Here is an 820000-nt window from a genome sequence, read left to right on the forward strand (position 1 = left end):
TTTCCATTCATCCTTTCATCTATCATCCATTCTTACATACATACATCCAACTATTCATCCATCCTTACATCTATCCATCCATCCATCCATCCTTCTATCCTTTCATTCATTCATTCATTCATTCATTTATCCTTCTATTCATCCATCCATCCATCCATTCATTTATCCTTCTATCCTTCCATCAATTCATCCGTCCATCCAGAGATTCTATCTATCTGTGAAGAACACAAAACTAATTCTAATTCTTTCATTTTTCTTCAGAAGTTTTTCTTTTCTCTCCATTTTCAGTCACTTTTCTCTTTGTTTTCCTTCTTTTTGAACGCCATGAACGTGTGAACCTCCCTTTCAACCCTTGACTCCCTTCCTCTAACCCCCCCCCCCCCTCCCCCCATTGCAGAGGTGACCCTCTGAGAACACATCATGAATTATTAAGGTGAAACGGGTGAAACCAAACCCCGGCGTCTAACAAATCAGAGGCTGTCGATCATCTCTAGCCCTATGGGCTTCTGTTCTTCAGGTCAGACCATCAGATCAGATGACCAGATTTTAACACAAGATATACGTTTCCTCTTTGTCTTCAACAGAAATGTGTTCATTTTGACTCAGAAATAAGTTTCCCTAGTTACAGCAAAAGGGTCAGTGTGCCATGCGCGTGTGTCTACACACACACACACACACACACACACACGCACACGTACATACACACACATATATATATATATATATATATATATATATATATATATATATATATATATATATATATATATATATATATATATATATGTATACGAGTGTGTGTGTACACACCATGGTACGCACACACACACTCCAGTCATACACTCCAATCATACACACATTCACATGTTTGTATGAGTGTGTAAAGCGCCTTGGGGGGTTGATGCTATGCAAATACAAGCCTTATAACATTCACCACTAAAGGATAGTAACATGAATATGATTTTCTGTTTTTGGATTTAAAAAACAAAACTTGATGGAGCCAAAATGCTGCAACTTTCAGTGAGTGGGTCAAAAGTTCTAATTGACCCAATGAAATGCTGACAGTGTGAACGTTTTAGGGGATGCTTTTGTCAGAGTGCTGGGTTTTTTCTTCTTTGTTCTGTTTTCCAAAAAATTTCCAAACTTTGGACTTTGTCTTTTTTAGATAGATGCAAACTATTTACAGACTCTCCTCCTGTGCTTAGTGCAGCACAAGAAGAGAGTTCAGGACAATACACTGATACAGTGAAATATACGATGGACGTGTGTTTTTTTGCTTTGAGGGGTGTTTAACCTCCCGGCAGGTCAGAAGTAACGGATTCCCGCTGAAGCAGGTTTGGAATAAATCACCTGCTCTGACATGATGAGCCGTGACAGCAGCTGGCTCCATAACAAGCTTCCGTTTACAGTAAAGTGGCTGTGATGAGATGTCGGAGACACAGAATGAGAAGTGACACACAGACCCCGGATCAGATCGGACTTGCTGTCGTCAGCGTGTCGGCTTCAGGGAAAAACACGGTGATCAAGTGAGAGTTTGGTGTGTCGGTCCGCTTTGTCTCCCAATTACACCCAGCTTGTTTTTACCAGATGAACCCTAGCTGGTGTGTGTGTGCGTGTGTGTGTGTCTGCCTCTGTTTCAGTCATCTTGAGGCTTCGATGCCAAAATGCTGGAAGTGTGCTTACAGAAGCAAACACACACCCGCCTTGCTGTTTTTATTGAAGTCGATCTTCTGTCAGAACGAGACGTCTGTGGATTTTAATCAAACAAACAAATTAAACCAAAAAGACCCTTACCCTAACATACTTTTCCCCTTCTTACTTTTTCTGCTGCATTCATGTTTTTCCACTCGTCAAATACCGTAATTTCTGGACTATAGAGCGCACCTCAGTATAAGCCGCACCAACAAAAAAAAGGTTTTCTACACACACGCCGCACTCGAATACAAGCCACGGCGCAGCAGCCACATGCAGGTCTCTGGCGCACAGCGCATGTACGGCCATAACATGAGATAATTAGACAGAAAGACGCTACACGGAGGTTTTTCATCGTTGTTTTAATTCAACAAAACAAATTTTAAACACGGGTGAACGTGCCTGCAAGTTTAGAAAAGAAAACAGCACTGATAGCATTCATATTTCTGGATGATTAGAAAATAAAAACTACACACAAAACATGCCTGGTTAGTAAATAAAACACACTTGCCTACCAGAAGAAGTCATTCGCTCTCATCTTCCTCTTGCGCACTAAAGCCATTAAAGTCCTCTTCTTCAGTGTCGGAGCTGAACAGCCTCAGAAGAGCTTCGTCACATACCTTTTCTGTGGCGATGTCAGCGTCGCTGTCCGTGTTGCTGTCATCATCCCCGGGTGAAGCTGGCTTGAATGAGTTCTTCCCGCTGCCGTCTCCAGCGCCGAACCGTGGATTCATTCATGCCAAGTTTCCCTCCTTTACTGCCAGATCGATGGCCTTCAACTTAAATGCGGCATCATATGAACTCATACGTGTAGTTACCATGATGAGGGGGTATGGATTTGAAAAAAATTCTTCGTGGTGCCGGCTGCTTGCATGTGCTAAATTAAAATGAGCACTTTCTTCGATTTCCACTTTTGACTTCCACCTGTTTCACTTTCTGCTAAAGCGCCCCCTAGTGGCAGGTGAAGGAAAATCTTCAGTAAAGCCGCACCTCATTATAAGCGACATGGTTCAAAGCGTGGGGAAAAAAGTAGCGGCTTATAGTCCGGACAATACGGTAAATGTTTTCTCCTCTTGTAGCTGCCAGATGTTTATTTAAAACAGCTGATTTTTAACAAGAGACTTTTTTGCTCAAACCTCCTATAAATATAACATTTCTCTGTTTTAGGGTCACGTTATTGAAGAATAGCTAGTGATGACTCTCCATAAGTTGCGCTCTGGTTTAAATAAAAATGTCCTGCTGCATCTAAAGGCTGAAGCCTGCCTCTGAATCACACCGTGATGACAATGATGTCAAAACTACTATGTTTTATCTTAATCCTTGATACAAGGCAAGATGGTTCCATCAGTACCTACTCTGGCTTTTTCTCTACTCCTCCACCCTACTGGTCGAAAGTGGAATTACAACTGTTGGTCAACCCTGCTGCAGGTAGAGCTAACAACAAGCTAACATTAGCATAAGCCAACTTCTACTAAAATAAACCACAAAGTAAAAACATCCACACTGTTGGACTAAAAATATTATTACTTACAAGTCGAGTAGCAACAAAGCCAGGTCACTGTCAGTCCGTGATTCTGTAGCATACCTTCCTCGAGCTAGCGTTAGCCACGCCGATGTTCACTCTGGTTTCAGCTCTTTGCTTCACCTCTCTTACGTTTACTTTCAGGCTCCGCCATGATGCCAACAAAAAAAACTTCCTTTTCTTTTTCTTGTGCTTTTCATTGATGATTGGCAAAAGGGAAAGCTAACAGCTAGCACTACAGCTAACAGCCGTAAAGCAGGTAAAGAGAGCGCCTTCTATAGGTCACCTACTAGCTCCACAAAATTATCAAGTGCTGTTTTTGGTCAGCAGAGGGCTACCGAGTGGCGCCAAACAAGAAACTCGTCAAGTTTTTAACCCAACAATCACTGAGATTGATTTTTAACATTTAAAAATCTATTTATTGTTACTTTAACTCATTATAGATTATTGTTGTAAACTCCCATCAAACCACTTTTGGTCTTAAATTGTCCAGGTGAAGCATCAGGATTAATACTTTCATCAGAAACTTGTTCTATAGATGTCTACTGCCCCCTTCTGGCAGTGGCGGTTTTACCATTGGGCATAAGTCGGCAGTTGCCTGGGGCCCCCTTATGTTGGGGGGCCCCCCTAGCCCTGACTGTTGGCACCCCTCTGTTAATGCCACAATGGACTATTCCTTTGAGAAGTCCGATGCACAAACAGGAAGTGATTGGTAGTCATTCCACTCCAATCCAGTTGGTGGCAGTATTGCACCAAATTGTTGTTTGCCAAGTGCCATAAGACCACAAATAAGAAGAAGAAGAGAAAGCAGAAAAAGAAGAAGAGAGGCGGGAGCATTCGTAACAAACTCGAAGCGGTAGTCAAAACATGAAGCATGAAATGGAGTTATCCTAGTGGCTCCAATAAGAGAAAGAAACTGCATGCTTCAAAAAACTTTCATCTTCACTTCTGAAAGTGACGTAGTTTTTACTATGTAAACATCAAAAGGAGGCAGAAAGAAAAGACGGAAAATGTATAAAGGGAGGAAAACATAGACCAAAATGGAAAATGGAAGAAAAAAGAAAGAAAGACAAAAGCACAGGAGCACTGACAGGAAGAAGAAAGCAGAGCAAATATTGAAGGCACTCAACGGGAGAGAAAGACAGGAAAAAAGAGGAGGACTAATAAAAAGGGAAAATAACTCGTGTCAGAAGAGGGTGGAGTTTCGCAAATCCAGTTAAAGATAAGATTGTCGAAAATTTTGTGTAAGGGGGCCCAGGTCTGTGTTCGCCTTGGGCCCCCAAATTGTTAAATCCGCCACTGCCTTCTGGAGGCTATATAGGTGGAAGAGCCTATTTTATTTTGTTAATATTGCTATACTGTTTTAGAATTAGAAAAGCAAATCAAATGGTTTGTCGCATAGTTCTCATGATAATATCAGACAATAAAAACTACCTTAAAAAATATTTCCCGCTTCTTCTTTGAAACAATTTTGTTTTCTTCCCTCTCAAGTTTATGAACAGGAAGGGAAACGGGGAAATGCAACCCTTGTGTCGAACGCCACTCATCGGCAGCAGAGGAAGTGTTTAGCGTCACTTATGAAACCAATCTGTTCTTCATGGGCCGCGCTCATTCACGTCTCCAAAGCAGAAGGCTTGAATGACTCACATTTTCCTGGAGTAGTGACAGATGTGACTCGAGCACGCCGCTCATTTCAGAAAGAACGCTGCATCTTCATCTCGGGCCATTGATGCTGCAGCTGCCATGGCAACGGCCCCTTGAAATAAGGCTATGTGGATTATTGTGGGGTGACTCACACGTAGACTATCTTTATATTAGGAGTTTATTCACATCCCTGTGTATGAGGATGTTAACATTCACAACGTGTTGATGTAAACAAACCGGGATTATCCAGTTTACTAGATAAGATGAGGAGGTAAATTATTGATGAAATCTGGTCCCCGCCACATGACCCAGACTTGGCTCTTTCTTCCTCTAACTGCTTTATTGTGGGGTTTTCAGGTCATTCCGACTCCGTTTGCTCCTCCGTTAGGCCAAAGTCACCCAGGATTATGTGTTTGTGACAACTTGTTGATATTATTTGGTTTTATTGTGCTTTTCCACTCATTTCCAAGCAAATTTGACCTAGAAAGAAACAGATATTTGATGTTTTACTCACTTAATATAGTAAAAATGCTAAATTAAGATTTGAAACTTTGCAACACCTTTATACAGGAATCCGCTTCAGCTCCATGCATGCATAGAAACTTTCTGATTTTGGACTAATCTGCACAGTAATTAAAGAGCAAGTCACCCCCTACCTGGTGAACCTGCTGAACTTCCACTTCCACACACACACACACAGACAGGCTCACAACGACATTGTGACATCATATGGTACCAGCTAACGTTCTAGGGTATCTCTTAGCCAATAGAGATGGCAGATTTAAATTCAACTGCAGTGCAGAGTGTGTCTGCAGCACAATTAGCCACTTATTTATGTAGTTTATCACAAAAAAGCTGATTTGGGGGTGACTTGCTCTTCAAGTAAACCCCCTGTTTTTATTTAAAAATGCAAACTACCGCGTCACACGCACTTAGATTTTTAGTGTTAAAGCTTGGTTTATGCTTGACACGTTTACTTTCCGCTTGGTGATGCGGCTCGCGGACGGAACACGCTTCACAACTTGCAGCATTTATGGTTCATGCGGCTTGTCTCTGCAGTGAGCCAATATTCTCCCAAACTGTAGGGGGCAGCATGGAGCTCTACGGCGTGCATCCAACACTACACCATAGTAGAAGTAGAAATTACTGTTTACAACATGGCATTCCAGCATTTTTAACAGCGTCCTCGTCTTTTCCGACAGTGCGAGCTGTTTCTCTCCAAGAATTATTAACAACATGTTGATCACGGTGATCTCTGAGAGCTGAATCATACAAATGTCTGTATTTACGAACCTCTGCCGTACTAGTTCTTGCCAGTCCGCCATGTTTTTCCGCGTCCGACCGTCCACGTGGTTATACAATTTCCTAGGTGCGCGGTGCGGAAAGTTTGGGCCGTGCAGAGGCGCGGTGGAGGGGCGTGGTTGTTAAAATGACGCAACTTTTCCGTGCGGACCTCACGGACGCGTCAAGCATAAACCAACCTTTATAGGGAACACGTGCAGTTTTCACTGCAAACAAAGGCAAAAAGACACATTTTGCTTCTACTTTCATCTCTAAATCATCGTTAAACCACATCATTAAAGCTTGAGCTGCTCTTTTAGTCGTATTTCTGTATCTCACCGGAAACGGGACAGAAATATAACATGTTTATTGGGAAATCTGATTTATAAAGTGAGCAAAACAAACGAGAAGAAGCTGAAAAGTTTATTCCTGACGTGCATCTAAAGCAAACGCCGATGAGCGATGTCCCGAGGCTTTTAGAAGCATTTTCTGATCCTCCAACCATTTCTAATGGGGCTGAGTTGGAAGGGTGTGCTTCCTGCTGATTGAGGACATTATAGACATCCCATAATTCATTTCTGCACTCAGATCTGCTGAGATAACCACTCAAAGTGTAACGCTTAATGCGAGCTAATAACTTCCTCCCTGAAAGTTTGGACTTGACCACAAAGCGAACGTCTTTTTCAGGGTTGGTGTATTTCTCTTCTAATAAGCGGCTTGTTTCACATCAGTTTAATCTGATTAATCAGGACCAGAAACGGACTTTAAACCCAACATTTCTCTAACTGGAACCCGTATGTGTTGGGTATTTTTATAATTGTACCTTTTTGAGGCCTAAAAGATGGCCAACTGTTGCTGTTCATGAAAGGTTGAGCAAGGATGTTGATTGTAAGAAAACTGTACCTCTGTAACCTGAGAAGGCCCGCCTTCTCCCCCATCCTTGGTGAATAAAGCCCCCTGACGAGCTGAGAGCACACGGGAGTGACGTGGGGAAGCCTCGGAGGAGGTTTCTCTGCGTTAACTCTCCATGTTTTGGAGACTCAGGGTAAAAGGTCTTCCTTGTTGTCATGTGTGTTTATTTCAGGGTCCAGGGTTATGGAGATTAAATATTACCTAACATTCTGGTCTCCTGATGGAGACCGCAGGTATGCAGAGCTGGTGAGGTGAAGTCTTTGAGGCTGGAGCAGAGTGGGGGCTGGATGTCTGGGCCCAGCTCACGCATGGTGATCGAACATTAACAAATAATCAGTTTACTCTCTCTCTCTGGGTGTGTCGTCCTTTAAGGTAATATGGGATAAAATCAAATTACCTATCAGTATGGTGCTGAGGAGCTGAACGCTGGAAGTTCATCCGTGATCTTTGTTGCAGTTTGGGGTTTAAATAAAGATTTATGTCACCTGTGAATGCTCCTAAATGAAGACGGCATGAATAAAGGCTCAGATCCTTGGTTCTTATTGCATCCGCTCCAGAGTTTGCTGCTGCTCCCCCTTCTGCTGCAGCTCTAAGAACAGCTGTTTGGGTTCGAGTACACGACCACAGTATCGGACCGATACCAGGTGCTGGTTTCGATATCAGAGCCTCCCTAAATACATCTGTACCTTCAAGCTCCGTGTTGGTTTGTGTTTCCACTGTAATGAGAGCTAACTCGATCCAGATCTTTACTCGTGTCCGTTTGTTTGTCCTGCAGGTTTGAATGAACCCGCGCCATTAGGGGTGACGAGGGTGTGAGGCAGCGAGACTCGCACCAGACACCTCCCCGGCAGCCATGCCGCCGCCGGCAGACATCGTGAAGGTGGCCATCGAGTGGCCGGGGGCGTTCCCCAAGCTGATGGAGATAGACCAGGTAGGCGTCTGTTGTTTAAGCTGACGTTTAGGCTGAGACTCGGCCGTGCTGCTGCTGGTGGGCACGTCTGGGCTGCACACATCAGCGCAGATTCATCAGATGTTTGAATAATGAAGAGGCTCCGAGGTGCTGGGCGGATGTGATCTGGCTACCACGCAGCTTTTCCATTGTCCCAACAATTAATCTAATTAGCCCAAAGGAAGTGGCCTTAATCGAAGATGCTTATCAGCGTCACACAACCAGCTGCAGCTTTTAAACCGGCGATGATCAACGAGGCGTTTTCATCAGACTTGATGAAGACGTAATATTTCATTCTGATGTTTCTGCTGAAATCGTTAAACAGGTCCTGTAGTTAAACTTCTGCGTGATTTACAGAACGAGCCTTGGTTAATCCATTCACTTGAATTCCTCTCTCTCTCCTACGCCCACTCATGCACAGATGAGCACGTTGTGTGCACATTGTGTGCACGTGTAATAATCGGCGATGCAAAGACCGGAGGAGTTGAGAGTTCAGTTCAGTTCACTTTATTTCAAACATATACATTCACCAACATTTCATAAAATCATTCCCCGCGATTGTTTGAAAAGGAGTAGGGAGAAGTGTATACTTATTTAGCCCCACCCCCTCAGGTTTACATCCTCATCATCAAAATTTAAACAACAAAACAGTTACAATGCCTTCAAAAAAAACCCTGCAAAAATAACAATAATAATAAATAAATAAAATTCTCATGTTCAACTAGAACTATATTTAGATTTTCTAATTTGTAGACGAGATTAAACATCAGTTAGCATGCCGTCCTGGGTTAATTGCAATTTCTTCATTCTTATTTAACATTTCTTTTTTGAGTTTTATTTTAAACCGGTTTACATCACTACTGTCCTTTATTTCTTCTGTTAACTCATTCCAGAATTTAACGCCCGCTATTGAAATAGACATCCTTTACAATGTCGTTCTCACTCTTTGTACTTTTAAATTCCACTTCCCTCTAAAATTATACCTCCCTTCTCTTTCTAAGAACCGTTTACTTATTTGAATCGGGAGCATCCCTTTCCTTACCTTATATATTATTTGCGCTGTTTTAAACTTGACCAGGTCCTGGAATTTTAAAGCTTGCGTCTTAATAAAGAGTGTGTTTGTGTGAGCCCTATACCCCTCCTGATTTATTAGTCTAATAGCCCTTTTCTGCATTATGATTATAGTCTGAATATTACTTTTATATGTGATTCCCCAAACTTCTACACAATAACTCATGTATGGTAATTTGAATGCACAATATAACATATATAATGTTTTCCTATCCAGAAAACGTTTCACTTTCCCCAAGACAGCAATGCCCTCACATAAGTGATGTGTGATTTCCAACAGGCCTTATGATCAATGATCACACCAAGAAATTTTATGGTATTAACCCTTTCTAGATATACATTATCAACACAAATTTCAATGTTAATATCTTTCTTATGGTTTCCGAATAACATAAATTTAGTTTTATTTAAATTTAAGGACTTTATGTGCATTAGAGAATAAAAGGTCTGGCTAATAATTTAGCTGCCCAGTTGTTGGTGAATGCGTTTAGAAATTGTATGACTCTGTGATTGGTGACGTGTTGCATCGCACGTTTTTATTTCATCTTCCTGCAAATATTCAGAAAACTCCTAAGATCCTAAATATGATATTTTGAATATTTAAATCAACTTGAAGCGTCTAAGTGCAGGTTAACAGCATCATGGCCGCACTGCAGCCATCGGCTGCACACGAAGCCCAAACAGCTGCTTGTGGGTCCAGAGCCACAGGTTGCAGACCCCTGATCTAGATCAATCCTGGGAGCAATTTAACTTAAAAAAATAATGAAATCACTTGATTTGAATGATGCAGGAGCCAAATCTCCCTCTGATTCAGGAGTATTTTTGTTTATCTGTAATAAAATGATGACATCTGAGGATTTTTGTGAGATCCCTGAACAGGAAGTCAGCAGATGGTCTTCAAGAACCCCAAATAACACGCTAATAAAATAATTAGCCCAAAAGATGACTGCCACGTTCACGGCGGGGACATGTTTCACACGTGATCACACAAACGGTGTGTAAAAAGGCCTTTTGTGTGTGTGTGTGTGCGTGTGCGTGTGTGTGTGTGTGTGTGAGACTCACAGATGGGCTAATTACTGTAAAAGTTATGAGTCACCGAGGCAAACTGGCACTACACATTGCCCTTCTCATGGGATAACTCCATGAATGGAGCGTTGAGCGACGGCGTACTCGCGCTTCTGCTCGCTTTGCTCTCAGATTTTAGGGATTTAGGAAGTTTATTTTCCCATCCTTCATTTTATCCATCATGCGTCTTCCTCCTCCACGCTTATCTGTCATCTTCCTTCTGTTTCACCTTTGTTTTCTCCTCCTCCTTTGTGTTCACTCATTCACTCTCACTCCTCCTCTCTTCATTGTGTGAAACTCTGTTTCTTCCTCCTCCTCCTCCTCCTCCTCCTCCTGCGTCTCCTCCTCCTGCGTCTCCTCTGTACAATAGGCCCTGCAGAAGCATATGGCTGTCTGAGTCATGCGATGAGGCTTCTGCTGCTCCAGTTGTCTTGAGACCCAGAGAACGAGTGTTCATGTGTGTGTGGGCGTGCCTGAATACAAACGTGTGTGTGTTGATGTGTGTACGAGCCTTTTTACATGATTATTTTGTATTTTGTGTGGGTGTTTTTGTGATAAGATGCATGATTTATTTCTTTTCCTGCTACCAGAATTTTTGTCCAGCTAAGTATTCCTTTGGTTCAGTTTCCTCGCTCCTCCCTCCTACTGGTTGAAAGCAGAATTTCAACGACCCAGCTTACTGTGGCTAATGCAAACGGAAAGCTAATACTAGCATGAGCTAACATTAACACAAGCCAATTAATACTAAAATAAACCATAAAGTAAAATTATTCACACTGTTGGACAAAAAATATTATTACTTACAAGTCCAGTAGCAACAAAGCCAGGTCACAATCAGTCCGTGATTTTGTAGCATCGTTTAGCTCCCTTAAGCTAGCGTAGGCAGCGCCGATGTTCGCTCTGGTTTTAGCTTTTCGCTTCACCTCCAGAGACGTTACTGTCTTACTTTTGCTTCCAGACTTCACCATGAGGCCAACAGAAAAGCTAAATTCTTCTTCTGGTTTTTGTCACTCAGCAAACTGAGAAAGGCTAACTGCTAGCCTTTATGTTAGCTACCAGCACTGTAATCAGCTATTGCCATGAAGCAGGTAGAAAGCTCACATTCATTTACCCACCTGTAGCACAAAGCAGATGGCTGACCCATGCAAAGTCAGCTAAAGTTTCTGCCTCAAGAATCGCTGAAACCAGTTTGAAAGAACTAGCTTGAAGCGTTAAAAACTGTTAAGTTTTGCTTTAACGCGGAGTGTAATTGAACCATATGTGATCTCATTCTGCTTCAGAGACCTCTGTCTGAGCAGAAGGGTGGGAATGAGTCTTTGCGGAGGAATTTTGGTGTGATGAAGGGATGGAAGGATGGAGAATCCTCATGAGCCGATTTAGATTCCAACCCGTTCCTTTTGCTGTGAAACGTGATGTTGACAAAACAAAAAACAAGATCCTGGATGCTGACATTAACTCTGAATGAAGCCGCTGCTCTTCCCCATCCAAGAGCTGAGGTGGTTCCAGCAGCCCTTCTGGTTACCTGGAGGTTTTCCAGGTTTGTCCCAATGTAGAGGAGATTCCGAGAGGACCCAGAAATTGCTGGAGGAATTATGCATCCTCTCTGGTCTGGGAGTACCAAGGGATCCCCCTGAGGGACCTGGGGAGCTCCACAACCGAACCGTAGATAATGGATGGATGCTGATTGGCTCATTTTCCCCATTAAGAAATGAATTAGTAGTTTGATCCTGATGGAATCACCTCTCAGTGGAAGAAGTTGCTGCAGCAGAAGGAATAATCTTGTTGCTGCTTTCAGCTGGAGACCTTTTGTGTCAAACGTTCATTTTCAGCTCGTGTCAGCTTCGGTTTCCTCATCTTATTTCTCTCATTAACTTTGTTTTTTCTCTCTTTTCACTCCTTTGTTCACACAACAGCCCTCCCTTTTTGTCTGCCACCTTCCTGCTTTCCTGTGCTTGTCAAACATTTTGCCACCTCAGTTCTCTAACTCCTCATCATCACTGCTGCAGCACACACACACACACACACACACACACACACACACACACACACACACACACACACACACACACACACACACACACACACACACACACACACACACACACACACACACACACACACACACACACACACACACACGCTCTGGGTTTGGTTGTGTTTCTTGGCCTTGGTTGTTACATTACTGTGCATTCAGGAAGAGGAAGGTGCTTTTATTTTGAAGGTGTGATTAATTTGTTTGTGAGGTTCTGCGTTCGTTTATGGAACTCCTAAGATTGTAGTTTTAAGGTAACATGGACTCTCAGGTTGCCCCTTGGTAAATGTTCCTGTTGATGCCTTAAACCTTCACACCGCTGCTCTGGCTTCTCTGCTTCCTCTCTGCTTTATGATTCTGTGTAACGCAGCAAACGTGCATTTAATCTGCAAACTGCTCAGTAATAGATCTACTAAAGTTATGCAAGCAAGGTTAAAGATGTTTGTTGAAGCAGTTCTTTGTCTTTACGGATTATTTAATGAACATTTGCAAAAGTTTAAAGCTTTTTTATACAACCTGCCAGGTTTCCTTACACAGGAAACTTTTAACTAATAGAAAAAAATGATTGAAGCCATTGCACTGATTAGTAGGTTCAACTGGAACGTTTACTTTGTTAAGTGCCTTGAATTTAATTCAGTTGAGTTTTTTGCTGTGTGTTTGTGTGTGTGTGTGTGTGTGTTTTGTGCAAGTGCATGCTTGCAAGTGTGTGTGTGTGTGTGTGTGTATGTGTGTGTGTGTGTGTGCTTGTGTGTGTGTGTGTGTTGTTTTGTGCAAGTGCATGCTTGCAAGTGTGTGTGTGTGTGTGTGTGTGTGTGTGCTTGTGCTTGTGCGTGTGTGTGTGTGTGTGTTGTTTTGTGCAAGTGCATGCTTGCAAGTGTGTGTGTGTGTATGTGTGTGTGTGTGTGTGTGCTTGTGCTTGTGCGTGTGTGTGTGTGTGTTGTTTTGTGCAAGTGCATGCTTGCAAGTGTGTGTGTGTGTGTATGTGTGTGTGTGTGCTTGTGCGTGTGTGTGTGTGTGTGTGTGTGCTTGTGTGTGTTGTTTTGTGCAAGTGTGTGTGTGTGTGGTGCGGGTGCATGCAGGTACATGCTTGCAAGTGTGTGTGTGTGTGTGTGTGTGTGTGTGTGTGTGTGTGTGTGTGTGTGTGTGTGTGTGTGTGTGTGTGTGTGTGTGTGTGTGCACAAGTGCATTGCGGTGCACGCTTGCAAATGTGTGTGTGTGTGTGTGTGTGTGTGTGCGCACACAGAGGCGGAGCTGGCCTAAATGGCGCCCTGTGACCCCCCCCCCCCCCCCCCCCACACACACACACACACACACACACAAGAAAAAACATTACACCTACAACGTTGTTTCAAATTGCGTGGAGTGTATTATATATAACAACGTTTGCTGACTGAATACAACATCCAGCTCCTGGCCACCTTCTCACCACTTGTCAAAGTTCTACTGAAATAGACACACTTAACGCAACATGATGGCATCATCGACTTGTACAGTACAGATGTGCTGAAAGGCGAGAGTCTCAACTTTCAGCTAAAAAAAGAACGCTCTAGCTATTATAGTTTTTATTTTATGGCAGTTTTCAGTTTAAACGGGATCTTACTAGCAGGGCACCTCCAGCGGCCCGCTGCCGCTTCGTTTTTCATGGGGTAAATAATAGCTCATTTCCCGATTCCAAAAAGAAAGAATGGTCCTACCAGCTCGCCACTTCAATATGAAGAAGATCAGTTCAACATGGGGGAAAAAAACCTGACCTGTAGGCCAGAGAAACGTTCATTAGCACATCAAGTTCGATTCAGTTTACCGGTAAACATATCACGAATGTACAACAGGTCAATTATTAATCATCTTGGCTACGTAGCTTAATCTATACATTCCAGTAGCGTTTGCTACAAACAAATACAAAAACAACAATAAAGGAAAGCAACTGTCTGACAGACAACATAGCCGAATTCAAGGCAACACATAACAATAATCATTCGATTGCTCTTGGTTTTAAGTTAAGCCCATTAAAGTGCTTAAGTAAATAAAAGTGTTTCAAAAACAGCGTTTTTGAACCGGAGTTCTGCTCGCGGTGGGAACTCCGCCGAACAAGGTCATTTTTTATAGCGAAAACGATCGACTGGTCACTGACAAGTAAAAGGGTGTTATTGGTAGATGTTAAGAACACTTACCGCTGAGGTAAAATGAGAGTATAAATGAATTGAGGGGAGAAAAACGCTTTGTTTTTAGCCCGGAAGTATTCCCCCACAGCCAGCTTTCATTGTTGCCGCGACGTGGAAGGAGCCAATCAGGAGAGGGACCTCACATCAGCTGACGTGGGTCATGTGACAGGGAGTAGTTGATATGGGTTACACTTTGTTGTGCTTTTATTACAGAAATAGTATTATTATCATCACTATTATTAAGAACATGCGATTTCTATGTTTTGTTTATGTATTGGTTGATGCTTAAAACAATTTTTTTAGAAGAAAAAAAAAAAAAGGAAATTAAATGCCGCCCCCTGCAGACTGCCGCCCTGTTCGGCCGCACATACTGCACATATCAAGCTCCGCCACTGTGTGCACAAGTGCATGCAGGTGCACGCTTGCAAATGTGTGTGTGTGTGTGTGTTTGTGCGGGTGCATGCAGGTGCAGGCTTGCAAATGTGTGTGTGTGTGTGTGTGTGCTTGTGCTTGTGCATGTGTGTGTGTATCAGTGACATTTGACACCCAAAACTGATTTTAAGTTCTTACTCATTATGTAATTTGTGTGTTTTTATACTCATTTACATAAAATAAAGTCTACAAATAGAATTTTCCTGTGAAGACAAGCTCCGCCTCTCCGGTGGAAAATCCCACCACAGCTTTGCTCCTCGTAGAAAACCCATCTGGTTCCACCAGCGGCTGAAACGTTAACGTTGGTAAATGTGAAATATTGACATTTGTCTTTCTAACAACCTAACGTGAGAAACAGGTTTGATGGTATTTAACTGATTGTTTAAAGTTTTATCGTGTTTAATTAAAATCAAAACTATGAACGTTTTAAATGGATAAATGGAGCTACTGTGCTTTTCATCACTGGAGAGGCTGAACCTGCTGCTGCTGCCCTGCAGGCTCTTTTAACATGATGAAAAACTGGCCTGCAGACTGTAAGACCAGCAGAAAGATAAACAAACAAGGCTAACAGTCTCTCTTTGTTCAAGTCCTGCAGCATAAAATCATTACGGCCCACTCTGAAACTAAGTGTTGTTTCAGGAATTCAACTCTGAGCTAAATGTAGTTTTGCTTTAATCCACAGAAAAAGCCACTTTCAGCCATCATTAAAGAAGTGTGCGAGGGGTACGTCTGCTCATCCTCACCCTTAATCCTGTCGGATTAATCTAAGTTGTTGTGCAGTTTTTAATACCAGCTCCTCTTAGGTGGTCCTTGGGGAACCACGAAGGCTTCGCTCTGCAGATTGCAGATGCAACAAACTTCTACATCACAGAAAAGGTTTGTTTTTGCTTAAATAAAAGATTTCATGGAGGAGAAAAAATACAATTCCCGACCCTTGAACCCCTCCACAGAATCGCAACGACATCAAGAACGGCTCCATCCTGCGCTTGACCACCTCCCCCGTAAGTTTCAGGTCACAAAGGAACCCGGATGCTTTATTCTTGGGTGTTCTGCAGTAAAAGTGTTCGTCCTGCTTTCCCCTGCAGCACCTGACGGCCGTGCAGCTGCACGATCGGATCCAGTCGTCCAGCATGGATGCCAAGCTGGAGGCGCTGAAGGACCTGGCCAACGCGTCGCGAGACATCACCTTCGCGCAGGAGTTCATCAACCTGGACGGCATCTCGCTGCTCACTCAGATGGTGGAGAGCGGGACCGAGTAAGTGGGCCGTCTGCACGCCTCGTTTGCTCAGCTGATTCTGTTTACTCGTCACTTTGTGTTTGTCTTGGATATCCACTCCATCCAAATGTTACGTTTTTAAATGAAATCAGAGTTTGCTGCTGTGTGATTTTAATTCCTCCAGCTTTTGTCTCTCTACCGACAATTCTCAGATTGAATCACCTCCAGCTCAGGATTCAGGCAAAGCTCAGCACGGATCGAATTCTGAGGGAGAATAAATCAGATTTTGTGAGGTTTTATTGTTTATTTTGACTCATTTAAAAGCATCAGACTCTTTAAAAGCTCAAATTCACTAAAATAATTCATGCATTTGATGAAAAAAGTTTCATTTTTAATGTTTTCATCAGCAGAATTAATTAGAGTGCATCATCTAAATGCATACTGATATATAAATGTGTGCTTTTGCTGGAGGTTCATTAAAATGTTTTACTGTTTTATTTCATTAATTTAAAATCTGGACTATTATTACACCTCAAATAGGAAAGATTGTTTTTATCTGCTTATCGGAGCTGATAATAACTTTGTTCTGAAGGAGGGCCGTGGCAGTGGCGGCCCCAGAAAACTTTCATGGGGGGGCCATTGAAAGTTTTGGGGTGGCCGTCATAACTAGGGGAGAGTTATCCTGTAGCTGTGCACTGCTCCTTAATGGGCTCGACACACGGGAGGCGACATCGCCTCTCCTTCATTCATTTTTAATGAGACATGCGTGACAAAGCGATAATCGCGGATCTCCCTCCTACTAAGCGAAACGCGAAAAACGTGCGTGTGAAATTTTGCGCTTGTGCAAGTGTCGTGCACAGGCGACCCAGCGACGCGATCCCAGAAAGTTGAAATATTTTTAACTTTTCAAATTCAAATTCAAAAAAACTAATCATCCCCGAGGGGCAATTGTTTGTTTGGTCCTCGTCCGAGCGACAGCGATGAAAACAATCAGCGGAGGTTTCATTCACTGACCAATGAGCGGACAGGATGCTCCGTACATTTCCGAGCAAACATGGAGGAGAAGTTGACAGATTTCCCAGAACTGTATAGAGTTGTCACGGTAACCGGTGTAGCTGTAAAAAAAAGTTGACAATAATAATAACAGTCTTATTTTTAAAAAATAGTATCTCGGTGAATTACCGTGGCTGCGGTGTAGGCGCGGTGACCCTTACCAGCCACCGTATCATCTGCTGAAGTTGCCGGCGGCACATGCGCACTTTGTTGTTTACAACCAAAACTTTATTGAGGCTAAAGCTGAAATAATGGCCAAAGGAGGCGACGGCAGCACTCAGGAGGACATTTATTATCCCTCAAAGAAGACAAAGTGGGAAGTACGGGCATCTTTTGGATATGTGAAGAATGCAGAGGGACAGCTGATAGAAGACGGCTATCCTGTTTGCAGCACGTGCAGAAAAAGTGTCTGTGAAAGGCAGCAACGCTTCAAATCTATGACACATCTGCGTGACCATCACCCACAACTCTACAGTCAACGGAGGGCAAGCTAACGTTAGCGTTTTAGCTAAAATGCGTGATCCGAGGACTTGGGTTGAGGGAGAATGCAACGAGTCGCTATATAAAGCAGCCGCAGCGCCGCTACCTGCATATAAACCGTGTCGCGGACACCGCCATGTTGAAATGACGCTATGCATTACGGGGCTCCCAGGGGCAGATAAGAGTTGGTCTCTCTCCGAGAATAATTATGAATTTAACAACGATTACTGCCTGATGACATTTTCCCACATCTGCAAAGCTCACTGGAAGGACACAAACCGAGGACAATACTTTCCTGATATAGAGTTTATTACTCAAGTAAGAGTAAAAAAGTATCTGATTAGAAGGCTACTTGAGTACTGAGTATCATCTGAACTAATATTTTTAAAATGATGACATCAAACAGACATAAAATAAGAAGTTATGGGCAAATATTGGTATTTTAAAAGACTAAAGGGGAAAAATGTAAACAAATAAACAACATAATTACAAAATAACACATTTTAGGCAAAATTTAGACACAAACTGAGGACAATATTTCCTGACATACAGGGTTTATGTAGTTGTCTGAAAATGTAACGCGTTTAAAAAAATACCGCGATAATACCGAAAACCGTGATAATTTTGGTCACAATAACCGTGAGGTTAAATTTTCACGCCGTGACAACCCTAGAACTGTACAATATTTCTACCAAAGATATAGAGATATTCACAAAAAGCAGGATCGTCCTTGAGGTCCCTCATTAAATGATGGTATATGGGATGAACCATTCTCGTTTTTTTTTCATATAGTAAAATCAGAAGTAAGATTTCACTCTAGCAGCACCTTGTGAAACATCATATCTACCGCTTTTTTTAACTCTGAACCGCTTAAATAACCTTAATTCCCTCCAACCTGGCACAGCCAATCAAAACAACGGAAGATTCGATTTCACCATGGAGCAGAACGCATCGACGCTTTTGCCGCTGCCACGGGTCGCCTCCCGTGTATCAGGTAATAGAAGCGACAGCGACCAATTTCGCTGATGGCGGTCGTTTGTCGCCTCCCGTGTGGCGAGCCCATTATTCTAAAAGCCCTAAGCATCCAACACAGTTATCTCAAATTTGAGAAACGCAAACATTTCAGATAAACGACAAAAGTTGAAACGGTTATTTCCTTCATTGTTTAAAATTAAACCACATTTAGAATTTTAAGAACGTTTAATTTGTCGTTTAAACAAAAACAAACTGGTGTTATGTCGTCGCCCTGAAGGCCGTAGGCGACCGAAACACGTCAACTTTTTCTTCCTCTAATAAAAACGCTCCTCAGAGTCACCGTTTTCTACATCCTGTGGTATTCAGCCCTTATTTCAAACAATGAGCCTTGGTAACAAACATGGTTAAATAGTGATTTATTAAATCAATTATTACATTTTTATTATTATTGTATTATTATATTATTATTAAGGAAGATTAATGCATTGTCTGTTTGGGTGGGGGCAATGGGGTGACAAAAATGCACCTAGTGTTGGCCACGGCCCCCTCCTGGCCACCTCTTGGGGACACCACTGTACTCAGGGCCGGCTTGAGGTTGAAGTGAGAAATAATTTTCCTCTGTGACAGCCAGGAGGCTCAGTAAGGAGTCGAAACCAAGAGGAGCAATGAACACACGCAAAAACGTGTAAATCTTATGGCAGAATGCACTCGTTTTGGATGTTTTTATTTCTTGCGTAATATCTAATGACTCCTCTCAGATCTGTCACACGGGGAACCATCGAAGCCTCTTTAGTTTGACCCTGCTTAATCTAACGGTTCCGAGCACAGATGTTAGCTCCACTCAGCTCGTGTGTGTGTGTGTGTGTGTGTGTGTGTGTGTGTGTGTGTGTGTGTGTGTGTGTGTTTCTGTGAAAGAGAAATGAGAGTGGTTCTACTACATTTTCATCTCAATAAGAGCAGCTGATTAAACAGACATGAAGATAAGCATCTCTCCCACACACACACACACACACACACACACACACACACACACACACACACACACACACAGGTTGGGGTTCCTGCCAGCCAACTTGTTGAACTGTAATTATTATACACTCTCGAGGGCAGACCTGCTCTTTTATCTAACTCTTGATGATAATGTTTATATTCCTGCTGCTGAGGCTGAACTCCACTTAAAAGTAAATATCGCCCTCTATTGATGAAAGAGGGAACTTTTTTTATCCTTATTTGGGTTTTGCTAGCATTGAATTAACAGTTAAAAGCGTTTAAAAGTAAAAATCATAAATTAATTCACAGATTAACGCACAACAGTTTGTTGGATGTTATGTTAAACGACTCGCCTGTTAAAACGGCTGATCATTTTTGGACTTCCTGTTGGATTTTTTTTATATGATGAGTTATTTCTACAGATTTTAGGCTTTTATACTTTTGTCATTAATTGTAGATTTAAACTTTTAACCACCTTCATGTTTCGGTTTGAAGAATCTGTTTAGTTATCTGCTTCATTTCTGTTTCTGCCTTCCTGCAAAATTTACTAAACTGTGTAAAATTTTATTTTCTGTAGAAAAATCTTCTTTTTGGTCCACATGACCAAAGGTTTAAAGAATGACCCAAACATCAGTTTATGGATTCCTTACGTTGAGTGACATTTTATGTGTTAAAAAGGATTTTTAGACTGTTTGGCTAATAAAAATGCAATATTTGGTTTGTATTTTTAAAACCTTGGCAGCTCATCCTTACACGCTGTTGGTTTGGACCAAATCCTGGCTTCTAGCTGCCCATTCATGCAGAATTAATGCTGAATTTGTAGGTTTTTATTTGCCCTCCAGCCCCTTAATGATTGACTGAGTGGGATTAAGGTTTAGGGCAGCGGGTCGAAACTTTTCAACAAGACTACCAAAATCGCCTTAATGATAAATGACCCGCTTTTGTGTAGCTTATTTCTTTCTTTGGACCAAAATCGTCAAGTTAAGAGGCCTCTTGAGACACAAATTAATTAATTTATTTTAAAACATACAAGAGTTGTTTTATTATGAAATTTCTATCTCAAACACAGATTCATATAAAAATCTGATCATAAAACATAAACAAAGAGCCTGCTGGAGAAGTAAAACACCAGTTTGTCTCCAAACTGTTGTTGGGTGGTTGGAGGAGTTCCTCTGGGAGGATGGTTCGGTACCATTATTCATGGCTGTGTTCTGGGGCTCAAGTGTGTGTGTGTGTGTGTGTGTGTGTGTGTGTGTGTGTGTGTGTGTGTGTGTGTGTGTGTGTGTTTCATGTTGTTTCCCCTCTTTGACACCAAAGTTTCTTAAATCTCTGCAGGCGCTACCAGAAACTACAAAAGATTATGAAGCCATGGTAAGCCCCTCCCCCTCTCCTGACCGGGTAATCTCATTGGCTCTTTGCTGTTCCTAACCTCTCTGGCCTAGTCTGCATGATGAAGACTTTGGCACCTCTAAGGGGGAATTTTATTTCTGACGTTTATACGTTTCAGTTTGAAGTCCCTGCATGTGGTTTTGGGTGAAAGACTAAAAAACATTCTAATTCTTACCAGCAGAGTTGAAGAAAACCAAGATTTAATTCTTTACAAGTTAGCAGGTAAAAAATAATTTAAAGCCAACTGATAAAAGACTTTAAATGTGTTAAAAACGTTGTTTCTTAACTCGTATTAAATCTTGGTGTTGTTTCCAAAACGACGAGGCGATCGGCTTCTTTAGACTTTCATCACTGCTGGATCTTCACCCTTCCTTCAGCAAGTCTTTTCAAAGTTTTATTTAACTCGTTTATCGTCTTTTCTGTTTTTTATTGCTAAATTTGTCTGATCACACGTCTGCAAAAGCCTCTTTGCTCTGATCATGTGCCACGCTGCAGGACTGGCCCACGATATTTAGGGGGTGCTTCTTGTTTGTTTTTATGAAATTGCTGATCTAATGCTGATTATTACAAAGTTTGCAGGTAAACTCACATTTTGGTCTCATGATATTTAGAATGTAGCATTATTATGCTTTTATTTAGCTGTCCCAGCATCTTTCATACATTTTTATTTCGGACAAACATGATTTTATCTTCAGCGTTATGCTCTGCTGCAGAGCACCCCTGCAGTTCTGGTTGTTAGCCAGCAGAGGTCAGTGTTGCCAACAGTTTGGCAGAGTCCGTGAAGTTTTGAGCAGGTGGGAGCTAATCCCTGGCTGTTTCCTCCTGCAGCTCCGAGTGATGTTTCTGTAAGTGCATGACTCCGTGTAGCTCTTTGGTCCTGACTGAACATCACTGTGCGCTCGCTGACCTCTTGACCTCCCGGCGGCTCCCTGCTGACCTCCGTTCCATCCGTGTTGCACCACAAACCTCTCACATCGCTTCTTTTCTGTCTCTCTGCGCTGCAGCGAGCCGGGTTGCAGCATTGAGCGTACGTTCATCCTGCATCCGTTTCTCCTCTTTGCCTTTTTTTCCCCTTCCATCTTCGCAGCTGACTGCTCGCTCCTTGTCGCATCCCTGGCCATCTGGGCTCTTGTCGCTTCGCCTGTCTCAGCGCCATCTGGTACCAAAGTTTCCCATGGTTCTGTGTTTGTTTGTTTGTTGTCCTGCAGTTTTGGTGACCTGCTGTCCTTCACTCTCACGGCCTTTGTGGAGCTGATGGATCACGGGATCGTCTCCTGGGACACCTTCTCTGTAGCCTTCATCAAGAAGGTCAGCCAGGAGAACGTCACACTCGGCACATCGACTTCCACAACCTCTAAAACACCTTCTTGTACTTTAATCTTCAGGTTTTATTGTTGCTTTATAGATATGATTCTGTTGAGATGTTCCAGGTTTAAAAAAAGAAGCACAAGGCATTATGATGGGTAGCTCGGAACTTCCAGAACCCCGTGGAACCATCGTCTGACTGGGAATGCTGGGCCACATGTGGACGATGTCAAACATTTGACAAGAAAGCAGAAAATGTTCTTAACCTAGCATAAAAAACACAAGAAATGGAGTGTTGTGGTTGTGAGTTTATCTTAAGACCGGTGCAGAAGAGCGAGTGTGTCAGAGAGACGGTGATGCTTGTGGAGGTTCCCTGCAGGTTGGCGGTTCCAGTCCTGCAGATCAAGTGGTTCAGACGTGACGGTGCATGTTCTGGATCCCAAACATTCAACCAACAAGCATCATTGCATGTAAAATATAAAAAAATACAACCGAATAAAGAGTGGTGGGATGGTGCGGCCCACGCAGAGTCCTGCTTTTAGATCTCCGGAGTGAGCCGGTGCCTTTTCTGTGCTGCTGTAGGTTTTGTTTTTGTTAAAGATAAAATTTAGAGTCAGGTTTTTTTTTTCTGGCTGCTTTAAAACGGTTATTGATGCTCGTTTCTTTACATTTTAAACTCCGTTGTGTTTTTTTCCTCCTAAAGATTGCCAGCTTTGTGAATAAATCAGCCATGGACACAGCCGTGCTGCAGCGCTCCCTCGCCATCCTGGAGTCCATGGTCCTCAACAGTCAGGATCTTTACCACAAGGTGGCTCAAGAGATCACCATCGGACAGCTCATCCCACATCTTCAGGGGTGAGAGGAGGAATCTGAGGGGGTGAAAATGGGTCCGGCTGAGAAATCCCATTTCAAATCGCGCCTCTTTTTTTTTTTTAGGACGGATCAAGACATCCAGACCTACACCATCGCCGTCATCAACGCGCTGTTCCTGAAAGCTCCCGAGGAGAAGAGACAGGTGAGGATGACGTTGTGTGAGGAAGTCAAAAGCACCACGTTTACTCTGCGCCCATCTCTTCCTCTCCCACGCTCCTCGTAGCCACTCACGTGATCCTTGCATCAGCACCACGAGCCCAGGGATACTCTTTAAAGAGCAAGTCACCACCAAATCACTTTTTTTTTGCTGATAAACTATAGAAAGGAGTGTCTAATCATGCTGCAGACACGTGTCGTCAATAATTTGGCAGTTCAGTGCATCTTGGTTAAAATTCAAATATTCTGCCTAAAACTGGCAGTGTTGCGCCGTCGTCAGGGAAAAACTCTGCACTGTATTTGAATTTAAATCTGCCACCGCTATTGGCTAAGAGGTATGCTATGATGTCATCTGGTATATTATGATGTCATAATGCCATTGTGAGTCTGTGTGTGTGTGTATTTGTTAGCGGCTCCGCCCTCTCGGTCTGCCAAGCAACAGCATTTGTTGCATTTTTCAAACATGAAGTGGGAGTGGAGTAAGTTTATTGTAGGGGGTGACTTGCTCTTTAACAATAATGGATCATTCCGGCCCACAGCGGCACTCGTGCATAAGGAAGCGGGAATGCTCGGATGCTGCAGCTGAACGTGTATTAGTGCACGTCCTTGAATCCACGTCTGTGTTCCTGTTGGGCTCCAGATTAGCAGAGGCACTTTGGTCTTCTGCGTCACATTTCAGGACATGTGAGGGACTACACCCCCCCCCCCCCCCCCAACCGTCTTTGTTCTGCTGACTCTGCCTCCCTCCACCACAAACTGCACCACTTACACATTATTTTTCCAGCCTCCTCACATTATTTTCTTTTGGTTGAAACGCCGCCACACTCACTCACCATCTCTCTCTCTCTGTCTCCGACCTTGTCTCCTCACTGCACACCACACGGTAGTTTGATGAGCACATTGTGGACATCCTAAATTGTCCCCTGACAGTAAGTGCACCCTTGATTAGCTCACTTTTTATAGTTTGCACTGTAGAAGACATCTTAGTGCATCTAGTATTCCTTTTTTTAAGTTTCTTTCATGATCGGCTTCCTATTTTTTTATTTTTCTCAAACGCCTGTCGCTGCACACTTCTTTTTCTTTTTTTTTTTTTGCCAAGTTAGTTACTCACATCAGCACCAGAAACCTGTTATAAGACTTGATTGCTGCCCTTAGGTACGCCTCATTTTTGTCCTTCTCTCTCCTCCTGTTTAATTTTACGCCCTACAGGAGATGGCCCACATCCTCGCCCAGAAGCAGCTGCGCTCCATCATCCTTACTGTAAGTTGGTGCGACTGAAAGCTCCAGTTATGCCTACAAAACTCAAAACCATCTCATTTTATTCCTTTTTGTGTTCACCATGGGCCGCACCCTCTGTCTTCATCCAGAATGTAATCCGGAGCCCCACGCCCATAAACGATGAGATGGCGCATCAGCTCTACGTCCTGCAGGTGCTCAATTTCAACTTGCTGGAGGACCGCATGATGACCAAGATGGACCCTCAGGACCAGGTCTGTACGGAGATGTGCCGGGATCACGGAGAAGGCGACAGATACTTGAGGAAAACCAGACTAAAGTTTGTTTGTGGTGGATGAGTAATTATCTTATCTGCAGCAGATGGTGGTTTGAACAGCCTCGGTTTAGAGAAAGATTAATTAATTAGATTTAATCAATTTCCCTCTGGGATTAATAAAGTATTTTTGAATTTGAATTGAATTGAATTGAAGAGGTTATTTGTGATCTAACAGATGGTTCCTATGAGGCAAAATGGCTGCAAATGATCCTGACTTTAAAGAAAATGTTAGGATGAAATGTTAAGTTTTTTTCATCACCCTTCATCACAATTTTCTTGGTGACTCATGCAGAGATATTCTGAAACCGGCTGAGACTTCAACCATTATTATGTTATTATAAGCAACCATTATTGTGAAATTATTGGTGATGTAAGCGTAAAAAAAGCACTTTAGATATAAAACTTGTCAGAAAACATGCACATTTCTTGCATGATCACATCAAATGATATATATTTTTTATCTTTTTTTATTTCATTCGAAATAAAAACAAATGAAACATAAACAATCAGAAATACATGACAAAAAAATCTAATTTGAACAAAAAGGAGCAGAATGAAGAAAAACATCTTATAATTTCTGCCCCCTTTTCCAGAAGAAATAATCAATTTATATACAGTTGTGGTCAGAAGTTTACATACACTTGTAAAAAATATAATATAATGGCTCTACTGAGTGTCCCGTTATTTCTAAAACTCTGATTTTTCTCTGATAGAGTGATTGGAACAGATACTTCTTTGTCACAAAAAGCATTCATGAAGTTTGGTTCTTTAATGTCTTTATTATGGGTTAACAGAGAAAAGTGATCACATTTGCTGGGTCACAAATATACATACAGCAACAGGAACTAGCAATTTTGGTGACTTAGAAACGTGTCAGTGAACTGAGCTTCATAGCATGGCCTCTTAACTTCTTGTGAGTGATTATGAGTGACTACAGCTGGTGACTTCTCTTAGGCCAGGTAAACAGGGCTCATTGGATACAAACGCCCACAAACGCTACAATGGGAAAGTCAAAGGAGCTCATCATGGATCTGAAAAAGCGAATTATTGACTTGAACAAGTCAGGAAAGTCACTTGGGGCCATTTCAAAGCAGCTGCAGGTCCCAAGAGCAACAGTGCAAACAATTGTTTGTAAGTATAAGGTGCATGGCACTGTTTCATCACTGCCAAGATCAGGAAGAAAACGCAAGCTATCACCTGCTGCTGAGAGAAAATTGGTCAGGAGGCTAAAGAGTGAACCAAGAATCACCAAAAAGCAGATCTGCCAAGAATTAGAAGCTGCTGGAACACAGGTGTCATTGTCCACAGTCAAACGTGTTGTGCATCTCCATGGACTGAGAGGCTGCCGTGCAAGAAGGAAGCCCTTGCTCCAAAAGCGGCACCTTAAGGCTCGACTGAAGTTTGCTGCTGATCACATGGACAAAGATAAGACCTTCTGGAGGAAAGTTCTGTGGTCAGACGAAACGAAAATCGAGCTTTTTGGCCACAATGCCCAGCAATATGTTTGGAGGAGAAAAGGTGAGGCCTTTAACCCCAAGAACACCATGCCTACAGTCAAGCATGGTGGTGGGAATATTATGCTGTGGGGCTGTTTTGCTGCCAATGGAACTGGTGCTTTACAGAGAGTAAATGGGATAATGAAGAAGGAGGATTACCTTCACATTCTTCAACATAACCTAAAATCATCAGCACGAAGGTTGGGTCTTGGGCGCAGCTGGGTGTTCCAACAGGACAATGACCCCAAACACACGACTAAAGTGGTAAAGGAATGGCTAAATCAGGCTAGAATAAGGGTTTTAGAATGGCCTTCCCAAAGTCCTGACTTAAGCCCCATTGAAAACATGTGGACAGTGCTGAAGAAACAAGTCCATGTCAGAAAGCCATCAAATTTAACTGAACTTCACCAATTCTGTCAAGAGGAGTGGTCAAAGATTCAACCAGAAGCTTGTGGATGGCTACCAAAAGCGCCCAATTGAAGTGAAAATGGCTAAGGGACATGTAACCAAATATTAGCACTGCTGTATGTATATTTGTGACCCAGCAAATGTGATCACTTTTCTCTGTTAGCCCATAATAAAGACATTAAAGAACCGAATTTCATGAATGTTTTTTGTGACAAAGAAGTATCTGTTCCAATCACTCTATCAGAGAAAAATCAGAGTTTTAGAAATAACGGGGCACTCAGTAGAGCCATTATATTATATTTTTTACAAGTGTATGTAAACTTATGACCACAACTGTATAATTACCATTTGTCAGACACACACACACATTCATTTTAAACTGTTTCCTGTTCTAAATTCCAGTGCGGTCATGATCATTGATTTAATTTACATTTTCATAATAATTTAGTACACTCAATTTGGTACATTTTTTGAATATATTAACTGACAGTTATTTAATTTCCCTTTTAAGGTTATTCCATAATTTAACACCATTTACAGATACATTCCACTCCTTAATTTTAGTTCTAAATCTGGGTTTTGTAAACACATCAGTTTCTTTCAGCGTGTAATTACTAGTTCTCTTTTCAAATATCCCCTGAATGTTTGTTGGCAGAGTACCTAAATTGGCTTTATACATGGTTTGTAAGATTTTCCAGTCTTTTAAATCATGAAATTTCAGTAATTTATATTTAATAAACAATGGGTTCGATGGATCTCTACAGCCACTATAACTGATTATTCTCAGAGCACTTTTCTGTAAAATAAATAAGGGTTGTGTATAGTTTTTGTATGTTGCTCCCCATATTTCTACACAATAAGTTAAGTATGGAACAATCAGTGAATTGTACAACGCCAACCAACCAGAATTAGTCAGTAAAAACTTGACTCTATGTAATACTCCTAAGGATTTGGCAATTTTACCTTTTATGTAACTAATATGGGATTTCCATGTCAAGTCTTCATCAATGAGAACTCCAAGAAATTTCGTTTCTTTTACTCTTTGAATTGCAATCCCATCTATTTCCAACGACACATCACTGTTCTTTTTACCATTAAACAGTATAACATTTGTTTTATTAAGATTCAGTGTCAATCTATTTATATCAAACCAGTTTTTAAATTTAATCAGTTCATCATTTATCACTTTAGCCACCTCCTTATTATTTGATCCTGAGTAAAACAGTGTTGTATCATCTGCAAATAGAATGGTACCGAGTGTCTTAGATACATTTACCAAGTCGTTAATAAACAAAATGAACAGTTTTGGTCCGAGGACCGACCCTTGTGGCACTCCACAATTAATTTCACATAGTTTTGATTTATGGTCCCTTATCTGAACAAACTGTTTCCTGTTTTCTAAATAAGTTTTAACCCATTGATGAGCCACACCTCTTTTTCCATACTGACTTAATTTTCGAAGTAACCTTGAGTGATCAATGACGTCAAAACTTTTTTTCAAATCAATGAAAACACTAACAAAGTCATTTTTATTGTCAATTACTGTTGATATTTTATCTGTTAATTCCATCATTGCCATTGCTGTGGAATGTTTAGTTCTAAACCCATATTGTTCGTTGTTTAAAATATTATTTTTTTCGATGAATTTATCCAACCTTGATACAAATACTTTTCCCAGTATTTTAGAAAACTATGGAAGCAGTGACACCGGTCTGTAATTATTGTAACTACGTTTATCACCACTCTTGTACAAAGGAATGACTTTCGCTGTTTTCATTGCGTCAGGAAAATTTCCAGTAGAAAGTGATATTTTACAAATGTAAGTGAATGGTTCAATGACGGATTCTTTGATGGTTTTAACAGTTATCATGTCCAGATAATTGCAAACTTTAGTCACAAAAGACCCGTTTTGTTTATTTTTTTATTTTTGTGTGTGTCCTGTCTGGCTGTGAAGCCAACAGAACTGATGTCTGAATGCTGGTGACAAGCCTTACAGATTCACTCTCAGGTGGAGCATCAAAGCGTTTGCTTTTAATGTCACGCCTGATACTTAAAACTTTGTTGTTATGTTTTTGAAGACCCGTTTTCACTATCAGAACCTCTGCTGCGTGCACGTGTCTCCATTTTACCGGGCCAGCCCAAAGGACCACAGTCTGGGCCCCTTACAGCTACAGCCAGGTCCATAAATATTGGGACATGGACACAATGCTAACATTTTTGGCTCTACACGCCACCACAATGGACATCAAATGAAACGAACAAGATGTGCTTTAACGGCAGACTGTCAGCTTTTATTTGAGGGTATTTACATCCAAATCAGGTGAACGGTGTAGGAATTACAACAGTTTGCATTTGTGTCTCCCACTTGTTAAGGGACCAAAAGTAATGGGACAGAATACGAACCATAAATCAAACTTATACATTTCAATGCTTGGTTGCAAATCCTTTGCAGGCAATTACAGCCTGAAGTCTGGAACACGTAGACATCACCAGACGTAGGGTTTCATCCCTGGTGATGCTCTGCCAGGCCTCTACTGCAACAGTCTTCAGGTCCTGCTTGTTCCTGGAGCATTTTCCCTTCAGTTTTGTCTTCAGCAAGTGAAATGCACGCTCAATCAGATTCAGGTCAGGTGACTGACTTGACCATTGCAAAACAGTCCACTTCTGTCCCTTCAAAAACTCTTTGGTTGCTTTTCCAGCATGCTTTGGGTCACTGTCCATCTGCACTGTGGAGCGCCGTCCAATGAGTTCTGAGGCATTTGGCTGAATATGAGCAGATGATGTTGCCCGAAACACTTCAGAATTCATCGTGCTGCTTTTGTCAGCAGTCACATCATCAATAAATACAAGAGAACCGGTTCCACTGGCAGCCATACATGCCCACGCCATGACACTTCCAGCACCATGCTTCACTGATGAGGTGGTATGCTTAGGATCATGAGCAGTTCCTTTCCGTCTCCATACTCTTCTCTTGCCATCACTCTGGTACAAGTTGATCTTGGTCTCATCTGTCCGTAGGATGTTGTTCCAGAACTGTGAAGGCTTCTTTAGATGTTGTTTGGCAAACTCTAATCTGGCCTTCCTGTTTTTGGGGCTCACCCATGGTTTACATCTTGTGGTGAACCCTCTGTATTCACACTGGTGGAGTCTTCTCTTGATTGTTGACTTTGACACAGACACACCTACCTCCTGGAGAGTGTTCTTGATCTGGCCAATTGTTGTGAAGGGTGTTTTCTTCACCAGGGAAAGGACTCTTCGGTCATCCACCACAGCTGTTTTCCGTGGTCTTCCGGGTCTTTTGGTGTTGCTGAGCTCACCGCTGCGTTCCTTCTCTTTGAGAACGTTCCAAACTGTTGTTTAGGCCACGCCTACTGTTTTTGCCATCTCTCTGATAGGTTTCTTTTGTTTTTTCAGCCTAATGATGGCTTGCTTCACTGATAGTGGCAGCTCTTTGGATCTCATCTTGACAGTTGACAGCAACAGATTCAGAATGCAAATAGCACACTTGAAATGAACTCTGGACCTTTTATCTGCTCATTGTAATTGGGATAATGAGGGAAGAACACACACCTGGCCATGGAACAGCTGAGAAGCCAATTGTCCCACTACTTTTGGTCTCTTAACAAGTGGGAGGCACATGTGCAAACGTTGTAATTCCTACACCGATCACCTGATTTGGATGTAAATACCCTCAAATAAAAGCTGACAGTCTGCAGTTAAAGCACATCTTGTTCGTTTCATTTGATATCCATTGTGGTGGTGTATAGAGCCAAAAATGTTAGCATTGTGTCGATGTCCCAATATTTATGGACCTGACTGTATTTTCCATCAACAGGTCTGGAACGGTCCGGTCTGGTTATTTTTGGACCGGTATGTTACGGTATGGGTCTGGAATTTTCAGACGAGCGTTTCGATCGCAGTTTGGACCGTCACGTCGGCAGGCGGGGCTAAACGAGCCATCGATTTTAAATGTTGTGAAACTATTCAGTGTTTCTGTGCTGCAACAAATGGTCTACAGAGCTAAAGACGAAACCAAACTGCTTACCACAGCCTCCACATGTGACTCCAGAGTGCAGCCGCTAAGTCTAAAAGCCTGCCTTGCTGCCTCGGCTATAAATGGCATCCAGCACATCGTAGCAACTCCGTGTATTTCTCCCATCTGAAAATAAATCCATTTCGGCTGTTTCTGTCTTCAACAGGGTGTCCACAGGTCCTTAAAAAGTCTAAAATTTGCTTTTCCAAAATTTAAGGCCTTAAAAATCCTTAAAAATGACAAATAATCCTTAAATACAGTTTCCAAAGGTCTTAAATTACCAAAGACCCAATAAATAAGATTCTTTTATTTCTATAAAATTTTCGTGAATTTCTAGTTAGTGTTCAGCATTTTTGTGTACGATGTTGGCGTAAGCGGAACCGTACACGTTCAGTTGGTTTCTCCGACTTGTCTCATTCAGAAAATCCACCAACTGGCTTCTTTACACATAAAATTAATCATATGCTTTAAGATTATTCAGCAGTGAATTCTCCTGATAAAAACTGTTCCCGGAGCTGGCTGTCGGCCACCTCTGCCTCGGGCGCCGTCTGATCCCACGCAGCTCCAGACGAGTGGGACCGAGACTTAGACGATGAATTAAAAGAAAAGGAAAGCCATCTGTGGATTGTTAACGCTACTTGTGTGTGTGTGTGTGTGTGTGTGTGTGTGTGTGCGTGCAGGCTCAGAGGGACATCATCTTTGAGCTCCGGAGAATCGCCTTCGACGTGGAGTGTGAGCCCAACAACAGCGGCAGCACCGAGAAACGCAAGTCCATGTACACCCGCGACTACAAGAAGCTCGGCTTCATCGTGAGTCCCACCTCAACCAGTTTACAAATAAACAAACACTTCTCCTAAAGCTCCTCGCTTCCTCACGCTGAAGTGTGAGCAGCGACTGCAGCACACCTGTGTGACTAAAGTGACCCGCTGTGACTTGGTGTGAGCCTCGAGTTTTTCAGGAGCCCTCTGCTGTGTGCTCAGTCAAGATGAGGCCGGCTGGGCCTGACACTGTGTGTGCATGTGTGTGTGCTCGCCAAGGGCGTAGGAACAAGTTTAATTTTGGGGGGGACACATTTTGGAAATCTAACAAATCTGTTGTAGGTCAATATATAGGTCAACTTCACTGAAAAAAAAAATACATTAAATGATTATTTCTGATTCTAACGTGTCACTGAGTGTTTCATGCAGGCTGAACATGAACATGGTCTCCTACCGCTATCTCCTGCATTAGCTTCTGATAGAAAATCTGATAGACGGTGAAATTCTAGGATTAGAAAAGTCTGACAGATGTGACTCTGGGTGTAAGGCAAAGCCCAGAAAGACAAGAAAATAACTTTGATAGCTCAGTTCACTAACATTCTGTGTTTTTTTTAATCGGGGACCGATGAGCCAGCCAGCAGGGGAGGAGACTTAGGCTCCCCATTAGCCAGATCCAGGTGATTACTGGCTAACGTGGACGTTTTAATTATAAAAAAAGCTGTTTTTGTGTCAGTACGGTTTTATTTTTACTTAATAATATGAATGTAGGATATATTATCTTATTCATATGGGTAGAGATGTGTAAACAGATTTAATACAAGACTAAAGCTGTGAATATTCAGTCTGAATTGATCTGACTCTGATCAGAATCTTTTATTTATTTATTTGGCAGACGCTTTTATCCAAAGCGACTTACAATTTGTAACCTGTAGGGCATGTTGTGATCTGTGGGGGAATCCGGAGTACCCGGAGGAAACCCACACATGCATGGGGAGAACACGCAACTCCACGCAGAAAGGCCACAGCCGAGGTTTGAACCTGCAACCTTCGTGCTGCGAGGTAACAGTGCTAACCACTGCGCCACCACGCAGCCCAAACTACATCAGCCAACAATGCTGACCAACAATCAGAAAAATCTGTTTGCTTCTGACATAATGGAAAAAGAAATAATTCACTCACAACAACAGCTGGAACTACGTTAATTTTCAGACGGACAAAAGAAACAACAGTGTCCAAAATTGCAGTCAAAATGCACCCGAATGCAGAGTTTAACACTTATTTTTCTAATATTTCTAAGGAAGCATTTTTTTTATTCTTAAACCGTACTGCCCAGCTCTACTTGTTATGGGATTACATATATTTAACTTTGTTCACTTATTATTACATTCAAATCTTCCTCTCATCAGTAACATCTCATTCTTCACTGTAGCACCTACCTGCACCTCAGCAGGTCTGGCGCTGCCTGTCTCACCCTCAGCAGGTCGGGCGCTGCCTGTCTCCCCCTCAGCAGGTCTGGCGCTGCCTGTCTCCCCCTCAGCAGGTCTGGCGCTGCCTGTCTCCCCTTCTTCATCATTTCCTGCTGAACTTCCTCTGGTCTCTTATATGAAAAAAGTGACATGAATAAGGTTTAAAAATGAAATGTGATGAGAATGTCACAAACAAGCAACAATCACACTTACAAACTCCATTTCTATGTGGAGATTCTACTTTATTCATTTCGTGTCAAATGGTTTTTGTCTGTTACTGTAAAATTCGCCATTTTTTGTTGACTAGTAGTGTTGTTTAATGTTTAATGCTAACTAGCAAGATGTTTACGCTAGTCAGCCATGTTAGCGTTTGACCAGAAATACAATTATACTCTTGGACTAAATTATTACCAACTCACAATTACTTTCTTTATTTTTTTGCCCATGAGAAGAACTCGCTGAGCTGCTGCCGTCTGTACCTGACACCGTGTCTGCCCCGGCTCTGACTCCTGCTGCTCTCAACCAGCATGTCTGACTGCCTGAGGGGAGGGGCTGTGTCGGAGAGAGGTCCACGGTGTCTTTCAAAATAAAAGCTCGCGAGTCAAATATTCCAAAATCAATCTTTTTCTTCTCCATGTTATTGGGGGGGACAAATGCGCGTTTGTCCAATATTGGAGGGGACTCGTCCCACCCGTCCACCCCAGTTCCAACGCCCTTGGTGCTCGCAGTCAATCCAACCTCTTACAGTGTACACACACACACACACACACACACACACACACACACACACAAGGACTATTTAGAGAGACCAATCAGCCCAACAGTCATGTTTTTGGACCACGGAAAGACGCGGGAATACCTGGAGAGAACCCACACGTGCACAGGGAGAACATGCAAACGCCTTGCAGAAAGACCCCGGCGACGGTGGCACAGGAGTTAAGTGCTCGCCCAGTAATCGGAAGGTTGCAGGTTCGAGCCCCGCTCAGTCTGTCGCTGTCGTTGAGTCCTTGGGCAAGACACTTAACCCACCTTGCCTGTTGGTGGAAGTCAGAAGGGCCGGTGGCGCCAGTGCTCGGCAGCCTCGCCTCCGTCAGTGCGCCCCAGGGCAGCTGTGGCTACATCGTAGCTCATCACCACCAGTGTGTGAATGTGTGTGTGAATGGATGAATGACTGGTTGTGTTGTACAGCGCCTTGGGGGGTTCCAAGACTCTAGGTGGCGCTATATCAAATACAGGCCATTTACCATTTACCCCAGGTTGGGATGTGAACCCAGGACCTTCTTGCTGCAAGGCCACTGCGCCACCGTGCAGCCCCTTTCTGTTTCATTATTAAGTAAAAAACTTCACGTTGTTAAATGTTCATGTTCATATCACGATCTGAGGATAATTTAATAAAATCTTCTACCTGAATGTATTTTTCTGTTTTGAGCAAGGGGGAACTCCAAAAAAAACGTTTTAGGTTTAGTAGGTCAAGTTTACAGTCATGACAACTCTGAGGAGCGGGAATGTGTTTGTAACTTTTCCATTTAGATGTAATGAAAGCTTGAAATTAGGAATAATCAGGGGCGTGTCCTTTTGATTGGCAGGTGGCGCTAGAAGGTTTCCTCCCTGCTTGCTCCAGGGAACATTACACGGCAGCAGCCTGGACACCAATCCAAGGTGCCCTGGTTTGGTGTCCAGGCTGCTGCTGTCGAGGCAGATGGCTCCCTTGATGGCGTGTCTTTCATTACCTGTCCAATCCAAGCTCAGCCTAGTGTTTACTGTGGTCTTTTAATGTGTTATGTTTACGTGTGTGTGTGTGTGTGTGTGTGTGTGTGTGTGTGTGTGTGTGCACCTGGGAATGGTTTGTGGATTGGGGGGTGAAACTGTTGTAATTGTTTTAAGTGTGGGAAAGCGAGGGAATGTGGGTTATGTGGGTCATTTAAATCTGTTAAGCACTTTGTGTTGCTTCCTGTGCATGAAAAGTGCTTTATAAATAAAGTTTGATTTGATCAGATTAAAAGTGTTCGAGCCTTGAAGGCAAATGCAGAGTCACTCACCTGCAGCTTTCTGGGTAAATGCACCCGCCAGCCTCTGTTAGCTTCAGTTAGCTGTGGGTGATGGGTGTCAATCGTCTGCCGCCATAGCTCTCGGCTCCATTTTAGTATTATCTGGGAGTGATGAGGCGCGTGACATGGCAATCCTCAACAATCCGATGGACCCTCCTCTCCAGAACCCCTGAATAGACCTTACCAGGAAGGCTCAGGAGTGTGATACCTCTGTAGTTGGAACACACCCTGCGGTCCCCCTTTTTAAATAAGGGGACCACCGCCCTGGCCTGCCAGTCCAGTGGGACTGCCCCTGATGTCCACGCGAAATTGCAGAGCCGCGTCAGCCAACACAGCCCCACAACATCCAGAGCCTTAAGGAACTCATCCACCCCGGAGCCTTGCCACAGAGGAGCTTTTTAACCACCTCAGTGACCTCAGCACCAGAGATTTGAGAGGCCAACCCAAAGTCCCCAGACTCTGCTTCCTCACTGGAAGACATGTCGGTGGGATTGAGGAGGTCTTCGAAGTATTCTGCCCACCGATCCACAACGTCCTGAGTAGAGGTCAGCAGCACACCGTCCCCCACCCCCCCTTCCCCCGAGGCACCGGATGGTGGACCTGAATCTCCTCGAAGCCATACGGAAGTCTTGCTCCATGGTCTCACCGAACTCCTCCCATGCCCGGGTTTTTGCCTTGGCGACCACCCGAGCTGCGTTACACTTGAACTGCCGGTACCCGTCAGCTGCCTCTGGAGTCCCACAGGCCAAGAAGACCTGATAGGACTCTTTCTTCAGCTTAACAGCATCCCTAACCGCCGGTGTCCAACAGCAGGTTTGGGGGTTGCCACCACAACAGGCACCGACGATCCTGCGACCACAGCTCCGGTCGGCCGCCTCAACAATGGAGGCACGGAACAGGGTCCATTCAGACTCAGTGTCCCCCGCCTCCCCCGGAACATTTCGGAAGTTCTGCCGGAGGTGGGAATTGGACTGCCAGACGTTCCCAGCAGACCCTTGCGATACGTTTGGGTCTGCCTGGTCTGACCGGCATCCTCCCTAACCATCTGAGCCAACTCACCACCAAGTAGTGGTCAGCTGACAGCTCCGCCCCTCTCTTCACCCGAGTGTCCAAGACGTGCGGCCGCAGGTCAGATGAAACGACAACAAAGTCGATCATCGAGCTGCGGCCTAAGGTATCCTGGTGCCAAGAGCACTTATGGACACCTTTATGTCTGAACATGGTGTTCATTATGGACAATCCATGACTGGCACAGAAGTCCAATAACAAAACACCACTCAAATTCAGATCAGGGGGGCCGTTCCTCCCAACCACACCTCTCCAGGTCTCACTGTTGTTGCCCACGTGAGCGTTAAAGTCCCCCAGCAGAACGAGGGAGTCACCGGAAGGAGCGCTTTCCAGCACCCCCTCCAAGGTCTCCAAATAGGGTGGGTAGTCTGAACTGTAGTTTGGTGCATAAGCACAGACCACAGTCAGAACCCGTCCCCCCACACGTAGGCGGAGGGAGGCTACCCTCTCATTCACTGGGGTAAACCCCAACGTACAGGCACCAAGATGGGGGGCAACTAGTATGCCCACCCCTGCTCGGCTCCTCCCAGTGGGAGCAACTCCAGAGTGGTAGAAAGTCCAACCCCTCTCAAGAAAACTGGTGCCAGAGCCAGAGCCATGCGTTGAGGTGAGTCCGACTAGATCTAGTCGGAACCTCTCAACCTCACACACCAACTCAGACTCCTTCCCCACCAGAGAGGTGACATTCCATGTGCCAAGAGCCAGCTTCTGTAGCCGAGGATCAGACCGCCAAGGTCCCAGCCCTCGACTACCACCCGTCACACACTGCACCCAACCCCTTTGGCCCCTCCCACGAGTGGTGAGCCCATGGGAAGGGGGACCCACGCTTCCTCTTCGGGCTGTGCCCGGCCGGGCTCCATGGGTGAAAGCCTGGCCACCAGGCGCTCGCCAACGTGCCCCACCTCCAGAGGGGGGCCCCGGTGACCCACGTCCGGGCGAGGGAACACGGTTTTCATTAATATAATTCATCACAAGAGGTCTTCGGGCTGCTCTTTAAGTGCCTCGTGATTTTTATCTTGAGAGGCGCTATAGAAATGATACTTTCTTCTTCTTCTTCTTCTTCTTCTTCTCTTTGTCTGATCCCTCACCTCACCTATCATATTACTAATTTACATTTATATTCTAACCTTCATTGCCCTGAATAAATCTGACAAACGTGTCTATTTTTCCTAGAATCACGTGAATCCAGCCATGGATTTCACCCAGATTCCTCCAGGAATGTTGGCTCTGGATAACATGCTGTACTTTGCCAAACACCACCAAGATGCTTACATCCGGGTGAGCACTGTTTGTTTTTATGTTATCTGAGGTAAACTGAATCTATTTTAAAGCTAAACCCACATAAACCTGTTACAATCTTTTTTAATTTTACTTTAAAATTGTGTGTGTGTGTGTGTGTGTGTGTGTGCGTGTGTGTGTGTAGATCGTTCTGGAGAACAGCAGCAGAGAGGACAAGCACGAGTGTCCGTTCGGCCGCAGCAGCATTGAGCTGACCAAGATGCTCTGTGAGATTCTGAAAGTGGGCGAGCTGCGTAAGTCCACACACACACACACACACACACACACACACACACACGCACACATGTGCACGCACACACACACACACATCTACGCACACATGTGCACGCACACACATGTATACACTCACTCACTCACTCACTCACTCACTCACTCACTCACTCACACACACACACACATCTACGCACACATGTGCACGCACACACACACATGTATACACACACTCACTCACTCACTCACTCACTCACTCACTCACACACACACACACACACATGTATACACACACACACACACACACACACACACACATGTATACACACACACACTCACTCACTCACTCACTCACACACACACACACTCACTCACTCACACACACACACACTCACTCACTCACTCACTCACTCACTCACTCACTCACTCACTCACACATCTACGCACACATGTGCACGCACACACACACATGTATACACACACACTCACTCACTCACACACACACACACACACACACATGTATACACTCACTCACTCACTCACTCACTCACTCACACACACACACACACACAACGCTGTTATAGAGATGCATCACCCCATCATCCACTCCCTCTCAGCCCCTCTCCTTAGGAAAACATGCCGCTCAAACACGGACACCAAATCCACATCATCTTGTTAAACTTGTTTTGAGTTCCTCTCCAGAAGGACCCTCGCTGCTCTCCGCAGGCCAACCGGTCCTCTCCTCACAGTTTACAGTTTTGGGAACTTGAACTGGATTTATACATTTTCTACCTGAAACTCACGAGATGCTATTTTAAACATTTCAGAGCAATCATAGTGGGAAGTTTAATGTATATGTATAGAATATTTAATGTGTGTGTGTGCGTGTGTGTGCGATTAAAATATTAGTGTTGACACTATAGAGACATTATTCTAAGTTTTTTTTTTCTTGAGACACTTTGCCAACCCGGAATAAAGATGCTTGGATTATATAAATCTGTGAATTCCCGGTTTCATAACCCTAGATTCCCAGCAAAGCATCATGACAACAGCGTTTGCAGCAACACACACGCCAGCAATGAATCGGGAGCACCTGGACATTTCCTGGTAGCCTGGCCACAAAACTGTTCCATTCATCAAATTCCGAGTGGCTCCGTTTTTGTGAGCTCCTGAAGATAAAACCCAACCATTCTTCACAGCTAAACTTAAATCACCACAGACAAAAACAGATTTTAGACATTATCAATAGTGCAGACTAGATAAGAAACTATTTTTTAGCTACCTGGAGAGACTGGGTGTTAGTGTTTACAGTCCAGGGGAGCAGGAGCGGGGCACGGGCACAACTTCTCCATCCAGGCGTTTGCAATAGCTTATAGATCTGAAGAGAAGCTGCAGCTCAGAGAGCAGGATGCATTCGTGAAGCCAAAATCTGCTTTGGGGGTGTTTTTAATGAGGAAATAACATGATCCATAGCTCCAAAAGTTGCATGATACAGTCTCTGTAAAGTCTTGCCCAAATGCTGTCCTGACCTTCTGTCCTCCCAGGCTGAAAATGTCCATTTTGGTCTCTTTAGCGTCTCAGTTTGACCTGATTTGTGTCAAACAGCAGAGGACGTCTCCACAGGGAAACGTTCCTTTACCCTATGATGTTTCTTAGCAGTCGAAGGCTCATGCAGACGAAGTGAATCCCACCAGGGGCATCAGGAAAGACCTTTTGTTTCTATGCCAAGCGCTTTTAATTGAAGACATTTAATCAGGGAAATGGAATTTCAGTGGTTTTATTTTCTGTATTAAGCTGCTGAAGCTGAAGTTTGTCTCTCAGGATCTGATGCCGCCGCTGAAACGAAGCGGTGACCTTGCCTTGTTGTGGCTGAACGTCGTCCTCTTTGCCGCGTCTGCTCGCCCCAGAGAGTGAATCTATCATTAATATTTAAGGTGCAGTTGAGTGTGTTTATGTGTGTGTTTATAACATATGCTCAGAGATAAAAACAGGTAAGGTGAGCCCGTAACCTCTGAAGAACACCAGATGCTAAACTCTGCTGGAGTCATGCATGAGTGCTAAATTAAAAAGGACTCAAGAGGAATATTTGTAAGAACTCATCAAATGCATGAGTACAAAATAATAAAAGATGTTTTTTTGCTCTCTAAGTCCTTGTCTCCAGCTCTGATGGAGCTGGTTTTATCCATTTTACAAGAGTTCTGATGGGCTTTTGCTTTTTCTCGTGCAGATATTAGAGTGGATTTTCATTAGTCTCCACCAACATGCTTTTACACTCCAAAATAATTAATATTTTAATATATCTTATAAATAGGAACACCGTTGAAGCCTCGGTGCAGTAAAAGCCTGTAAAATCCACTTTGTGAGGAAAATGGCTAGCGGTGATGGAGCAGGTGGAGCTGGGAAATTGGTGCAGATTTGGTGCAATTTACCAAAGTATTTAGAGAAAAAGGCCTGACAATGTTTTTATTTACATTAAGAAAGTGGAAAAAAAAAGCCTGAGAAGTCATTTTGCTACTTTGAGACAATAAAAAAAAATTCATGGTTTTCTGAGAGCTTAATGGCTTTTTACACGTCGAACTAAACAATCATCCTTTCTTTATAAATAATTAGCATCCAGATTTTGGTTTCTCCTGCAAACAATTCCTCTCCAGATGTTTCCGACGCGATGCGTTTTCATAATTGAATTAACTCTCGGAGCTCTGAGGTTCTAAATAATTCATAACCCTCTGCAGGTGTCGCTCTTGCCATCCTTCCTCTTTTAAATGATTCCTTTTCCTCCTCTCTCACTCCTAAAAGATTAATTGTCCCACCGCGTTCCTGCTGCAGCTTAATGGAATCGGCGACTCGCCGGGCCATGTCGTCTCCGCCGCCCGTGTTTAAGACGGCCTATGGAATATTTATGAAGTTATTTTGAAAGGGTCGGGCAGGATGAGTAATGGCCTCGCTCTGTGATTCACGGTGAAACAGGAGGGCGGGGTTGTGAGGCACAGCAGGTCTAGGCGCGCTCACACACACACACACACACACACACCAGACGCAGCTAAAACCCAGCTGACCCTGTTAGACGGATGACATGAACACACACACAGTCACGCGTGTCACATGTTATTATTTTAGACGAGGTCAGAGGAATACATGGATGTGAGCTACACAATGGGTCGTTTACATCTTACTTATGAACCATAAAATGTGAGATTCCATAGAAATATGAAATATCAATCTGATGGATTTTGACTATTTTAACCAGAAGATCGGAACTTTTTATTGCAGGGATTAAGCGACACTTCGTATTAACTCCAAGGAAAGAGAGAGAGTCAGGTTTAAAATAGTTAAGAAATTTATTTCTACACAATTTAAACAAGACTAACTTTAACACTCTGTGTACTGATGGACTAAAGTGGAGTGAGATGTGATGAATGATGGTGTGTGTGTGTGTGTGGAATGTTATCAGAACCTTAGGATCCAGAGAAGCATTTAGTTCTGAGTGGGAGTGAATGTTTCGCTCTAAACTTTAGTCGGAGGTTTATAACACACATGAAATGCCATCTGTCGGTCTACGTACCCCAGGGGAAGCCTCCGATTAGATCCAGAATGTCGAGGTCCTCGTGGACCCTCCTTGGAACCGAAGCCGGTAGAAAAGCAGCGGTGCCGACCAAACTAGTCTTGGAATGCTTCCAGGTCACAACAGGTTCATTGGCAACTCTGAAGTGGTCGTGAGGTTCAGATTTTATTCTGAAGGAACCGTTGCAGTCATGTGTAACTTGCAATAGATTTTATCCAGCTTGTCGAGGTTCTTTTGGCTGAAGAGGAAGTCCGGATGGCCGGTCCGAGACTCCTCTAGAACGCTTCAACTAACCCCGGGTTTCCACGGGAGCCGTCAGCAGCACGTTACTGCAGCAGCACGTCTTGCTTGCGTAAGCTGCTGCTTGGCCCCTCCCACGAGACGCGAAGCAGCAGCGGAGCAGCTGTCACCGACCGAGCACGAAGTCACACGAGTGACTTCGTCAGTAAACACAACAACAAGCAGGAGAAAACTACAACATGGTTTGTGTTTTATGTTCTGTCCGTTTTATAATCACCAATACGGACCTGAAAAACAAAGGAGACCGCTAGCTACGTGATAACTTCTCACGGGGCCACACAGTTTTTTAAAAGTAAAGCAACCGGAAGGCAGTACGTTCTTTATTCTGAAAATCTCGGGAGCTTCTCTCCATTTCCGCGTCCGATTTCCTGTCTTTCCTTCCCCAAAAATGTCGAACTTTACCCGTTTCAGAGGCGTCGCGCATAGAAAATAGAACCGGCGCGTAAAGGCCGCGACATGCTGCACCTGAGACGCGGCCGACTCGCGCTGCTGACGGCTCCGGTGGAAAAGGTTCTGTTGACCACAGCGGTTCCTATCAGCAGCTATGACGTGCTGCTGCAGTAACGCGCTGCTGACGGCTCCCGTGGAAAGCCGGGGTCAAGAAAAGGTGGTGTGGGATAGTTTTTAGGATTGTCATATTTTGGTTTACTGGCGAATCAGAATTTGACGTGCAAAAGAGGGTTCATACAAACACCACAGATAACCCCACCCAGCCCCAGAAACGAAAGTTCTGATTGGATCAGACAAAAGGAAATGTGTCGTGTGACTTAAGCATTACGTGTCCTTAGTGTCTAGTGCAAATGTCCAGGATTATAATAACTTGTAAAATACTACTGATCACAGGATTATAATATCAAGTAATAATATCGTCATTTCACAGATTTGATTGAACATTAGGCTCACATTATTATTGGTAATTAACAAAGTTTTTGCTTATGTATTTATCAAGAGAGTTCACCGTCTTCGCTTGGTAACAAAGGTGAAGCAGTTCAGATGAGCAGAGTGCATGAAAGACCTTGGCCACTATCTCTTGTAGATTAGCCTGTCAGAGACTTTATGTCTGCTTGAGCAGACTCTGCAGATCATGACCTTTAGGTCAAAAACAGGACATTCATGACGCTACACCTGGAAGAACCAGAAACCCGCATCGCCAGAGGAAACGAGATGGCGCTAAACACCAGTCGTTGTTTTCTAGGTCCAAACATCTTTGGTTGTCTAAGACTTCAGATGGTGATTTTCTTTTTGGGACTCTGGTAGTTTTAGAGCTGAAGAGGTAGCAGCCAGCTGTTTCTCCACTGATCCTGTTGAGCGGAGAACGTCTCGCACCGGTGGTGTTCTGCTGCTAAATGCGTGAGTGTGTGATGAGTGGAGGACCCAGGGAGGTGAGACGGATAACCTGATGGTCCAGTGGTCGCTTTCTGTCCGAGTCGCGTTATTGGCAGAGGTTTTTAGACTAATTCGAGAGAACTGCTTTATGTTTTCAGCTTTTTCATCTTCACAATAAATTTACAGCTATACTATGCTAGAAGGTTAACAGACATGAGAAAAACATTTAAATGTAATTTGTTTTCCAAATTTGCTATTGCATATTTAAAGGTATGGCGGAGGATGTTTCTGAATTTCAGGAAAGAACCGCCCTCTCCAATTTTAGAAAAAAAAATGCACGAGAGAGAGAACGCCCGGTTATCCTCGCGCTCGCCGTAGCTGCCGGCCTTGCAGCGTTTCTTCTAGCAGCAATCTGAAATGAGTTTCTCAGAAGAGCATGCTGAACTTGAGCTTACCTGTCGAGCAGAAAACCGGCGACAGAGGCATTTGTGGGGACCCCGACCTTCACTTTTCGCAGGCGCAGGAACTGAAACCCGCCCAGCAACAAGCACGTACGATGACGGCCTTGCATGAGTGGTGCACCTGAACGATTGCAGGTTATGCGGACCATTGGTTCCAATGATCCAACCGAAAGACAAAGGTCCTCTGCTATACTTTAATTCACATTAGAATGATAGATGTTTGAATGTTCCTTGTTTACAAGCTGTGAGCCTGCAGGGTGGACGTTGCAGCGCCGGCACTTATAATTTGACACTGGCTGGGAAAACATTGCAGCCACAGCTTTTTTATTTTACTCTATAATATCAGGTGAAGCAGGCTAGAGGCTAACATTGAGCTAACAATACGCTAACGGTGAATTAGAAGCAAATAATCGGTTCTAAAAATATCTCAAGCTTCTTATTTAATAACCAACGACTGGATATTACAGTGAAATGTGTGTATTGATGTGAGTCATCGCCAGTCGTGGTGTTTTACTTCCTTTAATGAGTCATTCACAACTATAACAGCAAAATGGCTGGAGACATACTACTGTAAAAAGTGTAGCAAGTGCTCCCTACCTTAAAACGCCGGATTGCTCACGCCAGATATAGTAATGTACTTATCTGTTGTGTATGAGTCGTCTTTACTTGTCATCTAGAATCTTCTGTTTCTGATCCGTAACTGGCAACATACATGAAACTCACGGAACGGGAGTGAGAAAGATAGGCTGCAGTAACCAGATTGGCACTCTTACATATTACATCTTTAAAGGGACTTTACGGACTTTTGAAATTTTATGCTCGTGATTGCCCCCTCAGGCCAAAAGCGTAACGGTGGCTTCAATAGCAGGCTCGTGCACAAGGCACGCAATGTGCCTCGGTCTCTGCAGCTGCACTTTCTCGTTGGCCGGCCGAACGTGGTGTGTGTGTGTGTGTGTGTGTGTGTGTGTGTGTGCGGCCCAGAGGACAGGAGAACACGCAGCTAATTAATTAAATAATTTGGTTCTGTACCTTTCTCTTCAGCACAGCCGACAAAGGTTTATGATGGGTCAGTCCTCCTGCATGCTCAGATCATTCCCTTCCCTTGCTTGAAAAATTGTTCCAAAATGAAAGTTGAACCCACATCTTTTTTATCTGTGAATTCAATGCCGTTCGGCGGGTCTCAAATAAAAGTGTGGGCGTCTTACTGTAAAAAATATACCATTAATGTAAAAAAGAAACTCCAAATGACAAGTTATGTTCACTCTTGGAATTGAACCCAGGTCTTCTGCATGAGAGTCAGACATCTTACTAGGACAGCTAAAGCACCAGTGATGTTCATGGTATCTGCAACATTTATATCCTTGATGACAGCTGAAACGACGTTCAAAGAACGGTTCGGAGCTAAAACGGCTATTTTGTTGCTAATTTGCAGGAAATATCTAGAAGAAAGTTCTACAGAAAGTAGCTAAGGGTCCTCAGAAATGTAGCTAGCTTTGTCACTAGGCGTTAGGAACAGCGACAAAGTGGCACTGCCTCTCTCTCTGCTGCTAAAGCTACGGATAGCAAATGCTACGGGCGATGCCTGAGCGTGAACGCGCATGAAGCAGCCTGCTCGACCCGAGCATCTCTCTTTTTCTGTGATTTTACAGAAAAACAGGCAATCACAGTAAAAATGCCAGGGCTCATTCTACAGGACCAGGGCATTGCAGGAGAATGTATGAAGAAGACATTTATTATTTCTATACATGCTTTGGCTGTCAACCCTCCTTATTGTCCCTTTAAATGGACTGAAAGGTCCTTCAACCATTAACTCAGGTGTGTCAGAGCAGAAAAGTCACCTGTAGCTCAGTTCCTCTGGACTGAATCAGTTCAGTTTGTTTTCCTCTGATTTGGTTTCTGCAAACCAAACACGAGTCACAACGAACCAGGTGAGAATCTGAAAACCGGACAGATTCTTTTGGGGCGGGTCTACCAGAAGGTTATGCGTTCTGATTCTGAGCTACTCTTCAGCATTTTTATGAATCTTGGTTCTTTTTCTACCAGCTAGGAGCTACTCCTGATGTCTGTGTGCCCTCCTGCATCCCAGAATGCATCACAAACCTGGCTACGGGAAGGCGTTTGGCTCGAACCATGAGCGGTCGTTGTCTCGGATCACTCTATAAACGGGTCTCAGTGCAGTTCTTTTCTTCTGTTCCTTTGAGTCCAAACCTATCAGGCAACTCGGAACCATCCGAACAGGAATCTGAGTACTGAGCTTCCAGCGGAGGTTGGATAATAACCTCGGAAAGTGTGAAGTAGAATCTCTGTTTGGGCCGATCTGCTTTCAGAGCACACAACAAACACACCGAGCTGGCTATCGGCTCGGTCTAAATGACATTTCAGGTCACGCACACGCCTGTGCATGGAGACCGGTAGGGAAATATCAGCCTGAAATGCCACGAACAATAAGTTAGATGTGCTTTAAATAGCCAAATAACCCGTTATCCTGCACATCTGATCAGGATTTTGTCTGCTTCTGAATGTATTAATCTATATATTATTAGTATAGAAAACCCCCAGATTGTCCTGCAGAGGAATAATTTAGGAGACCAAATGAAGGTATGAAGAATCAGAACTTGTTGATGATCTGTCAGAGCAGAGAGGACCCAGCATCGCCTGCACGGTTCATTCGATCAGATTAAAGTAACACGAAGCAGTTTTTGAAGCTAGAGCTGTAACAGTGATCTCAGTGATTGTTGGGTTAGAAACTTGACCTGTTTCATATCTGACACCACTCTGCAGCCCTGTGGAGGTCCTACAGGGGGAGCTCTTTACCTGCTTTACGAGCAGTTATGCTAGCGGTTAGCGGTTTTAGATTGTCAGTTGTCAATAAAAAGCACACGAAGAAGAAGTTTGCTTTTTTTGTTTGCTGAGCCTGGAAGTAAAAGTAAGAGTAATGTCTTTGGAAACGGAGCAAAGGGTTACAACCAGAGTGAACATCGGCGCGGCCTACGCTAGTTTAAGGGAGCTAAAGGAGGCTGCAAAATCACGGACTGATGGTGACCTTGCTTTGTTACTACTGGACATGTAAGTGATAACATTTTTTGTCCAAGAGTGTGGATCTTTTAACTTCATGGTTCATTTTAGTATTAGTTGGCTCATGTTAGTGTTAGCTCGTTGTTAGCGCTAGCTACAGCAGGCTGCAGCAGAAAAAAAGAGTTGTTCTTTAGCTTGCTAAAGTTTTGGCTAGTTACTATAGCCATCCTCAGAGCAGTGCCGATGTTGGGGCGTCACTTCCTTCTCCGTTTATCACAGAACCATGAACAGAGACGATGGAGTCCACACGCTGGATCACGCATGGGACTGCGTCATCGGCGAGGAGGGCGCGGGCGGGGGGGGGGGGGGGGGGGCTGGTGCCCATCTCCAGTAGTTTATGTTTTCAGCCTAAAATGTTTGTGAAATCCTCTTGAGACCCGGACCTCATGGGCATAAGAACCACTAATTATATAACCAAAGTTAAAAAGTTTATATTTTTCAGAAAATAACCACAAATAAATATTTAGAGATTGGTTGATTTTAAATGACCACACGGTCCTGCCGGTGCGTTTGGGCCGACTTTAGACAGGTTGTGTGTTTGTATGCATGAGAGTGAGTCACAGATTTCCACTGGAATGAGATTTAATATGCTGAGGCGCCACATCTGATATATTAAATAGCTGCAACCTGCAGACCCACAGAACTCCCAGCTACACGCCAGTCACCAAAGATTGATCGTATCTGAGGAAAGCAGGAAGCAGATGCAGTAGAATTTGTTTATGGTCGTGCCAGTCTGCTGAGCTGATGTATTCCCAACATGCACAAAGTCTAATTTCACTTTCTCTCCATCTGCCACTGTGTTTTTCCTTGTTCCTGAGCCGTTCTCTCGTGCTTCTTGGCCACGTGAGGGATCCTGCAGGCTAATTTTGCTTAATTATGTAATTAGAAACCACAAAGGTAATGAGGATCTGACTTGTTTTTATTTTTATCCGATTTATCTTTGTTCCAAGTTTCTTTGGGAATCTTTAAAAAAAATCCTAATTCTTTGGCTCTCTCTTTGTTCAGCTCCTGCTCCTCCTCTTGATGATTTTGCTTAAATGAGACCATGATCCGGGCGCTGACCTCCTTCTGCCTCGTTTCATTATTATCTCGGTGGAGGAGATGCTCGGATTAGACGCACAAGAGCAACACATCAGGGGTCTGGGAGATAAAAGGCTTCTTAGCTTCTTGTTTGAGGACTCTTCCCGTGAAGCTGCATGTCGGCTCCGATTCCAGTCCTCGTTGTTCTGATGCTTTTGAGTTCCAATGCTTCTGTTTTCATGTTTTAATCGATGAAGTGAACTTTATAACAAATCCAAAGAGTTCAAAAGAAGGCAACTGAACTTCTTTGGTTTCTTGACGATGTTTTGCTTCTCGTCCGAGGAGCTTTGTCAATTCTGACTGAATACGGAGAGTGAAGCTTGTAGATGTCTGTTAACAAACTGAAACTACCTACGAGTATCCCTCCTCCTTACCCACCGAGGAGTCATTGATGTCGTTGGGTACAGTGAGTGCACCTGAAGGGCAGGGGCCACATTTTTGTAGATGGCAAAGTGCACATTCTGGACGGATATGGTTTGAGAGAGGAGTAAAGGAAGCGATCTATGTCAAACGGAAAAAATCCTACCTTAAATAGAGGAGGCCTCAGGGTTCACCAGGGTTCAGTCAAGGTCATACCCTCCTGCATTTAATCAAAACAATTACACCAACACAATAAGACCTAATGACATAAACAACTCATCAGGGGTAGGGGGGCAGGGTATTCATAGGTAGTTTCAGCTCGTTAAGCAGCTACAGTTAAAAGCGCAACCGTCTTTCATCTTAAAGATTCACCTTAAAGAAACCAAACCAAAGAAGTCCAGTTGCCTTCATGTGAACCCTTTGAATTCCCATGACCTGGATGACTCAGGCCCTGTCCACACGTAGCCGGGGATCTGCCAAAACGCAGATGTTTTTCTACGTTTTGGCCTGTCATCCACATGAAAACGGAGTTTTTTCATATGAAAACGGATCTTTTTAAAAACTCCAGATGTGCGTTTTCTCCGTTTTGGGTGTCTGCGTGTGGACAGACAAAACCGGAGTTTTGAGGTCCGCAACGTCACTTTCCGCGACAAAAAAATGCTGACATCACGTGTGCGACCTGTGTTTACACTAGCCGACAGCATGGATGCCCTCAGAGCTGCGCTCGCTTTATCAATTGTCCAAGCGCTTTCTGCTTGTTTGTTTTTGCAAGCGGAATTACTGCTGCTTGCGGAAGACCACAGACGAAGGACGAGGTTAAGAACGGGGGAAGTACTGCCGCCTACAGGTCTGGCATGTCCTTAACAACGTATTTATCCGGGTAGGTGTGGACAGAGTTTTGTTTTTAAACGAGGTGGTGTGGATGCAAGTTTCTGAGGGGCGGATGTTTTTTTTTTTTTAAACCAGCTACGTGTAGACAAGGCCTAAGAGCCTTTGCAGGTTTCCTGTTTTTTTCACTATTAAAAAAGCCTCTTTTTTTGTGGACCTTTTTGCTAAACCGCATCAGTTACCCGCATGGACGATGCAGCAAAACATCATTTCGCTTCAAAAACACTTTATTTGAACCAAGATGAACCCAATTCTGCCCTCCGTGTTGTTTTTTTTTAGCTTGAGAGTCAGAGTCAGGCTGCCAAGTCATCGTGCTCACTCTGGTAGGCATTCAGTGTACCTGCTGCCCTGGCATCCTGCTTCTACCCACAAGCGGTGACAAGGGCAGAAAAATGCTGCTGACGAGACACACACACACACACACACACACACACACACACACACACACACACACACACACACACACACATGCATTAATACACAGAGGACTGTGGCAGATGTCACAGCAACATTCAGCTCCACATTTCATCCTTTTCCCCACTTGTGCAGAAACACACGCTTACTCACCGCTGGATATTTCTGGTTTGGTCACTGAATTAATAATTAGCTGAATGATTAGTTTACGTCACTGAGCTCTCAGAACCCCGACGCTGAATATGTAAGGTGCCGCACGTTGATGCACTCAGGGTGGCGTCTCTTTGAGCAAAGGGCCCTCTGAGGTTCAAGAGTCAGGCAGAGGAAAGTGTTTTGTGATGTGGCGTCATCGGGGCTGTGCTGTTGATCGTCTCTTTGCTGAGTCAGTCTGCAGACAGAAACGCGGAGATCCATTCTGGAGACGAAAAACAGTAAAAGCAACCAATGCACAGAGGAAAGTGTGAGATTTGGTCTGTGGGAGGAAACTAGAATACCAGGACTTTCCGCACTTACAAAGATTCAAACCTTCAACCTTCTTGCTTTGAGGCAACAGAGCTACCATCTGTACCAACATGCAACCCTGACGAAATTCCTCCTTTTCTCAGCATCAGTTTAAAACTTCCTCTCGCTGAAGTCTGTTCTTTCATTCAAATAACATTTTTATCACGTTTGACAATAAAGCCAAATTATTTAGGTGTTGTAACAAGAATCATGAGTTTTCCCCCTGATGCTGCATAAATTAGCTGTTAATATCCCAGAAAACATGTTAAATGCATCGTTTAACTAACAGCATCGGTGAGGTTTGCTGGGTATCATTCTGCATACATTTATTATTTGTTTAGTGTAAATAAAGTATGATGGAGGATCGCCTAAACCGCTCACCATAGCGATCAGTTGCAGGCTCTATGAAGCCCTGAATGGGAACATCTGGCTGAGCAGCTGGACGACACGGCGGCAGACAAAGAGAATTTATTAGTTTATTAACGTTCCTTCCACGCGGTTTGCTGCTGACCCAAATGCTTTCCCGCAGAAAGAATCAGAAGTTGTGACTCTGAGTTGCAGATCATGTTTGCAGACTCAAAGCTAAATGCTCCTTCTTCCTGCCTCAGCTGTTTAAGGAGAAGTGGTCGCCATATGTAGCTTGTTTTCTCATCCACTGAATTATTTATTGGTGCAGATGCAAAAAACGAAAGAGAAGAAGATGATTGTGGGAGAGGGACACACCTGATGGAATAATCTCTCTGATTCTCTGTATGTGTGCAGATTATTAAAGTGGCCCAAGAATTTAAAACCACATTTACATTTATTTCTCTGACCTGCTGCCATGTGAATCGGTAATGTTTTAACTGCAAAGAAGAAAGATTCATTCTGAGAAAAGCTTGTTTAACATGTCAAAAGCTTCAGCTTGCAGGTCCCAACCCTTCAACTTCAGCAATAAACATTAGTAGCAGCAATGCTAACTGCAGAACAATGCTAACCCAAGCTACTGCTAATGCCAGCCTGGGGAACTGCTAATGCTAGCTCAAGCTAGCGCTATCCCAAGCTACTGCTAATGCAGTGGCGGCTCCAGAAATGTTTTTCTGCAGGTGCTATGAAGGAGCTAGTCTTTTTATTGAGGGTGCTATGAAGGAAGTGGTCATGCGTACCTATTGTTCTCTAAAACGCCTTCAACACTAGCAGATACACATGCGTGCACAACACCTCAACAACATCTGAAACAATCATTAATATACATCATAAACATATGAACAATCTCTGACTTTTCCATGAAATCATAGTGTTGCAAGGTTAGCTAACGTTAGTGTTAGCATTTCAAACCCTCGACTGCTGCGGCGGTTGAGGGTTGACTCTCTTCATCCAGATCCGTAGGTTTTTGTGGCTCTGACATCACTTCCAAACATTCATTTGTTTCTGACTGAACTTGTGGAAATGTGGGCAACAAAAACCGATCCATTTCACCACTAGCTCTACCTTTCACTCGTTCACAGGTAGAAAATGAGGTCAAAGGTTAACATCAATTTCCTGTTTTGGTTTAAGTTTTTACTATCTATATGATAATTTACTGATTATTTTGTTTTGTATGTTAAATATTATCACATCCACACGTTAAATTTAAATTGTCTCTCTCGTCTCGTCTTCCTCCGCTTATCCGGGTCCGGGTCGCGGGGGCAGCATCCCAACTAGGGAGCTCCAGGCCGTCCTCTCCCCGGCCTTGTCCACCAGCTCCTCCGGCAGGACCCCAAGGCGTTCCCGGACCAGATTGGAGATGTAACTTCTCCAACGTGTCCTGGGTCGACCCGGGGGCCTTCTGCCGGCAGGACATGCCCGAAACACCTCCCCAGGGAGGCGTCCAGGAGGCATCCTGACCAGATGCCCAAACCACCTCAACTGGCTCCTTTCGATCCGGAGGAGCAGCGGTTCTACTCCGAGTCCCTCCCGAATGTCCGAGCTCCTCACCCTATCTCTAAGGCTGAGCCCGGCCACCCTACGGAGGAAACTCATTTCGGCCGCTTGTATCCGCGATCTCGTTCTTTCGGTCATTACCCAAAGCTCATGACCATAGGTGAGGATTGGGACGTAGATCGACCGGTAAATCGAGAGCCTGGCTTTCTGGCTCAGCTCCCTCTTCCCCACGACAGATCGGCTCAGCGTCCGCATCACTGCAGATGCCGAACCAATCCGCCTGTCGATCTCCCGATCCCTCCTACCCTCACTCGTGAACAAGACCCCGAGATACTTAAACTCCTCCACTTGAGGTAGGACCTCTCCCCCGACCCGGAGGTGGCAAGCCACCCTTTTCCGGTCGAGAACCATGGTCTCAGATTTGGAGGTGCTGATCCTCATCCCAGCCGCTTCACATTCGGCCGCGAACCTACCCAGCAAGAGCTGAAGGTCAGAGCTGGATGAAGCTAGGAGGACCACATCATCCGCAAAAAGCAGAGACGAGATTCTCCTGCCACCAAACTCGACACACTCCACACCACGGCTGCGTCTAGAAATTCTGTCCATAAAAGTGATGAACAGAACCGGTGACAAAGGGCAGCCCTGGCGGAGTCCAACCCTCACTGGGAACAGGTCCGACTTACTACCGGCTATGCGGACCAAACTCACGCTCCTCTGGTAAAGGGACTGAATGGCCCTTAACAGAAAGCCACCCACCCCATACTCCTGGAGCGTCCCCCACAGGGTGCCCCTGGGGACACGGTCATAAGCCTTCTCCAAATCCACAAAGCACATGTGGATTGGTTGGGCAAACTCCCATGCCCCCTCCATCACCCTTGCAAGGGTATAGAGCTGGTCCACAGTTCCACGGCCAGGACGAAAACCACATTGCTCCTCCTCTATCTGAGATTCAACTATCGATCGGACCCTCCTCTCCAGTACCTTGGAGTAGACCTTTCCAGGGAGGCTGAGGAGTGTGATCCCCCTATAGTTGGAACACACCCTCAGGTCACCCTTCTTAAAGATGGGGACCACCACCCCGGTCTGCCACTCCCTAGGAACTGCCCCCGATGACCACGCAATGTTGTAGAGACGTGTCAACCATGACAGCCCTACAACATCCATAGCCTTGAGATACCCAGGACGAACCTCATCCGCCCCCGGGGCTCCGCCGCTGTGTAGTTGTTTGACTACCTCAGCAACTTCTGCCCCCGAGATCGGACAGTCCATCCCCAGGCCTCCCAGCTCTGGTTCCTCCTCGGAATGCGCATTGGAGGGATTGAGGAGCTCCTCAAAGTATTCCTTCCACCGTCCGACTATAGCCTCAGTTGACGTCAGCAGCTCCCCATCCCCACTGTAAACAGTGTGAGCGAGTTGCTGCCTTCCTCTCCTGAGGCGCCGGACAGTTTGCCAGAACCTCTTTGGAGCCGATCGATAGTCTTTCTCCATGGCCTCACCAAACTCCTCCCACGCCCGAGATTTTGCCTCGGCAACTGCCACTGCTGCACCCCGCTTGGCTATCCGGTACCTGTCTGCTGCCTCCGGAGACCCACAGACCAGCCACGCCCTGTAGGCCTCCTTCTTCAGCCTGACGGCTCCCCGAACCTCTGGTGTCCACCAGCGGGTACGGGGGTTGCCACCACGACTGGCACCGGCCACCTTACGGCCACAGCTAGCAACAGCCGCCTCGACAATCGCCGAGTGGAACAAGGCCCACTCGGACTCAATGTCCCCCACTGCTCTCGGGACGTGGTCAAAGCTCTGCCGGAGGTGGGAGTTGAAGACCGTCTTGACAGGTTCTTCTGCCAGGCGTTCCCAGCAGACCCTCACTATGCGTTTGGGTCTGCCAGGTCTACGCGGCATGTTCCCTTGCCATCTGATCCAACTCACCACCAGGTGGTGATCAGTTGACAGCTCCGCCCCTCTCTTCACTCGGGTGTCCAAAACATACGGTCGCAGGTCAGATGATACGACTACAAAATCTATCATCGACCTGTGACCTAGGCTGCCCTGGTACCAAGTGTACCGGTGGGCATCCTTATGTTCGAACATGGTGTTCGTTATGGCCAAACTGCGGCTTGCACAGAAGTCCAATAACAAAACACCGCTCGAGTTCTGATCAGGTGGGCCGTTCCTCCCAATCACACCCCTCCAGGTCAAGCTGTCATTGCCCACGTGAGCATTGAAGTCCCCCAGCAGGACAATGGAGTCCCCTGATGGAGTACTATCTAGCACTCGTCCCAGGGACTCCAAAAAGGGTGGGTACTCTGAACTGATATTTGGCCCATAAGCACAAACAACAGTCAGGACCCGTTCCCCGACCCGAAGGCGCAAGGAAGCTACCCTCTTGTCCCCCGGGGTAAACCCCAACACACAGGCAGAGAGTCTCGGGGCTAACAAAAAGCCAACCCCAGCCCTCCGCCTCTCACCCGGAGCAACTCCAGCAAAGTAGAGTGTCCAACCCCTCTCCAGGTCTCGGGTTCCAGAGCCAATGCAATGTGTCGAGGTGAGTCCGACTATATCAAGCCGGTACCGCTCAACCTCTGCCACAAGCTCCGGCTCCTTCCCCGCCAGCGAGGTGACGTTCCATGTCCCAAAAACTAGTTTCCTTGTCCGGGGATTGGACCGCCAAGGCTCCCGCCTTGGTCTGCCACCCGATCCACACTGCACCGGACCCTTCATGTTCCTCCTGCGGGTGGTGGGTCCACAGTTGGACGAGCCCATGTATCCGGTTCGGGCTGGGCCCGGCCGGGCCCCATGGGCGAAAGCCCGGCCACCAGGCGCTCGCTCACGGGCCCCAACCCCAGGCCTGGCTCCAGGGTGGGACCCCGGTAACCCTCCGGGCCGGGTACTCCGACTCTTCGTTTTCACCGCCATGAAAGATCCTTCGAACCGTTCTTTGTCTCACCCTTCACCTAAGACCAATTTGTCATGGGAGACCCTACCAGGGGCACTAAGTGCCCCAGACAACATAGCTCCTAGGATCATTAGGGCACTCAAACTCCTCCACCACGATAAGGTGACGGTTCAAGGAAATTTAAATTGTAAAAAAAAATAATAATCTAATATTTACTTGGGGGTGCAATGACTAATCCAGGGATAGCTGTAGCTCCCCCCTGGCGCCGCCACTGTGCTAATGCCAGCCTGCGGAACTGCTAATGCTAGCCCAAGCTACTGCTAGCACTAGCCTGAGCTACTGCTAATGCCAGTATGGGGAACTGCTAATGCTAGCCCAAGCTAGCACTATCCCAAGCTACTGCTAATGCCAGCCTGGGAAACTGCTAATGCTAGCCCAAGCTAATGCTACAAAGTTTTAAATGCTTCATAGAGCAGTTTCCATTTGTAAAGAAGACTTTTTCTGTATACGTTTAAATTAATTTGTAGTCAACCATATTAGGTCAGTATCAACACAAAGGCAGCAGAAAGTTTTCTGCAGGTTTCCAGACGTGCAGCAGTCTCAAACTGAGATTGTGTGCAGAGTGGGAGTCGGGAAGAACTAAAGAAAGCTCAATACAGCCCCTAAAACATGCAACAGAACAACACCGAAGGGTAACTAGTAAAACGAAACTATGATGGCTGGTTAAGTAAGGACGGCTTACAGCTGGAGTTGTCTAATCACGCTAACAGCACTTTGCACTCACACGTTCCATCTCCATTCAGGTGGGTAATTTTAAGTGCTTTTGCAGCGGTGAGAGTGATTCAGCACCGGCGCCATTTCAGCATGCCGAGAAGCATCTACGGCGCCACAGAAAGGAAGTGCTAATTAGTTCAGTCTTCCTCCTCTCGGTGGGCCGCACCGCGGAGACTTTTCATTCAAACAACTGTCACTTCCTGGAGGTTGAATGAAATATTTTGGATTTTGACAGGAAGCAGCTGCCATGTTTTAAACTGAAGCACCAGAGCAAAACTCTTTAGATTTTATTCCAGCAGGTTTTTGATTGAACTTTGTTGCTTTTAAGATGTGTTTTTTTGGGTTTTGGCGACGTAATAAAACTCGTGAAAATCTCACGAGAGCGTGTGCGAGTGAGTGTGTGTCTCCCAAATGAACCTTGACGTGTTTTTTCCCTCTCCAGGCCGCCTCAGGCCGGCGTAAACGCACCTGTAAACTTAGAGGTCACTCCAAATTTCAATCCTCCTTTCAAATTAGGCAAAATCTAAATATTTTTCCTATTTATTTCCTTTTGATCCTTTTATTTCCCACCAGTAACAGAAGCAGGTAGTCAGCATCTGTTTGGCCCTGCGGATCCGTTCCCTGTCCTCCACCTCGCCCATCTCTAATCTCAGATCCATCGCTCCAAATCAAGGCCCCGCTCGCCCCCATGGGCTGATGGCATCACTCATTACACGGTGAAGTCTCAATTGCCGCCTCACCTCTTCCATGCAACACCCCCCCCCCTGCACGCTCTGAATGAACCAACCTTTGGCTCCAGGCCTCCACTCATCCCAGCGAGGCGAGAGGGAGACTAATGCAGTTCAAATGAATGTCAGGCCTCGTTATTGTACCTGCAGGTTTACACAGTTTGGGTCCTCCAGGGCCGAGTCTTGCCCTCCTCTCGCTCATCTGGATGTCAAACACACTCCAATACAGACCTGGTGACTGGGACGTGTCGTTTCACCACTAATAAAGAGAACAAACCACTGCCGGCTTAGGAAAAGTGGAAAAGTCCATTTAATGAAGCTGGAACTGGAAAAGGGAATTGGACACACTTTCATTCACATTCTCGTCTGGTTCTGACTTATATTTATGTCAAATCTGTTAGTTGTTTACCAAAATGACTTAGCTGCTGTGGGTTTTCATCCTTTTACCTCCACAGCCAGCGAGAACTGCCACGACTTCCATCCCATGTTCTTCACCCACGATCGCTCCTTTGCGGAGTTTTTCTGCATCTGCATCCAGCTGCTCAACAAGACCTGGAAGGAGATGAGAGCCACGAGTGAAGACTTCAACAAGGTACGGGTGATTCTGCATTAGGTACATAAAAAGAGAAAGATGTTGGATGATTAAAGACCAAGTTCACAGAGGAACCGTGATTTACTTATTTTTGGACAAGGATCAGTAACTCTGGGTGTTTCACGCAGGCCGAACATGAAAATAGTCTCCTACACCTATCTCCTGCATTAGCTTCTGATAGAAAACAGACGGTGAAACTCTAGGATTAGGAAATCCTGACAGATCTACGTCACCCTGTCACTTAACATTCATGGACTCACCCATCTGGACTCAAGTCGGGAAAGACGGTTGTCGGTTTATCGTCCAGGAAACAGCAGTTAGTGAAAGCTAACCATTAGCATTAGCAATTCCGCCACACAGCAGAACTCCTCCAGGCTTGTGTTATTTGTGGAGATAAAACATCAACGTTGCAGAGCAAACAGAGTCAGTGGTAGAGTCGCGTTGCTGTTAGCCAATCGGAGGAGAGATGTCCAAACATGAATAATGAGCAAGACTCCATCTCCTGCTGTTTTCTGTCCTCCACTCCTCCGGCTAACTTCTACTTCCTGAAACAGGAGCGCCACCAAAACGATTCACAAGGCATTTGTTCACACCAGAGATGACAGCAGACATGCTGGCAACATGAGTAAATGAGAGCTGCAAGAGAATATTCTTTACAAAGCAAGTTTATTTAGCTAAAAAAGGTAAATAAAATAAATGGATGCTACAATAAAAATGGAGGTAAATACTAATGACTTATTTCCTTAAAAAGTTTCTGGTATTTGTTGAAAGTTGTGTTTAAAATACTTAATTTTTGTCGACGCTGACCTCTAATGGAACGACGTCAATCCTCAGAAAAGCCCCTTCAGGATAGAAAATGCCTTTTTGAAGATTTGAGACCAAACTCCCACCTCCACGCTCAAAACTCAGCAGAGTTTGGACCAGAGTGACCAACTTCCTTCACGCCGGCCGACGCTGAGTCAGCCGACACAGGAAGCGTGTCGTAGTGTGCGGCCAGATGGCGATAGTAAGGAGGTGTTTATGACCGATGGTGTGTGTTGTCGGTTGGGCGTCGGCTGTAAGCGGCAGCAGATGCTCAGCATCGTTTCCCTGATTTGTCAAACAAACAAGGATCTTCTCCAGAACACAGAACCGCCGCGGTTCTGATTCACAACAGCCTTTTGGGGGTTAGTTACGTGCAGCATAATTCAGGATGTTCCTGTTTAGAAGTTGCAGAAGAAAACCTAGGAGACAAGTCGAATAGAAAGATACAGCAGGCCTAACAGGCTACATGTACTCTAACCAACCACAACATGGCGACTACTCATGATCAGAGCTGGACTTGGAAGCATAACGAGCTCCTGATGTTATGGTGGATTTCCACAGAAAGGACCAGAGCAGCATGTCTGTGTCTGAAACCTGATGTTCTGCACGGATTCTGGTCTCTCTGTGGTCACCGAACCAGCTTAAAGCATCCAGAAAATACATTTTCATCACTTGTTGCTCCTTCGGTTTGACTATCAGCAGGAATACGACCAAACTTAATATTTTTTAACTTGTTGTTTAACCCTCCCACTGGAAACTTTGCAGTCATCGTCGTCTTCTACCTCCGCTTATCCGGGTCCGGGTCACGGGGGCAGCATCCCAACTAGGGAGCTCCAGACCGTCCTCTCACCAGCCACCTCCACCAGCTCCTCCGGCAGGACCCCAAGGCGTTCCTGGACCAGATTGGAGATGTAACCTCTCCAACGTGTCCTGGGTCGACCCGGGGGCCTCCTGCCGGCAGGACATGCCCGAAACACCTCCCCAGGGAGGCGTCCAGGAGGCATCCTGACCAGATGCCCAAACCACCTCAACTGACTCCTCTTGATCCGGAGGAGCAGCGGTTCTACTCCGAGTCCCTCCCGAATGTCCGAGCTCCTCACCCTATCTCTAAGGCTGAGCCCGGCCACCCTACGGAGGAGACTCATTTCGGCCGCTTGTATCTGCGATCCTGTTCTTTCGGTCATTACCCAAAGCTCATGACTATAGGTGAGGATTGGGACGTAAATCGAGAGCCTGGCTTTCTGGCTCAGCTCCCTCTTCACCACGACAGATCGGCTCAGCGTCCGCATCACTGCAGACGCCGAACCTACCCAGCAAGAGCTGAAGGTCAGAGCTGGATGAAGCTAGGAGGACCACATCATCCGCAAAAAGCAGAGACGAGATTCTCCTGCCACCAAACTCGACACACTCCAAACCACGGCTGCGCCTAGAAACTCTGTCCATAAAGGTAATGAACAGAACCGGTGACAAAGGGCAGCCCTGGCGGAGTCCAACCCTCACCAGGAACAGGTCCGACTTACTACCGGCTATGCGGACCAAACTCACGCTCCTCTGGTAAAGGGACTGAATGGCCCTTAACAGAAAGCCACCCACCCCGTACTCCTGGAGCGTCCCCCACAGGGTGCCCCTGGGGACATGGTCATAAGCCTTCTCCAAATCCACAAAACACATGTGGATTGGTTGGACAAACTCCCATGCCCCCTCCATCACCCTTGCAAGGGTATAGAGCTGGTCCACAGTTCCACGGCCAGGACGAAAACCACATTGCTCCTCCTCAATCTGAGATTCAACTATCGATCGGACCCTCCTCTCCAGTACCTTGGAGTAGACCTTTCCAGGGAGGCTGAGGAGTGTGATCCCCCTATAGTTGGAACACACCCTCAGGTCACCCTTCTTAAAGATGGGGACCACCACCCCGGTCTGCTACTCCACAGGAACTGCCCCCGATGACCACGCAATGTTGCAGAGACGTGTCAACCACGACAGCCCCACAACATCCATAATCCCTGTCGTAAAACAAAACTGAAACACTCTTCCTTGATGAGCGCTCGTGTTTTTAACAGCTGAAGCGTCTCCCAGCCTTCATTAGTGTCTACAGGAGCGGTTCATCACTAAATCAAACAAATCAGCTGTGTTCATGATCTAAAACGTGCAGGAGAAGTGGCTCTGAGCTCTCGCCATCCAGAAAACTCCCGACGATGACTCCTGTTGTGATCAGACGTTCGTTTCATTTCTTTAGCTTCATTATTTCAATGTTGTCTTTGTCTCTCCTGAAGCTCCACCATGATAAACACGTTACAACAACAGGTACAGCTCGTCTGTTCCGAGGTCTAAACATGAATATCCGTAAAGCGTGACTTTGTGAGACTTCAGGGGAGCGGTTTGGAGAGGCTGAAGGTGCAAACGGAGTATCCAGGAGGGGCGGAGGGGGCTGGGAGACATTGAGTACGTTTACATGCAGCCAATATCCGGGTTATGATCGGGTTAAGGTCGGTATTCGGGATTCTGAGTTGATCAGAAAAACCCGTTTACGAGCATAAATAGAAAGAGTTACCTCTAACTTGCATAACCCGATTTAAATGCGGACGTTGGGGTAGCGTCACGACGTATGGACTACGTCAGTTCAGTATCCGTGAAAACAACATGTTTCCCAGTTCGGAAGAGCTAGCGACCGCGTTTGTTTGCGCTTTAGTTTCCTCGTCACTCCAAAAGTGTGGTGCTGTGCCGCGACTCGCCATGTTGCTCCCAACTTGTTGTTTACTTCCGGTGTTCTGGCGCATACAAGACGTCTCGCTACTCAAAAGACCAAGATTCCTTGCGAACAGAGCATGCGCAGAACACACGCTTTGATGGGGATATCCCGATATGCGTTTACACGACCAAACATTCGGGTTAGAAAAGGGTTACCCCAGGTGTAGTAACCGGGTTTTAAAAAACCCGGCTATGAGCATATCCGGGTTTTTGGCGGTGTTTACATGGCCGTGCGGAACCGGGTTATTGTGAATACTCGGGTTTTAAAAGGGTTACTGGCTGCATGTAAACGCACTGATTCACTCGCCCCGTGAAGAGTTAGTCGGTTATTTAAAATATGGAAAAGTTGCTTAGTGTGCCTTTAAAAATGAGGAGAAAGTTTGATCGGGATCTTTTTATGGTTATAAATTTCCCAACAAGCCGATTTGAAAAGCTACGCTCTTTCATCCCACTTTTTGCGCCAGATTAGTGTTTAAGCTGCTGTGAGCCGTAATCTCGTAACTGCAAAAATGAGGCGGAAATGAAGATTTTCAACTAGGTAAAAATACTGGAAAAGCTGGGAGAAGGACGGGAAGGACGGGAAGAGCCCAGACGGACAGGATAAAACACTCCATCTGTGTGATACCGCAGAGCTGCACACGACACCTTTAGGCTCTGATGTTTATCTGTTTTAAGCTGCTCTAATAAACAGAAACTTTGGGTTTATTAATCTCTGCGATCAGCCTTAATGAGCGCTGATTAATGACCTCCATCTTTGTTCACATCTGCACGATTCAAACAGATTCAGTCCCTTAAATCCCGTCTGCATTTTCCCCGTTTGGATTTTCTTTTTTGGATTTTGAGAAGAAAGTCGTTTTTCTCTCGTCTGTCACTCAGACGCTGCACCGAGAGTCTATATTTGTATGCGTCCTGCTATTCGGAATTACATGTTCAAACATCACATCCTCTTCAGAGAAGATGTGTCCTCGTGTGGGTGGACGAGCGGAGACGCGCAGGATTATTCAGAGGGCATCCGCTCTGTAGATGTGCAGAATACTGGAACAACTGGTGTTTTATCGTGAACACCGATCGTTCCTAGCGTCTGATTCTGCATGACTGACTTGGCTTCACACACACACACACACACACACACACACACACACACACTTATTTATGTGCATTTAGGACAAACCCACAAGAGGTCAATTGGAGCTGAGCGCTTGTCGGAGCTGCTCCGATGCTTTTGTGTATTTTTCTGGAAACGATGAGAGGCTCTTGCGGTGTGTTTAATGGAGGCAACTCTGGTGCTCGCAGGGCACCGCTGTGTCTGTTTCTCCTTGTTTCCATGGCAACCCCTGTCCAATTGCGTCTGCTCAGGTTCTGTTCCCATGAAATGGGACCCCGCTCTCGTTACACGGTTTGTGTTTTGATGCAGGAGCATCTATCGGAGGCTCCCGACGTGTCCTCTCGTCTCTTCATTCAAACGTCGTCTTCTCCTCCTCTTCCTCCCTGCAGGCGGATGAAAAAGTCTTCATCTCTCTCTCTTTTTCTGCTCAGGACCTTGGAGAGAGGAAAAGCGTCTCACTGATGTAGCGGCTTGCAGCCACTCACAGTCCTCCTCCTCCTCCTCGTCTTCTCTCATCCCTCCCTCCACAGCTAAACCTTTCTCACTCAAACACACACACACACCTATGTTTATCATGTGATCCACTAGCGGCAACCCCATTGGTGTGTGTGGTTGTGGCGTGCGTCCAATCGCCGCATAAGCTCAGAGATCAACACAAGTGAAGCAGAGCAGCCTGGCTGATGCTCTTAGAGTCACAGAGGGGGGGAGGGAGGACGGCAAACAGAAATGCAAGCAGAAAATTTAAATATCAGCCAGATCGCTGAAGTTTGAGACACGAGAGGCGAGGAGGCTGAATTTAGGATAAGGTTCACGTGCGAGTCGAGCTGGACGGGTGCAAGAGCAACATCCAAATCCAGGGAAAGGGAGGTGGTGCACGAGCCGCGTTGACGGCGAGTTTTCGCTCTTTGTGGCTAAAGCTAGCTGTGCACAACCAGCTGAACACCTCTGAGGAACCATCTGTTCCCCGTCTCCCATCGAGAGCGACCAGGTCATTGTCTGGTGAGAATTTGTCAGCCACTGTGGAGAGCGTCGTACGACACTGGGAACCATGGAGGTGACATGTAAGTACACCAAAAACGGGGAGAGGTTTAAAAAAAACAAGAGGAGGAGATGGGGAGGTGGCAGTGAGGAAGAGGACTGTTTGTATTGTTGCCTGGATGCGGAGGAGGAGAGGGGATGAGGGAGGAGGATGGAGAGGAGAAAAGGCAGGGAGAGATGGAGAGATGGAGAGGCAGAGTGGAGGAGAGGGAGTGATGGGGTCAGGGAGACGCGGCGAGGCGAACACAGGTTAGTCCTGTGCAGGATTAGAGCTTCACCCACCATGAGGTGTGTGTGTGTGTGTGTGTGTGTGCGTGTGTGTGTGTGTGTGTGTGCGTGCGTGTGTGTGATGGGGGGTTGGGCCTTGTTACTGTGAATGGGATTACCCAACATCACCAACAGCCACTGTTTGACACCAGAGGAATTCTGCTGCTCGCCTGTGTTCCACCCCACATGGTTGTGTGTGTGTGTGTGTGTGGGTGGGGGTGGGTGGGGGGGGGGGGGGGGGGCACCAGATCAGAGCGAGGTCGGCTCCAGAATGTAGAACAGGAGCTCCTGAAACACTGCCAGTAATGAGCTTTGATTCAGGGCGCCTCCTCTGGTTTACCTGTGGTTCTGCAGGTGTTCTCCTGCATCATCATCCTCACCCTCATCTTCTCTTTGCTGACTCTACATGTTCTCCTTCATGCCTTTGTGGGCTTTCTCCAGCATCTTTGTGCGTCAGCAGGACGTGCTGTTGACCTGACCCACATCTCCTCCAATCTCAGCTCGGGATAATCTTTTAAAGATCTTTCAAATCTCTCAAACTGAGCATCTCACTGGTCTAAGAGCTTGTAGATTACAACGTGAGTTGTCACTTCGTCTCAGTCTGTTCCCTTCTGTCTCCGTTAATCTGGAGTCTGCTTCAGTGGGACGTTGTTGCCACATACAGCGAGTGGATTCACCAGAGTTGAATCAGCTGTTTCCATATTTTACGGCTGATTGTTCGTCATGGAGCTCCAGTCAGATGGCGGTTAGCCTAGCTTAGGATCAAGTCCGCGGTGCTGCCAGCGCTCCAGACGGTCTCTGGGCTTCTTATCGTCTGTAGGAAGATTTATGAAAAGAAATAACTCGGTCAGATTAGTGGCAGAATGAAAAATACAGTTTTGGTCGCTTGTAGGTGAATATTTCTCTACGTGTTGTTTGTCTGCTGCTGCTTCACCAACTGGCCTTTCGTGGTCGCCGTCTCTGAGGGACGTTCAGTTGAAGGTGGCCTTGCACGCGAGGTCCCAACCCACTCCAGGCAGCACCTCGGCTTAATTAAAACGAAGCGTTTTTATGTTTTTATTCTTAACCTTGTAGTTCGTTTAGCCAAAGCAGGTGATGTGCTTTACGCTGACACACCTCTCAGGACAGCTGATGAAAGCACCGTTCCGGACGCCAGCCGCCGTGACTGCATGAAAACTGTATCATGACTCGGACGACCTGCACCTCCCCCACTCCTCCGCTCCTGCAGCGAGGCCCGCTGTTGTCTCGTCCACGCTGGTTTTATGAGCTGCACCTCTCCGACTATGTAGATGTTTCCAGTGTCCTCTCCTTCCTCGGGTTCTCGCAGATCCCTTGTCTTCTCCTGATCTTTCCTTCTCCTCGCGCCCCATCCCTCCCGTGTCCTGCACCAGCACCGCCCCTGCTGAACTAAGATGGGCTATTTATATCGTTCCGCCTGGGCGCCTCCACTCCCACTCCCTTAACGAGCTTGGCTTTATTGTTTGTGTGTGTGTGTGTGTGTGTGTGTGTGTGTGTGTGTGTGTGTGTGTGTGTGTGTGAGCACTACAACAAACCATAGTTGGAGTCTTCGCTTGTGCTCGTATCAAGAGGAAACCACGTTTCTTCTTCAGTGCGTTATTCTTTTGCGAGCCTGTGTTTGTGTTCGCTAATCGGACTAGCGAGATCATCGTCATTAGCATCAGCCCATCAGAGCCAAGCTCATGTTTATTTTGTGACGAATCCAGATAACGGCGCTCCTCTCTGAACAGCAGAGGAGATGACACACACACTTGAGTTTTGGGCTGTTTATCTCTTCATGCCGCTGTGTGAGTTTTAGTTAAGTAAACGTGGAGCTCTGTCGGCTCCCAGCAGGACGTTGTGTGCTTTAGACTCCCAGCAAGTCAAAAGTCTCCTTCGGCGACTAAAGGCGTCATCATTACTGTCACATAATCAGAGTTTTGATGCATCGCTGCTTGGATCTGAGATTAAGAAGCACATCCGGCCTGTGAGGAGGTCAAAATTTCTCTTTTTTTGTCTTATTGACACGGAATAAAGATGGACGAAGCGTCGCTGCGTGTTGTGGTCAGAGTATACCGTTTACACGCGCGTCAGTTTTATCAGTCATGTGAGTCTCAGCTGCATCACTTATTAAAACGGCAATATTTCAAAATAAAATCTACCAGTAAGTCACCAAATGGGGAGAAATAAAGGTTGATTTTTTATTGTAGTCCGTAAACTCTTTTTAATTACATAAAGGGGCGGGGCTTAAACATTATACTGAAACCAGCCACTAGGTGGCGTTTCAAATGTGTTTAGCTTCAACTTCTTCTTCATGTCCAGGCTAGTTGGTCTCCACGTCGAGGTGTCTAACAGGAAAAAACAGTATCACTTTACAGTAAGGGTCCTTTTATTAATGTTACTTAGTGCATTATTAAGCGTTAATAAAGTATTAACAACTGCTTAACAATATCATGTAATACATTACTAAACAGACACCCCCCTGGCCTTTTGTCCTGACCTTAAGGACACTTAATAGTTAACAATACTGGAAACATTAATAAAGGGATTCTTTGTTTATTAATGCTTAATAATGTGCTAATAAAAGGGACCTTTATTGCAAAATGTTACCAAAAATACAATACGTGCATCTGTGGTAAGCCTTTAAAGCCTGAAATGTGAAATGCTAATGCAATTTGTTTATTTTCCCAATTTTATTATGACTAGATAATAATCAGGTTTATTTTTATTATTAATAATAATTAATTATACAATAAATAAAGAAATAAAATTGGACCTTGCCAACTGTTGATCCTCCACTAGAGGGCAGTAGACATGTACAGGACTGGTTTTTGATGAAGGTACTAATCCTGAGCCTCCATCTGGACGCTTTAACGCCGGAAGTGGTTTAATGAACAGTAGGGACAACAATCCACGAGGAGTTGAGGTCTCATAAAAATTATTTTTCTAGTGTTACTCTTAAATTTTAATTAAACAAGAGACAAACATGAGACCTTTTTAGTCCTGTCCATAATTTAATATGTATTTTATATAAAGAATGAAACAAGCTAGTAAGGTCCTGGTGTGCATCAATCGTGTATCTTGTACTCATTCCCTCTGCAAAAAGCATTGAACGCGGAGGAGCTTTCAGCATTTTATGGGGGAATTTTTGTGATAATGCATTACAAGAGGACATTAGTTCAAGAACCTCTTCAAAGATGCATGAGGCTGCTCAGTTTTAATTTGAAAAGGTCAAAATTCTCTTGAAAGTGTGTCTAGATCTGCTGCTTTTATAGAAAATCATTGAAGTACATTTTCAAGCCAGTTTCGAAGCGCAGCTCTTACAGAAGCATTTTATTAGAGGGATTTCTGCTACGTCTTTAGTCTTTCGGAGCTTCGAAACGTCATTTTAAAGCGGCATGAATGCTGCTTTTTTATGTCCCTTTCATTCTGATTCACCAGCAACTTGCTGGTTGTTACTGATATCATCTCCTGAGTAAGAACCAATCAGCATGAGTTCACCACAAGTCCACCCAACGACAACCGGGCATTATCCAAATACATACCCCAGTTAGGTTACTCGCTTGGTCTGTGAACTGACCTGGTACAGGGTCCTTAAAAAGACTTAAATTAGCTTTTCCATATTTAAGGCCTTAAAAATCCTTAAAAATGACAAATAATCCTTAAATACAGTTTCCAAAGGTCTTAAATTACCAAAGACCCAATAAACAAGATTCTTTTATTTCTATAAAATTCTCGTGAATTTCTAGTTAGTGTTCAGCATTTTTTGTGTACGATGTTGGCGTAAGCGGAACCGTACACATTCAGTTGGTTGTGAAAGGGGGCTATTTTTAGATGAGCACATTAGCTGGTTAAGCTAGTGGGAGCTTGCGCCATGGGGAAGTGCAAGTTTAATGGTAACTGGGTGGCTAATCCCACGTTAGCGACGTGGTTAGCACCGTTGCCAGGCAATAGCTGGAAATTATAGCTTAAATTTAATTTTAAATAATTAGTTAAATTTGGTGAAAGTGGCCTTAAAAAAGGTCTTGAAAGGTCTTAAAATTGGCTCCCTTAAACCAGTAGATACCCTGTGGTAAATGGTCCAGTGACATGGAAACATGCATGCTGGGAAGGTCCAGTAAATGACCTGGAAGCTCCAGTGGTAGGAATGGGCCTGTTTTGTTTTCTATTCTTATCCAAATGCTCATTTGACCTAGCCTGGCCAGCCATCCTGCATAAATGAATATAGAGTCTGGCGAACAATGTGGCGTACTCACCGCTACGGATATCAGTCAGCAAGGCGGTCTGCCATACTCCGTCAAAGAAGATGCAATATACAATTAAGTCTGCTCTTGAGCCAAAGAAAAACCTAGATTGAAATAGTCCAAAGCAGGGGGGCTGGTGCCTATCTCCAACGGTCAACGGGCAATCAGGCGGGGTACACCCTGGACAGAGAGCCAGTCCATCGCAGGGCAACACCATCGACATATAAATATTGGACAATGGGTTTCCATAGGCTCCAATAACACGTTTTTGAGGCTAAATGGGAGGTGGCCACCACCGCCATTTTGACCATGTCACAGGTTCCGTCAAGCCCAGACAATTCCACAAAAGGGAAGAGAGGTGGAGCTGAGGGTGGGGCTGTAAGGCTGGGATCAACTGACGACACCCGTCGAACTAGCTACAAGCTAACCCAAAGCTAACACGGAGGTGAGAGCTAAGCTAACGGAGGTAGCAACCTAGCTACAACCGGAGTTAACTGTGCACAACACCAGAGCTTCTGAGTCAGAGATACGCCGGGCTGACCGCTGGGTAAAACCGGGTGGAACACAGAGGTCTCCCGAGAGCTCCACAAGCCGGCAGCCGCACAGCAGACAAGCGCCGTTGCGATCTGAGATGCGCAGAGCTGCTGCTGGGGACAACCGGGTGGAAAGGTTTCCATCCCAGAGCTCCACAAGCCGGCAGCCCGTGCAGCAGACAGGAGCCGCGATCAGACAGAGATGCGCCGAGAGGAGAACCGGGTGGAAAACATCTGTCTCCCGAGAGCTCCACAAGCCGATAGTGGGAACCCAGCTCCACCAACATGTTATATTTCAGCCCATTTTCTAAAGTGCAGCATTATGTTAAATGCACTGGGTTTTACCCTATTACATTTAAATTTCATGGTTAAACAGTACATGTTAAAATCTAAGCTCAGCTCGGCAGTGACCTAAAATACATAAATATAATTTTACTTACCGAAAAAAATGAAGTGGAGACTCCTTGGACGCTCTATTAGTGCAATTAATGCCACAGCAAGTCATGTTGTCCAACAATTGCACTAAAAATATCCAAAAAGAATACACACACACAGAGACTCAAAATCCCGGAATAGTTTCCAAGCCAGACCGAGGCTCTACTGAGGCCTTTCCACGGAGCTAGCTCTGTGGTCACGTGGGTCTGATGCTCATTAATTATACAGAATTTTAGGCTTTTAATACACTTAAACAGAAGAGTGAGAAAAAAATTCACCCCCCTCAGAGTTGTCATGAGTGTAAACTAGATCATTTACACCAAAAACATGTTTTGGTACGAGGCTGTAAACATGTTTATTTCTGCTGTGAAATTGGTATTTTTAACATGGGAGTCAATGAGGATTTGCTCGCTTCTGACACCAGCCCCCAGTGGATGAGGGTGGAACTGCAATTTTTGGTACTTCCGGGTTGGCCTCAATTTTTGAGCCGCATTATGGGGGCTTGGGCAACACAGAGACACACAGGACAAACGATCACACACACACACACACACACACACACACACACACACACACACACACACACACACACACACACACACACACACACACACACACACACACACACACACCTAAGGACAATTTAGACAGACCAATCAACCCAACAGTCATGTTTTGGACTGTGGGAGGAAGCCGGAGTACCCAAAGAGAACCCACGCATGCACAGGGAGAACATGCACACTCCATGCAGAAAGATCCCAGGCCGGGAAGCGAACCCAGGACCTTCTAGCTGCAAGGCAACCGCTCTAACCACTGTACCACTGCGCAGCTTTGAACTGATTCATGCAGATTTTAACTATTTCTAAATTATAATAATCAGATGGAGGTTTGTGATTGGCTGTTGTCTGTGACTGCTGCGGTTCCTCTCGAACGTCCGTATGGGCGGTGCTGTGCCTCATGAGCAGCTGTTATTCTGTGAAAAGCAGCTCCTCTGCATGCAGCGCTGCAGACACCACCAACCCCACATCTCTTATGGCCTGTATTGATCCGTTTAACATCACATCTACTTATTACTGCAACACTTTGGTAAATATTCAGATAACGAGGCCATTTGCAAGCAAAAGTGGCGGTAGATGTATAATTAAAACGTTAAAGGATGATGTTTTTATTACTCATACAAAGCAGTTTAATAAGAAATTAATATTTTAGAATCGCATTTTAGCAGCAACATTCTCGGCATCCTCTTGTTCTTCCAAAAGAAACTATATATATTTTTTTATAAATAATAACTACTATTATTATTAATACAAATTATTAATAACAACAACAATAAAAATAATAACTATTATTATTATTAACACTATTTAATATTAATAACAATAATAATAATACTTATTATTATTATTGTTATAATGTAAGACACCCCATCAGTGTGTGAATGTGTGTGTGAATGTGTGTGTGAATGGGTGTGTGAATGGGTGAATGATTGTGTTGTAAAGCGTCTTGGGGGGTTCCAGGACTCTAGAAGGCGCTATATCAAATACAGGCCCTTTACCATTCAATAGAAAACAGACGGAAACGTTCCGATTAGAAAAGCCACGCAGATCTACGTCACAGAAAATGAACAGTCATGAACTTACCTGGGTCATGGCGGGGAAGGCGGTTGTTGGTTTAGCGTAAAAGTAAGAGCGGCGCACGTCTGTAATGGCCGCCAGCCTGGCCTCTTCAGCTCCAGGAGCCCCAGTGATCGGCCCAGACGCCGCTCCTCCTCCTCCTCCTCCTCCTCCTCTTCCCACTCCTCCAGGCTGCTGAGGAGCACAGCTGAGCCGAGTCCCTCTACTGAACCACCTAGAATAAAACACTGCAGAGGTGTGTCTGTCCTCTGAGTTTGTTTGGAGCCGTCTTTGCTCTTTGACGAGTTTTAACTGAAAAAGGTAAAAACACAGAAATGATCCTGAAGGATTTTTTAATATGACGGTCTCGGAGAGGGAAGTTCCCTCTGACCGCTCCTTTCTACCGGAGCCATCAGCAGCACGCCTTGCTGCTGCTTGGCCCTTCCCACCAGAGACGCGTAGCAGCAGGGGAGCAGCCGTCACCGACCGAGCACGAAGTCACACGAGTGACTTCGTCAGTAAACACAACAACGAGCAGGAGAAAACTACAACATGGCTCCAAAAGGTTTGTGTTTTATGTTCTGTCCGTTGTATAATCGCCAATACGGACCTGAAAACCAAAGGAGCTAGGTGATAACTTCTCACGGGGCCGCACAGTTGGTAACTTTTTTTTTAAGTAAAGCAACCGGAAGGCCGTACATTTCTTTATTCTGAAAATCTCGGGAAGCTTCGCTCCATTTCCGCGTCCGATTTCCTGTCTTTCCTTCCCCAAAAATGTCGAACTTGACCCACGTAGAAAATAGAACCGGCGCGTAAAGGCCGCGACATGCTGCTCCTGAGACGCGGCCGACTCGCGCTGCTGACGGCTCCGGTGGAAAAGGTTCTGTTGACCACAGCGGTTCCTGTCAGCAGCTATGACGTGCTGCTGCAGTAACGTGCTGCTGGCGGCTCCTTGAGTTATGATCCTAATGATCTTTGTGGTCTCTGTTTTAGGTGAACGCTGGTTTCAGAGTCTTTTGTGGGTTTGTCTTGTTTTCGTTTGGCACATAAACACAATTTTAATTCCACTGTCATGTTTCTTATGTTACCTCCTCCTCCACATTTTAACCTCTCCTGTCGGGGTCGTGACAACGTTTCAGCTAGTAGAAGCTAACCGTTAGCATTAGCAGCTCTAGCGCACAGCAGAACTCCTCTAGGCTTGTGTTATCACTGGAGATAGAACATCAACTTTGCAGAAGTGAGTCAGTGGCAGAGTCGTGTTGCTGTTAGCCAATCAGAGGAGAGATATCTAAATAACAGGAAAAATCCTGCTGTCTTCTGCTCCAAATAAGCATGAGTTCCTGAAACAGGAGCACCAGAGCTTTTTTTCCCCACAAAGACATTCGTTATACTAGACCCCACTGCAGATGTCTAAGTGAACTTGGTCTTTAAAAAAAACGACTTGGTCCTCTTGGGTTCAGGAAGCTAAAGAAAATCAAATGTTTTGTTTTTTATGTCAAGTCTTTGTTCTGTTTCACTACTAAATCTGGAGTCTCACCTGGTGTGTCTCGGCTCCGTCGCACAGGTAATGCAGGTGGTGAGGGAGCAGATCATGCGAGCGCTCACTCTCAAGCCTAATTCTCTGGACCAGTTCAAGAGTCGCCTGCAGAACCTGGGCTACGCAGAGATCCTGAAGATTCGCCAGTCCGAGAGGATGAACCAGGAAGACTTCCAGTCCCGCCCCATTCTGTGAGTCTTGGAATTCAAAAAGTAGACTGCACCAGATTTTCCTCTTCCTGCCGTATGTGTGATAAAAAAGCTGATTTTAGTACAACTTTTGATTTTATTGTCTGAATGTTCATGGTCATATCAGGCTGTCAGGAAGTAAATTTTAAGAGAATATTTAGCTTTTACCAGGGACGGTTCTTGGGGGGATCAAGGGGGGCACTGAACCCCCCATAGAACCACCCTAGCTTTGACTGGTGAGGTCAGTGAAGCACAAAAATACATTTTTCACTTCATAGATTTGAAGGGAAAAAAATAAACAGTCACTGATGAACAAGAGTGCTTCTAGACCTGCAGAAGGAGGAAATTAAACAAAATAGAAGACAAACAACAATGCAACAAGAGCAAGCTGTCACTGCGTTGACCTGGGTCAATGTTTTTCTTTTCAAGACTTAAAGTCAAATAAATTTTTACATAAAGTTGTTTACAAGCTAAAATCTGAAGCACGTTAAAATATCTCTTTGTAAAAACTATCTGAAGTGTGTCTCTTTCAAAGAACGCACACATTAATACAAATACAGCTTTATTTAAATTCACTCGTTTTTCTTTCATGTTTAATTTTTATTTATCACGTGTGCTTTTTATGATTTAGGTTGTTTTTTAAAAGAGGAGGATGGAAACTTGACTCAAATATCTTAAGAAACTTTTAGTTTGAAAAGAGAAATGATGATGCAAATACACCAAACTTATATAACGCTTTTTAGGTCACTCGAAGACGCTTCACAAAACGTGCAATAACACATAAAGAGACAAAATGAAGCGTAGTAAACAGACCGGGGGTGCTGGGTTGATCCTAAGAGACGGCCCGTTTGAAGAGGTGGGTTTAAGCAGAGAGACAGCATTCCTGTTAAAATGGACTTTTAAATTCCAGCTCTAGTAGATAAGTCATGTTGGCTTGTTCTCACACACACTCACACACACACACACACACACACACACACACACACACGCAGATGTGGGTAACGTGAACGTGAGCCTCTCGTTCTGCAGGGAGCTGAGGGAAAAGATCCAGCCGGAGATCATGGAGCTGATCAAACAGCAGCGGCTCAACAGGCTGTGTGAAGGGACCTGCTTTAGGAAAATCAGCAACCGCAGGAGACAAGGTGAGCAACACACACACACACACACATTAAAATTTCTTCACTTCAGTTTCTTCATTCCTTTTCTGTCTCCACTCACGACACGTTCCCTCGGTGGGAATGTTTGAAGCTCCGGACTGTTGAGAGTCTGCTCCCATGAAAACTTGAACCAGTTTTCCAATTTTATTTTGTTTTCCAAGCAGCAGAGCCGAGTTGTGAGAAACGCTGCACACAAAGTATTCCCTCTCTGCTCGTCTCCAACTCGGAGATGGAGCCGGATATTAATTATTAGTTCATTTAGCCTCTAATTAGGTTGTAATTAGATTAATATCTCACGTCTGACCCAAAATTGAAGTAAAATATTAAAATGTTGGTTTAAAAGATGTCAAATTCTAGATCCTTTATTTTTGTTTTTCTGAAACGGAAAACTGGGATAACTGTCATGTGATTCCCTGCAGCTTTGCTGCGAATCCCTAACCAAAACCCATCAAACTGGGAATTTCTGTGCCTTTTTTCCCTCTTTCCTAGTCTAATTTGGTGATTTTAAGTCTGAGTCCAATCAGTGTTGGCTGCCATCATTGTCTTGTAGTCAGAGTGAAATTATAGACCGGAAAAATGGGAAACGTTGGAGGAAAACTGTGTTTTTTGGCGTTTTAGGTGGAATTCTGATGGTTTGATTTAGGCTTGCTTAGGTTAACCCTCCTCTCTTCCTCATCTGCTCCTCTTCCTCAAAATTGACTTCTTAATTAAGGAAGCGCCCATCTTTATAGAATAAGTTGGAAAAACAATCATCCAGAAGATGACTGATGTGTGTTTTGTAGCAGAAACTAAAGCAGGCATCCCACTGGGCCACGGCTGTGAGAAATGTGCAGTTTTCACTCGTTTAGACACCATGAGGCACGTTTTATTCGTAGTTGTGTCATGTGGGGCATGCATGCAGACAAAAAGGATTTTTTTAACCGTTTAGTCACAAAGTGTCTTCGTTTCTTTGTAATTCACTCAGTTTGTCTGCAGATTGGACACCAGCGTCTCCTAGAGCTGTCACACATCTCTGACTCATTTTCCCATTTTCAACCCTTAATATCTGAATGAAAACACGTAGCACTAAAGAGTTTTTGGACCTGATGAGGTCTTTTATTTTTCAGACTCTTGGCTCTATTGCTCTGGTCTGAGTGATTTTTACAGTAGATAGCTGTTGAGCGATGGCTGAGATGAGGAAAAGCGACCGTCTGTGTTGTCACACGTCCTGATCCCTCCCTTGTGGAGAGCGTCCTGGGCCATCTGTAGATTTTCCTCCCGGTTGCTCATTTTCTCTCCTGCCGATGACTCACGCAGATCCGTCCCCACATGCTGCCTTTGTGCCAGTCACTGTTTATTTCATAACTCCTCTAAATTTATCTCTCTGCTTCTTTCAATTTCTTTATTTTTTTGCAGATAAGTTTTGGTATTGCCGTCTGTCCCCAAATCATAAAGTCCTGCACTACGGGGACCTGGAGGAGAGTCCCCAGGGCGAGGTCCCCCACGACTCTTTACAAGACAAACGTGAGCAGATTTAGGATTATCGAGAGGGTTTGTGGATTTCCAGATGAAGCTGATGGGCGAACTTGAGTTTTACTTCTGATTTAATGAGTTGGATCAACCAGAGACAGTTTCCTGATGGTTGCTGTTGGTAAGTCATGTCTGTCCTCTCCGCAGTGCCTGTGGCTGATATCAAAGCTGTTATCACTGGCAAAGACTGCCCTCACATGAAGGAGAAGGGAGCCCTGAAGCAAAACAAGGTGTGTGTGTGTGTGTGTGTGTGTGTGTGTGTGTGTGTGTGTGTGTGTGTGTGTGTGTGTGTGTGTGTGTGTGTGTGTGTGTGTGTGTGTGTGTGTGTGTGTGTGTGTGTGTGTGTGTGTGTGTGTGTGTGTGTGTGTGTGTGTGTGTGTGTGTTGCATAACATTGATGTCGGTTACATAAATTTTGCTCTGGGGAACGACACCATAACTAGCATGTTGGTGTTCTGCAGAGATGCTCATCGGTGGGATTTTTGTTCAGATGAATTACTGAACGGTTCCACGTTGATGACATCACAGGAGAACCGTCTTGTTAAACACGCTCCCTTTTGGTGCTTTGACCAGGATGTCGTCTGAGTCTGGATGCACATTATTCTGTAGATCTTCATCCTCCTGCAGAATTGGATCACGGATAAATGGATTTGTAGACAAAGAAGCCTGCCTCTTGCCATCTTTATTACACCGTTGATGAGCTCTGGACTAAGAGAGCAGCCAAACTGGGAGCTCTGGGATTCCTAATACATCTGGGGGAGAGAATATGACCTCAGAGTAACATTTAGATTTATACCAAACATTTAGATTGAGACCTGACATTTAGATTGAGACCTGACATTTAGATTCACACCTGACATTTAGATTTAGACCAAACATTTAGATTCAGACCTGACATTTAGATTCAGACCTGACATTTAGATTCAGACCTGACATTTAGATTCAGGCCTAACATTTAGATTCAGGCCTAACATTTAGATTTAGGCCTGACATTTAGATTCAGGCCTGACATTTAGATTCAGGCCTGACATTTAGATTCAGGCCTAACATTTAGATTCAGGCCTAACATTTAGATTCAGGCCTAACATTTAGATTCAGACCTGACATTTAGATTCAGACCTGACATTTAGATTCAGACCTGACATTTAGATTTAGACCTGACATTTAGATTTAGACCTAACATTTAGATTCAGACCTGACATTTAGATTCAGACCTAACATTTAGATTTAGATTTAACATTTAGATTCAGACCTAACATTTAGATTTAGACCTAACATTTAGATTTAGATTTAACATTTAGATTCAGACCTGACATTTAGATTCAGACCTGACATTTAGATTCAGACCTGACATTTAGATTCAGACCTGACATTTAGATTCAGACCTGACATTTAGATTCAGACCTGACATTTAGATTGAGACCTGACATTTAGATTGAGACCTGACATTTAGATTCAGACCTGACATTTAGATTCAGACCTGACATTTAGATTCAGACCTGACATTTAGATTCAGACCTGACATTTAGATTCAGACCTGACATTTAGATTCAGACCTGACATTTAGATTCAGACCTGACATTTAGATTCAGACCTGACATTTAGATTCAGGCCTGACATTTAGATTCAGACCTGACATTTAGATTCAGACCTGACATTTAGATTCAGACCTAACATTTAGATTCAGACCTAACATTTAGATTTAGATTTAAAATTTAGATTTAGATTTAAAATTTAGATTCAGACCTAACATTTAGATTCAGGCCTAACATTTAGATTCAGGCCTAACATTTAGATTCAGACCTGACATTTAGATTCAGACCTGACATTTAGATTCAGACCTGACATTTAGATTCAGACCTAACATTTAGATTCAGACCTAACATTTAGATTTAGATTTAAAATTTAGATTCAGACCTAACATTTAGATTCAGACCTAACATTTAGATTTAGACCTAACATTTTGATTCAGACCTGACATTTTGATTCAGACCTGACATTTTGATTCAGACCTGACATTTAGATTTAGACCTGACATTTAGATTCAGACCTGACATTTAGATCCAGACCTGACATTTAGATTCAGACCTGACATTTAGATTCAGACCTGACATTTAGATTCAGGCCTAAAATTTAGATTCAGACCTAAAATTTAGATTCAGACCTGACATTTAGATTTAGACCTAACATTTAGATTCAGACCTAACATTTAGATTCAGACCTGACATTTAGATCCAGACCTGACATTTAGATTCAGACCTGACATTTAGATTCAGACCTGACATTTAGATTCAGGCCTAACATTTAGATTTAGACCTAAAATTTAGATTCAGACCTGACATTTAGATTCAGACCTGACATTTAGATTCAGACCTGACATTTAGATTCAGGCCTAACATTTAGATTCAGGCCTAACATTTAGATTCAGGCCTAACATTTAGATTCAGACCTGACATTTAGATTCAGACCTGACATTTAGATTCAGACCTAACATTTAGATTTAGATTTAACATTTTGATTTAGATTTAACATTTTGATTCAGACCTGACATTTAGATTTAGACCTAACATTTAGATTTAGATTTAACATTTAGATTCAGACCTGACATTTAGATTCAGACCTGACATTTAGATTCAGACCTAAAATTTAGATTCAGACCTAAAATTTAGATTCAGACCTAAAATTTAGATTCAGACCTGACATTTAGATTCAGACCTGACATTTAGATTCAGGCCTAACATTTAGATTCAGGCCTAACATTTAGATTCAGACCTGACATTTAGATTCAGACCTGACATTTAGATTCAGACCTAACATTTAGATTTAGATTTAACATTTAGATTTAGATTTAAAATTTAGATTCAGACCTAACATTTAGATTTAGACCTAACATTTAGATTTAGATTTAACATTTTGATTCAGACCTGACATTTTGATTCAGACCTGACATTTAGATTTAGACCTAACATTTAGATTCAGACCTGACATTTAGATTCAGACCTGACATTTAGATCCAGACCTGACATTTAGATTCAGACCTGACATTTAGATTCAGACCTGACATTTAGATTTAGACCTAAAATTTAGATTCAGACCTGACATTTAGATTCAGACCTGACATTTAGATTCAGACCTAACATTTAGATTCAGGCCTAACATTTAGATTCAGGCCTAACATTTAGATTCAGGCCTAACATTTAGATTCAGACCTGACATTTAGATTCAGACCTGACATTTAGATTCAGACCTGACATTTAGATTCAGACCTAACATTTTGATTTAGATTTAACATTTTGATTCAGACCTGACATTTAGATTTAGACCTAACATTTAGATTTAGATTTAACATTTTGATTCAGACCTGACATTTAGATTTAGACCTAACATATAGATTCACACCTAACATTTAGATTCACACCTAACATTTAGATTCACACCTAACATTTAGATTCACACCTGACATTTAGATTCAGACCTGACATTTAGATTCAGACCTGACATTTAGATTCAGACCTGACATTTAGATTCAGACCTGACATTTAGATTCAGACCTAACATTTAGATTCAGATTTAACATTTAGATTCAGATTTAACATTTAGATTGAGACCTGACATTTAGATTCAGACCTAACATTTAGATTCAAACCTGACATTTAGATTCAAACCTGACATTTAGATTCAGGCCTAACATTTAGATTCAGACCTGACATTTAGATTCAGACCTGACATTTAGATTCAGACCTAACATTTAGATTCAAACCTGACATTTAGATTCAGGCCTAACATTTAGATTCAGACCTGACATTTAGATTCAGACCTGACATTTAGATTCAGATTTAACATTTAGATTCAGGCCTTACATTTAGATTCAGGCCTAAAATTTAGATTCAGGCCTGACATTTAGATTTAGACCTAACATTTAGATTTAGACCTGACATTTAGATTCACACCTAACATTTAGATTCAGACCTAACATTTAGATTTGTCTCATATTAAACTGCTGTTATTGTGGGGAAAACCTCCATTTAAAATGAACAAAAACAAATGAAGGGATCTCCTAATAACCATCTGGGAAACAGAAAAGGTTTTAAGCTGCAAAAACTAAAAAATTAGAATTGTGTTTTAGTTAATGCATAAAAAACCTGAACAATTCCAAATCTACGTTTTGGTTTTTAATTCATTAAGATGGGGTGAAGACATTTTATGTTCTCGGATAATTCCCTCGTGAGTCTCGTGAATACAGCTGGAGCTGCAGGGATTTTTATTCTGAAAGACTAAAAATCTCCTGACTTGCTTCCTCCCTCGGTGTCTTACCCTGTCCTCCCTCTCTCTGCAGGAGGTGTTAGAGCTGGCCTTCTCTGTCCTCTACGAGTCGGACGAATACCTAAACTTTATTGCTCCTGACAAACACGAGGTCAGACAGCAGCAGCCGGCGGCTTCAGAGCAAACGATGACTTAAAGAGTCAGATTGTCTAAAAGCTTGTCTCTCTCTCTCTTTCTAGTACTGTGTGTGGACCGACGGGCTGAATGCCCTCCTGGGGAAGGAGATGACCAGCGATTACACCAAATCCGACATGGACACCCTGCTCTCCATGGAGATGAAGCTCCGCCTCTTGGATCTAGAAAACATCCACATTCCAGAGGCCCCGCCCCCAATTCCCAAAGAGCCTAGCAACTATGACTTTGTTTACGACTGTAACTAGACCCCCCCCACACACACACACACACACACACACACACACACACACACACACACACACACACACACACACACACACACACACACACACACACATTAGAACCTGCACCTTCAGTATTCACTGGAACAATCCCTCCTCTCCCTAAACTGGAACATGGAATAAAGGGAATCATGTCAGATAGACTGACGTCTTGAAGGGATCTCTGGGTTTTCCTCCCGCTTCTCGTTAACTGATCACATGGTGCGTACTGATTGTTGCACTTGGGGGACGTTGGCCAGAAGTCGCCATGAGGACAGGAGTCTATGTCCATCCTGCGTCGTCGTCTTCACCCTCCAGCAGCGTCTGAAGTTTATAAAATGTTCACTTTTCCCTCCTTTTACTCTTTAACGTTTTTTCTTTTTCACTCCTGACCGCCAGAGGGCGGGACCTAACTCTCGTTTTGTTGTCTTTTGTTTTTCCTCAGGGTTTTTTTTTTGAAGGAATATTTTGTGTAGCTCAAGAGCAAACGGGAACAAAGAAGATTATTATTATTATTATTTGTTACATTTCCACTAACTGTGGCAGCTAATGAGGCTGGAGTTCCACTTCTGGACCAATTCTTAAAACAAGTCCCATCTGTCCTCTCGGTCTGCTGCTGAAGACTGTTTAAAGTGAGCATCCGTAAAAATCCACCTTTTCTTTGGGATTCCTGCTGTTGTCAAACCCATCGCTGCTCGTTCCTGCACATAAAACTCCACCGTCGCTGAGTCTCGTTGTAAAGACTGCTGTACACAACATTCCTGAGCAATATTTGATTTGTTTTACTTGTTTCCTCATTTGTAAAATGATCATTTAGTACGATTTTGAAATGGTGACAAAGCCTGGTAGTTTGTACTTGATCAAAGGGAAGTTTTCTGTGTTTCGGATCATATGGCCACAAAAATTGAGAGTTTTATGTATTTTTTTTTATTTAAAAATAGATCCTGGTGTTTATTTCTAGTATGATTTATATATTCTCCCCTTCCCCCCGTTTTTCTTATTTAAAGCTTTTTTTATGTTTTTCTTTAGATTTTTTTCAAAGCCTCTGAAAACTGCTGTTTACATTAAAGAATAAAAACATTCTTGATGCGTCTTTCTTCATAAATCAGACGTATAAAGACCCAAACACGGGGGGCTGAGCTTCAGACCGAATGTGGCCCCAGAGCCATGGGCTGCAGATTGTTGGGAAGCACCAAGTATGGCGTTTAAAGCGTGCCACAACCCATGCACGCGCATTGGGTCCACAGCGCGCGTGTGAACGGGACTCGCGAGCGAAAATATACATGGCAGCGCGCGTGTGAACGGGACTCGCGAGCGAAAATATACATGGCAGCGCGCGCGTGAACGGGACTCGCGAGCGAAAATATACATGGCGAGAGGTCATTTGTGCACTGAGAGGGAGCAAACTGTGTCTGTGAGCGCACAAGGATGTGCACAAGTGACAAACCTGCGTGCGCGCATTGCCAACGAGCACACGGCAGAGGAAGACGTGCGCGCGCGGCAGCCTCTCTGCGCGCTCGGTTTCTAATTCCGCTCGCTCGGCTGTGAGGAGTTTTGGCACTCTGGAGGCGTGGCCTGTGGCAGATCTTCCCTGTCCTCTGGTTAGTTTACCCCGCACTTTACTCTCTACCTATCTATATAAAAAAATCTGAGATTCAGCAGTTGCTGTCATAGCTCAGCTGGGAGAGCGGGTGACTCTCACTCTGGAGGATCCAGGTTCGAGTCCGGCCAAGGAACATAGAGTTGATGTCATAATTTTCTTTCCTAATTCCTGTGATATTATTTTACAGTTGTGACCGTTCAACTGTCATTAAACGTCCGAATGTTTGCTGGGCAGTGTTTTAAAAAGTGCACATAAGCTAGATGGTTTTAACCAGGTAAAAATAGACTTGTGGGTGTAGGTATGTTCAAGTTTAAAAAGTTCTTGCCTCATTAATGTTTTCTTTATTTTTTTCAGCATTTAATTGACAAATTATCCTTTCAAATAATTAATTGATGAGTTACATAATTGTCCATTTAGAATTGTTGAATGGACTGAGTCAAGTTTGGTGCACTTTATATATTTCAAAACATGTTTTTTTAAATTATGCATATAAATAATTTTAATGTTAATTTATTGAAATATTTCTATTTTTTCATTACCTCACCCTTGTTTTGACAAAAACAAGACCTTGCTGGATAATATCACGGAGAAACTATTTGTTCACAGTACATGGCTCAGTGAGGATCTGTATACCAAAGGAGGAGATACTCAGAAATCTGTCTGCAGATTGTTACAACCCAGACTGGAAGTGGTGGGCTGTAATAAGAAAGGAGACCAAACAGAGGAGTGGGGGGTTCAACAACTGATTTATTTAACCAAAGTAAGGATTTACTAAACTTTGGTTAAATAAATCAGTTGTTGAACCCCCCACTCCTCTGTTTGGTCTCCTTTCTTATTACAGCCCACCACTTCCAGTCTGGGTTGTAACAATCTGCAGACAGATTTCTGAGTATCTCCTCCTTTGGTATACAGATCCTCACTGAGCCATGTACTGTGAACAAATAGTTTCTCCGTGATATTATCCAGCAAGGTCTTGTTTTTGTCAAAACAAGGGTGAGGTAATGAAAAAATAGAAATATTTCAATAAATTAACATTAAAATTATTTATATGCATAATTAAAAAAAACATGTTTTGAAATATATAAAGTGCACCAAACTTGACTCAGTCCATTCAACAATTCTAAATGGACAATTATGTAACTCATCAATTAATTATTTGAAAGGATAATTTGTCAATTAAATGCTGAAAAAAATAAAGAAAACATTAATGAGGCAAGAACTTTTTAAACTTGAACATACCTACACCCACAAGTCTATTTTTACCTGGTTAAAACCATCTAGCTTATGTGTACTTTTTAAAACACTGCCCAGCAAACATTCGGACGTTTAATGACAGTTGAACGGTCACAACTGTAAAATAATATCACAGGAATTAGGAAAGAAAATTATGACATCAACTCTATGTTCCTTGGCCGGACTCGAACCTGGATCCTCCAGAGTGAGAGTCACCCGCTCTCCCAGCTGAGCTATGACAGCAACTGCTGAATCTCAGATTTTTTTATATAGATAGGTAGAGAGTAAAGTGCGGGGTAAACTAACCAATCAGAGGACAGGGAAGATCTGCCACAGGCCACGCCTCCAGAGTGCCAAAACTCCTCACAGCCAAGCGAGCGGAATTAGAAACCGAGCGCGCAGAGACACTGCCGCGCGCGCACGTTTTCCTCTGCCGTGTGCTCGTTGGCAACGCGCGCACGCAGGTTTGTCACTTGTGCACATCCTTGTGCGCTCACAGACACAGTTTGCTCCCTCTCAGTGCACAAATGACCTCTCGCCATGTATATTTTCGCTCGCGAGTCCCGTTCACGCGCGCGCTGTGGACCCAATGCGCGTGCACGGGTTGTGGCACGGGTCTGACGCGATACCAAGTCTTCCTTGGTTGGTTTGGATGGGTGTCCAGGGTGGATGATGTGTTATTTTGTGTTTTGCTTCTAGAAAAGGTTGGACCAACCTGTTCTTGTTGACCTTGTGGTTTTTCTGGAAGGCTGTTCTGGAACATAGAAGCAGGGGCGCCTCCAGAAAATTTGATAGGGGTGGCCAGATGGGGCCAAAGAAATTTTTGGGGGTGGCACACCAAATTGGTCCTTGTGGTAACTCTGGAAGTCTGCAGGTCAAGCGCATTGTTTGGTGTTTAGTGGAGTTATTTTCTAGAGAAGGCCTTCCACAAGCGATCTTAACAGATGAGGTACAAATTTCAATTAAGAGATGAAACTATTTTGGAGCTAAATGAACTGATGTCTCCTCCTTCTTCCATCACGCCTGCTTGTGTAACACAGATCCCAGAATCCGCATGATGAGGATTAAAAGGGCACATCTCAGGAAATACTAAAAATGTCGACCTCATCAGTAACATGTCTCTGGTGTTTGAGAAGAACTTTAGTCTCAGCTTTAATTCTTGTGTTGGTGAGTCGGGTTTTGGTGCGTGGGTCCTTCCCGTCGCAGCACAGTTGTTCTGCTCGGCGTTCCCTCCGTGTGACTATCTGCTCGACGGCTCTATTTGCCGTCCAGCTGAGGGGACAGATGCTCATTAGTGACTCTGTCTGCTTCTCGGGTTTGATTCTGTCCTTCTGTCTCGCTCGCTTTCTGCAGAGTGTGATTAAAGTTACAAGATATTATTTTAAAAGAAAAAAATCATTAAGTGCCAGCATTTGTATTACTGTTGCAGGAAAGCTTTTTATCTTGACAACTTAAAACCCTAAAAGCCAAAATTCAAAGAAACGTGATGTTAAACATCTGAATTTTATCTTATTTTTCGGGAACTGAAACATTCCCACATTTCCTCTCCAAATCTTATTTTTGATTCCCATGTCAGGTGGAAACCTGACATGGAAACCTTTGAGAGCAACGTTAGGCACAGTGTGTGATAAAATATTAGCGTTGGCACAACTGAGATGTCATTTATCATAAATACGAGTTATTTCCATCAGCCTGAATTAATATCTGGAGATAAAACGGCTGGTTTCAGCGAAGCTCCAATAAAACGTGTCTACAGCAGCGTCTTAGGCGAGTCCGTGTGTGTATTAGCTGTGGTGGTCCAGTGGTTAAACATCTGCATGAGCGTCCGAACACTAAGCCACATGTCCGCCTCTAGTCGGGGAGAGGAGCAGGGCCTGATGACGAGGTTAGTTTCTGTTGAGGCTTTACAGGATTTTCAAAATAAAACTCAAACAGGAGAATGAAAGCAGCCAAAAAAGGGTTCAAATGGAAAATGCTCCAAATAGTGGATTTTCCAAGATACGGCCTCTTTAACCGATCGATGGTTGATGCTCTCCTCAGTCTCTTTTCCCAACTTTTGGTTCTATTCCAGAGTGAAGCTGTCTTTCCGTCTGATCGGGAGCTAATTTGGGAGAAAGTTTACTCCCCTTGATATTCCACTTGGGAGCTCTTGAGTCACTTGGGATGACTTTGAAGATGTGAGCAGTGCAGAGGAGGAAGAGGAGGGGGGAAGTGATGAGGAGGAGACTTCCTTTGATGTGACAGAAGCTGAGAACGTCCTCCTCATGTCCCTGGCTGTGAGTTTTAAAAGCCACGGTGATGAGACCACCTTGGGGTGTGTGGGATTGAAGCAAGACTACAGCAGCTTCTGGTGTCTATATTTACCTCTGCAGAAGCTGCCAGGGCCTGCTTGTGTAGGACAGCAGCAGCACGGAAATACAGTCAAGACCCCGAGTCTTTATTCAGTGAAAATCAAGATGGAAGGCCTCAACTCTGCTACTGTAGTTTTATAAAACTGGTACATTTATTGTCAAATGTTAATATGACAACTAGTTGTATAATATAACGTAATTATAGACAATAAAATTAGCTCTCGCCACCTGCAGCTCCTCCTCCAGAGGAAATCAAAACTCTCTCTCTAAAAGTTCATGTTTAAAGAATATTTTATAATGTATTTATTATAAAACTAAACTAAAATAAGCACTTCTGCCACATGTAGTTATTGGATTCCCCGCTAGAGGGCATCAAAAACCCAGAAATAAAACAGCAGGTTTAGGAAATCAGTCATTTAAAGACAATCCTTGCAGTTTTTTTTAATTCTACATTTTTCAAAATAAAACCAAAAGGTTTGATTTAAACTTTTCTATTGAACATGTGATCTCTGTACCCCTTTTTGCATTTTATTAACATGATTGGTTTGTTTTTAAACAAATAAAAATATATAAGCAGGCTAATATAAAATTTACCTAATTTGGTGCTAAATACTGATAAGGTCATTGTAGTGGGGGATTTTAACATTCATGTGGACATTGAAAATGATTGCCTCAATGTAGCCTTTAGTAATATCTTAGACTCAATTGGTTTTACTCAAAGAATACTTAGCCCCACCCACTCCTGCCATCATACATTAGACCTTGTGCTGACTTATGGCATTGAGTGTGAGGAAATAACGTTTCCACATAATCCAGTCCTCTCGGACCACTTTCTGATAACCTTTGAGTTTTTTATAACTGAGTTCTCGAGACATGAAAGTAAATTTCACTATAGTCGGTCTCTATCTGACAACGCAGTTGCATCTTTTAAATCAACTGTTCCATCTTTACTGTCCTCAGCATCTCAGAGGAACATAACAGAGGGCAATATTTTCAGTTCTAGCCCCTCACAAATTGATGCCTTAGTTCATCATGTTAATTCTTCTTTACGTGTGGCATTAGATGATGTTGCCCCTTTAAAAAAGAAGGTAATTAGGGACAGGAAGTTGGCTCCCTGGTTTCACTCTCATTTACGAGCCTTAAAACAAAACTCTAGAAAATTGGAGAACATGGCGCTCTACGCACCATGAGGAGGCCTACCTATCCTGGAAAAATAGTCTTGTGCTTTATAAAAATAAGCTTCGACAAACTAGAACTGCTTATTTCTCAGCGTTAATTGAGGAGAATAAGAATAATCCTAAATTTCTTTTCAGTACAGTTGCCAAACTTACGCAGAATCATAGCTCTGAGCCATCTATTCCCTTAGCCCTCAGCAGCAATGACTTCATGGGAGTTTTTACAAGTAAAATTAATTATATTAGAAACAAAATCTTTAGCATCCTCTCTAATGCGATTTCTTCTTCCTCAGTAAGTGAGGCAGCATCAGAGGTGACTGTAGAACCTCATCTGTGCTTGAACCGTTTTGATCCAGTTGAGCTTTCAGAGTTATCAAAAATATTAGCTTCATCTAAACCTTCAACTTGCATTTTGGATCCAATCCCAAACAAATTATTTAAAGATGCATTTCCTTTGGTTACTGCCCCCATTCTAGATATAATCAATCTATCCTTAGTAAATGGATATGTACCACAAGATTTTAAGGTTGCTGTAATCAAACCTTCACTGAAGAAGCCATCTCTGGATCCAGATGACCCAATGAATTATAGACCAATATCTAACCTTCCAGTTTTATCCAAAGCCCTGGAGAAAATAGTGGCCAATCAGTACTAGTTTACCTGCTGAATTTATCATAAACTCACCCAGTGAGTCGTGGTGGATGACTGCTTATACTGAGCCAGGATCCTCTGGAGGTTTCTTCCTGTTAGAAGGGAGTTTTCCTCTCCACTGTCGCTGCATACTTGCTTAGTATGAGGATTGCTGTAAAGACTGACACTGGTTAGTGACTCGATGCGAACTGCTGGGTTCCTTATACAGGAAACTTTTTACCGGTTGGCTTAATGAACTGACCTGTATTGGGATGTTTACTGTGTGAAGGTCCTTGAGACGACTCGGGTCGTGATTTGGCACTTTATAAATAAACTGAATTGAATTAACGTAACTCCAGGTCAGATGGAACATTTGGACACACCGAGAAGAAACTTCCCGACTGAAGAACACATAGCTGTCAGGCACGGTGGTGGCAGCATCATGCTGTGGTAGAATACGAATGGGGGAGTTTGAGTGAAACCTGGACACTCAGCTGAGAATACACGAGAAAACACTCAGGCTGATAGCTTTTAATGATTTATTAAAACAAATATTATTCACAGCTTTATTAAAAAATGTTTTAAATATGTAACAAAATAAACTGATTCATAAGTTAATCAAATGAAATCACAACACTTTATAAATCTCGTATTTTCTTCTAGAGCTACATGTGGCGTGACTCCAAGGTATTTGTCAGGGTCAAGCTAACTTCCTGATCCGTTCCAGTGACGCTATAAATGTCATTTTTACATGAATGAGATGTTTATCGTCTCCAACAAGCAGCTCTGTAACTGCTGAGCATTCGCTGCCATCAGATCGGACTTGTCATTCTACCTGTCGAATCCCTAAATAACAGGAATGAGTGACGGGAACAGAATAAACTGTGTTTGCTGTTTTAGGTGAATCTGCGGTTAGTTTACCAAAGCTGTGTACTCCTGCTTGGTTTAAGTATCTCCCACTAAAACGGTCCCTTTAGTTTATCATTTATGAAATGTGCACGACCAGAGTTTATTTGGTAATATACTCAGTGAGGTCAGGCTAAAGTCACACGTTGTCCTGGTTTAAAAGTGACGGAGGGAGGGGACTTTCTGTCTCCTGAACCACCAAAGTCCTCGAACCTGAAACACAAAAGAAAAAACAGAATCTTCGTTCACCTAAATTCGCCTCTAGCCCAGTGGTGCTGGTCAGCCAAGCAGAAGATCTGGTACCAAGGTAGTGAGCCCCAACCCCCTTTCCCGAGGGCATGTTTTAGTTGTTTCCTAGTTCCAACACACCTGATAATTAAAATCAGGTGTGTTGAAGCAGGGAAACAACTAAAACATGCAGGGTAGTGGACCTCGAGGACCAGAGCGGGAGGCCTCTGGTCTTTCTGAGTTTCTTACCCCTCTTGTAGGTCATCCATCATGGAATGGCAGGGAAAGAGTCTGGAGTGTCGACATGCAGTTTGATGCAGGTGGCTGAGGGTGGCCAGTGGAGGTCAACCAACAGGGCTGTGCTCTTTCAGGCTGACTGAACCTCCCAGACCACTGCAACACCCTCCTAACTGGTCTCCCAGCTCCTGTAAAACCTCCACAGATGGTCCAGGGGGCCGTGAGTCTGGCCTTAAGGGTTTACAGCTTCAGCTGTAATGTCCCGCCTGACATCTAAACTTTATTAGAACTGCTTTTGGTTTTGCTTGCGGTCACTCCCGCAGGAACAGCGGCTACCAGTTCCTGTCTGAGGCTTTTGGGACGCCGTTAGGGTTGTCACGGTAACCGATGTAGCGGTAAACCCCGGTAAAAAAAAGTTGACAATAATAATAACCGTCTTGTTTTTAAAACATATATTATCTCAGTGGGTTACCGTGGCTGCGGTGTAGGCGCGGTGACCCTTACCAGCCACCGTATCATCTGCTGAATTTGCCGGCAGCACATGCGCACTTTGTTGTTTACAACCAAAACTTTATTGAAGCTAAAGCTGAAATAATGACCAAAGGACAGGGTATCTGCAGGTTTAAGGGAGCCAAATTTAAGACTTTTTAAGACCTTTTTTAAGGCCACTTTGACCAAATTTAAGCTATTTTTAAAATTTAATTTAAGCTATAATTTCCAGCTTTTGCCTGGAACCGGTGCTAACCACGTTACGAACGTGGGATTAGCCATCCAGTTACCATTAAACTTGCACTTCCCCATGGCGCAAGCTCCCACTAGCGTGCTCATCTAAAAATAGCCCCCTTTCACAAGCAACTGAATGTGTACGGTTCCGCTTACGCCAACATCGTACACAAAAAAATGCTGAACACTAACTAGAAATTCATGAAAATTTTATAGAAATAAAAGAATCTTGTTTAGTGGGCCTTTGGTAATTTAAGACCTTTGGAAACTGTATTTAAGGATTATTTGTCATTTTTAAGGATTTTTAAGGCCTTAAATTTGGAAAAGCCAATTTAAGACTTTTTAAGACTTTTTAAGGACCCGCGGATACCCTGAAAGGAGGAGACGGCAGCGCTCAGGACATTTATTATCCCTCAAAGAAGTCAAAGTGGGAAGTACGGGCATCTTTTGGATATGTGAAGAATGCCGAGGGACAGCTGATAGAAGACGGCTATCCTGTTTGCAGCACGTGCAGAAAAAGTGTCTGTGAAAGGCAGCAACGCTTCAAATCTCATGACACATCTGCGTGACCATCACCCACAACTCTACAGTCAACGCAAGGCAAGCTAACGTTAGCGTTTTAGCTAAAATGCGTGATCCGAGGATTTGGGTTGAGGGAGAAAGCAACGAGTCGCTATATAAAGCAGCCGCAGCGCCGCTACCTGCATATAAACCGTGTCGCGGACACCGCCATGTTGAAATGACGCTATGCATTACGGGGCTCCCAGGGGCAGATAAGAGTTGGTCTCTCTCCGAGAATAATTATGAATTTAACAATGATTACTGCCTGATGACATTTTCCCACATCTGCAAAGCTCACTGGAAGGACACAAACCGAGGACGATATTTTCCTGATATAGGGTTTATTACTCAAGTAAGGGTAAAAAAGTATCTGAGTAGAAGGCTACTTGAGTACTGAGTATCATCTGATCTAATATTTTTAAAATGATGACATCAAACAGACATAAAATAAGAAGTTATGGGCAAATATTGGTATTTTAAAGACTAAAGGGGAAAAATGTAAACAAATAAACAACATTAATTACAAAATAACACATTTTAGGCAAAATTTAGACACAAACTCAGGACAATATTTCCTGACATACAGGGTTTATTTAGTTGTGCGAAAATGTAGCACGTTTAAAAAAAATACCGCGATAATACCGAAAACCGTGGTAATTTTGGTCACAATAACCGTGACGACCCTAGACGCCGTTAGTGAAACCACGCTACAGTGACTCGTGTTCTCACGGGTCCAAAACCACGCAGGTGTTTGAGAACTTACAGTCTTGTGTATCTGCTCCAGTCGTCTGGGCTGAGGGAAGGTCTGGTCGAAGCCATGGCGGAGTTTATGTGCGCCTGAGCCAGCAGCAAGCCTGGCTGGCTGGAGGCTGAACGAGTGCACACACACTCCTCCTACACACACACACACACACACACACACACACACACACACACACACACACACACACACACACACACACACACACACACACACACACACACACACACACACACACACACACACGATAATGCTGGATTAACAACCCATTTCTGCTTTGGCACAAAGCAGCAGAAACAATCTCTTACTTTGGACTTCCTGTGGTTGTTCTTGATGTTGTGAATGTTTTGCTGTAGGCGCTCCAGCTGCTCCGGGCCGAGCTCGCTGAACCCCGTCTGGATGGAGGGCATGAAGGCAGGAGGGAGAGTGCTGACCGGCTCTCGGACCGACCCTGCTGGGAGCTCATGGGTGGTGTTGGGTCCAAAGACACACCAGGAGTTCTAGGAAAACATCCAGACATGGATGAGATGATCGGTACCTTCTGTTGGGTGCAGAAACATCTGGGCTCACCTGTCTGGAAGCAGGCGAGTTATCTAGCTCGGACTCGTACGAACTTCCGAAGTAAAGCCTCCAGACGTTGCTTTGCTCGTCCTCCGCCTGAAACTCGGCGGACGGGTCCAAGGTTACACTTTGATCCCGCTCTTCCACCGAATCGTCCGAGCCGCTGCCGTGGTTTGGGAAGATCATGGAGGACAGGCTCATGTCGCTGTCTGAGCCGGAGGTCAGATCCTGGTGTCCACACAAAGGCAGGAGATCTGTGGTTAGCCTTGCCGCACCTCAGTGGCTAAACCTCCGACTTGTCTTACATGTGATGCTGGGCTGCTGTGGACCGCCTCCAGCTGCGCGTTGTAGAGCAGGGCCTTCAGGTCTGCTCCGGTGAACTGCTCCGTCGCCGCTGCCAGCTGTTCCAGGTCAACATCTGGAGCCAGAGAGAGGCCAGAGCTCAGAGCTTTCAGAATCTCCACGCGAGCCTCCTGCAGACGTGGAGAAAAATCGTTACTGCATGAGTCATGCAGCACCTCTGAGGGTGATAATGATGCTGAGTCAACAGGCCTGGTCTGGAGGGGGGCAGTAGAGGGACTTGTCCAGTCGTCCAGGTCTCAGCAGGGCTGGGTCGATCAGGTCTGGACGGCTGGTGGCTGCCAGAACGTAAACACCTAAAGTCAACAAATAAACACGAGATTTTAGATCTGCTGGTCAATCCGAGGTCCCCACAGCGAGAGAAAACTCACAAGTTTGAGACGCCCAAATTTCCCAGGTGAGAAGCTCAGACTTCACATGATCCAATCACCCGGGACACAGACTTTTCGAGCCGCTTCCCTCAGGCAGGAGGTTACGGTCCATCCGGACCAGAACCTCCCGCCATAAGAACAGCTTCTTTCCATCTGCCGTTAGACTTGTGAACAGCTTATAAACACAAAACCATGATTGTCTGCTGTACTTGACATAACGTCACGTTATCGGCCATGTTACCATTACCTGCCTTTTTTATAGCTGAATGTTTTATGCTAGTTTTATTATATTTTATTCTACTTATTCTATTTCTGAAATTTATTATTCATGTTATATGTAGCACATTAGTACCGAAACAAGTTCCTAGTTTGTGAACTGCTTGTTCACTGACAATGGCAATAAACCTTTTCTGATTCTGATTCTGATTCTGATTAGCATCAAGATGCCACAGAAATGTGAGACACCTTCTTTACATGAAACACGGACATTACAATAATAAACCTGCAGAAACAAACACCTGTTCAACTGGCTCTTCTTGCACATTAACTCGTTCGCTGCCAGCGTTTTTACGGTTTTTTTAAGAGTCACAGAACGCTAGGATGACGTCGACGCCTAAACAACCAAAACAAAGCGGAGACTCGCCTCTTACATCAGGAAGAATCCGCGCGTTTCGAGCGTTATCCGTTCATTCGTAATCTGTTGTTGAATTGTGATCGGCAGAAGCTTTTCCGGTTTGCGCCTCATTTTTTTTACAGCAGCGGCCCAAAACGATCTCCTAACACACGGATGTTCTGCTTCCTGATCACGTGACGTGTGACGTACGCGGACAAAGATCGGCTTTAGAGCTGGGATGTTTGATCTCACGGTGCGGGGGCTCGTCCGACGCCCACACAGTAAAAACACGGCTTTAGTCGTCATTGGCAGTGAACGAGTTAAGCAACCGATGTGAATTTCATCGGGCTGAGCTTCCCGCTGCAGAACTAAACAGCAGATGTGTCTAAAGCCTGCGATGCGTGGACTGGTTTGTGCAAACAGACCCTTCTGGAAGGAACACGAGGCGACGCGTTACCCTGAAGCCCTTCGACTCCGTCCAGCTGGGCGAGGAGCTGGTTGACCACGCGGTCGGTGACGCCGGTGCTGTCGTGGCCTCTCCTCGGGGCCAGGGAGTCGAACTCGTCGAAGAACAGGATGCACGGTTTGGCAGCTTGTGCCCTGAAACGGACAGCAGAGGAAGAAGTTCACTACTATGCTCAAAATGAAGTGGGAGGAGCTTAAATATCCACTGACCTCTGGAAGACATCACGGACTCCTTGTTCGCTGGCACCGATGTATTTACTCAGAAGTTCTGGTCCCTGGAAAACACGTTTGATTAGATTCTGATCTAGAGCAGATTAAGCTAATCCGGACTTAATCTGATGTCCCGTTACCTTGATGCTGATGAAGTTCATGCCGCTGTCTGTAGCCACAGCTCTGATCAGCAGCGTCTTCCCTGTCCCGGGAGCTCCATACAGCAGAATTCCGGAGCGATGTCGGATGGGAAGATGGGAGAAGAGGATGGGATACTGCAGATCAACACAAAACGACAAACAACGGATCAGAAAACTCCAGAATTTACCGTTTCTATAATGTTTCGTGTTTTTTTTTTTTTTCCACAAAAATTTAAGCGTAATAATCCCCACCTTGGCAGGGAGCATGATGGTGTCCATCAGCTGCTGTCGCACCTCTCTCAGCCCGCCCACCCTCTCCAGCCCGACTCCCCTGGGTGGATGGAGGTCCGCCCCCCACAATGAGGGAGGTGTGAATCTGTTCAGAGCCTCTGCAAAGTCCCCCCGTGTGAGCCGGACAGCTGAGAGACACGGGGACAGGAACGATCAGCTAAAAGGTCTCCAGAAACAAAAAGTCTAAAGGGCGGCGCTCTAGTTTGCTCCACGGACCTTGGCCAGTCGGCCCTGTTCGTGTGGCGTTGGCGTGGGTTGCACGCTCCACAAGCAGAGCAAGATCTTGGGCTGTGTATCCCTCCGTCTCCTTGGCAACAGCTCCCAGGTCAAGAGCATCAGACAGGAAGGACTTCTTTAGGATCAGACGGTGCAGGATTTCTGATCTCTGCGCCTGAAAACAACAACGCACACAGGATTAGTTTTAATCCCACAGGCGGTTTCATCCTTAGTGTCCACGTGCCGTCACATCCACCACGAGTGGCGATTTCACTCTCGGGCTTCTGCTCTTCGATTCGAATTTTCCTTCCAGGGTTTAATGCAGGAGTCGGGAACCCTGGACCTGGAGAGCCACTATCCAGCTCGGTTTGGAGGTCGCCCTGCTTCCACAAAGCTGAATCACCTGTTCGACTGCTCACCGGGCTCTGCTGGTTAAAATCAGGTGTTTTAAGGCAGGACAACCTCTAAAATGTGCTGGATAGCGGCTCTCCAGGACCAGGGTTCCCGACCCGTGGTTTAATTTCTAAACAACATCCATCTTCAGTGATCAGAGATTCCAAAGCCTCCATGAAGGCTCAATTAAGCCGGGCGTACCCTGTGCGACTTTTTCACTCGCAGCGCTCAGCTTCAGCTCAGACTGTACAACTTCCTCGCAGGGCAGATCTCACGAGTCATGCACTCACACTGCACGACCCAGTTCTCGGATGCGACCTGACTGCTCACACTGTAGGTCTGGTAGCAACACGTCGGACGTAAAAATATGCTAAAAATAGCAGTTTTTACTCAACACGTCAAACTTTTTGGTCTTGTTTTGCCTGTTGTCATTCGGGAGTGCTGCAGGAGGACACACAGGGATTTATGGGGGTTGGATGAGGAAAACGAAATAAAGAAAGTAAATCTGTGTTTTGTGATCGTTTAGTTTGACATGAACACGACAAACACGCTTTCTTGACAATCTTTGTGAGTAAAAAAACGTGTAGAAACAAAAACGAACGTGTGTTATTAGGGAAATAGCGGGCGAGCGGCGTTGATGCAGGATTGAGAATGCGCCGTGAGCGGTTCTGATACTTTTTGGGTCGCAGCTGCTCGCAGCGCCGCTTCAACAGTGCGATACCCTCACGAGGGACGAGCGAAATATTAAACACGCCAGAAGTCCGTGCGATCTCACGACTGCTGATCGACAGCTGGTCACGTGGTGTTAATCGCCTCTCGTAACCCCCTGTACACGACCGCTCGGCGCAAAACTCGCCCCGATCTCGTGGATTCTCGCACGACTGGAAAATCAGCTCAAAAAAGTGAAAAAGTCACACAGTGTACGCCCGGCTTTAGACGAAACTGTCCCTTAAGTATTGTTGCTGAAGGTTCTAGAATGTCCTGGAAGACTTCTAGTCTCAGAAGTTTGACAGAAATGATTGGACTCGTCTGTCACCTAAAAGTGACGGGAAACTAGTTCCGGATGTTCAGGAATTACCCCGAGAGCACGAAGGCTCAGACCTGCAGCTGACCCGAACCCGAGTGGACATGAGACGCCGCTGACCTCGACTGAGGTCTGCAGCTCCCTCTGTGGAGGAGCCAAATGTCTTCTGGTGAAATGTTTTACAGTCAGGTGGAACATTTGGACACACTGAGAAGAAACTTCCAGACTGAAGAACACGTAGCTGTCGAGCACGGTGGTGGCAGCATCATGCGGTGGTGGAATGTGAACGGGGGAGTTTGAGTGAAACCTAGACACACAGCTGTGTGTTCCTACAGGAGAACGACTCCAGACACACCTGACTAACAAGACATTCACGCCCAGGTCGGGGTTAAATGACGCTAACCTGGTCGGGTGGTTGGATGCTGATAAATCCCTGGATGTAGTGGGAGCCCTGCACCTCCGTGAGCGACGGGTGAAGCGAGTGTTCGCTCTGGCTGGTGATGATCAGACTCACCAGGCTGGAGTGCTCCACCACCTCATCGACCAGATCCTTCAGACCTGCAGACACAAACCGACCATCAGGATACGAGTCACACGTTTACTCCCTCTCCGCCGTTCACGGGACATCTCCAGATGTACCCTGGGCGATGTGCTGCTGCAGCAGCGCCTCGGGTCCGTGCTCGTGCTCCGGTGAGGTTGGCGCACGTGTCAGATGGTCCAGGTCATCGAGCAAAATAACAGACGGCTGCCTCCACTCTGCCTGTTCAAAAACGTCCTGCAGAATCTGTCTGACAGTGTCGGCCCGTTTGCCTGGATAAATAACAATAAACACATTTCAGGTTGCCTTTGATTCACCGAACGTTTCCTGAATCCATCCGGACCTTGAAGCTTTTTGCAGTCCACCACTTCCACATGTGCGTCCAGGTCGTCTCTGGATTTCCTGCAAAGCACTCGTGACAAACTGCTCTTCCCACTGCCCTGCGGGCAGAAGCATCGTTTTAGTACTCGTCCTGTCGGCACCACTAACCGGGGTGTAAAGACGCACCTTAGCGCCGGTGACGAGCAACGCTCCCCCCTTAAGGCCTCGTCCAGGAGTACAAAGCTGTCCTGAGAGAAGACCGGCCAGAAGGTTGTTGGAAATAAACTCAAATCCAGTTCCAATAAGCTCATCAATCCCACTGGGGAGAGACCATACCATGTTTATTTATATAAACAGCATGACAGCTGACCAAGGTGCTGTACAGCAAGGAACAGAGCAGCTCATAAAAAAGAAAAAAAAGAATCAAACAACCTAAAGATTAAAAATAGATAAATTAAAGCGGCATCACAACAATAAACAACTAATGAATCATAAAACACGGGACTAAAAAATATGAGAAAATAAAAGCAGGGAAAACACAGAAAAACACCAAAGGCAATCAGTCCTAAGATATAGTAAAAGTAGGTCAATGACCAAAGGCAAGGTCTTCAACGCCGACTTCAAACGGCCTAATGCACATGTACATGGGGGGGAAGGGGGGGGGGGCATTCCAGAGCTTGGGGGCAACAAAAGAGAAGGCTCCCCATGAGATTTGTAGTGCCTCTACGGGATGCACAGTAGTAGCTGATCTGCTGAGCTCAGGGATCTAGAAGGAGCATACGGTTGTGTTGGTTCAACGAGGTAGGTGGGAGTTGGGCCTTTCAATGCTTTATAGACAAACGGTAGGATTTTGAACTGTATCCGGTACCGCACAGGTAACAGGTGTTTAGCCGGGCGTACACTGTGCGACTTTTTCACTTTTTTGAGCCGATTTTCCACTCGTGCGAGAATCCACAAGATCGGGGCGAGTTTTGCGCCGAGCGGTCGTGTACAGGGGGTTACGAGAGGCGATTAACACCACGTGACCAGCTACCGATCAGCAATCGGACTTCTGGCGTGTTTAATATTTCGCTCGTCCCTCGTGAGGGTATCCACTGTTGAAGCGGCGCTGCGAGCAGCTGCGACCCAAAAAGTATCAGAACCGCTCACGGCGCATGCGCAACCCTGCATCAACGCCGCTCGCCCGCTATTTCCCTAATAACACACGCTGTTCGTTTTTGTTTCTACACGTTTTTTTTACTCACAAAGATTGTCAAGAAAGCGTGTTTGTCGTGTTCATGTCAAATTAAACTGATCACAAAACACAGATTTACTTTCTTTATTTCATTTCCTCATCCAACCCCCATAAATCCCTGTGTGTCCTCCTGCAGCACTCCCGAAGGACAACAGGCAAAACAAGACAAAAAAGTCTGACGTGTTGAGTAAAAACTGCTATTTTTAGCATATTTTTACGTCCGACGTGTCGCTACCAGACGTACAGTGTGAGCAGTCAGGTCGCATCCGAGAACTGGGTCGTGCAGTGTGAGCGCATGACTCGTGAGATCTGCTCTGCGAGGAAGTCGTACAGTTTGAGCTGAAGCTGAACGCTGCGAGTGAAAAAGTCACACAGAGTCCGCCCGGCTTAAGCGGGCGAGGATGGGAGTAATGTGACGTCTGGAGGTATTTGTGAGGAATCTAGCTGCGGCGTTCTGTACTCGCTGAAGACGCGCAATGGAGGAGACCTTATCACCAATGAGCACCGAGTAGGCACAGTCCAGTCGTGAGATAATAGAAGCGTGGATGACGGATTCCAGATGAGGTCTCTTAACTATGGACTTTAGGCGGGTGATGCGGCGCAGGACTTGACAGTAGCATTAACTTGCGAGGTCATGGACAGGTCAGAGTCGAGTCTCGCTCCCAGACTAGTGACACAGGGTTTCAGGTTTAGCAATGGAAGAGAAGTGTCGTCAGGTGAGTGCTTGGAATTTTTGGGATTAAAAACAAAAATGTCTGTCTTATTTTCACTGAGGCAAAGAAAGTTTGCCGAAAGCCAGTTTCTGTCTTCAGAGAGGCAGTCAACGAGTAGGTGAGTGGAATCAGGTTTATTTAAAGAGCAAGTCACCCCCAAATAAACTTTTTTTTGCTGATAAACTAAATAAACGAGTGTCTAATCGTGCTGCAGACACGTGTCGTCAATAATTTGGCACTTCAGTGCATCTTAGTTCAAATTTAAATATTCTGCCTAAAACTGGCAGTGTTGTGCCGTTGTCAGGTAAAAACTCTGCACTGTATTTTAATTTAAATCTGCCACCGCTATTGGCTAAGAAGTATGCTATGATGTAAACTGGTACATTATGATGTCACAATGCTGTCGTGAGCCTGAGTGTGTGTGTATTTGTCAGCGGCTCCGCGCTCTCGATCTGCCAGGCAACAGTATTTGTTGCATTTTTCAAACATGAAGTGGGAGTGGAGTTAGACTCTGGTAGGGGTGACTTGCTCTTTAAAGCCAAATAAACCTGACAGTCGTCTGCATAGAGGCGGTAACTCATTCCAAGTTTCGCCAAAATCCTTCCCAGTGGTAACAAGTAAATTAAGAGCCCCAAGACTGAACTTTGAGGCACCCCCCCAGGGTAGCGGCACAGATGGAGAGGAGCAGTCATCAATATGGACGCTAAAATGTCTCTCTGACAGGTGGGACCGAAACCAGTTAAGTGGGGCCCATTTCACTCCTGCCCACAATTCAAGCTTCCTAAGTAGGATATTATGGTCGACTGTGTCGAAGGCAGCCGATAGGTCCATGAATAACAGCAGAACATGGGAACCCGCATCAGTTGCCACTAAAATGTCATTTAGCACACGGACGTGAGCAGAATCTGTGCTATGGTACGGCCTGAAACCAGACTGAAAATGGTCGAGGAGGCAGTAATCATCCAGATGAAGTGACAGGTGAGTGTGAACTAACTGAGAAAATCAGCCAATGAGAAAAACCGAGGGAAAATAAAACCTACTTACAGAAGAAAGGCTTACCCAAGAGTACGAGGAGATGGGAGCTCTGGATCAGGAGCTTCTTCAGAAGAAGTCACAGCAGGTCGGTCAACTGGCCGTCTGTCCACCTGAAAGAGACGAGTCGTAACTAAACATCACCGCCGGTGTAAACAAAAAGGTTGTGCTGTTGATTATGTGGATGTTTATAATTAAAGGTGCACTAGGGGCTGAATGGTGGCGCAGTGGCTAGCACCGCTGCCTCGCAGCACGAAGGTTGCAGGTTCGAAACTCGGCTGCGGCCTTTCTGCGTGCAGTTGCGTGTTCTCCCCGTGCATGCGTGGGTTTCCTCCGGGTTCTCCGGTTTCCCCCACAGATCACAACATGCCCTATAGGTTATAAACTGTAGGTTGCTTTGGATAAAAGCATCTGCTAAATAAACAAACATAAGAATGACATCACATGGTAAACATCAAGTAAATCGCTGTTCTGCACTGTAGCTGCTCATCCTGTAACTAACCTTAAATCTAAGTTTTATTTGTGTATTTTCTGTCATGTTGGTTTTAATGTTCTTGTTATTCTTGCTAATGGAAAGCACATTAAAGTGCCCTTGTGTATGAAATGTGCTGTATGGACAAAGCTGCCTTGCCTTCGTACTGCGTCCTATAAAACATCGTTATGCTGATTTACTTATTTTTGTACATCTTAAATGTACTTTCAGCCTCAGATCCATCTATTCTCTTCTGCTCATCCGGAGTCGGGTCGCGGGGGCAGTAGCCTAAGGACAGAGGCCCAGACTCCCGTCTCCCCAGCCACTTGGGCCAGCTCCTCCGGGGGAATCCCAAGGCGTTCCCCGGCCAGGTGAGAGACATAGTCCCTCCAGCGTGTCCTGAGTCTTCCTTTAGGTCTCCTCCCGGTTGGACGTGCCCGGAAAACCTCACCAGGGAGGCGTCCAGGAGGCATCCTGACCAGATGACCGAGCCACCTCACCTGGCGCCTCTCGATGTGGAGGAGCAGCGGGTCTACTCCGAGCCCCTCCCGGATGACAGAGCTTCTCACCCTATCTCTAAGGGAGAGCTCAGCCACTCTTCGGAGAAAACTCATTTTGGCCGCTTGTATCCGCAATCTCGTTCTTTCGCTCACTACCCAAAGCTCATGACCATAGGTGAGGGTAGGAACGTAGATGGACCGGTAAATCGAGAGCTTCGCCTTCTGACTCAGCTCTCTCTTCACCAGGACAGACCGGTACAACGCCCGCATCACTGCAGGTGCAGCACCAATCCACCTATCGGTCTCACGCTCCAGTTTTCCCTCACTCGTGAACAAGACCCCGAGATACCTAAACTCCTCCACTTGGGGCAGGACCTCATCCCTGACCCGGAGAAGGCATTCGACCCTTTTTCGAATCAAGACCATGGTCTCAGATTTAGAGAAGCTGATTCTCATCCCAGCTGCTTCACACTCGGCTGCGAACCGCTCCAGCGAAAGCTGAAGATCACGTTCTGATGAAGCCAACAGGACCACATCATCTGCAAAAAGCAGAGACCTGATCCTCAGGCCACCAAAACGGATGCCCTCCACACCTTGGCTGCACCTAGAAATCCTGTCCATAAAGGTTATGAACAGAATCGGTGACAAAGGCCAGCCTTGGCCGAGTCCAACTCTCACTGGGAAAGAGCCCGACTTACTGCCGGCAATGCGGACCAAGCTCTGACACCGGTCATACAGGGACCTAACAGCCCGTATCAGAGGACCTGGTACCCCATACTCCCGGAGTACCCCCCACAGGACCCCCCGAGGGACGCGGTCAAACGCCTTCTCCAAATCCACAAAACACATGTAGACTGGTTGGGTGAATTCCCACGCACCCTCCAGGTCCCCCCTAAGGGTATAGAGCTGGTCCAGTGTTCCACGGCCAGGACCAAAACCACATTGCTCCTCCTGAATCTGAGGTTCAACAATCCGACGGACCCTCCTCTCCACAACCCCTGAATAGACCTTACCAGGAAGGCTCAGGAGTGCGACCCCCCTGTAGTTGGAACTTGGAACACACCCTGCGGCCCCCCTTTTTAAATAAGGGGACCACCACCAGTGGGACTGCCCCCGATGTCCACGCGATATCGCAGAGCCGCGTCAGCCAACACAGCCCCACAACATCCAGAGCCTTAAGGAACTCATCCACCCCGGAGCCTTGCCACAGAGGAGCTTTTTAACCACCTCAGTGACCTCAGCACCAGAGATTTGAGAGGCCAACCCAAAGTCCCCAGACTCTGCTTCCTCACTGGAAGACGTGTCGGTGGGATTGAGGAGGTCTTCGAAGTATTCTGCCCACCGATCCACAACGTCCTGAGTGGAGGTCAGCAGCACACCGTCCCCGCTATAGCTAGTGTTGGTAGCACACTGACCTCAGTGACCGAGACGGGGAGTGAGCAACTAAAAGTTCACACAGACACTGTGGAGCAAGTACGGCTTTAAAAGCCAATAAAAGAACCTCGTACTGGACCCTAAAATCGACAGGCAGCCAGTGCAGCGTCCCTAACCGCCGGTGTCCACCAGCGGGTTCGGGGGTTGCCACCACGACAGGCACCGACGATCCTGCGACCGCAGCTCCAGTCAGCCGCCTCAACGATGGAGGCACGCAACAGGGTCCATTCAGACTCAGTGTCCCCCGCCTCCCCCGGAACATTTTGGAAGTTCTGTCGGAGGTGGGAATTGAAGCTCCTGACAGGAGACTCTGCCAGACGTTCCCAGCATTCTTTACTTATTTATTTGTAAATAAATAAAATACATAAACTTGGTAATAAACCAATTCATATTGAATTAAACAATAACCAAACAACGGGGTATCTGCAGGTTTAAGGGAGCCAAATTTAAGACTTTTTAAGACCTTTTTTAAGGCCACTTGAACCAAATTTAAGCCGTTTTTTTAAATTAAATTTAAGCTATTGCCTGGAACCGGTGCTAACCACGTCGCGAACGTGGGATTAGCTATCCAGTTACCATTAATGTTGCACTTCCCCATGGCGCAAACTCCCACTAGCGTGCTCATCTAAAAACAGCCCCCTTTCACAACCAACCGAATGTGTACGGTTCCGCTTACGCCAACATCGTACACAAAAAATACTGAACTAGAAATTCACGAAAATTTTATAGAAATAAAAGAATCTTGTTTATTGGGTCTTTGGGTATTTAAGACCTTTGGAAACTCTAAGGATTATTTGTCATTTTTAAGGATTTTTAAGGCCTTAAATTTGGAAAAGCAAATTTAAGACTTTTTAAGACTTGTTAAGGACCTGCAGATACCCTGAAACAAGGTATTCAAAATTTTCTGCAAAAAAATGGCGTTTTACCCATGTTCCCATAGTGGAACCGGGCCTATTGATACTGCTGCAGCAGGAGGCTGTCACACCATCCTCCTACACCCTACAATCTCAAGCCCCAGCTGGCAAGCCCCTTCCAAATGTCTGCAGGAAGTTTGTAGCTCTAACGCACGAACGCACCTGTACGTCTCCCTTCTGCAGGACAGTGGGCGCCAGAAGAAAAAGCTGGTCGGGAGGATCGTTCAGCGGCTCCGGGTGCAGCACCGTCAGAGCCAGCTCCAGCTTTTCTATCGTTAGGAAATAAAAACAATTAGAATGGAGGTGTGTTTAATACGGCTTGGATCTAAAACTGTGGGTTTCTGTTTCTTCTGAAGCTCGTGACACAAGTTTAGAAATGAATCACCGTCGTTTCCGTGTAGGAGGACGGAGCTGCAGCGTGGAGTCAGACAGGCCAGAGGTTCGTGGCTCTGAGTGTGCAGCCAGCTGAGGAACGCCGTCTGGATCTCTTCGTCGGTCTCCTCGGGCTGAGGAGGAAAAATTCAGCACAAAAATGTACAAAAGCAGCAGAAACGTGAACTCCGGCGCCCACCTGAGGGCTCAGAGGCTGCAGGTGAACGCTGGTGGCGACTTTGATGGTCGACTTCACTGGTTTTATTCTCACTGTTGAATGTGGCTGGATGTGTAACTTGCTGCTCAGAGGCTGAGGGATCTGTGGAGACATGATTTCCTAACGGAGCTCAGTAGAAACAGCATGATGGTTTCATAGTTCTGCTCCAGCTGACTCACCCAGACTCTCCCGCTGTGGATCCCTCCCTCGTTGGGACCCGCCTGCGTCTCGGCGCAGTGGCACACGACCCTGACCACCACAGCTTCCTCCTCCGAAGCGCCACTTTCACCGCCGTGCTTCCGTTTCTCCGCAGCCTGCTTACTTTTGTCTCTCGCTTCTCTGGGGGATAAGACTTTGGAAAGGCGGCCGTAGGTGACCGCTGACTGGCCTCCTCTCGGCGCGGCGTTCCAGCAGAAGCTCCAGGGAAAAGTGTGAATGGCAGCAGCGTTGGCGTGATTTACGGTGCAAAGGGCGTCCGGCGGCGTGCTGCACACTCTGTAGATGGAGTCGGGGAGGATGGCGGGAACGTTCGGAACAGGAGGCTGCTCTTTAATCGGGTCGTAGCTGCCCTTCGTCACGTGTCGAAACAGGCTCTTTAGGTCAGCGACGCCACCCCACCGTCGGCTTTCAGGAGAGGAAGACGCTGCTGTCGCCTCCGAGGAGGATGGGAGCAGGTTTGCAGGGCTGTTGCTGAACTTCTCAAAAGACTCTGTGAGGGCGCCGATTCCCGCGCGGATCTTCGGAGACACGGCGAGCTCTGTGAACTGCTCCAGGCGGCCGTAGGGCACATGAGGGGCGAGCGACGCTGTGTGGAGTGGAAACAGATTGTTTGGGAAAACTATTTCACTAACACGAGCGGTGCTTTAGACGTCTCAGCTCTCCCACTCAATCTCAAATCACGTGCCACTAGCCTAGGTGTGAAACTGGACTCTGACCTTACAGTGTCTTCACAAGTCAGCGCTACTGTCAAGTCCTGCTTTGTCCAACTCCGCCGCATCACTCGTCTTAAGTCAGTCCTCAAACGCCCGGATCTCGAGTCAGTCATTCATGCTTTCATTACTTCACGTCTGGATTACGCAAACTCTGTCCTGATTGGGATTAATGCTTCAGCCTTAAACAAACTGCAGAAGGTTCAAAATGCCGCGACCAGATTTTTAACCAACACCGACAGACGCATGCACCTCGCACCCATCCTCGCAGATTTACACTGGCTCCCAGTCAAATTTAGGTTAACTTCAAGGTCTTATGTTTACAAGGCTTTGTACCGCCCATCCCCATCCCATCTGACGGACCTGCCGACCCCGTATGTTCCCACCCGTGCCCTTCGGCCAGCAGATCATCTGCTGCTTGTTGTTCCGAAGGTTCGGTACATGCCTTCATTACCTCTCGCCTGGACAAGGCAAACGCCCTCCTCGTTGGTGTTCCGGACTCTGCCCTGAATCGGCTGCAGGTCGTCCAGAACGCTGCTGCCAGGTTCTTGACGGGTACAAACCGACGTAGCCACATTACTCCTGTCCTGGCACATCTTCACTGGCTCCCTTCAGAGTGCAGTTTAAGTTACTGACTTTTGTTTTTAAAGCACTCAATGACCTCGCACCTCCCTACCTCTCTGCCCTTCTCACTCCATATGTGCCCACCCGCTCGTTGAGGTCGGCTGACCTTTTGCTGCTGTACACGCCGCGGATGAGATTTAAATCATGGGGGATCAAGCATTTGTCCATGCTGCCCCAAAGCTATGGAACTCATTGCCCATTGGAGTTCGGCAGGCTCCGTCTCTGGCGGTTTTTAAATCTTGTTTAAAGACCCACTTTTACACTTTGGCTTTTAGACAGTGACTCGTTTTAGTGTTCTATTGTATCATTGTTTTAATGTGTTTTTAGTATTCATCAAGGTTTATCTGCCTTTGATTGAGATTTTTATCCTTTGTTTTAGCTCCTTGTAATGGTTGTGTTTTGTTTTAGCCTGTGCAGCACTTTGGGCAGCTCCCATGCTGCATTTTAAACGTGCTGTATAAATAAACTATGCTGTGCTATGCTAAATCACGGGGGGAGCGTGCCTTCTCTTATGCAGCCCCAGAACTCTGGAACTCCGTGTGCGTCTGGCTCCCTCTGTTAGCAGCTTCAAGTCGGCCCTGAAAACGCACTTGTTTAGCATTGCCTTCCCTCCGTGACACTTTTCATGACAATCCAGCACCGGATTCGATTTTTTAATTCCGTTTTTATGATTCAGTTGCTCACTTTTGGCACCTCGCACCATCTGGTAGCTTATTTCGTTTTATTTGTGCCATTTCAAATGTTTTTGTCGTTCGTCACATTACTTTATTTTTTATAGTGCTGTTAACTGTTCTCCTATTTTATTGTTTTTAGTAGGAATTTTTATCTCCGACTCTTTATGCTTTGTTCTTATGTATTTTGCCTGTTCTTATTGTGTTTCTTGTTCAAGCATTTGGCTTTTCTATGCGCAGCACTTTGGTTAGCTGCCATGCTATTTTGAAATGGTGCTTTATAAATAAATATGGTATGGTATTTATGGATTTATTACTGATTAAAGTACAAAAAGGCTCTTTGATAACCCAACGCAATCACTTTGTCAAAGACACAAGATGGTCCACAGCAGATCTTAAAAACTGAAGTAGAAAGAATGAACGCACACTGTTACGGGCTCACACAGAGGTTAGGACACCAATAATCGCACATACTGGAAAACAAAACATAACGCAAGTCGGTGTGAGGTTTGTCAGAGACACGGACCGTTTCTCCACACTCGAGAACGCGAGTCCGTTCTTGCCTACTAGACAAGTATGTCCTGGGCAAAGACACCAGGAAGTCTGTTCTACGGAGGACGGCGTTTGGAACAGAACCATGCTCCGTTGTGTCCTGGCAACAAACGCTGCTTCTTCCTATGGTTAAAGAGCAAGTCACCCCCAAACAACATTTTTTTCCTGATAAACTATATAAATGAGCGTCTAATCGTGCTGCAGACACGTCATCAATAGTTTGGCACTTCAGTGCATCTTAGTTAAAATTAAAATGTTCTGCCTAAAACTGTCAGTGTTGTGCCGTCGTCAGGTAAAAACTCTGCACTGCATTTGAATTTAAATCTGCCATCGCTATTGGCTAAGAGGTACCCTAGAACGTTAGCTGGTACATTATGATGTCACAATGTTGTTATGAGCCTGTGTGTGTTTGTTAGCGGCTCCGCCCTCTCGGTCTGCTAGGCAACAGCATTTGTTGCATTTTTCAAACAGGAAGTGGGAGTGGATTTAAAACTCTGGTAGGGGGTGACTTGCTCTTTAAAAAAAACGACCCGACATAAAAATAAAAGTCTAGTTTGTTTCTTAAATAACAACAAAAACGTATTATATGTATTTTATTTAGCCCACTTTGATCAAAACTAATAAAAAAGTAGCATTTTCCGCACTAACAGATTTTAAAAAAGTGTATTTTTCATCACACCAGAGCTATGCTGCTTTTATTTTGATAGTTTGGTTAGGTAATTAGCATTTTTAGGGAACATGAAGAGTAAAACTCAAACACTATGAAATTGTCCTGTAAGCCCATAACTGCATCATAGGCCTTCTGTGGAGAGACCCTCACATCTTCTATAGGATCTAGAATATTAACAGTTAAAAAGGTCACAATAATGACTCGGCTACACGCTCTGAGCCACTTATACCATCCATGTTTGCTGGCGGCGGTGTGCTAGACGCTCTTAATCTTTTGACTTCCTTCCAGAAATCATTTACAGTTATTCTGTAGCTTTCTTAAGAGCGTTAGATCTCCGGGTGTCTTCGTTCCCTTTGATTAAACGTAAGGCATTTTTTTAAATTGGCATCTGTTCGTTTCTTAAACAGAGGACCACGTGTTTGCCGACCTGCCTCGACCCAATCCTTAAGAGCTCCTCATTCCACCCTGGTTTAGCCTGATAGCTTTTAGTTTTGATGAACACACAGACAAGTTGTTTTAGGGACTGACCTACTCGAATGTAGATCACTGTGTGGTTGTCCACCCAGACGGGAAGAACAGCACCTTGGAAAACCACCCTGATCTGGTCCAGCAGCTGCTGCTCCAGGGCAGAGCTGTGGAGCTCCTGGAAGTGTCCGTCACAAGAAAGAAGAGTCAAAGTTTACAGCTGGGACCTGAGACACACCAACAACCACCTGGATGAGAGATTCATCAAGTAACTTAAGCTGTCGCTCACCAAGATCTCCCAGTCATCAGACGATAGCGGCTCCACAAACACCTGAGTCAGCGATGAGACCTGATGACACGGTCTGAGGAAGCCCTGGTAGGAACCACACAACCGTCAGTTAATATTAACATCTGTAAAAAAAAAATCCCTAACAGGGTTTCACCTGCTCTCCGTCTCTCAAACCCAACGTTTCTCCAAGTTGCCGACACAGTTCCACCCTGTGAGCATCCTGGCTGGAGGAGGCCCTACTTCGAGTCCAGCTGAGAAACACTGGAGATCCGTTACCCCAGGACAATTCCAGCGCCTGATTCTGCAAAAAAAGAGAGACAAAACATTTATTTTTCTGCTTTTTTTGGTTATCTAAGCATTTTATGTGTTAAAGGACCATGGCTGCAGTGTGTGTGTGTGTGTGTGTTTTAATGCAAACGATGCAAGGAAAGGGAGAGAGAAAATGAATAGGGAAGCGGGAAATCAGTGGATCACGGAAATGTGGAATAAGTGCAAAGAGCAGAACAAGGAGAGGGTGGTGAAGGTCCCACCAAAGCCTGAACAGGTGACTTTTCAGCTGCTTTTTAAAGGAGACCACTGAGTCCACTGATCTCAGGCTCAGGGGGAGAGAGGTCCACAGTCTGGGGGCCACACCAGCAAATGATCTGTCACCTTTGACCTTTAGCCTGGTGCTGCACAACCAGTTGGCTTTGATCACTGGACCTCAGGGACCTGCTGGGGGTGTAGGGACTAAGAAGATCACCAATGTAAGATGGTGCTTGTCCATGTAAGGCTCTATAGACCAGAACCAGGATCTTGAAATGAACCCTGAAGTTGACTGGCAGCCAGTGAAGCTGGAGGAGAAGCGGGGTGATGTGGGTGCGTTTGGAGGACTTGGTCAGAAGCCGAGCACAGGCGTTCTGAACCACCTGTAGACGGTTCAGGGAGGTTCTGCTCAGACACGTGAAAAGAGAGTTACAGTAGTCTAAGTGTGTCTCTCTAAGTCTCTAATGCAGTAAAATAAGGCAAACATAGATGTCAAGGAAGCAATTCACCTGAAAATCCTAAAAACCAGCAGCTGTCGTTGATTAGGTAACTGTTTGCTTTGCATGTTTATAAAATCTCAAACAAAAGTACTTTCATCTGAGCATAAGACAACCCGGCTAGTCGTTTAAAAACTGTCATCTGTTTATGCTAGCACAGACATTATACATTAAAACTAAGTCTTAACGTACAGAAATGATCTAAAAAGCAGTAAATCAACATGAAATTAGTTAGCTAACCTACCTCGTTCAAGGAAAGATGCGCTACCAACTTGGAAGGGAGGTGAAGAAAGCAGTTTTTTGTGTTGTTAAAAACGACACGAACGGCTTGAATTCCCTGGTTGCTAAACATAATTTTCGCATTGCTAGCTAGCTTAGCATACACCAGGCAGAGAGAGCAATTGGATTTATCGATGTGCTCTGTGGACGATGGACTCCTCACCAGGCAAAAGTAGTTGATCTTTTGCTTTCAAAATAAAAGAGTATTCTAACAGGCAGCGCGACGGTATTCACTGAACTGTAAGCATTTATTTTGAAAGTGTTAAACCGGAAGCGCAGACGCATTCACTGAACTAAAAGCGTTTATTTTGAAAGTGTTAAACCGGAAGTGCAGACGCATTCACTGAACTAAAAGCATTTATTTTGAAAGTGTTAAACCGGAAGCGCAGACGCATTCACTGAACTAAAAGCGTTTATTTTGAAAGTGTTAAACCGGAAGTGCAGACGCATTCACTGAACTAAAAGCATTTATTTTGAAAGTGTTAAACCGGAACAGCATTTAGAATAAGCATGGCGGTCCCTGTAAACAACAGCTCCGGTTGTTGGAAAGTTCCTGACGTTCACAAACATCACGAACAGCAGAAAGTTTGCATTTCTCGACCAAAGTATCGAGAAGGAAGAAGAGCTAAAGCGGTTAAGGTGAGACAATCTTAGAAGTTATTAATTTCAGCTAAAATGTTCATAAATTCTGTAAAGAAGACACACAAGATTTGCTTTAGCTTAATTGGTAACATCATTCTAATACTGCACTGAACGCAGGAAATGTAACTTTAGTCTTGTGAATTTCCAGGTGTACACCATTAACCTAGAGTCCCGTTTCCTGATGGTACTGGGAGTCCCAGCTATCGGTGTGATGACGGAGCTGGTCCAGCTGTGTGCCCTGTATGGTGTTGTGGAGGAGTACAGACCTCTGGACGAGTATCCGGCTGAGGAGTTTACAGAAGTCTACCTCATCAAGTTCCAGAAGCTAACCAGCGCCAGGTACGATTTATTCGCTCCTCATACTTTACTGGAAATACCTGCTTAATCGTTATCGAATGTTTCTGTTTCAGAGCAGCCAAACGCAACATGGATGAGAAAAGCTTCTACGGCGGTGTGCTGCATGTGTGTTACGTCCCAGAGTATGAGACTGTAGAAGACACCAGGCTAAAGCTACAGGACCGGAGGGGTTATGTTATGAGAGCAGCTCGGAGCAGAGGTATCGTTTAACATCATGTTTGATTTAGTTCTGACCTTTAAATGTTGCTTTTCAATGCTTTAAAACAAATCTTCTCTTACAAAGCAAAAGCGGCGCACAGCGAAGGCTCCGCATCATCGACGACTGCATCAGACATAAACGTCAGACACGATCAAACCTCTAAAAAAGAATGTGCAGAGGATGCTTCAAACCACAGCCAACATGCAGAATTCCCTCCTCTCCCATTACCTCCATGGGAGCAGCATCCCTTTGGACATAACAGTCCACATGGGATCAGCGCACAGGAGGACAAAATGGGAACTTTACATGATGCCATCATAAACTTGAAACAGCCCCAAGTGGAAAAGTTAAGCGTTAACCAAGCCTCAGAGAGAGACCACGACACAGAACACAGACTGACCTCAGATCAGGCTTCAGCATTCAGGTTTCTCCCAAGGTCCTCGCACTTGGAGATCAGGAAACGCAGAATGGAAGAGGCTCCCGAGCAGTCGGCAAGTGTTTCTGGAGGAACCGAGACCCTGATTGGACCGAAATTACCAGAACCACCTAAACTGGACATGAATGATGACTCGTTGAACACAACTGCCAGCCTGATCAGGAACACAATGAAACAGGTCATTGTTGATTCAGTACTTTAATAATTTCATAAAAAGTAAATCAGCCTTAATGAAGGATTAAAACATGTGAATCTTTTTTTTTTTTTTTTCAGGTGGGATCTGCTCCGGGTTTCAAAGCTGTTGAGAAAAAGACAAAACCACGTCGTCGGATATGATCTGGACAGGTGTCTAGATGGGAGTCTTGGAAGAAAACCGACGCTCCCACTGCTTCGGAAAACTGTTTATCTCATCGGCTGTTGTATGCTATGATACCAACCTGTATAAAAAAGGTTAAAAAAAACAGCTATTATGTAAAGAGTGCACAAATTTACATTTAGAAAGCTAAAGAAATACTAATACTGTGTTTCCTATGTGCATGTTGCCGTGGCGCGCCACTACGGAAAAATAAAAGCTGCCACACCTTCAGAAGTAAACAAAAAAAAAACTTCAAACAACGTACCTTCAGAAACATTTTTTTTGGATATACATTAAAACAATAACGAGACATATATAGTCTATATTTGTGCATGTGTACTAACCATAGTCACAGTTTAAAATAAATTTTATTGCAACAAAACTTTAAACTGCAGTTCAAAAAGATCTACCGACCGCTAAATTAGCGAGGGCGCACCGGTGTGGTGAAGTCACCTGAGGACAAAACAGGTGATGCGCTTCGCTCCGCAGCAGCAAAACGCATCGGGCACAAATAAAAGACAGGAAGCATAAAAAGGACACGAGTCGACATAAACAATCGTGTGTTATACGTGGAGACACTGAGAATGTTACTGTCGCCATGCTCAGGACACCGCTCTGGTGCGCGCCAACCATCAGGAGGTGAGCGAAGGAGAGACAAGTGGAGAGGCAGAACAAGGACCAGCATGCATAAGTGAGCATGATGAGGGAGAGAGCAGCAGGGAAGCGGTAAGAGGGAAGAAAAAAGTCAGCACAGAGAATCTGGCTGGGACCCAAAATGGACAGAAATCAAGTTCCGCCCATGGCTGTAATCAAGGTGGGAATCAAGCAATACAAATTATTTCAAGGTAAATATATTTTTACATTTTTTTTATTTAATTGTAATTAAACAATAAGCTGATTTACACACCTGCGATGGACTGGCTCTCTGTTCAGGGTGGCACCAGCCCCCAACCCCCCACCCCCGCGACCCTACATGGACAAAGCGGGTTCAGACAATGGATGGATGGATGTTTTACACACACCTGCAGGAATGTTCATCGAAAAGCATACTGCTCGTGTCTCAGAGCGACCGTCTCCGCACGTCTCTCCACCACGGTTTATCAAAATCGTAGAGGAAACCCTGAGCATGTTATTTTATCTCACACTGTCAATATTTTAACTGCTAAAACTTTCTGCATATTAGGAAAATCTTGAAATCCTTCACATGGGTGCAAATTTACCACCAAACAAATAAAATGGTCACAAAAACATTAGAACAGTACTAATTAAAGAAAAATAACAGCCCAAAATAGACTTTTACAAAAACAACAATTATATTATCATCAATATATATGTGTATGTGTATAAATATATAATACATATGTGTATGTATGTATATATATATATATTTTTTTTTTCGTGTCCTGTCGGTCTGTGAAGCAAGCAGAATTAATGTCTGAATGCTGGTGACAAGACTTACAGATTTACTGTCAGGTGGAGCATCAAAGCGTCTGCTTTTAATGTCACGCCTGATACTTAAAACTTTATTGTTATTGTTTTTGAATGTGTTTTATTTGCGACCAGACACGGTGACAGAGGTGAAAGAGAAAGGAAGACACGGGGGGGGGGGGGGGGGGGGGTCCACAATAATGAACAAGTCTGCTTCTAGACATGCAGAAAGAGAAGAAAAAAATAACAAACAAAAAATGGGACACAACAATACAACAAGATCAAGCTATCACTGCATCAACTTGATGAAGAGATATAAAATCAACATTGTTTAACTGAACAATCACAATAATAAATCACAGTGCATTTAGTGGCAACCACAGCCTTAAGACATGTGTTGAACGTGCCCAAGTCCATACTTATGTGAGCACCATGTGAGCACCTGTGTGTGTACACGCGCTTGTTTATGTAAGGTTTCTCTATAGGAGCGTCCAATAGAGAGTGTGAGGGGCCGCAGATCTGCCCCCTAAAGATGTGCAGGAGACGGAGGGAGCTCCAAATCCCAGAGATCCAGGAGCTGCCCCAGAGCACAGGAACTCCAGGGAGACTGCGACCAGAAACGCCCCCGCTCCCCTCGAGAGGTGCAGAGGATCGCCCCGGGGGGCCACAACCAGCAGCCGGCAGAGTCTCGGGAGATATCAGAGGCAAGCCCACAGGCCCGCCCGCCCGCAGCCTCCCACCCCCTAGCCGTCCGAGCCCGGGACCCAGGGGCGACCACCCCCGCCGGGGACACAGCAGAGCCCAGGGACCCAGACCCCACCAGGCAGCCACCGAGATTGGTCAGGCAGATGCCAATAATCTTAAACTCCCTGACCCGGGAGCCACGACCCAGGCAGACCAAGGCACCACACTCCACACCAGGTGTGGCAGGGGGAGGGGAGACGAAGATCTATCATCAAAAGAAGTCCCAGGAGAAGAGAGGAGTCAAAGGCCCCACCTGACATATACAGTCATACACAAACACAGTCACACACTCCCTCCCTCAGGCTCACACATGCACATATAACCTAAGACTTACAAAAATGCACGCCGGACACCCACTCATGCTCCCCATACACACCCTATTCACTCTAGTCCCGGTACTGCTGCACATGGGGTACAACCATTACCGGTTCCCAGAGTTTGACCCTTTCTGCTGGGGTGCTGATGAGCAGGCTCCCCCGCCCAACGCTGAGCACAGCAACCCACCAACCCAGACTCCAACCGGACAGCCAGATCTCCCTCCTAGCCTGAGTGTTGATGAGGTGTATTCAATGGCTGTGGTGAGCGGGCAGTGCGGGCATCATCTGGCCTATGCCAGCTGATGCCACCACTCCACCCTACTTGCACCCACAGCCCTCGGTGTCTAAGTGCAGTTTAAAATTGGAAGTGGGCACCGGCACTCGGGATGAGGCTGAGAAATCCCCCTGCCAAATGCTGTTGAATGTGCTCACTCCCAAGGCCCTAAGTGTGTGTGTGCGTGGAATGTCGTTGGTGGAAGTGTTTAAGGTGCAGATAAAATTGGGGGGCAGGTTGCCACAGGAATGCGGAAATGGGGTCAATACCCGCACTCCCTGACTTGTCCACCCCCCAATGTCCTATGTGCATGTTTGTGTGATGATGTGAGGGAGCAGGAGGAGAGAAATGTGTGGGGATGGGGAGGAATAGCTGGTTGGACTTAGCCCTCCAGGGAACCAGCTCCCCCACTGGCCCCAATAGGCACATCTGTTGTCAAAATGCCACCCAGAGCATGGAGACCCCAGCCTATCCTGCCAGGGCCCAAAGCAGCAGCATTACTGAGCCTCACGGAGTCTGAGGGCACCAACCCAGCCCCACCCCAGCAGAATATCTACGCCCATCCCTGCATTTGCACAACCTCCGGACTATAAAAGACATGGGTCATACAGGTAAGGTTGGGTCCTCCGCCTCCCCTGTGATGGGACAGCAGAGGAGCCAAGGTCTACCCGAGGCCCCTGAACCCAAGTCAGGCACTGCTGCATGTTCCTGCCTTCTTCCCGGCAGCATACATGTCAGGACCTGACCCCCAAGGTCCCGCCCAGATCCCCACACGGGGCCGGCCACCTCCAGGCCCCAACCCAGACCCGCCCAGGGGCAATGCAGCCACCGGGCAGTGACCCATGGCCACCGCCAAGACCTCCATGGGGCCCCACTCACAACCACCAGTAGTCCACCCCCCGAGGCAACCCAAGCACCTCCAGAGGGGGGCAACGGCCCCCCAGTCCCAGACACCCCCAGTGAACCCACCTCCAGGGAACATCCAGATACTCCAAACTCAGACCCTCCACCCCCTCACCCACATCATCCCGCAGGACAATATATATATATATATATATATATATATATATATATATATATATATATATATATATATATATATATATATATATACACACATACATGTGTGTGTGTATGTGTATATATATATATATATATCTGTATATGTAGACATATACAGATATACGCGTATATATATATATATATATATATATATATATATATATATATATATATATATATATATATATATATATATACACACAAATACATTTCAAAGTATGAAACATTTAATAGTTGAAGCTAAATCCAGGTTGATTCCTTCAGTTTATTTTTTAATATTTGCACCTTTTTTATTTAGCCATCATTCTTTAAAAGTTCCCCACTGAGAACAAATCCACCAGCTTTACCAGCTATGTCCAGCAGAGGAAGACAAACTAAAGGAAAATCCGTTCCGACCATTCTCCCTCTAATTCTTGAAACAATTAAAGACATTTCATTTCTGCTCCGACTCTCGTCTGATTTGTCATTTTCAGAAAATAATCAAGAACTAATTTCTACATTAGGTAGGAATACCCCACCACACACACACACACACACACACACACACACACACACACAATAAAAATTGAGACTAGATTAGAAAAAAACCCGCATTTGTTCCACAAAGTAATTTAAACTCAAACTAAAGACAGAAAAATATTTAAGCTGAGACTTGGAGGTTAATTTTTCCTCAATCGGAACCAGAGGCGGAGCTGGCCTAAATGGCGCCCTGTGCGAGATCCCCCTGTGACCCCCCCCCCCCCCCACACACACACACACACACAAGAAAAAACATTACACCTACAACTTTGTTTCAAATTGCGTGGAGTGTATTATATATAACAACGTTTGCTGACTGAATACAACATCCAGCTCCTGGCCACCTTCTCACCACTTGTCAAAGTTCTACTGAAATAGACACACTTAACACAACATGATGGCATCATCGACTTGTACAGTACAGATGTGCTGAAAGGCGAGAGTCTCAACTTTCAGCTAAAAAAAGAACGCTCTAGCTATTATAGTTTTTATTTTATGGCAGTTTTCAGTTTAAACAGGATCTTACTAGCAGGGCACCTCCAGCAGCCTGCTGCCGCTTCGTTTTTCATGGGGTAAATAATAGCTCATTTCCCGATTCCAAAAAGAAAGAATGGTCCTACCAGCTCGCCACTTCAATATGAAGAAGATCAGTTCAACATGGGGAAAAAAACCTGACCTGTAGGCCAGAGAAACGTTCATTAGCACATCAAGTTCGATTCAGTTTACCGGTAAACATATCACGAATGTACAACAGGTCAATTATTAATCATCTTGGCTACGTAGCTTAATCTATACATTCCAGTAGCGTTTGCTACAAACAAATACAAAAACAACAATAAAGGAAAGCAACTGTCTGACAGACAACATAGCCGAATTCAAGGCAACACATAACAATAATCATTCGATTGCTCTTGGTTTTAAGTTAAGCCCATTAAAGTGCTTAAGTAAATAAAAGTGTTTCAAAAACAGCGTTTTTGAACCGGAGTTCTGCTCGCGGTGGGAACTCCGCCGAACAAGGTCATTTTTTATAGCGAAAACGATCGACTGGTCACTGACAAGTAAAAGGGTGTTATTGGTAGATGTTAAGAACACTTACCGCTGAGGTAAAATGAAAGTATAAATGAATTGAGGGGAGAAAAACGCTTTGTTTTTAGCCCGGAAGTATTCCCCCACAGCCAGCTTTCATTGTTGCCGCGACGTGGAAGGAGCCAATCAGGAGAGGGACCTCACATCAGCTGACGTGGGTCATGTGACAGGGAGTAGTTGATATGGGTTACACTTTGTTGTGCTTTTATTACAGAAATAGTATTATTATCATCACTATTATTAAGAACATGCAATTTCTATGTTTTGTTTATGTATTGGTTGATGCTTAAAAAAAAAATTTTTTAGAAGAAAAAAAAAAAAGGGAAATTAAATGCCGCCCCCTGCAGACTGCCGCCCTGTTCGGCCGCACATATTGCACATATCAAGCTCTGCCACTGATCGGAACGAAAGCTTTCTAAGCTAGTTCGCCTTTCACCCTGTTACTAAAAATATGTCAGAATCTGCTGAGTCATGGTTCACTGAAGACCCTTAAAGGCTTTTGTGTTTGTTAACATAGAGTCATTCCAGCTGTTTTATGTTAAGTGTTTTGTTGGCGTTCACAAGAAAACCTGCAGAAGTCCCTGTTGTCTTTACACACCATCATCTCTGACACCTGAAGTCAGGTGAGAATTAGGGTTTCTACATTAAACCATCAGTTTCTAGAAACAGAACTGCTGATTTCCAGCCAATAAGCTTAAATCAAACTTCCAACTCCGTTCTGACGTGGCCAGGTTTCCATCAGCTGCTGTCTGCTTGGCTTTGCAGCCAAATCCTCCTTACGCTGCCCCGCATCACCTTCGCTTCATCTTTCTGTCTCTGACACTCCCCCGTCCCTCGTTTTAATCCTCCACTCCTTTTAGTCGGAGGGTTCCCTTTCCTGGAACTTAATCCAAACCAGGTTGGGGTTAAAGGTTAGCTCGTGGATTGTGTGAGCGAAAGGCTCGTCTGCAGGACCGAAAACTGCTAATCCAATAAATCCAGACTCTTTACTGTCTGAAGCCTAAGAGGGAAATCCTGACTCTAAAAGAGGAAAGTGATGAGAACAGGATGAGGTGCATCACTCAGGCTGGGTTTCACTGTTTGAACTCAAGGATGCCAAAAAGCTACAGGAACAAATTTATGAGCGAATGAAGATCAGTGATGAATCAAAGCGCTATTAGACTTGTTTATGTTGAAAATCCTCCAATTTCCTGCTTTAATTCTTCAAATTAAGGGAATTTTAAAAAATAGATTGTGAAAATATGACATTTAATTTTTAGTTTATGCTGAAGGTTTAAGATTTATTTTTGTCATCTGTCATCAAACAGTGAAGAACAAGAGTATTTGATCCCGCGTGCGCGTTTGTGGTGGTTGAATGGGCAGATTTGAATGAAACTCTTTATTGGATGTTTTACAGAAGAGCTGCAAAAAGAAAGAAAATAATGTTATTATTAATTTTTTTTTTCACTCAGTGGCCCAATCCTCTTCCGTATGACATCTAGGAATTTTTCATCCGATTCAAGATGGCCACCAAAGCAAATGCAAAACAACCAGAACTCCGTTTGGCAGAAATTGAGCTAAAATATCTGAAGACATCATTTCTCCACAGAGGAGGATCTGGGTAAAAAAAACTTTGGCTTGAGTTTCGGCAAGAGGCTAAACACTCGTGTTTATGGAGGATATTTGGACTTTCTGAGTTTTATTTTGAAACCTAAACATCAGCGAGGACGGTGCAACGATGTTCTAGCCTGAATGATGAAGCTCTGATAAACCAGATGAGAAAATCCAGTTCACCTTTACTTTTGCTCAGACCAACCAATCCGTCCAGATTATTGCTCTTCTTTAAGAAATTCCAGTCTCCACTGTGGATTAAAGGTGTGGTTTACCAGAGGTGTGGACTCGAGTCACATGACTTGGACTCGAGTCATTATTTTAATGACTTCTGACTTGACTTGACAAAATCTATAAAGACTTACGGCATGACTCAGACTTGAACGCCAGTGGCTTGCGACTTGAATCGACTTGCATCTGTTGACTTGATGATGACTTGAGCGTATTTTAGCACAAAAGTGGCCCGGCATGGACGAAAATCTTAAATAATTCTTGGTTCTGGGTTAGATCTTGTCTTGCTAAATGCAGCAGCACTTTGTTTGGAGTCAGTTTCAGTTTCTGCTTGTTTGAGCAAATAAATGAAGCTTTAAGAAGCTTTATTCCTGGAATGAATTTATTATCATTGTCATTCAATTGAAGTTGGACAGATGACTTGATTATGACTTGAAAATTCAAAGTTATGGACTTGGACTTGACTTGGACTTCCAATTCATGGACTTTGGGCTTGACTTGGACTTGGTTGTCTTTGACTTAGCCTTGACTCGAGACTTGACTGGAAAGACTTGTGACTTGCAAAGCAGTGACTTGGTCACACCTCTGTGGTTTACTGAAAAACATGTTTTATTGATTGTTTCTGATTATGATAGGTCACTCAGTTTTTCACAGGGTTTGAATTACTGGGGAGCTAAGGGGAGCCTGGAACCCCACCCCCACCGTGTCACTGGGCTCCCCGAGAAGCCTCTCTGTACTTCACACCTATCTCCTGCATTAGCTTCTGATAGAAAACAGACGGTGAAACTCTAGGATTAGAAAATCCTGACAGATCTACGTCACAGCGTCACTTAACATTCATGGACTCACCCATCTGGACTCACGACTGGGAAGGCTGTTGTTGGTTTAGCATCCAGGAAACAGCAGAGAACGTCTCAGCTAGTAGAAGCTAACGTTAGCATTAGCAGCTCCACCACACAGCGGAACTCCTCCGGGCTTGTGTTATTTCTGGAGATGAAACATCAACGTTGCAGAGCAAACAGAGTCAGCGGCAGAGTCGTGTTGCTGTTAGCCAATCAGAGGAGAGATGTCGTCTGAAGCTCAGCCGTGACTCACTTCTAGTTCCTGAAACGGGTGCACCGGTGCTTCTTTTCCTCAGAGTATGACTTACAAAGTCCGACACCTCTGCAGATGTACAAATGAAACCAGTGAACCACACCCTTAATGTTGTGCATGTAAAACTTGTGGAAGAATCAAGAAAATTTTAGATTTTTTTGGAAAATTCAAACCAAATTAATCTCTTTTTTTTATCCTCCAGTTTGAGCTTTGTTGGATTTAGTTTCACAGCTCTGGAGACAATTTGTGCAACCTCACTGACCAGTGGCGTCTCATCCTGGTCCTCGAGCACCACTTCTGCTTCAACACAGCTGTTACGAATGACTGAGTGTGTAGAGGCTCGGTTAAAAGCTGCACTTCTGCTCTAAATCATCAACAACAAGGGTGAATGATGCAACCTGAAGAGAACACGAAAACATCTCATCTCCATTACACCTTCTGGCCGTTTAAGCTGCCAGGTAAATAGCATGAAGCCACGCCCCCAGAACCAATTACTTGATGAGAGCAGAACCCCAAACACCTGCGGATTAACCAACGCGACAAACATCCACTCTGACTCCGGCAGGATCAGCGAGCTTCTGCAGACCTCATTAAATCAGCTGATGGAGGACGGAAACATCTCCAACAGGAGGAAGATTGTCAAATGTGTTGTTAAAAAGCAAGTTTTGAGAAGAGAAAAGGAAGAAAATGTTGGCACATAAGTGAATTTAAGCAGAAACGTTAATAAGAAAAGTATCCGAGGATGCAGCAGCTCAAGGGAACGAGGCACACGGGTCATATAAACTGGGAGGGGCAATCGCAGAAACCTAAGAAATAAACTAAATTAGCAACAGCAAAACTTTAGAAAATCTTTATTAGAGCTGAAAGAGAAGTGAATCAGGGTTTAACCTCATCCCAGGGTCAGGTGTGTCTTTATTCTCGTGTCGCCCTGCAGGCCGAGCGAAGCAGATGGAGGCTTCAGAGGACAACACTTAGTTAATTAAGTAGGTTTAATTCCGCCACCATCACTCACCAGATTTAAACCGTTAAACCCCCAGCTGACCAGTTCTGGTAACAGCGCTGCTTTATTTTTACTGCAGGTAAATCCCACGGAGTTACTCTGGCTTATTTTAAGCTGCAGGTCAAGACAGGATACGGTTGGTCAGACTTTCATCTAAAAATAGAAAAATGTTCAGGGGACAAAAAGGTTTCAATGTAGAAAGTAACTCATGATAATGAGAGCCAGTTCTGCGAAATTAAAGAAAATATGTGAAGCCAATTATAAATAAAGTATTGATCAAAAAAAGTTTGAAAAGCTTTTATTTTGAAAAATTAACGTTATCAGCCACATGTTGGAATAAATCACATTCTGATAATCAAGCCATCAAGGTTATAAACTGATGATAAACTATCGATTTTATTTAATTAAACAGAAATGGAAATGCGGCGATGGGAGACGACTCTCCCGTGCCCCGCCTCCAACATGCCTCCATCTAAAAGGCTAGGTTACCCAGAGTTATCTCTGTAGTTATGCTGCTATAGGCTTAGACTGCTGGAGGACACACCGACCACTTTCCACACTCGACTGCTTTCTTCTACAATCTGCTCTTTAACTGTATTATTTCCTGCTATTTCAGCTGTTAACTTTATTTTCTCTCTAAGTGTTTTTCTCCCCAGAAGAAGCTACAACGATGTTCTGCTGAGCTGTGGTGGCCTCATGGAGGGGGCCATCGTCTAGCACACTGCTACTAACCACTAAAACATTCTCCCTCTCCTGATTATAACTTTTTACTTTCCTTGACGTTGGATGTGCTACTACTAGTTTACCCGTTTAATTATAGATTCACTAGGATAAATACAATAAAGTTTATCTCTCGCCAAATAGAATATTTACTAAGACATCACAATATAACCATAGACACATTGTGTGTGTGTGTGTGTGTGTGTGTGTGTGTGTGTGTGTGTGTGTGTGTGTGTGTGTGTGTGTGTGTGTGTGTGTGTGTGTGTGTGTGTGTGTGTGTGTGTGTGTGTGTGTGTGTGTGTGTGTGTGCAGTGGCGGAGCTTGATATGTGCAGTATGTGCGGCCGAACAGGGCGGCAGTCTGCAGGGGGCGGCATTTAATTTCCTTTTTTTTTTTCTTCTAAAAAAATTGTTTTAAGCATCAACCAATACATAAACAAAACATAGAAATTGCATGTTCTTAATAATAGTGATGATAATAATACTATTTCTGTAATAAAAGCACAACAAAGTGTAACCCATATCAACTACTCCCTGTCACATGACCCACGTCAGCTGATGTGAGGTCCCTCTCCTGATTGGCTCCTTCCACGTCGCGGCAACAATGAAAGCTGGCTGTGGGGGAATACTTCCGGGCTAAAAACAAAGCGTTTTTCTCCCCTCAATTCATTTATACTTTCATTTTACCTCAGCGGTAAGTGTTCTTAACATCTACCAATAACACCCTTTTACTTGTCAGTGACCAGTCGATCGTTTTCGCTATAAAAAATGACCTTGTTCGGCGGAGTTCCCACCGCGAGCAGAACTCCGGTTCAAAAACGCTGTTTTTGAAACACTTTTATTTACTTAAGCACTTTAATGGGCTTAACTTAAAACCAAGAGCAATCGAATGATTATTGTTATGTGTTGCCTTGAATTCGGCTATGTTGTCTGTCAGACAGTTGCTTTCCTTTATTGTTGTTTTTGTATTTGTTTGTAGCAAACGCTACTGGAATGTATAGATTAAGCTACGTAGCCAAGATGATTAATAATTGACCTGTTGTACATTCGTGATATGTTTACCGGTAAACTGAATCGAACTTGATGTGCTAATGAACGTTTCTCTGGCCTACAGGTCAGGTTTTTTTCCCCATGTTGAACTGATCTTCTTCATATTGAAGTGGCGAGCTGGTAGGACCATTCTTTCTTTTTGGAATCGGGCAATGAGCTATTATTTACCCCATGAAAAACGAAGCGGCAGCGGGCTGCTGGAGGTGCCCTGCTAGTAAGATCCCGTTTAAACTGAAAACTGCCATAAAATAAAAACTATAATAGCTAGAGCGTTCTTCTTTTAGCTGAAAGTTGAGACTCTCGCCTTTCAGCACATCTGTACTGTACAAGTCGATGATGCCATCATGTTGCGTTAAGTGTGTCTATTTCAGTAGAACTTTGACAAGTGGTGAGAAGGTGGCCAGGAGCTGGATGTTGTATTCAGCCAGCAAACGTTGTTATATATAATACACTCCACGCAATTTGAAACAAAGTTGTAGGTGTAATGTTTTTTCTTGTGTGTGTGTGTGTGTGGGGGGGGGGGGGTCACAGGGGGATCTCGCACAGGGCGCCATTTAGGCCAGCTCCGCCTCTGTGTGTGTGTGTCTGCTCTGTCTTCTCGATCCCCAGTGAGTCGTGGAGGATGGCTGCTTATACTGAGCCAGGATCCTCTGGAGGTTTCTTCCTGTTAAAAGGGAGTTTTCCTCTCCACTGTCGCTATATGCTTGTTTAGTATGAGGATTGCTGTGATGCAATTTGCTGGGTTCCTTATATAGGAAACATTGTTTCTGATTGGCTTCATGAACTGACGTGGATTGGAATGTTTGTTATGTGAAGTGCCTTGAGACGACTCTTGTCGTGATTTGGCGCTATATAAATAAAATTGAATTGAATGCGATCCTCTGATGGGAGATAAATGTGATTGTGAGGAAGCAGCAGCTCAGGAAGGTTAAAGTTCACCTTTTTGCTGCTGTGGCTCCGCCCCTATAGGTGGAGGGTTGGGTTGCACAGTTTAACTGACGTACCTCAGTGGATGGAGGCTGATTTTTGCCTGCTGCTGACAGATCAAGCATCACCGATTGTCCCTGCTCGTCCGTCAGGTAGGACACAAACCGAGGGCGAGACAGATTACAAGGGTCGTGTTTTCTCTGGTTGTTGATTCAAGTGCCTTCTTTAGTCTGACGATTAAGTGTGTTCATGTAGAAATTCTGTGAAAATCTGATTGTTTTGTGATGTCATGATGGAAACTTCACATTCGGCTTGGTGCTTTGAGCCATTTTGGGTCTTTTAATGTTTTGCATCATCAGTGGAGACAAACGTTTCTATGATTTTATTGCATCTTAAAAATCTTTTAGGTGGTCAGATGTTCAAACGCTTTTAAGGACATTTGACTGACTGGTGGCTGACCCTGCGTGATTTCTGCTGAGGTTTACAGATTTTAGTTTAACTTTAATCAGAATCAGACCAGAGAAATAATAATAATTGTTGGTTGAAGTTACTGCGCAAAAAGGAAAAATTTGAAAAGTGTGTTGAGTCTGCGTAGAAAATACCTCAGAAGTATGCATGATCATTTCTGTTTTGTTTCATATTTTTTACTTTTCCATATTTATGTGTCCCAGGTGTTCAAAAATCTGCAAAACTGAACCCCACACTCTGATATTGATAACTAAACCCAAGCGTGCCGGTGCTATGAAACAAAATGAACCACTAAATCACAAATATTGTGCGAAATTTTGCGCTGTTCTTCATTTTGTGTTAGAAAATGATGCACAAGTTCTCACTAGTTGGAGTAAAGCTGGAAAACCATTTCCTGTTGGCATGTGATGGAGCGAGTTCTCCACCCAGAACACGTTCTCCACTCAGAACCGTAGCCGTCAATCTCATTTAATCTGCTAACAGAACCAGACAAATCGGACTTCTACGTATTTATCTACAGTCCACTGCCTCCAAATCTCCTCCAGCAGTTGGTTGTTTCAACCTTTCTTACCTCAACCTGAGCACTTTATACTCCACGTTAATCCCAGTCATTTATCAATGTGGATTACAGTCCAAATAAGGGATTATACCTTCGCCTTCCTCTCCACAGTTAATTATTTCTTTGTTCTTTAGTAGCTGATTGTTCATTTTTAAGATCCTGACCCATTTGAGGAGCATCAAACTGTTGAGTAACTACCCTCCCTAATTTAGGAAAAGGTCACGTGGAACGTAATTTAATCCACTGTTCAGGATTATATCACATGAGGTTAGAAAGTATGCACTGAAAATAACAGTTAATTCTTTAACTGAATGTCTAATTTAATCCCACCTAACTGAAATTGAGATTCCTTACAAACAACAAAGAGAAACCAAAACCATCTGAGACCGCGCCATGACTCATCGATAAACAAGCCATCGGGATTCGACCCAAGTTAAAAGACGTCCTTGACACCTCTTATCGGTTTTACCCATGATTGATTGGATTAATGAGCTCATCAGGTGCCTTTTGCTCTTTTCACAGCATTTGTCTCCACCGGCTGAACTACAGGCCAGGAGCCGCATCAAGAGGAACATTTTCTTCTGTTTAGCACTTTTACCAAAAAGAGTAGGCGAACCCATCGGCTGAGGTTGGTTACAGTCGCGTCAGAGTAGCCAAAGATAGCAAATTTGCATCTTAAAACAGCTTTCAAAGACAGCCAGTTATGGGTAACAGCAAGAGTGGAGCGGTGTCCAAGGAGATCCTGGATGACCTGAAACTCAACACCAAATTCACAGAGACGGAGATAGTCCAGTGGTATGAAAACTTCAAGAAGCAGTGTCCAACAGGGCGCATTTCCAAGGATGAGTTTCAGAACATCTACAAAAAGTTCTTTCCAGATAGCGACGCCAACACTTACGCCCAACACGTCTTCCGTTCCTTTGACACGAACGACGATGGCACGCTGGACTTCAAGGAGTACATCATTGCTCTCCACATGACGTCAACGGGGAAGACCACCAGCAAACTGGAATGGGCATTCTCTCTGTTTGACGTGGACAAAAACGGATACATCACCAAGTCAGAGGTCACAGAAATCTGCTCGGTGAGTTTTTGGGGAAGTGGTGGTGGTGTGTGTTGGGTGTTTGGAGTTCAGGAAGTTTATCTTGAGAAATTAGAGCAACAAACAAGAAGCACAAACTTAAATATAACGAAAAGTATCATCTGCAAAGAGTTTAACATTAGATGATCTCATTCCCACCTATCCCTTTTTCTGGACCTATTATTGGAGATTATCCCCACGTCAATGGGAAGGGGCATGGTCCAGTCTAAACTGATCACCAGACCATCACAGGTCCAAAAGACACACTAGTGCTCATACACACACACACACACACACTGGTCAGATTAGATTCACCAATTAAACCAACATCCATGGTGTTGGAATGTGGAAGGGAACCCAGATGCTGTTGTTTGCCCTCACCCTACTCGAACATCACCATGCTGGCATGGAGCAAAGACAGATCTATTTATCCTCCACTATTATATTCATATTTTAATAAACTGAAACAAGAGAAGTAAAACACATTTTGGTGAAAATTTGCTGATTAATGGCTCTTTGGTTTTACCAAGAAGGAAGATTGTAATCCATCATTTGGTTCTTTTTGTCACACGGTGTAATAAAGATTTGTTTTAACACTGTTGCCTTCCTCAGAGCAACGCCGATGTTGACCTAAACATCCACTGATGGTCTTGATCAGGTTGCATGGGGCTGGTTACCTCCAGGTGGTCTTTGGGCGTTTGGTTACGCTGATACGGGAGTACCATAGGAAACCCCTGCATGAACAAGGAGACCTTTCTACACAAACCCCCCCCCCCCCAACCGTAGTAACGACCCTGTTGGAGGGCAACAGTTCTGGCCAAAATAGTGGTCATATGTAGACAAATCAGTAAACCGTAGATTTCTCTGAGGAAATGGGCTGTATTTATCAAGTTGTCCCAGTTGGCCGCTGAACCGCTGCTGCTTCCAGATCCCTCATGGGAAAGAGATGGATCTGCACCCACATACAGTATGCTTCTCAAAGATCCTTGCATATACGTTGCAAAAGTGACCAATTACAGAAGGTTAAATCATACAGAGCGTTTGTAAGTTGTTCATGGAAATCCACTGTACCATCACTCCATCTATTAATAGATACTAGTGGCTATAAAAGCTGCAGTTAAATGGTTTGGAAATGGGTTTGAATCTATTTTGTCTGCTTTAATCCTAGATAAACTATTTTATAGTGAGTCCTGGTCATGACCATGGACCAACATTTAGACAAAGCAGGCCCAAACAGATTAGTGGCTTGTTTTTGCAGGGCACTGACCTATTACTAAACCTGTTAATGGTGTTTTGTAATAACCTGTAGGCACATGTTTATAGACTGTTATGTTACAGGTTACCTAACATGGATAAGGACTTGGAATTAAATCCAAATTACATTTAAGAAAGTCATTTCAGCTGAGTCCGAGTTTCTTCAAGTAAAGACACATTTTCATCGAATTTTCTCCTTTTACATTTTTATTTCTGCTCACAGGTCTGATGCCACATTTAGATGGAAAGGCCACGGTCTTATCCTTGTTAGGTAATATATTTACAGGATTAGACTTTTATTTACGCTGATAAACAGTTTAGGCTTAGGTCTGAGCTGCAGAGAAAGCCGACGCCGTGGGAGGAGAGGATTCACGGACGTGAGGAACTGTTTTGAACGACGAGTGAAGTTTGAATGCTTGCTTCACATCTTACGGAAACACAAAGGTTCCTAAATAATCTACTGCAGTGGCTCCCAACTCTATCCTCTCAGGAAGCCCTTGCCTGTGTCCACAATCCCAACTCCAAATCCACGTACTCACAGTAAAAAATGACGACAATATAAGATGATGTCAGGAGAAGTGATGCAATATAATACAAAACATAAAAATACATAAACCCTCCAGCAAAATACGACGCAGTTATCGTCGTCGTCTTCCTCCGCTTATCCGGGTCCGGGTGGCGGGGGAAGCATCCCAACTGGGGAGCTCCAGACCGTCCTCTCCCCGGCCTTGTCCACCAGCTCCTCCGGCAGGACCCCAAGGCGTTCCCGGACCAGATCGGAGATGTAACCTCTCCAACGTGTCCTGGGTCGACCCGGGGGCCTCCTGCCGGCAGGACATGCCCGAAACACCTCCCCGGGGAGGCGTCCAGGAGGCATCCTGACCAGATGCCCAAACCACCTCAACTGGCTCCTTTCGATCCGGAGGAGCAGCGGTTCTACTCCGAGTCCCTCCCGAATGTCCGAGCTCCTCACCCTATCTCTAAGGCTGAGCCCGGCCACCCTACGGAGGAAACTCATTTTGGCCGCTTGTATTCGCGATCTCGTTCTTTCGGTCATTACCCAAAGCTCATGACCATAGGTGAGGATTGGGACGTAGATCGACCGGTAAATCGAGAGCCTGGCTTTCTGGCTCAGCTCCCTCTTCACCACGACAGATTGGCTCAGCGTCCGCATCACTGCAGACGCCGAGCCGATCCGCCTGTCGATCTCCCGATCCCTCCTACCCTCACTCGTGAACAAGACCCCGAGATACTTAAACTCCTCCACTTGAGGTAGGACCTCTCTCCCGACCCGGAGTTGGCAAGCCACCCTCTCCCGGTCGAGAATGCAATTATAAGGTTCAATGTGATTATATAAGGCAGAACATACCACACACATATATATGGAATGGGATATGCTATATGAAACAATTCTGTCTGATTTAATGCAACATATGAGGCAGAATACAGTAAAACATAACATGCAACAAAACGAAAGATTAGGAGAATTTCATGCGATACTATCTGATCAATACAACAATAAAATGCAGTAATTAAAGCAAGTATTGCTTTACCTACATTACTTTTCTGTTTCTGACGAGGATTCTCAGTGCTGTTGTTAGAAAATTTAATATTTTAGGAGATTTCAAAGATAGATTTCAAAAGTCAGACACGTGAAAAAGAGGTCACCACCCAGGACTAATCCAAACCGCAACTCTCTGATGAGTTTGAATATCTGTCCTCTTCATGCAATCACTTTTATGGCAACCAGATTTTCGTTTAAAAGACTGGAGCTAAAATAATCTCAGAACAAAGCCGGAGGTGGCGGACAAGCTGATGAATCAGTCCTTGTTTACCATGCCTGTGTTTGTGTAGGGCCTTCCAGGGTTAGGAGGAGATTAAATGTGTTTTATTTGATTTTATTGCATCTTAAGAATCCTCTAGGTGTGCTACAGCCCCCCCCACCCCCACCCCCCCCAAGGTGCTTCACAACACAATCAGTCCTTCACTCATGCACACACACACATTCTCACGCTGGTGGTGATGAGCCACACATCTACCCTGGGCGTTCTGACCGAAGCGAGGCTGCCAATCACTGGCGCCACCAGTGGAGGTGTGGGTTAAGTGTCTTGCCCAAGGACACATCAGCAGCATTCTATGCTAGGAGCTGGGATCAAGCCCACAACCCTCCGATTACTGGACAACCCGCCCTACCTCCAGAGCTGCTGTTGCCCGGCAGACTGCTTCTTCTTGCCCATAGTGCTGTAAATCAGTCCGATTCAGATGTTTGGTTCAAACCTGGACATTAAATTATGAAGATCAATGACAGCCAAGAAGAAATGAAAATAGTCTGTTTGACCAAATTTTTTTGTTTTTTGTATTTTTTGTTTGTTTTTTTGCCTCCAACAGTCAATTTTTAAGCTGATTCCAAAAGATGAAGTGCCGGATCTACCCGACGATGAAAACACACCTGAGAAGAGGGCCGACAAACTCTGGAAGGCCTTCAATAAGGAAGAAAATGGTGAGATGATGGAAAGTTTTCATTGTTTTGTTATCTAAAGTCATTCCGCAGCTATTATGGGAGGGTCTCGACTAGAGCTGATTTGGGCTGACCAATCAGAGCGGAGCATGTGTCTCAGGGGTGGGGCTTAGTCTCGCTTGGTTTATTCCCCTCTGACTCTGCAAAAACTTCAAACAAATCCATAAACAAGAATTTTATTTAGTTTTTAATGTTTTGTTTTTCACTCAGAGCGAGTTGCAGAAGGAGAGTTCATCCAGGGACTGTTGGATAACGATGACGCTCTTCGTTTGATCCAGTATGAACCTTCAAAGTAACGTTCCTCTGTGAGCGCTCCCTCGCCGCCAGGCTCGGTCTCTCTGTAAACGCAGCACCCGACAGCCTCCTGAACACACCTGAGGTGTGTTGATCGTGTCCTCGTCCCAGAACTTCTTCTCCTGCTTGGTTTTGTAACGTGTGACTCGTGTGCTGTCTGAATAGCCGTTAGCTTTAAACAGAACATGTAGAAAAAGTGGAAAACAGATGATCACATGAAAGATGCATTCATCGTTATCACCATAGCAACCATTTACAAATGTGAAGGTTTGCAGCAAATCACCACATAAAGATGAAAATATCTCGTTTTTACAAAGTCTGCAGCCAAAAGCACGCCGTCACAGTTGGTATTTCATTTAAAATCTTAGAAAAGATCAGTTTTTTTTTCCATATGATAATCTGTCCTGTGCATTGGTTTGATTATTGTCCCGTAATCCCAAAATTCCAAGGTGGAATATCTGTGCATGTTTGATGTTATACTGAGAATTGGAAAAGTAGTGCTGGTCCTGGATTCTCCTTTGTTATAAATCCACCAAATGAGAACAATAAAGCTCTAACTAAAACATGGATGTCAGCGTGAGATTTAGTCTGTTTGTGGTTAATGATGAATGAGTTTGTCTCAGACATCACTTCCCAAAGGGACACTGTGGCGCCCAGATCCGGGCGGGATGGATCATCACTACGGCGAGTTTTGGGTTTCCGTAGAATCTCCTCCCACTAGCCAACCTAAGGGTAAACGGCCTGTGTTTGTATGGCGCCTTCTCAAAATGAAGTTCATTATTTTATCTTAATGTATCGAAAAACAAAAATTGCTTTTTGTTTTTGTTTTTGTGCTCGAGGAACGCAAACAGTCACTGACACCTGGGACATGAAACTCCAAAGGCCCCCGATTGGGAGGCGCCAGGGCCCAAAGAAAAAAGGCCTCGGGCCTAAAGGGTTAACGGCGGATTGCATAAACAAACCGTGACCTGAAGTCTCGAGGGATCTCGCGAGTCCAGTGAAGAGCACAACGAGGAAGCCGTGCCGCATGCCGAGACTCTCCCGGTGTGAAAAGGGCCGCTTTGAAGTTTGAGAGTAAACCGCTCCGCTGCCGTTTCGTGGTGCTGAAGCTTCCGAAGGCAAATTAGGAAATGGAGAGATTTGGTTTTTGGCTCGTCTTCTTCCTTCACTCCATCCTGCCATTAAAACACCAAATACCTCAAAAATAATAAATCACCTACATTTCTATAGCGTCTTTCAGAGTCAGAGGACTCCAAATCGCTTTACACTGCAGCGAAGGAGAAGACTGAACTCTGAACTCTTCTTAAGGCGGCTCTGCAGCGGGAGTCCGGTCCTTCTCTAGGAGACGGGTCCAGAGCCAAAGCAGTGTGAGGAAATAAGCCCAATTATATCTAGCTGGAGTCGCTGAACCTCACACGCAACCTCCCACTCCTTCCCCACCAGCAAGGTGACATTCAGCCTACCTAAAGCCGGTTAATGACGCTGGGGATCAGCACGCCACTGCCCATGACCTCCTCTGCCACCAGGCTTTTGTCGCTGCCCCGGCATTGATTTCTGCCTCAAAACGTGATGAGAGGAAGTTTCTGTAGCAATGGAGCTAAGGTTCAACCACCACTGCAACCAGGACGGTGCCCCGATGGGCGACGGCCCTAACCGGCCCTCTTCATCACAATAATGTGACGCTAAATGATGCCTTAACTGTCTTTTTATCCAACCTCTTAGTAATCACTAACCTCATGGTTCTGGTCAGTGACTCCGCTTATCCCCACCTCACTGCCTGAATTAAGTCACCCCCTCCCTCTTCTCTGACCGGGGCAGATTACTGACATAATCTGTAGTCCAGCATCTGAAAACATCTGTCTACAAGCCAAACTCTCTTTCAGTCTGTTTAATGTTTTTATGATTCCTAGAAGTAGGGTTAGGGTTACTTAGGGTTAGCTACTGTTTCACTGACGCTGAAACAAACGACAGATCAGTCGGATCGGGAGGTACTTAACACTCGTCAGGTCAAGAATGTCAAATATTTCATCAAATTAAAGTTTGATTCGAGAGGAAAGAGCTCTGATACGAAGAAAGTCACACGATGAGTAAAAGAGTTTCAAATGAATGACAAATACAAACTTCCTGATAAGAGATCAATAATAATAATATCTAAGAGTGAGTGTTTAAATTTATATTACACATTCAATTATTTGATAAACACATTGTGACGAAAACAAATTGTAGTTTTTTTGCAATTAAATTTTTTTCTATCATTTTCCTTACCCAGAAGATGCCCAGCTTTTCTAATAACGTCACGACTAACAACAAAATCAGCGTTTACCCACTCAAACACACACATGAAAATGAAGAAATTCACATTTAAAGCAACAGAAATGAGTCTCAGCCGCTGTCTTCAGACATCCGTGCGACAGCTGTGCCGATAAACCCTCTTATCAGGTTTAAGTGGCGCTGATAAACCCGTCGGTCGACACGTGAAACCTCGTTGCTACATCAAAAACAGAGCAGCATACACACCGCCAGACTTACATCTGCAAACGTACTAAAACAGAAACAAAACTGTAAAGTTGTGGCAGACTGGAACTCATCCTCCCAACCACTAGGGGGTGCTACAGTCAGAAAACAATGGTCTAAACTTGATATTAATGAGCAAGTCTCCACCAAATCAACTTTTTTCCTGATAAACTATATAAATGCGTGTCTAATCGTGCTGCAGACACGTGTAGTCAATAGTTTTGTACTTTAGTGCATTTTAGTTAAAATTTTAATTTTCTGCCTAAAACTGTCAGTGTTGTGTCATTGTCAGGTAAAAACTCTGCACTGCATTTGAATTTAAATCTGCCATCGCTATTGGCTCAGAGGTACCCTAGAACGTTAGCTGGTACCATATGATGTCACAATTTCTTCCCACGGACCCAAGTTAGATCATTAATGGTTTCCTTGTGGGGTTACAGCACACTTCATCCCTGCAGAAGTCAAAGTAAGGCTGGATTTAACTGAAGCCAATAACTGGTAATGCAAAAATGTTTGTGTGCAGCTTTTAGTGTCCTTAGTACATGCAGATATTATAGCTCATCCCTTAAATAAAAGAGTTTTTTTAATCCTCCAAACAATCCAGAAACATGCATGCCACCACATCCCGGGATCATGAGGTCATGTTTGTGTGTCCGGGTCATTGTAAATGCAAACGACAGCTAGCATCGGCATCCTCGAGCACAAAAATAGAAATTTGTGGTGTTTCTATTGTTTAAGAGCCGTTAGCAGAGTGAGTCCTCTCTCTCCTCCTGCATACTGTAATCTATCTCATCCATCTCTCGTTCGCAGTCTTCACACCCTTCTGTCCCGCATCCCTCCACCACCACCACGCCATGAGAGTCCACCATCCTTCCTGCTCCCATTCCAGCTCCTCCAGTTGCTCCCATTGTTCCAGCTGCTCCTCCGATTCCCATCCCAGAGCTGCTGACTCCAGATCCTCCTCCTCCAACTGACAATGCCCCCCCAGAGCTGCAAGCCCCTGGTCCAACAGCTGGTCCCACTCCCCGGGGCCAAAGCGGATCCATGAGCGCCCCCTGCTGGCCGATCTGGATCAACTGGCTGACAGAGTAGAGCCCTCCGCCTCCGCCTCCAACCACCTCCTCATAGGAGGGGGCGATGGTAGCGGTGCGGGCCTCCTCCAGCCTCAGCCTGGCCCTGTGCTTCATCTCGATGAGGGTCTTTGTGTACGAGTTGAGTGTCGCCACAGCGGCGGCCATGCAGCAGCTGAAGGAAAGCCACGCTAAACTAGAAGGCAGAAAGGTTAAAGAAGACACATCTGAGCATACCTTCCCAGGAAATGGGATTAGAAAATGGTCCAAAGAGCAGAAAATCTTTGGATTAACAGAAACGTACGCAAACGACCATCCATAGTCCCAGGACTGTGGCCTCCAGTCCTTTGGTCCGATGCTCACAGTCATCTGGAACACCGTGGTGTACATCATATGAGCGACCATCCCCATCAGGCCTGACCAAGGAGAGAAATGTCCTTTAAATGTTTTTTTAGCACCTCCAAACACAGAGATTGACATTTAAAGATGTGACTAATGTAAACGTTACTGAACACAAAGCCCCTTTTGGTTTAGAGCTGTGCACAAATCCTTTAAATGCACTAAATGAAAATAAAATCTGTTTTCTGACCTGAGAGAACGGTGCACATGGCAGCGAAGGCGTTGATCTTCAGGGAACTCATCTCCTTCTTTGCACACAGGCACATGGCTTCCACACACATCAGCAGGAAGCCCATCGCCAGCAGGCCGATGTACATGAACTCACTGATGACGGACAGCCACAGCACACCTGGAGGGGGAAATAAATGAATGCATGAAAAAATGTTTCTTTTCTATAAAGAATTGGTCTAATAGACTGACCTTGTGTTTGTTCGGGGGTCAGTTCAATAAAGCTGCGGCACTTTTCTTCCTGATCATCACCTGGGAAAACAAGCATTCACCCAAAAACGTGATTTGATGCTATAATCTTCTTCTCTTTCAAAATAAACCTAAATGAGACGAAAACCCATCAGGATATTTTAGTTTATCTTCCTCATATCTATGTGGACGGACGAGCACGGAGGTCCCCCACCTTCGTTGTGTTTTTCACAGGAGAGCCAGAAGCCGGTGTGGAAGTATCTCAGCATGTACTTGTCCTCGCCCGTCTCCCACAGATAGTGCACGGCGTTGGCCAACTGTTTCTTCCTAATCAGAGCTAGTTCCTCCTTCTGCTGTGGGGACAGCGTGGCGTTGGGCACCGGGTTTCTAGGGTCCGGAGTTGGAGCCTCTGGACAAGAAAATATGAGATTAAAGCAAACAAAGATGGATTTTAAAATGGAGGGGTGTCTGTTTAAAAAACAAACTGCAGGATTGCATCAACCTGTGTCATGTTCTGTGCCTCTTGTTGTCCCCAGCTCCCTCCAGTTTTCCCTCATGATTCCCCTCATGTGTCCCCAGGACTCCTGTGCCCCTTTTTGTCCCCAGCTCCCTCCAGTTTTCCCTCATGATTCCCCTCATGTATCCCCAAGACTCCTGTGCCCCTTTTTGTCCCCAGCTCCTTCCAGTTTTCCCTCATGATTCCCCTCATGTGTCCCCAGGACTCCTGTGCCCCTTTTTGTCCCCAGCTCCCTCCAGTTTTCCCTCATGATTCCCCTCATGTATCCCCAAGACTCCTGTGCCCCTTTTTGTCCCCAGCTCCTTCCAGTTTTCCCTCATGATTCCCCTCATGTGTCCCCAAGACTCCTGTGCCCCTTTTTTGTCCCCACCTCCCTCCAGTTTTCCCCCCAGGTTCCCCTCATGTGTCCCCAAGACTCCTGTGCCCCTTTTTGTCCCGAGCTCCCTCCTGGTTTCCCTCCAGGTTCCCCTCATGTGTCCCCAAGACTCCTGTGCCCCTTTTTGTACCGAGCTCCCTCCTGGTTTCCCTCATGTTTCTCTCAGTCACTTCTCTGTAGTTTTCTATAGGTTCACCTTTAGTGTGTGTGTTTTCCTTCCCCACTTGTTAATTAGTCTCCCTCACTCTTCAGGTCATTAGTTAGTTATCTTTGGTTCTCCTGCGCCATTAGTCTTTTAGGTTTATTTATGTAGAATCTCACAGGTTATGGTTTATCCCCTCCTCTGCTTGGTTTTCCCTTCCTGTTTAGCTTATTGATTTCACCAGTCTCTCCTCAGTTCTCTCTCCCCACGCACCTGCTTCTCGTCTCCTAATCACCCAGCCCCTGTGTATATAACCCTGTCTGCGTCTCTGTGTTTAGTCGGTCCATTGTCTTGTGTCAGTGCTGTTTTGTTCCCTCTTCGTTAAACAGTAGGTTTGTGCTCTTAAATGAGCTTTTGTTTTTTGACTCCCTAAGTTTAGTTCTCAGGCTTGGCATCAAGCACCGTTGTTGAGTTAGCTGCATCCTAAATAAAAGGATTTAACTTTTACAACCGCTCCTGCCTCGAGTCGTTCTGGGGTTTCTGCAACTTGGGTCCAAACCCCCCTGCTCTCAGAGAGACAACCTGTGTGTGGCCTGAACCACGGCACGCAACGCAATTCAGCTCTGAAACACTCTTCTTGAAGTCATCTGTGATGCTTTTTGACATGCAAACAAACAGGCTTAATACTGAACAACCGACGGAAGGTCAAAAGTCTCAGCTGGAGACACAAAGCGCTGAGATTACAGCAAAGCTGGGATTATGTGAATCTCCTATGAAAAATGTTTAAATTACAACGTGAAGCAGCCGTGATTGAGGTCAAACACCTACATGAAAAACGTTTGGAGCGTGCTGATTGGATCACAAGCATCATTCCTGCATCAGGAATCTAAAGATCATCCTCAGCAGAGCTGGCAAGCTTCATGCGGGTTCACCTGATGCAGCAACGTTAGTTTTTCTGATTAAATATTCACTGAAACGTGTGAAAAAGTAAAGAATGTGAGATAATCAGCATTGGCCAGAGCAGCTTTGTGTCTTTCCAATCACAGCGCTCCATTTCTGTTGGACCGGTTCGACGCCAGTGCTGCGATAGAAAAAAAACTACAAAGATGGCGTCGGCTCTGGAGTGGCCATTATTTGAAACAGCTTTGGCATCATTTACGGTGTTTCTCAATGCCAAGGAACCTCGTCTTGATGTCTTGGCCCCGCCCCGGTTGCCTAGGAGATACATCATTGGGAGCCGCCAAGACGTGTTCCAAAGTTCATGTTCTACCGAGGCATGTGTTCTCCGTTTGTTAGCCGTGTAGCTAGCTGAGCAAGAACACACGAGAGGTGTCTTGTAGCCTAGCCTTGGTTAAAAATTACCCACAATACACCGCGGTATTTTCAAAAAGACGGCGGATCAGAAGCCGGCAGCTACTTTGGGGGCTAATTTCAAGTTTAAAAATAAGTCAGCTCATTTAAAATGTTTTTTTTAGATCCAAAGAAGTTATCTATGGTTGGTTAGTTGCTTAGTAGTTGCAGCTTTGGTGGCTAGCGGGTAGTAACTCACTCATATTTTTTATTTAATAAACATAAACACAATTTAAAAAGTAAAAGGCTCGTTATATATTCATATTGAAACTAATACGTATAAAATATAACGTTATCTCTCGTGTCACGTGACGTTATGTGACCGCCGTGGAAGCCGCGGTCACGTGATGCAAGTCTGTTCCATTTAACCGTTTTCTTTGACCAAGGAAGGACAGTGTCCTCGTAAGCAAGGCGCCTTGACACTGAGAAGCACCCTTAGACTTCGGCTTTCCTTTGATCCGTCTTCTTCGATGGTGTATGGCGGCTGGCTGACATCCGTAGCGGTGACTACGTTACGTTTGTTTCTCTGATTGGTCCTGGCGCTGTCCAATTGTGTGGGGAGACAACTGGTAATCCCGCCCCACGACTGGCTGGTTTAAATGGTTCGTGGCCAGACTATGGTGGCATACCGTAAAACCAGGACTCAAAAGACCATTTGAGAAAAACACAGGAAGTGTGTCTCCTCTGCAGAAAACCAAACGAGGAGCCGTGGCGTGAGCACGGCGCTTTCCCAGCTCACCTGTGGTATACGGCTGGCTGTTGTTCTTCCCACAGTTCTTCATCTTGACCGGCGACAGGCAGATGGGCTTCACCACTTTGTGCGTCCCTTCACACCAGTAGGAGGTGCAGAAAGCCGAGACAGACATAGTGAGGGCCAGGGAGGTGAGGCCTAGGGACAGCAGGGTGCGGTTCCTTCTGGACATGTTCTCCAGCATCGTTGCTTCTCGACTCGACGGGAGCCAAAGGCGTAATGACTCAGGCGATGGGATCACACCTGACTTCAGCTGAGAGTTTACTCTTGGTCTTGACCGGTTGGGACGAGAGTCAGACGAAAGAAGGGATTTCGTACCAGCATGAACACAAATCAGGTGGGACGCTGAGGGGAGCTAAGACTGCTTCATGATTAAAAAATAAAGCAAGACGAGAAGATTCTGGTGGTTGGAGCAGAAGGGCAAAGGTCACAGGGGAAGATGAGTAGTGGAGGAGATGTGAGAAGGGTGGAGAACATTTAAGGTCAGAGGACAGCGGGCTAAAGACAGATAAACTGTTGGTGTTTAATCAACTTGGGACAGATGTGCAGGCTGAAGGTTGCATGAGGATTTCCAGCTGTTGTGTCTTCGTCTAAGGGCGCTACCGTCTCAGCAGCAGTCTTCCAGCCGTAGCATCAGTCACAGAAAATTAGGATTTACTGGATAAACGATGCAGGTAATCAGCTCCGCTTCCATCAGATTACAACATCCTATTTAGCCCATTTTGTACACTTCACTTCTCTCCCATCCACGTCTTTTCCCCCAAACGCTGACGCCCGCTCGGATCCGAGTCCCGTTTCCAGCCAATCACTTCCAGGCTCGCAGCACATCCCACTGCTCAACCTCACCCCTCCGGGAGGGCCGAGTGACTAGTCCAGGATCTCAGGCCCGCATGACTCTAGATCTGCTAAATCTGTCGAAGTCTCAGTTAAGGTGGACTAGATAAATGCCTGGTCCTCCGATCGCCACCTGTCAGGAAAATAAAGAGAGAGGTAAACATCTGGATATAATCGCAAAAAGGTTTGTCTTTAAAGACCGTCGGTCTTCTACTCTAATCTTCAAGCCATAATCCAAAGGAAACTAGATTTGTTCTTTGGTTCTTGAAGTCATTTCACCTTTGATCCATGAAGCTCTGACTAATTAGCGCAGAGCTGGAAGCATCTAACCTCTGGTTAGGTCAGCGAGGACTTTAGTGCTGTTGTGATGCGGTCATTGGCCCATCACGCTGTTGACCCGTCCCTCCATCTGTCCACAAACACAACGCAAACGCAGCAAGAAGACATCTGTTTTAAATCCGAGAACTCGAGCTTCAGGAGTCCAGCCTGATCGGACGTCTTGCTTTGGGGATTGTGATGTACAAACACGAGCTAGAATGAACCGAGTTTCCCCGTCAAAAGGGTTTTCCACCATGTTGATTCTGAGTCACTGACACCTGTATGCACAGACGACCTCCCTCCCGAACGTTTAAATACCAGAAACCTCCCCAAAAAGGGCAATGAAGCATTTTTAGGAATGTTCATATGTTTTTTGTCCAAAGGGACTCAGAAACGACGTAATGCTGCAAGGCAGAGAATTTCACGAGTCGTTTCATGAGTCGGGTTTTTGTAGCTGTCATTGACCAAATATGAAAGAAATGAAAATAGAAATCAATGTTTGAGTTAGAAATGAACACAAAAGGATCAACGTTCACCTTACGCATTATTTCTCCAGATACATCCAGGGGCGCCTCCAGAAATTTTTGATAGGGGTGGCCAGATGGGGCCAAAGAATTTTTTGGGGTGGCACACCAAATTGGTCCTTGTGGTAACTCTGGGAGAATTTAGCCAGTGGCGATGTGCTGCATTGCACCTTTATTCTGTTATCTTAGTTTTGATTAAAGTAACAGCACATAAAACATTTAACTTAAAATTTACAAACTCAAACATTTCAGTGATTTAAAATGTTATCTTTAAATTAAAAATGTATTGTTTTCAGGTAAATTCATTTGTTGCTGTGTTAAAAAAAGCTATGGAGATAAAAACTTGTTTAAAATGGTGAGCAGCAGAAATATATGTTTTTTTATTCAGATTATTTGTTTACTCATTAATTGTAATATTTTTATTTTGTTTTACAATTATGTCTTGAATTAACAAGATCAATGTATGGTTTGACTGAACACTAATATGATTTTCTTTGGGGGGCAGCAACTTTATAGGGGTGGCCATGGCCACCCCTGGCCACCCCTTGGGGGTGCCCTTGGATACATCAGCTAAATAACATTTCTACTGATTCATTTAGTCACTGATGCTAAAACGTCCTGAGCTTCGATCATCACATAAAATCAGTTTGTTGACACTTGATTACATTAATTACATTATTAAACCACGACTTTTGGAAAGATCTGATACTTGTGATCATGGCGACATTTATGGGATGGATTGAGGAAAAAAAGATCTGTTCTGGACAAATCCAGACTGAAACCAGCTGAGTTTAGCTTGTAGCTCTGATTTACACCAAACGAAGAACACTAACCGTAAATAAACGTTAATGACTGGTTGACCCATCTGTGTGAGATATCCATCTCATCGTGATGAGCTGAAATCTCGTCCCTCATGGGCGGGATTAGAAAATCCTGCTGCAGCTGGGAGCGCTCGACTTTCCATCACATAGCACTTTCTCTGCAAACCAGCAAATAAAGACGTAAATAAAGAAGAACTTACCGAGGCCGTGACTCGGAGTCGTTCCCTTAGCTTCTGCTTCGACTCCACCGACCATTCACCCAGAATTCCTTCACTTTTCCCTCTCATCTTCCCTCATCACTACTTCCTCGGAGTTGGTTGAGTTTCCATCAGAATCCCACCCAGATTCCCTCTAATCCTTCCAGCTCCATCTGTTACTTTCCCACCCCTTCATGTGGTTTTCATCCCTCCATCCTCGCTGCCGTTTCTTTCTCTCTACCTCTCCTTCTCTCTTCGCTTCCAACCCTGAAATGATGAATTTCACACTTTAGAGCAGCTTGAAGCTAGATGAGTCTGATAGCGCTGTAATCTGCTGGTGCGCGCTGTTTCGTGAACTTTGACCCTTACAAAGACAGCCCAGCAGCTGTGCAGCTGTAGCCAGACGTTTGTCAGCGATACGATTGTTTCGGCTCTGTTCTTTTACTGAACTGGAACAAATACCTTCAATAAAATAACAAAACAAGCGTTAATACACGATTCTGTCTGAAATACCAGCACACCTGATAGGTACTGAGAATGTTATTGGACAGGAATTGGCTAAATCAATGCCAATCTTCTAGTTTAGATGTAATTTATGTTCCCTTTGGGGTCACTTAGTTGGGTTTTTATGCTCCAGAACACCTGGTGTGAATCCACAGGTGCCTGACAGGCTTCTGCAGAACATGAAGACAAGTAAGAGGCGACTTAACCACTAAACCAGGTGTGTAAGCAGAGAAATGATGAAGACATGCAGCACAGTTGTAGTAAAGGACCCTCAAAACGAGTCCTCATGGCAATGCCCATTTCAGGAATCCTTCAACCACTTTAAAAGAGTTTTTGGTGTTTATGTTTATGTATTTAGCAGACGCTTTTGTCCAAAGCGACTTACAAGTGATAATCGGCATGTTGCCCTTGAGGCTAACAACAACAACAACAACAATAACAACAACAACTTGACATCAGTCATGGAGAGGAGGGAACAAGGAGTGGACAGTAGAGAGGGGGGACGGGTGCAGGGAAGGTGCTAGTTTAGAAGATGCTCTCTGAAGAGCAGGGTCTTCAGGAGTTTCTCGAAAATTGAAAAGGAAGCTCCTGTTCTGGTAGTGCTTGGAAGGTCATTCCACATTTGTGGAACGATGCATGAGAAGAGTCTGGATTGTCCCGAGCGTGGTGTAGGCACTGCTAGCCGACAATCCTGTGATGACCGGAGCGGCCGGGCCGAGACGTAAGCCTTTGCAAGAGGATTCAGGTAGATGGGAGCCGTACCATCTCGGACTTTGTATGCTAGTGTTAGCAATTTGAATTTGATGCGTGCTGCTAGCGGTAGCCAGTGGAGCTCAATGAACAGAGGGATGACATGTGCTCTTTTTGGCTGATTGAAGACCAAACGCGCTGCTGCGTTCTGGACCATTTGAAGAGGTCTCACAGTACCCTAACCCAAGACCAGTTAGAAGGGCATTGCAGTAATCGAGGCGGGAGATGACAGGAGATTGCACCAGGAGCTGGGTGGCATGTTGTGTTAGGTATGGTCTGATCTTTCGTATGTTATACAGCGCAAAGCGGCATGAACGAGCAACAGAGGCAACATGATCTTTAAAGGTCAGGTGTTCATCAATCACAACTCCCAGATTTCGAACTGCCTTTGAAGGAGGCAGAGATAGGAAGTCATTCTGGATTGAGATATTGTGCTGTATGGATGGTTTTGCTGGGATGACAAGCAGTTCAGTTTTAGAGAGGTTGAGTTGGAGATGGTGGGATTTCATCCATTTTGACATGTCAGAGAGACAGTTTGATATTCGTGCAGAGACAGTGTGGTCGTCCGGTGGAAATGACAGATAGAGCTGGGTGTCGTCTGCATAGCAGTGGTAGGAGAAGCCATGTGATCGAATGATCTCACCCAGTGAGGTGGTGTATATGGCAAAGAGAAGAGGTCCTAGTACAGAGCCCTGGGGGACTTCCTGTGGCAAGATGGTGCACGGTAGAGGATTGTCCAAGCCAAGATACACTGAATGATCGTCCTGTGAGGTACGATTCAAACCAGGCGTGTGCTTTCTCCGTGATGCCCATGCTAGAGAGTGTGGACAAAAGGAAGCCATGGTTGACAATAATGTTGTCAACAACTCCAGATACCTACTCTAACAACGTCTGTTAAATCAAAAAGATTAAGATTAAAGTCCCAGAGTTGGCGCACACACTGGTGTGGTGAAAATTGTCCTCCTCGCTTGACCCAACCCCGTGGGGAGCGGTGAGCTGCAGACTCGGCTGCGCTAGGGAACTTTTTGGTTTAATAGCCGGATCACTGAGAAACTATTCATTTATTATTTTAGAAAATAACCCCCCAGCTAGAAAAAACAACCAATGTTGTGTTTTGGTGCTGGTTCAGCTGCTGGACCAGCATACAAGCACCAAAGGACAACATATGCTGGCAACCAGCTGGTCGATGCTGGTTTTTCCAGCAGGACAGTCACTCTGAGTGTATTATGCAGGCTGAACATGAAGATAGTCTCCTACACCTATCTCCTACTTTAGCTTCTGATGTGAAACTCTAGGATTAGAAAATCCTGACAGATCTATGTCACACTGTCACTGAACATTCAAGGACTCACCCATCTTGGCTCATGACGGGGAAGGCTGTTGTTGGTTTAGCGTCCAGGAAACAGCAGAGAACGTCTCTGCTAGTAGAAGCTAACCGTTAGCATTAGCAACTCCACCACACAGCAAAACTCCTCCAGGCTTGTGTTATTTGTGGAGGTAAAACATCAATGAGGCAGAGCAGAGTCAGTGGTAGAGTCTCGTTGCTGTAAGCCAATCAGTGGAGAGATGTCTAAATATCAGGAAATAAGACTCCAAATCCTGTCGTCTGAAGCTACGTTCTCGTCCAACTGAATTCCACATCCTCACCTGAACTTTTTCCCTAATTTACAAAAGATTAGTTTCTAATAGAGACAAGTGAAGATGTGTTGAAAATGAGTAAAGCTGACCTTTAAATACTTCAGGGCTAGGATGAGCTAACGGCTAATCTGAGAACAAGTGTGTTGCTGCTTTAAAACTGATCAGATCTCCATTATAGTCTCACGAAGAGTCAAGCAAAGTCATTCAAACCTTTACTGTTAGTTTTTAATCAAATGATTAATCTCTGTGATTATTTACAAGTCGGCAGCTTCAGCAGCAGCAGCATCATGCAGAGCCTCCTGTTTATCTCAGGGTCAAATCTAGCAGGATTTATTCAGCAATGCAGCAGAAAAGCCCGTCTGAAGCTAAATTTATGTTATAAACTTCATAGTTTAATAGTGATTCATAAAACTGTGATAGACTGGAGCTGTTGTTCTTTGGAGTTGAACTTCCAGGCTGAAAGTCTTCTCCTGCATTAGCTGCTGACAGAAGAAAAATCACTCGGATCATAAAAAGCCACACAGATCTACGTCACACTGAAATTTATCATTCATCATTTATTATTGTGTCCAGACAACTAAAACATGGCAAAACTTTGAAAACAAGCAACCGTGGCTCTCACGTTTAGGTCTGATTTACGGCTATCTTGCATGACGACATCCTTCAGAACTGTGAAGGGTGGAATCTGCGTTTGGGCTAGATTTGACTGGATTGTGATGTCCTAATGGGACTCGCGCTGACAAACTGTTACATCTCCTCTTCCTGTTTTTAGACACTAAGCTCCTCTCTCCATGAATGGATCGACTCACATCCGGCTCAGCGGTCAGCCTTGTAATTAATGCAAACTGCCTCCACATTCAGGAAATGAAGAGTGAATGGACTCAGCTTAAGGTTTGTGTCATTTTACGGTAAAATCCTTTTGAGGTGTTTATAAATTTAGCATTAAAAATTATGTTTTACTATAAATATTACTTTTTTTTTTTTGAGTTTACTTCAACGTGCCCGTCTTAAAGAGACGTTACATCCTTTTTAAAGGGCTTTCTTACCTGTAGAAGATAGCCCAATAAGCAGCCTAGGTTTGGAGAAATGGCTTTTTTGTTCATTATTTCTGTCCTAGAGAAAAGACCAACAAGTGTTGCTTCTGTCTGAAAAAAGCTTAAGTCTCCACATTTTCACAAAAGTTCATGCCCCCCCACCCCCTATCTTTTGAGCTTGCGTAACAAGATAACTTTGGCAAAAGAAGTGAAGTAACTCCTTCAGGACTCGACCCCTAAAACATTTCCTAATATGCTGTTATGGAAATTTTATGTTTATTATTCCTTGATCATTGATCCAATCAACTAAAGGTATTCTCATTTTGTTCAAACACACCCACACATTCCTGTGCCCATTCACACACACACACACACACACACACACACACACACACACACACACACACACACACACACACACACACACACACACACACACACACACACACACACACACACACACACACACACACACACACACACACACACACACACACACACACACACACACACACACACACACACACACACACACACACACACACACACACACACACACACACACACTTCTGTTCCTTTCTTATCTCATGTATAAATAAACTCTGAGAACAGGAGCTCGGGGCAGCTGCCTCGTGCTCCTGCCCCCTCGTTGCTATTTGGAGTCTTGTCTGGTTTATTTGTTTACTTTTCTCTGGCTGCAGGCACTGGGTTGTTGACAAAATCCCTGACATATGCTTTAAATTTAAAAGACCGGAGCCGTTTAGAACGCAGCAATTTTCCATTTTGGTCTTTGTGACACTCAAGACTAGCCGTTAGCTCATCAATCTCAAATGACATGTCTAATTCGAGGTCCTTCATGAAGTTTTCTACCACGGGCTAGATAGAAAAACTTTTTACACACAAACATGAAACGACCTTTTAAGGAGGACTGGCATTTCTAAGCTAGTCTTGATGCCCGTTTTAAGGTGGTAGGATCCTATAAACGCAGATTTATCATCCTTCACATATCAGAACAGATTTGCCACCAGACGGTCGAAGCTTTTCCCTCTCCAGCTGCACGCCCGTGAGTGTTTATGGCCCTCTTGTGGTGGCAGAACGCAGCAACCTCCTCTGGGTGAAAATAAAAGTTTATCTTGGGAACAAAACAAAACCAGCAACACATGAAACAGAATGACTTTTTAAACCATACCATACCACCTTTATTTATATAGCACTTTAAAAACAGCCATACGGCTGACCAAAGCGCTGAACAGTCGCACAATAATAGAGATAAAAAATATAAAACAGTACAATAAAATACAGCCAACAATAAAAAAAGACAAGCCAATAAAAAAGTACCAACAAAACCTTACGATGGACGATAAAATAAAGAGTAGTAAAAGCCAAACTAACAGCTAACTGTTAAAAGCAAGGGTAAAATAGTGTGTCTTTAGTCTAGACTTAAAATCTGCCACGGTGGATGCCAGTCCAACTGTGACTGGAAGTTCGTTCCACAGTTTAGGACCGGCGACAGAGAAAGCTCTTTGTCCGCATGATTTGTAACACGCTTTCGGGACCTCGAGGAGCAACAGGCTGGAGGACCGGAGTGTGCGACCGGGAGTATAAATTGAAAGGTCAGATAAGTACACGGGGGCAAGACCATGGCGGGATTTGAAAACAAAAAGTAGGATTTTATATTGGACCCTGAAAGTGATGGGCAACCAGTGAAGGGATCTGAGAACTGGTGTTATATGCTGGCGCCGTCAGTACGTGTTAGGAATCTAGCAGCTGCGTTTTGAACGAGTTGAAGTCGGGCAAGGGTTGACTTATTGACACCCAGCAAAACTGCATTTGAGTAGTCGAGCCTAGATGTGATGAAGGCGTGAACAACTGATTCCAAATTTTTCTAGATAAAACAATCGTTTACAGAGAGTGAGACACAATGAGGTGACTTCCCGTTTTATTTTATTCCTCAAATATACTCAGATACCGTCACAGTTTACAACACCGCTTTAAATTTAAATACACGACAAAATAAATTCATTTCATACAAAATTAAGTCAGAAAAATAAATAAATATTAGCCAGATGGACCACTCATCATTCTGACGCTTCTTCCCTCTCTCACCTTGACCAGACTGATCTACAGCAGACAGGAAGTGGACTTTCCCGGCTCTTACTCACTTCCTGTGAGAGGGTTTGTCAGAACAGAAACTCTTCTGAATGAGAAGAACTTTTTAAAAAGTATTATGGGATGTCTGGATACCTTCCATACAGTAATCCACGCAGATTCTATCCAATTCCTCTGTTAGCTTTTCCCACCAAATGGAAAACTTCCAGAATCTCCTTTCAGGGTGGAAAACCGGTTCCCAGCTCCTGCTGATGTCTAAAGAAACTAAATCCTTGGATTCATCCATCCGGCCAGACTCCGCTGAAGGGAATTTCACGCACAAACGGATAAAAACACACACACGGGATGTCAGGATGCATGCACAGAGCGGGAACGAAGAAGATCCGCTTTATTCACGCCGACATAAACTCAGAAGGACCCAGAGACTCCGAACACCATCCTGAACCGTTTCCTGAAGCGACCTGCCTGGTTGACCTTTACTGGAGGCCTCCAGGACTCATCAGGCTATAATTAAATCAATAAATAGATCAATAAATAGATATTTGTGATTGTAACACTCTGAAATACAGAATACTTCCAGATTTATCAGTAAGTACTTTGACTATTTACATCAGCACAATACAGCACACACACACACGCACACGCACACACACACGCACACACACACACACACACGCACCTACAAGTTGGGGAAGTCTTTCCCACCAAAGAACCACGACACGGTGAAGCTTTAGGGAAACACTCACATGGTCCGTTTCTCAGACCAGTACATGAATCTAAGAGTTTCTGTTAATTTGATGTTTTAGGATCGTTTCACACAAACTAACCAGCCTCTGGTTCCTGTCCAGTGTGTAGTCGTAGGTCCAAACGAGGCTCTGATGTTGGGTTTGGGTTCACGCAGACCTGCGTCTCCATAAACGGATTCATTTTACTGAATCGGCCGCTTGAAGAAACGGAAAAGAAAAGGTCCTGTCGGAGGTTTCTTCCTGTTTAAGGGGAGTTTTCCTTTCCACTGTCGCTACATGCTTGCTCAGGGTGGGGACTCACTGACACAAGTCAGTGACTCGATGCCACCTGCTAACTAACTGGCATCGTGAACTGAATGTTTGCTCTGAAGTGCCTCGAGACGACTCTTATGAATCGGTGTCGTATAAATAACTCAACTCAATAATATGAATATTGAATAATAATAAATGTACTGAAGCCTGATTTTCTTAGTAGTTTCACAAAAAAACAGCAACTGGACTTATTTGTCTTTTAAACACCTCCTTTGTCATCGGAGTAACTTTGTCACTTCAAAGCAGAAGGAGCAGAGTGTGGAGGTTTGTGTCGGGTTCAGACCACAGGACCTCGGATCTCCTCCAAAGATGGCCTCTTGCTCCTTCAGACCACCGGTCCTCGAGCGAGTCTCCCTTCTTAAGCTGTAAGGGGGCGGCTGAGTCTTTACCTGAAGAGTCGTCTCTTCTGTGTTTATAAAGTTGTCGTTTGGTTTCCTCGACATTAAGTTGAGTTAACTTTGAACACGCAACACCTCGGCTTCTGTTTCAGACACAAAACGAGTCTGAGCTGAGAAACCTGCTCAGGTGAGAAGTGAAAGTAAAGAAATCCGGCTGCCGTTATTTTACCGACTAGGATCCCCGGTCCTGGGAAGCCCATTTAGAATCGTCCTCATGTAAGAAACCCCTCCCACGAGAGGCGAGCCGGTGACGCTAGCTAGCTGCCGTGCCAGCTCTGCTAGCTTGATTTTGGTGGAGATTACTAAGACGAGAGGAAGGCCGCCACGGGGGATAAAATTAACCCGAGTTAATCCTCTTGAACAACACTTTGGCTCGGTTTTACGGTTTGGGATAAAACTGACGTAACTTCCTGTAATCGGTCCCAACGAGACGAGAACAAAGCCGTTACTGATCTGGTTACACGCGTGTAATTATGGGATGCTGAACAGAACTTTGCAGACGTGTTCCTCAGGCTCAGCAGACGTGATGAGCAGAAACCAGAGGCTACACGAATAAAACTGATCCTTCATTTATAATTTTAGAACAGCATGCAGATCTAATCTCTGCTCCGTTGAAGTTCCAGAAGCATAAACATCACAGAGGAATAGAAAAACACTTCAGAAGATCAGAGGAGGAACGGATTGTCACCGATGGTGATCGACTCATCCAGGAAGCCTTCCTCTTTGGTGTGAGGAGAGTAGCCGATAAACGGGTTTAGTCCTGCCGAGTCAGAAGAACTCGACACATCAGCTGTTCCCAAAGGATCCTCAGCAGGATATCCCAGCGGCATCATTCCCATTTCTCTCTGCGGATTTCCTATGACAAAGGTAGGTGGGACCTTTCCAGTTTCTGGAGCCACCTGAGCTGCACGGAACACACAGGGGGCAGAGAGAGGTGCTCCAACCGCCCATAATGGTTCCTTAAGCTGTGCCGTCTCCGCAGCTCCGAAAATGGGAGGAATGGCTCCGTGAGCGGGTGTTAGGCTGGGACTGAAGGGATCGTGGTTTTGGGCTAAAGGGTCGGCAAAAGCCCCGGATCTGTCCAAAGGAGCAGATGCCATCCCTTTGGCTTTGAGAGGGCCTGGGAAAAGAGTCAAAGTGATAAGAGGATGCAGGGATGACGGGGACGGAGGGCAGTAAGGAGGAACCGAGCGAGGGATGGAGGTAGGGAGGAACGGAGCGAGGGAGGAATGGAGAGAGAGAGGGAGGGACAGAGTGAGGGAGGGAGTGAGGGAGGGAAGGAGGGACAGAGCAAAGGATGGAGGGAGGAACGGTGCGAGGGAGGGAGGGACGGAGTGAGAGACGGAACAAGGGATGGAGGGAGGGATGGAGCGAGAGGGAGGGACAGAGTGAGGGAGGGAGTGAGGGAGGGACGGAGCAAGGGATGGAGGGAGGAACAGAGCGAGGGAGGGATGAAGGAAGGGAAGAACGGAGAGAGAGAGGGAGGGACAGAGTGAGGGAGGGAGTGAGTGAGGGAGGGAGGGAAGGAGGGACGGAGCAAGGGACGGAGCGAGGGAGGAACGGAGGAACCAAGCAAGGAAGGTATGGAGGGAGGGATGGATGGAGGTAGGAAGGGAGCGAGGGAGGAAGAGAGGGAGCGAGGGAGGGATTCCAGTAAAGAGAAGGTGCATCAAGTAGAGCAGAGAGAAGGGCGAGAACATTCCTGTGGGTTAATATAGACTCGCTTCTGTAGAGTAACTTTATATTGTGTCACTAATGTTCACACACACACACACACACACACACACACACACACACACACACACACACACACACACACACACACACACACACACACACACACACACACACACACACACACACACACACACACACACACACACACACACACACACACACACACACACACACACACACGGAGGAATGGGCTTGTCGTTAGTCAGTCTCAGCTCCTCGCTCTGAACCGGGTCTCGGTGTTTGGTTCCTGAATCATCCCAACACAAACACGCTTCCCCGTCCCGCTCGGATCAGGCTTCCTTCTGCCACAACGAAGCGATTCGGACACAATCCCCCTTAAAGTCTGCGTCTGCGGAGCTCCTTGTTGGTCCTTACCGATGGCTGGTGTCTGAGCAGCGAGCGTGTTGCTGTGGGAGTGACGTTTAGGTTTTGGGTCAGGGGCGAACAGATGGTCCAGGTCAACCAGCGCCGCCCCCGCCGAGCCCAAAAACAAACCGGTCTTTTTACACGTTTCCTCCTCCTTCGCCGTCCGCTTCCCTGCAATCAAATAAAGGTCCGTTGCTACTCTAAAAGGGGTTTTCTTCGGAGGAGGAGTCAGGGAGGAAGAGAAAGTGAGAGAGAAAGGTTAATTGGTTAGCACTGTTAGCCGGCTGATTCGTGTGAAATTAGGGATGAAACGGAGGCGATGGAGGAAAACGGCACAAGCAAAGCCACACGGCGTTAGAGCCGCCATATCCAGCCGAGCACTAGCCCGCTGCTCTACACCCACGCAGCTAACGCAGCAGCACCAGTTCATTTTAGCAGAACAATCAGAATGAACATATTCGCTTGGAGCAAAGCATTTAGCGGACATCAAACTAAAGGATCGGGAATGTTTGATGACTGTTGGATCAGAAACAACCAGACAGAGTTTACCTGCGCTGGCGCTGCTCAGCGCCCCCCACGGATCGTTGTTTTTAGATCCATCTCCAAACGGGTCGCCAGACGAGTCCAAGGGGGAGGCAGGCGTCCCCCAAGCATCATCCGTGGAGGCCGGAGCCGACGCTGAAGCAGGTAAATAAAAGAAAAATGTTCCATTTCTTAATGAAAATGAAGGAAAAGCTTTAAATGTCCTGACATATTTACTTTTACACACAAATAAAACATTTATTAGTAATTACTGAAATTCAGACTGGGCTCTGACTCCTTTGGTTCTCATCTGAACCGTTCAGCCAGGATGCTGAACGGTTAAGGAGAACGCCGAGGCTCTGAGAGGGACATTAGAAGATGTAAATTATAGATGGAGGTAAACTACGCCTGCTCTAGAGTTGCTGTGGACATCCAAAAGCACTCGACCGACTCTGGACGACACAGCTCTGGGTTTACGGCAGTTGGTGAGAACCGTTTGGCTTATGGTGCAGAAGTTTGCAGTTTTCTGATCATCTCCAAGGACATAGAACTACTCTAGAAGTAGCAGGGATGGTTCTACTGTTGTTGGGGTTATAAAAGAATATATGACAGCATGAATTATGAGCTAACACATTAGTAAGCAACAGCAGCTAAAGGAGACATTCTGTGTGGAGTTCATTACTGAGATGCCTCCACGGGATTGAATTCTTACCTGGAGCACCCCATGGGTCATTGTCTGGTTTGGACGAATCTCCAAATGGGTTACAATTATCATCTCGTGAAGAGGCACTCGTTCCATCGCCCCAGGGATCGCCACCCTTTGGAGCATCCCCCCAAGCATCAGGCCCTGTGGTTTGAGAAGTGGTTGAGGCACCCCACTCATCTGCTTTGTCTTGGGGCGAAGACACTGGAGGGGCATGGAAGGGATCTTCTGGTGGACTGGATTGGACTGTGAAAGGGTCCTCCTTTGGTGGCGAAGAAGGCACAGCAAACGGGTCATCCTTTGTGGGTTTTGATGCTGTCGAGAAGGAATCCTCTTGAGAAGACACAGGTGCAGCAAAGGGGTCATCTTTTGTAGACTTGGGTGATGTAGCAAAAGGATCTTCTTTCGGTGGTGTTGGGGGTGCAGCAAAGGGGTCGTTTTGAACAGGTTGGGTTGGTGATGTAAAAGCATCGTTAGGAGGTGTTGTGGGAGAAGTGAAAGAGCCACCTTTAGATAATGATGGCTCTGGGAAGGGTTCTTCTTTAGGCGTTGTTGATACTGGTGCAATGAAAGGATCGTCAGTTTGGGTGATAAAAGGGTCGTTTTTAGGAGCACTAAACAGATCTTCCTTGGGAGCACCGAACGGATCGTCCTTGGGAGCACCGAACGGATCGTCTTTGGGAGCACCGAACGGATCGTCCTTGGGAGCATTGAACGGATCATCCTTGGGAGCATTGAACGGATCGTCCTTGGGAGCATTGAATGGATCGTCCTTGGGAGCATTGAACGGATCATCCTTGGGAGCATTGAACGGATCATCCTTGGGAGCATTGAATGGATCATCCTTGGGAGCACCGAACGGATCGTCCTTGGGAGCACCGAACGGATCGTCCTTGGGAGCATTGAACGGATCGTCCTTGGGAGCATTGAATGGATCGTCTTTCGGAGCGCTAAATGGATCGTCATTGGGAGCATTGAACGAATCATCCTTGGGAGCATTGAATGGATCATCCTTGGGAGCATTGAATGGATCATCCTTGGGAGTATTGAATGGATCATCCTTAAGAGTATTGAACGGATCGTCCTTGGGAGCACTGAACGGATCGTCCTTGGGAGCACTGAACGGATCGTCCTTGGGAGCACTGAACGGATCGTCCTTGGGAGCATTGAACGGATCGTCCTTGGGAGCATTGAACGGATCGTCCTTGGGAGCATTGAACGGATCGTCCTTGGGAGCATTGAACGGATCGTCCTTGGGAGCCCCAAATGGATCGTCCTTCAGAGCACTAAATGGATCATCTTTAGGAGCATTGAACGGATCGTCCTTGGGAGCCCCAAATGGATCGTCCTTCAGAGCACTAAATGGATCATCTTTAGGAGCATTGAACGGATCGTCCTTGGGAGCCCCAAATGGATCATCTTTAGGAGCATTGAATGGATCGCCATTAGAAGAACTAAAGGGATCAGGTTTGTCTTTTGGTGCTGCAAAGGGATCCTCATCAGTTTCTCCTGTTTCTATTTGATCTTCCTCCGTTTTTGCTGGTGCCCCCCAAGGATCACTACTAGGTTTTTTCGGGGCTCCCCATGGGTCCTTCTTAACTTCCTCTTTCTCCTCCTCTTTTTCGCCTCCCCAAGCGTCACTTTTTGCATCATTGGATTTGCCTGCATCCTCCCATGCTAGCTCGTCTTCACTCAGCTTGGCCTGCAACAGTAAATCACAGAATTGGTAAACGTACTCGGGTGTCGATGGTGGCTCAGAAGTTGCTGCGGTTATACGCAACATTACTGGACTGCAGTGGTTGACAAGATAATCTTACTGCAGTACTGATGCTCACACATGTGCTGTGCAGTCTCCTTGCTAAATACTCACCCTTCTGTCTACTTCTTTCTTTTCAGCTTCCTGTCGAAGTCGCTCCTCCTTACGGGCAGCAAAAGACGCAGTCAAGTCAGCCACAGAGGGTATGTTGTCCAAGGATGGAAGCCCTGTAGCTCCGGGAACATACACCGGTTTGTAGCCAGGATCTTTAACGTTGTCTGCGGATGAAGCTGGTCAGCAGAGATGGGAAAGGAATTAATCCTTCATGCGTAAAAATATTTTAAACAGCAACAGTAATTTAAAGGTGACACTTAAGGTCAACAACGCCTCACCTGCAGCGCCTTTGGACGTCTTTTCTCTCGTCTTGAAAGCAAACTCTCTTTCTGCCTTCAGTTTCTCATCATCTTCCATAAGAACAAGAACAACTTTGGCCTTCTCTCTTACATTTACACCCTAGAAGAAAAACACCAAGGTTGGGACTTTATGGCAGTATGAACGTACCTCTTTTTCCAGGTAAAAATGAACTTTTTCTAAAAATAATGACACATACACCGCCAAATATCCACTATTTAAACAAGTAAACAAAACACACTGCACCTACAATAAATCTATTTTGTAACTGATAACTTACTTTGGCTGTTATGAGGTTATAAAGTGATCTTTGCTCTAATACCACTCAGAGATTTCATTTTTAACAGCAGAGATGTGTCACCTGGTCTTTGCCATCCTTTTCTACGAAGCGATACTCTGTTAGGGCTTTAACGATGTAGATGTTTTCTTTCATTTTCAGAAGCACACGATCATCGCCGGTCTTCAGCAGGTACTCCAGCAGCGTCAGAGACTAGGAGGATCAAAGCTTAAAAATAAACAGCTACACCAAGTAAATTGATAACTCCCAAGTTTTCCTAAAAGCTGCTAAAACTTTGTTTTTATGACATGGCAGAATATGGCATTTTGTGCTAATAAAGGCATTCTCTGTAAGAGTTATGTTCTTCATCACCTTGTGGATGTGTCTCCAGTTCTTGTCATCCTTCAGCCGTTTCCACAGCATAGTCATGATCTCACTGCAGGCTATTGCGTTGTAGGTAAGATCAGAAATGTCAGCCATCTGAGAGCTGGACGGACCCCAAGGGTCATTGGATGTGGCCTCTCTAACCTGCAAAGGAAGCAGGTGAGAGATGTTGTGTCTAACAGGCGTGGGAGTAGGAAAATAAAATAAAATGATGTAACAGTGGCAGCTAGTGAGACTGGCTGCAGTGTGACATTGCCAGTGCTAGATGATGACCCACCAGCTCTACCACAACAATTAATTTCACATTTAATCAGATTAAAATAAAAAAAAGTTCACTCACAGCTTTCCATAACTAAAAATCAGAATGACAAACAACAACAGCAAAGCTGCTGCAGCTAAATACATATTAATGATAACTGGAGACCCACATCTGATTGATCAACATTTGTCATAAAGATCAATGTCTCATGTTATACACTATGCTTAAAGAGATGAAAATCCCACAGCTTTCATTTGAAAAAGTGCTACAAAGTTGTTCATTTTATCAAGCAGTTAATTGGGCCTAAATTTGATGGTAAATTAAAGGAGAATGATACAAGTTGTAGGAAATCATCTTAAATAAATAAATCAAAGACCACAAAGAGCTAATTTCCTTAAATCATCCAAAAATGAAGCTAGAAGACTAGTGTTGTGACATTGTTGTGGTGCTTTCTCTGTAACTGGTGCACTGGCACCTCCAACAACAGGGTGTTCGTTAATATGGTTGTTATGGTTACAGCACAAGGTTTCAGATGTGTGTTTTGGTCAATCTGAAATGTAATTAGGTAAAAACACTCTTAGTTGTTTACTAAATAAACTAGAGAAACTAAACATGTTTTCTCACCTTGACCTCAGCCTCAGAGTAGTTCTGGACCAGGTTCTTCAGCTGTCTTCGGAGCATGGAGGATGTCATGTTGTCCAAGGATGAAGGTGGGGGATGACACCACCACAATCTGATTCAACACAAAACAACCCACAATGCAACAAGCTCCAAAAACTAAACAACAATGGTCCACAAATAAGTATGCATTACCACATATTTGCAAATACCTTGAATAAAATCTGCTTCCTCTGTGGAAGTGTCACTTGATTTGCTCGTGAACAAAATTGTCTGGGTCACTGATCTTTCATCCTGTTTTCTCTCCCTCCTGCCTGCATCAGTTTGTGTCAGAAACCAGATCCTGCAGCAGCAAAAATCAACCAATCAACACAAAAAGATGCTGAAACAGCTCCTGAATTAATAAGCAACAACGGTCAATAACAAATACGTGACATTAAGGCTAAACTACCCTGCTGTAGACGTCAGCTTCGTCTCTTTTTGACATTTTCTCTGCGGCAAAAACACTGATCCTCACCTTTATTTGTCAAATGTTTGGCCAGGCTACAAGCTAGTTAGCAGCTAGGTGAGAAAGCACAAGCGAAGAAATAGCTTTTAGTAAACGAGATGCAAAGTGTGACCTAAAATAACACAGCTTCGCTGTGTTTACAGGTTACATCTTTAAGGACTAGAAAGCATTTCAGGACCTCGGAGAGCGACTGAAGACAGTTAGCTGCCGTCAATTTGGCTAACGGGGAAACTGCAGCTGTCAAGCTAGCGAGAATTAGCTTAAACATCACCTGGAATAATGACTAGAAAAGGCAGTAATATTTAAATAAAACTGCCTCTGACAGTAGTTGATAACGAGATATACACGTCAAACAAATAAAAATGATGGATATTTAAAGCCAAAACAAAGCTCTAACCACGGAGAGATGTTCAGGAATCTTCGAGGAGACGACACGACGCAGCTGTTTCCGTTTCCGCTGTTTTCAGCACCTGCTCGTCCACGCCTCCTCACGACTTTTGTTTATCGTTGCTCCGCGCATAAATAGTCGTTTCTTCCGCATATCTCAATATGTTATTATAGAAAATGTGACCTGAAACCTATAAAGTATTTCAGATACTATAGTTTCAATAGATGGAGAGTAAATCACAACATTTGGTGGTTTGTTCGTGCTTACCCTTTTGGGCAAGCCAACTTATCATATAAAAGTTGCGGAACAAATAATGAGAATAACCTTCAATTGTCCCTTAGCAGGGAACAGCAGGACTGAGCGCAATTTGTGGCAGCGGCAGCGCGAGTGGCACTTGCGGTGGGATAGGATGTTTATATTCATAGATGTCATATAATACCCACAACACATCATGAGAACATTAGCCATATTTATATGTGCAAACACAAGACATTGTGTTTGAAAATGATAAATGACCCGCACTTGTATATCACCTCTCAGAGTAAGGACTACAAAGCGCTTTACACTACATTGCATCATTCATCCATTCACACACACATTCACAGACTGATGGCGATGAGCTACGATGTAGCCACAGCTGCCCTGGGGCACACTGACAGAGGCGAGGCTGCTGAGCACAGGCGCCACCGGTGCCTCCGACCACCACCAGCAGGCAAGGTGGGTTAAGTGTCTTGCCCAAGGACACACTGAAGGCACTGAAAATACCATTGAGAGGACATTTTGATACATTGGACTTCATACATTGTATTTGTAGAGTACAAGTTATGATACTTTTAATCTCTCAAATGTGAAAACTAGAAATTAATCTATTAGTTTTAATTGTTATTTGCAGTTTAAACATCATCTAGTTGTGCCCTTTTTGAATTTGTTGTCAAATGTAAATGTATGGACTACACGTCCTGAATTTAATGCCTGGTTAAATTAAACTTAAACTTTTTAACACAAGAAGTCTTGATAATTTACAGGATTATATATATATATATATATATATATATATATATATATATATATATATATATATATATATACCACAAAAGAACAATAAATGTTTAAAATAAAGGTCAAAATTCCTCTAAACCGTAATCAAAAATTCTATTGAATTATTTTTTTCTGAAACAAATGATGCCATTTTCACCATGAACAAAAATGAACTTCATCACCAACATGTTTGATTATATGCTTAAACGGCTTGCCTTACACTCTGCCACCCTCACGCGCTCAGTCCCCCTCAGAAACGAACAGAATGAATGACTCAAGCACAACTCCTCCCACATCAATAAGAGTTGGAAGATGGCGGCCGAGGGAGAGTACGAGTCGATCCTGTGCGTTAAACCGGACGTTAACGTTTACCGCATCCCGCCTCGAGCTTCAAACCGCGCCTACAGGTAAGGGAACACCTGCCGGGGTTCGGGTGAAACGGAGTTCGGTGCAGCTCGGCTCGGTTCACGCATGGACACTCGGCACCAGAGCCCAGCCTCAGAGTGACACAGCTGTCTTTATTTCCTGAGCACACTTGTCCGTTTGTTGGTCTGGAGAGAAAACCGTTACCGTGTTCGTGACGCTGCTGGAGGCGCAGGAAGGTGATCCGGTTAGTCTTCATCCACACCGGGCCAGGGTGGTCAGCCTGCCAGGAAGAGTCCTCATTAGTGAAAGCTGTGGTGATGAATTATTAATCTGAAATCTGGAGTCTACTCTGTTTCATTGATCCTTAAGAATAAAACTACCCCACTGTGGTGACTCCTGCATGGCCGGACATTCCTCCTCAAGGGCCTCGGGGCAATAATAGGGGGCCCCCTGATCTGCCCCCACTGCTTCAGCATTTGCTGCCAGCCGTTTCATGACCGGTGAAGCCCTTCACTGCCAGCATTTCTCACCGTTTTTACTGATTTTTTTAACTCATTCACTGCCAATGATGACTAAAGTCGTCATTTGCATTTTTTTACTGTTTGAGCATCGGAACGAGCCCCCACGCTGAGAGAACAAACATCTCAGCCCTGAAGCTGATCTTCATCCGCATACGTCACAGATCACATGATCAGGAAGCAACACATACATGTGTTAGGAGATCTTTTTGGGCCGTTCCTGTAAAAAAAAGTGAGGCGCGAATCGGAAAAGCGTCTGCCGATCACAATTCGACAACGGATTATGAAAGAACGTGTGACAGTGTGAGCATCCTGTCACAATGTCCCGATAGATCATGCGCCCTGGCTACTTGGCCAAGGGGATGTCCCTTTGGCTGACTGGTTGGAGCGTATGACTCTCGCCCGGGAGTCTGGGGATTGAATCCCGCCCGGGCCCTCGTCTCTCCACCTTGCCACAAACAGATAACGCTCGAAACACGCGGCTTCTTCCTGATGTAAGAGGTGAGTCTCCTCTTTGTTTTGGTTGTTTTGGCATCGACATCATGCTAGCGCGCAACGTTCTGTGACTCTTAAAAAAAACAGTAAAAACGGTGAGAAACGCTGGCAGCGAAGGCCGTTAATGATCAGGAAATGGCTGGTAGTGAATGAGTTAAGAGTGACAGAATGTCTAAACAACAAAAACAAAGCGGAGACTCGCCTCTTACATCAGGAAGAATCTGCACATTTCGAGCTTTATCCGTTCTTTCATAATCTGTTGTTGAATTGAGATCGGCAGAAGCTTTTCCGGTTCGCGCCTCACTTTTTTTTACAGCAGCGGCTCAAAACGATCTCCTAACACATGGATGTTCTGCTTCCTGATCATGTGACTTGTGACGTACGCGGATGAAGATCGGCTTTAGAGCTGAGATGTTTGTTCTCACGGTGCGGGGGCTCGTCCGACGCCCACACAGTAACAACATGAACACAATAGATAGCGTTCTGATGCAGTTTTTCTAATAACAACTAAGTTTAATCCAAAACATCATTTTTCACTCAGATTCGCCTTTTCTCTCCCTGAAGCAATCTCAGACACCTGCATGCACGCATTCATAATTATATCATCCTCAATCTTAGCACATCCAACACAAGGTCTATTTGTGCAAGCTTAAAATATCAACTGTTAAAGATTGTCCAACAAGGTTGCCGATGTTGATTTATTTTTCCTATGATTGTCATTTCAAATCATTAGTTTAAATTGAAGAATTAAAACTCTTAAATTTCAAACTTGTCTTTTCATTGAACTGAAACACAGACACACGGATATGATCGTCAGTTTATCGATGAAAACAACCTTTGAGTCTTCTTATCTCTATAACATTTGGTTATTAATTTGTAAAAATTAATATTCCAGTTTGTTCTGTAGAATGGTTCCTCTTTAATAAAAGAGCCATAAACCATTACACTACACACTGCACATTTCGAGCTTTATCCGCTCTTTCATAATCTGTTGTTGAATTGTGATCGGCAGAAGCTTTTCCGGTTCGCGCCTCACTTTTTTTTTACAGCAGCAGCTCAAAACGATCTCCTAACACATGGATGTTCTGCTTCCTGATCATGTGACTTGTGACGTACGCGGATAAAGATCGGCTTTAGAGCTGAGATGTTTGTTCTCACGGTGTGGGGGCTCGTCCGACGCCCACACAGTAACAACATGCCAATGACGACTTTAGTCGTCATTTGCAGTGAATGAGTTAAATGTCATTACAAAATTAGTTATAAATTTAGATTTTTCAATATCTTCTAGATTTTAGATGCTTTTACTAGACAATAAATTTAAATCTTTACTTCTATGGAGGACTTTTATTGCCAAAATAAACAATAAAGCACATTTGGAAATGCATAAATATTTTCTAATACATTGTTATTTACATTATTTATCTTGTCTCCACATTTATTTATAGTCACATTTAAATATTTAATAAAAGAAAGACTCCACCATGTAAGGCAGCCATATTTTCAGGTCTGATGTGCACAGCTTTTATTACTAATCCAGCTGCATTTTGTTATGGACATGCACGTATTCTGATCTCAGCCAATGAGGAAGCGGAATTCAGTGCATGTGTTGGGACAAAAAAATCTAAGAAAATGTAAATAATCCTCTTTTTAGATCAGATTTGGAAAACGTGAAAAAAGCGGCAGATGTTGCAGGACGACAATTTCACTTTTTCTCACAATCAGATTCATCACAATAACTGAAATTAGCAGTCATATTAACACATTTTTGCTAGGACATTTGCAGCCAAAATAAAAAAAAATCAAATTATGTTTGAACATTTATTATTGGCAGAGCTTGATCGGGAAAAAAAAAAGTATCTGTACAAACGTTTACAGGGATTAGTTTATTTATTGTTGCATTCTCGTTAGCTTGTATCCTGGCTAACGGTTTGGATTCAGGACATAACAGGGAGGTGGAGTGTACAGTCGGTAAAGACGGCTCTCCCTTGCCCCGCCTCCAACATGCCTCCATCTAAAAAGGCTAGGTTACCCAGAGTTATCTCTGTAGTTATGCTGCTATAGGCTTAGACTGCTGGAGGACACACTGACCACTTTTCACACTCTACTGCTTTCTTCTACAATCTGCTCTTTAACTGTATTATTTCCTGCTATTTCAGCTGTTAACTTTATTTTCTCTCTAAGTGTTTTTCTCCCCAGAAGAAGCTACAACGATGTTCTGCTGAGCTGTGGTGGCCTCATGGAGGGGACCATCGTCTAGCACACTGCTACTAACCACTAAAACATTCTCCCTCTCCTGATAATAACTTTTTGCTTTCCTTGACGTTGGATGTGCTACTACTAGTTTACCCGTTTAATTATAGATCCACTAGGATAAATACAATAAAGTTTATCTCTCACCAAATAGAATATTTACTAAGAAATCACAATGTAACCATAGACACACTGCTGTGTGTGTGTGTGTGTGTGTGTGTGTGTGTGTGTGTGTGCGTGCGTGCGTGCGTGCGTGTGTGTGTGTGTGTCTGCTCTGTCTTCTCGATCCCCAGTGAGTCGTGGAGGATGGCTGTTTATACTGAGCCAGGATTCTCTGGAGGTTTCTTCCTGTTAAAAGGGAGTTTTCCTCTCCACTGTCGCTTTATGCTTGCTTAGTATGAGGGTTGCTGTAAAGTCACTGACACGATGCACTTTGCTGGGTCCCTTATACTGGAAACCTTTTCTGATTGGCTTAATGAACTGACCTGAATTGGAATGTTTATTATGTGAAGTGCCTTGAGACGACTCTTGTCGTGATTTGGCGCTATATAAATAAAATTGAATAAAATTGAATTGAATAACCTAGAGGTCATGAGTGACCTCTTGTGACTTGTCAGCCTGGTTTTTATTTTATTTTTTTATCACATTTTATAAGCCTCCCCCCCCCCAAACTAAGTTCGAGAACAGAAGACGCTTCTTGGATGAGCGGTGCAGCAGCTCTGAGATAACCAGAGAAGTCCACCTGTTTTGATTCAAAACTCAGGATACATCCCAGCTTGTTCTCATTAACTGGTGTCTGCAGGGCAGCTGACTGGAAGCTGGACTCTCCAGACTGGTCCGGTCGGATGAGAATAACGGCTAAAGGAAAAGTAGCGTTCATCAAACTAGAGGACAAAGTTTCAGGTTAGAACATCTGTTTTTTGTATCAAACCAATTTTATTTATGTTTTTAAAACTTCCTGGGCTCTGAAGGCACAGCTGATGTTGACACCTCCCCTGAAAGAATGTTGGTTATGCATTGTAGCCCCAGGCTCTATGAGAATGCAGCCTGGCCTGCCAGACCCGTCCTCTGTTTAATTCTGCTCAGAGAGAGTCTGGTAACCCACAGGCAGAGAGGCACATAAGGGGCGGGACTAGGCAGCTCAAAAGCAACCATCAGAAAAAAGGCGGAAATGCCGACTGCACCACGCGACGCTGTAGTTTTTTAGCTGTAGTCAAAAATGGCGTCTGGCGACGGCGCAAACATCGTTTTTTAGAAGAAAGGCTTTTTGTGCTTCTACTTTTTGTGGTTTTAAAGACGTGTCCAAGTCATTTAGAACAGAGGAAAGAGCCGCAGCAAATTTCGCTTCAGTCGCCATGTTTATGACAGACTCGGCGCTGTGGTGTGTGACGTACCTGTAACGATTCGTTAGTTACATCGTAAGTAATGACCCATAAAATGTGAGATTCCATTGGAAATATGAAATCAATTTGGTGGATCTTTGAATATTACTTCAACCAGAAGATCGGAACTTTTTATTGCAGGGATTAGGTAACACTTCTTATTAACCCAGAGTCAAGAGAGAGAGAGAGTCAAGTTTTAAAGTTAAGATTTGTTTCTAAACAATTTAAAACAAGGCTAACTCTAACTCTAAACACTCTATGTGATGAATGGATCTAGAGGTGAATGAGGCAAGATGGATGGTGTAAATGTGGAGTGTTGTTATCAGAACTCTCGTTTTCGGAGAAGCGTTAGTTCTGTGTGGGAGCGAATGGCTTGCTCTAAACTACAGTCGGAGTTTCACAACCACATTCAGACGCCATATTGCCGCTCCACATACCCTTATCGGAGACCTCCGATGTAGATCCAGAATGCCAGGTCCTCGAACCCCCTTTTGGTACCGGAGCCGGTGAAACAGCGTACGGTATGACTTGGATTGCCTCCAGGTAAACGACAGGTGGTTGGCGGCGTCAGCGGGACCCTGAAGGGTCACTGAGTTCAGCTTTACTCTGAAGGAGCGTTGCGTCAGGTGGAGCTTGCAACAGGTTTTATTTTCCAGCTGGTCAAGGTTCTTTGTGGTTAAAAAGTTACGAGTGGCCGGCTCGAAACTCTAGAACGTTGAACTCATTTAAGGGTGAAGTGGGAATTAGTTTTATAATCCAGATGTTTTGATTTATGGTCGAATCAGGATTTGACAACAAAAGGGGATGGTATAAACACCACGCAAAGCCACGCCACGCGTCAGAGCGAAAGCTCTGATTGGATGAGAAACAGGAAATGTGTCATGTGACTTAACATTACGTGTGATCAGTCTAGTGTCTAGTTTAAAGTTTTATTACTTCTTATATACTGTCATAGGATTATAATATCAGGTAATTAATATTCTTATTTCACAGATTGATTGAACATTGAGCTTCGCATGATTATTTGGACTAACAAAGTTATTTAATTATTTATTAAAAAGAAGAGTAGAGTCTTCTGTCTTGGTCTTGAGCTGGAAAGGGAGTGAAACAGTTTAGAATGAGAGGCATGAGACCTTGAGAGATTAGGATGTTGAGGGAGACCGTGTCTCCCCAGCTTGAGCAGAGCAGGCATGACCTTTAGGTCAGAAAGCAGTCATTTCATTCCGCTACATACCCTACTCAGTGCTGATTGGCTCGGTTAGAATTCTCACGGGGTGGGGTTATTTGAATAAGAGAGTTCCCAGAGCCTTTCTCTGTGCAGAATTAGAGGAGGAGTCTGGCGAGCCAGGCTAATGAGAATGGGCGTCGCCCTTTAGGACTGCGGGCCTCACTGGTTCTGGTGGCTCTTTGAGCCTTTGGAGATGAGCTATGCTTCTTGTCTGTCTCATGCAGGACCAAGGCCCGCCCAGTAGGCGGGCATCCACTAAAGTGTCTGACCCAATCAGCGTTAGCCTTAAAGGGTGAAGCCCGTACGAAGTAGAACATAAACTGTTTTATATTTCTAGTGGAAAATGGGTAAAAATTCTCTTCTGAATGGGTCTTCATAGGGGAGCTGTTTGCACAAGCACCCGTGAAGGACTATCCGGGTGTTTCGGTGGAAACTGTCAGCGACTCCAGCCGGTACTTCGTTCTGAGGATACAGGATGACAGCGGTGAGGACCTCAGAGATTAAGTCCATGATTTATAATTCTGTGGATTTTTGAAAATCCTGTAATTCATGTCGGCATCGCCGTCTTTTCTGTCTGCAGGCCGCAGTGCTTTTATTGGAGTTGGTTTTGGAGACAGAGGAGATGCTTTTGACTTTAACGTGGCTTTGCAGGATCATTTTAAGTAAGCTGGAGTGTTCTAGCGTCAAACGTGCATGGGTGTAATCTCATTGCTGCTTCATACTGGAGCTCAGATAATGACAGTGACCGTCTTCTGTGCTGCATTCTTTTATAAGAAGCCATTTTCCAGGGTTTCATTTACAGCTGCAGATGTTGGTCCTGCAGGCTGCTGAGGTGCACCGTTGCTTTGTTTTCTGTGCTGATTGTGTTTCTGCTGCTCTGTAGGTGGGTGAAACAGGAGAATGAGCTGAGTAAAAACGCCCAGCTCGGGGATTCAGGACCAAAGCTGGACTTGGGCTTTAAGGAAGGACAGACCATCACGCTCAATATAGGAGTAAGATGCCGCTCCACTAAAAGGGATTTTTGTCAGCATTCCCTGATTGTGTTTTAGATCACATGAGAGCCTCTTAATGCATCTGAAGTTATTAGCAACTGGAAATCACAGTAATTCTTCTGCAATCTGATTTATGTTTGAGCTTTTTGGCTGCTTGTAAATTTTACAGACACCTGAAGCTGGAAAGGATTCAGACATAAAGAACTACAACTAATTGTTGGTATTTACTGATGATGAAAAAAGTCAAAACAGATGGAAAAATCAACTTTTTTATGCTTTAAGTTCACTGATAAAAATGAAAAACTCGTGCAAACCGCTGAACTTTCTCTGTGTAAAATTATAAAATGTTCAATTTAAACATAATAAAATATCTATTTCTCCTTTTTAATAAATCTGAGTGAACATGAGAACGATATTCAAAAACAGGAATGATCATTTACTTCATCTGCATCAAGAATTAGTGCATTAATTTTAATTATCATCTGTAAAATACCTTAAACGAGTGTTTCAATCTGCTGAGCCACACTTTATTTCTCCTCAGCATTTTGCTCAGATGAGTTTAAAGGGGCGTTATGGAGGTTTGACAGCCAAAACATGTATAGAAATAATAAATGTCTTCTTCATACGTTCTCCTGCAATGCCCCTGGCATTTTTACAGCGATTGCCTGTTTTTCTGTAAAATCACAGAAAAAGAGAGATGCTCGGGTCGAGCAGGCTGCTTCATGCGCGTTCACGCTCAGGCATCGCCCGTAGCATTTGCTATCCGTAGCTTTAGCAGCAGAGAGAGAGGCAGTGCCACTTTGTCGCTGTTCCTAACGCCTAGTGACAAAGCTAGCTACATTTCTGAGGACCTTTAGCTACTTTCTGTAGAACTTTCTTCTAGATATTTCCTGCAAATTAGCAACAAAATAGCCATTTTCGCTCCGAACTGTTCTTTGAACGTTGTTTCAGCTGTCATCAAGGATATAAAAGTTACAGATAGGTTGGATGTCATTGAAGTTTTAGCTCACCCAGTAAAGCGTCTGACTCTCATGCAGAAGAACTGGGTTCAACTCCAGTTGTGAACAGAATTTGTCATTTAGAGTTGCTTTTTTACATTAATGGTATTTTTTTACAGTAAGACGCCCAAATTTTTATTTGAGACTCGCCGAACGGCATTAAATTCGCAGATAAAAAAGATGTGGGTTCAACTTTCATTTTGGAACAATTTTTCAAGCAAGGGAAGGGAATGATGTGAGCATGCAGGAGGACTGACCCATCATAAACCTTTGTCGGCTGTGCTGAAGAGAAAGGTACAGAACCAAATTATTTAATTAATTAGCTGCACGTTCTCCTGTCCTCTGTCCTCTGGGCCACACACACACACACACACACACACACACGGGACTGTCTCAGCTGTTATTTTCGTTAAGGAGTGTGCACGTACAGCATGCGCGCCTCGTGCACGAGCCTACTATTGAAGCTGCCGTTACGCTTTTGGCCTGAGGGGGCAATCATGAGCATAAAAATTCAAAAGTCCGTAAAGTCCCTTTAAAATGGTTATTTTTTGAGGTTGGTTTCTGAAAAAGCTCACACTGGACGTTGGATTAAAAAGTGGAAAACAACCTATTAGAGCAAATGTATCCACCTGTTTTGCATTATTTGTGCTATTCTGTCATTATTTTATTCACACATTTGTGTAAAATGTGACACAAAAAGCCCCAGCTATCTTTAAAGTTGTGCTTATTAAACAGAAGTAATTTCCATTATTTATGTGACAAAAAGTCACTTCTGAAACTCGAAAAGCTGCAAGTGGCCCCAGAACAACAGTTCACACACATCAGGATTAAAGAAAATTAATAAATAGTAAATCATTTGTTATCTTAACAATTCCTGTTTTCTGTTTATTTTTATTTCTAGCAAGGAAAAAAGAGGGACAAGCCCCGCCCCCAAAGCTCAGGTGGATTTGGACTCCTCCCACCACCACCTGGAGGAAAGATAGCCCCTCCCTCCTCATCGGGGTCATCCAATCACAACATAGTTCCGCAGACAGGAGACACAGCTACAGGTAGCTAACACCCGGGGCGCTCAGCCTCTGCGGGCGTTTTCCACCCTGCCTTTAATCGTTCCTCTCCTCCTCTGCAGGCTGCCTGCTGGATCTGGACAGCAGCAACTCAAACGCAGTCGTCCCACCAAACCCTAGCTCAGATCTCCTCTGGGGAGACTTCTCTGCTCCAAAGAGGTAGAACACAGTTCTCCAATGTTTTAGAGGATTTGGCTGGAAATCTGTGATGTTCTCTAGAAAATTTCGATCGGGGTGGCCAGATGGGGCCAAAGACTTTTTTGGGGTGGCACACCAAATTGGTCCTTGTGGTAATGCTGGGAGAATTTAGCCTGTGGTGATGTGCTGCATTGCACCTTTATTAGTTTTTATTAAAATAACTGTACGTATACATTTTACAAACACAAACATTTCAGTTATTTAAAATGTTATATATAATTAGCAATGGGTACCGAATTCGGTACATTTTAAGGTACCGACCAAATTCCACAGTACCGACTGAGCACCGATTCACCTCATTTGAATCGGTGCCTCCTTTCGGTACCCGTCCTTCATAACGAGAACTTGCCTAGACAGCTGCGCAAGAGCGTTATGTCGTCGGTCGCTGCGAGCCAGTTGTAAACAGAGCAGCATGGTAGAAAGAACGCACGCTAAAGCTTGGGTCCACTTCACTAAATGTGATGGGTAACGGGTGATGATGAAACCAGCGACAACGATCTAAGTGAGACATCCTCATCTTAATCTGCTCCGGTAGGTAAATGAAATGTTTAAGATAATGTTAGCTTTATATGTTAGCTTCCGTTTCGCTAATGATGTGTTCGCTTTCTCCTCGGAACTCGAATTTCCAACTAGAAGAACATGAACGCGCTCTAAAGTTTGGCTTCACTTTACTAAATAAGACGGGTGATTGGGTGAAGATGAAACCAGCGGCAACGATCTAAGTGTGAGGCATCATCGTTTTAATCTGCTCCAGCAGTTAAATAAAATGTTTAAGATAACGTTAGCTTGATAAATTAGCTTCCATTGCCACCGTTGTTATCAGCTAATGGTGCGTTCGCTTTCTCCTCGGAAATTCTAACTTCCCAGTAGGAAAAATCAAATGAGAAAGGACGGCAAAAGGAATGAAGATACACAGTAAATTTAGTTCACAGTAAAGATGTTTGCTTCAGTTTAATTATCAGCTTATAAAACTACAAGGACAATGTTAAAATACAAACAGTTGGATGTTATTTATCGTGATATTTATCAAATATGGTTATATATTGAGAAAAATATACATTTAATTATTCTGGGTCAGAGACTCATGATTATATGTAATTTGCTAGAATTAAAATCCCTGCCACCATATTGCTCAGAGTCCATCTAAAGAAGTAGCCGCCATCATTGAAACGTCTCCATTCAGACCAGAGCAATCGATGTGATCAGGGTTTGTCCCTCCCACTGGTCATGGTCGAAAAAATTCATGAAGAAACAATTAAAACATAAAAATATAAAGTTTTATAACTTTTGATAAATTATATATTTATAAAACTAGTAAGATTTCAGAGTTTAATCAGTTAATGACACAGAAAGTTTTATTTAATGCATTAATTATTAAACATGTTGCACTCAGTACTCCTGTGTTTTTAGTATTATTTCCTTAAAGTCCAGGAAACCACAGAAATATTCCTCTTCGACTCTTTTCAGTTCCGTTCCACCTCCGTCTCGACTTCCAAACTCCACAAGCTGGATCCAGTTTTGAGCCGACGCCGGTGACGTCACACGTGATCCTTCATCTCGCCCGCTTTTGTGTCCATGGCTTCCTGCACAACGCGCCGATTAGCTTCCACACGCTCATCCTCAAGGCAGAAAACTCAGTTTCACCTCATCAGGTAAATAGAAAGACGAAGCCATGAAACGATGCGAGCCATCTACAGAAGAACATTTAAGGGCTACGTCCAGCAGAGCAGCAGGTGTTTTTATTGTCTCTGTCTGATTCAGCTCATCTTTGATATGGGATGGATTTTCTGCTCCACAGCTCCTCCTGCTGGTTGTTCAGAGTTGGACGTCACAAAAAAAACTGCTGAGACCATAAAAAATTAAAGAATCTAAGAATAAATATCTACATATTTGCATTATTCATGAAATTAAATTAAATTTTGGTCAAAAACTTCAAAAATCGGGCATAAAATACGCTTTTTTATCCCAAGTGGCTTAAAATTTCCACTTATGTGGATCGTTCCTAAATAAAAGAAAAGTTATGTTTTGTACTTTATTACAAATTTATTCTATTTCAGTAAGAAAACCAGTTTGAGAGAACTTGTGAAGTGTCTGTAGACTTTAAACCTGAATGAGTTCTTTGATTTAAAACCTCTAATTGCTATTTTTTTTTCAGTCAAATGCGCAATTTGCTTGAAGTTTATTATGTAAGCATATTTCATAAAAAAACACCTCATTTATAGTTTTACATGTTAACCACTACTGGAACCAAGAGCACTGTGCAGAATCTAGTATTTACTGATTTATTGAAGTAGAAAGTGATATTTTATCAGCTAAATAACTTTAAAATATTATGAAATACATTAAAATTACTCATGAACAAATAAAATCCAGAAATCTTTAAAGTAAATCATGTATGTTTATTCTGAGCTCCTCAGTATCAGCTCACAGTTCCTAGCCTTTTATCATGCTTACAAATACACATTTATAGAGATTAATGCATATTATTTTTCTGCATAGTTGCTTTCTGACAAAGTATTTAAAATAGTTTTCACCATTTAACTCGATTAAGCTTGTTAGGAACCTGCTTTTCCTGTGAGTTAATCAAATTTCATGTTAGAGGAGCTTCAATGTGGAAAATAATGCGTTTAAAACACAGTTGAGGGTTAACTTGACCCCCATTGTTATGTTTAAATCTGAAGAAGAACAAGGAAAAGTTCTAGTTTTTGCATCAAAATCTAAGTGAATTAAATCCGAAAACCGTGAGATTTGATGCTTAGACTTAATACAGGGTATCCGTGGGTCCTTAAAAAGTCTTAAAAAGTCTTAAATTTGCTTTTCCATATTTAAGGCCTTAAAATCCTTAAAAATGACAAATAATATTTAAATGCAGTTTCCAAAGGTCTTAAATTACCAAAGACCCAGTAAACAAGATATTTTTATTTCTATAAAATTTTTGTGAATTTGTAGTTGGTGTTCAGCGTTTTTGTGTACGATGTTGCCGTAAGCGGAACCGTACACATTCAGTTGGTTGTGAAAGGGGGCTGTTTTTAGATGAGCACATTAGCTGGTTAAGCTAGTGGGAGCTTGCGCCATGGGGAAGTGCAAGTTTAATAGTAACTGGATGGCTAATCCCACGTTTGCGACGTGGCTAGCACCGGTTCCAGGCAATAGCTGGAAATTATAGCTTAAACTAAATTTTAAAAAATAGCTTAAATTTGGTCAAAGTGGCCTTAAAAAAGGTCTTAAAAAGTCTTAAATTTGGCTCCCTTAAACCTGCAGATACCCTGTAATAGAATGATGATCCTGGAAATTCTTGACTAAAGTTTAAGTCAGCGACGTAAGAAGCTTCTCCGTTGGAGGTGGTGTCCATCACTCAGAACCTCAGGCTCACCAACGTATCCTTATAACTCCCAGAGTGAAAACGCGACATGGATGATGGGATTTTTGTGAGATCCACGCCCGTCTGACCAAACGATTGTTTTCCACCCAACTGAATGTTTTCACGGCAGCAAATGGAATCTGACTGGAGTCGATTGTGAGTTTAGACAAAGTTTACAGATTCTCGTTTGTTCTCTACAGTAAATTAGTTTCGATGTTTGATTAAATGTGATCAGGTCACATGAGCTGTGTTTTACTAGCATTAAGATGCAGAACAGGGCTGCTTGTATGGAGGTATATATGGTGCAAAATATAGGATTTTCTCGATTTTTCTCTTTGACTTCTAATTCCCAGCGATAAAACACAAATACCTTTGCACCATATGTACCTCCGTAGTCTTGTTCCATGTCGTCATGTGTGTTGTGTTTACATTACTACTGCTAGCTAAACGTTTCATTCCGCTCTGGATGTAAAATGACTGGATTAACTTGATTTATGACCAATTTCACGAGAGGCAATAAAACCTATCAAAAGATGATCAAAGTCTTGTTGTTCTTTTAAACACCGGGAACTTTACAGGAGATCGCAGGACTTGTTTTCTTTTCTTATTGTGTTATTTACCAAAGTAAACTTTTCAAAGAGTAACAGTGGATCAGTGAACTAATTATAACTTAACACCCTGGATGTCAGATAAAAGATGGAAACCATTAGATATGAAATGTTCATGCAGGTTTTGCACAAATAAATGATAAATGATCCGCACTTGAGTAGCGCCTTTCTGAGTCAGAGGAATTCAAAGCATAAAATGAAGTCTCTGCATGCCAAAAGAGTTGGATAAATTCATGGTTTTGGGTAGAATTTGATCAATTTTCCCATTTTGCCTCCATAGAGGGAGTCAGTGATTTAAGAAAAGCAGAAATAAAAGATTGTTTCCTGTATTTTAGCAGATTGAAGGCTTTTTGAAATCTGGCTGCAATAATTGTCAAATTCACAAACTATCAGGAATAATTCATATTTTATTAGCAATAATAAGCCTAAAGAAACACAAAAACACAAACTTATTCTGAATTATGACCAACTGACTTTCAGCCTTTATTATAATATTCCAACCATCATGAGGTACTGATTTAATTCATTGTCAGCTTTTTTTCTGTTCTGACAAGCAGAACATTTTCAGACAAGTATCATGAAATCCCATCATGTGTTCCCTTCTGCTTATCCAAGGTCATGAAGTCCAGACGTTCCACACAAGGAGTTCCCTGGTCAGATAAATTATATCATCTCTCCAGAGAGTTCCAGAAAAACATCCAAATGTGGAAAATCAGGAAGTGTCTTAACCATCTCATCTGACTTTGTTCAACAAAGAGCAGCTCTCGTCCGAGATCCAAAGCTCAAACCAGCTCAGTGACCGCCCAGGGACTGGCAGATCAGGGTTCAAATGGTTCCCGAGCACGGCCACCGCTGCAGCTCACCGCTCCGCACAGGGATGGGTCAAATGTGAAGATGTAATTTCACCAGTGTGTGATGACTAATGGGACTTTAAAGCCCAGTCGCCCTATAAGCAGTGGCGGCCCCAGAACATTTTCATGAGGGGGCCAGTGAAAGTTACGGGGTGGTAAACAAAGTTTGTCCTTGTAACTCTGGAAGCGTTTAGCCTGCGACGATGCTTTGCTTACTCATTTATTCTTTTCACTACAGTAAAAATGCGTCCAACACATTTACCTCAAATTTGATGAAAAAAAGTCATTAAAAAAACCTTTAAAACCTTTTAATTATAGTTTACATTTTTGTTCTAGCAATTTAGAACGGTTGAATTTGCCTGTTTTGGTCTTAATGAAAGCATCCACAAAATTATTGATATTTACAATCCGTTTAAAAAAAATAAAAAAATGTTATGTCCTCTTTGGGTGCCAGTGAGGAGGCCACGGCCCCCCTGGGCACCTTCTGGGACTATCACTGACTATAAGAATCATTCTTTCTCTTGGATCCAGGATCTCACTCTTTAGGTGATCCACATTTGATCGGTGGTAGTTCGAACATAGACTGACCTTGGTCAGAAAATCCGTTTTCTGCCCAAGAAACGCAGATTTTACTTAGCTAGCACTTGTCCTGACAGCTTCACATCACTGCAAAATTTATTTTATTTTTTTTTTTCTCATGTTGCAAAGTTTTTGCACCACAGCTCAAAGGGCTGTTGCCTGACATTCTGGACAAAAAAAAGTAAAAAAGAAATTTTGCATTTGATGAAACATTAAGAAAGTTTTGCACTGCGCATCCCGGTTCGCCCGGTGTTCGTATCACGCTCTCTGTGCTGCGTGAGGCTTGTTAATGAGGACATGGTAGAAGTGAGATGTGGTGGAGGTCAGAACAAGACCTCAGAAGCCGCAGCAGCTTTTAGCTCTGCTGACAGACGTAAAAAGAGCAGCTGGACAGACGGACGACTGATCTCTTTCGACACGAATCAGGAACACGATTCGTCTTCTTTCGAGTCTGTTGTCACCTCGCTCTGCCTCTTGGAAACTTAAGTCCTCAGGTGTTGGCTACATTAACCAAACATGCGGCGCTGCCGTTTGATCAGCTTAATGTGTGCGTGTGAGGACATTTTCTGAAGATCTGGTGTAAAAATCAGGATTTAATGTCGGAGAGAGTCCGTGGAATGTCGGAACGAGGCTGTTTAAGTGTGGGAACGTGTGAGTCCGGCAGCTTTTTCTGATCCGAGTCGCCCCCTCTGACTTCCACACCGAGACACCTCACGTGTAACTTGGACTAATTATTCACACTCCGAGTCACTGCCAAGTCTGAGGGACACAGTACTCGTCAAAAACTTGACACCATCACTCTGGAAACTTTGGCTTGCCTTCCAGGAAACTTTGCCATTTATCATTTTAGTTCCACTAAGGATCAAATTTAAAGGGATCAACTTGTAGCTCAATTTCGCTGAAACCAACAACTTCAGAACATGGCGTATTTATTTTAATCTGCAGTTTTAATCACACTTTTAAACATTTAGAAAGAAAATTCACATCTTTTTTGCTACTATTTGTGAGATAACGCATAAAATTTTCTTAGTCTTGCACCAAACAACACAGAAACCCGTGTTGTTATCCAGACATCGAGTCTGATGGTAAAACGTGGATTTTAGGCTTTTTAGATCATGCAAGACTGGTGAAACTAGACAAACAACACCGAAACTGGGCTACTTTTTGCTCCTAATTCAAGGATCATGAGTTCTGTCCCAACATATCTAGAGAAATGGATCAGAGTGGCTCACAGATCCTACCTTCTAAGTGTGACCCAATTATCAGTCTCCTCTTAACGAGCTCTGTGATTAACGAGCTCTGTGATTAACGAGCTCTGTGATTAACGAGCTCTGGCACAGGAGGAGACACCGTAGAGCGCTCCTCATCGCAATGTCGTCTCAGATGAAACGTTACTCCTTTAGGTCAATAATCAGCTGCTGGTGAGCCGCGAAATCTAAAAAGGTCAAAGGTCAGGGCCTCCTGATGGTATTATTTGGGAGAGGAACCAAAGTACCGATGTAGTTCATCGTACCTAATCCACATTCTGCAGCTCTTTGACCTCAAGAGTGACTTCTGCTCACTTTTACAGATTAAACAAGTTCTGGGAAACAATTCAGACACCTCGTCACTCTGAGGCCCTGTCCACACGTAGCCGGGGATCTGCCAAAACGTAGATATTTTTCTACGTTTTGGCCTGTCATCCACACGAAAACGGATCTTTTTAAAAACTCCGGCCAAAGTGAAGATCTGTGTTTTCTCTGTTTTGGGTGTCTGCGTGTGGACGGACAAAACTGGAGTTTTAAGGTCCGCAACGTCACTTTCCACGACAAAAAAATGCTGACATCACGTCTGCGACCTGTGTTTACACTAGCCGGCATCATGGAAACCCTCAGAGCTGCGCACTGTCACTACCCGTTCCATCAATGGTCCAAGCGCTTTCTGCTTGTTTGTTTTTGCAAGAGGAATTACTGCTCCTTGCGGAAGACCACAGACGAAGGACGAGGTTAAGAACGGGGGAAGTACTGCCACCTACAGGTCTGGCATGTCCTTAACAACGTATTTATCCGGGTACGTGTGGACAGAGTTTTTTTTTAAACGAGGTGGTGTGGATGCAAGTTTTTGGAGGGGCGGATATTAGTTTTTAAAAAACCCGGCTACATGTGGACTAGGCCTGAGACATGGAGGCGAGAGCAAACCAAACTGGATTCATGTGAGTAGATGTGTAGTTTCAACCTGCAGTGTACATCGCTCTGCAAACAAAAGAGCTTCTGCATCAATGTTTCTTGCATTTAGAATCCACCGGATTAATCTTTCCTGAGAAAATGCATCCAGAGTGGGAGTTACCGGAATGCCGTGGATGAAAATCAGCATTTGTGGCGATGACGAGTTTGCAACTCTGTAGCCATTTCTGAAAACATCCGGGGAAGCTCTCCTGCTGTGTGTGTGTGTGTGTGTGTGTGTGCGTGCGTGCGTGCGTGCGTGTGTGTGTGTGTGTTTTTTTTAAGGTCAACGTGAATAATTCACCATAAAAATTCAGCTTGTGTTCAAAATTCAAGCTTCTGTCTGTTATAATTCATCACAAACGTGCATAAAAAATTTATTTAATCAAATCTGCTTAAATATTTGAAGTAATCTGTGTTTTATTACAATAATTCAGCGTGAATCTCAGCACGAGGGAAGAAGCGCCTCTCAGGATAAAAATCATGAGGCGCTTCACAAAAACAAAAAATGTAAAAATATAAAAAATGATTTAGAAAATGATTAAAAATATATTTAAAATGAGCAAAAAATAGACAAATGTGATTAAAAATGTAAAGAAAGAGAGTGAATAGGAAAGAGGGAAATCAGTGGAAAGGGAGGGAGAAAAGCAACAGCACACATGTTTAGTGCCTCCTTTTCCTAATAAGAATGCTGTTAACACCTTTTGAATGGAGTCAGAAAATCCAGTGTCTGAACCGGACCTCAGGCGTGTTTACAGCTCCGCTCCATGACGTACGTCACACACACTCTGAAATCTGCTTCTAAAGATATCCCAGAAGACAGTATGTTGGACATGCTGGACATGCTGGACATGCTGGACATGCTGGTCGTGCTGGACAGGGACACGAGAGCATTACAACCCAACTAACCACTAATGACCCTCAGAGCTGCAGCTGCCGCTCGCTTGTTCTGTTTCAACATTCATGGTTGGGTTACACCAAGTTTTAAACGACCGAGGAAAGGAAACGGCTGTAAAACTCCCACGGTTTCCATGAACAGTTTTCCATAAACTTCTGTGTACGGGGGGATTTTTCCAGAGTGGTTTTCCTCTTCCACGAGGTTGGGTTGGGGATATTTCAGTTTTCTCAGGCTTTCTCTCATCCCCTGCTACCATCTGACAATTCCTGCTGCAAAACGTGGTGAAAAAGTTTGGGATTGCTTGGAAAGTTTGTTTTCCACAGAAGCACAAAAGAAATTGGACTGAATTGGAAATTATGCGAAGGTAAATCCTTTTGCAGCTGACTTTAGAAACTCGCGCAGTAATCTGATGATGAGATCTGACCTCAGGCTTGCCTCGTATCATCCGGCTCAGTAGGGATCAGATCCAGAGTCAGGGTTCTGGCCTCTTTGATTTTTGCCGACAGCTTTTGGAGGATTGTTCTCGCATCATCATCCGTGTTTTGGGATGAAACTAGCTCCCATCCAGCAGCGTCTGCAGGGAACGGTGTGATATTTCTCCTCTATTCTGTAAAAATCTCCCGTTTCACTTCCAGATCATCATGGTGAGGAATGCAGCAGCACAACGGGATTATAATAATCAGTTATTCCTATAAAATCGTTACCCTGGATTAGCAGCTATACAAGCAGATTAACGCAGAGGACTGAGATCCTTTTTTCTTCTAGTTGTCTCATTGATTTGCTTGTAAGCTGCATAAAAATGTGATTTTCCTTGGAAAATAACTGCTACTTAAAAGTTTTCATCACTTTGATTATTTTGATTCCGAGTTTCTGGACTATCTGAATGAAAAAAGCCACAAACGTCAACGTTTCCCAAAGCCAGTTATCACGATCGGAACATAGAGAAGCTTCTTTGCTGTTTTGTTTCTGAAGTTGGGTTTAAAACATCTTTTGATTCTGTGAGCCCGTTGCCATGGTAACTAACTCATTTCACGCCAAGAAGCACCACATAACAACCATATCAGATATGTGACAAGCTGATTGAACCTTTATTGTGGTTGTCATGACTACTGCCCCCTACAGGTAAGACACTGACCACTAACACAACCTCAGTTAAAAAAAAAAATAATCATTTTGTTCTACAAACACATGAAATCTGTTCAGATTTAGTCTACAAACAGTCGGTTTGTGTTTGATAAAGAAAGGAAAACCCTGTCGTGACTTGCGGGAGGCGTCTACCCAAGACGTGCAGAGTCGACACGACTGCTGAGGTGAGTAAAAATAAAGTCTCGTTATTACAAAAACGGGAACAGAAGAAGCACTGGGAAGTCCAGTGAGTTGATGACCGGTTGATAATAGTCCAGAGTTGAGATCTTGCGATCGAAGGGGATGGTGGCGAGCCGAGGTGAGCGAGGGCGAGGTGGGTGAGGCAGCGGAGAGGAGATGGGACAAGTGCCGTGGAGGAGGATGGGAGGTGGTCCTGAGGGTTCCGGAGTCTCTGGCGGCGAAGGTGGTGGAGGTGGTAGAGGATGACCCGGACAGGGCAAAGCAGACGAGGGTTCGGAGACGAGTCCAAAGTCAAAATTCGAGTAATCCAAACACGATAAACAAGCGAGCAAAGCAAACGAGTACAAATGGCTGGAGCTAACCAAACTGTAGCAATCATCCGGCGTCGAGAGGTATCTCCACCCTCCCTTTATGCCAGGACACCTGATTAGGAATCCAGCGCAGCTGGTGTCCCCTCCGCTCCTCACCTATGGGAAAAGAACCTCAAAGATGGTTTATTTGAGGAGCTGCACTCACCTCGGCTCATGACTCGTGACACCCCCTGTCAAGCTCAGACGTCTACAACGAGTTTAGATCATGGTGCTGCACCAACGGTCCGTCATCCTCACCGCTCTCCTCTCCCCTCCTTCTCCTTCACACACTTGATCGCCCCCTTCCCACTGCTTTTCTTCCTCTCCTCCTCCAGCCTCATCCTCTCCTTCTCCGTCATCCAGTCGCCTCCCAGGAAACTCAGAGCATCTTCAGGTTGTCCTCGACGCTGTGGCCTGGGGTCGAGGAGCGACTGGAAGAACGAGCAGGCTAACGGCGTGAAAGATGCAAACTGAGGAGCGACGGGATGCTGCTCCTCCCGTCCTGCCTCTTTCACACCCGAGGTCTTCCGTGAGCTTCCCGTTTGGGGTTCTGTCCGCACGACCAGTTCATCGCTGGGGCCTTTGGCTTCACGGAACCACTCTTGGTATCTGAGGTATGATTGGCAGTCGCTGCCCGTCTCGGACCAGGGGTGGCTGCCGGTGAGCATGGCGTACGTCATGATGCCCAGCGTCCAGCTGTCTGTGCTGGGCTCCACAGACACCCAGACTCTCTCCTTCTTCTCCAAGTTCTCGTTCCGATCATCGTCCCAGCTGTCCTCGTTCCCTCGAGCAACCTCAGCCTCGGGGGTGCAGTAAGGTGAGCTGTACCAGACCTCTGGGACTCTGGTTCCTCTGGCCTTCACCTGGAAGGGGTGGGGGTGGGGGGCAGTTTGTCCCAGCTCATCCATAAAGATCTGGAATGTTTCATATTTTTCTACTGACCATTCCGAAGTCGCCCAGTTTGACCCACCGGCAGGCAGAGTCACAGAGGAAGACGTTCTCTGGTTTGACGTCTCTGTGGACAAAACCGAGGGAGTGCAGGTGGGACAGAGCTCCACACAGCTGGGACACCACCCGCTGGCAGCTGTCCTCCTCCATCCCCACCTGGACAACAGGTGCATGGAAAGGAATCCTTTATGAGATCTACAAACGTGTTTAAATGTTAGTTTTTATCATTCCAGACCAGACGTCTTCATCGAAATCCTAAACTTTATTTTTAACTTCGTGGGTTTTCAGGAGACACATACCTCAGGTACGATGACATCATAGAGATCGCCAAAGAGGCTTGCTTGCTGAGCGAAGATGTAGTGTGAAGGTGTGGCGTAGGCGATCCCCAGAGCCCGGGTCAGGGACGGGTGGGTGCAGAAGGACAGAGAGACATTGTACTCTCTCAGGAAGGAGAGAAGGGAGGTGGACTCGCGGGGGAAGAACTTCAAAGCCATCGGGGTACCTGGGGTTCAGGGTAAAGGAGGTGATATGTCTCCTGTCCCTTAAAGATGGGATCAGTTGAACTCCTCACCTGTTTTCCTGTGCACAGCCAGCATGACTTTTCCATAAGAGCCCTCTCCCAGCTGCTTCAGCACCCGGAAGGTCTCCGATGTGTCCATGGCAGTCAGAGACTGAGCCGACAGGTGGCACATGTCATCCAGAAGCTTCATGGCGGCCTGAAGGCAAAAAAATACATAAAATAAAAGAGTTTTCACTTCCAAATCAAACCATTTTTGTGTAAAAAGACATTTTTTATAACTTATTTCCCATTTTTCACCTTGATCTTGCATTTTTTTCCCTAATAGTTTTGTGCAAAAACAAAAATAAAACATGTCCTTTATCTTTAGACAAACGTGTTCACGTAGTGAAACGTAACGGAGAAATGTACAACAGATGTGACTAATGTCTGCTGGACGGAAGCCATTCTGGTGGCTTGATTCTTATTTAGAGCATGTGGAGTTTATTTCTGTCACAAATAAATCTCACCAAAAACCAGTCAAGCCTTTTTCTGACCTAATAAATTGACCATCTGCTCTTGAGCTGATCTGGACACTTTACGGAACGTTTTAGTAGTCGGTGGCTCTAACGGTCTAAAATCCTGGTTCTGGGAGCTGCAGGAACTAGGAAGCGTTAGAAAATCTGACTTTATTATTTCATCTCAACATGATCAAATACCAGCAGAGATGCTGCTCCAATATTCCTGTTCTCTGTGGATTTGAACCCCTTCTGGAATGTGACCCAACAGTCTGAGTGCTGTCAGTCGTCATGGAGACGTTTAGGATGTAAACATGTCTGTTTATAGTTGTATGAAGTCCCGTCACACCGGCTGGTTTCCACTGCAGCTGGTAGCTTTGGGTCGGGGCCGAGACCCGGTGTCAGCGCGTAGAAACGATCATGGAGCGGCTCGTTAGAGCTCATTAGAACACACACACACACACACACACACCTCCTCACTGAGATTTTCTCAGAATTGAACAACTAAGTTTTTCCAAAATTACTTGATTATAAAATAATTTATGATTTGATGTTTCTCCTAAAAATTCCAAAAAGAGGTAAAACGATAAAAGGAAATGACTTCATTTCCGTCTTTACTTTGTTCATTTTGAAATTTGTTGAGGAAAAATCTGTTTTAACGTTTAGTTGACACCTTTAATAATGATTTTATCTCATAATTGTCTTGTTGTTTGTGGATTTTTCCACATGAGGAAACATTTAGTTGTGTTTTATACGCACAAGTTGATAAATAACTTGGAATTTTAGTGCTAATTTTCTCTGTTATTGACCTTGACATTGTTGACATCGTTCACGGAAGTAATTTGTATAGAAACGTTACAAAAATAAAGGATAAATGTATTTTATTAATTTTACTAATAATTTAGCATTTATTGATTTTGCACTGTAGCATTTGTGAGAAAAATCACAAATTGCAGGTTTTTGTTTTGATTTTTCAACAAATAAATGTAACACATACAAATGTTAAAGGGATGCTTTTTAAACATTTTTCTTGAGCTAGTATGTGCTAAAATGACCGTTTACAGCGTTAATGAAAGGCCACCCAGCCCTTGTCTCCGTCTGTGGCCAGAATACCGCATTTGCAACTTCAGAGTGCTGGTTTGTTGGACTAAAGCCTGGTTCATGCTTCTCCATCGGCTCCAACAGGGACAGACACGCACGCACGGACGGACGGAGGCATTTTGCCCTCATGCTTCTCCGTCTCCTGGATAGTGTTGCAAAGCAATTCCCCGCCAGGACAGCAGAGGGCGTAGCGCTGTTCTGTGGTATCCTGTCATGTATCGGTCCAAGATAGTGTGTTTACATTGTGTTTTTTTGTATATAAGAGACTTTTTAACAGACAGATTTGTCTCTCATCCTCCTCCACCTCTTCATGCGCTCGCCACCTCTAAACCCACGTTTCCTGTCATTTCCGTCCACAAATAAAACGCTTGCTGTGCATCTTTTCTCTCCTCCAGTCACGGGGAAATTAAACGTTCATGTTTTTAGAGTTTTTTCACGAGGTATTCCTCAAGCTGCTCCGTGTCTGCCGCTAGTTATCCTCGGCTCTCTTTATGTTTTTGAGGGCGCAATGGCGGCGGTGTAGACGACAGCGGCGTCCTGACCAATCACAAGCTTGCATTCTCCGTCTCGACGGACGGATGTTTAGAAAACAGAGCTCGACTCCGTCCGTCCTTGCGGAGCTCTCCAGCAGGCCCGCAAGGACGGATGATGGCGTTGCGTGTCTCCGCACTGACGCAGACGGAGAATCAGGCTTTAGAATAAAAAAGGGGCTGACATACCTGGCGCTGCAGTCTGCTTCCAGCACGTTTCTTGCATGTTTTAGATCGTGAACAACACAGCTGATTTGTTTCATTTACTGATGAATCGCTCCTGTAGACACTAATGAAGCCTGAAGAGACATTTCAGCTTTTTAGATTAAGTTGTTAAAAGGACAAACGCACAGCGAGAGATCAGTGTTGCTTTAGTTCCATTAAACAGACACTAGGGGGCGCTAAAAGCAAGCCAAAACCGCCTCGTCTCCCTTTGAGGCACAAACGCATGAAGCATCCCGCAAAAGTCCTAAAAGAGAAAACAGAACCTCCAAAATCCCTCCATTAGGATCAAAGAGGAGGTTCTACAGAAATGTTCTGAATTAGATCAAACACCAAATTCACACATGAATAAAACATTTTGCATTTTCTGCAGAATTGTTGCATGCAAAAGAGATATTTTGCAAAATTTGAATTGCTTAAAAACACCACCAGAATGCAGATGAGATGAAAATAATAAACAGAATACAGAAAATACAGCATAGTGGTTGTCATCTTTAAGCTTAAGTGCTCCAGTATAGTTTTATTTTACTACACTGAAGGTTTCTAATGAGGTCATTTTGTTAAACTAAAATTAGGACAAGTTTGAACACATTTTCTACACTTTTTGTGTGAATACAGATTTAAGGCTCTGATTCCTCAGCAGAAAGGACAGAAGCAGATCTGCTTTCATGAATCTGTCTCCTCAGGACTGATTTGATAAGATTCACAGATCTGAGTCGACCCCCCACACCCTCCATGTTTTTAACGTAACATCAGAAAAAGCAAGCATTTAGATTTACTTTGAAGACAAAAGAATTAAATGCAAAAAAAAAAAAAACTAGCATCACATATGAGGACATAATGTAGGTTTTACATATAATCTGTAGATTTTTACCTCGTGGAAACATTATTTATTCTACTACTGAAGCAGTGTGCGACTCGGTTCTGACTCACGGCCATTTCTGCAGCTGTGGTTCGGTTCTTCAGCGACTCTCCTTGGTTCTGAACCTGTTAGATGAAAATCTACGACGTTGTTTTCACTCAGCAGGTGCAAAAGTCAGAAAATCGTCACGAGTCACGCTGCTGCTGCTGCTGCGGTGGTCTGCAGCTTTCTGACTGGCTTCATCAGACGCTTCACGTCATCTGCAGCTTCAGCTTTTATCTCAACGGGATCCATCTTCACCCCCTTTGAAGATTGCTTTGCAAACCTTCTGGGAGGCAGCTTGAAAAGTTCAGAGTTCAGACTGCAAATCAAGATTCAGTTAGAAGACTTGAAGGAAAAACTGCAACAGAAATCCCAGAATGCTGCAAAAATGTTTTAAAAATCGCAAAAAGCATGTAGAAATCTAGCAGGTTGGATTTAATAAACATATCTTTCTGTGTTGCACGCTGACGTCGTTAGGTCCGTTTTAGGGGGGCTTCAGCCCCCCTCAAATAATCACAAGCCCCCCTATCATTTTGGTTTATTTTATTTTTTTCAGTTAACTTTTTTTTATTTGTTCACATCTACATGCTGAACACAATCACGACACGTGTAGTTGGTACATGAGTTTTTTAGTCTGAAACAGAAATAATAATTAATGAATATAGAACTACACCGTCGCACACAGGAAGTATCAAGAAAGAACTTCCTCCACTTCCCGCAGCTTTGTTGACAAGTCAGGGGGCGGGTCGATACAGAAAAACCCATATATCGATGAGCAAACCCTGCTCAGCGCTCATGTAAGTCACTCAACATCACATTAGGGTAAGACAGCAACAGCAGCACACCGTTAATATTTCAAGGTTATAGTTCAGACGAGAGAGGAAAATGCTACCGCACAGACATGCTAATGCTAACTCCGCTAGCATGTTTACATGCTGCAAACCATAATGAAAAGCTTTGATGTCAAGTAAAATGGTCGGAAAACTCCCCTGAAGTGACATGATTAACCAGCCAGCCAGTTCATTGAGTGACTTAGTGCCACCAACTTGAGCGTACAGTAATGAGTCTGCACAAACAGAACCTGCTCTGCGCTTGTGTGCAGCAGCTGCAGCCCTCTCTATGGGATCAATTCTGCACATGCAAATCTCTCCCTGCTCTCCTCAACAAGTAGCCTCTCCAACAGTCAATCACAGACAGCTCTGTTTTATCCAATCAAAGCATGTCCAGGAAACACTGCTTTACAGAAAAACACCCATTTAACAGCTTATTGAACAGCTTTCTGCTGCTGGTTAGCTACCAGTCACCATCCACTGCCTGCAAAATACTTTATTGTAATTCATGTGTCATGATTAGGGTGACCATATTTGACTTCCAGAAAAGACACATTGCCTATTCCTAAAACTGTTAAATTGCACTATTTTCAGTTAAAGAGGACTTTTAATTTCAACATATGAAGTGTTTCTTCTCTGTTTGGTCAGACATAAATGATCCCTTGATGTGTAAAAGGAAGTGAACAGTGGAAATGTCCCAGGAAAAGAGGAGGGTTAATCAACCTAATTAAATATAATTATATAAAGTCCTCTTTATCTGAAAAAAGTGCAATTTTCCTGCCAGTATTTCCTGGACATGCTTTGATTGCATAATGGAGAGCTCTCTGATTGGCTGACGGAGAGGCTACATTGCTTTGTAAATTGCAAATTGAGCAACAGCAGGGAGATTTGTGCAGGCAGAGACGGAGTTGAGCATGCAGAGAGAGGGCCGCATACGACGTTGTGCTCTTGCAGATTGATCACTCCAGTTGGTGGCACAAAAATCACTCCACACTAAAAACCTGAATCAGAATCTGGCCGAATGTGTATATTATTGACCATTTTTCTATATTATATATATTTTTCTATAATATATATATATAATATATTATAGGTACATATATGTATCTATAATATAGTAAACAGCCAGTTTTATATATGTCTCATATATTCAAAAGCTATATCAAAACATATATTAAAACCTATATGTTTATGACTTCTTTCCATGTGGGTTGTCAGTTGCTTAATATTCCCTATGTGTACCTATGGTAAAGAAAGGAGATATTGTACTCGTCTAACTTTAACATAAATTTTGGCAGCTCGATGTGATGTTATGGAAAATGCCATCATCATGAGCAACCAAACATAGGCTATATTAGACTAACAGTTGTCCATATTCTGTCCCATTTATCCACCAATGGCTGTTTCAATTATTGTGAGTGAAAACTAAATGGTATAGTAGCATTTTTTTGGCATTAGAAATTGAAAATGTTTTTCAATGTGTTGGCTAGATGGATATACGAAGATGTTTTAAGAGAGTGAATGAGGAACAGGAGAGAGACCAGGTGGTTGATGCTGAGGAGATCTGCATGGTCAAGGTCAGTGATCTACAGCGAAAACAGGGGCGAGTGCACCGTTATGAGCATTTACCTGAGCACAAAGTTCCCAAGCAAAACTGAACAGTTTTCTATTTAGGAGTGAACAGGTAAGAGACAAAAATAACTATAATTATCATCTGGCCTGCAACCTTATGTCAAGTTGTATCTGTATAGTTGACTTTCTGTATTATAAGTTCTACTACTTGCTGGATATTTTTATATATACTGTTATTTTGTCTTGTAATAGTTAATTATATACTCCTTTATTCCATATCATAGCAGTGTTATTCATATATTAAAACTGTCAACTGCACACTCATTTGGCAGAAAAAAAGTTTTACAATTATTCATTTGTTCTTTATTGTCACATTTAAGTAACATTTATAATTAAACAAGTTGTAATTAAACAAATAAATGACTACAACATTTCCCCCTGTTAAGTGCAGTAGACTGAAATGAATAACTTTATTTGGAGATATAACATATCTCATTTTTAATGGACTTACATAAAATCTTTCTTCAACATAGACCCCACTAATGAACTGATTAAGTGTTATTTTTTATGAAAAGAAAAGAGAAAATGCACAAAAGTAGGAAAGGAAAAGAAAGTGATAAAATAATAGGTTTTGTTAAATGTTCTTCAGATAATGAATTAATTGACAAAGTTTTTGCAGGGTGTGACAAAAAACGTTCGAGGTCAAGCTCCTGCGGCTAAGCCCCCCCTATATCTCAATCCTAGTGACGTCCATGAGTGTTGCAGCAGATGGACCTCATGTGTCTTTCTTCTTTGTTTATTATTTAGATAAAACAAAAGTGTGTTTTTTCTTCTGTTCTGCATCGCTCCCTGCCAGTTTCTGACTTGGCTGCTGAACTGGACCATGGCACTGGTGTGCTGGTATCTGAAACAGTTTGCAAAGGGAGATTTACTTCTCATAAAGGATGCTGTAATACGTAGCGGTGTGTATTTCTAGCTGCAGCCATTAAACTCTCTGATCATAGCAGCTCGTTTGTCTCATCATCACCCCGTCTGTTTGGCTCCAGCTGGTCTTGTTGTCCAACAGCAGGAACACGAAGATTTTTGCACAGCTGTGAGGAACTGAACTGATGCAGAATCAATGTTGATTTGATTCTTTCTCGTGTTTTCCCTGATGGTGTGTGCATGGACGTAATTTTGGGGGGGGGACAGGGGGGACATGTCCCCCCCCCCACTTTTTCCAAAGTCAAGGTTTGACCCCTGCACTTTTTACCATCCAAAAACAATATTACACTATATTAAATTGACACTGGTTGAGCTCTAGGACCAAGCGGAAAACAACCGTTTGTGTTGAAGCCTGTTTCCCATTAGAACATACTGTAAAGATACCCCCCCCCGTGTCCCCCCCACTTCTAAAGTGAAAATTACGTCCATGGGTGTGTGTCTGTATTTAGGTGCCGAACAGAATCGCTCTCCCTCTGCAGGACGATTTTCCTCTGACACTCAGGCCTCTGGTGGTTTGTAAGTCCTGCTGTCAGCTGTCACCAGCGGCTGTGTGTGTGTGTGTGTGTGTGTGTGTGTGTGTGTGAGAGAGAGAGAGAGAGAGACCTCGGTTCAGCAAACAGCTGCGCTCCGACTTCCCTCCGTCACTCAGCCGTGAGCGGATGATGTGTGTGTCAGATCTTTACGAGTGTTTGCATTTCAGCGACATGCAGAGTTTAGGTAACATTCTCAGATGAAGCGCAGAGTAACAGTAATTAGACCTGCTGGAGGAAAGCCAGGCTTCTATATGTGCTGCTCAGAACGTGTTCTAAATGTGTTAGTAGAGAAACCACATGTGAAACACACTCGCGCGCGCGCGTACACGTTACAGGTCCCAGGTATGTGACCATGCAACAGGTGATTCTGTTAAAACAGTCAAATGAGCAGACAGGACATCAGAACGGTGCTGCTGCGTCAGCTCCTCGTTGCAGAATGAGGAAAAGCCATCAGCCGCCAAGTATCATACTGCCCTCTGCTGGCATTAAGGTGCATTACCTTTACAGATCAGTTTACAAAGACTAATAATAACAATGTCCTTAGAGACACTATTTAGGCCCGAGCAGCGAAGCGCTGCGAAGGCCTATTGTATCTGCTCCGTTTATTTATTTTTAGGCCCGAGCAGTGAAGCTGCGAAGGCCTATTGTATCTGCTCCGTTTATTATTACGCTTTCTTTCTTTCTTTTTTCTTCCGCGTCTTTGACTGGCCTTTAGGGGGTCTTAGCATATCCAAAAAGTCACCAAATTCTGGCCCAATATTGAAAGTGCGTGAAATTTACGTATTTCACTGGCAATGTGAAAGTTCATAAAAGAATGGCTGAACAGCGCCCCCTAGAAAGTGAAAAATACCCCTCTCCATAAAGCTTAGTTTATCGTACAGTTATGAAATTTGGTACACTTGTAGAACTCAACAATACGCACAGAAAAGCCTCTTGCATCCATGGTCAATATCAAACAGGAAGTCGGCCATTTTGGACTAAAGTGGCCATTTTGACCCTGTTTCGGCCATTTCTTGGGTCTATATTTGGTTGAACAGTTTGGTCATTTTTCGCATGATCGTCTCAAAAATAGTGTGCGATCGAACAGAAGCGACGGACGATTAAAATGAGACAATAAAATTGACTTTTCGTAAATACTGAAGGGGCGGGACCAGGCCTCAAAGTTCGAGCACTCGCCAAAAAAATTCAAATTGCTATAATTTCATAAATGAAAGAATTACAGTTAAAGTAACTTTCTATGGACAATCATCATCGCCCCCCGAAGACAAATGAATGGTCAATTGATGATGTCACATAAGCCCCGCCCCTTCAGGACTTAAAAGGTCAAGTTTTACTGGGAAATTTTCCAAAATTTGCCCTTTCAAATAATCATCCCAAATTTGTATCAGGTAACTGAAGACAAGTTGGGGTTGCTTGGCGTCACTTTATGGGAGTTTTATGCAGAAGGCGGGGCTGTGGCGGCGCGGCGAACTCAGGCGTACCACTTAGGCCTTACGTTTGCCTCCCATTTCGTCATTTCTAGAGATATCGCCACGAAACTTCTTGTGAGTGATCCTAGTCCGGCCCCCCAAAAAATCTGATGTGACATTCCGGTGGGCGTGGTCTATTTGCTGAAATAGCGCCCCCTAGGACCATTAAAACTGACAGCCCCAAGCCATGCTTTGACTGAGGATTACGAAATGTGGTACACTAATGTGGTGTCTCAGGACCTACAAAAAAGTCTCTTGGAGCCAAGTGCAAAGTCGCACAGGAAGTCGGCCATTTTGGTCCAAGTGCGTGATTTAGTGGTTTTCGCACACGTTGTTTGGAGAGTGATGCTCCGTCGCCCTTTTCACCAATCGCCTTCACACTTCTGCTATATACTCTTAAGACATAGATGAAAAAATTCAACCGTCGGATTTTAAATAAGTATAAAGGTGTGGGCGTGGCTAAGCCTCAAACTCTGACTTGTCGCCACGCCACTCTTTTTTTCACAGCTCCCTATTGGACTCCTTTTATCCAATCACCACCAAACAGTGGCAAATAGCAGCAGACAAGTTGAGGTCACTAGGTCTATAGTACTGGCAGGTTTCGAATAAAGGCGGGGCTTTGGGAGCATGGCGAAATTCGCCATCACGCCATGGAAATACGTTTGTCTCTCATTTCTTCAATCATTGTGACATTGCCACACAATTTCTGATGAGTGATCCTACTCTGACCCCTAATATAATTGGACAGCTGAAGTTTGTGGGCGTGGCCTATTTTCCAAAACAGTGCCCCCTAGGACTATTAAAACAGTCAGCCCCAAGCCATGCTTTGACTGAGGATCACAAAATTTGGCACACTAATGTAGTGTCTCAGGACCTACAAAAAAGTCTCTTGGAGCCAAGCGCAATGTCGCACAGGAGGTCGGCCATTTTGGTGCAATTACTCAATTTAGTGGTTTTCGCACACGTTATAAGGAGAATGATATCTCCTCGCCCTTTCCACCGATCACCTTCAAACTCCTGCTATATACTCTTAAGACATAGAGGAAAAAATTCAACCGTCGGATTTTAAATAAGTATAAAGGTATGGGCGTGGCTAAGCCTCAAACTTTGACCAGTCGCCATTACTTTATTTGACTTAATAACTCCCATGTGCATGATCAGATCAATTTCATACTTTGTCTGTGTGATCACTGACCACATCTGAAGACAGTGACAATGTGGACAGCTGACATCACCTAAGCCCCGCCCCCTGACTAAAGGAAGTCTATTGTTTTATGGTGAACTGCCCATATTTGTCCCCTCTAATTTAGTCAAGATGACACTAAGGTCATGCACTGTCTTCATGATGTTGTAATGACCATTCAGATCTGATAGCTTTTCAGAAAGTGAGGGGCTTTGATGCCATGGCGATTTCTGGCGTGACGCTGTGACCTTACGTTTGACTGTAACTTCCACAAACAGCCTCCGATTTGCCCGAGACTGAACATCACATCACCAGTGTGGTAAAGATAGAGTATCTCCTAGGGGTGAGACATGTAATGGTGGGCTCAGAAGGGATGCTGAGTCAGGGTGAGGTGTGGACGAGGAGGCCTTTCACGGTTTCCGGTGTTGGGGTGGCTGACTTTCTGTTCCGACAGGCATGCCCTGATGCCCTCGGCTGCCGGCCAGGATGGAGAAGCGCGGAGCCAGGTTTGGAGAGCGTCGGGGATGGAGCGGAGGGGGTGCTGAAGGAGGGCGAGCAGCTTCGCTGCGAGGGCCGAACGACGCTGCTTGCAGCTTTAATTTTTTTTCTTTCTTTTTCTTCCGCGTCTTTGGACGGCCTTTAGGGGGTCTTAGCATATCCAAAAACTCACCAAATTCTGGCCCAATATAGAAAGTGCGTGAAATTTACGTATTTCAATGGCAACGTGAAAGTTGGTAAAAAAATGTTTCAACAGCGCCCCCTGGAAAATTAAAAATACCCCTCCGCTTTGACCTTTTTTCATAGTAGAGTTATGAAATTTGCTACACTTGTAGAACTCAACAATACGCACAGAAAAGCCTCTTGCACCCATGGTCAATATCAAACAGAAAGTCGGCCATTTTGGACTAAAGTGGCCATTTTGACCACGTTTTGGCCATTTCTAGGGTCTATATTTGGTTGAACAGTTTGGTCATTTTTCGCACGATCGTCTCAAAAATAGTGTGCGATCGAACAGAAGCGATGGACGATTAAAATGAGACAATAAAATTGACTTTTCGTAAATACTGAAGGGGCGGGACCAGGCCTCAAAGTTCAAGCACTCGCCAAAAAAATTCAAATTGCTATAATTTCATAAATGAAAGAATTACAGTTAAAGTAACTTTCTATGGACAATCGGCATCGCCCCACGAAGACAAATGAATGGTCGATTGATGATGTCACATAAGCCCCGCCCCCTCAGGACTTAAAAGGTCAAGTTTTACTGGGAAATTTTCAAAAATTCGCCCTTTCAAATAATCATCCCAAATTTGTAGCAGGTAACTGAAGACAAGTTGGGGTTGCTTGGCGTCACTATATGGGAGTTTTCTGCAGAAGGCGGGGCTGTGACGGCGCGGCGAAGTCAGGCGTACCGATGTGGCCTTACGTTTGCCTCCCATTTCGCCATTTCTAGAGATATCGCCACAAAACCTCTTGGGAGTGATCCTAGTTCGGCCCCCCACAAAATGTGATGTGAACATCCGGTGGGCGTGGCCTATTTTCTGAAATAGCGCCCCCTAGGACCATTAAAACTGTCAGCCCCAAGCCATGCTTTGACTGAGGAGTACAAAATTTGGAACACTAATGTGGTGTCTCAGGACCTAGAAAAAAGTCTCTTGGAGCCAAGTGCAAAGTCGCACAGGAAGTCGGCCATTTTGGTCCAAGGACTCGATTTAGTGGTATTCGCACACGTTGTTTGGAGAGTGTTGCACCATTGCCCTTTTCATCAATCGCCTTCAACCATCTGCTATATACTCTTAAGACATAGATGAAAAAATTCAACCGTCGGATTTTATATAAGTATAAAGGTGTGGGCGTGGCTAAGCCTCAAACTTTGACCTGTCGCCACGCCACTCTTTTTTTCACAGCTCCCTATCGGACTCCTTTTAACCAATCACCAGCAATCACTGTCAAATGGCAGCAGACAAGTTGAGGTCACTTGATCTATAGTACTGGCAGGTTTCGAATAAAGGCGGGGCTTTGGGAGCATGGCGAAATTCGCCATCACGCCATGGAAATACGTTTGTCTCTCATTTCTTCAATCATTGTGACATCGCCACACAATTTCTGATGAGTGATCCTACTCTGACCCCTAATAGAACTGCACAGCTGAAGTTTGTGGGCGTGGCCTATTTAATGAAATAGCGCCCCCTAGGACCATTAAAACTGTCAGCCCCAAGCCATGCTTTGACTGTGGATTACGAAATTTGATACACTAATGTGGGGTCTCAGGACCTACAAAAAAGTCTCTTGGAGCCAAGTGCAAAGTCGCGCAGGAAGTCGGCCATTTTGGTCCAAGTACTCGATTTAGTGGTATTCGCACACGTTGTTTGGAGAGTGTTGCACCATTGCCCTTTTCACCAATCGCCTTCAAACATCTGCTATATACTCTTAAGACATAGATGAAAAAATTCAACCGTCGGATTTTATATAAGTATAAAGGTGTGGGCGTGGCTAAGCCTCAAACTTTGACTAGTCGCCACGCCACTCTTTTTTTCACAGCTCCCTATTGGACTCCTTTTAACCAATCACCAGCAATCACTGGCAAATGGCAGCAGACAAGTTGAGGTCACTTGATCTATAGTACTGGCAGGTTTCGAATAAAGGCGGGGCTTTGGGAGCATGGCGAAATTCGCCATCACGCCATGAAAATACGTTTGTCTCTCATTTCTTCAATCATTGTGACATCACAACAAAATGTCTGATGAGTGATCCTAGTCTGACCCCCAATAGAAATGGACAGCTGAAGTTTGTGGGCGTGGCCTATTTTCTTAAATAGCGCCCCCTAGGTCCATTAAAACTGTCAGCCCCAAGCCATGCTTTGACTGAGGATTACGAAATTTGATACACTAATGTGGGGTCTCAGGACCTACAAAAAAGTCTCTTGGAGCCATGTGCAAAGTCGCACAGGAAGTCAGCCATTTTGGTCCAAGTACTCGATTTAGTGGTTTTCGCACACGTTGTTTGGAGAGTGTTGCACCATCGCCCTTTTCACCAATCGCCTTCAAACTTCTGCTATATACTCTTAAGACAAAGGGAGAAAAATTCAACCATCGGATTTTATATAAGTATAAAAGTGTGGGCGTGGCTAAGCCTCAAACTTTGACCTTTCGCCACTACATTACTTGACTTAACTCCCATCTGCATGATCAGATCTATATCAAACTGTGTCTGTGTGATCATTGACCACATCTCAAGACAATGACAATGTGGACAGCTGACATCACCTAAGCCCCGCCCCCTGACTACAGGAAGTCTATTTTTTATGGTGAAATGCCCATATTTGTCCCCTCTAATTTAGTCAACATGACACTAAGGTCATGCACTGTCTTCATGATGTTGTAATGACCATTCAGATCTGCTAGCTTTTCAGAAAGGGAGGGGCTTTGATGCCATGGCGATTTCTTACTCTGACCCCTAATAGAATTGGACAGCTGAAGTTTGTGGGCGTGGCCTTTTTTCTGAAATAGCGCCCCCCTAGGACCATTAAAACTATCAGCCCCAAGCCATGCTTTGACTGAGGATCACGAAATTTGGCACACTAATGTAGTGTCTCAGGACCTACAAAAAAGTCTCTTGGAGCCAAGTACAATGTCGCACAGGAGGTCGGCCATTTTTGTCCAAGTACTCGATTTAGTGGTTTTCGCACACGTTATTAGGAGAATGATGTCTCGTCGTCCTTTCCACCGATCACCTTCAAACTCCTGCTATATACTCTTAAGACATAGAGGAAAAAATTCAACCGTTGGATTTTAAATAAGTATAAAGGTGTGGGCGTGGCTAAGCCTCAAACTTTGACCAGTCGCCATTATGTTACTTGACTTAATAACTCCCATGTGCATGATCAGATCAATTTCAAATTTTGTCTGTGTGATCACTGACCCCATCTGAAGACAGTGACAATGTGGACAGCTGACATCACCTAAGCCCGCCCCATGACTACAGGAAGTCTACTGTTTTATGGTGAAATGTCCATATTTGTCCCCTCTAATTTAGTCAAGATGACACTAAGGTCATGCACTGTCTTCATGATGTTGTAATGACCATTCAGATCTGATACCTTTTCAGAAAAGGGGGGCTTTTATGCCATGGCGATTTCTGGCGTGACGCTGTGACCTTACGTTTGACTGTAACTTCCACAAACAGCCTTCGATATGCTCGAGACTGAACATCACATCACCAGTGTGGTAAAGATAGAGAATCTCCTAGTGGTGAGACGTGTAATGGTGGGCTCAGAGGGGATGCTGAGTCAGGGTGAGGTGTGGACGCGAAGGCCGTTCACGGTTTCTGGTGTCGGGGTGGTTGACTTTCTGTTCTGCCAGACGTGCCCTGGTGCCCCCGGCTGCCGGCCAGGATGGAGAAGCGCGGAGCTGGGTTTGGAGAGCGTCGCGGATGGAGCGGAGGGGTTGCGGAAGGAGGGCGAGCAGCTTCGCTGCGAGGGCCGAACGACGCTGCTTGCAGCTTTAATTATTATTACGCTTTCTTTTTTCTTCCGCGTCTTTGGGTGGCCTTTAGGGGGTCTTAGCATATCCAAAAAGTCACCAAATTCTGGCCCAATATAGAAAGTGCGTGAAATTTACGTATTTCACTGGCGATGTGAAAGTTGATAAAAAAGTGGCTCGACAGCGCCCCCTAAAGAGTGAAAAATACCCCTCTCCATAAAGCTTAGTTTATCGTACAGTTATGAAATTTGGTATACTGGTACTACTCAACAGTCCGCACAAAAAAGCCTCTTGCAACCATGGTCAATATAAAACAGGAAGTCGGCCATTTTGGGTTGAAATGGCGATTTTTAGCCGTTTTGGCCATTTCTAGGGTCTATATTTGGTTGAACAGTTTCGTCATTTTTCGTACCATAGTCTCAAAAATAGTGTGCCATCGAACAGAAGCGATGGACGCTTCAAATGAGAAAATAAAATTGACTTTTCGTAAATACTGAAGGGGCGGGGCCAGGCCTCAAAGTTCGAGCACTCGCCAAAAAAATTCAAATTGCTATAATTTCACAAATGAAAGAATTACAGTTAAAGTAACTTTCTATGGATAATCGTCATCGCCCCCCGAAGACAAATGAATGGTCGCTGGATGATGTCACACAAGCCCCGCCCCCTCAGGACTTAAAACGTCAAGTTTTACTGGGAAATTTTCCAAAATTCGCCCTGTCGAATAATCAGCCCGAATTTGTAGCAGGTAACTGAAGAGAAGTTGGCGTTGCTTGACGTCACTTTATGGGTGTTTTCTGCAGAAGGCGGGGCTGTGGCGACGCGGCGAAGTCAGGCGTACCGCCGTGACCATACATGTGCCTCCCATGTCGTCATTTCTATAGATACAGTCACGAAACGTCTTGTGAGTGATCCTAGTCCGGCCCCCCAAAAGATCTCATGTGAACATCAAATGGGCGTGGCCTATTTTCTGAAATAGCGCCCCCTAGGTCCATTAAAACTGTCAGCCCCAAGCCATGCTTTGACTGAGGAGTACGAAATTTGGTACACTAATGTGGGGTCTCAGGACCTACAAAAAAGTCTCTTTGAGCCAAGTGCAAAGTCGCACAGGAAGTCGGCCATTTTGGTCCAATTACTCGATTTAGTGGTTTTCACACACGTTATTAGGAGAATGATGTCTCGTCGTCCTTTCCACCTATCACCTTCAAACTCCTGCTATATAATCTTAAGACATAGAGGAAAAAATTCAACCGTCGGATTTTATACAAGTATAAAGGTGTGGGCGTGGCTAAGCCTCAAACTTTGACCTTTCGCCATTACATTACTTGACTTAACAACTCCCATGTGCATGATCAGATCTATATCAAACTCCGTCTGTGTGATCATTGACCACATCTCAAGACAATGACAATGTGGACAGCTGACATCACCTATGCCCCGCCCCCTGACTACAGGAAGTCTATTTTTTAATGGTGAAATGCCCATATTTGTCCCCTCTACTTTAGTCAACATGACACTAAGGTCATGCACTGTCTTCATGATGTTGTAATGACCATTCAGATCTGATAGCTTTTCAGAAAGGGAAGGGCTTTGATGCCACGGCGAATTCTGGCGTGACGCCGTGACCTTACGTTTGACTGTAACTTCCACTAACAACCTCCGATCTGCCCGAGACTGAACATGGCAATCAACAATCATGCCCTTTATTCAACGAGGCACACACCGTTGGTGAAAGTTGTGTAATGTCACCACAGCGCCCCCTACACACCATTAAAACTGTAATAACTCCTACAGACGAGGTCGTAACTGCACCAAACTTGCTATGTGTACTCACACAATGGCACCCACCACAGTCCTGTGGTAAGTTGTTGATATTGCTTTAGCTCCGCCCCCTGACAGATATTAGGCCCTTAATAACACATGCATGATGCAATTCACACCAAACTGCACACAAATGACTGTCATCAACCTACAAACTTCTTCATGGAATAATTCTTAAATTTGGGACAGCGCCCCCTAGATACAAAAAACCTTTGTAACTTCTGCAAAAAAGTTCCAAACTACATCAAACATTGTGGGAGTCATCACACATCTGCAATCAACACATGTATGTGATCACTTGTTCAATTCACTTTAACTCCACCCACTTACAGCTTTTTGTCTCTAGATGACCCATGCAACGTTTGATTGATTCCAAATTAACAGAAAACCATCTTTGATGACCAAAGATGACCTCTATGGCATTTACTTGTAAATGGTCACAACGCCCCCTAGATGGGTTCAAACTTTATTAACTTCTAAAGTCAAAGTCAGAATGGCATTATACTTGGCTTGTGACATCACGTGACTGCACCAAACACATTGATGTGGTTGTTGATTCAAATCCCTGTAGCTCCGCCCCTTTCAGCTCACTGGCTTTAGATAACACACACAACGTCCGTTTGATGCCAAAATAACAGAAAACTGTCCTTGTCAACCAAAGCTGACCTCAATGGGATTTTTCTGTAATTGATCACAGCGCCCCCTAGATAACTTTAACTTTCGAAAACTTTAATAAATATGGGCAAAAAAGCACTAAAGTTGGTCTGTGTCATCACACCAACAGTGTGCTAAAGATAAAGTATGCCCTAGTGGTGAGACATGTAATATAATGGTAGGCTCGGAGGGGATGCTGATTCAGGGTGAGGTGTGGATGAGGTGACTGTTAGCTTTTCTTGGTGTCAGGGTGGTGGACGTTTCAGTCCGTGGACGTGCCCTGGTGCCCCGTGCTGCCGGCCAGGACGGAGCGGCGGGGAGTTGGGTTTGGAGAGCATCGGGGATGGAGCGGAGGGGGTGCGGAAGGAGGGTGAGCATCTTCGCTGCGAGGGCCGAACGACGCTGCTTGCAGCTTTAATTAAGTTTGTTTTCTTTTCCTTTTAGCCTGGAATCCTTTTTTTTCACACCGGAATACATTACATTAGATGGTTAAAGCACCAATGCGAAAAATGTGACCACGTCTTTCTGTGTGCGTCACACACGCGCACACACACACTTGTAAACAGCTCTCATGGTAGGAGGAAGTCATCCATGCCAAACAGGAAAGACCTACAGTAAATAGAGGAGGCCTCACGTTACACCTTTCCAGCACCTATGCAGCTTTGATCCTAATTCCAAAACAGTTTCAGTCTAGCTCACACCCTCCTGCATCTAATCAAAACACACAATAGGACATAACGACATTGACGACTCCCTAGAGGGCAGGGGTCATAGTTTCAGAGAGCTACAGTTCATAAGCTGAACTCTCCCATATTTACCATGTCCTGGATGACTGAGGACCTTCACTAGTATAATAATAATAATAATAATAATAATAATAATAATGATAATAATAATAATAATAATAATAATGATAATAATAATAATAATGATAATAATAATAATAATGATAATAATACGATACAGCTGGGGAAGCAGCCTACAAGAAAGCGGTTCCAGGTTTTATTTGCACTAATTTCATTATTTAATGACAGAAAACAGGAGAAATAAACCTTTTGTCACATTTCAGCTTCAGGTTTTATTTAAGGAACATAAAACAAACAAAATCTTCCAAATATATAAATAGTACAGTATAAGTAACCATCATACCAACAGGCAAATATTAATAATAAATATTACATAATACAGTATCATCAGAAATAACTGAGATGCCTGCATCTCAGACGAAAAAGTACACAAACGTAATAAAAAAAGCTCATAAATAGCATTCTAAATAGCTTGAAATAGTATAAAAATAATGTTACACATTCATGCTAATAAATACCTAGCAGGCACTGTGATGTAAACAGTCTCAGTGGGAGGACAGGTAACAGGTGACAGTCCCTCGGCACAGTGCATCCGTACATTTTAACTGGTTTAAAAATAAAAAACGAGATGAATCTACATTCTTGTTTGTCTTTAACTGGAGTCCATGTGACGGCTCTAGGAGGAATAAACGTAGAAATGATGCTAAAGGTGGCCGTAAACTGAAAGTTTGGAGCAAAAGTGTCAGTTTGCTACACTCAGAATGATAAAATGTCTTTATGTGATGCTGCATCACCAGAAAATGAGGAATTAGACATTAATATTGAATAGATCTCATTAAAGTAGAAGCATAAAGGAAATATTTCGGCTTCTGCTTCACATGTGTTTGTAGTTTCAGCTACCGCTGGTTTTAACTAAATGCTAATAAGTAACACCGTAATGTGGCCTAAATAAAAATACTCTAAAACTCTAAAATTAAGAATTAATGTTGAACAGTGTCGTTTTGCAGGAATTTGATCATGAAAACTGAAAATGTAAGATTTTGTTGTGAATTTTTGAGAGAATCCATGATTCTACCTTAAAGAACCAAAACCCTTTTGACCTAAGCAGCTCGACGGGCTTCGAAATGATCGATTTTAATGACATCGGTTCCTGGCTCGTTGCAGTCAGCCACGAGGCTTTGGATCGGCCGATTCTGCCACCTTGAGGTAGTCCACTAGCAGGATGGAGCAACAGCTTGGAGTTATCAGTGGTTTCATGTGAGGACACGATCAGCTGTTTAAGGCTGCTTTGGGGCGGTGTTTGGGGCAGATGTGCAGCAAGATTCGTTTTGACAAACGGCAGAACGGTTGTAGCCGTTCAGAGATTTCCACGGAGAACATCAGAGCGTCGAAGGCGTTGGAGACGTCGGGAAAAACGGGAATCGACACCTCAGGAACCTCTTGGTTTATCTGAAAACACACAAAAAAACTCACCAAAGTTAAAAAAAACTCACATAAAAATCCTTATAATTCACTCAAGAATGCAGCGATGAAAGTTATTATTGATATTATTATTATTATTATTGTTGTTGTTGTTGTTGTTGTTATTATGAAAATAAACATGATCAATTTTTTAATATTTTCTCAAATTAGTTTTAATTTTTTATAACATTTTATTTAACAACATAAAATAAAATAATCCAATTTTATTTGTTGGACTTTTATTTTATATATTCTATATTCATCTCTTCTTGTTTCCTAAAGTTTTAACTCTAAATCAACTATAATCAACATTTGTTTTGTTTTAATTTTTCCGTTTATTTGATATTTGTTTATATGGAATATGGACAAAAGTACAACATACTTCCATTTTCTACGGATGTTAATTATTTAATTTAATTTAATTTAATTTAATTTAATTTAAAATCAAAGTTTAAATAATGGTGGCAATTTGATAAATTTGGTAAAATAAAGGTTTTTTCAAACTTTTGCTTTCTTTATCATCATCTTCAACTTTGTAAACAATAAAAAAAATGGCTCCTCTTTTGCATAACTTCATTTTCAGAAGATTTTGTTCTTCTTTTAAACATTAAAATTGTAAATATGATTTTCTGGAGCTCCAGACGTGTGTAACGAGGGCTGCATCCCATTTCCAAGAGTCCTTTAGCATTTTTACAGCACAACCAGCTGTTTGAATGGAACACGGCCCTCGTTAACACACCTTTGCTGCCCACCTGAGGTGAAGCGGATGCTTCTGTTTGATTACGCCTACGAGTCGACTCACCTTGTGAAGAGACTTCCTGATGAGGTCTGATAGCTGCAGGAGGCTCGAGCCGGCGCTCCTGTCGGCCAGGAGGGGCAAACTGAAGTTTTCTTTAGCAGCTTTCAGCCAGTCCACGTGCAACCTGAAGGACTCGGTGTCCTTGTGCAGCTGCAGGAGGGACTCATTAACCTGTAGGCGCACAAACACACCACACACACCTGCTCGATAACTATGATCTTTATATTTATGCAACGTTTAGGTGGAATTAGGTGCTTACCTTCAGGGACCTGAAATGTGTGGCAATGTGCTCCAAGCTGGGAAGACCCTTCAGTTTGTCTTCAACTTCAGAAAAATGTGAGAGTTCTTCACTGGTCTGTTGAGAACAAGACAAATAAAACACTCGTTTTTATTTGTTTTCATGCCGAAGAGCTGCAGCACCGTTAAAATCCACTTAAAACCTCAGAGACAGCAAACATCCAGAAAGTCTGAGGTGAACCTCACCAAGTTGTGCATTTTTTTGGAGGCGTTGAACAACTTTTCCAGCTGATGGATCATGGAGCCGAACGCCGCGCAGAGATCCGAGCTGTGGGCGGGGAACGACGAGGACCGAACCAACAGTTGGGTCAGCAGCAGCAGCAGGTGGAACAGGCCTGAGGTGGGCTCATGAATTACTGCAGAGGCAAGAAAAACACACAAAACCCACATTTAGCCTTTTCTTCTAACTCAACGAAACAAGCGCTGAACCAGGGACGCGAGAGAGTAACGCGCAGCTATGGCAAGCCAAAACCGCCACAATACGCCACTTTCCCAACCCGTCTAGTTAAGAAATGGCGAAAAAAACGCCGTTTGATGTGCCAAGACGTCGTAAAATATGGAGAAAACTCTGCCAGAACTCCGTAACTGACGCCGTTCTGAACGGTCCCGTAGAACGCCCGTAAAATACGACGTTTTTTCCGGACATTGAACGCCGTTTTTTACGTCACCCTAATCCCAGACGCGTTCTCTGTGTGGGTGGCGTAAAATATGGCGTTTGGTACGGACATTGAAAGCCGCTTATTTCGCCGTTCTGTGACATAAAACGCCGCTTTTAACACAGAGAACGCGTCTGGGATTAGGGTGACGTAAAAAACGGCGTTCAATGTCCGGAAAAAACGTCGTATTTTATGGGCGTTCTATGGGACCGTTCACAACGGCGTCAATTACGGCGTTCTGGCAGAGTTTTCTCCATATTTTACGACGTCTTGGCACATCAAACGGCGTTTTTTTCGCATTTCTTAACTAGACGGGTTGAGAAAGTGGCGTATTGTGGCGGTTTTGGCTTGCCATACAGAGCTGCAGCTGCAGCCACGCTTCCTCCCTCCTCCTTGACCCAGAGCTGCTGCGTTTCTGTGATTCAGACCGAAAACCACACAACCTGTTTTTTTTATTTCAGCAGCACGGATTTCGCAAGCAGCTGCTTGATGTTTCCGTCTGTTTCCGCTCACTGAGGCTTTGGCCAACACGCAACACGTATGGGCCTGCCACTGGAGCCGAAACACCACTAATTACAACAAACTGGTGTCATTAAGATGCTGGGAGTGATGTGAGACAGCAAAACGGGAAAGCCATCTTTGATGCAGCGATGCACAGAGTTTAAACATCAGTCAGCATCAGTGCGACGAGAAATGTGAGCATCCTGTCGTCTAGACGACGAAAACTCATCAGATAAGAGCAGAAAAGAGTTTAAACTCCATCAGGAGTGTGTGTGTGTGTGTGTGTGTGTGTGTGTGTGTGTGTGTGTGTGTGTGTGTGTGTGTGTGTGTGTGTGTGTGTGTGTGTGTGTGTGTGTGTGTGTGTGTGTGTGTGAGGAGGAAACAAGATTTCCCATTTCTGGAAACAATCAGAAGCAAACATTTACTGATATTTTATTGTTTCTTTAAAAAAATCCCCCAAAACTGTAAAAAATGTTCATTTGTGGGTAAAAAAGATCAGATTTCGAACTTTCTGCTCACATTTTGATGCTGTTAGTTTCTCAATTCCTTTAATCTGCTTTAAGATCTTAGAATCAACACATAAAATCAGAAATCAGGTCAAACTGTTTTTGATTTGAACTCGCTCTCCACGTGCACGCCGTCCTGCACGTGCACCCGTTGCACCGACTGCACGCTGCAGAAGCCGAGTAGACGGGCGAATAGCCGATGGCTTCTCAGGTTTGACACCAAACAGGACCGAGGTAAACCCGTGAAGGGTCAAAGGGATTCAAAATAAAACAAAAATGGTTTTATCTACAGCCCTGAGCCGCTTTCTCCAGATGCAGAAGTCTTGACTTTAACAGGAAGTGTGACACATTCATCCTTTTATTAGCTTTTCACGCCTTTTCTGCAGGACGGAAGATAAAGAAGAACTAAAATATTGAGACAAGCTGCAAAATTTAGAGGTTAGAACAACATAAAAAGACTATTTTTGGCTTCATTAACGTCAACAAACTAGAAGACGGGTTTAATAAAACAAACACACCCACATCTTAAATCAACCAGCATGAGATTGAATCACGTATGTCTCAATCCCTGCTGATGAAACCCTTTCAGCCAGATTAGCTCATGTCTGAAAATCTATCCACGGGTTATTGAAACTCTAAAAAGCCCCCGAGCCTCGGGACCAGCCGTAGGATGTGCTAGGTCACGCTTGAGGAATGTGAGGAATTCCGGGGTTTTTTAGACGCTGCTTTGAGCCTCCTGGTGGAGAAGCCGGCTGAGACGCCTGACTCAGATTAATCTCTGAGTGGTGACGTCATCAGCAGGCTGCCTGAACTCCTCCCAGAGAAAACATCCCTTTTGTTAAAAAAAACACTTTTCCTGCCATCCAGAGAGGGACAAATGTGGGTTTAACTGAAGGTCAAAGGTCAGAGTTTAGAATTTTTATATTTAACTTATGTATTTAAGTTTTGGGCATGTCCTGCCGGCAGGAGGCCCCCGGGTCGACCCGGGACACGTTGGAGAGGTTACATCTCCAATCTGGTCCGGGAACGCCTTGGGGTCCTGCCGGAGGAGCTGGTGGAGGTGGCCGGGGAGAGGACGGTCTGGAGCTCCCTAGTTGGGATGCTGCCCCCGCGACCCGGACGCGGATAAGCGGTGGAAGACGACGACAACGACGACTTATTTATTGTATTTAAAGGTTTCTTTTGCTCTTTTTGTTACCAGTCACTCTGGTATTAGTCTTATTATGTCGGAATGTCATCAGTTTTTCTCCCTGAACCTAAATGATGAGCAGCTGAAATATTTTGGCCGATTTCTGTTTCAACATTCCTCCACTTCCCACGAGACCTCGAGTTTCCAGGCTTCTCCAAGTGTCCGATTTCACGTCTCGGCATTGGCAGAAAAGAACCCGACTCCAAAGCTCGCAGATGATGTCGGACCCAAGAAACATTTCATTTAATTTGAAATGAGTTTCCGTTTCAGACGCAAAGAGGAGAGAGGACGCTCTCGGAGACGTGAAAATAGGTTGCATCAGAGAGAGAGAGAGAGAGAGTTATGAGGGTAAAATATGTCCTCTCACACATGCAGGGATGCCCAGTAATCCGAAAAAGACAGAACACATCCGTTTACACGGCGGGATATCAGAGACGAAACTCGGACCTGCAACAGAAACGATTCTGCTGAGACATTAAAGTAACAATAGTTTAGACCTACAAGCTCGAGCTTTAACACTGGTCTCAGTGATTGTTCAGTTAGAAACCTGACCAGTTTCATATTTGACACCACTCTGTGGAGCGCGTAGGTGTCCTATAGGTGAAGCTCTTTACCTGCTTTACGGCTGTTAGCTGTAATGCTAGCGGTTAGCATTTTCAGTTTGCCGATCGTCAATGAAAAGCACAAGAAGAAGAAAAAGAAGTTTGCTTTTACTGTTGGCATCATGGCGGAGCCTGGAAGTAAAAGTGAGAGAGTAACGTCTTTGGAGGTGAAGCAAAGAGCTAAAACCAGAGTGAACATCGGCGCGTCCTACGCTAGTTTGAGGGAGCTAAAGGCTATAAAATCACGGACTGATGGTGACCTGGCTTTGTTGCAACTGGAACAGTGTGGATCTTTTTACTTTGTGGTTTATTTTAGTATTAGTTAGCTTGTGTTGAAGCAGGGGTATTCATTTCTGGTCCTGGAGGTCCGGTATCCAGCACGTTTTAGTTTTAACTGTGTTTCAACACACCTGATTTCAATCAGCAGGTGATTAACAAGCTTCTGCAGAGCCTTATGAGCTGCTGCACAGGTGAATCAAGTGTGTTGAATCAGAGAAACCACCAAAATGTGACGGATACCAGGACTGGAATTGAATACCCCTGTGTTAAAGTTAGCTCATTGTTAGCGCTAGCTACAGCAGGCTACAGCAGGGTTGTTTATGACAGTTGTAATTCCACTTTCAACCAGTAGGGCGGAGGAGCAGGAAACTGCTCTGTTACTTTAACAACTATCTGCTTTAGATAGCTCATTGCAAAGCCTCAGTTTGGAGAAACAGCTACATTCAAGCTAAAATAATCCCAAAATGTTCTCATCACTTTATGCAAATTATGTTTTATAAATTTTACGGAGTCGTGAATCTGTCTGTTGTGTTTATTTCTGCAGATTTAACATCGATCCCTCATATTTATTCACATTATGTGACATTTTTGTGAAAACGTGGGGAAATATTAACATTTAACTCGTTCACTGCCATTGACGACTAAAGTCGTCATTTGCATGTTTTTACTGTGTGGGTGTCGGACGAGCCCCCGCACCGTGAGAACAAACATCCCAGCTCTAAAGCCGATCTTCATCCGCGTACGTCACACGTCACATGATCAGGAAGCAGAACATCCATGTGTCAGGAGATCGTTTTGTTGCCATAGCTGTAAAAAAAAGTGAGGCGCGAACCGGAAAAGCTTCTGCCGATCACAATTCAACAACGGATTATGAAAGAACGGATAACGCTCAAAACGCGCGGATTCTTCCTGATGTAAGAGGTGAGTCTCCGCTTTGTTTTGGTTGTTTTGACGTCATCCTAGCGCCCAATGTTCTGTGACTCTTAAAAAAACAGTAAAAACAGTGAGAAACGCTGGCAGCGAATGAGTTAAAGGTTTTTTACGGCTTGTGTTTTACCTCCTTTGTACGACATCATGGCCAATCAGACTCCTGAGCTCATCGGTAGAATTAATCTCCACTTCTCCAAACTGAAGCTGTTCAAAACTTGGTTCAGAAAAAGGAAAGAGATTTTGTTCTGTTTGTTTTAAAAGTTCATATTTTCTCACAAACATCTGAAGCTAAAATGAAACATTTGATCTCATTTTGACTAAACAAACTCCTGTTGTAACTTCAGAAACGTTCTTGTTCTGTTTCACGTTCCTAAGCACAAAGACGTGTCTCAGAGAGGAGAAAAAGATTACATTTTGTTGATTTCACACAGACTTTGGTGCATGGATGCATTTAGTTGAGAGCTTAAAGCTTTTCTTGCTAAATCAAGTCATTTAGGGCATAAAATATGGAAAAACATAGTGATGAATACTTAATTAAACATCGGTTTTACACCAAATGCTGAAAGAAAGTTCGTTTTAATAAAATCTTAGTTTGGATTTTATTTATTCGTAGATTTGATCCAGTTCCCTTGACCTAAAAGTTGCCAAAAACTATAAAAGAATCGCTCACTAAGAGAATTTTCTCTGATGTGTCAGACATTATCTGTCAGATAAAACTTGTCTTGTGGCGAGGAGACATCTGGGAACGAGCTTTTATTTCCACACTGGATAAATGTGTGGTTTGTTTGCAAAATGAAGAAAATTCCACCGTGAATCTAAACTGGTTTTAAATTCTAAACAAATGGATCTCATGAAAGGTCTAAATCTCAAACAGATGTTCTCCAGCAGACGTGACCAAGTGAGAACTAATCCAATCAGTTGGCTGCCTCTTGGTTTCTGTGCACTAAAGCGTTGACTGTCCTGGTCTGCAGCCAGAGAAGGACGCGCGCTGGAAAGCTGCTGCATTCAGCCGCTGGAAAAGTACTGAGGAGCAAAAGCCTTGAGTCAGAAGAGAGAGAGAGAGAAAGAAAACATGTGCGTACAGTCATGCATCTGGCAGAGTAAACAGCTGTGACAGCATTACAGCATCAAAAAGCTGCTTCAGAAGCAGCGTGAAAGGCTCGCCTTTGATGTGTGCACGGCCCGTTTCGTCAGAACGCAATCCTCCAACATGAAACATCAACAAGTGCGTGCTGTGTCTCACATAATCGCCCACTTCCCGCGTTTCCGTTGGAGTTCGTGCCCTTTTTTCCTGCTGGGTCAGACAAACAAACGCTGGAGTTTCCTGTGTGGGCTCAGTGGACGCCTTATTTCCTCAAGCGCTCGTTACTTTTTGCTCTCAAGGACATCAAATGAACTTATGAACAGGTGCTCTGTTAGCGTTCAGAAACCTGGACGGAGCTCAACTCTACGGTCTGACTTTCACAAACGCTTGTTTTTCCAATATTTTATATCTTTGCTTTCTGTCCTGCTGAGACTCGTCATTAAACGTCAAATTTATGCCTTTTCCAGGCGGACTCAATGGAGGTGTGCAAATTAACATTCTTCAATCATCTTTTTATTAGCAAAAGCAACTTCAGGTAAAGAACGAGTGAGGGCGTCAGCAGCAGCTGTTTTCAGCCATAAAACTCACCAAACACAAGTAAGACTGCATATCAGACACACCTACAGCTTTAGATGTTGATTTAAATAAAAAAAAAACTGGTAAAATATTATTCAAAAGTTTAAATGTCTTCCTTATAACAGATCTGTCCAGATTTGGATGCTTAAAGAGCAAGTCACCCCCTACCAGAGTATTACTCCACTCACACTTCCTGTTTGAAAAATGCAACAAATGCTGTTGCCTAGCAGACCGAGAGGGCGGAGCACACACACACACACACACACACACACACACACACAGGCTCACAATGACATTGTGACATCATGTGGTACCAGCTAACGTTCTAGAGTACCTCTTAGCCAATAGCGATGGCAGATTTAAATTCAAATGCAGTGCAGAGTTTTTACCTGACAACGGCACAACACTGACAGTTTTAGGCAGAAAATTTAAATTTTAACTAGGGCCGGGACTTTAACGCGTTAATTATGATTAATTAATTAGAAAAAAAATGATGCGTTAAAAAAATAATGCTTTTAATCACAGCTTGGATTTCGAGTAAGGCGGAACCTTTGTCATTGCACGATTTCCTCGTAGACCGAATATCACTGACGCACACAACAATGCACAGCGCTAATGGCTACTAAAACGGAATAAAAACAGAAAGAACTTTCCTTGCTTGGACTGATGCAGGATTTAGGAAACCCGTCCGCCTCTTTTCTTAACTTGGAAAAATAAAACTTCCAGACAACAACGGAGTCCGTGTTACGGACGTTTTTCAGAGATCGTCTCTGCTGCGGCTGCCCGCCCGGTGGCACCGGAAACTTTACAAAAGTTGCGGTAAGCTATATTTTTAACATTTCCGTAACATCTGTGCAGCGCTGAAAGCACCAGACAGAATAATTCTGTGCCCTAACAGTAGTTTATGAAAGTAGTCAGACAAACGAGAGGCACCTGGCTGCCGCTGGGAGAACGCTCCGTGTTCTCACTACTCTGTAAACAATCACAAACAACGTGTCTTAAAGTTGAAAATAGAAGTTTAAGTTAAAACAGAAACACTCTAAAAATGCGATTAATTTAGATTAATTAATTACAAAGCCTCGAATTAATTAAATTAAATTTTTTATCGAGTCACAGTCCTAGTTTTAACTAAAGTGGAAAACTAATAACTACACGTGTCTGCAGCACTAGTAGACACGCATTTATATAGTTTATCAGAAAAAGAGTCGATTTGGGGGTGACTTGCTCTTTAATTCCTGATAAACCTGTGAAAAAGGGGTTAAAGTTGGTAAAAGTGCGGTCCCGTTCCCTGATTAAGCCTGAAACACGAATTCAAATCTGTTTTCCAGCTGTTTTGGCGTCTGTCTCACTTCTTATCTAATCTCGTCTCCCTCTTGATGTTTTTGACGCCATCTTGATGATGCCACACATAAAAGATGCTGAGCCATCCAGATGAGTCACCGTGGATTCAGCATCAGCAACTTCAGACAATAAGTTTAAAAAAAAGCTCCTGAGCTGCTGGGTTTTAGCTGCAGTACCGCCTGTGTCCACAAGGAGGACGCTTGCATTACAGCTGACTCACTTTCGCCCCTGAAAACCTGATCGATCTGGAACCAAACAGGTGAGCTGCAGTCTGACATTACAGTAAGGGACCAGATTACATGTAATGATGACATCACTGTCTGCTCAGCTGGCACACACACACACACACACACACACACTTTTTCTGATTTATTATCCTGGACTGACGACCTTGTGGGAGAGTTCTGATTAAAACCGAGGCTTTGATAAACAAAACGTGATTCATAATGGAGACGAGGACGTTTAAAGCACCTTTCTTAGGTTCTAGGAGGAAATTCTAACATCAGACGACGAGTGAAGTCGACGTTTTGCAAATGATCCCAGAATTCCAACGTGCATAAAAAGGCTGAATATTTCCCTTTCATGCAGGTAAACACAACAAAACTCAAATGGCGCACTCCTGTTTGGGCCAGTTGTTAGAAAAAAACGGTTCCGTCTTTTACTGCTGGAAAGGAAAAGTAAAAAACTCCGAGCGGCTGCAGAAGTTTCCAGCTTCTCTTTCATGTGAAATAAGTGCAGAGGTAACGCAAACAGTCCCCGTCTGTGCTGTCAGGTAGGAAGTCTAACATGTGGTCTGGAGCAGCTCTCAGCCAAGTTCCTCCATTAAAGCGGGACTCCTCCCAATGTTGACTTACACATGATTTATATCGCCTTCATTAGCTCAAAACATGCGAGTCTTTCGCTTTAGGAGCCTTTTTACACTCATGAAATAAATACGAGTCGATCCTGACGTTCTCAAGCACGTCTGTGTGCACGCAACGCGTGTTTTCGCACAGAAGCTGGCTTCAATTGGAGGGTTTCGTTCATTTTCGGTGAAAATGTATTGAAAGAAACAACTTTACCTAAAAACAAACAAACTCTGTGGCTCAGGGTTACTTTTTAAGTTCAGTTTGGACAAATTCATCACTGATTTGGCTCAAAAACATCCAAAAGCTTAAAGTTTAGCAGCATTTTTAGTTCAAATGTTTTCATTGGATTTAAATGGGAGAAACCCATAAGGGCAGCTTCTTTCGCTCGACTGGTTTGGAGTATGTGGGGAAAACCTCCCCAACACACACACACACGATCAGCCAATCACAGACAATCCTGAAACTAAACAGCGGGTTTTTCAGAATCCAGACACAAAAAAGTTAAACTTCACAAGTTTCAGCCACAAAGAACAAGTCCCATCTCATTCATTCACCCCTTTTCATTCATTCATTCACCCACTTCCACTCCTGACTCCTCTCAGGCTGAAAGTAAAAGTGAGGAGCACGTGTGGAGTCCCCCTCCTCCATACACACACTCACACACACACACACAAACACACACACACATAAACACATGCTGTGTTTGACTGAAAGTACGAGGCTCAAACTTACATTTCATCTTCTGCTCCGGCTGCAGTAAACAAGAGTCCCTCTGAGTCCAGTGAGTGCTGTACATGTGTGTGTGTGTGATTGTGTTTGTGTGGACAAAATGTAAATGTTCCCTTTTATAGCTCAGAGTATGACACATCACCTGAGTCATCAGCCATCGTTGCAATTCAAGCATCTACGCCCACGCCGGCCAGCCACCCCTCTCCAACCCCCCCTTTATCTGAAAAAAAGAGAAGCTTGAGGTGTCTTTGTTTGTTGGAGTCGAGGTTAGAAACGTGGGTCCTGGGGAAAGTCATCGTTGGGATTTCTGGGTGTTTTCACCTCATAAACTCAGAAATGTGTCAGAAAGTAAACAAACAGGAAAAGGAAGAAGAAAGTGGCTCTTGTCCGGCTGATGAATAACAATTTACTACCTGAAACCCTCAAAAGTTTTCTCTCCTCATCGTTGGGAACTTTGTTGTTTTTGTATAATAGAATCAGGAAACTGGTGATGTCACAAGAATTAAACAAACCCTTTTAAAACCAAACCAATTCAAACTTCTTCAGTTTGTTTCCACCAAAAATAAAGTTGAAGCTCAGGGAAACGTCTTGGTGCGGAGGCGATGCGTCACGTCGACTCCTCGTTACTGATTGTGACGTTTCAGAGCGGGAAGATGAAATCCGTTTCTGCAAAATCGGGACGAAAACATCGACAAACAGTCGATTAAAACGGCTTTTCTGTGGAGTCATCCTGAAACTTCATTCTGTGGAAACACGTCAAACTTCTGCAACGCTGGAACCAAATCTGGTCAAAGTTTGCTTCCAATAAAGATCGTTTGTGCGTTATTTTATGAATGTGTTATTTAGCTTGTGTGAACGTGTCTTTCTTTTATTTCTGTGTTTTACGACCCCCGGCGTGCCCAGGCGTGGAGGATCTGTAGCCTCACCACCAGAGGTCCCTGATTCCTCCACGCTTGTCCCAAAAACACGTTTAATGTTGAGAAAATAAAACTTTACGCATTTCTAAATCACCACAAAAACACACGAGTACATTTATTTTATTTGTAGCTGATTTTTGGCCTCCTGGAGGGCAGCAGGAACATTATTAAGCAGTACTCTCTCTGATTTGTGAGGCGATCTCTAAGATAAAAAGCTCTGGCGCTCCTGTTTCCAGAATTTTTACTTTGAGTGCATGGACCTAATTTTCACTTTAGAAGTGGGGGGGGGGGCACGGGGGGGGGGGGGGTCTTTACAGTATGTTCTAATGGGAAACAGGCTTCAACACAAACGGTTGTTTTCTGCTTGGTCCTAGAGCTCAACCAGTGTCAATTTAATATAGCGTAATATTGTTTTTGGATGGTAAAAAGTGCAGGGGTCAAACCTTGACTTTGGAAAAAGTGGGGGGGACATGTCCCCCCTGTCCCCCCCCCCCCCCCCAAAATTACGTCCATGTTTAAGTGACTCAGAACATGAGAACATTGATCTCATGCAAAGACGGAACCAGCTCAGTGGCCTAGTGGTAGAGTGTCCGCCCTGAGACTGGGAGATCAGGGTTCGATTCCTGGTCGGGTCATACCAAAGACTTAGAAAAAATGGGACCCAATGCTTGACACTCAGCATTAAGGGGTTGGATTGGGGGGTTAAACCACCAAATGGTTCCCGAGCGCGGCTTGTCTGCAGCTCACCGCTCCCCCAGGGGATGGGTCAAATGCGGAGAACAAATTTCGCACACACATTAGTGTGTGTGACAACTGATGGGACTTTAACTTTTAACTTTAATTTAGATATAATATAAATAATGTTGGTAAACATCGATTATCGGCCAACAACTGCAGTTTTAATGTCAGATATTGAATATTGGACATTGATACCAGCCCAGATTTTCATATCGGTGCATCTTTGCGTTGACAATCAAGCTGCATGTTTTTGTCATGCGGGTGGAAACCCACGCATGCACGGGGAGAACATGCTAACTCCATGCAGAAGGTCTGCAGCTGGGATTTGACCCTGCAACCTTCTTTCTACGAAACCACATCTCCACAAGAAGTTTGCAGTTTCAAACGCAGCGTTGTTTTCACACACTTTAACAAACAGCAGTGAGTTGGTTCTTCGCTGTGTTCGGTCAGGCTGCATGTTAGCGGTCGCTCTGTTGCCTTTCAGCACAAAGGTTGCAGGTTCTACTCCCAGCTGGAGCCTGTCTGCCTGAGGTCTGCATGTTGTAATCATGCAAGTGTGGAAGTCCCACCCACAGACCACGCATGCGCAGTAGTTCAGCCCCGTGCGCTCTACGCCGCAACGTCACAGTGGTCGAGTGCGTCCGGTTCCTCGCAAACCCTGAACAGGAACAAGTGCGTAGATAATGACTGGATACGTTTGGTGCAGCTTGCATTACCAGGCAGACGATATTTTCACTTCCTTGTTTCCTTGTGGTCTAGTCCAAGTTGTTGCAAAAGCGTTGCGTCACATCCATTGATGGAATTAACCAGTTTCTGTAACGTAACAGCTGAATAGTGAGTTTTGCTTCATTGAGCCGTAGTTTCAATGAGCTGACATTGTTGCAGAGTCCCTTTTCCATGGTGCTTTGGAGCATGAAGGTGGAATCTTATTGTCTCAACATGGAGCTAAACACGACAGATCCATTTACAGAGACTTGGAAAGACATGAAACTGGCACCGAAAACATTAAAGAGCAAGTCACCCCCAAACCACCTTTATTTTCCTGATAAACTATATAAATGCGTGTGTAATTGTGCTGCAGACACTTGTCGTCAATAGTTTATCACTTTAGTGCATTTTAGTTAAAATTTAAATTTTCTGCCTAAAACTGTCAGTGTTGTGCCGTCGTCAGGTAAAAACTCTGCACTGCATTTTAATTTAAACCTGCCATCGCTATTGGCTAAGAGGTACCCTAGAACGTTAGCTGGTACCATATGATGTCACAACGTTGTTGTGAGCCTGCGTGTGTGTGTGTGTGCGTGCGTGCGTGCGTGCGTGCGTGTGTGTGTGTGTGTGTGTGTGTGTGTGTGTGTGTTAGCGGCTATTTTAGTACTCTCTCTGATTTGTGAGGCGATCTCTAAGATAAAAAGCTCTGGCGCTCCTGTTTCAGGAAGTAGAAGTCAGCTGGAGGAGTGGGGGGGGGGACGGCAGGATTTACAGTTGTACTCATTCATATTCATGATATACGGACATCTTTTCTCTGATTGGCTAACAGCAAAGTGACTCTTCTGCTGCCGTTGTTCGCTCTTCTGTCATGGGTAAAAAATGCAACGGTGATGTGTTCCGCCATGATGTGGAGTTGCCAATGGTAACGGTCAGTTTCTACTAGCTAGGACGTTCTCTGTTCTCTTCTGGAGCCAAGATGGATGAGTCCATGAGTGCAGGACCTAGGGCTAGAGGACTACCATCACACGCACAGATACTCGGCGGTAAAACTCTCCTTCTTTGGAGTCCTTTGAGGAAAGACGTCTCTGAAACAACAATATTTCAATCATTTTGTTTAAAACAAATAAAACATGTGCTGGTTCTTATAAACTGTTGTAAATCTGAACTTACTTAAGCCGTTTTATCACCAGGAGTTTCACGACCCGCCGACTGGTTTTTCTCACCTTTACCAGTTTGACAAATTAATCCGATCGCAGTTTATGAAAACTGACAGATTATACAACAACCTCCATCCACCTGTCAAGGATTCCCAGACATCCCTCTACTTAGTCACTACTTCTAGCTCATCTCATGAGGAATCCTGAGTTCCCTCCTGAAGGGACATGTCCAAAACATGCCCCTTGAAAGGCGTCCACACCAGATGCTCAAAACCACCTCTACGGGGTTCTTCTGAAATGGAGAAGCAGCTCTGAACCTTCTCTCTCTCTCTTCTGAAATGGAGAAGCAGCTCTGAACCTTCTCTCTCTCTCTCTCTCTCTCTCTCTCTCTCTCTCTCTCTCTCTCTCTCTCTCTCTCTCTCTCTCTCTCTCTCTCTCTCTCTCTCTGTCTCTCTCTCTCTCTCTCTCTCTCTCTCTCTCTCTCTCTCTCTCTCTCTCTCTCGCTCTCTCTCTCTGCAGGGAAAGCTGATTTTTTACTGATTGTTTCTCTGGTCTGACTGCAGGAGGCAGAGCGGGTTGCCCAGGAATCGGAAGGTTGCGATCCCAGCTCCTGCCAATGTCACTTAACCCACCTTGCCTGCTGGTGGTGGTCGGGGGGCTCGGTGGCGCCTCTGTCAGCGCGCCCCAGGGCAGCTGTAGCTACATCGTAGCTCACCACCACAAGTGTGTGAATGGGTGAATGACGGATTATGTTGTGAAGCGCCTTGCGGGGCTGTAGAACCATGGACGTAATTTTGGGGGGGGGGACAGGGGGGACATGTCCCCCCCACTTTTTCCAAAGTCAAGTTTTGACCCCTGCACTTTTTACCATCCAAAAACAACATTACGCTATATTAAATTGACACTGGTTGAGCTCTAGGGCCAAGAGGAAAACAACCGTTTGTGTTGAAGCCTATTAGCGCATACTATAAAGACACCCCCCCCCCCCCCCCCGTGTCCCCCCCACTTCTAAAGTGAAAATTACGTCCATGTGTAGAACCCTAGGACTATACAAATACAGGCCGGTCCAATATCTCCGGTTGGATATTAACATCCTGTTGGATCTAGATTTAGCGGAATGCTGTTAAATAAAAAGCCAGAGATCAGTGGGGGGTCACCAGAGGAAGATCTGTCCTGAATGAGTGAAACTGAGGAGCATCTACACTGGGAGGGGTGGTGACCAGGTGGGAAGCAGCCGGGTCGGTGAGCAGATCAGTGGAAATAAAACACATTAAAGAGGAAAGTAAAATTAGAAATGACTCAAAATGACTTCACCTGACAAAACTAGATAAAAATGTCTTCTCTGTGTTTTCCTCTGAGTCAAACCACTCCATCATTACTGATGTCTGTGTGCTAAATCATCCTGACTTCTGCAGCCTTTCTCCAGAACTTTTACTTTGAGAACGTTGATCTCATGCAAAGACGGAACCAGTCACTCATCAGATTAATCTGCTTTAATCTGGCTGCAGACACAATCTCGCTGTCAAACAGTAGAAAAACGCGTTTGCTTCCGTTGTTGTTCGGCTCCCTTGTTGCATTCTCGCCCCGGAGATAACTGAGATGACCTTACTTTGTTAAACGGGTCGATGATATAAAATACACTTCCTGTACTCGCCTCTGCAGCGTCGCTGCTAGTTATCGAACCAGATGTTGCACGGGATTGAAGAGGGAATGAAACGAGGTGACACTCATGATTTCCAGATGTTGTTTTAGCACACGCTGCAGTGGCATTCAGGTGGATCAGCGCAGCGGCTCGGAGGGAAAACGGATCTTTGGAATTCCAGAAGAGGAGCTGGAGCAACTTCAGCTTCTGTTCGATAAGTCGCGACTCACTCACGAGGGTTGAGTCAGTCACAGCTAACGCGTCGGCTGAAAAACGGCTACTTCGACGTAATTGGAGCATCGTGATTCCACTTTGTTCATTAACGGCGGTTTGGCTGGAGGGAAACCGCGTCGTCAGGGTGGATCTAAAGGGCTGAGTGATGTTTCAGGGGTTGCCACCAAGCCACCTTTGCTTCTTCTAGAACAGGGATGTCCAAACTTTTCAAGACGAGGGCCAAACTCACGAAGTTAAAACTCCTCACGGGCCACAAAAATCACATTTTTTAAGGCCACTGAAAAGAAAAGAAATAATGCTGAGGAAAAAAAGTCAGAATTCTCTTTTTCTTTTTAGTGGCCCTCTTCTGTACGAAAAGGCCTAAAATAGATATTAGTAAAAATTACAACATAAAATATAACATATATGAATTTATATCAACAGTCTCCCAGAGAGACTGAACACCACAATTCTAAAAATGCTAGTGAGGGCCACACTAAACCACTCCGAGGGCCGCAAATGGCCCCCGGGCCGCACTTTGGACACACCTGTTCTAGAATATCGATAATCAGACTCCGCCCACCCTGCAGGAGAACGCATGACTTAGTGTCATCACTTCCAGTCAGCTCAAAGCGGGGGGATGGGGGGGTCATGTAAAATGCCGAAGCCGTGACCTTTGGACCGGTCAGAACCACCACGTCATGACGACCGCCGGGTCTCGTTGGAGATGATGCCATATGCCGTAACGACGTGTGTGTTCAGTTTTTGCACACCCAGACTGGCTTGTTTCATCACTTCCCCAACCGCCCACGCGCCGGAAGCGTCTCACTAGCAGCTCCCTGGCCCTTTCTCTCTCGTCTGACCTCTGCTGAACGGAGGAATGTGAGGAATGCAGCTTTGAATGAGGGAGAGTGTGAGACAGCAGCATCCGTGTGTGGCATCCCGCCTTTGGGAAGCCCACTGAAACCGTTTTCGTGACGTCACTCTCAACAAAGGAGGAATTAAGGGGGACAAAAGAGACAAACGGTCAAAAGAACAAAAACGATCCACTGAAGCTTGTACACAAGCACATGAAAGGAGACGATCCGGCAGGAAGACTTGACCCAGAAGGATATTTTTAGGGATCCAAACACCCCGTGACCTCTTTTGTGACACCGGTTGAAATAATCACATTAAGCTGGAATTCAGCCGGGCATCCAGAACACAGCCCGGTGTTCCTGCAGACGGCAAACGGAGCGCGTCATCGAAGTCTGGAAGTTTTTTTTTTACATTTTGGGAATGTGAGGTTTCTGTCTGAGACCCCACCGTGACTCTGATCTCACTCTAACGGGGTTTATGACTTCATGTATGCGTTTAACATGTGGCGGGGGGCCTTTTTCCTGTGAGAGAACGTTCTCCAACAGAACACGGAACGTTTTCCCACGGGGATGGAAGAATGAATGTGGTTGTGAAAAGCAGGCGATTCGACAGCATGACTAATGTCATCAACTCTGCGCCAGAGTCATAAAGAACTAGCAGCAGATGCTAGGAGAGGAGCCGGGTCCCATTGAAGCGATAATGGCCCTTTGGGTGGAAACGAGATAATTCATCATCCATTCCAGAGCTGAGGCGGGAAGATTTCCAAAGCTTTCAGAGGAATTTCTGGGAGGGGGGGAAAGTGAACGGGAGATGCCATGGCTCTATTCTCTCAGTTGGTCAGCATACCGCCACTGCCTCAGCAGCGAGTGACGTCACAGGTCAGCGCCAAAAGGCGTCAGCAGACTTTAGCTTATCCATCGGACCGGGGAGCGTAAAAACAGCCATTAGTGACCAGAAGAAGTGTCGTCGTCTACGCCGCTCTGTGAAACCACAACGCACCGTGAGTTATGGCGGTGTGTGTGTGTGTGTGTATGGGGTGGGGGGTGTTCTACCATATTTTGTGGCATTTGGAGTTTTGAAACGGCAATTTTAAAGCAGCATCAGCGCTACTTATCTTCTCTTTCTTTCCATTCTGCTTCTCAAGCATCTCTTCCAGGTCTACAAACACCAGTTGTTTGGCGGCATCTGCCGGAGTCACAACCAATCAGCATGAGGTAACCACAAGTCCCGCCCAGCGAGGCTCCCGATTAGAAACCCCAGTTCAGGAACTCTGTTGGTTCCCAAAACGGTTCGGAAAACGTTCCTTTCAGGCCGGTCTGGTCAAAAGGAGACAGAAGTTTGCTGCAAAGGTCCGGGAAAATTACCCGGAAGTTCCGAAAGTGGGAACGGGCCTCAAGATGCAATTTTAACATTTCTGGAGGAGAAAATAGTTCCTGGAAACCCTGAACATTAATGTTTTTGTCTAATTTAAACAACAAACATCAAACTGCTGGACCCTACGGCTCATTTATGTCAACATTTCCACAGATTAGGGGCAACAATCTGCATCACAGCAGCTCTGGGGTGATTTTAGCTGAAATGTCCACCGACCAGTCCCACACAGAAACCAGATCAAACAAGTTGCAGGCTTCAGCCTTTCTGCTTTGAGAACTAATGAGGCCGCAGTGACTTATTTGTTTTTCTGTGTCACTGAAGCTCGTTTGAAGCGATTCTAGTACAATCTTGTCTGGAAGCCAGCGGGAAACGAAAGTGGCCGCTTTGCTAATTCTAGCATTGCTCCTCACCCGTCAGCCTTTTTTCTGCACCTTTTTATAAAGACACCGCAAAAAAACCCCACTAAAACTGCAAAGTAATTTCATTTCTTTTGATATGACCCATTAATCCATTTAAGTCACATATAAGGACATGAAGTCATGCTACCAGAGCAGACGTCTCCCAGATTTATTAATTATAAAACAATATAATTACATAAATAAATAACTTTAATGACAAAATCCTGTTAAGTTTGGAATTAATTATTTTGAGTTAATTTGTGGAGCCGTTGCAAAATAATGACCCAATCGAGAACATGAGATGTCAAGTTTATTTTAGGTGGCATTAAATTGAATTTAATTTAATTTAATAATAATATTAAATGTAATTTAATATACAATTTCTGTTTCATAAAGTGTAATTAAATTCAAAGAAATAAACGTGTCAAATGAGATAAAATGAATTATAAAAAGTACATGAGTTTTTAAATTAAAAGGAAACAAATAGAATAAATAAAAATTAAATGAAACAGAACATAGAATGCATAAAGCACAGACAGAAAAAAACTAAACAAATAAAAATAAAGAAAACAATGTCAAACAAGAGGAAAAATAAAAGCAAACTATAACAAATTCAGTTAAAAATACAAAACATTTTTTATGGAAACAAATAAAACAAACAAAAATTTTATAAACAAAACATAGAAAAAATGCGTAAATAGTCAAATAAAGTAGAGACAGAAAAAACAAAGACGTATAATTAAATAAGGTTATATAAAATAAAAAATAAAAGCAAACTATAACTAAATTAAATGAAACAAAAACTATCAAATAAAACAGAGAGGAATAGAATAAACATAAACCAAATAAAATCAAACACTGTAACAAAACGTAACTAAATCAAAAATATAATAAAATAAAGCACAGAAAGAACAAACTAAAATAAAGCGAAATAAAAACAAAATATAAAAAATAATATTAATCAAAAATTATAATTCATTTAAACATGCAGAACAAATTCTAAAAATATTAAAGGCAACAATTAAACTAATAAATGAACTAGATTTAATTAATAAATGTGCTCTGAGAAATAAAAGTGTATTTATTCCCCTCCCACCAGTTTTCTGCCACCATCTCACCTCCTGGTCTCTCTCACAGGAACCTGGACTCAAGTTCAGACATGTGGGGACATGTTTGGACATGAATCCACTTCCTGGTTGCCCCACATTCCTCTCCGATCCTAGACGGTTTTCACACCAGAGACCTGAAACATTCCAGAGGACATTCCGGAGCAGCGAATGACAAAATGCAGATGCTCAAAGCTTCCCAGGAAGTTTACATAAACACAAAGCTGCTGATAAGCTGACGTTCTCAGCAGGCGATTAAACGGGTTTATTCCAGTTCAGCTTCGTCTGCTGTGTTTCTAATCTGCAGGGAATTTCTTTTCTTCTAAAATCATTTTATAAATCGGGAGAGGATCGTGTCCGAACTGAAAATTCTGTATTTAATAAATGAAGTTCAATATTAACAGAAAGTTGATAAATAACTGAAGAGGTGAGATGGATTAGGCCGTAGGCGTGACTTTTGTGTAATAACGGAGTTTATTCGTCACGGTGGATTATTTGTCTGAAGCAAATAATCAATGAAGCTTAAATTCAGTCATTTGATGACATAAACGTGGGGATGAGTTTGTAATAAAGCAGATTATTCGTTCCATGTCGGATTTTTGGCACACGGCCCTAAACAGTCTGCTCCATCAGAACAAAAGAAGTTTACAGAAAACCAAAAGTCTTTGTGTTGCGTTATGATCACTGCTGGTTGCGAACGCCAGCGCGTCTCGATTACTGCCGTCTGACAAAAGCTCCTTGATTAAATCTGGTGGAATTCTCATAATGTCTTAAGTGCAACAAGCTTCAGATAATCCTATTCAAGATGTCCACAAAAAGGTTAATTTCTTCTCATATTGGATCCATTAAAAAAGGGAATTTGCATAATCCAAGAGAGAGATCACAAATGCATGGATCGCTGTGTGCAGGTCGAGTCTAGTCAAGATGGACTTCATCTTTGATAGCCGGCGAAGCCGGAAAAAGCAGGATCTAACCACCTGGCTAATGTGGGAGTCCATCCGCAGCTCTGGGTCCAAAACCACCCCCAGGTTAGTGCTGGTTGGGTTCACTAAGCTGCGAAAATACGGTGGCAGGACAGGACTAACTGCAGTGGGAGAGGGAGGAACAACTAAAAGAGCCTCCAACTTAGACTCGTTCAAATGTAAAAAGTTATTATAAACTTAATTATTTATTATTAACGCAACATCCTGTGATTCTCCTCCAAAACCCCTAAAAGCAAACAACCTCCAGTTATGACCAACAGTCACTTATTCCTGCATCCTCTCTTGGAAAAGCCTTTATCTCTTGCAGCATGCACGGAGCTAACGAATGTTTCCACCTCGTTTTCTGCAGAAACGCTGCAGCGTGTCATGGTGATTTTGTGAATTCTGCTGAAAAAATGTACATTTTTTTCTGCTTGATATGAAAAAAAGACTCAATATAGGATATTAGTCATCATGGCTTCCTGCTACAGTGGAACAGTGTCGTGATGAGTTGCAGTGACTGGACTGAGACAGGACGGCCGTGTCCAAAGTCAGATTCATGTCTGAGAGACTTCAGTCGCGCTGCCTCCTGCTGCGTCCATCAGGTGGACTCCAGGCACCTGGAAAGAGTTGGAATGAGAAGGAAAAGCAAACACAGGAAGGACTGTTCTCCAAACACCACAAGGCCGAAGGTCAAATCATCATCATGTCTAATAATTAAACGTCAGGTTTGACACGCTGAAGTGAAATTAAGACGATTTCTAGGAACAAAAGTTAGACATTGGAGGTGGAAACCATTACAGCGAGGGGAAAACGATGATTTATTTTTATCACTGATCACTTCAACAGGAAGAAAAACAAAAGACAAACATAAACTATTAATGAGAATAACCCTGGAGGTTCGTCACGGGACTTTTAGCTTTCAGATGAAAGAGATCTTTAGTTTGGGAGAAATTCCTCAAGTTGTTTTGCAACCAGGTACTTTTTACTTCACTTAGATTTTCCTCCAAACTTCCCTGCTTCCGTGTTTACTCAGGGATTTTATTTCACTGAAGCATTTTTCTTTTTTTTCCAGGAAGCCGTGGTGAGCATGCCTTCAGCTGAGAAGTCAGAATCATCAGGACCTTGGCTTTATTTAACCTTTTCATGTTATTTTGATTTGCTTCGTTATTTCCATACCTGGATTTTCAGTTTTCACTTCATTTGTGCATCGTTTATTTTGTGCATCGTTTATTTTGTGCATTATTTTGTACATCGTTTATTTTGTGCATTGTTTATTTTGTGCATTATTTTTTTGTGCATCATTTATTTTGTGCATCGTTTATTTTGTGCATTATTTTGTGCATCATTTATTTTGTGCATTGTTTATTTTGTGCATTATTTTTTTGTGCATCATTTATTTTGTACATCGTTTATTTTGTACATCGTTTATTTTGTGCATTGTTTATTTTGTGCATTATTTTGTGCATTGTTTTTTTGTGCATCGTTTATTTTCTGCATCGTTTATTTTCTGCTTCGTTTATGTTGTGCATTATTTTGTGCATTGTTTTTTTGTGCATTGTTTATTTTCTGCTTCATTTATTTAGTGCATTATTTTGTGCATTGTTTATTTTGTACATCATTTATTTTGTGCATCGTTAATTTTGTGCATCGTTTTTTTGTGCATCGTTATTTTGTGCATTGTTTATTTTGTGCATTGTTTATTTTGTGCACGAGTTACTTTCTGCTGCTTAACGTTCATTTTGAAGCTGTGAGCACATCTCATATGAGTGTTCGACATTTTCTGCGCCATTAAAACATTTTCTGTTTCTTTCTCCCTTCAAATGGAACAAACTTCTGAACACCAGCGACGCTGAAACACTCGTCTCTTTACAGAACGTTTTCAGAACCGCCCCGAGGGAATCTCTCTGCTGTTTTACATAATATTTAACCGGAGGCAGAACATGGATATATAACCTACCCTAATGAAACCTGCAGGCCTTTGACATTTAAACTGTTTACAAAAGGAAAGTTTCTTGCATCTCAGCTGAACTTTCCTGGTTCACTAAAGAATTTATGCGTTCAAACTCTCCTGTGAGTCTAATGGATCCATTCTTGGCATCAGAACTGGTCTGAAACTGCAGCAGAGCAGGATTATTTTCCAGCATTTAGATGGAAAAAGTTATTATAGGTGTTAAAATGATCAGAAATTAGCTTTTAATTTGAAAAGGTGGCGTGTAAAGCGTCCAGGTGAGAAGAGAACTGAAACCGAAGCTAGTTTTATGTTTAGCTTCGGTTTCATCCAATAATTCCAAATTACGACTATTTTCCCTTCATTTGACCTAATCTCATCAATCAAATCAATTTCAGGGTTAGGGCCTCCAGCCGTCTCCTCCCGCAGCAGCAGGTTGTGAATCATCGTTCGTTAAGCTGGATTTTATCAGGTTTGGGAGAATTCTCTGACTGGTTCTGAATCAGAAGTCGTGACCGGGAGGACGTCGCCACGGCTCTTCTCGGTCCAGCATTAAAGCTCCACGGTGACGACTTTCATAGTTTAGATAAAAGTGTAAAATGAGTAACGGATGATCTGAAAATTAGGGCTCGGTCCCTGAAAGCTTCTGCAAAAGCAGCGAGTCTTTTATTCTGTGATGAAGGAAGCTGGAGTAACTCCCGTTAGAGGTCATCGCACTGGAGATCAGCACCTCCTCCTTTTTCTTCTCCCAGCAGGTGGTGGAGGCTTCTTCTGGAAACACCGTGGAGCTAAAGCTCCTCTCCTACGCCCGTCTCCAGGAAGGTTCCCCTGTCATCATCCATCGAGGTCACTGACCTCTCCCAGTGTGACTGGGCTATGACTGGTCCAGCTTCGTTGCAACCTTCACCCATCATCAGGAGATTCAGATCACAACCAAAAAGTGAACTGATGCTCCTCAGGAGGACCAGGCTCTGCTTTAGAGACAAGGTGAGGAGCTTCATCCTCAGGGAGGAGATTATAGTAGAGCTGCAGCTCCTCCTCAGTAACATCTTTGGAGGATCTGGAGCAGCACTGGTCTTTTCTCCTAAACTCAGATTTTAGATAAGATATTCAAAAGAATGGATTTTTGTTTCTAACTAAACACGTTACTGAACTCTAAACCTAATCTTGTTTCTCGTGGACGGCACGCGTGTCGGAGGAGTGAAGAAAAGTCTAATTATTGTTGATTTATTGACATCGTTTACCAACCAAATGCCCTCCTCTGGAGTTTTATTACTTCCACCAACACCAGGTTGTGGCACGGCTTTCTCCATTAAAGCTGCCAAGTTACAGAAAACTTCCTCCTGAGCTGAAATCCCCTTCAGATCCTGACGTGTTGAAACACGTGGACATTATGACACACCAAGACGCTGTCTCTTCATCTACAAAAAAATAAATAAATGAAGATGGAAGGAATGAAGGTGAAAAGGAGAAATTTGTCAGCAAAGAATGAGTTTCTGAATGAGTGCAACTTTCTTTCATCTGTTGCTTAAAAGTAGATTTTCTTTCCTGTTGCAACAGGATGAAATCACATCCTGTACACGTCACTCTGCACAGGTGGTGCTTTTATCTCCTCACAGATCAAACATCAAAGCAGGAGATCACAGCGTCTTCCACAAACTCCTCAGTCTGCTGCAGCCCGTGGTCCAGGGCTGCCCCCTTCGGTCAGCTTTGAGACGCAACAGATCAGGAACAAAGTAGATTTTATATCCATCCATTTTCATCCGTTTATCCGGAGTCGGGTCACGGGGGCAGTAGCCTAAGGCGAGAGGCCCAGACTTCCCTCTCCCCAGCCACTTGGGCCAGCTCCTCCGGGGGAATCCCAAGGCGTTCCCTGGCCAGGTGAGAGACATAGTCCCTCCAGCGTGTCCTGGGTCTACCTTTAGGTCTCCTCCCGGTTGGACGTGCCCAGAAAACCTCACCAGGGAGGCGTCCAGGAGGCATCCTGACCAGATGCCCGAGCCACCTCAACTGGCTCCTCTGGACGTGGAGGAGCAGCGGGTCTACTCCGAGCCCCTCCCAAATGACCGAGCTTCTCATCCTATCTCTAAGGGAGAGCCCAGACACTCTTCGGAGAAAACGCATTTCGGCCGCCTGTATCCGCGATCTCGTTCTTTCGGTCATTACCCAAAGCTCATGACCATAGGTGAGGGTAGGAACGTAGATCCACCGGTAAATCGAGAGCTTCGCCTTCTGACTCAGCTCTCTCTTCACCACGACAGACCGGTACAACGCCCACATCACTGCAGACGCAGCACCAATCCGCCTATCGGTCTCACGCTCCAGTTTTCCCTCACTCGTGAACAAGACCCCGAGATACTTAAACTCCTCCACTTGGGGCAGGACCTCATCCCTGACCCGGAGAAGGCATTCGACCCTTTTCCGAATCAAGACCATGGTCTCAGATTTAGAGGAGCTGATTCTCATCCCAGCTACTTCACACTCGGCTGTGAACCGCTCCAGCAAAAGCTGAAGATCCCGTTCTGATGAAGCCAACAGGACCACATCATCTGCAAAAAGCAGAGACCTGATCCTCAGGCCACCAAAATGGATGCCCTCCACACCTTGGCTGCACCTAGAAATCCTGTCCATAAAGGTTATGAACAGAATCGGTGGCAAAGGGCAGCCTTGGCAGAGTCCAACTCTCACTGGGAACGAGCCCGACTTACTGCCGGCAATGCGGACCAAGCTCTGACACCGGCCATACAGGGACCTAACAGCCCGTATCAGAGGGCCTGGTACCCCATACTCCCGGAGTACCCCCACAGGACCCCCCGAGGGACGCGGTCAAACGCTTTCTCCAAAGCCACAAAACACATGTAGACTGGTTGGGCAAATTCCCACACACCCTCCAGGATCCCCCCTAAGGGTATAGAGCTGGTCCAGTGTTCCACGGCCAGGACGAAAACCACATTGCTCCTCCTGAATCTGAGGTTCAACAATCCGACGGACCCTCCTCTCCAGAACCCCTGAATAGACCTTACCAGGAAGGCTCAGGAGTGTGATCCCCCCTGTAGTTGGAACACACCCTGTGATCCCCCTTTTTAAATAAGGGGACCACCACCCCGGCCTGCCAGTCCAGTGGGACTGCCCCCGATGTCCACGCGATATTGCAGAGCCGCGTCAGCCAACACAGCCCAGATACAACACAGATATAGATAGACATAGATTTTATAGGAAAATACTAAATTTAAATTGAAATTAAATCCTCTTTTATTATCTTTGTTGCTCCAAAACCAAAATTCCACTCAACAAAATGACACTGAGCATCAAAATGTCTCTTTTATTTTCATTTACATTAAGAAAGTTTAATTTCAAACATGATTTGATTTCATTCATCAGGTTTGAACTTAATGGACAAGCAGGTCTGACTATTATCAGCTAAACAACAGAAAAGTGAGGTTTGAGTTTCTAAAAATGTTGCAAAAAAGCTGCAAATAAAGATAAAAAAAATAAGTGAACCCAAGATGGAGCCTGGAGGGACCTCAGAAGGCAACGGAGCTGCAGCAGAAGAGTTTTAGCAGGATCACAGAATTAAAAAAAAAACATCAGTATCAGTAAAATCTGGGAAAGTAGGAAATAAATCTAAAGAATCATTCAGATGCCTTCGATTATTTTCTATTTCACGTCCCTTTAGAGGACAGATTTTGTCTCACACTCTAAAACTGCTGTTTACAGACAAGATTTCCCACCATGAGTTATTTCAACTTCTACCAGTAGTTTGAAACAGCCAGCATCTCTTTTAGTTTAAACCATGTTTCTGTTAACATTAGAGCAACAGCGCCCTCTGCAGGTTAGACTGAATAACTTAAGGGAAGATCATCTTTAGTTAGTTAGTTAGTTAGTTTTATGAGCAACTGATGAGTTCATTTGCAACAAACAGATCATTTGAGACCTGCCCGGAGTTCCTTAAGGCTTTGGATGATGAAGGGCTGTGTTGGTCCTCTTATTTAAAAAGGGGGACTGCAGAGTGTGTTCCATCTATAGGGGGATCACACTCCTGAGTCGCCCTGGTAAGGTCTATTCAGGGGTTCTGGAGAGGAGGGTTTGTCGGATTGTTGAACCTCGGAAACAACGTGGTTTTCATCCTGGCCGTGGAATACTGGACCAGCTCTATAACCTTAGGGGGTCCTGGAGGGTGCGTGCGTTCGCCCAACCAATCTACATGTGGTGTGGATTTGGAGAAGGCGTTCGACCGCACCCCTCAAGGGGCGAGGGGGGTACACCGGCAGTATGGGGTACCAGGGGCCTCATTTATCAAGCTTGCTTACGCACAAAATGGGTTCGGAAAACTGCGTAAGCAACTTTCCACGCAAACTTTGGGATTTATGAAAGATAACTTAGCGGAAAAATGCGCGCAACTTTAAGTTGACTATGGACCTGGCTTACGCATATTTTGGACATGGAGAGCACCTGCAGTGCTGCTGCTGAGAAGATAAAATTATGAAATCCTGCAGCATTATTACTTGTAACGCTTCGTTTTCACACAGAACAAGACCCCCCACACGCACACACACACCCAAAGTTTGCGTGGAAAGTTGCTTACGCAGTTTTCTGACCCCGTTTTGTGCATAAGCAAGCTTGGTAAATGAGGCCCTAGGCCTTTTGTAGCTGGGGAGAGGGAAGTTTGGGCCTCTCGGCTTGGGCTGCTGCCCCCAAGACCCGACTCAGGACAAGTGGCTGAAAATGGATGGATGGAGAGCAGTGGCGGCTGGCCAGTAGAGGACGATAGGGCGCCGCCCTCCCAGTTTTTCTGTGTTTTAAATTTTTATTTAAAAAAATAAATACATAAGATTAACAATAATCACATATTCCAAGTTAATTGTGTGTTTTGTAACAAAAATAAATCATATATATATAGGTCTCTGCCGGTCTCTGCCGATCTCTGCCGGTCTCTGCCGAGCGGTGGAGGCTGTGTGCTGTTTTTCAATCGCCCAAACAGGACGAGACCAGCTGTCCAATTGCTGACAAGAATATCAAAGGGTAGGAATGGGAATGTATCCAATCAGCGTCGACGTTGTTTCAGAACGTTTCAGAAGCATGATGGGCGATGGAGCTACCGTCAAAGGATTCGTTGGTGTTCGGTAGAACTCGGCAGAGTCGTTTTTGGTCGTGACGCAGATGTAACAAGGACGCCGCCGGTGACTACAACCAGCATGGATACCGGATCTCAGCAGCCACTGAATTCAGTTCGGTCTCTTCTCCAGTATCCGTTCGAGAGGAGAACTTTGGTGGAAAAACTTAATGTCAAAGAGCTTGGACCAGATCAGCCCGACGTAAAGATAAGCCAGCAGGACAAGGAGAGAGGTAAACTGTACACACGAGGCTTCTCCCAAAATTGGTACACCAGGAAGCAGTGGCTAGCTGGATGCAATCACGCTAATGCGTTATTTTGCTTTCTGTGTTTGTTATTCAAAACGGCTGGGACAGATAAGGCATGGATGAGTCAGGAGTTACAAACATGAAACATTTTTCTGAGAAGGGGAAGAAACACGAGTCATCCCGGGCACACATGGACAACAACACGGTGAAGCTAGCCATGCTAGGCAGCAGAGCTAACGTTGCCATGCAGGGAACAACAGCAGCTGGGTGCAGAGGTAAGCTGTACATGACATTTCTGTGAACAAGATAATCAGAATCAGAAATCCTTGGTTGTCCCACAAACCGGGACATTTGTTTAATAACATGTTTAATGTGCAATAACTGTAAAAACTAATTTCAACACACATACTTATTATACATATTTAATCACGTAAATGTGTATTTCATGTAAATTTGTACATACATCAATCTGATTCCATTTTACTTGTTACACTTCTGCTGCAGCAAACAAATGTCCCAGCTTTTGGGACAATAAAACATTTCTGATTCTCAGTTAGATGATTTTACCTCAAATGTAAAAACATCTGATTGAGAATCAGAAATGTTTTATTGTAACAAAAACTGGGAAATATGACATTTGTAAGAGGATACTGATGACATTATTTCCTATGAAAGTGTTTCCTATGTACTTATCTGTTGTTTTTTATTTATCATATGCATAGGCATCATTTTAACCGGGGACGCCGGGGACATGTCCCCGGCAAAATTTGTGATTGGCAGCTGTGTTCCCCCCACTTTCAAAAAAGCCTGCCTTTACTGTCCCCAGCAATTTTTAAACCCCACTCAAGTGAATGGTTATTGTCCCCAGCAATTCTGAAAACAAACTGACGCCCTTGATCATATGACAGGTTTTTCACACCATCCTGAGCCATGCAAAAGAAGGTTCTTGTCACCACACCCATGACCACAGCCGAATCAGAAAGGTGCTTTTCTACTTTAAAGAGGATTAAGACTTTCCTTGAGGAACACCATGACACAGGATAGGCTGAATGCTCTTGCCATGCTCTCCATGGAAAAAAAGCTTGTCACAAACATTCCTGACTTCAATAAAAAGCTAATCGAGAGCTTTGCCACTCAGAAGGACAGAAGGGCAAAATTTCTGTACAAATGAGGTATCACACACACACACACACACACACACTTGATCTTTGTATAAAGTTGACCTTGGCACAACACTCCAGAAATATTTAACAGTGTAAATTTCTGGCATTTTGTCTAAGTAGTGTTTACTACCATTACTGTAACAGTGACCTGCTCATAATTTTTGGTGTTCACTCAAATGTTGAAATTAAACAAAATGCTTTTGTTAATTGCCTCTTGCATTGCCTATTTACCATTTATGGTCGTGTTATTTTATGTGCAATTTAATGCAGTATTTTTCTACCTTGGTCTGCAAGGCAGCGTGCCAATAGTCAGACACACCTGGATTAATCAGTTTGTCCAATGATGTAAGACAGGAAATAAAAGAGCTGTGCTTAATTCAGGAAATAGTGAAGTTGTGCACAAAGCTCAGAAAGCACAAGTTTGTTTAAAAATAAAAAAAATAGCACAGCCCCACCAAAAATATTTTTCACCAGCCGCCACTGATGGAGAGATAATTTGGTTTTTATACGTTTTCAACAAATGCCTCTTTTTATTATTTACTTTAACTTATTCAGTTAAAATAAGGTTTTTTTCTTGGAAAAAAAAAGCTTCAAACAACCTCAGTTTGGAGAAACAGAGACCAATACTGAACAGACTTAATGGTCCGGGGGGGGGGGGGGGGGGGGGTAGTTTTCATGTGCTGATGCCATACTTTTATTTTTTTCTACTTTTCAATATTTTACTTATTTTTTTTCTTCTATCTTAAATAATTTTATTATAGTTTTTATCACTTTAACACATGGCTGTTTTATTTATTTTTTAGGTCTTTTCTGATTTTATTTTCTTATGTGTCATGTGACTGCTGTTTAATTATTCTGTGTACAGAATTTTGACCTTTTGGGTATTTAAAGTGCTTCATTAATAAAGCTGGTACAATACGGTATGATAGCCTATGATACGACACAATACGACATGATACGGTACGATATGATATGATATGGTACGATAAGATACGATAGCCTATGATATGACACAATACAACACGATACAATATGATATGGTACGATACGATAAAATACAACACGATACGGTACGATACGATAGCCTACAATACGATACGGTACGATACGATAGCCTACAATACGACACGATACGGTACGATACGATAGCCTACAATACGACACAATACAACACTATAAGGTATGATACGATAGCCTACAATACGACACGATACGGTACGATACGATAGCCTACAATACGACACAATACGACACTGTAAGGTATGATACGATAGCCTACGATACGACACAATACGACACGATAAGGTATGATACGATAGCCTACGATACGACACAATACGACATGATACAAAATGGTACAATACAATACGATAGCCTACGATACAATACAACACGATACGGTACGATACGATAGCCTACAATACGATACGGTACGATACGATAGCCTACAATACGACACGATACGGTACGATACGATAGCCTACAATACGACACGATACGGTACAATACGATAGCCTACAATACGACACGATAAGGTATGATACGATAGCCTACGATACGACACAATACGACATGATACAAAATGGTACAATACAATACAATAGCCTACAATACAATACAACACGATACGGTATGATACGATGGCCTATGATACAACACAAGACGACACGAATACGACACAATACGGTACGATACGATACAATAAGGTATCATACGATACGGTACAATACGATAGCCTACGATATGACACAAGATGACACAATACGGTACGGTACGATACGATAGCCTATGATACGACAATACAACACGATACTGTAAGATACGGTACGATATGGCACAATACGATAGCCTACGATACGACACAATACGATAAGGTACGGTACTGTACAATACAATAGCCTATGATATGACACAATACGACACGATATGGTATGATACGGTACAATACGGTACGGTATGGTATGGTACGATACGATACAATAGCCTATGATACGTCACAGTACGACACAATACGGTACAATGCGGTACGATGTGGTACGATGTGGTACGATATGGTACAATACGGTACGATACAATAGCCTACGATACGACACAATATAATAAGGTACGGTACAGTACGGTACGATACGATAGTCTACGATATGACACAAGATGACACAATACTGTACGGTACGATACGATAGCCTATGATAGGACAATACAACACGATACGGTACAATATAGTACAATACGATAGCCTACGATACGACACAATACGATAAGGTACGGTACGGTACAATACGATACAATAGCCTATGATATGTCACAACACGACACGATATGGTACAATACGGTACACTATGGTACAATACGGTACGGTACGATATGGTATGGTACGATGCGATACAATAGCCTATGATACGTCACAGTACGACACAATATGGTACGATATGGTACAATACGATAGCCTACGACACGACACAATACGGTACGATATGACATGACAGACTATTTTATTTTCATTTTAAAATGAGGTTTTTGAGGTCATCTTTCATTTCACATGTTAAGGGTTTTCTGGAGACCCAGAATTTAGCCACACACAGGACTTAAATATATAAAAAGATATTTAATTAATGGAGTAAGGGTTTGGGCATGAACTGGGTCTCTGCAGCTAAGTACTGTTGGAGGAGTCAGCATAGCGGGAAAATGTAGCAAATGTAGCAGAGACAGAGACACGGGGAAACATTGGTTTAGACTGGGGAGTTCCCAGGATGTTCCTTAGACAGAAAACTCTCCCTCCTCTTCTGTCTGTGAATATGTCTCCTCTTTTAACAGGAGGAGCAGACTAGGATCAGAAGCCGTGGTTCAAAGCAGGGTCGGAGTCCAGAGGTCAGAAAAGCAGTCAAATCCTTTAAGGGCTAGGCAGAGACAATCCAGGAACGGGAACGTGGTACACAGCTTGGTAGATCAGATCGATGAAAAGCTGCGACAAAAGGCTGCAGTGAATCTGGCAGAGAAGCAGAGATCACTGAGGGTTTAAATAGAGGAAAGAACAGGTGTGGTCCATGAAGTAATCAGGCAGAACTCAGGTGAACTAGATGATGCTGATTAGTGCAGGAAGGGCAACCAACATGACAGGCAGAATATGAGGAACATGAATCATTACATCACATGTATATTTAGATCTTGAAAATAACATCACATCCAATTTTGCAACATCTTGCATGACCTTTTAGCAACCTCAGTGTTGAAACAGACTTTTAGCTACGACCACATGAAATTTCAGCCAAATTGACGGTTAAACACATGTGCACACTCTAATATCCACCATATTTAAAGCAGTTCATGTAGAATTTATAAGCTAATCCATCATGACATGGTTGTTTACATTGATTTATATGAATGTTTGCAGCAGAAATTAGATGTTGCTGCTGTTCATTTTAACACACGTTGGACTTGAGTGTTGGTTGTCTCTTCGTTCAGCAGGACTAATTGGTTTCTCCAACCTGGGATCATTCATTCATTGACAATCATTTAGATTTTTGTCAATTTTCAAAATATTGATTTTGTTCTACTTGTTTTACAGTTTTTGGGACCTCAGAGCAGACGAAATAAAAACGAGTTCCCAAATTTGACTGATTTAAACTACAAACCTTTACTCCTCCAGTCAGACCACCTGGTCCGTAGCCTGTAACCATCTGATGGCGTTTGTGGAGGTGTTGTCTGAAGGAGGACTAAAGATTTAAAGGAGGAAGTGTTAACTCATCACGTTTTGGTTTAAGCTCAGAGTAATTTTGTCCCGGATGTTCCGTTTCTTTATTAGTCTGGGAAATGTCACACGTCATAAAGTCACCAAAGGTTAATGTCAATATCATTGCTGATTCACCGTATGTGTGTTTATACTAATATTCATGTGTTTACACAGTTTTCTGAAGCGTTTTAAGAATAAAAAACAGATTCAATCAGGCTTTGATTTTTACAGATGATAAACTTTTATTCTGTAGAAAAATTATCTATTTTTCATACAGATGACAAGTTTTTAAGATCAGATTTATTAATTAGAAACTACAAATGTAAAATCTGAGCGATCATCATGAAGCTACTTGACTTTATGCCACTAGAGGGCAGCACACAGATGTGCAAAACAATGAAAACATCACCCTAACAAAAGGAAAAACTATCTAGAAGACTTATTACAACCACTCAATAGAATAAAATAAACCATAACTTCAGAACAACATCTCTGAAGCACGCCACGCTCCAGATGGACTCCTACCCTACGACAGTAAAGCTGAAACAATCAATTTAAGGGTTTCACGCAGATTGAGATTGAGATTTTTTTGAATTACGGGGTGACGGTGGCACAGGAGATAGGTGCTCACCCTGTAGTTTGTTGTTGTGTCCTTGGGCAAGACACTACACCCCCTTGCCTGCTGGTGGTGGTCAGAGGGACCGGTGGCGCCAGTGCTCGGCAGCCTCGCCTCCATCAGTGCACAGGGTAGCTGTAGCTACATCGTAGCTCATCCCCACCAGGGTGTGAATGTGTGTGTGAATGACTGATTGTGCTGTAAAGCGCCTTGGGGGGTTCCAGGACTCTAGAAGGTGCTATATCAAAAGCAGACCATTTAAATTTAAATTTATTCAAATGATATTTAACTTGATCTGAAATGTGACTCGTTTTTAGTCCCTTTTTTCTGCAGAGACCTGTTGCAACATCCAGAGGTCACAGCTGCAAAAAAAGGAAGTTGTTGCATCATTTAAATGTTTCTGAAAAACCGCTGAAAAGATGAAGAAATGAAAAACTAATAAAAAGCAGACTTGTTGGGTCTGAAGACTCACTTCCAGGATTTTTGTTTCCTGTCATCTTAATAATTCAGGAATAAAAGACGCTCTTTGCTGCAGGAGGGAATTAATTTGATCAAACACCAATTTCAGGGCTGAGGAAGGAACAAGTTTGAGGCGGTGGTGAGGACAAAGCAGTTTAGATCTGACGAACAGGATTTTGTAGAAATTAACACACCTGTGAGGCATTTTAAATGTTTTTCTGTGAGTTCATCCGAGCTGTTCAGAATTAAAACCTGGTTGATTCGGTTTCTCAAAGTTCAATAATAGTTTTCAAAGCTGATAATGAAACTGTTGCCTGATCTGTGAGTTGGCACATCAGAGAGAGGGATGATTAAAGAACGACGAAGGGTTTAAAAAGAGAAGCAGACGTGCACTAGACACACACACACACACACACACACACACACAGCGTCACTGGTAATAAAACCAGAGTCACGCCACGAAGAAACTGCGAAGCTCTGCAGGAAGTTCCATTTCTGTCTTTTTCATTCAGCCTGAAGCAGCGAACAGGATCAGTTTGACTCCTGCAGGTAAGAAATAATCCGCCTTTTATTACATTAGACAATTAAAAATAAATGAATGTAATAAATGAATGTTAGACCATTAATTCTTCATTCTTAAACGTGTTTATCTGAATATGTTTGAATGATGGAGGAATCTGATGCTCTCTGAGGGGATGTCCTGCTGCAGTGTGGCTGAAAAGAAAGTTTAAATGATCAAAAGATTTAAATGAAAATAAAATAAGACCAACTTGGGACATTATTTACATTTAATTAGCTACAAAAGCTCTATGACACGTTTATGCATGAATATGAAAATATTTCATAAGACGGTGGAGGGTTGGGTTCTGAAAACCAGACGATCAGAACCAAAGCAGGAAATGGGTCTAATGGTGAGACGGTAAAAACGTGACTGTTGATCTTAAAGCAGAACCAGGCAGAAGTGGAACTGGAGACAAAAGGACCAGACGACTCAGACCAGAGTCAACGAGTGCAGAGGGGCAGGTGATCCAGATCAGATGCTCAGAGGAGACCACTGAAGAGGAGGTAAGTGCAGACGTGCAGCACCTGGAGTTCTGCAGGACCGGGGCGGAGTGCTACAGGAATAAAAACGAGGAGGGTTCACCACGTTTAGAACTTTTTTAAAGGGCTAAAAGGAACAGCCTGAAAAGTTCCAAATCTGCCCTTTTCTCTACGTTCAGGGCGGCTTTGTGGAAAACAAGTCAGACTTTTCTGAATCATTAAAGAGATTTTAGACATTTTTTACTTCTTTTAGCACCCCCTGGTGTTCGTTAGTGAAACCAAAAGGGAAACTTATCTTCTTGCTGTGCGAGCTTCATCTGCTGAAATGTCTCCCAGCCTTCATTAATGTCTACAGGAGCGGTTCATCGCTAAGTCAAGCAAATCAGCTGTGTCCATGATATAAAACATGCAGGAGACGTGCTGTAAGCATCCCTAACAGGGATGGGACCGGCACTCTGAAGTTGCAAGTGTGATATTCTGGCCACAAAAGGCATTTTAGCTCATACTGGCTCAGGAAAATGATTTAAAACCATTAAAAAGATGCAAAAATCGCCTTTAGCGCCAAATAAAGTGTCTGTTTATTGGTAAAAGCTGCTGGATCATTTACAGAAACATTAAAACCTCCAACCAGACCTGACCCAGATCTGGAAATGTGAAAATAAATCGATACGCCTCCACGTCCAACAATCGTCTCAGATCTTCTGCTTTTTCCTCACAGACATTGAAACCTTTTCTGGTTTGTTTTGATTTGCTTGGTGGAGCAGCTGGTTGCACTGTTGCCCCACAGCAGGAAGGTTGCAGGTTTGAATCCAGGCTGCAGCTTTTCTGGTTGAGTTGGTGTGTTCTTTTCTACTTGAGGTGCCGTTGAGCTGTGGTTTGTCCTGAGATGAAAGACGGCTTTTTTCTTTTAGCAGCTTAAGCTAAATGTCCCTCAGTGGTATTTCAGCCACTTCCTCTTAATCATTTCCTCTGTAATGAGGTTTAAAGTTCAAAATGCTCTCGTCCTTCTCTTCTCCGGCTTTTTAAGGGCTCTGACTAATGACTGGATACTGAAGTGTTACGTTAGTCAGAAGTGAAATGCCTGCTCTGTGGTTTAGGCGTGACTCTGGTGGATTAAAAAAGTTGTTGTTCCACAGAGAAGATCAGAAATAAAGATGTTCTGTTTAAAATCGGCCCAAACACCCAAAAGCATCAACATGGAGGTGGAAGATAGTTGAAGTTACAGCTTGTTTTCACTCGAGGTGATTTTCAGGCTCAGTGACGTCATGTTTCAGTTCAATTCAATTTTATTTATAAAAAGTCAAATCACAACAAGAGTCGTCTCAAGGCGCTTCACATAATAAACCTTCCAATCCGGGTCAGTTCATTAAGCCAATCAGAAAAAATGTTTCCTATATAAGGAACCCAGCAGGTTGTATCAAGTCAGTGACTATACAGCAATCCTCATACTAAGCAAGCATAAAGCGACAGTGGAGAGGAAAACTCCCTTTTAACTCATTCACTGCCAATGACGACTAAAGTCGTCATTTGCATTTTTTTACTGTTTGAGCATCGGAACGAGCCCCCGCGCTGAGAGAACAAACATCTCAGCCCTGAAGCCGATCTTCATCCGCATACGTCACAGATCACATGATCAGGAAGCATCACATCCATGTGTTTGGAGATCGTTTTGGGCCGTTCCTGTAAAAAAAAGTGAGGCGCAAACCGGAAAAGCTTCTGCCGATCACAATTCGACAACAGATTATAAAAGAACGGATAATGCTCGAAACACGCGGCTTCTTCCTGATGCAAGAGGTGAGTTTCCTCTTTGTTTTGGTTGTTTTGGCGTCGACATCATGCTAGCGCGCAACGTTCTGTGACTCTTAAAAAAAACAGTAAAAACAGTGAGAAACGCTGGCAGTGAATGAGTTAACAGGAAGAAACCTCCAGAGGATCCTGGCTCGGTATCCACCACGACTCACTGGGGATGGAGAAGACAGAGCACACACACACACACACACACACACACACACACACACACACACACACACACACACAGTTAAACCCAACTGATTTAACGTCTCAGAGACACTTCCATTTTCGATTATCAGAAATCACGGACATCATCACAAATTCATATTTAAGCATTTCACAGGAATTAGAAAGTATTCAAACTTTTTCAAAATTCCCACAATGCAACGCTGGAACATGGCGCTTGTAGCATCCGATATCAGAATAAAAGTGAACTGTGTTTTCTGAGATGAGTGAGATGAACGTTAATGCGTCACACGCGTCTGACATACGGGCTTAAAGAGGTCATTAAGCTGATTTAAAACTTGTAAAGTCTTCCTGTTGTGTCCTCAGATTTGATTTCCTTCCTTTTTCCTCACAGAAGCTCTGAATGAAGTCCTTCTGAGAGCTCCAGGAGCAGAAAATAATAAACCCCTTTAAACTCATAAAGAGCTGCAGGTTTAATCAGATTCAGATCAAAGGTTTTGGTTTGTTTTTACTTTTTTTTTCTTTTTGTCTTTCGAGGCCGAGTAAAATTAAATGTTGTGAACCACGTTCGGGTTAAGCAGCAACAGTTCAGTTTCAGGTGTTTTCCAAATTTTCATTTAAATTTTTCAGTTTGATCAAGTTTAAAGTTTCCCACAATAAGAATAAAATTTACTTCTGTTGAAAATCAATAATTCAAACTCTGAATAACAGTTTCTCTATAATAAATGTGTACTCAGTATAAACAGGGATGCTTCATATCTGACATATGGATATTGTCTGACTCTTAATTCCGATACTGATGTGTGCAGAGTCCCCCTCATAAAGACGACGGTTACTAACATCACATCTCCCATCACACATGCTTAAACTTTAATCATTTCCTTTGCAAAAAGACTTCAGTCTCATTCATCCAAAGCGTGACACTGACATGTGTTTATTAGTCAGTAATGCATTTTATCTTTTTATGTATAATGAAGTTCCATTCATCCATTTTCATCCGCTTATCTGGAGTCGGGTCGCGGGGGCAGTAGCCTAAGGCGAGAGGCCCAGACTTCCCTCTCTCCAACCACTTGGGCCAGCTCCTCCGGGGGAATCCCAAGGCGTTCCCTGGCCAGGTGAGAGACATAGTCCCTCCACCGTGTCCTGGGTCTACCTTTAGGTCTCCTCCCGGTTGGACGTGCCCAGAAAACCTCACCAGGGAGGTATCCAGGAGGCATCCTGACCAGATGCCCGAGCCACCTCAACTGGCTCCTCTCGATGTGGAGGAGCAGCGGGTCTACTCCGAGCCCCTCCCGGATGACCGAGCTTCTCACCCTATCTCTAAGGGAGAGCCCAGCCACTCTTCGGATAAACTCATTTTGGCCGCTTGTATCCGCGATCTCGTTCTTTCGCTCACTACCCAAAGCTCATGACCATAGGTGAGGGTAGGAACGTAGATCGACCGGTAAATCGAGAGCTTCGCCTTCTGACTCAGCTCTCTCTTCACCATGACAGACCGGTACAACGCCCACATCACTGCAGATGCAGCACCAATCCGCCTATCGATCTCAAGACCCTGAGATACCTAAACTCCTCATCCCTGACCCGGAGAACGAAGTTATGCTGATCAAAACGATAACGATCTTCAGAAATGCAAGCCTTGGGTGAAGATTCCTGCTTTAGTCGGTTGTTAGCTGTTAGCTACACAAAGCTACGTGCTGTGAGGACAGTTCACTGAACTGTCTTCTTCACAAGTTGTGTCAAGTAAACAAAAATATTTATAAAACTTCACAAAGGATCTGGTATACACTGGGATTTTAAGCCGGAGAAGAACTAGCTGAAATTCGTGTTTGTTATGTAAAAGTCGTGAAAACTGACGGCGACATTTATTAGTGTTAAATTTTAACGCCAATATTAATGGTGGACCAATAATATCGAGCATCTTTAATTATAAGGAACAAAAGTATCATATTTAATTATAAACTCAAACTTTATTTAATCCACTTTATCTAAACAAAAAAGTGCATTACGATGGAGACACATCTGTATGGATGGTGTCCAACTCCAGCTGTCACCAGGTGAGTGGAGGACACCATGGACAGGTCTCCTAAGGATTAAATCCTTGCATGCATGAGGAGAACATGCTAGCTCTGTGCAGAAAGGCAGCAGCCGTGATTCATAGCAACAGCGCTGCTAGCTGCGTTGCCATGCGGCTCAAAACAACTTCATATTCTATCAATGATGAAAACTTTAAGACATTTCTTGCAGATTTATTTGGAGTTTAATGATCTCTCTGGATTTTAGAGTCATGCTGATTTATAACTGTGACTGAACCCATTTCTTATCGGTGTGAGAAGGAAGCTCCATCTGCTTTCTGCAGAGCTTCTGCAGCTGTTATCAGATTAGCATGAGACCAAGTTTCTGTTAAACGAGCCAATGACAGAGAAGATAAGTCACTTTTCTGAAAAGTTGTCAGTTCTTCGTCGTGTGAAACAAAACACTGTTACCTCAGATTTACAGTCCTCTGAATCGTGTCAGGGTTCAATCAATCAATTTTATTTGTTGAGCACCTTCCACAACGTTATCAGAAGCCCAAGGTGCTGAACAGCGTCATAAACACATTCCCAGTACCTGGGCATAAGAGCAAGATAAAAACATAAAATCATAAAATAACAAGCAAGCAATATTACAAATACTGAGAGGTAACGGAACGAGACTAATCAATTAAAAACAAATGGTGGACAAAATAAGATCAAGCATCCTGATCAAAAAGAAGAAGTATTAAAAACCATAATGTCAGCGCAATTCAATGAACCCTGGCGCTGAAAAGCAGTCAAATGGAAATGAGTCTTTAGACGAGACTTAAAGACTTGAAGGGACAGCGCCTGCCTAATGCTCAATGGCAACTCATTCCACAGAGTTGGAGCCAAGACAGAAAATGCACGATAACCACTCGATCGATATTTCGACCGGGGGACCACCAGACGTCCCTGCTCGGCTGAGCAAAGAGACCGAGATGGAACATACTTGTGCAAAAGTGCAGTAATGTAAGAGGGGGCACTGCCCTGGAGGGCCTTATAAACAAGAGTCAAGATCTTAAATTTAGCTCGATATTGCACCGGGAGCCAGTGCAGAGCATCCAGCACTGGAGTAATGTGATCTCGGCATCTAGTACCTGTCAGGAACCTAGCCACTGAGTTCTGTACAAATAGGAGCCGTGCAACCGTGCACTGGCCCAGACTGGGTTATTAATCATTTCATGTTTTATTATTGTTATTTTCTCCTCCAGAGTTCCACAGGGTTCTGTAATCGGCCCAAAATGTTTAGCTTACAGTTAAAAGTTTTCTTTCTCCTTCATCTATAGATTAAGTTAAACGGACGTGTTTGATTTAGAGTCATTAAAACGTGGCAATGCTGCGTTTTTTTACGTTATGAGAGCAAAAATAGATCATACACCTTTAAAATGTAAAACAGTGCAGTGTGTCTTCAGAAGAAGCAGGTTCAGATGAAAAGTACACTAAAAGGGTGATGCTATCCTCTGGTTCTGTATTCAGTCTCCGATGCTTTTCAGATTTTAAGCCCTGAAACGTTTTCTTTTGCTTTCTACTCGTCAGCCTTCCTCACTCCTAAAGCTTGAGGTCCCAGGCTGTGTCCTAATAAGCCGCAGTCCAAAGAAACTCTTCAAAACTCAAAGCAAAGTTTGATAAACAGTCGTTCAAAAACTTTTATGTTTTCAAGAGCGTCCGGCTGCAAAATACGAAGGAATCAGTTATTTTAAACTTTTGCACAGAATTGCTCTTACATCCAGGAAATGACAACAGTGACATTGCACAATTTACCCAAACACGCTCATGTTTTAAAACATCTTTAAAAAACTGCACTAAATCCATGTTTTGCTTTATAAATTATTAAATCCCACTGTCAGCATAGTAATCTGTGATGTCAGAGGTCACGTGGTGCCGCTCAGATTAAGACTGATGAGTTTTTTAATCTTAGATTGAAGGAAGCTGTAGAGGTTTGACAGTTTCGTTTTGATTTCCCCCATCATGGGAAGCAGATGTGAGAAACCCCCTCAGGGCCTCGAGGTGACGTCCCTCTGAAGCTCAGCTGTATTTTACTCAGAGTTACTTTTATTTTGAAATACCAGCATGTCTTGTGTTATCATGAACTTAAAAATACTTTGAGTCTGCAGCTGAAATGCTTCAAATTTTCTTTTTTTCATAGTTGCAGGATTTTCTTTTTGCTAAAGTGCATGTTTGTTGGGGATCCCAGTGTCAGTAAAGTTACTGTGTGTAAAAAAAAAAAACAATGAAATTATCATTTATAAAATCATCTTAATGTCTACCAGCACAATTTTGATTGTACTGCAGGTTAAGGACATTGAGTTGTGCATTTTAGGACTTATTCTACTTTTTATTTGTGCTTAATTTGAAAGTTTTAAGTTTTGTGATCAATTTGGTAAAAAAAGGAAAATAAAGCTGTAAACAAAGCACTGTGGTAGTGTCGGGCCCCAAGCTTACAGCACCTGGTATTCCCATGTGGTCTCCCATCCAAATACTGACCATGTCCAACCCTGGATTGCTTCCAAGGTCAGATGAAATTGGGCTTTTTCAGGGTGGCATAGCCATAAGCATGTAGCCACAGCTGCCCTGGGGCACCACCGGTCCCTCTGACCACCACCAGCAGGCAAGGTGGGTTAAGTGTCTTGCCCAAGGACACAACAGCAGAATTCTCTGTCCGGAGCCGAGATCGAACCTGCAACCTTCCGAATACTGGACGACCCGCTCAACCTGTTGAGCTACTGCTGCCCCTGTTTGATCTCAACTCCACTAACTTTTATTTTATCTAAGTTTGAAGGAAGCCAGGACACCGGTGCCATCTCATCCCCTTAAACATGAACTTCCTGCTCTTGTTTGGCTCAACACGTTAGTCATGCTCATCTCTACCTTCATGCGTCATTAATCATAATGAAATTATAATATAGCCATGCAGCTCATAAGTTATGCACAAAAATAGCTCCAGATATGGATGATTGATCGGCCACAGAGAGGAAGCCGTTGCATCAAACAGGAAATCTAATCTCCAGATAAGACCGGCGTTTCGGCCTCTCTCTGTCATTTCTGACTCAGAAGTGATTCAGAAGTTTCTGTACACGAGGACAGAAACTCAATTCTGTTATTTAAAAAATGTGCTTTTCTCTTTAGATCCCTAAAGGAAAAATATTTCCTTGTTTCAGTTTGAGTTGTGCAGCTTCTTCAGTAAAACAACAGAGAGAAAGTTGCGCAAAGTAAATTAAATCAAATAAAACTGAATTTTAAGACAGAGCAAACCGACGTCCCGTCCATGCAGCAGCCGGCGATCAACAGAAACACACAAAATTATCTCGTTTATGGATTTAAAGCGAGGAATCAGAGCTGCTACCTGATGGGATCAAATAAAACAAAACTAGAGTACATTTCTAAGAAAAAGGAAGTTTCTCTCTTTTGTTTTCAGACTCTGTTAAATTGTTTTCTCTTTTTCAGCTGCACAATGGTTTCCAATTCCTCTCTACCCCCTGCTGTAATCGAGAATTCAAAGGATGACCAAACGAAAGTGGACGTAAAGGCCGTGATGGAGCAAATCAGCATCGTCATCTACACGATAACCGTCGTGTTCGGCCTCACTGGAAACTCTCTGGTGATCTGGGTGGCTGGATTCAAGCTCAAGGTGAAAATAATGATTTTTCACAATAATCATACATAACAATCTGTATTTCAGGGATGACTAGGTCACTTAGAAGTTCGGAAAAATTATGAAACCAAAAATTAAAGTTTTCACTTAAAGAGCAAGTCATCCCCAAATCACATTTTTTTTGCTGATAAACTATAGAAAGGAGTGTCTATTCATGCTGCAGACACGTGTCGTCAATAATTTGGCAGTTCAGTGCATCTTGGTTAAAATTCAAATATTCTGCCTAAATCTGTCAGTGTTGCACCGTCGTCAGGGAAAAATTCTGCACTGTATTTGAATTTAAATCTGCCACCGCTATTGGCTAAGAGGTAGGCTATGATGTCATCTGGTATATCATGATGTCATAATGCCATTGTGAGCCTGTGTGTGTGTGTATTTGTTAGCGGCTCCACCCTCTCGGTCTGCCAAGCAACAGCATTTGTTGCATTTTTCAAACATGAAGTGGGAGTGAAGTAAGTTTATTGTAGGGGTGACTTGCTCTTTAACTTATTTGTGGGAAGTTGCTTTTCAAACATGCTCAGTGGATAGTTATTCATCTGTAGTTGAGTAAAATCAAAACAATAATATTAATAATAATACTAATAATGATCATCATGAGGACTATTAATTTTCCTTAAAATCCTTTTGGAGGACCAACCAGAACGACCCATAAATTATCACTATCCAGACAATCATGGTCCAATTAGTGTTCAATATCAAAAACTGAACCTGTAAAACGAATCATCTGTTAGACTTGTTAGACATACTTGAGTGTCATCTGCATCAAAACTCCATGCTGGTCAAGAGAGAACATGAAAATGGGAACTGAACAGGGCTGAGGACTCATCCCTGAGGTACACCACATACCAAACAAGCCATTAACTTCAGATAATGGAAGATTTGAGCAGCAGAACTAAAGGTGATGCTTAAATCAAAAAGTATTAAAACTGAGCTCAAAGGAGAATGAACTGTTTCTGTCTAGTTATCTAACCCGTTGGCTGTACTAGCATGAACGTTAATATTAATGTTAATAATAAAGCGCAGCAGGAGGAGGTCATAACCCCTTTCTAATCCTGGGAGGGAATTTTTGTTGAGATAATAAAAGAGACAAAATTAGAAAAGTGGAGACATCTCATCATCATTTTCCCAGAATAAGGAGGAGCTGTTAGTGACAGCATCACTTTTTTTTTTTTTTACGGTATTCCAGGGGCGAGGTCGTTTCTGGATAAGAACTAAAAGGTGTTCTGATAAACCAAAGTGTGGGTTTTTATCGTCTTTAAAGAGAGAAACCATTAGACCACATGTGTGTAACATGTAAAAATAAGCATAATTGTTTTATTATTATTGTGATGATGAACTATCAAACACATGGCGGCCCTTCTGCTCTCTTCTTGCTTCCCGTGACACCTCCAGTGGTCTAACCGCCTTAAAACAAATCAGCTTGATGCATCTTTACAAACTATTCTGGGAAAACCACAAAGCTAGGTTTGTGTGAAATTGTTCCAGGAGCTCAAACATCTTTGTTTCCTGCTCTTTTCCATCCAGAGGAAGGTTACCAACGTGTGGCTGGTGAATCTGGCTATTGCAGACCTGATCTTCTGCATCACGCGGGTCTTCTCCCTCACTAAGAAGCTCTTCTTCGACCACTGGCCCTTCGGCGTCTTCCTCTGCAAGTTCAACAGCTTCTTCAAGTATGCCAACATGTTCTGCTCCGTCTTGCTGCTGGCTATCATCAGCCTGGACAGGATGCTCTGCGTCTGGAGGCCCGTCCTCACAAAGCGACACCGGACCCTCTGTGCTGCCAGGGTGGTGGCGCTACTGGTTTGGATCACATCCATCCTCTTCAGCTCTCCCTTCTTCATCCACCGCCAACTCTACAAGGAAAACAACAAGACCAAGTGTTCTCTGAAGGTGAAGGAGGAAGACGTGACCATCAAACACGCTCTCTTCATCATCCGCTTCCTGTGTGGTTTTGTTTTTCCCTTCGTCGTCATTCTCATCTGTTACGTCGTGGCCGGCATCGGCATCAGACGCACACGCCTCTCAGGGAAGTCCCGCCCCCTGCGTATTCTGGCTTCACTGGTCATAGCGTTCTTCCTGTGCTGGGCTCCGTACCACTGCTTGCAGCTGGTAAAGATGGTGGACAGCGAGAACGCCGTGCTGAAGGTCTGGCAGCCTTTAGCCAGCAGCTTGGCCTACTTCTTCAGCTGTGTGAACCCGCTGCTGTACTTCTGCATGGGGATAGGCATGGGGGGGCGCTTCAAGCAGAGCATGATGAGCATTTACAGGAAAGCTCTGGCTGACGATGGAGAGGGGCAGACCACTCAGTCCAACGAGCGCTCTTTGGAAGAAAGCGTCGCCTCGAAACACAATTTGTCTGTGGTTGCAAATCCTGCTGTGGTGTCAGAAGGAAGTCTTTAGGGGAGAATCGGTCTTCCGCGGGCAACGGTGGCACAGGAGTTAAGAGCTCGCCCCGTGATCGGAAGGTTGCAGGTTCGAGCCCCGCTCAGTCCGTCGCTGTCGTTGTGTCCTTGGGCAAGACACTTAACCCACGTTGCCTGCTGGTGGTGGTCGGAGGGACCGGTGGTGCCAGTGCTCGGGCAGCCTCGCCTCTGTCAGTGCGCCCCAGGGCAGCTGTGGCTACATCGTAGCTCATCCCCACCAGTGTGTGAATGTGTGTGTGTGAATGGGTGAATGACTGATTGTGTTGTAAAGCACCTTGGGGGGTTCCAGGACTCTAGAAGGCCCTATATCAAATACAGGCCAATTACCATGTTACCATTTCAGGGAGTATGGCCGGTGTCAGAGCTTGGTCCGCATTGCCGGCAGTAAGTCGGGCTCGTTCCCAGTGAGAGTTGGACTCCGCCAAGGCTGCCCTTTGCCACCGATTCTGTTCATAACCTTTATGGACAGGATTTCTAGGTGTAGCCAAGGTGTGGAGGGCATCCGTTTTGGTGGCCTGAGGATCAGGTCTCTGCTTTATGCAGATGATGTGGTCCTGTTGGCTTCATCAGAACGTGATCTTCAGCTTTTGCTGGAGCGGTTCACAGCCGAGTGTGAAGCAGCTGGGATGAGAATCAGCTCCTCTAAACCTGAGACCATGGTCTTGATTCGGAAAAGGGTAGAATGCCTTCTCCGGGTCAGGGATGAGGTCCTGCCCCAAGTGGAGGAGTTTAAGTATCTCGGGGTCTTGTTCACGAGTGAGGGAAAACTGGAGCGTGAGACCGATAGGTGGATTGGTGCTGCATCTGCAGTGATGTGGGCGTTGTACCGGTCTGTCGTGGTGAAGAGAGAGCAGAGTCAGAAGGCGAAGCTCTCGATTTACCGGTCGATCTACGTTCCTACCCTCACCTATGGTCACGAGCTTTGGGTAGAGACCGAAAGAATGAGATTGCGGATACAAGCGGCCAAAATGAGTTTTCTCCGAAGAGTGTCTGGGCTCCCCTTAGAGATAGGGTGAGAAGCTCAGTCATTCGGGAGGGGCTCGGAGTAGACCCGCTGCTCCTCCACATCGAGAGGAGCCAGTTGAGGTGGCTCGGGCATCTGGTCAGGATGCCTCCTGGACGCCTCCCTGGTAAAGTTTTCCAGGTACGTCCAACCGGGAGGAGACCTAAAGGTAGACCCAGGACACGGTGGAGGGACTATGTCTCTCACCTGGCCAGGGAACGTCTTGGGATTCCCCCGGAGGAGCTGGCCCAAGTGGCTGGGGAGAGGGAAGTCTGGGCCTCTCGCCTTAGGCTACTGCCCCCGCGACCCGACTCCGGAGAAGCGGATGAAAATGAATGGATGGCATTTCAGGGAGCGTATGTGTGCGTGCGTGCGTGCGTGCGTGCGTGCGTGCGTGCGTGCGTGCGTGCGTGCGTGTGTGTGTGTGTGTGTGTGTGTGTGTGTGTGTGTGTGTGTGTGTGTGTGTGTGTGTGTGTGGTAGATTCAGGAAATGTATGTAAAGACGGTCCTACCTCACCCTTAAGCAGGTGATGCATCACAAGGAGGATGAGGAGAGAACATGTTACAGCTAGCTACCGGACTACTTTTTTGTTCGGTTTGGTTTTTGACCGTTTGAACGTTTTACTTCCTGTAAACGGTTTGTCGGTTCAGACACGCTTCTTTCTGCAATCGCCGTATGATGTGCACGATCCTGTCAGCTTGACTTGAGAAATCTCCTTGGATGGGAAGTGAAACGTCTTCGTGACTTAACCAGAAGTCCAAGCATCTTCATCGTGATCTGCCTCGTTGATGTTGATACACCAAACACAATCAGGAAACAGAGGCTTAAAGGGAACATTGACATGAAAATAATTATCGGCTGCCTTGGACAGATTTAAGAGATTGTACATAAATTGTTTGTTATGCAGATAAATACAAGTTATTTTAATTTTAACATCTATTTTTGCAGCTTTTATTTGTTGTCTTATAAGTTGAGAAACATTTTATTTCTTCTTCACTTATAGATTTAATGACTTTTCATTATTTTTGCCAAAGTTATAAACTAAATCTTCTCTTCTGGCACTCGAGGAGTACAGACGCTTCCCTCTTTCGCTCCCTTATCTTTTTATCCCAAGGCTCTTTGTCCTGTCTGCCCACAGAGTGCTTCTCTGCATTTCTTCTGAAAAACTCTATTTTTACTAACCATGGATTTGATAAACTGGTCATTCAATGCGATCGATAAGATTTTTTCAACAATGAGAACGGAGCAGGGGGCTCCCACATGTCCACAGGGGACACACCCGGTGGGATATATGTTGGATTCCTGGAAGGAGTGGAAGATCGTATGCCTCTCCCAGCTGTCCATTGAGGACATCGAAGACGTGTGGATATTTGGTCTGATGATCACTGGATTTCTCCTGATTGGAGTGGGAGGATATCTGGTTTTCAGGAAATTTGGGAAGACGGGAGCGATTGGAGGGCGACCCGCACCCACGGAAAGCACCGTCCGTGTGGAGACTTCTCAGACTGGGACGTTACTCGAGGTGAATCATAAGCTGGACAATGTTCTAGCTGCGATACCGGTACCTCGGAGAGTCACCGGACGGTATAAAAAGGTTTAAAAACCCAAAATTGGCTTCACTGAAGGGCTGGAAATGATCGGTTTAAAGACTGAAGGCAGAGAGGAAAATTATCTCAGCCTGACCCAAACAAAGTCTTGTTATCTGAATCTGACGCCCTGGTAGCCTTGAGCTGCAAGCAACTAAAACCCCCACGAAGGAATGCAGACAGATGCTGTGAAAACCCGACCTAACACCCCCCCACCCCCCACCCCCCGCGCCTGCCTTCGGATTGGCGGACTTCAACCTGGCGAGGCCATCAGCTGGAGGAGTCAATGTGCTCTTCGCTTCTCCCAAGATCTCCCTCACACCTGTGACTGTACTGTGGATGAGCGCCTTAGATGGCTGCTCTCGCTGGGGCAAACAGGATCCCAGCCCCGCCCTCCTATTGGAGTCTCATGTTGTGAACTGTTGATGTTCGTGCTTATTTATGTTTGAGGTGTTTTTTTGCAGAGCGAAGCTACGCCCTGTCGGGAGTAACTCTGGAATGCCTTTTTTTCCCTCCCCCAATTTTTCCTCATGCAATCCCCTTTTCATCTAAATGAAATGAGCGCTGTTCATGGCTGCTCTCGTGGTCTGCCTGAATCTGTTTTGTCTACGTGTGTGTGTGTGTGTGTGTGTGTGTGTGTGTGTGTGTGTGTGTGTGTGTAACCTTGGTCAGGCTGTGCTGCAGAGTCACTGGAGCACTGCAATAAAGCTTTTCTGATTCCGATTCTCTTCTGATTCTTCTAAATAAGCGGGCTCTTCCTGAGACTCGTCCCGCCCTAAGGTGTCTTTACTTTGTCTTTCTCGGTTAAAAACTTTATTCCTGTTTGCCTTTACGGATCAAACGACTGTTGCTGTAGATTGCAATGACTTTTTCCCATTTCAAATGATTTATAAAGATATGACAAAGTATGTTTTTGTGCAATGACTAAATACCCAGGAAGATCCTGTGAAGACTTTCTAATCATCTCTGAAACCAGACTGCAGAAGCCGTTTGTCCTGCCTGCTGACGATCCAGAGGAAAGAATGATGGAAAAATAAAAACTAAAAAAAGCCCTAAAACATCCAAACTGAATACATTTTCCTCTGGAAGAGTTCAGCATTTGTTTTATAAGCTTGTGATTTAGGTCACAGAGGAAAAATGGAGCTGATGCGTCTGGATGGACAAGAATAAAACTAGGAAGTGAAACTATTCATGGAAAGCCAGTAATGGTCATGATGGTGTCGCCTTCCAAAAGGGTTGTAATGTCATGTTCTGGGGGAGGCGTCTAACCCACGACATGCAGAATCAACCACTGACACAGAATGATGGGAAAAAAATAAGATTTTATTTAGGATAACGATAACTGAAAGTGCACTGGGAATTCCAGTGGTCAGGATGGGAATGCAGCGTCTGGAGGGGGAATCTGCAAGAGAGTAAAACAAAAGACTTTAAAATAATGTCTGAATATCTAACAAGTGGCTAATATGAAAACATCTCCATAAAATTCAAACAAAAAGAAGCTCTAACTTTACTACAGGCTGTAGAAACAACTCTGTCGACCTCTAGCTGAGAGAAAAACAAACTGCAGATGTTAACAGTTGAATCAAAGCTCCAGACTGTCCACACACAGAGCAGTAGGGGCGGGGAAGAGGGTGAATCAGACTCAGACACACAGCAGAGAACATGAAAAGTCCATAATGTGTTATACTTGGTGCTGGATTGGTAATCTCACTGTAAAGTGACTTATTTTTTTCTTTTCACACACAGAGGGGGTGCACCGTTCCTGGAGGTACTGCAATACCAGGTCGATGCGTGGAGTGGACGAAGCAAGCCCCTATTCCATCTCCCTGCTCCAAAAATCAATTTAATACATGGTCCCCGGATAGGGGACGTATCAGATATTAAACTGATAAGAACAGATTTTTTTTTTTTTTTTTTTTTTCAAAATTTTTATTGACAATTATCAGTTTACAATGCCTTTAAGAAAAATTTACAATAAAAGGAACTATTCAACTAGATGATCTCTGTCATTTGTCTGAAGGCTGTGATCCTTTTAAGTTGCAGTTCTCCATGACCCTCAACCTGGAGGTCCCCAGACTGGGGGGCGGATGGCAGTCATGCCAACATCAAAATGTACCCAGATCCTCCTCCACAAAAGACCCTTTTTCCTCTGACCCCACAGCTGGGGTGTGGTTTGGGATCCTCCATCTATGCGCTGGGATGTCAGGGTGTTGCTGCGTCAACCTTTTCTCGTGGACTCCGGCTCCACCATCCGAATGTCACAGAGGCGATTCTTCTTTGTGGCTGTGTCCTTGGCTCGCCGCCCGCAACCCTGACGATGTCCTCAGGGCTGCAGCCATCCGGATCACAGCCACGGGGGGGATCTGCATGTGATTTCTCACCAGCAAGTTTCTGGAGGTCCAAATGGCGTCTTTGATGGCGGCTAGGGTGAGCCTTTCCTCATCACTGAGTTTTTCTGGTTTTGCCGTACTCTGGCTCACCCCATAGAGCACTAGGTGTGCTGTCAGGACCTCCCTTGCTGGCAAGTACGGGAAGTCCTGGGCGCCGGCTGTTGTCCACAGGTCGATAGCAGCACTGCACTCCCAGAGGAGGTGCCGTACCGTCTCCGGTGCGCCACAGCCGGGTCGGGGGCATGCCGCTTTGGCTGCCATTCCTCTGGAGTGCATAACATCCCTGACGGGGAGGATCCCATGTGCCACTTGCCATGACAGGTCCAACAGTCTGTTTGGGAGACCAGGGCGGCTAATGCCTTTCCACACCGCCTCCGCCTCCCCACCTGCAAGTCCCGCAACAGGAATTGGGTCACTTCGAGCCTGTACAACAGAAGTTAAAAAACGCTGGTTTAAAAGAGTGTCCTTACTTTCATTTTCCAGATTAAAATGTGTTAAAAATGTCTTGATGACCTCGTAAGCAGGTGGCAACTGAAAGGCTACAGGTACTCTCAAATTACTTGGCATCAGTTTTAGCTTACGGAGGTATGAACCCATACAATAGTAAGACATTGCACGTGTCTTTACACCGCCCTGTTCAGTCATTACTTGTCGCATGTGGGTGCAGGTGTAATGTGCACCCAGACACAAATATAGGTCTGGAACCCCCATGCCTCCTTTTCCTTTGGGTTTCTTCATTTCTTCTCTCTTCAGTCTCTCCCACTTGGATCCCCATAAAAACTGGAAGATTGTCCTCTCAAGACTTCTTATCGTTTTCCTGGATGGTAAAAACACACTTGCTGCCAGTAAAAACAAAGGGATTATCACAGCTTTTATTATCAGCACTTTTCCATTCAGGGTTAGGTCTCTTTGTTTCCACAGGCCTGTTCTCTGTCTCACTTTTGCTGATATTTCTGTCCAATTTACCTCACCTTTACCTTCTTTATCAAATTTAATCCCTAGTATCTTTTGTTCATTTGAGTTTACCTTTGCCTGTGTTCTTTCACTTGCTGTCCATGGTCCATACAGCTGTAGTTGTGTTTTGTTCTCATTTAGTTTGGCCCCAGATGCTTTCCCATACTGCTCAGTTAATATAAAAGCTCTGTTTATAGATGCCATGTCAGTACACACGATATTAATATCGTCCATATATAAGACACATTTTAGGTCTTGACCTCCACTGCCTGGTATCCTTTGTCCTGTAATCCATTTATCGTTTCTTATCATTTGTGCTAATGGCTCAATGTATATTACGTACAAAATCGCTGACAGCGGGCACCCTTGTCTCACACCTGACCTGATTGGTATTTTTTTTGTTAGATGTCCATTTAGCAGACATTTACTGTAAACATTATTATATATTAACTTTATCCAGTGTTTGAATCTTTCAGGTAGACCTATTTTCTCCAATAACTCAAACAAAAACACATGCGAAACTCTATCAAAGGCTTTTTCGAAATCTAGGTTGGCTATTATTAACTTGGTGTTCTTTTCTTTAGCCATTGCAATATTGTCCCGTATAAGGATTAGACCATCTGTGATCTTTCTCCCTTTAACTGCACACGTCTGGTCTGAGTGTATAATTTGTCCCAAAAACGGTTTTAGTCTCGTTGCTAAAAGTCTACTAAAAAGTTTGCAGTCTATGTTTAAAAGTGTAATCGGTCTCCAGTTCCTCAAGTCCATTTTGTTGTTTCCTTTATAAATTAGGGACACGATTCCACACCTAAAACGCTCAGGTAGCTGGTCCAATTGATCAAATTCTTTAAAAACCTCCAAGATATCTGGTCCCAAGATCTCCCAAAATGTCAGATAAAACTCCACGGGTAAACCGTCTGCTCCTGGTGATTTACCTTTTTTAAAGGCTTTTAAATTCTTTTCCATTTCAATCATATTAAACTCTTTACACATTTCTTCTTTTCCTTCTCTAAACTCTGTCATGTCTTTTAAAATTTCATTAAACATTTTCATCTCTATCTCCCTTTCGTTGTACAAATCTTCATAAAACTCTTCAACAGTCCTCTTTATTCCTTCCGTGGTTTTTTCTTCTATTCCTTGTTTGGTTCTCAGAACTGTTATCGTATCTGTTTTACTCATTATTTTCTTAAAGAAGTATCGTGTACATTTTTCTCCTTCCTCTGCTTCTTTAGTTTTACTTCTTAAAATCATACCTTTACTTCTCTCTTTCGCCATCTCTGTCATTTGTCTTTTTATTTCTCTTATTTCGCTTGCAAAATTAATCCCATTTTGGTTTAAAACATAGTATCTTTGCAATCTTTTTTGCAATCCTTTTAAGACTCGTATTTCTTTGTCCTTTTTTTCTTTTCCTTTGTTACAGAAAAAGGTTTTTGTTCTTTGTTTAACCATTTCCCACCACTTAGCTCTGTTTTCAAACATATCCCGAAGTGTTTGCCAGTCCTTATAGACCATCTCATATTCTGCTCTTATACGGGGGTCTTCTAACAGTGAGCAATTTAATTTCCATAAACCTCTTCCTGGTACTAGGTCCGATATTATTTTACATTTGCATGTTAGCACACAGTGGTCAGAAAAAAAAGCTGGAGTTAGCTGAACATTCAAAGGTACACAGTCTCTTGCCAGTAAGTAATCAATTCTTGATGCTTTGGAGCCATCACCACTGCTCCATGTAAAGCCTTCCTTTTCTGGTTGCAAGCTTTTAAAACAATCTATCAATTTAAAATCTTGTGTTATCTTTCTCAATAAATGTGAAGTTTTATCAAGTTTAAAATCTTCCCCGCACCCTTTCCTGTCTTTACTATTCATTATACAATTAAAATCTCCTCCTACAATTATTGGCAACTTCCCTAGCAAATGTTCTTGTAAGCTTTCTAACAAATCCCATCTTTCATTTTTGCTATTTGGTGCATAAATATTTAAAATTTTGAAATCTTGTCCTAAATAGGTTAGTACTGCTAAAAGTGCTCTACCATCTTTTATCACTTTACTCTCTTTTATTATTACCCTAGGATTGTTTATTAAGATTGCTACACCATCATTTTTATTTTCATTTGATCCACTCCAGATTGAAGGATATGACCACACCTCTTGCCACCAATGATAGCTTTTAAGAAATGGTAGATTACATTCTTGCAGCAATAAAACATCATTTCTCATATCTTTTAGAGATGTTAAAACCGTATGGGCCCTTAAATTTGTCTTAATACCCCTCACGTTAATTGTTGAGATCGTGAGGGACATGAAAATGAGAACAAACCACATTACTCATATTGTCATTTTTTCATACAAAGGCTCTTGCCATCATTCATCCATTATCCTTGTCTTTTTCCATGGTGTTCTGTTTTACCCTTTCTCCTTGTTCCAGCTCTTGTAATGTGTTGGTTTTTTCATAATTATCTTTTGGACTTGACTGACCTAATAACGGAAGAAAAGATGTTTCATTGGGAGAGTCTGATGGAAAGATTCTAGATTCCTGCAAGGATTCATCTGATACCACATCATCCCTTCCTCTTTTTCCCTCTGGAATGGGACTTTGAGGTAAAGAGTCCTCAGCTGGTCTTTTAGCAGTTTGTATTACTGGTCTCTGTTCTTCTGTTTCCTTCTCCGTAATTTGTAACACCTGTCCCTGATGTTCTCCCTGTTCTTCAGTTAATTGTTTTTCAAGCTCCGCCCCCTTTTCCTCCTCTGTCATTGGTTCCTCTAGTAACTCACCAACCTCTTCTGCAGGTGTTTCCACTTCTCTCCTAATTAAGTCATCTTGTTTTCCCTTGCCCGCCTTAACTTTGTTTGCAAATGACTGTGGACAGTCTTTAAACAAGTGGTTTTCCATTCCACACAAGTTACATTTCCTTCCTTTATCACACTCTTCAACAGTGTGTCCTACTTCTCTGCATTTCCGGCAGAATGCTTTCTCACATGCTTCCACCAAATGTCCATGCTCCCCACATTGTCTGCATAATTTTGGTTGACCTTGGTAATGAATATAGCCTCTGTTTTCCCCCAACACGATTACCTGCGGCAGGTGTTTTAATCCCTGAAAGCCCTCTGGGTCCTCAAACTGTTGGATTGGTATCCTCCATGCACAGTTCCAAATGCCGTCAATGTCCCTAACTTTCACTGCTTGCCCTCTTACATTACAAAATCTACTCAGCCAAAGGCAAATGTCTTCACCACTCACCATCTCATTAAACATTCTTACAATCACTGTTTTTCTAGTATTGTCAGTCAGTTTCACAATTTCGAACATGTCGAACTCCTTTTTTACCTTTTCCAGTCTTGTCCAGAAGTCTTTCCATAGTGTCTCAGTCAGAAAACTTACATCGAATCCTTTGTTGAAAGGCAAGGTCAGGATGCAATTTAGATCGTCTGGCTTGAATCCCAGAAGCTGTTGGATCATCTTCCGCGAGAAATCCATACGTGACATCTTCTCCACCGTCAACCTGAAGAGAAATCGCACACTGTGGTGCCTCCTCGCATCAGCGCGAAGCGCCGACATCACGGAGGCACCACAGAGTCAAAAAGCACACAAAAGTTAACAAATTTCAAACAACTTCAAATGTCAAGATTTCTCCTCTATTTGTGTAAAAAGGTCTTGCTACAGATTAAGCAATAACCTTCTCCACCCCAAGGAGCGGATCGCAACTCGTAAAACCAGATGCAGCGTCTGATAAGAACAGATACTACACTTGATCTTAGCCAAAAGGCCGAGAAGCGATACCACAAAAGGTCTGAGGACAGGACGCCGTTCCGCTCATTGTCATTCTGACTCACGGTTAAAAATACATCATTACATTTAAACTGATAACGAAACCAGAGACCACGTTAACGCCGTCGTAGCAGCGTTACGCGATCGAGACACGCCAGGATGCTGTGCGGATGTAAACTGGATAAAAAGTTAAGCTGAGAGAAAAAAAAAACCACAGCTTTGCTTCCGGGTCACGTGGCACACTTTGGTCCAATAAGAAACAAAACAGCCCAAAGCGGCAAAAATAATAAATTAATACAACTTTTCTTCACATTTATTTTAAAATAAGCTTCAAGCGTTTACTATGCAAACTATATTCTTTATTATTAAGCACACTGAATTGCCCCGTGTTTGAAACGTGCTACATTAATAAAACTGCCTTGCCCATTCTCACGCAATCTATGAAATTTAATAAAGCTGTACTGGGCTTCATGTATAAACGCGCTGGGGGAAAGAAAATGTTAAGTTTGGTTAAATAAAAATATTAAAATAAATACAAGGAACCGTATCGAAAAAAAAACTGTCCTAAATATTTTTTATGACGATGCATTCATCACCACTCCCACTCCAGCCAACTTTAGCTCCATTCAAACATTCCTCGCCTATTTATTTATTTTTATTGCCAATTTAACCACCTTTAAATTAAATAACCGTCCATCCAAGAAAACTTTAGCTAATTAAGCGAAGCTGGAATGCACCTGCAGGTTGTAAACCTAATTAAACTTAATTAGCCACTTATTTATTGATTCATACAGTTGCTTGAGTCATTCAAAAGTAAGAAAAGCACGTCAAACAATAAATAATTATTACAGTCCCTCACCTGCAACAGCGGCCTGTAGGCCTCGCCTGCAGACACCAGGCGCCATTTTACCTCCTCCATAAAATGATTTTGATAAGCAAAAGTAGTTAACGCTAGGTGTACCAACATGTCAACATGCTGGCTAATGTCTAAATAGAAAGTAGATCTAAACTTACTAATGTCGCGGTCTTCTGATAAGAGTCTGGGCCGTCGAAATTAACGATGTCCGTTATTGTGCGCATGCGCAATCTATGTTGTGTATGTTCGCCATATGCAATCATGTAGCCCAAAATGGCTGACGTAACGAGTTTAAAAGTGGAGAAAAAACATCAACACGATAAAAAAAATATCTGGGAATAAACGTCACACTAATTCAAGTCAAGTCGCTTAACTAACTTGTGAGTCTCACAATCACAGCCAAAATGTGTCAAAGTTTAAATGAGGAAATTTAAAGCAACTTTTATTAAGAATTAAATTTCTTCATTGAATAGTACAGAGACAATTTAAAAACTTGATGATCTAGATCCTGAATGGAGATTATAGGGGACATCAGATTAATTGCGTCACTTTTTGGCAAATCACTTGGTAAATTGCTAAAAGCCAGGAAGTGAGGATGAGTTGTGTACTTGTTGCTAATATGATGTGTTTCCAGTATGCATGCCACACATAACTGAGGTTGTTCTGATCATTTTGGGACATGGTCACTGAGGAGCCTACCAGAAAGAAGGGTTATAGATACATAAAAAACAAACTTTAGGCAACAGGCACAGTTGCATCTTATGGCTGATATCTGCTGCAGGCCTCAGTTCCTGCAGTCCTGCCATACAGCACCAGAGGCCAGAACAGCTGCACCAAATCAGCAATCAGCTGCTCCTGAAGCCTTTTAAGCCTCCGCACTCCATTATTCAGGAGGCACAGTGACAGAGTTGACTATGATCTAGAGACTCTAGTAATCCCACTGTGATCTCCAGTACTAGGGTTTATGGTTAAAATTTTTGTGCCCCAGTTTGATTACGGTTACGGTTAATTTGTGCTTTTGCCACCCGTTTGTGAATCTCCAATCCTCAGTTTAGTTTGTCTTTGTGTTTAGCCTTTGAGGATTTTTAGTTGGGGAGATTTCTAGTTTTCTAGCTTTAATATTTGTGGGTCTTTAGGTTTTGGTAATTGATTAGGTTTATTATTTTAGTAACAATTTTGTGGTTGGTTTAGAATAGGCGCATTTCCCTTTTGGTCTCCTCTCTCTGGTTAAACCAAATTTGTTTGATACTGGTCAGTTCAGTTACGTCCAGTTAAACTACGTTTTCAATTCAGTGCAGGGAAAATAATATAAAATGTGTTTTTTGATTGACATTCTTGCCATTAGTTTTTTTCATAGACTAGTTTCCAACAAATAATTAAAAATACTTTTTAACCCCAAAGTCATTTCAATACGTCTGTTCTAATGAACTGATTTTAAAATATCAGAATTTTAAATTAGGATCCCCATTCAACAGGAAAGCAGGAAGCACTCAATTCATCAGCTACAGGGGCGCGTCTAAAAATAATTTTTAGGGGTGGCCCCATGGGTGGCAAGCCTTTTTGTAAGGGGGAACATGCCCACCCTCTGGACATGCCCAGCTGTAAAAAAAAAGGAAAACCTCTTTATTTACCAACCTGCTGCTAACTGAACCAAACCCAACACAAACAAAGTATTAAATGTTCAATCAACTTGAGATGGAAATCTGCCACTTATTTGTAGAGCTGTTGGTTTGATTCCCAAAATCCAAATTAAATACAGTCTATGTGACACACACATATGCACACACAGTCAAAAAAACACACACATTATTGTTTTTGACTGTGTATTCTGTTCATCTGGACACAAGTTGGTAACGATAAATCTATCATAGTATTAGATAATAATAATCACATAGTAATGACAACAGTTGACCATTTTTGACCGAGATTATTTAACCCAAAAGAAACAAAAGATTTGCAAATGAAAATGAAACTCCAACAAAATAAATGTGAAACGCAACTAGGGCAAAGTTTACATCTGGAAAAGAATTTGCTTTCTTACCTGCAAATGCACCATAAAAGAAAAAGAACACCACAATAAAATCATTGTTGTGTTTTGGTAGAACTCATAGTTCACAGCAGAACTTCTAGGGTGAGTCAAGGTCAAGGAAGTAACTAATTTACGAAATTCAAACCAGCGGGCGAAGGGGCGTGTCAATCTGAGGAAAAGGTAAAAGAAACACATTTCTGTGAAAAATCTGACACTGGATTGGTCTCAGATTATGATCACATTTAAACCCTTTTAGATTATCATCAACCTCGAAATAAATACACTGTAGCTTAATTTTGTGGATAACAAGAGTTCCATCCATCCATCCATCCATTCATCCATTTTCATCCACTTATCCGGAGTCGGGTCGCGGGGGCAGTAGCCTAAGGCGAGAGGCCCAGACTTCCCTCTCCCCAGCCATTTGGGCCAGCTCCTCCGGGGAATCCCAAGACATTCCCTGGCCAGGTGAGAGACACAGTCCCTCCACCGTGTCCTGGGTCTACCTTTAGACCTCCTCCCGGTTGGACGTGCCCAGAAAACCTCACCAGGGAGGCGTCCAGGAGGCATCCTGACCAGATGCCCGAGCCACCTCAACTGGCTCCTCTGGATGTGGAGGAGCAGCGGGTCTACTCCGAGCCCCTCCCGAATGACCGAGCTTCTCACCCTATCTCTAAGGGGAGCCCAGACACTCTTCGGAGAAAACTCATTTTGGCCGCTTGTATCCGCAATCTCATTCTTTCGCTCACTACCCAAAGCTCATGACCATAAGTGAGGGTAGGAACGTAGATCGACCGGTAAATTGAGAGCTTCGCCTTCTGACTCAGCTCTCTCTTCACCACGACAGACCGGTACAACACCCGCATCACTGCAGATGCAGCACCAATCCGCCTATCGGTCTCACGCTCCAGTTTTCCCTCACTCGTGAACAAGACCCCGAGATACCTAAACTCCTCCACTTGGGGCAGGACCTCATCCCTGACCCGGAGAAGGCATTCTACCCTTTTCCGACTCAAGACCATGGTCTCAGATTTAGAGAAGCTGATTGTCATCCCAGCTGCTTCACACTCGGCTGCGAACCGCTCCAGCGAAAGCTGAAGATCACGTTCTGATGAGGCCAACATCTGCAAAAAGCAGAGACCTGATCCTCAGACCACCAAAATGGATGCCCTACATTTGTGATAACAAGAGTTCACTAAAGAAAAATATTTTTGCATTTTAAATGTTAGAATATCCCATTATCGGTGAAAACCTTAAAGCTCTGATTTAAAACCAAGTAACAGAAGAGCCAGTCAAAATTATCTACATCCTTCAGTGAACTGAACCCTGCAGGTGAGCATGTTTTAATCTCGTTTTCATCTCGCGATATTTCCGTTAAATTCAATTGTCTTTTTGTGTCTTATCACACATAATAGTAGTCATTTCTAACGAGTCTAAAAGGAGATCGGGATATTTAAATATAAGGATGTGTTAACTTGTTACACATCATTTAAACGTTTTTTTTATTCTAATCTGAATAGTGAACGCAGAGGAAAACAGATTAGGAATGGAACGCGACCCCGCGAGATTTGATGAGTTTGAGTGAATGCCACGTCTGACTAGAGGCATCAACGTTGGCACAAACTTCAGCACTTCACTTTGGTGGCACAACAACGTGTGACATCTGACACTGTCCGGTAGGCCTGAACCAGTAGCTTTAAATAGTGTTTTCTGCATTTTACTGTGGTCTTCATGTTGTAGCGTCAAGCTAGCTCATTGGGAATTAGCTTGCTAGCTAGCAGGCTTTCTGGACAACTTAGAAGCAGAGCTCTGGTCTGTGTTTGATGTTCGGCTTTTGCTGTTTACTGTGAGATGAAAGTTGATTCTTTCCACTGAAAATCAAAGCGATTATCAGCTTTAGCTCAACGGATTTGTGACTCCGTCAGCAGATAAACACAAAGCTAGCATCAACAGAGTTACCGTTAACATAAGTAACATTAGCTCTGTGTACACGGCTGCTAGATCAGTTTTCTTCTGTTTTTATATAAAATGGGTAGAGTAATCTTATTAATTCAGTTATAAATGGGTTTAGAAACACAGACCTTTTGAATCGTGTTTGAAAATTGCTTAAACACGTTTGAATCAGATTTTCTTAGTTTTTAGGTGAGTTGGATAGTTTTAATACAGGAAATCAGGAGAATGTCTGATTAGATGTAGAAAACTGGATGGATCCGCATCTCACTTTAATCTGGAGTCACGCGATGATCCCACTAAAATGAGCTTTGTGTTTGTTACAAAAGATCTGTGTTGAGGTTTTCTAAATCTTAAACTTAAAGATGCTGGGTCATGATTTCATAAACTGTTTAAATAAAGAGTAATGAGTGTTTTCCTATCCGGTACAAATGCATAAGTCAACAGCAAATATGAGGCAAGCTGTTAACCTGAGATCCTTCTTCTTAAGCGTAATCAAACATGATGGGTGTGGCTGCATCAATAATGAGCCCCCTCACGCCAGCTCTGGTGGAAATACAGTAAATTACACACTCCACATGAAAGAAGAAAATAAATGGTTCCTACTATCCAAAAAGAGTAGAAATTCATTCTGTACCTAATGTTTCTTTAACTTCATCTCTTGTTTTCCTCTTTTGTTACAGATAGTAAAATGGGTTTTGTGCGTCTGCTACCACTGACACTAGCCACATCTGTATTACTGCTGTTAGCTTCTTATTCAGCCTCTGGTCACAGCCATTCCCACGGCGACGGACATGGGCACCATCACCATGGGCACCATCACCACAGTCACTCCCATGGAGAGGACGATCACCACGGACATGTAAAGATGTTCCATGGAGCGAGCAAGTGGAGCGCTGAGGCCAATCTGCCTCACCATGAGGATGAGCAGGATCACGGACACGCACATTCCCACAACCACGGACACGCTCACGACCACGGACACGCACATTCCCACGATCACGGACACGCTCACGACCATGGACACGCACATTCCCACGACCAAGGACACGCTCACGACCACGGACACGCACATTCCCACGACCACGGACACGCTCACGACCACGGACACTCGCACGGAGCCGAGAAAATGAGGAGAGACACAAATGGAGAGAAGAGGGACACGATGGAGCTCTGGACGCAGGTGTGATCGGTGTGAATAAATATCCATTTTGTTCTAGTGTTCAAATTACTGAGTCTGTTTACAATGTGACTGTTTATCTGGGAAATAGATTTATAAAGTTAAAGTCCCATTAGTTGTCACACACACTGATGTGTGTGCGAAATTTCTTCTCCGCATTTGACCCATCCCCTGGGGGAGCGGTGAGCTGCAGACAAGCCGCGCTCGGCAACCGTTTGGTGGTTTAACCCCCCAATCCAACCCCTTAATGCTGAGTGTCAAGCAGGGAGGCATTGGGTCCCATTTTTTCAAAGTCTTTGGTATGACCCGACCAGGAATCGAACCCTGATCTCCCAGTCTCAGGGCGGCCACTCTACCACTAGGCCACTGAGCTGATCATTTCTCATTTATTTTAAAATCTAAGCATGTTGACATAGTCAAACATTTTTGTGTCATCATCCAAGACGGATGAATCAATACCTGTTATTCCCCAATTTACTATTATTTATAAGTATTTTTAAATAATATACAAATATTTCAGATTAATAAACCGCTTTAGCCGCTTTAACGCTCAAAGAAAACAAATGTAATTGGAAACAAAACGCCACCATTTGTGTTCAGGATAAACTTGAGATGTTAAACCAGCTGTTATCACATGACCTACTTCCTGTTTGTGATGGAATTTCATTAAATGAGAAAAATCTTTTATACCAGGCACAAATGCAAAATGTGAAATGTTATAATTTTTGTGAAAATATTAGATGTTTGACAAACACCTCAAAGCAAATCAAGTGTTGCTGCTAACGTGCTTCTATCAGAAGTTGGCTTTCTTGTTTTTATTTATTATAACATTTAGTTATTGATGCTGATCAATAAAATCACATTTAAACCTTTTTTTTTCTTATATCATCGTTTCTACTTCCGGTTTGGCTTTGATGCTTTATGCTAGTTTCCTTTTCTCTGCTTGAAAGCATCACCGTAGTAAAAACGTCCTTCCATCGCTGTCTGCAGGCTATCGGAGCCACCCTGCTGATCAGCGCCGCTCCGTTCTTCATCCTGTTTCTGATCCCGGTTCAGTCCAACAGCGACCAGCACCAGAACCTGCTGAAGGTGCTGCTGAGTTTCGCCTCTGGCGGACTGCTGGGTGACGCCTTCCTCCACCTCATCCCTCACGCTTTGGGTAGGAACTTTGAAGGCTATTTATGCTGAATCTGTCTCAAACATTTGAAATGAAACAATAACAGAACTTTTAGTTTGTCTTCTTGAATGATTACGTTTGATTCCTCCCGGTGTGTTTTCCACACAGAACCCCACTCTCATCATGGAGATGAAGGCCACTCGCACGCTAGCGAGCAATCACACGGCCACGGTCACTCCCACGGTACGTAGATGCTTCACAACCAGACCATAAAAACACGGATCAGGATCCTAACCTGACCCTCTCCCTCCACAGGAGCCGCCCACGGTCACATGATGTCTGTAGGTCTGTGGGTTCTCGGTGGGATCATCGCCTTCCTGGCGGTTGAGAAGTTTGTCCGTCTGCTGAAGGGAGGACACAGTCACGGGCATTCTCACTCGCAAGGTACACACACTTTTTTCTGGAAAACTCCTTTTTAAAATAAATCTGATTCAAGTGTTTTTGTCCTAATTTCAGTGTTTAACAGTTAGAATCAACTTTGTGTAAAACTATGAAAAAACAAGGTTTTTATCATTTTGAACAATAATTTATAGTTAGCCCCCCCCCCAATACCTCACATGATCACATGACTACAAACACCTGCTCTCTATGGGATGTTTGGGTTTTTGTTTTGCTGCTGTGGCCCCCAGACTCTGGACCTCTCTCCCCCTGAGCCTGAGATCAGTGGACTCAGTGGTCTCCTTTAAAAAGCAGCTGAAGACTCACTTGTTCAAGCTGGCTTTTGTTTGACCTTCTTCACCTCTCTCTCTTTACACCGAGGACACCGAAGCGCCGGGAGGCGAAGCACTCACGAAATTCGGCCGCTGCTCCTCAGTTCAGACCAGACGCTTGTTTCTCCGCTCCGGTCGAGGCGCGCCTCGTAGTTTCTTTTAACCACTTGGTGTCCTCCATTTCCTCTCCGCCTTTTCTCTGCTCTTTTCCTCGACACCCTAGCCTGGCAAGCCAGACTAAATAAATGTATTATTTAGTCTGGCCACGCTCCATTGACGGCTCTCAGTTGTGGGGCGGGTTCTACCGTTGTCTTTCAAATGATCTCCGCATGCTACTGGACAATGAATGTGACATACTCTTGTTTCACGCTGTTGCATCATCCCACCCACCAGGCATATAGAGTGCCCTGATTGACCCACAAAGCAGATAAAGCTCTGTGATTAGTTCACTAAGCAGATAGAGCACTATGATTGACCCACCATTATGGACCAATCACAGTTCTTTATGTGTTTGAAACCCCTCTAGAGAGCTGTGATTGGCTAGCCAGAGTCCTGGTAGGAGCTGCGGAGGTTCCAATGGAGCGTGCCTAGACCAAACTTTGCAAAGCAAGAATTTGGTCTAGTTCACTAGGCTATCGACACCCCCCTCCCCCTTGCTGTTTGTGTGTGTGTTTGTACGTGTGTGCGTGAACCAATGGTGTGAACCAGTTGTTAATAGCTGGCCTACGACTTTCTGCCGCTCTGTCCTGTTTGCTCTGGTTGAAAGACACCCAAAACCACACACCCTTCACGTGGACACACACACACACACACTCACACACACACACTCACACAAGTTCGCTGTGTGTGTGTGTGTGTTTGTGTGGTTTTTATGCAGTGTCTGTTTACGAACACATTTGACTATTGCGGAATTGTATTTTGAAATGCTTTATTTTGTTAAATTTACCGGCCTGCCTCTCATGTCTAGGTTTGACTTCCTGCCAGAATTGACGCGGTTCACCCGCGGCTCGCGAAAAAAATAGAGCAGACGCTGAAACGATTGCTGCACGGCGCGGGCTGGAACGCCGGCGTGCGGCGCTTCGGCGGCCCATGTGGTCTATAAAATAGGATAACCAGTCCCCGTTTCGCAGAGCTTCGGCGGCCGGTGTGTCCCCAACGTTATTCTGCTCTCCCCACCTATACCACCTTCCTCAGGATCCACTGATTTCCCTCTTTCCTATTCACTCTCTTTCTTAACATTCTTTTTAATCACAATTGTCTATTTTTTGCTCATTTTAAAAATATTTTTAACCATTTTCTAAATTCTTTTTTATATTTTTACATTTTTTGTTTTTGTGAAGCACCTCGTGATTTTTATCTTGAGAGGCGCTATAGAAATGATATTTTCTTCTTCTTCTTGTGTGGCCTCTAAAATAGCTTTAGAGGTGGCTTGCAATCTGTAATTAGGCCAGAAGATGTCGCTAAACTCAACACATCGAACTTGTTAGAGAGTCTTGTTAGGGACTTGTTAGAAATGAGTCTAATTTTCTGCTTTTATTCCATCAGCTGCTCCCAAGGAAAAGGACAGTGATGGAGAGAATGAGAAGGAAAAACAGAAGAAAGAAGAGAAAGGAAATAAAGTTGCAAAAGTGCCCAAAAAAGAGGAGAAAAAGAGCACAGGTGGGCGTGTTTATCGAACATGAAAGAGCTCCATCTACTGGTCAAACCATGAACTGCGTGTTTGTTTGGTGCAACTCGGTGGAAAACGGCTGAATGACCACATTTCTGTTTAATGCAGTTCGAGGAAAAAAAGTATCTTTATTACGTAACAATCCTTTTTTTTGTGACTCAAGTTTTGTTTTGTTTCCTTTAAATCAGACATCAAGGTGTCTGGTTACCTGAACCTGGCAGCCGACTTCACACATAATTTCACAGATGGCTTGGCGATCGGCGCGTCATTTCTAGTCGGACCAGCAGTGGGCGCTGTCACCACCCTGACCATCCTGCTGCATGAGGTCCCTCATGAGATTGGAGACTTTGCCATCCTGGTGCAGTCGGGCTGCACCAAAAGGAAGGTAACCGACGCCTCTGGATGGAAGTTTCTGAAGAACTTTAAAAAAAACAAAACTTAAAAGACTTTTTTTTTTTTTAAGAAAAAATTTAAAACTCACCTCAAAGGATCCAAGTGAAGTGTTTCCCCATTCAACTTTTTCATGTAGGATTTGTTTCATTGAAAGTATTAAAGGGACTTTACGGACTTTTGAATTTTTATGCTCGTGATTGCCCCCTCAGGCCAAAAGCGTAACAGCAGCTTCAATAGTAGGCTCGTGCACGAGGCGCACATGCTGTACGTGCACACTCCTTAACGAAAATAACAGCTGAGACAGTCCCTTGTGTGTGTGTGTGTGTGGCCCGGAGGACAGAGGACAGGAGAACGTGCAGCTAATTAATTAAATAATTAGGTTCTGTACCTTTCTCTTCAGCACAGCCGACAAAGGTTTATGATGGGTCAGTCCTCCTGCATGCTCAGATCATTCCCTTCCCTTGCTTGAAAAATTGTTCCAAAATGAAAGTTGAACCCACATCTTTTTATCTGTGAATTCAATGCTGTTCGGCGAGTCTCAAAAAAAAATTTGGGCATCTTACTGTAAAAAAAAATACCATTAATGTAAAAAAGAAACTCTAAATGAATTCTGTTCACATCCAGAATCAAACCCGGTTCTTCTGCATGAGAGTCAGACATCTTACAAAGTGCGCTACACTCTAGTAACATTCACAGTATCTAACTTTTATATCCTTGATGACAGCTGAAACAACATCAAACCAAAGAACGGTTCGGAGCGAAAATGGCTATTTTGTTGCTAATTTGCAGGAAACATCTAGAAGAAAGTTCTACAGAAAGTAGCTAAGGGTCCTCAGAAATGTAGCTAGCTTTGTCACTAGGCGTTAGGAACAGCGACAAAGTGGCACTGCCTCTCTCTCTGCTGCTAAAGCTACGGATAGCAAATGCTACGGGCGATGCCTGAGCGTGAACGCGCATGAAGCAGCCTGCTCGACCCGAGCATCTCTCTTTTTCTGTGATTTTACAGAAAAACAGGCAATCACAGTAAAAATGCCAGGGCTCATTCTACAGGACCAGGGCATTGCAGGAGAACGTATGAAGAAGACATTTATTATTTCTATACATGTTTTGGCTGTCAAACTTCCATAATGTCCCTTTAAAACATGCAAACTCTGTTGTAAAATACTAAAATACTAAAAAGTTTGTCAAACATGCTTGTTTGGGTAGATAAGTATTACTTTTATCTTTAATCTCGACACTTTAGCTTCTCACTAACGGTCTGCTGATTGCAGAATGATCCTAATTTAATATATTTCGGATTTTCTGTCATATTTTATCACTCAATGTGTAAAACTGTAGATTTAATAATTTAAGAATATAATTAATTTCACAAACAAAGAAAATAAGTATTTTTTTGTATTTAAACATGTTTATCAAACAATTAAAGGTGTAAAATTTTCTATTTGTGCAGAAAATTTATTAGAAATCTGTTTCCCTTATTTATAGACTTGATCCTTTTAAATTTAGCTAACAAAGTAAAATAAGTGTTAGCACCCGTGCTAATGTCGTTGTTCCTCTCCAGGCCATGTGTCTACAGCTGCTGACGGCTTTGGGAGCTCTGGCCGGGACCGCTTGCTCCCTACTGGCTGAAGGTGTGGGCGCCGCGGCGACCGCCTGGATCTTGCCCTTCACAGCCGGTGGGTTTGTTTACATCGCCACGGTGACGGTGCTCCCCGAGCTGCTGGCGGGCCGCTCCAGTTTTGGCCAGTCTCTGATGGAGATCCTGGCTCTGCTGTTTGGAGTCGGCATGATGGTTCTGATCGCAGAGTACGAGTGAGACGCAGCGGAGCGGACGGGAACGTTTACGGCACAAAACCAGGAGGAACTGACAGGGAAAAGACCGTTTTAGGTTAAACGTGGACTCTTTCTGTTTTTTATCCGTGTCTTTTTTTAGCTGTGTTTTGGAAACATTTAGCGTCTTTAATCGTTGACGTGCTTTTCCTCGTTTTGTTTATTTTTAGAAAAGTCAACTTTAATAAAAAGGTCTCCACGGTGATGTACGAGAGCTGGAATGTAAGAGAGAAAATATGGAGAGGGACCAAGAAACTGTTTGGAAAATGATTCCAAGATGGACGCCATTTTTCTCTCCTGAGTTCTCCTCGGTCACGTTAAAAGACGGAGCCGTCTCATGAGTTCTGATTGTCCACGTTTTCTACATTCCACCTAAATATAAAGCCATGACTTCTCTAAGTGGTCAAACGGCATCATTTACTGTTTTTTTACGCTCCTCAAAAATCCTTAGATCCTTCAAGCACGTCCAGCTGTTCTGAACGTCCACAATAAACATGGTGAAACCGTTAAACGAGCTGCTTGTGATCCACGATGTTTTCTCTTGACACAGCGATCAGCTGATTCTGGCTTAAAGCCGTGCGTATTTACTCTGAGTTAAAACCATTTGATCACGAAAAGAGCGTCCCAGATCCGACCTGCTGGGCGGAGGAATGATTTCCTGTGAAGAGCTGATTCTGATCTGATGAAGGACCTCTCCATCCATGAGGAGCGTCTCCACCAGGGTTTGTTTTAATGGGAATGCTGAAAATGCTTTTTTTTTTACCTGTTTTACAGAAACGAGGAAGAAAATCACAAGTTCAAACATCAAAAATATGTTTGGTTTGTTTCTTTGTAGAAACTTTTCCCAAGACCGACCCACGATGTGACCGGCCCGCTCTACCCGTACACGAGCTGTTGGATCATTCAGATGTTTTCCAACTGTTCTCTAGAAAACAGTTTAATTTATGTTTCTGATCTCTTATTCACATATTTTCTCCTCAGATGATTAATGATCTCTGATAAAAGTTGTTTTTCTTCTCAGAAATAAAATAATAAATTTCCTTTGATGATGCAAATGTGTTAAAACATGTTTACTGAACATTGAATCAAGATCCAGTCCAGGATTTTAATGGAGCCCGGCGATGATTGGGTGGGTTTGATTTGAATCTTTCAGCGTTTGCATCAGGCGACGGCAGCTTCCCTCAGCCTCAGGTGTTCGTCTGCAGTCATTATTGGGCAGCAGTAGCTCAACAGGTAGAGCGGGTTTGATCCCGGCTCCGGACAGAATTCTGCTGTTGTGTCCTTGGGCAAGACGCTTAACCCACCTTGCCTGCTGGTGGTGGTCGGAGGGACCGGTGGCGCCTCTGTCAGTGCGCCCCGGGGCAGCTGTGGCTACATCGTAGCTCATCACCATCAGTGTGTGAATGGATGAATGATGCACTGTAGTGTAAAGCGCTTTGGAGTCCTTACTCTGAGAGGCGCTGTACAAGTGCGGGTCATTTATCATTAGAAACTGAAACGAAAAGGAAAGCGCCAATAATTTATGGTTTCTAGTTAAATCGAAATGTTCTGCAGAAGAAAAAGGAATTTATTCTCTGCAGTGTGAAAAAAACCAAACAAGTTTTATTAGTGGCTGGTTCATCAAGCTCCGTTGACCCGCTAATCACCTGCTGATTAAAACCAGGTGAGTTGAAGCAGGAAAACAACTAAAACATGCAGGATGGCGGCCTTCGAGGGACCAGGGTGCCCCACCCCTGATCTAGAGAAGAGCTGCGATGGCAGAAAAGTTAAAGCTTTAATATTCCTGCAGGATCATATTTTTCTGCTCTGATTCTGGCGTCTAACTTTATTTTGGTGTCGTCTTAATGGATGAAAAACGAGCAGGAAATAACTTTATTTTTGATGAGAAGGAAAATCTGTTTGCTGCTTTGTTAGTTAGAGTTAAGGTTAGGTAGAGTTAAGGGTCTGCGCTGCTTGTGTTCTCAATAAAGAGATCTGACCACAGGAACAAGCATCAGCCTCAACTTGTGTTACACTCGTGACCTGTGTCACCTGTTAAAACGACCGAGTTGTTAAGACTGGTGTCCTTTGTAATTTTCCCTGAATAGGTGGCCCACATGACCAGAACACATAAAAATATGCAACATCTGATGTTTCAAAAGCTATACCACCTCAACAATAACAATTTATGACATTGAATCCACATAAACATGCTGAACACAAGTCTTGTTAACAACAGAAACACAGTTCATTCTTACTCCCTGGCTTTGTAGAGTTTAACAAGTGATTTGCCAAAAAGTTTGATTGATCAGCGTTTGGCTGCTGCACACCAGTTAACCTAGCTGTGATCATGAGGCCCACATGTTGGCAAGGCGGCTAACTTTTACAGGAGTCTTGGAGTGACATTTTCTTTTTCGCTCATCTAAAAGGTTCATCTAAAACGGGTCTGGTTGCGCTGTAGCTACTGGGAGTGTGTCCAGTTGCCAATGTGTTGGGCAGATTAGCATTTTTTCATCGTGAGAAATTGGGGTGTGGCATCAAGTGAAAGCGCATGAAGTCAGCCCTGAGTTAGTTATATTAAAATTAAAGAATGAAATTGACTTGAATTATCGGTGTGACGTTTACTTTCAAATTAATTAAATATGTTTACTTTAGTTTTTTTTTCAGATTTTAAATATTGTTTGCAATGTGGTCAAAAAAGGTTATTAAGTTTGCGCATGCGCATATTACGGAAGCGTATTACCGTAATTGCGGGGTAAAAAAAAACTCAGGACCATTATCTCGTAATCACTAGAAGTGTTTTCGTTAAAACGTGATATAAATATCGTTTTAACGTCAAAGTTTCTCGTTATTACGAGATACTTTCTAGTTAAAATTAGAAACTCGTGATTACGAGATAATGGTCCTGAGTTTTTTTTTTTTTTTTACCCCGCCATGACTGTAATACGCTTCCGTACCGTTGTTCCGTACTTATAACAACGGCGCTCATTTCGACGGGCTAGACTCCACGTGAAGAACACGACATTAGTAAGTTTATAACGACTTTATTTCATGACTTTTCCTGTTTTGCAGTAGCGTTAACGTTTAATAATCTGTCAATGCTTTTTACAATTATTCTAACGAAGAGGGACAAAAGTTATTTTGTTCAAGGCGCCATGCTGTCTGCAGGTGAGGTGAGGCTATGCTAGGCCGCAGCTGCAGGTGGAGACACTTAAAAAAACGTTACGTCCCGTTTTTACTTCTGAACGACTTAACTAACCGCAGGAAATAAGAAATAAGTGGTGAAATAAGTTTAAATAGGTTTATTCACGTAGGGCGTCCCAGGGCCGGAGTGGGACACATTTTCAGCCCTGGAGTTTCAGACCCCAGACCGGCCCACTTAACGAATTATTATTAAAATCATGTTAGAACTTTATATGTATAGTCTACAAAAGCACACTACTCGGTAAAGCCTTGTAATTGTAAAGCAAGAAAGAGTTGAAAGAGTTGAGTTGCTTTACAAGAAAGAGCAACTCTTTCTTGTAAAGCAAGAAAGAGTTGCTTTACAATGTAGGTTTATTTGAACATCAGTGCACATCTCCAACATTGTTCTTTACAACACATTCTCTAACAATATAACAATCTACATTCTGTTCAAACAGCTGTTCTGAGATTTTCAAACCTTTAAAATGAAATGACTCAGCACTCCCTTTCACACTTTTTCCAGTTTCCCTAGACTCACCTGCACACAATTAAAATAATCATCTGTAAAGCTTTAGCACATTTGATATGGAAAACACATCTTTGTAACCAATTAAAATATTTTCTATGGCAAAATATGCAGGGTTATTTAATTTTACTTTCATTCTAATAGCGATCTGTTGTGGGCTTTGTGCATTTACTAACAGAAATACAACAGGTCACTACTATTATTTGGACATTAAAATTATTATAATGAAACTAATGTTTGCTTGTTTGCACATGAGTTGGCTCACCTTCTATCCCAACAGGAGCAATACCCTCACTGCTGGCTCCTGGCTCTTCTTCTGATACTACATTGTGTGAAAATGGTCACAATTCAGCATTCATTTTCCTTTTTTACACGCTTTCTGATCAATGCTGAATCATCTAGCATTTTAGGACACTTTCATATAGAGCCAGGATAGTTTTCATCATATAAATTTTAATAATATTCAGTTCACTGACTCAATAAGTAATCCTACCTGTACATGCCCGCTCTGGAATTGTGGGTTTCTGCCTGGTGCTTATTAGGCCTACTGGATCTTGTGTTTGACTCTGACAAGACAGTTTGGTGGCATCAGTCACATCATACTGTAAATTATATTACATAACGTTATGTCATGATGCCATATAATTCATTATTGATGCTTAATTAACTTGAATGGTGATTTGCAGCCGGTAAAGTTTAACATCTTGACTTGCCTTACCCGTTTTATCTTCATTTGAAGTTAAAGACCGCGAGCTTGTTTGAGAAAAAAAGGTGCTCATTTTTGCACATTTAGCTGCATCCAGGGCCAGATTAACACTTTGTTGTACCCTGGGCAACAATATTCAAGGGCTCCATCATCACGACCCAAGGATCACCATAATATGGTCACATACAGAATATTTTACTGTAATATGCAGTAAATATACTCAATGCTTGAATGCCTGACATCACGTAACCCACTCAGGGTAACCTTTGACCCACCTTGTGTGGACTGACCAATGAGGAGAGGGTCTTAACTTGAGGCCCTCTCTTCATTGGTCAGTCTGCATGAGACTGACTCTCAACTGACGTTTAGTCATAGGCAGCGAAGCGTCTCTGTGCAGCGCAAAAGCCCGGGTGGACAGTTTGTTTAGTACAGGGTGATCATATTTCCATTTCCAAACAAGAGGACAGGGGATCTGTGCCTATGACGTCACACTATGGCAACGCCACACAAACCACGTTGGGACCCATTTTTTTGTAAGAACTAAATTAATATCAGATTCTGCCAATAAAAGGGCTCTAAAACAATTCATTTGTAAATATTTAGCATATGTATTGCAAAATCTCATTTTTCTGCTTTAGTGCTGCAACAAGGTTTTATTAATAATAAATTATTATACCTTTTGTTTTACTTCAGCATTGGTAAGCTTCCTGTGCACAGATTATTAAGGGTGCTTGTTTCAGCTGTGAGATTAGACGATAGGATCAATGATAAAATAAGTTGTCACACACTCCATGGAAACTTTCAGAGAATCCACAAATAGTGGCTTTCAAACGGTTTTGTTTCTTTTTGCAAGTTTAGAAAAGAAGCAGATGAGACAGCATGTCTGATAATTTAGTTTTTCATCTGATAATATTAGAACATGTCAGTAATGTCTGAGGAGCTTTTATAAACACTGTATAACTAATAATACTGGAGAGGGTAACAATTACACAGAGGCTTCTGGGGAGCCCAGTTATGGGGTGGGTGGGGGGGGGGGGTCATTTTGCCTTGGCCCCCAAAATGTCTTGAAACGGCCCTGGGTGTGTGACTGAGTTTTGAAGGTGATCTGAATTGTATCAGATGTGTAAATATGACATGTGTATAACTTATTGTTTATACTGGTAAAAACTTGTAGTGGAGATAAATCTACCTACATTTTACTTTACACTTAGTTTTGTTTTCTTGTTTTTATTGAACTATTTCCTGTCCTGTCTGTCTCTCATCTTCCTGCGTCTCCTCTAAACTCTCCAGAAAAAACTGCTGCCAGGATTCTTACTTTTTCACCTCATCAGTTACTTTTGAGCAGATCAAATGGATCTCCTGACCGCAAAGCGGAGTGCGCCTTTCGATGCTGCGTCAGTGAGGTGAAATCACCGCAGCACCGCGCAGCACAGGTGATGAGCTGCGCAGCAGCAGAGCGCTTCAGGCACAAATAAGACAGAAGAGAATATGTGCGGACATGAACGATCGTGTGCTAATTATAGTTTTTTGGTTGCGCCACTTTGAGAATGGACCGTGCGCTGGACGCAGCTGCCTGGATCGCTGCGCAATAACGCGCTGTGCCACCCTCTGTGTGCCGCTCTCTGTGCTCTCTGCTCAGACGAGTCCATAAATGATGTAATATAGATAGAAAACTTGTTTCCGGCTCCCCTGGATGTGTAAGATATACAGCTCCCCCATAATTCGATCCCTGCTCCTGGATGAAAAGCCGGACATTTTCATCAATACAAGAACCCGCAGTCCGGACGCCCGGACAGAGAGTGAAAAGTGGACATTTCCGGGGAAAACCGGACATACGGTCACCCTAGTTTAATATAATGCGGGAGATTACAGACATGCCTACAGTATTTTGCTCGTGCGCTTGCTGCCCTGGGCCCCTTAGAGTTCGTGGGCCCTGGTCAATTGCCCAGTTGCCCATATGGTTAATCCGGCCTTGGCTGCATCTGTTTCCAACGCTTTCCTCTTTTTAATTCTTGCCTTCTCCACGCCACCCTTGCTCTTTCTACTTTCCATCTTTCCGTCAACTGCGTGGTCACGTGGTGCGCACAGGCACATACTGGGGAAAAAAAACGAGCTGCAGCCTGCAGGTAGAGCCAGCCAGAGACAGCCGGGAGGAGCGTATGTGATCAGCCCGGCGGCCTCAGTGCCATGACTGAACACCGGCACCAAAAAATAAAAATAAAATGATAAAAAACAAAAACGAGAGCACCGGCCCCATGCGGCCCAAACATCGCGCGGCCGACCGGGAATTCTCCAGACCCTCCCGATTAGCCACTCCGGGCCTGGGGCGTCCCCAAGTCGAGTTGAGGTGCGTTCATGCGTCGTTCAATAAGTTCAAATGTGATTGTTCTTTTTTATTCAAGACAATAAAACGGCAATAGTAACACAATAAGCGAAGGATGTTTGAGTGGTGCTGTCGGAGCAGGCGAGGTGGTAAATACGTCTTCGTCATAATTATTTAGAACTTATTTTAACGACAGAATCCTTGTTTTTGTTGTTTTTATTCGTTTAACGAGGTCCACCCAAACTAATGGGCTCGAAACACGGGAGGCGACATCGCCTCTCCTTCATTCATTTTCAATGAGACATGCGTGACTAAGCATAATCGCGGGTCTCCCTCCTAGCGAAACGCGAAAAAACGTGTGTGTGAAATTTTGTGCTCGTGCACGTGTCGTGCACGGACGACCCAGCGACGCGATCCCAGAAAGTTGAAAACATTTTCAACTTTTCATTGCTGTGCTTAGATGACGACCAATCAACGGAGGTTTCATTCACTGACCAATGAGCGGACAAGATGCTCCGTACATCTCCGAGCAAACATGGAGAAGTTGATTATTATTATGTTTTATATATGTGACAGTGTGAGTGTCCTGTCACAATGTCCCGATTGATCATGGCCCTAGCTACTTGGCCAAGGGGATGTCCCTTTGGCTGACTGGTTAGAGCGTATGACTCTCACCCGGGAGTTTGGGGATCGAATCCCGCCCGGGCCTTCGTTTATCCACCTTGCCACATATAGTAAAATCAGAAGTAAGATTTCACATAACTCTAGCAGCACCTTGTGAAACATCATATCTACCACTTTATTAACTCTGAACCGCTTAAATAACCTTAATTCCCTCCAACCTGACACAGCCAAACAAAACAACGGAAGTTGCGATTTCGCCATGGAACAGAACGCGTAGACGGTTTTGCCGCGGGTCGCCTCCCATGTGTCAGGTAATAAAAGTGACAGCGACAAATTTCGTTGATCGCGGTCGTTTGTCACCTCCCATGTGTCGAGCCCATTTCAATGAGAAATGCTCGACAAAGCGATAATCGCGGGTCTCCAACGCGAAAAACGTGTGTGTGAAATTTTGCGCTTGTGCACATGTCGTGCACGGACGACCCAGCGACGCGATCCCAGAAAGTTGAAACATCTTCAACTTTTCATCGCTGTCGCTCGGACGACGACCAATCAACGGAGGTTTCATTCACTGACCAATGAGCGGACAGGATGCTCCGTACATCTCCGAGCAAACATGGAGGAGAAGTTGATTATTATGTTTTATATAGTAAAATCAGAAGTAAGATTTCACATAACTCTAGCAGCACCTTGTGAAACATCATATCTACCACTTTATTAACTCTGAACCGCTTAAATAACCTTAATTCCCTCCAACCTGACACAGCCAAACAAAACAACGGAAGTTGCGATTTCGCCATGGAACAGAACGCGTAGACGGTTTTGCCGCTGCCGCGGATCACCTCCTGTGTGACAGGTAATAAAAGCGACAGCGACAAATTTTGCTGATCGCGGTCGTTTGTCGCCTCCCATGTGTCGAGCCCATAACCATGTTTCTTTTCCCTTATGGGCTCGACACACGGGAGGCTACATCGCATATCCTCCATTCATTTTCAATGAGACATGCACGACAAAGCGATAATCGCGGGTCTCCAACGCGAAAAACGTGCGTGTGAAATTTTGCGCTTGTGCACATGTCGTGCACGGATGACCCAGCGACGCAATCCCAGAAAGTTGAAACATTTTCAACTTTTCATCGCTGTCGCTCGGACGAGGACCAATCAGCGGAGGTTTCATTCACTGACCAATGAGCGGACAGGATGCTCCGTACATCTCCGAGCAAACACAAAGGAGAAGTTTATTATTATTATGTTTTATAGTAAAATCAGAAGTAAGATTTCACATAACTCTAGCAGCACCTTGTGAAACTGTTAGCCGATGTCTTTTAACACAGCGGAATCAAGACGTAAGTTGAAGTGTAAGTCTTGCAGCTATGAGAGTTCGGCGTCAGACAGCCAGTCCATTACATCCGGGTACCGCTCACACGCCCATCTTTCGCCAGGAGCTGGCTTTTATTCACAATGTCACAGGTCAAAGGTTACACACATACGTCACTTCCGTTTTTCCATGCCCATAAAAAGAACAAACCTCACATATACACATAAACACACAACATCAGAACATAATACTTAACACTCCCACTTGTTCTGAGGTTTTGTTGTCCCATTGTCTCTCAGAAGCATTAAAATCTGGACCAAACATAAAGTGGTTGAACTTGACAAGCTTGCAGGTTGTAACAGGTTTGGTCATGACATCTGCAACCATTTGGTCGGTTGGACAATAGCTCAGACATAATAATCCATCCCTTACGGTTGATCTTACAAAATGATACCGTGTATCGATGTGTTTACATCTTTGTCTTTGTACGGGATTGTTAGCTTTTGCAATCGTCCCTTGGTTATCCTCATACACCTGTGTACTAGAGTATTCACATCCATCAAGATACCTCAGAAAATGCAACAGATACAAACACTCCTGCACAGTGGCCGCTAGTGCTATGTATTCAGCCTCACATGTTGATAGTGCGACAGTGGGTTGTTTTCTTGTTTTCCATGAGACTACTGGTCCGTTTTTAGAGAGACTTACACAATAACCTGATGTGCTGCGACGATCATTTACATCAGTAGCCCAGTCTGCATCACTATATGCATGTATTCCAAGTTTCTCATCCTCGCTTTTCCTGTAGCACAATCCCTTACTGGAGGTACTTTTCAGGTATCTTAGCACGTGTTTGACTGTGACCCACTGCTGCTCTGTAGGTTCTGAAAAATATTGTGACAGTTTACTTACGACAAAACTTAAATCAGGTCTGGTACATGTAGCCAAGTAAATAAAACTGCCAACAGCTTCCCGATATTTCTTCGCATTGTCCATCTTTTTAGAATCACCACTGTAGTCTAGCTTCTGTTCACAAGGAGTAGATCTAGGCTTGCAGTTCTGCATGTCAAACCTTTCTAGGATCCTTTCTACATATCTTGTTTGTGACATCTTAATATAGTCTTTATCCAGCTTAAAATCAATGCCTAGAAAATAGGTCAGTTGTCCCAAGTCTTTCATTTTGAATCTTGAAGTTAAGGTTTCTTTGATCTCTTTTAGTACTTTCTCCTCTGTGGCTGCAATAATCAGATCATCCACCCATATGATGAGTATGATTTTGTCATTTTTTGATTGTCTGGTATACACACAACTGTCTACAGGATTCTTTACGAAGTTACTGTTATATAGGAAAACATGCAATGTGTGGTTCCAGTTTCGACCAGCTTGTTTGAGACCATATATTGACTTGTTTAATTTTAACACCATGTTGTCCCTTTCTGACCTTTCTTCATAACCTCTGGGTTGTTCTAGGTATATCTCTTGATCTATTGGAGCATGTAAATAAGCACTTTTCACATCCATTTGATGTAGAATCAGGTTTTCTTGGGCCGCTTTTTGCATCAACACTCATATGCTTGTTAGGTTTGCAGTTGGTTAGTGTTTCCTCGTAGTCTATGCCCTTATTTTGAGTAAATCCTTTAGCTACGTATCTTGCCTTGAATCTCTCTTTTCCCTCTGTATCCCTCTTTAATGCATACACCCATTTACCTCCCACTGTTTTCTTGCCCTCAGGCAGGATTGTTAGAGTGAATGTGTCATTTTCTCTTAAGGATGACATCTCCTCCTCCATTGCATCTTTCCATTCCTGAGTGTTTTGTGAGTGTACAGCTTCCTCATATGTTAAGGGTACATTACATAGAAGTCTGTAACAGTAATCAATGTTTATTGAAGCTTGATCATCAGACTCCTCCTCTGTCACATAATTCTGTAGATAGCTCGGTTTTTTCCTTATCCTAGTGGGGTAACGGGCTGCAGCTTGCTCTGCATCAAGGCTAGGGCTAATCTGACTGCTGTCCTCTGGTTTGGTGACTGGATCCCGTTTTGATTCCATTTCTGCAGTCTCAGCCACTCCTTTTCTGGTTTGGGGGTATAGAGCTCCGGACCCCACGTGACTCTCAGTTAGTGGACGCCATTTTGGCATGCAAAAAAGGTAAACAAACACGGATGTAACCATGAACATGAACGGGATCCGCTTGGATTTTACTTCGTCGGAGTTTACTTCACACTTTAAAACAGAAGAAATCGTTTTATATAGTCAGAAATTAAATAGACTAAACATCTCCGACCCTTACCGTGCCCCTGGGATACTTTTTAAAAACGCCAGAAGATGTCGGAGCGGACTTCTTACCGGCACAACACCGGACCTGACCGGGGAACCCCTTGGGATTTACCCGGAGGAGCTGGCTCCGGCGGCTGGGGAGAGGGAAGTCACGCTACTGCCCCCGCAACCCGACTCCGGATACGCGGATGAAAATGGTTGGATAGACGGACAAATAACAGATTTACACGTAAGTAGTCTCGGTGTGTGATCTGACAATTGATCAACCATTGCTTATAAATGAAATACAGCTTAGCCGGTTAATTGCTGTGATCATAAAACACGGAAACGGCAGCACGCAGAACTCACGAGGCAACGTTTTACGTGATGTTTACTTGCTGCTATGAGTAATAAGACAGAAAAAGCCACGCCAAAATAAGTTTAGGAAGCCCACTAAGAATCGTAATAAAAGCATTTAAAATAAACACTGTACACAGTTGAGGAAACGTTGGTTTAAGTACCTGATATGAAGCGGTCGCTGCATAAGCGAAAACCTTTACTCTCGGGATCTCACAGCTTCATTTTAGCCCGGTCACTAGCGCGTTTTATTACAATGATCCAACGTTTGCGGCGCTCCGGATCTTGGGGAATCCTGTAGATGGCTCATTCCTTATGTCGTCCGCGTCTGTTCTGCATCCTGGGGCACAACAGGAATCTACCATATTTCCCGTTTGATTGAGTTTTCTGAAAATAACAAATAGTCCAGCTGCCGTCTTCTGCATGCCAATATGGCGCCGTTTCGATTTGAACTGTTGCATGCCGGGAGAAGTGACGTCAACTCCCGGAGCTCTATATATCTAACTCATCCTCATCTTCTGGTACCATGTTTGTTTGTGTTTCCTGCCTTGTTCTTGTACTGAATCTTACTAACCTGTGCTTTTGCACCTGTCCTGTTTGTGGATAGTAAACCAGGTAGGCAGGGCTGTTTTTGTCATATCCTACAAAAAGTCCCTCACATCTCGAATCTAGTTTACCCTTTACCTGTTTGTATGAATAGCACTTGCTACCGAACTTATGCATTCTAGATAGATCAGGTTGTTTACCACGTATCGTTTGGTAGGGGGTCTGACCGGTGCGGTTGTTAAAGCACCTGTTTCTTGTTATAACTGCTGCCTGCACAGCATAGACCCACAAAGTTTTAGGCAAATTACCATCTATCAACATGCATCTTGCCATGTCAAAAAGAGTCCGCCAGCTTCTTTCTGCTGTGCCATTCTGATGAGGCGAATATGGGGCTGAAGTTTCGTGTCTTATCCCGTTTCTAGTCAACACCATTTGGTAGCCCCGTCCTGTGAACTCTGTGCCGTTATCTGATCTTATGCATAAAACTTTGCCGTATGGAGCCGTGTCTGCTATGAACTTCTCAGTAGCTTTTACAGTGTCACTCTTCTGTTTTAAGAAGTATATAAAAACAGCTCCTGAATAATCATCAGTGACTGATAGGGCATACCTGTAGCCTTCCTTAGTCTCAGGGCTAATCGGTCCAGCTAAATCTGTATGGACCAGCTCGAATGCTGCTTTAGCTCTAGCATCTGGTTTTCTGTTTCTCATTTGAATGAATTTCCCTTTAATACATGTTTCACATTGACCTTTTTGTTTATCGTTCATTTCTTTGATATTTATCCCATCAACAACGTTTTGTAGTCTCCTTAAATCATCATAATTACAATGACCCATGAATTCATGCCAAGTTTGTATGCCGTACGAGGCGTTACATTGATCATTACTCACAGTCTGTAGATAGTACAGTCGGTTACGCTCTATGATGGGAAATCTGGTTCCGTCAGCACATTTCAGCACGTCTTCACCCTGTTTAAAATAAACTGTTGCTCCATTACTAGTGGCTGTCTTCACTGAAAAGATGTCCTGCGGATAAGATGGGATGTACAGCGCATGCTTAAGCACTGCTCGGTGTCGTCGTCCTCTGCTGTCTGTCAGAGTAACCAGAGCTTCTCCTCTTTTCTCTGCTACACCCTTGCATCTCGTTCCATCAGCCAGCTCGATGTGTTGGGTTTTAGGCTTGAAGTCCTCATCGAATCTCCGGAAGTTATCCAAGTTGGTGATGATATGTGATGTTGCTCCTGTATCCACCATCAATCCTGTAACCCGGCTATTCGTCTGGATTTCCTGATCCTCATCCCTCAGTCGAAATATGAATTCCTTGTCGTCGTCTTCATCGGCTGCTCCCCGAGCCGCATCCTTTTGTGGTTTCCTTCTGCATGCTTCAGTCTGGTGTGTGTTACTTTTGCAGTAATAACACCATCTCTTTCGATAGCAGGTTTTAGCTTTATGTCCTTTCTGACCGCATTTGTAGCAGATCACATCAGTATCAACAGTTCTCCAACTTCCCACATCTGGCGGTGCATTCTTAGTTTTTGTCTGAATTCGTGCTTTCATCACATTATCGCCTCCTGCTACTGCTGCAACTCTTATTTTCTCAGTGTCTTCATAACTCTTTAATTTTACTTTGAAGTCAGCAAAAGTCATTGTTGTCTCACTTTGAGTGACATGTACAATGAAGGGTTTAAACGACTCTGGTAGTCCCTTCATGACCGTAGCGATGAGTAAGCCATCACTCAAAGACTCACCCGCACTCCTTAGAGCAGTAATGGTGGCTTCCGCCCTCAGGACGTAGTCCGTCACGCCTTCACTGTCGCCCTTCAATAGCGACGTCAGCTCCGCGTATAAACTTATGATCTGGGGCTTCCCCTTCCCGGCGTAGTAGTCTCTTAATATTTGGAGAGCCTTCCGCCCATTGTCAGTGGCGTCACGCATCACCAGGGACAGGCTCTTGTCATCCAGGAACTGGATCAGCTCCGCGTATGCCTCAGCGTTTTTATCCGTGTATTCCTCATCATCGTCGTCCTCGTCAGGCTTCAAAATCACTTCCTTCAGGCCTTGTAGACGTAGATGGCCTAGGAACTTAGTTTCCCACAACTCATATTTGTCCTCATCCCCATCGAACACCAGCCTTGACCAGCGAGAGTTTGATTCTCGCTTCTCACTCATGGCTTCAGTTAGCTTAGCTTACAATCTTCTCCGTCTTGAAGCATCTGGGCCCATAACCTGTTAGCCGATGTCTTTTAACACAGCGGAATCAAGACGTAAGTTGAAGTGTAAGTCTTGCAGCTATGGAGGTTAACTCATGAAACTCACACGGACTCAAAGATTCACCGTTTTAGAGCTCGGCGTCAGACAGCCAGTCCATTACATCCGGGTACCGCTCACACGCCCATCTTTCGCCAGGAGCTCGCTTTTATTCACTAATGTCACAGGTCAAAGGTTACACACACACATCACTTCCGTTTTTCCATGCCCATAAAAAGAACAAACCTCACATATACACATAAACACACAACATCAGAACATAATACTTAACAGAAACATCATATCTACCGTTTTATTAACTCTGAACTGCTTAAATAACCTTAATTCCCTCCAACCTGACAGACAAACAAAACAACGGAAGTTTCGATTTCGCCATGGAACAGAACGCGTAGACGGCTTTGCTGCTGCTGCGGATCACCTCCTGTGTGTCAGGTAATAATAGCGACGGTGACAAATTTCGCTGATCGCGGTCGTTTGTCGCCTCCCGTGTGTCGAGCCCCTAACTCTCTCATAAATGTAGTTACAGTACAGTTTTATTCCATTTCAAAGATTGCGTCAGAATACAGTTCACATGTTAAACGTCTGAGTCTTAACTTAAAATAAATCAGAATCAGAATCAGAAAAGTTTTATTGCCATTGTTAGTGAACAAACGATTCACAAACTAGGAACTTGCTTCGGTACTAACGTGCTACATATAACATGAATAATATAATTAAAAAATAGAACAAAGTAGAATAAAATATAATAAACTAGCATAAAACTTTGCTATAAAAAACGGCAGGTAATGGTAACATGGCCGATAACGTGACGTTGTGTCAAGTACCGAAGACGGGCATGGTTGTGTGTTTATAAGCTGTTCACAAGTCTAACGGCAGATGGAAAGAAGCTGTTCTTATGGCGAGAGGTTCTGGTCCGGATGGACCGTAACCTCCTGCCTGAGGCAAGCGGCTCAAAAAGTCTGTGACCCGGGTGCGAAGGGTCAGGTGCTATCCGACCTGCACGCCCCCGAGTTCTGGAGACGTACAGGTCCTGGAGAGATGGAAGGCTGCAGCCAATCACCTTCTCAGCAGAGCGCACAATGCGCTGCAGTCTGTGTTTGTCCCTCACCGTGGCTCCAGCGTACCACACAGCGATGGAGGAAGTGAGGATGGACTCAATGATGGCCGTGTAAAACTGCACCATCATCTGGGCCGGCAGCTTGGCCTTTTTCAACTGCCGCAGAAAGTACATCCTCTGCTGGGCCTTTTTGATCAGGGAGCTGATGGATGGCTCCCACCTAAGGTCATGCGTGATGGTGGTTCCGAGGAAGCGGAAGGAGTCCACAGTGGTGACGGGGGAGTCCGTCAGGACGAGGGGGAGAGATGGGGCTGTGACTTTCCTGAAGTCCACAATCATCTCCACTGTCTTCTGAGCATTGAGCTCCAGGTTGTTGCTGCTGCACCAGTACACCAGCCGTTCCACCTCCCTCCTGTAGGCGGACTCATCACCGTCAGAGATGAGCCCGATGAGGGTGGTGTCGTCCGCAAACTTGATCAGTTTAACGGAGTCATGGCTCGAGGTGCAGCAGTTTGTGTACAGGGAGAAGAGCAGAGGAGAAAGTACACAGCCCTGTGGGGATCCTATGCTGATTGTCTGAATGGTGGAAACATTCTTCCCCAGCCGCACGCACTGCCTTCGGTCCGTCAGGAAGTCAGTGATCCACCTGCAGGTGGAGTTGGGTACGTTGAGCATGGAGAGCTTGTCCTGGAGCAGAGCAGGGAGGATGGTGTTGAACGCAGAGCTGAAGTCCACAAACAGGATCCTAGCGTAGGTGCCCGGGGAGTCCAGGTACTGCAGGATGAAGTGGAGGGCCAGGTTGATGGCGTCGTCTACAGACCTATTGGCTCTGTATGCGAACTGCAGAGGGTCCAGGTGGGGGGAGGTGAAGGACTTGAGATGGGGGAGGACCAGGCGCTCAAAGGACTTCATGACTACAGACGTCAGTGCCACAGGTCTATAATCATTCAGTTCAGTGACACAGGGTTTCTTAGGCACAGGAACAATGGTGGACAGCTTAAAGCAGGCTGGAACATGGCAGGTCTCCAAGGAGATGGTAAAGATGTCCGAGAAGATTGGAGACAGTACCTCTGCGCAGTGTCTCAGGGTTGCGGGGGAGACACCGTCCGGGCCCGGGGATTTCCGAGGATTTTGCTTACGGAAAACCCTGAGCACATCCTCTTCTGTCACTGAGATGGTAATGGAGGGGGAGGGGTGGTCAGTGGGGACTGAACTATTCACAGTGGTGAAGATGGTGGGGGAGGCATATGACACCAGAGTGGCTGAAGAAGCCTGTGCAGTAGGGTGTGTGGGGGATGGGTGTTGCATTTCAAACCTTGCATAAAAGGAGTTAAGTTGTTCAGCCAGTTGTAGATCGTCAGCAGCATGTTGGGCTCTGGGCTTGTAGTTTGTGATTTGCCTGAGCCCTCTCCAGACAGAGGCGGGGTCATTGTTGGAGAACTGCTCCTTTAGTCGCTTGTTGTACAGAGATCTCGCCTTCTGTAAATGTGAAGAAAGTGAATCGCTTTTGACTTTTGTTTGTTTCTTATTGGACCAAAGTGTACCTCGTGACCCGGAAGCAATGTCGCGTTTTGTAACTTCATTATTTTTTCCGCAGTTTACATCCGCTCAACAACACACTGGATCGTGTAACGCTGTTAAAACGGCATTTACGCGGTTTCGTTATGAATTTAAATGTAATGATGTGTTTTTAACCGTGAGTCAGAATGACAATGAGCGGAATGATGTCCTGTCCTCAGACCTTTTGTGGTATCGCTTCTCGGCCTTTTGGCTAAGATCAAGTGTAGTATCTGTTCTTATCAGATTAATATCTGATACGTCCCCTATCCGGGGACCATATATTAAATTGATTTTTGGAGCAGGGAGATGGAATAGGGGCTTGCTCCGTCCACTCCACGCATCGACCTGGTATTGCAGTATCTCCAGGAACGGTGCACCCCCACTCTATGTAAAAAAAGAACAAATAATAGTGAGTTTACATTGAGATTACTGGGGTTGACAGTTCCTCGTGGGATGCTGGTATTCTGGATTAACATCCTATAATCCAGCACCAAGTATAACACATTCTGGGCTTTTCATATTCTCTGCTGTGTGTCTGAGTCTGATTCACCCTCTTCCCCGCCCCTACTGCTCTGTGTGTGGACAGTCTGGAGCTTTGATTCAACTGTTAACATCTGCAGTTTGTTTTTCTCTCAGCTAGAGGTCGACAGAGTTGTTTCTACAGCCTGTAGTAAAGTTAGAGCTTCTTTTTGTTTGATTTTTATGGAGATGTTTTCATATTAGCCACTTGTTAGATATTTAGACATTATTTTAAAGTCTTGTTTTACTCTCTTGCAGATTTAAATCCCTCTAAGAACCAACCAGGACTGTTCCCACTACTGGCCAGCAGGTGGCAGCAGCAGACCGTGCAGAGAAGCAGGAAGTAGCGTCATCGCTAGCAGAGAAGCTGATCTGAGGTTGGTTTTGTATTATTTTCTCTACATTTCTGATGTGAACCACAGAGTTTAACGTTGCTGTGACTCCGCCTTGTTTCATCTGAACACCGTGTGGTTGTTGGTCACTTCTGGTAGCGTATATATGGCTAACATGTGATACGTTTCTGTTAGCCTTTTGTGCACAAATGCAGCATTGCATCATGGGAAAGATGAGATGAACTTTTAAAATGAAATGTTACTAAAGGTTGACAGTCTGGGTCAGCCTTTGTGTATCTGCTCCTTTTATATAATAAATCTGTAAAGCTGCTCCTTTTATTGTGTTTTCACTGGCACCAGGAGTCAGAGCAGCATGTGAGGGAAAGAGGTCCCCATGCGTGAGCTGAACAACTCATACTTACCTGGCAGGGGAGATACCATGATCAAGAAGGTGGTTCACCCAGGGTGAGGCTCAGCCATTGCACTCTGTGTTGTGCTGACCCCTGCGAATTCCCCAAATGTGGGAATCTCGACTGCATAATTTCTGGTAGTGGGGGACTGCGTTCGCGCTCTCCCCTGATGACTTGTACAAAAGAATAGTTAAAATCACCTATTCTAATATCAGGATGATGATCAGATGGAGTTGATTAAGCAGTTCCTCGTGGCTTGCTGGTATTTTGGATTAACATCCTATAATCCAGCACCAAATACAACATATTCTGGGTTTTTCAGCAGGACAAGTTCATATTGAATCAAGCTGTCACTTTATTTCCCTTCATCAGATGTCGAGCATTATCATTTATAGCAGGGGTACACAAATACTATTTAAAAAGGTCCAGTCAGAAAGAATATTTTTAGCCCAAGGTCCGAAAGATCATAATGTCCGACCTACAATAGTGTGACATGTATTTAAGTATCCTAGCAGTTTTAGCAACATCTGCATTATTAATTTGCGTATCAAATCAGAAATACTTCAGTGTAATTCAAATACTTTTGACACTTAAAGTGTTGAACATGTAAATGATTTCTTATTTGGAATGTTCTCTCATTTACTAAATAAAAGTAGAAAAAAAAGAACAAATATCAGTGAGTTTACATTGAGAATCCCGGGGGTGATGTAACAGTTCCTCGTGGCATGCTGGTATTCTGGATTAACATCCTATAATCCAGCACCAAGTATAACAAATTTTGGGCTTTTCATGTTCTCTGCTGTGTGTCTGAGTCTGATTCACCCTCTTCCCCGCCCCTACTGCTCTGTGTGTGGACAGTCTGGAGCTTTGATTCAACTGTGAACATCTGCAGTTTGTTTTTCTCTCAGCTAGAGGTCGACAGAGTTGTTTCTACAGCCTGTGGTAAAGTTAGAGCTTCTTTTTGTTTGATTTTTATGGAGATGCTTTCATATTAGCCACTTGTTAGATATTCAGACTAGGGTTGTCACGGTAACCGGTATAGCGGTAAACCCCGGTAAAAAAGTTGACAATAAAAATAACCGTCCAGTTTTTAAAAAACTAAATTATCTCGGTGGGTTTACCGTGGCCGCGGTTTCGGCGCGGTGACCCTTACCAGCCACCGTCGCTTCAGCTGAAGTTCCCGCGGCACGCACACGCACTTTTTAGTTTGCAACGGCACCAAAACTTTGAAGCTGGAATAATGGCCGAAGGAGGAGACGGCAGCGCCCAGGACATCCATCAGCCCTCAAAGAAGACTAAATCGGAAGTATGGGCATATTTTGGATTTCTGAAAAATGCTGAGGGACAGTTAATAGAAGACGGCTATCCCGTTTGCAGAACGTGCAGGAAACAAGTGTCTGCAAAAGGCAGCAACACTTCGAATCTAATGGCACATCTGTGTGACCATCACCCACGTCTCTACAGCCAGTGCAAGGTAGGTTAACATTAGCATTTTAGCTTAAATGCATGACGTGAGGACTTCTGGTTGAGGGAGAATGCAACGAGTCACTATATACTGCAGCCGCAGCGCCCTCTGTCAGCACTTAAACCGTGTCACGGACACCCTGTTGCTGGATGAAGCATCTTATTTGTTGATGATGAAGAGAAATATACAATTAGTTCCTTGTCATTGATTTGTTTACTTATTCAATGCCATTTATACTTGAACATTTGGATTTGATTACATAGTGTAGTAATTATTTTAGTCATTTGTTTAAAGTGGCTATTTATTTTAAATACATATTTTTTAAGGTTGACTTGTACAGTGCTCAAGTCAAGTGTGGACTGGAGTTTTAGATTTTCATTTTTATAATGAAGAAAACAAGTATATGAGAAAACAAGTGGTGTTTCTTTGATTTGTTTACATATTGTTTATGTTTTGAATGTTTGGATTTGTATCATTTAAACCTGCACTGACTACTGTAACATGTTCCAGAAAAAGAAGCTATTTGTTCCTTTACTTGTGAAAAGTTGCACTTTTGCTAAGGCTTTGTGTTATTTTAGGTTTAATAAACACTGTTAAACCTTTTCAAAACTATTTCAGTTTGTGTAGAACAGGACTATCAATGCTTTCTGAACATATGCAACACCGTTTAAAAAATACCGCGATAATACCGAAAACTGTGATAATTTTGGTCACAATAACCGTGAGGTTAAATTTTCATACCGTGACAACCCTAATTCAGACATTATTTTAAAGTCTTGTTTTACACTCTTGCAGATTTCAATCCCTCTAAGAACCAACCAGGACTGTTCCCACTACTGACCAGCAGGTGGCAGCAGCAGACCGTGCAGAGAAGCAGGAAGTAGCATCAACGCTAGCAGAGAAGCTGATCTGAGGTTGGTTTAGTATTATTTTCTCTACATTTCTGATGTGAACCACAGAGTTTAACGTTGCTGTGACTCCGCCTTGTTTCATCTGAACACTGTGTGGTTGTTGGTCACTTCTGGTAGCGTGTATATGGCTAACGTGATATGTTTCTGTTAGCCTTTTTTTGCACAAGTGCAGCATTGCATCATGGGAAAGATGAGATGAACTTTTAAAATGAAATGTTAATAAAGGTTGACAGTCTGGGTCAGCCTTTGTGTATCTGCTCCTTTTATATAATAAACCTGTAAAGCTGCTCCTTTTATTGTGTTTTCACTGGCACCAGGAGTCAGAGCAGCATGTGAGGGAAAGAGGTCCCCATGCGTGAGTTGAACAACTCATACTTACCTGGCAGGGGAGATACCATGATCAAGAAGGTGGTTCACCCAGGGTGAGGCTCAGCCATTGCACTCTGTGTTGTGCTGACCCCTGCGAATTCCCCAAATGTGGGAATCTCGACTGCATAATTTCTGGTAGTGGGGGACTGCGTTCGCGCTCTCCCCTGATGACTTGTACAAAAGAAAAGTTATAATCACCTATTCTAATATCAGGATGATGATCAGATGGAGTTGATTAAGCAGTTCCTCGTGGCTTGCTGGTATTCTGGATTAACATTTTATAATCCAGCACCAAATACAACGTATTCTGGGTTTTTCAGCAGGACAAGGTCATATTTAATCAAGCTGTCACTTTATTTCCCTTCATCAGATGTTGAGCATTATCATTTATAGCAGGGGTACACAAATACTATTTAAAAAGGTCCAGTCAGAAAGAATATTTTTAGCCCAAGGTTCGAAAGACCATAATGTCCGACCTACAATAGTGTGACATGTATTTAAGTATCCTAGCAGTTTTAGCAACATCTGCATTATTAATTTGCGTATCAAATCAGAAATACTTCAGTGTAATTCAAATACTTTTGACACTTAAAGTGTTGAACATGTAAATGATTTCTTATTTGGAATGTTCTCTCATTTACTAAATAAAAGTAGAAAAAAAAGAACAAATATCAGTGAGTTTACATTGAGAATCCCGGGGTTGATGTAACAGTTCCTCGTGGCATGCTGGTATTCTGGATTAACATCCTATAATCCAGCACCAAGTATAACATATTTTGGGCTTTTCATGTTCTCTGCTGTGTGTCTGAGTCTGATTCACCCTCTTCCCCGCCCCTACTGCTCTGTGTGTGGACAGTCTGGAGCTTTGATTCAACTGTGAACATCTGCAGTTTGTTTTTCTCTCAGCTAGAGGTCGACAGAGTTGTTTCTACAGCCTGTAGTAAAGTTAGAGCTTCTTTTTGTTTGATTTTTATGGAGATGCTTTCATATTAGCCACTTGTCAGATATTTAGACATTATTTTAAAGTCTTGTTTTACTCTCTTGCAGATTTAAATCCCTCTAAGAACCAACCAGGACTGTTCCCACTACTGACCAGCAGGTGGCAGCAGCAGACCGTGCAGAGAAGCAGGAAGTAGCGTCATCGCTAGCAGAGAAGCTGATCTGAGGTTGGTTTAGTATTATTTTCTCTACATTTCTGATGTGAACCACAGAGTTTAACGTTGCTGTGACTCCGCCTTGTTTCATCTGAACACCGTGTGGTTGTTGGTCACTTCTGGTAGCGTATATATGGCTAACATGTGATACGTTTCTGTTAGCCTTTTGTGCACAAGTGCAGCATTGCATTATGGGAATGATGAGATGAACTTTTAAAATAAATGTTACTAAAGGTTGACAGTCTGGGTCAGCCTTTGTGTATCTGCTCCTTTTATATAATAAACCTGTAAAGCTGCTCCTTTTATTGTGTTTTCACTGGCACCAGGAGTCAGAGCAGCATGTGAGGGAAAGAGGTCCCCATGCGTGAGCTGAACAACTCATACTTACCTGGCAGGGGAGATACCATGATCAAGAAGGTGGTTCACCCAGGGTGAGGCTCAGCCATTGCACTCTGTGTTGTGCTGACCCCTGCGAATTCCCCAAATGTGGGAATCTCGACTGCATAATTTCTGGTAGTGGGGGACTGCGTTCGCGCTCTCCCCTGATGACTTGTACAAAAGAAAACCAATCAAACACTACCTTTTCTAGTATCAGGGTGATAATCAGACGGAGTTGATTAAATTATTCCTCGTGGCTTGCTGGTGTTCTGAGTTACATCGTATAATTCAGCACCAAGTACAATTTATTCTGGGGTTTTCAGCAGGGCAAGTGCATATTGAATCAAGCTGTCACTTTATTTCCCCTCATCAGATGTTGAGCTGTCATTTATAGTAATACAACTTTTATATTAGTGATGGGAATTCTGGCTCTTTTTAGAGAGCCGGCTTTTTCGGCTCCCAAGTGGCTCCTCAGATTTTCTGTTGCGTAGAGTACATTTATCTAACGAGATCCCCATGCGTGAGCTGAAAAACTCATACTTACCTGGCGGGGGAGAGACACCTTGATCAAGATGGTGGTTCACCCAAGGGTAGACTCTTTCCCTAATGAAAACAAATATGGCGAAAACAAATATGGCTGGACAATGATAAATGATGTTCGATATGAGCTTTTGGACGACCTGGAAATGGATTCAGTCGGCTGGTGATGCAGAAGTAGTTGGGATTTTTGCCGAAATACAAAAAGGTATTTGAAGTAATTTTTGTTACTAGATCACTCTCTGGCTGTGTCTCAATTCAGGGTCTGCATCCTACGTCGGCCGGATTCGTTGGCCGGTTACGTCACAGCGCCGCGGCTAGGCCTGTCCCAGTTCGAAGACTCCTTCAAATGCGGTCGACGAATCCGGCCTTCTTTTCGCCTGAATGAAGGATGGGTCCGGTGTATCCTTCAATGGGTAGCATTTCCCAAGATAAGAATTAATTGTGTACAAAGGCGTTGTGGAAATCAAGGAATATTTTGGTTTTAAAAAAATATGAAATGTTGGACGTTGCTTTGATTAAAAGCGTTTTTTGTCTGTGAAAGATTATACATTAAACCCTCTCCTTAAGGTAGAACGAGAGAGTATGGTTCAAGCATGGGGGGGTCCCAGTAGAGTATCAGTATATTTTTCATTGATCTAAGGGGAAAGAGGTCGAGGTTACTAGGGAGTCTAACCCCCAAATTCCACTACCTCCGCTCCGCTCCGACACGAACGCCGGAGCAAAATCGGTCCCGTTCTAGTCAATCAGAGCAATTCCACTACTGCGGCCGTGCTCCGGCAGTGCGGCACCGTGCGCCGCCCTCTGTTCCGGCGTCCGGCAAAAATAGAATCGATCCTATTTTTGCCGGACGCCGGAGCACCTCCGCAGTAAATGGACAGAAATCACAAACGCCCAACAGGAAAAGGAGCGAGCACAACTTCCGTTTTTCACAATAAATCGATAAACAAAAGGCGTTTTTTGTTTCATATGCACAGGTTTAACAACTTTTAACAACTATCAATGGCGGCTGAACTTTAAATGCACAAAAATAAGCCATAAATACAGTTTCCACTATCAAAGTAGTCACACTTTGTTGATCCAAACACTGCTCATCTCTCAACACAAATGATGGGCAGATTAAACAGTTCATGTCGATGCTTCTCCCACACAACGGGTGTTTGGATCTAACTTCCGCGTTTATTGCTCGGACTGTATCGCAAGATCTCGAAAATCCCGCGCATGCTTGTTTGCCCACCTCAGGTCTCCGCACCGGAGCGGAGCCGTTGTAGAGCGGGTACCAGTAAAAATTGAGTTCGGAAGCGAGCGGCTGCGGAAGGCGGGGGCGGACCGGAGCGGAGCGGAGGTAGTGGAATTTGGGGGTAACTGAGAGAAAATGAGGTTAAAGAGGGACTGATTGTTAGACTTGTGTGTATGTAATGTTACCAGAATGATGTGCCCTTGTTGTTTTATCGCTGTATATAAATTTTGAATATGAACAATAAAATTTTTTTAAAAAGGAAAAAAAGGGCTCACCCAGGGTGAGGCTCAGCCATTGCACTCCGTGTTGTGCTCAGGTTGGTTTTGTATTATGGGCACAATGGACCTGACTGTGTCAAGGGGTTTCAGATCCCGTAGAGGTGGAAGAGGCTACAAGCATTTCACAACTCACAGGAGTCTCTTTTCTAGGCTGTAGCAGAGATGGAGGTGGAAAATGAGGCGGCACCCGGGACTGAAGCTGTGGCTGAGGAGCAGCAGGCCGAGGGACTGGCATCGCAAGGTCTGTCCTCTTCTTTGAAACCTTGGTCCCTGCTGTGCTTTGTGTGAATTTATATTCAATCACAGGGTAACTCGGCGGAGGGAGGACGGCAGGCTGAGGAGGCGCTGGAGGAATGTCAGCCGCTGAGATGGAAGTCAGCTTGGTGACGGTGACTGGCTGTCTGGTGGCGTGGAAGCTGACGAGTCTCTCTTGATGCGATATGAATTCACGCACCGTTTTTGAATTGATTTTTGGTAGAGGAATGCCCACTCTGCTCAGAACAGGGTCCTCTACCAGAATCCGGTGCTGCACCCGCTCGTACGCCTTCAGGATGGCCGTCTTCTCTGGGTTTTTCTTTGACCCGTGGGACAAATGCAGCCACAGCATCTTCACAAGCGTGTACATCAGTCTGTTGTGCTGAGCGCTGATCTTGTGTGCTGGTGTGTAGCGTTTAGCCATCTTTAGTTTCTGCACCACAGCAGCTTCAACCAGGTCGTCCCTCTTTGTCCTGCAGTACAAAGTGTTTCCCCAGTGAATCCTGTACAGCTGAGTGAACTGCTGCGGCTGCTTGTCGTGCTCCTCCACAGCATTCCAGGCTTTGAGGATGTCATCCCTTTCCTCAGTGGTGAGAGAGAGCTTGTTCTCCGTCAGCCCAACGTCCACAAGAACAGAGCGGAACCTTTCCAGCTGCTGGAAGCCAGGGAGGGGGTTTGCACTGCAGACGTCGTCCTGTGGAAAAAACACACATTTTTCGTTAAAATAAACCACTAAATATCCAATAGTGACCAAAATCAAATGAATGAAGTGCTTACAAAAGCTGGGTGGTGCACAGTCGCCGTCTCATCGTTGGTGAAAGCGATGTGGGGCAGATCAGCATCCAGGGCTCCATCCTCTGCATCGCTGTGATAAGCCTCGTCGGTCTCTTCCTGTTCTGGCTGTCCAGGCTGAAGCACCTCTTCATCAGGTTCTGGACCATCCTGATCAATGTCCTGAAGAGAGAAGATGCCCTGCCTAAACAGGTACTCCAGACCGAGAAGCTCATCAGAGCGGACGTCGGCTGGATGCAGAAAGTTCTGGTCCTCGGGCTCATAGAACAACTCCTGACAGCGGGTGTTGAGGCGGTTGATGAGCGGTGCGGAGTAGGTCCTGTGCCGCCGCCCTCTCCCTCCAAACACAGCGTCGGATCGGCGGTCTGAGTTCCAGCGAGCAATGCCGCTGATCAGGTAAACCTGATAGGGCCTTGCTGCACAGTGTGAACCTGAATAATTAAAAGAAAGTCACTAGATGTCTGGAACAGTATAATGTATTTGCTACTTCATAAATGGACCGCCAAGCACAGGCTGATACCTGGAATCATGAACGGCAGGACTTTGTGGAACCCTTCCAGGCTGTTGCTTCTGCTCAGGCCTTTATAGTAGGGCAGATCCACGCCATTAATGGTTGTCGTTCGGGCCACCCTGTACATGTTGACACCCGGAGGATCCTGGATGCACTCCAAGTGCCGCTGCTGTGCTGCCCACATCTCATCGATCGCAGCAGTAAACAATCCAGAGAAGAATAAAAGGCATTCGGCTCATTTTCAAAAGCAACGGTGTCCGTTTTAATAACAGTCGTGTGAGGTTTTTCATACCAGGAGACTTGAAGAGGCTGACTCCACTCTCATCCAGCCCGGCAGGACCCATCAGTTCCTCGACAACACGCTGGATGAGCCTGAAAGTCTCCTGAGCCCCCAGACTGACCCTCCGCACGTGATGCTTCATTTGTTCTTTGGAAATGAAAATGCGCAGAACGTCCTTATCCGTCAGTGAGCTCATTGATGCGCTGTCTTTGGCTCTGACTGCCCTGATGAGGAGGTCCAGATCTGCACGGTTGTAGGCCAGCACTGCACCAGCCAGTGCTGACTTGAACACTGCATACTTTGAATGCGACTCTGTGCGTAGAGCTGCATCAAAGCGGTGGATCCAGTGAAAGATGTCCAGACGAACGACCATCCCACCGTCCACCCAGGGCCAGAACAAGGTCTCGATTGCCTTCGGACCGTGCTCCCTTCAACAGCCGCGGTCAACGTACATGATTTTGGGGACGGGTTGATTGGCCAGCTGAAACCTCCTAATCAGGCCACTGCACATTGGTTCCAGCGCTTCCTTTGACTCCTCACAGGTGAGCACAAAGGTAAGAATCTGCGAGAGCTCATTGCCAATGCTGGTGAACCACTCTGCAGAGCCTTTCCCTTCACCTGACAGCTTCTTCACCACCTAAAAAATTAATATACATGTATATTTACATATATATACATACCATATGCGAATTCCCCAAATGTGGGAATCTCGACTGCATAATTTCTGGTAGTGGGGGACTGCGTTCGCGTTCTCCCCTGATGACTTGTAGAAAAGAAAAATAAATTTAAACCTCACTTATTCTGAGATCATTGTGTCATCAGGTTTAAAAAAACTGTAACGCCTTCTTCCGGCTCTTGGAGAGTACAGACGCTTTTTTTCTCCTCTCCCTCCCTCCTTATCCCAAGGCTCTTTGTCCTGTCTTGTGTGCACTGCGCTTTCTGCATTTTTTCTGGAAACTGGAAATTATTAAAAATGGACCTGGTCAGTTGGTCTCAACGCGTCTGACAAAAATTTTTCAACGATAAGAATGGGAGAAGGGTCTCCCAGATGCCCCTCTGGGACAAAGCCAGCTGGGCATATCATGGACTCCTGGAAAAAGTGGAACCTGATCTGCCTCTTTCAACTGTCGGTAGAGGATTCTGAAGATGTTTGGATATTCGTTGTTTTGGTGTCGGGATTCCTGCTGCTTGGCTTGAGCGGTTACCGGTTACCTGGCTTACCAGAAAATGAACGAGCTTTCGAGGAATATTGGCTCAATCCCGGAGCTCAGGGATGGAATGCATCGTGCTGTGAACGCACAAACTCGTATAATTGTCGAGATGAGTGGTAAGCTTGGAACTTTGGCTGAGATTCAGGAGAGAAGTAACACGCCACCCTTCATCAAACTTTTTGACAGGTTTATTGTTCTTTGACCATTATGACCTTTTCCACCATAAACTTGACAGGTGTATTGTTTTATGACCTTTGTGCCCTTTCCCCCAACCCACCTTTCGTCAAACTTGACAGGTGTATCGTCTGTAGTCCCTTTTGTGATATGATCTTTAACGACCCTATATGTCAAGATGATAGTTCTGTAATGGTGCATGAAATCCCCTTTTGTGAAGATGCATAATGATGATCTGCTTTGATGTGCACCCTATATGTCAAGAAATGAATGTTGTGTAATGACACATGAAGTCTCCTTTTGTCTGAATCATTTTAGTTACGCTTGATGACTGTTTTGTGTTAACCCCACAGTTCCCACAGCCCTGCATGCCTTTTGAAAAGCTCGATCCATTTCAGCAGACCGTGTCGGTACACACACACACACACACACACACACACACACACACACACACACACACACACACACACACACATCAAATGACAGACAGAAACAATGGTAATAGAATTCTTAGTGATGTTTTTAAACATCACCCTTCGTCCAATCACGTCATTCCCATTCATGATTTTTTTTAAAAGACGGCATAAAATGTAAAGGAATTTTTTCAGCCATCATTCTCAGAAACACATTGTGATGTCAGGTGAGTTTTACTCAGACACCACTTTCCAATGGTTTATCAATCTACCGACATCTAATCTTTTTTTTTTTTAGCCGCAATTGTTTTGTCCTCCGGTGAAAGTGACTGGGAGGAAATACGTCTTTCTCAATTACCACGCACGCCACCGCCACCCCCCCCCCCCCCACCAAGCCCCCAAGATGCGTTCATTCAGCTGGGCAGAGCTCTAAATCAACTCAGTAAGTGATTTTTTTCATACGTAAATTAATAACATCCTTTTTCAGCTGAGAAATATCTTATTTCTCAGTAGGAGAAGGGCACACATACGAGCAGGAACGCCCCTCGCAACGATACGCCGGAAGTCAAGACTTTATCCTTCCCACGCCTCCACGCGGCTGTGACGAGGGGGTGGCCTTGCAGCCAGACCAGCATCCGGTGACCAGCAGTCAACACGCTGCGCCGTACTGTCCCGCCGCTGCCGCGCAGAGACCCCGTAAGTCATCAAAAATAAAGTGTTTAATAAAAACTTTATTAAAAGATGATGTTTCGTTCATACTCTATTTATTCATCCAGAATTACATCGGAGGAGGAATCGCCGGCTCACTCGGCTTCAAAGAACAAAGCGGATGAAAATGGCGTATCTGGTCCTTCAAATCAGCTACGGACTCATCAATATAGTGGGAGATGTCCTGTCTTTGTGAGGACGCTACATTAATCTGTTTGGATTAAAAGAGGACCGAGGATTTATTTTTTCTTCATTCATCAAGTTTTCAGTAGGTTTACTTTCTTTCTTTCTTTGTATCATGAGTCGTACGACTGAAAATGCTGATTCTGTACCGGACTGGTTTGATTTAAGCGGACTTTCAGAATTGAATGAAGTAGAGGGTGAATTAGATGCAAATGATGAGCTTTTAGATAGAATTCTAGCTTGCCAAACTCCTCCTCCTCCTCCGTCCGATGAAATTCTATTAAATTCTGATAATTTGGTGCTGCCGGATTGGTTTGATTTAAGTGGACTTTCAGAAATTAGTGAAGAAGCTGGAAATGAGATTCTAGATCAAATTCCAGCCTGCCAAACCACTTCAAACGAGGTCGATGCAATTCTATTAAATTTAAATCCTACATCTCCACAAGTTTAGATGAAAATTTGAGGCAGATACAATCATGGAGTGTTAACCAACGGGGGGAGGGAGCGTTAATCACGCGTTCTCATCCAACAAAGCCTTTAACCAGTGTGAAATTAGAGAAAGCGTCTCTTTTTCAATAAACCACGGAACCATAGACCCTGCCGATTTCTATATCAACGTTATGGATATATTAAATAGATTTGCTGAAAGGGGAGGTCAGATGGCTCGCGCAAATGATAGGATTCAGTTTGAAATCAACACTCAGCATTCAAATCACCACATTAACTTTAATTCTTAAATTATTAAATATTATTTAAATATGATTCAGAATTTTCAGCAATTATTTGACAAATTAGTCCAATCGAATGAAGCGCTAACGGCTGAAAATTATTAATTTCAGAATGCAGGTGCTTAATAGGCCATCTGGTGCTGGGAAATGAAAAATCGATAGTATTCTTGATCAGGAATTGGTCAATAAAAAGCATATTCATCTCATTTCACCTCCGGAGTGCGATCAGGCCTTGTGTTTTGCGCTCAGCTTAGCCGGGCTGTTAAACCCCGCAGCGAGAGATACGGAGTTAATGGTTGTGGCAAAAAATATTCATCATCAAGCCGGGCTTTCTGTTCAAACCCCCGTTTCATTCAGCGACGTGATTCAATTAGAAAATATTGTTCAAAGAAAAATTGTCATTTTTTTCAGAACCAACAGTCATTTCTAAATTCGAATCAGATTTTGCCGACCGTTCGAATCCGTTGTTTCTTTTGCTTTGGAATCATCACTATTATGGCATAAAAAATATTAAAGGTTATTTAGGCACTAAATATTTCACCTCTTGGTGTTTTAACACCTATTAGAGAATGAGTGGGCATCATTGTGCATGGTTTTGCAACGTGTGCAATAGCGATGTATGCAAATGAAAAGAGACATCGCTTATTAAATGTCCTGATTGTAATCGGATACGTCAAAATTTAATTTGTTTTAAAAAACACAAAACACCTGTACACAGACCTCAAGCGGACAGGAATGTTTCCCCTTGCAAATTGCTTAAAAAATGTTTGAGTTGTAAGCATGTTTATTATGTGGCTATGGGTAAAAACAGTTCAGACCATGTTTGTCCTGCATTAAAATGTGGCATATGCAAACAACCGGCGGTTCAAGGTCATCAGTGTTTTATTCAGCTTGAAACAAAGGATGTAAGATTAACGGAAAAGGTCATTTATCACGACACTGAAACATTTTTGGATCAGAGCGGTGTGCATACACCATTTTTGATCCGTGCAAAATCCGATTCAGGCGAGATTTGGGAAAAATATGGTGTAGAATGCATTCAAGATTTTATTATGCAGATGAGGCGGCCTAAATTCAGCAATTATGCATTTATTGCTCACAACGCCAGAGGGTTTGACGCCTATTTAATCCTGAGAGCCATGATCCAATTAAAAATTGTACCCAAAAATATTCTTATGCAAGGCTGTAAGATCCTACATTTTTCTGATCCAGATTTTGGTTTAAGGTTTATAGATTCGTTAAGTTTTCTCATGATGAAGCTAGCCAACCTCCCTGAGGCGTTAGCCTTTAGCTTTATCTGCAAAACCTATTTTCCTCACCGATTTTCATCGCTTGAATATCTGAATTACATAGGGCCTTATCCATCCGTCCATCATTTCGGCTTTGATCACGCGTCTCCGGAGCAGAAAAATACATTCTTAGAATGATGCACGGAAGTGACTAATCATCAGCTTTTTTATTTTAAGAAGGAAGTGGTGTTTTACTGCAGGAACGGTGTGGAAATTCTGCGTAAGGCCTGTGGAATTTTCAGAGAGGAGTTTTTTAATGAAACAGGGATCGACCCTATTAAGTCAGTCATGCGTGTGTTTAGAGCTAATTTTCTAAAACCAGACACGTTGGCAATCCCTTGACCACTCAATTATCGCACTCAACAAAATCCATATTCAACAGTGAGTATATCGTGTGGTTAGAATAGCTTTCACTTTGTCAAAATGTAGAGATTCGACACGCTTTGAAACCTTCAGGGGAGAGAAAAATAGGAGAGTTTTGTCTCGATGGATGTGCTGTGATTTCAGGCTGTAGCGTCATGAAGGTCCTCTAATTTGTGACAAAGGTCACACTTTCCCAGCTGGGTCAAGCTGGGTCAGACTGTAGCTTTTAGTTCCACAGATTAACCCAGAAGCCCTGATGTCTAAAGAATATCATCCTTTATCTGCTGCTGTTCCGTCCCAGGAGAAGGACACTTCAAGTTCACGATAATAACTTAAATAATATTTATAACTCTTTGACTTTAGTACTGTTTATTATAATCATCATAATTAATCTCTTGGTTCAGTAAATGTATTTTTAATTACTGAAATGACTTATTATGCTTTGGGTATAATAATGATTACTGTGGTTTTGGTTGATAATGCGTGTTCAGCAAACCCGAAGGTCATCTCAGCTGTAAACAGCTCATTCAGAACTGATCCAGAGTAAAGGTTAACTGCCATCACGTGTCTTGACTCATGACCAAAGCTTTCTTGCTCTGAGAGTGGGCGTGTTCTGAGGACTTTGTTAAACTAACTTCCAGCAGCTTTCACTTCAGTTCGTGAACCCACCACCATCACTGAGGATACGGGAATGGCCGTCCCTAACCTCCACCTGCTGTTCTGTCACGCCGATGAGAATAGCTACGAACAAACGTAACTGTAGCCAGCTGTCGCAAAACTCTTCAGAGTTATTGATTTTGAGAGTTAAGATGAGAAACTCCTTCAGAGTTAAGCCAGACGCTCGACACTGTGTACCCGGCGACATCTTCGGACCAGAGAGTCAGTTCCTCGAGTGTCCTCTACCGGACCGAGTACCTGGAGGCTGACACTATCCTCCCTTGACCTCCGGATCCTCACGAAGGGTCGTCTTGCTGGGTGAGGTAGCACACAGATTGTGTCTGATGCTGTTTTCTCTAAGTAACAACAGTTAGCTGCAAAACCATCATTTCAACCCAGAACGCGCTTCTCTCTGAAAGAAACCTTCTGAGAATTCATCCACGCATCCAAACTCGTATTTTCAATTTAGCTTTCATTCAGTCACAGGTAAAGCTTTTAAACAAGTTTTAATATCAAATCTGGTAAATTGTCATCCATGAATTGTCATTTTTAATTGTCATTTAAATTGTCGTTCCAAATTGTCAAGTTTAAAATTGTTAGTCATAAATTCCATTTTTAAACTTTGCCTCATTCTTTGAATGATAAATGACCCGCACTTGAAATGAAACACAGAAAGGTATAAATATTCCTGGTTACAATGATCATAAATAATCATCAAGGTTCATTATAAATGTATTTAATTACTGAAATGAATTATTATTCTTTGGTTAATAATTATGATTATTTATGATAATCAGTAATGTTTAACAGTGGCAAGAAGATCATGTGTACTTATACACTCCATGCAGGACACAGTAAATCAGGTTAAGGTTAACTGCACTCACATGTCTTTGTTCCATAACACCAGAGCTTTCTGTCTCTGAGAGGGTGTGTTCTGAGGTATGTTGAGTCCTACCCTCTAACATGTCAAAATCTAATTTGCTAGAATAAGATTACCGGCCGTCTCTTAAAACCTAACTCCTCAGTTCAAGTTCAGTTCTTGAGCTCACCAAAATTCTCTCCGTGGCAACGAGAATCCAGAGGATCGGGTCGGCCACTCGAAACCTCTACTAAAGCTTTTCTGTCACGCCGATGGAATTGCTTCAACAGAAACGCCATCTGCAACAAGCTGACGCAAGACTCCTTCAGAGTTAATTTTAAGATGCAAACCATCCACCTGTGTGCCTGCGGTAACTCTAGGACCAGAGAGTCGGTACCACTGGTCTACCCTACCGGGCCGAGTACCCAGAGGCTGATCAACATCCTCCCTTGACCTCCGGATCCAAACAGAGGGTCGTCTGAACGGTGAGGTAGAACACAGATTGCGTCTGTGTGCCTGTTTATTAAGAAATAATTTAGCTTAGCTGCAAACCAAATTCTTTTACCCAGAACGCGTTTTTCTCTAAGATAAAAACCTTCTGAGGCTTATATTCACACATCCAAACACACACACTTCATTTTTAGTTTCATCCAGACACAGATTGCTTTAATACCAAGTTTTAATACCAAAGCTTTTATAAAATGTCATTTATGAATTGTCTTTTTAATTGTCATCTTTAAATTGTTAGTAATAAATTCTTAACTTTTTTAAACCTGACTCTTCTTTGAAATAAAACACAGAGTGGTGTATATTTGGTCATTGAACGAGCAAAGATCTCTTTAGATCTTCTGAATTTAATAAATAAACTTATGCTATTAATTTAAATCGCTTAAATTAAAAATAATCTTTTTAATTAAATATAGACCAAGCCAGTTGGTGTATGAACTTCTGTCGATTATATAAATATCCGTGGATATACATACATACATACATATACATATATATATATATATATATATATATATATATATATATATATATGTATATATATATATATATATATATATATATGTATATATATGTATATATATGTATATCTTAGGTGTGTTCTTGCTGTGTCTTTGTAAATCCATGCTTTCGTTCTTTTTTTAAACACAGAAACAGTTTTGTTTACCTGTTTGTAGCTACGGTTTCGCCGACGGCTGCCGGCTTCTTCAGGCTGACGCTGATGGTGGCGCGTCACTTCCTTCTCCGTTTATCTGCGGGCAGCAGAGGACGTTGTCGCCCTCTACTGCCCGCTCTCCCCTCTCCGACGATGCAGTCCCATGCGTGGTTCAGCGTGTAAACTCCGTCGTCCCTGTTCATGGTCCCACATCCACGTCTCCTTATCTCTATTGCTTCCTTGATCCATCTTTTGTATTTTTGTTGTTCGGTGGTTATGATCCGTGTGCTGTCCCAGTCCATTATATGGTTTTCTCTTAAGCAATGATCTGTTACGGCTGACTTTTTTATTGTGCTTTCTGCTTCTTCTTTTGCTGCTCTTGTGTGTTTACGATTTGCCTCTTTCTCGCACTCCTTTCTGTGTTCTATTGTCCGTGTATTGAGTTGGCGTCCGGTTTCTCCTATGTATGTTTTATTGCATATTTTGCATGGGATTTCGTAGATGACTCCACATTTTTGTCCAGCTGATATTTTGTCTTTTGGGTGTACTAATCTGTTTCTAACTGTTGTGTATGGCTTTGTTGGTGTGTTTATGTTGTGTTTTTTCATTGTTGCTCTTATTTTTTCCGTTATGCCTCTGATGTATGGTAGGGTTATCACTGGTTTTGGTTCTTGTCTTTCTGGGTTTCTGGTTCTTTTTTTGGGTTGTTCTTTGCTTTCTGTTTTTGTTTGTTGTTTTCCTTTGTTTATTGCCCATGTCGGGTATCTGCAGGTCTTTAAAGCGTGTTGTATGTGTTTGTCCTCTTGTTTACGGTCTCTCTCTTCTGTTATTATGTTTGCTCGGTGATATAATGTTCTGATTACTGACATTTTGTGTATGGTGGGGTGTTCTGATGTCCATAATAGATATTGGTCTGTGTGTGTTGGTTTCCTGTATGTGTTTATGTTTAGGGTCCCGTCGGTCTGCCTGGTGATTTTCATGTCCATAAATGCTATGCTGCCTTCTGTTTCTAACTCATAAGTGAATTTTATGTTGCCCGTGTCGTCAATATTGTTTAAGTGTTGTGTTAGTGTTTCTGTTTGACCTTTTGGTATGATTTCCAGTATGTCGTCTACGTAGCGTTTCCATAGTTTTATTTTGCAGTTTGGGGGGGCGGTGGCTATGGCTTTTTGTTCCAGGTCTTCCATGAAAAACTCGCACAGGGTGGCTGATAACGGGTTACCCATGGCGAAGCCTTCCAGTTGTTTGTATATTGTGTTGTCGTATGTGAAGTAAGTGGAGTTAGCTACCAGTCCTATCAGTTGTGCTATGTCATCTGCTGTGAGGTTTGTCCTTTTATGTAAGGTTTTGTCTTGTCTGATTCTGTTAACTACTATGTCTATGGTTTTTTGGGTTGGTGTTTTTGTGAACAGACAAAATATCAGCTGGACAAAAATGTGGAGTCATCTACGAAATCCCATGCAAAATATGCAATAAAACATACATAGGAGAAACCGGACGCCAACTCAATACACGGACAATAGAACACAGAAAGGAGTGCGAGAAAGAGGCAAATCGTAAACACACAAGAGCAGCAAAAGAAGAAGCAGAAAGCACAATAAAAAAGTCAGCCGTAACAGATCATTGCTTAAGAGAAAACCATATAATGGACTGGGACAGCACACGGATCATAACCACCGAACAACAAAAATACAAAAGATGGATCAAGGAAGCAATAGAGATAAGGAGACGTGGATGTGGGACCATGAACAGGGACGACGGAGTTTACACGCTGGACCACGCATGGGACTGCATCGTCGGAGAGGGGAGAGCGGGCAGTAGAGGGCGACAACGTCCTCTGCTGCCCACAGATAAACGGAGAAGGAAGTGACGCGCCACCATCAGCGTCAGCCTGAAGAAGCCGGCAGCTGTCGGCGAAACCGTAGCTACAAACAGGTAAACAAAACTGTTTCTGTGTTTAAAAAAAGAACGAAAGCATGGATATATATGTATATATATGTATATATATATATGTATATATATGTATATATATGTATATATATATATATATGTATATATATATATGTATATATGTATGTATATGTTTCATTGCCAATTTGTTTGATCTTTCTTAGAATTTAACAAAGCTGAATAGCAACAGCTTAAATTCTAGTTATGTAGATTAACAACGCTACAACTGTTTCAGTCGGTGATGATTTACAGACGACAACATGAACAAATTTGAAAATGTCTCAAAATGTTCATGAGAGTTCCTCCTGTACACTTCCTGTTTTTTAAACTACTAAATAAATTACCAGCTTTTTACTTCCTTTTATTTCAGCCTCACACCGACAGGATGCGAGTCAGTGTTCAAAGCGACTGATAGAATCCTGCATTTGGTCATTTGGCAAACAAAAGTGTAATTAATATGTAAAAAACAATGAATCAATTTTCATTTATAAGCATTTTACACACATGCAACAACCCCCCAAGGTGCTTTACAACACAATCAGTCATTCACCCATTCACACACTGGTGGTGATGCGGTACGGAGTAACCACAGCTGCCCTGGGGCACCGACAGAGGCGGGGCCTGCCGAACACAGGTGCCAGCGATCCCTCCGACCACCACCAGCAGGCAAGGCGGGATAAGTGCCTTGCCCAAGCACACAACACCAACAATAAGATTTCAATAACAATAAAACATAAATAAACGACGGTAAAAACGGCCTGAAATCTTCTGCTTATCCGGCGTTAAAAGACAAGGGGGTGGACAGCAGGAATGCTAAACTTGCTGAAGGGAATCAAAACAGCAGCAAACTTCCTGGTTCAACTCAAACAAAAGATGTCGTCAAACGTCACTAAAATGTTTGCGTCACCTCTGAATGAACAAACGGCTCAACCTTAAAACCGCTTTAAATCCTTCAGCAGGACCAGAAAATCTTTTATCTCCTAATTAAAGCAAAACAAATATAAACAGAGTCGTCGAGTCAAGTATGAAGCAATGCTCTGGATTCGTATTGAAGTCAGAGAAAGCTAAAGTGAAAGCTTCTTCAAATGAAGATTTAACTCCATGTGACTCCTAGCAAGAAAATCAGGTTCTAATTTAAGCCCAGAAATTAAAAATAGATGCAGACAAGCCAGGGGACGTTCTCTTCTGTCCAGGAACCGCCAACAGAGAACTGCACGAAGCTTTAAAAGAGGAAGACAAACAGATTTGATCAGCTTGTATCACAAACCAAATTCAGAAACAGCACAAAGCCCTGCAGGCGTGAGGATGATGATGTAACTCTGCGGGGGGGTAGTTTGGTCTGGAGCCTTTCTCTCAGGTGGAGCACGCCTTAAATAAAACAGACTTTAAAGACCTTCAGGAAGGATCTTTAGCCTGAAGTAACTCCGACATCAGATCAGCGGTTTGATTTCTGCCGTCAGAACAAGATGAGGTGGTTTGTGATGTTTGCTTTCTGCTGTTCTGCTTCTGCAGGTGAGATCTTTAAACACACTCGGGTCAGAACTCTCACTGAATAAACAGACGGAGATCTTTTAATCAGATCACTTCACTCAGTTGTGCATCTTTGTAAAAAGTGGAACGTTTCCCTAATGTTGTGTGTGAAATCAGTGGTGAATAAGTGGCTTCATTTCAAATTTACTGAGCGCTGGGTAAGGTTTTAACTCAGAGCTGCAAAAAGGGAAAAGAAACGAGGTGAAAACAACGAAGAGCCTCAGAGCAGGAAACAGCAGCAGGAACTGGGGAGTATGCATGCTGGGAGGTGAGCTGGTGATGGGAATCACGGCTCGCTCTAGCTCACCTGTAAAGGTAGCACTCTTTTAGTTCAACTGATGAGTCACTCATTGTTTGTGTTTACCGTAATATCCGGACTATAGAGCGCACCTCAATATGAGTCGCACCGGGCTAAAAGCCGCAGATATCTACTGAATTGAAAACGTAGTTTAACTGAACGTAACTGAACTGATCAGTGTCAAACAAAACAGAAAAGTTATTGATTAGTTTATTCATCGTCCTCCTGCGCACTGAAACCACTGAAGTCATCTTCTTCAGTGTCGGAGTTGAACAGCCTTCTGTGGCGATGTCAGTGTCGCTCTCCGTGTTGCTGTCATCATCCCGGGGTGAAGCTGGGAAAACAAGCAGCGGCATTTTACTGTGAAAAAAATCCTCCTGGGCGCTTTCCGTAGCGCTCCTTTAACCATTCCTTCATTAGACTTTCCAGCATCCATCCTTTCTGGTTGACTAAAGCCGCACCTCCTTATAAGCCGCATGGGTCAAAGCGTGGTAGCGGCTTATAGTCCGGGAAATACGGTAATTATTATAGTTATTCCCAAGATGAAGTTACATACGGGAGAGTGAAATCTGTTGGAACACTCGTTTAATCCTCCATCACATCTGAATAAATAAACAAACAAACACAAACAACTGTAAAACAAAAGCCCACACACAGAAACCATGACACATCAGTAAAATGTGTTTCGCCTCTTCTCCAACATCACTTGTGTTTGTTCCTCCACAGCGACCCACTCGTTGAAGGTCTTCTTCTCTGCATCGTCTGGATTCAAACACTTCCCGGAGTTCGAGTCCGTCGCAGAAATCGACACCACCATCGCCGCTTATTGCAACAAGAACACCATCAAAGCAACTCAGGAGTGGATGAAGAAAATATTCAATGACCACAAACTGGAGTTTGGTTTGTTGGCTCAGTATTGCTTGGTGGACATGCCCGCCTTCTTTAAACACCTGCTGGTCGAGATAAAGCAGCACCTCAACCAGAGTGAAGGTAGGTTTCCCATAAACGTGCCAATAATCTAAACTGGCAGGATTATGGTGAACAGCTGCTGCTTTCAGCTCAGATTATTTATTAATCAGATATTTGCTTTTAATCAGGGTAAGTGTCCTTTTCTCTCCATATGCACTAAAATAAAAGCTCTAACTTTAGTTTTTACTGATGAATAAAATCCCAAACTAAATAACTTTAGTTCCAACTGCTCTCTGTTCCAGCTGCACACATTATTCAGAGGGTCGCTGGCTGTGAGTGGGACCAAAACACAAAGACTTCTTCTGGATTTCTGAAGTACGGCTACGATGGAGGAGACTTCCTTAGATTTAATCTGGAGACAAAGTCGTGGACGTCTCTGACGCCGAAGGCTGACTTCATCAAACGGAGTTGGGACGCCGACACCAAAGACCTGGACTTTCATGTCTACATGCTGTCTGCTGTGTGTCCTCTGTGGCTCAACAGGACTCTGAGTTTTGGGAACACGACGGTCCTGGTGACTCGTTCAACAGGAACTAGTTCATCTAGAACTTATTTTTAAACTTTAATTCCCTCTTCCTGTTCAGTTGAGCCCACAGTCTCCCTCCTCCAGAGGACGCCCTCCTCCCCGGTCCGATGCCACGCTTCAGGGTTCTACCCCCCCAGCGTCCAGCTGATCTGGAGAAAAGATGGAGAGCAGATTCGTGAGATTCATGGAGAGATCCTCCCAAACGACGATGAAACCTTCCAGCTGCACGTTGATCTGGACATTTCATCCCTCAGATATGAAGACTGGCCCAGATACGACTGCTCGTTCCAGTTTTCTGGTGCTGAGGAGAAAATCGTCCTGAGACTGGATAAAACCGCGATCCACACCAACTGGAGTAAGAACCAGTGTTGCACCTTTCTCCATTATTTAAATGTCCATCTAATGAGACTCATATAATTATTGCACCCTTTATGTTTTTGTGTGATTAAATAAAGACTAAAGTCTCAGACTGTTTGTTTGTTGTCCTGAACAGAAAACACGTCTCTGATGATCGTCGCCATCGCTGTAATCCTGGCTCTGATTCTCCTCATCATCGCTGCTTTAGGATTCATCTTTTACAAAAAGAAAAAAGGTAAGAAACTAAAGGAATGTAAGAAAAGAGAAAATGAAACCTCCTCAGTTCATTCCTATTTAGAATAAAAGCAAATCTGTTTTTCAGAACCACGTCCCTTACCTGGTAAGTAGAGATGAGCTCATATTAAGTAATGCTACCCTGATTCACTGATTAACATCGATGGACTAACGGATTATTTTTGGCTTTCCAGGTTATGAAAACATTCCTCTGTGAATGTCAGAAACCAGATTAACTAATAATCCCGAAGACGTCAGCAGCTTCTGCAATGCAGACATGCTTGTTTCCTGGTTTCCTGATGATGACGGTGTTCAGGAACACAAGCATCAGGATAAGGAAGAAGCTTTCTTCTATTGTGTTTTAATGTGACGCGGTTTTATGCTTCAGTGTTTCTGAGAATCTAATGAAATAAAACACTTTTAAACCACAGCTAAAAACTCATTCATCACAAAACCTGCTTTGTGTTTTCTCCTATGGGAGAAAAACTATAAATGTATTTAGTTGATACTGAAGAGGCCATTTTCATTTTAGGTACCTTTAGATCTTTTTTTTTCTAATTTTGCTTTCTGTTGTGGCATAGTCACGTCTATAGGTTTGTAATTTCTTATCAAACATGTCAGGAACAAAATATTCGTTATTACTTCAAGATTTTTAAATGCTCAACTGCATTTAACACACATACACACATATATATACACACACACACACATTTATACGCAGACATTTCTTTTTTAAAAAAGGTACTAATTTTTTTGTGCTAAACAGAAAATTAATTTTATGCATTTTGATTGAACAATAAATGTATAAAATCCTTAAATAAAAGAACATACAACAGAGCTCCTTACCAACTCATTTAATGATCACTGCCTCAAAATTCTAGATCAGGTCGCCCCTTACAAAACCAGCCGCAGTTCCAGTGCCTCCAGTTCACCCTGGCTGAACAACCAGATTCTTGACCTCAGACGCTCCTATAGAAAAGCCGAACGACGGTGGAAGAGGACAGGTTTGGTTGTTTATCGCAAATATTTTAAAGAACTTCTAGAGTCATACAACGAAGCTGCAGAAAATGCCAGGTCTTCTTTCTTCAGCAACCTCATATGTCAAAATAAGAATAATCCTAAGGTTTTGTTTGATACCATCTCCAGCATCGTGTCTTCTCCTCCGCAGCAGGCTCAGCTATCTTCAGCTGATGACTGTAACACCTTTCTCAGCTTTTTTGCCAACAAGGTGTTGAATCTGAGATCCAGTATTCCACCAGCTACCCCCCCCCCCAAGGAGGGGAGGCTCCCCAGTGCTCCGAGTCTTTCACCTCCTTCTCCCCAATTACACTAAATGACTTAGCCTCAATAATCAGTCAGATGAAACTCTCATCATGCTCTTCAGATATACTCCCTCTGTTTTAGTCGGGTCCCTTGCCTCCATCAGTCCATCTCTGTTGACTATAATCAACAGCTCACTGAGCCAAGGCTGTGTTCCATCTCACTTTAAAAATGCAGTAGTGACTCCTCTCTTAAAGAAACCCAACCTTGACGCCAGCTCCACCAGTAACTTTAGGCCCATTTCTAAGCTACCTTTCATCAGCAAAGTACTTGAGAAGGTTGTTGAAACCCAACTCAGATCCTGGTTTTCCAAGTCAAAGATCTCTGACCCCTTCCAATCTGGCTGTCTGAAGCAACACTCAACCGAGACTGCTCTAGTAAGGGTGCATAATGACCTCCTGATGGCTGCTGATGCTGGGAAATGCTCTGTCATGGTCCTGCTTGACCTCAGTGCAGCTTTTGACACTGTAGACCACAACGTTCTACTAAACAGGTTAAATGCCCTGGCTGGGATTTCAGGTTCTGTTCTAGACTGGCTCTCTTCCTATCTCACTAACAGAACATTCACAGTGAAGTCAGAAACCTTCTCTTCAGACACTGCCTCTCTAACATGCGGGGTCCCACAAGGTTCAGTTCTAGGGCCTCTACTATTCGCATTCTATATTCTTCCTCTAGCTGGCATCATTCAATCTTTCCCAGCCATCTCCTACCACATCTACGCTGATGATATTCAGCTCTATATGTCCTTCATGCCACACCAGTTGGACAGGCTGGCCACCCTTGTACTCTGCCTGACCCAGATCAGTAACTGTCTGTCCAGCAACTTTCTTGTCCTCAATGCTAACAAGACAGAGACCCTGATCGCTGCACCCCCGGAACTTCAGCCAAAAATCGAGCAGGTAATTGCCTCCTTTTGCCCATCAGCCAAGGCCAACATTAGAAACCTAGGGGTTATTTTTGATCCAGCTTTAAGTTTAGACTCACACGTCAAAACCATCTCCCGTTCTTGTCTCTTCCAACTGAGAAACATTTCGAAAGTCCGTAAACTGGTTTCTACTGCAGATCTGGAAAAAATCATCCATGCCTTTGTGTCATCACGCTTAGACTACTGCAACGCTCTTTTTACTGGTTTCAGCAAAACCTCCCTCTCACGCCTTCAAGCCATCCAAAATGCAGCAGCCAGACTCCTAACCAAATCCAGCAGACGAGCTCACATCACCCCAGTTTTACAGTCCCTCCACTGGCTCCCGGTAGAATTTAGAATACAGTTTAAAGTTTTAGTCCTGACCTATAGAGCTCTTAACAACCAGGCTCCAAGCTACCTATCTGAGCTTTTATCCCCACACACCACATCACGGAACCTCCGATCCACATCTGAAAACCTCCTGGCTGTTCCTCGAACCAGACTAAAAACCAAAGGGGACAGGGCCTTTCAGTCTATTGCCCCCAGACTTTGGAACAGTCTGCCTTCAAATCTCCGTCTCTTGAAATCTGTAGAGGTCTTCAAAAAACATCTTAAAACTCACCTATTCATCCAGGCTTTCCCACGCTAAATATTCTAAAAGATGGCTTTGTTCTTGTTCACACCTTGACTTTGTTTTTATTCCTGATTTTGGTTACTATTGTTGTCACTGCTATTGTTTTTATGATGTTTTTATTGGTTTGAGGTATTTGCCCTGATTTTACTCATGTTGTGCAGCGCTTTGTGATTTATATCTGTAAAAGGCGCTATATAAATAAACTTTACTTACTTACTTACAAATACACCAAAAATAACCAGTAAATAATTAGCCAAAAAGTGACTCAATTAATCTGATGTCACCTATAATCTCCATTCAGGATCTAGATCATCGTGTTTTTAAATTGTCTCTGAAGAAATTTAATTCTTAATAAAAGTTGCTTTAAATTTCCTCATTTAAACTTTGACACATTTTGGCTGTGATTGTGAGACTCACAAGTTAGTTGAGCGACTTGACTTGAATTAGTGTGACGTTTATTCCCAGATATTTTTTTTATCGTGTTGATGTTTTTTCTCCACTTTTAAACTCGTTACGTCAGCCATTTTGGGCTACATGATTGCATATGGCGAACATACACAACATAGATTGCGCATGCGCACAATAAAGGACAGCGTTAATTTCGACGGACCAGACTCTTATCAGAAGACCGCGACATTAGTAAGTTTAGATCTACTTTCTATTTTATTTACAGTCTATGATTTAGACATTAGCCAGCATGTTGACATGTTGGTACGCCTAGCGTTAACTACTATTGCTTTTCAAAATCTTTTTATGGAGGAGGTAAAATGGCGCCTGGTGTCCGAGGTTGACTCCTACAGGCCGCTGTTGCAGGTAAGGGACTGTAATAATTATTTATTGTTTGACGTGCTTTTCTTACTTTTGAATGACTTAAGCAACTGTATGAATCAATAAATAAGTGGCTAATTAAGTTTAATTAGGTTTACAACCTGAGGGTGCATTCCAGCTTCGCTTAATTAGCTAAAGTTTTCATGGACGGACGGTTATTTAATTTAAAGGTGGTTAAATTGGCAATAAAAATAAATAAATAGGCGAGGAATGTTTGAATGGAGCTAAAGTTAGCTGGAGTGGAAGTGGTGATAAATGCATCGTCATAAAAAATAGGACAGTTTTTTTTCGATACGGTTCCTTGTATTTATTTTAATATTTTTATTTAACCAAACATAACATTTTCTTTCCCCCAGCGCGTTTATACATGAAGCCCAGTACAGTTTTATTAAATTTCATAGATTGCGTGAGAATGGGCAAGGCAGTTTTATTAATGTAGCACGTTTCAAACACGGGGCAATTCAGTGTGCTTAATAATAAAGAGTATAGTTTGCATAGTAAACGCTTGAAGCTTATTTTAAAATAAATGTGAAGAAAAGTTGTATTTATTTATTATTTTTGCCGATTTGGGCTGTTTTGTTTCTTATTGGACCAAAGTGTGCCACGTGACCCGGAAGCAAAGCCGTGGGTTTTTTTTTCTCTCAGCTTAACTTTTTATCCAGTTTACATCCGCACAGCATCCCGGCGTGTCTCGATCGCGTAACGCTGCTACGACGGCGTTAACGTGGTCTCTGGTTTCGTTATGAGTTTAAATGTAATGATGTATTTTTAACCGTGAGTCAGAATGACAATGAGCGGAATGACGTCCTGTCCTCAGCCCATTTGTGGTATCGCTTCTCGGCCTTTTGGCTAAGATCAAGTGTAGTATCTGTTCTTATCAGTTTAATATCTGATACGTCCCCTATCCGGGGACCATATATTAAATTGATTTTTGGAGCAGGGAGATGGAATAGGGGCTTGCTCCGTCCACTCCACGCATCGACCTGGTATTGCAGTACCTCCAGGAACGGTGCACCCCCTCTCTATGTGAAATGAAATAAAGTACGTGTTTTTCTGAAGTGAAATCACCGTAAAGCCGCATTATTGTTATATTGTATGTTACCATAACAGCTATAAGTGTAAGAGGGATCAAAGGAAAAATAAGAGCTAAGGGTATATTATCTTATTTGGAAGGAAATATTTCTGAAATCTTTCTACAAAAATTTGCAATCCCGTTCCAGGAAAAGTACACCCAATGGCAGGAAAATAAATGTGGCCAAAAACATTTATATGGAGTGGGTTCAATGAAAATAAAAACGAAGAGGTAGGGATTTTAATAAAGAACTCTGAAATCAAAGTAAAGGACAGTAGGGTTTTAAAGGAAGGTGGAGCACTTTTAGTAGTACTATCCTATAGAGGAACAACTTTTAACATTTTAAATATTTACGCTCCAAACAAGAAACATGAAAGATATGAACTGTTGGAAGCAATACGACCCCACCTTACTGGGAGTACACCAATAGTTTGGGGAGGGACTTTAACTGTATTTTACCTAGGAAGGATAGGGCTGAGGGGACAAGAAGGATACAAGTAGACACAACGTTTCTACTCTTACAACATATTGTGAGAGATTTCAAAATGGTTGACTGTTATAGAGCACTGAAAACAGACAAATAAGTCCTTATGTGGATACGCGGGGATGGGGAAAAGACATCGAGAATAGACTTCATGTTCACAAGGGATATGAAACCGCTTGAAACGCAAGTCATTCCAACCTTTTTCTCCGATCGCTCAATGTTAAGAGGGAAATTAGAAATCGGAGGGAAAGACAGAAAAGGAAATGGTTTGTGAAGATTAAACTGCCTGCTACTGGAAGAAAAAGATATAATAGCTAATTTTAAAGAAAGATATAATAACTGGCAAACGTTTTATTCGAAACCAAGGCCAAATGGTGGGAATGGGTGAAACAGAAAACAAAGGAATTCTTTATACTGGCAGGGAAAAGCAAAAAGGCTAAGGAAAACAGGAAAATGATGGGATTACAAAAAAGAATGCAAATGTACCACCTGTTGAACCAACAAGGTTTCAATTTCCATTCTGAAACAAGAGAAATAAAAAAGAAATGGAAGAAATAGTAAAAATAAAAGGACATTCTTAAAGATATTTTACGTTTTTTTTTTTTTTTGACCAAATGAAATAAAAATAATGATTCAGTCCGAGCAGCTGGATGTAAATGGCATCCAACATGGAGGAAGATGAATCGTAGGACAGCAGCAGATATTTGTCTTTTACTGTAGCACATTCCATCATGAGAGCGAGATCTTTTTACTGAAGCTCCTGGAGCAAGGAGGGAGTCATTAGGTGATGGAGATGAGGAGGAAGAAGACTGATGATGATTTAGATGTCATGAATTACACAATTTTTGCTTAATTTTTTTCGTATTGTCCATTTAATTTCAGTTACCACCAGTAAAGCAAATTAAGACACCTTGGAGAAATTCTTTGAAGAGGACAACCAGCTGCAGACATTCCAACAACAGCCTGTTCTTTCCTGGCCCAGGATCAGGAGATCAAGCTGTCCAGCAGCCTGACCTCCATCCCCTACAAGGAGAACACCACCCTATGGTGGTGGAGCAGAAGACACTCTGCTCCTGCTGTCAGGACTGGCTCAAGGCATTCCGTGTGAGCAGGCATCCTCCACCGTCTGAGAGTGAGTTCTCCACAGCTGGAGACCAAAGAAGTCCAGAAATACAAATAGAAAAAATGCTGGAAGTGCTGCAGAGGTGTGAGAAATCTTATCTGGTGCTCTTCAGCCAAGGGATCCACATAAATGTTGGCAAAAGGAGGTCTGAGGCACTCAGGAGATACAAAAATAAGCCTTTATTAGTACGTGGCTTAAATTGTTAAAAACATCAATGCCAACGCGTTTCAGCCCACAGGGCCTTCGTCAGGGCTCAAAATGTTTGTATGCTCACTCACTCCCATGTTAAAAAGGCCAATCAATGACACCTGCCGAAGCTGGGCAGGTAGACAGCATTCTGATTGGATGACGAGTACAACACAGAAAACTTTTTACATCTAAACAATCCTGTTGTAAGGATGAATACTTACAAATATTGAATTTTACTTATAGAATTTGAGAAAAAATTATAAATATGGTAAACAAATTGTAAGAAAACATGAGATAAGGAGCTAAATCTAATTCTCCATTAAGACCTGGGAAATTAGTAGCTTTTAGTGTGTAAATCCAAAATGATTCTCTTTTTAAAAAACTTGCAAAGAGAATCATTTTGGATTTACACACTAAAAGCTACTAATTTCCCAGGTCTTAATGGAGAATTAGATTTAGCTCCTTATTTATAATCTCATGTTTTCTTACAATTTGTGTACCATATTCATAAGTCCAGAAACATTTTGTAGCCCCTGACGACTTGTACGAAAGATATGTTATTAAACATGACTTATTCTATAATCAGGTCGATGTTCAGATCAGTCAGTGCAATTGATTATTGTGACATATTAATAAGTACAGAATGTATTAATGACCTAATTAATCAGGATAGGAAGAGATTTTCCAGGCTGGTACATTGAACTAACAGACGAATGCTCAACTCTAGTTAACTTACATCTAAAATAATAACATGATGTAATTCATTCTGAGTCAGAAAAAGGAACCTCATTTTGCCCGCAGCCAATCAGGAAGAAGAACCGTCTGTAGACATTGCACGACTGCATGATTTCTTTAATGAGGATGTGGTGTTGACGAGGGCTAGTGGTCTGGGGAGACGATGATTTTTAATCGGCTCGTTTAAAAACAAGACTTTTCCAAAATGATGGAACATTCTTCAGCTGTGGGCTTCAAATCCTGCCTTTGATTCAAAGCTTATCTTACTTTATGGAGAGCGTTTATTTTAAGCGCTTGGATCTCTCTCAAAACATCGTGTTGACACAAATCTGCTGTATTTTCCCTCAGACTCATCTGCTTGTAAGTTTATATAAAACCATACAAACAACATGTGTATGTTTATTTATGTGGCAGATGCTTTTATTCAAGGCGATGTACAATAGTTAACCTATAGGGCATGTTGTGATCTGTGGGGGAACCGGAGTACCCTGAGGAAACCCACGCATGCTTATTTGTATAAGACCGCATCCGGGTTTCAAACCTGCAACCTTCTTGCTGCGAGGCAACAGTGCCAACAACTGCGCCACCATGCAGCCCTGTACTTTTTCAGCGTGACTCTGTAATTTAAGTCTAGCAGACACATCAGGACGCTCGCTGTCCTGCTACAGATACTTTATTAAAAAGTGGAAACAGCAAATATTTAAACATTTAAATGATAGTAACAAGCTTTAACTGTGTAAAAAAATACAAAAGGAACGTCACAGCTGGCAAACGGCATCAATTAGTGCAAAAAATACTAAAGTCACAAGTTTTATCTCGTGTACAAAATGAAATAGAAACCACAGCTGCAGTTCTGCGTCGGTGCAAATCAAACGAGCTCCAACCTGCGGTGCAGGGCCATCGTGTTGAACCAAACACAACAAAGACTAAACAGCAGCATCTTTGGAGTCAACAGCCAACTTAAAGTCCTCAAAACGTTCAAACTTGATGCCCGTGAGACCTTTTGATGAGGACATCTTTTTTACAGGGCAGAAGGCCTTGTTTTTGTATTTGTTGTGTCCCTGGGTCATCTGTCCACAGATCGTGCAAACAGGGTTGTTTTGCACCCTGGATTTTTTTCTCCCCACCAAGAAGGAAAGCCCCTGTTGTTTCCGTTTGTAAAGCGTGGCCCTGGACCACGATGGGGATGGAGACGAGGTAGCCGTGGCCCCAGGAGGCTGGGAAGACACAGAGCTGGACTGAACAGGGGTCACCTTAGGCAGAATGGGCCTGACTGCGTGCCCAGGGGATTTAGAGACTAGAGAGGCGGAGGAGGCCACAACGGGTTCACATCTCATAGGAGTCTGTGATCCAGGCTGTGGCTGGGGAGCAGACCGGGAGACGGGCATCACGAGGTCTGTCCTCTTCGAGTCCTTGGTCCCTGCTGTGCTCTCTGTGAATTTAAAGTCAGTCACAGGGTAACTTGGCGGAGGGAGGACAGCAGGCTGAAGAGGTGTTGGAGGAACGTCAGCCGCTGAGATGGATGTCAGCTTGGTGACTGGCTGTCTGGTGGCGTGGAAGCTCAGTGCGGGTCCAGATGTTGACGGGATCTGAGCCCTGTGGTGCAGCACATTCTGGGCCTCTGCCAGGAGAAAGACCTGGCGAAGGAGCTGTGCTGAGGGCAGCTCTCTGGCAGGAGGCGGGCGCTCAAACTTGTGGCGGAAAGCAGAAGCGACCCCCCCAGGCTTCACTAATGTCATCAAGAGCGTGGTATACAGATCTATACGGTGAAGATGCTCGTCCGTGTGGAATTCTTGGATTAGGCTCCACACCTTGACCATGGCGTTGTCCTTGGTTCTGTCACGGAAAAGCCGCACTACGTTCTTATCCACCCCGCACCTGTTAGAGTAAAAATGTTCAGTTTCCTTTCAGACAGACCTTACTAGCAGAACTACCAGGTGGAGACCAGACTCACTCGCTCGTGAGCACAGCAGGAAACAAAGCTTGGTGAGCCTCGCTAAGCTGGGACACAACAGCAGGGTCCCACGCAGGCCACCGTCCCACGGTGCCTCCTCCTCCAGCTCCGGCAGCCTTGGTGCACGGCCCGCAGCACAGCACTTCAGTCAGCAGCGTGTACCAGCTGGACACGTCACAGATGTGGCGTACCTGTGGGACAAATGAGATTCCTTGTGAAAAAGTTGTTTCATACTTTGTTTTACGTGCAAATAGGGCTGGGCGATGTGACGATTTTAGACCGTTTTATGATCTACGCATCTGACGGTCTGTCATTTTTGAGAGACCTTTTTATCACGATTCACAGCTCTGCTGTTGAATTTCTGCCTCTGAATGAAAAGGGAACTTACCTCCGGCGGATGACACGCCTTTGTTTGACCCTTAACCAATCAGAGTGAGTCGTAGTAATATATTAGTGCCCCGCTTGTTTTCACCTGTGTGTGAACAAACATGGCTTCGGCCGCGGCTGAGAGCGACAACGAGGTTTTCGTTCCGAAGAGGAACGCCTCGTCCGTTATATGGAACTGGTTTGGCTTTTCACCAGATGACAAAGAGCAACGAAACGTCATTTACAAAGTTTGCAAGGAGAGCGTCAAGGCAAGTGATGGCAACACCACAAACTTGTTTAATCACTTGAAAAGAAGGCATCCCAAACAATACAACGAGAGCCAGCTGGCAGCTAAAGCTAAAAAGCCTGCGGCTGCAGCGGCTAGTGCTTCTTCCAGGCAGCAAACGCTAACAAACACTCACAAAACTCCCTACGACAGAGACAGCAGACGATGGAACAGCGTGACGGATGCAGTGACGTACCACTTGGTTAAAGATTTGTGTCCCGTGTGAACAGTAGGAGCGGGATTTAAGAAAACGATAAAAACGTTGGATCCGCGCTACGAGTTTTCCAGCCGCAAGTATTTTTCGAACACCGCCATTCCACGCATGTACGCTGAATGCAAAGTGAGAATTTGCAGAAAATATTCAGAATGCGCAGTTTTTTGCTACCACCAGGGTATCTGCAGGTTGAAGGGAGCCAAATTTAAGACTTTTTTAAAGACTTTTTTTAAGGCCACTTTGACCAAATTTAAGCTATTTTTTAAATTAAATTTAAGCTATGATTTCCAGCTATTGCCTGGAACCGGTGCTAACCACGTCGCGAACGTGGGATTAGCCATCCAGTTACTATTAATGTTGCCCTTCCCCATGGCGCAAACTCCCACTAGCGTGCTCATCTAAAAATAGCCCCCTTTCACAAACCAACCGAATGTGTACGGTTCCGCTTACGCCAACATCGTACACAAAAAATGCTGAACTAACTAGAAATTCACGAAAATTTTATAGAAATAAAAGAATCTTGTTTATTGGGCCTTTGGTCATTTAAGACCTTTGGAAATTATTTAAGGATTATTTGTCATTTTTAAGGATTTTTAAGGCCTTAAATTTGGAAAAGCAAATTTAAGACTTTTTAAGGACCCGCGGATACCCTGTACCACAAGCGATGTCTGGTCCAGCCGCACATCAGAGCCGTATTTGAGCTTAACTATCCACTACATGAGCAACTGGGAGCTACATAGTATTTTGAACAAGTTAATGTTTGCACAATACGTTTGCAATTGACATGTTTGCACTTTAAATATGTTTACGATTTTAATTTATGTTAAGTTACTTGAAAAAGGAGAAAAACTGATTTTTGTAATAGTTTCTCTCAGGGCTTTTATCATCTCTGGTGTGAGTTTAAAATATAAGTGTGTTAGCACTGTGTTGATTATCCCTAATATGAATAAATGTTTGTTTATTCAATGTTTCTCTTCTTTAATACGCAATTGAAGTTAAGCTATTCATGGATAAAAAATCATGATAAAATCGAAATCGTGATAAAATATTGGAAAAATCGTGATATTCTATTTTTGCCACATCGCCCGGCCCTACGTGCAAAGTCGTATATATTCTGTTAATATCTGGTGAGACAAACCTGGTGATGGAAGCCAGATTGGTACAGGTACACATCGTGTCCTTTCCCCGCGCACTCATCTCCACGCGGACACTTCAGGGAGCATCTCCAGACCCCAACAGGTCTCCAAACAAACACCCTGCTGCGGAAAAAGAGCTGAGGTCCAGGGACAGCTCCTCCAACGAAGCCCGGTGGTTCTGGAGGGTAGAACCACATGCAGTCTGATCTAATACCCCGGCGATTCTTGAGGAAACCGTTTTCATCCCTGTAGACGGGAGCGGGCGCGTAGAGGCCTCGTTCCTGGTCCTCCCTAAGCCACGTCTGGTCAGCCAACGGGATACCCCCCTCATCTTGCCAGGCTTTAACCCAGTCAAGCTCCCCCTGCAACACAGGGACTTTAAACCGCCTCATCGCTGACATGTGGGACACAAATAACCCCGATGATTCTGGTTTTGCTTACATCAGAAGATGTAGGATGCTGGGGTGGGACGTCTGCGTCTTGCTGCTGTCGGAAAGTGTCCTCGTCTGGATTTAATGTGCTGCTGTTTTGCTGCCTCGTCCCAGACGGTAGGAGCAGCTTGGATTCAGCAATGTGTGGGTCCAACACAGCAGCAGAACATCCAGCAGCGGACGCGAGACCAGGAGGACCAGCAGGAGCAGAGGGGCCAGGAGGACCTGCAGCAGCTGTAGAAGCAGGAGCAGCAACAGTCTTCAGCAGCTTCCTGGTCTCTGCGTCTCCTGTTACTGGGCGCTCTGAGGTGAGGGAGTCTAAAAGACCACAACAGCTTTGCAATGTGCATCGCTTAAACTCAGTGTGACCCATTTTTCTCTGCCTCTTACCTTCCACAGAAGCAGCCACCTGTTCATCATCATCATCATCATCCAGCGACGACAGAGGGTCTCTCTGGGAGGAGCTCGATTCTTCCTGCTGAGGAAACGGGAAAAGCATCAATTAAAATTGTGTTAAATGATGTTTTTTCTTGTCTAACATTTATGGCGGCTTTCATCACAGCTCTCACTTGTTTCCTGTCATGGACGTACTTCCTGAACCTCCTCATCTGCACACTTGTGGAACGAGTCACCGGCGTGTTCAGCCATCTCGTCACAGACGTGTGAGCTCTCTGGATCGTCTCCTTCTGCTCCTGAGTGAAACGCTCCGGTTCCCGTTTCTGGATGGAGAAGCTGCTGTAGAGGTCCCACATCTCCTCAAAAGTGTGATGCTCAAACCCCGTCTGACCGTGGATGCAGCGGTCGACGTCGGCCTCCAGCGTGTCTGGCGCTTGAGGGAAGCTCTCTGCGTACTCGGTCAGAAAGTCTTTCACCCACTGGTTCACGGCGTCTCCTTTCTGTGCACAGAAACTTGTTTAGATCCCGTTTCTTTAAACCAACTGAGGCGGTCGGTAAGTCATGCATAAGGAAAATGCTTCTGATTCATCAAGTGTTTAACAAATAAAACATTTCCTTTGATAAGTTATCCAACAGGCTCGTGGCTCAATGGATGCAGGGATTCAGCTGCACCAGTGGATCCATGAGCCTGTTAGACCACAGATGATATGAGCACCTGATGATGAACTAAGATGCATTTATGTCATGCATGACCTAAATATGGTGACATAAATTCATTTAAAGCAGAATGATGAATAAATTCTAGTAGAACATGTTTTCAGCAGCAGCAGCTTTCCAACACAAACTGCAAACGCCACATGGAGTGATTACGTGTTTTTAATATTACCAATCCTAGTAGAAATACTAGTATTAATACCACTAGAACAACAGATTGCTCGTAGATTTAAACGGTTGAAAATTATAATACAGTTTTAATCCAAACCTTTAAAATGTTTGGTCACCATTGCTGTGATTTTATGTTTAAAGTAGTAAACACACTAAATAAACGCCTCTACCACAATGACACTAAGCTCGGATAAACGACGAACTTACCTTTTTAAACACGAACTGGTGAAGTTTAGGCTTCTCGCAGGTAAAGACGTCCACAACTCCGATCTCTAGCTGAAAGTTTGTTTTGACCCCGAAGCGGAACACGTGGTCTGGAGAGAGGCGAAGCAGCCCCACGCGACCGGAAGCGCATAAGTCCAGATCGTAGAAAATACCACACCTATATAATGTTTGTGGGACAGATTCCTACATTGTGTGATTTGGAGAGCTCAGCGCGGTGCGTTTACCACGGATGTCTACAGCCGACTGTTCAGTTTCCTGATTGGCTGTTAAACACACAAACAGTCGACTGTAGACAGTTTGGGCTTTCTGATTGGCTGGTCTACATCCGACTCCAGACACCTCCGTTTCCTGATTGGCTAGTCTAAGGACATTATAGACAGTGTCCTGTTGGCTGGGAGTGAAATGACGTTCCGTGTTCTGATTGGCCACACCAGATCACATATATTAAAATAATTTATTTGATATTTTATGACAATGTAAAACTGCTAAAATGGCAGAACCTGTGGTGCAATGCAACATTTAAAATAAAAGTTAAGAGTCTTTATTTTAAACATACAAGTCCATAGCAGTATGTTATAAAATAGGAGAAAAATGCTTCAGATAAATAAAAAATAACTATTCATTGCATAAGTATAAGTGATATATAATCTTTCTCATATGGAAGATTGTATTTTTTTTATAATAAAAATGTTGCATCGTGATTTGTTTTCTACAAAATTGGCCACCGTTTTTTTGACAACTCCCTTACAATCTGCCACATTTTAGGGACTCACCTGAAAACGATGCCGTTTAAATTGACCCTGAACATGGTACGGTATGGCACTGATTACAACTGTTAGTGAACTGGTCCGAGGAGTCACCAGCAGCTGCATAAAGAACACATCTTTAGACATTTACAAGTGAGTTAAACTTCAATTATTTAAAAATATCTGAACATCCAAAATAAAATCTTGTGCCAATAAAAAACCTACAACCTAAATAGTTAAGCTGCTGGGTTCTTCACTGTAACAGTTTTATATTTAAACAAAGTTAGCACACATGTTGTTTATGTGTTCAGTTAACTAATACATCCAGCATGCATTCAGGTGCTCTTCTGTTTCAGACGGAGAGGACTTTAGAGAAGAGCAGCAAAGAGGCTAAGGAGGACTGGGAGGATGGACTGGGCGATGTGGCCTAAACTTTACATCACCTGAAGCATGCGGTGATGATATTTATCACCTTATTTTATTTTCTTCTGTTTAGGATTTTGAACATTCTCACAAACCAGATCAGCAGAACAAATACTTCTAAAGCACATAGGATGCCATTTAAAGAACATTTAACGTGAAAATCTTTGGATTTGAACTCACCAGATGAACCGTTGGCAGAGGAAGAAGAGAATGGTTTTGATCGCTGTGGCATGAGGGTTTTTGATTAGTGATTAATTGAACAACAGTGTAAAAACTGATCAATAATATTGTAACTATGGCAACAAGGTCTGAGGAGAGGCTTACTGAGATGGTGAGTTTGTACTCCAGGGAGTGTGAGAGGTGAGGGTGAGACCGAGTAGTAGCAGGAGATGCTTGGTGCAGGTACAGAGGATGATGATGATGAAGATGGCGAAGGTAAAGATATTTCAGCAGGTGAGTGACAGGTTAGTGTGGATATGTTGTGGATGTAGAATGGCGGCAGAAGGATTTGGTGACAGAGAGCGAGCCGAAGCAGTCGTGGAAAGCTGAAGAAAGCTTGGGTATGATGGAGAGGAAGACAAAGAACCTGAAGAGACTTGAAGGAACGGCCCTGAAGAAAATCAACAGGTGAGTAAAAACAAGATGAAATCATTTTTAAAGATTACCAACTAAACTTGAATAGGAGGCTGGAGGTTGCCACAAACTCTTTCAGACATCTGTGATCCTTTTATCCTCCTACGTGATGCAGGACACGCCTGCTGTCACCTCCAGACAAGGAAGAGCAGGTGTGCATCTCCTCCGGGACCATCCAGCCAGCAGAGTGAGTTAAAAACAGAATCCACACAACCCAGCCATGATGTGCAAATATCAAACACCATACAAACAAGTATTTCAATGTGGTATTTGTAGCCCTGCAGTGGTTTCCACAAACATTTTCACTGTTGGGTTGTCCCGTTGACCTTTTCGTACTATAATGTTTCTAGTTAGGATGCTGCCTGGACACCTCCCTGGTGAGGTTTTTCAGGCATGTCAAACTGGGAGAAGACCCAATGGAAGACCCAGAACATGCTGGAGGGACTATTCCCAGCTGGCCAGGGAACGCTTTGGGATTTCCTCCGAGGAATCTGAAGAGTTAACGGTCTGCTCTGCTTGTGTTCTCAATAAAGAGATCTGACCACAGGAACAAGCATCAGCCTCAACTTGTAATTTTCCCTGAATAGGTGGCCCACATGACCTGAACACATAAAAAATATGCAACATCTGATGTTTCAAAAGCTATACGATCTCAACAATAACAATTTATGACATTGAATCCACATAAACATGCTGAACACAAGTCATGTTAACAATCAATCAGATCAATAAAGCTTTATTTATATAGCGCCTTCTGCAACCCTGTCGGGTAGCCCAATGCGCTGAACATAGTACATGACAAAGTTAAATATGGTGAATAAATCGAAAATAAAAGCAGTTCAAATTACAAAAAAAGGTAAAACATTCCAGTAGAAGACAAATGGGTAAAACAAGGGATAGAGTGAACCAATGAAAACAGGGAAATAAAATCAACATTAAAGATGGCCAAATTCAAACATGTTCAGGAAACACCAAGCAGAGGAGGTGGGTTTTTAGGTCACTCTTAAAGACTGGCAGAGATGGGGACAGCCTAACTGAGGGTGGCAACTGGTTCCAGAGTGACGGTGCTAGGACTGAGAAAGCCCGGTCCCCGCGAGTACGACACCTCGAACGAGGGACAGCGAGCAGGCCTTGGTCAGAGGAGCGCGTGATGGGGAATGTTTGTTCAGGAGAGTGGCTAGATAGGGGGGAGCACTACTCTGGAAGAAATTGTACACAAAGACGAGGAGTTTGAAGTGTGAATGATAAAAAACCGGAAGCCAGTGCAGGGAGGTCAGAACCGGACTGATGTGGTCCCGTTTCCTGGTCCCAGTCAGGAACCTGGCTGCGCTGTTCTGCACAACCTGTAGGCGACACAGTGATGACTGACACAACCCTGCATAGAGAGAGTTGCAGTAATCAAGCCTAGAAATTACAAATGCATGCAGTACCCGCTCCAGGTGGGCTCTTGACAGCATAGGCTTGATTTTTGCAAGGCGTCTCAGGTGAAAGAAACTGGACCGGATCACAGAGTTGATGTGGGCATCAAATTTAAGTCCAGCATCAACTTTCACCCCCAAACTGGTGACGACTGGTTTTGAGTAGGGAGAAAGAGGGCCAAGATCAACATGACGATCCACATTCCTGCTGTTGGGGGTGAAAAACAATGAGCTCTGTCTTTCCCTCATTCAGATGCAGACAGTTGGCCATTAACCAAGACTTCACCTCATTAAGACAGGACACAAAGGACTGGATGGAGTGTCCTTTCTCCTGACACAATGGAGATTAAATCTGGCAATCGTCAGCATACAGATGGAATGATAGGCCATGTTTACGAATGATTGACCCCAGAGGAAGCAGATAGATGGTAAACAAAAGCGGACCAAGGATCGATCCCTGCGGGAGCCCCAGCTGAGCCCCTCCCAAGAAGAAAAAACATCACCCAGTTTAACACAGAATGTCCTGTTGTGGAGATACGATCTAAACCAGTCCAGAGCAGACCCTTTGATCCCAACCCATCGTTCCAATCGATCAAGTAGAATCGCGTGGTCAACTGTATCGAAGGCTGCCGTCAGGTCTAACAACAGAAGCACCACAGATGTACCCTGATCTAGTGATACATAGATATCATTTAACACTAGAAGTCCCAGAGAAGGGTCATTTAACATTTCTACCTTTGGAACCCAGAGATGGGTCGAGTGACCTGAAGGATTTTAGCTAACATTGTGTAATGAGTTGTGAACAGCCACTTTTGTTTTGTCAGTAAGGTTTTCCAGGTCCAGCTGTGAGCAAAGACCAGAAGCATTTGTGTCTAAGTCAAGAGGACTGAAATTTCAGCATGAGAAATATACAAAAGAACAACTGTTATTTGTTTCCATGCTTTTTATTTTTGTCATAAAAATGATACAAAAAATACAAGGAATAAAACAATTTCACACATATTTACACTAAGCTGCAGTGTGTGTGTGTGTGTGTGTGTGTGTGTGTGTGTGTGTGTGTGTGTGTGTGTGTGTGTGTGTGTGTGTGTGTGTGTGTGTCATCAGCACTCACTCAGCAGTCCGTCTGCACTGTCGGAACATGCCTGGCACTGCCAGGGTATGACTCTGGTACATTTGCCACATGTATATTTGTAGCAGCCAACACATCTCACAGTTGCACAATTGTTTGTGCAACGATGGTTGACCTGACACTTTGCCCTTTTGCCAGGGCTGGGTGTGGAAGGTTTTTGCCGAAGCAGTTTCTCCTTGCGTGCCTTCTTCTCACTCACATGACCATCACCCAACTCTTGTGCAAGCTCAACCAGGAAGTCCACCCGTCTCTCCTGCACCCCAATGCATGCCTGATAAAGCACATGTGCATTCAGTGCTGCCATGTCAATCATGTTGTAGAACACGGCGACTGGCCATCTCCGTGTACCTGCATGCACGCTGTACTCCCGCACCATTTGGTCCATCACATCCACACCGCACTTTGTGCTGTTATATTGTGTGACCGTGTTTGGCTTCCTTTTGGTGGTACCTTCAGTCTCAACCTTGCTGTGCAAGCTGCTGAGAACGTATACAGCCTTCTTCCGTTTGGGCGCATGCACTGTCAGTGTGGCACCAGTGGTTGAAAACACCTGAGTGGTGAATTCAGTGCGGTCCATCTGTCTAGCGGATTGAGGAATTTCCTGGCGACTTTTGCTGACTGTGCCGAGGATAGTGGTTTTCCGGCTGAGCAGTCGTTGCGCAAGTGACAGTGATGTAAAGAAATTGTCCGTGGTTACGGTTCTGCCCTTGTCCATGAATGGTTCCATTAGCCTCATCACTACACTCTCAGACAGTATCTCCCCACTGGGACGACTAGGGTCCTTGCCAAGATATGGGAGGACATTGCAGATGTACTTTGATTTCAAGTCGCAAGCCACCCAAAACTTGATGCCAAACTTGTCCGGTTTGTTGCAATGTACTGTAGGAAACAGCAGCGAGTCTTTGACGGGAAAAGCTGTTCATCAATAGTGATGTGTTGACCAGGGTTGTAGGATGCGATGCAGTTGGTGACAAACGATCCCCACACATCGGAGATTGCAGCAAACGTATTGGTCTCCGCTCGCTCACTGCGTGTGAACATGTCATCAAAGCGTAAGTGTCACATGATGTCTTGGAAGCGGTTTCGGGCCATAGTTGCAATGATCCTTGGGTTTGCCAGGTTTGCTGACCAGCTGTCACGTAGTGATGGAACCTTGGTCACCCCCGCAAGATAATGACTGCAATAAATGCCATTAGTTCAGGGAGATCCAGTGTTGCCAGATATACGATAATTATCGTATTTGTACCATAATTTTGGGCTCTGTACAATGTACGATCAATAGTTTCAAAAATCCTCAAATGTACGATAATTTCACATTGCATCTAGTAACACCGTCTTTTGCTGTGGCATTCCCAAGTCAGTTACATAATTTTAAACTGTTCTGAAGTCAGATTTCGCCTCAGTGCTTACAGGTTTATGCTATTGTGTCTATTACAAATACTGACTCTGGGTCTGTACTATAAATAGCCCAATCACATTGATAGGGCCTACTCTCGCGAGAAACTGTAAGGTTATATAATGTGGCAGTGTCCCGCCAGTTTTTGCTGTTTGCCCGCGAGCACGCCGAGTTAAGTCTAATCTAGGATGACAGAGTGACGAGACAATGGCTTCTAATCTTAAAAGAAAGACCTATGTAGAAATGAAATAAGTAGGACTGCGCAAATGTGCATATTGTGTCAATGTGTGGAGGTCGGAGTGGTGCCGACACACTCTGCACATTTATAGGCATTATATTACTGGTTTTAAAGATGTTTATTTAAACAGGGCAATATAAAACACCTTCTTTGTCATATTATATTGGAGTGAGAAGTTGTTTATAGAACGTTATTATCAAATTTATAATGTACGATAATTTGTACTGAAAAACGATAATTTAAGCCTCTCTGTACGATGTTGTGGGATTTTGAATCTGGCAACACTGGGGAGATCCAAGAACCAGTCCACCTGCTCCGTGTGACGTGCATGCTGAGTAGTCCATTCTTGAATGGTTCGAAGCATGTCAAGAGTGATAAAACAGAGGAAGCTCTGAAGTCGACTCCGGATACATCGTTTGGCCTTAGCCGTTGGCTCTCCAGCTGTGGCGTAAGGTTCTATTGGAGTGATATGGAGACATGTCCCCACTTGTTTTTCACACCACACAGTGCCATCTTTTGAGGTCTCTGTCAGCTCACTCCCCAACCGAGCTCTCTTTTTTGGTAGAGGAGTCTCCTCATCTGCAAGATAAACAATTTTAAATTAACTTTTTGTTTGGTTCTAAATAAAAAGAGATAGGCAGGAAATGAAAATAGCTAGTTTGAGAAATCTAACCTGAAGACAGCTCAGAGTCCGAATCTGGTTGAAGGACTATGTCTTCTCCATCTGAGTCACGAGGGTTGGCCTTGCTCACGATCAGTTCCAATGCCTGTTGAGTGGTTAGCCTCTGCATTTTCTTTCTTGTCAACAAAATAGGTGAAGCAGTCACCTTTTTATCCTCCACAGCACAAAAGGCTGCATGCAAATTTCTGTAGCTGTTGCAGGACGGCCCTGCAAAAAATGCTGCTGGGGGATGGGCAGACACTCTCAGGAGCAGCTTACACTCAGTCATTTTGAACCAAATTATCCCCAACTGTTGAACAAGTTTAAGTTGATTTACAGTTTTTTTTTCAATTATTTTGGCTAATTTCTCGAAACTGAGATGACATTCTCAAAATTCAAGGTGTATTTGTCAAAATCCTCTATATGTGAAGCACCATGGAACCGCAGCAAAATGTCTACCAAAACAGGTCACTCATGTTTAAAAAGTGAAAACTTGTCTCATGTTTTCATGTCTCATGTTTCTAGTCCTCTCACATTTGGCAAAATGACCTGGATAATGCGGCCCATCATGTGACTTTTGTGTGAATTCATCTCTCCTCCCCCCTGCTGATTCCTCTGGCAATGGCCACATTTACAAATGAAGGGATGCTAATTGGAGCTATCAGAGTCATCAGTGTGGACGTGTGGACTAAAAAGGGTCTGTTGACCCTGCTTCAGGACTTCAGGGGTGATGTTGAAATTCTTGGGACTTCTATTGTTAAGACCCTCAGTAGAGCTGACTCTGTGCTATGGCCAGACCTGAACCCTGACTGGAAAACCTCAAACAGATCAGAGTCAGCTAAATGTGAGACCAGCTGCTGATAAACGACTTTCTCAAGCAGTTTAGATGTAAAAGGCAGGGTAGAGATAGGCCTGTAGTTTTCTATCACAGAGACATCAGCACCAGGTTTCTTCAGGGTCGGCTGAACAACTGCTGCTTTCAATGCTGCTGGGACCACACCTGTGCTGAGGCTCCCATTGATAATCTGACCAAGTGAAGGGCCAAGACAGAAAAGGCAGCCTTCCAGAGACGAGGCGGCATAACGTCAAGTGGAGAGCCAGATGGCTTCTGCCTTGCAACGAGCTTACTCAGAATAAGAAACGGTATTGAGGGAGCTCAGGGTGGGTGGTGATGGAGGAACTGGAACAGGGTCAACAGAGTTACCAGAAATAGCTGCTCTAATGCCCGATACTTTATGAACAAAGAATCTGTGAAAATCTTCAGAGTTTCCAGCAGCTGTAGGAGACATGGAGCTAGGCTCCTGATACACCAGAACAGAGTTCAGTGTTTTGTAGAGAATCTTGGGATTCTTGGAGTTTGTTTCAATGATGTCTGCAAAATAGGCCGTTCTAGCAGCCCTCACTGCATCCTGATAAGCAACCAGTGATGCTCTGAACAACTCACGCGAGACCTGTAGGCCATCCTTTTTCCACTTTCTCACAGAGGATCTACACGCCCGCCTACAAGCCCGTGTGACATCAGAGAGCCAAGGCTCCCTCCTAGGTCTAGACTTGCAAAGCTTGAGAGGGGCAACCACATCCAGGACCTGATTACAAAGTACATCAAAGTGTTGTGAATAGTGATCAATGTTAGATGGATCTGGGTTAAAGGTCTCTAACCTTACAGACATACAGTCCACAAACTTTGCAACAGTTTCTGCATCCAGGGCTCTGAACCTAGTAGCTGGAGCTTCACACACAGGGACAGGACATGGCAACGTAACATCACAGAGTATAGGAGAGTGGTCAGAGAACACAGGAGGCAAAGTCACAAGGTTCATGAGAGATAACCAGGTCCAGGGTGTGACCCCTGGCATGAGTTGGGGACGATACCCATTGAGTTAAATTGAATGAATCTAGCAGAAACACAATTCATTCTCACTCCCTGGCTTTGTAGAGTTTAACAAGTGATTTGCCAAAAAGTTTGATCAGCGTTTGGCTGCTGCACACCAGTTAACCTAGCTGTGATCATGAAGCCCACATGTTGGCAAGGCGGCTAACTTTTACAGGAGTCTTGGAGTGAGATTTTCTTTTTCACTCATCTAAAAGGTTCATCTAAAACGGGTCTGGTTGCGCTGTAGCTACGGGGAGTGTGTCCAGTAGCAATGCCAATATGTTGGGCAGACTAGCTTTTTTTCATCGTGAGAAATTGGGGTGTGGCGTCACGTGAAAGCGCACGAAGTCAGCCCTGAGTTAGTTATATTAAAATTAAAGAATGAAGTTGACTTGAATTATCGGTGTGACGTTTACTTTCAAATTAATTAAATATGTTTATTTTAGTTTTTTTCAGATTTTAAATATAGACCCTTTTACTGTTTGTAAACAATATGACGTCAGCGAGAATGCACGCGCAGCTTGGCAACAGAGAATGGCGTTGTTTCAGGCTTTATCAAGCTACGCTGCGGGGTTATCACCGGCAAATCATGAATGTTATATTATTAAACTCACTTTAACGAATGGCAACAGACTCCCGGATCCCTGTGGCATTATGGAATGGGTGGAAGATGTAGGTGTGTGGCCAGATATCCAGTGGCCCGGTATATATACGTTTTTAGTGGAGAGGCCCAGTAAGTACACACGTGAGAAGCTACGGGCATACAAATGGTTAGATGCATACAACTATGTTGTCTGTGGCCACGTACAGAAAGTAAAATATCACCACATAGACTCTGAGTTTTGCGTCTTGAAGGCAGAAGTCCTTCCTAGCCAAAGACAAGGACACAAGACTGCTACGTACGAGGCTTGGGTCATAGTAAACAAACCAGATAACTACGTCTTCACAGCCAACTGTACCTGCATGGCAGGGTGAGTATAGCATAGGTTTCTTTTTTTTAGCGTGCTCAGAGTACAATCGTGTTAATTTTAGAGAAATACAGTTTATACTAATATGCAGTGGGAAAATACAGATGAATTAGAATGAAATGTTAATTGAATGAAATGAAGCGTATAAATTTAATGCTGTCATTTTGATGTTCCAGACTTGGGTCATGCTGCAGCAATTTTATTCAAAGTTGAGCTTTGTGTTAGGATGGGAAAAACAGAAAAGGCTGCAGTTACATCTCAGGCATGTGCATGGAAAGACCTGAGCAGGAAAAATGTAGAACTTCGGAATTCTGTAAAGTTTCAGTCCACTGCTTGAAGAGGAGCGATTCTGGCATCCATACACGCAACAACCCGACATTTTTATGTGCTCAGAACTTCAAAACAAAGGGTTTAAAAGGCTGTTTTAGTATCGAGTGTGAATGAGGAAGCCTTCACTCTCGTTGCCAGGCTGCGCGCGCAACTTTTGATGACGAAGGTAGTAAAAGGGTCTATTGTTTGCGTGGTAAGAAAAAAGTAATTAAGTCTGCGCATGCGCATATGACAACGGCGGTCATTTCGTCGGGCTAGACTCCACGTGAAGAACACGACATTAGTAAGTTTATATCGACTTTATTTCATGACTTTTCCTGTTTTGCAGTAGCGTTAACGTTTAATAATGTCATTGCTTTTTACAATTATTCTAACGAAGAGGGACAAAAGTTATTTTGTTCAAGACGCCGTGCTGTCTGCAGGTGAGGTGAGGCTATGCTAGGCCGCAGCTGCGGGTGGAGACACTTAAAAAACGTTACGTCCCGTTTTTACTTCTGAACGACTTAACTAACCGCAGGAAACAAGAATAAGTGGTGAAATAAGTTTAAATAGGTTTATTCACGTTGGGCGTCCCCAAGTCGAGTTGAGGTGCGTTCACGCTTTGTTCAATAAGTTCAAATGTGATTGTTCTTTTTTATTCAAGACAATAAAACGGCAATAGTAACACAATAAGCGAGGGATGTTTGAGTGGTGCTGTCGGAGCAGGCGAGGTGGTAAATACGTCTTCGTCATAAATATTATTTAGAACTTATTTTAACGGCAGAATCCTTGTTTTTGTTGTTTTTATTCGTTTAACGAGGTCCACCCAAACTAACCATGTTTCTTTTCCCTAACTCGCTCATAAATGAAGTTACAGTACAGTTTTATTCCATTTCAAAGATTGCGTCAGAATACAGTTCACATGTTAAACGTCTGAGTCTTAACTTAAAATAAATGTGAAGAAAGTGAATCGCTTTTGACTTTCGTTTGTTTCTTATTGGACCAAAGTGTACCGCGTGACCCGGAAGCAAAGCCGCGTTTTGTAACTTCATTATTTTTTCCGCAGTTTACATCAACAACACACTGGATCGTGTAACGCTGTTAAAACGGCATTTACGCGGTTTCGTTATGAGTTTAAATGTAATGATGTATTTTTAACCGTGAGTCAGAATGACAATGAGCGGAATGACGTCCTGTCCTCAGACCTTTTGTGGTATCGCTTCTCGGCCTTTTGGCTAAGATCAAGTGTAGTATCTGTTCTTATCAGTTTAATATCTGATACGTCCCCTATCCGGGGACCATATATTAAATTGATTTTTGGAGCAGGGAGATGGAATAGGGGCTTGCTCCGTCCACTCCACGCATCGACCTGGTATTGCAGTACCTCCAGGAACGGTGCACCCCCTCTCTATGTAAAAAAATTAAATATCAGTTCCTTTACAGTGAGATTACCAATCCAGCACCAAGTATAACATATTCTGGGCTTTTCATGTTCTCTGCTGTGTGTCTGAGTCTGATTCACCCTCTTCCCCGCCCCTACTGCTCTGTGTGTGGATAGTCTGGAGCTTTGATTCAACTGTTAACATCTGCAGTTTGTTTTTCTCTCAGCTAGAGGTCGACAGAGTTGTTTCTACAGCCTGTAGTAAAGTTAGAGCTTCTTTTTGTTTGATTTTTATGGAGATGTTTTCATATTAGCCACTTGTTAGATATTTAGACATTATTTTAAAGTCTTGTTTTACTCTCTTGCAGATTTAAAGAGCAAGTAACGTCTAAATTAACTTTTTTTTGCTGATGAACTGTATAAATGAGTGTCTAATAGTGTTTTAAATGTGTGTATTCATTATTTTAGCATTTTGGTGCATTTTCTTAAAAAATTAAAAATTCTGCCTAAATACCACAGTATAGCTCCACCTTCAGCTTAAAACATAGAATTTGACTCATTTTGAATAAATTTTAGCCAATGGCTAAAGAGTAAGATACTACGTAATCCAGTAGAGTACTACGTAGCAGCTCTGTGTCAACGTTATAAAAGCATCGGGAGTCTCGGCCACGCCTTGTGGCGAGTTGGGAGTTGGATTTGCATGAGAGTGTAGGAGGCTAGCCGTAGTTCAGCATTAGCATATAGCATTAGCATATCCTAGTCTTTAGCATAGCTTTTAGTGTTATACATACTTATTTAGTGTTAGCTTGGCTGTTGGATATTGTAGTTTAGTTACTGTTTGGCTGTTAGTGTAATTAGGAAAGTAGTTCGGGTTTAGTGCTCCATATCGTGTTAGCATGGTGAGATGGTGTAGTGTAGTATGGTTGCGGAGCTCTGTCGGGTTGCACTCCTTTCCGCTGGACTTAGAAATTAGGCGCCAGTGGTTGCGTGTCTGGAAAAGATTCAGCTCCCGCCTGGTGCTGTAGTTTGCAACCAGCATTTTACCCGCGATTCTGCACGTCTCCGTTCCAAGAGGGAGGCTGTGCCCACCGTGGCTCTTCCGCGATTTAGATACAGCCCACCGACTCTGCTCCCCCACCATGACGGGCTACAGTCTGAGGTGAGTAAGCTAAATAAAAGTTTTAACATCTTCTAAAGACAATTTCCTACCTAAATGCAAAGTTTGAGAGACGTGGTTCACTCCATTTAGCTAATATCAGTCTGCACTGCCTTCGGGCTATTTTGTCAAGTTCACAAAATGTGGAACGGGATGTAAGGTTAGAATCAGCGGCGAATCGGAACATATCTCGAAGCCCTGGCCGACAAAACGGTCCACATGACTGTCAGGCTCAGAGAAAATTCGGGTTGTTTTTGTGTCAGTCGGTAATTCAGCAACAGTGACTCTAAACTGACGCAGCACTAGTTGACAGACATCATTACAGCGTGAAATCCAGCACAGCGTGACCCGGTTCCGTGAGGAATTCTGTTCAGGAGGTCGCATTTCAGGGTCTCCACATCATATGTGACTGACTTTTACTTTATAATAACATCACACACTAGGAATGTTATAAAGCGCCTATATGGGACAGTTTCTTTTGTATTTTATCTGACTTTATAAACATCAATGTGCTTCTATTTTTTTTCAGGCTAAATCTACCCAAGACACTGGCTGTCAGACTGATTTAGTAATCTGCAAGAATGCACTTGTCCAGGCTGACGTGGTGTTACCCGTAGCAAAGGTGAATTATTTTTAATAATCTTCTATGTAAACATTTTATTACCTTCTAGTTTTAATTTGTTTTACAGATTGTTACACGTGATTTTATGCTCTTTTAAACGTTCATAAATGTGCTGCTTCTTTGTTTTTTATAGAGCTCACAGCCTCAGTGTCTTGTGACACAGGGACCATGACAGAAATTCATCTTCCAGAAGGTCCCAGAGCATCCACACCTCCTGAAAAGACCACGGTGTGAGGTGTCTGCTGTTGATTCCAGCTTCCACCTCAGTGACAGTGCAAGCTCAGTGAACTGTTCAAGGTAAAAAAAAATTAAAACATTTCTGAATTTTTAAGATATTAACAATTAAATAAGTATGTGATTACATCATGAAGGAGGCTACTGATTCTGGCCCTGTGACACTTGGTGGTCACCACCAGGTGGTGACGTGTGAGCTGATTCACCTGGTAAATAACTTTTAAATTAAATATTTTGTTTTTGCTATCAAAAGTAAATTAACTAATAACCTGCATTACTGCAGGACACTCAGCAAAATATGGACTCTACACCATGAGGCAGGCACACGTTAATAACTCTATAAGAGCACATAAGGTAAGCAACACCACATATTATTTTTATTACTGTACACTGTCCTGGATTTGTTTTCTTTCTGCATGATTTGTTTTCTTTCTGCATCTCATCATTAGCCTGGCTGATCACCTGATAACTCTGTCATCTGGATATGACAGCATGAGGATGTCCTCACACACCTGTAACCTATCAGCTCATCTGGCAGAATAGAGAGAGAAGAGACAACACCACATCTCCTGTTCCTGGAAAGCCTTCAGCCATCCTTCGATGACTGAGAACCTCCATCAGCTCTGTCTCCTGTCTGCCTACAATTATTATAATAAATATTGTGTTTGACAAGTTTTTTGTGCTGCCAAATATCTCATTTTGATTCCAGTTTTGATATTTTAATGGATATTTATAAATTACATTAATTGAATTATCACATTGTCGCATGTTTAACTAGCTCTATTGTGATGAACTAAACTAGCACCTCACTGTTAAAAGCTCGTTTTAATTTCAAGCATGTTTAAGTATTTATGGACATGAACAAAAACAGGAAATATATAAATTGAGATTTATTTAATTAATATAACAAATAAGGGGGAAAGAGTCATTGAAAGGCACATTCTTCTGGAAGTTCCTGATCCCGACGACATCAGCAGGAGACCAGCTGCAGACACCAGAGGATCACCTGCAACCAAGAGCAGCTAGTATCAGTAAATAAATAATGAAATCAGGGCAGTTTTAATGGGCTGAACACATTACAGAATAATTTTCTCATGGTATATTTTCATAACTTTATGCAGCAGACTAGCTTGAGCCCAGATCTCCTGGAGAGCTGCTATCCAGCACGTTTCAGTGGATTTTCCTGCTTTAACAGGTTAGATAAGCTGTTAAGCAGCTCAGCTGTTTGTTGCTGATTAAAACCAGGTGTGTTGATGCAGATAAATCTCTAAAACATGCTGAATACTAGCTTTTTGGGGCCATGGAGACAAACCCTGCAGCTAATCCAATGCTATGGCTAACGGCTACTTACGTTCAGAGATGGGTCTGTTGAGTCGGTTCCAGTAATTTCAGGCAACTCACAAGCTCAAAACAATAAGGCTCATGTCCGCTTGTCTCCTCCAAATAGACTTGGTCCCTTTCTTCTCGAGTGTCTGGGTAAGGAGGGGGAGAAACGTCCTCCACTTCTAATGACTGCTCAGAGTGAAGGGAGCTAGCTTCGTCTAGTTAGCCGTCTCTTCGTCACTGCCACGGCTCCGCCCTCTCGGTCCTCCAGGCAACGCCTACTAATGTTGCAGTTTTCAAAATTGATACGTGGGTGGGGTAAGACTCTGAGGCACACTTGACATGCACTTTAAATCCCTCTAAGAACCAACCAGGACTGTTCCCACTACTGGCCAGCAGGTGGCAGCAGCAGACCGTGCAGAGAACCAGGAAGTAGCATCAACGCTAGCAGAGAAGCTGATCTGAGGTTGGTTTTGTATTATTTTCTCTACATTTCTGATGTGAACCACAGAGTTTAACGTTGCTGTGACTCCGCCTTGTTTCATCTGAACACCGTGTGGTTGTTGGTCACTTCTGGTAGCGTATATATGGCTAACATGTGATATGTTTCTGTTAGCCTTTTGTGCACAAATGCAGCATTGCATTATGGGAATGATGAGATGAACTTTTAAAATAAAATGTTAATAAAGGTTGACAGCCTGGGTCAGCCTTTGTGTATCTGCTCCTTTTATATAATAAACCTGTAAAGCTGCTCCTTTTATTGTGTTTTCACTGGCACCAGGAGTCAGAGCAGCATGTGAGGGAAAGAGGTCCCCATGCGTGAGCTGAACAACTCATACTTACCTGGCAGGGGAGATACCATGATCAAGAAGGTGGTTCACCCAGGGTGAGGCTCAGCCATTGCACTCTGTGTTGTGCTGACCCCTGCGAATTCCCCAAATGTGGGAATCTCGACTGCATAATTTCTGGTAGTGGGGGACTGCGTTCGCGCTCTCCCCTGATGACTTGTTCAAAAGAAATATTAACAAAATCAGCTATTCTAGTGCTAGGTTGATGTTCAGATGGAGTTGATGAAACAATTCTTCGTGGCTTGCTGGTATTCTGGATTAACATCCTATAATCCAGCATAGGGCTGGGCGATATGGCAAAAATAGAATATCACGATTTTTCCAATATTTTATCATGATTTTTTATCCATGAATAGCATAACTTCAATTGCATATTAAAGAAGAGAAACATTGAATAAATAAACATTTATTCCAATTAGGGATAATCAACTCAGTGCCAACACACTTATATTTTAAACACACCAGTGATGATAAAAGTCCTGAGAGAAACAATTACAAAAATCAGTTTCTCGTTTTTCAAGTAACTTAACAAATTAAAATGGTAAACATTTAAAGTGCAAACATGTCAATTGCAAACATATTGTGCAAACATTAACTTGTTCAAAATACTGATGAACTAAACAGGCACACAAAAAGTTTCTTAATAAAATGGAACAGAGTTAACGTTGTGTAAGCATTTCTAACACTGGAGTAACGTTGTGAAGAAAATTATTCTTCCATCAATCCAAGCAAAACTAAAACAAAACAAGTCACAGGTTTTTAGCCAGGAAGATGAGTTTGTCCACCTTGTCTGGTTTAAGGGCTGCCCTTTGGCATGTGACAATATTGCCACCAGTGCTAAACACTCGCTCAGAGGGAGAACTTGTTGCAGGGATGCAAAGATACTTCTGAGCAAGCTGACTCACTTTTGGAAAAAAGACCTCATGGGCCTTCCACCATTCAAGTGGATTCATTTCACTATCCACATTGGGTGTGGACAAGTAGGCCTGCAGTTCCTTTTCAATCAGTTCTCTCAGTGTGGGTTCTTCAGTGGATGTTGAGGGAACTGCTGCAGTTTTGAAAAAGCAGGCCAAAGACTTTCTTGCTTTCTTTGCTGGCTGTGCTTCAGGGCTTTGGCTTTGTGATGTAGAGGAGGTAGAGGGCACCGGGTGCTCTGATTCAAGAGTCAGCAGAGACTCCAGCTCAGCCACAGCTCTGCTCAGCCTCTGCTCTTTCTTTGTGGTGTTTATGTACTGGGTTTTAAATCTGGGATCGACAAGAGATGCCATGTCTAACAGAGCATCAGTGACAGGATCCTGGTACTTTTCTGTGAGGTAGTTGACTATGGATGTTTTTATCTGTGCTGTCAGCTCTGTGTCATCGTCCTCTGGTTTCAGAAGATTGTTATGTAGCAGATGCAGGACAGGCTTCACATAGGAGGCACTGACGTAATCCTCCCCAGAAAGTGCATCAGTGAAGTCTCGGAGTGGTCCTAGGGCTTTCTTAATAGAGTCCATGACATCAAGGTCTTGCCAGGTGGGAGCCACATGTTTTGTTTTCTTGTCGGACTTGAGGACATGAGAGATGGCCTTCTCCTGCTGAAGTATTCTCTCAATCATTGCTAATCTGGAACCCCATCGAGTTGGTGATTCTGTTTTCAGCTTCTGCTGGGGTAGATTCATGCTTGCTTGGGCATCCGTGAGAGCTCGTTTCTTTTTCCAACTAAGGGAAAACGTGCTGACCACTTTCTTGCAAACTGAGGTTGCTCTTTCAATCGGGGGATCTCTGGAACCATTTTCTGAAACAAATAATTTAAAAAAATAAACGTGTTCAGACAACTATTTGAAAACAGTTTATAACACAAATGTTGAGTTTATTTTTTACACATTTACACTTTAAAATTGTGAGAAAAAAATATTGTAAATAACGATGATTATTTAAAACTGATTATTTACTAATAAACCCACCTATTGCAAGATGTAATCTGTGGCCAAAGCATGGCAGTCGTGTCCAGCCATTCAGGTCCAGGGCCTTCACCATGTTAGATCCACTGTCTGTTGTCATGCAGGTCATGTTTTCCTCTTTAAGGCCCCACGTTTCAAGAGCCTCTCTCAGACCCGCTGCGATGTGCTCTCCTGTGTGGTCTTCTGGAAAGTAGGTTGTTTGCAGTGTTGCACTATGTAGCTCCCAGTTGCTCATGTAGTGGATGGTTAAGCTCAAGTACGGCTCTGATGTGCGGCTGGACCACAGATCGCTTGTGGTAGCAAAAAACTGCACATTCTGAATATTTTCTGCAACTCTCACTTTGCATTCAGTGTACATGCGTGGAATGGTGGTGTTCGAAAAATACTTGCGGCTGCAAAACTCGTAGCGCAAATCCAATGTTTTAATCATTTTCTTAAATCCCACTCCTTCTACTGTTCGCACGGGACACAAATCTTTTACCAAGTGGTACGTCACTGCATCGGTCACGCTGTTCCATCGTCTGCTGTCTCTGTCGTAGGGAGTGAGTTTTGTGTGTTTATGTTAGCGTTTGCTGCCTGGAAGAAGCGCTAGCCGCTGCAGCCGCAGGCTTTTTAGCTTTAGCTGCCAGCTGGCTCTCATTGTATTGTTTGGGATGCCTTCTTTTTAAGTGATTAAACAAGTTTGTGGTGTTGCCATCACTTGCCTTGACGCTCTCCTTGTAAATGACGTTTCGTTGCTCTTTGTCATCTGGTGAAAAACCAAACCAGTTCCATATAATGGACGAGGCGTTCCTCTTCGGAACGAAAACCTCGTTGTCGCTCTCAGCCGCGGCCGAAGCCATGTTTGTTCACACACAGGTGAAAACAAGCGGGGCACTAATATATTACTATGACTCACTCTGATTGGTTAGGGGGCAAACAAAGGCGTGTCATTCGCCTGGGGTAAGTTTCCTTTTCATTCAGAGGCAGAAATTCAACAGCAGAGCGGTGAATCGTGATAAAACGGTCTCTCAAAAATGACAGACCGTCAGATGTGTAGATCATAAAACGTTCTAAAATCGTCATATCGCCCAGCCCTAATCCAGCATCAAATATAACATATTCTGGGTTTTTCAGCAGGACAAGTTCATATTGAATCAAGCTGTCACTTTATTTCCCTTCATCAGATGTTGAGCATCATCATTTATAGCAGGGGTACACAAATACTATTTAAAAAGTTCCAGTCAGAAAGAATATTTTTAGGCCATGGTCCGAAAGATCATAATGTCCGACCTACAATAGTGTGACATGTATTTAAGTATCCTAGTTTTAGCAACATCTGCATTATTAATTTGCGTATCAAATCAGAAATACTTCAGTGTAATTCAAATACTTTTGATACTTAAAGTGTTCAACATGTAAATGATTTCTTATTTGGAATGTTCTCTCATTTACTAAATAAAAGTAGAAAAAAATGTCAACAAGAAAATAAGACATGGCAACTGAATCTTCACAAACTACTAACTTCAGAATACAATAAATGTAGAAAAAGCTTAATTTTTACATTTTTCCTCTTCACGTGCGAACTAAAAAGTCTTAAAACGATTTAAAAAATGTGACTCTGCACACATGTAATAACTGAACATATATTTAGGTTCATGTTTTCCACATTTTTACTTGGTGAGAGAAGTGAGCTCTTGCTTGTCCTGCCAACATTTTGAACCTGGGCTTGAATGGAGACAGAGCCATCCTCATGCATGTGTGGAGATGCTCACTGGTGAGGCTAGAACGATATTTGTTTTTTATAATGTTCATTGTGGAGAACGCTGCCTCACAGTTGTGGTGGAACCAAACATGGTCAGAATGTACAGGGCTACTTTCTTTAGACGTGAGAAAGCTGTCTCAGGAACCATTTGGAGCCAGAATGAGGACGGGTCAGTCCTGGCAGACAGTTCTTTCATGGCCAAGTTTGCTTGGAGGTCAACTAACTCCATCTGAAGATCCCTGGCATTTACCCATTTAAAATGCTGTGTGGCGTACTTTGAGACACTTAAAAAAACTTTATGTCCCGTTTTTACTTCTGAACGACTTAACTAACCGCAGGAAACAAGAATAAGTGGTGAAATAAGTTTAAATAGGTTTATTCACGTAGGGCGTCCCCAATTCGAGTTGAGGTGCGTTCACGCTTCGTTCAATGTTGTAAGTTTAAATGTGATTGTTCTTTTTTATTCAAGACAATAAAACGGCAATAGTAACACAATAAGCGAGGGATGTTTGAGTGGTGCTGTTGGAGCAGGAGAGGTGGTAAATACGTCTTCGTCATAAATATTATTTAGAACTTATTTTAACGACAGAATCCTTGTTTTTGTTGTTTTTATTCGTTTAACGAGGTCCACCCAAACTAACCATGTTTCTTTTCCCTAACTCGCTCATAAATGAAGTTACAGTACATTTTTATTCCATTTCAAAGATTGCGTCAGAATACAGTTCACATGTTAAACGTCTGAGTCTTAACTTAAAATAAATGTGAAGAAAGTGAATCGCTTTTGACTTTCGTTTGTTTCTTATTGGACCAAAGTGTACCGCGTGACCCGGAAGCAAAGCCGCGTTTTGTAACTTCATTATTTTTTCCGCAGTTTACATCAACAACACACTGGATCGTGTAACGCTGTTAAAACGGCATTTACGCGGTTTCGTTATGAGTTTAAATGTAATGATGTATTTTTAACCGTGAGTCAGAATGACAATGAGCGGAATGACGTCCTGTCCTCAGACCTTTTGTGGTATCGCTTCTCGGCCTTTTGGCTAAGATCAAGTGTAGTATCTGTTCTTATCAGTTTAATATCTGATACGTCCCCTATCCGGGGACCATATATTAAATTGATTTTTGGAGCAGGGAGATGGAATAGGGGCTTGCTCCGTCCACTCCACGCATCGACCTGGTATTGCAGTACCTCCAGGAACGGTGCACCCCCACTCTATGAAAAAAAGAACAAATATTAGTGAGTTTACATTGAGAATCCCGGGGTTGATGTAACAGTTCCTCGTGGCATGCTGGTATTCTGGATTAACATCCTATAATCCAGCACCAAGTATAACATATTCTGGGCTTTTCATGTTCTCTGCTGTGTGTCTGAGTCTGATTCACCCTCTTCCCCGCCCCTACTGCTCTGTGTGTGGACAGTCTGGAGCTTTGATTCAACTGTGAACATCTGCAGTTTGTTTTTCTCTCAGCTAGAGGTCGACAGAGTTGTTTCTACAGCCTGTAGTAAAGTTAGAGCTTCTTTTTGTTTGATTTTTATGGAGATGTTTTCATATTAGCCACTTGTTAGATATTCAGACATTATTTTAAAGTCTTGTTTTACTCTCTTGCAGATTTAAATCCCTCTAAGAAACAACCAGGACTGTTCCCACTACTGGCCAGCAGGTGGCAGCAGCAGACCGTGCAGAGAAGCAGGAAGTAGCATCAACGCTAGCAGAGAAGCTGATGTGAGGTTGGTTTTGTATTATTTTCTCTACATTTCTGATGTGAACCACAGAGTTTAACGTTGCTGTGACTCCGCCTTGTTTCATCTGAACACCGTGTGGTTGTTGGTCACTTCTGGTAGCGTATATATGGCTAACATGTGATATGTTTCTGTTAGCCTTTTGTGCACAAATGCAGCATTGCATCATGGGAATGATGAGATGAACTTTTAAAATGAAATGTTACTAAAGGTTGACAGTCTGGGTCAGCCTTTGTGTATCTGCTCCTTTTATATAATAAACCTGTAAAGCTGCTCCTTTTATTGTGTTTTCACTGGCACCAGGAGTCAGAGCAGCATGTGAGGGAAAGAGGTCCCCATGCGTGAGTTGAACAACTCATACTTACCTGGCAGGGGAGATACCATGATCAAGAAGGTGGTTCACCCAGGGTGAGGCTCAGCCATTGCACTCTGTGTTGTGCTGACCCCTGCGAATTCCCCAAATGTGGGAATCTCGACTGCATAATTTCTGGTAGTGGGGGACTGCGTTCGCGCTCTCCCCTGATGACTTGTACAAAAGCAAAGTTATTATTTGTCATCTATTCTAACATCACTTGATGTGCTGATGGAGTTGATTAAGCAGTTCCTCGTGGCTTGCTGGTATTCTGGATTAACATCCTATAATCCAGCACCAAATACAACATATTCTGAGTTATTCAGCAGGACAAGTTCATATTGAATCAAGCTGTCACTTTATTTCCTTCATCAGATGTTGAGCATTATCATTTATAGCAGGGGTACACAAATACTATTTAAAAAGGTCCAGTCAGAAAGAATATTTTTTTGCCCAAGGTCCAAAAGATCATAATGTCCGACCTACAATAGTGTGACATGTATTTAAGTATCCTAGCAGTTTTAGCAACATCTGCATTATTAATTTGCGTATCAAATCAGAAATACTTCAGTGTAATTCAAATACTTTTGACACTTAAAGTGTTGAACATGTAAATGATTTCTTATTTGGAATGTTCTCTCATTTACTAAATAAAAATAGAAAAAAATGTCAACAAGAAAATAAGACATGGCAACTGAATCTTCACAAGCTACTAACTTCAGAATACAATAAATGTAGAAAAAGCTTAATTTTTACATTTTTCCTCTTCACGTGCAAACTAAAAAGTCTTAAAACGATTTAAAAAATGTGACTCTGCACACATGTAATAACTGAACATATATTTAGGTTCATGTTTTCCACATTTTTACTTAGTGAGAGAAGGGAGCTCTTGCTTGTCCTGCCAACATTTTGAACCTGGGCTTGAATGGAGACAGAGCCATCCTCATGCATGTGTGGAGATGCTCATTGGTGAGCCTAGAACGATATTTGTTTTTTATAATGTTCATTGTGGAGAACGCTGCCTCACAGTTGTGGTGGAACCAAACATGGTCAGAATGTACAGGGCTACTTTCTTTAGACGTGAGAAAGCTGTCTCAGGAACCATTTGGAGCCAGAATGAGGACGGGTCAGTCCTGGCAGACAGTTCTTTCATGGCCAAGTTTGCTTGGAGGTCAACTAACTCCATCTGAAGATCCCTGGCATTTACCCATTTAAAATGCTGTGTGGCGTACTTTGAGACACTTAAAAAAACTTTATGTCCCGTTTTTACTTCTGAATGACTTAACTAACCGCAGGAAACAAGAATAAGTGGTGAAATAAGTTTAAATAGGTTTATTCACGTAGGGCGTCCCCAATTCGAGTTGAGGTGCGTTCACGCTTCGTTCAATAGTGTAAGTTTAAATGTGATTGTTCTTTTTTATTCAAGACAATAAAACGGCAATAGTAACACAATAAGCGAGGGATGTTTGAGTGGTGCTGTCGGAGCAGGCGAGGTGGTAAATACGTCTTCGTCATAAATATTATTTAGAACTTATTTTAACGACAGAATCCTTGTTTTTGTTGTTTTTATTCGTTTAACGAGGTCCACCCAAACTAACCATGTTTCTTTTCCCTAACTCGCTCATAAATGAAGTTACAGTACATTTTTATTCCATTTCAAAGATTGCGTCAGAATACAGTTCACATGTTAAACGTCTGAGTCTTAACTTAAAATAAATGTGAAGAAAGTGAATCGCTTTTGACTTTCGTTTGTTTCTTATTGGACCAAAGTGTACCGCGTGACCCGGAAGCAAAGCCGCGTTTTGTAACTTCATTATTTTTTCCGCAGTTTACATCAACAACACACTGGATCGTGTAACGCTGTTAAAACGGCATTTACGCGGTTTCGTTATGAGTTTAAATGTAATGATGTATTTTTAACCGTGAGTCAGAATGACAATGAGCGGAATGACGTCCTGTCCTCAGACCTTTTGTGGTATCGCTTCTCGGCCTTTTGGCTAAGATCAAGTGTAGTATCTGTTCTTATCAGTTTAATATCTGATACGTCCCCTATCCGGGGACCATATATTAAATTGATTTTTGGAGCAGGGAGATGGAATAGGGGCTTGCTCCGTCCACTCCATGCATCGACCTGGTATTGCAGTACCTCCAGGAACGGTGCACCCCCACTCTATGTAAAAAAATTAAATATCAGTTACTTTACAGTGAGATTCCCGGGGTTGATGTAACAGTTCCTCGTGGCATGCTGGTATTCTGGATTAACATCCTATAATCCAGCACCAAGTTTAACTTATTCTGGGCTTTTCATGTTCTCTGCTGTGTGTCTGAGTCTGATTCACCCTCTTCCCCGCCCCTACTGCTCTGTGTGTGGACAGTCTGGAGCTTTGATTCAACTGTTAACATCTGCAGTTTGTTTTTCTCTCAGCTAGAGGTCGACAGAGTTGTTTCTACAGCCTGTAGTAAAGTTAGAGCTTCTTTTTGTTTGATTTTTATGGAGATGTTTTCATATTAGCCACTTGTTAGATATTCAGACATTATTTTAAAGTCTTGTTTTACTCTCTTGCAGATTTAAATCCCTCTAAGAACCAACCAGGACTGTTCCCACTACTGGCCAGCAGGTGGCAGCAGCAGACCGTGCAGAGAAGCAGGAAGTAGCATCAACGCTAGCAGAGAAGCTGATGTGAGGTTGGTTTTGTATTATTTTCTCTACATTTCTGATGTGAACCACAGAGTTTAACGTTGCTGTGACTCCGCCTTGTTTCATCTGAACACCGTGTGGTTGTTGGTCACTTCTGGTAGCGTATATATGGCTAACATGTGATATGTTTCTGTTAGCCTTTTGTGCACAAGTGCAGCATTGCATCATGGGAATGATGAGATGAACTTTTAAAATGAAATGTTACTAAAGGTTGACAGTCTGGGTCAGCCTTTGTGTATCTGCTCCTTTTATATAATAAACCTGTAAAGCTGCTCCTTTTATTGTGTTTTCACTGGCACCAGGAGTCAGAGCAGCATGTGAGGGAAAGAGGTCCCCATGCGTGAGTTGAACAACTCATACTTACCTGGCAGGGGAGATACCATGATCAAGAAGGTGGTTCACCCAGGGTGAGGCTCAGCCATTGCACTCTGTGTTGTGCTGACCCCTGCGAATTCCCCAAATGTGGGAATCTCGACTGCATAATTTCTGGTAGTGGGGGACTGCGTTCGCGCTCTCCCCTGATGACTTGTACAAAAGAAAAAAATAACAAAAAACAGTTATTCTACCATCAGGTTGATGTTTGGATGGAGTTGATGAAGCAGTTCCTCGTGGTTTGCTGGTAGTCTGGGTTAACGTCCTATAATCCAGCACCAATTACAAAATATTCTGGGTTTTTCAGCAGGCCAAGTTCATATTGAATCAAGCTGTCACTTTATTTCCTTCATCAGATGTTGAGCATCATCATTTATAGCAGGGGTACACTAATACTATTTAAAAAGTTCCAGTCAGAAAGAATATTTTTAGCCCAAGGTCCGAAAGATCATAATGTCCGACCTACAATAGTGTGACATGTATTTAAGTATCCTAGCAGTTTTAGCAACATCTGCATTATTAATTTGCATATCAAATCAGAAATACTTCAGTGTAATTCAAATACTTTTGACACTTAAAGTGTTGAACATGTAAATGATTTCTTATTTGGAATGTTCTCTCATTTACTAAATAAAAGTAGAAAAAAATGTCAACAAGAAAATAAGACATGGCAACTGAATCTTCACAAACTACTAACTTCAGAATACAATAAATGTAGAAAAAGCTTAATTTTTACATTTTTCCTCTTCACGTGCGAACTAAAAAGTCTTAAAACGATTTAAAAAATGCGACTCTGCACACATGTAATAACTGAACATATATTTAGGTTCATGTTTTCCACATTTTTACTTAGTGAGAGAAGTGAGCTCTTGCTTGTCCTGCCAACATTTTGAACCTGGGCTTGAATGGAGACAGAGCCATCCTCATGCATGTGTGGAGATGCTCACTGGTGAGGCTAGAACGATATTTGTTTTTTATAATGTTCATTGTGGAGAACGCTGCCTCACAGTTGTGGTGGAACCAAACATGGTCAGAATGTACAGGGCTACTTTCTTTAGACGTGAGAAAGCTGTCTCAGGAACCATTTGGAGCCAGAATGAGGACGGTTCAGTCCTGGCAGACAGTTCTTTCATGGCCAAGTTTGCTTGGAGGTCAACTAACTATCTGAAGATCCCTGGCCTTTACCCATTTAAAATGCTGTGTGGCGTACTTTGAGAAACTCCTGACATCTGTGATGAGTAGGGCTGTAGCGAAGCCTCGACGACGTCGACGGCTCGATTCTAAAAATTTGTCGACGTCAGATCCGGAAGTCGACACACCGCGCCCACTTGTTGCATCCCCAGGAGTTTGTAAGTAGAGGAGGAATCTGCCTGTTTTTCCTCTAGTTCGCCTCTTCTCCGCCTTCACTAACATCTCCGCCAAATTCCGAAGACCCGGAACAACGTCCGTCCACTACTAGATTCTTTTCCTGTGTTGCCTGCCTTCGTCTCCCGGCAACGGACAACAACTTCCGTGGTCAGATGCGCTGTAACCCTGTAATCTTTGCCCAGTGGGACATCCCTACTTTTTTGTACTTTTGTTTTAATTCCCCACAGGCTGAATTAGTTTTATTATTCCCAACCTGCAGATGGAAAGGTTTATCTTAGGTGTGTTCTTACTGTGTCGTGGTTCTAATTCCATGCTTTTGTTATTTTTTAAACACAGAAACAGTTTTGTTTACCTGTTTGTAGCTACAGTTTCGCCGACGGCTGCCGGCTTCTTCAGGCTGACGCTGATGGTGGCGCGTCACTTCCTTCTCCGTTTATCTGCGGGCAGTAGAGGACGTTGTCGCCCTCTACTGCCCGCTCTCCCCTCTCCGACGATGCAGTCCCATGCGTGGTCCAGCGTGTAAACTCCGTCGTCCCTGTTCATGGTCCCACATCCACGTCTCCTTATCTCGATTTCTTCCTTGATCCATCTTTTGTATTTTTGTTGTTCGGTGGTTATGATTCGTGTGTTGTCCCGGTCCATTACATGGTTTTCTCTTATGCAATGATCTGTTACGGCTGACTTCTTTATTGTACTTTCTGCTTCTTCTTTTGCTGCTCTTGTGTGTTTACGATTTGCCTCTTTCTCGCACTCCTTTCTGTGTTCTATTGTTCGTGTGTTGAGTTGGCGTCCGGTTTCTCCTATGTATGTTTTATTGCAGAGTTTGCATGGGATTTCGTAGATGACTCGCAATTTTTGTCCAGCTGCATCGTCGGAGAGGGGAGAGCGGGCAGTAGAGGGCGACAACGTCCTCTACTGCCCGCAGATAAACGGAGAAGGAAGTGACGCGCCACCATCAGCGTCAGCCTGAAGAAGCCGGCAGCCGTCGGCGAAACTGTAGCTACAAAACAGGTAAACAAAACTGTTTCTGTGTTTAAAAAAGAACAAAAGCATGGAAAGGTTTATGATTTTTTTGTAGTTGTAAATAAACCTGATCATCATTTTAACTTTTAAATCCCGTTATTTTCCCTTCCTTTTTGCACACGTGCCCAACTCCCCAGGAAGAGTCGTAACACCACTCGCCTCACGCACATAAGTGACCAAAACAAAGCAGCATAGAGACACTCCATCTTCAACCACCTCTCAGGCAGCAGCCTGCTCTCCCAAGTTCTACACGTCACCAGAACATAACCAACCGCAACACAATAAACGCAGTGTTATACAAAATGGAAGGCCTGTAGTGTTTATTCTCTTACAGTAACAATTTATCACTTTTTTTGAGGAATTTATTAAGAGATTTTTTGGTTTTTATTAACTGTGCAATAGAAAAATAATCATTAGATTAATTGTCTTAATAGTCATTAGAATAGTCGACTATTCGATAAAATAATCGTCAGAATAATCGTTTTAAAAATAATCGTTTACCCCCAGCCCTAATGTTTAGAAAGACGACGTCACTTTTGGAAGTGAAGATAAAAGCTTTTTTAAAGCCACGAGGATAACTCAGTTTCATGCTTCATGTTTTCACCACCGCTTCAAGTTTGTTACGAACGCTCCCGCCTCTTCTCTTCTTATTTGTGCTCTTATGGCACTTGGCAAACAACAATTTGCATTTGCATTACCGCCACCAGCTGGATTGGAGTGGAATGACTACCATCACTTCCTGTTTTAAAGGAATAGTCCATTGTGGCATTAACAGAGGGGTGCCAGCAGTCAGGGCTAGGGGGCCCCCAACATAAGGGAGCCCCAGGCGGCCGCCGACCTATGCCTAATGGTAAAACCGCCACTGTTGCTGCTTAATATTGTTGAAACACTGTAGATTACATGGGTTAAATAAGAAAGATGAGATTCTGAACTAAGATAAAATGAAACAAGGAAAAGGCTCTCCTGGTAAATCTAGCCAAGCAACCTTCTCAGTCAGAGGAATCTAGATTCAGCCGGGAAATTGTCGTTTGGCAAAATCACCACTGTTTGGTTTCATGTAATTGTCTGTAGTTGTTTTTTTTTTACCAGGTGCTTCGGTCATCCAGCTGAGTTTTGGCTGTGATTGGGATGATGAGACTGGAAGGGTTGATGGTTTTAAAAGATACGCCTATAATGGAGAAAACTTCCTTTCTTTTGATACGGAGACCGAGACGTGGATTGCTTCTAACCCTCAAGCTGAAATCATCAAAGAAGAGTGGAATAAAAATAAAACGGATATTGGAAGAATTTGCTGACCACAGACTGCCTTCAGTGGCTGGAGATGTGTTTAAATGCTGCTAAGAGGTTTCTGCAAAGTAAAGGTGAAGTTTCACTTTACATTATTTGGTCTTTTTGACACCCAATAACCAGTTCTTGGAGCAATGACGAACATAAAAACACTGGGAATAGATGTGAGAGTGATCAGTTATGAAGTTCCTGATTTTATTGACTGAAAATGGATTTTGATGACACCTTGTGTTGAAATATTGTTAAAATATCAGAAAGTATCTAATAAGAGCATCTTCTTAACCTTAAAATGAAATGGTAAATGGCCTGTATTTGATACAGCGCCTTCTAGAGTCCCCAAGATGCTTCACCACACAATCAGTCATTCACCCTTTCACACACACATTCACACGCTGGTGGGGATGATGATGTAGCCACAGCTGCCCTGGGGTGCACTGACAGAGGCGGGGCTGAGCGCTGGTGCCACCGGTTACTTCCGAACACCACCAGCAGGCAAGGTGGGTTAAGTGTGCCAAGGACACAATACCAGCGACAGACTGAGAAAGACTCAAACCTGCAACCTTCTGATTACGGGGCGAGCACTTAACTCCTGTCACCATCACCCCATAACCTCAAAAGGGATTTTGTCACCAAACTGGATAATACTCAGATCAGAACAAACTTTGGGAAAACTGGAATCAGAAACAACGATGGTGAGGGACAGACTTTATGGTTTGTTTAGTTTCTCTTCCTGTTTAATATAAGAAAAGGGGAATTAAGGACTTATGTTTAGGAATCTTTATGACGGTTATGTTTGACTCGGCTCAAAATGTTGCCACATTTGTGCGTTTTGGTGGCGCTGGTGTTCAATCATCGTATTGTGATGGGACAGACCGATCTCGTCTGGCCCCATCCCAGTAAGGAGCCAGGTGGCTCACAGAGTTATTGCAGGGTGGGGTGAGTCATCTAATAAAAGGCAGCTGCCTGCTCTTTCAGCAGGACAGCTTTGGTATGGCACTTCAGGTGCTGGGGTAATGGGAAACCCCAACTGCAAGCAGCGATTACTGGTGCTGCATTTGCTGTTAAGTTGCCAAACTGCACCAGGTACTCCCAATCAGTTGTGTGTGTGTGTGTGTGTGTGTGTGTGTGTGTGTGTGTGTGTGTGTGTGTGTGTGTGTGTGTGTGTGTGTGTGTGTGTGTGTGTGTGTGTGTGTGTGTGTGTGTGTGTGTGTGTGTGTGTGTGTGTGTGTGTGTGTGTGTGGCAGCCGTATTAAGGCTGATCCGACTCAGCCGCGCTACGACCTGTGGCTGCCCGTCTGTGCGCCGAGAGCCGCTATTACATTCAGCTTTGCCCGCAGCGGTGCCACCCGGAGTAGCGGAGCGTTTGGCGGCGGTGCACTGACCCTCCTGTTGCTCCATCTCGCCATGACCAATCTCATCTCCAGAGCCGGTTGTGGGCCCAGAAGACTCCTCACTGCTGTTCTGTTTGTATGGATTTGTTCCGCATGCACGATTTGCGTTAACTAGTTGTTAGGCGTTGGACGCCTGGTTGCCAGGGCAACCACTAGTGAACTCTGAGCTCTTAAGCTCCAACAGCATGTTTTTAGTTTAGATATTTTAATAAAGAGTTGTTTTATTGCAACTGTATCATCTGTTCCCTCTGTGATTTTTTTTATTGCCTACGGGCCTTCTAACCTTCCCTGGGGGGGGGGGGGGGGGGTAGCGTTGTAACAACCACCTTTTTAACCATTTACTCCTTTATCACGACTACCACTTGCCACAGTATTAAAACATTAAAATAAATGTTCTCTTTGTTTCCGAACAGAAAATCCTGCTGGAATGAGCGTCGCCATCATCGCTGTGGTGGTTGTTCTCGTTGTCGTCCTCATTCCTGCTGTTGGATTCGTTCTTTATAAGAAGAAGAAGAAAGATGAGATCAGCAGCTCAGGTGATACGATGCTGTTTGCATACCTGACTTTAACCACAGGAAACATTAAATGGAATTTATTGATTAAAAAGAAAATGTGGTTTATTTGTTCAACTTTTGAGAAATTTTGAGATTTGATTCTTGAATTTTTGTCAAACCCTACAACAGGAAAATAATTAACTTATTTCTGACAAATGTGCATTTTTAAAGTGTATATGGTTGTTTTATGTTTCTGTCTCTTATTTTTATCTTCTTTCCAAAAACAAGTCTCAGGTCAGTAATAATGTTTATTGGATCTCACAGATCATGGAAACATCCCTGAGCTCTCTGAGAGACTCAACCCAGAACCTGAATCCGGATCAACAAACGCTTCACAGTGAAGTCCCGCCTCTCCCGTTACAAGAGATTATTTCATTGTTTCACCAGATAAATGTCATAAAACTGCTTTTACCATTAGAAAATATGTCTCACCAAATGAAAAGGTATTAAATAAGAAAAGGAAAATTTATCTAAAACAAGTTTATTCTCTTTCAATGAAACAATGAGAAACTGTGTTTCATACAAACAGAGCTAGATTTATCGTTTAGGGTGCATCTAACTTATAATCTGACTGTTTTAATTTGCAACAATGAGAGCATTTTCTCATATTTCAGCTGCTAAAATACTTTTTGTTTGTTTGTGTTGGCAGCATTTGATATTTGAATTAAGTTTAAAAATGTCTGAGAGCCACGTGTGTTTCATAAGTTGACCACTAGAGGGCAGAATATTTTAGACGTTTTTCTAACAAACAGCAAGTTTTACAAACAGAATTAGATGTTGCTTCATGTGAATAAAAGTCCTCCGTTTTAGCGTCGTTCTTCTTAGATGGTCAGTTTTCCTTTAGAATAAAGTCATTTTCTGGATTTAACTGATAATTGCTTCTTGTTGCTGTAACAATGTCAGTGTTGTTCAGTGTTGGGAAAGTTACTTTTAAAAAGTAATTAGTTATAGTTACTAATTACTTTGTCAAACAAGTAACTCAGTTACTTACAAAGTTATGAGATTATAAAAGTAACTAATTACCAAAAAATTACTACTTAGTTACTTTTTCATTAAAGAATGCAAGAAAAATTGGTTAATTAAACTTACTTAATTTACTATAAATTAATACAATAGTGAAATATAAATGACTTATGACAGGAACATAAAATGTATGTCCAAATGTTTTTTATAAACCTACATAATTTAAATAAATATGCACTTAACAGGAGGAACTACTAACAGGAACATTACACTAATCTAGACTAGTAAAAGGTCACTGTGTGATATTCAACAAGACCCCAATCAACTAAAATTTATAATTGCAAATGGAAACACCTGTAAAGGTTCCTGAGCCTTTAAATGGTCTCTCAGTCTAGTTAAATTACAGAAATAAATGTAATTTTGTACAGTATTTTAATTTTTCCAGCTTCACATAATTGTGTGTTTTTAGTAGCATTTCTGTTGCTGCTAATCTAGTAACAGATAAATAAATAAAATCCTTTAAAATGACACTAGAAGAGGCACAAACCTGATGGAGGACTTACATTCACTAACTTGGGTCAGACACAACCACAGAAGAGCTGAAGCTGGGTGGTGAACACACACAGGTAGTTCTAACAACACCTGAGCTCCATGACGTCTGAGACTGATGCATCAGTGTTACAGCGGGACTAAACACATGATCAGGAACAGGTTACAGCTGGATGATCTAGGAAGGTAGAAGATCAGGACGTCTGAGCGGTGAACAGGTGAGCGGACCTTCAGGACACGCGTCCCGCTGTCACGCTAAGAAGGGCACGGCTGCAGATCCACACCTGCAGCCGTAGACTATTCATCACATCTTCCTCGTTCTTCACGGCCGTGATGCTCTTGGATGAAAACATCTGCCTCTTTACCTCCTGATCAGCTGATGACAGCTTCAACACACCGCGCTGCTTAACGCACGCATTTCCTTATCAGTAACAGAAACAACGTTTTGATAAAAGGATGAATTAATTAGTTTGCTCATTACTGTTTTTTTTTTTTTTTTTTTTTTTTTTTTTTAGTAACGCTGTTATTTTAAACGGCGTTATTCCCATCACTGCTCTGTTGTGTCTACAGCATGCAGCGACTGAGAGAGTGAGGGTCTCCGCCCACCCGGCCAATCATCATCGTGCTTGTAAGTGCGTTACCGACACCTCTCTCTCCCTGGCTGCAGAAAGCCTCACGCTGTTGCTCAACATTCGACAAGCCCATAGTAACGCACAACCTTCCGTCCCCAGTAACAGAAACGGCGTTGCAACAGTGGGAAAAGTAATTAATTAGATTATTCCGTTACCCAAAAAAGAACGACGTCAGTAACGCCGTTATTGTAAACGGCGTTATTCCCATCACTGGTGTTTTTAACTTGATTAGGACAACTTCATTTATTTTTAAAAACAACTGCAAACAACCATAAGTTGAATTTACCTTGTTTACTTGACTGAGCAGATGGAGGGTTAAGGCCAGCCACCTTTCTGTCCGTTACGCAGAAATAATAAAGTTTTTTTTTTAATTCAGATAATTAGTCAGGAAAAAAGGAAACTAAACTAAAACATATTTCCTATAATTGACTTTATAAATAACTTTATTCCATCCTGAAAAGACGTTTATTTATTTATTTTTGGACAAATGTGACACCAATCTCCATCCTTTACTCACGTCATTAGAGGAACTAAAATCCACATTTAGCTGTTTGAATGTGACCAAACTAAAACCAGTTTTACGTGGGATTTCTTTTTCAGGCCACATGCCATCAGATATTCCTGTTTAGTTTTTAAATAATTTGTAAATCTTACTGAGTTGATTTGTCTCCAAAAGCAAAATGAAATCATTATCAAGCCTTTAAATGTGTTAATCTTTACTACATGAACCAACGAAGACCCACGCAGGTCCAGTTTGATCCAAAACAGCAGAACTTCAGCCTAAAGATGAATCCAAATCCCAAAAAGCAATAAATGTTTTTTTTTCTCTTTAAGCTTTGAAAAACAACATCCTCAGAGGAAAGACAGATGTCAGACGCCCTCCCAGACAGACAGACATCTGAATCAATCAATATCCTTGTCATTAAGTTAAGTCTCCTTCAAGTTCACACGTTCTCAGGGGCGTCTGCAGCCGGCTGCTCATTTTGTCCGGGGGAACTCCGCTGACCCCTGAGCCACAGCCGGGGATTGTCCTGATGCAAATCAGGAGAGGGACCAATTCATCGTTGCACAATTCGATTAGACATCTGCATATTGAGCATCTGCACACAACAAAAATCTGCCAATATCTACCCTCCATCCCCCCACCGGCCCCTGGCGGGGTAAGCACCCCACGACCCCGGGGGCAGCCCCCTGTCCCCTCTCCACACCCACCTCCCCTTGTCTCCCCTTTTCCTCCCCCCCGACCCTGTCAGACCCGGCTACAATACCTGACCCCGCCCCAGAGACGAGACAAGTGGAGTTCAAGGTAAATGCGCCTTTTTCTGTGTCCGTCTGCCCGGCCTGGACCCTGTCCAGCCCCGTCCGCTAATCATGCACCGCTCTTTTTTTCACAGACGGACACTCCAAATGTTTTTTCAACACAATTTTTAAAGGCCACGTCTTCATGACCTGCCTAGAGATAAAGATCCTGCCCTCTTTGCAGCGTCTCCTTTGTAAGAGTTTCTCATTCAGAAATCTGGGCCTCTCAGACGGTTTCCCTCCAATTTTCAGACCATTTTCTTATTGATTCATCAGAATTTATTCCAGTGTGTTCAGATGAGATGATGTAATATCAATCAGTTTTAAAGTTACTTCAGGGAAATGGAAAATGATTTTAATCCTCATAATATTCCTCACTGCCAAATAAAACACAATCAAAACAAGAAGGAAGATTTCATTACGATTTAGTTTGGTATATTTGATTTATGTTTTAATCAGTAATTACTTATAAGCATTTTTTAATTTATATTCAGTGGCAGATCTGCACGGCCAATAATGCGTTGGAAGTTTATGCAAAAGTTCTGATTTGTCCACCTTGACTGAATGACGGTCTTATGTAATCCACCTGTGGCAATCGAGGTTTTGTAGCTGCTTCATGAATCTCCCAGCAACCAGCCTCCCAGGTTGGTTTCACTCTTCTTCTGCAGCTCAGCTGCTTGGAGGAAAACATTTTGGTCCTTATGCTGGATTAAAGCACAACTTAAAAAAATACCAAACTAGAAAAAATGTAAAATATATAAACGTAGGTGTTTCAGTTAACGGTTTTTGAAAGTAATTTTATCATACTTACATTATTGTTACCTTCCAGTATAATATAACGTTTACTTCCACAAATTAACCCAAAAAGTTTATTTAAATGCCATTTCTTTCCTTGGGTTTAAAGATAAATACCTTTTAATTAACAGCTAGAAGATATTTTTGAGGTTTAAATTCCAAAATCTGTTCAATTTTTGTTTCTGTGATTTAACTTGCAAAGATTTCTATAACATTTGTTGAAAAATGAACTAAAAAGTGAAATATCTGGTTAGGTTTTCCTGCAAGCTGACAAACAGCGGTTACAGAAATTAGAGACGTCAAAGAATCCCTTTTATGAAAACATCACAAGGTTGGCACATATAATCAACAACCACGCTACGAAAAGATAAACCCAAAACTACTAACAACTAAAATATTGCCAACTGAAAAACCCGTCACTACTTACGGGATCGGTAGCCACAAAAATACTTAAACCAAACACTCGAATAAACCGAAAACCATCCGGTTGGGGTTTTGAAACACCACATAAAGGGCAAAACGTTCCCGGACGAGCCCCCATTATGTTACGTCCCCTCAGGTCTGCACAGTGTTGCAGTGGTTAGCACTGCTGCCTTGCAGCAAGAAGGTCCTGGGTTCAAATTTCAGCTTGGGGTCATTCTGCATGGAGTTTCCATGTTCTCCCTGTCCAAGCACGGGCTCTTCCTGTGCTCCAGCTTCCTACTGTCCAAAAACATGACTGCCAGGTTTAGTGGTGTCTCTAAATTGTCCTTTGGTGTGAGTGTGTGTGCCTCTGTGTTGCCCTGCATTCGACTGGCAACCATCCAGGGTGTACCCCGCATGTGCAAGTGGGTATAGACAATGAATGGATGGATATCACTTCTAATTTATAGCTTTTTTCTCTGCAGCAAAACATTTAAAGTGCAACACAACAGAAACAACAGTTAAAAAACTTAAACCAGATTTGATTTATTTGGTCAGTGTTTAAATTTGGTTTGCTCACAGCAACACCGTTGGCTGCAAAGAAGCTGAAACTTCAAAACAGGCAGAAGAATGATATAGGAGCAAATATTCATGCAACATTTAGCAAAACAATATTTTAAAGGTTTACACTGTTTATGCTGTTTTTGGTTTGTTTTTGTTTTTTTGCTGAATCAAACAAGTGAATGTCCCCACTGTGGGATTAATAGCATAGAATAAAATAGAATAGACTATGTGGAACACAAGTCTACGTGATGTTTAACAGCTGATTTGGAGAAAACTGTTCTGCTTGTGAATGTTGGAAAATATCTGCAACGTTTAAATTCTCACTAAACAAACAGCCTCCATTATTCTTTTAAAGAAATTTCAATAACGCTGTAAGTGTGCTGAAGCCACCAAGGTCTGAGTTCCTGGGTGGAGATGGGACAAGATCACAGAGTGGACTTCTGCAGAAACAGCTTTTTAACAAGGAGCACAAAATGATAAAAGTTCAATAAAAGAACCCGAATCTCACAAAGACTGCACAAACCAAAACAAACGCTGATTTCTCAGTGACGTTTAGAGAGAAACAGGCTCTAAACATCACATTTTCATAAAATGCACGAGTTACAATCCAAGATTAGTTGAGTCAATAAAAGTTGAGGTGCTAAAAATGCAAAACGTTTTCTCTGTCATGCGTCTGATCATAACTCTGAGGTAATGGTTTGCACTTAGTTGGTTAGCTGGTTGTGCAGCACCAGGCTAAAGGTCAAAGGTGACAGATCATTTGCTGCTGTGGCCCCCAGGCTCTGGACCTCTCTCCCCCTGAGCCTGAGATCAGTGGACTCAGTGGTCTCCTTTAAAAAGCAGCTGAAGACTCACCTGTTCAAGCTGGCTTTTGTATGACCTTCTTCACCTCTCTCTCTTTATTCTGCTCTCCCCACCTATTCCACCTTCCTCAGGATCCACTGATTTCCCTCTTTCCTGTTCACTCTCTCTCAACATATTTTTTAATCACAATTGTCTATTTTTTGCTCATTTTAAATATATTATAACCATTTTCTAAATTATTTTTTATATGTTAACATTTTTTGTTTTTGTGAAGCGCCTCGTGATTTTTATTTTGAGAGGCGCTTTAGAAATGATATTTTCATCTTCTTCTTCTTAGAAGAAAAACAAACTTAAAGCAGATTAACAAGAAAAGAAGGGAAAAGGAAAAAGGTTTATAATTAGCCGAGTCAGAATCTGAGCAAATCAGAACATTTCTGGTTACACCAAACGTTTGCTTTGATGAAACTATTCATGTTTCTACTAGAATAACTTCTACAGGTGAGGAGGACAATCATGTGAAATGATATCCAGAGAGACCCGAGTCTGCAGCGTGGACGCCTGAACGCCAAACTTAACAACTTGGGGTTTTGATGACATCAAATTCAGGCTTTCGTTATCCACCTAAGTCATCTGAGAGAACTTTTACTCGTTAGGTGTGCTCCTGGTGACTTTAAACCTCCTCTTTCTTGTTCTCGGCAGGAAGAGAGTGTCACCATCTCTTGGTTGAAAACTGCTTTTGGTCTCGCTCCCAGGGTGCACCGGTAGGAGAGAGGACAGAGAATCTCTGTGTCACCTCATGATGGCACGGGATGTGAGGAGATCGCCGAGCATGTCAATAATCGCTCAAACTGAAGAAGGGACGCTGCCGTTCTCCGAGCTGCAGCACAAATAAGTTTATTTAACGAAGTACAGAAACTTTACAGATGATTCCTGACCTCTTAAACACTTTTAACACGGAATACCATAAGAGTTAATGTAATAGCAACTAAAAAGCTCACATTTAGTCTCAGAAGAGGGAGGATTTCTCGGACTGCATCCTAATGAACTGATTGAGTTGTCACATCGCTGCTCGTTTTATCGGCTGTGGAACCCGAGGTCCAGCGTTCCCCCATTGGGATATATTTGTAGCTACAACACAATAATCAAAAGCTTTTGTCCCTCATCCTTTAGCTGCGAGCTGCATCTCAGGGCTTGTAGACAAAAGGTGTCAAACGGAGCGTTGGACTTGGCCTGCTATGTCCTCCTGAGGCTGCTCCTAATCCTATTAATGTGGCCTATGGAGGGCTATGGATCCTGCACTCCCTTCATCCCTAAAGTCCAAGGGGGACCAGTGTGTGTGAGTGTGTTCTCCAGGGTGTAATTTCATTGTAAGCTCTGTCTTATCCACGTTGTCATAATGTGTTGTCCACTCATGCGGTTTGAGGGTGGCCGTTGCTACGGTGCAGGTGGACATGTGTCGGACATAAGTCACGTTTATGACACGAAGAACTAGGCCGACTCTGAAAAGTGGCTGGTTTGTGTGGTTCTCATGTAGACCACGCCACCCAAAGGAGAAGTAGCTGAACCCAACCCACCACAGGCAACAGCATCTCTGTGAAATACTCACCAACTTTACTTTTATTACTTTACTTTTATTAAACAGATTACCACTAATGACTCGTTTTTTCATGCTGCAGATTTACTTAACCAGTTTTGACCAAAAACAAAAATAACTTCGTTCTGGTGTGGAGTGTGTCGAGTTTGGTGGCAGGAGAATCTCGTCTCTGCTTTTTGCGGATGATGTGGTCCTCCTAGCTTCATCCAGCTCTGACCTTCAGCTCTTGCTGGGTAGGTTCGCGGCCGAGTGTGAAGCGGCTGGGATGAGGATCAGCACCTCCAAATCTGAGACCATGGTTCTCGACCGGGAAAGGGTGGCTTGCCAACTCCGGGTCGGGGGAGAGGTCCTACCTCAAGTGGAGGAGTTTAAGTATCTCGGGGTCTTGTTCACGAGTGAGGGTAGGAGGGATCAGGAGATCGACAGGCGGATCGGTTCGGCGTCTGCAGTGATGCGGACGCTGAGCCGATCTGTCGTGGTGAAGAGGGAGCTGAGCCAGAAAGCCAGGCTCTCGATTTACCGGTCGATCTACGTCCCAATCCTCACCTATGGTCATGAGCTTTGGGTAATGACCGAAAGAACGAGATCGCGGATACAAGCGGCCGAAATGAGTTTCCTCCGTAGGGTGGCCGGGCTCAGCCTTAGAGATAGGGTGAGGAGCTCGGACATTCGGGAGGGACTCGGAGTAGAACCGCTGCTCCTCCGGATCGAAAGGAGTCAGTTGAGGTGGTTTGGGCATCTGGTCAGGATGCCTCCTGGACGCCTCCCTGGGGAGGTGTTTCGGGCATGTCCTGCCGGCAGGAGGCCCCCGGGTCGACCCAGGACACGTTGGAGAGGTTACATCTCCGATCTGGTCTGGGAACGCCTTGGGGTCCTCCCGGAGGAGCTGGTGGAGGCGGCCGGGGAGAGGACGGTCTGGAGCTCCCTAGTTGGGATGCTGCCCCCACGACCCGGATAAGCGGAGGAAGACGACGACTTTACTAAAATAAAAATGATAGAAACAGGATTCTAATGCATACGCAATCTTCTGGTTAACACCAACTACTAAAGATGATCATTTTATAGAGTTTAGCTAACATGCAGGTGTTTGAGTTCATGTGCAGACCAACAGCACGTACTTACCAACTGGTTATGTGACAGCATGAGTCGAGACTACGTGGGTCGTCCACATACCTTAGTCCCGCTCTGGAAGCATATTTCAAACATTTTTCCCGCCTTCCCTCGCTTTCTGATTCATTGCCCTCTTCAGTTTGTCCTTTTGTCTCTGAGAGGTTTTCAGCTCCACATGAAATGTAGTCAAACAGGCTTTTGTCTGGTCTGGTGTCACTGGTCTGGCTGAAACGCACTCTGTGACCACACAGACAGTCACACAGTCTCACATTTGCGCGTACATCGACCAGAGTCAATTGCCTGTCAAATGCTCAGACCTCAGTAAGGTAGAAGGTCTTATGGGGGAGGGGGGGCTCCATAAGCCTGGACATTATGGGGGCCCTGATCTGTGAAACCCATGCCCTCACTCACTCTATTCACCCCCCTTCTTTTTTCATCTCACCGCCCCAGTTCAATGTTAACGTCCAGCGGCGTCCACTCTTCGGACGTCTCCCTTCGAAGCCGAAAACGCCGGCGAAGAAAAGGAAGAAAAAGAGAAAGAGAATGAAACTTTCCCTCCTTCTTTTCTCACCCCGGCCTCCTCTTGTGTGCTGTCCAGCTGGCTGTGACCCCTGACCCCGTGACCCTCACTCCTGATCCCTGGACCCGTTCCCACGCCACGCCTTTTTGTGTCCACCTCACCATGGCAACACCTTGGTCACTGCTGCTGCCACGGTAACAGATGGACAGGGGCTTGGAAATAACTTCATTCAGCAGAAGGGAGAGAGCCATGGACAATCTGCCCACACCCCCACCTTCCCCAGTCTTAAACACACACACACACACACACACACACACACACACACACACACACACCTCCTGCTCCACATTCTAACACCCCGATCCCTTCAGATCTGGTTCCCCAGCAGGAGCCTCTGGATATCGTGGCCTGATAAAGTCATTAACACAGAAATCCCAGATTCATCCTGGCATTAACTCAGGACATAGACGGGAATAAGAAAACATTTCCATCGCTGGTGATCAAAAGCACATTAAAGTTGCCCTACATCCCCTTTCATGCTGCTACTCTTAAAGGTTGGGGCGTAGGCTAACTCCTTAGCCGTGCTGTAATCATCTCTGCTTCTTTTATTAGCTCTATTGTTTTCTCACATCCTCGGATGAGGTAAGGGATCGGGGGGGAGGTTGTAAAGACACAAAACTGAGCAGCAGGGGGTCCGTTTGCCAACTAAGAGACGAATGACAACATTAATTGAACGTCAGAGGCTCTCAATAAGGTGCAGCAAGAAAATGAACTGCAACACCTTTGTGCTAATCAGTAACTAGCCTCTAAACAAGGCTGTGTGTCCGGCCCATCCTCTTTTGGAGGGGAACATCTCTCAAGCAGAGACAGAGAAAGGATTAAAGGGAAATTGTGTAATTACTTGTTCTGAATGGAGGAGTTTATGCAGTCGACACGCACTCTGTGTGTGTGTGTGTGTGTGTCTTTGTGAAGACGCTGATTCTTTGGTGCCGTCTTGTACTTCCCACCAAGAGCAAACAAACAACTGACTAAACAAACACGGACACCGAGGTCTCCCAATTAAGAAAATTTTACTTTGTTTTATAAAAAGTACAAAAAATTCAAAAAAGTTGTTTTTAGAACGTCCTTTAACTTTGTTGATGAGTAAAAAGTTTCTTAAACCACACGTTCCAGATTATCAGTAAAACCAACTGGCTGACTGGTGTGTGTGTGTGTGTGTCGGGGGGGGGGGACTGACCATTGAGGCAAAACCACACAAGCAAAGCCACTTATTCAATTTTTCTCACCCCCTTCCATCTCTGCATCCCTCTATCTTCCCCTTTACTTTCACCCACCCCACCTCCCTTTCTGTGTCCAGCACCCCCTGGTTGGTTTTACCCCTACGCCGCCCCCCCCCCCCCCCCCAACCCCCAACATTTCTCCCCCTCCCCTCTGCTTCTCGCCCAGTTCATTGTACCAAAGGAGATTTTCTCCATTGAGGCCCAGTCTCTTAGGTAACCCCAGCGCTGCATGAAATGAGGATGGGGCGAGAGAGCGAGAGACAAGGAAAGAGTGAAAGAAGGGAGAGAGAGAGAGGGCGGGGAAATGGAGAGGAAATGTAAAGGCGGAGGGTGGGCCCAACAAAAAGGGGTTGAAGAAGGAGAGGGAGAAGGATGCAGGCTCAGAAGAGGCAAAGGCAGGAGGAGTGAAAGATGGAGAAGTGGGACAAGTGCGGTCAGACGTCGACAGCGGTGCGGCGAAGATTCGGTCCAGAATGGAGGGAGGATGGAGGAACGGCGAGGATGTCCGTCGTACGTGTAAGGATGACTGATCGGTGTGGGGAGGGGCTTTAATGTAAAAAATCTTGATCCAGGTTTTAGGCCCCAACGGGCCTCCGTACCTTCCACTGCCGGCCTTTTTAGGTAACACTTTTATTTCTGCTCATTTTTAATCCGGACGTGTGCAGCAGCGCCGTGTCAGGTTCTCACTTCTAGAAAACTAAGGAGCTGAGTTTTTAATGCCAGCCTCACCACAGCCTGTGCTAGAGAAGATGTCAAGAGAATTAAGTCAATCCTTTGAGTTTTAAACCGTCAAAAACACTGTGGACTGGAGTTACTTTAAACTTTACATGTATTTATCAGTAAGAAATGTGTTTAAAGCCTGATGCCTCGTGCATTTGGCTTTTTAACGCAAAATAAGCTTTTCTAAAATGTTTTGCTGTTTAATGCATTTACAACACAAAGTGTTAGTTTGCATGCTGCAAATGTTTGAAATTGCATCTTTTTCTTTAAACTTGTAAAACTGCACGGTGCATTTTCCAGCTCAGCTCTTTGACCGAGTCTTTATTCTGAACAGAGGCTCAAACTTTAAGGAACAAACTCGCTGCCACCCTTTGTGACCGTGCTACTCTGCACCTCAATGGTGGGCACGCCAGCACATGGGGCTGGGATGAATAGGCCAGGCCTCACCAAAGACCACATCGTTTGGATAGAGACGGGAGTCCCACAGAAAGAGAGAACGCCTAACGGAGCGAATCAGATAAAGAGAAAATGTTGCATTCAGCAAATCACATTAGAGCGAGTCGCAGCTTTACGTTTTAGCTCCTCGTCACTCCACCCAAACCGCCTCCAACTCGCTGAAACTTACTTCCTCCACGGCTCACGTGTTGGATCACACGGAGCTCCACTGCTGCGCCGAGTTATCATCTCAGGCTTTTGTCCTTTTTGATCCGTGTGACCGTTGGGGGGACCCACTTCTTCTTTTGTACAAGGTCACAGCTCCGGCTCCTTTAGAGCGGGCCTGCCCCCGGGTGGTGACCCCTTCGTTTATCATGGTGTCACCGGCACAGAAAACGAGAGTGAGTTAAAGCTTTCCCCTCTCTTGTCTCTTGGTTCTTTTCCTGCTAGTTTCTCTTTGCAGCTCCTTTTCGTCTTTGTCCGCCCGCACTTTGCCTCAGCAAGTGAGCGGAGTGATATCTGGATGAAATTACAACGTCCTGTCTCAGAGTCTGAGACGAAGCTACACCTGTTCCTCCAAGAACGCGAACCCACCCCAGAAAGGTGGAGGTCCGGAGCTGATTGTCCAAACGCAATTCTTGTGTGTGCCTTTGTGAAAGCAGGAGTTGTGGATGGACATCACGCCCCTGACCTCTGAGAATCAGCGAGGAGCGGACCACCATGGATGGGATGGATCTGAACGAGCACATAAAGACAAACAGATGGAGGGAGAGGGCTGGTGAATGAGTGAGAGTGTGTGTTTATGTAAATTTTAATCCTTCAAGAACCTCTTCGGACATCTTTGGACATCAGCTCAGCACTTTTTGGGGGAACTCTTTGGCCTACAAAAGTTTTTTTTACTATTTGTTTGAATATTTATTCAATTTAAAATGGCACAGTTAGAATTTTAATTCTTGGATCAGTTATTTTAAACATTTTAAGGCGATCTGTGTTTATTATCAGCCAAATGGTAAAGGAAAAGGACGTCAATTTATGACGATCAACACATTTGTTAATTTAAAGCTAAATTTTCTCTAAACTGAAAAGTTTATCGACACTTTTCTGTTTCACATTGTGTGTTTGAATCTGTTTCAGTGAAATGAATTAACTCAAATACCTGATAATGTTTTTGTTTCTTTCACACAGGTTTAAATCTGAAGTTTTCTGTATATCTGGCGCTGCAGACCAGGATCTTCCCGTGTCGGTAACAAGGTTAAAGACACAGGGTGAAGGAAAAAGGCTGAACAGCTGATCTGAATCGGGTCTTGCTTAAACTCTAACGGAGAGGGTGAGGATGAACAAGGGTGTGTGTGTGTGTTCACCTTTTCTGTATTTACCCCGTGGGTTTGTTTCAGTGTGTGTTTTTCTGTGTTTGACAGAGTTCAGGGGGGGGGGGGCAGACCTGGAGAAAGAAAAGCTGAAGGAGAAGGGGTGATGGGAGAGTCAGAGTTTTGGAGGGAAAGAGGAGCAGGCACCTTGAGGTTTGTGTGGCCAGATTGTCCGCTGCCTCACAGCACGAGCAGCAGAAATCGGTGAGATTTATAGATTGAAGCTGCAGGAAGCAACAACTCGATCTGAGAAATATGTATGGAGAAAGAGAAAAGCGCGAAAGAGAGAGAGAGAGGGGCAGAGTGGGAGAGTTTAGAGGGCGGGAGGGAGATCAAGAGCGAAGCTGCATTAATATGCTAATGTGCTGAGTGAATGCACAACAGGCCCACTGACCAGGCTAATCACTAGTGGACACACACTGGGGCTAATCCCTCATGCAGCGCTCTCTCTCACATACACACACACACACACACACACACACACGCACGCACGCGCACACACACACAGGTTAAACTCTTTGGGTAGTGGCATCTGTAGCATTATTGAGTCCAGCTCAGGTCTGAAGGGCGACTTATCTGATCAAGTTTGGATTTTGTGCTTCTGGTTTGAATTTCAAAGTGATTTTTGTAAAAACGTAATTAAAACTTTTAACACAGAAGCAAATAAAAAGGTAAAATCATCCTTTTGTTCTCCAGTTGTCACATTCATTATGTGTATTTGTTGTAAACTGGATTAAAAGCAAATTAAACAACAAAAGCAGCTGAAATGTTTCAGGTCAGAATGGTTATTATGGCCTAGTTCGTACTAATACCAGTTAGACTAACTTAAACCGTATTGTGTATAATAATTACTATTAGTTCAGATCTGATACAACTTTAAAACTGTTTACAAAAACTCACGAAGACAAAAAGTGATGTTGGTCATTCTCAAAAGTTGCTTTTTTCCTTTTTTCTCAGTTTCTGTCATTAAGATGTTTTCTGCTCTGCTTTCAAAATGTCTCTTAAATAAATATAATTAAACCAAGTGTTTGAAACCTGTTTTCTTTTATTTTTGCTCCGTGTCTTTAAAACAGAAATAAAAAAATTCATAAGGTTGTTTGTATGAATGGGACAGAGGGGCGTAACGTTACTGCAAAAAAGGACAGTTGAGGTTATTTCCTGGGACTGTGGGAAAATTTGGAATTATGACCATCAAAAATTTAGGATTGTGACTAATTTAATATTTTTGATAAAGTAGTACATAAAAAACTTTCTTCTTCTTCTGTCAGGTATCTCAAAACCTTTTAAATGTACTAACATGAGTTTAACTTGTCATTTTCAGCTGTTACATTTATAATTATTTTCTTAGCTGATTTGTTAAAAGAACCACTTAAAAGAATAAAAAAATGAAAAAACTTAGAAAACATTTTTTTAATAACTAATAAAATAATGATGACTTTGACAGAAAGTGATGCGGTGGTCATCTGCCTTTATCTTTTATTTGCAGTATAGTGACTTTTACTTGTTGGACTATCAAAAAGATTCATATAAATATCTACAGAAAATAAGTTGTAGTTGAAATGTTCTGATTTTTTTAGGTGTTTGTAATACCATTTATGTCCACGTGGGGGCGGTGAAGGATTTAAAACGCCTGTTGGACAAAGTTGATTTTCCACGAGGAATACTACAATAACACACCACTCAGAAATGCTTGTTGCATTAAGATACATGATTATTAAAGTTAAAAATTTAAATAAAAGTATTAATTAAATGCAATCCAGTTTATTTCTTTTGCACCAATTCACAAAAAGAGTCGCATGAAGACACTTTACAAAGTAAACACCCCAACTGAACTTACTGGTGCCATTAAATCATTAGTTAACAGTTTCCTGTGTAAGAAAACCCGGCAGAATTGCATGGAGTCAGTGACTTGTGTCAGGGACACAAAAACGTTTTGATGCACATGAACTGATTAGAATACTAATAAACAATTGTTGCTATTTTGGTAAATAAAAAGAAAATAGAGAAAATCTGATGGTGACTTTTGAGTCAAATATAGTACATTTGCTGTTTTCAGGAAGTACATTTTCATGCTTTAAAATCTTGTTTCAGTCATTTCAAAGATCCTGTATAAATTGGATTTGCATGAATGATTATATGCATAGATTTTTTTATATGTATTGCAGAAATCAGTTACAGTCGTTTATTCACAAAGAGGCTTTGAATAAATGTTTTAACACTGTTACTGCTTTTGCAGCTGTTGAAAACATGTTTGCAGTTAGGTAGCCAAAAGAATCACTCCACCTAATGCAAAAAGAGTTTAAATGAAAAGAATGGAACGGTGCTGATGAATTCTGCACTAAACATAAAAAACTAATGATTGGGTGTGAACTATTCTGCTTTACTCCAAAATTATCTGTATTATTAAACCTATGATTCCAGTTTACTCCCTCATGCACACAAATGTCCACACAAGGGGCAAAAACTGCAGCTGTACCATTTCTGTGATGCCGCACATAAAAGGCGTGTTAAAAGCATGTCACTCTAGTTTATAGACTAACTTGTATGTTGGAATTTCTATTAATTATTTCCAAAACTGAATGCAATTAATGAGCCATTAACTTTCCAGGATTCAAACTGGATGTGTAGTCTGCAAATTATGTTACTGTTTAATGTTTTAATCAGTTCAAGACAGTTAAAATAATTTTTTATTGTGTCAGATTTATTCTTTGAAGTGCAATGAGTAAGAAATGTTGCACTTCTTGTTTGATTCTAGGACGACACATCAAGTGTTGACTCAGCAGGGAGTTTTGGGGAACAATTGATGCTCCAAAGCTCAGCTTTATGCAGGAAAGGACAGGTCACACGTGTTCCAAAGTTCAAACTATATCAAAGCTCAGGAGTCCACCAGTGTCCCCTGATGACCTTTCCAGCCACTGACATGCAAAGCTGAACTTGTCTTGACCTCTTGACCTCCTGCACTGGAAGTTGTCTCAGACTCAAAGACCTGAGACCACACGGTCCCTGCCCTCAGAGCCAGGCTGCACGGATGCTGCAGTGATGTCGGGGCCAGTGTTCAACAGTAAGAGAGCACTAAGCCAAATCCTTCCCCATCATCATGATTTCATCGTCGCAGGGGAAGGAAGGGAGACTGGAGAGAGGGAGGGCTGACTACGAAGCAAAGCGGGGGGAGAGGCACACACGGGGCCTAGTTGCCACATCTTTTTATGCGAAGGAGCTGCGCCGCTAAAACGTCAGTAAATCGTTTTATATTTGCTGTAAATATATTTAAAACATAATGTAGCTTCAGTGTTTACAGGTGAGTTGGGTAGAGACGGGTCAGATAGTTGCAATCTAGTTTGTTCGTAGCTCTCCTCCGATCCAGTCGGCTAGCCGGGGAGGTGGCTAACAGCTAGCTAAAGGTTTTTAGCTTGTTTTAACAACTTAAACCATATATAAATAGATTTATTTATGTTCTAACAGAAACGACATGCGTTCTTTTAAAGGCATGCCCAGTGGTATACTTGCAGTTAAACGTTCAAACGTGACATAAATAGCTCGACACTTTAGGTTCTGATAACGTTAGCTTGGTTAGTTTACGAGCTTTTTAACGGCTAACGTTAGCAGCTAGCTTAGAGGATCAGTGGTTTGTTGCCATCTGTCAGTGCTCCGGCTGTCCTGGTGCGGGACGTTTGACTCACTGTGATAAAACCTTGATGTGTTCGATAATAAATAGTTTGTCTGTTTAAAAAGCCATTTTAATGACCTTATGATGTATTTGGACAACACATTCTTGGCATCGGTTGAGCACCTGGCTGCTTTGCAAAGTCGCATAACGTTACACAAAATCCCCAAAAGGCATCAGACTCGCAGTTACAGGTTTTGACAACGATTTAAATGTGCTGCAGTTTTAAGACAACGGTGTGATTGTTGGTTTTTATATATTTTGTATGACAAAATGGCCACTCTCTGCCACGAAATGATGTGTTTTATTGTGCTTGTGTTGGAATTTCAGACCCGTTTTTGGTTTCCCACACCGACTCCGGCCCGGGCCTCAGTCCGCGGTCTCGAGTTTGACAGCGGGCCGCCAGAGGCTGAAGCTCGTCGGTTAGACGCTGCCAGCCAGCCCGCGTGCTTAAACCACCAAAATGGGAGACAGCAGAGGTGAGTCCAACGGCTCTGATTTATTTTCAGGAAAGGCGACGCATGATTGCTTCTTAGCCACAGTTTTAGTACTCTTATATAATCATATTTACATATAAATTAAGTATTTGTGCAACGTTTTTATTTAAAAAGCATTTGACATCCAGCAGTTAAATAGGATTAGTTTAGAAAGATTGAACACATTATGTAATTTTTTTAATCAAATTTTGTTTCCTACTGGCCAGAATCTTGTTTTATAACAGCTCCACTATAATAGAACAAGCATGCATACACGCACAACTCACGTCTTCAAATAAATAAAAAAGTACACGCCCTAAGGACCGAGAGACCATGCAGCCTAGCCTGCTGCAGAATCAGAATCATAAATCATGAAGATCATTTTAGGAAGATAAAGATCAACTTCTGTCATTATGGCTGTTAGATGTTATGTTGGAAGACTTGACCTATCTCGGATGTTTTGTCCCGGTTGTCTCTTGTCAGATTCCCGCAGTCCAGACAGTTCGTCTGTGTCGTCCCCCCCCTCAGGCCAGCGCTCACCCCCGCTGGTTCCCTCAGCAGCTTCCATGACCTCCTTACCACCCATCTCCTCAGCTGGGATCAACAGCCCCATCAGTAGCATCGGCTCCCCCTTTTCTGTTATTAGCTCATCACTGGACTCACCCTGCCTACCCGGCACCCCGTCAGTGGGTTATGGCCCCATTAGCAGCCCTCAGGTAAGGAAGGGTCGTTTTAATGCAAATTATCGACTGCTTTGTGGTTCATTTATAGGAAAACAAACTAACATTGGGGAAATGACTTCACTAAATTCATATATTCCCCATTTTCTATATTATTTTGGAAATTCACGTTTTAGAATAAACACAAAATCTTAATTGTAGAGAATTTTCCACAAAGCTTCTTCAAGAAATTACTTAAAATTATTATTTACTATAATTTTTATTATCATTATCAGATGATGATGATAGTGTTTTTGTCGATATTGTTGTGAAGGATGATGAAGATGATGATGCTGACCAGTTATGAGTATTGTGATGGAAACATGATGTTGCTTGAAATGAATAAATACTGAACTTAACTGAAAATTCCAGTAAATAAATTTCAAATAAGGCAATAATACAGTTAGACTTGATTATTTCTAAGCGATGGACCCTCCAGTGTATTTTAGAAATGGTAAAACAGGAATAAACACAATAAACCTGTTCTTTCAGATCAACTCAACAGTGACCATGTCAGGGCTTCACGCCGTGAGCAGCTCTGATGACGTGAAACCTCCTCTGGGGCTGAAGCAGCTGTCTGCCCACAGCCCAGGCCCGATGCTCTCCCAAAAACGTCTTTGTTCCATCTGTGGAGACCGATCCTCTGGTGAGTGTAAACCTGTTAAAGTTAAATATCAGATTTCATTATTTAATTTACCTCCATCTCTCAGGTAAACATTATGGCGTCTACAGCTGCGAGGGCTGCAAAGGCTTCTTCAAGCGAACAGTGCGAAAAGACCTCACCTACACCTGTCGGGACAACAAGGACTGTATTGTGGACAAGAGACAAAGAAACCGCTGCCAGTACTGCCGCTATCAGAAGTGCCTGGCCATGGGCATGAAGAGAGAAGGTGAGAAAGCAGGAAGTGATTCATATTAATGAGTTTTTTCCGTCCTATTTTGTTCCTTACAATGAAAAATAGGCTGTATTTATAAAACATAGGTTTCAAAGTCTGATTTACTGAAGATGCCATTAAGAATGGCCTTTTAGCTGACTTCCTAAGACTGGAAAATCTAATAGTAACTCAAAACGCTGAAAAATAGTTGTTCTATTATCCTTTAGCATAATAATGTGCATATCATTTTTGTGCAGTATCTTTTCTGTAACCTAACAGTATTTATTATTTTACAAATATTATTGTTTAGCTTATTTAGCTTTTAAAAGCATCAAGGGTCAGTTGAATCCGTGAAATCTGGTAATAAGTAATAGGGAATACCTTCAGGAAGTCTCATGATAATTTGTAGTGTTTATTTCTGATGTTGTTCATGGAGAATGTGTCTTCATTAGGGTAGAGCATCGAGCATCGATTGGAACCGAGACCAACTGTTCATTTTTCCCGGAATCGTTCAAAGTTTTTATTTCAATTCTTAGTTTCGATTCCTAGAATGCCGACCGGAAGAGGAATCCGCGGCCGATCTCCGTGAAAAATAAATGTGATCTGCAAATTGTGATCAACGCTTTTCAGAGCTGATCACACCAGCTGTCTGTGTGCAGCATCGAGTCCCCCCCCCCACCCCCACCCGGCGCGCAGCGACCAAATATAAAGAAAAGCATCTGCCAAACTTTTACTCCATGATGTAAACTTTAACTTCTGCAGCCAAAAATGCGGTGATGAGGAAACTCATCCCAGAGGCTTCTTCCAGACTTTGGTTGTGGTCAGAAACAAACACACTGGTTGTGCTGCAAGTCTTTTTCAATGTTCCTCCAAAACATGTTTTTGTCTAAATGAAGGTGTTGTTGTTCATAGAATTAAAATTCATGTTGAAGTTAAGATTATTTCATCAAGTAGGACCTGTGGTTAGCTGGCGCATGTAAAACATGGAATGTCTTGAAAGAATCAGAATCGGGAATCGATAGGAACCGGAATCGAAACAAGGACTCGGAATCGGAATTGTTCAAATTCAAACGATGCCCGACCCTAGTCTTCATGTCATAATCATTCCCTTTTAAAGAGCAAGTCACCCCCTACCAGAGTCTAACTCCACTCCCACTTCCTGTTTGAAAAATGCAACAAATGCTGTTGCCTGGCAGACCGAGAGGGCGGAGCTGCTAACAAATACACACACACACACACAGGCTCACAACAGCATTGTGACATCATAATGTACCAGTTTACATCATAGCATACCTCTTAGCCAATAGCGGTGGCAGATTTAAATTAGAACACAGTGCAGAGTTTTTACCTGACAACGGCACAACACTGCCAGTTTTAGGCAGAATATTTAAATTTTAACTAAGATGTACTGAAGTGCCAAATTATTGACTAAACGTGTCTGCAGCACGATTAGACACTCGTTTATTTAGTTTATCTGCAAAAAAAAAGTTTATTTGGGGGTGACTTGCTCTTTAAATGCATCTGATGAATTAGAGCAATTAAAAAAGACTTTTGGGTGAATAACCCAAAACAAAAGGAGCATGAGCACTACACCTGTGCTGACTAGCCTTGTTACCAGTAATGAAACGTATGCATCAGCCTATGAAGCTGCTTTACCTCCTGATAGGTTCAGGATGAAGGACCTGCTGTGTAGAAATAATAACTGATGTGCCGAGCGTGTCGTACCAGATTCTCATCACTGAAAATCCCGTCTGGGTCCGTTTTAAAACAGAACATCCGGGATTATCTGCCACAAGTCTGTTAGAGTTGAAAAGTTTAAGAACTAATCACACACAAGCTGTGTTTTCTTGTTTCCTGGAAAAATACAAAATTTAGTGTTGGTTTAGTGCGTTATCTCATTATTAATCATTGTGATTATTTATTATTAAGATAGATATAAGGTATGTTCAGGGCGCCTGCTCTTTGTTGAAAATATCAGCATGACAATTTTAGCCTTTGTTTGATCATACATTTTCTTTTCATCTCGATTAATTTAGAAATTTTACTTAATCCTGCATTTATGTGCAAATTAAACTTATTTCTGAATATTTTCTGCTTTCATCTGTTTTCTAAAATAATAAAGAATCCCAAAATCTGAAATTTATTCCAAATAAAACTAAAAAATGTGACAGTTTACTTCTCTTAAGTAAAAACAGTCACATTACTTACTGCTATAGTCTATTTCTGTAACTTTTACAACAAATACCTTTTTGTTGATCATAAATCTACTCAGTAACTCATCAGTCATGAGTTACTGAATGAATACGTTTTTGATGCAGGCTAATCTCAGGTCGCTGCAGGTCATCAAAGCTGATTGGTCTGATTTCTCTCAGATTATGAGATAATCTGTCCCCCTGGAGTCTCTCGATAAGGTGTAACTTAATCCAACTACCTAGTCTTGCGTTTTAGTGCTGATGTTTACAGATGTGTGAGTGAAGCTCTGTGGTAGGTCTGGAGGGGGCTAATGTGTGTTTAATAGGGGATAGAAAGAACGAGCGGAGTGGTAAGAGAAGGATGTGGGGGTGGGTAAATCTTGTAAACACTAACCCCTTGCTCCCTCTCCTCCTCTCTTTTTGTTTCCTCTCGTTCTCTCTCTCCCCCTCCCTCCTTCTGTAGTGGCCACGATGAACGACAGATGTAAGAAGAGGGAGGGAGGGGTGTCTGACTGTATCAAGACTTAGAAATATTTCACTTCCTGTCACTTAGTTGGAGCTAATTTCAAATGTTTTCCATTGCTGTTGTCCAGAACTCAGAGCTGGACCCGAGCACGCCTCGTATCACTTCCACATGTGCTTTTTAAGCTCTGTGGATATGCAGCGAGCTAATATGCTGACTTCTTTTAATCATTCTTGTATTCTGAGTCATTTATTGTTTACTTCTGTCTGAGCGCTGCACAGTAAGGTCACAGCTGTAGAGCTGTTCCACATCTGTTCAAAGGTTAAACGAGGCTTTGATGCTCGTCGTGCAGGAAATGTACATGTTCATTTCAGTTCCTGCAGATTTTGTTTGCCTTTTTTTTTATTGTGGTTCTTCTAAAATATCATGTTTTCTGATAGTTAAGCTGTTTGAGACGACTGTAGAAAGTATCAGATTATTTAGTAGTTTGGTAAAACATACATACACAAATCTGTTACATGTGAAATTTCCTTTTTAGTGGAATTCTTGGAACTATTTTCAGGTTTTAAAGTAGGAAAATAATAATTAGCCTTACTATTCACTCCTGCTTCTGCTCAGGTTCTGTCTTAGAATTAGAATTTTTCTAAACGAATACATTTCCATCTCGTCCGGGTTTAGGCTGGAGTAGGGCTGAACGATTAATTGCATATGCAATTAAATTGCGATGTGACAAAAGGAGATTTTCTAATGCAAAGGCTGCGATTTGACTGGCAGCGAGTGGTTAGCGTAATGCTAACATACATCGAAAAACCCATAGGGATGCTAACGCTAGTATCGCCGAATAGATTCTTACAAATTAGGAACGTGCCAAATTATTACATTTGGAGTATAATATAAAGTAAAAACTGCCATTAATCAATTAAGTACAGACAGATATTTTAGTAAAGCTAGAAAACTGTACTTCAACTCCACTGAGTTTTGGCTAGCAGCTGTGAACGTAACTGAACTACGGAAGCTCTGCATGGACAAGACGTCTAAAACTAAACACAAAAGACTTCAATAAATGGGACTCACTTCTTTCCTGCAAATAAATTCTCACAGTTGATGCTAATACCTATTCTCCTTCAAAGGATGTGCTCCTGGCTGTAAAGCATTGCACCTTCAAATACAAGATGTTGTCTTTACTTGTGAGTGTTCATGTATGTGTAGACAAATAAACTTGTTGATATATGTAGATACATAAACTTTATATTCAGTACAAGTTACATAGATCTTTTTTTTTTGCTTCCGTTAGTTGAAAAATGAGAAAAGCCCCTTGAGAAAATAATTGTGAATTAAATCGCAATATTAAAGAAAAAAATCGCAATTAGATTATTTTCCTAAATCGTTCAGCCTTAGGCTGGAGGAATATTTTCTGTTGCACGTCTCAGAAATCCTCATGAATAATAGGAGGTAAATGCGTATATGTTGACTGATATAAACATGTTTTATTGACTTGCGTCATTCTAGTCTGTTTCTTTTGATTTTGTTCTTATGGATTGTTATGAAACGTGAGTTTAGCTGCATGTCTGATTTTCCCTCGTGTTTCTGGACCAGTTCTATTGTGTTCTGGAACTAAAATGTCCCAAATGACCAAAACAACCAGAAACTGAACTGAAATCCTCTTGTTCCTTCAGCTTTATTATTATTTCATGTTGATTTATCTCGTTTCCCTGCTCATCTCTTTTGTTGACACCTCCATCATCATGGCTTTTATCTTTTATTCACTGTTTTTATTTTTTGTAAACTTGCTCTGTTTGTCCCTTATTTTTTTGTGATGTTTTTGTTCCATCTGTTCTTCATCGCTGCTTTCATGTGTTCTGTCCCTCATCGCTTGTCCGCTGCTCGTCTCGCTCTTGTCCATTAATTTCTCTTTCTTTATTGGTTATCGTGTGTTCCTCCCCTCCCTCTTTATACCACGTTGTGCAGCTGTCCAGGAGGAGCGGCAGAGGAACAAGGAGCGAGACGGCGAGGTCGAGTCCACCAGCGCCGTGAACGAAGAAATGCCCGTGGAGAGGATTCTGGAAGCTGAGATGGCCGTGGAGCAGAAGACGGAGCTCCATGCAGACGGGAGCTCCGGCGGCAGCTCTGTGAGTTACCGAGAGGATTAGTTACTCCTAATTTACATCCACAATGTGTTCCTCTAGATTAATATCTCAATAAGATTAACATGGGTAGTCGCTGATTTATATGAATGATTTATAAATAATGAATTTAAGATCATTTGGTTCCTTTCAGCCCAACGATCCCGTCACTAACATCTGTCAGGCTGCAGACAAGCAGCTCTTCACCCTGGTGGAGTGGGCTAAAAGGATCCCTCACTTCTCTGAGCTTTCCCTGGATGATCAGGTCATCTTGCTTCGTGCAGGTCGGTTTACCCGACATCATGAACAAACACCATTCTGTCTCAATCGTCTTCGTTCAGTAACTCGTGTAGGGCTGCAACAACAAATCGATAAAAATCGATGACAAAATGCGTTGGTAACACATTTTGTCATCGATTCATTGTGTTGTGCAACATTTTTTCACGTTACGCAACCTTTAACAGTCAATGTGCGCAGCTCGTGTGTAGGAGGCAACAGAGCAGCTCTAGGGAGATCAGAACGGGAGAGAAAGCTGGTGTTTTGATGAGGAACGACACACAGAACATAAGTTGCTTACTGACGCACCATGAGCTGATCTAGGTTCTGTGGAAGAAAACAGAAACCAGCAAAGACACAAAGGCAGAAACGATTTGGGATCAAAAGTGCAACAAGGGGCTGATTAGCTAATGCTAGCGGGTAGCAAGTTCACGATCAGGCGGGGTTCAGGAAAAACACGATGGTCGTGAAACTAAGAATATCTTAAGTCTACAAGCGGAAGAAAAGACCTCAGCATCCTGTTTATTCTTAAGCTGGGCGGACACTGTGCGGCTTTTTCACTCGTAGCACTCAGCTTCAGCGCAGACTGTACGACTTCCTCGCAGGGCAGATCTAATGAGTCGTGCTCACGCTGTACGTCTGGTAGCAACATGTCGGACCTAAAAATATGCTAAAAATAGCAGTTGTTACACAACACGTCAGACTTTTTTGTCTTGTCTTGCCTGTTGTCCTTCGGGAGTGCTGCAGGAGGACACACAGGGATTTATGGGGGTTAGATGAGGAAAACGAAATAAAGAAAGTAAATCTGTGTTTTGTGATCGTTTAGTTTGACATGAACACAACAAACACGCTTTCCTGACAGTCCTTGTCATTGTGTGTAAAAGACATGTAGAAATAAAAACGAACAACGTGTGTTATTAGGGAATAGCGGGTGAGCGGTGTTGATGCAGGATTGCGCATGCGCCGTGAGTGGTTCTGGTACTTTTTGGGTTGCAGCCGCTCGCTGCGCCGCTTCAACCCTCATGAGGAACGAGCAAAATATCAAACACTCCAGGTGTCCGTGCGAGCTCACGATTGCTGATCGGTAGCTGGTCACATGGCGTTAATCGCCTCTTGTAACCCCCTGTACACGACGCTCAGAGCAAAACTCTCCCCCATCTTGTGGATTCTCGCACGAGAGGAAAATCGGCTCAAAAAAGTGAAAAAGTCGCACAGTGTACGCCCGGCTTTGGCTGTCTGCAGGTTCGAGTCTGCTTTGCTAAACCCCGCAGCAGGATTATGGCAAGCCACTGTAGCATGTAATTCACAAACACGTCTATCTGTGAACATAATTTAAACTATAACTTAATAAATATGTCACCTACAGTTTTTGCAGTAGAAATTAAATGTTATTAGCATTTCCAGTAGCCTACTACTGAACATGTTAACTCATTCGCTGCCAGCGTTTCTCACCGTTGTTACTGTTTTTTTAAGAGTCACAGAACGTTGCGCGCTAGGATGATGTCGACGCCAAAATTACCAAAACAAAGCAGAGACTCGCCTCTTACATCAGGAAGAATTCGCGAGTTTCGAGCATTATCCGTTCTTTCATAATCCGTTGTTGAATTGTGATCGGCAGAAGCTTTTCCGGTTCGTGCCTCACTTTTTTTTACAGGAACGGCCCAAAACGATCTCCTAACACATGGATGTTCTGCTTCCTGATCACGTGACGTGTGACGTATGCTGATGAAGATCGGCTTTAGAGCTGAGATGTTTGTTCTCTCGGTGCGGGGGCTCGTCCGACGCCCACACAGTAAAAAAATGCAAATGACGCATTTGTCGCGCATTCCGTCCCGCAGCGCTCTTCCATGACACTGGGGGTGGGGATTTCGGACACGTTCCGCTGCCGTTTCTCACCAGTATCAGCTGTTGAAGGGCTCTAGTTTCATTGCGCCATTCATGTCAGCGGACACGGTGGGTAGGGGGGCGGGGCATGACGCTTAGCCTGGCGGGTGGCCAAGCAAAGCCTGGTGGGCCGCCAGGCTTATAAAGCTCTGGGGGAAACCCTGAACCGGCAGTAAGTTTGATCTTAATCTTAAAAGATATAAATAAGGTCAGACGATCTGATTAGTAACTTAACAGAAACTAGAAACGTTAAATTTTTTATATTGAGATGCGTTTATAGTAAAAATGAGAATGTTTATGGGTTCTGGTTTAGTTTAAATACTGAGGCACTAATTTTCCAACAGGCTGGAATGAGCTCCTGATTGCATCGTTTTCCCATCGCTCCATCTGTATGAGGGATGAGATTTTACTGGCCACGGGTCTCCACGTCCACAGGAACAGTGCCCACAGCGCAGGTGTTGGAGCCATCTTTGACAGGTAATACCCAGAAAGAAGCATTCCTCATCAATCATCTGACACATCAGTCTAAAACTACTTTGTTCACTTTGGGATTTGATATCAGATCCAAGTGTCTTTTCAGAGGCTTTTATATTTTATCTGACATTAGGATTATAAAGGATCTGCCTCTGGTCATGTTACCCTAAATTAAACTTCTCTTTAAAAGATGGATAAAATCCATGATCCCCTGATAATTTCACCTAATAAAACCCAAATAACAAAAGAAACAACCTTCCTGTACTCTAGTACTATAATTCGTTCTACATTAGGGCTGAGCTTTATTTAATGACTGGGCTCAGGATTTAAAGTAGCTTTTCATCTTTGGTTGGCTGCAACTGCTGTGTTCTGCACTGGCTGCTGTTGGCTGAAACTGCTTTTTAATCCTGGCTGTATGTTGTTAGCGCATGCTAGGGATGCTGTTGGTTGATGCTTATCTGTAAACATGCATGCACAGCTAGCTTGGTTTAGCTGCACAGCACACTAACAGCACTATGTGCTGGAGCGTGCATAATACTAACATTTAAAACTGTAAATGTATTTAACTGTATGTTCAAGTGTTTATGGCACTGCTGTGAATGTTGTAGAGCATGCTTATATTTTGTTATTTATTATTTCAGTTTGTAAGTAATATTTAGTTTAATTTTTGAAGACATTTTTATTGTGATTAAAACTGTTAATCATTAGATCAGGCAGTACAAGGGCTGGATGACCTGCCATTAGTTAGACTAATTGTACAGGGTATCCGCGGGTCCTTAAAAAGTCTTAAATTTGCTTTTCCAAATTAAAGGTATTAAAAATCCTTAAAAAATGACAAATAATGCTTAAATACAGTTTCCAAAGGTCTTAAATTACCAAAGACCCAATAAACAAAATTATTTTATTTCTATAAAATTTTCGTGAATTTCTAGTTAGTGTTCAGTAGGGTTGTCACGGTAACCGGTGTAGCGGTAAACCCCGGTAAAAAAAGTTGACAATAATAATAACCGTCTTGTTTCTAAAAAAATATATTATCTCGGTGGATTACCGTGGCTACGGTGTAGGCGCGGTGACCCTTACCAGCCACCGTATCATCTGCTGAAGTTGCCGGCGGCACATGCGCACTTTGTTGTTTACAACCAAAACTTTCTTGAAGCTAAAGCTGAAATAATGGCCAAAGGAGGAGACGGCAGCGCTCAGGACATTTATTATCCCTCAAAGAAGACAAAGTGGGAAGTACGGGCATCTTTTGGATATGTGAAGAATGCCGAGGGACAGCTGATAGAAGACGGCTATCCTGTTTGCAGCACGTGCAGAAAAAGTGTCTGTGAAAGGCAGCAACGCTTCAAATCTCATGACACATCTGCGTGACCATCACCCACAACTCTACAGTCAACGCAAGGTAAGCTAACGTTAGCGTTTTAGCTAAGATGCGTGATCTGAGGATTTGGGTTGAGGGAGAATGCAACGAGTCGCTATATAAAGCAGCCGCAGCGCCGCTACCTGCATATAAACCGTGTCGCGGACACCCCCATGTTGAAATGACGCTATGCATTACGGGGCTCCCAGGGGCAGATAAGAGTTGGTCTCTCTCCGAGAATAATTATGAATTTAACAATGATTACTGCCTGATGACATTTTCCCACATCTGCAAAGCTCACTGGAAGGACACAAACCGAGGACGATATTCTCCTGATATAGGGTTTATTACTCAAGTAAGGGTAAAAAAGTATCTGATTAGAAGGCTACTTGAGTACTGAGTATCATCTGATCTAATATTTTTAAAATGATGACATCAAACAGACATAAAATAAGAAATTATGGGCAAATATTGCTATTTTAAAGACTAAAGGGGAAAAATGTAAACAAATAACATAATTACAAAATAACACATTTTAGGCTAAATTTAGACACAAACTGAGGACAATATTTTCCTGATATACAGGTTTTATGTAGTTGTCTGAAAATGTAACACGTTTAAAAAAATACGCGATAATACCGAAAACCGTGATAATTTTGGTCACAATAACCGTGAGGTTAAAATTTCACATCCTATGTGAGAATAAACCCTATATCAGGAAAATATTGTCCTCGGTTTGTGTCCTTCCAGTGAGCTTTGCAGATGTGGGAAAATGTCATCAGGCAGTAATCATTGTTAAATTCATAATTATTCTCGGAGAGAGACCAACTCTTATCTGCCCCTCTTATCTGAAACAAGACGGTTATTATTATTGTCAACTTTTGTACCGGGGTTTACCGCTACACCAGTTACCGTGACAACCCTAAACCTGAATCAATAAGTTGTTAAAAACAGACGTTTCCGTGTGTTAACCTGCTTTTCTCTCATATCTGCCTCATTAAATTATGGTTTAAAGTTTGTTAGAGATGAAAAACGTAGAGTTTGTGTACGTGAATCATAAATAGATTATTGTGGTTTTATCTTTAGCTTTAAAAAAATAAAAATACATTTGGACTTCCAGCATTTTGGAACTTTGGTCACATCTGGGATCAGCGGCTGTGTGAGGAACCGACACTTTTTATAAATCAACACCAACTCTGCCCATTTATCGGGTACTAGAATGGCAGAGAAAGCAGGTCTGTCTCCGAATTGTAGTTCTTTATCCATAACACTTGAATTTTTACACAACTCGTCACTTTTTTCTTTACTATGAAAGAAAATGTTAGCAAGAAGAAGTGAAACGACCATAATGTTGTTTATTAGTTTCTGCTGTTTGTATTTGAGCTCTAAGATTTCTCACAGTCTCCTTTTTGCTAAAGGAAATATGTGTTTGTGTAAAAGTTACAACGCTTTTCCAGATTTAGCTGTTTATAACACAAAACTATAGTTACTTGTGTTTTAGTGCAACACAACGGGACAAAGACAAGAGCCCACGCATCAAAACAAATGTCTAACGAAAGTGGACGGCTGAGTCTTAACCCTGTGAAGTCGAAGCGTGGACGTGTAGAGCTGAAGTACACAAACAGAATACTGTTACTCTCCCTGTGTAATAACGTTGTAATAACACATTGTGATTGAATACACAGGGTGAACAATGCTGAGGTTGTGGCCATATTTGACAGGTAATTACGCCAACACACAAACACTTTTCTTAAACCCTTCCTCTTTGAGTCAGAGTGAAGTAAACACACTAAACCCCGGGCGGTTTTAGGTTTTTTTCTTCAGAGTTGAAGCCGGAATCAGAAACCTGTCATTAACAGATTTGAAGGATTTGCGTTGATTCCTTTAGTTTGGGGCTTTGGTTGAATTTGGTCTCTTGTTAAATCTTCTTCCCATTTGAGCCGGACCATAATAACCAAACGAGGACTGGGTTAGTTAACCTACTAGAGTACCTGCCATGGGAAATATATAAATTTATCTTTTTATCAACCAAATAATATTTTTATAAAGGCAGATTGTTTGCATGGCGGGAATTTTGATGCATGAATATTTAATTGGTCCAATCGTGGACCTCCAGGGCCACCGTCCTGTTATTCTAGAGGTTTCTCTGCTCCCATGACACCTGATATTAATCAATAGGTGATTAATATACTTCTGCAGAGCTTCATGAGCTGCTGAATGGGTGTTTCAACCATTAAATCAGGCGTGTTGGAGCAGAGAAACAACTAAAACATGTTCACAGGAGTCCTGGTGGACCAGGATTCAGACCGCTGATCTACTCAGGTGTGAATACTGACCGTTAACAGATTATCTCCAACAGTCTTGGATCTTTTTAAGCTGTATCTGTACTTCTGACTTGGTTTTAGTCGTCTGTGTGATCGTCACATTTAGACTTGACCCTCGTGAGCTGCTGCAGATGAATTTACGTCTCTTAAATGTCAGGACTTTATTTTTATCAGTCGGTGCTGGAAGGACATTCGTTCTGCAGCAGCAACAACGGAGTTCGTAAAGCTGGAGCTGCATAAACACTCATACAATTATTATTATTATTAAAAGTTTAACAAAATAAAAGTCTGCTGAGATTAAAATCTACAGTAGTGATAATTGTTCCAGATTGACCTATGAAACACCGTTATTAAAACCCTATACTCTGTAAATTAGATATTAATCATCTTCTTAAATGGGTTTTATTTATTAAGCAAAATTTTTGTCTGAATCGTGTTTCAAAAATAAAAAATAGGACTTAACTCCGCGATCTCTTCGTGCCAATCGCTCTCACCACCTCAGCCATCTGTTGAGTGCCTGAAACTTTCCTTTTTCTCTCCAGACGTGCTCAGTTTCAACACTTGGCAGCCAGTTTCATTATTTATTTAAAAATAGATGTACTCAGCCACAGATGGACGCAGCAGCTGAGTTTTGAGTCTTTGTTCTGCAGAACCAGCAGTTCAGCCACGCCACCACTAGTTAGATAATAACGAGCTTTAAATCGCATCATGTGAGGATGGAGTCTGTTTTTAATACCTTCATCTTCCTCTTTCATCGTCTTCTTTATTGCCTCTCTTTTTCTGTTTTTTTCCTTCTTCAGTTTAACACACATCAGATTGTCTCTAGATGGCACTTCCTACTGCAAATCCTTTTTCTTTCCAGGGTTTTGACGGAGCTCGTCAGCAAAATGAGAGACATGCAGATGGACAAGACCGAGCTGGGCTGCCTTCGCGCGATCATTCTCTTTAACCCAGGTGCTGACGCTTGCAGTCACACATGAAGCGAATCAATCTGAAAGCATCTCTGAAGGATGAAGAGTAAACCTCTGTTTTTCTGCAGACGCCAAGGGTTTGTCCAACTCCAGTGAGGTGGAGCTCCTGAGAGAGAGGGTGTACGCGTCTCTGGAGGCCTACTGCAAGCAGAAATACCCCGATCAGCAGGGAAGGTAGGGTCAAACAGTCGGTGGGAGGTGTCTTCTCTTTGGTGTCTTTCCAACCCGTGTCTTCATCACCCAGGTTTGCAAAGCTCCTCCTTCGACTCCCAGCACTGCGCTCCATCGGTCTGAAGTGCCTGGAGCATTTGTTCTTCTTCAAACTGATTGGCGACACACCCATTGACACCTTTCTCATGGAGATGTTGGAGGCGCCTCACCAGCTGACCTAAGGGAGGCGCGTTCAGACCGGGTCAGGGTCCGATGCACACCAGGATTATCAACGCTGGCTCCTCTCGTTGGGGTCGCTAACCTCCAGCTCCTGCTGGTTTTGAACGAGCCAGCTTTTACACACAATCACATGTTCACCGTCTTCACACACCTGCATACTTTAGTTGCATAAAATCTAGCTAACACACAGGTAAAACGGCTTAACATTAGCATTTGCTAACACACACACACACACACACACACACGCATTTACACCATCTTTCCCTTAGTTTCCCATCTCATGGTTGAAGACTAAAGATCCTTTTATCCCAAACTTACAGCAAACGTCTTAATCTTAAATGAGATTATAATTTCAGATCTTCATCTTCAGTGAGTTTTTGCTTCTGCATATCTGGGATTTTCCTCCTCTTTCACTTTACTTACATCTACTGCTAGCTGCACCTGTTATCTCCATAACTAGCTGGTTAGTTGCTTGTGTTTAATTTGAGCTTAAAGTCAAGTGCTAAGCTACCGGTCCACCATCGAGACGATTTATCATCATCCCAGTGAATCCATTCACTCTGAAAAACATAGATTTTTTTTTTAATATTCATACTGAAACTTGTTTGAGTTTCTATTTTGAAGTACTGTACTCATAAAATGAGAGCTTTTTCTAAGGCATTGAAATCCAGGAAAAAGGGGTGTGTGAGCGCGTTGGCAAACGATCCACGGCCCTTCACTCTGATGCGCACAGCGGGCTTTGGAAGACAAGAGGAATGACTTGAATTTTCTTTTTTTAAGTTTAGATTTTATCTGTACTTTGGCAAATGTTTGGCATTTAAACGGCGTGGAGCTTATGGGAAGTAACGCTTCACGCTTGGAAAAGTGTTTTACTCGTTCTGCTCCCTTGAGTCCTCCCTCTTCCGGTGGTCATTAATGCACTTTTGTGAGTTGTAACCGTGTAAATGCTCCCGTTTCCTAAAGATGGCCATCTTTTCTCAGACACCCAAGTTGGACTTGAAGGTACTAAGTGTAGGGTTTTCTTCTTATTGCATCATTTAAAATCCTATCACTTGTTGTTGAACTTGATAAATGGTGAGTAAGCTTCTGAGCGGATGCTAACCAGGGCGGGGAATGATCCTAACTACCAGTCCTGTGGTTAAACATGGCGGCCAATGAGAGGAAACACGTTTCTGGCTCTCTGAATAATTTGGACGGTTTGTATCTGAGCGTGTTGGCTTCTGGTCAGCGAGTCTGTGGAGTGAATAAATATATCTGACGTTTGACTTTTCTACCCAGCACTTTTTGAAGTGTCCTTGGACTGTTTGGGATTTGTGAGAGGCGTTGCTCCAGTCAGCTCTGGCCTCTTGAAAACGCGGCGCTGTAAGCTGATTCCAGCTTGGCCCTAAAACCGTAGCTGAAAGTGACGCCGGCATTACGATATTTGAAGAAGAAAAAAGACGAATCAGCATCAAATTTGACACGTTAGAAAGATTTCTGCTGACCTGCTGGTTCTTCAGCATCCTGCTGCTGCAGATGCAATAATCAGACCCGTTCGTGTTTGAGGGAATAACGGGAATCCTACATCTACTACCTGCAGATGTGGAAACTTTGTGTTTGGATCAATGCTTGAGACTTTTGTACCATAGATGTAAATAATACCAAAAAAAGCAGAGGAGTCGCTCAGACACAAACGACCCGCTGACACGTCGGAGCGACTCGTGCGGCTCCAGCAGATAAAATAGAAACTTTATTTTTTTGCTGTTCAGATTCGCCGTGAAGCTGCCGTTGAGCCCAGGGCCAAACCACACCTCGCTGCTGCTTTTGCACCACCTTCTGCCAACGTTTCCTGTTGTTCCCGGTAACTGAGGATGTTTTTGTTGACATTAGCACTTGATATTTACTGTGATGGACACTTGTGAGGACCCGGGTCTGAATTTTGCAGTGGAAAGTCACGTGCAGCTTCACATGCAGCTTTGGCCACAATCAGAAGAAGAATTAAACCATCTACACACTAAAACGAGCAATACCGGGGTACACAGAGATTTACTTCCACTTTGGGCTGTGGGGTGTCTGAGTGTTGATTTCTGAAGTAGTTTCAGCCTCCTTGGTCACCACATCCAGTAGAAACTAGAAAAGCATTGTGCAGTATCGTTCTACGGCGAAGAGCTCTTCTTCCAGGTGCTAAACGCTTCATGTGGTCTTTTAAAGACTTGCACATTTTCATCAATGCAATCAGAGTATGCAATCACAGACAAATCAGCCGTTCTCCACACCTTCTTAGATCTAGTCCTCTATCGTTTCATGACCTTCTTTATTATAGATCCATAGATGTGGAAAATGACGTCAGCTTAGTTCTGGTAAGTGTTGGCTGTTCCCTTTCAGACAGAGGCGGCCTTTTATTGTTGTTATTTTAGACCGGAGGAAAGCTGGAGAAGACGTAGGAAGCAGCTGGATCCTCCGTCTTCATCCAGAGTTAGCTTGTGGTCCCAAAACGTCTCAGAGAGAATCCTCAGCCAGCGCCACACAAAGTGGACTAGGCTGGCAGGTGACCTGTCAGACAGGTGATCTCTTTTACACGTTAGACGGTTAATTGTTGTTTTCTTTATGTGCGCTTGTTTAGCTTAGTGGCATCATCTCCGTTTGTTTTTTCTTTCTGAGAAGTCGAGTTTTTATGCAACAAAACTGACTCAAGAAAAGCAAGATGATGGTGACGCACCGACTTCTGCCGGCGTTTTTTTTTTTTTTGCTGTGTCGACGATTCGGTGATGCGAGTCGGTTTGTTTGAGCGAACGGTGAGATTTAGGGTTAGAAGAGTTCAGCCATCCTGAAACGGGCCGAGGAGGAAGGAAGCGAGTTCAGCTCAGAGCTTCTCTCCTGGAACCGCCTCGGCTGTCGGGTAGGCGCTTGAATGAATAATCTCTGGTTGGGTCAGACGTTCTTTTTAGAACTTCCTTTGTTGAACGTTGGAGCCTTCTGCTACGGCACCGTGTTCATAATCCAGGATGGGAATGAATTCAGTCATTTATGAGCTGAAGGCAAACCAGTAGAGATTAAAAACAACTTTTATTAGTAAAGCGTGGGTTGTTTGTGCTTAAATTCCTTTCTGTTGGCGCGGTTCAACCATCCTTTTAGAATAAGTGAGTTACTTTTCTGTTCGTCTGTTACCTGATGATTGGCAGTGACATCACTTCCCACCCCTCCATGCATCAGTGACTTATTTAGCTCTGCTTTAGCATCTCTGTTTTTATTTAATTATGATTATTTGTGCTATAAGCTTAGCGTTGAATGATTAAGCTACAGACTCAGTGCAGCTTCTTAAAGAGCAAGTCACCCCCTACCAGAGTATTACTCCGCTCCCACTTCCTGTTTGAAACAACAACAAATGTTGCCTAGCAGACCCTAGAGGGCAGAGCCGCTAACCAATACACACACACACAGGCTCACAATGACATTGTGACATCATATGGTACCAGCTAACGTTCTAGGGTACCTCTTAGCCAATAGCGATGGCAGATTTTAATTCAAATGCAGTGCAGAGTTTTTACCCGACAACGGCACAACACTGACAGTTTTAGGCAGAAAATTAAAATTTTAACTAAAATGCAAAACTATTGACGACACGTGTCTGCAGCACGATTAGACACACATTTATATAGTTTATCAGGAAAAAAAAGTTGGTTTGGGGGGTGACTTGCTCTTTAAGCTACGCCACTTCTAGCTTTGCTGAGCAGGCAGACGTTTTAGCAGAAGCTGGTGGTTGGATATTTCATTAGTATGTGAGGCCATGTTTTTATGCACATCTGCAGCTACACTTTAAACGGGCAGAAACTGTAACTTTGGCTGTGATTGGCTGAGTGTTGAGCAGAGCGAGTGAAACAGAGGGTGCAGGAAATGGAGGTACGATGGAAGCTTTATCAGCACGCTGCCGCTGCCTCCTCCTGCTCCATCTCAGACGCTGCACCTGAACCCGAACAGCTTCTAAACTCAGAATCACTCTGCTTCGGGAGCGAGTTTAAACTAAACGTAAGATTCTCGGGCCGTGTGAGAATGTGAAGCTTTTTCATGGGACGACCTTGAGGAGAAGGAGAATGGGAGCGAGTGTCCCTCGTTGCTTAACTACTTTACTTGACGGCAGAGCTGCGGCGATCCGCGATCCTCCCCAGAGGGCGCCGAATCGCACCGCGCCGCCCACAAATGTTTGTCATTGCAAGTGTGCACTCAAGGCAGACGCATGCTGTGACCTTTGGACTGTGTAGCAGTATTGTTGTCGCCATCTTTGTTACATTTTGAAATTTCTTGTGTTTTAAGAGTAAAGACGTTAAAACATTTAAAAAGGCTTTTTTATTGGATGGCGAGCTTTGACTGAAAACTTGATCATTGTGTAGATTAGAGGTGAGGGCGGCGTTGCCCGTGATCCGAGGCCTGTGCTGTTTTAATCAGGTTCGGTCTGCGCTACGCGGCCTTGGAGGCCCCACCCTCACCGTCTTTAATCACTGCCAAGCTGTCTGCAGCCATCTTAAACAGGGCCACTCAGTCCTCGCCTGGTTTGTGTTTTAGGATCATTTTACAGCACAGTGTGAGCCGCTGTCAGGGGTCTGCGTTCTAAACGTGGGCCCTAATGACGGCTAGTGGAGAGGACAGACCAGAGTGTGGATCCCTCTGGTGCTCGAGCTGTGCTCTGGTGCTTTTCTAGCGTCGTGCAACACGACAATAAGGGTGAAATGCAAATAAGGAACGAATAGAAGAGGAGGAGAACTCTGGACCTGCTTTTCTTAGTGAGGTTGATGGTCCTAACGTGTCCAGAGTTGGAGCATTTCAGAGAAACTGTTTGTGGTTTCTGGCTGATAGGAAGCTCCTCTGACCAGAACCTGGCCGGAGGAAACGATAAAACGTCACGTCTCTCTTAAAGAAGGAGGCTGGTGTTCTTTATGGTTTGGGTTTAATAAAGGGTAGAATAAAAAAAGGACCGGGGTTTAAACAATCTAGGATCAGGCTGATGATCGAGAGGAAAACCGTAGATCGAAGATCTTCCTTAATGGTTTACTCTTCACCTTTGAAGCTTTCACACCTTTTCGTTGTCTTGTTCCGCGTCTCCCTCGTGTCAGCGACGCGTGTTCACCTTTTCTTTGTTACAAAGTATTAAACAAATGCAAAAACTGAAAAATCAAGAAGAATCTGTCACTTTTCTGCTTCATTTGTCTCTTCTGTCGTGTCTGTCCTTCGTCCTGTTTGTGTTCTCCACCTGACACGTGGAGCTGATCGACTTTTGTGCTTTTGGGGATTAAAAGAAGAAGAAAAAACAACTTTTTTTCCGTCATTCTGAATCTTGTTTCTGTTTGTTGTACCATGTCTGAGTAAAAGTTTTAATACTCTGTTTTCATTTATTGTGGAGAGAAAGCCCAGCCTTTGTGTTTAACAGATGATACTTTTGCAGTAATGATGCATAATAAAAAAATCAGACAGCTTAACCTGATGATGGATGTGTTTGAACATCACACCTGGTCTCGGACCGTCTCCCGGAGAAGCGATGCTCTCAGTCCAGCAGGACCCCCGGGCCCCGGCTGACCACGGGCTCTGCACTCCTGGTTCTGGACCTCTAGAGGGAGCACTGACCTTTAGTCCTGACAACGTCCCAACGTCTCCTGTCCGCTCCACCACCTCCCTTCCTTCGATCGGAGTTCCTGAGTAAGGAGGCGCTCCCCACCTTCGTTACTCACCGTGGCCAATAAGAATGCAGCACGGCTGATTAAACAGTCACCCCACACTGGAGGCTCTGTTCACTCAAACATATACATCTTTTTAAACATATAGTTGAATATTATAGTTGTGCATAGTTTAGAAATTAGTCTTTCTCTCTTCATATATTTGACTTCTTACTCATAATCTCTGAGGATTTTTCCTCCATTAAAGAATAACTGAGATTAACTTTTGTTTAATTTATCATAAATAATAAATTTGACCTAATTTAAGATTATTCTCATGGGGATTTCTAATGATTTAATATAAATTAGGAGCCAATAATGATTTTTCTAAGTGAAATGATCAGATAAAATGAAGATGAACGTTCAGAGATCCTATCGGAAGTGTCACATGTAGTACCACCAGAGGGAGCAGACAATGAGCGCTCTGTTGAGGCTCCTTCAGAAGCGTCTTTACTAAAAAACCAGAAGTTTTATATTTTATTAGAAGAATCTGGCTGTATTTATAAATGTACAATCTTTTTAAAAAGTGACTTCCTGCAGGTGAAAGTTCTGCTTTTTTACAGAATCACTAAATCATCGTGACTAAGTGGTTTAAAATCAAAGTAATTCTGTTTTATTTTTTTTATCTTCTTGTGTGTTTGGTATTTATTTTGAGCCAACTTAATTCTTCAGAGTTCCCCATCCTCTTTTTTTTGTCCCTCATCTTCCTCACAGCTCCCTCCATCTTTCATGTCCTCTCTCCCTCCGCTTCGTCTTTTTCCCGTCAACCTTAAATGTTCTGCCTTGGTTTCTCTCCTCCCTGCCTCCCTCTGGCTCTACGCCTTCCTCCTGCCCTCCGCTGGTATGTGAAGCTGCAGAAAGACACCTTTATGCTGAGGGTCAAATTCCTCCTGATTTCTACAGAAATTTCACTTTTCACCAGGTGAATGTTATTGCTGTGCACCGAATAAACAAACCGTGTTTGAAGTTGCTTGGCAGCAGGGATTGGCTGGATCCTGTGTGGTGAAGGTCCACACACACACACACACACACACACACACACACCTGTAGAGAACAGGGCTTAATTGAGGGTCACATTCTGCAGACAAGGCAATGCACCAGGTGGGTTTGATCCTCACTGTTATTTTCTGGTCTGTCAAGCAGACCTAAGCAATAAAATAAACACTGAAATCAAAAATTTAACTCAAGGTTTTAAGTTTTTATACATTTATTTTCCTTTTTAAATAACTACATCTATTCTTCACTGATGCACAAAGTGTTTAAGTATCAATAAGTTTGTCAAAATCCTCTGGAAGAACTGCAAGCATCTATTTACAATTTCACATTATATATTTTATAGAACAAATAAAAACTCACGCGTGAGCATTCATGTACGATCGGATTGGATCTCAGAAGTCCAGACTGTCTGGAAAAGAAGGAAAAACTTTAGGAATGACTTTGTAAAAACATTTAGCAAAAAGCAAACCCCTGGCCAGCCGCTGTCCCGTGTTCTCTCAGTTATAATCACATGTTGGGACCTTTTTGGGTTATAAACAGACCAAATGTGAGCCAAGGTGCACTTAGATGACTGAGCTAAATGTGGGAGAAACACGAAATATATAATCCTGCGTTTGCGGACAGATGGTCTTTGTAATCAGGAGAATATGGCAGACAGTCAGAAATCCTTGGAGGTTAAAATGTTCCAGAGTCAGCAAAAACTGAATCTGCAATAAATTTAGCATTTGATTTAAAATATGAATGTCGCTTTTTGGTAACTGCTTTAATTTACTGAAACTTGTGTTTTGGGACGTTTTTCACACTCGCACTGCGACTCTTGAGATTTTCTGGGTGTTTTACAGAGAATGGTGCGTGAGAACACAAAATGTCCCTCAGGATGTTTTCCACCCGCTTCCTGAGGGAAGTATCTGGAGCATCAGCTGGTGAGACGACACGCAAACGCAGCAGGAACTCTTCTGGGGTGTTGAAGTGCTTTTAGAGCATTCTCACGTAAATCTCTTATCTCTGTAGTGAGAGAAAAAGGGAAATGTATGTTTATATTTGCATCATCAGCATCACTTTCATAGTTTTGAGCTCTTTTCATTAAGAATGTAACTTCTACCTAAAATAAAATCTAAAAGCTGCAGGAACGGCCGAGATTATGTTCCGTAAATCCCAAAAGTGAGATTAAGTAAGTAACAGGAACATGAACAGCATTGACAGATGCTTGATGCCAGGTTACAGCAAACATGCTCATGTCCACCTGCAGTTCCTCCGCAGGCAACAAGAACTTTCTGAATTCAAGAGAAGCTTGTCTCCCCGACAGCGATTTCAGCTACAGATCATATTTGAAGCAAGATTTCCTGAAACCGTTTAGAATTTCTTATAAACGAGCTTTCAGACAGAATTATTATTGAAATGTTTTTGTACACTTTTATAGGAAAAGTCACTTGAGACCAATTTAAATCTTGAAACTGGTATGGAAGCTTCTTAATGTGTGTGTGTGTGTGTGTGTGTGTGTGTGTTGAGGTTTTTGTCTGTTTGCCATGAGCGAACGAGGGGAAAATGAGAGAAGATGATGGGAAGACAAAAGGAAGAGGGAGGGTGGGGTTTTCCTTCTTCCTCCTGGGTTGGTGTGTGTTTTGTGCATTCGCTAAAAGCCCGGATGAGACTGAACCAGAGATGAAAAGCTCTTTGATGGCTTTTCAAAGGCCTGACAGATTGGAATGAGCTCATGACCATTACAGATGGATTGTTTTTATTGCTGCTTTCCCTGACCTCATTAAGAGGCTCCGCTGCCCTGAACAAATCCTCCTTTTGCTTTGGAAATGTAGTTATTTGTTTTTCCTTTCTGTAACGCGTGTGTGTGTGTGTAATTGGGACGGCTGCTTCATCACTTCCTTGGGTCCTAATTCTCTTCTCATCCTCCTCGTTTAAACTTTCCTCTTTTGTCTTTTCTTAATCTGTAAAAATGTGAGGAGCTAAACCGTAAAAACGGAAATTAAATATTTTGTTCTGATGTTCAGGTAGAAGTTCTTGTCTAAATCTTTATTTTTGCAAATGGAAACTTTTACAAACCTCCACATTTTAGTTGACAAACCTGAAAATCTGATTTGAAAACTGCGTAATTCCTCGAGTTTAAAACACAAGTTTCTGATCTGTTGGATCAGCTTTGCAGCAGAACCAGGATCACTGATCATGTGCGCCTCCGTTTGTCACAGTAGACGGGTTTCTCACCTAAACTTCTCTAAATGTATATATTTTTATATTTTCATGCCATAACTGACCAGAAATTTTTAATCTATTCATATTCAGACTTCTACTTTTACCTAAATAAATATATGAAACTGCATGAAATGCTTTATTCTAAACATTCTTTCAGATTTATGAATCAGTTACTGAATCATTTATAAAACCTCCACCGGCTAACTTCTCCACTTCTCCACCCTTTGCTCTCAAAGCTCTCCTCCTTCCCTTCAGGCCCATCTTCCTCCCAGGCTCCTCTCCTCCTCACTACTGTACTCAGAGAGCAGGTCCAGCTTTCAGGAGCTGCCAGTCTCACAAAAGGCTCCACTGTTTCCCCCCTCTGTGTTTCCTTTGCTGCCACCCTACCCCCTTCCTCAACACCCCTGTGGTACATTCCCTCCCTCTCCCCTGGTGCATTCCTTATGACCTGGAGCGGCTGAGGAGTCCCTCTGTCAGCGACTCTGTGAAGGTGGAACTCTACCTCCTCTGATCTGGGGAAGCTGTCGTTTTCGGTTTAGTTTGAGTTCACCTGGTGTGACTTTTACCAACAAGTGGAGCGCTTAAGGAGAGGATTACATGTCTGCTATTAAAGAAAGCGTTTAGCTATTACCTTAATGTAATGTTTCCAGTTTATTTACTGATTTATTTATTTTTATTTTGAGTTAATCAACAATTTGAGCTCATCTTTCATCATATTTTACTTTAGATCTAAAGTTTCCATCAGAGAGCAGATTAAGACTGCAGCCACACTTTGAGTTGACTTGAGTAGTTTGAATGAAACAGGAAACTAAATGCACATGAAAAACTTAATAGGAAATAAAATTTCTGAAAACTTGAATTTTTCAGTTTTAGAACACAAAAACTTTGTGGGAGTTGATTTTCTCCAAATTATTGAGTTCTGGTAACTTACTCGGGTGTAGGTCAGTTTAGCACCTGGAAACGTTTATTTTGAAACTCTGCTGTAATGATACCTGTGGAATAAAGTTTCTGTGCAACTCTTTTTCTCTTTTATTTTGAAACATTCGGTTGCTAAACGTACTTACTGATTGTGTCACTTTCCTTTATATTATTTAATGTATTATTTATTATTAAATCTATGAGCGAAGCTGAGAGGTTTTGTTGTGCAGTAAATAACGGTTGACAGATTCTCAATGAGGTTTATTATTCCTCTGAGCCTAAAGCTCAACAGCTGATATTAAAGACCCCCCCCCACACACACACACACACACACACACACACACACACACACAGTTCATTTAACACCAAGTTCACCACGATGTCACCCTGACATCACCTGACCTTCACCTCGACCCCACAGGGTCCATGAGCGAGTCATGGTTACAGTGGGGCTTGGCGGCCATCTGTCCCTCCATCATTTACCCAGCTGGATGCTTGTGATGCTTCACATTCTTGGGGCTTCTCCTTTTTCATCCTTTACAATTAGGAAAACCACAGTGGAAGCTTGCTGCTCGTCACTGATGATCTTTTGTCGACAGAATCAATTAAGAAATTCTTTCTGGTTCTTTCTCAGGGAACCACAACGTGTTTAGGCTTAAGAGGTCAGATCATCACAGATTTATATCTGCAGCTTTTTTTGTGATATTTTTAGAATCAATAAATTAAAGTAGGCTGAATAATAAATGTCTGAATACAAGTTAAGATTGAGCTTTCAGGTTATTTTTAACTTTGAGCCTCATTAATAAAACCTGACCAGCTGTGAAATAAAGAGAGACTCGTCGTGCACCTGTCTAGATGTACCTGTGTGGTTTAGGGTGTGCGGCTCCACCGTAGCTCATCATGACTTTGGTGTGTTTTGAATTTTAAACATTTCATCATAGATGAACAGTTTTAATAAGTAAAAAAAATTTATTTCATCTACTAATTCTTAAGTTTTACACTGAAAACATAGAAATGTTCTAAAGTCACCTTGTTTTAGTCAGATGTGCATCCATTCATCTATCATCCATCCATCCTTTCATCCATCCAACTGTCTATACATCCATCCATCTATGCATTCATTCATCCATCTAAGCATTCATTCGTTCATCCATCTATCCATCAATGCATTCATCCACCCATCCATCCATTAATCCATTCATACATTCATCCATCCTTTATATCCATCCATCTGTCTATTCAACCATCCATCCATGCATCCATCCATCTATCATCAATCCATCCTTTCATCCATCCATCTGTCTATCCATCCATGTATTCATCCATCCGTTTGTCCATCAACGCATTCATCTATCCACCATCCATCCATCCATCCATCCATCCATCAATGCATTCATCTATCCACCATTCATCCATCCATCCATCCATCAACCATCCATCCATCCATCCATCCATCCATCCATTTGTCCATCAATGCATTCATCTATCCACCATTCATCCATCCATCCATCAACCATCCATCCATGTATCATCCATCTATTCATCCATCCATCATCCATCCATCAGTGCATTCATCTATCCACCATTCATCCATCCATCCATCCATCCATGTATCATCCATCCACCCATCCATTTTTCCATCAATGCATTCATCCATCCACCATTCATCCATCAACCATCCATCCATCCATCCATCCATGTATCATCCATCCACCATTCATCCATCAACCATCCATCCATCCATCATCCATCCATCTACTCATCCATCCATCCATATGTCATCCATCTATTCATCCATCCATCCATGTATCATCCATCCACCCATCCATTTGTCCATCAATGCATTCATCCATCCACCATTCATCCATCAACCATCCATCCATCCATCCATCCATGTATCATCCATCCACCATTCATCCATCAACCATCCATCCATCCATCATCCATCCATCTACTCATCTATCCATCCATATGTCATCCATCTATTCATCCATCCATCCATCCATCTCTCCTTCCACCCATCCATCCATCCATCCATCCATCCATGTATCATCCATCTATTCATCCATCCATCCATATGTCATCCATCTATTCATCCATCCATCCATCCATCCATGTATCATCCATCAACCCATCCATTTGTCCATCAATGCATTCATCCATCCACCATTCATCCATCAACCATCCATCCATCCATCCATCCATGTATCATCCATCCATCTACTCATCCATCCACCATCCATCCATCCATCCATCATCCATCCATCTACTCATCCATCCATCCATATGTCATCCATCTATTCATCCATCCATCCATCCATCTCTCCTTCCACCCATCCATCCATCCATCCATCCATCCGTGTATCATCCATCCACCATTCATCCATCAACCATCCATCCATCCATCATCCATCCATCTACTCATCCATCCATCCATATGTCATCCATCTATTCATCCATCCATCCATCCATCTCTCCTTCCACCCATCCATCCATCCATCCATCCATCTCTCCATCCACACCTCTGTTTTATTCTGGAACCTCCACATGTAAATACCTCTGATCCCTCCAGCTCTTTACTTCTGTCCAGACTCTCTCTCCTCATCAATGGTCCTCATTCATTCCCTCTCACCCTCCACATGCCTGTGCCCCCCCCCCCCCCCCCCCCCGACTCTATTCATTCCTGTGATTTTTCCTGCCTGTACCTTTCCACGGCCCTGAGCGTCCCCTCCCAGGCAGCCGTTTCCTCGTGTGAGTCCTATCGCTCTCCTCCATCTGTGGCTCTGCTTCACTTCAGGGATTTGAGCGTTTCGATTCTGATCTACATGTGGTTTGTCAAACGTAGACAATACTCCCCGGCATGTGTAACAGAGAAATGGAGACGGTTGCATTACATTTGGGCACATGTCTCAGTTCCATGTTTTGATATTAATCTTTTAAACGTCTCTGTGAAGCACAGAGTGGCTTTTATAGTACATGAGTTTATGTTTCTGACAAACGAAACCTAAACTTCAAATATTCTGAAATAACTTCCCTCTTGCTGCCCTTTATTAGTCCGGCCGTTATACGCCATCTGGCCAAATTACCTTCTAGCTGAGGATAATTGTGCTAAATTGAGCAAATCTCGGAGTTCACCCACTCCTATTTTTAAAGACGAAGGAAATGCTGCCTCCAAACTCCCAGAGAAGAATTGCTTTGTGTTGAAAGACAGAAACTAAATGAACGTAAGAAAAGAGAAATTCTGAAGTGGGAGAGAACCCAGATCTCCTTCAGAGCATCAAACCTCCTCAAAGGACGTGTTTACGTTACACACTACACACACACACACACACACACACACACACACACACACTCTGCTATACATCAGCTCACGGACACTCACCCCACTCAGAAAACACACCCACTTGTGTGCACCCTCACTGTACCTCCTCCCCCCTCCTGCCTATTTGGTTATGTGGTCAGCTGTACCCAGATTAAACTTCACTGACCTATTCTCTGTCCAGATTACCTTTTTTTAACCTGGCTCAGCACACCTTCTGCAGCTTCATCCCTTTGAGCTGAGTGTGTTGTACACACTCTTTGACCCCCCCCCATCGGTCCACTCCCTTTCTCCGTTTCCTTTCCTCCCTGCTCTGATCTATTTCAGTGTGTTGTGGCTTGCTGGGTGTGTGTGTGTGCGTTAGTGGCCCTGCCCTGTAAAATACAGACTTTTCAAGGAAGTCAACTGGATAATATGGTCGCTTTATTGTAATTATAAGGTTCTCCTTTTGGAAATAGCCCACAGAGAGCGAGCTGCCCACAGGCACTCACTGGGTCCATCCTGCAGAGTCGATGCCACCTCTGCTGCTCTCTGGCCTCCCGTCTCCTCCAGCCTTGAAGTTTCCCTTGCTTACTTTGACCCAGATGTTGCCGCACCAGGCGGTTTAGTCAGCTGTACTAATCACCCTTTCATATTTCACTCGGTCACACGTCGGGTCTGTCTGGACGACTCGTGAGGATTCAGTTTCATGGGTGGCTACATCTGATCCCGGTTTTCTTCAAGGCAACGTGGTTTCTGGCTCCTTGTGTCCCTTTAAGTATCATCCCAGCTAATTACAAGTTTTTATTAATTCAGACGTAGCTGACAGTGGAGTTTAGTTTTATGATTGGAGGGTTTGTTTTAACCTTCTGTGTAGGTTTTCATCAGGATGTGACGACTAGGAACACCTGCCTCAGCATCTGAGGAACGCCACAGCTCTGTTTCCAGAGGATGAAGTCATGCCGAGTCGTCTTCGGAGTTTATGGACGTTCCATTATGTGGATGCTCAGTTTGTGTGGATGAAACTGAGCGTGGGCGCTGGAGGAAACAGGTTAAAGCCGCATCAGACTCTGATGATATTTGCTGCAACAGCACAAATAAATAATTAGATGTGATAAGACTCGTTTACAATATTAAATCAATACAAAATAAAAATTTTAGATGATGTTTTAAGCCTAAGTAAGCTCTAGTTTACAAATCAGGTTTTTTTAAGCTATTGTTGGGAAAGACGGAACACAAAATCGATAGGTGGATTGGTGCTGCGTCTGCAGTGATGCGGGCGTTGTACCGGTCTGTCGTGGTGAGGAAAGAGCTGAGTCAGAAGGCGAAGCTCTCGATTTACCGGTCGATCTACGTTCCTACCCTCACCTATGGTCGTGAGCTTTGGGTAGAGACCGAAAGAACGAGATCACGGATACAAGCGGCCGAAATGAGTTTTCTCTGCAGGGTGGCTGGGCTCTCCCTTAGAGATAGCGTGAGAAGCTCGGTCATCCGGGAGGGGCTCGAAGTAGATTAGCTGCTCTTCCACATCGAGAGGAGCCAGTTGAGGTGGCTCGGGCATCTGGTTAGGATGCCTCCTGGTGAGGTTTTCCGGGCACGTCCAACCAGGAGGAGGCCTAAAGGTAGACCCCGGACACGGTGGAGGGACTTTGTCTCAACTGGCGAGGAAACACCTTCAGATTCCCCCAGAAGGAGCTGGCCCAAGTGGCTGGGAAGAGGGAAGTCTGGGCCTCTCGGATAAGTGGATGATAATGGATGAATGGATGGATATCAAGCTAACACAACGCCCTCAAATTCTTCCTGTTAAACTTAATTTTGACTCTAAATCCTGTAGCTGGGTCAGAAGTCTAGTAGGAACATGTAAAGCCTAATTTACTCGAGAATCCAACACCAATCATTAGGACATTCCATAAAATCTATTATTGCTTCACATATTTTTTGTTTTTGGTTAAATCAAGACCCGGGACCAAATCAATAAATCTTGCTCTTACAGGCGACCTCCAGCACCAGCATAAACCTCTCGTGTCTCTTGGGGTGTCTCTTTTTACAGCCTGCGGTGTCTTCTTTCTGAGCAAATTGAGGCCAGAAACAAACAGCCTGTCCTCAAAAAGAAACACTCGGTCCAGTGTGTGCAGACCGCCAAAATAAAAGCCAGCGCTGCCACGATGAGGAAGTGTTTCCTGGAGTCTGATGCAAAACAAAACCTCCTGCAAAGAAAACAACATCTCAGTAAAGATAACACGGTTGCACATAAGATAGTTTAATGTCATGTTTTGAATTCAGGATTTTTATTTAACTTTTATATTAATTACATTTAGTTTGCATCCCTGCAGCTGCTCTGTAGCCTTCCACAACACACTGGTTTGATTTTATTGGGTGAATGGATTTTTTCTTCATTCAAGAACCCAAAAAACGTTATTTTTTTAGTTTAATCTGAAACGCAGAACTTTGTGCATTCCTGATTTCTCATGATGGTCCACGGCATCTCAGCTCATTCTTTTGCAGAATCACTGATCGAGTGACTCTTTATTAAAAATACAGCACTTAGAGATTTAGCAGCACATTTTCTTCTTTTTACAGTCTTCAAATTTGCAGACAGCCAAAAATCTAAAACACTGCAGCTTTTAAACTCTTGAAAATATATTGACAAGTTTTTCACCCACTAATCCCAGGGAACAAAATTTATGAAGCACCACAAAAAAGTTTTTTTAAGGGGTATTCCACCCAAAGTGATAATTTGATGAGTGGGAAAAACATTTGTAACCAGCCCAGTCATTCTTCTGACCCAGCTGTACTCCCTTAGCGTTAGCTTAGCATAAACACAGTAAGTGAATGGGACCAACTAGCATTGTGAGCAAAAAAAATAAAAAATCCTTAAAATCACTCAGTAGTGATCCTAATTCTGTTAATCAGATTGACTACAAGTGAAAATAAAACGTAACACGAAGGAATCACAGGCGACATTTTAGACCTGGGACTACTTTATGACAACGCACAGCTGTAAGCTTCCACCAAATTTGTGCTTTCATTCATTTAGAAAGATAAATCCAAATCCCCGTGGTCACCCTCTTGCATTTTGCTGTTACACCATATTACTGCAATAATCCAACGGGGGCAGGCTAAATGCTGCTTTAGAGCCGGCCTTTCACATTTCATCACCTTAACGACCAGAAGAAACTGTTATTGGCTACAGAGGGGTTCACGTTTAGACTCAGAGTGATCCCAACCTGCAGGCGTAACACATTCTGGTGTTGCCTTTAGATTCTTTTATTTGCCCCAATGATGGAAACCTAAAATATAATTTTAGTAAGTAGCAGGTCATGATCTGCTTGGAAATTCCTGCCAGTATTAGAAAGTTTTGCCTCATTTATGAACCCAGTTGAGCAGAAAAGCCTGTTTGACACGCGTGACATTTAGTTTAAGTCTATAAATTATAAGAAACACTCCTCACCTCATCAAAATACATTAAAATGACCTGTTACTTCAATATAATGGGACACATTTTTATTTTTATTTAAGGTGTAAACACAGATTTCTTCTTTTTCAGGCGTCTTATTTAATCCAGGGCTTGTAATCTTTCCTAATCCAGTCGTTCTGTACACAAAAGCAGTTTTTGCACACTTTGCTGTCGTTTCTGAGGCCAGAGAAAGAATTAAAATGAGGGGAGTGATCCTGGAAAGTACCACAGATTACAAACACACCCCTCAGAAAAGAAAACACAAATGGGTGAAGAAATGAAAGGTGGCAAGAAAGAGTGAGTGGTGCAGCGCATCGGGGATGATTACGGTTAATTACTGCTTTGTGGATCTGAAGTCTGCTTTCAAAGAAAGTGACTAACCATGGGCTTAGAGGCAGGAACGTTTAAGAGCCAGACGGCTGCTGGGCACATGGGAGAGCTTTGAACATGACACGGAAGATGCTTTAAGTGTTTATGACAAGTGGATGTGAACGTTGCTTTGAATTTTTTCTTTAGTCTGGAAGCTAAAAGTGTTTTTGCACAAATGCAATCAGTGGCAATTTAGGGTATGTGTGCATGTGTATGGGAGGTGGAGATAATTGGAAAACTTAAGTAAAATGTGATATAATTCCAAAGATTTGTGGTCATTTTTAAGGATTTTTAAAATAATAATTTATAAATTTGAATAAAATTTAGATTAAGATAAATCACATCACAGGTTACATCCATGTTTAAATCTCTCTTCTACATGAACTGATGCTTTAAGGTTACGTGTAACTGACCAGTCAGATTCAGAGGCGATTTCCGGATGGAGCAAAGGGGCGTGGTTAGTTGCGCGGACGGAAATCTGATTGGTTGTTTCAGAGCTGGCTCTATTCTGCCTCTCAGCTCATTCCAACTGGTTCCAGTTTACCTGCTCGGTTCACCAAAACAGTTAGACACAAAAAAGAGGTGGATAAACATAAAAATATCCCTTTTCTTGTAGCATTTTGAAATATTTAATATATTTAACAGAAAATCTGAATGTATAAAGTTTATTTCCCCCTCAGCTGTCCCTCTGACCAGCATCAGACCACAAACACGCAGCTGAAATAAAGACGCCATTGTCGTTTGTGTGTCAGCTGAAATGTTTCTAAATGCCTCTCATTAACAGTTCGACCTACTCCCGTAAACTTCTGAACATCTGCGTGCGCCGAGCGCGCAATTACGCACGCCCTCTCTTCCTCTCCTTTACCATCCACTCTGCCCATTCCACGCATGCACGCACTCACTTACACATGCACGCACTCACACACACTCACCGGTCGCCCTCTGTGTGAGAAAGTAAAGAAGGGGAGAGGGAAAAAAGAGCGAGTGAGAGGGAACGTGACTCCAGGTCTCTCTGCACTCTGGGTCCTCGTACCCAGTCTGACTCAATGGGGCTTTAGCACGAAGGGGTTAAACGTTAAGATTAAAGATATTTATTCGCCCAAACCCCGTTTTAGTGATTAGACTTCATGTGCTGACACACGCTGTTGTACCCCATCAGGACGGAACGAGGTGAAGACGTCTCCAGAGGCGTGCCTTTTTGTCTGCTGCCTCGCAGAAGGTACAGTCGGGCTCCCCTTCGCGGCTGACTTTCTGTGAGAGGAACTAACACCCCCACAAGCTACAGCTACAGCTCAGCCAGGCCGGTGAAACTACTGCAACACTATGGATATTCGAGACTGTGCCTTCCGGAAGAAACGGAGACCGTGGCGCATGGACTTCTCCTCCTTCGCCCTGGTTACGGTGGCGCTCACCTTGTGCCAAACGACCGTGGCTCGAGCAGGTAAGCCAGCATCTCTTATTAAAACTCATAATTTCCCTTTTACTACACGACCAGTGCACGCGCGCGCACGCACACACACACCTGTTGCGTTTAATCGGTTTAACAGTGTGCGTGATGAATACGCGCATCATCCATTATCGGACGCTGGCGCACCTGACCTGCTTCTTTACGTTTTCCCAAAAGAATGTGGTAAACAATGCCCCGCAGGCAGCGGTGGGCCCCGCAACATGTAAACCTCTCTGGCATTTGTTGCACAGAGATCTGCCTGTTTAGGTCTGGGACTTTATGCGTTGTGCACTTTGGTCGAATTCCCAGAACCTCCTGGTTTCGCGCAGTTATGACTGGATCATGCTGCTGGGAATCAGGCTGGAAGTTTGTTTAGATTCACCTGAAAAACAAACATGTTTTTGGCTTTAAAGATTTTTTTAATAACTCAGGTCATTTTGATGAATACTTTTATCAAAGGGTTCATTAAAAAGCTCAATACTGAAAATAATTTCTAAATAAAAATGTTCCCATTGACATAACTCCCTCAACTTTCTGTTCCTCAGCGTGTTTGCAGCTTACTGGTGGTGACAGGTGTCATCCCATGCAACGCTGCAGAAAAATACGTTGTTAACAAGTACATTTAATTATCTGTAATTAATAGCTGTGCAAGTAAATTTAAATATCATTTTCAGACATTTATAGATTTAAATTTCCTCCATGTTTGTTTTACTTGTTATCAGAAGAACATTTTGACCGGGTAGGTGGGTGGGGGTGGGGGTGGGGGGGTCCGGCTCCATCCAGAGGGGGGTGTGGGGTAGGATGGTGCTAACACCTGCTTTAGTTGCTTTCTGAGGATTTACCTGGTTTGTAATATTTGCTTTTGGTTTTTCTGATTTATAAATGAATCTGTTCACTCTGGCTTGTGGAGGCAGGTTGCAGCTGGATCCTGAGAGGTCGGCAGCTGTTTACCAGTTCAGCCTGTGCACCAGTCCATCCATCAGAGCCTCAGATGGAGGGATTTCATTATGATGATTAAGTATTTTAAGCATCCATTGGTATTAGGACTAATAAGATTAATATGATCTGATGAATTGGTTTGCTGTTGTCTCAGAAGATCATAGACCACCTTCACAGATATGATCAGAATTCAGTTTAACGTTTAGGTCCCCCCCCCCTCCCCCCCACGATCCCCACCAGCTGATTAGCCGCCCCTGGAACGACGGATCTGTCCCGTAACCCGCCGCTAGTCCTCTCAGAGCTGTTCTTCACAGAGAACCCATTTATTCATCCCAGTTCAGATCTCATAGGATCAGATATCATCTACAGAAAAATCTAATCAGATTCAGTTTACACAAACTTTTTTCTACTCCCAGGTGCTGAAGTTTCAGATTATGCAGACGAGTGATGTCGCTTAGATCATTGGAGGTTTTTGTGTAAATCTTTCTCCTCCTGTATCCTTTGGCCACATTTCCAGTTTCAGATTGTGAGATTGCACCTTCTCGTGGTCTCTGTGTGTATTTTGGAGGTGAAAGCCGAGACATTTTTACTTCTCATGAATAGGTTGCTATGCGGCAGAGCACCTCAGAGGCTGGGGCTTGGGGGTGAAAGCTCATAGTGTCTCCGTGTCTATGTGAGCTTTGTACAGCTCTGTTTGTGTATACGCGTCTGTAAGCTACGGAGCTCAGGGTGTGGAAACGTGTGCTGCATCGGTGTGAATGTGCCTCTGTGTGCAGGCTGCATATCTTAACCTGAAGGATGCTGAAGACGTTGGACAGAAGAAGGTCTTTAAACACACCTGTTGTCTGAAAACTCATGTTGGGTCCAACAGACTGAGCTCCAGACTCACATGGTGTGAGTGCACTTTGTGGTGCAGGAACAGATGTGGGCGTAAATGGTGACAGCGCCCCACCCAGGCAGTGAAAGCCCTATTTAGGGAGAAAAGTGGTCAGAATCTCACATGTTTATTCATTCTTCTCTGGGAGAATGAAGACAAAACAAGGAGGGGAGGATGAGCCGTTATCCAGAGATCTGCAGGCTCAGAAAGTCGGGCTGAGAAAGTCAGAGGGCACATTTTTCTTAACCTCATTTCAAAGCAGAGAACCTCTGAAAGGACAGTCTGTCTCCATCTGGCTAAACATAACAGAGCACAACCCCGCTCTCCCTCTCATTCTGTCGCTGCTGCTGAATGGAGCCACTGTGGAGGCAGAGCCGGGCATCCTCAGCTCGTACCTGTGAGTGTGTGGAAGTGTGTGATACTCCTGGCGACACCAGACTCAGACTGACATCGTTCACCTTCTACCCTCTGGTTTCCAAGACCTCATCATCATTTCCCAGGGATCTCTGTGGCTTTGGTGATTCACATCTGTCTTCCCTTTAATTTTCTCACCCATAAGTTCACCAGGTTCAACATCAGATCCATATTATTCCAGTTTGTCTTGATGCTTTCCATCTGATACGATAGTGGGGTGTTCCTAATGAGAGCAACTGCCTGAAGCTGATTTCAAAACGTTCAGCTGAGAATTTAAAATGAAAAACATTGTTTTGTAAAACCTGCCTAATCCCAGTTTGTGACACCTTATTTTAAAACGTCATAATTTCCTCAATAAGTACGTTTATTTTTAATAATTTCTATCCAATTTGAGCTTTTTCGCCCTCAGTGAAGTCTTCCAGGTGCTAGTTTCTTCTGTCCTGCGTCCACATTTCGCCGCCAGGATTCACAAACCTCACCTAAACCCTAAATTCAACAATGTTTTATTCAGAAGTTGGTAGAGAAACACACCCTGGGAAAAAAGGCTACATGGAACACAAAGTTCATAGCAAACCATCTGTTTTTGGTGCCGATTAACGTCCACCAGCCCAAATGTTTGTCTTAATGATGACTCATCCAGACTGAGACTTTATTTTATTCTTTAATTTGTGTCTCTTGCATGAAGTTTAGTTCGAAGTTTGACAAAGTTTCTTTCTTTTCAGTGGATTTGGATTCCCTGAACTTGCCTTCAATCATTTTTTCAGGCTCAACCAATTAGTCCAAACCCAGACAGCGGTTTGAGACAAAAACACGCAGAAGTCACAACTGAGATGTGATTCACACCTCCAAACCTCCGTTTTACACCAAAACATTCCCTCAAAATGTCAACTTTCAGCAGCATCTTTTAGACAAAACCACATCGGCGACTCAGACTTGACGAGCCAGAGTGAGTCGGTGATAATTCTTTGGTTTTATAGGTGATGATTTAGTGGTTTGTTTGAGCAGATTCCTCCTGTTTGAGTGGAAGATGTACGACGACGGCAGACAAGCGTGCCAGCTTCATAATGACAGGCTGTCTGTGTAGGACGCTATTCTGAGTCACTGTTATTTTCTAGGAAGTCTCTGTAGGAGGCCCGTCGTGTGCTCTGATGTAAAAGTCGATCCTCTGGAAAATAAATGCTGGTTTTGACAGAAAGATTTAGATGGAGGACTTCTGTAGAACTTTAGTATCCTGACGCAGAACTTTATCACACATATTCTTGTTTATGTCCTAAAATCTATCTCCAAGCTGAAAGATCTGTAAAGCCCTACAGAATAAATGTAGTTTCCCAGAATGCACTGGGAGAAAAAGAGAAGAGAACTTCCTAAAGAGGCTTGACGTTTAAAGAGCGTCACCCCCTACCAGAGTATTACTCAACTCCCACTTCCTGTTTGAAAAATGCAACCAATGCTGTTGCCTAGCAGACCGAGATGGCGGAGCTGCTAACAAATACACACACAGGCTCACAACGACATTGTGACATCATATGGTACCAGCTAACATTCTAGGGTACCTCTTAGCCAATAGCGATGGCAGATTTAAAATGCCTTAAAAAATGGCACAACAATGACAGTTTTAGGCAGAAAATTAAAATTTTACTAAAATGCACTAAAGTGCTAAACTGTAACTATATAACTATAACACGTGTCTGCAGCATGATTAGACACGCATTTATATAGTTTATCAGAAAAAAAGTAGATTTGGGAGTGACTTGCTCTTTAAAGAAGGAATGCAATAAATACTAGAATAAATCTAAAACGTGTGGTTCAGTGAAAAAACATTTTGAATGATTACCTCTGATTCTAATGGGTCACTCTGAGTGTTTCATGCAGGCTAAACATGAAAATAGTCTCCTACACCTATCTCCTGCATTAACTTCTGATAGAAAACAGACAGTGAAACTCTAGGATTAGAAAATCCTGACAGATCTACGTCACACTGAACATTCATGGACTCACCCAACTTGGCTCACCACGGGGAAGGCTGTTGTTGGTTTAGCATCCAGGAAATAGCAGAGAACGTCTCTGCTAGTAGAAGCTAACCATTAATATTAGCAACTTCACCACACAGTAGAACTCCTCCAGGCTTGTGTTATATGTGGGGATAAAACATCAACGTTGCCAAGCAAACAGAGTCAGACTGGTAGAGTTGTGTTGCTTCAATTCAATTCAATTCAATTCAAAAATACTTTATTAATCCCAGAGGGAAACTGATTGCTGTAGTAGCTCATAATAATAATAATAATCAAGTAATCAAAGAGCTATTGTATATTACAATGGCTGTTGGCAGGAAGGATCTCCAGTAGCGGTCAGTGTTGCAGCCAAACTGAAGAAGCCTCTGACTGAAGACACTCTTCCGTTGTCGGACAGTCTTGTGAAGAGAACGCTCAGGGTTGTCCATCATTTTCTTGATTCTCTGGAGAATCCTTCTTTGCATCATCTCCTCCAGCGGTTCCACAGTCGTCCCCAGAACAGAACCAGCCTTTTTTATTAGGCTGTTGAGCCTTTTCAGGTCCCTGCTTCTGATGCTGCTACCCCAACAGACGATGGCTGAAGAGATTACACTCTCAACAACAGACTTGTAGAAGATCTGCAGCATCTTGCTACAGACATTGAAGGACCTAAGCGTCCTCAAGAAGTGCAGTCTGCTGTGTCCCTTCTTGTAAACGGCTTCGCTGTTCTTTCTCCAGTCCAGTCTGTTGTCCAGGTGAACTCCAAGGTGTTTGTATTCCTCAACCACCTCCACTTCTTCTCCCATGATGGAAACAGTGTTTGACTCCACCCTTTTTCTTCTGAAGTCTAAAATCATCTCCTTTGTTTTGTTCACGTTCAAGGTCAGATGATTGTTTCCTCACCATGCCACAAAGCGCTCCACCAGCTCTCTGTACTCAGCTTCCTGTCCATCTCTGATACACCCGACAACTGCAGAGTCATCTGAGTATTTCTGTAGATGACAGGTCTCGGACTTGTACTGGAAGTCTGAGGTGTACAGGGTGAAAAGGAATGGTGAGAGTACAGTCCCCTGTGGTGCTCCAATGCTACTGATCGCCTGGTTTGATGTGCAGTTCTTCAGCCTCACAATCTGTGGTCTGTTTGTCAGGTAGTCTTTAATCCAGGCGATAGTTGAGGCCCCCAACTGTGTCTTCTGGAGTTTCTGGCAAAGTATATCAGGCTGGATTGTGTTAAATGCACTGGAGAAATCAAAGAACACGACCCTCACAGTGCTGCCTGCTTTGTCCAGATGACAGTGAATTGGTTGAAGCAGCTGGATGATGGCATCTTCAACTCCAACTCCATGGCGATAAGCAAACTGCAGCGGGTCAGACTGAGGTTGAAGAGGTGCTGCAGAATCCCACAGAGCTGCTCTGCATAGGCCTTCAGTACCCTGGGGCTGACACCATCTGGACCTGCAGCCTTGTTCCTGTTCAGTCTCTCCAGCTGCCTCTTCACCTGACCTCTAGAGACAGATAGGTGGGAGGGGGAGGTAAATGGGGCAGCAGCATCTCCTGACTTGGTTGAAGACAGCTTTATAGAACCAGAAGAGTCCATGATGGCGTTAGAGGACAAAAGAGCTGGCGTGTGACAGGAAAATGTTGGATCAGAGGAGGATGGGATGTCTGATTGGCTGGGGACAGGCGAGGAGGATGCTGGGTTTGTTCCTGAACTGAACCTATTGAAGAACTTGTTCAGTTCATTGGCTGTGTCCAGGCTGCCATCTGTGCAATCCTTCCTCTGCTTGAAGCCTGTGATCTTCTTCATCCCTGACCAGACATCTCTGATATTGTTCCTCTGTAGTTTGTTCTCCAGCTTCTTCCTGTATGCCTCCTTGCTGTCTCTGATCTTGATCTTCAGTTGCTTCTGTGTACTCCTCAATAATTCCCTGTCTCCCTCCTTGAAGGCTCTTTTTTTCTCATTTAGCAGATTCTTCAGTTTACTGGTGATCCAGGGTTTGCTATTAGCAACACATCTCACTGTTCTGGTGGGTATGATGTTGTCCACACAGAAGTTTATATAGTCAGTGACACATCCAGTCATGGCATTGATGTCCTCTTCATATCCTTGGCAGAGAGTCATCCAATCTGTGGTCTCAAAACAACCCTGAAGGGCTTCTTCATCATCCTGTGACCATTTTCTCACAGTTCTTCTTGTCACAAGTTGCCTCTGAACAAGTGGTTTGTATTCTGATCAGAGAAAAACAAGATTGTGATCTGATTGTCCCAGAGGAGGTCTTGTTTTGGACATGTATGCATTCTTTACATTTGCAAAACACAAATCCAATGTCTTGTTTTCTCTGGTGGAGCAGCTGACAAACAGTTGAAATGTTGGAAGTGTAGCAGAGAGTGAGGCATGATTAAAATCACCAGATATAGCCACAAATGCATTGGGGTGCTGGGTTTGTAGCTTAGCGACAACGGAACTGATGGCATCACACTGATGGCATCACATTGGAAACATTGGAACATCACATCACGAATGGAAACCAGCTTGTTGCCATGGTTACACATCATAACAAATGCTCAAAAAGTGAAAAAATAGCTGTAAAAATCCTCCAAGCTTCACAGCACCAGAAACAGAAAAGTAAAATGTCCAAAAAATACTGTTTTTCTTAAGACGCTAGAAGAAAAAATGTCCAAGATAAGGCAGAAAAAATGTCCAAGAAAAGGCTGTTAGCTGTTAGCCAAAGAGAGGTCAGATGTCCAAATATCAGGAAGTAAGACTCCAAATCCTGTCATCTGAAGCTCTCCTCTGACCTGGCTCACTTCTAGTTCCTAAAACGGGAGCACCGGGGCTTTTTGTACCCAGAGAACAACTTACAAGGCATTCATTGCTACTAGAGACCTTTGCAAGTGTGTTGATTAAATGAGTGAACCACACCTTTAATGTGAGGTTGTTTTGTTCCAGTTCCAACTACTTTGTGTACTTTAAGCAGTAAGAAAAAAAATAAAAGAAATATGATTTCTAGCATCCAGTAACTACAGTTTTCAGTCAAACATTTCTACTTATCTGGAATCATAAACATGATTGAACAACATTAATGCAGACTCCTCCCAGTATAGAAAGTGTAATAATAGATGTCACAACTCCTCAGACCCCCTCACCCACCACCTCTTCACTGTTAATTATACCCATAAAACGTGGTCGCCATGTTTCTGACGTGGGGATTTCCAGACTGAAATATCTCGCTGTGATCATGAACGTCATGTAGAGCTCTTGCGATCTTCTCTTTAATAAAAGTCTGATTTGTGACTTCAGCTGGTTGTTAGATGTATGGAAATAAATGAGGTGCACACTTTTAGATCTGAGTTTGAGTCTTCTCAGGATTAGAACGATCAACTGGTGAAGCCATCCTTCACCAGCTTTTTGTTCTTCTGAGGGTGCTCTTGTGTTCGCTAGTGAAAATGTTTAGTTTTAGCATCTTTCTGGTTATAAAAGTTAAGCTCTGAGAGCATGACCTTCCAGGATTCAGGAGCTCATCTTTGTGCTCATCATTCCTCACCAGTCTAGTGTGTAATTTGTGTTTCCTAAATCTGAGCGGTGGAACGGAGCAGGGAACCTCTGACTCTCCTGGTCAGGCTGCTTTGGTCCCATGCAGGCATGTCAGGATCCACCCTCTGATCCAAACTGGGCCTGCGGCCTACAGTGCAGAAACCACACCAGACTCCACCACGATGCATGTCGGCAGCATCAGTGGAGCATGTGCAGACTGGCACAGACCACATAATGGTGGCTGGAATACTGTAAAGGTTGGTCCTGATCATCCAGATCCATCCCAGAAGACTCCAGAGTCCAGCTGCTGGTGCAGTTGTATGTCGATGTGTGTGACAGAGGAAGGCACAGAGAGATAACACTACAGGATTAAGACTTTTTGTCTTAGTATTTACTGGAATGATTGACTTGAATTGAGAAGAAATTTGTTTTTTGGAAAATAAAAGCAACTATGAGGAAAAAGCATCACATTGTAAAGATACGAAGTTAAATCTTTCTCACACTTCAGCAACAACCAGAATCAGAGGCAAACTCTTTTTAAATGCTTCAATATTTGATGTTTAGCTGATTTTATTCACAGCACAGCATTGAAATTATCTCTTTTTTTCATAATCTTTACAAATTCTCTGCAGCTTTTTGCAGGTTGCACATTTTTGATGACTTCCTGTTTTCTCTGCAGATCTCCCTCAGGTTTAACAAGCATCTCAGTTGTATTCATTTAGGAATTACTCATAAATCAGATTTATATTTTTATCATTTCCTTTTCTGAGCTACTTTCCAGGCACAGTCACATGGTGGAACGTCTACATGATAATTAAAGCCACAACGACAAACCAAACCCTGGTTTAAGTCGTGTAAGTTTTAATAACTCCTTCTGTCCAGCGTGGACACTCATAATAGCTTTGCTGTCTGTGTGTATGAGGCTTTATAAATAAGTCATAACTATAGAATCCGTTTTGAAAATTATAACCTGCAGTTTGAGAGCTGCTCATACTTTTACCACTGTGGTCGGCTGGGAGGATGAAGGCAGAGCTGAGATCAAAGTTCACTTAGAAAAAACTCTGCATCCTCTGATGGGCCTGAGATGCTCCGTGCTACAGCTTAGCGAGGCCGTTGTGCACCTGCAAATGTACGAGTGTGTGTGCTTGTGTGTGTGTATGTGTGCGTGCGTGTGTGTGTGCTCGTTTGTGTGCATGTGTGTGTGTGCATGTGTGTGTGTGCTTGTGTGTGTGTGCTTGTGTGTGTGCATGTGTGTGTGCTTGTGTGTGTGTTTGTGTGTGGGTGCTTGTATGTGTGTGCATGTGTGTGTGTGTGTGTGTGTGCTTGTGTGTGTGCATGTGTGTGTGTGCATGTGTGTGTGTGCTTGTGTGTGTGTGCTTGTGTGTGTGCTTGTGTGTGTGTTTGTGTGTGGGTGCTTGTATGTGTGTGCATGTGTGCATGTGTGTGTGTGTGCTTGTGTGTGTGTGCATGTGTGTGTGTGCTTGTGTGTGTGTGCTTGTGTGTGTGCATGTGTGTGTGCTTGTGTGTGTGTTTGTGTGTGGGTGCTTGTATGTGTGTGCATGTGTGTGTGTGTGTGTGTGTGCTTGTGTGTGTGCATGTGTGTGTGCGCTTGTGTGTGTTTGTGTGTGTGTGCTTGTGTGTGTGCATGTGTGTGTGTGTGTGCTTGTGTGTGTGTTTGTGTGTGTGTGTGCTTGTGTGTACTCACACGTCTTTTCTTGGCAGAACTTTGCCAAATACCAGACACACACTCCAGCTGACACGTTGACCTCGTCACCTCTCACCTTTACACAACAACCATATTGTTATTCACACAGAGCAGGAAGAACGTGTTATATTTACAACAACGCTACACACACACACACACACACACACACACACACACACACACACACACACACACACACACACACACACACACACACACACACACACACACCTCAGTTTAATGTTAAAACTGGAAAACATAAAACATTTTTTAATGAAAATTTTAAACTAAACTCTAATTATTGAAGTCATGAACAAGAATATTTGTTCATGAATTTGCCAGGTTTGTTTTTTGTTTGTCTTTTTTTTTTACATCAGGCCAGTTGTTCAATTCAATTCAAAGATGCTTTATTAATCCCAGAGGGAAATTAGAGTTTCAGTACACACTAGTCTGAGATTAGACATACATGCATAGGCAAAGACACATGACAAGAATTGGTGACTGTGGTCATTCGCAACCCGAGCCGCGCTACCTTAAAAGAGATCAGAGGGGTTTACATGAGGATTGGGTCAGGTGGAGGAAAAAAAGGCACTTCAGAGTTAAGCCTGATTTATGCTTCTCCGTCTGCGTCAGTGCAGAGCACACGCAACGCCATTACCCGTCCTTGCGTAGGGATCCGGCAGGCACGCAAGTACGTACGGAGTCGAGCCCAGTTTTTTAAACATCCGTCGAACGAAACGGATTACACGAGCTTGTGACTGGTCAGGACGCCGCTGTTGTTTACAGCGCCGCCATTGCAAACAGAGCCGAGTTTAACTAGCGGCAGACATGGAGAAGCTTGAAGAATACCTCGCGAAAAAACTCTAAAAATATGAACGTTTCATCCTCCCGTGGCTGGAGGAGTGAGAAGATGCGCAGCAAGCGTTTTATTTGTGGACGGAAATGACAGGAAACGTGGGTTTAGAGGTGAGGAGCGCATGAAGCGGTGGGAGAATGAGAGACAAATATGTCCGTGTTAAAAGTCTCTTATATACACCAAAAACCCAATATAAACACACGATCTTGGACCGATACATGACAGGATACCACAGAACAGCGCTACGCCCTCTGTGGTCCTGCCGGGCAATTGCTTTGCAACACTCTCCAGGAGACGGAGAAGTAAAAGAGCAAAACGCCTCCCTCAATCCGTGCGTGTCTGTCCCTTGCGGAGCTGACGGAGAAGCGTAAACCAGGCTTTACCCTCCACAGGGAGGGCAGCTTTGCTATGCAAAAAACACCTCAGACAGAAATGCAACAGACTTCAGACATCACACAAAATAAGTGTCCACTAGGTGGGAAGGTAGGGTTGGGGACTCTCCACACATCAGTGCATGCAGCCGCGATGAGCAGCGCTCGTCACCTCCGTTTGGACAGGGGAGGGAGGTCGTTAGGTGTAGAGAGCACAGTGACTCCTGGAAACGATTCAACGGCCTTCACCGGTCGCAGTCCCGCCCAGGCTGGGATAGGGAGACAGAGTTGCCATGGTGACGGTAGCATTCCACATTTCTTCTGAGGGGGAGTAATCACTTCAGCTTCACAGGCTCAAGGGCACCAGATTCAGATAAGAACTTGTTTTGGGCCAGACAGATAATTTCCTCTCTGTCTTAAAGTTCCGTTGGTCCTCAACCCCTCTAAATCCAATAATGGCGTAATTAATTTATCCCAATCCGTGCTGATCCATCCACTTTCTCCTTGATCGAATCCACCTTCTGTGCCAGAGCCTGAATCTCAGCCAAAGTTCCAAGCTTATGACTCATCTTGACAATTATATGAGTTTGTGCGTTCACAGCGCGGTGCAATCCATCCCTGAGCTCCGGGATTGAGCCAATATTCCTCGAAAGCTCGTTAATTTTCCGGCAAGCCAGGTAACCACTCAGGCCAAAAAGCAGGAAACCTGACGCCAACACCACGAATATCCAGACGTCTTCAGAATCCTCTACAGACAGTTGAGAAAGGCAGATCAGGTTTCACTGTTTCCAGGAGTCCATGATATGCCCAGCTGGCTCTGTCCCAGAGGGGCATCTGGGAGCCCCTTCTCCCGTTCTCATCATTGAAAAAATCTTGTCAATCGCATTGAGAGACCAACTGACCAGGTCCATTTTTAATAATTTCCAGTTTCCAGAAAAAATGCAGAAGCGCCGTCCACCCAAAGACAGACAAAGAGCCTTGGGATACGATAGGGAGGAGAGGAGGAAAAAAGCGTATGTGCTCTCCAAGAGCCGGAAGAAGTTCTTTAAGATAATAAGATTTGCAGATTGACATTATCATTATTATTATAATTTAAACAATGAAATTAGCCTCTTTACACTCTTCTATTCATAATTTTAGGAATGTTGAGATGTTAGCTGATGGATAGCCACATCTCCTTTTGTTTCTACATGCGGCGCCTGTTCTTTAGAACGCCTTACCTTACGATCCGCCAGTCAGCTTCTATTGAAGCCTTAAAGTCACGACTAAAAACCCACTTTTATTTACATCTTGACTTGTTCCTTGTTAAAGTATTACTTCTAGTTGTTTTCATTCATATTTTTATTAGGTTTAACTCATTTTTTAGAATGGCCATTCTGGCAGTTTTACTTGTTTTATCCTTTGCTCTGTTTATGATATGATCCATGTTTTAGTACTTCTGTACGTAAGGAGCTTTGGTTGTCTCTCATGTTGTACTGAAATGTGCTCGACAAATAAAGTGGTATGACTATTTTCTGATTTAATTGATGATCTCTGATCATTTTTACATAATCGATCAAACCTGTCTCTAGATGGAGCGCTAATCTCAATTATTGTGACATGTTCTTGCTATTAAACTTACACTTTTGTCATTTAACCAGAAGCTTCGTGTGTGTGTGTGTGTGTGTGTGTGTGTGTGTGTGTGTGTGTGTGTGTGTGTGTGTGTGTGTGTGTGTGTGGCTGCAGCCTTCCATGCAACAAGGGTTAATTAAATCAGTTTTACTGCCATCTAGCGGTCATTTTGACGAATTTCAGTTAAATAAACATCAAACTTTAGAAGTTTCTCCTTTTATAAGGAACCTGCCTCCATGTGTAGATGTTGTTATGTTTTTATAGGTTGGTGTTGTCTGGAGAACAGCTCTGAGATAACTTCAGTCATGAAAACCCTGTTTAAAGTCTCACTGACCCCAATTCAATCCAAGTTTATTTCTATTGCGCCAAATCACGACAAGAGTCGTCTCAAGTCACTTCACACTGCAAACATTCCGGTACAGGTCAGTTCATTAAGCTAATCCCATAGTTTAGTGTTCTATTATTCACCAACACGTCATAATTTAGCTTTACCTTTTAAAGCTATTTTTATTAATAGCTCAGCTGAATGAGAATAAACCTTAATGAACAAATAAAATGTTAGAATCTGTTTAAATTAAATGTGAGCACATTTCATTTATTTAATGGCTTTATTCAGATATTTCTGAAACCTTCCACAATGACTGTGAATATGAAATAGGTAGTGATGATTGTTTGTAAAATATATAAAAACCACATCTGGACTGTGGGACAAAGAATGTTGTGTGAACGGGTGAATTTGGTTTTTAGTGTGAAAGGTGGAGTTCTTGAAATCCTTTCTATTTACCTTTGATAATTTTCTTGGGGAAATTGTCTTTTTACTGGATTCTCGCCAGTCTGGCTGTCGTTTGCTCTAACTGGACTGCTACTGGAATCCTTACAGCTCTGGTTGAAGCGGCACAGCGGACCTGGAAGCCTGTTTCCTGTCTTAATAACAGCAGAGTAATTGGCCCACACTTACATCAAAAGGGTGGAGCCATCTGGGAATGCTTAAAATGAGGGAGATGGAAGAGGAAGGAAAAAGAGAGTTAAAGTGAGTTTGTGCCCTCAGCTGTCTGCTTTCCTACCTCGTCTACTTCCATTTGTGTCACGTCCTCGTCCCACGAGGCGTAGAGGTGCACCTCACCCTGCCTGCGCTGTGAGCACCTCTGCAGCTCTGAGTGTTATTTTTGGTGGTGATTGTGGTCCTCCAGGCAGGAAGGGCCTCAGCTGCAGATGTGAGCTGGGCTGGGAGCGGGAACAGAGCAGCACATTGTACTGGACATACTGGGAGAGCTCAGGCTGCAACCTGATCCAGGATCCTGCCATCACAGAACCATGCTGTCTACTGTCACTGCCTCACCCCCCCACCCCAGCACACACACACACACACGCACGCGCGCACACACGCACGCACACACACACACACACACACACACACACACGCGCACGCAAGCACACACACACACACGCACGCACACACACACACACACACACACACACAAGCACACACACACACACACACACACACACACACACACACACACACTTCCTTCCATGCTTCAGACATAATGTTCTCTTCTAAATCTGCAAAATTCTTAAAAATTCATTTCAAAACAGATTTTAAATCGACATAAAATCTCCATTGATCATAACTCCACACTCTCTACCAAGTCTTCTGTTAAAAAACCCATTCAGACAACCTTTTCTCACATTTCTGCGTGAGCTTGTTCATTTAAACTCACATTACCCATTTTACCTGCATAATTTTAATTTCTTCATCTTGCACCCTCCCTTTCCCCCTACCTGCTTCCCCTCGCTGATGCTTCTCTCCCCTTTTCTCTCTGGTGTTTGGCAGAGGTCTAGGCACCCATTGCACCATTTGGCCTCTCTGGGTAAATATTATCATCTGCAGACCCATCTGAATAACTGTTAGCTCTGAAACACTGGGGGTTACCCAAACATAAGCACCTCTGAAGGGATTTGCAGGAAATGAGAACAAAAACAAGGAAACATCGCATCAAATTTTATCCTATTTTCCTGTAAAATGTTCACTCCATCCGATGTTATAGCATTACTACGTTCATCCATCTTTTATTGTCAGGGTTGCAGGTGGATTCAACTCTTTTTTTCAGAATCTGCTTTGAAGAAATCCTGAGTTAAGTTTTGTAGCTAAAATAAGTTTGGTGGATTTTCACTTTTAACTTTCTGACTTTCTACAAGAGTTTGTTATACTTAACCCAGCGGTGTCCTCGGTGGTAAAGGGGGTCCCTAACAGCTGTGCTAGCTGTGATTTTATACATCTCAAGGTCAAATTACTTCATTTCTATATAAATATTTAGCTTTTTGGGGCACTAGAGTTTATTATTGTGGCTTTAGATCTTGCATTGATTTAACCAGAGAAAAGCATCAGTGACCCTGTGAGTTTATTATGGGGAGTGCCACAGCAGGGCTGGCTGCAAATGGATTTAATTGACTGTTAAAAACTAAACTGGCTCTCTGCTGCAGCTCGAACACAGACCGAGGGAGGAAAACTGGGAAAATGTGAATACAGGTTCCTGTTTTAGTTCTATGGCTGCCTCACTTTAAACCTGTCCGTAACTGGTTTAACTGGGATAATTAGATTTAGTGGCTGCGCAGTGGCACAGTGGTTAGAGCTGCTGGGGGACTTCAATGCTCACGTGGGCAATGACAGCATGACCTGGAGGGGTGTGATTGGGAGGAACGGCCCGCCTGATCTGAACTCAAGTGGTGTTTCATTATTGGATTTCTGTGCAAGCCACAGTTTGGCCATAACGAACACCATGTTCGAACATAAGGATGCCCATCGGTACACTTGGTACCAGGGCAGCCTAGGTCGCAGGTCGATGATAGACTTTGTAGTCGTATCATCTGACCTGTGGCCGTATGTTTTGGACACCCGAGTGAAGAGAGGAGCTGTCAACTGACCACCTGGTGGTGAGTTGGATCAGATGGCAGGGGAAGATGCTGCGTAGACCTGGCAGACCCAAACGCATAGTGAGGGTCTGCTGGGAACGCCTGGCAGAAGAACCTGTTAAGACGGTCTTCAACTCCCACCTCCGGCAGAGCGTTGACCGCGTCCCAAGAGCAGTGGGGGTCATCGAATCCGAGTGGGCCTTGTTCCACTCTGCGATTGTTGAGGCGGCTGTTGCTAGCTGTGGTTGCAAGGTGGCCGGTGTCAGTCGTGGTGGCAACCCCCGTGCTCGCTGGTGGACACCAGAGGTTCGGGGAGCCGTCAGGCTGAAGAAGGAGGCCTACAGGGCGTGGCTGGTCTGTGGATCTCCTGAGGCAGCAGACAGGTACCGGATAGCCAAGCGGGGTGCAGCAGTGGCAGTTGCCGAGGAAAAATCTCGGGCGTGGGAGGAGTTTGGTGAGGCCATGGAGAAAGTCTATCGATCGGCTCCAAAGAGGTTCTGGCAAACTGTCAGGAGAGGAAGGCAGCAACTCGCTCACACTGTTTACAGTGGGGATGGGGAGCTGCTGACGTCAACTGGGGCTATGGTCGGACGATAGAAGGAATACTTTGAGGAGCTCCTCAATCCCACCTACGCGCATTCCGAGGAGGAACCAGAGCCGGGAGACCTGGGTATGGACTGTCCATTCTCGGGGGCAGAAGTTGCTGAGGTAGTCAAACAACTACACAGCGGCGGAGCCCCGGGGGCAGATGAGGTTTGTCCTGGGTATCTCAAGGCTATGGATGTTGTAGGGCTGTCATGGTTGACACGTCTCTACAACATTGCGTGGTCATCGGGAGCAGTTCCTGTGGAGTGGCAGACCGGGGTGGTGGTCCCCATCTTTAAGACGGGTGACCTGAGGGTGTGTTCCAACTATAGGGGGATCGCACTCCTCAGCCTCCCTGGAAAGGTCTACTCCAAGGTACTGGAGAGGAGGGTCCGATCGATAGTTGAATTTCAGATTGAGGAGGAGCAATGTGGTTTTCGTCCTGGCCGTGGAACTGTGGACCAGCTCTACACCCTTGCAAGGGTGATGGAGGGGGCATGGGAGTTTGCCCAACCAATCCACATGTGCTTTGTGGATTTGGAGAAGGCTTATGACCGTGTCCCCAGGGGCACCCTGTGGGGGACGCTCCAGGAGTATGGGGTGGGTGGCTTTCTGTTAAGGGCCATTCAGTCCCTTTACCAGAGGAGCGTGAGTTTGGTCCGCATAGCCGGTAGTAAGTCGGACCTGTTCCCGGTGAGGGTTGGACTCCGCCAGGGCTGCCCTTTTTCACCGGTTCTGTTCATTACCTTTATGGACAGAATTTCTAGGCGCAGCCGTGGTGTGGAGTGTGTCGAGTTTGGTGGCAGGAGAATCTCGTCTCTGCTTTTTGCGGATGATGTGGTCCTCCTAGCTTCATCCAGCTCTGACCTTCAGCTCTTGCTGGGTAGGTTTGCGGCCGAATGTGAAGCGGCTGGGATGAGGATCAGCACCTCCAAATCTGAGACCATGGTTCTCGACCGGAAAAGGGTGGCTTGCCACCTCCGGGTCGGGGGAGAGGTCCTACCTCAAGTGGAGGAGTTTAAGTATCTCGGGGTCTTGTTCACGAGTGAGGGTAGGAGGGATCAGGAGATCGACAGGCGGATTGGTTCGGCGTCTGCAGTGATGCGGACGCTGAGCCGATCTGTCGTGGTGAAGAGGGAGCTGAGCCAGAAAGCCAGGCTCTCGATTTACCGGTCGATCTACGTCCCAATCCTCACCTATGGTCATGAGCTTTGGGTAATGACCGAAAGAACGAGATCGCGAATACAAGCGGCCAAAATGAGTTTCCTCCGTAGGGTGGCCGGGCTCAGCCTTAGAGATAGGGTGAGGAGCTTGGACATTCGGGAGGGACTCGGAGTAGAACCGCTGCTCCTCCGGATCGAAAGGAGTCAGTTGAGGTGGTTTGGGTATCTGGTCAGGATGCCTTCTGGATGCCTCCCTGGGGAAGTTTTTCGGGCATGTCCTGCCGGCAGGAGGCCCCTGGGTCGACCCAGGACACGTTGGAGAGGTTACATCTCCAATCTGGTCCGGGAACGCCTTGGGGTCCTGCCGGAGGAGCTGGTGGAGAAGGCCGGGGAGAGGACGGTCTGGAGCTCCCTAGTTGGGATGCTGCCCCCGCGACCCGGACCCGGATAAGCGCAGGAAGACGACGACGACCTAAGTTATACTTTTGTAATGCATGCCAGTGTTTGGTTTTTAAACCTTTGTTGATTTTGCTTTAGTTATTAGTGATGTTCCTAGACAGCAGGGCAGAGTAGCCATGAAGAGATACTGATGAAACTATTCATGTTAGAATGAGCAATTATTTAAAAAACAGCGTTAATATGGGAATGTGTGTTCAAGTTAGTTCTGAGATGCATGTTTTGTTTTATGTCAGCACTTGTGTGTAAATAAAATTTGTCTTTTTTAAAGAGTCGGTATTGTTTATTTGAAGTGTGTCAGGAGGCTGCAGCTCAGACTGGAGGTGGGTAAGCAAACTAGTTTAGAGTGTGACAGGATGATAGACTGGCTCACTGTCTAACTCTGTATTAGTGTTATATTAGAGCATCACTGGAGTTTGTGTGGATTTCAACATTTTAGATCCCATATTTATGTCATATGAATAGTAACATGACTGTGATACCAAATAAATATTAATTTGACTCAGTACTTTATCACATCAACAGCCACTCGTCCCAGCTGCTAACAGACGAGATCGTCTTCATTCAGATGGAAGCTGAGCTTTGCTGTGCCCACCGTGCACTCGCTCATAAATGGTGGTTGGACTGTTGCCCATCTCCTCCAGCACAGAGCATCCTTTCTTATAGTTTACCTAAATGTTCAGTGAACACCTCCCATACTACATCCCGTATCACATTAGTACAGCTGAAACATTTAACATCAACTTTATTAAAAGCAGGGTCAGTAGAGCTGTAAAGTTGTTGGAAACAATAGCTGCATTATTCATCAAACTACTAAATAGCTTTCTTAATGGTAAGTATGAAATTGTAATTGTACGTCAAGTTTAAGCTACATAACATTTGATTAAGTGTTCATTGTTTGTTTATTTAGCAATAAAATTAATTTCTTCACTTGTTTCTCTTTTATCAGATCCAGTTGATGTGCTGCGGGCTCTGCAGGTTCCCTCTCTCCCCGAGGGTGTGAAGAAAGTCCCTGGCTTCTGCACATCCCGTCGCTCCAGCAGCCCTGATCATGCTTACCGCATCACCAAGAAGGCCCAGATCTCTGCCCCCACCAAGCAGCTCTTCTCAGGTAGTTCTCAGACTGATGCATAGTATTTAAGGTGACTGCTTCACAATAAAGATATTTATTTGTATATACTAAGTCATGTTTTAATATAGGTTTCATGATTTCACATAAAGAGATACTAAATTGATGGTTTTTTCTTCATATTTTCTAATGGTAAAAATTTTTTATGGAATTTTTATTTTTGTAGTGGACAAAGTAGTGAATCTCATTAAATGTCATAGAAACAAATCTTTATGCTTTATATGAACGGATGACAAATAGAAAAACATAAATTACCTGGCTATTCCAGTTTAAATGTGAAATTTTGTTAAGTAAAAAATTTTTGAGTCAAAATAAAAGTTATTTAATATTTATAAACATTAAGACGTGCAGTAATGCTTTACTTTTTTGTAAGAAGAATTATGAAAAACATCTTATCAAAACGCCTCATTCATTCAATCATTCATTCGTTGGTTGAACTTCAGAGGAAGCGCACGTGACCTTCAGGACAACTTCAGGCTAGGGCTAAGCTAGCTTTTATGGGCACGGATACAAGCCAAGATATTTGTCATAATAGATAGTTGGCGGTTTTTTAACATTTATTTTGTTGTTTTACCGTGAGTAACTGCGTAATATTAAGTAAAGGACAGGAAATAGTAGCGAATACAAACATTTATGCTTTCTAGCTAGCTAACGAGCAGCTAATGTTAGCTATCTATCGCTAAACGACTTTCCGCCTTCTTTGTCCTGATTTCTCCCATTAATATATTCATGTAAGTTTTGATGATGATGATATATTTAGATGAAAGATACAATGAACATTTGTTTTGTGAAGCAAAGGTTTGCTTATAAATTCGAGGCTAGAGTATTTTGAATACTCTTAATTTCCCTCTGGGATTAATAACGTACATTTGATTTGGATTGTTTTATAATGTGAAACGTAATTATTGCAGCTTGCTAACTAGCTTAGCTTTGAATTAATTTTGAAGCCTTTTAAATTTCAGAGAGAAAGTTTGTGCTTTGTTCTGATTTGTTAATTTGATAATTATGTGATTCTGCACTTGTGAATAGAAAATAAAAAGCCTCACTTATGTTAAGTAAAATCTTCTTAAGTACAAAATGATTTCCAGCTCTTTTTATGTTTGTTATTTTTTTGTACAGCCTGTTATTATTAGCTCACATCTTGATTCGTTCTGATGCATTTTAGTGTGGGTGAATTTCTCTCATTGCTTTATTTTCAGCGGTGCCACCAAACACAGCTCCTAGTGTCTTGTCTACTTTTTTGTGAACTATCACTTCTCATTTAGATGTTACCTGTATCTTTGATCAGTTCTTTCTATTTTATTTCCCTTATTCAAGTATTCACTATAGTCACTTATTCACAGCACCAGAGAGCCACTATATTTTATACACAGGGTATGGGTAATCTAAACACACTTTTTTCTAAAGGGCACATTTATATGATTTATTAAATCTTTTTATTGGGGCATTTCTACCTTTTCTGCTAATATTTATTAAGTTTTTTATCTTTCCTTCCACCTTTAGGGCGTTTCCCAGAGAACTTCTCCATCATGGCTCTGATAAAGGCCCAGGCTGGTCTCCAAGCTTTCCTCCTCTCTATCTACAGTGAGCAGGGCATTCAGCAACTGGGCATTGAAATGGGACGCTCGCCTGTTTTTCTGTACGAAGACCAGAATGGAAAGCCAGCTCCTGAGGACTACCCGCTTTTCAAAGGCATCAACCTGGCTGATGGCAAGTCAGTAACCAGCAACACCAGTTTGTGACTGATTGAGATGAGTTATTTGTGGTTATGTGGGTGGTGGTGGTTAGGAATAGTATGATCTGCATGATGTAGGAGATGGTTGGTTTCTTTATTCTTTATTTGACATAAATGTTTGCTCACGGATTCTTCTTCTGTCACTAGGTGGCATCGCATTGCCTTCTCCGTTTCCAAGAAAAACGTGACTCTGCTGTTGGACTGCAAGAAGAAGATGACCCGTCCTCTTCCCCGGGGCAACAATGCTGTGATTGACACCAATGGCATCACAGTGTTTGGAGCTCGTCTGCTTGATGAGGAGGTTTTCCAGGTCAGAATCTTGAGAAAGTAAACCTTATTGTTAGGTGACTGAAAGCACTTCCACTGGTTCTACAAAGTTTAAACATTTCTGTTGAGTCTGAGATCATAAATAAATTATAATTGTTTTTGTTTGTTTTACAGGGAGACATCCAGCAGCTGTTAATTGCCTCCAACCCTCAGGCGGCCTATGACTTCTGTGAACACTACAGTCCTGACTGTGACTCCCCTCTTCCCAAGACCCAGGCTCAGGACCCAAACACATACGTGAGTAACACCACAGAACAAGTCCATGCAAATATAAGTTTCACCAAGGTAGAATAGCTCGAATAACCATTATTCTTCCCAAATTCAATCGACATTTATGTAGTTACAAAATGTCACACAGCCACATGGAAATCTAATTAGAACTAGCAAGACAAATGAGTAATTTGACCTAAAGTAAAAATCCTCAGACGGATATTGTACGCTGTACACTTTTAATTTTAGGCTCATTTATAGCTCCAGTAAAGCTGACCCAATAAGAGTCTGGGGACTTTATTTACAAGGGTCATGTTCTCCATAGACTTGAATGACAAAGTAATGTAAGGACAAAAATTAACTGCATCTAGATTGGATTTTTTTAATAAACCTTTTTCCCTTGAAAATAAATGGCTGCTTTTGTAGCGTAACCCTGGGTCCACACCGGGGGCATCAGCGGCACAAAACTGCAGCAAGACGGTTTTTTTTACTAGGTGCGTTAATCCACACTGCAAGCGATGCGGCATCTCTAACGTCCTCCTTGCTGGGCTTGTGAAGTCATCAAATCCCTCAAGACTTAATTCACCATTAAAGCAGGAAGAGGAAAATGGACATCACATCCATGAAGAAAAACACGCTGTTGCGCTTCTTGAAAGATACTGGGACTAAATAAGCCGTGAGATCACACGTATAGATGTTATCTTATCTACATAGATAAGAAAGCACATCTCTGCAATAGGCTTTTATTTTGAAAATTACCGGACGTATTACACTGATACCAAGTGTGAATTCCTGTCTAGCCCTGTGTTATTTGCTGAAATTGACGCATCCCAAAAAGCGGCCCACGGCTAAAATATAACCCTGTCATGCATTTAGCAGCACACCACCACCTGAAAAGTTGGGTGCCATTGCCAGTTTGGATCAACCCCATAGACTGTATGGATTATATTTGAATTTGTAACGTTCTGCTGCTGTTCAGCGCCGCTGATGCCCCCAGTGTGGACCTGGGGAAGATCAGGGGAAAAAAAAGAAGAGAAATATTTACAATAAGTTAAAAGTCCAACAAAATACCAGAGGCCACCCAACAGCGTAGACCTATTCACTTTTTTGCCACTGGTGGTGTGGTCCAGTGGTTTTTACTCACGTTTCCCATTACAAAAAAAAAAAATTTGTAATTTAGCCATTTTCCTTTTACCTTTTTAAAGGAAAATTGTTTAGATTTTTTATTTATCATTAACTATATTTAGTAACAAAGCTTCAGCAGATGGACAGGGTGGTTAAAAGGTCCTCAGGCTCAGATTGGGTCATCTGATAACATCATCAAAGTCCTGCTCACCCTTTCTGTCTTCCTCGTGCATCCTCGTCTCATCAGCGGCAACAGGTTGTATCCATCCGATTTTCCCCTCACCATCACAATCTGTGTGTCCTGTGGTATTTAGAATAAACTTATGTTGCTCATCGTTTACTTCAAATAGATGCAGATCGAGCCAGAGCTAGATGCAGTGGGAATTTATGTGCAATATTTCAGTGATTACACCATCTGAGATTGTAATCACTGAAATATTGCACATAAACAAGCTTGCTCCTGATATTTAGAAAAGCCGGATAGTCATATTCCTTACAAAACTTTTCCCACTATAATGGACATTTTAATCACGATACACACTTTCAGTAGTGGACTAGCTGTCACTGTTTCCCGCTCTACTGCAATGGAACACAGAAAGGTAGGGGAAAAGGATGATACAATAAAACATGAACGTCTCCTTGTTTTATTCTGATAGATTGAAATGAAGAGAACCAGCTGAACACATAATTTATGGAAATTAAATTCAGATGATTATTCTGGTAAAGTTGTGACATAAAATTTGGCTAAAGTTTGATGTAGGAGGGGTCTTCTGAGACTGGTTGTGCACATCACATGCATAATAGGCTTTGCAAGCTTTTCCCAGAGTCGACATTCCTCATCGTCATTATCACAGATTTATGTAAACAAATAAATTTCATCTGCATTCATTCATTCATTCATTCATTCATTCATTCATTCAAAATACATGTTTCCAAGCTTGCATGCCTGGTCTGAATCAGTGGGTGTTTCTCAATGCCAAGGAACCTTGCCTTGATGTCTTGGCCCCGCCCCGGTTGCCTAGGAGATTGAAAGGTAGCGCGACTCAGGGTTGCGAATGACCACAGTCACCAATTCTTTGAACTGTGTGTACTGAAACTCTAATTTCCCTCTGGGATTAATAAAGTATCTTTGATTTGATTTGATCAACGGCCGCCAAGACGTGTTCCAATGTTCATGTTCTACCGAGGCGTGTGTTCTCCGTTTGTTAGCCGTTTAGCTAGCTGAGCAGGATACACGGGAGGTGTCTTGTAGCCTAGCCTTGGTCAAAAATTGCCCACAATACACCGCTGCATTTTCAAAAAGACGGCGGACCAGAAGCCGGCAGCTACTTCAGGGACAATTTTCAAATTTAAAAGTAAGTCCGCTAATTTAAAATGTTTTTTTTTTAGATCCAAAGAAGTTATCTATGGTTGGTTAGTTGCTTAGTAGTTGCAGCTTCGGTGGCTAGTGGGTAGTAACTCACTTATATTTTTAATTTAACAAATATATACACAATTTAAAAAGTAAATGGCTCGTTATATATTCATATTGAAACTAATATGTATAAAATATAATGGTATCTCCCGTGTCACGTGACTTTACGTGACCGCTGTGGAAGCTGCGGTCACGTGATGCAAGTCTTTTCTAGTCTTTCCCCTAGGAATTTTTCCAGCTGTGGTGGTGGTGGGAGGGGTGAAATTATGACACGTCTCACCTTTATGTTAATATTGTTTTATTTGATGCACTCCACTTTGAACTGCACCAATCCAGCAACTGCTGCATTTTAATAACTAGTATTAAAGGTGAATACACCAATATTTGCACAAGAATAATTTTTGTTTTAAACTCTGTGACACACTTTGCAGGGGGGATTTGGCATTTAATTTTTCTTGGTGTCGGGAAAAACATCTCCTTCTGCCCCCCTTTATTTGACTTTCTGCCCCCTTTATTTTGGTCCAAGATCATTACTGGGCTGGCCCTCTTAAAAACCTTCTACACCCCTGCTTAGTAGACTTAATGAAGTATTTTTAAGCCAGTATAAAAATGACTGAAACACAAATGTACATGTTTGGCATTATTGACCAATACCTTTGATTTAATTTATTTGTTAAGAACATCAAGATACATAACAGTGAACATTATAATAAAGTACATTTTTCTAGTGCCGAGAGGAAACAACCCATAGAAGCACTGATTTGTTCTCATTTCAGAGAAAAATAGAACAGGTCAGATGCACCTAATAAATAAAATTACTAACAACTAACAAACTCAGGAATCTGTTTCTTTGCTTCATTGTTCTGGTGCTGAAAACATCACTAATGCGGATCAAAGGACATACACCGATGAATGCACCTCCTATTTATAATTTGGAAATTAGTGGGTGTGGTTTACATCAATACATTATTTTAAATCTGAAATTGATATGGATTGATCAGAAGTTGTTTATTTATAAGCTATTGTTTATTTGAAAACTATTTACAGAGTTTACAGAGCAGCCTCAGAATTGAGATTAAACATTTTTATCACAATAGTAAAGGAACTATTACAGAACAAGTTTTTCAATTAAATAAGAACATTAATATTTAAGTGCATGAATTAATACATCTGAACTCATGCAGTAGGAACTAGGAAATATGAAATACTAGAACCAGACACAACTTTTTAATTTTGTTTTTATTTTAATTTGATTAAACTGATTTTTTCCTAACGTTGTTGGCATTTTTCCCACACACAGTTAAACAAAACAATGTTTATTAAGGTGTGTGTGTGTGTGTGTGTGTGTGTGTGTGTGTGTGTGTTTGTGTGTGTGTGTGTGTGTGTGTGCGTGCGTGCGTGCGTGTGTGTGTAAGAGAGATAGAGAGAGAGAGAGTTAAAATTTAAAAAACCCGACCGTAGCGGAGGCAGTGACTGACGCGACGCAATCCGTTTTTAGCTCTGTCTTGTCAAATGCACCACGTACGTTACAAAAAAAGTAGCTTTAAATATTCAACCGAAAAAGAGGCGAGCTGAAGAAAACCTAGGGAGTTCTGAAGAAACGTGAGCAACAGTGAAGCAAGCGCAGAGAGATCCGTTGTCTGTGTGCGTGCGTGGATGCATGGGCTGGACTGAGCTCCCAGCTGCAGAGTTTTGTGTGTAAGGAGGGGCGGGCGCTCGATGTGACTGGCCAATCACAGAGCGTGAAGACAGTCAGTTACCCAATCAGGATTTTCCTTCAGCACGGTTACAGATTTTTACAAGTTTTACTTGTTTAATGCTCGTATTCGTCAAAAATGCTTTATTCAATTCAATTCAATTTTATTTATAAAGCGCCAAATCACGACAAGAGTCATCTCAAGGCACTTCACATAATAAACATTCCAATCCAGGTCAGTTCATTAAGCCAATCAGAAAAAATGTTTCCTATATAAGGAACCCAGCAAATTGCATCAAGTCACTGACTAGGGTCAGTGACTTCACAGCAATCCTCATACTAAGCAAGCATATAGCGACAGTGGAGAGGAAAACTCCCTTTTAACAGGAAGAAATCTCCAGAGAATCCTGGCTCAGTATAAGCAGCCATCCACCACGACTCACTGGGGATCGAGAAGACAGAGCGCGCGCGCACACACACACACACACACACACACACACCAAACAATGTGTCTGTGGTTACATTGTGATTTCTTAGTAAATATTCTACTTGGTGAGAGATAAACTTTATTGTATTTATCCTAGTGAATCTATAATTAAGCGGGTAAACTAGTAGTAGCACATCCAACGTCAAGGAAAGCAAAAAGTTATCATCAGGAGAGGGAGAATGTTTAAGTGGTTAGCAGCAGTGTGCTAGTCGATGGCCCCCTCCATGAGGCCACCACAGCTCAGTAGAACATCACTGTAGCTTCTTCTGGGGAGAAAAACACTTAGAGCATACCGGATCCGGCTCATCCCTAGCTGTAACCACCCTGCCCTGCCTCCTCCTCCTTGCTGCCTGCCGGCTGTGATCACAAGCAACAACAGAGTAGTTCCCGCTGCTTCTTTGGGAAACAGCGCAAAAAAATTTTAATAAAACTTGGGATCTTGTAGGCGTGGCGCTGGGATTTCAGCCATGGCAGGCTGCCACGGCTATGCCTATGTAAGGGAAACACTGTGTTCCATTTAACCATTTTCGTTGACCAAGGAAGGGCAGCGTCCTCGTAAGTAAGGCGCCTGCCCTCGCAAGACATCGCCTCGCAAGGCCAGGCGCCTTGACATTGAGAAACACCCAGTATAAACGTTTGGTTGCTAGAGGACTCTTACTCTGTCATGTTGAATCTGTTGAGATGACTGCTTCTTGAATGAATATAAGTTAGTGTGGTTATATTCATTGGCTTTGTTTGTTTATGATTTTCTCTTTCATCAGGGTTGATTTTCTGCTGACATCTTTTTGTCAACACCTATAAGCTACTTGTGCAGACTCTGATGAACTGAGAAATTACAGCTTTAATTTGTGTCTGTCTATTTTGCTGTCTGGTGCAGTCTTTCAACACATGACTTTGGTCTTTTACCTTTGGCCTTTGCAGTCTCTCATTCTTTCTGCTTTTCACCTGCTTTCATGAATCCTCCTGCCCCATTCAACCCACTGCTTTGGTTGTTTGCTTACAACCAAACAAAACCTCCACCTTTTCTTTCTTTTTGGTACTTTGATGAGGAGCAGGATGACCATGAATATCCATATTATTATGAGGAAACCACAGGCCTTCCCTCCTCATCTTCATCCCCCTCTCCCCAACCAGGGGACCACAAGCAGCAGGTAAAGTGGGAGCAAGAGAGAGGGAAGACACTAGTTGGGTTTGTGGAAGGGAAGGGCAATGAGAGAATGAGAGGAGCATTCAAACAAAAACACATTCTGATCATTTAAATATAATTCAAATTATCATAATTGCTGAAAAAAATTCTTTGGAAATGCTTATAAAAGTTGTTTAAATTTAACTTCTGAAAGCCTCTCATCACTTCATACTTCCCTTTTATTTAATGTCTCATTTCCTCATTAAGAATGATCTCCTACACATTCGCCTTATTTCATCTACTTGTGTCACACAGGATTACTTTTGCGCCTTGTGATATTTTTGTCCTTATGTCATCCACATGTTGTCTTTTAAGTATGTGTGTTCACACGTGGCCATGTGAGGGCACTGGGGAACTGAAGGTCCAGCTGTGTCTCACACACACACACACACACACACACACACACACACACACACTTTCTATGTTTTTTTTATTACTCCCTCTTGTAGAAGTAATTTGTCCAACTATTTTATTTTGTTCTTTTACAATTTAGACCTAAACTAAAAGTCTTTGAAATTAAATTTCTGAGAAAATATAAATAAAGTTTCCATCATATAATGTAATATGAAAAGAGAATATGCAAATACAACTAAGTTTAGAAAACCTGAGTTATTTGATCTTCCTATTTACATTATACATAAATACCATTTCATAACCACACAAGAAGACACTAATACTTTTGGTTTTCTGATTCTTTCTGGTGTTTCACACATTTTACTTGCTTTCCTTGCATGTTATTTTAAAATAAACTTATTCTGTTTGGGTTCTTAATTTTGCACGATTGTTTAATGAAGGATCCTTATTGTCCTGCTACTTGCATGTTTGTGACGGAGATTTAAGAACACCGCATGCACTTACTTTAGTTTTGCATCATCTGATTATCTTTTTTATAGATTTCAAAATAGAGATATATTCAATGCCTAGTTTTAGATCAAAGGTTTGTATGATGGACTGTGAATGCTTATATACTAGTTTAAAAATCCATTGGTGCTGTATTACATCTATGGGTTGTCAGTTCACCTTGAAAGCTTGTTTAGATCTTAAACTATATTATCTTTTTATTAGTAGTGGCATGATTTACAAAAAATACCTGTGTATGGTCTTTTTTCCCACATTTTATCATTTTATAAAGCACATGTTTGCATGTCTTCTGAGTTGTTTCTTTTGCATGGCTGAACAGCTGGAACCTTTTCTGTTTTCCAGTTCAACTGTTTCATGCTTTATTACCCAACAGGTGAATAATGTGTGAGCTTTTTATGTTGTGTGACTAGTGTGTGTGTGTGTGTGTGTTAAACAGCCACCTTTACCTGACCATTCACATCCTCAGTGCCTCTACTAAACCATGGTGCCCAGTTCCTAACTGAACAAAGATGCTGCTTTATCATGTGACAGTGGGAATGGCATTACTGGAGAGAACAGCAAAAATACCAGTTTAGAACTTAAGTCAAAGTAATGAAATTGTATTGTTTATTGTGCATTATAGGTTTGTTTTTCATAATATTGTTTATTTTAGATGTATTTTAAAACCTGATCGTCTGCTGTATCCAGTAATGCCTGCACAGTCTCAGCAAATCGTCCAAGCCTTAGCCATCTTTATGTCACTGTGTCTCAAAACATCCACTCTTGTCTTTTTCTCTTTCTGTCAATCCCTTGTTTGTGCTTTTCATCTCCCTCCCAATCCCTCTGTGTATCTTTGTCATTTTCTACCCTCTCTATGTTTTTTGTCTATGCACTTCTTCATACTAAACATTATAATCGTGGATATTAGAAGAAGGCACCCAGTGGGAAAGCAGCTCCCACTAAATCAACTAAACCCACTCCAGCTAAGTCAGCCAAGTCTGGACCTTACAAACTGGTCGTCAAGCCACCCATGCCCACCAAAGCTATCAAGTCCTCTACAGCTAAGCCATCCAAAGCTAAACCCACTGCTGCAGGCATCTTCTTGTCAAAGATCAAACCAACAACAGCAACTAAATCCAAAACCACAGCTGTCCCAGTTAAGAATGGCAATGGTAAAACAGCTTCTCCAAAGAAACCCAGTGGTGCATCTAAAGGTAATGGCAATGCCAAAACTGAGGCCAAAAATGGGAAGCTTGTAGGTGAAACAAAAGTTAATGGAAAAGCCTCTGCCGAGAAGAAAACCAATGGAAATGGAAAAGCTACGGTTGGGTCTAAGGTGAATGGAAATGGCGGAGGTAAAACTACAACAAAGAAAGCCAATGGAAATGGCAAAACTACCACTGAAGTCAATGGCAAAGCTGAAAATAAAGTCAATGGTGCAGCAAAAGCAAATGGGAACAACAAAGTTTCTTCAGAAGCCAAAAAGAAAGATGTTAGCAAAGTGGCTGGAAATAAGGCAAAAAGTGAAACCACTACAAAAATGAACTCTGTAGATAGCACGGCCAAGTCAGCTGTTAATGTAGTCGCTACTAAAGCACCGAAACCCACAAAAATAACAAAACCAGAACCTACAAAGGTTTCTGCCACCAAATCTCCAAAAGCAAACATCGAAGAAAAAGCAGAGCTGAAAGAGAAGACAATAGCTAAAAGTGTGTTCAACAAAGTCCCTCCGATCAAACCAACAACCAAAAAGTTTTCTGTCCCAACAAAAGAAGCTCCAACACGTGCCCCTGTTCGACCTACGCTGCTCAGACCCACAAAGTTCAAGGACATGGACAACAACGTTAAGTCCCACCACAGACCTTTCCCACCGTTTGGTGAGACTGCACTGCGGGGAGCTTCGGTCCCAGCTAAGAGAACCGACATTCCCCAACAGGTACAACATGAAGATTCATGTTTGGGTCAACATGTCCAGAGATGTTTGTCCCGTCTTCCCAGTCTGTTTATCAGCCTTGACCATCATCAAAGTAAAATCTTTATATGCCTCTTTATTTTTGTCGTGTTTCATGACTAGTCGATCCTGCTTTAGGTCGACAGCCATGCACATTTTGATGATGCACAAGTTGGATGTCAGATTGGAAGTTGGTTCAAATCAGGCTAACAAGCTGACTGCGTTCTCATCTTTCCATATATCCTATCATTCTGACAACCTTCCCAACTTCTTTGTATGATATGATCCAGCGGTGCACATTGAAGCATGGCTTCACTGTTCTTTACTTGATCTCATACTAAAACTGGATCTTAAAACCTGAGCAGCTAGAGGACTCTGTTTTTCTTCTTTATGGAAACAGTTAAAGTAATGGTCAAACAAATGAGCATGGATTTCTATGGTTAAGAAACGTCTTTCTTAAAAACAGCTTCACAGAATCTAGAGAACTTTTGAGTCTTAACTTTATGACATTACATAGTATGACATCTTTTTTTAAGGTGAAAAATGTGTCCATGTTCAGGAGTTGATCAAGTTAAATGTGTTGCTGGTTAATGTTCTGTGAGGCTGTTGGTTTCTGTGTTATTTGGTCTTCAATGGATGAAACTAAACATGCTGAAGCATCAAGCTGTAATGTTTCCATCTTAAGGGATGGATATTTACCCTTTTTGGAAACTTGGCTTGTGAGCTTAAAACAGTGAAAATGGTTTAACAAAAGCATGAAAAGAAATTTCAGATGAGAAAAGTCAATAACTGTTAAAATTCTGCATCTGGCAAATTTTAAAGTCATTGATAATTCAATCCAAGCCTAATTGAAATTTCTTTTCTAAAATTAATTTTTACAGGTTTAAAATTGTGAGTTGCCAGTGAAACAAAAATGTGTCTGTCTGGCAATCACAATTTTATTTTGCTTTCCAATTTCTTCTTTTTTACTCATGACCTACAAGCAGATTATAAACTAACCCTGCTCTCAATCAAATCTGCTTACTTCCTCCCTGCTCACCACTTCCTGTCTACCTGACCAATCAGGATGTAGACACAGAATATTCTGAGGCTGGCCACACCCCTACAGAGACTGATTATTACTATGAAGAGATGGTCCCACAGCCAGACGGTGAGGTGGTTGGACAAGAAGAAATACCTGTACAGGTAAAAAGAAACGGACACACATCAAATCTAGCTTTTACATATCTTAGAGAATAAGATAGGATTAGGTTAGTAAAATCCAGGATCTCTAAAGTTAACCAATACAACTGAACCAACTGAATCAAATGAAAACGGTGTACCTGTATGACTGTGAGCCCAGTCTTAAGTAGATTAACAAAGTAGTAATACCTCTGTTCCTCTTTACTCTTCTAACACACACTAATCTGTTAAAGGCACCGATGCCTTGTAACAAGATGTGAGAGAAAAGGTGTTTTAAAAAAGAATGTACCACATTCATCTGCGTTTATCATCAGATATTTTTATGTGGTTCTCTTTTTCTCTAACAAGATTTGCTGTTTGTTCTCATCTCAAGAATCTTGGTTGATATTGTTGGCATCTTGAGATGAGAACAAAAATCTTGTGGAAAACAGGTCCACATGTGAGTATTTGATGTTCATATTTAACCACAGAAACAAAAGCAGATGAATATAATGCATTCTTGTTTGAAAGTACTTAACAGAACACAGTTGTTAATGAGTTACTTCGTTGTATTTATGTTTAGAAATAAGATGGGTATCTGACAGCTCATTTGCAACATAAAGCACGTTTGTATTTTTTTAGTTTGTTGGATTTATTTTGATATTACGTTTTAATGCTACAATGTTTAGCTATGTTTACTCGGGTAAAAACAACAAAAAGAAAAATCTAACATGTTTGTGTTCAAAAGGCTTTGAATGTGCTACATTCTGCCTGTTTATTTTTGAGAAAATGTAATATATATTCCCAATGGATTTTTATTTGTAGTATACCATGTATGGTAAGTACAGACGCAAGATACCGTTTTTGGCTTTGCATGGTACAGCAGATAGAAGAAGCCCGTTTTCACAAAGTTTGTTCTTATCTCTTCTGTGATATCTTGAACCTAAGTTAAGTTGATTAGAATGTACTTTTATTTTCAAACTCATCAATAAATATGAATACTCATGGATCGATAATGAAAGGCTTTGGTGAAAACCTGCTGCTGTTAGAGAATATTAAGTAATTGACATAAGACTTAAAGTGACAGGACACATCTGAAAAAGTCAGCCTGGATCAACATTAGGCACTATCTCTGAGCTCTACATGTCTTTTTTTGTCCTAATGTCACATTATATTTGCAAAAGGTAAGATTAATTTATTTGAATGTGCTCCTTTCTTTCATACCTTCTTGTTGTTGCTGTTCATCTTCTTTTACTAACATCTTTCCATCCTGCTCATCTCCTTACTGCTTCTTCCATCCTTTTCTTCCCTTGTTTAATTCTTCCTTTTCGGACCTCTGTATCCTTCCTATTGCGGCTTTACTGAACCCATCGTAGCCCCAGGTCGAACCAGCCTTGGTGGGAGAGGAGGTAGATGCCACCAAAGCGGGCGATGTTGGTGAAGAAGTCTTCACTGAGGAGTATGTGACTGGAGATGTGGGCCTTAAGGAATACGACTATGCCTACAGAGACTACAATGAGCCCTTACCAGAGACCGGAGAGGTCGATGCCTACATGGGGCCCGCCTTGTCCGCTGTGACGGATGAGGGAGGCGTAAGTCATTTTGCTGCTGAGGCAAAAAGAAAAATCAGTTTCAACCAACAAATTGTTTTCAGTGTCCTCCAAGATGATGAGTTTTTTACCTGTCACAGTTCAATACAGGAAAATATTTCTTTAATTTACTAAGTTTTTTTTAATGAGACAGAAATTCTTATTTGTAGTGGTTAACAAGACCGCACTTGCCTTTAAATTGTGTTCCCCCACCCCCTCTTTCCAAAACCTGCCATAGTAGCGATAATGTCAACAAGCTTTGTTTAATCGTTCACTATCGTCCACTTATCCGGGGTTGGGTCGCGGGGGCAGGGAGGCCCCGACTTTCCCCTCCCTAGCAACTTCGGCCAGCTGCTCCGAGGGAATCCCAAGGACTTCCCTGACCAGCCGAGAGACATAGTCCCTGAAGCGTGTCCTGGGTGTTCCCTTGAATCTTCTCCCAGTTGGACATACCTGGAATACCTCACCAGAGGGTATCCTAACCAGATGCCCGAGCCACCTCAACTGGCTACTCGTGATGTGGAGGAGCAGCGGGTCTACACCGCTGAGCCCCTTCCGGATGACTGAGCTTCTCGCCCCATCTCTATGGGAGAGCCCAGACACTGTGGAAATAACTCATTTTGGCCGCTCGTATCTGCAGTCTCATTCTTTAGGTCACTACCCAAAGCTTGTGACCATAGATGAGGGTAGGAACGTAGATCAACTAGTAAATCAAGAGCTTCAGAATCGGTGACAAAGGGCAGCCTTGGCGGAGTCCAACTCTCACGGAAAACGAGCCTGACACTGTGGGAAATGCGTACCAAGCTCTGACACCAGTCATGCAGGGACCTAACAGCTCGTATCAGAGGGCCTTGTACCCCATACTCCGAAAGTACCCCCCACAGGGCCCCCCCAAGGTACGCGGTCGAACACCTTCAAATCCACAAAACACTTGTAGATTAGTTGGGAAAACTCCCACACACTCTCCAGGACGCCATAAGGGTAAAGAGCCGGTCCAGTGTTCCAAAGCCAGAATGGAAACCATATTGCTCCTCCCTCTGTAGTTGGAACACATTCTGCGGTCCCCCTTTTAAACCCTCCCACTGTCTTTATGGGTGACCTCGCGAGGAAAGTTGACCATTGGGCAGGATTGATGGTTTATCCCTTGAGGTCCACGTGACGGGGGTGAGGTGGTGCTCACTCCTCACCCCCGTCACGTGGACCTCAAGGGATAAACCATCAACCCTGCTCAATGGTCAACTTTCCTCGCGGGGTCATACCCATTAGGACAGTGGGAGGGTTAAATAGAGGGACCACCACCCCGGTCTGCCAATCCAGTTGAACTGTCCCCGATGTCCATACGATATTGCTCTAGTTAAATTTTACTAAATAAAATTTGTTTTTTAAGCTAAAAATGTTCAACTTTAAATTTCAGTTGTTTCTACGGCAAGCTCAATCAGTCAAAGAGGAACACATATTTGAATGCAATTCAAGACCTTGAAGGTGTGTTAGTGGTTGAAACTGACTTTTTCAATGACAATAATGCTTTAGCTGTTACCAAAGTAAAAGCTGTTGGGAATACTAATAAATGTAAGCAGTAGCTCTCACATACACTGAAAAAAAGGCATTTTTAAGTAAAACTGTCAATAATGTCATTTTCTCAGTGTATGGCTTTTTATTGTTATTGCTAAGCTTTTTCATGCAATAAGTGTTGAAAAGTAATGGACCCGCTCGGTGGAAAACATAATAGTCAATGATGTTTGAAGGAAGGCTTTCATGCCTTTCACAACAACACAGGTTGTAAATTTGTTCTTTTACTATAATACAGGAAACGTTTTAGTTTATTTTCTTGGTGCCTGTCGTATATTTTAATGAACTAGACTTGTTTTGCTTTGCAGTTTCCTGTGTAAGTATGTTTATAATGACAGAACTATGTTCCTGGGTACTTGTGTTTTCCCTCAGGCTGCCTTTAGAGGCCAGAAAGGAGAAAAGGGAGAACCTGCTGTTTTGGAGCCTGTGAGTCGCAAATTCTCTTGAGCTTTTTATTTAGAGGGTCTGATTTTGTTAAATGATGAAAACTTTACCCCATCATAAGATATGAATTCTGGGTTTTTAAAGGAGCCAATAATTAGAAGTTAAAATTGGAGAAAGACTCCAAGGTTTTTGGCCAGTTATTTATTCAGCTCATATTTGAGAAGTATTCTGTTTTATTGTGTTTATATTTTAAATTATTTCCTATTATTAGATTTCTGCAAGGTGCATTCTGTTTTCTTTCTTTTTTTAATTCTCAGTTGTTTTATTTATTTTGTCCATTTTAGGGCATGTTAATAGAAGGTCCCCCAGGGCCTGAAGGGCCTGCAGTAAGTCCGTCATATTTATTTAGTCTTTATGAAAATTATTAGACCTTATGATTTTCCTCATTTCAACTGGTATTTTTAAGTTGCACTTCTACTCTGCTGAAAAATATACAAATCCTACATTTCCTTTTCAAGGGACCGTCTGGACCACCAGGATCATCTGGACCTCCTGGTTCTGTGGGAGACCCTGGAGAGAGGGTAAGTAATATTTTCTTCTTTATTCTATTCAGGGCAGATTTGTGCACCAGTAGTTCTGAGGAATGTGTAATTACTGCTATTTTAGAGCTTTTTCTGCACTTCTGTCAGCTTCATCAATCCTCTTCACCCTGCAGGGTCCTCCTGGTAAAGCTGGTCTGCCTGGGGCTGATGGAGTCCCTGGACCTCCTGGAACCTCAGTCATGCTTCCTGTGAGTCACTTGTACCTTTTGATCATGGGTGTGATTCTGCATTTTCACTAGATTTAGTCGTTTTGTGTTTAACTCGGACTGATATATGGAATTTTCATTATGGTCGCTCAACCAAACAATTTGGTCAATCAGCTACATCTTACAAAGACATTTTGGGTTCTGTTTGTTAGTTTTTGTTGTTCAGTTATATTTTCTCCGATTCGACACACGGATCTGCTTCATATCTTCTGTTTTTCTTCCTTTCTTTGCAGTTCCGTTTTGGGCAGGGCGGCGGCGATAAGGGTCCCGTTGTCTCTGCACAGGAGGCCCAGGCAGCCGCCATCTTGTCTCAGGCTAGGGTCAGTCAGAAACTTTTATGTCACCTGTTCACTGTGCACTTAGGGGATGTCTGATGCTTTACTGTTACCCAGTTAGAAATAGATTTATACCATTTTGGGCAGGTTTTATTTTTCCTTGCATAGAAAAAGCCATTTTAATTAGAAAAATGCACCAAAATACAAATTAAATTTGTGACAATTGAAACTTGGGCTGAAAGTTTAATACAGGCTGCTAACGTAAAACCTACAGAAAATATTTCTGATTTAGAAAGAAGATTTCTGCCACAGATTCCTGATAAACAGCCACATCATCACTATTGATTTAGAAATGTAACTTTCTTTAGATGGCACTGAAAGGACCTCCTGGACCAATGGGATTCACCGGGCGCCCTGGACCTGTGGTATGTTTCCCTTTGTTTTGTTGTTTATACCAAGAGGTTTTTTTTTATTGTTAACAATGTTTTACTCAACAGATTATTCATGAACTCTTTATTGTTATGTTTCATTGAACTGCGCCCGCCCAAAGATTTCAGACACATATATTTTTTTATGATTTTGTTTTGTGTTGCAAATGTAATTGTTTTCATTTAAATATGGATGTCAACAAATTAATTGTTTCATTTGTTGTAGGGAAGTCCAGGAAGCTCTGGGCTGAAGGGAGAAAGTGGAGATCCTGGTCCTCAGGTAAACCAGTCGCTTCTCCAAACTGGTGTTGATCATTTATACCGGCCACCAATCACAGACATTTGTTTGTTTGTTTGTTTTTAGGGCCCCAGAGGATCACAGGGGTTGCTGGGTCCTCCGGGTAAATCAGGAAGAAGAGTGAGTAGAAACAGCCACTTTGTTTCTGTTTAGTTTTTATTTGTTGTATTTGTTGTTATTAGGGCTGCAACAACGAATCGATAAATTCGATGAAAATCGATTACTAAAAGCGTTGGCAACGAATTGCGTCATCGATTCGTTGTGTTGCGCAACTCTTCCAAAAGCCCCCTCCCCTCCTGCCCGCCGTTGCGCGCAGACCGGTGCAGAGCCGGCAGGTGTTTGTAAGAGGAACATGGCAGAAGCAGCGAGACCCCCAAAAAGTAAAAATTTCTAAAGTTTGGGAGCATTTTCAGTTAAATCAGGCGAAGACATGCAACGTTTGTAGGTCAGACTTAGCATGGCACGGGGATACAACGGTGATGATGCAGCGTCTTAAACGCAAGCATGTCAGAATCATCAGCGAGGAAGGCGAGAGCTCGGTGTCCGGGTAAGTTAAAAACTTTTCAAAAGTGATTCACCCAAGCCCCGGATTATTACACAGGCTAGACATGCTCTAAGCTCGTTAAAAAAAGTCTATAAAATTGTAAGCGCGACGCTATTAGATCGGCGGGGGGGGGGGGACGGACTGGACTCGCGCCGCTGCGAACCGGTTCCGCCGTCACATTCCCGCAGAAACTGGTTGATCACACCGGGGCCAGACTACTAACATGTGGCTTCACAATGTCCTCAGAAGCGAAAACGCTTTTAAAAGGGAGGGAGGAGTCCTAACTGTTGCTGCAGGCGTGTTGTGTGAGAGTGCAGTTATATACTGGTTAATATATTTTTGGGTTCAGTTGCTTTCATGTGGCCTAATGTGAGTCTATTTGGGATCATTGGAATGATCAGCAGCATTTCTTGATGTGACTTTATGGCAGTTGCCCAGGGCATCATCACAAGGAGGATGGCATTCATTTACTTTTGTTTTATTTGGGTTTTTTTTTCAGTCATTTTTGGAAATAGTGATTAATTTTGATTAATTCACAGCCTATGTTTAATTACATTTAAAAATTAGTTGTTTGACATCCCCAATTATAATAAATGTCTACAGATGAGATCAAACAAAACAGATGAGAATTGCCCTTAAAGAGCAAGTCACCCCCAAATAAACTTTTTTTTTTGCTGATAAACTAAATAAACGAGTGTCTAATCGTGCTGCAGACACGTATCGTCAATAATTTGGCACTTCAGTGCATCTTAGTTAAAATTTAAATATTCTGCCTAAAACTGGCAGTGTTGTGCCGTTGTCAGGTAAAAACTCTGCACTGTATTTTAATTTAAATCAGCCACCGCTATTGGCTAAGAAGTATGCTATGATGTAAACTGGTACATTATGATGTCACAATGCTGTCGTGAGCCTTAGTGTGTGTGTATTTGTTAGCGGCTCCGCCCTCTCGGTCTGCCAGGCAACAGCATGTGTTGCATTTTTCAAACATGAAGTGGGAGTGGAGTTAGACTCTGGTAGGGGTTGACTTGCTCTTTAAGCTGTTTAACTTGGACCAAGCATTTTAGGTCACAGATAGGTGTAGCTTAGGGTCTCTGTCTATACACCTTATAAGACAATTTAGGTGATGGCATGTTGTTTTTCTGCTATTGAACTGTTTTCTAATAATGTTGTGTTTAATAAAGTGAAGGAAAGAGAAAAATAACGTTTCCCTAGCAGTTTTTAAAAATGTCCCTATGTAATCCGATTAATCGTGTCGAGACCCCATCCGATTAATCGATTATCCAAATAATCGTTTGTTGCAGCCCTAGTTGTTATCACAGATTCTACACATGCTAACACAGTGATTATAGTTTGTAACAAACACTTGTGTTTTTTCAGAGGTCCAGGATAGCTCTTTGTGTTTTTTTTTTATAAGGTCGTTTTGGTCCTGTAATCTTTTTTTGCAAACACGACCAAACAGAATCTTATTTGGGTTGTTTTAGTTGGTAAAAACAAACTTTACATTTAAAGTTTGTTTTAAAACATTTTAATATTGTCTGCTTGTGCTCTCAGGGTCGCGCTGGTGCTGATGGGCCTCGGGGAATGCCCGGAGAGCCCGGATCTAAAGTAAAGTATTCACTCTGTTATCATATTTGTCAAATAAAAACACAGGTTATTCCCTAAATAATAATTATTTGTGTTTTTTATCTATTCTGTTTGGTGTAGTCGTTGTGCCTTATGGTTTGTGTGTTCGTCTCAGGGCGATCGTGGCTTTGATGGTCTTCCTGGTTTGCCTGGTGACAAAGGACACAGGGTAAGTTCTTGGTAATGTGTAATGTATCCATGTGATATCATCGACGCTTGAATAACTGTTTGGGTTTTTTGGAAGTAGATGAAGTTTTCTGTGTTCTGATTTCTTCTGCTTTGGATCTTGTCAGGGTGACCCGGGACCAATGGGACCACCAGGATCTCAAGGAGAAGATGGAGAGAGGGTATGCACTGAAACAGAAAAACATCTAAAATACTTCAGTAATCTTACTTTGTGTTACTTTATATCAGTTTTGTCAGCATTTATTCACTCTTGTTTCTGTTTGTAGGGAGACGATGGAGACGTCGGACCCAGGGGTCTCCCAGGTGAACCCGTGAGTGTTTCCATGGCAACCAAAGAGATTTACCAGCTCATTTTGATTTTTATTGGCTGTGCATATTTACACATAATTTATTCACATATTTTCCAGACTATAAGTTGCACTTTTTTTCATAGTCTGGCTGGTCCTGCGACTTATATACCAAAGTGACTTATGTACCAAATTATGTGTACCGTGCTGCTGCGGGCCGGCTCCAGACCAGGAATGAGCTCCCCTGCCCCGCCATCACCTGCTGGAGACCGTTGCGCGCTGCTGCGGGCCGGCTCCGGTCCAGGTTTCAGCTCCTCTGCCCCGCTGGGAGGGTTTCAAACACCGCCATCACCTGCTGCAGCCTGTGGCGTGCGGGGTACTGCGGGCGCTCTCCCCACCCACTGGGAGGGTTTGAAACACCGCCATCTTCTGCTGGAGACCGTGGCGCGCTGCTGCGCCCTGATTGTTTATTCTGTTATTATTACCGGTACTTGTCTTGCAATGTGAAACGCTTGGTCTCAGATTTTGTAAGAAAAGTAATAAAGTTTCCCCCCAAAATGTGACTTATAGTGCGACTTATATATGTTTTTTTCTTCATTATACATTTTATGGCTGGTGCGACTTATACTGCGGAAAATACGGTAGTTGAATTTGAGAGTATTGTTTTAGACCTTGAGTTTTCCCTGTTACTGAGTTTTATCTTACCCTAGATGTGTTTCTGCCTTTGTCTTTAGGGACCCCGTGGTCTGCTCGGGCCTAAAGGTCCTCCAGGAATCTCTGGACCTCCTGTAAGTAAACCACACAACACCCACAGCCATGTCTGAAGCAACAGTCTGTATCCTGATATGACGGCCGGGAAAGCTACTGATCCAGAAATTAGGATGTGATGTTCTTCAGTTTCTGCTGAAGGGAGGATTCTGGCAGCCATTTTTGACATCTACGCCATATATTTATATCTAACAGCTGTTTTAGTGTAGTGTGACTTTTTTGTTTTGTTTTTATCTTGTTTTCATGAATCAGAATAATACAGCAGAACTTTATAGATATTGATGTTCAAAATGATGGACTTTCTCATCACCAGTGTCTGATTTGCTGCGATTAAAGAATAAAAAGGGCATTTTCACTTTCTACCTGCAAAAAAGTGCTCTGATATAAACCAGTGAGGAAATTGTTCACATGGGCAGCAAATGTTTTTTACTGTGTGCTCTCTCTCTCTCCTTCCAGGGTGTACGAGGAAATGATGGCCCTCATGGTCCCAAAGGAAATTTGGTCAGTAATGGTTAAAGCTTCTTTCCGGAGTATTTCTCTTATCCGATGGCGCCATCTAGTGGCTGACAAGCATATCACACAAGAACGCTGTTCCTGTTTTTTTAAGATGGCGACTTCACATTTCTGTTTATAAATGTACTTCTGTAGCGACAAACAGCAAAAACACGTTGTTTTACGAGTATTATTCTCCTTTGTGGTCTCACATATTTATATTTTAGAGACTTTCTTGTCCGTGAAAAGTTCCTCAACTCTGCATCAGCCGAGGTATTCCTTAAATTTGAAGCACGTACGCGGTAGTCTAACGCTATTGGTTAGTTCTGGTTGGCGCTCAGTTTCCTATTGCACGGCGCTCTGCAGGGCAGGGGGCGTGGTTTGCAAAAAAAAACAAAAAACAAGATGTATCGCTTACATTTTATCACAGGATGAGACAATCACTTTTACGGATTTCTGACAAATTATACATCATTTCTGAAACGGGAAAACTCCGGAAAGCAACTTTAACATGTCATCATGAAATTATCAGATTATTTACAAGTAGGATCTGAACTGTACAACCAGTAATTTCATACATTTTACTATTCCTTTTGTACCTTCCAGTCACTTTTTATTTTATCTCTCAGGGTCCTCAAGGTGAGCCCGGACCTCCAGGCCAGCAGGGAACTCCAGGAACTCAGGTGAGACAACCTACCTGCCATTTGATGTTTTTTAGGAGTAAGAAGCTGCATCACTGGTATCATTGCCTTTATGTGACAGACCGACGTTTCTGCAGTTTTATTGTTCCTGTGTTGCTGAAGAATCCCCAGCTCTAGTGTGCTCTATAGTAATTTACAGGCTGCATCCCCTTTGGGGAGAGCAGTGTGTCTTTTCTGCATTTGCATACGACGTTTAGAGTAAAGAATACATAATTGGTTTTATATTTGTTGTTTTTGCAGGGAATGCCAGGACCTCAGGGAGCTATTGGACCTCCAGGAGAGAAAGTAAGTAACCCAGAATTTGTGTCCTAGATACTAGAATTACATTAAAATGGTGAAATCCTCAAAGACCCTGCTGCTAGTTCCAGATCTTCCTCATGTTTAACTATTGTCTTCATAAACCAGAGGCCCCAATAACAAAAATCTAAAATATCCATGAACCTTATTTTTCAGCTTGTATTTTGGACAAACCAGCAGCAGTATAGATGTTAAACTGGTTTCACAAAAAGAATAGAAATACTGATATCCACTAAGGAATGTGAGACTCTATATCCACTGGGTCTGGGAATGCTAGAAATTAGGATTAGTCTTGGATTATATAGTTACCGTAATTTCCGGACTATAGAGCCCACCAACAAAAAAAAAGGTTTTCTACACACACCGCACTCAAATACAAGCCGCGGCACAGCAGCCACATGCAGGTCTCTGGCGCACAGCGCATGTACGGCCATAACATGAGATAATTAGACAGAAAGTCGCTACACGGAGGTTTTTCATCGTTGTTTTAATTCAACAAAACGAATTTTAAACACGGGTGAACGTGCCTGCAAGTTTAGAAAAGAGAACAGCACTGATAGCATTCATATTTCTGGATGGTTATAAAATAAAAACAGCACTGACACGTTATTACCGTAATTTGCATGTTTAGAAGAAAAGAACAGCGCTGACTCAGCATTAATAAGGCCTGGATGATTAGAAAATAAAAACTGCACACAAAACATGCCTGGTTAGTAAATAAAACAAACTTGCCTACCAGAAGAAGTCATTCGCTCTCATCTTCCTCCTGCGCACTAAAGCCATTAAAGTCCTCTTCTTCAGTGTCGGAGTTGGACAGCCTCAGAAGAGCTTCGTCACATACCTTTTCTGTGGCGATGTCAGTGTCGCTGTCCGTGTTGCTGTCATCATCCCCGGGTGAAGCTGGCTTGAATGAGTTCTTCCCGCTGCTGTCTCCAGCGCCGAACCATGGATTCATTCATGCCAAGCTTACGTACGGCAGCACTGTTTCCCTCCTTTACTGCCAGATCAATGGCCTTCAGCTTAAATGCGGCATCATATGAACTCATACGTGTAGTTACCATGATGAGGGGGTATGGATCGTGCCGGCTGCTTGCATGTGCTAAATTAAAATGAGCACTTTCTTCGATTTCCACTTTTGACTTCCACCTGTTTCACTTTCTGCTAAAGCGCCCCCTAGTGGCAGGTGAAGGAAAATCTGCAGTAAAGCCGCACCTCATTATAAGCCGCAGGGTTCAAAGCGTGGGAAAAAGTAGCGGCTTATAGTCCAGAAAATACGGTACTCGGATTAAGCTCATGACCACTTTGTGTTTCTTTCTAGGGTCGTCCCACTGGAAAACCGGGTTTACCAGGAATGCCTGGAGCGGACGGCCCTCCTGTAAGTTTCCCTTTTAAAATATTAAATATGATTTTATGTATTTTTATTTGTCCAGAGACTCGAGCCCCATTTTCTGTTCTCAGGGTCACCCAGGAAAGGAGGGTCCATCAGGCACTAAAGGAAACCAGGTAGGTGTCGATTTAAACCACCTAATCTGTTTCATCCTAAACTTTTTTCTGTGTGTATTTAGAATAATTAGAGTAGATCTTTGTGGTTTTAGTTGTCTTATGCTTTTAACTCATCTTCCTGATCATCTCCAGGGTCCCAACGGTCCTCAAGGAGCCACCGGCTATCCTGGCCCTCGTGGCATCAAGGTCGGAACATTTATTTAATATTTTATCAAAATGTTCATAGATACCAACACATTTTCTGTTCATGTCACTTAATTATGAGTGGCTGCCGATATCCAATACTTTAAAAATGCATTAAAATAAGAAAACGGGGGAACACACCTGAGTTGTGCTCACCAGAGGTGGTCAGACTGCCGTGAGACCACATGCTGATGCGGTTGGCCCTGGGTTCCTCCTAATGTGAGACAATGTTGGACCCCATGGCTAAAGTGTGTCAGCAGTTTCTGCAAGAGCAAGGCATTGATGCTATAGACTGCTCCGCCCGTTTCCCAGACCCGAGTCCAGTTGAACACATCTAGGACATCATGTCTCGCTCCATCCACCAACACCACGTTGCACCACAGACAGTCCAGGAGCTGGCAGATGTTTTAGTCCAGGTAGCAGCAGTAGCTCAGGAGGTTGAGGGGGTTGTCCAGTTATCAGAAGGTTGTAGCGGTGTGGATTGACTTCGTATTTATTAAATGATCAATAAGATGTGGTGTTTCATATAAATATGAAATATCAATCTGATTGATCTTTGAATATTTGAACTAACGTTCCTTTAGGTTCTTTGACTCTTCAGGGAACACACACTTCATATTCATTCAGACAGAGTCAAGGATATAGTTTATAAAAATGAGTTTAATTGTATTTTCTAAACTAATGATTAAACATGACAAAGTATGGATGATGGTTGTACAGGATAACAGATGATGAATGAGATGGTGGAATGTGAGCTACATGTTTCAGATGTCTGAGTTTTAAAATCAGTTTGGCTGTATGGTTTAATAAGCTAGATTGTTCATAAAACCATCCGATGCCATTTGTGTCGAGTCTACGCACCCTTGTATGAAGGTCCACGTGAGATCCAGGGGGTCAAGAGGTCAGGATGGAGACCTCTGAGTAGGGCTGCTCAATTAATCAAATTTTTATCCCAATTACGATCTGAGTTTTGAACGATTATAAAAACAAAACAAGCCGATTATTTGCTCCTCCCACTTGCGCTGCCCTGAGTTGCAAATGAAGCGCTCCTCCCACAGTGTTGCCAACTTAGCGACTTAAACGCTATTTCTAACAGCTTTTCAGACCCCCTTCTTGACTTTTTAAATCGTAAAAATACCTAGCGAACACCTCAGAAACATCTCTGGTAACCTTAGCTACTTTCTGGATAACCGCCGTTGACATTTCTTGCAGGTTAGCTAAACACTCCGCCTGCGCTCCGGACCGTTCTTCAGGACATTAGGAAAGGGAATGATGTAGTGATGTGTCAGTTGCTAAAGAAACAGCTCTTAGAGCCGGTTCCCTGTTGGATTAAACAGAGTGAGTGACACACACCGTAACTGCGGGCTCCTGAGCCGCTAAAAACAGCTAAATGTGCGCGTGCTGCGCGCTAAACACACGTACAGCTTGCCCATGATTGCTGTGAAACCGGGTTGGGGGGGTGCAGCTGTGGTTGGGACAGTTATTACATTCACTGATGGACCTGTAAATAAATAGTTTATAAATAAGGTAGAAATAAGTTCCTCACGCTGATAACTAATAACTAATCTCTCTGAGGACACGGTGCTGCACACTCCTACAGCACCTTGACATGACTAAATAAATGTTATACAACATTTTATGAACATCAATTTATTTGCATTTATTTGTTATAAATGCCACTGTATAATTCTTGCTGTCAGAATTTGCAAGATATTGGTATTTGGGTCTGTACTGGTTAGACTTAAATGAATTAAACCAAGGTCTATAGCCCTTTGGTCATAAACTATGAGCTATAATTATATTGGTCTTTTTATACTGGGAATCAGGAGTTATTTTAGTGATCATCTTGTTTCTTATTTAATTTTGTCCGATTGTGCCCTGAGCAATTTTATGACAGAATAAAAACAAATAAAATCAACATAAATTGAAAAATCGTCCTAAATAATCGAGATCTCAATTTCAGTCACAATAATCGTGATTATTGTTTTTGCCATAATCGAGCAGCCCTACCTCGGAGCATGACCCATCTAGTCTGAGATACCTTCAGGTGACGGCAGGAAGCTGGAGTGTCTATTTTGCATCTGAGGCTGTTGTGTCTGATGTCACTTGCAAGCTTTGCAGAGCAATGTTTTGACCTGAGGTCAGATAAGAGGGTGGTCCCAAATGCTTGCTCACTGGTCGGCCTAAACCGAGTGAACTCTGAAGAACTAACTAGATCAGGAAGTGATCCTTGTCTATATCCAATGTTTACAAATCAGAATTTGACACGTTTAAAGGCGTTGTGATGCATCCCTGGATGTGGGATGCAGTTTGTGTCTACAAGTAAATTTCTGGTAATTTTTGATTAAATATTTGACCTTTTGGTAAGTTACAAGGTTCAATCCTGGCTCCCACCAGAGAATGCTGCTGTTGTGTCCCTGGGCAAGACTCCTAACCCGCCTTGCTTGATGGTGGTGGTTGGAGAGACTGGTGGTGCCAGTGTGTGGCAGTCTTTGCCGTCAATGCGCCCCAGGGCAGCTGTGGCTACAATATAGCTCATCATCACCAGCGTGTGAATGAGTAAATGACCGATTATGTTGTGAGGTTGTAGAACCCTGTGAGGAGATCCCTCAGGAGACCATCCTCCACCTCATCAGGAGCATGCCCAAGAGTTGTAGAGATCGTACAAACGTGGAGGCCACACCCACTACTGAGCCTCATTTTCTTTTGTTTTAAGGACGTGACATCAAAGCTGGACCAGCCTGTTGTTTTTCCACTTTTATTTTGAGTATGACTCCAAATCCAGACCTCCGTGGGTTACGTTTGATTTCCATTGATAATTTTTGTGTTTGTTGTCGGCACGTTCAGCTAAAGAACATTCAGATCTAGTCTTATTTTTGTGTTACCTTTATTTTTTGAGCAGTGTATTAACTCATATACTGCCAATGATGACAAAAGTCAACATTTTAAATCCAACCGTTCACTGCCATTTGCATGTTTTTACTGTGTGGGCGTCGGACGAGCCCCCGCACCGTGAGAACAAACATCTCGGCTCTAAAGCCGATCTTCATCCGCGTACGTCACGTGATCAGGAAGCAGAACATCCAGGTGTTAGGAGATTGTTTTGGGCCGCTGCTGTAAAAAAAAAAAGTGAGGCGCGAACTGGAAAAGCTTCTGCCGATCACAATTCAACAACGGATTATGAAAGAACGGATAACGCTCGAAACGCGCAGATTCTTCCTGATGTAAGAGGTGGGTCTCCGCTTTGTTTTGGCGTCGACATCATCCTAGCGCGCAACGTTCTGTGACTCAAAAAATGGCGAGAAACGCTGGCAGCGAATGAGTTAATGATATATTTTAAAGTTTTTTTCATGTCATATTTAAAAAGATTAAACCACCAAACATTTTGTTTTGATTGCAGGGAGTGCAAGGAATCCGCGGTCTAAAGGGTCACAAAGGAGAGAAGGTAACTCCTCCGTTACCGCTTAAAATCAGTCATGTGAAATGTCCTAAATATCCCCGATTGACAGATAACTGTTTTTGTTTGTAGGGAGAAGATGGCTTCCCAGGAATTAAGGGAGATTTTGGCATCAAGGGAGAGAGGGTAAAATAAATGATAGCTAATAAGTTTGTGGTGGATAAGATTAGATGATGTTTCAGTCCTGTTTCATGTTTGCTTTATTGTGACTGTTGTTATCTGATGTTCCTCACTGGTAGGGTGAGATTGGAGTTTCAGGGCCCAGAGGAGAAGATGGCCCAGAGGGACCAAAGGGTCGTGTTGGACCTCCTGGAGAACTCGGACCAATTGGGCTTGCTGGAGAGAAGGTACGACCGTTTAAATCAGAGAAGAATATAAAGATGAGCTCATTGTTGTACTTCCTTTTGTGGTTTATGGAAAAAAGGGTGACATTTTTTACTTTGTGGCATTTTAATTAGTTTTAAAAGAGGATGTCACATAATACAGGACTTCTGGTTTAATGTCATGGGCGTGCGTTGTGCTGACTGCAGTTCCTCTAACGACCACACGTGCGCGCTGCAGCTTTAAATCAAAAATAACTTTAGGCCCTAGGCCTTTTTTCTTTGGGCCCTGGCGCCTCCCAATCAGGGGCCTTTGGAGTTTCATGTCCCAAGTGTCAGTGGTTGTTTGCATTACCCGAGCACAGCTACAATCAAAACAGTTTAGATTGTAAACAAAGCTCTTTTTGGTTTTTGACACATTAAGATAAAATAATACTTGAACTTTATTTTAGAAGAGCTGCCCTGTGTGAACGTGCTGACAGGATGGAGGTTGTGAGTTCAAATTCCATTTAGGAAATTTAGTCAATTGTTTTATTTATTCCAGGGATCCTCAACTACATTTGTTCAAGGTTTTTTTTCTCCAGCAGAGACCAGAGAAGGCCAGATGCTCTTCTAAAATAAAGTTCAAACATCATTGTTTCTTAATTTATTACAATTTAAAATGGCCTTGTTTCCCATCTGGGCTGTTTGATTGTGGTTGTAGTTGTTTGGAGAATGTGGACAGTTGTAGATGTCTGGGACATGAAACTGTAGAGGCCCCCAGTTGGGGGGTGTTAGGGTTTAACAGGTTAAACAGGAACATTAAAGGTTGATAAATATTGATTAGTTTTATATGGTGATGTATATCAGTATCAACAGATGTGGAAAATAAGATATGTCGCCCACCCCTGTTCTAAAGTTTTATTTTAGCTTTATTAAACTAAACATGTTTCCTCTAAATTTACTGCAGGACACAATAACACAACTACAGCATCTGAGAATAAAACTAGCTGCTTGTCTCCTTTTCTACCTAAACATTTACCTGAAACCCGCTAATAAACTTTTTGTGCATTTTATGACATCGTTGACATTTTTCCAGGGTAAACTTGGTGTACCTGGACTTCCTGGATACCCTGGAAGACAAGGACCCAAGGTAAATAAACACTTGTACATCAGAAGTTAGTTAATGTTTCTATAATTACTGATATAAAGATTTTTGTTTTTAGGGATCTCTTGGATTCCCTGGATTTCCTGGTTCTAATGGAGAGAAGGGAACGCGGGTGAGCTGTTATACTTGTTATCAAAGCAGGAGTTACCTTCCTGAAACATTAAAACTAGTGATGATTTTACCCAGACGTAGTCGTGCTTTATTAGTTTATAACTTGTTTTCTTTTTTAAATCAGGGTGTTTCTGGAAAACAAGGACCAAGAGGACAAAGAGGACCAACGGTAAAGTTCTCATTTACTCAGAGCTCCTAGTCAGACCAGAGGAACTAAACAGAAGCTGATTTGTGTCGACATCATTTAGCACCAGTGCAGTTACAATTATAGCCACTGGGGGTCAGCAGAGACTACCTTTGGTCAGTAACAGTTTAGGTGGTGTTGCACTGTGCTTACAATGATTCAATTCAAGTTTATTTATAAAGCGCCAAATCACGACCAGAGTCGTCTCAAGGACCTTCACACAGTAAACATTCCAATCCAGGTCAGTTCATTAAGCCAATCAGAAAAAAGTTTCCTATATGAGGAACCCAGCAGGTTGCATCAAGTCACTGACTAGTGTCAGAGTCTTTACAGCAATCCTCATACTAAGCAAGCATGCAACGACAGTGGAGAGGAAAACTCCTTTTAAACAGGAAGAAACCTCCAGAGAATCCTGGCTCAGTGTAAGCAGCCATCCTCCACGACTCACTGGGGATCGAGAAGACACACACACACACACACACAATGGTTACATTGTGATTTCTTAGTAAATATTCTATTTGGTGAGAGATAAACTTTATTGTATTTCTCCTAGTGAATCGATAATTAAACGGGTAAACTAGTAGTAGCACATCATGGTTTAATGTGTTAATTTGGTTGCATTTATAAAAATTTTTTCTGGATCAGGAAATCTATTTTAACTCTTGTCTGTGATCACCAGGGTCCTCGAGGGCAGAGAGGACCGAGGGGATCAACAGGAAAACTAGGAGCAAAGGTTTGTCTAAACATCGAAACACCCAGGCTTAGCAACGTTCTCCAAATGTACGCTTTTCCCTTTTATCAAATCTTCATATGAATAACTTCTTATTTATACAATAATCTAAAAGTATTTTTGTGTGTCAAACAGACCTAAAATATTATATTTCCTCATAGGGAACGTCTGGAAGTGACGGCCCTCCTGGTCTTCCTGGAGAGAGGGTGAGTTCTTATTTGCTGCTACAGGAAATCATGAAACGATTTAATTAGGTTATAATTTATGTTCTAATTTTATACGATGTCATGGTCTGATCAGGGATTACCCGGACCTCAAGGAGCCAACGGCTTCCCCGGACCAAAGGGACCTCCAGTAAGTGCTTTTTGCTGCTGAACACTTTTAGGTTATTGTTTTGAAATGGGAGCTGAAGTTTTTGGGGAATTAAGGTAAACTAATACTTCACAGGGACCACCAGGAAAGGACGGACTGCCTGGACATCCTGGACAGAGAGGAGAAGTCGTAAGTTTGTAGATAAACTTAGTTTAAGGTGTTCTGCTGCATCTTTAGGTTCACCAAGTCTTCTTCTACAGGGGTTCCAAGGTAAAGTGGGTCCACCTGGGCCTCCTGGAGTTGTAGGACCTCAGGTGGGTTAATCCATCCGGTTCCATCATTTCACAGCTTTTGCAACAACGCAGTCATATTTAGTCTTTTCCCTCCATCCTCCTAGGGTCCATCCGGTGAAACGGGCCCCATGGGTGAGCGTGGGCACCCTGGACCTCCAGGTCCTCCAGGAGAGCAGGGACTTTCTGGTCCGTCAGGAAAAGAGGGCACCAAGGGAGACCCCGGACCTCCAGGAGGCCCTGGTAAAGATGGGCCTCCTGGTCTGAGAGGATTCCCTGGAGAGAGAGGACTTCCTGGAACCCCTGTGAGTGAAACGAGTTCAGACCATCAGAGTTTGATGCTTTATGTTTCTCTAGAGGGTTTAGTGGAGCTCAGGTGAAACCGTGATGAGATCTTTTGATGTTTCCTTCCAGGGTGGTGGAGGACTGAAGGGAAGCGAAGGACCTGCTGGACCTCCTGGACCTGCTGTATGTTTTGAACAATCTTATGAAACTTAGCCCTCAGGCTTCGTTAGGGACTTTTTTGTCCATTTGGGCAGTTTTTTGTTTTTCGTTTTGACACCATTTCACCACCGTTTGTGCATACGGTAAAAAAATGTTGTCGCAAAACCGCTCTCTGGACAAATTTGGAATTTTTAAAATAGACCAAGGGAACACTATGAAAGAAACACTTGAGACTTTAGAGGACAAAAACATCCGCTTGTAATAGTGGCTATAAAATTTTTTTTAATGTTTTTTTTTTCACACATATGTTGAACAACTTCAGCCCTGCTCAAACATGAAAAAAATCAGTCATTTTGAGGCTTTTAACCCTTGAAATGCCAGTTTAAATACTCAGTCATTGATGTAATTTATGAAGAAGAAAAACTAAAACTGAGTTATTTTCTAAAAAAGACTTTTTTTTTTTGCCTGGGGGTGTTTAGTTCCAATCAGTCTTGATTATGTTATGAAATATCTAAAATTTTGAATTTTTTGCATTTATAGTTTTTACATAGCAACAGATTTAAAATTCACTATACACTCGAGCCATTAGAGGCAAAAACGTCCCATTGACTTCAATGCAAACCACAGTTTTTGATCCTGCATCATCTGCAGCAAGTAATCATGCTTTCTGTGATGTTATGGTTTCATTTTGGACAAAGTAGTCAAATTTATGATTTTTACTGTTCACCACCAAATTCTGTCATTTCTCCATATGTTGCCCAGGCGAGAAAGCTAAAAAAAACCCTTACAAGCGGACGTTTTTGCCCTCTAATGACTCTTTTGTATGAAAGTTAAAGTGAAGCCTGAGGGTTAAGGTCGTTTCTGTCAGAGTCAGGCTGATGTTGATGTCAGAAGACCCAATCAAAGGTAGAAGTACTCGCTCACTGTTAAGTGTACCAACATGTGTACTTTCTAGGGTTCTCCTGGTGAGAGAGGTTCTGCTGGAACCGCTGGACCTGTGGGACCTCCTGGCAGACCAGGTCCTCAAGGACCACCAGGACAAGCTGGAGAGAAGGGCGTTCCAGTGAGTTATCAGGACGTTTTTAATCAGTAACACAAACCTAAAATATATCCTTTAACTCGGCGTGGCAAGCTAAAGACGGAATAACTTCAGACGTTCTCCTTTACAGGGCGAGAAAGGCCCCATTGGCCCAGCAGGGCGGGATGGAGTCCAGGGTCCAGTGGGTCTGCCCGGCCCTGCTGGATCACCCGGAGTACCTGGAGAGGATGGAGATAAGGTGAGTAACTCCACATGACCGTCCCAAGACTTTAGTCACAGTCGACACAAAACCGACTTCTACATTATTTTAGTTATGGGACATTTTAGATCCTAATTATAGATATTCCTTATTAAATCCTTTACAATGTTCATTATGTCCTCTTTTTAAATATTAAACGAGGTTCCTTTTGCTTCGGACATGAAGGTGTTTCTAGTTACCTTTACATGTTTCGACCGTCGTCTGCGGTCTTCTTCAGAAGTGTCACAGGTGTTTGTGTGACGCGTCTATCAGCTGGTCTTCCGGTGGGCGTGGCCAAGCCGGATCTGTCAGATCCGCCGGGTCGGTCACGCCCACCTCCGCTGGCTGGTCTTTGGAGAAGGGAATCCCAGGTGCGAGACAGCTGATAGGCCCCCTCGTCTCTGTTCATGTTCCCGTTTCCTTATTTCTGTTGCCTCACAAGGACAACAAAAAAAAAAAGCAGAGGAGCAAACCTTCAAGTCAGCCATGTCAGATCATTGCAAACGAAATAATCACATCATGGACTGGGATCAAGGGAAAATTATCAACACCGAGAACAACCGGTTCAAACGTTGGGTCAGGGAGGCAATAGAAATGAGGAAACGGGAGCATGAACAGAGACGAGGGAGCCTATCAGCTGTCTTGCACCTGGGATTCCCTTCTCCAAAGACCAGCCAGCTCCGGGTTGGCCACGCCCACCGGAAGAACAGCTGATAAAGACGCGTCACACAAACATCTGTGAGACTTCTGAAGAAGACCGCAGACGACGGTCGAAACATGTAAAGGTAACTAGAAACACCTTCATGTCCAAAGCAAAAAGAACCTCCTCTAATATTCCTCATTAAATATTCTAAATGAACGTGCATCTATTATCCTGACCAATAATAGTCGTATGTGCTCAAACTGATAAAACGTGTCTTCAGGGTGAAGTTGGAGAACACGGTCAGAAGGGAGCCAAGGGGGGGAAAGGAGAGCATGTGAGTGACTTAGTGAAGCCCTTGTGTGTCGTATTATTATTATTAATAATATTCATGTTTTAAAGCTAAAATGCGTGTTTTCATGTTAGGGTCCTCCTGGTCCACCTGGCCCAAACGGTCCAGTTGGCCAACCCGGTCCTGCTGTGAGTAGAAACAGATCAAAATGCTGATTTGGTGCTTGGATGTGGGCTGCATACCATTTCTTATCTCCTCTGTGGGGCAGGGGGCAGATGGAGAGCTGGGACCAAGGGGGTAGCAGGGACCTTTTGGAGCTAAAGGTGACGAAGGAACTCGAGGATTCCCGGGAGCTCCGGGACCTATCGGACTTCAGGTGAAAGAAGAAAAACCAATAAACAGTTTTCTGTTGGAGTCGCTCGTGTTTAGGTTCCTGCGCTAAGCTGCTAACCAGTTTTTGGTTAAACTTCTTCTGGTCTACAGGGCCTGCCTGGACCATCGGGTGAGAAGGGAGAGACCGGAGACGTTGGGCCATTGGTGAGCTTAAAACAACTGGAGATGTGGCTTCTTTCTTCAACAGCAATACAACTTTTTTATGTCTCCAGGGTCCTCCTGGACCTCCAGGACCCCGCGGACCTGCTGGACCCAACGGAGCCGACGTGAGTGCTTGGAGCTCTTCTAGTTGCTTCTGTAGTTTTTACCAAGTCAGGTCTGTTAGTAGGAACTTTGTCTCTCATTACATTTGTTTCATGGTTGCATTTCAGGGACCTCAAGGTCCTCCTGGTGGTTTGGGTAATCCTGGACCTCTTGGAGAGAAGGTGCAGCATTGGAGGATTTTCCTACATGACTTTAATGGTCTCTCATAAAATAGCTGCTATAAGACATTCAGTGTTTGCTCCACAGGGAGAGCCTGGTGAGGCGGGAGCACCTGGAGTTGTTGGAGAACCAGGAAAGAAGGTGAGTACCTGAGTGAGCCAAAGTCTTCTGATGCCCCGCTGACCGGTTAGCTAACAGCCGTGTTCTCGTTGTCAGGGTCTTCGTGGAGAACGCGGAGAGAAGGGAGAAGCTGGACAACCTGGAACTGCTGGACCTGCTGGAGGACGAGGACGACCTGGAGATGATGGACCCAAAGGAAACCCAGTAAGACGCAGTGAAGCAGTTCTTCTACCATCCAGACACCCAGACCTGTCACTTATCGTGACTGGTTCTGTAATTTCAGGGCCCAGTTGGTTCCCCTGGAGATCCTGGTGCTCCTGGTGAGGTTGGACCCAGAGTAAGTGTCTTTAGTTTTACAGACCATCTTCTGCACCACCGAACATCTCATCTAATCCTGATCGGCTTTGACTTCAGGGTCAAGATGGCGCCAAAGGAGAGAGAGGAGAGGACGGTGAAGCAGGAGAGTCGGTGAGTAAAACGATGCAACAGGAACATCAAACACGGTTTGTCCCCTAAATCTCATGGATCCATTTCCTGTTACAGGGTTCTCCAGGACCTCCCGGTGAGAACGGACCACCTGGTCCTCCAGGAAAAAGGGTAAAGTTTGATAGCCCAGATGGATGGATCTGCCTATCGCTTTTAAATAAGCATCCGATAGATAAATAATTCCTAAACTATTTTATTCATCAGGGACCTGCTGGGACCAGAGGACCGGAGGGCCGACAAGGAGAGAAGGGAACCAAAGTGAGTCGTTTTTACAGATGATCAACATGCAGATTTAAACACTAGAAAACCCTTAACTCATTCGCTGCCAGCGTTTCTCACCGTTTTTTTAAGAGTCACAGGACTTTGCGCGCTAGGATGATGTCAACGCCAAAGCTACCAAAACAAAGCGGAGAGTCGCCTCTTACATCAGGAAGAATCCGCGCGTTTCGAGCGTTATCCGTTCTTTCATGATCCGTTGTTGAATTGTGATCGGCAGACGCTTTTCCGGTTCGTGCCTCACTTTTTTTTACAGCAGCGGCCCAAAACGATCTAACGCATGGATGTTCTGCTTCCTGATCACGTGACGTGTGACGTACGCGGATGAAGATCGGCTTTAGAGCTGAGATGTTTGTTCTCACGGAGCGGGGGCTCGTCCGACGCCCACACAGTAAAGACATGCAGTGAATGAGTTAAAGAGGACAAGTCTCCTGATCCCGTTAAGTAAATCATTTCCATCCATAAAAATAGTAATTTTACATTTACAAAAGTAAAGCTGGGAATTATGAGCTTTGTTTAAACAGCTTCATTGTTCTAAGCTTCAGTCAAATTAATAAATTACATTAATTTTGTGATTTTATTACTCAAACTCTTAACATGTCAAAATAAAAATATACATTTCAGCACATTTAGATTCAGATCAGCCTCCAAAGCAGTGATGGCCATTCATGCTCCTGGAGGTCTGCTAACCAGCGTGTTTCAGGTGTTTCCCTGCTGACTAAAATCAGATGTTGGAGCAGAGAAACAACTAAAACATGCTGGGTAGCGGAGGACCTGGATTACAACATAAAACACACTTTAAGCCTACAGAGTTTCTCATGCAGAAGTAGAAAATTAACACGCTGATGGTTCTCGTCACCTTTAGGGGGATCCAGGTGCCGTCGGGCCCCCAGGGAAGACCGGCCCCGTTGGTCCTCAGGGTCAGCCGGGAAAACCGGGAACAGAAGGTCTCAGAGGACTTCCAGGATCAGTGGTGGGTTTTCCTGGGAATCAGAATCGGCAGCGTTTGCATTTAGTTAGAATCCAGCAGCTGATCCTGTTTGATGTTTCAGGGAGAGCAAGGATCTCCAGGATCTGCTGGACAGACGGGCCCACCTGGACCTATCGTAAGTCAATGACATCATCACTATTCACTAAAGCTGGTTGGTTAAATGTGAGTTTACCTTTTCCTCACCTCCTCCTCTGATGTGCTGCAGGGACCTCCCGGTCTACCTGGCCTGCGTGGAGATCCTGGTGCAAAGGGTGAGAAGGGTCACCAGGGTCTCATCGGTCTGATCGGACCTTCAGGAGAGCAGGGAGAGAAAGGAGACCGGGGCATGCCTGGGCCTCATGGATCCACCGGACCTAAAGGAGAACCTGTGAGTTAACGTCATGAGCAGCAGCTCCACGCCTGTTATCATTTATTATAAAACGTGTCTCCCTACAGGGCATGGCTGGAGGTACTGGACCTCTGGGTCCTGCTGGTCCTCCTGGGCTTCCTGTGAGTTTTTTACCATCTTATTCAGATCTTCTTGTCATTGTTGGAAAACTGACGTCTGCTCTGTTTTTCAGGGTCCGCAAGGTGTCAAAGGAGCAAAGGGCTCCAGTGTGAGTTAGTGTTTGCACGGCTTTAGTTGAGGCGTGTTAACAAAATGTATAAATGGCTGATTCTAAAATCTTTCTGCTTTAGGGAGGAGCAGGTCCAAAGGGAGAGAAGGGTGTGCAAGGACCTCCTGGGCCTCCTGTAAGTTTAATACTTGTTTAAATACTTCATAAAAATCGGAGTTAAATTAGATTCTTCTGTGCCAGGGTCCCCCAGGCGAGGCCATTCAGCCTCTGCCCATTCTGAGGAGTCCCAAGACTAAACGCTCCATCGATGCCAGCCAGCTGCTGCCTGAGTTCGACCCCGACGCGCCAGCCTCCGACACCGCTGGTACGGAGTTCCTGATGGGCAGTGAAGGCATGGAGGAGATCTTCGGATCCCTGAACTCGCTAAGGCAGGAGATCGAGACGATGCGTTTCCCTCTGGGGACTCAGGACAGTCCGGCTCGCACCTGCCAGGACCTGCAGCTCAGCCAGCCGGACCTCCAGGATGGTGAGAGGATCACATGCTGCTTATTCGGGTTGTTTTCGGTTTCCTTTAGAGTAAAAGCCACCAACACCACCAGAGCTTCTGTAACTTCTCACCTTTCTGCAGGAGAGTACTGGATTGACCCAAACCAAGGCTGCTCCAGAGACTCCTTCAAGGTCTTCTGTAATTTCACTAAAGGAGAGACGTGTCTGTACCCCAGAGACGTCGACACGGTCAGTCAGACCTAAATCATCATAGAAACATCAAACTAAACTGGTTTAACTGATGCCACGGGAACCTTTCTGACTGCAGGTGAAGATGAGCTCCTGGGACAAAGAGACTCCAGGGTCGTGGTACAGTCAGTTCACCACTGGTAGCAAGGTCAGTAACACTCGGAGAGGTTAAAAATGGCCGCCGCCATGACCTTCACTCGTTTACTTCCTGATCTCAGTTCTCCTACGTGGATTTGAACGGCGAGCCCGTGGGCGTGGTCCAGCTGGGCTTCCTGCGTCTCCTGAGCGTACAGGCCCGTCAGAACCTCACCTACCACTGCCACCGCTCCGTGGCCTGGGCCGACCGAAGCGCCAAGAACAACCACAAGAGGGCGCTGCACTTCAGAGGCGCCAAGGAGGAAGAGCTGAGCTACGAGACCAGCCCTTACATCAAAGCCTTGGTGGACGGCTGCTCCGTGAGTTCACAGCTGATTCTGAGTGTGTGTTCTGGGCGGGTTACCTGGAAATCTGACGCGTGTCCCCGTCTCTCTCCACAGTACCGGAAAGGCTTCGACAGGACGGTCCTGGAGATCAACACGCCTCAGGTGGAGCACCTCCCTCTGCTGGACATCAAGGTGTCAGACTTTGGGGAGAGCAACCAGCAGTTTGGGTTTGAAGTTGGACCTGTCTGTTTCCAAGGCTGAACACTCACTCACACACACACACACACACACGATAAACATACAGGCCCAGTAATTTGTAAATTAACTTGTAAATGATATAAACACACACACACGCCTACGTGCCTCTGGAGCCCTCCCAGCAAAACATGGACCAAAGAGAGGAAACATCGACTGGGAGGAAAATAAACAGGAAGAACGACGTTCCTGGGAATCAAACAAAGTGTTCTTCAACGGGCCTGGACCCAGGCTTACTCCTCCCTGCTGACACCTTCATCCACTTCCTGCTCCACCTCCCCTCCTCTTTAAGAAAAGGTCCACGATCAGACGTTATCCTACTTCTGTAATTCCCACATGCAGCAACAGGACCAACAGTTTCACACCCGAATCTATTCTTCTAAAGCCAGATTTGTCCTAATCTAAGCATCGGTTACGTCACATCCTGTCACTTCTAATAAAGCAAGCAGGGAACGGACCACATGCCACCATCAGGCTCTGATCGGAGTCGTCTTTCTGCTCTAAAAGCTTTATTATCTAACAGTGTGCCTCAGAGCTCAAACGGATCATTAGAATATATATATGTGGTGCTTTTTAAAGGTTAGTGAGACCAGAGAGACGGTGAAGCGAGACTAAAGCCATCACGTACCTGAGTGGCCTCCAGACACCACTTCAGTATTCCGGTGCTGATCCCGACCCGGTGTTTTCTGTTCCTGCAGCAGAGAATAAAAATGCACACGTTACTGAGTGAAACTGTGGAAAGGTGCTAATTCTATAAAATAAAGTCCTCCATTTTAGTCTCTTCTAGGGAAATGTGCATTACATTTGTACAGAAATAGTGATATTCTATTGTATTTATTTAAAACCAACTGGGTGCTTTGAGATTAAAATAAGAACCGAGGATTATTTCCAGCAGACGTGACTTTCAGTTGTATTTATTTGATGCAGCTCGACTGCACAGCTGTGATGCTTCTGTTCACACCTCCACCAACCAAAGAATCTGGCCGTGACTAAAACTGTAATCCCTCCCTTATCTAGTTTCATCTGTACTGTGCTGTTTCCACTGCCATGATTAAACGGTGACTCCACTTCTCACATTCCTGTTTTCTTGCTGCAGTTTGACTCAACAGGTTTGTTCCTGTGTTTAGTGAAACCGAACTACATTTATTAAATAAAATCTTAATTATTTTAATATTTAGAGAGGAGTGAGGGTGAGAGAAGGGCAGTGACACGGTGGAGATGAACATCCGTCAGCAGGGACTGAGTGAAAAGTGATTTCTGGTTCTACGGGGCCGTTTTAGTTTTATTTGTTTTAATTTTTTATATAATTAACTGGTGGGACAGTTAGAACATAAAGAATCTGTCCCTTAAAGAAAATGACCTCAACTATTTGTTTTCATTGTGTTGAAGACATTTCAACACAAACATGGTGCTGAAGAAAAAAGTATTTTACGTCTGTAAGTAATTTTAAAATCGTGTTTCTGTAATATATCATCTTTTTAAAAAGAGCTGCTTGACTCTTGTTTTTATTAACACTTAATGTGGAAGTGATAAAATTTTGAGTTTATCAAAACTTCTGACTAAATTTGGGTCAATTTAAGAAAATGTACTTTAAAGAATTTGTAATGTGTAATTTCCATGAGCCTAGAGTGTTAGACTCACATCACACAGAAGCTAGCTTTAGCTTTTTCCTCGACATTAGTTTCTACTGCTCTTCATTGTCCTGAAGGGATTTTTATGTCTCCACTGGCTGAAAGGGTCTGCTTACCTTTACTAGACGGTGAAACTGCGCCATCTGGTGGACATCCGCGGCACTGCTCCTCGTTTCAATTTGTCGGAGCTGATAAATAAAAAAAATGATAAAAACAGTGGAAAACGATCAAATATATTTCTGTTAATCTTTAAGATGTAAATACATATGGTAGTTTACATATTTTACAATTAGCGATTTCAAAACTTAATAAAAACCAAAAGTTTTTTGAACACAACAAAAAAAACTAATATTTTTCTACTTGGTTTTTTTAGACCTTGTTGATTACTTTCGCTGTTTTTTCCGTAATTGGACTCGATATTAAACAATGAAACAAGCTGTTTAAATAAAGTAGTTAAATATAAACTAACCGGTGACCAGAGTCAGCCTGGCGGTAGCCGCCATGACAGTTTTTTGTTGTTTATGTAATATTCAGTTGTCCGCTAGAGGGCGTCTGTTACCTTTACGACAATTTTTTATTGTTTATTTTTTACTTTAATGTTTATAGTTTACTAGTTTTAAGTTACCCAAACAAGTCTTAAATCACGAGCCTAGAGTGTTAAACTCACCTTCATCACACAGAAGCTAGCTTTAGCTTTTTCCTCGACATTAGTTTCTACTGCTCTTCATTGTCCTGAAGGGATTTTTATGTCTCCACTGGCTGAAAGGGTCTGCTTACCTTTACTAGACGGTGAAACGGCGCCATCTGGTGGACATTCAGCGGCACAGCTCCTTGTTTCAATTTGTTGGAGCTGATAAAAAAAATTTGTAAAAACAGTGGAAAACGATCAAATATATTTCTGTTAATCTTTAAGATGTAAATACATATGGTAGTTTACATATTTTACAATTAGCGATTTCAAAACTTAATAAAAACCAAAAGCTTTTTGAACACAACAAATAAATATTTTTAGGCCCGAGCAGCGAAAGCGCTGCGAAGGCCTCTTGTTTTTGCTCTGATTATTATTATTTTTTGTTATTCCGTGCCCCCTTTGAACAGCTTTTTGGGGACCTTAACATACCCCAAAACTCACAATATTTTGCACACTTGTCAGGCCTGGTGAAAAATTTGATATTTTAAAGGTCCCAAAAAAATCGCAAAGAAAATGGCTGAACAGCGCCCCCTACAAAGTGAAAAAAACCCCTCTCCATAAAGCTTAGTTTATCGTACAGTTATGAAATTTGGTACACTTGTAGTACTCAACAGTCCGCACAGAAAAGTCTCTTGCAACCATGGTCAATATCAAACAGGAAGTCGGCCATTTTGGGTTGAAATGGCGATTTTTTGCCGTTTTTGCCGTTTTTAGGGTCCGTTTCTGATTGGATTGCTCGATCATTTTTCGCACGATCGTCTCAAAAATTGTGTAAAATTGCTCAGAAGGGATGGGCGAACAAAATGAGATAAGGATTCTGAGTTTTCGTATATGTTGAAGGGGCGGAGCCAGGCCTCGAAGTTTGACTACTCGCCAAAAATATTTAAATTGCTATAACTTCATAACTGAATGGAATAGAGTTACCAAACTTTCTGTGGTCATTCGTCATCCACCCACAAAGTAAATTGAAAGGTCGGATGATGACATCACACAAGCCCCGCCCCCTCAGGACCAAAAAGATCAAGTTTTACTGTGAAAGGTCCCAAATTGCCCCATTTCACTTAATCACCACAAATTTGTAGCTGGTAACTCAAGACAAGTGGGGGTTGCTTGGCGTCACTTTATGGGAGTTTTCGGCAGAGGGCGGGGCTGTGGTGGCGCGGCGAATTCAGGCGTACCGCCTTGGCCTTACGTTTGCCTCCCATTTCGTCATTTCCAAAGATATCGTCACGAAACTTCTTGTGAGTGATCCTAGTCCGGCCCCCCAAAAGATCTGATGTGAACATCTGGTGGGCGTGGCCTATTTTCTGAAATAGCGCCCCCTAGGACCATTAAAACTATTAGCCCCAAGCCATGCTTTGACTGAGGATTACGAAATTTGGTACACTAATGTGGTGTCTCAGGACCTACAAAAAAGTCTCTTGGAGTCAAGTTCAAAGTCGCACAGGAAGTCGGCCATTTTGGATCAAGTACGCGATTTAGTGGTTTTCGCACACGTTGTTTGGAGAGTGATGCTCCGTCGCCCTTTTCACCAATCTCCTTCAAACTTCTGCTATATACCCTTAAGACATAGGGGAAAAAATTCAACCGTCGGATTTTTCAAAAGTTGAAAGGTGTGGGCGTGGCTAAGCCTCAAACTTTGACCTGTCGCCACGCTACTCTTTTTTTCACAGCTCCCTACTGGACTCCTTTTACCCAATCACCAGGATTCTGTGGCAAACAGCAGTAGACAAGTTGAGGTTACTTGGTCTCCAGTACTGGCAGGTTTTGAAAAAAGGCGGGGCTTTGGGACCATGGCGAAAATCGCCATCACGCCATGGAAATACGTTTGTCTCTCATTTCTTCAGTTATCGTGATATTGCTACGAAACTTCTGGTGAGTGATCCTAGTCTGAGCTCCAAGAGAAATAGACAGCTGAATTTTGTGGGCGTGGCCTATGTTTTGAAATAGCGCCCCCTAGGACCATTTAAACTATTAGCCCCAAGCCATGCTTTGACTGAGGATTACGAAATTTGGTACACTAATGTGGTGTCTCAGGACCTACAAAAAAGTCTCTTGGAGTCAAGTTCAAAGTCGCACAGGAAGTCGGCCATTTTGGATCAAGTACGCGATTTAGTGGTTTTCGCACACGTTGTTTGGAGAGTGATGCTCCGTCGCCCTTTTCACCAATCTCCTTCAAACTTCTGCTATATACCCTTAAGACATAGGGGAAAAAATTTAACCGTCGGATTTTTCAAAAGTTGAAAGGTGTGGGCGTGGCTAAGCCTCAAACTTTGACCTGTCGCCACGCTACTCTTTTTTTCACAGCTCCCTACTGGACTCCTTTTACCCAATCACCAGGATTCTGTGGCAAACAGCAGTAGACAAGTTGAGGTTACTTGGTCTCCAGTACTGGCAGGTTTTGAAAAAAGGCGGGGCTTTGGGACCATGGCGAAAATCGCCATCACGCCATGGAAATACGTTTGTCTCATTTCTTCAGTTATCGTGATATTGCTACGAAACTTCTGGTGAGTGATCCTAGTCTGAGCTCCAAGAGAAATAGACAGCTGAAGTTTGTGGGCGTGGCCTATATTCTTAAATAGCGCCCCCTAGAGCCATTAAAACTTTCAGCCCCAAGCCATGCTTTGACTGAGGATTACGAAATTTGGTACACTAATGTGGGGTCTCAGGACCTACAAAAAAGTCTCTTGGAGCCAAGCGTAAAGTCGCACAGGAAGTCGGCCATTTTGGTGCAAGTACGTGATTTAGTGGTTTTCGCACACATTGTTTGGAGAGTGATGCTCCGTCGCCCTTTTCACCAATCACCTTCAAACTTCTGCAATACACTCTTAAGACATAGGGGAAAAAATTCAACCGTCGGATTTTTCAAAAGTTGAAAGGTGTGGGCGTGGCTAAGCCTCAAACGTTGACCTTTCGCCATTACTTTACTTGACTTAATAACTCCCATGTGCATGATCAGATCTTTTTCGAACTTTGTCTGTGTGATCATTGACCATATCTGTAAACAATGACAATGTGGACAGCTGACATCACCTAAGCCCCGCCCCCTGACTACAGGAATTTATTTTTTATGCTGAAATGCCCATATTTGTCCCCTCTAATTTAGTCAACATGACCCTAAGGTCATGCACTGTCTTCATGATGCTGTAATGACCATTCAGATCTGATAGCTTTCCAGAAAGGGAGGGGCTTTGATGCCATGGCGAATTCTGGCGTAACGCCGTAATCTTAATATTCAATTTAATGGTGAGCTCAGAGGGGATGCTGAGTCAGGGTGAGGTGCAGACTAGGAGGCCATTCGCGGTTTCTGGTGTCGGGGTGGTTGACGTTTCTGTTCTGTCAGACGTGCACTGGTGCGACGGCAGACCGGAGCGGCGCGGAGCTGCGAGGGCCGAACGACGCTGCTTGCAGCTTTAATTCTACTTGTTTTTTTTAGACCTTGCTGATTACTTTCGCTGTTCTTTCCGTAATTGGACTCGATATTAAACCAGGAAACAAGCTGTTTAAATATAGTTAAATATAAACTTTTTTTAAACAAGTTTTATTTAACCAATGAAGCTTACAGGCTTACATAAGAATCAGTATTTACAGTTGAATTCTGAGCATGACAAAACAAAAAAAAAAGCAGGTGTACAAACAGAAACAATAATATTAACCTAGCTCAATATCAACCTGCAGAAATCATAACCAAAAAAAAATTATATATTACATCAAACAACATTAGGGGTAAAGGAAACATTCACCAAATTGTTATAGAGCCAAATGGCTTTCTTGGAACTACATAATTTAAGAGAATCCATAAAGTATGCAAGTTCTTTCAAAACAACAATAAAGATCGGTTTGATATTGCCAAATTTACATTTGTGTATTAAGAATTTAGCGAAAATAATCAAATCATTGACAGTGAATTGCTGCATTTTATTTTCCAAAATAATACCATACTTGATGTCAGAAAAAGATAAGGAGCGTATAATGAAATTGTTATGCGTTAACCATGAGTGAAAACTATCCCAGAAACATTTGGTAAAGATGCATGTGAAGAATAAATGTATCTCAGTTTCTATATTAGAAGTGCAAAAGGCACAGTCGTTCTCTCCAATATTAAATTTAGACTGCAAGAAATCTTTGCAAGGATAAATACTGTTTATAGTTTTAAAATGAACTTCCTTGGCTTTAGGAGGGATTGAGAATTTGAGATAGTTGCATCTAATGTTTTTAACATCAGAATTACTAAATTGACGTACTAATTCCTGTCTTCTAAGAGGTAAGGGAAAGAGGACGTCAGTGAGCCAACATCTAAGGATTTTATTATTGCAGTTCCTGTCCACAAAAGAACAGTTCTTAATTGTTAAAGGAGGCATTATTGGAATAAGGCGAGAGTACAACAAAGTGCCTTTCAAATTAGCATATATAGCTGGTGGGATTGCCTTGATTACCTCGGCATATTGCTTAGAAGAACAAGTTAGGTTAAATTTGCGATTGAAAGCCGTAAAATTAAGAAATTCTCCATTCTGGTCCATCAAATGCAAAATGGACCATACTCCATGTCAATCATTTAAAAAAAAAAGATTTCCTTTTAATCAGGATATAACGGTTGTTCCATATTGGCGTGTTGCGCGGTGTGAAGTTATGTGCATACATTAATTTCCAATATTGTAGAACTTGCTCGTGAAATTTGGATAACTTAATAGGGAGTTTGGATAATTCAAAGTCACATTGAAGAAGCAATTGGATTCCGCCTACACTGGAGAAAATTTTAGCAGGAAGATTAAACCACAACATATTTATATTCTTTATAAAATTTTGTAGCCATTTTAACTTAAGTGCACCATTCATTATATCAAAATCGATTGCATTGAGACCCCCTTCCTCTATTGATTTGATGATGTCATTCCTTCTTATATAATGATGTCTGTTTTTCCATATAAAGTTAAAATTGTTTTGGTTAATTTCTTTAATAATATTTTGAGGAATTCTTAGAGAATAAGCCGGATAGATAATTCTTCACAATCCTTCCATCTTGGATAGAAGTAATCTACCAAAAATTGAGAGATCTCTTTGTAGCCATATGTTTAAAATACTTTTACTCTTTTTAATTAAGCTCTCAAAATTACATTTTTCTCTCATTTCTAAGTTTTTTGAGATTGTAATGCCCAAATACTTGACTTGATCTTTAACAGGTATGCCATGCAGTTATTTGAGGATGATTATGAATGGCCATTAATTCACATTTATCTATGTTTAAATAAAGGTCTGAGGCTTCTGAAAAACAACTAACTACTTGTAAAGCAATTGGGATCTGTTCCTTATTTTTAAGGAAGAGCGTAGTATCGTCTGCCAGTTGAATTATAGCTAACGAATTACCAAAAACATCTAATTTCTCTATCTGACTATTCTTAATCATGATGCTGAGAATTTCCACCACCATGATAAAAAGAAGAGGGGAGGCTGGACACCCCTGTCGGATGCCTCTTTCAATGTTAAAACGTTTGCAGGTTCCAGATGGCAACAGTACAGTACTATTAATATCCCTGTATAAGGTTTGAACAATTTCACACAACTTTGTTCCAAAGCCAAAATGGTGTAACGTGTCTAACATGAAGGAATGGTTGACTCGGTCAAAGGCTTTGCAGAAATCCAAAAAAAGAACAAAGCCATCATCCTCAATTGTGTCCCTGTAATCTAACAAATCTAGGACCAACCTAATGTTGTTATGTATGGAGCGACCCCTGATAAACCCAGATTGGGAATCGCTGATGATTTGTAAAATACCTTCTTTGAGCCTATTAGCCACAACATGAGCGAGTATTTTGTAGTCCACATTAAGGAGCGTAATTGGTCTTAGATTGCTTAGAATTTTTTTTATCTTTGCCATTCTTCAGAATCAAAGAGATGAGTCCTTGTTTGATCTTTAATATTATTCCCAAAATGTTTATAAAAGTCAGATGTCAGACCATCTTGACCAGGGGATTTCCCAACGGAAAGTTGTTTGACTGCTGCCTCTACTTCAAAAATCTCAATCTCTGCATCACATATCATTTTAAATTCCTGACTGATTTTTGGGATGAGATGTGTAATATTATCCAATAGGTTTGATTCATTGCCACTAGATGATGAATAGAGGTCTTTATAAAATGTATAAACTTCTTCAGCAATAATTTTGGTATCCGTGCATTCTACATTGTTGATGATAAGTGAATTAATTAAATTCCTCTCCTGTCGTCTTTTTTCAAGTCCACAAAAGTATGCGGTATTGCGTTCACCTTCCTCAAGCCATTTCGCTCTTGATCTAATAAAAGCACCTCTGTTAAATTTAAACTAACCGGCGACCAGTCAGCCTGGCGGTAGCCGCCATGACAGTTTTTTGTGGTTTATGTAATATTCAGTTGTCCGCTAGAGGGCGTCTGTTACCTTTACGACCATTTTTTATTGTTTATTTTTTACTTTAATATGTTTATAGTTTGCTAGTTATAAAGAGATCCAAACAAGTCTTAAATCAACAAAAGGTCTCAACTCCAACCAAACATGCTTAAGTTACTAACAGGAAATGAGCCCTTTACTTTTCTTGGTAACTTGATATTTCCATCGTGGCCACAAGGGGGCAGAGTAACACTTGTTTTCTGTTTGCACCGAAGCTTGCTAAACTGATCTTTCTCCTCTTGTCTGGTTTTATGACAAGTTTAGTGAAACCAGACCTAAAGTACAATATTTGTACCACATTTTTAGATTTGATTGATTAAAAATCTATCAAAACAATGTCCTGTGAACCGATTAAACCATTTTACAGTTTTAATCAGTAATAATAATAATAATAATAAAAAAATACAATTATTGTAAAGTCGTTAGCATGGTCCAACAAACATATGTAGAAAAATAACTCAATAATAATAATAACAATAATAATAATAGTATTGTTTTATTTTTATTAATATTATTATTATAAACAGTTATTTTTCTACATCTGTTGGACCATGCTGAAACTTCACACAGCTCAGTTAGAACAAATCCTAAATCTGGACAAATAAAGAAATAACTTATTTGAATTTTTATTATAAACTTCATGATGACATTTTTATTGCCCTACTGAGCTCCAGCACTACTACGGATCAGAACTCGTTTTGTTTTTCCTCTGAACCATAACCAGAAACACATCTAATTATGACTGAATGTGGAGTAAAGACACAAGACTTGTCACACCTGCTGGTTCCTCGCCTGTGCAACGACGCTGCCCAAAGTAATGATGGATGCTTTAGGAGCTCCACGGGCCACCAGAGCCGGAGCCACCAAGAATGAACCCTGAAAGGAAAGATGAGGAAATGAATGTGTTGTTTCTAATCACTGGTTGTACTTTTAGATTTGATGTTAAATCTAAATCTGTGTTTTGATGTTAAATTTCTTTTATCCTGAATTCTGAGTCTGTTTTTTTAGACACTCAGTGGAGCGTCTCAAAGCTCTCCTATCTTCAGGTTGACCCTTTGCTCCTCGTCGTGTTGAGCAGGAAGTCATCCTGAGGGATATCTGGTGTACACACACACACACACACACACACACACACAATATCTAGAATGAGGACACCAAAGCGCTTTACACAGAGTATCATTCATCCATTCACACCCCGGTGGTGATGAGCTACGTTGTAGCGCGGCTGCCCTGGGGCGCATTGACAGAGGCGCCACCGGTCCCTCAGACCACCACCAGCAGGTAAGGCGGGTTAAGTGTCTTGCCCAAGGACACAAAAGCAGAAATCTCTGTCAAGAGTCAGGATCAAACCTGCAACCTTCTGATTACTGAACAAGCCACTCTACCTGCTGAGCTGCTGCTGCCCCAAGACAGTTTTTACATCTACATACTGGAAATGAATAATCCAGAATATGTTTAAACACACATATTTTATTGTAAACCCCAAACTTCCACTTTTCCTGTTAAACATCTGATGTGTTTCAGACTTCAGACTGGGTCAGACCATGTCATAAAGTGGGTGAGAACAGTCACCAGTTTAATCTCATTTAACTAACTAGTTCCTGTTTAACCAGGTTACTTTTATTCTGTGGTCTGCAGACATGAACTCCTCTGGGATTGTTTATGTTCTGCATTCAGTTACTGAATATGTGCAATATTATCATTATCATTATTATCATTATTATTATTATTATTATATATATATACAGTATATATATATATATATATATATATACTGGTTTACAGCAGCTCCTAAATATCTGCTCTGAATATGGTGTGCAGTACGATATTCAGTATAATGCTGTTAAAAGTGCTATCTTGATATGTAGAACCAAGCAGGATAAAAAGCTAAACTTTCCTGTGTTCAAACTGTCTAATAGTGATCTTAATGTGTGTGAGAAGGTGAAATACCTTGGCCACTTTATAACCGATCAAATGCGTGATGATGCTGACATCCACAGACAGTGCTGTAAGCTGTATGCACAAGCTAACACTATAGCACGTAAGTTTAGTTTTTGTTCACCTCCAGTTAAGGTGGCTTTATTTAAAGCATATTGTACTCCGCTCTACACAGCCCAACTGTGGTCATCCTACAATCAAAGCAGCATGAATAAGCTGCAAGTTGCACACAACGATGCCTTAAGGATCATACTTAAAATACCCAGAGGGGGCAGTGCCAGCCAGATGTTTGTAACAGCAGGCGTTTGTACTTTTAAAGCACTTTTACAGGCCGACTGGATAGCTCTGCCAACAGTATCATTTTTAGCAATCACTGATCCTACTGTGAGCAGTTGTCGCTATTTGTCCAGTATAAGGAAACACTGGTTGAAGTGTTTGTGTGGTTAACCTTGTGTGGAACAGTGTATAGTAAAGTTTTTAAATTACATTTAGATTTTAATTTAGTTTTATGCTGTTATCTTTTTATTTCTATTTTATCTATTTTGTTTCATTGATCTGTTGTTTTATATACATTTTATCTGGACCTAAGAGTCTGTCAATAAAGATGATCTATCTATCTATCTATCTATCTATCTATCTATATTTTATCATCATTGCTCAAATCAACTCACAGATGTTAGGAATAGACATGTTTGCTGTTCTGTATATCTAGTGTAACTTCAAATCATTTATTTTTCCTGTTTTTGATCTAACTGTGATCATGGAGCGTAGCAACTCGACTAAAGTGGTGGTGAATTAGCCGGAGTGAAACAAGTGTTCAGTTTTACAACTAAACCAACAATCTTTGTTCAAAAATGAGAAAGATCCTAATTTAAATGTTCATTCGACACAAATAAAGTTAAAATAACAAATACGAATATGAAAAGCACAAAGCTACACCAACCTGCTTTTCCTCCTTCCTGCACAGGTTCAAGTAATTATCCTAATGACCCAGGTGGGTTCCCTTAGACTGTACCATTTACACAGGTAGAGCTAAACAAACCCACAACTAAAGTTAACCCAGCTGTAAAAATGACAATAAAAGATTCTTTACTTCAGTCAGAGAAACAACGTTTTATGTCAGAAGGAAAGTAAATAAATTAGTCACTCATGTTCATGTAAAAATGTATGGAATCGTTACTGCTCACCTTTAATATCCAGCGGATTGGCGCCATCTAGCGGATGTTTGTTGGTAGTACTCCTCTTCGTCCTTCAGCTATGGAGAAAAAGAAATCCTGTTAACTCAACTTTCTGTAGATCTAATAAGTACAAATATTTGACAGTTTTATAAACTTTTAATTTCAGGTTTTATAAAATACTGAAGGCTTTTTGGAAACAAGAAAATATTTTTTTTCTGCAAGTTTGATGGACCATGCCGGTAGTTTCTCTGGTATTTTTTACTGTGGTCTGAGTCGATATAAAACCAGGAAACAAGCATTTATAAAATTATTAAACATTACAAACTAACCTGTGTAATCCTTGTCAACCTTCCTATGAGTCTGGTACGACGGTTTTCTAGGTTGGTGAAGGCTAGTCATCGTATTTTATTTAATGTGTGCATATTTTACCGCTTACTAAGTGAAATAAACAACGTTAAAGTCAACAAAATGTCTCAACTCTCGCATCAAATCTGTTTTATTTTGAAGGTACCAACAGGAAGCGAACCTTCTACATGTCTTGGCCAACTTGACATCAATGCTGCGGTTCTCCTTTCTCGCCACAAGAGGGCAGAAAACCCCTGATCCCCACACGAATGTCCATATTCGGAGTCCTGTGTCGTTAATGTGGGCTGTGCAAACTAGATGGAAATGGTTTGATCTTTAAACACTCCCATCCTAAAGGTTTTTCAATTATTGGTAAAGTAATTTTAATACGTTTTGGTAATTTGAGGCTCAACCGGGAAAAGCAGACTGATAAATAAAATTATATTTGTTTTAGTTAAACAAATACATTTTGGCTGAACAAACACGGATTTTTGTAAAACATTTCACCTGTTTTATTTAGCTAATAAAACATAAACGTTAGCTTTTAATTCGGCCCGCCAGAGGGTAATAATAAATCAGTTTCACCATTCATTTCTATTTAATATCCTTTTAGAAAATCAATAATTTAAAAATACATATTTTAAATCTCACGTGTCTCAGCTGTCATTTATATTATTTATTATTTTAACCTGAAGGAAGAGAGCAACGTCACGAAGGATGACTGACAGCTTCCCTCCAGCAGAGGGCGCCCAAGGCGACCACCGGCCCGGTCTGCCAGTTTTATTTTGAAACTACTGGCAGGAAGTAACACATTTAACTTGACACGATGAAACCCGAGGAAGATTTAATTAATTATCAGTCTTTTTGTTCATTTGTTTGCTTATTTGTTCTGTTTGGGGTTTGTTTTTATTTTGTTTATTTATATGTTGTTGTTAGTACTTCCTGTTCATTATCCTTCTTCTATATGTTGGAATTCAGCCTGTTCTGGTACTATCTCATGTTGGTAAAACTGATTCTTTGTAGAGATTGTTATAATTGTTGTACATTATATTTTGTGCAAAAAAAAAAACCCCCGAGGAAGATAAGTGACAAATAATTCCGCAAACACAGTTAGTAACTAAATACGTTTTTTTAGATAAAAAAAAATTACAAATGTATTTTCTTTAAACATTAATGTAACTGATGAAAAGCAATAATATGTAAATTAGTCAGATCAACCTTTATTTATATACAGATGAAACAACAGAGGCTTTCTGACAAACTCCTGCTTAAATCTGAAGCTTTTGTCACATGGTGGAACGTCTGCATGATAATTAAAGCCACAACGACAAACCAAACCCTGGTTTAAGTCGTGTAAGTTTTAATAACTCCTTCTGTCCAGCGTGGACACTCATAATAGCTTTGCTGTCTGTGTGTATGAGGCTTTATAAATAAGTCATAACTATAGAATCCGTTTAGAAAATTATAACCTGCAGTTTGAGAGCTGCTCATACTTTTACCGCTGTGGTCGGCTGGGAGGATGAAGGCAGAGCTGAGATCAAAGTTCACTTAGAAAAAACTCTGCATTCTCTGATGGGCCTGAGATGCTCCGTGCTACAGCTTAGGGAGGTCGTTGTGCACCTGCAAATGTACGAGTGTGTGTGCTTGTGTGTGTGTATGTGTGCGTGCGTGTGTGTGTGCATGTGCATGTGTGCTTGTGCATGTGTGTGTGCTTGTGTGTGTGTTTGTGTGTGGGTGCTTGTATGTGTGTGTGCATGTGTGTGTGTGCATGTGTGTGTGTGCGCTTGTGTGTGTGTGCTTGTGTGTGTGTGCTTGTGTGTGTGTTTGTGTGTGTGTGTGCTTGTGTGTACTCACACGTCTTTTCTTGGCAGAACTTTGCCACATACCAGACACACACTCCAGCTGACACGTTGACCTCGTCACCTCTCACCTTTACACAACAACCATAATGTCATTCACACAGAGCAGGAAGAACGTGTTATATTTACAACAACGCTACACACACACACACACACACACACACACACACACACACACACACACTCACACACACACACACACACACAAACACACACACACCTCAGTTTAATGTTAAAACTGGAAAGCATAAAACATTTTTAAAGACATTTTTAAACTAAACTCTAATTATTGAAGTCATGAACAAGAATATTTGTTCATGAATTTTCCAGGTTTGTTTTTTGTTTGTCTTTTTTACATCAGGCCAGTTGTTCAATTCAATTCAAAGATGCTTTATTAATCCCAGAGGGAAATTAGAGTTTCAGTACACACAAGTCTGAGATTAGACATACATGCATAGGCAAAGACACATGACAAGAATTGGTGACTGTGGTCATTCGCAACCCGAGTCGCGTTACCTTAATAGAGATCAGAGGGGTTTACATGAGGATTGGGTCAGGTGGAGGAAAAAAAGGCACTTCAGAGTTACCCTCCACAGGGAGGGCAGCTTTGCTATGAAAAAAACACCTCAGACAGAAATGCAACAGACTTCAGACATCACACAAAAGAAGTGTCCACTAGGTGGGGAGGTAGGGTTGTGGACTCTCCACACATCAGTGCATGCAGCCGCGGTGAGCAGCGCTCGTCACCTCCGTTTGGACAGGGGAGGGAGGTCGTTAGGTTTAGAGAGCACAGTGACTCCTGGAAACGATTCAACGGCCTTCACCGGTCGCAGTCCCGCCCAGGCTGGGATAGGGAGACAGAGTTGCCATGGCGACGGCAGCATTCCACATTTCTTCTGAGGGGGAGTAATCACTTCAGCTTCGCAGGCTCAAGGGCACCAGATTCAGATAAGAACTTGTTTTGGGCCAGACAGATAATTTCCTCTCTGTCTTAAAGTTCTGTTGGTCCTCAACCCCTCTAAATCCAATAATGGCGTAATTAATTTATCCCAATCCGTGCTGATCCGTCCACTTTCTCCTTGATCGAATTCACCTTCTGTGCCAGAGCCTGAATCTCAGCCAAAGTTCCAAGCTTATGACTCATTTTGACAATTATTTGAGTTTGTGCGTTCACAGCGCTGTGCAATCCATCCCTGAGCTCCAGGATTGAGCCAATATTCCTCAAAAGCTCGTTAATTTTCCGGTAAGCCAGGTAACCACTCAGGCCAAAAAGCAGGAAACCTAACACCAACACCACGAATATCCAGACGTCTTCAGAATCCTCTACAGACAGTTGAGAGAGGCAGATCAGGTTCCACTGTTTCCAGGAGTCCATGATATGCCCAGCTGGCTCTGTCCCAGAGGGGCATCTGGGAGCCCCTTCTCCCGTTCTCATCGTTGAAAAAATCTTGTCAATCGCGTTGAGAGACCAACTGACCAGATCCATTTTTAATAATTTCCAGTTTCCAGAAAAAATGCAGAAGCGCCGTCCACCCAAAGACAGACAAAGAGCCTTGTAAGATAAGATAGGGAGGAGAGGAGGAAAAAAGCGTATGTGCTCTCCAAGAGCCGGAAAAAGTTCTCTAAGATATTAAGATTTGCAGATTGACATTATCATTATTATAATTTAAACAATGAAATTAGCCTCTTTACACTCTTCTATTCATAATTTTAGGAATGTTGAGATGTTAGCTGATGGATAGCCACATCCCCTTTTGTTTCTACATGCGGCGCCTGTTCTTTAGAACGTCTTACCTTACGATCCGCCAGTCAGCTTCTATTGAAGCCTTAAAGTCACGACTAAAAACCCACTTTTATTTACATCTTGACTTGTTCCTTGTTAAATTATTACTTTTAGTTCTTTTCATTCATATTTTTATTAGGTTTAACTCATTTTTTAGAATGGCCATTCTGGCAGTTTTACTTGTTTTATCCTTTGCTCTGTTTTTGATATGATCCATGTTTTAGTACTTCTGTACGTAAGGCGCTTTGGTTGTCTCTCATGTTGTACTGAAATGTGCTCGACAAATAAAGTGGTATGACTATTTTCTGTTTTAATTGATGATCTCTGATCATTTTTACATAATCGATCAAACCTGTCTCTAGATGGAGCGCTAATCTAAATTATTGACATGTTCTTGCTATTAAATTTACACTTTTGTCATTTAACCGGAAGCATCGTGTGTGTGTGTGTGTGTGTGTGTGTGTGTGTGTGTGTGTGTGGCTGCAACCTTCCATGCAACAAGGGTTAATTAAATCAGTTTTACTGCCATCTAGCGGTCATTTTGACGAATTTCAGTTAAATAAACATCAAACTTTAGTAGTTTCTCCTTTTATAAGGAACCTGCCTCCATGTGTAAATGTTGTTATGTGGCTGGTGTTGTCTGGAGAACAGCTCTGAGATAACTTCAGTCATGAAAACATTGTTTAAAGTCTCACTGACCCCAATTCAATCCAAGTTTATTTCTATTGCGCCAAATCACGACAAGAGTCGTCTCAAGGCACTTCACACTGCAAACATTCCGGTACAGGTCAGTTCATTAAGCTAATCCCATAGTTTAGTGTTCTATTATTCACCAACACGTCATAATTTAGCTTTACCTTTTAAAGCTATTTTTATTAATAGCTCAGCTGAATGAGAATAAACCTAAATGAACAAATGAAATGTTAGAATCTGTTTAAATTAAATGTGAGCACATTTCATTTATTTAATGGCTTTATTCAGATATTTCTGAAACTTTCCACAATGACTGTGAATATGAAATAGGTAGTGATGATTGTTTGTAAAATATATAAAAACCACATCTGGACTGTGGGACAAAGAATGTTGTGTGAACGGGTGAATTTGGTTTTTAGTGTGAAAGGCGGAGTTCTTGAAATCCTTTCTATTTACCTTTGATAATTTTCTTGGGGAAATTGTCTTTACTGGATTCTCGCCAGTCTGGCTGTCGTTTGCTCTAACTGGACTGCTACTGGAATCCTTACAGCTCTGGTTGAAGCGGCACAGCGGACCTGGAAGCCTGTTTCCTGTCTTAATAACAGCAGAGTAATTGGCCCACACTTACATCAAAAGGGTGGAGCCATCTGGGAATGCTTAAAATGAGGGAGATGGAAGAGGAAGGAAAAAGAGAGTTAAAGTGAGTTTGTGCCCTCAGCTGTCTGCTTTCCTACCTCATCTACTTCCATTTGTGTCACGTCCTCGTCCCACGAGGCGTAGAGGTGCACCTTACCCTGCCTGCGCTGTGAGCACCTCTGCAGCTCTGAGTGTTATTTTTGGTGGTGATTGTGGTCCTCCAGGCAGGAAGGGCCTCAGCTGCAGATGTGAGCTGGGCTGGGAGCGGGAACAGAGCAGCACATTGTACTGGACATACTGGGAGAGCTCAGGCTGCAACCTGATCCAGGATCCTGCCATCACAGAACCATGCTGTCTACTGTCACTGCCTCACCCCCCCACCCCAGCACACACACACACACACGCACGCGCACACACACGCACGCACACACACACACACACACACACACACGCGCACGCAAGCACACACACACACACGCACGCACACACACACACACACACACACACAAGCACACACACACACACACACACACACACACACACTTCCTTCCATGCTTCAGACATAATGTTCTCTTCTAAATCTGCAAAATTCTTAAAAATTCATTTCAAAACAGATTTTAATCGACATAAAATCTCCATTGATCATAACTCCACACTCTCTACCAAGTCTTCTGTTAAAAAACCCATTCAGACAACCTTTTCTCACATTTCTGCGTGAGCTTGTTCATTTAAACTCACATTACCCATTTTACCTGCATAATTTTAATTTCTTCATCTTGCACCCTCCCTTTCCCCCTACCTGCTTCCCCTCGCTGATGCTTCTCTCCCCTTTTCTCTCTGGTGTTTGGCGGAGGTCTAGGCACCCATTGCACCATTTGGCCTCTCTGGGTAAATATTATCATCTGCAGACCCATCTGAATAACTGTTAGCTCTGAAACACTGGGGGTTACCCAAACATAAGCTCCTCTGAAGGGATTTGCAGGAAATGAGAACAAAAACAAGGAAACATCGTATCAAATTTTATCCTATTTTCCTGTAAAATGTTCACTCCATCCGATGTTATAGCATTACTACGTTCATCCGTCTTTTATTGTCAGGGTTGCAGGTGGATTCAACTCTTTTTTTCAGAATCTGCTTTGAAGAAATCCTGAGTTAAGTTTTGTAGCTAAAATAAGTTTGGTGGATTTTCACTTTTAACTTTCTGACTTTCTACAAGAGTTTGTTATACTTAACCCAGCGGTGTCCTCGGTGGTAAAGGGGGTCCCTAACAGCTGTGCTAGCTGTGATTTTACACATCTCAAGGTCAAATTACTTCATTTCTATATAAATATTTAGCTTTTTGGGGCACTAGAGTTTATTATTGTGGCTTTAGATCTTGCATTGATTTAACCAGAGAAAAGCATCAGTGACCCTGTGAGTTTATTATGGGGAGTGCCACAGCAGGGCTGGCTGCAAATGGATTTAATTGACTGTTAAAAACTAAACTGGCTCTCTGCTGCAGCTCGAACACAGACCGAGGGAGGAAAACTGGGAAAATGTGAATACAGGTTCCTGTTTTAGTTCTATGGCTGCCTCACTTTAAACCTGTCCGTAACTGGTTTAACTGGGATAATTAGATTTAGTGGCTGCGCAGTGGCACAGTGGTTAGAGCTGCTGGGGGACTTCAATGCTCACGTGGGCAATGACAGCATGACCTGGAGGGGTGTGATTGGGAGGAACGGCCCGCCTGATCTGAACTCAAGTGGTGTTTCATTATTGGATTTCTGTGCAAGCCACAGTTTGGCCATAACGAACACCATGTTCGAATATAAGGATGCCCATCGGTACACTTGGTACCAGGGCAGCCTAGGTCGCAGGTTGATGATAGACTTTGTAGTCGTATCATCTGACCTGTGGCCGTATGTTTTGGACACCCGAGTGAAGAGAGGAGCTGTCAACTGACCACCTGGTGGTGAGTTGGATCAGATGGCAGGGGAAGATGCTGCGTAGACCTGGCAGACCCAAACGCATAGTGAGGGTCTGCTGGGAACGCCTGGCAGAAGAACCTGTTAAGACGGTCTTCAACTCCCACCTCCGGCAGAGCGTTGACCGCGTCCCAAGAGCAGTGGGGGTCATCGAATCCGAGTGGGCCTTGTTCCACTCTGCGATTGTTGAGGCGGCTATTGCTAGCTGTGGTTGCAAGGTGGCCGGTGCCAGTCGTGGTGGCAACCCCCGTGCTCGCTGGTGGACACCAGAGGTTCGGGGAGCCGTCAGGCTGAAGAAGGAGGCCTACAGGGCGTGGCTGGTCTGTGGATCTCCTGAGGCAGCAGACAGGTACCGGATAGCCAAGCGGGGTGCAGCAGTGGCAGTTGCCGAGGAAAAATCTCGGGCGTGGGAGGAGTTTGGTGAGGCCATGGAGAAAGTCTATCGATCGGCTCCAAAGAGGTTCTGGCAAACTGTCAGGAGAGGAAGGCAGCAACTCGCTCACACTGTTTACAGTGGGGATGGGGAGCTGCTGACGTCAACTGGGGCTATGGTCGGACGATAGAAGGAATACTTTGAGGAGCTCCTCAATCCCACCTACGCGCATTCCGAGGAGGAACCAGAGCCGGGAGACCTGGGTATGGACTGTCCATTCTCGGGGGCAGAAGTTGCTGAGGTAGTCAAACAACTACACAGCGGCGGAGCCCCGGGGGCAGATGAGGTTTGTCCTGGGTATCTCAAGGCTATGGATGTTGTAGGGCTGTCATGGTTGACACGTCTCTACAACATTGCGTGGTCATCGGGAGCAGTTCCTGTGGAGTGGCAGACCGGGGTGGTGGTCCCCATCTTTAAGACGGGTGACCTGAGGGTGTGTTCCAACTATAGGGGGATCGCACTCCTCAGCCTCCCTGGAAAGGTCTACTCCAAGGTACTGGAGAGGAGGGTCCGATCGATAGTTGAATTTCAGATTGAGGAGGAGCAATGTGGTTTTCGTCCTGGCCGTGGAACTGTGGACCAGCTCTACACCCTTGCAAGGGTGATGGAGGGGGCATGGGAGTTTGCCCAACCAATCCACATGTGCTTTGTGGATTTGGAGAAGGCTTATGACCGTGTCCCCAGGGGCACCCTGTGGGGGACGCTCCAGGAGTATGGGGTGGGTGGCTTTCTGTTAAGGGCCATTCAGTCCCTTTACCAGAGGAGCGTGAGTTTGGTCCGCATAGCCGGTAGTAAGTCGGACCTGTTCCCGGTGAGGGTTGGACTCCGCCAGGGCTGCCCTTTTTCACCGGTTCTGTTCATTACCTTTATGGACAGAATTTCTAGGCGCAGCCGTGGTGTGGAGTGTGTCGAGTTTGGTGGCAGGAGAATCTCGTCTCTGCTTTTTGCGGATGATGTGGTCCTCCTAGCTTCATCCAGCTCTGACCTTCAGCTCTTGCTGGGTAGGTTTGCGGCCGAATGTGAAGCGGCTGGGATGAGGATCAGCACCTCCAAATCTGAGACCATGGTTCTCGACCGGAAAAGGGTGGCTTGCCACCTCCGGGTCGGGGGAGAGGTCCTACCTCAAGTGGAGGAGTTTAAGTATCTCGGGGTCTTGTTCACGAGTGAGGGTAGGAGGGATCAGGAGATCGACAGGCGGATTGGTTCGGCATCTGCAGTGATGCGGACGCTGAGCCGATCTGTCGTGGTGAAGAGGGAGCTGAGCCAGAAAGCCAGGCTCTCGATTTACCGGTCGATCTACGTCCCAATCCTCACCTATGGTCATGAGCTTTGGGTAATGACCGAAAGAACGAGATCGCGAATACAAGCGGCCAAAATGAGTTTCCTCCGTAGGGTGGCCGGGCTCAGCCTTAGAGATAGGGTGAGGAGCTTGGACATTCGGGAGGGACTCGGAGTAGAACCGCTGCTCCTCCGGATCGAAAGGAGTCAGTTGAGGTGGTTTGGGTATCTGGTCAGGATGCCTTCTGGATGCCTCCCTGGGGAAGTTTTTCGGGCATGTCCTGCCGGCAGGAGGCCCCTGGGTCGACCCAGGACACGTTGGAGAGGTTACATCTCCAATCTGGTCCGGGAACGCCTTGGGGTCCTGCCGGAGGAGCTGGTGGAGAAGGCCGGGGAGAGGACGGTCTGGAGCTCCCTAGTTGGGATGCTGCCCCCGCGACCCGGACCCGGATAAGCGGAGGAAGACGACGACGACCTAAGTTATACTTTTGTAATGCATGCCAGTGTTTGGTTTTTAAACCTTTGTTGATTTTGCTTTAGTTATTAGTGATGTTCCTAGACAGCAGGGCAGAGTAGCCATGAAGAGATACTGATGAAACTATTCATGTTAGAATGAGCAATTATTTAAAAAACAGCGTTAATATGGGAATGTGTGTTCAAGTTAGTTCTGAGATGCATGTTTTGTTTAATGTCAGCACTTGTGTGTAAATAAAATTTGTCTTTTTTAAAGAGTCGGTATTGTTTATTTGAAGTGTGTCAGGAGGCTGCAGCTCAGACTGGAGGTGGGTAAGCAAACTAGTTTAGTGTGTGACAGGATGATAGACTGGCTCACTGTCTAACTCTGTATTAGTGTTATATTAGAGCATCACTGGAGTTTGTGTGGATTTCAACATTTTAGATCCCATATTTATGTCATATGAATAGTAACATGACTGTGATACCAAATAAATATTAATTTGACTCAGTACTTTATCACATCAACAGCCACTCGTCCCAGCTGCTAACAGACGAGATCGTCTTCATTCAGATGGAAGCTGAGCTTTGCTGTGCCCACCGTGCACTCGCTCATAAATGGTGGTTGGACTGTTGCCCATCTCCTCCAGCACAGAGCATCCTTTCTTATAGTTTACCTAAATGTTCAGTGAACACCTCCCATACTACATCCCGTATCACATTAGTACAGCTGAAACATTTAACATCAACTTTATTAAAAGCAGGGTCAGTAGAGCTGTAAAGTTGTTGGAAACAATAGCTGCATTATTCATCAAACTACTAAATAGCTTGCTTAATGGTAAGTATGAAATTGTAATTGTACGTCAAGTTTAAGCTACATAACATTTGATTAAGTGTTCATTGTTTGTTTATTTAGCAATAAAATTAATTTCTTCACTTGTTTCTCTTTTATCAGATCCAGTTGATGTGCTGCGGGCTCTGCAGGTTCCCTCTCTCCCCGAGGGTGTGAAGAAAGTCCCTGGCTTCTGCACATCCCGTCGCTCCAGCAGCCCTGATCATGCTTACCGCATCACCAAGAAGGCCCAGATCTCTGCCCCCACCAAGCAGCTCTTCTCAGGTAGTTCTCAGACTGATGCATAGTATTTAAGGTGACTGCTTCACAATAAAGATATTTATTTGTATATACTAAGTCATGTTTTAATATAGGTTTCATGATTTCACATAAAGAGATACTAAATTGATGGTTTTTTCTTCATATTTTCTAATGGTAAAAATTTTTTATGGAATTTTTATTTTTGTAGTGGACAAAGTAGTGAATCTCATTAAATGTCATAGAAACAAATCTTTATGCTTTATATGAACGGATGACAAATAGAAAAACATAAATTACCTGGCTATTCCAGTTTAAATGTGAAATTTTGTTAAGTAAAAATTTTTTGAGTCAAAATAAAAGTTATTTAATATTTATAAACATTAAGACGTGCAGTAATGCTTTACTTTTTTGTAAGAAGAATTATGAAAAACATCTTATCAAAACGCCTCATTCATTCAATCATTCATTCGTTGGTTGAACTTCAGAGGAAGCGCACGTGACCTTCAGGACAACTTCAGGCTAGGGCTAAGCTAGCTTTTATGGGCACGGATACAAGCCAAGATATTTGTCATAATAGATAGTTGGCGGTTTTTTAACATTTATTTTGTTGTTTTACCGTGAGTAACTGCGTAATATTAAGTAAAGGACAGGAAATAGTAGCGAATACAAACATTTATGCTTTCTAGCTAGCTAACGAGCAGCTAATGTTAGCTATCTATCGCTAAACGACTTTCCGCCTTCTTTGTCCTGATTTCTCCCATTAATATATTCATGTAAGTTTTGATGATGATGATATATTTAGATGAAAGATACGATGAACGTTTGTTTTGTGAAGCAAAGGTTTGCTTATAAATTCGAGGCTAGAGTATTTTGAATACTCTTAATTTCCCTCTGGGATTAATAACGTACATTTGATTTGGATTGTTTTATAATGTGAAACGTAATTATTGCAGCTTGCTAACTAGCTTAGCTTTGAATTAATTTTGAAGCCTTTTAAATTTCAGAGAGAAAGTTTGTGCTTTGTTCTGATTTGTTAATTTGATAATTATGTGATTCTGCACTTGTGAATAGAAAATAAAAAGCCTCACTTATGTTAAGTAAAATCTTCTTAAGTACAAAATGATTTCCAGCTCTTTTTATGTTTGTTATTTTTTTGTACAGCCTGTTATTATTAGCTCACATCTTGATTCGTTCTGATGCATTTTAGTGTGGGTGAATTTCTCTCATTGCTTTATTTTCAGCGGTGCCACCAAACACAGCTCCTAGTGTCTTGTCTACTTTTTTGTGAACTATCACTTCTCATTTAGATGTTACCTGTATCTTTGATCAGTTCTTTCTATTTTATTTCCCTTATTCAAGTATTCACTATAGTCACTTATTCACAGCACCAGAGAGCCACTATATTTTATACACAGGGTATGGGTAATCTAAACACACTTTTTTCTAAAGGGCACATTTATATGATTTATTAAATCTTTTTATTGGGGCATTTCTACCTTTTCTGCTAATATTTATTAAGTTTTTTATCTTTCCTTCCACCTTTAGGGCGTTTCCCAGAGAACTTCTCCATCATGGCTCTGATAAAGGCCCAGGCTGGTCTCCAAGCTTTCCTCCTCTCTATCTACAGTGAGCAGGGCATTCAGCAACTGGGCATTGAAATGGGACGCTCGCCTGTTTTTCTGTACGAAGACCAGAATGGAAAGCCAGCTCCTGAGGACTACCCGCTTTTCAAAGGCATCAACCTGGCTGATGGCAAGTCAGTAACCAGCAACACCAGTTTGTGACTGATTGAGATGAGTTATTTGTGGTTATGTGGGTGGTGGTGGTTAGGAATAGTATGATCTGCATGATGTAGGAGATGGTTGGTTTCTTTATTCTTTATTTGACATAAATGTTTGCTCACGGATTCTTCTTCTGTCACTAGGTGGCATCGCATTGCCTTCTCCGTTTCCAAGAAAAACGTGACTCTGCTGTTGGACTGCAAGAAGAAGATGACCCGTCCTCTTCCCCGGGGCAACAATGCTGTGATTGACACCAATGGCATCACAGTGTTTGGAGCTCGTCTGCTTGATGAGGAGGTTTTCCAGGTCAGAATCTTGAGAAAGTAAACCTTATTGTTAGGTGACTGAAAGCACTTCCACTGGTTCTACAAAGTTTAAACATTTCTGTTGAGTCTGAGATCATAAATAAATTATAATTGTTTTTGTTTGTTTTACAGGGAGACATCCAGCAGCTGTTAATTGCCTCCAACCCTCAGGCGGCCTATGACTTCTGTGAACACTACAGTCCTGACTGTGACTCCCCTCTTCCCAAGACCCAGGCTCAGGACCCAAACACATACGTGAGTAACACCACAGAACAAGTCCATGCAAATATAAGTTTCACCAAGGTAGAATAGCTCGAATAACCATTATTCTTCCCAAATTCGATCGACATTTATGTAGTTACAAAATGTCACACAGCCACATGGAAATCTAATTAGAACTAGCAAGACAAATGAGTAATTTGACCTAAAGTAAAAATCCTCAGACGTATATTGTACGCTGTACACTTTTAATTTTAGGCTCATTTATAGCTCCAGTAAAGCTGACCCAATAAGAGTCTGGGGACTTTATTTACAAGGGTCATGTTCTCCATAGACTTGAATGACAAAGTAATGTAAGGACAAAAATTAACTGCATCTAGATTGGATTTTTTTAATAAACCTTTTTCCCTTGAAAATAAATGGCTGCTTTTGTAGCGTAACCCTGGGTCCACACCAGGGGCATCAGCGGCACAAAACTGCAGCAAGACGGTTTTTTTTACTAGGTGCGTTAATCCACACTGCAAGCGATGCAGCATCTCTAACGTCCTCCTTGCTGGGCTTGTGAAGTCATCAAATCCCTCAAGACTTAATTCACCATTAAAGCAGGAAGAGGAAAATGGACATCACATCCATGAAGAAAAACACGCTGTTGCGCTTCTTGAAAGATACTGGGACTAAATAAGCCGTGAGATCACACGTATAGATGTTATCTTATCTACATAGATAAGAAAGCACATCTCTGCAATAGGCTTTTATTTTGAAAATTACCGGACGTATTACACTGATACCAAGTGTGAATTCCTGTCTAGCCCTGTGTTATTTGCTGAAATTGACGCATCCCAAAAAGCGGCCCACGGCTAAAATATAACCCTGTCATGCATTTAGCAGCACACCACCACCTGAAAAGTTGGGTGCCATTGCCAGTTTGGATCAACCCCATAGACTGTATGGATTATATTTGAATTTGTAACGTTCTGCTGCTGTTCAGCGCCGCTGATGCCCCCAGTGTGGACCTGGGGAAGATCAGGGGAAAAAAAAGAAGAGAAATATTTACAATAAGTTAAAAGTCCAACAAAATACCAGAGGCCACCCAACAGCGTAGACCTATTCACTTTTTTGCCACTGGTGGTGTGGTCCAGTGGTTTTTACTCACGTTTCCCATTACAAAAAAAAAAAAATTTGTAATTTTGCCATTTTCCTTTTACCTTTTTAAAGGAAAATTGTTTAGATTTTTTATTTATCATTAACTATATTTAGTAACAAAGCTTCAGCAGATGGACAGGCTGGTTAAAAGGTCCTCAGGCTCAGATTGGGTCATCTGATAACATCATCAAAGTCCTGCTCACCCTTTCTGTCTTCCTCGTGCATCCTCGTCTCATCAGCAGCAACAGGTTGTATCCATCCGATTTTCCCCTCACCATCACAATCTGTGTGTCCTGTGGTATTTAGAATAAACTTATGTTGCTCATCGTTTACTTCAAATAGATGCAGATCGAGCTAGATCCAAAGAGGCAGAACAGTACTCCTGCACACTGCCAACATGCAGTGGGAATTTATGTGCAATATTTCAGTGATTACACCATCTGAGATTGTAATCACTGAAATATTGCACATAAACAAGCTTGCTCCTGATATTTAGAAAAGCCGGATAGTCATGTTCCTTACAAAACTTTTCCCACTATAATGGACATTTTAATCACGATACACACTTTCAGTAGTGGACTAGCTGTCACTGTTTCCCGCTCTACTGCAATGGAACACAGAAAGGTAGGGGAAAAGGATGATACAATAAAACATGAACGTCTCCTTGTTTTATTCTGATAGATTGAAATGAAGAGAACCAGCTGAACACATAATTTATGGAAATTAAATTCAGATGATTATTCTGGTAAAGTTGTGACATAAAATTTGGCTAAAGTTTGATGTAGGAGGGGTCTTCTGAGACTGGTTGTGCACATCACATGCATAATAGGCTTTGCAAGCTTTTCCCAGAGTCGACATTCCTCATCGTCATTATCACAGATTTATGTAAACAAATAAATTTCATCTGCATTCATTCATTCATTCATTCAAAATACATGTTTCCAAGCTTGCATGCCTGGTCTGAATCAGTGGGTGTTTCTCAATGCCAAGGAACCTTGCCTTGATGTTTTGGCCCCGCCCCGGTTGCCTAGGAGATTGAAAGGTAGCGCGACTCAGGGTTGCGAATTACCACAGTCACCAATTCTTTGAACTGTGTGTACTGAAACTCTAATTTCCCTCTGGGATTAATAAAGTATCTTTGATTTGATTTGATCAACGGCCGCCAAGACGTGTTCCAATGTTCATGTTCTACCGAGGCGTGTGTTCTCCGTTTGTTAGCCGTTTAGCTAGCTGAGCAGGATACACGGGAGGTGTCTTGTAGCCTAGCCTTGGTCAAAAATTGCCCACAATACACCGCTGCATTTTCAAAAAGACGGCGGACCAGAAGCCGGCAGCTACTTCAGGGACAATTTTCAAATTTAAAAGTAAGTCCGCTAATTTAAAATGTTTTTTTTTTAGATCCAAAGAAGTTATCTATGGTTGGTTAGTTGCTTAGTAGTTGCAGCTTCGGTGGCTAGTGGGTAGTAACTCACTTATATTTTTAATTTAACAAATATATTCACAATTTAAAAAGTAAATGGCTCGTTATATATTCATATTGAAACTAATATGTATAAAATATAATGGTATCTCCCGTGTCACGTGACTTTACGTGACCGCTGTGGAAGCTGCGGTCACGTGATGCAAGTCTTTTCTAGTCTTTCCCCTAGGAATTTTTCCAGCTGTGGTGGTGGTGGGAGGGGTGAAATTATGACACGTCTCACCTTTATGTTAATATTGTTTTATTTGATGCACTCCACTTTGAACTGCACCAATCCAGCAACTGCTGCATTTTAATAACTAGTATTAAAGGTGAATACACCAATATTTGCACAAGAATAATTTTTGTTTTAAACTCTGTGACACACTTTGCAGGGGGGATTTGGCATTTAATTTTTCTTGGTGTCGGGAAAAACATCTCCTTCTGCCCCCCTTTATTTGACTTTCTGCCCCCTTTATTTTGGTCCAAGATCATTACTGGGCTGGCCCTCTTAAAAACCTTCTACACCCCTGCTTAGTAGACTTAATGAAGTATTTTTAAGCCAGTATAAAAATGACTGAAACACAAATGTACATGTTTGGCATTATTGACCAATACCTTTGATTTAATTTATTTGTTAAGAACATCAAGATACATAACAGTGAACATTATAATAAAGTACATTTTTCTAGTGCCGAGAGGAAACAACCCATAGAAGCACTGATTTGTTCTCATTTCAGAGAAAAATAGAACAGGTCAGATGCACCTAATAAATAAAATTACTAACAACTAACAAACTCAGGAATCTGTTTCTTTGCTTCATTGTTCTGGTGCTGAAAACATCACTAATGCGGATCAAAGGACATACACCGATGAATGCACCTCCTATTTATAATTTGGAAATTAGTGGGTGTGGTATACATCAATACATTATTTTAAATCTGAAATTGATATGGATTGATCAGAAGTTGTTTATTTATAAGCTATTGTTTATTTGAAAACTATTTACAGAGTTTACAGAGCAGCCTCAGAATTGAGATTAAACATTTTTATCACAATAGTAAAGGAACTATTACAGAACAAGTTTTTCAATTAAATAAGAACATTAATATTTAAGTGCATGAATTAATACATCTGAACTCATGCAGTAGGAACTAGGAAATATGAAATACTAGAACCAGACACATCTTTTTAATTTTGTTTTTATTTTAATTTGATTAAACTGATTTTTTCCTAACGTTGTTGGCATTTTTCCCACACACAGTTAAACAAAACAATGTTTATTAAGGTGTGTGTGTGTGTGTGTGTGTGTGTTTGTGTGTGTGTGTGTGTGTGTGTGTGCGTGCGTGTGTGTGTAAGAGAGATAGAGAGAGAGAGAGTTAAAATTTAAAAAACCCGACCGTAGCGGAGGCAGTGACTGACGCGACGCAATCCGTTTTTAGCTCTGTCTTGTCAAATGCACCACGTACGTTACAAAAAACGTAGCTTTAAATATTCAACCGAAAAAGAGGCGAGCTGAAGAAAACCTAGGGAGTTCTGAAGAAACATGTGTATCAGTGAAGCAAGCGCAGAGAGATCCGTTGTCTGTGTGCGTGTGGCGGGCGCTCGATGTGACTGGCCAATCACAGAGCGTGAAGACAGTCGGTTACCCAATCAGGATTTTCCTTCAGCACGGTTACAGATTTTTACGAGTTTTACTTGTTTAATGCTCGTATTCGTCAAAAATGCTTTATTCAATTCAATTCAATTTTATTTATAAAGCGCCAAATCACGACAAGAGTCGTCTCAAGGCACTTCACATAATAAACATTCCAATCCAGGTCAGTTCATTAAGCCAATCAGAAAAAATGTTTCCTATATAAGGAACCCAGCAAATTGCATCAAGTCACTGACTAGGGTCAGTGACTTCACAGCAATCCTCATACTAAGCAAGCATATAGCGACAGTGGAGAGGAAAACTCCCTTTTAACAGGAAGAAATCTCCAGAGAATCCTGGCTCAGTATAAGCAGCCATCCACCACGACTCACTGGGGATCGAGAAGACAGAGCGCGTGCGCACACACACACACACACACACACACACACACCAAACAATGTGTCTGTGGTTACATTGTGATTTCTTAGTAAATATTCTACTTGGTGAGAGATAAACTTTATTGTATTTATCCTAGTGAATCTATAATTAAGCGGGTAAACTAGTAGTAGCACATCCAACGTCAAGGAAAGCAAAAAGTTATCATCAGGAGAGGGAGAATGTTTAAGTGGTTAGCAGCAGTGTGCTAGTCGATGGCCCCCTCCATGAGGCCACCACAGCTCAGTAGAACATCACTGTAGCTTCTTCTGGGGAGAAAAACACTTAGAGCATACCGGATCCGGCTCATCCCTAGCTGTAACCACCCTGCCCTGCCTCCTCCTCCTCCTTGCTGCCTGCCGGCTGTGATCACAAGCAACAACAGAGTAGTTCCCGCTGCTTCTTTGGGAAACAGCGCAAAAAAATTTTAATAAAACTTGGGATCTTGTAGGCGTGGCGCTGGGATTTCAGCCATGGCAGGCTGCCACGGCTACGCCTATGTAAGGGAAACACTGTGTTCCATTTAACCATTTTCGTTGACCAAGGAAGGGCAGCGTCCTCGTAAGTAAGGCGCCTGCCCTCGCAAGACATCGCCTCGCAAGGCCAGGCGCCTTGACATTGAGAAACACCCAGTATAAACGTTTGGTTGCTAGAGGACTCTTACTCTGTCATGTTGAATCTGTTGAGATGACTGCTTCTTGAATGAATATAAGTTAGTGTGGTTATATTCATTGGCTTTGTTTGTTTATGATTTTCTCTTTCATCAGGGTTGATTTTCTGCTGACATCTTTTTGTCAACACCTATAAGCTACTTGTGCAGACTCTGATGAACTGAGAAATTACAGCTTTAATTTGTGTCTGTCTATTTTGCTGTCTGGTGCAGTCTTTCAACACATGACTTTGGTCTTTTACCTTTGGCCTTTGCAGTCTCTCATTCTTTCTGCTTTTCACCTGCTTTCATGAATCCTCCTGCCCCATTCAACCCACTGCTTTGGTTGTTTGCTTACAACCAAACAAAACCTCCACCTTTTCTTTCTTTTTGGTACTTTGATGAGGAGCAGGATGACCATGAATATCCATATTATTATGAGGAAACCACAGGCCTTCCCTCCTCATCTTCATCCCCCTCTCCCCAACCAGGGGACCACAAGCAGCAGGTAAAGTGGGAGCAAGAGAGAGGGAAGACACTAGTTGGGTTTGTGGAAGGGAAGGGCAATGAGAGAATGAGAGGAGCATTCAAACAAAAACACATTCTGATCATTTAAATATAATTCAAATTATCATAATTGCTGAAAAAAATTCTTTGGAAATGTTTATAAAAGTTGTTTAAATTTAACATCTGAAAGCCTTTCATCACTTCATACTTCCCTTTTATTTAATGTCTCATTTCCTCATTAAGAATGATCTCCTACACATTCGCCTTATTTCATCTACTTGTGTCACACAGGATTACTTTTGCGCCTTGTGATATTTTTGTCCTTATGTCATCCACATGTTGTCTTTTAAGTATGTGTGTTCACACGTGGCCATGTGAGGGCACTGGGGAACTGAAGGTCCAGCTGTGTCTCACACACACACACACACACACACACACACACACACACACACACACACACACACTTTCTATGTTTTTTTTATTACTCCCTCTTGTAGAAGTAATTTGTCCAACTATTTTATTTTGTTCTTTTACAATTTAGACCTAAACTAAAAGTCTTTGAAATTAAATTTCTGAGAAAATATAATTAAAGTTTCCATCATATAATGTAATATAAAAAGAGAATATGCAAATACAAATAAGTTTAGAAAACCTGAGTTATTTGATCTTCCTTTTTACATTATACATAAATACCATTTCATAACCACACAAGAAGACACTAATACTTTTGGTTTTCTGATTCTTTCTGGTGTTTCACACATTTTACTTGCTTTCCTTGCATGTTATTTTAAAATAAACTTATTCTGTTTGGGTTCTTAATTTTGCACGATTGTTTAATGAAGGATCCTTATTGTCCTGCTACTTGCATGTTTGTGACGGAGATTTAAGAACACCGCATGCACTTACTTTAGTTTTGCATCATCTGATTATCTTTTTTATAGATTTCAAAATAGAGATATATTCAATGCCTAGTTTTACATCAAAGGTTTGTATGATGGACTGTGAATGCTTATATACTAGTTTAAAAATCCATTGGTGCTGTATTACATCTATGGGTTGTCAGTTCACCTTGAAAGCTTGTTTAGATCTTAAACTATATTATCTTTTTATTAGTAGTGGCATGATTTACAAAAAATACCTGTGTATGGTCTTTTTTCCCACATTTTATCATTTTATAAAGCACATGTTTGCATGTCTTCTGAGTTGTTTCTTTTGCATGGCTGAACAGCTGGAACCTTTTCTGTTTTCCAGTTCAACTGTTTCATGCTTTATTACCCAACAGGTGAATAATGTGTGAGCTTTTTGTGTTGTGTGACTAGTGTGTGTGTGTGTGTGTGTGTTAAACAGCCACCTTTACCTGACCATTCACATCCTCAGTGCCTCTACTAAACCATGGTGCCCAGTTCCTAACTGAACAAAGATGCTGCTTTATCATGTGACAGTGGGAATGGCATTACTGGAGAGAACAGCAAAAATACCAGTTTAGAACTTAAGTCAAAGTAATGAAATTGTATTGTTTATTGTGCATTATAGGTTTGTTTTTCATAATATTGTTTATTAGGCCCGAGCAGCGAAAGCGCTGCGAAGGCCTCTTGTTTTTGCTCCGATTATTAGGCCCGAGCAGCGAAAGCGCTGCGAAGGCCTCTTGTTTTTGCTCTGATTATTCTTTTTTTGTTATTCCGTGCCCCCTTTGAACGGCTTTTTGGGGACCTTATCATACCCCAAAACTCACAATATTTTGCAAACTTGTCAGGCCTGGTGAAAAATTTGATATTTTAAAGGTTCCAAAAAAATCGCAAAGAAAATGGCTGAACAGCGCCCCCTAGAAAGTGAAAAAAAACCCTCTCCATAAAGCTTAGTTTATCGTACAGTTATGAAATTTGGTACACTTGTAGTACTCAACAGTCCGCACAGAAAAGTCTCTTGCAAGCATGGTCAATATCAAACAGGAAGTCGGCCATTTTGGGTTGAAATGGCGATTTTTAGCCGTTTTTGCCGTTTTTAGGGTCCGTTTCTGATTGGATTGCTCGATCATTTTTCGCACGATCGACTCAAAACTTGTGTAAAATTGCTCAGAAGGGATGGGCAAACAAAATGAGACAAGGATTCTGACTTTTCATATATGTTGAAGGGGCGGGGCCAGGCCTCAAAGTTTGACTACTCGCCAAAAAAATATAAATTGTTATAACTTCATAACTGAATGTAACAGAGTTACAAAAAGTGCTGTGGTCATTCGTCATTGGCCGACAAAGGAAATTCAGTGGTCGGATGATGACATCACACAAGCCCCGCCCCCTCAGGAGCAAAAAGGTCAAGTTTTACTGTGAAAGGTCCCAAATTGCCCCATTTCACTTAATCACCACAAATTTGTAGCTGGTAACTCAAGACAAGTGGGGGTTGCTTGTTGTCACTTTATGGGAGTTTTCGGCAGAGGGCGGGGCTGTGGCGGCGCGGCGAAGTCAGGCGTACCGCCATGGCCTTACGTTTGCCTCCCATTTCGTCATTTCTAAAGATATCGTCACGAAACTTCTTGTGAGTGATCCTAGTCCGGCCCCCCAAAATATCTGATGCGAACATCCGGTGGGCGTGGCCTATTTTCTGAAATAGCGCCCCCTAGGACCATTAAAACTGTCAGCCCCAAGCCACGCTTTGATTGAGGATTACGAAACTTGGTAAACTAATGTGGTGTCTCAGGACCTACAAAAAAGCCTCTTGGAGCCAAGTCCGAAGTCGCACAGGAAGTCGGCCATTTTGGTCCAAGTAAGTGATTTAGTGGTTTTCGCACACGTAGTTTGGAGAGTGATGCTCCGTCGCCCTTTTCACCAATCGCCTTCAAACTTCTGCTATATACTCTTAAGACATAGGGGAAAAAATTCAACCGTCGGATTTTTCAAAAGTTTAAAGGTGTGGGCGTGGCTAAGCCTCAAATTTTGACCTGTCGCCACGCCACTCTTTTTTTCACAGCTCCCTATTAGACTCATTTTACCCAATCAGCAGGAATCTCTGGCAAATAGCAGTAGACAACTTGAGGTGTCTTGGTCTCCAGTACTGGCAGGTTTCGAAAAAAGGCGGGGCTTTGGGAGCATGGCGAAAATCGCCATCACGCCATGGAAATACGTTTGCCTCTCATTTCTTAAGTTATCGAGATATCACCTCGAAATTTGTTGTGAGTGATCCTAGTCTGACCCCCAATAGAATTGGACAGCTAAAATTTGTGGGCGTGGCCAATTTTCTGAAATAGCGCCCCCTAGGACCATTTAAACTGTCAGCCCCAAGCCATGCTTTGACTGAGGATTACGAAATTTGGTACACTAATGTGGTGTCTCAGGACCTACAAAAAAGTCTCTTGGAGCCAAGGGCAAAAACGCACAGGAAGTCGGCCATTTTGGTCCAAGTGCGCGATTTAGTGGTTTTCGCACACGTTGTTTGGAGAGTGATGCTCCGTCGCCCTTTTCACCAATCTCCTTCAAACTTCTGCTATATACTCTTAAGTCATAGGGGGAAAAATTCAACCGTCGGATTTTTCAAAAGTTGAAAGGTGTGGGCGTGGCTAAGCCTCAAACTTTGAACTGTCGCCACACCACTCTTTTTTTCACAGCTCCCTACGGGACTCCTTTTAACCAATCACCAGGATTCTGTGGGAAACAGCAGGAGACAACTTGAGGTTACTTGGTCTCCAGTACTGGCAGGTTTTGAAAAAAGGCGGGGCTTTGGGAGCATGGCGAAAATAGCCATCACGCCATGGAAATACGTTTGCCTCTCATTTCTTCAGTTATCGTGATATTGCTCCGAAACTTCTGGTGAGTGATCCTAGTCTGACCCCCAAGAGAAATAGACAGCTGAAATTTGTGGGCGTGGCCTATTCTCTTAAATAGCGCCCCCTAGGACCATTTAAACCAATAGCTCCAAGCCATGCTTTGACTGAGGATTACGGAATTTGGTACACTAATGTGGTGTCTCAGGACCTACAAAAAAGTCTCTTGGAGCCAAGTGCAAAGTCGCACAGGAAGTCGGCCATTTTGGTTCAAGTACGTGATTTAGTGGTTTTTGCACATGTTGTTTGGAGAGTGATGCTCCGTCGCCCTTTTCACCAATCGCCTTCAAACTTCTGCTATATACTCTTAAGACGTAGGGGAAAAAATTGAACCGTCTGATTTTTCAAAAGTTGAAAGGTGTGGGCGTGGCTCAGCCTCAAACTTTGACCTTTCGCCATGCCACTCTTATTTTCACAGCTCCCTATTGGACTCCTTTTACCCAATCACCAGGAATCTCAGGCAAATAGCAGTAGACCACTTGAGATCACTTGGTATGCAGTACTGGCAGGTTTCGAAAAAAGGCGGGGCTTTGGGAGCATGGCGAAAATCGCCATCACGCCATGGCAATACGTTTGCCTCTCATTTCTTCAGTTATCGTGATATTGCTACTAAACTTCTGGTGAGTGATCCTATTCTGACCCCCAAGAGAAATTCACAGCTGAAATTTGTGGGCGTGGCCTATTTTCTCAAATAGCGCCCACTAGAGCCATTAAAACTGTCAGCCCCAAGCCAAGCTTTGACTGAGGATTACGAAATTTGGTACACTAATGTGGTGTCTCAGGACCTACAAAAAAGTCTCTTGGAGCCAAGCGCAAAGTCGCACAGGAAGTCGGCCATTTTGGTCCAAATACTCGATTTAGTGGTTTTCTCACACATTGTATGGACAGTGATGCTCCATCATCCTTTTCACCAATCTCCTTCAAATTTCTGCTATATACTCTTAAGACATAGAGGAAAAAATTCAACCGTCGGATTTTTCAAAAGTTGAAAGGTGTGGGCGTGGCTAAGCCTCAAACTTTAACCTTTCGCCATTACATTACATGACTTAATAACTCCCAAGTGCATGATCAGATCTATTTCAAACTTTGTCTGTGTGATCACTGACCACATCTCAAGACAACGACAATGTGGACAGCTGACATCACCTAAGCCACGCCCCCTGACAACAGGAAGTATATTGTTTTATGGTGAAATACCCATATTTGTCCCATCTAATTTAGTGAACATGACACTAAGGTCATACACTGTCTTCATGATGTTGTAATGACCATTCAGATCTGATAGCTTTCCAGAAAGGGAGGGGATTTGATGCCATGGTGAATGCTGGCATGACGCCATGACCGTATATTTGACTGTAACTTCCACAAACGGCCTCCAATTTGCCCGAGACTGAACATGGCAATGAACAATCATGCCCTTTAGCCAATGAGGCACAAACAGTTGGTGAATGTTATATAATGTCACCAAAGCTGACCTCAATGGGACTTTTCTGTAGTTGGTCACAGCGCCCCCTAGATAACGTTATCCTTCAATAACTTTAAAAAACATGGTCAGAATAGCATTAAAGTTGGTCACTGTCATCAAATCACCAGTGTGGTTAAGATAGAGGATTCCCTAGTGGTGAGACATAAAATATAATGGTGGGCTCAAAGGGGATGCTGAGTCAGGGTGAGGTGCGGACGAGGTGGCCGTTAGCAGTTTCGGGTGTCGGGGTGGTCGATGTTTCTGTTTCGCAGACGTAGCCTGGTGCCCCGGGCTGCCGGCCAGGCCGGAGCGGCGCGGAGCTGCGAGGGCCGAACGACGCTGCTTGCAGCTTTAATTAGGCCCGAGCAGCGAAGCGCTGCGAAGGCCTATTGTATCTGCTCCGTTTATTAGGCCCGAGCAGTGAAGCTGCGAAGGCCTATTGTATCTGCTCCGTTTATTATTAGGCCCGAGCAGTGAAGCTGCGAAGGCCTATTGTATCTGCTCCGTTTCTTCTTATTAGGCCCGAGCAGTGAAGCTGCGAAGGCCTATTGTATCTGCTCCGTTTATTATTATTTTTTTTTTTTTTCTTTTTTTTTCTTCCGCGTCTTTGGATGGCCTTTAGGGGGTCTTAGCATATCCAAAAAGTCACCAAATTCTGGCCCAATATAGAAAGTGCGTGAAATTTACGTATTTCACTGGCAACATGAAAGTTGGTAAAAAATTGTTTCAACAGCGCCCCCTGGAAAATTAAAAATACCCCTCCGCTTTGACCTTTTTTCATAGTAGAGTGATGAAATTTGGTACACTTGTAGAACTCAACAATACGCACAGAAAAGCCTCTTGCACCCATGGTCAATATCAAACAGGAAGTCGGCCATTTTGGACTAAAGTGGCCATTTTGACCCCGTTTTGGCCATTTCTAGGGTCTATATTTGGTTTAACAGTTTGGTCATTTTTCGCACGATCGTCTCAAAAATAGTGTGCGATCGAACAGAAGCGATGGACGATTAAAATGAGACAAGAAAATTGACTTTTCGTAAATACTGAAGGGGCGGGACCAGGCCTCAAAGTTCGAGCACTCGCCAAAAAAATTCAAATTGCTATAGATTCATAAATGAAAGAATTACAGTTAAAGAAATGTTCTAAGGACAATCGTCGTCGACCTCCGAAGACAAATGAATGGTCGATTGATGATGTCACATAAGCCCCGCCCCCTCAGGACTTAAAAGGTCAAGATTTACTGGGAAATTTTCCAAAATTCGCCCTTTCCAATAACCACCCCAAATTTGTAGCGGGTAACTGAAGACAAGTTGGGGTTGCTTGGCGTCACTTTATGGGAGTTTTCTCCAGAAGGCGGGGCTGTGGCGGCGCGGCGAAGTCAGGCGTACCGCTTAGGCCTTACGTTTGCCTCCCATTTCGTCATTTCTAGAGATATCGCCACAAAACCTCTTGGGAGTGATCCTAGTTCAGCCCCCCACAAAATGTGATGTGAACATCCGGTGGGCGTGGCCTATTTTCTGAAATAGCGCCCCCTAGGACCATTAAAACTGTCAGCCCCAAGTCATGCTTTGACTGAGGATTATGAAATTTGGCACACTAATGTGGTGTCTCAGGACCTACAAAAAAGTCTCTTGGAGCCAAGTGCAAAGTCGCACAGGAAGTCGGCCATTTTGGTCCAAGTACTCGATTTAGTGGTTTTCGCACACGTTGTTTGGAGAGTGATGCTCCATCGCCCTTTTCACCAATCGCCTTCAAACTTCTGCTATAGACTCTTAAGACATAAAGGAAAAAATTCAACCGTCGGATTTTAAATAAGTATAAAGGTGTGGGCGTGGCTAAGCCTCAAACTTTGACCTGTCACCACGCCACTCTTTTTTTCACAGCTACCTATTGGACTCCTTTTACCCAATCGCCAGCAATCTCTGGCGAATAGCAGCTGACAAGTTGAGGTCACTTAGTGTCCAGTACTGGCAGGTTTTGAAAAAAGGCGGGGCTTTGGGAGCATGGCAAAATTCACCATCACGCCATGGCAATACGTTTGCCTCTCATTTCTTCAATTATCGTGCCATCACCACAAAATGTCTGGTGAGTGATCCTAGTCTGACCCCCAATAGATTTGGACAGCTGTAGTTTGTGGGCGTGGCCTATTTTCTGAAATGGCGCCCTATAGGACCATTAAAACTGTCAGCCCCTAGCCATGCTTTGACTGAGGAGTACGAAATCTGGTACACTAATGTGGTGTCTTCGGTCCTACAAAAAAGTCTCTTGGAGCCAAGTGCAAAGTCGCTCAGGAAGTCGGCCATTTTGGTCCAAGTAGTCGATTTAGTGGTTTTCGCACACGTTGTTTGGAGAGTGTTACACCATTGCCCTTTTCACCAATCACCTTCAAACTTCTGCTATAGACTCTTAAGACAAAGGGGGAAAAATTCAACCTACGGATTTTAAATAAGTATAAAGGTGTGGGCGTGGCTAAGCCTCAAACTTTGACCTGTCGCCACGCCACTCTTTTTTTCACAGCTCCCTATTGGACTCCTTCTGGCCCAATATAGAAAGTGCGTGAAATTTACGTATTTCACTGGCAACGTGAAAGTTGGTAAAAAATTGTTTCAACAGCGCCCCCTGGAAAATTAAAAATACCCCTCCGCTTTGACCTTTTTTCATAGTAGAGTGATGAAATTTGGTACACTTGTAGAACTCAACAATACGCACAGAAAAGCCTCTTGCACCCATGGTCAATATCAAACAGGAAGTCGGCCATTTTGGACTAAAGTGGCCATTTTGACCCCGTTTTGGCCATTTCTAGGGTCTATATTTGGTTTAACAGTTTGGTCATTTTTCGCACGATCGTCTCAAAAATAGTGTGCGATCGAACAGAAGCGATGGACGATTAAAATGAGACAATAAAATTGACTTTTCGTAAATACTGAAGGGGCGGGACCAGGCCTCAAAGTTCGAGCACTCGCCAAAAAAATTCAAATTGCTATAGATTCATAAATGAAAGAATTACAGTTAAAGAAATGTTCTAAGGACAATCGTCGTCGACCTCCGAAGACAAATGAATGGTCGATTGATGATGTCACATAAGCCCCGCCCCCTCAGGACTTAAAAGGTCAAGATTTACTGGGAAATTTTCCAAAATTCGCCCTTTCCAATAACCACCCCAAATTTGTAGCGGGTAACTGAAGACAAGTTGGGGTTGCTTGGCGTCACTTTATGGGAGTTTTCTCCAGAAGGCGGGGCTGTGGCGGCGCGGCGAAGTCAGGCGTACCGCTTAGGCCTTACGTTTGCCTCCCATTTCGTCATTTCTAGAGATATCGCCACAAAACCTCTTGGGAGTGATCCTAGTTCAGCCCCCCACAAAATGTGATGTGAACATCCGGTGGGCGTGGCCTATTTTCTGAAATAGCGCCCCCTAGGACAATTAAAACTGTCAGCCCCAAGTCATGCTTTGACTGAGGATTATGAAATTTGGCACACTAATGTGGTGTCTCAGGACCTACAAAAAAGTCTCTTGGAGCCAAGTGCAAAGTCGCACAGGAAGTCGGCCATTTTGGTCCAAGTACTCGATTTAGTGGTTTTCGCACACGTTGTTTGGAGAGTGATGCTCCATCGCCCTTTTCACCAATCGCCTTCAAACTTCTGCTATAGACTCTTAAGACATAAAGGAAAAAATTCAACCGTCGGATTTTAAATAAGTATAAAGGTGTGGGCGTGGCTAAGCCTCAAACTTTGACCTGTCACCACGCCACTCTTTTTTTCACAGCTACCTATTGGACTCCTTTTACCCAATCGCCAGCAATCTCTGGCGAATAGCAGCTGACAAGTTGAGGTCACTTAGTCTCCAGTACTGGCAGGTTTTGAAAAAAGGCGGGGCTTTGGGAGCATGGCAAAATTCACCATCACGCCATGGCAATACGTTTGCCTCTCATTTCTTCAATTATCGTGCCATCACCACAAAATGTCTGGTGAGTGATCCTAGTCTGACCCCCAATAGATTTGGACAGCTGTAGTTTGTGGGCGTGGCCTATTTTCTGAAATGGCGCCCTCTACGACCATTAAAACTGTCAGCCCCTAGCCATGCTTTGACTGAGGAGTACGAAATTTGGTACACTAATGTGGTGTCTTCGGTCCTACAAAAAAGTCTCTTGGAGCCAAGTGCAAAGTCGCACAGGAAGTCGGCCATTTTGGTCCAAGTAGTCGATTTAGTGGTTTTCGCACACGTTGTTTGGAGAGTGTTACACCATTGCCCTTTTCACCAATCACCTTCAAACTTCTGCTATAGACTCTTAAGACAAAGGGGGAAAAATTCAACCTACGGATTTTAAATAAGTATAAAGGTGTGGGCGTGGCTAAGCCTCAAACTTTGACCTGTCGCCACGCCACTCTTTTTTTCACAGCTCCCTATTGGACTCCTTTTAACCAATCACCAGCAATCACTGGCAAATAGCAGCAGACAAGTTGAGGTCACTTGGTCTATAGTACTGGCAGCTTTCGAATAAAGGCGGGGCTTTGGGAGCATGGCGAAATTCGCCATCACGCCATGGAAATACGTTTGTCTCTCATTTCTTCAATCATTGTGACATCGCCACACAATTTCTGATGAGTTATCCTACTCTGACCCCTAATAGAATTGGACAGCTGAAGTTTGTGGGCGTGGCCTATTTTCTGAAATAGCGCCCCCTAGGACCATTAAAACTGTCAGCCCCAAGCCGTGCTTTGACTGAGGATCACGAAATTTGGCACACTAATGTAGTGTCTCAGGACCTACAAAAAAGTCTCTTGGAGCCAAGCGCAATGTCGCACAGGAGGTCGGCCATTTTGGTCCAAGTACTCGATTTAGTGGTTTTCGCACACGTTATTAGGAGAATGATGTCTCGTCGCCCTTTCCACCGATCACCTTCAAACTCTTGCTATATACTCTTAAGACATAGAGGAAAAGATTCAACCGTCGGATTTTAAATAAGTATAAAGGTGTGGGCGTGGCTAAGCCTCAAACTTTGACCAGTCGCCATTACGTTACTTGACTCAATAACTCCCTTGTGCATGATCAGATCAATTTCAAACTTTGTCCGTGTGATCACTGACCACATCTGAAGACAGTGACAATGTGGACAGCTGGCATCACCTAAGCCCCGCCCCCTGACTACAGGAAGTCTTCTGTTTTATGGTGAAATGCCCATATTTGTCCCCTCTAATTTAGTCAACATGACACTAAGGTCATGCACTGTCTTCATGATGTTGTAATGACTATTCAGATCTGATAGCTTTTCAGAAAGGGAGGAGCTTTGATGCCATGGCGATTTCTGGCGTGACGCTGTGACCTTACGTTTGACTGTAACTTCCACAAACAGCCTCCGATTTGCCAGAGACTGAACATCACATCACCAGTGTGGTAAAGATAGAGTATCTCCTAGTGGTGAGACGTGTAATGCTGGGCTCAGAGGGGATGCTGAATCAGGGTGAGGTGTGGACGAGGAGGCCGTTCACGGTTTCTGGTGTCGGGGTGGTTGACTTTCTGTTCTGCCAGATGTGCCCTGGTGCCCCCGGCTGCCGTCCAGGATGGACAAGCGCGGAGCTGGGTTTGGAGAGCGTCGGGGATGGAGCGGAGGGGGTGCGGAAGGAGGGCGAGCAGCTTCGCTGCGAGGGCCGAACGACGCTGCTTGCAGCTTTAATTAGGCCCGAGCAGTGAAGCTGCGAAGGCCTATTGTATCTGCTCCGTTTATTATTATTTTTTTTTTTTTCTTTTTTTTTCTTCCGCGTCTTTGGATGGCCTTTAGGGGGTCTTAGCATATCCAAAAAGTCACCAAATTCTGGCCCAATATAGAAAGTGCGTGAAATTTACGTATTTCACTGGCAACGTGAAAGTTGGTAAAAAAATGTTTCAACAGCGCCCCCTGGAAAATTAAAAATACCCCTCCGCTTTGACCTTTTTTCATAGTAGAGTGATGAAATTTGGTACACTTGTAGAACTCAACAATACGCACAGAAAAGCCTCTTGCACCCATGGTCAATATCAAACAGGAAGTCGGCCATTTTGGACTAAAGTGGCCATTTTGACCCCGTTTTGGCCATTTCTAGGGTCTATATTTGGTTTAACAGTTTGGTCATTTTTCGCACGATCGTCTCAAAAATAGTGTGCGATCGAACAGAAGCGATGGACGATTAAAATGAGACAATAAAATTGACTTTTTGTAAATACTGAAGGGGCGGGACCAGGCCTCAAAGTTCGAGCACTCGCCAAAAAAATTCAAATTGCTATAGATTCATAAATGAAAGAATTACAGTTAAAGAAATGTTCTAAGGACAATCGTCGTCGACCTCCGAAGACAAATGAATGGTCGATTGATGATGTCACATAAGCCCCGCCCCCTCAGGACTTAAAAGGTCAAGATTTACTGGGAAATTTTCCAAAATTCGCCCTTTCCAATAACCACCCCAAATTTGTAGCGGGTAACTGAAGACAAGTTGGGGTTGCTTGGCGTCACTTTATGGGAGTTTTCTCCAGAAGGCGGGGCTGTGGCGGCGCGGCGAAGTCAGGCGTACCGCTTAGGCCTTACGTTTGCCTCCCATTTCGTCATTTCTAGAGATATCGCCACAAAACCTCTTGGGAGTGATCCTAGTTCAGCCCCCCACAAAATGTGATGTGAACATCCGGTGGGCGTGGCCTATTTTCTGAAATAGCGCCCCCTAGGACCATTAAAACTGTCAGCCCCAAGTCATGCTTTGACTGAGGATTATGAAATTTGGCACACTAATGTGGTGTCTCAGGACCTACAAAAAAGTCTCTTGGAGCCAAGTGCAAAGTCGCACAGGAAGTCGGCCATTTTGGTCCAAGTACTCGATTTAGTGGTTTTCGCACACGTTGTTTGGAGAGTGATGCTCCATCGCCCTTTTCACCAATCGCCTTCAAACTTCTGCTATAGACTCTTAAGACATAAAGGAAAAAATTCAACCGTCGGATTTTAAATAAGTATAAAGGTGTGGGCGTGGCTAAGCCTCAAACTTTGACCTGTCACCACGCCACTCTTTTTTTCACAGCTACCTATTGGACTCCTTTTACCCAATCGCCAGCAATCTCTGGCGAATAGCAGCTGACAAGTTGAGGTCACTTAGTCTCCAGTACTGGCAGGTTTTGAAAAAAGGCGGGGCTTTGGGAGCATGGCAAAATTCACCATCACGCCATGGCAATACGTTTGCCTCTCATTTCTTCAATTATCGTGCCATCACCACAAAATGTCTGGTGAGTGATCCTAGTCTGACCCCCAATAGATTTGGACAGCTGTAGTTTGTGGGCGTGGCCTATTTTCTGAAATGGCGCCCTCTAGGACCATTAAAACTGTCAGCCCCTAGCCATGCTTTGACTGAGGAGTACGAAATCTGGTACACTAATGTGGTGTCTCCGGTCCTACAAAAAAGTCTCTTGGAGCCAAGTGCAAAGTCGCACAGGAAGTCGGCCATTTTGGTCCAAGTAGTCGATTTAGTGGTTTTCGCACACGTTGTTTGGAGAGTGTTACACCATTGCCCTTTTCACCAATCACCTTCAAACTTCTGCTATAGACTCTTAAGACAAAGGGGAAAAAATTCAACCTACGGATTTTAAATAAGTATAAAGGTGTGGGCGTGGCTAAGCCTCAAACTTTGACCTGTCGCCACGCCACTCTTTTTTTCACAGCTCCCTATTGGACTCCTTTTAACCAATCACCAGCAATCACTGGCAAATAGCAGCAGACAAGTTGAGGTCACTTGGTCTATAGTACTGGCAGCTTTCGAATAAAGGCGGGGCTTTGGGAGCATGGCGAAATTCGCCATCACGCCATGGAAATACGTTTGTCTCTCATTTCTTCAATCATTGTGACATCGCCACACAATTTCTGATGAGTGATCCTACTCTGACCCCTAATAGAATTGGACAGCTGAAGTTTGTGGGCGTGGCCTATTTTCTGAAATAGCGCCCCCTAGGACCATTAAAACTGTCAGCCCCAAGCCGTGCTTTGACTGAGGATCACGAAATTTGGCACACTAATGTAGTGTCTCAGGACCTACAAAAAAGTCTCTTGGAGCCAAGCGCAATGTCGCACAGGAGGTCGGCCATTTTGGTCCAAGTACTCGATTTAGTGGTTTTCGCACACGTTATTAGGAGAATGATGTCTCGTCGCCCTTTCCACCGATCACCTTCAAACTTTTGCTATATACTCTTAAGACATAGAGGAAAAGATTCAACCGTCGGATTTTAAATAAGTATAAAGGTGTGGGCGTGGCTAAGCCTCAAACTTTGACCAGTCGCCATTACGTTACTTGACTCAATAACTCCCTTGTGCATGATCAGATCAATTTCAAACTTTGTCCGTGTGATCACTGACCACATCTGAAGACAGTGACAATGTGGACAGCTGGCATCACCTAAGCCCCGCCCCCTGACTACAGGAAGTCTTCTGTTTTATGGTGAAATGCCCATATTTGTCCCCTCTAATTTAGTCAACATGACACTAAGGTCATGCACTGTCTTCATGATGTTCTAATGACTATTCAGATCTGATAGCTTTTCAGAAAGGGAGGAGCTTTGATGCCATGGCGATTTCTGGCGTGACGCTGTGACCTTACGTTTGACTGTAACTTCCACAAACAGCCTCCGATTTGCCAGAGACTGAACATCACATCACCAGTGTGGTAAAGATAGAGTATCTCCTAGTGGTGAGATGTGTAATGCTGGGCTCAGAGGGGATGCTGAATCAGGGTGAGGTGTGGACGAGGAGGCCGTTCACGGTTTCTGGTGTCGGGGTGGTTGACTTTCTGTTCTGCCAGACGTGCCCTGGTGCCCCCGGCTGCCGTCCAGGATGGACAAGCGCGGAGCTGGGTTTGGAGAGCGTCAGGGATGGAGCGGAGGGGGTGCGGAAGGAGGGCGAGCAGCTTCGCTGCGAGGGCCGAACGACGCTGCTTGCAGCTTTAATTAGGCCCGAGCAGTGAAGCTGCGAAGGCCTATTGTATCTGCTTCGTTTCTTATTATTATTTCTTTCTTTCTTTTTCTTCCGCGTCTTTGGATGGCCTTTAGGGGGTCTTAGCATATCCAAAAACTCACCAAACTTTGGCCCAATATAGAAAGTGCGTGAAATTTACATATTTCACTGGCAACGTGAAAGTTGGTAAAAAAATGTTTCAACAGCGCCCCCTGGAAAATTAAAAATACCCCTCCGCTTTGACCTTTTTTCATAGTAGAGTGATGAAATTTGGTACACTTGTAGAAGTCAACAATATGCACAGAAAAGCCTCTTGCACCCATGGTCAATATCAAACAGGAAGTCGGCCATTTTGGACTAAAGTGGCGATTTTGACCCCGTTTTGGCCATTTCTAGGGTCTATATTTGGTTAAACAGTTTGGTCATTTTTCGCACGATCGTCTCAAAAACAGTGTGCAATCGAACAGAAGCGATGGACGATTCAAATGAGAAAATAAAATTGACTTTTCGTAAATACTGAAGGGGCGGGGCCAGGCCTCAAAGTTCGAGCACTCCCCAAAAAAATTCAAATCGCTATAATGTCATAAATGAAAGAATCACAGTTAAAGAAATGTTCTAAGGACAATCGTCATTGCCCTCCGAAGACAAATGAATGGTCGATTGATGATGTCACATAAGCCCCGCCCCCTCAGGACTTAAAAGGTCAAGTTTTACTGGGAAATTTTCCAAAATTCGCCCTTTCCAATAATCACCCCAAATTTGTAGCGGGTAACTGAAGACAAGTTGGGGTTGCTTGGCGTCACTTTATGGGTGTTTTCTGTAGAAGGCGGGGCTGTGGCGGCGTGGCGAAGTCAGGTGTACCGCTTAGGCCTTACGTTTGCCTCCCATTTCGTCATTTCTAAAGATATCGCCACGAAACTTCTTGTGAGTGATCCTAGTCTGGCCCCCCAAAAAATCTGATGTGGAATTCCGGTGGGCGTGGTCTATTTTCTGAAATAGCGCCCCCTAGGACCATTAAAACTGACAGCCCCAAGCCATGCTTTGACTGAGGATTACGAAATTTGGTATACTAATGTGGTGTCTCAGGACCTACAAAAAAGTCTCTTGGAGACAAGTGCAAAGTCGCACAGGAAGTCGGCCATTTTGGTCCAAGTGCGCGATTTAGTGGTTTTCGCACACGTTGTTTGGAGAGTGATGCTCCGTTGCCCTTTTCACCAATCGCCTTCAAACTTCTGCTATATACTCTTAAGACATAGAGGAAAAAATTCAACCGTCGGATTTTAAATAAGTATAAAGGTGTGGGCGTGGCTAAGCCTCAAACTTTGACTTGTCACCACGCCACTCTTTTTTTCACAAATCCCTATTGGGCTCTTTTTAACCAATCACCAGCAATCACTGGCTAATAGCAGCAGACAAGTTGAGGTCACTTGGTCTATAGTACTGGCAGGTTTCGAATAAAGGCGGGGCTTTGGGAGCATGGCGACATTCGCCATCACGCCATGGAAATATGTTTGTCTCTCATTTCTTCAATTATTGTGACATCGCCACACAATTTCTGATGAGTGATCTTACTCTGACCCCTAATAGAACTGGACAGCTGAAGTTTGTGGGCGTGGCCTATTTTCTGAAATAGCGCCCCCTAGGACCATTAAAACTGTCAGCCCCAAGCCATGCTTTGACTGAGGATAACGAAATTTGGCACACTAATGTAGTGTCTCAGGACCTACAAAAAAGTCTCTTGGAGCCAAGCGCAATGTCGCACAGGAGGTCGGCCATTTTGGTCCAAGTACTCGATTTAGTGGTTTTCGCACACGTTATTAGGAGAATGATGTCTCGTCGCCCTTTCCACCGATCACCTTCAAACTCCTGCTATATATTCTTAAGACATAGAGGAAAAAATTCAACCGTCGAATTTTAAATAAGTATAAAGGTGTGGGCGTGGCTAAGCCTCAAACTTTGACCTTTCGCCATTACATTACTTGACTTAACAACTCCCATGTGCATGATCAGATCTATATCAAACTGTGTCTGTGTGATCATTGACCACATCTCAAGACAATAACAATGTGGACAGCTGACATCACCTAAGCCCCGCCCCCTGACTACAGGAAGTCTATTTTTTATGGTGAAATGCCCATATTTGTCCCCTCTAATTTAGTCAACATGACACTAAGGTCATGCACTGTCTTCATGATGTTTTAATGACCATTCAGATCTGCTAGCTTTTCAGAAAGGGAGGGGCTTTGATGCCATGGCGAATTCTGGCGTGTCACTGTGACCTTACGTTTGACTGTAACTTCCACAAACAGCCTCCGATTTAGCCGAGACTGAACATCACATCACCAGTGTGGTAAAGAAAGAGTATCTCCTAGTGGTGAGACGTGTAATGCTGGGCTCAGAGGGGGATGCTGAGTCAGGGTGAGGTGTGGACGAGGTGGCCGTTCACGGTTTCTGGTGTCGGGGTGGTTGACGTTTCTGTTCTGCCAGACGTGCCCTGGTGCCCCCGGCTGCCGGCCAGGACGGAGCGGCGCGGAGCTGGGTTTGGAGAGCATCGGGGATGGAGCGGAGGGGGTGCGGACGGAGGGCGAGCAGCTTCACTGCGAGGGCCGAACGACGCTGCTTGCAGCTTTAATTATTATTCTTTTTTCTTCCGCGTCTTTGAATGGCCTTTAGGGGGTCTTAGCATATCCAAAAAGTCACCAAATTCTGGCCCAATATAGAAAGTGCGTGAAATTTACGTATTTCACTGGCGATGTGAAAGTTCGTCAAAAAGTGACTGAACAGCGCCCCCTAGAAAGTGAAAAATACCCCTCTCCATAAAGCTTAGTTTATCGTACAGTTATGAAATTTGGTATACTTGTAGTACTCAACAGTCCGCACAGAAAAGTCTCTTGCAACCATGGTCAATATCAAACAGGAAGTCGGCCATTTTGGAGTAAAGTGGCCATTTTGACCCCGTTTTGGCCATTTCTAGGGTCTATATTTGGTTGAACAGTTTGGTCATTTTTCGCACCATCGTCTCAAAAATTGTGCGAGATCGAACAGAATCGATGGACGATTCAAATGAGACAATAAAATTGACTTTTCGTAAATACTGAAGGGGCGGGGCCAGGCCTCAAAGTTCGAACACTCGCCAAAAAAATTCAAATTGCTATAATTTCATAAATGAAAGAATTACGGTTAAAGAAATGTTCTGTGGACAATTGTCATCGCCCTCCGAAGACAAATGAATGGTCGATTGATGATGTCACATAAGCCCCGCCCCCTCAGGACTTAAAAGGTCAAGTTTTACTGGGAAATTTTCCAAAATTCGCCCTTTCCAATAATCACCCCAAATTTGTAGCGGGTAACTGAAGACAAGTTGGGGTTGCTTGGCTTCACTTTATGGGAGTTTTCTGCAGAAGGCGGGGCTGTGGCGGCGCGGCGAATTCAGGCGTACCACTTAGGCCTTACGTTTGCCTCCCATTTCGTCATTTCTAGAGATATCGCCACGAAGCTTCTTGTGAGTGATCCTAGTCTGGCCCCCCAAAAGATCTGATGTGAAATTCCGGTGGGCGTGGTCTATTTTCTGAAATAGCGCCCCCTAGGACCATTAAAACTGACAGCCCCAAGCCATGCTTTGACTGAGGATTACGAAATTTGGTACACTAATGTGGTGTCTCAGGACCTACAAAAAAGTCTCTTGGAGCCAAGTGCATTGTCGCACAGGAAGTCGGCCATTTTGGTCCAAGTGCGCAATTTAGTGGTTTTCGCACACGTTGTTTGGAGAGTGATGCTCCGTCGCCCTTTTCACCAATTGCCTTCACACTTCGGCTACATACTCTTAACACATAGATGAAAAAATTCAACCGTCGGATTTTAAATAAGTATAAAGGTGTGGGCGTGGCTAAGCCTCAAACTTTGACCTGTCGCCACGCCACTCTTTTTTTTCACAGCTCCCTATTGGACTCCTTTTAACCAATCACCACCAAACAGTGGCGAATAGCAGCAGACAAGTTGAGGTCACTTGGTCTATAGTACTGGCAGGTTTCGAATAAAGGCGGGGCTTTGGAAGAATGGCGAAATTCGCCATCACGACATGGAAATACGTTTGTCTCTCATTTCTTCAGTCATTGTGACATCGCCATACAAGTTCTGATGAGTGATCCTACTCTGACCCCTAATAGAATTGGACAGCTGAAGTTTGTGGGCGTGGCCTATTTTCTGAAACAGCGCCCCCTAGGACCATTAAAACAGTCAGCCCCAAGCCATGCTTTGACTGAGGATCACAAAATTTGGCACACTAATGTAGTGTACCAGGACCTACAAAAAAGTCTCTTGGAGCCAAGCACAATGTCGCACAGGAGGTCGGCCATTTTGGTCCAAGTACTCAATTTAGTGGTTTTCGCACACGTTATTAGGAGAATGATATCTCCTCGCCCTTTCCACCGATCACCTTCAAACCTCTGCTATATACTCTTAAGACATAGGGGAAAAAATTCAACCGTCGGATTTTAAATAAGTATAAAGGTGTGGGCGTGGCTAAGCCTCAAACTTTGACCAGTCGCCATTACCTTATTTGACTTAACAACTCCCATGTGCATGATCAGATCAATTTCATACTTTGTCTGTGTGATCACTGACCACATCTGAAGACAGTGACAATGTGGACAGCTGACATCACCTAAGCCCCGCCCCCTGACTACAGGAAGTCAACTGTTTTATGGTGAAATGCCCATATTTGTTCCCTCTAATTTAGTCAAGATGACACTAAGGTCATGCACTGTCTTCATGATGTTGTAATGACCATTCAGATCTGATAGCTTTTCAGAAAGGCAGGGGCTTTGATGCCATGGCGATTTCTGACGTGACACTGTGACCTTACGTTTGACTGTAACTTCCACAAACAGCCTCCGACTTGCCCGAGACTGAACATCGCATCACCAGTGTGGTAAAGATAGAGTATCTCCTAGTGGTGAGACGTGTAATGGTGGGCTCAGAGGGGATGCTGAGTCAGGGTAAGGTGTGGACGAGGAGGCCGTTCACGGTTTCTGGTGTCGGGGTGGTTGACTTTCTGTTCCGCCAGACGTTCCCTGGTGCCCCCGGCTGCCGGCCAGGACGGAGAAGCGCGGAGCTGGGTTTGGAGAGCGTCGGGGATGGAGCGGAGGGGGTGCGGAAGGAGGGCGAGCAGCTTCGCTGCGAGGGCCGAACGACGCTGCTTGCAGCTTTAATTACTCTTTCTTTCTTTCTTTTTTCTTCCGCGTCTTTGACTGGCCTTTAGGGGGTCTTAGCATATCCAAAAAGTCACCAAATTCTGGCCCAATATTGAAAGTGCGTGAAATTTACGTATTTCACTGGCAATGTGAAAGTTCATAAAAGAATGGCTGAACAGCGCCCCCTAGAAAGTGAAAAATACCCCTCTCCATAAAGCTTAGTTTATCGTACAGTTATGAAATTTGGTACACTTGTAGAACTCAACAATACGCACAGAAAAGCCTCTTGCATCCATGGTCAATATCAAACAGGAAGTCGGCCATTTTGGACTAAAGTGGCCATTTTGACCCTGTTTCGGCCATTTCTTGGGTCTATATTTGGTTGAACAGTTTGGTCATTTTTCGCACGATCGTCTCAAAAATAGTGTGCGATCGAACAGAAGCGACGGACGATTAAAATGAGACAATAAAATTGACTTTTCGTAAATACTGAAGGGGCGGGACCAGGCCTCAAAGTTCGAGCACTCGCCAAAAAAATTCAAATTGCTATAATTTCATAAATGAAAGAATTACAGTTAAAGTAACTTTCTATGGACAATCATCATCGCCCCCCGAAGACAAATGAATGGTCAATTGATGATGTCACATAAGCCCCGCCCCTTCAGGACTTAAAAGGTCAAGTTTTACTGGGAAATTTTCCAAAATTTGCCCTTTCAAATAATCACCCCAAATTTGTAGCGGGTAACTGAAGACAAGTTGGGGTTGCTTGGCGTCACTTTATGGGAGTTTTCTCCAGAAGGCGGGGCTGTGGCGGCGCGGCGAAGTCAGGCGTACCGCTTAGGCCTTACGTTTGCCTCCCATTTCGTCATTTCTAGAGATATCGGCACGAAACTTCTTGTGAGTGATCCTAGTCCGGCCCCCCAAAAAATCTGATGTGAAATTCTGGTGGGCGTGGTCTATTTGTTGAAATAGCGCCCTCTAGGACCATTAAAACTGACAGCCCCAAGCCATGCTTTGACTGAGGATTACGAAATTTGGTACACTAATGTGGTGTCTCAGGACCTACAAAAAAGTCTCTTGGAGCCAAGTGCAATGTCGCACAGGAAGTCGGCCATTTTGGTCCAAGTGCGTGATTTAGTGGTTTTCGCACACGTTGTTTGGAGAGTGATGCTCCGTCGACCTTTTCACCAATCGCCTTCACACTTCTGCTATATACTCTTAAGACATAGATGAAAAAATTCAACCGTCGGATTTTAAATAAGTATAAAGGTGTGGGCGTGGCTAAGCCTCAAACTCTGACTTGTCGCCACGCCACTCTTATTTTCACAGCTCCCTATTGGACTCCTTTTAACCAATCACCACCAAACAGTGGCAAATAGCAGCAGACAAGTTGATGTCACTTGGTCTATAGTACTGGCAGGTTTCGAATAAAGGCGGGGCTTTGGGAACATGGCAAAATTCGCCATCACGACATGGAAATACGTTTGTCTCTCATTTCTTCAATCATTGTGACATTGCCACACAATTTCTGATGAGTGATCCTACTCTGACCCCTAATAGAATTGGACAGCTGAAGTTTGTGGGCGTGGCCTATTTTCTGAAACAGCGCCCCCTAGGACCATTAAAACAGTCAGCCCCAAGCCATGCTTTGACTGAGGATCACAAAATTTGGCACACTAATGTAGTGTCTCAGGACCTACAAAAAAGTCTCTTGGAGCCAAGCGCAATGTCGCACAGGAGGTCGGCCATTTTGGTGCAATTACTCAATTAAGTGGTTTTCGCACACGTTATTAGGAGAATGATATCTCCTCGCCCTTTCCACCGATCACCTTCAAACTCCTGCTATATACTCTTAAGACATAGAGGAAAAAATTCAACCGTCGGATTTTAAATAAGTATAAAGGTGTGGGCGTGGCTAAGCCTCAAACTTTGACCAGTCGCCATTACGTTACTTGACTTAATAACTCCCATGTGCATGATCAGATCAATTTCAAACTTTGTCTGTGTGATCACTGACCACATCTCAAGACAGTGACAATGTGGACAGCTGGCATCACCTAAGCCCCGCCCCCTGACTACAGGAAGTCTACTGTTTTATGGTGAAATGCCCATATTTGTCCCCTCTAATTTAGTCAATATGACACTAAGGTCATGCACTGTCTTCATGATGTTGTAATGACCATTCAGATCTGATAGCTTTTCAGAAAGTGAGGGGCTTTGATGCCATGGCGATTTCTGGCGTGACGCTGTGACCTTACGTTTGACTGTAACTTCCACTAACAGCCTCCGATTTGCCCGAGACTGAACATCACATCACCAGTGTGGTAAAGATAGAGTATCTCCTAGTGGTGAGACGTGTAATGGTGGGCTCAGAGGGGATGCTGAGTCAGGGTGAGGTGTGGACGAGGAGGCCGTTCACGGTTTCTGGTGTCGGGGTGGTTGACTTTCTGTTCTGCCAGACGTGCCCTGGTGCCCCCGGCTGCCGGCCTGGATGGAGTAGCGCGGAGCTGGGTTTGGAGAGTGTCGGGGATGGAGCGGAGGGGGTGCGGAAGGAGGGCGAGCAGCTTCGCTGCGAGGGCCGAGCGACGCTGCTTGCAGCTTTAATTCTTTCTTTTTTTGTTATTCCGTGCCCCCTTTGAATGGCCTTTTGGGGACCTTAACATACCCCAAAACTCACAATATTTTGCAAACTTGTCAGGCCTGGTGAAAAATTTGATATTTTAAAGGTCCCAAAAAAATCGCAAAGAAAATGGCTGAACAGCGCCCCCTACAATGTGAAAAAAAACCCTCTCCATAAAGCTTAGTTTATCTTACAGTTATGAAATTTGGTACACTTGTAGTACTCAACAGTCCGCACAGAAAAGTCTCTTGCAAGCATGGTCAATATCAAACAGGAAGTCGGCCATTTTGGGTTGAAATAGCGATTTTTAGCCGTTTTTGCAGTTTTTAGGGTCCGTTTCTGATTGGATTGCTCGATCATTTTTCGCACGATCGTCTCAAAAATTGTGTAAAAATGCTCAGAAGGGATGGGCAAACAAAATGAGATGAGGATTCTGAGTTTTCGTATATGTTGAAGGGGCGGGGCCAGGCCTTGAAGTTTGACTACTCGCCAATTTTTTTTTAATTGCTATAACTTCATAACTGAATAGAATAAAGTTACCAAACTTTCTGTGGTCATTCATCATCCACCCACAAAGTAATATGAATGGTTGGATGATGACATCACACAAGCCCCGCCCGCTCAGGACCAAAAAGGTCAAGTTTTACTGTGAAAGGTCCCAAATTGCCCCATTTCACTTAATCACCACAAATTTGTAGCTGGTAACTCAAGACAAGTGGGGGTTGCTTGGCGTCACTTTATGGGAGTTTTCGGCAGAGGGCGGGGCTGTGGCGGCGCGGCGAAGTCAGACGTACCGCCGTGGCCTTACGTTTGACTCCCATTTCGTCATTTCTAAAGATATCGTCACGAAACTTTTTGTGAGTAATCCTAGTCTGGCCCCTCAAACAATCTGATGTCAACATCCGGTGGGCGTGGCCTATTTTCTGAAATAGCGCCCCCTAGGACCATTAAAACTGTCAGCCCCAAGCCATGCTTTGACTGAGGATTACGAAATTTGGTACACTAATGTGGTGTCTCAGGACCTACAAAAAAGTCTCTTGGAGCCTAGTGCAAAGTCGCACAGGAAGTCGGCCATTTTGGTCCAAGTACGCGATTTAGTGGTTTTCGCACACGTTGTTTGGAGAGTGATGCTCCGTCGCCCTTTTCACCATTCTCCTTCAAACTTCTGCTATGTACTCGTAAGACATAGGGAAAAAAATTCAACCGTCGGATTTTTCAAAAGTTGAAAGGTGTGGGCGTGGCTAAGCCTCAAACTTTGACCTGCCGCCACGCCACTCTTTTTTTCACAGCTCCCTACTGGACTCCTTTTACCCAATCACCAGGATTCTGTGGGAAACAGCAGTAGACAACTTGAGGTTACTTGGTCTCCAGTACTGGCAGGTTTTGAAAAAAGGCGGGGCTTTGGGAGCATGGCGAAAATCGCCATCACGCCATGGAAATACGTTTGCCTCTCATTTCTTCAGTTATCGTGATATCGCTCCGACACTTCTGGTGAGTGATCCTAGTCTGACCCCCAAGAGAAATAGACAGCTGAAGTTTGTGGGCGTGGCCTATTCTCTTAAATAGCGCCCCCTAGGACCATTTAAACTAATAGCCCCAAGCCAAGCTTTGACTGAGGATTGCGAAATTTGGTACACTAATGTGGTGTCTCAGGACCTACAAAAAAGTCTCTTGGAGCCAAGTGCAAAGTCGCACAGGAAGTCGGCCATTTTGGTCCAAGAACGCGATTTAGTGGTTTTCTTACACGTTGTTTGGAGAGTGATGCTCCGTCGCCCTTTTCACCAATCTCCTTCAAACTTCTGCTATATACTCTTAAGACATAGGGGAAAAAATTCAACCGTCGGATTTTTCAAAAGTTGAAAGGTGTGGGCGTGGCTAAGCCTCAAACTTTGACCTGTCGCCACGCCACTCTTTTTTTCACAGCTCCCTACTGGACTCCTTTTACCCAATCACCAGGATTCTGTGGGAAACAGCAGTAGACAACTTGAGGTTACTTAGTCTCCAGTACTGGCAGGTTTTGAAAAAAGGCGGGGCTTTGGGAGCATGGCGAAAATCGCCATCACGCCATGGAAATACGTTTGCCTCTCATTTCTTCAGTTATCGTGATATCGCTCCGACACTTCTGGTGAGTGATCCTAGTCTGACCCCCAAGAGAAATAGACAGCTGAAGTTTGTGGGCGTGGCCTATTCTCTTAAATAGCGCCCCCTAGGACCATTTAAACTAATAGCCCCAAGCCATGCTTTGACTGAGGATTACGAAATTTGGTACACTAATGTGGTGTCTCAGGACCTACAAAAAAGTCTCTTGGAGCCAAGCACCAAGTCGCACAGGAAGTCGGCCATTTTGGTCCAAGTACGCGATTTAGTGGTTTTCGCACACGTTGTTTGGAGAGTGATGCTCCGTCGCCCTTTTCACCAATCACTTTCAAACTTCTGCTGTATACTCTTACGACGTAGGGGAAAAAATTCAACCGTCGGATTTTTCAAAAGTTGAAAGGTGTGGGCGTGGCTAAGCCTCAAACTTTGACCTTTCGCCATTACTTTACTTGACTTAATAACTCCCATGTGCATGATCAGATCAATTTCAAACTTTGTCTGTGTGATCACTGACCACATCTGAAGACAGTGACAATGTGGACAGCTGACACCACCTAAGCCCCGCCCCCTGACTACAGGAAGTCTACTGTTTTATGGTGAAATGCCCATATTTGTCCCCTCTAATTTAGTCAACATGACACTAAGGTCATGCACTGTCTTCATGATGTTATAATGACCATTCAGATCTGATAGCTTTTCAGAAAGGGAGGGGCTTTGATGCCATGGCGATTTCTGGCGTGACGCAGTGACCTTACGTTTGACTGTAACTTCCACAAACAGCCTCCGATTTGCCCGAGACTGAACATCACATCACCAGTGTGGTAAAGATAGAGTGTATCCTAGTGGTGAGACGTGTAATGGTGGGCTAAGAGGGGATGCTGAGTCAGGGTGAGGTGTGGATGAGGAGGCCGTTCACGGTTTCTGGTATCGGGGTGGTTTACTTTCTGTTCTGCCAGACGTGCCCTGGTGCCCCCGGCTGCCGGCCAGGATGGAGAAGCGTGGAGCTGGGTTTGGAGAGCGTCGGGGATGGAGCGGAGGGGGTGCGGAAGGAGGGCGAGCAGCTTCGCTGCGAGGGCCGAACGACGCTGCTTGCAGCTTTAATTTTAGATGTATTTTAAAACCTGATCGTCTGCTGTATCCAGTAATGCCTGCACAGTCTCAGCAAATCGTCCAAGCCTTAGCCATCTTTATGTCACTGTGTCTCAAAACATCCACTCTTGTCTTTTTCTCTTTCTGTCAATCCCTTGTTTGTGCTTTTCATCTCCCTCCCAATCCCTCTGTGTATCTTTGTCATTTTCTACCCTCTCTATGTTTTTTGTCTATGCACTTCTTCATACTAAACATTATAATCGTGGATATTAGAAGAAGGCACCCAGTGGGAAAGCAGCTCCCACTAAATCAACTAAACCCACTCCAGCTAAGTCAGCCAAGTCTGGACCTTACAAACTGGTCGTCAAGCCACCCATGCCCACCAAAGCTATCAAGTCCTCTACAGCTAAGCCATCCAAAGCTAAACCCACTGCTGCAGGCATCTTCTTGTCAAAGATCAAACCAACAACAGCAACTAAATCCAAAACCACAGCTGTCCCAGTTAAGAATGGCAATGGTAAAACAGCTTCTCCAAAGAAACCCAGTGGTGCATCTAAAGGTAATGGCAATGCCAAAACTGAGGCCAAAAATGGGAAGCTTGTAGGTGAAACAAAAGTTAATGGAAAAGCCTCTGCCGAGAAGAAAACCAATGGAAATGGAAAAGCTACGGTTGGGTCTAAGGTGAATGGAAATGGCGGAGGTAAAACTACAACAAAGAAAGCCAATGGAAATGGCAAAACTACCACTGAAGTCAATGGCAAAGCTGAAAATAAAGTCAATGGTGCAGCAAAAGCAAATGGGAACAACAAAGTTTCTTCAGAAGCCAAAAAGAAAGATGTTAGCAAAGTGGCTGGAAATAAGGCAAAAAGTGAAACCACTACAAAAATGAACTCTGTAGATAGCACGGCCAAGTCAGCTGTTAATGTAGTCGCTACTAAAGCACCGAAACCCACAAAAATAACAAAACCAGAACCTACAAAGGTTTCTGCCACTAAATCTCCAAAAGCAAACATCGAAGAAAAAGCAGAGCTGAAAGAGAAGACAATAGCTAAAAGTGTGTTCAACAAAGTCCCTCCGATCAAACCAACAACCAAAAAGTTTTCTGTCCCAACAAAAGAAGCTCCAACACGTGCCCCTGTTCGACCTACGCTGCTCAGACCCACAAAGTTCAAGGACATGGACAACAACGTTAAGTCCCACCACAGACCTTTCCCACCGTTTGGTGAGACTGCACTGCGGGGAGCTTCGGTCCCAGCTAAGAGAACCGACATTCCCCAACAGGTACAACATGAAGATTCATGTTTGGGTCAACATGTCCAGAGATGTTTGTCCCGTCTTCCCAGTCTGTTTATCAGCCTTGACCATCATCAAAGTAAAATCTTTATATGCCTCTTTATTTTTGTCGTGTTTCATGACTAGTCGATCCTGCTTTAGGTCGACAGCCATGCACATTTTGATGATGCACAAGTTGGATGTCAGATTGGAAGTTGGTTCAAATCAGGCTAACAAGCTGACTGCGTTCTCATCTTTCCATATATCCTATCATTCTGACAACCTTCCCAACTTCTTTGTATGATATGATCCAGCGGTGCACATTGAAGCATGGCTTCACTGTTCTTTACTTGATCTCATACTAAAACTGGATCTTAAAACCTGAGCAGCTAGAGGACTCTGTTTTTCTTCTTTATGGAAACAGTTAAAGTAATGGTCAAACAAATGAGCATGGATTTCTATGGTTAAGAAACGTCTTTCTTAAAAACAGCTTCACAGAATCTAGAGAACTTTTGAGTCTTAACTTTATGACACTACATAGTATGACATCTTTTTTTTAAGGTGAAAAATGTGTCCATGTTCAGGAGTTGATCAAGTTAAATGTGTTGCTGGTTAATGTTCTGTGAGGCTGTTGGTTTCTGTGTTATTTGGTCTTCAATGGATGAAACTAAACATGCTGAAGCATCAAGCTGTAATGTTTCCATCTTAAGGGATGGATATTTACCCTTTTTGGAAACTTGGCTTGTGAGCTTAAAACAGTGAAAATGGTTTAACAAAAGCATGAAAAGAAATTTCAGATGAGAAAAGTCAATAACTGTTAAAATTCTGCATCTGGCAAATTTTAAAGTCATTGATAATTCAATCCAAGCCTATTTGAAATTTCTTTTCTAAAATTAATTTTTACAGGTTTAAAATTGTGAGTTGCCAGTGAAACAAAAATGTGTCTGTCTGGCAATCACAATTTTATTTTGCTTTCCAATTTCTTCTTTTTTACTCATGACCTACAAGCAGATTATAAACTAACCCTGCTCTCAATCAAATCTGCTTACTTCCTCCCTGCTCACCACTTCCTGTCTACCTGACCAATCAGGATGTAGACACAGAATATTCTGAGGCTGGCCACACCCCTACAGAGACTGATTATTACTATGAAGAGATGGTCCCACAGCCAGACGGTGAGGTGGTTGGACGAGAAGAAATACCTGTACAGGTAAAAAGAAACGGACACACATCAAATCTAGCTTTTACATATCTTAGAGAATAAGATAGGATTAGGTTAGTAAAATCCAGGATCTCTAAAGTTAACCAATACAACTGAACCAACTGAATCAAATGAAAACGGTGTACCTGTATGACTGTGAGCCCAGTCTTAAGTAGATTAACAAAGTAGTAATACCTCTGTTCCTCTTTACTCTTCTAACACACACTAATCTGTTCAAGGCACCGATGCCTTGTAACAAGATGTGAGAGAAAACGTGTTTTAAAAAAGAATGTACCACATTCATCTGCGTTTATCATCAGATATTTTTATGTGGTTCTCTTTTTCTCTAACAAGATTTGCTGTTTGTTCTCATCTCAAGAATCTTGGTTGATATTGTTGGCATCTTGAGATGAGAACAAAAATCTTGTGGAAAACAGGTCCACATGTGAGTATTTGATGTTCATATTTAACCACAGAAACAAAAGCAGATGAATATAATGCATTCTTGTTTGAAAGTACTTAACAGAACACAGTTGTTAATGAGTTACTTCGTTGTATTTATGTTTAGAAATAAGATGGGTATCTGACAGCTCATTTGCAACATAAAGCACGTTTGTATTTTTTTAGTTTGTTGGATTTATTTTGATATTACGTTTTAATGCTACAATGTTTAGCTATGTTTACTCGGGTAAAAACAACAAAAAGAAAAATCTAACATGTTTGTGTTCAAAAGGCTTTGAATGTGCTACATTCTGCCTGTTTATTTTTGAGAAAATGTAATATATATTCCCAATGGATTTTTATTTGTAGTATACCATGTATGGTTAAGTACAGACGCAAGATACCGTTATTGGCTTTGCATGGTACAGCAGATAGAAGAAGCCCGTTTTCACAAAGTTTGTTGTTATCTCTTCTGTGATATCTAGAACCTAAGTTAAGTTGATTAGAATGTACTTTTATTTTCAAACTCATCAATAAATATGAATACTCATGGATCGATAATGAAAGGCTTTGGTGAAAACCTGCTGCTGTTAGAGAATATTAAGTAATTGACATAAGACTTAAAGTGACAGGACACATCTGAAAAAGTCAGCCTGGATCAACATTAGGCACTATCTCTGAGCTCTACATGTCTTTTTTTGTCCTAATGTCACATTATATTTGCAAAAGGTAAGATTAATTTATTTGAATGTGCTCCTTTCTTTCATACCTTCTTGTTTTTGCTGTTCATCTTCTTTTACTAACATCTTTCCATCCTGCTCATCTCCTTACTGCTTCTTCCATCCTTTTCTTCCCTTGTTTAATTCTTCCTTTTCGGACCTCTGTATCCTTCCTATTGCGGCTTTACTGAACCCATCGTAGCCCCAGGTCGAACCAGCCTTGGTGGGAGAGGAGGTAGATGCCACCAAAGCGGGCGATGTTGGTGAAGAAGTCTTCACTGAGGAGTATGTGACTGTAGATGTGGGCCTTAAAGAATACGACTATGCCTACAGAGACTACAATGAGCCCTTACCAGAGACCGGAGAGGTCGATGCCTACATGGGGCCCGCCTTGTCCGCTGTGACGGATGAGGGAGGCGTAAGTCATTTTGCTGCTGAGGCAAAAAGAAAAATCAGTTTCAACCAACAAATTGTTTTCCGTGTCCTCCAAGATGATGAGTTTTTTTACCTGTCACAGTTCAATACAGGAAAATATTTCTTTAATTTACTAAGTTTTTTTTAATGAGACAGAAATTCTTATTTGTAGTGGTTAACAAGACCGCACTTGCCTTTAAATTGTGTTCCCCCACCCCCTCTTTCCAAAACCTGCCATAGTAGCGATAATGTCAACAAGCTTTGTTTAATCGTTCACTATCGTCCACTTATCCGGGGTTGGGTCGCGGGGGCAGGGAGGCCCCGACTTTCCCCTCCCTAGCAACTTCGGCCAGCTGCTCCGAGGGAATCCCAAGGACTTCCCTGACCAGCCGAGAGACATAGTCCCTGAAGCGTGTCCTGGGTGTTCCCTTGAATCTTCTCCCAGTTGGACATACCTGGAATACCTCACCAGAGGGTATCCTAACCAGATGCCCGAGCCACCTCAACTGGCTACTCGTGATGTGGAGGAGCAGCGGGTCTACACCGCTGAGCCCCTTCCGGATGACCGAGCTTCTCGCCCTATCTCTATGGGAGAGCCCAGACACTGTGGAAATAACTCATTTTGGCCGCTCGTATCTGCAGTCTCATTCTTTAGGTCACTACCCAAAGCTTGTGAACATAGATGAGGGTAGGAACGTAGATCAACTAGTTAATCAAGAGCTTCAGAATCGGTGACAAAGGGCAGCCTTGGCGGAGTCCAACTCTCACGGAAAACGAGCCTGACACTGTGGGAAATGCGTACCAAGCTCTGACACCAGTCATGCAGGGACCTAACCGCTCGTATCAGAGGGCCTTGTACCCCATACTCCGAAAGTACCCCCCACAGGGCCCCCCCAAGGTACGCGGTCGAACACCTTCAAATCCACAAAACACTTGTAGATTAGTTGGGAAAACTCCCACACACCCTCCAGGACGCCCTAAGGGTAAAGAGCCGGTCCAGTGTTCCAAAGCCAGAATGGAAACCATATTGCTCCTCCCTCTGTAGTTGGAACACATTCTGCGGTCCCCATTTTAAACCCTCCCACTGTCTTTATGGGTGACCTCGCGAGGAAAGTTGACCATTGGGCAGGATTGATGGTTTATCCCTTGAGGTCCACGTGACGGGGGTGAGGTGGTGCTCACTCCTGCTCATTGGTCAACTTTCCTCGCGGGGTCATACCCATTAGGACAGTGGGATGGTTAAATAGAGGGACCACCACCCCGGTCTGCCAATCCAGTTGAACTGTCCCCGATGTCCATACGTTAAGCTAAAAATTTTCAACTTTAAATTTCAGTTGTTACTACGGCAAGCTCAATCAGTCAAAGAGGAACACATATTTGAATGCAATTCAAGACCTTGAAGGTGTGTTAGTGGTTGAAACTGACTTTTTCAATGACAATAATGCTTTAGCTGTTACCAAAGTAAAAGCTGTTGGGAATACTAATAAATGTAAGCAGTAGCTCTCACGTACACTAAAAAAAAGGCATTTTTAAGTAAAACTGTCAATAATGTCATTTTCTCAGTGTATGGCTTTTTATTGTTATTGCTAAGCTTTTTCATGCAATAAGTGTTGAAAAGTAATGGACCCGCTCGGTGGAAAACATAATAGTCAATGATGTTTGAAGGAAGGCTTTCATGCCTTTCACAACAACACAGGTTGTAAATTTGTTCTTTTACTATAATACAGGAAACGTTTTAGTTTATTTTCTTGGTGCCTGTTGTATATTTGAATGAACTAGACTTTTGTTTTGCTTTGCAGTTTCCTGTGTAAGTATGTTTATAATGACAGAACTATGTTCCTGGGTACTTGTGTTTTCCCTCAGGCCGCCTTTAGAGGCCAGAAAGGAGAAAAGGGAGAACCTGCTGTTTTGGAGCCTGTGAGTCGCAAATTCTCTTGAGCTTTTTATTTAGAGGGTCTGATTTTGTTAAATGATGAAAACTTTACCCCATCATAAGATATGAATTCTGGGTTTTTAAAGGAGCCAATAATTAGAAGTTAAAATTGGAGAAAGACTCCAAGGTTTTTGGCCAGTTATTTATTCTGCTCATATTTGAGAAGTATTCTGTTTTATTGTGTTTATATTTTACATTATTTCCTATTATTAAATTTCTGCAAGGTGCATTCTGTTTTCTTTCTTTTTTTAATTCTCAGTTGTTTTATTTATTTTGTCCATTTTAGGGCATGTTAATAGAAGGTCCCCCAGGGCCTGAAGGGCCTGCAGTAAGTCCGTCATATTTATTTAGTCTTTATGAAAATTATTAGACCTTATGATTTTCCTCATTTCAACTGGTATTTTTAAGTTGCACTTCTACTCTGCTGAAAAATATACAAATCCTACATTTCCTTTTCAAGGGACCGTCTGGACCTCCTGGATCATCTGGACCTCCTGGTTCTGTGGGAGATCCTGGAGAGAGGGTAAGTAATATTTTCTTCTTTATTCTATTCAGGGCAGATTTGTGCACCAGTAGTTCTGAGGAATGTGTAATTACTGCTATTTTAGAGCTTTTTCTGCACTTCTGTCAGCTTCATCAATCCTCTTCACCCTGCAGGGTCCTCCTGGTAAAGCTGGTCTGCCTGGGGCTGATGGAGTCCCTGGACCTCCTGGAACCTCAGTCATGCTTCCTGTGAGTCACTTGTACCTTTTGATCATGGGTGTGATTCTGCATTTTCACTAGATTTAGTCGTTTTGTGTTTAACTCAGACTGATATATGGAATTTTCATTATGGTCGCTCAACCAAACAATTTGGTCAATCAGCTACATCTTACAAAGACATTTTGGGTTCTGTTTGTTAGTTTTTGTTGTTCAGTTATATTTTCTCCGATTCGACACACGGATCTGCTTCATATCTTCTGTTTTTCTTCCTTTCTTTGCAGTTCCGTTTTGGGCAGGGCGGCGGCGATAAGGGTCCCGTTGTCTCTGCACAGGAGGCCCAGGCAGCCGCCATCTTGTCTCAGGCTAGGGTCAGTCAGAAACTTTTATGTCACCTGTTCACTGTGCACTTAAGGGATGTCTGATGCTTTACTGTTACCCAGTTAGAAATAGATTTATACCATTTTGGGCAGGTTTTATTTTTCCTTGCATAGAAAAAGCCATTTTAATTAGAAAAATGCACCAAAATACAAATTAAATTTGTGACAATTGAAACTTGGGCTGAAAGTTTAATACAGGCTGCTAACGTAAAACCTACAGAAAATATTTCTGATTTAGAAAGAAGATTTCTGCCACAGATTCCTGATAAACAGCCACATCATCACTATTGATTTAGAGATGTAACTTTCTTTAGATGGCACTGAAAGGACCTCCTGGACCAATGGGATTCACCGGGCGCCCTGGACCTGTGGTATGTTTCCTTTTGTTTTGTTGTTTATACCAAGAGGTTTTTTTTTTTTATTGTTAACAATGTTTTACTCAACAGATTATTCATGAACTCTTTATTGTTATGTTTCATTGAACTGCGCCGGCCCAAAGATTTCAGACACATATATTTTTTTATGATTTTGTTTTGTGTTGCAAATGGCCTGTAAAATGGCCTGTATTTGATATAGCGCCTTCTAGAGTCCTGGAACCCCCCAAGGCGCTTTACAACACAATCAGTCATTCACCCATTCACACACCCATTCACACACTGATGGGGATGAGCTACGATGTAGCCACAGCTGCCCTGGGGCGCACTGACAGAGGCGAGGCTGCCGAGCACTGGCGCCACCGGTCCCTCCGACCACCACCAGCAGGCAATGTGGGTTAAGTGTCTTGCCCAAGGACACAACGACAGCGACAGACTGAGCGGGTCTCGAACCTGCGACCTTCCGATTGCGAGGCGAGCTCTTAACTCCTGTGCCACCGTCGCCCCAAATGTAATTGTTTTCATTTAAATATGGATGTCAACAAATTAATTGTTTCATTTGTTGTAGGGAAGTCCAGGAAGCTCTGGGCTGAAGGGAGAAAGTGGAGATCCTGGTCCTCAGGTAAACCAGTCGCTTCTCCAAACTGGTGTTGATCATTTATACCGGCCACCAATCACAGACATTTGTTTGTTTGTTTTTAGGGCCCCAGAGGATCACAGGGGTTGCTGGGTCCTCCGGGTAAATCAGGAAGAAGAGTGAGTAGAAACAGCCACTTTGTTTCTGTTTAGTTTTTATTTGTTGTATTTGTTGTTATTAGGGCTGCAACAACGAATCGATAAATTCGATGAAAATCGATTACTAAAAGCGTTGGCAACGAATTGTGTCATCGATTCGTTGTGTTGCGCAACTCTTCCAAAAGCCCCCTCCCCTCCTGCCCGCCGTTGCGCGCAGACCGGTGCAGAGCCGGCAGGTGTTTGTAAGAGGAACATGGCAGAAGCAGCGAGACCCCCAAAAAGTAAAAATTTCTAAAGTTTGGGAGCATTTTCAGTTAAATCAGGCGAAGACATGCAACGTTTGTAGGTCAGACTTAGCATGGCACGGGGATACAACGGTGATTATGCAGCGTCTTAAACGCAAGCATGTCAGAATCATCAGCGAGGAAGGCGAGAGCTCGGTGTCCGGGTAAGTTAAAAACTTTTCAAAAGTGATTGACCCAAGCCCCGGATTATTACACAGGCTAGACATGCCCTAAGCTCGTTAAAAAAAGTCTATAAAATTGTAAGCGCGACGCTATTAGATAGGCGGGGGGGGGGGGGGGGGGACGGACTGGACTCGCGCCGCTGCGAACCGGTTCCGCCGTCACATTCCCGCAGAAACTGGTTGATCACACCGGGGCCAGACTAACGTGGCTTCACAATGTCCTCAGAAGCGAAAACGCTTTTAAAAGGGAGGGAGGAGTCCTAACTGTTGCTGCAGGCGTGTTGTGTGAGAGTGCAGTTATACAAGTGCTGGCCAGTAAATTAGAATATCATCAAAAGGTTGAAAATATTTCAGTAATTCCATTCAAAACGTGAAACTTGTACATTATATTCATGCAATGCACACAGACCAATGTATTTCCAATGTTCATTACGTTTAATTTTGATATTTATAGGTGACAACCAATGAAAACATCAAATCTGGTATCTCAGAAAATTAGAATATTCTAAAGGCCAATGAAAAAATGTTTGTTTCTCTAATGTTGGCCAACTGAAAAGAATGAACATGAAAAGAATGTGCATGTATAGCACTCAATACTTAGTCGGGGCTCCTTTTGCCTCAATAACTGCAGTAATGCGGCGTGGCATGGACTCGATCAGTCTGTGGCACTGCTCAGGTGTTATGAGAGCCCAGGTTGCTCTGATAGTCGTCTTCAGCTCCTCTGCATTGTTGGGTCTAGCGTATTGCATCCTCCGCTTCACAATACCCCATAGAAAATCTATGGGGTTAAGGTCAGGCGAGTTTGCTGGCCAATCAAGGACAGGGATACCATGGTCCTTGAACCAGGTGCTGGTGGTTTTGGCACTGTGTGCAGGTGCCAAGTCCTGTTGAAAGGTGAAGTCTGCATCCCCATAAAGTTGGTCAGCAGCAGGAAGCATGAAGTGCTCTAAAACTTCCTGGTAGACGGCTGCATTGACCCTGGACCTCAGGAAACAGAGTGGGCCAACACCGGCAGATGACATGGCACCCCACACCATCACTGACGGTGGAAACTTTACACTGGACCTCATGCAACGTGGATTCTGTGCTTCTCCGCTCTTCCTCCAGACTCTGGGTCCTTGATTTCCAAAGGAAATGCAGAACTTGCTTTCATCAGAAAACATAACTTTGGACCACTCAGCATCAGTCCAGTCCTTTTTGTCCTTGGCCCAGGCGAGACGCTTCTTGCGCTGTTTCTTGTTCAAGAGTGGCTTGACACACGGAATGCGACACCTGAATCCCATGTCTTTCATGAGTCTCCTCGTGGTGGTTCTTGAAGCGCTGACTCCAGCTGCAGTCCACTCTTTGTGGATCTCCCCCACATTTTTGAATGGGTTTGTCGTCACAATTCTCTGCAGGGTGCGGTTATCCCTAGAGCTTGTACACTTTTTTCTACCACATTTTTTCCGTCCCTTCGCCTGTCTGTTAATGTGCTTGGACACAGAGCTCTGCGAACAGCCAGCTTCTTTAGCAATCACCTTTTGTGTCTTGCCCTCCTTGTGCAAGGTGTCAATGATTGTCTTTTGGACAGCTGTTAAGTCAGAAGTCTTCCCCATGATTGTGGTGCCTTCAAAACAAGACTGAGGGACCTTTTAAAGGCCTTTGCAGGTGTTTTGAGTAAATCAGCTGATTAGAGTGGCAGCAGGTGTCTTCTATATTCAGCCTTTTCAGAATATTCTAATTTTTTGAGATACCAAATTTGGAGTTTTCATTAGTTGTCACTTATGAATATCAAATTTAAATGTAATGAACATTGGAAATACATTGGTCTGTGTGCATTGCATGAATATAATGTACAAGTTTCACGTTTTGAATGGAATTACTGAAATATTTTCAACCTTTTGATGATATTCTAATTTACTGGCCAGCACTTGTATACTGGTTAATATATTTTTGGGTTCAGTTGCTTTCATGTGGCCTAATGTGAGTCTATTTGGGATCATTGGAATGATCAGCAGCATTTCTTGATGTGACTTTATGGCAGTTGCCCAGGGCATCATCGCAAGGAGGATGGCATTCATTTACTTTTGTTTTATTTGGGTTTTTTTTTCAGTCATTTTTGGAAATAGTGATTAATTTTGATTAATTCACAGCCTATGTTTAATTACATTTAAAAATTAGTTGTTTGACATCCCCAATTATAATAAATGTCTACAGATGAGATCAAACAAAACAGATGAGAATTGCCCTTAAAGAGCAAGTCACCCCCAAATAAACTTTTTTGCTGATAAACTAAATAAACGAGTGTCTAATCGTGCTGCAGACACGTGTCGTCAATAATTTGGCACTTCAGTGCATCTTAGTTAAAATTTAAATATTCTGCCTAAAACTGGCAGTGTTGTGCCGTTGTCAGGTAAAAACTCTGCACTGTATTTTAATTTAAATCAGCCACCGCTATTGGCTAAGAAGTATGCTATGATGTAAACTGGTACATTATGATGTCACAATGCTGTCGTGAGCCTGAGTGTGTGTGTATTTGTTAGCGGCTCCGCCCTCTCGGTCTGCCAGGCAACAGCATGTGTTGCATTTTTCAAACATGAAGTGGGAGTGGAGTTAGACTCTGGTAGGGGTTGACTTGCTCTTTAAGCTGTTTAACTTGGACCAAGCACTTTAGGTCACAGATAGGTGTAGCTTAGGGTCTCTGTCTATACACCTTATAAGACAATTTAGGTGATGGCATGTTGTTTTTCTGCTATTGAACTGTTTTCTAATAATGTTGTGTTTAATAAAGTGAAGGAAAGAGAAAAATAACGTTTCCCTAGCAGTTTTAAAAAATGTCCCTATGTAATCCGATTAATCGTGTCGAGACCCCATCCGATTAATCGATTATCCAAATAATCGTTTGTTGCAGCCCTAGTTGTTATCACAGATTCTACACATGCTAACACAGTGATTATAGTTTATAACAAACACTTGTGTTTTTTCAGAGGGCCAGGATAGCTCTTTGTGTTTTTTTTTATAAGGTCGTTTTGGTCCTGTAATCTTTTTTTGCAAACACGACCATACAGAATCTTATTTGGGTTGTTTTAGTTGGTAAAAACAAACTTTACATTTAAAGTTTTAAAACATTTTAATATTGTCTGCTTGTGCTCTCAGGGTCGTGCTGGTGCTGATGGGCCTCGGGGAATGCCCGGAGAGCCCGGATCTAAAGTAAAGTATTCACTCTGTTATCATATTTGTCAAATAAAAACACAGGTTATTCCCTAAATAATAAATATTTGTGTTTTTAATCTATTCTGTTTGGTGTAGTCGTTGTGCCTTATGGTTTGTGTGTTCGTCTCAGGGCGATCGTGGCTTTGATGGTCTTCCTGGTTTGCCTGGTGACAAAGGACACAGGGTAAGTTCTTGGTAATGTGTAATGTATCCATGTGATATCATCGACGCTTGAATAACTGTTTGGGTTTTTTGGAAGTAGATGAAGTTTTCTGTGTTCTGATTTCTTCTGCTTTGGATCTTGTCAGGGTGACCCGGGACCAATGGGACCACCAGGATCTCAAGGAGAAGATGGAGAGAGGGTATGCACTGAAACAGAAAAACATCTAAAATACTTCAGTAATCTTACTTTGTGTTACTTTATATCAGTTTTGTCAGCATTTATTCACTCTTGTTTCTGTTTGTAGGGAGACGATGGAGACGTCGGACCCAGGGGTCTCCCAGGTGAACCCGTGAGTGTTTCCATGGCAACCAAAGAGATTTAACAGCTCATTTAGATTTTTATTGGCTGTGCATATTTACACATAATTTATTCACATACCGTATTTTCCAGACTATAAGTTGCACTTTTTTTCATAGTCTGGCTGGTCCTGCGACTTATATACCAAAGTGACTTATGTACCAAATTATGTGTACCGTGCTGCTGCGGGCCGGCTCCAGACCAGGAATGAGCTCCCCTGCCCCGCCATCACCTGCTGGAGACCGTTGCGCGCTGCTGCGGGCCGGCTCCGGTCCAGGTTTCAGCTCCTCTGCCCCGCTGGGAGGGTTTCAAACACCGCCATCACCTGCTGCAGCCTGTGGCAGGCGGGGTACTGCGGGCGCTCTCCCCACCCACTGGGAGGGTTTGAAACGCCGCCATCTTCTGCTGGAGACCGTGGCGCGCAGCTGCGCCCTGATTGTTTATTCTGTTATTATTACCGGTACTTGTCTTGCAATGTGAAACGCTTGGTCTCAGATTTTGTAAGAAAAGTAATAAAGTTTCCCCCCAAAATGCGACTTATAGTGCGACTTATATATGTTTTTTTCTTCATTATACATTTTATGGCTGGTGCGACTTATACTGCGGAAAATACGGTAGTTGAATTTGAGAGTATTGTTTTAGACCTTGAGTTTTCCCTGTTACTGAGTTTTATCTTACCCTAGATGTGTTTCTGCCTTTGTCTTTAGGGACCCCGTGGTCTGCTCGGGCCTAAAGGTCCTCCAGGAATCTCTGGACCTCCTGTAAGTAAACCACACAACACCCACAGCCATGTCTGAAGCAACAGTCTGTATCCTGATATGACGGCCGGGAAAGCTACTGATCCAGAAATTAGGATGTGATGTTCTTCAGTTTCTGCTGAAGGGAGGATTCTGGCAGCCATTTTTGACATCTACGCCATATATTTATATCTAACAGAGCTGTTTAGTGTAGTGTGACTTTTTTGTTTTGCTTTTATCTTGTTTTCATGAATCAGAATAATACAGCAGAACTTTATAGATATTGATGTTTAAAATGATGGACTTTCTCATCACCAGTGTCTGATATGCTGCGATTAAAGAATAAAAAGGGCATTTTCACTTTCTACCTGCAAAAAAGTGCTCTGATATAAACCAGTGAGGAAGTTGTTCACATGGGCAGCAAATGTTTTTTACTGTGTGCTCTCTCTCTCTCCTTCCAGGGTGTACGAGGAAATGATGGCCCTCACGGTCCCAAAGGAAATTTGGTCAGTAATGGTTAAAGCTTCTTTCCGGAGTATTTCTGTTATCCGATGGCACCATCTAGTGGCTGACAAGCATATCACACCAAAACGCAGTTCCTGTTTTTTTAAGATGGCGACTTCACATTTCTGTTTATAAATGTGCTTCTGTAGCGACAAACAGCAAAAACACGTTGTTTTACGAGTATTATTCTCCTTTGTGGTCTCACATATTTATATTTTAGAGACTTTCTTGTCCGTGAAAAGTTCCTCAACTCTGCATCAGCCGAGGTATTCCTTAAATTTGAAGCACGTACGCGGTAGTCTAACGCTATTGGTTAGTTCTGGTTGGCGCTCAGTTTCCTATTGCACGGCGCTCTGCAGGGCAGGGGGCGTGGTTAGCAAAAAAAAAAAAAACAAGACGTATCGCTTACATTTTATCACAGGATGAGACAATCACTTTTACAGATTTCTGACAAATAATACATCATTTCTGAAACGGGAAAACTCCGGAAAGCAACTTTAACATGTCATCATGAAATTATCAGATTATTTACAAGTAGGATCTGAACTGTACAACCAGTCATTTCATAAATTTTACTACTCCTTTTGTACCTTCCAGTCACTTTTTATTTTATCTCTCAGGGTCCTCAAGGTGAGCCCGGACCTCCAGGCCAGCAGGGAACTCCAGGAACTCAGGTGAGACAACCTACCTGCCATTTGATGTTTTTTAGGAGTAAGAAGCTGCATCACTGGTATCATTGCCTTTATGTGACAGACCAACGTTTCTGCAGTTTTATTGTTCCTGTGTTGCTGAAGAATCCCCAGCTCTAGTGTGCTCTATAGTAATTTACAGGCTGCATCCCCTTTGGGGAGAGCAGTGTGTCTTTTCTGCATTTGCATACGACGTTTAGAGTAAAGAATACATAATTGGTTTTATATTTGTTGTTTTTGCAGGGAATGCCAGGACCTCAGGGAGCTATTGGACCTCCAGGAGAGAAAGTAAGTAACCCAGAATTTGTGTCCTAGATACTAGAAATACATTAAAATGTTGAAATCCTCAATGACCCTGCTGCTAGTTCCAGATCTTCCTCATGTTTAACTATTGTCTTCATAAACCAGAGGCCCTAATAACAAAAATCTAAAATATCCATGAACCTTATTTTTCAGCTTGTATTTTGGACAAACCAGCAGCAGTATAGACGTTAAACTGGTTTCACAAAAAGAATAGAAATACTGATATCCACTAAGGAATGTGAGACTCTATATCCACTGGGTCTGGGAATGCTAGAAATTAGGATTAGTCTTGGATTATATAGTTACTGTAATTTCTGGACTATAGAGCGCACCTCAATATAAGCCGCACCAACAAAAAAAAAAGGTTTTCTACACACGCCGCACTCAAATACAAGCCGCGGCGCAGCAGCCACATGCAGGTCTCTGGCGCACAGTGCATGTACGGCCATAACATAAGATAATTAGACAGAAAGACGCTACACGGAGGTTTTTTGTTGTTGTTTTAATTCAACAAAACTAATTTTAAACACGGGTGAACGTGCCTGCAAGTTTAGAAAAGAGAACAGCACTGATAGCATTCATGTTTCTGGATGGTTATAAAATAAAAACAGCACTGACACGTTATTACCGTAATTAGCATGTTTAGAAGAAAAGAACAGCGCAGACTCAGCATTAATAAGCCCTGGATGATTAGAAAATAAAAACTGCACACAAAACATGCCTGGTTAGTAAATAAAACACACTTGCCTACCAGAAGAAGTCATTCGCTCTCATCTTCCCCTTGCGCACTAAAGCCATTAAAGTCCTCTTCTTCAGTGTCGGAGTTGAACAGCCTCAGAAGAGCTTCGTCACATACCTTTTCTGTGGCGATGTCAGTGTCGCTGTCCGTGTTGCTGTCATCATCCCCGGGTGAAGCTGGCTTGAATAAGTTCTTCCCGCTGCCGTCTCCAGCGCCGAACCATGGATTCATTCATGCCAAGCTTACGTGCGGCAGCACTGTTTCCCTCCTTTACTGCCAGATTGATGGCCTTCAACTTAAATGCGGCATCATATGAACTCATACGTGTAGTTACCATGACGAGGGGGTATGGATTTGAAAAAAAATCTTCGTCGTGCCGGCTGCTTGCATGTGCTAAATTAAAATGAGCACTTTCTTCGATTTCCACTTTTGACTTCCGCCTGTTTCACTTTCTGCTAAAGCGCCCCCTAGTGGCAGGTGAAGGAAAATCTGCAGTAAAGCCGCACCTCATTATAAGCCGCATGGTTCAAAGCGTGGGAAAAAAGTAGCGGCTTATAGTCCGGAAAATACGGTACTCAGATTAAGCTCGTGACCACTTTGTGCTTCTTTCTAGGGTCCCAATGGAAAACCAGGTTTACCAGGAATGCCTGGAGCGGACGGCCCTCCTGTAAGTTTCCCTTTTAAAATATTAAATATGATTTTATGTATTTTTATTTGTCCAGAGACTCGAGCCCCATTTTCTGTTCTCAGGGTCACCCAGGAGAGGAGGGTCCATCAGGCACTAAAGGAAACCAGGTAGGTGTCAATTTAAACCACCTAATGTTTCATCCTAAACTTTTTTCTGTGTGTATTTAGAATAATTAGAGTAGATCTTTGTGGTTTTAGTTGTCTTATGCTTCTAACTCATCTTCCTGATCATCTCCAGGGTCCCAACGGTCCTCAAGGAGCCATCGGCTATCCTGGCCCTCGTGGCATCAAGGTCGGAACATTTATTTAATATTTTATCAAAATGTTCATAGATACCAACACATTTTCTGTTCATGTCACTTAATTATGAGTGGCTGCCGATATCCAATACTTTAAAAATGCATTAAAATAAGAAAACGGGGGAACACACCTGAGTTGTGCTCACCAGAGGTGGTCAGACTGCCGTGAGACCACATGCTGATGCGGTTGGCCCTGGGTTCCTCCTAATGTGAGACAATGTTGGACCCCATGGCTAAAGCGTGTCAGCAGGTTCTGCAAGAGCAAAGCATTGATGCTATAGACTGCTCCGCCCGTTTCCCAGACCCGAGTCCAGTTGAACACTTCTAGGACATCATGTCTCGCTCCATCCACCAACACCACGTTGCACCACAGACAGTCCAGGAGCTGGCAGATGTTTTAGTCCAGGTAGCAGCAGTAGCTCAGGAGGTTGAGGGGGTTGTCCAGTTATCAGAAGGTTGTAGCGGTGTGGATTGACTTCGTATTTATTAAATGATCAATAAGATGTGGTGTTTCATATAAATATGAAATATCAATCTGATTGATCTTTGAATATTTGAACTAACGTTCCTTTAGGTTCTTTGACTCTTCAGGGAACACACACTTCGTATTCATTCAGACAGAGTCAAGGATATAGTTTATAAAAATGAGTTTAATTGTATTTTCTAAACTAATGATTAAACATGACAAAGTATGGATGATGGTTGTACAGGATAACAGATGATGAATGAAATGGTGGAATGTGAGCTACATGTTTCAGATGTCTGAGTTTTAAAATCAGTTTGGCTGTATGGTTTAATAAGCTAGATTGTTCATAAAACCATCCGATGCCATTTGTGTCGAGTCTACGCACCCTTGTATGAAGGTCCACGTGAGATCCAGGGGGTCAAGAGGTCGGGATGGAGACCTCCGAGTAGGGCTGCTCTGTTACGACCTCAGCCTGGTCTAGGTTCAGGGAGGCCTAACACAGGAACGTGAGAAAAGAAAAGAACCAATCTGACACCAAGTCACAATAAAAAGAAAGTCCTTTTATTAACTAAAGGTGTCCCTAAGGGAGAAAAAAACCTGTTTAATGAAAACAGGAGTTTAATTCAGGCTGCAGGAACAAATGCTGAGGGCTTAAAGTAACTAAAGGAGCAAATAACAATGGGAACGGAAACTCACTGGTTCTGAAAATAAACCAGGAACAACGGAGCTTGCCCGGAGGCCTTACCAAAAGGTCCACAGGTGAACCAACTCACCCACGCAACAGTCAACTCTGTTAGGAGCAAAGAAAACCGGAGCTCAACCGGTTTTCTTATGCGGGTGGAAATTAAACCAGCCAGGGGCAACCGTCCACAAGTTCTCCAAAGTAAGCAATCTTTCACTCCAATCCTCTCTCCAGTCCTCTCTCTGTCAGCCTCAATCCTCTCTCTCTCTCGCTCTCTCCTCTCCCTCGCTGTCCTCTCTGAGCAGCGCTGATCTTTATCTGCTCCAGCTGGGTGATTCCTGATGGGAGTCAGCTGCATAGAGTGAAGCCAGGGAGCTGGGCGCTCTCCAAGGTCCTGAAAATGGTGCAGGAATAAGGGTGCGGAGTAGAAGCTGAGCGCTAGAGAACTCAGGGTCCGTAACATGCTCAATTAATCGAATTTTTATCCCAATTATGATCTGAGTTTTGAACGATTATAAAAACAAAACAAGCCGATTATTTGCTCCTCCCACTTGCACTGCCCTGAGTTGCAAATGAAGCGCTCCTCCCACAGTGTTGCCAACTTAGCGACTTCAACGCTATTTCTAACAGCTTTTCAGACCCCCTTCTTGACTTTTGAAATCGTAAAAATACCTAGCGAACACCTCAGAAACATCTCTGGTAACCTTAGCTACTTTCTGGATAACTGTCGTTGACATTTCTTGCAGGTTAGCTAAACACTCCGCCTGCGCTCCGGACCGTTCTTCAGGACATTAGGAAAGGGAATGATGTAGTGATGTGTCAGTCGCTAAAGAAACAGCTCTCAGAGCCGGTTCCCTGTTGGATTAAACAGAGTGAGTGACACACACCGTAACTGCGGGCTCCTGAGCCGCTAAAAACAGCTAAATGTGCACGTGCGGTGTGCTAAACACACGTACAGCTTGCCCATGATTGCTGTGAAACCGGGTTGGGGGTGGGGGGTGCAGCTGTGGTTGGGACAATTATTACATTAACTGATGGACCTATAAATAAATAGTTTATAAATAAGGTAGAAATAAGTTCCTCACGCTGATAAATAATAACTAATCTCTCTGAGGACACGGTGCTAGTGCACTCTCCTACAGCACCTTGACATGACTAAATAAATGTTACGCAACATTTTATGAACATCAATTTATTTGCATTTATTTGTTATAAATGCCACTGTATAATTCTTGCTGTCAGTATTAGCAAGATATATGTATTTGGGTCTGTACTGGTTAGACTTAAATGAGTTAAACCAAGGTCTATAGCCCTTGGGTCATAAACTATGAGCTATAAGTATATTGGTCTTTTTATACTGGGAATCAGGAGTTATTTTAGTGATCATCTTGTTTCTTGTTTAATTTTGTCCTGATTGTGCCCTGAGCAATTTTATGACAGAATAAAAACAAATAAAATCAACATAAATTGAAAAATCATCTTAAATAATCGAGATCTCGATTTCAGTCACAATAATCATGATTATTATTTTTGTCATAATCGAGCAGCCCTACCTCGGAGCATGACCCATCTAGTCTGAGATACCTTCAGGTGACGGCAGGAAGCTGGAGTGTCTATTTTGCATCTGAGGCTGTTGTGTCTGATGTCACTTGCAAGCTTTGCAGAGCAATGTTTTGACCTGAGGTCAGATAAGAGGGTGGTCCCAAATGCTTGCTCACTGGTCGCCTAAACCGAGTGAACTCTGAAGAACTAACTAGCTCAGGAAGTGATCCTTGTCTATATCAAATGTTTACAAATCAGAATTTGACACGTTTAAAGGCGTTGCCAGACAGATGTGATGCATTCCTGGATGTGGGATGCAGTTTGTGTCTACAAGTAAATTTCTGGTAATTTTTGATGAAATATTTGACCTTTTGGTAAGTTACAAGGTTCAATCCTGGCTCCCACCAGAGAATGCTGCTGTTGTGTCCCTGGGCAAGACCCCTAACCCGCCTTGCTTGATGGTGGTGGTTGGAGAGACTGGTGGTGCCAGTGTGTGGCAGTCTCTGCCGTCAATGCGCCCCAGGGCAGCTGTGGCTACAATATAGCTCATCATCACCAGCGTGTGAATGAGTGAATGACCGATTATGTTGTGAGGTTGTAGAACCCTGTGAGGAGATCCCTCAAGAGACCATCCTCCACCTCATCAGGAGCATGCCCAAGAGTTGTAGAGATCGTACAAACGTGGAGGCCACACCCACTACTGAGCCTCATTTTCTTTTGTTTTAAGGACGTGACATCAAAGCTGGACCAGCCTGTTGTTTTTCCACTTTTATTTTGAGTACGACTCCAAATCCAAACCTCCGTGGGTTATGTTTGATTTCCATTCATAATTTTTGTGTTTGTTGTCGGCACGTTCAGCTAAAGAACATTCAGATCTAGTCTTATTTTTGTGTTACCTTTATTTTTTGAGCAGTGTATTAACTCATATACTGCCAATGATGACAAAAGTCAACATTTTAAATCCAACCGTTCACTGCCATTTGCATGTTTTTACTGTGTGGGCGTCGGACGAGCCCCCGCACCGTGAGAACAAACATCTCGGCTCTAAAGCCGATCTTCATCCGCGTACGTCACGTGATCAGGAAGCAGAACATCCAGGTGTTAGGAGATCGTTTTGGGCCGCTGCTGTAAAAAAAAAAAAAGAAGGGGCGAACCGGAAAAGATTCTGCCGATCACAATTCAACAACGGATTATGAGAGAACGTACAACGCTCGAAACGCGCTGATTCTTCCTGATGTAAGAGGTGGGTCTCCGCTTTGTTTTGGCGTCGACATCATCCTAGCGCGCAACGTTCTGTGACTCTTAAAAAATGGCGAGAAACGCTGGCAGCGAATGAGTTAATGATATATTTTAAAGTTTTTTCATGTCATATTTAAAAAGATTAAACCACCAAACATTTTGTTTTGATTGCAGGGAGTGCAAGGAATCCGCGGTCTAAAGGGTCACAAAGGAGAGAAGGTAACTCCTCCGTTACCGCCTAAAATCAGTCATGTGAAATGTCCTAAATATCCTCGATTGACAGATAACTGTTTTTGTTTGTAGGGAGAAGATGGCTTCCCAGGAATTAAGGGAGATTTTGGCATCAAGGGAGAGAGGGTAAAATAAATGATAGCTAATAAGTTTGTGGTGGATAAGATTAGATGATGTTTCAGTCCTGTTTCATGTTTGCTTTATTGTGACTGTTGTTATCTGATGTTCCTCACTGGTAGGGTGAGATTGGAGTTTCAGGGCCCAGAGGAGAAGATGGCCCAGAGGGACCAAAGGGTCGTGTTGGACCTCCTGGAGAACTCGGACCAATTGGGCTTGCTGGAGAGAAGGTACGACCGTTTAAATCAGAGAAGAATATAAAGATGAGCTCACGGTTGTACTTCCTTTTGTGGTTTATGGAAAAAAGGGTGACATTTTTTACTTTGTGGCATTTTAATTAGTTTTAAAAGAGGATGTCACATAATACAGGACTTCTGGTTTAATGTCATGGGCGTGCGTTGTGCTGACTGCAGTTCCTCTAACGACCACACGTGCGCGCTGCAGCTTTAAATCAAAAATAACTTTAGGCCCTAGGCCTTTTTTCTTTGGGCCCTGGCGCCTCCCAATCAGGGGCCTTTGGAGTTTCATGTTCCAAGTGTCAGTGGTTGTTTGCATTACCCGAGCACAGCTACAGTCAAAACAGTTTAGATTGTAAACAAAGCTCTTTTTGGTTTCTGATACATTAAGATAAAATAATACTTGAACTTTATTTTAAAAGAGCTGCCCTGTGTGAAAGTGCTGACAGGATGGAGGTTGTGAGTTCAAATTCCATTTGGGAAATTTAGTCAATTGTTTTATTTATTCCAGGGGTCCTCATCTACATTTGTTCAAGGTTTTTTTTTTTCAGCAGACACCAGAGAAGGCCAGATGCTCTTCTAAAATAAAGTTCAAACATCATTGTATCTTAATTTATTACAATTTAAAATGGCCTTGTTTCCCATCTGGGCTGTTTGATTGTGGTTGTAGTTGTTTGGAGAATGTGGACAGTTGTAGATGTCTGGGACATGAAACTGTAGAGGCCCCCAGTTGGGGGGTGTTAGGGTTTAACAGGTTAAACAGGAACATTAAAGGTTGATAAATATTGATTAGTTTTATATGGTGATGTATATCAGTATCAACAGATGTGGAAAATAAGATATGTCGCCCACCCCTGTTCTAAAGTTTTATTTTAGCTTTATTAAACTAAACATGTTTCCTCTAAATTTACTGCAGGACACAATAACTCAACTACAGCATCTGAGAATAAAACTAGCTGCTTGTCTCCTTTTCTACCTAAACATTTACCTGAAACCCGCTAATATACTTTTTGTGCATTTTATGACATCGTTGACATTTTTCCAGGGTAAACTTGGTGTACCTGGACTTCCTGGATACCCTGGAAGACAAGGACCCAAGGTAAATAAACACTTGTACATCAGAAGTTAGTTAATGTTTTCTATAATTACTGATATAAAGATGTTTGTTTTTAGGGATCTCTTGGATTCCCTGGATTTCCTGGTTCTAATGGAGAGAAGGGAACGCGGGTGAGCTGTTATACTTGTTATCAAAGCAGGAGTTACCTTCCTGAAACATTAAAACTAGTGATGATTTTACCCAGACGTAGTTGTGCTTTATTAGTTTGTAACTTGTTTTCTTTTTTAAATCAGGGTGTTTCTGGAAAACAAGGACCAAGAGGACAAAGAGGACCAACGGTAAAGTTCTCATTTACTCAGAGCTCCTAGTCAGACCAGAGGAACTAAACAGAAGGTGATTTGTGTCGACATCATTTAGCGCCAGTGCAGTTACAATTATAACCACTGGGGGTCAGCAGAGACTACCTTTGGTCAGTAACAGTTTAGGTGGTGTTGCACTGTGCTTATAATGATTCAATTCAAGTTTATTTATGAAGCGCCAAATCACGACCAGAGTCGTCTCAAGGACCTTCACACAGTAAACATTCCAATCCAGGTCAGTTCATTAAGCCAATCAGAAAAAAGTTTCCTATATAAGGAACCCATTAGGTTGCATCGAGTCACTGACTAGTGTCAGAGTCTTTACAGCAATCCTCATACTAAGCAAGCATGCAACGACAGTGGAGAGGAAAACTCCCTTTTAACAGGAAGAAACCTCCAGAGAATCCTGGCTCAGTATAAGCAGCCATCCACCACGACTCACTGGGGATCGAGAAGACAAAAACACACACACGTTACATTGTGATTTCTTAGTAAATAGTCTATTTGGTGAGAGATAAACTTTATTGTATTTCTCCTAGTGAATCGATAATTAAACGGGTAAACTAGTAGTAGCACATCATGGTTTAATGTGTTAATTTGGTTGCATTTATAAAATTTTTTTCTGGATCAGGAAATCTATTTTAACTCTTGTCTGTGATCACCAGGGTCCTCGAGGGCAGAGAGGACCGAGGGGATCAACAGGAAAACTAGGAGCAAAGGTTTGTCTAAACATCGAAACACCCAGGCTTAGCAACGTTCTCCAAATGTACGCTTTTCCCTTTTATCAAATCTTCATATGAATAACTTCTTATTTATACAATAATCTAAAAGTATTTTTGTGTGTCAAACAGACCTAAAATATTATATTTCCTCATAGGGAACGTCTGGAAGTGACGGCCCTCCTGGTCCTCCTGGAGAGAGGGTGAGTTCTTATTTGCTGCTACAGGAAATCATGAAACGATTTAATTAGGTTATAATTTATGTTCTAATTTTATACGATGTCATGGTCTGATCAGGGATTACCCGGACCTCAAGGAGCCAACGGCTTCCCCGGACCAAAGGGACCTCCAGTAAGTGCTTTTTGCTGCTGAACACTTTTAGGTTATTGTTTTGAAATGGGAGCTGAAGTTTTTGGGGAATTAAGGTAAACTAATACTTCACAGGGACCACCAGGAAAGGACGGACTGCCTGGACATCCTGGACAGAGAGGAGAAGTCGTAAGTTTGTAGATAAACTTAGTTTAAGGTGTTCTGCTGCATCTTTAGGTTCACCAAGTCTTCTTCTACAGGGGTTCCAAGGTAAAGTGGGTCCACCTGGGCCTCCTGGAGTTGTAGGACCTCAGGTGGGTTAATCCATCCGGTTCCATCATTTCACAGCTTTTGCAACAACGCAGTCATATTTAGTCTTTTCCCTCCATCCTCCTAGGGTCCATCCGGTGAAACGGGCCCCATGGGTGAGCGTGGGCACCCTGGACCTCCAGGTCCTCCAGGAGAGCAGGGACTTTCTGGTCCGTCAGGAAAAGAGGGCACCAAGGGAGACCCCGGACCTCCAGGAGGCCCTGGTAAAGATGGGCCTCCTGGTCTGAGAGGATTCCCTGGAGAGAGAGGACTTCCTGGAACCCCTGTGAGTGAAACGAGTTCAGACCATCAGAGTTTGATGCTTTATGTTTCTCTAGAGGGTTTAGTGGAGCTCAGGTGAAACCGTGATGAGATCTTTTGATGTTTCCTTCCAGGGTGGTGGAGGACTGAAGGGAAGCGAAGGACCTGCTGGACCTCCTGGACCTGCTGTATGTTTTGAACAATCTTATGAAACTTAGCCCTCAGGCTTCGTTAGGGACTTTTTTGTCCATTTGGGCAGTTTTTTGTTTTTCGTTTTGACACCATTTCACCACCGTTTGTGCATACGGTAAAAAAATGTTGTCGCAAAACCGCTCTCTGGACAAATTTGGAATTTTTAAAATAGACCAAGGGAACACTATGAAAGAAACACTTGAGACTTTAGAGGACAAAAACATCCGCTTGTAATAGTGGCTATAAAATTTTTTTTAATGTTTTTTTTTTCACACATATGTTGAACAACTTCAGCCCTGCTCAAACATGAAAAAAATCAGTCATTTTGAGGCTTTTAACCCTTGAAATGCCAGTTTAAATACTCAGTCATTGATGTAATTTATGAAGAAGAAAAACTAAAACTGAGTTATTTTCTAAAAAAGACTTTTTTTTTTTGCCTGGGGGTGTTTAGTTCCAATCAGTCTTGATTATGTTATGAAATATCTAAAATTTTGAATTTTTTGCATTTATAGTTTTTACATAGCAACAGATTTAAAATTCACTATACACTCGAGCCATTAGAGGCAAAAACGTCCCATTGACTTCAATGCAAACCACAGTTTTTGATCCTGCATCATCTGCAGCAAGTAATCATGCTTTCTGTGATGTTATGGTTTCATTTTGGACAAAGTAGTCAAATTTATGATTTTTACTGTTCACCACCAAATTCTGTCATTTCTCCATATGTTGCCCAGGCGAGAAAGCTAAAAAAAACCCTTACAAGCGGACGTTTTTGCCCTCTAATGACTCTTTTGTATGAAAGTTAAAGTGAAGCCTGAGGGTTAAGGTCGTTTCTGTCAGAGTCAGGCTGATGTTGATGTCAGAAGACCCAATCAAAGGTAGAAGTACTCGCTCACTGTTAAGTGTACCAACATGTGTACTTTCTAGGGTTCTCCTGGTGAGAGAGGTTCTGCTGGAACCGCTGGACCTGTGGGACCTCCTGGCAGACCAGGTCCTCAAGGACCACCAGGACAAGCTGGAGAGAAGGGCGTTCCAGTGAGTTATCAGGACGTTTTTAATCAGTAACACAAACCTAAAATATATCCTTTAACTCGGCGTGGCAAGCTAAAGACGGAATAACTTCAGACGTTCTCCTTTACAGGGCGAGAAAGGCCCCATTGGCCCAGCAGGGCGGGATGGAGTCCAGGGTCCAGTGGGTCTGCCCGGCCCTGCTGGATCACCCGGAGTACCTGGAGAGGATGGAGATAAGGTGAGTAACTCCACATGACCGTCCCAAGACTTTAGTCACAGTCGACACAAAACCGACTTCTACATTATTTTAGTTATGGGACATTTTAGATCCTAATTATAGATATTCCTTATTAAATCCTTTACAATGTTCATTATGTCCTCTTTTTAAATATTAAACGAGGTTCCTTTTGCTTCGGACATGAAGGTGTTTCTAGTTACCTTTACATGTTTCGACCGTCGTCTGCGGTCTTCTTCAGAAGTGTCACAGGTGTTTGTGTGACGCGTCTATCAGCTGGTCTTCCGGTGGGCGTGGCCAAGCCGGATCTGTCAGATCCGCCGGGTCGGTCACGCCCACCTCCGCTGGCTGGTCTTTGGAGAAGGGAATCCCAGGTGCGAGACAGCTGATAGGCCCCCTCGTCTCTGTTCATGTTCCCGTTTCCTTATTTCTGTTGCCTCACAAGGACAACAAAAAAAAAAAGCAGAGGAGCAAACCTTCAAGTCAGCCATGTCAGATCATTGCAAACGAAATAATCACATCATGGACTGGGATCAAGGGAAAATTATCAACACCGAGAACAACCGGTTCAAACGTTGGGTCAGGGAGGCAATAGAAATGAGGAAACGGGAGCATGAACAGAGACGAGGGAGCCTATCAGCTGTCTTGCACCTGGGATTCCCTTCTCCAAAGACCAGCCAGCTCCGGGTTGGCCACGCCCACCGGAAGAACAGCTGATAAAGACGCGTCACACAAACATCTGTGAGACTTCTGAAGAAGACCGCAGACGACGGTCGAAACATGTAAAGGTAACTAGAAACACCTTCATGTCCAAAGCAAAAAGAACCTCCTCTAATATTCCTCATTAAATATTCTAAATGAACGTGCATCTATTATCCTGACCAATAATAGTCGTATGTGCTCAAACTGATAAAACGTGTCTTCAGGGTGAAGTTGGAGAACACGGTCAGAAGGGAGCCAAGGGGGGGAAAGGAGAGCATGTGAGTGACTTAGTGAAGCCCTTGTGTGTCGTATTATTATTATTAATAATATTCATGTTTTAAAGCTAAAATGCGTGTTTTCATGTTAGGGTCCTCCTGGTCCACCTGGCCCAAACGGTCCAGTTGGCCAACCCGGTCCTGCTGTGAGTAGAAACAGATCAAAATGCTGATTTGGTGCTTGGATGTGGGCTGCATACCATTTCTTATCTCCTCTGTGGGGCAGGGGGCAGATGGAGAGCTGGGACCAAGGGGGTAGCAGGGACCTTTTGGAGCTAAAGGTGACGAAGGAACTCGAGGATTCCCGGGAGCTCCGGGACCTATCGGACTTCAGGTGAAAGAAGAAAAACCAATAAACAGTTTTCTGTTGGAGTCGCTCGTGTTTAGGTTCCTGCGCTAAGCTGCTAACCAGTTTTTGGTTAAACTTCTTCTGGTCTACAGGGCCTGCCTGGACCATCGGGTGAGAAGGGAGAGACCGGAGACGTTGGGCCATTGGTGAGCTTAAAACAACTGGAGATGTGGCTTCTTTCTTCAACAGCAATACAACTTTTTTATGTCTCCAGGGTCCTCCTGGACCTCCAGGACCCCGCGGACCTGCTGGACCCAACGGAGCCGACGTGAGTGCTTGGAGCTCTTCTAGTTGCTTCTGTAGTTTTTACCAAGTCAGGTCTGTTAGTAGGAACTTTGTCTCTCATTACATTTGTTTCATGGTTGCATTTCAGGGACCTCAAGGTCCTCCTGGTGGTTTGGGTAATCCTGGACCTCTTGGAGAGAAGGTGCAGCATTGGAGGATTTTCCTACATGACTTTAATGGTCTCTCATAAAATAGCTGCTATAAGACATTCAGTGTTTGCTCCACAGGGAGAGCCTGGTGAGGCGGGAGCACCTGGAGTTGTTGGAGAACCAGGAAAGAAGGTGAGTACCTGAGTGAGCCAAAGTCTTCTGATGCCCCGCTGACCGGTTAGCTAACAGCCGTGTTCTCGTTGTCAGGGTCTTCGTGGAGAACGCGGAGAGAAGGGAGAAGCTGGACAACCTGGAACTGCTGGACCTGCTGGAGGACGAGGACGACCTGGAGATGATGGACCCAAAGGAAACCCAGTAAGACGCAGTGAAGCAGTTCTTCTACCATCCAGACACCCAGACCTGTCACTTATCGTGACTGGTTCTGTAATTTCAGGGCCCAGTTGGTTCCCCTGGAGATCCTGGTGCTCCTGGTGAGGTTGGACCCAGAGTAAGTGTCTTTAGTTTTACAGACCATCTTCTGCACCACCGAACATCTCATCTAATCCTGATCGGCTTTGACTTCAGGGTCAAGATGGCGCCAAAGGAGAGAGAGGAGAGGACGGTGAAGCAGGAGAGTCGGTGAGTAAAACGATGCAACAGGAACATCAAACACGGTTTGTCCCCTAAATCTCATGGATCCATTTCCTGTTACAGGGTTCTCCAGGACCTCCCGGTGAGAACGGACCACCTGGTCCTCCAGGAAAAAGGGTAAAGTTTGATAGCCCAGATGGATGGATCTGCCTATCGCTTTTAAATAAGCATCCGATAGATAAATAATTCCTAAACTATTTTATTCATCAGGGACCTGCTGGGACCAGAGGACCGGAGGGCCGACAAGGAGAGAAGGGAACCAAAGTGAGTCGTTTTTACAGATGATCAACATGCAGATTTAAACACTAGAAAACCCTTAACTCATTCGCTGCCAGCGTTTCTCACCGTTTTTTTAAGAGTCACAGGACTTTGCGCGCTAGGATGATGTCAACGCCAAAGCTACCAAAACAAAGCGGAGAGTCGCCTCTTACATCAGGAAGAATCCGCGCGTTTCGAGCGTTATCCGTTCTTTCATGATCCGTTGTTGAATTGTGATCGGCAGACGCTTTTCCGGTTCGTGCCTCACTTTTTTTTACAGCAGCGGCCCAAAACGATCTAACGCATGGATGTTCTGCTTCCTGATCACGTGACGTGTGACGTACGCGGATGAAGATCGGCTTTAGAGCTGAGATGTTTGTTCTCACGGAGCGGGGGCTCGTCCGACGCCCACACAGTAAAGACATGCAGTGAATGAGTTAAAGAGGACAAGTCTCCTGATCCCGTTAAGTAAATCATTTCCATCCATAAAAATAGTAATTTTACATTTACAAAAGTAAAGCTGGGAATTATGAGCTTTGTTTAAACAGCTTCATTGTTCTAAGCTTCAGTCAAATTAATAAATTACATTAATTTTGTGATTTTATTACTCAAACTCTTAACATGTCAAAATAAAAATATACATTTCAGCACATTTAGATTCAGATCAGCCTCCAAAGCAGTGATGGCCATTCATGCTCCTGGAGGTCTGCTAACCAGCGTGTTTCAGGTGTTTCCCTGCTGACTAAAATCAGATGTTGGAGCAGAGAAACAACTAAAACATGCTGGGTAGCGGAGGACCTGGATTACAACATAAAACACACTTTAAGCCTACAGAGTTTCTCATGCAGAAGTAGAAAATTAACACGCTGATGGTTCTCGTCACCTTTAGGGGGATCCAGGTGCCGTCGGGCCCCCAGGGAAGACCGGCCCCGTTGGTCCTCAGGGTCAGCCGGGAAAACCGGGAACAGAAGGTCTCAGAGGACTTCCAGGATCAGTGGTGGGTTTTCCTGGGAATCAGAATCGGCAGCGTTTGCATTTAGTTAGAATCCAGCAGCTGATCCTGTTTGATGTTTCAGGGAGAGCAAGGATCTCCAGGATCTGCTGGACAGACGGGCCCACCTGGACCTATCGTAAGTCAATGACATCATCACTATTCACTAAAGCTGGTTGGTTAAATGTGAGTTTACCTTTTCCTCACCTCCTCCTCTGATGTGCTGCAGGGACCTCCCGGTCTACCTGGCCTGCGTGGAGATCCTGGTGCAAAGGGTGAGAAGGGTCACCAGGGTCTCATCGGTCTGATCGGACCTTCAGGAGAGCAGGGAGAGAAAGGAGACCGGGGCATGCCTGGGCCTCATGGATCCACCGGACCTAAAGGAGAACCTGTGAGTTAACGTCATGAGCAGCAGCTCCACGCCTGTTATCATTTATTATAAAACGTGTCTCCCTACAGGGCATGGCTGGAGGTACTGGACCTCTGGGTCCTGCTGGTCCTCCTGGGCTTCCTGTGAGTTTTTTACCATCTTATTCAGATCTTCTTGTCATTGTTGGAAAACTGACGTCTGCTCTGTTTTTCAGGGTCCGCAAGGTGTCAAAGGAGCAAAGGGCTCCAGTGTGAGTTAGTGTTTGCACGGCTTTAGTTGAGGCGTGTTAACAAAATGTATAAATGGCTGATTCTAAAATCTTTCTGCTTTAGGGAGGAGCAGGTCCAAAGGGAGAGAAGGGTGTGCAAGGACCTCCTGGGCCTCCTGTAAGTTTAATACTTGTTTAAATACTTCATAAAAATCGGAGTTAAATTAGATTCTTCTGTGCCAGGGTCCCCCAGGCGAGGCCATTCAGCCTCTGCCCATTCTGAGGAGTCCCAAGACTAAACGCTCCATCGATGCCAGCCAGCTGCTGCCTGAGTTCGACCCCGACGCGCCAGCCTCCGACACCGCTGGTACGGAGTTCCTGATGGGCAGTGAAGGCATGGAGGAGATCTTCGGATCCCTGAACTCGCTAAGGCAGGAGATCGAGACGATGCGTTTCCCTCTGGGGACTCAGGACAGTCCGGCTCGCACCTGCCAGGACCTGCAGCTCAGCCAGCCGGACCTCCAGGATGGTGAGAGGATCACATGCTGCTTATTCGGGTTGTTTTCGGTTTCCTTTAGAGTAAAAGCCACCAACACCACCAGAGCTTCTGTAACTTCTCACCTTTCTGCAGGAGAGTACTGGATTGACCCAAACCAAGGCTGCTCCAGAGACTCCTTCAAGGTCTTCTGTAATTTCACTAAAGGAGAGACGTGTCTGTACCCCAGAGACGTCGACACGGTCAGTCAGACCTAAATCATCATAGAAACATCAAACTAAACTGGTTTAACTGATGCCACGGGAACCTTTCTGACTGCAGGTGAAGATGAGCTCCTGGGACAAAGAGACTCCAGGGTCGTGGTACAGTCAGTTCACCACTGGTAGCAAGGTCAGTAACACTCGGAGAGGTTAAAAATGGCCGCCGCCATGACCTTCACTCGTTTACTTCCTGATCTCAGTTCTCCTACGTGGATTTGAACGGCGAGCCCGTGGGCGTGGTCCAGCTGGGCTTCCTGCGTCTCCTGAGCGTACAGGCCCGTCAGAACCTCACCTACCACTGCCACCGCTCCGTGGCCTGGGCCGACCGAAGCGCCAAGAACAACCACAAGAGGGCGCTGCACTTCAGAGGCGCCAAGGAGGAAGAGCTGAGCTACGAGACCAGCCCTTACATCAAAGCCTTGGTGGACGGCTGCTCCGTGAGTTCACAGCTGATTCTGAGTGTGTGTTCTGGGCGGGTTACCTGGAAATCTGACGCGTGTCCCCGTCTCTCTCCACAGTACCGGAAAGGCTTCGACAGGACGGTCCTGGAGATCAACACGCCTCAGGTGGAGCACCTCCCTCTGCTGGACATCAAGGTGTCAGACTTTGGGGAGAGCAACCAGCAGTTTGGGTTTGAAGTTGGACCTGTCTGTTTCCAAGGCTGAACACTCACTCACACACACACACACACACACGATAAACATACAGGCCCAGTAATTTGTAAATTAACTTGTAAATGATATAAACACACACACACGCCTACGTGCCTCTGGAGCCCTCCCAGCAAAACATGGACCAAAGAGAGGAAACATCGACTGGGAGGAAAATAAACAGGAAGAACGACGTTCCTGGGAATCAAACAAAGTGTTCTTCAACGGGCCTGGACCCAGGCTTACTCCTCCCTGCTGACACCTTCATCCACTTCCTGCTCCACCTCCCCTCCTCTTTAAGAAAAGGTCCACGATCAGACGTTATCCTACTTCTGTAATTCCCACATGCAGCAACAGGACCAACAGTTTCACACCCGAATCTATTCTTCTAAAGCCAGATTTGTCCTAATCTAAGCATCGGTTACGTCACATCCTGTCACTTCTAATAAAGCAAGCAGGGAACGGACCACATGCCACCATCAGGCTCTGATCGGAGTCGTCTTTCTGCTCTAAAAGCTTTATTATCTAACAGTGTGCCTCAGAGCTCAAACGGATCATTAGAATATATATATGTGGTGCTTTTTAAAGGTTAGTGAGACCAGAGAGACGGTGAAGCGAGACTAAAGCCATCACGTACCTGAGTGGCCTCCAGACACCACTTCAGTATTCCGGTGCTGATCCCGACCCGGTGTTTTCTGTTCCTGCAGCAGAGAATAAAAATGCACACGTTACTGAGTGAAACTGTGGAAAGGTGCTAATTCTATAAAATAAAGTCCTCCATTTTAGTCTCTTCTAGGGAAATGTGCATTACATTTGTACAGAAATAGTGATATTCTATTGTATTTATTTAAAACCAACTGGGTGCTTTGAGATTAAAATAAGAACCGAGGATTATTTCCAGCAGACGTGACTTTCAGTTGTATTTATTTGATGCAGCTCGACTGCACAGCTGTGATGCTTCTGTTCACACCTCCACCAACCAAAGAATCTGGCCGTGACTAAAACTGTAATCCCTCCCTTATCTAGTTTCATCTGTACTGTGCTGTTTCCACTGCCATGATTAAACGGTGACTCCACTTCTCACATTCCTGTTTTCTTGCTGCAGTTTGACTCAACAGGTTTGTTCCTGTGTTTAGTGAAACCGAACTACATTTATTAAATAAAATCTTAATTATTTTAATATTTAGAGAGGAGTGAGGGTGAGAGAAGGGCAGTGACACGGTGGAGATGAACATCCGTCAGCAGGGACTGAGTGAAAAGTGATTTCTGGTTCTACGGGGCCGTTTTAGTTTTATTTGTTTTAATTTTTTATATAATTAACTGGTGGGACAGTTAGAACATAAAGAATCTGTCCCTTAAAGAAAATGACCTCAACTATTTGTTTTCATTGTGTTGAAGACATTTCAACACAAACATGGTGCTGAAGAAAAAAGTATTTTACGTCTGTAAGTAATTTTAAAATCGTGTTTCTGTAATATATCATCTTTTTAAAAAGAGCTGCTTGACTCTTGTTTTTATTAACACTTAATGTGGAAGTGATAAAATTTTGAGTTTATCAAAACTTCTGACTAAATTTGGGTCAATTTAAGAAAATGTACTTTAAAGAATTTGTAATGTGTAATTTCCATGAGCCTAGAGTGTTAGACTCACATCACACAGAAGCTAGCTTTAGCTTTTTCCTCGACATTAGTTTCTACTGCTCTTCATTGTCCTGAAGGGATTTTTATGTCTCCACTGGCTGAAAGGGTCTGCTTACCTTTACTAGACGGTGAAACTGCGCCATCTGGTGGACATCCGCGGCACTGCTCCTCGTTTCAATTTGTCGGAGCTGATAAATAAAAAAAATGATAAAAACAGTGGAAAACGATCAAATATATTTCTGTTAATCTTTAAGATGTAAATACATATGGTAGTTTACATATTTTACAATTAGCGATTTCAAAACTTAATAAAAACCAAAAGTTTTTTGAACACAACAAAAAAAACTAATATTTTTCTACTTGGTTTTTTTAGACCTTGTTGATTACTTTCGCTGTTTTTTCCGTAATTGGACTCGATATTAAACAATGAAACAAGCTGTTTAAATAAAGTAGTTAAATATAAACTAACCGGTGACCAGAGTCAGCCTGGCGGTAGCCGCCATGACAGTTTTTTGTTGTTTATGTAATATTCAGTTGTCCGCTAGAGGGCGTCTGTTACCTTTACGACAATTTTTTATTGTTTATTTTTTACTTTAATGTTTATAGTTTACTAGTTTTAAGTTACCCAAACAAGTCTTAAATCACGAGCCTAGAGTGTTAAACTCACCTTCATCACACAGAAGCTAGCTTTAGCTTTTTCCTCGACATTAGTTTCTACTGCTCTTCATTGTCCTGAAGGGATTTTTATGTCTCCACTGGCTGAAAGGGTCTGCTTACCTTTACTAGACGGTGAAACGGCGCCATCTGGTGGACATTCAGCGGCACAGCTCCTTGTTTCAATTTGTTGGAGCTGATAAAAAAAATTTGTAAAAACAGTGGAAAACGATCAAATATATTTCTGTTAATCTTTAAGATGTAAATACATATGGTAGTTTACATATTTTACAATTAGCGATTTCAAAACTTAATAAAAACCAAAAGCTTTTTGAACACAACAAATAAATATTTTTAGGCCCGAGCAGCGAAAGCGCTGCGAAGGCCTCTTGTTTTTGCTCTGATTATTATTATTTTTTGTTATTCCGTGCCCCCTTTGAACAGCTTTTTGGGGACCTTAACATACCCCAAAACTCACAATATTTTGCACACTTGTCAGGCCTGGTGAAAAATTTGATATTTTAAAGGTCCCAAAAAAATCGCAAAGAAAATGGCTGAACAGCGCCCCCTACAAAGTGAAAAAAACCCCTCTCCATAAAGCTTAGTTTATCGTACAGTTATGAAATTTGGTACACTTGTAGTACTCAACAGTCCGCACAGAAAAGTCTCTTGCAACCATGGTCAATATCAAACAGGAAGTCGGCCATTTTGGGTTGAAATGGCGATTTTTTGCCGTTTTTGCCGTTTTTAGGGTCCGTTTCTGATTGGATTGCTCGATCATTTTTCGCACGATCGTCTCAAAAATTGTGTAAAATTGCTCAGAAGGGATGGGCGAACAAAATGAGATAAGGATTCTGAGTTTTCGTATATGTTGAAGGGGCGGAGCCAGGCCTCGAAGTTTGACTACTCGCCAAAAATATTTAAATTGCTATAACTTCATAACTGAATGGAATAGAGTTACCAAACTTTCTGTGGTCATTCGTCATCCACCCACAAAGTAAATTGAAAGGTCGGATGATGACATCACACAAGCCCCGCCCCCTCAGGACCAAAAAGATCAAGTTTTACTGTGAAAGGTCCCAAATTGCCCCATTTCACTTAATCACCACAAATTTGTAGCTGGTAACTCAAGACAAGTGGGGGTTGCTTGGCGTCACTTTATGGGAGTTTTCGGCAGAGGGCGGGGCTGTGGTGGCGCGGCGAATTCAGGCGTACCGCCTTGGCCTTACGTTTGCCTCCCATTTCGTCATTTCCAAAGATATCGTCACGAAACTTCTTGTGAGTGATCCTAGTCCGGCCCCCCAAAAGATCTGATGTGAACATCTGGTGGGCGTGGCCTATTTTCTGAAATAGCGCCCCCTAGGACCATTAAAACTATTAGCCCCAAGCCATGCTTTGACTGAGGATTACGAAATTTGGTACACTAATGTGGTGTCTCAGGACCTACAAAAAAGTCTCTTGGAGTCAAGTTCAAAGTCGCACAGGAAGTCGGCCATTTTGGATCAAGTACGCGATTTAGTGGTTTTCGCACACGTTGTTTGGAGAGTGATGCTCCGTCGCCCTTTTCACCAATCTCCTTCAAACTTCTGCTATATACCCTTAAGACATAGGGGAAAAAATTCAACCGTCGGATTTTTCAAAAGTTGAAAGGTGTGGGCGTGGCTAAGCCTCAAACTTTGACCTGTCGCCACGCTACTCTTTTTTTCACAGCTCCCTACTGGACTCCTTTTACCCAATCACCAGGATTCTGTGGCAAACAGCAGTAGACAAGTTGAGGTTACTTGGTCTCCAGTACTGGCAGGTTTTGAAAAAAGGCGGGGCTTTGGGACCATGGCGAAAATCGCCATCACGCCATGGAAATACGTTTGTCTCTCATTTCTTCAGTTATCGTGATATTGCTACGAAACTTCTGGTGAGTGATCCTAGTCTGAGCTCCAAGAGAAATAGACAGCTGAATTTTGTGGGCGTGGCCTATGTTTTGAAATAGCGCCCCCTAGGACCATTTAAACTATTAGCCCCAAGCCATGCTTTGACTGAGGATTACGAAATTTGGTACACTAATGTGGTGTCTCAGGACCTACAAAAAAGTCTCTTGGAGTCAAGTTCAAAGTCGCACAGGAAGTCGGCCATTTTGGATCAAGTACGCGATTTAGTGGTTTTCGCACACGTTGTTTGGAGAGTGATGCTCCGTCGCCCTTTTCACCAATCTCCTTCAAACTTCTGCTATATACCCTTAAGACATAGGGGAAAAAATTTAACCGTCGGATTTTTCAAAAGTTGAAAGGTGTGGGCGTGGCTAAGCCTCAAACTTTGACCTGTCGCCACGCTACTCTTTTTTTCACAGCTCCCTACTGGACTCCTTTTACCCAATCACCAGGATTCTGTGGCAAACAGCAGTAGACAAGTTGAGGTTACTTGGTCTCCAGTACTGGCAGGTTTTGAAAAAAGGCGGGGCTTTGGGACCATGGCGAAAATCGCCATCACGCCATGGAAATACGTTTGTCTCATTTCTTCAGTTATCGTGATATTGCTACGAAACTTCTGGTGAGTGATCCTAGTCTGAGCTCCAAGAGAAATAGACAGCTGAAGTTTGTGGGCGTGGCCTATATTCTTAAATAGCGCCCCCTAGAGCCATTAAAACTTTCAGCCCCAAGCCATGCTTTGACTGAGGATTACGAAATTTGGTACACTAATGTGGGGTCTCAGGACCTACAAAAAAGTCTCTTGGAGCCAAGCGTAAAGTCGCACAGGAAGTCGGCCATTTTGGTGCAAGTACGTGATTTAGTGGTTTTCGCACACATTGTTTGGAGAGTGATGCTCCGTCGCCCTTTTCACCAATCACCTTCAAACTTCTGCAATACACTCTTAAGACATAGGGGAAAAAATTCAACCGTCGGATTTTTCAAAAGTTGAAAGGTGTGGGCGTGGCTAAGCCTCAAACGTTGACCTTTCGCCATTACTTTACTTGACTTAATAACTCCCATGTGCATGATCAGATCTTTTTCGAACTTTGTCTGTGTGATCATTGACCATATCTGTAAACAATGACAATGTGGACAGCTGACATCACCTAAGCCCCGCCCCCTGACTACAGGAATTTATTTTTTATGCTGAAATGCCCATATTTGTCCCCTCTAATTTAGTCAACATGACCCTAAGGTCATGCACTGTCTTCATGATGCTGTAATGACCATTCAGATCTGATAGCTTTCCAGAAAGGGAGGGGCTTTGATGCCATGGCGAATTCTGGCGTAACGCCGTAATCTTAATATTCAATTTAATGGTGAGCTCAGAGGGGATGCTGAGTCAGGGTGAGGTGCAGACTAGGAGGCCATTCGCGGTTTCTGGTGTCGGGGTGGTTGACGTTTCTGTTCTGTCAGACGTGCACTGGTGCGACGGCAGACCGGAGCGGCGCGGAGCTGCGAGGGCCGAACGACGCTGCTTGCAGCTTTAATTCTACTTGTTTTTTTTAGACCTTGCTGATTACTTTCGCTGTTCTTTCCGTAATTGGACTCGATATTAAACCAGGAAACAAGCTGTTTAAATATAGTTAAATATAAACTTTTTTTAAACAAGTTTTATTTAACCAATGAAGCTTACAGGCTTACATAAGAATCAGTATTTACAGTTGAATTCTGAGCATGACAAAACAAAAAAAAAAGCAGGTGTACAAACAGAAACAATAATATTAACCTAGCTCAATATCAACCTGCAGAAATCATAACCAAAAAAAAATTATATATTACATCAAACAACATTAGGGGTAAAGGAAACATTCACCAAATTGTTATAGAGCCAAATGGCTTTCTTGGAACTACATAATTTAAGAGAATCCATAAAGTATGCAAGTTCTTTCAAAACAACAATAAAGATCGGTTTGATATTGCCAAATTTACATTTGTGTATTAAGAATTTAGCGAAAATAATCAAATCATTGACAGTGAATTGCTGCATTTTATTTTCCAAAATAATACCATACTTGATGTCAGAAAAAGATAAGGAGCGTATAATGAAATTGTTATGCGTTAACCATGAGTGAAAACTATCCCAGAAACATTTGGTAAAGATGCATGTGAAGAATAAATGTATCTCAGTTTCTATATTAGAAGTGCAAAAGGCACAGTCGTTCTCTCCAATATTAAATTTAGACTGCAAGAAATCTTTGCAAGGATAAATACTGTTTATAGTTTTAAAATGAACTTCCTTGGCTTTAGGAGGGATTGAGAATTTGAGATAGTTGCATCTAATGTTTTTAACATCAGAATTACTAAATTGACGTACTAATTCCTGTCTTCTAAGAGGTAAGGGAAAGAGGACGTCAGTGAGCCAACATCTAAGGATTTTATTATTGCAGTTCCTGTCCACAAAAGAACAGTTCTTAATTGTTAAAGGAGGCATTATTGGAATAAGGCGAGAGTACAACAAAGTGCCTTTCAAATTAGCATATATAGCTGGTGGGATTGCCTTGATTACCTCGGCATATTGCTTAGAAGAACAAGTTAGGTTAAATTTGCGATTGAAAGCCGTAAAATTAAGAAATTCTCCATTCTGGTCCATCAAATGCAAAATGGACCATACTCCATGTCAATCATTTAAAAAAAAAAGATTTCCTTTTAATCAGGATATAACGGTTGTTCCATATTGGCGTGTTGCGCGGTGTGAAGTTATGTGCATACATTAATTTCCAATATTGTAGAACTTGCTCGTGAAATTTGGATAACTTAATAGGGAGTTTGGATAATTCAAAGTCACATTGAAGAAGCAATTGGATTCCGCCTACACTGGAGAAAATTTTAGCAGGAAGATTAAACCACAACATATTTATATTCTTTATAAAATTTTGTAGCCATTTTAACTTAAGTGCACCATTCATTATATCAAAATCGATTGCATTGAGACCCCCTTCCTCTATTGATTTGATGATGTCATTCCTTCTTATATAATGATGTCTGTTTTTCCATATAAAGTTAAAATTGTTTTGGTTAATTTCTTTAATAATATTTTGAGGAATTCTTAGAGAATAAGCCGGATAGATAATTCTTCACAATCCTTCCATCTTGGATAGAAGTAATCTACCAAAAATTGAGAGATCTCTTTGTAGCCATATGTTTAAAATACTTTTACTCTTTTTAATTAAGCTCTCAAAATTACATTTTTCTCTCATTTCTAAGTTTTTTGAGATTGTAATGCCCAAATACTTGACTTGATCTTTAACAGGTATGCCATGCAGTTATTTGAGGATGATTATGAATGGCCATTAATTCACATTTATCTATGTTTAAATAAAGGTCTGAGGCTTCTGAAAAACAACTAACTACTTGTAAAGCAATTGGGATCTGTTCCTTATTTTTAAGGAAGAGCGTAGTATCGTCTGCCAGTTGAATTATAGCTAACGAATTACCAAAAACATCTAATTTCTCTATCTGACTATTCTTAATCATGATGCTGAGAATTTCCACCACCATGATAAAAAGAAGAGGGGAGGCTGGACACCCCTGTCGGATGCCTCTTTCAATGTTAAAACGTTTGCAGGTTCCAGATGGCAACAGTACAGTACTATTAATATCCCTGTATAAGGTTTGAACAATTTCACACAACTTTGTTCCAAAGCCAAAATGGTGTAACGTGTCTAACATGAAGGAATGGTTGACTCGGTCAAAGGCTTTGCAGAAATCCAAAAAAAGAACAAAGCCATCATCCTCAATTGTGTCCCTGTAATCTAACAAATCTAGGACCAACCTAATGTTGTTATGTATGGAGCGACCCCTGATAAACCCAGATTGGGAATCGCTGATGATTTGTAAAATACCTTCTTTGAGCCTATTAGCCACAACATGAGCGAGTATTTTGTAGTCCACATTAAGGAGCGTAATTGGTCTTAGATTGCTTAGAATTTTTTTTATCTTTGCCATTCTTCAGAATCAAAGAGATGAGTCCTTGTTTGATCTTTAATATTATTCCCAAAATGTTTATAAAAGTCAGATGTCAGACCATCTTGACCAGGGGATTTCCCAACGGAAAGTTGTTTGACTGCTGCCTCTACTTCAAAAATCTCAATCTCTGCATCACATATCATTTTAAATTCCTGACTGATTTTTGGGATGAGATGTGTAATATTATCCAATAGGTTTGATTCATTGCCACTAGATGATGAATAGAGGTCTTTATAAAATGTATAAACTTCTTCAGCAATAATTTTGGTATCCGTGCATTCTACATTGTTGATGATAAGTGAATTAATTAAATTCCTCTCCTGTCGTCTTTTTTCAAGTCCACAAAAGTATGCGGTATTGCGTTCACCTTCCTCAAGCCATTTCGCTCTTGATCTAATAAAAGCACCTCTGTTAAATTTAAACTAACCGGCGACCAGTCAGCCTGGCGGTAGCCGCCATGACAGTTTTTTGTGGTTTATGTAATATTCAGTTGTCCGCTAGAGGGCGTCTGTTACCTTTACGACCATTTTTTATTGTTTATTTTTTACTTTAATATGTTTATAGTTTGCTAGTTATAAAGAGATCCAAACAAGTCTTAAATCAACAAAAGGTCTCAACTCCAACCAAACATGCTTAAGTTACTAACAGGAAATGAGCCCTTTACTTTTCTTGGTAACTTGATATTTCCATCGTGGCCACAAGGGGGCAGAGTAACACTTGTTTTCTGTTTGCACCGAAGCTTGCTAAACTGATCTTTCTCCTCTTGTCTGGTTTTATGACAAGTTTAGTGAAACCAGACCTAAAGTACAATATTTGTACCACATTTTTAGATTTGATTGATTAAAAATCTATCAAAACAATGTCCTGTGAACCGATTAAACCATTTTACAGTTTTAATCAGTAATAATAATAATAATAATAAAAAAATACAATTATTGTAAAGTCGTTAGCATGGTCCAACAAACATATGTAGAAAAATAACTCAATAATAATAATAACAATAATAATAATAGTATTGTTTTATTTTTATTAATATTATTATTATAAACAGTTATTTTTCTACATCTGTTGGACCATGCTGAAACTTCACACAGCTCAGTTAGAACAAATCCTAAATCTGGACAAATAAAGAAATAACTTATTTGAATTTTTATTATAAACTTCATGATGACATTTTTATTGCCCTACTGAGCTCCAGCACTACTACGGATCAGAACTCGTTTTGTTTTTCCTCTGAACCATAACCAGAAACACATCTAATTATGACTGAATGTGGAGTAAAGACACAAGACTTGTCACACCTGCTGGTTCCTCGCCTGTGCAACGACGCTGCCCAAAGTAATGATGGATGCTTTAGGAGCTCCACGGGCCACCAGAGCCGGAGCCACCAAGAATGAACCCTGAAAGGAAAGATGAGGAAATGAATGTGTTGTTTCTAATCACTGGTTGTACTTTTAGATTTGATGTTAAATCTAAATCTGTGTTTTGATGTTAAATTTCTTTTATCCTGAATTCTGAGTCTGTTTTTTTAGACACTCAGTGGAGCGTCTCAAAGCTCTCCTATCTTCAGGTTGACCCTTTGCTCCTCGTCGTGTTGAGCAGGAAGTCATCCTGAGGGATATCTGGTGTACACACACACACACACACACACACACACACAATATCTAGAATGAGGACACCAAAGCGCTTTACACAGAGTATCATTCATCCATTCACACCCCGGTGGTGATGAGCTACGTTGTAGCGCGGCTGCCCTGGGGCGCATTGACAGAGGCGCCACCGGTCCCTCAGACCACCACCAGCAGGTAAGGCGGGTTAAGTGTCTTGCCCAAGGACACAAAAGCAGAAATCTCTGTCAAGAGTCAGGATCAAACCTGCAACCTTCTGATTACTGAACAAGCCACTCTACCTGCTGAGCTGCTGCTGCCCCAAGACAGTTTTTACATCTACATACTGGAAATGAATAATCCAGAATATGTTTAAACACACATATTTTATTGTAAACCCCAAACTTCCACTTTTCCTGTTAAACATCTGATGTGTTTCAGACTTCAGACTGGGTCAGACCATGTCATAAAGTGGGTGAGAACAGTCACCAGTTTAATCTCATTTAACTAACTAGTTCCTGTTTAACCAGGTTACTTTTATTCTGTGGTCTGCAGACATGAACTCCTCTGGGATTGTTTATGTTCTGCATTCAGTTACTGAATATGTGCAATATTATCATTATCATTATTATCATTATTATTATTATTATTATATATATATACAGTATATATATATATATATATATATATACTGGTTTACAGCAGCTCCTAAATATCTGCTCTGAATATGGTGTGCAGTACGATATTCAGTATAATGCTGTTAAAAGTGCTATCTTGATATGTAGAACCAAGCAGGATAAAAAGCTAAACTTTCCTGTGTTCAAACTGTCTAATAGTGATCTTAATGTGTGTGAGAAGGTGAAATACCTTGGCCACTTTATAACCGATCAAATGCGTGATGATGCTGACATCCACAGACAGTGCTGTAAGCTGTATGCACAAGCTAACACTATAGCACGTAAGTTTAGTTTTTGTTCACCTCCAGTTAAGGTGGCTTTATTTAAAGCATATTGTACTCCGCTCTACACAGCCCAACTGTGGTCATCCTACAATCAAAGCAGCATGAATAAGCTGCAAGTTGCACACAACGATGCCTTAAGGATCATACTTAAAATACCCAGAGGGGGCAGTGCCAGCCAGATGTTTGTAACAGCAGGCGTTTGTACTTTTAAAGCACTTTTACAGGCCGACTGGATAGCTCTGCCAACAGTATCATTTTTAGCAATCACTGATCCTACTGTGAGCAGTTGTCGCTATTTGTCCAGTATAAGGAAACACTGGTTGAAGTGTTTGTGTGGTTAACCTTGTGTGGAACAGTGTATAGTAAAGTTTTTAAATTACATTTAGATTTTAATTTAGTTTTATGCTGTTATCTTTTTATTTCTATTTTATCTATTTTGTTTCATTGATCTGTTGTTTTATATACATTTTATCTGGACCTAAGAGTCTGTCAATAAAGATGATCTATCTATCTATCTATCTATCTATCTATCTATATTTTATCATCATTGCTCAAATCAACTCACAGATGTTAGGAATAGACATGTTTGCTGTTCTGTATATCTAGTGTAACTTCAAATCATTTATTTTTCCTGTTTTTGATCTAACTGTGATCATGGAGCGTAGCAACTCGACTAAAGTGGTGGTGAATTAGCCGGAGTGAAACAAGTGTTCAGTTTTACAACTAAACCAACAATCTTTGTTCAAAAATGAGAAAGATCCTAATTTAAATGTTCATTCGACACAAATAAAGTTAAAATAACAAATACGAATATGAAAAGCACAAAGCTACACCAACCTGCTTTTCCTCCTTCCTGCACAGGTTCAAGTAATTATCCTAATGACCCAGGTGGGTTCCCTTAGACTGTACCATTTACACAGGTAGAGCTAAACAAACCCACAACTAAAGTTAACCCAGCTGTAAAAATGACAATAAAAGATTCTTTACTTCAGTCAGAGAAACAACGTTTTATGTCAGAAGGAAAGTAAATAAATTAGTCACTCATGTTCATGTAAAAATGTATGGAATCGTTACTGCTCACCTTTAATATCCAGCGGATTGGCGCCATCTAGCGGATGTTTGTTGGTAGTACTCCTCTTCGTCCTTCAGCTATGGAGAAAAAGAAATCCTGTTAACTCAACTTTCTGTAGATCTAATAAGTACAAATATTTGACAGTTTTATAAACTTTTAATTTCAGGTTTTATAAAATACTGAAGGCTTTTTGGAAACAAGAAAATATTTTTTTTCTGCAAGTTTGATGGACCATGCCGGTAGTTTCTCTGGTATTTTTTACTGTGGTCTGAGTCGATATAAAACCAGGAAACAAGCATTTATAAAATTATTAAACATTACAAACTAACCTGTGTAATCCTTGTCAACCTTCCTATGAGTCTGGTACGACGGTTTTCTAGGTTGGTGAAGGCTAGTCATCGTATTTTATTTAATGTGTGCATATTTTACCGCTTACTAAGTGAAATAAACAACGTTAAAGTCAACAAAATGTCTCAACTCTCGCATCAAATCTGTTTTATTTTGAAGGTACCAACAGGAAGCGAACCTTCTACATGTCTTGGCCAACTTGACATCAATGCTGCGGTTCTCCTTTCTCGCCACAAGAGGGCAGAAAACCCCTGATCCCCACACGAATGTCCATATTCGGAGTCCTGTGTCGTTAATGTGGGCTGTGCAAACTAGATGGAAATGGTTTGATCTTTAAACACTCCCATCCTAAAGGTTTTTCAATTATTGGTAAAGTAATTTTAATACGTTTTGGTAATTTGAGGCTCAACCGGGAAAAGCAGACTGATAAATAAAATTATATTTGTTTTAGTTAAACAAATACATTTTGGCTGAACAAACACGGATTTTTGTAAAACATTTCACCTGTTTTATTTAGCTAATAAAACATAAACGTTAGCTTTTAATTCGGCCCGCCAGAGGGTAATAATAAATCAGTTTCACCATTCATTTCTATTTAATATCCTTTTAGAAAATCAATAATTTAAAAATACATATTTTAAATCTCACGTGTCTCAGCTGTCATTTATATTATTTATTATTTTAACCTGAAGGAAGAGAGCAACGTCACGAAGGATGACTGACAGCTTCCCTCCAGCAGAGGGCGCCCAAGGCGACCACCGGCCCGGTCTGCCAGTTTTATTTTGAAACTACTGGCAGGAAGTAACACATTTAACTTGACACGATGAAACCCGAGGAAGATTTAATTAATTATCAGTCTTTTTGTTCATTTGTTTGCTTATTTGTTCTGTTTGGGGTTTGTTTTTATTTTGTTTATTTATATGTTGTTGTTAGTACTTCCTGTTCATTATCCTTCTTCTATATGTTGGAATTCAGCCTGTTCTGGTACTATCTCATGTTGGTAAAACTGATTCTTTGTAGAGATTGTTATAATTGTTGTACATTATATTTTGTGCAAAAAAAAAAACCCCCGAGGAAGATAAGTGACAAATAATTCCGCAAACACAGTTAGTAACTAAATACGTTTTTTTAGATAAAAAAAAATTACAAATGTATTTTCTTTAAACATTAATGTAACTGATGAAAAGCAATAATATGTAAATTAGTCAGATCAACCTTTATTTATATACAGATGAAACAACAGAGGCTTTCTGACAAACTCCTGCTTAAATCTGAAGCTTTTGTCACATGGTGGAACGTCTGCATGATAATTAAAGCCACAACGACAAACCAAACCCTGGTTTAAGTCGTGTAAGTTTTAATAACTCCTTCTGTCCAGCGTGGACACTCATAATAGCTTTGCTGTCTGTGTGTATGAGGCTTTATAAATAAGTCATAACTATAGAATCCGTTTAGAAAATTATAACCTGCAGTTTGAGAGCTGCTCATACTTTTACCGCTGTGGTCGGCTGGGAGGATGAAGGCAGAGCTGAGATCAAAGTTCACTTAGAAAAAACTCTGCATTCTCTGATGGGCCTGAGATGCTCCGTGCTACAGCTTAGGGAGGTCGTTGTGCACCTGCAAATGTACGAGTGTGTGTGCTTGTGTGTGTGTATGTGTGCGTGCGTGTGTGTGTGCATGTGCATGTGTGCTTGTGCATGTGTGTGTGCTTGTGTGTGTGTTTGTGTGTGGGTGCTTGTATGTGTGTGTGCATGTGTGTGTGTGCATGTGTGTGTGTGCGCTTGTGTGTGTGTGCTTGTGTGTGTGTGCTTGTGTGTGTGTTTGTGTGTGTGTGTGCTTGTGTGTACTCACACGTCTTTTCTTGGCAGAACTTTGCCACATACCAGACACACACTCCAGCTGACACGTTGACCTCGTCACCTCTCACCTTTACACAACAACCATAATGTCATTCACACAGAGCAGGAAGAACGTGTTATATTTACAACAACGCTACACACACACACACACACACACACACACACACACACACACACACACTCACACACACACACACACACACAAACACACACACACCTCAGTTTAATGTTAAAACTGGAAAGCATAAAACATTTTTAAAGACATTTTTAAACTAAACTCTAATTATTGAAGTCATGAACAAGAATATTTGTTCATGAATTTTCCAGGTTTGTTTTTTGTTTGTCTTTTTTACATCAGGCCAGTTGTTCAATTCAATTCAAAGATGCTTTATTAATCCCAGAGGGAAATTAGAGTTTCAGTACACACAAGTCTGAGATTAGACATACATGCATAGGCAAAGACACATGACAAGAATTGGTGACTGTGGTCATTCGCAACCCGAGTCGCGTTACCTTAATAGAGATCAGAGGGGTTTACATGAGGATTGGGTCAGGTGGAGGAAAAAAAGGCACTTCAGAGTTACCCTCCACAGGGAGGGCAGCTTTGCTATGAAAAAAACACCTCAGACAGAAATGCAACAGACTTCAGACATCACACAAAAGAAGTGTCCACTAGGTGGGGAGGTAGGGTTGTGGACTCTCCACACATCAGTGCATGCAGCCGCGGTGAGCAGCGCTCGTCACCTCCGTTTGGACAGGGGAGGGAGGTCGTTAGGTTTAGAGAGCACAGTGACTCCTGGAAACGATTCAACGGCCTTCACCGGTCGCAGTCCCGCCCAGGCTGGGATAGGGAGACAGAGTTGCCATGGCGACGGCAGCATTCCACATTTCTTCTGAGGGGGAGTAATCACTTCAGCTTCGCAGGCTCAAGGGCACCAGATTCAGATAAGAACTTGTTTTGGGCCAGACAGATAATTTCCTCTCTGTCTTAAAGTTCTGTTGGTCCTCAACCCCTCTAAATCCAATAATGGCGTAATTAATTTATCCCAATCCGTGCTGATCCGTCCACTTTCTCCTTGATCGAATTCACCTTCTGTGCCAGAGCCTGAATCTCAGCCAAAGTTCCAAGCTTATGACTCATTTTGACAATTATTTGAGTTTGTGCGTTCACAGCGCTGTGCAATCCATCCCTGAGCTCCAGGATTGAGCCAATATTCCTCAAAAGCTCGTTAATTTTCCGGTAAGCCAGGTAACCACTCAGGCCAAAAAGCAGGAAACCTAACACCAACACCACGAATATCCAGACGTCTTCAGAATCCTCTACAGACAGTTGAGAAAGGCAGATCAGGTTCCACTGTTTCCAGGAGTCCATGATATGCCCAGCTGGCTCTGTCCCAGAGGGGCATCTGGGAGCCCCTTCTCCCGTTCTCATCGTTGAAAAAATCTTGTCATTCGCGTTGAGAGACCAACTGACCAGATCCATTTTTAATAATTTCCAGTTTCCAGAAAAAATGCAGAAGCGCCGTCCACCCAAAGACAGACAAAGAGCCTTGTAAGATAAGATAGGGAGGAGAGGAGGAAAAAAGCGTATGTGCTCTCCAAGAGCCGGAAAAAGTTCTCTAAGATATTAAGATTTGCAGATTGACATTATCATTATTATAATTTGAACAATGAAATTAGCCTCTTTACACTCTTCTATTCATAATTTTAGGAATGTTGAGATGTTAGCTGATGGATAGCCACATCCCCTTTTGTTTCTACATGCGGCGCCTGTTCTTTAGAACGCCTTACCTTACGATCCGCCAGTCAGCTTCTATTGAAGCCTTAAAGTCATGACTAAAAACCCACTTTTATTTACATCTTGACTTGTTCCTTGTTAAAGTATTACTTTTAGTTCTTTTCATTCATATTTTTATTAGGTTTAACTCATTTTTTAGAATGGCCATTCTGGCAGTTTTACTTGTTTTATCCTTTGCTCTGTTTTTGATATGATCCATGTTTTAGTACTTCTGTACGTAAGGAGCTTTGGTTGTCTCTCATGTTGTACTGAAATGTGCTCGACAAATAAAGTGGTATGACTATTTTCTGATTTAATTGATGATCTCTGATCATTTTTACATAATCGATCAAACCTTTCTCTAGATGGAGCGCTAATCTCAATTATTGACATGTTCTTGCTATTAAATTTACACTTTTGTCATTTAACCGGAAGCATCGTGTGTGTGTGTGTGTGTGTGTGTGTGTGTGTGTGTGTGTGTGTGTGTGTGTGTGTGTGTGTGTGTGTGTGTGTGTGTGTGTGTGTGTGGCTGCAACCTTCCATGCAACAAGGGTTAATTAAATCAGTTTTACTGCCATCTAGCGGTCATTTTGACGAATTTCAGTTAAATAAACATCAAACTTTAGTAGTTTCTCCTTTTATAAGGAACCTGCCTCCATGTGTAAATGTTGTTATGTGGCTGGTGTTGTCTGGAGAACAGCTCTGAGATAACTTCAGTCATGAAAACATTGTTTAAAGTCTCACTGACCCCAATTCAATCCAAGTTTATTTCTATTGCGCCAAATCACGACAAGAGTCGTCTCAAGGCACTTCACACTGCAAACATTCCGGTACAGGTCAGTTCATTAAGCTAATCCCATAGTTTAGTGTTCTATTATTCACCAACACATCATAATTTAGCTTTACCTTTTAAAGCTATTTTTATTAATAGCTCAGCTGAATGAGAATAAACCTTAATGAACAAATGAAATGTTAGAATCTGTTTAAATTAAATGTGAGCACATTTCATTTATTTAATGGCTTTATTCAGATATTTCTGAAACCTTCCACAAACCTTCCCACCCCAGCACACACACACGCACGCGCGCACGCAAGCACACACACACACACGCACGCACACACACTTCCTTCCATGCTTCAGACATAATGTTCTCTTCTAAATCTGCAAAATTCTTAAAAATTCTGTTTCAAAACAGATCTTAAATCGACATAAAATCTCCATTGATCATAACTCCACACTCTCTACCAAGTCTTCTGTTAAAAAACCCATTCAGATAACCTTTTCTCACATTTCTGCGTGAGCTTGTTCATTTAAACTCACATTACCCATTTTACCTGCATAATTTTAATTTCTTCATCTTGCACCCTCCCCTTTCCCCCTACCTGCTTCCCCTCGCTGATGCTTCTCTCCCCTTTTCTCTCTGGTGTAGAGTTACATTTGGCGGAGGTCTAGGCACCCATATGAATGCACCATTTGGCCTCTCTGGGTAAATATTATCATCTGCAGACCCATCTGAATAACTGTTAGCTCTGAAACACTGGGGGTTACCCAAACATAAGCACCTCTGAAGGGATTTGCAGGAAATGAGAACAAAAACAAGGAAACATCGCATCAAATTTTATCCTATTTTCCTGTAAAATGTTCACTCCATCCGATGTTATAGCATTACTACGTTCATCCATCTTTTATTGTCAGGGTTGCAGGTGGATTCAACTCTTTTTTTCAGAATCTGCTTTGAAGAAATCCTGAGTTAAGTTTTGTAGCTAAAATAAGTTTGGTGGATTTTCACTTTTAACTTTCTGACTTTCTACAAGAGTTTGTTATACTTAACCCAGCGGTGTCCTCGGTGGTAAAGGGGGTCCCTAACAGCTGTGCTAGCTGTGATTTTACACATCTCAAGGTCAAATTACTTCATTTCTATATAAATATTTAGCTTTTTGGGGCACTAGAGTTTATTATTGTGGCTTTAGATCTTGCATTGATTTAACCAGAGAAAAGCATCAGTGACCCTGTAAGTTTATTATGGGGAGTGCCGCAGCAGGGCTGGCTGCAAATGGATTTAATTGACTGTTAAAAACTAAACTGGCTCTCTGCTGCAGCTCGAACACAGACCGAGGGAGGAAAACTGGGAAAATGTGAATACAGGTTCCTGTTTTAGTTCTATGGCTGCCTCACTTTAAACCTGTCCGTAACTGGTTTAACTGGGATAATTAGATTTAGTGGCTGCGCAGTGGCACAGTGGTTAGAGCTGCTGGGGGACTTCAATGCTCACGTGGGCAATGACAGCATGACCTGGAGGGGTGTGATTGGGAGGAACAGCCCGCCTGATCTGAACTCAAGTGGTGTTTCATTATTGGATTTCTGTGCAAGCTGCAGTTTTCCCATAACGAACACCATGTTCGAACATAAGGATGCCCATCGGTACACTTGGTACCAGGGCAGCCTAGGTCGCAGGTTGATGATAGACTTTGTAGTCGTATCATCTGACCTGTGGCCGTATGTTTTGGACACTCAAGTGAAGAGAGGAGCTGTCAACTGACCACCTGGTGGTGAGTTGGATCAGATGGCAGGGGAAGATGCTGCGTAGACCTGGCAGACCCAAACGCATAGTGAGGGTCTGCTGGGAACGCCTGGCAGAAGAACCTGTTAAGACGGTCTTCAACTCCCACCTCCGGCAGAGCGTTGACCGCGTCCCAAGAGCAGTGGGGGTCATCGAATCCGAGTGGGCCTTGTTCCACTCTGCGATTGTTGAGGCGGCTGTTGCTAGCTGTGGTTGCAAGGTGGCCGGTGTCAGTCGTGGTGGCAACCCCCGTGCTCGCTGGTGGACACCAGAGGTTCGGGGAGCCGTCAGGCTGAAGAAGGAGGCCTACAGGGCGTGGCTGGTCTGTGGATCTCCTGAGGCAGCAGACAGGTACCGGATAGCCAAGCGGGGTGCAGTAGTGGCAGTTGCCGAGGAAAAATCTCGGGCGTGGGAGGAGTTTGGTGAGGCCATGGAGAAAGTCTATCGATCGGCTCCAAAGAGGTTCTGGCAAACTGTCAGGAGAGGAAGGCAGCAACTCGCTCACACTGTTTACAGTGGGGATGGGGAGCTGCTGACGTCAACTGGGGCTATGGTCGGACGATAGAAGGAATACTTTGAGGAGCTCCTCAATCCCACCTACGCGCATTCCGAGGAGGAACCAGAGCCGGGAGACCTGGGGATGGACTGTCCATTCTCGGGGGCAGAAGTTGCTGAGGTAGTCAAACAACTACACAGCGGCGGAGCCCCGGGGGCAGATGAGGTTTGTCCTGGGTATCTCAAGGCTATGGATGTTGTAGGGCTGTCATGGTTGACACGTCTCTACAACATTGCGTGGTCATCGGGAGCAGTTCCTGTGGAGTGGCAGACCGGGGTGGTGGTCCCCATCTTTAAGACGGGTGACCTGAGGGTGTGTTCCAACTATAGGGGGATCGCACTCCTCAGCCTCCCTGGAAAGGTCTACTCCAAGGTACTGGAGAGGAGGGTCCGATCGATAGTTGAATTTCAGATTGAGGAGGAGCAATGTGGTTTTCGTCCTGGCCGTGGAACTGTGGACCAGCTCTACACCCTTGCAAGGGTGATGGAGGGGGCATGGGAGTTTGCCCAACCAATCCACATGTGCTTTGTGGATTTGGAGAAGGCTTATGACCGTGTCCCCAGGGGCACCCTGTGGGGGACGCTCCAGGAGTATGGGGTGGGTGGCTTTCTGTTAAGGGCCATTCAGTCCCTTTACCAGAGGAGCGTGAGTTTGGTCCGCATAGCCGGTAGTAAGTCGGACCTGTTCCCGGTGAGGGTTGGACTCCGCCAGGGCTGCCCTTTTTCACCGGTTCTGTTCATTACCTTTATGGACAGAATTTCTAGGCGCAGCCGTGGTGTGGAGTGTGTCGAGTTTGGTGGCAGGAGAATCTCGTCTCTGCTTTTTGCGGATGATGTGGTCCTCCTAGCTTCATCCAGCTCTGACCTTCAGCTCTTGCTGGGTAGGTTTGCGGCCGAATGTGAAGCGGCTGGGATGAGGATCAGCACCTCCAAATCTGAGACCATGGTTCTCGACCGGAAAAGGGTGGCTTGCCACCTCCGGGTCGGGGGAGAGGTCCTACCTCAAGTGGAGGAGTTTAAGTATCTCGGGGTCTTGTTCACGAGTGAGGGTAGGAGGGATCAGGAGATCGACAGGCGGATTGGTTCGGCGTCTGCAGTGATGCGGACGCTGAGCCGATCTGTCGTGGTGAAGAGGGAGCTGAGCCAGAAAGCCAGGCTCTCGATTTACCGGTCGATCTACGTCCCAATCCTCACCTATGGTCATGAGCTTTGGGTAATGACCGAAAGAACGAGATCGCGAATACAAGCGGCCAAAATGAGTTTCCTCCGTAGGGTGGCCGGGCTCAGCCTTAGAGATAGGGTGAGGAGCTTGGACATTCGGGAGGGACTCGGAGTAGAACCGCTGCTCCTCCGGATCGAAAGGAGTCAGTTGAGGTGGTTTGGGTATCTGGTCAGGATGCCTTCTGGATGCCTCCCTGGGGAAGTTTTTCGGGCATGTCCTGCCGGCAGGAGGCCCCTGGGTCGACCCAGGACACGTTGGAGAGGTTACATCTCCAATCTGGTCCGGGAACGCCTTGGGGTCCTGCCGGAGGAGCTGGTGGAGAAGGCCGGGGAGAGGACGGTCTGGAGCTCCCTAGTTGGGATGCTGCCCCCGCGACCCGGACCCGGATAAGCGGAGGAAGACGACGACGACCTAAGTTATACTTTTGTAATGCATGCCAGTGTTTGGTTTTTAAACCTTTGTTGATTTTGCTTTAGTTATTAGTGATGTTCCTAGACAGCAGGGCAGAGTAGCCATGAAGAGATACTGATGAAACTATTCATGTTAGAATGAGCAATTATTTAAAAAACAGCGTTAATATGGGAATGTGTGTTCAAGTTAGTTCTGAGATGCATGTTTTGTTTAATGTCAGCACTTGTGTGTAAATAAAATTTGTCTTTTTTAAAGAGTCGGTATTGTTTATTTGAAGTGTGTCAGGAGGCTGCAGCTCAGACTGGAGGTGGGTAAGCAAACTAGTTTAGTGTGTGACAGGATGATAGACTGGCTCACTGTCTAACTCTGTATTAGTGTTATATTAGAGCATCACTGGAGTTTGTGTGGATTTCAACATTTTAGATCCCATATTTATGTCATATGAATAGTAACATGACTGTGATACCAAATAAATATTAATTTGACTCAGTACTTTATCACATCAACAGCCACTCGTCCCAGCTGCTAACAGACGAGATCGTCTTCATTCAGATGGAAGCTGAGCTTTGCTGTGCCCACCGTGCACTCGCTCATAAATGGTGGTTGGACTGTTGCCCATCTCCTCCAGCACAGAGCATCCTTTCTTATAGTTTACCTAAATGTTCAGTGAACACCTCCCATACTACATCCCGTATCACATTAGTACAGCTGAAACATTTAACATCAACTTTATTAAAAGCAGGGTCAGTAGAGCTGTAAAGTTGTTGGAAACAATAGCTGCATTATTCATCAAACTACTAAATAGCTTGCTTAATGGTAAGTATGAAATTGTAATTGTACGTCAAGTTTAAGCTACATAACATTTGATTAAGTGTTCATTGTTTGTTTATTTAGCAATAAAATTAATTTCTTCACTTGTTTCTCTTTTATCAGATCCAGTTGATGTGCTGCGGGCTCTGCAGGTTCCCTCTCTCCCCGAGGGTGTGAAGAAAGTCCCTGGCTTCTGCACATCCCGTCGCTCCAGCAGCCCTGATCATGCTTACCGCATCACCAAGAAGGCCCAGATCTCTGCCCCCACCAAGCAGCTCTTCTCAGGTAGTTCTCAGACTGATGCATAGTATTTAAGGTGACTGCTTCACAATAAAGATATTTATTTGTATATACTAAGTCATGTTTTAATATAGGTTTCATGATTTCACATAAAGAGATACTAAATTGATGGTTTTTTCTTCATATTTTCTAATGGTAAAAATTTTTTATGGAATTTTTATTTTTGTAGTGGACAAAGTAGTGAATCTCATTAAATGTCATAGAAACAAATCTTTATGCTTTATATGAACGGATGACAAATAGAAAAACATAAATTACCTGGCTATTCCAGTTTAAATGTGAAATTTTGTTAAGTAAAAATTTTTTGAGTCAAAATAAAAGTTATTTAATATTTATAAACATTAAGACGTGCAGTAATGCTTTACTTTTTTGTAAGAAGAATTATGAAAAACATCTTATCAAAACGCCTCATTCATTCAATCATTCATTCGTTGGTTGAACTTCAGAGGAAGCGCACGTGACCTTCAGGACAACTTCAGGCTAGGGCTAAGCTAGCTTTTATGGGCACGGATACAAGCCAAGATATTTGTCATAATAGATAGTTGGCGGTTTTTTAACATTTATTTTGTTGTTTTACCGTGAGTAACTGCGTAATATTAAGTAAAGGACAGGAAATAGTAGCGAATACAAACATTTATGCTTTCTAGCTAGCTAACGAGCAGCTAATGTTAGCTATCTATCGCTAAACGACTTTCCGCCTTCTTTGTCCTGATTTCTCCCATTAATATATTCATGTAAGTTTTGATGATGATGATATATTTAGATGAAAGATACGATGAACGTTTGTTTTGTGAAGCAAAGGTTTGCTTATAAATTCGAGGCTAGAGTATTTTGAATACTCTTAATTTCCCTCTGGGATTAATAACGTACATTTGATTTGGATTGTTTTATAATGTGAAACGTAATTATTGCAGCTTGCTAACTAGCTTAGCTTTGAATTAATTTTGAAGCCTTTTAAATTTCAGAGAGAAAGTTTGTGCTTTGTTCTGATTTGTTAATTTGATAATTATGTGATTCTGCACTTGTGAATAGAAAATAAAAAGCCTCACTTATGTTAAGTAAAATCTTCTTAAGTACAAAATGATTTCCAGCTCTTTTTATGTTTGTTATTTTTTTGTACAGCCTGTTATTATTAGCTCACATCTTGATTCGTTCTGATGCATTTTAGTGTGGGTGAATTTCTCTCATTGCTTTATTTTCAGCGGTGCCACCAAACACAGCTCCTAGTGTCTTGTCTACTTTTTTGTGAACTATCACTTCTCATTTAGATGTTACCTGTATCTTTGATCAGTTCTTTCTATTTTATTTCCCTTATTCAAGTATTCACTATAGTCACTTATTCACAGCACCAGAGAGCCACTATATTTTATACACAGGGTATGGGTAATCTAAACACACTTTTTTCTAAAGGGCACATTTATATGATTTATTAAATCTTTTTATTGGGGCATTTCTACCTTTTCTGCTAATATTTATTAAGTTTTTTATCTTTCCTTCCACCTTTAGGGCGTTTCCCAGAGAACTTCTCCATCATGGCTCTGATAAAGGCCCAGGCTGGTCTCCAAGCTTTCCTCCTCTCTATCTACAGTGAGCAGGGCATTCAGCAACTGGGCATTGAAATGGGACGCTCGCCTGTTTTTCTGTACGAAGACCAGAATGGAAAGCCAGCTCCTGAGGACTACCCGCTTTTCAAAGGCATCAACCTGGCTGATGGCAAGTCAGTAACCAGCAACACCAGTTTGTGACTGATTGAGATGAGTTATTTGTGGTTATGTGGGTGGTGGTGGTTAGGAATAGTATGATCTGCATGATGTAGGAGATGGTTGGTTTCTTTATTCTTTATTTGACATAAATGTTTGCTCACGGATTCTTCTTCTGTCACTAGGTGGCATCGCATTGCCTTCTCCGTTTCCAAGAAAAACGTGACTCTGCTGTTGGACTGCAAGAAGAAGATGACCCGTCCTCTTCCCCGGGGCAACAATGCTGTGATTGACACCAATGGCATCACAGTGTTTGGAGCTCGTCTGCTTGATGAGGAGGTTTTCCAGGTCAGAATCTTGAGAAAGTAAACCTTATTGTTAGGTGACTGAAAGCACTTCCACTGGTTCTACAAAGTTTAAACATTTCTGTTGAGTCTGAGATCATAAATAAATTATAATTGTTTTTGTTTGTTTTACAGGGAGACATCCAGCAGCTGTTAATTGCCTCCAACCCTCAGGCGGCCTATGACTTCTGTGAACACTACAGTCCTGACTGTGACTCCCCTCTTCCCAAGACCCAGGCTCAGGACCCAAACACATACGTGAGTAACACCACAGAACAAGTCCATGCAAATATAAGTTTCACCAAGGTAGAATAGCTCGAATAACCATTATTCTTCCCAAATTCAATCGACATTTATGTAGTTACAAAATGTCACACAGCCACATGGAATTCTAATTAGAACTAGCAAGACAAATGAGTAATTTGACCTAAAGTAAAAATCCTCAGACGGATATTGTACGCTGTACACTTTTAATTTTAGGCTCATTTATAGCTCCAGTAAAGCTGACCCAATAAGAGTCTGGGGACTTTATTTACAAGGGTCATGTTCTCCATAGACTTGAATGACAAAGTAATGTAAGGACAAAAATTAACTGCATCTAGATTGGATTTTTTTAATAAACCTTTTTCCCTTGAAAATAAATGGCTGCTTTTGTAGCGTAACCCTGGGTCCACACCGGGGGCATCAGCGGCACAAAACTGCAGCAAGACGTTTTTTTTTACTAGGTGCGTTAATCCACACTGCAAGCGATGCAGCATCTCTAACGTCCTCCTTGCTGGGCTTGTGAAGTCATCAAATCCCTCAACACTTAATTCACCATTAAAGCAGGAAGAGGAAAAAGGACATCACATCCATGAAGAAAAACACGCTGTTGCGCTTCTTGAAAGATACTGGGACTAAATAAGCCGTGAGATCACACGTATAGATGTTATCTTATCTACATAGATAAGAAAGCACATCTCTGCAATAGGCTTTTATTTTGAAAATTACCGGACGTATTACACTGATACCAAGTGTGAGTTCCTGTCTAGCCCTGTGTTATTTGCTGAAATTGACGCATCCCAAAAAGCGGCCCACGGCTAAAATATAACCCTGTCATGTATTTAGCAGCACACCACCACCTGAAAAGTTGGGTGCCATTGCCAGTTTGGATCAAACCCATAGACTGTATGGATTATATTTGAATTTGCAACGTTCTGCTGCTGTTCAGTGCCGCTGATGCCCCCAGTGTGGACCTGGGGAAGATCAGGGGAAAAAAAAGAAGAGAAATATTTACAATAAGTTAGAAATCCAACAAAATACCAGAGGCCACCCAACAGCGTAGACCTATTCACTTTTTTGCCACTGGTGGTGTGGTCCAGTGGTTTTTACTCACGTTTCCCATTACAAAAAAAAAAAAAATTCTTTGTAATGTAGCCGTTTTCCTTTTACCCTTTTAAAGGAAAATTGTTTAGATTTTTTATTTATCATTAACTATATTTAGTAACAAAGCTTCAGCAGATGGACAGGCTGGTTAAAAGGTCCTCAGGCTCAGATTGGGTCATCTGATAACATCATCAAAGTCCTGCTCACCCTTTCTGTCTTCCTCGTGCATCCTCGTCTCATCAGCAGCAACAGGTTGTATCCATCCGATTTTCCCCTCACCATCACAATCTGTGTGTCCTGTGGTATTTAGAATAAACTTATGTTGCTCATCGTTTACTTCAAATAGATGCAGATTGAGCTAGATCCAAAGAGGCAGAACAGTACTCCTGCACACTGCCAACATGCAGTGGGAATTTATGTGCAATATTTCAGTGATTACACCATCTGAGATTGTAATCACTGAAATATTGCACATAAACAAGCTTGCTCCTGATATTTAGAAAAGCCGGATAGTCATGTTCCTTACAAAACTTTTCCCACTATAATGGACATTTTAATCACGATACACACTTTCAGTAGTGGACTAGCTGTCACTGTTTCCCGCTCTACTGCAATGGAACACAGAAAGGTAGGGGAAAAGGATGATACAATAAAACATGAACCCCTCCTTGTTTTATTCTGATAGATTGAAATGAAGAGAACCAGCTGAACACATAATTTATGGAAATTAAATTCAGATGATTATTCTGGTAAAGTTGTGACATAAAATTTGGCTAAAGTTTGATGTAGGAGGGGTCTTCTGAGACTGGTTGTGCACATCACATGCATAATAGGCTTTGCAAGCTTTTCCCAGAGTCGACATTCCTCATCGTCATTATCACAGATTTATGTAAACAAATAAATTTCATCTGCATTCATTCATTCATTCAAAATACATGTTTCCAAGCTTGCATGCCTGGTCTGAATCAGTGGGTGTTTCTCAATGCCAAGGAACCTTGCCTTGATGTCTTGGCCCCGCCCCGGTTGCCTAGGAGATTGAAAGGTAGCGCAACTCAGGGTTGCGAATGACCACAGTCACCAACTCTTTGAACTGTGTGTACTGAAACTCTAATTTCCCTCTGGGATTAATAAAGTATCTTTGATTTGATTTGATCAACGGCTGCCAAGACGTGTTCCAATGTTCATGTTCTACCGAGGCGTGTGTTCTCCGTTTGTTAGCCGTTTAGCTAGCTGAGCAGGATACACGGGAGGTGTCTTGTAGCCTAGCCTTGGTCAAAAATTGCCCACAATACACTGCTGCATTTTCAAAAAGACGGCGGACCAGAAGCCGGCAGCTACTTCAGGGACAATTTTCAAATTTAAAAGTAAGTCAACTAATTTAAAATGTTTTTTTTTTTTAGATCCAAAGAAGTTATCTATGGTTGGTTAGTTGCTTAGTAGTTGCAGCTTCGGTGGCTAGCGGGTAGTAACTCACTTATATTTTTAATTTAACAAATATATACACAATTTAAAAAGTAAAAGGCTCGTTATATATTTATATTGAAACTAATACGTATAAAATATAACGTAATCTCCCGTGTCACGTGACTTTACGTGACCACCATGGAAGCTGCGGTCACGTGATGCAAGTCTTTTCTAGTCTTTCCCCTAGGAATTTTTCCAGCTGTGGTGGTGGTGGTGGGAGGGGTGAAATTATGACACGTCTCACCTTTATGTTAATATTGTTTTATTTGATGCACTCCACTTTGAACTGCACCAATCCAGCAACTGCTGCATTTTAATAACTAGTATTAAAGGTGATTACACCAATATTTGCACAAGAATAATTTTTGTTTTAAACTCTGTGACACACTTTGCAGGGGGATTTGGCATTTAATTTTTCTTGGCGTTGGGAAAAACATCTCCTTCTGCCCCCTTTATTTGACTTTCTGCCCCCTTTATTTTGGTCCAAGATCATTACTGGGCTGGCCCTCTTAAAAACCTTCTACACCCCTGCTTAGTAGACTTAATGAAGTATTTTTAAGCCAGTATAAAAATGACTGAAACACAAATTTACATGTTTGGCATTATTGACCAATATTTTTGATTTAATTTATTTGTTAAGAACATCAACTTGCATTACAGTGAACATTGTAATAAAGTACATTTTTCTAGTGCAGAGAGGAAACAACCCATAGAAGCACTGATTTGATCTCATTTCAGAGAAAAACAGAACAGGTCAGATGCACCTAATAAATAAAATTACTAACAAACTCAGGAATCTGTTTCTTTGCTTCACTGTTCTGGTGCTGAAAACATCACTAATGCGGATCAAAGGACATCGATGAATGCACCTCCTATTTATAATTTGGAAATTAGTGGGTGTGGTTTACATCAATACATTATTTTAAATCTGAAATTGATATGGATTGATCAGAAGTTGTTTATTTATAAGCTGTTGTTTATTTGAAAACTATTTACAGAGTTTACCTCAGAATTGAGATTAAACATTTTTATCACAATAGTAAAGGAACTATTACAGAACAAGTTTTTCAATTAAATAAGAACATTAATATTTAAGTGCATGAATTAATACATCTGAACTCATGCAGTAGGAACTAGGAAATATGAAATACTAGAACCAGACACAACTTTTTAAGTTTGTTTTTATTTTAATTTGATTAAACAGAATTTTTTCCTAACGTTGTTGGCATTTTTCCCACACACAGTTAAACAAAACAATGTTTATTAAGGTGTGTGTGTGTGTGTGTGTGTGTGTGCGTGTGCGTGTGTGTGTGTGCGTGCGTGTGTGTGTGTGTAAGAGAGAGAGAGAGTTAAAATTTAAAAAAACCCGACCGTAGCGGAGGCAGTGACTGACGCGACGCAATCCGTTTTTAGCTCTGTCTTGTCAAATGCACCACATACGTTACAAAAAAAATGTAGCTTTAAATATTCAACCGAAAAAGAGGCGAGCTGAAGAAAACCTAGGGAGTTCTGAAGAAACATGTGCAACACTGAAGCAAGCGCAGAGAGATCCGTTGTCTGTGTGCGTGCGTGGATGCATGGGCTGGACTGAGCTCCCAGCTGCAGAGTTTTGTGTGTAAGGAGGGGCGGGCGCTCGATGTGACTGGCCAATCACAGAGCGTGAAGACAGTCAGTTACCCAATCAGGATTTTCCTTCAGCACGGTTACAGATTTTTACGAGTTTTACTTGTTTAATGCTCGTATTCGTCAAAAATGCTTTATTCAATTCAATTCAATTTTATTTATAAAGCGCCAAATCACGACAAGAGTCGTCTCAAGGCACTTCACATAATAAACATTCCAATCCAGGTCAGTTCATTAAGCCAATCAGAAAAAATGTTTCCTGTATAAGGAACCCAGCAAATTGCATCAAGTCACTGACTAGTGTCAGTGACTATACAGCAATCCTCATACTAAGCAAGCATATAGCGACAGTGGAGAGGAAAACTCCCTTTTAACAGGAAGAAACCTCCAGAGAATCCTGGCTCAGTATAAGCAGCCATCCTCCATAACTCACTGGGGATCGAGAAGACAGAGCAGACGCACGCACGCGCGCACACACACACACACACACACACACACACACACACACACACACACACACACACACACACACACACACACACACACACACACACACACACACACACACACACACACACACACACACACACACACACACACAATGATGTGTTTATGGTTACATTGTGATTTCTTAGTAAATATTCTATTTGGTGAGAGATAAACTTCATTGTATTTATCCTAGTGAATCTATAATTAAACGGGTAAACTAGTAGTAGCACATCCAACGTCAAGGAAAGCAAAAAGTTATCATCAGGAGAGGGAGAATGTTTAAGTGGTTAGCAGCAGTGTGCTAGACGATGGCCCCCTCCATGAGGCCACCACAGCTCAGTAGAACATCACTGTAGCTTCTTCTGGGGAGAAAAACACTTAGAGCATACCGGATCCGGCTCATCCCTAGCTGTAACCACCCTGCCCTGCCTCCTCCTCCTTGCTGCCTGCCGGCTGTGATCACAAGCAACAACAGAGTAGTTCCCGCTGCTTCTTTGGGAAACAGCGCAAAAAAATTTCAATAAAACTTGGGATCTTGTTGGCGTGGCGCTGGGATTTCAGCCATGGCAGGCTGCCACGGCTACGCCTATGTAAGGGAAACACTGTGTTCCATTTAACCGTTTTCGTTGACCAAGGAAGGACAGCGTCCTCGTAAGTAAGGCGCCTGCCCTCGCAAGACATCGCCTCGCAAGGCCAGGCGCCTTGACATTGAGAAACACCCAGTATAAACGTTTGGTTGCTAGAGGACTCTTACTCTGTCATGTTGAATCTGTTGAGATGACTGCTTCTTGAATGAATATAAGTTAGTGTGGTTATATTCATTGGCTTTGTTTGTTTATGATTTTCTCTTTCATCAGGGTTGATTTTCTGCTGACATCTTTTTGTCAACACCTATAAGCTACTTGTGCAGACTCTGATGAACTGAGAAATTACAGCTTTAATTTGTGTCTGTCTATTTTGCTGTCTGGTGCAGTCTTTCAACACATGACTTTGGTCTTTCACCTTTGGCCTTTGCAGTCTCTCATTCTTTCTGCTTTTCGCCTGATTTCATGAATCCTCCTGCCCCATTCAACCCACTGCTTTGGTTGTTTGCTTACAACCAAACAAAACCTCCACCTTTTCTTTCTTTTTGGTACTTTGATGAGGAGCAGGATGACCATGAATATCCATATTATTATGAGGAAACCACAGGCCTTCCCTCCTCATCTTCATCCCCCTCTCCCCAACCAGGGGACCACAAGCAGCAGGTAAAGTGGGAGCAAGAGAGAGGGAAGACACTAGTTGGGTTTGTGGAAGGGAAGGGCAATGAGAGAATGAGAGGAGCATTCAAACAAAAACACATTCTGATCATTTAAATGTAAATCAAATTATCATAATTGCTGAAAAAAATTCTTTGGAAATGTTTATAAAAGTTGTTTAAATTTAACTTCTGAAAGCCTCTCATCACTTCATACTTCCCTTTTATTTAATGTCTCATTTCCTCATTAAGAATGATCTACACATTCGCCTTATTTCATCTACTTGTGTCACACAGGATTACTTTTGCGCCTTGTGATATTTTTGTCCTTATGTCATCCACATGTTGTCTTTTATGTATGTGTGTTCACACGTGGCCATGTGAGGGCACTGGGGAACTGAAGGTCCAGCTGTGTCTCACACACACACACACACACACACACACACACACACACACACACACACACACACACACACACACACACACACACACACACACACACACACACTTTCTATGTTTTTTTATTACTCCCTCTTGTAGAAGTAATTTGTCCAACTATTTTATTTTGTTCTTTTACAATTTAGACCTAAACTAAAAGTCTTTGAAATTAAATTTCTGAGAAAATATAATTACAGTTTCCATCATATAATGTAATATAAAAAGAGAATATGCAAATACAACTAAGTTTAGAAAACCTGAGTTATTTGATCTTCCTTTTACATTATACATAAATACCATTTCATAACCACACAAGAATACACTAATACTTTTGGTTTTCTGATTCTTTCTGGTGTTTCATACATTTTTAATTGCTTTCCTTGCATGTTATTTTAAAATAAACTTATTCTGTTTGGGTTCTTAATTTTGCACGATTGTTTAATGAAGGATCCTTATTGTCCTGCTACTTGCATGTTTGTGATGGAGATTTAAGAACACCGCATGCACTTACTTTTGTTTTGCATCATCTGATTATCTTTTTCATAGATTTCAAAATAGAGATATATTCAATGCCTAGTTTTACATCAAAGGTTTGTATGATGGACTGTGAATGCTTATATACCGTAAATCCTCTAATACAGGCCCGGGCCTGTATTTGACTCAAGCTCATCAAGCTCCAGGCCTTTATTGGAAGGAGGGCCAGTATTAGAGGCAGGCCTCTATTTCTATTTGAGCAAAATGAAAAAATGGTTCGCTGGAGTTTTTGACAATTAAAAGTGCGCCCACATTTTCAAAGTTAAACACATTTCTTTTAACAACGGTAGTTCCTGCTTCAGCCCTCTCCCCCCTCCCCCTGCGCAGCTGCCGCAAACTCACTGATGTGCCTGCAGCCTCTCGGAGTTCCTGCTGCTCTAAACATTAAAATAATTATTTCATTTTCTGTTCCTCACTTCTGATGACCTTCAATGGTGTCTGTATGTTGCAACCACCAGGTACAAAAACTAACTTGTTTTTATTCGACTATTTTTCTGTCCTGCCTGTTTATTATCTTCCTGCATCTCCTCTCAATCCTAAAGAAAAACTGCTACCTGGGTTCATATATATTCACCTCATGAGTTACCTTTGAACTGCAGTTCTAAAAGATCTACCGACCGCAAAAACAGCGGAGCGCTTGCTGTTTGACGGCTGTATCAGTGATCAGTGCGTCGGAGGACAAGGTGATGCGCGCAGCGTCCCGCTCCACAGCATGCAGTGAAACACATCAGGCACAAATAAAAGACAGGAAACATTAAAGGAAATGAACTGACATGAACGATTGCGTGTTAAATTAATTTTTGAGGTGGCGACACCTGATTGTTCCTGTGGTCGTGCTCAGGAGGCAGATCTACCGACCGCGAAAACAGCTGAGCGCTCCCTGCTGTGATCTGTGCTTTGGAGGACAAGGTGATGCGCCCCGCTCCACAGCAGCGATACACATCAGGCGCAAATAAAAGACAGAAAACATTAAAGGAAATGAACCGACATGAACGATCGCGTGTCAGTACCTACGGTCTGGCACTTGAGTTTTACCCCCAAAAAGAGAATCTGATCATACGATAATTCAATAGGGAGCGTGGTTTCACAGACGCGGAAGTGATAGCGTCGGTGAAACGCCGGCTGCTCTAGGAAACCCCCGAGCGTTCGAGCGTCAACGAAGTGACACGGAAATGCCGGGCTTTCCAGAAGTAAGTAAGATAACTTACTATGAGCTGATAGTTCGTTGGATTGATCGGTAGGTTGGAAACTCTGATCGTGAATCTGAAGAAACGATGATTGAGTGGTGCGCTGGAAAGGCGACTTCCGTTTATAGCCGCGGTTTGTGACGTAGGTGTGACGTGAAGGGAATCCCCGCGAGGGGCATGCTGGGAGTCCCTACTTCGCGGATTTTCATCTATCGCGGCCAGGTCTGGAACGCATCTACCGCGATAAACGAGGGATTACTGTAGTTCATACACCCCCTACTGCTGCTCTCCAGAGTGTTCTGCAGCATAATCAGCACGTTCTCTTTGAACTTGATAGTGTTATGACCTGGCTGGGGTTGTAAGCCAGGTGCATTCTGGGTATTGTGTTATATGTGTTTCCTATCGTTCTGCTAGTTCCTATGTGCTGATTTGCATGTTGTGTGAGTGTAAGCCACAGGGAAGGTGATGTGTGTTCTGTGGAGCTGGTTGAACTAGCATGGTTAACTGACACTGTGACTCTGTGTGGTAGGAGCGTGATAGAGGATCGTGTCTGTAGCGTCTCAAAGCGTTGAAGAAAAGGCCTAAAAAAGGTCTGCGTGAACTTCTACTGCCTCCTGCTGGTTGATTTGGGGACTATAACCCTGCCGCTGGGACTCTCGTACTTGCTTGTTACCACATGCCATCCGGCCACAATAAGAGACCGGCCATTATTTACCTCTGCTGACTCAGACACCGGCCAGAATTGGAGACCCGGCCTTTAATTGAATACCGGCCTGTATTAGAGGATTTACGGTACTAGTTTAAAAATCCATTGGTGCTGTATTACATCTATGGGTTGTCATTTCACCTTGAAAGCTTGTTTAGATCTTAAACTATAATATCTTTTTATTAGTAGTGGCATGATTTACAAAAAAATACCTGTGTATGGTCTTTTTTCCCACATTTTATCATTTTATAAAGCACATGTTTGCATGCCTTCTGAGTTGTTTCTTTTGCATGGCTGAACAGCTGGAACCTTTTCTGTTTTCCAGTTCAACTGTTTCATGCTTTATTACCCAACATGTCAATAATGTGTGAGATTTTTATGTTGTGTGACTAGTGTGTGTGTGTGTGTGTGTGTGTGTGTGTGTGTGTGTGTGTGTGTGTGTGTGTGTTAAACAGCCACCTTTACCTGACCATTCACATCCTCAGTGCCTCTACTAAACCTTGGTGCCCAGTTCCTAACTGAACAAAGATGCTGCTTTATCATGTGACAGTGGGAATGGCAATACTGGAGAGAACAGCAACAATACCAGTTTAGAACTTAAGTCAAAGTAATGAAATTGTATTGTTTACTGTGCATTATAGGTTTGTTTTTCACAATATTGTTTATTTTAGATGTATTTTAAAACCTGATCGTCTGCTGTATCCAGTAATGCCTGCACAGTCTCAGCAAATCGTCCAAGCCTTAACCATCTTTATGTCACTGTGTCTCAAAACATCCACTCTTGTCTTTTTCTCTTTCTGTCAATCCCTTGTTTGTGCTTTTCATCTCCCTCCCAATCCCTCTGTGTATCTTTGTCATTTTCTACCCTCTCTATGTTTTTTGTCTATGCACTTCTTCATACTAAACATTATAATCGTGGATATTAGAAGAAGGCACCCAGTGGGAAAGCAGCTCCCACTAAATCAACTAAACCCACTCCAGCTAAGTCAGCCAAGTCTGGACCTTACAAACTGGTCGTCAAGCCACCCATGCCCACCAAAGCTATCAAGTCCTCTACAGCTAAGCCATCCAAAGCTAAACCCACTGCTGCAGGCATCTTCTTGTCAAAGATCAAACCAACAACAGCAACTAAAGCCAAAACCACAGCTGTCCCAGTTAAGAATGGCAATGGTAAAACAGCTTCTCCAAAGAAACCCAGTGGTGCATCTAAAGGTAATGGCAATGCCAAAACTGAGGCCAAAAATGGGAAGCTTGTAGGTTAAACAAAAGTTAATGGAAAAGCCTCTGCCGAGAAGAAAACCAATGGAAATGGAAAAGCTACGGTTGGGTCTAAGGTGAATGGAAATGGCGGAGGTAAAACTACAACAAAGAAAGCCAATGGAAATGGCAAAACTACCACTGAAGTCAATGGCAAAGCTGAAAATAAAGTCAATGGTGCAGCAAAAGCAAATGGGAACAACAAAGTTTCTTCAGAAGCCAAAAAGAAAGATGTTAGCAAAGTGGCTGGAAATAAGGCAAAAAGTGAAACCACTACAAAAACGAACACTGTAGATAGCACGGCCAAGTCAGCTGTTAATGTAGTCGCTACTAAAGCACCGAAACCCACAAAAATAACAAAACCAGAACCTACAAAGGTTTCTGTCAACAAATCTCCAAAAGCAAACATCGAAGAAAAAGCAGAGCTGAAAGAGAAGACAATAGCTAAAAGTGTGTTCAACAAAGTCCCTCCGATCAAACCAACAACCAAAAAGTTTTCTGTCCCAACAAAAGAAGCTCCAACACGTGCCCCTGTTCGACCTACGCTGCTCAGACCCACAAAGTTCAAGGACATGGACACTATTGATTTAGAGATGTAATTTTCTTTAGATGGCACTGAAAGGACCTCCTGGACCAATGGGATTCACCGGGCGCCCTGGACCTGTGGTATGTTTCCTTTTGTTTGGTTGTTTATACCAAGAGGTTTTTTTTTAAATTGTTAACAATGTTTTACTCAACAGATTATTCATGAACTCTTTATTGTTATGTTTCATTGAACTGCGCCGGCCCAAAGATTTCAGACACATATATTTTTTTATGATTTTGTTTTGTGTTGCAAATGTAATTGTTTTCATTTAAATATGGATGTCAACAAATTAATTGTTTCATTTGTTGTAGGGAAGTCCAGGAAGCTCTGGGCTGAAGGGAGAAAGTGGAGATCCTGGTCCTCAGGTAAACCAGTCGCTTCTCCAAACTGGTGTTGATCATTTATACCGGCCACCAATCACAGACATTTGTTTGTTTTTAGGGCCCCAGAGGATCACAGGGGTTGCTGGGTCCTCCGGGTAAATCAGGAAGAAGAGTGAGTAGAAACAGCCACTTTGTTTATGTTTAGTTTTTATTTGTTGTATTTGTTGTTATCACAGATTCTACACATGCTATCACAGAGATTATAGTTTATAACAAACACTTGTGTTTTTCAGTGGTCCAGGATAGCTCTTTGTGTTTTTTTTTTTTTTTATAGGTCGTTTTGGTCCTGTAATCTTTTTTTACAAACACGACCAAACAGAATCTTATTTGGGTTGTTTTAGTTGGTAAAAACAAACTTTACATTTAAAGTTTTAAAACATTTTAATATTGTCTGCTTGTGCTCTCAGGGTCGCGCTGGTGCTGATGGGCCTCGGGGAATGCCCGGAGAGCCCGGATCTAAAGTAAAGTATTCACTCTGTTATCATATTTGTCAAATAAAAACACAGGTTATTCCCTAAATAATAAATATTTGTGTTTTTTATCTATTCTGTTTGGTGTAGTCGTTGTGCCTTATGGTTTGTGTGTTCGTCTCAGGGCGATCGTGGCTTTGATGGTCTTCCTGGTTTGCCTGGTGACAAAGGACACAGGGTAAGTTCTTGGTAATGTGTAATTGTAACCGGATTACAGGATACAATAAGATAATTAAAAGAAAAAATAAACAAATGGGCCAATAATTAGGTTCGGGGAGAATTGGAGGTTGTTTAAGAATGACTGGAGTCACGGGTATAGCATGAAACGGTTTATATACTAAATTTTAATAATAATGGGAAATATAACACATAAAGATAACACACAAAAACAGATGAAAACAATCGACAATAGTAAAATGCTCGGTATGAGATTTGATCATATGAGTCACAAGTCAGCTGGCGTCAAGTCAAATCCCCACGCTTGGGGTGAAAGTCAGAGTCCGGTGGTGCGATTTTTTCCTACCGCACCGTTGAGATTGTTCACAGAAGAGAGCAGTCTGCTCTTCAGTTACTTGAGATGTCCTGGTTCGTTCAGTGGTTAAGGCTCGCCATCTCCCTCGTCAGGAAGAAATCCAGTTCTCGTTCCAAGTGAGTGATCATAGGAGTCGGGATCAAACCCAAGGAAAAAAAAAACCCAGCCTGTAAACAACAGGACTGTTAGCAAGTTGGCATCGACCCTTCTCGTCACATCACAGCATAAAGTCTTACAGACTTAAACAAATGCTTCACTCTATTGGCATAGCCAATCATGTTTGGGTTCACAGTTCAACTAACATAACATCAATTTGATTGTCTATTAAAATAATTCTCAGTAGCTCTGGAAATATAATTACATATGACAACAATTGTTCAGCTCAATAGGCTCAGTTAGATTCTATTACTCTACACTATTCAACAAGAAATACATTCATGACAACAAGGATACATTTAGTTGTGTTTCTATACAGCATTGTGACACCTTGTATATCTGTAACACAATAAATAAATAAATAAATAAATAAATAAATAAATAAAATGTTCTATAACAAAATTCAACAAAATATAAATTCTGGTCCTTTGGTCCACCTTTGTAAAATAATTCCTCCCTAATCAGTTAGCTTTTATTTATTTTTATTTATCTATTTTTTTTATTATTAAATGTTTGGTTAAGGGACGCATTGCTAATTCTATGGCGTTAGCTATAACGCCCCTGAGGACCTTGTACATCTAGGCCGTACCACCATTAACTGGCGGTTTGAGCCGTTAACTCCTGGGAATCCCATATGCCCTACCGCCGTTAACTGGCGGTTTGAGCCGTTAACTCCTATATGCCCTACCACCGTTAACTGGTAGTTTGAGATGTTAACTCCTGGGATCTAACGTCTAGCAGCCCACTGCTGTCACCTCGGTTGCTGTAATTAGCTTTTTGAATTTAATAATTTACTGAATTTAATCTCATTCACTCACCAACGCGCTCCAACGGTTCCCTCCTACAGAGGATTGGTTCACTCTGTCGTCTCCACACAAATCTATAAGAATGGAATAAATTTGATAAGCTATTTAAGTTTCCTTTTTTTTTTAAGTTGCATCGTTAGCTTTTTCTCTTCTTTTTTCTTTACTCACCGCGTTGGTTCCAAGTTCCTAGCTCTTATTAGAAGGAGTCAAGTCCGCCTCTCCCTCTATCTATGCGGCACCCAAATCAGGGTTCTTCACGGCCTCGACCGTTGTTTTTTTTTTTCTCTCTCTCTCTCTCTCTAACCGCTCAGTCTTTGCTTTCTGTATCTGCGTGCTGCACAGCCGTTTGTCTCTCCTCTCGCTCAGCTGCGTCGCACGGTTTTATTTCGCGGAGGCGGGACTTATTTCTCTCAGCCAATGAAATTTCAGATTCCCACCTGGACCAATAGTATACAGCTTTCCTCTTCTGTTTCTGTTAGTGATGTTCAAGATTCTTGTTTTAACCGATGTTTAATATTAAACTCGTTATTTTAGTTATTCACCCTTCCAATAATTCATTATGAAATTATCTATTAGTTAATTAGATATCTATTAATTAGTATTGTTAATTTCCTTAATTTATATTTTATATTTTATCTAAATTGAGGATGGATCATATTAGTAAGCCAATTAGTTAATACCTCATTAAGGTTCTAGCTTCTGGGTTACATCCTCCCCCATTAAATATCATGCACGTCCCTGTGCATTGTTTCTACGGGGTACACAACTTCTTGAGTAAGAGAGTCAATAAAAGCTTTAAGTCCTTGGAAAAGGGACCTAACTACGGTCACTAGTGGATTGCCCAATTGAGAGTAAGTTAGTCTTTGAGGAGGCTGACTACTTCGTTCAGATCTCCTGACATACATCTCTGGTTGCACAGTATCATGCTCATCCGTTTCGGTTTGATTCTCAACTGAGACAGGACGAAGTGAGCTCTCTGTTTCCGACAGAGCTGATGAGCTATTCTCTAAGACTTTGGTCTTTTCAGATGTATGTGTCTGATCGTGTATGATGGGTTCAAAACTTACATCACGTTGCTGCGACTTTAGGACACCATCCAATTGAGGTAGGTTTGTGTTAGTTTCATCCCCCGTTTCTACGTCAGGTAACTATACTTCGTTTTTTTTCGTTTTTTCAGGTAAGTATGTTGCTGCTTCTTTCACTCTTTCAGGTAAGAATGTCGCAGTTTCACTCATTCTGTCAGGTAAGAATGTTTCGGTGTTGATGCCTTTGTCAAGTAAGGACAATTCAGCATTTTCATTACCAGCTAAGGTTGGTTCCTTGCGATCCCCTGTGTGTAAGGATAGTGTGTTTTGTTGTTGAATATTATTTACCGGTCCTGAATCTGCTATGAGTTCCCTATTTGGCAAGGTGACCGCTATTTGATAGGATGGTCGGTTTAGCACTTGTGGAAGATCAGAGTAATAAAACTCATCTACCTCTTCGTCAAGTGGCTCATCTGGGTCAGGTTCTAAGGCTGAACTCTGTCTTGTATGAGGTCTGCTAGGTTTCGTAACGCGTTCTGTTTCATTTTCTAATGAAGAGAGAAAACCACAAGGCAGTAAAAGATCTCTGTGGAGTGTTCTGTTGGGTCCTTCTCCGTTCTCTGGTTTTACAGTGTATACTGGCAAGTTTTCCATCTGTTTGAGAACTATATACACTGTTTGCTCCCATTTGTCTGCTAATTTATGCTTTTCTCTTAAGCGAAGATTTCGGACTAAAACACGATCTCCCACACCTAGTGTGGACTCACGAATGTTTCTGTTTAACCGTTCTTTGTTCTTCCTCGCTGTTTTTTGAGAGTTTTTTATGACAATGTCATAACTCTGTTCCAGATGACTCTTCAGTTCTTTAACATACTGAGAATGAGTTATAGAGGGCTTGTTCAAATGCGGTAACCCAAAGGCAATATCTATAGGCAACCGAGGCTGCCTACCGAACATTAGCTCGTAGGGAGAGTATCCCGTCACGTCATTTTTTGTACAATTGTACGAGTGAGTAAGTGGTTTTACAAAATCGCGCCAGTGATGTTTCTCAGTGGCTTGTAAAGTTCCCAACATGCTGAGTAATGTACGATTGTACCGTTCAACGGGGTTGCCACGAGGGTGATAAGGGCTCGTTCTGACTTTACGGATACCAAGTAAAGAACAAAGTTCCTTGATTGTACGTGATTCGAAATCCCGTCCCTGATCACTATGAAGACGCTCAGGAAACCCGTAGTGGACTAAAAAATGTTCCCACAGGTTCTTCGCGACGGTGGTGGCTTTCTGATCTTTGGTTGGGATGGACACTGCATACTTTGTAAAATGGTCTGTAATCACTAAGACATCTTTAGTGTTCTTACTGTCTGGTTCTATGGAGAGAAAATCCATGCAAACTAACTCCATAGGTCTGGTGGTGGTAATACTCACCATTGGAGCAGCTTTGTCAGGGAGGGCCTTCCGACGGATACATCTTTCGCAAGTTTTAACTTTGATTTCGATATCACTAGCCATTCTTGGCCAGTAAAAACGGGACCGAATGAGATCTGTCGTACGTTCAACCCCAAGATGCCCCATATCATCATGTAGGCTTTGCATGACTGTTGAACGTAATGAATCAGGCAAGACTAACTGCAATGATGTCTCTGGTCCTAATTGGCGTCTCCGGTACAGTAAATCATTTTGAAACTCAAACCGTTTCCACTCTCTCAAAAGGTTAAGAACCACCGGGGGTTCTGCAATAGTATCAGTTGGCGGTTTATTGTCAGTCATAAGCAGCTGAATGACTCGGCCAATGGTTGGATCTTTCCTCTGCAAGGAGACAAGGTCAGCATGGTTATACTTGGGCACAGCAAAGAAACTGTCACTATTGTCTTCCAACTGGAATAGGTCTGGAATGGCCGCTGCAGACATGGCAAGTGACTGAACTAAACCACAAGGAGAATCAGTCTCATCCAAGACCATGTGCTTTTGGCATGTTGCCTTCACTGCTTCGGCTTGAAGTTGAAGCTCGACTTCTTTGACAGAGGATAAAAGATGAGATCGGAACTCATCTAGTCGTTGGCATTCCTCAGTGAATTTTGAGTTGTCTTCAGGTTTATCATGCAGCCTCCTAGACAGGCCATCCGCGTCAACGTTCTGTGTACCTGCACGGTATCTGATGTCAAAATTATAGGTGGACAACGCAGCTAGCCAACGATAGCTCGTTGCATCGAGTTTTGCCGTTGTTAAGAGGTAAGTTAACGGATTATTATCAGTAATGACAGTGAATGTGTTCCCATACAAATAGTCATGAAACTTATCTGTTATGGCCCACTTTAAGGCTAGAAACTCCAACTTGTGCGCAGGGTACCTAGTTTCACTAGAGCTTAAACCGCGACTTGCATAAGCGATTACCTGTGTGACACCGTTTTGCACTTGGTATAGCGCTGCACCGAGTCCGGTCGTACTAGCATCTGTGTGTACTAGATATGGGAGTTTTGCGTCAGCGTAGCCAAGAACTGGCGAAGTGGTAAGTTTTTCAATAATAGTTTGAAAGGACTTCTCACAGTCTTGGCTCCAACGATTCCCAAAGGGTTCTTTGGGGTTCAAGTACTTTGATCTACATGGTGGTGTTTTAAAGTTTTTCCGTTTGGGTGGATAACCAGCCGTGAGAGATGTTAGTGGCTTGACAATATTTGAGTAATCTTTAACGAAGCGTCGGTAATAACCGGTAAATCCTAAGAAAGATTGGAGTTCCTTCAAAGTCTGAGGCTTCGGCCATGTTTTGAGTGCTTCCACCTTATCTGGATCGGTTTTTATGCCATCTCGAGATACTATATGTCCAAGATAACGCACAGATGTCTGGAAAAAACGACACTTATCTGGTGATAGCTTGAGTCCGTATTCTCTAAGCCGTTCAAGAACGTGAGAAAGTCTGGTTTCGTGTTCTTCCAAGGAGTTGGAAAAGACGATCAAGTCGTCTAGGAAAACTAACACTTCCTTCAGATTAATGTCCTTCATACACTTTTCCATAACCCGTTGGAAAGTGCTTGGAGCATTTGTTATTCCTTGTGGCATACGGTTAAATTCATAAAACCCAAACGGGCAAACAAAAGCAGTTTTAGGTTTATCCTTTTCACACATCTCTATTTGATAGTAATCTGACTTGAGGTCCATCACAGAAAACCACTGTGATCCAGCGAGAGCAGAAAAGGACTCCTCCAAGTTAGGCAGGGCATATGCGTCGCGAATGGTTTGCAGATTAAGCTTTCTATAGTCTATACATAGACGTACCTCACCATTCTTTTTCCGAACTACCACTATTGGTGAGGCAAATGGAGACTCCGACTCTCTTATTATACCGGTTTCCAAGAGGGCTTCCAAATGTTTTCTCACGGCTTCATAATCATGTGGATGGATCGGCCGAGATTTCTGTTTGAATGGGGTCTCGTCTTTTAAGTTGATGTGATGTCTTATCTGTTGTGTATGACCAAAATCAAGATCGTGGTGCGAAAACACATCGGAGTAAGTGTTAAGTTTGTTGGTGATCCTCCCTTTCCATTCTTCGGACAAGGGCGAAGTACCGAAGTCAAAACTGAGAGGAGGGTTTGAAGGTGAAGTCTGTTGCTGCGAACTACACGCCGCAAGTACTTTCTGATCACTTTTGTCAGGTTCTGGATATGGCATAACACGATCGGCTTTAACTAACTCAGCGATCACACAGTTAGTGGGTAATGTGATGTCATGGTTAGTTTCGTTTCTTAGTACAACAGGTACTTTGTATGGACCATGTGAAGGTAAGGAAATGAGGCAACAGTCTACAATTATACCCCCTGGTAGAGAACCATTGGTGGGTTGTTCAATGAGTGCATAAGGCTCATGCTTGTTTTGGCTGGGTTGCATAAACCCTTCTAGTAACAGTTTTTTATTTGCAGGGAGAACTTCTTGGGTTCTCCCTCGAAGCTTCACCACACCAACTCGTCCATCTTTGCTTTGTTTTTTTCTGACTGCTAAGGCTTTTAGCACGTGTTGGTACCCATAAGAGAGTGCCTTGGAATCAGGTAAGTTATTGGCAGACAATTGCTCATACAAAGGATCGAGTGTGTTTGTGCCAATGAGTAGTGGTGTATCAGAGTTTGAGCTTATATCCGGAACCACTAACGCAAGGGTAGGTAACTCAAGTCCAGACTGATCGAGCTCTTTTGGAAATGTGACACTTATCTCTATGTATCCTAAATAAGGAACTGCTTGACCGTTTGCGCCCTCGACTTCTAACAGATTACTGATGGGTTTAATTGAGAGGTCAGGTAAGTGTTCTTGGTAAAAAGAATTGGCAATGGTGGTTACCTGGGACCCTGAATCCAGTAAACAATTACATTCAACACTGTTAACTGAGACTGTAGCTGTGCATCGCCCACCCACTAATCTTTTGGGAAGTTTTGGCACTGAATGAGCATGAACTGGCTTGCAAAAAAGTCTCTCTGTCCTTTCCTTAGAGGGACTTGGTTCTACTTTAGCACCTATCTGTCCCACGATAGGAGCTTCTACCGGTTTAAAGGAGGAGACTGAGCAATTGGCTTTGACATCTCCCACTCGCGCTGCTTCTGTCTAAGAGCAAGTCTTTTAGTTGCAACTAGTGCTGGATTTGGCTCGTTGCTACAGCTAGAAGCTATGTGCCCATCTTCTCCGCACTTAAAACAGTATCCAGGCTTTGGTCTGGGCACCACTGCTGTTATCTGCTGAATCTGTTTGGGCTCATCTGGAATTTTAGTCCCCACACGGGGTTTTGACTCTTTTTGAGTTTTCTTTGCCTTTTTATCTGTGTTGTTAACCTTAAGCTGTGCAATTTGGCTCCTGAGCTCAGCGATTTGTTTGCGTAAGTCATCACAGTTATCATCTATTTCCAGTTCACAAGTGTTTTTACTCTGAGAGCATGTTGTTTGCACATTTGAATACACTCTAGTTCGTTGTGCCCCTAAGTGTTGTTTCATGCGTGCTGCTTTAGTAGCCTGTTTGTCTTCTTCAGTGCGCAGTTTGAGGAGAAGTGCTGTAAAATGAGGCGGGTTGTCTTTCTTTTGTTCGAGTTGCAGGTTTGAAATCAGCGAGCTGTCCCAACAGCCTCTGCAAAACTGCTTGAGCAGCTGCTGGTCGGCGTCACTGGAGGAAATTCCATTCCTCTGAATAACTAGGTTTAACAAGGTGTATAACCTCTGAAAGTAATCGGAAGGTTTTTCACCACTGTCCTGGTTTGTGTTTAAGAAGCGAGCAAAGAGCTCGTCGCCGTCTTCGACAGCTGCGTAAGCTGAATCGAGATGTTCAAGGTACGTTTCCGGGTCGGATTTTGGACTAAGAGCTTTAACGATGCTCGCTGCTGGGGCTGACAGACTCTCCACGATTCTTCGTACAATTTGGGACTTGGTGAGTGAAGGATCATTTATGCATAACACTACACTACTACGCCAAGTATCATAGTCAGTTTCAAAAGAAGGGTGTGGAACTCGCCCTGAGAACGGTTTTAGTCTGTATTGTGAAGTAGGCGGAGGGATAACCTCACTGCTTTTAACAATGTGTTCCACAATAACTCGCTGAACCTCAGGTGTGTTTAAAAGATTTGGTGGAATGCAAGGGTTTTGTTTTCCAGTCTCTGTAGGTGGACAATTGTCCTTTGAGTTGTTCATATAGTTAACTTCTGGTGTTAAAGGCAGGGAATATGTAACTTGGTCACTATGGAGCATTGGCTCTGGTTCAGTGACTGGTTCAGATGCATGGGTATCCCTTCCTAAAGATTCCCCAATTTTTGCCAGTTCCTCCATTAGAAGGTCTTTAAATGATTGATTGCTACGCGCAGCTATGTCCCTGAGCTCTGACAGATAGGCATCAGTGGCAGATGTGCTAGTTTCTAGACTGTACGCGCTGGCTAGGTCTTGAATATGGAAGAAAACATCTGGGTTCCTAGTACAAGGTTTGTCATAGGGTAAACATTGTTTCTTTAATTCCTTAACAGTGGCTTCATGTTGAAACTCCACAATAATCTGATCACAGTTTGGTAACTTAATGCGCCTGTTAACTGGTCCGAATCCTTCCATAAACCCAAAGACTTCGTTATCAAGGTCTGTATCAGTTAACCCACTGATTAAAACAGCATTTGAAACTTTGACCTTTTCTGTTTTCACAACTTCCATTTTAAAACACTCAAAAGTACCAATAATGCCAAAATGGCAAACCACTGTGACCTCCAGGCACTCTTATGATGTCAGTCAATGGTTAGCTAAGGTAACAACTCTACAATTCTCCTGGCTGGCTCGCCAAGTTTTATGTAACCGGATTACAGGATACAATAAGATAATTAAAAGAAAAAATAAACAAATGGGCCAATAATTAGGTTCGGGGAGAATTGGAGGTTGTTTAAGAATGACTGGAGTCACGGGTATAGCATGAAACGGTTTATATACTAAATTTTAATAATAATGGGAAATATAACACATAAAGATAACACACAAAAACAGATGAAAACAATCGACAATAGTAAAATGCTCGGTATGAGATTTGATCATATGAGTCACAAGTCAGCCGGCGTCAAGTCAAATCCCCACGCTTGGGGTGAAAGTCAGAGTCCGGTGGTGCGATTTTTTCCTACCGCACCGTTGAGATTGTTCACAGAAGAGAGCAGTCTGCTCTTCAGTTACTTGAGATGTCCTGGTTCGTTCAGTGGTTAAGGCTCGCCATCTCCCTCGTCAGGAAGAAATCCAGTTCTCGTTCCAAGTGAGTGATCATAGGAGTCGGGATCAAACCCAAGGAAAAAAAAAACCCAGCCTGTAAACAACAGGACTGTTAGCGAGTTGGCATCGACCCTTCTCGTCACATCACAGCATAAAGTCTTACAGACTTAAACAAATGCTTCACTCTATTGGCATAGCCAATCATGTTTGGGTTCACAGTTCAACTAACATAACATCAATTTGATTGTCTATTAAAATAATTCTCAGTAGCTCTGGAAATATAATTACATATGACAACAATTGTTCAGCTCAATAGGCTCAGTTAGATTCTATTACTCTACACTATTCAACAAGAAATACATTCATGACAACAAGGATACATTTAGTTGTGTTTCTATACAGCATTGTGACACCTTGTATATCTAACACAATAAATAAATAAATAAATAAATAAATAAATAAATAAATAAATAAAATGTTCTATAACAAAATTCAACAAAATATAAATTCTGGTCCTTTGGTCCACCTTTGTAAAATAATTCCTCCCTAATCAGTTAGCTTTTATTTATTTTTATTTATCTATTTTTTTTATTATTAAATGTTTGGTTAAGGGACGCATTGCTAATTCTATGGCGTTAGCTATAACGCCCCTGAGGACCTTGTACATCTAGGCCGTACCACCATTAACTGGCGGTTTGAGCCGTTAACTCCTGGGAATCCCATATGCCCTACCGCCGTTAACTGGCGGTTTGAGCCGTTAACTCCTATATGCCCTACCACCGTTAACTGGTAGTTTGAGATGTTAACTCCTGGGATCTAACGTCTTGCAGCCCACTGCTGTCACCTCGGTTGCTGTAATTAGCTTTTTGAATTTAATAATTTACTGAATTTAATCTCATTCACTCACCAACGCGCTCCAACGGTTCCCTCCTACAGAGGATTGGTTCACTCTGTCGTCTCCACACAAATCTATAAGAATGGAATTAATTTGATAAGCTATTTAAGTTTCCTTTTTTTTTAAAGTTGCATCGTTAGCTTTTTCTCTTCTTTTTTCTTTACTCACCGCGTTGGTTCCAAGTTCCTAGCTCTTATTAGAAGGAGTCAAGTCCGCCTCTCCCTCTATCTATGCGGCACCCAAATCAGGGTTCTTCACGGCCTCGACCGTTGTTTTTTTTTTTCTCTCTCTCTCTCTCTCTAACCGCTCAGTCTTTGCTTTCTGTATCTGCGTGCTGCACAGCCGTTTGTCTCTCCTCTCGCTCAGCTGCGTCGCACGGTTTTATTTCGCGGAGGCGGGACTTATTTCTCTCAGCCAATGAAATTTCAGATTCCCACCTGGACCAATAGTATACAGCTTTCCTCTTCTGTTTCTGTTAGTGATGTTCAAGATTCTTGTTTTAACCGATGTTTAATATTAAACTCGTTATTTTAGTTATTCACCCTTCCAATAATTCATTATGAAATTATCTATTAGTTAATTAGATATCTATTAATTAGTATTGTTAATTTCCTTAATTTATATTTTATATTTTATCTAAATTGAGGATGGATCATATTAGTAAGCCAATTAGTTAATACCTCATTAAGGTTCTAGCTTCTGGGTTACATCCTCCCCCATTAAATATCATGCACGTCCCTGTGCATTGTTTCTACGGGGTACACAACTTCTTGAGTAAGAGAGTCAATAAAAGCTTTATTAAGTCCTTGGAAAAGGGACCTAACTACGGTCACTAGTGGATTGCCCAATTGAGAGTAAGTTAGTCTTTGAGGAGGCTGACTACTTCGTTCAGATCTCCTGACATACATCTCTGGTTGCACAGTATCATGCTCATCCGTTTCGGTTTGATTCTCAACTGAGACAGGACGAAGTGAGCTCTCTGTTTCCGACAGAGCTGATGAGCTATTCTCTAAGACTTTGGTCTTTTCAGATGTATGTGTCTGATCGTGTATGATGGGTTCAAAACTTACATCACGTTGCTGCGACTTTAGGACACCATCCAATTGAGGTAGGTTTGTGTTAGTTTCATCCCCCGTTTCTACGTCAGGTAAGTATACTTCGTTTTTTTTCGTTTTTTCAGGTAAGTATGTTGCTGCTTCTTTCACTCTTTCAGGTAAGAATGTCGCAGTTTCACTCATTCTGTCAGGTAAGAATGTTTCGGTGTTGATGCCTTTGTCAAGTAAGGACAATTCAGCATTTTCATTACCAGCTAAGGTTGGTTCCTTGCGATCCCCTGTGTGTAAGGATAGTGTGTTTTGTTGTTGAATATTATTTACCGGTCCTGAATCTGCTATGAGTTCCCTATTTGGCAAGGTGACCGCTATTTGATAGGATGGTCGGTTTAGCACTTGTGGAAGATCAGAGTAATAAAACTCATCTACCTCTTCGTCAAGTGGCTCATCTGGGTCAGGTTCTAAGGCTGAACTCTGTCTTGTATGAGGTCTGCTAGGTTTCGTAACGCGTTCTGTTTCATTTTCTAATGAAGAGAGAAAACCACAAGGCAGTAAAAGATCTCTGTGGAGTGTTCTGTTGGGTCCTTCTCCGTTCTCTGGTTTTACAGTGTATACTGGCAAGTTTTCCATCTGTTTGAGAACTATATACACTGTTTGCTCCCATTTGTCTGCTAATTTATGCTTTTCTCTTAAGCGAAGATTTCGGACTAAAACACGATCTCCCACACCTAGTGTGGACTCACGAATGTTTCTGTCGAACTGTTCTTTGTTCTTCCTCGCTGTTTTTTGAGAGTTTTTTATGACAATGTCATAACTCTGTTCCAGATGACTCTTCAGTTCTTTAACATACTGAGAATGAGTTATAGAGGGCTTGTTCAAATGCGGTAACCCAAAGGCAATATCTATAGGCAACCGAGGCTGCCTACCGAACATTAGCTCGTAGGGTGAGTATCCCGTCACGTCATTTTTTGTACAATTGTACGAGTGAGTAAGTGGTTTTACAAAATCGCGCCAGTGATGTTTCTCAGTGGCTTGTAAAGTTCCCAACATGCTGAGTAATGTACGATTGTACCGTTCAACGGGGTTGCCACGAGGGTGATAAGGGCTCGTTCTGACTTTACGGATACCAAGTAAAGAACAAAGTTCCTTGATTGTACGTGATTCGAAATCCCGTCCCTGATCACTATGAAGACGCTCAGGAAACCCGTAGTGGACTAAAAAATGTTCCCACAGGTTCTTCGCGACGGTGGTGGCTTTCTGATCTTTGGTTGGGATGGACACTGCATACTTTGTAAAATGGTCTGTAATCACTAAGACATCTTTAGTGTTCTTACTGTCTGGTTCTATGGAGAGAAAATCCATGCAAACTAACTCCATAGGTCTGGTGGTGGTAATACTCACCATTGGAGCAGCTTTGTCAGGGAGGGCCTTCCGACGGATACATCTTTCGCAAGTTTTAACTTTGATTTCGATATCACTAGCCATTCTTGGCCAGTAAAAACGGGACCGAATGAGATCTGTCGTACGTTCAACCCCAAGATGCCCCATATCATCATGTAGGCTTTGCATGACTGTTGAACGTAATGAATCAGGCAAGACTAACTGCAATGATGTCTCTGGTCCTAATTGGCGTCTCCGGTACAGTAAATCATTTTGAAACTCAAACCGTTTCCACTCTCTCAAAAGGTTAAGAACCACCGGGGGTTCTGCAATAGTATCAGTTGGCGGTTTATTGTCAGTCATAAGCAGCTGAATGACTCGGCCAATGGTTGGATCTTTCCTCTGCAAGGAGACAAGGTCAGCATGGTTATACTTGGGCACAGCAAAGAAACTGTCACTATTGTCTTCCAACTGGAATAGGTCTGGAATGGCCGCTGCAGACATGGCAAGTGACTGAACTAAACCACAAGGAGAATCAGTCTCATCCAAGACCATGTGCTTTTGGCATGTTGCCTTCACTGCTTCGGCTTGAAGTTGAAGCTCGACTTCTTTGACAGAGGATAAAAGATGAGATCGGAACTCATCTAGTCGTTGGCATTCCTCAGTGAATTTTGAGTTGTCTTCAGGTTTATCATGCAGCCTCCTAGACAGGCCATCCGCGTCAACGTTCTGTGTACCTGCACGGTATCTGATGTCAAAATTATAGGTGGACAACGCAGCTAGCCAACGATAGCTCGTTGCATCGAGTTTTGCCGTTGTTAAGAGGTAAGTTAACGGATTATTATCAGTAACGACAGTGAATGTGTTCCCATACAAATAGTCATGAAACTTATCTGTTATGGCCCACTTTAAGGCTAGAAACTCCAACTTGTGCGCAGGGTACCTAGTTTCACTAGAGCTTAAACCGCGACTTGCATAAGCGATTACCTGTGTGACACCGTTTTGCACTTGGTATAGCGCTGCACCGAGTCCGGTCGTACTAGCATCTGTGTGTACTAGATATGGGAGTTTTGCGTCAGCGTAGCCAAGAACTGGCGAAGTGGTAAGTTTTTCAATAATAGTTTGAAAGGACTTCTCACAGTCTTGGCTCCAACGATTCCCAAAGGGTTCTTTGGGGTTCAAGTACTTTGATCTACATGGTGGTGTTTTAAAGTTTTTCCGTTTGGGTGGATAACCAGCCGTGAGAGATGTTAGTGGCTTGACAATATTTGAGTAATCTTTAACGAAGCGTCGGTAATAACCGGTAAATCCTAAGAAAGATTGGAGTTCCTTCAAAGTCTGAGGCTTCGGCCATGTTTTGAGTGCTTCCACCTTATCTGGATCGGTTTTTATGCCATCTCGAGATACTATATGTCCAAGATAACGCACAGATGTCTGGAAAAAACGACACTTATCTGGTGATAGCTTGAGTCCGTATTCTCTAAGCCGTTCAAGAACGTGAGAAAGTCTGGTTTCGTGTTCTTCCAAGGAGTTGGAAAAGACGATCAAGTCGTCTAGGAAAACTAACACTTCCTTCAGATTAATGTCCTTCATACACTTTTCCATAACCCGTTGGAAAGTGCTTGGAGCATTTGTTATTCCTTGTGGCATACGGTTAAATTCATAAAACCCAAACGGGCAAACAAAAGCAGTTTTAGGTTTATCCTTTTCACACATCTCTATTTGATAGTAACCTGACTTGAGGTCCATCACAGAAAACCACTGTGATCCAGCGAGAGCAGAAAAGGACTCCTCCAAGTTAGGCAGGGCATATGCGTCGCGAATGGTTTGCAGATTAAGCTTTCTATAGTCTATACATAGACGTACCTCACCATTCTTTTTCCGAACTACCACTATTGGTGAGGCAAATGGAGACTCCGACTCTCTTATTATACCGGTTTCCAAGAGGGCTTCCAAATGTTTTCTCACGGCTTCATAATCATGTGGATGGATCGGCCGAGATTTCTGTTTGAATGGGGTCTCGTCTTTTAAGTTGATGTGATGTCTTATCTGTTGTGTATGACCAAAATCAAGATCGTGGTGCGAAAACACATCGGAGTAAGTGTTAAGTTTGTTGGTGATCCTCCCTTTCCATTCTTCGGACAAGGGCGAAGTACCGAAGTCAAAACTGAGAGGAGGGTTTGAAGGTGAAGTCTGTTGCTGCGAACTACACGCCGCAAGTACTTTCTGATCACTTTTGTCAGGTTCTGGATATGGCATAACACGATCGGCTTTAACTAACTCAGCGATCACACAGTTAGTGGGTAATGTGATGTCATGGTTAGTTTCGTTTCTTAGTACAACAGGTACTTTGTATGGACCATGTGAAGGTAAGGAAATGAGGCAACAGTCTACAATTATACCCCCTGGTAGAGAACCATTGGTGGGTTGTTCAATGAGTGCATAAGGCTCATGCTTGTTTTGGCTGGGTTGCATAAACCCTTCTAGTAACAGTTTTTTATTTGCAGGGAGAACTTCTTGGGTTCTCCCTCGAAGCTTCACCACACCAACTCGTCCATCTTTGCTTTGTTTTTTTCTGACTGCTAAGGCTTTTAGCACGTGTTGGTACCCATAAGAGAGTGCCTTGGAATCAGGTAAGTTATTGGCAGACAATTGCTCATACAAAGGATCGAGTGTGTTTGTGCCAATGAGTAGTGGTGTATCAGAGTTTGAGCTTATATCCGGAACCACTAACGCAAGGGTAGGTAACTCAAGTCCAGACTGATCGAGCTCTTTTGGAAATGTGACACTTATCTCTATGTATCCTAAATAAGGAACTGCTTGACCGTTTGCGCCCTCGACTTCTAACAGATTACTGATGGGTTTAATTGAGAGGTCAGGTAAGTGTTCTTGGTAAAAAGAATTGGCAATGGTGGTTACCTGGGACCCTGAATCCAGTAAACAATTACATTCAACACTGTTAACTGAGACTGTAGCTGTGCATCGCCCACCCACTAATCTTTTGGGAAGTTTTGGCACTGAATGAGCATGAACTGGCTTGCAAAAAAGTCTCTGTCCTTTCCTTAGAGGGACTTGGTTCTACTTTAGCACCTATCTGTCCCACGATAGGAGCTTCTACCGGTTTAAAGGAGGAGACTGAGCAATTGGCTTTGACATCTCCCACTCGCGCTGCTTCTGTCTAAGAGCAAGTCTTTTAGTTGCAACTAGTGCTGGATTTGGCTCGTTGCTACAGCTAGAAGCTATGTGCCCATCTTCTCCGCACTTAAAACAGTATCCAGGCTTTGGTCTGGGCACCACTGCTGTTATCTGCTGAATCTGTTTGGGCTCATCTGGAATTTTAGTCCCCACACGGGGTTTTGACTCTTTTTGAGTTTTCTTTGCCTTTTTATCTGTGTTGTTAACCTTAAGCTGTGCAATTTGGCTCCTGAGCTCAGCGATTTGTTTGCGTAAGTCATCACAGTTATCATCTATTTCCAGTTCACAAGTGTTTTTACTCTGAGAGCATGTTGTTTGCACATTTGAATACACTCTAGTTCGTTGTGCCCCTAAGTGTTGTTTCATGCGTGCTGCTTTAGTAGCCTGTTTGTCTTCTTCAGTGCTCAGTTTGAGGAGAAGTGCTGTAAAATGAGGCGGGTTGTCTTTCTTTTGTTCGAGTTGCAGGTTTGAAATCAGCGAGCTGTCCCAACAGCCTCTGCAAAACTGCTTGAGCAGCTGCTGGTCGGCGTCACTGGAGGAAATTCCATTCCTCTGAATAACTAGGTTTAACAAGGTGTATAACCTCTGAAAGTAATCGGAAGGTTTTTCACCACTGTCCTGGTTTGTGTTTAAGAAGCGAGCAAAGAGCTCGTCGCCGTCTTCGACAGCTGCGTAAGCTGAATCGAGATGTTCAAGGTACGTTTCCGGGTCGGATTTTGGACTAAGAGCTTTAACGATGCTCGCTGCTGGGGCTGACAGACTCTCCACGATTCTTCGTACAATTTGGGACTTGGTGAGTGAAGGATCATTTATGCATAACACTACACTACTACGCCAAGTATCATAGTCAGTTTCAAAAGAAGGGTGTGGAACTCGCCCTGAGAACGGTTTTAGTCTGTATTGTGAAGTAGGCGGAGGGATAACCTCACTGCTTTTAACAATGTGTTCCACAATAACTCGCTGAACCTCAGGTGTGTTTAAAAGATTTGGTGGAATGCAAGGGTTTTGTTTTCCAGTCTCTGTAGGTGGACAATTGTCCTTTGAGTTGTTCATATAGTTAACTTCTGGTGTTAAAGGCAGGGAATATGTAACTTGGTCACTATGGAGCATTGGCTCTGGTTCAGTGACTGGTTCAGATGCATGGGTATCCCTTCCTAAAGATTCCCCAATTTTTGCCAGTTCCTCCATTAGAAGGTCTTTAAATGATTGATTGCTACGCGCAGCTATGTCCCTGAGCTCTGACAGATAGGCATCAGTGGCAGATGTGCTAGTTTCTAGACTGTACGCGCTGGCTAGGTCTTGAATATGAAAGAAAACATCTGGGTTCCTAGTACAAGGTTTGTCATAGGGTAAACATTGTTTCTTTAATTCCTTAACAGTGGCTTCATGTTGAAACTCCACAATAATCTGATCACAGTTTGGTAACTTAATGCGCCTGTTAACTGGTCCGAATCCTTCCATAAACCCAAAGACTTCGTTATCAAGGTCTGTATCAGTTAACCCACTGATTAAAACAGCATTTGAAACCTTGACCTTTTCTGTTTTTACAACTTCCATTTTAAAACACTCAAAAGTACCAATAATGCCAAAATGGCAAACCACTGTGACCTCCAGGCACTCTTATGATGTCAGTCAATGGTTAGCTAAGGTAACAACTCTACAATTCTCCTGGCTGGCTCGCCAAGTTTTATGTAACCGGATTACAGGATACAATAAGATAATTAAAAGAAAAATAAACAAATGGGCCAATAATTAGGTTCGGGGAGAATTGGAGGTTGTTTAAGAATGACTGGAGTCACGGGTATAGCATGAAACGGTTTATATACTAAATTTTAATAATAGTGGGAAATATAACACATAAAGATAACACACAAAAACAGATGAAAACAATCGACAATAGTAAAATGCTCGGTATGAGATTTGATCATATGAGTCACAAGTCAGCCGGCGTCAAGTCAAATCCCCACGCTTGGGGTGAAAGTCAGAGTCCGGTGGTGCGATTTTTTCCTACCGCACCGTTGAGATTGTTCACAGAAGAGAGCAGTCTGCTCTTCAGTTACTTGAGATGTCCTGGTTCGTTCAGTGGTTAAGGCTCGCCATCTCCCTCGTCAGGAAGAAATCCAGTTCTCGTTCCAAGTGAGTGATCATAGGAGTCGGGATCAAACCCAAGGAAAAAAAAAACCCAGCCTGTAAACAACAGGACTGTTAGCGAGTTGGCATCGACCCTTCTCGTCACATCACAGCATAAAGTCTTACAGACTTAAACAAATGCTTCACTCTATTGGCATAGCCAATCATGTTTGGGTTCACAGTTCAACTAACATAACATCAATTTGATTGTCTATTAAAATAATTCTCAGTAGCTCTGGAAATATAATTACATATGACAACAATTGTTCAGCTCAATAGGCTCAGTTAGATTCTATTACTCTACACTATTCAACAAGAAATACATTCATGACAACAAGGATACATTTAGTTGTGTTTCTATACAGCATTGTGACACCTTGTATATCTGTAACACAATAAATAAATAAATAAATAAATAAATAAATAAAATGTTCTATAACAAAATTCATCAAAATATAAATTCTGGTCCTTTGGTCCACCTTTGTAAAATAATTCCTCCCTAATCAGTTAGCTTTTATTTATTTTTATTTATCTATTTTTTTTTTATTATTAAATGTTTGGTTAAGGGACGCATTGCTAATTCTATGGCGTTAGCTATAACGCCCCTGAGGACCTTGTACATCTAGGCCGTACCACCGTTAACTGGCGGTTTGAGCCGTTAACTCCTGGGAATCCTATATGCCGTACCGCCGTTAACTGGCGGTTTGAGCCGTTAACTCCTATATGCCCTACCACCGTTAACTGGTAGTTTGAGATGTTAACTCCTGGGATCTAACGTCTAGCAGCCCACTGCTGTCACCTCGGTTGCTGTAATTAGCTTTTTGAATTTAATAATTTACTGAATTTAATCTCATTCACTCACCAACGCGCTCCAACGGTTCCCTCCTACAGAGGATTGGTTCACTCTGTCGTCTCCACACAAATCTATAAGAATGGAATTAATTTGATAAGCTATTTAAGTTTCCTTTTTTTTTTTTAAGTTGCATCGTTAGCTTTTTCTCTTCTTTTTTCTTTACTCACCGCGTTGGTTCCAAGTTCCTAGCTCTTATTAGAAGGAGTCAAGTCCGCCTCTCCCTCTATCTATGCGGCACCCAAATCAGGGTTCTTCACGGCCTCGACCGTTGTTTTTTTTTCTCTCTCTCTCTCTCTCTCTAACCGCTCAGTCTTTGCTTTCTGTATCTGCGTGCTGCACAGCCGTTTGTCTCTCCTCTCGCTCAGCTGCGTCGCACGGTTTTATTTCGCGGAGGCGGGACTTATTTCTCTCAGCCAATGAAATTTCAGATTCCCACCTGGACCAATAGTATACAGCTTTCCTCTTCTGTTTCTGTTAGGGATGTTCAAGATTCTTGTTTTAACCGATGTTTAATATTAAACTCGTTATTTTAGTTATTCACCCTTCCAATAATTCATTATGAAATTATCTATTAGTTAATTAGATATCTATTAATTAGTATTGTTAATTTCCTTAATTTATATTTTATATTTTATCTAAATTGAGGATGGATCATATTAGTAAGCCAATTAGTTAATACCTCATTAAGGTTCTAGCTTCTGGGTTACAATTCATTCAAAATACCCCGCCCCGGTTGCCTAGGAGATAGAAAGGTAGCGCGACTCAGGGTTGCGAATTACCACAGTCACCAATTCTTTGAACTGTGTGTACTGAAACTCTAATTTCCCTCTGGGATTAATAAAGTATCTTTGATTTGATTTGATAAACGGTCGCCAAGACGTGCTCCAATGTTCATGTTCTACCGAGGCGTGTGTTCTCCGTTTGTTAGCCGTTTAGCTAGCTGAGCAGGATACACGGGAGGTGTCTTGTAGCCTAGCCTTGGTCAAAAATTGCCCACAATACACTGCTGCATTTTCAAAAAGACGGCGGACCAGAAGCCGGCAGCTACTTCAGGGACAATTTTCAAATTTAAAAGTAAGTCCGCTAATTTAAAATGTTTTTTTTTAGATCCAAAGAAGTTATCTATGGTTGGTTAGTTGCTTAGTAGTTGCAGCTTCGGTGGCTAGCGGGTAGTAACTCACTTATATTTTTAATTTAACAAATATATTCACAATTTAAAAAGTAAAAGGTTCGTTATATATTCATATTGAAACTAATACGTATAAAATATAACGTAATCTCCCGTGTCACGTGACTTTACGTGACCGCTGTGGAAGCAGCGGTCACGTGATGCAAGTCTTTTCTAGTCTTTCCCCTAGGAATTTTTCCAGCTGTGGTGGTGGTGGTGGGAGGGGTGAAATTATGACACGTCTCACCTTTATGTTAATATTGTTTTATTTGATGCACTCCACTTTGAACTGCACCAATCCAGCAACTGCTGCATTTTAATAACTAGTATTAAAGGTGAATACACCAATATTTGCACAAGAATAATTTTTGTTTTAAACTCTGTGACACACTTTGCAGGGGGGATTTGGCATTTAATTTTTCTTGGCGTTGGGAAAAACATCTCCTTCTGCCCCCTTTATTTGACTTTCTGCCCCCTTTATTTTGGTCCAAGATCATTACTGGGCTGGCCCTCTTAAAAACCTTCTACACCCATGCTTAGTAGACTTAATGAAGTATTTTTAAGCCAGTATAAAAATGACTGAAACACAAATTTACATATTTGGCATTATTGACCAATATTTTTGATTTAATTTATTTGTTAAGAACATCAACATGCATTACAGTGAACATTGTAATAAAGTACATTTTTCTAGTGCAGAGAGGAAACAACCCATAGAAGCACTGATTTGATCTCATTTCAGAGAAAAACAGAACAGGTCAGATGCACCTAATAAATAAAATTACTAACAAACTCAGGAATCTGTTTCTTTGCTTCACTGTTCTGGTGCTGAAAATATCACTAATGCGGATCAAAGGACATACACCGATGAATGCACCTCTCATTTATAATTTGGAAATTAGTGGGTGTGGTTTACATCAATACATTATTTTAAATCTGAAATTGATATGGATTGATCAGAAGTTGTTAATTTATAAGCTATTGTTTATTTGAAAACTATTTACAGAGTTTACAGAGCAGCCTCAGAATTGAGATTAAACATTTTTATCACAATAGTAAAGGAACTATTACAGAACAAGTTTTTCAATTAAATAAGAACATTAATATTTAAGTGCATGAATTAATACATCTGAACTCATGCAGTAGGAACTAGGAAATATGAAATACTAGAACCAGACACAACTTTTTAATTTTGTTTTTATTTTAATTTGTCTTCGTCTTCGTCTTCCTCCGCTTATCCGGGTCCGGGTCGCGGGGGCAGCATCCCAATTAGGGAGCTCCAGGCCGTCCTCTCCCCGGCCTTGTCCACCAGCTCCTCCGGCAGGACCCCAAGGCGTTCCCGGACCAGATTGGAGATGTAACCTCTCCAACGTGTCCTGGGTCGACCCGGGGGCCTTCTGCCGGCAGGACATGCCCGAAACACCTCCCCGGGGAGGCGTCCAGGAGGCATCCTGACCAGATGCCCAAACCACCTCAACTGGCTCCTTTCGATCCGGAGGAGCAGCGGTTCTACTCCGAGTCCCTCCCGAATGTCCGAGCTCCTCACCCTATCTCTAAGGCTGAGCCCGGCCACCCTACGGAGGAAACTCATTTCGGCCGCTTGTATCCGCGATCTCGTTCTTTCGGTCATTACCCAAAGCTCATGACCATAGGTGAGGATTGGGACGTAGATCGACCGGTAAATTGAGAGCCTGGCTTTCTGGCTCAGCTCCCTCTTCCCCACGACAGATCGGCTCAGCGTCCGCATCACTGCAGACGCCGAACCAATCCGCCTGTCGATCTCCCGATCCCTCCTACCCTCACTCGTGAACAAGACCCCGAGATACGTAAACTCCTCCACTTGAGGTAGGACCTCTCCCCCGACCCGGAGGTGGCAAGCCACCCTTTTCCGGTCGAGAACCATGGTCTCAGATTTGGAGGTGCTGATCCTCATCCCAGCCGCTTCACATTCGGCCGCGAACCTACCCAGCAAGAGCTGAAGGTCAGAGCTGGATGAAGCTAGGAGGACCACATCATCCGCAAAAAGCAGAGACGAGATTCTCCTGCCACCAAACTCGACACACTCCACACCACGGCTGCGTCTAGAAATTCTGTCCATAAAAGTGATGAACAGAACCGGTGACAAAGGGCAGCCCTGGCGGAGTCCAACCCTCACTGGGAACAGGTCCGACTTACTACCGGCTATGCGGACCAAACTCACGCTCCTCTGGTAAAGGGACTGAATGGCCCTTAACAGAAAGCCACCCACCCCATACTCCTGGAGCGTCCCCCACAGGGTGCCCCTGGGGACACGGTCATAAGCCTTCTCCAAATCCACAAAGCACATGTGGATTGGTTGGGCAAACTCCCATGCCCCCTCCATCACCCTTGCAAGGGTATAGAGCTGGTCCACAGTTCCACGGCCAGGACGAAAACCACATTGCTCCTCCTCTATCTGAGATTCAACTATCGATCGGACCCTCCTCTCCAGTACCTTGGCGTAGACCTTTCCAGGGAGGCTGAGGAGTGTGATCCCCCTATAGTTGGAACACACCCTCAGGTCACCCTTCTTAAAGATGGGGACCACCACCCCGGTCTGCCACTCCCTAGGAACTGCCCCCGATGACCACGCAATGTTGTAGAGACGTGTCAACCATGACAGCCCTACAACATCCATAGCCTTGAGATACCCAGGACGAACCTCATCCGCCCCCGGGGCTCCGCCGCTGTGTAGTTGTTTGACTACCTCAGCAACTTCTGCCCCCGAGATCGGACAGTCCATCCCCAGGCCTCCCAGCTCTGGTTCCTCCTCGGAATGCGCATTGGTGGGATTGAGGAGCTCCTCAAAGTATTCCTTCCACCGTCCGACTATAGCCTCAGTTGACGTCAGCAGCTCCCCATCCCCACTGTAAACAGTGTGAGCGAGTTGCTGCCTTCCTCTCCTGAGGCGCCGGACAGTTTGCCAGAACCTCTTTGGAGCCGATCGATAGTCTTTCTCCATGGCCTCACCAAACTCCTCCCACGCCCGAGATTTTGCCTCGGCAACTGCCACTGCTGCACCCCGCTTGGCTATCCAGTACCTGTCTGCTGCCTCCGGAGACCCACAGACCAGCCATGCCCTGTAGGCCTCCTTCTTCAGCCTGACGGCTCCCCGAACCTCTGGTGTCCACCAGCGGGTACGGGGGTTGCCACCACGACTGGCACCGGCCACCTTACGACCACAGCTAGCAACAGCCGCCTCGACAATCGCAGAGTGGAACAAGGCCCACTCGGACTCAATGTCCCCCACTGCTCTCGGGACGTGGTCAAAGCTCTGCCGGAGGTGGGAGTTGAAGACCGTCTTGACAGGTTCTTCTGCCAGGCGTTCCCAGCAGACCCTCACTATGCGTTTGGGTCTGCCAGGTCTACGCGGCATGTTCCCTTGCCATCTGATCCAACTCACCACCAGGTGGTGATCAGTTGACAGCTCCGCCCCTCTCTTCACTCGGGTGTCCAAAACATACGGCCGCAGGTCAGATGATACGACTACAAAATCTATCATCGACCTGTGACCTAGGCTGCCCTGGTACCAAGTGTACCGGTGGGCATCCTTATGTTCGAACATGGTGTTCGTTATGGCCAAACTGCGGCTTGCACAGAAGTCCAATAACAAAACACCGCTCGAGTTCAGATTAGGTGGGCCGTTCCTCCCAATCACACCCCTCCAGGTCAAGCTGTCATTGCCCACGTGAGCATTGAAGTCCCCCAGCAGGACAATGGAGTCCCCTGATGGAGCACTATCTAGCACTCGTCCCAGGGACTCCAAAAAGGGTGGGTACTCTGAACTGATATTTGGCCCATAAGCACAAACAACAGTCAGGACCCATTCCCCGACCCGAAGGCGCAAGGAAGCTACCCTCTTGTCCCCCGGGGTAAACCCCAACACACAGGCAGAGAGTCTCGGGGCTAACAAAAAGCCAACCCCAGCCCTCCGCCTCTCACCCGGAGCAACTCCAGCAAAGTAGAGTGTCCAACCCCTCTCCAGGTCTCGGGTTCCAGAGCCAATGCAATGTGTCGAGGTGAGTCCGACTATATCTAGCCGGTACCGCTCAACCTCTGCCACAAGCTCCGGCTCCTTCCCCGCCAGCGAGGTGACGTTCCATGTCCCAAAATTTTTATTTTATTAAAATTAAAATTTTATTTTAATTTGATTAAACAGAATTTTTTCCTAACGTTGTTGGCATTTTTCCCACACACAGTTAAACAAAACAATGTTTATTAAGGTGTGTGTGTGTGTGTGTGTGTGTGTGTGTGTGTGTGTGTGTGTGTGTGTGTGTGTGTGTGTGTGGTGGGAGGGGTGAAATTATGACACGTCTCACCTTTATGTTAATATTGTTTTATTTGATGCACTCCACTTTGAACTGCACCAATCCAGCAACTGCTGCATTTTAATAACTAGTATTAAAGGTGAATACACCAATATTTGCACAAGAATAATTTTTGTTTTAAACTCTGTGACACACTTTGCAGGGGGGATTTGGCATTTAATTTTTCTTGGCGTTGGGAAAAACATCTCCTTCTGCCCCCTTTATTTGACTTTCTGCCCCCTTTATTTTGGTCCAAGATCATTACTGGGCTGGCCCTCTTAAAAACCTTCTACACCCATGCTTAGTAGACTTAATGAAGTATTTTTAAGCCAGTATAAAAATGACTGAAACACAAATTTACATATTTGGCATTATTGACCAATATTTTTGATTTAATTTATTTGTTAAGAACATCAACATGCTTTACAGTGAACATTGTAATAAAGTACATTTTTCTAGTGCAGAGAGGAGACCCATAGAAGCACTGATTTGATCTCATTTCAGAGAAAAACAGAACAGGTCAGATGCACCTAATAAATAAAATTACTAACAAACTCAGGAATCTGTTTCTTTGCTTCATTGTTCTGGTGCTGAAAACATCACTAATGCGGATCAAAGGACATCGATGAATGCACCTCCTATTTATAATTTGGAAATTAGTGGGTGTGGTTTACATCAATACATTATTTTAAATCTGAAATTGATATGGATTGATCAGAAGTTGTTTATTTATAAGCTATTGTTTATTTGAAAACTATTTACAGAGTTTACAGAGCAGCCTCAGAATTGAGATTAAACATTTTTATCACAATAGTAAAGGAACTATTACAGAACAAGTTTTTCAATTAAATAAGAACATTAATATTTACGTGCATGAATTAATACATCTGAACTCATGCAGTAGGAACTAGGAAATATGAAATACTAGAACCAGACACAACTTTTTAATTTTGTTTTTATTTTAATTTGATTAAACAGAATTTTTTCCTAACGTTGTTGGCATTTTTCCCACACACAGTTAAACAAAACAATGTTTATTAAGGTGTGTGTGTGTGTGTGTGTGTGTGTGTGTGTGTGTGTGTGTGTGTGTGTGTGTGTGTGTGTAAGAGAGATAGAGAGAGAGAGAGTAAAAATTTAAAAAACCCGACCGGAGCGGAGGCAGTGACTGACGCGACACAATCCGTTTTTAGCTCTGTCTTGTCAAATGCACCACATACGTTACAAAAAAAAAGCTTTAAATATTCAACCGAAAAAGAGGCGAGCTGAAGAAAACCTAGGGAGTTCTGAAGAAACGTGTGCAACAGTGAAGCAAGCGCAGAGAGATCCGTTGTCTGTGTGCGTGCGTGGCGGGCGCTCGATGTGACTGGCCAAACACAGAGCGTGAAGACCGTCAGTTACCCAATCAGGATTTTCCTTCAGCACGGTTACAGATTTTTACGAGTTTTACTTGTTTAATGCTTGTATTCGTCAAAAATGCTTTATTCAATTCAATTCAATTCAATTTTATTTATATAGCGCCAAATCACGACAAGAGTCGTCTCAAGGCACTTCACATAATAAACATTCCAATCCAGGTCAGTTCATTAAGCCAATCAGAAAAAATGTTTCCTATATAAGGAACCCAGCAAATTGCATCAAGTCACTGACTAGTGTCAGTGACTTCACAGCAATCCTCATACTAAGCAAGCATATAGCGACAGTGGAGAGGAAAACTCCCTTTTAACAGGAAGAAATCTCCAGAGAATCCTGGCTCAGTATAAGCAGCCATCCACCACGACTCACTGGGGATCGAGAAGACAGAGCGCGCGCGCGCGCACACACACACACACACACACACACACACACCAAACAATGTGTCTGTGGTTACATTGTGATTTCTTAGTAAATATTCTACTTGGTGAGAGATAAACTTTATTGTATTTATCCTAGTGAATCTATAATTAAGCGGGTAAACTAGTAGTAGCACATCCAACGTCAAGGAAAGCATAAAGTTATTATCAGGAGAGGGAGAATGTTTAAGTGGTTAGCAGCAGTGTGCTAGACGATGGCCTCCTCCATGAGGCCACCACAGCTCAGTAGAACATCACTGTAGCTTCTTCTGGGGAGAAAAACACTTAGAGCATACCGTATCCGGCTCATCCCTAGCTGTAACCACCCTGCCCTGCCTCCTCCTCCTTGCTGCCTGCCGGCTGTGATCACAAGCAAAAACAGAGTAGTTGCCGCTGCTTCTTCGGGAAACAGCGCAAAAAAAGATAAAATCAATAAAACTTGGGATCTTGTAGGCGTGGCGCTGGGATTTCAGCCATGGCAGGCTGCCACGGCTACGCCTATGTAAGGGAAACACTGTGTTCCATTTAACCGTTCTCTTTGACCAAGGAAGGACGGCGTTCTCGTAAGTAAGGCGCCTGCCCTCGCAAGACATCGCCTCGCAAGGCCAGGCGCCTTGACATTGAGAAACACCCAGTATAAACGTTTGGTTGCTAGAGGACTCTTACTCTGTCATGTTGAATCTGTTGAGATGACTGCTTCTTGAATGAATATAAGTTAGTGTGGTTATATTCATTGGCTTTGTTTGTTTATGATTTTCTCTTTCATCAGGGTTGATTTTCTGCTGACATCTTTTTGTCAACACCTATAAGCTACTTGTGCAGACTCTGATGAACTGAGAAATTACAGCTTTAATTTGTGTCTGTCTATTTTGCTGTCTGGTGCAGTCTTTCAACACATGACTTTGGTCTTTTACCTTTGGCCTTTGCAGTCTCTCATTCTTTCTGCTTTTCACCTGCTTTCATGAATCCTCCTGCCCCATTCAACCCACTGCTTTGGTTGTTTGCTTACAACCAAACAAAACCTCCACCTTTTCTTTCTTTTTGGTACTTTGATGAGGAGCAGGATGACCATGAATATCCATATTATTATGAGGAAACCACAGGCCTTCCCTCCTCATCTTCATCCCCCTCTCCCCAACCTGGGGACCACAAGCAGCAGGTAAAGTGGGAGCAAGAGAGAGGGAAGACACTAGTTGGGTTTGTGGAAGGGAAGGGCAATGAGAGAATGAGAGGAGCATTCAAACAAAAACACATTCTGATCATTTAAATATAATTCAAGTTATCATAATTGCTGAAAAAAATTCTTTGGAAATGTTTATAAAAGTTGTTTAAATTTAACTTCTGAAAGCCTCTCATCACTTCATACTTCCCTTTTATTTAATGTCTCATTTCCTCATTAAGAATGATCTCCTACACATTCGCCTTATTTCATCTACTTGTGTCACACAGGATTACTTTTGCGCCTTGTGATATTTTTGTCCTTATGTCATCCACATGTTGTCTTTTATGTATGTGTGTTCACACGTGGCCATGTGAGGGCACTGGGGAACTGAAGGTCCAGCTGTGTCTCACACACACACACACACACACACACACACACACACACACACACACACACACACACACACACACACACACACACATTTTCTACGTTTTTTTATTACTCCCTCTTGTAGAAGTAATTTGTCCATTTTATTTTGTTCTTTTACAATTTAGACCTAAACTAAAAGTCTTTGAAAATTAATTTCTGAGAAAATATAATTAAAGTTTCCATCATATAATGTAATATAAAAAGAGAATATGCAAATACAACTAAGTTTAGAAAACCTGAGTTATTTGATCTTCCTTTTACATTATACATAAATATAATTTCATAACCACACAAGAAGACACTAATACTTTTGGTTTTCTGATTCTTTCTGGTGTTTCACACATTTTACTTGCTTTCCTTGCATGTTATTTTAAAATAAACTTATTCTGTTTGGGTTCTTAATTTTGCACGATTGTTTAATGAAGGATCCTTATTGTCCTGCTACTTGCATGTTTGTGACGGAGATTTAAGAACACCGCATGCACTTACTTTAGTTTTGCATCATCTGATTATCTTTTTCATAGATTTCAAAATAGAGATATATTCAATGCCTAGTTTTACATCAAAGGTTTGTATGATGGACTGTGAATGCTTATATACTAGTTTAAAAATCCATTGGTGCTGTATTACATCTATGGGTCGTAAGTTCACCTTGAAAGCTTGTTTAGATCTTAAACTATAATATCTTTTTATTAGTAGTGGCATGATTTACAAAAAATACCTGTGTATGGTCTTTTATCCCACATTTTATCATTTTATAAAGCACGTGTTTGCATGTCTTCTGAGTTGTTTCTTTTGCATGGCTGAAAAGCTGGAACCTTTTCTGTTTTCCAGTTCAACTGTTTCATGCTTTATTACCCAACAGGTGAATAATGTGTGAGCTTTTTGTGTTGTGTGACTAGTGTGTGTGTGTGTGTGTGTTAAACAGCCACCTTTACCTGACCATTCACATCCTCAGTGCCTCTACTAAACCATGGTGCCCAGTTCCTAACTGAACAAAGATGCTGCTTTATCATGTGACAGTGGGAATGGCATTACTGGAGAGAACAGCAAAAATACCAGTTTAGAACTTAAGTCAAAGTAATGAAATTGTATTGTTTATTGTGCATTATAGGTTTGTTTTTCATAATATTGTTTATTTTAGATGTATTTTAAAACCTGATCGTCTGCTGTATCCAGTAATGCCTGCACAGTCTCAGCAAATCGTCCAAGCCTTAGCCATCTTTATGTCACTGTGTCTCAAAACATCCACTCTTGTCTTTTTCTCTTTCTGTCAATCCCTTGTTTGTGCTTTTCATCTCCCTCCCAATCCCTCTTTGTATCTTTGTCATTTTCTACCCTCTCTATGTTTTTTGTCTATGCACTTCTTCATACTAAACATTATAATCGTGGATATTAGAAGAAGGCACCCAGTGGGAAAGCAGCTCCCACTAAATCAACTAAACCCACTCCAGCTAAGTCAGCCAAGTCTGGACCTTACAAACTGGTCGTCAAGCCACCCATGCCCACCAAAGCTATCAAGTCCTCTACAGCTAAGCCATCCAAAGCTAAACCCACTGCTGCAGGCATCTTCTTGTCAAAGATCAAACCAACAACAGCAACTAAAGCCAAAACCACAGCTGTCCCAGTTAAGAATGGCAATGGTAAAACAGCTTCTCCAAAGAAACCCAGTGGTGCATCTAAAGGTAATGGCAATGCCAAAACTGAGGCCAAAAATGGGAAGCTTGTAGGTGAAACAAAAGTTAATGGAAAAGCCTCTGCCGAGAAGAAAACCAATGGAAATGGAAAAGCTACGGTTGGGTCTAAGGTGAATGGAAATGGCGGAGGTAAAACTACAACAAAGAAAGCCAATGGAAATGGCAAATCTACCACTGAAGTCAATGGCAAAGCTGAAAATAAAGTCAATGGTGCAGCAAAAGCAAATGGGAACAACAAAGTTTCTTCAGAAGCCAAAAAGAAAGATGTTAGCAAAGTGGCTGGAAATAAGGCAAAAAGTGAAACCACTACAAAAACGAACTCTGTAGATAGCACGGCCAAGTCAGCTGTTAATGTAGTCGCTACTAAAGCACCGAAACCCACAAAAATAACAAAACCAGAACCTACAAAGGTTTCTGTCACCAAATCTCCAAAAGCAAACATCGAAGAAAAAGCAGAGCTGAAAGAGAAGACAATAGCTAAAAGTGTGTTCAACAAAGTCCCTCCGATCAAACCAACAACCAAAAAGTTTTCTGTCCCAACAAAAGAAGCTCCAACACGTGCCCCTGTTCGACCTACGCTGCCCAGAACCACAAAGTTCAAGGACATGGACAACAACGTTAAGTCCCACCACAGACCTTTCCCACCGTTTGGTGAGACTGCACTGCGGGGAGCTTCGGTCCCAGCTAAGAGAACCGACATTCCCCAACAGGTACAACATGAAGATTCATGTTTGGGTCAACATGTCCAGAGATGTTTGTCCCGTCTTCCCAGTCTGTTTATCAGCCTTGACCATCATCAAAGTAAAATCTTTATATGCCTCTTTATTTTTGTCGTGTTTCATGACTAGTTGATCCTGCTTTAGGTCGACAGCCATGCACATTTTGATGATGCACAAGTTGGATGTCAGATTGGAAGTTGGTTCAAATCAGGCTAACAAGCTGACTGCGTTCTCATCTTTCCATATATCATATCATTCTGACAACCTTCCCAACTTCTTTGTATGATATGATCCAGCGGTGCACATTGAAGCATGGCTTCACTGTTCTTTACTTGATCTCATACTAAAACTGGATCTTAAAACCTGAGCAGCTAGAGGACTCCGTTTTTCTTCTTTATGGAAACAGTTAAAGTAATGGTCAAACAAATGAGCATGGATTTCTATGGTTAAGAAACGTCTTTCTTAAAAACAGCTTCACAGAATCTAGAGAACTTTTGAGTCTAACTTTATGACACTACATAGTTTGACCTCTTTTTTTTTAAGGTGGAAAAATGTGTCCATGTTCAGGAGTTGATAAAGTTAAATGTGTTGCTGGTTAATGTTCTGTGAGGCTGTTGGTTTCTGTGTTATTTGGTCTTCAATGGATGAAACTAAACATGCTGAAGCATCAAGCTGTAATGTTTCCATCTTAAGGGATGGATATTTACCCTTTTTGGAAACTTGGCTTGTGAGCTTAAAACAGTGAAAATGGTTTAACAAAAGCATGAAAAGAAATTTCAGATAAGAAAAGTCAATAACTGTTAAAATTCTGCATCTGGCAAATTTTAAAGTCATTGATAATTCAATCCAAGCCTAATTGAAATTTCTTTTCTAAAATTAATTTTTACAGGTTTAAAATTGTGAGTTGCCAGTGAAACAAAAATGTGTCTGTCTGGCGATCACAATTTTATTTTGCTTTCCAATTTCTTCTTTTTTACTCATGATTTACAAGCAGATTATAAACTAACCCTGCTCTCAATCAAATCTGCTTACTTCCTCCCTGCTCACCACTTCCTGTCTACCTGACCAATCAGGATGTAGACACAGAATATTCTGAGGCTGGCCACACCCCTACAGAGACTGATTATTACTATGAAGAGATGGTCCCACAGCCAGACGGTGAGGTGGTTGGACAAGAAGAAATACCTGTACAGGTAAAAAGAAACGGACACACATCAAATCTAGCTTTTACATATCTTAGAGAATAAGATAGGATTAGGTTAGTAAAATCCAGGATCTCTAAAGTTAACCAATACAACTGAACCAACTGAATCAAATGAAAACGGTGTACCTGTATGACTGTGAGCCCAGTCTTAAGTAGTTAACAAAGTAGTAATACCTCTGTTCCTCTTTACTCTTCTAACACACACTAATCTGTTCAAGGCACCGATGCCTTGTAACAAGATGTGAGAGAAAAGGTGTTTTAAAGAGCAAGTAACGTCTAAATTAACTTTTTTTTGCTGATGAACTGTATAAATGAGTGTCTAATAGTGTTTTAAATGTGTGTATTCATTATTTTAGCATTTTGGTGCATTTTCTTAAAAAATTAAAAATTCTGCCTAAATACCACAGTATAGCTCCACCTTCAGCTTAAAACATAGAATTTGACTCATTTTGAATAAATTTTAGCCAATGGCTAAAGAGTAAGATACTACGTAATCCAGTAGAGTACTACGTAGCAGCTCTGTGTCAACGTTATAAAAGCATCGGGAGTCTCGGCCACGCCTTGTGGCGAGTTGGGAGTTGGATTTGCATGAGAGTGTAGGAGGCTAGCCGTAGTTCAGCATTAGCATATAGCATTAGCATATCCTAGTCTTTAGCATAGCTTTTAGTGTTATACATACTTATTTAGTGTTAGCTTGGCTGTTGGATATTGTAGTTTAGTTACTGTTTGGCTGTTAGTGTAATTAGGAAAGTAGTTCGGGTTTAGTGCTCCATATCGTGTTAGCATGGTGAGATGGTGTAGTGTAGTATGGTTGCGGAGCTCTGTCGGGTTGCACTCCTTTCCGCTGGACTTAGAAATTAGGCGCCAGTGGTTGCGTGTCTGGAAAAGATTCAGCTCCCGCCTGGTGCTGTAGTTTGCAACCAGCATTTTACCCGCGATTCTGCACGTCTCCGTTCCAAGAGGGAGGCTGTGCCCACCGTGGCTCTTCCGCGATTTAGATGCAGCCCACCGACTCTGCTCCCCCACCATGACGGGCTACAGTCTGAGGTGAGTAAGCTAAATAAAAGTTTTAACATCTTCTAAAGACAATTTCCTACCTAAATGCAAAGTTTGAGAGACGTGGTTCACTCCATTTAGCTAATATCAGTCTGCACTGCCTTCGGGCTATTTTGTCAAGTTCACAAAATGTGGAACGGGATGTAAGGTTAGAATCAGCGGCGAATCGGAACATATCTCGAAGCCCTGGCCGACAAAACGGTCCACATGACTGTCAGGCTCAGAGAAAATTCGGGTTGTTTTTGTGTCAGTCGGTAATTCAGCAACAGTGACTCTAAACTGACGCAGCACTAGTTGACAGACAGCATTACAGCGTGAAATCTAGCACAGCGTGACCCGGTTCCGTGAGGAATTCTGTTCAGGAGGTCGCATTTCAGGGTCTCCACATCATATGTGACTGACTTTTACTTTATAATAACATCACACACTAGGAATGTTATAAAGCGCCTATATGGGACAGTTTCGTTTGTATTTTATCTGACTTTATAAACATCAATGTGCTTCTATTTTTTTTCAGGCTAAATCTACCCAAGACACTGGCTGTCAGACTGATTTAGTAATCTGCAAGAATGCACTTGTCCAGGCTGGCGTGGTGTTACCCGTAGCAAAGGTGAATTATTTTTAATAATCTTCTATGTAAACATTTTATTACCTTCTAGTTTTAATTTGTTTTACAGATTGTTACAAGTGATTTTATGCTCTTTTAAACATTTATAAATGTGCTGCTTCTTTGTTTTTATAGAGCTCACAGCCTCAGTGTCTTGTGACACAGGGACCATGACAGAAATTCATCTTCCAGAAGGTCCCAGAGCATCCACACCTCCTGAAAAGACCACGGTGTGAGGTGTCTGCTGTTGATTCCAGCTTCCACCTCAGTGACAGTGCAAGCTCAGTGAACTGTTCAAGGTAAAAAAAAATTAAAACATTTCTGAATTTTTAAGATATTAACAATTAAATAAGTATGTGATTACATCATGAAGGAGGCTACTGATTCTGGCCCTGTGACACTTGGTGGTCACCACCAGGTGGTGACGTGTGAGCTGATTCACCTGGTAAATAACTTTTAAATTAAATATTTTGTTTTTGCTATCAAAAGTAAATTAACTAATAACCTGCATTACTGCAGGACACTCAGTAAAATATGGACTCTACACCATGAGGCAGGCACACGTTAATAACTCTATAAGAGCACATAAGGTAAGCAACACCACATATTATTTTTATTACTGTACACTGTCCTGGATTTGTTTTCTTTCTGCATGATTTGTTTTCTTTCTGCATCTCATCATTAGCCTGGCTGATCACCTGATAACTCCTGTCATCTGGTTATGACAGCATGAGGATGTCCTCACACACCTGTAACCTATCAGCTCATCTGGCAGAATAGAGAGAGAAGAGACAACACCACATCTCCTGTTCCTGGAAAGCCTTCAGCCATCCTTCGATGACTGAGAACCTCCATCAGCTCTGTCTCCTGTCTGCCTACAATTATTATAATAAATATTGTGTTTGACAAGTTTTTTGTGCTGCCAAATATCTAATTTTGATTCCAGTTTTGATATTTTAATGGATATTTATAAATTACATTAATTGAATTATCACATTGTCGCATGTTTAACTAGCTCTATTGTGATGAACTAAACTAGCACCTCACTGTTAAAAGCTCGTTTTAATTTCAAGCATGTTTAAGTATTTATGGACATGAACAAAAACAGGAAATATATAAATTGAGATTTATTTAATTAATATAACAAATAAGGGGGAAAGAGTCATTGAAAGGCACATTCTTCTGGAAGTTCCTGATCCCGACGACATCAGCAGGAGACCAGCTGCAGACACCAGAGGATCACCTGCAACCAAGAGCAGCTAGTATCAGTAAATAAATAATGAAATCAGGGCAGTTTTAATGGGCTGAACACATTACAGAATAATTTTCTCATGGTATATTTTCATAACTTTATGCAGCAGACTAGCTTGAGCCCAGATCTCCTGGAGAGCTGCTATCCAGCACGTTTCAGTGGATTTTCCTGCTTTAACAGGTTAGATAAGCTGTTAAGCAGCTCAGCTGTTTGTTGCTGATTAAAACCAGGTGTGTTGATGCAGATAAATCTCTAAAACATGCTGAATACTAGCTTTTTAGGGCCATGGAGACAAACCCTGCAGCTAATCCAATGCTATGGCTAACGGCTACTTACGTTCAGAGATGGGTCTGTTGGGTCGGTTCCAGTAATTTCAGGCAACTCACAAGCTCAAAACAATAAGGCTCATGTCCGCTTGTCTCCTCCAAATAGACTTGGTCCCTTTCTTCTCGAGTGTCTGGGTAAGGAGGGGGAGAAACGTCCTCCACTTCTAATGACTGCTCAGAGTGAAGGGAGCTAGCTTCGTCTAGTTAGCCGTCTCTTCGTCACTGCCACGGCTCCGCCCTCTCGGTCCTCCAGGCAACGCCTACTAATGTTGCAGTTTTCAAAATTGATACGTGGGTGGGGTAAGACTCTGAGGCACACTTGACATGCACTTTAAAAAAGAATGTACCACATTCATCTGCGTTTATCATCAGATATTTTTATGTGGTTCTCTTTTTCTCTAACAAGATTTGCTGTTTGTTCTCATCTCAAGAATCTTGGTTGATATTGTTGGCATCTTGAGATGAGAACAAAAATCTTGTGGAAAACAGGTCCACATGTGAGTATTTGATGTTCATATTTAACCACAGAAACAAAAGCAGATGAATATAATGCATTCTTGTTTGAAAGTACTTAACAGAACACAGTTGTTAATGAGTTACTTTGTTGTATTTATGTTTAGAAATAAGATGGGTATCTGACAGCTCATTTGCAACATAAAGCACGTTTGTATTTTTTTAGTTTGTTGGATTTATTTGTTTTGATATTAAGTTTTAATGCTACAATGTTTAGCTATGTTTACTCGGGTAAAAACAAAAAGAAAAAACTAAAAAGTTTGTGTTCAAAAGGCTTTGAATGTGCTACATTCTGCCTGTTTATTTTTGAGAAAATGTAATATATATTCCCAATGGATTTTTATTTGTAGTATACCGTGTATGGTAAGTACAGACGCAAGATACCGTTATTGGCTTTGCATGGTACAGCAGATAGAAGAAGCCCGTTTTCACAAAGTTTGTTGTTATCTCTTCTGTGATATCTAGAACCTAAGTTAAGTTGATTAGAATGTACTTTTATTTTCAAACTCATCAATAAATATGAATACTCATGGATCGATAATGAAAGGCTTTGGTGAAAACCTGCTGCTGTTAGAGAATATTAAGTAATTGACATAAGACTTAAAGTGACAGGACACATCTGAAAAAGTCAGCCTGGATCAACATTAGGCACTATCTCTGAGCTCTACATGTCTTTTTTTGTCCTAATGTCACATTATATTTGCAAAAGGTAAGATTAATTTATTTGAATGTGCTCCTTTCTTTCATACCTTCTTGTTTTTGCTGTTCATCTTCTTTTACTAACATCTTTCCATCCTGCTCATCTCCTTACTGCTTCTTCCATCCTTTTCTTCCCTTGTTTAATTCTTCCTTTTCGGACCTCTGTATCCTTCCTATTGCGGCTTTACTGAACCCATCGTAGCCCCAGGTCGAACCAGCCTTGGTGGGAGAGGAGGTAGATGCCACCAAAGCGGGCGATGTTGGTGAAGAAGTCTTCACTGAGGAGTATGTGACTGGAGATGTGGGCCTTAAAGAATACGACTATGCCTACAGAGACTACAATGAGCCCTTACCAGAGACCGGAGAGGTCGATGCCTACATGGGGCCCGCCTTGTCCGCTGTGACGGATGAGGGAGGCGTAAGTCATTTTGCTGCTGAGGCAAAAAGAAAAATCAGTTTCAACCAACAAATTGTTTTCAGTGTCCTCCAAGATGATGAGTTTTTTTACCTGTCACAGTTCAATACAGGAAAATATTTCTTTAATTTACTAAGTTTTTTTTAATGAGACAGAAATTCTTATTTGTAGTGGTTAACAAGACCGCACTTGCCTTTAAATTGTGTTCCCCCACCCCCTCTTTCCAAAACCTGCCATAGTAGCGATAATGTCAACAAGCTTTGTTTAATCGTTCACTATCGTCCACTTATCCGGGGTTGGGTCGCGGGGGCAGGGAGGCCCCGACTTTCCCCTCCCTAGCAACTTCGGCCAGCTGCTCCGAGGGAATCCCAAGGACTTCCCTGACCAGCCGAGAGACATAGTCCCTGAAGCGTGTCCTGGGTGTTCCCTTGAATCTTCTCCCAGTTGGACATACCTGGAATACCTCACCAGAGGGTATCCTAACCAGATGCCCGAGCCACCTCAACTGGCTACTCGTGATGTGGAGGAGCAGCGGGTCTACACCGCTGAGCCCCTTCCGGATGACCGAGCTTCTCGCCCTATCTCTATGGGAGAGCCCAGACACTGTGGAAATAACTCATTTTGGCCGCTCGTATCTGCAGTCTCATTCTTTAGGTCACTACCCAAAGCTTGTGACCATAGATGAGGGTAGGAACGTAGATCAACTAGTAAATCAAGAGCTTCAGAATCGGTGACAAAGGGCAGCCTTGGCGGAGTCCAACTCTCACGGAAAACGAGCCTGACACTGTGGGAAATGCGTACCAAGCTCTGACACCAGTCATGCAGGGACCTAACCGCTCGTATCAGAGGGCCTTGTACCCCATACTCCGAAAGTACCCCCCACAGGGCCCCCCCAAGGTACGCGGTCGAACACCTTCAAATCCACAAAACACTTGTAGATTAGTTGGGAAAACTCCCACACACCCTCCAGGACGCCCTAAGGGTAAAGAGCCGGTCCAGTGTTCCAAAGCCAGAATGGAAACCATATTGCTCCTCCCTCTGTAGTTGGAACACATTCTGCGGTCCCCATTTTAAACCCTCCCACTGTCTTTATGGGTGACCTCGCGAGGAAAGTTGACCATTGGGCAGGATTGATGGTTTATCCCTTGAGGTCCACGTGACGGGGGTGAGGTGGTGCTCACTCCTGCTCATTGGTCAACTTTCCTCGCGGGGTCATACCCATTAGGACAGTGGGATGGTTAAATAGAGGGACCACCACCCCGGTCTGCCAATCCAGTTGAACTGTCCCCGATGTCCATACGATATTGCTCTAGTTAAATTTTACTAAATAAAATTTGCTTTTTAAGCTAAAAATTTTCAACTTTAAATTTCAGTTGTTACTACGGCAAGCTCAATCAGTCAAAGAGGAACACATATTTGAATGCAATTCAAGACCTTGAAGGTGTGTTAGTGGTTGAAACTGACTTTTTCAATGACAATAATGCTTTAGCTGTTACTAAAGTAAAAGCTGTTGGGAATACTAATAAATGTAAGCAGTAGCTCTCACATACACTAAAAAAAAAGGCATTTTTAAGTAAAACTGTCAATAATGTCATTTTCTCAGTGTATGGCTTTTTATTGTTATTGCTAAGCTTTTTCATGCAATAAGTGTTGAAAAGTAATGGACCCGCTCGGTGGAAAACATAATAGTCAATGATGTTTGAAGGAAGGCTTTCATGCCTTTCACAACAACACAGGTTGTAAATTTGTTCTTTTACTATAATACAGGAAACGTTTTAGTTTATTTTCTTGGTGCCTGTTGTATATTTGAATGAACTAGACTTTTGTTTTGCTTTGCAGTTTCCTGTGTAAGTATGTTTATAATGACAGAACTATGTTCCTGGGTACTTGTGTTTTCCCTCAGGCCGCCTTTAGAGGCCAGAAAGGAGAAAAGGGAGAACCTGCTGTTTTGGAGCCTGTGAGTCGCAAATTCTCTTGAGCTTTTTATTTAGAGGGTCTGATTTTGTAAAATGATGAAAACTTTACCCCATCATAAGATATGAATTCTGGGTTTTTAAAGGAGCCAATAATTAGAAGTTAAAATTGGAGAAAGACTCCAAGGTTTTTGGCCAGTTATTTATTCAGCTCATATTTGAGAAGTATTCTGTTTTATTGTGTTTATATTTTACATTATTTCCTATTATTAAATTTCTGCAAGGTGCATTCTGTTTTCTTTCTTTTTTTAATTCTCAGTTGTTTTATTTATTTTGTCCATTTTAGGGCATGTTAATAGAAGGTCCCCCAGGGCCTGAAGGGCCTGCAGTAAGTCCGTCATATTTATTTAGTCTTTATGAAAATTATTAGACCTTATGATTTTCCTCATTTCAACTGGTATTTTTAAGTTGCACTTCTACTCTGCTGAAAAATATACAAATCCTACATTTCCTTTTCAAGGGACCGTCTGGACCTCCTGGATCATCTGGACCTCCTGGTTCTGTGGGAGATCCTGGAGAGAGGGTAAGTAATATTTTCTTCTTTATTCTATTCAGGGCAGATTTGTGCACCAGTAGTTCTGAGGAATGTGTAATTACTGCTATTTTAGAGCTTTTTCTGCACTTCTGTCAGCTTCATCAATCCTCTTCACCCTGCAGGGTCCTCCTGGTAAAGCTGGTCTGCCTGGGGCTGATGGAGTCCCTGGACCTCCTGGAACCTCAGCCATGCTTCCTGTGAGTCACTTGTACCTTTTGATCATGGGTGTGATTCTGCATTTTCACTAGATTTAGTCGTTTTGTGTTTAACTCAGACTGATATATGGAATTTTCATTATGGTCGCTCAACCAAACAATTTGGTCAATCAGCTACATCTTACAAAGACATTTTGGGTTCTGTTTGTTAGTTTTTGTTGTTCAGTTATATTTTCTCCGATTCGACACACGGATCTGCTTCATATCTTCTGTTTTTCTTCCTTTCTTTGCAGTTCCGTTTTGGGCAGGGCGGCGGCGATAAGGGTCCCGTTGTCTCTGCACAGGAGGCCCAGGCAGCCGCCATCTTGTCTCAGGCTAGGGTCAGTCAGAAACTTTTATGTCACCTGTTCACTGTGCACTTAGGGGATGTCTGATGCTTTACTGTTACCCAGTTAGAAATAGATTTATACCATTTTGGGCAGGTTTTATTTTTCCTTGCATAGAAAAAGCCATTTTAATTAGAAAAATGCACCAAAATACAAATTAAATTTGTGACAATTGAAACTTGGGCTGAAAGTTTAATACAGGCTGCTAACGTAAAACCTACAGAAAATATTTCTGATTTAGAAAGAAGATTTCTGCCACAGATTCCTGATAAACAGCCACATCATCACTATTGATTTAGAGATGTAACTTTCTTTAGATGGCACTGAAAGGACCTCCTGGACCAATGGGATTCACCGGGCGCCCTGGACCTGTGGTATGTTTCCTTTTGTTTTGTTGTTTATACCAAGAGGTTTTTTTTTTTTATTGTTAACAATGTTTTACTCAGCAGATTATTCATGAACTCTTTATTGTTATGTTTCATTGAACTGCGCCGGCCCAAAGATTTCAGACACATATATTTTTTTATGATTTTGTTTTGTGTTGCAAATGTAATTGTTTTCATTTAAATATGGATGTCAACAAATTAATTGTTTCATTTGTTGTAGGGAAGTCCAGGAAGCTCTGGGCTGAAGGGAGAAAGTGGAGATCCTGGTCCTCAGGTAAACCAGTCGCTTCTCCAAACTGGTGTTGATCATTTATACCGGCCACCAATCACAGACATTTGCTTGTTTGTTTTTAGGGCCCCAGAGGATCACAGGGGTTGCTGGGTCCTCCGGGTAAATCAGGAAGAAGAGTGAGTAGAAACAGCCACTTTGTTTCTGTTTAGTTTTTATTTGTTGTATTTGTTGTTATTAGGGCTGCAACAACGAATCGATAAATTCGATGAAAATCGATTACTAAAAGCGTTGGCAACGAATTGTGTCATCGATTCGTTGTGTTGCGCAACTCTTCCAAAAGCCCCCTCCCCTCCTGCCCGCCGTTGCGCGCAGACCGGTGCAGAGCCGGCAGGTGTTTGTAAGAGGAACATGGCAGAAGCAGCGAGACCCCCAAAAAGTAAAAATTTCTAAAGTTTGGGAGCATTTTCAGTTAAATCAGGCGAAGACATGCAACGTTTGTAGGTCAGACTTAGCATGGCACGGGGATACAACGGTGATGATGCAGCGTCTTAAACGCAAGCATGTCAGAATCATCAGCGAGGAAGGCGAGAGCTCGGTGTCCGGGTAAGTTAAAAACTTTTCAAAAGTGATTCACCCAAGCCCCGGATTATTACACAGGCTAGACATGCTCTAAGCTCGTTAAAAAAAGTCTATAAAATTGTAAGCGCGACGCTATTAGATAGGCGGGGGGGGGGGGGGGGGGGGGGGGGACGGACTGGACTCGCGCCGCTGCGAACCGGTTCCGCCGTCACATTCCCGCAGAAACTGGTTGATCACACCGGGGCCAGACTAACATGTGGCTTCACAATGTCCTCAGAAGCGAAAACGCTTTTAAAAGGGAGGGAGGAGTCCTAACTGATGCTGCAGGCGTGTTGTGTGAGAGTGCAGTTATATACTGGTTAATATATTTTTGGGTTCAGTTGCTTTCATGTGGCCTAATGTGAGTCTATTTGGGATCATTGGAATGATCAGCAGCATTTCTTGATGTGACTTTATGGCAGTTGCCCAGGGCATCATCGCAAGGAGGATGGCATTCATTTACTTTTGTTTTATTTGGGGTTTTTTTCAGTCATTTTTGGAAATAGTGATTAATTTTGATTAATTCACAGCCTATGTTTAATTACATTTAAAAATTAGTTGTTTGACATCCCCAATTATAATAAATGTCTACAGATGAGATCAAACAAAACAGATGAGAATTGCCCTTAAAGAGCAAGTCACCCCCAAATAAACTTTTTTTTTTGCTGATAAACTAAATAAACGAGTGTCTAATCGTGCTGCAGACACGTGTAGTCAATAATTTGGCACTTCAGTGCATCTTAGTTAAAATGTAAATATTCTGCCTAAAACTGGCAGTGTTGTGCCGTTGTCAGGTAAAAACTCTGCACTGTATTTTAATTTAAATCAGCCACCGCTATTGGCTAAGAAGTATGCTATTATGTAAACTGGTACATTATGATGTCACAATGCTGTCGTGAGCCTGAGTGTGTGTGTATTTGTTAGCGGCTCTGCCCTCTCGGTCTGCCAGGCAACAGCATGTGTTGCATTTTTCAAACATGAAGCGGGAGTGGAGTTAGACTCTGGTAGGGGTTGACTTGCTCTTTAAGCTGTTTAACTTGGACCAAGCATTTTAGGTCACAGATAGGTGTAGCTTAGGGTCTCTGTCTATACACCTTATAAGACAATTTAGGTGATGGCATGTTGTTTTTCTGCTATTGAACTGTTTTCTAATAATGTTGTGTTTAATAAAGTGAAGGAAAGAGAAAAATAACGTTTCCCTAGCAGTTTTAAAAAATGTCCCTATGTAATCCGATTAATCGTGTCGAGACCCCATCCGATTAATCGATTATCCAAATAATCGTTTGTTGCAGCCCTAGTTGTTATCACAGATTCTACACATGCTAACACAGTGATTATAGTTTATAACAAACACTTGTGTTTTTTCAGAGGGCCAGGATAGCTCTTTGTGTTTTTTTTATAAGGTCGTTTTGGTCCTGTAATCTTTTTTTGCAAACACGACCATACAGAATCTTATTTGGGTTGTTTTAGTTGGTAAAAACAAACTTTACATTTAAAGTTTTAAAACATTTTAATATTGTCTGCTTGTGCTCTCAGGGTCGTGCTGGTGCTGATGGGCCTCGGGGAATGCCCGGAGAGCCCGGATCTAAAGTAAAGTATTCACTCTGTTATCATATTTGTCAAATAAAAACACAGGTTATTCCCTAAATAATAAATATTTGTGTTTTTAATCTATTCTGTTTGGTGTAGTCGTTGTGCCTTATGGTTTGTGTGTTCGTCTCAGGGCGATCGTGGCTTTGATGGTCTTCCTGGTTTGCCTGGTGACAAAGGACACAGGGTAAGTTCTTGGTAATGTGTAATGTATCCATGTGATATCATCGACGCTTGAATAACTGTTTGGGTTTTTTGGAAGTAGATGAAGTTTTCTGTGTTCTGATTTCTTCTGCTTTGGATCTTGTCAGGGTGACCCGGGACCAATGGGACCACCAGGATCTCAAGGAGAAGATGGAGAGAGGGTATGCACTGAAACAGAAAAACATCTAAAATACTTCAGTAATCTTACTTTGTGTTACTTTATATCAGTTTTGTCAGCATTTATTCACTCTTGTTTCTGTTTGTAGGGAGACGATGGAGACGTCGGACCCAGGGGTCTCCCAGGTGAACCCGTGAGTGTTTCCATGGCAACCAAAGAGATTTAACAGCTCATTTAGATTTTTATTGGCTGTGCATATTTACACATAATTTATTCACATACCGTATTTTCCAGACTATAAGTTGCACTTTTTTTCATAGTCTGGCTGGTCCTGCGACTTATATACCAAAGTGACTTATGTACCAAATTATGTGTACCGTGCTGCTGCGGGCCGGCTCCAGACCAGGAATGAGCTCCCCTGCCCCGCCATCACCTGCTGGAGACCGTTGCGCGCTGCTGCGGGCCGGCTCCGGTCCAGGTTTCAGCTCCTCTGCCCCGCTGGGAGGGTTTCAAACACCGCCATCACCTGCTGCAGCCTGTGGCAGGCGGGGTACTGCGGGCGCTCTCCCCACCCACTGGGAGGGTTTGAAACGCCGCCATCTTCTGCTGGAGACCGTGGCGCGCAGCTGCGCCCTGATTGTTTATTCTGTTATTATTACCGGTACTTGTCTTGCAATGTGAAACGCTTGGTCTCAGATTTTGTAAGAAAAGTAATAAAGTTTCCCCCCAAAATGCGACTTATAGTGCGACTTATATATGTTTTTTTCTTCATTATACATTTTATGGCTGGTGCGACTTATACTGCGGAAAATACGGTAGTTGAATTTGAGAGTATTGTTTTAGACCTTGAGTTTTCCCTGTTACTGAGTTTTATCTTACCCTAGATGTGTTTCTGCCTTTGTCTTTAGGGACCCCGTGGTCTGCTCGGGCCTAAAGGTCCTCCAGGAATCTCTGGACCTCCTGTAAGTAAACCACACAACACCCACAGCCATGCCTGAAGCAACAGTCTGTATCCTGATATGACGGCCGGGAAAGCTACTGATCCAGAAATTAGGATGTGATGTTCTTCAGTTTCTGCTGAAGGGAGGATTCTGGCAGCCATTTTTGACATCTACGCCATATATTTATATCTAACAGAGCTGTTTAGTGTAGTGTGACTTTTTTGTTTTGCTTTTATCTTGTTTTCATGAATCAGAATAATACAGCAGAACTTTATAGATATTGATGTTTAAAATGATGGACTTTCTCATCACCAGTGTCTGATATGCTGCGATTAAAGAATAAAAAGGGCATTTTCACTTTCTACCTGCAAAAAAGTGCTCTGATATAAACCAGTGAGGAAGTTGTTCACATGGGCAGCAAATGTTTTTTACTGTGTGCTCTCTCTCTCCTTCCAGGGTGTACGAGGAAATGATGGCCCTCACGGTCCCAAAGGAAATTTGGTCAGTAATGGTTAAAGCTTCTTTCCGGAGTATTTCTCTTATCCGATGGCACCATCTAGTGGCTGACAAGCATATCACACCAAAACGCAGTTCCTGTTTTTTTAAGATGGCGACTTCACATTTCTGTTTATAAATGTGCTTCTGTAGCGACAAACAGCAAAAACACGTTGTTTTACGAGTATTATTCTCCTTTGTGGTCTCACATATTTATATTTTAGAGACTTTCTTGTCCGTGAAAAGTTCCTCAACTCTGCATCAGCCGAGGTATTCCTTAAATTTGAAGCACGTACGCGGTAGTCTAACGCTATTGGTTAGTTCTGGTTGGCGCTCAGTTTCCTATTGCACGGCGCTCTGCAGGGCAGGGGGCGTGGTTAGCAAAAAAAAAAAAACAAGACGTATCGCTTACATTTTATCACAGGATGAGACAATCACTTTTACAGATTTCTGACAAATAATACATCATTTCTGAAACGGGAAAACTCCGGAAAGCAACTTTAACATGTCATCATGAAATTATCAGATTATTTACAAGTAGGATCTGAACTGTACAACCAGTCATTTCATAAATTTTACTACTCCTTTTGTACCTTCCAGTCACTTTTTATTTTATCTCTCAGGGTCCTCAAGGTGAGCCCGGACCTCCAGGCCAGCAGGGAACTCCAGGAACTCAGGTGAGACAACCTACCTGCCATTTGATGTTTTTTAGGAGTAAGAAGCTGCATCACTGGTATCATTGCCTTTATGTGACAGACCAACGTTTCTGCAGTTTTATTGTTCCTGTGTTGCTGAAGAATCCCCAGCTCTAGTGTGCTCTATAGTAATTTACAGGCTGCATCCCCTTTGGGGAGAGCAGTGTGTCTTTTCTGCATTTGCATACGACGTTTAGAGTAAAGAATACATAATTGGTTTTATATTTGTTGTTTTTGCAGGGAATGCCAGGACCTCAGGGAGCTATTGGACCTCCAGGAGAGAAAGTAAGTAACCCAGAATTTGTGTCCTAGATACTAGAAATACATTAAAATGTTGAAATCCTCAATGACCCTGCTGCTAGTTCCAGATCTTCCTCATGTTTAACTATTGTCTTCATAAACCAGAGGCCCTAATAACAAAAATCTAAAATATCCATGAACCTTATTTTTCAGCTTGTATTTTGGACAAACCAGCAGCAGTATAGACGTTAAACTGGTTTCACAAAAAGAATAGAAATACTGATATCCACTAAGGAATGTGAGACTCTATATCCACTGGGTCTGGGAATGCTAGAAATTAGGATTAGTCTTGGATTATATAGTTACTGTAATTTCTGGACTATAGAGCGCACCTCAATATAAGCCGCACCAACAAAAAAAAAAGGTTTTCTACACACACGCCGCACTCAAATACAAGCCGCGGCGCAGCAGCCACATGCAGGTCTCTGGCGCACAGCGCATGTACGGCCATAACATAAGATAATTAGACAGAAAGACGCTACACGGAGGTTTTTTGTTGTTGTTTTAATTCAACAAAACTAATTTTAAACACGGGTGAACGTGCCTGCAAGTTTAGAAAAGAGAACAGCACTGATAGCATTCATGTTTCTGGATGGTTATAAAATAAAAACAGCACTGACACGTTATTACCGTAATTAGCATGTTTAGAAGAAAAGAACAGCGCAGACTCAGCATTAATAAGCCCTGGATGATTAGAAAATAAAAACTGCACACAAAACATGCCTGGTTAGTAAATAAAACACACTTGCCTACCAGAAGAAGTCATTCGCTCTCATCTTCCCCTTGCGCACTAAAGCCATTAAAGTCCTCTTCTTCAGTGTCGGAGTTGAACAGCCTCAGAAGAGCTTCGTCACATACCTTTTCTGTGTCGATGTCAGTGTCGCTGTCCGTGTTGCTGTCATCATCCCCGGGTGAAGCTGGCTTGAATAAGTTCTTCCCGCTGCCGTCTCCAGCGCCGAACCATGGATTCATTCATGCCAAGCTTACGTGCGGCAGCACTGTTTCCCTCCTTTACTGCCAGATTGATGGCCTTCAACTTAAATGCGGCATCATATGAACTCATACGTGTAGTTACCATGACGAGGGGGTATGGATTTGAAAAAAAATCTTCGTCGTGCCGGCTGCTTGCATGTGTTAAATTAAAATGAGCACTTTCTTCGATTTCCACTTTTGACTTCCGCCTGTTTCACTTTCTGCTAAAGCGCCCCCTAGTGGCAGGTGAAGGAAAATCTGCAGTAAAGCCGCACCTCATTATAAGCCGCAGGGTTCAAAGCGTGGGAAAAAAGTAGCGGCTTATAGTCCGGAAAATACGGTACTCAGATTAAGCTCGTGACCACTTTGTGCTTCTTTCTAGGGTCCCAATGGAAAACCAGGTTTACCAGGAATGCCTGGAGCGGACGGCCCTCCTGTAAGTTTCCCTTTTAAAATATTAAATATGATTTTATGTATTTTTATTTGTCCAGAGACTCGAGCCCCATTTTCTGTTCTCAGGGTCACCCAGGAGAGGAGGGTCCATCAGGCACTAAAGGAAACCAGGTAGGTGTCGATTTAAACCACCTAATCTGTTTCATCCTAAACTTTTTTCTGTGTGTATTTAGAATAATTAGAGTAGATCTTTGTGGTTTTAGTTGTCTTATGCTTCTAACTCATCTTCCTGATCATCTCCAGGGTCCCAACGGTCCTCAAGGAGCCATCGGCTATCCTGGCCCTCGTGGCATCAAGGTCGGAACATTTATTTAATATTTTATCAAAATGTTCATAGATACCAACACATTTTCTGTTCATGTCACTTAATTATGAGTGGCTGCCGATATCCAATACTTTAAAAATGCATTAAAATAAGAAAACGGGGGAACACACCTGAGTTGTGCTCACCAGAGGTGGTCAGACTGCCGTGAGACCACATGCTGATGCGGTTGGCCCTGGGTTCCTCCTAATGTGAGACAATGTTGGACCCCATGGCTAAAGCGTGTCAGCAGGTTCTGCAAGAGCAAAGCATTGATGCTATAGACTGCTCCGCCCGTTTCCCAGACCCGAGTCCAGTTGAACACTTCTAGGACATCATGTCTCGCTCCATCCACCAACACCACGTTGCACCACAGACAGTCCAGGAGCTGGCAGATGTTTTAGTCCAGGTAGCAGCAGTAGCTCAGGAGGTTGAGGGGGTTGTCCAGTTATCAGAAGGTTGTAGCGGTGTGGATTGACTTCGTATTTATTAAATGATCAATAAGATGTGGTGTTTCATATAAATATGAAATATCAATCTGATTGATCTTTGAATATTTGAACTAACGTTCCTTTAGGTTCTTTGACTCTTCAGGGAACACACACTTCGTATTCATTCAGACAGAGTCAAGGATATAGTTTATAAAAATGAGTTTAATTGTATTTTCTAAACTAATGATTAAACATGACAAAGTATGGATGATGGTTGTACAGGATAACAGATGATGAATGAAATGGTGGAATGTGAGCTACATGTTTCAGATGTCTGAGTTTTAAAATCAGTTTGGCTGTATGGTTTAATAAGCTAGATTGTTCATAAAACCATCCGATGCCATTTGTGTCGAGTCTACGCACCCTTGTATGAAGGTCCACGTGAGATCCAGGGGGTCAAGAGGTCGGGATGGAGACCTCCGAGTAGGGCTGCTCTGTTACGACCTCAGCCTGGTCTAGGTTCAGGGAGGCCTAACACAGGAACGTGAGAAAAGAAAAGAACCAATCTGACACCAAGTCACAATAAAAAGAAAGTCCTTTTATTAACTAAAGGTGTCCCTAAGGGAGAAAAAAACCTGTTTAATGAAAACAGGAGTTTAATTCAGGCTGCAGGAACAAATGCTGAGGGCTTAAAGTAACTAAAGGAGCAAATAACAATGGGAACGGAAACTCACTGGTTCTGAAAATAAACCAGGAACAACGGAGCTTGCCCGGAGGCCTTACCAAAAGGTCCACAGGTGAACCAACTCACCCACGCAACAGTCAACTCTGTTAGGAGCAAAGAAAACCGGAGCTCAACCGGTTTTCTTATGCGGGTGGAAATTAAACCAGCCAGGGGCAACCGTCCACAAGTTCTCCAAAGTAAGCAATCTTTCACTCCAATCCTCTCTCCAGTCCTCTCTCTGTCAGCCTCAATCCTCTCTCTCTCTCGCTCTCTCCTCTCCCTCGCTGTCCTCTCTGAGCAGCGCTGATCTTTATCTGCTCCAGCTGGGTGATTCCTGATGGGAGTCAGCTGCATAGAGTGAAGCCAGGGAGCTGGGCGCTCTCCAAGGTCCTGAAAATGGTGCAGGAATAAGGGTGCGGAGTAGAAGCTGAGCGCTAGAGAACTCAGGGTCCGTAACACCCCCATACCTAAAGTAAAGAAAAATGGTGGAAGTGAAAACAGAATAAAAACACCATTTTTCTCATAATGTGTCTCCCCCTCTTTTTTTTCTACCAGAAACACCAAACGCCCACACAGAGACCGAGTCCCCGCCATCTGCCTAACCAAAAACTAACTAAAAATAAGCCTAGCTCTTCATGTGGATTTGGGCGGGCAGATTAAGCACGGTGCAAAAGACACAAAAAAACATAACCAGCAAAGAGAGGTTCTCTTTCTGGAGTGCTGCCGAGAAGGTGAAAATGAATCACCAACACTAACCCATGGGCCACAACACTAACAAAATAACAAATAGATTATCCCCTAAAGAGGAAATAATCTCTCCACACTAGCCAGGGGATCTCAGTCATCTGAAAACTGATCGTGGGTGCTGAAGGATCGCGATAAACAATCAGCGATGACATTCTCGGTTCCTTTCCGGTGGCGGCTTCATGTGTTTGCAGCCATCACAGGACGCTTGAGCACCAACATCCAATACAAACGGGACCTTTGGAGACAGTAAAAATGTTAGTGTAGCTACCACAGCAGCAACTTTCTTATAAAAACAATGAGTTGCGAGGTTCGTGGTTAAGCTGGTCGGTTCCAGATGAGTAACAGGATTTTCCAAAGCCAACAGGTCATCCCAGGAGGAAGTGTGAGTAACTATGTTATCCAGATAAATGCTGCACAAAGGAAGTTCTGGCGCCACTAGATGGGTTTGGGTAACCTCAGCCAGAACTGGAGTGATGGCAGCGGCTGCGCACACCGCGGCCTCACCGGGTGGTTGTGCAGTAGTCTGAGGAGACAGATATCTTTCTAACATGTTAACATTAGGAACACAAATTTTCCTGCGACGGTCTGTGATGTTTTTAGCTACTGGTTTACACCAATTTCTCAGAAACACATCATTTTTAATAACATAACCAGTAGTTCCATTTATTTTCTTTCCCACATGCTCAAAGCAGTCGGTCAGAGATTTATCAGACCGTTGTTCCGCCTCCAAAGAAGCCGGACTTAGCGGAAACATGTTGGACAACACTTCATTTGTGACCAGATGAGTGGAAGAAGTTGTTTCAGCGGGATTAAGAACATCACTCTGCGAATCGTCAAACAAACTGGAGAGATCCAAAATCTCATGCGCTCTCTTAGCTTGAGATCGGGTACACACACAAGTGGGGAGCACTCCTGCGGGAGTCTCCTCACACTCTCCGGGTGCGATGTTCTCTTTCACCACTGGGGGAGGAATGACCGCACCTCCAGCCAAGTCGTTCCCTAAAAGAAGAGCTACACCTTCCACAGGCAAGGAAGGGCAGACTGCTACGTCACACAACCCAGTAAAGAGTCCACTCCTTAAGTAAATCCTGTGAAGCGGGCGAGAAACAGGCACAGCATTTACTCCAGCCAACAACACGGAAGAGCCGGTAGAGCTCAAGTCATCAAATGGCAACGCTTTCTGTGAAATTAACGTCTGAGAAGCCCCAGTGTCTCTTAAAATCTTAACAGGGGTCAGCTTTTCACAGCTTTCTGTAAGAGACACTTGTCCTTCTGACATGAAAGGACCAAAACCACGGTTATTTTCTCCCGACTTGGAGACAAAACCCACGGGCTGCGCAGCAGACCCTCTTTTTTCATTCCTCCGCTTGAGGATTACACAATCCCTCGCGACATGCCCCACCAGGTGGCAATAATAACAGCGAGGTTTCTGAGGACGAGGAGGAGAAGGAGAGTTTCTAAAAGGTGTTACTGACACAGGGCGAGCAGATTCACCCTGATGAACACCACCAACACGGTGCGTCAACACAAACTCATCCGCCAGTAGGGCGGCTGAGGAGAGAGAAGAGACTTGTCTTTCATTTAAATATAATGCCAACCTCTCTGGCAAACACTTCTTAAATTCCTCCAGGAGAATTAGCTCTTTAAGATCCTGTAGAGTTTCAACCTTTGAGGCAAGGATCCATTTCTCAAACATCAGAGCTTTTTCTCTGGAGAACTCAACATAAGTTTGCGTGGAGAGTTTTACATTCTGTGACCGGAACTTCTGACGATAGGCTTCAGGAACCAACTCATAAGCAACAAGAACAGCAGCTTTCACTTTATTATAATCCATGCTGTCAGATAAAGAAAGAGAAGCAATTACCTCTTGAGCCTTTCCGGTTAACTTACACTGCAGCATAGTGGACCACACCTCTTGGGGCCAGTCTAAAGCGGCAGCCAGACGCTCGAATGTAGCGAAGTAGCTGTCAACCTCGCTCTCCCGGAAAGTCGGCACCAGAACAAGGCACTTGCTGATGTCACACTCGTTTCTCTGTTTGTCCATGGACCTCTCGTGCTCATAGTTTGTAGTAGAAGAAACACCTCCTCTTGCTTGGTATTCCAACTCCATACGTTTCAGTTTTAACTTTGTTTCAGCCTCGATCTCACAGCGGCGGATCTCCAGTTCGATTTGCTGCAATCGGGACTTTTCCTCAGCCTCATACTTCATGCGGGCCAGCCTGAGACGAAGACGTGCATTCTCCATACTAGCAGCAGAGGAAGTGGTGGATAAACTCTCTCCTGTGAACGGCGTCTGCCGCGAAAGAGCGTCCTGTTCATCTGGGACAGAAGGGCGCTCGGGTGCAGCACCCACAGGAACGGAAGTAGCAGCTTTCACAGTCTGTCCATCCTCCATGTCCTGTTTCAGGGGCAAATCAGAAGAGTCACTGAAAGGAGGTTGTAACAAACCTTCCTTTTCCAACGCGGCCATCACAGAATCCTTTAAGTCCTTTTTCAGCAGGTTCTGGATGCCTTGGAGACCGAGGTGTACAGCCAACTCTGCCAGTTCGGTCCTTTTGAAGCTTTCGACCTGGTCCCGAGAAGGGGCAGACAGAAACTCTTTTAAATTAAACATGCTCACGTTAGCACAACAACACGGGTACTCAAATCACACCACCAATCACGTTAACGTAACAAATGAATCAATAACAAAATAAAATCCCGGACGAGCTCCCAATATGTTACGACCTCAGCCTGGTCTAGGTTCAGGGAGGCCTAACACAGGAACGTGAGAAAAGAAAAGAACCAATCTGACACCAAGTCACAATAAAAAGAAAGTCCTTTTATTAACTAAAGGTGTCCCTAAGGGAGAAAAAAACCTGTTTAATGAAAACAGGAGTTTAATTCAGGCTGCAGGAACAAATGCTGAGGGCTTAAAGTAACTAAAGGAGCAAATAACAATGGGAACGGAAACTCACTGGTTCTGAAAATAAACCAGGAACAACGGAGCTTGCCCGGAGGCCTTACCAAAAGGTCCACAGGTGAACCAACTCACCCACGCAACAGTCAACTCTGTTAGGAGCAAAGAAAACCGGAGCTCAACCGGTTTTCTTATGCGGGTGGAAATTAAACCAGCCAGGGGCAACCGTCCACAAGTTCTCCAAAGTAAGCAATCTTTCACTCCAATCCTCTCTCCAGTCCTCTCTCTGTCAGCCTCAATCCTCTCTCTCTCTCGCTCTCTCCTCTCCCTCGCTGTCCTCTCTGAGCAGCGCTGATCTTTATCTGCTCCAGCTGGGTGATTCCTGATGGGAGTCAGCTGCATAGAGTGAAGCCAGGGAGCTGGGCGCTCTCCAAGGTCCTGAAAATGGTGCAGGAATAAGGGTGCGGAGTAGAAGCTGAGCGCTAGAGAACTCAGGGTCCGTAACATGCTCAATTAATCGAATTTTTATCCCAATTATGATCTGAGTTTTGAACGATTATAAAAACAAAACAAGCCGATTATTTGCTCCTCCCACTTGCACTGCCCTGAGTTGCAAATGAAGCGCTCCTCCCACAGTGTTGCCAACTTAGCGACTTCAACGCTATTTCTAACAGCTTTTCAGACCCCCTTCTTGACTTTTGAAATCGTAAAAATACCTAGCGAACACCTCAGAAACATCTCTGGTAACCTTAGCTACTTTCTGGATAACTGTCGTTGACATTTCTTGCAGGTTAGCTAAACACTCCGCCTGCGCTCCGGACCGTTCTTCAGGACATTAGGAAAGGGAATGATGTAGTGATGTGTCAGTCGCTAAAGAAACAGCTCTCAGAGCCGGTTCCCTGTTGGATTAAACAGAGTGAGTGACACACACCGTAACTGCGGGCTCCTGAGCCGCTAAAAACAGCTAAATGTGCACGTGCGGTGTGCTAAACACACGTACAGCTTGCCCATGATTGCTGTGAAACCGGGTTGGGGGTGGGGGGTGCAGCTGTGGTTGGGACAATTATTACATTAACTGATGGACCTATAAATAAATAGTTTATAAATAAGGTAGAAATAAGTTCCTCACGCTGATAAATAATAACTAATCTCTCTGAGGACACGGTGCTAGTGCACTCTCCTACAGCACCTTGACATGACTAAATAAATGTTACGCAACATTTTATGAACATCAATTTATTTGCATTTATTTGTTATAAATGCCACTGTATAATTCTTGCTGTCAGTATTAGCAAGATATATGTATTTGGGTCTGTACTGGTTAGACTTAAATGAGTTAAACCAAGGTCTATAGCCCTTGGGTCATAAACTATGAGCTATAAGTATATTGGTCTTTTTATACTGGGAATCAGGAGTTATTTTAGTGATCATCTTGTTTCTTGTTTAATTTTGTCCTGATTGTGCCCTGAGCAATTTTATGACAGAATAAAAACAAATAAAATCAACATAAATTGAAAAATCATCTTAAATAATCGAGATCTCGATTTCAGTCACAATAATCATGATTATTATTTTTGTCATAATCGAGCAGCCCTACCTCGGAGCATGACCCATCTAGTCTGAGATACCTTCAGGTGACGGCAGGAAGCTGGAGTGTCTATTTTGCATCTGAGGCTGTTGTGTCTGATGTCACTTGCAAGCTTTGCAGAGCAATGTTTTGACCTGAGGTCAGATAAGAGGGTGGTCCCAAATGCTTGCTCACTGGTCGCCTAAACCGAGTGAACTCTGAAGAACTAACTAGATCAGGAAGTGATCCTTGTCTATATCAAATGTTTACAAATCAGAATTTGACACGTTTAAAGGCGTTGCCAGACAGATGTGATGCATTCCTGGATGTGGGATGCAGTTTGTGTCTACAAGTAAATTTCTGGTAATTTTTGATGAAATATTTGACCTTTTGGTAAGTTACAAGGTTCAATCCTGGCTCCCACCAGAGAATGCTGCTGTTGTGTCCCTGGGCAAGACCCCTAACCCGCCTTGCTTGATGGTGGTGGTTGGAGAGACTGGTGGTGCCAGTGTGTGGCAGTCTCTGCCGTCAATGCGCCCCAGGGCAGCTGTGGCTACAATATAGCTCATCATCACCAGCGTGTGAATGAGTGAATGACCGATTATGTTGTGAGGTTGTAGAACCCTGTGAGGAGATCCCTCAAGAGACCATCCTCCACCTCATCAGGAGCATGCCCAAGAGTTGTAGAGATCGTACAAACGTGGAGGCCACACCCACTACTGAGCCTCATTTTCTTTTGTTTTAAGGACGTGACATCAAAGCTGGACCAGCCTGTTGTTTTTCCACTTTTATTTTGAGTACGACTCCAAATCCAAACCTCCGTGGGTTATGTTTGATTTCCATTCATAATTTTTGTGTTTGTTGTCGGCACGTTCAGCTAAAGAACATTCAGATCTAGTCTTATTTTTGTGTTACCTTTATTTTTTGAGCAGTGTATTAACTCATATACTGCCAATGATGACAAAAGTCAACATTTTAAATCCAACCGTTCACTGCCATTTGCATGTTTTTACTGTGTGGGCGTCGGACGAGCCCCCGCACCGTGAGAACAAACATCTCGGCTCTAAAGCCGATCTTCATCCGCGTACGTCACGTGATCAGGAAGCAGAACATCCAGGTGTTAGGAGATCGTTTTGGGCCGCTGCTGTAAAAAAAAAAAGTGAGGCGCGAACCGGAAAAGATTCTGCCGATCACAATTCAACAACGGATTATGAAAGAATGGATAACGCTCGAAACGCGCTGATTCTTCCTGATGTAAGAGGTGGGTCTCCGCTTTGTTTTGGCGTCGACATCATCCTAGCGCGCAACGTTCTGTGACTCTTAAAAAATGGCGAGAAACGCTGGCAGCGAATGAGTTAATGATATATTTTAAAGTTTTTTCATGTCATATTTAAAAAGATTAAACCACCAAACATTTTGTTTTGATTGCAGGGAGTGCAAGGAATCCGCGGTCTAAAGGGTCACAAAGGAGAGAAGGTAACTCCTCCGTTACCGCCTAAAATCAGTCATGTGAAATGTCCTAAATATCCCCGATTGACAGATAACTGTTTTTGTTTGTAGGGAGAAGATGGCTTCCCAGGAATTAAGGGAGATTTTGGCATCAAGGGAGAGAGGGTAAAATAAATGATAGCTAATAAGTTTGTGGTGGATAAGATTAGATGATGTTTCAGTCCTGTTTCATGTTTGCTTTATTGTGACTGTTGTTATCTGATGTTCCTCACTGGTAGGGTGAGATTGGAGTTTCAGGGCCCAGAGGAGAAGATGGCCCAGAGGGACCAAAGGGTCGTGTTGGACCTCCTGGAGAACTCGGACCAATTGGGCTTGCTGGAGAGAAGGTACGACCGTTTAAATCAGAGAAGAATATAAAGATGAGCTCACGGTTGTACTTCCTTTTGTGGTTTATGGAAAAAAGGGTGACATTTTTTACTTTGTGGCATTTTAATTAGTTTTAAAAGAGGATGTCACATAATACAGGACTTCTGGTTTAATGTCATGGGCGTGCGTTGTGCTGACTGCAGTTCCTCTAACGACCACACGTGCGCGCTGCAGCTTTAAATCAAAAATAACTTTAGGCCCTAGGCCTTTTTTCTTTGGGCCCTGGCGCCTCCCAATCAGGGGCCTTTGGAGTTTCATGTTCCAAGTGTCAGTGGTTGTTTGCATTACCCGAGCACAGCTACAATCAAAACAGTTTAGATTGTAAACAAAGCTCTTTTTGGTTTCTGATACATTAAGATAAAATAATACTTGAACTTTATTTTAAAAGAGCTGCCCTGTGTGAAAGTGCTGACAGGATGGAGGTTGTGAGTTCAAATTCCATTTGGGAAATTTAGTCAATTGTTTTATTTATTCCAGGGATCCTCAACTACATTTGTTCAAGGTTTTTTTTTTTCAGCAGACACCAGAGAAGGCCAGATGCTCTTCTAAAATAAAGTTCAAACATCATTGTATCTTAATTTATTACAATTTAAAATGGCCTTGTTTCCCATCTGGGCTGTTTGATTGTGGTTTTAGTTGTTTGGAGAATGTGGACAGTTGTAGATGTCTGGGACATGAAACTGTAGAGGCCCCCAGTTGGGGGGTGTTAGGGTTTAACAGGTTAAACAGGAACATTAAAGGTAGATACATATTGATTAGTTTTATATGGTGATGTATATCAGTATCAACAGATGTGGAAAATAAGATATGTCGCCCACCCCTGTTCTAAAGTTTTATTTTAGCTTTATTAAACTAAACATGTTTCCTCTAAATTTACTGCAGGACACAATAACTCAACTACAGCATCTGAGAATAAAACTAGCTGCTTGTCTCCTTTTCTACCTAAACATTTACCTGAAACCCGCTAATATACTTTTTGTGCATTTTATGACATCGTTGACATTTTTCCAGGGTAAACTTGGTGTACCTGGACTTCCTGGATACCCTGGAAGACAAGGACCCAAGGTAAATAAACACTTGTACATCAGAAGTTAGTTAATGTTTTCTATAATTACTGATATAAAGATGTTTGTTTTTAGGGATCTCTTGGATTCCCTGGATTTCCTGGTTCTAATGGAGAGAAGGGAACGCGGGTGAGCTGTTATACTTGTTATCAAAGCAGGAGTTACCTTCCTGAAACATTAAAACTAGTGATGATTTTACCCAGACGTAGTTGTGCTTTATTAGTTTGTAACTTGTTTTCTTTTTTAAATCAGGGTGTTTCTGGAAAACAAGGACCAAGAGGACAAAGAGGACCAACGGTAAAGTTCTCATTTACTCAGAGCTCCTAGTCAGACCAGAGGAACTAAACAGAAGCTGATTTGTGTCGACATCATTTAGCACCAGTGCAGTTACAATTATAACCACTGGGGGTCAGCAGAGACGACCTTTGGTCAGTAACAGTTTAGGTGGTGTTGCACTGTGCTTATAATGATTCAATTCAAGTTTATTTATAAAGCGCCAAATCACGACCAGAGTCGTCTCAAGGACCTTCACACAGTAAACATTCCAATCCAGGTCAATTCATTAAGCCAATCAGAAAAATGTTTCCTATATGAGGAACCCAGCAGGTTGCATCAAGTCACTGACGAGTGTCAGAGTCTTTACAGCAATCCTCATACTAAGCAAGCATGCAACGACAGTGGAGAGGAAAACTCCCTTTTAACAGGAAGAAACCTCCAGAGAATCCTGGCTCAGTATAAGCAGCCATCCTCCACGACTCACTGGGGATCGAGAAGACAAAAACACACACAATGGTTACATTGTGATTTCTTAGTAAATAGTCTATTTGGTGAGAGATAAACTTTATTGTATTTCTCCCAGTGGATCTATAATTAAACGGGTAAACTAGTAGTAGCACGTCATGGTTTAATGTGTTAATTTGGTTGCATTTATAATTTTTTCTGGATCAGGAAATCTATTTTAACTCTTGTCTGTGATCACCAGGGTCCTCGAGGGCAGAGAGGACCGAGGGGATCAACAGGAAAACTAGGAGCAAAGGTTTGTCTAAACATCGAAACACCCAGGCTTAGCAACGTTCTCCAAATGTACGCTTTTCCCTTTTATCAAATCTTCATATGAATGATTTCTTATTTATACAATAATCTAAAAGTATTTTTGTGTGTCAAACAGACCTAAAATATTATATTTCCTCATAGGGAACGTCTGGAAGTGACGGCCCTCCTGGTCCTCCTGGAGAGAGGGTGAGTTCTTATTTGCTGCTACAGGAAATCATGAAACGATTTAATTAGGTTATAATTTATGTTCTAATTTTATACGATGTCATGGTCTGATCAGGGATTACCGGACCTCAAGGAGCCAACGGCTTCCCCGGACCAAAGGGACCTCCAGTAAGTCTGGTTTCTGCTTTTTGCTGCTGAAGACTTAGGTTATTGTTTTGAAATGGGAGCTGAAGTTTTTGGGGAATTAAGGAAAACTAATACTTCACAGGGACCACCAGGAAAGGACGGACTGCCTGGACATCCTGGACAGAGAGGAGAAGTCGTAAGTTTGTAGATAAACTTAGTTTAAGGTGTTCTGCTGCATCTTTAGGTTCACCAAGTCTTCTTCTACAGGGGTTCCAAGGTAAAGTGGGTCCACCTGGGCCTCCTGGAGTTGTAGGGCCTCAGGTGGGTTAATCCATCCGGTTCCATCATTTCACAGCTTTTGCAACAACGCTGTCATAGTCTTTTTTTCCCTCCATCCTCCTAGGGTCCATCCGGTGAAACGGGCCCCATGGGTGAGCGTGGGCACCCTGGACCTCCAGGTCCTCCAGGAGAGCAGGGACTTTCTGGTCCGTCAGGAAAGGAGGGCACCAAGGGAGACCCCGGACCTCCAGGAGGCCCTGGTAAAGATGGGCCTCCTGGTCTGAGAGGATTCCCTGGAGAGAGAGGACTTCCTGGAACCCCTGTGAGTGAAACGAGTTCAGACCATCAGAGTTTGATGCTTTATGTTTCTCTAGAGGGTTTAGTGGAGCTCAGGTGAAACCGTGATGAGATCTTTTGATGTTTCCTTCCAGGGTGGTGGAGGACTGAAGGGAAGCGAAGGACCTGCTGGACCTCCTGGACCTGCTGTATGTTTTGAACAATCTTATGAAACTTAACCCTCAGGCTTCGTTAGGGACTTTTTTGTCCATTTGGGCAGTTTTTGTTTTTCGTTTTGACACCATTTCACCACCGTTTGTGCATACGGTAAAAAATGTTGTCGCAAAACCGCTCTCTGGACAAATTTGGAATTTTTAAAATAGACCAAGGGAACACTATGAAAGAAACACTTGAGACTTTAGAGGACAAAAACGTCCGCTTGTAAAAGTGGCTATAAAAATTTTTTTAATGTTTTTTTTTTCACACATCTGTTGAACAACTTCAGCCCTGCTCAAACATGAAAAAATTCAGTCATTTTGAGGCTTTTAACCCTTGAAATGCCAGTTTAAATACTCAGTCATTGATGTAATTTATGAAGAAAAAAAACTAAAACTGAGTTATTTTCTAAAAAAAGACATTTTTTTGCCTGGGGTGTTTAGTTCCAATCAGTCTTGATTATGTTATGAAATATCTAAAATTTAGAATTTTTTACATTTATAGTTTTTACATAGCAACAGATTTAAAATTCACTATACACTCGAGCCATTAGAGGACAAAAACGTCCCATTGACTTCAATGCAAACCACAGTTTTTGATCCTGCATCATCTGCAGCAAGTAATCATGCTTTCTGTGATGTTATGGTTTCATTTTGGACAAAAGTAGTCAAATTAATGATTTTTACTGTTCACCACCAAATTCTGTCATTTCTCCATACGTTGCCCAGGCGAGAAAGCTAAAAAACCCTTACAAGCGGACGTTTTTGCCCTCTAATGACTCTTTTGTATGAAAGTTAAAGTGAAGCCTGAGGGTTAAGGTCGTTTCTGTCAGAGTCAGGCTGATGTTGATGTCAGAAGACCCAATCAAAGGTAGAAGTACTCGCTCACTGTTAAGTGTACCAACATGTGTACTTTCTAGGGTTCTCCTGGTGAGAGAGGTTCTGCTGGAACCACTGGACCTGTGGGACCTCCTGGCAGACCAGGTCCTCAAGGACCACCAGGACAAGCTGGAGAGAAGGGCGTTCCAGTGAGTTATCAGGACGTTTTTAATCAGTAACACAAACCTAAAATATATCCTTTAACTCGGCGTGGCGAGCTAAAGACAGAATAACTTCAGACGTTCTCCTTTACAGGGCGAGAAAGGCCCCATTGGCCCAGCAGGGCGGGATGGAGTCCAGGGTCCAGTGGGTCTGCCCGGCCCTGCTGGATCACCTGGAGTACCTGGAGAGGATGGAGATAAGGTGAGTAACTCCACATGACCGTCCCAAGACTTTAGTCACAGTCGATCAAAACCGACTTCTACATTATTTTAGTTATGGGACATTTTAGATCCTAATTATAGATATTCCTTATTAAATCCTTTACAACGTTCATTATGTCCTCTTTTTAAATATTAAACGAGGTTCTTTTTGCTTCGGACATGAAGGTGTTTCTAGTTACCTTTACATGTTTCGACCGTCGTCTGCGGTCTTCTTCAGAAGTGTCACAGGTGTTTGTGTGACGCGTCTATCAGCTGGTCTTCTGGTGGGCGTGGTCAAGCCGGGTCGGTCACGCCCACCTCCGCTGGCTGGTCTTTGGAGAAGGGAATCCCAGGTGCGAGACAGCTGATAGGCCCCCTCGTCTCTGTTCATGTTCCCGTTTCCTTATTTCTGTTGCCTCACAAGGACAACAACAAAAAAGCAGAGGAGCAAACCTTCAAGTCAGCCATGTCAGATCGTTGCAAACAAAATAATCACATCATGGACTGGGATCAAGGGAAAATTATCAACACCGAGAACAACCGGTTCAAACGTTGGGTCAGGGAGGCAATAGAAATGAGGAAACGGGAGCATGAACAGAGACGAGGGGGCCTATCAGCTGTCTCGCACCTGGGATTCCCTTCTCCAAAGACCAGCCCGCTCCGGGTTGGCCACGCCCACCCGAAGAACAGCTGATAAAGACGCGTCACACAAACATCTGTGACACTTCTGAAGAAGACCGCAGACGACGGTCGAAACATGTAAAGGTAACTAGAAACACCTTCATGTCCGAAGCAAAAAGAACCTCCTCTAATATTCCTTATTAAATATTCTAAATGAACGTGCATCTATTATCCTGACCAATAATAGTCGTATGCTCAAACTTTGATAAAACGTGTCTTCAGGGTGAAGTTGGAGAACACGGTCAGAAGGGAGCCAAGGGGGGGAAAGGAGAGCATGTGAGTGACTTAGTGAAGCCCTCGTGTGTCGTATTATTATTATTAATAATATTCATGTTTTAAAGCTAAAATGCGTGTTTTCATGTTAGGGTCCTCCTGGTCCACCTGGCCCAAACGGTCCAGTTGGCCAACCCGGTCCTGCTGTGAGTAGAAACAGATCAAAATGCTGATTTGGTGCTTGGATGTGGGCTGCATACCATTTCTTATCTCCTCTGTGGGGCAGGGGGCAGATGGAGAGCTGGGACCAAGGGGGCAGCAGGGACCTTTTGGAGCTAAAGGTGACGAAGGAACTCGAGGATTCCCGGGAGCTCCGGGACCTATCGGACTTCAGGTGAAAGAAGAAAAACCAATAAACAGTTTTCTGTTGGAGTCGCTCGTGTTTAGGTTCCTGAGCTAAGCTGCTAACCAGTTTTTGGTTAAATTTCTTCTGGTCTACAGGGCCTGCCTGGACCATCGGGTGAGAAGGGAGAGACCGGAGACATTGGGCCATTGGTGAGCTTAAAACAACTGGAGATGTGGCTTCTTTCTTCTACAGCAATACAACTTTTTTATGTCTCCAGGGTCCTCCTGGACCTCCGGGACCCCGCGGACCTGCTGGACCCAACGGAGCCGACGTGAGTGCTTGGAGCTCTTCTAGTTGCTTCTGTAGTTTTTACCAAGTCAGATCTGTTAGTAGGAACTTTGTCTCTCATTACATTTGTTTCATGGTTGTATTTCAGGGACCTCAAGGTCCTCCTGGTGGTTTGGGTAATCCTGGACCTCTTGGAGAGAAGGTGCAGCATTGGAGGATTTTCCTGCATGACTTTAATAGTCTCTCATAAAATAGCTGCTATAAGACATTCAGTGTTTGCTCCACAGGGAGAGCCTGGTGAGGCGGGAGCACCTGGAGTTGTTGGAGAACCAGGAAAGAAGGTGAGTACCTGAGTGACCCAAAGTCTTCTGATGCCCCGCTGACCGGTTAGCTAACAGCCGTGTTCTCGTTGTCAGGGTCTTCGTGGAGAACGCGGAGAGAAGGGAGAAGCTGGACAACCTGGAACTGCTGGACCTGCTGGAGGACGAGGACGACCTGGAGATGATGGACCCAAAGGAAACCCAGTAAGACGCAGTGAAGCAGTTCTTCTACCATCCAGACACCCAGACCTGTCACTTATTGTGACTGGTTTTGTAATTTCAGGGCCCAGTTGGTTCCCCTGGAGACCCTGGTGCTCCTGGTGAGGTTGGACCCAGAGTAAGTGTCTTTAGTTTTACAGACCATCTCCTGCACCACCAAACATCTCATCTAATCCTGATCGGCTTTGACTTCAGGGTCAAGATGGCGCCAAAGGAGAGAGAGGAGAGGACGGTGAAGCAGGAGAGTCGGTGAGTAAAACGATGCAACAGGAACATCAAACACGGTTTGTCCCCTAAATCTCATGGATCCATTTCCTGTTACAGGGTTCTCCAGGACCTCCCGGTGAGAACGGACCACCTGGTCCTCCAGGAAAAAGGGTAAAGTTTGATAGCCCAGATGGATGGATGTATCCGCCTATCGCTTTTAAATAAGCATCCGATAGATAAATTATTCCTAAACTATTTTATTCATCAGGGACCTGCTGGGACCAGAGGACCGGAGGGCCGACAAGGAGAGAAGGGAACCAAAGTGAGTCGTTTTTACAGATGATCAACATGCAGATTTAAACACTAGAAAACCCTTAACTCATTCGCTGCCGGCGTTTCTCACCGTTTTTTTAAGAGTCACAGGACGTTGCGCGCTAGGATGATGTCAACGCCAAAGCTACCAAAACAAAGCGGAGAGTCGCCTCTTACATCAGGAAGAATCCGCGCGTTTCGAGCGTTATCCGTTCTTTCATGATCCGTTGTTGAATTGTGATCGGCAGACGCTTTTCCGGTTCGTGCCTCACTTTTTTTTACAGCAGCGGCCCAAAACGATCTCCTAAGACATGGATGTTCTGCTTCCTGATCACGTGACGTGTGACGTACGCGGATGAAGATCGGCTTTAGAGCCGAGATGTTTGTTCTCACGGAGCGGGGGCTCGTCCGACGCCCACACAGTAAAGACATGCAGTGAATGAGTTAAAGAGGACGTCTCCTGATCCCGTTAAGTAAATCATTTCCATCCATAAAAATAGTAATTTTACATTTACAAAAGTAAAGCTGGGAATTATGAGCTTTGTTTAAACAGCTTCATTGTTCTAAGCTTCAGTCAAATTAATAAATTACATTAATTTTGTGATTTTATTACTCAAACTCTAACGTCAAAATAAAAATAAACATTTCAGCACATTTAGATTCAGATCAGCCTCCAAAGCAGTGATGGCCATTCCTGCTCCTGGAGGTCTGCTAACCAGCGTGTTTCAGGTGTTTCCCTGCTGACTAAAATCAGATGTTGGAGCAGAGAAACAACTAAAACATGCTGGGTAGCGGAGGACCTGGATTACAACATAAAACGCACTTCAAGCCTACAGAGTTTCTCATGCAGAAGTAGAAAATTAACACGCTGATGGTTCTCGTCACCTTTAGGGGGATCCAGGTGCCGTCGGGCCCCCAGGGAAGACCGGCCCTGTTGGTCCTCAGGGTCAGCCGGGAAAACCGGGAACAGAAGGTCTCAGAGGACTTCCAGGATCAGTGGTGGGTTTTCCTGGGAGTCAGAATCAGCAGCGTTTGCATTTAGTTAGAATCCAGCAGCTGATCCTGTTTGATGTTTCAGGGAGAGCAAGGATCTCCAGGATCTGCTGGACAGACGGGCCCACCTGGACCTATCGTAAGTCAATGACATCATCACTATTCACTAAAGCTGGTTGGTTAAATGTGAGTTTACCTTTTCCTCACCTCCTCCTCTGATGTGCTGCAGGGACCTCCCGGTCTACCTGGCCTGCGTGGAGATCCTGGTGCAAAGGGTGAGAAGGGTCACCAGGGTCTCATCGGTCTGATCGGACCTTCAGGAGAGCAGGGAGAGAAAGGAGACCGGGGCATGCCTGGGCCTCATGGATCCACCGGACCTAAAGGAGAACCTGTGAGTTACATGAGCAGCAGCTCCACGCCTGTCATCGTTTATTATAAAACGTGTCTCCCTACAGGGGATGGCTGGAGGTACTGGACCTCTGGGTCCTGCTGGTCCTCCTGGGCTTCCTGTGAGTTTTTTACCATCTTATTCAGATCTTCTTGTTATTGTTGGAAAACTGACGTCTGCTCTGTTTTTCAGGGTCCGCAAGGTGTCAAAGGAGCAAAGGGCTCCAGTGTGAGTTGGTGTTTGCACGGCTTTAGTTGAGGCGTGTTAACAAACTGTTTAAATGGCTGATTCTAAAATCTTTCTGCTTTAGGGAGGAGCAGGTCCAAAGGGAGAGAAGGGTGTGCAAGGACCTCCTGGGCCTCCTGTAAGTTTAATACTTGTTTAAATACTTCATAAAAGTCTGAGTTAAGTTAGATTCTTCTGTGCCAGGGTCCCCCAGGCGAGGCCATTCAGCCTCTGCCCATTCTGAGGAGTCCCAAGACTAAACGCTCCATCGATGCCAGCCAGCTGCTGCCTGAGTTCGACCCCGATGCGCCAGCCTCCGACACCACTGGTACGGAGTTCCTGATGGGCAGTGAAGGCATGGAGGAGATCTTCGGATCCCTGAACTCGCTAAGGCAGGAGATCGAGACGATGCGTTTCCCTCTGGGGACTCGGGACAGTCCGGCTCGCACCTGCCAGGACCTGCAGCTCAGCCAGCCGGACCTCCAGGATGGTGAGAGGATCACATGCTGCTTATTCGGGTTGTTTTCGGTTTCCTTTAGAGTAAAAGCCACCAACACAAACACCACCAGAGCTTCTGTAACTTCTCACCTTTCTGCAGGAGAGTACTGGATTGACCCAAACCAAGGCTGCTCCAGAGACTCCTTCAAGGTCTTCTGTAATTTCACTAAAGGAGAGACGTGTCTGTACCCCAGAGACGTCGACACGGTCAGTCAGACCTAAATCATCATAGAAACATCAAACTAAACTGGTTTAACTGATGCCACAGGAACCTTTCTGACTGCAGGTGAAGATGAGCTCCTGGGACAAGGAGACTCCAGGGTCGTGGTACAGTCAGTTCACCACTGGTAGCAAGGTCAGTAACACTCGGAGAGGTTAAAAATGGCAGCCGCCATGACCTTCACTTGTTTACTTCCTGATCTCAGTTCTCCTACGTGGATTTGAACGGCGAGCCCGTGGGCGTGGTCCAGCTGGGCTTCCTGCGCCTCCTGAGCGTCCAGGCCCGTCAGAACCTCACCTACCACTACCACCGCTCCGTGGCCTGGGGCGACCGAAGCGCCAAGAACAACCACAAGAGGGCGCTGCACTTCAGAGGCGCCAACGAGGAAGAGCTGAGCTACGAGACCAGCCCTTACATCAAAGCCTTGGTGGACGGCTGCTCCGTGAGTTCACAGCTGATTCTGAGTGTGTGTTCTGGGTGGGTTCACCTGGAAATCTGACGCGTGTCCCCGTCTCTCTCCACAGTACCGGAAAGGCTTCGACAGGACGGTCCTGGAGATCAACACGCCTCAGGTGGAGCACCTCCCTCTGCTGGACATCAAGGTGTCAGACTTTGGGGAGAGCAACCAGCAGTTTGGGTTTGAAGTTGGACCTGTCTGTTTCCAAGGCTGAACTGACACACACACACACACACACACACACACACACACACACACACACACACACACACACACGATAAACATACAGGCCCAGTAAATTAACTTGTAAATGATATAAACACACACACACACACCTACGTGCCTCTGGAGCCCTCCCAGCAAAACATGGACCAAAGAGAGGAAACATCGACTGGGAGGAAAATAAACAGGAAGAACGACGTTCCTGGGAATCAAACAAAGTGTTCTTCAACAGGCCTGGACCCAGGCTTACTCCTCCCTGCTGACACCTTCATCCACTTCCTGCTCCACCTCCCCTCCTCTTTAAGAAAAGGTCCACGATCAGACGTTACCCTACTTCTGTAATTCCCACATGCAGCAACAGGACCAACAGTTTCACACCCGAATCTATTCTTCTAAAGCCAGATTTGTCCTAATCTAAGCATCGGTTACGTCACATCCTGTCACTTCTAATAAAGCAAGCAGGGAACGGACCACATGCCACCATCAGGCTCTGATCGGAGTCGTCTTTCTGCTCTAAAAGCTTTATTATCTAACAGTGTGCCTCAGAGCTCAAATTGATCATTAGAATATATATATGTGGTGCTTTTTAAAGGTTAGTGAGACCAGAGAGACGGTGAAGCGAGACTAAAGCCATCACGTACCTGAGTGGCCTCCAGACACCACTTCAGTATTCCGGTGCTGATCCAGACCCGGTGTTTTCTGTTCCTGCAGCAGAGAATAAAAATGCACACGTTACTGAGTGAAACTGTGGAAAGGTGCTAATTCTATAAAATAAAGTCCTCCATTTTAGTCTCTTCTAGGGAAATGTGCATTACATTTGTACAGAAATAGTGATATTCTATTGTATTTATTTAAAACCAACTGGGTGCTTTGAGATTAAAATAAGAACCGAGGATTATTTCTAGCAGACGTGACTTTCAGTTGTATTTATTTGATGCAGCTCGACTGCACAGCTGTGATGCTTCTGTTCACACCTCCACCAACCAAAGAATCTGGCCGTGACTAAAACTGTAATCCCTCCCTTATCTAGTTTCATCTGTACTGTGCTGTTTCCACTGCCATGATTAAACGGTGACTCCACTTCTCACATTCCTGTTTTCTTGCTGCAGTTTGACTCAACAGGTTTGCTCCTGTGTTTAGTGAAACCGAACTACATTTATTAAATAAAATCTTAATTATTTTAATATTTAGAGAGGAGTGAGGTTGAGAGAAGGGCAGTGACACGGTGGAGATGAACATCCGTCAGCAGGGACTGAGTGAAAAGTGATTTCTGGTTCTACGGGGCCGTTTTAGTTTCCGACATTAGTTTCTACTGCTCTTCATTGTGCTGAAGGGATTTTTATGTCTCCACTGGCTGAAAGGGTCTGCTTACCTTTACTAGACGGTGAAACGGCGCCATCTGGTGGACATCCGCGGCACTGCTCCTCGTTTCAATTTGTTGGAGCTGATAAATAAAAAAAAATTGTAAAAACAGTGGAAAACGATCAAATATATTTCTGTTCATCTTTAAGATGTAAATACATATGGTAGGTTACATATTTTACAAGTAGCGATTTCAAAACTTAATAAAAACCAAAAGCTTTTTGAACACAACAAATAAACTAATATTTTTCTACTTGTTTTTTTAGACCTTGCTGATTACTTTCGCTGTTTTTTCCGTAATTGGACTCGATATTAAACAATGAAACAAGCTGTTTAAATAAAGTAGTTAAATATAAACTAACCGGTGACCAGAGTCAGCCTGGCGATAGCCGCCATGACAGTTTTTTGTTGTTTATGTTATATTCAGTTGTCCGCTAGAGGGCGTCTGTTACCTTTACGACAATTTTTTATTGTTTATTTTTTACTTTAATGTTTATAGTTTACTAGTTTTAAGTTACCCAAACAAGTCTTAAATCACGAGCCTAGAGTGTTAAACTCACCTTCATCACACAGAAGCTAGCTTTAGCTTTTTCCTCGACATTAGTTTCTACTGCTCTTCATTGTCCTGAAGGGATTTTTATGTCTCCACTGGCTGAAAGGGTCTGCTTTTCTTTACTAGACGGTGAAACGGCGCCATCTGGTGGACATTCAGCGGCACAGCTCCTTGTTTCAATTTGTTGGAGCTGATAAAAAAAAATTGTAAAAACAGTGGAAAACGATCAAATATATTTCTGTTAATCTTTAAGATGTAAATACATATGGTAGTTTACATATTTTACAATTAGCGATTTCAAAACTTAATAAAAACCAAAAGCTTTTTGAACACAACAAATAAATATTTTTCTACTTGTTTTTTTTAGACCTTGCTGATTACTTTCGCTGTTCTTTCCGTAATTGGACTCAATATTAAACCAGGAAACAAGCTGTTTAAATATAGTTAAATATAAACTTTTTTTAAACAAGTTTTATTTAACCAATGAAGCTTACAGGCTTACATAAGAATCAGTATTTACAGTTGAATTCTGAGCATGACAAAACAAAAAAAAAGCAGGTGTACAAACAGAAACAATAATATTAACCTAGCTCAATATCAACCTGCAGAAATCATAACCAAAAAAAAATATATATATTACATCAAACAACATTAGGGGTAAAGGAAACATTCACCAAATTGTTATAGAGCCAAATGGCTTTCTTGGAACTACATAATTTAAGACAATCCATAAAGTATGCAAGTTCTTTTAAAAAAACAATAAAGATCGGTTTGATATTGCCAAATTTACATTTGTGTATTAAGAATTTAGCGAAAATAATCAAATCATTGACAGTGAATTGCTGCATTTTATTTTCCAAAATAATACCATACTTGATGTCAGAAAAAGATAAGGAGCGTATAATGAAATTGTTATGCGTTAACCACGAGTGAAAACTATCCCAGAAACATTTGGTAAAGATGCATGTGAAGAATAAATGTATCTCAGTTTCTATATTAGAAGTGCAAAAGGCACAGTCGTTCTCTCCAATATTAAATTTAGACTGCAAGAAATCTTTGCAAGGATAAATACTGTTTATAGTTTTAAAATGAACTTCCTTGGCTTTAGGAGGGATTGAGAATTTGAGATAGTTGCATCTAATGTTTTTAACATCAGAATTACTAAATTGACGTACTAATTCCTGTCTTCTAAGAGGTAAGGGAAAGAGGACGTCAGTGAGCCAACATCTAAGGATTTTATTATTGCAGTTCCTGTCCACAAAAGAACAGTTCTTAATTGTTAAAGGAGGCATTATTGGAATAAGGCGAGAGTACAACAAAGTGCCTTTCAAATTAGCATATATAGCTGGTGGGATTGCCTTGATTACCTCGGCATATTGCTTAGAAGAACAAGTTAGGTTAAATTTGCGATTGAAAGCCGTAAAATTAAGAAATTCTCCATTCTGGTCCATCAAATGCAAAATGGACCATACTCCATGGAGATGTCAATCATTAAAAAAAAAGATTTCCTTTTAATCAGGATATAACGGTTGTTCCATATTGGCGTGTTGTGCGGTGTGAAGTTATGTGTATACATTAATTTCCAATATTGTAGAACTTGCTCATGAAATTTGGATAACTTAATAGGGAGTTTGGATAATTCAAAGTCACATTGAAGAAGCAATTGGATTCCGCCTACACTGGAGAAAATTTTAGCAGGAAGATTAAACCACAACATATTTATATTCTTTATAAAATTTTGTAGCCATTTTAACTTAAGTGCACCATTCATTATATCAAAATCGATTGCATTGAGACCCCCTTCCTCTATTGATTTGATGATGTCATTCCTTCTTATATAATGATGTCTGTTTTTCCATATAAAGTTTAAATTGTTTTGGTTAATTTCTTTAATAATATTTTGAGGAATTCTTAGAGAATAAACCAGATAGATAATTCTTGACAATCCTTCCATCTTGGATAGAAGTAATCTACCAAAAATTGAGAGATCTCTTTGTAGCCATATGTTTAAAATACTTTTACTCTTTTTAATTAAGCTCTCAAAATTACATTTTTCTCTCGTTTCTAAGTTTTTTGAGATTGTAATGCCCAAATACTTGACTTGATCTTTAACAGGTATGCCATGCAGTTATTTGAGGATGATTATGAATGGCCATTAATTCACATTTATCTATGTTTAAATAAAGGTCTGAGGCTTCTGAAAAACAACTAACTACTTGTAAAGCAATTGGGATCTGTTCCTTATTTTTAAGGAAGAGCGTAGTATCGTCTGCCAGTTGAATTATAGCTAATGAATTACCAAAAACATCTAATTTCTCTATCTGACTATTCTTAATCATGATGCTGAGAATTTCCACGACCATGATAAAAAGAAGAGGGGAGGCTGGACACCCGTCGGATGCCTCTTTCAATGTTAAAATGTTTGCAGGTTCCAGATGGCAACAGTACAGTACTATTAATATCCCTGTATAAGGTTTGAACAATTTCACACAACTTTGTTCCAAAGCCAAAATGGTGTAACGTGTCTAACATGAAGGAATGGTTGACTCGGTCAAAGGCTTTGCAGAAATCCAAAAAAAGAACAAAGCCATCATCCTCAATTGTGTCCCTGTAATCTAACAAATCTAGGACCAACCTAATGTTGTTATGTATGGAGCGACCCCTGATAAACCCAGATTGGGAATCGCTGATGATTTGTAAAATACCTTCTTTGAGCCTATTAGCCACAACATGAGCGAGTATTTTGTAGTCCACATTAAGGAGCGTAATTGGTCTTAGATTGCTTAGAATTTTTTTTATCTTTGCCATTCTTCAGAATCAAAGAGATGAGTCCTTGTTTGATCTTTAATATTATTCCAAAAATGTTTATAAAAGTCAGATGTCAGACCATCTTGACCAGGGGATTTCCCAACGGAAAGTTGTTTGACTGCTGCCTCTACTTCAAAAATCTCAATCTCTGCATCACATATCATTTTAAATTCCTGACTGATTTTTGGGATGAGATGTGTAATATTATCCAATAGGTTTGATTCATTGCCACTAGATGATGAATAGAGGTCTTTATAAAATGTATAAACTTCTTCAGCAATAATTTTGGTATCCGTGCATTCTACATTGTTGATGATAAGTGAATTAATTAAATTCCTCTCCTGTCGTCTTTTTTCAAGTCCACAAAAGTATGCGGTATTGCGTTCACCTTCCTCAAGCCATTTCGCTCTTGATCTAATAAAAGCACCTCTGTTAAATTTAAACTAACCGGCGACCAGTCAGCCTGGCGGTAGCCGCCATGACAGTTTTTTGTGGTTTATGTAATATTCAGTTGTCCGCTAGAGGGCGTCTGTTACCTTTACGACCATTTTTTATTGTTTATTTTTTACTTTAATATGTTTATAGTTTGCTAGTTATAAAGAGATCCAAACAAGTCTTAAATCAACAAAAGGTCTCAACTCCAACCAAACATGTTTAAGTTACTAACAGGAAATGAGCCCTTTACTTTTCTTGGTAACTTGATATTTCCATCGTGGCCACAAGGAGGCAGAGTAACACTTGTTTTCTGTTTGCACCGAAGCTTGCTAAACTGATCTTTCTCCTCTTGTCTGGTTTTATGACAAGTTTAGTGAAACCAGACCTAAAGTACAATATTTGTACCACATTTTTAGATTTGATTGATTAAAAATCTATCAAAACAATGTCCTGTGAACCGATTAAACCATTTTACAGTTTTAATCAGTAATAATAATAATAATAAAAAAAAATACAATTATTGTAAAGTCGTTAGCATGGTCCAACAAACATATGTAGAAAAATAACTCAATAATAATAATAACAATAATAATAATAGTATTGTTTTATTTTTATTAATATTATTATTATAAACAGTTATTTTTCTACATCTGTTGGACCATGCTGAAACTTCACACAGCTCAGTTAGAACAAATCCTAAATCTGGACAAATAAAGAAATAACTTATTTGAGTTTTTATTATAAACTTCATGATGACATTTTTATTGCCCTACTGAGCTCCAGCACTACTACAGATCAGAACTCGTTTTGTTTTTCCTCTGAACCATAACCAGGAACACATCTAATTATGACTGAATGTGGAGTAAAGACACGAGACTCGTCACACCTGCTGGTTCCTCGCCTGTGCAACGACGCTGCCCAAAGTAATGATGGATGCTTTAGGAGCTCCACGGGCCACCAGAGCCGGAGCCACCAAGAATGAACCCTGAAAGGAAAGATGAGGAAATGAATGTGTTGTTTCTAATCACTGGTTGTACTTTTAGATTTGATGTTAAATCTAAATCTGTGTTTTGATGTTAAATTTCTTTTATCCTGAATTCTGAGTCTGTTTTTTTAGACACTCAGTGGAGCGTATCAAAGCTCTCCTATCTTCAGGCTGACCCTTTGCTCCTTGTCGTGTTGAGCAGGAAGTCATCCTGAGGGATATCTGGTGTACACACACACACACACACACACACACACACACACACACACACACACACAATCTCTAGAATGAGGACACCAAAGCGCTTTACACTACAGAGTATCATTCATCCATTCACACCCCGGTGGTGATGAGCTACGTTGTAGCGCGGCTGCCCTGGGGCGCATTGACAGAGGCGCCACCGGTCCCTCAGACCACCACCAGCAGGCAAGGCGGGTTAAGTGTCTTGCCCAAGGACACAAAAGCAGAAATCTCTGTCCAGAGTCAGGATCAAACCTGCAACCTTCCGATTACTGAACAAGCCACTCTACCTGCTGAGCTGCTGCTGCCCCAAGACAGTTTTTACATCTACATACTGGAAATGAATAATCCAGAATATATTTAAACACACATATTTTATTGTAAACCCCAAACTTCCACTTTTCCTGTTAAACATCTGATGTGTTTCAGACTTCTGACTGGGGTCAGACCATGTCATAAAGTGGGTGAGAACAGTCACCAGTTTAATCTCATTTAACTAACTAGTTCCTGTTTAACCAGGTTACTTTTATTCTGTGGTCTGCAGACATGAACTCCTCTGGGTTTGTTTATGTTCTGCATTCAGTTACTGAATATGTGCAATATTATCATTATCATTATTATTATTATATATATACAGTATATATATATACTGGTTTACAGCAGCTCCTAAATATCTGCTCTGAATATGGTGTGCAGTACGATATTCAGTATAATGCTGTTAAAAGTGCTATCTTGATATGTAGAACTAAGCAGATAAAAAGCTAAACTTTCCTGTGTTCAAACTGTCTAATAGTGATATTAATGTGTGTGAGAATGTGAAATACCTTGGCCACTTTATAACCGATCAAATGCGTGATGATGCTGACATCCACAGACAGTGCTGTAAGCTGTATGCACAAGCTAATACTATAGCACGTAAGTTTGGTTTTTGTTCACCTCCAGTTAAGGTGGCTTTATTTAAAGCATATTGTACTCCGCTCTACACAGCCCAACTGTGGTCATCCTACAATCAAAGCAGCATGAATAAGCTGCAAGTTGCATACAACAATGCCTTAAGAATCATACTTAAAATACCCAGAGGGGGCAGTGCCAGTCAGAGGTTTGTAACAGCAGGCGTTTGTACTTTTAAAGCACTTTTACAGGCCGACTGGATAGCTCTGCCAGCAGTATAATTTCAGCAATCACTGATCCTACTGTGAGCAGTTGTCGCTATTTGTCCAGTATAAGGAAACACTGGTTGAAGTGTTTGTGTGGTTAACCTTGTGTGGAACAGTGTATAGTAAAGTTTTTAAATTACATTTAGATTTTAATTTAGTTTTATGCTGTTATCTTTTTATTTCTATTTTATCTATTTTGTTTCATTGATCTGTTGTTTTATATACATGTTATCTGGAACTAAGAGTCTGTCAATAAAGATTATCTATCTATCTATCTATATATATTTTATCATCATTGCTCAAATCAACTCACAGGTGTTAGGAATAGACATGTTTGCTGTTCTGTATATCTAGTGTAACTTCAAATCATTTATTTTTCCTGTTTTTGGTCTAACTGTGATCATGGAGCGTAGCAACTCGACTAAAGTGGTGGAGAATTAGCAGGAGTGAAACAAGTGTTCAGTTTTACAACTAAACCAACAAACTATGTTCAAAAATGAGAAAGATCCTAATTTAAATGTTCATTCGACACAAATAAAGTTAAAATAACAAATACGAATATGAAAAGCACAAAGCTACACCAACCTGCTTTTCCTCCTTCCTGCACAGGTTCAAGTAATTATCCTAATGACCCAGGTGGGTTCCCTTAGACTGTACCATTTACACAGGTAGAGCTAAACAAACCCACAACTAAAGTTAACCCAGCTGTAAAAATGACAATAAAAGATTCTTTACTTCAGTCAGAGAAACAACGTTTTATGTCAGAAGGAAAGTAAATAAATTAGTCACTCATGTTTATGTAAAAATGAATGGAATCGTTACTGCTCACCTTTAATATCCAGCGGATTGGCGCCATCTAGCGGACGTTTGTTGGTAGTACTCCTCTTCGTCCTTCAGCTATGGAGAAAAAGAGAAATCGTGTTAACTCAACTTTCTGTAGATCTAATAAGTACAAATATTTGACAGTTTTATAAACTTTTAATTCCAGGTTTTATAAAATACTGAAGGCTTTTTGGAAACAAGAAAAGATTTTTTTTCTGCAAGTTTGATGGACCATGCCGGTAGTTTCTCTGGTATTTTTTACTGTGGTCTGAGTCGATATAAAACCAGGCAAAAAGCATTTATAAAATTATTAAACATTACAAACTAACCTGTGTAATCCTTGTCAACCTTCATATGAGTCTGGTACGACGGTTTTCTAGGTTGGTGAAGGCTAGTCATCGTAATTTATTTAATGTGTGCATATTTTACCGCTTACTAAGTGAAATAAACAACGTTAAAGTCAACAAAATGTCTCAACTCTCGCGTCAAATCTGTTTTATTTTGAAGGCATCAACAGGAAGCGAACCTTCTACATGTCTTGGCCAACTTGACATCAATGCTGCAGTTCTCCTTTCTCGCCACAAGAGGGCAGAAAACCCCTGATCCCCACAGGAATGTCCATATTCGGAGTCCTGTGTAGTTAATGTGGGCTGTGCAAACTAGATGGAAATGGTTTGATCTTTAAACACTCCCATCCTAAAGGTTTTTCAGTTATTGGTAAAGTAATTTTAATACGTTTTAGTAATTTGAGGCTCAACCGGGAAAAGCAGACTGATAAATAAAATTATATTTGTTTTAGTTAAACAAATACATTTTGGCTGAACAAACACGGACTTTTGTAAAACATTTCACCTGTTTTATTTAGCTAATAAAATATAAACGTTAGCTTTTAATTCGGCCCGCCAGAGGGTAATAAATCAGTTTCACCATTCATTTCTATTTAAAATCCTTTTAGAAAATCAATAATTTAAAAATACATATTTTAAATCTCACGTGTCTCAGCTGTCATTTATATTATTTATTTTAACCTGAAGGAAGAGAGGGTGACTGGCAGCTTCCCTCCAGCAGAGGGCGCCCAAGGCGACCACCGGCCCGGTCTGCCAGTTTTATTTTGAAACTACTGGCAGGAAGTAACACATTTCACTTGACACGATTAAACCCGAGGAAGATCAAAGTGACAAGTAATTCCGCAAACAGAAACTAAATAAGTTTTATAGATAAAAAATAAAAAGTATTTTCTTTAAACATTTATGTAACTGATGAAAAGCAATAATATGTAAATTAGTCAGATCAACCTTTATTTATATACAGATGAAACAACAGAGGCTTTCTGACAAACTCCTGCTTAAATCTGAAGCTTTGGTTTTAAACTCAAACCCAAATAAAGCTGCTCAGGTTGAGATTTAAAGGAACTTAAACCTTCAGAATATCTTATGTTTTTAATTCTTTAATAGACATACATCACTCCAGTTTCTGGACACTCTCCTAAAACTCACTTAGTACCTTCAAAATAAAGGCCTGTTCTCCATCGACCACGACCACCATCCACTGCCATAAAACTTAAATATTGTGGTTAACTTCTGAATAAAGAAGCAGTAAAACGTTGAAATAATCAAAAGAACAGATGTTATTGGACACAGCTGAGTGGACAAGACACGTCCTCACAATTTATTAGCAGATTGGTCACAAAGAATGAAAAAAGCAACGTTTACAGAGAACTTGTAATAGAAGAACCAAACAGCCAACATGGGAACAGAAATATTAACGTAGAACTCCGACGCGTTTCTGTACAGCGGCGACCAACGGAGACGCAACGATGCTCCTCGTCTCACGGGCTTCCGTCTTCTACTGAACAAGCTGCTTCTGCTCCAAACGGTGAGGAACTTCACAAGGATGCACTTGTGGTGCCGGGTCTCTCTCTCTCTCACACACACACACGACAGTCATCCAATCTCTCACTCACTCACACACACACACACACACACACACACACACACACACACACACACACACACACACACACACACACACACACATTCCCCTCCTTTAACTAAACACACAAAACGGTTCACTCGTTTCCCAGAATGAGGGAATAAAAAGCTCCATAAAAGGCTTCTTTATAAAAGAAAATAGGTATTTATACAACTGTACATCGGAGCTATGCAGCATAGACACGACACGCTGAGGAGGGGAATGACCCAGATGGAAACAGACTCTGGCTCTAGCACCCTCACCCCTCCAACATATGCTTCAATCTTTAGAAATAAGAGATGAAGCCTCCATCAGTTTCAGTCAACTTCAGTTCTGCTGATCTCCTCTGATCCATCCTCCTCCACAGCAGCTCTCAGGAGAACCATCTCAGTCCTTCATGGCCTCCTGTCACACAGAAACACGAGAGAATCAGATTCAGCCGGAATCTGATTCGCTTGTGTCTGAGGAGGAGGAAGAGGAGGAGGATGACGAGGAGTCCGAGGAGGAGCTGGTGGCGCTGAGACGCGAGGGCTGGGTGTGAGCTTCTGATGCCGGTTTATCAGCTGGAGGAAACACAAGCAGTCAGCTAAAGAAGCAACATCTTTGTTTAAAATGTAGTAAAACAAGATGGCCGACTCACGCTTGGCCTTGGCAGGTTTCTTCCCGGAGTTGAGCTGACCGCTGACGTCCATCAGCCGCCGCTCCAGCTCCAGCTGCTTCTCCAGAGCGAGCTCCTCCCGCGTCTTCCCTGCACTGTTTTTACTTGCTGCAAACGGAAAGTCACAAAACGTTTTTAACCAATTAAACGTTAAAGTCAAACGTCAAGAGACGCCGGCACATAAAAATACCGCTGAAAACACGACTGACCATACGGCTTTCGAGGTTTCTTCCTCAGACACGTCATCACGTATCTCTCCAGCTCCCTCAGCGTCGACGGCTTCAGCGTCTCGAAGTCGATCTCGATCTCCTCGGGGTTGGTATCCCGTAGCGACGGCTCTCTGGACTGGATGATGTAAACGACCCGACCCAGCTTCTCGCCCGGCAGCTTGTTGATGTCCAGGCTGAGCTGACGCTTCTCGTCGTACGACATGGGCGCCGTGTCCTCCTCCTCATCAGAGTCGAAGTGGCTCACGATGGGGTCGTGCATGGGCTGGGGCACGTTAAACATGATGCTGCTCTTTTTAGATCTGCAGACCGGAAGAGGTGACAGTTAGTGATAAAGCGTGCAGTTCCTGTCTATCCCAGTAGGGGGCAGCACTCACTTGCTCTTGTTGCTTTTCTTGCTCTGGGTCTTCTTCACGGGCATCACTGGACAGCCGAGCCCTCTGTTGCTCTTCGATTTGGAACTTTTGGGTACTTTGGGGGGTTTGACGGCGATGACATCATCATCTGTTCTCCGATGTTTATCAACCTTTTTCTTCTTCTTCTTGTCTTTCTTCTCCTTTTTTTTCTTGGGTTTGACGATGGGCCCTTGGGACAGAGCGGTGAGCTGCTCGTGGACGGCTTTTAGCTGAAGGGACAGAAAACCGTTAGAGAGTCTGAAAGAGCACCATCTCCTCAGACCTGCTCTGACGTCGGACCAACCTGCTCCTGCAGCTCCGCCAGGCGCGTTGCTCTCTCCTCCTCCGAGTCAGAACTCGGGCTGCTGTCGCTCTCCTCACTTTCACTGCTGAGCTCGCTCTCAGAGGAGGACGAGGAGGAGGAGGAAGAGGACGAGGAGGAGCTGGGCGGTGCAGGAGGCTCATCAGGCATCTTAGCAAAGCAAAACTCGAACACGTCCTTGAAGGAGAACCAGTCAGATTTTAGGACAACCACAACCCAAGACTTTTAAACTGTTTCTAATCTGTTAATCTGGATTACCTGGAGTTTTCTGGCCATGGAGACCACGTCGTGGTCGGGAGGGTTGTACTTGTAACAGTTTGAGAACATCAGCCGAACATCAGCAGAGAACTGCTGGGCGTCTCGGTACTCTCGGCCGTCCATCTTCCTCTGAACAGAGAAAAAGATGGTATTTGGTTTCAGATGTGGTTCAGAGTAAAACAGTCCTCTGTCCAGTCAGCCGTGTGTCCGTCAGTACCTTAATGGTGCTGAGGTCCATGGGCTGCTTGATGATGTCATGATAGTCATGAAGACCCAGTGAGGTGGCATCGACGGGCTTGTAGAAGGGCCAGGCGTACGCGGCGTGCTTCTTGGACAACAGTTCCTTCAGGACGCCGCTGCAGTAGCGCAGCTGAGGACCTAGCTTACCGCGGCGCACCGGGGTTGGTAGAATAGAGTCAGGCAGGTCTTTCTTTGGGGGTTTGATGGGGCGCCCGCTCACCCCCCGCCTGCTCGCCGCTGTTGCTTTGCCGCCCATCATCATGCCTCCATGACCCATGTCCATCCCCATCCCCATGCCGTGGTCCATCCCCAGAGAGGTGAGCGTCAGCGGGGAGTCGTGCCCACCGCCGAGCCCCAGGCCTATTCCGCTGACGCCCATGGTGCTCATGATGGGCATAGCCACAGTTGTTGGAGTGGTTGTGTCCGCTTTCCTCTTCACGCCCTTTTTCTGTGATTTTACAGAAAATTAAAACCATGAAAGGTTTTTTTTTTTATTCAGCTCGACTCAACGGTCAGCTCTACACACAAACCCAGTCGGGATTTACCTTAGCGGTCGGCTGTGTGTGGGGCATGGCAGTGATGGCAGGAAGGCTTTGTTCGGAGTGGAAGGTGGGGGTCAGCATCTGGCCTAAAATCGTCTGTGGGGGGGTGGAGAGGATGGAGTCGGGTGTTTCCGGCGTGGGGGGAGAGTACGCCGACTGGGAGACTGCTGGAACCTGATGAGCTGTCGTCATTCCTCCTGAAACGGAGACCAAGAGTAAAGATCAGCGACCAGATCGGTCTAAGACTCCCAACAGCTGTTCCACGTGTATAAAAGCACACCTGGATTATTTCTGCCCTTCTTGGATGACTTTGCAGACTTGCTGCGTGGAAGAGGAGACGGCAGCTCCATCTCATCCTGGGGCATCTGGGCTATTTTCTGCAGGAAGGCTTTCTCCAGCGACTGGGCCATCAGGACGATGTCGTCAGTTGGCTGGAAATGAAGAAACCGTAAAAACCAGAGAAATGCTTCGGGTCGGTCCACCTACACGAAGCAGCAGAACAGCAGACACCAGCATGCGGTCGGGCTTACCTTGTTGTAAATATAGCAGTTCGTAAACATGGTGTTGAAGTCCTGCATGCACTCGTTGGCCGTGCGGTAATAGTTGTTCTCTAATCTCTTCTTAATAGAGCCCATGTCCATGGGGTTCTTGATGATCTTGTGGTAGTCCTGGGGAGAGAGAGAGAACATTTAAGGACCCACGTCTTCCCTTTATCTGGATTAAAACGTTTAAGGCTAACTTTAGGATTTAATACGCCTTTAAAACCAACACTTGTACTCACAGGCAGGCCGAGCCTGACGGCGTCCACCGGCTCGTGGAACGGCCAGGCAAAGTGATGCCTCCACAAAGATTTCAGCACAACTTTCTGCAGGAACTGAAGCTGGTTGGTCATCCTGCCCGGCCGGTTTGGGTCTTTTACCGCGGGCTGTGGGGGTCCTGAGGGGACCATGTGAATAGGGGGCATCCCAGGACTCTCGAAGCCCTCATAGAGCTGTGAGGGTTTTCGGATTCGTTTTCCAGCTGCACCAGAGCCGTGGTCCACCATGATTCCCATATAGCCAGCCTCAATCCCAGAATGAGAGCTGCAAAGAACAGAGTCAAAGAGCCAATAAGCTCTAAGCTTCAACTCTGACTTCACTCACCATTTTTATTGAGGCAGTCGGGTACATGCATGTGAAGAAGTACCCTAGTTTACAGAAAAAGGTTCTCCATAGGGCTAAAATAGAAATGGTCACTCTTCAGTAGATTTGTTTTTGTTGTGTTCACTCTGCCGCCATCATGCTGTCACACGGCTAACCCAACCCAGACATGCATCACTCTGCCTGGGAGAGCTGAAGCAGCAATCTCAGCTCTGCTAAAACAGTCATGACTGCCACTTCCTCTTTTATATGCTCCCGTCAATAACTCCAACCCAAAACTCCGCCCACTCCTGAATAAACCCTAGGGCTGTGGGCGTGGCTACAGCGGTGAAACGACTGTACTGTGCAATATAAAAAATGAAATTTTCTAAAATTTTATGTATAAATGTTGACATTAACAGGCATCTTAAATTTAACATTTTCTCCAAAGCTAGAATAAAGAATAAATCCTACATCGACTTGGTCCCTGAAGATGCGCGTCAAATTACTTCATTATAAACTTTACTGAACCTCACTTTGCAAAGTTTTTATTAAGTCTTTATAAAGAAGCAAAACTTAAATGTAGTTATATTTGCACTAGTACTTTCTAGACTCAACTTTGTAATGTCATCACGCTTTTCTGGGGTTTGAGTTTAACCTCACCTGTTGTCCATTTCCCTCACCTGGACTCAAACATCGGTGCTTCAAAATGAACACTTAATATGCATTAAATATTTTTATTCAACTTTCAAGGAAAAAAAACTTTTAATGATACAAATTCTGGAAACTCATTTGATAGTTAATGAACTTTATTTACAACAAGCCATGTAAGCACTTACAAAAATATAGTTAATGAAATGTTAGCTATAATGTAAATTGTAAAGTATCATTCCTTTTAATAATAAACAATTTAGAGGCGAGAGACTAAAAAACTACATGGTCTGACTTGAGTGACAGGGTCCTGTATCTAGGCAACCACTAAAACAAGATGAGTAGACCTAAAATCAGATATTAACAGGCTTTTAACACTGTTCCTGGTTTTCTTAGTCATATTTTATAACTTATGAGGTTTTATAGCAGCATTAATAGATGCGTTGTCTGTTGATGAGTCAAGTCTTTGCACCAACGATCACAACAAGCCTTGCAGCCACATGGCTACCACAACAAACCGGCAATAGCTGTTGCTAACATCCTGCACTCAACATTCCACAGTAACACATACAGTTTGAGTTTTGTGACGTTTGTCAAACACGACTCCGGGTACTTTGTACTACAAACTTTTGGCGCCGATTTAACGGACATGTCAAACACACAGTGACCGTGACATGTTAATCTAACTCTTAACTGCGACCAACAGTCTAAAGGGTCTGAAACAAAGCTTCAGTTTGTGATGCTAATGCTAGCAACGCTAACACCAACTTCCGAGCTGCGGGAGATAGCGGCCAAGGGCTGGGGAGAGCCGAAGATGGCGCAGGCGTAGTGCTAACGGCACTCGCTCTCTTAGCCAAAATATTTACTATTTAAGTCCAGTTTAATCCAAATGAATAACGGGTAAATTAAATTATGCCTGATGCACGTCCGGTGTCCATCTCTGACTTCCAATCGTATTAAAGCAAACAGTGGGTTGGTACCGATAGAGAACAGGAAAAAAAGGCAATACCAAAAATAATCCCTTCGATGGAAAGGTGAGAGTCTATTTAGCCGGTAGATACCTGTCAAGAGGCGAGTTAACAGCCATATCCATCCGGATGGATCCGGATTGTTTTCGAAGGACACGAAACCAGGATCCGTCTCTGGTCGTTGGTTATTTTAACAATCCACTAAGACGAACACCGCGCTCTCTACCTCGTTGAAATGGCGACTGAGTGACTACACCCGGTCTTTTATAAACCCGCAATTCACGTCATTGGATGAAGAACCACCGTATTTCCCCGCCCACTGATTTTTTTATTCGTCGCTTAAGACGTCTGTCAAACTTACCCCGCCCACTGCTTTTTGAAGCTCCGCACACAAGCTTCATGACCAACCCATTCGTACGTTTTTCCTGCCTGTCAAGAACATTGCCCAACACCATTGGTCCAGGAAATCCAGTATAACCGATACGCAGCTTTTTACTGGCTCCAGAATATAATCCTTCACGGAGAGCAAACGGAACACAACCACCGTGTTCTTTCTCACATTATGTTACGTCAACTTATGCATGACGAAAACGGGGATTGGTCGAGCCGATTGCAACGCGGGCTTACTATCTGAATACTAGAAATCCCATTGGCTCTCTGACTCGGTCACGCGAACACAGCGAAGAGGGCATCTCCCTCATGAGCTCACGTCTTTCTTCTAGAACAGTCGGTCATCCGCCATCTTTGAGAAACAACACAGCAAAAAGAATTAACTGTACACTTCAACAACCTGACGCAAATAAAACAAGTAACTCTTGGATTAAAAGTACAATTAACTCAAGTATATATCGAGTGCAGCTGAGTAAAAACGTATTATATAAACCTTGCCACAGAACAAGGCCTGAATGTGGTCCACAATGATGAATGAGTGTGCTTACTTCAAGTCTAAAAATTTAAATTAGCATTTTTCAGCACACTAAATAATACAACTGAAAATTCAACAGGAAGCCACCATGTTAGCGAGGCCACGTGAACAAGAATGACACAGCAAAATTCCTCATAGGCCACATTTAAGTGTAAGAACAACCTAAACTAATTTTACACGTATTAAATCAGTTAACCGACCTAACAAGTGTTTTTCATCCTAAAATAGGCGTACTTCTAATATGTTAATGGAGGTTTCAAAAACAAGATTAAAATCAACAGTAAGAAATATAGTAAATATAACAAATAATCAAAATTGAGTGTATAAATATTTTAAAACGAACTATATTCTAAAAGCATAAGAAGCCCACACGATGGTTACCTAACCACTGGCGCCCATCCCCCACACCTAGGTTACAGACTACCACAATGTCACTCAGATAAAGGACAAGTATCGTTTTAGTCCACATAGAAAGATTAAAATCGCCTTGGTTTTGACACTTAGTCACTTTTTACATTAAATAAAATTATTTTGCCTAAAATCAAAGTTAAAACAAATTTTTAAATACTGTAAAGTAAAACGTTATCAGTTTAGAATAAAAAAAGAAGTCGAATGGTAAATCCCAAAAATGGAGCAAAACCTTTCTTCCAATAATCTTCTTTGTCTTCCACTTGGATACTTTTTAACCAACACATTTCCCCTCAAACATGTCCGCCTTCTTCCTCCACTCCCTGAGCTGGGTGGGGGAGGGGAGTCATGTGATGAAATCCTGAGATTACAGTCTACAGTTCATCAAACTGAACACGTGGCGATTCATCAAAACCGTCATCATCATCCTCGAGTCGTCCTTTTACCTCAGAGCCGCTCCTCCACAGCTAAATCCAGCAAAACGCGTTAGTTTTTCCAGCAGATTTGAAGATTAAATTGGCAAAAAATCCGAACAATGAACGCACTTTTCCGGAGGACTTGGCTAGTTCCGATTGGCCAGTTTTGATCACGTGACAAAAGCGCTACTAGAATTCTCGATTGTGCTGATTTCCACTAATATCTTACTATTATTTGCCTGTAATATCAATAATCCATCCCGATAGTGTTGCATAATTCCACTCAAGCGGCACCGAAACTTCGTTATCCTTTCTGTTGACCACTGCTGTCAAAAACTGTGTTCCAACCGCAGACATGTTTGGACTACTGCGCATGCGTACGTTCAGCAGCGCCGTGGCGTTGAGAAAACTGATGGCAAGCTGCTGATAAATGCTTCACTTGTGGAACTCAGCTGCAAGGAAATTTATGGGAGAAAGAAGCAGACAAGACATAGAAATTTATTACTTCTATTATTTGAATTAAAGAAGATTTTCAGACATTTATTGACGTGAAAAGAAAGTTCGTTTACGTAATTATGACTGTCTGCAGATGCAGACCACATTCTGTGCAACCTGCAGACTGAGATTACACTATAAGGATTATTGTGTGATTACGAGCCTCGTTAATGCTTATTTACAGTTGTTATTCAGTCTCACTGTGCGTTAGATGAACAGAAGTTTACAGTTTTGGACTTTTTATTTTTTTGGGTTGATTCCCCCAATCTGTTTTGAGTTCTGGTGAATTAAAGGTTACATCAGCAGCATTAACTGCGTCTGCTAGAAGCAGAATTTTCATTCTGAAAATGAAACCATAGAAATAGAAGTGAAACCACATTTCACAAGAAATAAAATTAGTTTTTACAGAATTAGATATCGATCCTACACTTCAGGATAAAGAAAGCAAAACTAACTTAAAGCCATTTTAATAAAGAAATGTGAGATTTGTTTAACTGTGGCCCACATCCACACTAGGGTACATTATTTTAAAAGTCTTCCTATCTAAGTGAACCTTTCTCTTTTTAAAACGTTGCCAAATCTGAAGTGCACGTTTTTGTTTTGGTCTTTTTGTGTTCATTTTTCATGAAATTTATGATTCTTGCCAAAATTCTGACTGACTGATCTCAAAACTATAATTCTGGGTAACAAGACGATCCACTCACAAATAAACTTATTCAGTGTTTCAACGTTTTATGGAAAGTTTGCAGGAACTGGCTGTTGGCTCCGAAACATCCATGTGGAGCTGGTGAAACTGGAGGATTACGTCAGAATCAGCCTCCTGTGACTCATCAGTCCCCCCCTCTCTTTCATACAAAACACACTCCCTCTCTGTCTCCCTCTTTCTGTTATTCTCAGCATCATTGTGTCACATGATGACAATTAGTCCAGCTCTGGTTGCTAAGGAAGCTCTCTCCTTGACAACACTCCAGTCTTGAGTCATGTGTTTACAAATCTGCAGTAAAATGATTCAATAATGACTCAAGATTCATAGACTCTTTCTAATGGCTTGCATATGTTCCTGTCATCATACTAATAGCTTTTGATTGATTTGTGTTTCTGCTGCCATGTTTGCATAACCCTATAAGCACAGCTCAGGGTTTTCACTAAATCTATGACAGGGCTTCCCTAGCAACACCAGTTCCTGACAACAGCTCTAAATGCAGCGAGGACACAGAAGGACTCAACATCTAAAGTTCCTTTCATCACTTTGTTCTCTTTTTGCTGCATGGTGTACATGTACGCCCTCCGTTGTGAGTCAGATATGTTACTTTAATGAAATCTCACAGAAAAAGCTGATTTTTCAGTGTGACACAAGTAAAAATATGTTATTGTTATGTTTTATGGTATTACCATACATGCTTCACCGCTAACCTGCAGTCAAAATAAAGAAAAATGCTGGAAAACGCGTTTTGAGATCAGTATTATATTACACGCTTTATTGTAAATAAAGTTACCAGTTTTAAACAAACTGTTGCTGCTTTACAAGCCCTAAAGAGCAGAGTTGTGTTGGAAATGAAGGTGAAGGAATTAATATCTGCTCGTCTTCCTCCGCTTATCCGGGTCGCGGGGGCAGCATCCCAACTAGGGAGCTCCAGAGCGTCCTCTCCCCGGCCTTCTCCACCAGGTCCTCCGGCAGGACCCCAAGGCGTTCCCGGACCAGATTGGAGATGTAACCTCTCCAACGTGTCCTGGGTCGACCTGGGGCCTCCTGCCGGCAGGACATGTCTAATGACAATGGGTGAATGACTGATTGTATTGTAAAGCACCTTGGGGGGTTTCAGGACTCTAGAAGATGCCATGTAAAATACAGGCCATTTACCATAGAAATAAATATGTGAGATACTATAGGATATAGATTATTAAACTAACCATGTTACTATTTAAAAAATAATATAAGATAAGATTTTTTTCTAACTGTATAGTAACATGTTGAATGCTGGTTCCCAGAAAATAACAAAGTTAACATCTTATTTTATCTTATCTTATTCTCTCATCTTATTTTACTAATAACCAACCTGTGGTTGGTTCCAGAATAACACAAGAACCCCTCCTCTGATTTATAATATGTTTTTGTCCAAATAGAAAACCGAAACTCAGGAGAACATGTGGACCAGGTTCCATGAGAGGTGTAGAGCGCCATCTGCTGACCGTTTCTGGTCACTGCGCTCTTTTTGCTAACAATGACTGTGTTAGAGCGCCCTCTAGCGTCCACTGAGGCAAACGGTTGATAAAATCCTTTCTGTCCTTCAGTCTGCAGGACTAGTAAATAAATTATTTTTTATTTATTAACCAGGAAGATCCCATTGAGATTAAAAAACTTTTCAAGGGAGTCCTGGCCAAGAGGCAGCAAAAGTTATAGTTACAAATGTTTTAGCCACTCAGACATGTTGTGTACAAAATTACAGAAGGGAACAACACAGGGAATCCGTCTCAAGGGCTCTCAGTCTGGTTTTAAATGTATTCAAGCAGATAAACTCGTTAATTTCCAGTTTTCCTGCAGCCTGTTCTATACAGACGAAACAGGGTGAACAAAAGCCCTTTTGCCCAGTTTGGTGTGAGCAATCCCTTATGTAAGAAAAGTATATGTAACCATACATTGATAAGCAATACATGGATGCAAAACTGTAGGAAAATCTGAGGTGTCAGAAATATATTAGATAATATACCAGCGTAACAGCGATATATGTAGTAATACATAAGGAACTGCTGCTTTTCATATATTGGCGAACATATTGCGGTATAAATTTATGTAAGTGACCCATCATATAAGAAATAATATACCACTGAAATATATTTGTCATATATCAATCAATCAATCAATCAATCAATCAATCAATCAATCAATCAATCAATCAATCAATCAATATCTATGTATATATATATATATATATATAATTATGTATCTTTATAATATATTGCAATATTTGTAGTAGTACATAAGTGCTGCTTCTCATAAATACAGATGTATATAAAATTATGTTTTATATATAGATATGTGATGGTATAATACTGTACATATAGATACATTTAGTCATATTTTTAATGATTAAAATTGGTTAACTAAATGGGTAATTTTTCATATTATGTAATGTCTTGCTACATATGGCCTATATCTCCACATATATATGATTACATCTGACTGTTTCTTTAATATATATATACACGTATATATATATATATGTACTTGTGTGTGTGTATATATATATATATATGTACTTGTGTGTGTATATATATATACATATATATATATATATATATACATACATATATATGTGTGTGTGTATATATATATATATATATATATACATATATATATATATATATACATACATATATATGTGTGTGTGTATATATATATATATATATATATATATATATATGTGTGTGTGTGTGTGTGTGTGTGTGTGTGTGTGTGTGTGTGTGTGTGTGTGTGTGTATATATATATATATATATATATATATATATATATATATATATATATATATACGTGTGTGTGTATGTATGTGTATATATATATATATATATATATATATATATATATATATATATATGTGTGTGTGTGTGTGTGTGTGTGTGTGTGTTTATGGTTTTGTTTTAAGTTGGCTTCTTGTTGTCTATCCGTCTTTAATTAACATCACTGTGTGACACACTGAGCACGCAGGCTTTGTTGTTTATAGAGTGCTGAACCAATAGAACAGATATTGACTTCATTTTACCTGCTTACACCTGCTCAGGGTCACGTAGAGCGGATGCTCCAGGGGTCACTGGGAAAACGGGAAGTTTTGCTCTGAACAGAACAGATCACCAGTTCAGCCACATTTGGTGATGATTTAGTCAAGTCAAGTCAACTTTATTTATAAAGCACTTTATAACAGCATAAAAGCTGACCAAAGTGCTTAACAAGCCAAAAAGAACAGAAGTTCCCCAGAAATTCTAAAAACAAGATAAAAAGTTCATCACAAAGTAAAAACATGATAAAAACAAACATATCAAACTGACATAAAAGCTACTAAAACAGATGCATTCTCAAACTGAACTAAAAGCAACTGAGAACAGATGAGTCTAAAAGCGATTTAAAACACGACAGTGACGAAACCATCCTAATCTGGATTAGGAGTGCATTCCACAACCTTGGAGCTGCCACTGAGAAAGCTCTATCACCCCTGAGCTTTCTCTTTGTTCTCGGCATCTCCAGGAGAAACTGGTCGGCTGACCTCAGTGACCGAGACGGGGGGTGAGTAACTAAAAGTTTACACAGACACTGCGGAGCAAGGCCATGTACAGCTCTAAAAGCCAATAAAAGAACCTCGTACTGGACCCTAAAATCCACAGGCAGCCAGTGCAGCGAAGCTAAAATTGGGGTAATGTGCTCCCTCTTTCTCGAACCCGTTAATAGGCGTGCTGCTGCATTTCGCACCATTTGAAGATGGGCGAGGTGAGACTGAGGAAGACCAAGGTACAGTGCATTGCAATAGTCAAGGCGTGATGTAATAAACGCGTGAATCACCGTCTCAAAGTCATGACTTGAGAGCAGACGCTTAACCTTGGCGATCCTCCTTAACTGATAAAAACTGGCTTTTCCAGAAGCAGATCACCGTCAAGCCGGACTCCCAGACTGGTCGCTACAGGTTTCAAAAATAGGGCTAGTGAACCAAGGTCAGCAGAACATGGGCCACTGGACACACTGGGACTAAAAAGCATGACCTCAGTCTTGTCATTATTAAAATGTAAAAAATTTACAGACATCCAGGTTTTAACCTCATCAAGGCAGTTTAGAAGAGGATCTAAAGAATTGGGTAGGCCACGTTTAACGGGAATGTAAACCTGGGTGTCGTCTGCATAAAGATGAAAAGAACATCCATGTTTCGTAAAAATAGAACCCAGAGGTAGCAAATAAAGAGAGAACAACAACGGGCCCAGCACCGAGCCTTGAGGAACCCCGCATACGAGAGGCGAGCGAGATGACGTGAAGCCACCTAATGATACACAAAATGACCTCTCAGCCAAATAGGACTTAAACCAGTCCAAAGCAACTCCTTTAATCCCAACAGACTCTTGTAACCGTGAAATCAGGAGACCGTGATCCACGGTGTCAACGGCAGCAGACAAATCCAACTGTACCAGAACCACAAAATCACCAGAGTCAGTAGCTAAAAGAATGTCGTTTAAGACCCTGAGCAGTGCAGTCTCTGTGCTATGTGCCTTCTTAAAACCTGACTGGAATTTTTCACAAATATCATTTGCATGCAAAAACTCCGTCAGTTGCAAATACACCACTTTTTCCAGAACCTTTGAAAGGAATGGAAGTTGTAAAGGCCCCAGTTACTCTAAATGCAGGAGTTTGGTTTGTGGGAGGAAACCAGAATATCTGCAGAAAACACACCTGGAGAAGGGACCCGCTGGGTGTCACAGCTGCACCATCTCAAACCCACTCACTCACTCACTCACTCACTCACTCACTCACTCACTCACTCACTCACTCACTCACTCACTCACTCACTCACTCACTCACTCACTCACTCACTCACCCTGCTCCTTGTCTGAAGCAGGGTCACTCCTCTAACAGGTCACATGATCACTCTAATCCAGCCAAGATGATGTAATCATGTCAGTCTCCATGGCAACGCAGCTCGTGCATGCTTCAGTTATGGTTTATCTCCACCTGAGGGCACTCGTGGTCTTTCATTCGCGTCTTCAGTAGCTGCAGATTCACCAGCTGGAGGTTTACAGGAAATCACGTGGATGGCTGGCTGAGTGGTGATGACACCAAACACTTGGACTGCTGTTGGTCTTCCTCGTGCTCTTCATCACAACTCTGTTCTGTTTCATTTCCTGTTCTAGGTGACATCATCCCTCACATCCCTTAACCCCGACATCCTGACCTGGTTTAGGATTTAGTGTGAGTCAGTGGGATGTTGCTGGTGTTATTCATTCATTCATTTATTGGTCATGTAGCCCTCTAAAGCAGTCAACTACATCCAAAGTGCTTAACAGATCACATAAAGACAAAAATCTAAAGAAAACATTAGGAACATGCAAATCAGGTGCGAAGGCCAGATGAGAAGATAAAAGTTTCCATCACTGTGATTTAAAGCTTTCCTGAATAAAAAGGATTTAGACTTAAAAAGGCCAGGGTTGTTCGCCTGCTTTAATCTCACAACCATCGGTTTTATAAAAATAGCAAAACAAAAAGTTTGCATTTAGCTTCTGCAAAAGTTTAAATCTGACAAACAAACATCTGGTAATATTGCAGCAGCAGGAGTTCAGCTCAGGTTGGTTTCGGTGGGTTTGGTGTACACCCAAGTGGCCTTGTGGTTTTCATACTTCTGCCACTTCTGTGCACATGAATGCTGGTGACTTCCTGTATCTGCATCGCGCTCCAGCACGCATAACCTCTGATCTCCAAACCACCGAAACATGTCAGCATGGTCCTAAACCACTTCTCCACGGTGATGGTTTCACTAGATGTCAGCCAAGAGCAGCAAATCCACTCCGCTCGGAGAGGTTTGATGATCCCCTAACTTTTCCCTTTCTGCTTCAGTTTCCAGTAAATCACATGACCTTTTGTTAAACGTGCCAACCAGAGCCGACGGTGGCGCTGTGGCTCTGTTAGAAAACCAGAACAGGGTTGTGTTTTCTTCGTTTTCACTCTAACTTCCCTCAGACGATGCTTGGATGTTTTTTTATATTATTATTCGCCCCAAATAAGGAAATCGTTTATCAAGCGTGATCTTATTGTGCTGCTGTAAATCTTTTATAACACCCTCCCCCCCCAGGGGACTTCAGGGGATTCACAGAAGCATGCTGGGAGTTTACCTGCTTATGAAACACAACAGGATTGATATGAAGTTAATGATTCCCACAGCGAGACACTTTCACCTGAATAAAATCCCCCCGGTTACCAGAATCCACTCGGGTCATTTATTTATTATGAAGCTGGACTCGTGTCTTCGTTTCTGCTCAGCCTCGTGTTTCAGACACAAACCAAAGAAAAGTAGCTGAGGTGTGGAAGCCCTGATGCATCGGTGTCGTTTCTGTTGCATCAGTTCTTTCATTACTTTCGATTTAGAGAGAAGCAAGTTTTATGTTGCAGAGAAGCAAATTCATCCAGAGATGGTTTAATCCACTTCAGAGGACGACTCAGCAGGTTTAGAGGTCCTCTTTGATGGTTTCCAGCATGTTAGCTACTGTAAATCTGGTTCACAGTCACAACCACACACCTGAAGTCACCTCTGCCCTCTGCTTCTAGCTCTCCACCCTCTCTCTCTCTCTCTCTCTCTCTCTCTCTCTGTCTAGCAGCAGAGATGAAGAGAAACCTGAGAGGGGTGGACCCCAGAACAGCCTCCGGCCCTGACCGTGTCCCCAGAGCGGTGGTCCAAGCATGTGCCGAGGATCTGGCTGGGATCCTCTTTCTAACAAACGTTCCCCATGTCTGAAGGCCTCCATCATCATCATCATCATCATCATCATCATCATCATCATCATTGTCGTCATCGTCATCATCATCCCAAACAAAACTGCCAGAGACATCCCCATGACTGCAGACATACAGCCTGATGTCTGTGACTGGGAGGGCCTGGAGCGGTCTGTTTCCCAGCTCATCAGCGTCTGCCTCCCATGACCCACACAGTCCACTGAGGACGCCATCACCCCACTCCTCACAGGTAAAGCAGGTAAAGCATCCTTCTGTGAATCCCCTATAGATCACTGGGCTGTGTGGAAATTAAAATGTTTACAGCAGCACAACAAGATCATGGTTGAGAAATTATTTCCTTATTTAGGGCGAATTCAAAAAAAACATCCAGTCACCGGCTGGAGAACAGGAAGAGCTGAGAGAGGATGCTCATCATCACAGAAATTCATCACCAAACAGCTGGAGCTATAGGGACCCCCCCCTGAGACGGGTACATGTGTGGCTCTGATGCTCAGGAAACAACCTGATCCAGAACATCCAGAAGACCAAGAACTCAAAATGGATTTCAGTAAACACAGGAGGGTCCACACAGAGGCGGAGCTGGCCTAAATGGCGCCCTGTGCGAGATCCCCCTGTGACCCCCCCCCCCCCCCCCCCCCACACACACACACACACACACACACAAGAAAAAACATTACACCTACAACTTTGTTTCAAATTGCGTGGAGTGTATTATATATAACAACGTTTGCTGACTGAATACAACATCCAGCTCCTGGCCACCTTCTCACCACTTGTCAAAGTTCTACTGAAATAGACACACTTAACGCAACATGATGGCATCATCGACTTGTACAGTACAGATGTGCTGAAAGGCGAGAGTCTCAACTTTCAGCTAAAAAAAGAACGCTCTAGCTATTATAGTTTTTATTTTATGGCAGTTTTCAGTTTAAACGGGATCTTACTAGCAGGGCACCTCCAGCAGCCCGCTGCCGCTTCGTTTTTCATGGGGTAAATAATAGCTCATTTCCCGATTCCAAAAAGAAAGAATGGTCCTACCAGCTCGCCACTTCAATATGAAGAAGATCAGTTCAACATGGGGAAAAAAACCTGACCTGTAGGCCAGAGAAACGTTCATTAGCACATCAAGTTCGATTCAGTTTACCGGTAAACATATCACGAATGTACAACAGGTCAGTTATTAGTCATCTTGGCTACGTAGCTTAATCTATACATTCCAGTAGCGTTTGCTACAAACAAATACAAAAACAACAATAAAGGAAAGCAACTGTCTGACAGACAACATAGCCGAATTCAAGGCAACACATAACAATAATCATTCGATTGCTCTTGGTTTTAAGTTAAGCCCATTAAAGTGCTTAAGTAAATAAAAGTGTTTCAAAAACAGCGTTTTTGAACCGGAGTTCTGCTCGCGGTGGGAACTCCGCCGAACAAGGTCATTTTTTATAGCGAAAACGATCGACTGGTCACTGACAAGTAAAAGGGTGTTATTGGTAGATGTTAAGAACACTTACCGCTGAGGTAAAATGAAAGTATAAATGAATTGAGGGGAGAAAAACGCTTTGTTTTTAGCCCGGAAGTATTCCCCCACAGCCAGCTTTCATTGTTGCCGCGACGTGGAAGGAGCCAATCAGGAGAGGGACCTCACATCAGCTGACGTGGGTCATGTGACAGGGAGTAGTTGATATGGGTTACACTTTGTTGTGCTTTTATTACAGAAATAGTATTATTATCATCACTATTATTAAGAACATGCAATTTCTATGTTTTGTTTATGTATTGGTTGATGCTTAAAACAATTTTTTTAGAAGAAAAAAAAAAAAAGGAAATTAAATGCCGCCCCCTGCAGACTGCCGCCCTGTTCGGCCGCACATACTGCACATATCAAGCTCCGCCACTGGGTCCACACACCTCCCAATCAGTGGAGAACGAGCAGAAACTGTCACCACCTTCAGATTTCTGGGCATCCACATCCCTGCAGATCACTCCTGGTTGAGACGGCCCAGCAGCTGATTCACTTCCTGTGTTGAGATGTTCCTATCTGGACCTGAAGCTGCTCCTGCCTTCTACCACTCCTCTGTGGAGAGTGTGTTCACACACTGTCTGGGTGTGAGGTACACAGGCTCCACAGCTGAGGACAGGAAACTGCCGTCTGTCCACCCCGGAGGACATCTCCACATCCTGCTGCTTTAGGAGAATCGAGGCCATCACTAGTGACCCCTCACACCCCCACCCTGAGGGAAACACCTCAGATCACACACCAGACTGACCTACAAGCTCAGGTTTATCTTCTCTTGGTTCAGAAATGAGTATCACAAGATAAAATAGCTAAAGCTGATTTCGAACAACAGAAGCAGAGCAGCACACTCTCAAGTTTCCATTTCTTATTTCTCCAGTGGAAGTTTTAGTGGTTCCTCAGTGACCGGCATCCAGAATGTTCCCCAAACAAACACTACAAATGAAAAGGTTATAAAAACGTGTGCAGGATTCAATCACAGGACTTAAGGTGTGTCTGTGGTTTGGCTGAGTTCGGCTGCTTCTGATTACACAACAAGAAGAAGACAGAAAGTGAAAGAAAAGAGTCGGGGCTTCCCAGCCTGGCTGTGGCGCAGAACTGGTACAGAAAAAGCCTCAGAAACACATTTATTATTAACAGGTTCACCACGACAACCAACAAAATCATCCGAGTCTCGTTTTTAAACTGTTGCTAAGCAGAAACCCATTAGAACCCCTTTTATTTATTTCTTCTGCTTCCTGTTTGCAGGATCCGCCATTTTGTATTCATGTCAGAACATCAGCCCGAGATGGCGGCTGGTGAGGGCGTTGACTTTGTGCCAAGTAGGTGGATCATGATCTTGCTGGGAGTCTCTGAGCCTGAAATCCAAATGATTCAGAAAACCGTTTTATTAGGGCACCCAGGAGAGTTGAAGGATTTAACCCATGCACAGCCAATAATACTCAACCCAAACGGGGAAAATATAAAGATGCAAACATAAAAGTATTGCTTCATAATACGGATTTAAAAGCATGTTTAATTTGTGTAATCATGCAGAAAATAACTCGTGAGGCTGTTTAAATTCTTGCACCAAATCTACCCCTAACCCTCTCAGGTGCAGGTGAAGATGATAAAACCAGTGTGAGAAGAAAAGACTTTAAAATCAGAGAGTCGGTTCCAGCCTCCATTTTGAAGGTGTTTAGCATTTTGCTACAAAATGGCGCCGAAAGATGTCAAAGCTGAGCTCGTTGTTAGTCGATAGAGGGAGACGTGGTTTGATGAAACACTGCAGGTGTTTCTGTTAGAGGTACCAATGCTCCACAGCAACGCTGATACTCCAGTACTTTCCAGCTTTTATTATAGAGCTATAATAAAAACCAGACCCATAAAAGCTTCTTTCATTTTCATTTGCTGCATCAGAATGTAGTTGGCAGGGGCGCCTCCAGAAAATTTTGATAGGGGTGGCCAATTTTGATAGGGGTGGCCAGATGGGGCCAAAGAAATTTTTGGGGTGGCACACAAAATTGGTCCTTGTGGTAACTCTGGGAGTATTTAGCCTGTGGCAATGTACTGCATTGCACCGTATCCAAAACATTTAAGTTAAATTTTACAAACACAAAAATTTTAGAAAAATACATTTTAGTTATTGAACATTTTACCCCAAATTTAATAAAAAAAACATTTTTTAAGTTTATTCACCTGTTGCTGTGTTCACAAAAACACATGGAGATAAAAACTTTTTTTAAATAGTGAGCAGCAGAAACATATGTATTTTTTTATACTGATTTTTTCTTTACTCATTAATTGTAATATTTTTATTTTGTTTAACAATCATGTCTTGATCAAACAAGATTAATATATGGTTTGACTGAACATTAATATGATTTGTGAACACTGGCTTTTCCTGGGGGGGGGGGGGGGGGGCAGCAATTTTTTAGGGGTGGCCATGGCCACCCCTTGGGGGCGCCCTTGGTAGTAGGGCAGCTTAAAACCATATATTATATTATATTAATTATATTTTATATTATATTTATATATTAAAACCGTATATATGTTGATGCTTAAAACCAGAACTAGAATAAACGCATTCAACTCTGACGATTGGATATAAAACCATGTGTTAGCTCAGCCAATGAAAAAGGTTCTGGACAAAAACATCTGATTGTTTTCATCTTATAATAAATTCATGATTTAAGGTTTTTTTTTTTGCCAAACTGAAACAGAAAATAATAAATCTAAGTTCATCTGAACTGATGTTGATCAAATATTTTCTTCATCATTAACCAGATGTTAAAAACATTACCGTATAAAGGAAACAGTCAGAGGTTTCAGCTTTTAGTTAATGTTTTATTTGAGATGCACCACCCATGACCTTTGACCCCTCTGATTACAAATGAATGCTCAGTGAACTCAGACATTTTTGAAATGGAACAATATGATCACACAGGAAGAAAGTGACAGGAATGTAACTTGATCCTTAAAATAAATAAACTTTTATTATTCATACAAAACTTTATTAACAAAAACCAGAAACACAGAATGCTTCTCTTAAGCCTCGACGGGTGAGTCTGTCTGAGTGAAAAGCTCCTCCCTGAGTTTATAGTAGCTCCCCTTCAGCTCCATCAGCTCCTCGTGGGTTCCTCGCTCCTTCACTCTGCCTCCCCCGACCACGACGATCTGATTGGCCTTCTCGATGGTCTTCAGTCGGTGAGCGATCACCAGCAGAGTCTGGTCCAGGCAGCTGGCCAAGGCCTGCTGGATCTGCAGGATCAGGATCATTTTATTATGTCCGCCTGGTTTCTTTCACTGATTCTCAGAATTCATTTAAACATGTTGGAGTTAACATTTATGTAAATAATTTCATGAATTCTCATACAAATAAAAGCAAAACTGTTAGTAACAAATATGAAAACATTTAGTGTTCAGCAGCTCAAAATGACACTTTCATTCATTAATAAAGGATATTTGCAAAACCAGTTAAAATAAATGTTTTATGAGACATTTTATATTCTGTTGATAATGTTTTTATTTAAAAATGGACAAAAAGAGACTTTTTACAACTATGACATTTTAGGTCAGGGGCGCAGGTAAGATTTTCAAGCTGGGGGGGGGGGACAAAGTTCCAGTGTACCTTCCCCCAAACACACACACACACGCACACACGTACACATACACAAACTATTGTAAGAGCCTTAACTAGAGCTCAGTCAGTTTGTGTAATTTCATCCAATGGTTTACAACAAAACTAACACTTTTATATATGTGTTTATGCAACAAAGCTCTGCCTGATCAACACTATCCAAGTCAGTCATTTGTTATTCTCCCAATCAATTACTAACCAAAACCTCGTGCTTTATGCAAAACACTAAATGATTTTCAGCATACCAATCTTTACAGAAAACATAAAAGCCCTAAAAAACTGCACATAAAATTTATTTTAAAAAATCAATATTCACTCATCACTTAGAGCAGTGGTTCCCAAACTTTTCAGCCTGACCAACGGATGTTCCTTCGTATTTTTACATAATTTAGAAATTTTCATTATATTTGGAAAGTTTTAATTTATATATAAATATATAAAGCTCTTTTTAAGTTTTATAGTTTACTTTTTATGATTATGTGACACACTTGACTTCCATATATAACGCATCAGCATCTGCCTCTTTTTTACAGCTTTTTTTTACATTGTTGCTACGTCTGTCACGTTTGCTGTGTTTTACCATCATTTCTACATCCATCACGTCCCAGAGAAGGCTAAACCAACACCAAACCCGACGTTTGGAGCTTGTAAACTCCACACACACCTCTCGTGCAGCACCAGCTGTCTGATGCTGCAGCAGCGTCAATCTTCCCCGACTGGATGAGTGAATTTCTTCATCAGAGTCAATATTCTGCTTCATAATCAGAGTTGGTCATTACCAGACAAAGTGATCAGTCAACAAAGACCAGACCTGCCGGCAATTATATGTTTTATCTAATATTTGCGCCCTTCATGTTGCGCACATCTCCTCCTCTCCCCGACTGGGAGCCTCTCAGCGGCGGGAGGCGATTTTCAAACTCTAAAAACTCCCAAACTTTGCTCAGCCTGAAGGTTCCACATCTCCACTATCTTCTGGTGTAAAGTAGTAACTTCATGAGGATCATATTTGTAGATGAGACTTGTTAAAGTCAGCAATTGAGGCTTTGGCACTGATAACGAGTAAGTCCCAACACTGACAACAACGTAGTGAAACTAGAACCAACACGCATAAACAGACAGATCGGTCCCGCCTGCTTACACTGTTGGTCTTTTTTAAATACGCAGTAATCGTTGCTTGCCTTTTTCGCTTCATCCTGCATCCTAGCAGCAACCACTTTGGCGCCTCTGGAGTCGGTGTTTGTTTACGTCATGCTGCATTCAATGTAATTGGAAAAAGGAGCTTCAAGCGCTTAACCTCCGATTTTGTTTTCTTTCTGGCCTTAGTGCGGGGGACGGATCGGGGTCGATCTGAATCTGGGGGGGACAGATCCCCCCATCCCCCACCCTATCTGCGCGCCTGTGGGTGATTCTTAAGCCTAGTTTTTACTCTAATTTTACAGACTAAAAGACTTCTTCACTACCCTGAACTCTACACTCTGATTAGCACAGATGGAGAAACATTAATGTTTACAAATATCTTAAAAATACATTTAGAGTACCTTATTTTCACTCTCAGTGTCCAGAGAACTCGTTATTTCATCCAGAATCAGGACCTTTGGCTGTCGGACCAGAGCTCGAGCGATGCCGATCCGCTGCCTCTCGCTCTTAGATAACTGGCCACCGCCCTCTCCCACCTCTGTGTAATAAAACAAAACACTATCAAGTTAAGTCTGAGGGTAAATGTGTCAAAATTAGGAGTCAAACTGATGCAAAAAGATAATTCCATCCATAGAGCACATTAAAACACACCACGAGGCTAATAGGTTACAAAAGTGGTAGGCTAGGCTAGGCTAATTAGGCTAATTACGACCCAAAACCCTCAAAGAACATTACAAGTGTATATTTGTTCTTTATTATTCTGCAAATTGTAAACATTTAAGTCACATTTGATATTTTTATCACCATCTTGATAAACTTATCCATCCACCTTTCCTCAGTTTGGCTAAGTTACTTCTGCCCACCGACAGGTAAAACAGGAAGAGAGAGGCGGTTGACAGGTTCACCTGTGTCATAGCCTTTCTCTAGTGTCTGAATGAAATCATGGGCGTCGGCTTTTCCAGCTGCGTCCTCAACCTCCTCCATCGAGCAGTCATTCAGTCCGTAGGTGATGTTATCTCTGATGGAGCCGGAAAACAGGACAGGCTCCTGGCTCACCACTGCTATCTGTTAGACGCACTCTCATTAGGCTTCAGAAATACAAAATAACATTGTTTCTACATATTTTAGGTCCATTCTGATCACAGAACCCACTAAAAATAAAAGTTATAGTAGTTGTTTAGTTAAAAAGGAACATATGGTTAAGAAGGAAGTCTGCAGGTTTCCTTGTTGTGCTTCCAGCTTCTTTCACAGTATTTCTACATTATTGTTTTGCTGAATTCAGAACAATTTTAAACTGAAAGAACCAAAATTCTCATCCTGAAATAAAATCAGTGTCTAAATACCTTCTTGTGGAAGAAGTGGTGGTCGTAAGACTTCAGCGGTTGTCCATCCAGCAGGATTTCTCCACCCTGAGGCTCGTATAATCGCTGCAGCAGACTCACACACGTGCTTTTTCCTTCTCCTGATGGACCCACAAGAGCCGTCATCTGACCTGGCTTCAGCTCCAAGGAAAAGTCCTGAAACAAAAGAGATTTGCTGTAAGGTCTGCCCAGAAAACATCCAAATGAAGGGTTTCTGTCTCACCTGCAGCACGGTTTTGCTGGGGTTTGTCGGATAGGCGAAGCTGAGCCCACAGTAGCTGATGCGTCCTCTCAGCTGATCCGGTTTGAGTTCTCCATCAGTGCTGATCTCAGGTTTTCGGTCCAGATAGTTAAAAACTTTCCCAGCAGCCACCACTGAGTTCAGCATGTCACCGAAGATATAGGTAAGTGTCTAAGATAACAAACATGTTGGGTATCAAGGGTTTGGTTTAAAAGCCACTTAGACTTATTATGGGATGTCAGCTGGTTTTCTGTCTGTACTGAGAACATTTTAGGTTTATTCTCCCTCAGTAGTGATTTATTCACGCAGTAGTGAGCACACAGTAAGTTCTCAGCACATGCAAGCCGTTGTTGTCTGAGTCTAATAAGAGTCTCTTTAAATAATTTATCTTTAGATAAAAAGAAAATGACTCCATTTGTATTAAAATGGGAAACAACTGTTAAATATCACTGGATTATGCTGTGTGGGTGTATATTATACATATTTATTAGAACTTCTAATGGCTGCAGTTCGTCCTCATTGAAATACTCGGCCAACAGCATCGTAGTTAACCCACCCTGATGTTGCCGCCTAGATCTGACTGGTAGATGATGAAGGAAACCAAGCTTCCAGTGGTCATCTGTCCCTTCTGGATAAAAAGTCTGCCGTAGTATAAAATAAGGACCTGCATACCCAAACCTGTCAACTACGGACATATGAACACATTCAGATAAAACAAGTTATTTATAATTACCGTCTAAACATCGTCTGATTTCCTAAAAACACACATAAAAACTTCTCACCCTCTGTGCGAGCAGGTATACTGCCCTCACAATGTCTCGGCGAGTCTTGAGGGAACGTGTCTCGTTTAATCGTTCATCATAGCGTTCAGCTTCATGCTTGTTTGTGTTGAAACTCCGAACCACCCGGATACCAAACACAACCTCATTTGCGGCCTCGTTTGTACGAGCCATGGAGTCCTGCATGGCCTGGAACAACCTCTGAGGCAGGAAGCAAAGGGAAACACACATTTACTGAAACATCTCATGATTAACAACCACGTGTTTATAATGTAGAGTACTGCTCAGCTTTTAAACCTGCATTTCCAGTTAGATGATGTTACCTGGTAGTGTGTATCATAGATGTTCTGTATGAGACCAGTGAGAGGAGTCTCCATCAGTACAAGGAAGGTGAGCTTCCATGAGAGGGTCATCATCAGGGAGATCATCCCTACCGTCTTGATAAAAGTCCTCAGCAGCACGTTAACATTCAGACACACCGTTCTCCCCATCAGAGTCGTGTCCTTAGACAACCTGGATGTGATTTCACCTGCAAAGACAAAGATTTTCTCCTAAACTGTCTTTTTTTGTGTTGCTCTGTGCTCCAGCAGCTGAAAACGTGACATGCTTACCAGTCTTTATGGTTTCAAAGAATCCAATTTCCTGTTTGGTCAAAGCCTGAAACAGCTTCACTTTGATTCTGCATGTGAACGAGCTGATGGCACAAAGTAAGACCCCCCCTCTGCAGCCGGCACTCACAGAGCTATAGATGGTATAAGAGGAAGTGAGTTGGATTAAATAAACGCTCGCTGAAAGATAAATGTTGGGATAAAACGTTATCTCACACCTTCCCATAGAGAACAGTCCCATGAAGAGGAGCGCAGAAAGGAATTCATTTAGTTGGTAATGACTGCCGAGGACGTCGATGACTCTGCCTGTGTAGAATGGGATGAACATCTCACCTGAAAAATGACAGCAGTGGTCATTATCATAAACATGTCATCATCATCATCATCATCATCATCTTAGTAACAAAACCAGTAGCTCAGCTCCTTTCTCTTAACTCAGATTTAAATGCTAAAATATGCAATAAAACTACTGAATTCAAATAAATTACAACTTTGTAATATGTTTAAACATAAATACACTGTAAACCTTAATAAGTTCACAGAACTCAAAAATCGTTTTGTAACAGATTACACAAAATATTTAAGTGATGTTTTTAAATATTTTAAGTTTACAAAAAATATAAATTACATTTGCAGTTGCCCTAAATTATTTCAACGTTATCTTAAAATTATTGATATTCCTCAACTTATAATTAGGGAGTAATTCACTCAAGATCTTCCACATTTTTAAACTTATTTGGATAATGTACTTAAAATGTTAATAATTTTACTCAAACTTGGTAAGTTGACATCACTCAAAAAATGTTGTATTGCACTAACCAAGGTAAGTTGCTGTCAGCACGGTTCACACACCCAGCCAGTGAGTGAAGCATCCAAAGACAAGTCAAGAACATCCAGTGTGAAACACCACAGTATTAATGTAAATGGAACGGCACAGTGTGGTCATTCCTTTGACCAACCTCCTCACTTATGGTGCCAACATGATATAAAAAGTAGCACCACATTTTCAGCACTGAATGAAGTAATAACTAAGAACAACAACGCCCCACAATAAGCATGCATAAACACCCCAAAATAGAACAAAATAACTAAAAACATAACTACCCACAATGCACCTCACCCACCAGTTCTTTGTTGTGACTGAAATCCACCAAAATTGCTTGTTTGTGCTTGTTTTTTCCTATAGATCCACAAATATTTTAAGAAATTTAAGTCAGTTTATTAGACACACTTTAAGTTGACATAAAGATGAATAGAATAATATAGAAACACAAAATTATAAATTATTATTTTTAGTTCATTTTACTCATTCGAGTTAAGTTGTTCTTCGACACTAAAAATATATATTTTTTCAGATTAATTAAAACGTTTGAGTTCTATGTACTCAAAACAAGGAGAAGATTGAACTAACTCAACACATTTAAGTTCTAAAAACTTTTTATTTATTTATGAGTGTCGCTACTCAATATACTTGATTATTTTCATTTACATTTGGGTTTACATATGTTGTGAACCATGTTTACTTACATAGAGCAGCCAGTGACAGGAAGACAACACCTCCAAACAGCAGAGGATAATCTGGCTTGTAGAGACGCAGGACTCTCATGAGGAGGACTCTGGATTTGTGTTTCTGCTCTTTACTCTCAGCCTCCTCATCGGTGTCCGGGATGGTGATCTCCCAGAAGAGCGCAGCACCCAGAGACGCTCCAGCAAACACCATCCAACAACGCACATCCACCACCTGGCTACACTGGCTCTCCTCGCGGTGAAGCGCCCTGGTCCCGGTTTCCAACACCGCCGGAAGCAGGCTGTGTACCGTTATGAACCGAATCAGAACCGGTGTGAGGTCTCCGAGTATCAGAAGACCAGTAAAACTTATAGCCGACCATCGCAGAGCCGCAAAGATCCACAGACGCACCAGGTTCCCAAACGCGCGGTTGATTTCTACAAATCCTGATGCGTAAAAGAAGGAAAGGTCAATAAAAACGGCTAAAATCAGAGCGAGGAGTTTGTGGCTCGTTGTTACAGCTTTTCCTGCCATTTTCAGCTGCAGCCGTCCTCCTGTGACCTGCTCTGTTACTGCAGTTTGGTCCGAACTCACTTTCAGTTTCATTTTCAGGCGACTTCAGTGCTTTCCCTCTGATCTGGGATCTCATCCCAAAACCACCATCAGAAATTCACCTGCAGAATCAGACGTGCTACATGTATTCAGTCTTTCTATTAATTTCCTTGCTGGGTGAGAAATGGGTCCATAGTAGTTGAAAATAGTTGCAACCAGATATCACTGACTGTAGGTCACCACCACATATTTAGGGAAATTTTCCACAAAAAAATAAGAATTGAAATTAAACAGAGCAGCTATAGAGACAATGTAATTGTGGCATTGACTCTGACCTGTTTTAGTCTATTTAACAGCAGAGAAATGCAAGTTTTTGTTTTTTCCATTTTATTAGAATGAATGTTTGATTTGTTCCGTTTATATTTCAAAAGCTTGAATTGGTGGAGTGCTGTGCATAAAAACTAAATGATCCAGTGAAGGTAAAAACTAGTCACTGATCAAAGAAAGTGGGAAGGTCATTTCCCAGGATGACTTTCTCCTCTGTGCTGTGTTCATCGATGGTGACCAAGTAGGCCACGCCTCCGCTGGAGCCGTCACGGCTCATCGCCAACGACAGAGCTACAGGGAGGAGAAGAGGGAAAATGGATTCTTGTAAGATCTACAAGCTTTTGCTGTTAAAGCCACCAATAGCATTAGAATATCTGGTTTTGTAGTTTAACCAAAGCCATGAGGAGACAACGTACTATTGACCACAAACCGCTGACACTCCTCTTTAGACATCCCCTTCCGATACTCAGCATCAACAAAGCCATAAACATAGAAGCTGCCAGAACCTCCAACAGCAAACGGCTGCCTGGTCAGGAGGCCGTTCAGAGTAGCAAACACCTGCAGGTTAAAGGGAACAAGTACGTGGAGAACATGAGCATCAACAGCCCTGTGCAGACTCCATAAGTGGTCTTAACCTCAGAGTCAGTTTAAAAGATCAGATATTAATATTAATTATTAACTTTTTTCTAATAGGCTACAGCATGAGTTCACAGACCTGTCCTCCTCCTCGTCTGTCCCAGCCGGCTACAATCAGATGTGCCGACAGCTCCTCCTTGTATTTGTAGGAGATGTTCCTCACCAGAGTGGCAGCAGAGCAAACCTGAGGGTCCTCATCTATTTCAGTGCTGACAGGAGATATAAGATTAGTGCTACTGTAACAAACATTATGTTGGTTTGTGTTTCACATGCAGGTGACAGAAAACATCTTCGGTTTAAAAATAATCTCCTGGAACATACAATCTAAAATGCTAAATATCAAAATCCACTTTTCAAAATAAAGTACATAACTGAGCTTGGGGGAGTTCCAGTCTCTTATATTAAAACGTGATTTTGGTCCAGTTTAGTTCATGTTTAACAAAGCCTAAACATTTTTGGAGAACAGCGTTTGAACAAATTTAGCTAAATCAAATCTAGCGCTGCACGACATTAGGAAAACCTGCGATATGTGATAAGAGTGATTAATATTACGATGACGATATTACTTGTGATAATTAAAAACTTAACTCAGGAACAAAACTAATCAAAAACAAAGAAATAAAAAAATGACAAAAAAATTCATAAAAATGAGAAAAGCTAAATCTGTGAGGAAAAGGAAAAAGAACAAGAAAAGGCAATCTGTGGATCCCGGGAAAAGCAGAATCAGCATAAAGAGCAGAACAAAGCTAACTCAGGTGTTCGCTAACCATCGGGGGCGGACATCTAACCTATAAAAACCCACCCAATTGGCCAAATGGGTGAAGAGCTCTGTTTGATTTGTTAAAAAAAACATCATGCTTCCATTTTATTGCCAGAATGCGTTATGTGTAGCAGAGGACCCCTGACCTGCATGTTTTAGTCATTTCCCTGCTACATTACACCTGAATCAATCACCTGTTCAGCAGGTAATCAAGCTCTACAGAAGTCTAAAGATCTGGTGTTGAAGAAATGTAAAAAATATGCAGGATGGTGAGCTTGAGGATGAGGATTTGACACCAGTGATTAAATTCCTTGCAGAGGTCTGTAGCAGTAATGGATGTAAGTCGTACTCGGGGGTAAACTCAGATGCTCCTGTTTCAGCATGGATTGAGACAGGATATGGAGTCTTATTTCCTGATATTGGGACATCTCTTCTCTGATTGGCTAACAGCAACACGACTCTACCTGACTGTGTTAGCTCTGCAACGTTGATGTTTTATCTCCACAAATAACACAAGCCTGGAGGAGTTCTGCTGTATGGTGGAGTTGCTAATGCTAACGGGTCGCTGCTAGCCGAGACGTTCTCTGCTGTTTCCTGGATGTTAACCCAACAACAGCCTTCCCCGTCATGAGTCAAGATGGGTGAGTCCATGAATGTTAAGTGACAATGTGACGTAGATCTGTCAGGATTTTCTACTCCTAGAGTTTCACCGTCTGTTTTCTATCAGAAGCCAATGCAGGAGATAGGTGTAGGAGACTATTCTCATGTTCAGCCTGCCTGAAATACTCAGTGACTCATTAGAATAAAAAATAATCATTAGAACATGGTTTCTCAGTGAAGGACCTCTTAAAGGGCTGCAGGGAGCTGGTGTCACCAGGTGAGAGGTGGGGGACACCTAGGACAGGTCACCACTCCGCCAATGGGCTACAAGTGGGCAAATGACACACACAGCTACATGACAAGTTAGAGCAGGGATAGGGAAATCTGGTCCTCAAGGGCCACTATCCAGCATGTTTTAGTTGTTTTCCTGCCTCCAACACATCTGATTTTAATAAGTAGGAGATTATCAGGCTTCTCTGGATGATGACCTGGTGAACAGGTGGTTCAGCCACTGAAATGAAGTGTGTTGGAGCAGGAAAAACATGGTGGGTGGACCAGGACTGGGCACCCCTGGATTAGAAGCACTAATAAACCTAACATGAATGTTTGTGAGAGGAAACCTGAGAACCCGGAGCATACACTGCATGGGGAGGCTAAGCTAACTCCAAGCAGAAAGGCTGGATTTAAACCTGCAACCTTTCAGCTGCTAACTTTGCCACCATGCAGCCCCCACAAAGAGAAGTTTATTGCACACTCTGATAGGATGCTATAGGAACAATGAGGAGTGAAAATAACCTGTGGACATCCAGCTGGTAGTTGACCATCTCAGCGATGGTCTGAGCATCTGCTGCAGATCCTGACAGAGCACAGTAGATCTTATCATGGAGTGGAGACAGTTTGTTCATCACCCTGTTGACCACTGATGCTCTGGATGGAGAGAGGAGGGAACAGAGACATTAAAACACACATTTGTACATATAAAACCTGAACAACTAGTACTGAAACATGTAGAAAAGCATATGAACTCACCCTGCAGACACTCTGGAATCAGACCCCAGCACGACTCCACCATTAAACTCTATGGCAATAATGGTCGTCTTGAAACAAACAAAATATGTCTTCATGTGTATATTTTTGTGCCTACCATGAATGATTTCATGTCTGAAGACACGGTGCACACAGAAACTCTTCAGAGGCAATAAAAACATCTGACCTACCCCTGTTTTCACCTCCTCTGACAACCATTGGGGCTCCGCTTCTCCCAACATGGCAGCGACGATCCGGCTGAGACGCGCAGGAGGACACCCGGATAGAAAATGTTTACTTAGATATGTTTTTATTGTCCGCGTTTTCTCAGTAATAAATCAGCTCTACAGTCAAACGGACTCCATTTTACTTTTCGTGGCGTTAAACCGAAATTGAAAGTTAGAATGGTCCCTCCTCTGAGGTGGAACAGCCCGTCTGATTCGCTGCTGCGCAAAACTCTGGAAGCAGATCAACCATCTGTTCGATGGCTAAATCATTTAATAAGTGCAATAGCAAAAAGCCTTTTCCAATATTAATAAAAACTGTAAAATGTGTTTCCAAAAGCAATCATTTCAACAAATCTTTAATTGTGTTGAAGTTAAATACAAATAAGCACAATTAGACAATAAAAAAGTTTTTATTCTCCCCACAGAACATGTGGAAACATTTCTGCATGAATTCACCTGATCACTTCATAGTAAAACAGTCTCACTATTGTATTATTTGCAGAGAGCTGATTTTATTTGTCTAACCGTTTGAATGTGACAGCTGTTGAGTATCAGATCTAAAACAGGAAACATCATTAATTAAAAATGTGGCAAAACAACTTTAGGAAAAGCTTCTTAAATACGTCAAAAGTAGGATGTTAAACGATCATTCATCATTAAATTTTGGCAGCTTGTCTCCAGGTACCACCACATGCTCCACCCCTTTTTCTGTGACCACCACCAGGTGAGCAACACCCCCGCTGACGTTGTCCCTGCCCATAGCCAGAGCCAGAGCTGTGGACAGATGGAGACACGAGAAGGAAAATTTGGGTCAAGATGAACACAAATACACTTAGAATTTTATGAATATGCCTCAAAGTGATTTTTTATTAGTTAATTATTAATGTTTATTTGATTTATTCTTCTGAATATTCAAAGTACTTTTTATGCTCTGTGAGAGTTTACATTTCTACTATATTCAGATTTTTATTCATCCATCAACAAAAGTGTGTGTGTGTGTGTGTGTGTGTGTGTGTGTGTGTGTGTGTGTGTGTGTGTGTGTGTGTGTGTGTGTGTGTACGTGTACGAATGAATGGGTGCAAGAGTGACTGTAGACTAAAGCGCTTTGGAGTCCTTGGACTTCATAAAGTCCCACACAAGTACAAGTCATTAAACTCATGAATGAAGAAAGTTAAACTTCTTAATTTTTTCAGAATTATTTCACGTTTTTGACTGAACTGTGAGTTCATTTACACTCTGGGACATAAATGAGTGCATTAGGAGTACCGTTGGTGGCAAACTGTAGACACTCCCCTCTGGTCATGTTGGGTTTATATTTAGCGTCGACGTAGCCGTAGATGTAAGTACTTCCTGAGCCGCCGATGGTCACAGACTGACTGGTTAACATCCCACCCAGAGACACAACGTACACCTGGGGAGGGAGGAGAACATCAGTAGTGCAGGTAAATGCTGGAGGGGTCGTGTCACCTGTTACCTACCTGAGGTCCCTTTTTTCTGTCCCAACCTGCAGTCATGAAGCCAGCCTGCAGCTCCTCTTTGTTTTTGTAGCACAGTTCCTTCAGGACCGACGCTGCTGCCATCACCAGAGGAAGATCCCCCATCTGGACGCTGTAGCAGATCCAGAAACAGGATAAAGAACTTTAACGTAACTTAGTAAAAGTTTAATGTTTGAGAGGCAAAAAGAGGAGAGACAGCTTATGAAGTACAACGTTTAATTCTTAGAGTTTACGATGATGTGTGGATTTACATGTCAGGTGTGTGAGTACCTGTGGAAGGACAGGTGGAACTTTGCAGTTTTGATGACAGCCTGAGCGTCTGCAAGTGATCCAGCCATGCAGCAGAAGATCCGGTCATGAACCTGAATCACCTTGTTGATGGTCTTGGACGAAACATATTCCCTGAACAAATTCGTGATGTAGAAAGTTCAACTTGACTTACTGGAATCATCAGAATGCTTCAATTTTTTTAACAGAAGGTTTAAATAACGATTTGGAATTTTAAAAACAGCCTTTAATAAAAAATATTATCAGCAAAATACTTTTTTTGTAATGATGAATACGTCTCAGCAGTCTTGCTGTACGTGAATCCACCCCATCACTCCATCCTCACCCTCCTATTGACGCTCTGGAGTCTGACCCAATCACGACCCCCCCATCAAAGACAGCCGCTATAATGGTGGTCTGAGGAGGAGAAAGGAGAGGGGGTGTTTACAGGCACGTTTACACGTGATCTGTTCATTCATGAAAACTGTGCGTCGCTAGGAATTCTGGGATTCTGAGTTCTAACAGCGGCGGTTTACATTAAAAAGTAAAAGTAATTTGTTTGAGTTAATATGAACACGGAACCCCCTAACGGTGGAATATTTTTAAATCTCTGGTAAATAATTAGTTTTGCTGAATTTTCTGCTTCACTCCGAAGCTGTCCAGTTATTGTTCCACCTCTTTACGCACAATCGTTTCTTCTGTGGCTCTTTACAAACACTGAAAACATAAAAAAGTAATGAGAATAAGCTGAACTACTCACCCCTGTGCTGACTCCTTTCACTTGTGAGTCCGTGTAGTGTTTCTCCATTTTCTTTCTAAAATCGAAAGAAAGAAACGAGCAGCTTCGGACGCTCCGAACAGCGACCTCAGGCGCACCGGGGCGCGTAAAGACGCACCGAGACGCATCCATGGCGCTGTCAAATGTCCTCGAAACTCCGGCGGCTGGGTTTAATTTTGACAACACTGCAAGGTATGAGCTTGTTTTTTTATGTATGATGACTTGGTGATTCTGTTATTAAGCGAATAACAACATAAAAACATCAGAATAACTACAGTTTCACTGCGATCAAAAGCGAAAGTAAATTTCTCCTGCTTGTTTACCTGTTTTTTTGATCTGATGATCCCTGCTGTAACAACGATTTTCTCTTGAGTTTTTGTCAGTACCGACCCGTTACTAACCTTTTACCCTCACCTCTCCCTGTCTCCATCTCCCTTCTGTCCAGAAATGCAGCACTAGAGGGTCTTTTTGATGGGGGACTAACACCAAAACCTCTAAAAACAGGCACAACCATCGCAGGAGTGGTGTACAAGGTGAGTACAGCAACAAAAAGCACATTAAACAACAAAAACCGTGACACTCTTACCTGTTTGATGACTTCGATATGAAATCTGGAAAACATTGTTTATTCTTTGTTCGTCACCTTCAATGTCCAAGAGGATAAACATCCAGCTGACCCATCATGGTTTGACACTGAAGCACAGTGTGTGTCTTCCACATTAAAAGCCTACAGTTTTACAAGAGAGCTGCACAAGTATTGGTATGCAGTTGTTGTTATTAGCTGAAATTGTGAATTCAAGAGTCTGTGGTGTTATTTTATCATTATGCACATGAATGTTCTCTTGGCCATGTTGGTGATCCCCTTGGCTTGTGTAACGCAGGATGGAGTCGTGCTGGGAGCCGACACAAGAGCCACCTCCAGTGAAGTTGTGGCTGACAAGATGTGTGCAAAGATCCATTTCATTTCTCCTAATATATAGTAAGTTTCATGAGTGTAAACTGGAATCTATGAGAGAAAAAAGTGTTACACATAATAAAAAAATGCCATTTTCTTTATTTTAATTTGGGTCACAGTCCTTTTTTCTGTTTTTTGACAAAATAAATGTTTTTTGTTTACTTGTTTGTTTCATTCCTGCTTCCTAATTCTTCTGTCTGCTTATCTCTAGTTGTTGTGGAGCAGGAACAGCAGCAGACACAGAGAAAACCACAGATATTCTCTCATCCAACCTCAGCATCTTCTCCCTGAACAGCGGCAGGAATCCTCGTGTCGTCATGGCTGTGAACATCTTACAGGAGATGCTGTACAGGTCCGTGCTCTGAGTGAAGACATCGTTTCAGAAATCCATGGATGTCTTTACTCAGATATGTGTGACTGTGTCCAGGTTCTGTCTTTTCTCAGGTATCACGGTCAGATTGGTGCTAATCTGATACTGGGAGGAGTGGACTGTACTGGGAACCACCTGTACACAGTGGGTCCATATGGGAGTGTTGATAAGGTGCCTTATCTAGCGATGGGTACGTGTTAAACTTTGATTCATGTGTCTTTTCTTTGATCCATTCACTGTTGGATCTTCTCCTTTCGTTGTTTCTGCAGTGACGTGCATTAAAACACCTTTCATCTGTCTTTGTGATGTGTATGTATTTACCTGTGCAGGTGAATTTATTTTCAAATTAACACTCATGACATCCAGTCGGTTTCAGATTCTTCTGCTTTGTTTTCACGCAGGATCTGGTGGTCTTGCTGCTCTTGGGATTTTAGAAGATGGCTTCAGACATGATCTGGAGGTAACACATTTGACACATGGTGAAATAACAGCTTACTGTTTAAATTAAAAACTAAATAGAAAACAACTTACTCAATCAAACCAACACGCAAAAACCAGCTTGATCTTTTTCCTGACCTTTCCTTGTCTCAGCTGGAGAAGGCGAAGGAGCTGGTGCGAGCTGCCATCCACGCCGGCATCATGAGCGACCTCGGCTCAGGAAACAACATCGACATCTGCGTCATCACCAGAGGAGGAGTGGACTACAGCAGACCCTTCCAGGAGTCAGAGTTCAGAGATGACAGGTATGAGTCTGTACTATTGGCTCTCTGGATTGAGTTGTAATTATTATTGTATTTTCAACCACATTTTTTGTCATATTGCATTTAAATCGCCACAAAAAGCTCAACAAACGTTTTGCTTCATGCAGCAGCATCAGTGTGGGTCAGCACCAGCTGCATTAAAATAACATTTTAGGTTACGGCTCAGCTTGGCTCCAGAGGAATAAAGTCGAAGTCCAGGTTAGAAATGTTTGTGCCATAACTGATTGAGAACCGAGCTTCACTGGTCACATTAAGGCCATAACTAGATCAACATTTAATCTCTAAATAGCACGACTCAGAGGTCTCATGTCCAGATAAGAGCTAGAGAAACTCATTCATGTGTTCATCTCCAGCAGGCTGGACCATTGCAATGATCTTTTGACTGGTCATCCCAAAAAAGCTGTGAAGCAGCTGCAGCTTGTTCAGAACGCTGCTGCTAGAGTCTTCACAAGAACCAAGAGAACCGAGCGCATCACTCCTGTTCTTAAATCACATTCATTATTCAAAGAAATGCAAACAAGAAACATGAGGAGCGTTTTTCTTGTGGAGCTAGAATTAAATTCTGGTTTTTTGACGAATGATTCTCACATTTGCAGCAATTTTACAATACAGATCTAGATTCACAAGCTCAGTCATGAGGAAATGTTTATGCACAATCCAAGTATTTACTTCCTTTCTTTCCCCTTCTTGTAGGAAAATGAAATACAAGTATCGTCCAGGAACAACAGCAGTCCTGACAGAGAAGGTTGTTCCCTTAAAGCTGGAGGTTGTCCAGGAAACCGTCCAGAAGATGGAAACGGTGTGATCCAGAACCAGAAAACCACCAGAACTCTTAAATCCTAATTTCCTTTAACACCAAGTTAGATTACTGACCAGATGAAGGAACATCTAAAACTTAAAAAGAACCCCAGCGTCATGCTTGTTTTTGCTTTCCTGTGATGTTGAATAACTCAGACGCTGTACTGATGAGGTTTAAAAATGGAAAAATCCTAATAAACTTTGTTTAAATTATCTTCACAGACTTTTGCTTTAATTTACCAGTCATGCATTTTAAGTGTATTGATCTCATAATGGACAGGAGGCAGGTCCACATAATTATTATAATATTATTAAAATGCAGAGTAAATAAACTTAAACCTGACTTCCGCATCTCCGGTTAGAGACTGATGACAGAAAACAAATCGTTCTCCTATTGGCTAAGAGGTTTTCACTCGTCTATTTATAAAAGTTCCCCATTTAGACCTAATGTGTTTATATTTCACCGTTTATATTATAAATAGGTGGGATTAGGAATATCTGTACCTGTTGTTGTGTGTATTTATTTAAAATGTGTAAAAAAAAGACTAAACAATAAAAGTTTGAACAAACTTCTTTCACTTTCGGATTCTTTGTCACGAACGAGGAAATAATTCCAGCGTTGTGGATCGCCTTGGTCGTTTTAGGAAATATTAAAACAGATTATTGTTGGATTACGTTCTTTAATCTAGACCTGAATGGCGCTGGTTGAGTTTAGCGGTCTTAAGCGTCTTCTCGGAGCCAGACAGACGCATCTGCTGGACCGACCCAACCATTACAGCTTTGGGACTAAAATCCAGGAATTTGCTGTTCCTGTGGGAGAAGAGGTGCGTTTTCATTTTACTGTAATCTAGAAAACACCGAAGCGACGCTCGGGTCCCGTTTCACGTGGAAGAGAAGATTAGATTACCACAAACACAAAGGTCTACTACCAGGTTTAGTTACATGTTTAATTCCAGCCTTCAGGGTTCCTGAAGTCCTGTAATCAGGAGGGAGGAGTGAGCATCGACCTGGACCATGGGACCACCACCCTGGCCTTCAAGTTCAGACACGGGGTCATCGTGGCTGTGGACTCCAGAGCTTCAGCTGGATGTTATTTAGGTAAATATGTGTGTCTGACGCAGAGATGAGCCTTTAGTAAGAGCTAGAAGTCGAGCTTTGAATTTGAATTAACCTAGTTTCTAATTGCGTGTACTTGTGAAACATTGGATTTTTAAAAAATCAAAAGGCTGTTACACCTCAGGTGCATCCACGTGACCTCAAGCAAAGGTAATCAAGTGACTCGAGCCCTCTAAATCCACCCAAGTCATCATAAGATGAATATAAATTCACCATTAAACAGAAATGCAGCAGAAATGGAAAATCGAAACCATTTTGGGTTGGGATGCACCGATACCGATACTGGTAAATGATAAATGACCCGCACTTGTATAGCGCCTTTCAGAGTAAGGACTCCAAAGCGCTTTACACTACAGTGTACCATTCATCCATTCACACACACATTCACACACTGATGGTGATGAGCTACGATGTAGCCACAGCTGCCCTGGGGCGCACTGACAGAGGTTGATACCGATACTTATCGGCACCAATCCAGTATCGGTATCAGCACCAATACTGGAATCAGTACCTCAGTATCGGTGCCAATACCGATACTTCGGTATAAGTTAACCGATACCAATGCAGTTGCTTGAAAATGGATTCACTGTAACTTGTCATTTCTGTTCACCAAATATTTTAGTTTTGTGATGATTTCTATTAATATATTTTACTTTTTATCTACCTCACAGTCTTTTCCTGGAAGAAAATAAAATCTGTATTCCAAATCATTGCATTTTATTGGTGTGGTAGAAGTATCGGTATCGGTAATTGATATCGGCGAGTACTCAGATCCAAGTATCGGTATCGTATCGGTTTGGAAAAAAGGGGTATCATTGCATCCCTAATTTAGGGTATTAAAGGGTAAAGTCCTCCAACATCATTAGTTACCTCTTACCTGAGCTGGAGACCTAATGTTTCTGTTCTGAACAAGAAAAGGATTTGAAACATCAAAGTGTGGCATTAGTATACATAGATAATGCAATTAACACATGTTTTTGTGAGGTGCTGCTGTTATTCTCCTAATGCTCAGGCTTGATGTAATAATTGTAATTAAATGTGATTATTTTCTAATTGTGTCTGTGCTGCAGCGTCTAATGATGTTAACAAGGTGATAGAGATTAACCCGTACCTGCTGGGCACCATGTCGGGCAGCGCTGCAGACTGTCAGTACTGGGAGAGACTCCTGGCCAAAGAATGCAGGTCTGTTCTGTTGTGTTTACAATGTTCTCTCTACACATCACCAAGGGTGCCCCCAAGGGGTGGCCAGGGGTGGCCATGGCCACCCATAGAAAGGTGCTGACCCCCCCCCCCCCCCCCCAGGAAAAGTCAGTTTTAATAAATCATATTCATCTTCAGTCAAACCATATATTGATCTTGTTTATTCAAGGCATAATTGTAAAACAAAATAAAAATAATACAATTAATAAGGAAAGAAATAATCAGAATAAATAAATTTATAAATAAAAAATATTTTCGGCTGCTCACCATTTAAAAAAAGTTTTTATCGCGATATTTTTTTGTAAACACAGCAACAGGTGAGTTAACCTGAAAAAATTGTAAATTTAATTTGGAATAACATTTTAAATAATTGAAATGTACTTTTCTGAAATGTTTGTGTTTGTAAAATTTAAGGTAAATGCTTGGATACGTACTGCTTTTTTAATAAATATTAATAAAGGAGCAATGCAGCGCATCACCACAGGCTAAACTCTCCCAGAGTTACCACAAGGTTCATTTTGCTGTCCCACCCCAAAAATTTGTTTGACCCCATCCGACCACCCTTATCAACATTTTTTGGAGGCGCCCCTGATTATCACACCTTTTACCTTCTGCTGCAGGAGGGTTGTAGGATCAGTCCCGGCTTCCAGCAGAATTCTGCTGTTGTGTTCTTGGGCAAGACACTTAACCCTTCCTGACTGCTGCTGGTGGTAGGAGGGACCAATGGTGCCTGTGCTCAAGAGCCCCACCTATGTTAGTGTGTCCGAGGGCAGCTGTTGCTATTGTAGCTCATCACCACCATGAATGGATGAATCATACACTGCAGTGTAAAGCGTTTTGTAGTCCTCCAAATGTTAATGCAAGTGTGGGTTATCATTCTGTCTGCTGATAACACAGTCACACTCGGACAATCAGAGATGTCATCCTTGCTCAACTGTCTTCTTTTGTTTGCGCCAAATTTGTTCCACTGAACTTATAAACAAAAAAAAAAAAACACAGTTACCTACAAAATTAGGTAAACTTACTCATTTAGTAAGGAGAGGGGAGATTTTGTTACTTAACCCAAATTCATACCAGGTGCATCTGATTACAGAATGACTCATCTCCGCGGTAAAGAGAGTCCATTCAAATCTGTGGTTTGAGTCTCATCAGATGTTTCATGGAACGTTTCTGATGTGTCCCAGAAGCGTTGTGCCGCACCACGGCGCTAAAGAAAGGATTGTGTTCTACTTTCTGGGATGCACCAAACTCCATAGTTAAAGTGAGGGTCAATGCCTGGGTGGAGACATGTTTCATCCACACTTCCTGTTAGGAAAACACTTCTGAAAGAGGCGTGGCCTGGCGGACCGAGAGAGCGGCACTGAGGCAGCGGTAGACCGCACCCCCGTCAACCCCCCCGCGTGCGCTGTCGGAGTTTCTCAATCTAAAAACGAGTTGTTGCACGCAAGCACGCCCTCACATGAGACTTACCGCTCAGGAGAAGAGCAGACACAGATTCTTCAGCATTCTGGAGGACTTCCTGTTAACCACGATCATTAGATGAAAAAGGGAGGAGGGTCATTTTTCAAGGAGGGAGCGTCTCAGAGAGCCAGCATGGTGAGTGGCTGAGCCAGGTGGAGGTGTGGCAGCCTCACCTGGAGACCAGTGCGGTGCAGCCACGTAGTCGTTTGGTGACAACGTCACGTTTTTCAGCTCAGCCATCAGCCACAGCTGGTCCTACATAAATGTGAAGCAGAGTTTTAACCTGAAGATGGAGATAGAATTATGGTTTTGGGCTGAAGTATTACATTTAAAGTAAGTTGCACTAAACTGCCACACTAATGATCACACATGTGTACAGCACCATTAGACACTCATCTATACAGGTTATCAGCAAAAAAATGTTAATTTAGGCGTTACTTGCTCTTTAACATACGGCTAGACAGGAAATAACACAGTACCAATGTAAAGCATCTGGTAAATTTCAAAATAAAACTCAAATTCAGGGTTGCAATTCCTTAACTATGTAAACATGACGTCTTTACTGGTGACTGAAAGGCTCATTTGCTGCCTGCATTTTCTGAGGAGCAATGATGTGGCCCAGCTGCACCTCATCTGACGCCATCGTGGGAGCTGATGTGCCACGTAGTAGCAAGTAAACTATTTGGATTTGATTACATAGTGTAGTAGTTATTTTAGTCATTTGTTTAAAGTGGCTATTTATTTTAAATACATATTTTTTAAGGTTGACTTGTACAGTGCTCAAGTCAAGTGTGGACTGGAGTTTTAGATTTTCATTTTGATAATGAAGAAAACAAGTATATGAGAAAACAAGTGGTGTTTCTTTGATTTGTTTACATATTGTTTATGTTTTGAATGTTTGGATTTGTATCATTTAAACCTGCACTGACTACTGTAACACGTTCCAGAAAAAGAAGCTATTTGTTCCTTTACTTGTGAAAAGTTGCACTTTTGCTAAGGCTTTGTGTTATTTTAGGTTTAATAAACACTGTTAAACCTTTTCAGAACTAGTTCAGTTTGTGTAGAACAGGACTATCAATGCTTTCTGAACGTATGCAACACCGTTTAAAAAATACTGCGATAATACCGAAAACCGTGATAATTTTGGTCACAATAACCGTGAGGTTAAATTTTCATACCGTGACAACCCTACTGCACATGCACCTGGTGTGAATTGGGGGTTAATCCTGCTGTATTGAGCTAAGGCCCAAGAAGAAGGGTTGAGCAATGTTAGCCCACTTTTCTAAAAGCTGTGTTTATTAGAGCCTGCAATCAAACTTGTGGTCTGGATAAAGTTCAGTACTGCTCCTTCCAACAGACTGACAGTATTGACCCCTGAAAGGATGGAACTGCGTGTAGCAGGATAGGAATCAGTCAGAAAACAGAAGGAAAACTGCTGCCAGCTCGTTTTCCATCAAATAAACACGTCTACCTGTCTAATCAGCCCATTTTCTGATTATCACCCTGTCTTATTCTGATTTCCTGCAGGCTGTACAGACTGAGGAACAACCACCGCATCTCTGTGTCTGCTGCCTCTAAGCTGCTATGTAACATGATGCTGGGTTACAAAGGCATGGGCCTTTCTGTGGGGAGCATGATCTGTGGATGGGACAAGGAGGTGCTGAAACTTTTAAACTCAACAACAGGTTTACTGATGCAAATAAATATTCAGAGCTTTAAAGCAGTGCTTACTCAAAGCTACACAGTTCCTGCTTTATAAATCACTCTTGCTAAAAATGTGGATCTAGACATTTTGGATCCCATCCCGCCTCCTACACACCTACTTTCTGCCGATAAATGCAACTCCTGAATATTCTGCATATAAACTGGCTGATCTGTGGCATTTCACAGGTACAAGTTTGAAAAATGTAGCTTTGAGTCAACATTTGTATCTCAATGGCTGCTCCGCCAGCCTCCTAGCAAGGGCCAGAACTCGTAGAAAAATTTGCATATTTTCACTTTTTTTCTTAAATCACTAAGTTTGCTGTTTTGTACACACGTATGTTTTAAATCTCATCATCAGACGGACTCAGTTACATTAAAGCAGAAGGAAACAGCAGTAGCCAAAAGTGTTGACAGAAAAGGCAAAGACAAGCTTTGCTGCTCTGCATGTAGAAAAGAACTGAAAACAGTGGGATTAGAAAAGCAGCGCAGAAGGAACGTAACCAAGAAGAACTTGAACACATTTGGTTTCCTGATTAAAAATGACTTTGTTTGTTGTTTCATTAGTTCTCAGGTTGACCGGCACACTTTTAATGCATGATTTAAAATGTTTGAAAAGCTGCGTTTTTATTTAAACAGGCATTTAAATGATGAGTTGTTAAAAGTTGCACATAGTTTGTAATAGTTAAAGGTTCCAGGTCATGCTGTTTTAAGTCCGAGAGCAAAGCTAGGCACAGTATATGATGAAATATTATCACTGGCACTACTGAGATGTCAGTCATCTTAAGTATTAGTTGTTTTTATCAGCCTGATTTTATACCCAGATATAAAACGGTTTGTTTCAGTGAGGCTCCGCCCACTCTGCCTTAGCACACCTACAACAGCGTCTTAGTCAAGTCAACTGTTGTATTGGCTATGGTCTAGCAGTTAAACCACCTCATCTTGTGTTGCCATGTGCCGGTTTGACCCCCGGTGTCGACAATAATTTATTTAGCCAGCTGAAGCAGACTCCATTTTTTTATATTTCAATTTCACTGATTGTTTTCTGCAAAATATTTTGTGTCTCTAAAGATCTTTGAATTTGGTCATTTCAAAGCAGCATTTTAGTTGATTAACTCTGCTCACCTCACATGGACTCACACTGGCTAAACAAAGAAAGAAAGTAAAAAAATAAACAGATTAGTAATTATATTTTAATGACTAGAACTGACTGATTTTAATGACTATATTTTAAATGCTATATTACTATAGTATACTGATTTTATATATTATATAAGTAGTTGATGGTTCAGCTGATTACAAATACAAATCATAATTGCTTATCATAATGCATCCATAGTCTCCTTGCATACAACACAATTTAAAGTGGATGGTAAATAAAATGAATAAATAAATAAATAAATAAATAAATTAATTAATTAAACAAAAGACTACACAAAATAAATCAGAAAGAAAGGCAAACAAGAATAAATTCAAACCACAATACATCCATTTACATCAACTTCCAAACTCTGTTACAAACCATTTCAATAAATGTATCCAACCTGGAAAAAAAAACTTTCCCAATAACAACATTGGCCTGTAGCTAGAAAAGCTATCTCTACTCCCAAACAATGGAATCACTTCAGCAATTTTCATGCTGTCAAGGAAGACTCCCGTTGAAAGTGACAGATATATGTAAATGGACCAATTACAGACTATTTTATAGTCATCATGTCCAAATCCTCATAATCTGTTGATTGTTTTCTTCCACAATTTTGTACAAATGTTCTAATTTATTCTTTTTCTACTTTGTCAAGGAAAGTATTATTGACATTATTTACTATTGTCCTAAAGCTATCTTCCACAATTGATTTACCCAACAGATTTGCACCAACACTTACAAAAATAAGTCATTAAATTCATTAGTGATTTCTTTAATATCATAAATGTCTTTATTCACCATGGCAAAGCAATCTGTGCCTCCTGATTTTGTTTCTTCTATGTTAGTCATGTTAATTATTCCCTATGTAGCTCTTGTGGCACCTTTGTTCTTACGTAGTAGGTCACTATAAAAACACATTTTTGTTCTGTAATTATGGTTCTTAATCTTTTATATATATATCTTCTCCGTCTTTTATTAGCAGTTTAAAGAAACTGAGTTAATATTTGTGTTTTCTGCAGGGTCCAGGTTTGTATTATGTGGATGATGACGGGACTCGTCTGTCTGGTCGGATGTTCTCCACCGGTTGTGGTAACGGCTACGCCTACGGCGTGGTGGACAGCGGCTACAGGGAGGACATGACCGTCGAGGAGGCGTACGAACTCGGCTGCCGCGGCATCGCTCACGCCACTCACAGAGACGCCTACTCTGGTGGAGTAGTAAACAGTGAGTAATCTTTAGTGATACTTGATTTTATATTACTTTATTTTAGCACAAGGTATTGCAAACAGATACCATTAACTGCACAGTCAGTTATTTTGTCCAAACTGGTTTCTTACTGGTTGCATCAATCAATAAAATTTCTTTGAGAATGAAAATATTTTTACTCCAAAGAAAAAATATAACTACTGGGAATTTTAGCGACTGACATCTAGGCGTTTTATGTTTTCAGGGAAGTTAATTTATGAGCTATTAACTCATTCACTGCCAGCCATTTCCTGATCAGAAAAGCCCTTTGCTGCCAGCGGTTTTCAGCGTTTTTTACAGTTTTTTTAAGGGTCACAGAACATTGCGCACTAGGATAATGTCAATGACAAAACTACCAAAACAAAGAGTAGACTCACCTCTTGCATCAGGAATAATCCGCACGCTTCGAGCATTATCCTTTCTTTCATAATCTGTTGCCGAATTGTGATCGGCAGAAGCTTTTCCGGTTCGCGCCTCACTTTTTTTTTTTACAGCAGTGGCCCAAAATGACCTCCTAATGCTTGGATTTTCTGCTTCCTGATCTCATGATGTGTGACATACGTGAATGAAAATCGGCTTTCGAGTTGGGATGTGTGCTCTTACAGTGCGGGGGCTCATTCTGACGCCCACACTGTAAAAAAAATGCAAATGACGACTTTAGTCGTCATTGGCAATGAACGATTGGATTTAAAATGACGACTTTTGTCGTCATGGGCAGTAAATGAGTTAAGTCATCTTCTCAGATGAAGTAATTATGAAGCTGTTACTCTCACACTGCTGGTTGGACCCAAGCTGCAGGTGTGGAACCAGGAGGCAGGCAGGTGCACTCAAAAGTCCACCCATCCATTTCAGCCGCTCATCCGGAGTCAGGTCGCAGGGACAGAGAGGGCCGGCTACTTGGTTCAGTTCCTCCGGGGGAATCCCAAGGTGTTCCCTGGCCAGCTGAGAAACTTCCAGCATGTCCTGGGTCTTCCTTCCCAATCAAAAGTATTTTAATAAAAGTCAAAAAAGGAACAAGAGGGAGCTAAAGCAGGAAACAGTAGGAGTGAAACAGGGTGTATCAGAAGGATCGGTGAACCAGAGCCACTTTGATCCTGAGGGAAATAATTATTGGGACAGGTGAGTTGATGGGAAACAGGTGTGAACACTTTAACTGGGTGCTGAATGACTGTGGGTCGGAATCTGTGTGGCTTCCACACACCCCTAAGATCATTGAGTCCAATCAGAGCATTCACACCAGCTGCGGTGTGGACCTGTGAAATCTTTCTACATGGTCTCTATTTTTTCCAGACGCTGCACGACGCTGATTGTCATGAAGTCAAAGAAAGTACACGAGTCAGACAGGAAGTGAGACGTGTGGCAGCGAGACGCATCCCGTTTATTTCACAATAAAACCTGTTGCATCATTCTGTCGGCTTCTTCTGTTATTATTACATTTATACCAGTTCACTGTGTATGATTGTTCAAGAGGACGAGTGTGGCTGCTGTGTACCAGTTCCTCTCTACACAAGTAGTTGCTGTCGTGAACTCACGAGCAACTTTCCAGAGATGCTCCAAACTGGATCTGCAGTCGGGGGAAATGGCGATCCATCCAGAAGCCGTACGGATTCCAGTCTGCATTCGTTCCACTCTGGGTGTAAATAAAGCTTGATAGTTACATCAAGCAGCTGATTGATGTGATTCCCATCAGCTATGAGATGGTTATAGTTCATGTGCATGTTAGCAAAAATGTACACATTTGGGGGGGGGGGGGGGGATGTACAGGAGAAGAGTGGTAGCTGTAGTTTGAAAACATTTTTTGAACGTGAAATTATTTTTTTGTCTTCCTGCTGATGTACATGCATGTGTTTTTTCTGTGTGTGTAGTGTACCACATGAAGGAGGACGGCTGGATTAAAGTGTGTAAAGAGGACGTCTCAGAGCTGATCCACCGCTACAGAGAGGGAATGTTCTGAGATCAACATTTTGTTTTCCACCGATGTTTAACTGGAATGGCACGTGTGGACGACCCTAACCGTTTCTCACAAGCTAACTGGTTCAGAAAGGATTTTGCGTTAGCTAAATAAATAAATAAATGACCAAAAAAAATACACGTCTCCCAATAAAGACTGTTGCTAAATTAGTGTTTTGGTCGTTTTCATTTAAAAAGTGTTACAAGCCCTTAGATGGAAGTTAGTTGTGGTGGAGGGGTAACATTTTTTTCTCATTTACAGATTATAATTTTACTACATCTGAACTAATTACACACGTTACTTGTGAATTGTGCTGTTTAAATTAAAATGAACATTTCCTCACTCGTATTACTGCCAACATTTGTGATTTTCATGATAGTAAAATTTACATTTTGGTAAATTTTCACACTTTAAATTCACTTTGGACAAAAGTATTTGCTAAATAATCACAAAAATGTCTGAAGGCTCGATCGCAATTTGCTCTGAGTTTGTTGCTGTGAAGTTTCACTCAGAAACTGAACTATTCTGAAGGTTTATATTCAGGATACAAAAGCAAACAAATCAAATCATGGTGCCTATTCAAATCAAATCTAAAACTCTACAGAAAAAGTAGAGAAATCACTTTCTTATAAATGTTTTAGGCGATCCATATTCTTTTGTTGAAAAGAACAAGCAAAAATACACGGATACTACTTGGCAGTATTTAGTGTCAGTTGTGTATTTAAGTCGAGTTATGAACACACACAAAAATCTGGATTTTAGGGATTTTATTTAGGAGCAAAAAAATAAAATTACACACAAACTAATTCATCTTGTTGATATTCATTGTCTGAGAAAAATCAAGAAGTCAAATACAGCATAACTGTTTAACCTCTTATTGTCCTATAATAAAGAAAAAAGCCACGCATCCCATATTTTCTAAATAATAAATTCTAATCCACAAAAAATCCTTAACCAAAACCTAAGATTATAAATCAGATTAAATAAACCCATGAAAACAAACAAGATCATATAAAAGAAGCATAAAATAAGTCATTCACAACAAAATGCAGTTAAAATAAATTGTTTTCAGATTTTATGAAATTAACTAAATATTCAATGTAACCCCATCTGTTTTACTGCTCTTTCAGAATAATGTAGGTTTAATTTATTATTATTGTATGATTTGTGTGACTGAGGATTCCCTGGAAATTAGGTTAACAAATGAATCAGAATAATTTCCTGCCCAACATTGTTAGAGCTAACCGGCCAGCTTCTAATCAACAAAGATGAACCTTTACTGTGGCTTTAATTAGAAATATAAACACTTTATTGATGTTACTTTGTAGAGGAAAACATCTACAAATAGTATTTGTGTGTGTGTGTGTGTGTGTGTGTGTGTGTGTTTGCAACATCATAAATTATCAATATTTATCAGCCACAAATGTACAGATTAGAAAAACCCAACACCAGGAAAACAGTCTGTATAGTTTGGATTTGTTAAAAATGATTAAATTATTATTCTGACTGAAACAAATTATGATAATTTTGTCTTTTGAATCTTTAAAAAAACATTTTATGTTTCCACATTTAAATATTTTACCAGAGAAAAATCAAATCGACTAGTTAATTTAGTCATACCAGTCATGCTTGTCCTTTTAATTTTAATGAAACCTTTAATTTCAAGCTGATAAGAATGAAACATTTCCAGCTGTTGCCAAATCTGTGATCCAGTGTTTGAAGGTGTGTGTTTTTCCTCATTTCAGTGCAAACCTTCCATCCATAAACCTGAAAAGATAAAACAGATGAAAAAAACGTTTAGCTTTTAATAAAGCTTAACAGGACGTTTAAAACCTGTAATACTTAATAATAATAATAATAATAATACATTTTATTTAAAAGAGCCTTTCAGGACACCCAAGGTCACTTTACAGAAAACACGTGATAAAATACAATAAAACAATAATAAAACCCAAACAAGAAAAAACAAAGAGAGAAACAGTTCAATAAAATCAGAGGTCATAGGCAGATTTAAACATGTGTGTTTTGAGTCTTGATTTGAAAAGGGTAAAACTGTCGATGTTCCTGATGTGTGGGGGGAGTGAGTTCCAGAGTCGAGGAGCAGAGCGGCTGAAAGCTCTGCTCCCCATGGTAGCGAGACGGGCAGAAGGAACCGCAAGACGGATGGAGGAAGAAGATCTGAGAGAACGGGACGGGGTGTGAATACTTATAAGGTCTGAGATATATGGAGGAGAGAGGTTATGGATTGCTTTGAAGGTATGAAGGAGAATTTTGAAGATGGACCTGAATTTAACTGGGAGCCAGTGAAGCTGCTGGAGAACCGGGGTGATGTGGTGAAAGGAAGGGGTTCTGGTGATAATACGGGCTGCTGAATTCTGGACCAGTTGCAGTTTGTGAAGGAGTTTGTTGGGGAGACCATAAAGAAGTGAATTGCAATAGTCGAGACGGGAGGTGACGAGGCTGTGGACGAGAATGGCGTCAGGGTGAGGGGTAAGGGAGGGGCGGAGACGGTTTATGGAACGTAGATGGAAGTATGCTGACCGAATTAAGTTATTAATGTGAGCCTGAAAAGAAAGTGAGCTGTCGAGAATGACACCCAGACTCTTGACGTGAGGTGAGGGGGAGACTATGGTGCTGTCAATAGTTAAAGAAAAGCTGTCAGATGTTGAGAGGGTGGAGTTAGTGCCAACAAGAAGAAGTTCAGTTTTATTGCCGTTGAGTTTGAGGAAATTAGAGGTGAACCATGATTTGATTTCAGAGAGGCAGAGTGTAAGGGAGGATGGTGGGAGAGTTGAGTTGGGCTTACTGGAAATGTAGAGCTGGGTGTCATCCGCAAAGCAGTGAAACTGGATATTGAATTTGCGGAAGATTTTGCCGATAGGGAGGAGATATACTATGAAGAGGAGGGGCCCCAGGACAGAGCCCTGGGGCACACCTGACTTGACTGGGGAGGGTTCTGAGGTAAAGGATTTTAACTGGATGAACTGAGTGCGGCCAGTAAGGTAAGATTGAAACCAGCGGAGGGGGGTGTGAGTGATGCCTAAGGAAAAGAGTCTATTGAGGAGGATGGAATGAGAAATGGTGTCAAAGGCCGCACTCAGATCGAGGAGAATGAGAATAGAGATTAAACCAGAATCAGCAGCAATGAGTAGGTCATTAGTGATCTTGATGAGATGAGACTTATAAAGCAGATATTTAAATATTTGGCTTCTGATGCTTTTTGAATCACAAACACCATTTTTATTTGTTCCAATCATTTTATAAACTTTAGTTTAGCAGCTTGTCTAAATGTTCATTTTGAGTTATGTACATTTTCCTGCTGATGTTAATAATTCTGAAAACATTTTAATAATTAACAAATTCCAACTAAGCAGCTGTTTCTCAGTTGTAAGAAAAATCTGCTGAAAGTCATTTTTTTACAGGACAGAAATGTTCTGTTTAAGAAAGAAATATTCATTTATTTCTCATTTTCATTTAAATAATAAAGCTGCTTTATTTAACATATGAACCGACTCACCGAAGCATCTCCATCCTCCTCATCGTGTCGCTCAGACGGTAGGAAGCATCTTCTCCTCCTCCACCTCTGTCTTCTCTACGGCTGTAAGGTCAAAATGACGAATCATTCATGAAAATAATCTGAAATGTTGGATTTGCTCGTCTTGGTTTGGGTCATGGACTCAGTTATCCTCTTCTGCTGACACGTCCAACATCCTATGGAGCTGTTAGAAAACTGTCTAGTACAACACTGGAGTGGGATTTAAATATTAACTATAAATAAAACGTGGTTTTACAGATACAACTAACTCATCAGGTGGTTCCTTCACCAGATCTTGAATATTGTAGAGATTAGAAAACTGAAGTGAGCTGAACAGGAAACTACGAGCCAGAGGTGTGATAAGTACTAAACCATGTGTTGTTTGAAACCATTTTACTACAGATAGATTTTAAAGTACAGGATTAACTGCAGATCAGAAAAATGTGAGATTAAGACAAGTTTTACTTACGAGATGGAGGACGCTTGGCTGCAAAAATAAAAACAGTTTCTCCTGTTAGTTTGAAATTGCAAAAACATTTTATTTCTCATTAAATTGAGTTGCTCTCATTGCTTGGTTTAAACGACTGAAATGGTTTAACTAACCCTAACAAGCCAAAGATTAAATACAGAAATATAAAACAAAAATACTTGATATCTCTCGTGGATTATTGAAGTATTTTTAAACTGAATTGAAAAGAAAAGATGTTTTTGTTTCTCACCGCTCTTCCTCTTGTAGATAATGAAGCCGATCACAGCGATGACGGCGATAAGAACCACCAGAGCAGCAGCAATGATGATGATGTATGTCGTGTAATTTCCTGTTGAAAAAGCAAGAATAGCCAAGAACTTAACATCCATGGGACTAACAGGTAATTATTTACAACAGAGAAGACTTTTATAGTTGCGATGTTGATGTTTATTTTTGTTTTCTCTCAGTTCTGAAGCTCTGAGCTCGTTCACTTTGGTCCTCATTCAGTTGTGAATCTTCACTAGTCTCACGATTCGATCCGACATCTCCATGCATCACGACTGTTTCATCTGGATTCGTTTTCATCGATAAATAGAAGATGTTTGCTTTTCTTAAAATCAGAAACATGTCTGACACAACACACCATCGCTGAAAAACTCTCCACAGCAGCTCTAAGAACAATGTCAACGTGCAAAACATGTTAAACATTAAAGAAGATTTAATAAAGTCAAAATAAATCAGTTTCCTCATTCAACATCTCAGGCTATGGGAGAAACATGCTCTCCAGATGTTAACAACATCTTTAAAAACACTGAAAACCTGCAGGACACGTCCAATTCTTGTCTTTAATTTAGGTCAAAAAGTTCATAATGGGTCCTGGATTAGGATTATATAACAGCCTACCCAGCTGATGGATCTCCTTCACTAACCAGCTACCTGCACACCTTTCCACTAACCTGCCCTGTGGGACTTTTATTATCTCCTCATGGCGTACACAAAGCACCGGTCGGCGGCCACTAGAGACGATATTAGGAAAACCCGCGATATTCGATAACAGTGATTAATATTGCGATGTCGATATTACTTGCGATAAATAAAAACTTAACTCAGGAACAAAAATAATCAAAATCAAACAAATTAAAAGCTCATAAAAATGAGAAAAGCAAAAGTTGTGAGGAAAGGGGAAAAGAAAATGAACAAGAAAAGGCGATCAGAGGATCCCGGGAAAAGCAGAATCAGCATAAAGAGCAGAACAAACCTAACTCAGGTGTTCGCTAACCGTCAAAATTAAGTGCCATCCGCCTCGGGGGCGGGCATCTAACCTATGAGAACCAGTGGCGTGTCCAGATCTTTTAAAATGGGGTGGCCCACGTGAGGCACAACTTTGTGCATGGGTGGCACCAATGGTTATGTTTTTTTTTTGTTTTACCTCCAAGCCTTTTGTGGACAATGAAAAGCCTCTTTAAAGGTAAATTAGTGTGGTGGCACCTGGGGTGGCCAATCAGATTCCAAGGGTGGCATGTGCTACCCCAGGCCACTCCCTGGACACGCCCCTGATGAGAACCCACCCAATTGGCCAAATGGGTGAAGAGCTCTATTTGATTTGTTAAAAAAAACATCATGCTACCGTTTGATTGACGGAATAAATTATGTTTAGTAAACATTTGAGCTGACCATTCATGGCGATATTTATCTGTTCTTTGCGTTATTGCATATCGTGCATGCTGATATCGGGATAACGATATATTTACGATATATTGTGCAGCCCTAGCGGCCACGGTGACAAGGTTCACTAAAACACACACAAACGTCCCTAAATAATAAAAGCCACAAAGCCAAACACAACGTTTAGAGCTGACCTTTGACCCAGGGGTTCCCTGATCGAGCAGACGTGTGAGAATACACTTATGACCTCTTAGAGACGGCACAAGCTGGCGGCTAAGGCTAGCGGCTACACGCTATTATCGAGTATGGCGTGCTTCTTCAAAGATTCATCATCGTTTGCGTCTGCATCTTAACGTATCGTTATTAGATTATTTTCTCCTGAGCACCCCAGCTAAACAAACCAGGAAGCTGACTTCAACTTGCTCTGATTGGTTCGTTGGTGTGTCCGTCCTTCCGACAGAAGCAGACTGGCAGACGGCGGCTAGAGAAAAACGTGTGCCAGTAGAAATAACGGAACAGGTGACAGAACGCAGACAGACGGTTCTACGATCTCCGAGCTTTGGTAGATCGTCATCACTTTATAATCCTTAACGATCTTATGTCGTCAGATCGCACGGCAATCCACTATAATCGACTCTTCTTCCATGATTCAGAATCATTTATGTCTGCATTATTTCCTGCAAATGTGGCAACAAACAGAAAATGCATCCTGGGGGGTGGCTTCAAAGGAATTAATCGGGAACCACTGCACTAATCTAACATGTTTAATGGTTTTTGTCTTCATGCTGATTTTTAGTTTTACCTTCATTGGTTCTGATCTTTGGTTCCTCCAGTCTGGTAACGAGGTCATCCTTCACTCCAGAGAGCTGAAACACACACTCATACTTCTCCAGGTCTTCAGCAGGAACAGGTGAAAGATCAACGCTCATCTGGAAGGTTCCATCGTTGTTGGGGAGGATCTCTCCTTTATCCACACCCTCGTGGATCTCCTCTCCATCTTTCCTCCAGAACATCTCAGCTCTGTCTGGGTGGAAACCTGTAGCGTGGCAGGAGACTGGAGAGGAGGGAGACTTCCGGAGGAGGGAGACTGAGGGGAGAACTGGGGAGAAAACACAAGTAGGTTATAGTTTCTGTCTGACTACTAACTACATGCTAGTGATGTGGTCTTTATCAGTTTATATGCAATAAGAACACAAACGTCTGCATTCAAGCCAAGAGATGAAAGGAGAGAACAGACAGCATGAGAGAAAGTGAGAAAATAAAGTATTGTGGTACTTTGTTCAGTTTAGTAACACATAAGAATTATTATTCAATAAAATAAACGCAGTAGTGATTCTACCTGTCCTCATCAGAGAGCTCCTCCCATTTTTCACGTGCTTCTTCAGCCACTCCGGACAAATCTGGTTCAGGTAGTTCTTTTCTCCAGCCATGAGACCTTTGTCATGGTCCCACTTGTTTTTGGTGATGACAGCCTGTGGTGTTGGAGCGATCCATGACTCTGACTTCAGGTCCAGGACTATGAAATCTTCTCCATCATAACCATACTGACTATAACCTTTAACCTCTCCAGTCTCATCGTCCCACTCACAGCCGTACATGTACTGGAAAATGTGAACACCTGAGAGACAGAATCAGTGTGAGACTCCTAAATAAGACTTAAAAATTAAAACCACAACTTTAACACACACACACACACACAATTTACTAAAACTCCTCTGATGTGTTTTTCCTTCTCTGTCTGAGACTTTTAGTAATAATTTACTATTTCATGTTTATTCTGAACACGTTTGTTTAAATGAAGCTCCTGAATAAAATATTTACATGTGAACAACGAGGTCACAGCGGCTATAAAACACATTTAACTGGTTTAAGGTGTAAAAATAAAACATAATTATGTTGTTAAAGCTGCAGTTTGTGTAAAAGAACATAAAACAAGTTTCAGGTAGATAAACTTGTGTTTGTATCATGACAGATTCTTTATAAAGACACGAATGTTCTTCATATTTTTATGAATCATCATTAATGTCTGAACTCCATCATCAGCTGATTAACCCCAAACTTCCTCTGGGATGTTTTACAGTACAAACGGAACCGTTGGTGAATGAGTGAACATCAAATCACAATTAGAGTCAAAGTTTCAGACCTTCTACCACAGAATTATTCCTGATGGCGTTAAAGAAATCCCGTCTGATGGTTCAGAATTCCTAAGGGTTGTGAACGCTCTTCAGACAAGAAGGGATCCAGTTTCTTAATTCAATATTTTCATTCAGGACTTGTTTGAAATGAAAAACAGGTTCTCAGTGTGGGGAAAACAACGTCTACACCAGAAGAAAGACGCAGATTAAAAACCATCAAATATCAGAAAGATTAAAGATTTGTGGAAAACCTGAACATGGAGTAAGAATCTGAGTCCAGATCTTCTACAGTAAAGAATGTAAATGTACTAAAATAAATACTTTTAATATGAGTCAGAAATACACCTGGATTTAACCTGCTGAGGCCCCGCCCCCTCTACCTGTACAGGATTACTATATTATCTCGATTGTTGTTTGTGACGTTTTGTTGATTTTAAATTTTCAGGTTGTGTAAAAACTTCAGCACATTGATGGTTTTTGCTCTCTGGTGGTTTATTTCATATTACACATTAGTGCAGGTGGGCGGAGCTTAAAGCTCTGCAGGTGTGTTACCTGTAAAGGTGACCTGCATGTGGTGCAGAGACAACAATTCTTAAGAGAGCTGAAACTTAAAGTTTAGTAAATCTGACAAAAACATCCTGCATGTTTTAATCTAGTTTAATCTGAAAATGCTGCTTTTATTCTAATATGAAGAATTTAATCCACAGACCGGTCTGGTTCATGAAGCAGAAGATCAGATTATTTTAGACTTGATTCAATAAGTGGAGAAATAAAAACCTCCGTGTGATTTTTGGCTGCTTGTGGATCAGCTGGGAGTTTGTTTCTGGCTTTTCATCTGATTTTAATTCCTTTAAATCAAGTTTAGTTTGATTTTAACTCCGTGGTGAAAAATAAATATGAAAAATAAAATTAATCCTGAATTTCATCCTTTAGCTAAAATAATTTTATTTATCTGGTTTGATAATAAATGAATCTCTAAATCAGCTCATGAGAGTTATATATTTACATCCACCAGGTATCACATGAAGGTGTTTTTTACTTCCTGGTTTATTTAGAAGCTCCTGAAGGTGAAACCCACCAGCACCTGTTGCAGGTAGCTGCTGTCACCAGATGATCTGACCACCAGTAGATGTTAAACACCTGCAGCTGTTTGTGGCTCCTGATCAGAAACGAGGCCATCCACCTGAAGATGCCGCCGTCGCTCAGGTGAACAACAGACTCACCTGTTCATCAGGTTTTCTCAGCGTTTCTCTCCTGCTGGCCTCATGCCAACGTTCCCGTCAGCAGAAACTGACTCCATGTTTTATAAATAAAGTTTAAATAAATCCCAGAGCTTCTAAGGGCTGAGTAAAGAACGTTTCACCAGCTGATGTGGAGATTAAGGTGATGTTTGCTGTTTTTATCCTGCAGAGGTTAAATCTAAACATCCTCTAAAGGACGGCTCACGCTCACGCCATCATGGAGGTTCCTAGCAGCAGCTCCGATCTGACCTCCTGTTCACTTCCTGTCAGTGAGGATGTTTCACCTGATCTTAGGGCTGGGCGATATGGCCTAAAATCAATATCACAATATATTGAGAATTTAACCTGGATAACAATAAATGGACAGAAAATTAAACTCACAGTTTTACAATAAAAATCCTGGATTAACTGGATTTATTTCTCCTTTCTTAACGTTTAAAATAATCAGATTACATCAGTAATGAAGCTGAAACTTTCATGTTTTAATAGGTCACATCTGCAGCACATTAACTAAATAAATTATCAGATTATTTATTATTTAACATGACAAAGGTTATAATAAACTCATAATTATTGAAGCAGATTTTCTTTCTACTCCTTGATTCTGATTGTTTACAGGAAGTAAAAAAGCTGCTTGATCAGCAGCTTCAGGATGTTAGGGTTTAACCAGGTTAACTCCACCTGGTTAGTTTAAATCATCATTCGGACCTCGGAGCTCTACAGATGGTTGTGAAATCAGTTTTAAGACAAGATAATCAAAACTAACACGTTTCTGTTTTCTACACGAGTCACATCTCATCAGGAGAATCAGAAATAAAACTTCAAATAAAGAAATGATCCTGATTTATTTCGTCCTACTTCAGTTTCAGACAGAAGAGCGGATGTTTCTGCACCAGATGTGTGTTAATTATAACTAATATCTAGTTTATAAACTAGTTTATTACTGAGGAGATGACGGAGCAGAAAACTGGTCTGAATCCTCTCAGAGATAAAAGGTTCGTTTCTGTTTATTATCACAGCTGGACAGATGTTTTCACACTAAATATTAAATATAACAGAACGATCGTCTCTTTAGAGCTAAAGAACAAATATTACCTGTTTAACGCAATTAAAAACATAAAAACTAACAAAAGAGAATGCATATTTATAACGGTGTGTGTGTGTGTGTGTGTGTGTGTGTGTGTGTGTGTGTGTGTGTGTGACTGCAGTTTGATGTTTATTGTCGCAGATGTTGGTGAATGATTGTTAATAACTCACCTCCAGTCTGGTTGAAGCGCTGCTTGGCAATCTGGACGTTAGCTTTGTGGGTCTGCTCAGCACCAATGGAGATCTGGGTCTGTCCCTCCCAGTAATCAGCACCTTCATTCTTCTCCATCCAGTCCTGCTTGGGAACCTCTCTTTTAACGTTGCTGTCATAATAGCTAATCTGCTGTCCGTCTACCAGACCCACAGTCACAAACTCTGGAAAGTTGTTGACTCCAGATGAAGTCGTGTAGAAGTATTGCAGTGAATGAGTCACTGTGGCGAAACAAATATGTTATCAATGTTTTAAGAGATAAATTATAAATAAATACAATCTTAACACCAACACTCAGTGCAGCTGAACACATTCCTGCTAAACCTTTAACAATAAAATCTAGAAATAAAGTTATTTGATGATAAAACTACAAACTCACCCGCCTCCAGGTTGTGCGTCAGGAGGAGAACCCCGAAGGCCAGAAACATCTTCACTGTGTTTTTATGTTTACATTTAATGTTGAATCCCTGAGAGAGAACCATCCCTCTCCTCTAGAGCCGCTGGTGTCTGACTGAGCTGGACCTCAGAGAACCGCAGAACGTCATTCCCTCTCAACCAATAGGAATTCAGGAAGAGCAGAACGTGATCTAAACGTCACTAAACTCTAGGTAGAATTTGTTCTGGAAGGTTGTAAACGAAAGTGAAAGTTTGCTTTGATGGTTTTTGGTGTTTAATAATCTGATGTCCAGCTGGAAGGTTTGGTTCTGTCAGACAAACAAACTCATCAACTTTGTTTCATCGAGAACTTTTTCTCTTCATGAAGTAAACATAAACTCACAAATAATCAGAGTTAAAGCAAAGTCTAAGAGTTTATACAGGATTCAGACATTAGTGTTAAACAGGAGCGTGGACCTACAGCTGTTTTACATTATAAACACACTAACACACACCAGGAACCTCTGTAGCAGATCATTAATGTAAACATGTCTATTTACAGGAAAAGCTTCATCACATAGTGTAAAATATAAATAAATACTTTGCCTTGATGTTGCATAAATAAATATAAGTATAGACTAGTTAAAATAGATGTTTTAAACTGTTTATAAAGTTTCTACATGTCTGTAAATCTGATTCATGTCTTTGTAGAAGTCATTTACAGGGTTAGAGCGCCACCTTCAGGTTAAAACTGCACACTGAAACTGTCTTTGGTTTGAAAATGATTCGTTTTCTTATCAATAGTTTAGCATTTTTCTTTGGAGCAAATTAAGTAAAAAAACTAAAAGGCATGAATGTGACTTCTGCTACTTTAGACTGAACGTCACTGGTTAGGGTTATTTATTATTTATATTATTGTCTCGTACCCGAGTCCACAGACCGGACCGCTGCAGCCTTTTGCTTTATTATACAGATGTTCTTGTCCCCTGCTAACGTCTGCAGCTGGGATTCTGTCGGGCAGATGGCCTTGTCTAGCGGTTTGCTCAGAGAACTGGTTAAAAATGAGTTTGTTTACCTTCAGGAAAAAGGATCACTTCGATCAGTCCTGACATCTACAGAAACGTGATCTTCATCCCAGAGAACATCAAAGTTCATTCAAAGATTTTCATCTTTTAGCAGAATAAACATAAACATTCAAACCTGATGTTAAAGTTTTAGATTCTGTTTAATTAAAGTAAAAAGTGTCCCTGTGAGAGACTGGAGACATGTCCGGTGTCCCCTGTGTCTGCCTGGTGACTGCTGGATGGACACCTGCTCCACATGACCCTGGGAGAGTAAAGGAGTAGGGTGAGGGCATTCTCCTCTGACCCCATAAACACTTGTATTCACACTTCTGCTCCTCAGTGGCTGTTTTCCTCGTTTTTCACCAGTCTAGACCCTAGAGATGGTTGTGGGTGAAAATCCCATAAATCAGTAAATCAGCAGGTTCTGAAACACTCTGGTACCACCTGATCATTACCATAAGATACACACGGCCTGCTTAGGGTAAAAGAAACTAATTTCATGTTTTTAGAATTACTAATATGATTCACACACACACACACACACACATACACACACACTTTCATTACACATATAATGCGGGCCGCTTAAACTGTTTGGTCTGTGGCGCCATCTAGTGGACAAAATGGGGGAACTCCTTAATGTCCGAATTTGGTTAAAAAAAGTTAAAATTTTGTTGTTTGTTTTTACTTGTTCTTTAAATTTGTAATTTTACTTTAATGATAAGACAGTTGAGTTTTTTTTGATCAACAATAATCCTTAAATTTATGTTTGTCGAGCTACTAAACAACAGATGTGAAAATGAAAGTAAAATGCTGGGTTTGTGGGGGAAAACCAGACCAGAACAACACTTTTTAATGTTCGTGTTGACGCCGAACTAAAGACTTGAGAGCTAAGAGATCAGAAACAACCATGACGGATTTTTCTTCCATTTGTAGACTGCTCTCCGTTGCCGCCTTCGTCCAAGGTAAGTTAGCTAATCATGCTAAGTTCGCTTTAGCTCCATGAATAAACCATAGACATAGATATTATATGAATAAACAGGAAATAAACTAACAACTTTAGTCACACAATAACTGTATGTGTCTTCATTAAGCTAGTTGATCTGCACATAAATACGAGCTGTACCTAAATGCAGCTGTGTTACTAGCAAATGAGGCTAGGTGGGTTAAAAATTGCTAAACTTAAACATTTGTCAATGAAAAATATCATAATATTTGCTTTTATTTTGTCCATATTTTTGCCGGATTCAGTTCAAAGCCTCCAAACGAGGTAGAACATCGTAAATTGTGTTTTAGTTTAATGTAATTTATTTATATTTCAATGTATCTAAGAAAAAGCATTTTTATAAATGGAGTCTGGCACAAAGCTCATGGAAATCAACAGTTTAATCTAATTTTCTGCCAAACTGATGTCTTTACTGATGTTTAAGTAATTTTATTGAGATAAACTAAATACATAAATAACCTGTGGTGAGGTTTATAATAAAATACAGACATGAATCGTACTAGGTCTGACTTAAAGTTGTTAAAACTGATTTTTGTTTGTTTGGCTGAACAGATCAGGAGTTTTCACTTTTCTTTTTAAACCTCAGCTTTGAGCGTCTGCAGCTTAATTTAATGCTGATATTTACTTTCAGTTTTTATCGCTCCTTTTATTATTTATAAATCATTAAAATATTTAATACACACAATTAAACTTAAACTAATTTAAGTTTTTCTGTAGATCTTATATTAAAATGATGATAAAGGCGTTGTCGTGCTCTGCCCTGTCGCTGTTTCTTGTCCTGCCTGAAGCCTGCAGCAGCAGCAGCTGTCCTGTGATGGAGTGCTGGCTTGTGCAGGAGAAAGTGGGTCGAGGAGGAGGTTTAACTGGAGCAACGATGCAGGAGAAATCCCTTCTTCATGTCAGAACTGATGCACAGAGTCACACCGACTCCCATCACGTTCCCTCTGACATCAGCCCCAGCAGGGTCTACGTTATCACAGGTGGGTCTGATTTAATCTGACACACAGCCACAAGTTCACCTGGATCTGGGTCAGAATTACCTGTGTGTAACTTCCTGTTTACATCCCGCCCCCTCTGACCTCAGACCCTGCAGCAACTCTCTGCCACCACTCTCTGAACCCCCCCAGAGGCTCCATCCAGAAGCCCCAGTGTGAGATCAACCCCTTCCTGCCGCAGCCCTCCAGCCTCAGATGGGTCACGTCGCTGACAGAATCAGCGCTCAGTCCCATTTACCTGCAGGCTGACTGGTTCTCAGCTTCCTTCCAGGGCCTCGACGAGCAGCTGGGAGTTTCTGCGATCACTCGAGCTCCGACAGGAACCAAAGACCATGATGGTAAAGAGTTTTTACTTTGATCAAATCTGATTAAAACATATCCTGACCTGTGTTTTACTTGTTTCTGGTTCCTCAGTGGTCCTGAGCGTCACCAGTAAAACCATGTCAGCGAGCTCCAGACTCGGGGAGCCGGTTACGTTGGACTGTGGCTTCTGGGCCGACCCCTCCTCCCCTCTGACTGCGACGGGTTTTGCCGTGGAGTGGCGGTACCAGACCAGAGGTGACGGCCGACTTGTTCTGGCTTACGACGGGAAAACGGACCGTTTGGCTGAAACTCGGGAAGAAGGAGCCACTCTGGACTTTGAAGGTTTGCACACAAGAGGAAATGCTTCTCTGATCCTGCAGGAGGCTAAAGTCCGTCACTCAGGGACATACATCTGCACCGTTTACCTGCCGTACCTGCTGGCTCAGGTGGCCATAGAGCTGGAGATAGTAGGTGAGGAGAAAATTGAAAAGGCTAATCTGATTTATTCTAAATTCTCTAATAAACCTGATATTAACACTTTTGTTCCTGTCTTCTCCTCAGAACCTCCGTCCCTCTCTCTCTACCCGTCCCCTCTGCCCCTCGCTGTTCCCGGTCAGACGATAAGCGTCCAGTGTGAAGCCTCCGGCTTCGCCCCCCTCTCCCTGGAGCTGAGCTGGGAGTTTAAAGGTGCTGATGGGAAGAGCAGATCCCTGGGAACAGGCAGCATGTCGGGCCACAAGCAGGCCTGGGACGGCACCTTCAGCCAGAGCTCCCGGCTGGAGCTGGACACGTCCAGACTGGACCTGGGACGCGGAGGGGAGGTCACCTGTGTGGCTGTCCATCCGGGAGGAACACGGCGGGCCAGCGTGAGCCTCAACATCATCGGTAATCTGGGAGTAACGGAAAATATCTTAGATTAACATGGAAATTTTGGTTTTTGAGGGTCTGAAAATAAAAGGGAAAAAGTAAAATTTTTTACAATCGTTTCCTAAAAAGTCAGATATGTTATTCAGGGATTAAATGATTACAGCAGAATCAGTTTTGATGTCTGAATGAATCAGGAAACGAAAGTAATTTAGGCGTTAATCTGTTCCCCTCAGGGTTCAGCTCTCCCTCCATTGAGGACTCTATGGCGATGGTGGGCGTGGCTCTGGTTCTCTACGGACTCATCAAGTTTGTGTCCTGGACCCTTACTGGATCAGGTGGGAATAATATAGATTATTAAATACAGGAATTTAATCCCTTAAGGCTGCAAAAATCATCTTTTAGCTCTTTAAATCCAGTTTTTGTATTTTTGCCTGACTTTTGTGTCCTTTTTTATTATTTAGGCTCAGATAAAACAGATGGACAGGACAAGGTAAGGAGCGTCGGGTTTGAAACTAAAACATCTTCACTTTTTGTTTTAATGTTTATAACTTTTCCCTCTTTTTCCTCACAGAAGCAGAAATAAAGTTAACAGAAGACGACTGGATTTAAGTTTTCCGTGACTTCTCTGCAGCTTTTCAGCTTAAAGCTCGGATAAATATTCTGTTCCTTCAGCCAGCGTGGTGATGAGTCTAAACGTGGATCAGCTGGATTTTTCACTGTTTTGTGTTGCAGATGAATCCGGGAGAATTCCCTGGAATTATCCTGTTTTATGTAAATACCGACGTGACGGTTTCACGTTAAAAGTGACAAAGCTCTTTTATAAATAAAATTATCTTTTATTTAATGATTTTGTTACAAATTGAAAAAACTTCTTAGAAGCTTTTATTAAAGAGCAAGTCACCCCCTACCAGAGCATTGCTCCACTCCCACTTCCTGTTTGAAAAATGCAACAAATGCTGTTGCCTAGCAGACCGAGAGGGCGGAGCCACTAATAAAATACACACACAGGCTCACAATGACATTGTGACATCATATGGTACCAGCTAACATTCTTGGGTACCTCTTAGCCAATAGTGATGGCAGATTTAAATTCAAATGCAGTGCAGAGTTTTTACCTGACAACGGCACAACACTGACGGTTTTAGGCAGAAAATTAAAATTTGAACTAAAATGCACTAAAGTGCAAATTTATTGACTACACGTGTCTGCAGCATGATTAGACACGCATTTATATAGTTTATCAGGGGAAAAAAGTTGATTTGGGGGTGACTTGCTCTTTAAGTTTAAAATAATGTAGTTTTTAATATCATTTTCATTTTAAACATGTTAAAACGATTTAATTATTATTTTTGTTCTGAACTTAATACCAGAAAAAAATATTTATTTGGACAAGAAATCTCAATTTATTGGAGACAGTAAAATTAATTTAAAATTCTCCATAACTTCTAATGAAATGTGACTTTTGTAAGTCTGAAAAGTCTTTTGTGTATAATTCTGCATAGTTATGAGTCAGGGGTTGTGTTGGTGGAAACTTCACTAAAATAAAGACTTTTATGGGGAACAAGCATCTAATTCTGATCTTTGTGAAGAAAAAAAATCCATTTTAGTAGCAATTCACATAGATAGAAGATATGAAATTTGTTTTTTTCAATATGATAAACTTGTGGGATTAGGAATGATCCAATAGGCATATTTGTGATAAATTAGTATTTATGTTAATTATAGGAATTGTGATTGTAGTTTTAATTTTATGTAAATAACTTTAAGTGAGTTTAGAAATTTAAAACACCAATTTAGTTCATCTGATTAAAGATGTTTTACCTCAATAAAACCTTCTAGGAGATGAATTGTGCCAACTAGAAAAGTAAATTCAATAACAAACAAGTACCATTAGAATTAATGGCGCCACTGATATTTAATAATATAAACCAACACTTCTGGAATATTTCAACAAATTAAAAAGCAGTGTAGCCTTTAAAAACACATAAATTAGTTTGTTGTGCATCTCCTGCAGAATTGTTTAAACAGCAGCTGCCTTGTGTCAGAGCCTGACTAGAATGTTTGCATAAATTTAAGGAAGTTTTGCACAAGCTGACACAAATATGTTTGTAGCTGAAAATAAACACCACAGACATTTCAGTTGAGACATTCAGGACTAAAACATTTAATGAGAAAGATGTAATTAAAATTCTGCAGGAAATTCTGCATGAAAAGCAAGTTTTGGTCTCTGTTGTCATCTGCTTTATAATTTGTAGAAATATTCCACTTAAACGCTTGCATTTATTTTAACTTGTAGAAATTCGGCGTGGAAAACAAACTTCTTGGAGACCTCTATCGTCATACATGTTTCCAGCAGGTGGCGGTAAAAAAAAAGTTAACCAGAAAATAAACCAGAGAAAAAGACACATTCCTTTTGTCCAATGACAGAAGGCTTTACTCATCCCAACGTGTCTTTTGACCAACCAGAGTCAACTACGTGCGTCGGAGTTTAGCGGGTCGCGAGTTAACAATTTAGCTAAGTCTAGAAGCTTTTTGTGAGTAAACAGGAAGCCTCATTGGGTTAAAACTAGAATTAAACAATAGTTTATTTTGTTTATTATCCAAAACAAACAGACTAAGACCAATTTTCGTGTTAACCATAAAAATAAACATGATTACTTGTTGCTAATGCTAACATCAGCTAACCAGCTGCGTTGTAACCCGCAAATGTTCTTTATTTTCTCATCGAACTGCTCTTAAACAAGAGGTAAGTGTTTTTGGTATTTGTGGTCAACTGTCTGTAGCTCTTATCTATTTTAACACAAGATCAGAATTATCTCAGGTTTACTGGCGTTTCAGTTTCGTTTCTGTCCTTTAAAGCTAATAATTTCGCGGGAATGTAAGTTAACGTGTTTAACAACATGTGCTTTGATGTTTTAGTTAACAGCGACAGTGTTTTACTATTAAAGCAAAGCACAGAAAAATGTTGTTATTAAAAGCTAATTCTCGTTTCCTAAGAGGTCCTTAATTAGAAATGTTTGTTTCTACTAAAATAATCCCAAATAATCCAATACTTTATAATAAATTATTCTTTAAAGCATTTATGTATTATGATTGGGTTAGGGTGATTATGTTTTAACATCTACATTTAGGCTAAATATGACATCAACATTATTTCTACACACAAACGTTTGAAATCTTTGGAATGTCTAATTTTATTTTAATGTTTTCAAAATGCCTGAGAGTGAAACTGAAATGGACATAATCTACTTTTATGAGACATACAAGTATTTTGTTTTGATGTAATGTTTATGAATATTTAAATCACTACTGTAAGATGCTGGGAAGTTAGAGATACATTAATTGAATTATGACTAAATATAAATATTATTATTAATAATCATAGGGAAAGGGTGGCTTGCCAACTCCGGGTCGGGGGAGAGGTCCTACCTCAAGTGGAGGAGTTTAAGTATCTCGGGGTCTTGTTCACGAGTGAGGGTAGGAGGGATCGGGAGATCGACAGGCGGATTGGTTCGGCATCTGCAGTGATGCGGACGCTGAGCCGATCTGTCGTGGTGAAGAGGGAGCTGAGCCAGAAAGCCAGGCTCTCGATTTACCGGTCGATCTACGTCCCAATCCTCACCTATGGTCATGAGCTTTGGGTAATGACCGAAAGAACGAGATCACGGATACAAGCGGCCGAAATGAGTTTCCTCCGTAGGGTGGCCGGGCTCAGCCTTAGAGATAGGGTGAGGAGCTCGGACATTCGGGAGGGACTCGGAGTAGAACCGCTGCTCCTCCGGATCGAAAGGAGCCAGCTGAGGTGGCTTGGGCATCTGGTCAGGATGTCTCCTGGACGCCTCCCTGGGGAGGTGTTTCAGGCACGTCCTGCTGGCAGGAGACCCCCGGGTCGACCCAGGACACGTTGGAGAGTTTACATCTCTAATCTGGTCCGGGAACGCCTTGGGGTCCTGCCAGAGGAGCTGGTGGAGGCGGCTGGAGAGAGGACGGTCTGGAGCTCCCTAGTTGGGATGCTGCCCTCGCGACCCGGATAAGCGGAGGAAGACGACAACAAATAATCGTTATTTTACTGAATTAAAAACCTTGTAAAAGTTCTGAGATGTTTTATCTGCTCTTTAGTCTGAAGTCTGTTTATAAACCAAAAAACCTTCAGCAAACCTTATTTACACAATTACATAAATATATTTTATTTATCTGTTTATAAATAATTTGAACATTTTCTGAGTCAGAGCTGACAAATCCAGTCTTCTGATCAACACGAGTGAAGTAGATCCTCTATATGTGGCTTGTTGTGAGATGCTGCAGCTGTTGTTGTTGTTTACGTTTTCACTCACATCCCAGAATGCAATGCAAGTCTGATAACAGGAGGGTGTGGGCCTCAAAGCTGCAACCTTTTGAGGCCACCTCCTTCATCGGGTCTCAGAACTACACTTTTGTTTTGCACCCTAAAGAGAGCTGCACCAAGCAAGGAAGCGGACCAGCGTTGAATATAAACAGCCGAAACGTCACACGTTCTCTTAAATATGCTAAAAGGGTTTAAATCACCAGAGATATTAACAAACGACCTCCATACAACTCTAGAGGTTTACAGAGAACTCTGTCACTTCCTAACCGTTATCGATGATAAACTCGCCGCTCTGCTGATCTCCTTCATCTCGTTTGGGTTTTATAAACAGAAACAAGCTGAACTTGGGATGGCGGTGGCTCCTGCCTCATTGGCAGATCAGATCATTGTGCTTGAAGATGATGAACCTGCGTGTTCCTCTGCCACCTCCTCCTCCTCCAAGCGACAAACCAGTAACGTCTCTCCAGCCCGCCGTCAGCAGCAGGCTCCCACACACATCGTCCACTCTCCTTTTGCTTCCAACAGGAAGAGCGTAAACGCTCTGCAGGCAGAGAACCAGAAGCTGTTCAGTGTGGTGAGTTTATATATATATATATATATATATATATATATATATATATATATATGTATATATATATATATATATATATATATATATATATATATATATGTATATATATATATATATATGTATATAGTTTTATTCTCTAACAAAACCAGATTCACCAAACGCTTCATCAGGTTCCTTTCTGCCTTTTCTCCAGTTTTTGGAGCACTGCACGTCTCTCACTAAGGACTGCCCAGAGGTCTTAACCTTCCTCCAGACCAAGCACGCCAAGGCCAGCGCTGAGTTCCTGTCCTCCGTGGAGTTCAGGAACACGCTGGGACGATGTCTGACCCGCGCTCAGGCCAACAGCTCCAAAACATTCGTCTACATTAATGAACTGTGCACCGTGCTCAAGCAGCACAGCGTCAAGAAGAGGCCGGCCCTCAGCCAGGCGGAGCCTTCTGCATCGACGTCGGGTGCCACCCGGTCTGCTCCCGATTCACTCCAGAGTAAAACTAAAGTGGAGGAGGAGGAGGAGGGGAAACCAGCCGCAGAACGAGCCTCGACGTCAGGAGGTCAGGAGGTCAAGGAGGAGAGTGAAGAAGCGCAGCGGAAGGCTAAGAGAGCGTTAAGGAAACAGGTGAGTGTTTATCTCTGAAGGCTTTAATCCTGCTTGTTTGAACTTTTTCTCACTTATTTGCAGTAAAATGAGCCGAAAAGCTGATTTCCTTTCAGCAGAACCCCCCCCCCTTATGGTTTTACTCGCTCTGATTTCCAGATCGCACACCTGGAGAACCTGCTGAAGTCGTACAACGATGAGATCAGCCGGCTGCAGCAGGCCGAGCTGACTTTAGACGACATGGAGACGGAAGACTCCACGTACATCCAGGAGCACAAACTCAAGCGGAAGGTCGGCTGAGCGGCAGATTAAACCCGGAACGTTGCATCTCCGGTGGGACGACGGGTGACTTTTTTTTTTTTAACGTCTGTTTCCAGATGATGAAGATTTACGAGAAGCTGTGTGAGCTGAAGGGCTGCAACACGCTGACGGGGCGAGTGATCGAGCAGAAGATCAAGTTCAACACGACTCGCTTCCCTGAGATCAACCGGAAGGTGAGTTCTTCTCTTTCGGTGTCATTCCAGCGGGTGGATTAGCGTTTACGTAGGATGTGTTCCTGCTTCCTGTCAGATCGAGCGCTTCATCAACAGTCCCGAGGCTCGTAGCAACCCTCCGGATTATCACGACATCCGGCAGCTGGTGGTGCGCGTCAACGAGCGCCACAACCTGTGTTTGAACCGGAAACAGGTGAGTCAGATCGCCCAGGAGGCCTTCAGGGACACGGGCAGCCTCCTGCAGGAGCGGAGACACCTCGACCTCGTCTACAACTTCGGCTCGCGTCTCACCGACGCCTACAAGCCCGGTGAGGCTCCAGCTCCGCGTTCACGCTGAATACTTTCATTCATTCATCCATGTTTGTGCCTAATCCTCTCATCTCTCCTCCTCCGGTGGAAGCTGACGACCCGGCTCTGTCCGACCTGTCTCTGCTGAAGAAGCTACGGTCCAACAGGGAAGTGGCTTTGTCTCGTCTGGATGATGTCATCAAAAAGTACGCCGTGAAACAGGACGACACAGAGGAGCAGGAGAGAATCCGGAGACTGGAGAAAAACGGGAAAGAGAAAGAGGTGAAGGAAAAATCCCGGCGCATCAGCGAGGCGGAATGTTCCCTTCCTGCTGGTCCGGAATGCTGTTTTATATACCTTTTTATCCGAGGATAAAACAGGAAGCATCAAAACAGTTCCAGGAGTTAACATCTGCGCTCCGACTCTACTTCTTTTACTTCCATGATCAGAAACCAGAAGAAGGAAAACAGACGAGTCAGGCGAACGGCGTGGAGGAGGAGGAGGAGGACGAGGAGGAGGATGAATCATCAGACCCTGACATAGAGGAGGAGATCCAGGCCAGCACTCAGCAGGCTGCCGCAGGTCAGATTAAATCTGGGATTAAAACTGTTTGTGAGATTTCTCAGATTTGATGTAAACTCGACTCGGTTCCTGTCATGGATTTATCAATGTGTGTGTGTGTGTGTGTGTGTGTGTGTGTGTGTGTGTGTGTGTGTGTGTGTGTGAGTTCTGGACGAGTGGGCATGCAGAGAGGCACAGAGCGATACATTTACATTCAGTTGGTTGAGTCCATGATCAAGAATTAATAGACATGAATTTTTCCATAACAGTTCCAAACGGGAGATTATAATCTGCTGACCCGTGGAGAGGTCACGACCCGGTGTCGTTAATCCAGATTAGCTCGGTTTAAAGATTAAATCATCAAAATTAGAAGTTCTGACACCAGTAAGAAGCTCCAGTCCAACCAGCACAAACTGGTTTGTTTTTATTTTAATCTTAACTTTACTGATGTTTCCTTTAGATGACGATGAGGAGGAGGAAGAGGAGGAGAATGCTAACGAGGCAGGTCAGTCATGCGAGGACGACAAGGAGGATCAGACGTACGAGCAGACAGGAAGTGCTCCAGCAGGCGGCGATGGAAGCCCGAGGGCTGAGATGGAGCCGCTCACCAGCGAAAGTCCCGTCTCTGAGGAAACACAGATGTCCAGCGTCCCGTCTCCCAGAGACAGCCCCGGCCAATCAGAGCTCGTTCAGTCGGACACTCGGCAGACGTTGTCCAACGGGACAACAGCAAACTTAAAGAAGCTCGCCGCGTCGAATCAGCTGTCGGTGGTGATCATAAAAGAAAACCAGGTGAATAATAAGAAGTTGGCCGTCCCAGCAGCCGTTAACGGGGATCCTTCACCTGAGCGAGGAACACCGAAGACCAGCGAGTCTCCGCCCCCCAGCCCCAGAACCACGAGGAGCCAGAAGAGGAAACGAGAGGAAAACATGGCCGAGACTCCCAGAAACCTGAGACTAAAAATCAGTTACGACAGGTGAGTGGAGCGCTCACACACACACACACACACACACACACACACACACACAAACTCACACACATACACACACACACACATGCACGTGCATGCACCCTCACATGCACACACACGCACTCACACACACACACACACATGCACGTGCATGCACCCACACACACACACACATGCACGTGCATGCACCCACACACACACATGCACGTGCATGCACCCACACACACACACATGCACACACACATACACACACGCACACAAACTCACAAACATACACACACACACACACACACACATGCACCCTCACACGCACACACACGCACTCACACACATACACACACACATACATGCACATGCATGCACCCACACACATACACACACACACATGCACACGCATGCACACACACACACACACACACAAACATATACACACATACACACACATGCACCCTCACACGCATATACACATCCATACACATGCGCATGCACACACACACACATGCACCCTCACACGCACACACACCTACTCACACACATACACACACATACATGCACATGCAAGCACCCACACACATACACACACACACATGCACATGTGTGTGTGTGGTAGTACATACGTAGCAGGATGTTGGGCAGCTACAGTAATCAGATTACACGTTTGTTTAAACCTGAAGATTTTAAACATCTTTTTTCCTTAAATTCTCCTGAAATCAACATTGAAAGTTTTTGTGAATTCGATCGAATCTTTAATCACTGAGGAATGTTGCGTTGAGTAAAACCAAATCGGTGCGTTGGAACGGCGCCAGCGGGAGGTGTTCAGTCCCAGAGGATCGTAGGTTTGACCCTCGTTTCTGGTCACTAACTCCCGTAGCCTCCGCCGCTCCGACTCCTGCTCAGAGGAGAGGCTTCCGCTGGAGGAACACGTTTGTTTTATTCGATGTCAGCATGAGAGCGAGGCTGCGTGACTCGGGAGAGACAGCTGAGAGCCCACGCTATCCCCAGCACACACACACACACACACACACCTTTACTCTCTTTATTAACGTGCTTCCTCCTCTTCCTCAGCGACGCCGACATCCCTCTGGACATGGGCGTCATTAGCTGCAGCTCTCCTCAGGACGCCTCCACACCCTCTCAGCTGATCTGCAGCCCCCAGCTGACCCCGCCCCCAAAGAAAAACAAGGTGCAGAAACCGTTAAATTAGATAATTAATGATTGTTATTTCATAATAATCCTAATTTATTTACGGATTTAACCCTCCCACTGTCCTAATGGATGTGACCCCGCCAGGAAAGTTGACCTTGGAGCACGGTTGATGGTTTATCCCTTGGGTCCACGTGGCAGGGGTGAGGAGAGAGCACCACCTCATCCCTGCCACGTGGACCTCCCCTTAGGACAGTGGGAGGGTTAAACAGCAGCGATGAAACGGTGACATCACAGGTCATTCTAAAGGTTGTGCTGACTCTGCGTCTCCAGGTCAACGTGGCGACTCAGTGCGACCCGGATGAGATCATTGTTCTGTCCGACTCGGAGTGAAACTGGACTTTACCAAGGACACGTTTCCTGGTGGACCCTGAGGGACTCGTAGAGCAGCGATTCAGCGGCGGCTGAAACAGACGTCTGTACCTCGGCTCCGGAGTATTCCTGATGATCCGGGACCCGTCGGGTCGGTTCCTCTCAGCGGGGACGAGTTGGGCCTCTCCACTTTCCTGACACGAGCAGCTCTGCTGGTGTTTCTGTAAATAAGAACCGGTGCCTGACGAGAGCCGTCGATCGTCTCGCTCTGCTGAACGTCTGTTTCCGCCGACGCTCGACGACTCGTCACATTTTAACACGATCTGGGATTTTCTTCCACGGAGCAGCAGCAGCTTTAGATCCGAATCAGCGAATGTTCTGGTTCATTTCCTCCTCGTTTGTTTTTATTTATGCTGTTCTTCTGTTAGTATGGTGTTGCCATGGAAACGTGTGAAACGCAGCAGTTTTAACACGTAAAATGACCTCATTTTTAGATTTGTGATGAAATGAGTCGGCCGCGGACTCGGAATACGTTTTATTTGCCGGAACAATAATTTCCACCCTTTCTAAGAAGTCTAAAGCACAAACGTTTACATTGTTTACATTTCTACGTTAAAACGTGAGACTTGCGTGTCAGATGAACTCGGACACGAAGCGTTAAAGCTGTTAATCAGCCGCCTGCTGAGGAAAACGCTTCGGACCAAACCTCCATCATCAGATTTTCTAAGTAATAATAAATATTTTTATCATCCTGTGCAGAGAAAAACAACCTCAGAGCAGTAATTGTGTCTCGTTTTTATTGGTTTCAGCCACGTTCCCCGCTGCTGACGGACGCTTCCTTTTAAACCGGAGTCGTTTGGCGTATTTTTAAATAAAGCTGAGTCGTGCGTGCGAGTCGGATGGATGCTCCCTCTTCAGGCGTTCCCGTCCCGTTTTCCCTGACGGGTGAAAAACTCTTGAGATCGGTCCTCGCTCCTGCGGAGGAGAGCTCCGTCCTTCACTGTGAACTTTCTTTTTGATACTGAAATAAAAAAAAGCTTTTTGGTAAAAAAAAACTCGAGGATTTTTTTTCTTTTAAGGAAAACTTTTTATTAGGGCTGCTCGATTATGACGAAAATAATAATCACGATTATTGTGACTGAAATTGAGATCACGATTATTTAGGACGATTTTTCAATTTATGTTGATTTTATTTGTTTTTATTCAGTCATAAAATTGCTCAGGGCACAATCAGGACAAAAATAAATAAGAAACAAGATGATCACTAAAATAACTCCTGATTCCCAGTATAAAAAGACCAATATACTTATAGCTCATAGTCTATGACCCAAGGGCTATAGACCTTGGTTTAACTCATTTAAGTCTAACCAGTACAGACCCAAATACCAACATCTTGCAAATACTGACAGCAAGAATTATACAGTGGCATTTATAACAAATAAATGCAAATAAATTGATGTTCACAAAATGTTGCGTAACATTTATTTAGTCGTGTCAAGGTGCTGTAGGAGCGTGCACTAGCACCGTGTCCTCAGAGAGATTAGTTATTATTTATCTGCGTGAGGAACTTATTTCTACCTTATTTATAAACTATGTATTTACAAGTCGTCCATCAGTTAATGTAATAATTGTCCCAACCACAGCTGCACCCCCCACCCCCCAACCCGGTCTCAGCAATCGGGGCAAACTGCACGTGTGTTTAGCACGCGCACATTTAGCCGTTTTTAGCGGCTCAGGAGTCCGCAGGTGCGGTGTGTGTCACTCACTCTGGTTACTCCAACAGGGAGCCGGCTCTTTAGCGACCGACACATCACTACATCGTTCCCGAGGAGCGCTTCATTTGCACCTCGGGGCAGCGCAAGTGGGAGGAGCAAATAATCGGCTTGTTTTGTTTTTATAATCGTTAAACTCAGATCGTAATCGTGATTAAAATTCGATTAATTGAGCAGCCCTACTTTTTATGATTCAACAGAAAAAAAATCATTTAGTTTTCATGAGATTTTTCTCCTGTTTGGGGAAATTAGAGATAATTTAGTTAATAGTGACTCGGTGGGTTGCCAGTTCGATTCCAGCTTCCCCCCCACAATGTAACCCCACCCACCCCTAGAGATGTTTAAAACCTGCAAATTTTACTGAATTAAAGCTGTTTTGGTTTCTATTTTGTGGATGTTAAATATAAGATTTATTGACCAGTTTTTACAGATTACATGTGATTATAATCTAATCTCACGACTTAACTACGTCTGTCCCAGTGCTGAGCTCTGAGGATTAATCAGACATTCCTGCTGCTTCCAGGTCTCATTTTCCAGAATTTGCTGAAGAATTTTTTTTAATAAATTGAAAAAAATAAGATTTCTGTCCCTTAAAGATGTAAAAGTTCCCGTTTCCGTTACTAATCCAGATAAAGCAGCTCTGTGTCTAAAAGCTGATGTTTCATTTGCAGATTAAAATCAAATCATTATAGCTGGAAATAGTTAGAATTAAAATAATTTTTGGTGAAATAAGTTTAAAAAACAGCCAGATTTAGTTGGACGTTCTCTAAAATAATCTTTGTTTATCTTTGTGGTTGTTTTTGTTTATTCTAAAACATTTAGGTAATAAAGACAGACATCAATTATCTTCCCTAAATAATTTATTAATCAGGAACAAGAGGTTAATATCGATGCTCTGCAGGATTTCACACCATTACAACAATCAGGATGTTGGTCGTGTTTCGTTGTTTAAATGTACAAAAATAAAATCAGTTTTTATTTTCAGCAGCAGATCTGAGCTTTCTGAGATCCTCCTTAAAAAACAGGAACAGCAAAAAAAGCATGTGAACGTAAACATGAACCACGTCTGGTTTTATTCCCTTTAGCTTACAGAAGCATCAACAGCTCTGAAAACTGAAGGCTGTAGAAGAAAAACACCTTAAATCTTCCATCTGGGGTTAAAGATTTTCATTTTTTAAATTAGTCAAATGGTGAATTTTAATGTAAACGATCAAATTAGAGGATTATTTCCATCTCTCCTGTAGGCTGCTGCACTTAAGTCCAAGATTTCCTTTTAAAAACAAAACCATTCACATTTCTGCCAGAAACCCGTTTGTTCTAATCTGTTCTGATTTCATTAATCTCTAAATGCAAACAGGTGATGGGATTAAGCAACACCATCCCACTCATCTCATTCACGCACAGGAAACAGATCAGCAGCCTGAGCTGCGAACCTGCAGCTCGAAATCTGATCCTTCACAGAAGGTAGAAACGCAAACCTGCAGCTCTGCAAGGAAAATCTCTGAAGGCTTTTAAATGAAAAGGTCCTGTGGGGGTTTACCTCCGCCCTTTACTGATTTGTTCTGCAGCAACACAAAAATATGTTTTATAAACTTTACTGGGTTCAAATGTGGAAATAAAGCCAAATAAATCACAAAAACCAACAATGGTATGGTTGTTGAGTCAGTAACAGTACCAGCCATGGCCACAAGGGGGCACTGGTTAGACAACTCCCCCTGGTGGACACTGTGCGCCTCTGCAAACGTCAACCAGGAACTCCGCAGTTTCAGGAACATTTTTACTTCCTTTAATAACAAAACAAACTAAAATATGTTTAATTCTGATGATTTCTGAATATTTACAACAATATTATTAATCTCATCAATGTGCAAATGTTAGGAACGGCTAATTAAGAAAAGTCACATCAGAATAAACACCGTGAGCTTTTGCTTCCCAGCTGAACTGTTTCAGGATCAGTTTAAGTTCATGTCAGTCCTGGCCTTTCCCCACCAGCTGAAGCTGCTCCAGTGAGGGAAACATCTGGAAAACATCCTCCGTGTACAAAATTCTGTTTTCATGTTTGAGAACTTTGAAATGTTTAAAAATGTGAATTATTATATTTTTCTGTTTCTAATTAGTTTTTAATCTGAGCACAGCGACAGGTCACGATACATCACAGCAGAATATCACAGCAATTCAGAACGTTTTCCTACTCTAACGACACCGGAACGTTCCCACGGAACAGAACAGCAGTTGGGTTTAAAGTTCAGGAACGTTTTGGGACTTTTCTTGAATCGCCAGCTGACTCCAGATCAGCCGGTTTGTTTACGGGAGGAAACTTTAAAGTCTTCTCGTCTCGACAGCAAATAAATAAAACCGTTTTGGAAACTTCACAAAACAAAAGGAAGAATCGGAAATTCAGCAGGTCGAGAACAGAAGCTTCCGGTTTTCATCCCGCCCTCAAACGACCGGACTCAGCAGCAGAACCATCAGAACCCCCAGGTCCGTCACGCTGGTTGCTTTAAGTCACGCTGCTTTCATCAGCGCTGACTTCACACACATCCCGGCCCAGTCCGAGGCCTCCGAACATTCCGGACCCCTGATCCTGACCCGGATTCTGAGGGACGACCCCCAGCAGCGCCCCAGCTCCAGATACGCTGTTACTACTTCCTGTAACGCCGCCGTGCCGATGTGTCAGAGCTGCAGACGCTCCTCCCCCTCCTCCTCTGGTCCCTCCCTCACCTGCAGACAGGAGGAGGTGGGGGGAGGAGCTAAAATCAGGCCCATCCTCGCCTCCTCCTCCTGCTGCTGCTCGCCTCCCCCTGTCCCCGCTCCCCCCTCCCTCCCCCGGCCCGCCCCGCCTCTCGCAGTGCGAGCGGTGCCTCATGAAGCTGTCGCGCCACATGAACTTCTTGCCGCAGCCGAGGCAGTCGTAGGGCTTGAGGCCGGTGTGGGTCTTCATGTGCTCCGTCAGGTGGTGCTTCATCTTGAACTTCTTGGAGCAGACGGGGCAGTGGAAGGGTCTCAGGTCCAGGTGCATGTTGATGTGCCGGTCCCTCATGCTCTTATGGGTGAACGTCTTCCCACAGTGGCACATGAACACCTTCGCCGACCCACCGGAGCTGCTCCCACTGCACCCGCCTCCAACCCCTCCGCTGTCCGAGCCCTCCACCCCCAAACCGGGCTGCAGGTGGACCGCTCCGTGCTCCAAACTGGGCCCTTTGAACGAAGCTCCTCCCATCGTCCCTAAAGGAGGCGCAGCAGCGGGGTCCAGGGGGTGTCCGGAGGCCTGGCTGTAGAGCAGGATCTGGTTCCCCTGCATGTCCAGAGGGAAGAGCTGGGCCCGGGCCGAGGCTGCAGACTGAACCTGGCCCAGAAGGGCTGAAACGGCCCGGTTGCTGTTCTGGTTCTGACCCGCAGAGCTGTCATGAAGGTGCTGAGCCAACGTCTGTTCCATCAGACCGCCTTCAAACTTCAGGTAGTCCTCAGAAGACTGACAGTAGTCCATCTGCACAGAGAGAGGGGCGGGGTTTAGGGAACGGTGTAGCTCTGGCGCCCTCTCATGGCCAGACGAACACACCTGTCTTACTAATAAAAGCTCCACCTGTCTGGTTCCTTCTGGACCAGCAGGAGGGAGTCCCAGCTCACCTGTGAGTCCATGTTGCTCTCCGCTCGCCCCCCCAGCTCCGCCGAAAGGTTCCTGATGTTGGAAATGTTGAAGTTGCCTCTCTCCCGTTCTTGGGCCAGCTCCATCTCCCTCTCATCCTCGTCCTCCTCGTCCTCTCCCCCCTCCTCTCCGGACACCACGATGAGGTCGTCGTCCTCGCTGCGTTCGGTTTTCACCACCACCCACTGTTTCCGGGGCATGATGCTGGGCTGGCTGTAGGTGGGACGCTTTGGCTGACTCGTCTCCGAGTCCTCCCCGTCCTTCAGACACAGTTTTGGATTTAAGACCAACAGTGTTTTATTTATTCTAATGAAAACTTTTTCATTTGATTGAATCTGCATCAGAAAATCCTAAAGTCACCTGGTAGGAGGAAACGCCGAAGCTGTCGCTGACTCCCACCTCCTGCTCCGACACGCTGCTCCCTTTCTTCCTCCTCGCACTGCCGCCTCCTCTTGCTCTCTTCCTTTGGTGGTACATCACCTCCTCCTCCTCCTCCTCCTCTTCATCCTCCTCCTCCTCCTCCTCTTCAATAAGCAGGGCCTCCTCTCCTCCCGAGGGGGTGCAGTAGCTGTGGGTGTTGCTGGCTCTGCCTCCATCCATCGACGCCCCCCCTGCAGCAGCTCCTCCTCCCCCGAAGCTGCTCCCGTCTCGGGGGCTGAAGTAGTTGGTGCTGCTGGGGGACTGGCTCTCACTCACCGAGGGCCGGCTGGGGGGCGGGGGGGCTCGCTGGGCCTCGTCGGACTCCACAACCTGGACTTGACCGGCACCAGCGGCTCTGATGGCACCACCCTCGCTGTTGCTGCTGCTACACCCGGCGACGGCTGACCTTTCACCTCCTCCTGCTCCATCCTGCAGCGCTCCTCCACCTCCTGCAGCTGCAGCTCGACCCTCCCTCAGCAGCTCGGTGCATTTGTCCACGATGTGCCACATCTGCAGCACGCTACCCACCGTCAGGTAGTTGACGATGTCGTCTCTCAGCATCTGGAGCTGACCCGTGTAGGCGCAGCTCAGGACGCTCTCGAACGCCAGCGGGTCCATCACGGCCGGGATGGAGACGGTAGACATGTTCTTCAGCAGCACCTGGAGGCAGGTGGAGGTCAGAAGGTCAAAGGACGGTTCACCTCTGGTTTTCTTTCTGTAAAAACATCTTTTTTTGATACCTGACTAAATATTTGGATAGGACATGGTCCTGCATGAATGTTTTTGTTCTGTTTTAATTTTGTTAATATAATAAATTAATTAATCAGTTAATTAAAGCAAACACGCATCATTCTAACATTAATCCTTCCCAGGACTTCCTTAAAGAGGTTTTTAACCCCAGACTCCTCGTCGTCGTCTTCCTCCACTTATCCGGGTCCGGGTCGACCCGGGGGCCTCCTGCCGGCAGGACATGCCTGAAACACCTCCCCAGGGAGGCGTCCAGGAGGCATCCTGACCAGATGCCCAAACCACCTCAACTGGCTCCTTTCGATCCGGAGGAGCAGCGGTTCTACTCCGAGTCCCTCCCGAATGTCCGAGCTCCTCACCCTATCTCTAAGGCTGAGCCCGGCCACCCTACGGAGGAAACTCATTTCGGCCGCTTGTATCCGCGATCTCGTTCTTTCGGTCATTACCCAAAGCTCATGACCATAGGTGAGGATTGGGACGTAGATCGACCGGTAAATCGAGAGCCTGGCTTTCTGGCTCAGCTCCCTCTTCACCACGACAGATCGGCTCAGCGTCCGCATCACTGCAGACGCCGAACCAATCCGCCTGTCGATCTCCCGATCCCTCCTACCCTCACTCGTGAACAAGACCCCGAGATACTTAAACTCCTCCACTTGACGTAGGACCTCTCCCCCGATCCAGAGTTGGCAAGCCGCCCTTTTCTGGTCGAGAACCATGGTCTCAGATTTGGAGGTGCTGATCCTCATCCCAGCCGCTTCACACTCGGCCGTGAACCTACCCAGCAAGAGCTGAAGGTCAGAGCTGGATGAAGCTAGGAGGACCACATCATCCGCAAAAAGCAGAGACGAGATTCTCCTGCCACCAAACTCGACACACTCCACACCACGGTTGCGCCTAGAAATTCTGTCCATAAAGGTAATGAACAGAACCGGTGACAAAGGGCAGCCCTGGTGGAGTCCAACCCTCACCTGGAACAGGTCCGACTTACTACCGGCTATGCGGACCAAACTCACCCTCCTCTGGAGGTGGGAGTTGAAGACCGTCTTAACAGGTTCTTCTGCCAGGCGTTCCCAGCAGACCCTCACTATGCGTTTGGGTCTGCCAGGTTTACGCGACATCTTCCCCTGCCATCTGATCCAACTCACCACCAGGTGGTGATCAGTTGACAGCTCCGCTCCTCTCTTCACTCGGGTGTCCAAAACATACGGCCGCAGGTCAGATGATACAACTACAAAGTCTATTATCGACCTGCGACCTAGGCTGCCCTGGTACCAAGTGTACCGATGGGCATGGTGTTCGTTATGGCCAAACTGCGGTTTGCACAGAAGTCCAGTAACGAAACACCACTTGAGTTCAGATTAGGTGGGCCGTTCCTCCCATTCACACCCCTCCAGGTCATGCTGTCATTGCCCACGTGAGCATTGAATTCCCCCAGCAGGACAATGGAGTCCCCTGATGGAGCACTATCTAGCACTCGTCCCAGGGACTCCAAAAAGGGTGGGTACTCTGAACTGATATTTGGCCCATAAGCACAAACAAGTCAGGACCCTTTCCCCGACCCGAAGGCGCAGGGAAGCTACCCTCTCGTCCCCCGGGGTAAACCCCAACACACAGGCAGAGAGTCTCGGGGCTAACAAAAAGCCAACCCCAGCCCTCCACCTCTCCCCCGGAGCAACTCCAGCAAAGGAGAGTATCCAACCCCTCTCAAGGACTTGGGTTCCAGAGCCAATGCTATGTGTCGAGGCGAGTCCGACTATATCTAGCCGGTACCGCTCAACCTCTGCCACAAGCTCCTGCTCCTTCCCCGCCAGCGAGGTGATGTTCCATGTCCCAAAAACCAGTTTCCTTGTCCAGGGATCGGACCGCCAAGACTCCCGCCTTGGTCTGCCACCCGATCCACATTGCACCGGACCCTTCATGTTCCTCCTGCGGGTGGTGGGTCCACAGTTGGATGAGCCCATGTGCCACCAGGCGCTCGCTCACGGGCCCCAACCCCAGGCCTGGCTCCAAGGTGTGACCCCGGTAACCCTCCGGGCCGGGTACTCTGACTCTTTGTTTTAATGTCCATGAAAGATCCTGTGAACTGTTCTTTGTCGCACCCTTCACCTAAAACCCATGTGTCATGGGAGACCCTACTAGGGGCACAAAGTGCCCCAGACATCATAGCTCCTAGGATCATTAGGGCACTCAAACTCCTCCATCATGATAAGGTGACGGTTCAAGAAGGACCCCCCAGACTTTCCTGGTTAATTAAAAATGAACTAAAAGCAAAAAGAAATCCTGCAGACACAATTAATCATGGCTTTGTAATTTTAGGATTTTGTGTTTTTAGACACTAGTGACTTTTGTCTAACACACTGAACTGATTTGTGTGTAACTGTTATCTGGTTTAGTGAAGTCAGACCTGGTCATGGAAGTACGGCGAGGAAGCAGCGAGGACGCAGCGGTGAGCCTTGAACACGTGTCCCTGGACGTGGATGGAGAGATCACAGAGACTACCGTCCTCCCTCTGACGGTTCAGGCTGTCCAGAACAGACGTCTGAGCGCTGGGGAAGCTCACCTGAACCACAGAACCACCTGATCTGCTGCTTCCCACCTCCATGGACACCGACTGCATCTGGATGGTAGAAAAGCATCAACTCAGTGCAACTGCTTTAAGTCACTCCAAATATGATTCAGAATTAGTTTTTTTTATGAACAAAAGTTTTTATTGCAGTTTGAAAAAGTGAATCATATAATCTGGACTAACCTATCAGACAATTTAAACCTCTTATAAATAAAAAATCCAGAAAAAAACGTCATCTGGTGCTAAAAAACAACAAATTATTTAAAGTGCATCCTTGTGTTTAGAAAGGAAATAAGCTGCAGACAAGATTAGGATCTCTGTAGTAAACCATGTATAAAAAAGCAATTTAAAGCTCATCAGTAACCTAAAACTAATGTAATGAAACCCTAAAATGCCAGAAAGTCAGATTTTACGATCAATAACAAACCGATCATCTTGTTTATGTCTGAAAACCTGCAGCTTTTAGTTCCCGTTAAACATCCTGATTAAACCACAGAGGTAACAGCAGATTAATGACAACACAATGATGCTGCAGAACTACAGTTTATATCAAGTCCGACAGAAAACTGCAGATTATGTTCCTTGTTTTGAGTCAAACGTGTCAGACAACATTTTGTTCATTCATCTGTGGCACAAACTTACTTTTAGTTGATTAAAACTCAAGTTACAAATTAAAACTACAAACCGGTGAAATGTTATGTAGCTGATCGTGCACATCTGTCAGGGAAACATCTGTAAAATCCGTCACTCCGTTACAGATGTGCTGTTAGCATGATGCTAGCAGCTGTTAGCTTAGGCGGTGGGCTAAAAGCGGACGTTCGGCTCACCGTTTCAGTCTCTGCCGCCCTCAAAGCTCCAGTCTGTGGGAGAGAAAGGGGCAGCCCGACCCGCCTGGTCATCCAGAACCCGAACTTTCAGGAGCATTTTTAAACGGACTTGTTCTGGTCGGATTTCTGCGGCGGCAGACAACGACGCGTCGCCTTTAACGACCCCCAGACAGACAGCCAGACTTTAGCCGACACAAAATCAGACCTTTAAAGAGCAAGTCACCCCCAAATAAACTTTGTTTTGCTGATAAACTAAATGTGACCTAGAGGGTTGGATGCTTACATCCTAAAACCGTAGCAGAGGCTTAGTCACAAGTTTAACAATTTTATTTAGAAGATACAGCACAGGAGATTTATTAAAGACAACCCAGGTCGGGATAAAAATAGGCTAAAACTCTAAACCACGAGAGGGAGGAGCGACGACAATGCTGGCCCTGGGACTACACACAACGCCATCCAACTACTATTTAAAAGCACAAAGCCGCTGTAGGGAACCGAGACAAGAGACAATAATATAAAGAAAAACACTCAGGCCTAGTCCACACGTAGCCGGGTTTTTTGAAAACGAATATCCGCCCCTCCAAAAACTTGCATCCACACCACCGCGTTTTAAAACAAAACTCTGTCCACATGTACCCGGATAAATACGTTGTTAAGGACATGCCAGACCTGTAGGCGGCAGTACTTCCCCCGTTCTTAACCTCGTCTGTGGTCTTCCGCAAGGAGCAGTAATTCCGCTTGCAAAAACAAACAAGCAGAAAGCACTTGGACAATTGAGGGATCGGGTAGTGACAGTGCGCAGCTCTGAGGGCATCCATGCTGTCAGCTAGTGTAAACACAGGTCGCACACGTGATGTCAGCATTTTTTGTCGCGGAAAGTGACGTTGCGGACCTTAAAACTCCGGTTTTGTCTGTCCACACGCAGACACCCAAAACAGAGAAAACACAGATCTTCACTTTGGCCGGAGTTTTTAAAAAGATCCGTTTTCGTGTGGATGACAGGCCAAAACGTAGAAAAATGTCTACGTTTTGGCAGATCCCCGGCTACGTGTGGACAGGGCCTCAGTGCTCCCTTTAACTAAAGCTCATACACACGTCACCCAGAAGTGAGTAAAACCCCGAAAACTCCTACAGCGGATACTCTAAAAGAAGCTAGCCTCCCAGAGACAGCACTGTGCTTAACGCTAACCACCCGACTCACAAGTTTGCTTCCTTCCCCCTCTGGAGAAAACGATTAGTAATAAGATAAAACCGGCAAACGGTTTAATAAAAGAACTAGAAAAGATTTAATAAAAGAACTGGAAAAACAGTAGCAGGCTAAGGTCTCATCGGCCGACCGCTTGCCAATGAAAATTCCGGCTGTTCACCCCTCAGTCCTGCTCACACACTTGGCTGCACCCACAGCGAGGCATTCCGCTCTTGCGGCTAGACCCCAGCTGCCCTAATTATAGCAGCCCTCTGATTACACACCTGGCCTCCCCTGTGTCCGCAGCATGACACGTATTTACAGTCTATGGTATAACCAGAGTAACTTCCAGGAACTAAGGTGACTCGATTACAATAATAAACGAGTGTAATCGTGCTGCAGACACATATTTTGCACTTCAGTGCATCTTGGTTAAAATTTAAATATTCTGCCTAAAACTGGCAGTGTTGTGCCGTTGTCAGGAACTCTGCACTGTTTTAATTTAAATCTGCCTTTAAATTGGCTAAGAGGTATGCTATGATGTAAACTGGTACATTATGATGTCACAATGCTGTCGTGAGCCTGTGTGTTTGTGTATTTGTTAGCAGCTCTGCCTTCGGTCTGCCAAGCAACAGCAGTTGTTGCATTTTTCAAACATGAAGTTAGCCTGGCAAGCCAGACTAAATAAATTATTTAAACTTTCAAACTTTGCAAAGCAACAATTTGGTCTAGTTCTCTAGGCTAACATGAAGTGGGAGTGGAGTTAGACTCTGGTAGGGGTTGACTTGCTCTTTAAAGAGCAAGTAGCACCCAAACCAACTTGTTTAGCTGATAATTTGTTTAAATATCGGTCTTATAGTACTGTAGATATGTAGTTATTATTTTAACATTTGTGTTTTATTCAAAAAGTAAAAGTTCCGCCTAAAAACCTGTCTAGCACGACCTTCTGGTGGAAAAAAAAAAAGTAGCGTACCATTATTTTCAGTTAAGCTTGCGTTTCCCCTCAACAGGAAATTGTCCCTTCAAAATAAAAGGGTTCAATTCTAACAGGAAGTCTATTGTAACTATCATGAAAACGGTATGTGCCAAACTACACAGAGTATTTAGTACTGATCTTTGATGCAAAATACTGTACAAAAATCTTATTCAACTAATATTTATATATCACTCCGAAATAAAATTCTTGAAATGTTAAAAAGTGGTCTACTATATTGGCCAAGTGTTTTTTCTTGGAGAAGTAAGAATATACGTCATTTAAAAACAGGAGCAGCTCAGGTAAAATATTTATTAAGACCCAACAAGAAAAGGAGATCAGAAGTCAGCATTGGTAATAAAACTAGATGTTTCTGCAGTGGATTTACAACAATAAAGGATGGAAAAAAACAGAATATGATGGTTTTCATTAGTAAAATTCATACAATTTTAATTAAAGTTTAAAAAAAGCTAAACAAAAATCTATTTACAAAAAGAGGCTAAAGCCTGTAAGAGTGCCTGAGACAAAACAATTTTTTTTTTGGTTTTTACAAGTGAGACACGTGTAGACCAGGCTTCAAACTGAACCATGGAGTCACTATGTGATTGTGTAAATAATAAGGTTAAAAAACAAAATTGGAGGCTTAATTTCTACTTTTTGTTGGAGCTCGCCGTCCCGATGACGCAGTCGTTCACCTGCGAAGATAAATAAATCAGCATTTCTAATACAGCAACAAATAGGTGATGAAAAATATTTCCTTATAAAAATATTAATTTTTAGCTCAATCACTAGAATCATGTTAGCCTGTTAAACAAACTAAAAATTCAGGATGTATTAAAATAAAAATCATTGCACTGTTTCTAAGTTTATAAGCCAGGATTATTAGTGAAGATGTCACCAACCTTACTGGCAAACCTCAGGGAGTTCAGAGTTTCCCCAAAGCTGTCCGGCTCGGGGGAAATGTTGACGAACATCAATCTAAGAAGAGAAACACAGCTCTGTTAGAAATCCTATTCTCTGTTTCAGGAGATAAGAAGCGACACGACTGATGGAGACGAGTGTTATGAACGAACGTTTTGCTGTTTCCTCCCAGGCATCCCTGCAGGAGGTAGGTCAGCTTGGAGTTCCTGTAGGGGACGTGGCTCTCCTGAAACACAGAAACGCTTAATAACACTCGCTGAGCCGATTCCTTTTGTGCCGGGCTGCAGGTAACGCACCTTGTTAGCCAGAGAGGTGATGACGATCCCCAGGTTGGACAGGGAACTGTTGATGGACGTCATCTCCTTAAAGCGCTCCCCCTGAGACTGGCTCTTCACCATCCGCTCACTACCGGCCAGATCCACCAGGCAGAGCGTGGCTTCACGTGAGAAAGACAAAAGAACACCTATTATAAATAAGAGACTAGAGAACGTTTTCTAAAGCTCACCGCTGATACTCAAACACACATTTGCACCGGACGTCCCTGCCGGCGTTTGCTCCCTCGATCTGCAGCTGGAACACGGAGTGGGAGCGAGAGGAGCGGTCGTTCTGAGCCGTCTGGGCCGTGGAGCGGTTCTGCTTGGCCAGAGCAATCAGGTCGAGGACCTGGGAGGAGACGGGAAGCAAAGATTATTAAGACGATTCAAAACATTAAAATGGACCAAAATGAGCTTTAAAGCATGAACTCTGCAGGTCTATGGAAGTGAAATCCTGCAGGAGAGATTTTAATGATGAACTTTGTATAAAAACTCTCAAATTTACCTGATGACTAGGGCCCGACCGATACAGATACAAAACTTTTAAGGCCGATAGCCGATATAATGGCCGATAAATCTCCCTCACAAAATAAATGAATAAAAATGTTCTTAAGCTTAAACCCTTCATTCTCTGCCTTTTGATGCAAACTTGTTTCTCTCTTACACACCAAAGAACTGTCTCAGTAACTCACCAGGGTTTCCATGTAATGCACATAAGATTTAGCAGATCTCAAAAACCAGCCCAACATGATCTGGCAGCAGTTGGTTTTCTTAGTTTAGCATAAAACAAAGTAAGTGAATTCACACACACTGTAGTGTTTTTTATGTAGGTGAATGCAAGCCTGCCCTTCCATTGCTTTAAACTAAAACTGGTTACAACATGTTTTTCCTGACTTGGCTAACTCTGGGGAATCTAACACATTTAGGGACAGAAGATCCCTATAAGAAAATAAAAATAAAAATGCAGCAATAAATAAAACATAATACTTGTGCTTTGTAACAAAACACTCTGGAGGTTAACTTGGTGAACTTTAAACCCTGGACAGGAAATTGCACATAACATAAAGAATTAAAAAAAGTTCCAAAACAATCATTTGTGTTCAAAGTTCAAAGGAGCGGAGCCACACAACATGAGTTCATAAAGCTGGCGCCATCTGCTGGATAGATAGCAGAACATCGGCCGTCTTTTTGGCCGAGAGCCGATACTGTTAATGACCCTGATATCGGTTGATATCTCGATCGGGCCCTACTGATGACCTGTTCTGTAGCTTTAAAGTGACTAGGAGGTCCTCCTGACGTACCTGACCCTCAGAGCAGACCTGCTTGTAGGTCAGGTTTGTAACCGTCACTTCGTTGTTGCTCTTCCTGATCTCGTGCTCTGGTCTCTTGCTGGGCTTGCCCGTGTACAGCAGGTCCCTCAGAGTCTCATTATAAATCTCCACAAAGCTGGCCGTGAAGTTGAACTGAAACAGAAAAACCGTGCATATAACAGTCCGACTGTGTTTTCTACTCATGGTTCTGCACACAAGCGTTTCTAAACTAACCTCCCAGCCCTGAGACTCCAGCTTCTCGCCCGCTCTAAAGATCTGCTGCACAGCCCTGGGAATGACGCCTCTGCTGTCGTCAAACTCCTCCCCCTCCATGGTGTAAGTCTTCCCACTTCCCGTTTGCCCGTACGCGAAGCAGCAGACGTTGTACCCGTCCAGCGCCGACTGCACCAGCAGCGAGATCTCTTCAAAGATCTGAAAAAGAAAAGTCCTCGTGATTTCCCCTTACACAGCGTGTAGATCAGTAGGTGTGTGTGTGTGTGTGTTTCACCTGCTGCTGTGAAGCGTGCGGACCGAACACCTGGTCAAAGCTAAAATGGTAATTCTTATGAGTGTCTGCACTTTTCCCCGTGTGAGACTGATGGACAGAAACAAAACAGGAGTCAAGTTTCTCTCCTTATTTAGTTTTTTTATGCACATTTTAAACAAAATGGCAATTTGTTAACTAATCAGAAACTATCTATATAAACAAATTGCCTGTATTTAATATAGACCCATCTAGAGCCCTGGAACCCCCCCAAGGCACTTTACAACATACAACACTGTGGCCACAGCTGCCCTGGGGTGCACTGACGGAGGGGAGTTTGCTGTACACAAGCACTCCGACCATCACCAGCAGGTAAGGGAGGTTAAGTGTCTTGCCCAAGGACATGACAGTGACAGACTGAGCGGGGCTCGAACCTTCAACCGTCTAATTACGGGGCGAGCACTTAACTCCTGTGCCACACGACCCTCACCTCCTCCGTTTTGGCCAGAGTTATGGACTTGTTGTCACTGGGGGCAAGCTGGATGTGACTGCTCAGGCCTCCATCCACTAGAGGGCGCACCCTACAAAAGACCCTGATGTTGCCCTGCAGGACAAACAGGAACATCAGTTCAGAAACACAGGTGAAAACAACCCGACATAACGGGAAAATAATCACAACTACATAAATATAGTTAGAGGCAACAAAAACGGTTTAAAGGTACCGATCGGATCGTGTTGGGCGGGTGCATCACAAGAACTCACCTTGAGTTCCTGAATCATGTTATGGAGCCGTCGGCGTTCCATCTCTCCAGCATGAAGCTCATCTTTCTGCTCCACCACGGTTTCCTTCAGGGTGCGAACCTCCTCCTGTGCGTTTGTGAGGCTGGTCTGGAGCCGGGTCACGGTCGAGTCCTGAACCGACAGCTTCATCTGCAGCAGACAGCAAAACATTCACCCAGCCGTCTGAGCCACCGCTGCCGACGCCCACAGACCCACTGAAGGTGCTACCACCTCTCTTGTGTTTAAACATTTCAGAGAGATCGGGCCTTCTTTGAATCATTTCACAGATTTGATCATATAACCCATCCAGTTCCAGCTGGAGAGGACGATAATTTACCTTCAGAGTCTGCAGCTCGGCCTCCTGGCTGTCCCTCAGAGTCTCCATGACTTTGTATTTTGCCTCCAGATCAGAAAGTTCCCTCTGAAGGCAGTTCTTCTCACTGGTCATGTGTTTTAGATCCTCACGGACTCCACACAAAGCCTGCAGCTCCACTTCATACCCACTACATGACGACAAAACAAACATTGATTGTATTGAAGTGAAATTATTTAATGATTTAGCTTCAAATCCTAAAGAAAACATCTCTGACCAGATTTTGCTCTTCTGACTCTCCACCTCTCTCTCCAGGTCAGACAGTCGGTTGCGGCTCTGGGCCACGGAGCCTTTCAGGAGCTCATTCTCCTCGTTCACAGACCGGACCTTGGTCTGGTAGTTGCGGATCTTGCCCTCCATGTCGCTGACCTTGCCCTTCAGGTCCCACGCTTGTCTCCTCGGAGCCCCGGTCCCACCTGGACACAGGAAGACCCGTTTATTTCAAGGTTCTGTCAAACTTTCCTACGTCCTGATTAGTTGTTGCACGAAATTACAGCATAAAATTTTCCAGCCAAATTATATTTTGCAGCTTCGGCTTGACAGCTCTGAGGTGGTTTTAAAAAGTTGCATTTCTCACCTGCTTTAGTGGCAGCGGGCGGTTTGGCTGCACCTTTAGGAGCAGTCGAAGCTGTGGGCACCTTCTGGACAGCTGATGAAACAATGTAATCATGTGAATTATTTTCCCAACTAAAAATAGTTACTGATGGACTAAAGGCAACCTGTCTCACCTCTGGAAGGACCAGCAGCCACGGTAGCAGCTCCTGCACCTCTCACCGATTTATCTGCATAAAACCATAATCCAACTGAGGTTTTCTAACACCCCGCCAGAGCTAGAATACGCCGACTGAGACAGTAACTTACAAAGAGAAGCTCTTCCTGATGCAACTGGAGGGCGTTTGTCTCCTATCACGGTTACAGCTGTCGGACATCTTTGTGGCTCTTGCTCTCTGCGCACCTTCTTCTGCAAAAACAAAAAGTTTTAAGAATATTTACTGTCGATTTAAAGAGCACTAATGAAGGGATTTTGGCTAAGTGCTTCCCCATTAAGCCATTAGCTACAAACTAGGAAGGTGAAATTTAAATAAATCTTTTTTAATACAAACCGGAGCAGGTGCCAAGTGATGAGAGTTCTCAGAGTTGCTGCTGGTGAGAACCCTCTTGGTTATCACAGGCAAACGGGACATGATGAGCTGAGAATGGAGAAAAGAAAAGAATTTGGTCAAAATCAGAGGAGAAAAACTCCGTTGTTATGATAAACATCAGACACAGCTGAGATTTATGATGCAAAAGTTTCAGTAATAATCAGTTTATAATTCCTGGAGCGCTTGAGAAACAAAAACGGTTATATTACTTAAGAAATTTTAATACTTTAATATGAATATGACACCATAAAAATGTTTACACCAGGTTTCCTGCCATGCAACACAAAAATATCAGGTTTTTAGCCCAATGTGCAGCAACACGAAAACAAAAACTATGCACACTTTCATATAAAACTGCTAGCGTCACTTACAATTTTGTTTTAATCATTTTTTCTTCTAAAACTTAATTTCTATTCTTAATAAAAGTATTTAAATGGCAGATACTCAACTTTAATAGTGAAAATACATCAGTAATAAATGTTTGATATTCGGGATCTGTATTAGAAGCTAAAACATTAAATAAGTATCGGTCTGTTTGTTAAGGAAACACAAAAGCCTAAATAATGCATATCTAAGGTGGAAAATACGCTGCTATTAATGCAAAGTACTAACATAGCATGGCTAATGAAGTAAGACATTTATTCCACGTTAACCAACTTTATTTGACTAAATCTAACCTCGTACCTGAGCGAGTTCACATAATAAACGTTTTACATTAAATTTGTTCCACTTGGAATAATTATATTTAAACGCTATCAACGCCTGTTGTTAGCTCAAGAGTAAAGATAAAAACATAAAACCGTTAGCTTACATTTTAAACGACGATATCCTTGACTAATAATTTAGTGGATCTTCTACAATTCAGATAAAAACCCCTCTTTAATGTACATAAACTAAATTACCTTAAGGGCGAGTTCCTTGTTACTCAAAGCCGTCTTCGAGCGTTAGAATTCAAAATTGAAGGTTTTGGGTGAGCGCTTCAAATGAGCGACTCTCATTGGCCGAAACCAAGACCCACCTCCTTGTCTTTTACGAGTCGCTACCAAAACACGGAACGGAGTAGGGAACGAAACATTAAACAAAACAAAAAATATACGAAAAAAATAAATTTTGAGTCATTTCGCCAACAACTACAAATATCCGGACAACTCGGAATGTACGATCCCGCGTTGAATCGTTTACTGAGTGTTGGATAAGCACTTTTAGAAAAAAATTATTAGTCTTTATGCTTCCCTGGCTTGTTCTGTGTGGTCAGCACACTGAAAACACGGAACTGGATTATAGGGGAGGAGACCCATGCACCAGATTAGTGATGTGTCGGTCGCGAACGAACCGGCTCTAAGAGCCGGCTCTTTGAAGTGAACGACGGGAGCCGGCTCGTCATTGGGAGCTGTTCCCCCCCCCCCCCCCTTTTGCTTTGGTGAAAGCCACAGGTGATTGGTCAAGATGTGTAACTGTGTGTCCAGACTGTCCACACACCGAGCAGTAGGGGTGGGGAAGAGGGAGGATAAGACTCAGACACACAGCAGAGCACATGCGGGCGGAGGGAGACCAGAGGGAATGAGGAGGAGGAAAATGGAGAGAGAGAGAGAGAGAGAGAGAGAGAGAGAGAGAGAGAGAGAGAGAGAGAGAGAGAGAGAGAGAGAGAGAGGAGAGTGTGACGAAGACGGTGAGAAAATGAGCGCCAGCAGTCGGAAAGTGGAGATTTCTGTAAGTGTTCAGTTATTAAATCCATAGAAATGATAAATATTTGATATATAGCATTTTTTAAATTTAGTAAATCATTTTACACATAGTTTTGCATTATTTTGATTATAAATGTACTCTACGCAACTGAAAATCTGAGGAGCCACTTGGGAGCCGAAAGAGCCGGCTCTTTTTGGTGAGCTGAGCCGAAAGAACCGGGTCTCTAAAAAGAGCCGGAATTCCCATCACTACACCAGATTGATATTGTAATGAAAGTTGCTGTGGGCTAGCCTAGTGAACTAGACCAAATTCTTGCTTTGCAAAGAATTGTCTAGGCATGCTCCATTGGAACCTCAGCAGCTCCTACCAGGACTCTGGCTAGCCAATCACAGCTCTCTAGAGGGGTTTCAAACACACAAAGAGCTGTGATTGGTCCATAATGGTGGGCCAGTCATAGTGCTCCATCTGCTTAGTGAACAAATCACAGAGCTTTATCCGCTTTGTGGGCCAATCAGGGCACTCTATATGCCTGGTGGGTGGGATGATGCAACAGAGTGAAACAAGATGAGTATGTCACATTCATTGTCCAGTGGAATGCGGAGATCATTTGAAAGACAACAGTAGAACCCGCCCCACAACCAAGAGCCGTTAATGGAGCATGGCCAGACTAAATAATACATTTATTTAGTCTGGCTTGCCAGGCTAGCTGTGGGCAGCACGGGCAGAATATCTTGCCCTCCAGACAGAACCTGAAACCACCACCAGTAGGTAACGACTTATAAAAGCCACACTTTATTGCACTATCAATAAGATACAATGATTAAACACCATGGCCCAAGCCCTCTCTTCTAAAACCAACAGTCCAGCATGAGTCACACGAGCAGCGGTACTTACTGTCTCAGATGTGGTGACCCCCCTCCCCGGGGTCTGAGCTTCCAACGCCCCGGGGTGCAGCTTGCGAGGACGGCGGTAAGTCCACAACATGAGTCCAACTGCCTGAGTCCGTAGCGGCAGATATCTGCGTGGTCTTGGCATCCACCATGCCCAGCCCTCGCTGCCTAAAGGCGACAAGCCTTCCCTCCTAGCACTGGAACGCTGCATGCCTGTTTGCACTGTCTTCGTCGCCGGCAGACCTACCCGACTGCGAACAACCCCCAACAAGTCCGATGCCACAGCTATTATAAATAAAATGAGACTAGAGACTGGCTGCATGTAAACGCACTGACTGGTTTGGCTTTTAACTCTCTGGGTTATATGTCGTTGATCTTTTACTTTTAACTTGTTACTGTGCAGCACTTTGGTGGCATGTCTCATGCTTGTAAGAGGCTCTATAAATAAAGATGATGATGATATTAAAGGCAGGTTAATGTACCCAGGGATGGAGCAGGGAGGAGAACAGGTCACTAACAAATGCCACCCAACTGGCTTGTTGAAATGAAACACTTCAAAAGGCAAACCTCTATTATTTCCCATTATGTCCCCAAACACTCCAGCATTTGTCATTATTCAAATCACTCACTTTTTACATGTCCTCTCTTTTGGTCATTGGCCATTAGGTTTTCTCCATTGTCCGTCCACAGACCAAACATGTGCATGTTAGGCTGACTAGAGACTGTCCAGGGTATCTCCCATATCCTTGCTCGAAGACTGCTGAGACTGACACCAGCTTTCTGTGACCTTACTGAGGATCAACATTAAAGATAATGAGTGATTTTTTTTTAGACTGGTTGGTCAACTGCTAGGAAACTAAACAGAAAAAGCCTGAATCAACCAAAAATCAGGGAACACAATATTGTACACTCACCCCAGCAGATTCCACATTTACAAATGAAGAGATTGATTCATGGGACGTAGTTCACCAGCTCACGAGGTGGTCGGAGAAATATCTTCGTTTTTAAACTCGAAGCGCTGTTTACATCTTAGAAAAAGATTTTATTTCACCGTGTTTGGCGCCATGAGGAGGTGAGTTTTACTGCCAAATGACAGGTCGACCACGCACACCTCTCAGCAGGTCACCTTTTTATCCTCCCTGGTCTCGTTATGGATAACGAGGACCAGCTGGTGTCCAATTACCACACACACAATCTGATTTGATGCCAAGCACCTGAGTGAAGCTCTCATTAGCAGGTTTGGTGGAATGGTGCAGACACAGATGCATCATATAAAAGGGGTTATGCTTAATATGTCATGTTGTGGTGAAGAAATCTAACCCACGACATACAGAATCAGATCTGAGACGGTGTAAAATGTTTTTAAAAATTTATTTTAAAGGGAAACCAAGGAAGCAGCGTAAACGTAGCTGAGTTCTTGCACGAGGAAGCTGGTGCGGGAGAAGCTGTGGACAGATCGGAGTTAGATCCAATTTGCGGATGGCACAGGGAATCAGGCTTATGTGGAGGACTTACGGTCTGGAGAGGTGGGAACTGGTTTGAGGGAGGAGTGGTCCGGTCTGGGTAGCAGGGACTGAGATCCAGAAAAGAGACGTGGAGGGAGCTGAGCTTGGGGAGGTCCGGGGAGGTTAGGTGGGCAGCTGGAGGCGGGTCTGGCCAGGGAAGAGGCTGAGAGACAAGCGGAGTTGGAGATCCAAATGGTGTGGGCTCCAGAGTTCTGCCAGTCAGAGATGAGTGTGTAGGTTTGTCTGGGAACAAGAGCAGGAGGTCACAAAGGCAAAAATCCAAAATCCAAAAACACATCAAATCTCAAAAATCCATAATCCAAAAACAAATCTAATTCTCAAGAGTTTACAGAGCTCGAATAAGTTTCACAAGTGGCTGTTAGAAGGTACCCAGGTAGAGTAATCATCCAGCGAAGTGTAGGAGTCTCCCAGCTGCTTAAATACCCCTGGCCAGCTGATGAGCAGATCTGCTGCAGCTTGGTCACCTCCAGACACGCCCACCTGCAGAGGGAAACTCAAAAGACAGGGAGTGACAGCAGGGAAATACCTCAGACCGTGACATAATAAGCATAGAACATAGGAGAGAAACAGAGGTTGGGATAGATCTAGACGCAGGGTGACTAGTTTCTGTATGGTTAAAATGTTTATCTGATGTTCAGGAGACCTACAGCACTGGGAAAGATGCTGTTCTTGTGGCGTGAGGTTATTGCCCAGGTCGACATGAACCTCCTGCCTGAAGGGAGTAGTTTGAACAGACCATGGCCAGGATGAGAGGTGTCAGCTGTGATGTAACCTGCATGCTTCACAGCCATGGAGGTCTGCAGCTCATGAATCCATTGCAGGATATAGCCGATCACCTTTTCTGCTGAGCACACAACATGCTGTAGTCTGTTTGTCCCTCGCAGTGCCCCCGCGTACCACACAGTGATAGTGGAGGTGAGGATGCACTTGATGGACGAGTAGAATGGGACCATCACAGTGGTGTAGTCTGCGTAATACTCAGGTATAGGCCGTTTCACCACTAGAAAATGGTCCAGAATTACAGTATAACCACAGAAAAATGGTGTCATGTGCCTGTTTTACACTATTCACTATTCTTCTTTATCTGCTCCATGTTATTCCCCCACTTGTACATTTGTGGAAATGAACATTAGACTTGACTGTAAGAGTTAAAAAATACCAGCTGAAAAGAGAAACATGGATAATTTCTATCCTTTTTTAAATATCCAATCCAATCCAATTTTATTTACATAGCACATTTAAAAACAGCATGTCAGCTGACCAAAGCACTGCACAGAGTTAAACCAAAAAAGTCATTCAAAATACACATACATACACATTAAACACAGATAAAAGCTGTCATAAAATAGAAACACCTAAAAACAATACAAATGTATAAAACAGCCAATAAAAGAGAAGTCAATAAAAACAGAAGTCAGTAAAACAGAAGAGTCACAGCATAAAAGACCGATCATTGACCAAAAGCCAAATTTAAAAAATGTGTCTTCAGGCTGGATTTAAACTGTGCAAATATACAGTAAACATGTCTAATTGTTTCTAGAAAAAACACAAAAAAAGGGAAGGGAAAAAAGTTGATTTGAGGGTGACTCGCTCGTTAAAGAGCGAGTCACCCTCAAATCAACTTTTTTTGCAGATAAACTATATAAATGAGTGTCCAATTGTGCTGTAGACAAATGTAGTCAATAATTCGGCACTTTAGTGCATCTTAGTTAAAATTAAAATATTCTGCCTAAAACTGTCAGTGATGCACCATCGTCAGGCAAAAACTCAGCACTGCATTTGAATTTAAATCTGCCATCGCTATTGGCTAAGAGGTACACTAAGATGTTAGATGGTACATTATGATGTCACAATGTTGTGAGTGTGTGTATTTGTTAGAGGCTCCGCCTTCTCGGTCTGCTAGGCAACAGCATTTGTTGCATTTTTCAAACAGGAAGTGGGAGTTGAGTAAGAATCTGGCAGGGGGTGACTTGCTCTTTAAAGACCGGTAGTAGGTGCTTGTGAGAGCATCTTTCTGTGCTATAAACAAAAGAAAATGTGACAAGTGTTCAAAATGTTCAAATCCTTTAACAAATATTTCTGGAAATATCCTGTCAAAAGTGTCAAACAGACTTGTGAATATTGCTCAATGTCCTCTATAATGTCCTCACAATGGCCCCACAGATAAACTCTGTAGTGAGGTCTTGTTTTTATCAGCTTCGCCGCCTTACTCACCTCAGACGAATCCTGAAACGGAGGCATTTGGAGTCAGTCATTCATGCATTCATTACCTCTCGCCTGGACTACGCAAACGCCCTCCTCATTGGTGTTCCGGACTCTGCTCTGAATCGGCTGCAGGTTGTTCAGAACGCTGCTGCCAGGTTCTTGACGGGTACACACCGACGTAGCCACATTACCCCTGTCCTGGAACATCTTCACTGGCTCCCTGTCATTTTCAGAGTGCAGTTTAAGTTACTGACTTTTGTTTTTAAAGCACTCAGTGACCTGGCACCTTCCTACCTCTCTGCCCTTCTCACTCCATATGTGCCCACCCGCTCGTTGAGGTCGGCTGACCTTTTGCTGCTGCACACGCCGCGGATGAGGCTCAAATCGCGGGGTGAACGAGCATTTGTCCATGCTGCCCCAAAGCTATGGAACTCATTGCCCATTGGAGTTCGGCAGGCTCCATCTCTGGTGGTTTTTAAATCTCGTTTAAAGACCCACTTTTACACTTTGGCTTTTAGACAGTGACTCGTTTTAGTGTTTTATTGTGTCATTGTTTTAATGTGTTCTTATTATTCATGTTTTCTCTGCTTTTAATTGAGATTTTTATCCTTTGTTTTAGCTCCTTGTAATGGGTGTGTTTTGTTTTAGCCTGTGCAGCACTTTGGGCAGCTCCCATGCTGCATTTTAAATGTGCTATTTAAATAAACTATGCTATGCTATAAGCTTCATGTGTACCATGCATCTTTACAGTTGTTACCTTCTAGTCTTTGTTTTTGTAAACTTATATTTAAAATAAGTAATACCAGTCAGTGTATTCTGGGGGGTGACATCCATCTATTTGAATAGGAAATAATCAAAATGTCAGCCTGATAAACGTGCCTGAGGAAGCGGTTCACCACCACGCCGACAGGGGGCGGAAGTGCACCGCTGGGCCGGTGGGTGTGCTCCGTTCTTCACGCTGAGCTTCATCATCTCAGCATCATTTAACGGTTATTAAACGTTAACTGGAACGACCCACGTCGGTTTTAAGCGGTGTAAACGGTTACTCTATCATACATTCAACCCAACTTCACCGATTTGACTTCGTTAATTAGTTAATCGGTAAGTTTGTGTTCACATTTCGCCTTTTTTCAGGTCTCTTCTCGATGTAAACACGGTACGATGCGTTACTGTTGGAGGATGTTTACATGTTTTTATTTATTCGTTTTTTTCACAGGATGTGAGCGTAGTTTTTAGGATTTTTGTTTGTGTTTATTTCTGCCTTTACTGCGCAACATTTGCTTTAATTAAATTTGAGCCCTGCTGGTCTGCTGTTGCCATCGTAACCCCTCCCTTCATGCTAGCAGCCACACAGGTTCCCGTTTATTATTAAAGGCGAGGCCACGGCTACGTCGTTTGTGGCTGAATTGCTTTTGTTGTGTGGGAGGCTTCCAAGTAAATTAATATTTATGTTTTATTGTTGTTTTTCAGTCTAAAGAAGAGAAGAAAACATGTTCTACACCTGTGGTCCAAACGAGGCTATGGTGGTGTCAGGTGAGATAAAATAAACCAACTTGTAAACAAACTAGCTGATTATTGTTGTTTTTATTAAGCTTTCATTTAAGCTTCTACCTGGATAACCAACACAGGTGTTATTAGTTATTAGTCAGACCTGTTTTTAGTGGAAGTGAGAAAAAACACATTAATTACTTGAAGAGCGCGTCACCCCCAAATCATCTTTTTTTTCTGATAAACTATATAATGTGTGTCTAATCTTGCTGCAGACACGTGTAGTCAATTCAATTAAAAATACATTATTAATCCCAGAGGGAAATTGATTGCTGTAGTAGCTCAGAATAATAATAATAATAATAATAATAATAATAATAATCAAGTCATCAAAGAGTTATTGTTGGCAGGAAGGATCTCCAGTAGCGGTCAGTGTTGCAGCCAAACTGAAGAAGCCTCTGACTGAAGACACTCTTCCGTTGTCAGACAGTCTTGTGAAGAGAATGCTCAGGGTTGTCCATCATTTTCTTGATTCTCTGGAGAATCCTTCTTTGCATTATCTCCTCCAGCAGTTGAGAAACTGCTGAAACTTTGGCTGAGTTCTTGAAAGGGCTTGGAGTTCCTCCATCTTGTTGGCCAGTGATCTCACATTGCCCATTATGATCGATGGAAGAGATGTTTTGAATTTCCGCTTTCTCTGTCTCCGTTTTGCTCCCGCTCTGCACCCACACTTCTTGCGTTTTAGCTCATTTGGGATTTGTGGCTTCAGTTGAGGTATTATTTCAGCCGTTCCAATGTTAATCAGCTGCTCCCGATTGTAAACCAGCTTGTTGCCATGGTTACGCATCACAACAAATGCTCAAAAAGTGAAAAAAGATAAAAAATAGCAGTAAAAATCCTCCAAGCTTCACAGCACCAGAAACAGAAAAGTAAAATGTCCAAAAAAAATACAGTTTTTCTTGAGAAACTAGAAGAAAAAATCTCCAAGAAAAGGCAAAACTTACATATAGTCAACAGAGCTACTCCAACATGCAGCCACCCAGAGCAGCGCAGTTCCGTAAAAAAGTTCCAGATAGTTTTGCACTTTAGTGCATTTTAGTTATTTTCTGCCTAAAACTGTCAGTGTTGTGCCGTTGTCAGGTAAAAACTGCACTGCACTTGAATTAAAATCTGCCATCGCTATTGGCTAAGAGGTACCCTAGAACGTTAGCTGGTACCATATGATGTCACAATGTCATTGTGAGCCTGTGTGTGTGTGTGTATTTGTTAGCAGCTTCGTCCTCTCGGTCTGCTAGGCAACAACATTTGTTGCATTTTTCAAACAGGAAGTGGGAGTTGAGTAAGAATCTGGTAGGGGGTGACTTGCTCTTTAATAAAATGTATAAATTCCTTGATCCTTATTCTCGTCTAACCCTTCGTTGTGATGCTGTTTCCTCTCAGGCTTCTGTCGCTCTCCTCCTCTGATGATCGCCGGAGGCCGAGTGTTTGTCTTCCCGTGCATTCAGCAGATTCAGAGGTCAGTAACCTTCCACGTGTTGCAAACGTCATCTTAAATCACACTGAGCATCCCTGGTTTGTGAAACACAAACGTAACTAACTGATGTGAAACAAACAACAAAGACACAACAGCAAAAGATGCTCCACATTCAACCAACTTATAGAAATAATGATTTAAAAATCAGTAAGCAACATAAAATCTTTCTGCTTGTGGGATAAGGAGGATTAATGAACAGGAGCATTTCTGTTGATGTCCTTTTTGTTACAAATAGTCTGTTTTTTGTAGAATTTGATGTTATTTCATGACAACATTGCTACTTAGATCCTCAGAACGAGGCACCAGACTGCTGTTATCTGCTGAGAGCTTTTAACTCAACCTGCTCCATTAGAGCCTCTCGCAGTCCCGCCGTCCTCCTCTTCATGTCTCCCTCTGCTCCTGCAGGATTTCCCTGAACACACTGACTCTGAATGTGAAGAGTGATAAGGTTTACACTCGCCACGGAGTGCCCATCTCCGTTACTGGGATCGCTCAGGTCAGTGCACGTCACAAGCATTAGCGTGGTGAGCGGAATGGACGCAAACTCAAGAGCAGGTTGTTTCTGAATCATCAAAAGGAAATCAACTAGCAGACGTCATGTAAAATGATGACTTTTGATACTTTTTTTTTTTTAATAAACTTAACTTCAGACCTAAAAGTTTTCTGAAATGCAGCAACAGTTTAAATCTGGAGCTTTAAACATCTTAGGTGTGTTCTTGCTGTGTCTTTCTAAATCCATTCTTTCGTTCTTTTTTAAACACAGAAACAGTTTTGTTTACCTTTTTGTAGCTACAGTTTCGCCGACAGCTGCCGGCTTCTTCAGGCTGACGCTGCGTCACCCCGGCTTTCCACAGCAGCCGTCAGCAGCACGTTACTGCAGCAGCACGTCATAGCTGCTGATAGGAACGGCTGTGGTCAACAGAACCTTTTCCACAGGAGCCGTCAGCAGCCGTCAGCAGCGCGAGTCGGCCGCGTCTCAGGAGCAGCATGTCGCGGCCTTTACGCGCCGGTTCTATTTCCTACGCGCGACGCCTCTGAAACGGGTCAAGTTCGACATTTTTGGGGAAGGAAAGACAGGAAATCGGACGCGGAAATGGAGAGAAGCTCCCGAGATTTTCAGAATAAAGAACGTACTGCCTTCCGGTCGCTTTACTTTAAAAAAGGTTACTAACTGTGCGGCCCCGTGAGAAGTTATCACCTAGCTAGCGGTCTCCTTTGTTTTTCAGGTCCGTATTGGCGATTATAAAACGGACAGAATATAAAAACACAAACATTTTGGAGCCATGTTGTAGTTTTCTCCTGCTTGTTGTTGTGTTTACTGACGAAGTCACTCGTGTGACTTCGTGCCCTGTCGGTGACAGCTGCTCCTCTGCTGCGTCGCGTCTCGTGGGAAGGGCCAAGCAGCAGCTAGACGTGCTGCTGCAGTAACGTGCTGCTGACGGCTCCCGTGGAAACCCGGGGTCAGCCTGAAGAAGCCGGCAGCTGTCGGCGAAACTGTAGCTACAAACAGGTAAACAAAACTGTTTCTGTGTTTAAAAAAGAACGAAAGAATGGATCTGGAGCTTTAGTCAAAGTTTTATCTACATATTTATCAGTTTTAGAGTCAGGCTTCAGTCATGATCAAAAACATAATTACATCGTGTTAGATTAGTCTGTGGAACAACCTGCTGCAGAGCATCACATGTTAGGGCTTCCTGCAGATGAAGATCCAGGGTCAGAACAAGCAGATGCTGGCTGCAGCCTGCCAGATGTTTATGGGAAAGTCGGAGCCTGAGATCTCTCAGATCGCTTTAGAGACTCTGGAGGGACACCAGCGAGCCATCATCGCCCACCTGACTGTGGAGGTGAGTTTCTCTAGCGGTGACGCCCACCTGATATAGAAGTACGTTAATGATGCTCACATTCCTCTTCTAGGAAATCTACAAGGACAGGAAGAAGTTCTCAGAGCAGGTGTTTAAGGTGGCGTCCTCGGACCTGGTCAACATGGGCATCAGTGTGGTCAGCTACACCCTCAAAGATGTTCATGATGACCAGGTACCTTCTGTCACTCACGCAGAATCACATCTAGGACCAGGCTGATGAAGCAGGCCAATATTCCTCTTTACTAGAGCTGCTTTAAAGTCAGGCACATCCACGGGCAGCCCCGTGCTGCTGCAGATATATGTTTATGTTCCTGAAAAGCATCTTTTTTACCATTATTTATGTCAACTCAAGTTTCTTTCCATTGATGCTTGATCTGTTTTATTAATTTGATAAATTTTGGTTCGATGTTTGATTTTAAGTTGGTTAAGAGTTTAAAACGGATTCAGGTTCAGAAATGTTATTAGTGACATTTCCTCATGCAGGTAAGGTGGAAAACCTCTAGATATCGACCTTGACCTCTACGTATGGGCATTAAAAGAACCATATCGGTTTACCTCTAGGAGCATCCTCACCTTTTTGATACCAAAATAGCTGTTTAAGATTTTAGAGGAGGATGACATGCTCATACATTATTTTCCTGTTTGGTCCTCAGGATTATCTCAACTCTCTGGGAAAAGGCCGAACAGCTCAGGTGCAGAAGGACGCCCGGATTGGAGAGGCCCAGAACAAGAGAGACGCTGTGATCAGGGTGAGAAACACAGAAATCCTGTTTTCTGTCTGAGGAAATCTTAAACCTGACCTTTGTTCCTCTGCAGGAGGCTCACGCGATGCAGGTGAAAATATCGGCTCAGTACAAGAACGAGATCGACATGGCGAAGGCCCAAAGGGACTACGAGCTGAAGAAGGCTGCTTACGACATCGAAGTGAACACCAAGAAGGCGGAGTCAGAGATGGCCTACCAGCTGCAGGTACACAGCTGCAGCTCACCTATCCGAGTAAAGCTGATATTAGGGATGTCCCGATCCAATCACATGATCGGAAATCGGCCCCGATCACGTGGTTTCAGACTGATCGGGACTCGGATACTGGGTTCAAATTACAGGAGAGCAACTTGGTTCTCCTTAAAGGTTGTCAGGCTCCCCTGATGCCCTTAACTTCCACACCCAGAAGGAGCACAAAAAGATCCAGTTTCTACCTTTATCATATTATTTATATGGACTCAGCGTAGCGGGGATTCTTTAGGGGCAGAGCAGCAGGCAGACCGCTGATTATTCATGAACTCCAGCTGCGTTCTGCACACGGCCACAGTAACGTTCTAAATTTCTAAGTGGCGTCACCAAAAAATATATAATTAACACACAGTCATTTGTGTCCGTTCATTTTCTCTCTGGTAATTTCTGTCTGTGTTTGAGCATGACGTGTGGACGCGCTTGCGCTGCAGCGCTCGTCACTGGCACAGCCGGGCAGCGCGGCGCACACTCCACTTTTTTTGCGGTCAACAGATCGATTTGATCTGCTAGTTAAAGTTACTTGTGAGGTCAAAAAGAAGGAAGCAGGCAGGAGTTTTTCTGAAGGATTGGGAGATGCAGGAAGATCAGAGACAGGACAGGAAGATCAGAGACAGACAGGACAGGAAGATCAGAGACAGACAGGACAGGAAGCTCAGAGACAGACAGGACAGGAAGATCAGAGACAGACAGGACAGGAAGTTCAGAGACAGTCAGGACAGGAAGATCAGAGACAGACAGGACAGGAAGATCAGAGACAGACAGGACAGGAAGGTCAGAGACAGACAGGACAGGAAGATCAGAGACAGACAGGACAGGAAGATCAGAGACAGACAGGACAGGAAGGTCAGAGACAGACAGGACAGGAAGATCAGAGACAGACAGGACAGGAAGGTCAGAGACAGACAGGACAGGAAGATCAGAGACAGACAGGACAGGAAGATCAGAGACAGACAGGACAGGAAGATCAGAGACAGACAGGACAGGAAGGTCAGAGACAGACAGGACAGGAAGATGAGAGACAGACAGGACAGGAAGATCAGAGACAGACAGGACAGGAAGATCAGAGACAGACAGGACAGGAAGATCAGAGACAGACAGGACAGGAAGATCAGAGACAGACAGGACAGGAAGATCAGAGACAGACAGGACAGGAAGATCAGAGACAGACAGGACAGGAAGATCAGAGACAGACAGGACAGGAAGATCAGAGACAGACAGGAAGATGAGAGACAGACAGGAAGATGAGAGACAGACAGGACAGGAAGATGAGAGACAGACAGGACAGGAAGTTCAGAGACAGACATGACAGGAAGATGAGAGACAGACAGGACAGGAAGATGAGAGACAGACAGGACAGGAAGATGAGAGACAGACAGGACAGGAAGATGAGAGACAGACAGGACAGGAAAATCAGAGACAGACAGGACAGGAAGATCAGAGACAGACAGGACAGGAAGATGAGAGACAGACAGGACAGGAAGATGAGAGACAGACAGGACAGGAAGATGAGAGACAGACAGGACAGGAAGATGAGAGACAGACAGGACAGGAAGATGAGAGACAGACAGGACAGGAAGATGAGAGACAGACAGGACAGGAAGATCAGAGACAGGACAGGACAGGAAGATCAGAGACAGACAGGACAGGAAGATCAGAGACAGACAGGACAGGAAGATGAGAGACAGACAGGACAGGAAGATGAGAGACAGACAGGACAGGAAGATGAGAGACAGACAGGACAGGAAGATGAGAGACAGACAGGACAGGAAGATGAGAGACAGACAGGACAGGAAGATGAGAGACAGACAGGACAGGAAGATGAGAGACAGACAGGACAGGAAGATGAGAGACAGACAGGACAGGAAGATGAGAGACAGACAGGACAGGAAAATCAGAGACAGACAGGACAGGAAGATGAGAGACAGACAGGACAGGAAGATGAGAGACAGACAGGACAGGAAGATGAGAGACAGACAGGACAGGAAGATGAGAGATAGACAGGACAGGAAGATGAGAGACAGACAGGACAGGAAGATGAGAGACAGACAGGACAGGAAGATGAGAGACAGACAGGACAGGAAGATGAGAGACAGACAGGACAGGAAGATGAGAGACAGACAGGACAGGAAGATGAGAGACAGACAGGACAGGAAGATGAGAGACAGACAGGACAGGAAGATGAGAGACAGACAGGACAGGAAGATGAGAGACAGACAGGACAGGAAGATGAGAGACAGACATGACAGGAAGATGAGAGACAGACAGGACAGGAAGATGAGAGACAGACAGGACAGGAAGATGAGAGACAGACAGGACAGGAAGATGAGAGACAGACCGGACAGGAAAATCAGAGACAGACAGGACAGGAAGATCAGAGACAGACAGGACAGGAAGATGAGAGACAGACAGGACAGGAAGATGAGAGACAGACAGGACAGGAAGATGAGAGACAGACAGGACAGGAAGATGAGAGACAGACAGGACAGGAAGATGAGAGACAGACAGGACAGGAAGATGAGAGACAGACAGGACAGGAAGATCAGAGACAGGACAGGACAGGAAGATGAGAGACAGACAGGACAGGAAGATCAGAGACAGACAGGACAGGAAGATCAGAGACAGACAGGACAGGAAGATCAGAGACAGACAGGACAGGAAGATGAGAGACAGACAGGACCGGAAGATGAGAGACAGACAGGACAGGAAGATGAGAGACAGACAGGACAGGAAGATGAGAGACAGACAGGACAGGAAGATGAGAGACAGACAGGACAGGAAGATGAGAGACAGACAGGACAGGAAAATCAGAGACAGACAGGACAGGAAGATGAGAGACAGACAGGACAGGAAGATGAGAGACAGACAGGACAGGAAGATGAGAGACAGACAGGACAGGAAGATGAGAGATAGACAGGACAGGAAGATGAGAGACAGACAGGACAGGAAGATGAGAGACAGACAGGACAGGAAGATGAGAGACAGACAGGACAGGAAGATGAGAGACAGACAGGACAGGAAGATGAGAGACAGACAGGACAGGAAGATGAGAGACAGACAGGACAGGAAGACAGGAAAATAAAAACCAAGAAAACAAAACAAAGTTCTTAAAAAATAAAATGTAGGTAGATTGATCCCACTACTCGTGTGTACCTGTATGAAGCAATAACCTATCAGCATGTAGTATTTATATCGTTGATACAGTTCACATCATCTTCAAAACTCCGTCCCATGCCCAGGGGCGTATCTAAGCATTTTGGGGTCTGAGGCTAAATAGACCCCTGCCAGGTATTTTAAGTTGAAGTGCGATCTGCTTTTATATTAGTCTTTTTATATTTGCAATAAAGTCCAAAAGTGAATAATTTATATTATTTATTACTTGATTGTTCAAGCTACCTCACCGAAGTGATCTGTTGTTAAAAATTTAAATACATAAAAAAAAGGAACATTCTGGAACTGTTTCTCCCTTTTCTTCTTCTTCTTCTTATTTTTTTATGTATCAAGTATCGGATCGGGACTCGGTATTGGCAGATTCTCCAAATCAAATGACTCGGACTCGAGGGCAAACAAACCTGATCGGGACATCGCTAGCTGATCTGTTGGTAGAAAACACATTTTATAAACTTTTTGTTGTGCTTTAAATGTTTCTCTTCCAGGTAGCGAAGACGAAGCAGCGTATCGAGGAGGAGAAGATGCAGGTCCAGGTGGTGGAGCGGACGCAGCAGATCCTGCTGCAGGAGCAGGAGATCACTCGCAGGGAGAAGGAGCTGGAGGCCAAAGTGAAGAAACCCGCGGAGGCTGAGCGGTACCGCCTGGAGAAGCTGGCCGAGGCCGAGCGGTGAGCTTTAACACGGGCGGAGCTTTAGCGCTGGAGACTCTGACAGGAGATGACAAATATGAACATTGCTTCAGGCTACATTTTCTAACCCATTAGACCCACAGAACCGATAAAAGCTCTCACAGTTTAGGGATTTGGAACTGGGTTCGTCCTCCTGGTTGTAAAACATGAAACTTCTGCTCTGCTCCTTCCTGGTTCTGCAGTTTGAAGATGATCATGGAGGCTGAGGCTGAAGCCGAGTCCATCAGGGTGAGTAACAGACTTCCACACGGGAACGCTGGGCAGGATTCCGTCACGTGTTTTGTGTGTTTCTGGTTTTCTCTAAACTACCGTAGAACAACGCGTCTGACTCCAGCAGATAAAACTGGCTTTTCTGCAAAGAGGAAAGCAGAAAATCAAACGTTTTGGTGTCTTTACACCAAAAATCTGATTTTTCTGAGCTGTTTTTGAGCAAAAAAGTTGAAGTACTGAAAAATATTTATAAAAATTAGGGATGCACCGATACCGATACCAGGAACCGATACCAATGCAGTTGCTTGAAAATGGCTTCACTGTAACTTGTCATTTCTGTTCACCTAATATTTCAGTTTTGTGATCATTTCCATTCATATATTTGACTTTTTATCTACCTCACAGTCTTTTCCTGTTGAAAGCAGAGAAGAAAATAAAATCCGTATTCCAAATCATTGCATTTTTTTGTGTTGTAGAAGTATCGGTAATCAGTATCGGCGAGTACTCAGATCCAAGTATCGGTATCGCATCGGTTTGGAATAAAGGGGTATCGTTGCATCCCTAATAAAAATCACTTCAGACTCTGCAGCATCAGTACACACACACACACACACACACACACACACACACACACACACACACACACACACACACACACACACACACACACACACACACACAGAGAAAAACACTTGTTAAGGCTGGAAACGTGATGAAATGCAGCAGAACGGAGAACACTGGTGTTGATTTCAGCTCCAGACACTTTGGATGTTCTGTTGTGTGAAGCTGCAGCTCTCTGGAGTGTTTAGCAGCTGTTTTCACACCTGGCTGCTGCACTCTGTGGTTTTCTCAGCCTCTCGCTAAATAATTGGTTGTGGAAATGTCCCATAAAACTGGAGTAGATCCTGAAAACTTCAGAATTCCCACATTCATTCCCAGTGGAACACGTCTGGGGTCTGTCACGGCTGCAAAGCACATCTGTAAACAGCTGCTTCTGAGACAGAACCTGCCTGTTCACACGGACCCAGCGGAGAAAAAACTAAAGGTTGTTCATTAGTGAGTGTGCACGTGGTCAGCGTGTGCACGTGTTCCTGCATGTAAATGGGACTGTGGGTTGTTTCTGTGCTCTAATTACCCTCTGCTGCTGAACTGGGTTGCAAACGCTCACTCAGGTTAAAGGTGAGGCGGAGGCATTTGCTGTCGAGGCCAAAGGTCGCGCTGAGGCGGAGCAGATGGCCAAGAAGGCGGAGGCCTTCCAGGAGTATAAGGCCGGAGCCATGGTGGACATGCTGCTGGAGAAGCTGCCTCTGGTGAGTGAAAGCCGCCTCTGCTCGGTAGCTTAACAACACTCCCGCAGCAAGAACGAGCCTCCGCGTCAGTTCCAACGTCTGTTCTCTCTGTCGTGTTTCAGATGGCGGAGGAGATCAGCAGGCCTCTGTGTGAAGCCAACAAGGTCACCATGGTGTCGAGCGGCGGGGAGGTGGGCGTGGCCAAGCTGTCGGGCGAGGTGCTGAACATCATGACCCGCCTCCCTGAAACAGTGGAGAAGCTGACCGGGGTCAACATCTCTCAGGTGACTCGGCACTACGGGATTACAGGGTATCTGCAGGTCCTTAAAAAGTCTTAAATTTGCTTTTCCAAATTTAAGGCCTTAAAAATCCTTTAAAAAGACAAATAATCCTTAAATAGTTTCCAAAAGTCTTAAATTACCAAAGACCCAATAAACAAGATTATTTTATTTCTATAAAATTTCCGTGAATTTCTAGTTAGTGTTCAGCATTTTTTGTGTATGGGCGTAAGCGGAACCGTACACGTTCGGTTGGTTGTGAAAGGGGGCTATTTTTAGATGAGCACGTTAAGCTAGTGGGAGTTTGCGCCATGGGGAAGTGCAACATTAATGGTAACCGGATGGCTAATCCCACGTTCATGACGTGGTTAGCACCGGTTCCAGGCAATAGCTGGAAATTATAGCTCAAATTTAATTTAAAAAAATAGCTTAAATTTGGTCCAAGTGGCCTTAAAAAGGTCTTAAAAAGTCTTAAATTTGGCTCCCTTAAACCTGCAGATACCCTGGATTAACGTTTTAGAGCGACGCGGGTTTTAACTTCTGTCCCTCCGACCTTCAGGTGTCTCGAACGGGCTGAAGAGACGCGACCCGACGCTCCTGCTCACGTCTCGTACCGCCTCCTCTTCGTCCTCCTCTGCTGTTCTGTGGGAAATTCAGTTTCGTGTTTCCACGCCGCACATTTTTACAGAAACGTTTAAAAACCTGAAGTCATCTGTTGTTTGGCCTTTGGAGTCAGACTTTTTAAAATGGATTTTACTGACGTGATATTTCCCTCGTCAGCCCAGCGGAACAAACCCCGACGCTTAAAATTCTGGGTTTAACGTTTCAAAAGACAAAAACGAGAGAAAGATCCAAAGGAAAACTTCCAGCGTGATTTAAAAACCAGATTAGAAGACGGTCTGGCTCTTTTATTCACTCAGATGTTGTAAAAAAAAAGAGTTTTTAGATCTTTGCTGATTACAGAAGCAGAACGACTTCTCCACCGCCGCCCTCCGCTCAGCAGCAGCAGCTTCAGGCTTTGGTTCTTTAATATTCTTGCTTTGAGGGTTTTCATGATCCACGGCCTCACGCCTAATCCCTCTGGCTCTTTTATTTATTACTTGCTGCTTTCAGTAAACTCGGCACATGTCCACCTCGTCCCGTGTCGTCTCCCCGTTTCATGTCTCCTGACACTTCCTGTGCCCGCTGCCTTGCTGCCAGACCTTAAGGGCATCTTAGCGTCAACATGTAACATAAACCTTCATTCAATAAAGCTACCGACTCTTTTCACAGAGGTTTTAGTCTTTCATGTTAGCGTGAAGGGTCACAACGTGGCAGGTTATCGATGTGGACTTCCTGTTTGGGTTTTAGTGTGTATGTTTTTAAAATGGGATTTCTGTTATTTGTAGGAGCTGATCTTTTCTGTCCAAGGGTCCTTGATCAGACGTTCTGCTGTTAGCCGACACGTTTGGATTTAATCTCAGAGAATCGAGACTAAAGAAAAGATGATGCTTTTAGAAAGACATGAAATAGTTCTAATTTAAGATTATGGTTGAGTCAAATGTTTACAAAGTGACTACCTTTTTATTTATAATCTGATTATTTGATCACCACCGTGAGTTTCATAGACTAGACTTCCATCTAGTCTCAGATCAGATTTAATCCCAGATTTAGACTCAAACACCTTGTTCCAGACTCATGAACACGTTCCTGCTTCCTGTAGACTCACCCACCCTCTGTGATCGGTGGAAAAAGGGACTCTTTTGTCTTATTATTGCCAGTTATGTGGCAGCAGGCGTAATGCTGGGGTAAAATCTACGCGAACCATTCCATAGCAGAGTGACTCTGGAATCAGCTGTTGGTACTTGTGGACGGGAGTCGGATCATCAGACCACCTTAGCAACAACAGCATCAACAGGAAGTTGATGTTGGGTTGTTTTATTTGTGTATTTGTGGTATTTTATGCTTGTGATATTTATTTGGATGGAAGATAACGTTTTTGATGTTAATGCAGCTAAAAGGTTAAAGAGCAAGTCACCCCCTACCAGAGTCTTACTCCACTCCCACTTCCTGTTTGAAAAATGCAACAAATGCTGTTGCCCTTGCAGACCAAGAGGGCGGAGCCACTAACAAATACACACACACACAGGCTCACAATGACATTGTGACATCATATGGTACCAGCTAACATTCTAGGGTACCTCTTAGCCAATAGCGATGGCAGATTTAAATTAAAATGCTGTGCAGAGTTTTTACCTGACAACGGCACAACACTGACAGTTTTAGGCAGAAAATTACAGTTTTAACTAAAATGCACTAAAGTGCTAAACTATTGACGACACGTGTCTGCAGCACGATTAGACACGCATTTATGTAGCTTATCAGATAAAAAAGTTGATTTGGGGGTGACTTGCTCTTTAAAGAATCAGCTCAGAAGAGGTTTTAAAACATCTCAACATGCCTTAAGTCACGAGTCCGTCTACCTCACATCATGGATCGGTTGTTTTAGAGCTTTACTAGAGACAACACTAAAGAGTTTCACTAAAACACGCTTGTATTATTTATTATCTAACTGTTTTTTATTTATTTTTTTATTGAGTCTGTGGAGCGTTTGTCCAAGGATGGTTTTTCTCCTTTGAACTCTGCACTGCTGGTTACGCAACAGCCACCTGTTGAAATGGCTTTTGAAGATATATATACATATATGCATGCATCATCAGTACCTATCACACTTGAACTGTAATCATGCAAAAGTCATGTTTTTAGTCAGGACACAGCAGACGTGTGTCACTGTGGAGTCACCAAAGTAGGAGATGATCTGTTAGTCACCTGTAGAATGTGTTTAGTGCTATAGTAAATGGTCTACATGTAGTTTAGGTATATATTTGCTACAGTATTGGTGTAGCTTTGTCTGTTTTTCTTGTCATCATTGATATGGCACCACATAAATGATAAGCTCCTGTGTTTTGTCGTTAACATATTAAATCTAAAGCAGGTTTGTTTACGTTTTCTTACTTCAGTTGCTGCTTCGGTATGTTGTAAACATTCAGCCAGAATGGAACTTTAAAGAGCAAGTCACCCCCTACCAGAGTAGTACTCCGCTCCCACTTCCTGTTTGAAAAATGCAACAAATGCTGTTGCCTAGCAGACCGAGAGGGCGGAGCCGCTAACAAATACACACACAGGCTCACAACGACATTGTGACATCATATGGTACCAGCTAACGTTCTAGGGTACCTCTTAGCCAATAGCGATGGCAGATTTAAATTTAAATGCAATGCAGAGTTTTTACCTGACAATGGCACAACACTGACAGTTTTAGGCAGAAAATTATAATTTTAAAATGCACTAAAGTACAAAACTATTGACTGCACGTGTCTGCAGCACGATTAGACACACATTTATATAGTTTATCAGAAAAAAAGTTGATTTGGGGGTGACTTGCGCTTTAAGCCTAAAATCAAGTTTTTGGGAGTTTGTGCTCAAGAAAACCTGCTGTCTTGTGAATGAAATGAATAAATTTGACAATACAACTTTTGGCTTGGTTGTGGTCTTTTTGCTTGTTTTATTAAATAAACTCTGCTAGAGAAACACTGCCTTGCTCAAGAGTTTTGTGGTTCTATCTAACCTGTGATTTATGATTAAAATAATTGCTTTCCGGAGTTTTCCTCTTTCAGAAAATATGTATGATTTGTCAGAAATCTTTAAAAGTGATTATCTTATCATGTACTGCGATATAATATAAGCAATACCTCTTTATTTATTTATTTATTGCTAACCACGCCCCCTGCCCGGCAGAGCTTCGTGCAGTAGGAAACTGAGCGCCGACCAGATCTAACCAATAGCATTGGACTACTCGGCTGATGCAGAGTTGATGAACTTTTCACGGACAAGTACGTCTCTAAAATATAAATATATGAAAACACAGCATGACATGAGAGTAATACTCGTAAAACAACATGTTTTAGCTCTGGTCGGCTACAGAAGCATATTTATAAACAGAAACGTGAAGTTGCCATCTTAAAAAAAAAAAACAGAGTAACAGCGTTTTTGTGCGACACGCTTGTCAGCCACTAGATGGTGCCATCGGCTAAGAGAAATACTCCAGAAGGAAGCTTTAATTAATTGTTTAGCGACTCCATTGGATGATAGATTAAAAAATAAAAGATAAAACACTTAAGAAAAGATTAGACTTAAAAGGGTTCAAGAACATTTCTGAAAGACAGCAGAGAAAAAATGCTTTAAATAATGGATGGCTTTAAAATGTGCTCAGTACTACTCGTATTCATAATAACTTTACTACATGGTACTATCATATTTTAATATAACAAATCCATCAAAGTCTCGCTCACTGATGAGATAAACCGGAAATACAATCTAAACGTAGGTATTCATGTCAAACTAGCAAGAAAACAGTCAGTGCAGTACCGGAAGCTCAGAATTTTTATCTTAGAAGGTCTAGATTGAAGCCTTTTGATGCTTAATTCAGAAGCAATAAAGAACTGGATGGTAAATGTACCCATATCTGAATAGATTTCTTCTAGAAATAGTTTGTTTAAGAACGGCTGACGAATCAGACGAAGAAAGATAACGAGTCTGTTTTGTATTTTTATTTTGAAAGAACCCACGCGGAAGCGCTGTAACACCGGACTCGGACTTGACCCACGTCACGTAAAAAGAACTGGAGGGAAAAAAAAGAGAAAAAAACGAGGAAAAAAAGGCCTATCCGAGACCTTTGAGGGGCGGATTTGGACAAAGTTTTCCAACTGTCCCGTCCCGACGAAGCTTCGGGGGGTTGAGAGGGAGTCCAGTTTACCGGTAATTAACTTACGAGTCGTAATTCGGTGGTAAATTAGTTATTTTCAGTGTGTCTGAGAGCACCGTCGTCCCAGTCGCCGGAAGTCAGCATGAAGCTGCGTCTCCAACAGAGGCAACGGCGTCGACGTTTTTTTTTCTGACTTGTTTTTTTTTTTTTATTCGAGATTTTTTTTTTCTCTTTTTTTATTTTCTCAGCGAGATGAGCAGGGAGTGAGCCATGGAGGCGCACGGAGCGAGGATGTTTGTTTGGAAAGCTGCTTAAGCATGAGCACACAGGCCTCCTTGTAGCTTGAGTGAACAAGCCAGCGAACAAAAGGAGAAAATTAATGGAGGCAAGTTAGCGTTAGCCATGTTTGTGTCACCCAGATGACACCCTCCGCTCATGACAGCCGCCTAAGCTGCGTTACAACAACCGTGCTGGCAGCAATCAAACATTTCTGCTCGGTTTTAACGTTTGCTGCCGATTTATTTTTGCAGGATTTCATCAGTCACTGCTAGCATTAGCCTGCAGTTAGCCGTGTCATAGTTAAGGAGCCAGCTCGTGCCCTCCCGTCAAAAATGGCTCTCAGGAACACTGAAACATTGACTTTGTGTTTCCATGATAACGGCCCCTTTTTGTTGGGGGCGTTGGGATGCAGCTTGTGGGGAATTGGGTCATTAGCCTTGGTTGCTTTCCCCATTTGTTAAAAATTAGCTGCTGCAGCGAAAACAGGAGGCTGGTGGGAAAAACAAATCAAACATGACCTGAATTTAAATTTCATGAAACCCCCGAAGGTTATCGGTTGATGGTTGCATTTGTTTTTCACCTGCTCCCCTTGATTTCATGAATATATGTTGCTACAAGCCACCAGTCAACCTTTACTAACATGTTATTACATGCATGCAGGTTATTTTGGTGCATGAAGTCCAAAATATTTCATTAATTCCAGAAGCTAAACATTAAACTAACATTTTCTGCTAAATAAATTGCAAATGCATGCCAGTATAAGGTATTAAAACAAATATGTCAATGTAACCTGAGCCCTACAAGTTGAACAAATGCAAAATATTGTTTGTGCCCAAACAGAAATGCACATTTTCACTATTCTGCATTTAACAAAATAAAACTCTAAAAACTCACTGATATGATACTAATCAAGCAACCACTATAAAAGTATGCATTTGGTCATAGCAACACATTTAGCTTTACATGTTAATGAAGCAGTGCATGGGCTGTGGTACTTAAAAACGAATAAAAGGCTGATCATCGTGATTATTTTAATGTTCGTCCTTCCTGGGATGAGCAACGTTCCTTAATTTCTTTCACCTCCTCTTTGGAAACTTGGTCAGTTGTATAAATGAAACCGCCCAGATCATTCTTTATTGATTTGGTTGGTTTTGTTCTTGTTTATGCAAACGATTCTTTTCCACCTGTGGAGAATGCATGAAAAGGAAACGAGCTATGATGGATGAAGTCCAGCCACGCATGGCCTCTGTTTATGTAACTACTGAGTAAAAAAGGACCAGTGAGGAGGGGAAGGACAGGTGTTTTCTAAGTGTGTTGCTTTTTAATTACAGAAATAATGGACGATTCCCATTTCAACTCATCATACTTTTGGTCTCCCGTCCCCACAGTACAAGGACAGGTAGAGACAACCTTATTGTTGGAATTGTCTTGAAATGCACTTGGTAACGTGGTGAAGCGATGGTTTATGGATGAAGGATTATTCAGATGCTGAAGTTAAGCTCACAGTCAAGTTGGTGCGTTTGTTGACTCGATCATGTGATCACCCCTGTCCCTCTCCTCTTTCATCTCTTTATCTTCTCTTTATTCATTTACTTTTTCTCACCATGACTTCTTATTCTCTTTTGTCTCGTTGCTTTCTTCTCTCCGTTCCCCGACTCCATTCCTTCGCTCTGCCCTTTCCACGTGTTGCTTCGGCTCGTTTGAATCTTCTTGCCTCACCTTCCTGTCTTCACATCAACACAAACCCCTTTTTTGTGTCTTTAATACGGCCGTGCTTCGTTCTTTGGCCGTTCTTGACCTTCCGTCACCTCCTGCGTCCTAAATCCTCATGACATCTGTGTTTCCTCTTCACTTCCTTCTTCATTTCTCGTCTTCATTTTCATTTGATGAGTTCCTCCCGTTTGTAATATCCTGCTTTTCCTTCTCCACCTGCACCTGTTTCACCTCATCCCTTCTTTGTCATCATCTTATTGTTTTTTTTCTCACATTACCTCCCACCCCGCATCTTCCTCCTCCTCCATTCTTCACCTCCTTTCACTATTCTCACCTCTTCTACATCAATTCTCACCCTGCCACCCCCACAAAACCTTTTACCTTCACCATGCCACCTTCCCTCTCCCCTTTATTACTTCTCCCTTTCCCTTTCCTTCCTTTTCTCGCTCCTGTCTAGATCGAGAACGCCATGTTCCTGAACAAAGCCAAGGAGCAGCTGGGTCCAGACAAGGCCAACGTGTCTCCCTTCCCTCACCCGTCTGCGTCTTCCACCTCGTCCCCCCACTACCCCACGGCTGTGCTCGCCATCCCGAGCTCGGGAGACCCGGGGGTTGGGGTGCGCGTGGTCCCCAAACCGGAAGGAGGAGGGGGAGCAGGAGGAGGCGGAAACAGCAGTAGCGCATCTTTGGGTGGAGTTGGGGGGCACCTACACCAGTCGCACACCTCGCAGAATGTCACCGTTGTGCCTGTTCCCTCCACAGGCATCATGACCGCAGGTGAGTCAGAAGGTTTCCTCTTGTTCTTGTGATGCTTTCTACTCAAGTGACCTTTTTTGATCCCATCTTAATAATGAGGAAGGTTAGGTAGCATTCTTCTGTTTCAGCTTTGAAACCGAGTTAAGTCACCTTGGCTTTCCACCGGATGCGTTAGCGGCGGCGCGTAACACATCCGATACGTCCCAAAGCGTCTGCGAAAGTTACGCCTCCAGAACGTCAAGCTCAGCCCTTCAGATCAGGCCAGACGGCACATAAAACACGGGAGCTGTCTAAAATGGCACATTTCAAAATAAAAGTCCCCTGTAGATTTTGTTAGTTAAAACAATAAAACAGCGGGAAACCCACAACCTCTTTAGTGGAGGTAAAAGAACAGAAATAAACCACAGACCCTTTAGACACCCGCTGCTGTTCTAGCTTGTTATCGCGTGAACAGGTGAAACCACACGTGATCTCAATTCTTTGGTCATTGCTTGATCCCACGGGGTCAGCAGGGAGGAATGCAGGCGCTGCACGACTGAAACGCTCCCGCTAGGAAGGGACACGCCGCTGAGGTCGAAAGGACAACGCATCTATAACGTTACGCATCCTGTGGAAGGCTCGGGTCATCCTCCACATGTTGGAGATTTCAGCCAGAGGAGAAAGTAGCTTCAGACGACAGGATCTGGAGTCTTACTTCCTGATATGTGGACATCTCTGCTCTGATTGGCTAACAGCAACATGACTCTACCACTGACTCTGTCTGCTCTGAAATGTAGATGTTTTATCTCCACAAAAAAAAAAAAAAAAAACCTGGAGGAGTTCTGCTGTGTGGTGGAGTTGCTAATGCTAACAGTTAGCTTCTATTAGCCGAGACGTTCTCTGCTGTTTCCTGGACGCTAAACCAACAACAGCCTTCCCCGTCGTGAGCCAAGATGGGTGAGTGCATGAATGTTAGTGACAGTGTGACGTAGATCTGTCAGGATCTTCTAATCCTAGAGTTTCGCATCAGAAGCTAAAGTAGGAGATAGGTGTAGGAGACTATTTTCATGTCCAGTCTGCATGAAAAACGGATCATTTTCAAAAGCAATCCGGAACAGCTGGTTTCTAAGTGAAGGATCTCGTTAACGTGTTAAAATCTGGACTGTCCTCCCAGCTGGTTTAGTCATCACCACCCCACAAGGAACACTGGTCCCCACCGCCTCCACACAGTCCTTTGTAGCTGGACCCCCCACTGCTACCACCATGATAGTGTCTGCCGTGCACCACCCAAATGCAGGTAACACACAGCTGCAGTTCACCTGAGTCATTTCCTGTAAACATCTGTTTCCTGCTTTATCTTTAGCCCAGATTAACCTGTTATTTTCACACACATACTCTCACTTACACACACACACACACACACACACACACACACACACACACACACACACACACACACACACACACACACACACACACACACCACTCGTGGGAGCTACCTGTGCTGTGTGAGGTCACGCGTGTGCGATCGCTCCAAACTTGTGTTTTTGTTTTCACTCCTTTTACTTTGTTTTCTTCCAGATAAGAAAGAGGACATTTCTGTTCCTCCTGCGGTTGTCATGCCGACGCCATCAAAACGAGGCAGGAAGAGCAAACAGATGATGGGCAGAGTGAGCGGCGTCCTCCCACCAGGAAGTGATGCGTTAATATTGGCTCACCTTGCTGCTGGTGGACAGGTGAGTGTCTGTTACTGTTGCAGCATCATTTTATTCATTTGCCTTCATATTTCTGCTGTTGTGCTGCAGCACCACGCCTCTGACCCGTACGACCTGTCTAACGATGAGGATGATCACACCAGCAAAGATGGACCCAAGTCCTACAGGTAGACACGATCCTCCGGTTCGGGCTGAGCCTGAGTTTGCCTCTTTTGTTTACAATAAAACTCATCCTGTTCCTTCCAGGTGTCGGATGTGCGCCGTGACGTTCTTCAGCAAGTCAGACATGCAGATCCACGCCAAGTCCCACACTGAGGCCAAGCCCCACAAGTGTCCCCACTGCTCCAAGTCGTTTGCCAACTCCAGCTACCTGTCCCAGCACATCCGCATCCACAGCGGGGCCAAGCCCTACACCTGCACCTACTGCCAGAAAGCATTCAGGCAGCTCAGCCACCTTCAGCAGCACACACGGTACTGGGATGTGTGTGTGTGTGTGTGTGTATGTGTGTGTGAGTGTTTGTGTGTGAGTGTGAGTGTGAGTGTGAGTGTTTGTGTGTGAGTGTGAGTGTGTGTGTGTGTGTGTGTGTGTGTGTGTGTGTGTTTGAGTGTGTGTGTGTGTGTGTGTGTGTGTGTGTTTGTGTGTGAGTGTGAGTGTGAGTGTTTGTGTGTGAGTGTGAGTGTGTGTGTGTGTGTGTGTGTGTGTGTGTGTGTGTGTGTGTGTGTGTGTGTGTGTGTGAGTGTGTGTGTGTGTGTGTGTGTGTGTGTGTGGTTTCCCCTTAGAGCTTGTGCACCCGCCTCTGTCTGTGTGATGAGAACCGGTCTAAATGAGCGTTGAGCTCTTTCTGCACAGCTGAAGCAACAATTCTGAGTGTTAGGTCCCGTCAGAAGTCTTTCATGTTTGGGTTTTTGGCCCAATCCCTAAACGTTCTGTTTAATTTTACCTTCTGTAGCTGGAACATGTAACTGGGAAAGATTCAGGCTGTTTTTAATAATAAAATCTGCAAACTGCAGATTTAAGAATCATCGACGTTAATAAAACAAGTTCCACGGTGTTTCGCCTTCATGACGCAGAGCGGGGGGGAATGGTTGTGCACAATGAGCGGAAGTGTGTGTGCCGACATCAGAACTCATCATCCAGCGTCTCTGTTTCCTTGTTACTTCCAGCATCTCACCTGCCTTGCATGCTTTGCTGCTAGAGCAGAACCGACCTGCAGTTAAACCTTAATATCAGAGAAGTCAGATGAGCCGTGGTGGTTCTGAGTTTCTGTGTTCTCCCCGTTTTGGGTCCAGGAGAACCCGTTTCCTGCTTTAACTCTGCTGCAGCTTCTGACTCAGAACTGGAACCTGCTTCTCACTGTTAGCAGCTAGCTGGAGACTCAGAGCTGAGCCAGTTTTCACTGATTTTATATGTTTAAAAATGGTTAAATTGGGCCGGGTCACATGGGACGAATGTCACTGCAAACAAATAAGGCAGCTGTGCAAATGTATTTATTCAGAAACGCCTTTTCTGCATCTAGAATTAGCCGTTTGCACAAACTTAGGGATGCACGATATATCGGCATCAATATCGGTATCGGTCCGATAAGTAAAACTGGGCCGATATTAACAACCGATATTTTTTCCATCTTGTTTCCGTTTGTGTATCTGTTTCCGAGGGTGAGGCGGAGCGTAATGTGTAATTGTTTAGTTATTTGACAGTGATGGTAATCATCTCAGAAGCGTAAATGTGTGTGTATTAGGGTTGTCACGGTAACCGGTGTAGTGGTAAACCCCGGTAAAAAAGTTGACAATAATAATAACCGTCTTGTTTTTTAAACATATATTATCTTGGTGGGTTACCGTGGCTGCGGTGTAGACGTGGTGACCCTTACCAGCCACCGTATCATCTGCTGAAGTTGCCGGCGGCACATGCGCACTTTGTTGTTTACAACCAAAACTTTCTTGAAGCTAAAGCTGAAATAACGACCAAATGAGGAGACGGCAGCGCTCAGGACGTTTATTATCCCTCAAAGAAGACAAAGTGGGAAGTACGGGCATCTTTTGGATATGTGAAGAATGCCGAGGGACAGCTGATAGAAGACGGCTATCCTGTTTGCAGCACGTGCAGAAAAAGTGTCTGTGAAAGGCAGCAACGCTTCAAATCTCATGACACATCTGCGTGACCATCACCCACAACTCTACAGTCAACGCAAGGCAAGCTAACGTTAGCGTTTTAGCTAAAATGCGTGATCCGAGGATTTGGGTTGAGGGAGAACGCAACGAGTCGCTATATAAAGCAGCCGCAGCGCCGCTACCTGCATATAAACCGTGTCGCGGACACCGCCATGTTGAAATGACGCTATGCATTACGGGGCTCCCAGGGGCAGATAAGAGTTGGTCTCTCTCCGAGAATAATTATGAATTTAACAACGATTACTGCCTGATGACATTTTCCCACATCTGCAAAGCTCACTGGAAGGACACAAACCGAGGACGATATTCTCCTGATATAGGGTTTATTACTCAAGTAAGGGTAAAAAAGTATCTGATTAGAAGGCTACTTGAGTACTGAGTATCATCTAGTCTAATATTTTTAAATGATGACATCAAACAGACATAAAATAAGAAGTTATGGGCAAATATTGGTATTTTAAAGACTAAAGGGGAAAAATGTAAACAAATAAACAACATAATTACAAAATAACACATTTTAGAAAAATTTAGACACAAACTGAGGACAATATTTTCCTGACATACAGGGTTTTATGTAGTTGTCTGAGAATGTAACACGTTTAAAAAAATACAGCGATAATACCTGAAGACCGTGATAATTTTGGTCACAATAACCGTGAGGTTACATTTTCACACCGTGACGAGCCTATAGTGTGTATAACATGTTGCAAATTCAACTTTATAGAAATAAAGCAAAACATTCCAGAATTCTGCTTGCATAATTTCAGTTTACTCGAGATTTACTGAATTCAGGCGCATAAATCGGTATCGGCCCACAAAATTCATATTGGTGCATCCCTACTAATTTTATCTGCTATGTGGTCTGCCCCCCCCCCCCCCCCCCGTTCTTACACACTTTTCAACTCTCAAAACCAAAATGAAGGGTTCCAGATTCCTAGGATGACTCATTCCCTAAAAAAAACTCATTAAAATTTACGAGGCTCTCAATCTCCAAGAGAAGCTTCACAAATGTTCTGAGATGTTCCTCTGGGTTCTGTTTGCACTGCTTCTCCAGCAGCTGAGGCTCGGCATCAGAAACCTCCAACATTCAGAAGTCAGGCAGAACCCGACAACCCAAATCTGCTAAATCAGGAAATACGTCTACTGGAGACCTGAGGTCAGATCATCACGTCTCTGGCTGAGATGGGTTTCCAGAAAGTTACACCAACTTAGATTCATAAAGACTTTGTTTACCGTGAGGAAACTCATCAGCTGAGTAGTTTTTACTCGTTTCTAATAAAAAAGCCTCAGAGCTGCAGAAACCTGAGGCTCAGCGACGGTTCTGGTCGACACAGAGACTTTATTTGTTTACCTTGTTTAGTGTCTGTTAGCTCACCCACCCACCGTCCGTTGTAATAACTTTTCTAATAGTCCCAGAAGATTCTACCGGTGTCCCCGTAGCCTTCAGCCCTCTGACACCAAACTAGGAGCTTCTTTTCTCCTTTTCTGGGTTTTTTGTGTTTGACTGAACCTTTTATCTGAGAAGGTTAGAGATTAAAATCCTGATTTACTTTGCATCTTTTTTTCTGCACTTGACTGCATGTTTCCACACCGGATCTTCCACGTGAATACTTGTACTAATCCTGCATGATGATGCTAGTGACCAAGTCATCCTTCATGCTGTCGTCTTCCACGTTTGAGCTGCTGACCCGTCGTCATGTCTGCTCGCTGCTTTGGAGTTTCAGGTGTTTTACCCGGATGATGTGCTCCACCTGCCTGCGGCTCGCCTTTCTGTCTATTTCAGTCTGAATGCAGATTTTCAGAAACACACTCCACCCACTGCAGGTCACACCCAGTGGAGAGAGAGAGAGGGGGGGGGAGAGAGAGAGAGAGAGAGAGAGAGAGCGAGCGCGAAAGAGAGAGAGAGAGAGCGAAAGAGAGAGAGAGAGAGGCTGTGCTTGCTGTATGTTTGTTCTGTGTTCTCACAACTCAGACATAGACGCAGCACACAGAGCACACCGATCATCTGTGATCGACATAATCGATCACAGATCCTTCAGACGCATGATTTGGTCTTCAGTTCATCGTAAAGTTTGATCCTGCTGAAGCTTAAAAATCTCTCGCTGTTTCTCTCTCTCTCTGTTTCTCTGTCCCCACCCCACCCCACCCCCCCTCCCTCATCCCCTCCGATCCCGGCGTTCCGAGTTAGAAACCACACTGAGGCCAAGCCCCACAAGTGTCCCCACTGCTCCAAGTCGTTTGCCAACTCCAGCTACCTGTCCCAGCACATCCGCATCCACACCGGGGCCAAGCCCTACACCTGCTCCTTCTGCCAGAAAACATTCAGGCAGCTCAGTCACCTTCAGCAGCACACACGGTACTGGGGGCGGGGCTTCTGGGTGCATGAGTGGGAGCAGGTGTGTGGAGGATCATCGCTTTGTCTGGATGTTTTTGTGTTTATGACATCTGTCGGGATCGGATCATAACTGATCCTGATGGACTTTTAGACTTTATTGGTCCTCAATAAAGATCTGCCGGCAGTGGTGTCTGGATTAGGCTGGATTATAATCCACAGAGCCTTTAGCAGGATTGAGAGTGGAAGGAAGAGGAAACTTTAGACTTTAGTTGTTTTGCTTCAGCTGAAACCTTTAAAGAGGACTTTGTCAGTGAGACTCTTTACACATAAAGTTTCATTCAATTCAAATTTAAATAAGACTGAAGCTTAAAAACGGATCAAACTTCATATAATTCTGTCATTACTTTGTAAAGATGAAAGAAAACATTATTGTAAAAATGTCTGAGTTTGCCCCTTTTCTCCGTTTTTACCCAGAATTCACACCGGCGACCGGCCCTACAAGTGTAACCACCCAGGCTGTGAAAAGGCGTTCACTCAGCTGTCCAACCTACAGGTGAGGGACCTCCTCCGCCCTTTATTTACCTTCCTGGTGACATCACGTTGGTTTCAACCCTCCTCCTATAATACGTCTCCTCACAGTCTCACCGCCGGCAGCACAACAAGGACAAGCCGTTCAAGTGTCACAACTGTAACCGTGGTTACACGGATGCTGCCAGCCTGGAGGTGCACCTGTCCACACACACCGTCAAACACGCCAAGCTGTTCTCCTGCGGGCTCTGCAACAGGTCCTACACGTCGGTACGGCCTCACCGACGCCTCTGCAGAGTAACGGTCGCCACTGTCACAGGAAGAGGGATCATTCATCAGTTTATAGAGAAGAAGGGTTAGGGCCACCGAGAGAAACATAAAAGTCCTTCCTGCTTCTGCAAACATCTAAAAGAGATATGTTGTCCTTTTGGGAAATAAAATGTTGAGTAATTTTATCAAACCGGGATTACCTTCAAAGCACGGGGAGTTATACGACAATCAGCTGATCAGAACCAAATACCAATAATCAAACAGTCGATCAGTTTAGACCTTGCAAAGCGGAGAGGAAACACCAGACAAGGTTGCCGGTTCGCTCTCATCGGGCAGATGCCCTCCGAAAGGTTTTATTACAGGGTATCCGCGGGTCCTTAAAAAGTCTTAAAAAGTCTTAAAAAGTCTTAAATTTGGCTCCCTTAAACCTGCAGATACCCTGTATTAAGCACACACACAAAAAGGTAAACGCACACACATTCGACATTCCGGACAGACTCTCAGGCAGGAAGACACTCCAGGTGCATCTCTAAAACAACAAAACTGGACTTTCTCAAGGGAGTCCTACTGATAACGGGACCAGCACCGGTCCTGGTACCGGGGCACGGTCAAACCTCCCTGTAGGAACTACAAAAGCTTGTCGGTTACCAGAGTCCAAATAAAATGGACGAACCTTCGTTTAAAAACACCAGATGTTAAACAGTCAAGTCATTAATAACAGTACAATATCGGTTTTTATCCAACACAAATACTTCTAATAATAAGTGGAATGAACACCGATACGATACCGATACTTGGATCTGAGTACTCGCCGATACCGATACTTCTACCACACAAAAAAATGCAATGATTTTATTTTCTTCTCTGCTTTCAACAGGAAAAGACTGTGAGGTAGATAAAAGTAAAATATATGAATAAAAATCATCACAAAACCAAAATATCAGGTGAACAGAAATGACAAGTTACAGTGACGCCACTTTCAAGCAACTGCATTGGTATCGGTTAACTTGTACCGATACGGGTATCGGTATCGGTGCATCCCTACTGAAATCTGATTCTAATGTGTGAATTCAACATTTATTCTATAATAACTTTAAAAGCTGCTTAAACCTGCGTTAAAAAGCATAAATCAGGTTTTATCTTTTGTAGCTGAAGTTATTTGGAGCCATTTTTAAGAATCTAACGGGCCTCTTGTGGCTCCAGAGCCACCAGTTGCAGACCGCTGGTTTTTAGTTGGAGGGAAAAATAAGAAATCGTTCATCTGGTTTTTGTTATTTCATTAAATTTTGTTCTTTCTGTGGATTTTATGTTAAAATGACATCATTACAGGTTTGCTAACCATGGGTCAGACGGGTCACGGTTCCTGAGACGTTGTTTGTGTTTTTCAGGAGACGTATCTAATGAAACACATGAGGAAGCATAACCCCGACCCGCTAACGGTGGCTGCTACGGTGGCGGCTCAGCAGGCCCAGGGCCTCACGCCGGGCGGGGGGCGGGGCCGAGGCCGCGGTCGAGGCAGAGGAGGGGGGAGAGGAAGCCAGCTCCAGAACCAGAACAACACCAACCAGAGCCCCAACCCCGGGCCCCCAGGCAGCTACCAGCCCACCCAGCAACCCCCGGACACCGTGGTTCAGTGTCCCTTTGATCTGCACCAGTACAAGACAGTAGCAGCCAGCGAGATCCAGTATAAACCGGTCACTGTGGGCGACCTGCCGGTGACCCATAAAGACCTGTGTCTAACCGTCTCCACGTCGGCCATCCAGGTGGAGCACATGAACTCGTAGGCCGCTGTGATTGGTCCCAGATATCTGCCGTGTAAAAAGTTTAAACTCGTCATTCGTCGTCTGTGACAAACGGGGAAGGAGCTCCGTCATCTCCTGGTTCAGTCTGTGGAAGGGGATGGAGTTTACGTACAATCAGAATCCACGTCAGATTATGTTTGGAGGATTAGAACCTGCCTCTACTTTTTCACCACAGATGTTTTAAACAGCTGGGTTCACTTTCTGGGTTCCTCTCAGCAGAAACGCTGGTTTCAGACTCTGTCAGGACCATCCGAGGCTCTGAGACTCCATCTCCTCCCCAAACATCTCATTTCTGGGCTTTTTAGGCTTTCATGTAAATATTTTCACATTTTAGTTGATGTTGAAACCATAAAAAGGTTTAATTCTGACGGTAAACCAGCAGTTCTGCTCTGAGGAACGTTAACACCCAACAGTTTCATTCTGGGGACGTTCCCCAGGAAACGGGACCGATGGAAGACTCAAGGTTCCTCAGACAGGCCTGGAATGACGGGATAATGTTGAATCAGGGTCTGAACATCAAAAGATCCGTTATCATCGTACTCACACCCGTGTTTCCTGTAAGGAGCAACGAGTGGAGGAATAATTTCCCTCTGAGCCCAAATTACTGATCAAAAGAGACGGAGCGGCTGAAGAATGTACTTTAATCTGCAGCAGAGGAGGAAGAGGAGGAGGAAAGCACTTGATGAAGCTCGTACTTCATGCCTATGTTTGTCATCGTTTGTCTTTTTTTAATATATATATATATAAATCATATGTTTGTATTTTTCTACAACAGAGGAACGCTGAACATGCAGAGAGAAACGTGCATGAGTGACAGGAAGGGGGGGGGGGTCCAGTTCCATTTCTAATGTTATCCCTCCTCCCTCCCGGAGCGAGGAGAGCCGGCGTGTCTGAGTCAGGGAGCTGGTGGGAGGCGTGAGTGTGAGGAACAGCTGACAGGTACTGTTACCCGCCTTATTTAGACCAACTTTTCATACATCTTACGACTCTTCGTTCCAACGGCAGTGCAGAGGTTACCCACGCCAGACCCGCTCTGGGGCATTATGGGATTGCAGTATGCTGTACATAACATAGATCAAAGGGAAGTGTTCGTCTCGTGTACAGAAAATATATGAAAAGAGAAAAAAGCCCAACGTACGAGCACCGAGTCACGGAGATGGGTCTCAGAAAGCTCCGAGGTTTATTTAAACGTTTAAATCAAAAGTAATCATGTCAACACAACTTCACATGATACTGGTAATAATCCTGATTTAAGAGTTTTTATTGTTAGAAATAAAAACATTTTAGTCCCGTTGAAAAGAGAATTAAAGCCACCTTTACAGTTTTTACAGCGTAAGTTAGAAACTTTCCGCTCATTTGGGAAATAAATGGAAAACCAAAGTTGTAAAACGTTCCCTGATTCTCCCGGTGCTGTTCAGAAGGGAACCACTGTGATCAGAAACCCACGAGTAACCATTTAAACACGATTCGACGGCACTAAAGGACGGGTCCAACCCAAACGCCCACACGGCGACGGTCTTCATGTATAATCCACCTTGTTTTCTGTTGTGTCTTTTTATGAAGAAATAACCTAGCAACGCTCCTGGTAATCCACTTATTAACCACCCTCTTGCATATGCACAGTTAACCTCATCTTCCCTTTATGCCTAATAAAACATAAAAGTGTTTATGTTGCAAATCCACCTCCGTCTGGCGTGTTTTATTAAGTCCAGCCGGCTCGTTTTAGTCCGGATGTTTTAACTATTCAAGGTTTGTTCTCGCATGAAGTCACAATGTCCTTTAGATGCACTTGGCTGGAGAAGTCCTGCAGAAACTCGGGTTTTCAGAGGAAATTGTCACTAAATGTGTTTGATGAGATGATATTTGAAGATGAAGCAACAACAGAAATCCACACCTGGTTCAATTTTCTGTATTTTTATTGTTAAATCAGGAAAATGATTCAATTATTGACCCAAAACTTGGTCCTGCAGGGCCACCATCCAGCATTTTAGTTGTTTTTCTGCTCCAACACACCTGTTCGAGGGTCGGCTCACCTGTTCGCAGGGTATCCACGGGTCCTTAAAAAGTCTTAAATCTGCTTTTCCAAATTTAAGGCCTTAAAAATGATAAATAATCATTAAATACAGTTTCCAAAGGTCTTAAATTAATTACCAAAGACCCGATAAACAACATTATTTTATTTCTATTAAATTTTCGTGAATTTCTAGTCAGCGTTCAGCATTTTTTGTGTATGATGTTGCCGTAAGCGGAACCGTACACATGCAGTTGGTTGTGAAAGGTGGCTATTTTTAGATGAGCACTTTAGCTGGTTAAGCTAGTGGGAGCTTCTTTGGTGTGTTCTTGTTGTGTTGAAATTCTAATTCCATCTTTCAGTTCTTTTTAAAACACAGAAAGGTTTTTATTTACCTGCAACGTTTCGTCAAACAAAGAACTGAAAGATGGAATAAGTGGGAGCTTGCACCATTGGGAAGTGCAAGTTTAATGGTAACTGGGTGGCTAATCCCGCGTTCACGACGTGGTTAGCACCGGTTCCAGGCAATAGCTGGAAATTATATCTTAAATTTAATTTAAAAATAGCTTCAATTTGGTCAAAGTGGCCTTAAAAAGTCTTAAATTTGGCTCCCTTAAACCTGCAGCTACCCTGAGTTCAGCAGCTAAAGTAGAAAACCTCCTTTTCTCTGCTTCAAGACTAGCTGCTCCTGAAGGGTTTACAGACAAGGTAAATCAGAGATTAGGATTATTTTCAGCATCACTGGGATAATGAAGCTAACCAGACTGCAGCTCCAGTTGTCACCACTGGAGGGCGCAACTCCCCTTGTTCACAGGGAGACAATAAAACAATGGATTGTTGCACTAGCTAGCTGTGCTGTTGCATAAATCAGGATTGATCGTGTTTGTGGGGATGTTCAGACTAGAATGGGTCCATGTTGGATGTATCACTGCCGTCTGAACGTTTTCGGAGTTCAGGACAGGGACGTAAAAACTGAAGCTGGGTTAGGGTCAGGTCAGAAACTCGACTTTCAGTTGATTTGGGTTTATGGAAAATGATCATTTAGAAAAAAAAGAATCATTTAAAAATCAAGTCTTTAGATGAATCAGAGCGAAACGAGTCCTCAGTGGCAGCTTTTCATTCTGAACATGTAAGTTTGGTGAATTAGTGTTTTGGGTTTTCTGTTTTGATCCGTTTGTCACTAAAAAAAACATTTTTAGGCAAATGATAAATGAGCCGCACTTGTGCAGCAGCTTTCAGAGTCAGAGGACTCCAAAGTGCTTTACATGACAGTGAATCGTTCATCCATTCACACACTGGTGGTGATGAGCTACGATGTAGCCACAGCTGCCCTGGGGCGCACTGACAGAGGCGAGGCTGCCGAGCGCAGGCGCCACCGGTCCCTCCGACCACCACCAGCAGACAACGTGGGTTAAGTGTCTTGCCCAAGGACACAACAGCAGCATCCTCTGGTGGAAGCTGGGATCAAACCTGCAACCTTCTGTTACTGGACGACCCGCTCTACCTCCTGACGCTGCTGCATGTCTTTGTTTTTCAGATCTCGGCTGGGAAACACCAGTTTTTTTGTGTGTGGCAACCTTGTGATGGTAAATATTCATAAACTTTCATAGATATTTAATTTAATTCTCTACAGTTTTATTTTTAGTTTGATGTCAACCTAAAGACTGTAGTTGGCAGTGGGCAAGCTCATGGGCACACCAGGCGGAAGTACTGCAGTAAGCGGTTACATCACATTCATAAAAATCCCTCAAACAATATCAACCAGGGCGAATCCGTACACGCTGCGTGTCAGGTGGCTTACTGGGTTACGCTTCGGAGGTATTTACCCGAGTTCCCACTACAATCACATCTCAAACCCATGCTTTCATTCTCTTCAGGTGGATGCAGAGTTCAGGTGAGTCACAACCAAACCACTGCTGGACTGGACCAGATATCAGACAGCTCTCACAGGCGGGGTGAAGACGGTGTTGGTCATCAGTAAGTATCCCTGGTCAGATTTGACCTGCATGGTCACCTCCTACCCATGTTATGAGTTCAGCCTGCTGACTTCTTTGGATGAAATCCTGCCATCAGTAGACTTTATCCATACATGAATAAACCTTTCTCTGGGTTTAAAAGGACATGTTTACCACAGCTGCCTGGTGGACGAGTGAAAGGATGAGCTTAGAGCTCCCTCTGGTGGAGAAAGGGAGTCGCAGCAGCAGCAAAGATCATTAAAATACAGAGTAGATTTTTTATTTTTACTTTTTTTTAACGTTTGGCTTCATCTGGTGGCCACCTGAGATATTTCACTCACTCACACACACACACACACACACACACACACACACACACACACACACACACACACACACACGAATGGTTAACTGCATGTTTTTTTTATAATTCATTTAGAAAAACTGGACTTATATTTTACTTCAGGAACAAATAAATACATTTTAAGTTGATTTAGTTTTTATTTGATCATATAAAACTCATTTCATCACATAAACACGCTTCTTTTTAAAAAATAAATCTCCCATGTTAATTTTTCTAACGTGTGAACAAACCCGACGTCTGAACATTTGCTGATTGTGAGTACTTTTAGGAGCTGATGGTGCTCGTGCAGCAGACCCTCGCTCGGCTGGACGTACCTGAGCAGAGCGAGCGCCTGGAACAAACAAAAGTTCATGACCTGGTCTAGTAAAGCATCACCATCTCCATGGTAACAGAAACCAATACTGACATCCTTGCCTCCTATAAGAAATGCCTGCGTTCAGATGAGATGCTGTTTTTATTCCTGTTTATTATGGGATGCTGTCGTGTTTAGATGTTGGGAGCAAATCAAAATATTTCTAGGAAACACTTCCAGCGGTCATTATTATAAACGAGCAGCTTTTGTCGTGTTTAGAAACACTTTCAGGATGTTTTTGTCTTCTTTGTGACAACAACAAATATGATAAAAGCTCTGATGGCGAAGAGCCAAAAAATAAAAGCTGCTGCCACTTTCACGCTGACGAGACTTTTAGGATCCATCTGGTGCTGATTCACAATTCCTAAACTCTTCCCAATTTATAATGTAAATAATATTCTCCATGTGCAGGTATTTAAAGTAAGATTATTTTTTGTTTCTAAGGGTCAGAATCAAAACTATATTTTTGACAGTAAATTTCATTTTAATTTAAATCTAGTTTATATTTAAGCAGAAACACACGTTGGCAAAGAGCAAAGGTACCTGGTGCTTTTATCTGACATGTGCAATAACAACAGTCGGATAACTTTACTAACAATAAAACACGCTCAAGCAGAAATTCAGGACCAATAAAATACATTAATAGATTGATGTGGTTCAGGACCTTGGAGAGCACCAGCAGGTCGGAGATGATCAGGACCATGGACAGCAGCCTCTAAAGACCCTCTGAAGAAGTCTAAAAACAACATTTCATCTTTATTTATCACTGCTTGATGCTGAAAAAAGACTCAGAGACCAGATTTAGAATCTATAAATGAACAAAAGAGGAAGAAAGTGGGTAAAGGAGACCAGACCAACTGATGTGGGATCAGATCTGCGACAGAGTCCTTGTAAGGAGAGCTAATTATACATTTAGAGGTAAAGTTGTAACTTTAGATTTTAATCTGAGTATTGAAATGTAACATTTTACATTTTCAATTGTAAATTTTTAAGTAGAATTATTTTTATGACATTTTAAAGTATATCTATATTTAAAGTGGCAGTGTGTAGTTTCCTGGCACTAGGGGGCAGTACATAAGTTTCAGGGTATTTTTACACAATTGTCTAGTTTAAAAAAACGTTAGGCTAACTTTTGTTACCTGTGGAACAGAAAGCATGCAACCTCAGCGTGACTCCTCAGACTTTGATGGACCTTCAGTTAATTCCACGGAGAGAATGCAATGTCGATTGTAGTTTTCTCCTCGGGGTCCTGCGCCTGCTGATGATGTCATCATATACGGCAATGCCACTCAGCCAAATTATAATGCATCTCTTCTTCAATTCTGTTCTTTCACATTGGTTTTGGAAAGAGCAATTTTGTTCCTAAATTTGTGTTTCTTACCTCCGAAATGTTTCCAAACGTGGTATAGTAACTTCCAGAAATCGTACGTCCAGCCAATCATCTAGTGTGATGTCATCGACACCCAGCGCTGGCCAAAAGGAAACATGGCGTCTAATATGGCGTCCCCCAACGACACTAGACTCGCGCCCTGTTTAGACCAGAATTCATGGTTATATGTTACAAAGTCGCCAATATTCTTCAACGACGACGTCATTTTATTCATTTTCAGCAACGTTCCGATGGACGCTTCCAGAGATTAAAGGTGAACATACACACTGTCTCTTTAAGATAACGTAAAGTGGTGATTCTAAATACAGAGTTTCTTAATTTGTATGTTTGGATTAAGATTTTCTTGGTGTGAAATTTTCCTGAGCCATTTTGTATTAGCAGAACCTTACGACTAAAATAAAGTAAAATTAAATAATTAAAAACAAGATAAATAAACTATTTTTGTTTTACATTTACAAGCAGACTTCTTAAAAAACAAAACAGGTTTAAATTGAGTAAACTATCATCCAGGATGAAGCTGATGTCCTCTTTAGAGGGTCCCAGGACGGACAATTGGGTTTTGAATCTAAATATTTAGATTTAAATTTATAAAGTTGGGCTCTAATATCTAGATTTAATGATAAACGTGTGTTTATAAACTGACGTTTAAAGCTCAAACCCTAATCCCCCCACTCCCCCAAACCTCAGAGCAGCTCGTCTGGCGCTGAGCCAGCAGGATTCACGCTTATTCCCGAAGTTTCCCGACCTGAGCCGAACCGTCAGCCTCCACACACCCGACATCCACCGAAATCTTCATCTCGCGTCCCGATCTTCTTCCCTCGCGCTGAAAGTCTGCTTCCCGGCTGGGGGAGGTGGGGGAGGACGAGACCCACCAGGCAAGCGCCTCGCAGCCCAGCGGAGCTCCTCCCCGCGCTCCGGTCTCCAGAACCACGGCTGTAAAAAGGTAATTACCTTCATCTGTGTCGGGTTTCTGCGCTCCACCCGGGAGGGAGCGGGTTAAATCTGCAGCGCGCCTTGGCTGCTTTTGGGCCGGTTTAGGTGCAGTTGGGACAAAAACCTCCAGTTTTCACTGAAAACGCTAAACCCGCCGCTCACGTGTCGTTGGTGAAAATGTGTAAAATCCTTACGAATCTTTCATTTCTGTCATTAAAAGCGTTTAAACGGACACATCTGCAGCTTTGAGGCGTGTTTAATCTGGTTCTCTAATCTGGGTCGAGGTTCCACATGCATGTTCGGGATATACCCACCGGGATGGGGGGTTTCTGGCCCACCCTGCTGGAAACGTTACGCACTGCACTGGCGCGCGCCAGACCTGCTGACTTGTCACATCCAGACTCCTTTAGAGCTGAATGATGATCCACTTCCTAACGGCCGGAGCAGATTAGCCAACTCACCGAGCAGTTTGCGGGTTAATTAAAGATAAAATGAAGTAAAATCAGATTTTATTGGGTCAAATTTGTTCCGAGCAGCTGATTGTTGACTCAGTCTTCTGGAGCTGGTCTGAACATCACAGAGAGAGAGAGAGCATGCTTCATCCTGAGCATCAAAAATGCCACCTTGCATTCTTCATTCATGCCCTCCTCTCCCTCCCCGCTCCTCCTTTCCTCATCCCTAATCCTGATTCATGCCGGTCACGACACACCCTGAGCTGCAGCAGCTCCCGCCGGTGCTTTGGACGGAGCTGCAGGAACGGTTTCTATTTTAGGAGGCTGGTTTTTATGCTAAATGAAAAGACGAGGGAACGTCTGCGTGGCCTTTGCTGGGCTGTGCAGAACCACAGGGTTAGGATTGGGGCTAATCAGATTCATTTACACTTAGTGTAAGAAGAAACCATGATGGAATGCGAGCGACTGGGGAGGAGATTCAGTATTACCTCAGCTTGTCCACAGAGCCGCAGTCCTCTGCAGGACCCGGGAGGATAATTAGCACCGAGGAGGAAGAAGAGAGAGAGAGAGAGGAAGCAGGAAGATGAGAGCTGACATGATAACAAGAGCAGGAAGTTCGGTCAGGGTGGAGTGATGAGGTCAAATGGAAAGATGGAACCTCTTCACCTTTCATCATCAGGGAGATGCTGGACGTCAGTCAGCTGTCTGGTACAGATCAGCTGGTCTAATCACTTCCATCAGGAGCATGTCCGCACTAGAACCAGAGGCCTTAGGGACGTCTCAGCCTGGAGTCTTTAGGAAGGACGTCTCAGTCTGAGGTAAAGAAAGTTTTTGAACACAGTCATAATCTAAACATCCACAGTTTAATCAACTGAAATGTTAAAGCTGTTGTCAGAAGTTCATCAGGGACACCATGGCAACCACCAGCAGCTTATTTTTATATCCGTGGTAACTACAAGCAGCCCATTAGCTGTATCTCTGGAGGTAGAGCGGGTTGTTCAGTAATCAGAAGGTTGCAGGTTCGATCCCGGCTCGAAGGCACTTTACCCAGCTTGCCTGCAGGTGGTGCTCGGCAGCCTCACCTCTGTCAGCTCGTCACCACCAGCGTGTGAATGGGTGAATGATACACTGTAGTGTAAGGCGCTTTGGAGTCTGAAAGGTGCTATACACCTGTGGGTCAAAGCTCCAAAAGGAGGCGGGGTTTCAACACATTCCAGTTGTTTTCTACGAGGGGAAACGTCGTCTGTGCTTCACTTCCTGTTATGAAACTTAAGGGCGAACAATTTCTAATGAATCTGCATGTTTTCATGTATAATCTGAGGTGTGAAAACAGAGAGAACGGGCGGGAGGTCCATGCTATTAATGACCCGGAGAACAGGACAGAACAACGAGCAGGAGACACAGAAAGATGTGACTGCTGAGTGAGACAGGTGAGCTGACTGTAGGTGAGGAGCAGCTGGGAGGAGGTCTAACGGTACGGCAGAAACGAGCGTCTGCTCTGTTGTTTCTGCACCTCCAGCTGATGGCTCCGTCATGCATTATTGTAAACATGTGGTCAGTCCCACTTAGCGATCTGCTTCGTCTCATCAGTAAATCACAATCTAGAACATTCACTGGCTCGTCTGAGAACTACGTGACTGTTTAAATCAGTGGTGAGCTGGAAATTGTTTTAGTTGTTTCTCTGCTCCAGCACACCTGATTCATGCTGGAGTCACCCGTCAGCCACCTGCGGACCAAAACCAGGTGTGTTGGAGCTGAGAACCCTGCAGAATGACCAGGTTTAGATTCTTTTACAAACTTAAACACCTAAAACCAGTCCCGCCTCCCAGCGATGACATCACAGAAAAACACTTTAAATCAAAAAGTCAAGCAGGAACATTTCTGAAACCTTTTAAAAACAACCTTTTTATATTTTATCATTTAAAATCAGCTTTTAGCTTCACTTACAAATAGCTCGATGTGAAATATTATTCTGCGTCTATTTTTTATTGTTTCAGGAAAACAAACCTGAAAGGTTTATTAATGACTTATCGACGTTCACCCCCACACCCTAAAAACAATTAATCTGTCACAGCTCCCCCCCCCCCCCCACCCACACACACCCTAAATACAATTAATCGGTCACAGCTCACCCCCACACCCTAAAAACAATTAATCTGTCACAGCTCACCCCCCACACCCTAAAAACAATTATCTGTCACAGCTCACCCCCCACACCCTAAAAACAATTCTGCCACAGCTCACCCCCCCCCCACACACACACACCCTAAATACAATTAATCGGTCACAGCTCCCCCCCCCCCCCCACCACACACACACACACACACCCTAAAAACAATTATTTGGTCACAGCTCACCCCCCCCTCCACACCCTAAAAACAATTCATCGTTCACAGCTCACCCCCCACACCCTAAAGACAATTAATCTGTCACAGCTCACCCCCACACCCTAAAAACAATTAATCTGTCACAGCTCACCCCCACACCCTAAAAACAATTAATCTGTCACAGCTCACCCCCCTCCACACCCTAAAAACAATTAATCTGTCACAGCTCACCCCCACACCCTAAAAATAATTAATCTGTCTTAGCTCACCCCCCACACCCTAAAAACAATTAATCTGTCACAGCTCACCCCCACACCCTAAAAACAATTAATCTGTCACAGCTCACCCCCACACCCTAAAAACAATTAATCTGTCACAGCTCACCCCCCACACCCTAAAAACAATTAATCCGTCACAGCTCACCCCCCACGCCCTAAAAACAATTATCTGTCACAGCTCACCCCCCCCACACACACACCCTAAATACAATTAATCGGTCACAGCTCCCCCCCCACCACCACCACACACACACACACACCCTAAAAACAATTAATTGGTCACAGCTCACCCCCCCCCCCTCCACACCCTAAAAACAATTCATTGTTCACAGCTCACCCCCAAACCCTAAAAAAAATTAATCTGTCACAGCTCACCCCCACACCCTAAAAACAATTCTGCCACAGCTCACCCCCACACCCTAAAGACAATTAATCTGTCACAGCTCACCCCCACACCCCAAAAACAATTCTGTCACAGCTCACCCCCACACCCTAAAAACAATTCTGTCACAGCTCACCCCCACACCCTAAAAACAATTAATCTGTCACAGCTCCCCCCCCCCTCCACACCCTAAAAACAATTAATCTGTCACAGCTCACCCCCACACCCTAAAAATAATTAATCTGTCTTAGCTCACCCCCACACCCTAAAAACAATTAATCTGTCACAGCTCACCCCCACACCCTAAAAACAATTAATCTGTTACAGCTCACCCCCACACCCTAAAAACAATTAATCTGTCACAGCTCACCCCCACACCCTAAAAACAATTAATCTGTCACAGCTCACCCCCACACCCTAAAGACAATTAATCTGTCACAGCTCACCCCCACACCCTAAAAACAATTAATCTGTCACAGCTCACCCCCACACCCTAAAAACAATTCTGTCACAGCTCACCCCCACATCCTAAAAACAATTCTGTCACAGCTCACCCCCACACCCTAAAAACAATTCTGTCACAGCTCACCTCCACACCCTAAAAACAATTAATCTGTCACAGCTCATCCCCACACCCTAAAAACAATTAATCTGTCACAGCTCACCCCCACACCCTAAAAACAATTCTGTCACAGCTCAACCCCACACCCTAAAAACAATTAATCTGTCACAGCTCACCCCCACACCCTAAAAACAATTCTGTCACAGCTCACCCCCACACCCTAAAAACAATTAATCTGTCACAGCTCACCCCCACACCCTAAAAACAATTCTGTCACAGCTCACCCCCACACCCTAAAAACAATTCTGTCACAGCTCACCCCCACACCCTAAAAACAATTAATCTGTCACAGCTCACCCCCACACCCTAAAACAATTCTGTCACAGCTCACCCCCACACCCTAAAAACAATTAATCTGTCACAGCTCACCCCCCACACCCTAAAAACAATTAATCTGTCACAGCTCCCCCCCCACACCCTAAAAACAATTCTGTCACAGCTCACCCCCACACCCTAAAAACAATTAATCTGTCACAGCTCACCCCCACACCCTAAAAACAATTAATCTGTCACAGCTCACCCCCCTCCACACCCTAAAAACAATTAATCTGTCACAGCTCACCCCCACACCCTAAAAATAATTAATCTGTCTTAGCTCACCCCCCACACCCTAAAAACAATTAATCTGTCACAGCTCACCCCCACACCCTAAAAACAATTAATCTGTCACAGCTCACCCCCACACCCTAAAAACAATTAATCCGTCACAGCTCACCCCCCACACCCTAAAAACAATTCTGTCACAGCTCACCCCCACACCCTAAAGACAATTAATCTGTCACAGCCCCCCCCCCCACACACACACACCCTAAAGACAATTAATCTGTCACAGCTCCCCCACCACCACCACCACCACACACACACACACACACACACACACATCTTAAAAACAATTAATCTGTCAACCAAACATGAATAATACAAATTTATAGATTTTCTTGCCAGGTAAATAAATGACGTCAGCTCCAGAACCTTTAACCCGGCGCTGATGAACGTCTCCGTTTATGAAGTTCTTTTAAGCCATAATGAAGCTAAAAATACATTTTTGTTGTTTTTCTGTCTGCAGGTTTGGTTTTTGCAGAGAAAAGCATTTCAAGATGAGAGTAATTGGAGCTGCAGTCCTTAGCGCCGTGTTCTGCACCGGTAAGCACAAACAGAACCCGTCATTTGGGTCGAAGTTCTCCCAATCGAGCGTTAGAAACTTTACCCAGAACAAAGGTAATGACTTGTACAAAACCCACCAGTGAAGCTAATTTATGCGGTTATGTCCCTCATTTCCTTCGCTCTGAGTCGTTATAATCAGCCTATTTTTAACACGTGAACCGTTTTTCTGTTTTCTCCACAGTCGTGTCGGCGTCGCCACACGGTAAATCTGCTCCTTCTGTTGGAAGATTCCGGATGAAAGGAGATCTTTGCTTCAGGAGTGACCAGATTTGTGTTTGTTTCAGTAAAAACAGAAAGCAGGACGGCCTTCTTCGGCGAGGACGTCCACATCGAGGTCTCGTCTGAGTCGGAGGTCGTGTTCAAACCCAGGACCAACCGGTCCTACGAGGTTCCTCTGCTGCGTGCGGGATTGCTGGTCAACCAGTCCAAAGCCGAGCTGAACTCTCTGGGAGACCTGGTGCTGAAGGACGTCCAGGAGGAGGACGAAGGCGTCTACATCATCAGAGACAACCGGAATTCCAGCAGACAGCTGGTCCTCGTGGTCAGGGGTACGATTCCCGCTGCTGAGCCCAGTCTGATGAAGTTTCTGTTTCCTCCGGCCTGGAAATGCATCTGATGCATTCAGGGACACTCCGGTTAATCAGGAATGTGATTATTCGTTAACTTTATGAGTGAAACGTTAGTTTTAAACTCTCTGGATGTGAGAAAAGAACATCCTGAGTTTGATTTCTGCACAAATGATGTTTCCAAGGATTAAAACCTTTTAAATATTAAGAACACAGAACACACCAATCTAAATACTGTACTACACAGAATAATTCATTGTTTTTGGCTAAGTTTGGGTTTTGTCCTGAACAGACTGCGCTTTGGAGCAGGTGGTAAAATACGGAGAGACCTACGTCATCCACCTGAACCATGTAGAAGGTCCCATCACGCTGGAGTTCAGGTGAGTGTGACGTAGAAACGATTATTTCAGCATTTAGAGATAAAACGGTCCTCCTCTCATGTTCTGGTTGTCAGACCCAGTCTGGTCAGAGTCAACCAGACCGACATTCAGACATCAGAACCGCCTCCTGTGGTTCTGTACAACCAGACGGCGGTTCTGGGGGAGGACTACGTGGGCCGTCTCAGCGTGTCGGACAGGCAGGTGACGCTGCACTCGGTCAGGATGACGGACGAAGGAAGCTTCACAGTTCTGGACCGGGAAGGTTTCACCAAGATGAAGAACTGTCTGAACGTCCGAGGTGAGCAGAGCCAGATTATTTCTCAGGCTTGATTTCATCTCTCTTAGGTCTGACCTCCACGCGTCTTTAGCGTATAAATCACACGTCTGTAACCGTGAGCGTTCGTCCTTTTAACACCTTAATCTCACAGCTGCAGCGACTCCCAGCCTTCATTAGTGTCTACAGGAGACATTCATCACTCCTGATCTAAAGCGTGCAGGAAACGTGCTGGAGCTAGACTGCAGATCTGAAATGACCTGACCGGCACTCAGAATTTGCAAGTGCGATATTCTGGTCACAGAGGGTGGTGGGGTCTGAGTGACATTTCTTCATTATTTTAGCAAATTCTGGATCAAGAAGATGATTTAAAGCTGTGAGAAAGTTTCATAGTGTGCCTCTAATCCCAGGCAGCTCGGTAATCTGAAACTTGGAGGTTAAACGAAGCTCCACAAACACAGACACGTGAACCAGAACTGCTGATTTTATTCCTCATGAGAGAAGCATCCAGGTGCGGATTAGCCCCGCCCCCTTCAGAACCTGCAGCTCAGCAAAACCAAAGCAGCAGGTTCGGATGGAACCAGAGAGGTTCCGTTTACGGGTTCTGCTCCAAGAATGTATGCTAAATAAAACTATTAAAGACACATTTTGCAACTTTTTCATATTTTAAATAACTTCCTTGAGCCAGTTTGTGCTAAAATGACCCTTTACAGAGTTAATGACATATCCCACTTGCAACTTCAGAGTGGCGGGCCGCTCTGTTGGGAGCTGACCTACCTGCTGCTGCAGTCTGGCTCCATCATGAGCTAATGGTGATGAATCGCTCCTGTAGACACTTCTGAAGGCCGAGGAGTCGCGTCAGCTGTCGGATTAAGGTGTTAAAAAGACCAACGCTCAGCGAGGAGATGAGTTCTAGTTCTAGTTCTGCAAACGGACACCAGGGGGCGCTAAAAGGAGCCAAAACTGCCTAATCTCCCTTTAAAGTTAATTAGCAGCGCAGAGCTGAAACATTTAATGCATATTGGACAGCAGAAGCAGAGGAGTTAGAACCCGCCCCGTAACTGGCAGGTTGCAGGTTCGAGTCCTGCTCAGCCCGTTGGGAGGCAGTAGAACCCTAGAAGGTTCTAGATCACCACCATCATCATCATCACTCTGTTTATGTTTATCTCAGACCACCAGAGCTTCCTTCGCCTCTCTTACGGAGAAAACCTGAGGATGAAACTCTTCCTTCACTACTCCAACCTGAACATCGTCTACAGACCCAAATCAGACAACCAGGACCGGGTCGTGGTGGATCAGGGGGTTCTGGTGGCGCCGCTGGACCCTCAGCTGGAGGGCCGGCTGACAGTGGACGGGTCAGAACTCCGCATGAAGAAGGTCCAGACCTCCGACATCGGAGTGTTCATGATAAAAGACCTGGGCGGATTCACCGTGGCTCACGTTCACATCAACGTGGAACGTAAGACGAGAGCTCCTTAACTAGTTAGCTTAACTAGTTAGCTTAACTAGTTAGCTTCAGCTGTGGTTAAAACCTCTAATGATCGTTAGTGAATTCAGCCAAACATCACAAACGTCTCAGGTAGATGTGGAAAAATACTATAAATACTACTACTAATGCTGGTATTACTACTGCAAATTATAATACTAAAACTACTGCTACTAATACTAGTAATACTACTGCTGCTACTGCTAATAATAGTTCTACTTGTAACACTACTAGTAACATTTCTGCTACAAATACAAATAAATCAATGAATGAATGAATAAATAAATAAACCAATAAATAAATTTAATTAATAAATGAATGAATAAATAAAATGAATAAATAAATAATTAAATAAATTAATAAATAAATGAATGAATGAATTGATGAATGAATAAATAAATCAATACATGAATAAATGAACAAAATGAATAAATAAACCAATAAAAAAAATTTCAAAAATCAATTAATGAATAAACAAATAACCAGATGAATAAATGAATAAATAAATGAATGAACAAATTAACCGATGAATGAATACAGGAATAAATGAATGAATAAATAAACCAATAATTAAATAAATGAATGGATGAATGAATTGATGAATGAATGCATGAATAAATAAATGAATGAATTGATGAATGAATGAATGAATTGATGAATTAATACATGAATAAATAAATGAATGAATTGATGAATGAATGAATAAACAAATACATGAATAAATAAATAAACCAATAAGTAAATAAATACATAAATGAATGAATTGATGAATGACTGAATAAATGAATACATGAATGAAAACTGAATGAACAAATGAATAAATAAACCAATAAATAAATAATCACAAAAATAAATTAATGAACGAATAAACGAATTGATGAATGAATGAATGAATTGCTGAATGAATACATGAATAAATAAATGAACAAATGAATAAATAAACCAATGAATAAACACTTACAAAATGAATGAATGAATAAATGAATTGATGAATGAATGAATACACAAATAAATAAATGAACAAATGAATAAATAAACCCATAAATTAATACTTACAAAATAAATGTATGAATGAATAAATTAATAGATGAATGAATTATGTTTCCTCCATTTTTCCTTTGTTTAATACATTTTGTTACTAAGCAGTCAGAACACAGTCGACCAGAACCGATTCTGTTAAATTATTAATTATTTTTTTGGTCACATTCATTTTTTAATAAAAACCTTTTTGTTCAGTTTAACTCGGTTTCGACCCGCCGCGGTGATGAAAGCCGCTTTTACACCCAAACATGACGACAAATGAAACTTTTCATTTCACGGAAATTCTGGGATGTTATTTTAGATTTGTTGTTTGTTAACGTGATCTGGAGTCAAGGACAACGGGGGTGTAAATATAAATGTAACATGGATGTTTGTACCACAAAAAACAAGATTTATGTAATATTCACTACATCACTCGCTCTTCTGTTGTTTCGCCGTGATTCTACCAGAATCCAGCTGGACCTTCCTCCGACGCTGTGAACAACGTGAGAGTCAGACCGAAAGCGGTTAACGGTCTAATGGTGTGTTCCTAGGGCTCTACAACCCCCCAAGGTGCTTTACAACCACAATGAAACAAACCCAGACTTCATTAGAGCTTTCTGTGTCTAAATTCTCCCGCACGCTGCCCGCGTGAACCAAGCGGGACTCAAACGGATTATCTGCATATTTTTCTGTCTCTAGCGAGATTCTGGTTTTTGATCTTTCATCTAAACATTTAAAGTTCGGTCATTAGTTAAGTTTCTCACTAAAACAACCGGTGGCGGTTTTACCATTAGCCATAGGTCGGCGGCCGCCTGGGGCCCCCTTGTGTTGGGAGGCCCCCCAGCCCTGACCGCCGACACCCCTCTGTTAATGCCACAATGGACTATTCCTTTAAGACACAGATGCACAAACAGGAAGTGATTGGTAGTCATTCCACTCCAATCCAGTTGGTGGCAGTAATGCACCAAATTGTTGTTTGCCAAGTGCCACAAGAGCACAAATAAGAAGAAGAGAGGCGGGCGCGTTGGTGGTGAAAACATGAAGCATGAGACAGAAGCAGCTTGCTTTAAAAAAGCTTTTATCTTCACTCCCGAAAGTGACGTCGTCTTTCTATGTAAACATCAAAGGAAGCAGAAAGGAAAGACAATGGAAAATGTTTAAAGGGATGAAAATGGACCAAAATGGAAAATAGAAGAAAAAAAGGCAAAAGCACAGGAGCACTGACAGGAAGAAGAAAGCACTCAAAGAGAGAGAAAGACAGGAAAAACCAATAAAAAGGCAAAATAACTCGTGTCAGAACTGGGGAGAGTTTCGCAAATCCAGTTAAAGATAAGATTGTGGAAATTTTAGTGTAAGGGGGCCCATGTCTGTGTTCACCTTGGGCCCCCAAATTGCTAAATCCGCCACTGAAAAGCAGCTGGAGACAGGAATGTCCTGTTTGTTCCGTTTGCAGAATCCTCATTACTTTCTGCTGCTGTTATCTTCTCAGCCTACAAGCTGCCCCCCCTGGCCGTCGCCATCCTGTCCCTGCTGAGTCTGCTCGCCCTCATGCTGCTGGTGTGCCTGCTGTCCTGTCTCTACACCATCCACAAACGCAACAAGAAGAGCAAGAAGCTGATGCTCATCGCTCAGCAGGCCGGCAAGGGAGACGGCGAGGCCTTCAGACAGGTAACACGCGGCTGCTGCTGCCCCCTCCGTGCTCTGATAGTTATTTTTACCTGAGATGGAGGAAAAGCCAGAGGCAGTGAGAAGCTCCAGACTCCGGATTAGGGGGCTCGTTATCCACTGAGAGGGAAGAGTGTGACAGATTGACGGGATTAAAGGGTGGAGGAAGGTTCTGCTCCTGCTGAGATGGTCAGATTCCCGTGTGACAGAGTCGGTCCTGATGGAGCCAAATTTACCAAAACAGCTTATTTCTAAACCTCCTGGTGACTCCTCCGTGTTATTCTCCAGAACACACACACACACACACACACACACACACACACACACACACACACACACACACACACACACACACACACACACACACACACACACACACACACACACACACACACACACACACACACACACACACACACACACACACACACACACACACACTTCAGACAAATATTATGATAAAGAAAATCTCTTTATTATTGTAATTCCTCACGTCTGCAGATTTTAAAAGGATAATTTGGTCATTTTAACCCTCGGGCATCGTTAGAGATGTTTTTGTCCTTTAGAGACATTAGAAACCATAAAATAGGAAATATCACCTTAATGGATCTCACTCAGAACATCCACTTTTGATGAATTTTTTAGTGTTTATTTAATTAAAATTGATCTTAGACTCAACACAAAGTGTCACAATGTACAAATAACTGGCAATGGCTTGCCAAATATGTAGAGAAGATGTTCTTACATTGAATTAGAAACCATAGAATGTGAAATATCATAAAATATGAAATATCACCTTAATGGATCTTTGAGTACATTTAACCAGAAGATCGGATCTTTTTATTGCAGGGATTGAGCAACGCTTCGTATCAACTTCAAGAAAAGAGAGAGAGAGAGTCAGGTTTAAAAAGTCTAAATATTTATTACTAAACAAATTAAACTAGACCAACTTAAAACACTGTGATGGTGTAACTAAGGTGGAGTAAGACTGAGGATGGTGTGTGTGTGAATATGTTCAGAACCAGCAGATCCAGAGAAACGGTTAGTTCTGATGGGAGTGAAGATGGTGTTTCGCTCTAAGCTTTTGGTTGGAGATTATAACACACATAACACACATCTGTCGGTCTACGTTCCCCAACGGAAGTCCCCATCTGGAATGTCGGGGGTCCAGCTTGGAACCGACGCCTGTAGATATGCAGCGGTTGCCGACCCTTCCAGTCTTGATTTACTCCCAGGTCACGACAGTTTATTGGCATCTAGCGAGATGCTGAAGGGTCGTGATGGTTCAGCTTTTATTCTGAAGGAGCCGTAGCAGCCGGTGGAACAGCAACAGATTTAATCCAGTTTGTCGTTGGGTTCTTTCGGCTTTAAGAGAAATTTACGGATTGGCCGCTCCGACAACTTCTCTAGAACGCTTGAACTGAAGTTAAGATGACGTGGGCGTAGTTTTATAATGTGGATGTTTTGATTTATGGTCGAATCAGAATTAGCCACAAAAGGGAATTTAACAAGCACCAACAAAACCACGCCTCGCGTCAGATCTGGAAGGTTCTGATTGGATCAGAAAAAGGAAATGTGTCATGTGACTTAAGCATTACGTGTGATCAGTCTAGTGTAAAAATTTAAAGTTATATTACTTATTATATACTATCATAGGATTATAATATAAATTAGTTAATATTCTCATTTCACAGAATGATTGAACATGGAGCTTCACATGATTATTTGGACTAACAAAGTTATTTAATTATTATTTAATAGAGTTCTTCGTCTTATTTCTTGTGCTGTCCGAGGAGGCAACAGTTTAGATAAGAGCACCGAGCATGAGCGGCCTTGGCCCGTATCGATTAGGCTTGTGTCAGAAACTTGTGTTTCTGCTTGGGCAGAGCAAATAGAGCAGGGCCTTTAGGTCAGAAATGGACAATTCATCACGCTACAGGGACGTTTTTGTTTATTAGAGGCATTTTTGTCCATTAGAGACATTTTTGTTTATTAGAGACGTTTTAGTCCATTAGGGACGTTTTTCCCTTTTCTTTCCGACGCCACGTTATCAGTGTTTGTGCGTATGTTAAAACTTTTTTCTATCTCTTAACAAATGTAGAAATTAAATTTGGAATTCGGGAACTAGACCAAGGGAACACCGTCCTCTTTAGGGACAAAACCGTCCCTAAAGGACAACGACATCTGCTAGTAAAAGTGTCTGTGAAAGCTACATTTCTATGGCTGATTTAAAAAAAAATGTTTCAGTCCTCCAAAAAATATTTCCTCTTCTGTTCTTGTTTTTTCATTCAAAATTAGCATCATGTAGTTAAGCTAGCATATGAAGGGTTAACTTTTAGATAAATAATCAATATTTGATCATTTTTATCAGAACTGAAGCTGATCACAAGATTTAATCCCAAAAAGCAGAAAAAATTAATCTATGTAATTTTAAAGCTGTTTTTAGAAGTGACACGAGGATTATGAGTGTTAATTATTGACTCAAACAATTATTAATTTAGATATTTCATAATAAAACACCAAAATTGACTTGTAATAAAAGCTGGAAAAGCATATATCAAACTGGATTTTAAAGGTTAAAATCCTCTGAATGGTGAGTTTTTACAAGTGTGACCTCAAAGGTAAAATAAATATGAATGTATGACATTTTTGTCCTCCAGTGGCTCAACAGTGGGGGTAATTAAGTGATGTCTGAGGGGCCACGCTTTTCTCTGGTGAAGGGCCTCCTGAACAGCCTCAGTTCAGAGAAATAACATTTACAACATTTAGGACCAGAGTACCTGACATAAATAACAAAATCAATATAAAACACAGGCTTGTCTCTAATTTAAGCTCTTTTTTCTGTTTGTTCTCAGTAAAGGAATAACACACAAATTATTAAAAATAAACAAAACCAGTCATTAAAACAAAAGGAACAAAAATACATCACAGCAGCAAAAGGTTTGAGTTGCAAAAACTCAGATAATTTAAAGATACTTTGTAACTTTTTTGTATTTTTAAATCATTTTCTTGGGACAGTTTGTGCTAAAGCGACCCCCACCGCCCCCTGTGGCCGGAATACTGCGTTTGCAACTTCAGAGTGCCGCTTCGGCTACTGTTTAACGGCATAGCTGGCGCTGCTTCCAGCTCATTTCCTGCATGTTTTAGATCAGGAACGCGGCTGATTTGCTTCCCGTAGTGATGAACCGCTCCTGTAGACACTCATGAAGGCTGGGAGACGCTGGAGCAGCTAGATGAAGGTGTTAAAACCACGAAACCACAGCAAGGAGAAGAGTTTCACTTTCGGTTTGACCACAGATAATTAACAACGAACATTAGGGGGTGCTAAAAGCAAGCTAAACCATCGGTGTGCCTTTAAAGCTAAAAAATAGAAAACTTTCATTTAAAACTTTAATTTTAAATGTTCAGACTCTTACGTAAAACTCTAGCATGTTTCACGTATTTGAGACTTTATCTTGACTCTTTTTTTATGACTAATCTAGACAAACTGATTTCTAAAGCTTTAATTCTCACAGCAGACAGCCCAAAAGCATGAAAGCAGCCGTTTCTGCACAGAGAACCGTGATTAGCCGACAAATTAAGATGCATTTATTCCTCTGACGAGTTTTCCGCCCACCAGGAAACGTCTGACTTCTACTTTGTTCGGCTGTTTTTTGACTGACTGTAATTTTGGCGCAACTAATCAACATTCAGAGTTGATGTTTGCTTTGTTAAATAACGACTCTCGAGCCACAAAAAGCCTTTTAACTGTCATTAAGCTGTTTTTCTGTATTCACATGTTAATTTAGAATAAAGTAATTGGCTTTCCTTCTTGTTCAGGTTATTTATTCAGACTGATTCGCTGATTTGTGGGGATTTATAAGAGCTGACCCTAATCAGGCTCAAGGATATGAGAATTACTCATTTCTTAATAGTTCTGGTGCAGAGAGGAGCTTTCTGCTGCAGGATGACAAATGAATACAGATTTCATCATGAAAACCTGAGTAAATCGTTTTAAAATCTCCAAAATGCCACTTTTTCTTTCCTCTGGAGGCTTTTATTTCATTTCAAGTGTCGTCTGAAGAGGATGCCCCCCTCCTTCCTCCAGCTCTTGTCACTCTGAATGTTTTTTTGAGAGTAGTTGAATCTCCAGACCATTAAAAACCCTCCGGCGGCAGAACCTTCGCTCGTCGTAAACAACAGCGGCGTTGGCGGAGACGATTAGATTACACCCAGAGTCTGCAGAAATGAAGCTCCGCGTTACAAACTCACATTATTTATGCCTCGATCAGCCCGAGATGCTGCTGTTTTATTCTAGATGTCTCTGATTTACACCTGAGAGCCTCCTACGTGTTTCTAATGACGTTTGTGATGTTTAAATCAGCTGATTTTTGTCTTTTAGCATTGATCATTCTCCAGTTTTATACGTTTGTTTGTTGTCTCTGAGGCCGTGGTGGTTCCCGTCTAATGTTGTCGAATCTGAGCCGCGTCTCTTTCTAACTTTCAGGAGCTCCACACGGCGCCTCTTCTTGGCGAGAGAGCTCTGCTCTGGCCTCCGTTTCATTTGTTTGTCTCATTTTTAGAAAACTATGCTGCTTTTGTGACAGAACCAAAAAAAGAGAAGTTTTCTGCTCAACCTGTGTGAAGAGCTTCCTCTAGCTGGGATCAGAAACCAGGAAGCCTTGAGCGATACGGAGCTCCTTAATGACTCCTGCAGAGCCGTCAGTCGTAGCGATGCTGATGGAGGACTTCGTTTGACAAAGAGTCGATGAATTACCTGGAGCCGGTCTGGAAGATGGACTCAGACCAAAATGTGATTTAACCCCACAGAGACCGAGCTGCTGCAGGCATCATCTGGAAATCCCAGCAACACAACCAGCAGAGAGGGAGAAGAAACCAGCAGGACCAGTATACAAAACCTTCAAAAACATGCACCGATTCAGTTTGTTTAAAAGGAAACGTTTAGGAGCTGCCGGGGAACAATTCACCAGGCCAAGCGCTAAATCTTTACCTTGTTAACGTAGCTGAACCGGGTCTATGTGGGAGGTGTGGTCAGAGCCAGTCCAAGGCAAGTAAAGCAACTGGTGGGGGCCCCCCATACAACCAGGGGCCCCCTGAGAGCACCAATGTGATGTTTTTAAAGTAACAGAGCAGTTTCCTGCTGCTCCGCCCTACTGGTCAAAAGTGGAATTACAACTGTTGTAAACTACCCTGCTGTAGCTAGCGCTAACAACGAGCTAATGCTAACATGAGCCAGCTAATGCTAAAATAAACCACAAATTAAAAAGGTCCACTCTGTTGGTCAAAAATATTATTACTCACTGCTGAAAGTCTCCAGATGAGTTTTTATCTTTAATTAATTAACTATACACACATATGTAAATACGTGTGTGTGTGTGTGTTTGCAGGTAGTGCACGAGGCTTACAGCAGGTTCACTGAGGAGTCTCTGATGCAGTCGATCAGTGAGAAACCATCAGAGTGCACGGAGGTCACCATCAAGGTAAGGGATGATTATTAAAGACCAAGTTCACTGGGAAACCATTATTTTTTTTTACTTGTTAAAGTCTCTTTCCGGAGTATTTCTCTTATCTGATGGCACCATCTAGTGGCTGACAAGCATATCACACAAATAACTTCTACATTCGTTTTTTAAGATGGCAACTTCACGTTTCTGTTTCTAAATGTGCTTCTGTAGCCGACAAACAGCTAAAACACGTTGTTTTACGAGTATTATTCTCCTGTCATGTTGTGTTCTCATATATTTATATTTTAGAGACTTACTTGTCCGTGAAAAGTTCATCAACTCTGCATCAGCCGAGGTATTCCTTAAATTTGAAGCAAGTAAGCGGTAGTCTAACGCTATTGGTTAGATCTGGTCGGCGCTCAGTTTCCTATTGAACAGAGCTCTGCGGGGCGGGGGCGTGCTTAGCACAAAAAAAAAGACGTATTGCTTACATTTCATCACAGTACATGATGAGATCATCACTTTTACGGATTTCTGAAAAATCATACATCATTTCTGAAAGGGGAAAACTCCGGAAAGCAGCTTTAGTGTTGAAATATGATTGGTGTTTGTGAGTGTTACATGCATGCTAAACGTAAAACCAGTCTGCTACACCTACTTCCTGCTTTAGCCACCGATAGAAAATAGACGGGGAAATGCTCAGATTAGAACAGCCCGACAGATCTACATCACACTGTCAGTATTTAGCATTCATGGACTTAGCCAATTAGCTCATGACGGGGAAGGGCTGTTGTTGATTAACCCCTCCCTTCCACTAGACACGTAATTGTGACGAAATGGCAGCAAAACTTACGTTGCAGCAATTATCCATCGTTATAGTGGAGGGGTTCTCTTCCGCCGGGCGCGAGGCGTCACGTTTTGGATGCGTCCCAGAAACATAATGACGCGTTGCTTTTGTCTGTATGCGCCGTGCTTCCAGAACATGTCAAACTCTGTAGTTCTGATGGGCCAGACAAGAACAAGAAAGCAGTGTAAAATCTTTATAAAATTTCAATTTATAAAATTTCAAAATAAAAGTCACCTGCAGGTTTCCAGCTGCGTAACTAGTGAAAAATGTTGGTAATTTCCTGTGAAACCTTCTTTGCTGAGGTACAAACTGCTGCTACCTACCAGTCGGGGTTTGAATTGCATCACACAAAAAATAATGTTAAATTTTTTAAAGTAAATCTCAATAAAATTGATACACAACTATTAAATATCAATTCAGTATCCATTCATCCATTTTCCTCCACTTATCTGGAGTCGGGTCGCGGGGGCAGCAGCTTAAAACGGGAGGCCCAGACTTCCCTCTCCCCAGCCACTTGGGCCAGCTCCTCGGGGGGAATCCCAGGGCGTTCCCTGGCCAGGTGACAGACACGGGGTGTTTCTCAATGTCAAGGCGCCTTGCCTTGCGAGGGAATGTCTTGCGAGGCCAGGCGCCTTGCTAACGAGGACACTGTCCTTCCTTGGTCAAAGAAAACGGTTAAATGGAACAGACTTGCATCACGTGACCGCGGCTTCCACGGCGGTAACGTAACGTCACGTGACACGGGAGATAACGTTATATTTTATACGTTATTAGTTTCAATATAAATATATAACGAGCCTTTTACTTTTTAAATTGTGTATATGTTTATTAAATTAAAAATATAAGTGAGTTACTACCCGCTAGCCACCGAAGCTGCAACTACTAAGCAACTAACCAACCATAGATAACTTTTTTGATCTAAAAATAACATTTTAAATTAGCTGACTTACTTTTAAAGTTGAAAATTGTCCCTGAAGTAGCTGCCGGCTTCTGATCCGCTGTCTTGTTGAAAATACCGCGGTTTATTCTGGGTAATTTTTGACCAAGGCTAGGCTACAAGACACCTCCCGTGTGTCCTTGCTCAGCTAGCTAATCAGCTAACAAACGGAGAACACACGCCTCGGTAGAACATGAACATTGGAACCATTGGAACATGTCTTGGCGGCTCCCGATGACATACGTATCTCCTAGGCAACCGGGGCGGGGCCTAGACATAAAGGCGAGGTTCCTTGGCATTGAAAAACACCCATAATCCCTCCAACGTGTCCTGGGTCTACCTTTAGGTCTCCTCTTGGTTGGACGTGCCACCAGGGAGGCGTCCGGGAGGCATCGCTACACAAAATATCACCATAATTCAGTGTGTTGAATTTTTTTACGTTCCTTCTTATAATAATGTAATATTGATAATTATTGGTTATCGGGTATAACAGCGATATTTATATGGATATTGGCCCACATTTTCATATCGGTGCATCCCTAAATCCAACGTTATATTTCCTGTGATCCATTCTGACCATGAAAGTATTAAACAGTTCCTATCCTCAGCAGATCTTCATGATAGGGACGAGCGGATGAAAATTTCTCTTCCAAACCCGATTTACAAAATGGCTGCAAGTTCCCAGCGAAGCTTCGCCTGAATGATATCAATTAAAAGCCGACATAAAGACAGAAGCACCATTAAATCATCCCGGAGATGACTCAGCAGGAAGTACCTGTGGTTTATTGCCACCAAAGAGCCGAGTGTAATTAAAAAGCAATCAACCTTCATCGCCGCTCTCAGCAGAGAAGTGGATTGAAGTTTAGCAGAAGGACCTTTTGTCAAACCGAAAGAGCAGCGAGGAGAGGCGAGCGGTCAAGGTTCAAGGGAGCGCTCTGAGCCGACTGATTAGAGTCGCGGCGCCAGCGCCAAAGATCAGGACCAAGCTACAGTTTCTGTTTCAGAGTCGAGACTTCAATTATCAAACGAGGCTCAGCTGGAGGAGCAGAAGTTAGCTTTAAATGTAGTTTGATTCTGCGTTCGGGTTTCTATAAATCATCAAATAAAAACAAAATGAGACGATTCTCTTTCTAAACGGATTTGATTTCTACTAAATCAAATAAAAATGTAACTTTCAGCCCTTTGTGACCTTTTATGGTCTCTTTCCACCTGAAGTAGGAGAGTTTCTCCTGTTGTTAAAAAGTCTGGCCACGCCCACACTCTGAAAGGCTCTGATTGGTCCATTCGTATGAGCTCATTCAGCTTCATTCCTCATCAGATCTGTTTGTGTAATAAAACCAGAATCTGTTTAATCTTAACTTAGAGCATCTGAAACACATTTTATTCTGTTTATTTTGAGACTGATATTTAGAGAAGATGAAGTATGGCAACATTTACAGATTTAAATGTAAGAAATTAGATTTTATGGGGGATTAAAATTCGAAAGCTTCTTTTTTTTGAACAGCTTGACTTCATTGGTACATTATTGCTATGTGGTTGGTTTAGGTTGTCTCTCATTATTAATGTTAAATTCCAGCCGATTTCTTCTAACTGTTTATTATTCAGCACAGTTCCTGTCTCTTTTAACACATTCAGTCTTTTTGATCTGATTTATATTTATGACTCTGTGTTGAGTCTGTGTAAAACGGAACCCGCTGGCTGCAGAGGAGAACATCTATAAATACAAACCCAGAAACGTGCATGAATAATTCACACTGCTGCTTTTTATGACCTTTATTTTCTTGCTCCGTTCATTTTTCTGCTCCTTTCACATTCATCCACCTTTTCCAGCATTTGCTTCCGTGATGAATTCCTCCTCTGTCTCTTCCTTCCCTGCAGGGTCTGGAAGTGTCCAAACCGGGCCGATACCAGGCTCTCCCTACGGACAACCTCCTGGAAATGAGCGACTCTGGAGTGGAGTTTTCCCACTCTGGCCAGCCGTTGGACAGTGATACTGAAGCTGTGATGACCTATGCCTCCCACAAGCCCCTCCTGAATGCCGCCTCCCCTCCAGCCTTAAAGGAAGGACCTCACTCCGACAGCCTGGAAGCCACAGTGGTTCCCGACGGGGACCTGAGCGCCGTCCGAACCCCTGACTCTGTCATGAGCACCAGTCCTGCGTCCAATCCCCGCTCGGCCGCCGCCGCCACTCCTGATGGGAGCCTGCACAGCGCTGCATCACCGGCAAATGCCTCCAGGGGCACCGCTGAGTCAGATCTAGCCCAGACGGAGGGCGGAGCAGAGGGCGGCGAAGGTCTGATGGCATAACCGGCTCCGAGCAGCTGACGGGATGCACCAGGGTGTAGCGTTTGGCTCACATCACTTTAGACATCCACGTGGCACAATTCCTCACATCTAAACACGGAAAAGTCAAAACATCACAGACTAAAATGCCGAGGTTGGATGTAGATGCAGCCTTAAAGATGCACACAACGTAGAGTTAAACACACTTTACAGAAAAAAGTGCAAAAGAGCAAAACTCCTGCATCTAAGTGCATGAATGAAACATAAGGACCATAGATCGGGTCTAGAGACCAGAACTGATGTTAGAGTAGACTGCATGCAAACAGGTTCAATTATATTAGAACACAAAGAAACACTTGAGTCACGTCTGTTGGTCTGAAATCCTCTCAAATGTTGTAAAAAGAGACGCGATTAAACGAGGTTGGAGGGTACGACGGTCGGAAAGCAGAAAGAATCTGCAAAAAACTAAGAAAAGCATCTCGCCTTCAGGGCATTTTTCCTCCAACGCCACTGCTCTGCTCGCTCAGACGAACCTTCAGCGATTGCATTTGAGTCCGCCCCCACGCGCTCTGTTATTAAAGTACAAACATGTCAGCCCCCCCCCCCCCACACACACACACAGAAATGCTTGTTTCAGCGTTCGCTCCCTGAGAAGTGCTGCTCCTCGAGTTAATTCTCAGAAACCGGATCAGCAGCACCCGTCTGCTGGTTGTTTCCCTCTTTCATACTCGACGTGTCCCTCGCCACGCTTCAAGGCTTCCTGTGAGGAAACCTGTCGAAACGACCGCTTCTTCGAACGGTGAGAACCAGAAAACTCCCCACGAACAACAGCAAACGCTGTCCTCGTCTCTTTTTAGGATTCACTCAGTCGGAGGAAAATAAAGATTCACAGAGTCGTCGTGACATTCGGGGACTTATGGAGCTGCTCTCGAGAACATGATTGGATTTCCAGTCGTTTAGAAGACGGACTAAATCACGGCCATCGTTGAGAGAAGAGCACTGATAACAGAGATGGAAGAAAAGGAAGTGACATGCATGATTCATAACGTGTTTATATCTCAACCCCAAAATCCATCTCGCAGCTTTTTGTTGCCCAAATGGAAGCTTGTGTGTGTGTGTGTGTGTGTGTGTGTGTGTGCGTGTGTGTGTGTGTGTGTGTGTGCGTGTGTGTGTGTGTGATAACAATCATCTCCAACGGAATAAGCGGTTGTCAACGACGTCAGTGCGTGGAGGAGACGACGGTAGAGTTTCATATGAGATACGAGTCAGTCTGGGACCTTTAAACAGGAAATGAGAGGAGAGAAACATTTTTAAAGGAAGAAATGAGGTTTAAATAACAGCAATAACAAAGAATATGATCCCAAGTGTCCTAAAGCAGAACATCACTAATCCCTGACGTTACGGGAGATTATGGGATTATGTAAAAGTGGACTAGCGATGACACAACTTACTTTTCCTAAAGAGTGAACCAATTAATTCATTTTTGGCTCAAATATAAAATAATTTAAGCGCCATAAACGATGAAACACATTAGAATAGTTCACATTAGAAAAGGATCTGAAGCATTTAAATTAGTTTGTTATTTCAGGATAAAAGTGAGTCATAGAAAGTCTTCTGATGATGCCTAAAAGACTCCATGGGTCCCTGGAGTGACATCGCCAAGCCAGTGGCCTTAATTAAAGCACTAATTAGCTGAGTGTAACTCTGGAGAACGCCTGCTGGTGTTGTGCTCTAAAAGGTGCCCCTGTTGCAGAGAGTCCTTTAACACAAGACTACACACTAGACATCCACTCCAGGTTCAGGTGACAACAGAATGCCCCCTAGTGGCTGGTTGCAGTATAGTTCATAAGCCCCGCCCCCTACATTTTTAATATTTAAATACTGAAAGACTTTTCAGATATTTTATTTCTTGCTACTGCATGTTGCAATGTTAAATTTAGCTTATTTGATGTTTGAACGGGTTAGTAGGCACCCTGAGCGCTTGGACTCTAAAACGCCAGGAGACGAGATGTCGTGACTTCACAGGTGGAGATGCTTATTCCATCTTAAATAAAAACCCATGGACTGTTAACATGACTGATTATAGTTCACATGTAAAAGTAGCTTCAGATTCTGTCGTTTTACGGCTTAAAAACACTGATGTAAGAAAAAAATGTACGTTTAATTTCTACCAAAACAAACTGGAAATGCTAAAATCCAAGATGGCTGCCTTATGCATGGAAAACGCCTATGGTTGTGTTCGTAAACGTTTATTCAGACTTCTGTTGGTTTTTGTCTCAGAGAGAGATAACTAGCATTGGTTTGTGACCAGTGGAAAACGCCTATGGTTGTGTTCGTAAACGTTTATTCAGACTTCTGTTGGTTTTTGTCTCAGAGAGAGATAACTAGCATTGGTTTGTGACCAGTGGTTAACCTGTTTACTAGTCCCACTGGTTGTCTGACCAACAGATGGAACACGTGGTAAGATCGTTTTGCTGATTTTCTACCTGATTCTCTCTCTCTGACGATCTTAACGATGGGCCTGATTACTGTAATGGCTCTAAAGATAATCTTAACAGATATTCCTGCCGTGTGTGGTGTGTTATGAGTGCTCTGGTCTGCCCAGGATGTCGGAACCGGTCCGATCATAAAGTCAACATGTTGGATTGTCTCGGTCCGATTTTGAGGGCCAACGAGTGTGCTACCTGTTGAATGTCATGTGTAGCCAATCAGAAAGCACGATGATGGAAGCATGCTCCTCCTCCATGTTTGTTTACTCTGTGAACTTATATCTCATAAGGTTTCGTGAGATTCCCCATCTGCAGTGTAGTTTCTACTGAGTGGCTGCACACCACAGACCAAAGTGGGTTTATCTGTGATATTTTATCTCCTCATGTGGGGTCGCTCATGTTTTAAAGATCATCCAACAATAGGCAGCCTAGAATTCCTCCTTTACCTTCTGGATAATTCTGTTAACAACTCATGATAAATGAGAGAAGTAGGGGGAATGTAAAGAAATGAAGTCACTGATTTAATTAGGTCACACCTCCACCAGCAGCTGACAACAGCTTCTGGTTTATTAGCTCCGCCTCCTTCCTGTGAAACAAGCTAAATCTGGTCACAGGGTTTCATTCCCACCTCTGAGAGCGCGACATTTCACGCCGTGTCCAATCACCTTGTCTCCTCCACTTCCTGCATCACAGCAACATCGATCACATCTTCTGACACAGAGCGGCCATAACAAGACCCCAGTATCCCAGTAGTCCCATTACACACCAGTGTTACTGTTCCCATAGACATCTGTTAGCAGGCTACCTCACCTAGAGCAGGCACGGGTGTTTGAGTCCTAAAAGAAAAGAAAAGCACAAACATTAGCATGGCGTTCCTTTTAAATATGGTTATTAATCACATTTTTATTAAGAAATAAGATGCGGCTGTTGTAAAGAACTAATTCCTTTCCTATTGAAGCTCAGATAGGTTCGATGTGCATCGTGTGTTGAATATTCTAACCGAATGTGAATGAATTATCAGTTTTCTAAGCCTGTTTCAGTGGAAAATGTTTATAACTTCATTATTTATTCTCACTGAAACGGATTCATAAATAGGTGGTTTAGTGGATTTTTAATCACGTTTGCAGATAAACGTCACCGACACCCACATTCAAACACAAACTTTATTAATTATTCGTTGTCACGGTTGTAAATATGAAAAAATGAGATCTGCATGAGAAAAATGTCAGAAATCTGGATGTTTCTGTGTAGCTGATGCAGGATTTTATATGGAAACGCTCGTTTAACCACCGCAGGTCCCACACACACCACTTTCCACTCTCTCTCACTCCCTCTCTCTCACTCTCTTTCTCTTTTTCTCTCTCCCCCTCTCTCCCTCTCTCTCTCCTCTCTCTCTCTCTCTCTCTCATTCTCTTTCTCTTTTTCTCTCTCCCCTCTCTCTCTTCTCTCTCTCTTTCTCTCTCTCGCTCCCTCTCTCTCTCTCTCTCTCTCTTTCTCCCTCTCTCACTCCCTCTCTCTCACTCTCTTTCTCTTTTTCTCTCTCCCCCTCTCTCCCTCCCTCTCTCTTTCTCTCTCTCACTCCCTCTCTCTCACTCTCTTTCTTTTTTTCTCTCTCCCCCTCTCTCCCTCTCTCTCGTCTCTCTCTCTCTCACTCTCTTTCTCTTTTTCTCTCTCCCCCTCTCTCCCTCTCTCTCTTCTCTCTCTCTCACTCTCAATTTGTCTCTCTCCCCCTCTCTCCCTCCCTCTCTCTTTCTCTCTCTCACTCCCTCTCTCTCACTCTCTTTCTCTTTTTCTCTCTCCCCCTCTCTCCCTCTCTCTCTCTCTCTCTCACTCTCTTTCTCTTTTTCTCTCTCCCCCTCTCTCCCTCTCTCTCTTCTCTCTCTCTCACTCTCAATTTGTCTCTCTCCCCCTCTCTCCCTCCCTCTCTCTTTCTCTCTCTCACTCCCTCTCTCTCACTCTCTTTCTCTTTTTCTCTCTCCCCCTCTCTCCCTCTCTCTCTTCTCTCTCTCACTCACTCTCTTTCTCTCTCGCTCCCTCTCCTCCCCCCCTCTCTCTCTATTTCTCTATCTCTTTCTCCCTCCTGCTCTCCTTCCCTCTCTCTCTCTCCCCCTCTCTCTCGCTCCCTCTCCTTTCCCCCCTCTCTCTCTCTATTTCTCTATCTCTTTCTCCCGCCTGCTCTCCTTCCCTCTCTCTCTCTTTCTCCTTCCCTCTCTCTCCTTCCCTCTCTCTCTCTATTTCTCTCTCTCTCTCCCCCTCTCTCTCGCTCCCTCTCCTTCCCTCTCTCTCTCTTTCTCCCCATGTTTACATGTCTGAGTCTGTTTGGTTTCGTGTGAAATCCTTTCATCCATCTTGGTCTCAGCGGGTTTCGGCAGCCTCTGCAGGGCGCACCGACACATCGAGGGCTAATGATCCAATCGGGTTCAGGCAGATTCAGGTCCTGTCTTCAAGGTCAGAGCGAGAATCTGTGATCAGCTGCAGAAATCCACAAACGTGTACGACTTCTGCTCGGCTTTGCGTTCAATCTCAGACTTTTGATGTAATATTGAGGATAAAACAGACCTTCGTTGTCCTGGAGGGCCTCCAGCTTCAGAGGGAAGGTTGTTTCACTTCATCTCATCTAAACTTATGTTAGTTTAAAAAAGTACAAAAAGTTCATTCAGAACTTGATTTTAACTGAGATTTTTTAGCCTCTTTAGCAACAAAAGATCTTTTTATGGTGATAGTGGAAACTTTTATGCCACCCAGCAACAATCTGATAACGATTTCTTAATTTAAATCTTTTTTTAAATCTTTCTTTCATGTTTTCTGTCTTATAAACGGGCTCAAATTTTTATATTAGTTTAAAAACAAACAAAAAAAGATGTTAAACCCAACTGCATGTGACTTCTACACCTCTAAACCCGACAAACCGAACCAAAGAGGCAACAAAGAAGTAAACTGACCTCAAACTACTGTTCAAATGAAGGAAAAAGTTCATGTCAGCGACACGGTTCGGCTATTTTCTGCTTATTTAGTCATTTTAATCTTTATGCTTCTTTAAATTGTTGGGAAAATGGTCAATTCTTGATCATTTATGGCATGCTATCACACAAATATGTAAAAACATTATAATCCTTTATTTCATGAAGCTCGTTTTGATATAAACTCCTTTAAAAATGCACCAAACGAAGATTTCCTGCTGGATTTCAGTGGTTTATATGAACTAAAACAACTGTAGTGACATTAATAATCTTGCTCGCGTTTCACAAAATACACACAGAAGAAAAGAAGTTCATTATTTGATGATATTTGGATAAAAAACATCATTTTCCTCTAATTCTGAGAAAACTGCATCAGAAAAATAGACAAATTAGTTGTTTATTCAGTGTAAATTATCCATCTGTTGAGTGGATTTGAGTCTGAAAGCAGCTGATTAGTCTCCTGAACTATTGGCTGTGAGTATCTTCAGGTTTTTGGGTGTTTGAAAGGCCGCTGAAGCTGTTTTCCTTCCTAAACCTGGAAAGCACGTCTTCGTTTTGAAGAGAAGACGAGAATTTAAACCGTGAGTGGAATCGACACCTCCTCGTTCTGAGGACACTTTGATGCTTTGTGAGGTGAAAGGACACGAGCTGCTTTCGGGTTTCGGCGTGCGCTCTGCTGGAATAACAACGCTGTGCTTTATGAAAGCATTTCACTTTGTGCCGGCCACCCTCGCTCTGATGTTTTCTGTTTCATTTCACATCTGAGGCCCGGCTCTGAAGGCTCCTCGGAGCAGAAGTGCTGATCCGTGAGCGGGCAGAGGAAGATTTAACAAAACGCTCTTTCAGTCCTGCTAATCTGCCATTCTCTGAAATTCCAGAGAATGTAATGAAAAGGCAGGAATCTGCGAGGCGGTTTGATCAAAACAGGAAATTAGCTTTAATTCAAAACATCTGAAGAACTTTTGACTCAGAAATGTTTGATTCACTCGACTTTAAATCAGCAGCTTCTTTGATAATTGCCTGTGCTGCTGATCTGTGACAGCTGGGTCTTTCAGAGGATCCTGTGTTACAGTAATTATGTTTTAGAGTGTTGAAAGCATGAAAGTCACGCCTGCAGCACTTCTGCTCCGCTTGTTTGGTCTGCAGCACCACTCCATGCTTTTATTCTGAAACAGTTATTCTGATATCATTCGTGCATCAAAACAAACTGATGCCATCCTGATGACATTGTAACATGCTTGACTGAAGGATCGGCGTAAAAACCCTTCTGTAGCATCACCACCAGCTGCTCCAGCCGTCTCAGCTAGCTAGCGTAGCTGCAGCCGACCTGCGGACTGTTTGTGGGGCAGCAGAGATCAAATCAAACACACTCTTCTGTACAGCTGGCCTCCTGATTCATCCTGACCTCTTGGTCTCCCATCATCCTCCTGGGACCCGAACCCAGCTCTCGCTGCTCAGTAACCATAGCAACATTTATGTTTCGTTCCATGCATTATAGCAGAGAAGAGACCCCGTTTCCTTCAGGAGAGGCTGTGTGTTTTCTTTAGGATGAAGTAGTTTGATCTGCATCATGTTCACCTTTAACTTGAATGTTAAACTCAGTAACAACTATTAAACTTCTTTTCTATGCTGTCGTGTTGTGTCGTTTCTGTCTAGATAAAAGGAAATGAAGCAGGACTTTTGGGTGATCAGAACTATGGGGTGCCATTTGTAAAGTCAAACAGTCATGATCTAACAGCAATATTTTTGGTTATTTAGCATATCATAAGAGAAAAAATTGGGAGTTCACTTTTTCAAAGTCATATTTTCACCATGTTATTCATACATTTATAAATGTTAAAGTTTCCAAAAATATATTTAGTTAGCAAGCTAAATATTTCATTTATAGTTAAATATTTATTTTGGAAACTAAATATTTAGGTCTGATCTAAATATTTAGTTTGTAAAATAAATATTTAATTCACTAACTAAATATTTAATTTACTAATTAAATATTTATTTTGGAACTAAATATTTGATTTGTTAATTAAATATTTATTTTCCGAAAAATTATTTAGATCCCAGCTAAATATTTATTTTGGAGCTAAACACTTAGTTTGCAAAATCAGTATTTGGGAAATAAATATTCCTCTGAACATGTCCAACGTGTTGGCTGAAGAAGAATAGAACCAGAGATAAAACAATTTCTGGTTCGGAGCAAGAGTTTATATAGAGGTTAGCGAGATCCAGCTTTTATTTTGGTAACAACTTCTGCTTATTGGCAAGCAAATTTGCATTATGGCTAAATGTTTAAGTACCAGCTAAATATTTAGTTCCCACAATGTTATTTAGCTCCACACTATATTTTATATTTTTGGGTCAGACTTAATTATTCATATTCCAAATACTGATTTTGCAAACTAAATGTTTAGCTCCAAAATAAAAATTTAGCTGGGATCTAAATATTTTTTCGGAAAATAAATATTTAATTTACAAATTAAATATTTAATTTACAAATTAAATATTTAGTTCCTAAATAAATATTTAATTAGTAAATTAAATATTTAGTTAGTGAATTAAATATTTATTTTACAAACTAAATATTTAGATCAGACCTAAATATTTAGTTTGCAAAAATAAATATTTGACTATAAATTAAATATTTAGCTTGCTAACTAAATATATATTTGGAAACTTTAACATTTATAAATGTCTGAATAATGGTGAAAATATGACTGAAAAAGTGAACTCCCAATTTTTTCTCTTATGATATGCTAAATAACCAAAAATATTGCTGTTAGATTATGACTGTTTGACTTTACAAATGGCACCCCATACAGAACTGCTGATGGCACCTCTGGACGTGATGCAGCTGTTCATAAAGCAGCTAGTGGTGTCGTGGGGAAACATGTTTATGATTTTATAAACGGAGAATATCTGGACCATCTGATACTGATTTACAGCTCTTTGATGAAATCTTGAAGGTAATGTTTAGCGTGATCGCTCATAAATACGAGCTCTTACACAAACAGAATTTGTGTCGTGTCACTCGATCGTCTACACCACAAACCGGTTTTATCCATTTAGAACAAGCTAGAGTCAAATAGCTGTGGCGGCCATCTTTAATCGGGCTGAGGTTAACCCCATACACCAGGAGTTCTGTTCCAGGCCTAGAGGTTGGTATCCAGCATGTTTTAGTGGTCTCACTGCTCCACCAAACTTTCAGTGGGTGAATCACCTGCAGCAGCTCATCAGGCTCTGCAGAAGTCTGTTAATTACCTGCTGATTGAAGTCAGGTGTGTTGAAGCAGCATTAAAATGTTCTGGAGGCCGGCCCTCCAGGCATGGAATTGAACACCCCTGCCATAGACTATAAATAATGGACAGACCCTCTGCTCCATCACCCGTAGGTTTCTGAAGAGCTGAACTGAAGCCCATAGGTGTCTTCCACTGCCTACTTGGCCGCATCACGCTTCTCATCACTCCTGGAAAAAAAAAATGGAGCTGAGAGCGGGGCTGTGAGGTTGGAGGCAGATGATCAACACCCATCAAAGTCTGAGCCGATTTAGCTACAAGCTAAATGAGCTAACCTGGAGCTACCGAAGCTAACGGAGGTTGGCAGGTAACACTTTGAATGGGAGCCCAAGGCTGAGGCCTTCACTGAGGCAAGCGGGGGGGCAGGCTGCTAGCATTAGCAATGATGATGGCTCATTAACAGGTAAAATTACGTTAAAACATTCAGAGTTGTCATGACGATAAACTTGACCAATCAAACTTAATTGTTTTAACAAGGCTGTGTAACGTCCAGCGATGGTCAGTTTAGGTACTGTTTGACCGTTCAACATCTGGTCAAAAAGGAGACGCGAGACTGCACGCGTTCCCTTTAAATCAGCCTGCCTTCCTCACACCAGCCGGAGCTCAGAGCCTGCAGCTCTGACAGAGATAACGAAATCATAACATTGACATCCTGTTCTTTCCAAGGTCCCTCACAGAGCACCCCTTTTATCTAAGTCTTGCTCACAGAAGAAAGAAGATTTTTAAAATTAAATGTGTAGCGTCATGAATGTCCTGTTTACGACCTAAAGGTCATGATCTGCTGCGTCTGTTCGAGCAGAGACATAAAGTCTCTGACAGGCTAATCTACATGAGATAGTGGCCAAGGTCTTTCATGCACTCTGCTCATCTGAACTGCTTCACATCTGTTACCTGCAAGCGAAGACAAGAACTATTCTGATGAATTCATAATCAACAACTTTGTTATTACCAATAATAAAGTGAGCCCAATGTTCAATCATTTTGTGAAATGACGATATTATTACTTGATATTGTTTATAATCCTGTGATCAGTAGTATTTTACTTGATATTACAATCTTGGACATTTGCACTAGACACTGATGACACGTAATGCTAAAGTCACACGACACATTTCCTTTTGTCTGATCCAATCAGAACCTTTGTTTCTGAGGCGAGGCGTGGTTTTCTGTGGTGTTTGTATAAACCCTCTTTTGCATGTCAAATTCTGATTCGCCAGTAAACCAAAATATAACAATATAAAAACTATCCCACGCCACCTTTTCTTTAGTTCAAGCGTTCTAGAGAAGTCTCGGACCGGCCATCCGGACTTCCTCTTCAGCCAAAAGAACCTCGACAAGCTGGATAAAATCTGTTGCAAGTTACACCTGACCGCAACGGTTCCTTCAGAATAAAAACTGAACCTCACGACCCCTTCAGGGTCTCGGAGACGCCAGTGATAACCTGTCTTGACCTGGAAGCTGCTTTTCTACCGGCAGTTCCAAAGAGGGTCCACGAGGACCTCGACATTCTGGATCTAACGGAGGTTTCCCCTGGGGTACGTAGACCGACAGATGGCATTTCATGTGTGTTATAAACCTCCGACTAAAGCTTAGAGCGAAACATTCACTCCCACTCCGCATCCGGATCCGCTGGTTCTGAATAACATTCCACACACACACACACACACATCATCATCATTCATCATGTCTCACTCCACCTTAGTCCATCAGTACGGGAAGTTGCTCCTTTCTGATGCCAGCCCCTAGTGGATGAGGATGGAACAGCAATTTCTGTCACTTCCACGTTGGCTTCACGTTAGAATCAGAATCAGAAAAGGTTTATTGCCATTGTCAGTGAACAAACAATTCACAAACTAGGACCTTGCTTCGGTACTAATGTGCTACATATAACATGAATAATAAGATTAAAAATAGAATAAAATATAATAAAAAAACTAGAATAAAACTTTCAGGTAATGGTAACATGGCCGATAACGTGACGTTGTGTCGAGTACAGAAGACCAGCATGGTTGTGTGTTTATAATCTATTCACAAGTCTAACGGCAGATGGAAAGAAGCTGTTCTTATGTCCGGAGGTTCTGGTCCGGACATAGGTAGGCGGAGCTTCCCACTGATTAAAGGTGTCAGTGTGATTAACCCAGGACAGATGAATGAATGAATGCTTATTTATTTATGCATTATTTGTGTAGTTTGAGTCGCAGTAGCAGATGAGAATAGGTGGAGATTATTGGGACGGGTGGACACTAAAGCTTATTCTTATCCATTCACCATCGTTCCACTGAGTAGGTGATGTCATAATGTCCATCTACAGATTACTTTCTGAAACGTTCCTAAAATTGTCCAGTAGATTATTTGAGATAAATCCACTTTCACCAGAAAAAAACCCATTATAAATTAAATTAACAGGAGTAATAAAATAAAGAGACTATAAATATGATTAAACTCTTTTATATTACAAGAGGTTTGTCTACAAAATAAAGAAGGATAAATATCTATAAGTGACTACACAGCCGTCGCCATGACAGTTTTCCTATTCCCGCTGAAGCCGCCCAGACTCTCCGCCAATCAGCAGGAAGCAGGAAGTGACGCAGATTCTCGCGCACGGAAGCCCCACAACTGGCGCGCCAAATTTCAAAGGACTTCCTCCTGGGAGGAAAGAAGAAAAGCTGCTCGCAGCAGTCGAACAATGGCGACACATTTATATATAATAGGAAATAAATACCAATAAGTTCGTCCGAGTCGGAGTTCGGGAGGAAAATCCGTTCGCGGACGAGCGGAACGACTCTTTTTAGAGGAATGATTCACAGGAAGTCGGTGTCGTGTCATTGTTGTAAGTCCTGCTCTGACTTTCATTCTGCCCCACCAGGAACCAGCGACGATCAGAAAGCTTAGAGGAGACTTCACTCCTCAGATTAGCTGCTTTTGCTGCTAATGCGTCCGAACCGAGCCTAACATGTTCAGAAGTCAAAGATAAATGCAGTTTCAGAGGCAGGGGCAACGTTTTCTCTTCATGTGGTTCATGCCGCTGGTGTCTGGATCCCATGAAGCACGATGCGCGTTTCAGAGACCAAAATGATGTAAAGATGTTTTTTCTGCTTACATTTACACCTTTAAGTGTTTGTTAAGTGCTCATCACGGTCCCATTAATGGGCTCAGATGTATTAGAACGTGTCAGATAAATAATGCATTTATGGATGAATGAATATGAATAAAAATCCACCTTTTCTTTATTATAAGTGATTTTATTTTTGTTTTCTTGCAGATCAGCAGCTGTTACTTCCTATTTGGTTTGAATCAGCTGGATTTTAATCAGATTTCCTCCCTCAAACAAACACAACAAGACTTTCTTTGGCATCTTTCTCCAAACCCGGAATTCTTAAATGTTTGGCTGCAGGCGGATTTGCTTACAGCTGTTGTTTTTACAGCTCCGTCTCGTGTTTGCAGAGCTGTGACACACCTGCCGTCCACGTCCCAGCTGCTCTTTATGTTTGAACTCGCAGCTTTATCGTCTCCACTCAGCGGGGGGATTCAGTCCGTTTGAGTCGGGGCTCATAAAGTAGAGCCGGAGCTCATTTTCACTCCTCACTGTCTCATCCGCAGAGCCAAGTCCTCATTACTCATTCATGTATTCACAGCAGAGCAGCAGCAGCTCGCCACACTAATGCAAACACCTGCTGGTGGAAGCTGCTCCACCTGCCTGTGACCTCTCCTACAGTCTGACAGCTTTCATGTCGGCTCTCAGCTCGACCTGCTCACACGCGTTCAGTCTGGTTTAGCTCCGAGTCTTTACGGAAATGGAACGCAGCCTGCTGTAAGCAGGGCCTGACACAGATCGGGGGTGGCCTCGAGGCGAGGGAGAGAGGGGGCCCCAGATAATCCACAGCCATGCTGTGTGGTGCACAGCCGTGCTTCCAGCTGCTTCGGATCGGGTTGTCGTCGGGCGACTCGGCGAGGGACCTGTACACATTCCGACCTGCGCGGAACCACTCTGTGTTCCGTCTGGGTCGAGCGTCGGAGCTGTGCGACGTGACGCTGGAGTCGGCGTCGGTGTCGCGCATCCACGCCGAGCTGCACGCCGAGAAGGAGGCCAGTGGAGCGGAGGGAGAGCAGCTGCAGCAGCAGGAGGAGGGCTGGAAGGTTCACCTTGAAGACAGGAGCAGTCATGGTGAGAGGGGGGCGGAGCCACAGACACAAAACACACCTGCAAAGGCAGGATGAGACGTGCACACACACCTGTATAGTCACCGTGGGAGAGGAAGGGAAATACCTCCGCAGGTTATACCATAATCACAGGGAAAAATACACTCGTGCTTAAAAAATATCAAATTACTTTAATAAACCTGCAGAAAAACTACAGAAAAGTAACATTTACTTCATTTATTGAAAGAGTCTTAACTATAATAGAGGTCAGCATGTAGAAAAACAGTTCACAGTTCACTGAATTATTCATTTATTACTCGTTTTGAGCCATTTTATTAGACACAGCTGGAATATTTAAAAGTAAATAAAGGTTGTTTTTTATAAATAAATGAGGCAGAAAACTGATATTTTAACATATTTTGGGACGTGAACCATTTCTCACAGATCTGTTTTTGTTGAATAATTTCATTTTCCTTTATCACCACAATGTCCGCGGCCATCTTTGTCTTTAAAGCATCAAAACATAAGAGTTGATCAACGGTTGCTGTGTGAAATCCGAGTTATTAAAATAAGACTCGTTTATTCTGCTGCACTTAAAATTTCTATCCACCCTTTCTCTTAACCCGCTTTTCCACGCGGGGTCGCGTTTAGTATGACGTCAGGAGGTGGACTCATCGGTTTAGAGACGTAAAATAAACTTTTCTGCGTAATCGAAGATTCGGTTTATAAATGAGATAAAACGATAAATTTGTGACGCGTTTTATAAAAAGATTCACGCTTTCATTTAAACGTGTTTAAAGTTGTCGCTTTTATTCGTAAAACCAAAAGTTTTCATAAAGAATCTGAAAAAACAGCTGATGCTTTAAATGGGTGAAGAAGAAGAAAATATCATTTCTATAGCGCCTCAAGATAAAAATCATTTAGAAAATGGTTAAAAATGTATTTAAAATGAGCAAAAATAGACAATTGTGATAAAACATGTTAAGAAAGAGAGAGAGTGAACAGGAAAGAGGGAAGTCAGTGGATCCTGAGGAAGGTGGAATAGGTGGGGAGAGCAGAATAAAGAGAGAGAGGTGAAGAAGGTCATACAAAAGCCAGCTTGAACAAGTGAGTCTTCAGCTGCTTTTTAAAGGAGACCACTGAGTCCACTGATCTCAGGCTCAGGGGGAGAGAGGTCCAGAGTCTGGGGGCCACAGCAGCAGATGATCTGTCACCTTTGACCTTTAGCCTGGTGCTGCACAACCAGTAGGCTTTGGTCACTGGACCTCAGGGACCTGCTGGGGGTTAAATACTTTAAAGAGCAAGTCACCCCCTTCCAGAGTCTTACTCCACTCCCACTTCCTGTTTGAAAAATGTAACAAATGCTGTTGCCTAACAGACCGAGAAGGCGGAGCCGCTAACAAACACACACACACACAGGCTCACAACGACATTGTGACATCATATGGTACCAGCTAACATTCTAGCATACCTCTTAGCCAATAGCGATGGCAGATTTAAATTCAAATGCAGTGCAGAGTTTTTACCCGACAACGGCTCAACACTGACAGTTTTAGGCAGAAAATAAAATTTTTTACTAAAATCCACTAAAGGGCAAAACTGTTGACGACACGTGTCTGCAGCACGATTAGACACACATTTATATAGTTTATCAGTGGGGTGACTTGCTCTTTAATAAATGAACAAATATGAGAAAATATTAAGGTTAAATTGAAGAATTTAGGGCATTTATAAAATGTTTGATATCCTAAATTACCTTTTTTTTGTGAAGACAAAAATTTTGGATTTGATATTTTTTTATTTCACCACATTTGAAACTGAAATGTTGATTGATTACAGAAGAAAATCCACTGAAATCCCAGATCCTCATAAAGCGCAGCCGTATTTCAGGCAGATGTAGAAACCAGATTCTGAAATATTTATACTTTTTCTACAAACGATGAAAACGACAGAATTTCCCGTTTCAGGCGTCCGTCTCGGCTTGAATAAAAACTAAACCCAGCAGGTCTTCATGGATCCAATCAGAACGTCGCTGCTGTTCTTGTTCCGTCTCACAACATTAAACCCGACACTCTGATGAATCTGAACCTTTATTGTGTCATTTTTCCAGTAATTTCACACTCCGTTTCCCAGAATTCCCTCCTTGCCTCTGGACTTGTGCTTTGGTATTCCTCCTGCGTTCCTTCAGCCGTTTGATTGTCTTGAAGCCTCCCAGCTCTTTATTCTGTTAACAGTCGCTGATTGTTTTAGATGTTTGGATATTAAAACATCTTCGTGTCCTCGAGTCACGCTCCCGCTGCGGGTTGCTCTTCAGGAACTTCCCGCCGCTCGTCTGCCTCATTAGGAGTCTGGAAATCGTTTTTATCATGAGAGGAAAACTCAGCAGGAGTTTGTGGTGAAACGTTTGTGTTTGCAGGAACGTGGGTGAACGACGTGCGTCTCCAGCCGGGCGTCCTGTGGGAACTCTCAGACGGGGACACGCTCACCTTCGGGGGCCATTCGGCCCCTGGAAGCCCCGAGTTCTACTTCCTGTTCCAGAAGGTCAAAGTTCGTCCTCTGGACTTTGATGCCATCACCATTCCTAAAGTAAGAGACTGATTTTATTGTAGTTTATCTTTTAGACGATTTTCAGGGATTATTTTGTATTTAATGTGTCTAAAGTTCATCCAGAAGCCACCCGAGCTACGGAAGAGGATTAGGGCCAAAATTCTGACTTTTGATTTCTGAGAAAGTCGGAATTCTGTATTCAAAAACTTTCATGAATACAAAATTTCTCTAATGAAATCTGTTTTAAAGGGGCATTATGGACGTGTGACAGCCAAAACATGTATAGAAATAATAAATGTCTTCTTCATACATTCTCCTGCAATGCCCTGGTCCTGTAGAATGAGCCCTGGCATTTTTACTGTGATTGCCTGTTTTTCTGTAAAATCACAGAAAAAGAGAGATGCTCGGGTCGAGCAGGCTGCTTCATGCGCGTTCACGCTCAGGCATCGCCCGTAGCATTTGCTATCCGTAGCTTTAGCAGCAGAGAGAGAGGCAGTGCCACTTTGTCGCTGTTCCTAACGCCTAGTGACAAAGCTAGCTACATTTCTGAGGACCCTTAGCTACTTTCTGTAGAACTTTCTTCTAGATATTTCCTGCTAATTAGCAACAAAATAGCCATTTTCACTCCGAACCGTTCTTTGGATTGACGTTGTTTCAGCTGTCATCAAGGATATAAACGTTACAGATACTGTGAATGTTACTAGAGTGTAGCTCACCTAGTAAGATGTCTGACTCTCATGCAGAAGACCCTGGGTTCGATTCTGGATGTGAACATAGTTCATTTAGAGTTTCTTTTTTACATTAATGGTATATTTTTTACAATAATAAACCGCCCAAATTTTTATTTGAGACTCGCCGAACGACATTGAATTCACGGATAAAAAAGATGTGGGTTCAACTTTCATTTTGGAACAATTTTTCAAGCAAGGGAAGGGAATGATCTGAGCATGCAGGAGGACTGACCCATCATAAACCTTTGCCGGCTCTGCTGAAGAGAAAGCTACAGAACCAAATTATTTAATTAATTAGCTGCGTGTTCTCCTGTCCTCTGTCCTCCGGGCCACACACACACACACACACATACACACACATACACACACACACACACACACACACACACACACACACACACACACACACACACACACACACACACACGGGACTGTCTCAGCTGTTATTTTCATTAAGGAGTGTGCACGTAGACCATGCGTGCCTCGTGCGCGAGCCTACTTTTGAAGCTGCCATTACGCTTTTGGCCTGAGGGGGCAATCACGAACATAAAAATTCAAAACTCCGTAAAGTCCCTTTAATACTTTCAATGATTCTTTTAGTTTTTGGACACATTTAAAGAACTGAAACATCTTGTTGGGATTATTCATTAAACAACTAAAGTGCGTTTCCTCCTTTATTTAATGACATTTTCTTCATTTATTTCTTTACATTTTTTATTTTTTATCTCTTCAAATTTATTATTTGGATTTTTTATACACACTTTCCCGATTGAAAAAAAATCAATTTCAAACTTTTTTTTAAATAATTATTTTTCAGAATCTTAATTTTCTTCTTTACTTTTAAACGTTCAGGTTTGCTGAAAAGGCGTGAGAGATTAATTTATGGTTGTTTACACCAAGAAAGGTTAGGATAATCTGAACCTCGTAGAAATACGAAGAAATTCAATATTTAGTTTGAATAAATGTTAAATCTGAAGGTTTTTAAAATATTAAAACGTTAAAATTAAAACCCTAAAACAAACAAAATGATCTTTAAACACAAAGTCTGAGTCGGGCCAAATTTCCATCGTTTTTGATGATATTTTATCTGGTCTCCTAGGCAGGGACCTTTTCTTCCGACTTACAGAACCGGATCAGAACCAACCTGGACCGTAAAGTCACCGCTAACCTGGACCTCTCCAAGATGTCCATCAACCGGGCCACGGTCATCCTGAACTCCATCGGCAGCCTGAGCAAGATGAAGGGCAGCGCCTGGACCTTCCAGAGGAACCGCAGCCAGGAGGGGGCCGCCTCCGACCCGGGAACCTCCTCTTCCTCCTCTCCTGTGAGCTTCACCTCGCTCATCCCTTCCTCTGCTCCTCCCTCGTTCTCCTCTGAGGCCTCGGCGCCGCCGGCCAAGCCGCTGCAGGCCGCCCCCAGGAGCAGGAGGAAGTCGGCGCACACGGTCCTGCTGGAGGACGACAGCTCGGACGAGCCTAAGGATCGGGAAGGTAAAGATCAGCTGATCTTCGCAGGAAAGTAATTGTTCCTGAGCTGATTCTAACCATTTCTTTGGTTTTGCTCAGCTGTGGGCGGAGCCATGGAGGACGAAACGAGGTCGAGGCCGAAAAAAAGGAGGAGGCTCTACAAGTCCGAGTCTGAAGGTTTCAGCTCCCCTCCTCCTCCTCCGCTGCAGCCGAAGCTCCACAGCGACATCCGCCGGCCGCTGGCGACCAAGCCTTTCCCCGTGGGGATCCGCACCATCGGCAGCTTCCACGGCGCCATGACCAACAGCAGACTGAACCAGCAGCTCCTCCAGACCTCCTTCCCCAACGTGGTTCCTCACAAACAGGAAGTGGAGGTGAACCGGCGAGTCAAAACGGTGCTGCACGGAAACATCTCCGCGTTCCGCCAACAGAAATCTGCCAACGCTTCACCGACTGCGCAGAGGGGCAGGCGGCGGGCCAACAGCTCGCCGGTCTTCTCCCCCCTGGTGGTGGGAGGCGAGAACTACAACCTGGCGTCGCCCACGATGCGGATCCGGACAGAAGAAAGAGGGCGGGTCCAGTTCAGCCGATTCCATCACCAAGCAACGTAAGCCGTCCGGGAGAGTTTGTTCTGCTGCTATAAAAAACATCAAAGTGATTTTAAAACATAATTATTTAACTCGACGTTTCATTAATGAACACATAAGTTATTGATGAACCCTCCCACTGTCTTTACGGGTGACCCCGCGAGGAAAGTTGACCATTAAGCATTGAGGTGGTGCTCACTCCTCACCCCTGCCACGTGGACCTCAAGGGCTAAACCATCTTTCCTCGCAGGTTCACACCCATGAGGGCAGCGGGAGGGTTAAATGATTTGGCCAGGAAATAAATCTAATTGCAGTGGGCGGGGCCAACGCTGATCTCATTGAGTTGATTGCTTTTGTCTGAAAATTATTCTTTTTTTTTTAAAAGCTTGTGACTTAATAAAATATAACTTTGGTCGTAGCAGAGCTGTAATTGGCTCATCGTGAGTGTAGAGATTAGCGCCATTTTAATAATCCCAGGGTTGACTGATTTGGTTATCTGGGATCGATTAGTTTTGCCTTTCTCCGAAGGATAACTGCAAATTTTATAAATGAAAAAATATATTCAAATTATTTTAAGTGCATGTCTATAATTTATGAGATGACTAATTATTTAAGGCATTAGATTTTTAATAGTGGCACTGTCAGGCCTCCGTACGCCCAGCTCTAAGACGATAGAAGTTTCTTGTCTCTGAAACTAAACGTGTCGTAATTTAAAAAAAACGGGACTTCCTGTCTGATTCTGATCTTCTGTCACGTTTAAAACCAAAATAATCTCAATCAGATTAAATCTGAGCATAATCTGGTTCTTTCCTGTATTCATTAAACACATTTTATGTTTTGTTTTTTTAGGAAACGACGAGGTCGCCCCAGGAAGCACCCCCTCCCTCCACGGCCCTCACTGCCTTCTCCATCCTCTTCCTCGTCCTCTTCCACCTCCTCGGCCTCCTCCTCCTCCGGCTCCTCCTCGTCCTCCTCGTCAGAAGAGGACGATGACGAGGATGAAGATGAGGCGACGTCGGTCGGGACGGTGGATCAGTGTGCGGCCCCGCGGTGCCGGCTGCCCCAGCAGGACACGGTCCAGTGGATCCAGTGTGACGTCTGCGACGCCTGGTTCCACATAGACTGTCTCCACGTGGACAGGAAGAAGATCCTGACGGACCCAAACGCCGACTTCCACTGCGGCTGTCGCTGATGGGGACACGCCCATCGGGTCATCAACGCTCCGTTTTCACCCCTTCATGTTTTCATTTTGAGTCATAACACGGGAAACTGGCCCTAAAATCCTGGAATCCCGTTTGATCTGCATCCGGAGGACAGAAGGACGTCCTCTGTCCCTCTCAGGCTGCCATCAAACGTCCCTGCTCAGGCTTCACTAGGACTGCTGCAGCGGGGAGTTCAGGACGAGGACACCTGATGAAATCTTTTAGCGCCGTCTCGCTGCCGACCACGGGAAGATTAATGACACGTTCCCAAACCGGATAAACTTCCTCAGACGTCTTCCTCGGCGCTCCGACCCATTTAGGCTCCGTTTGCTTACCTCAGACTTCTGTTTGATGCTTGAAGGTGAATGAAATCCCAGGAGGTGCGTCGGCAGCTGGGATGACGGTCGGATATTTGGGAGCACTTCTGTGGGATTTGGGAAGATTTCTCCTTATTAAACTAAAATCAGAGCTCCCGATCTGACCGGAATTCTGTTACGGGGCCGTCCCGTTGGTTCTGGCATCCTCTAACAGACACTTCACACTACTGACCTGCGATTCTGACTTCACCTGAATGTACACACACACACACACACACACACACACACACGTTTATGGAATTCCAGGACCTGCTTTTGTTTCTAATCCCGCGCTGCTTCCCTGATCTCCTACGGCTCTTTTTCTCAGAATTTCTGCTGGAAATGTTGTAAAAGCCGGCGTTTGGGTTTGTGAAGCACGAAAACGGAAAAAACTCCAAAAATAATAGTTGAGATGTAACTTAAATGAGAAAATAATAGAAATATATATTTTTATGTGTTTATGAGCGTTTGTAGGGACAACAACACACTTCCTAACTCTGCCTGCTGGTTAAATCAGATTAGTAAAAACATGGCTGCCTCCTGGCCTTAATCTGGTCAATAAGCTGAAACCCGTCAGAATAAAAGCATTTAGTCCTTAAAAGAAACGTTTATTATTTCTGTTTGTTTAATGGATTTTTACCATTTAGAAGCATTTTTGTGTAAATGTTCAAAGAAATGTACTTTCTTTGGGATTGATGAGCTAACGGCTAGTCAGCTGACCCACATCCCAGCCTTCTGGTTTCAGAAATACATTTTCTTTACTAATTTAAATATGAGCAGCATCTAAAACAAACGTGTGATGCACTCGAGGTCGAGTGTGAGGTAAAAATGTGTTAAAATCCCTGTTTGCTTCAAAACTGGGAGAAGTTTAAATGTTTTATTCTGTAAATTAGTTTTAGAAACCTTCACTCTTTCATCAGGTTCATTTTGGTTTGATTCGACTCCTGGATGCATTTAAGAGAAAAATTCTGCTTTTGATGTTTACGCAGAATTTCATGTAAATAACTTTAATGTGAAACTGACTCTGATGTAAAGATTCGTAAAATAAAAGCGTCTGTGAGCTTTGGGAGACAACATGGTTCTAGCTGTTAGCACATTAATCCTTAGTTAAATGTTCTCCATTTCTCTGAACTGAGGCCGTTCAGGAATTTACAGCATTGAGATGAAAATGATTCAGTTTAAAACTTTTACAACAAAACACTTAAAATGTCCTTTTATAAATAGTTTAGCAGCTTAAAGGCTCCAAATTCAGCAGCAATGTATTTTTTTTATAAAAGATATATTTTTTAAATGTAATAATTTTGCTTCTGGCTAAAAGTAAATTACAAATGAACATGATGACTTCATAATAACCAGATTGAACCTGTTCAGCTGCAATGTAAATAAAAATAAATGATTCCTCATGAATGTTTATTTTTCCTGCTTGTTTACCTTTTTCTCGCCCTGTGGTGCATTTTACTGGGAGATGTTTAACCCCTCTTTGGTTTACCTTCCCAGGTTCTCTCAGCGTCTCACAGCTGGGTTAACTCACCTGTGCCCCCCCCCCCCCCCACACACACACACACACACCTGTCTCCTACCTGCGGACACATCTAACAAGCTGGAGCCACAACATTGAAGCTTTGTTGAAAACAAAAAACCTGCAGGTGTGCAGCAGACAGATGCTGCTCCGTGATTGGCTGAAAGTTTCACCCAGGTGATTTATTTTTCAGGTGTTTAATTTAGGAAAAAAAATCTAAATTTAAAAAGATGTGTTCAGGAGTAAAATTTGAGGAATACTTTAAAAAAACAGCGCTTGATTGAACTTTTAGAAATTTGGCAGCAGATCTTTTATTTTGAAAGAGTGATTCTTCCCTTTAGGCGTCATTTAAATGCAAACGAGGTTTTTACCTCCTAAAACCTCCTCGACGTCGGTAAATTCAGAGATAATCTCAAAATAAACAGATGAGAAATAAAATAAATTCCTGTTTCTGTTGGGTTGGAATAAAATAAAATGAATCTTTTTCATGTTTGTTTCTTCCGCAGCTCATCTTTCCTGATAAAGTCCTGTGATGCCGGGTCAAAGGTCAGCTGAGATTTGACTTATCTTGTTAAAATTCAGAATCGCGTTTAGTTTTTGGAAGTTTGGGTCGCTGTCGGACTTCTGAGGCTTAATCTGCGCCTTTCAGATGGAAGCATCTTGGAGGCGAGACGTAGAGTCTCCTCCAGCTGCAGCCCCGACTGATCAAACACAGATTTATACTTTATTTGTCCTGAGCCAGAAAACGTTTATTTCCTCTGAAACGACGACAGGAGTTTTGATTCCTGATTGGATATCAGACGGGATATTATCCGGCTCCTCCGTGCATGAAGCCACATTTATTCACAGGATTGGAGCTGAGCGTGAGCACCGCGGGCGCACGCGTTTAATTATTTACATCCATGATGTACGAGAGCCCGCGTTGGCGTGTTTAATGACGACGCTGACGGCCCTGCAGTGCTACACAGGTTTATCTCAGATTAGCTCCAAGTCTGGATTTTCTATTAAAACACTGCAGATAGAGCAGAAATGTCGTTCTGTGTCATAATAAAGCTGACTCTTATTTTTAGAATAAAGCTGCTTATTTTCTTGGATACTTTTAGTATTTTTGAGCTCTTTTATCACACGTCTGTGTTCAGATTCGGGTATCTATCTTTATTATCCAATCAGATTTCCTCCTTCAAACAAACACAAAAAGATCAAAGATAATAAAGACCAGCAGCGCACTGAATTTACTCACACACACAAAAAGGAAGTAATGTTAAAGCTGCCACCAGTGACTCATTAGGGTCACTGTGGCAACCACACAGGGCAAGAAGTGCAGAGACAATGAAAAATCAACGTTTCTAAAAAACATTTGAGGTCAGGAGGGTCTGATAGTCACATGTTTACACTTTAGTGTCTCTATGATGTTTTATGTAGGAAATATGAAGAAATGAGAAGATACTTGACTTGATGAGAGTTTGGAGGTGCAGTCTTTGCTCCGGAGGGACTTAAAACCAGGAGTCCCACAGTTGTTGAGACAGAGAAAAGGTGAAGGACAAACATTCCCACCTGGTGATGATTAATACGTTCATGTAGTAGAAAGGCTTTCGGGAATCAGAGCATTGGGATCTCTAGAAAGTTCGTTAACTCGCAACAAAAATCCTAAATTTAATCCTGTGATTGTAAAAATACCCATAAAAGTTTCCAAAGTGAGATTTCAGTCTTCACATTCTAAAGGCTGTAAGTCTTCCTGGGTGATGTCACTCTAAAGGAGGCGGAGCTTTATCACCTGTTCCACCACACTCCCTTTGTTGTGTTTTACGTGGAGCTGTAAAATGTCGCTCACTTTTCCTGAATGTTGGAGGACCCTCTATCGGTTTGGTGGGCCAATCACAGAGCTCTGTCTGTTTGGTGGGCCAATCACAGAGCTCTGTCTGTTTGGTGGGCCAATCACAGAGCTCTGTCTGTTTGGTGGGCCAATCACAGCCCACTGTCTGTTTGGTGGGCCAATCACAGAGCTCTGTTTGGCGGGCCAATCACAGCACTCTGTCTGTTTGGTGGGCCAATCACAGCCCACTGTCTGTTTGGTGGGCCAATCACAGCACTCTGTGTTTGGCGGGCCAATCACAGCACTCTGTCAGTTTGGTGGGCCAATCACAGAGTTCTGTCGGTTTGGTGGGCCAATCACAGCACTCTGTGTTTGGCGGGCCAATCACAGCACTCTGTGTTTGGCGGGCCAATCACAGCACTCTGTCAGTTTGGTGGGCCAATCACAGAGTTCTGTCGGTTTGGTGGGCCAATCACAGCACTCTGTGTTTGGCGGGCCAATCACAGCACTCTGTCTGTTTGGCGGGCCAATCACAGCCAACTGTCTGTTTGGTGGGCCAATCACAGAGCTCTGTTTGGCGGGCCAATCACAGCACTCTGTCTGTTTGGCGGGCCAATCACAGCACTCTGTGTTTGGCGGGCCAATCACAGCACTCTGTCTGTTTGGCGGGCCAATCACAGCCCACTGTCTGTTTGGCGGGCCATTCACAGCACTCTGTGTTTGGCGGGCCAATCACAGCACACTGTCAGTTTGGTGGGCCAATCACAGAGTTCTGTCTGTTTGGCGGGCCAATCACAGCACTCTGTGTTTGGCGGGCCAATCACAGCACTCTGTCAGTTTGGTGGGCCAATCACAGAGTTCTGTCTGTTTGGTGGGCCAATCACAGCACTCTGTCTGTTTGGTGGGCCAATCACAGCACTCTGTGTTTGGCGGGCCAATCACAGCACTCTGTCTGTTTGGCGGGCCAATCACAGCACTCTGTGTTTGGCGGGCCAATCACAGCACTCTGTGTTTGGTGGGCCAATCACAGCACTCTGTCTGTTTGGTGGGCCAATCACAGCCCACAGTCTGTTTGGTGGGCCAATCACAGCACTCTGTCTGTTTGGCGGGCTAATCACAGCACTCTGTGTTTGGCGGGCCAATCACAGCACTCTGTGTTTGGCGGGCCAATCACAGCACTCTGTCTGTTTGGCGGGCCAATCACAGCACTCTGTCTGTTTGGCGGGCCAATCACAGAGCTCTGTTTGGCAGGCCAATCACAGCACTCTGTCTGTTTGGCGGGCCAATCACAGCACTCTGTTTGGCAGGCCAATCACAGCACTCTGTCTGTTTGGCGGGCCAATCACAGCACTCTGTCTGTTTGGCGGGCCAATCACAGCACTCTGTGTTTGGTGGGCCAATCACAGAGTTCTGTCTGTTTGGTGGGCCAATCACAGAGTTCTGTCAGTTTGGTGGGCCAATCACAGCACTCTGTGTTTGGCGGGCCAATCACAGAGCTCTGTTTGGTGGGCCGATCACAGCACTCTGTCTGTTTGGCGGGCCAATCACAGAGCTCTGTTTGGTGGGCCGATCACAGCACTCTGTGTTTGGCGGGCCAATCACAGCACTCTGTGTTTGGCGGGCCAATCACAGCACTCTGTCTGTTTGGTGGGCCAATCACAGAGCTCTGTTTGGCGGGCCGATCACAGCACTCTGTCTGTTTGGTGGGCGGGACGATGTGATGGAGCAGAACAAAGATGGTGCTGTCACATTTGAAACAGCTTTGGCATCAACTCTGGACATTCAGACTTGTGCTTTTCTTTGAGTCAAGAGCAGAAAGAGGGACTTCAGATCTTCATTTAGAAAACGGACGTGTTTGGGTCTTCTTCAGCAGTGCTGAGGACTGCCTTGTTGACTGGTGGCTGCAGCGGTGAGTACGTCTCTGTTTGCTGCTCAGCGGCACGTGGAGGCAGTTTGAGAGACAAACAGATTCCACCCCACGACCGAGCGCTGTTTGTGAATCGTGTCCAGACTATATTCTCATTTATATGCGGATATTTTACCAGGACAAACAATTGTGACAAAATAGAAAACAAATGGACAGTTTTTACAGCTTTAATGCATTTTTACTCCTAAATATAAGCAAAAATTTCTAAAACAAGACAAATTTTACACACGATGAAACCTGAGAGACGAACTCGCCCGGTTTCCCGACTTTACTCCATCAAACCTTCGGTTCAGCTCTGAACCATTTTCATCGTTACGCTCTGAGCCGCTCAGCTCACGGTTTCTATCCGTCTCCAGCAGAACCAAACGGGTCTGACGGTTCTGATTAGCGCTCTGAAATATACACACACATCCAGGAAGCTGAGAAACACGCCAGGTTGGTCTTTCGTCTGGGGCCGAACTCAGATGGATGCCGAAAGTAAAACATGTCAGAAAGCCACGTTCCTCCATAAAAATGCAGAATCTCATTTGCAAGCACACACACACACACACACACGCACGCACGCACGCATGCAAGCACGCATGCACGCACACACACACACGCACGCACGCACACACACACCACTTTGGAAATGACTCCAGCAGATTTGTGACTCCAGTAAAGCTGCTTCACCCTGCAGGCCCTGAGACGGAGAGATTAGGGAGCTGTTAGACCCGCTACCTTGACCTGCAAAGATGGAGGAG

General features: G+C 43.1%; 36 protein-coding genes, 3 long non-coding RNA genes, 12 other non-coding genes and 2 pseudogenes across 96 annotated transcripts in view; 34 read left to right on the plus strand and 19 right to left on the minus strand.

Moving 5' to 3' along the window:
* The window catches only part of LOC107394837 (cytochrome c oxidase subunit 6B1), an 86385-nt gene extending 51820 nt beyond the window's left edge, over positions 1-34565 (minus strand). For 2 of the 5 annotated variants that reach the window (XR_011517356.1, XM_070547572.1), the window contains exons 1-2: positions 33392-34565; positions 32883-33043 (exon numbers count right to left, since the gene is read on the minus strand). Coding sequence is in view for 3 of the 5 variants with exons in the window: in XM_070547572.1 (XP_070403673.1) it covers positions 32883-33043; positions 33392-33548 (318 nt within the window). In the remaining 2 variants the exon portion in view is untranslated. Of the gene's footprint in view, positions 1-31495; positions 33044-33331 lie in introns of those variants that run through there. The other 3 variants (XM_070547574.1, XM_070547570.1, XM_070547573.1) reach the window with 3 other exon arrangements.
* elmo1 (engulfment and cell motility 1 (ced-12 homolog, C. elegans)) overlaps positions 1-79373 on the plus strand; it is a 122144-nt gene extending 42771 nt beyond the window's left edge. For 2 of the 5 annotated variants that reach the window (XM_054745319.2, XM_015973989.3), the window contains exons 2-23: positions 7827-7982; positions 15445-15485; positions 15566-15638; positions 15713-15763; positions 15848-16017; positions 20812-20847; positions 22074-22173; positions 22874-23025; positions 23107-23185; positions 24087-24128; positions 24409-24459; positions 24567-24689; positions 31369-31497; positions 37202-37306; positions 37452-37560; positions 56260-56396; positions 70748-70911; positions 71938-72050; positions 73461-73568; positions 73722-73804; positions 77910-77987; positions 78076-79373. In XM_054745319.2, the coding sequence (XP_054601294.1) occupies positions 7905-7982; positions 15445-15485; positions 15566-15638; positions 15713-15763; positions 15848-16017; positions 20812-20847; positions 22074-22173; positions 22874-23025; positions 23107-23185; positions 24087-24128; positions 24409-24459; positions 24567-24689; positions 31369-31497; positions 37202-37306; positions 37452-37560; positions 56260-56396; positions 70748-70911; positions 71938-72050; positions 73461-73568; positions 73722-73804; positions 77910-77987; positions 78076-78276 (2223 nt within the window). In that variant the 5' untranslated portion in view covers positions 7827-7904 and the 3' untranslated portion in view covers positions 78277-79373. The remainder of the gene's footprint in view (positions 1-7826; positions 7983-15444; positions 15486-15565; positions 15639-15712; positions 15764-15847; positions 16018-20811; positions 20848-22073; positions 22174-22873; positions 23026-23106; positions 23186-24086; positions 24129-24408; positions 24460-24566; positions 24690-31368; positions 31498-37201; positions 37307-37451; positions 37561-56259; positions 56397-70747; positions 70912-71937; positions 72051-73460; positions 73569-73721; positions 73805-77909; positions 77988-78075) is intronic. The other 3 variants (XM_054745321.2, XM_054745320.2, XM_054745322.2) reach the window with 3 other exon arrangements.
* Positions 79374-85808: 6435 nt separating this feature from the next.
* Positions 85809-106820, minus strand: pex1 (peroxisomal biogenesis factor 1). Its single transcript, XM_054745318.2, has 24 exons — positions 106556-106820; positions 105444-105590; positions 105290-105373; positions 105064-105178; positions 101269-101894; positions 101072-101191; positions 100886-101006; positions 100663-100769; positions 97208-97293; positions 94388-94520; positions 94224-94320; positions 93982-94152; positions 93746-93900; positions 91926-92100; positions 91671-91837; positions 91419-91553; positions 91279-91343; positions 91061-91203; positions 89812-89915; positions 89565-89732; positions 89269-89487; positions 89007-89198; positions 88702-88832; positions 85809-86402 (listed from the first exon to the last, which is right to left on the minus strand). Exons 1-24 carry the CDS (start codon positions 106661-106663, stop codon positions 86318-86320), a joined length of 3654 nt encoding a protein of 1217 aa, XP_054601293.2. The 5' UTR covers positions 106664-106820; the 3' UTR covers positions 85809-86317.
* Positions 106821-107085: 265 nt separating this feature from the next.
* Positions 107086-109483, plus strand: rbm48 (RNA binding motif protein 48). The gene is made up of 5 exons (XM_015973996.3): positions 107086-107229; positions 107381-107571; positions 107643-107788; positions 107873-108402; positions 108498-109483. The coding sequence occupies exons 1-5, from the start codon at positions 107101-107103 to the stop codon at positions 108558-108560; spliced, it is 1059 nt and encodes a 352-aa protein (XP_015829482.3). The 5' UTR covers positions 107086-107100; the 3' UTR covers positions 108561-109483.
* Positions 109484-119088: 9605 nt separating this feature from the next.
* Positions 119089-127362, plus strand: LOC107394842 (recoverin). Of its 5 annotated transcripts, XM_070547565.1 has the most exons (6): positions 119089-119338; positions 119759-119908; positions 120664-120773; positions 122171-122732; positions 126372-126483; positions 126712-127362. In XM_070547565.1, the coding sequence occupies exons 4-6, from the start codon at positions 122352-122354 to the stop codon at positions 126795-126797; spliced, it is 579 nt and encodes a 192-aa protein (XP_070403666.1). In that variant the 5' UTR covers positions 119089-119338; positions 119759-119908; positions 120664-120773; positions 122171-122351; the 3' UTR covers positions 126798-127362. The 5 variants fall into 5 exon arrangements, with proteins under 5 accessions (XP_070403666.1, XP_070403668.1, XP_070403669.1 ...); XM_070547567.1 differs by lacking the exon at positions 120664-120773 and having other exon boundaries at positions 119759-119814; XM_070547566.1 differs by lacking the exon at positions 119089-119338 and having other exon boundaries at positions 119345-119908.
* Positions 127363-128668: 1306 nt separating this feature from the next.
* Positions 128669-141467, minus strand: LOC107394841 (germ cell-specific gene 1-like protein). 2 transcript variants are annotated; one of them, XM_054745327.2, is made up of 8 exons: positions 137029-141467; positions 135445-135574; positions 134320-135298; positions 131410-131604; positions 131199-131258; positions 130969-131127; positions 130684-130795; positions 128669-130575 (listed from the first exon to the last, which is right to left on the minus strand). In XM_054745327.2, the coding sequence occupies exons 3-8, from the start codon at positions 134513-134515 to the stop codon at positions 130053-130055; spliced, it is 1245 nt and encodes a 414-aa protein (XP_054601302.1). In that variant the 5' UTR covers positions 134516-135298; positions 135445-135574; positions 137029-141467; the 3' UTR covers positions 128669-130052. The 2 variants fall into 2 exon arrangements, with proteins under 2 accessions (XP_054601302.1, XP_054601301.1); XM_054745326.2 differs by having other exon boundaries at positions 136841-141467.
* Positions 141468-142126: 659 nt separating this feature from the next.
* LOC107394843 (epsin-2) lies at positions 142127-152652 on the minus strand. Of its 4 annotated transcripts, none has more exons than XM_054745328.2 (11): positions 152455-152652; positions 151762-151892; positions 151556-151664; positions 150661-150816; positions 150373-150501; positions 149993-150113; positions 149715-149890; positions 147854-149546; positions 147169-147297; positions 146629-146790; positions 142127-145636 (listed from the first exon to the last, which is right to left on the minus strand). In XM_054745328.2, exons 3-11 carry the CDS (start codon positions 151622-151624, stop codon positions 145182-145184), a joined length of 3090 nt encoding a protein of 1029 aa, XP_054601303.2. In that variant the 5' UTR covers positions 151625-151664; positions 151762-151892; positions 152455-152652; the 3' UTR covers positions 142127-145181. The 4 variants fall into 4 exon arrangements, with proteins under 4 accessions (XP_054601303.2, XP_054601304.2, XP_054601305.2 ...); XM_054745329.2 differs by lacking the exon at positions 152455-152652 and adding an exon at positions 152001-152258; XM_054745330.2 differs by lacking the exon at positions 146629-146790 and having other exon boundaries at positions 152455-152649.
* Positions 152653-153741: 1089 nt separating this feature from the next.
* necap1 (NECAP endocytosis associated 1) lies at positions 153742-166877 on the plus strand. Of its 3 annotated transcripts, none has more exons than XR_001574041.3 (9): positions 153742-153890; positions 157915-158015; positions 160102-160206; positions 160303-160384; positions 160606-160714; positions 162614-162761; positions 162839-162935; positions 164442-164626; positions 164773-166877. XR_001574041.3 is itself a non-coding variant. In XM_015974002.3 (8 exons), the coding sequence occupies exons 1-8, from the start codon at positions 153796-153798 to the stop codon at positions 164494-164496; spliced, it is 792 nt and encodes a 263-aa protein (XP_015829488.3). In that variant the 5' UTR covers positions 153742-153795; the 3' UTR covers positions 164497-166877. The 3 variants fall into 3 exon arrangements, 1 of the variants encoding a protein (XP_015829488.3); XR_008564147.2 differs by having other exon boundaries at positions 166236-166877; XM_015974002.3 differs by having other exon boundaries at positions 164442-166877.
* A 5655-nt stretch (positions 166878-172532) lies between these two features.
* On the minus strand, positions 172533-178350 carry si:ch211-171h4.3 (serine/threonine-protein kinase SBK2). 2 transcript variants are annotated; one of them, XM_015974004.3, is made up of 5 exons: positions 177897-178347; positions 174668-174812; positions 174396-174598; positions 174091-174252; positions 172533-174011 (listed from the first exon to the last, which is right to left on the minus strand). In XM_015974004.3, the coding sequence occupies exons 1-5, from the start codon at positions 177900-177902 to the stop codon at positions 173403-173405; spliced, it is 1125 nt and encodes a 374-aa protein (XP_015829490.3). In that variant the 5' UTR covers positions 177903-178347; the 3' UTR covers positions 172533-173402. The 2 variants fall into 2 exon arrangements, with proteins under 2 accessions (XP_015829490.3, XP_015829489.3); XM_015974003.3 differs by having other exon boundaries at positions 174668-178350.
* Positions 178351-193463: 15113 nt separating this feature from the next.
* LOC107395788 (uncharacterized) lies at positions 193464-204201 on the minus strand. Its single transcript, XM_015975238.3, has 5 exons — positions 203996-204201; positions 194938-195107; positions 194714-194809; positions 194458-194625; positions 193464-193643 (listed from the first exon to the last, which is right to left on the minus strand). Exons 1-5 carry the CDS (start codon positions 204165-204167, stop codon positions 193464-193466), a joined length of 786 nt encoding a protein of 261 aa, XP_015830724.2. The 5' UTR covers positions 204168-204201.
* Positions 204202-220912: 16711 nt separating this feature from the next.
* Positions 220913-223180, plus strand: LOC139064280 (uncharacterized). Its single transcript, XR_011517359.1, has 3 exons — positions 220913-221359; positions 221483-221649; positions 222283-223180. It is a non-coding gene; the product is annotated as an uncharacterized lncRNA (long non-coding RNA).
* A 131-nt stretch (positions 223181-223311) lies between these two features.
* On the plus strand, positions 223312-238470 carry LOC107395790 (C3a anaphylatoxin chemotactic receptor). Of its 3 annotated transcripts, none has more exons than XM_015975240.3 (4): positions 223312-227891; positions 228289-228407; positions 235862-236045; positions 237594-238470. In XM_015975240.3, the coding sequence occupies exons 3-4, from the start codon at positions 235869-235871 to the stop codon at positions 238467-238469; spliced, it is 1053 nt and encodes a 350-aa protein (XP_015830726.3). In that variant the 5' UTR covers positions 223312-227891; positions 228289-228407; positions 235862-235868; the 3' UTR covers position 238470. The 3 variants fall into 3 exon arrangements, with proteins under 3 accessions (XP_015830726.3, XP_015830728.3, XP_070403664.1); XM_015975242.3 differs by having other exon boundaries at positions 228292-228407; XM_070547563.1 differs by lacking the exon at positions 223312-227891 and having other exon boundaries at positions 227903-228407.
* LOC129164637 (5S ribosomal RNA) lies at positions 234853-234971 on the minus strand (annotated as a pseudogene).
* A 4358-nt stretch (positions 238471-242828) lies between the features above and the next one.
* LOC129164657 (U2 spliceosomal RNA) lies at positions 242829-243013 on the minus strand. The gene has a single exon (XR_008564182.2). It is a non-coding gene; the product is annotated as a U2 spliceosomal RNA (small nuclear RNA).
* A 29-nt stretch (positions 243014-243042) lies between these two features.
* LOC129165163 (uncharacterized) lies at positions 243043-247883 on the minus strand. Its single transcript, XM_054747581.2, has 2 exons — positions 247752-247883; positions 243043-244289 (listed from the first exon to the last, which is right to left on the minus strand). The coding sequence occupies exon 2, from the start codon at positions 244208-244210 to the stop codon at positions 243341-243343; it is 870 nt and encodes a 289-aa protein (XP_054603556.1). The 5' UTR covers positions 244211-244289; positions 247752-247883; the 3' UTR covers positions 243043-243340.
* Positions 247884-248070: 187 nt separating this feature from the next.
* On the minus strand, positions 248071-248202 carry LOC129166204 (U2 spliceosomal RNA; annotated as a pseudogene).
* A 4248-nt stretch (positions 248203-252450) lies between these two features.
* slc39a7 (solute carrier family 39 member 7) lies at positions 252451-260497 on the plus strand. The gene is made up of 8 exons (XM_015975239.3): positions 252451-252750; positions 253708-254207; positions 255195-255363; positions 255490-255564; positions 255637-255765; positions 257637-257750; positions 257949-258145; positions 259715-260497. The coding sequence occupies exons 2-8, from the start codon at positions 253716-253718 to the stop codon at positions 259967-259969; spliced, it is 1431 nt and encodes a 476-aa protein (XP_015830725.3). The 5' UTR covers positions 252451-252750; positions 253708-253715; the 3' UTR covers positions 259970-260497.
* Positions 260498-276871: 16374 nt separating this feature from the next.
* LOC129164651 (U2 spliceosomal RNA) lies at positions 276872-277062 on the plus strand. The gene has a single exon (XR_008564178.2). It is a non-coding gene; the product is annotated as a U2 spliceosomal RNA (small nuclear RNA).
* An 883-nt stretch (positions 277063-277945) lies between these two features.
* LOC129164638 (U1 spliceosomal RNA) lies at positions 277946-278110 on the plus strand. Its single transcript, XR_008564165.1, has one exon. It is a non-coding gene; the product is annotated as a U1 spliceosomal RNA (small nuclear RNA).
* A 2578-nt stretch (positions 278111-280688) lies between these two features.
* On the plus strand, positions 280689-280853 carry LOC129164646 (U1 spliceosomal RNA). The gene has a single exon (XR_008564173.2). It is a non-coding gene; the product is annotated as a U1 spliceosomal RNA (small nuclear RNA).
* A 1367-nt stretch (positions 280854-282220) lies between these two features.
* On the plus strand, positions 282221-282385 carry LOC129164640 (U1 spliceosomal RNA). Its single transcript, XR_008564167.1, has one exon. It is a non-coding gene; the product is annotated as a U1 spliceosomal RNA (small nuclear RNA).
* A 5530-nt stretch (positions 282386-287915) lies between these two features.
* Positions 287916-300559, plus strand: LOC107374566 (major histocompatibility complex class I-related gene protein). Its single transcript, XM_070547564.1, has 9 exons — positions 287916-288351; positions 288420-288605; positions 288686-288885; positions 298363-298626; positions 298848-299126; positions 299190-299486; positions 299625-299723; positions 299811-299828; positions 299917-300559. The coding sequence occupies exons 4-9, from the start codon at positions 298500-298502 to the stop codon at positions 299937-299939; spliced, it is 843 nt and encodes a 280-aa protein (XP_070403665.1). The 5' UTR covers positions 287916-288351; positions 288420-288605; positions 288686-288885; positions 298363-298499; the 3' UTR covers positions 299940-300559.
* Positions 300560-304237: 3678 nt separating this feature from the next.
* On the plus strand, positions 304238-304428 carry LOC129164648 (U2 spliceosomal RNA). The gene has a single exon (XR_008564175.1). It is a non-coding gene; the product is annotated as a U2 spliceosomal RNA (small nuclear RNA).
* A 2977-nt stretch (positions 304429-307405) lies between these two features.
* On the minus strand, positions 307406-313159 carry LOC107374568 (uncharacterized). 6 transcript variants are annotated; one of them, XM_015942729.3, is made up of 7 exons: positions 312887-313159; positions 311990-312294; positions 311789-311876; positions 311409-311716; positions 310970-311329; positions 308966-309156; positions 307406-308889 (listed from the first exon to the last, which is right to left on the minus strand). In XM_015942729.3, exons 2-7 carry the CDS (start codon positions 312044-312046, stop codon positions 307938-307940), a joined length of 1956 nt encoding a protein of 651 aa, XP_015798215.3. In that variant the 5' UTR covers positions 312047-312294; positions 312887-313159; the 3' UTR covers positions 307406-307937. The 6 variants fall into 6 exon arrangements, with proteins under 6 accessions (XP_015798215.3, XP_015798214.3, XP_015798210.3 ...); XM_015942728.3 differs by having other exon boundaries at positions 311409-311632; positions 311968-312294; XM_015942724.3 differs by having other exon boundaries at positions 311968-312294.
* Positions 313160-323913: 10754 nt separating this feature from the next.
* LOC129164649 (U2 spliceosomal RNA) lies at positions 323914-324104 on the plus strand. Its single transcript, XR_008564176.2, has one exon. It is a non-coding gene; the product is annotated as a U2 spliceosomal RNA (small nuclear RNA).
* A 4145-nt stretch (positions 324105-328249) lies between these two features.
* Positions 328250-328414, plus strand: LOC129164641 (U1 spliceosomal RNA). The gene has a single exon (XR_008564168.1). It is a non-coding gene; the product is annotated as a U1 spliceosomal RNA (small nuclear RNA).
* A 4555-nt stretch (positions 328415-332969) lies between these two features.
* Positions 332970-333160, plus strand: LOC129164653 (U2 spliceosomal RNA). The gene has a single exon (XR_008564180.2). It is a non-coding gene; the product is annotated as a U2 spliceosomal RNA (small nuclear RNA).
* An 887-nt stretch (positions 333161-334047) lies between these two features.
* LOC129164639 (U1 spliceosomal RNA) lies at positions 334048-334212 on the plus strand. Its single transcript, XR_008564166.1, has one exon. It is a non-coding gene; the product is annotated as a U1 spliceosomal RNA (small nuclear RNA).
* A 1807-nt stretch (positions 334213-336019) lies between these two features.
* LOC129164658 (U2 spliceosomal RNA) lies at positions 336020-336210 on the plus strand. Its single transcript, XR_008564183.2, has one exon. It is a non-coding gene; the product is annotated as a U2 spliceosomal RNA (small nuclear RNA).
* Positions 336211-337096: 886 nt separating this feature from the next.
* LOC129164643 (U1 spliceosomal RNA) lies at positions 337097-337261 on the plus strand. The gene has a single exon (XR_008564170.1). It is a non-coding gene; the product is annotated as a U1 spliceosomal RNA (small nuclear RNA).
* Positions 337262-353574: 16313 nt separating this feature from the next.
* LOC139064321 (uncharacterized) lies at positions 353575-356794 on the plus strand. 2 transcript variants are annotated; one of them, XR_011517389.1, is made up of 3 exons: positions 353575-353763; positions 355588-355729; positions 355797-356794. It is a non-coding gene; the product is annotated as an uncharacterized lncRNA (long non-coding RNA). The 2 variants fall into 2 exon arrangements; XR_011517388.1 differs by having other exon boundaries at positions 353576-353763; positions 355821-356794.
* A 2005-nt stretch (positions 356795-358799) lies between these two features.
* rxrba (retinoid x receptor, beta a) lies at positions 358800-392164 on the plus strand. 5 transcript variants are annotated; one of them, XM_070547577.1, is made up of 13 exons: positions 358800-359001; positions 359764-359912; positions 360393-360625; positions 361121-361274; positions 361339-361518; positions 364159-364179; positions 366127-366287; positions 366436-366565; positions 368786-368918; positions 371961-371996; positions 373462-373553; positions 373639-373744; positions 373815-374191. In XM_070547577.1, the coding sequence occupies exons 2-13, from the start codon at positions 359897-359899 to the stop codon at positions 373960-373962; spliced, it is 1410 nt and encodes a 469-aa protein (XP_070403678.1). In that variant the 5' UTR covers positions 358800-359001; positions 359764-359896; the 3' UTR covers positions 373963-374191. The 5 variants fall into 5 exon arrangements, with proteins under 5 accessions (XP_070403678.1, XP_070403679.1, XP_015829492.1 ...); XM_070547578.1 differs by lacking the exon at positions 371961-371996; XM_015974006.3 differs by lacking the exon at positions 364159-364179.
* A 22-nt stretch (positions 392165-392186) lies between these two features.
* Positions 392187-448946, plus strand: LOC129164609 (collagen alpha-2(XI) chain-like). The gene is given in 66 exon segments (XM_070547580.1): positions 392187-392328; positions 410700-410861; positions 412383-412593; positions 412762-412924; positions 413056-413178; positions 418929-419024; positions 420828-421835; positions 422916-423035; positions 424388-424603; positions 426542-426595; positions 426898-426939; positions 427072-427134; positions 427269-427343; positions 427595-427681; positions 428005-428061; positions 428291-428344; positions 428429-428482; positions 430458-430511; positions 430645-430698; positions 430823-430876; positions 430982-431026; positions 431737-431790; positions 432227-432271; positions 432892-432945; positions 433204-433248; positions 434579-434635; positions 434719-434763; positions 434896-434949; positions 438347-438391; positions 438476-438529; positions 438643-438750; positions 439802-439855; positions 439929-439982; positions 440106-440150; positions 440845-440898; positions 441057-441101; positions 441196-441249; positions 441343-441396; positions 441468-441521; positions 441605-441802; positions 441912-441965; positions 442897-443004; positions 443111-443218; positions 444142-444195; positions 444285-444338; positions 444419-444526; positions 444634-444687; positions 444756-444809; positions 444915-444968; positions 445054-445107; positions 445183-445290; positions 445370-445423; positions 445501-445554; positions 445630-445683; positions 445777-445830; positions 446714-446821; positions 446901-446954; positions 447045-447206; positions 447275-447328; positions 447400-447435; positions 447518-447571; positions 447637-447922; positions 448025-448131; positions 448211-448279; positions 448350-448586; positions 448668-448946. Coding segments are annotated over 66 exon segments (6423 nt in total). The 5' UTR covers positions 392187-392210; the 3' UTR covers positions 448815-448946.
* A 19638-nt stretch (positions 448947-468584) lies between these two features.
* LOC139064220 (collagen alpha-2(XI) chain-like) lies at positions 468585-535568 on the plus strand. Its single transcript, XM_070547275.1, is given in 67 exon segments — positions 468585-468665; positions 470388-470439; positions 470623-470823; positions 471066-471227; positions 472749-472959; positions 473128-473290; positions 473422-473544; positions 504842-505849; positions 506931-507050; positions 508404-508619; positions 510479-510532; positions 510835-510876; positions 511009-511071; positions 511206-511280; positions 511532-511618; positions 511942-511998; positions 512570-512623; positions 512704-512757; positions 516338-516391; positions 516525-516578; positions 516703-516756; positions 516862-516906; positions 517622-517675; positions 518113-518157; positions 518776-518829; positions 519088-519132; positions 520500-520553; positions 520637-520681; positions 520812-520865; positions 524976-525020; positions 525105-525158; positions 525272-525379; positions 526431-526484; positions 526559-526612; positions 526736-526780; positions 527467-527520; positions 527679-527723; positions 527818-527871; positions 527965-528018; positions 528090-528143; positions 528227-528424; positions 528534-528587; positions 529519-529626; positions 529733-529840; positions 530764-530817; positions 530907-530960; positions 531041-531148; positions 531256-531309; positions 531378-531431; positions 531537-531590; positions 531676-531729; positions 531805-531912; positions 531992-532045; positions 532123-532176; positions 532252-532305; positions 532399-532452; positions 533336-533443; positions 533523-533576; positions 533667-533828; positions 533897-533950; positions 534022-534057; positions 534140-534193; positions 534259-534544; positions 534647-534753; positions 534833-534901; positions 534972-535208; positions 535290-535568. Coding segments are annotated over 67 exon segments (6540 nt in total). The 3' UTR covers positions 535437-535568.
* Positions 535569-556680: 21112 nt separating this feature from the next.
* On the plus strand, positions 556681-628579 carry LOC139064221 (collagen alpha-1(V) chain-like). Its single transcript, XM_070547276.1, has 40 exons — positions 556681-556837; positions 556955-557116; positions 558638-558848; positions 559017-559179; positions 559311-559433; positions 598019-598114; positions 599946-600953; positions 602036-602155; positions 606822-607037; positions 608938-608991; positions 609294-609335; positions 609468-609530; positions 609665-609739; positions 609991-610077; positions 610401-610457; positions 610690-610743; positions 610824-610877; positions 612856-612909; positions 613043-613096; positions 613221-613274; positions 613380-613424; positions 614140-614193; positions 614629-614673; positions 615291-615344; positions 615603-615647; positions 617017-617070; positions 617154-617198; positions 617331-617384; positions 625188-625232; positions 625317-625370; positions 625484-625591; positions 626643-626696; positions 626771-626824; positions 626948-626992; positions 627678-627731; positions 627890-627934; positions 628029-628081; positions 628182-628235; positions 628307-628360; positions 628443-628579. The coding sequence occupies exons 1-39, from the start codon at positions 556681-556683 to the stop codon at positions 628350-628352; spliced, it is 3912 nt and encodes a 1303-aa protein (XP_070403377.1). The 3' UTR covers positions 628353-628360; positions 628443-628579.
* Positions 602980-604709, plus strand: LOC139064284 (uncharacterized). 2 transcript variants are annotated; one of them, XR_011517363.1, is made up of 6 exons: positions 602980-603213; positions 603740-603832; positions 603965-604128; positions 604203-604274; positions 604349-604419; positions 604515-604709. It is a non-coding gene; the product is annotated as an uncharacterized lncRNA (long non-coding RNA). The 2 variants fall into 2 exon arrangements; XR_011517362.1 differs by lacking the exons at positions 604349-604419; positions 604515-604709 and having other exon boundaries at positions 604203-604338.
* On the minus strand, positions 619298-632063 carry LOC139064282 (uncharacterized). Its single transcript, XM_070547576.1, has 2 exons — positions 631928-632063; positions 619298-621859 (listed from the first exon to the last, which is right to left on the minus strand). The coding sequence occupies exon 2, from the start codon at positions 621758-621760 to the stop codon at positions 619430-619432; it is 2331 nt and encodes a 776-aa protein (XP_070403677.1). The 5' UTR covers positions 621761-621859; positions 631928-632063; the 3' UTR covers positions 619298-619429.
* LOC139064281 (collagen alpha-1(V) chain-like) lies at positions 628467-635693 on the plus strand. The gene is made up of 26 exons (XM_070547575.1): positions 628467-628640; positions 628750-628803; positions 629730-629837; positions 629944-630051; positions 630954-631007; positions 631097-631150; positions 631231-631338; positions 631446-631499; positions 631568-631621; positions 631727-631780; positions 631866-631919; positions 631995-632102; positions 632182-632235; positions 632313-632366; positions 632442-632495; positions 632593-632646; positions 633528-633635; positions 633715-633768; positions 633859-634020; positions 634085-634138; positions 634210-634245; positions 634328-634381; positions 634447-634947; positions 635027-635095; positions 635166-635402; positions 635485-635693. The coding sequence occupies exons 1-26, from the start codon at positions 628467-628469 to the stop codon at positions 635629-635631; spliced, it is 2622 nt and encodes an 873-aa protein (XP_070403676.1). The 3' UTR covers positions 635632-635693.
* A 9935-nt stretch (positions 635694-645628) lies between these two features.
* On the minus strand, positions 645629-662796 carry brd2a (bromodomain containing 2a). 2 transcript variants are annotated; one of them, XM_070547581.1, is made up of 13 exons: positions 662588-662796; positions 662018-662167; positions 649396-649696; positions 649145-649282; positions 648895-649045; positions 648618-648811; positions 648050-648520; positions 647833-647961; positions 647557-647751; positions 647235-647482; positions 646840-647159; positions 646613-646738; positions 645629-646535 (listed from the first exon to the last, which is right to left on the minus strand). In XM_070547581.1, the coding sequence occupies exons 2-13, from the start codon at positions 662077-662079 to the stop codon at positions 646408-646410; spliced, it is 2463 nt and encodes an 820-aa protein (XP_070403682.1). In that variant the 5' UTR covers positions 662080-662167; positions 662588-662796; the 3' UTR covers positions 645629-646407. The 2 variants fall into 2 exon arrangements, with proteins under 2 accessions (XP_070403682.1, XP_015829496.3); XM_015974010.3 differs by lacking the exons at positions 662018-662167; positions 662588-662796 and adding an exon at positions 651445-653487.
* Positions 662797-665398: 2602 nt separating this feature from the next.
* Positions 665399-672614, minus strand: tap2a (transporter associated with antigen processing, subunit type a). Of its 2 annotated transcripts, XM_015974013.3 has the most exons (11): positions 671862-672614; positions 670553-670667; positions 670338-670468; positions 670050-670255; positions 669730-669927; positions 669504-669632; positions 668930-669118; positions 668689-668862; positions 668251-668410; positions 667747-667883; positions 665399-665829 (listed from the first exon to the last, which is right to left on the minus strand). In XM_015974013.3, exons 1-11 carry the CDS (start codon positions 672445-672447, stop codon positions 665617-665619), a joined length of 2238 nt encoding a protein of 745 aa, XP_015829499.3. In that variant the 5' UTR covers positions 672448-672614; the 3' UTR covers positions 665399-665616. The 2 variants fall into 2 exon arrangements, with proteins under 2 accessions (XP_015829499.3, XP_015829498.3); XM_015974012.3 differs by having other exon boundaries at positions 670338-670667.
* Positions 672615-672763: 149 nt separating this feature from the next.
* Positions 672764-676154, minus strand: psmb9a (proteasome 20S subunit beta 9a). Its single transcript, XM_015974022.3, has 6 exons — positions 675934-676154; positions 675746-675813; positions 675512-675643; positions 673436-673565; positions 673137-673278; positions 672764-673011 (listed from the first exon to the last, which is right to left on the minus strand). The coding sequence occupies exons 1-6, from the start codon at positions 675982-675984 to the stop codon at positions 672884-672886; spliced, it is 651 nt and encodes a 216-aa protein (XP_015829508.1). The 5' UTR covers positions 675985-676154; the 3' UTR covers positions 672764-672883.
* Positions 676155-676363: 209 nt separating this feature from the next.
* On the minus strand, positions 676364-678635 carry psmb12 (proteasome 20S subunit beta 12). Its single transcript, XM_015974020.3, has 6 exons — positions 678493-678635; positions 678079-678149; positions 677736-677867; positions 677448-677577; positions 677236-677380; positions 676364-676743 (listed from the first exon to the last, which is right to left on the minus strand). Exons 1-6 carry the CDS (start codon positions 678538-678540, stop codon positions 676616-676618), a joined length of 654 nt encoding a protein of 217 aa, XP_015829506.3. The 5' UTR covers positions 678541-678635; the 3' UTR covers positions 676364-676615.
* On the plus strand, positions 678585-681607 carry psmb13a (proteasome 20S subunit beta 13a). Its single transcript, XM_015974017.3, has 8 exons — positions 678585-678702; positions 678956-679043; positions 679392-679489; positions 679677-679817; positions 679910-680025; positions 680237-680295; positions 680427-680578; positions 681290-681607. Exons 1-8 carry the CDS (start codon positions 678641-678643, stop codon positions 681399-681401), a joined length of 828 nt encoding a protein of 275 aa, XP_015829503.3. The 5' UTR covers positions 678585-678640; the 3' UTR covers positions 681402-681607.
* Positions 681608-681884: 277 nt separating this feature from the next.
* On the plus strand, positions 681885-691382 carry psmb8a (proteasome 20S subunit beta 8A). Of its 2 annotated transcripts, none has more exons than XM_015974018.3 (6): positions 681885-682218; positions 682351-682492; positions 683581-683692; positions 686699-686828; positions 689036-689240; positions 691127-691382. In XM_015974018.3, the coding sequence occupies exons 1-6, from the start codon at positions 682090-682092 to the stop codon at positions 691213-691215; spliced, it is 807 nt and encodes a 268-aa protein (XP_015829504.3). In that variant the 5' UTR covers positions 681885-682089; the 3' UTR covers positions 691216-691382. The 2 variants fall into 2 exon arrangements, with proteins under 2 accessions (XP_015829504.3, XP_015829505.3); XM_015974019.3 differs by lacking the exon at positions 691127-691382 and adding an exon at positions 690552-690668.
* A 1457-nt stretch (positions 691383-692839) lies between these two features.
* Positions 692840-702092, minus strand: LOC107394856 (major histocompatibility complex class I-related gene protein). Its single transcript, XM_015974016.3, has 8 exons — positions 701934-702092; positions 701515-701775; positions 698221-698499; positions 697684-697980; positions 695467-695565; positions 695217-695234; positions 694730-694810; positions 692840-692979 (listed from the first exon to the last, which is right to left on the minus strand). Exons 1-7 carry the CDS (start codon positions 702034-702036, stop codon positions 694761-694763), a joined length of 1107 nt encoding a protein of 368 aa, XP_015829502.3. The 5' UTR covers positions 702037-702092; the 3' UTR covers positions 692840-692979; positions 694730-694760.
* A 1680-nt stretch (positions 702093-703772) lies between these two features.
* On the plus strand, positions 703773-706933 carry tapbp.1 (TAP binding protein (tapasin), tandem duplicate 1). The gene is made up of 8 exons (XM_015974015.3): positions 703773-703958; positions 704788-704979; positions 705084-705332; positions 705409-705768; positions 705859-706182; positions 706398-706499; positions 706626-706654; positions 706736-706933. Exons 1-8 carry the CDS (start codon positions 703904-703906, stop codon positions 706745-706747), a joined length of 1323 nt encoding a protein of 440 aa, XP_015829501.3. The 5' UTR covers positions 703773-703903; the 3' UTR covers positions 706748-706933.
* Positions 706934-708770: 1837 nt separating this feature from the next.
* daxx (death-domain associated protein) lies at positions 708771-715747 on the plus strand. The gene is made up of 11 exons (XM_015974014.3): positions 708771-708910; positions 710841-711083; positions 711274-711696; positions 711835-711966; positions 712053-712169; positions 712246-712477; positions 712570-712739; positions 712907-713039; positions 713479-713995; positions 715055-715172; positions 715466-715747. Exons 2-11 carry the CDS (start codon positions 710859-710861, stop codon positions 715523-715525), a joined length of 2127 nt encoding a protein of 708 aa, XP_015829500.3. The 5' UTR covers positions 708771-708910; positions 710841-710858; the 3' UTR covers positions 715526-715747.
* A 3824-nt stretch (positions 715748-719571) lies between these two features.
* On the minus strand, positions 719572-725701 carry zbtb22b (zinc finger and BTB domain containing 22b). Its single transcript, XM_054745361.2, has 5 exons — positions 725483-725701; positions 724494-724706; positions 721283-722002; positions 720904-721182; positions 719572-720763 (listed from the first exon to the last, which is right to left on the minus strand). Exons 1-5 carry the CDS (start codon positions 725552-725554, stop codon positions 719777-719779), a joined length of 2271 nt encoding a protein of 756 aa, XP_054601336.2. The 5' UTR covers positions 725555-725701; the 3' UTR covers positions 719572-719776.
* Positions 725702-727939: 2238 nt separating this feature from the next.
* Positions 727940-736545, minus strand: kifc1 (kinesin family member C1). Of its 5 annotated transcripts, none has more exons than XM_054745363.1 (17): positions 736456-736545; positions 732927-733013; positions 732685-732784; positions 732552-732605; positions 732401-732472; positions 732041-732239; positions 731788-731953; positions 731433-731600; positions 731161-731274; positions 730695-730781; positions 730421-730618; positions 730178-730339; positions 729087-729225; positions 728859-728998; positions 728715-728788; positions 728544-728619; positions 727940-728336 (listed from the first exon to the last, which is right to left on the minus strand). In XM_054745363.1, the coding sequence occupies exons 2-17, from the start codon at positions 733005-733007 to the stop codon at positions 728292-728294; spliced, it is 1875 nt and encodes a 624-aa protein (XP_054601338.1). In that variant the 5' UTR covers positions 733008-733013; positions 736456-736545; the 3' UTR covers positions 727940-728291. The 5 variants fall into 5 exon arrangements, with proteins under 5 accessions (XP_054601338.1, XP_070403684.1, XP_070403683.1 ...); XM_070547583.1 differs by lacking the exon at positions 736456-736545 and adding an exon at positions 736171-736281; XM_070547582.1 differs by lacking the exon at positions 736456-736545 and adding an exon at positions 735546-736144.
* Positions 736546-740177: 3632 nt separating this feature from the next.
* flot1a (flotillin 1a) lies at positions 740178-754312 on the plus strand. The gene is made up of 13 exons (XM_015974026.3): positions 740178-740373; positions 740743-740805; positions 742201-742276; positions 742700-742790; positions 743995-744138; positions 744209-744328; positions 744810-744905; positions 744973-745125; positions 748821-749002; positions 749206-749251; positions 750406-750543; positions 750645-750806; positions 751360-754312. Exons 2-13 carry the CDS (start codon positions 740763-740765, stop codon positions 751375-751377), a joined length of 1269 nt encoding a protein of 422 aa, XP_015829512.1. The 5' UTR covers positions 740178-740373; positions 740743-740762; the 3' UTR covers positions 751378-754312.
* A 1099-nt stretch (positions 754313-755411) lies between these two features.
* On the plus strand, positions 755412-768774 carry znf384a (zinc finger protein 384 a). Of its 5 annotated transcripts, XM_054745368.2 has the most exons (11): positions 755417-755597; positions 757155-757222; positions 757994-758312; positions 759445-759567; positions 759852-760006; positions 760076-760152; positions 760232-760456; positions 764346-764513; positions 764967-765045; positions 765132-765290; positions 766679-768774. In XM_054745368.2, the coding sequence occupies exons 2-11, from the start codon at positions 757160-757162 to the stop codon at positions 767072-767074; spliced, it is 1764 nt and encodes a 587-aa protein (XP_054601343.1). In that variant the 5' UTR covers positions 755417-755597; positions 757155-757159; the 3' UTR covers positions 767075-768774. The 5 variants fall into 5 exon arrangements, with proteins under 5 accessions (XP_054601340.1, XP_054601343.1, XP_054601344.1 ...); XM_054745365.2 differs by having other exon boundaries at positions 755412-755597; positions 759852-760152; XM_054745369.2 differs by lacking the exon at positions 764346-764513.
* A 119-nt stretch (positions 768775-768893) lies between these two features.
* LOC107394866 (uncharacterized) lies at positions 768894-796485 on the plus strand. 3 transcript variants are annotated; one of them, XM_015974030.3, is made up of 10 exons: positions 768894-774107; positions 779225-779301; positions 779504-779524; positions 779607-779870; positions 780181-780268; positions 780343-780566; positions 781714-782001; positions 784541-784719; positions 790104-790196; positions 793823-796485. In XM_015974030.3, the coding sequence occupies exons 2-10, from the start codon at positions 779256-779258 to the stop codon at positions 794249-794251; spliced, it is 1632 nt and encodes a 543-aa protein (XP_015829516.1). In that variant the 5' UTR covers positions 768894-774107; positions 779225-779255; the 3' UTR covers positions 794252-796485. The 3 variants fall into 3 exon arrangements, with proteins under 3 accessions (XP_015829516.1, XP_054601345.1, XP_054601347.1); XM_054745370.2 differs by lacking the exon at positions 768894-774107 and adding an exon at positions 774137-775367; XM_054745372.2 differs by lacking the exon at positions 768894-774107 and adding an exon at positions 775390-775979.
* Positions 796486-805578: 9093 nt separating this feature from the next.
* Positions 805579-815405, plus strand: tcf19l (transcription factor 19 (SC1), like). The gene is made up of 6 exons (XM_015974031.3): positions 805579-805799; positions 806232-807134; positions 809526-809695; positions 811487-811877; positions 811953-812460; positions 813290-815405. Exons 2-6 carry the CDS (start codon positions 806855-806857, stop codon positions 813630-813632), a joined length of 1692 nt encoding a protein of 563 aa, XP_015829517.1. The 5' UTR covers positions 805579-805799; positions 806232-806854; the 3' UTR covers positions 813633-815405.
* Positions 815406-820000: the final 4595 nt, after the last annotated feature.

Source organism: Nothobranchius furzeri, chromosome 19 (assembly GCF_043380555.1).
Source record: "Nothobranchius furzeri strain GRZ-AD chromosome 19, NfurGRZ-RIMD1, whole genome shotgun sequence".
Lineage (NCBI taxonomy): Eukaryota > Metazoa > Chordata > Actinopteri > Cyprinodontiformes > Nothobranchiidae > Nothobranchius > Nothobranchius furzeri.

What these genes read in the sequence shown, in the direction of transcription:
- pex1 (XM_054745318.2), bottom strand. Translation starts at nt 106,663, where the DNA reads ATGTTTAGCAACCAGGGAATTCAAGCCGTTCGTGTCGTTTTTAACAAC. An exon ending in GGACTGCAAAAAGCTTCAAG is followed by an intron (nt 94,153 to 94,223) that starts GTCCGGATGGAT and finishes TTATTTATCCAG; the next exon opens with GCAAACGGGCCGACACTGTC. An exon ending in ACTGCCCCCCTCCAGACCAG is followed by an intron (nt 89,733 to 89,811) that starts GCCTGTTGACTC and finishes CCACGTCTGCAG; the next exon opens with GAGGCTCGCGTGGAGATTCT.
- rbm48 (XM_015973996.3), top strand. Translation starts at nt 107,101, where the DNA reads ATGGCGGTCCCTGTAAACAACAGCTCCGGTTGTTGGAAAGTTCCTGAC. An exon ending in GAAGAGCTAAAGCGGTTAAG is followed by an intron (nt 107,230 to 107,380) that starts GTGAGACAATCT and finishes GTGAATTTCCAG; the next exon opens with GTGTACACCATTAACCTAGA. An exon ending in CAGAAGCTAACCAGCGCCAG is followed by an intron (nt 107,572 to 107,642) that starts GTACGATTTATT and finishes TTTCTGTTTCAG; the next exon opens with AGCAGCCAAACGCAACATGG.
- LOC107394842 (XM_070547565.1), top strand. Translation starts at nt 122,352, where the DNA reads ATGGGTAACAGCAAGAGTGGAGCGGTGTCCAAGGAGATCCTGGATGAC. An exon ending in AGGTCACAGAAATCTGCTCG is followed by an intron (nt 122,733 to 126,371) that starts GTGAGTTTTTGG and finishes TGCCTCCAACAG; the next exon opens with TCAATTTTTAAGCTGATTCC. An exon ending in CTTCAATAAGGAAGAAAATG is followed by an intron (nt 126,484 to 126,711) that starts GTGAGATGATGG and finishes TTTTTCACTCAG; the next exon opens with AGCGAGTTGCAGAAGGAGAG.
- LOC107394841 (XM_054745327.2), bottom strand. Translation starts at nt 134,515, where the DNA reads ATGCTGGAGAACATGTCCAGAAGGAACCGCACCCTGCTGTCCCTAGGC. An exon ending in CTGTGAAAAACACAACGAAG is followed by an intron (nt 131,259 to 131,409) that starts GTGGGGGACCTC and finishes TTGTTTTCCCAG; the next exon opens with GTGATGATCAGGAAGAAAAG. An exon ending in GACTATGGATGGTCGTTTGC is followed by an intron (nt 130,576 to 130,683) that starts GTACGTTTCTGT and finishes TCTGCCTTCTAG; the next exon opens with TTTAGCGTGGCTTTCCTTCA.
- LOC107394843 (XM_054745328.2), bottom strand. Translation starts at nt 151,624, where the DNA reads ATGACATCCTCCATGCTCCGAAGACAGCTGAAGAACCTGGTCCAGAAC. An exon ending in GACGTCCAAAGGCGCTGCAG is followed by an intron (nt 149,891 to 149,992) that starts GTGAGGCGTTGT and finishes TCTGCTGACCAG; the next exon opens with CTTCATCCGCAGACAACGTT. An exon ending in AGAAAGAAGTAGACAGAAGG is followed by an intron (nt 149,547 to 149,714) that starts GTGAGTATTTAG and finishes TTACTGTTGCAG; the next exon opens with GCCAAGCTGAGTGAAGACGA.
- necap1 (XM_015974002.3), top strand. Translation starts at nt 153,796, where the DNA reads ATGGCGGCCGAGGGAGAGTACGAGTCGATCCTGTGCGTTAAACCGGAC. An exon ending in GCTTCAAACCGCGCCTACAG is followed by an intron (nt 153,891 to 157,914) that starts GTAAGGGAACAC and finishes TGGTGTCTGCAG; the next exon opens with GGCAGCTGACTGGAAGCTGG. An exon ending in GACAGGAGACACAGCTACAG is followed by an intron (nt 162,762 to 162,838) that starts GTAGCTAACACC and finishes CCTCCTCTGCAG; the next exon opens with GCTGCCTGCTGGATCTGGAC.
- si:ch211-171h4.3 (XM_015974003.3), bottom strand. Translation starts at nt 174,968, where the DNA reads ATGTTTTATTTTTGTTTTTGCACAAAACTATTAGGGAAAAAAATGCAA. An exon ending in GGCTGTGCACAGGAAAACAG is followed by an intron (nt 174,599 to 174,667) that starts GTGAGGAGTTCA and finishes CCTGAACCCCAG; the next exon opens with GTACCCCGATGGCTTTGAAG. An exon ending in AACTGGGCGACTTCGGAATG is followed by an intron (nt 174,012 to 174,090) that starts GTCAGTAGAAAA and finishes CACCCCTTCCAG; the next exon opens with GTGAAGGCCAGAGGAACCAG.
- LOC107395788 (XM_015975238.3), bottom strand. Translation starts at nt 204,167, where the DNA reads ATGCTTGAATTGCAACGATGGCTGATGACTCAGGTGATGTGTCATACT. An exon ending in CACATTTCAGGTCCCTGAAG is followed by an intron (nt 194,626 to 194,713) that starts GTAAGCACCTAA and finishes GTGCGCCTACAG; the next exon opens with GTTAATGAGTCCCTCCTGCA. An exon ending in TCAGGAAGTCTCTTCACAAG is followed by an intron (nt 193,644 to 194,457) that starts GTGAGTCGACTC and finishes GTGTGTTTTCAG; the next exon opens with ATAAACCAAGAGGTTCCTGA.
- LOC107395790 (XM_015975240.3), top strand. Translation starts at nt 235,869, where the DNA reads ATGGTTTCCAATTCCTCTCTACCCCCTGCTGTAATCGAGAATTCAAAG. An exon ending in TGGCTGGATTCAAGCTCAAG is followed by an intron (nt 236,046 to 237,593) that starts GTGAAAATAATG and finishes TTTTCCATCCAG; the next exon opens with AGGAAGGTTACCAACGTGTG.
- LOC129165163 (XM_054747581.2), bottom strand. Translation starts at nt 244,210, where the DNA reads ATGAAGAAACCCAAAGGAAAAGGAGGCATGGGGGTTCCAGACCTATAT.
- slc39a7 (XM_015975239.3), top strand. Translation starts at nt 253,716, where the DNA reads ATGGGTTTTGTGCGTCTGCTACCACTGACACTAGCCACATCTGTATTA. An exon ending in CGGCCACGGTCACTCCCACG is followed by an intron (nt 255,565 to 255,636) that starts GTACGTAGATGC and finishes CTCCCTCCACAG; the next exon opens with GAGCCGCCCACGGTCACATG. An exon ending in AGAGGAGAAAAAGAGCACAG is followed by an intron (nt 257,751 to 257,948) that starts GTGGGCGTGTTT and finishes CCTTTAAATCAG; the next exon opens with ACATCAAGGTGTCTGGTTAC.
- LOC107374566 (XM_070547564.1), top strand. Translation starts at nt 298,500, where the DNA reads ATGAAGAAAATATTCAATGACCACAAACTGGAGTTTGGTTTGTTGGCT. An exon ending in GCACCTCAACCAGAGTGAAG is followed by an intron (nt 298,627 to 298,847) that starts GTAGGTTTCCCA and finishes TCTCTGTTCCAG; the next exon opens with CTGCACACATTATTCAGAGG. An exon ending in CGCGATCCACACCAACTGGA is followed by an intron (nt 299,487 to 299,624) that starts GTAAGAACCAGT and finishes TGTCCTGAACAG; the next exon opens with AAAACACGTCTCTGATGATC.
- LOC107374568 (XM_070547560.1), bottom strand. Translation starts at nt 312,150, where the DNA reads ATGTGGGACCTCTACAGCAGCTTCTCCATCCAGAAACGGGAACCGGAG. An exon ending in AGCATCCTACATCTTCTGAT is followed by an intron (nt 311,330 to 311,408) that starts GTAAGCAAAACC and finishes CCTGTGTTGCAG; the next exon opens with GGGGAGCTTGACTGGGTTAA. An exon ending in CCTGCTGTGCTCACGAGCGA is followed by an intron (nt 308,890 to 308,965) that starts GTGAGTCTGGTC and finishes TTACTCTAACAG; the next exon opens with GTGCGGGGTGGATAAGAACG.
- rxrba (XM_070547577.1), top strand. An exon ending in GGAGCTCCGGCGGCAGCTCT is followed by an intron (nt 366,288 to 366,435) that starts GTGAGTTACCGA and finishes GGTTCCTTTCAG; the next exon opens with CCCAACGATCCCGTCACTAA. An exon ending in GTTGGAGCCATCTTTGACAG is followed by an intron (nt 368,919 to 371,960) that starts GTAATACCCAGA and finishes TTGAATACACAG; the next exon opens with GGTGAACAATGCTGAGGTTG.
- LOC139064221 (XM_070547276.1), top strand. Translation starts at nt 556,681, where the DNA reads ATGTTCAGTGAACACCTCCCATACTACATCCCGTATCACATTAGTACA. An exon ending in CAGGAATCTCTGGACCTCCT is followed by an intron (nt 614,194 to 614,628) that starts GTAAGTAAACCA and finishes CTCTCCTTCCAG; the next exon opens with GGTGTACGAGGAAATGATGG. An exon ending in CTGGAAGACAAGGACCCAAG is followed by an intron (nt 626,697 to 626,770) that starts GTAAATAAACAC and finishes GTTTGTTTTTAG; the next exon opens with GGATCTCTTGGATTCCCTGG.
- LOC139064282 (XM_070547576.1), bottom strand. Translation starts at nt 621,760, where the DNA reads ATGGCCGCGTTGGAAAAGGAAGGTTTGTTACAACCTCCTTTCAGTGAC.
- LOC139064281 (XM_070547575.1), top strand. Translation starts at nt 628,467, where the DNA reads ATGGGTGAGCGTGGGCACCCTGGACCTCCAGGTCCTCCAGGAGAGCAG. An exon ending in AAGGAGAGAAGGGAACCAAA is followed by an intron (nt 632,647 to 633,527) that starts GTGAGTCGTTTT and finishes CGTCACCTTTAG; the next exon opens with GGGGATCCAGGTGCCGTCGG. An exon ending in AGTTCACCACTGGTAGCAAG is followed by an intron (nt 635,096 to 635,165) that starts GTCAGTAACACT and finishes TCCTGATCTCAG; the next exon opens with TTCTCCTACGTGGATTTGAA.
- brd2a (XM_070547581.1), bottom strand. Translation starts at nt 662,079, where the DNA reads ATGAGCTATTATTTACCCCATGAAAAACGAAGCGGCAGCGGGCTGCTG. An exon ending in GAAGGGCAGAAATAATCCAG is followed by an intron (nt 648,812 to 648,894) that starts GTGTGCTTTTAT and finishes TCTCCGTTTCAG; the next exon opens with GAGGAATGACGACAGCTCAT. An exon ending in ACACACAGCCGACCGCTAAG is followed by an intron (nt 648,521 to 648,617) that starts GTAAATCCCGAC and finishes GTAAAATCACAG; the next exon opens with AAAAAGGGCGTGAAGAGGAA.
- tap2a (XM_015974012.3), bottom strand. Translation starts at nt 672,447, where the DNA reads ATGAAACTGAAAGTGAGTTCGGACCAAACTGCAGTAACAGAGCAGGTC. An exon ending in CCTGTCACTGGCTGCTCTAT is followed by an intron (nt 670,668 to 671,861) that starts GTAAGTAAACAT and finishes GTCATTTTTCAG; the next exon opens with GTGAGATGTTCATCCCATTC. An exon ending in TATACCTGCTCGCACAGAGG is followed by an intron (nt 669,633 to 669,729) that starts GTGAGAAGTTTT and finishes ATATGTCCGTAG; the next exon opens with TTGACAGGTTTGGGTATGCA.
- psmb9a (XM_015974022.3), bottom strand. Translation starts at nt 675,984, where the DNA reads ATGTTGGGAGAAGCGGAGCCCCAATGGTTGTCAGAGGAGGTGAAAACA. An exon ending in CAGAGGAGGTGAAAACAGGG is followed by an intron (nt 675,814 to 675,933) that starts GTAGGTCAGATG and finishes GTTTGTTTCAAG; the next exon opens with ACGACCATTATTGCCATAGA. An exon ending in ACAGACGAGGAGGAGGACAG is followed by an intron (nt 673,279 to 673,435) that starts GTCTGTGAACTC and finishes TTTAACCTGCAG; the next exon opens with GTGTTTGCTACTCTGAACGG.
- psmb12 (XM_015974020.3), bottom strand. Translation starts at nt 678,540, where the DNA reads ATGGAGAAACACTACACGGACTCACAAGTGAAAGGAGTCAGCACAGGG. An exon ending in TGAAAGGAGTCAGCACAGGG is followed by an intron (nt 678,150 to 678,492) that starts GTGAGTAGTTCA and finishes TCTCCTCCTCAG; the next exon opens with ACCACCATTATAGCGGCTGT. An exon ending in ACAGAAAAAAGGGACCTCAG is followed by an intron (nt 677,381 to 677,447) that starts GTAGGTAACAGG and finishes CTCCCTCCCCAG; the next exon opens with GTGTACGTTGTGTCTCTGGG.
- psmb13a (XM_015974017.3), top strand. Translation starts at nt 678,641, where the DNA reads ATGGCGCTGTCAAATGTCCTCGAAACTCCGGCGGCTGGGTTTAATTTT. An exon ending in TCGCAGGAGTGGTGTACAAG is followed by an intron (nt 679,044 to 679,391) that starts GTGAGTACAGCA and finishes TGTGTAACGCAG; the next exon opens with GATGGAGTCGTGCTGGGAGC. An exon ending in TTCATTTCTCCTAATATATA is followed by an intron (nt 679,490 to 679,676) that starts GTAAGTTTCATG and finishes GCTTATCTCTAG; the next exon opens with TTGTTGTGGAGCAGGAACAG.
- psmb8a (XM_015974018.3), top strand. Translation starts at nt 682,090, where the DNA reads ATGGCGCTGGTTGAGTTTAGCGGTCTTAAGCGTCTTCTCGGAGCCAGA. An exon ending in CTGTTCCTGTGGGAGAAGAG is followed by an intron (nt 682,219 to 682,350) that starts GTGCGTTTTCAT and finishes GTTTAATTCCAG; the next exon opens with CCTTCAGGGTTCCTGAAGTC. An exon ending in CTCTGGTGGAGTAGTAAACA is followed by an intron (nt 689,241 to 691,126) that starts GTGAGTAATCTT and finishes CTGTGTGTGTAG; the next exon opens with TGTACCACATGAAGGAGGAC.
- LOC107394856 (XM_015974016.3), bottom strand. Translation starts at nt 702,036, where the DNA reads ATGGTTCTCTCTCAGGGATTCAACATTAAATGTAAACATAAAAACACA. An exon ending in GCGCTTCAACCAGACTGGAG is followed by an intron (nt 698,500 to 701,514) that starts GTGAGTTATTAA and finishes TCTGTCTCTCAG; the next exon opens with GTGTTCACATTTTCCAGTAC. An exon ending in AAAGATCAGAACCAATGAAG is followed by an intron (nt 695,566 to 697,683) that starts GTAAAACTAAAA and finishes CTTTTTCAACAG; the next exon opens with GAAATTACACGACATACATC.
- tapbp.1 (XM_015974015.3), top strand. Translation starts at nt 703,904, where the DNA reads ATGACGGATTTTTCTTCCATTTGTAGACTGCTCTCCGTTGCCGCCTTC. An exon ending in CGTTGCCGCCTTCGTCCAAG is followed by an intron (nt 703,959 to 704,787) that starts GTAAGTTAGCTA and finishes TCCTGCCTGAAG; the next exon opens with CCTGCAGCAGCAGCAGCTGT. An exon ending in AGGAACCAAAGACCATGATG is followed by an intron (nt 705,333 to 705,408) that starts GTAAAGAGTTTT and finishes CTGGTTCCTCAG; the next exon opens with TGGTCCTGAGCGTCACCAGT.
- daxx (XM_015974014.3), top strand. Translation starts at nt 710,859, where the DNA reads ATGGCGGTGGCTCCTGCCTCATTGGCAGATCAGATCATTGTGCTTGAA. An exon ending in AGCACAAACTCAAGCGGAAG is followed by an intron (nt 711,967 to 712,052) that starts GTCGGCTGAGCG and finishes GTCTGTTTCCAG; the next exon opens with ATGATGAAGATTTACGAGAA. An exon ending in CTAAAAATCAGTTACGACAG is followed by an intron (nt 713,996 to 715,054) that starts GTGAGTGGAGCG and finishes CCTCTTCCTCAG; the next exon opens with CGACGCCGACATCCCTCTGG.
- zbtb22b (XM_054745361.2), bottom strand. Translation starts at nt 725,554, where the DNA reads ATGACCAGGCGGGTCGGGCTGCCCCTTTCTCTCCCACAGACTGGAGCT. An exon ending in CGCCGTACTTCCATGACCAG is followed by an intron (nt 722,003 to 724,493) that starts GTCTGACTTCAC and finishes ACCTGCCTCCAG; the next exon opens with GTGCTGCTGAAGAACATGTC. An exon ending in AGAGCAACATGGACTCACAG is followed by an intron (nt 720,764 to 720,903) that starts GTGAGCTGGGAC and finishes CTCTCTGTGCAG; the next exon opens with ATGGACTACTGTCAGTCTTC.
- kifc1 (XM_070547582.1), bottom strand. Translation starts at nt 736,124, where the DNA reads ATGGGAAATAATAGAGGTTTGCCTTTTGAAGTGTTTCATTTCAACAAG. An exon ending in ATCACTTGGCACCTGCTCCG is followed by an intron (nt 732,785 to 732,926) that starts GTTTGTATTAAA and finishes TTGTTTTTGCAG; the next exon opens with AAGAAGGTGCGCAGAGAGCA. An exon ending in CAGGGACGTCCGGTGCAAAT is followed by an intron (nt 728,999 to 729,086) that starts GTGTGTTTGAGT and finishes TCTCACGTGAAG; the next exon opens with CCACGCTCTGCCTGGTGGAT.
- flot1a (XM_015974026.3), top strand. Translation starts at nt 740,763, where the DNA reads ATGTTCTACACCTGTGGTCCAAACGAGGCTATGGTGGTGTCAG. An exon ending in AGAGAGACGCTGTGATCAGG is followed by an intron (nt 744,906 to 744,972) that starts GTGAGAAACACA and finishes GTTCCTCTGCAG; the next exon opens with GAGGCTCACGCGATGCAGGT. An exon ending in TGCTGGAGAAGCTGCCTCTG is followed by an intron (nt 750,544 to 750,644) that starts GTGAGTGAAAGC and finishes GTCGTGTTTCAG; the next exon opens with ATGGCGGAGGAGATCAGCAG.
- znf384a (XM_054745365.2), top strand. Translation starts at nt 757,160, where the DNA reads ATGGACGATTCCCATTTCAACTCATCATACTTTTGGTCTCCCGTCCCC. An exon ending in CACCTTCAGCAGCACACACG is followed by an intron (nt 760,457 to 764,345) that starts GTACTGGGATGT and finishes GTTCCGAGTTAG; the next exon opens with AAACCACACTGAGGCCAAGC. An exon ending in GCAACAGGTCCTACACGTCG is followed by an intron (nt 765,291 to 766,678) that starts GTACGGCCTCAC and finishes TGTGTTTTTCAG; the next exon opens with GAGACGTATCTAATGAAACA.
- LOC107394866 (XM_015974030.3), top strand. Translation starts at nt 779,256, where the DNA reads ATGAGAGTAATTGGAGCTGCAGTCCTTAGCGCCGTGTTCTGCACCG. An exon ending in GAACTGTCTGAACGTCCGAG is followed by an intron (nt 780,567 to 781,713) that starts GTGAGCAGAGCC and finishes TGTTTATCTCAG; the next exon opens with ACCACCAGAGCTTCCTTCGC. An exon ending in GCACGGAGGTCACCATCAAG is followed by an intron (nt 790,197 to 793,822) that starts GTAAGGGATGAT and finishes CCTTCCCTGCAG; the next exon opens with GGTCTGGAAGTGTCCAAACC.
- tcf19l (XM_015974031.3), top strand. Translation starts at nt 806,855, where the DNA reads ATGCTGTGTGGTGCACAGCCGTGCTTCCAGCTGCTTCGGATCGGGTTG. An exon ending in CGAGCCTAAGGATCGGGAAG is followed by an intron (nt 811,878 to 811,952) that starts GTAAAGATCAGC and finishes GGTTTTGCTCAG; the next exon opens with CTGTGGGCGGAGCCATGGAG. An exon ending in CGATTCCATCACCAAGCAAC is followed by an intron (nt 812,461 to 813,289) that starts GTAAGCCGTCCG and finishes TTGTTTTTTTAG; the next exon opens with GAAACGACGAGGTCGCCCCA.